Consider the following 1,153,433-nt stretch of genomic DNA (forward strand, 5'->3'; position numbering starts at 1 on the left):
TGCTTTATCAGATCTTTCCTTCCTTCCCTTCAAGATTTCAACCCTTTTCCCGCGATTTTTTTTCATGAATATTTCTCTAAATTATAATCGAAAGAAATTAAGAAATGAAAAAATTAAAACAGAAATAAAATAAAAAAAATATCTTAAGATAAATAAAATTCATTGCAGCAATATATGCATTTCTATAACACCTGCGAAACGACTGGGTCTGTTTTAACCAAACTTTGCACATTTATTTTGCAGAGCAGGAGAAAGACATCCGCCAACTTTTCAAAGTGTAAAAGCTAATTACGTATTCAATCAATTATAAATAATTGAAATTTACCATTTTTCTAAATAACTTCAAGAGAAATAATTTTATTAAAAAAATTAATGCTATCTTAAATTTCAAGATTTTCATCTTTTCAGGGATATTAAATTCCTTTATGTGCAGTTTTTTTAAAATTTAAAGCTACAGTTCTGAAATACAATAACGGTAAGATTCTGATATACTCTACCACTTTTTTTTTTTTTTTTTTTGAAATTTCTGTTGGAGTTTGTGAAATGTTTTAAAGTAATTATTTAATATTATTGAACTAAAAGAAATGAATATATCAACAAGTATATTTATATATCAACAAGTTTAAAATAAAAATGAAATTTTCAAAATCAGAAAGTTACATCACAAATTGTATTCTGCATAGAAAAAAAAATTGAAAGAAAAAAGTTTAAATTTATGTGAGAGAAATCTTTGGTGAAAACAATAAATTCTTATTGGCTTATACTATAAAATCACCTTTCAAATGGGTTAAATTTGAGTTTCGAATTTTACTAATAAAAAGTCGATTTATTCTCTATGTTTCTGTGACTTTAAAATTCATTGTCAATTATGCAATGGGAAATAGTAACTTTCAAAGCAGATGACAATATATAGTTGAATTTAGACTGCCTGTGCAATTTTGATTTTTGATAGGACAATTTCACAGCATTAAAATTGTTTTGAAGCCTCCTTGTACTAATCGTTGTAAATATTCACTAATAATAAAATGTGTCGATAAAGCACGTCGAATTTACAGTAATAAGTACCATTAAAGGAAACCAGTTAATTGTTTTTGACCAGTTTATGTGCCATGAAAAAAGTATAACATTTTGCGTTATGACGAGATTATTTGTCAGGAATAATAAGTAGTGACAATTTACAGTTTGAACTCCAAATTTAATAAAAACTCAAACATATTCGTAAATGTCAAGATGTTAAAAATATTTTGAGGCCAAGTCGAAATCAAAGGAACAAATAAAAGATTATTATGCGTTATACCATGCTTTGCTCGATACTATTCTCAAACAACAAATTAAAATAATAAATTAATTATTTATGTTCCTTTTCGTTCATATGCAAAAAATGTAAGTTTAAGTAAATAAATAAATGTGGTTATTGAAATAAAAAATAGTTATTTCATTACAACATAATTTCATATAACATATACTGTGTTTGACGAGTACACTCATCATCGTTAAATTGTTGCAACACAGTTTAGATATGCATTTTCCAAAGAGATTGAAACATTTAACTGGTTAATGGCAAATGTCACAGATTTTCAGTCACAAGGCAAGCATCTCTACTACATTTTACGAAAGACAGACACTGGTCATTTACAACTTTGATTGTCATGCGATTTGTTAAAACTCCAACAATTATAACAATTTACATTTGATTTTTTATGTCTGTTTCGATTATCCACTAGTTTTTTTTTTATTGTGAGGAATTATTATACAACATTGGGTATAAAACATACTATTCAATTACCTTTCGTCATTGGAACTTTTTGTGTCGCTTATTTCTCAGTTTTCTGGAAGATAAATTACCTGATATGCGACGTACTTTTGATAGCCCGAGTTTTACTATACAGTGATACTGATATACATATTTTACCTTTTCTTACCCGCATATCCGGTATGGATTTGTCAAATTCCTTCACATTGGATATTTTATTTCTACTTACTCGGTACTTTCAATATAAAATGTATTGTCCCGGAGACTAAATAATCTGGGAAAATATGAAATAGCCAGCTGACTTATCTAAACCTCTAAATTACAGCAGATGTGACATCTATGTAAACACGGAACAGGCCGCATTCTTATCTCCAAGCTACCCATCGAACTATTAATACTAGCTCATAAAATGAAGCCTCACATTTTCTGCTCGTGTGATTCTTCGCCGCACGCAAGATCCGTGACGGAAAAAAAACTGGCGGGTCTTGGTATTGTGGCGTTATGCAAATGCTGCGGGAAGAACAGGTGTGTCAGTAGAATGCTGGGAACATAGATTTTGCTGGCGAAACGATTTGGTTTCTGAATGCTACAGCGTGAACGATTACTGGGTTTGGAGTTTGATTATTAGTATAAAAGTGCAGATTGGTCTTTTAGTGGATTGAAATTTGTCAGTCTTGAGAATTTTTATCTTTAGAACAGAAAAAAAAAAGTTCTTTAGATGCGAAGCTTGCTGACAAGTTCGAATGTTTTTTCATAACTATACAAGCAGTTATTTATATGTTCCTTCTAATAATATTCTATATGGAATGTTGTTGTAGTTGGATAAACAGATTGGTACATTGTTAGTTCAATGTTGTTATAATAAAAGATAAACAGAATGACGCACAAAAATTGCCCCAGAAAATAATAGAAATTATTTAGATGCACACCTTACGCACAAGTTAGAATGATTTTGAGACTTAGATATTTATTTTCAGATATTATTTTAGATTACATTATTATTATTTACGTTACTTAGATTTATATTTCTTTATATTAGCATACCTTAATTTCATGTAATAATAGTAAAAGGTAATCAGATTAGTTCATAAATGCATTGGAATGCAGCAGAGAATAGACTTTAGAAAATCACTATTTAGATGCAAATTTCGCACTTGCGCACAGGTCAGAATAATTTTGAGATTAAGTGAACTGTTATTTATATTAACTTATAATAGATTAGCATAATTCAACTTTCTAATAGTATAAAGATATTCCGAAACATTAGATAAACATATTAACTCATAAATATTGCGAGATTCAGCAGAAAATAGATAATCATTATTTAGATGCAAAGCTTGAGCGCAAGTTCAATAATTGAGACTAAACTAACTGTTATTTATATTTCCTCTACATTAGCATAGCTAAATTAAATGTTGTAATAGTAAAGAATAATTCATAAATGCATTAGAAAGCAGCAGAAATGTAAACTATAGAAATCATTATTTAGATCCAAAGCTTGCTTTCTCAAGTTCAAATAATTTTGAGACTAAGCGAATTGTTATTTATATTTCCTCTATATTAGTATAGCTTAATTTAATATTGCATTCGTAAAAGATTTTCAAATTAGTTCATAAATGCAAGGAATGCAAAAGAAAATAGAGTATATGAAATCAGTATTTAGATGCAAAACTTGCGCGCAAGTTCGAATGCTTTTGAGACTAATCGAATTGTTATTTAACAGTATAATAGCATAGCATGGCATAAATTAGTATTCAAAAGTATAGATAGTTCAGATTTGTCTGTAAATATCATAATACTCAGTAGAAAATAAACATACTTTCAACCCGTGGAAATTGCAGGGAATTCATTTGAAGGCTTAATGACGATAGTATTTCAAAAATGAATAATCTAACAATTTTCCGACATTTAATAATTACTACTTCATGAATATGGTAGATATATCATGTTATTAACATTTGTAGTCTGTACATACAGATTCAGACAGATCACAAGATTTTTTTTAAGTTGCTGAAAATAATAGAGGATATTTTTCTTGCCTCAAAAAACTAAATAAATTGAATTTCTAAAGATCACAGTTTAATAAATTCAATAAAATTATTTTATACAATATTTTCATGCCAGTAATGATTGTAATTCAAAATTATTATAAAATAATCATAGGACTTAGAAATGATATAACTTCAAAAATATTACTTACAGTCTTCAACTAATCGGAGAAAGATAAAACAGTTGTTAAATTTTTATTTCTATTCTTTCCACATGAAGCACCAGATGCAACGTAAACGCATTTTTCGCCTTGAGCAGTAAAACGAAAGAAGTTATTTATTATAACAAGACGACGAAAGGGTTGGCCAATCTGGACATACTCCTTTTAAAACGTCTCTTCAAGATTTCAGATCTCATCTTTTGGGGTTACATTGTAAAACACTGTGTGTGTTTGTGAGAACGTAGAATGAGCCCCAGAATTTATTTTCTATAGACTTACATTATAATAATATATCCCAGCGCCATGGGTCGAAGTACACTAATGTATAGATATAATATGCATTATGAAACAAAGAAGTGTAGAGTTTTTGAAACAATTAAAAAAATTTGAGATATTCTCATTTTTTAAAAAACTCTTAAGATAACATTTTGTATGATAATGAATAGTAAAATTCGCAGTTTAATCAGATACAATCTGGGCATTTAGAAAATTAAGAAGAGAACGATAATTAAAGCCTGAGATTTCGTTTAGGATCAAGCATCCTTTTATTAATGAGGTTTGATAACTTCTATCCACCAAAAGACAATCGTTATGAAAATAAATAAAAAGTAAATATTTCCTGAAAAAAAACTAATAAAATATATATTGTATTCAGAGAGCGCTACATCTAACGCACAAATGAACTTAATCAAATTAGAAATAAATATTAAGTTTAAATGTAAAATTGGAACAAAAAAGAAAGAAAAAAAAATGATGAATCCGGCATGAAGACTTTTTCAAGGGTCACCCTCAGGCAGGGATTCAAACCACAGCAAAATTGAATCATACCAATTACAATAAAATCATTATATTTCAAAAGCAAAGAACTTACCAGTTGAAAGTGCACTGTATAATTCAAATCACATTCTTTACAATGCATCAAATAAATAAGATTGTTTTCACAAAACATTTCCAAATTGGATTTTTCATTTGTTCTTTGCTAGCTAGTGGACAGGTTTTACACTTTTTTACTACCGCATACTCAATATTTTTTTTTGTATTTTTATAATTTTTTGAACAAAATAGTTGTGGAAGAAAATTTTCATCCGTGAATGGTCAAAGCACAAAGCTAGACACGGTACCGCCAGATAACTTCTAGGTTTGCCAACTTCTTTAACTTTTTACAACAAAATTTACAGCAACCATCCCAGAATAGCGGTCAACTACGTCAAATTAGATTCTTAAGAATGTTGGTAACGAACCCCTTGTTCCGAATTTTCGCCACTAGAGGACACACCTATAACATGTTTATTAGTAGAAACGATGTGTGTCTATCTGTGTTGTGATGTTCTGTGGTGTGCGTGAAAAATAAACGTATGTTAATGTGTAAAATTCGTATTGTCCTTTATCGTATTCGAAACATGAACATTCGTGGGAACAAAATGGTGCGTCGGCCTTGAATGTGGATTCATTTGGTTAAGTAAAATGCGTTTGGGCGGACTTGAAACGAAATTACATTCGTTTTCTCACTTCACGGTAAATTATGTTTTGATGCTTCAGAATATTATTGAAGTGCATTATCCGAACATTTCATTCGGAATATGACTCAAGAATTTTATTGAATATTTGATTATTTTGAAGTAACTTCGTTTGTGGAGCAACAGATATCAGCTGGTGGGGTATGTAGTTGAAATTTTATTTTTTCTTTTCTGCTGAAAGTTATTGAACTGAAATAGTTCTGGTTTAGAAATTAGTTGTTTCAAGATTGTGTTGATGTTTGTAATTGCATTTTATTCGTAGGAAATAGTTGAAATAGTAAAGTTATATTGTATATGCTCTCGTTTTGAGTTTCGTTTTCGTTGTTTGTTACCAGTTGTGTTGTGTTAGCATTTCTGAACCACCTATATCTTAAAATTGTTTTATTTGTAAACGGAGTCGTTTTGATTGTGTTTGAGTTAAGTTTCATTTTCAGTTGTTTGTTACTAGTGGTGTTGTGTTTGTATTCCTGAACCACATATGTTTTAAAATTGTTTGAGTTTGGAAAGGAAGTCATCTGATTGTGTTAGTTAATGTTTGTAAAAGAAAAAGAATTAGTTATGGCTGAAAAGAACGAAAAGGATAGGTTAGATAAGTTGAAAAAACAACGTTCCTCACACAGAGGACAAGTTACAAAATTAGTTTCAAAAATAAAAACTCGTTTAGACGAACCGGGAGTTGAAATGGATGAGCTCGAAGATCTTTTGGTGCAACTACAAACCAAAGAGAAACAAACGAAATCTATCGATAGTAAAATCGAAAATCTTTTAAATATTAATGATATTTAATCGGAAATTCAGAAAATTGATGGATATAATGAAGAAACAGTGTTTACTTCTGTAAAATTAAAGAATAAAATAAAATCTTTGCATTCGCAATGTGTAAATGAACATGAATCTAGTAATTTGCATGAAACCCCAGTAAATCGACGCGGATCAAATATAAATGCAAAATTACCTAAACTGAAAATTCAAACATATTATGGCGATCCATCGGAGTATTTAAATTTTTGGAACAAATTCGAAAATTTATTTGACAAAAATGCTTCTCTCTCAGATGTTGAAAAACTTTCTTATTTATTTAGTTGTCTTCGAGGTGATGCACTTTCTTGCATTAAAGGTTTTGCGATAACAGGAAATAATTATAAGTCAGCACTTAATTCAAGATACATTTGGCCAGTGAGATGTGTCAATTAATGCCCATATGTCTAAACTGTTAAATATGACACCTTTGAAAACTTCTTCTAATTTACAGGAATTAAGGAATCTTTATTTTAAATGTCAAACTCAAATTCGTTCTCTTGAAAGCTTAGGTGTGAAATTGGAAATATATAGCGTAATGCTTTGCGCAATTATTTTGAAACTCTTTCCTAATAATCTTATTTTAGAATTTAGTAAACAGCAAATTTTTACTACTAATCATGATGTAAATGATTTAATGATTTTGCATAACGCTATCATCACTAGACAGAGAGCCATTCATGTGCAACAATCCACTGCTTACCTCCCATCGCATCGTCAGGCGTCAGATTCCCAGCTAAAACAATTTTCTCGCAAACATTACGGAGGCACTTCGAATTGGAATAAATTTATATCATCCGCGAATGAATTGATGAGTAATGCTGCTTCCAGAAGCTGTATATTTTGCCATCAAAATCATTGGAGTCATTTATGTGAGAACTTAAAAACACAAAATAAGAGAGAAAAATTGCTACGCGAAAGAAGATGCCTGTTGTGTTGTAATGAAAGTTTTGTTAAAAACTGCAATGGCGCCATCTGTTCTTTTTGTAATGGTAAACATGCCCGCGCAATATGTAATAAATTAGAAAATTCGAAGAGGCAAAAGGGTGAGGGCAAGTCAAAGAAAAAGAAAATGAAGAGAAAAATTGGAATGAGGTTGTATCTATTTCTTCGAATCACATGGTAAATAATAAAGGAGGAATTTTGTTGCAATGTGCAAAGGTAGAAATTATTGGTTCTAAATCTTCAGATTTTATATTTGCTTTGTTTGATAATGGTTCTAAATAAACTTTCGTAAAAAAAACCCTTTTTCTGAAAGGTTAGGTTTAAGGGTTGTTGGATTTGAAAAATTGAGAATTTACAGTTTTGATGGGACAAATCCTAAGTTTCAGGCGTGTCGTAAAGTTGAGGTAAGGTTACGAAACATTTTTGTAATGATAATGAAGTGGTGATTGAGGTATTGGGGATTGATGAAATTTCGAGAGCTCCAACTCATGTTCCTGATCAAAGGATTTGTGCTGATATGAAGGCTAGGAGACTTGAGTTGACGTTTAATTGTAAAGAGTTGTCTAGCGATTGTCGGATCTCATTGTTAGTAGGATCGGATTATTATTCGGATTTGACTAAGAGACTTCAACGGTTAAATTCATCATTGGTTGCTCTGGAAATTATTTTTGGATGGTCCCTTCAAGGTAGATGTGAGTGTATAAGTGAGTCCGCATCAGTTAATTTCGTTTTTAGTGAAAAGGATGCTATCTCTTCGAAGCTTACACGCTTTTGAGAATTGGAAAGTTTGGGAATTAGAGGTGGCGAAATACATTCTTTAAGTGTGAATGAACAAGGTATTTTGAGGGAATTTAATTATTCGATTGAAAATACATATTGTGTTAAGTTGCCATGGATAGAAGCGATGCTAGAAAAGTAAGGGAATAGAAAGTTTGTCATGGTGGGGTGTCGGCTACCCTCGCTAAAATTCGTAGTGCATTTTGGATTCCGAAGGGTAGACAAATTGTGAAAAAGGTTTTGAAAACTTGTCTCATTTGTAAGATACTCATTGAAACATACTGAACAAATTACTGCCAAAATCTAGAGTTCTTGAAAAATCTCCTTTTACTGTGACTGGAATTGATTTTACTGGTCCAGTCAGTATTCGTTCGGGGAAAGATGCCAATCAAAAATCCTATATAACTTTGTTTACATGTGCTGTTACAAGAGCTCTTCATATTGACTTGGTTACTGATATGATTACAAAAAATTTCATTTTGTATTTAAGACGATTTTTGGCAAGAAGCGGAAATTGTAAGGTCATCCTTTCAGGTAACGCTAAGAGTTTCAAAAACACAAAAAACATCTTAAAATGGCTTTCCAAAATTTTGGTTGATTTAGAGTTAAAAAAATTTGTTGCTTTGTATGATATAACATGGCAGTTTAACCCCCCTCAAGCTCCTTGATGGAGCGTATTTTATGAAAGACTCGTGTATTAAAGAAACTTTAAGAAATTCTCGGGAAGTCCTTTCTTAGCTTTCAAGAAATGAAGACCATTCTTGCAGGAATTAATTTGTATTGAACCATATACCTCTTACATATACTAGCAATGAATTAAACGAACCATTACCTCTTACATCTTCCCATTTTTTATTTCCTGGACAGGAAAATCATAGTTATCCTGTGCATTTTGCAGAAAGTTTCAGTAATGAACCTGCTACTAAAGTAAACAACTCGACGCAAACTTTATCAAACTACACTGTTACATCAAATTTGGATAAAATGGAAAGCTAACTATTTAATGCAGTTGCGAAATGGTCATAAATTTGTTAATCCATTGTCAGAAAGAGATCTGAAAGTGGGAGACGTAGTTTTGCCCGAAGGAACCACTGAATCTAAATTTTTATGGCCTCTTGGTATTGTTGAAGAAGCAATTATTATTCGAGATAGACATATAATATCATGTATTGTCAAAACATCTAAGGGTCAGTACACACGATTAATTCAGTTAATTTACCAACTTGAAATGCCTTAACATTAAAAAAAAATTTTTTTCATGTATCATTGCTTATTTTATGTTTGTGAATTTATATTGTTTTTTTCTTCTTTTGTATTTCATAATCGTATAATAGTTTGTAAAATGCACTCTTAACAGAGTACAGGTGGGGTGTGTTCCGAATTTTCGCCACTATTGGGCACACCTATATTATGTTTATTAGTAGAACGATGCAAGTTGGTTGTGTGTCTATCTGTCTTCTGATGTCCTGTGGTGTGCGTGAAAAATAAATGTATGTGAATGGGTAAAATTCGTATCGTCCTGTATTGTATTCGAAACATGAATATTCGTAGGAACACCCCTAGTCAAGAGCGCTTGAACCCTTCGCAAGGCCATGTTTATCATCTGATCACTTTCACTATGTCTTCCTTTCTTATTTTTTCATATATATATAGTATAGAGAAGGTATTGTAATTTTACGAAATATTCGAATTCGAGAGAGAATTTGAATCTCCAAGTACCAAACCACCCTGAATCCTAAAAACACATTTTCGGCATTATGTTTCTCCGTTTGTGATGACAAAGATAACTCTTTAAACTAGAGGAATGAAATTTTTAATATAGATATGATCAAATTTATATCAAATTTGGAGCAAAATATATTTACAGAAAGTCTGGCTGTTTGAGCATAAATAAACTGAAACAGCTAGAAAAAAACATATAATTAGGTGGATTAAATTCCACACACAAGCTTAGCATTTAAAATATCAACTTTTGAATCAAATTTGTCAAATGATTGATAGTCTGTCGGTCTATATTTTCGCATTCATCTAAACAGTTGTAGCTTCATATCAAATTTCGACTTCCATCGGGCGGAACGAAAGTGTCCAGAAATACTCATCAACTTGGTGTTTGCGCAATAAACACATTTTCTAGTGTTTAATCGCCAAAAAAAAATCGGCAACAATAGCACTTTAATAAAATCTTTCGAAAATATTGCATGCCAATGGGTTATGGTTAATGTATTTTAAAAAGCCAAATGAATTCATTTTGTTGTGTTTAATCGGAAAAGTTCTAATATAGATTATTGATTACTAAATTGGATATTTCTTAAAGACATATTAGACACACGTATTAGAGAGTTTTCGAGAAAGTTTCGAAAAAAACCCTACTCTCATTGTTTTTTTTTTATAACGCCTTTAGAATTTGAGTTGTAACAATTTACATAAAAAAATCAAAGAATTTGTTTCAGATGATATTTTATTCTTTTAAGTGCGTTATCAAAATTCATAAAATTTTGCAGGTTATTTCTGTTATTAAATAATTCTCAGTATTGACACCTTCACTGATAATCTAAGTAAATAAATATTACATCGTAAATCGTCTCAACTACTTCGGTCAAGAACTGATAACGAAACAGAAGTCAATATCTCTTGTAACAGGGTGTGGTCGACGCTTTCATTTTAGTTCAACGAATCGAATATCAGACGATCCGGAAGTCAAACGTACCCAGCCCTTTATTTCTTCTGTTCCTATTTTATCTTTTGGAGTTTTCCTTGAATCAAAACAAACCGTTTGGTTTGCCATTCTTTTTCTTGGATTTTGATTGGAATACTTTAGATCAATTGTGCTTTATTAACATTCATGATTTCGGTGTATAAGTGATTGCAATTAATTATGCTTAATAGAATGGATAATGCGTTCGTTATTTGTAATTTTTTTTTGCACAGAATTTTTCTTGACATTATCTGCATAATTTATTCACAATTATGATTTTGATATTTTATGGCTTTTGTCACAGAAAGAGCCAGTTTTTCACCTGAAGAATAGGAATTGAAAAATTGTTAATTTAAAAACGAATTGTTTAAGCTCTATCGAGATATGGAACTAATTTGTATGCTTCAAACTTCTCTTAAACCGAAAAACTCTTTTTAGGAACTATGCATGTCTGATTATGCATTCTTTATTTGTAAATAGTTTTTGCGAAGAATTTCTCTTGATGTTATCTGCATAATTTGTTCACAATTATGATTTCGAATGTTTTATTGTTTTTATTTTAATTTTGCCAAAGAGCCAGTTTTCTCCTTAAAAAATAAAGATTGAAAAGTTTTTAATTTAGAAAAGAAACTGCTTAAGCTCGTCTTGCTCTGGATTTGAATATCTACGTTTCAAACTTCCTTGAGACAAAAACACATTTTTGGAATAATGTCTGCCTGATTATTATTTTTTTATTTGTAAATATCTTTTTGAGCAAAATTTCTCTAAATTATCTGTATAATGTGTTCACAATTATAATTTTGATATTTTATCGTTTCTGTCTCTGGAAGTAAACATCCAGTTTTCAACTTAAATAATAGAAATTGAAGAAATATTAATTTAGAAACGAACTGTTTAAGCTTGACTTGTTCGAGATTTGAATGAATTTCTAAGTTTCAAACTTCCCTGAGACCGAAAAACACACTGTAAGAACTATAACTGTCTGCCTGAATGATAATTCAAAAACTATTTGAGCTAAATAGATGAAGTTTTATGAATAATTTTTTTATATTAAGTTTGCAAATTTTTATCAAATTTCATTGCATTTATACCTTGTCCAAGCCCCACAATTTTAATGAGGTGGGGAGGGATCATCACCTTCATTAAGGAATGTGTGAAAGGGTGAAGGATGACCATTCCTGTTGATTTTATTTATATTCCTAAAATATCACTTCTACAAACCAAGTGTAGTTGAAATATTATCGATTAATTTCTGTCGATTAATATTGAAGTTTCCTTTTTATTGTTAAAGGTCTGTCTATTTACAAGGTAATCGGCATCAAATAATTTAATATGCATTCAAGAAAGAAAAGACGAGACGGAAGACGACGGTAAATTATTTTACCTGGAGATATTAAGATAAAAGAAACTTTGCCGCAATTCTCACGCCTAATTTCATGTTGAAAGAGAGTGAGAAGACGGCTTCCTTGCATAGGGGTAGCGTATCTTCCTCCTGATCTGGGCGTCCCAGGTTCGAATCCCGGTTCGTGCATGGTTGTTCTTCATCTGTGTTCTATCTGAGATGTGTGAATGTTCCCCCCTGTAAAAAGGGGTTGTGCAAGCGAATGTGTGAGTTTCATCTTCATATGAGCTAGAAGTCGGACTTCTACCCTCGGGTGCTCAACGGTCTTTACACTCAGAAGCTACTGCACCCCCTTTCCGTGGTAACGCGGACACATCATCATCATCAATAGAGTGAGAAAAAATGGATCTCATGAATTCCATTGAGCTGTTATACACAAAAGCATTATTGTGGGAAAAAGCAATCGAAGCCAGGATTTGAAATCACTTTTCAATCATTATGTTTTAAGGGATTGCACCTATTAAATCCAGTGGGACTGGTCTCACCGAAATTTTCTCGCATACTTTCTAATTAATGTATTTGTGATGTGGTCATTAATGCTTTAAACACATGCTATTGGCAAAAGTTAATTAAGAAAGTGTTTATTACATTTAGATCTGTGATGATTTTTTTGGTGATTAGTCGCTGCAATGAAACTAATTCCCAAGCACAAGAAAATGGAATGTATATTTTATAAGTCTTTTTTTCCGATTGTTTAAAATAAAAATTAGACATAGGAGTGCAATTGTCACAAATTTACATATTGAATTTCATATATTTAAGTCCTTGCCTTTTTTTAAGTCAATTAAGAAATTGACACAATCAATTTCTTAATGGATTTTGTTCTAAATTTGAAATATTTCTACACACAAGATATTAAATATGTGTATCAAATTTTATTCATCTTGGTCTCTTCGTTTAGTAGTTATCGTGTTAACTTATATTCACAGACAGGTAGACATAATTCCAAAAATGTTTTTCAGAGTTAGGGATGTCTGAAATATAGAGATTCTAAAAAATCTGTTATTAAATTTTATTCATCTTGCTCTCTTCGTTTTGTAGTTATCGTGTTAACTTATATTCGATGTTACAAACTTTATCTGAAGAGATTTTGCTCAAAGTTTGAAAGAAATCTACATATTTGGAGTAGACCCTATCTCAAATTTCATCTGCTTAATTCAATGTATTTCTGAGTTATCGTGTTCGCAGACAGGCAGACATAATTCCAAAAATGTCTTTTTCGGATTTAGAGATGTCTGAAATATGGAGATTCTAAAAAATCTGGATATCAAATTTTCTGACGATAACAATATTTTCTCTTTTTATATTTCGTATAAGAGAAAAAGAATAAAATAGAACTTTGATGAAACCATAATTCTCTTGAATTATCTTTCTATATTTCAATCATAAGGGATGGTAAAAAATTTCGAATTTTAATCCTTTTGAGTTGGATGACCCATCTGAGAAGTAGATAGAAATATTTTCCTTCAAGTATATATCTGACTAGTAAAACTCCAATCAGATATTTTTTGTCTCCGATTCTGTGGACTATAATCGAAAAGATTTTTTCAGAAATCATACCATCAAGATCCAATAAGTCATGGATGATCAATTTCAGGCTTTTGTTGAATAAAGCGATTATTTATTTTACATGGAAAAAAAACTTGGACTCTACTTATTAAAAGGAAAAAAAATGTAATTCGATGAAGCTATAACGTTTCCTTATGAAACTATTGATAATTAATGTTTTCTACGTAAAATTTCTCTTGAATAATATATTCTGCCTGCTGAATGTTTGAAGTTAAATTATCTCTGTTTATTGTCCTGCAAGGGCAAGAATAATATAAGTAATATTTACATTTTGAAAACTGATACAGACCAAGTTTTGATTTGACAACTACTGCTGATTATGAACTTTTTCTTCTTTGTGTAAAATAAATACCTACTTTATAAAACCAAAAACGAACATTCTATTCCACTTTTTTAATGCAGCTTTTCTTTGTTGTATTCAAATAAGACTGTTTCTAGCTTAGCTTTATATGAAATTTCGTTGAATACTGAAATGGGTTTTTTTTCCGTTCGAGACAATATAGTGATATATATACCTAAATAAAGAAATATTCCAAAAGTTGCCTGTTTTCATTCGAAAAAAAATTAGAAATTTCAAAACTCTTTCATTGACGCAGATGTATGTTCAGGAACTAACTACATGCATCACATTCGTCATTCCACAGTCTCTGGCTCAGAAACAATGAGTCTTGGTTTCGTCATTTCAAAGATTTTTTCCCTATAAAATTGATTATATTTTTGAATTTGAATAGATAAAGAGGATATAATAGGTATAAAGCGAAGTTAAATTCAAAACTTTATCTTCTATCTTTCCTTTTTTGATTCAAAAGTGTAATATTTGCTACCGTTTCAACATATGTGTCCAGTCTGAAAAAAAAGTTTCTTTCCTTGTTATTAAAATAAATATTTACTATTGTTTAATGAATACGAAATTAATTTTAGAGCATTTATTTCAAAGCTGAATATCTGAAAGTATTATTCATTCAACCAATTTGTCATTATCTCCAAAATTTTTAAAAAAATATGATTAAAAAAAACTTGATTTAGGCAATTCACCATGGAATTTTTATTACATGAATGTCCACATGACTGTATACTGAAAGATCTGAAAGTATTATTACACTCAGCCTTCATTCTTCGATTTATCATTATCCCCCAAATAAAAAGTAAAAAGACAGACAATTGACCATGCAGTTTTAAGATATGAGTGCTTAACTACCTACCTACTAATTGAAAATGTCTACTCAGAGCGCTATATATAAATATGTATAATAATACAGTATGTATGTATAATATACTGAAAGCTTGAGTAGTGTTAGATTTTTTAAAATGTTCCGTTTTAATTTAGTTTACATATCTGTATGGAGTAACTATTAATATGTGGCGAAAACGACGGAAACTAATGGGAATAATCTTTACTATTTTTATTACACGGACGTAACGATGGACTTGCTCTTCAGTAACGCACGACGATGGACTTGCTCTTCAGTAACGCACGGTGTCTAGATTTGTTGCTAAATGCATGCTACTTAGAAGTATAATTTCCGTTTTCGTTACCATTCTGGTCACTAAATGGTTTGGCGGTCACGGAAATTTTATTAAACACCAGAATATTTACAAAAGGTAAAAGAGAAATAAGTATTATAGAGTTTACAATCATAAAAAAATAAGAGTATAAAACTGTTTACTAAGGTTTTCTACTTTGAAATAGGAAGAAATTTTATCTGGAATAATAATAGAAAGAAATTATGAATGAAAAAAAGTTGGGTAATTATTGAAATTTTAATCATAACTTAGTAGCTGAAGGAGCAATAAAAAAAATCTAATATAAAATAATTTGGTTAATGGTTACAGAGAAAAAGTCCATTAAAAATATTTAAGGATGAATGTGGATATATAAATATTTTCCTTTTTCCTTGAGTGCATGGAGGTTAAGGTGGCAAGAGGATATCTCTATTTTCCTTGAATAAATTAGATTATCCCATGGAATTTTTGCCAGCAGAAAAAATTGTTGGCGACTCTTTTCAGTCATCTTTCACATTCTTATTCAAGGTTTAGTGATGGTTTTTTCATATGCCAAGACAATGTCAAGATGTATTCCGTAGCAGAATGAAGTACCGTGCCATTCCCACCACAGCACTGATCATTGTTCGAAAATACGTTACTCAATACATATATAATTTACCATTGATGTATTTAATTAATGGGAAATTAGGTTGTCAAGAATACAAATTCATCAACATTAAATCATTTCCAAGAAATTTTAATAAGGCTATAATATAAATTACAGCGTTAGAAATTTTTTTTTCTGTCAAAAAATTAAATAAAAATGTTGAGATTTTTAAAAAAATTTCTTGAATACGAACTGGCCCATGGGGTAAGATATGACTCCAAAGGATTAATGACGATGATGCTATGGTTCAACTATCTAGGACGATCAGTAGTTCTTTTCTTGCTATAAAGGACAACTTTATTACTTGAGTAATTTACTCTATCTTTGGAAATGATTAAATTTATGGGTAATTTGAAGTTCTCAGGAATTGAAAACTTTATGCTTAATATTTGCATCAACTTTAGAGGAGAACTGTTTAAAATATTTAATATTCGGGAAATTAATGAACTGATTAAAAATTATTTCTAATTTCTTTTATCTAATGAAGAAAAATACTATACCATAAATTTAAATAGAAGGCATTATTTCCACGTGGTCCAGAAATATATATTTTTTAATTTTTAAAATCTTTAATTTTTTTAGCTTTATTTTAAGCTTTAACCTTCACCTACTCATGTTACCACACTGAAGCACGGAAAAAAAAAGTTTCATTTGTTGCGCCTTTAGGAAGGTTAAACTGAAAATGCCATACCTACTTACCACTGAAGGCAAATTTAATTTTTTAATATGAGAAAGTAGTTACTTTAACTGTAATGATAAAAGAATATCTAGATTACTTAAACAGTTAACTAATGTATCCTTGCTGAAAACAGAGAAATGAGATGAATTCAAATTCTTTCTCCTTCCCTAAAATGGCAGATTCGATTAAACATGAATTCTTATTTTAAGGGAACTGAGACGTTTTATTCCGAAGAAAAGTAATCGGATTTTCAATTTTAACCTCAAAAGTTGGTGACACTTGATAGATTCCTCAAAGGTTTGAAATAGTAACATCTAGAAATACGAGACTTATGGGAATGTCCTTTTGAACTTTTTTTCTCATTTTTACTAATAAAGACCTTTATTTTTCATCCCCTTGTATAAAATTATGAATCTTGAACACTGCGAACGCCACGAGTGCTCAGATTTTTATTTTATCTCATGAAAATTGTGTGTTTTGTAATGTAGTAAACCAAAATCTGGATCTTGTGCATTGATTGTATAGCACTGTTGAACAATAATTAAGAAATATCTGTATCAAACCATACAGAACGTTCATAGAATATGGCGCCTATACTGAATCTAATGAGCCATCAGTGGCTATTAATTACTGACACAGTTTTCAGAAAATAAAATATGCATTTTCGTAGCATTTTCCCCACCGGTTGAAGTTAAGATTGGAATGAATTTGAAATGTAGTCACCTAATACTAAATTTCACTTATTTAAGTCATTGCATTTTTGTGTTATCGCATTTACATGAATGAGAAAATACAGATACAGGCGGTCACCCTCTTAACGTATTTACTTCCACATTTCATACAGATCTAAGAACATCAAATTTTATTTACTTAGTTCTTTTTGTTTTGTAATAATCGTATTCACTAGTACTCGGACAGCCGAATAGAAAGAATTCTTCAGAATGGATTTCGTTTAAAATTTTTTGCAAATCTATGAATTCTGTGCAGTACATATTTCAAATTTCACCAGCTAATTTAAAGAGTTTTTTGAGCTGCACTGTTCTCTGACAGACAGGACGACATACACAATGCCAGAAAATGCGGATTTCGGCCTTAGGGAGATCTGAAAGTGGAAATTCTTTAAAATCTCGAGTTCGGATTTTTTTTTTTTTTTTTGACAATTATAGTATTTTCTGGTTTGGTACTTTCGATACGAGAAAATAAAAATGGAGCGAATACGACATATACAAATTACTATTTAGGTAATAATTTGGTTTTTGCGCATATTTATTTGGTTTTTTTTTCTTTAAATTTCGACACATATATATAAAATCTATTTCAATACATGGATTAAAAATTATATATTATAATAATTATAAGCATTAAACTTCTGTTAATTTGATTTTGGTTTACTTTTGAGCATTAGTTTTAAGAGGCAATTTACAATTTACAAAAATAATCGGGAAGTATTCAGATTTTTCAAGATACAAGATATTCAGTATGATTTAAAATTTGCACTATAGCGTATATTAAAAACAAGCTCACTATAATTATAATTTATCACTTCGGTAGCATATTGTGTTGATTTGGACATATTTTATACCCATTTTTTCTGAGTGTATCGATTTCATGTTGCGTATTTGACGATAAACATAGCGTAGAATATATTCGATTTAGCATCAAAAGAAAAATCCTTTAAGTTGCAAATCTTTTTATTCCGTTTTGTATTAAAATAAAAACATTTTTTACATGCATTATATTTATAATCCATTTATAATTTCAATATGAAAAATTCAATAGTATTCACAACTTAAATTTCTATAGTTTTCATTTTTTTTAAATGTACCAGTCATCCTACTCATCTAAGATTTACTTGAGATAGAATGTTATATATTTAAATTATGTTTCTAAAATTTTAATATTTTTAAATGCATCTCTTAGAAAAGCATTGGAAAAAAATTCAATTATATGTTCTATTTACTGTTTTTGATAGTGTTATAGAATTTAATTACAATTATAAAACCGTAATTCTTATTATTTTTATTTACTTTTGATTATTTCGAAATAATTTTGCTTTGAATGAAATATAAAAACTAGGAAATCATGTAAAACAAAGCTTATTAGTTTTCATGTGTAATAATATCAAGTCTTATAAATAAACCCAAAAAAAATACAAGACAATTATCAAGTATAATTTTGGCTTGAAATTTTTTTTAATAAATTAAAACATTGCAAATTTTATAGAGCAAATCTTTGTATTAAATGCAATTTAGTATATAGTATAATAAGTTAATTTTTTTAATTAATGTAATTTAAAATTAATTTTTAAAAAATGAGAGTAAAATACCCTCCTATAGTTAGGTTGAATTAAATATGTAAAAGATCTTTTAATATATATTTATCTAATGAAAATATCATTTCGAAAAATATAATATGAATACTCAGAGTCACACACTGGATCTTCAATCAAATGCCGGAAACATAAATATATAAAGCTTATGGTTAAATTTTGAATTTTTATAATCGGAAATAAATTTATTTTAGCCAGAAAAATATTATTTCAATATTATTTGAAAGTTAAGAAAAATCATTTTTTCAATAATTTTAAGTGAAGCATTTTGGTTTCCAAATTAATATGGGCATTTCCAATCAATACAACGGAAAAGAGTTCAATATTGAAATTTTTTTCACTGGATTATTTTACAATATTCTGATATCGTGTAGTGTTAGATTTTCCTTCCTGATAATACAATCAATGAGGATGACAAAGCGAATTAAAAAGTTAAAACCTCATTTCAGTTAAAGTAAACGATTTTATTTCTAAAAATATTCTCGTTTCACAAGATAACAATCGTTACTGTACAATTCTAAATAGCAGGAAATACGTGCCCGCATTGTGTCAGCGAAACAACAATTTTTCCTTTCTCGATTTAATAATAATGATATTCGGAAAATACCAAAATATAGTATTCATGTATTCAGATGAGATTTTCAATATTTTTTTTTCATATATTAACATAAGATTTTTTTTTCTTGATAAATGTGAGAATTTTTACTAAACTGATCTGACTATGATTAGAATCTGAACTATAAATATATTTAGAAGGTGTCTAAAAAATTTTTCTAGGTTTTTCGTTATCTAAAATCGATTTCTTGACAAGTTAAAAATAGTCATAACTTTGTAAGCCTCAATGATCAAAAAGCATTATTTATATCTAAAAAAGCTGAATATTTTTATATATTAATTCGCAAATAAAACTAAGTAAGATATATTTTAGAAAATCAGCTTTTAATTCTTAGAAAAGATAAAGCATCTGTTTGAAAGAACAAAAAGAACTATGGCATAAAATAAATCTTACATAGAAATATTGTAATTATTCAACATAACTCTTCAACAAGGTAATTGTTCTTTTTTTTTCTTTGTCAAAACGGAATTGGTGATAAGTACAGTACAGTAACTTGCCCAATTTGTGTCAGACAATCTAAGGCCTCAATCCAATCCGGGCAGCAAGAAAATAGTCAATAGTATAAAAAAAAGATGAACAATATTACCAAAAATCTAAATTATATTCCAATTCCTGCAAAAAGTGGATGATTGTACACATTGCTTCCCATTAAATTTAAAGTCGGAATCCAATCCAATCAACAAGAACTATAGTAGATTATGCATAGTAAGAAAAATAATGTACATCAGAACCTAGAGTCGCAGCTTAATACCAACGGCATAAAAAGAATGAATGAAAGTATATAGCAAAATAAACAATGTTTATCATGGAATCTGTGTCCCAGTCCAATCACCCTGACAGAAAACAGAAACATCATCGCTGCCCCATATTAATATTTTATTTTAAGAGCAAAATCATTTAATTAAATTGGTTGAAGAAAAATTTCACAAAAATGTTTGTATTGCAAAATTTTGAACTCATTTTATAAATCTAAAATTTGCCATAGTATGGAAACATTGGTAATTCAGTACAATGTAACATCTACCAAGAAAGGCTGTTTAAACAAAACAAAATTTTATTGCGAGATATTTTAGGCTAAATACCAGTTCAAAACTTACAAGAAAGTTCATCTTATAAAAAATTTTCATTTTCTAATTTATTAATGATTTTATTATGAAAAACATTTCAGAACTTAACTAAAGTTGCATATTTTAATACAATGGTGATTTTTCACTTGGAGTGTTGTAAAGCTATAGCATCCTATCCATTGTACGCATCTCGAAATAATGTATTAATTGGGGAAAAATAGTAATAAACTTTTTTGAGACTATGAAGGGGCTAAGTAATCTATCATTACTTTGAAGGAAAATAAAGAATTAATATTTTTCTAATCTCTCTTTTTTTTAATTTTCTTGATTTTTTTTTTACTAAATTCTGGATTTAATTTTTATTATTTTATTTTGATACTAAAATGATTTCCTTAATATATGCGCGGGAATAACTTATTTTGTTATAAATCCATTACTGAAGGTAATATTAACTGTTCTTCACAGATAAAATTTTGGATTTCAATTTTGTGAAAAATCCAGTGTTAATTGGGAATATAATGAATAAAAAATACATTGGAATCCGCTTATTTACAATTGCTGAAAATGTTGAAATTTTTTAAATATCGCCTTGAATGTAGAGATTTTAGTTGAATGATAGTTAAAAGGAAATTTTTGAAAAAGAAAAAAACCTTTATAGCATTACACTTTTTTGAGTTTACAAATTGCCACATTTGACTTGCCTCTATATTTTCTTCTGCTCCTCCTAATTATGCAGAGTAAAACGCTATATTATATTAATTAGAAAAAAAAAAGACTGTAAAAAAGTTTATTTCTAAAGAACCCATTTATTTTTTAGTTAAATAACAGCTGACTTTCTAATTTGCTGTTGAAATTGAAATAGAGGCTTAATCGAGTACATTTAAAACTGGCAGAAGGAGGAATTTTGAAAAGAAAAACTCGAACCAGTGATAATGATTATTTATTTTTTTGCCTTTAGGAATTTATCAGTATAAAGCCAAAACTACATCATGCTCGTGCATGATAATAAAATTTATATATATCTTGATTAATCTGATAATCAATATCAGATATATTGATTTTATCTTAATATTAAAGTCATCACTATATATGTAGTTCATATTGTTTCTCATCTAATAGAATATTATTATATATATATGTAGGATTTTATATTCCTTAAATAATTAGTAATTTAATTCCTCCACTTAATTTAAAAATAATCGAAATTTTGGCTCTATTCTGCAGTCACTTCGGAAGAAACCATTTCACATTTTAAAAGCACCTTAAAATTTAAAATTTTACTTTTCAATAACATTGAATTACTTTCTGTGCAAATGCTTCTTAAATTTTTACTAATTCTCTTAAAATTTAACCCGGACTATTTAGAAATATTGTTAACAGCAAGACTCTGATCTAATCTACCACTATTTTTTGAAATTTCTGCTTTGTATTTTTTGTAACTTTACTTATTGGTGTAAAGGAGTTATATATCTGTGCCTAAAAGGACTGGTAGAAATGACTGTTACGCCTTTCTTTTTCAAGCAATGACAAGTAAGCAAGGCCAAGGACAGTCAATCAAACGGTCTGATATAATAAAAGGATTATAATAATTTAATCAAAAACAGTTTTTATATTAACTATTTTCTAATAAAGTTTAACTCAATTATATACTTATCAGGCATATCACTGTCTACAAGAAATGTATAATACTCTGGAGATAATCCCTTCTACCAATCATGATTGTAATAACTGACCGTCGTCGTGTGCGGAATATTTCGCTTATAGATGCCAATAGTTTATTATTTATATTTGTGTTCTAATTTTCAGTCCGTAATAATATAAAAGGTGCGGGGAGGTATCACCAAGTTCATTCATACATCATTTTTTATAACAATAACTAGACATTCTTATTTTGATTATTAAATTTTTTAACATGATAATTACGCGTTTAAGGCACAGAGCGCTCCGACGTGGTCCACTTCTAAATGCAGTCTTTTAGTATGCGAAATTCGAGCAAAGAGCGAGAGTTCCTGTTACAATAGACGCATACCACTTGTCTATCTGATCGTGTTGAATCCAGGTCACTGGAAACACCCTTTTCAGCTCGGCAGACAAGGATGTGAGCCCGCGGTGGAATAATCTGGAGCAATGTCAGTCATGCGGATTTTGATTTTCGTTTCTGTTTAAAAAGGTTTATTTTGTCGAAGTCAAGGTGCGGAGGACGCATGGGAAAAAACCCCGAATGACCGATGCTAAATATGAACTCGTTTTTTTTCTTTTTTTTTTCTTTCCATCCATTGAGGGGGATCGGACTCGTGTCCAGATCCAGCCGGAAGAAATCCAGAGTTCAGATATTATCAATAATTTTGTTTTGGATTTTTTTGCAAATTTTAGATTGTGGTATTGAATTGAATTATGTTAATGATATATGAATAGATTATCTTCAAAAGATTGTTCCTCCAAGAATAACTGCTGCGGTTAATTTCATTTTTTTATGCATAACTTTATAGTCCTAGTTCCATCAACCGATAGTTTTTTTTTTTTAAAAATCAAAGTGTAATAAACACTTAAGCCGTGTAATTTTAATAACTCTTCCTCTGCTTTGTTTATAGTGTACATGAACCTCCTGCTATATATGTGCAAGTTGAGGTTCGAATTCGCAACGTTAGGGTTTACAGCCGAGTAACAAAGCCACTAGACATAAGTGTACACACCTTTCCGGAGTTTGTTTTTTGGACTTTGTTACCACCACATATATATACAAGGTGGTTATAATTAATATTTCCCTATCAACAGCATCATACAATGCAAATGGGTGAACAGATTGCAACGAAATTTAGTATATAGACTATACACGAAATGTGCTAATGAAATTTCGAAAAAAAAATGTTCCAAAGTGTCCACCAGAGGGCGCATTTTCCGGAAAAACACCAATTTTAACACAATAAACGGCCAAAACGGAATACAGCAACAATATTAACATTTATTGACTAGTTTCTGATCACTTGCCAACGAACCATATTAAGTAAAGGTAAGGAAAAAATAACAGTACGCTATTTGAGAAAAACCGTTCAGTTTTCAGAAACAAGAACAGATTAGGACGAAATTGCATAAGAGGAGCAGTTGTTAATCGTGTCAAGGACGATGTAGGGAAAGCTGCTCCATGTGACCACCCACATTCACCTGCAAAATTTCAAGTCGATGGACAGTGTGTTCAACAGCAGATCATGACTGATCAGTTGCGATGCTTCGCACATGAAGTGTTATGCAGTCCTTTAAGTCATTCAATGTCGCAACAAGATATCGTCAACATTACTGCCGGAAACATCGAGATAAAACATAACAACAACTGCTACTAACATTTCTTATCCTAATCTGTTTTGCATAAAGCTTCCTCTTCATCGCAAGCATGCAAATCTCAACATTTTTTTTTCTTTGAATTAACAGCTTTTCCAGGTTTTACATTTTATTACTCATAATTCTGGTTCTGGATTTTTAATTTAATCGGTTGAAAAAAAAAGTCGTCAAAAAGGGGTTTTCTCTGCTATACTGTGAAACATAATGTTTCCGTACACTGTGCTGGGTTCTGAGTGCTCATGAAATTCATCTTTGACCAAGGTTGGCATTTTTTTAATGCGGAATAGAGAGGAAAAATGCCCTTTTGTAAAGAATATGCGAGAAAGTTCCTGGGATACCATTTCTGACAATTTCAGAAGAAGAAACCGAAGAGAATGTTTTAAAGAATTCAGTGAAAAGAAGCAATTCTTATAGCGGATAAACACATTATACATGCATCTTTCAAAATTTTGTTTGATTAAAAGTTCATGTATACGTGTAAAAATTCGCATCCTCCACATTCACATTTGTTCATAATTTTGTTTTCGCATCTTCGCCTATCAAGTTCTCTGTTGCGCCATACAATTTTTCGGTATACCAGTTTCATCTAAGAATTTCTTCTGCAATAGCACCCTCATTTGACAGAAGGATGACTTTCAGTGGGGTGGAGAGGGTAAATGTACCAAATGCATAATGGGATTTTTTCATCCTCCCCCCTCCAATTATCATCAATGATCTAGCAAATGTAAATGGTACCTAGCGCATAGGATTGTTTTCACAGTCCTTTATAATTCTTAAAAAAATGCTTTAAATGCTTTATTTTTTGAGCTCATGACTCCCTTGTTTATTTATATTTCCTTTTACTTCGGTCGCTTTACTACTGATGAATTCTGCAAAACATTTACGCAGTTTTGCTTCTTTTACTTAATTTGCGAAGGTTTTATTGTCTGAATATAACAATCTTTCTCAGAAATTAATCTTATACAAATTGCTGCCAATTTAAACTGTTAGTTAACAGGTGTTTTTATTCCATATTTAAAAACACCTGTTAACCTTGTCACAGATTTTCACTCCTCCAGATGGCGCGGTTTAGCGTCTTTTAGAGATCCTCTAGATGACGCTATTGAACATCTTTTAACTAAGTGCAAGCGGGGTTTCTTGCAGTAAGTTAGAGAACGAAAGAATTATTTATATCAGTTCCTTTAATGTAGATAATGTATATAATTTTATACAACTTATTTTAGTGCGAATACATATTACAAGAGTCAATTTTGGAATTTTTCTACAACCGGATCACAAATTTTGAAAAAAAAAAATTCAAAAGTATTTTTTTGTTTTATTATTTTTATTTTTGTTTTTGTGCAGGAAAAATAAAGCATGATAAATTTTCTTTGCATTCATATTTATTTTAATTTGAGTGAAGGAAAAATACCAAAATATACTGGTTTATTGCCTTCATTTTTTTATATTTTTATTTTCTATTAATTATCAAAATCATTGAATCGTATTTTCTGTATTTGAATTTGCTATATTAATTTAACATCTTTAAAATATTTAATCTCATGTGATCATTTCATTATTGACGATTATGTGAATCATTATTGAGGATTTCAGTTAGAACCGACAGTTTGTGATCAATTTATTGATACAGAAACTTGTAAATAAAATGATAAAGTTTCTTTTCTCTATGTAATGCCACAAAATTCAATATTTTATAAGTAGAGTTAGTTGCCGTTTCCCAGAATACTCAAAGTATCGTTACTTACTTTTCACAAGTTTATGAGACATTTAATTTCTAGTTTCATATAGTTTCACAGTCTAAAAGATACATTTTTATCGCTTTCACCTTCATTCTAAGCTGTATGACTTTTCACCTGCTGCATTTATATCCTTAACAGCATTTGACGTTTCCAAATACCGATGTTACACAAACGCGTGTAATAGAAATTGGGTGCTGGATATTTGATGATACCTCATCAGATATAAGCGTGTAGCTGGTAAAATTATTAAATATTTTTGGAAAAAAATTTATCGGCTTTTTTTTACATCAAATCAATGGATTCTCACCAATTTCTAAACACTAATGTACCACTTGGATAACAATTTAAGGATTTATGTTGATCACCATGTTGGATTTAAGGATTTATGTTGATCATCATGCTCACCAAACCTATAATGCCAAGTTTACATTTTCTGTCACCTATAATGTCAAGTTTACTTTTTATGGTTCCTATAATGCCATATTTACTTTTTCTGGCTCCAAAAATACCCCTTTTATTTTTTCTGGTCTCATTTAAAAACTTTTATATAAAAGATCCAACCCTGGATAGTTCACTATGAAAATCGTTGCTTGAATCTCCTTAGCTGACTTGTTCTTCGAAATACTTCAAAATTCATCCAAAATGTATGCTGCTCGTTGATTATAATGTCTTTACTGGCTTTATTTGAAAGATTGATTATTCAATCTATAAATAAAAGAAAAGAAAAATGAAATGTATTGGAATTTGCGTACTCTCATATATATTACATTGTTCCGTAGCAAAACATTTTACCGTGTTGCTAAATTTGAAATGCCCTATTTGTATTTACATGTAAAATTTAATTTATTTATTGTTGAAGCTCTATTCAGTTTCAAAGATATTTGACTATTATAAGAGATTTTATACTGCATTTAATTATTTATACATTTGCAAAAGTTTTGAGACATTTTTAAGTTTGAAAACACTGTCAGACTGAAGGACGAATTTTATTCTTTCTTGCTTTCTTAAGCATCTGTTAACAGTATTACGTACTATATAATCAATGACATTGCATCGATTTACTGATTTAATTTAAAGCAAAACAATTCTTTGACTGTCCTATTTATGGAAGAGAATTTTAGTTTTTAAACATGAACATTTTGTACCAAAAACTGTTTGCAAATATAGCATTTTAAATTTATTGATACTGTTGCTTTGAATTTCTTTGTGTAATCGCTATTATAAAAGAAAGTCGATTATAATTACTCTATCAGAAGATATATCGATATTGAACCCTTTTAGTGTGAACCGAATGTATCTGTGCAAAGAAACGCACTATTTTGATGGTTTTGCTAAAGTTTGGGAGAAACTCATAAAATAAAATGAGTATTATGTTTACAAAATTAAAAACGGAACGTATTTCGAAATGAAGAGATAAATTAAAGTCACTTATATTTCAATATTTGTTGAAAAGTAAGATGCCATTGCATACACAAAGATATATAGTCTCAGGCACATATCGCAGGTGTGGCGAATGGCGATATATCGTCATTCAGTTCTAGAATAGTTGAAATCTCTAACTAAACATTCTATTTTGATTGAGGCCTAAAAAATTCAAATGTATTATTATAATTAGATTACTATTTTTTCACATTATATTCTATAAAACACCAGTGTGTATACAAGTATTTGAATTTCAACACGAAAAGTAAAATATATTAAGACAGGCATAAATGTACTCGATCATTAAGCCTTTATTCGGTAAGAAGGATCATGTTTTTGATATCAGAATGTGGAAGGTTTGTTCAAGCATGGAATGTATATTTAGATTGTTAAAACTGACTTTGTATATTTTGAGTTTATATGCAGATTCGAAAAAGAAAGAAAAGCATTGAAACTTCTAATGTTCGAAATTAAAAAAAAATATTCAGAAATTAGAAGATATATATCTCTAATAAGAAATATATTATTTTCCCTGTAAACTTTTTAATTAGTACATTTGAGAGAACAACACCAAGATATTTTACTTGCGATATTGTAAAGAAAGAAATATTATGTCTCATAACGTGACAAATTATTAAACTATCAAAAAAGTTAAAAATGTTTAAAAATTTAACAAAATTTTGAATAAATATTCTAGCCATTCTGAATTTCAAATAATTTTTAATAATCTAAGTAAAATTATTAAATTATTAAAATCAGAATTTTAGGAAAGGTGAGAAATTATTTGATAGATGATAAAATGGCAATCATAGAAAGAGCAGGCTGTTACAAAATTACTTAAACATTACAATTATCTGATGAGAAACAATATTTTTTAAATAATTGAAATATCCTTATTTTCAAGGAAAGTGATCCCATTAGCAATATTTCGAAAAGTTGCTAATTTTTTATTCTTACAATAATGTTTTTTCGTTACGCAACACATAGTACATTATAGAATATTTGGACAATGATCTAAATACCATTTCATAATTTACCTATTTATTTTGGTGAAAATTGTTTAAACAAACTAAAAAAGGCATTGAAAACAAATATTACTAAAACACAATATAAATTTTACAAAATCTTTGCACATGATGATTTTAATAATAATAAAATATATTTGTATTTAATAAAAATATATACTTCTCTGAAATCTTTATTTGCGGTAAAAAATTTTATGGTCTATTTTAAACCATTCTATGAACATCACTAAAACCATCGAGCCATGTACGCTTGTGTTTGGTGAAGTATAATAGTAGTAATGCTTCTATTCTTACCCTTGTGATTTTTCTCTGTGTTGTTGCATTGATTCTTGTCTGAACTCCCTCTAATATTCCGCCAGTGCATTAGGTAAGCAATAGCGAACATCACATTCACAGATTTGGGCCTCGTAGGCCGATCCTTCCCCCTATCTCTGAAGAGAGAGACCTGTTTGCAACGAGTTTTTCTATTGCATTTGCCGAATTGCCAGAGAATTACTTGCTACTATGGTTCGTGAGAATACTGTATTCTATGGGATGGATTTGTGCTTCGATCGAGGGTTTATGCATTTACCGTGTTTCACATACGCAGTTTTGTCAAATATTTGCTTAATTCGTATGATTGGGTATTTGCTGTCTGTAACATAATGCTGTGGAATTCATAAGTATTTGTACAAATCTGTGAATGTTTAGCTTTATTCGTCGTTAATGCTAATCTCCTCACTTTATTCAATACTAGGTATTATATTTCAAATTATGTTTTTACTTTAATAATGTTTGTTCTTTTCTTTTAATTAGAACTTGGTCCCAAGAATTCTAAAAAAATTAATTGAGATGTTGGTTAGTTTAAAATTATTGTTTTAGACGATTCTACTTTGCTGGGGGGAGGGGGACACTCAAGTGAGTGATACGAGTGTTTCTCCTCAATCTTTGTTCAGCGCAATGACATAACTTGAGTGGAACAGGGAAGACAGGTATCTTGGGCACCAATGCCAGGGGGTGCAAAATTGTAGAATAAATCACTTTCATTTCAGAAAAATAAATATTTTACTTCCACTCTTAGTCCTCAGAAATAAAATTTCTTAAAGGCGAAAATAGAGATTCCTTTCTTTCGATTTAATATCTCTCTATATATTGAGTGCTCGAAAATTCTCAAATTCAACTCATTAGTTGGGACTCGTATGTAAACGTCATACCCGACAATAACAATCAAGTCATGAATGTTTGAAAATACTTTTTTGATTTATAATCAAAGGAAAATATATCATCATAATATAAATAAATGAATCATGCGAGTAGAATTCTATAAAAATAAACTGAACATGGAATCAGTCTTAGGTTCAGAAAATCAGAATAGTTCAGAAGTTTTATTCACTGAAAATTCCTTTTAATCTGCAGAAACATGATTAGTGCTTTGAAATAGATAATAAATTGTTAAGATTTACTATAAATAAAACTGAATGCGAAAAATTAGGTTATAAAAATGTTAAGTTAAGATGTTATGATAAAAAACACATTGATGTGATGAAAGATGACGTGCATTGAATAATGAACTATTCTTTGAATGTTTTTCCACTTTCTGAGGCTGGAAAGAATTTATTTAAGTTGGAATCCCAGCAAATAAAAAGAAATTTGATCAATAAATGTAAAAAAAAATTAACAGTATTAGAAAAAGTTATGGAAAAAATAGAGCAGTGAATAATACTAAAAACAGATGTTTTGAACTCTGTTGTGCGCGAATCGTTTGTTATTCGCGAATATTGGATTCTCAGTTCTTTAACAACATTAAATGAATAAAATGCAATGTCCGTTTAATATAGTTCTATTCTTTTTAATGCGGAAACATTAATCTATGAAAATAGTCTAAAATATTTTAATTATTCTAGCTGAAAAACAATGATCTTTTAGAGAATAATTGATTATTTAGAGATGGAATTTAAATAATAGTAATAATAATTTTATTATTATCATTTATATTCTATTAATTAAACATTAGATTTTCATTATTAAATTTTATATTAATATTATTTTATATTAAATTTATTATTAATGTATATATTAATAATTATTAAATTATATATTATATTAAATTTTTAATGTACGATTTTTTCGAATTTCATAATAAAAAAAAATACTCTTGGCATGATAAAATCATATATAGCAACAAAAGATATACACGAAAATGTCAAAATATAATTTTGAAGAAAATTCAATAAAAGAAATTTCTTTTTTCATTCAAAAAACTTTTCAACGTTTCCATTTAATGCAGATACATGCTGATGGGCGAATCTAGTCCAAAATATATTGCACTTTCTCACAGACAAACAATTGTTTTTAATTGAATTGGTCCCTTTGAAGAGAATTAGAGATGAAATTTTAATAGTAATAATAATAATAATTAAAAAAAAAACAGGAAATGTTTTAGGACATTAACCTTTGATGCTCGATTTTTTTAAACTTCAAAATAATAATAAAAAAATGTTTTGGTATGAAAAATGCACTCATAACAGCGGTAAAATAGATAAGAAAATTCAAAACAGAATTCTGAAAAAAAGTTGCATTAAAAAAAAATTTATATTCCAAACATTACTTCTTTCTATCTTAAAAATTCTTTCTGTTCTAAAATCTATTCCAGATTTCCATTTTAAAAATCGTGACAATAATCTGCTAATCTAAAGCAAATGAATAAAGTCCGTGTATTATTAACATGAAAAATTCATTATTTTGAAGATAATGTCCAGAAAGATTAGAAACCGTCATTTTAAAGTAAATAAAAACCTTGGAAATCACTTGAAAGGCGAGACAAAGGAGGGAAAAAAAAAGAGTGAGAGGATGAGATTGAATGATGTCAATTTCAATATTTCCTAATTATTGTCTATTTTGACGTTCACACCAAAAGTAAGGTTCAAAAAGAAATAACTTTGAATTCTCTTTAAGTTTGAATTGAGATTTTAATTAATATGGTTATGGAATGTGATTTTTAAATGTCTTCCACAATAATTAGATAATATCGTTTAAATCCGGAAAAAAATGATAGAAAATGTTAAAAAGCAAATACATACTTATTTATACAAAATACATAAATGACTCAGTCTCCCTCAACCTTTTATGAATGAACCAAAAAGAAGTAATTAAAATGATTCATTATTCAATAAATTAAAAGTAAATAATATTTGCTCTTAAATATAATAAAATTATAATTTTATACTTATTTCTATTTTCTTACACGAGCAAATCTAACTAGATAAATAAAAGAAATGAATGGATTTAGCGTCGTCTCTGTTGCAGATCTCTTAGCGATAGATAGTAAAAGAAACCTGCTAACCTTTATACTGGCGAGAATAACGGTTTTGCAAACACATTTTCTCCACATTTTCGATATGAAGCGGACGCATGCGCTGAAAGGGAGTTCCCAGTTATTGCGTCACGAGCTGCCTCGACTGTTTTTCTTACTGTTCAAAACTAAGCTACGGTACACGTGGAAACGTGCGCTGAACGCTTGCATCGGCGCTTATCAATTCACTAATTAATTAGCACAGTTTATTTGCGGCGTTAAATTGGAATATTGTTCACGTGTGCGTTCACTTGAATATAATGTGTGTTCAAACGGTGTGTGATGAGTGCTATTGCTGGATTATTTGAATAATTAGTGGTGGTTGTTTGTTTATTTTTTTATGAAGAGGATAGTGGATGCGTACTAACGGAGAAGACAGGTAAGCGGTGTTTTTGAAAAATAAAATAACAAAAAACTCTGACTTCACGTCGCGGATGCGGTATTTGCGTGTTTAGACAAAATTGAAAGGATGCGATTGTAAATCTTAAAAAAAAGATGAAAAGTAATCATTTTATATCATAATTTTTTCCGGCGAAAATATTTGCCGGTAGTTTATATTACAATATCAACATGGAATTTCTTCCCTTTTCTTTTTTCATATTTTAATTTTTTTAAGATAATTTTTCTTTCTAATATTTTAATTTTTTAAAGAGTTCTATTTTTAATAAGAGAAAGAAGAAGAAAGGAAGATATCGATAAAAGATTGTTCTTCTTTTTATGAAAGGAAATCATATTATATAAAAAGAAGTAATTTCTTAAATTTTGAAACATATTTGGTAATTTTTATTTTAATCTAAAATACATGCAACTTTGTACCATTGCAAATAAATTATTTTGGATAAACTATATTCTGCCTTTTAAAATATTATTTAAAGAATTCATTTCAAAATAATTAAATGTTTACTTAGAATACTGAAATCTCTTTTTATCTAAATTATGCGTGTAAAAAAGAACTACTATTCTTAAAATATCTTGTCTCGTTTCATTAATTTTGTTCACATCGTGTTTTATTCCTCTGATTATATCTATTGCCAAATAAAGTAGTTTGTTTTCTGAGAGGTAAAATGTATATTTTAAATCGCTGAAATAACATTGTAATACCGCTTACTGATATATCTGATTTAAATCCATTGATAGACTCGAAATCATTTTCCGTCCAGATATTCAGTACAGTTGGTTCCATTATTTTTGTTGTATGTAATGAGTTTTGATAGTATTATTTCGATTATTATTATTTTGATAGTATTATGGATAGAATGACAATTTTTCCAATATCACAGCATTAGAATTAACGTTAGTTTTACTTTATCTTTAATAAAAGATTGCTAGATTGTTTTTCTAAATAGAAGATTTGAAACACCCATGGAAATTATTTTGTTTTACTACTGTTTTGAAGCAATAGCATTATTTTTCTAATTTTTAATTTTGAGCCTGTTTAGTCATTTATAGTTTTTACGAATATTGTTCTAACATGATAATGCAGTTTATTAAGTTAACGATTCAAAAAGTATTATTGAAATGATATTTTTACTTTGTTTTTGTAACTATCGTTCATTTAAACAGCATAAAGTAGCATAATAAACAATTATGCTACTTTTTCAAAAATATTGTAGAAATAATATATCTGTCAAAAATATGAAATATACCTATAAAATATAACTCGGGTTATACATATATTATATAATATCCGGGTAATAAAAATCGGCATATATTAATTTGAACTGTAAATTTTAATTGTTTTTTTTTCCAAATTTCCATTAGGACATATTTGAACAAATGCTTAATATGTTTTCATTTAGTTTAAAATGGCAATTTTGTCTGTTGATTTCATTTGTCAGTATGCACTTATAAAATTATGGGCACTCTTTTTACAAACATTGTGATAAAAAAAAAAAGACCTTTTCTTCCTTTTTTTATTTTAGGTACATTTTCCCCAAGAATTTCAAAAGGAAGAAATAAATTTTTTATATAACTTTCAAATATTTTCTTATTTTTGTTATGAAAAATTTCTGATTATTTTATAAAATTTTAGATAATATGATCATCTTCAATATCATTGTAATTTGCAATTTAAATCATAATTTTTTGTTTTGATATTAGTGAAAGTTATTTAATTAGTTGAAAAATTAAATGGTTTAAGACTATCGAGGATGCAGTGGATAAATAGACAGTTGTTCCTATTTCCCATATGTAATAAAAAATAATATTTCATTTTATTAGTTTATTGTAATATAGAATCCTAACACTTTAAATATTAGTAAATAAATATTCAAAAAAACTTAAATAAATATTAAAACAAATTCATTCCTTTGACGAAATATATTGTTCATGAAAAAAAACATTTCAGTACCACATTTTGATGAAGACAAGTTATATTATTATCATTATGACAAATATTCATCATATCCAGATTATATTGGAGAACATTAAATGTGGACTAAATCAATGCTCTTTCCGTTAATGTGACCAGGAAATTGTAGAAAAATCTCATATTAAATCTTGCTTTTCAAGTGGTTTTGGGTCGGTATCAAGTGAAAATTTGATATTCAATTTATAACCATTGTTTAGTTTCAAATGCACAAAACTATTCCACTAATAAGCATAGTAATATATAATACAAATTTATAGCTGCTAAATTAAAAAAAAAAAAAAAATCTAATCGACAGTAGTTATCATTGCAGAACTATTACTAAGTACACCTTCACTATAGTTCAATTAAAATTTTAAAAAGGTTAAAGAATATAAAACTAATAAATAAACAGCAATTTTCATTTCAGTGTTCAATTAAAGAAAAATGGAATTTTCTTTCTTTTAATAATGTTATCTCATGATAAGAAAAGTTCAATATTTAGCCTAGTAAAACGATTAAAATGTATAAAAATAGGATTTTAAATCATTTTTCAAATGCAATCAAAATTTAATAAAATAAATAATATGACAATGGAAATAATTTGATAATTTTATATGAACCAAGATGTATTAGAGTAAAGATGTATAATATACAATGGCAATTAAATTATGGTGAAATTATACAATGATGGAATAAAATTTTTAAATTGGAAAATTATTTTATGGAGTTAAATGATATTTGTTTTTAAATTCCTATTAAGCAAAGAAATGAAATAATTTTAAATTTATCTATTATGGTCACAATGGCTTTATCATTCTTCGAAAATGTTATGAAATACTTGAAATTGGCATGAACAAATCTGCTTAAATTCGCGGTTTGTTTTCATTGCTGAAGAGAAATGGAACTAAAATTCTCAACCAAAAGTGACACCTAATTTCTAGAAATGCGTGAGAAATTTTCCAATAATTATGGTTTCACGATCTCCATTTCGTGTTTTCCCATGTGTAAAAACTGCATTAATTGAGTAAATGGTTTCAAAAATTCCCTGAAGGATATCCGGTTTGGGAAAATTCTTATATGATAGTAACATTTTTTTTGTCTGAAACACAAGCGGGAGAATAAAATGTGAATTTTTATGAGTAAAGCGAGAGTTCCTTACAAAGGGAAAATGCTTATTTTATTCATACATTCATGCAAAAAATTTTGTAACTAGTTACTATTACTCATACTTAAAGCCACTTTTTTTTACTACTGGATTTTCTCTAAATGTACAGTTACATCTGAAAGCGGAAAAAATTGAATTGCAAATATTATTTATAAATTCGCAAATTTTATTACTTTTATGAATCCGTAATAATTCCAGTTATTATTATTTTTATGAATCTGAATATAATATTTAGTTTAATTATATTTAGAAGACGAAAATGCAGATATAGAATTTATAGGCATGCAAACGATTTTTTTCCTTTGCACAGTTTGAGTTATAAAAGTTGCTTACTACAAATAATAATGTACCACACCGTGGCAATACAAAATCATTAAAATCATAATTTAAAAATGATGCTGCTCGATGCAAATTATTCGGTTATTTTGGTCCATTTTTTGAAATAGAATTTTTTTTAATCCGATGATTTGCCATTTAGTGACAATTACATTTTCATGTAATATCTCTTCACATTATAAATGAAGATTTTTTTTCTTAACTTTTATTGAAATAGCTTCAAAGTTATTCGTATATAAATTTTCTTTTAAAGAAGTATAATTTTATGTATAAATTGTAAAATATATTATTAAAAATTCTTGAAAATCTTTCGATGGCGTTCTTATAAATATTTAAGTTTTCCCGAATGGATGTTTTACTTTCTTCAATAATGGGTATTTATCCAAATTCTTTTCAGAAACTGAATCTCGTGTTATATCATTTTAAGGGATAGATCTGCCCCTATTACATGCTTTTATAATATCAAATTGATTTTACTGACTATTTACACGTTTTTAAGAGTAAATTTTCAACCTTTAGCTTTAAATGAAGATATAATCTAACAAAATGAACAATGTCACTCACCTCATTTTAAACCTTTGTTGAAAAAACAGGATGGCGCCATAACATCCTGTCTTTATTTTAACACTGAGTTTGGAGAAAATTTTAGTATTCAGTAATTTTTAAATATTATTTCCGTATTCTACATGATTTTTGTTTAAATAAAGATGCGAATTCTCTTTTCTAAACATCTATTTATCCAATATAAAAAACAACAATCAATAAGGAATGTTAAAAATTATAACTGGAACATAAAACGAAATACATTTATGTGACGGATTTAAGAAAAGCTTTTAAAGAAGAATTTTTAAAGAAAAACAGTTAAAAGAATTTAAATATGAAAAAAAGAATTTTTTTAAATGTGAACAAAATTCCTTGAATATTTTATTCATATTATTATGTTATTATTTTTTTATTTTACATGTAAAAAATGTAATTGTGAAATTAAATTCGACTACACCAAGAGAAAAATCCAGTTAAAGATTAAAAAAGAAATTTTCGTGGGGAAAATGTTGAAAAATTGAAAACAGATATACAAATGATGAAATTGGCAGATATACAAATAATCAACGTTTTAAATAATAAAAAATAAAACGTATGGCCATTTTAAAAAAACATTCAATCAATTTTTCACTTTTTATTTCTGTTTGTAAATGCACGAAGCACGAATGCTGCTGATCTTTGATATTTTTTAACTTTAAAATACTTTTTCATTTTCTACAACATTTATCTCAAAGTATTCTCAGAAACAGCTATTTATTTGATCAATTATATTTTTAAATCACTTCAAATATTAAGATTAGAATTTTGCAAATAATTCCACCACAACGATTGAATTGAAAAAGATAATAATTAATCTTTTCTTCCTTATAAAAAGTAGCGTTTATGAAAATTCCTTCGGCCGTTTTGTAATTTGTATCGATATAATGTAGAGGTTAAAACAAACAAACAAACTAGGAACCAGCTGTTTCATTCTGTATACACAGATCTTGAAATCCGTTGGAGCTTATCTCAAAACAGATTGATAGCTCCATTAAATATGTCGTTGCTCGTATTTCATTATTATTTCTATTATTTTTCAGCCATTCTTATTTTTGACGAAAAGTTATTTTTAAAATTTAAGAAAGCTTATATTTTTATAAATGTGAATGTAGTTAAGTAAAAAGTAAAAAAACTGAGTACTATTTAAAAACCAAAAAAAAAATTTGTTATAAAAGAATTTTCAATAATAATACATCAGAATTTTCAAGGAGACGCATTGCTTGTTCATGTATTACATATTACTCTAATACATGAATACAACTGATCAGAAAAATATAGTTATCAAATCAGAAAAATAATAATTCAAAGCGTGTTTAAATTTTAACAAAATAGACTATTTTAATCAGTGCATAACAGAGCATAATTTTTTTAAAGAAATAGCCTATTTTAAAAATGCTTAGTTTTTACTTTCGTTGATTACATTCAGTAGAAAGAAAATAATTTTTCATTTGCTATGTTTCGGATAAATATTGATTTTTAAAAACTTTTTAGCTCTTTCACTTTTGAATGAATTAAATTTCAAAAAGTTTGAAAATTTGTGTCAAAGGGTAAACTTATTTCTTAGCCATTTTTAAAGTACATTGATGCTACGAAAAAATTATGAAAAGACAATTTTTTTTAAATGATGTTGTTTATCTGGAATTTAGAATGTGTAAACAAAATTTCTTAAATACATACAGGATGTTCATTATAATTATTATATAATAACTTATTTCTGAGAACTTAAAAGTAAGCATGCACTAATTGGAAAAAAATATTCTAAATGGCTCGAGAGATTATACTTTATATTTTAATTCCATAAATGCAATATTGAAAAAATTATGGTTTAAATTTTCACACAGTCTCTCAGCCCTATTAGATATATTCGGCAAAATATACACCCTGTTACCACTTTCACATTATCTAGCACTTTCACCAAGAAAAAAAAACGCCCTACTTTTTAGTGCAAATTTAGAAGAAAAGACGTTTTTAAAGGTTTTAGATGCATCAGCTATGAGGCTACAATTAGAATATACACCCGATATATCATCGTTGTATCAAAGAGTTTTGTTTTTAATTATCTTATTTGAAAATATGCCTTGTCAACTCTGACTCAAATACTTAACAACTTTGCCATGACAAATGTCCATAATAAATGACGAATTTCCGTCATGACAAGTCATTTTATGCAAATTTGCCATGACGAATCTGCATACTACAGCTTTCGTATAACTACAAATATGCGTATATCTGTAATAAAGTAACGTATCTTCAACAATATATTTCGGAAGTTTCATGCGTCACTATTATCAGAGCAAATGATCGTTAAGAGGCGCAATTTTTTTTGTTTGTTTTTAAATAAAAAAAATAAATAAAAAGCATGTATCCGAATTGCTATGATTTCTCAAATTGACGAGTAGACTAGCAGTGCTAATTGGTACAAAAAATATTTGAATTACCAATGTTTTTCCATATCAGTCAAAAATATTATATATTTTTTGTTATCGTCTTTGTACCATATTATTGTTATATTAAGCCGCTATAAAATATCTTGCATGCTTCTACTTATCTTAGGACACTTTTATTATCTATATGAAAATTATAAATAGAGAAATTTAGTTTGTTCATATTTACACACCTTTTGAAGCAACACGAGGTCTTATTTGAGACGACCTCGTAATTTTTCAGAGTCGCCATATGACGAAGATCACACCTGAGTCTTCCTTTCTCTCCAAACTTCTGTTCCGCATTCGGCAAAACATTTTATTGCGATAAATTTAACAATATCACTATACGGTATTTCATCAATGAGATAAACTTTTTAACTTGGAACCTTCTAGTCTCGAAGCTGATATTATGCTGAAGGCTATATATATTTTCTGAACCGTAGATGGCTCCTTGAATGTTCACGCTATGGATATCTTTGAAATCTCTAAACTCCAAATAAGATATTCTGTCGTTTTTCCGACATATTGACTTATGTCTGTTGTTGATAAGTGTTAAAGTGAGGAAATACTTGAACAAAAGCTATATAAACTAATTTTGTTACGCAATATTAACATCGAAATTGGGTCCACTTGAAAGAAAGCCAAAATGTATATTCGAATTTCTAAACACCTTAACAGGTATCTTTGCTCTGCTATTAAATTAGATATAATTTTCTATTCTAGGAATTTTTTTGTCGTTACAATTCAAATGAAACTCCATCGAATATTTGAGACATTTGCACAATCCACATATTTTTTTTGTTGAATCATAACATTTGAGAATAGTTTATTTAAAGTGTACAAATTAGTAAATTAGTGAATGCATGACGTACGATCGAACCGATTAAAAAGGTAATAAAGGGACGAAATATCAAAAACATTCTGATACAAATGTATGAGTCAATGGTGAGGTAAACACCCCTACTGATATTTAATCACTAGAAGAATAAATTTTTTTATATAGTAGCAATCGTTCATAATTAATCCCTGTTTATACGGCTTAGTTATTTGGTAATGGGGTGACTGGCTGTAATTAAAAAAAATTAATTTATACTAGCAGATTAAACTTTTCAAGCCATTTAAACAAATATTTAAATTGGTTATAATTCCTTCACGTCGGACTGATGATCAAATCTGTACTTCTTCGATTTCTTCTTTTGTCTTCATTCCAAGCACAGAATAAATTTCAAGTTATATGCGGGTTTTACTTGACTAACAGTTTTTAAATTTCGTATATCAAACAAGCCTAAAAAATTAGAGATTATATTTTTACTGAGAATAAATCATATGAAATAACATTACACTTTAGGATCCATCTACGAAAACCTTTTTGAAATTATCATCGAACAAAAAAGAAATACCGCTATAAATCTTGTGATTCATTGATATTTTTATATCATATATAAAATATCGGATTTAAGTAGTCCTAATCAATAAAAGACTTTAGCACCACATCGTTCTGAAAAGTCAATTAATAAATATAAGTTTATTTGAGTTCCAATTGCTTCAGTTTGATTTAAAATATAATTTTATAATTCATAGATTTCTTACATATTTTAAAGTTTGAATATATATCTTTTGAGGAAAATCTAATGCTGATGAAATCCAAAAATATGTATGTCACTTAACCAATAATAAATGTTTATACACTTTTACAATTATGTCACGAATTTAAAACAAAATATATTAGTCCTGTTAATGGATGACGTTTTTTTTTTTAGTTAATGAGCATTGCTGTATGATGACTTAACATTTAGTCTATAAATCATTTAAAGACAAGTATATGATCTCAAATAAAGAAAAACATTTATATGACATAAAACAGTTATTATTTTCATAAATATTTTTTATATCAACATAAAATAAAACTAGGTTTAAAAAGTCTTTTACTACATTTCTTTTGCAACATAAACGGTTTCAAAATAAAGGAGATGCTTACCTTCCCTCAGTAAAATGCAATTTGGATTTTTCAGGGACTGCAAAGTTATTAGTTTTAGAGAAGAATATAAGAATGTAGTAAAATAAGAGTTAATATTTGAAATTTTATTGAGTTCCTGGCAGACGATAATTAACTCTGGAATAATATCCATCAGCTGGCATGGCGTAGATGTTTGGAAGCAGAGGATTACTGACACACATGTCACATTTCTCATGTGACCATAACAAAAACACGTGAACTAGAATAAAGCCGAAGTACATAACATGTTGCTTAAGCGCTTAAAGTTTTCTCAAAATAATTCCTAGGAGCTGCAACATATATGATTACTACTCATATGTTATTTTTATCGTGACTACAATCCAAAATTACGGGATTCTTCTAAAAATAATATTCATGAACCTGTAACAGGTAGGATTACCACTAACATATTGTTTTCTCTATGAGACAAAACTCAAAATTTCGTAGGTCTTATTGAAATAGTCTTCATGAACTGCAATACTTGACATTATTTAACAAGATTGACACAAAAATTCAACACTGCTTATTTAAAAATAAGCAGAATAATCTTTGTTTGGCTATAAAAGAACATAATTACCCAATTAAATTATGAATATAGCCGTACTACAAAACACGCTCCTTGAATGTTTAAGAGCACTGCCATAGCAGTCTTTTTTTATTGATTCCAGGCACATTTTAAATTTTGAATGAGCGTAGAAGAGTACAAACATAAAACTGCACAGGCTTAAAACTTGATGATCTCGAATTGAGTACTAATTCTCTTTTCCTCCCCATGTTCAATTAAAACTGCGTTGTTTTATTTAGAATACAAATATCTTAATTGCTTTACTTAAATTTTTAATCCATACTCTTTTTTTAGTATTTAAAAATTGAGGTATTTGAATTTTTTTCAAAAAAAAAATCCGTGTACTAGAAATTGATTAAAAATGTGGATAAAGTTAACTATAATCGGTGTCGGATTTAGACATTTTACAGTCCTTATCAATACGCATGTTTGTTTTTTTAATAAATTGTTCAATAAAGTAACAGGTTTAAGTATATTTTCAAACTTTTATTTTAAGATTTTTTAGTTTAAAAATTTGTAGAAATGTAAATTTTTGCATATTTATTAATTTTCAATGACTGCTCACACATGTGTTACGTACATACGTTATATTAGTACACAATTATATTTAAATAGATGATTTATATTTAAATAGATTATATTTAAATAGATTGTCATAAATAATGAAACAAATAAGGAATTGATCAGTTATATTTAGCTAAGTATATTTTGTACAATTTATATTTTAAGATTCATGGAATTTATACTCATTATTAATTTATTTATTTAGCAATTAGGAAAATAACTTTAAAAAATGATCCATAAGTAATCCAGAGTCTCAGGCAGCTTTCTGGCGGGAAATCCTTCACTTACAATATTTTTTGGTTATGAAATTATAGAACCCTTTTAAATTAATAAATATTAATATTTTTTTGGGGAAGGGAACGTAAATCAAACAATTCCAGCTTTCATCTAAAAAGAGTAAGTCTCGGTATAGTATCTAATATATATAATATTCTCATAACAAGATACCTAATAATAGTTATTTTATATTGGTTTAATTGATGTTGATCCATTAAAACTTAAGAAAAAAAGTTCATATAAATATTTTTATAAACTATTATAGAAAATATTAAAATATGAAGAAAATAATTTGTTTTTGAAATCCGAGTGTAACATCAGCAGACGATATATTTCTTTTTACAAAATTTATCCAACAAGAAAAGTTTTATTGTATACAAATAAAGGTATTCCAATAATTTATATACTTCATCTTTATTCTTAAAATAGGCTACATTCTTTTACCATTAATCAATTAAAAAAGTTTATTACCAAACATTTTTAATTATTGAGGCAATTATACGAGTATGACATAAAATCAAATTATGATAAATTAATCGGAAAAAATATCACATTTCCGTGAATAAAATTATCGAATTATGAATCACAAATTATCGCAGTGGAAAAGTTTTCTAAAAAATGTTGCCTTTATTCGAAGGGTACATTTTTTAACGTTAGGTGAAAAACCCGAGTTCTGAGACTGATTTTATAACATTCTTTTATGTCATTTCTACGAATCTTAATCTTCACATTCATGTTCAAGAACAAGTGTGTATTTACTTTCATGAATATTCATATTCATTTCTTTCACCTTTTTTTTTATTTTTTTAAACCACTCTCTATAATTCATCTGCGCGTCAGTTGTTGAAATTCATAACTTATCGCTGCCGCCATTTGTAGGAAAAAAGAAATTTTTCTGATAACGGCACGATCACCTGTTGTTTCTCAGAGCAGCAGAGTTTTGACTAACATCAAGGATGTTTTCGAGATATTCCTGAAGTTAATCTGGATTCACAACTCACCTCAGGATAAAGTTAGGTCAAGGATTCTTAGATTGTTTTTTTATTAAATTTGATATTTTGTTCTGAAAGAATTAATGATTAATTTTAAAGAGATTTTAATTTTTAACATTAGCGACCTAGACATTGGTGAAATTTTTTGAAAATTGATTTTGATATCTCTTTAATTTACCCAAACACCTAATTATTTTGGTCCGCTTATTTTAACCTGTTATAAATGGGGTTTTAATATAGAAGAAGTTTACGTTTTGATCTGCGAATTAACTTTGAAACAACGAGCGTTTTACATTTGGAATTTTAAGAAAATGTATCGCCAATTATGTATAATTAACTGAGCATTATAACCCTTTAAAGGGCCATTTTTTTCTAGTCATTAAAATATTTTTAGGCTTGAAATTAGAATAAGAAAAAGGATTCATTTAGCTTATTAGATAAATTTAATTAATTAATTTGGTTAATTAATAATTAAGTAACAGATCAAGACACATCATTTTGTCTGAGATAAAGAATTGAAGTCACAATCAGTATTTTTGATAATCATAAGAAATTAAAAATTTATTGATTGAAATTTAAAAAAATTGAAAAATTTTTAGTCATTAATATTATATGTAGAAAGCAGTATCAGAATTATTTTTTTCTGTTTAAACTGCTAAAATAAATTTATTTAAATATTCATATTTTTATGATATAAAAATCAAAATTCTTTTGAATTTTTTTTCTTTTATGGAAAGAATATAAAATAGTCACCATTATGAACTGGAGACTGCCAATTAATAGATTTTATTATAGTGTATAAATTACTGTAAATGTGTATTGTTTATTCAACAAAACTCAGCTATTTGCACAAGTTATTCAGAAAATTATTTATTTAGGATCACACTGTATACGTTTCAGATGTTATTATAATATACAAATTTAACAATTAGGATTCTAAACAGTAACAGCGAAATTGATTTCTATAATACTTGCAAACAAGCAAAATAAAAACATTATGAAAAAATATTATCTCGATATTTTTGTAAATAATATAGCAGCCTTTGAAATCCTCATTTTACTTTCTTTAAAATATTTTAAATTGAGAGGAAATGTGGTGCTAAAGGATTAAATGATCATCTAACTTTGTCACAATAGACTACTGTCGGGTCAATACCTCATGGATATGGCGTACTAAACAAAAATAAAGAGAAACAGCTTAACTCAATAAAAGTATTTCAGTAACAGTATATTTTAAGTAAATTTGTAATTAAATAAATTTATTAAAAAGATTCAGATTTTGAGAATAAAATTCCTAACACATATATATTTTTTTAAGAGTTAATCCTTCCATTGTTAAGTTATGTTTCATTTTTGCATTTTGTCTTAGTAATACTTCTTCTTTTTATGTATAGTAGACCAACGCACCACCAATAACCGAAGCAGTATCGACTGGATTTCTCAAATTTTCTACGAATGAAATAATAGTAGTTTGATTATTAGGTACTAGGTATTAGAATTTCGAAATAATATTTTGTTGACAATAGAATGATATACTTAGAAATTTGCCTGAATTTTTTTAAAATGATTTTGTTGGCTGTTGAATCCAAATTCTTCAGAATACTTAGTTTAGTGTGTAAATCAGTTGAAATGTTAATAATTCATTATTGTACGGGAGTATTTACGAATGGAAATTTTGAAATATATTGTTAATAATTTTAAGAATTCGTATAATTAAAACTATTATTAGATGTCAATTCATTAAGTTAATAATTCATTGGAAAGTAGTGCAAATTTCAAAATAAGAACTTTGCAAACATTTGAATAATTAAAGCAAATATGATTTAAAATTTAATTAAAATTTAAAAAATAAATTTTGTCATAATTTTTTGCGCCTTTTTTCCTGTGAATTATTAAAAAACTACTCGAAAAGTATTAAGCTTATTTCTATAATCTAGAGAAGATAAATAAGAAATCGGAGATGTGATTCCATCTTGAAACATTTAGAAATTTCTTTGTCATTCAAATTTTAAACTTTTTGAAAGAGGTTTATTTGTTACCTATAAGGAAATTATTTCAAAATGCATATTTAATCATGCATTGCAGGCAACATCTTGCCCTTATTCAGTTTCACAATTTCTAATTTTCAGGAAGAAGAATCATTTGTTGGTATTTTCTACAAATGATGGTAATTATGGAAAAACCATTTTCTTCTCTATTCTTGGAATACATTAAGATGTTTTGTTTCTTAATGAAAATAGTCTTAATGAGTATATTATTTAGAAAAAGCTGTGGAAATTTGCATCATTATTTTAGCCTCTCTTTATTTATCAAAACAGATTGTTTTGTTTATGGAGAAAGAATGGGACACAAAAATAAATCAAATATTATATGCTGTTAAAATTTTTTAAAAACGACAGCAGTTTTTTTTTAATGCGATAATGCTCTTAATGAAATGAAATATCAGAATTGATATTATCTCAATGTCCTGCTTTTAAACACTAGTTCTACTTTGGGTCTCATTTCGCAATTTTGAGCCGCAGACGCATGAGGTGGACGAAGCCTCAGCTCTTAATTCGTCACCAAACTTCCAAACCACTCCAACGGGAGGGCGCTTTGCCACGACTAATTTCCGTGCTCCAAACACGCATAAAACCAGCTCTTCAGTAGAATCGAGTCTTGAACCTGAAATCCTCCGGTTCCGAAGCCGAGACTTTACCACATGTTACCGGGGGCCCTGAAAAGAGATTTCATGCTCCAAATAAGATGTCTTCTAATTCCAATAAATGCTGTTGTTTCTAATGGCACTTGTCATACACAAGCCCACTGACTTAAAGGAGTCATTTCTGGTTTTAAGCCTAGGGCACGTCTCTTGTTTGTTTTTTTTCAGTAACGCCATTTAAGGCCAAGAGTACGACTTAGCTACACACACGTCACAACCCTTTCATTCATTCATGTATTTCATTCACTCATCCACAGATCGTAATTTAGGCATGAATCGGAGAACGATCATCCCTGATCCAATACCCCCAGTGGTATTACTCTCGACATGGAGGACTTTGTTCTACGACAGATTTATACGCTCGCCAGTCACCAAACACACGGGCAGTCTTCGGGCGGCGGGGTTGGAACTCGCAACCCAAGGAACGCGAATCCAACGTCCTAGCAACCAGGCTATTCCGGCCAATAATTCCAATAAATAAATTCGCTGATCAAGAGGTTAAGACGCATTGTATTATTTATATATTATCAGTAAGATAATTATAATCCATCGACTCATAATCCTAAGAGAATTTCTTGTTTATTTTCGTGAATATCATTCATCTTTTCTAAATAAAAGTAAAATTAGGTATTAGAATGTTTTCCATTTATCCTTCTTCTTCCTTATCCTTTTTATAGATCAAGCGATTAAGGTATTTCGCACTAATAATCCATTCACAATATGAAACACATCGGCTTCATAATCGATGAGATTTTCATATTTTATGACAGATTTCTGTGTAAAAATTCCTATTCAACTTTGCGAATATATTTTGCTTTTTTCTGAGTTCAAGCGGAAGTTAGCTATTGAAATTTTTCCATTTATCGTTCTTCTTTATGCACCTTATTATTACGTTCTTATTATTTATTTAAAATAGTGCGTATTATTAAAATATTCTCAATAAAATATGTAATCAATATCTGGTAGTACCAGGGAAACTAATCTTCGCACGGCAATTTTTTCCTCCTCTCTTATGGCTCGTTTAAAGTTATAAGCAAAATCAAATTGAGTTGCAAGCGCCTGATCGAACAGGAGAAAAACGTGTGGGAGACAATTACATTACATTTGATATGCGTTTGTAGGACATGTATAGCCACATGTCAATGTTGAGTTATAATTTTTTTGTGTGTCTGTAAATTCGTGTTTTTTTTAGGAAAGAAAACTTATAGATAAGTCTATTAAAACGCTAAACCTTATTTAAATATAAAATTTGAACTAAATCGTTAGAACCGTTTCCGATACACGAAATAAATTATATATATATATATATATATATATATATATATAAGAATTGCTCGTTTAAAGTTTTAAGATGCATTAAATAATTTTCTGTTAATCTTCGTGAATATGTTTTGTGAATAAAAGCAAAATTAATGAATTTCTTTTCCATTTATTTTTTTCTTCATGCACTTTCTTATGTCAAGAAGTTAAGGTACTGCGTATATTACTAAAATATTCTCAACAAAATATGCAACCCATTAACATCATAATCCAGTGTCTAGTAAAAAAATAATTTCATTAATATCATTTATCTTTTCTTGAATAAAAACAAAATAAATTATTAGAGTGTTTTCTATTTATCTTTCTTCTTCAAGTACTTAATTAGTAACCACCTCGTTTTTTGAGATTCAAGTTGAATATGACTGTTTGCGACACTTTCTGAATGGTCTGTTAAGATTTCAGGTTATTTATGGACAGACCATCCATTTCAATTTCAACCACAATGATAGTTTTCTTTAAACGAATCTAGCTTATCTAAGCTCATTCTTCTCTCTTAACTTCCTAGCCTTTTTTAAATGAATTATTCCAGAGGTATTGTGAAAACAAAGTAGGTACACTTTTGTTATTGGTATGTCCGACTTTTACCTTTCGTGCTTCGCATGAAAATTCAGTTGCCGAAGGTAATCTCTTTTACAGTGTTCTCAGTAAGTTTGACAATTACTTTTGAAAACTGTTGGCTTCTTTAATCGACCAGAAGAACCGGTTGCAGCAAAATGTGTTTAATCATTTCGAACCACAGCCCTCAATGATATCTTAATGCCGGTGTTTCGCTAGGCATTAATTAATTTGTAATTTTTTAGGTCGCTTTTGATTTTATAAGTGACAAGTGTTGAATCAATTAATTTGATTTTGCCGTTATATCTACATCGAAAATGTTTTTAGCGACTAGAAAAGTTCCTTTAACAAACAGAGATTTTAATATTTCCAAATTTAATTGTTAGCCAATTGTTAGCTTTAATTAAATTTTATTTCCGTTAAATTGATATCAATAGTAATGAGATAGTACTTACCTAAAGATAAAATATTTATAGTAGTAAATCATTTATTAAAGACTAAAATTAAGAAAATAAAGTTTTTTAGTAGTTATTTTAATAGTTAAAATAAAAAGTTATTTTTACTATTTTAGTATTTAAATTTTTTGCTTAATATCTTAATTTGTATGAATTTATTGAAAACTAAATAACTTACAACCTTATTGAAAACAGCTTTGCAAATCAGCCGGGTTTATATATAAAAGGATTGCATGTGTGAAATCTGTTCAATTGTAGGCAGTACATTATATTCATGTTAATGTGTGTGCATTTGCAAGCTTTTGTGACTGAACACTATGAAAAAAAAAGACTTCATTTTATTTTGGCACATATTACCAAATACTTTTGTAATATGTACTAAAATAAAGGTGAGTATTATCAAGGATGATCCTATACCATATCTTACCCATCCTGCGCTGTGCATGACTTCATATATTTCTTTAAACACCAATCATGTGTTGGATGGATTTTGACTTTCAGTCATTAAATTAAAAACAAAATTCCTTGGCAAATATTCTCTTAATGTTTATGAATGAGAGCAGTGACTTCATTTATGACGGCTTATTGTTTTTTTTCTAAATAAATATGGAAAAAATGCCCAAATAATGGTTTTATTTATACTGATATAAATCAATAATGTTAGGCAATCTAATGAAAGAACAAGTAAAATAATAAAGAAGAGGCAAGACTAAGGATTTTCAGTCAAGTTATATTTAAAATTGATTTTACTTTCTTAATTATATTATTTTCACATAATTTTAGAGCTGAGTAGAAGTCATTTTAAAATTTTAAGGGGAAATTAATTATTTTTTCTTTTTTCTCCGATTATTTAATTAACATTAGGGATAATACTTTCTTGATATTTACGTTGTTGATTAGAATGGCAGATATATTTCGCATATCTGTTTTAGACATGACTTCTGATCAGTGATCTTTGTATCTACTAGAAACTTCACCCATTTCTCATCAATAAAAATTTTCACAGCTGCATCACCGTTTTTGTTGGAAATGGGATTTCTCCCATGAATAAAAAAAATGGGACTGATAGAAATACAATACTATATAATGAAACACGATGACGGTCCCTAATGTAAGAGACAAATGGCAACCCAATTTTAAACTCAAGTAAACGCTCTCATGATTTAAATAATAGGACATAAAAGGACAGTATTAGTTTATTGAAAAATTACTGATTCCCCAGTTTGGGTGCATGAAAGAAGTGACTTATAGTAGTAGCCTATTGTGCCAGGAAGAAAACTTACTCGTGTCATGAGTGAAACGTCCATAAGCAAAAGTTAAAAAGAAATAGAAAAACTACTATTAAAATTTTTGTAACTTTTCTATTTGTAATAATTTTATTAAATCTTCATTTTTTTTCAGTGCAGTATGATTGTATAATCGAAATCAACGCTTGTGTGTGTGTGTGTGTGTGTGTGTGTGTGTGTGTGAAAAATGAGGTCCGCAGATTACCAGTCGGTATCAATCGAGTCCAAAACCTGATATTGAGAACCTGATCCCCTTAGATTATATAATTTTTGTGTACTTAATTCTTTGCACACCTAATACAACGTATCAGGTTGATACAGCTTCACGCAACCCCACATTTAGACGTATGGACTATTACCCGAAGCGAAAAGTATGTGTTTTATATGTTCTATTTTAATCTCATTCAAAATCCCAATACTAGCAAAGATTTTATTATAAGTTTTTCCATTTTTTTTTAACTTTTAATTGTGGGCGTTACACTCATGACACGAGCAAGTTTTCTTCCTTGTCCTATGGGCTACTGCTATAGGTCACTTCTTTCATGCACCCAATCTGTGGAATCAGTAATTTTTTAATAAACTAATACTGACCTTTTATGTCCTATTATTTAAGTCGCGGAAGCGTTTACTTCAGTTTAAAATTGGGTTGACATTCTTCTCTTACATTAGGGACCGTCATCGTGTTTCATTATATAGTATTGTATATCTATCAGTCCCATTTTTTTTATCCGTTTTCTCCCATTTCCAACAAAAACGGTGGTGCAGCTGTTAATTAAATAATCGGAGTAAAAAGAAAAATAAAATTCCACTTAAAAATTTAAAATGATTTCTGCACAGCTCTAAAATTATGTGAAAGAAAAAAAATATAATATAATTAAAAAAGTAAAATCAATTTTAAATATAACTCGACTGAAAATCATTAGTCTTGCCTCTTCTTTATTATTTTGCTTGTTCTTGCATTAGATTGCTTAAACATTATTGATTTTAATTATTGATTGATTAAATGTAACGGTACACATACCATTGACAATCCTCGCCTTTCCCTTAACTAACTACTATATCAAAAAAAAAAAAAAAAAAGCCTTCTTACCCTTCTAACAAATCTTAATCATTGTTAAAATCAGGGCCATTATCATCAATACCTCTTCTAAAATGAAATTCTTTTTTTGAAACACATTCGTATCAGTATCATATATCGTCTCTGTGCCAGTGGAAGAATCGATGCCCATCGTATACCTGGGTTTATTCTTACAAGAAAAGAATCGGTTACCGATTGTATTAGGTATAAAAGAATCGGGTACAATTGAATATCAGTATTATCCTACATCTATTGCACAAAACTCCGTATTAATCCAACTTGACCAATCGAAAAATCTGCTCATGCAACAATTGCAATGTCCACAAGGATAATTTACAAAGATAAAATGGAAAAGCTTCGAATTAATTCTTTTTGAGCATTGACAGCTTGAGTCAGATTAGAATCAAATGTATATAATTAACTTTTTAAAATTTAAATATTTAAATTAACTGTTTTCCACTGCACAGTTTCTTGACCTTCACAATGTCAAATAACAGTGTGAAGAAGAAAAAAACCGTTACTCATTCCGAAGCTACGTTAAGCGGGCTGTGTGAGATTCTTCTAACGGCATGGGTGTGTTGCCGTACCAGAAGACACCAGACATTGGAGAGTAACCTTTGTTTATCACTAATCGCCTTTCCCAACCAAGTAGGACAAAACGTCTAGCGCAGAGGATGAAAGTAAGAAAAACAAAAATATTAGACAATTATTATGCGTGACCGCATCCCATCTCGTAAAAATGGAGCAAGTTATTTATAATCAAATGTTGACTCGATGGATGATTTAATGGGTAGTGGAAGGATACAGCCTTGAAGGGGGAAATTTCAATTTTTCTACTTGTATTAATTTTGTTACTCTTCTTTTAAAAATGCGCGGTATTTTTACAATCCGGCATTCTGAAGGCTGAAGTCGAACTTTTTTATGGCCCTGGTCACTACCCATTGTTGTTGACCAGTTTTGCCAATGAATATAACAAAAATTTGTCGGAGTTTATAGAAGTTTACGAATTACTAGTTAGTTTCCCAAGTTTTCTCATTGAAATAATTCTTGCGAAATTAATATATCTATGTTGAGTCCATCAAGGTTTGATATTTAAATAGCATAAAAGAACTAAATGACATTCTTTTTAGTTCATTTGATATTTCAGAGAAATACAAAATGAACTTAATTTCAGAAAAGAAAGAATATTTTACACTTAAAAAGACGAATTTTAATTCCCCAAATAAGTACTTTATGCATATAGAAAAATTAAAATTTATCAAACCAATGACAGGTGGCAGTTATATTAAACAATCAAACCCACAATTATCTTAAAATTAATCAGTAGTGCTATTATCTTTATTATTTAATTCACAAGGAGGCAACTGTACTTATAAGATTTGCACTCCATTCATTCAGCTTAAAAGAGAAATCTATAATATAAGAGGGGAAAAATGGAGGGTTATAAAATGACGTGTTTTGAAAAAGTTCACAATGAATGTGTAATTGGCTAGTGAAGGCATTTAAAATTATTCTTATTCAATGATGATACCTTCTCTTCGTTCTTGCAGAAGCTGTCTAATTTTCAACATTTCTGCCATGTATGTTTAATGTTGAGTAACATTTTGGCACCAGTCGATTATATTTCTTTGCTTGAATTTGTGAAATGGGAGATTTTTGTTAAAAGGCAGCCAGCAGAGTAGTAATTTCGGCATCTGTATTTTCACAGATATAACGATCATGGAAATATAAGGGCACATATGGAAATATGTCAGAGAGCTCAGGTCCTATAATGAGCATTGTTTTTATTATATCTTCATCGGCAAGAAGTAATCAAACAACTTTTTAATTTATGTGACATCTTATCTCAGATTTTTCTTTATTTATTTAAGCCTAGCAACACAGCATATTCTTAGGGTGGAGATGTGAGAAGCATAAACTGCAACAAATATAAATTTGAATAAGAATACAAGATATCAAAAAGTATATAGAACTTCAACGAAAGGAAAACTGTCTATCAGCTCGGACACCTCGAAAAAAAATCAAAACCTTAAGTTAGTCTGCAGAGTCTGTAATTTAATTACAAATTCCTCTTGACATCCTCATCTGATACTGAACATCAGTTTATTTTTTAGACATCCGAAAGCATATGTATGAAATATGTATAAGCATATGTATGGAAGTATATGCATCCGAATGTGTATGTAAATTTAAATATTTAGTTAAATGGAATTCAACTTTAAATCTATTCAAAAATATAATGTTAGAAGCTCTATTGATAATTCACAAAAATGATGAATAAGCTATAAAATTAGATAATATAAAAAGCTGATATTACGTGATCTAACTTTATAACTCTAGGATTCTAACGAAAAATCAGATTTTGTTTTTTATAATTGAGATAATAAAATGTATTCGATATGAATGTATATGTAAAGCTTGACGATTACTTGCGACAAATGTTGAATTATTCAACTTTCCCTAAAGTGTACTTGCTTTAAACAAGATTATAATTATCAATTAAACACTATAATTAGTGGCATATAAATTATTATTTTTTTCATTATCTCGGTACGCATGTTATAAAGGAAGATGCATCCATTAAATTTTTCATCAATTTTTTTTCAGGAAATTAAATGAAAAATACTAATTTTATAGTTTTTTATACTCATTTTTAAAATATTTACTGAATACCTTTACCAAATACCTTTTTTTTAACCATTAATCATAAGTCTTTTAAGCTTCTCATTTTTTTCCATTGAACGTATAATTATATATTCTATAAAACTGTCCTAGATTAAATTATATTTTATTGTATAAGAAACAATATACATAATGATGTAGAAGAAATAAATGAAGAAATATGTGATAAATTACATCATTATTCATATATATTTTTTTGATCACAGAAATGTTCTGTTGAAAAGAATTTATATGTAGAACCAAAATTACTCGCAGCATTTTCCCATCCATGCTGAATTAAACCTGCCTTGTTGATCAACATAAGTCTCATTAGAGAATCTTTAAAATACAAGCTTTTTGTTAAAACATCTGGATTTACTGTTTATTCGCTCACTGACGAAATTCTAAAACAAAGTTGCACAGCTGTCTAAATTTGCTTCAGAATTACAGCTGCTTTTATTATCGCTCGAATCGCATTTCAACATTTATATTTATTCTCCGCAACGTTGACAAAAATGTTCTTTCTCTTTTATGCGCGGAAAAAAATGTAGAGATCTGTGACAAAAACTTTTCGTCTTTCTGCTGTTTGTAGTCTCTAAATTAGAATTCCCTTTTATGTATAAATGAAAAAAAAATATTCTGAATTTTCGGTTAAAATTAAGATAAATTTAACTTTTATATGAAGAAAATTTTAATTGAGGTATTGTAAAAAAATTAATTAAAATAAAGGGACATAAAAGTGGAATCTTCATTTCAAATGAATTATTTAACATTATTTTTGTTCTTTCTCTGTTTTATTTGAATTTTAAAGAACATCTCATTTGATATAAATATAGAAGTATTCTTGGATTCAAAATAAAATACTTATGAACAGAATCCTGCAATATTGATTTTGATTTGGTATTCCAATAACGCAAATTCAATGAAGGAATTCTGTATTAAAAATATGAGCCAATTATTAGTAATGAATTATATTGATGCTAACATAGAACTATGCGTATGGTGTACAGTATGATATTTTGATAAAAAAAAAAAGTAGAAATAATCTTTTATGTGCTCGAAATTTTACAAAAATACATTCGTCAGCAAATATATAATTCTTTTAAATTTTCCTTTATCAGTATTGAGCGATAGACATTTCTTGGAAATTTCTTATTTTCTTGTAAATCTTTCAGAAAATTTGTGTAAAAAAATCTGAAATTCTCCTACTTTCTGGAAATTTTTGTGGAATGAAATATCAATAATGTTACTGCTAAATGAATTCAATCACAGAATTATTACGTTTTGATTTCCGTTTCCCTTAATGAAACACAAAGCAATTAAAAGCAAACATGTATTTTTAATCCATAATTCAGTCTTCAATCGTTAAAAATTATGTTAAGACATTTTCCAAATTATTAATGACCCTCTTATGGTAATGCACTGAGCAACCTTTTTTAGATACTTAACCTGTTGAATAAAGCAAGTTTTTTTCTTCTAATTTTTTACTTTGTTTGGCAAAAATACTCTATGTGGTGATTAATATTTCTGGTTGATTTTTAATTAGTCAAATAAGTAATAATTATAAAAGACTTCGAGGTAAAGAGCAGAAAAAAGACTTGCCTAGTTTTATTTAGTACGTTTTGGCTCGAAATGGTTGCATGAAGGTTATTCACAATATATAGTTCACATGAACGTCATTAGTCTCTAGAGTAGTAATTTATATTTTTACTTACTCGTGTATAAAGTATGCGAAATGAAAGTATTTTAATTGTCAAAACATTTAAATTTGAAATTCTGCTGAATCGCCAAATTTTAGGTTTCTCTGAATCGGAAAATACATTTTTGGAACTATTTTTTGTCTATCCATAAGCATGATAAATCAAAACGATTAGTTCTAAATGGTGAAAATTTGATATATATTCCTAAAATTTGATATATGTCAAATTTCGGTGCCAATTGTTTGGAAGAAGATGTTTCCATGTTCTATTTTCTGGTATTTATGTATTAACAGCATTTCGGAGATGATTCGCCAAGGATCGCATTCTAGATTCGGTAAAAATTCTAGAATCATGCCAAAGGTCTATGTTTCATATGTATTGTTCATCAATGCCATGCATGACATTCACGTACTTTACCCAGATTCACAATTCAGTGCCATATTTACTAGACAGTATATGAGAAAATTTAGAAGAGCTTTTGTCATATAGTGTACGAGAAAGTTTAGAAGAGCTTTTGTCATATAGTGTACGAGAAAGTTTAGAGGAGCTTTTGTCATATAGTGTACGAGAAAGTTTAGAGGAGCTTTTGTCATATAGTGTACGAGAAAGTTTAGGGGAGCTTTTGTCATATAGTGTACGGGAAAGCTTTGGGGAGCTTTTATTAGATATTATGCAAAATAACTTTGGTGAGATTTTATTAGATAGAATACCAGAAAGTTTTGGTGAGACATTCCCGATTCTTCACTAATCAATACTATTAATAAAATACCTAGTTTTCATGCGTGTTCCTAGTTTCCTAGTTCCATATTTGAATCAAAACATCGATTTATAAAAATAGTTTCCTTGTAATTTAAAAAATTAAATTTGCATAGATATTTTTACTCTAATGTATAATTTACACTTATTCTGTACTGAATTGTATTTCTGTTACAGATTATTTAACACTAGTATGAAATACGCAAATAAAAAGTCTTTATTTTTTGCGATACGTTGCTTAGTTCTATTTCAAGACTTTCGAATCTTTTATCAACGACTTATTTTTTTCCCAAGAAGATATCAGTTATTCAGAAACTCATGTAATTATAATTTAAAATCCATCCCTCTTTTGAATATGAAAGGCAGATTTAGAATGCATTGCAAAGATGTTTTTTTTTGAAAACATGTGTTAATGTGTTTCAGATATCTCCAATTTAAAAAGCAATATATTTTAATTCTTAACTGACTATGAATAGGAAGAGGTGGAGTGTCTTGGCATAGTTCCAAGAAAATAAATTACTGTTATCCAATAATTGCATCTGAATATTAATCAGGATTTGAAGTTAATTATTATTTTACCAGCGTTAAGGATACGAAATAAGTTTCTAAATTGTCAAATATAATATTTCTTAACCGATAATTGGTATTTTTTTATATTTACTAAGATCTAAAATATAAATGTTGGATTTGGGACAACAGTTTTTTTTTTTTTGATAAGCGGAATTCTATTTGCTGACTAAGCCATTGATTAAAGTAAAAGAAAAAAAGAGCAAATGAAATCGTCTGCATTTTCAATCAAATTTATTTTAAAAATGAACGCGATACTAAAACTTTACGATACATTTTATATAGTTCTGTAAACAAATATGATAGCAGCTGTTCTTTCGTTTAGTAAAGATTATTGGGAGTACGTAAAAATAAAGCCTTTTCTTATAATAAATGTCTTTACTGTTACGTAGAAATATTTTGTAACAAGACAACGTTTTAGAATCAAATTAATGTTTGTTTAAATACGACTCATTAAGATTTAAATTTTATACAGTTCGTGCTCCTTTTTCACAAGTTTCTTTTACACTTCTCATGATTTTTTTAGGATATTGATTTTCAAATAATACTGTCATAATTAAAGCTTTTTAAAATCAATTTCATGTTTCGTTAGATGAAAGATTTATCAGAGCAAAATACTTCTTTTCAGAAATTCGCAATGCCTCTGTTATTAAACAGTAATCGACATAGTATTGTAGAGACTAAATCCTTTTGGGTTTAAAGATGTACTTGAAATTCATCGTGAGTGTTGAATTAATATACTTCGTAGCTTGAAGTCCAAAATGTTTTGCAGTACTGTACCTTGTGATAAATAGCTCATGAATCAACGCGATAGCTGTTTCATACAGGAAGTTGTAGATCACACTGAACAGTAGAAGTGTTAAGCTTCCTGTCAAATATGTGTGAGGGTTATTTACATATTTTGCACGTATATATAAAGATGATGGATGCAGCTGAATGTTTTGATAAAAGCACGTTCAGAAGAAAAACACCTTGTACTGAATTCTGAAAAGAGGAAAAGTAAAATAAATTCATTCTTTATTGTTGGATGAATATCTTGGAAAAGAGAAATCTACTTTATTCTGATAAAATATTTGATAATATTTAGGTCGATTGATTGCAACTTTTGTTGATTTAACATCCCACAATTAAATGGTACTTTTCAGTTGCATTGTCTGGTATTTTCACTGCTACAAATATTTGAAGTTTTACATTAACTATAAATGATAAACAGACCAGATAATCATTAGGGGAGATACTTCCTTCTATTTTATTTATGATTAAAATGTTGAACTTAGATGCAATATTTTATTAAGAAGTAATTAAACATAAATTTATACAATGTCTAATTATAATGGATCGGGTTATACAGGTTATTTTAATATTGGACAGGCAAATTTAGAGTAATTGTTAGAAGATATTAAAAGAAACGAAAATTGAAATGAAACCACGTAAAGAGAATGAAAGTCGCGAAATGCATACGCACGCGGGTTTTGACGTCAAGATGGAACGACAAAAAGTACAATAATAACTGCAAAAAATTTATTTTATTAGATACTATAAAGAATTGTTAGAAGCGGCGACTACTAACGTCATTGCACAATCTACAACGAAGTGAACACGATTTCCGGAAAGCGCACGAAAATTCCAGGTTTGCTTTTGATATCTGCCGCGGCGACATTATTCCGCGCTATGATATACTCAGTTGTGACCATTGGCCGTCACCTTAAAGCGTCGTTATAGAAAAATGTCACACATTTCCGGGAGGGAAACTAGTTACCTTGCTACTATCAAAAGTTCTGGCAACAAGTATAACACGTAGAGATTATCACAGAAGATTCCTGCCAAACAATGACCTCTATTGAGATTCCTACAGTGCACCAGCATGTGGATAATCCATCGCCTGCATGTGTGCATTATGTTCATTGACAATGCCTTCTAAACTCAGAATTTGCTTGCGTTTTTTTCCCTTTTAATGTGAATTTCGACTCCATGTTTCATTACAATTTTTGTTTCATTTGATATCTATTAATAACCCTTTAAATTTGTTGGTTCAATAATAGAATACCCTATATTTAATATATAGTATAGAAAAATAAGAAATAATAAAAATAAGTGTATATATAAATAATAAGAATATACGAATATACGATTAAAAATTAGCATTGTAAAATTATATTGGCCATACACGATTTAATTTTAGATTAATTAGCCCAAGATATTTACAAATACTATATCATAGAAATGTATTTTTTTTTCTGAGTCTGCGAGCGAATCGTTCATTATTAATGTGCTTAAGAAATATAACTTGAACAGTTTTATTTTGCTTTCTTTTATATGGTGCTTTACTTGTAAACATATACTTTTTTAATAAATTATTAGGTTCTTGAACCATTTTGTGTCCCGGTATTATCAGGCATTTTGGTCGAGTTAGTTTAGTGAGGTTTATATAATCTTACTTGTGTTCATGGCATGAATTTTGTCAATTTGATATTTTAAATGAGAATATTTTAATAAAATAAAACTTAAAATAAAATTAAATGATTTTGATGCATTGTATATTTAACAATATTTCCCCTCAAAATAATCTCTGAATAACAATCCCTTCTGAATGTTTCAATTCCTCATTGAATGGTTAAAATTTGAGCCATGCAAATACCAAATATTAAAAGATCTTCAATAATTTTTGACGGACACTCGTTGATACATCGTTGTGCTTTTTCATTGTGGAATTCAGCTATTTCGTGTTCAAATAAGGAAATTCTGATTATCTGTGTCAAAAAAATGTTTGCAATTTGAAACAATATACTGCATCCATTTTTTTTTATTAAAGTACTTAATTTTCATTGCACATTTTTTATTATTTGATTTATTTTTAACATATCACGGCTGATAGGAATTTCACAAATTCTAAATCTCTTAAATATTCGAAGTCAAATCTGTTCATTATTTCTCTGTGGTATTCAGCATTCCAAGCTGCAAATAAAATAGCATCTCGGCATTTTGTGTTAGAAACTCGCGTCTTTTAATCGCAAAGCTAAGGAATTCTTCAATTACGAATCTTTAAAAAAAAATCACTCCGGTTTTCTGTGTCAAAGATTGCTAAAAATGTTAGAAAATAAAAATTCCTTTTTGTAGTTAAATAATTAGTTTATGTCATTGATTTATTTCAAAAATGCGTAGCATACCACATGTGATAAGTCTTTTACAAATATTATGAGTCTACTGAAAAAATCAATGTCAAATCTGATATAATTTCGTTGTGATATTCAACATTCTAGCTCCAATAAAGTAGCATCTAGGTATTGTGTCAAAAATTGCTGAAAAATTATAGTAGGATATTAAATGATGTTGATTGACTTCTAAAAGTTCCAGCCTTTTCATCATTGTATTAGTTATTGTAGAAATTCTACAATAGCAAATCTAAAAAAGAAATTGATTTTGGTTTCCTGTGTCAAAGACTACTAATAATTTTACACGATAAGCTTCCATTTCCATTTTGTATCTAAATAATTAGTTTATATCATTAATTTTTATTTTAGAAATGGGTGGCATGTCAGATATGATAAGATTTTTAGATATTTTGAGCATCTAAGTTATCTATGCATTATTTCGTTGTGGAATTCTGCACTCCAAGTTCAAACAAGGTAGCACCCGCCAATTTGTGTCAAAAACTGCTGACAAATGCCAATCAGGACAGCAACTGTGCTCATCGTACATTACGCATCCTTTGTGCTGGGAAACAATTAAGAGGGAATTGGGCAGAGCCGAGACACCTGAGGCATGAAGGTCGATCCTGAAACACAGGTGCACATTAGCAGGCGACACGCATCCTCTAGAATGTGCCACTGATGGACATCCATCTGTCATTGTCCTCTCGAAACCGCATGTAAATGAATGCTGGATGGGCGATTGGCTCCAAACAATGGGTCGATTTTAGTCTCGGGTTCGGTTAAATGTGTTACGAAATGTACGAACATAGATCCGCTTGTTTTCAAGTTCATTTAGGCTTGTGGCAGTATGCTGATGATGAAAAAAATCAGGAATTCGGCATATCTTAGCAATTTGCCCTACTATTTTTACTTTATACACTAATAATAATTTTTTTTAGGTTTTCTTTTTAAGACTATAACGTTATTTAGTACATTTTTAGCGAATTGGCATTGTGCTGATAGGAGAAAAAGTCAGGAATCAGGAATTCGGCATATCTTAGCAATTTGCTATATTATTTTTATATATACATTAATAATGATTTCTTAGATTAACTTTTTATAACTATAATGCTATTTAGTACATTTTTAGCGGGTTAGCAGTGTGCTGATAGGTGAAAAAGTCAGGAATCGGGTATTTGGTGTATCTTAGCAATTTGGCATATAATTTTTACATTATAGAATAATGATGATCTTCTAGCGTTTCAAGACTGTGATGTTATTTAGTATGCCAGTATGGGAAAAGTCAAGAATTTGGTATATCTTAGCAATTTTCCATACTATTTTTGCATTATACCTTAATAACAATTTTTTAGATTAACCTTTTAAGACTGTATTGTTATTTAGCGCATTTTTAGAGGGTTGGCAGTGTGCTGATAGATATAAAATTCAGGAATCAGGAATTTGGCATATCTTGGCAATTGGCCATATTATTTTTACTTCATACACCAATGATGATCTTCTAGCCTAGCTTTTCAAGTCTATAATGTTATTTGTACATTCTTAGCGGGTTGGTAATGTGCTGATAAGTGAAAAAGTCAGAAATCAGGAATTTGCTGTATTATTTTAACTTTATATACTAATGATGATCTTCTAGCTTAGCGTTTCAAGACTGGCATTATTTAGTACATTTTTAGCGGGTTGGCAGTATACTAATAGGTGAAAATATCAGGAATTTTGGCATATCTTGGCAATTTGCCATATTATTTTTACATTATACACCAATGATGTTCTTCTAACTCAGCTTTTCAAGACTATGAGGTTATTTAGTACATTTTTAGCTAGTTGGGTTGGCAGTATGCTACCAGGTGAAAAAGTTAGGAATCAGGAATTTTGGCATATCTTAACAATTTGCCATATTATTTTTATATACACACTAATAAGGATTTTTTAGCATTTTAAGATTATAATATTATTTAGTACTTGCTTAGTGGATTAGAATAAGAAAAGCACTCAGTAAAATCTTTAAAATAAAATTTTAAGGCAGTTATTTTTAGACCTAGAGCCAACTCATTAGAGGAAGGATTGCATTTTGAATTCAAGAAATATTAAAACTCAGATAGGAAATGAATATTATAAATGCACAGGATTATAATTATCCAATCATTGTTTGATCTATTTTCTTTGGACTTTCAATATCCGTTTTAACATTTATTTGCATATTTGAGTTCAATTTGGAGAGTGGATTTTTCTTGCATCTTAAATAATAACAATGAATAAATATTTTAAAAAATTATATGAAAAACAGATGTAAAAATATATTTGATATCATTTTACGTGATGTGCAGGAAAAGTCAGATTCTTTGCAAAAAATATTTTAAATTTTAATTATAATAAAATGATAATTGATTTTTATTGCATCTTAAATGCTAACAGTGAATAAATACGTTTAAAAATTATATTCAAAAATATGCATAGAGATTTATTTGATTTGACTGAGATACTTTATAAAAAATATCTTAAATTTTAATTATAACAAAATGATAATTAGTTTTTCTTGCATCTTAAATGATAATGACGAATAAATTCATTTAAAAACTACATTCAAAAATAAATAAAAATATATTTGATATCCGTTCGTGTGATGTTCAAGAGAAGAATTTAGATTCTTTGTAAAAACTTTTCATTATAATAAAAAATTTTATTATAATAAAATAATATATTGTTTAATAATATAAATATAAATTCAACTTTTTCTTGAATTAAAAATTATTTATGACAGAAGATAGGTTTCAGTATAATTATTTCATATATATAAATGCTAAAAATATGCAATTTGTTTTTTGAAAAAAAAATGGAATTATTCTGTAAATACGAAAAAATGGAGAAATGCTTTTCATTAGAGGTATTGCAATAAGAAATAGAAGATAAGCATATTTTATAATTTATTAAATAAAAATTTCTAAAATTACAAAATAAGAACTAGTTGATTAAGTATTATATCTTTCAAAATCTCGACCAAAGAAACTTACTACCAAATTAGTAAAAAAGCAGACAAAGATTATAAAAACAGCAGTAATCTTTTGCAGTCAAAGATTATAAAAGGAAAGCCGGTTTTTTCTTTTGACCTCCTTGTATTATGAAATTAAAATTACAATATTATTTTAATCTCGTTGAAGAGAAAGCATTACACATTTTATTCATTATAAATTATTATATGAATGTAAATGGAATGCATATTCAGACATTTGTTTTATAGAATAAATGCATTTACGAAATTTTAAATAAAAACCGTTACAAATTAGTACTCAAAAGAAATAGACAATAATTCTGTAATTAAATTTATCCATTCAAAGCGTAAAGTACACGCCAAACCTTTAATATGAATCAAAACTAATATTCAATGAAATATATTATATATTTTTAATTGGAACAATTAAGTTGAAAGGCAGAAATTCAAAATAAAAATGAAAAGCGTGATGACTAATAGAAAAAAGAAGTGTATTCCCGATTCAGTCGAATCTTTTTGTAAAAAGAATGGAATAATTTGAATTTAATTCATCCTTATGTTATAAGTTCTATTTAGTTTTTTTTAATAAATAAACTTTGGTTATAGTTGGATTTCAAAAACATCTGCGTACATGATTTATATATGAAAAATTTGTCGTGAGTTTTTTAATGTATACCATTTATGTATTTAATTTATTCTAATGTATGGGAATTAATTTTATTTGTTATTAACCTAAATAAATAAAGTTTCATTGCATGTTTTATTCCGTTTCTCGTAATTCACACATTGTAACTACATTTGTACCAATCAAACTTTGAGATGATAATTTTCATTAAAGTATATGCTATTTAAAATTTTTATACCAGCATATTAAGAGCATTTTCTTCCAAATACAATAACGATTTAGTTTTATTATAAAAATTGAAACAACTTGGCAATAGTCATTTCTTCTTGCTACCTGTCCTTACGTCATTTCAGACGATTTTTTACACAGAACGTTTGTTTACATAACCAGGCGACTCAAAGAATTCGATACAGATTATGTTGACACAAACACGTAATTTGTTGGCTTAGTAAAAGGATCAACCACGTTTTCTTTTTCATATTCGCACTCATCTCACGCATATTGACTCTGCTAGACTTGAGTCATGCCCTTGAAACATAAGAGATAAACACTATTGCCTTCCGCATTGTAGTGTTTTTGTTGTTTACTCATTTGTTGCCCTAAACAACAAGTAAAGTGTTCATAAGAAATTGGTTGTAGTTTTTTTTTAGTTATTTATGTATTTGTTGTCTTAAGGGGACAGTAGACTGATTCTATTAGGCACTTTTGGGAATTATTCAGTCAGGATTATGAAATTTTTAATGCGTATGTATTAAAATATAAATACGTTTCATTTCTTTAAAAAACATTTTAAAATGAGATATATATTCTTAAAATTTTTTTTAAATAATATAATTTCTTAAAATTTTAAAATATTTCAGACGATTTAATTTTTAATTTTTTCTATTTTTTTCTTATTACCCAATGTAAATTTGTTTGAAACAAAATTACATATAATTTTGTAATTCCAATTAAATGCTAATTTTTTATTTTTTAGCACACTTACTGAGTTTACATATAATTTTTTTTTTCGGAATTAAAATTGATTTTTAACGGGCTTTTCTTTTAATGTTTGCCAGAAATCTTCATTATCTTAATTTAATTTCTTCAAAAATTAAGACACCTGGATCATTTCAAAGATATTTAAATTTAATTACAATAACATTTTGAGAAAGGTCATTAAACCCTTTAAATATTTATTTTATTGAACAATGCATTTTATAACACTAATTTAGTTGAATATAAACATATATTTTGGTGATGAAACGGTAAAAAGATTGAACGGTTTCGTCCATTTTGGCTTCTTTTAAAGTGCACTGTCCCCTTAACCAACAAATGTTCATAAAAATGGTTGTAGTTTTTTTTAGTTATTTATGTACTTATTGTCCTAAAAAAACAAGTATATAATACATTTTACTTGTTATCCTAAACAATAAGTAAATTGTTCAGAAAAAATTGTGTTGGTTTTTGAAAAATGGGTTGTAGTTTTTTAATTATTTATTTACTGTTGTATTCAATAACCAGTAAAGTATTAAAAAAACCCCCCAAAAAAAAAACCAGGATCATTTTTTAGTATTTAAATTTAATCAATCAAGTTTTGAATGGTTGTAGTGTTGGTATAAACAATTAAAAGTAGGAAAATTTTACCAGCATTTTTTGTAGTCTTAAATAAGTTTTCGGAAAACATGAAAACATTTTACTTTAAATCAAATAGTATTTTTGAGAAATCTCATAAATAACAGTTTATATAATACAAACAATAATAATTCCAATTTATTTTCATTTATTTATGAGCCGAAGGGCGACAATCATGAAACAGAAATAAAATATTTTAAACTAATAACACAGAGTTCTAAATAACTTTTTGATATGAAGATGAGCTACATTGGGAGCTAAATCGGTGCCAACAATGGAACAGAAATTCTTTATCGAATTACAAATTTTAAAAGAAATTAGAGCTTGAGAAAACACGCACACACACACACACACACACACACACACACACACACACACACACACACACACACACACACACACACACACACACACACACAATACAGTTTCTTGAATTCATACACGCATAAATAAAAAAATCTGTTGCTTTATTTATTATAAAAATTATTATAAAATTATTTTATAAAAATAATTTTTTACAAAAATAACATTTATTATTTTTATTTAATATTATTTTTATAAAAATCTGAGTTATCATGAAATTAAATAAAAATGATTTTATTGATCTAATATCTTGAATTATGAAAAATATATTATTACTCCAGTTTCTTTGATGATTATCAGGGATTTAGCATTTAAATGCGATATTTGCTTGAAGTATAATTTTCGTAGAATATCATTTTTGTTTATGCCATGTATTTCATAGGAATCATTATAATCATAAATGATTATTCTGATTTTCTTCTTTGTCATTTTGAAAGGAGAATGGCATGTCACGTTAAATAAAATCTGATCAACATCTGATATGATTCTAATCTGTCTTTTAGAACCGTATAAGGATGTGAATTAACATTTTTCGAAATTTTACAAGATACACTCAATTCTAAAGAATGCTCTGAAACTGACTTTTCATTCAAAAGAATAACTATAAATTTATTTATAGCCGGAATTTTTTAAATTCTCATAACATGTACTCATGCTCAAATTTTATCACCAGTGAGCGGATAATGTGGAAAAAGATATATAAAAAATATATAGTTTTATTATCATTTTCTCAAACAAGGTTTAGAAACCCTTTTTACCAAAAAAATTATTTTGGTTCGAAATCTTTGTCCCAATTTCAAGAAAGAAAATATATAAGTTATTCAAATTAATCGATAATTTGAATGATTTATCATTCTTAATTTCCCCGATTGCTTATTAATTGCCTTGAGTTTGAGATAGAAATTCCGATTATCTTTTTTTCGGTTTTATTATTTAGAACTGCAATGTAAATAGGCCTCGAAAAGTTTAAACGCTTTGTGGATAAGATCTTTCTGCAGGTGTTGAAGTTTGGAGGAAATGAAAATTGCAATGTTCCATTCCTAAACAGTGCCAATATATTAGTTTAACTAAATTAAATACTATTGTATTTGTGGCCTGCGTCCTTGCATAGGGGTAGCGCAACTTTCCCATGATCTGGGCAACCCGGGTTCGAATCCCGGTTCGGGCATAGTTGTTCTTCATCTGTGTTCTATCTGTGACGTGTGTGAATGTGCCCCCTGTAAAAAGGGGTTGTGCAAGCGAATGTGTGAGTTTCATCTTCATATGAGCTAGAAGTCAGACTTCTGCCCTCGGGTACTCAGGGGTATTTACCCTCAGAAGCTACTGCACCCTCTTTCTGTGGTAACGAGGACATATCATCATCATCATCAGTGTATTTGTGAGATTGCTTATTTGTAGTTTTAACTTTCAGAAATAAGTTTTGAGAATTTTTACATTCTCATATATATATAGTACAGAGAAAGTATAGTAATAGTAAGAAAATTCAAACTCCAGATTTTGACGAACCTCCACGTTTTAGGCCTCCCTCAGTTCGAAAAATACAATTTGAAACATGTTCTTCTGTCGCTGAGAACGGTAACACAAAATCGCTTTGAAATAGATGGTTGAAATATGATATACAATTTTTTTAATTACAGATTTTTCTAAAATTTTGAATAAAATCCGTTCGGAGAAAGTCAATTTTTCGAACAGTTCGAATATAAGTTATCACGATAGTTACGAAACGAAGAGAGATAGACGATATAATTAAGTACAGAAAATTAACATTTATATTATAGACACCTACCAAATTTTGAGCCAAATACAACAACGGGTTGACAGTCTGCCCATCTATACTTCAAGTAAAATGTAAGTACGATATTTCAAAAACGCAATGATTTAAATAAATCAAAATTAGTAAGAAGTTTTTTGAGTACAAGTGCAGTTTTGTATCAGATTTTTGTTTCAACTGGTCGAGAAAAGCATGTCTAAAGCACAAATTAGTTTTTTGGATACTATTAACACGTGTCATTAATCGCATGCCATTAACATTGGGGTTAATTGCCAAATAACTCGCCAAGGATGACACGATAGACTCGATAAAAATGCTAAATTCACACCCAAAAGTTAATATTTCGTAACATTTATACGCCAGTGCCATGTAAGACGTTCTCTGGCATGTTTTCGCCCAAGTTTATTAGGGAGTATGCGAGAAAGTTTTAGAGAGACGACTCTCGCAGGTTTTGTTTCACTAAACATCTGACAGGCTGATTCAGGCTGAATACATTTGGGACAGAAAAGTCCTTCCATTTTAAAATTTTCGGAGAGGATAAAAATTGCTGTATCCTTTCCAACATGGTTTTCATGTATCTTTAAACCAGGATCATAATTTAACTAAATTAATTTAAATTGAAAATAGTGTGAGTATTTAATTGTCACCTCGGATTTGGAGAAATAAATGTTAAAGGATATTTCAGTTGATTTACTAATATCTGTTGTTTATATAGGTCTCGTGCTGTTTAAATAAATATGGCGAAAATTCCATTCGTCCAATGTGTGATAATTGTGGTAGCCTTTTCCAGATGATCTACATGTAGATTTAAGCCAGAGTTTTATTCTAATTAAAAATTAAACTGAAAATCATTTGAATTAACAACATTAGAAAGAGCAGAAAAAGAATGAAACGTTCGAAAAACTTATTTCATTTGAGTCAAAATTTTAAAAAATAAAATACTTCTTTAACCAAAGATATGAATATAAATGTTTGAATCAAATGGAGATAATCACAATTTTTCTTTATACACTTAATTTTTTTTCTTTCTTAAATTTACCATTTTGAATTTCTACCCTTCTTTTTAATTTCCTCATTCTTTCTTAAAGGAAGTTTAAAGATTCTTGGTAATCCATCTGCAATTCAAGGATTTGAGTTTAGCCTTGTGCTAAACAAATGGTGGTAAACAAATAATAGTAAACTTGTGGTCCATATAGGAATCCAAGATATTCATTTTGCTTTTAATATTGCCAATTCCGATTTCTGGATACATTTATGCATTTTTCTAACTTATATTATAAATGATATATATTGACAAAAAAGTCAATGTGTAAGACTCACAAATTTTTCTTAATTACATTAATTTTGGAAATAATAGAAATCATTCATTTCTAGTTTCACAATTCTATAAGAAACTATGTTAACTCTGAATAACTTCTTAAAGCAGTAATTCTTTCATTAATGGAGAGTCACTCATCCTTTCAATTGAACTGAAATCTTAAATTACCCAAATAACTTATCGTGGGAAAATAAGTTTGAGATTAAGAACGTGCTTCAATTAGCTTTTTTTATTGCATTATTTAAGTAAAAACGTAAACCATTTTCATGAATGAATGAATCACCGATGCGTTATGAAAAGGTCAGTTCTCGCAAATGTACAGAAATATCTGGAGCAAATCCCCTAAATGGATTTGTAATTAAAGAAAATCGCAAGTTCATCCTGATTTTTTAACATTTGAATCTATTTGTTTTAGAATTTAAATAAAATATATACATAAGAAAGGAAATAGTAATTTACTTATGTAGATTTCATTTACTTATGTCGCACGATGAAAAATTAGTTATGAAGGATTTAATGCTTGAGTGTTTAAAGTATCCATCATAAATGTGAAATTTCTTATTTGAACTTATCTTAAAACACTTGACCTTTGACGGGAACTCTTAAATGGATTTAACAATTTTCATTAATGCAAAATGTTAATTTTCAAATTCTCTCTATTGATGCATATTTTGCATAACTTCCATTGAATTCTTTCAGAAAACAATCGATAATCTTAAATTATCAATTTCTGATAATTTTTTTTTCGTTCAGGAAAATTTTTTGTAGTTGCAAATACCATTCTCAAGACAACAAGTATGCAATTAATAATAAGATAAAAGGGAAATTTGCTGAAATCAGATCATTGTGTAAATTTAATCTGTATCTTCAATTGCATTACATAATTGGCCGTAAAATGGACTTTTCATATTGAAATCTTTTCTTTCTTATGGAAATCACATGGAATCTTTGTTTAGAAGTAACTGCTTGGTTACAGGTATTTACAATTAATGTTTTATATTTAGAAACCATCAATAAAATATGGAAATAATTAATTAAAAAGAACTAATCAATTAAATAGAATATGACAAAAAATTTTATGTTTTACAGAAAGGAATAAGGTATATTTTTATTAGAAAATATTTATTTTACCATAATTTGAAATAATAATTTTAAAAAAATAATTTAAAGATAAAAAGAGCTGAACTTCTTGCTATTGTTCGTCAGAACCTTCTAAAACTGTATCATAATCAGTTCTTTTGCTTTAATTGGAAGTTTGAAACAATGGGAGAAATTCTAAATTTGAGGAAAAGATAAAAAAGCAGTTAAAGTTACAAATAGCCCTCATAAATTGGAAGTGGAACGAATTACAGCAAAAAAAAAAACAATAAAAGACCAAAGTATTGGCTCAAAGAATGAAAACTAAGGTCAAATGATGTTTCATCATATTGAGGAAAACAAAGTAAAAAAAAGTAACAGTAAAATGCTCAGATTGTCATATTACAGTGTACGCTGTATTACAGTGTTACAGTGTACGCTGGTGTAATTAGGACATTATGAATCAAAGTGTATCTTTGAAGAAATTAGCTGTCCTTATAGAAAACTAGTAGCCTATTATGGGAAAGCAGTTACCGTAATTGAACAAATGATACAATGCTTTTATTTTTTTTCTCTTTCACATATAATTAATAAAAATTTAATAATGCTGTTTTAAGAATAAATAAACTTGAAAACAATCCTACTCCTTTTTAATTTGATATGACTGTATATAAAGAAATTCGAAAGATGTAAATTTAATAATTGCTTTAAATTTACTGAAATATTCACTAAAATATATTTAAAAAATATTAATGAAAATGTATTTTCTTGTTTGCACCACTTTTCCATGGATTAAATTTCAACTGACTTGGTGAATGTCAACACGGCTTATTTTTAATTTAAAGGGCTTTAAAAATGTTGTGCAATTGCACAAATTGTCTGTTGCTGAAGTAGAATCCTTTCTAAAGAAATAAAACGATTTTTTATCTGATAAGATGCTTTGTTCAAGTAAAATCAATACTTACTGACGTTAATCATAAAATTTAATTACGTTTCTAATATGAATCAACTGTAGAAATAAATTTCAGGTCCATGAGTGTTTAAAGACATTAAAAATGACATAAATGCGAAAAATAAATATAATAAATGTCTTTAAAGAATGTGCATTCATAAAGTATATCAAAGAAATTTATTATTTTTTTTTTATGAATTAAACAAGTTCTTTCCGCAAATTTCATCCCATGCTCTGTGAAATATCTATTTTTTTTTCAAATTTCTTAAAATTATATGCTATTACAAGTTTGATTATTTACTTCCTTTTTTTAAAGTTAATTTAAGTTCATTCTATGCACAAACAGGTTATTTTCTATTTATATTATTTATTGAACTAAGTTATTGACTTTAAAAACAAGGGATATCTTCATATTAATTTATATTTAATTCATAATAATTGCAACCTTCACACTGATGATTTGGGATTCACAAGAAATTAATAGTTTTTATTCTTGGACAATGGAAATAAGTTAATAACTATGTAATAATGTATAGTTAATTATATATATTTTAACTATATATAATTAACTTGGTTTTGTGGTATAATTATGTTGTTTAATGCGTTTTCAAAAATTCCTCTCGGCAAGCTGGAAGACAAAGGTAGAGTCCTTTTCATTTAAGTTAGGGCTTGAAAATCATTTTTTAACCCTTAATTTCTGAGGTATTGAAGTTATCAAAAATCTTTAAATACAGATGTTGTTCGTTTTGATGAGGCACTAAGTTGGCTAATTTGATTTATTTTTCCGTTTTCAATATTAAAGAAGTTATAGCGATATGAAAATTTGAATCCCCCGGTATTTCCACACTCTTTGAGCTAGAAGCCCCCTCCCAAACCCTTTGAACAAAGGTTCATTTTGGATTCCAGGGGGCCATGATCTACGAAGAACTGCAGAACATTTCTGGAAACCATGGCATGAGAGCCGGTGCAATAGGTAGTCTTCCGATAGGAATCTTCCAAAACAATTCCCACTTTTGAGTTTCCCCATTTTTCATCTTTATTCTACTCATTTCTTTTTTGACTTTAAGTTATGTCAAATGCATCAACAATGTCAAAAAGATCGATCATGATTTTAAAAGATTAGATTTGCAGACTTCACTCAGGCAAGGCATTGAATTGTTTGCTTCTACTGACAGAAGATGCAAGATGTTTAAAATGAGGTGAAATGCATTTGTGCCAGAAGTGAGTCTTTCAAAATTATCATTTAAAAATGTTTGTATTAGTTGGCTCTAAATCCTGATTAGACAATCTATATCTGCAAAATGCTTGCTTTTTAAAGGGACATATTAAATAAATGTATAAGTTCATCTATAAAAAATGAAAGGGGATGAATTAATTGTCAGTATTGCCTATGACTTTCTGTTGTCTATGAATCAGATTATCGAAATATTAATTCTTTGACGAATGGTATAATTTATGAGCATTTCCTTCTATTATTACATGAAATTTATCTCGGCTTTTAATATTTACAGAAATACCCATTTATAGATTTTTCAGGTTATATTAAAATTTTTACTTTCTCTTCCTAAAAATTCCAAAATTCAATATGATTAAAGTTAAAATTTTAATTAATAGACAGCACTACATTTTTTATACATTTAAATAAGGAACAATTTTAACTAATTCGAAATCGATAAAAATTAAGTTTTTTCCTAGTTGTCTTTACAAATTAAATATGCTTGCTTATCTTATTAAGATTTAAAAAAAAACCCTAAACATTTGGAATTCATTTAATTTTAGATTAAGTAAAAAAATGACTTGAAATGCAGACGGTAGCAATTCAGATAATTTTTAATTAAATTTATTTTTAAAAATTCTATGTAATCGATTTAAAAGTTTTAGTTTAAGAATTGGTAATTTATTCAAACAATATCTAATGCTTTATTTATATAAAATGTGTTCCATAATTATAGGTTGCTGAAACATCTTCACTTGCTTTGTTTACAGCAGCGATAACTAGTCTTCAGTGTTTTGAGTATTTTTTTCAATTATTTTGTAGATTTAAAAATTATCAAAGCTATTTTTCTTATTATTCATCATTTTTTGTTTAATATTTTCATTACGAAATAAAGATAAATATTTTAGTTCCCCCTAGATACGAATTATTCAAGGAAATTATTAATAGGAAATTTAATTTGCTCTTACTTTAGATAATTTCTACCTAAAATCAATATAAAAAGTGTATTTGCTAATATTGCAATCAAGCGTATCATCAAAAATTAATTACTACTTTCCTTTCTTGAAGACAATGAAGTATTGGAGCAATATTTATTACTTTTAATGATTTCCGTGTTTAATGTGAATTTTCTCTCTTCTTTTCATACTTTTTATTTGTATTCAATGTTAACCATGAATAATTTTCGCAATGTTGAAATTTCTGCCCTTTCGAAAAGATTCGTTTATATTGTATTGACTCATTTGCGAATATTTTTTGTAAATATTGGTTTTCCATGGAAGCGCTTTTGCATTACTCCTTCAATTGTTTCTAGGCAAGGTTGGTGAAACATCGAATTAAGAAATCATACCTCTATTTAAGACATCGCGAAAATGTCCATTGATGCATTTCAGATGAGCATCTGATAGCAACAGTAGATAACCTTGTTGGATTCTTGGTTTTAAACAACGGAGCGCCGTAAGTTCATTCCCGTTTTTTGGTTAACAATTTAAATGTTTTAACTATATCTCTCTGAAATTAGTTATTTGATTTGTTATGGATAGCTTTGCTTTCAGATTTCCATGAAATTTTCCAGTATGTCTTTAGATTTTTCCTCATTTAACTAGAGAGAGAACAGAATAGTATTATATTTGTGAAATGTATTTAATATTTCATAAATATAATGACATTTAAGCTATTTATGATAAAATCACGATAGAACTATACTGGTAAGAATGAATTTATTCATTTTCAGTCTCTCTATTAAGTAATATTTGATATGTGGTCTGATAATTGTAGAAGAAAAGACAATAAACAAAGTTAATAATTTTTATGCTTGTACATCTATCGTTTGACAACACAATTTACTATCATTTACTTATTTTATGTCTATGACATCAATAAAGTTTTATAATGTGTACTTATATAATACATATTATAATAATATATAACCATTATATAACCATAATATAATGGTTATATATATAATATATAACTATTTATAATATAACCATATATATGCATTATAATATATATAATATGATTTTTCTGCTATTCCGCTGTTCTTGAAGAATTTTTCTTCGTTTTCTGAAAAACACCCTGTTTTCAATAAAAATAATCTTAAAGGTTTAGAGGGAATCTTCTGATTCAAGAGCCAATTTTTTTCAATTCTATTGTAATATTCTCTCAATTCTTTTTTTAATAACGACCTTCCTATATTCGTTTTCAACAGTTCTGATTTTTAATGAATCAATTTTCAGCAAACGCTACTCTTCCATTGTCTATGGTTTGCAGGGTCGGTTTCAGAATCGAAGGATTTTGAATTTGATATTTGCCTCCAAGGAACATTGTCCGTGTATCCGAGTGGAGGAAAAAAATAAACAAAAAACACGTGGTCTGTAACCCTGCACCCTCATGTTGCGTTGATCTCGACATTAAGACAATTAAATTTTCGTTATCTAATCAATGCGTTGTTCCATTAAAATTTTCCCCAAGATACTCTCAATAAAAGACATTCCAGATTCTTTTGCAGTTTGTTTTGGCTTTTATTGATTAGATCTAAAAGAAATCACTTTGCCATTGTATCACTTTGGCATAGAAGAATGTTTCGTAATCGGAGGATTATGAATATGATTTCATTGAAATCTGTCTGACGCCTTAACAGTCAAACATACTTATTATATTGTCTAAGTGGCTATCGTCCTCCAACTTCAATGGTATCACTGTTAAAAGAATGCTATGCGGCTCAAGAAAAGCTTTAGATACCTGACCATTCCTTTGGTCTTTCGCATTCTTTGGATAAGTTCTTTTAATATTAACCTAACCGTGTTATTTTGAAAATATTAAAGTTCTAAACATTGGCCCTCTGGCAGTATATATTATTGTAAAATATATTATTTTAGTACTATGTCTATTTCAGTGTCGATGTTTTGGTAGTTTGGGATATTCCGCAGTTTGATTCGGTTATTAATGAATAGATCTAAAAGAAATCACTTTCGCCATTGTATCGATTTGATATAGAAGAGTGTTTCGTAGTTAAGGAATTTTGAATATGATTTCATCAAAATCATTCTTAAGTCTTTTTAGTCTTAAGTATTCTTAGTATATTCTCTAGTGACTGTTATACTCCTAAGCAATGGTATCGCTATAAAGAGAATACGATGTGGCTCAAAAAAAGTTTTAAATATCTGACCATTGCTACGTTTTTTTGCATTTTTTTGGATACATTTCTTTTAATAATAATCTTTCCGTATTATTTTGAAATTATTACAGGTTTAAATACTGGCCTTATAACAAGATGTAATTAAAATATACGATTTCGGCACTGTGTCTTTTTCAATTTTGATAATTTGGAATCCGAATGCACAAAATATCCATATACTTAAAGAGATATTATAGATGTAATTTTGGTGACGGATATTCTCATGCAGGAATAACGTCGATATTAAAAGTATAAAGCAACTCAAAAGTAATTCTTGTTTTCTGGGCAAAGTAAAAATAATGTTCGAAGCTTCATTTTTGGATATCTTTCAAATTTCCAAATAAAAAAATATGATAACTACAACTAACAAATCATATAACAGAAAACTGAATTGTGGATGGTGTACCCCCCCCCCCGATTCCTCGTCTTGAATTATTAATCATAAATAAATAGTTGCTATAAGTCATAGTCCATTTATAGCTTGAATAATGCTTTTATTTTATTTTCATGGTATTTCTGCTTTTTAATTATGTTTGTGTATTTTAATGACCACATCAATATGACACTGAATGCAAACTTGGAACTGATTTTCATTTATACAACCTAAAATATTAATAGAAATAGTCTATAAATGCTTCATTAAAAAACAAACAATGTTGATCAGAGAATATTATGAAATTAAAAAAAATTGTTCACTTCAGGAACAAGAATTTGATTTTGGTCGCTCAAAATGATCTATATGCTTTGCTGACACTCATTTATTTGTAATTCTTTTTTTAGCATTTGTATTTTCAGTTTTATTTTGGATTCCATACATATTTTGGGTAATTTTTCCCTCAAACTTTCAATCGCTTTATTCTCTTTTATTTTGATTGAGCCTACAAGGGCAAAATGTTCAAGCGTATGTTGAGGCTGTCTTGCGCTGCCTTGGAATGATGTCAAACCATTATTTGAATTATATTGAAAAGCCCGAATTGCATATTCGGATGGCTGTTAGGTATTCCGATTGTTCTGTTTTATATACCTAGGATATTAAAGCGTATGCATTAACCACTTCCACAAAGTGTGCATGCGTGCCTCGCTTTTCGCAGTGAACATTTTGAATATATTTCTATGCAAACATGAGCAAAAAAAATCGATGTTCATGTTTTTTGTACACCAGATATGAAGTCATAATTTTCTCTCTCATTTGTCTCGAAACGTAGCTCTTTGGCAGAATTTCAAGTAATGCAAGTAACGAATACAGTTGTGCTGAATTTTGTGTATTTTTGGGCACCTGATATATCAAAATTCTCAGGCTAATGCACAAGTTATATCAGGATTTAATATGATATAACTTTATATCCTTTTTGTCGATTCAAAAATATTAGCAATTAATTTGTATTATTGATATTATTCTTTTTAAGAATTTAGATGCTTTTATGAATGTGAGAAATCTGTTTATATGAATGTCAGTATAGTATGATTTATTAAATAGGCGATGCGTGGCATGTACAAAAATTCACAAGCTTCAAATAAAGTTTTAAGTCTTCAAGGCAGCTTCAAAGTACAAGACCATGAAAATAATCTAACGGAAAATGGATGCAAGTTCTATTTTTATTTGACTTAATTTGAGACACTCTATATTATTAAAGTTAAAACATACAATGTAACATTTTGTATTTCATTTAACAGTTTGATTTCGTCCTTATTTTTGTCGGTAATGTTTTAGGTTATTTAATTTGTATAAATAACTAAGTATAGAATTTGTCTGAGTTAAATTATTAGTTTCTGATAAATTTAGTTGAATGTCCAATTTATCATAAATTGTCCTTCATTCAATCGCATATATGGATGGTTCTATTTTTTGACTAATATAAGTGAATATGATAGATTGATTGGCTGATTTGATTAAGTATATTAATTTTAATTTTTGACTTATTTGACTTCGGTAATGAAATATTGAAGAAAGTTAGTAATTGAAAAAAATAAAAAAAACATAGAATTTCCGTATTGTCTGATGTAAAATTATTTAATTTTGATATAGATTTATAGATAGATTTTAGAAATATAATCCAGTTCAGTTAATCTAATGGAGCTTTTGTACAGAGATTACTTAGTAAAATTAATTTTCAAAACTATCCAAACGAGGTGAAAAGTATTAAGCAACTTAAGATTCCCGATTCATCTAATTCATGATGGCAAAACATCTGCAATTTGCTCAAACCGGCTTGAGTTTGGCTTTTTATTTGATATTTATAGTTTAAGAGCAATTAAAACTGTTGTTTTTTTCTGAATTGTACCAGTGGGGCATTCACCTTTATTTAGATAGAATGCAATGAATACCAAACTAAACACTGACTCGTCTTTAATTTCAAGAGAAAATTAGAAGCTTTTATTTCGAAATTAAGAGTCAGACTCATGCATTCGAAAATCAATTAAGATGTATATCTTGTTTTCGACAAAACTTATTAATAACCGAATCCAGCATTCTCGATAACGATTAAAGGTTAACTAGAATTTTCTCTCGTTTGATAAAGATACTCACGCATTAGATCAAAACCTTTCATTTCGTGCTACCTGATTACGCAGTTTTTTTAACAATTATTTTTAATCATTTATCTTTTGAAGTAGTTAGGAGATAAATGATTTTTTTTAGTTATTGTACAGTGCGAAAAAAAGGATAAGATGGCTTGGATAAGATTACAAACAACGATAAATTATAGTATATATGATTAACGATCAAAATAAATTAGCTTCGATATTAAAAGAAAATTAGGCTACTTGAAATTGCTCAAATGTGGTCTTACTTAGAATGTTTATTGTGATAAAATCTCTTTGATTATTTTTGTTAAGTAATCAGATACTATTTTATATCGGCTATTAAATAATAAGAAAATCATTTGAATTTTCTAGGGTTTAATATCTTCTAAGAAACAGGTTATTGGCTTTTATATGACAATTTAATACGTACTTGTACTACAGTATTAACATGAACAAGAAAACAAGGCTCAGAATTTTATGTTGACATTTGATTCCTCATAATGTGTGTTATTATTATTAATAATTAATATTAATGTGTGTAAACGTGGTAAATGAGAGGAAACACAAATTATGTAAAAAAAAAAAAATAAGAAAAATACTTTGCAATAAATTACAGTTTTTGTATCGCGAATAATCTGCCTATAAAAAGAAACTGACATAAATCAATACTAAAATATTTTGTGCAATTTTTGCTTATGATAGGTTCACGTATACAATTAATAAATAATAAATCTTTGATTTATATGTTTATAAGTTTACTTTTTTTACTTTTTACTTTTTTCCAAAAGAAGTCATTTTTTTAGTTTTTTTAAATTTTGGGGGATAGTTTTTGCTTGTGTTAAATTTTTAAAATTTATAATTTAAAAATTTCCAAAAATATTTTGTGACTAGCAAGTACGAATAGACAAATATGATTTTATTGCAGTTGAAATTATTTGCTTTAGTATTTTTTTTCGACGATAAGCCACTCCTATTAGCTCAAGATATTGTTTGATATCTCAACGATGTTCTTCGATATTGTGAATACTGTAAATTATCGTGAAAATATTATAGCATTCTTGCTGGGTTTTTGTGTGCTAATAGAAACATTAAAACGGTAATTAATTTTGAAATTCATTATTGTGATACTATATTTTGCTTTCAAATCAATATATGAGCCATTGATTCTACAATGATGGACATCTATAATAAATCTACAATTAATCATCAAATATCTCCACAATTAGTTATAAAAAATATTGGTTAGAGAATACAGATTCAGAGGTTGTCTACATAATCGTAGTCTAAATTGTGAATTTCATTTCAGTTAGTTTTCTGAATGAAACGAATCATTATGGCAACGATTTAAAAGTTTCGATATCTATTTTTTAATGTTGTTACCACAAATATATATAATTATTTAGATAATGTAAATTCCCAAATACCGGATCAAAAGTGATAAAAAATAATACGATCAAAATTTCCGATGCAAAGTGGATTATATTGTCGCACAAAATGCCTTTTCCAGAAAACTCCAAAGCCCTTTCCTGATAGATGCTGTTTAAAAAAATGACACTTGTCTTTAATTCTATTGATATCATTTGATTTTTTAAAGCTACAATTCTTATTAAATTTCAGGAATTTTCGTGTTTTTCATCCAATATTTTGACTTGCTGGGATAATCAGGTTGAAAATATTTAACTGGTTTTGTTCGACTACTTATATAAATTAAACGCCCAACAATTTTCAACTGTGCATTTAAATACATGAGTAACTGTTCGGTTCGTAAGAGAATATTTCTATCAAATGCAAAACGTTCTTTTAGATATTGTTCAAAATATTTTAATTGATTCGTCTATAATAAAATAACTGAACCATGACTGTAATTTTAAAAAATCAGCAAATAGAATTTCCATAATTTTATAATTGCCTCATTTAAATTAAGTTAGAATAGTTGCCAAAAATAATGTTTATTTTAACTCTCTTTCTTGGTTCAAATCATCTAGCATAGCTACGCTTGACTATAACGCAGAATATCCCACAAAACATAGTTTGGAGATGCGAAATACCAAAGCATAAAAATGCAAAACGATGCCAATTTAATAAAATCATAAAAAAAAATCCTTGAAGAATTTTAATTTTCCTATGTAATATTAAAATTTTAAGATCAATAAGAAAGTGAAAGAAAAGATGCTTGAAACAAAATCATAAATGCGACTTAAAGAACAAGACATGTTAATTCTTCCAATAATGGGTCACGTGTGTATCAAATAAAGTACCTTTCCCATTCTGCTTCATCATTAATAATTGCATAACTTTAAAAAATACTTATGTCATGCAGCTTAACTGTTTTCGATGCCAGGCCACATTTCAGGAGTTGAAGCTACTATTGAAGATAAGCTGATGATTATCAGAAAAAAAACTGAATATTTAAGCCTTGTTTTGCTTTTAAAATTCGTGAAATTAGTCTGCGAAGAAGGAGTGTCACTTTTACATCTGAAGGTCTGGCGCTTTAGTTTGAAGGTCACACTTCCAGCCATTTGCATTCTGAGACATCATTTTCTACTTGTAATATGTTTGGTAAATGTGGTTTGGGACACTTCTTGAATTAATTAAGGTTTAAAGATAATATTTATTTAAAGTGTGATTAAATGTATTCAAGACACTATTGTCTAACATCCGTTAAGCTTTCCTAATGACTCGTTTATTACTTTCTCGTATACGTGATATAGAGAAAGTACAGTAGTCGTCAAAAATTTCGAACTCGAGATTTCGATGAATCCACATTTTAGACTCCAGTGAGTTCGAAAAGCACAATTTTCGAAAATGTCCGTCTATCTTTGACAAAGATAACTCAAAAAAGGTTTGAAATTTTTATCAAATTTGGAGTAAAATTAATTCAGAGGAAGATCGTCCGTTTGGCTGTTCGAGTATATACGTATATTAACATGATAACTACAAAATGAAGAGGGCCAGAGAGAAAATATTCGTAAACATATTTAAATCTATAGTGTAGACACCTGTTAAATTTTGAGCCAAATCCAACGGCAGGTTGGTTGTCTGTCGGTCTAGGCTTTCATAAACATGTAAATGCGATAATCCAAAAACGCAATGATTTAAATATATGAAATTTGGTATGGGATTTTATGACTACAAATGTAGTTTTGTGTTGAATCTTTGTTTCAGTCGGTGTCTAAGAAAAATCAACCGGTGAGAAAAACATGTCTAATGCACAAATTCAAATTTCGGATTCGATTAATTTTAAGCCAATGATTAATCGTCAAAAAACTTGCCAAGGATGGCACGAAAGATTCAGTAAAAAAGTTAAATTCTCGCGAAAGATTAATATTTCGTGATTTTTGTACGCCAATGCCATGCAAGGCATTCTCCGGCATGAGACCTTTAATATAAGAAAGTTTATTGGGGGGATCACTAAATTTTTTGAAAAAAAAATAAATTGAACAGAAAATAAATTTTGATGAGTATTTTTCTATCGGTCTTTCAATAATTCATTTGAATTGAAATACTGCCTTATAGTGAATCTGTTGGAAACAAAATGGTCTAGATTGGTCAAATATTGTAAATGCTGTAATAGATAGCCTGAGTTTGAAATTTTTACCTTATTACAAAACGTTAGAACGAAATTGCTTTGATGAGAGTAGTTCTGAAATATTTTTATTAATGCACAATTTTGTCGTTAAAATCTTTTTAGCATGAAATATATGGCACCATAGATTCATAAATGTAAAAAGTGAGTGAACCAAAATTCAATTACGATTTGGAGAAATGAAACACAAATTTCTTATAGGTTCCTTAAAATCATATCAGCCTGTTATAAATTTCTGTTATAAGAGATTTTAGACATTATTACGGATATTTAATAAGTATCATCTTTAATATTGTAAACTAAAATTTGGACAACTAATTTTTCTGATGACGTTATTATGTACATTTAATGTATATTATGTTTAATGTTGTAAACTAAATGATGGACAATTCATGCTTCTGTTATAGGAGTTTTTAGATGTTATTACGGATATTTAATGGATATTATGTTTAATGTTGCAAACTAGTAGATGTACAATTCAAGGTGAGAGCTAGAACAGCACTTTGACATTCTTCAAGCCATAACGAAGACACATATTGGAATTAGTTGGGATAATTGTTGTTATAACAAATTATATTATAAAATTTATAAAAATAAATATATATCATATAATTTTTGCGCAGTATTTTTTGATTATATGGGTGAAATTTGGCCTAATTCTATATATCCATATATTTTCAAATGAAAGTTCCATATATTTTCCATCACAGTAACTACATGTCTGCAAGTCAGGAGTGAATTTAGGTTATTGTGACGGAGCGAAATGGATGTGCAACTATAAGGTCACCTCGTATCAACTTGTAAAACAAAATTTATTTTGACACCAAAACAATTTATTGATGGTCCAAATATAAAGCCATTCATAAAACATACGCACATAAACACTTAATTCACCGAAAATCTTGTTGCGTTGGAGTTGGTGACCTCCTTGTGGCTGTCTGAATTTTAATAGAAAATATAGTAGCGAACATACACTACTGTAAGCTTATTGAAATATATACTGTTAGTAACCATTCTTATAGGTTTGGCAGCTTGCTTTTTATCATGTTTATGTCAAAGTGTCGGATGTATCCAGAGTATATTAGTGAGCACATCAAGGAGATTAAAGTAGCTTTGTCAAAATACCAAGAATACTCAATTTTGATTAACTCAAAATTTCATAATTCTAACTAATCCTTCTATTTGATTTCTGTAGATTGTGGCGTTTCTTGCGGTAACGCTCAAAAATACATTTGCATGAAAATAATTTTTACATTATTTTATAATTTAAAAATATTTTTAATTACATACATTATCTGTTATACATTTTTTTTTCTGAATTTCGATAGATTTTAAAAATAACTCAATGTATAATTTTAGTAATTTCCATTGTTGCAAAGAAGTTCAAACTGTTTCTATTGTTTCATCAAATATTTTTTCCATTATTGAAAGCTGAAAATGTAAGATTATGTTCTACTATTCGGCCAGTTACATAAAGATCAAGATAGTGAAATTATAGCGCCAATCATTTAATTGCAACATGCAATTAAATGATTATTTGCTAGACAGTTCCATTTTTAATGACACTACGTGGCTCCATTAGAAAGGCCCATGTGCAGAATAAACAGAACAAGCATAACCTATTAAAGTTACGCAGATTTAATGTCTAATACTATTTCATATTGAAAAATATTTCACTGAAGAAATTAAAAATATCATGTTCGTAGACGGAACCATGCATAAAAATATTTGGCTAAAATTAAATAAAACCGACATTCCTGTCAATCCATCTTGTTGATAAAACGCTAAATTTTTAATATAATAGAATAGTTTTGAATCATAAGTTTATTATATTCAACTACTGATTACGCTTCTTATTAATATTAAACCTTGGTCATTATAACCATTCTAATATAGTTCATGAGTTCAAGGTTTCGGGTCGCCGATAAGCGTCATCGTTTGACATTCATTCTATAATCGCCTTCAGGAAATAACCATTTCCTTCTGGAAAAGATAAAATTAGTAGAAGCTTTCTTCATATTTCGTTTTACAACAACTATTATAAATGTATATCAAATTTGGAAAAAAAATCCATCATGCAATTTATCGTAATACCGGAACAATACAAATAATCAGTCATAAAATCATAAACAGTTTTTCTGTAAGTTATCAGTCATAAAAATGTTGCAAATTGTATATAAAATTTCCCGTCTTTACTTATTATTAATTAATTTTTTTTGTATAATTAGAGATTTTAACTTGTATTAATACTTTAAAATTATGTTCCTTTTCCCGCTCAAATTATTTAATGATGTAATAATTAAATAATGATAATTTCATATTTCCCCCCTTTTTTATGTACATTTATTTAATTTGGTTTATTTCATGCCTGAGAGCATGGAATTTTAAATCGACCTTTTACTCCTTCTCTCATGCGCTGGAGTTTGAAAATTTTGTCTATTCTAAATGATATAACATTATTTTAATATTTTCAGAACATAGTCATAATTTTAGCTAATAATATTGTTAAATTTTAGTTTTAATTCAGCGGCGTAAGTAGGCAATAAATTCCAGAAAACAATATTTCAGGATTTCGTAATATTTATGTAAATTAAAGATTAAAAAGTAATAAATAAAATAAAAAAAATATTTTTAATGTGATATTGAAAATATATTAAAAATTATTCACAGTTAATTTATTAATTGGTAAAAATAATAATTCTTTAAGCTTACGTTGCACATTACAAGATAATCGCATTAGAGATATTTTACCACTTTTTGTTTCCACAAACTGTAATAGAATTTTTTAAAAATACCACTTACATTTTAATGATAAAATATTTCCAGTTAAAAAGAAATCTACCCCCACCCCCCCCAAAAAAAATCAAATAAATAGATTTGACAAGTTAGTAGAGTGGAAATTATGTGGTTTTGTGGACCGTTTTAAATTATTAGGAAAGCCTACACTTTACTTGTCACGAGCTTAAGGAATGCTGAATTTCTTTTAAATGTGTTGAAGTGCATTTCAGATATTTAAAAAATGCAATAATGCCTTAAAAACGTATAAAGCACGTATAAAATATTTCAATAACTAAAAAATGTTTAAAACAAATTCTTTTACTGTCATTTTTTATAGTGCAATTTCAACATTCATATTTTTTCATATATCAGGGCATCAGAATGAAGTTTTATGTTACTTCTTTTTCTCTTTTTGATAGGAATGTATCTGAAAGCTTCAAACACTTGCTCATTCTGTTTACTTATTCTTCTCTCAGTAAACTATATAAATAGAAACTTTCAAAGGATATTTGCATATAATGCAATGCAAGCAACTGTTTTAGGAAAACTAAATAATAATAAATGATTACTAAATAATAAAAATAACTACTACTTTTCTTTCCTCTTTTTTTTCATAATTTTGCGATGAAATATTTTGTGGTAATACCTCAAATTAAATGGCATTAACAGGGTATTAAAAAAACAACAAAAAACTGCAATTCTTCCGAAATAGAATCAAAATGCTCAACAAAAGAAAATAAACAGTTAGTGCTTATTCGATTGTGTAAAGTCACACTCTTATTTCTAACAGTTTATAATAATATCATTCACTTACAAATATTAAGTCGTTTATTTTCATCCGAGTTTTACATCCATAAATCAATTAAGTACTAAACGAACAATTTCGATTGCAAATTGCAACTGTTTCCTTCCGTATAATTTGATGGAAACAAAATTATTTAACAATACGTAACGAATTAAAAAAAAAAGCAAAATAAAAAGGCCCAACCACAAAAAAAAGACATTTTTCACTGTCCCAGTAGCTCCACAAAACAAAAACAAATATCTCATTTGTATCTTGATTGACGATCAATCAATCGATTAGCCTTATCGGCTTAATCGAGCGCTAACATCATTGGTCGGAAATGTCCGAAATTAGTTTCGGCTTTTATTAATTGTCCGGCGGAGGAAAAATGGCCTTTTGTAGATTAGACATTTTTCTGCGTCAGTGATTAGGGGGAAAGAAATGCATCATCCGGTTAAACCGATCCGCGTAATCGGATTGTTATTGGAGAGACCGATAAATATCCAGGAATTTGAAGAAAGGCTTTTATTTCTAACGGAGATGGATAGATAGGGCCCCAAAATGATTGCAATTGCCGAGGGAGGTCGTATTACTTATGGGGATAATTGGTTCGTATGCATTGGAGAAAACGTAATGTTTTCTTTTTTTTAAAGCCAGTATCTGCTTGAAATAGGATTTGTTAATTTATATATTAGGATTTGTTTTGAGAAAAGTTAATTTCTTAATAGAATTTACATTTGTTCAGCCTATTTATAATCATGACTTTTTATTTCCAAAACAACATGCTGTTGTGGTTATTAGCAAAATGCCGTATGTCAAAAACCACACGGAGCAAAACGTGCTAAATATTGATGTAGATGGCACGCGTATATTCATTTTGGAAAATTTACAGCAATCATGCATTACATAAAGCAATTTGAAAGCAAATGCAAGGCATATATAAATGTGACCCATCAATAAACAGTTTGTTATGTATGATATAAATCATTATGATGCAACAACAGCCGATGTTTGGCATTTTGTGGCAACATACAACAATCGTATATCACACGCAGCAATTTAAGCATATGTGCAATGGATATACAAGGGTTTTGCACCACTAAACTGTTTGTTAAATTTGACATACTACACTTTGAGGCAGCCTCTACCAGTGCATGGCATTTTGTGATATACAACAATCATATGTCGCATACAACAATTTGAGCGCATATGTAATGAACGTATACAAAGTATAATTTTATTTGTGTACTAATAAAATTATTCATTGTACGACATACTACATTTTGATACAAAAGGGTTTGAAGAAATGACGGATTTTTTTTTCTTAACAGCGGTTAACTGTTTTATTTGACAGTCATAGAATAATTTTTTACAAATATAGATGGTAAATTGGGCATAAATTTTTTAATCATCTTATTCAACTATACGGAGATTTGACATGTATTTCATTAGATTTATTACACTTTTTCCTCACATAAAATATTCCTGATTACTTGAAAAAAAAAAGAAGTATTGATTATATATGCCTTCTTAATACATCCACATAACATTTTTGGCGACAGTCATGAATGGAAAGTGACTGAACTTCAGTTGAACACAATAACAGAAAATGGAGCTTAGTTCATGGTTCTGATTGCCACGAAAGTAAGTAAGTGAAAGTAAGAAAGTCTATAAGTGCGTATGTGAACTTAAGGTATGAACTACAGTCGCGATGAATTTTTTGAAAAAATTCGAAAAGAGTTATATTTTTAAATATTTGCACAAAAAAGATTGAAAAAAAAAAAAACATCAATGAAACCAAAATATCCCAGCTAAGTGACAAAGATGTTTTGAAAATTGGAAAAAAAAGGCTTTTATTTGTCTAAAAAGAGGTATAAAGCCAAAATCTTCTAGTTTAGTGGTTTATCAAATGCACACTTTGCAACTTATTAAAAAAAACTTTAAATATACCTTAAGCAATATATTATTTAGTTCCTGAACTAAAAATTAACCTGTATTTCTATCCATTCTTTATATTTTAAGAGTTCTAATGATAAATAATACGAAACTTTCAATTTTTTTCACATTGTGAAACACTAAAACAACTACAAAATAATTCTAAATGAATAGATTGCTTATTCTCTAGATGAGAAATTTCAGAACATATTGAGAAATTGTTATACCAAATTTGAACAAAAAATATGAATTAGATTTTAAATTATGTGATTTTTGGTAAGACATCAAAGATTAAAATGTGAGAAAATAACATCTAAAGATGTAAAATGTCATTATAACGTATGCAAATGTAAATATAACAATATAATTATATGTATAAATAATATAAAAATCTGTGAAACAATACAAAATATAGACTTAAAAATATAGATTTATTAAATTTTTATTAAATTTTTAAAATAATTAAAAATTTTAATTTTTTTTAAATAAACCAGCTCAAACATTAAGAATATTAAATTTAAAAAAATCACGATTTCGCAAAGAAAATCGAATTTTGAACGTAGTTACTTACATTAAAAGTGCAAAGAAAAATTGCAATTCCATATCGAGAGACATAAAGTGAATTGAACTAGATATTTTTAAAAATCAGTCTGTCATACTTTTGCTTTGATTTGGTGACCTTTCTTATTCAGAAGTATATAAATGTTATGGTTTTCCAGATATGTAAGCTTTCCTCAGCTTTATTCAATGATAAACCTCTCTAATGAAAATTATAACTCGTATTTGTTCTAACTACGAATTATTTTCTTTATTATATAATTCAACTTGGCTGCATACTTTTTTTACTAATAATACTGATTTTCATACAAGTGAGAAAGTTCGCATCTCTTACTCATTAGTTTACAAAAAGATTTTTTAAAAATCTATTTTTATAGCAGACAATAAATGGGCCACATACCTGATTAAATACAAGTTTTTAGGACTTATTTTGCTTTATAAAAGTTTTGAATTTTCCTCATCTAATTAAAAGTCCTTAAATTTGTATTAGGAATAAATTCATTAATGCAAAATAGCTTCTCTGTTCGATGAGCTGGATTAAAACTTGTTTAATTATTTTGGTCCAGATTTACTTCGTTGTATAGAAACTATGCTGTCGCACAGTTTTCTTTTTCTTTTTTTTTTTTTTTTTTTTTTTCAGTAAAATTCTAACCTGAAATCGGAACGTTCATTGGCTCCTGCTTTTGTAAATAACGACAACTGGAGAATTTTTTTTTTTTTTTTTTTTTCAAATAAAGCAAAACTATAAAAAAAAAAAGAGATCATTCCTACGCTGATTAAACAATGCAAAAGGAAGAAGAAAAATCTCCGGCACAAAATCTATTCAAAGAGATGGAAAAAGAAAAGAATAGTTCCGCTTTTTAAGCGCGATTTCCCGAGCAGGAAGTACAAACAAATGACTCGGTCATATCTCCCGAATGTGGAACAAACTAGCAGTTTGTCTGGTCGAGTTAGGCATTTTGAAATGCTTTTTCTCTCTTTTCGCCCAAGGTCGTAGATTTTGCTATTCAAAATGTCTCACTCATCGCATTGTTTTGCCTTGCGTTTGTGCTCAAGGTCGCAATTTATACTTTTTAAATAGCTCAGTTTAGAACTAAAAAGAATTGGTGGCTTCTTTTTCTTGGTTTTCTTTTGGGCGGAATCTTTGTCCGTGAAAAGTAAAATAAATGCGTTCAAAATTACTTTAGAGAGGTTAATTATGCATTATCTCCGCTAATGCTTATTTTGCTATATTTTTATTTTCTTTTTGTTAAAAAACTGGCATAAAGATAATCTCGATTCAAAAAAAAAAAAAAAAAAAAAGAGAGAAAGAGAGAAAGAAAAACACATATTCACAATAATTATGACCTTTTTAAGTTTTTAACTCATTAATATATTTAATTAAATGGATAAATACATATCATATTTACACTAGGGGAATTTCAATTAAAATAAAGAAATTTAAAATATTTATAAAACGTTTTACTTTTTTTTTTTTTTTTTTTTTTTTACAAATTTTATATTTTTTTCCCCTTGAAAAAGTTTTCGGTGGTTGTAAGGGAAAAAAAAGTCAGTTTAGTGAACATGTTAATGTTAAAAATACTCAGTTAAGTACGAATAATAGTTTCTCTATATTAATATTACGAATAATACGAAAAATAACAAACATGTCTATTATTAATAATTAAATAATTAAATGTCTATTATTAGTAATTTAAAAACTCCTATAATTATTAACTATAAGCGGTTCTTTTACCGACTATTTTATTAATAGTATTTATTGTAACAAATATATTCTTTTCGAAAAAGATAATTTTGAAGATCAAAAGTTGATTTCTAATTTGAAATATATTTACATTTTATTACAAAAATATTTTGTTTTAGAATATATGAACAAATTAGAAAGCTCTAATTAGAAGGACGAATGTATTTATTTCTATTAAAAGAGTTTAACAAAAGAAGCATTTAACTTTAAATAAAAAGAAATTCCTCCTACGAATTTAATTGCAGTGCAACATAAGTATTTTAGAAGTAAAATATAAATGGAGTTCAAAAGGAAATAATTTATGTCTAAAAAGTAAAAAATATAGTAATTTTTTGAAAAAAAAATATATATATTAAAATATTCATTTACTTTTATTTGTTACAAAATATGCATACGGAATTTATAATATTAGCATGAATAATGTATATTGTTTATTAAATATAAGCTTTCCTTTGATATTTCAAGTGTATGCTTCTTATTATTGTAAAAACAGTAAACTCATTAATCTAGGGAAATGCCAATGAAAATTAAAGATTGAAATAAATTCGATAACATTAGTATTGAAACTTAAATGTCAAACAAGTTGTCATTGAACTGCTTTATTTAAATTAATGCACGAAATAAGCAATTTTTTAATGACTAAAATATTTTATATCAGATTAGTTCCTTTGGATTAATTTTATTTGTAACTACTTGAATGAATTAGAATTAAAATTATACAAATTAAAATTAAGCGAATTAGTTTTAGTTTCCCGATGGATTCGTAAATTTCATTACAAGACTTAGGAACATTGGTGTATATTCAAAATGTGTTGTGGTGACATCTAGAGGTTTTATTTTGAAACATTTTTAATTCCAGTGAAGGAAAATTTTCTTAATTTTAAAAAGGCTAGTGAGTAAGTTTATTTAATACTTTCTGTTGATTTAATTAAAACAGCGCTTGGGGAAAACGAATTAAAGTAGAACGCCTCAAATACACATTGCACTATTTGCGATTAAGAAATAAAAGATAAAATGTAAAACAGATTGATTTGAATAAAAAAAAATGAATTAAATTCATATTGATTTGAGGAAATAATAAGTTTTTATCCATACTAATAATATTTCATCCTATAAAAATATTTGTATTATTATATATATTCTCTTTAAATTCAAAAATTATTTTATTTCCATATTTGAAGCAAGAAACATTTTCTTCAAAATTCTTCTTTCCCATAAATTTAAGTATGAACAGATGCAATTTGGATAGTTTAATTAATTGCATAATATAATAACAAAATAATTGTAATTTTTGGTCTTTTATATCTTTTATCTGCATTTTAAATATAATTGTTGTTTTAAAAGTTACGCATAAATTAGTTGGCTTTTTTTAGTGTTTAATTTTCTGAAGTATAATCAAAGAATATAAATTAATTTAATAAAAACAATAAAGAATCCAATAATAGTGCAAAAAATGTTTCATTCATATTTTTCCTTTCTTTACAATTTTAGTCCATAGACTATTTTTTTAATACATAAAAACAGTAAAACGTTTTAATAGATGACAATTTTTTTTTATTCTGAAAATATTTTCAACTATTTTGATTTCGTACTGTAAATTTGCTCTTCTCCTGCTTGTAGAAACACCTTTTGGCTTCATTTTCAACAGTATTGTATTACTATTTTTGTTCAAATTTTTAACTCTGTTTGATAAATTTTTTTCATAACTATTATCTTTCTATAGATTTTGACTTGGCAATTTAATATTAATGATTAATTGACTATGATTACGGTTTAAACAATTTAAAATAAAATTAATTAATTTAGCATGAATTATTGTTGGAGTTTAATATTTTTCTTTTAGAGAAATTAAAAAAAAATATTATGTAAAATTTTTGATAGCCTAAATTTATTCTTTGATATTCGCAATTAGGAGATTAATTTTATAAATAAATGTAAAGAAGAAACTAAACAAGCATTTTAAATCTCACCTTAAAGAAATTAAAGTTAGCTACATATTTCGGAAAAATGATTCCTTATAAAATTTTTCCATATCAATTCATATACAATTTTTAATTCAAAAACTCAAAACTATAGTTTATTTGAGTTCAATGTATAACAATATAACAGCAACAACCTTTTATTTTTTGAGGCTACTAAAGAACCATGTTAGATTTGAAATTCTAATTTTTTATCGTGTTCAAGACCATTCCTGAGCAAGCATCACATCTCCAAAATTCCTCTTCGCACCACAGTGCTCGAGGAAGAAGTTCATATACTGGAAATAATTTCTGAAAATTAAAGACAACATTTCACTTTTTTTAAAAAGCCAAATAAATTGGCAAAAATTAAAAAAAAAACTGTTTTGAATAAAATTTCTGTTATTAAGAAAAATAGATTTATCTCCATATGCTACATTAATATAAATTTGCTCTGGCAATCAATTTTTATTTTAATGTTGTATCCATATGGGAATTTTGACATTTGTTTTATTTTTAGACTATTTCTTAAATACCAATCTATGATATTAAAGAAAAATGAATTATTAAATTTTTGTTATAGTTTTGCTTATCTCAATCACTTATCATTATTTTTATCGAAGATTTTGTATTTACTTATTTTTAAAAAGAAAAACACACTATGTAATATATTTATAACTTAAAGTAGAAGAAATAAAGTATATAGTACGTTGCGATGATCAGAGATGGCAGCACGATACTACATTGTACATTCATGGTATCAATGTTTGTGTTATATCTCAGAAAAAATACCTTATTTTGAAAAAACTTGTAATCAACGGCAGATAAATAGTGGTAGCTGTAGTACATAATACAATAAGTAATAATCAGTAATAAATTTCATAATCTCAGTGATATTTCTTTCAAAGAATACATTCAAATTTATTGAATATATGTTGAATTTAGGGATTGAAAAAGAAAAGTATATGGTACCCTTAAAAAACGTTTTAATTTGTTCTTCTTATGTTATATGATAAGAAATCTAACATTTTCAATATTAATTCAAACTTAATCATTCAGTGTCTAGGCGAAGCTCAAATTTACCTATTTTCAATACATTTTTTTTATCATCTTCCTGATCGAAAACCTTGTTATACCCGAATCTGGAACGCGGATATTAATATAAGTTCAATATTATGATAAGTATAAGTACAATAATATATACATAATATAAGTACAATATTATGATATTAAACAATATTCGCAGTATTGTATAATGTTATTGAATACTGAACAAATTATTATAATATCATTATATTGGACAATATTATTCAACCTTCTATGCTAACTAGAGTGTTAAATGTAATCAAATCTAAGTTAACATACACTAGGAAAATGAATTCGTGTATTAATTCTGTTAAAGTTAAAATTTGTTATTTTACATCTTTAACTTAACTCATAATATTTGAAAAATGTGTGATTTCTCCACAGAGATGATTCAGTAAATTGACCCTCTTTAGTTCTCTCTTATTTCTAGATATTTTTGCGACTGAATTTCTAAATCTTTCGTTTTCGATACCAAATGTAGCTATGGATAGATGTTATCGACACTGTACATTTAGGATCTGTTAAAATATCTGTAAATATCTCATTTTGGTTATGAGATGCATGATGCTTCGTAATAACGATTTCGTATTATCAATGATTTTTAAAAAAAATTTCACGGTTGAATTGTGATCTTTCTTATAATTTATTACAACTTGCACGTTTTTCTTTTCTTTTTTTGTATGCATTAAGGCATCTCAAATTTGTCCCATTTCTTTTGAAAAATTTGAATAAAATTATTGAAGGAATAATCATTATATATTACTATATTGGAGTCTTGATTTAACGAAGAAATGCTGCACATCAATCTACCTGAAAACTTTGTTATAGTGAAAATTCTTAAATAAAGAATTCGCGAATTAATTTATAGAAAAAAAAACCGTAATTCGGCATTATAGAAGTCTATAGCGCACATTTCATTAATTTTTTTTCTAATGTAAAGAATGAAATACTTCGTCAGTAAAAATTTTTTTTTTTTGGAAATACCCTTTTGAAAGTTTTTATCTCTTGAAAATTTTTAATAGTTGTTTCATTATCCTCTCCATCACTTAAAAATATGTCTTCAACACATTTAGTAACATTTTGCAATATGTTGTGCTCCGTAGATTATTCATCATATGCATTTTTTTCCCATCAACCTCCGGAAATTTAGACTACTTTTACTTTCTTCCTCGTGTCATTTAGATGCTGCAATTTTTCTCAGTATTCAGTATATTTTCTTTAAAAAAATTAAATAAAATTAACAATGGAAAAACTTTGTTATGCGTAATTATCTTTTGTTTCATGAAGTGCAAGTAACATGTAAATATTAAGATTCAAATCTCTGAAAAATATTTCATTAAACTTAGGTTTTGTTTCTTGAATGGAGATTCTGTTGTATTCATATGGTCTCAATCCTAATGAAAATTCTTGTACGTATCAATGTATACTTTTAGTGTACAAACAAAATTATATGAAATTAATCATTCCATTCATTACCAGGTGGCGTTACTGGTGAAAAAATTAATTAAGATGGTGAAAAAGTATTAAAATAGTCTTAGCCACTGATAACACACAAATATATTATTTTTGGAATTAAAAAAATCATAAAAAGCATTGATTTTCAGAATTAGATATTTACAAGCATAAAAAAGGGAAGTTAAATAATATTTTTCAAATCATGTAAATTATTTAATATATTTTTCATTCTGCTGGGTTTTTTTTATATTTTTGAATTTATATTTATACTATATACACATTGCTAACAAAAATACTTTAAGCATAAACATAGAAAGAACATTTAATTTTTTTTATATTTATACTAAACGTCAAACTACTTTAAAGATAATAAATTTTATTTTTCCATTGAAGAAATTGAAAAAAATATATATATATATATACAGATAAATTATTATAAAGTATGCCACAAAATAAAAGATATAAAATGGAAAAATAATTCTTTCATTATTTGTGAAATATATTTAAAGTATTAACTGCGAAAAGGAATGAATATATTGGCATATTTTACACTATATATCATTTCATTAAAAAAACCTTATAACGCTTGTTTTTTACTTTTTCTTTTTCATTTTCTTTCGCTTTTATTAAAATAATTTATGTGTCCATTTTTTCAATAACGTTTGTTGTAAGTGGCAAAAATGACAGACGATTTTAATGAAAGAAAATTTTTTTTTGTATTTGATTTTTCCCCATTTCGTAGAAAAATATCATTAAAAAACAAATGTTAAAGGAAAAGATGAATTGTTTTGTAAGTCACGTTAAATATTAATAAATGAAAAGTAATTTCCTCAATTGATATGCTTTTTAAAAAATATAAAGCAGCATCAATTTCATAGTCACGTTTTTTATTACATAAGTCTTATAAAATGAAAACAAATCCCTCCAATAGTTAAGCACTTTATTTATTGAAAAAAAACAATAGAAAATAAAGACAAATCTACAAGGAATTTCTTTCTAGATTTTTAAGAGCATTTCTGGCTGGTTAATAATACGTTTTGCTTGACAAAGTTACACTTTCCTTTAATAACTGTTAGTATTTAATTAATGTATAAAAATAAATATAAATATATTATTAAATCGCTGATTTTAAGTTTCTTGAACTCTCATTCATTATAGGATTTGTATGGTTTTATTTACTTATATTAATTTTATTATATTATTAGCTATACCCGAGCCCAAACTTATGTACCACACCAGCGGGAAACATCTTGCCCCGGACTGATTAAACATATTCCAAACCGGCTTAAATGACACATCAAGTGAATCAGGTTTCGAGACTGAACTCACCGGATCCCTATATTCATCATAGGATAATAACTGCAATATAACTAATTTTGGAAAAAGAGAATTGGATCACCTCACGATGTTGGAAAGATAGTGCCAGATGTTCTTAACTGCAATGGTTAATAGATTTGTCAAAATTATTTTTATGAACAATACATATTTATCACAGAAAATTTGGAATTTCTACTGCAATTCTTCAAAGTTAATAACAAAATAAAATTTTACTATGAATTTCCCTTAAAATCCCAACTTATTTAAAGTCTTTCAATCAATAGTTTATTATTTTTATTTTATCCTCTAAATAAATTTCATTGTTATTGTTGTTACTTATGGCACTTGTCATAGACAAGCCCTCTGACGAAGTCAGCGATTTAAGCCGAGTTTGTGCAGTAGCTTCTGAAGGTAAAGGCCCCTGAGCATCTGAGGTCAGAAGTCTGACTTCCAGCTCGCATGAAGATGACAGTTACTCGCTTGCACAACCTCTTTTTACATGGTAGCTCTTTAACACCTCACAGATAGAAAGGTAGGTAAAGTACAGGCATGCCCAATCCAGGACTCGAGCCCGGGATGTCCAGATCACGGGGGAGACGCGCTACCCCTAGACCAGGACGAAAGCAATAAATTTCATTGGAGAGATTTTTTAGTAGATCTCTAAATCTTGAGGACTTTTTAACAAATCTTCTAAAAAGTGGGGCCCGAAAACATTTCTTCACTTTTTTATTATTTTGATAGTTAATATTTGATTTTCTATATTTGAGAATTTGTCTGAATATCTAATTTGATACAAGAAAAATTCAATTCTCTAATTTCTTTCAACCAGAATGAGGGACACAAATATTTACATTTTTATTAGTTGATTTATGATGATTAAAATATCTATTACAAAGATGTTTCTTTAAAAAATTTCAAACTGTTATTTGTATCAGATAATAACTTGAACGTAACGGCAATTCTCTCGCAATCTGAGACTAGCATGGACGTAACTTAAGGAATGTTTGTGCGATCCCTTCTTAATTTTTGTAATTAAATTATTAATAACATTTATCAGAAGTATTTTCATTGATGAAGGAATACCACCATATTTCCATCCAGAATCAGAGGCGCAATAAATTAATTTGCTACATATTGCTTTATGATCATTAATGCACCTTTTAAAAAATGAGCTCTTCTTTTCATTCATGAGTAGATGATACCTGGGAAGTAACCTCGCTACGCTTACAATTAAAATCGGCATCATCGCATAATTGCAAAACTCAAGATGCAGGAATATTAAAGCCAGCTATTCTGACCTTCTGAATTTTGTACAGTACACTCCCGAGTATCCGGTCTAATGTGGAAGAAGGACAGGCCGGATTACAAAAAAAAAAAAAAGAAAAAAAGGCGGATAGGATGGAGTTCTATGAATTCATTTCTTTGACTGCGAATGCCAAAAGCCAAAGTTATTATACTAAAATTCACTGTCATAATAGGTATTTATTTACTTCTTAATAAGTACTTTTATCTCAAGTCTACCCTCTTTTTATCTCAAGTCATGTAGAATGTGAATGCAGCCAAAACCCGAGGTATCATAGAAGCGTTTGCTGGTAACGTGTCGAGTTAAAACAGAAGACTGTATAGTGGTAGTTTATATATGTTTATATATTGCATTGCTCGTTTCGCGAATTTATTACGAATACCGTACGTAGTGTGCAGTTACAATTAGGAACAGTGGCAACAAATGAGATCCTTCACACATTGACGAAACAATGAACAACGAGTAGAACGCTGCTGTTTTCTTGTCACAAATCGTATTTTCAACAGGATACATAGGAGGATCAAAGCAGACGCCTATTTCCAGTATCTTGGCAATATTGCCATTGCAACACTTTGCTTCCCTCATTTAATTACGATAAAATAAAACTAGACCAGATAATACGGGAGCCGGATAATCGAGAACCGGAAATTCGGGTGCGTACTGTCGTTATATTACTAACGGAAATTTATCAGATAAATTTTCAAGAACAGTAAATGTTTTACAAAAGCCAGCGGAATTTCTAAAAATTCAAATAAAACTAAGATTATGTTATAAATCTAATTATAAACACCGAAAAATTTTAAATATTTCTATCAGTACTTTGTCTTTCAACATTTTCATTTGATCTTCATAATTTTTAAAGTTCATTATAAAAATATATTCATATCATATAAATTCATATGTTCATAAAGCTCATATAAAAATTATTATGCTATTACATTATTTTAAAGTTTATTTTTCTTCATAATTTTGAAAGAAGTTTTATCATATTTAAATTTTCACAAACGAAAGATGTTAAAAAACGTTCTGTCGTTTTCTCGATCTGTCGTCTCGATTCTTTCATTACCAGATATACGACGTGCCCTATGCACCATTGTATTCCAACCAGAATCAGAGACACAATTAACTATACTGTTGCTAGCTGCTTTATGGCAATTAATAAACCTGTTTTAGAAACGCCTCTTTTAAATCTTCCTAACTGTAATTTATCACAAGATGATACCTGGGAAGTAACATCACTGTACTTGCATCGAGTATCAGCCTCTTCATAATTGCATTAAAAAGCTAACATGGGAGCACCTCAAGATGCCGGAATGTCTGTGCCAGTTCTTCTTATTTCCAGATTCTAGTACTTTTATCATTAGTGGAATTTGTCAAAAGTATTTCCGTAAACAATGAATATTTATCATCCGCTGGTGGAAAAGCGCAAAGTTGTAATTAAGTTCTGTTGATGTGTTTACAGCGTCTGTGGAGCTTTGGATAAGATAGGACAGGTAATTTATGTTTCTCTGGGGCCTGGGCCCCGGACTGGAGCTCAAGACATGGTTAAAGGAAAAGATGTTGCTCAAGTAACTGCTTGCTACTAAGTTTTTGCATTGAGCAACAATATATTTAAAGAAAATAATGCTACTCTAGTAAAGAAAATTTGAAAAAAAAATCCACTTCGTACACTGGAACACTTTAATGAATCTCTTAATACATTTACTTAAATTGTTTATTTCATGTGTGCGTGCCTTTCTCCATATTTTAGGGTTTTTACTCAATTCCTAAAAAAGCTAGAGTTTTGAAATTTGGTGTATAGATGTATTTTAAATGTAGGGCAATAGATTATTATAGATTTTTTGAAACTTTTGTATTAGTTGATCAATTCGTTTAACTAAATTTTGATTCCGTATGAATATTATAACTTGCTGATTGCCTGTCGTGTTTATCTATTTGTATGTCTGTATAAACGACTGTTCAAAACTAAATAATCTAAATATTTTATTTAATTTGGGATTTATTTGTTTTTTAGGATGCACATATAAATAATAGACAAGTAATTAAAATAAAAAAAAATTGGTAGTAATTTAATTTTGCATATGGACTTGCCGTTGATTTTAGTTGTTCAATGTTAAGAGATTTTCAAATTAATTGTTTTTAAGATATTAAAATGTATGTAACTTATTTAATGTATGTAAATTATTTTTTAAAAAATAACAACTACCTGTCCAGCTTAGCTCAAAGTAATGAGTCAGGATATGTTTTATTAGAACTATTTATTAAATTTTTATAGGAAGATTGAAATGCATTTCTATCACAGCGTTATACTTAATACTCAGAATAGCATATTAAAAAAAAAAAAAAAACTTCTTTAATTAAATTTTTGGCCTTAGTCTCTAAAATTTATTATTATTCTTTTTGTCGTGTGACTATTTTAAGCCAAATTTTTGCGCAGTAGCTTCTGAGGGTAAAGAACTCCGAGCACCGGAGGGCAGAAGTCTGACTTCTAGCTCAAATGAAGATAGCACACACACACTCGCTTGCACAAGCCTTTTTTACAGGGGGACAACCATGCCCGAACCAGGACTCGAAGCCGGAAAGTCTGGATCACGGGGAAGACGCGCTACCCCTAGGCCAGGACGCCAGCAAAAATTTATTTTTAATATATTAAATTGCAAAATCACAACAGGATAAAAGGAAATATTTTTTTATTACAATTTGAATTTGGGCGTCTCTAAGATCAAAATAAATTCTATCTACAATTTGACATTCTTTTATGGACACATTTAATAACAATTACTGACATAAATATTAATTATATGTAACTTACGAAACTGTAATAATTAAATTAAAGGAATAATTTAATATTACCGTATATAATGATTTATCAAAATTTAATTTGATGATCTTAAACAGTTTATTTCGGTTCCAAAATAATTCGGGTGAAGTCACAATCTTCTAAACATAAAAGGGATTAATTTCATATTTTTAGCTCTTGCATCTTTTTTTTTTCTTTACAAATTAAATGAAATAAAGGAAAAATCTGTAATACTCCCGCATTTATGAAAGAAATGACGAGGATTACGCATATTTAAAATTTCACAGAATACTATCTTAATTTCACATTAGATTTAAGCACACTATCGTAAATGGAACATCTGGGTAATAAACGAGGAAGTAAAAACAGAAGAGTTTATCAAAGAAAGCGGAAAGAAATTTAAAAAAAAAATGCGTGGTAAAAGACGATTACAGAGGTAGCTTGTTAAAGATTAATTAATTAGGTGATTAGTGAGCGCTATTTTCGTAAGGCCAATTAATTGAAACCGCTATCAAAAAGAATTCCGTGTTAAAATAACCGCACAGCTTTTTTGAAAGAAATTTTCTCTTTCTTAGCGAGAAGTTTTAATACACATCGCTGAATGCGACTATATAAAAGGGCAATGATATATTTTGTCGATACATTGTGAAATATAGTTTCTGCGATTTTTTTTTGAAATATGTTTTTTTATGTATATTGTTGCTTTAGAAAAATCGATTGTTTAAACATGAAAATTTATTGTGGATTACTTTAGAATTTTTTATTGCCTGTCTCTTTTGTTATAGTTTACTAAATATTATCGATTAGGAGAACATAGCAAAAATTAACTATTAAAGAAAAAAAGGACAGACTAGCTATATTATTTATATCATATTAATGAAAAATATTTCAGACGATGAAAAAATTCTGCATTTTTCTTTCTTTCTTGTATATGAAGTGTACAAAGAGAATGTATTATTATCGTCGAATCAATATTTTGTCTCTTCAGATTACGCTAAATTAGAAAAACACATTTTTGGATTTGTGTATATATGTAAATATGATCATTAAAAAACCGTTTTGAGCTGGATGGCTGAAATTTGGCATTTAGTCTTTATATAGATTTTCCAGATTTCTATGAAATTTTGAACGAAATTCTTTGAAATGATATTTGTCTATTCAGCTGTTTGGATAAAAGTGAACACTATGAGTATACAATATAAAGATCTAGATAAATAAAATTTGGTACACAGATTTATTATGTCAGGGATACCAGACCTGCAAGTTAGTAATAGAATGTTAATATTATCATTTACTTATATTCCGAAACCTAAGATTATTCAAGAATCTTTCACCACAAATTAACCATCCTTTTGAGGTGAAAGATTGAGATTCAATACCAATTTCTATCATTTCCCCTGATTATCGTCTCCTTGACACATCCTCACATCCTTTCCAACAAAGGAGGTATCTAACAGTCTTCGCAAAAAATTGGATATTTTGGGTAAGGTCGCGGATAACTTGCATGGCAGTAGTAAACAATAGTATCGAAAAATATATCTTTGGGATGAATATAGCATTTTTACTAAGTCTATCGCAAGATTATATGTTTTGGATGCCTTTCTGTCAGCCGATTGACGCCAAAATATGATTCAAAAATTATAGTTATAGTCACAAGATCATATACTGAATTTCATTGATTTAAGTCATTGCGTCTTATCCACGTGAAAATAAAGATCAACAGGCGGTCAACTATTTGATGGATTTGGCTCAAAATTCGATAAGTATCTAAATTGTAGATGTTAAACTTGTGCACTAAATGTTATCTGTCTTGATCTTTGAGTTTAATAGTTATCTAGTTTATTTGTTCTCGAATAGCCAAACAGACTGATTTTCCGCTAATTGATGTCTTTCAAAGTTTGATAGAAATCTGCAAATTTGATCGAAATACCATATGCCAAATTTCATTCGTCCAGCTCAAAGTGATTTCGAACGATCATGCTCATAGACAGACGGACTGGTTCACAAAAATATATAATGCCAAAAATGTTTTTTATTCAGAGAGATATGGAACATCAAGATTTGACGAGAACTCGAGTTTGAATTTTTTGACAAATGCAGTACTTCTTCCACATTTCATATATGGGAAAGTAGCAAATGGCGTAGAATGAAAGGCCGAATTCCGACTTTCGGATTCAAAGACCGGAGTTCAAGATCCGATCCTTTCATAAATATTAAGGAATGCAGGGAGTTTGCTTTCATACTTTTTTTGTTTTCAAAGTATTATCTCATGATCGGAACCTTTAGGGTTCCTTGTCATTTAAAAAGATATTCGTAGAATGATTGATTGAAAAAATTAAAATAATCATTGTAAGGCACAATATAAAACTATAAAAGCTAGGGTTTGTGAAGAACATTAAGTTCATGGAAATTGATGTAAAGTTAAATTCGCTTGAACATAGACTTGATATAAATATCGATGATGATGAAATAAACAGTGAATTCTCGGTTTGGACCTGGGGAAAGCGGATAGAAGATCAAGGTTCAAAATCCAGTTCTGCCATAGATATTCATGAAGTACAGGAAATAGTATTGGCCAAGTTTCGATTTTGAGATTGGAAGGTCAAAGTTCAAAATACATAATGTCATAGATACCCAAAGAATGCAGGACTAATTCACGTTCATTTCATCATGTCTAATAGTTCGATAGATATAATGTGGAACTTTAGACCTCAGTTAGTACCATTTCTAGCCCACAATTTTTTATAGTTTTGAGGCGCATCTTAAATAATTTCTAATGCATATAAATAGCTTCAAAACGTTATATAAAGGACACTAAACTAAGCTAAGAAAACTATATAGAATTTTAATAAAAAGTATATATTTCATGATATTCAAGAAATAAAAGTTCTATGGCAGCGTGACGTCTATCATTATTCATTTCGCCCCATCTTTTGAAAAAATCAGCGTAGATTTCTGTGTATTTTCATTTTTAATCTTATAACTTTAAACTAGCTGTTCTTGTACTATATAAATTTATTTCGTGTATCTCAGAAACGATTTAGATTAAACTTTATAATTGGAAAATGTTTTGCTTTTTAAGTTTATCTAAATGTGTCTTTCTGAAACAAAAAAAAAAACGTGATTTTACACACAAAAAATGTTTTTTTATAACTAATTTCTAATAGTTATCTATATTATAGGTATAGCTAAATAATAGCTAATAGGCTATAGGTATAGCTAAATAATTAGCTATACCTATAGCCTTTTTCTATTTGTTCTCATGCTGACAATGTCACATAGCACCCTCTCGTAGATTTTTGTGGTACTTGCAATGTTGCCATAGGATAATAACCAACTGGTACATCAAAATTTTGTGAGATGGCGCTACATGACATTATTCGAATACGAATACGTTCGGTTCATATCCAATAGCAACAATGCAATTATTGTGTTAATCAATTCGAATAATATGCTAAACAAAGTGCATTCATGATTTTTTCTTATTTAAATGACAGGTTTCCAATAGGTAAAAATATTCATATGTAATCAATATGTGTTTCGCATCTAAATATTTTCTCCTTAAAACACATTTTTACAAAAAAAAAAAAAAAAAAATCCCTGAACGAAGCTTGGTCTCTCAGGTACTTACTAAAGGTAAACAAATATATTGATCACTATAAGAAGCAGGAGCATCTTTTATGTGTGAGATTGAAACCATGTTATTAAGTCTTGTGCAGCATATATAAAATATATTTAAAACATTTTCTTCTTAACTGGTTCTTTTTTTTCAATTTTATTAACTATTGTTCTGAATTAAGGTTTTCGACTAACTTTAAGCCTGAATTTCGAAAGAAATTTGCATTTTTTTTTTGTTGCAATTTCAAAAAATACGCTCATTTTTGTCTCCAGTGATATCTTTCTTTTGTCTCTATGTCATTTAAGAAGTTATAATAAACTGTTGATATGTAAATGATGCTTATTTATAAACATTTAAAAACTTTAAATTCATTTTCCGAATAAAGAGATTTTCATAATTCTACTCTACGAGTATCGTCCCATTTAAAAAAATAATCAAGATATCTCAATAAAATTTTTAATTAATTTTCGTTATGTTATGCAGAATGTAATGAGCTATGGATTTGATGCTGAATCTTTTAGAAATGGATTTATCATTGTTTAATGTAAATATTGTTGAAAAAAAATCCCCAAATTTCATAGATAACCATATACTATATTCAAAAAGTTTATTTTAGAATATAATTCTTAGATAATAGTCAATTAAAATCCAAGTTAAGTTACACATGTAATGCTACGAAGAAGAAAGGAAAACTGTTGTGACTTTTTTTCTCTAGATTAATCCTAGTTTTTGTAAATAAATGCTAAAATTTTCATCAAATTATGCTTTTTCTTCAAAAGCTACATATATATTTGAATAATTTCAATTTTATTCGTTATTTTATCATTATATTAATAAAAAAAGATCGTATAAACTTTAAAATATGTGAGTTCTTTTTTGAAAAACTGTAAATATTAATAGTAATAGTCGGACATCTTAACATGTATATGAAGATGATTTTTCTTTTGACAATTTTCTTTGAGAAAATGCCTTTATTTCGGACACACAGGTGATCCTATTACTATTTAACAGGAATGGGATCGAAGGGGAGAAAATTTTCCTCTCGCAATCACTGCTAAAAGTCTAATTAATCAACCGACGCATCAGATTTCTCCCTAAAAACTCACAGCCGGAGCTCCAGCCATAGTTTAGTATGCGTCGCGACTTCACTGTCGTTCCATCACCCCTCCTCTTTACGCCCTAGGAGTTCTAATTTTTATTCATTATTTCAAGCGACACCCCCAACGTTTTGCAGCATTTATCACTATCTGTGTGACGTCCGACCTGCGTAAGGGGTCCGAGGATTAAAAATAGAACGAGACATCGTTTAATTGTATGTGTGTACTAACTAATCTGCTGCGATGCGTTGGCTGTATTGGGGAAGATTTATTTCAGGGGACGTTTGCCGACTCTAATTATTCTTCATTATCACGAGAAAAACAGGCGTTTACCAGCCAAAATTTGCCGCCAGGCGAAAAAAAATTGGCATTCATAACGGCGAAATTCAATCGGTTTTGGGTTCCTGAATGGGTGGAGGAGGCAACGGTTTAAATAATGGTAGTAATAATGAGGAAAAAGTGCCCTAAAAAGTACTTTAATTTTGGCTTTTTTATTAGTGTCCTCCTCTTAGTGTTATTGTTTTTAGAGACTATTAAAAAGTTGAACTCGTGTTTTTCTTGCTGTTTTTGTTTAATATATTTTTTATGGAAATGATGCATCTAATGAATTTTAGAAAAAAAAATATGCACTCTAAAAGATGGTGGCTTGAGTTTTTTGAAGGTAAAAACTCATTTACTCCACTGGAGTCGAGTGTTTTCGGGGGAAAATAATATTCCGTGTCAGTTATTTTTATTAAAATGGAGTTTCGTTATTTTTATTCCTTGTCATGTACGGTATAAGAAAAATGGAATAAATTTATTTGATAAAGGATTTTTTTCTAAAGAATTTGCATTTTTGAATCCAAAAATTTAGGTGGCTTTAGTTAGTTATAGAAGGCTAAATATTCACTTAATTAATTATTAAAAATACCTTGCTTATATAAATTTTTTATTAAGACCGAATTTTCTAGAACATGAAGCAATTATATTTTAAATATAATTGTATTAAATTCATTCTTTGTCAGAAATATGTTATTTCATATTTAATAAGAGGAAAAAAATGAAATTGCCCACTAGTGGTATTATGACATGCTCAAGAAATTGAAACTGAAGAGGAATATGACTTATCTCTATTCACTTGTGAAATTTATTATTGAAAAATGTTTTGCATATATAAATTTTTTATTCAGACAGATATCCCTGGAACACGAAGCAATTATATTTTAAATCTAATAGAGTTAAATTCATTATTTGCCTGAAATATGTTATTTCATAATTAATAAAGAAAAAAATAAAATTTCCCACTAGTGGTACTATGGATTAAAACATGGCATGCCCAAGAATTGAAACTATAAGAAGAATATGACTTCTGTACTCTGCATGCTCTTTTTAAATGCATTGTTCAATATCTGATAGACCATTTTGGTGTATTTCCAGATTTCCCCCAAACGAAGTATAAATATAAGCAGGATTTTTTTTTTGGAAATGTTCTAGAAATCGTACTTTTAAAAGCAAATTTTAGTTTTAAGGAAATCTGATGACGGTTTGACGGATCAAAGTCTTGGTTAGATAAGTCAGAAATTACCGTTACCAGGCGGAATTAAAACCTTTCCTATAATTATATGGATTGACGTTAGCAAATAATAGGATACTGTTGTATGTTAAAATAGCATTTTATTGAAACAAAATCAATAAACACTAACGAGAAAAAAAACTTAAAAGTATTTCAAATATTTATAATAGTTTTTTTCATTTAATTTTTTTTTAACATAAATATTTGGGTTAAGAGAAATATGTGTATTATTGGATTCTTCAAATTTTATGAATTGAACATACGGATATTATTTTGTAAATTTAATAATTACAATGTTTCCCGATGAAAATATTGAAGCTTATTGCTTCATTTGAAAGGACAATGGAAAAATGGCTTTTGCGTTATTGCATTTCCAGACTATAGTACAAATGCTGGTTTTAAACAGCAATATAATATCAACTTTGCATTAACCATTTGAAGACATAACCAGTGCATTTGTTTATCAAAATAATGGAAACATCTGTGAATATAAGTCATATTTGCGCTTCGTAAGTATTAAAATATAATAATATCCACCAGTTTTTTTTATAAATAAAAAATGCCTATACTCTGGTAGTATGTATTAGCTTTATTAAAGTTCTGTAATTCTTGGATTTTTTTTCAAAAGCTTAAAACGTTGGACCTCTCCTTAAAGAGAGCAAGTTGTAGGAGCCAGTCTAGCTGGATCAAGTGTGACCGAAAAATCCCAACTTTTAGGTGTTTCTAGAGGTTTGGTGTCTAAAGTCATGACAGCATACGCACATAGCGGCAAAACAAAATAGTGAGGCAAAAAAAAAAAAAAAAAAAGAAAAGAGACCGATGGGTATTGAAGCGGGTTGTAATGTCTAAAAAGCGAACAGCTGCAGCAAAAATGACCACAGAGCTCACTTCCCATTTGGATTCTCCAATATCAGCAATTACAGTTAGAAGGCATCTTCATTAACAGAACATTTATGCATAGCAGCAATTCCCAAGTCACTTGTTACAGATGTTAATGGTAAACGTCGTCTACAGTGGCGCCACACTCGCAAAACTTGGTAGATTGACAAATGGAAGAAAGTAATATGATCAATAAGAAAGTAAAAGACCAATCGTATTTTACACTTTTCTCTACAACAGGAAGGGTGCACGTTTTGAAGACACCTACACAAGCATATGACCGTGATTGTCTCTTTTCAGCTGCCAAACATGGTGGTGGATCTGTCATTATATGGGCAGCCATGTCGTGGTTTTCCGCTGGACCAATCGTAACTCTGAAAGGAATGATCACAGGTGAGAAGTATAGAGACATTTTAGCTGACCAGGTCCATCCTATGATGCAAACTTTGTTTCCTGAAAGAGATGGAACTTTCCGGGATGATAATGCACCTATCCATGCAGCGAGACTTGTCCAATCATGGTTTGATGAACACGAGTATGAAGTTAAATATCTGCCTTGGCCCGCACAGTCACCCGACCTCAATATAATTGAACCGTTATGGCCTATTTTAGAGCGTTCAATATGGAATTAATATCCTCTACCGACATCTCTTCCAGAACTTTCACAATATCTCCAGGAAGAATGGTACAATAGTTCTCTAAACATTATTCAACACTTGCATGAATCGATTCCTAGGTGAATCCAAGCTGTAGTTATTACATGCCAAAGGTGGTCCTACACCATACTAATAAAATATTTTTGTAAATCTAAGAGGTTTCCATTATTTTGATAACCACCAGTATTTGAAGGTATCGCTGTTCTTTAAATGTTTCTTTATTATTTTTAATTCGTTAAATATTTAGAAACCTTTGATATTTCAAATGCAACGTATTTTAATGAGTTTTTAAGTTGACTGTAACAGAAAAAGAAGAATTTATGTGACATTTATTTACATTTCAAAATTAAAGTACTGTTTATACTTTGACCGAATAGTACAACACGCTGTACGACACTGTAAATTAATTTTTTTGTATTATAGAATATCACATTTTCCAATATTATATAATTTGGGAAATACTGTACTAGATTGTTCTATATTTACAATACCTGTATGCCACAGGGATGGTGTAGCAATAATATCAGAAACTGCAATCAGATAAATTGAGTGGTTACTTGCGGCGATAAATAATATATTGAGCGCTTCATCCCATAAGATAATCACAATACAGGGTGATATACAATCCATAGTACAAACTTGGTGGGGAAGTAAAGAATAATGGTATGAATAATATTCACATATACATAAGTCCATGTGGCAATCTATTTCTTTAGTCATGAATACAGGGGAGGGGGTGGCTCAATTCAACTAAAACAAAAAGTTTTGTTTCTAACTTCTTCACTAATGAAGATAAATGTTAATCTGGAGAATGGGGAGTAAATGGAGAATGTTGAAAGTGATGCTACTAAGAGTAAAAACAAAGACAAATTGTTTAATGATGGCGTCATTGACAAGTGCAGTGTTTACAAGAACTGTCAAAGTTTACATCCACCAACAGTGATACATGCTTGACAACGTAAATAGAGCGACTGGCGTAATACTATAAAAGATGCCAAGTTATTTCGCATACACCTGAAGAACCTGTGGATATTCGAGCAAAGAGATTCTTACATGAGTCAGATGTATTCGGATACACAAGATATAAAAAGTAATGGAAGCTGTGTAAATAAGGAGATCTAAGTGGCCAAAGAATTCGTTCATCCCGTTCAATTCATCATCCTTTCCAAAACCTTCTATTCTCTTTCATTTCCATTAACTCTATTTATCTTTTCTTTCATTTTTTATGATCTGTGTTTGCTCGTCAAAGCGTCAATTGCGCCTATACATTCTTTTTTACAGTGAATTATTGTTTCAAATAAATGTATCGCTGTTGAAAATATCATTAAAATATCGTCATTAGTGTAGAAGTCAGAAGCTAAACAACTTCTTTCAACTGAATTGAAACATCATGTATTTATGATTAAAGAAATGGATTGCGATCTAAGTTTCCAATGTGATTATTATTCATATCCTGGTTTTCTACCTCTACTCCAAGTTTGTACCATGGATTTGGTATCGCCCTGTATAAAACAGTTCTAATTCTTTGATTAAACTTTATCATCTTTCACCATCTAGTATGTATTAGCTGGCATACCAGTATATACCGTAGATATATCAGCACATACTAATATCAACAGTTACAGTCATTTAGCAATTACTTGCGTAAGATACAATTCATGGTGATGTCATATTGCATAAGATAGACTCTCTGAGATTTCAATCTATCATATGATATTTTAGCATCCAGTATATATCAGCTTGGCATGTTGGAAGCAGTTGAAATATCATTTGGCACTTTGGAAGCAACTGAAATATCAGGATACACAGCTACAACCATCATTCGGTTTATTTTTGGTAATAAATAATTCACAGAAACGTCATGTTGCTTAAGATTTGCATCATTTGAAGAGTTATAATTCTTAGAAATTACCATACACCATTTGACCAATTATTTCATTTGTATTTTCAGATATTAGTTGATTTTTTATCCTCTTATTACTTATTAATTTTTTAATTAATTAACAAACAAAGGATTAAGCTTTATTTAAAAGATTAAATGTTCTAGCAATGAGAAATTCAATTAAAATGAATATAAAAATATGTGGTAAAAGCTTGTTTTAAAAGTTTTTTTTATATGAAACTAAAAAGCGATAGAAGCCTTTCCAGGAAAAATCTTAAATCGCCACATTATGAACAGGAGGAAAGAAACAAAACATTAAAAGCGCATTATCGCTGAGGAAAACAGATTCATGAAAAAATTACACTTCGTCGAAAAATGGCAGTGGAACAAGAGAATACCGCCGTTTCCCATCACTCTGCATAAAGATAAATGGGAATCCAAAAATGGAAACAATACTCAAAAAAGACACTTAAGATCCTACAAAGAAGTAACCGTCATGCATTAGAATAAAGCATCGTATTTTTGAAGATTTTGCCATGAAATCACTTTGTGAACATTAAAAGATCAAATGCAAAGTTTGTTTTGGAGTTACTTGCACAAGTCGCAATTACTGCGGAGGCTAGGCAGTGAAAAAAAAAGTCAAAATGGCGCAAATATATAACACGAATGACAATCACAACAAAATTTTGAAATTAAGCATACACAATCGTCGCTCTACTCAAAAGAGAAGCTTCTTTGTAAAATGCGCTTTTGTTTTGTTTGGATTATTGACGTTTTTCTGTTTTGCACTGGAAATTCTTTTTTCTTCTTCTTTTTTCTTTTTAAATATTTTCTGAAAAGCGAGATTTGCGTTTCATTCTTCAGATGGCAAATGGCTCGATGTACTGTTTTCTTTATTCTTCTTCTAGCAGACGCCGTTTGAAGATGATACACCTTAATTGTACTGCCGGTGTTCTATTTTTTTCTTCTTTTTCATTCTAAAACGGGATCTTTTTAGAAAAATCGGTGTTGTTATTTTCAGAATCTTTCCTTTATGTTAATGGCTCTGTTTTTCAGCTAACTTTCAATTTAAAATGTTTGTGCGTTTTGATCTGAAATTGCGTCTTCGCAACTTTTTGCTATATTTGTTCTACCACAAAAAATATCGAAACGAAAAAGAAGTTAAATGAATAAAGTACAAATTTATCGAAATTGAAATCTGATGTATTTGTTTCTCTTTTATACAGTCTCCTTTCATTTTAAAGTAAAAAAAAAAAGTAATTTCACTTGTTTTTGAAATTTAATATTCCTTTTGAAGTACATAAAAATGTTTGCAATATATTTCCTTCACTTTTGCGTGGCACTTTCAAAAATAATCTTCTATGATTAACATTTAACTTTTCGAATCTTTTTTTCGTTAATTTGTATTTTTCTTCAAATAAAATGTGATTTAGATATTTGCTAGAATGGGTTACAATTGATTAAAGAATAATTTTCGAAGTTGTTAAAAAATTGTTATCCAACTTCATTTTAAGTAATTAAAATGTTACTTTCTTTGTTTTGAAGAAAATATATGTTACTGCAATTAAAAATATTTTAATTGCAGTAACATATATTTCTTATATACGAAGTGAAAATTAGTAATATTTCTTATATACAAAGATATATGCCTTTATCTCTTTTCATCAAAATCATGGATGCTAGAATTGAAGAGATAATGGCTAAATCTAAAGATGTGGACATTTGTAAAAAGAAAATACATGGTTATTAAACCCATTACCATTAAAAATATGTGAAAGTTTCGGTTTAATGAGAAAATTGTTATACAAGTAAGCTTCAAACTGCAAAATTAAAAACTGTTTGAAAAATGCTTAAAATTTTATCCTAGTAAACTGAATAAATAGAATATTTTCCTAGTGCTCTAGATAGAAATATATGCGATTGTAATGAAAAATGTTTGAAAATAAAACACTGCACATAGAGGTATTCATTCTGATGTATAAAGATAATTATTTACGTTTTTATACAACAAAATTATTTACCCACAATGAAAGCTGTAACAGCAAAAATAATATTTAAATAAATGTAACGACATGAATTACAGAAAAGAAAATTATCGTCATGAATATTAAATCCTTTTAAAGTATTCTGTATATACATGTTGTATTTCAACATCGTTATACAATGAAGTCACATTTGATCAAAGAAAGCTGAAATTGTGATTGCCTCAGTTATTAAAATGGTCATGAGCTGTATTCTAAAGGTGGCCATCTAAGATTACACAATGTTATTTAAATCCGGCCATTTCCCAATCACAACCGATTGTTGGTTTAAAAACCGGTCAGTGTTGGCATGGTGTGGAATGGAAGCTTTGAACCTCTAATGCTTATGAATTTATATCTCTCTGATATATCTAGCAGATTTGGAGAGATGGGAACTGCAGAAATTAGTTCACCAAGTGAAACTGGGGTCAAATGTCCATAATTGACTGATTTTAATAGATATGTTTTATAAATGAAATGGTACGGAGTGCCATCACAAAATTTATGCAGTATATATAGAGAGAGATATTTAGAATGACTAGTTTATGAATAATTATAATAAATTTAATGTTGTATTGCGAAAATAGGGAGTTTTTCCTTTGAAAACAACAATACCAACAACAATTAATTTTTTTAAGTAAAGAATGTCTAGAATCTGTTATGTAATGAATTACATTATATATATACATATTAGAATTTGTATGTAATATATAGATTATCTGTTCTGACTTTCTTTATAAATTTAGAAGCTTGTAAATAGTAAACACACACAAGCGTATTTCGTTTATTGCTAAATATTACTAAATAATTTCAGAGGGAGTAAAATTACTAAACTTTTTTTCTTTTTATTTTAGGAACTTCCAGATAATTTCTGTCTTCTAACCGGTAAGCAAGTTTGCATTTTCATTTCATTATTTTTTTAAATTAATCAAATTATTCTTTTCTTGATTTTTGTGCTTGTTGATGAGAAGTATTAGGTTTCTTTATTTTATTTTTATCAAAACATGATAATTTTATTTTTCATACTACTGAAAGTTCGAGATACTGTTCCAGATAAACGAACGGCAAAAAGCCTGCTAAGTTTCTGGAAATCGTTAGCTAAAACTAAGAGAGGAACATCTGATGCTAAGTTGACAAAGCTAATAAAAAAAGCTGCGATTCGCTGGCATGATAATCTCGTCGTTTCATTACTGATTATTTTGTAATTACAAAAATGCGCCACTAAGTAAAGCCTCGAGAGAAAGAAGGCAGAAAGGATGTTGTTGTACCATTTTGTGTTATTTCTTTAAAAAATATATAAATAAGTAGACCTATCCGACATTCATATGGAAAATTATTTTACTTTTATTCAAAAAAAAAAAAAAAGTTCTCCTGGGCACTTTTTGTAAATTGCTTTGAAACTGTTCTCACCGCAGCCATTAAAATTTCAAAAACATTTTTCCTCTGCTACGCACAGGATTTATTAAATTTCGCTCAGTGAAAATAAGTAACCTTGGTGAAACAATTTCGGGAAATAGCATTAGACAATGAGGTATGCTGCAGAATAGCAAAGAACTTCGTCTTTTAAATTGTGAACGTGTATTATGTAGTGAAAAATCCAGATAATCATCAAAGATAAGATATCAATTGTAATCATACAAAAAAAACCCTTTTACAATTTGTAAAATGCGCCGTGTTTCACTATGTAAGTACTATTTTTTGGATTTCCATTCATAAAAAAACTTTTTTGAAAAGTAAACCATATTTTACAACTTTTGGCTGTGTATTGAACTTGCTATATTTAAAGAAGACTTTGTATTTATAAAAATATTGACTTTTTAAAAAAAGTTTTTGTTTTAAATATATACGTACCTTGCAATGATCATGCTTTTTAAAATTTACATTTTTCCTTTCCTTTTCCCTTTCTTTTGTGAGTGGTCCAATATGGGTTGGTAACGAATAAAAAGTTTGTCAACATGTTAATCACTTAATAGTACTTATGGACAAATTTTTTTATTTAAAAAAATAAATAAAATATTTAGAACACTTTTTCCAAAAAGTAAAATAATTATTACATTTTTTTTCTCTATAAAACGAATTTTTGATTATACGTGGTGAATACGGTACTGTTAATCGATGTTATACTATGCTATGATAATATATACTTATAATAATTATATTGAATAAAGATTGGTTGATTTACTTTAAAAAGCATATCACCCATTAGTCGCAAATTTGTAACAAAATTTTTCATTCATTACTTTTTCATTCTCACTCACTCATTCTTTCATTCATTACTTTTTCATTCTCACTCACTCATTTTTTCAGTCATTACTTTTTCATTCTCACTCACTCATTCTTTCATTCATTACTTTTTCATTCTCACTCATTCTTTTATTCATTACTTTTTCATTCTCACTCATTCTTTCATTCATTACTTTTTCATTCTCACTCATTAAACTAAATACTTCAATAAAATTTCTTAAAATTGTTATAAATATTTTATTTTATAAAAACTTAAGAAATTACTTATAGATTTGCACACAAAAATATCTTTAAACAAAAGCAAAGAAAATTATAGGAGATTCCACTCTCTGTCAACACACCGAATCGTTTGTTTCCACTGGGGTGAATATCCGAAATAATACTCTTATTTCTTCGTTTCTCTGTGGCCTAACTGTAACCAAGAATTCCCCAGCGCTCGCACACGATGCTAATATGGTGGCATGTACCACTCCAGCGTATGCACAGGGCCGATTTGAAATCTAGTCGAATTTCCAGGGGGAATCTTTGGGGAAATAAAGATTCAAATCAATTTCGGATGAAAGTTGACCGAAATAAGATCCATCATGTGCAGTGATGCGGGACCTCTCAAGCGAACAGGACTGGGAATGGAAATCCTGAGGGGCGGGAGTTTGGGATGCCCTACTAAGCAAAACTAGGCTGATTCTTATAGATAAAAAATCATAGTAAAAAAAGATTTAAATGTTTCTTACTTAAAAAATTATTTTAGAGTACTGATATGTGGTTACTTTATTTAATTATCGGTATTTTTGAAAATCATTAATATTTAATAAATATCGACGATTTTATAATAATTGCTGTGCCTCCAGGTGATTAGACTATTCGTGTACCATAAAAAACCCAGGTGTATTGGTCTTCCCAAAACTTTCTCTCATTCTCTGCAATAAATTTGGTCATGGAAACTCATAACAGGGAACGCTTTGCATGGCACTGGCATATAATAACTTTTGGCGTGAATCAACATTTTTACTGAATTCATGGTGTCATCCTTGGCGCGTTTTGGCGATAAATCCCAGGAAGACCATTAACAGTATACGAAAATTGATTTTCTTCTTTAAAACCATTTTTTCAACAGATTGAGACAAATATTTGACTTAAACCTGTACTTTATAGTCACAAAATCCCATACAAAATTTCATACGCTTGCGTCAATGCGTTTTTGAGTTATCGCTTTTCCATTTTTCTGAAAGTATAGCCCGACATATGGTCTCGTCTTTGTTGAATTTGGCACAGAATTTGACATTTTTCTGCAATATAAATGTTAAATCTATTGACCGAATTTTATCCATGTAGCTCACTTCGTTTTGTAGTTATTGTGTTAACTTATACTCGAACAGCCGGGTAGACGAACTTTCTCTAAACAGATTTTACACAAATTTTGATACAAAGATCATATACGGAATTCCGACAATCTAGCTCAAAGCGTTTTTAGGTTATCTTTGTCACAGACAGATGGGTATTTTCCAAAAAAGTGCTTTTCAAACTTAGGAGTGTCTAGAACGTGGAGATGCATTCAATTCGCAAACTTTCAAAACTTTAGTTCGTAGATTAGTTCGTCATTTTTGACGATTACTATAATTTCTCTGCTCTACTTATGCTAGAAAGTAATAAATGGACTCATTCTTATAGAGTTAGAATTCATTGAAAAGTCACAGAAACAATAAACTTATGATTTTTACTTAGAAAATGAAGGTAGAAACATAGATAAGCGCCGATTATTAAGATATTTAATAAATGTTTTGATATTTGCTTAAAATTACTAATTTCAAAAAAGTTAATTGATATATAGTTAAAGACATTGGTGTAGTAAGACAATTGGATCATTTTCGCACTATTAAATAAAACTTTAGTATCCTTGCAGAGGGAAAAATCATCAATAAGTCATAGTAAGTCATAATTATAAGTTTGAAAATGTCGAGAACGGTGGAGTGAGTAGTCAATAAAAGTTTCAGATTCATTCAATGGAAAATTTAGAGAATTCGATTATTTGTAAAATTTGATTTCCACAGATGAAAATAAAGAACTTCATAAAATCATCTAATGCCATCGAGATAAGACAAAATACTGTGAATCCTCTACAAAGATAGTTTTCATTTGTTAAATTTCCGGATTTGAAGTAACAAGCAGAAAGAAAGAGATGGATATTTAACAAGATTACAATCTGAAATGCTTGCCAAACATCGCTGTTGTAATCTGATTTCAAACAAACGCCGGCTGGCGTCGTTAAATGCAACAATATATGTCATAATAAACATATACTTAACCCTTATTTAACTTTTTAGTAATTAGTAAGAGAATTTCTGAACTGATTTTCAATGATATATTATCAACATCTGAATATTCTTTTACATTTTGATTAATCATTATAATTGTAATATTCCTTCGCTTCCCGGTTTTCTTTAGCAAACCATGAATTTCCAACAATAATTACTAAGGAAAAACCAGCGTGAAGAGTTTCCCAAAGCTTTCTCACATATTCATAAATAAATGTTATTCTCGTTCCTTCATGTAAAAAAATATAGAACTTGAACTTTGCATATATTCACACTTTTATTTTCTGAATAACATATATGAGCATTTTGTGTGAGGAATCCATGTATGAATTTTGGGTACCTTTTTTGTAACCGCTTGAAACCAATATTTATCACAGAATTTCAATGTTATAAGCAAAATCATGCATTGAATTTTTATTTTCTAAGTCATTTCATATTTGAATTATCGTTTTTTACATGCATACAGATTTCCAGATCGACGGATTTGGTTCAAAATGTGAACAGATCTGTTCTTCAGAATCTGAGTACCGCATTTTAATTATCGAGCAAGCTCTCTGTTTTGCATTTACTTGCAATTTGGCAGATAATCATTCTTTGAATGGATTTAGTTCAGAATTTCATACAAAGCTGAAAATTCTATGTAAAGACTTCATTTCAATTTCAATCGTCTAGTTCAAATCTTTGTTTTAACTATCGTTTTCACAGGTATATACTTAAAAACGTGTTTATCAAAATTGAAAACGTTAAGATTCATCAAAGTCTCGAGTTCGAATTTTAATTTTATTAATTACAATGTCCAAGAATTAACGACTTGCTTAATTTAGAAGGACTAGATTTACAGTCTACCCTGTAGAGATTATGGTTGTTATAGGATATTTTATTTACAGGATTGACAGCCTGTAACATTATCCACCTGAAACTAATTTTAAAGATTTCGATTGACTTTGAAAAGTAGTTCTACGCTACGTGCTATTATGAGATAATGTTCCAGTAGTGTTCTATATAACAATATTTGAATGATCTTGATCCTTATCTATAGAATAAATCTAATAATACCCGAATAAACTATTTATTCTCCAAAAAAATAATAAAACGATATTTAAAAATTTTAGAAAGGAAAGAAATCTTTCCTAAGGTATTTCTTGGAAAACAAATTTATAACAAAATGAAGTAAGCTATATCATTTGAACTATCAAAGTGAATCAGACAGAGATTTGATTTGTAATTACTAATAAGCTAGGTAATTTATATCAGAGCATTAAAGTATGAAAAGAGATTCTATATATCTGCTTCAAACATGATATTTTCAATACCTCTTCAATAAATTTGATTAATTCTGTAATTCTTTTGATAAATAAAACGTAAATATGTGTAAATATATATAAAATGCGGATAATTATTTTTATACTAAATGATGTTATTTTATTAGAAAATATGATGATACTGCATGAAATAATGCGTATTTCAATATCATTAGATATCATGCGAGTTACAAATAAAATTAGATATCATGCGAGTTTTACAAATAAAATTAGATATCACGCGAGTTACAAATAAAGTTAATGCTATTAATTGCAGGTGGAATTTCTAACAAATTAAACAAAAATAATAACTTTGAGATTCTGCATAAAAGTTATTTATTTTAACAAATATTTTACTAATATTACACTAAAATTATTGCTTTAGTTAGAATGATTTCATTTTCTATTTTTCATTACTCTCGCTATATTTTTGACTAAGAGTTATAATCATTAACAATTATTTGGAAAGATAATAACCATTTTATGTTTTAAAAACTTCTGGATAAATCAGATTTAAAGGTCAGCTGTATTGTTCACAATAATTAGATTTATACTCATAATCTTGATAAAACTCCCAAATGTTTTGGGTGATACAATTTATCAGCAAGCGAGAATAGAATTTGCAATATTGTACACTGGTTTTTCTTTTAATAACGATAAATTTCAAGAAACTTTTTCCATCATTTGGCACTACAACCAAAACCTTTACAGAATTCTGTTTCTGAAAGCTTTATAAGATTTCGAAGAATTTTTGCATAAAATCTTCGAATCGTGCTAAATATACTTCATTTTTATCAATTATAACATAGTTCAGTACAAAATAACTTTCACTTGAAAATTTGATGCTGCTGAAACATTTGCTATCGGACAGATTTAGCAATGTAACAATTTCATTACATTTTTTTTTAACATTTTACTGCTGCGTAACATTTTTATTACTTACATGACTATTAAATCTTAAACTTTTTCTAATAGGATACGGCCAAAAACTCAGATGGATTTTATGAAAATTCGAAAGTTAAGCCATTTATCTGTAGAAAGTTGCAGAATTTTTTCGAATGTTTTCGTGATATTTTACTCAATTTTTTGTACGAACTGAGTATGGTGGCCATTCTAAATTATTATTTATAGTTGTCGTAATCGAATAATTGATTTATAATTCTATAGATTAAAATGCGTGATTAAATTAAAAGTGCTGCAATTGCTTAAAAACTTAACATACTGAAAGGGCTTTTTAACCATTATTCTTTTCGCTTCTATTTCCAAAATAATTTTAAATTTAAATTTAATTATTTTAATTAATTTAATTAAAACTAAAATAATTTTAAATAAAACTTAGCAATTTCCTATTCAGTTTTCAATTCAATTTCTATTTAATTTTAGTTGAATTTATTTTCTATTTTATAAAAATCAAATAATTCCAATTATGAAAATTATTAACACCAAAACATATCTTAGTAAAGTCATAATTATGACTGCGATTATTAAATTGTAGTCATGAAAATAAATTAACACATTTGATATTTTATCACACCGATGAATTATTTTTAAAATATGAAGATCTTTACATTGGCAGGAACTAATTAGTTAGTATTTTTTAATTGACAAAAAGTATGATCTAAAGAATAAAGATTATTAATTTCCTCTTGTTTAAAATGCACAAAAACAATAAATTCAGCATAATAGATTCTTTGTCTCAATATCAATACAAGTAAATTTTTATCAAACTAGAATAAAAAATAAAATTATTAGTAACAATAAAAGTTCCTAAAGATGAAATTGTATTTCAAAATACTTAAGCAATAAGATAATCAAATATCATCGAGACATTAAAAAATAGTCTGCGCTTAGAGAAAATTGCGAAATACAGAAATAAATTGTTTTACTAATCGAATAAAATTAATTCATATTTCCTGGAGTGTTACAGCATTTAGTAGTTATCCTGTATTTGCGAATGATTAATGTATGTTAATCATTCGCATTCCACTAAGAAACAACAAATCCAGCTTAAAATATTTTTATTTATAAAATGCTACCTTTTCGTGGAAAAATATGATTCTATTTATCAATTTACGCACAGCCCCTTGGACAAAATGCATTTGTTTACGTCATAAGCTCCCTAGATGCATCGAAATGCGTTGCCGAATTGTGGCGATGAAAGATGATTGCCGCGTGATTTGATACAATGATTGCTCAGAAGTTCGTTAGTTGATATTGCCTTCATTTGTTTCCCAATGGAAGGGCAGCGAAGTTAATTTATTTCAATATCTCAGTGGGAAGTTTTCTTTAATGGACTTATTGAATTACCGTTATTTATAGGCAGGAAAATGTAATCGATAATGCTATTCGTCTTAAATATTTTTTTAACTTAAATTCTATCTTTCTGAGCCAGAAAACCAAACTTATGTACACAGTATAGTGATACTGGAGTAAATATTCGTTTTGCGATTACTTTTGTGATAAATTAATGAAAACATCACAAAATGTTCTTTTGTTTTGTAATTCTTTAATGGGCCTTACAGCAATTACTTAAATAACAACAATTATTTTAATGAACATTGATAACAAAAGAATTGATATTAAGAAGTAATTTTCAGAAATAAATCGCTAAATGAATGGATACTTGTAAAATCCATTAAAATCAGAGGAGTCGTCAATCCTATTAAATATATCCTTTTCATGTTTCCAGAAAAATGAAAAAATAAAAAAATCAAAGATCTGATTCTAAATATCTGATCATTATAATCTTTTAGGTTAGGTTCAATTTATTTATCCTTATTTTATTTGTAAAATGTACTTATATTATTGAAGCAGAGATGCAAATATAAAAATATTTAATTTCGTATCACATCCTGTGTGAATATAAATCTAATTTTCAACGCAACGATAAGTATTGTTATAAAATATATTGTAAATATTTAAAAATAATTATACGAGAACATAATTAATTCCACTTTAAAGTTAATATTTGAAATTTTAAAGTAGTCTAAAAATCGGTTTTGTGCAATGTTATGTTTTAACACTATCAGGAAACACATTGAAATATCGATTGAGATTCAGTTAAAAATCTTATTAGAATTCTGAAGAAATTTCTTTGTGAATATCTTATTCTCCAGCACGAAATAGTGCCAAATTCTTTAAAATTGTTAAGTTAAATAATCTCTCCTGTAGATAATTTTGAACCATTTTTTTACACTTGAAACGACGTCTCAAGACTTTATTTGCAGGCAGAAATCCGACGTGTTAAAAATTATTTAATTTCAGTTATAATTATTAATTATTTCACGAGAGAAAGTAAATTATGAGTATTGCATAATTTCTGCCATTTTTTATGCATGGATTTCTTTGCAGATAATATTTAGGCCTTATAAAGTGATCAATATAAATAAAGAATAATCATAATTTAAAAGTCTAAAGGGAAACTATCGATGACAATATCGATTTAAAAAGCTGAATAGAAATCTATTCTATAATGCGAGGAGAGCTTAAATCTTAAGAAGTTATACGGAGAAATGGAATACAGAAATACTATGCATTATTCGTATCATATAACTTTACTATGCATCATAAGTGCATCGGTGATTCTATTAAGTGGCAAAACATCGACATCCAGACGAGAGGGGGGGGGAGGGTAATATGTTGTTATATCTGTTCTTATGTTGGCATAATTTATAATTTTTTAAATAAAATATTATATGAAGGATCTGAATCATCGAGGATTATCGATTTATCAACTAAATTACTGAAATCTAATCGTTATTAATTTTAGAATGAAATTACATCTGAAAGATGAGCTTTATTTAGAATTATCGGTTCATAATCTAATTTCCAAATATATATATTGCTTAGCAATAATTTATACGCGCATATTTGTTTCTAAAATTTGTTTGCAAAACATTGGAAGGTATCAATTCACCATTAAAAAAGTTTACAATTGTGTGCCCCTTGATTTTTTGGCGACTTGTTTTGACACCAAGATCGGCGGTAACCCAACGGTAACGTCAGTGAAAACAAAACATTATGGAAACCAGAAGTAGCGCTTCATCGCTGAAATGTGTCTCCAATCGAAGGGACACCCAAACGTTGAAACTTTATACTTTGATTCCTTCTATGTATAAAAACTTTTTGTAAAGTTTTGAGGGAAATTATATTTGAAAAATCTGACGCGTCACAATTTATTGAAACAAATCTTTTAAATACAATTTTTGACGATTTAATGTGATCTAACTCTGTATTGGAAACCCGTACCTGCTTATTAATTCACATATTTCTATAAAACGAGTTATTTTCCATATAGTGGAGTTTTTATTGTAGCGTATTAGATATTTTATTAATTCCGAATGTATCTAATATATTTGATTTATTATAGTTTATACATTTATCCAATATTTTAAGGAATTATACTCCGTAGTGAAAATTATTTTTTTGATTTACAAATTTGTATACAAAAAGTTGTTTTCAACATACTCCACAGTTTTTTAACGTCTTTGTTAAAAGCCTAAGTTTCCTTTGTTAAGCCCTAAGTTTCCTAAATTTGCTATGGTATTTACCCAACGAATCAGTTTCCTCAACTTGTAGAGCTTTATTATGTATACATTTATCCAACTATTTTAAGGAATCATTCTCCTTATTGAAAATTCGTTTCTTCATTTACAAATTTGTATTAAAACAGTTGTTTTCAACATACTCTAGAGTTGTTTAACGTCTTTGTTGTTTCGTTAGGACTCTAAGTTTCTTAAATTTGCTATGGTATTTACCCAACCAACCAGTTTCCTGATCTTGTAGATACTAGAATTAAAAGAAAAAAATATAAAGGCAGGACGGATAAAAAGAAGGGGGAGGAGGGAATACTATGAAATCAGACGCCACCGCAGGACATGGCGAGTGGATTAATCTTACAAATCCCCGAAATCCCCTTTTGCGTGGGTGGTAAGAAATAGGTTTCCCTGGGTGTAGGAGAGGGATGATGAAAGCCCTCCTAAAATGAATCTTTCCCTGAGCGACCACGAGTGTAATTTAGAAATGCCGATATCGATTCTTTTTTTTAAAAGAAAGATATAACGATTTTCTTTGTAATCGATGAAGAGACGTTGTAAGGTCGGCTTTTCAATGCGTTTCTCGAAAAAAGTGATTAATGTTTTAGCGGAATGGGGGAGGATTTAGAACAGCATGAGAGCTGTGTTCTCGGTACAGGAGTGTCTGTAAAAAATAAAAGGATCCTTCGTATTCACGAAGATGGAATAAGAACAATTTAATAGATCGTTTGTGAAAGTGTCAAGTTATAAGAACCCACCTGCCGAGTGCATGAGTAGGGAAAAAAAAAATTGAAGTTACCTGAAAAAAAAAAAAAAGAGACAAATTCAGTTAACAATGTTATTTTTTCTGAGAAAAAACATGCACAGTAAAAAAAGCATGTTTTGTGAGGAATGTTATTTTTTTTACAATTTTGTAAGAAGTTTAGAAAAATTTGTTAGAAAATCACAAGGATTTGATTACCTGCGTAATACACCTGATATTATATCACGCTTACCGTTAAACGCTTTTTACGAAAAAAAATATAAGTATTAGAAATTGTTGATTCACTTTATTAATAGTTACGTTTGCTATTGCAATAAGCATTATCAAGATGATTATTTGTAAATTTACGTTTTGATGGTTTGTTCATTTTTATCCTTATCTTTAGAAACTTTGCAATGATTGAACAGAAAAATTTGTTAGAAAATTCAGCCTTAATCCTTACATTTGTTTTCAAACTTTTAGTAAAAAACAGCTAAAAATTTTTCATTGTATGTACTTTGATGCATTTTGCTGCCTTCTATACGAAAGTGGGACCTATTAATTTCTTACACTTGTAAATAAAATACTTTTTATAAGATTCGAAAATTTCACAGCTGAAAATTGATGGTTAAAAAAATTCCTTAAATTGCAAATGCCTAGGTTGCAATGAAAGATAATGTTATTTATATTTATAAAGACCCAAAAGCAATGTGGAGCTTTAATTCAATATGTTATAATGAGTTTTAATATGCTGAAAGGAAAGTTTGTTAAATTACATTTCATTTTTCCCAGATACTTCCATGAAATTATTGCAGCTTCTCTTGTACATACAGCCGCAATAATGTTTTCTTTCCAACCTTTAATCCTTCTGATAAAAATCAATCAATCAATCTTCAATGATTAGCATTTATTTTTCAGCATCAAAATGTTTGGTTTTCTGATTTTCTGATATTTTATTTTTCTTCAAAAAATTCCAAAATATCGCATACAGAAAATGTGGCAGAATGATGTTAATTATTCGGATAATGAAAATCCAATAAGTTATATACTTGCCTTTCTTTCTTAATAAGGATCAATTGATATTATTATCAATAAAGAGGCAATTTATTTTGAGATGAACCGTAATATTTTTTTAATTCATCCTGTACTACTATTTCCCCCATACATGGTTGTTATCAAAAAATTCAACAATGGCATTTGGATATACCTACACATGTTAGGCATCTTTAGCATGAAAAAAGAAAATATTTGGAATAATAATTGTTTTTCTATAAACTACGTAATTTAAAAACAGAAAGAATTTGATGAATGAGATTTATTTTCAAGCTCTTTCACCAAAATCATAGACATGTATCAAATTTAAAATGGAATTCGTCAAAGATAAGTCTATCTATCTATGAGCTTGTAAATATGGTAACTTAATAATATTGGCCATATGATTTTATAATCAAAACTATTGTAAGGTTCTAAAATCTATTACTAATCGCAAAAGGAAAGACATCGAAAACATAAAATAGATTTTCTTCTCTTTACTACAAAGATAAACGTAAAAACGAGCCTGTTAAATATACAAGAAAACAGAGAGGAGAACTTTCCACTGAATCTCAATCATTTTTATGAACAATACAAGTATTTAAATGTTTTGGGATATTTTATTATTATATAGAAAGTAATATAATCTTCATATATCTAATATAATCTGAATTAGTATGTTTATAGTAATGCTTTTTTCAAATTGTTAAATATTTTTATTTTAATTAATTGCCAAAACCATTTTCGGTGGGTTTAGGTCTTCTCTCTTTAGAGAAATGTATATAAATAATAGAGCCAGTTAATTTTTTCTGAATTTCCTATTATCATGATTGAATGGTAATCCAAACAAAATTGCACTAAATTAGCTCGGAATAGTTGGATGTTTCTAAATATACAGCTTCCAAGAATACGTTATCCATCAGTAAAGATCTATCATAAAATAATCATTATTAGTCCATATTTCCTCTCATAGGTAGTATGATTTTTCTTTAAGGGGAAAGCGGACTTTAAAATAAGTAAAAATGGACGAGAACGTGCAATTTTATTTTTATTGTTTCATCTTGAAAATATATGTTTATTTTCAACTGAAATAGTGTTATAAAATGTATTGTTCAACAAAATAAATATTTACGGGGTTAAGAAGAAAAAAAGTAAATCTTAATGACTTTCCTCAAAATGATATAATTGTTAGATTTCAATATCTTTGAAATGTTCCAAGTGTCTTAATTTTTGAAGAAATTAAATTAAATTGGTAATAAAGATTTCGGTCAAACATTAAAAGAAAATGGGGTATGATTTTTATATTTCCGAATTTTCTTTAAAATCAACTTTAGTTGAGGAAAAACATAAAACTCCTATGAAAAGTGCGTATAAAAGTGCGCATAAAAATATTTCTAAAAAATTAGCATTTAATTGGAATTATAAAGTCGTGCGTAGATTTGTTCCAAATAAATTTACATTGCGTAATCAGAAAAAATAATAGAAAAAATTAAAAATTAAATCGTCTGGAATATTTTAAAATTTTAAAAATGATATATCTCTTAAATTTTTTAAAAATATTATATTTCGTTTTAAAAAGCATTTTAAGAAATTTGACGTATTTAGATTTTAATACAAATGCATAAAAAATTTCATAACTCTAACTGAAAGGTTTGTTAATTCCCAAAATTATCTAATAGAGGCCTATGTCTCCTTAAAATGTGTTTACCAGAAACACTACATCCCTTTTATACATTTCGGAAAAGTGAAAACCTGCTGATCTTATCCTAGAAGGACATTATTCAATGGAAAGTGAAGCATTTCAAAAATAAAATAATATGATTCTATTAAACAAAAAAATTATTTATAATATCTATTAAATATACAATTTATTTAAGTGCGAAAAATTATTTAAAATGAAATCTTTATTATATGTCTTCTAATCCAATAAAAAGTACACTTTAAAAAGAAATAAGATGATACGTTACGCTTTACGCAAAACACTTATTTAAACCCGTCTGTTTGCAGATGGTATATTCTAAGATGATTAAATTGTTCCCGAAAGCAATCAGTATATCATGTGCTCGCCTCCTTTCACTTCAATTCAGAAGGGGACAAAATCGTCAATTCAATTAGATTCAATGATACTAATGAAGTTTCTGAAGTTCTAAGACAATGGAATTAAGTATTATAGCGTTTAAAGAATAAGTAAGAGTAGAAAAAAATTTTGAGATAAAAAAAGAATTTAAGAATGAAATGAAATGTTCAAATTAACTTTCTTTTTCTATTTCAGCTGTCTTTTTCGGAGCTGGTTAAAACGAATTTAAAATAGAGATAGAAAAATCCACCTCCATTATCAAGTCTAGTGACAAAAATAATTAATTTTGAAACCTCTTTTTCCGATTTCATCCTTTTTTTTTTGGTATTTTCTTTACCTGTGCCAATGAAGGTAAATTTAATCAACGCTGTCTTCCAGTTGTTAATGTGCTGCACAAGGGTCTATTTTGGCGAAATTCACCATTAAGATTTCGCTGTTCTTGAAATGAGAGATATGAAACTTTATTTTTTTCTTTTTGAAATGTAAATCATTTTACTAAATTCATTAGTTTTTTTTCAATTTAAAATTTCGAAAGTAATGTGAGAATAAAAAGATTTATGTTACAATTTTGTTAGAAATAATTATAGGTTTTTCACTTCACGTTGTGAATACAATACATATTGTAAATCGGATTTCAGTTTTGGTTTTATAAAAATGTTTCTGAAGATTTTTTTGAAGTTAAAATAGAAGAATATTCAACGTAATGTAAAATTTAGCAAATCAGTTTTATAAAAAAAATAGTGTGATTTCATAGAAAAATTTCAATGAATTAATTTACATCCTTTTTACAATTAATGATTTGTCTGAAGCTAATGGAAAATATGGATAAAAATTCATTTTTCTTTACTTGTTTCTGTTATATGAAAAGCAGTAATTTTCTTTCCTATTAACGCTAAAAGGAAAATGAGTGTGGGTATATTTCCCTATATATGAGCGTATATATGCTAACGCTCTACAGGCCAGACGACTGGATGTAAAATTACCAAATTTGGTAAGGGGGTAATTTGCAGTCAGGAAAGTTATCGAAAAATTTTCAGTATAAATATAACTAATTAACAATTAAATGATATTTTCCGTATTATTAATGTAAAAAAAAAAGATTTTACTCCATTTTCTTTTTATAATCATGCATTTCGATGTATTTTTTTTGATGTATTTCGTTCTCTACATAGTTTTATAAATCTCACTGATAATCAACGCGATGACGTTCAACGCCTTAAAGTATCGACATACTAGTGGAAGTAGTCTTCCTAAAACTTTCTCGTATTTTCTAGTTTTATCTACTTGGGTTTTTATTATTAAATGAATGCTATTGTCAAACAATAATTATGATTCAATTTAGATTAGCTCGTCATCTTTGGCGATTAATCGCTGAAATGCGGTTAATTGAAAAACCGAATATATAATTTGAATGATGTTCCCCAACCGATTAAAAATAAAATTTAATGACTTCAATTACAATCATAAGATCACATGCTAATTTTTGTTGATTAAGGTCTCTGTGCTTATGAGTTATAGACCTTACATGCATTCAAAAGTACTGACAAGTGGACGGTCAATCTTTTGAAAGATACGGCTAAAAATTCAATAAAAAAAAGTGCGTTTTAGATGTAAAATCGATTTACCAATTTTATCTAGCAAGCTTTTTACATATCGTAATTATTGAGTTAATTCGAAAAGCCAGAGACTTCATTCGAATAGACTTCATCTGAAAAAAAATTCTTGTCTTTCAGAATTCGATAAAAATTAACAAATTAGGTATAAAGTCCATATATCAAATTTCATCCGCGTATCTCAATGCGTTTGTTTATCGTTTTTAAAGATATACAGATGGCAAAAATTCCTTTTTCAAATTCAGGGAATCCTGAAATGCAAATCACGTCGAATTCTCGCTTTCAGTTTTAGCGATTTTGATGATATCAGTATTTTCCCTGTAATTCGTCTATGAAAAAGTAAAAGATGAGGATATACTTATCTTTATTGAATTTAAAACTGCTATTAGTTATCATTAATTCTTTTATATAGATATTTCAGATGTATTATACACTCCAGCGATTATTTTCAATATACAAGGGACTAATGATAAAAAAAAATACTAGCAAGGGAAAAAACAAAACAAAAACTGAAGATTAAAATAAACATTGGAAGTACATCAAAAGTGATTTCTACTTATTTGCTTTATATTATATTAAAAAGGAGAAATTAATTTGTTTTGCTCTATTTGATAAAATATCTTTTAACATACAAATGAATCGTATTCTTGTTTCAGTGGGGGCAATTTTCAATTACATTAATTAAATCTTACTCTTAATCGCATCTCGTTTTTAGGTTAAATTTTCTGTCAAAATACTAAACTATCGTTGATTAGTGATATTCATACATTGCTTGATCTGTAAGTTAATACTTTCCATGTAATTAGCTACAGTCATTACTGGTTTTTGTAGCAAAAATCAAAATAATCACATTGCTATTTCATGTGGGCGAAAAGTAATTGCATGTGCATTTTATTTTACAGCGCATGCATTGAATATATGATTTTTTTAATTAACTGTTTTATTGTATAACAGAAAGGCGTGGGTTAGTCAGAAGCATATGGATTCTGTGTAAATTGAGAATGACGCCATTTAAAAAGTTGGTTCTAAATAAAAAGAAATATTAATTTTCATTAAAAACTTATAATCGTATTTAAAGATAAATAACTGTTTTTGCTTCGATTCCAAGTAAAATTGAAAGGAAATTTTTGAAGCGCAGTTTAGAATAGATCTTTAATTAGGATCAATTAACTATTTTAATGGAATAATCAATATATCATTTATAGTAGAGAACGATAAAACTATTAAAGTGGAGGAATGTAATTATTTATAAATCAATGAGAAATAGCCGTAGATTACAAATTTAATTTTTTTCTTATAATGATGTATTTATTTCAAGTGCATCATTACAATATTGAGAACAATTGAAACTAAATTATTGAACTAATTAAACAAAATAAATTCGATTTATTTGCTTATTAGATCAATTAAACGGATTAAAAATCAACTTGCTTCTGTAGTGTTAAGATGAAATTGTAACATGCAGGCTTCTGTTTCATTGAAATATTTGACTAGAACTTATGTTACTGTTGTTTCAACATTAGATGTTGACGCATCATCCTAAAACAATAATAATAAATTAGTGTCTAATTTGTTAATTAAATTCAAATTATGAAATAATCATAACTTTTGTGATTACCAAATAAAAAAGATTAAAAAAGAAGCAATTCTAAATAAATTATAAAGGACACATAAAATTGATCAACTAAATGGTCAGTTTACCTTCCATAGCCTTAAAACGGGTTAAATGAAAAAAGCATAAATACAGGGTGATTATAATTAAATTTACTTTATTTGGATCCCTCTAGAACCAGTTCTGCCAATCGAATTTTGACGAAACGTGGTATATACGTTATATAGACCATGGAAAAAAGATTTCTGCAATCAAAAAAATTTCAAATTTTGATCACCAAATGGCATTTTTTAAAAATTCCGTATGCAAATTAGTCAAATCTATATTGAATAACCTGTAAAGAGGCTTGCCTAGAAGAAGACCTATAATTATAAAATTTAGAAAAAGACCTATAACTATAAAACCTATAAAAAGACTTTCAGTCAGAGCCGGAAAATCATTCTTCTTACTTTTGTCAATGTTAATCAAGCTCTTGCAGAAGAATCGAGCTTTTCAGGTAAAATCGTTTTATGAAACCGGCAGCAATAGCTTAGCTGCTCTGCGTGAATATCGTCGTTTAAAAGAATCGCTAAAAGAATCCATGTCAAAGAATGGTTTGAAGAAGACAATTATGAAATATGAAGAGACTGGAGATTTGAGTGCGCTGCCGGGAAGTGGGCGGAAATCTGTAGCGAATGAAATTCTGGAAGAAGTCGCTATTGCTGTGGTTGAAAGAATCTCCAGATCCAGCTATTCTTCAGTCAGTGCTCGATCGATGTCACGTAAGTTAGTGATTCCCTGATCGACAGTACGAAAAATTCTGCGATCTGTTATAAAATGGTATTCGTATAAGATCTTTGTGGCACAAATGTTGCAACCTAAAGATCTCTAACGAGCAATGAATTTGCTTACATATTTTTGCCAAGAATGGAAGCTTATGGCGTGTGGCCTTGGCAAATTTTATGATCAGATGAAGCGCACTTTTCTTTAGCTATGGATAATGGAGCTATGAATAATCAAAATTGCCCCATATGAGGTGCTTCCCCCCTAATGTCTTTCACCAGCAACCACTGCATTCTAATTACGTGACAGCATGGTGCGTATTTGTTGCTGATTTCCTTTTCCTTTGAAACTCTCACTCCTCGAGCTCTTAAAACATGCTCTGTCTTGAGTGCACGGTACAGTGAACTTCTCCGACAGGTTCTAACATGCAGTTAATGTCAAGGGAGCACACGTTGAGCACATTCTGTAACGTAATAAATTTTAATGATTCTGACAGATTTTTGTATCCTTCATTAGGCACTACAATTCCTTTTGGTGGTCAAAATTGGAACTATTTTTTAATGCAGAAATCTTTTTCCCGTGGTCTATATAAATTTACCAAGCTTTATCAAAATCCGAAATGCAGAACGGGCTCTAGAGGTGTCTGAATAGGGTCACTTTAATAATAACCACCCTGTACATTCTTGTGAGATGTAAGAAGGTGATAGAATAGAACGTTATTTATAAAGACATAAATCACACTTAAACAACATATATCATGTATCGATTACGTACCTAGGGAATTATAGAAATTATGGGTCATTTTAATATACATTCAGTGATCTAAAACATTGCGTGTTTGATTTATCGCGTTTATACACATAAGAACGATATCAATATATTTCATTTAAAATTTCGTACAAATCTAAATTTTAAATGCAATAACTTAAAATATAGAAGACATTTTATCTATCTTTACGTTTGGAAGTTATTTGTACATTCGCATTCAGACATGCAGATAAGTAAATTTCTGTGTAGGAGTTTCGTTTACAATTGTGAGAAATCTACAAATTTGCTGTGGAGACTACTATGCCAAATTTAATGCGTCTAGTTTAAAGCGATTTTGATTAATCATGTTTACATCTCGACAGAGCGATGATTACAATATTTTCTTTTCGTATACTTCACATTCGGAAAAATAATTCAATAAAAACTATGTATATGCAATTCAAGATTTCTTATTTTTATCGACAAACCATTGTCTAGTTTTCCAGAAAACTTTTCTGGAAAGCTTTCATTATTTCGAATATTATCAAAACTTTTCCAGAAAACTTTTGGATGAAATTCAAATAATTTAAAATAATTTTATCTATATATAATATAGCTTTACATTAAAAAAAAGGTTTTTCTTTCAACTAATTTACATTAATGTACATTTCATAGTACACAAATATCTAATATCTTATATTTTTTACTTCCATAAATCTATATCACTGAGTTTAGAAAATCTAGAACTGAGGGAAATTATATTGCCACACGGGTGGAATGTTGAGATGCTGCCACACAGTGAAAAGTTAATTAGATGACTAATCCGATTTTAAATTTCTTGAACACATGCACCATGTCAGGCTTTGTTTATGAAAAGCAGCATTTCTTTCTATAGTTAAATAATCTAAAAAAATATCGTTTAAGTTTCCAGAGACAATCATAAATGCGTTTTTTGTTTGTTTTGGTGAGTTATTTACCGCTCCTAAAAGCTAATCCCACACCTCATTCTCTCGAACGTAAACACTGACCCCCCAGTCCCCCCTTTGGAACAGTACAGATCGATCGCCGTGATTTCAATACGCTTTTCAATCCGAAGCATTGGTTTCTCCATTAGTGAAATCATTAGCGGTGGCTAAATTGCCAAAATCCCCTCCGTACAAACTCTCTAATTACGCTACAAATGGGAAGCGCTTGTTAAGCTGGTGCCATATTTCCCCTTTCTGGAATGGCAGCGACAGAAGACAAAAAAATGTACCTTATTAAAAGCTTTAAAATCTCCGGCCTTGCAAGACATGCCACATATTTGCAGTGCGATTTTGTTTACAAGTGTTTTTGTAGTTTGTTGTCTCTAGGCGGGATAATGCTTGATTGTGCTTAACAAATTTCGTGTCTCTACGACTGTGATATAAAATATGAGTAGCGAATGAAATTTATTTTATCAAAAAAATGTAGCAAGTGTGCAAGACGCCCCCAAAAAAAGTTGTTTATGAAATATGTTAGATGTAGCAAAATGGACAACATGATTGTAAATGGCCATTAAGTTGCCAAAGGTGATCATGTAACAAAAAATGATTAAATGATGAATGCATTCTTGTTGTTTTAAAATGCAAGCTCTGTAACAGAAAACACACTGCTCATATTTAAGTGATATGCAATGAAAAGAGGGCTTTACAGAATTCATTGCTAGGTCTGCTTTTCTATAATCTATATTTTTTCCAACGTTGATTTATTGTTTTTGAAACGAATTATTCTGTTTTAATTCCAAATATTACAATTTTTTAGTTTCATTAGATAAAAGATAAACATCTTCATTTCCCGTTTCACACCTATTTTGGCGAAGTTAAAATCAAACGATATATTTTTAAAAGCGCGGATAGTTTTCGCCTCTGAAAACATAAGTCATTCTATTGTACATACTGTAAAAAAATATAACCAGAAATAACATTTTTAATTTTTGAAATTATTTTTTCAGTAATAAATCAAGAAAACATCATATTAAAAAGTTTAATTTATTCCAGAATATATAAAAATATTACTATATTTCCTCCAAAATTTCCACTTAGTACAAACTAACATAATTCGATTAATACAAGTAGAGTCTTATTATTCGACATTCTGTTCGATTTTAATGAAAAGAATATATATATATATATTTTAAATTTTTTATGCAAATGTGGGATGAAAGTAAACTGTAATATTTCATAAATTTTCTGTGAATTGGAGTCTAGGATAAAAAAAATGCTTTGGTGTTGTCATTAATAAATGCTAGATAAGACATAGAAATCTAGAATTTAGCTGTGATTTTGCACAGCTAAATTCTAGATTGCAAGGTTATAAGCATTCTATTTTCTTAAGGCAATTGTTTTATTTACAAATAGCAAGTTATTTAATTTATAATTAAAAGAAATAAATTTATGTTCAAATATAACTGTCTTTGAACAATAAATTGTTATTGTAAAGATTTGGTAAGTTTGGGAAAATCATACTGAGGTTAGCTTATAGTGTTTTCGTTTTTCAAGATTCAATATGAAATATAACAAAATAAATAAATTATCAAGAGAAACAGATTCCCTATTAAAAAGGTTTGCATTGCGTATCAATAATTCTTATATGCAAAAAAGAATGCATGTAAGAAATAGATTATATGCAACAATCATATGACCCCATCACTGGCATATCCCCATTTAGGTGTCTCAGGAGGGGAGAATAGTCCTATTATAGATGGTAAATTAGAATTTTTTTTCATATATAATGTAAATCTTTAAAAGCTTTATTCAAATGAATTCAAAATATTGGTTTAAAAAATTAATTGTGTAAAAGTATTAGTATTTTTCATTGTTTAAAATATTCAATATTTATTTAATATATCAAATATTATTTAACTTTAAATAATTATATATAATTCATTTTCAAATAAAATGATCAGAGCATTCTTGCTTTTTTTTAAAAATGAATTAAGTAGAATTCTATTTTTAGCTTTTCGAGTTTACTGAATTTTATAAGGAAAATGATGAGGGCATTCTTGCTCCTTTTTTGTGTGGAAAAAATGAATTAAATAGAATCCTACTTTTAGCTTTATAAAATTACTGAATTTTATAAATGGAAAATTCTTCTATTTATATAAATTTAACAATGTGGAAAATTCAGGTATTAAATCCTTGTCAAAATTGGAATTGCCTCATTTTTCATTAAATGATATCTAAAAACCTCTCTCAAAATGATTTTCCTTTCTCTTTTTCCATTAGAGGCCCTATTTAAAAATCACATTCCATTAAATCACCTATACCATTAATTCGTGTAAAAATTACATTCCATTAATTCATTTCTATATTCTTATTCGTAAATGTTTGCTTTCAAAGTAATACAATCCGAATATATTCCAATTATATTTCTTCTATTCAAATTTCCGCTTTCCCGAACGGACGCAATTAAGCATATGAAATCATCCATTCTAACTAAGCATCTCAGACAGCATTTCCCAATGCAACGCAAAAGCAAAACTATCTGCCCTTCTGCATATGATAAACCATTGTCATCATGAATTCCGATCCAATCCTTTTGAATTATTATTGGTTCTGCATTCATACATTCTTGGTATTAATGGAGAGAATAAGCCAGGGCTACAGAGAAATCACATAATTAAGTTCCAGCGGACCTATTAAAATGTATGACTGTTATATCTTAGCTTCCGGTTTGACGTGGGGTCCCAAAATCAAATTAAGCCCACTGCCCGCTTTAATAAAAATACACGCCTGTCTCGGAAAAGAGGCTTAAGATATTGCCTTAAGTCTTGGCTATATTACGAAATGTGATATTTGGTTGTGTGGCTCATTTCGGTTTTGGAGGGAAACAACTTATTAATCATTTGGGACTGCTTTATGGTTATTTAAAGAGATCGTGTTGCGCTGCTTGGCTTCGGGCAATGCTGACAGCACAGAGTTTTCTATCAAGAATTTCTGGGTAATTTCTGCACATAGTATCTACCTTTATCTTTTGCAATCATTACTCAAATGTTTGCAAGAGGTATTGCAAAGGCAAAATTGCAGTTGTCAGGAAATGGTGCATGCGAATTATATTAGGGATAAATTAAAGCTGTCGTCTTGCAGAACTTCAGTTAAAGATCTCATGCATGTAAAATCGCTATATTTAATAATTTAGAGGAAAACCATAGAGTCTGAGCTCTGCATCTTCAATCATTGGCCTTATTCCTCCATTATTTATTATGTATATATGCTTATGACCTATAAATATATCTGAAACTATAGCCTGACTCCCGCGATCTCTCAATTTCTGGGTAATTTCTGCAAATAGTATCTACCTTTATTTTTAGCAATCATTACTCAAATGTTTGCAAGAGGTATTGCAAAGGACAAAATTGCAGTTATCAGGAAATGGTGCATGCGAATTATATTAGGAATAACTTAAAGCTGTCGTCTTTAGAGAACTTCAGTTAAAGATCTCATATATACAGAATTGGTATATTTGATAATCAGGAGGAAAACTATGCATCCAGAGCTCTTCATCTCCAATCATTGGTCTTATTTCTCCAATGTTTATTATATTTGAAAGCCTGTGACTCTTAAATAAATCTGAATGGGTAAACTGTTCCCCACGATCACTCAATTTCATGAGAAACTTCAAAAACAATTTTCAATATTTTTCCCCCACAAGGACAGAAAAAAAAGGTAATTTCTCAGGTTCATTTACCATATCGATTTCGTCTAATTTATTTTAATTGAATGCATATGATATATGGATGTTAATGATCACCTGTCCTTGTCCATTCTTCAGTCTATGAGAGATATTACGCAATGAAATTGTATCATAACCCCAGCTTCGACAGCAGGATCGATTTCGCCAATTAATATAGTGTAACCTTGTATACATAGTTAAATCATTAGAATAATTTATGTTTATTTTGTAAGTATGATTTAAAATATTACTTTAATTTGGTATGATAAGATGTAGTTCATCTGTGAAGGTTCTCTCTCTCTCTCTCTCTCTCTCTCTCTCTATATATATATATATATATATATATATATATATATATATTGTTAGGGAAAATACAATTTAAGAAAGTAATTTCATTTTATTTAAAGGCAAATTAAAGAAGAAAATGAAAAAAAAAAGAACTCGCCAAGATAAACATTCACTATAGAATCGAAAGAACTAAAGCGCATGCAGTTTCTATGATTTTCTATTCAATTTTAACATGATGCTACCAATAAATGTCGGTTTTTGTTTTCTATTCAGATATTTTTTCTTCAAGCAATTAAATTTCAGTCCACGTGCGCCCTTCAATAACATTTTGAGATAACTAAGTAAGCGTAGAAGTCTATATATTTACTGATCTCTTTTTTTAAATGTGACATTATATATATAAATAATTGGTATTGCCATCTGATATCTTTATTAAATTTTAAAAACACTCTTTTTTAAATAACATCAAAAGAGAAACTAAATCTATAATAACATTTTTATTGCCACCTGACTAGGAAAATTGCTTTGATAAATACAATTGTCTTTGGAAGAGTTATAACTGAAGTAGAATAAAATATATTTATTTGCAAGATGCTGGTAAATTGAAAATTTTCTCCCATGCATTTACATTCGTTCAAATTGAAAGATGAGAGTATCTAATTTATAAAAAACAATTGTAGAAAATCATTTCGAATTAAAAAAAATACATGAAATTATATAAAAAAAAAATTTTTGTATCATTCTTATCTTATTAATTATTTAAAAAAATAATGAACTTGTTTACATATGCGCTTAGTTTTATTTTCTCGTCTTATCCATGTCTCTAATACGATTCTTCTTTTTTTTATATGATTCAATGAAATGTGACTTTAAAAGATTTGGAAACAAAAAAAAAAAAAAAAAATGAATAAATAAGAGCATGAATAAAAAAAAATAATTCTGGTTTCTGACTTAATAAATGTGAAAAATTTTCCAGACCAATTTTTAAAATTATAAATCTCTAATAATTCCATACGAATATAATAAACTATACTATAACAGTTTTTGAAAATATGAATTATATTTAAAAAGCATTTATCAAAATATTGATTATTTGATTGAAAATATTTAATAAAAAATTAATCAATAAAGGGCATGCCTGAAATAAATTCTGGTTTCTAACTTAGTAAATGTTAAAAAACTTTCCTGAGCATATAGTAAAGTTAAAAAAAAAAAAAAAAAAAAAAAACTAATATTTCTATTTGAATATATTATACTAGATTATATCAATTCTTGAAAATATTAACAGTTTTTGAAAAATATTCAATAAGATATAGATTATTTGATTAATATTAAAATTTATCAATAAAGGATATGCATAAAAAAATTATAGTTTCTCACTTAGTAAATGTGAAGAAATTTTCACAGGCATGTTTTTAAAGTTCTAAATCTCTAATTATTTTACGTGAATATATTAGACTTGATATCAATTCTTGAAAATATAAATAATCTTTAAAAATATTAAAAAAATATTGATTATTTGATTGGTATTAAAATTTTCTTCTATAATTTGCAATAAATGTGAAAAATTTTTATGGGCAATTTTCTAAAATTATAAATCTCTAATAATTCTATGCGAATATACTAGACTTTTATCGGTTCTTGGAAACATAAATAATTTTCAAAAATATTCAACAAGATATAGATTATTTGATTGGTTTTAAAACTCTCTTCGATGATTTGGAAATAAAAATTTAAAGAATCCGTTTATTATATTTTATTGTACCCCAACTTCTTTATTTTGACAACAGATCGACTTTTAAGCCTTCCGTAATTACAAAATTTGCATATTCCAGAGTTTGAAATGCTCGTTCGCAATATGTGCCCGATTTTAATTGCATTCCACGCTTCCATCTTCTTATAATGATTTGTTTATCCAGAAACTGTCTTCATTATTTCTTTCATTTCAATAAACTTTTCGACTCCTATATATCTATACACTTATAACTAAGTGTATAGATATATATATATATATACATACAAACCCAAAGTTATATCTGAAGTCATTCTGTCGCCGCGCGCTCGGCAAATGAAACTTTTAGAATAAAAAGAAAGAATAATACTGAGAAAGAATCTGGTGTGGGCGGGGCTTAACGAAAGCGATTTCATTCTCCAATATGTGTCGTGATGCAAACAAACAGATAAATTAAAAGCAAAAGCGATTGGGAAAAGGGAAAGGGGAGGGGGTTGAACGAAGTAAAATAAAATAAAAAAATACACATCAATGCATAACTGTCCACACACACACACATGAGAATCACGTAATTCGGTTTGGGAAGCAAAACAATATGTGTCCGGAGACTTGCGGAAATGAAAACTGGATTTTATTTTAGTCTTTGCAGGATTCTATGGAGTTTTTAAGAGCCTAATTAAAAGACCCAAAGAGAGCCCAGCGCAGACGATAGTGGAGGGGTGGTAGACCCTTTCCCCCGCTGTCTTCTCCCCTTTCGTCATCTCTTTTGCTGAGAGAAATATATTTTCTCTCAAGTCTTTGTAAATTAATTTTATCGATTTTTGCGCGTGTGTATCAAAAGGAAAATGCTCTTCAAAACTCCGATGGATTTTATAGGGATCATGCCGCTGAAAAACAATCAAATGCAAGTTTCGGGTCAAAAGCAATCTGGAGCCCAAATTAATAAGCAAACTTCTCTTAATCGGCTTTCAGTTCTAATTTAAAAAAGGATCTAAATATGTTTCTGAGATCGATATTTTTTTTTCAAAACTTTCTTTGCTTCAGGATAACCACTAAAAAAAGCATATTCAATTGAAATCCTGTATTGATATTAGCTTTTTATCCTTTTTTTTTTCTACACAAAATTCCCTTTTGATTTAAAGACGAATGAATGCCATCAAGTTAAAAGAAATGCTAAATTTGTCTTTTATTTGTTTATAATGTATTAAATTTCTTTGATACAAAAACAGGATATTTCAAGGATATTTTGAGCACCGAGTGTGCCCTTCGGGACTCTGTTTAGCACTGAGTGGGAGGAAATATATTAAGATTGTTTTTCATTTTTCTTGACTAAATTTGTTCATATTATTGTGATATAGAATGTTATATATTTTGATTCGGATATAAGTTCTTCTGATGAAGCTGAAGGTTACAAAGATTGTTGACAAGGATCTATTATGAAACTTCAAAACTTAAATGCTAATTAAAAAATGCAACTGTTTTTCTCATTGGATTTTATTAATGGTTTAGAATGTAAAGACCGTTTTTACGCGAGGGAACAAAGAATAAGGAGAGGAAATGGACTCAAGTTTCCTGTTATTTTTCATGACTAAATGTTCTCATATTATTCAAAAGGTTGGTTATTGGGATTCAAATGACTCCTATGTCCTCTGTTGCAGATTTATGTTTAGAGCTCCTTTTTTCTTGTATGTGTAGGGAATGAATAATTTGGAATTTAGAAAAAAAAACATTTTATTTATTAAGGCTGTTTTAAATCTGAGGAGATATCGCTTAATATTATGCGAAAGAAAATGGGATCAATATTCTTTTTGTCATTTATGACTAAAACTGTTCACATGCATCAAATCTCATTTGATTTTCCGTGACTGAATATGTTCATATGGACCATATGTCTTATTACTTTTCTTGAGAAAATATGCTAATATGGATCAAGCCTCTTTTTTATTTTTCTTGACAAAATATGTTCATATGGATAAAGTCTCATTTTTTTTTTTTTGACTAAATATCTTCATATAGATCAAGTCTCTTTTTATCTTTCGTAAATAATATGTTCATATGGATCAAGTCTCATTTTGTTCATGACAAAATATGTTCGTATGGAGCAAGATTCTTTTTATTTTTCTCGTAACTAAATATATTCATATGGATCAAGTCTCATTTTGTTCATGACAAAATATGTTCGTATGGAGCAAGATTCTTTTTATTTTTCTCGTAACTAAATATATTCATATGGATCAAGTTTCTTTTTTTTCTTTCGTAACTTAATATGTTCACATGGATCAAATATTTTTATTTTTTCCGAGATAAATATATTCATATGCCAAATTCATATCATACAAAATAGTAATTATAAGGATTCAAAGGAAAAATTGTTTGTGCGTCTGTGTTACTTTTCCAATTTTTTTAAAGTTATTTTTCGCCTTTTACTGAAAGAATCGAGTTCTTTAATTTAAAAAAAAAATCATTCATTTAATGTCTTTTGAAGATTGTATTTTCTATTGAATGGACCCTGAGCAGCTACCTGGGGATTAAAATGATAAGTGTCTTTTCATATTTCGTACCTAAATGTGATATGCGTCTTTTGAAGTAATTCAGTGTAATCAGATCTAATATTGGGAATCAACAACACTATTTAAAATTTTACCATAGACATAACGAGAAATTTTTTTTTCTTAATATTATGTCAGTCATTTTTACATTAAAAATATTTTCTTAAACTACCTGCTTTTGGAGACCAGCTATTTCGCTATGATAAATGCTGGCTAAAAGTTTCAATTCAATATTTTATGTAAATTAGTCTCTGTATGCAAATTAGTAATTTACTCAGAAAGCTTCATCAACAAAATAGTTTTAAACTTCAAGTTTTGAATGTATAAAGCTCATACTATTTTCATGTACCTATTATTCTAGAATAATATCTTTTTTTATTTCATTTCTTACCCATACGTACTGAAAATTACACTTTTTTAGGTTTTTTTATCGCAAGAATCAACTTAATCTTTTAATTTGAGCTTTTGTCGTTGTGATAGTAACTCGTTGATAAGAGCTAGTTTTTATCATGGTAGCATAGATTAAATTTTATTTTTTACTTTTTTTTGTGAAATAAGTTGTTGGAAAATATGCTTAAAATATTTTTTAAATTTATTTTAAATGGATATTTAATTTATATGCCAATTTTTTTTTTATCCTTGATGTATATTGTTTAGATTTTTAAATGATGGAAAAATCATTTTACTACTGTAAACACGCCAAACGCCTGGTAAAACGCCAATTACTGGAATTACTGGAAAAACGCCAAATTTTCTCATGATTAATAACTGACAAATTTAATACAAATTTAAAAAAATCTCTCTGAGGTGTATATGAAAGATGTTTGTTTGCCTTAGACTTGTAGCCTACACGCACGCACGCACCTACCTTAAGAATAATGTAAAAAATAACGACTTGTAAATCCCATTGATGTAACCTAACTATTCTACCATAAATTAAAGTATGAAATATATTGCTTACGACATAGAAGCATTTACATCAATAATTTAATTACTATTCAGGAAAATCTCCTGGAATTTATTTACAAGTGATTTTCTTATAACAGCTAAGTTCCTGAAAAATATCTTTGTATATACAATCATATAAAGAGAATAATTATAATATCAGTTTAATTAAGATATTTCTAAACACACAGACATGGAGAAAGAGAGAATTTAATAAATTATAAATAAATTATTTTATTTTATTATTTTAATGAATGTTATAAGCAAATTGTGATTAAAACGAAATATTTTATTTATAGCTAATTTTGATAAGAAGAATTGCACTGATTTATCTGATTAAAGAGATTCAAATAAATCATTTTAAGGACAGGGTGATATTTCAGCTAATAAAAATAGCTTTGTGTAAAGATTTTTATTCTGAAATAGTACATTATTAATAGGAATAAAGTATATAATAAACAAGTTTGTTGAAAAAAAGCATTCGGCCAAGACGGGCTAAAATAATTTATTTGCTTTTCTTGTATAATTTGAGAAAAAATTTCGTATAACTACAAAGTACCCTAACTCTGTCTTAAAGTCCGGGCACTCAATGACTGAGCAACTTCGGCAAATAATTGCTAGTTTGAGGACACAGTGGTTGATGCATAATAGTCCCCATAAAGAAGCAATTCATGCAGAGTTACGACCCATTATTCTAGAGAGAAACGCTAACATTTTTATATCCACTGTGGAAGTGAGAACCAGCTACCATGCCAGAATATTTTCATTTCCATATCTGAAATATTTTTTTCCTGATCTTATACATAAGTAAAATTCAATACCCCCCTCAAAAAAAAATGAACCGTTTAATTAATGCATCGTGAAAACATAAAAAGACACTGAAATCAACGTGCGCTGTTAAATCTTAAAAATCGTTCGTTTAATCGTTTCAAAAATCGTTCGTTTAATTGTTTTAAAAATTGTTTTTAATCGTTTTAAAACTTATTAATTTGATCTGTAATTTATTAATCCGAATCGCTTCCTTTTATTAGGGTGTCCTAAAAGCTTCTTTCTCACCCTGCTATAAATGGTCTTTACTGGCTCTGCTTGTGCAAACCTGCAGGCTTACCAATTCGGCGTCTATGTTATCAGTTTCAGTCGTATCAGATATCTTTTACAGCACGTTTCGTTTGTGACATAGTCTCTTTTAAGACTTTCATCCATAATGTTAAACATGGGTAGCGAAAGGCGACATTTACGGCCTGCTATGCTTCATTGTTGCAAAAGAGGTGACAGGGTAAAGAGATTAAGTGTAACGAGATTTGTACTATGTACGGGGATGGTGCTATAATTATTACAACCGTTCGCAATTAGTTTAAAAGATTTAGAGTAGGGAGAATTTTAATCTGAAAGATGAAGACCACAGAGGACGCCCAAAAACGAAGGATACGGACCTTATCAAGCCCATGCTTGATGAAAATCCGCGATATAGAGTGCGAGAAATAGGGAATGCCACTAGGATTCCCAAAACAACAGTGGAGAATCGCCTAACAAATATAGGATATGTTAATCGCTGCAAAGTTTAGGTTCCGTACTTACTGAGGGAGTCGTAAGAGAGAGGTTCTTAGCTTAATTGTGATGTTTTACCGCACCTGCATACTCTCCAGATCTCGCTCCATCCGATTATTAATTCTTACTTTCCTTAAAAAATTATCTTCATGATAAGCGCATTAAGTCCATCAGGGAAATAAAAGCACTCCTAGAGGATTATTTCTTCTCAAAAACACATCAATTTTGGAAAAAAAAGCATAATGAGGCTTCCTGAGAGATGGAAGAAGGTAATATAGCAAAGGGGTTCATATATAACAAAATAAATAATATCTTAAACAGTAAATATTGTGTATTCATTTCATATTAGAAATAGGAAAGAATCTTATGGGGCAGCCTAATATTTATTAATTAGAAAATATCTTTTTGATATTTATTTATCCCAATTTCATTAAAATGGGGATATTATTTTAATTCATTTCCATTGTCAAAAGTCCGAACGAATTAAACTTCACATAAGTCGCAAGAAGAAAAAAGATAAAGACTTTTAACATCAGAATCAGTATCAAAAACAAGAAATCGGACATTTCCAGATGACCACCAATTCCCTTTGATCCATGCTTCCAGTCCATCTCTTCATCTTGTTTTTCGTCAAAAGAGTGAGTGTGAAAAAGAAAGAAAAAAAAATAACCCTGTGATCCCATCTGGTTAATGGAGGTGTCATCGGATTATCCGGAGTTCTCTCTAACCGAGTATCAGTCGGACTCTTAATCACCCGAGTACCCAGGGCTCGTGCTTTTGACATTAGCGGCCAACAAGCCTAATCTCCTCAACCCATTGCTATTTTTCTCTAGTTATTGAGCGCGCCGCCCCGGCCTAATAAGGCACAGGGACTGTATTAGCTCTCAGTGAGAAACACAAGGCTATTTTTAACACCTTGATCCTTTGCTGCCTTTCATTCTGCGAAACTCTAATTCGGTCCCAATCCAGAAGGGAATATTTTTTTCAGATATCATAACTAGCTAAGCAGCTTTCTGCACGCTGGGGATTTGAAGTATCTGGGAATTTTTCGAAAGCCCCATCGAAATTTCGATAGTTTAGTTAAGTTAGTGATTAGTTAACATATTATTTTTATCTCAATATGAAGGTTGAACTGAATAAATGTGTAATGAAACACATTTAATAGATCTTTTTAGTGCATCATTTTTGGTTGGACCAGATGTTTTTGTATTACACTTAACAATATTTTGATAGCGTTTAATTCATTCTATAGTGAATCACCTAATAATAACACTTTGGTTCCGCGGGAAAGTAATAACCCGCGACAATTAGAATGTAAAGATACGAGGAAGACGGTGTTCGATCGACTAAAAAATTACATTTAGAACTTGGATTAATTAGAAATTATTAAAAATAAGTTAAGGCAGCCTCTAAATCCTATTTTTGGTTTATGTCTGTATGACTTGTAGTGAATTTGTTTTTAATTTGATGCTTAGAAATATGTAAATATTGAAGATCTTTTACAAAAAAATAATCTTGCCAAGGGAAAGGGGCGATCGCATGAAATATATTTAGGAGCGATCTTTTATGAAAATTCACTTGAAGAAACACATTTATCAATTAAATGCTCATTTTGTTTGATTTTAACATTTGTTGTTGATAAGACGCAAGAATATTTGAAATATTTTTTTAACGGACAATTCTTAATAATCTTATAATTCTTCTCTATTTTTGAACACAAACGTATGTAAACTGTATGGATAAAAATCAATAGCAGTATAAAATTTTTTGAAATAATGTTATAGTGTTATTAAATGGTATGTATTTTGAAACATAAATGATGTTGTTATAATGGATAAGTTAAGAGAAAAGAATTTTCTATACTTAACATGTTAGTAATGAATATCTGCTGCGATTTTTATTATCTATTATGCTTTTTATGGAACATTTATGATTTTTTTGTTTGGGGTGCATATAATAATTCTTCAAATTATTCTGTTTAAAAAACAGTTTTAGAATTATACTTGAGAATAAAGGGAATAAATATGTAATCTTTCTTTGTCCTTGCTCCTTTTCCTTTAAATATTTTAATGCAAATTTCAGTCAGACAAATTCGAAATGAATGAGAAATATTCTATTTTAAACATGAACAATCTGTCACATAGGTTGACAAGAATAAATTCGCGGTAAAATGTATTTTATACAAAACTTTTGCTTATTTTTTTTTTCGCTTGTCAACATTACCATTTGGTAAATAATTCATAAGCTTTGGAAAATAAGAAAAGAAAGAGTGAATTTCAATAAATATTCTTGACCGCTTCTGAAAGATTTGGATAGAAACATTTTATTGATTTCACCAAAAAAATTGAATTTCATTTCAAAATAATTCGTTTAACTAAATACTGTTTGTAAAGCAGAAGTTTTTTTGTCTTTTACTTGTAAAATAAGGATGGGTTTTATGTTTAAATGTCTGAAGAAAATCAAGTTCATACTTTTGAGTTTTTCTCTTTAAAGAATTAAGTCTGAAATTTGAAAAAAAAAAATCTATAATTTTGTTACCAGAAGGACTTATAAAATTTTTTACTAAGTATATTCTAATTATTTTTTTATTTTTATATTTGAGTGCCAGCAGCAATATGAACACATGACGAAATAACAAAAACATTTTTCATATTTATACGCTTTTGCAGCTAAAAATTACTCAATAAAATGAAATAAATTTCATATACTACTTCACTGATTGTGAAAGACATAGAACGTGTCAAAATTTCTTCTACCTGATTTTGTTATTATTTTTTGTTAAATATATATATATGTATATTTGAGCGTGTATCTAACTGATATGTGGTAATATGTCTCAAATATTCCATTAGACAAACAAGAAATAAATTTTACCGAAATTAAATAACATAAAAGGATATGGACAAATAGCTGATTTCTAAACCTCTTCAGGTAGACACGTAATTCCAATTTAAAAAAAAAAGCTTTAAATGATAAAAAAAATAATCGTATTTCATATTGTTTGTGTCAATAAATATATCTCTAAAAAAGTTGCAAATTAGGATTTTCTATATAGCCTCTTATCCTATTCGTCAAATTTAAGAAAAATTGTAGAAACTTTAAAACATGCGATAAAAAAATCTCATTTCAAGACTAACATTGACTGAAGCATTTGAACCTAAATAGGGATCGTATGCAAATATATTTTAAAGAGCAATATAAAAAAACATTGGTGCATGATTTCTATTTGCAAACAATTTGATAAGATCTCACCCGAGGTTCTGAGTTTATCTGTAGAATTTATCTAAAACGATGATTTTCAGCGTCTAACAAATCGATCAATTTTAGTTGAGGAAGAATAGATTTTTTAATGTAAAATTTTATTGTGTCAAGAATATTTTATTTAATATGATTAATAAGATCGGGAGACTGTCTAAAAATTTAGATTTCACAAAATTTTGTGAAACATATTTATTGAATGATATGAAATATAATTATTCCCGTTTTCTAAAATTTTTTTCCAATTGGAATTATATGTATATCGCTAATTATTATAGAACCAGCTATTCGGTCACGATATGGGTGCATTCTTTATATTTTATATTCGTGTTCCTTTGATATCTTTACTACCGTACATGCATCAAAAAACAGTATAGCCTGAATTTCAAATTTATCTGTATATACTTTTTTTATTATAATTTCTTTTATTTTGCTAATATTTTTCAGTTTCTATTTCTGTAGATTGATATGGCAATAATGCATTCTCAATTTCTTTAAAAATTAATTCGATGCAACCAATAATTCATAATAATTGTGGCCAATGATTTTTTTTACTTAAATCAATATAGCTTTATATTTTTAATTCCTTAAAAATTCTTACTCAAATCCATCATATATTTTACTACTGCAAGCGAATTTGTTACTCTAACTATCATGTCCTTTGACGCTGCCATTTGGGAAGTCAGGAGTCATATATGACAAGAACCATGAATTGAGCCTTAAACTTATTTGGGTTTTGATAAAAACGAAAAAGGTGTCTCATTAAAAATGCACTTTAAGATTAGAATCAAACCGATCTTCGACCTTAGAGGAAGTGTTTCACTGAATATAATAAATATCTAGTGTTATCGCGGATATTCTGTTGATTAGATATTTCTATTTTTTTCAAGATATTTCTTTTATATTGATATTTCTTTTAGATAGATATTTCTATATTAGATATTTCTTTTTTTTAATTCATCGTTTATTACATGCTGTAATTTACTTAAAACTATTTAAATCTCTTTTCACATTATTAAAAAGTACAAGAATTTTTTTTGGTTCTTATTTATCAATTTCCTTAATATACATCTCTTGCCCTAATATTATATATATATATATATTATTGATATTTTCTCTTGCTTTTTACTCCAAAATAAAGAAAAATTAAGAAAAATTCAAAATATTTAAGGAAGAGCACTCGCTACAATTAAAATACTAATATATTTATAATACTCGTTTGATATCCTGAACAATGTCATAAAAACATTTTCTTATAATCAAGCTAAACGGGATGTCTTTATAGTGATTAGACATAGAAACCACAAAATAAATTAAAATATATTTTCGTATAAACTTAAAAACTTGCTATATATAAACAATTTTAATTTTGAATTGTCTTACAGGAAATAACTTCTTTTTCTTCCACTTAAGCAACATTTTTTTTTATTAATTTCTCAAAGGGTGAAATAAAAATTTAGCTTTCTTCAGCTACTATAAGCTGTACTCTTGCTAACTAAGTCAAACCTTTATTCAGACAGAATTATTTTATTTCAAGTTTAAAGGATTAATCACTAAATTTAAAAATTATTATTTTCGAATATTCGAAATTCTCTACATAAAATTCACACAGAAATGCATACAATATTTCATAATTATAAGTTTCAGGGCATTTATTTTATTTTCGTGCTTTAATAAGCTTTCATGTTTCAATAATAAGCGAAAAAAATGTAACGAATCATAGGCACGCAATGAAAAGCAAATAGAAATAATTATACCTAAAGATTATTTGTTTCATAAAACTCTTTCCAATTCCCTGTTAAATGTATGTAGCTTACTTATGCAAAAAAGAAACAGCGAATTCACTTTCAGTAGTTTCATTCTTTGAATATAAAACGAGTCAGTGAAAAGGCTGATACGTTTCTCAACATCAAATATTTACTTGCGGATGTTTATCTAATGGCTTTTGCATACTTTAATACCGGGACATTTAGAGACACGACATTCTCTTTGTTTATAAATATATTCAGCTATTAAAAATTTTTGAATTTGCATCATTTTTATTCGCATTTTGATGACAGTTTAGTTACTTGGAGCTTTAGAGAAATATATTTTGTGACGGTAGTGTTGGTTCTTCTGCAAACGAACTCGTGAAGGAATTTTCAGCGAATAGTTTCTGTAGATTCAGAGTTGAAGGAATTTGCATTCATATATAAAGAATGGCGATTGGTCGTTCAGTTTTTCGATGGCGTTCTAGCTAAGCAATAGTATCATTATTCAAATAAGTTAATGTTTGAGGTTGCTTTTTTTACATATTTTTATTGATTTCATATTTGGAAAGAGGGAATCGATTTTTTTACAACAGTTTATGGTATGCAGGCGTTCAGAAATTCTGATTAATCTTGCATTCTCGATGTTAATATGATATTTTAACATCGAATGTTTCAAAATGTATCTTTCATCATATTATTAAGAAATAACATGTAATTGTCAGTGAAAATCAATATTATGTAGAAATTTTGCTATAACCACAATGTCTTATTGATACTGCCAGTTTGCTGCTGACATTTGATTTGGTTGGAATTTTGACGAAATATAGCAAAACGTTTCAAAACTTATCTTTCAGTCATAGGGTGAATAAATAATACTTAAATGTCGATCAAATTAAAGATAATGAATGAAATTTCGATAAATGGAGCTTTATTTTATTCGCAGGTACTCAATATTGTATGGTTAAAAATTTCATTGGCCATTTTAATTTTGACTGATCTGAAACACGGAAAAATTTGATTTCCGTTCACGAGTCTCATATAAGATATTTAAGATACAATTTGAAGAAAATCCAGAGGCTAAGTATGAAGACGGCTCCTCTTATTTCATCATCATTCTCCAAGGATTTTCGAATATTCCACATATTTTCTGAGCTTTAATTTTCGGCATAAAAAAATTCCCAATTATTATTCCAACCATAAAAAACATCAATTAATAAAAATTGCTTCCGTTTACGAAGAATAATTACAGCGGAAAGAATACCAAGAATTGCTAAACCGGGTTTCTCAGTTAGAAGAAAAAAAAGGACAAAAAAAATAGTAAAAACGAGAGGCATTTTTGTAATCACTCAAAGTAAATTGGAATTCTTTAATCACATTCATAATATATTTTAATTTTAATGAATACTGAAGAATTTCCTTTTTTTTTTGTTTGTATAATTAGTGTGACATTCGTACAATTTTTCTGCTTCTCGTGCTTTTATGATATTGGTTTCGATATACAAAATAGCGAGGTTTTTTGTTTCATTTTAAAAAGATATTTTTACTTTCTGCTATAAGACGTATAAGAGAAAATTAATTTTTAAAATCTTCAAACTTGAGGTTTTAAAGATTTTCCATGTTACAGACCTCTTTTAATTCGTAAAACATTATTTTTTTGTCATTTCATTTATCTGTGAGCTCTGTTATTGAAAAATGCTTTGAGCTAAACTGATGAAATTTTGTATGCCGATTCTAAACCACATTTGTAGATTTTCATTTAATTTTGCTTGAAATCTATTCAGATGAATTTTATTTGTTGCGCTGTTCAAGTGCAAATTAATTCTATAACTGTAAGATGAAGTAGATAATATAGTATTATTATTATTAGTAGTAGTACTACTATTAGATAATATTAGATAGTAGATAATATTCGTAGTAGTATTAGTAGTAGTAGATAATATTCGTAGTAGTATTAGTAGTAGTAGATAATATTCGTAGTAGTATTAGTAGTAGTAGATAATATTCGTAGTAGTATTAGTAGTAGTAGATAATATTCGTAGTAGTATTAGTAGTAGTAGATAATATTCGTAGTAGTAGTAGTAGTAGTAGTAGATAATATTCGTAGTAGTAGTAGTAGTAGTAGTAGATAATATTCGTAGTAGTAGTAGTAGTAGATAATATTCGTAGTAGTAGTAGTAGTAGTAGTAGATAATATTCGTAGTAGTAGTAGTAGTAGTAGTAGATAATATTCGTAGTAGTAGTAGTAGTAGATAATATTCGTAGTAGTAGTAGTAGTAGTAGTAGATAATATTCGATACACGTTCTTAGTATCTAAAATTTAGATCTTTATCAAATTTTGAATCAAATCTGTCAGAGAATTGTTTGTCTATCTATCTGCTCTTACGCATATGTATAAACGGAATATATTGTAAGCGCAATTATCTAAGAAATTCTTTATGTTATTGTATAGCTACAACATTTTATTTATAAAAAGACTAAATTCCCCACTACTATGCAAAGCATTCGCTGAACTCTTTATGTAACCATGTTTTTAAAACCACTGTTTATGATTTAAGAGATGCGTTTAGTTTATATACAAGTTTAAGAAAAGCTATAACCTTATTATATTGTTCGAATTAATTGGGACAAACATGTTTTTCTTGTCTGAGTTGGTATGTGATTACCAGTGATGTCCCGAATGTTCCTCAAGTTTGACAGATCGATCTTGACTATAATTTACTAGTTAAACTGGTTTTATTGTATTAGTAGTTGAGTTGTGAGCCTTTCTGCGTGGTTGCTGGTGGTAATTTTGCGTTCCTTGTAATACGTATAAATTTTGCTTGTTCATAGATGGATATTACTCCGACGAAGCATTCTAAAATAATTGCTCTTAATTAAAACACTTTTATGACTATGAGAGATATAGATACGGTAGTTAATGTGGAAAAATTAAATATTTCAAGAATTTTAAGAACATTTAAAGATTCGGGATCATCCTCTCCCAAAAGAAAAGGAAAAATGTAAGCGCAAACGGAAAATTATTTCAAGAACTGATAAAATTTTAATAAGAAATAGCAAAATAAATCCGAGGAAGACTAGTACAAACCTTCGAAGGGATTTAACAGAATATGGTGTTGAAGCGATTAAGTATTTCAACTGTATGGAAAAGGCTTCTGGAAGTTAACATAAGGCAAAAATGATGAAAGAACGTTCAGCATGGGCCAAAAAATACCGATCAGGGACTGTTAACGACTAGAAGAAGGTGATTTTCAGGGGTGAAACATATTTATTTATTCAGGAATATAAAGTAAATATTTAGAAGGAAATCATTTTATGTCCCCAAAATACTTATCTAAATAATGATACAGAAATACGATATTTCAGAATTCATTATATTCTTTGAATCTTCAATATCAATAGATTCTTATGATTACCGTCAAATTTCACTGTGATTTTAATAAACTTTTCATTCGTTTCGCGTCTTCAGTACGATAAAAATCAAAGATGACAGTCGAAATAACCGCCATCATCACCTTCTTCATCAATGCATTAAAATGAAGAAAATAAAATAAAAATTACGGCCCCGTTTCTGCCATTTTTCCGAATGTATTTTTTTAAAAAAAGTGCTTCACTCTTAAAAGGCAGTAAACTTTTATTTACGCAAATGTATTGTCGGGCTTTTAGAAGAGACGGCATTTTCATGAAGAGATTTAAAGATACTAGCAAAGTGCTTTATTGTGTTCGATGAAGGCTTAAAAAATTTGCGAAGCCCGTGCCGTCTTTCACTTTATATTTTAATCGTTTGAAACCTCGAATAGCGTTTGAGTTTCGCCATAAATTCCAAACGTGTCAAATCCTATTGCTTTAATCTTCGTTTTTTCGATAAAATGCGATCGAAACTCGCAGCAGAAAAGCAGGAAAGTACTTTTGACTTAGCAGGAAATGCTTCCCCTGAAATATTTAAAGCCAATAATAACGTTCGCCTTTTTACTCCCTCGAAAACGTTGTAGTATTATTGAGAGTAATTTTGGGTAATTCGGCAGTTCTCAGATAAAGCTGAGCAGTGAATTTATTCCTCAAAAATTTGTTCTTTTATTTAACAACAGTCGTGTTTGGTGATCAGATTGTTCGGCCGAAATTCCATCTTTCTAGATTGTTAAAATATTAATAAGGAATGCCATATTTATAATTAAATTCCGATAATTGATTAACTAAAATTATGAATGTACTTTGTTTATAATAAATTATTAAACATGTAAATTAAAAATTGCTTATATTAATAATTCTCAGACAATGATGAACAGTGAACTTATTCTTCAACAATTAGTTTTTTTTTTTTTTTTTTGAAAAAACAATCGTCTTTGGTGATTAGATCATTCGGATGGAATTCTGCCTTTCTGGATTGTTAAAATATTAATAAGAATGAACATATTCATAATTATATCTTGATAATTGATTAACTAAAAATATGAATGGACTATGTCTATAATTAATTATTACACATGCAAATAAAAAAAGTGTTTATACTAGTTATTCTCAGATAATACTGAGCAGTTGTTTTATTCTTTAACATTTTGTTTTCTATTTAACAACCAGCCATCTTTGATCAGATTGTTCGGCCGGAATTCCGTCTTTCTGGACTGTTAAACTATTAATAAGGAATGGCATATTTATAATTACATCTCGATAATTAATTAACTAAAAATATGAATGCACTCTGTCTATAATGAATTATTACAAAGGCAAAATAAAAATCTTTTATATTATGGAAGGTATTAAAGTGAAAATATTACTTCGAAATTAATGTGAATTCCGAAGTAATATTTTCACTTTAATACCTTCAAAAACGAAGAATGTTCTGAATATTTTGTTTAGTTTACTATATATTAACGTCTCTTTTGAAAGCAAATACTAGGGATCTTTTGAAATGGACGTCGTGGTTTTGAATCGTGAATGGTTTTATAGAACAGTGGAATTAAATTAAATATCACCATATTAACAAAACATTAGTATAAATTAGATATGAAATTTAAAATATATTAAAACTAAAAATTGCACGGGAATGAAATATGTATAATTGTAAATTTATTTTTCTTATTTTTAAGGAAATTAAAGCTTATTTTAAGATAAAATATTTCTGGAAGAAAAAACTTCAAAAATTAAATATCAAAAGTTGCTTACTTTTTAATCGACACTTTGCTAACAGATATGAAAGTTTACCTGAAATGAGTCCACGTTATGTTATTTCATTGTTAAAAAATTCAAAGCTTCTTCGCTGTAAAATTTTGAATCTTTTATTTATTTTTGTGATAAAACGAAATATAAATGTTTATAATTCTAAAGATGCGAGTATCTTGATGAAAGCTCTCCAACGAAAACTGAAATAAAACAAATTCTTGATATTTTTATATTCGGCGTGCAACATTGCTCTTACATTATAAAAAACGGTACAGGTAAAAATAAATTATAAGTGAATTGTTAAGAAATAACTGTGAACAAGCAGCAATAAAATAATTTTTTATTGTTATTTGGAAATATAAATTTATTAATAAATTTTAAATTTCTAGATAATCAATAAGTTATTGACAGCCTTATCCTTAATAAAGATAAGCATTTCTATTATTTTTCTTTGATGTTAAAAAATATCGCTTGATTTCACCCAATTAGTTTAGTGTTATTATTCGGTTAATGTTATCAAAATTTTTAAGCCCTGAAATGATCAAATTAAATGGCAGTTACTATATAAACATTCTTTTTAAGAACTGCTGCCAACTTTAATGTTTCATTCTTTACGGCAATGGCGAGTGCTTAACTTATTCAATAATTTATTCGGACATTACAAAAAAGCATACAGAAAAAATTATCTTATTTGAATACAGCTTATATCTTAAAATATTACTTAGTGAAGTATTTAATAGAAAACTTAAATGCATTTTATTCAAATGTGCTAAAATTTGGCACTTTTATTGATGTGCTTTGACGCATTTTATTAATATGCCAAAAAAAAAAAAAAAAAATCTTTCCTACACTATTGATTAATTACATCAAAAATAAAAAAAATCACTTTTTAAAACACAAAAACATATTTTTTTTTGGCACATACCCCTTTATCTTTATTCACGCAAAGAAAAGTTAGTTTTTTTTTATTTCGAAATAATTCAAAACGAAAAACACAACTTCCCAAAGAGAGTTACGTCATCGCATTTATTTAATAAAATCAAACGAAATGCACACCTTCTAGAGATACAAAACATCCCGATACCTGCCATGTTTCCGAGGTAATTATATAGAACCTTGTGTTCTGTAAATATTCATAGAAATAAAAAAGAAGAAAAAAAATCCCTCTTTTTTTGCCCCCCCCCCCATCTATACCGAAATGTAATAAAGAGTGTGGAATCTAACTTTCCTTCTTCGAAGTGAGAGGGAAAAAAATAAATAAAATCCTTCCCTCAAGGGAACTTTTCTTGGCGAGAAATATATGTATTCAAGTCACGACGAATTCCCAAATTGGACCAGCTCCGTCAACAAGACACTGGGCGCATTTACATAATAAGTGCGGGGTGGGAAAATTTTGACTCGGCATATAAATCATGTGTTTGATGCAGGTGGCTTCTGATGTAACACCGCCAAACGATGAGCAAAAAGGGTTGAGATCAATCTCTGATCCGCACTCTGTCCCTTACAAGAATTTTCGGTTCTCCTGTTTCTATCGCAAAGTCTAACATGCATAAAGCAGGATTTACATGATGGTGATGTAGTTTGGTTTTAGGAGATATCCAGTCCGGTACGTCACTGTATTGGCATATTTTCTTCAAATGGATGGCGATGTTTAAGATTTTGCATGTAGGTATAATCGATGTAACTTTTCCATTTAGAAATAGCTTCAGATGCATGTATTAATAGGAAATAAAATTTGAGATTTCGTTTCGAATTTTTTTTTAACTTTTAATTGCACTTTTAAATACGAGAAAGATGTTTGTAAGAAATATTGTCATGGTACAAAAATTGTTCTTGTTACTTATTATCGAATGGAAACGATATTAATGGAGCTGCAAAATATAATTTGAGATGCTCGGAAGAGGACCCGCCATATCACCAAGAATTCAATTCGGTCAGAGGAAAGAAGAGCGTGGTATAGATATCAAACAAAAAGTTTAATCGAGTGCAAAAATAGGCCGAACTATCGCCAGTTGCTATAACTTGCTTATAGAAATTGACGTTCTTATCTTCCAAATCTGTTATTACTCAAAAATGATTTTCTTATTGTTTTAAACCTCAAACGATTATATTTTCAATGATATTTTCTTTCCCGTATATTTTCTTTCTTTAATTTTTTTAAATTCAATTTGTTACCCAATCAAATCATTCTAAATCATTCATCCAAACATTTTATTATTTGCTTTTGACAAATTTGATATTAAGACAAAAGAAAAACTCATTTCTTTGGATAATCCTTTAAGTAGGTGATTTTCAGCAATATGAAGATGGAGTTCAAAAAATGCATTCCTTATTAATCATTTAACAGCCAAAAAAAGTCAATAACTGGGGAAACGAGACGGTTCCTTTAAACTGCTACTTTATGAAATATGCGCATAAAAGCTTGCAAATAACTGATGAATGCCTGGAAATTTAAAATAATATAAATAAAAGTTTAAAATGATTCGATGTATGAATAAGAAACATTCTATGAGGAATTTATTTCTTAATTCCAAACTGACATTAGATATCAAGAAAATTCTTGATAACCAATGTCAGCATTAATAATGCATAGTGCATTTTTTCCTGTAAATAGAGTTTTCTTTCTTTATATCTAGTTTCCTTGAGAAAGGGTTCGACTTATTGCAGAATTAATAGGTGTCTAGAGTTTACAAGCAGAGAAAATGAATAAAAACGATGTGTAATTGGAAAACAAATCTATGAACTTCAAAGTCTGCGCCTTTGATTGATAAAAATTGTGCATTCTTCTTTTAAAAGTAAGGCGCCTTTTTTCCTGTCAGTTTCAATTGGTTGACCCGATCTTTTGATAGTAATATTTTATTAATCTTCAATTTGCATCAGATCACACTTTTTGAGACAACTAATTAGTATTTGTATTCAGTTACAGACAGAAGGAATCAGAAAAATTATGAACAGAATTATATTCGTAATATCATTTCCAGAATATTATGAAATAATTCATGCTTGGTATTGATGAAATGAGTTAAAACCGAATGCTATTTTGTTTTATTAAAATGCTAATTATATCTGATAGCTGCCTTTTATATATGTTTATATATGTCACTAATAATATTCAGTAATTTTTTATTCTGTTTCAATTTTTTATGGAGATAAAAAAAATTAAAGTTCAACAATAATAATTTGAGTGTAGATCTTTAAACTGTCATTAAACTTTTCAGAATAATGGCAATTAATATTAAAATATAAAATTAAATTGCACATATTCTTAAACATTGTATTTAGCATTTGTTTATCTTATCCACACCAAGATACTTATATTCTACCATAGATACCACTATGGTAGAATATACGTATCTTGGGGTGGGGTTTGCATCTTTTTCTGAAGAGAGCTTATTATACACCCAATTTTTTTTATTGTATATCTTTCAGTTTTTCTTTGGGGGGGGGGTGTTAAATACATTTGTAGCTATTTTACCTTCTCACGCTTTCAATGCATACAAGAGTTGAGTAGCAAAATTGTTCATGTTATTAGAGTTTTGTATTTTTTTTCCAGTGAGAAGAAAAATTGGAGAATAGATCTTTGAAATGTTATTAAATAAATGAATAGCGTTATTTTAGATTTTTCTGAATAGCGGCAAATAATACTGAAATATAAAACTAAGATGCGCGTTATCTTAAACATTATACTTAGCATTTTCAACTCTCTTAGATATCACCACAGTGGAATATAAGTCTCATGGGGGGGGGCTACATTTTTTGAAGATGGCTTATTATATGCTCTATTTTCTATTTTATATCTTTCAGTTTTTCTGCAGAAAAATAAATACACTTGTAACTATTTTACCATCTCACGCTTTGGATGCCTCTATGCATTACAAAATTGCTCACATTATTCGATATTTTTTTTTCAGAATAAACGAAGAAAAAATATAAAAGTAATTTAATCGAAATGATAAGTTTTTTATTTTGTATCCATTAAAGAACTCTAAATGATCTAATATATCAGCTGATTTATTTTTAGCAGAGAAGATTCGATATTTTTGACAGGACCTTTACAATCCTTTGAAGAGAAATCATTGGTTCATTCATTGATTTGCGTGTGACGTCATCCTGTGACGTCGGGACGATCGGGGATGACGTCACACATGTCGAAAATGGGTCCCAAATAAGGAAACTCTTCCCTCATTTGTTTTTATAGAGGATCCCCAAAATAGAACGGGAATTGTCCTGGAATGCGAAAAGAAAGACGGTTCTCGCATTTATTCGTTCTGCAAGAAAAGAAACACAACATTGCTATCTCATTCATTAGAAATACAGAAATGTGATGAACTATCTGTGGCAATGATTGCTCGTAATTAAAGCAAATGATGAATGAAGGATAAAGTGAATTGCATATTGGATTGGGGAAAAGGAATATAAATGCTAATTGATTTATCAACTTGTCAGAATTAGTATTATGTTGAAAATACTATAAGTGTTGTCATTATGCATAGTCCACATATGTATGCAACATATAATTGAATCGAACTGGCGTAGCAAAAAAAATCGTGAATACATTTAGTTTAACATGTTATTCGAAACAATCGTCTATATCGCAGGATTCATTTTACAGTTTATCAATCATTACTTATATATTTGAGCTTGCACTCGTTTTACGATGGTGAAATCGGGTCCGAGATGACGCTATATAACATGGTCAGCATGAGAGCAGATAGAGAAAGGTTGTAATAGCTAATTATAAATTTGTGTGTGTATGTAAAATCGCGTTATTTTAGAAAAGACACCTATATAGATAAACTTCAAAAGCAAAAATATTAAATATACTTATATTACTTATGGATATAAGTAATAAATAAAACAAAAAGCTCGCTTTGAGCCAATTACCCTCAACGCACGGGACAGCCATGTTGCTCTGCGCACTGTATTCAGCTGCTCGCGCTTAGAAGTGGAAGTTGAATAAGTTTATTTCAATATTAGTTATAAAAATTTTTTTTTTGTTTGTAAAACCAAATTTTTTCCAGAAAAACACCTATATAGATAAAGTTAAAAAGCAAAACCTTATCTAAATATAAAATTTGATCCAAATTGTTACTATATATATATATATATTATTAATATATAAAATAATATAATATAATATAATATTAATATATAATATATATACTTTAATTTAAATTTAATTAATTTCCAAGGTTTTATCTTAGTTTAGCCCATAGTAACTTCAATCTAAAATATTCTCTTATTTCGTGATCCAATTCCACTTTCTCTACCTAATTAATTCAAGAGAGATTTGTAAAATTGCTGAATCGGCTAAAAGCCTAACTTTTCCACACTCCGAGTGAAGTGATAAAATACCGCTGACGAGACAAGTTCTTTTTTAAAAGATCCCTGTATTTCTCTTACCTCGTCGGCGCGTGTATCAAAAATCCCTATCGAAATTAATAATATTTTAGCACTATAAAGAAATATTTTTCCCTATCAAAATCTCAGGTTATATAAGACGAGGAATAATTTATTTCGCTCTCTTCCCGACTTCTGCTTTTGTGGCGCGTTGTAGCGGACGTGCCTTGTCCGCGTCTTTGCTTGTAAATAATTATGCTTTCCCGATGTATTAAAATTAATTTAAAAATGTAAAAAGTCTTTTCACTGTCTTCGAAACTGCATTCTGCTTCACATAAAATAATGCTTTACTTATATATATAAAAGAATAATTCGATTAAAACTATACGATTTTTACTGAAGCTCGGATGTTTACCTCGGCTTGTTTATGTTCTGTCTGGACAAGTGTTGCCATCTCTTGGATTCTATTAGTTAATTATAAGAAATGTGTTTTTGTATGTGTAAAGTCGCATTTTTTCAGGCACCTACATAGATAAGTTTAAAACGCAAAACCGTTATCTAAACATAAAATTTGATCCAAATCGTTAGAGTTAATTTCCGAGATATATGATATAAATAAATATACACGAATAACTCATTAAAAAATATAACATTTCTTGGTGGTGGTCCTCAGACTACAGGCGCTTTGTTCGTGTGTCCGGCAGCACATATCAAAAGTGGTTCTGCACTACCTAAAGAAGATTTTGACAGCATTTTTGTGTAAGCAGGAATTTTCCACTTTTCTGTTAATGAAAAACAGAGAAATTGGCTAGAAGCAAGCAATGACTTGAGGGTAGCTCTAATTAAAAGCCACATTTCTATAATTCTTCAAATTGTCAAACAAATTCATGTGTAAAAATCGCATTGCGAAATTCATTGAGCTAAGATTTTTTTCCAATGTCCATTTCAAGCAAAATTTTTATTTTAACATAAATCTGTAATTGAAACGTCTATATTAGTTTTGTTGTAAGCTAGGGCCTATATATAATATAAATTTTAATGAAAGTAATTTTTATGTATTAAAATTAAATAATATTTAATGAAATCGTTCTGTACAAAATTAATAGTAATAATAAGTAATGTATTCCACACGACACTGATGTATTTAATCAATTTCTAATCAATATGTTTTGATTTCAGGCTGAGCACTAAGCTATCAAATACTGGAGATTGAAAACAAAATTGGATAAAAAAGTGAGTACGTTAATCCTGTATCTTTTTTTTTTTGTTGAGAATTTATTGTTAAAACAGTTTTACGTCTACCTTTCCTATGATTTGAGTATTTTAACAAATAAATGTATGATAAAAATATCTCAAAATTAACTTTCTAGCAACATAAAATTAAAAAAAAATATCCGAAACAAAAATCTTACACCCATTTTCGACTGGGATTTTTTCCATATACCACCCCCGTAAGGTCCGTCCGATTCAACGAGTTAAAAAAATTAATTTTGGCTTCCAAGACATGCCTCTAAGTTCGCACTTAGACATATTGACTGATCAGTGGAATAGGAATGGAAGTTGGAACACTGGTTTATCACATTTAAAAAAAAATCAGTAATCCGCCGGAGAATTTAAATGACTATGTTCTGGATATTAAAAAAAATTGCGAAATGAAGTGCCGAACGTATGATTTCCTAAATAATTCAAGAATAAATTTTGAAAAAGGCTCAAATTTAGAAATATTCTTTAGTGAAATTTTTAAGTTTTCAAACAATGATGTAAAACATTTTAAATTCTTCTTCTTGTTAATGTTATATAATTTCATATATAAAGATATATAGAAAAAAAAAATTGGGAATTGTATAACACAATGGACAAAACAATATAAGACTTCTAAATCAGTATGAGTTAGCAAAATATGCTGTATTGTAAAATTTTACTGAGGACGCCATTAAAACAGTGTTACACAAAATATTTGACTGCAAGTTTCGTCAACATTTTATCCTGGCTAATTTTTTGGCCGCTAAAGAGGCTAAGAGTAATTTTAAAAATATATTTTTCCAAAAGTACTTAAATATTACAATTATCTTTAAAGTTTCCATAATCATTATGGAAAATTTAATATTTACATCAAAGATATAATAAGTAAGTAGTAGCAAAGTTTACAAAGTGAAGCTCTCCTCCAAAAAATTATTAAAAGCATTAACTCTGTTCTTTTAAATTATTCTTAGTGGTGTTACTCGTTTTCTATTAAATATTCTAAAGGATAGGATATTTTTATTTCGTTTTCCTTATTATAACCAATAAGTTCTTATAAAATATAGACAAAATTATTAACTTTTAATCGGTTTAAAAATATGTTTTGATAGAACTTTATATAATGTTAATATAAAAATCTAAAATTAGAATATACTTAAATGAATAGCTCGACTGCAACATAAAAATGCTGGAATTTTTATTTTCATCATTTGAAACATTTATACTGAATAATTTTTGTCAAAAATTTAGATTTATTGTTTAACTGTTGAAGATAATTATATATTTAGAACGAAAATATGATAATATTTATTAGATTTGAAAAAAAATTAAACGACGTGTAATATTTTCGTTTTAGAAATTATAACATTTAATGATAATTCCTTTTTGAAAAATAAAACATTTTATTTTATGATAAAACTATTAAATGTATTACGGCTTACTATTTTTTTGGGGTATATCTATTTTCTAGTTTGTAAAAAAAAATCTAAACTCATTGTAACCCGAATGGCCTTATGAAGGAAATAAGTATATATTAACTTTTGCATTGAAAGTTAAGTATTGCATTAAAAGTATAATTCTTTCGGGTAAAAAATCTTTTTTTTAAGATTTCGAACTTATTAATGTTCAATATAAACACAATTTACCAGTATTTTACTGGTTTCATAAAATATATTTATGAAACTTTGTTTAGCCAATTTTATTATTAAATAAGTGCTCTTCATATTTTTACGAAAATCTGCATGGTAGATGTATTTTGAAAGAAGTACAACAACTTATTAATATAAAAGGATGCTTTAATCAATGAGAAATTTTAATCACAAATAGAAAAAAAAGATTACCGTTTATAAAATGTAAGTATTTTCAGAAATGAACAATATATTAGCCGACAGGAAATCTCTGCTTAAGTATAAAAAAAAAACACAATAGCGTTTATTTTAAAATAGCAGGATATCTTACTCTGCGATCAATATTCAAAGAGAGAATCCACTGACGTGTGCACACCTCCGCTTTATATATTCTTCATAATTAGGTATAGAATTTTCTAAAAGGATTTGGGATCTTCTTCTATTTATTAACGCTTCTATTTATGTATTTTATAGAATTTTCGTATTTGTTTCTAAATAGTAACCAAATTTTTAGTGCAAATTGTGGTCATTTATCTGGTATCCATGCAACTTTCATTAAACTTTCTTTCCTTTTTTATGAGTTTCACTGCTGCAAGATTTGCAAAACATATTTTATTTGAATTTCCTTCAATTTGAAGAAATAGTGATTTGAAGCAGTATTCTAATATTTCCTAAAATATGCATTTAATTTTTAAAAATTTGTTAATCATCTTTCAGTTAACCTATATGGGTTTTATAGTTCCATTTAGAAGGTTGGTGTAAGAGATTTCGGTTAGTTCTGAAAATCCGACAGAGAATAAAGAATGGCATGCTAATAACGTCGAGCGACATCTTCATTGGTCTCAAAACATCTTCTTAGCAATGAAATAGTATTGAAAAGATATTTTCAATATTTACATTTAATCTTAACATCTTATCTTAATAATTAATTTATATCATTTTTTTTCAATAATTTATATCAATCTTTTTTCAATAAATTATATATTTTTCTTCAAGCTCTTTAAGACATTTTAAAACTTCGAATTTCGATAAATATGCAATTTATATTATTTGTCAAGCTTTGGATTGTTCTAATCATTGTTATCAAATTTAAATATTTTTTTGGATAATCAAATTATATCAAATAAAAAAGAAGAATATTCAAAAACGGAAGTACTTAAAATACTTGTTTCACCTTTGCTTTCTTCTAAAGTTGAATTTTAATAGTAAGTATAACAAAATTTTATTAATTTTGTTAAAAGCTTCTCTGATATTAAAACTACATAACGCGGAAAAATAAGTCGCATCTTCATATCTTGATCATTAAGAATAGAAAAAAAAATAGGGATGAAATATTAATAATAAAAATGAAAACAACTTTAAAAATGAAATATTTTGTTATAAAATATGCCATTAAAGTTAAATATATCATGACAAGTAAAGTTTTTAAATTTTTTTATTAATCTTAACTAAAATAAAACTTTAATAAATATACTACTAAATCTGTGATAGTTAAAAATTTTATTCACCAAGAATTTACTTGCTTTTCTGACTTACATTTAGGTTTAGATATTTCTTTCAAATATAAATAATATTTAAAGGTTTTTATCTTTCAAAATAAATGGATATTAACAAAATTAAATTTTCAAAAACAAATTTTCTTTTGAGGGTATTTAATGTATACATTTGAGTTATAAACTTGAATAATCTGTTTAAAATCATTTACCAAAAATAATATATTCAAGGAAACAATTATTTGAGAAAAATAATTAATAATAAATTTCTCATTGTTTTTATAAAGAAGAAAACAGTTCCTCAGCCCACTTATAAAATTTTTCATTCTTTTCAAAGTGTCTTACAGATTTATTCTTGTATTTTTTGCAGCCTTCATATTATGTTTCAAATTTTTATGTTGTAGGGATTATATAATTACTAATACACTATAAATTGTGTACATTGTCTACAGTAATTCTTTTTATAAAAATATTTCTTGGAAAAAAAAGTTATTTCTAGTAATGCTGCTCTCCTTAAAAGTTTTTGGAAAGATGATTAAATTATAAGATTATTTTATTTAAACATAATGATATTCATGTTTCCGAATAACATTTAGTGTGTTTTTATTTTCTTAATGATGAAATCTCGTGTGCTTTATATCGGCCAATATTTTTTAATATTTTCCCAGTTTATTTTTTTAATATATTTTAAATATCTTAAAATACGACTTACTATCTTTTTTTTTTAATTACGATTGAGAAACTGTGATAAGAATTATTTGTGAGTTAAATTTCGACATTATATGAAATTTTCTAAATTTTTTTAATATTATAGAATTTTTTGCTAGAAGAAAAGTAAGAAAACATTTATGATGTTGATGGAAAATAAAAACATTATTCTTTCAATATTTGGTTTGGTTTGCAGTATTTAAAAATCGTAATATTTTATGTAAGTCAAGCAATTTTAACTTTAAATTTATTGGTATTCAACTAAATCTGCTCTTGGAACTTATAAATATTTTAAAGAATTCCATCATCAGTTTTTTTGTTTTGTTTTACACGTACATATTTTTGAAAAGGATTTAATGTTTATGCACTAGCTGGAACTCTATAACTGTAAATGGTTCTTTCCATTTGAAGCAGATAGCACTTGAAGCCTTCCATGCTAAAAGACTATATATATTTATAGTTAATATTTACATTGGTATTTCTGAGGAAAATTTTATACTTCCATACCCCATATTTGAATCTCTGCAGAAAATTTTGCGAACATATTCAGTTGAACAACTCCTCAAAATGGCTCGGAATATTCATCTTATTACAATGAATAGCATTGAACAACTCCTCAAAATGGCTCGGAATATTCATCTTATTACAATGAATAGCATTGAAAATCTTTCATGCTACGCAATCATATGCAACTAAAGTTTCGATTGGCAGCACCTAGATGAACTTCATAGACCTATACCACGTATTTGGAGTATACCTCTAGAGATTTGATTGAACAACTCACTTATTAAGGAATGGCTGGTTAATGTGCGACACATCGAGTAATGTCATTCGAAACTAAAGACATCATTTTCGATTTCAGTAGCCGCTTTTTTGTATTTGAGTGTGTGATACCAGCAATTGATAAGTGAATATCATGATTTAATGAAATGGACGATGTATGCTCGTTCTTATTCTCTCTTTATTAGTATTTCCTGAATTATTGATTTCTAAAATATATCAGGGTAACACATTGATTAAACGTAGGCATCATTTACACTGCAAACTCACTCCTAGTGATACTGGAAAATATTGATGCCCCATATTTGAATGTCAGGAGGAAGATTTGTTAAAAACGTTTGTGGTACACTGGTTCAGTAGTGGCTGTTTAGGATAAGATGATTGCAACATTATATCTTGTTTTATCTGTTGCCTTCTATTGCCCTCAAATGCTGTATAGAGCAATTGTCGAAAGAACTTCATGATTTTAGTCAATAGCTAATGTAAACCCCCTTTTATAAGCCCTTGATTACTATTTCATGAATCACTTGTTGATTAAATACATTCAGGGTAGTAATTCAGATATGAGTATTTAGAAATTGCATTTCAAATTATTTCCAATAGTACAGGAAACATTACTTATTCTATGTCAATGCTATCAAATACTCAGAAATTTATATCTAATATAATATAGAAATTAATAAATTAATACAATTAAATAAATTAATAAAAATCAGTAATAAATACCAACAATATATTACATACACACGCACACACACACACGCACACACACACGCAAACACAAACGCAAACACACACACACACACACGCACGCAAACACACACACACACACACACACACACACACACACACACACACACACACACACACACACACACACACACACACAAATATCATTCTGTACAAACAGGTTATACTTATATATTGCCTTATACTTACATATTTCCTTTTAAAATATTACCTTTTATGAATATGTTGCCATCACGTTGGCAAAAACGAAAATTAAAAGCTTAACTTAATTGTAAATATAAATCCCAGATAAAAAAAATTCCCACGTATTTATATGAAAAGAAATAAAAAAAAAATATTTGACAAAGCAACAAATCCATTAGATTCCAAAGATGGTTAGTTATTTAATATATTAGTTTAATGCAATAGGGTCATAATTAAATTCTAATAACTGAGACAAGCCAACAGTACTGATCAATACCAATAAATTCAATATAAGATTGATACAAAAATGATGCACATAAAATGTTTTCTACTTTTTCGATAAAAACATTTTTACAATTAATGTATGATAATTAAAAATTATAATCATGCATTGACTACTCCGATCCTTCCTGAGGCGTGTGTTAAAATCTGAATGACCGGGCCACCGTTTAGTATTGGCGGGAACTACGGTAAAGTTCTAAAGGCCATCAACGGCCTCGGTGAAATCCTTCCCATGGGAAGCACATCTCGTCATCGGTATGGGCTAGTCTTCGCTATACTATTTCTGTGCCCATCTGGGTGAAAAAAACCAACCGCCATGCCTGAAGCTGCTCATCATCAAATCTAAGGTGGGATTAAAAACACTATAAAGTGCAGTATTTTCATTTAACATTTAGAATCGTATTATAAATTAACATTAAGCAGATATTAGTGTAAATTGTATTTTGAACAGGACAACTGACTGATTTTTAAATTTTTATCTTTTACTCTCATTTATGTGTGTGTGAATGTCATATGTTAGAATCTATATGATATATTGTCGAATTTTTGATATTAGATTCTACAATGGTATTTATATTTAATAAATTATTTGTTAAATCCTTGGAAGCGATCTGTTACATTTCTCTATGAAATATTTCATATTCCTGAATATCTGTTATTTTGATCGTCTGCTTTTGTTCAGAAATCTGCTGATCAAGCAAAGATAAAATGTACATAAAACTCTGCATGGGGAGTTCACGAATTTTTTTTTTTTTTTTTTTTTTTTTTTTTTTTTTGAAAATCATATCCAATATTTGCCCAGGATTCGTAAGCCATGTGCATGAAATTCCATTTAGTAACATCGAACCTCTCCCATCTCATGCGACAAACATTCTCTCAAATGGATTTGTTCCAGTGCTTAATAGAAAAACACTGAGGAGAAAACATTTCGGAATCACTCTAAGCCTGAACAGACGTTTCCAAATGTTATCCAAAGAGATAAATGTGCGCAGGAAAAAGATCAACCCGGGGGATCCCAAGTCTCCTGCTCATGACAGCCCATTAGTGAGCCGCAATGCAGAAAACCCTGCGGTTTATGCACAAAGGACTGCTTAACAAAGAACCAGACCACCAGCACTTAAAGAGATACACAACTTCAATCGCCAGAATATACAAAAGGGGGGGGGGTGCTTTCCTCGGCAACTTGGGGGTTGGGTGGTGATCTTTTTCTTTGTTTATAGTTTTTGTTTTGCTTCCATCCGTATTTTTCCAGATGTTTGGCAATAATCTCTGGAGAGCTTTCTGGGGGTTGAGTTCCTAGTTAGGGATGTGATGAAGTCGGAAATAGAGTCAGGTCTGGGAATCTGGAATAATAATCTGCGCAGTATCAAACTGAGCTATCAGAACTAAAATACATCGAATAAAAATGCAGTTTAGATCTCTGAGTAAATGTCAATATATTCTTAAAGGTATGTAAGACCGAAAGGGACAAATAATTATTTATCAAATATTTTAGTTTTCAATTTTTTTTATATCCAATTTTTTAATATCGATTTTTTTTAAACTGTTTGAATTTTATTTCTACGTTTAGTTTTGTGGAAGCCAAATTTATTTTTTGTATAATCACGCCATACATTTTAATGCTAATTCACATTTTTTTTTAAAATGCCACTTTGTCAACTTATGAATTATAGCTAGATATTTATATGAAAAATCTCATAAATCAAAATCTAATGCTATCTTGTACAAGTCTGTGTAGTAATTTTTTAATATGTTTTGTAATTTTTGAATCACAAAATAAAAGAATTTACTGATTACAATGATTTAACAGTTGTTTTAATGCTTAGCAAAATGAAAAGCTAGAAAATTTCATATTGTTTTTCAATTGAACCTCAGTGTGTAAAACGTCTATATAATTTTTTTAGTTTTCAAACACGATATTTTTTTCTTTATCTCCAAATCATTTGATATTAACTTCTAAATTACAAGCTTTTTGCTTTAATTGATTTTTTTTAACCAAGAAAAGTTATTTTCCAAATATCAAAATATTTTTGGACTTTTAATTTTTATATTCTTGTTTCGTAGGATATTTAAATTTTTTTATATATAAAAATTTAAAATATATAAGTATTTTATAACAGTTTTCAAAAAATTCTTTCCAGAAGTAGTCACGCAAGTAAAAAAAAATTGCTTAGAAAGTTACGTAATTATTTAAAATCCATATTTCAGTAAATCTGAAATATGGAAAAGTAAAGGAAAATATTTCTACAATAATGGATAGAAATAAAAATTATTATTTATTTTTCATTTCTATGAATATAGTATACCTTAATTGTTTGATTTCTAGACTATGCGACATTGTTTCTTCTGTTTAAAATTTAACAGTTTTGTGTTAGGTGGGTTAATATTATCATTTTTTACTTAGTCCTTTATACGTGGAAAGACATTTCTGACTCCCCCCTTGAAAAGTTTTACATTTATTTTATATTGCTCAGTATTTTATAATAATATATAAACCTATGCACCTATCTACATCTTTTTATAATTTTTTAATAAAATTTCTGTGAGACGACATTTTTTGCATCATGTGCATAAAAGAATTAAAATCGGTTACTCGCAGTGAGATAATGAAGGCAAGTGGCGTCCAGGGCCTAATATAACTTTTCCGCACCCAATCATCATTAAAAGTTTGGCAAGTATAAATAGCGCTTTAAACATATTTTTTTTTCTCATTCTTGATGATATTCCTCATAAAGAATGATGAGGAATATCATCATAGAAAATGTCATAAAGGTGAGATTGTTTTGTTTCCATGATTTCTTCTTAAAATTGTTGGAATATGTATCAAAACTTTTCTTTTGCCGTCCGGTCACTACGCTGTTAGCTGCTTGACCTGTAGAGTGCGATCGACTGAAAACTGAGATATTGTTAAAATGCATCGTTTTAGTTAATGTTTGCAGAGTCAGTACAAATTTTAGATTTCTGAAACTTTGTTTCTTTTTTTATACAATAACATTTTGTTTCACACAACACACACACAAAAAATAAATAAATGAATAAAACCTCTGGAAATTTGTAGTTTAATATTTAATTTTCCTAAATATTTATTAAAAATTAGAAATGACATAATTGTTTTATAGTTTATTACATTTTCATATTTATTTATTCAATTTGCCTTTTTTTTCATGTTTGTAAAAATGGAAATAAATATCGATTAAAAAAAATTACTTACGTGTTTTAGTAATTTGCTATGGGTAAAATTACGTTACTGTTTTGAAATTTTTTTGTACTTCTATATATTCTGTGAAAAAAAAAATTAATAATACTTTTTTTTACTGAATTTCGTACCAGTGGCAACACTTTCTACTAAATTAAAAAATAAATAAAACCGATTTATGTAATAAGTAACATAAACATTATAAGTAACATAAAAAGAAGTGCTTATCAGTTCGGAAGTAAAATATTCATTTTGAAACTGCTAAAAATTAATTTTATGCAAAGTGTAACAGATTTAAGGTAAATGGTAACTATTTATTTGAAGAAATATAATCGAAAAATGATATATATATATATATTTAGTGATGCAGAAATGTTCGAAACTTTAAAATGATATTATTTAAGATGCTCCGGTGAGCGTATGGCAAGAAGCCCAACAAATTTAATAGACGATTTTAACGTCAAAGCCATCAAATTTGTCCTTAAATCTGTCTTCAAGCAGAAAATTACTTATCTGGCATCCATTTAACATGGATTAAAATATCAGTTAAAGTTATAAAAATGTCTTCCATCATTCTAAGTCTAACTACGTAGGAAAACAATATAACATACTCGTAACTGAAAAAATTTTTTTGCCCTCACATGATAATACAACTTCATCTTCTTCTATTGAAGAAATAAGTCTTCAAATACCTATGTAGTGCTGCAGAATCTTCAAATTCTAAATGAAACTTCTTCAAATCGAGGCATTGATAATTTTTTTAATAACACATTCGTTTAGATTTGAATACTAGGAATAGAGTTCACGAAAAGAGAATCTGAGTCTTTTGAATCAGATTTGTTTTTCTAATTTCGGAATACCTAAATTTTAAACTCACTAATTTTCTCTGTAAAAGTGTTATAGATGTTCCAAAAGGTAAAATTTCTTTTGATTTTCTTGTATCTAATGTTTAAAAAAGTCAATTAAATTAATTGTTTAATTAGTTTTATTTACACGCTTGTTTCAAACTCCATGCATTGTACTTATTTTGTAATGCAACTATAATGTCAATGAAGTGCATTGTGCAGTAAAATCATAATAAAAATATTTATTATTATTAGTGATTAATACTTAAAAATAAAACCAGGAATATTTGTATTAATAAAATGAATGTTTTGTTAAGAAATAATTTTTTAATAATAATTAATTTAATTATATATATATTTTTTACCTTTTTTGATAAAATTTGTATTTTCTGAGAATTTTTCTTTCCAAAATGATATCTTTGTGTATGCTCTTATATGCTCCCGATATATCCTTTCATATTTGTTCAAACGTTTTTTTTTTAAGTATGAAGAAGAACAAGGAAATTGCTTGTATATTGCTGAAATCAAATCGGTAACATAAAGAAATAAAAGGAATTACTTTATTTTTTGTCATGTATTTAAAATGTCATCTATAGAGCAGAAAATTTATGAATATAAATTTATCATCTGTATTTTCATATTCATAAATTTAATACACGCATATATTTTTCTTTTATGTGCTATACATAAAAGCTACACATATATTTTTACTTTTATATTTAGGACATTACAAAACAATAAGAATGCATTAACGATTTGTTAATTTTTGACAGCACACCGATGGAATGTTGAGTTCCATGTTTGAATTACTGAAGAAAGTCTGTTGTTTATTACATAGGAGAATAAAATTCTTATCTTTCTGAAAATAACTGAAAGAATTTAAGCAATAATACGAAAGGAATATACAATTTCTTCGATTTGTTTCACACTATACGTTATCTGATATTAAAATGCACGCTAACTTGTTTTAAATAAAATACAGATCTCATACGTAATGCATATATCATACATAATTCGTAGACTAATATCATTATAGAACAGAACACATTTAAAATATTATCATTCTATATACAGTCTAGACAAAATTAGAAATTATTACAATTTAGAATGATTTTTATTTAGAACAGATTCTAAATTTAATTGATAATAAACATAAAATACAACTTAAGTTACGTTTGATGATAAAATGTGAATTAAAGTAATAAACAGCGCATTACGTATTTCTTAAGAAATAAATATACTGCTTAACGTACACAGGTTTCGGCAGAATAAATATTCAGTCATCGCCTGAAACCAACAATTGAGAATTTGAAACACGGAAGTGATAAAACTAATCCTTATGATTTGTTACTTATGTTGGGAAAGTAAATTAATTAATATTTTGTTTTTAATTATTGTTGTTAAATCTATGATTTTGAAATAATACAAACATGTTTAATCAATTGTGGCGGTTTTGTTAGAAGTGAATAAGGAATTTAATAAACCCTTTTGCAGTTTAATCAAGTTTCGAAAAAGGATTTGTTTAAGGTAATTAAAATTACAGAAGAATTGCGTTTGAGTGGATTATTTTGTATGAAGTTGAGATATCTTTAAATATTCCACTTCTGTTTGCATTATATCATATATGAGAGAACATTTTTTAAAAATGTGAATTACATTAAAATTTAAATAAAAAATTTTCAGAGAAAGAATTATATCTCGGTATTTTTTTTTCTGTAGAAATGATAAACCTTGTTGATTATGACACTCTCCCCCCCCCCTTATACTATATGTGTGCGTGTGTTTTCAGATCGAATTTTTATGGATTTTTCATTAATTTTTTTTTATTTACATATCAAAAAATTATATTAATAATTTAATATTTTTATTGAAATTTAAATTAAAAAAATGAAACGTGAATAAAAAAAATGATGACTGAAAATTTTGTATTGAAATTACTTAATAAATTTATATCTTTTCCCTTGAAAGTACACTTGGGAAAATAAGTTCAATCCAAATCAATCCTACTTATTATTTTTAATATTTCATATGAGAAACGATTAAGATTATTTGTCTAAAAGTTGTGACTTTGTTAACCGTCATATTGCAGTCAGTCAACATCCCTATTTTGTTGTTAAATCTTATTTCTAAGTTTCCAAATGTTTTTTACTTCGTTATGAAAGTATTACTGCAGCGAAACAAGTATTACAGTTACTTATGTGAGAACAATCTTTCTGCTAAGATGCTGATTTGAGATGTGCTTTCAGTTGTAATATCAACCTCAAAGTCAGAGTACTCAGAGTATGTCAAAATTTGTATGCCTAAGTTGATAAAATTCAACAAGAATTGATAGAAATTGAATAAATATGCGAATTTATTTATTTATTTCAATACTCTATTTCGTGAATTTTATTTTTCTTCACTATATCTTTGAAACTATTTATTTGGTCAATTTCTTACTTTTACTACAAAACAAATGACAAATCAGAAGAATTTAAGTGGCGATCTTTCAGTAATTCAAAAATAAATACAGTATAGAAACAGTTTTAAAAGCTGATTAATCCTAAGGCTACTAAGGAATGTTTTCAGTAATAATAAAAATATATTTTAATTTTAGAATAAAACATATTTATTATTTAATTTTTTGAGGAAAAAATTTATTCCACTAAACATTAAGGAAATGCTTTTAATAAAATAGTTATTAAGTATACGTACATGTTGTAATCAATGTTTTTAATCTCTAAATAAGTTATAGGAATTATTATTAACTTTATTAATACTTACTTGAAGAAGTGATAAATCGAATATTAAATTTGACTATTTATCATGATAAATAACCGATTATTTACGTTGACTGTAACCTATACATGTGTATTTCAATCAATGTTACCGATGTAAAAATAGTTACATTTCCACTGTTAATGTGAATTCCGGAATTTTTTCGACCGGTGCCGCTTGGAGAAATTACTTATGCATATATTTTAGATCCCTTAGAAATAACTAGAATGAAAACTTATCGTCTTAATGATATTGAATGAAGAAATCATACTGAAGGATTTTTAGGACTAAAATGTATCTAAATGTAAATTCTAGAAATGGCTGTGTTACAATCTGGAAAGTTATAAAATTGAAAATATACCTTTAGTTTCCAACAAAATGAGATCCCTCTTGAGAAAAATTTCTGATTCTACAGATTTGCTAAAGGTTGGAGGAGAAATAATTTTCGTTTATGATTTAAATTATTAATATAATAATGAATAAAAGGAAATGATTTAAAGCACATCTTAAATAAGGTAAATGAATACATGGACATAAATGTGATAAACGAGTTTCCAATTTATCGGAAATGGGTTTTGCGCTTATAGGTAAACTGTGTCATTCGAACAAACAAAGATTTCACAAATAATTGAAAACAAAATATATATATTAAATTTAGTGTTATCAACCACAGTTTTTCTGAAACCTTATCTGTATCGAAGCAAATCCCTCTCTGGTTTTTGAATCCAACCCAGAATCGATTACCGAATCTTATTTCTAGTAAGCGAGATGAAAATAATCCACCCCAACACAACAATACCTCTCGCACAAATCCCAAAAATAGCTTACGGAGTGTTGAAAATATTAGAAAATCGATGAATTGGAAATTGATAGAGCGAAAGAAAGTGAAAATAAAAAGAAGATGAAGGGGGAAAAAAAGAAACAAAGAAAGGAAGAACAAAAACAGTCTCGTTTTCACACAGGTATACGACTGTCATGGAGTAAGATAAATATAGAGAGGAAGCCTTTGAAGTTCCAGTTCACAAGTTCCCTGGAATTTTTCCACCCTCCCAAATTCTCTTTATTGCATCTGGACTGTTTTCTAAAGACCCACTGAGTGATTCTGACTCAGTCATAGCACTGGGGTTTTGTTTCGTTTGATTTCTTGAAGGTCTTTCGTTTTATAACGTTATATAGTTTTCAGGAGAGAGTTATTGCTTAGATTTGTCGTTCCCTGTGTTATATTTTCAAAAACAAATATGCTACAGAACTGAAATTTAAAGATTATTTAGCTATCTGCAATTTTTGAAAAAAAAATGCAATTTCCGATCATAGACATTGAAAATATTATTTTCATTTTTTATCAGCAAATCGTATGTTTATGCAAGACCTGAATGTCACAAGTTGATGCTCAAAAACTCTAAATAAAATTATAAAAGCTGAGTTTTATTATTAAATAATAATTTGATAGATATGATAAAAGAACTTTATTCAATATTTTTAACTAGTTAAAATGGCGGAACATTTCAAAATTATTAATCATATACGGTTAAAATTTCTTTTCCTCTAGAAAGGATATTTTGAATTTTATGTTTCTTGTCAAACTGACTGAAAGGGAGTAGTCAGCCATAGATTACACCAAATAGTTCATTATATAATCATCTCTAGTTTTAGTGTTATTTTGATACAAAAAAGGATATTCATAATTGCAAACAAATATACAGAAATATACTAAATTACCACCAAATTTAATACGAAATTCGCGTTATTGTCTTGATTATTCTGTTGACTAAGGTTTCATAGTAACATGAAAAGTAAAGAAACATAAGCTTAGTTTTTTCAAGATTTATGAGTTCAATGACAAATAGCATGTAGCAGTTCCAGGCCGGTAGATTGTTTTTAATAATTTTTATTGTATTATAACTTAATTTTCAGAAGCCTTTTACTGATAAAGCGAAAACTTGCAGACGAATGACTTACAGTGATCAAATTTCATTACATAGTTTAGTAGTATTGTATAAATTCAATACTATCGAATGCAATTAAGATAATAAGGACCAAGAAAAATAAATTAGTATAATGTAATAAAGGTAAAATATAATGTAATAGAGCATGATAACATGATAATGATTGTTCAAAGAGAGCAAAGCTCAGAATAACGTTTTAATGCTTTCTGAGATTTAAAATTTTAATTTTTTGGAAGTCTATATGCGCTATGAAAATTATTGATAAATCGTAGAAACGTGTTTATTTTTTTGAATTGGGCTCTATCCTTCATTTGAAAACAAAGTTCTTTATATCTTTGATTCACAATATCTTCATCGACGTTTTTATTGCTTCAGTTACGATGGCGGGAAGTCTTCGGGGGAAAAAATGATGGAATTCATTTTTTTTTCTGATTTTGAGATTTCAAAGGCATATCTCCACTGAATGGAAGTTGTTTTATTATATCTTCCTAAAAACTGCAATTACGATTTTATTTCCATCGCAATTACATACTTAAAATATTGGAAAACTAAAGATAAATGATGAAGGTCGTCGAACTGAGAAGGAATACTCATAAATTTAAAGTAAAAAAGGCAACCTTGACTAATTCTCACAGCAAATTGTGTCATTGAAGTACTTTTTTTTTTGGAAGCTACTCAGTTTCTGTGATGGTATGGAAAGCTCTAAGGGAAAAGAATAACCTATTAATCTAATAACCTAATTCCAAAATTTAAGAGAGGCCGCGGTGGCCTGGTGGTAAGGTCTCGGCTTATAAGCCGTAGGGTTTCAGGTTCGAGACCCGATTCCACCGAAGAACCGTCGTGTAAGAGGGTCTGTTGCACGTTAAATCCGTCAGACCAAACGTCCTCCCGCTGGTGTGGTGTGGTGTGGAGAGAGGGGTGCCAGCTGAGGTGTCGTCCTCGTCATCTGACCGCGGTTCAAAATTACAAGATCCGTCCCAAAATAGCCCTAGTGTTGCTTTACAACGGGACGTTAAAATAACTAAAACTAAAACCAAAATTTAAGAAATTTTTGATGACGTTTGAAGAAAGATTATTTTACGAAAGTTTGCTAATTTCTGAAGTTGGTAAAAACAAGAATAATAGGTTTTTTTTTCGATTTTTGCTGAAATAATAATAGATGCAGAGAATTAATCTAAACATTTTTCGTTGTAATTATTCTACTTTCATGTCTTTATTCTAAATAAGGTAATATTTTTATCTTCTCTGATTATTATCATTATCATGTAAATGTGTTATATGAATTTATAGAAATTCGACTCGTGGTTTTTCGTAGCTTCTCAGTACTTAATAAACGAAAAAATATGAATTTTTCAGATGTATTACCTAAGTGTTTAAAAAAACAGGAGACTATTTTTCATTTCAAGAAAAATGAGGAAACAATTGGTTCCTTATTTTCTTTCTTCTACTCATCATATATAATTCTTTTTTTACTTATTTGAAATTTTAAAAAAAATGTAGATATTATTTATTGATTTTTGTTTTAATGCATACATTATTTATTGATATATTTGTTTAAATTAAGTTTTTGATGTTTTAGAATTTATAATATTTAATCCCATTTTCAAAATAAGCTTTGAACTAGCCTTATGTTCCTCCAATGATTTTTGAATAAAATTCCATTCACAGTGACATTTCTTCTTATTAAATAAATAAAACAACTTGATAGCTATCCGAAAAATAATTATGGAATGAAGAGTACATGAACCGTCGGCAACTTTCCATATGATTATCTGCAAAGATTTATTTTTGCTTCACCTGCATTATTTAAAAAAAAAAAAAAAATTAATTTTCACACCACTCTTTCAAAATGATGACAAAAGAACGTAAAGCTAAATAACCCCTTTAAGCGTTTTGAAAAATGATTGTTCTCTGCTGTCAGAGAGGCTTGTGAATTCAAAACGAAATAAATTAAAACACAGAAGAGTTTTCCGATAATTCTATTAAAAGCGGATTTGAAAATTCTTTGCTATTTAGAAATCACTCCTCACATTTTCGGCGCGTCATCTTGATTATGATGGATTATCGTTTGCGCTAACGATCCTTTCCAAACGATTTTTTTTTAATTATGTGATCAGATTCGAATATCTATCGTTTGCATTTTACCAGAAGGTGTTACTTTTTTCTGCCCCCCCCCTACCTCTTGGATTCTCTTTTAATCCGACATTGATAATGGATAAGTTGTTTGATTTTAATTACATGAAACGTTGTTGAGTGTGATGACGGGTTTTGGACATTTTAAGTGAACCCCTCGCAGGGAAAATTTCCTGGAAATCAGTGACAGTGAAAAATTTGCTGTAACATAATGCTATCGGTTAAATGTTTGGTTTTACTTTAAGTGTCATGTTAAAAGGGGAGAAAAAAAACTCATTTTTAATATTGCACCATTCTTAAATGGTTTATTTAATGTAAAATTTTCATTGATTCTAGTATAACAGCTTTTCCTTTGGTGGATATTTCCAAAGTTGATTTGCATAAAGAAGTTTTAAAAAATTGCATTTAACTGCAAATGTATAAAAAATTGTAATTAAAAAATTTTATACATTCATTTTTTTTTTGTTAAAACTTGTTCTGCAAGAGACATTGTTTTCGTAATTTTCATTGACTTAAGAAATTATTAACTCTTTTGTACGATATTTATTGCATAATTGGAGGCAGCATAATAATTTTTTATAAACGGGACTCAATTGTAAATATGTAAAAAGTTACAATCGATGAAGAATTTACTGCATTTTTACTTTAACAAGAATTCGTTTTTTTTAAAAACTTGTTTTTGAAAATGTAAATGCTTTAGTATTTTCTCTGACTTTTTCATATGACATTTCAAAATTATTTTCAGAATTGACCATTTTTTTAGGTTGTTTTTGAAAATGAATGTGTAAAAACGAAATTCTCAGTGTCTAAAGATTAACAACTTTTTGTATTCAATAAAGAATTCAATTCTTGCGAAAATGTGTTTCTTATGAAAGGTCGATGGAAAATATTTATATATATTTTATTATTTGTTATTACTGAAATATTTACCAAATTTTGAATTATTAATTATCAATATATACACTATTTTAATTATTAATTATAAATCTATAGTCTATTTTAATTATTAATGTATTTTTATTTTTAATTAAAATATATTTTTTTCAATTATTTACTAATATTTGGAATTTTTGCATTGATTTTAAGCAAAACAAATTTTTAATAGTGTCATGGAATGAGTTTGAAAAAAAAATCTTTTTAAAGTTCACTCAAAAAAATTTTTTTCACAAGGAAAAGTTAACAATTAGTGATTGTATCAATTCTATTTTGACGAGTGGCTTAAGAATATTATTTAAAATTATAAATTTTCATTATAAATTAGAGTCATGTATTTAAGTTTATTCCTGAATTGTGGAAAGATCATTTTTAAGGTAAGGGTTTATTTTAAAAATTATTAAGTTTCCGAATTTCAAGAAAATTTTTCGTTCGTTTGTCGAAATAATCTTATATTTTCACATTTTTGCTTTCTTTTGGTGCAAACTTTAATGGAAATATAAATTCCTTTCTTTCCTGATAATATTTATTAGCTTTTTCTTCTTTTTATTTGTTGCCAGGATAGAGTTCAATGCACGATATACGAATTCTTGTCATTAAAAATTTGTTTAATGTCGTGAAACACTGTATCCTTTCGAAATTTTTAAATGCTTTCATTTGAAATAATGAAAAATGTTTTCGTATCCGAATGAATAAAAACCTTTCATACAAACTATATATATACCTTTTAAAAATTATGAATAACCTTTGAGAATATTAACGATTCCATGTCTCCTTTGAACAGATTACTCCAATACGCCCAATCTAAATAGCAAAGATACGCACAACTTTCTCACATCTCTATTGCTATATTTATTACCTTTTCCTCACAGTGCTATTATTATTTGGTATATATTTATTTCTGAAATTTTTATGAGCTTTTAATTTGGGCAATGTTAGTAAAAGGCTCTAATGCAGCGAGTGCGATTTGTCTCGATTTTGCGTAAAAATATATGTTGGGAACTTTTAAACTTGAATTTTTCCTTTATGGTAAAGGCTTCTGTGGATCCTGGGGCTTATAAGTAAATGTATTTTGTATAAACAAATAAAAATTTTGAATAAATATATTTTGTCAAGAATTAAACATTCATTACATTCATCGAAATTTACGAGAATGTTTTATCATTTGTTGAAATCGGAATTCTGCTTCTATTATGTTATTTTTTGTTTAATCCTTTTCAATTAAGCAAAATTCCTCTTAAGTCTATTCTTTTCTTTACAAATTACTTGAATATTGTTAAAACATTCTGTTCCCATGGAACGTTTAGATATCTTTATTTAAAGTAATGAAGCCGATTTTCAAACCCAAGAATGTTTACACGAGCTCATCTATTCAAATTCCAGATATCTTTTAAAGATTTTAAACAATGTACATTTATAAGAGTGCGGGCAAGTTCATGGCTCCATTTAACAGATTCTTCGCATAAGCCCTGCTGCTCATTTTAACCTGCTTTCCATCCGACTAAATCCCCAATTCTGTCTGTTTGCTTGACAAAAGCTACGGCGCAAGAAATACCCTTTAACACACCGACGAAAAGCAACTTAATCCGATTACAGAACACGTCAGGGGTAAAATATCCAAAAAGGTAGGGGAGGGGTTGCCCTACCTCCTGCACAGGCATTCCATCCTTACATATAAGCATCCATGATTTTACCATCCAGAGTTTCAACTGAATCACTTTACTCTAAGCCCGCTTCATGTATTATGCAATGGATGGACCAATGGGTTGGCTTCTTTCGAAGGAAAGAGACAGAAAAAAAATGGGAAAAGAAAAAAGTAAGAAGGTGAATGAAAATAAAATAATAGAAAAAAAGGTACGAAAATACATCGAGAAAGAACTATAACGTGGTGAGCCGGGAAGCTTTTTCTTTTGAGAAAGCATTTCTAATGGGAAAATTCTATTTGGACTTCTCCCCCTCTTAAACTTGCTGAGATTGAAAGGTTTTCTCCTATTTTTGCAACCCCTTCGCAAAAGAATTGCAGGGCCATCGCCTCTTAGATGGGGGTTGGAGAGGAATTTTGAGTGAGGATGGCTCTGGACTATTGGATTGGTGTGAAGACGTGGCCTAATTGGAGAGCGGCAGCGGTCTTTCTCTATTGAATAATGTTCCACCTGTAAATGGCCTCTCTCATCCTCTATCTAACGTTGTACATTTTCTTTACTATGCTACACATCTTCCCTCACCTTCGTTCTGGAGCTGTACATTTTCTTTCTAATGCCGCGCATCCCTTTTTCTCCGCTGTGCCATGAAATGGGAGCTAAAATTGTGATAAAAGTCAGGGTCCTTTATTTTAGGGTTAAGAACTACTGGAACGTAACTAACGCATATATGTCGCTTTCATAAAAGCTCTATTTTGTCACAAACTAAAATTTTTTTTAAAGCAATATGAACACTTTTTAAAATGATGCTGTTTAGCGGGTGGCAAATTATCTAAAAATAAAGACAATTTTGAAGCCATACAAAAAATAAAATAAAATGTGACACATACTTTAGAGATGAAATTGCTGGACTCATTATTTCATAGTAATACGTGTTCACTAAGCAAGGATATTTTGTTCTAGATTTTTAATAAACATTTTAACATTTTTCTTCAATAATTTCGGAGTATATTGTAGAAGAAAAAATATTCTTGGACGGCTCTAAAATTCATAAAATCAACTTTACAGTAATGTGATTTTATTACCGTATAATTCTTTTTATAATTTAAAAAAATTAAAAATATTTAAATGTATTTAGAATATTTTTCATCTTTTAGTTAATGTGTTAATCTGAATCACTTTGCAATGATATTAAATGTAGTTTTTGTATGTTTATGATTGTTGTTATAATCTATAACAAAACTTTTAGTAAGAAATTAAACTTACGTTATTTTCACGTACGATGTTTTTGATTAGAGGTAAGATTATTTTTTTGCTTCGAACTGATATTAATAAATAACTACTATTAATAATAACTGATATTAAAGATATTAATCTTTTAATGGTTTATAACTCCTTAAAATATTCATTTTTGACAGAGTTGCTTCAAAACTTCGTTCCTAGTAAAATAAAATTTTATATGGACAAAATTTGTCATTAATACTCGGTTTTATAATTATGCATTTGTATGTCAAGACCATTCTTCGATATAGTGGTCATATAGCTTTTAATATTAGACTTAAAACCAAATACCCTAAAAAAATTAACCAGAAATTTAGCAATTCAGCGAAGAGAGTTGCTTTTTTTGCATTTTCATTTCACTGTTGCATTTCAACATTTTCATTCTCAATCGAATACATTTCTTGAAGGTAATATCTCCTTTTTATTTCAAACAGTACGATTGTAATGCTTGAGTTTGTAGTGAAAAAAATGAAATTCATTCGCTCATTGATGCTCTCTATCCTTTTCATGTTTTAAAAAGTTTTTTTATGTAGATTATTTTACTACTTCCCTCTTTCTGTGAGCGATTGTTAGTAAATCTGTATCTACTGGACTTTATTTCTACTTAAAATATTCAATGTTAAAAGGATGCATTTTGTTAAAAAAATTATTCATTTTTATTTAAAAATATTTAAATATAAGTAAAACAATATTTAACCATTCCAAGAAAAAAAAAGTAAAAACTGTTTCTAAATACTGTCAGAAATTCTTATAACCAAAAGAGTTTGAAACCATCGACCAAAAAAAAAAGTACAACGATATAACGCAAAATAAGTATTTAAATTCTTCAGCTCTGAAGAATTTGCAGTACTTATGTAGTAGAGCGGCTGTTGAGATTATTTTTTAATAATTAGGTTCATGAAATCTACTATGAATTTATAGTCATGTAATAAAACTTTTGATAAATGAACAGAAAAAAGGGTTAATTTGAAATCTCAATTATATCCTTTTTCTTCACGATTAAGCATTTTTCTGATTTTAACAATTTTTAAAATCAAATATTGGACCAAGGAGTAACGCATTCCCCATAGCAATGTTTAAAGCAGATTAATTTAGTTAGATTAACGCCCCGTTTTTTAAAGTACTTTGGAAAGGGCCTGGTAATTGTGAACTACTTTCAGGTAACGAGGGCGAGACCCAAGCTGACACACCTTCTTGCTTCCTATTTCAATCTCTAACCTTTCGCATTACACCAACGGGAGGATTTAACATGGGCCAGACCCTCCTATGCGGCCGTTCTTCGTCGTGGATTCAGGTCTCGAACCTAGGACCCTCAGGCCCTGAAGCTGAGACTTTTCTACCAGACCACCTCGACCGTTTGAATTGTTACCAGCAGCAGTTCGTAACGCATTTGGACTACGGGAATCTTACTGGGCAATCATTTATTTTAGAAGCTTGAATTCGTCCAATGCTGTAGTTTACGCTGCAGATTTAAAATTACTGAAATTAGATTTTGAGCGGAAAAAAATCAAAACCTCGCCCACCTCAGAAGGTAAAGTGAAATTTGAATTTAAATGATTGGAAAATAAATAATTTTAAGAAAACAGATGAATTAAATTCATCTCATACAAGCACAAAAAAATGACCTGATTCTTCAATTAATGAAGATCGTTCTAAACCTTTTCGGATATTTGTGGAGGTTTATTTATTACATTGCTTCAAAATTAATTAATATACATAAAAAGAACCTTGGCTAATTTGAAAAGAAAATAAACATAGTTTTCTTCATATATAGTATGTGTTATGAGGGCAATTGAACACAATACGCTATTACGAATTTACTGTTTTTCTTTTTAAGACGTTAAATATTTTTACGATATTTTAAAATAACACAAAATGGCTATATAATTAACACCGGTAGTTTAGCTCTCAAATACATTATTTCAAGTATGTCAAAATTAAGGTCCGATCTCAGCTTTTGATCTCAAGAATCTGAAGTTAAAAATGTGTCACTTAAGTAATTAAAGTTTACATTTCATAATTAGTCTGAATAATTATGCTGTGTAATCTGGTTTAAAGTTCATTTCTGACGAATACTTCATTAATCACTCTTTTAAAAATGATAGCTTTCAAGCAGATTCAACCATTTTAAAATTTCTAAATTTTTGTGTGTGCCCTTCAGGGATATTTCAAGTCGAAATGCTAAAGAAGGTTTTGATCGTATTGATTGTAAAAGTAAAAGACAACGCCCACGATAACGGCTGTTGGCGTTATTTGTTTTATTCTTTCGAACTGCAAACCAAATTGCAACGGAAGCTAATGATGCTTTTCATCGAGTGAGTGACTGCAGGGCAATTAGCATGGTGATTTATTGGGTTTAGCTGCAGTTGTGAAGTCAGAATTCGTCCACATGTGTGCGACAGGAGGAAAAATTACGATCAACAGGGAAAAGATGTCAGTACAATAGGAACAGGTAGCAGTAGGATGGCACTACTATTTTGAAGGGACGGAAAAAGCAGTTCCATTCAAAACGGGAAATGTTGAAACAGCTGTCGGTGCATGCTACATGTTCCGGTCTTCCTGAAACGCATTCAGCTGGTTTCGGATTTCATTGCTAAACATTGAAATTTCTTAAAGATTTCGGTTAACGGATCATGCGTAAGTGATGCGATTTTATTGAGTAAAAAGTTATACGTTAAAATTTCGGTAAGTGGAGTATTTTTATGTGTTTTCTAGTTGAATTTGTTATTCTACGTTTATTGTAAGAGTAATGCATTTTTGAGAAAGCTATGAAATGACTGTTTTATGTGGTTGGCATAGTTTCTTCAATTTCAGTTTAGAAGAAGGGTTAAAAATGTAATTAATTTTTGCATCAGATGAAATAAAAATTAAAAATATTATTATATTATATTATAGAGGCATTAAAAAGTCAATAATACCAAAAAAGAGCAGCCAATAAAGAAAAACAAATTAAATTTAAATTACTGAATAGTATTTATATAAGAAAGTTTTATATTATAATAAAATATACTTCTAAGCACATATTGAAGCAAATTATCGCCATATCGTGATAATATGACTAGTGTGGTTGTTAAACATGGTAATCAATTTAAAATTGGAGCTACAAACGGTGAAAATATATATGCATCAGCATAATAAAGACTAAAACAAAATGGCAATAGAACAAATGCAATATAGATTGAAGATTCTTGGCCAACGTAAATCTGAAATTACGTTAATTTTTAGAATATACTCCTAATTACAGAAGTCGTATAAATACTGAACTAAAAATAATTGGATGACATTTTCTTTCTTGTTTTTTGCTCTTTAAAAATCTGATGAAGTGATCTTTCTGATGAAATATTCTTACTAATATAGGATGAACACTGTTTGACATGGAATCATTATAAACTCATTTTCAAATATATCCACAAAAGTTATGAAAAATAATAATTTTTTCATTCTATACCGAAATTTGTGATTTATTTTCGAAAATGAAGCGAAAGATAAAGAGAATGCATACTACTTCATATAAAGCTTCAAGAATATGTACGTGTTGATGACCGGATATATCAGTGGTAATTCCTTTATTGTTATCTATAGACTTAAAGTAGTTTGTAATAAGACTTACATTAACCAAAAACTACCTAAATCAAAATGATGCAACAAAATATGTTTTCGAATTGTTGTTATTGTTCACTCACCACATTAACTCGTTATGGGCTAAAAGAGTTTTAAACTTTAAAAGCAGGATAGACATGCAAAAATGGGTTATTTTTTATGACAAAGTGTATGATAGTAAGAGCCAAACACAATCGACGCTAAATCTTTTTGTCAAAGGATTAATTAATATGAGAGATGGATCAGATAAGTAATATAATTTATGTTTACACACAGTTTAAAGTATAGAGTGTACCATTTGCAATTAAAAGACGTTACAGTTGCATAAAAAATTATAACAAGTTGTGATTAGCATGGCAGATATAAAGGAAATTAATTAGATTGAGTGTTCGAAGGAATTATCATCTAAATCTCTCTCTCTCTCTCTCTCTCTCTCTCTCTATATATATATATATATATATATATAAAGAGAGAGAGAGAGAGATTTAGATGATAATTCCTTCGATAATATATATATATATATATGATTACAATATATATATATATATATATTGTAAATGTTTTATTTGTCTCATTCTGTTGCTGTACTAGTTAAAATTAGCATACTTTTAAACTTGGGTTGTACTTTTTATCTGTGCATCTTTTCCTTTTATTTAATTCACTGGAAAAAAACCACCTAGCAGACCGCTTAGCATCTACGAACTTTGTCGTAAATGCTAAGTGGTTAGCCTTATCATTTACGACTGTTCTTTCTTTGTTATCTGTGTAACTGACGAAATTTTTTTCAGTTTTTCACATTTTTTTGGAACATCCTGTAAATTTTATCAGGACATACTCTCTTTCTGTTCACAATCTTCCAGTTGTTATAAAATATCGAAGGCTTCTTTCATAATCTAATTGAGATTTACCTATTTAACTGTTTGGGGGATTATATAGAGTGATAACCAACTTTATATTTGAATTCGCTTTACATACTTAGTAAGTGGATTTTAACACGGGAGTTACCCCTAATCTTCTAAAGCATACAGTATGTCTGAATGACTATTGTCGGGACAAGAAAAGACCTTCACCTAAGGCTTATGGTCATCACTAGCCAGAATATAACACATCCTTGAAGGACTGGTCCTGTTACGGAAGTAGAGGTAACTCTACCCCACATTCTTAATGTACCCACGTGAAAACAAGAACTAATCATTATACTGGAAACATCTAATCTCCAAACATGAGGCACCCCTATTTGGGATTATTTAGTAGAATATGAATAAAAATATGATAACGAATTTCTTTGAGACCTAATGGCTTATTTTCGTTTTTAAAGTGCTGCAGCCACAAAATAAGTAATTAGTTTCCCATTACATATGCAAAACCGTATTGAAATGTGGTTAGCGTTGAAACAAAAATAATCATTTTCATGCCAATATAATGTATAAAGTTCCCCATTTGCCTTGGATAATAAACCAAATTCTTCGTAGTCATCTTTTAATGGATAAAAACAGCAAATAATGTAATAAAAAATACCTTTATCAAACCTTTATCAAAATCATTTTAATCGGGAACAATGTATAGTTTTGACTACTTGCTCATTGCCTTTTGTCATTTTCATTCTACCACTTAACTCAAAAATGATTTTTACATAAGTTTCATTAATCGAAATATCTAGACTACTTCTGTTTGAAAAAATATGAATTAAATTCCATTTTCTAAGCCTTTATGAATATGCAGATTCGGCAAATAATATTAATGACTTCCTGATTTAGTTCAAAGAAGATGTAAATATTATTTGCATTAAATAATGTACAGAAGTATACAATTAAGTCTTCCGCTGAAAATTCATCCACTTTCCATTCTTTGCTAGTTGCTATGAGACAAGAGACATATGCACTTAAAAGATATTGTCATTCTGTTTAGAATTTGTTTTGTTTTGAAATAAATACTCTGCGCAGCATATGCAGTATTTGATTTATTAAACAAAAAAAATAATTTCTTGAAACCTAAAGAAAGGCTGTTCATTATAATGATGTTTATAGACTGGCGTACGATATACTTGATGAACAATTCGTCAAAACTCTCAAAAGGGCAAATTGTTGGACTTAGAGAAAGATTTTAACCTTTAATTAGGCATGTATGTACTTTATGTATAGAAGATGTTTAATTAGAAAGAATATTTAATATAATATTTATTTAATTAAAAATCTAATTAAAATATAGGCTATGTTATATAGATATTAGACAAAAAAACTTTTGGTTTCCTCAATGCATTCAGACGATAATTCTTGCATAAAATCCAATTTTGCAATATTTTAAAATTAAAAAAATAAACTTAGTAGTGACGTCAATAATATTTCTTTTCAAGTTTCCCCTTCTAATTTCAATACATTAAAAAAGTATTTCACAGATTTTACCTTAAAACACTTTGTTGAAAAGCAACTGTTTTTAAATATATTCGCGTTGTATTAAATGGATTTTTTTTTATGTGCTCATTTCGCTGTCATGTATTAAAAAGCAAAATTTAAAAATGAATAAAAAATAGGCTTATTAATTCTAAAACATAAGCATGTATCACGTTTCGAACTTGGAATTCAGATCTTCTGCATCCCCCCCCCCCTCCAGGTAGCCGTAATCGCCTTGGTTCTGCAATTAACATCTATACAAGTATGTAAAATTTAATTGTGATAAACAAATCATTGGGCCTTTTTTTTCAAATTTTGTTTTAACGTAAAAATATTATGAAGTAGAAAGAAACGAAGAGGACAATTAAAATGATTCTATTAAAAAAAATGAGTTTCTCATGATTTTTACGGCTTTTTTTATTTAAAATTTTCCGAATAATTCAGGAAAATATTTTGAGAAACATACAGCTTTCAAAGATTTTTGCTTTTTTTCATACAATAATTTAATTTTCTATTGTTGTTGTGACTTATGGCACTTTACAAGCCCACTGACAGTTTTTTGTCAGCGATTTAAACCGAATGAGCTTATCTTGTTTTTTCGGTAGCGGCAACTAGGGTCAAGAATACGACTTAGCCACTTCATGCGTCTCATTCGCTTGCACAACTCTTTTTTAAAATGTGGGCACATTCACACACCTCACATATAGAACACAGAAGAGCAACCATGCCCGAACCGGGCCTCGAACCGGGAACTCCCAGATCACGGGGAAGACTCGCTACCCCTATGCCAGGACGCCCTATGCCTTCTTGTTTTAGTTTACTTTGGCTGAATTATTGTCTTATTTTGAACTGCCTTTGTGAAATTTCGATCCTTGTTCCGTTATCGATACTCTTGTACAAACGCCTTTTCTGCATACTTGCCACACCAGCGATAGGTCATTCTGTTAGCAATTATCAAATTTGATTTAAATTAAGTTCACATAAAGCTCGGATAACAGATGAAATTATATTTTGATTCTGTATACCTCCAATGCAAACGATCACTTGTTATCAACATGTCTTCGAAGCTGTTAATTTAATTCATGAATTAAATAATGTTTTCATTTCTGCTACAACATGTCATTTTCAGAAATGTGTTAACTTTCTTTAGATTAAATTCCTCAAATACACTCCTTGCGACCTGCACATCCGGCAAACAAATCAGAATTTGGCTTCTCTGCTGAATAACAATTGGAACAAAACTCTAAAAATATCCCAATTTTATACAGTTGATAGATTGATTGGTAATTCGTTGAATTACAAAATTCCACCAATTACAAATTATGCCATATGGATAGTAGTAATCAAGATCCAGTGCTGTACAAATCTAAAGCAACTTCCCGATGACCTAGTGATGAGTGCTTGGTTTCAAGATCTAAAGCGTTTGCCCAGTCGCCATTCTCTTCCTCTGACAAGGTACAGATTTGTGAGATCGTCCCAGAATAATTTTCGTGTTGCTTCGAAACAAGTCATAAATGTGAAAGAACTGTAAATTAAATTTAAAAGGAAGATTCTATATAATTTCTGTTTTTCGTAAAAGAAAACGTTCACCTATCTCGTTTATAAATTATTTATAAATTGAAAGATTAATTGAAATGCATTAATAAAGTGAATATATTATTAAATGAATTTATAAATGAATCTATTTACTTATTTTATAAATAAATATTTTTATAAAACATTCATAAAATGAAGGCTTGACTTATTTAAATGCCGACTGTCATTTTATAAAACACTTAAAAAGGAAAATTTGCTATTTAATGATAATAAAAGCTTTATTATGGGGATTCAGTGTCGATATTTCTTAAATAAGTGCATAAAAATCTAAGAAAACTTTTGTAAATCGAATAATCTTTTGGTATTTGCATGATGGTTTTAAGCTAAAATAATTTGAATAATAATTCTCCAGCCTGAAAAAAAGATGAAACCGTAAGTTTTTTTATAAAGTAATTATCTAATTATAGGCATCAGTCCCATGGGAAGTTTTGACATCCTAAAAGAACGCTGCGAGATATATATTCAACGTAATATTTACATTTTATATTTCTTTATTCTATATGGATTATCTGCTATAGAAGTGAAAAATTCAATTAGTCTTGTGTGAATTATTAAAACCTAATTGACCGTGTGTGAAACTTTAGAATCTAATTTTTGTGTTCCGTAAAAGGAGAATTAGTTACATTAACTTGATGTTTAGATGCAACAAAAGGAATATTGGGATGGATCTCTTAATTTGAAGCAACGGTGATACCCGAGATAACACAGCCATATCCAAATTTCCGCACCACGCCAATAGGTGAGTGACGGTTTGATCCACGATCGGGGTAGCCAGAACCCGGTCAACATACATAGTAGATTTTTAGGGAAATTTAGTATGAATCGTAGGACCAAGGCCGAGACTTTACCTTTAGGCCGTCAAAGAGGTTAATATAAGAGAATTTTCATTCTTTATTTTCTATTCATGCGAAATATGTTTTTGGCAGTTGTTACCCTAAACAATAATTTTTATATGATATAAAGTCTGCTTTGTACATATTTGATTAACTATTACAAAAACTAATAATTATTTTGCAAATAGAATTTATTGGATCCATACTCTGGCAACTTTACGGAAAATCGGATTTTTAGACTTTTATTTTTGAATTGCTTTTGGCAACTACTAACTGATGCTATCTACATTAATATGTGATTATTATTTTTACTTAAAAGATCGAATACTGTTTATAAAAATCGTAACCTAATCGAGAACATTTGCGGATTCTTATACAAAATGGAAAAAAGAAAAATATATTATCTTATCTATCATAAAGATATTTTCTTTTCTAGTGTTTATTAGGATTAGATTCTGAATGCAGAGTAAATGAATAAAAATACTAATGAATAAAAGAGAAATAAAAAAAAGTAAAAATGAAAAAAAAAAGAAAAGAAATAACGTCCTCGGCTTTAGAGCTTATGTTTATATTCATATTTCCTTTAATTAAAATAACTTCATTTGTTCACTTCAGTTCATAAAGTTTGTAAATAATTTAAAGCAGTTATTTTTTCCGTCTCTTTTATTAAAAAAAATTCTTTGAAATTAAATAATACAGGCAATTCGATGGTCTTGTAATTTTGGAATTTCTCATTACATTTGAGTTACTATGCTTCGATTCTATTAATTTCAGAGATAATTTGACTATTTTATATTCCTTGAATTATCCGTCATTAATATTACTACATATTTAAGATAAAATCTATATATTTGAAGATATTTTTCTAAGCTTTTCGTTTTTTTTTTTATATAATTTTCTTCATTTTTCATATATAATAGAGTAGAATTTCTATTGGAAACAAATTGCTTACTGAGAATTTTAATTAAAGTAGCAAATAACAATCTGTTAATGCAAGAGAGGTTTTATATATTCTTAAAAAAACTGTTATTTTTGTATCAAAGCCCCTCCATTGTGGATGAAAATAGATCTTCCTCAAAGGAAAAAAAAAAAAAAATCATTCTTTTTCATCCGATTCAGATCAAAAAAATATTTTCGACCAGGGGCTGCTTTTAGTTCTTCTTCTTTACCTCCCCCCCTCCCTTATCAGACTCCCGTTCCCGCCCAGCCCGCAACAAGTGAACAACAACTGGTGGCAACGGGGTGCGTGGGTGGAGAGGAGGGGCCGACCCCCTTTTCTCCAAGACGTGCGCGTGCCACAGGTGGTGACGTCAGGCCGACACATCTCTCCTATTGGTCGATCGGGGGATAGGAAGGGGAGCGAAGCAACAGCGCGACCAAAATGTGTCTGTTGCATGCGGAATACAGTCGGGGCATTCTTCGTTTGAAAACCACCCCCGCTCCCGAAGAGATCGTCTGCTTCTCTTCATCCTCCATCCCCGAAGATCGTCTGAGAGGTTGATCCCGAGCGCGCGGGGTGATGCTCATTTCCCCCTATCCTTAAAACCACCCTTTTCTCGGCTGACGATTTTGACAGCGAAGTAAATTTCGAAGGTTGAAAAGTAGTTTTTGTTTTGTCGGAGGGAAGTTTTGCATTTCTTAAAAGTTGACACTTCCGAGTAACATCGCGTCCATCCCCTCCGAACACCCTGCGATCTGTCTTCTCTGCTGCCAACCGGGGACTTGAAGTATATCCGCTCCAAAGTTTCATCAGAGGCTTTTGAAGTGTGTTATTGTAAGTGATTCTTTTTTTTCCCTTCCTGTTTTTATTATGTTTTATTTTCATCACGACGGATTGTGCGCCAGCTTAGAAGGATTATATTTCTTTAAATTAACGTTCGCTATCAGTTTCTTAATTTTCTTTTTTCGCTATCAGTTTCTTTTTTTTTTCATGAATATTTTTAATTCGAAAACAAGTTCAACATTCGATTTTATTTCTGTTATATTTCTAGTACTTCAAAAATATATCCAAAAATAATAATAACGTTCTAGTATTCATGATTTTAAAGTTACATAAGAAAAAAAAATCCTTATATAACAAACTCGTTTTACGTTTCCGTTTTTTTCCTTTTTGATTAGTAATTATTACAAAACAACTTTATGTTTAAAATTAAATTATGTTTCATGTCCTTGAAGTGTAGTTTAAATAAAGTAATCAGAAGAGAAATTTTCTTAAAGATACAAATAAGTTAATAATATATTTAAACAACTGAATATCTATGATTTAATACTTCTATCCTAATTTTAAAATGATTTTTCTTTCGTTGAATATATTTAAATGATATTTGTTGATCAGACGATATGAAAAATGTGTTTTATTTTCCAAATAAACTTTCGATAAAGCTCGCTTCTAAGAATTAACTATTTTAACTAAATAAACAGTTATTTCTTTTGCTTAGTATTCCAAATTAAAACTAATAATAAAATTACTAACTTATTTGGAACAGTTATAAGAAGAAGTAATTTGGATATAAACGCTAATTTATTATTTCAGGAGTAAAATTAACATATCTTAAACGAAGATTTGTAAAGAGACAAAAGAGTATTAAAACATGTTGACATGCCTAGCAGTTTTAAATGCATTTTTCTTTTCTTATTATAATAATTTTATAATAATTACATAATCATGTTTTGTCTGTAGTATATAATTTCTGAGTTTAGGTACATTGATTTTAGTTTCTCTCAAACCATAAAGATTAATCAATTGCAACATCTTTATAAACTATTATTTACACATGATTGTTTCTAATATTTACATTTAAAAAATAGTTAAAGAAATTATAATTTTATATTGTCAGTAGCTAGAAAATATATAAGATGAATAATATTATCATTGTTATAATTAAGTTTATTAATGATGAATATGAAGAATAATAAAAGAAATTGAAACAATTTTAATATTGTTTTAAATCTAGCTTGGTTTAATATAAAAATAAATAGATTTTATTCAGTTTTAAATTGTTCAAATTAAGTTTCTTACTTCAAATTTATAATTCATTTTATCAGTTTCAAAATAATTATAATTAGTAACAATATTTTTTTTTTTTAATTTATAACCTCCAAATGTTATGAGTTTTGTAGAACTTATGATATCTTCTCATCATATCTTGTTGTTTATAAAAGAAATATATATTTTTTTAAAAATAGAATAGCTTGATTTTTATAAAATATATACCTAATTCAATCTATCTAAAGTATATATAATTATTCTTTTATTAAAACACTTCTAAGTAGGTAAAACTATTCCAATTTTAATATAAATATGAGTTTCTATAAATTTGCACTTCAAGATAAAAGTATATGCTGTATTTTTTGTTATATTAGTAATGCAAATAATAACATACACTTACTGGAAAACTCAGAACATTTTACTTCAGATAGAGTTGTTATAGTAAAAATGTATTGAATAAGCAGAAGAAGGATTTTAGTTCTTTATACAGATTTTTGATTCTGTCTTTCAATAGTTCGCAGAAAGTATTTTTGTATTTACAACTGAATTTTATCTTTTCATGATGATGATGTACCAAGGTAAATCTGATTTTTTTTAAGGATTATATAAATCTTTGTGAAGTATGGATTTCGTTCTGTCAAGGAATTTGCGGCGTGTTTTCCATCGCTTTTTTAAAAATAGCAGTCATGCTGTTTGGTTTCATTTTTAAAAAAATATCAAATAAGAAATGTTTTTTTATCAGTAAATGTTTTTTTTTCTGACGTTGTAAAATTCTTCAAATTCTATCAAAAACAAAAAGTGATGCTTCAATAGAGAGATATTTGTGTTTCTTTTAATTTTTTCAAAATTGGAATAATTATTTTTTTAAAAAAAATTGTAAGAAAATTTTATTAATCTTAAAAATTTTCCTTCATGTAATTTTATTCTTATCTATTTACCAGCTATTTATTACTGAACAACAAAAAAAAATGATAAACGTTTAAAATTTATCATTTTATTGTTTGGATTTTTTAAAGAAATAAGTTAGAAATAATTGCTAAGCTTTCAATTAAAAAAATACAGTTAAATATAGAAATTCTTAGAACATTTGTTATTGCTGATATGTTTTCAGACAATAGCTTATGATTTTTAGAAGATATAAATTATCAGCATGAAACCACAATTATTGATAATCTTTGTTTAAATTCTCAAAGATTTTTTCATTAGCAAATAAATGGAGAATTTATTTCATCCACATTTAGTCCTATTTCTTATCCTGTGATCAAATATATTGAAAGATTGGTTTGCTTAAAACATGTGTTCATTATGAATATATATTTTTTCTTTTAATTAATACTATTACTAATTTATGCAATAAATCCCATTCCAGAGATATTAATAGTAAATACTTCTATGTTAAAAGTTTCATATTCTGAACTGTTAAGTCTCCCCCCCCCCGGTAGCAGCACAAGTACCGGGATGAGAAGTCGCGTTGTAAGCAAATTGATTTTCGCTGCTTTGTAGTTACATAACTGAATTTGAACTCATTTATTAATGATGTATATTTAACATCTTACTGTAGAGTTGAGATAATGATGACTATTTTTTTAATTTGACATAACTTCGGTTTTACTATCTGCTTCGGCCGATAATTCAGATGCACTGATCATCCATAGAAAATGCAGAAATTGTCTTTCCTGGAGAAATCTGGAGATACCGTAAATGATAAAATATGATGTTGTAAGATTTCCTAAGTTCATCATCCCGTTTTAAAAAAAATAGGAAAGTATCATGATAAACTTGTTAATGAAATATAAAGAAGGAAATATTATACAATGTGTGGAGGTTTGAAGAAATTAAAGTTTAGATAATTTAATACCGATAAAGCTTCAATAAGATTTAAAAATTTTGAAAAAGTAGTTCATTTTATAAATTAAATCCACGAATTAAACCAATTTCAGTCGGTAAATGCATAAAATCACTGTATTTCTATTTTCTATATAAATCTACATTTCTCCAAAATACTGGAAATTAAAACAAAATCCTGTTAATAATCTAATTAATTTCAGAATTTTGAAAGCTCTGTTTAGTTTTTTTTTCAATTAAATTAATTGCACTCACTGTCAACAATCATTTTGTTAAGTTTTTCTTTAATTTTTATATTTGCATTGGAAGCTTTTTAATTGTAAAAAACCGTGAAAAATTCTTCTTTAATAAAATATACAGGAATCAACTTAATATGAGAAACATACGACTGTAGTATTGTATTTAGTTTGGTTTTTAAAAAATTGAAATTGTTTAGTATACCTTGCTTTACTAGATAATCATTTTAGGCTTACTATATTTAGAAATTCCGTACCTACAGATTTATTACTTGAAAAAAAAATTAGAAAAATGTTCAAATTTTTACAAATTTTAGAGATATTAACAAAAAAGTGAATAATATTTAGAAAGAATATTGTTTCTCTATATTTTATATAACTAAATACAAGAACGGTAGAAAAAAGGTATACCATTTCATCACATAGTCCATTCTTGATGAAATTTTGAACTCTGAATTATTTACATTTATAATGCCGATGAAAAAGATAACATTTTTGTTTGTATTGCGCTATATTTGAAAGGGAGATTTGTTTAGAAAAATAAAACAATAAAGAATGATAAAAAGAAGCAAGAAATAGTTATATATTCTTAACTATGAAAATTATTTGAAAAGAATATATTGGAAACTGTATTCATACTTAACTGTATTTTTAGTTATATATGAAAAATTGAGAATGAAGTAAAAATCCGAGACAGATAATAGTTCATATTTTTAGAAAATCCTTCATCTGCATTTAATGAGCAGTTTTCTTACAATGGTTTGTATTTTATTACTTCGTCAGTTTTAACGTCATTTTCATCTTCAAAAACATGGCTGAAAGTAAGAAAAACTACATATTTTATATATTATAATCTGCAGTTTAGAGGCATGCTTTCTAATTTACAAACAAAGATCAATAACATATAAACTGTATAATTGTTTTCAATATTTTTATTAAATTTAAACAACTGATAATATAATGAAAATGTTTTCTAAAATCCTTTTTATTTCAATTAAAATCATATTTTAATAAAATATTAGAAATTATATTTTAATAAATTTAATAAACAAAGATAAATTGATTTTTGAAATAAATATATATTAATGTCAAGAAATATTTTGAAATGTAATTAAAAACAGTAAAATAGAAACAATTTTTAATATTTAAAATAATAAATATCTTATAAAAGAATTATTTTAATACAACTGCAAGCAAATCGTGACATGTAATTGGTTACACTATTAAAAAGTTAAAATTTTTCGAATCTAATTCTTCACATTTAGAAAATATCAAAAAATTTGCTAAATATAATAAATATTTTCCAAAAAAATATATTATTTTTCTTTAATTTGTCATTTTGATTAAAGAGTTACAATGTTAATTTAAATATTTTAATTATTTATTTATTTATAATTTAAATCTTATTAGGATATCTTATTTACAGATTTATTGTTTAAAAAATATATCATCTATATCATGTTCTTTAAAAAGGTTAGGAAATCTAAGTAGGAAACAATAAGTTACATAAATGATTCGCGAGCATGTATTGATCAAGTGTTATCATAATGTCATCAATATCTACTTTGCGATTAGAAAGATATTATCTTATGGAATTATCTCATATTAATTTATATGGAAAATAAATTTTTTATGAACGGAAATTAATAATGAATTCTTTCAAAATAATTTTCAATCTTTTTGTCTTACTTTATAAAATATAAAGTACATGACTTAAGAACAAAACTTAGTTAATCAAATTATGAGGAAAATAATAAAATACCTTTCTTTCACTTCTCACTTGTTAAGCAATTTTTCATATTTCTTTAATGCTGCATAAAATAATACATCGAAACAATAAGTTAAAAAATTAATATCATTAAAGTGTTGATTTAAACAGAAATATTTTGTTTACTTGAAAGAAAAATAAGATGCTGCGAATTTATTTAATTCACATTTAGATTTTCCACAGACTTATAAGTTACCTGTCATGATGAATTAAAAATTGTCGTTAAAGTGAATTAATGGTATTAAAAAGAAGCATGAAAATGAATTAATTCCATTAAAAATAGCAAGAGGACATTTGTTTATTATAGATTACTTATGGGTTTATTTTTAAAATTAGATTAAGAAAGTAATTAAGAAGTTAATTCATTTATACACATAGAGGTATGGAATAAAAAGATAAATCAACATTATAGCTATTTAGGAATTTGTTTCGAAATTTAGGATTAATATTACGGATTTTTAATTCATTTGCTTCCATAGTCAATCTAATATTATTTAAATTAAAGCTTTTAAGTTAAGTTTTCTCTACTTTCTTATTTATAGTTGGAGTTGAATAGGCGCAAATTGCTATATTTTCTTAATTTAGAATATCAGTTGGTGCGTTAGTTAACCGCAAAACTAACCAAATGACATAAATCACCAAATGGGGCGTTTTTTGAAAATATTTGCGATATAACAGATGATTAAACTTTCCTCTTAAAATAGCTTTATTTAAAGAAAATGGTGAATAACCAAACGCCATTATGAATGCATTACTAATTAAAATCTTTTTCATATTCTTTTTGTTTAAATAGTGATTTTGAAATCTCTTTTCAGTAAAATATCTTCAATCTTTAAGACGTTTAATTCGTCTGCAACTCAATTAGAAAAATTCTTAAAAATCCTTTTGTATAATGCATTCATTCCACACTATTTATAATTTTCTTTTCAAGCGAAGACTTTCGAGATCTTAATAAAAAAATAAAATTGTCAGCTTTTATGAATTGAAACTCAAGATATTTTTGTCTGATTGGAAAATTATATCTTTCATCAACGATAATTTTTTTATATGCTTAACTCTCTCATCAAACGAACTTGTTTATAGGAATGAAAATGAAATTCAATCGTGTTTGTTTTTCCTCATAAACTTAAGTAGCAAAAGTAATATTAAAATAAAATTTAAAAAAAAACTTTCTCCCATAGAACAATATGCAATATATGTATATTTTTAAAAGTATATTTGTATATTTGCGTGTATATTTTTTAAAAAAAAAATGTTTTCATGACTCTTCTTTTTAGTCAATAAACTGTCTTTATTTACAGCTCCGATATGAATATGGAAGCCTCCGTATTTTAAAGATGACTCATTCTGTGGAAGAAAAATAATACACTATATTCATTCCAGAAACAGATATTAATTTTCGAAAGATTTTTTGAAAAAAATAATTTGAGTGTCAATTATCGCATAAACAAGCTACGATAAAAAACAATTTCGCCCACAACCCAAATTTGGAGGCGTAATTATCGTTCACTAATAAATATTTTTATTTACCAAAAATTCTTCATTTTGGTGCTGAATAATCAGCTGCTTCCGAGACTTTGATTAAGAATCGATGAAATATGAGTAAGGAATCCATAAATTTATTGTTGCTATGACAACAATAACAATTTTTGATATTCCTGTTATTCATTGTTTTTGATAGAGGTTCAGAAATCTTTATTAGAAAATGTATGGAAGAAACAAACAACAAACAAGTTACGCAGAAATACTTTACATAACTTTGAATAACTATTTACAACCAACATGAAGTTATCTCCCCTAAATTGTCTTTCACACTCTCGCATTTGTTATTCTCCTAACTCCAGCATAAAAACTGTAGACCTTAAAGAAGGCCGTTAACGCTTCGAGTACTCAGATTTTTATTTTTAGAGTCCTACCTATGAGTATTTTGTGTTTAGTGCTATAATGAATACCGTTGGTCTCCCCAAAACCTTTTGGCAAAGCTCAAAAAAAGTATGTTTTTTTTTTTATTCCTCATCAAAAATTGTTGACCTTGGGTTAAGAATGCGAAACTTTACCAGATATTGCTGAACAATAATTACTAAACATATTTTGGATTAAATCCAGCATTTTTACTGAACATATCAAGAGAATATGTTGATGCCTTTCTGTCGAACGATTGACGTCAAAATTTGGCTTAGATCTGCCTATGTAGGTGTAAGATAATATACTATATTTCATTGATTTATGTCATTCCATTTAAGGGTTATTGAGTTCAAATGCAAAACGACTGACGGTAAACCATATAGCAAATTTCGTTCAAAATTTGATAATTTATATTTTAGTTGTTAGTTGCAATTTGATAAAAATTTATATAAGCCTGTATACCAGATTTATCTACCCAAATCATTGTGTTTTATAGATAGTGAGTTTATTTTTATTCAAACAACCAGCCAGACAGACATCCTGGGAATGGATTTCACTCTAAATTTGATTAAAAAAAAATCCACTAATTTTGTCTTATCAAATTTTAGTCTTCTAGCTCAATAAATTTTGGTTTATTGTGTTCACAGATGGAAAAAAAGGCAAAATGCATTTTTCGAATTCAGGTCGATCTGAAATGCAGAATTTCGTCAAAATTTCTTTTTCTAATTTTTTGGTGATTTTAATACTTTCTTTACATTTAGGAAAATCGAATATGCATTTTGGTCGTATTTTTGTCAGAAGATTGATTACAATATTTGATATAAGACTATAACTTTATTAAAAAGATCATACCCACATTTATTTATTTAATGTCTTTCTAAATTATTGTGCCTAAAAGCTTGCGAACCAACAAATCAACAGATGTTCGATACTATGACATATTTGGATCAAAGTTTGCCATCGAAATGCTATATTTTTGAAGTAAATTTTATCCTTCTAATTTCTCTTGTTATAGCTAATTTTCGCTTGTTATAGCTATTATTCTAATTTATCTTGTTATAGTTATATATATTATTCTTTCTCTTGCACTCGGGCAGGGCAATGGAAACACTTGACCTGCTTTGGGTTCTTGTGACTAGATTTAGTCCAATCAATTGATAAATGATTTGTTTTGCAATCCAATCAAATGATAAATGCTGATAATATGATACAAATATGCAAATTCTATATAAAATTCGAATACTATTTTTCATCCGTTTGACTCAATTCGTTTTTGAGTTTATACACTAACAATAATTCCAAAAACATGTTTAGCCCACTCCGGGGGGTTTAAAAAAAAGAGATGTGTCAAATTTTCGAGATTTAATTTTTGATGATAACAATACTTTCTCTTTTTGTACTTCGTATACGAAAAACCATCTTGTGTTTGTTAAGGAAAAATGTCCAAATTTTATTTCAACAAGTCAGAATCATTTTTTACGAATAGAACACTTCAACGTGCTCATCTTAGTTCCCTTCTGTTAAGATTCTGCAAGTTAGTCAGAATTCTTTTTCGTGAAAACTTCGCTTCGCATCTGTTTTATTTGTCATTGAAGATCTTGACGTTATGCAGTCCAAAATGTATATGACATCTGTAACACAGATTGAAATTCGATAAAATATGCTGCTTCCATTTCAATGAAACCATATTCTAAGGAGAATGACAAAATGAGTGACTATTCATTGATCACTTCCCTGTAAACAGACAGAGTAAGAATTCTCAAAATCTAAATATCATTATAGACTAAAATTTTAGGTGAAATTAGATCAACTTATTAATTGTATAGCAATAATAATGTGATTTACAGAAAAATGTTTAATAATATATATATATATATATAATATGTGTGTGTGTGTGTTTTAAACCGTAACTAAAACGATGTAAAGTATAGATGTAAAATGAACTTAATGTAATTTAAAAATTAATTAAAATTAGAGGAAAAGTTTTTGACGAAAATACTATATTAAGGTGTAAGTACACACTTGAAACTTCAAAAATCGTTCAAAATATCGAATTTTTTTTATTGCTTAATAAGGTTCTCTGACCCTTTAGCTTTCAAACGATACCAAGTTGTTGTCAATATTCGAAATATTTCTCGAGTTATAATTATTTTTCTTGAGGTGCTTTCATTAAAAACTCTAGTTACGGTTTTTTAAACTAATTTTATGAAGAATGATATTTTTCCAATATGTTGCTTCATTCAAACAATCATAACTCAACAAGCAATTAACCAAATACAATTATTTATATACCAAAATAATCTGTATGAAATAGCGGATGTTTTGTGCCTCAATCAAAGTAATATTTATAGAAATAAATTTTTAATAGCTATTTAAAAATTAAAATTACAGAAAAAATCTCGCTTTTTCGAATCATTGTTGATGAAAAAATTGTTAAAAAAAACTATATATTTTTATAATTTGATTGAAGCAGACTACGTGAAGACTAAGGCATAATTTCCAACTAGAATTATGTGTCTATACAAATTCGAATTTAAGATATCATGTTTCTAAAAATATGCTAATTAACTCATTAAATATTATTTAATTAATTAATTAGTGTAATATGGGTTTTTCTGACTGAAATGAGTTTAAACATATATTAATGACCTACTGTAAAAAAAATGGATTTTTAAAGTTAAAATTTAAAATATCTTCTAGTGTGTACGTACACCTTAAAGAAAATAGGTTATTATCGTACGAGTTTTAAAGTGGTGTAAAATTGGATATTGTGCATTAACATTCTCTGAATATATTGAGGAAAAATATAAAATTGATGAAAAAGTTTTAATTAAAAATGTGTTTCAAAATTTAGAATACCGTTTATTCCATTTACTTCTGATAAAGTATGTATGCGCAAATCTAACATTTGCGAAATGGTAAAACAATTATTTTTTTGTGAGATAAAAACTACAAAATTATTGATAAAAACCTTAAACTCTTAATTTTAATTTTTAATTAAAATTTTAATAAAGATTTTTAACTAAAAATAATACTCGATAAGAATATTTGCTACTAAAGAGAGAAAAAAAATAAACCAAATGTGCTAACTCTGGATTCATTGACTTGTCTGTGGAGAGTTTTGAATAGTTTTTTTTCATAATTTATCTATTATTTTAATCTCTTTTTACATCATGAATATAGTGTATAAACTTGTAAGGAATTTTATACTATGAAATAGACTTATGCATCTTCATTTATGAGTTAAGAAAGCAGATTTTATTCTTTGTTAGTTTTTTTTTTTTTTTTTAATAATGACAAATACGTAACATATGTTTTCTGATACACTGCTCATATATAAAATAGATAATTTACTAATGGAAGCTATAAAAATCATTTTTGTATTCATAGAGTATAACTAATGAGTAGAAAGATAAGGAACTTATATACAATTGTTTTAATATAAAAATTGAATATTTAAACTTGGTCTCTTACTTCTAAAACCTCCTTCTATTTCAATGTTAAAGAGCAAATAAAACATTCAGTTTACATCCTTTGCTTTTCACTTCTCTTTTTCTTTCTACCTGGAGAATGTAATCCTTCATCACAAGATTTACTGAGTGGATAAAGGTCTTAAGAAGCTCTTTTATTCGCTAGGGCGAATTGTGTTTTACAAATACAGTGGGACAAGCTCATGTCAAAAGATTTGCTTGAGATAAAGAGAGGAAAACTTTTCTTTCACCAAACTATTGTTTCCTCTGACTTCCTTAAGTTCCTTAGTTTCTCTGTTCTGATTATTTTATATATCATTTATGTTGTGTTATTTTAATTATTATTATAGATTTTTTTTAAAATCTAAACAAAATTTGGAAGAAACATTAATTTCGCTAATAAAAAAATAAATAAATCTGCAACTCTAAAGAGTAGCAATGTGATAAGGGGGTAAGAGGGGGTGAAAGGGGGTGGAATGATTTAACGTTTCCACCATAAAATTAGCTAAAATTAAAAAACATTTAGTTTTCAGTGACAGATTAATTTATGTATTATGATTTCTCTAATTTTAATCAACTTTTTTTTCAAATTTTTGTCCAGTGATGCTACTTAAATTAGGGCTGAGTGTTCTAAATTTACTTAAGAGATTAAGCATAAGAATTCAAAAATGTAGAACGTTAAATTATGCGTGTTTTTTTATTCTTCTTATGAATGTATATATATATATATATCATATATGTGTATATATGATATATATATCAGTATTAATAACTAGTTTCTATATCTGTGGACTGCTATATCTATCTATCTCTATATAATATATACATAAAAAGAACAAAGAATTTAATGACGAGACAATTTTTTATGGACTTTCTATGAATTGTTAAATTTATTTTGTTTTCTGAAGATATATACAGATCTAGAAGTTTTAATTTACTATGAATCAAAAAATATTATTGCATACAGGATATATATTATCATATCTATAATGACGGATGAGTCGGTTTGGGGCTGTCAAATGCTTATAATTTATCGGCAAAGAATACCATTTTGAAATTAAAGTGTTTATTCGAGAAACGATTACAGTATTTTCTAAAAATTAATTTTATTGAATATATAAATGCATTGATGAAAATTTGTGAAATGATATTTTTTATTTTATTTCACCATCTTATTATTAGTAAATTGGTTAGTAAAATGTATTTGAAGCTCTAAGGTACATTTTTCTGCGATTAAACTAGCCATTAGGCATTTATTCTATACCTTTACTGGATTGGTGGCTTTATCAAAAAAACTTTATGCGATGATTAGCGGATTTTATATGACACTAAAAATCGTCTGAAGTAATGACATAAAAAATTTCACTAATTGGCGAATATTATTAGTTAATAAAGCGTGAGATTTTCCCTCAAATTGCATGAGTGCCAAGAATGTTTTTCTAAATATTCAAGGATTTCAAATATTTTTTCCTAAAGTGTTATATATAAGCAATGTTTAAGCCATTTTCCTAGTTAGAAATATACGGCAATAATCAACACATCGGTAAACATTAACCACGCCAAGATTATAGTGCTCATACTGTATAACATTAGATAACTTATTAGTGAAATGACCAAAACGAAAGATGAATTTAAAGGGAAAAAAAGCTTTATATATTTTTTAAAGATAATTTCTCATTTTCACAAATTACCACGTTAAAAAATATATTTATAACTGAGTTCGCAGAGAACTAATTTGCAAAGTGACTATTAAGAACCCAAAATGATTTCATCAGAAGACACAAACCCGGTACAAATACATTTTCATCAATATTAAGTTTAATTTGTCAATTATTTTTATGTAAGTTCTTAAAACGTAAGATGTTATGATAATATTTTTCTGCGGAAGTTGTTAACATTAATTTTAAAATGTTTATCTCGTTAACAAATTTGCTTTTGTTTTAAAAAGTGTTTTTTGATAATTGTGTAAAATATATCGAGTGACAAATGGAATATTTATATACATATTTCATAGACATTATTGGAAATAATAGGACTTATAATAATACATATTATGATATTTCAAAAATTTGTGAACAATAATTCTAATATTAAATAAGAATTGACAGAAAAATCCTTTTCCTTTCAGATTTTTTTAAAGGATCAAATAGGAAAATTACAATTCTGTATTAAGCACAATAGAAAATCTCGAACTCAGATTCTGATTTTAAAAAAGGGAGAAGAATTGACTGACGATAAGAAAATCCATTTAACGATTATATATTATTAATGATCATTTTCATTTTACTAATTTTGTACTAAGAAAAATATTTGTTCATATTTATATAGCATGGAAGAATGAAATACGCATTTTTACCTCAATAATTCAACAATTAGGTTATTCTTGTTGCATAAAAGTCATTTCATTTTTGTCTGAAACTCAATGCTTTGTTTTACTCAAAAGACACATACACGCTTTCAATGCCAGGTGGGGATCAGATGATATATTTGTAATTAAATTCTATTCGTGACCCGCATGGTGGTGTAGACAGACAGGTGACACCTGTTGAAAAGTCATTTAATGCACTTGACATCCCTTCGGCGGCCTCTCCTGTTCATTCAACCCCTTTTGTCCTGGAAGAAACTAAATGAATTTAACGAGATATTTGTTCCTTTATATCTCTTGTAGACTCTGGTGCAAAAAAGGACTTTTGTTTGAAAAATTATCAATTATGTTTAGATATGTAAAATTCTCTATATTTCTCAAAAAAGTATACTGCTAAAAATGAAGCATCATCATGTGATCCTGAATATCAATGGAAACTTATTCATTTTTATATTATTTGTGAAATTAAATAAAATTCAGAAACTTAAAAACAACTCCAAACGAAGGAATTTCTCAATTAATTAATATGATTTTTATACAATTAATTAATACGCAAATTAGTTTTTCAAGTAATTTTAATTATGTTTCCTTATTAGTTTCATTGAAGAAAATAAAAGAAATATGACATTATTTTTGAAATAATTTAGGACAGTACTGATAATAATTGATAATTTGGAGTACCTTATTAATGTAATGAAAGAGATAAGATTAAATTTTTGTTTGTGTCAAAATATTGATCAATAACTGCTTTTAAATAAAAAAAAAAATATTTTGCAATTATGATACTTTTGTCATTTCTTTAATAAATATTTTCCACGTAAAGGTTTTTTTTAGTGATGAAAAGTTATTTCATTTCCTAATTCATTTAAATATTATTTCAATGACATTATTATATCAATTGTTTGAATAATTGAATAACTTCACCTTAGTGATATTCCTGCAGTTCCCTTTTTTCAAATGCAATGCATTGTGTTAATTTGATTTATATAATTTTATGAACAGCATTATGGCGTTACCTTTATTAACTGAAAATATACAATAACATAAGCATAGTGCAAATAGAGCATATTGCTGTAAGTATTATAAACATTTAATGAGTGGGCAACCATTTGCTGATATAAATTGAGTTATATGGAATACTATTTAATGTAAACTATGCTTAATTATACGAACCAATGAATTGTCTTAAAAATGAATTTAAATAAATAATTGGTAGCATAGTTAAGAAGCTATTTTTATGCTCATCTTTTCAAAAACGATGTTTTATTCTAGCAGATTTTGTACATCGTATTAATTTGGGCTTAAAATTCTACTATTTGTTTGTTCTAGCAGATTTTGTATATCGTATTAATTTGGGCTTACAGTTCTATTCTTTGTTTGTTTATATTTATATTATTAAAAAAATTAACTATAAAATTTTTGAATTGTTTCCTTTAAATTATTATGAATGGTGCAATCAGCTTTTCTTAATAAATAAAAAAGTTCATTTTAAAATGAGAATTAAACTAAAGTAATATCTTCTTTTTATTTCAATTTATGAATAAATTCCTTTTAAAGAGTTTTCTTAGTTATATATCTCCTAATCATGTTATTATGTGTTTAATAATCAGCAGTTTCGTAATTACTTTTTGGTAATTAAAATTTTTCTTCATTAAAAATGCATACTTTTAAATCTTTTATAACTTACTTTAATTATAATCATTATACAACTAATTTTACCTATAACCATATGTATAATTTAATAAACATTGAAAGTTTATCTTTTATCGAATTAAAGTTCAAACGATGCAATCTAATAAGGCTATTGAATTGCACATATAATTTCCATACAAAATATCTCCAAAAAGTTATTATACATCAGCAAATGCAATTTGTGAAAAAATATAATTGTAGAAATTAAATACATGGTCTGTTTTTTTTAAACAATATGTCTAATAAATATACTTTCTTTGAAAACTTTTTTTTTAATAATTTTCAAGTCATTTTTGTTTAGTAGATACTTTACAAATATTTCATTTTCCAGCTAATAAAACTAGCCTTTATTCATAACTAAATCAGAACTATTTGTAGGTTTTTTTAAACATATTCTTATGAAAAAAAATCAGTAGTTCCATGTTTATATGTAATGGAATACCCACTAAATTCCTCAAATTTTATAAATGAATCCTTTTTTTTATCATAAAAAATGAAAATAAGCATCAAAAACAACATATCACATGCTTTAAAGATTTAAAATTCACAAGAGAATACTCAACAATCTTGTTCATCAACGTATGAAGAATTAGCAACTCAAAATTCATAGTCCAGCATTTTAATGAGCCTTACAACACATCTTCCCAAACTACTATCCTCTAAAACTTCCACAGGATACTTACACCTCCCAGATCTACATCCTTTTGTAATCCTGCTTCAAATTTAACCTTCCCATGCGAAATTCGAACATCTCAATTCACGTCTCGAAAGGGCTTACTAGAAATGGTAATATTCCATGAAAACGTTCCAAGAAGAAGGGGAAGGAGATACCACCTAATTAATAACACCTCTTACACGCCAGACCATTGACTGTAACTTTCGCCTAGGTCTAATTTAATGACTCGAGCCATATGTTGGTAACGTGATTTCTTTGTCGTAAGGGGTATATCACGATCCCTTCCCGTTACCGTCATAATGAGATGAGTTTACGTCTTGATTTCTGCCTCCCCCCTCACCCCCTCTTCGTGTCTGAGGGGTGGAAGCATGCCTAAGAAGGATTCCAGGCAGGAAATTAGCTGTCTGTCGTGGGTAGAGATGTGGGTATGTGCCTTGTGTCTAATAAAAGAGGAATACCCATGTTCTTAGAGAGGAAGTTTGGCTTCACAGAATATAAATTATTTAGTTGTATTTTTGGGGTTCTGCGGGGGCTGGGGAGGTGGTTTTTAATTTTGTTCAGAATGTTATTTTTGAATTTTAAGAAGCAGTTTTAATTTTGTTCAAAATGTTAATTTTTTTTTTTTTTTGGTGGGGAAGAATTGATTAAACTGAAATTGTATTTTCAGAAAAAATCGTTTTATATAATTTTTTTTTCTTTCGTCAGTTGATGGTTCATTTCCTTTATTTTTGTTTCTCAAATTACTTATGATTACTCCAATAAAGGCAAATGCATGCCTGTGTTTGCATTAATGCTTTTCTGGCGAGGCCATTTAACTTAAAGTTTCCAACAATGATCTCAGAGATTTTGGAGGTAAAAAAGTGCACCTCGGAACGATTTTTTAATTTTTTTATTCAGACTTTATATTAACTGAAAATGAAGCAAAATTATGACTTTTCTTTTCATGATCACTCCTTAAATATTACAGAATAAAAGTAATTTTTTAATGATATCAATTTTTAACATCTAAATTAAGTAAAATTTAAAAAAATTATTCCATCAATTCATTTTACAAAAATTATATTAAGATTTTACAAGTACATTATACTTGAATGAAAAGATGTTTGCTTTTATCAAGGTTTTTGTCATTACACTGGCAAAAAATCAAATTAAAAAAAATAACTCTTACTACAAAATAAGCATAGGAAAGTGTAATTTTCAGGGTTATTTACGTTGCCTGAAACTTTTTGAAAGTAAAACTAAGAATTTATTTTTATAATGAATTAGATAAATTTTCCCTAAATAATTCTGTGAGATATCGCATAAATTATATATAAAACATATTCTATAATGCAAATAAGACTTCAGCGCTGAAAAATTCATTTTTTAAAAATATTTTTAGTTTTAGCAAAAACGTCTTTGCATTAGTTTAAATTTTATCACTTCCGATTCCAATTAAAGTTTACATCTTAGGGGAAGTAACAGAAAATAAGAGAAATTCATAGTAAAATAAACAAAACTGAACGAGATTTCTACAATTGAATAAGTTATATATCTATCAAAATTTGAAACTTAAAAAAATAGCTTTCTAAAGAAAACATTAAGTTCAAGTTACACAAAATATTTAATTGAAAATTTTATCAACTTCTGAACCCAACAAACCATCTGGTCTTCAAAAGACGCTTGCGTTAAATATAAAGAAATAACTTTTGAATAATGCCGCATTGAAAAAAATAATGAAATTTCTACGAAATAAATAATATTTCTAATTTCAAAAATTTTCAATGTGGGCGGAGGTTCCATAATTTGAAGCGAGAGTGATGATATTATGTATCTAAATAAAGCAACATCAACATACATTGGCCATATTATGTACAGATCGATCGAATGTATCAAGAAGCTGCATATGATTTCCCTTTTTTATTTTTAATTTTAATCTTGATCTAAAAAGCTACATTATGAGCGTTTTCCTTTTGTTCTATTTTCTACTATCTTTAAAAATCAACAGAATTGTTTTGTTAAATAGCATTTTTTAAATTTTATTCTGATGATATTATTCTATTACACGTGAGCTTTCGAATATGGCATACTTTCTTCCGGAGTGCTTTAGGGAAATAATGGTACTACTAAAATTTCTCAGGACATTCTTTCATATTCTTCAACATTTGATCGCAAAAATAATCGAAATTATTCTTTCATTTAAGGGATTTCTCAAAAATCTGTCAGTTGGTATTAAGAAATGTTTCATTTTTTCATTTATTGTCAACTATTTAAATTGAAGCAAATCTTATTTCACTGGGAATAAATTTGTAAAAAGCTCATATTTTGTTAAGTAATCGCGAGTTGAAAAGTTAAAAATATTCCTAATAAAAATTAAAAATAACTCTCATTTTTTGATTAAATATTTGTACTGATAAAGGTATCTTAACAAAGTTTCTTAAAATAAGACTTTATTAAGTCTTATTTTAAGAAATTGGGGAGTTCATCTTTATCTTGGGGAGTTCAGCTGAAATAAAGGTAAAAACTCTAGCATACTAGACCTGATAAATATATTTTAACAGATAAATTCAAATAGAATAGCTTACTTATTATTTTTCTACATCGAATCTTGTACGATATAATACTATTCTGGGAGTTTCGTTATTCATTATTAAATAAGAGTAAATTCAAAATAATTAGTAAATTTTAGAATGCTTAGTAAATTAGATTATTCAAATATCTTAGAATTCTTTAATTAAAAAAATACTTTCGATATTATGACATTCAAAATTAATATTGAATGTAGATTATAATCGTTTAAAATAGTTACTGTAATATTTTTTATATCTATTTTTTCACTAACATTTCATTATGATTTAATTGAGAAAATAATGCTGAAGTGTTTGTTGTATTTTTATACTAGCAAACTTGTTTTGATTTTCCTAGAAATTTCTTCAAGAATTAATTTTGGGCAAAACTCAGAAATTCTAGTCTCTTTCAAATGAAAGGCTGAAAATTTATTCATATTTTCATTCGAACATTTTATATTCAAAGTAGCACTTAATGCATTTTTATTTACACGCGCCATCGGTCTTCTTCTATTTTTGATATATTATGATAAACCTATTATTCTGAAATTTATTTGGGTGTTTTTGAATGAAATTTCGTCAGTTAAGAGTTATAGTTGATGAAATCATTACTCTATCATTTCTAGGAACATACTTAAAATGAAATTTATTGCTTTTGCTAACAATTTCCATTCGCACATCCCCCCCCCCTCCCGTACGTTTCTTAAGATGATCTGTTTTCCAACCTTCTGATCTCATTGATTCAGAAACAAACCAAATCATATCGATTTTTTTACTGTCTGTCATCGTAATCGAACTCCCACGCGCACGGAATAAATTTGCCCGTCAATTGGTCGTCATGTGAAGAAGAACCTATCATTTATCGGACGTCCCTAGTAAAAGTGTAACCGAAGGATACCTGGCGATCGATCAGCGAGGAACTTCACAATGGGTGCGGCAGCAAGCTGAGTGGCAACGAGCGCTTAAGACGTCTTCCTTCTAATAACATTTCAATTACCAGACACATTTCATCATGAGCAGATGGAGCACAGCTGCAGCTCATACCTTTTCCACTTTCTTTTTAAACTCGTTGTGAGCGATAGTGGTGTGAATCATACAGTAGCTGGTTTGAAAAATAGTTATTCCCCAAGGCGGTTTTAAGTAGTGAAAAATTGGTTCTAACTGGAAAAGTTTATTGTTGTAGGTAGATGATAATGTATGTTTTTGTAATACTTAGTTTTATTTAAAACTTTAGACAAACATTATAGTAAAATTTGCAAATTCATTATTGCTTTTTTTTTTCTTTCCGGTTGTATTGAAGTATCTTTCAAGCTTGAAATTTATGTGGAAAAATTATGAATCAAGATATTTGCCTTCATAAGTTTGTTAATATATTTTTAATGAATTTTAAAAATGGAAAAAATAATAAAAAAAACGTATATTTTTGTTTATATCAAAGCAAATCTTATGGAAAAATTCAACAAATTTTGCAATTATTTTTCATAAATAAAGCAATTTAATATCTAGAGGAAAAATTATATTTTATTAATGATGAATTCGATACAAAACTTTAGTTGTAATAAAACTATGATCTGTTTTCTGCATTCTGGCACAGGGTAAATATTTTAGAGCTTATTATTATAGAAAAAAAGGAAGGATCTAGTTTGCAGTTAATCAACATCTTTATAAATGAAAATTTCCGTTTTTAAGTGCAAAGTATAATACATTAAAATATAAGACAAAGTATTTTTCCTGTCAGAATATGAATAATCTCTAAGATCTTAAAACTTATCATCCTGTACAATGGCATCAATATTCAAACTGTCTTTCTATTTAGTACTTTATGCAGTTTCATGCTTTATACGGTTGATTTAAATTTTTGTCTGTTATTAGCTAAAATTTCTTATTTCCTGGATCTCACAAATCTCACTTATAAAGTTTTTCCAAAACATGGATGCTCTCCGTAAATATGGATTGTACGAAAATACGATAAGCTCTCTAATTTTTCAGTTATTATTTTTTATTTGAAACTTTTTTTATTAGAAAAATTTACAATGCATTATTATTTTTTAGTAAAATTTTCGCAGTGAAGTTAGTGCAATTTTTTATCGTCCCTCTGAAGAAATATATAAGAGAGAATTAGTTAGGAACCTACATTCACTGGCTTACTTGAAAGAGTGTAAGGACGACCGAACCAAATTAATGTAAGTTCGATCAGATAAACTGATCACAGTAAAAATGGAATACCGATTGAACATGATTTAAATTGCTCTACTCTCTTGTGCTGAAAATTAAATTTGCTTATTAAATCTGTATAAAGGCTTATTTTGTATTTTTAACGAATTAGAAAAATATATTCTTTTAAATGCAAAACATTTACTAAAATTGCAACTATTTTACCTCTTTCATCATTTTGAGTTTGATATTATTTGAATCAATATATCATGTATACTGGAAATAACAATCATATTTCATTTTCACTCGCTGTTTTAAAATATATTTATGAAATAATATTTTTAATTACCCACAGAAAAGTAAAGGAAACGCTTAATTCAAACATGCAGAGGGTATCTTAATATACATGAAAACTATGTAAATCGAACTTTATAAAGTATAAAAACAAAAGGCCTTTAATTACATACACAGGAACTGCATAAGTCAATAAATCTCAGTATGATATCCTTTTATTGTACATAACATGTCCAAATGATATATATATCACGCATCAGGAGTTAAAGATGGAGGAGCAGCTATGTTACTTTGCTTTAAATCCTGTATATTATTGCGAAGTGTATGATACACATTACTTTTCCAAAATCCCGTATGAAAAAAAAAAAAATCTAAGAAACTTAAATTTTGAAAATCGCATGATATGATTGATAGATGACATTTTCTTATTAAATCAACATTAAATCGTAAATAACGCCATCTATCGGATTATAAGAAATCAAAATGGCGTGAAATAAAAATTTATGGACTTATGTATTAATACATAACACTAAAGATACATCATTTTTCTTAATTTTGTAACATGTCCATTAATTTTCGAGCGGCTGGTATTTTATCGCCAACAGTATAATTCATATTTGTTGAGTATTAAGGAATAGTAAAAAAAACTTCTCTAATAAAAAAAAATATTGACATATTATAACTTTATTTCAGTTATTTGTAACATTATTATTATCATGCAAAATCTTAAAATTGTTTGTTTCCTCATTTAAACTGTTTTCTCTAACTCTCAAACTTCCTTGTGCTTTTCACTCGAGTTGCACGTTAATTACTGAGTTCCCGTTCGAAAATTTTAATTACAATCCCTCGATAAATACTGAAAGCGAAAACTGAATTTTACGTTGCTTTAAATTGATTGGTATGTTTAGAAATATATATAAATAGAGGCTGAACTTAAAAATGAGTAGTGCAAATGCTTAGCATGGTAAGATTCTAAGAATTTTATTGCCGGGGATAATGGGCCGGTGAAGCACTAAAAACGAAACACTCAGCAGCATTTGTTGGCAATTGAGTGATTGATAAGTTCATTGAATTTATGAGTGAATATGAAATATTTTAGGGGCATTTATGATTCAGTTCATTTAATAATAAATTTTATAATAATTTTATTATAGTAAAATAAATTGCATTTTGATTAATGTCTTAGTAATGATAAATGCTTCGTACCTTGTAAGTGTTATTCTTTAGCAAATCTTTTAAAAAAGACAAAAATACTTTCTGCCTTTATTAAGCAAATTTTGTTTTCATTAATCTCAGTATGAGATTAATTAACTAGAAATCCAAATTCGTTTCTTTGAAATTGAATATCTCTGATTGCGCGGGCCTTAAAAAAAAAATAAACTTTCTACGCCGATGCTGTTTCCTTTTGAAGCAAGTTTTAATAAACCCCAATGAGTACGTTCCGAAAATAACCGTTCTAAAGTTGGACATAATGTGTATAAAGAGTAATAATGTTTTAATGATAAATATTTACAACTATTATTAAAAAAAGATTCGAATTTATAGTAAACGTTGACTATGAATCTAAATGTTTTTAACATAATGTATGGTATATTTTCCGATTGCATCAAATTTATGCTATTCAAAAGCAAATAATAACTGAGGATCAGCAGCGTAAATATGTAATTTATTTTTTGAAAGTTCAAAAATACAAATAAATGTTCTTTCTGGATTCTATTTTTTTTTCCTCCTTTGACAAAATCAATTTATTTTCAAAATTATTCTTTGCGCTTATTCGCTTGAGTTTTATCTGTTGTAAACTGTGGAGATAAATGTTTAATTAACAAATTAAAGCAACAGTAAATAAAAAAAAATATTTGCTATAAAATTATCAAATGTGGACACTATACTTTTAAACGTCAAAGACTATTTGACATTTATTAGAAAAGTCTTATTTATCTCAATATTTATTTATTTCAAATTGCAAAGGATTTTAAAATACTCCTTTTATTAAAAATTCTCAATAATTAATAACAAATATTTGCATAGAAAAAAATTAATGACCGACAGGATTTGTGAAGATGAATGTTTTAGGCAATATGAGATTAACTTTTCTAAATGTTAATATAATTTTTTTCATAATTTTCTCAAGGAAGTAATGGAACAATCTGTAAAATCTTTCTACCTGCTCAACGTAAGCTGCAGGAGAGAAGTAATCTTTCGAGTGCAACAATGATTTTGAAACTGTTTCTTACTTTAGGTAACAAAATAAACAAGGGTCTAAAGATTTAAAAAACAATGAAATCAAACATAAACAATGATAATAAATTAGTGTAATTTCACCTTCTACAGAGTTCTTTCATTACGTTATATCGATATTTCTAAAATAGATATTTTTAAAGTTTTGTATATTTTTATTTAATAAAAGATTAATAATTTTTCAATGCAGATGATCAATACTGAAAATGATAATCGATTATGAATATTTGAATCCTATAAATATTTATATGGAAATATACATTAAAAGCCAATATATTAAACAAATATGCATCGACAACAAAGCTTGTTTATAAAAAATATTTGACAGTTAGGAATCAATATATTTGTAATTGAAATGTCAATTCTTTACATTCTAAATTTTTTTGCTATGCTTTAGACACCAAGTGCTACTGACAAACTCTTTAAGACGGGATATTTGTTTCAACTTTTTTGTTTGATAATGGTTTTTTGCCCATATTAGCAACACAAAAAATATCTTAAACAAAAGATAGAAATATGTAAACAGTAATTTCTAAATTCATTATTAGTGTTATTAAAAATTTAATTTTTTTCAAACTTTATATGCAAAGGGAAGATAATTATTATGATGAAACATAGGGTATAAAGCAAATTGAATAGTTATCTACATTTAAACACAATAATGAACAATACATAAAAAATTAAAAATTCCTGTTTGAAAAAGAATACTTTTGTATCATGCCTTAAAATAAGTTGGAAAACGAATTAAAATATTTAAGAAAATCGAACGTTTATCTTATAAAAAGAAGATACATAAAGATTTCAACATATGTTGCTTTTATTTTGGTTATTTTCTGCCAGAATAAAGTCTTCTTTCTTTCCAAGAATGGATACGTAAGTTCCAGCGTTTCAATATTTGTTCTACTTTGTTCCGAAATGTAAACGAGTAACGTTTTCTACTTCTTCTTACCTGGAGTTTTTCAATTCTTTTTCTACTTTTAGAGTTCCTTCTATGGCAATAATATTCCAAGTAATAGATTTCGTAATACGATCATAATACTCCACTTTGCCTCTGAAATGAAACTAAATTGCATTGGATCGCTCTAGTTAGAACGTTTTAAATGTGAGTGTACGTATGTGTTTTCTTTCTTTCCTTTTTTCTGTCATTCTTTTTTTTTTAAGTAGACGACAGCTTCAAATCATTTTCCCGAAGTAGTTTTCTGTTTACCGTTTTGAAAAGAAACAATGACTATTCTTTTGTTGACGCAACCTTTATGGATTTCTTTTGACAAGCTTTATATTTTATTTTCTCTCAACCTCCAGACAGGAGAGATTGCAAAATGCATGTGTATCGGTTCGAAGGGCAAATCAGAAAAAAAAAACCCTTCAGTTATGACTCGGAAGAGGACATAAAACGTAAACCAATTTAGTACGGTCGATAGCAATGAGATTTTTTTTTCCTTTTCTTTTACATTGAAAAGGAAATTTAAAATATTTTTATTGGATTTTATTTTACAACGTATTTACGGTATCTTATAAGAAAACTTTTCGTATTTGTTAATTTCTTTTATTGCGAATTTTTACGTTTTTTCAAATATAGATAAAACATCCTTTTTAGAATTTCATTTCAATCTCTCCTATCGGAAAATCGTAAGTCATTTATAAGCTACTGTCAAAAAATATTATTTCTATGTTCCATACATTCAAGATTGTCGACATCAATATTATTTGTCATATATCTAAAATTACATTGTATTTATAAGATTTTTCCTCTACAAAATCTTAAAATATACAGATATATTACTTTTTAGAAATATTTTAAAAGGAAATATACTATCTATTTATTTTTATTTTCTTACAAACACATATTCACAAAGAAAAGTTATAAAAATCTTCAAAATATTCTGACTAAGGGAATTTCGAATTTTCGGCATATGTCCGAGTTTTATACCTCCTGGTGACCAAAAACTTAATTTTTTTTAAAAATTATGTTTGTCCCTCTCTGAATTTACTTGTTCAGATAATTTAAAATTGCTTTAAGCTAGGCACATGAAATTTTGAGTTGTCGTTTGTATGCCAACTTTGCAATTTTCTGACAAATGACTTTGAACGTAATTAATGTCTAGGACGCCTACCTGTTCCTTATACGATAATTACAAAACTTTAAAAACAAGATGAACAAACTATTTACATATTAACATCTAATTGAATTTGAAAGCAAGTTTATCAAAGAGATGGCCATCTGTCGGCACATATATTCGCGAGCATGTAAAGATGATAACACGGAAATATAAGAGATAAGAGAAATAATATTTAATCTTGTTGCTAAATTTGTAGTTCATTATGAATTTTTGATTTCAGTTGGTTAAATAGAAGGTTTAAAAATGCCTACACGATTTCTTTTCATTAAAAAACATTAAAAAATATTTAAATTGACAAAAATTAGGAAACATTTACTTGATTATTTTAACAGTAACAGTTAATGGTAAAAACCATTTTTTTTGCAATAATATTTTCCTCAAAATTCAACTAAATCTTTAATTAAATAAAATTCCAATTAAAATTATATAAAATATCTTTCAGAAGTCTACATCCCCACCTTTGAAAGTATATGTGTGCTAAGATTGGTAGCTTAACATCAAACATTCTAGTCTGCAGAGTGTCAATACATACGCACGCATTCATCTTTATTATAAGTGGAGATTGAATAAAATATTATAGCATTGAAAAATACTTTAGACACCCAAAAATATATTAATTATATTAACATAAAAAAATTACTTCTATCGAAACATTATATCAAGAAATGTTTGTGATTTAAGTTAAATCATTTTCCGTCGACGTCTCCAAAAGACGCGATGAAATAATTTTTATGCAGCTTTCTATTGCAAATTATACATTTTTCTTTCTCTTGGCTTTATATTGTTAAATAAACAAATATTTGATTTTCTATTTTTCACATTCTCTTATGGAATACAAAAATAAATTTCCAAATTATTTAGTTTAGTTTTATCTTTTATACCCCCAGGGCATTTTTGATTTATCAAAGGTTTCGAAATATTTCGCACGTTGCTTCATGGGGAAAAATCGATTTTCAAAGATTTTATTCACTAAATAAATAGGATAGCGGCGTTTAAATTGATTGAGAGGTTTCAGGTAAATAATAAATTTCCGTCCCTTTGATGAATTTTGGAATTATTAATAGAGTTTTTTAATGAAGTCTCGAGTAAACTTTGCGTAATCTTATTTTATGTTTAAATATCTTTAATTTACTTTATCTGAAATTAAAGAATTAGAATTATTTGGAGTGATGCTAGTATATTCTCATTGATACAAACATCAATGCAATATTAAATTAATTTTCATCCAATTTCTTAAAGTTGTTTTAACTATCTCAATGGATGAAACATCATGACATTTTTTTTTTTTGTGCGTGAATCTAATCTTAGAAATTTTGAATAAGTATTTAACCGTATTTTAAATATAACTATTAAATCACCTTAAAATACTGCATCAATTAATCTTTTCCTGTCAATCAGATAATGAACACAAGTACAGATTAACATTAGAATTTGATAAACAATGACAAATTTGCCGTAAATTAGTTAATTACATAATAAATAATAACATAATTTCATTCATATCATGCCTTATAGTTTTTAGCAAGTTGCCAATCTGATCAAATAGATTACTATCTGTCATGTTTCCGACTGAATTGACTTTGTTTTATTTTCTCCATAATATGATTTTTTTACTCCGAATTTCATCTATATACTCCATTTTATTGCCTTTGTCAAATTTTATGTCTAAAGTTGTTTTTCTTTATCAGCTTCATTTGTTTTGAACAATGCGAATTTTTAAACTTATTTTTGTGAAGCTTGAGATATTAAAAAAAAAGTGAGATAAAAGTTTTCTAATAACTGTATAACTAAGAAATCACATTTTTGTTTACATATAAATTGTGAATTTTCTAATATCCATATGTATTTTCGTATAAATAATTTATTTTAGGTGTTTGATTTGAAGAATAGCTAGAATCCCAGGCCTGAATTTAGAAACAACATATTTCATTGCAGTGGATTACATTATATTAAAAGCATTGAAGAAGTTATGAATTTTTGTAAAAAATCGATTGCATTTCTATGGTCTCTCTTATCAAGATGATAATCAGGTTTTTTTGACGAACTCTCCAATCAATTGCAACAACTCAAAAATATAAATTCAATAGATAAAATTTTTTCTGTATCATATTTATTGATGTTATATAATAATTCGTAACCGTATTTTGCATGTTTATTATAATTAGAAATATGACTTTTTATAAACGAATTACAATGCAGATGATAAAAGGTTTCAATACAAGCTTTGTGATGTTCTAAAATTGTTACTATGAAAATTCCTGCAATGATTGAATTTTTAACCAAATGTGGTTTCCATTAAGTAAATGTTCTCCTTAATCTTATAATAAACTTTACACAATACTATTAATTATTGTTAATAACAATGAAAAAATACATTAAAATCATTATTTCAGTACATATGATATATGTTATAATTTTTTAGAGCTAAAACTAATATTAATTCTAAATATGCTACAGACAGCTATTTTTATGAATTTGTAATTCTGCTTCCTTTGAACATAAATCTCCTGGCGCGGAAGATAGTTTTACAGATAGCATTAATGAATTCTGAGAATATGGTGGTTCAGTTACTTTTGATCTTAACGATTATCTGGCGAATTTGACGACAGAAACGAAGGATCTAGACTGCTTGATAATTCTGACGATAGGTGTATTAGAGCTAAAGTATTGAGATGATTTTAGGAACTTCATTGCCCTGTATGAGTAACTACAGAAAGCCCATAGACAGAGATGAAGTCAGTCAGTATTATGTTACTTGAATATTTTGTCAGTCAGTAAGAGTAGTTGTCGAATCGAGAGATGTGAGTAGTTGAGCGAAATCCCTCTCCTACGAGTATTCGCAGAGAGTTTTGTACTTTTCCCGTTGCTTATTGCCAATTTGCTGCTTATGTATTGCCATTAACAACAAGTACCTTTTTGTGTATAGTTCGTCTGTGTTTATCTATCGTGTATTCGTGTTTTCGTATAGAACAAAGCTTCATTATCCGTTTAATAGACCATTGAACATTTTACACCGCATATTCATCGGACGTATTTTTGAATTTTTTTCGTAACATTATGATTTAAAACAATAGCATACTATTTTAACTTGCTTTCATTTTTATTCATTTTCTTGGTTTTATAGCTGGGATTGAAAACTGTTTCTTTATATACCGCTTTCTGCATTTATCGATTTTTATACTTATTCCTAAATTGTGTTAATATCAATAAAAATAATAATGTAATAAATTAAATACAAGGGATTTAATTTGATTTCAGAAACTCCATGTTTTTTGTATTGTATTGTTTATAGATTGAAATATTATGGAACGAAACCTATCATATGTAATAACTGATAAAAATTTCGAGTAAGCTTAATTTAGATATTTTGCGCATGGGAGTAACTTATGTCCACATAAACAAGTTATACTAAAAAATATAGCGATACAAAATAAATAAAAAATAAAATCTAGCGATAAATTATTAGGAAAAAGACATTTAAATAAGAATATATATTATTACAATGGTAAAATAGGACATTTTAAAATATAACATCACCTTCAATTATAACTTAAAATTACTAACATGAGCTTTAATGTATAAAAATAAATTTACATTCAATCATAAAATTCTAAAGCCGCATACCTCTTAGAGCTATACATTTTAATAGCATAAAATTTCGTTTAACTTTTAATTTCGCAAGTTAAGCAAATTTTGTCCTTTCTAAGGAGAAAAATATTCATTCGTCACAACTTCATTCATAAAACATGGGCTCGAACGCGCCCTCACGAGAAACTTCATCACACGTGACCATAACCTTCATACATACGATTCTCCACCTTCTCTACCCTCATCTAATTAGATGGACCCATCCTCTGTAATTAACACTTCTCATGTTCTCCTACTAGAAGAATATTAATAACAGCATTGATCGTCCTACGTTTGGTGCCATTTTAACACAAAAAGCAAGAGAAATGGCGCCTAAAAAAATAAAACTGGCCAGTTATTTTCAAAACCGCTCATTTTTGACATGAATGGTCCAATTTTCGGCGACCCTAGCACCCAATCTCGGGCAAACTTGTCCACTAGACCATGAATCACGGTTCATTTTTTAAAGGGAAGTAGAAAATTTGCTGAAGTGTCGTCATATATCAAGAATGGAAGTTTTCCATCGTAAAAATGGCTTCCGAACTGGCGAAAAAGTGATGTCGTTGGCGTGAAGTTAGGCGTAGATGAAGTCACTTGCAGTTTGTTTTCGGTACTGTGATTTGGCGAGCGAGAAAGTCCTTCGCTTTACGCTCGGAAAGATCGTGTTATCATGGGTATCTATTTATATGGTCGATATCAGTATTTCGTGACTGTCTGAAACGCCCTTGTGGGGTAGAGGACTTTATTAATAACTATCATTCGTGTGTTTTTCTTTAAATAGAATTTTCTGGGGGAATGCAGTTATTTATAAATATCAATAACTATTAATATTTATAAATATCTGCGGAATTTGTTTTCTTTTATAAACAAATAAAATTTAAATTCGAATGCTTTCAATATGCATTTATTCCCTATCGGTTTCTTTTTTTTTCTTGCTGTGTTATGCTTGTATTACTGTATTGTCAATTTCTTTTTACTTAATATTAAAATTCGGAGAAATACGTGCTTTGATTTTAAATGTAATAAAATATTATTCACATGACATTCTTAATCAAGTTCTATAAATGCGAAACACAAATCAGTGCCTTTGTGATAATCGTAAATAAATGAGTTTTTTTTTTCATTATCCTGAGAAGATAAAAATTGGCATTTTTTTTTTTCAGAATTGCAATACGCCCTTAAGGAACGTCGGTACCAATTTTTTTAGCTATTGAAATAGCCCGAACCCTACAGTGATGGTATATTTTTTTTTACCTCAATTTTGTAATTCAATTCGCAATCGTTATAGTCACCCTATGATATCATTATTATTTCAGAAATAAGAATACTTGAAAAAATATTTTGATATAGATTTACAATTTATCATCTGTTAAATGAATCTTTCAGACATATTTTACAGGCTCTCTATACAATATTAAGAAATTCTTACAATTTTTATTTGGAGTTTAATATGCCCCTAGGGGTCGACTATAACAGTTATATAGCTGGGAGGAACCTTACAATGGTATTTTTCTATAAACTCACACATTTCGTTAGTTTTGTAATTTATAATTGTAATAGTCATTCTATGATATCATTAAGTATTTCAGAAATAAAAATACATAAAAAATATTTTGATATATATTTTCAGTTTATCTTCTTTTGAATGAATTTGTTAGTTATATATTTGTCAAGCTCGCCATAGTATTAAATATTCTTACAATTTTGGCTTCGAATTCAACTGTGATGATTACCAAATTAAGTAAAAACTGAAATTGAATCAAGATTCTAAAGAAAGCATGTTAGCTGTTTTCTAATCAACACCCGCCAAACTTTTAAAATTGTTTTCTTGATATAATGTTTGAGAACTCTCTGAGAAGATATTACAAAAATATCTATCTTAAGGTTACTCGGGGAAATTCTTTGTATATGTAGACCCTCATCAATGCAATTAAGACATAATTTTTTATTGTACATATAAATCTAAATGTCTCAAAAATTATTTTATACGGCATTTACTACGCTAGTTTTCTGAGATATATTGCTATGTGTTTCAATGGCCTATTTTGCGAAGTAAATAAGTCCCATTTCTTTCTGGTCAAACTTCTTTTCTTTCTGTCATGCTATTTGCAAAGAAACAGTAAATTATAATAAGGAGGATATTAATAAATAAAACAAAATCTCTGATTAAATGCGTTTAAATAATCTAATAAACTTATTAACGTAATTAATCAAGTATTTATCTTTAAAAATGAGTATTTTTCCAAATCTGATCTTATGAAAATGTCATTTATTTCGCAAAGAAATTGTAGCATTTTATAATCCAAAAAAACATCCGCAAAAAAAATGACTTAGTATTTCTCAATTTTTCTTAAATAAATGAATAATAAAATTAAAATAATAAAAAAATCAATAAATAAATATATAATGCAGCATAGATTCAATAAATTTATAAAAAATTAAATATATAATGCCTGATAAAAGTTACGTATTGAAAGCGAAATGATGTGTTGTTTTTCTGTTTTCAAACTGATAAATGCCAAGGAAATGCAGATTTTGGTTTTAGGTTTTTTGCTTTGATTGATGGCAACTGAATGTAACATGCATTTCTGTATTCATCTCGAAGTTCTTTTGATCACTTCTTCAATCTGGGACATTCCTTTTACTCCTTGCACGCACTTGAACAGCTGGAAAGGTGCTTCCTGCGGGAATATAAAAACAAGTAATACGTCAAGAAAAATTTATGCATCACTGTCTTATGCTTACAAACATAGGAGAAATTTCTTACTTCTAAACAGAAGTATATTATGTCAAACGCATTAAATATCTCATATTATTTTTTCCGCTTAGCAACAAGCTTTTTTTTTTCAAAACCATTGTGTTTCTGTTTTTTTCGCATTAAGGATTTTTTTTGATAAACAGATATATGAAAACAATATGTATATCATATTTTTAATGTATTATTATACCACATTCCTTTAATTTATTGTTTGGTTCGTAATTTTGTTTAAAAATCATATATCCCTTTAATTGTGCCATTTATGCAAGGTATTCGTATATTAAATATAAAATAAATTTATTTATGGTACTGAATCCTTTACCATTCATTAAAAGGAAAACACATGAGATGTATTTTTCTTACTTTTGGGTATATATAAAAAATTTAATTGGTGCAAATGTTGGGGTTTTTTTCAACAGTATATGTTGGTGCAAAAATACAATATGTATATAGAAATATATAATTATTGCATTAAATATAGAAATTTTAATTGGTGCAAATGATAGTTCAAAATGCAATAGTAAATATTGGTGCTTTTTAAATGTTGGTTTATATAGCAATTGTTTTAACAGTTGGAAAGTTGCAAATGTTGGGGCTTTGTGCAATAGTAAATGTTGGTACAAAAATGCAATACGCGTATAGAAATATATAAGTATTGCATTAAATATAGAAATTTTAATTGGTGCAAATGATAGTTCAAAAATGCAATAGCAAATGTTGGTGCTTTTTAAATGTTGGTTTATATAGCAATTGTTTTAACATTAAATAGTGTATAATTAGAGAAATCCTTTTAATAGTTTTATCGATAAGAGTTTTCTTCAATAACTGTATGCACAACGTTTTCTTTTGTTTTAAATAACATATACATACATTTTTAGTTTATAATCACATGATTTAATACATGGAATTCTGAACCATGGAATCCTATCAATATTTAATTTAAGTTAAACATTGTAGATTTAATTTTAATTAGCGTGGGTAAAATGATAAAAATTTAGGTAATAAATTACAATTTGATTATATTCTTTCTTATAACACCCGATATAAAATAAAACAGCACTTGAATATTACTGTTAGGTTCTTTCAGATCAACATTTACTATAACGTTTTTTATTTGAATGAAGAATAGTGAATATCATAATTCTATTTTAACATGTGAGAATAACTCATATAAAAAAAATTATAGTTACTATAGTTTTACTGCCAAAAATATTTGATCAAATTCAATTCAAACTTGGTACCTTAAACTTACGTAAGTTCAAATTCAAAAGTTATGTCAACAAAATAATTTACAGATAATATTTCTGCTCTTTTTTATTTTGCTTTAATTCTATTAACTTCTTGGCACAAAAATGTTCTTTTCTCATTCCAAACATCTGAAAAGTTAAAATTATCTTCTTCTTCTTTAATCTGTCTTGGAAAATCTATCTTACAATCTTTCGCTTTTGTTTCCCACATTTCTCATTCCCCATCCCTCCCCTGATCGATATTTCCGACGATTCACCCTCAATAGAAGGTTTTGTTGTAAAAGGCCCCAGAGTTGACCAACAACAGCATCCCAGAATCGTTTGTCACTTTCCTCTCCTCCCTTTAATGGAGAGCCATTGTCGTGGACAACAGCTCCTGAATGTTCAGAAGATTAGGATTCAATGGCCAGATAGGAATGCTGTTATTGTTATATAATTTTCGAGAGGTCTTCCTCATGGGTTTTATTTATCTTTTAGAGAGGATTATTTATAGTGTCATTTGTCTTATATTTCCTTGTTTATATGTTTTATATTATTTGAATAAAAACGAATGATAAGGGTGGTGAAGAGAATATTCGATTGCTAGTTTCTCTACGCGATAAATTTAGAGAATGAATGATAAAAATTCAATTCCTTTGCAACATTCTTTTTCGAAATATGGGGAAAATTATTTCAATTTGAAGAATTAAGTTGAACATTAAAAAGGAGTTCTTTATAGGCCTCTATCAAATTCATATGCTGATGTTTTTGATGCACGTTTATGAAGATTGGTAGAAATATCAATGAATTTTATTAAAAATCGGCGTTTCTTTTATCTATGGGACAATATAAACTGCTAAAAATATAAAATTTTATGAGTATACCAATGATGCTAAGAGCGTTGGAAGCAATCATGTGCAACAAACTAAATTGATACACAATGGCTCTTCAGCATCGTCATTTCATTGGTATTGTAGGTAATTATTTATTCTATACTTCTATGGAACAAACAATAATAGTTGCTGGGATTTGTAGGATATCTTTAAAAAAGTGTTTCCAGTGTTATTTTCCTACAAGTATCCACTATATTATGGCTTCTTACTACATCTATTATCTTCTTTTCGTCATTTGATTGTCCCACAGAATACCACGATGATCGAACGAATTTTTTGAGATTATATGCCCGACAAGTTAAACGATTCACTGGAACACTTCAACATCGGCATTTCACTGATATTGAGGGTAATTGTTTGTTCTACACTTCTCTATAACAAATGATAATCGATCAAAGAATTGATAAGTTATCTTTTCAGAGTGTGTTTCCAAGATCTCTTCCCTACAAGTATTCACTATGACCTGGTGTCTTACTTCATCTAGTGTTTTCTTCTCTTTACTTCACTATATCAGAACAAACTATGAAGACCAAATGTTGTGTTTGAGGCTATATTGCCCAAAAATTAACGATGCACAATACCACTTGAGCATCGACATTTTACTCGTGTTATGGGTAGTCATTTGTTCTATTCTGATGAATCCGAAAATCTACGGAAGATCCTATAGAATATCTTGACAGAAATATTCCCAGAGTTAATTTCCGACAAGAATTCACTTTAACAAGTCTCTCTGATAAACGTAGTGTTTTCTTCGTTTCTCTATTTTATTATCACACTGCACTCTGTGATGATTGAATGTTGTATTTGAGATTACATGTCTCTATATTTTTATTGCTCTACTTGCGTCCCATTGTCCTTTCAGCGTTTGAAACAATCATCTTAACTCACCCTGCCGAATGTTTCTTTTGTTTAATAGTGTTAATTCATATTAAATGTAGTAGTAGTAATGTAGTAATTCATATAAATATGTAAATGTAGTAGTTGTAATGTAGTAATTCATATAAATATGTAAATGTAGTAGTAGTAATGTAGTAATTCATATAAATATGTAAATGTAGTAGTAGTAATGTAGTAATTCATATAAATATGTAAATGTAGTAATTCATATTAAATGTAGATCATCATTATCACTGCGCAGATCATAAAGATCTATCAGTTCAATATTTTCTTTCGAAAACATTGAACTGATAGATCTTCTAGTTGCATTCGACGAAATTTTTATTGAGGATGTTCAGGAGTTGTCAGATGAAATTTTGAGGAGCAAATAACTTAAGAATTTTTCTCAGAAATACTTACGTAAAAATCCGGGCTCCGTCAGCATTTACACCATAAGATGGGGAACTAGCATTTATAAGAAAACATGCCCTCCTGCTCTCCCATCAGCACCATTAATTTAAGTGCTTCCAGGTACTCCAAGTTTACTGAAGAATTATAGAAAATCCAATCTTTTTCGTGTAGAGAACGGCATAAGTAAGCATTCAGCTCACACCTCCAAATGTGGCTGCATAAGTACCTACTTAGTAAAAGTGGGTTAACGCTTGATTTTGATGTGCGTTTTCTTTCTTTTTTCTACTCTAGTACGAAATGTACTAAGCATTTCCTCGACAAGTTATATGAATTTTAATTAACCGATGGACTCCAGCAGCAATCAGTGGGATTTAATCCTGTTTTGAGGACCCTACAGGGAAACTTCTGATTGGATCTTAAAGTAGGATGGGGTGGGGGACAGTAGGTGATTACGGGCAACCACGGAAGTAAATTTAGAGCTTTTGTTAGGAAAGAAAACCAACAAAATTATGGTACTAAAATCTTTTTTGATTTCTTAGTTATAAGCCATTTGGTGGTGTAAAAATCTTTAGATGAAATTTTAAGCACGTTTATGAGAGGATCTAAAAATATTAAGCTAGAATGATTGGGGAATCATTTTTAATGTTCGAAGAGATGCAGCGTACCAGCTGAGATTAAAGGTTTTTATGTCATGATAGTGAAGTTCTAATTTTAGTAGCAAGATCATAATATTCCAACGGAAATTCTATTTATAAAAGAGAAGATTTTATTTCACAATGTAAGCCGAACCCCAAATCTAATTTTCATTCTCAACGTTACTTCTTTTTGGCTATTATGATTTGTTTAAAAATAATTATATTTACTAGAATAATCATTGGGAGGTTTCATTTTATTATAATTAACAATGCTTTAAAATAGGTTAATATTGGTCTGAAAATAGCTGTTTCTTAAAATGTAAAGGTTCAAGTCATAATTCTGCGTAAATATCACTCATAATATTGATACAAATGAATATTAATGCCTGTAAATATTGATGAATTTCTTATATTTTTATACCACTCCATTAAGACATTAAAAAAAATCAATAAAAACATTTAGAAGCTAATAAGTTAATTTTCTATTTTATTAATTAACATTAATTAAACTAGGATTCACACCTGAAAAATAAAAAAAATAAAAAAATCGCGAAATCTCAATCTCATTCACCACGTCACTTCTTTTTGACTATCCTGATTTGTTTAAAAATAATTGAATTAAAAAAAATATATACCATTATTTTTTCAAAATTTACAAAAACTTATTTGACCTCAGATAATTAAGAAGTTCAATTAATTTATATTTGATGGGAATTGAAATTAAAATAAAAACAGTGAATTCTTTAATGTAATAAAAATATAAACATGTTGACAAGTAATTTTCTTATCACCACTTGTCTTCAAAATGAATACTACATAATACTTGAATCGACTTCGTGACTTTGACCCTTTAATAATTCTGTAAGCTCATGACTCTCCAATGCGCCATCAATGGTAGGCTATCCTCTCTTTATCTTTGAGAGGTATCTGAAAAAAAAAATATTTCACTACACATTCTGTTTGAGGAAAATTATTGACAAAGTCCCAAAAGATCCCATTAATCAGAATTCCAGATTCAGCTTTTTTTTTTAAAAATGTGAATTCACGAATAATTCTCCACTTTTGACAGGTATCCAAGATATAACTTTGACCACATCCCCAGTTGCAGCTGAAGGACTGATTTCGCAGACGTTTCTAGAATATCTAATCAGTTAGAACGATCCGCGTTTACTTTGTAAATTTAAAACGATATTTTAGTTTTGTATTCGCTTCAAGCAACAAAGGGTATCCCAAAAATAAAACAATTAAAACACTATTCTATTAGATAAATACAAAACTTAAATCTGTAAAGCCTCTTAACTATATCAGGTTGCTTGAAAGTCCCTAAACGCTCTTTGCACGAAACTACGATGGATGCCTGAGACGCTTGGATATCATGATGAAATTGATCCTCCTCTTTTTTTATGTGTCATTTATAGATTTATATATCGATATGTGTATTTGAATCGTTGAAAATGGTTTCTGAGAACACTGAAAGGATATTCAACTATACATTTGTTTAATAACCATAAACTAAATGTGGTATTCTTTTGAATATCAGTTTCTTAAAAACATGGATAACTATTGATTTTTCGGAAGGTAGAGATTTTTTTTATCCTTAGAGGGAAACTAGTGCATTCTATTATTCTGAAGTACCTGAACTTGAAAGATTGTAGAAGTTCCTTTATTAAATAGATAAATGAATTGAATTATTATGATCTGTGGACCAGCTGGTCTCAGAAGACGGCTCACAATAATTATTTTCCATCTGAATATTTTTATACTTTTCTGGATGGGTATTATTATTTTTTGTCTTTATTTCATAATTCTTCTGTTTAAGATGGAATTGAAATATCTGCATGTTGCAGACACTTATTAAAAAAAATTATTTGAATTGCAATGGCATACATACCAGTAAATTATAGAAGATGGCTACGCAATAATTATATTACATAGAAATATTTTTATACTTTTATAAATGGGTATAATATTTTTCATTATCTCATAATTCTTTTTCTTAATACGGATTTGAAATATCGGCATTATGTAGAAACTTATTAAATTCTGTATCTCAAAAAAACTTATTTTAAATGCAAAATAAAATAATTGTGAATAAATGCAGAATTAAAAGCATATACGATATTTCAACGAAAATAAAAACTAAAGAATAAATTGAGGGAATCCAGTAGAAAAATACATTAAAAATATAACGCTTATATTATTTCCTTCGATGTGAAAAGTAACAAAAGTTATTTCTAATTAAAAGTGTAAAAAACTCAAGAAGCACATTAAGTATTAAAAATACTCATGTAATTTGAAAAATGGATTTCAGAACTGTATAAGAAAAAAAAATTCAACTATTAGATTTATCTTTTTACTCCACTTTTAATTAATTAGGTTCAAATATTTTTTATGGACTGATACATACAAATTTATTGTTGTTATCGGTTAAAAGATTAAGTTTTCTTTTGTATTCGTTTTTATATTTCAGAAAATACAGTATTTAATTAAATTGATGGTTTTAATGAATGTCTTATTTACTGCGAATATCTAATACCATGAAATTTACTTCTTTACAGGATGTATTACGATAAAGTTTCTTCATTTTGATTCAACATTCCAAGAAAGTTTGGGTAAGAAACTTTTTAAATTATGAAAATAATATTACGAATTATAGAAAAACATTTGTCAATAACAAATCTTAAATTATTTTTTTTAAATATTTCTTTGCGCATATTCTTTTTTTTACGAGTCATTTTATACATTGTTGGCACAGCATGATTACACCTTTTTAGGCCTTTAAATAAATAAATCAAGAACACATTAATTTTTGGATGACAAAATTTTACATTACAAATAATACATTCTCTGATCTACAACGAATTGCGAAATTTATCATTTAAATTTGAGAATAAATTTTAAAATTAATGAATTATTACAAATCTTAAAAATGATACGAGTTTATTTTTCAAGTCGACATTTTTCCTTTCTTGAAAGCAGTTGCGTATCTTTACTTCATACTTATTATCCGTTAATTGTATATTTTGTATTATATCACTTTAATTATGTTAATGTTCTGTCAACAGAATAATTATACTGATAAAAGTTAATAAGTTATTTATAAATTTAACAAGTTTTAAAGCAAATCTTGAAACAGGTGAATAGTTAAATAAAATTCTCTGCCTTTCATAAGGGGAAAGGGAAGTTATTAAGTAGTTACCGCAGCAGAAGTAGTGAAGATTTTTATAAGATCATGGATATATTGAAAACTTCATATATTAATTTTATGCTAAAATTCAAATGATGACTATTATTGAAGTCTTTTCTAGTGGAAAATTTTATTTTAATATATTTGTATTTTCTCTTTTTTTCGGAAAATTAACAATATCGGTGATTATAGGAAATGTTAATAAAAGTTTAGTTTTAGTTGAAACGGTGCTTAAATAAAAGTTTCAACAGTCTTTAAATAACGTTTTTTTCCCCCTTAAGAACTATTTTTGAATCAATAATATGATAACGATTAAACTTCTAATATGTACTAACTATTTATAATCAATATACCAGATATAATAATGGCTAGTTAAATAAATAAATAATGCTACAAAATGCATAAATTTTACTTACAGTTGATCTCATTTAGTTTGATATGATTTTTCGAAATGCTCAATAGGATTATTTTCTACTAATTACTAATTAAAATTGTATTAATTATTTATAATCGATATTTCAAAAATAGCTGGTTAAATAAATAAATAATACTACAAAGCTTAAACTTTACTTACAGTTAATCTCATTTAATTTAATATGCTCATTTTTATTTTTCGAATGATTTTTTTCATTTTTATTTTTAATATGATTATTTTCTACTAATTACTAACTAAATTGCCCTAATTATTTAGAATCAATGTTTTAGAAATAATAATAGCTAGTTAACTATTGCTACAATGCATAAACTTGACTTGCATTTGATCTCCTTTAATTTGATACGGCCATTTTTATTTTTCGAAATGTTCAATATGATTATTCTCCCTTTCTGTAATTTCTGAAAGCCACAATTGGTTGCAGAGAAATTAAATTAACCCATTATCCTGCCCGAACAGAGCTCGAATTTGCATAAAGTCGTGTGTTGCGAAATATTGTTTGTCGCTGAAGAATCTGTATCCCTTTTATTGTATCGTGAGATCTCGCGAGAACGTTAAAAAACAAGCGTTCGATCACTTTCTATTTTCCTTGAACAAAGAGAACTGCGTGGAGCTAAAAATAAAAATGGTTGTCTTTCCGGGCGTGACGTACTAATCACTAATTAACGCTTATAATTCGGAAAAATTGCACCTTTAATGAGCTTAATGACGAGGAGTGGTAAAGTTGCACATTGTATACAACAGTTTTTTCCAAGGAAAAAAATATTAAAATAAACATCGCCGGGTCGAGAAAATTGAAACTGTGGCAAGAAAAAAAATTACTTTAAAAAATAATTTCTCATAATTAATTTGTTATGTCCAACGCTTGGTTAATTCTTGCCATCAGTTTAGTTTCCTTATTAGAATTTTTTTCCTTATTATTCTGGTGAACAGTTATAATTGGACTCGCTAAATAAAGCGAACCTTTTGTGATAGATTTGTGCAGAAAGTGATGCATTCTCTTTAATTGTCACGGAACTAATGAAGCCATTAAAGTGAAAAGGCAAATGTTATTAAGTACCTATTTCCGATTGAAAATAACGGTTTTAATTATGTTGGCTAAGAGTAAATTAATGAGTTATACAACGTTTATTTAATGCAAAAATAGTGGTTGCAAGTTTTTTGCTAATAATTAAGTACCGAGGAATATTGGATGTAAAAAATTGAAACTAATGTTATTATATTAGTATCAATTAGTCAGAAAGAATTTAGCAAAATTTAATTTCCATTTTTAATTACCCACTTTCGTCAATCAGTTGTTAACCTGCCATATTACAGCATTATTTTGATTATTTAAACCAGCTTTAATTAGCTACATCTTTTTAAGTTAAATGAACGTACTATTTTAAATTATACTTGTATAATCAGCAATGAACTTACTGATTGACTGGCTATGCTCTCACAAAGTGGCGAAATCGGATCAGTTGATGAGATTGGGAGATATATCTCGAATTTATTTTACAATATCTCTTAAAAATGGAGGATGGTGTATGTAGATGATTGACTGATTGACTATGCTCTCACAAAGTGGCGAAATCGGATCAGTTGATGAGATTGGAAGATATATATCGAATTTATTTTAAATATCTCCTAAAAATGGAGAATGGTGTGGATAGATGATTGACTAATTGATTGATTGATTGGCTATGCTCTCACAAAGTGGAATCAGTTGTTGAGATTAGGAGCTATATCTCGAATTTATTTTGCAATATCTCTTAAAAATGGATAGTATATGTAGATGATTGACTATGCTCTCATAAAGTTGCGAAATCGGATCAGTTGATGAGATTGGAAGTTATATCTCGAATTTATTTTGCATCTTTTAAAAATGGAGTGTATTGCATGACTTATTGGCTCTGCTCTCCTAAAGTGGCGAAATTTTATCCATTGTTGAGATTGGGAGATATATCTAGAATTTATTTTGCATCTTTTAAAAAAAATGGAGTGTATGTAGATGATTGACTGATTGGCTCTGCTCTCATAAAGTGGCGAAATCAAATCAATTGTCGAGATTAGAAGCTATATCTCGAATTTGTTTTAAAATATCTTTTAAAAATGGAGGGCGATATGGATAAATGATCATTGATGATGTATCTAAACAACATAAGCTTTCATATGAAATAAGAACAACAAAACTGGTTCAATAGTTATATCTATGGGACTCTGTATGAGTTTTGAATAGTGTCGCTTATCTTTAAAATATGAAACATTTAAAGACATTTTACAATTTTCTTGCTGTGTTGTCAAATGATGAAAAATTTGATCATCACATATCGGTCAATTGATGTTTAATGAAAAAGCGTGAATTGCTATTTCCAATATTTTTAGCACAAGTATTAAAACTTAAGAGAAAATAGGAATATTTTTATGTTACTCCGATTTTTATAATGATTAGTATATTTCAAATAAAAGGAAATGCTTATAAATTATCTAACGTAGTAATATTTTCTTTATTCAAATGTCAGTTAATATATAATATTTCTCATAATTGTAACTATAACTTACCCTCTACAAATTATTCCAGAATAATCTAAAATGCATCAAACGTTTCATATATTTACACTATTGACAAATAGTCCGTGTTTAAGCACTGCCGGTGAATAGCAATGTTTAATCTAGGGGAAGCAAACTACGTTTCAGTTCAGTTGAATAGGTTGTTTTATTAATATAACAGGATTATTTTATTAATGAGATGACTTTGTAATTGCAATTCAAATATCTTGTGAAGTTGTGGAATCAAAATTTTGCATTCTTTTTAGCGACGACAAAATGCATGAATTGAAATTAATTAATCTGGGATTTGATTAATTGGAAATGGATAATTGATCTTTGTTTTACTAAGTTTCTTGTTAAGATCTTCATGAATGTTTAATTATAAGATGGGATTATTAAGATTCGTCGGAGGCAGGATTTCCTCCGATAAATTTCAGTCTTTTATTTTAAAATAAACATGATTAAAATCCACAATATTTTGAGTATTTATAATGAAATAAAATTTATTCTTTGCTGATACGTAATTCCAATAATTTTGTATCGTTTTTCATTATTTTAAATTAATGAAAATAATATAAGTAAAAAATGGCCAAGATTATAAAAACAAATTATAATTCTAATAGTTTACTTCCAGGACGTTAAATATGAATTTATAAATTGAACATTGTTCAGTGAAATAAAGATTTAAAATATAAATTCTTTAAATGTGTAAAAATTCATTTTTATATAATTTAATTTTGATTATTATAATCGAATTTTTCCTCACTTTTTAATAAACATTGTTTTACTAAAAATAGTAAAAAAAAAAAAAAAAAAAAAACTCCAAAAGTTTTCTAACATTTTCAAATGTTTTTTTTTATTCTTTATGATTATATACTTAAAATTTAACTCTCAGTTAATTGAATAGTTTTAAATGAAACAATTTAATTTATATCCCTGTTGACACTTGATAGTGACTTCAGAAAAAATTACTTTGATTTTCCCAATTATTTATATATTTAAAATAATTTGAAAATCACAGTCTAGTTTCCCAGCTCAACTACAGTTCGATTTCACCAGTGTTTATTTTATATGAAAGTTCATGAAAGCTAGATATGTGATCATTTTTTTACCACACTCACCCCTTTGAAAAGAAAAAAAAAAAAAACCAAGAAACTTCAGTGTAATTCTTTTAGGGGAAAATAAATCTTGATTTAAGCCCGCCAGTCACAATTATGTAACAACTTTTTCTATAAAAGGTCACACTCTTTAGTACGTCTTTTGTTTGACCCCAAATACACAGGCTTTTATTTTCCCCTGGAATATTTCAAAATAAAAGTTTGACAGAGTTCCCAGTCCCAACACCTAGGCGAATTTTACCAATGTTATAAGCCATTTAAATTCGCTCCTTAAGCATAGATAACTAAGCTGAATGGTCCATGTCTGTGCAAGTATGGCTTTAAATTTTGATATTTTTAACTAACGTATAATGCTGTCCATAAACCTTATTTAAGGTGACTAATTAATACCATATCTATTAATATTTTAATAATCAATTATTAAATAAATTAAGAAATATATGAAATAATAAAAAAAGTTTATCAATGCGCTTTTTTTTCTTTATTAAAATAAAGAAATGAATATTTTGTTTTCTCAAAACCTGAGGTTCAAAATAGAAAAGTAAATTCTTGTTGGTCTGTAAACAATACGATAAGAAAGTAAAATTACAGTTAATATCAGGAAAAAAATTGAAAATTTTCCGCTAAAAATTAAATTTATTTACTTACAAAATTCAAGTTTTTTTTTTTTTTTACTTTCAGATTTCTGATTAAAGAATTGGTTTTATTATTCAATACACTAAATTTGCAGCATTTCGGAAGAAAAAAATATTTATTATTTTACAGAAAATTTAAATTCTGGACTGTATTATCAAAAAACAGATTATTTTTGTTCATTCTATATTTAAAGCATTTTAAAACTGAAAGTGGTTGTTATTCTTTTCGCCTAGCATCTCCATTAACATAAAACTATATGAAATATAAAAGTGCAAATATTTACTTAAATATTTAAATTAGGCTTAAATAAGCAAAATTGAATCATAGAATCCTAATCTATTAGAAATTGCTTGATATATATTTTTTTCGATTTATTGTGTTCAAATTTAATCTCATTTTAGTTTTTAAATATTTTTTTTATGGATTAATGATTTTTCTTCTTTTTTATATTTTAATTGCGCATTCGTTTTAAAATATTTTAAACGATGGTTTTTATTTTGTATATTAAGGAGTGCGATATAAATTATGACTTGTACAAATTTTGAAGGTATTTTGAATTACTTTAAACGTGTTAAAATATTCTTTATTTTTTCAATAGCAATAGAAATTTTAGAATCCGTTTCTGGCCGTTTTATTATTTAAGACAACGAAATAAAATGGTGCAAATTTTATTTGGTAATAAAATAACTGCGAATATTGCGACGTTATTGTGAAATTATTGGTCCTGAAATAAACTAAATTTGGAACTCAAGAGTTTAATATCACATTTTTAAACATTGGATTCAGTCCATTAGATTGCGATAAAAATGTAAAAATGTTTCTCTGTATTCGCTTCTGTAAAATAGCTGGAAGAGTTTTATATTCTAAAAATGCTATTATAGTGTTGAATTTTCGCATTATTCTGTAAGAATAAAACATGTTTAAAGAAAATATTGCTCGTATCTCGATTCCATTGTAAGATTTTCGTAGATCACGTAAAAAAGTTTCGATCTTATGTCAATTTTATTTTACTATTATTTCAAATCTTATACTTTTCTTTCTTCTTACATAGTTACAAATTTTAATTTTGCAAGAAATTATAAAGTGATACTAGAATCCAGTTATAGAATTGCAAATTGTCTTGTAAGAAATTGGAACGTGATACAAGAAGGCCATATTCTTATTCAAGAATACCTAATGAAATAAAGAATCTTGTGGAAACTAAACAAATAACGGATGTTCCCAAATTCACATAAGATTTGAATTTTCCAACATTCGCACAGAAAAGCGTTGGCCCTTTAAAAAAATCGATTTGACAGCTGATATTTCAGTGTTAGTAAAAATTGAACGTTACATGATAGAACAACATGTTTTCATTGTTGAACTCTTTACTCCACGATTGGTGGCAATTTTAATTTTGGTACACAGTTTATATTTCTACATTTTAGTGTGCGGAAACATAAATGTTTTCTTCTTACATAATTCCAAATTTTAATTTTGTAATAAATAATGTGAAACAAGAATTTTCTTACAGAAATTCTGAATTGTCTTGTAAGAAAGTGAAACGGGGAGCCCAAATACTTATTCATCAACGTCTAATAAAGAAAGGAATTTTGCAAAAAATTCAGCAAACATTTATTTCATGGTACAGAAGATTACAGGTGAAATTTCGAAGTTAGAGTTGTTTCTAGGAAAAATAATTAATTATTTGATAATTTACTATCCGCTTTAAGTAGAAAATACTTGGAAATAGTTTTCATAGAAAACAATTAAACAATTGTTATATGGTATGAAAATGCTTTTATTTTTACCATTATATTAACCAACATATTATATTTGAAATTCAAAATTGTCTTCTTCAAATTGTTTAAATTTGTATGTTAAAAAATAATTTCAATTAAATTATCTAAGAATATTCTTGGTTGGTTCAGTATTTCTTATTAATTTAAGATCTTCATTTTTGCATTTCTTATTTCCAATTAATCATTTTTTTTAATTTCACTTTTGGTAAAGTTTAATTTAAATGATTAGAATTCAATATTAAAAAGGTATTAAATATAATTAAAAAAACCATTATAAGATATAAATCTTTTAATTGTTTTAATAATCATTATTATTAATATTGATATATATATATTTTTCTTTTTAAAATTATTCAAATATAATTATTGTTTGAATTACTGATTTAATTAATTAAAAATATAAAGATATATTTTATTCTTATGAAATTTCTCAACTTATTTTCTGCATAATTTACTTCTATCTTAAATATAATCCCAATAAGTTAGTTAACTGATTCAATGCCTGTGAATACGGAAATGGAAATTGTTATAAATTTATTTTTCATTTTAAGTTAAAAAGCGTTATTATTTTCTGGTTAAAATATGTCCTACGCTCATTAAAAATATTTTTATCAAGCAACCTTTTGATGGAAGAATAATGTTACATTCCTTTATTCCTATTGCCTTTATGTTAAAAAAGTAAATAAATTTATTAATCTAATCAGAATTGACTCTAGTTTTTTTTTTTTTTTTTTTTTTTTTTTTGATCGTCTAATTATTGGTGAAATTTATTTTAGAATCTTCTTGAACAATACTTACCGATTCTTGGCTGAAAATCGAAAAGATAAAAAGAAAATCAAAAGGATTATTTTTCGAAAAATATCAGAGTTGTCATATTTCCGAACCTGTTAAATCTTTATTAATTTTACTTCTTTGTAAAGTTAACTATAGGACCACTGCAAAATGATTTGTTAATAAAAGCGGCAGACAATCAAATCGTTGTGCAAAATGCAATAAACCTCTTACTTTTGGTGTGCTATGCATGAACCTATTAATTGGATCTAATAATTTCTAATTGGATCCCATAATCATTTTACTACATTTGCCTTATAATGACGGCCTATAAGATTTCGTGTGTTATGTTCTCATTATTTAATGATGGGAAGGCGGCGTTCCGTTTAAACGGTTCATGCGCTTACAATTAAGTGCCATGTTAAGCTAATTTAAAATATTTTAAAATTTTACAAATTCTACCATTTATCAAGTTATAATTCATCCTGAATGCCCATTTCTTCCCATAGAAAATGCTGTATTTCTCATTATTTAAAATATAATGATATTTTAGTTAATTACAATATAAGAAAATTTAAATATTTATATTCTTTGTAATAGCCCTTCTTACCTTTTTTCTTCAATTTTTTATTTTTATTTATTTAATTTTTGAGTGAGATAAACTTTTTAAATTTCTATTTTCTCGATATTTAAATTTAAATTCTGATTAAAAAAGAATGAACGAAATTTATATCTTGAAAATTTATCCTTGGAGTACATGTTCCGTCACAATATTTTAAGCATTAAAATGAAAAGAAAAGAATTTGGATCAAATACAGATTATGTCTTAATGAACAATAAATGAAATTTTTATGTATAAACTATGATTGACTGATAATTCAGTAACAAGAAAAAAAAATACAACCTTCATAAAATTTTCGAATGCATTTTTTTATATATATTTAACAGATTATTAAAAATAGACTTTTATTTTCAAAAAGGAAATGACATTAAGAATTTTTGTTGATATTTGAGTCAATATGAAAATAAATGTTACTTTTATGCGAATTTTAAACTATATTAATCTTTTTCAGTATAAAATTTGACATACCAAAATTTTAATCGTATAGTTCGCCATGCTTCTAATATTTAAAATGGTGTAATTAGACAGCTTTGAGTATTATTAATTTAAGACAAAAAACGGCGTTTTCTGTAAATATTGCCTCTTGAATCACAGAAACCCTATGTATCTTTTATTGAATTATATTCTAAATTAGTTTAAGTTCGTAATATTCAAAACTTCACATCTGTTAGATTTTTTTCTTAGTATAGAAGATATTTGGTTAAAATATATATATATGTTAAAATTTTATTATTAATTAAAACTTTAATTTTTTTTCAGCACTGCATATCTCAAACACAAGAACATTTTTTTTTGAGTTAAAAAAATATAGTGAAAAAATTACGATGATTTAATATTAAATTTTTCTTTGACTGGATTAATCACATTTAATAAGATATTTTCGGCAGATTCTATGTCTAAAACTGACAGAATTATAAAGTTTTGGACATCATTACTTTAAATGAATATCGAAGATTCAAGCGTTACCTCGATGAAGAACTGCCAATAATCGAAAAGTATATTCTCAAAATTGATTCCTCAAAGATAATGAAATTCAAAAGCAAATCAATTTTAGTTATATTAGTTTGGAATTTAAAAAAAAAAAGAAATAAGATTTGTATGCAAATCAATTTAAAAATATTTGACTAATAGGAAAAGAAAACTTTTTATGGAATTAAGCATCATAACCTTTTCATAAGACCATTTATTGATTCAAACAACATAAAATATTATCCTTTAAATTTATTGAAATATTTTTATAGCCGAAAGTATCTGCTTATATCTAAATAAGATTAGAAATCAATTATAGAGCTATTCATAAATTTAAATGCGATGATGAATACTTTGTATTTCCTTTCGTGAATGGGATTTAATTTTCATTATGTTGAATTGAACTGTATTCTAATAAGCATTACTTCAAAGTTCCAGTCTTCTTAAAATCTGATAAGCTTTTCATTAAAATTCCATATTTCATTTTGAAAATTGAAGGCTCTATATATTGCCAGCAACATTTATTTTTTAGATATAGTTAGGGAATTTTGATTTTTTTAAATCAATTGAAAAAACTTTCATACTTCTTTCTACTTAATATATGTGCTTTCTTTCTTTTTAAAAGGGGAGAAAATTGATTCTATAAGAAGGTTTTACTTCTTCCATTTATTAATTTTTTTTTCTTTTCTCTCACAGTGCAATACGTTATTTAATTTTAAATACATAAATCATATACAGGGTGTCCATTTTCATCGTGGCCCATTTGGTAATTTCGAAACCGTTTAGCGATAGAATTATTGTTCCAGGTGAAAAATGTTTTAAATTACAGTAAGAATTAGGCTTTAAGTAGTTTGAATTTATAAATGTATTTCTAAAAACGTAAGGAATTCATTCTTTTTAGACCTTCCTTTGTTTCTATTAATCATATTTAATGAATAATTGTCGACACTCTAAAAATACGATTAAAAACACCCTGTGGTTTTATGATTATAATTGACAGAACTATAGTTCTTTAACTTAATTGGGGGCCGTATATAAATTTATTTTAAGGAGAAATTTGTATAAACTACATAGTGACTAGATTTAAAGTTGCAAATGGTACTTTAAATGTTTCTTGAGGCGATAAAGCAATTAGCAGTTCCTTTAAAATATGAATTGTCAAGAATATTTTACTTAGTATATATGATAGGTCCAGGGATATCTATAAGAAGTTAAATTTCGTATCTTTTGGCGATATATATCAATATTTCTCATTTATAATATAAAGTGTAAGTGTAAATTACAAACAATACAAAGTAACAAAAACTTCCAACTGGGATTATATACTTTCTAAGGTATTGAAAAGTATTTTTTGGGCCATATCAGTGGACGTCAGCTATATTTAATTATTTAAAAGGCATTGGCACTTTCCTAATGATAGCTAAAATTATTTTAATTAAATTAATTTTAATAACTCAAGTCCATTCCTTTCCTATTTCCCATTTTATCAAATTTTTCTCTACAATATCAGTTCCTCAATAATAATCAAATCTAAGTTCTCCAAGAATGCCTTCAGTACCTTAGTGTGTGTGGTGGAAGGGGGGGGGGGACAGCTGCAATGCTCGTCCGAATTTCTTCTCGTGCAAGTCGTTAAGATTTTATGTATGGCTTATGGCAGTCTTTGCAGAGCTCTCACGCCGTATTAAGCTCCCATCCATAATGGAGAGCTTGCTCTGGAATGTAGAAAGGTCGAGGGTCCTTGCGATAGATGGAAGATTAGGTACACTAGACTGAACAGTTATCTCTGCTGGAATTTTTGCCTTTTCTTTGCAGTTGGTAATCGATTGAAATTGTTCGGTGTGTAACAGGAGATTCTTGAAAGAAAATGACATTTTTGTAAATAAGTTTATGTTATCGTTTAAAGTAATGCTGTCCATCTTTCATACTCATCACATGAGGAATTAAGTAATTAACTTATTTATAATTTAATTTTTATTTTATAGAGAAGAAAACGAGATACGGTGTGTAAGAATCTTAAATTCGATTATATCAAACAGAATGCAAAATAATATTTATTTGTTGGAACATCTGAATTAATTTGATTCAGACAAATTCCAATTGGATAAGTAGAAGGCAGAGAACAATTTATTTTTACCTTGAAACATAAATATTAAAAACAGTAAGTGCTATTTGAATTCTCAATGAAGTCGGAAAATCTAGAACAAGCCCATCATATCTTCGGCGAAAAGTGAACAGACACTTACATAGCGATGCTTTTATTTGCGAGTAACTTATAAGGAGTGACAGATATAAAAGCATCAGTTCAAAAAAGTTTCATTACAATGAGACAATTATTTATCAAACTTTAATAAGTTTTCGATTTTAAAAAGTTAATATTTGTGATAAAATGAAAGTATCAACTGTCACCATTTCCCCCTTCAAGATCTAGAAAGAACATCCAAGAAGAATATGTGGAGAAATTCCATGTCCTGTTATGAATACCGGAATAAACAAGTAGAAATTCTGAATGAAATCTTCATGTTTTTGAATCGCTGCGAGAAGCTGAAGATAATAGCAAGCAATATTCCTTTCTTCTATACAATGTTATAATATAATACCAAGAAGCCCTTTCATGCACGATCACACTAGTTCAGTTTGTACATTTTCCTTTACCTGTATCCAATCTTTTCTGCAATCATCGCATTCATTCCAAGCTAAGAAAAACCGATATCACTTGTTTTCTTTTAATCGTGAATGTGTTAATGATAATATATATTAACCAGGAGACGTATTCTCCCCAATTCTTTACATGACATTGGCGAACAATAGTTACGAAGTATAGATCTTTGGCGTGAATCTGGCATATTTACTGAATCTATTGTATGCTCCTTGGCGATTTCTTTTTCCGAATAATCCTTGGATTGTGGTTAAAAGTATCGGAAAATCAAATTTGTGTGTTAGACGTTTTCTTTCAACTGTTTGGAACTAGAATTTGATATAGAACTAGAGTTGAAATCATAAAATCACATACCAAATTCCATATATTTGTGTAATTGTGTCTTAAAATTTTCGCGTTTACTTACTTCTGAAAGTACAAACCGATCGATGACCTACCGCTTGATGAATTTGGTTCGAAATTTCATAAGTATCTAAATTTTAAATGCTAAACCCGAGTGCTAAATTTTATGTATTTCACTTTTTGGTGTTTTGTAGTTATCGAGTATATTTGTATTCGAAAGGCTAGACAAGCAGATTTCCTATGAATAAATTTTGTTCAAAATGTGATAAAAATCTACATATATTTTTTATAAGTCATATACGATGTTCACAGACGGTTGACATAGTACCAAAAATATATTTTTCGAATTCAGTGATGTCAGATGTTTTTGACGATCATAATAATTTCCCTATACTTCATGTATGAGCAAATAAATAAATAATAAAAAAAAAATTAAATCAAGATTATGTCAAATGTAACGCATTTAAAAATTTTTTAATTTTTATGATTCTGGTAAAATTCGCTTCCTCTTTGGTGTAATGTATTGATATATTCTTTTTATGATAATAATGATGCAATTTAAATAATCAATAGTTTATAATAACAATTTAGTTTCAATTAAATAAGAGGTTTTTTTAATGAATTTAATTCTAATGAAATGAGCCTATTAAAACAAAATTTGTTTGCGTAACATGAGTTAGATTAATATAATGTTAAGTATAGAAGGTATAACTTTTTAAAAGTAATGCGGTCCAATGCTTCGTTTATACTATTCTTTGAAGTTATACAGGTTAAAACAAATACACTATTTTAATGAAAATCAGATCGATAGTTTAATAATTATAAAGCTCATAAAAGTAATTTTAATTATTTCATATATTACTGATACATTATAGAATAAAATCTCCTGCTGATATTAAGAAAGGAATAGTTCCGTTAATTTATGTAAGAAAAATGGATGCTTTATTATTATTTACATTAATAATAAAAACCATTATTTTTTCTGAAAAAGTGCTTAAGTTAAGACAGGAAAATAGAATATTTGCGAAAATTTTAATTATTATTAAGCAATTTTATTTTTTATCCCATTATTAGTGAAGCATCAAGTTAACTGAAATTAAAGTATTTGGAGGGATTAAAGATTTTATTTCTTTATCAGCACTGAAAATATCAATTAAAAATTTGTAAGCCATTGTTCTTCGTTTCTCTTGCATTATAAATGAAATAAATGATAATCTTAACTACTTACTATCCTAACCATTAATGTAAAAAAAAGGTTTTATTTATTTTAACAACCCGAAAACTATCTATTAATTTTGATCACACAATTAGCCAAACCTTCGAAAGAACAAAATGAACTTGAGTAAATTAATGGAAGCTGTAACCATGTGGTATTTTTACAAGACTCGCATTAAAATGTTTATTTATTCAAGAGGTGTTTTCACTTTGTTTAATATGGAGTCGCTGGGAACAATTTATCACTATTAAAGCGAGCATCTCGCTTCTCGAAACAAAACGTTGAAAAGTTTGGCGAATAAATTACATTGAAAAGAGTGCGACTTTTAGGTTCACGTTTTAAAGTTATTTTAGATGAAATACTTTGGTTTCTTACTTTTATTTTTCTACCTCGTCATGAATAAATAAATGAAGTAAAATATTCACTTTAACTTAGCTTTCACTTTTCCTATAAATGTTGTTTAACCTGTATTAAAAATCCCGTTTTCATTATGAAGGCTGAAGATGTTAGTTGATTTTTTTTTTTTGGCCAATGCTTTCGATAACTGAATTTTTGCGCTGGTTCAGTTCTAATTATTTGGTATTTAAAGAATTTATGCTAATTTGAATGATTTCTCTGGGATGTCTTAACAACGCTACTAATGAATTTCAAAGAACTCTTTACATTTCATAATATTTTGCGAGTACTTTTTTTCGTGGTTGACTAAAATCATATTTTAATTAATTTATATTTGTTTCAAAAATAAATTTTGCAAAATTATATAACATTAACCTTAAACCGGCTACTCCGCCGCCTGAAGACACGCGGGAAAAATGTGAATGACCGGACCACCACAATACCCACACGCCGGGAACTGTGGTTGAATCCTAAGGGCCATGACCAGCCACGGTATACCTCCCCTGGGAAGTACACCGTCACCGATGGGTAGAGCCGATCCCCACCTTTTTATGTACCCACTAGGGTGGCGAGAACCAACCACCATACCGGAAGCTTCTCATCCTCGATTACGAGATACCCCCTCAATGGGATTACGGCAAAGTTATATAATTTTTATTATGTTTGGAATCAAATTCTTATGTAAATACGTTTCTTTGTATTTTCGTGTTTAAGAGTTTTGAAAGATGAAACATTATAATTATCAAGGAAATAAAGCCTAAGACATTAATAAATCGCTTAAATTTTGCCACCTTGCATATCTGAAAAAAAAAAAAACATTTCTGGAATAAAATCTGTGTCCTTGAAAATTATAATTTTAAATTGTAGTGAAATTAAAATATGATAATTGATAAATAATCTTTGCGCAAAAATTGTTGATGCCAAACTTTCTCTAAAGGGAAGGAATCACAAAATTTCAACAATCAGAATTCCCTCTAATGGAAATCTAACTACCTGATCATCTATGTATACGTATGTGAGCTGGATAAAAAGAATAACGCGATATGCCACCGAAATGAATTCTAACATAAGGTTTTCACCATCCAAATTGTAGATATGCATCAATATGAAGTTTTAATGGGAAGAATAGGTATCAATAGAATGTATGGAAATTTGATGTTTGTTTTTACCATCAAAATTGTGGATAGATATCAATATAAAACATCAGTGAGATGGAACGTCTGACAATTTATCGTATGGCTTTCCACTAAAATTATAGAAAGGTATCAATGGGAAGTATCAATAAATGAAATATTTATATCAATAGATTGATGGGAATTTGACTTACGGCGTTATCACAAACTGTAGTATTTATCAACTGTAGAGCTATGCGATAATGTGGGATGGGGATTTCACATGGGATTGATGATTATACAAAACTTTTTCTATTTCTCAAACCATATGAATACTATGAAAATTAAATAGATTTATACTTTATTAAAATAGTGATTTGATTTCTATTTGCCCTCTTCAGACTATTTGAAAATGCAGCATTTTTGGAAATATGAGCATAGGAAACTACATTCACACTTGAAATAGAGATAGCTTATATGCAAGAATTTTTAGAGCATCAGCACAACAACAAAACTTTCGATTTATATGAGAATTTAGAGAGAAACTATGAAATGGAATACGTACTCGATACTCGAATACGTACTCGAATACGTATTCGAAAACGTAATCGATTATTTTCGCTAAAAAACAACACGCCATATTGTAAAATTATAAGAAAGTGTTCAGATAATTTTCACATGGGACTGATCAATACGCCCACAGAATATTCTATTTTTCAATCAATTTCGATATGATAAATATATATAAAGAAACTGGAACTGTATATTTGTGAGAATAGCGATTTGTTTCATTTATCCTCCTCAAGTTACTAGAAAATGCTGCATTTTTAGAAATATCTGCATTGCAACCTATGTAGAGATAATCTTAAATCCTGGAAAGCTTGGACTTTATTCTCATAACTTCGCAAAAAGTTCTTCAAGTTTTATATTTTCTTATGCATTTGAAATTTATTTCGAATATGCAGATTTTCAATTTTCTCTAAACTAAAAACTTCCCAAGAAACACAGTTTTTCTCTTCATAACTTCTTTAATCATCTATGTCTGGAAAATATTTTGTACTTGACAACTGAAAATTTTGCGCAATATTTCAAACATTCAGTAATTTTGCCTAGTATGTTTATTCTGTTTGCGTAAAATATGTTCATAGACAGTAACTTTTCTTTAGCTTAAGTGGCCACATTAACTGCACTAACTAAAGGTAAAACGTTTGCTTTCATTATATTTTTTAAAAAGTAAAAATGAAAAACTTTTAATAATCTTCTTACCGTCTTATAATTTAGAATCCATATCTTCAGCACTGGGAATTTTATATAAATAATAATTATGGCATTCTTAAAACTTTCGAAGAATTCTCGCAATGTTTAAATGCAATTAATTTTGACTTATTAATGGAAATTTTTTATACAAACAATAAAATATGTTTTTTTTATAAATTGTATAATCTGTGATTTATCTGGTTAATTTAAACTACAAATGTTATTGAATATTACGAATTATACAAAAAATATGTCATTTGTTATAGATTTAATTCATCCAAAACAAAAAATATTTTGATTGTTATACTTCCATTTTTTAAAAAGCTATATTTGTTTTTGAAAACTTATTGAATTGTGATAAAGACATACATAGATAGGATAGTGGATATAATTCTTAAAGCTCTTTATAAATCTAAAGTTAGAAATCTTTAGAATTCATAGTAAATTTGCATTGTTTGACAATTCATTTTTCTTTTACGATACCAAATACGAGAGTTGTTTTATTTGCTTATGATTGACCTAAAAAGAGAGAATATAAAATGAGTTATTACAAAAAGTTATGTATAGTTACGGTTACTTTCAGACACAAATGCCGTAAAGATTCAGACATTTGTCACATTGATTGATTTGGTTATCTGTCTCCCCCCCCCCCTATTTGAAAATAGTTTTCTTTTTCCCTGTTTATGATCTGCGATAAGCCCTAATGCTCTTTTGAAGCTCTTATAGCTATAAATATAAGATATATTATTTTTTCAACTGTGAAGTCATATAAAGATCTGGTACTTCTTCAGAAGAAACTTCTGATATCCCATAGCTATTTTAATTATATATGTTCTGTATTTGAAACAGAAAAGTTCAAACATTTTTTTTTAACTATAACCGTTTGTGTACGCGATCTACCTTTAATAGAATGAGATCTTCATCATGTGACTTTCAGAGCCTCAAAGTTAAGGTACTACCACTATATCACTACTGCACATTTGAAATATAAAGACCATAGACCTTAAACCATATTATACTTAATCATATATTATTGCTGATCTTAATAAAACTGCATGTAGATTTGTGCATATAGAAATTTGGGGTGGTAGGTACCAACAGAATGGGGTTGCATCATCTGCTGCTGTATGCTTTTGCAATGAAGCATTGGTACGATGAAATTTCAAACTTTTGTTTCTTTCATTCACAATCGAGACGTTTTCACTAGGTCAAACTTTACCAGGTCTTTGCATGTTCAATTCAGTTATATTAACGTCCGTTTTTTAAAGCAACTTTAGGGCTATTTTGAGACGGATTTCGCAATTTCGAACCACGGTCAGATGACGGGGAGACGCCTGAACTTTCATCCCCTCTTCAAAATTCAACACCACACTAGTGGGAGGACATTTGGCCTCTACGGGTTTAATATGCACCAGACCCGCTTACACAATGGTTCTTCGGTGGAATCGAGTCTCAAACCTAAAGCCACCCGGTTCCGAAGCCGATATCTTACCAACAGCCCACCGATGCTCTCACTCGAAGTTAGACTCCAAATTTTAATTTTTATTCTAATAAATATACAGGATAATTATAGGGATATGTGTCTTCATGTCTATATATGTCTTCAAGTTTAAATGCTGTGGGGATTTGGAAAGTCGTGGGTCAAACAAAATTGCGTTACTATATCATAGTTCTTTTTTTTTTGCCAGATAGGTTTTTTTATAGTCCATTTACGGATGTACAAGACGATATCAATATAACAAACGGAAAATAAATAGATGTAACTGACAGATTTCAGTTTGTCATTGTTTATGGTATTATTGATTAAAAGATGTCAGCAATTCTTCAGCAACAAGATGTCAGCAACTTTCTTCATGAATGCGCAGACGATACGTCATTCTTTCAACGTCGAAAACAAATGTGAAATAGTTAGCTATCTTCAGTAACTCATGAAAGCATCATCATCTTTACTGTCGTCGAAAAATTACATATAAATTTTAAATCTAATTTCTCCAACGTCTACGGACTCCTACACGAATAAGCTAAGGAGCTCTGAGTAAGCCATAATTTCTCACACGCCCATAAAACACATAATTTATGAGCATCGGCACGTGAAAAAAAAAAGATGAAAATAAATTTTACGACTCCAAAATCCACCGCAGTAGAAACCCTTTGAAGATTACTACAAGAAAGACAATAACACGTGGTTTGTAGATAAGAACGGCGCAGCATAACTGCAACTTTTTGTTTAACTTTAAAAAAATAAACAAAAAATATGTGTACCTAATATCCGCAATCTTTTCCTCCCACTAAACAAATCTCAGATTTTCATAATAATTGTTTTTTACAACACCCACTTTTAGTGGCGAAAACGCCTGTGCCACTTAAAGCGCCGCTGAAAGTTCCGACCCATCTGCTATTGCTTGATGACGCAGTAAAACACATGAGGGAGGGGGGGGGGCGCTGGAGCAAAGAAAACTAAAAACTCCGGACACACCAAAGCCCCCCCCCCCTCATCGCTCTACCATTTTATTGAAGTCGCTCTCCTTCTCTCGACCTGATGTTTGTCCTGCACTCCATGAAAAGTTGAGAAGCCGGGATTCATAAGCGAGCCGATCTTTATACATCTAACTGAGCGAGTAAATAAATTTTCATCCTTAAATAAGACGAGGGATGTTTAATATTCGCGCTTGGAGTTTGGTTAAAAGCTTGTCTCCCTCTCTCTCTCTCTTTCTCTCTTGCATCTGGGACGTTGTTTTAATGCGTGTTGTCTCAGATACCTAAATGCATTTCTCCGCTTCAGACAAAACAAATTAGCGTAAAGCTTTACCGAATGGTTTGAAGGGTTGCTGGCTTTTAATAGCCTTCTCACAGTGGCTGGGTGTTGTTAAATGTTGTGTCGAGGGGCTTGGTGGTGGTGAGACAGTGTTACGGCGAGATAGTAGAATTGACTTTTCTTTTCGGAGAGCTTCAAGAAGATTCGTAGGTTTGTAGTTTTCATTAGAGAAGATGATGAGCGCGATGATTCGGTGGTAAGAAGGCAGATAGATCAGCGTTATGTCCGCCCTTGAGGAGATTAGCTGTTGACATTAAGGTCCTGTACTATGGTACACTTCGGAAATATTTGATTTTTTTTAATGCATGTGTGAAATTCTTTATGATCTCATAATGCCACATATTTAATGCTACTTTTCTTTTATATGCCACATATTTAATACCATTTTTCTTTTATATGCCACATATTTAATGCCACTTTTCTTTTATATAATCATTTTTCATTGTAGTTTATCAAAAGGAGAATCCATGTATTATATATGCTTTTATCAAAATATTTGAACAATTTTTTCAGATATCTAATAAATATGTACAAAATTGATAAAATAATACTAAATGCCTTATCTGTTTTCTATCGAATGAAAGAATGTTCCTTTAGATGGAAAAATAAGTCACTAATTTGATAATGGTTCATTTATTTAGTATCAAAAGTTAGAAATCTGATAAACTGATTTGCCTGTTTCGAAAAAACATTGTATTCCACCTCATTAAATTTAAAAAGGTTTTAGTGACTTTTTCCGGATGAAATTATAATTTAGCATTCTTCAAAATTCTATAAAGTAGGCACGTATCTCAGAAGTCCATTTGTCTTTTCTTTACAATGTTTGTAAATGTCATTGTAAAGGTAAATTATCATTATAAATGTAACATTGTCATTGTAAATGTAATTATTATGACAGAAAACGTTCTGTCAGGATTATAAGGAAATAATTAATAAGGATAAAAATATATTTTAAGAAATGGAATATTATGTTTTAGTAGATATGATTCAGAAGAAGTCATTTGTCAATGAATTTTTGCACAAAACAAAAAAGGAATCAAAATTCTTGATACGAAAAAATTTAAGTTAGTTAAAAATGAATGATAGAAATCGATTTCTAATCAACAAATGAATAAATTAAAATAAGAGCCCAAAATGTGTATTGATCAACTTATCCTTGAGTTTCTATTTAAATTCTTTTATTTGGAATCATTTAGATTTTTAAAAGAAAAGCAGAATTTTAGCATGTAAACATTAGTTTATGAAATCATAAGTGCTCTCCTTTTTGCTATTTCACGAATTTCCTCATTATGAGGGCCTTTTACATTTAATATTATAATCGGGATTTTATTAAAACTTTTATTCTACAATTTTGTATAAAGACCATATGAAAAATCCCGTTTGTTCCGTTCAATTCTTTTTGAAATTATTCGACTGAAGTAGCTTAAAATAAATGAAACACGTATTCCCAACTTAAGGGAGCGTAGCTTTAAGGGGGAAAACTATAATATTACAATGAAAACGAAGCCTGCGGCACTCTCTCGACAATTGCAAGTCAAATTCTTACAACTAAAATAGATTCGTGATTGCAGAAAACGGGGGGAAATTACTCCGAAGTTTTTTGTTCTCCATATTTTTAGAAATGTCAAATGTTACATTTATTTCTAAGATAATTTTAGATCGTAGGACAGAAATGAAAACGTATAAATAATTTGCCATTCAATTATCTCGTATTACTTTTCCTAGAATCTTTTTCTCCGGACCTGCTTCTTAATAAAATTGATAAAAAGAATAATTATTTAAATTGGAGGAAGAAAAGGACTTTCCTTAAAACATTTTTAAAACATTACCTCAAACATAATGCATTTACCTTCATTATGACTATTTTTTTCATTCTACAAAAGAAGATTATTGCCATTTTTTTAAAATGGCGTATTTTAAACATTCTTGTACATTATTTCAGATTTAGAACAACATAGAATGTATTACCCTTTACATCAATTTTTTCTTCATATAATAAAAAGTGAGTCGAATTAAAATTTGAGCTCTAGTTTGAAAGACTTTATTTCATTCGTTCTTTTTTTAAAGATTTTACAGCATTTTTTCCCAACAATTGTCAATTTCTACTGTTTTAAGATTTTCTAGGAATATATCAGAATAAATCAAGGCACTTTGGTATAAAATGAATACCGATGGATAGTATATTATACAAAGCAACAGAAACGGTAAAACAAGTAATGCCGTTTCATGCTGATCTAATTAAAAGTAGATCTATTTTAAAATTTTCTTACTGCTTTTTACCTTATACCATAAATGTTGGAAGTCATGACAAATGATAAAATTTTATATCAAAGTTTATAAAACAAAATTTTTATTCATACCAAATGTTTGGCACTGCATAATCAAGAATGTTTTTACGCCACTAAACTTCACTAAATCAAATCAAATCAAATCAAATCACGTTGATAGAAAATGGTCATGAATTCTGTATTTAGTCTGCTTTCTAATGGGATGTTTTTCAAAACTTCTGTGATTTTAATTGAATATTGACAAGAATATTGTTATATTTTGCATTTATTTTTGTTCATATTTATTTGATTTGCAATAATATTTAACTTATTTTTTAACTTGAGTTTTTGTCAATGTGATGACAACTGGTTGATGAAAGATAATTATTTCCCATACACGCGTAACGTTCTTGCGCTGGTGAAATTTTATTTTTATTTCTTGAGAGCTAAACTGCTGATAAATATGGTTAAATTATTTTTTAAAAAAATCATTAAAACGATAATTTTCTGATCTTTAGTATTGTTATATTCACGTTTGTAATTCAAAATTTTAAGTGAATGGCAACATTGTTACAATTTTTTTAGTTTAGCGAAAGTGCCAACGCTGTTGTAATATTCAATAAAATAAAAAGATATCGATTTAAAAAAAATGGTTATTAGATTCTTGCTTTTGTTAAGAATATCCACTTTATTGCGTAGAATCTGGGATTCAAATAAAGTGAGTGACATTAGCAATCTGATAATACAAAGCATAAACTGTATTTTGAGACAGATAATGTACGAGTTTTCTGTGACTGTTTAGTAAACAACGTTTTCTATTGTACGTTAAAAATACTGATATTTAAACAAATAAACCAAGAAGAAAATCACTGTCAATTACCATTATTGTGTAACTTACACATTTATAATCAAATCCAACATAAAAACCAAAAATGGTATAAGATGAAGAAATTCAAAAGTTCCAGAATTTATAACATGACAATAAAATATGACACAAAATACAACACAGAAACTATAAAACTATGGATCTTATTTTTTGAATATCTAAAACAAAGCTTAAAAATATATTTATGCCCCCCCAAAAAAAACACAAAAAAAATTAATTTCCAATGCTTTGCTGAATCGGAGCGGATCATTTTCTATCCTTCCTCACAATCTTCTAAACTTAACGGTTAAGAAAATACTCAAAGCAGGCCGGAGCACATAAAACCACCCACGTGAAATGGAAACGGGAAAAACGTTCGACTTAACAATACATTCAATATTTTTCCTCAAGTTGTGTTTCCTTACGATTTCATTTTTCCTGACCATTGCTCATGATGGATTACCCCATGAGGAAGGCTTCTCCCGGAATTTCTCCTGTTTCTCATTCCGGCTTATGTTCTCCGGATTTTTATTTTTCCTTTTTTTTATGTGGAATTATGATCTCCCATCTGTCGACGGCGAAATCTCAAAAATATTCCCTTCTCGTTTTTTTTCTTTCTTATTCTGTAGTTTAGTGAATGTGATGAATGGTTTTCGTTTTTCTACGGGTAATAAAAATGTCGCAAGTGTCTGGAGTAATTGTTTGTGCATAATTTTTTTTTTCTTTTCTTTTTTTATACTTTATGTAATCTGGTGGCCATAAATGGAGAATTTGTGATTATGTAGACTTTTTTCGAATATTATGTTTCATGGTAGTTGGAAATCTTTGAATATCCGATAAAAATGATATCTGTAGATGTTATGTAATAAATGACAGTGAATATTTGAATGGGCGTTATGAAAGCAGTGGAAAGTGGGAATAAATTTTGATAAAATAAATATTCATTCAAAATATATAGATGGAGCCTGACGAATTTATGAGTTATTCTTTTCATAAATGACTCATACACGTTTCAGTCACTTTTTCTAAGAATACCATTCTAAGCATATCTGTTTGGCGTAAAGTAAAACTACATTTTGATAAGGAAAATAAAATAAATATGCATAATATGCATAAAGAAAAAAAATATCCACTATCTCAATGTCAGAAATAATAATTCAACCCCCAAAAAATGTGTTTTCTTTTCTTACATATTTATTTTCAAAATTTAATAAATTTAAAACTAAATTTATATGAACTATGCAATTTTAATTTTAAAAATGTCTTATAATTATTGAGTTCAATAGATATTATAGATCATTATTTTATATTTATTTGTCTGAAAAAAAAGCAATAAAGTTAAATAAGTTTCAACAGACAAAACTGCATTTTTTTAATATTGCATATTGCTTGCTATAGTACACAATATATAATTTTTCATGAATTAAAATTTATGAAATAACAAATATATAATAAAACAATGAAATGTAACTAATAAAATGTACTTTAAATTGATGTATAGTTTTTAAAATGTATAAAGACACAACATTTATATGATGAGTAATTATTGAGATGATGCTTTGGAATGAAATGCAATCAAAATGCATTTTGAATGATATTTATAGTTAGTATGCTAAAAGGTATTTCATCTACATCAATGCAATTTAAAGAATAAGCACTCGTCAATGGTGTCTACCTATATTTAAGTATATGACAAAACGGAATATAATAACAAAACCTCATCATATTTCCTTAAACCTTCAAAATATACTGCGACAAATAATGACCTGGCTGGTCTAAGTAGATATACCCAAAGAAAATTGAGGAACAACAATTGACAATCTTGCACAATGAAAAATGTATTGTAAGGTAATAACATAATGTACTTCTAGTATATCAGTTGTTACACAAAGGAATATAAATTGTGGACCGGGTTAGCCTGGTTGGTAGGGCGTTGGGTTGCGATTTCGAACCCCACCGGCCGAAGACACTCCGTGTGTGTTGGTGGCTGGCGCAAGTATAAATCTATCATTGTCACAAAGTCCTCCATGTCGAGAGTAATACTACTGGGGGTACTGGATCAGGGGTGATCTTTCTCTGATTCAGATCTAAGTTACGATCCGTGAATGAAATGCACGATTGAAGGCCACCCGTAAAAAGGGTTGTGACGTGTGTGTAGCTAAGTCGTAACTCTTCGGCCTAGATGGAGCTACTGAAAAAAACAAGAGAGACGCACACTTGGCTTAAATCACTGACTGCTAAAGTCAATGGACTTGTCTATGAAAGTGTCATTAGAAACAACAACAACACATAAATTGTAAAATAATTAAGGATCTGTTACTAGATGCGCAGAACCTTAAGGAATTCAGTTACAGATCCATTAGAAAAATATTTGGACCAGAAAGCAACAAATGGCAATATAATTACACATCTGCGCATATTTTGCAAAGTGATATATATTACTTTTAGCGCATCAATTGTTATATACTTAGGATTTACCATCCCCAATAGTAATTTCCTCAGAAGGCGCAATGGACCCATTGGGCATTATATATTACTAACAATATACTTACTCAAATCTCCCTCAACTGTATTTGATAGAACAAGGTGTAGGTTCATACGATCAGACCAAAAACAATATTTGGACATTAATTTTGAAAAAAATGTATGAAATCAATACTCACAGGGTTCTTTTTTTCAATTGAACTCACAAACTGATATTTGTTTATACTTCAGAATTCATATACGCTTACAAAAGTATTTCATATTTCTTATTTTTAATTGAATGCTTTAAACCTGTGTGGCTCAATTGTTTTGATATTATTCATTTCAAGTAAAATAAATTAATCTTTAAGGTGAATGAACTGAACTTTTTAGAATTTAATCATACATCAAACAGAAAATACTGATTCCACTGATTAAAAGTTTAAAGCTTGCATCAAAACAAATTTTGTACATTTGAAAACTAGCATTGCATGACCGTTGAAACGTATGATAAATGTACAAGATCACATGTTTAGAATCATGAAAGAATGAATTATCTCTAAGTATTTTTGTGATGATATAATTTCATTTTCGTTACGATTTTTAAAAAATTCTTCTTATTAATATGTTTGTCATACATTAAAAGAATATCTTCTGAAATAAAAAATAATTACATAATGCATAAATAAGAAAGTATTCATTTCTACTATAATATAAACTTGTAAGCAAGAAAATAAGTCCCTTTAGACAAGAAATCTTTTCTAACAAGGTATTCTTTAATGAGACGGGATTGATTCTTCATTGGAAAAAAATAAACAATGGAAAACAATAAAAATTTTAATTAACGGAATTACGTTCCTTCTGATTCTTGATTGGAAGTATTCCAGAGATCGGAACGACTTTTTCTTTTTTTGAAGATTGAATCGAATCTTAAGCTGAGATTATTCTAGAAAGTAATGGTAATTGAACAATCTTGTGACTCATCTGCATATGCTTCATTGATTTTAATTTAATTTCATTTTTATTGATTGGATGGCAACAGAATAAAAAATTGCTATAATTAAAATATTAATCAGAATTATTCCTTGGAAATTCGAGAAGTATTTTCTGAATTACATTTTCTAATCAAACTGCCACTTTCCTTTCTTCTCTGCTAAAAAAAGGTATTACTAAATAATTGCGGCTTAAAAGGATAAAATCGATATTTTCCAATTTATAATGCATCTGAATTTAAAAAAAAAAGAATTCATTAAACCTGTGTAACAAATAAAACTCTGCAATTCCATACCATTAATGGAAAAAATAATGCGATTTTATTCGATAAGACATTACATTTTATTTGGTTTTTATTTTTTTAAATTTTCAACTGATATTCAGATTATAAAGTTTTGATCTAACAGTAAATATTCAATTATTTTTAGTTGTTAATTCAAAATTTCATTAAAAACTTCAAATACAAAAAAAAATGGTAATAAATAAAAAAAATATTTACTCTTTTTTCGGTAAAAAGTAAATCAGCAACACATGTAAGAACAAAAATATATTGCCAATTCCATCATAATTTTAATTTTATGTGCAAAATACAACAATAATAAAAATTGTTCAGAAGTATTTTCATCTTTATTTGGGTCTTTTTCTGCTCTTTTTTATGGATCATCCAATGGATTGATTTATTAGCGGTGATGTATGTGGATTTTCCATGAAATGATTTATACTATTCAATTCGTAGATAATTGGGATTTTACTATATTCAAATATTTTATCTTCGTGTAACTTAAGCAATTATGAATGAATTGCTTTTCAAAATTTTAATTACAAGTTTAGCAATTGGAAATGATTTGAAATAATTTCTTGAACCAATTATAAAGGTTCTGAGAAATAAGGACTTCGTTTGAAAATTTAGCAACTTTGTTAACACATACTACTAATTAGTACTAGTTGAGAAGTTATTTGAAATCTACTGAATAGTAGATTACATTTTTTTTCTGTAGAAACTAATTTCTTATTAATTTTTATTTGATGAGAATATTCTTTAATTACATTAATAATAGTCTTTTTTCTCATATGTTAAAGTGAAATTAGTACTCATTCAATTAGTAAGGAGTCTGTTCATTCTATGTTTTCATTCTATTTTATTCAGGAAATCGTTATTTATGTTATTTTTTCCAATTTATTTCAACCATTACTAGTTTGATATATTGAGTAGTTTAAATCAATATCATAATGTGTTCATTCAGATTTAAGCCTTTGCTTACATTAAGTGCCAAATTCAAAAATTTGATTAAGGAATGTATGAATTTTTCCCTACTTATTTACTTTACTCTTCAAAGCAAAGATCAAATAAAATGTTGAGAAATATAAAGAAATTTTTGATTGATTTTTTTTTATTGAATCGTTGATTATTTCGCATAATTTGATATCATTTTAATAATGCATTTTGGGAAACTCAGGAAAAAAATAGTTTTCAGTAAAACCATTGACTTTTTTTGTATGTTATTCCTTTTTTTTCTGGTATTTGACCATCATCTTCGAAATTTATAATCATTGCGTTTCAAACTATCTTAAAACACAGTAATTCAACTTTTACATTTAGAGCCAGAATCCAAAAGTTTCCTTAACGAACTAAAACATTTTTACATACAAAAAAATAATGTTAAGCTTAAAATAGATGTAAGTTATCGAATTAATAATTTCAAATCTTTGAAGGAAATCATTTTTCAGGAATCTGTTGTAATATAGATGTCGCAGCAGTCACAAGACAACTGTCATTGCGCATGTCAAGAATATCAAATTCAAAGTTGTCTTAATTTGTGCTATGACATCACAATCCCTTTTTCAACTCTGTAAGATTCCAAATTGAGCAATCGTAGCGCATTTGCCGAATATCACGAATCCAGGAAGCGATTTGTTTTACAAAGAAAATTAAACCATTAACTGCAATTTTTTTTATTCTTTTCGCTTCAAAAATATTTATTAGATAAGAAAATTAAGCTGATTTGGTGTTTCAATGTATATCGCATGAGAAGTGATTAACTAATCGCAGTTCGACATTCTTGTTCGAATAAAGGACATAGTATTTGCAACTCAAAATTATCATAAATATAAACGATGAATTTGCATTTAAACTTATTGTGTGAATCTTGCGCCTAGAATAAACACATATATTTCTTTGGCTTCGATATTGCAGTTTTATTTTCGATTTTAAATCCCCAGCTTTAAATGATGCAGCACATCTTACTACCATCTAAAAAATAAAGCATTAATCCTAATATTCTTCAATTAATGTAAATGCCTCATTCATCACTAATTCTAAGTGGTCAAAATTTATGTTTCTTCGCATCGAAATTTCAGTACATTATTCTTCAAGCTTTTCTAATTTAAATTCCATCAATTCAATTTTTGTTGGTTTTAAGTTATTTTCTGTTTCGAATATTTATAGCTGTTACAATTCATGTTAATATTACATTTTTCAGGGTTGAGAATCGAATCATACGAACAGTCATAACATATTTTCGTTATATGATTGCAAGTTAAAGTATCTAAATGCATAAAAACGACCGTAATATTTTAGCATGATGATATTTATAGACTAGAGTGCTGCTTATACTTGAGTGCTACTTGTACTAGAGTAGTAGAGGAGTACTTGTTCAATGCGATATGCATGACGAAAAGATCCCTTGAAACACTGCCAGGCAGACCATTTGATCTGGAGCTCATATTTACTTGTATAATAGGCTGGGAATAGAAGAACCATCGAAATCAAAAGACTCTAGCTGGCTGTCCAGATTAGTCTTCACAGGGAACGATCCCCATATAAATTTTCGCCCTCGCGTCATAAAAACCATTATCTAATAATACCATATAACCAAGATTCACTAGTTAGAAATTCACTCATTAGAAATTAGGCTCATATCAACTTCCTTGAATGATTTGCCTCAAAGATTAATGAAGATAGCTAAAAAGTTGAAAGACTGCTTCCAATTCATTTCAAGAAAGAAAACAAAAGGCACTCAGGAAATCTGAGATATTTCTTTAAATGGAGGTTTCAGGATCGTTTATGAATGCACTGAAAGTAAAAATTATTTTGAATAATGATTTTTGCTAAAGAGATTTTGACGAAGGAGCTTGAAAGTTCTTTCCAAATCATTGAAAAATGAAGCCAGTGATCTTCCGCAACTGCTCATAGAGGAACTATTCTTTCTGTTCGTTGGCTGCCAATCTACCAATAAAACATTTAATACTTGAATATCATGAAGAATAAAATATTCAATCAGTTGAAAATAAGTAGATTAATGGATTGGGAAGAAGAATGTGAGAAGTTCTGATCTTTTACGATTACATCTGCTGTATTTGCGCTTAAACAAAAATAAACTTTATCAGCTGTCAGACTTGACTTATTATTGACATTTCATAAGCAATCGTTCATAAGAAAAGCTTATTAATTCTTGTTTCATTTATAACAGAACTGCCTGCATTCTTTTATTTAACTAGTTTTTATGCATTTCGACGCACATAATACAAAACAAATGTTTCTTCATCAAAACATGATTGATTAAATAAAATTATTTTCATCAACATATTTTTTATATTGAATCCCTTTAATAATTTACGATATTTTAATACTGTATATATTTTAATTTAGCGATACTTCAAATATTCAACTTAAAAGTGTAATAGTGATACGAGGCGTGTAAAGAAAATTTATTGTGCTCCAGAATTTATTGTGCTCTTAATATTCTTTCAAAAAAGCATGGAATATTTAAAAACACTCTATATTTTTTTTATTTCTCTGTGCACTAAAATTTCTTTAAAAGCTGGGCAATTTTCCACACATATAGAAAATGATACATAAATTAAACTTTACATTAGACAGAATTTATTAATGTTAAAGTTAATACTTTAAGCACCTTTTCAGCTTCTCTGCGTCTTAAGTAAATGTTAATGAAACTTTACTTGCAAATAACTTTAAAAAAAAAAGAAAATGAAAGCCGAGGGTTTTTTCTTTTTTCTTTCTTTTTCAAACTTGAACAAAAAAACGGGAATAACCGTGGATTATTTCTGCATTTTTTCATTACTTATATTTCTTTATTTGCATACAAAATGGTTTTCTCGAAAACAAATGCAATCTACGAACATGGAAGTTTCTGTAAAAAACGTCAACATTTTTTGTACGTCATTTATCGCATTCTTTTCTAGTCCTTAGGGCAAGCCTTTTTTTTTTTTTTTCTTTTTTGCAACTTTACGGTTTCCTGTGTTAAGAAGTTATAGAGAAAAAAAAAGGCATAACAAAAACTTTTAAAAATGCCGCTTATAAAGAATGCTTACAATTTTTTCTCTCTTCAGATAGTTGATTAGAAACTAATACATTTAAATAAGGAGGAACTAATACAAATGAAAATCTCTCATTTTTTTTTCTCGTTTTCACGCTGATTTGAGATAAAAAAAAAAATATATTCTTGAATGATTGTACATTTGTTAATTCCCTCTATTTAGAAAACTGATTATCAATCATCTACTTGAATGCTCATTTTTTTCCCACTTTTTTATTTTATCACAAATTCTATATCTGAACGATAATAAAAAAAAAAATGTAAAAAACAATCTGAAGGAATTCGAATTATTCTCAATTTTTATTCCATTACTGAGGCAGAAAATCTATTCCTTATTAATTATTATAATTAAACCATGCTTATTTAATAAAAAAAACTATTATTAGATTTTCTAAATTATTAATATGCATTCCTTACATAATAGGAAATCCAAATTGCTTTAAAGTATTATTATTGCAAAGTATAACATTTTTGTTATGTTAGCATATTAGTATAATCTACCTTATTTATATAAATATATTACTACTAACGCAGACTAGTAATTACTTATAAATATTTTACTACTAATTTATATACTAATGTTTTTATTAATATTTATTTAAGACTTTGTACTAAATATGCATTGTTTCCTCATGTCTAGAAATTTGAGAAAAAAATGTATAAACATCTGGAAAACATAAATTACGGAAACCCTCATGTTAACATACTAAGGAAAACATGAAATGTGGTTTTCGCAAACCTTTCGCACATACTATCCAATAAAGATATTATGTCTTGTCCTACGCATAAAATCGTTGGTTGCAGGTAAGGTCGCGAATTGTAAAACTGTTTTTCGCATGGCGTAAGTGGATATTAATATTTAATAAATGATTGGCTTAAGTCTAACATTTTAACTGAATTTATGACGTAATATGCATTTTTGACACTTTTTTATTAATCGATTGTCACCAAAATTTGACAAGACAAAATAAAAGCTTTATTGACACGGCAGCATACTGAATTCCATCGTTTTCAGTCACTATATATATGAGTTATTGCGTTTACATGCATATGAAACTATAGGGCACCAAAAGATCTGCCGTTTGAGGGATTTGATTTAAAATTATATATAATATTTTATATAGGAATCCAATGTACTCAAGTTTATCTACGTAGCATTTTGCGCTTTGTAGTAATCGATTTCACTTGCATTCCAATAGCCAGCCAGCCATCTTGTGAATGGATTTACTTCAAAATGTGACAAAAAGGTACATATTTGATTGAAATTCCATATACAAAATTTCATTAATCCAGCTGAAAATGTCGGCCTCGGAACCGGACGGTTTCAGGTTCGTGGCCCGATTTCACCGAAGAGCCATCGTGTAAGCGAGTCTGTTACACATTAAAACCGTCCGGGAAAAACGTCCTCCCGCTGGTGTGGCATAGTTTGGAGAGGTAGGTACCAGTTTAGGTGTTGTCCTGGTCATCTGACCGCTGTCCAAAATTAAGAGATAGCAGAAAATAGCCCTAGAGTTGCTTTAAAGTAAACGTTAATATAACTAAACTAACTCAAAGTGTTCTTGAGTAACTCAAAGCCTTCACATACATACTGATAGACACATAATTTATGCATACATACTTACATAGATACATAATTCACATACATACTGATGACATAATTTTAAAAATGTGCTTTTGGGGTCGAAGGAAGTCTGAAATGTCAAATTCTCGAGTTCATTTTTTTAATAATTACAATACTTCCTCTTCTTATATGAAAAAGTAAAAATGAATCCCGAATTCGACTATAATAATTACTTATCATAATAATGTTCAACAATGCCAAACAATGGCTTAAACTTTGTCTTAATGTCTTAACTTGTAACTTAATGTAATGATATTTGTCTTAACTTAATGTCTTTGTAATATGGGTTTTATAAAAAAAAATGATTATTGTTTCTGGTTTTATTTACAGCTTTATTTTTTGGTCGTCACATTTTTCTGATTTTGCATTAGTATAATTTTCTGATGTTAATGTCGATCGTTTTATATCTTTTGATGTCGAAATGAGTTAATACAACAAGTAAAATAACTTACTTGATTAATTTTAAAATTAAGTAAATTGTAATAATTTCCATATTTACACCATATTTTAAAATATTTCTGTAGTATATTTGACGTGTTTTCTCACCTAGTTAAGTGGTTATTAAAAACAATTTTATTATCATATTTATTAAAATAATTTTAATGATACTGACAATAATAAAATATTTTGCTGATATTAAGTCACTTTATGATGTGTAATATTATCATCATCATTATTACATCCTTAATAACTAATATCATAGGAATAGTGTGATATCATTAGAGTTATTGTCATTTTAATGACTTTTGTTAGAAATATTTGCTGGGGAAAAAATCATTAAAAAGAGAGATTGTTCATTACCATAATGATGCTGCCTCCTTACAATTATGTGTGATTTAAAAATGTGTAATTCATAAAATTTTTAACAGTATTGGCATACCTTAATTTTCCAAGGAATCGAATGAAAAGGAACTTTTTAAATGTATGAAATACTATTTTAAACATTCTTTCACAAGACGGAATAAAATGTAGAAAAATTCAATTTAAATCGCATTGTCATGCCAAGAATCGATGCAAATGCTTTTTTAAACTGAATTATTTTTAACAATGTCAGAAATCTAATGCATAACCCGCTTAAATTGGAACGGAAATATCACAGAGTATTGGGGTAACAATGGATAAATACAGCCGTTATGATATGTTCCAATTCAAAAAAATGTGGATAGTTTATATAAGAAGTAGACAGGAAGTTGTAAATATTAAGCAATAAAAACTGGTTTTTTATGTTTATGCTTTAATATCATTTAGTTGGAACATATTTCAAAGGTCTTACAAACAAACAAAAAAGGGGTTTCAATAAATATAAATAATGATGATATTTTGTTATTAATGATTTATATATTTCTTATTATCATTATATTATTATTAACATAAAGAGAAAAGAGACTAAATCTAGTTTTTGGAAAATATTTCATTCCTCGATTGATATTGCATTAAAGTAGATGCACTTGTAATCACTAAATTATCTAAATCCAGCTACATATTCGTGGTTTTCTTTATATCTATGATATATATTTACATATGATATATTAATTATAATAATTAACAGAATTAAATATTCGTGCAATCAAGTGCACACACATTTTAATAATTTCTCATCAAAATAATTATTATTAATATTAGTTTGTAATTACGGTTATAGTTATGTTAGTTCATAATTGTGGTTGCAATGATGATTGCTGTTCATTTACGATACATTTGAAGGAACTCTCAATCTAGAAATAATAACGATGCTATAGCTACTAAATTTATGGCGCATATGTACCTTGAAAAGTGGAAAGATATATTTCTAAGCTAGTTTTTTGAAATTATATTCAATTAAAAATTAATCTGAGTTCTAACATTTTCCTGTGATAACGTTGGATATAGATATTGTTGAATAATAAATTTTACACCATGTAAAAAATTTTAATAATACTAATTAAAAAATCAAATAAATTCGTCTATCGAACTTTGAAGTTGAAAAATATTTCCAAGGTGGATGTTAAAACTAAGTAATGGACAACAGTTTAGGTTGTATATTTTTTCCCTTCTGAATATTTATATTTCAACATTCAAAAATAAAATCATTCTGCCGAACACATTTATATTTCACTCATTTAATATTTAAGCTAAATAAATTCAACAAAAACTTGACATTAATTGTCTATTTAAGAATTCTAATTAATAATTAATATTTCATTATTTTCCTATTCACTTTTCTTTTCTACAGTATTATTGTTCTAATAACAAATTATATCTATGCATTATTGGTAATAAACACTTCAGCCTACATTTATGTTTTATTCTAATACTTTTAAAGTTTAATTCTTGCTCTATCAATCACTCGACTATGATAAAATAAAACATGGTTTTTATAATCCTTGCTCTTGTTTTCTCAAAAAATTATAACACCTATAACTGATTACAGTCTCCCACATAAGAACTTAACAAATTATATTAAGATTGTTGCTAGAAATATTTAAATATAAGTTAACAGTTTTTGAATTATTTTTTATGCAAAAATATTTATAACTGTGGTGAAAGAACCGGAAGTTCGATATTTTACTCGGTTGGGTGTGATTACGTGGTCAATAATTTTAAAATATACAAATACACAAATAAAATAAAATAAAATAAAAATACAAAATAAATAAAACATATAAATTGTAGTTTTTTAAGAAAAGTATATAAATGATATCGAAAAACAGGGATATCTTAAACTACTTTCCATAAAGTTGTTTAAGATTTACTTCTATAGAACTTAAAACGAGTTTATAGAACTTCTATAAACTCGTAAATTTCATGTAAAGTATGAATTTATTGCTTGGTAGTGATTTAAAAATATTTTCATAAAATTTGCATATATACTAAATATACTTTTATAAAAAAATTCACTTTTAATCTTTTAAAATATAATAATTAAACAAAAATTATATGCCATCATATGAATTCATTCCACTAACCTAAGTGTGTCATCGAATTCTCAGTTCTTCCAATTACGCTTATCTCAACATTTATTTTAATACGTTACTTTCTTAATTCATTACTTTAATCAACTGAGTTATGAAAAAAATATGTTATGTAAAATCTAAGTTTATATTAAAAAATTATGCACTAAATATGTTTACCTTAAATATATAGTTTATGCACTTTATATAAGAAAATTTTAACAATAAACTATTCTTAACTTTCATATAAATAAAAATGTTAGTAAACATTCCAAGTAGAATTTCTACAACAGCATTAACATGTCATTGAAAGCATGTCCATTTTCTGTTGTAAGTATATATTGTTAACCATTTTTATTCCAAATATTCCGTCAATATTAGTATATATTATATTTCCCAACTAACTCTGTCAATTTGAAAAATTGCACAATTTCTTATTGAGCTAGATTTTGTACATTATTCTTTTGCCAGAAATGTATATGGATCTGTCTTATACTATAAAATCCAATTCAATATGCTTAGTTTAAAATTATTTCATAACTATAATTTTTACAAATCTTTAAATCAGTAATTAATTTAATTCTATTTCGTTACAAAACTGATGTATGTGGTAATTAACTCGTCTTTATTGTGTTTCGGGCTGTGTTTTTAAATAATGATAAAATATTCATAGCGAATATTTTAAAATTTCCATCAATATTAATCATCTTTCACAGAAGAAAAAAAATATATACATTTCAAAATATTCAAATACCTCTCTTCCTTTGAGAAAACCAGAAAAGACTGCATCCAATCTTAAAATGATTAATTAAACGCATTAATTGAATTGTGAAAGGGAATTCTTTTAGCCGACAACTAAAACCCATGCCCTCCCTTTCTAGAGATTAAAATCACAGCAAAACAATCTGAAGAATTCTTCAAAATTTGAATAGTGGCTAATTGTGATTGACGTAATCTTTCTTGGTCCTTGTCACAAAAGAACAAAACGGGGGGGTTCAATTATTTTATCTTTCAAGGAGAGAGTCAAAACGCTTTATAAAAATGCCTCCTCGATTTGTATTTGAAAAGGAGAACTCTGCGCGTCACACCATTCAGATTAAATCTGAGAATCCGAAGAAAAGAGAACGCTTTTCTCATGAAACAGTAATTAGTTTGTCAGAGAATAAATCTCGCTTAGAATATTTGTAAATAGTTTTATTTATGCGAATTGGTTTCATGTTCCTTTTGATCTTTTTTTTTTTTCTTCAAGTAACTGTATCATTATTTTGATGGAAATTTATCCTCTGAAATAATGATGGCTTATTCATAACGCTATTGTTTTGAGCGAATTTCTTTGTTTTGTAAAATTGGGGAGGGGGGGGGACACAATTTTAAATGAAATTTTATTCGTTGAAAAGGATCTCGTGTCAGTGTGGGAGAATTTTTCCCTTGAGAAAAATATATTTTAATCATAAAAGGAATTCATGATCGGGCATTATTTTAAGTTCAAGTTGTTTTATATTGGCCTTGTTTCTGTGAAAATGTATCGCACTGATGTTTTTTGCTAGTTTTTATTCTATAATGCTAAAAATACTGCTTGTTTTAGAGTTGGTTTATAGTAATTATTTGTCCTAATAATTCCTATTTGTAAATAGATTTATTTATGCGAATTAGTTTCATGTTCCTTTTTATCTTTTTCTTCAAGTAACTCTATCATTATTTTGATGGCAATTTATCCTCTGAAATAATGATGGCCTATTCATAACGCTATTGTTTCGAGCAAATTTGTTTGTTTTATAAAATCGGGGGTAGAGGGTGGCTAGGAAGTGAAAAAAGACACTTTTAAATGAAATTTTATTCGTTGAAAAGGATCACGTGTCAGTATAGGAGAATTTTTCCCTGGCGAAATATATATTTTAACCACAAAAGGAGTTCATGATAGGGAATTATTTTATGTTTCGGATTTTTTTATATTGACCTTGTTTATGTGAAAATTAACGTAGTGATGTTTCTTTCTAGTTCATATTCTATAATGATAAAAGTACTGTTTATTTTAGAATTAGTTTTTAATAATTACTTGTACTAACAATGAAGAACTTTTTGTTTCCGGCATGCGATTGGTAGCCTTGTGGGTACATGAAAGGGGGGGGGGGTCTGGCTCCTCCCATCGATGGCGGGAAGTACTTCCTTAGAAAATGGTTGCACCGTGGCCGATAATGGCCCTTAGGACTCAACCACAGATTCCACTAGTGTTGCTGTTGCGACAATCTAGTCATTCAAGTTTTCCCGTGAGCCTTCCTGCGGGTCGGAGTTGTCAGTTTGTGATTCATTTCATTTTCAATAATTATTTTCCATTCGCAGCAATAACTTTAAGATAAAGTGAAATAACGGATATTAATTAAATAATAAAGTTATTTTTTCTTTCTTTTTTTCTGTTACTAATTTTTTTAAAGAATCATATCTTATGTGAAAACCTGTAATCTATATTTTGTTAGTAAGCAAAATAAATGTTGTAATGATTGAATAATATTATTCGATATTTTAATTCTGTTGATTTAAGAATAATAGTAATTATATGAATAATAATTAAATTAAATAATAATAGTAATAGTAATAAAATAAATAGTAATTAAATGAAATAATAATAATTAAATGAAATAATAATAATTAAATGAAAAGCTGCGTTTTCTAAATCTATGCGCTAGCTCAAGTGGATATAAATAGGAGACATTTCATTTCGAAATGAAATTTTCTATTGCATAAATTAATTATTTATACTGTAATACATTTTTTTATTTTTTGTTGACTTATTTCATATTATTTCCATTTGCAAAACCTTTTAGTAAAAAAACATACAATTAGATCCCGAAGCTATTAGATTAAGATTTTTACCTGAGAAAAAAAAGCACTACTTTAGATTTAATTAATCGATTGTCGTTTCCAAAATATTTCAGATTGCTGATTCCTAAAAAAATACTCAGTTAGATTTCTTGATTTCAGTATTATTTTTTCTAATTTTTTTTAGTGATTTAACAGCTGATCTTATTTACGATATTTCTTTTCAAATTTTGTAGTTGCTTAATGTTATGCATTTCTTTGTGGCATCTAAAAATGTTCTCACCTTTTAAAAATCACATTTATATAGTATCAAATAATTTTGCTGGATGGAATTGGAATGAGGTTTTCATCAGCACAAATAATTTAAAGAGTTTAAATTCAAATTTCTGTTCTATTTCATTCAACTTCTTAACGAAATTTCTAACTTCAATAACTTTTACTATCCAACTTTCTTACCTCTAATATTAATAATAATCAAAACGGAATAATCTAATTTGAACACTTCAATTTAGCCTAATAAAAATATTTAAGCTAAATGAACTGAATTCTTCCAATTATGGCTACTTATCTCTTACGTATTTATAGTCGTGACCAACAAGTAGTTGGAATGCTATCATTAAATAGAAAGTTCGCGTCGTTCAAACCAAACCCGTTTGACTGCAATGGACTTCTGCTAACATTACTTCTGAATTTCAAAATATACTTTAAATTTGTTGTAGATCTCCTTCAGGGCTCGTAATTTAAAATATGGCTATAAAGAGGTAATTTTAGCTGTAGAAATGACAGGTCAACATTGCTGAAATTTTGCATAATCCGTTTTCCGTGCGGTGATTGTAATTCTTTTTGTTCTGACACCACCATAATTTCTTCTGTTGTAGACTTTTGTTATTATACTTTTCCGTGTTGAATTCATCCTTTTTGTCTTCTATAGTTTATGTATCAAATTTGATTTTATTTCTTTAATTTAGTTCCAGAAGTATTCACGCAAAAAAAAATATATATATTAATTTTTTTCAGTAAATCTAAAACGGCGATATTATTATTTCTTATTTAAATGTTTTAGAGATTTAAGAAACTGAAATCCAGTACTTTATTTTTAAATTTTTAAATAAAACGTAATAAAAATACCATACCTTTTTTTAAATAAAACTTCTCTAATTTCAGATTTAATACAAAACATATTAAAAATTTTTTTACCATGCTTGCAATTGAATACATCGTTAAAATGATACCATGCCTCTTTAAATTTATCCTATCTATATGATTTTAAATTTGGAATCTTATTTTACCCGGAACATGAGAGGTGATAGCATTCAGTAAAAATAAAATTAATTCTTACAATGACTTTAGAATTCCCTTATTTAAATCAACCTATTTCTATTTTTATTCACTGCAAAAAAGCGAGAAAGAGTTTTATTCTTTTTTGCATATAATCTCCTACAGAGCGACAAAATTAAATGAAAAAAATTAGATCCACCCTCTCAAATATTTTTTTAATTACTTTAAAGTAAAATCCTCATTATAATTTTTTTTCCTACATCTCATTGTTAGCAATTAAAATCCCCTGCATTAATTACTTTTTCGTATCTCCTTACCGACGCTACAACAAGGATAAGCGATTCTTGGTAATATTTGAATTTTAATTTACCCTGACTAAGAACTTCAAAGGGAGTTTTGATTTTTAAGTAATTAGTTTTTTTCATCTACTTACATACATAAATTTATCTTATATTTGTTAAATACTCCACAAAATGAAGAGAGTTTAAGTACTTATAGGAATCCCTCTTTCGATGCCAGCATGTGTAATGGAATTAGGAAAAATGAAATGAGAAATGCATGGGAAGCTTATGGACTGATAAATACTGCTGCAGAGAAGAAAAATTTATTTAAAGTAAAATTATATTTCGATTCAGATTTTAATTAAAAAAAGCAGCCGTGTATGCCATTTTCTCAGATCTGTATTAATAGTATGAAGCAATCATGGTGCATTAATAGAATTTTAACTAAGAATTCACCAGATTTACTAAGTGAATAAATTATCATAATTTAAAAAAAGTATTTTTCAAAAATAACAACAGACATGTTCCTTTGATGTCTGAGGCTTTTGAAAAGATTATTTTATTTAAATTCTTTCTTAAAACATTTTTAGTTCTTCAGTGATGAAAAGTAGTATTTGAAGTTTATGTTACACATATTGATTTATAAACACAAAATAACTAAGAATCAATTTCCCAGACTTAACCATTAATTCTATTTCGACAATTTTTATTTGGTATGAAAGAACATGACCCTTATGTTATTATAGGTTGACTCTATTTTAACTTTTTTTTCTATTTTGGAAAAAATCTAAGAAATACCATTTACTGTATAATCTCTACGGAGAAATTCCGTAGCAGCAGTCCTCATCCCCAGTCATTGAAATGATTTCGTCTGTTTTTATCGCTCATGATTCCTAAATGTGTCATAAATGGACCTTCTTTTTTACGAAATAGAAAGAAAATATAACTTTAACAGTGTCATATTTTTCAACCAATTACATCTCTTTGTACGCATAGCTAAGGAATCACAATATTGTATTTTATTGTAAATACAATTTGAAATCGGAGTTATTTTTGTCGTGAAGAAATGTAATTCACCAAAATTGGTTGGTATAGTTAAATTAATAATATTAATATGGTGATTGAACAGTTGCCGCCTTAAATGACGAATATTGTTGTTTTAGACAATAAATTAGTGAAATCTTTTCATTCATAGAATATTTTATAGTAAAACATATCTATACAATTGTGTACTCACTTGAAATATTTTAACTCTAAAATTAGAAAATTAATACTTAAGTCTAATCCTGAGTCGTGATAAATAGAAATTAATTTAAAATTTCGCGCATTTTATAGTAATCGAAGATGGTTTTTACTAACTATTCTTTTGCATTCATTTTTAAAAAATCATAAAAAAGGGGAAAAGGCATTAAATTTCATTTGTACTCAGTATTATTCCCAACGATCCGATATAAGATATGGACATTCGACACTTTATTAATCCTTATTTTAAGAAATTTGGATGGCCTTTTCAATTAGTTGCATAGCATTCATAATCATGAAATATAAATCAATATTATGTAGGTTATTGTATTCTGTACTGAATTTTGAAATATTTTGATATATCCCTGATTTTATGAGTATTTTTAAAAATGAATTCTTATTTTTGGGAAGAATTCGGAACTCTATTGCAAAACATATCCTTGAAATAAAAAATAAAAAAAATCTTTTGTTATGGAGATTATTTATATCTTTATTTAATAAAAATATTACTCCAACTATTTACTAATTCTTAGCACAAACTTTTCGATAAGGATATAATGGAACGCATCTTGTCAAACTGAAATCACTATACAATGCATGGTAACAATGGGTATCAGGCAATATATATACTATGTCCTGAAATGATAATATTCAAGAATCAAAGATATGGAATAAAAGAGAGCTAATAAATAATGCGCAATTATTTTAGAATGAACACTTCAGGAAATATTCAAAAACCCGTTTACCTAAGCTTAATTTAACATTCCGAACCCAAAAGATGAAACTTGGTGTCATCTACGTCCCATGTTCTGAATTGATGAAATTCAAGATTACTTATATGGTGAAAAAAAGTCGAAAATACTAGGCAATTATTTTTTGGAAAAAAGAAATTAAAAAAAAAGAAACAAAGAAAAGAAAAGAAATTTCTCAAAATGTAAAATTTATGTAAGCTTTATATCATTGAAACAAAGATGAACATATATTGGCTGAAACATGAAACATTTTTTGCAACTTGGTAAAGAATATGCAGATCTACAGCAATGGCTACATGTATATTGACAAAGTTTCTCAACTGAATCTTTCAGATTGTTGCTGCAGATGATGCATTTCTTATAAACTCGCATAAAAAAAAACGGACATAAAGGATCGAGCTCCGCAGAATGGGGAACTGTTTTTAACTTCATTAATTGCATTTAAATCATATATTGAGAAGAGATTTACCCTTATTTATGTATCTTATTAGTGTTTGTAAAAACTGATTTCATACATCCATACTTCTTTTTTCATTAATACTAATATATTAATGCTGAATTCGTCCATTCCTAGCCATAGGTATTAATGATTTAAAATACATTAGGTATTCTTTTACCCAAATTTTCTAGTTTCGGATATCTTTTATCCAAATTCTCAAATGCCTATGTATGGATGTCATTGCTACCAAGTGTATAAATATACAATTATTATATGAGTAAAAATTATTCAGTCCATATAATATCTCTGCTTCTTGTAAATTTACTTTAGAATCAAATAAATAATTCAAAAAATCAAAGAAAACCTTTGACCTTATTTGGGAAATTTGTAAAAATAGCCCCATTTTTTATTTGATTTTTTGAACAACTCGGCTTCTATATATCACAAAGTAACAACCCACGCATACAAACCCCCATTACTCATTCCCTGAAAACGACCTTGTTTTTCATGTCCACCAATTTTCCTAGCATCACTTACCTCATCTGTACCTACATTAACGAAAATCTGGCGTAAAGACAAACATACCACCATTTACTCTGCTAAGAACTGCTAAAAGTCACTCTCACAGAGTCACTCCTTTTCTTTTATTGCCACATTCGGCAAATTAAAGTCTCGTACTCCAAAAATAACAGCGCTTCAGCGGGATTCGCTGACAGCGTCCCTTTCTGCCTACCAGATATGCCGTGCACAAAAAGCGCACAGTCACACTTAAAACACGCTTAATTACAGCTCCTGCAGAAGTCCATTAGCGCAGGAAGCCTCGTGTGACCTATTTAAACAATAGCTTAGATTAAAGGTGGGATGGGGGGGGGATGGAGGTCGGTTCGATTGCTACGAGAGAAACCGCAAACTGTCGGCGGAGGAGCTATTTAAATTATGCTGCTGCGTCGTCAAATTAGCTAGAGTGCGTGAAACCTTGTGAAGGGCTTTTCTTGAAAGGGGGGGGGGCAAAGACAGGGATGTTCTTGCAGTATCGTCCCGTCAACTGTCGGTCGTTCGATAATGTTAGATGAATGATGAATTTTGGTGAAATATTAGTAGAAAATACCATAAAATTTTGTAGTCCTTATTAGGGGTTATTTTAGCTAATTTACGAAACTTTCTTGTCTTCCGATTAAATTGGTATACGCTTGTGTGTGGTTATTCTTTAATGAAATATTTTATGCGAAATGTCTGTTCTAGTATAGGTCCGACTGTTTGTTTTTAAATCTTTAAGTATAAGCATATATAATATCATTCGAGAAAAGTTCATTTAAAGGATATTAGAGATTATATTTTATAAGGTTTGAATTAATAAACATGCAAGTAAGAAATTAAGATCATTAATTTTATAGAACTGAGTGGCTGTAGTAGTCATATTTAGAAAAACGTTCCTGTTATACCAACATTTTAAACAATAACTTCTGATCAAATGATGAAGCTTTGAGTATTTCTCTTTAAGAGGATTTCAGAACACTTCAGTATCTCCTAAATGGAAAAATTCCATCAATCAGCTCACAGATTATCCTTATAATGAACGCTGACCGGTCCAATATAATAAAATTAAAATCTAATAACTTATTCAATCTTAGTCGTATCAGAGTAACTTTGTTTAGAATGTTTGTGTGTTAAGAATTTTTTACTCTATATATCTAATATAACTGGAGGACTTAATAGTTTTATGATTTAAAGACAATGTAATATAATTCTTTATATCAACCAGAACAATTTTCTGTGACACAGTGACACCTTTTCAAATGTTAACATGCGATTATCTTTAATTTAATAAGCTGATACGAACCGTCAACAGCACCTGCAATTGAGGACCGAAAGTGACAGACCCTGCAATATTCATACTAATAATATTATTTGAATTAGGTATTTGTACTTTAATTAGGTATTAAGACCTACATTTTTACTTTTACCACATCATAAAGAATTGTTCATATAACAACTGAATGTGAAAATGAAGTTGAATCTTTCTGTAACACTTCCGTCCCTTAGTACTTTTAGTAATCCATTATTAAAAAAAAAAATTAGTAAAGCAAAACAATTATATAATCCAGTAAGTGCAGAAAGCTCTATTGCGAGTATAGGCTCGAGTGATACTATGAATCATTTAAGCTGCTCATTAATTTATTACAAATTCCTTTTTCTGTGCATGTATTTTTATTTTAAAAAAGCAAAAGAATAAGAATCTGGCGATTCAAAATGTATTATAATAGTCATAGATATTTTTCATTGAAAAATGAAAGTAAAAAAAATCAATTGATAAAATGTTAATTTTAATTAAAAATCTGTATATTATTGTAGCATTAATAATAATACCTACCTGTAGTGCTTATAACCAGTCCATCTGGTTACATCACTCAGTGTAATATTCAAAATGTGTGAATAAAGGCTTCATATTGGTGCCATTAAAGCTACAATAAGATTCAGTGCATTATGTATATAATTTAAATAACCATTATAATGCCCTATGGCATTTAAAAATTGAAATTACATTGATTATCAATAGGCATTTTACCATGATTTGCAGATCTTGTACATAGTTGATGTACCGATGATCTTATCTAGAATGACTTTCTCACTTTTGTAAATAGAGCAACCAAAATAGAAGAAACTACTCGATAATACGAAAATGACAATAAGGGAAATTGATAGCAGATTTTAGTTATTTTTAATATCAGATTTCAGTTACTTTTTAATGCAACTTTGTTTATATTGGTTGATTAAAAACAGAGGTATAATTGTTGGTGCTTTCAAAGTTCATGTTGTGACATATATTGCTTTGAAAGGTAAATAATTTAACATGTTTCTGACTTTTACGTTCTTTATTACATGTTATAAAAAATGGTGAAATCAGTATTCATTCATTTCAGTTGGTTTTTCATTTATTTTTTGACAATATTGCTCTTTTACACGTTAAAGCGTACAGAAAATACTAATTAAATTATGCATTATGGTGCATCTATGACTTTTGAGAAACTTGAAGGATAATATAAAATCGTGACTCATAAATATAATTTTCATAGTTTCCTTAAGCAAACTTTATTATTTAATTCTTAAAATCTAATAAAAAAATTCCTTAGTCTTTATTTATGAGTTTAACTAATTTTTTCAGAAATGTCATTAGCTTATAATATGTATAAATAAAAACTTGCAAGTAAACTGAAATTGAGGATGACATTTATAAGTTTATAATATGTTTTATTTTTTATATGAGTTATAAAAAAAATGTAATGAATACCTAAAAAGTGAAATGTTTATCTAGAAAAACGATAAATTCTTATGTTGTCTCTTATTATTTCATCTTTTCTAATCATTTTCTTATCTGAAATCTATTCAAGAGAGGTTTTAAAATTCCTGCAATTCGAGTTTAAGAGCCCTATTTCTCTTTATAAATATTTTGTCTATAAGAAAAATAAAAAATAAAAATTCTTAAATAATGTGGGTCTCTAAAATGCGTGCTTTCAAATGAATATTATTTTCATGAAAGAACTAGCTGGATACCATGATGATTAAAGTCGGCAAAACATGTCTAACTCAATAAAGTTAAAATTAAAAAAAATATTTTTATCAATCAATTCAAAGTCAGGTACAGTCAAATCAATTCAAAGTCAGTTCAGTCAAATCAATTCAAAGTATCCAGGTACACAGCATGATGTACAATATTGTACAGTATTGTGCGATATTATACTATTCAATATTCAATAATGTTTTACAATATTGCTAATATCATTTACTATTACGCAGTAGTACGGTATTATGCAACATTATACTACATTTTTCTCAATTTAAAAATGCTACATAATGTTGTAAGTATTGTTTAATATCCCACAATATTGTAAAAAATATATGTGGTTGCTGGAATACTTTGTTTGATTCTAATATTTATGTATTTATTAAATTGACTGTTTAGAACGCAGTGTAAACAATAAATTATTCATGCATGGAGTCAAAATTGATAATTGTTGTTTTAAAGCGACAAAAAATAAAGGTGTTTTTTTAAAAATAATAAATAGCATTATATCCCAGTATTTTGAATAAGAAAACGGTCCTCTCCATATAGAAATAAAACCGCAATGTGCAAATATTCCCTTCAATAAAAATGAGATTCTATTTCGAGAGATATTTGCAACTTGTCTCGTTCTGAATGAAAACAAAAATAGCTCCCTTTGCAAATAAATAGGAGATTTCATGCGGACATTTTATTCTAATGTGTTGTATTAATTTTAGACGGTTTCATTGTAAACACATTACTACTTTCTAAATCAAGCCTCAATTCATTAATTGTTATCATTATTGTGAAGCTTTATCTTTTTTATGTCATTAACCATGCTTTGGTAAAACTGTAAGACATTTCATGATGAATTGTTGTATTACAGCTATTTAAAGGAAGCCATATTGATTTCATATGAGCAATGTATATTTATAAGAAATGACTTTCCATTTTCTTCGTGTTTATTCACTTTCAGAAGCAATTTCAAGCTAAGTTTAATTTCAGTTTATTATTTTTATGCTGTTCTCAAACGATGCAACCGTATTTATTTACAATGATAATGAAAAGTTTGTTTCCTCATTTCATAATTATAATTAAATAAATGGTGATTCAATTTATTATGTTATAACATGCAACTAAAATTACGATTTCCGACATAAGGCTGTCAGATTTTTTTTATATAAAGCTCTTTTAAAGTGTATTTTAGTTGAAACTATTTACTATTATATTAGAATTACAGGATAGAAGCCAAATAATGCATATTAATATATATTTCGTTTCATAATTTACGAATTACTGATTAATACTTTCTTTCAGTTTAAATTTAGAAGTAATTTCAAGTTGGGTAATTTGAAGATTGTTATTAATTTTAAAACTGTACTGTTCACAAAAGGCATCCAGGTAAATTAATTTTCTTATGTTCCATGTTGTAAGAATTTGAATGCTGTCATGATTTTTTGCCATATTTAATATATCATATAAAAAAAACGGGAGTTATTTTAATGCAAGCGTCATTCTTTTTCTCAAAACTTGGTAGAATGTTAAAATTTATTTTTTTCTAAATATCAAAATATGTATGCATTTTAACAATACTGTAATATCTCTGAATATTCTTAACAAATCTGAATAATCTTATCTCTGAATAATCTTACTAACTTTTAAATTCTCTGAATAAAGAAGACTGCATGTCTCTATGGGGGCGTGACTCCTGATGACCGAGCAGAATGAAACAGGTCTACTAAATTTAACATAAATGTATTTTTAAAGTTAGATTGTGCAACTTATCTTTTAAAACAATTAAGCAAACATTTCATTGATTTAAATTTTAAAAAATTGCTTTTAATTTTATCTACGTTAATTTTCGAAAATGTTATTCATAAAACTGATTTTACATTATTTTAACATTAAAACATTTCATTTTAATAGTAAAAATATATTTCTTAAATTAGTTTCGTTTTAATATTAAAAATGTATTTCTTAAAAAAAGTTACTTTTTATAGTAAAAGCATATTTATTGTGCATTTTAATTCTAGATTTTAAGAGTTCTTTAAAAATATTTTTTTCTGTAATTTTCAAATATTTCTTTCATTGGTGAAATGAAATTCAATTGTTTTCATTGTTTATCGATCATAAGATTTTTTCAATTTAAAAATTAAGGAAGAAAACTCTACTTATTATGTCTACATTTTGCGTGAGGAAAAAGAAATTAAAAATACATTAATGCGAAAAATCCATGCAGTTTGGAAAAATAAATTGCAATATAAATTACATTTTCAAAGACCCTATAATGTTACAAGATACGATTCGCTTAGGAAGGTGTATATACTTATCGTTACTTTCGAAGTTATTGAATAAACACAAATTTAAGGTATTAAAATTTCTTTGTCAAAAAAATTATATATTTCATTTTATTCAAAAGTTTTTTAGTGGAAAATAAAATCATATGTGTAATTTTCACTTAAGTTCTTATATATTTGCAATTTCTAGTAGAGTACAGGACATAATATATGCTTTGAATTATGTGCATTAAGACAGCGATTCTCAACCTGTGGGGCGCGCCCCCCCAGAGGGGCGCAAGCACATTAGAAGGGGGGCGCGAGAATATCCAAGAGAAAATATTATTTAAAAAAAAATGATTAACTGACTGAAAGGAAAGCACACATACACATAGAAATCAAAATACATTTCGACATATTTAATAACTTATTAAAGTAAAACAACTTACTTAATCAAAAAATACTAAATTAAAACAAATTTAATAATTATTAGTGACTTCCTGGGGCCTGTCTTGTAGAGCAAATTTTTTCGAAGGAAGGCTTAATATTAGAAATTCCCACTCTCAGTTCTGCCGAGATCTATATTTTGTCTTCAAAGAAGCCACAGCAGAAAATCCAGTTTCACAAAGGTAGGATGTTGAAAATGGTAATGGAATGCGTAATGATCTTGTTTTTAGTGCAATTAAAATCATCCTCTACTCCTGCCGAAAATTCAAATGGTGATTTATTACTAAATTCTCTTCTAGTTTCGCCACTTGTCGTGAAGTCTAGGAATTTTTCTTCCTCATCAATTGAGAGTCCTTCAGGAGTCTTATGAAATGGATTCCTAACTCACTCGTAACTTGCTCTCAGTTTGTCGCCAGCAAGAAAATACTTTTTAAAATTCTTTGCCAGCATGACTAAATGATTTTCAGTGGTTGCAAAAACATCTTTTACTTGTTTTTCTTCAGCCTTGTAAGTTTTAGTACAATCATCCACATTTACAAACATTGTTAGGTTTTTTTGCTTCAAATTTCTGCTCCACAATTCCAATTTTCCACAAAAAGCATTAACTTTATCACTCGTATCCAGCATATGTGTATTTGCTCCTTGAAGTTAAAGATTCAAGTTATTTAATTTCTCGAATATATCGAACAAGTAGCTCAATTTCATCACAAATAAACCATCGCGGAAATTCTCGGCCTCCGGTCTGTTTTCTTCTTCTAGGAAAATAGCGATTTCTTCTCTTAATTCATAAACACGTTGCAAAAATTTCCCACGCGATAACCATCTTGCCTCGCAATAAAATAGTGAAGCTGAATGTACTGAACCCATGTCTTTGCAAAGTGCGGAAAAGATTCTCGATTTCAGGGGGTCTCATTTTTGTATAATTTACTACGGTTACAACCGTAATTCACACAATATTCAGACCAGGACTCATTTCTTTCGAAGCTAAAGCTTCTCTGGGGATTATGCAATGTGTCCAGACGTACTGAGACGATTTTTGCTTTACAAGTGCTTGTATACCTTGGAATCTTCCGGACATTGAACGAGCACCGTTGGTGCATATTCCGACGCAATTTTTCCATTCTATGTTTGCCTAGTTTATAAAATCATTTAAAATAGCAAATAAGGCGAAGGCCGTTGATTTGAGTTCCATTGGTTTGCAGAAAAGTAGTTCTTCTACTACTGACATATTATTACAAAATCGAACATAGGCAATTAAATGAGCATCTTTATTACTATCTGTTGCTTCATCAAGCTGTATTGAAAACAATTTGTCGCAACTTCGAGAAAAGCTGACACGGTACATCTTCAGCTATATCACCAATTTGACGAGCAACCGTATCATTTGAAACGGGTACGGACTGCAACAGTTTTGAAAAATTATCTCCAAACATAGTTTCTACAATCTCAATTGCTGCTGGCAAAATAAACTCTTAACCAATGGTATGAGGTTTTTTACATCTGGCTATTTTATGTGAAACTTTGTAAGATGTAATTAAAGCTTTTTTATTCACAGAAAAAGTTTCTTCAAAAAATTATTTTTGCTTTTTATATGATTTTAATCTTAATTCGAAGAATTCTCTGGGTTTGTTGACGTATTCACTATGAAGCGTTTCCAAATGTCGTTTAAGTTTAATAGGTTTCATGCTGCCTGCGGCCAACATTTTTGAGCAAATGATACACAGGGGCCTTTCTTCTTCATTTACGTCAGTACTGATAAACACAAAATTTAAGCATTCTTGAGAATATTTTCTTGATTTTTGTTTTCGGAATCACGCTTGTCTGTGTACTTGTTGATGCTTGACAGTCGTCTAATGCTTCCGCTTAAAAATTTATCCATGAGTCTGCATAAATCTGCTGCCGTAACTATTTAATATGGTGAATTGCAATTAACACGAAAACGTATATAACATACAAATTCACGATATATTCGATAGCGATAGAAGGATCGACTCGAATGAGATTGGCTGGAATTGAAACTTGCATTATCAAACATTTTCCTTCTTCCTGTGAGAAAATATCTGCGCATGCTCGAGACGGCATCGGTCGTGTGGATTCTCTTCCATAAACATTACTTATTTTTTTTTCTCTTTTGTTTGGCATGCTTCTGTTTTATTTCTTTTATTATTCGAAAAAATGCATTCCAAGTTTCTAAATTTTGCTCATCCCATCTAGGTTAACTTTCATTAACGAATTTTTCTACTTTTATATTCTTTAAACTTTATCTCCCTGTTTGGCATTTAATTCAAATATAATATTTAAATTTTCCCCGCTTTCATTCACTTCGTCTGTTTCCTGCCCGCTTTGCAAAATGCCAGATGTGGTTTCTCGCCAATGTTGGCTCGCTTTTACTCCTTTTTTGGCAGTTAGTTAAAAATAATTTAAAAACAGAATACAAAATACTCAATATAAATTATTGTTGTATACTTTTTATTGTACGCGGGGAGGGGGGGGGGCGAGATGAAAATTATAATTGAAAACTGGGCCACGAATACTGAAAGGTTGAGAAACGCTGCATTAAGAAATTCTTAATAATTCTTGTAGTATACAGTGTGATCCAAATTAAATAGTAGATCGTTCAGCACCTCAAGTGGATAAACTACAGGCTGAAATACAGCCAGACATTATGACCTGTGCATATGCTCTTGTGAAATGCTATTTTTGTCTAAAAAATATTAATATTTTGTTGGATAAGAATAGAATTGCACTGCATTTCTGATAATTGTAAACATTAAAATTTCTGTTAACATATTTTTGCAGGAAACAATTTTTCATTAAACTACTACTTTTGTCACCATGAAACTGACTTTAAAGTTCCGGCGTTTCTTATTAAAGATTTCTGTCATAGAAATAGCAATGTTTCTGCCATGCTCAACGCTTGCCTACAGGTAAAAGCTTTGTACCGAGGCTCTGTCCCTTTATATTACAGTCCTTCGGAGATTGATTTTCTATTTTGAAAAGATTGGAAATTCTGTAGAGAAACTAAGATAGAGCCGCAAAATCAAATGAAATGGGGAGAGAAATTGTGATTGCAATAGTTGAACTAGCAGTTACAAATGCACTTGATAAGAGTAATACAAGTGAATTTTAATAACTTTCCTTTTCCCATAAAAGAAAAACTGTTATAATTAAATTTTTACTCATTATCTTATTTACACATCAGTGTCAATTTGCCACCTATTCCCGAAATATACTTAATTTGTTTCATTTTGATTCCTATTGGTCAAAGTATAAAATAATTTGTTTAATTTTGATTCCTATTGGTCAAAGTATAAAATAATTTGTTTCATTTTGATTCCGATTGGTCAAAGTATAAAATAATTTGTTTCATTTTGATTCCGATTGGTGAAAGTATAAAATAATTTGTTTCATTTTGATTCCGATTGGTGAAAGTATAAAATAATTTATTTCATTTTGCTTCCTATTGGATAAAGTATAAATTAATTAACTTCCTTCATAAATTAACTCTCATTCTTAGAAAATATATGACAGCAGCTGTCTGTAAATTATCGAGCAGGTTTCGCGCAAGTGGCTGTTAAACACTTTTTATTTAATCAGCACCATTGAGTATATAACTGGTTTATTCATAGAATTTGCTACATTATTCATTAAATAATGTTTAAATTGAAAACGTATATACTTTAGCTATCCAGAAAAGAATGTCTTTCAAGCAATATTATGCCTTATATTCAAAATATATACGTAATATTGAATTAAAAGCAACAGCATGATTTCCTACATTTCCTTATGATAAAAAAGAAAATAAAACATCATGACAACTTTTTCATATAGCTGCAAGAATTCAGATACTTTGAAGGAGATTTAAGCTGCATAACTATTTTTTTATTCCGTGAATATTCTTCAAATAATTTTAAAAGAGTGAATTAAGTCTTATGTTTAGCTCATTTAAAAATTCGCTATGTTTATAAGAATCATGACGAAATCTAAAATATGTATTTGTTAATCTAATATTCATTATATTTCTACTAAAATAAACGCGTCTGTAAGAAATATTCTAAGAATTAAAATTTAAAGTCAAAAATCTTTTTATCTGTGAATGCAAAATTTTAAAAATCTTAAAATTCTAATATATTCTGCGCGAGATTCGCTTCCTTCCTTTGAAACTTTGTATCACTGATTAAATAACACTTTCAGCATATGCTGTGAATTTATGATCTCGGTTCCCTCCCTATGGACTAAAAAATTAAGTAAATAATCTTAAAATTCGGAGGGAAACTTGAGAAGAGCGAAACTTTTTTACGATCCAACTATGATCATTCCGTAGCCAGACTTACTACATAAAAATTGGCGAGGAGGTTGAATTACTCTTATCCGCCGACATCAAGACCCCGAATTCGTTTTATAAAGTTTAAAATTCGTTATGTCTAAAAAAAAGATAAAACATGGTGAGAAATATGGATAGCGGTTTATACTATGTTTCGAAAATTTCTATATATGCTAAAAATCTTGAGTTACTTAAACTGTTTTCTTTTTATATTTTCATATGCAACTAACAGCGAAAGTTTTGTCCTCAAACATTTCTCGCATGCAAGCTTATTGAGTTATTAACCCCTTCTCCTCGGCGTAAAATTGTACGCCGTGGTTATAGATGCGTAGATTTTATTTTCTGATTCCCACCTGAGAACTACGTAGCATTATATATATAAAAAAAACTGGTACTTGTTTATTAATTGCACGGAATAGGCGAACAATAACAAAAATATATAGTCTTTGGGGGATGAATCTGACATTTTAGATTCATCTGACTGAATAGAGCGTGCCATCATTGGTCATTAATCGCTAACATGCGGTTTGTACACAAATACCAGGAAAATCAAATGTGTATTTTGAACGACTTTTCCTCGCTCACATGAAATCAAAATTTGACATAGAACAACAATTGCAGTGACAAGATCACATAAAAGATTTCATTTATATTTGTCCGAGTTTTTGAATTATTGCTTCTACATGCTCGAAAAGAGAAACGGAAAATGATCAAATCTTTCGCATATTTATTTTCAAATTAGATGCAGATTGATAGTTTAGATGAGTTCCATGAAATGTATGAAACTTGCCATAAAAATCAAATTCTTTCTTTCTAGCTCTTTATGTTCTACTTTTATTCCGTTACTTTTTACTATTACGTCTGTTTCTTGCACTAAAACAATCAGAGAGACAAAATACCCGTGAAGTGATGTCTTTCAAAATTTGGTCTTCAAATTTAGTGTCTAGTTTATGCACTAAATTCCTTTTTTTTTTCTAGGGTAAATCTCTTTTCAAATTGCCGGGAAATTTTTGACAATATTTTTCTTTTTATGTGACAATAACATGAAAGTTTTTTAATTGTCAAACTATTTCAATTGAAATTTTAACAAACTTCTATGTAAGACTAACATTAATTTTAAAAAAAATACATTCTTGGAGAATCTTCTTTTGTTTGACAGTGAAATGATAACTTAAAACACTCTTAGTTAGAAGGATCATATTTTCAACAAATTTGTAGGCTTCAGAGAATTTTAAACGAAATCTATTTAGATTGAATTTGTGTGTGTTCTTCACCGAGTGTGTAGAAACACAATAATTATAAAACGTAAAGAGTTAAATACATAAAATTTATATATAGGTTGGTATAAATGGTTGATCGTCTGTGGATCTATAATTTTGCATACGCAAAATCTCAGTAATTTAAAACATTACAAAGGTGAAAAATTCGGTTCACAGTTTTAGTTTGCAATATGTAGAATCTTATTAAATTTTGAATCATATTCGCCAAATATTTAATCCAATTTTCTCATTATATAAAAGTGTTAATCTTATAACTTTAAGCGAGTAATTCTTGTAATTATAAAAATTTGTTTCGAGTATCTCGGAAACGACCTTAATGATTTGGATCAAATTTTGTATTTAGAAAATATTTTGCTTTTTAAGTTGTGTCTTTTTTAAGTGTGATAAACTGGTTGTGTCTTTCCTGATAAAACGAGAAGAAAACCCATTAATTTAGAGCAAAATGTTGGGATATATGACCTGCATAAACGTAGTAGAGATGTAGTAATGGTTAGGAATTCGGAGTCCCATACATTTTATTCATGTTCGATCCCGTATTTGTAATTCAATTATATTTCTATTATAACTTTAAACAAGGCATAGAATAGGATTTTAATTACGATTTTACAAAAAAAAGTGCCGAGTGGAGTTTGGTGTCACAAATACAGGATACAAAAATGCGATGATTAAAATAGATAAAATTTGAATACATTTGAAGTTCCATGTTATTTTTGGTTTCAATCGGCCGAAAAAATTGTCCAAAATATATATTCTTTTTTTTTGTACTTATGTATCATATTTCATAGATTAATCACCATGGATTTCGTAGATTAATTATGTATCATATTTCATAGATTAATCACCATGGATTTCATAGATTAATTATGTATCATATTTCATAGATTAATCACCATGGATTTCGTAGATTACTTATGTATCATATTTCATAGATTAATCACCATGGATTTCGTAGATTAATTATGTATCATATTTCATAGATTAATCACCATGGATTTCGTAGATTAATTATGTATCATATTTCATAGATTAATCACCATGGATTTCGTAGATTAATTATGTATCATATTTCATAGATTAATCACCATGGATTTCGTAGATTAATTATGTATCATATTTCATAGATTAATCACCATGGATTTCGTAGATTAATTATGTATCATATTTCATAGATTAATCACCATGAATTTCGTAGATTAATTATGTATCATATTTCATAGATTAATCACCATGGATTTCGTAGATTAATTACCATTGCATGTGGGATTCAGTAAAAATCTTTGATTTCTTTATGCCGAAGATCCTTCGTAACTACTGATCATAAATAACATGCAGTTACTTGCATACAAGTTTCTTCACTATGTTATGGATCGAACAATTCTCATTTAAAAAAGTAGAAAACTTTATACTCATGATGTGTGCGGTCTTGTGGATGGTTTCCAGTTGTATGATGGAGGAACAAGATGAACACTCATATCAGATATAGTCCGTGAATATCTTGGATATGAAATTTTTCACAATAAGGTTTGATGTTATTTTTCACAATATTTAAGAGAGAAAATGAAACAAAATAGTATAATTTAAATCTTTTACTTTAATATGTTAGTCATATTGGTCCTTTCTAATTAAGCTTTACCCTTCGACACAGAAATTAATTATTCTTTTTTAAAAAAAATGTTACCATGTTAAAAATGCATCGAAAATTTATGATTATTTATGTTTTCTTTCTGACATACCTCTTACATATTTTTAATTACTAAAAATCAAAACAAAAACTTCATTCATATTTATAGTACTGAAACATCATTAATTAAGAGGTAAATAATTCTGTTTTCTTTAATTACAGTTTGGTTTTTATAGAATATTCCTGAGAAATGATTCAATTGTATAAAATACTAATTTCGCTTTTGTTCATTTTATTCATTTATTTTACTCGCACATTTTCTTTCGCCTTATATTTATGAATATTAAAAAAAAATTAATTTTAATAACTAAACCAATAATTTTGAAAATTAAGTAATTATGAATGTTTAATATATATCAGTTTTTACCCATTATTAAACAATAAAATATCTGAAGATAATCCTATTCGAAAATGAAATAATTAAATGAAAGAACATTTATTTTAAGTTAGAATGTTTTTTCGCAGGAATCTTTGCTTTTTACTATTTTGCTTTTATTTCAAAACGAATTTTAATTTTTCTGTTAAAATAAATTTATTTTAATGATATTTGGTAAATTTTACATGAATTAATGTGTAATAAGAGATTTTGTTTTGCACATATCAATATAAATGCACCATTAGAAGGGATATTATGTACAAGAATCGATGATAAATCTGATGTTCATTTACATCTAGGTACAAGTGCAAAAGAGAGCAGAAATTTTCCTTTCAGTGATTTTACTATGAGATTTTGATAGGGATTTCTTTGACATGTATAGACTTAGGAAAAGGAAATTTAAATATCTTGAAAAGAATGTTGAGGATTTGAGGATTTTTATTTCTTAACTCGGCTAAAAGTTTATAGAGCACGTATAAATTAATTAAATAAAAAGTGGAAATTGGATCAAGAAATTTAATACCGTTTTAGAATGAAGTTAATATGGGATAAATTAAGAAAAAAGCTAGAAAATTAATTATGATGTAAATTAGATTATGATATATCATTACATATATATCTTCCGATTATAAATGTAATTCGTTCATGTGTTTTAGAGGCATTTATTTATGGTTAAATAATAATTAAATGTGCAAGTAAAAATAAAATATAAAGAGTTATTATTTAGAGAATAAAACCCAAACGTATGATCCGAGATCAATTGCAACTTCACTATAATTTAGTTAAAATATAGAGATAATATCTAATATGGAAATGTATGAATTGTCAATTTTTTTCCTTAATTCGTCTCCATATTCCGAATTTTTCATTGTAGAAAGCTAGTAGTTTATATATTAAAATTACTTTTACAATTAATATGTGGAATTGTATCTATCGAACAATATTTCAAAATCGGAAAGAGGCATTGACATATTTAAGAGAAAAGCGAAAATTCAATGCATAATATAAATAGCAAAAGCGTGACCTTGCAAACGAACATGACACCTCAAATTGATGAAAAAGTAATTTTTAAATATTCTCTGTCCCACCTGAAGTTAAAAATAAGGGTAAATTCAGTCAGAGCAATGAGTAATTTTATTTGAAATTTTATTTTGTGTCGGAGTAAATTTATTTGAAACATTCTTAATTTTGTGTCGGAAAACACAATAAATTGAATCAGCCAGAACAACAGAAATCTGAAGCAAGTAAACAAATAGAGGGTAAAATGAAATTAAACTTTCTTCTACAAGAATTTCTTTGAAATGTTTCTTTTAATTTATTTTATGTGAATCGTAGAAGATTGTCTATGTTTTTTTCCTTAAACAGTTGTTATTTATAAAGTTTAACAGAATTCGATCTAAAGAATTATTCGGAATTTTACTCTGCAAATGTATTTTTTAAAACAATTTTAAGGAATTTTATAAAAAATAAATATTACGGAGGAATCATGATTATTTCCACAATGATCACTTGTGCAATAATAATGCAATTTAAAGAATACACATGATATGGCAAGAACCGTTCTGTCGAAAATTGTAAACGGTAAATATTCAAAAGTGATCACACTTTGCTGTACCAGTGAAAATCTCACGTATTTATAAAAAGAAATATTTTACTCAAACTGGCAAAGGGATGTTTGTTGAAATTTTTGCTTGCCTCCAATTATTTTTATAAAATTTTAAATATAGATTATGATTTATAAAATACACTTTCGCTATAAAAGTTATTTCTTTCAATTTAGTTTCTTAAGTGAGTAAGTTTATTTAAAGGGAAAAAATGTTAAATTACATTGGTAACATAAATTAAAAAAAATACTTGGACATTTTCTTACATTTGAAGATAAATAATTTTTTTTTTTAATTTTGATGAATGTTTTTTATTTTGCATAATTTCTTATTAGACGTTAATAATGTAAAACTATCCATCATATATTGAGGACTAAGCTTGAGTTTTAATTATTTTATTTTGGTATCAAGTTCGCTTAGAAATAATAATTTTTCTCTGACATATTAAAGTTATAATCTGGAAAAAAAATGAATGAATTTTTATCAAAGACGTATTTTGCATTTTGATCGCTAATATTTTAACATATTTTCGGCAGTTTCGTTAACATACAATTATAGACAAATGAAGCTTAATCAGTAACAACAAACTGAATCAAGTAAGATTTCATGGCATCGTTATCAATATGATATTTATCATTTAAAGAAATTTCTAAAATCATGGATAAATAATTATATAATGCCGAGAATAAATAATAATATAATTTGAGGTATATAGTCAAAATATCAATAACTTTTCAAGACAAAGATGGTTGCTGCATGATATTTTGGTATCATGGAGAAATATTATTTTTATTCAATTGTCTATGACATTTTTCTTGCATTATTTTATCTAATTTCACTGGTTTTTAATTGTATACATTTTTATCAAATAAAAATGCAAAATATCTTCGTAATTACATCAAAGTAATGGTTTATCGTTGTGGAGAAGCATATTCACTGAATTTTCATGAGAAGAAAGGTCAGAACCTGTCAGTAGCGTTGTCTATAGCAACGCACTATCTGTGAAGGAAAAAATTAATATAAAGGCAATTCGATATTGTCAACTTCCTTCTTGTAAATGCATCTTATAAATAAAATCATTTCCTTATATCGCTTGTTTCATAGTATGTACTGAGTGACAAAGAGATACAAACACGATTGATAGTCATCAATCTTCCATCTAAGAAATTTAGCTTCCGAATTGATTGGTAGTTTGGTGTTGATCATGATTTCTCCAGAATCTTTTCAACTGTCGTTATGACAAACAATCTCTCTTTCATCGCTATTTATGAATTGTTTTAAAAAACGTATCCTTTTTGTACATTTCAATTGCAAATAACCGACATGATATGCTATGTTCCTTGAATTTTATGAAATCATCAAACACAGATTCATAATGTTTGATAATTTATTGAAATTCAAGGAAATATTGCATAATTAAAACATAAATTCACATTTATCACATTCTTGAATCATATTGTCGAATTTAAAAATCGAATTTTTTCAAAATCTCAGATGTTCCCAAATCTTATTGATGGTTGAAAAATTGAGCCATTCTCTAATATTATGTATTGAAAAATTACGATATATATCAATTATGGCAATCATGTGGTCATAACAATTTCAATAAATGATCGAAATAATGCTTTAATTTTAATGAAAAATTAACCGAAAGAAGTACGGCAAACCCGTTCTGGCATGTGAATAAAATTTATCATCAACACGATGTCCACATTTATCTTTGCAATCATTAACAGCATAATTTCAACTACGTTAATCAGCGAAAGCAATATCTAGCTCCAGCCATTTGCGCGGGATGAACAGTATTACTCGGAGATTCTAATTAATGGCATAGTTAATCGTTCAGTTGTCAGCAGCTGAAAAAGAAAAAAAAATGCTGAAGCATCTACTTCAAAATAATGAGGCTAGAATTATTTCTTATTTTCTGTTTATTGTCAATTTTCTAACTATATATTCTATTCCACTTTCATCTTTCCTTTTTAATAATAAGTCACCAGAATCTATTACAGTTTTTCTAATTTATGTTATTCCTGGACATGGAAACATGATTCTAAGAAGAAAATAGAATTATTCAATATAATTTAAGTACTAAAAAGGTACTAAAACTTACACCGATATTAACAGGTTTCATCAGTAAGGTCAACATTGACCAGTGAGTTTTTACAGTAATAGCAAATTCATTTGTAAAAGTTTTAGCAAACTCGACTTTCTTGGTAAATAACTGTGTTGGAGCTTTTAGAACTTGCAATACAAAGGTATTGTATAGTCTAAGCCCATTTTTATTATATCTTTGTGAACATCAACAACCATCTTTCTATTATGGGGATAACAAAACAAATTTCTACTATATAGATATCAACTTTTTCTCACTTCATGCTAAATTTTATGTCAAAACAGAAATAAAATGATTCGTAGCTAATTTCAAAAATAAGGTTAAATCATCTAATAATTTACATAAATGAAAAAAAAATATTGCTATCAGAAATTATTCACAGTTTGGTAGACTTGTCACTTGTGAAAACTATATATACTTGTTACCAATTCAACTATAATATTATATTTTATCCATAAAAAACAAATATTATATTATGTTTTTAGAATATAATTGTATAATGATGATTAGGACGTTTTCAAATACTTATAATTTATTTGAGAGAAAAGTATCTTCGGTGTTAAAAGGTAAATGCATTACTGAATATGCCTATGAGTGTTCAAAATGACAATTCATCGACAAATTTACATTCTTGTTGATGTGAGTCAATAAACAGAACGACTTGTTAGAAGTGGTTTACCCAATTACATTTGATTCAAAAAGCAAAAGGGGTCTTAATTCTTCTTCGTTTAATGATAGTAAACCTGAAATTCTTGGAAGAAAATCAGTCCTTTATTTAGTCGAGCGAAATTTTATCCCCCGCAGAAAATATTTTTCGATTATGCCCTGGAAACAACTCAAATGAAGAAGAAAGTTCCGGGGTTGTAATCGTATTTGTTCTCGGCTCCTTCATCAAAATGGAGATGTGAGGCTGAAGACAAACACATGTGAGAAGAATTTGGAACACTTTTCCCCATGTTTGTGAAAACAATTTCAAGCACTACCGGAAAATAATCATTAAGTTAAAAATTAAACAAACCATTGCGTTTCTAAATCTTCGTTTTCTTAATTACGTCGCTTCCATTGAGCGAGAAAGTGTATCCGAAGTGAGCGGATAACGCATTCTGTAAATTTGAGATTCTTGTTTGCGGATGTCGTACCGTGAAGAAAATACTTGATACTATTGTTACGGGAGATAGAATTTGGTTTGAGCCATCTTTTGTTGCATTGTTTGTGAATACTTTCCCTTTTTCTTTGTACTTTCTTTAATGAATGTTTTACTCTGATAAGCGTTCAATTATGCGGATATGCTTGAAATAATTATGTAGAAAATAAAATTTCTTTCTTGTTTTTTCTAAGCGATATGTGTGGTAATTTATTGTGTTTTATTGGTTTCTCGGATATATGTGTGAATAGAGAAGTGTTAAAGAAGTTATGTAAACACCGTAAATCAACAATGCAAACATAGAAAATTACAGTAAAATGAGGGAATTAAGATGTTTATGTGATTTATATTAATTTCTTAAGATGCCAGAAACTTCAAATTTCCTTATAAAATGTATTTTTTAAGTAAGTTTCCTTTAAGTATTACTTACTTTAAATACATAACTATGTATGGTAAAAAAAAAAGAAAGAAAAAAAAACCTGTCCATGCATGTGTAGAATATGTAATGAGATATACCTAGAAAAATGGTAGTCTGCGGTACGGGACTGCCACGAACCCACGGTTAAGTACCTGGCTCTGAATCAGATTTCTTTAAGGAACTGATACTTAAGCAGATTTAACTCGCTTGGACCATGATCACATGTCCGTGATCATGCGATTCTCGAGGATTCGTAAAAGTATATATTTGCAAGAATTCTTCTCTAATTATGTACCATTAACTAATTTCTAAACTTTATATATAGGCACTATTTAATTAAATTATTTAATATTAACCTTTTTTGTTATTGAGTCATTCATTACATGCAATACAGAAAAAAAAGGCAAATTCTAAATTTTTATATTTTTCCCTATTCTATTATGTTTAATAAAACATTCCCGATGCTCTACCATTTTAATCTAAACATTTTCAATATCCCTTGCGACTATACTAACCAAGTTATGAAGCTTTGAATTTTAGAATTTTAAGCCAATCAGTATTTGCCTCAAGCGTCTTGGACAAAACCCCTGTCAGTAGAAGAGGTGAATCTATTTTTTGTTTAGATTTTTAGAATGTCAGGAGAATTTTACAAATCATTATTGATGAGATCGAAAGAGGGCTATGTAGAAATTTAGATATTGTTATTTTTCGACAATGTAAGAAAACTTCAGCGATCAATTAAAAACATAAATATAGATAACTTTCAGTTTATTTTTAAAGAAAATCAGAACATGGTGGAATATTTGTCTGCAGAAACTTATATCTTTTCACTATCATGTACTGATCTTTCTTGGCCTTTTGAAAGATAACAAAACAATTTATTGTTTATTTGAGAAAAAAAATGTATCGATTCACCAAGTATTTTAAGTGCGATAGAAATACATTTTCTTATTGGAGTCTCAGCCATACATGACGATTCAAATTCAGACAAGGGTATTAATAAAATTCATTCAGTAATATCAATTCAGTTTGATGAACTATGATTTATCACATAAAACCTTATCTTATACATATACAATTAAAATCGAATATATTGATTCATTAGTTGCGCACGTAAAGGGACGGAATTAATTGACAAAATAAATTCAGTTATAGAGACTAGGTGCAAAAATTTTATTTTTTTATACATCTCGAAAATGAAAGGCAGTTGAAAATATAATCGCTAATCACGTATCTAAATGTCATAAAGTATTTAAATTAACAAACAAATGAGCAAAATACATACAATACTTGAAAGATGGGAATTATTCTCATAAAACAGAGGTAACTGGTGTGATTTGATTAAAGGGCCACATGAACTCTGGAAACGGAGGTGTGGTGTTTAGTGTTATGGTATGATTTGATGATGTATCTAGAGATCATTAACTTGTATACAACATACATTTTAACAAAATTTCTTTAGTGATTGGGCCTGGGGAACGCTGAAGAAAGTACCTCAAAGTATTATTTTTTGATATTTCTCTCAAAAATGTATGATGGTGAGGGTCATTCGGCATTTGATATATATAGAGAGGACATGGCATTCATATAAGATGACAATTGTGGAAGTACGAATTTTAACTCATACTAATCTATTAATTTTTTTTTCTTCTTATTTTAAATATGTGGATTAAAAGTCAATACACTGGGCCTTACATAAATTTTAATATAAAATACAGCATTAATCATCAACGATATGTCTTTCACTGCAACAAAACTCTACTAGAATTATCTTTTTAGTTGATCGCTCATTTTAGAATGACTAATAAATTTAATGACTTATTCTTAGATAAAAATTAAATAATTTCCTAGCTATGTTTAAATTTTTCAAAGTTGATTTGATTTTTCAGATTTTAAATTTTTTATTATAGTAACTGAATAAACTAAAAGAATGCATAAATTTAAATCTTTGATGGGTTTCTTTCCATTTAAATATAACTTGCTTTATAATTTTTATTTATTTTTTTATCTGAATTTATGTTTACTTTTCACAAAATATCGTTCGAATTTCATCATACAAACATAAATATATTTTTCAATTCTTTCCAGAACTCGAGATATGTACTACCTTTTCACACAATCGAAAAGGCCTCCTACTTTCTTGAAAATGATTACGTGTCTTCTCTCTCTAAGATAATACTGAGAAATATCCCCCCTGCATTTTTCATTTACAAGAACAAATGTACTCCATCAATATTCGAAAGGTAATTGTAAAAGTCGGCATTTCCTCATACTTCGCCTCCCCCATATCTATGTATAGATGCACTCACATTTTCCAAAGGCAGAACAAACACAATATATATAAAACCGAACGAATTCGATCGCCCAGAAAACATAACACCCGAAAAATTCCATAAACTTTCGAAATGGAAGACACCTTTCTTCGTCCCCTATTTGAATAATAACAGTTTTCTTTTGAACTACGTTCTGGTCTGGGGCTATATTACTTTCCATTTTGTCACTGAGAAAACAAGGTGCTTTTAGGAGGGTCTTCGGACGTGCGCAGATGGGAGGGGGAGTTGCCGTATGAACATTTATGAGATTGGCAACATATGGCGAAGCGGTCCGTCTGTCCCACGGGACCGATATTCTCGACGAGGGACGAAAATTCGCGAGAAGTATCGATGGATCATCTTTTGTGCAAAGTAAACAATATCATAACGGTAGGTAGAGAGGCCACTGTGTGGGAAGGAGATTGAACTTTAAAGAAAGTTTATCCTTAGATCAGCTTTTGAATCTTGGTGGTAAAAGAGATTTTAATTTATTTACTGTTATTAGAAAAAATGTACTATATTTTTGAATTTGAAATACTCCTGAATCCTTTTCGTAACTTTATTTCAAAAATTTTGGATGGATAATTTTGTTGCAAAATAAACAACATCTTAACGGTGGGAAAAGAGGTCATTGTGTGGGAAGGAGACAGAAGTTTAAAGAAAGTTTATCCTTAGATCAGCTTTTGAATCTTGGTGGTAAAAGAGATTTTAATTTATTTACTGTTATTAGAAAAAATGTACTATATTTTTGAATTTGAAATACTCCTGAATCCTTTTCGTAACTTTATTTCAAAAATTTTGGATGGATAATTTTGTTGCAAAATAAACAACATCTTAACGGTAGTTAGAGAGGCCACTGTGTGGGAAGGAGATTGAACTTTAAAGAAAGTTTATCCTTAGATCAGCTTTTGAATCTTGGTGGTAAAAGAGATTTTAATTTATTTACTGTTATTAGAAAAAATGTACTATATTTTTGAATTTGAAATACTCCTGAATCCTTTTCGTAACTTTATTTCAAAAATTTTGGATGGATAATTTTGTTGCAAAATAAACAACATCTTAACGGTGGGAAAAGAGGTCATTGTGTGGGAAGGAGACAGAAGTTTAAAGAAAGTTTATCCTTAGATCAGCTTTTGAATCTTGGTGGTAAAAGAGATTTTAATTTATTTACTGTTATTAGAAAAAATGTACTATATTTTTGAATTTGAAATACTCCTGAATCCTTTTTGTAACTTTATTTCAAAAATTTTGGATGGATAATTTTGTTGCAAAATAAACAACATCTTAACGGTGGGAAAAGAGGTCATTGTGTGGGAAGGAGACAGAAGTTTAAAGAAAGTTTATCCTTAGATCAGCTTTTGAATCTTGGTGGTAAAAGAGATTTTAATTTATTTACTGTTATTAGAAAAAATGTACTATATTTTTGAATTTGAAATACTCCTGAATCCTTTTTGTAACTTTATTTCAAAAATTTTGGATGGATAATTTTGTTGCAAAATAAACAACATCTTAACGGTGGGAAAAGAGGTCATTGTGTGGGAAGGAGACAGAAGTTTAAAGAAAGTTTATCCTTAGATCAGCTTTTGAATCGTGGTGATTAAACATATTTTATTTATTATTATTAAAATAAATGTATTGTATTGTTGAATTTTAAATACTCCTAAATGAATTTTGTAATTATATTTCAAAAATTTTCGATGGATAATCTTTTCTGAAAGTAAACAATATCACAATGTTAGGAAGAGAAGTCACTGTGTGGGAAGGAGGCTGAAGTTTAAAGAAAGTTTACTTTTAGATAAGCTTACGAATCTTGATGATCAGTGGAATTTTAATTTATTTATTGTATAAATGAGCTGTGATGTGAAATTCGAAGTAATCCACATTGAACTTAATTTTATTTCAAATAATGTCTGAAGAGGTTTTAGGAACTTGTTAGAAGTGGTGAATATAGAGGAAAAAGGTTTTCACAAGCTAGCAGTTTAACCTTGGCTGTAACAACCCCTCCGTCTACTTGTTTACATATATATATATATATATATATATATATATATATATATATATATATATATATATATATATATATATATATATATATATATTAAAATACAATACATGTATATAGTACTACTTTTATATTAAATCTATTAAAGCGTTTTAAAATTTAACCTAATTAATAAATATCCTAATGTATCCCAATAAAAACATTTTATTTATATCAGCTTTTGTACACATACATATATAAAGATTTCTTTGCGTTTTCACTTAAGATTATTGTTATATATTCACTTAAGATTATTGTTATATATAACAGGTTGTGAGAGAAAATGGAGATTTTGCCGTTTTTAAAAAAACTATTGGTTGCATGAATTATTATAAGAATCTTTATTAACCGAAATAACTCAAATTCAACTAAAACAAACTGGGTAAAAATATCAGTAATAAATATATTAGAAAGTAACTAAACTTTAACATTGGTAAAAGCGCGCAAACGATGTATATGATTAAACAATGGAATAAATCTAACATTTCGACATAAAAAAATGTATTGATAAAAATGATCTTCACCTTGAAAATTTAATTAAAAGTTCTAGAAATGAAACATCTAGATAAAATACTCTACATCCCCGTCTTAAAATTGATGTCATTATAAAGACAGTGCTCTAAATTTTAAGATGATGCATAAACAAATATTTTTGCTATGATTTGTTCAATCGTTATAATGCAAAAACTTTAATTATTTTAATGCCTTCTTTATCTTCTTAAAAGGGAATATAAAAACTTTATATTATCTCAATGAGTCATTCTGGTTTCTAAGAAACACGTGTTCTAAATTTCATTTGAATCCATAAAAAGTTGTAGACTTATATCAAGTTTAAACAAACAGTATTCAGTTCCATGTATACAGATTAAATCGACTTCTTGAGCACAGAAAGGGCTGATTAACATTCAAATCGATTTCACAATTTTAGTTCTGAAAGAAAAAATAATAAATGGATCTATTGTTGGTGCGAGCTTATTTTTGTTTATTTTAGCTGCCTTTGGTGACCAACTGCTTTGAAGCCAATCAAACCAAATAAAAAATAACAATAAAAATTTAGAGACAATAAAGACATCAAATGTTAGTCCAAATGGAAGAAAACTAAGGACACATGATTTTATATCATGTGCAAAAGAACAAAAATACATAAATAAATAAAATAAAATTCTTTAAATGTAATCCGGGTTTCATGGATTATATACTGTTGTGAATCTGAGAATCAAATAAAACTTTTATCTTAATTAAGCTTAAAGTAACAGGGGCTTTAATAGGAAATCAACTGGTTCAATCTAGGAAATTAAATTTTTTTATTGAACGATAACACGATTTTTTCATCTTTTTTTTCTTTTTTCTTTAAAGTGTATTTAAAAAAATGATCATTGTTCAAGAATGTAAGTTAAAGGAACAATAAAAACACTGTACTTTTTTAAAAATATAAAATTAGCTTTTCATCACTTTATTTTAAAAAATAGTTAAAAATTCCAAATTTACCGGTCTTCCAATTCTTGTTTGCATTTGTAAAAATGAGTTACAGTATTAAATGTATTCGAATGAACTTCAATGTTTAAATACATTCACTTGACATATGCTGTTAAATGATTGAAATACGTATTAATTACTTTTATGAGGATATTATAAACCTTTAATTTTATAGTTATTTACTTTTCTGTGTATTGGATAGTTACATATGTTTCTTAATACTTTTTAATATATTGCATTCGATTTCTATTTCTTTAGAACAATTCAATATATTAAGAAAATATTGAATTGTTCTAAAAAATGTTCCTAATTGATGTGCATATCATATATTTTGGTCGCAGATTTCATCAATTTCAAAATGATTTATCTAAGTGATTTCTTTTTTTTTATTGCAGATACCAAAATAAAGGAGTTTGCTATTAGAACTCTGTTCGAGAAAAAAATTAATCGGTAAGTAGATTAAATTTTTTTATAGAAATAACACCTAAATAGGCTTTCATCGTTTAATGTGCATAATAATATCGTTTAAATATGCTTGATTTTACACAAAATACCACGTAAAATTATTAAAAAGAAATTAAAATACAATAATTAAATTATAAAAGATAAAAATGAATCATGTGTGAGAAAATATTTTTATGCATTGCATCTTTATGAAAAAGAAATGATACGGAACAAAACCCAGTTATTGAAAACAGAAAAACGGAAATAGAAAATGTGAAATTAAATGCAAAATCCATCATCTGAAAGATAGATAGACAGACAATACTATGCGATTACTTTGAAATGTAGGTCAGAAAATTTAAATTAAAAACATAAACAAATATCATAATTAATAAGGCATCCAATTGATTCCACCTTTCAGTTTACTTCTTAACATATTTTATTGAGCATTGATAAATATGATACTGTGACAGAAAAGAGAATTCTTATCTCAGGATAAATTTTTGTTTCAGACATTAAATAAAGCATTTTAGGCCATCTTTATTTCAACCTCTGGAACATTCAGCCTGTGAGGTTTGTTTAAGTGCTGACGGCATAGTATTGGTTTGAGATATAGTGTGGAGATTATTTATTTCCTTCCCTTATTAAAAAATAGCATCAGTTAATTATATGCGTATCATTGAGGGCATAAAATACCTGATTAGTCCATCGTTCCTCTTGAGGTAAATGCTATGATGATGTTTTTTTTTTTTGTATCATAAATTATTTATGAAAAGTAATATATATCGTAGGATAAAATGACCTCACTTCTACCAAATTGTCTTTTGTTGTTTACTGATTTCAGATTCTCGTTTCAATACCTTTAATATCTTCTTCGATTTCTCAGGTCATCACGGACCTTGTAGTAATTTTTCTGATCACGCGTTCCGAAGGAATCTTAAAAAAATTCTTTGTATTTTGTAACATTTGCAGGAAAATAATGAACATTATAAACCGAAAATTAATCTTTAACTGGCAAAATGTAATCCATTTTATAATAAGACAATATTTTTCATCGCGAGTGATTTCATTTAGTTTTTTTTTTTTTTTTAATTTGTTATTGGTCTACTCAGGATCATTGCGATCATAAAACATAATTTCGATAAAATTTTCATTCGAACACACTATTTTTTTTTATTTTTTTATCGTTTTATTTCTATGAAAATAAAATCAATGAAATTAATAATTACAATTATATTTATTACGCGTTTTAGGCAATCATGAGCCCTTTAAAAACAAATATTTTTTTACAACTTTAATTTCTGATATTACTGCTAAACTGGCAAACTGCATATTTATATATATATATATATATATATTTACTAGGCGCCTTTGGCGACCAGCCGGTTGGCCGATCTTAATGCTCGTTAAAATTTTAATAATTAAATATTTTATGTAACTCCTATTTTAATAATTTCTTCATCAAAATATTTTAAAGCTTCAAATTTTGATAGTCATATAATTCATTCATAATATTATAAAGGCCATCAGCCATAACGTAATATGTATCTCTCTAATTTTCATTTAGCTCCCGTAGAATTTATGCTTTAAATTAAAGTGGAAATGATTAACCTGCAATTAAATCTAATAATATTTTTTAATGAAAGCATTTTTATTATATTATAATTACTGAAAACAGAGTCGCTGAATATTTAAACCTAATGGGCTCTAAAGAATATCTTAATTTATATAATTTCTCAAGAGGTTCTCTACAAAATTTTCTCAGATTCATCATGAACAGATCAATTAATTAACAATGTTTAGTTTTAAATGCGTTAAACTCTAAGAATATATACAGAGTCGTTTGAAATAATCGGTCTGAAACATGTTAAGCCTTAAAAGCCAAGTCCTTATTCGTTAAAAATAGAGTTGTCAACAATCAGAACACAATGCGCATGCGCGAATTTTCAACGCCAATTATGGTAACGCAAAGCGTGAATTTTCTGAGCCAGTTGGGGTAACGCTACGCAGATTAGAAATTTTTAATTTCCTTTATTTTGTTTTATTGTAATTCAAAACTACTTCAGAATGAATCTGAAAAATCAATTAATTAACAATGTTTAATTTTAAATGCATCAGACACTAAGAAAATAAACATAATCGTTTGAAATAATCGGCCGAAAATATGTTAAGCCTATCCTCGTTAGCGCAGAGAAAAAAACTGAAGCCTTACTCATTTGGCGGTGGGGAAATAAAAATATTTTTTGGCGGGAAGGTTAGTTTTTAATTAATAATTCTAATTCTAATTAAAAAAAGGACCCCAGGTGCACATTCCCAACCTGCATGTGCCAAATTTGGTAGCTGTAGGTCGGACGATCTGGCCTGTACTGCTCATGCTCAAACACACACACACACACACACATTGAGCTTTATATATATATATATATATATATATATATATATATATATATATATATATATAATATAGCGTTACCAGAGAATTGTTGATTTACTCATCGTTATGATGATGTTTAGTTGTGCTAAAATTAAAAGCTACATTGTATAAATACGATTAAAATTCTAATTTCGTCAATACACTGCATTTAATGCGCATTAACATTGCAAATAATGATAAACATTATTTTTGTATGATTACTTAATTTTTATTTTCTAATTTTTCATTTTAGTTTTATTTACAATAAAGGAATTTATGAAAAAATAAACTTAAATAACGACATTTTAACTATCATTTCTTAACTATCTTCTCTTCTATCTTTCTTTTCCCGTTATATTCCTTCTTTTCTGGACATTTTAAAAATAATGTCACAAACTTGAACTTTCATTTACTTAATACAATAAATTACTCTATTCTTTTGCAGAACCATTCTCTACCTATTGTGTTTTCATTTATAATATTCATTTAATTTTACTTTACCCAGATATTATGATATTTTAACTTTGTTTCTGTGTATTCTTCAGACATCTTCATTGATGTTATTCTGGAAGCTTTAGCAGTACTTTATTTACAGTAAATATCACTATTATGGAGAAACCATATTAAATATGAAACATTTTCAAAAATAGTATATTTCTTATCTTTCATTTATTTGTTTAATGGATTGACGTTTCTAGAATCATTCAAAACATACATAATTTTGCTCGTCATATTTGTGAATATTAATTTCCTTAGTTTTTCCTTATTTCAGTAATTATGAAATCTGTCCTCAGCTTCATAATTGTTACGCATAATTTACGACATTTTACAAAGTTTATTTGCGACGAATATCTCTATGGCATACGAAGTGTCATTTTAACCCTTTCTAGGGCCGGGGGAAGTATGCTTCCCATCAAATTTATCAATCTTTGTATGAAATCATGTAGGTTGGCATAAGTTTTGACATTTTTTTTTTAGAAAGACAGAAACTTAGAAGCTTCAGTTCTTTATCTTACACAAAATGATGTGTCTTGATTTGTGACTTAATTATTAATTAAGCAAATTAATTAATTAATCAAATTAAATTTGTCTAATAAGCTAAATGAATCCCTTTTCTTATTCTAATTTCAAGCCTAAAAATATTTTAACATAATATGACTAGAAAAAAATGTCCCTTTAAAAGGTTAAATGCTGAATGGACTCACATAATAATGTCCTATGTTTGGACTTTCATTTTTCAGCACAATGAATTGAATTATTCTCTTGCTGAAACATTCAGTACTAATTTATGAATTCTTTTGATATTCGTAATGATTGTCATATCCTTTAGTTTCACTTTATTTTAACATTTATGATACCTCTTATTTTGTATTTATTAACTACATTATCTACTTATTTTGTTTGTATTTACTACATTAAATATAATTCTGCTTCATGTTACTAAACAAAATAATATTTTAATATGTATCATTTCATTTACTTTTTATCCATCCATGGTATTATTTCTTTGTATTAACAAGCCTTTAAAACTAATCATGTCTGTAGTCTAATACTGTAGATACATTGTAGACTGGCTTGTTAAGAACAATTGAGTGCCAGAGTGCTACTGCTCTCAAGTATTTAGAAACATTTCCATCCAATTGCAGTTTCCACTATATTTGCTTAAGGCCCACTCCAGTTCTATCATTGTTAAATAAGCCTATTGTGTATCTCGCTTCAGCCTCTCCATTTTATGGTAGCAATTATGCAGCCTTAAAATGAAACGCTAATCTGGTAAATCAATTCTATCAATTCATTTACATTTTTATATTTTATATAGAAGGAAATTTTCTATTCTTAATAATGATAATTTTGAAGGTCAACATAATGCCCTATTTCAAATTGAACTTTAAGATGTACCGAGTTTTACACAAAAATTATTTCCAAAAGGCTATGTTCGCGTGTCTTGTTAATCCCAATTTAATTGGATTAATCGCAAGCCTTTCGGATTTAGCTTACTTTGAACTATTCGAAATGCATTTCTACTACACTGAGTATTTCTATGATTGTAAACATCAGCAATGTAAGATCATAAATATTGTACCAGAGAGAGGTAAAGGTTAAAATTTTTACAATAAACTATTAAAATTTTTTAAAACAGAAATCAGAGAGGATTTGAGAGATAGGAATTAAAAGATATTGAGAATTCCGATATCGATAAAGGATGAATGCTGGTTACTCATATCATTACTTCACTTCAATAAGTAGATTAATTGCATTCTGAATAAAGACAGCATTTCAAATCGGTTTAGAAATGTATATGTTAATCTTTCTGAAACACATTTTTCTTTTATTAATCTTTTCACTAATGATTCTAGTTTCAGTGTGGATTAGATATAGAATTGAGCTGCAATCTTAGTAGATGGAATTTGTAAAACGTTATAAGAGGTTTATAGCCTAGTAATTTTAATTTAATCTCACGGAATTGTTTATTCTGTACAATTTTTCAATAAATTAAAGAAAATAATTTGATAATGAATCAGGTTGAAAATATTTCCTCTCTTTTTTTTAAATAAAATAATATATATGGAAGAATTATCTTCACATATTTTATAATTTGATTTTTGATTTTTGAAAACTTTTTGAAAACTTTTCTAAAAAAAGCATTATTATAAAAATTAAAATGTTTATTATCGAATATATATTTAAATTCCCGTTATTGATTCTAAATCATTTTAGAATGACGATTCTATTCATAAAAAAATATATAGGAATAAAATCAGAGAATAAATTTATTTTGATCTCTAAAAGGGTTGGTTTCTCGTTTTTTAATTCTATTCTAGTTCAAAATATTATTTTTTATTCCATAAGAAATCAAAGTACGAACTTTCAAGAGGGGGAATTAAGCAGTAATTTTAAATATTTTACTGAAAATTGTCTTAGAATATATTAATTCATAATAAAATGAAAGTTGTGAAAAATAAATAACTCTATTTAAAGAAACAATAAATCTTTTCAATATTTCAAAATTATGCCGAGCAAAATAAATAAATAAATAATAATAAAAGCTTTTAGAGGGAACAAAATAATATATCTTTTAAAATCCTCGGTCTTTTAATAAAATCTTAATTTTCAAAACAAATTTTAATATTTTTCATTATTAAATGTTTTATTATTTTTTTCAGAATATCTTTTTGTATTTCCCCCATGTTTTACACGTATAAATTAATCATTAGAACCTATTCCTGTCTGGAATTCGATTATTCTTATCTATATCAAATCGATCATTATATTTTAAAGCAAATAATTTGTGATAATTCATTACCTTATTCATTATTCATTCCCGCGATTCATAATCAGTTTATTTCATCTATTTTAGTAAAACTTTGTTATTTTTAAAAGCAGTAGCAGCATCAGGAAATATCATAATCAAATTCATCTGAAATGATACATTAATGCGATTAAAGTTTTGCGGTAATACATTTCGTTAATAAAAGATATGAAATAAATATTTCAATTCATTTCGGTGTGTATTTAATCGTATCCATTACAAGAATTCGTGAACTTAACTTCGCTTATTTTCAATTACATATTTAGCTACATATTTTAGTAAAAATTTTAGTTTTGTATTTTATCACCTAAAATTTAATGGTTTCATACCACTGTCAATGGATAGAAGTTTAACTTGCAAATGACTTATTTGAGCATAAATTTATCAGAGAAAATAATCGAGCTTGAATTATGATTCTATGTTCAAATTATGACTTTATCTAAATTACACCCTTCAACTTTTACAACTAAAGTTTGAAAATGTTCAGATTCCACGCCCACGGGTCTCTTCTATAGCAGATCACAAGCATACAATTTATGACCTATAACATAAACTGTAGAATTTTAACTCTATCTATGTCACAGAGATTAAATTAAAACCAAATTCGTGATCGTAAATTAAATTCATTCTCAAAGAAATTAAAACTGTGCGAGTTTCTCTTTTAACTCATCCTGAGGTCTCAACCCGGCTCCACCCTTAGATATGATTATCGTTTGGTGTAATTAAGGTAAAATCTCGGAGGAAGAGGCTTCAGGGAACTCTAAACCCCCGAAGCGAATAAATAATTCCTTTTTAGGACTGCTCGCATCCTTAGTCCCAAACATTACTCATAGCCAGAAATGTGGTGAATGCTTCGAAGGAAAACACTTTCATTTAATTTTGTAACTAACCCAAGAATGATGTTACGACATGCGTTGGCAAAAGTCTTGGTTATAAATACATGAGAAATACTTCAAATATAATTCAAACTTTCTCCTGAGCAAGCTTCCTTTTTCTTAGTTTGTGTGATAAATTGTTGAAAATATTAGAAATAAAATTAAGAAAAGAATTCTTAGCACTGTGCTTATTATAATTTTAGTAATGCATATTCAATAAACGAATAAATCCAAGCATAAGTAATTATAGAAATACGGTATATATAAATGTTATATTTTATTTTTGAACTTTGAATTGGTTTAGGTGGTTGATTTGATCACAGAAAAATGTTACATCAATATGTTTTCCAACGAAAACTGGCTCATTTATGTGATCGGCCTTTTGGGATGAATTGTTCTTAACACTTAACATCACATCACGCCATCATTTCTAGAGCTCATGTGGCCCTTTCTGGTTTGGTATAGATGTAGGTGGGCTTTATTACAAAAAAGAAAGAAAGAAAGAAATTACACAGCAATCAATTGTAAAAGTACAAACAAATGACAAAATAAAAATACATATAACATAACAAGAAATGATAAAAACTAGAATGAAAAATATCTTGAGTACAATAAAACCGGATGAAAGAACATGATAATGTACAGTAAAAGTAAAAATATAAGGGAATTATAACAATTAATTACTTGTGGGGTTTAAAGAATAACTTATGAATAAAAAGCGATATGTATTAAATGATGCCTTAAAAATTAATAAGGTTAATCTAATTGGAACAGTTCTCCATGATCAATTAGGAATCTAAGCATGTTTATGATTCTTTTTTTGGAAGATGAATTATTAAGAACTCTTTTGTACCAAAGTCTCTCTGGCTTAGATGAGGGTTTTCGGCGGTGCTATGAAAAAGGACAAGATGTTGTAAAGTGGATGGGATCGCCGACTTCTCCACAAGAGCAGTTGTAATCTTCTGATAAATGGAAACGGTGAAGAAAAGAGGGGAATGGACCATGTCCTGTTACAAACAGGATTTCTTCCCCAGTCCTAGAGAGTGCTTGCAATTTTATTGTTTTTTGTTTGTTTGCCATTTTTTATAAATATTTTCTGAAGTCGCTGTTTAAGATGGTAAAGGGGTTTTGGATATTCCATTGATATACCTTCAATAATGTCCGCTTTTGCTAGTATATCAGCTTCTTCATTATCCCGATAACCATGATGTGCTTTGATCCATCCATCTTATGAATTGTTCTAGATATTTAAAACAAAAATAAACGATTTCTAAACAAGAAATTTTACAAACAATAAATTAGCCAGAAACGAATGATATAAAAACCCATAAACCAAAATATAACTAAGGCGCTATAAATAAATCAAAATCATTTATTTTCTCTTCTATGTCTAACATACATTTTTTTATAAATTTATTTTTGGCTGATATTTTATATTTTCAACCATTGCCTATTTATTTTTATTTTATTTTGAAGTTTTTAATTTGTTTGATACTTCATTGGAATATTTAGCTCAAATTTTTTTTGAAATTTTAAATACTTTAGTTTAGAATATTTTAAAAAGTTTTTGTTCATATTCTTCTGAACTGAATTCCTATTTTGAGTTGAAGGGCCAAGAAACAAGCATCTGCAATTTTCAGTTAAGTAGTTTTCGCATGTAATTTTAATCCTGATTTTAACTTACGGAAAAAATGGATGTTGTATGAAAAAAGTAATCGCGTAATAAGCATTTGGTTCATTCTCCAATTTGAACCTTTCTTAGTCTTACAAAAATTACTAGAATTAACGTACCTAAAAATATTAAGCGTATATCAGTGATCCATTCAAGGTCAAACATTTTAGTTAAATTAAAATGAAATCGGGACTCTATCTCTGATTTTTATATGGAAGATAAGAATTTGAAATTGACATTCTTAGTAAGCATCAGAGATGGACATATGTAAGATTCTCGTCGATTTTGCTACTGACTAATTAAAATTTTAAAGAGGCATTTAAAAAATAAAAATCATATTACTGATTGTTACTAATAATATAAATAAAAACATCTGTTTTATTATCAAACATGAATAAAGAACTTTATACATAAATCTTTAAAATGTCGACATCTACTATTTAAAGAAAGATGTAGAAAAACATGAAGTTTACCAGAAATTAAAATAGCTGTTAATGCTTCTTTTTGTAAATCATTTTATATTTTTTTCAATTCATTTGCAGATAACGGTATTCAATTCCAAATCAAAGTTTTAAGAAGATAATTGTTATTTTTAATTCAAATCAAATCCAGTAGTTTGCACCAATAAAATGATTTAACTTTCCCTTTTAGAAATGTGTTGGTAATCCGCGGGAAAATCCTAACGACTCCTTCGCGAAAATGAGGCAGAACTCTACATACGGTCCCAGTTATCCGTCATAATGTTCCTTAAGGCTTAAATTACTCTAATCAACCAGCTAATCTAATATTGTGGCTTGTTGCTAGGAGACGAGGGTTGGTTACCTTCCTTCTGGAACCTTCTTCCTTAAAAGCGCAAGTTGACCATCCAACGAACAGTGTTATTGAACGATGCCTCTGCAGTTTTATTTGTTTGGTGGTACATCGTTGATTGTGTCCCGGTGTAAACGACCTGATTGAATTTTACGAACAGAAATTAGCTTAATAAACTAAACGAATTCCGCGCCATACATGTGGCTGATGGCAAAATCTACATTTACCTGATTCGTTACAGTTTTCAGAGTTCTCTTTTGGGGCCGAACATTTATTTGTGAGAAAAATTAGTAATGGTGTTTGCTCACTTTGTGAAATTCAAACTCTGTTTTAAATTTTTGAATTAAGTTATCATTACGCAAATACTAATCTGGAAATTGGGCAGATTTTTAAAGATTAAAAAACTTATTCAATTAACCCTTCTTTGCATGATTTTTTCGTTTTATTGTGAAAGAAATTAAGGTGATATTATTAATGCTCTAGATTAAAGGAAAGATGTCTAAGAAAATCCTTAATGTAAAATATAGAATAATTAAAAAAATATGATGAAAATATCCATCATCTTTAAATTTACATGTTAATCTCAGTACAAAATCTTCAATGCACCTCTCTTCTAAATTTTTCCGCTCATTATCACTTTTATTAGCGAAAAAAAAATCTATCTCAGATTAGTTAAAAAATATATTCAAGAAATCGTACGTTTCCTCCAACCACAATAAAGCGCAAAATCACAACATGATGATCAAGCCCGCTATAATGATTGCGACATATAATTTGTTTTCGACAACTATGTCCCTTATTGCGCAATAGTCGTGAAAAAAGTTGCCGGCAACAACCAGTATACAACAACCTGTTTTGAGTACAATTTCTTATTCACTAAATGTTATGATGGAAATTTCCATCATCAAGCAAAAAAAGCTTAAGCATCTTGAAAAGTAATTCATATTCTAATTAAAATGCATCAAAAACATAAAATCCATAACTGTTTGAAAGTATAATAATGCAACAGAAATTAAATTTAAAAGTACATCCTATTAAAATATATTATTGAAAGAAATTCATGCAATTCTTGATACGAATCCAAATTATTTTATATAATATAAACCTATCTGAAACATTAAATTGCTTTTCTTAATAAATATTTTAAACATTCTAGCTATTTTATCTCAAAGATACATACTTTAAATATGTATCCATGAGATTTTGTTACTTTATTGAACTTTTATGGTAATTGTTTATTTTCAATTACTGTATCATCTTATTTTTTTAAAAGGATCACAAATGTATACCTGATACTTATCTAACCATTGAATTAATAATCTGTAAACATTAATTACATTTTTGTACAAACTGTAGGAAATTGGCGTAAGATGTTTGTTAACTTTAAAGTAACCTTAGATAATAAGACTTGTGGAAGTTGCTTAAAATTAGCTGCACCTGAAATATTATGTAGGGTCCTAGGCTTTTCTGTAAGAAATATTTTTTTTTAGTTTTAATATTGGTAGTAAATAGATATTAAATAGGACATATGTTAAACCAACATAATATTTAAAAGGAATTATATACATCCCCATAATTACGAATGAATTAATCTTTCTGCTGTTATCATTCGTATCTTCCCCCTTGTTAAGTAAATGGATCATTTTTGGCAATCTGCCAACCGAGACTGCAGTAAATTTGGCTGACAGATGTTTATTTTAAACACCTGTTTGCTTAATATAAAAAACAAATTCATTTCTCATTATTTCTGATAATTATTATTCATGCATTCAAAAGACAATTGTTAATGACCTATTCATAACCACTAGAAGTTTAGTTACGTATAATTATGTGAAGATTCACATGAATAATAATCTTCGCTAGTCAAAAAACATGTACTTCTTTTATTACTCTAGCCAAAATGATCAGCCAGAAAAGTATATTAATCGATAGATCTCTCACTCTCTTAAATTAGAATAATATTTGCTCTTAAGCTATCTTTTCAGGAGGATATTTCAGGTAACCTTTCCAATATTCTAAAATGTACCCCTCTCTTTCCTTAAGGATCACACCGACGAATTTATCCGAGGTTCTATTCCTCTAATTGAATTGAATGGTCGAGCATGTGAACTCGCCGATCCGTTACACCTTCCCTTTCTCCGCATAACGAACGATTTATTCGCGATTCCTTTGAAGTCTTCTAACTTAATGTATTCCGATTGTTAATTAGAGTGGTATGCGTCTAAATACTTGCCTGTGATTGGTGGGGAGTTGCCAAATAGTTTAGATGAACTTCGGAAGGTCTGCAGTTGCAGTTAACTTAGCTGCCGGGTAAATGTCTACTCCAATTATCGCATTATTTGCTTTCTGGGGTGAATGTGGTTGCGTTTATATACCATAACCGCACTCGCTAATCGAGACACGTTTCATTGATGGAAGTTGATGGATTCAGAGTTATATGTATATGCAACTATTTTAAGAGGTTACATTGCATTTTATCTATTTTAGATGTTTTTATCGCGAGTAAACATGATATTTGTGTAGAATTCTATCCGTTGTTCATGAGATGGTTACATATTTTTGTTAACTATGAATATTTTACCTATAATTTTAGAGCTTTATCGTTTAAAACCTTTTTCTGTTGTTATCACAAATGGAAATAATCTTTTACAATTTCTTTTATTCGTAATTTTCTGACCATTTTCATTCCATATCAGTTTTCTGTGAATTAATCTGCGAATGAATTTTGATGCTTTGTATCCGGTGTAATTTGCAAAATATATTATGGTTTAAGAGTTACATTAAATAAATTTGGTTTAATCATAAACTATTAGGTTCGGTAGTATGTCCCTAAATATTTTGCATACGAAACTTTCTCTGTACATGAAGTTTAAACAAGTAACATAAACACACAAAAAAATTCAAATATATCTGTTTATTTTCATAAAACATATTTCAAATATATCTGTTTATTTTCATAAAACATATTTCAAATATATCTGTTTATTTTCATAAAACATATTTCAAATATATCTGTTTATTTTCATAAAACATATTTCAAATATATCTGTTTATTTTCATAAAACATATTTCAAGTATATGTGCTCATTTTCATAAAACAAATTTCAAATATATCTTTTATGAAGGAAAAAAAAGTATAATTCATATGAAATATTATTTGTATAGTGTTAAAATCAATGTACATTCGACGACAAGTTTGAAGATACAACTTCATATTACAATGGATTAATAATGTTAATGATTTATTTTTAGAATTTTTACTTTAAGATTAAATTATTGTTTTTAATTTTTACTTGCAAAATTAATTTAATTTTTATCATCCCCATTGCCAAATAACAATATTTAATCTTTTATTGTTTTTTATGATCTTTATTGAAATTTGCAGATTTGGAAAAAAACGTAATATACATTTACAGCAAAGCTATTATTTTGCTCTTCCATTGTAATGAATATGTTATTGTGCAATATAAAACATTTAAATTCATACATGTTAAGATGCATTTTACATCTCTGCTTAGGTTAAATTTTGCTGCAGATCGACAATAAAAGCAATGCTTATATTCTTTGTTTTAGAAAAACTATATTTCTAATATTTAATTTAATTATTTTTATTTGGTACTACATGTATAAAAAATATTTTATAATGTGAAAATCAGAATAAAAGCATAATTCACTTGTATCTATTCAGATACATTATATAAAAATAATTGAAGTGCACGCCATTTATCCACATGAATGCAAACAAATGTCTGTTATAGAAGTTGCTTTTAATGCCTATGATTTTCAATTTATTAATTATCTTTTAATTGAGCCGATCACGTATCAGTAGCAAAAAAAAAATTAAAAAAACTTAATTTTTATCGTATATACCAGTTATTAAAATCTATTAATCCTATTTGTAAAGTTATAAAGAGTTTAATTTGTCGGGATCTCTAGAAATAATGTGATATAAACATTTTAAAACACAGAATGAAACACAAAACTCTACAGACAGACGGTTGAATTTCGATTTATAAAGTTTGACACATAATACTACCTTGTAATATGAGCTCATTAAGAAAGAACGTTTGAAGTTTTGAATAGATTTTCAACTGACTAGAAATTAAACGAAATTTTAGCATTTAATTTTTGTAACTCCTGGATCTAGTATCGTATAAAAGTAATATCCACAACTTTTTAGCGACAATAATTGTTTTTATAGACATTTCTTTTTTCCAGATGAAATGAAATCTTTCAAAATAATTTTAAATGTAATTTTGAACAATATTTTTTATGTTGCAATGTAATTTAATCATATTTCATTACTTCATCAAAACTTTTATTCGCTTAAACATGTCAGTCTTAATATTATAATTAAAGCAATTTATTTCTTTGAGCAATTAATACCAAGTAAAATTTTCTCGATCGCTTTTATTAAATTGAAAATGTTTTTCGACTGATACCTTTTCTTTTAATTCGTGATTGGTTACGTGCTGAAAATAGGAATTGAGATAATCAAGTCGGATGAAAGATATCCAGACAAATAAGCGTAGACTTTACAATGCTCGCCCCTTCAATATTCTCCCCTTTTGTGAGAGAATTCAAACGATTATTGCTGATGCAGGTCTTGGTAACATACAAATTAAACAAGGAGAATTCTATGTCATTCCACCTTGGGATGTCCCTGTCTTTTCATACCTCAACCCCTTTTATACATTCGATAAGTCTTCCACAGCACCTGTCATATTTCAAAAACTCTTTGCCTCTCACAGAAATCAATTTTCGTTATACGAACCTATTTTTACTGATGGCTCAAAATCGGAGAGTTATGTTGGCTGCGGAATTAAATTTTTACAAAAAATCTACAGTTACCGTTTACACAACTTTTGCTCGATTTTGACAGCGGAACTTGTAGTTATTTTTTGCGCTCTTCAGAAAATTGCAGTTTTTGATGGGCGTAAATATATTTTATATACAGACAGCATGAGCGCTTTGGAGATATTATCCCACCCTGGTAAATTGATGCATCCTGTGGCAGTAGATATTTTATGTTGCTTACAAACACTTCAGGCCAGGGACTTTTTAGTCTTATTCTGCTGGGTTCCTGGTCACGTTGGAATTTTGGGCAATGAAGACGCTGATTGCGCTGCCAAAGCAGCTTCTACTTTATGGCAGACATCAATTCCATATCGGGATTCAAAACTTAGAATTATTTATTATACGCATTCCCTTTGGCAGGAGTCTTGGGATATGGAGACCCATAATAAGCTACATTTTATTAAACCTCATATTCATTTGTGGCCCATTGTTTCCATAAGATCAGCCGACGTGAAACTGACTCGACTTCGCATCGGTCATACTCGTTTCACTCACAAATATCTATTATTTGGTGAGAGAGAGCCCAGATGCCTATCATATAATGTTGATTTTACTGTTGTGCATATCCTAGCTGAGTGCCCCAATTTTAATTCTCATCGCATTAAATATTTTAACTCAACTTCACTTAACATACGAGAATTAGTGGGAGAACCTCCCCATCTGTATATTTTTAACTTTTTAAAAGCTATTGGATTTTATCATTTTATATAGATTAAAACTTGTTTTGCTTAACTTGTCTCTCATGCTTTGATTGTTGCTGTTTTACTGACCTGATCTTTAATGTAATTTTAAATTTCTCACGTGATATCATCTCAAACCATACGATTGGCGCAGTATAGCCTACTTTTGGCTCTTGCGCCATTAAACCCAAATAAACCAACCAAACCAACCAGACAAATAAGCCTAAAATACTCTTTTGCAATGATTTGTCGAGCGAGATTCAACTTTCTATGACGTATTGCAATAAGGCCAGCATTAATGCAAACTTATATTTTATTCGCTTAAATTTTTCAGTGTTAAAATTATAATTAAAATTATTTCTTCCTTTGAACAATGAATACAAAGTAGAATTTTCTCTATTGCTTTTATTAAATTGAAAATGTTTTTCGACTGATAGCTTTTCTGTAAATTAGGGATTGGTTACGTGCTGAAAACAGGAATTGAAGTAATCAAGTCGGATGAAAGACAGACAGACACATAAGGCTAAAATACTCTTTTGCTTTGATTTGTCGAAATAGAGATTAAAATTTCTACGATATATTGAAATAAGTTCAATATAAATAATTAATAAAAACTATTTATAAAATAGATAATAATTATTCTGGTATAAAAGAAATGTATGCATCTTTCCTACAATTTATAATATCCCATTTCTGAATCATAATCTTTACCACCTAAAGAGTGAAATATAGATTCTTAATTTTTTGCCATCTTTAACCATCAAAACCGGGAATTATCGCCTTGTTTTTTGAAATGAAACTTCGATCAGTCAAATTTGTAAAGAAGAAGCATTAATTACATTCATTCATTGCATTCATTTTTTTTATATCCTGATACTTCAACTTTTATTCTTTACTCTCTTTTCCTTTAATTAGAAAAAAACCGAGCAAAAACAAACATAAATATCAAAAACCACAACTCATCATATATGTAGATTAATGACTTATTTGGAAATTATTGTATCTATTTAAAAATTAGCAATTATTTTATTAAAATTTACTTTAAAAGCAATTATTTTCTTTCTCAAAATAAAGTAATGTTCCGACTAGTACTAATATCCAAATTATTTTCCGAAAAAATTGTTCGATAAATATATATATTTTTTTTCGAAAAAAAAAATATTTGTAGCCTGTAAGTCATTAAATTCAGTACTTAGGACCGATGAAAATAACATTTACTTTGAATGTAATATTTTTCATACATTGTTAAAGACAAAAAGCATACACAAGCCCAAAATACTTTTTAATAGCATGTTTCAGCTAAAAAAGAAAGCAGAAACAATATGGGTGGATTATTAAAAAACTGTTATGATACGAAAGCAATTTGTAAGTATCAGCGATGATAATGCAATAGCACGTATCTCTCGGCAATTGGTAATCTTATTTCTTCTTAGGGCTTAATTTTTACGTTGATGTGTTAACAAAGCTCTTTTTTTTCTGATATGAACAAAAATATAAAAAAGTTAGTTTTTCTGAGATAAGTATTTAGTTCAGTGTGTTAGAAAAAAAACTTGAAATGTGCTTTTGATTATGTTATTTTAAAACTTAATTTTTTCAACATTTCGAGAGATGAATTTACAAAGTAAAAATTGCCAGATTTTTCGCCAAATGCATCAGCTTAAATTCTCTGAATAATATTTAGATTTATTTCAAGTAATTTCTTAAGTATTGTTTCATATATAATTTTAAAATTTTATGACATCTATTATGTCAATTAAAATTTAGAAAAAGCGACTGATAATCGATATATCTATCAATGATCAACTGCCTTTCCAGAAAAATTAACCTAATAACTTAATCACCTAAGACATTGTGCCGACTTCGTCAATTTTTAATTTATATAATAACTCATCTATAGATACATTATTAATGGATAATTCACCTAGTCTCCCATTTTCGAGATATATTGCAAAGTAAATACATAACATAACCCTTGGACTCAAATTATAATCAATTTCTCCTATTAATTTCACTACTTCTATGCTTGGATAATGAATCAGCTTGCTCTATGTCAAGGTTTTACAAATTATGTGTCATAACAAGATATCGAATGCATCTTTTTAGAATTTGCTTCACTGATGTAAAATTGAAAAATATCATCCAATTACAAAACCGAAATATTTTTAATAAAGCTATATTTAATTAAAAAAAAAATTCTTTCGCAAAAGCTCTTTTGTAAAGAATAGTAGTGTTTTTACTTTGTAGAAATTCAATACAATGAGAATGACGTAGAGTACTATTTTTTTTTTATTTGAACTCCCGTGTATTGCAGGTATAGTTTATAAAATTGCCTTCATTTAGTATTTAAATGGATGCGGTTTCATGCTATTGAATTAATTCTGTTGAAATGGTAGCCAAACAAATGATCGGAGACTATAGTAGCACACATTTATCAATATAATATTTTATGATATTACACAATTTTGCATTGATTATAGTATAATTGAATTATGAATAATATAATATCGCATAATATTGTACAATATTGCGTAACAGGCTGTGTTACCTGTAGAAGTCAGTTTATACTCATATATAATTGCGTATGTAAAAGTTTCTTGAATTAATACAAAACAGGAAATATTTTGAATTTGCGCGGTGCTTTGCGTTAATACTAAACTTTGAATTATTTGAAGATATTTATTTTTCATTAGATAAAATATTAATGCGAAATATTTCATGCCGTTTAGGCTTTATCATTATCCTTAGTAAATGAACTACATTTTTGATTATTATCATTGTTTGATTATCAAAATTGAACGAAGTTAACCGAAATCCTTTAATTATTCATCTTAACTCAGTTGGTAATGTTTGTGATAAAAGTTATTTCCTGTTACCAAGGAAAATTATTTTTCTATTATTATATTCAAAAGAAATCAGATAAAAAAATAATAAGTCATAAGTATATTAACCATTGCAAAAAATTTGATTTAGGTTTTCAGAACATTATATTTGCAATGTCAAACAAAATTAAATAATTATAAGTTAATTTAATTTTTAATAAATTCTGGAGGTAAAAAAGTAGAATTAATTGTCTTGCAATAAAATTTAGAACATGATAAAAAAAATAGATTCTTTGCAACGATTTTAGTACCTATTCAACAAATTTCATTAGTCTCAAAATAATGTTATAATAGCGGATAAATGCTTTGCCTATAGGTTTCAAAAGCTGCCAAAATTTGTAGAATCATTTTATTTATCATATTTATTAATTATTTTATTGGTAAATTTTTTTAAATCAATAAATATATTTTACCTGATTACGATTGAAAGCAACTCTATGTATTTAAATCGGAACATTGCATAAGAAAGTATAAAATGAGCAATTAAGTTTTTTTGAAAAAATAAATGTTATTTTAATTCCTAAATTTTTATCAAAGCTATTCTAAACAACATCTAGTATGAAAAACATGTGCTTCTAATTAGAAGTAATTGTCAATAAGAGAGACTTTAAAGAACATGGTGAAAGTAAATACGTTTTAATTAATAACATCACGTAATCTATACTTATAATAAAGCTCAATGTGTGTGTGTTTGTGTGTGTGTGTGTGTGTTGGCGCTCTACAGGCCAGGTCATTTGACATACAGCTATCAAATTTGGTACCTGTATACCTTAGAGGTCGGGAATGTGCACCTGGGGTCCCTTTTTTTGAGATTTTAATTAGAATTTTAATTATTAATTAAAAACTAACTTTCCCGCCAAAAAAATCTTCCATTTTCCCCACCGCCAAATGAGTAAGGATTTAGATTTTTTTCTCCCAACAGTAATGAGTCTAGGGTTAACATTTTTCGGCGGATTATTTCAAACGATTCTGTTTATTTTCTTAATGTTTTATGCATTTAAAATGAAACATTGTTAATTAATCCATGTTTCAGATTCATTCTGAAGTACTTTTGAATTAAAATAACACAGAATAAAGGAAATTAAAAATGTCTAATCTGCATAGCGTTACCCCAACTGGCGTAGAAAAATTCACGCATTTACGTTACCGTAAGTGGCGAAGAAAATTCACGCATGCGCATTCTGATTGTTGCCATGACAACCGTTATCAACGGATGATTTAAATTATTTTTAGGTTAGTTGCATGCTTTTGTAAGTAAATTGTATTTATGTTAGTTATATATTTTTTGTATATGCTTATAGTTTTAAGTACATCGTTTTTTAAGTAGTTTTTTAAACCTGTTTTCGACCGATTATTTTAAACGATTCATTTTATTTTCTTAAAGTTCGATGCATTTAAAATGAAACATTGTTAATGAATCAATCTGTTCATGATGAATCTGAGAAAAATTTGTTGACAAATTCTTGAGATATTACATAACTTAAGAAATATATTTTTTAGTGCCCATAAAGTTTAAACGCTCAGTGACTCTATTATCAGTAATCATATTATTAAAAAAAATGCTTTGTTTCAGTAAAAAATATTATTATATTAATTGCAGTTTAGTCATTTCCCTTTTAATTTTAAGCATAAATTCTACCGGAACTAACAGAAAATGAGAGAGATACATATTATGTTATGGCTGAAGGACTTTATATTATTATGAGTGAATTACATGACTATCAGAGTTTGAAGCTTTAAAATATTTGATGAAGCTATTAAAGTAGGAATTACATAAAATATTTAATTATTAAAATTTTAACGAGCATTAAGATTGGCGAACCGGCTGGTTGCCAAAGGCGGCTAGTAATAATATAAAACAAGGAATTTTGTAGATTAAAACTCAGACTCTGAACTCTAAAATTAGAAATTATTAGACGACTTTATTATTTTGTTAACACAGAAGAATAAAATTCCATGCTTTTAAGCACATTTATTCTATTTGACTCATTTTGATGTCTGCTGTTAGAATTTTACAAGCAATTTTCCATTCACTTACTGTTGTTTCAGAGATTTGAAAATGTTTGTACTTTATTATATCTCGATAAGGATATAATATTTTAATTTTTATTCAATATAATAATCAGAAATTTATAAATATAATTAAATGTGGACGATAAAAGAAGTTTAACAGATTAATATAAGACTAGAGAAAGAAAAATACCCATGATATTTATGATATTGAATTTTAAAATAATGAATAAAAACTACGAAATTAATCAAAAAAAAGTAACTGCTTTAGCAACTATTAAGCATGTGGTTTTAAATATTATCTTTTTAAATTTATTCTTTACTTTATCTAAATACAAGTATATAAATTCTTATTTTCAAGAGAAAAAAAAAAGGGGGGGAGGGAGTAATATTTAAATTAAATTTCTTATTTTTGGTACTAATATTAGAAATAATTAGAGTACCCTTATATTTTGTAAACTTTGATGAAATTTCCCCTGTTTTTTCGTCACACTAAATCTTTCTAATTACAATAAATATGTCTTAACAATTTCTCAAGTACTTTTGTTAAATAAGCTAAATCCGTACAGTTGATAAACACCAATAAACTCCAGTTTAATTTTCAACCCACGCTTGAAACTCGGACCGCCTTCTACTTCAAAGGAAGGCGAAATGGATTAAACGCTGGAGCCTTGTTTGAAATGAGTCCATCTGGCTCCAACTGATGTGCTTACACAAGCTAATCTAATACCCGAGTGGAACGGACGCGATACTGGCTAATCTCTACCGACGAAAAACATACTTAGTTGGAAGCAGAAAGTGCGTCGAGGACTCCCACAACTCGTTTGCCAAAACAGGCCTCTAAATTTAACAGCGGGTTGTCCATTTTCTGTCTCAGGCATAACCACATTTTCATTGCCGTACTGTCCTGGAGGGAATTCCTTTTGTCTTGCTGGATATTGCATATTTGTCTGAGTCTGGAGTGGTATTAGGCAGCTGGAAAGCAATGGTGTTTAATCGGCTGAGGAATGACCGTGGTTGCGAGTGCAGACTAAGATATTATTCTTGGAATCGTAACTTTGATATGAAGTTCATTTCTGCTACAGTCAAAGAATGTAAGAATAAACATTCTAGAAATTAATATGTTTGAAAATGGATCTTCAATTCATATAATAAACTTTAGAACAGTAATAACTTTCTAAAATTTTATGGCTGCGGATTCAGATGTACAAAATCCGAACAGACCAAAATTTTAGAATCACTATATAAAATATATTTCTGATACAACCAAACAATGATAGAATAATCATTATAGAAATGAATATGTTTGAAAACGTATCTTTAATTCTTATAATAAACTTTAGAATAGCAATAACTTTCTAAAAGTGTATGACTGCGGATTCAGATGTACAAAATCTGAACAGACCAAAATTTTGGAATCATAATATAAAATATATTTCTGATACAACCAAAAAATGTTAGAATAATCGCTCTAGAAATGAATATGTTTAAAAATGGATCTTTAGTTCTTATAATAAACTTTAGAATAGCAATACATTTCTAAAACTTTATGGTTACGGGTTAGGATGTGCGAAATTCGAACACAGCCAAATGTAAGATTGTCAGTGCTGTAGCAGCATTTTAAAATGTTTGTTTTATTTTTACTTATTAGCGAATAAAGAGCATTAGCATGACGAGTAAACCGAATACACAAAAAATAAAGACTTAATAATATGTTTAATAATATAAAATGTTTCGAGGTTTTAAATGAATTATATAAAAACTTTACAAACATTTCAGATGGATACTTGGTATCAATATAGTAGAACAATACGATAGTTGCTAAGGTCATACCAATATTTTAAGGTGATCAAATTAAATGAAATTTATCATTAAAAAAATTCAGGTAAATTTAAAATTATTCTTTACATTATGAATTGATTAAAGGTAAGAATATGTTTGTAATGATTTTGTTTCACATTTACTTCAATTTTTGGCACCTGTTTAAAAAAAAAAATAATTTCTCATCTAATTAATATATTTGAATCATAGCATTATTATATGTCTAATTTTCAACTATTTTTTTTATCTAACTAGAAATAAAAATCTTTAAGCAATTGAATTCACTTCATATAATCTACTTTACAAAACACATTTTCAGACATTTTATTGATTTTTTTTTTTGCTTTTATTTTCGATTGATTCTTTATAAATATTTAACTTGATATTTACTCTAATTCTTAAAACATCAATCGTACTTGAGATAACATAATAAATAACGAGGAAAAATTTTTCCTGAATTAAAAAAAATAATAAAGCAAAAGGAAATACGAAATTATTACTAGATTTTAATTTGATTCAGAGATAAATTTTAAGTATGAAAGCATACAAAGAAAAAAAGTCAAACCTATACTTTCTTACTTAATACAAATATGAAACGTTCCGAGAAAAATTAGCTACATTATTGATATAAACCACATGAAAGATTACTTTTTCAGATTATTTAATTTTTTTTATACATAACAATAAGGAAGGAATACAAACACTTAATATTAGCATGAAAGTTAGTTAAAATATAAAGTTGAATTTAAAATATGGTATATGGTATAATAGAATGGGATATGGAATATGGTATAATATAAAATGCCCTTTTTAAAATGAATTATACGAAAATCCTCGTTATGCAATAATATTTTTGGAAATTTTCTCAAAGAAATGCCAAAAATATTATTTAATTCTTTTAATTAATTAAAATTAAAAAAAATATTTCCAAGTAGTGCATTGCCACTTTCCAACGTACAATTTTGTCAAATGTGTTGTAGGTCAAATAGTTTGGCGAATACAGCACCAACAGCCATTTACACATTGCCCTTATTATTAGTAGAAATTAAAGTATTTTTATTCAAAAATCGATTTTTAATTCCTTAAAATGAGTCGAAGAACTGAAAAATTAAATAAAAGCCTTTTAAAATTGCGTTTTTATTTATTTCTGTTATCCTTTGTCATTTAGGATTAATGATTTCCAACAAAACACGAATGGGTTCTCTGAGCCCAAACAGAAACCACCATTAATTCACAAATTTACACTGCTGGATGTTCAGCACATTTCTACGAATTAATTTAAAGGCTAGTTGTTAAAGATTTAGATCTACGGCTCTAACTGTTAAGCTTTCGACTCTAGATCGATCACGCAAAGAGTCTTAAGGGATTTTCTTGGATTTCAAATCAACCACGATTAATTTTCAAATTCACGCTCATTTCAAAATTTTACGGATTGTCATTTTAATCTAACTTTTCTGTCTCTCCGAAAACGAAGACCTCCGCAGTGACACTTGCACATTATCGATTCACACCCTACGTTCTATCACATTAACTGTTTGATTAATCGAACGATTCAAGAAAGCGACTCTTTTTAAAACCCTCATCTCCTTTGTGCTGGGGGTAATTTGGCGAAATTAAAGGGTAATTTTTCACACTCCTTCGCCTAAATTCTCCTGCCATTATAAAAGTCAGGCGTGTTTAAAGACCTCTCTTTTCCCACCACCAGGAGAGCAAGCACGTTTTTAATTAAGCGAGCGAAAGGGCACTTTTAGCTTTATTAACAAAATCTTTTAAAATCTCCCCCTAATTGAAGGAAAGAAGACATCTCCGAGAAAAAGAAAACGAGGATCAAAGAGAAATCTGCCGTTGAATATGTAATTGACTTTACCGAAATATCTTTCAATGAATTCCACTTTGAGATATCCACTGGAAATCCACAGATCTGCAGTCAAACAGTATACAGCCATGAAATCCCACTTGCAAATATCTGTCTATCCATCTTCTGTACACAGTCGAAACAAGCATTTACAGACGTAAATTGGGTTGTAATTAGTTGCGAGGTGGGATTTATTAATTTCGCTTGTCGTCCTTTTACAAAAGGGGAAATAAAAATTTTTCGTTTCAAGTTAAACGACTTTTCCTTTCCTATGAATGTGATTAAAACTTTAGGATTATGTGCGCAAAGCTCGGAGGACTTTTCTTTTCTCCGTTTTGGAGAAATGAATGTCGTAAGGGTATTTGTCAGCCATGGGAATATAATTGAGGGATTTGCTCGTAAGTCCTTTTGGCTGATGATTAAGAAGTCAATGTGAATGTTTACGATAGAGATGTTATGTTGAGTTGCTTGTAGGCTGATAAAATATTTGCTTCAAGGAGGCAAAAAAAAAGTCGGGATCATTGCCTTAGGAGCCCCATTAGCAATTGCTAGACAAGGTATAAAAAATTCAAATTTTGTATTTTTATTTTATTTTACTTTTTTTTAATGCATTTAATTGCTTTGGAAAATGATTCTGATATGCAGATGACTATTTATTAAGCAATGGATTACTTGGTATTGAATACGATGAAAAAAAATACTAACAATTCTTTGAAATGAATTTTCTTTCTAATTGCTAATTAATTTCTGGCAAAATAAATTTCAAAATACTCATTAAGAGCTTAAAAGAAAGAACACTCATGATAGAAGTACTTTTAAAATTTCACAAAAGAAAAAAAAACACATTTATTTGAAGCATACTTCTCCTGTACATTTATTAAAAGGAAATTAAATAACAGCGACAAAATAAAAACAAACATGGATACTTTCGCTAACATGGGAAGTTTTCAGGGCTCACATTTGAATATAAGTTTACTCTTATTATTGATTCGTACTCCAATTTTTATACTTATTTCATCAATAGATAAATGCAAAACATTTGCTCATAACTGCATTTAATGTACATGTATATGTCAGGAATTTATTTCAATAGAACTGAAATTTGCGAAAAACTTTACTTTAATGTGTTTCATAAATCGATTTTTTTCAAATGAGGGTATCGAATACAACTTGCCAAGCAGATGAAATAAGTGGTACTATAATTGATTTATAAATGTACTGATATCAAATAATAATTAAATCGAATGTTCATAAACTTTTTGTAAGAAACTTTAAAACTGATTTCGATATTGATGTATAATGAATTGTAAAAGCAAAGCAAAACTAAAACATTTTTAGAAAAAAATTCTTTTTTTATTTTTAAGATAAATATGAAGGGTATCCAAAGCATACTTACCAAGTCATCTTTTGAAATTAAACATATAATCATATGATTTGTGTAGAAAAGTTATGTTTGCCATAAAATTATTCTCATAGTGTAACTTTTATTATTTATAAAATGCAGATTTAAGAGCTTCATCTGGAGAATAAATTGTCTTCAATTAAGTGCTTTGGAAATTAAGCATGTGATAATATTTAACAAAACTTTCACTGTTATTACAGCTAAAAGGCCTGGCAAATTACTGTATGAATATTTTAAATGAAATTCTAGCTTTCAGTTTCCAGATCTTGGTATCAAAATCGCATACTAATATTTGAAAGCCCGAGCTTTACTCTGCCTTTTTTCATGTAAAATCATTTATTTCCGAGAAAATATTCAGATGCGAACCACATACTGATTACATATGAATATTTTTCAATCTTACCTACATATGAATCGGTAATTTAAATAAAATAATCATGAATGCATTTATTTTAACATGTTTTTCGAAACGATCGTCTATATTATAGTATTTATTTTACAGTTTATCTATCATTACTTATATTTTGGAACTTTACACTCAGTCTTACCATGGTGAAATTGGGTTCGAGATGGCATTATATGACATTTTCAGCATGAGAGAAAAAGGCTCTAATATTTAGTTATAAAAATATGTGTTTTTCTTGTGTAAATCAAGCTTTTTTCAGGAAAGACACCTATAGTGATAAACTTAAAAAGCAAAAATATTATATATATATATATATATATATATATATATATATATATATATATATATATATATACGTAAATAAAAATAAAGCAAATAACTAAAACAACTTAAACCGAGGACCCGCAAAGCAGGAGTCATTCGTATTACTCTGCCCACTATACTGCATGTCCACGATTAGAAACGGAATATATTTATTCTAATAGTTAATTATAAAAATGTATTTTTCAGGAAAGATACCTATATAGATCGTTAGAGCCGTTTTTGAGATGTAGGATATATATATATATATATATATATATATATATATAGGAATTGCTCGTTTAAACCTATAAGATTATGTCTTATATTGAGTCCTACAGAGACCACAAGATTGAAGAAATTGCTTTAGAAGATAATAAAAGTGCAATTTGTATTGCAATCAACAAAATATTTATTGAGTGGAAATAAATAAATATATAATATTTGAGGCTTGAAAAGTTTATTTTCTAATGTATTGATCTATAAACATCTTCAAACCCTTTTCTCATTTGTTAAGATGCATTAAAAATATTAAACTAAAATCCGCCCTTCTGTTTTATTCTCCATAAGATGCTCCAGCAGTTCTCTTAAGCTACTCCTGAAAGAGCTAAGTGAGATTGCCCAAAATTTAAACGAGCTTTCAAATCTGGATGATGCTTGAGAAGCTCGAATGTGTCCCTATAAGGAAATATCTCCCATTATCTTTTCCAATTCCTCTACAGAGGAACTTCTTGAGGAGTTCCCTCCGGTAGTGAAATCGAATTCAGCCGAATACGGAAATTCGTCTTCGTTGGTGGAAATTGCGAATGGCACAATCCCGGTTATCCATCCCTCACCAATTTCATCAATTATCGGCATTATGTGGCTGTTGGCAATGAAATTATCCATCCCCGAAAATAGTTCCCTCCGATTAATTAAGGTTTTAGGTTCCGAAGTCGGCTATGTTGTCTGATTGCTGTAATGAACTTATTGGTCGAGCCTGGACAGATTCAGTAACGGTGTTAAAAGATTGCAGGAAGAAGTTTGTCTGATTATACCTGGGACTGAAGAGGCTCAGAAATCCTTTCTTGGAATGTTAACTGCCTTTTCTATAAAAGTCTGATGAGCATGGGAATGATGCATTTGAAAGAAAAAATGAATATCAGAAAAGCAAACAACGTAATTATGATTCTTATGAGTAACTCGTGATGATAAATATATTTAATGGTCAACAATGGTGAATGAATTTTTTTAAGCAATTAAAACTTTTTTTACTACAAAGAAAGATGAATTTAAAATTGTATATGATAGTATCAATACAAATTTTATTTTGTAATAACATTGTGATTAACCCTCATAGAATAAAAATATTATTTAAAAATATATTACTTTGTTTTAAATTACTGTTTTGCAGAAGGGTTTTAGTTAAAATATTTTAAGATATAAAAGGTTCACTAATTATTCATTAGTGAACCATTCACACGCGCACATCCACACACACACACATACACATATTACATGTTTCTGTAAATAGACTTGCGTATTGCAAATCTTATCTTAAAATTTACTAAGAAAACAACTTTGGAAACAACTAAAAAATGAGTAGTAAAGTGAAAATAAGTAGACAAGAGGGATTTTTACATTATGCTTTAATGCTAAATAATTCATAGAAAAGTTATTTCAAAATTATTTGAAGACGAAGAGACGTGGTGCACCATTTTAAGACTGAAGCTAAATGGAAGAGTCTTCACTGGTCTTCACACTTATTTACCTGAACCAAATAAGTGCAAGATCACCAATACTAGTGCTGGCAGATAATATCTACGTTTTTTTAATTGTAAAGTATCGCTCCTCTGTAAACTGTTTGAAAATGGATCTATGATTAATACCCAGGCGATATTGTGAAATGGCAGCAAAGCTCTGAAACGCAATTAAATCAAAACGGCAAACTGTCTTATGATGTCCTCTTGTTCAACAAAAATGTCAGTAAAAAAAAAATTGTTTGCCAATTTCCAAGTGAAAAATATTGAGTTACCACTCCTCATGGAATTGATGAGTATGAAAAAAAAGCCGTAGGCTCGACAGTTTCAATAAGATGATTAACTTAAAAAGTTATGTGGGCAAGTGATTAAATTTTTACGAATATGTTATTTTACAACTGATATTAAAGTGGAGTAAACGCTCAGACAATTTCAATTTTTTCTGAAAGAAATACTGCTTCTGAAATACTACTAAAAATTAAGGACATTTTAACAGAAAAAGGGAAATATTGCCCGAAATTTTAAATCTATCCCTTCTTATTCATAAGAATATCAGAGTTCAGATACTTCAGAATACTGGAATGTGCGAGTTTTCCTTTCAAAAATAAGAAAATTTCTCTATCCTCGCCCAAAAACCACAAAGGCAGTCTGTGTTCTTATAAGGTTGATATACCAAAGATGACTCCACTTAGCTGATGACTATTAAACAAATGTATGCTTATACATTTTCTTGAAAATTCTTTAAAAAGCATTCCTCTTCCAAACCTATCTGCAGGTTCATAACTTGAAAACAAGGCACGAAGCTCTGATATTAATCCAATCACATATAATGAAAAGGAAAGAATTTCGCAGTGATATGAAGGTGTTTCGGATGTCCACCGTAGTTTCCTTGAACAGGCGTTTGGGACAATTCTGTATCAATACAATTCAAATGTTATATTTCCGTTTCTTAGGGATATTTAAATTTTTACAATGCATATACGTTCGGTTATATGGTTGAGGTATTCATTGATTCTTTTGAACGGGAATTTAATTCTAATTTGCATTCGGGAGTTTCCAAAAATATAATGCGATGCATTGAAAATAACACAAATACTTATATGAATGGATCATTGGAAATGGCAATATATCAATTCTATAGACCCTACCAAAATCAAATTATAGAAAACGGAAAGCGTAACTAATCACGTTCATTGATGTTTTCTATGTTTGGCTCTTGGAGTCTAAAAAAGGAATATGGCTTTCACCCGAAGAAAAATGTCTCTCTCCCTCCCCAAAAAAAATATTTTCCACACAACCATTACCTGAAATGATTGCTCAAAGTTATTCGAAAAGTAATCTTAGTTTCGAAACACTATCTTTTAGAAATATTGGTATAAAAGCGTTCCCTATCTTCCGTTCGATTTCTGCAGAAAAACATTAAATAATATAAGTTTCTAGAATGGAATATACTATAAAGGTTCCTTTCTTCATTTTATCTTCGCTTTTTTTTCAAAAAAAATCGTATCGCTTATGATGGAATGATTCAGTAGTTATTTCAAATATATAGAAAAATGGATCAAGAAAATGAAGAGAATTTTTCGCATGGCGTTTTTTTCTTTCTGCCGGAATTCATTCATGCATTTCAAACTGAAAATTGGTGATCCAACATTTTAAATCGAAAGTTTTTCATGTGAAATAGGGAACGTTTTAATATGCAAAAAAATTACGTTGCATCTTAAGACCTTCATTTATATATTTTTAATTTAAATATACAATACGAAGACACATACAGAAATTAAGTTATGGTATCACATTAATTAAGATTAATAATGATATTATAAGATAATCCAGGAGTAAATAATCTAATTAATTCCCAGAGAGATTCCCAAAGAATTGTTTATGCCAACCAAGTAAATTATCTAAATTAATAATTTTCTTTGGTCTGAGAATGTTTTGATTTCCTTGAAAAAGTATTTATTAGAATATTTTTTACATGTTGCAGAGTTTTCTTTGAGAGTAACATTATATTACATTTTAAAAACATTTAAAACAAAAGCAACATTACATACCATTTTAAGACTTTCGTTCATACACTTTTTCTTTATATTTATAATACGGAGAGACATAAAGCAATTAAATAATTACGTTATTACATTAATTAATATTAATAATGATATTATAAGATGATATAGGAATAAATTATCTAATCAAAGAGAATACCAAAGGAATTTTATGTCAATCTAATGGATTATCTAAATTATTATGTTCCTTTGGTCGGAGTTGTTTTTGTTTTCTTAAAGGAAAAAAAACGTTTGTTAGAAAAACTTTTAGATGTTGCAGAAAATGTCACTGAAAGTAACATTACATTACATTTTAAAAACATTTAAAATACATTTTAAGACTTTCGTTCATATACTTTTTATTTATGTTTATAATATGGAGAGACATAAAGCAACTAAATAATTACGTTATTACATTAATTAAGATTAATAATGATATTATAAGATGATATAGGAATAAACTATCTAATCATATAAAAGAGATTCCCAAAGTATTTTTTATACCAATCAAGTGGATTACCTAAATTAATAATTTCCTTTGGTCGTTAGTTGTTTTTTTTTCTCCTAAAAACACGTTTATTAGAATAGGTTTTACATTTTGTAGCGTTTTCATCAAAAGTAATATTTATAATTCTGTTAATGTATAAGTACAATATGGGCAGAAATTTTGTTACGATATCTTCATGATATTGTACAGTATTTAGAATATTGGACTGTATCGTATAGAAGTCATACAATATCACGGACTAATCGAGAAAATTATTTTAATCTCATGTTTATTTTTTCCATTTTTTAAGAATGCAGAATCCATGTAGTTTCCAAGGGTCTGAACATATTTATAATCCCCTTGAGTTGATTAATAATGATATTATAAGATAATATAGGAGTAGATTATCTAATCAAATGAAAGATAATCCCAAAGGTTTTTTAGGCTAATCAAGAATATTATCAAAATTTATAATTTCCTTTTGTCGGAATATGTTTTTATTTTCTGAAAAATACATTTATTAGAATCGCTTTCACATGTTGCAAAGTTTTCTTTAAAAATGGCCTAATTTCGTTAATGTATTGACACGTTATACCTGATAATATTGTTAAGATATGATCACGATATTGTACCTTATTTATAATTAGGACAGCATCGCATAGAAGTCGTGTAATATCGCGTGCTAATAGGGTAGTTAGTTATTTTAGTTCATTCTTTATCTTTTCCAGGATTGCTCCTGAATACAGAATTCACATAGTTTTCAAAAGACTCAATTCATTCATAATTCGATGATTCAATTTCTAAACCTATTTTATTTAATAATATAAAATATATATTAACTAGTTAATCTCCATCTTTTAAAAACGAAAAGCTCAAAATATTTATAGTAATATTATGTAAACCAACCATTAAGCCATACACAATAATTTGGTGTAGATCTTGTAATAAGCATATTATTATAATATTATTGTAATAAGTATATTATATTATGTAATTAATTTTATAAGTAAGGAAATCTTACCCATTTAAAAATTTTTGGAGCAAACTCCCCATAAATTATAGATAATTATTAATTAGATATATATATAAGACTTGTATTGAATGCATTATTAAGAATTGCATTATGAAAATATATAACTTTTACTGATTATGGTATACAGATATATTCATTTTTGTTATGTTGTTTCGAATTTTTTTAACGAAATTTTGAGCTGTAATATGTCAAAAATAATCATATAATTCTGCTGTTGGATGTTCTGCATTTTGTAGTTAAGAACTACAAAATGCAGAAAAGTAAAATAATTAAAAATCAGCACGCATATTTAGAATCTAAAATGGAGATATTTATCAAATTGTTGGCCGTCTGTCGGTCTTTAATTTCTTATGCATGTCAACGCAATAATTCATAAGCACAATTATTTAAATCGATGAAATTTGGTATGTTACCTTGTGGATACAATTACAGTTTTGTATCAATTTTTAGCGCCAATCGAACTGCAAAAGACCGTTTAAGTGAAATAATATTTTTGCGAGAAATTCAGTAAAAATGATAGATTCACGCCAAAAATCTGTATTTCGGAATCTATGTAATTTAAATAAAAAAATGTTTCAAATCTCTTCATTCTGAAAAATTAAAAGAAATGTACAGTTATTCAGAATATACAATTTTTGTTTAAAAGAGGCACTTTAATTTCAGAAAATTGCTTCAGGAATCGAACACACAATTTTATTTATATCAAATTAAACGTTATCCTGATATAATATGTTAAAATTATTTTTACTTCTTAACAAACTATTGATTTACAGATTAAAACTATTATGGTCGCATATTAACCTTTCGAGCTTTCCTAAGAGATTAGCTAGTTATACTTCGATTCTACACATGCTTTCAAGCGATTAAGCATTATGGGTGGAGCTGCTGTAAAATTTTGGGACAAACTATTTATTTTATAAAAAAAATTGTGTTACTATAGCGAAATAGTTTTCTAAATTTATCTCTCTAACAATCATCCTTTTGAATTTTAATTCTCATAAAAATAAGAAAATGCTTTAACAGATCTTGCAGTATTCTTTTATCATGAAATAACAGATATAATGTTTATTGAAATATAAAATTTGATATCTCAAGTATATTCTAAGAGATTGATAAGTTATGAGTAATAGTTATTGATACGATTATTAGCTAATTATCAAAATAAAATTGCAGGTAAATACATAATTGCAAATTGAATCAATCAAAAAAAAACCTCTCGGAAATGAAATTCTTAAATCGAATCTTACAAAAGGAATTGGTATATCCTCTCCGGGAGGTCAACATTTCTAAACTATCTTTTATCCTGATGCTATTCGAAAAGAAAAAAGGAATGAAAATGGCAAGAAAAAATCTTCCTCTAGCAATCCACCTTTCACCCAATGTTTTCTTTCCTCTTACGTTACTTTCAACCATACAGGTGGTGGAGAGGGTGGTTGAGGAAGAACTTTCATCACTTCTTTCAGACGATGTCTAGCTACCTCATTCCGCATTGTTCCAAAAAGCACTTTTAATCGATTTCTCCCGCCAACCCCATTAATAGTTAAGGAACAGGCTTCGGCCGAATGTTCGACACAACCCTCCACTTTTCCGAATCATAAAAGTACCCCCTCCCACCCTATTCCCTTTTTGAATCTCTCCCATAATAAAACGGTCAAGAGAGAAGTCGCAGCAATATTAACTAATGAAGGGTTTGGCCTCGCTCAGAATAAATGACAGTTTGAATGGAACGTTCTCTTAATTAGGATTGAGTGGAATGAGAGGGATTGGGGAGGAGCTGTTGTGTTTCGAACACCCCCTTTTCCCAGTCCGAGAACGAGGAATTGCAAAGAGAAGGGCAAGCGAGAGTTTCCAAATAGTATATTAGGCAAGCAATGGGTTGAATCAACGAAAATTCGTTTGTTATTTGGAATGGAATATATTTGATCCTCCCCCGTTCTATGTAGAGCTTCTCGAAAGTATTCGTAGCTGGGTGTTATTGCTTTAGAAAAGACCTCTTTTCTGAAGTAAATGAGGAAAAATGATTGTGGTAAATGAGATGTTGGGATGCTTTAGGAAGAACTGCAAAATGGTACTTTTGAGTACAGAGAAATATTGAGAAACTCCTTTTCTAGTGAGTGATTCGTAAAGTTGTAGGGTTTTGTGGCGAAACAGCTATATGATGTGTTAAACATTAGTTATAGCGCACCAAAACATTAGTTATTAATGTACTTAAATTAAAATGCTTGAAGAATTCGTCATACTTTCTGGAATTGTGAAGCTATATATGCTCAGTCATAAAATTGCTGTATAAAACATTTAAATAAAATAGGAAAATTAATCAATTAAAATAAAAAGAATAAGAATGGAAATTTTATGAGCAATAAAATGGAAACAATGAATACTCTGTTAATTATAATTGTAGAATGTCTTTTAGGGCATAAAAATAGTTCTTTGGACAGAGAAATAATCAGAGAATTATTTCAAGAAATAAATAAATAAATTCTTTTTTAAGAATAGCAAGACTAGACCAAATTTTGATCGCTGATATCCTTTGATATGTTTTGTTACTAAGTTCTGCATTTCTAATGAAATTTGTAGGGTGTTATGGCGAAATAGCCATCCGGTCATGATGCAATATTAGTTATTAATGTGAATTAAATTAAGATGCTTAATGAATCCGTCATACATTCTGAACTTGTGATGCTGTATATGCTCAGTGATAAAATTGCTGTATACAAACATGTTCAAAACATTTAAATAAAATAGTAAAAATCAATCAATTAAAATAAAAAGAATAAGAATGGAAATTTTGTGAAGTATAAAATTGAAACAATTATTAGGATATGAAAAATGTATCATTAGACAGAGAGATATACAGAGCTATTTTAAGAAATGATCAAAGAGGCTTTTAAAGAATGGCAAAGCTAGACCATCACTGATATGATGTGATATGTTGTGATAAATCTGCATTTCTAATATATTATAATCTTTTTTTATCTCAATATTTATCATCATTTTATTCCAAAAGCCAATTAAACTCATTAACATTTCTGTGTTGGATACAAGCGATGAATTTACCAAACAAATGAACTAACTATCTAATATGTCTTGTAACTTGGATCGTATTCATGTCTGCATAATTTGGCAATTTTCCATTCTTTTGTGATTAATATGACAATAGCTTAGCCATAAAATATTATATAAATATTTTTTACAGAGTTCGTTTCTGATATATAAATATTTTCATATTTAAATCATATTAGCTCTTGCATAAAGGATAAATGTCGTGCATACGCTTTTTTCAACCTAAAAGCTACAAAATAATTTCAAATGCCACTTAGCCATTGTACAGGGAGACCAAAAACCTCAAATATTATAATTTGTTTATAATATATATGTATATGTTTTTAATTTTCGATACATCGCAATTTTTCATTCTCTTGTGATTAATGTGACAATAACATAGCAAATATCATTTTGATCATTATTTATGATTATAAATTTAATTGGATCTATATTTTTAGCTGGCGTTGCAATACATTGTTCTTTATGTAACTCCGAAATTGATATTGAACAATAATCGAAGATTTGAATTCCTAGAACTAAAGAACTACATAAAACCGCTTCGTCCGTTAACGTGATTTTGATAGCAATCGAATGTAAATTTTGTGCATTATTTCCGTTTTCTATTGAATTATAAATGTTCAAGAAAACGAATATTTAAAAAAAATTCAATGGCAGTTCTGTAATAATTTTTCATTACGTGGGAAAGACTTTATGAAGACCATCACATTATATAGGGTTTTGCATTTTATTTTGAATTTCTTGAAAATCTTTCTAATGTTTATGTTCCCTTTAAGCATTACGACTTATAATCTATGAATAAAGTTTTGATGAATATTACTTCATTTTAATGGTTAGGGAGCATAAGAAAAATATGTTATTATTTATTTTTTGTTGTGAAAAAAACTTAGAAGAAGTTTCATTGTTACTGCCCCATTGTGCTCTTTCTTATCAACCCATTCCGTAATCTCAATAATTAATGTCAACTTAAAAGTCTCAACCTAGTAATCACGCTACTTTGGAGAACTGAAATATTATTGGTTAATAATAGAAAAAAAATGAAAAATCGTTTCAAAATCATATACTTTATACATAAATACTATTATCATGTCATCTTATTAATCACAAGAAAAGGATAGTGTCTTGATTATAATACATATTAAACTGTCTTAGATTTTTAAATTAGAAAGATTACTAATTATACAAATAATTGTAAAATGCCTTCGTATTATATGTAATATTATAATAATATTCATATTATAATTATATATATAATATACTGATTTCATATTATATTATAATATAATTTGCAATATTAGAAAATATAAAGAAACTAGGGGACATCTGTGTTGTTGTCTCCTAAGTCTGGGATGATATGGGACAGCTGGGGACAATTTAGAATAAGACCATAACCAAAAGTGTGATGACCGCAATAGAGTTGGAAAAAATGAAAAAAAGTTATTAGGGACTTCCATCATTTATAAGTTTATAAAAGAAGGATTGTGCGCATTTTAGTTATCACTTTCAAATTCTGAAATTCGCGGTCTACTTTTAAAGACCAGCGGAGAAAATTCAGACATTTTCGTACTTTTCTCAATGAATTAAATATTACTTAATTGAATTTCTAATAAGCTGAAAAAAAGAAAAGAAATGATAAAAATTCACAGCTCGGTTTTTTATTCTTTTGTGAAGATAACTTATTTATTTCTATTTAGAATAAGTAAAAAATTATGTTTTGAATGTTGAAATATGAAAGAAGCACAAGTTTCAGAATTTTAAATGAATGACCACGTGCAAATGCTATACTTTTAGTGGCCTTATTTCTCTACATCTAGCTTCATTAAATATATTGACATTCATGGGAGTAAAATCATAAATGATTTAAGACATTATGTTCTATATCTATGAAAAATGTTAAAAAAACATTTCTAGATCAATAGGTAAATTAATGAGATTAAACCAGCTTTAAGTGCTACTGTAGCACCTTCTTAAATTTCTTGAAAAAACAGTATAATTTCCTTTTTGCGAAAAAAAAGGTTCTAATTTAGTTTCAAATCGCCAAATGACACATTAAAAACCACTGGGATGTCTTAATAAAAATATTATACAATTACAGTATCAAAAACGAACGAAATAAATAACGTTAACGAAACGAAATAACGTTAACGTTAACGAAATAAGTTAAACGAAATCTTTATACTAAGTGTACTAGTATGCAGAATCTAGATCTTCTTTTGTGATAAGTGTCTGATATTCATTTTAACTAAAACATAATTTATCATAATTCTCTAAATCAGTTATTTGTCATCTCTTCATATAATATCTTTCTGTTTTCTACTATAGCGTCAAACTGTATCAAAATTTAATATTTCTGGAAATTTTTATATTTCTCTTTTTATTTTTCCTTATTTTATAGAGACTAATTGTGATTTAAGATATGCATTGATGCCATTTCTGCGATTTTATCTCCAATGCTATACCAAATAATTTAGAGTTCATAAAAGATTTCTTAATATATATTTTCAAGTTTACCATGCAGATAATACGTTAGAATTGTAATGATCATGCCCTTATGAATTATTTTTGTTTTTATTTTTGCTTTAAGTCTATTTCAAATTTAAGTTACAAGGAGCATATATGATAGTGTTTTATTTGATAAATTTATAAAATATTATTATGAAAGTGTATGAAAGTTACTACACATGGTTTAATAAAATATTTAGCAAATTAAACATATACTTATTACATTGTTCAAAAGATGAATGAATGTGAATAATTTCAATAATAAGTTAGAATATATATCCAAGAAGTTCATATTTAAATTAATATTCGATATATAGTAAGTTAGTAAAAATATAAGAATTTGGGATTTTATGAAGGAAGTCATAGATAATTAAGGCAATTTCAAAATAATAGGAAAAATTGGCGACTGAAATGCAGATTACGCAATAAAATATTACAAACTGGTAAAGAACTTAGACACAATGATCATTTTTTTTGTTAGAGAGCGAAATGCATTACACTTCTAAGAAGATTAATTTTTTTCTGATGAATGAAGTACAGAGAAAGTATTGTAACCTATAAGAATTCCGCACTCGAGATTTTGACGAAGATCCACGTCTCACACCTCTATGTGTTCGAAAAACACATTCTTGGCATTATGACTATCCGTTTGTGAACGCAATAACATAAATGCTTTAAGCTTAAAGTATGAAATCTAGTTATATGGATATTAGACCAAATTTGTAGATTTTATCAAATTTTGGAGGAAATCTATTATGATGCTCTGGCTTCACTTACGCTCTGTCGATACAAGAGAACTCAATAAATACAAAACGTTAAAAAGAATGTATAAAATTTGGTGCTCAGGTTTAGAATATAAAAATAAGATTACAATCAAACTTTAAACTAAATCTATGAAAGGGTTGACTGGATACATGTCTATACTTTCGCTTCACATAAACGCAATAATTAATGCACGCAATGATTTAAATCAGTGCTTATCGGGGATTACAAATACAATTACATCTTGTGGTTACAACTGCAATTCCTTGTGGAAGTTGGGCTTCAACTGGTAGAAAAAATTGCGTCCACAGTACGTATTCGCAAGTTGGATTGAGTAAAAATATTAGATTCTCGTCAAAGATCTATGTTTCGTATTCTTGGTTTTAACGAAGATGCATAATTTTACGCGGAAGTGGGAGGGTAAGAATTTTGTTTGAGAGCATGCAGAAATATTTCGGGAAGATCTCTCCCTGTTGTTTATAACAATGTTTCAGTATTTACTAAAAAATAAAGGGCACAAATTATTTTATGAAATTTTTAAATTTTTAGAAAAAAAAAAAAAAAAACTCAATATCTTAAAAATCTTGGTCAGAATAGTTCTAAATTACAGCTCAAGAACGAAATTAATTTTGGAGCATATATTTCCATATAAACCCGCAACTGGAGACAGTAATCAGAATGACTCCTCGTTGTTCATTAGCTGTGATTATCACGTGGTATTTTTGTCCTTGAATACAATCATCTCCACAGTATCTTCAAGTTGTTCTTTCAGCTTATGTTGGCAAAACTCTATATATGAACACGTGCATATAACAGAATTATTCTTTTTCAAAATTTAATTGTTGTTTATGGAATCATTGACTCCACGTCTCTGTGACTGATATATATATATATAACACCAGTTAATACTACTTATTTCGCATTGCAATTTTCTTCTTTTGTCTATGTTTATATCTAAGAAATATGTAGATATTTAGAAGAAATGTTAAGATAATTAATTAAGAAATTTAAAAGAAATCGGACCTTAATTCATTCGTTTAATATTCTTAGAATTACAGTGATAAAATCATGAATTAATTTGTTCTAACTTTAATAAAAGCGATTTGATATTTTCATTCATCATAAAGTTATTTCTCAACGTATCGTTATATCATTCAATGAAAAAAACCCTCACCACATAAAATAAAATATTTTTTTCCTACCTATATATGTTTTATAAAAATAAAGGGAGTTATAAGCTCTTTCAAGATAAAGCGAAATTCTGGAAAATTGAAACTCAAAAAATCATTCTTGTAGATCGACGTTTTTGTTCAACAAGGAATAAATCGATTTGGATTTTAAAACAGAATCTCCCTGACCTCTTTTAGAAAAAGAATATAAAATCGAATGCGCGTTTAAGCTGTATATATACATTCTTTTTTTCCCGTTGGCAACAGCTAAAATAGGATGGATGGTGTTTCCCAAAAGGGTACTAAATAGATTGTCCTTCGGCTTAGCTGGTAATCCGGTTGCCAACCGTTATTTACAAAACTTTTTTTATTATCTTCTGTGATTCGAATTGTCATTCGGAATTAAGTTTACTTCCCAACAAGTTTATTTGATGGCGGCTTTAGGTAACAGAATGTGCTAAGCGAAAGGGAAATGTTTGCAATGATTTCTTACGTAACTTTAAAGACACAAATAATTTTTTGCTCCTTTTAGTTCTGTCCAAGCCAATTCAAGAATTTAAACGAAGAATTTGCTTTATAACTGAAGTAAAACTGTAACTGACTTCATTCCCTTTGAGATTGGAAATTTTTTTTTCAGCTAAGGAGAACAAATTTCTCATCAATACACATATCCATCCAAGAAAAAAAGGGCTAATTTAGGACTCATTTTTATCAACATTTGATAATATATCTAACTGAACGAACAAATACAAAAAATGTATTTCTATACACAAGAACTAATTAAACAAAATATATCTAATATATCTATTTATAAGAACGAATACAAGCAGAATATATCTCTTCACAGGAATTAATACAAAATATATATATATTTAATCTATCTATCTATTTAATCAAAATAATCGTTGTCTATTTAATCAAAATATTTCTATTTACACGAATAAATATAAACAAAACATATCTATTTACACGAACTAATACAAACAAAATATATCTATTTACAAGAATGCATGCAAACAAAATATATCTATTTACAAGAATGCATGCAAACAAAATATATCTATTTACACAAACAAATACAAACAAAATTTCATTTGTATTAATCGTCAACAGACAAGAAGTGCTGAAAACTATTAAAGTTTTATTTGCTTATTTTTTAAAAGGTAGGAAGGTAGCCTGATTATTTAGAAATGTATTATTATTTCATTTTTATTTGCATTGAACCAAAATGATTTTAGTTTCCAATTCAAATTATATTTGTAACACAAATGAAGATTCACAGACTTCATTTAATTGCTGTTAATTTCGGCAAATAGATTTTGCTGGTCCTATGAGAAAATTAACTGCACTTAAGTAGCTGAGAACCTTTATAAAAAGGGGTAGGGATATCTGAGAAATTTTCATTACTATTATAGACATATTTCGAATAATCATTCTTCAAACTCGGAGGCTTACATTTTGGTGCTTTTATATAAGTATACGGCTCCAAAAGTGTTTTTGTTACTTGCCTGAATCTCATTCATATAATATCGATTGTAGCAGATAATATGATATCCTTTAAGTAAGAAATTTAACATCAAAAGAAAATATTTCATATTTAAAACTTTATGATTAATTGTTAGTAAACATCATTGCTGTAGCCTTGTGATAGTAAGTGTTGTCGAGTGCATTATTTGATTTTTTTTCCCCTCAGGTTGTCGCCGATGAGTTATCAGATATTAATGGAACTTTGAGCAGTCATTATTTTCTCAACTAATCATATATATTTTTTTTAGAGAGAGAGAGAGGGGGAGGGAAGCTTCTAAGCAGCATGCCTCCATGGCGCCTGCTTGACGCTATGTGTCAAGGGCATCTATACCCTTTTAATCTTCCAGTCATTGAGTCACTGCATCTCTGTCAGTGTTAGGCTTTATGAGAGATCACGTTTTATATCTTCATAATTTCAAGCAATCGTATTTCGTTGTAAACCAAAGTAGTTTCAATTTTTTAAAAAAAAATCCTTCCTTTGGAAAAGGTAATAATCTAAATTCAATCGACTACTATAGTTTCGAATCTTTAAATAAATTAAACTTTTATTATTTAGTTAAAAAATCTGAGACTATTAACAATCACTATAGCCTTTTAAATGTATGTTTGAGATTTATTTTTACAATGTGATAAGTTGCAACTCATTTCTCTCAGAATCTGCAATTTATTTCTACAATGTGATAAGACGCAGTACATTTTATTCAGTATCTGCAATTTATTTATACAATGTGATAAGCTAAGCACATTTCACGCAGCATCTGCAATTTTTTTTACAATGTGATAAGTTGCAGCAAATTTTACTCAACACGTTTGCTGATATATATGGCAATTATTTTTATACTCTTTGATGTGTTCGTCTTCCATCTTCTTTTCATTGCATTTACAGAAATACAATTTTTCATTTTATTTAAAATTTCTGGTGTTTCGAATTCAATAAAATTAATTTGCAATGTTCAACTGAATTCAACCTCTACACTATTAACTGTTTATAGTTAATAGAAATGTGATATGATTCAGGTGATTATATAGAAGTAGTATTTAAAAGTTCCATCTTTTGTTACCAAAATGTATAATTATTTCCAGTTATGAATACACCAAATTCACTCAATTCGCACCTTTTTCCATAAATTTTGGAACTGGAAAATATGGTCCTGCCTATTGTTCTAATTATTCAATAGATTGTGATTTATTTTCGGCATTGCTGTGGATATATCATGTTTCTGATAGATTTTAACTAAAGACTTTAAATATAGGACTGAAATGTCATTATATAATAATTTTTCTGTCTATACATATTCACATAAAGACATTTTAGCATTTTATTTTCTACTTTTTTTCTGAAATTTAGATTTTTTGATCCGGTTGATAAAACCTGTAAATATGAATAACATTAATGAGCATTTCCTATATGTCAATGATAAATCATTTATATATCTATATAAATGTAGCTATGGTCATCATATTAATTAATTTTCTCCGTCATTTAAATCACAACGAATTTTCTGTGTTCAGTCTTTTTTCATGTGTTTCAAAGTATAGACTCCCTAGACTAATGTGACCTTTGCTGTATTATCTTAGAATGTTCAACATATTACCTGCAGATTCATTTAAATCCAAGATTTCTTAAATGTTGGTTTGACAACTAGTTTCCCGCCATTAGAATTATTTAAAATTTTAATTTTCAATAAAACTTAACAACTAATTAATCAATAATGTATTCTCCCTTGTGGTGTACAACTTTAATCGCTTTTCATCGAATTCCACTGGGCAGTTAGAAAAAAGGTGGGTCTTTGAGGTCAAAATCTATATTTTTAAACTTGTCGTAACTACCATTCACGAGCGGTTCTTTCAACTATGGCACCCTCTCCATATACAGCAGAAATGTCACGAGTAGTTTGTAGCCTTAGAACCTTATTTAAAAGCAAAAAGAAAAAGGAGTCGAAAATGTTCCTTTTTTTTCCAATTTGATATTTTACTTTAATTATATGAAAATTAATATTAATGAATTCGAGCAAAACAAAAACATAGATTCCGGTAGAACAAAACATCCACCCTTGTTGTTTACAACTTTAATCGCTTTTCGTCGAACTGAACTGGGCAGCCAGAACAAGGTGCTTTTAGATGTCAAAATTTATATTTTTGAACACGTCATAACTACCAATCAGGAGCGGTTCTTTCAATTGAGGCGCCATCTCCATACACAGCAGAAATGGTGCGAGCTGCTTTTGCGGACTTAGAACTTTAATTAAAAGCGGAAAGAAAAGGCGAGAAAAATGTTCATTTTTTAAAAATTTAATATTTCGTCTTAATTATCTGAAAGTTAACAGAAATCAGTATAAATCAACTCGATCAAAACAAAAACATAGTTCCCAGTTGAATAAAATATCCTCGCTCGAATGATTAAAACAATATGCCAAAAGTATTTAATGATATGCGGAATGTTACAATTTAAACAACGGAGGGAACTTAGTTGCCAGCCCAATATTTTTTGATGAATACTTAAAAATCTTTATAATTACGCATGTATCCAATTCAAGCAACATCGGGTTTTTCTGAATAATCAGCAATTTAGTTTCAGAAAAGCCCGAAAAGCAAAGCAAAGTAAAACCTGTGTTTTTGAACCTCTAGTTTCGATGGTCCTTCACAAACAAAGCCACCCATCGATTGGAACATAAAAATCTTTTAAATAACTCTTCTCTCCTATAGGATGGAAATAAAAATCAGAGTATCAGCTGCGGCAACAACAACAAAACATTTTAACAAAAAGTTACTCCATAAAACGAACTTTTGAAGCAAGGAGGGGGGGGGGAGAGCCCACCAAATAATTACTTTCGTCGTTAAACACCCCCAACGTCAGTGGGAAAACTTTAAAACACCGCTGGAATCGACTGAAGCCTCTGGTAGAAGGGAGAGAGAGGCCTGCGAAATGTAAAGTAACGGCAGCTCCAAGTCAGAGGGCAGATACCCTGCGGCTAAAAGCATTCAACCTAACGACGCTGCTCAGCGTGTAGCCCGGGATCTGAACAAAATGCGGCTCCGCGTAATCAAGAAAAGCGGCCACTGCCTATGTATAGAACTAACGCAACAGCTACTGCGCGCTTCCTCTCAATGAAGCTGGAATTTTTAGCGGTAAAAGGATGGAATATTCAGTTAGGTGGGGGTGGACAAGGAACGAGATGTTGTTCTTTTCATTTGGTGCATGTTGTGGAAAGAGTTTTTGGGGAAGAATCAAATGGTGGCATCTGGTTAGCGTTGAAAATATGGTCAAAAAGTATCTTTGAATATTTATGAGATTTAAAAGATGGCTGACTCTATAACGCATAGAGCATTCGGAATTTTTAAAGGATTTATAGCTGTAAATTCTTTTGAGCTATCTTTATGGGCACTGAAGTTTTACAATAAACTTTTAAAGATTTCTATAGTGTAATCATAAATATTTTAATTGTTAATATTGTATAATATTATTGTTTATAAATAATTGTTATATTATTGTATTATATATATTATAATATTATTGTTTATAAATAATTGTTATATTATTGTATTATATATATTATAATATTATTGTTTATAAATAATTATTTTATTTATAAAATGCCCTGTCAGTATTACATTTATCTTATACATTACAATTTATACATTCACGTAATATTTAGTTCATAAATTACATAATATTCAACAATTTTTGATGTGATATTTATTAAATGTGCATGTCACTAGCATAGCAAAAAATTGCTACTAAATTTTACTTAAAAATACTTTAAAAATTTATCCTATTAAATTTAGGATAATCTATCTCTATTATATTTTATTCTCCAAATATTTTATTGTTCTCTAGAAGCCTATTGTATTATTTCAAAAACGTTTTCTTGAAAAATGAATTCGTTAAAGTTTACAATTTAAAATAATTATTATTTGATTTCTAGAGATTAAATCAAAATGTTCAGTGTTTATTTACAGTATGAAAAGTATTACTTCGTTTAATTTACGTATAAATGGTAATTTGAAAAAAGTCTACAGGAATATTTAAAAAAAAGTGTTTTTAATTAAAATACCGTAAAACTCAACATAAAATATCATATTTTCTTACTATTATATATAAAAGAAACATAATATGCTATCAACTTATTTATTTCACAATAAATTTTAGCAATTACATCTGTACATTTAACATCTTAAAAGAAGGGCAGAATATACATGTTTAAATACCATATTTATTTGATGGTCGATTTTGAATACTGGTCGATGCAAAATAAATAAAGTAAAATAAGCCTTTATACAAATTTAAAGCTAATACAGGAAAAGTCCAAAACTTAAACAGGTATGTTACTTTGTCGTATCAAACAACAACGCACCCAAAATGTTTTTAAAAAGTAGATGCTTCTCTGACAAGTTGTAAGTTTAACAACGAGTAGTATATCCTTACTTTTGACATCTATTTAAACAAATCTACCAAACGCAACTGAGTTCGTCGGAAATAACAAGCTTCTGTACTGGCCGAATTGTCCTTCCCTTTTGTCCACCCTGATTACTTTGTCGACTGGATTAGGAAAAGTCCGGTATGTATGGCTTCGGCATCCGGTTTTTTTCCGGGCGGTCATTTCCGGCCTCGTAGAGGGAGGCGTGTTTGTTCCTGCTGAAGCCTTGGACTGCTCCCCTTTTCATCCCTGTTGAGATGGAAACTTGCGTTGATTCTCGAAATTTCTTCTCTTTATCGGATGTTATTATTGAAGGTTTTCCAAAATCTTCGCAGAGGCTGTCATTTAGAATGGTTTCGGAAAGTAGGCTGGAAAAAAATATATGCTAAACTGTTATCATGGAAATGTTTCAAGCAGAATTTAGCAGTTGTCAATTATTCAGTGGATAGATTATATGATGCGGTTATCTCAGAATAGTTTCTCTAAGATAGAGGCAGGCAGCCCTACATGTTCTGGGGCTATGCATATATCAAATTTTATGATTGTTTGCGAAATCAAATAAAAAAAAAAGATGCTATTTTGTTCTTTATATGCTTTTTAAAACATAAAATCAGTTATCTTATTACAATATCACTTTAAGAAAAATTCTTAAAAGCTGTTTAATAAAAATGATTTCAGTATTACATAATATTCAACCCTCTCATTCCCAAGATAATTTGAGTCTAGATTACCTCATAATACTGGAATGCTTGTGTTTCTCTGTCAAATATGAGAAAAATTCCCTGTCATTCCCACTAAAAACCTCAATCAAAGCCTGTTTTCTTAATTAGTCCATATATTAAAGAAGGCCCGAGTTAGGTAACGGTTATTAAATAAATGTATGTCCGGATGCCATTTAAAAATTCTTATAGAATTCATTGTCCCCCAAATTCATCTAAGCAAGCACCTATAACAAACATAGCATGCTCCTTGGGTATTCAATTAGTCATGTATAAAAAAAAGGGGAATGGAATTTTGCATTATCAACAAAATATCTTAAATATAATTTGGATATATCAACAAAATATACAGATGGAATTGGCATAAAATAACAGATGAAATAAATATTACTTACGTTGGGAATGGAGAAGATTTGAATTCTAAAAATATTACAAATAATTGGTAAATGAATAAAAGACAAAAATTATATAAAAACAACACACTTTATGCAAGATTTTACCTAATGCGATCTCCATTCTAATTCATTAATGGGGAATTCACTTTTTCTAATTGTGAATGTAAGAAATTAAAAGGAATGTTCATAACAGCCCGTGATTTATGGTCTTTTAATCTAATTAATTTTAAGAAGACTTTTAAAAAAAATTAGAAGCTCGCGATATGGTAATTCAAGAACCATGCAAAAGTTTTTTTTAAAAAATCTCGTTCTTGTCACTCTAAAATCTAGCACGGTCAAATTAAATGCATTTATCAATAAGCATTTTGAATTTTTATTTGTTCCTTTTTCGAATTCTTGGCTATAAAAACTAGAGGTTTACCATATCTTCCATTATCAACAAAGTGGTCAGCGAGATTTTGCCTTAGGTATTCCTTTCTATGCTTCCAACAACAGTTAGTTCTCTTCTTCTCTACATCAAGCTACGGATGGGTGTATTATTTTCTTGCATGAGCTTTTTTACTTCAAAAAATATTATATTCCAAGAAAGTATATGAATATAAATAAAGTTATGGCAACACAACTATAATAATATGTTGGTGTTTTGCGAATATTGTGAAGGAATGAAATAATCCATTAGAAACTAATACTCGAGTAAAGTTGATTTCCGACTCGGCTAAATAGCATATTCTTGAAAAAACATCTGCTTTAGATACCAAAATGCTCTGTTTTGAAGCTGAAGTAAGTCTTTTAATTTTGCTTTTTACATTGATTGATTGTTAACTATTTAAGTACATATAGTATTTTCATGAAACAATGAAATCTTTGAGCTTCATAATAGAATAGCAACGATTTTATGATTATAAATAAGCTTCGTTAGGGTAGAAATTTACAAGGCATGTTCGTATAAGTTCATGATTTGTCAACCGTTTATCTAATGAAATTAAAGAAGACATAAATGAGTTGTGGTAATGCAAGAATGATGTATATAACCATAATCAATCAATAATCAACCAGAATCAATATAACCATAACGCTTTTTTGGTAATATGGGATTATCCAAGGAAATACTACAGGAGATGGAATTGAATTATCCAAGTAATGTGTAAACACGACTTTCGACTCCGCTGATAAAATACATCTGCTTTTGATACCAAAATGCTTTGTTTTGAAAGTGAAGACATTTTTTTAATTTTTTTCTCATACCTTCATTGATTGTTGTTTTTAAAATATATCTATAAATAGAATTACAATGAAATAATAAATTCATTGAGCTTCTGGACTAGAAAAACAACAATTTGTTACAAACAGCTTTTTCAGATAAAAAATTAAGCATATTCTTACATGTGATTGCAATGTTTCTTCTTAATATGTCAAAAACTGGACGTTTAGATGATTCCCAATGAATGCACGAATACAAGATATTTATAATCTAATGTTGAAACTGCTAAAAGAATTAGGAAATATCCCCACACAAATATACAAATAAACAAAAATTACATCAGAAATACAATTATAACCGTAAAAAAAAATACTGGAGAAAGTAATATTGTAGTTGGATTTCATCTTATATTATTTAAGGTTCTGACATTATATAAAGAACAATAAATTGTAACTGAATACTGAGACAGCAGATAGGCCAGTTTGGCTTCTAAAAGCATTGTTGTCGCAACAAATGATTTTACCTCATATGACATTAAGTATATTAGTTTTCTTTAAATTATCATGTATAATAAAACAGGTTTCAGATACCTGCTTTAACAACTGAGCTAAAGTCGGAATTAGAAGTATTGTTTATTTGTTATTAAATAATAAATCTAAATTTTTTCTGAAGATAGAAAATATTCCCGCATTTGTGGGAGAAAAATGACACAGAAATGAGAATAATTTTAATTCCGCTTTTACAAATGAAGTATAAAAAAAAATATTTCAAAAAGAGTCGCTAAAAATTCTACCACCATTTTTCTCCGAAGTTTTCTTGCACTTCAAATTTCTCTTAAAAACCTCCTCATTGTTTTCGCAGCTGATAGTTGTTCAATACAATTTTACTTCTTCAACAACATTGTTCTTGACAATAGCATCAGGAAATAACCAAGAAAAGCAAAACCATTATTGATTTAATTAAAAGAGAAAAAAATGATGAATTCAGGTGAATTATTCCCAAGATAGCAATTTGAGGTTGAACCAAATTAAAGAACGGAAAATAGATTAAAAAAAAGTCTTTTCAAGCTTTTTGTTTTTTTACACTAATAAGATCATTAAGTAGGGATGTTTGAAAGGAAGTTTTTCTTACCTCCGTCTTCTTTTCATTTAGGAACTTGTTAAAAATTTTTCAAGAAACTATTCTTATTTAATTTGTGGGAAAATTAAAGTTTTAAACTAAATGAAAAACTGAATAAGTAAAATTTTCTAAGCAGAAGTTTGTAAATAAAGAAGAAAGATTCAACAAAATAAGCGTTAAAAACTTTCTTTGATAATGACATTAATATTATTTTTGCTGATTTATTATTTTTGTCTTTGAATTATGCATTGTAATGGGGAGGTTACATTTTGCAGGAATGAAAAACATAATTTAAAATACATTGTTTTAAACTATAACTTTTTTTTTGCATTGTTGAAAGGAAATATTAGTTTTGCTGATTTTCATTGATTGTTATCACAGTTGCAGGTATCATTAATTATATTTAAAGACAAATTAATTTATTTCAATGCTCCAAACACCAAATTTTCATATAAAAGCTGGATACGGTGTAATATTATTTCTAAAACATAAAATAATTTGCTAATTGATCAAGTCGTACGTATGCCGCACAATACAAAATTTTGTTGTTAGTATACATAATATAGTAATGGCTATAAGCCAGAAATTTTAATTTAGAGGTGCGAATCCTGGCACATGCATATTTAAAGAATAAGAATGCGCACCTTGCTTCATATTTTTTTAAAAATATTGACTAGAATTTTAATTAAAAAATAAATATAATTTGTGTTTTCGCTGAATAAATTTCAAATTTATTAAAGCACAAAAATGATTTTTTCAGCATCTTAAAATTCTCTCTCTCTCTCTCATATATATATATATATATATATATATATATATATGTAACACTTTTCGAATCCTGTCGGCTTTTTAATATGTAATATTATTTGTGGTGAAGCATGATGCAGTTGAAGGCAATGAAGATACTTTTAATTTCGTGACGTCGTTTTATTTCATTTTGAAGAAGCAAGCATATGTACAAGCGACGAGCACACAGAACGACACAGAAAGGAATGAGGGAAGAGCTCTTGGACATTTTATCCCTGGTCTTATATAACCTATGATTTTGATAGGGAAAATGCTTCTTTACAGTGCTAATGTATTATGAGATTTCGATAGGGATTTTCATTACAGGCGCCGAGAAGGTAGGGGAAACAAAGGGAGATTTTAAAAAAGTATTTGCTTGATCAGCGGTATGTTATCTCTTCACGCGTAGTGTGGGAAAGTTAGATTTTAGCTGATTCAACAATTTAACAAAGCTTCTCTTGAATTAATTAAGTAGAGACAGTGGAATTGGATCACGAAATAAGAGAATATTTTAGAATGAAGTTACTATGGGCTAAATTAAGACGAAGTTACTATGAAAATTAATTAAATTGAAATTAGAGTTAAAATATCATTACATATATATATATATATATATATATATATATATATATATATAATATAATTATTCCAAAAATTTTTACCCCTTAATGTTTTTTATTTTTAATTATTTTAATTTCTTTAAATTTTAAACATATTTTACAAAAAGATAGTTTTTTGTTCAAGTGAAACTCAAACCATTTGCATAGTTTCTACTAATATTTCATATTTCACTCTGTTTTTTTTCATTATCGGTTTCAGTTTAAGGCATGCTTTTAATAAATTTTTGATATTTTATTTCACTTAGGCGTATTTGTTATATTAAGATTAAAGTTTGGCATCAAGCAATGGTGGAAAAATGTTAAAGTTCCTCCTGTTTAAAATATTGCAACTTTTCCTATGGTATAATTGAATGCACAAATATGTAGACAGAAAGACAGGAAAATGCAAAGTGCTCTGAACACCATTGTGTAAGGCTTTTGAAATCATCTAGTTATATGCCTATCAAAATTTGAAGTTTAAAAATATTTTTCCGAGAAACAGTTGGAATTTCCAACAATCATTAACTCCAGTGAATCAACTAGTTACTAAATCAGCTAGTGTTTAATATTTTTCTTCATTTACATTCAAAAGAACAATATATAAAAAGCAGCGATACATTTCTTAATTTATTTAGGCTTTTTAAATGAATTGATGATGTCATTTAGCATAATAATCCAATAATCATTGTAAAAGACAGCGAAGTTCAAACATCGCTTTTCATGTCAAAGTAAAAACATGTATATCTTTATAATGTGGTAAATGTAAAAACGGTTTGATTATTCTCTAAGAAATTAAAAACAGAGAATGAAGAGATTACTAGTTTGAACAACGATTTGATTTGATGAATATTGAAAAAAAAACAATAATTCTGAAAATCGAATTATTATTTCAGGTATCAAGAAATGTTTCATTTCAAGCTTGAATTACTGTCACAAACATTGCAATTATAGTGTATGTGAAATTTTACAATTTTCTATTTCTACAATTTTCTAATAATTTTGCTTTAGGACTTTACTATATTTTCCATTTAAAGTCTTGTATTATGTTGAGATAAATAAGATATTAGTGTGGTTAGTTTGATTTTATTAACATACATATTTAACACTTTAAAATTCCATGCTCATATTATATTAAATTATTATTAGGTTTGATTTAGTTAGGTGAGATTGGTTTAAGAAAAGTTATTCCTTTGACTTATTAGATAAATTTAATTTAATTTATTTGTTAATTTGCTAATTAATAATTAAATAGCAAAGCAATATTTATAATTTTATGTTAGATAAAAAAGTGAATCATCTTGGATCCTATCCTATTGAAAACTTTGAGAGAACTTACGTCAAATTACATAAATTCATGAATTTGATTGTAGGCATACTTCCCATGGACCTAGAAAGGGTTAAAGCAATACTTGGTTTATTTTGGATTGAAACTCTCAATTTTGTACTTTTATGAAGTGTGGAGGGCGATAGCTGGCTCTTCTGTTAAATTGGGTCTTGAGCCAGGAAACTTCCATTTCTAAAACCGAAATCTCAAGCCACCTTCAAAATACCCAAATGGTTCTTCAGAACTTAAAATACTTCTTTATATAATTTTATCCGTCCGTGTAAAATCCACTGTTTTTTAAAATTATAAATATCACAGTTAGTGAAACCCGAATTTGGAAAGGTTTCATTTTCCACATCTAAAAAAGGATTGAATGAGTTGAATATTAACATTTGTTAAAAACACAAACCAGCTGGATATGTCTCCAAGAAACTTTATAATACATTACTTTCTAATAAATACTCTCTTGTGTATTGTTAACCGTATACAATTGGCGAACGTTAATTATTAAGGAGCTTATTAGAATGCTGACGTTGGTATTTTTTCATGTGGAAAACTGTTGAGATGTAGTTAATAAGTGCGTACTAGAAAAATGAATGCATTATTTGTATGCAATTTTTACGATTGATGAAAACCTAATAACTCCTTAAAATTAACAGAGAACTAAAATTATAGTTACAGTGTCACATACTGAATTTCATATATTTAAGCCACTTCATTTTTGAACTATCGTGTTTACAGAGAAAAAAAACGATAGCAGACATCTCCCACATAAATTTGATTCTAATTTTCCAAAGTATCACTTAAGGTATTAAATATATGTATAAATTTTATCTGTCTAGTTCTCTTTGATTAGTAGTTATAGTATTATCTTATTTCCGAACAGTGGGGCAGACGGACTCTTTTGCATGGATTTTATTCAAAATTTGTAAGAATTTTACAAATTGAAAATAGGAACCATACGCCCAATTTCATCCGATTAGCTCAAAACATTTTTCAATGATCACGCTTGCAGATTTATATAATTCCAAAAATGTGTTTGAACTCAAAGTGACCTGAAACGGTCAGATTCTTAAAAATCTCAAGCTTAAGTTTTTGACTATTATATATATATATATATATATATACACTTCATTTGCGAGAAATTATAAAGAGAATCAAATAATATTCTATGATGAAATCTTGTTAATTCACTAGAAATACGGAAGCTCTTTTTGTTTTTATATTACAAATAAAATCCGAAGTTCGAAGTGTCATCCGACTTAGACACTGTCTGGAGAGAAAATTTCTAAACAATAATATCATAACTGACTCAGACAGCTTAAAAGGGCGATGGCACATACTAGTGATTTCCAAATTTTTCAATACCCTGTACCCATGGTGAATCCAGATATTCATCAAAACACACTATGCTAAACACAAGTATTGACTTTCTGTAAAATAATCAAGGATTCTCGTCTAACTTAAATAAAAAGAAATAAAATAGATTTTTTTGTAAGAGAGGGTGTGAAACCCTGCTGATCACTACTAGGGATTGCAATACCGGTATACCGGGATACCGAATACCGGTATTTTGAGCCATTTGTACAATTTTGTAATACCGGTATTCACAAGTTTAAATAACGGTTTTTCGGTATTTACTAGAAATTTTTAAAATTGTCTCCATTACATGTTCAGGGATCGCGAACATAGCAAAATAGCATACATTTTTGTTTTTATGTCTCCTTAATGGGCGAAATTAATTAGCTAATTAATGGCTTAATTAATTGCTTAAATCTAAATTAGCGAAACATGGATTACCCCTGAAAGAAAATATTGTATCCATAACGACTGATGGAGCAACAATTATGAAAAAAGTTGGAAAGTTGATTGGTGCAAATCAGCAGTTGTGCTATGCACATGGAATTCAATTAGGAATAATAGATGTATTATACCAAAAAAATAAAGAACAGAAGAATCCAAATACTGTGGATATAGAAATTTCGGATTCCAACTTTGAAAAGAGTAAGAGTGAGAGTGATATTGACAATGAAGATAATGACAATGTAATTGTTGAAGAAGATATTGCTAATGAGAATGAAATATAATTTATAAAGTTCGAAAAATTGTTAAGATATTTAAACTTTTCCCTATAAAAAGGATATTTTACTAAAATACATACTAACTGAAAATAAAACAGAATATATGTTAATATTAGATTCTAAAACACGTTGGAACAGTTTACTCCTAATGATGGAACGATTTTTGAAACTGAGAAATCCAATCCAAAAAGCAATAATCGACTTAAACCTGTAAATTATTTTTTCTGATAGTGTATTCGACTTAATATCCAGAACTATATCAGCTTTACTTTCAATAAAACTGACTATTGAGGCATTATGTCGGAGAGATTCCAATAACAGCTAATGCAACAATAAATTTCATGTTGCAGTCACTGAAAGAACAGCACACATCACTATCTAAAGAATTATATATTACATTGAAAAATCGCACAGAAGAAAGGCATACCGAAATAGAAAATGTCTTATGGTATTTACATAATTATAATGATTTTGAAAATGAAAAAGAAGAAAAGAAAATAACCAGTTCAAATCTGATTAAGTTTAGAGTAAATTTTCTTTCAATTTTTTACCCACAAACCTATCCACATTCAGAAGAATTCGGTTCAATTGTCGAAGATTATGATGTCACTACTGTCGATAGTGAAAAGGAATTGTCTTTTGAACAAAAATTAGAATTAGCTAAAAATAAAAAAAATTTCAACGAACCAAGATACAATACAGAAATCAGCTATATCCAAAACCATCCGACGAGAAATCGATTTATTTGAAGATGAGAGATTTACAGGTAAACACTTGAAAAAAATATATCACGCATTGCTAACAGTACCGCCAGGTAGCGTAGATGCCGAAAGAGCGTTTTCGACAACTGGTAATTTTTAAACAAAAGTACTTTTCAGGCTTAATGACAGTACAATTGACACATTATGTTTTTTTAAGATCACATTTCAAAAATTTGTAATAGTACCACAGACTGAATAGTGATATTTACACTTTTTTGTGATTTAAATAAATAAGATGTTCCTTTACTTTTTTGTGATTATATACTGTTATAATTTATAAGTTACAAATATTTTTTATGATATTTACACTTTCTAACAAAAATGGCAAATAAAACAGAGAAACACCTGTACTTTCTTTCTTTTTCTAAAATTTCTAATACCGGTATTAAAACCGGTATCTCGGTATTAAGATTTAAAAAATACCGAATACCGGTATTGAAATTTTGGTCCGGTATTGCAATCCCTAATCACTACATATTTCTCGAAATCGTGGTATTAAACTGAATTCGTATACTTTTTATCACATAAACAACTGAAAATTAAGCTGGAGGTAAAAAGATCTCGAAAATGTGAATACAATTTACTGATATTAACACTTATAAATGGACAAACAAAACTCAGTTAATTTCCTACTGTAGATTTTGTTTTAGTTTATTATAATACAGCAACTCGATTACAATACCGTGTTCTATAGCCATAAATGCTAATACAGTAACGAAAACAACTGAGTCACGGATTAGTGTAAAATTGTTGATACTAACTTTTTGAGAGTATATGTCTCGATTTGTCTTGATTTCCGTTGAGAAAATTGTTACTATCTATTAAACTGAATTGAAAGCATAAATAATAATAATAAATGTGATAGTAGAGTAGTCATTTTCAAATCTTTCTTTTATATATATCTTATATAAATTTAGATAGCAACATGAACATGATTAATACTTATATAAAGATAATAATTAGAATATTTAAATAAAGAAATAAAATCGGGAAAGTGTTCATGAAATGTATTTATTAAAGGCCATTCGGAGACGTTTTAAGTGTGAAATATACACAGCATTTATGATCAAAGTAGTATTTAAAAACTTACAAAAAAGTACTCAATTGTAGTATAAAATTATTTATTTTAAATAGACATTATACCCAATTTTATCACATTTATTTTGAGCGATTTCTTTTCTTATTTAGCTTAGGAAACGAAAATGGATGCTTTTTTTTTCATAAAGGGATGTATGAAATTTGTACTCACACATGTAAAGCAATTTTATGCAATAAATTGTCAGCGAGGAATGATTTTTCAGAAACATTTGAAAATGCCCATCTTATTATTTTAAGAAAATACTGACTTTTCAACATTTCCTCTATTTTACTACTTTTCATTTTGCTTTCCGCTCTTCGATATGCTAATATTTTACAGAAATATTTACTTCAAAAATATTTTGTGCATTCTCCTGTAAACATATCTTTCGATATTTATTATTTTTTTATTGCCGTTATGGATATTAAGTAAGGGGTTTGAAATATACCATGATATCGATGCAGATCTTTTTTACTGATTTAACTGAAAGAATTCAAGATAATGTAGAACAGGCTTCCAGTAATTAAATAAATTTAACGTAAAAAAATAACTTAGCGAAAGTCTGCACACATACCAGTATGCGAGATTTTTATATTCTTCAACGTAGGAGTAATTAAATTAAAATATCTTCGAACGACATTCAGGAATATTTATCTTGCGAAAACTTCAACGTTTCTGTTCATTTTATTTATTTTTGTCATTTGAAATACAATTTTTTTTTTCAACACAGAGTTTGTTTTGTGGATTTTGAAGACAAGTTCATTACCAGGTTTTTCCGCGCATCACGCTGAAATACTTTAAATTCTTGACACTTTTTGCAGCTGTTTTTTTAAGCCAGAGCTTTTTCGTACATTTTCTTTAGAGAGGATTTTTGAGAAGTTGGTGTGTGTTTGTAGAAAGAATGACAGTTCCGGGTTTCTTCTGTGAGACATTGATTCTTTCTACAGAATTAAAACAGTTGGTGACAGAGCTTGAGCTCGCATTTTACATTATTACTTAGAAGTATAAAGATAACCAACTTGCAGTACCTACTGGAGAATGACTTAATACTTTTAATACAGGATTATATCACATGGTTTGAAATTTTAAAAGTTACAAACCTATTAGAAAATTTCAAAGGAGCAGTGTAGCAATGAAATGCAAACTGTTCTTTGTACTATTATCCAACTTCTGGATGTCATTAATTCTGAGACTATATAAAACCAATTAACGTTTTGTCAAATTTGAAATTTTGGTGCATCAAGGTAATATGCTTTGGAATATAAAAATGACTAACTTACATAAACTACTGGAGGGTGAATTAATACTTTTAATATATCATATGTTTTGAAATTTTTAAAGTTACAAACTTATTAAAAAATTAGAAAGGAACAGTATTGTAATGAAGGGCAAACTATTTGCTCATTCTATTATTTTCCAATATCTTAATATCATTAATTCTGGCACTATATCAGACCAATTAATGTTTTGTCAAACTTGAAATACTGGTGAATCAATTAAGACTCTAAATTTTTAAATGAACTAAATTTTATCATTTTGAAATTTAAATCATAAATTTTCTTAGAGGATTAAATACTACGCCGCGTAAGGTATCTATTTAGTTATATTAACGTCCTGTTTTAAAGTAGCACTCGGGTTATTTTGGGGCGGACCTCATAATTTTGAAGCGCTGTCATGACGAGAACGAAACCTGAGCCGGTACCTCCTCTCCAAACTTCCACACCACACCAGTGGGAGGACGTTTGGCCCTCCACAGATTTATCATGCACCAGTTCCGCTTACAAGACGGGTTTTAGGTTGAATCAGGTCTTGAAACTGAAATCCTTTGATTCCGCAGCTGAGACCATACCACCATACCACGGCAGCTCTGTGCTGTTTAAGATGTCACTGAAGAGATATTGATAGCTCATTTAAAGAAATACATTCAATTCTTCTTCAAAATTTAAACAACTGCAGTTATTTGTTCTAAGTGATTGCATTCAACTTATGAGTGACACGCATAAATTCTATTGCTTGATATTTATCAAAGCCATTTTCATATAATTGCAATCTGCTAGCATCTTTTGTTTTCGGCCGGATGAGTAATATTTATCCTGTAACAAAACTAACATCTTTAAAAAGCAAATACAAACAAACAAGGCAGAAATATGTAAACATCGGGATTGTAATAAAAATAGATGCATTTTACAATGTCTTGCACTAATGCATTAAAATATTTCGTCTTATATTACTTAGAATATTTACCACCCGTTTTAAAATCAAAATGGTCATGGTAAAAATCCTATTTTCAAACAACTGAAAATTAGTAAAATGTTGTGAAAATTACCCTAATATATCAGCGACAAAATATTTTTTATAAATGAATATTTTTCCATGTTTTATGTCAATTCATCCAGTACATTATTACAGCATAATATTTTTCTGAGATCAATTTACATTTTTTTGTCCGATGATTAATTTAATAATGCACAATTTCATTTGTTTTCTGTCAATCAATCGATGATAATTTTAGAAATTCCAATGCTGTTTATGTTATGTTAATTTAATTAGATAAAAAATTGACATGATGTAAATTCATATATGTTTAACTTGTAACTTACAAGGAAATACAAAAATAAATTTCTCTCAGAAAAAAAAATTGACAGATTATTTGTTTAAATTTCTTTAAATTGTATCGAAATCGATATATAATATATATAATCGAAAACGATATAAATACTTATGATGAACAACTATAAAAAATATATGTTGCCAGTAATATATGAAACATTGACATTCTATAATATACTTAAACATTTTACCGATTATCTGGCGTTTTTTGATAAAGTATGAAATATGAGAATTATTATATATTTTCTTTAGGCATTGTATATAATGTCTAGGAATTCTATTGAATGATATATACTTTCAGTATGAAGATAAGGTTATTATAATTTTTTTATTCAACATTTTATTAATTTAAAAGCAAAGATATCCCAAAATATCGTTTTCGCCGTCTTAACTAGCACGGTGATAGAAAACATGAACTTTTTGGCGACAAGTTTTTAGCATGCATGCATGTTACTGCTCGCTTTTATGCACTCACAACAAGTAGCAGCAATAGAATCTCTTCGGTAAGCATGTTATCATTATTTAGAACATCATAATTTTCCCAATGAAATATTTTTAGATTTAAACTTTACATTTTGGCAGCAATGGATCTGCCTGCTTTATTGGCTTGTTGGATAACAGGGTATATCATACTTTGATTTCTTCCTTCAGGAAATTTTTTTATTGCTTTTGACGTTATATTTTTGTCTTCATATTTTAATTGTGAAAAAGAAATTAACAACTGTTTTGTTATCTTTTTCAACATTTTTTTCATTACTTCTTGGATTTTACTTGTGTTCTTATGTTTTGTTTCACTTTTTCATCCATATTTTCTTTTATAACATATGAATTTCTCAAATAATTTGCATTTTAAACCTAAGTTTAGAAAGGTCAATATCACTGGCGCCGCACAATTGAACTTGGCGTTTATGCTAAAATGCTCCAATTGCCAACCAGTTTCTGCGTTCAAAAAGGGAATGAAACCCCCAAAAAGTTCTGAAAGCAAAATGTATGACACCATAATTGAAGACATAATGGACCTCATCTTTTCTACTAAGTAGAAGTATGAAATACGAAAAGAATCTTGTAAAAAGTTACAAATTCTATTCAGCGCTTTTGTTATTCCTGTTTAAGAACTTATGGAAAAAAATTGGAACACTTTCGGTGGCACTTATTTTTATTGTCTATGTAAACCTTCTGAATGAAATTATTTGTTCTTTCAGATGATGTTGTTCATTTCTTATCTGCTCTTTACTTCTTTTCATTTTATTTACAGAAGAAAACTTTTGCGATTGCTGCCATACTTTGTGTTCTCACCCTCCCTACAAGTTTGTTGCACTGATATTTAATTGCTTGTATTTAAATTATGTTAAAAATGCCAATAAATAATTAATAATATATTGAATATATTTGTTACATTGAGTAAGATATATGGAATGCAACAATTTAACTGCAGGAGCATGAAGCAATAATCAATAGAACTTACAGATTTTTTTTTGTATATTTCACAGAAATATAGAGGATTTAGGAAAATAAATATTTTTAAAAAAATTCTGGCAATATACAATAATTAATGCGATCGTTGACAGAATTAATTAGGAGGCAAAATTAGTATTAGAAATTACAATAGGAAATTTGTAATAAATATTGAAAATAAAAGTTTTCGATCTTTAAAATTCCTTTTCACACACTCCTAAGCTCTCTTAGCTTCCTTAATTTAATGCCTAAGGAAAATATATTTAAAGAACCAAAAACGGTTAGAAGGAGGCAGCATTTTGCTTTAGTAAATAAAAGATCAAGGATGGACTAAACGATGGGAATAAGGAATTTGGTTTAGTGGTTTAGTGGAATTGGTTATTGAGAATTGGTTTTTATGAGCTAAAATAAGTCAATGTTAGTTTCAAAAGATTATAATTTTTAATATGGTCCTTATTGTTTTATTGAGAGCTGAATATAGTTGTACATGACGCTGGTGGTTAATCTATAGTGTGGAACTAATTTAGGGATCGGTTACCGTAGGTGTCTCTGTCTAATGAATTAAATTTACACAGACGTATTAATATTGCAACTGTCCTACCCTACAAATGGAAAAAAAAATTAAATATATTAATAAAATAAATGTTGAGTCTAAAAGAAAAAAAAATTAAGTCTTCTTATAATTAAACTCCAAGCTTTTATGAAGAAAAAGACACTCAAATTTGGAAATTCAATCGCGGTGGCCGTGTGAGTACATGTTCTTTTTCAGGAAACTAAGTGAAGGAAATTTCTTAAAACTGATTTATAAGCACTCCAAATATTACCAATCATTCTTCAGTTATTCTTCTGAGTGTTTCTTTTTGTAGAAAGTTCTTCAGAGCGCAGTTCGCAATCCCTAACTTTTTTAAATTCAATGAAGTTTGGCTGAATTTTTATCCGATTGTAGCTATTCCGTAAGACCGACATAGTCTTCAACTGAAATCTAAACCTTAGAGAAAGATATTTCTATTTATCATTTAAATAGGACAAATTTGAGGTGGTCATAATTCAGAAGCTATCCTAGAGCTGCATTCTCTATTAGTAATAATTACTTTGTTTTATCACGATATTAATTTACTTCTTAATGCTAATATTTTTATTGAAAGAATTTTTTGTTGTACATCTTTGCTTAGTAATTCACAACGAGCAGATGTGTGTTGAGTGGAGTTTGAGTTCTAGTGTCAGTTAAAACAGATAGATATATTCCAAACCACCAGACATCGGGCCGCGGTGGCCTGGTGGTAAGGTTCCGGCTTGTGGGCTATAGGGTTTTAGGTTCGAGAATCAATTCCACCGAAGAACCATCGTGTAAGGGGGTCTGTTGCACATTAAATCCGTCAGGGCCAAATGTCCTTCCGCTGGTGTGATTTGGTGTGGAGAGGGGAGTGCCAGCTCAGGTGTCGTTCTCGTCATCTGACCGGGGTTCAAAATTACGAGGTCCGTCCCAAAATAATCCAAGTGTTGCTTTACAACGGTGCGTTAATATAATTAAACTAATCGGAACCATTACACGTTTTTTTTTTTTTTTTTTTTTACTCTTTCGCTTTTTCTCTCGATTCCTCTGGCTAGATGGGAAAACAAATCACGTTGTTAACTTATTCCTTATTGTTAATGTTTTTAGTAAAGGAATTATTTGATACACCTGTTGGCTCAATCATAATACACACACACACATTTAATTATGATACCCACACACACAATTAACGTTACACATGTGCTCGTTCGATAAAGCAGTTAAAATCCAAACACCTACACGTTTTTTTTCTTTTTCTCCTTTGATTAAACGTGTGTTATATAAGCTCTTATGGCTAGATGAAAAAGAAGAATGAAGAAAACCATTCAGGTGATAATGTAATCAAAACTGGAAATATCTGTTAATTTGAAGAAGAGAATATAAATAATTCTCCCTATATTTTTTCTTCACATTGACACAGGCATCGTTTGCTGTGGCCATAGTCTCAAATAAATGACATTTATTTCTCTATTTGTAATTTATACGTCATCAACTAAAATATACTCATGTATATTTTAGTTGCATGATGACCTTTTGGTTGATAATTTATGTTAACTGATTGCAGAAAATGTTTAATAATTGACTTAGTATATGTTTGCCTAAAATTACAAACTTTTCAAAAAAGGCTAATACAAACATTTTTAAATAAATTCAAAAGATAGCTCTGTAGCTGGGCGTCGGTTAACATAATCGTGTTTCTATCAGCATTTCAGCATGTGCCTTCGGTCATTTCATATATTACTCTAAAAATAATTTTAAAAAAAGATAAATACGTGGGAAAAGCAGAAGATAAATTTTAAAATATATGGATCCTCACACAAAAAAAATTAAATAAATAAAATAAGATAATACAATTTAGAAATAATTGAATTACTTAATACCTATACAGCAGAATATATTTGCTAAGAAATTATGAAATATGTTAATTCTTAGTAGATAAGATTAATTTGATTGATAAGAAAATCGAGAAGAAAATAAAAGGAAAACAAAAACTGAAACAAAATTAAACAAGAGTTAATTTTATCATTTCATTTATTCGCAAATATAAAGGACAAAAATATGACACAATAGCCAAAGTGGCATATTACTACAAACATATAAATAGTAACCAAATAGATTCATACTTATGGGGCTTTCTCTTGTTCAGTATTATAACACAAATAGATTATTAAGATGATTATATTTTTCTGGAAATGCTCTTTCGTATATATTCTCAGCATTTGTATGGTTTGTGCTCAGTATTGGCAAATGACAATCACAATAATGTATAGCGCTTCTAAGGCTTCCAATCTTGTCAGATGTATTGAGTGTTATTTATTGATCATGTTATACAAAACTTCCCAATCTCGAAAGGCACTTGTACCTCAGACCTTCATAAAACAGGAACACTTATAAGTTTTCATCACACGTATAAGAAAATATTCTGCTTTCTATCCTTTCTTCTCTACGTATGCACTTCTGAACGGGATATCCAGTTCAAGTTCTTCTCTGGAACATTTTATTTTACAGTCAACTCCACGATGAAAAACATTTTTTTCTCCACCCCCTCTTTCATTCTTACTTTCTTTTCGGGAGGATTTGACAAAAGAATAAAATAAGAATTCTATCTACTTCTGATAAATAAATGTACAGTTAATAAAAAATAGCTGGAAGAGAAGGGAAGGGATGCTGTTTTACAGAATTTTCTTCGAATAATCTTGTTCGGTGACACTCCTGGCACGTATTCGTCTGCCGCTTCATTCTAAACGCAACTCCCATCGACCCTATTTTGCAAAAAGTTTCGACAACCCTATGCTCCACTCTTCTATCCCTTTCACCAAAGAACTTTCTTGACCCACTTCGGAATTATTTTTTTATCTGCAATTTATTTTATTTTTTTTATTTTATCTCCATTTTCGATGGTAGTCATTTTATTACCCTCGTCTTTTTTAAGGTGTTTCAATGTTCTATTCTGTTCCATTTTTCTTTATTTTTCTGTTGTTCGTCCCTACCATTCCCTTCGACAGACATTCGATTCATCGAACCGCTCGCATGTGTGCGTTTTTATTTTATCGTCCTTTCGCTCTCCCTGACTTTAACTCGACGTAAGGGGTGCAGAAGAGTTGAGCTGAGTTGAGATGTTTCGACACTTCTCCTTTTGCTCCGTTTATTCCGATAACGCTGTTGCCACCACTGAATGTTGAGTAATCGGGTTAAGTGTGTTTCGAACTACGTATCTTCGCCCCCTCCCTTTCTCCTCCCCGATTTTTACTCTGTCGTTTGTACCACTCTAGATTGTTGAAGCGGAACCTGTAACTGATTGATCTTGACCCTTTCAGAGATTTCGAGGTTATAGAAGAAGCAGAAAAAAATGACTTTCTATTTTATAATCGCTTCTTCATCCCTCTTTGCTATTCGTTTTATTGTCTTTTGACAGTGGCTGTGTGCAAAGGTGTGCCAGATTTTGATTTTAAAGATTAAGGAATTTTATTCCGTTGTCTTATCCAGTAAGAATAATTGAGTTTCATAAGGCTTTCCAGAATATTGAAGACAGCACTTTAAAGTTTCGTTTCATTTTACATATGATAATTTAAAAAAATTATTCAAGTTTTTTTTTTTAAGATTTGAAGACCAGGATATGGAAATACTTTATTTTTAATCTACGTATCCCCTCAAAGTATACTTACAGTATTCCTGTTTGTATGACATACAAGCCTGAGAAGTGTCGTACTTTTTAAATGAAAACGGTATGAAATTATAAGAAGGAGAATATCGAAAAGAAATTACTGGTTATTATAGAAAGGAAGTTATCGGTTACTATAAAAAGAAAATTACCATATTCCTCATCTTCTGCATAAAAGTAAATGATTGTATGTTCAGAAATTGGATGTGATGGAATATTAGTACTACATATCAAATATCGACTTTATGAAAGATGGTTCATATCATTGAAATGATATTAGTTATAATGATGATAATATTGGAATAATAATTAGTTATAATGATGATAATAACATTGGAATAATAATTAGTTATAATGATGATAATAACATTGGAATAATAATTAGTTACAGTGATGATAATAACATTGGAATAATAATTAGTTACAATGCTGATAATAACATTGGAATAATAATTAGTTATAATGATGATAATAACATTGGAATAATAATTAGTTATAATGATAAGAAGACATTGGAATAATAATTAGTTATAATGATAAGAAGACATTGGAATAATAATTAGTTATAATGATAAGAAGACATTGGAATAATAATAAGCTCTTATACTGTTTTTGATAGTAATGCACATTAAATATAGATATTTTTGAATTTTTAAAAATTATTTTTGAAATTCTATTAGTTGGAACAATTATGAGTAGTACACCGATTAGCAACTTTCAGGTCTAGTGGATGAGTAACATCCTCCCACAATTGTTCTGGTATAATTTTAGAACGCTAGTTTTCTAGAAAAACGAAACATTTTTGGGACCATAGAAGGCCTTACCATGTCTTACTAATACAAAATAACATTTTTTTTAAGTTACTGAAACATTTTTTATTATTAATTAAATTATTTAATAAACTAAATTCTTTTATAATTTTAAGTTTTGCTAAAAATAATTGGTTTAATTTGTATTTAACCACATAATAGCAGTTTTTTGCTTACTGTTTTTGGAGAGTTATTGAACGAATTATTTTATATGAAAGAAAAATATGCTTATATTTTTACATAACTTTATTTTTTTCTCTTACATTTAAATATTTTTACAAAGAAAATAGAAGATAAAATGCACGAAAAATTGTTATCAAGAATAATTTAGCTTTTGTTGACATATCATTTTGAATTTAGAGTTTATAAAAATATTTTCCAATTTCAAAAGAAAAATCTCATGTTTTTAATAAGATTTGAAACTACCCAATAGCGAAGAATTCTTTTCACGCTTGCTTAAATCAATGGGAAAGGAAATAAAGTAGAAACCATGCATCGTTGTTTTTCTCTTTGAATGATTTATTGGGCAAAACACAAGAAGATTTTATTTTTTTATGCAAATTACTAGCTATAAAAAGTTGAAAAACAAACTGAACTTCAGTAATAGTAAGGTATATGAGATTATGTTATTTATTCTACATGGGAAAATATATTCTATGAATTTAGTATTCAATTTTCCACGGACAATTTTTATTCTCTTATAATCTTTCTGTAACAAATATAACATTTAGTATCTTCTTTAATTCTAGGAATAATTATCTTTCTTTATGTTCCATTTTATTATTTCCTTTTTTGAAAAGAAAATAACACGCTCGTGTGTGTGTGTGTGTGTGTCTGTGTGTGTGTGTGTGTGTAGTGATGATCTTAATTTAATTTAAATCCTAATTAATTTCGTAATTTTTGTTTTAAATTATCCCATATAATTTCATTCTAAAATGTTCTCTTATTTTCCTGATCCAATTTTATTTTTTTTAATTAATTCTACACGCGCTTTATAAAACTGCTCACTTCAGCATTTTCTCACTCTCCTATTCCAGGGATAAAAATCCTTAATGCTTATAACATTCTTTTAAAGATACTAAAGAGACCTTTTCCTAAGTCGACACTCTGCCCATAAATCCCTATCAAAATCTCATTGTAAAACTACTGAAGGGAAAAATGTCGATCTCTTTTGCTCTAATATTGCGATGTAGACTGACATAGCTATTATCTCTTTTTATTTGTACGAATTATGCCTCTCAGGATGAAATAAAGCGAAGCTCAAATTTGAGCCCTTTCTTTCTCTATTCAGCTAAATAGAGAGAGAGAGTTCATCATAGGGATGTGTTTTGCTAATAATTCTATTTATTCGATAATTTTGCTGTTTATAAACCACAATGTTCCTCACATTCTATACATTAAATATGCCTGTATCGTTTACAATCCCGTCTTCCATTAATCTTCATTCTGGAAGGCCATTTAAAAAGCAGACACATCAGAGACGGGATGGTTTATGCAATTGAGATGAACTAATTTACAAGCCCTCTTTTATCGTCTTCCATACTTTCTCGCCCTTCGCGGAGCACTTCAGTTAGTTGGAGGAGGAAATAAGAGCAAAAACGTCTCGATCTGATCTTCGAGCTTCGATCTCGTTATTTCAGAGAAAAGGCGTGCCTGATTGGTCTAACGGAGGATATGCGGGTTCATCGTAAACAAGCAGATGAATAGGAATATCTACATCACCATCAGGCGGAGCTTTCGGATATATGAATTAAGATATTTTGGCAAAAATAAAATCTGTAAAATATGCCTAAGTTGGCATGCATGAAAAATTTGGAGTTAAATTTCAATTTGAATTAACTACCAAAAAAATGAGAAAATTTTAAATTCATTTAATTCTGCATATATGTTTGACATTGAGTAAGAAAACAAAACAAAATTGTTTAAACTCGTTCTACTTTTAGAATAAATAGGGTGATTTTTAAGTTAAATAATTAAATATAATAAAGACAGATATCTGCAATTCAAATTTTAACTACAGTTAGATTTTGCTGCGTTCAATTTTATCTTTCCTGATAAGAGTCTTTATAATTTCTTCCCATCGCGTTTGGTAAATATTTGTTTTATTCATTTATTTCTTGTATAATTTCACTCTATATTTTTGTAAGGTTGATGCTTTTATTATTATTCGTTATTTTTTCCTTCATTTCTAAAATGTATTAACAGTGAAGAAAAAGTAACGCATTTATCCGCTTCGAGAATTTTTCATTAAATAAAAGGATTGATAAGTTTTAATTTCATGTTGGTGTATACATTTAAGTAAGAATGTTTCATCTGCATATGAGCTAGAAGTCAGACTTCTGCCCTAGGGTGCTCAGGGGTCTTTACCTTCAGAAGCTACTGCACTCCCTTTCCGTGGTAACGCGGACACGACATCATCATAAGAAATATTGTATGTGATAATTTCATTGAAATTGTGAAGAATACTAGATGAAATGAAGTTCTAAACAACTTCTTTGCTTGGAAGATTGGAAAATCCCGGAAAAACAATCTATGAGTATAAAAAAAGTCAGTTCAAACTCCCCATAATTAACTGTTCAATTAAATATTAGTTAGAATTATCTTACAATTTCTTCTTAGACATGTAATATGAGTCGCTGCGTTTCTGGTATTTTGTTTGCAAACTACTGTAGAACTAAATATTGCTGATGTTACATTTTTACGAAATAAAAAAAAGTAGAGTGGAACTGCATAGCTAAATGCATAAATCTTCCGATCTATTAAAGCCTGTACTGTACTAATATGTATAAAATATTTTAGGTCCCAAAAGTTTTCTTACTTTAGAGCAGCATCCATATAAACTACCATTGTTAAAGAAGGTTGTTTCTTGTGGAAAATATATTGGCATACTTCGGTGATTATAATATGAAGTTAATGAGAATTTGATAGTTTTTTTTTATTTGAAGAATTGTTTAGCAAAACTCCCCCTCCTTAAAAATATCCTAAATTTAAATTTCAATTTAAGTTAACTATTCTAAGATCATTCATTAATTTTGAAACGAAGGAACATTTCTTTCCTTATCTTTTATGGAACGGATTTTACTTATTTCACTTTTTTCCTTTTCGTCTATATTTCATACAGATTTTTCAGAATTCGCAATGGCGTTTAGAAGACACGCGCCGACCTAAGAACCGCTGACGAATTAGGTTAGGGCTCTTTTCGGGCGCTCACAATCTTGGTTTCAGGAATTTTTTTGTCGTTTTTTTCCCCCTTTCGAGGATAAAAAAGGACAGAGTGGCAGCTGCGGTTTCTCTATCCTTAAAACCCGACTAAAAAACAGACATTTCTCTCCGCCTACAAACGGCTCCTTTTTTGTTTGCATAAAATATTTCTTGTAATCGATTTTTCTCTGGAGCGAATAAATAGCTATGGTTTTCCGAAATACGCTACATATTTCTACGTTGTTTCAACGCTTGATTTTGTAAGATTATATTGATATATCAAATATAAAATATGAATTGAATTCAGATAAGTATTTTTAGTTTGAAATACTTAGATCACCAATGGAATAGTTCTGTTATATTTATGAAATGTTTGATCAAATAGACATTTCTTACTCTTTTTGCTTTAAGTATGATTTTCTTCACTATGGGATGTACTTTCAATGTTATGTTGTCCATTAGGACTGCAGAGCTAAAGCATCCTCGCAAATTATTTGAAAAGCGCATTTTTTCATTTGTAATCCTGCTAATTTATATTTTCAGAGTTCTATGAACAATTAAATTTTAAAATAATAATAAAAAAATAAAAGCAAAGACCCATATTTTCGCAAAATACGATGAGCAATGAAATTTTAAAATAATAATAATAAAAAATACAAACAATATATTTTTATAGAGTTTGATGAGCGATGAAATCTTAAAATAATAACAATAATGGAAAAATAACAAAGAAATATATTTTCAGAGTTTGATGAGCAATGAAATCTTAAAATAATAACAATAATGGAAAAATAACAAAGAAATATATTTTCAGAGTTCGATGAGCAATGAAATCTTAAAATAATAACAATAATGGAAAAATAACAAAGAAATATATTTTCAGAGTTTGATGAGCAATGAAATCTTAAAATAATAACAATAATGGAAAAATAACAAAGAAATATATTTTCAGAGTTTGATGAGCAATGAAATCTTAAAATAATAACAATAATGGAAAAATAACAAAGAAACATATTTTCAGAGTTCGATGAGCAATGAAATCTTAAAATAATAACAATAATGGAAAAATAACAAAGAAATATATTTTCAGAGTTTGATGAGCAATGAAATCTTAAAATAATAACAATAATGGAAAAATAACAAAGAAACATATTTTCAGAGTTCGATGAGCAATGAAATTAAAAACAATAACAATAGTAATAAACTAAAAACAAAGAAAGATGGCAGAAAATGAAACAATCAGTTCGAGATAAAAATCTACTTCTGTTTGAAAGACAGCTTTAGAAAGCATTAAAATATAAGCGTTATACAATATCGGAAGAAAGATTAAACGGTGCTCTTTTTCCCCTGTGCTAAAAGAGAGATTCGCTTTCTTTCTTAAAATGTATTTTTCACTTTCCCTCTATAGCTATCATTTGGTTTTGGTTTCGCTTTCAATTTAACCCAATTCAACTTGCTTTAACCCCTTGACTACAGTTTTTTGAAAAACTTTTTATCTGCATCTCCGGCAGAAAATGAAGATAATGGCTAATGTTTTAGACAAATCTGTTCGAATTTTTTTCAAATATTTTAAAGGCTCTGTGACTGGGACATGATAATCAAATACAACTTAAGTCCATTAAAAAAACAACTTTTACACTCAAAATTATTTAAATTAATTTTAAAAGTTTAGTAGCATGTTTATGTCACGTTTGTAGTCAAAAGATTAAAGCGTGTTCGTTTTCCTTCGTTAGAAGTCATTGACTTAGGATAAGTTGTTAATTTTCTAAAACGATTCTATAAAAGTTAACACCATAAAATGCAGTTCAAATAAAAAAGATTAAAATTTTAGGCTGTTCAGAAATAAAGTTATCTTTAAAGACATCATTCTGATTGTGTTTTCTTGTAAAATACTTTTTGCAGCGCTACTCACTTCGGAATTGGCGAGAATCACGAATAACGTCACCGCAAGTCTATGCCTTTTTTCTCTCTCTTCAAATTCAGGTTTTTAGCAGAGAACAGTTTTGCAGTTTTTTTGCAAGAGTCAGTGGTTAAGTGGATGAATGTTAATTTAAGTACCAAAAGATCTGTGATTTAAATTTTGATTCCAAAGAAAATTTGTGATACAGATAGAAAAATTTAGAAAAGTGAAAATTTGTTAACTTTATTACAGCTCAGAAGCTTGAAGAGTAATTCATTGTAACCAACAGAATATAACTCTAGATAACTTTTTCCAAATTATAAGATAGGCTTTCAGCTAACTCTTTGAAATGTTAAAATTGACCGCTGCATAAGAAGTAAGAGTAAATAGTTTATCGTTCAACAGTAAGCAAATTAACCAATAAGAAATGTTTAAGTACCCCAATTAATTTTAGGAATCAGTTTCTGATTAGTGTTCCCGTCCCACTTTTTACATTGTTCTAGCAAGAACGTTTTCTAGCAATTTCTAGAAATGTGAGTTTGGAGCCAACTTCACAAACTTTTTGAAAGAAGTCTTTCTCCTTGTATCAGTTCAAAAATAATACAGTTTATACAATTCACTACAAACATGTTGAACCTAGAAATTTATATGAGTATAAAAACAACTTTAAAACTTTGTGATACATAATATATTTTTTTATAGTGTATAGATAATAACACTGGAAAAAATTCGGAGATACGAATGTAAATTGTAGAAATTTAAAACATTGGAATAAAAGGGGGAAAGTATTTCTCTCTCTTACTCTGTCTGCGAGAAAAAGGAGTTGTAACAATGAAAGAATAACGTAGATATAAAGTTGTTGATATATATCCTGAGAAACTTCCTTCCTCTTTAAGAGCAGTTTCCTATCATGCATAACTTCTTCTTTATATATATATATATATATATATATATATATATATATATATATATATATATATATATATATATATATATATATATATATGTGTGTGTGTGTGTGTGTGTGCGTGCGTGCATGTGCCATTATTCACGTATAACGAATTTATTATAGAAAATCGTCATATTTCATTGATTCAGCATTCTTTCCGTAGAGGTTCTTGGACGTTTTTTCTTTCATTTCGTAATAGTTATTATTTTTAAAGTTCATTTTTTTTATTTTAGAAGTTTTAATATAACAAAATTTGTTACACAAATTACCTCATCAACATGTAATGAAAGGTGGCTTAAGAACAGAAAGTGTAGATTATTTATTGGCATAACTTACCGAAAACAAATTTATTCAGTTATTGTACAATCGAAGCGGTGAGGTAATAACGATGAGATTTAATTTTGTGTGTCCCATAATAAATAATCTAAACTTACGAATACACCCAGCGAAATAATTTTATTTCGTCTGCGAGATTAGATTAGAAATTCGTCTGTTACCATCTCAATCAAATAGAATTTTGCTTCAATTCGCAGTTAAAATATACATTAGTTTCATTGGGTTGGTTTTTGTTTTCTCTAAAGTATCGCAATTGGTTTATATGGAATAAAAGTTTATTTTAAAAATTATGAAATATAACATATATATGTATAGATAATGCTTCTTATTTTTAATATCTGAATCTCGGATGTCTCGCTAGTAATTTTGAAGTATCGGAAAAAATACTGCTATTATTCGTTCATAGTCTTGACGAGTTTATTTTCGGCGGTTCTTTTCTATTTAGATGGAAGCAAGAGCTTAACAATGGGGTTTTGAATCAAATTATACAAACACAATTCACACGCTTTCCTTTAAAGTAAAATAAGAAATAAAATCTCAAAAACTTAAAAAAATACCAAAGACCTAATAAACTATTGTATGTTAGAATATGTCTGCAAAATCAAATACATTTGTTAAGACCAGTGACTTTTAATGACAATGATAATGTTGTATGAAAAAAAATGGACACATACATGCATTTTCAGAGAAAGCCAGATGGTCTTTAATTTCTTTGATCTTCATGCTATCACCAACTTTTCAGAATTAATAATCAATTAAAATTTCTTTATTTAAAACTCTTAATTTATTCTGCAAGAAATTTATGAAAAGTCTTAAAGCTAATGAATTTTTAAAGGAAAATTTTGTCATGATTGCCGGAATTTAAAATCAACTGTCGTGTTCGACTTAGCTTGTGTAAAATGGTGCATATATTATAACAAAACGTGTTTATTGTACAAAAACTGTAAAACCTATAAAATGAGCAAAATTGTACAAACAATCATACTATATATATATATATATACCATTTCAAAATACACAATCACTTATTGTTTACTTATTCAAAAATCATTTACATATGGATACATAGACATATTTTTTCTTTAATATTTCCATTCATATATCTGTAAACGTCGGAGTATTGAATCTATTTGGCAAAATGTCAAATTTTAGAGATCAATGAATGTAAAATATAACCAACTTTGCTTTTTTAACTGAATTAATGCGTCGTAAACAAATTTTGTTTTTTACTTTTTTTGTCTATTAGTTAGCTCACCGACCAGAAGTTTTTTAATTTAATTATCATAGCTATAATTTTAATATCTTCTTCTAAGTTAATATTAATATATATATAATATATTAGAAGAAGATTTAAAATGGACAAACAGCATTATAAAAAGTGATTAAACACATCAATTATCAAACAATGCATTTTTCAAAACATACAGTAAAATTATAGCTACGATAATTAAATTAAAAAACCTCTGGTCGGTTAGCTAACTAATAGACAAAAAAAGTAAAAATCAAAATTTGTTTACGACGCATTAATTTAGTTAAAAAAGCAAAGTTGGTTATATTTTACATTCATTGATCTCTAAAATTTGACATTTTGCCAAATCGATTCAATACTCTGATATATATATATATATATATATATATATATATATATATATATATATATATATATATATATATATATAATATAATATAATATAATATAATATAATATATATATATTGTAATATGTTTTAACTGATTTAATTAATTAATTTTTTTTCTGACCAGTGGGATTGACATTTATTTCCTATATAATTTGCAACCAAAGTATTTACAAACTTGTAAAAATTCAGTCGTGGGAGGAGTGTCTTACAAATGTAGACTTCAGTAAGTGTTATTGTTTTGTTCAGTGTTGGAGTTATATCACCACTTCATGGCTCTTCAATTATAACACCTTGCACCCAGCTGTTCTTACTTCAGCTTACATATTAAATAGTTGTTTTATTGTAATTATTCTCTCAATCATGTTAAATTAATAATCAATTGCTGCTTGAAACAGATTTTAACTGCAATATATGCATTAGCTGATGTGGTGTTTAAAAAGTCAATATGATCTTTAGAATACTGATATATAAAATTATAACGCGTCAGAAAAAGTGAAGCAATTTTGTTCTAACTTAAAACTGCTCAGAATTTTACGTAGATTTTTTATTTTTAATTCGGAGTGAATTAGTATAATCGAAAATTATTAGAGCCTCTTCATTCCTCATTTGATAAATTCGTCAAAGTTATTCCGACCTTATGGCCTATGAATTAATTTAATGTTATCCTTTTGATCACATTTCATTAAATTTCGTGGCAATGGAATATTACGTAGCGGCTTCTTAAAACAGAAACTTTAATAGCACCTGGACATGAATAGAAATATTCTCCCAATTAATTGGATCAAATGTCACTTCTCTTAATGGAAATCATGTAAACTGCTTCCCTACAAACGGTCACATTTCTATGTATTTAATCTGTAATTAAAGCTAGCAACGTTTTGTTGCATACAAGTGCATTTGGGCCTCCGCTTTGAAATCAAATGCAATGGAATTAATAGAAGCTGAAGCTACCTTATAGACAAATTTTCATTAGGGAACTTGATAACATTCAGTATCAAATATACATTCAAATGAATTGGAAGTTACAGGAATGGATTCTATGTGAGAATTATTTTAATGATATTCATCAAGCGAGATAATTTGATGCACCGTGCTGTTAAAAGGATTTTCATTACCGTGATGTTGAATAGGGATAAGGTTTTTCTTTTTTACTTTTTATAAGAAACATTCATATAGAAAATGGATCTGAAACTGTCAAAAACATTTAATGGATCTCCAAGTTGTGGACTTCAGTGAATCCGGAAAAATTATTTTAAAACAATTATGCTTGTCACTATTTTTATTTTCTAGTAAAAATAGTACATATAAAGTACGGTAATCATCAAAAAAGTACAGTAATCATCTACAAGTACAGTAATCATCAAAAAAGTACAGTAATCATCTACAAGTACAGTAATCATCAAAAAAGTACAGTAATCATCTACAAGTACAGTAATCATCAAAAAAGTACAGTAATCATCTACAAGTACAGTAATCATCAAAAAAGTACAGTAATCATCTACAAGTACAGTACAAGGAAAGTACAGTAATCATCAAAAAAGTACAGTACAAGAAAAGTACAGTAATCATCAAAAAAGTACAGTACAAGAAAAGTACAGTAATCATCAAAAAAGTACAGTACAAGAAAAGTACAGTAATCATCAAAAAAGTACAGTACAAGAAAAGTACAGTAATCATCAAAAAAGTACAGTAATCATCTACAAGTACAGTACAAGAAAAGTACAGTAATCATCTACAAGTACAGTACAAGAAAAGTACAGTAATCATCTACAAGTACAGTACAAGAAAAGTACAGTAATCATCTACAAGTACAGTACAAGAAAAGTACAGTAATCATCAACAAAGTACAGTAATCATCTACAAGTACAGTACAAGAAAAGTGCAGTAATCATCAAAAAAGTACAGTAATCATATAGAAGTACAATACAAGAAAAGTACAGTAATCATCAAAAAAGTACAGTAATCATCTACAAGTACAGTGCAAGAAAAGTACAGTAATCATCAAAAACGCACAGTAATCATCTACAAGTACAGTACATGGAAAGTACATTAACATCAAAATTGGAACGTTTTAGATTAGTGTAGAACGTGTAGTTTTGTGTCAAATGTTTGTTTCAGGTGGTTAGAAAAAATGCGTCTAAAGCGAAAATTCGTTTTTCGGATACTATTAACGGAATGCCAGAGAGTAATCCCGCCTCCAAAAACAAAGCACTTGCGAAGGATGACGCGATAGGCTCAGTAAAAATTTTAAATTCACTCCAAAGGTTTATACTTCATAACTCTTGTACACCAATGCCATTCAAGGCATTAGCATTGGCACTTTAAGGCTCTGGCACTTTAAGTTTGTTAGAGAGTATTCGAGAAAGTTTGTGGGGGCCACTCTCGCTGGTTTTGAAACAGAATCTTACTGGCTTGAATGACATTTGATTGGTTGTCTATGTCTCAGAGTATGTAACACCTCTAAAACAATTAGTCGAACTCACTTGTGGGGAATTTGTCTATTCTAATATATTCGAACATGATTACTAAAAGACACTGCTTTATCTAAACACTGTTAAGAAGTCAGTTAACCACGTGTCTTCCTGGGTGGAGCTAGCTGCCAATCATGTATCACGTGGTATCCCTGTTGTTGTTTAGTATGTATATATATATTTCCAGTTGAAGCGAACTTGACTCCTGTACTAGGGGGAGTGTGATCTCTGCTCTATCTCTCTCTCCCGATAAATTTTATGTGTAGTTCTCTAGGCCTACTACATTATGGCATCACGTGCCTTTTGTTGTTGTTGTTACGAATAAACCCCATAAAAGACAACATGTGTCTTCAAGTCATTTCACCCATACCACAATCGTCACTATCAAATGAATTATTGTGCAATCATGAAAAGCAACGATAATAATTTATAAATACAATTTGGACTCATATTTGTATCTACATAATCCCATATATACGATAAAAAAAGTTAATAAGAAGAAGAACTTTATTTGTTTCTTAACAATTAAGATCATTGTTCATTGATAATTTTGATGATATATTGTAGAATCATGTTTCTGAACCTATGTGGTTACCTACCTCTTAACAAAGGAGTAAAATATTATTAGAGGCAATTAGCAATGCGATAGTTAAGAGTTTTATATTTTAAACGGAATTCTCCTTCATGTGAAATGGAAACAATAGAAAATTAATAGTATTTGTATTATTATTTATGTGGCTTGGTCTATGTCATACATTTAAAATTAGAGTTATTAGATTTTTAGAACCATGGCAAAAGGTTTCCATTCAAGAATAAATCTTGTATGCATTTAAAAGTAGACATAAATGTAATCTAAACTAAACTTTAGATGCCTAGAGGGACAATATTTGGCTGTATATACTCTGTATCTTTTGAATTTTGAATTTCAAAAATTCTAACTTCAAATAAAGTTCTAAAAAACTGACTGAAATACATCTGGTCCGTTTTTGTTAAACAAAACTTCCTAAGGGGAACTTCTTTGCATGAATTGGAAGACGTGGGCGGGTCAAATGTACCGGAAATAGAAAATGACAATTGTAAGAAATGACATCGCCGAGTCAGTGAAAAGAATGCAAAACTTTTCATCAGTTTTCGAATCCGATGCCCTTTTTAAATTGAAATATCGCTGTCTTGTTTAAAAAAAGAAGATAAAATCGGAGATCCTTCGACATGCAGAAATAAGGGAATGTTTACTCATAGCTATCAGGAACAATTTCGATCAACCAGAATATTATATAAAATAAATATTTATGTGGATTTTTGGAACAGTAAAACTATTCTATAATAATAAAGGAAACTTAAACTTAAAAAAAAATATCTCGCATTTAAATAATAATTATTAACTTACTTACAAGCCATTAAGGGGATAAATATCCCGCTCTAGTTTATGGGAGAAAATTGTCGCATTCTTTACGATACCAATACATTAAGGTGTCCCATATTTTTTTTCATATTTCTAATATGAAATGAATATACATTATTTACTATTTAAGATATTATTTATTTTATTATATAAGAACCCTTTTGCTGCATTAACTTCTTCCATCTCTCAGGAAGCTTTATTATGCCTTCTTTCCAAAATTGTTATGTTTTGGACAAGAGAACTCGAGGTGCGTTTTTATTTCGCTGATGGATTTAAAGCACATATTGCGAAGATAATTTTTTAAGGACAGAAAAATGTAATAATCAGATGGAGCGAGATCTGGAGAGTATGTAGGAGGCGATAAAACATTCCAATCAAACTGAAGAGTTTCTCCTTTATGACTAATGCAATATGTGGTTCTGCTTTGTCATTATGAAAAACCTCGTCGGTTGATTAATTCTTACCGGTTTTTTTTGCTATGTCTGCTTTCAATCGATCCAGTTGATGATGTATTTCGTAGAATTTATTGTTTCACCTTGAGGAAGGAGCTCGTAGAAAATTATGCCTTTCCAATCCCACCAAAGGGACAAAACAACTTTTTGGGGGTGTAGTAGAGCTCTGGTACGACTGAAACCGATGACATAGACGGCTAATAGATAAGCCTGCATGTTTTCACAAGCAAAGCCATATAAGGCCATTCATAGTGCGATGAGAAAGAAACACCTAAATTTTAAATATTTGGGACACCCTAATATTTAAAAGCAGTTATACAGTGAGTAAAATTTACATTAAAATCAAGAAACAGCATTTTGTGCAATAGAACTCCTATAAATAAAACGGAAAACCATTGATTCCATTAATTCTATAAAAAATATCTGTTCCTTATTTCATCTTATTACGTTGATGATAAATATATATAAACATTTCAATTCATTTTTATTATATTAAGAATGCGACTATTACTTTTAATTCAGTTGGATCAACTGCGTTTTGAATGTTCATCAAAATACATTTTAAAATACAGAACTGCGAAATTAAAAATTATGGGCAAGAAAATACATCAATAGCTCTGTATTTACCCAAATTTTATCAAATTATTTTTAATTGATTGATTTGCAATAATAATAATAATAATGTTCTTAATGTGTGTGAATTTCTAACAGACCAAATTATTTTATCTTATTAATAAGTTATTTTCTTTTCCAATTTTTATCATCTTTGGATCATTTTATTTGTATATATTTGAAATAATTTAATTCCATCTTCAAAATGGACATAAAAGCAAACTTTCATGTTCAAACATATTCTTTCACGTTTTCCTCATTTATGATCTCGTTTTAATTTCTCTAATGTTTTCTCTGTCTGTTCTTTTTATCATTTATAAAGAGCATATACTTCTCTTCATGGGGAAGAGCTTTTCTTTACTATTGCACATAGACTCTCATCATTTTTAGATCTTAGATTTTGTAATTAATGACACTTTCTGTGAATTTTCTACTTCAGAGCATATGTAATTTAAAATTTTTTCTGAATTCAAGAAATATTTTGGCCATTTATTTACCTCTTGTGGAATTGATATTCATTCATTTTGACAACCTTTTCTATGACATATCAAATTTGTGATATTTAGCTACAATACAGCGCTATCTCGAGTCAAATATTATTAATTAAAATATTTATTGATTTTTCTGTAAATTTCTATAAATCTATAAAATTATATGCCTTGTTATATATTCCTTATTATATATGTATATCCAATTTATATACATCTCATCTTTTCTCTTTTTGCTTGACAAAGGAAATTAAGTGTTTCTTAAATGGAAATCAAATATATAGTAATCTTTTGTTTAAAAGTAATTTTCCATGCCATTTCTTTTGATATGTATTATGAAACAAGATATTTTAACGAATATATGAATTATGAAACAAGTTATTTTAACGAATATATGAATTACGAAATAAGATATTTTAACGAATATATGAATTATGAAACAAGTTATTTTAACGAATATATGAATTACGAAATAAGATATTTTAACGAATATATGAATTATGAAACAAGTTATTTTAACGAATATATGAATTACGAAATAAGATATTTTAACGAATATATGAATTATGAAACAAGTTATTTTAACGAATATATGAATTACGAAATAAGATATTTTAACGAATATATGAATTATGAAACAAGTTATTTTAACGAATATATGAATTACGAAATAAGATATTTAAACGAATTTCTTTGAATTTTTCAAAATTAAGGAATTTATCTTAAAAATATTGATGTCTCTCAATCTCAGTTCCATATTTCAAATTGCCATCCGCCAAATCTATAAAATGCATTTTCGACGAATCTATTTCTTTCAGTACAAAATCAGAAATTTTATAATCATAGCATCATATCATAATTAACAATTTTTATAATCATAATCAATTTTTATAATTATAATTTCAACACAAACACAAATAAAGATGATTATACATGAATAATTTCATGTATAATCATCTTAATTTGTGTTTCAGTTTCAACTATTAAAGCGCATAACAGTTCGATGTATCATTTATATTTGTATAAGAATCAAATAAACGAATCAAACATTTTAAAAATAACCAAATAATTTTAGGATTAAAACTTATTATTATTATATCAGAAGATTGTTATTGTTATTTTATTACAGATCTAAATATGATGAAAACTATTTCAAAATATTATTACTTGCTATTTCTTATGATTTTATCTAATTATTTCTTCAATACTGCTATCCGATGAAATATGGCAATGGCATTACCGAAATCTTAGAAAAAACATGTTACATACATATTAATTTTTTTTATAATTAAAGTTCCTCCAACAATTAAATAGAAGTTTATGAAAATTATAGGCTTAGATCTGAATTGAAATTATTAGTAGAAGAAACTTCAATCAAATTGATATTCAAGTGAATAAATAAATGGGTACAAGTGATAAGAGTAATATTTTTAAATAATATTAATTTTTGATGTTGATATTTGAATCCGGAAATAATATATTTGCAGAATCGCAACTATTTTTGCTGACAATATACAACTATATTTGCGAAGTATTTAATCTATAACTTAAATTAAATTTTTTTCATTGAATTTAATCCAATTTAAATTCCAATCTCTCTACATTTTTGAGTGCATGTATATACAGGATTTCCTTTAGACGAATGCGTTCAAAATTGGACGGAAAGCCACAAATTTGGCTTTAGATTGGTCAAATTTAATTTGTTTTGCTCAAAGTGTTTGAGTGTTGTTGCAAAGTGTTGCTCAAAGTTAGAAAATAGATAGATAGCGATTATTCCCAATACGATCTTTTGAACTCGGAGAGATCTAAAAAGTAAAGAAAATTAAAAATTTGAATTTCATTTCAAATAAGGATTGTTCTACGTTAACAATACCTTCTCTTTGTAAATTCCGTCCAATAGAAAATAAAAATGTCCCGTATTTTTTACAAATGTGTAGATTCAATGAATATTGAGTAACGAAATGTAGCATCTGAGCCAAATTTTGTGACACGCATTCCAAACGTTTTCAAGCTTGTATTGTTTTCAGTGAATATAATTTCAAAATATTGTTGTAAATATTTCCATGAAGGCACAATACCAACAATAAATTAATAATCAATGTATACTTAATTTCACATGTATTTTTTTCTTTTAACAGGTCATTTATGATCATGTCTATAAAAAGATTTATTTATTTATTTTTGCTTTTGCAAAACTACAAAAAACATACACATTGTGTATATTCTGAAAAATGGTACTGTTCTAGCTTAGAAATATACACAGTGTATGCATTTTAGGCATGGTGCAATTATTGCATAGAAATGTATTCAACGTGTATATCCAATCCTGTTTTTAAGAGATAACTAGAGTTCTTTCTAAAGAGTCTCGTCAGAATCTATGATCACCAAATATTATGCTTAGAGTGCAAAAGAATATAAATGTTTCTCTTTGGATCTCTTTTAATCTCTTTGTTTCTCTTTTAAATATGCAAGTGAGATTTAACATTTGGCATGAATTTAATTTTTTTTACAAATTTTTTTGAGAATATTATTCCGTTTTTGTTCGTCACGAGAATTTAATGAAAAAGTTAATAAATACGTTTTTAATTGAGAGTTTAAACTTCCGATTCCATTCGGATTATTAGACAAAATGTTGAATTGTGTTCCGCATCTTACAATGGCAACATGAAAGATGCTATTTTCAGAGAGAGTCCTTTACTTCCGGTTTGCGAAATCTCTTCCGTTGGATGTGGAACCGGATATTGGGGATTTGAGATTTCCGGTACGAATTTTAGATCAAATGTCAAGATTACAAGTATTCCCTTCTGTAGTTATATCGTAAGAATCAGCCAAATGTAATCGTGGAATGAATTATAACTGAATAAGATAGTATAGAAAGCTGTTTAGCATTAGCATGCAATAATTTCTTAAAACCGCTTTTATACAATAAATTTGATTCATTATTCAAAAGATAATGCATGAGTTTTTGATTTTATTCTTGCATATTGTAATATAGACCATATGAGTAATGTATCCACTTACTTTTCAGTTTGATGGTTAATATTTCCCTTGAATTCAGTGTCTTACATAAAATTTACAATTTTCCTTACTGTAATTTCACTACGGCCTTGAATGAATGTGAATTATTCTCATGACAGTTTGTCTCTGACAAGGTAAAAAAAAAATATTTACAGCTGTCTGCATACAAGCAAAAAGAAAGGAAATGCAAGCAATTATTTGATGTAATCTATACAATTTTTTTGAGTTGCGATTTCCAGATAGATTAATTTGCAATAAAAGAAGTTTTTATAAACAAATTGATCTAAGAAACTTAGGTTAATGAAAGATTTAAAAAAATGTTAAAGTGTATGAATTAAATCTAAATAATTTCTGCAGCATTTTTTATCTCTAATAATATTTTAATTCAGCTTTTTCTATGACGCACAAGCCGTAAATTACTATATTATGTCTCTTTAGTCTAAAAATTAGCAAAGTCTATAAATGAAATAGAAATAGAAAGCAAACATTAGCGATAACATAACTATTTTTGTACATTGAAGGGACAACTCTGTATATATCCGTTTTATTCGTGTGCGCTTAATTTTAATGTAAGCACTTAGTGGAGAATTACAGTGCAGGAATCCATTTTGACTGTATTATATGCATAAGTTTCTTTTAGACTAGATTAAACTGTGAATATTCTCTCCTTCTATTTGATGAAACTTTATATATTTATTTATTTTTATTGAAACTTACGACAGAATTTATAAATGCGCGAATGTTTCAATGGTTATTTTCTTTAAATCAATATATGAAAACCACATATCTTCAAGAAGCTTTATTTTTTGCCATGTTAATTACTCACCATAATTGTAGGCATTTCTATATTTATAACTTTTATGTGTACCTAAAAGAACCCTTTCCCATATCTTTTTGAAAAGGGTCAGGCAAAAATCAGCTGCTCAACTAGTGGTTTAGACTACGATCATACGTTACCATTTTGTTTTTACAGCTGCCATCTTTCTGAAACCAAGGCATGTTTATTCTGCACCTCCCCACTGGCTGGTCGGCAGTCTCAGTAATGTTTCGAACCAATCATCAGACACCAAGGACGGTGCTGTAAAGCCCGAGCCTCATTAAGGCGAGCCTCTGAGCAATTTATATTGCAGTTGGCCATAAAGGCATTCGGCCAGTAGCCTTTTGGAAATTGCCCTTGATGTATATCTTGTGACGGATCCTCATTTCAGTTAAGAGGATTAAGGATTTTTTTTGTTGTTGTTCCCAGCCAATGGGAATTCTTCTGATTAGTGAACGACAGACCTAGTTGGAAGGAACATTGAGACATTTAGGTCATTAGAATGAAATGTTCGTCGGATTTTATTGCGGTAGTGGCGACAGATGAGTGGAAAAGTTTGTTTGCTATATAATTAATCGCCTGGTAAAGAGTTACTGAAATTATAGCAAATATAGGACACAGCATATATACAGCGTTATCTTAATTAATTATTGGTCTTATAATCTTCTAATTGGATGATATTTTAAGTTATTTTAAGAATAATTTTTATTTAGTTCTTTTACTGCATGCCCAAATCAGAATTTTTATGATAAAATGTAAAGAGGATGTAAATTTGAGATATTAAATATTTGAAACAGTTCAATGCATTTTGAAACTGAGAAATTGGTTACAATCATAAAAAAACAGAAAAAAAAACGAGTAGATAATTCTATTCTGTGGACTAATGCATGCTATCCTTGATAATTGTGATTGTATTCGAAGGTAAGGGGTGATAACTTTTACCACGTATGATGGATTTTCCATGCAGCTGAGTTTAATTTTCATGTTTCCCTGGTCGTGGAGTCGAGGTTTTTTAAGGATATAAAAATAAACAAATTTATATAGAAGAAAGATGCGTACAAACAACGATGTTATACAACTTTTTCTTTTCTTTAAAGTAAATGAAATAACATTGAACTTTCATTTCCCATTGTTGCTCGTTAAGTAGCTGTCGCCATTAATATAGTGTAGTTTATATAGGAAAAGCACTCATTACTACTTTAATTTGGAACTATATAAAATCAAAATATATAAATAATTCTTAAGGATTCTATTCTAGTTTTCCCTCCTCGTATATGTTTGCACAGGGTGCAGAAAGAATAATTTATTACGACATCGTACGCAGTTACTTAAATTTTCTTAATATCCATTTAACGGGAGAATATAGGCAGATTCTTTCATTTCTTACCAAAATATCTAATCACTCTCCAAAAAAAGACCTTCTTTAATCATTTAACATGATAATCAATTTGTAATTATATTTTCATATTAATAACTGTAATTATATTTAAATATTAAAATGGTTTCGTAGATACCCTAATTACATTTTTCTCTATGCTGTCTTTAATTCTATCAATACTGAAGATTCCAAATGGCGATTCAATGAAACCATGGCTGATGCCCAATATATCTTGACATCACTGCGCCATTTCCTCTCCCTTTCATTAAATTTAATTTATTGAATATTCGTTGCGCATGCTTTGTTTGTTAGAGACGCTCGTTATCTTAAGCAAAGAGAGTTTTTCTATAAATTTTCAAAGCATATGTTTGCTTATATTGCTTTTTCAGCCGGCGTCCTGGCATAGGGGTAGAGCGTCTTCCCCGTGATCCGGGCGTCCCGGGTTCGAGTCCCGGTTTGGGCATGGTTGTTCTTCTGTTGTTCTATCTGTGAGATGTGTGAATGTGCCCTCCTGTAAAAAGGGGTTGTGCAAGCGAATGAATGATGCGTGAGTGGCAAAATCGTACTCTTGGCCCTAGTTGGCGCTGCTATAAAAAAATAAGGGACTTTCCCCTCAGGCTTAAATCGCTGTCTTCGTAACAGCGGGCTTGTCAGTGGCAAGTGCCATAAGAAACAAACAAACAGCTTTTTCATGTCATTTAATTGACTATAGCGCATACATCTTTTTTCTGATTCTTCTGTTTTCCCCTATTTCTAGTATAAACTATCTGAATCTAAGCTTTCTTGCCATTAGTTTGACTAATTACATACACTCATTTAAAATTAGTAAATTAGAAGTTCCCTAAATTTGTAAAATTAGCAGTGCATACATACCAAATATCGCATAGAAAGAATATTAAACATTCACCATTATAGTATATGATAATCGATTTGATATAAAAAAAAGAAACTTTTAACTCTTTAAAGAGGACATTTAAATGATTTTTATATCTTACCCATTGACAAATTGAGAAAAATTTTAAAGTTTGACTTCATTTTTGTTGTTTAATTAAATATCATAAAAACTATTTGATTTTTAAATATTAAAATTGACCAGAAAAGAATTTTAGATTGCCTTGTCCAAATTTCATGTCGCTTTGTTTATAATTTAGAGGGATTTTTTTTTGAGATTTATATACAGAAAAACAGATTTTTTTTTTTGTTTTTTTTTTATAGATTTATCTTAACGCGCATGTATTGTTTTTAAATGTACTACTGTTTTCACTATCTCATTGATTCGCGTTGGTTAAAATAGGGATTTCAACAAGAGCACAATATTTGAATGCCCCTAAGAAACAACAAATGCTTGATCATGAATATTTTTTCTCGCCTCTCATTCAGAGAGAAAAGTATAAAATATCTGTCTTTAAATCAGTGAGTTCAGAGCAAATTCAAAAGTTAAAACAAGTATAAACGAAAATTCGAAATATATATATAAAAAAATGAAATGCATAAGTGTGTAAGCAGGCAGAAATGCTTTCCTTTGCTTTTGCGATGGAAATGTAAATTTTCCGATCACACACAAAACAAAAAAAGGAAAGACTGAAAGAAATGGCCCGTCTCTATTTTTCTAGCAAAGGAACAGTTTTTCCATGTCTCGTTATAGAAAATTCCCGTTTCCCTTCTGTATAAAGGAACAAACGTGACTTTGTGTGTGTTATTGGCCGACAAAAGGCAAGTAAAAGAAAATTTTCCTTTTCTTCATGTACATACTTCTTTTGGAGTTCATTCGAATGTATACTTACACTTAGTTTTTGCATTATATCGACTGAATTTCGTAATACGTGACTTTAGTAAGGTAACATATAAACTCCTTTTCTTAATACCATTTCTGATTGACGAACGCTTTTCCTAAGGCGGTAATGTTGAACAATGCAAGTTCTAATTATTAAAAATACACATATTGTAAATTTTGCTGGCCGTTAAAAACACAACTAGAAATTAAACATTATTTTTTATTGTTAATTGAGGTACATCCATTAGATGATATTTAACACAATAGCCATTTGTAATGAGACATTTATCATAATGAGGCACAGAATTTTGTGACTCCATAATATGGCCATGACGATCAAATGGCATCAGCTTGTTTTGCAGCATCATTATCCAAGAATATCTTTAAAAACAGAAATGCCTTAATACTTCTAATACTTACAAAGTTAAAAGATTAGTCGAAGGGTGATATTTCTCATAACGAAGAATTAGAATTTACATAGCCTTATTGAACAGTATATACCACTTGTGATGTCAACCAGATGGTATCAACTTGTTTCTGAGCATCATCAGCCACTTTCAGAACGGAAGGCCTTAAAGATTTAAAAATATATATATATATGAATTTTAAAGGGGTCGAAATCTTGGCTGCAGAAATATTTGTCGGTTTGCTTCTTTGATGATTCATGATGTTGTAACTACTGTATGTTTTCTTTTATAAATCCTGTTCTAACTAAGATATTAATTTTCTTATTGTAGTTTAAAACTAAATATTTGCATTTCTGATTTTCTAATACTAATACTTGTCTTGTAGATATCTTAAATAGGCACACACCCATTCTTCTGATCGCAGCGTAAATAACTAATGAAGTTTTTTTTGGATAATCCATGTGTGCATCTACGTTATGATAAACCTCTTAAATCAGTTATAATGCAAAATTATAACTGATTTTGATTTTGGTAAATGAAAGAACATTTTTCATTTTTGGAAATTATTCGATTAAATCGCTGACAATGCATGCTTGATGCTACACACTATCAAATCTATACCTAATTTAAAAATAAGACCATCATTCTTACGATTAAAGTTAGTTCTCTGAATTTTCTATATTTTATTACTTAAAGCGAGAATTCTGCCGTTATGATATGGATGAATGGGCCTAATTTGACGAATTATAAAGAACACATCTAAATAGTTCATGATTTTGATAGAAAGAATATAATATATCAAATAGCCCATCGTTTTGAGATAGATTGGATTTTATTTTTCAGTCCTATAATAGAATCTTATGTGTTACAAATAATTGTCTCTATATTATTACTTTGGATTTATATTTGTAATCCATTTCGTACTTGGAAAATTGATAATAGTGCAAATTCAGCATATAAAATATATAGAGATATAGAACTCCCTTCAAGCCAGAAATACATAGTAATATATGTCCTGAAACACACATTGCATTAGAGAATGCAAAGTGAGAATCTAATTAGGGGTTAAAATTCATTATTGGATATAGCGGTACCTTATATTTAGAAATATGTATTCATATCCAGTTCCACAATAGCTGCTCGAAATTCGTGCTATTTTATAGCTATATATGAAGCATGAAGTTATTATGAATAGTTATAACTTCATGCTTATAGTTATTATGAATAGTTATAACTTCATGCTTATAGTTATTATGAAGCATGTATAACTGTATAACTAATTTAGGCATGATTTTTACCAAGCATGTATAAATTGGTCATTTTTTTTTAAAAAATCAGGCATTTTACGTACTTTTGCATTACAGTTGTGCTTGCCATTGTTCAGTAGGTACAACTCGAAATTTTAAAAAGCTATCTCTCTGAATTCCAATGACTGCACTGTGAAGAACACCATCTAGTTAATTTATTTGGCATTTTTAGCACGATTTTATTATTATTTATTTATTTTTTTGTCCTACATCGCCAACTAGTTTGTATTTAGTTTATAAATCTCTCTGTAGGATTTTTTTTTGAAAATGCTGCATACAGGAACTAGATTAAAATGTTAGATAAAGTCTTTATTAATATATATACATTGATTTAACTCATAACATAATTCAGTTGTTTTGAACAACCACTTTTATTATTCCTTCGCAATCTTAGCGCACGTTGATTTATACTAAATATATTTTACGAATTCCTATTGAATATTTAATCGAAGAAAGTGGGGAAAATGTAAGCTCTTTATCCATTATTGAAATAAAGCTTATAACCATTTTCAGAACATTAACAGAAATCAGTTTTTATCGTTTTAAATACACAAGCAAATCCATTACTAATTCCTTCTCCGCAATTGCCCAAGTTATTCGTAAATTAGCGTGAAGCAATAATATTTTCCTTTTCGGAGTAATCCTCATTTTTCACGATTAATAACAATACCTCAAGAGTGAAAGATGCTATAATCTGATTCCGTTGCACGATACTCCAACAAGATCTTTAGAATTGTGTCATCACCCCCTTCTATTCAATCATTTAGATTAAGAAACATAATTCCTACTTTTGTCAAGTGTTTCTCAAATCGTAAATGGTAGAATGATCCGTGTAATTTATGGGGGGGGGGGTAAAGATGAAGGGGTAATCATTGTAGCTGAAAGTATTTCGTTTTAGGATATATAAAGCTTAATATTATATTCTTTGATGCATGTGACAGTAATCTTAATTTTAGGAAAATTCCGGAATGTTACAAAAATGTGTAACAAACAAGAAACGAGCATAACATATTTTACTGCAATAGGCATTAAATCCTTTCAGCAGCTGTATATTCTTTTTAGTGTCTATGAATGATAAAATTCAAGGACAAAGTTAATCTTTTATTTTTAAATTTTCATTGTTATTTTCGAAATATTTGCATAACATTTGATAATTTTTAGATAATTAAAAACTTATCACTGCAATATTTAATTATAAAACACTAAGTAGCTTTTATAAAGAATCTCTTCAGAGTATTCTCTGTAAAATACCACAATGAGAAAAAAAGCATATAATTAAAATTGATTTCTGCACATTAAAAATTCAATAATTATGTTTATTGGTATTAAAACAGAATGTGACTAGTTTTTTTCGGTGATTGATATTATTTCATACTCGCTTACAAATCAGTGTTTTTGTTTTTTATTTTTCCTTATTCCTAGCATTAAAATAAATAGATGATAATTGAAAAATATTGATATTATATGTATAACATTCTTTGTGAATGTCTTAATTATCATTTCGTTATCTCCTAAATGACGGCATTTACTTTTCTAAAATAGACAATTTTTAAAAAACTAAAATCTTGTAAAGCTTATATCCTTAAAAAGTTATTAGAACTATACTAAATTTAAATTTTGTATCTATAGGTTGTTTAAAAATTAAATTATGTAATCTGTTTTGATAATAAATATATCGAAGAAATGGATTTTTTTGGAAGTTCGTATGAAAGGATTAAATTGAATGAAGGAAAATAGAAAAAATAAAATCGGAATTATTGATAAAGTTATTTGTAAACTTGCTATTAAACTGAACAATTGTTCCAACTGAACTTTAGTTAGGTATTCTGTTTGAGATTTAATATGATCAGAGTTTTATTTTCAATGTTCTTTTCTTTATTGATGTTTTATATAATACTTTTTTCCCCCGGGGGGCACCTCGAAATGAGAATGAGATGATGTTTGGATCTCGCCACCCTGAAGGGTACACGAAAAGGTGGGGACTCTGGATCCTCCCACCGATGATGGGACGTACTTCCTTAGGGAAGCATTGTATCGTGGTCGGTGATGGCCCTTAGAACTCAACCACAGTTCCCGTCAGTGTTGCTGTTGCGGTGGTCCGGTCATTCAGTATTTATTATTCATTTGCCTTCGGGCGGGTCGGCGAGTCAGTGATATATATATAATACTTTATTTTTAAATTATAATTTAGTTGCAAAATTAAATAAAATGTAGTTTCTTTTTAATCTTACATAACAACTAATTAATCATTTCTTCTGACAAACAAGATAAAAATTATTGTCCATCCTGTGCATTCAAAAATATAGTTTAGTATACTTTTAGCACAGTTGAGGCAAAATTAAAATAAATAAACATATTTTTTTTAAAAGCTTATTTTGGTATACTTAATTTTGAAATGGCCCTGTATGAAGGAAGACATTCTAAATTAAAGCATTTAGCATTTAAAATACAGAGAATCCAATGAGAGTGGTGTCTCCGAAACTTTCACGCATATTCTCCAATAGAGGTCTTCTCCATCTCCTATTCGCATATAATTGTGGATGTTGGGTAAGGTCGCAAATGCCTTACACTGGCAAACAAAAGACATGAAATATATTTTGGAATGAAATCAGAACTTTTACTGAAACCATAATCCCCGTGGAGGGCATCTCGAAATAAGGATGAGATGCTTCCGGCATGGTGGTTGGATCTCACCACCCTGGAGGGTACGTACACAAATAGGTGGGGGTTTGGCTCCTCCCATCGATGATGAAACGTACTTCCTACGGGAAGAGTTGTACCGTGGTCGGTGATTCCCCTTAGGACTCAACCAGAGTTCCCGTCAATGTTACTGTTGTGGAGGTTCGGTCATTTAGTATTTTTATCCGTATGTCTTCGGGCGGGTCAGAGAGTCAGTAATATGACTTACTGAAATCATTGTGCAAAAATATTTTTGGGCACCATTTTCCAGTCAATTTAACGAAAATTGGACACGGAATTGCAGTTGTAGTCATATGATTGCATATCGAATTACATTAATTTAAAACAATATATTTATGAGTAGTTGCATCTCATAAATATATGCGAAAGCACAAACCGACAGACGGTCAACCTTTGGACGTATTTAATTAATGATTTAATAAGAATCTATATTTCAGACGATAAAACTATGTACCAAATTTTATCTAGTTTTATTTTTCTTAGCTATCGAGTTCATTTGTTTTCAACATAGTGCATATAAACAGCTAAAAACTTTGAATGCATTTTCTTCAAAATGTAAGATAAGTTTGAAAGTTTTGTCTGAAGTCCATAAACCAAATTTTATCCAATTAGCTGAAAGCCTTTTTGATTCATCCTGTTCGCATTTGACAGAGAGTCATGGCGCCAGAAATGTGTTTTTCAAACTATGGGCGGTGGGTCTGAAAATAGAGATTCGTCAAAATCTGGACGAATTTCGAAATTTTTTGACGATAATAATATGTTTACCGTATTTCGCATGCGAGAAATTAAAAAGATTAAATGCTACAATAGCAGTTATGTCAAGATTTTTATTTCCCGCATAACCCACTTCATTCGCGTGATTTGATAAATAAAAAATTCCACAAGAAGTTACAAAATATCCATATATTTCATGCATTTTTTTCTATTCGAATTTTTTCGGAAAGATGCAGCTATTAAAAAGTTAGTATAATAAAATTTGAATATGTCAATTCATATATCAAGTCATTGATAAGGATTCTAGCTTATAGATAGAGCTTACTTCACTAAACTTGAGTGAAATTTACCTTTAAAATTTACCTTTTTAATCTAACATCCAAATTCCTTAAAGCACAACATAATAAGTTTGAGGATTACAAGAAAAAATTATTTTAAATTGAATGATACCATCATGCCATTTTCATCACTGTACAACAGTTAATGATAGCGTACCAACTGCACTTTAATGAATCGGACATTATAAATTTAAATTGGACTAATGATACTGCTGAACAGAAGGGAATCAGGACTATTGTACAGTGATGCGTGGAATGAGGACTATAGTACAGCGCCAATCTCTGATTTAAAATATGACAAAATGTAAGATCATGCATTTTAATTGAATACAAGTGTATTTCATGATATTATATTGCATTATTCATCTAATTCAGAAAAATATGCGTTATTCATGAATAATTAGGAAACTCTTTAGCTTTAAAGTGTTTTTGAATGGAGGAAAAGATCTTTTACAGCTTGACATTCTACTTGATTTCACTCAAACATTAATTGAGTGTATAACGAGCCACGGGTAGCTCTGACCTGGTGATGCCCTGCTCCTCCCCCCCCCCGCCAAATGAAAATTATTAAACCAATTTGATGAAATTTACACTTGGATTACGATTGTATAATCTGTTTTATAACAGATTTATTGAAAGCGAAAACGAAGATTTATGTTTAGAGCGGATAATGAAAGGCAAAAGAATAAACAAGATTTCGATTTACAGTTAGGGTATTCTAAATAAAACTGTTGCAAACATTTCATAAAGAAACGCCTATAGAGGACTTTGCAAGAGTGTTTAGTATATAATGAAGTCTCTTTTGATGAGCATAATTCTTTCAGAATCCAACTTTTAATGTAAAACACTCGTTAACTAATTTTTTTTCCATTATAATCCATGTAAAATATGGAAATCCATTTCGAGAAAAAAGTATATACTCGAACCCATTTTTAATTACCAATTCATTATTTATAATAAATGCTTTACTTTGCAAGATAATTGTCTGAAAGCATTTGTTTTTTGGCTGCTCTTCTACATTGGTGAAAATGAGACAGATCGTTATCGTTAAAGGATCTTGTAACACGCATGGCGACTGTCTTATAAAAGTGATGCTTTTCAACATACGATGTAATATTTTACCATGCTTTCAATATCTCTTTCATTTCAGTGGAAGGTTGTTAATATGTTACATTTTTTATTCCTTCCTCTCTGGACCAAATATCCTCCGCGGCGTTTTGCTATGACACAGAATGCAGCCCCATAAATTATTGTGATTGTTGCTATGTCCTTCCACCGGTTCCTCGCTGTCATGGCTATTTAGCTCTAGTCCAAACTATTGCCAAGAGACAAAATCTGTTCGATTAATGATCTTTATGTGCTTGCTCAAACTTCTTGCAGTTGCATTCGACCAAGTTACTAGGCTAAAAAGTTTTCCATATAGATATAAGGTTTTTCGTCAAATAATCACTCAACACAAATCTCAAGCAAGCTAATCTAAAATGTGACATTATGGCGATCAATCGCCACTCGTTCTGTGAGCCAGTACTAATTAATCATGTCACTTTTTTTACATTTTATTTTGTTCGCTATGCGAGATGCCCGGTAAGAAAAGTTTGATTATACATCGATAATTATAAAAAACGTAACTAATAATAATACTAAAGAGTTTCTTCGCTCAGTTAGAAGCCAAATTAAGGAGAGAGAAATTGTAGAAGCAAACAAGGAAATTCTCAATGATGATATTATTTAGTCGCGATATCATGGATAATTTTTAGGGCAAAGCACTACAATGCTGTTTTAATGAAAAAAAATGTTTCATAACGATGTTTCCCTTAATTATAAAATATCCAATTACATTATTTTTAATTTTAGAAATTTATACTTCATTTTTTTGTACTAATTCTCACAATACCCTTCTATTCAAAGTGAATTGCCATGTCACATAAGGATGAATTTCGTTTTTAGCAGCTCATTAAAGGAGGTTTAATGAGTCTCGAGAAATTCTCAAGTTTCCAAAAATGAAAGAAAACTTTTCGATTAGTATATTTTAATATTCTATGCAGTTGTGTAATATCTACGTATTTTAATGTTCAATATAACTTCAAGAAATGTTTAGTATTAACATGATTATTATTCCTTAGTTTTTTTTTAATCATGTGTGATTTAATAAATAAGATTTATTACTCGATATAAATGAGTGTTATTGCAATATTATAATTACCTACAAATAACTAGTTTGAAGAAATTTTATTTATTTATTATTTTCTCTTAACTTTTGTATGATATATATGGTTCTATTTATGAATACAATTTATTACTCAATGCATGATATATGATTCTATTTACGAACTAATAATATTGAAGTATTCTAATTACGGATTTCAATTATAAATTTGAAGTATTTACTTTGTTATTAATATTTTTAAATTTTAATGCAGCCTGATTTCTTTTCTAGGTGAAGAAAAGTAAAAATTTGATGCTGGAACTCTGTTTCTAAGCAATATTTTATGACACTTTGAAATTCGGACATTTTTAATCCATATTATTAATTTTGAAGCAAAGGTAAGTTCCTTTTGCATTCTGTTTGTTTTTACGGCATATTTCAAACATCCATCCTAAGCTGAAAACAAATAAATACAACTTAGGTATTAGAATTACATAATTATCAGAAATTCTATGAAAATTGGCTAGTGACTTTTCTTAAATCTCGTTACTCTTTTCTTAATACCAACTAGTACTAGTAAATGCGGACATACTACTGTAATTTAATTTGATTTTTATTATTATTTACCTTAATTTACAAATTATAATTTCTGTAAGAGAATTTGAAATTCTGCATTTTATTTGATAATTAAAACCTAATAATAATTATGACCTTCGCATCTTAATGCTGTAAAGTTCTTAATGGAATCTTATTTATTATTTGGTTTTTGATAGGATTGTTTAAAATGATATAGATATTAATAAAAACCGTGATTTTTGACCAAATGTTTTCTTTTTCTCAACTATTGCAATTATGGTTACATCAATTAATTATAAGGATTCAAGATAGCCTCGATTTCGGAAGTATATCAATAGATTTTTAAATAAGAGAAAGGTATAAAAAAGAAATATTATTATCAAGAGGCAACATTTCCCTACACACATCTATTACATATTTCCTCCAAACTCCTTTCGTAATTTCGTTAGCAGCCAGTAAAAAGAGAAGTAAAAGCCTTTGCCTTCTGAACGAGAAATTTCATTAATTCTAATGATTGCCAGATTATCTGACTCGTCCCTCCATTTTTTTCATTTCATTTTTTCCCCTCTTTTCTTGATTATTCATTTAGTTCCCTTCTGGTTCTCGTCTTAAAGAAAATGAAAACACCTCCGCCGAACAAAAATTTAATGACTTAATGAAAATTCATAAGTTTCACTCTTAAAACCACTGAAGCGTTTGAGTAAACACTGTGCATGCCCGTGGTTGTTTTAAAATGTTCTGAACGTTAAATGCATAAATCCAGCTGTTTGTTATTTACAGTGACTATGTTATTTTTAAATGAAAGTAGCTGGACAGCTGTAAAATATTTTTAATGAATAAGTATGTGTTATGGTATCTGCCATATGGCGCTCTTCTTTATTTTGTTGCAAGTTTCACCATTTAGAGAAAAATAATTAAAGAACATTTTAACTTTCGACTGCGGGCTTGTCTATGACAAATGCCATAAGTAACAACAATTTTCTAACTACTCGATAGAATAATAATATGAAATAAATTAAGAATTTTTACCATTAATAAAAACTTCATTAACAAATAAAACTAAATAATGGAAGTTAAATATTTTATCGAAACCTGATAAAAAACATATAATTTTATAAAGACATGCACCAAAGAAACAACAAGGAAATAAAAAAATGGGCAAAAAATATTCTAGAAAATTCAAATAATCAAAAAATATTTTATCGTACAAGAAGGGAAAAAATCATGCTGGATTTTATCAAATTTCGTTTATTTTTAAAGCTGGATTAGTTTTTTCGTTTTCAATTGTTTTTTAAGTTATCTTTTGAAGTTGATGACATTATCGACGATATATGAAGCCATAAAATATTCAATCATAGACATTTCTCAGTATAGTAATTGTTGTGCGATTAATGCATTACAGGTTCGAGATCGAATATTTTCTCTATATAACGTGCTGCTTCAAGTTAAATTGATATTCGTTCGACAAGGGCTTCTTAACTAAAAATTACTAAATATGCTTCAAAATATTTTCTGTGCAGCTTTAAAATTCGACATATAATCAGAAATTAGATTTGAATGGCCAATGGGGAAAAGCGCGCAGTCACAGAACACAGTCACTTTTTTAAAGTAGAATAAATACATAATTGAGTTGATTTGACTTATGGCATTGTATAAAAACAAATATGTTTTTTCCTGACAGTTTGATTCTAATTTTTCAGTTGTTTTTATTTTTTGAGAAGATGTCTAAGAACTTAACACGAACTCTAATAAAGAAACGAAATGGCGAGCATGGTCTGTGCTGCAACGTCTACTCCGCAAATTCATCCACATTTATGAGGACGGAACGAATGAAAAAAAAAGATGCTTATTATAGGAAATATATCAGAAAAGAGTGTAAGGGGTCGGGAATTTCTTTGTCATATTCTATAACGCTAAACGCATTTCCCACAAAATAAGCATCACCTCTCCGCTCCATCCTTAGATCCTTTTAGGACTAAGATTCGCGCGATAAAATATTCAGTCCGTTTTCCTTCAAAGTATTCTTGGATTGTTTTCATTACGTTGTGAAAAGTGTTAGAATTTTTTTTCGACTTTTATTTTCGCTTCATAGTGTAAAATTTATCTCTGCGTAGAAGACTAACATGTAGTGAGTGATGAATAGTATTGCTAAATTTTTGTCAGTGTGTAATTAAAGATTACGTCACTAAGAAGGGATATGAATTGCATTCGGAAGATACTTTAATAAGAAGATACTTTTTCAAATTTCTTTTTGAAGATATTAAATCCTGTATTATATAATTGAAACAACAACAGAAATTTTGAAATGCGGTTAAAATCAAGAAAAAAATATGAAGGAACAAAAGAATTCATTTACAATTAATAAAAGCGTTTGCGAAATAGAATGCATTTAATTTTTCTTATCTAAAATGATAATAGATACATTTTAGCAACTTTATTTTTGAATTATGAAGATGGTTGAATTAGATATCTTCAAAAACTTTGAAGAAATATATTTATTATTCCAGGTAATTTTATACAAAACGTATTATCAATTGCTTGCATGTGAATTTTTATATTTCATTGAAGTGAAATTTATTATGATTTTAAACTACATTGTATTGAAAATTTTGTGTCAATTAGCCAGAAATAAATCAGATGTTTTTAATTCTGCACTTATCACTTTTTTATTTTTATTTTTAACTTTTAAGGATAAAAACAGATGAAAATAATTAATAGAAATCAGAAATATGTTATTTCTAAAATATTTAAATTATTTAAATATTCGACAATAATTTATCTTGTATCTCATTTCGGTCGGTTTATTAAAAGTTCTTTTAAAATGATTTTTCAGCGAGAAAGAAGAAAGCAATACATGGATACTTTGCGAAATTAATCTATAGAATTTATAAAAATAACATATTCTTGAGATATTACGTTATGAAATAAATATTTTATATAGGTTTCATTAATTTGTTTTTATCCATTTTGTTTTTAAGTTATTTTATTTATAATTTTATTTATTTTTTAATAGTGTCTTGAGTGTTTAAAGAAAAGCATTGATTTTCTAAAAACCCAAAAAATATAATTATGATAAAAAAATCGAATGCGTATGCTAATGAAATGCTTAGCCCCATTCTCAAATTAATTTATAATTAATTATAAAATAATCTGAAAAGTAATGGCAACCGTATTTTAAAACACTGTTGTATTTTGTGGAATGGGAAAAACCTTTTTCATGGAATTGGACTAGAGATTCATTTTCAATTTGCTACTCAAATAACAGAGCAGAAAATGTTCTCACATACTTCCTTCAAATTGAAACTAGCTTAGATATGGAAACTTATATTAATATCAATACCAGTGGACACAAGAGGTCGCTTGGCCAATGGATAAAAATTGGACTTCGAGATTTGTGGATCGAGATTTTAATCCTGCCAAATTTCTGTCTTATGCAAAATTCAAATGTATGTTAATTCATCGATATCCAACTTGCTTTTTGATGTGGTGGGGAATTTCAACAAAAATCGAAAAATCAGCTTTGCAAACATTTCTTTGGTATCGATTTTGTAATTTTGATCCTAAGCCAAACATAATAATATCTGAGATGATAACTCTCTTTATTCAACTGGTATTGATTAAAAATAGCGAAATTATTAAAAAACAGCCCTGGAGCAATTTTTAAAATGAACTTTAATATAACTAAATTAAACTAAAGATTACAAACACCTGTAAAAACGATTTCAGAGAAATAAACAAATACGTTCAAATAATTTGTCAGATTGCTTTATTTTCATTTTTTAAATTTTTGTTGATACTTTCAAACATCTTGTTATATTGCACATAATCATCTAATTTAATTAAAAGTTCAGTAATATTTTATTGATATTTAATATATTAGTTCTTAGTTACCTCCTCCCGCCTCCTTCTTAGGGGAAGACGTTAAATAGTTTATTTTGGCAAATGAATTAATAATACAGCATTCCAAGGAGTTTCTTTTTAGAATTCAAAGTATTTTTTAAGGAACATTGTTCCAGCGGACATATGATCCAACCGACTCGATTACAAATAATGTAATTTTATTCTATAAGACGACTCAAAAAAGCATGAAGCAATACATAGCCGAAGCGTACAAAGTACAGCGCTTAGAAAAATGAACAACACACAGGACAACAACCAGAGACTTCGTTCTGCTATCAACATTTAAAAGAAAGAATTAATTAGACTGTCTCGTTCCATCCCTGTCAGTTTATATACGTTCTCCGTTAACCGGCAAGAAAAATCACTAGATACCGGGTCCTAATAAAGATAACACCAAAAATCTTGTATTTTTTAGAATCTTCAGCTTTGTCGAGAAAGTCATCAAATGGTCGACAAGTTCAGGTGTCAATAACCTAACATCCCTTCTGTATCCATCAAAAATATGTGTAAAATCTTTTTTTCTTTACTATGAGACTTACCACGTTGAGAACATACAGAAAAAATGTAATTATCATTCAGAAAGAATTTTATAAACGTTCTGATGTTTTATTTAGATTTAGTATTATAATTATAAAATAATAATGGAGTCATGGAGTAATACTGAACATTTTTTTTTCAAAACTGTGGCTTGTTTTATATTATTATAATCTTACTTCATACTGTCGTTCTTATTTTTTTTTTCTTGTGTCATAAAATGAAGAGAATATAATAGCAAAATGTTCCTGCTAGAATTAATCATAGATGATGAATTTACTTAGAAGAAACTGTCAGAATCACTTTTCTTGTATTGTTCTGCTTCCATTTCTTTAGTATTAATGATATTCATGTTTGATACATTGCTTCTTTATTCCGTAATAATTTTCTGTTTGCCAAAAATAAATCTGCCTCTCGCCAGCCTAAGAAATGAAAATATGGTAAATATTCTTCATATAAAATAAAAGATTGAAATATTTCTACAGAATTGTTTTTATTTCAAAAGTAAATTTACAAAATCGAAACAATAGCGGGCACTTTTTTTGTAATTCATCAAATATATTTATGATAAAAGGTTGAAAATAAATTTTTTCCAAAAGTGTAAAGAGAAGAACCAAATATAAATGAAAGAATATATTCTGATTTCAAAAGATATATTATCTTTAATGCAATTTTTCTTCAGAAATATGTACACAATTTTCACAGTTCATAAGCAGAGTTCAGTTTCACAGAAATCACTGTTTTCTTTAAGTAAATTTCTTCATTTTGTTTTCTTTTATCACTTAACTTCAATGTTAGTTTATTTATGTTCTTGAATACAGATAATCAAGAAAAGGATAATAAATGCCCTAAATGTTTTCAAAGTTCGAAATTTTAAACGATTATTTGAAATCTTTATTTCGAACCTTACACACACGATAAAGCTTATATCTCATATTAAATGTAAATTAAAATAAAGATCAACAGGATGTACCGTGTTCACTTTAGCGGATGAAAAATAAACTTTGGCAGCAATTTAACTGCATTTCTGACTGATGGATGTGTTTACTTTTTTTATACTGTTGTCTTAAGCGCATCTAATTTATTTATTTATTTACTAGCCGCCTTTATCGACCGGCCGGTTCGTCAGTATAATGCTCGCTAAAATGTTCTATTAATATTTTATTTGACTAGTTCTCATAATAGATTTTTCATAAAAATATTTGTAAGCTTCAAATTTTGATAATCATATTAATCACTTATACTTATGTGGATCTTAAACCGTTCTGTTCACGCCTCTACGTGCCTCTCTCTAAATTTCTATGATGCCCGTAAAATTGAATTTTAAATTAAAGTGGAAATAATGAAACTACAATTAATATAAAGACATATTTTAGTGAATCTCCACAAGCCTTTAAAAAAATATGGGAACTTAATCAAAGTCGTTCAGCATTGAAGTCTTATGTGAACTACAGAATGATTTTCATAATTTATAATATCTCAAAAAATTATTGAACAAAAATTTCACGGATTCAATGAAAAATTCAGTTTTTAGATCTATTTTTAAAAGAATATAAACGCTGTCAATAATAATATTTTATTTTTTGATTTATAAGTATATTTAAAAATTTACGACGTTTAGATTTTAAACAGTCCTTTGCTCCTAAGGAAACATATTATGCTAAATATTCTTGACTCCCCAAGTTTTAAATTTATAAATCTATTTTTTGCATTCAAATCTGACAGATTTATTAAGTTTTGAATATTACATTATTAGAACAATTAACATTTTCAAAATTCTAGGCCAATCACTCTTGAGAAACTCTTGACCATTATTGGCTTCTTTGAGACGGTCGATAAAGAATCTAAAATCGCCCGTTTTTATAGAATAGTAATGTTGAAATGTTCATATGTCGCTCAGTTTTAGTGATTGATTTAATTGCTTGGAATGCAACCTTTTTTATTTAAAATATTAGCGTCTTCAGAATATTTTGTTAAATATGACTCACAGGGCCCAGGCTAAATGTAAAAAATTAAAATCCGTAATTCATCAACATTTATTAACACAAATTATATAAAATATGATTATTTATTTCATTTAGACATTTTTAACATATGTATGTCTGTTACTAAAGATTTATAAATTAGCTGTTAGGCTCGAATTAGAGTAGATATCTTGTACATATTAAACCTTATTTGCCTTAAATAAAGCTGTTTAACTGAATTAGTAATATATGTATTATGAAAGATCATAGAAAATGTTTCCTCGCTTTTACTTTTTTTAAAAAATATCACCTTTCATATTTATTTTATTTCATACAGACACGTGCTGAAAATTACATTTTGATATGTTTAATTTTGTTTTAACTTTAACTTTAACATTTTTAATTTAACTTATTTTTTTAATTTCAGCTTTTGTCAGTATGATGGCAACCCGTTGATAAAAGATAATTTTTTCCCCATTAACGTGTAACGTGCTCGTGGAGCTTAAAATTTATTTTTCATTTGCGAGAAATAAATTGTTGAAAAATATGATTAAATTATTTTTTTAAAAATTCATTGAAAATAGAAATTTAATTTGTTCGTTAAAAGATTAGCATCATTGAAAAGATTATTTCTTAAAATTCAATATGATCTAAAAATGAATTTTGTGCTATAATATTTTCGGAAATTATAGCGGAAAAACGACAAAACTTTGCTTATTTTTTAATTAATTAAAATTTTAATTAAAAATTCAAAAAAATCGCAGAGGTACATATTTCCGGCCTCCAAGGTATACATGTGCCACATTTGGTAGTTATAGATAGAACGGTTTGGCTTGTAGAGCGCCAGCACACACACACACACACACACACACATTGATTATAAGTACTTATTATAAGTACTAGCCGCCTTTGGCGACCAGCCGGTTCGCCAATCTTAATGTTCGTTAAAATTTTAATAATTAAATATGTTATGCAATTCCTACTTTAATAGCTTCTTCAACAAAATATTTTTAAACTTCAAATTTTGATAGTCATATAATTCACTCATAATATTATAAACGCCTTCAGTCATAGCGTAATATGTATCTCTCTAATTTTCTGTTAGTTCTCGTAGAATTTATACTATAAAATAAAGTGGAAAGGATTAATCTGCAATTAATATAATAATATTTTTTACTGAAACAAAGTATTTTTTTGTAATATGATTACTGAAAACAGTCATTGAGCGTTTAAACTTTATGGGCACTAAAGAATATCTTTCCTAATTTATGTAATATTTCAAGAATTTGTCAACAAAATATTCTCAGATTCATCATGACCAACACGATTAATTAACAATGTTTAATTTTAAATGCATCAAACACTAAGAAAATAAAACGAATCGTTTAAAATAATCGGTTGAAAACAGGTTAAAAAAAAACTACTTAAAAAACGATGTACTTAAAACTATAAGCGTATACAAAAAATATATAACTAACATAAATACAATTTAATTGCAATTTAAATCATCCGTTGATAATGGTTGTCATGCCAACAATCAGAACACAATGCGCATGCGTGAATTTTAAACGCCAGTTATGGTAACGCAAATGAGTGAGTTTTTCTACGCCAGTTGGGGTAACGCTATGCAGATTAGAAATTTTTAATTTCCTTTATTCTGTTTTATTTTAATTCAAATAATATTCCACACATGAAGCTGCCATGAGATTTATTCCGTCATTGATACATTTGTCTGTTGCAATAATTCAAAATTCATTTACAAAATGAAATCAGTTTCAGAAACATTTATTAAATAATGATAAGCATTGTAGATGAAGTGAAAGATGGCTCAGTTGATGATAGCTGACATAACTTGATACGTACATGCAGTTTATTAGTAAAAAAATGAAAAACTGAAACGATTATTGTAACCATTTTTTATTATCATATCTTCAATAATTTATATAAAAAAAGGTTAAATTTCATTTAGCATACAAATGAGTTAATATTTTTTTATTATCCGATTAGAGGAACTTATTATTGGCTCGTTCACTTACCTTTTTTACGATATCCTTAACAAAAGAAATAAAATCATTTAATTGAAAATTCAATGAAGGTAACAAATGTTATTGCCGTACAACATTTTTCTTAGTAAACAGTCAGATAAAGAATCGGAATTCATTCAAAACGAAAAGTAATAATTAACCGTGTGCACCTTCAAGTATTTTTCCAAACTTCTTTATAATTAAAAAAAGCAGAATTTTAGTATGTTATATTAATCAGTGATCCGATAAAACGTTTGTAATTAATCATTTTCAAATAAAATATCTTATTTCTGAGAATTGCCACCGTGCACAATAATACAAAATTCAAACATAAGATCTTGATACTTTATCCGTTGCAACGTATCAAATTTATAGTATGCATTAAAAAATAATTGTGGAAAATGATATCTTATTCCTGAGAAACGTTTTCTGATAGGATCATAAATAATTCGAACATTCGGATTCGAAACGTAACGCAAATGCGTGAGTTTTTCTACGCCAGTTGGGGTAACGCTATGCAGATTAGAAATTTTTAATTTCCTTTATTCTGTTTTATTTTAATTCAAAAGCACTTCAGAATGAATCTGAAAGATCGATTAATTAACAATGTTTAATTTTAAATGCACCAAACATTAAGAAAATAAATAGAATCGTTTCAAATAATCAGCCGAAAAATCTTAAGCCTAGCCTCATGACTGTTGGGAAAAAAACTGAAGCCGTAATCATTTGGCGGTGGGGAAAATAAAAAGATGTTTTTGGCGGGAAAGTTAGTTTTTAATTAATAATTAAAATTCTAATTAAAAATTCAAAAAAAGTTCTATCCTATCTTTTAAGTTAGATGAAATTGCACACGGTGTGCAAATTTGATTGAAATCGGTTAAGTAGTTTAGGAGTCCATCGCGGACAAACAACGTGACACGTAATTTATATATATTAAGATAGATTAAATTGATGTATTGTGTTGTAACTTGAAATTTTTCATCCGTTTCTGTGATCAAATATTGTTAAAACTTTTTAATATTACTTTTCCCGAACAGTTTCTCTCATAATAAGGAAGATAGATTCACAGGTATTTTTAATGCATACTGCTTGGATGTCAAATCAATATGTCTCAAGTTTAACAACGAACTTGACATCATTTGACGATTTGGCATGAATTTAGGGAGAAAAATGAAATTTCTAGAAAATATAAGAATTTTTATAACATCTCTAAACAGACTCCAGAATTTCAAAACCTCCTATTCCATACTTTATCTAGAGTCGATAAAATTCATAACGTTCTTTTAAGGTTGAATTCTCTGTTTGGATTGTTGATTTGGATAGTTTCTAGCAGCAATTGGGACGTTATTATGTAGTTAATTTTGGTTAATAGCGATTTGCTAATAGTTTGATTGCTGTTGAATTTTCCAAATAGTGTTTTTGTGTTCCATTTGTGTGTTTCTTGTTTCCTTCTGGAATTAATATCGTTACTCGTTATCGAGTTTTTTGGATTTTTTTCTCTGTATACTGACTGGACAATTTTCTTAGAAATATGATTACATTGCTACAGATATTACCTCTTCATATAGCCATTGGATGTCAAGTCTTTAATGTTATTTTGCTTTCTGGAACTGGTGATCTTGTAACTGCTTCCGATATATAGGTCCGTATAATGACTTTCAACTAAATTTAATCTTACCATATGACCTTCTATATTGTGAGCGATATTATTCCAATTTAAATATGATTGTATGTACTGTAAAGATATAAATGATAGTCGAATTTAAGTAATATTTAAAAATTCTCTTTTTTGCGATATTGTACAACTGTCCGATTACAGTACCCTACTGTCTCGATTTTAAAAACTGTGACTTTGAAATCCAATTTCATCAAACATCCGCCATCTGTGTGAATCTGGTACATATTCAGTTTGATTTCAGGGATACAATGGGGAGATGCGGAAATTTGTTAGAGGGGCTTCCTCACTTAATTTTCATTATGGCTACCTAGCTAAGATTCAGAATTAAGAAATCATTTCCCAAAAAGAATCTGTTTTTCTTCAAAACAGAATGCTAATATAAGTTTATAAAAATAGTTTAAATCATGATTTCAAGTAATTTCAGAAATGTTTTATGCTTTTTTTGTCTACTTTCGCTAAATTCTTAGATGTAATAATAATTAAAATGCACAATATTTCATACCAAAACTATATAATTTTTTTATTTTGAAATTCATTCTGTGTCTGTTAATAAATTAACTAATATATTACAATCTAATTACACCTTGCTTTCATATGAAAATAATTTTAAAAAAATAGGAATTAAATATCAAAGTGATACCAAAAAATACATTCTGTGTTTTAAACAAGTCATTTATTGAATTAAGTTTAAGAAAATTCTTACATTTTTCTTCCAACCAGCCACATTTAATTTTTCCTTTTTTTTAAAAATAGTGGTTGTTAAAAATACTAAGGTTGATATTTCATACCAAAACTATATAATTTTTTATTTAGAAATTCATTCTGTGTATGTTAATAAATTAACTAATATATTACAATCTAATTACACCTTGCTTTCATATGAAAATAATTTTTAAAAAATAGGAAATAAATATCAAAGTGATACCAAAAAATACATTCTGTGTTTTAAACAAGTCATTTATTGAATTAAGTTTAAGAAAATTCTTACATTTTTCTTCCAACCAGCCACATTTAATTTTTCCTTTTTTTAAAAATAGTGGTTGTTAAAAATACTAAGGTAATTTCTGGTACATATAATTCACAGTTGAATAGGCTTTGTTGAAAGTCTTCCGAAGAAACCGTTATGGTATTAAACATTGAACAAAAATATAACCGCCTAATATCTTCCCAAGTACTTTTTAAAACAACAAATCCGATCATAAATCCGGAATCACGAAAAATCTTGCCATAGTGTACGTCGAGGTAACTCGCAAAGTATCTACAAATACCATCCAATCTCAGATCCACTGGTAGAAAATCGGGAAATTTAACGATGACATTATTTCCCCAGAACTAACATCTATTGCCACTATAAAAGATTCTTTTTCTTTACTACTTTTCAAGGAGGGACCAACGCAAAGTGCAAGGAACTTCGCAATTCACACGAAGAACAACCATGTCAACAGGTTGAAAAAAGAACAAAAAGCCAAGAAAAATCCGTGTTCTCACGAAATACCAGGGATTTTTTTTTCTTCCCCTTCCAAGCAGAAGTGGAATTTTTTCTTCGATAAAAGGTGCCCGGATTCCGGACGTGCTATTGCTAATATTTCCTGCCACCGGACCTATCCGGCAGTATATTTTCATTACGATAGAAACCCGTCTCCTCCTTCTCTGTCAGAAGTGTTGTACAAAAAGAGTTGTTATTTACAACAACCCCGGGGCTTTGAGAGGAATAAAATTGATCGAGATGTTTTCGCTACTGAGTGCAGCTCTTTCTCAGGCGTGATAAAGTTAATTAAGCGGAAAAGAAGTATTTTCTGCTCAAACACATTTTTTTTTCGCCAAAACATCACCCTTCTTTCTTTTTCTTTTATTTTTTTGATGATCCCTTTTTTCTTTTCTCTTACCTGAGTTCCTGGGTAAAATAAGAGTCGGCTAATACCTCAGTGATGGTACTTTTATAAGAGAAAAGATTTGCTATTAGAATCATAGACATTTCTTCTTACTTTATTGGTTTTAAAGTGTGGAGCGAAGACCGATAAAAGTAGACTACGGTATATTTTAAAATGTATTGCTTTTTTACAATAATAAGTTACAATGGTTGAATATATATCATGTAAAATGTACAGAAATATTTTAAGAACAAAAAAAAGTGATTGTGGTTACTTAAATAAACGTTGTACGTCTAATATTAAAGAAACCTCAATATCAAACAAATATTGTATAGCAGTTATGATATTCTACAATATTTGCAATATCATTTAATATTGTACATTAACATGTAATATTATACAATATCGCATTATTGTACCAAATATGTAATACCATACATTGATATTCAATATTGTATAACACTATGTAATATCCCATAATAATATACGTGCTAAATAATATTGAATAATTCTGCACATCGGTGTATGATATCAAATAAATCTTAACAATATAATGTCAAATAATATTGTGTTTCTTGTAAATTGATGAAAAAAAATTATCATGAGATCATTATCTTTTCCAAATTAGTTAAAGATTTTTTAACAATAATTATATAGCTGGATGCTTATTACACAGCTTATATGATTGTTACATTCGTTAATAGTTTTCAATATAAATTGTGTCCTATAAAGTTCTTTAATTTTTGAATGGTTGAAGTTAAAATCATATAAGCAGCTCCAGAGAGTATTAGTTAATGAAATGCTTACAGCATTAACGTTCGTTGGATATCTTTTCAATTACTTATTAAATCTATATTGTTTTACAATTATGTTACTGAGTGTTTTCAGATTTTTCTTATTATGTTTGGATCAGTAGACCATCTCCTGACATTGCTGCGAAGTAAAATAGGCTGCCTTTAGCCGATTGGACTGTTTGATTTTGATTAGGTCTAAGTCAGAAGGAATCGCACGCAAAATGATTTGAAAGTTGTTTTTTTTTTTTTTTTTTCAAATTCTCATCATTTATAGCCAATATTTGAATATAAAGTATTAATATCTTGTATTTAAATATGTTGAATTATTATTTCAAATAAAAGCAGCTTACATGAGTTTCGCAGTTAAGTCTTATATAATATATCAAATAATTTTCAACCTCTCAAAAAATTCAAAAATTTCCTGCTATAGGACAATAATTTCTCTCTTACAAGCAAAAAAATATAATATTATTGAATATGTGATTCTAGAAATATATATGAGTTGTAAAGTTGCGCATGCATCATTTCCTCGCATATGAAATGGAATTTCTTCTAGTAACAAATTTATTTACTATAGAAGCAAATAAATAATAATAGTTTCCATCATCAGTTTAAGGACATATCTATTTTGTTTTCACGAAATATAATTCATGAATGTTTTCTTACAATTATTTTTTAAATCTAATGAAACTCTTTCATATATATACAATAAGCATTTCATTATTTTTTATAAACATAGCAGAAAAGCATTATTAATTTTATTATTGTATGGAAAAACTTCAGTTATTTAAATATTACATCCTAATTACCCCAGCTGTAATGAGAATCAAATTCACGCTGTTATCTAGTGAATCAGGAAACGAATCCGACCTGTTTCACACTTTCTAACCCTGTATTCCGAGGAAAACTTTCCGGAAATTGTCGAACTACTTGAAAAAGGCGTGCCTCTCTCAGAAGTACTCGAAATTAAATCGGCTACCAAGAAACAGGTTTCACTCCTGCAAATTGCTGTTTTCAGCATGTAACGCTTGCATGTCGCAGAAGTGGAAACTTCCCTGAAGCATAAATCAGATGAGTTTACTTTACGTTCTTATTGATGTGTAAAATTTTGTTCAAAAGGAACATCGAATTGAGTTGCAAAGCAGAATAGCAATGAATTGCAATGGACAATTTATTTTGTTTTAGTACTTCAAATAAAATTTTTCATTAGATTTTACGAAAATATTTTGTTTTTCTTGGTATTTTTAAAATTCAAATAGCAATTATTAAATTTTGGATTTCCGATTCCGTCTGCATTTGAAAATTTGTAAAATGATTATCAATAGCTTTTTTCAACTAATGATTTCAATTTTTGCCCAGTTATTATACCAAAACAATGATAATTTGCTGTTTCAGGATGAAGAAAAAAGTAGAAAAAAGCAATTATACTTTAGAATCATTTAAAATTTGTATTAATGCTTTAGAGTATATTATGTCTTGTCCATTTGTGCATGAAATAAAATAACGAAATGAATAGTTTCGATTGTTTTTCGTTAAATTTCGCAATTACTTCAATTAAAAAAAATAACTAATATATGAACTGTAAATAAGAAACAGTTTTTTTAACGCATTCTGAATAAAATGGAATCATCAGAATAAGAGCCCATGCAGAATTTTTTTTTTTGTCCTAAGTACACGCCGCGTTTTGTTTTAAAGCCTTTCTTTCTCATGTTTTATTTGTATCTAATAAATTTACAATTCATTTGACTATTATATAACATTTTCTCGATTAATGCTTTTAATTGTATGCTGCTTTTACCTAATCTACTTTTTAACAAGCTTTCAATGAACTAAATGCTTAAATACAATATTTACAGGGCTTTTTAGACAAAACCATTTAACTTCCAATGTGTCCAGCTATTCTATAAACATCCAATCTTCTAGAAATCTTCCCTCTCCGCCATTGTGGGCTTACTTTTTACTGCTTACTCTGCCTTTCCAAAAATATTTTTCTAATGCAATTAATTTTACACGATCACAACAATTTTATATTAAAGAAACAGCAGAATTTTTCATCTCAGTGCTTTTATTTTCCAAAGTTCATTAATTTGCAAAGTCAAAGATTATTTTTCCTTTTCTGATATTTCGTATTTTTATTTTCATCTCTTTGTCAGGAAAATATGCATAATTATGTAATTTTAGTTAATATGACATGTTTCATTAATTAATTTATAATCATAATAGATATACTCGAGTGAAAATTTTTTTAAGATCATGTTGTGATAATTCCTTTAGTGGAATATGGATTCAATGGTAAAGAACAATTCGTGATATGTTTTATAATTTTTTTAATTGTAGTATTTCCAGTTCAAACAAATATCACATTAGATCCTGGTGCTGTTTCTAATGGCACTTGCCATGGACAAGCTCGCTAAAGAAGTCAGCGATTTTTCAGACAAGGGAGCGTCTCTTGTTTTCAGTACCGCCTACTAGGGCCAAGAGTACGACTTAGCTACTCACGCATCATATTCGATTGCACAACCCCTTTTGACAGGGGAGCACATTCACACATTTCACAGGTAGAACAGATGGATAACAACCATGCCCGAACCGGGACTCGAACCCAGGACACCCAAATCATGGGGAAGACGGCTACCCTTATGCCAGGACGCCGGCACATTAGATCTTTGTAGTACTCATTGAAGAGGAATGAATTTGAATTCAAATTTTGTAAACTAAAAAGATATTTACAATAAAAAAAATCTTGGAATAATATTTATTGATCAAAAGCTGATAAAAATTGAGGAATGTTATTAACTGTAAATCTGGACTGTTATTAACTGTAACTGGAATGTTATTAACTGTATTAACTGTTAATTAACTGTAAACTGTAATCGATGCACACACGATTTCGTTTTATTGTCAAAAATTAATTGTGAATGTTGAATAGACATACACACATAACACACACACACACACACACACACACACACATAAATATTTTCAGTCAGTGCGGTGCTATTTATCAGTTAAGTTTTTGAAAATAAGACTACTAAAATGAGACTACTAAATAAGACTAAGCTAAAATGTAATTACCTCTAAATTATTAATAAAATCTAAATGAAGAATTATTAAACAGGGGATCAGACATGTCTAACGAGTTCATTTATAGACCTTCTCCCCCTTCGTCTTTAAACTTATATCTTTTTAGCTTAAAATTATATTATTTTAAACACAGATGAATAATATTTATATGCTTCAGAGATTTGTACTTTCTGTTTCTTATGCATTTGTTCTGAGTTACGATAATCATCGGGGAAATTTAATGGCATTATGATAAAATATTATGTCGGCGCATGATTCCATTTTTGGGTAAATTTTATGTTCATAATCAAGCCACATAAAATTTTCTAATAAAGTAGAATCAATAATATCGATAATTAAAAAAATATTTTAGAACGTCCCTTTAATAATCATTTTATGTATGTTAAATTATATAAAAGGATTATTAAATATATTTTATAAAATGATTATTAGGCCAAAGTATGATTATTATATACATAACTAAGTCATTATTTAATAGAATAATGACTTAGATATGTATTAAAAATATCTTATTATATTTTGCAGACACAATGTGCTTTCATGTCCATAATGCAATCTTTTAAATTTACGATTTTCATGTCTGATAGATAAAATGAGAAAGCTCTTTCACATTTCCATGTAAAAGATATATATATTTTTTTTAGTTAACGAAAATCTAATATTAGAAATAAATAGAAATAATAAAAAAATATATGCCTTTGAGAAATGTATTCATAATTGAATTAAATGTATTGAATAAAACAATGGCATAGATATTCACTGAAAATCTCTTAACATGTATTAAAATACTATGAACTTTTTATGTGAATAATGTAGTTTCATAAATTTACTATTTCTGGATTGATGAATAAAATGCAAAAGCTAGTCACAAATGATCGATATCTTTTGAAGTTAAATATTAAAAATTAATGTATATTTGACTATGATTAAAAAAAGAACAGTTGCCTTCTTGAAAGAAAAATTGATTTAAAAAAATCCTCTGAAAGATATTTAAAAAAATTGCAAAATTAAAAATGTTCAATAAATATTAATTAGGTTGAAACAACTAGAAAAACTACCAAATTTCTTTCAAGGAAAGAAATGAATTTCAACGTATAAAGTAATTACTTTAAAAAGTTATGCAAAGTGAAAATTGTGCTTCAAATATTGACTAACGCCAGAAAAGGTTTTATTAAGTACATAAGTGGTGTTAAATATTGCTTTATTTATTACATTTTTTGCTTCAGGCGATTTAAATGACTATGAAAAAAAAGTCAGAGCTAAATATCGAAAGATTAATTTTTTCAAACGAGTAATTGTTTTTTGAATGTCAAGTCTGCATTAAATTTTTCCTCTGAAAAATAAAATTTACCAATTATTTCAGCTTCAGAATTTGTTCTTAATTGTTACTAAAATTAGCAAATATATTAAATAATAAAATTTCTTTGGAAACTGAATTGATGCGTGAGTTATTTTCAACCATCGGTATTTGTAACTTTGAGTGCATTTGTAGAGAAATATTAGCTGTTAAATGATTCTATTTATTTTAATTCGTGGTTTATTCTAAAACTCAAAACAAAATATATTTCCCTGAATCTTACAAATTTAAAAAAAAATCACTAAAATGGAAATCGTGGGTAAACTGCCTTTGCACCAATATTTTCTACTATGCTTTATTAGTTGACGAAATCAGTATATTTAAAGTGATACAATTACGGGAAAATGACTTGCTTATCATTGAATAATTGTATACGATTGCTTTACTCAAATTAAATTGTGTACAATAGATATTCGAAGACTGTGATATGATTTAAATTTTACACATTAAAAAATTGTAAAAAAAATAAGGCATCAAAATATGTTTTCTTTAAATATTTATCAAGAAGATTCAAATACTAATGTTGAAAGAAGTGCTGAAGTCCATAGAAAAGTAAAATTGATTAATCAATCATATATTGATTTATTATAAAAGATGAAATCTCAAGGTACAAGCATGATTATAATGCTTTTAATTTAAAACAAATTAAAAATATGTGGTGTTTAATAAATTTTGTTCATCGTAAAATACAAATTATTATCGGTTACTGCAAATTACAATTACTTCTTTAGTTTTCCTAAATAATGCCATTTTACAAAACACTAAATTTATTTCTTGCTTTAAAGCATGTGTTTTTCTTCAATAAAAATCGGCAAAATGCTTTATCTTTAAGGAACTTTTAGTTTTTCATTGCTAACATTCAGAATGTTCGCTTTATTATAATTACAGCAATCTGCCAGTTTTATATATAAAATACCGTTTATAATAAACAATATCGATTCAACATGATGCATATGAAATGTATGCCATAAAAAATAACTTTAATATATAATAAATACATAACAATAAATATCATAATCTCAACTGATCTCCTCACATTTTGAACTTGATAAGTAAAAACAAATCATATTCCAAATGCATTCATGCCGGATATGGTAAAAAATGTATTAATGAATTATTCAAACTAATATTTCGATGATATGGAATGTAATAAATAATAATTATATTTGAATAAATTCGAATGATAATTATTATTTAATTATTATATAATCATAATTCTGTATATGAATAATAACTTAGGGCGAGATTGTACCAGATCTAATGCATTAGTTAAAGATTAATTGCACCAGATCTAATGCATTAGATAAAGATTAATTTTACCAGATCTAATGCATTAGATAAATATTACTTGTATCAGATCTAATGCATTAGATAAATATTAATTGTACCAGATCTAATACATTAGATAAATATTAATTGTATCAGATCTAACGCATTAGATAAATATTAATTTTACCAGATCTAATGCATTAGATAAAGATTAATTTTACCAGATCTAATGCATTAGATAAATAATAATTGTATCAGATATACTGCATTAGATAAATATCAATTGTACCAGATCTAATGCATTAGATAAATATTAATTGTATCAGATATACTGCATTAGATAAATATTAATTGTACAAGATCTAATGCATTAGATAAATATTAATTGTATCAGATATACTGCATTAGATAAATATTAATTCTATCAGATCTAATGCATTAGATAAAGATTAATTGTATCAGATCTAATGCATTATTTCATATTTATTGGAATTCGTAAAAGCAATTCTATTTCGATCAGATTAAGTTTCAGACTTTATATTAAGTTTCTAGGTCATTTTTCTACTTAGAAGCACTAAATAAAGTAAAAAGAATTTTAAACTTCGAAGTTTCATCTGAGAAATAAACAACGTAACAACTTTCCATAACCCTAATTACATTTTGCGTGTTACATAATCGTGGGTTTTGGATTACTTCGGCGAACTTCAATCAGTCTACCACTTTTCCTCTCAACTGCAAGTGGCGCTACAAAATTCTCAACTGGGTTGAATTTTAAACGCTATTTTGGAACGGGAGTGTCGACTGTCGCCAGCTCTCTTCCTGTTTGTCGCAGAACCGAACCGGGGGGATTTCCGAAGAATGTATTCTAAAAGACCCTTCGTTTTTTTATGGGGGAACCGTAAAGTCTAGACTACATCCAACTTTGATTTAACTGAGCTCCTGATTTGGCACAAATTTGATTCGCAGGATTTCGGATAGTGATTCGCAACTTTGTTTCCCTTCTAAGACTAACTGGAGTTTCCTGTTACGGAGAGAAAATTCTTTCATCACATTTAAGTTGGACATTGAGTTCAATGATATAAAAATATTTATAAAATGCGCAATTTTACGACGCCTTAATGCATCCTACTGATAGTGGAATCATCGAATATTCAGTAGAGCACTGCATTCGTGTAAATTCAGTTCCGTTAAAGATGACTCCTTAAAGAAGATATTCCATTACTTTATTCAGACCTTTAAATTAAACATCATGTTATACATAATTTAAAGTTAGAATTTGGAGCTTTGCAACAGTTAGAAGTCATAAGATTTATTCTTATGCAGACGTATTAGAAATTACACTTGAAAATTTTGAGGGTTAAACCTTAAGATTAAGTTTAATAACTTTAATTTAATTTAGTTTTCAGTTAGTTTAGTTTAGTAAATTTAATCCTCATTGTGGTTTTTAATAAAATTTCTTTACATTGAACCAAACATTTCCTAAATCCGAATTCATTTATAATTCTGGTTGCAAAAAGAAATAAGATAGTTTATAATTTATCCGCATTATTTCTTGTAGTTGTGTCGACGATTTTCTTGTCTTGATGATAAGCTTATGTTTCGTTCGTTGATTTTTTAATCAAAAGTTTCAATATTTTGGAAAAGAACAATTGTGAAAAAATCACCAGTCAATAAAAGTTATTAACAAAGAATAAATTAATTTTTTTCTTAACACTTTTTTAACTTAAATGAAGTATAAAGATTATTGTGAAATGCTATCCTAATTAAGAATGTATATAAACTCTAAAAAACTAATTAACAAATTTATTGCATTTTTGTTGCTAAATTCTACATTATTTGTTGGAATTTTCACACATTTTAGTAAATATTTCGTTGTATATAGATTCTCAATTCATTTTTTTAAAAATTAACAATTAATAAAAAATAGTGAAATATATCTATTAGAGTTTTACAACTCTGTTGTTTAAAGATTCTCTTTATAATGAACGAATTCTTGTAGGATAAAAATTCAAATGTAGAAAATTTATCAGTATAAAGTGTATAAATATTCAAATTAATTTATTTATGTATGCTGGAATTCAAATGGAAAATATTTTTCTAAGTAATTATTACTAATTTTATTTTGTTTTTAAAAAATGGTGGTCTGTTAGGATCGGCTTACTAGTAAAGACTTACAAAGAAGTCACAAGCATTTATATATATATATATATATATAAAATGTCAAAACTGGACCGTTATTAAAGCAGAGAAACTGATTCTGTGATTTTTTTTTATTTAATAAGGTGTATTTAAATGAGATTTGCAATAATTGCTTTAGTTTTTTATCAATACATGGGTGATTTTTCTCCAATTTAGTACAATAAATAATCTTCTATTTTCATTAATAATGACACTAGCTCAATTGGTAATTTAAGTGAGGAGAAAAATTTTCAAGAGAATGTGTTCTTAATATTTTAACGATAAACCGATGAAAAAAAGCTTCCAAACAGGAAGACCAAGATATAAAAATGCCACTAACCGAAAAAAACAACAAAAATTCTTTGGAAGAATGCAAAATATGAAGATCTTATCCTTTTCAAAGAAAAATTTGCTCTCGAACGTAAAAAATAGGACGCGAACACTTTTTTCCCTCGAAATTCTTCCGATTGAACAAATTCAAAATACCAAACATTTCCTTCTTCTTCCCTCTTTTTTTTTCGTTCGACCCATTCGAAAACAAAATTCTAAAAACCAAATTTTTCTATAGTCATATAAATTCTATACAATCCTCAAAGAAGATAAAAAAAACCAGAAGAAAAAAATGCATATCTAAATAAATAATGGACACACAGATCACAAAAATAAGCAAAGAAAAGAAAGAAAAATAGTTCATGTAATAAAAGGAATCGTCAATTCTCAGGACTTGAGAACATAAAAGAGAGTCGATAGATATCACTATTCGACCAATGATATCCACGTTTCTGCAAGGATCCGTGCTCTCAATAGATGTTGATTCCGTTTTTGCGCATATTTGCGCAAGGAAATAGTTGCCATCCATTGTAATGGAATACCGGATCTGTTTGTGCTGCCAAGACAAACCTTTCTGAGGGACATAACGGACCACATTATGGCAACAGTACAGAACATTTCTAGAGAAGATTTAAACTATTTCTTTTTCATTTTTTCTTTCTGACTTAACTGGAGCGAATATTCGGTTCAGCAAAATAAATAGAAGAGAAGTATTGCTTTGAATTTTATTTCAAATGTTGATAAAAAAAAGTGCATATCTACCAATATAAGCTCACATATTTGGAACCTAATAAAGCATTTGATATTTATTAATTTTCCAAAGAACTGAAAATTATTTTACATTAAATAAAATATAAAGCATAATATTTGTGTATAAAAGACTCTACCAAAACGTTTTAAATTAATAAAAATTGTGTCCTTTCATTTATATATATTGTGTTGAAAAATATTTTTATACCTACGATGCATATTTTTGCATTTGCCTAAAATGTTTTAAACTATAGCAAATGGTGTTCATCCATTTATGTATATTATTGTGAAGAGTCTTTTTACAGCTACAAAGTGATTCAGATATTTAATTTAACGATCATTAATTCTCAAACGAATGAAGGTAAGCATGCTTAAATAGTCCCGACCTACATACAGTTAAATTGAATGATAATAATGTTGCGTGAGATTAGGCTGAAATTATAATTGAGTTACCGGAATTGGTACAACTCCTCCCATAGGAGGTACGTCCTGTTATTGGCTGGACGTGACACAATATAGATAAAAAGATAACTTTTGAAACAATATTTAAAATGAAAATGAAAGATTTTTGTCGCCAAATGAGAACCTGTTGATCATTTAGTTTTCAATATAAAACATTAGACAAATTTACAACCTTTGAATATTTCCGTTACACAATATAAAGCATTGAAGAGATGATCATGTTGACGAGTAGGTTTAGTGCATCGTTCTTTATTCTGGAGTGTAGCTCCTAGACACACAGTTGCATTTTTAATATTATTAAACATCCTATTTTGTGGCAAAAGAATATCTATAGAGAAGGTCAGTTTATCCTTTGCTTATGGCTGCAAGGCCATGGAAGAAAGACTAAAGTTTCTTTTGAAACGACACAGCCTTAGTGCAATTTATGTTGTAGTTGTTTTGACATTTTCAATAAGAAAACTTTTGAATCTTTTGAAAAATAGTAAATTACTATAAGTCAACTTTATCTTCCTTACTTTCCCTCTTAACTCTTACTCGTTTTTTTTATATATTTATGTGGACTATTAAGTCACATTTTGTGGTTATGCTTTGTCAGTAATCAATCCAATATCCGATTCCTGCATTATATTTATATCAATCAATTATATCAATAGGCGCTCAGTATGGAATACGAGAATGGAACAAATATAGCATAGAATTCCATATTTCTCATCCAAAAAGAACTCTTGAATTTCTGAAATAAATACCTGAAAAGCAATCATTTAAGAAGAATAAGGCGAGAATATATCACTGTTTCATGCATTATATAAAATAAATTTGACTATTGAATTTTACAAACTCTTTAAAAAATCAAAGATCTCTGATGAGGCATTTTATAACGAAAACAGATTGAAGATAACATAGGAAAAGAATTGATCCAGTGTAAATTTTTGAAAATGAAGCGCACAAAATTTACTAGTTACTCTAATGAAAATTGTATGTATTATGTTCGTAAGAATCCAACTACACTCTACAATATTGCCTATATATGATAGATATCCATTAAGATCTAACTTTTTTTTCACCTTAAATATTTCTTCAACTTAGCGATTTGTATTATAATAAAATATATTTCTATGAATAAGACTCGTTATTTTATTTTATTTTTCTAGTTTATTCCCATATTGTCTATCGATTTTTAAAGTATTTCTACATTTATCAACCATTTAGATATTTATACATTTTATAATAATAAATACGAAAAAAGAAAATAATAATAATTTTTTTTGAGTGTTAAGAATAGTACAAAGACTATTTGTTAGAAGATATGAATATCAAATTCCAGAAGGAAAGTGATAACTGTTAGAACTAGGCTTAAGATTAATGTACAGTCACCAATATTGAAATATTCGGAGCTATTTCTCACCAAATGTAATCGTAACAATTTTTTATTGCACATTTTTTGTCTTTGGATCTTCATTTCTGGTATCCACACAGAACGGCAATCTTTAAGTGAGTTTATGGGGATTAGCATAATGTTGACGTGTTGTAAAGATAGGAGAATCGGGTACATGGCGAACATTCCCGTCAAGTTTTAACATTTTTCTGACGATAAGTCGCCAAATGTGATAACTTTCTTTAGCATTTTCTAATAACCCTAAAAGCGAAAAATTGATGCCTCAAAACCAATAAGTTGCCAATTTTCTGCTCTTGCATTTTGAGGCTTAAAAAAATTCTAGTCCAAAACAATAGCACGTTCTCACGTGATAATAAATATTCTTTAAATGTTATTGATTTTTCTCAAATTATATTGAAAATATTTAGTATAAAGTTCATTCAAAATTTTAGCGTTGAAATTTTTTAAATGTCAACTTAATCTTAATTTCTTTACAGAATATAAATGATAGTTCATATTGGTGTCTCTTCCTCTATAAAAGAATATGAGTAACCGGGGCATAGTATAAGGGTTCTTAACACATGTTTTATCTGTCATAATGATCTATATTCATGTCCAAAGCTTTATAATTTGGATAAAAGAGCCTGGAATATATATAAATGGGGGACGAAAAATGTAAATAGAGGACGAAAAATGGTATATTTAACAAGCAATTCCCTTCTTTATCACATTTAATGCAACACATAGATCTATCTATTGCAGATCTGATGATCTAAATTGTAAGTTATGCGATAAATAAAACTATGGCAACAATATTTTTTTAGTTTATAAACTGGTTAAGACTAGACATGCTTAAATTAGTTTTAAGACAACACATTTTCTAGTTTCATTTAATCCTTTCTAAGTAAACAATATATGTTTCTATATTTATGCATTGACAAATATTTTTAAAAGAATTTCCGGAATTATTAATGACATTTGTGTATTTAAAGTATCTGAATAAATTTTAGAATACTTTGCATGCGATTCGATACAATTCCTTTAAGTTATATTTAGATCATGCTGAATTCTTCAGCATATTCATGAGCCGGACTGGAATTGGAAATGAATCCGATATAGATAAATGAGATTTCACCCAAGTTATAAGATAAAAATTATTTGAAATATAATCAGTCTGAATAAAGGTAATAAGAATTCCTTTTCTGTTTCCTGCTGAATTGCTGATAATTTATTTTTGGTTAATCTTAGCACGTTTAACACGTAGAGATGAGGAAATTATGTTTATTATGTCTTGTGATAATCAATGTATCATAATTGGGAAATATCTATAAGATTTAAGCTTGGAAAATTCTAATTTTTGCATTAATTAGAATTTATAATTTGTCTCGTTTAGAGCTGACTAATTTCTAAAGTACACGTTGAAATATGAACATAACCACTATTCAAAATAGGAGCAAATTCACCATTAGCATCCAATAACTCAAAACAAGTGACATTACGGATTTGCAACACATACTTCTCAAACCGAAAGTATGTGTTGCAAATCCTTAATGTCACTTGTTCTGCAACGTTACTATCATCTCTAAAAAGATCCTTTTACAGATAGTCTTGATCGATGCTAAATGGATGAACCAGATATTCATCACTATTTATTCACTTAGCGACATGTGTGGCAATGTTAGCGATATAAATGAAGATTTTAGAAAGTAAAAGAATTATGGAAATATCTCCATTAATAGCCAAGATTCACATATTTTTCTAGAAAATTCAACACCAATTCTAAAGGTGAAGTATTCACACGAGAATGAATCCTCTATTTTTTTTGTGTGTGTTAATCGCGAAGCTCTTTTGTGAATTCGAAACCATATTGTACTATTTCGGACTGTGTGTTTGCCTACGGTTCTTCATTTCTTTAAGTGCTATACTTGTATGCACATTGATTTTTATTTAGGTATCTGCATTTCGTATTTCTTTAAGATAAAGCAGCTTTATTAGTAATCGAGTGTTTTGGACTTTTTGCATCTTAATCCGAAGGAGCAGATTTTTTTAACACGTGCTACTTGGATAAATTTTATTTAAGCAACGTTGTTACAAGAAATGGTAATTTGAAAATTCGGCAGAGCTTCAGTTATCCTATTGCTTTAAAGAACAAAAGAAACCAGAAGACAAAAATTCCCTAGAAAAAAAAGACTGATAAAGAAAGCCAAACTATTGATTTAAATTAATGTGTTCATCAAAGTCGTTTTGATACATTCTAAATGAATACAAAAATGAAACAAATTCTTTTCGTAATCATTAAAACACTATTTTATAAGAATGTTTTCTTTTTTTCCCTAAGAAATATTTTTCGAACCCACCAATTAGAATTATATAGATAATCGATTGTCCCAGTTAGTCCATACATTTCAACTGTGTATTCAGAAGTAATTCTAATTCTTCAATATAAATTTTCTTCTAATGCTTTAAAGAAACACATAAAGGAATAATGAGTTTACTATCCACCAGGATCTCCCTTATTTAGGTAGAATATTTGCATTTCACTTCTGACTTTTCATGATATTTCAGCGGCTTATTCTTGAAATATTTATTATTCTCGAAATATTTTTAATGTCTCAGATACAAAGTTTACTATTAGAAAATAATGCTTTCTTCAAGAAATTCAAACTTGCCATTTTGATGAATGAGAATTTTCGACAACAATGAATTCTTCGAATCACTTTTGTTTTTGAAAGTATTAATGAAATGTGGAATAAAATAGTAGAATGAATTCGGTTTGTGTTCAATTGGCTAACTGTATTCTCAAATTGAATTATTTGATTTTACTACTCCCACAGTTTGCATTATTTAAATGAAATATTTGACTTCTGACTTTTATTACGCTACTTCAAATCATGTGAGTACGAATTATTCGTTTTATACAAATGTAAACTTTTTGGGCAATTTTAATTACCGACATCTTTTAGTATCTCAGATACGAAATTCTTAAATGGAACTATTGTATTTTTCAAGAAATTCAACCCTGCACCTTTAAAAGAATGATAATTCTCGACAATAATGGAACTTTCCGAATTACTTTTGTTTTAGAACGGAGTAATTCAAAAGCGAAATGAGTTAAACAATTCAGTGCAGTACGTGGTTTCTGTAATAAAATTTTAGATTTGAGTAAAATATTAGATTATTCAGAATGTCTGAGTTTCTGTCCATGACAGCACAATAAATCTAATTCTGAATGAACGTAATGGTGAAATTTGGCTCATTTATTTATCATTAAGCATGATGATCTGTAAAGTCCTTTCAAGCCCTTTAATTCAAAATGTTGTTTCAGGTTGCCAAGGAAATTAAGTGACTATGATGAATTTATTGGGAGAGGTTACAGGGCACCTAAATAAGTAAGTTACAAAAATAACTAAAAAAAATTAAGGGATAAGGGCCTAAAAATCCAATTATAATAATAAACGCTATACCATAATAAAAATACATGGGAAAAATCATGGTGTTTTCTGTGAAATTGGCGGAGGTATTTGCTACCCGTGTCTTAAAAGAGGGTTCATACTAAGATTGAAAAATGTACCTACAGATTGATTTTTTTATTTAAATTTTTAAAAATTGTTTTTGTTTATTTTCTTCGCTAATTAAAATTGCATTTCTCTCTGTTACTGAACTTGGAAAAACTCTCTGATAATACTGAATAATTCATTATTCACTTTTTGTACGAATGAAATTATAACCTGTATCAAAGAATTCAATACAGTTACTGTACTACAGTTTCCCATTATTTCCCTAACTATATGAGGTGGCGTTTTGAATTTAAAGCGCTTATAAAGACAATATGGATCACCCTGCATTAAAATATAACGATAAATCAATAAGTCAAACAATTTGTGCGAAATTAATTTGAATGTTATATTTTGATTTTAAATTTTGATACATTTAAATTTTTCCCAAGTATATTTAATGCTGTCTGATTCATATCTCTAATTATATAGTAGGTTCGAAAATAGTCTGATCTGCAATATCTGTCAGAAATCTGTACCAAATCTTGGACTTCCAAATATCGCGCTGAAAAGTTATCGATCTATCTATTGTTTATGGGTGATGATTCAAAAATGGGACAAAATGGACGAATTTCAATATATGGTCTAATTATATTATGTATGTTATCTAATTTTACATATGCACCTAATATTTCCTGAATCCTTCAAAGGATAAGCTTCTTCTGTGTTTATTTGTTTTAATATGAACAATATAGCTCGTAAACTTAATCAGCTAGTTAAAAGACATTTTAACATATAGTCTGGGTACTAAATTTGTAAAAAAATGCATCCTATCAGCTATAAGGAGGAGATCCAAAATGCATAATCGAATCGATTTACAATATCACGTTCAATACAAAGCATGTCGTAATATGTAAGTATACGAAAAAGCAAAAGGGACAATATTTCTATTTATTTCTCTTCTGGCTGCCATTACAAAAATTTATTTCAAACAAGAATATGCGCTATTTAAGAATTTTCACATCTGAACGATATAAACTTCTCTTTATTGAAATTCTTCCTTACCTTTGAAAAGTTTTCAGACTTTATAGAGTCTTCGCAGAATCCTTTGAAATGTGAAATGCAAAAGCAGTCAAGATAAGCAGATATGCATAGAAATTATTTAAGAACGTGTGCGAGAAACGGCGATACCTAAGAGAATAAAGAATTTATTATTGTATTTACTTATACAAATAATTTATCGAAAATTAGAAATAAAACTCAGGGATGAAGAAAGTATATAAAAACCTATCGCAATTTGTAAACTGCTTTCAATATCAGTTAATTGATTTATAAGCAAAAGGATCTTTTGTTGCTACCATATCCGATTTCCAACCTTCATTGAAACTGTTTAAAAGCTACAATCGTTTGTATTCCGTTAATTTAAATCATTAATTCGATATCCATGCCAAGAGGAAAATTTGCGTTTGGAGAATTTCGATATTCAATGACTTAATCGATTGTTCTAAGTGAAATAAATGGTTTTAGACTCTGTAAACAAGGATTTTTATTCTTTGCTGACATCAAATATGAAAACAACATCGATTTTTGAATCTTTTGTGTAAAGTTGAAAGAGTATCTTTCAAAATCGGTTTTATAAGTCATCTTTTACCTGCCATGTTTCCTAAGATTGGAAGTTAACTATCTCAAATATTTGTATTAAGAAATTTTGACAGATTACCAACTGCTACAAAAAATCATGCTCTTTTTCTCTTAAATTTTCAGTCATGAGGTATCTTCTTTGCAAGTAGAATTATGATGAATTGAAGTTTCAATACAAAAACTTATTATTTTTTTATTTTAATAAATATATAAAATTAATAATATATTATAAATTTCATTATATATATATATATATATATATATATATATAATTTTATATATTATTTTATATAGCAGTTAAAAATCAGTTTAATCCTAGGAAGTTGGTAACCAATGGATTAAATCAAATTTATTCATTGGCTCGTCAATGAATTCTCATCAATTACCTGAGCTCAATATTTTTTTTTGTTTGGATTCAATCTTCTTCATCTACTTTTAATGTACCGCATGATGGGGTTTTGAAAAATGTATAATTATACAAATTTTAAACCAAATTTTTATTTTTTGAAAGCATAATCAGTTTTTAAAGTGAGCCTTAAACAGAATATCATCTCTACTAAGGTATCAAAAGATGCATTCTTATGATTACGCTATAAAAATGCTAAAAGAAAAAGAAAGAGGTAGCAGTAAGGTTTCAGAACTTTATACAAAGTATGATTGCAAACACTGTTAGCATCATGGCAATTTGTATATAAAAATATGCAAATCATGACATTTTTATGACTATATGTTCTTCGCAAATTTCTTACATGTGAAAAGCAAACAAATATATTAAGCATATTTATTATTACATAATATATAAACATATTAACGTTATTGCTTTTGGCATTTGTCGTAGACAAACCCGCTGTTGTCAGTGATTTTAAGCCGAGTTTTAGCATCTCTTGTTTCAGTAGAGCCATATATGGCCAATAGTAGATCTTAGCTACTCATGCGTCACAGCCTTTTCACGGGGTGGACTTCATTCAGATATTTCAGATGCGAATCCAACGCCCTACTAATAAGGATATCCCGGGAGTAAAATATATTATAATTATAAAGCAGATTCACATTATTGAAAACAGAAGTCTTAGTCGTACATTTGGACATTAGTAGTATGGACTAATGTCCAGGGCATCCAAACATCACTTGGAAATAAAAGGCTGATTATCTAGCAAAAACAGTCATGGCGTGGTACCCATACTTTCAGTAATTAGTTATTGCAGATTTAATCTCTTATTATTAAAAAACTTCGCTTTAAAACATGCACCAGATTTATCGAAATAACAATTATCAAGAAGATCTAGGCGATATTCCATCTAATCTTTCCCTTACCTCATAGATTAAAAATAGAAGAGAATATATGATAACAAACGTCGAATTACCCAGTTGATCATCATTCCAGCTGTACTGAATAAATTTTGACTTTTTCTCCCCTGTAACCAATTAAATGACATTGAAAAAGTTCTCCTACACTGTTTGAAGTATTCAACTCAAAGAACATACATTTAGAACACGCTCACTTTCAATCATCAAGAAATTTCGTCTCTTAAATTTATGATCCAAAAACTGTTTTTCATAAGCACTTTCTTCAAATTTTTTTGTTTTTTTTTTGATATTTATTAACTCTTACTTTCTGGCATTAAGGAATGTTAGCTTTTGCTGGTAAAAATCCCAAACTTTCCATTTCAAAAATAATAATAATTGTGGACATTAGTATCACAAATGAAATAATTTGAACAGTGATAAAATAATGATGCTTCGATAAAACAAATCAAGTTCCATAAAACAAAAAAAAATATGAGAGCAAAATATAAATAAATGAATAAAAATAAATAGAAAATAAGAATATTTTATAACGTCGTCAGTTATGTAAAATAAGTTTTAAAATTTTTCTTATTTCATAATTTTTTTTATACTTTTCCTTTCATTTTTATGAAAAAAAGTCTAATGAAATAAATTTAAATCTCTTGTCAAGCTTTTATTGTCCTTCAATGCAGTTCCTCATCTCATAAGATCAATTAGGTTTTCTTTCAACTTCTCCTGCATCATTAAAAGCAACTTTTTCAATAAGACCAGAAAAAGACAGCAGTCCAAACTCTTGTTCAAATTAATTCATGTGTAATTTAATTCACAAAATATGAAGAGAATGAGAGTAAAAATGATTTAAAAAAGAAAGTAATGATTTCCTAAATAATTGAAGAAAAAGAATATGAATATCACTTTAATGATGTTTACATGCTTAAATGCACCTATCTTCATACCTCTCTGCACATACTCTGATTTAGTTTAGATATTTTAATTCTATTGAATATACATACACATACTTTCTAAAAATTTGAATCTGTTTTTTAATACAATTAGATGGTTAGAATAATATTGTTGTATCTAATAATAACAATGTATTCAATACCAATATTCGAGCATCCTTAACATTTTAAAGCAGTGTTAAGCAAATTTTGTTTAATTGCTATCTCATTCATAATAATTGTTAGACCTTCAGTGAAGAGATTGTATATACACAAGTCATTATTGCGATTTCAAGTTTTTAAACAATTTGAATTGTTTACAGTTTATAAAGATGAAATTCTGTAGTCAAATTTTCATTTGCTCACACATTTCCAGTTCTAATAGACATTTGAAATTATGTACGCATTATTATTTCAATGATGACACATGAATATTTTTAAAATTTAATAAAACATTGAAATTTATTATTAATTCTGCAACATTGGAGTTCTTAGTAGTGAATTCAAATATAATTTTAAAGAATGTAAATAGTAAAATACAAGATCCTTTTTAAAAAAATATGCGATTCAGTTCACTAATAATATGTTAAAATTGTTTTTGATGTAAATTATCTACGAGCTCATTACCTTTGTATTAACTTTATCTTTACTTTCAATCTAGAGAGCAAGTTATAAATATATATAATAATGTAAAGCAAACATTTAATATTATTGAATTACTAAATGAAATGAAATTAATAAATGCAATAAATGATAATTTATTTTGTATGTCGATTTTTTTTCTTTAATGGAAGCTGGCAAATATGAAATTTGTCAATTTAACTTTACTAATAAGATATTTTAAGAATATATGAATAATTAATTGATGCCCACCTAAAGTTATGAGGTAATGAGCATTTTCTTGCAATGATTGCAAGAAGTTGATTATTATAATTATTGATTTACAATTTGCTTAAATTGTAGTATTTATGTGCATTTTCTTCGCATAGGTTTTCAATGCTCTCTCCCTTTTTCAAAAGTTTTTAAGTACCTTTTTCGTCTTTACTCCTGTTTACATTCAATTTGCACTTAATTAATTAATTTTTTGTTGTTGCTTTGTTTGCTGTTATGCCTTTATTTTGACTTATATATTAGTTCATCTGTTCCTCTCCTTCCTCTCTCTCTCTCTCTCTCTCTGTCTATCTCTCTCTCTCTCTCTCTCTCTCTCTCTCTCTCTCTCTCTCTCTCTCTCTATATATATATATATATATATATATATATATATATATATATATATATATATATATATATATATATATATATTTACAAAGAAAACTAATCTTTTTTTTAAATTTGATGTTTGCAGGATATTCTGCATTTATAAAATTAGAGTCTACTACTATTCGCTGAAGATTGTTTTCCTTTTTGGAATTCTGTATTCAGACAAATTTGAATTTATCATCTGTATTGCAATAGGAAGGATACTCTCTTGAAAGGTAAGACAGCTTTTTCTAATTCATTAAAATCAAAATAGTAATCTCAAAATAGCTTGTTTGTATGCATCCAAGATTTTGTGTTACTTGTTTGTATGAGAAAAGATTTTGTGTTACTTGTTTGTATGAGAAAAGATTTTGTGTTACTTGTTTGTATGAGAAAAGATTTTGTGTTGCAGTCCTATTTCAACTAACCTTGTCCGATACTGGCTCATCTGACCAAAAATTTGTTTTTCCTGGCCACCTGAAATAAAGCTGTGACTTTGAACTCTCTAAATATTAGGTTCATTTTCTTTTTTGGCAGTTTGTTCGATTATTTTTTTTTCCGCAGCTATCGAAGAACTTTTCTCCTTTTTTAAATATTGTGGACCAAGACAATTTCCATTATTGAATGTTTTTGAGATTATTCATAAACCGAGTATTCAATATTTGTACTAAATACTAAGAATTTATGAAAAGTATTTCACTTTATTCAATTTAATTATTTGATTAGAAATGAATGTATTACCACTTGCGTTGCCATCAAGTCATACAAAGAAATGAAATATCATAAATATTATATTTCTGTAAATTTTTCATCCCTTCGAATGCATAAGTTTTATTCTGTCCGTTGACATCAAAGTCAACTATTGTTTTTTATATTGATTTTAACTCATACATTTTGAGTGAATTTTCTAACTTATTGCTCCTGAAAAGCATTTTTATAGTATTTTTGGTCGATCAGTTGATTATTATTTTAAAATTAACCCATGAGATTACAGTCTATATCTCCTGGTTTTATTTTAAACTAACCCGGGTGGTGGGCTTCATAAATATATCATTGCAAATCAGTTTTTCGGAGAAAAAATTAGTTTCGCAGCATTCAAGGTGATTTGAAAGTTGACGACAAGTAATATGAGGATTTTCCTCTTTCCTTATCTCAGAAAACATATACCCAGACTCTGAAAACCGATGCGCACGTTTATATTTCAGCTTTGAATTGCTTAGAAAAAATTGCTATTAAGTTTTATTCAAATATTTATAAATATCTTTTTTATTAATGAATCATATTATCAACGTAAATCTTCAGATTTTTATGTGCTTAATATGTAACAATCCTTAAAATTCTTTTAAAAATTTCATGCTTAAAATAGTTTTAATTGCAGAATTAAAAAGTGATGTCTATTTGAAAACTTTTATTTGGCATTTTAGATATGCTTTTATGTATCTAATTTTTTCTGCATCATAAATGCACTTTTTTTATATTTTGTTATTAGAAATATTCAAATATCAGGAGAGCACGTGTCCAGAGATTAAATTATAACAAGATAAAAACTTTATTAGAAGATTTAGAGAAGCACAGTCATACAGTTATATTTAAATCATAAATTTTTCTTATTCTAAGTGTTCCTTATGATGCTAATTATTACAGATAACTTGGAATCCTACTTTGCAATTTATGAGTTTGTCACTGATAATAATAATACAATATAATGGTTTTTTAAAAAAAATTCTTTTAGATGTGAAGAAATTATAAGGGAAATATTCAAAGATATGCACCGCTAATTATTTGGAAGAATTAGAATTTTTTAGAAATCTTAATTTTATATTGAATGTGTTACAATTTCTAGCCCAAACAAAATAAATTAAGGCATATTTGTTTGGTAAAGTAACCAAGAAAAAGCTAAATTATGAGGACTGTATCGGCAACTTAGCGTCTATTGATACAATAAATCTCTTCTTTCATTATACTACTTATCGATAAAGGATTTGATTTGCACCAAATAAATAAAAGTATAAAAGTGAAATCTTAATATCTATCATGTTCTGATTTTGTGCAAAACATTTTACTCTATGGGTATCGAAAAACCGATAAATGAAACCAATAGCCGTTTAAATGAAACTAAGAAGGGTGGCCATGATTCGGGGTTACCAATCATGGCCACCCTTCCGTTCCTTCCGTTTTCGATAAATATGAGTGATTGAATACCCGTGGTGTATGCTTTGGTCGTTAGAGATGCTCTCCTAGATGGGTTTAGTGGGTAAGAAGGTTGACTGAGAATATTAAGAGGATTCCGAGCGCATATTTACTTGTGGCTCTCAATTCAGCGGGTTTTCTTCCGTATTTCAACTCTTTAAGAATTACAATTAATCCTCAATTATATAGGCTGTAATTGAGGTTTTTTTAGAGTGTAGGGGATTTTTTTTTAATTTTTAAAAAGACACTTGGGTATTTCATTATTCTAAGATGCCTAAAATAGATTGTTTAGAGATAATGGGGTTAATGCTGTAAAAATAATAAAAAACCCAGTCTAATCCAGTAAAATAAAAATCTAATCATTCCGATTCTTCATGCTGGTTAGGATGTCGTAATTCTATGTTTTATATTAACAACATGCTCTAATAATCACTAATAACACTTTTACACTTTTCAGATAAACTTTCTTTAAAATATTATATAATTTCCTATAACATGGAAATACTTTTGTAAAGACAAAATAATTGATAGTTTTTAAATAAAATTAATAAATGTTTCATCATTACTATTTCCGACTTTACTTGAATGTTATTTATGAGTACCAAAATATAAATTCCTAACACATTTTAAATTAAACATTTCAGATATAAATCAAAATTTCTTCAATCAGTTTTTAGAGATAAAGGTAGCGTTCAAGAATATATCCTTTACAGAGACTCGTTTCAACGTTTTCTAGAAACAAGGCAGATGGGGGAAAAATCAAGCTATTTCGATGGATAAGTCGTATCAGTATCAGTTGCTACAAGGAGTGTCTTTTCTATTTCGCGGCCGATGTAACACAATGAGCCTATACCATTCTTTTACTCGATTGATTAAAAGAAACAGAGAAGAAAAGAATCTATCATTTTCTCCTCCATTTTTTCCCCAAGCATTGGTGAAGATTACTACCACAGTTTTCGAAACGATTATGTTCTCTCCTACATTAATTTTTCCTCTTTTATTCCGTACTTTTTTTTCTCCTGTAATTTATCTTTGCTTCTTAATGTCGATCTTGTTTCGAAATTATTTTTTTTTCCTGTGTCGGAGCCAATTTGCTCCGACGTTATCTGCCAGGAGCAAAACGGTCTGGAAAAGAAAGGGCAGGAAAACAATTGTGTACAATTGAGGTTAGGATTTAGGTGTAACACGAGCCGAATCGAAAAGGAAATGAGAGACAAGAAGAGAAAATTTGGTGGAAATGAAACAAAAGATTTGGGAAGTATCCAGTGTGTAAGAGTAGAGGATGAGAAGAGTTAGTGGGGATTTTTTTATTCTTATCTGATAACGTTATTTTGTTGATCACAGCAAAGTTATTTCATTTAATCAGATGCCAGTTATTGCAATTGCATTACTATATTGCAACAAATCATTATAAAAGACAAAGTCAACATGAGCGCAAAAATAATAATTTTTAGGCTCACAAAATTTTGCGCTCGCTTAAAAAAAGGTTGCCATATGATCACACAAATAATGAATTGTTGCGCTCATATAGCAATATTTTTATACGGGATAGTTGAATTCAACACATTTTTGTTGTTAAAATTTTATATGAAATAAAATCAACATCCGTAACGCATTCTTTCATACAAAATAATATTTCAAGACATCTTGAATGTCAAAAATTACTGTCGTCGAAATTCTTATAAAAAATTTTGTAAAAAAAATGAGTAATTATATTTTGTTTTTTAATCACAAATTTCATGGAAAATCTTTTTCACATTATTAATGAGTGTTGTTATGATCAATAAAATTCTTTTAAACTATTTTAAATTATTAAAACTATTTTATATAATTAGTTCAAGAAACTATTAAGAACGTTTAAACTTATTATACAATTCGGTTGAAAGCAGTGTCAATTATTTCAAATTAAATATTTTACATTTTAGATATATAAAAAAAATATATTATATTAGATTATAGAAAAGTATAAACATATATTATATTAGATCGTAATTGAATTCGAATTTAGAATAAACAATATTGCTTTTATCAGATTTATATTGTTTAGCTAGCCGTCTTATAAAAAAAGGAATCTTTGCATTGCTTTTAAAAGTAATTATAAAAATTCAGTAAAAAAGATTTTAAGATTATTTTTAGAAAATATTTTTTTCATTGAGAAAATATATTTAATGAAATCTGAATCATTCAAGATCTTGATTGATATTGAAAGGCAAATTTTGCGTAACTCACTAGTATTGAACAATCTTGGCTGAGACATTCAGAATAATAAATAAAAAGAATATCTGGAATAAACCAGTGAATATTTTCTCCTTGTTTAAATAATATTATTTTTGTTGGCTACATATTTTTCATTGTGTTCTTGTACTGATTTCTATCACTCTTCCTGACGATTATTAATCCTTCTGTTGAAAGTTAAAAATATTTTCTCAGAACTAATAATATTTTGTTATATTTTTCGAGTATAATTTTTTCCAAATTATATTTTTGTTTGTATAGTTTATTTTCATTATTCTCAATTTCATTTTTCGTTTTTATTTACGTAAGTCCTAAATCTTTTACTTTAGAGCTTCTTTAGTTAGGCTTGGACGGATATCAAAGAAAATCCATTTAGCACATGTATATGGAATTATATATATATATATATTTATATTTTTTCACTTTCTGCAGGTCGTGTTCTGAATCTCTTTTTGTTAATTAGCTACATCTTCCTATTTTGTGTCTAAAGATTTTTTTATTGCATTGTATATGAAATCATGTTAAACTAGTATCTTTCTCTATATTTTGAATCCGTATTTATAAACTAATTTTTTCCTTTAATTCTAATGAAAGAAAATCGGAGAATTTAAATCACTTGCAGTTATTATAGAAATATATTTAATCTGAAATAATGACCTAGAATCAATTTCTTTGTATCTTTGGTGTGTATTGTAAAAAAAAATGATTAAGTATTCATCCTAATAATATTTTCAGTTTACTATTTTGCTTCCACTAATGAGGCACGTTCTAAATTCTTAATTCATATCCATCCAAATTGATAGGGTATGAATTGCATACAAAAGATGGTAATAATAGGAATAGAAAGAATTACAAGGTAAGTATGATGCAACGTAATTCTACGACGAAACTGATTTTTTAGTCGGAAAATGTATCATTTAGTAAATTATCTTTTAACATAAATTCAAATTTTTACGGGTAGGGGTATGCTTTTATGAAATGTATTTGGAATATCATTTCTTAAATTTAATTTTCATAATTAATTATTAGATAGTTATATTAAAGATACAAGTAAATACTCCAAGTAAATCTAAAACTTCCTTTGATAGGAATTTGTATTATAAATTTTAAATAAAAATTAATGTGTAAAATATTATTCAAATATTTTTTTTTATTTTTTACTTTATAAAATATTTTTTTTTATTAAATTAAAAAGAATCTGCTTTTTAGTACTTAACTGAAAATGTATTTTAGTAAACTGTACTTATTAAATTTGCTAAATATGCAAGCAATTTTATTCAAATACTTACATTTTTTTTCATCACAACTTTAATTTTTTGCTTCAAAAGTTTTATTTTAGGATACGATTCTCAAAAATAGAGAATTTTGAATTCTACCTGAAATTTTATTAGCAATTTTTTGAACGCTTATTCTAAAATCATAGAAAAATCTTGTATTTTTTATGATTTTTATAATAAAGAAACATAAATAAACCGTAAATAATTATTATCTCTTCTGAACGAAACCATTGCCTCAAATTCTTTGTGAATTGTAGAAAGTGAAGTTCTCATTTTTAATTTACTTTTGAATTAATGAAAAATTACCTTATCGTCGAAAAAAATCATTTACACGCAAACCAGCTTGCTGATTTGAATTAAAATGCATATTTCACTTCTCCCTTCTTCACGTTTTACGATTTTTTTTCTCTCCAAAATCTCATTAACTCACCGATTTAATGAAGACATGATTTAAATTTTCTGGCTTTCAAAATCCGATTTCTTTTCATTTTATTTACTTTTGATATGAATAAAGAACTTTGTTAATTCATTTCTTGTATTGCTTTTAACATCATCGCAGTTGAAATATTCGTGAAGGCTAATGTTTTATTCATAAGTTTTTAATTTATATAGATGATTTTGAAAAGTAAGTGCAATATTGATTCATCAGAAATATATTTAATAAGATATTACTATTTGTAATGATTTTGAATTTTCACCCAGTAATAAATTTCATTTCTTACATTTGAATATTTATTAAAGAAATGAGTACTTTAATACTGTAGATGGATCGCAAAAATTAAATTACAAAAAGTGAAAAAGAATCCGTATTTCCAAAATGATTTAGTTTTGTAGATGGATTACCTAAATTAATTAAACTAAGTAATTCATTTTTAATTAAATTCTTAAAATTTCAAATATACTTTATTGAAAAAAAGAAGTTTCTGCACGTACAATTTTCTATAATTCGATGCTCTGCAAGTTATTAAGTTTTATTCTTTTACTTCTTTTCTTTTATGTATCTAAATATTTCTTGTTTTATTTGACAAAGTTTCAAAAATGTGAATGCTAATTTTTTTCTTACAAAAATTTTGATAACCAATTCATTGATAAATGTATATATAATCTCTGTATTCGATCAGAGAATGAATAAAACATCCCAAATTCAGGCTGTCTAAATATTTAAATGAAAATTTATGTCCTTGGAATTAAAAATGAAATAATGAACAGCTTATTTATTACATAAAATGTTCTCTATTAAAAAATTCTATTTATTTTGTTTCAAACTTTTTGGTTTAAGTTTCAGATTTTTTTTTAATGCTTCTAATAAGAATTTATTGTAAATATAGTATTCTGATAAGCTAATATTTCTTATATTCATTTACTTTTTCATGATATATTTAAATTTTCATTTCCTGTAAATAAAACTCTTTACCTTAAAAAAATATGAAAAATATAATACTTCACATTTTCTAATAAGCTTTATTTCAAGGTATCCCATTTTAGAATTGAAACCAGTTTTATTTAGTTGAAATTATTTAAATCTAACGAATATAATATTATCTTAACTTTAAATAGTGTATCGAAGTTTATGTTGGGAGCACTGGTTTACATACATATATCTTTTCTTGCATGGAAAATTATTCAAATTGTATCCAGCGAAAAAAAGATTTTTAGAGATAATGATTCCTTCAATTATTTATCCGCTTTTTCGTTTGAAAGCCCTTTATTAAAAAATATAAATTTAAAAATCTAAGCATAATTAATATCAATGATTTTTATATTAAAATGAAATGAATGAATGAATTATATTAAATGAAATGAGTGAATGAATATCAAGTCAATTCAAGTTCATTGATATAAAGAAAGGGAAAGTGAAAAAAAAATTCTATTATATAATTCTTTACAAATTAACTCCATTTTGGTGATATCATTTTAGACAGTTATGAAATTAACAAAAAAGTTGCTATCTGTTTTGCAATATTATCACCATAAATGAAAAATTATATCGCCTGTGACTAACCTTTATAAGTGTATATGTTTTAAAATCACTTAGATAAAAATTTCATTTTCAATTCTCCAATCGTAGAACTTTCATAATTTTCTTGAAATATTATTATAATTTCACATTGACAAAAGAAATTCTTTAGATTATTGATGTTCTTTATATTACTCTACACTAAATTTATTACATACATTTCTATCCAAATTTGAAAATATTTTTAATTTAGTAAAATAAAAATTATATTTTTGATTCCTTATGATTTCCTTGAAATAAAATTGATGCTTAAATATGTTTTAGTCTAATGAGAAAATTGTTTAATGATGTGATATCGAATTAGGTAATATTCGATCTCAGCTGTAAAATCAAATAAACCTCCTTTTCTAAAATTTTTGAATATCACTAAAATAATTATATCTATTGGCTATCTTAAGTATTATTTCTGAAATCTTTAATTGTTAATTTGAGAAAAGTAACTTTCGATTTTAACAAACATCAGGGTATGTTTTAGTTGCTTTGAATGTTGTTAATATATATAGAATTTTCAGATCAGAATTATAAATAAAAATTTTCTATTCATGATTTTAGTACCATTCCGATGTTATTTATGATAAATCCTAATTCTTTCTGAATCCTAATTTATTCTAAATCCTAATGCCAAGTATAATATTAATAATAAATTATTCTTATAATTGTTAGTTTAAAAATAGTGGAATAATTTAATTGATTTTTTTTTCATTTGGTTCTTTATGTATAAGTGCAATTGATTATTATAACTGCACAACGTTTAAATATTTTTGTCAGAATTTTTTTATTAATCATGTAACTTTATTTGCTTTTGAGGCAATATAGAAAGTCTCGCTCGGTAACGTTATTAAAAGATTATGACAATGGATTGAAAAATACTGAAGAAATAAGAAGAATAAAATTAATTGCATTTTATTAAAAACAAGCACTATTAGCGCAAAAAAATATAAAAAATAATTTTTTAATCAAAAATATGGATAACTCGTATGGTATGTAAGACTCATTAAATCTAATATGGAATCTAAGACTAGTTAATTCGAAAACAATGTAATAGGGAAACTAAACCATGATAATTATCTGTTGAAGGAATGTTGTTAAACATTAATTAGAAATTAAGGGATGTTGAAAATGTGATTAAAATTCCAATTTATTAAAAGTATTTCAATGAGTTCTTCATGCTTTTAGGAGTTTTACTGGACAGCCAGATATTTTTACATTATTACATGTTATATTAATAAAGCTTTAGTTAAAAATACCTTTTAATTGTGAATGTTTTATTTTGCTGAAAAAGTATTCGATAATTATATTGAGACGATGAAGAGAAATTAATATTACATTCTTTACAAGAGTCGGTTTTTTCAACTTTCGTACACGAAAAAAAAGAAAAAGAAAATATAATGGGAATTTCAAACTAATACAATCAAGAATAATTCATATTTGAGAACTAAATGAAATTTGCTCAATCGAATTTAAATTTTCATCACTTCTAAGTACATTTAATGATAATGAAAAAGAATTAAATTATTCTTATACTCAGCGAAAAAACATTTTCACTTCATTCAAAGGTATTATTAGATGAAAGTCCCAAGAGAAATATTTCTAGGATTATTTAAAGATATTAATGGATAAATACAGCACAAAAGAGCGTGAATGAAACTTTCGTTAAAAAAAAAAAAACTAAACAGCAAATCTGAAATGTTATTTATACACACATAAATAACTTAAGAGGCTTATAAATTGGAAACGAATTCGACTAATTAAGATTCATTACTTAGAATATTAATGAAAGAATTTTAAAAATTTTTAATCAAATAATTATCTATTTTTATGTTGTTTATTAAAATAATTTATGAAATTATCGATTGTAATACACACACACACACACACACACACACACAGACAGACACACACACAAACACACACACATACCACACACACACACACAATTTTTCTATTTTAAGTAATTTTAAACTGATCTCTGAAGATATTTTTATTCTTATTTCTCCCAAAATAAATGCTTTTAAATTTCTAGAAAATTGAATTAAAAAAATTTAAGGATATTAATGGGTAAATGCAACATAAAAAAGTCGTAAATAATCCATTTTTTTAAAAAACTAATGGAAGAATCTGAAATGTTATTTATATACACGTAAATTACTTAACGTAGTTTCAAGAACGCGTTGTGATTAGTGAGTTAAAAATTAGAATTATGTTTATATTAATTATTTGCTACATGTTTAATCTAATTTACTACCCATTAGAATTAATTATAAATCTAAGAGATTTTAAATTATTTTTCTTTAAATTCTTTTTCCGTAACAAATATAAATGCAGTTCGAATTTATCCAGGTATGATAATGTGACATTAACAGAGTAGAGTATTTTCATCAATAATATCTAGATAATTTCAGAACTCAATTGCATCAGAAAGTGACTGAAAATCCTTTACAAAATAGGGTTTTTTCCAAATTTGAAATATAGAAAAATTTAATAAAACTGAGCAAAAATATACTAGACATTATTATGGCACAAATTCACAAACTATTTTGCGCTGGTTTTATTGCTTTAACTTTAGGATCCTAGAAACTCCATAGTTCATGATAAGTAAGTATGTTTCTAAAAGTTCCTTATATAAATTATGTCAACGATTTCCGAAATTATTTTAGATTCAACCGTTTTATCTAAACAATAACAAATTTATTATATTACATTTGATATTTAGTTTCTTCTCTAAAATACTTCGAATAAACACAATCGTAAAATCAAATAAACAACTGCCTGTCAAGAACAAAATTTGAAATTCGTGGATGCCTTAAATGTGCGCGCTTAATTTAACAACTATTTATTGATGGTATTTATTTTAATTTGTTTCAATATTATATTTGTTTATTCTTGTATATCAGTAACTCCGATAAAAATAAAATTACTTTAATTTTGGGGGAGAGTATGTAAAAATGTTTATTATAAATAAACACTATAATGTTCACATAACAAAACAAAAATTATATTTTAATTGTAAAGTGTGATTTTCATCATGGTCCAATAGTTAATATCTAAGACACTATTGTTCCAAATCAGAACAATAAATAAACTAATTACATTTTCTTGTTGTGTCAATCAATAATTAAAAAATTGCTAAATTTAAACATTTTTAAATTTTACAGTCTAATGTTTCATATCTAGGAACATATTTTTAACATATTAGCATTTAAAAAAATAATCCATGCATCTATGAATAAAACTGGATGAAATGAATGAAATTTTGAATATTATTAATATAATGAAAATTGAATAATGAAATTTTGAAATAATGAAATTTTGAATATTATTAATATAATAAAAACTGAATAATAAAATTTTGAAATAATGAAATTTTGAAATAATGAAATTTTGAATATTATTAATATAATAAAAACTGAATAATAAAATTTTGAAATAATGAAATTTTGAAATAATGAAATTGTGAATATTATTAATATAAAATTTATTCGCCAAAGGGAAGAACCACCATTCAACGCATTTCTGTTCGAGATGGTTGTTCGAAAGCAATGAAATTTAAATCTGCATAAGTCGGCATGTTTTGGACCCTGAAGGAATAACTTTAAAGAAATGTTTATCGTCGTAAATATTTTACAGATTACAGATTGATTCAAAGGGCTTCAAATGTAATATCTTGAGTCATTGAGAGCGTTGTTTGGATTATAAATATTCTTCTATATTCAATGATTTTGAAATTAGATGTTAGGCTCCTGTAAGGTAGGATACCCTTCGAAAAAATCTCACATCTAAAAAAGCAAATTAAAATTATATGCCTTGTAGATAATGGTGTTATGTAGGAAAATACTTGATCTACCGAGTGGAAAATCAGTCTAAAATGTCTAATTATTACATTTATATTATTCATTAAAATTATAGCTCTGCATTAAAAATATTTATTGTTAGAAGAATTATAAAATGCTTTTCAGAACTAAACTGTAATCAAAGCTTACTCTCAAAAAATATTTTTCCTTCTAGAACTGCAACAATTATTTATTTCATAATGATTAGAAAAATATTGACTGTCTAATTCCTTAATATAAATTTGATGTGAAATTTTAAAATGTAATAAAGCATTATTCTTTTTATTATACTTTAGTTAAAATACATTATATTCTTTTTTTGAAAAAAAAATTAGTTGAACTATACATGATCGAAATATTATCAAATGAAAAATTGATGAATATTTCCTTTTACGAATTAATAAATAATGAAAAAAATTAATTTGCCACTTTAATATAATAAAATAGAATTATTACAAAGAAACACCAATCCATGCTCGAATACTTTAAATTTATTTTTAAAAATTGATAAATTTCCAAAATTTGGATAAATTTATTTTTGAATTTCCTCGTATAATAGTATTGGAAAACTTTCCTCGGAAAGTTTAATAAAATAAAATCTTAAACCAAAGTGCTAATGTGTAGAACTCTTTTTAAGGATTTTTATTAAGTTTTCAAGGATAAAAGATCCTTATTCCTGTTCACAATTATCCCATTTTATTTCCAGCTGTCGTAATAAACACGCGGAGATCATTTCAGCAGCTACAAAAAGAATGAGATGCAAAAAAAAAAAAAAAAGAGTTGGGCTTTTATTATTATCATCATTATTATTTCGGTTTTCCTTTTAGATCTTGTGGGAGAACGTTCTCTCACTTTTTCCTTATCGATCGTTGGTTTCGCAGCGACAGGTGGTCGGGGCCAGATAAAAAAGGCAGATGTGCCTTCTGTTTACCCAGCTGATCACTAATCCATACTCCCTGCTAATCCGCGGACTTTGGACAACTCCTTGTGTAAACAATGGTGTCAGAAAAAAAAAATCGTCTCAAATACTTTTCGATGGCGATTTCTACTTCTCTTAATGTACGTTTAAGTTTTATTAAAGATGCCCTGTAATTCTATTAGTTTCGTTACTGTTATAATATTAATCGAAATGTAAGGTGACTAGGAATTTAAATACTTTTATCTATGGTATTTTTAAAGTAAAAATTAATTTTACATAAGTTGTTTCTATTATTATACACAAAGTCATTTATTTCATCATAACATTTGATTGACTGTCTTTGGACTTGGTCACTTTTAAGCTTTCGAAAATAAAGTATAAATCAGTTCATTCTTTCGTTTGCATAAATAATGGCTTTAAATCTGTATATTCCCTATTAAATAATGACTTTAAATCAATAAATTATCTAAAGAAAAATGTGTTTCAAATAATAGTGGTAGAATCGATCAGAGTCTTACTGTCATTGTATTTAAAATTTGCTCACGCTAAAGTTGAAAAGAAATCTGCAAAATTGAAATACAAATTATAAAGAAAGGAATTTAGTATCACTGAAAGTGTAAATTTTTGAATTTTAAAATGTATTATTTCTTGCAAAGTAATTTGTACCTAAGTTATTGTAGAAAAGCTGCCAAATTTCATTTCTTTTTTTTTTAATACATTTTGTGTACTTTTGAAAAGTTAACATATCTTTCCTCTTGTATTAAGGAATAAGTATGCAGAATGTGATTGAAATAAAGCCAGTCGCTTATAGGAAGATGTACATACATATATAGCTTTAATGAGTTTTACTTATATTAATATGTGATTATAATGTTTTATTTCTTTATCAAGAACAGTATGAATAAAAATGAACTGATTCTGTTCTATTTTAAAGAAAAAAAAAGCTTTTTTTTTTAATTATTTGCTCAATGTACATGAAAAATCAATAATATAAATTACATTTCCTTAAAAAACGACGTGCAATTTGATATAGATTACCTAGAATATTTTATGTTTCAAACATCAAATTAATTGAAAATGAAAATGCTTCAAGCGTAATTGTCTTTAACAATTTAACTCATAATCCCTTTTACAAATCATTCATTTTATATGATGATATAGATAATTTTTATATTACCATTATATTGAAATTTTTCTAATTTCGCAACCAATAAGAAATGTAGAAGGGAAATGAAAAAAATATTTTAATCGCTGCCCACGACTTTTAGCAATTCATTACAATTTTATAAGCAATCCTTTAGTAATCTATTTCATCATTTTGTAAACTATCAAATATCTCGCATAGTAATTTAGATAGTTTTATTAAAACAGGATTTAACTTTAACATTAAACAAAAAGTTAAATAATTTCCTACAACCATTAGTTAATATACTTAAAGGCGTATGTAAAAGTAGTCCCTATTTTTTCAATAAAAAAATGCATTAGATCATTTTCTATTTATGACAGCAAACATTTTCTATTTTCATTTTTATGCAAATATATATCGAAGTGGTCCAAAAGTGAATCTCTTTTAGAATACTGGAAAAGCTTCTTATCCGTTAAAAGACTTTATATATCTTAATAGATTTCCACTCTGTTGCATTCCCCTTTAAAACCCACACAACCCCAGGACTTCACTCTCTCCATGTAGCGCCACCTGCCAGCTTAATAGGGGCCTTGTAGTGCAACAAATGCGTCGATCGCTATTCATCGAAGCAACCTCTGGCCACCAGTCACAATAATTGGCAAGTACATCAGCTAGCCCTTATCCCCGGGCCTAAAAGTTCAATAACTCATTATTAGTCCCCACCGTAGCATGGGGGTTCTTATGAATATAGGACTATAAACGTCACCAATGGGAGTGTTTTATGGGCAGTGGAGCCGCGTCCGTGACTGTGCTGCAGCGAACTTCATTAGGACACCCCTATAGCCCAAACGATTTTTTCTCTCCTTCCATGCCTCGAAGTATCGGTTTTAAGCCGATTTTTTTTTGCACTTCTTTTTGATGCTCGTTCATTATTATACTAGCTGTTTTGTGCAAATATTAACGTTAATTAGATAGTCGTAAAAGGTGTCCAAAGGCTAGGATATGGTGTCAGTGAATTTCATTTGCTTTTTTAGGGGGTTCTCTTTTATTTTACTTGTCACAAGCGGAGATAAAATCAATGAAAGAGCCCCATCCAAAAAATATGACAAACGAAAGGTAGAAATAATTGCTTTATTAAAATTCATGTTTGTATCATAAAATATGCCTGTTAATGAATTTAAACTCCATAGAATGTTCCTCAAGCTGAGGGAATTTTTTTACCTAAAAACAAATAATAAGCTCTTACAATAGAAGATTTACTTATTTTTATAAAAACAAGTTATTTTTATCGGTTAAAAATAAGTGAAATCATTTTTCATATTCACAGCCTATATTAGATCCATGTTAGAACTACATATTTTACGATAAAATGTAGTTCAGTATTCCAAGTGATGTATAATATCGTGAATGATAATTATTGTGAGGAATTTGAAACTAATAAAGATACTATAGATAGGGTTCTTTTACTCTTTTCTTATAAATACATGTGTTCGCAAAATTATCATACACAGGACAAAAGTTTGAGATATGGGTAAATTTAGCAATCAACCTTCTTTCATATGAATGCCTAATATTTGGAGAAGATTATGCATACATTCGTCATTTTTCAGTAGAAAAGAAGCAATAATTTTAAAATTTCTTTCCTTTTCTATTTAAAACATTTGCCATTTTAGAATGTACGACAAGTATACTATATTAAAATATTTGCCATTTTAGAATGCACGACAAGTATACTATATTAAAATATTTGCCATTTTAGTATGTCGTCAAAATGTACGTCAATATTTTAAGGAGAGTTTTAACATATTATACCAAATTAAAGCATTCGAACAACATCGCTGAGATATTGGTCAATATCTTTTGTTAATAAAATGATAATTTATATATTATAAATTTAAACAATAATTAATATTTCATGTATTTAATAAAAATTCTATTCTTTTAATATTCATATCCGAGTTTACAATGTATTAATCTTGCAAAATCAGAGACAGTGATCGCATTGTCTTAAATCATGCAACTAAGCAAAAATAAGAAGAAGAAAATTAGCATTAATAAAAAAAAATGTTGCGAATAAAATTACCTGCTTAAAACATTTCGAATTAACCAAAAATACTTAAAAAACAGATTTGCGGAGATGATTTGGTTATATGTTAAGTGTCCAAAAGTCTTGTTCTTTACAATATCCATTACACGGAATCCATCTGCTATATTGATAATAAAAAATCTGCATATTTCAATAATAAAAAAATACCTACAGTGGTAGGAAAAATTGTAAACAGTACCGCCAAAAAACTCAATTCAATGTTTTTAACCCATTATATACCAATCACTTTTATCCCATTATTTATTAAACATTTTATAGGCAAAAAACAAATTAACCATTTACTATCCATCAATCCACAATAAAGATCCATTTTGAGCCACCTAGCAAACGAAAACTACCGACAATCTCTTCGCAAAGAAAAGAAAACACGTCCTCTGCCCTTTCGATCTGAAGCACCCCTGCCAGCCCTCGAAATGATCGTCTGACAAAAGAACATCTCGCTGATTTGACAGTCCTTTGACGGACGCCGAGGAAACCTGCGAAAGAAGGACAATGTCCGTGGGGACAATGTTGCAGTTTTTTTTTCTTTCACTCTCTGAAGATCTATTTTGAACAGCGCGGGGACAATAACTCGTCAGTGTTTCTTCTTATGCCTTTGCCTTTCTTCAAAAGAGAAATGGCAGGTACAGAAAAAAAAAACGTAAATAAGGTAATGGTCACTGGAATAGAAACTCGAGATAATTTTATACCACAAAGGGTTTCATTATAACTGATTAGATCTTCTCTGGAATAAAATGGAATTGCTTTTTATAGGTTACTTTTTTCTTATGTTTTCATCATATTGATTTATAGATGCAGAATAAATAAATTTTATTTTAATGAACTGTCTATTTACTAAAGAATCAAGAATTAAAATTTTCTGAACTGTATCATAATTATAATTAATTGTAAGTATTAATTAAATATCTGAAGTGATTTGTTTTAAAATATGATTGCACTTTTTTAAAAATGAAAATGAGGATTTTTTTATATATATATTCATAGAATCGGATACAGCCTCTTCAAGTACATAATAGTTGCTAAACACTATCTTGGAAACTAGAAAGAACTATGATCGTCAGATAGATGATAGATAGACCCTTTCGATAGATGCCTACTTCATGTAGCTTAGCCTATTTGGTTAAAATATGATATGACTTAGAAAACATGAATAAGGAGAAAATGAGCATAGGCACTATTCTTTGTATTGAATATTAATAAGCACATTAATCCAAAATTTATAAATGAGGAAGTAGTGTGAAGAAATGATATTTTTGGTTGGTCACATTACTGGCATGTTTATTATCTGATAAGGATCGAAATCATATCTCATTGAATGAAATTAAATGCTTCGATATTGCTTTGATTCATAGAAGATGCGAAATATGACGTTATATCAGGATCCCTTCACTCATGGATTTGGTTGCATATTTTATACCAACAGGAAATAAAACTAAAATTCCGAACAAAATGATTATTTGTTTTGCACAGACATTGCCTCTTTGATCGGGTGGCTTAGTGACTTTAATTACTTAAGTTGAACTAAAACCAGAGCGATGCTAAGTGCTTCAAGATCCCTTTTAAGTTCCCAAATTATCTTTTAGGAGTCTCCTACTGGAAGATATGGTTAGGTATATTCATATAAGAGTGAAATCACTATCTTTAGGACTTAGGGTAAATGCAATTTGGTTTGTAACATATATGACAAAAGAGTGACGTAATTTATATTTGTACATATTCGGATTGTAAAAAGAGTTGGGCGAAATAAAAAACTATGTGGAAAACAGAACCGATAACCGAAAATTTGGATTAATAATATTGATTAAAATTTACTAATTAGTCAAGCCATTACCTCTATTCTGCAGTTAATGTATTAAGATCGTGATTAGGTCTGTTTATCATGTAACTGTATATCGCTTTTCTCTTCTCTTACTATTCAGACTGAAACATTGGGAACTGTTTGAGCCACAACATTGAGTCACAAACACTGTAGCTCTTCATTCAAGTAAGGATTTAACACCCCTCTATGAACATGAAATCAATGACAATCTAGATCTCAAAATAAAACCGAAAAATGACGATTGCTTATTAGGGAGAAGAGGAAACATGAATCTCAAACATTAATTCAAAAATTATGGCTTAAGGTAAATTACAAAAACGTATTGTAGTTTTTAAAAACGATAAAACCTTTGTTAAGTAAATTAAAAGTTATTTCTTGCTGTAATTATACTTTTTGCCTCTAATTCCTATTATATATGTATTTCAAGATAAAAAAATAATTATATAAATTAATTTATCCAAAATCATCATTTATAATATATGTAGCTTTATTAATGAACAGGATTTTTAAGCATTGCCAAATAAACTATATTCAAACTTTGAAAAGAGAGGAATGGGAGAGAAGATCAAATAAAATGAATTAATCAAGAATTTATGCATTTATAATGTGAGATAAATTGCTGCAGTAGAAAACTTTATTGATTATTAACCAATATATTTAGATTAGAAAACAGCGTGAGCTAAAAACATTTAAGAAAATGCAGAATATAGAAAAAAATAGAATTAAAAATTAACAAAAATCCTCAAGCAGGAAACAATTAAGAATAAGCAGGCACAATTAAATATTTTTAATTTGTCTCTGATTATTTTTTTTTCTGGCTCATTTATTCAAATTATGTCAGATGAAAAATTTACTTTGAATGATTACCAAATGTTAACACTTACTTCTTGTTACTTCATTCTTCCAAACGGTAACATGATCTGAATATAAATGAGTAAAGAATAAATAAATTTTCTTAAATTAATCTTAATGAAATTAATTAATTGATCGGGATGAAATGAAACAATTCTAAGCTATGCTTTTTCAATAATTTTTCTTTGCTAGAAAAATTATTTAGGCTGTAAAGGGTTTAAATAATGGGTAAAGTATTTTCTTAACCAATAATAGTTATATTTTTGATGGTTTAAATTATTAATGTATTAACAGATTAACATATAATAAGTCTTTTTATAATCTGAGATATATTTTCATTGATTAAAAATGGCATGACAGTATTTATAACGTATATAATGAGTGTAAGTTTTATTTAATTGGACAAGCAAAGAGATAAAATTTATATCTATGTGTAATATGGTTTAATAAAGTTATCACTACATCTTTCAAATGATAATTTTTAAAGAAACACTAGAAATTTTTATAAATCTTTAATTGGTGCATATTTATTTTGGATTAATCCTTTTTTGTTTATAATATGCTTAGCTATTATGCATTTTCGTAAGAAATTTCAAAACTTATCTAACATAATTTATCTCATTCGCATAAAACGAAGTTCGACAAATTAAAGCATTTTATCGAGAAATCTGGAAAATTGGAACAAAGATATGTTTGGAATTCTAAACAGCTCATTTGGCTGTCTACTCAAGATCTCATCGATTATAATGAGGAAATTCCATTTCTCTAAACAAGCACTTCTCCTTTTGTTGGAAAATGCACTACGTCTTCACCATCGTCATCTCCCAAAACAATAAAATTCACAATCGTATTAAAGCATCCACAAACCACAGCGTTTATTTAATTTTGCTCCAAACAAAGTATTATTTAGTTGCTTGGAAGAATTTAGGTCGCTGAATTAGATAGTTGGGTAAGAATTAGCATTTTGCGACTAGATGATGTCTAGACATCGAATCCTCTTCTCCTATCCTTTCTTATTCTCTGTCTTCACCATAGAGTTTATACTGCTGCCAATTATTTAAAGGATGGTTACAGTTAAAGGAGACTTCTTGAAACTTATATTTTCAGTTCAAATCCGTTGAATTCACCGTCTTTATGCCTTTTGAAAAGGAGGGTTAACATTTCATGAATATTACAGAAATCTAGGAAGTCTGAACTTACCTAGAATACTGAAATTTCAATAATTTCGAACACATATTTCGAATTATCTGTAATATATATGGAGTTGATTGAAAATATATTGATTAAAGAAACTTTTAGACAATGCCGTCAAGCTTGCTTATTATGTAACTATTATTGAACATAAATAACATTTAAATCATACTATTTAAGGACTGATGATTATCTATAAATAGTAATTCTCAGATACGATTTTATTTTCGATATTAACTCATTTATGAATTTTATTTAAACTGTAAAAGAGACTAAATTTTCACAAATATTACAGGAAGTCTAAACTTGCCTTGAACATTGAAATTTCAGTTATTTCGAACACATATTTCGAAATTATATATAGTACATATTTAGTTGACTTTGAAACTTTTGAACAATATTGTCAGCTTACTTGCATGTTATGTAATTATTATTGGACATAAAAAAATATTTAAATTATATTATTCCCGATCTGATGATTATCTATAAATTATTATTATTCTCAGTTAAGAATTTATTTTCGATATTAACTCATTTATGAATTTTATTTAAACTGTAAAAGAGACTAAATTTTCACAAATATTACAGGAAGTCTAAACTTGCCTTGAACATTGAAATTTCAGTTATTTCGAACACATATTTCGAAATTATATATAGTACATATTTAGTTGACTTTGAAACTTTTGAACAATATTGTCAGCTTACTTGCATATTATGTAATTATTATTGGACATAAATAATATTTAAATTATATTATTGCCGATCTGATGATTATCTATAAATTATTATTATTCTCAGTTAAGAATTTATTTTCGATATTAACTCATTTATGAATTTTATTTAAACTGTAAAAGAGACTAAATTTTCACAAATATTACAGGAAGTCTAAACTTGCCTTGAACATTGAAATTTCAGTTATTTCGAACACATATTTCGAAATTATATATAGTACATATTTAGTTGACTTTGAAACTTTTGAACAATATTGTCAGCTTACTTGCATGTTATGTAATTATTATTGGACATAAAAAATATTTAAATTATATTATTCCCGATCTGATGATTATCTATAAATTATTATTATTCTCAGTTAAGAATTTATTTTCGATATTAACTCATTTATGAATTTTATTTAAACTGTAAAAGAGACTAAATTTTCACAAATATTACAGGAAGTCTAAACTTGCCTTGAACATTGAAATTTCAGTTATTTCGAACACATATTTCGAAATTATATATAGTACATATTTAGTTGACTTTGAAACTTTTGAACAATATTGTCAGCTTACTTGCATATTATGTAATTATTATTGGACATACATAATATTTAAATTATATTATTCCCGATCTGATGATTATCTATAAATTATTATTATTCTCAGTCAAGAATTTATTTTCGATATTAACTCATTTATGAATTTTCAATCTTAAAAATACTTATCTTCGCTTTAACGAAACTAAACACTTTCGTTAATGTTCTTTATTATTTAAATATTGATATTTAAAATAAGTATTGGAAAGCTTCTTTTTTCATTTTTATTTTTATGCTGAGAATTACTTACAGACCATTAGACATAAACTCTCAATGGCGAATGCATTCTGGCAGTTTGTATGTTAATATAACACATGAGTATTACCTCGTCAATGAGATCAATAATCTTTAACATTTTCTTTTATTTAATTTTATCATTAGAAAAAATATTGCAGTTATCTTAATTTTTGTAAAAATTATCATCAGCAAAATATTCTACAGATAATCTAAGTAATGAATATGCCTTAGTAATTCACACTTCAGTAGGGGTTTTATTTTTCTCCAAATTTTTTTATTCGTTTCGTCAAAAAATTATCCGTAAGTGAATTTCGTCTTTGCATTCTAAAGAATATTATTATTAAATTTTGTAGAAGGGTAATTGCTTTCTTGTCTGGTACTTTTCAACATCAGAAAAAGCAGTAACAGTAATGAATTAATGAATTCCAATTTAATACTTTCTGCAAGTTCCTGAATTTTTTTTTTAATTTTAATGCATTAAGTAGAAAATTTCTTTTAAAAAATTGCAACAAATGGTATGTATGGCAAAAATATATAAGTTTAAAATCATTGACAAATTTTACTGAAAATAGATAAAATAGATAAGGGGTCTTAGGGACAAAATTAATAATCAACATTTTTTTTTCTTCCGTGAAAGGTATTTAGTAAATAACCCGAGAGCACCAAAAAGCAATTCACCAAATCACAATGGAAGATCAGGATGCCTCAAATAAAATATTTTAACAGAATATAGAAGTTTTATAATAATTAATAATCATCAAAGAGCATAGTCCAACCTTTTTAATAGGAAGTATGTCCCGTTACTGGTATAAAGATTGCCAACCTCACAGTATTACTTTTTCCACTGGGAAAGTGAAAACCTAAACTCCATACTGGAAGCTTTTTATCTTTTTTAATGAAATTTTTTAGCTTTTTAAATAAATGCCATGCGATATCAGAAATACTGTAAAATTAATTCGATAAAAATTTTCCTTATTCTTTAAAAGACATGATTGAAAATACTATCTTGCCGAATTTTTAAAATTCTTAAAACGATTCAAGAAGAATGATATAAAATATATTTTATATCTATAATCTATCTTTTCTTTTATCAAATTGTTATTCCTTTTTTTTTCTAAATTTTTAATTCGACAAACATATAGCAAAATCATGTCAAATTAGGCTTTAACTGTGATAATTTAAATTCTGCCATTCTCCCCTATTTTAGACCCCTTTATGTAACAATGTTTAGAAATTTTATGTTTAATTTTAAAAACTAATTTTTATTAAGAACTTAGAGGAAAATTTTACTACCTTTTACTTTTTACTAAATAATAATAAAAATTCCCTACTATTTTTCACTTTTTTATATTTTTTAAATATATTTGTAATTAAATTAATTACTTTAGAATGAGTTAATCCTCACAAGAACTGAAAATGAATTTTTAAAAAAAATAATATGGGTTTTAAACAATCTGTTTTCTTTTTTGGATAAAATTCAAGTTCCGTGGGGAAATATTTTGAGAAAAGAAAGAAAGTGGATTTACTTTTTAATGATATAAGATAATAAATAAGCAAATCTAATTGTGATAAATTAATTTCTTTAGTTCCGTTGATAAGATTTAGTAACATTTCTGGAAAAAAACAAAAAAGAAATCACTTCACTTTCGAGACAATTCACTTAAAAAAAATGGGATGAAATAATTAATCATATTTCGCTCTTAAAAATGTGTTTTTCCAAAAGAAGCAAATGATAAAAAAAAAAAAATCTTTAGCTTTCTTTCTTTTTAGTACGAATGAAATGCGTTTCAAAATTAAATTAAAGAATTTTTCTTTGGTTATTAAATGTCATTTTTATGAAAATAATTTCTGCAAGTCTGGTGAATGAAAATTATAAGTTATTTTTATTATCTTGAACTACACCACATTTATATATTAAATAATTTTGTTTATTTGCAAAAAATAGTAATAATAAATAAATAAATAAAAATTCAATGAAAAATACAATGAAATTTTTAATAAGAATAGAATATTTAATGTATCCTTATAAAACTCATTAATATGCCTTTTAATTTTTCTTCTTCCATCACTTATTATTTTAAATAATAAATTTTTAAATAAAAAATTTTAAAATTTTCAATAAAATTAAATACATAGTTTAGGTTATACCTCATGTAACATAATAGTATAGCATGAAATGAATTTTTTTATAAATGTATACAGATATTAGTAAGATCTACATTTCTGGGCAATACATTTCAAATGATATAGAGATATTTTAGCACAGGTTGCATTTCTGGACAAAACATTTTCAAATGCTATATAAATATTAGCGAGTGATATTTTTAGACGCCATTGAAAATAATATATAGATAATAGAGTGAGTTGCATCTCTGAGCAATAGATTTCTAAATACTAATAGATGTTTTAACACAAGTTACATTTCTGGATAAGAGATATGCAGATGTAATATAGATTATTAGCCTGCTTTGCTTGTCTAGAAAATACAATCGGAATGATGCTAGATTTGCAATACTGAGAAATTCAAGTACTTTGTAGACATAGGTCTGCCTATCTTTGATTTTTGTTCATATGCATACCTTAATTTTAAGTGTAAACATTGCACAATTTGTGAATTAAATATTTAAAAAATATTATTCATTATAAACTTTTTAACTTTTGATAATGTATCTTTTATAAATAAATATTTAATAAAACCCTAAATTTTTATAATGATACCCTAAAATTCTATAATGATGTAAGAAATTTGATAAAACATATAAAATTTTCCTAATGAATGATTAAATGAAAAGATAACGAAAGAAAAGCATATAACCATAAACTGTTTGGTATCGGTAGTATTTCACAATTTATTCAATAATGCAATTTGATTTCTTGATTTGGGTTCATGCATCTCAAACAATTATTTGATTGCGAGTCAAAAATAAACCCTAAAATTTTATAATGATGTAAGAAATTTGATAAAACATATAAAATTTTCCTAATGAATGATTAAATGAAAAGATAACGGAAGAAAAGAATATAACCATGAACTGTTTGGTATCGGTAGTATTTCACAATTTATTCAATAATGCAATTTGATTTCCTGGTTTGGGTTTATGCATCTCAAACAATTATTTGATAGCGAGTCAAAAATAACTTTTCTTTTACCATGAAACGTTTTAAACATAGACTGAAGTGATTTTTAATATATTTTATTTTTGTTTTGAACAGAACAAAGGTTACTGATTTCATTTTTTAAAAAATATCCTTCGGAAAATATTTTCGATTATGTCATGAGACAACATACTTTTAGCTATAAAATTTCCACTATACCACCATGAAAATTTATAATAAAGTTTGTTAATTGTTTAAAAGTAATAAAAAATCGAATAATTTATTAAAAATTACACTATATCAATCTTTCTTCAAAAGATAAACTTCTACAAATATTTTAGAATCATAAATTCCTTGCATATTTTATTCAGAAATTGTACATCTTTATTACCATAAATAATTCAACTTACGAAATTAGAATCACCTTAATATTAAATTAATTATTTAAAAAATCATTATTTATCGTTACATTACATTTTTAAATAAAGAAATGTTTCAAATATTTGAGACAAAGGGCATTGTTTCCTGTTTCTGTTTTCGTTGCAGAAGCATTTTATTTTTAAATTTATAAAATTTTAATACTTGTAACTTGGAAATAAGTACTTTTCAATAAAGAAGATATTTTTAAAATACATGCAGAAATTTTTGATATACCATTTTGCATATGTGTGTTACATTTTAATATTAAATCCTTATTGTGTAATTTTATGCCGATAACACTGTTCAGGCATTTTAGAATAAAACGAACATTATCGATCTGAGATAATTCAAGGACGTGTGTAGATTAATTTGCTTGTGCGAACTTTAAAATGGGACATCATTAATATGTTACAATAAGTGAAGTCATAATAACTATAAATTTAATAAACTTTTGGCCTCGCTACATTTTCACATAAGAATTCTAATATTTCATCAATTCATTATTTTGTGTTGAAAAGGCTGTAGTGGTATTGTTGAAGATTATGAACTTCGAATCTTGAGCCTCTCTAAGATGTATATGCATGTATATTGTCACGAATCTGCGATGCGGATTTCCAGCATAGTTGGTTCCATGGGAGGTCCCAGAGCTTAACGACAAACTTGGCGACTTGGCGACGAATTTGGCGACTTTGGCGACAAAATAGATTATACCCAAACATCTATAATTTTCCCGACCGTTCAGTAGGAACGGAGATACGCCTCGAACTTTCCTGATTGGTTGAGAGGCTTTTAGACCAGCCTCCTGAGACCTATAAAAGGAAGCACCTGCAGCTGCCGGGGAGTCGAGTGGTGAACCAGTGGTGAATTGAGTAGTCGTAAGTGACAGAGAAGAGTAGTTGTGAACCGGTGGTGAATTGAGTCGTGGACCAGTAGAGTCGAAGAGTAGTCGGAAGCGACGGTGAAGAACTCGTCTTCCAGGGACTAGCGGAGCAGCGACGGAGTAGAGCTGCTGTGTATACTGTTGTTTGCTGCTGTGTATGCTGTTGTATGCTGCACGTCTCGGCTGAAGATAATCGTCTTCTGTGCTGTATATAGTTGTCGTCTTTGTGCTGTCCTGTGTGTCTTCGTGAAAATAAACGTCGTTGTTTTATTTTCTACTGCCGCCTGGTGATTGAGCGTTCTTCACACTATATAACTTCCACTATCCAAACGAACCCCGGAAATTTCGTAACAATATCATATACGTGTGTAGAATAATTTCCTTGCATTCATTATAAAATTAGATATAATCTATGAGTTTCATCAAATGAAGCCATAATACCATTAATATAATGGACTTCTGGCTTCCCTACAATTTAACAAAGGAAGTTTTTTTTTTTTTTAATTTGTCACATGGATCCCAAAGAGTCATTGAAGAAGAATATGAATCTCAATATTCTCAGAAATGGTTCATGTACATGTCAGAATTAATTTTTTATTACTTTAAAACTGACCATCATCTGCAAGTCCTAATAAATTGAGGCCAATGTAATACACATTAAATTCCATTAAAAGCTTTTTCTGAAAGTGAAATCGTGAAATCTGTTCGTAAAAATTTTAAATTTTAACGCCAAACACCTTTTAATTGATGAAAATATGATGTGGGATTCAGTATATATTGTCGTTTTGACCAGGAATTTGAAACTAAAGTGATACCTTGACAGTTGAAGTTAATATTACAACAATTGTAATGCTGTTTGTTATTGTTGTAATTTATGTCCGTATATTTCGGTTTCCAAAGCTGTTTTTACTTCTTCGTAAGATATCATCTTCTCAGCTTTTTTAAAGCAAGAAGATGAACTTTCACAAAATTAGTTTCAAATCTTCAACGTTAAGATTTTTGAACTCCTATGCATTCAGCTTTTATTTTATGAATGTGTTAAAACGTATTGTATTATCACTAAGTGAATACAAACAATCAAATATTTATATTTTTTTTTCTTTTATTTACAATATATGAAAGAAAAACTAACAATTTATTGCATATAACGTACCCCTGGAATTTACATTTGAAGCAAGAGAAATTTTAAAATAAGGCGAAACAAAAATTAATTTGTTTTAAAGATATCCCTTTATTATTTTAAATCGTGTTCTTGCAAATAAATAGAAAAAAAAATAATTATTACAATTCGATATGTATAAGTATATATAAAGAATATATTTTCCTTTATTTGACTATATCCTTACATTCATTCTATAAGAAAAATTTTCAAAATCACTTAGTTTCTCCAAAAAGAAAATATGTGACATGAAAATATAAGTTGAACACAATTCTTGTATAATTTTGAATGTCACCGTACAATATTTTGTTACATAAATATTAAAACATTATATTTTATAAAGCTGAATAATATCTTACAATATAGAATTGAATACTGAGTTTTCTTATAAAATTCCTTATATCTCACTGCAGCTTAAATTCAATCTCATATTTTATAAAAAAAATTGCAATTCTTTTACTTTATGTCTTTTTCGTATTCAGGAAAAAAATAATTCCTTTCAATTTTTTTTCCGTATCATTTTATTTTTTGTGCATAGTATAGTAAAAATTCAGAAAAAAAAATAAGATTTAGGTAAAATATTTACTTACTATGCCATTTCAAAAAGTGGCGAATATCATAAAAATATCGACTTTTCAAACAGCGATCTGTCTTAATATTTGTAGGAAGGGAGAAAAGAGGAAACTGCAAACTTCGCTTTTAAACAGAATGGTTTTCTATTCTCAACGAAGGGAATAAAATGGAAACCCATTTTATCTTTAAAGATAGAGCGGACATTTATTTTCTTTTAAAGAAACTCAGAACAACTGATCCGCTATAAAATCAATACACGAATGCCGCTAGTGTGAAAACAGCATCACACTCGGATGTCAGACACTAGTTTCAAAGATCAGAAGATGGTTCAAAGGACACAGACTTTGTATATGTTTTCTGTAGGTAGCTACATTTAAATTTTCTTTTAAAATGTTGGATCTGTAGCGTCTTTTTACTGGTATTTTTTTGCATTTGTTTTGTTCGAAACATTTTGCATTCTAAACTTCTATACAGTGAATGCTTGTCAACAATTCTTCTTTATACAAAAAGATTCAATTATTAGCCTTTAAGAAATTTTAATAATGAAAATATCATTGCAAAATTTAGTTATGAAAAGAATTTTATTTTCTTGCACATAATTTTACTTTTTTGGAATCAAAATATAAAAATTAATTAAGCCGCAAATTACCCTCATTTGCAGGCAGTTAATGAAAATTAATTTCTGAGCATAATAAGTATTAAAACAATATTAAGGAAGTAATATCAGTTTAAAATAAAGCAGACAATTCAGTTAGCTTAATTCATTTAATAATTAAACCTAATTTATTGCCATATGCACTCAAGTCAAAATATTAAGGATAATTAATGCTAATATGTGCAAAATATCAGATATTCAGAAAATATTAAAGGCCATTTAATATTATATATGCTCGAGTTATCAGATATTCATAAAAAATTAAATAAATTTGGTAATATATGTATTTAAGGTGTACGTAAACACTAGAAGTTTTTTTTTAAATTTTAGCTTTAAAAATCCAGTTTTTTCACAGTAGCTCATAAATATATGTTTAAACTCATTTCAGTGAGAAAAAAGCATATTACACTAATTATTAATTAATTAAATAATATTTAATGAGCTAATTAGCATATTTTTTGAAACATGATATCTTAAATTCTAATTTGTACAGACACACATTTCTATTTGGAAATTTTGTCTAATATTAGTCTTCATGTTGTCTGCCTCAATCAAGTTATAAAAATATGTAGTTTTTTTAACAATTTTTTCATCAACAATGAATAGAAAAAGCGAGATTTTCTCTGTAATTTTAAATTTTAAATAGCAATTAAAAATTTATTTTTATAAATATAACTTTGATTGAGGCACAAAACATTCACTGTTTCATAAAGATTGTTTTGATATATAAATAATTATATTTGGTTAATTTTTTGGTGAGTTATGATTGTTTGATTTGTAGTGGAAAAATATCATTCTTCATAAAATAAGTTTAAAAAAACCGAAACTAGAGTTTTTAGTGAAAGTACCTCAAGAAAAATAATTATAACTCAAGAAATATTCTGAATATTGACAACATTTTGGTATCGTTAAAAAGCTAAAGGATCAGAGAACATTTTGCAGCAATAAAAAAATATTCAATATTTTGAACGATTTTCGAAGTTTCAAGTGTGTATGTTCACCTTAAATCCTCAGAGTTTTCAGGAAACAATTAAACGCAATTTAATAGCATATGCTTTCAAGTCATCTAGAATATTCTATTAGCTTTTTAATTTACTCTGCTTCTAAATTCTGAGCAATGTTATTAAAGTCAAGTTGATCCCATTTTTTAAATTATTTAGTATCTCTGTAATGTAAATAAAACATCGTAAAAAGGTTAAAAACTGTGCAAAATTATTCAAAACACATTTCGTGATTATTAAATAAACCTTTAAAGAAAGCAAAATTAGAAATTTCCTAAAAAAATAATATTGAGTAGCATTTGAGTGTTAATGTAAAGCAGCCAATGGTAAAAGCAATTGATAACTAGGTTAATTCGTAAAACGGAGATATCAAATTTAAACATTTCAAAATCCATAAAATTATAAAAGAAAATGAAATTTATATTTTAATGTAATGAAGCTGTTATAAAGACATACTTAGCAATGCATTTGATAGACACACATATATTACAAAAAATGAAATACAATCATAAAAATATCATGGTAAAATACCTTTAGTTCCCTACTGGATATAGCATTTCAAAATGTTTTAGAATACCATAGGAAAGAAACAAAGATTAAAAAAAAACATTTCAAATCAAGACGAATTCGTTTCGTAGGATTTTAGTGTCAAAAAGACAAACTGTGTAATTGCCTTTTTTCAATTTCTTATCTTACATTTTTATTCTTATGAATTCTTATTTCCAATTCTGAAGGGCAATCTTCTGAGAATAATAACAGGTATATTATGCTTCTTCGAAATCTGGATAGTTCTTTTTGTAATATCTTGTCATTTCCTAGAACCACCGAATCTTTCAAACTGTATATTGAAAACAAAGACATATTAAGTTGTATGCGGAAATGCGGATGGTCCAAGCAATAACGGAAGGATATATTCATCCAAAATGGATGGCGGGGTTTTTTCATATTAGATGACATAATTTAGAATCAAGAAAGGATGTAAAATGATTTACTTGAAAATCTTATTGCTTGCGTGACGTTAAACAATTTTAAGGGAGCACATCTTTTATTGCTTGAAATTCCCACATTGTCTATTGTAATTTTAAGAAGCTCTGTTTTTTAGTAGGATCCTGTATATGCTCTTGATATATTAAAATGCTTGATCTTTAAATACTATTTAGCGATGTTTATTTCATGTTTTATTTCCGGTGCTAAAATATTTTCTCGAGAAAGCAGAAGGATTTTTTTTCGAACTTAATAAATTTCTTTCCGCCATTTTTTTTTCTTACTTGAGAGTCTACTTGATTGAATCAAAAACATCTTTAAACATCTTTTATTGCTTGAAGTTCCCACATTGTCTATTGTAATTTTAAGAAGCTCTTTTTCTTTAGTAAGTGCCTTTACTCTTGATATATTAAAATGTTTAATTTCTAAATACTACTAAGCAATATTTATTTCACATTTTATTTCTGATGCTAAGCCATGTTATTTCATGATTTATTTCTGGTGCTAAATAATTTTCTCAAGAAGTCAGCAGGATTTATTTCAAACCTAATAAAGTTCTTTCTTCATTTTTTTCCCTTGCTTAAAAGGATACTTGATTGAATCAAAAACATTTTTAAACATATTTTATTGCTTGAAATTCCAACATTGTCTATTGTAATTCTAAGAAGCTTTTTTTTATTAGTAACCTTTATATGCCCTTGGTATATTCAAATGATTTATTTCTAGATATTTTCAGCAATGTTTTTTCATATATTTTTTCTGGTGCTAAATAATTTTCTTGGGGAAAGCAGCAGGATTTATCTCGAACTTAATAAAGTTCTTTCCGCCATTTTTTTTTTTTTTCGTACGTGAGAGGCTAGTTGATTGAATCAAAAACATCTTTTATTGCTTGAAATTCCCACAATGTCTATTGCAATTTTAAAAGGCTATTTTTTTTAGTAGGGGCCTTTATATACCCCTGATATATTAAAATGTTTGATATCTAAATACTAATCTAAAATGTTTATTTCATATTTTATTTCTGATGTTAAATAATTTTCTCGAGAAGGAGAAGGGTTTATTTCAAACTTAGTAAAGTTCTTTCCACCATTTTTTTTCTTACTTGAAAGGCTATTTGATTGAATCCAAAAAATCATGAAACATCATTTATTGCTTCAAATTCCCACACTGTCAATTGTAATTTTAAGAATCTCTCGATCTTTTTTTTGAGAAGTAGCCTTTATATACTAAAACGTTTGATCTCTAAATACTATTCAGCAATGCTTATTTCACATTTTATTTCTGGTACTAAATAATCCTCTCGAGAAAGCAGCAGGATTTATTTCGAACTTAATAAAGTTCTTTTCGCTATTTTTTCTTACTTGAGAGGCTAGTTGATTGAATAAAAAAACTTCCGAAAAAAGAAGCCTTAAAGGAATTATGGGAGACACACGCACACACATAGAATACATTTTGAGAAAGAGTATTATTATCTATACACATATTATACTATGTATATGTTAATTTTAGTTCATGTTTTATAGTGGTTACTACAGAAAAAAATTATGAAAAAGAATTAATTTTCCTAAAAAAAATCAGGGTTGAGTTTTTTTTTTCCCAAGAATAACCGAAGTATTTCTCTTCAGCAAACATAAAAGCAGAGGATGTTAGTATTTCGAGAGCTAAGAGCCGAACTGAAAACCACCTGCGCCCTTTTGTAGTTAACGTTTTTGTCTATATTTTTCTGTGTACATTCGCTTATTTATGCAAACAGTTCTAATAAACATTTGAGAAATTTTGGTTGCATATTTTTTTCTTGATGAAAAATATAAATATTTTTTTAACCGCTCCATGCCTTAAGACTTTAGAGAATTTTTAGTATTTATATAATATGCAACTTTCCAACAACATTTTATTGATTGAGATTCTTCGGGCCAAAGCAAAAAATGTTTTTAAAAGAATATATTTAAAAAAGTATTAGATGATGAATGCCTTAATTTTTTATTTAAAATTTGATTTTATGAATGCATTTTTAACACGAGTATGCATAAATTCTCTTTTATTGCAATTTAGAACTATTTTTATTTAAAATAATAAATTGTTTACGAACCTCAAATAAATAAGCTTAAAATTCACAACTTTATTTATTTATGAATGGTAAATAATAGCAAAACTGACAGTAATTTTGTTTTGGGAATTATATTTTTATTCTTATTTCATATTTGATATCCTAAATATTAAATAAAAAGTTCTCTATGAATATTAAATATTTGGAGGAAAATAGGCTTATCATCGAAATACACTTTATCAAACAAAGGGTATTTTATACAGGTCAAAATAAAATTTACCAAAATAAATTTAGTTTGAACATTGTGATATTTTTTAAGATTTTGGTAAGTATTTGCTGATCTAAATGCTGAGAAGGCAAGCTTTATAATATCATTGAACTTTTGAAATTAGAGATAAAATATTAAATATGTATTTGGCTTTTTTAATTTTTCTTCAGTTTTTAATTCTTTTTTTAAGGTCTGGGCTATTTTGGGCACTGCTTTTTTTTCTCATTATTTGTTTCTGTTAATGATATTTTATCAGAAGAGCAACTGTGACGGGTTTTAGAGGGTTTTATTAAACTTTATAAAATAATTTTTTTTATTATAATATTTAAAGTATAATTAAAATTATTTATATTGTTAGTAAGCATATTTCTTAATATTAAAATATTTTTAGGAATGAGACTGATTTGTGAAAAAGATTAATTTATCTCATAAAATAAATCTAATTTGAATCTTTAAATAATTAAATTAATTAATAATTGATTAATAACTGAAGCCACTTCTTTGAGGAGAGAATACGATGAAACTTGTACGATTTTGTTTCATTTAAAGATTTGATTATAGTTTATGTAAATCTTTCATTCGATAGGTTGTAGTATATTATTAACAGAAAATAATAATAATTAATTGATTGATAATTAACTTTATTGTTAAAAACAATTTTGTTTGAATATAGTAATGAACATTTTTTTTTTGATTTTTGAAGTTATCAAATATCTCCTTTAACCATATATAAACAGAATAAAATATTATGGGCAACTAAAGATTGGTTATTTCGGTAATGTCCAAGTAACATGGAACTTTCTAATGCCGATGAATCAAGTAATTATCTTTCATTGTTTACAATGAATTCGTTATATGAATCACTTCGCCTTTTTATTGCTCTCCATATTAAATAATAAAAAGAGATTTTCAAAAATAAATGCAAACTAAGCTTTCATATTATATTTAATGCTGCATTGCTACTCTTTCATTTTTTTTTCAGTTATGAAGGAACATAAACATGAGCCAATGCTTTCATTTTAGAACAAACTGTAATATCCGATCAAGATCAATTATCTGCAATATCCGATAAATTTTGAGCCAATCGGAAAAAATTAACAAATGGAGCATAGTACACATTAAATTATAAATATATTCATATTTATTAAAGATGGAATTAATAAAAAGGAATGCTCACATTCCAAAGCGAATATATACATCCTGATGGGTAACTAATAAATTAATATACGTAATTATTAAATGAGAATTCATTGAATTCATTCTGTAGCACTCGTGTATTTCTTTGTACACTTCCAAAAATTCATTTTTTTTTTATTTTAAGAAAAAACATAAAATTCTGTTAAAAGAATAATGGCAGAGGAAATAAGTTGAAGCATTTTAAATATTCTGGTTCTAACACCTCTAGTTCTATAACAAAATGGAAAACTTAAATAAAATTACAGAAATGTGGATCTGTCTAAATTTGTATAATAGTAAATATTTCATCACGTTGAACTTCCTTTCAGGACATAGATACTCTAGTAGCTTATATCATTTAATTCAAGGTCATCAGAAATAAATATTGTAAACTGCATCGCAGAATTTTCTCATTGCAGTTTCTTTTAAATTATTAATGTTTATCTTAACAGCTGAATGAATTCAGTATTCTGTGCTGGGAGTCTATACCGATTTTTATCCACATTGTTAGTGGACGCATGATGGACTCTTTTCCCCTTCAGGTAAATAGTTGTTGATGTCCGTTCAGAAAACATCAGCTTCCAAGGGCCAAGAGATAAAATAAGGTCTGTCACAACTACGCTGTCGTGTGACATTTCTTTCCGTATAAGTTAGAGGTTGTCAGACACAAAGAGTAACTTCCGACGGATCCTTTCTTGGAAGCCTTGTTTGCGGGGGCAAATAGTTTTCGGGCTTTATTTATTTATACTTTTTGTAAGAAAATCCCCTGACTATTGGCCTTTGTTAGAATCATAAGAATGATTCCAGTAGAGGCATTTATGTCTCCAAATAATGAAATTTATGATGTCCCGTTGGGAATAACTGAATTAAAAAATAGTAACTTTTCAATTCTGTGCAATTTGTTTAAAACTGATTTTATAAAATGTGTTAACGAAATTATTTTCATTATTAGTTTTCTTATATGCGTCTTTTCAATTTCATAGAATATGCTAATTCTTTAACAATACTGAAGAAACAATAGAAAAAAATGTGCAACGTGGCAGCTGAAATACATATTTTTATTAAGCTCATAAAGAAAGGCAGATATATTTATCCATGACAATATTCTAGAAAAGGTAGTTCTCAAAAAATGATAATTTCGCACATGTTTTTTATTTTGATAACACGTATATCTTTTTTTACTTTATATTTTGTCTTGTAGAATAAATTACTTGGAGTTATAAAAGCCTTGCACTTTTTGTTGTATACAATACATGCGATAAATTATTAATTATCTTTATATATGATGTAACATGAAATTTGAATCTAATTATGGAGTACATCAAACTATTTCCTGATATTATAATCCTTTAAAATTCGATACTTTAGCTTGTGTTAACATTTTATTGTTTGAGGCGCATGCTCGGAACATTCCTCTAATAAATAGAAAAAGCAAATTGCTTATCGCAGAAACCAATTTAATGCTTTCTTTTCTATAAAGTATCCTAATTGCTTTCAAAGATACACCAGCTTTAAAGGTAATAAGAAGAAAGGTATAAATTAAGTATTTAATTTTGAGGAAGTTTCTATGAGTTCAGTAAATATTCTTCTCCAGAGTAAATACAATGATTGATATATTTAGGCGACGTTATTAAAATAAATAAAAAACAAAACAAAACAAAGCATGAGTATTTGGGAGACAAATACTGGACTTGAATAATGAATAAGCATAACTTGAATTTGCTTACGGAATCTCTAAGTATGTTTAATTTCTTTTTAATATTTGAATCAAAACTATTTTGCTATATATGACCTGTGCAAAATATAATTTTCGCTTTTTTAATCTAGCAAGGCTTGCCACTTCTTTTTAATTTTTGAATTAAAATTCTCTCATGAAGCTTGAGCCTAAAGTTGTATTGACGATTTAAAAAGACCCTGAGTAGATGTAAAATTACGATTCCCTACTGTTACAGTAAAATATCGAAAACAATATATTAAAGAATCGATTCTTACATCAGTAATCCTGTTACGCAATACATTTTCATTTTTCTACAATAGACTTGTAACTCAGCAAAAATAACTCTACTTCTTTAAAGGAAATAGGTATATATAAAATGTATATATAGAAATGAACTGGAGCATTTCGAGATAGAGAAAGGCACGTTTTAACTCCTTTAGTTTCATCAATAATTTCCATCATTTTTTTTATCAACATTAGACATTAATGAATAGAATCTTATTCATCCCTTTTCGTAATAAATGCGAATCTGTGACTTTCTATGTATATGTCTATATGTGTTTTACAAGTCAAATGATTTTGAATACCGTTATGAAATCAGACCAAAATATACATCAATAAAGAAATATACATCATTTTAGAAATGTGCACTTTAGGAGTTATTGTTTAATTATAATTAATTAAAAATTTCTAAAGGAACTTAAATTGACAGCAAAGACATCTGTTGTCTTTATAAGCACAAGAGTGATTTTTAAATCATTTAAAAATTTTATTAATGATCATTTTTTTATTAATTTTATTCTTGGTAATTTTTTTTCAAATTATTCTCAAATTTTGAAAAAAATATGTATGATTTGCTGCAGTACTTTTCATTGTTGCAATAATATTCAAACCCTTTAATTATTTTATCGTAAATTTAATCCTATAATTTTATTTAATTATTGGAAGCTACAAATAAAAAAATAATCTTCATTATATGCGGAATTAACTTGAAAAATAGGTAGACGAACTTACAAAACCGCGAAAAACAATGTGCAATTAGAAGATGAATTACTCGAATGTTTAGGTATTTAATTCCATTATAGTATCATGGGATTTGAGTTTCTTGCCATGTATATATGTATACAATGTATGTCTTGTATACAATAAGCAGAATAGGTGTTAGATTCATGTATGCAATAAGCAGAATAAGGTTCACGTATGCAATAAGCAGAATAGGTGTTAAGCTAATAAAGTAACAACTTTTTAGTGTCTAACACGATTTGAAATTCTAGAACATTTTGTTGAGATAATTATAACAATCAAATTATATTCAAATAATATTCCTGACTTGTTACCAATGATCTCTAACAATAACTGTAAAACAATTCGTCAGTTCTACTTTAAAAAAAATGTTCTAAAAATAAACTGTCCTGCAATTATTTTAATCTTCAAATTGTAAATAAATCATTTGCTTTTAAAAACGGTTAATCAAATTTCTACCGAAGATCTGAATAACCGCATCTCCGAATAACCGAAATCCTCCCAACCCCGACCTTCATTCGAAATTTCCTACCTTTAAGTATCGAGAGACGAACCAAACGGCGTCGTTATTATCCGGCAGTGCCCGCCAAAATCAATATTTATACCGAAGTGTGTCGGTGTGAAGGAGAGTAATTTAATTTTCCGTGACACTTCGCGCTATCGAAAACGTTGCTGCCATAAATCTCAATTAAACTTCAGGTGAGCTATCTGCAGAGTGCTTTAAAAATGAGCTACAGGCGATGTCCGTAGCATGTCTTCAAAATTTTACGAGGATTTGCAGATGAGTGGCAGCAGTACAAATTGGAAGAAGGTTTATGAATGAAGAGAGGACTATCTGGGGATGAGGTATCAATAAATAAAAGGAAAGATGTGATTTATTTATTGGAGGAAAGTGAAGTTTTGTATTGGCATTCAAAGTTTGCTGAGAGTATTTTTATTTAAGAGAATAAATTATTGTAAATTAGGGTAGGATTTTGTTGAGCTTGGAGCTTTACAAGACTGAAAATCATAAAGTACTACAATGCAGATTCAATGGATTAATTTATTATAGCATCTCCAGTTGTTTATAGGTTACAATAACTGTAGGCAAGTACAGGGTAATATCATCATAGACACTTAATCAAATAAGTGAACTTGGATGTGAACTCTCAGATTAATCTATGCGCTATCATATTGACTGCTTCACAATTCTTATTCAAGTCATTTAGTTATATCAACCGTTTTTTAAGTGTTACAAAAGAAAATTTTATGTATAATTGTTTTATTTGGATTTTAAATATATTTCAGAAATTCGTTTCTATATTTTTATTTAAACTTTGGAGAATTGTGAAATGGAATTATTTTTCAACTACTTTATTCTTAAGGTCATTGAATTCAGGTACTTTGGAATACTAGAACGCCCAAATTTCTCCTTCAAATATAAGAAAAAACCCACTTCTCCTCTTCCCCGCCCGGAAAACGAGGTGTCCGCTTAGCTGATTGCTACTAAGCAACTATATGTTCATACGTCCTTTCAGTGTACATTGTAAAATCTCTTATCTCCTAAAAACATTTTTACGAGTGTTTCTAATGAACAAAACACGCTCCTAAGGTATTCAATTAATCATACTTAACGAAAAAAAGAGGAATTAAGTAGTGATATTCAAATGACTCGGCCGGGCTCTGTAACTTTGGTATACGGGCGTTTGCGTATCGATACTGTGAATTAATTTATCAGTCAAATTGATACAAAGGGTAGATTAATTTTATCAAAAAATGTTATATCATTACTTCAGAAATACAATATTTTACATAAAATCTGGAATGGTAGGACGTAATGTTAGGTAAATCCCAAGATAAAAATTGAATCACTGTGAACTTATGTGATTACTCATGATTTATAATTAAGAATTAATGTTAATTTCATATTCTTTCAAAATACTTCGAAGGCTGTTTTTCTGTATGACCATTTGCAAACATACTTTCACGAGTGTTATTTTAGTGAAATATTTTAAATGATTTTGCTATTTGAAAGTTTTGGAGAATCAATAAAAATTTTAATGGATTTTACAATATTGTTTTGTGAAAAATTTACCATTAATGTTTGAATCTGTGGAAAAGAAAATTATGATCAAAATGTTACCAATTGAACTAAAAATTCAAATTTGAATTTATTAGACATCGACTTTTTTTCTTTTGACTTGATAATTTTTTTAAATTTTATTTGTCTAGCGAGTTAAAATTAAGCTTCTTTATTTTTTCACTATATTTTTTCTCATTAAAATATATGAAATTAAAAAAAAAAGCATTGTAAGTTTCATAAAAATGGTCTTATTGTATTTTCGGCTTTGACATCGGACCATCCATGATTATATTTTTCCATTAATTATCTCCCAAACATGTTTTGCACACGAAATCCGCTGTAACTTTTATGTTTTAAGTTTGGATTGGTTAGGAAATTCGAGAGGAAGTTTTGGCTCATATGCATTTCTACTCATCTGATGAGTGTTCAAAATTATGTGGATAATCTAAAATAACTCTCGAACATTTTCAAAATAAGAACTATAACTAAATTGAACTGCGTTTTCGAATACAGAGGAAGTTGTTATATTTATAAATGATGATAAAAACCATTTTAAACATAAATAACATCATCGAAGAATTAAAAATTGAAATATGAAATTAGGTAATTAAAATGGAATATATCAAGTGCATTTTTTTTTTATTTAGGTTTAATATTTTTTATTAATATGCACCACATTAAACAAATTAACTTTAAAAAGAACAGTAAGGATTTCTTTAACAAAGGTATAATAGCATAAATTCACAATTTTTAGATAATTTTATCCTTAATTATATTTCATTTAAAATCGTCAAATAAAAATTTCCATATCCATTTGTAGCTCTCATTTAATTTCAACGAATTGTTTTGTTTACAAACAAAACATGGATGGTTGCATTTAATGAAATTTGTAGAACTTAAAGTTACAGGAGCCAAATCTCGTTATGGTGCGCCAGATTATGGTTAGAAAATAACAAGCAGTTGTGCTAAATAGAGTGCGACTCTTAAATTTGAAAAAACAATAATTTTCTATTAATTTTAATAAAATAATATAAATTACACATTATTCTTCTTTTATTTGAATATTTTAACCATACCGTAATTCACTACTGTTACTTTTTTTAAATATGAATTATGTAATAATAAAAACGCACTATTAATTATTGAAAATGATATTCTGAAGTAACTTCTATATTTTTTTATATACAGTGGCTCCCAAAAGTGTTCGTACACTAACAAGAATCAATTAAAAACCTCATTATTTACCTATATATATTCTTATTTTTACATGAAAATTTTTTCATAGCATATTTTTACAGTTCTTAATAAAGCAGTGAAGAATAAATTTTAATTACGATGCAAATTATTTTTTTTTAAAAATGACAATAAATAAAATTGCACAAAAATAGGACACAAAAGTGATCATACACTTTAAAAACACATCACTAAATATGAAATTTTCTAAATTTTTCTAAATGTTTAGTATTTAGTAGGATATCCTTTATTCTTTACAACAGGTTTTAAAGGTTTGGGCATATATTTAACTAAACGGTCGGTTACTTCTGCACCGATCTTGTTCCATTTTTCGATCATTACTGCTTTCAGTTGAATTTTCGATTTAATGTCGTGACTTCTTATTCGCACCTCTAATTCTTTCCAAATATGTTCTATAGGGTTTAAATCCGGTGATTGAGCTGGTGGTTTAAGGGTTTGAGGGCAATGATAGAGGCAAAAAAGACGAACATTCATGGCCGTGTGCTTAGGATCGTTGTCTTGGTAATACACAAAGTTGTTTAAAATGCCCAATTTTTGTGGTGACACTTTTAAATTATTATTGAGAATATTTATATAAACTCTATCATCCATTATACCATCAATGAATACTAAATTGCCTACTCCAGCCGCTGACATACACCCCGAAACCATGATACCTCCACCGCCATGTTTTACTGTTCCAACTAAATTCTTAGGATTAAGTTCTTCGTTTTTTTTTCTCCATACAATGATTCTCCCATCCGACCCAAAGATGTTAAACTTACTTTCATCTGCAAATAAGACACGATTCCAATAGCTATCTGGCTGGTTTATCATAGATTTGGCAAATTTAAGCCTAGCAATTCTATTCTTTAGTCTTATAAAGAATTTCTTCGTGCAGAGCGACCATGTATATCAGCATTCCGAAGAATTCTACGAATAGTTTCACAGGAATTAGTTGTTCCATTTGATTCACTATATTGTGAAGTAAACTTTATTGCACTCAGACGTGGATTTTTTAGAAATTTACTCACAATATTTCTTTGACTTCTAGCTGACAGAATTTGAGGGCGACCATTACGAGGCTTGTTTGCAATCCTTTTTCCCTCTCTGTAACGTTTTATTATGCTTTGCACCGTTGAATGAGGTATATTAGTTATAGTTGCAATGTCTTTAATTGATTTTCCAGCTTTAAAATGAAATATAATTAATTTTCGTACGTCTAAACTCGTTTCTTTACGAATGCGCGTCATATCTAAGAATATAGTAAATAGAATAAATAATTGTGATACTGAATACTGAAATCAAACGGTTTTAGTGTATTTTTTGATTAGAAGAAAAATAAGCCGCAAAAGATATTTTTATGATGAATTTAAATAAATAATGTTTGGATGTACGAAGACTTTTGTGTTCTAATTTTGTGACATTTTTTATTTATTTATTTTTTAGAACAATACTACTGGATTTTTTATAAAAATATTTGTTCAGTTTTATTAAGAACTATTTAAAGGTGCTAATTAAAAAAAACAACTAATAAAATGTTTTATTAAGAAGTATAGAACACAATTTCTGCAAATTTCTTTAGTGTACGAACACTTTTGGGAGCCACTGTATCTATAAAGGAATAATTTTGCATATTTTGAAATATGTATATTAGGGATTCGAATAAAATAATGATTCGATATTTCTTTCTTCTGTTAAAAAAATAAATAAAAGAATTGTTTAACATTTCATATTCTATGGATTTAAAATCTTAATAATTTCAAAGAATTCTAGTGCAAACTTGAACAGAATATATTTTTGAACTATGCTTATCGAAAAGAAATTGGAACTGTCATAAACGATTGTTTAGAGCCAAAGCAGTATAACTGCCAGAATAAAAAAATAATAATAAATAAATAAAAATAAATCGTTTTCAAACTTAGTTATTCCAACGCAATACCTGCAAAACACTAAAGTAACAGAAAAAAGAAAAAAAGGAGATTATTCTTAAAGCTGTTTAGAAATAAAAACAACAATTCGTTTCAGTTCTTGTATTTACGTCCCTTGGTTCTATCTCTTGCTGGGAGAAAAAAAATGTTCTGTCTCTACCGTCCACTATCGTTTGCTCCCGAAAATGCAACAAGTTTCTTATCCCCTCCGCGTCTTATTGACCATGAGTCGAATGAATGAATAAATAGGGATTTGCTTCGCGGTAAAGTTCGTCTCCAGAGGTCGCCTAGCAACGGTTGCCGGAGCAACAGGCCAGAAGATATAAATGTGTCAAGACGCGCTACAACAAAATGAGCTTCGACGACGTTTCGCATTTTTTCTGTTTGTTCTTTTATTTTCGTGCTTACGCGGAGGTGCCACTTTGCGGGGTTGAAATGTCCGTGGAGAATACTTTTGTAAAATAAAAGATGGAATGGAACGATATTAGAGAGGAATATGTCCGGCTTTTTGGTAGAAGACAGATGCATTATTTCATTCGCAAATGTCATTAAGAGACATACGACAGCTTATCTCAAAGAACTATTATCTTTTTTTCTTACTTTCATCGTTTTTCCTTATTTTTTAATCTGATTGAAATGTGTTTCTATCAAAACTTTCATCTTTCTATTTTTTACATGAAAGGTGAATATAAATTCAGAAATAATAATTTGTTTCATACTTAATGGCATCGAGAAATGAATCATATAATATGTATTCACCGTTTCCAAAAGACGTGAAAATCCTACTGAAAAATAATTCGTCAAATTTTAAATGCTAATTGCTTGTCTGATTACAGCTATTATTTATAATAATCACACAATTTATCACTCAAATTCATAAATAAACCTATTATTATGTTAGTATAGAAATATGCCTAATCTGAAATATAAATATTTTATTAGTGCCTATTCTCACAAAATTTAAGGACGATAAAAAATTTAAGGGTCAATTTCTTTTCAAAAAACCATATAATGCAATATTTACAAATATTTTAATATATATTTATCAGAAAAAAATGGCACTTTAAAATTTTAAATATATAAAGAATAGTTAAAGAGAAACAAACGTTTTTGTATGAACTTTACCTGAATAAAAAGTTTCAGATTTTTGAAGTTCTGTTTGGTAGGCCTAGTAATTGCAACAAATTAATGGTCATGAAAACAATTTAAACTTCATTAAAACAATGGAAAATATTGCTTAAAATTATATTCAAATATAATTATAATTTTGAAAAAAGGTCTTGGGAAATGAATTTCAACAACAAGCCCATTTTTATCACTAAGATAAGTTTTCTGAGCTTTAATATCATGTAAAGTAGAATTTTTATGATCTTGTTTTTAGAATTATGACAAAAAAACACAACAAATTCTGCTAGTTTTATTAATAATAATTCTAAAGATTTTTTTTTCTTATAAAAAAAGCAATATTCTGAAAGGAATTTAACTCCCGCAAATTTATATTTGTATCAGACTTGATAACTTTATGTCTACCAGTCTGTTTTGTAGCACAAACCTTTTCGTTTACAAATTATATGTAGAACATATTTTAATGTTCTATATATTAGGTGCAAATTTTTCAAATATTGTAACTGGCAAAGGCCAAAATGATAAGAAATGCAAACAACGGTTTTCAACTGTTTCAACTGTTTTAGACATCTACCAGACACTTTTCAGATTTACCACAATATCAAGAATTGCTCTTTTGAATGGTGGAGAAGGGTCTGCCTTTCAATCGCTTAACGTTTTCAGATTTTATTTTATATAGCATAAATCCATTAAATGTAGTAAGATAATATAATTTTGATTCGAAGATCAAATTCGACAACTTGTTCTAAACATATTTTTTTTTTCAAAATACAAACTAACACAATTTTAATTCTATGAATGTAAGGCTTATCTAAATATACATTCCTAGCTTTCTGTTATTGGTGCATTCCTTAGGAATACTCCATATTTCACATCATTTATTCTTAGAGAGAATATTAAAAAACGAAAAACCAAACAATCATTGAAGTAATTTTCCATTGTACAATTTTCTAAATATCTTTTCCTTTAGTATGACTAGGAATTTTTTATTAAAAACATAATTAATGTTTGTATTTTTAATTTATTTAAAATATAGCAATTTATACCATTATTTAAGATAATATTTACCTACTAAATAATAAAATTACTTAATAAACAAACCAAATAATTATGTGCTATAATGAAGTTCCTAAATGAGCTTGATTGTTCCACCAAAGAATCATGTTATGAGATCGAAAATTAACTTTCTCGTTAAGAAAATCCTATAAAATAACTTCTAAACAAAACCGTCATCTATAATCTAGTATTCTAATTTCATTTCCGGAAAAAGTCTCCTTGTGTGAAACCTGGCATCAATCCTTTACCGGACAAAGCACACAAAGGATAAAAGAGTCACAAAAGTCGTCTGCCAAAATTCCATTTAGTTATTTCCGATGAAAAGAACATTTCATTACCCCCGCACTAAGAGAAAACTGCGACTTATTCTTCGTGATTGGAAAACTTTATTAAGGGTCGAGGCATTGTGGGAATGTAGAAAACATTATTACTTATTGTTCAACATGAGAAAACGCAATACTGAAATTTCACTTTCATTTTTTTTTTTTTTCACTCAACTATAAAGGAGAATGGTTGCATTCGAAGGAGAGAGATTTTATTTCATTTCTACAATGCATTCTTTATTGTACACGATATCTCGACTAAGAAATATCTATACACGAATGGTAAAATTAAATTTTTAATACCTGATATACCAAAGTTAACAAATTATTGATATTTCTCAATTTATTTTGTTTAAAAAAGTACTAGCTTCTCAAAAAGATCGAATTTTATCTGTTTCTAATATATTAAAGAAAAAATTTCAACAATTTAAATTTCAAATTTTTATCAAACTATTTAAATTTGGTTAAAAGCGTTTTCTTATATGAATGTTTTGTAGAGTTGCTTTCATAAGTATGCAGGTTACCTAATTTCGTTTGTTAAAAAAAAAAAATGTCAGGGCCATAAAAATTGCTCGAATTCTTCCTTATTACAGGAAAAATTGTAACAATTTAAATTTCAAATTTTTATGAGAGCGTTAAAATTGTGAATAAAAACGGTTTTCTAATGTGTATGTTTTGTAAAGTTTTTTTTCATAAATATGCAGGTTAGTAAATTAATAATTTATGACCACAATATTGCAATTCATTAAAATGGATTTAACTGTGACGCTGCATAAATATGGAATTAGGAAAATATTTATTTTAAATACACATTTTTTTAGTTAATGAAAAACTTGTTGAGCTTACTGATGCTTCCATGATTGTTTAAAAGTAAATACAAGTGACTTTGCGATAAAATGGAAAGGGGTGCATTAAAATTGAACTCCCAAGAAAATAATCTAATTAAAAAATACGAATCGAATTAAAATTTTTATATAAAACTCAGTTAAAAATGATTTTGTAATTTTTCAAAGAAAATAAGTAAAATGAATGTGATGAAAGAATGCTAGAGTCTGAAATTTAAACCGTTCTATATATCAATACTAAAAGGAGAACATTTTAAAAGGCTACATGCAACATTATAAGAAGGCTACAACATTACATAGTGATGTTTCATTACATCACTATGTAATGAATCTTCTCTTTTTTCACAAATATATGGAATCAGAAAAAATCGCAATTATGAAAAATTAATATTTTCATCATTGTTTACTATTTGTTTATCTTTCGTATTATTTACTATTCGTTTTTACATTCTTACTAGTGTATTTGGATAGGAAATGACATTTAATACAATATATAAATAATATATTTAATTTAATATAATATATAAATTTTACCGACAATAATATATAAATTTCCAATTAATCAAATAAAAGCATATGAATCTAAAATGCTTGATTTTATAATACCAATTTTTTTTTTCACATGAAGTCAAACTGCGTGAAAATGGTGAATAAAACGGAACACAGAAACTTATATTTTACAAACCAACTTCTTAAAATGATGGTAAATTATGATCTTTTTATGTGTTTGCATGTCTTTGGAGAGTAGAAACTCTCCTAGGAGTCATTTTTTTTTAAATTTTTAATGAATTATGAAATGAAAATGGTACCCAATTCTATTCTGTATATTCATACACACAACAAACAGAGTACTTGTAAATATATTGAAATATAATTGTTTTGATGCCGTTCTCATTATCTATTTGAGATGAAAAAAAATAATTTGCTGGTGAAATCATGAGCATCAAATTATATCAGAGAAATTCATCACAAGTTGGTTGGTAAATTGGTTACTGCTTGATAAAAATTAACAAGGGAACTTCTTTTAAAATTTCCTTCTCTTTGTGTCATCCTCCCTTGGACAAATAAGCCAAAGTAGTTTCAACAGAAATATGAATTTGAAGGGGAAACGACTAGCATTTAAATTGAAAAAACTATCTGAAAAAATCTAAACAACCGGTATTAACACTAAACCATAATTCTGATAAGGTTTTATAGAATCGATTATTGCTCATGTGATACGCACCGAATGCACAATTGTGTTTTTAAAATAAATGAACCAGTTTCCCACCTGCAACTAGTGTAATTTTTTTGCAAATCTTATTTAGTATGAAAGTTCCTGATACCGAAATGCACAAGTGGATCCTGAAATATATCATGCCCAACCATTCTAATGAGATAAATCTCAAAAATTATTCTTTGCCGTATACTTTGTAAAGAGAAATACCATGATAGATTTCCTCAGTACCAACTACTTACTGATTTGCCGATTTTTATTTCGTATGAAAACTCGTGACTCCTGGACACATCATCAATGGTCGACTGCTAATTCGGCGAGTGATAAAATAGTCGGTTTCCCATTTTATTTATTTTTATTTTTTTATTCATATCTTCCAAGAAGTTACATAATGTGAAGTCAGTGATATCTTTAAACTCTCCCTCAAGTTACTAATATTTATAATTCCTTTATATTTTCACTCATACTGTGCAATATAATGTTCATTTATCCAATTTTTTGTACTCTATATTTTTCATTCCATTTTTTATAATTTCTTGTTATGTTGTTTGAATATGTTTCTTGTCATTTGTTTGTTTCTTTCCTTTTAATTATTGTGTAATTTTTTTTAATAAAGTCCACCTACATCTATATCAAACCGGAAAGGGGCCACATGAGCTCTAGAAACGGAGGTGTGGTGTGGTGTTAAGTGTTAAGATATCTTTATACTACTAAATCGGAATTTTTAAGTCTGTCTTTACTAAACTAGTAATATGTATTAGATGACAGAGACAATTTGGTGTTCTGCGATTTTGCATATGTTTTCAATTCTGTTTTCATTTCTTTATTTTTTTTATTTGATTTTATATGAAATGAGATCGTATTCATACTTGCAATATCTTATTTATGTATTATAGAATGTAAATATTGGATGATTCAAAGTCTTTGTAAGCAAAAAAATATTTATATAGTGACTAAATCAGGGCTACTTTTACTCACGTTTTTCTAGATTTTGGTTATATATCCTTTTAATATAAAAATATACTGGGGCTTATATCTAATTTTTTTCCCTTAATTTACAGCAGTTAAACTTTCAATTTAATTTAATAATATATAAAAAAAACAATTATTATTGGGTTTAAGTAGCCCTTAAGTTGGGTTATTTTTAATATTACTCCAAAAGCACATAAGTTGAGAAAACTTGTTTTATTTCCTTATATCAATGCTCTATAAACGTCTGTTGAGTTTAAATAAGATATAGGATCTTGAAATTATAGCCATATATATATTTTATTTAAAATATCTATAAAATTTTATGAACCAATGAAATAGTTTGTTGTCGACATTCTAGAAAAACGCTTCATATAAGAAATAGGTAGATATACATTTATACAATATATATGCTTTTATATTGTTCTATTAGTATTTCACTAAACCAGTGCTAAAAGAGATTTTACTCATTTAACCGTTTCGGGTTCAAGTAATTTACGGTACTGTGTAGATGGGATTTTTAAACAAATTTGCAGCTTTACTTTTACAAATTAGCATCTTAATAATTATTTTTTAAAAGAAAAATGAGATTTTTTCAACTTGATTTATTTTTCATGTACATTTTCTAAAAACTCCATTTATTATTATTTTTTATGTTTCAATATCTTAGATTTCTTTTTATGTTTAAACATTTCATTATTTGCCACAAGTTGAAGAAAATGTAATTCAGTTTCTTTCTATCTCTCTCTCTCTCTTTTTTTTTTTTTTTTTTCTATTTTAACAATTTGAAGTCAGTAGTAATTTCTGTTACTATTTTGTTTCTTAAACAAAATTTTCATCTCATTCATATCATTTCTTTCTTTTAAAACCTACGGATTATGAGCCGACAAAAACTAAAGAGAATTTGAAATGTAATTTGAAATCGGCGGGATCTAGGATTTCCAATTGTAAAATGTTTCTCACCACGAACTTGCCAAAAAAATATCCAGGCTTAATGCTTAACTGCATCAACATAAAAAGGGGCAAGAAAAAAATCTGATCCGATATATAAATTTAAAGAAAAAAAAGAAAAGTTTTTTTTTCTTGCGTTGTGTTCTGGCTTAAATAAATAACAATAGCGAAGAAGGGGAAAAGAAAAGAGCGTGAAGAAATGAGTGTTCTTCAGGGAAAAATCCTCTTTATTTTCGAATTTTCCCCCCCTTTAAAATTCTCTCTCAATACTTATTTAATTCTGAAAATCAAATGCAAGTTTTAGTTCCCTTAAATGCTTAGTTTTAAGTCTTCAAGAAAACTTAAGAATTCGTCTGAATATTTTCCTTTCGAATTTTTAATATAGCATTTCTACTAATCCATGGCAGTAGCTTTTTTCGCGAAAAAAAAAGTTGATTTTTTTAGAAAGTCTTCTTTGTTCTTCACTAACTTCGAGAAAATATTTTTTCTTCCATGTCCTTTGAAAACATTTATTTTTTAACTCTCAACTCAGGTTAGAATCCTAAATTAATTTGCTCGCACATAGTTTAATTCTCTTCCCCCCCCCCTTTTTTTACCTCATTCCTTTTTTTAACAATTTTTTTTTTCTAACGTGTCCTTTTTGCCGCTAAAAATTAAAAGATTATTCTCCATTTTTAAAGAAATTTTTCAACTTTTCGACAAAAGATGCGAACGTTGTTAAGGACTTATAATAAGTGTTGTCTGTATGTACAGAGTGAAGATTAAGTTGTGCTTTTAAAATCTTTTGAATCGCACTGAATTTTCAATAGCTACATTTGACTTATAATTATAACTCTTTTTCTAGTGAACTTGGATCAGTTTAAATAGAAAAATTTCGTTTAATGAAAGAAAAGTGCTTAATTTTTTTGACAATTAAAATATTATTTCACAGAAATGAATAATGTCTGTACAGTATTAAAAAAAATACTTAATATTACATGACACCTACGTTTCTGGTGCTCATATAGCCCCTTTCAATTATGGTAGATGTGGGTGGACTTTATTAAAAAGAAAAAAAAATTATACTGCAATCATATAAAAAATGCTGAAATTGTTGGTGTCATATTATTCGAGATTAAAAACTATTTTTAGATGTCGTTTCATTCACTTATTTTCTAAGCTACTTTTAAATACCAGCTTATAAAAAAAAGGTTCGTCAGAATTTTAAAAACAATGGATCCATAAATAAGTATATATTGTTAGACGTACCCGTAACTGAAACCAAAGACTGGAATGAAATAAAATTTCAAATACAGACTGTGCAAGAAATAGAGGAATGAAACGTGCAAAGTTATTTACTAACAAAAGTCACTAGAAGTAGAAATTGTAAAACTTCAGGACGAAAATACGAACCAATAAACACATAAATAGTGGACTACTCAAATCAATCAATTTCGAGTGATAAACGAAATGTACTTACAGAAATGAATGATATAGTATGAAACTTAGACTAAATAACATTTAAAAATTCGAATTGAAGGTACCTACAGAAATGAATGATATAGTATGAAACTTAGACTAAATAACATTTAAAAATTCGAATTGAAGGTACCTACAGAAATGAATGATATAGTATGAAACTTAGACTAAATAACATTTAAAAATTCGAATTGAAGGTACCTACAGAAATGAATGATATAGTATGAAACTTAGACTAAATAACATTTAAAAATTCGAATTGAAGGTACCTACAGAAATGAATGATATAGTATGAAACATAGACTAAATAACATTTAAAAATTCGAATTGAAGGTACCTACAGAAATGAATGATATAGTATGAAACTTAGACTAAATAACATTTAAAAATTCGTGATTCACATGTAATAGTTTGCAGGCAAATTGATTTTTCATCTTTGATACAGGGGCAATCATGGGATATATTTTCTCGTTTAAAGGTATCTGCAGAAAAAAAATAAGTGAACGGTATGAAAGTAAATTTCATTTACAGACATTTTAAGACATGAAGGAATAAATTATGCATCCTATGTACGCACGCATCGCTAACTTTTAGAATATTTATTCTAAATTATTCGTTCTTTCATAGTCTGCATATGAAATTTTGCTACATTCTGTTATTTAGTTGCAGATGGCTCCGCACAGAAAAAAATTATTTTATGGCAACAAGTATTGCTCATAACTGTGCTGTGACGAGTTTTATTTTATTATTATTTTTGAGCCAATGGATTATATTATGATGTTTTATTTCGTTATGTATGAAATTCAAGGAGTAAAAAATGGTGAATAGTGAATGGAAAAAAATGTGTCTGACTTCTTAAGATTTCTTACTAATAAGAAATGTTTGAAAATTATTTACGCAAAATTTCTTTAGACTTTTAAAACAATTGAAGGTAATCAGAAGTTTCGGAAAAGCCTTTCACAAGAATGTTTATCGAAATTTTCCCTATATTAAGAATTCCCTAATCCCTAAGAAATTTCCCTATATTGCAGATTTATATCAATAAGTATCAATAAAAAAATGAAGAAAAAAAACTGGTCAGAGATTCCTGTTGAGTTTAATCTATGTATTTTTATTCAAAAGGGCCAAAATCCCTATATTAGAGATTAATATAGGGATCTCCTATAATTTAGAGATATAGCTTGTAAGCCAAAATCCCTATATTATTTAGACTAAATCCCAATGTTATTTAGACTATCTGTTTATGAAAAATTATTCCTGAATGAAAAACAAAAACATCTTGACTCTTATGTGGGATTTTAACGAGTAATAAAGCAATCCAATTGCAACAAATATGACAAAAAATGCATTAAAAATGATATTCATTGGGACGAACACACTTTACAGAATATATTTATAGTTATATTTCCATTATATAGAGTGATGCTTGATTTATTCTACCTACTGTTATTTCTGTAGAATAGCAGTAGGTATGCTGCTGTCACTTACAGCAGTAGTGACAGTATATATATATATATATATATATATTGTTAAGAAAGTCCCCAATCTCATCTATGGCTCGCAAGCCACTTATAATAATAGCAGAATCAATAGGCGCATCATCATACACAACTTAAAGATTCATAGTGAAAACATGTATATATACTAAATTCTGCTGCTTTCAGTTGATCAAAATTTCAGCTTCATTTAACGTATAAACAGCCATAGAATTCCGATTAAATAGCTATTAATTTACATTGTAAGTGAAGAGACTTAATCAAAATAATAAAGCCAAATCTTCAGTAAATTTATTATTATTTTAAAAAGTACGAGAGGCAATAGATACAGAAATAAAGGAATAAATGCAATTTCATAACTTAAATATAGAAATTCCTAGCATAACATTGAAATTTGATTGTTGTCGAACATATATCGAACATGGCTAAATATCTGATATCTACAGGGTGATTCAAAATTTATCATTCAAATTTCTTGGGGAGGTAAGGAATGCGTCAGGAAACCTATTTCACAAAGACATTATCTGCATGGAAAAAATGGACAAGTGAAGTGAACACAAGAAAATACTACAGTTAAGTGGTAAGGAATGTGACTTTTATTCTATCAAGGTTTACAGAAGGTGCTTAAAAATTCGACTATTTACACTAACACAGTGCCGTTGCATTGACTGTTGAACATTTTCAAATAAACCTGGCATATCACAAACAATGCCTGCAGCGGCCACTATTCGTGCAACGAGGTCCATTTCATTGCCTGCGGGGATCTCGTACCCTTGGTATTCTATGCCCCCCCGCACTAAAAGATATCCATGGGTGATCAGGTGACCTGGGTCTCCAAGTGATCGGTCCACCTCTGCCGATCCATCGAACACCGAATGTTCGGTTTAGGTAATCGCGCGTAACAATTGTGCTATGGGCTAGAGCTTCGTCATGTTGATACAACATGTCTCGGCGGATATGGGCAGAAACAGTTCTCAGAAACATTGTCTCGAGAAAGATTAAGTATTTCCTGCCTGTCAGTCGGGGTGATAACAAGTAAGGTCCCAACAACAGTCAACAATGATCCATCTCACACATTCACGGTAAAACAATTTTGCGCAACGTGACTTCTCGTACCAGACTCGACTTACAGCGGAAGTGGTCGGCGAGCTATACACTGGTTGGGTAGATATAGCGCTTTCTACATACGCATACGTACATTTGCGGACATATTTCCCTATATGAAATCGGTATTCCCTACCTTCTCACGAAATTTAACTAATAATTTTTTAATCACCCCGCATTTAAAGTTTAATAATTGAAATGCTCTGCAAATTTATCTGTACACTTAAAATACATGCAACATTTTGTATTTGAAAAAGAGCGTTCAAAAATTGATTTAATAAGTTCAACTTTTGTAATTTTTCTATTTTTTTCGTAATCAAAATTCATTGAAAGATTAACGATTCTTATCATAGTGAGTTATTTAGTTTTTTCGAAATTAAATCTTTTAATTTGAATTTTTAGAAATATTTTCAAAGCTTCCAAATCTAGAACAGAGTGAAAAATATAAACAGATCTTTCTTCCACCAGCCCATTTTCAGGAATAAACTGCACTAACCCTTTTTTTGAATTAATTAAAACTCACCTTTTCCTCTGAAAAACAGCTCTTCCTGTTAGATTTCTGTGTGCCCCGAAGGAAGGAAACCCTTTCTTAATCACTTCTGATCGAACAAAAGAAAAAGAAATTCAAAAGTGGAAACGAGAGAGGGAAGGTGGAAAGGGGATGTAGATAGAAGCCAAACACACACACTTCCCTTTTCAACTGTAATTTCTTATGCAAATTTTTGAAACACTTCCTCTTTTTTTGCTCTTTTCAAAAACTTCAAAACAAAAGAAGATTTTTCGCGGACAAGCAGAAAAAGGGGTCGAAAGTCAATACGTAGCAAAGGGTTAAATCGTGTAACTCGGCTGAAAGAAAACAGTGCGATCCACCCCTGGCTCCACCCTGCCAAACGATAATCGGATTATATTGAAGTGAGGTACACAGGACGTTCAAATTGAATGCGGTTGCTTAGGAATTTGACTTCTTCGTATCCCGGAGTTATTATAAGAGCATAAGAGAAAAAATGAAAAACTGTGTTGGATGTGCGGATATCCTTTTTTTATGTAGCCTATCCATCGCATTTGCAATTTTTTTGAATACAGTTATCGTCTGCGATGTAAAAAATGGAATGGGGTTATTGCATGAAGCGTATCTTTGAATTATAAAATATAGATATGAAATTCTTGGCTATTCCTTTACATATGAAGCGAAATTTGTTTTCCTCCTGTACCAATAATTCCACAGTTCGGCGCAGGTTATTGGATTTTGTGGGCTTGTTATTATCCGAGGAAGGCTCGATGCTTGGATGGATAGGTTGTTATGTTTTGGGCTTTGCAAAGACAGAGCAGAAGAAAATTTTCATTTTTTTTCTTTTTCTTAGAGAACCAGATTTGCATTAGTCAGATATCTGTAAAAATCAAAACACTTACGTAGAGGATACACATATTGAAGCCTGTAATAAATTTCTTCTACTATATTCAGATGAAATGCTAGATTCCCTGAGTAGTTTTTGTTAGATATATTTCTGAGTTAATGCTAAGTAATGTGATGTATTAAGCAAATTTTTGAAAAACTTTTTTTTTTTTTGCTCTTTACAAAAACTTCAAAACTAAACAAAGGATCTTCCGTGGATATAATTCCAAATTGGAAGTTTGTAAATTAGATATTTGTAAAAATCAAAACACTTACGTAGAGAACACAAACTGTGAAATCTATAATAATTTCTGCGACTATACGCAGATGAAATGTTATACTTCATAATAATAAAGTCCTTAATAATTATTTTAATAAAGATATTTTTATTAAATTAAATTCTGAGTTAATGTTAAACAGTCTCAGAATTAGTGAAACAGTGAACCATCTCATCTTCCAAACTTAAACTCTTATCTAATTTTTAACAACTTGCGACTATACTCAGATGAAATATTAGATTCCTCAATAATGACACAATTAATAATCCTTTTAATCCAGAATTTTTTGTTATATCGAATTCTGACTTAATGCTAAATAGTGTGGAATCTTATGCAATTTTTTAAAAATATTTCCTTTTTTTTTGCTCTTTTTAAAAACTAAAAAAAAAAGGTTTTTCACGGATATAATCCCAGGCTGGAAGTTTGTAAATTTGTCAGATATCTGTAAATATCAAAACATTTACGTAGAGGACACATACGATGAAACCTGTAATAAATTTCTGCCACAATACTCAATTAAAATATTAGACTTCATGGTAATAAAATCCTTAATAATTATTTTAATGTGAAATATTTATTAAATCAAATTCTAAGTTAATTCTAAGCAGTGTGGTACATCATCTCATCTCCCAAGCTTAAACTCCTACCTATTTTTTTAATTATTTAAAGGTTATGAATAGAACAAATAAATATAATTAAGGTTAGTATAGCAAGATTGCCCATTTACAGACACCATCCTCCCATTTCAGTTATCATCTTTGCTAAAAATGTACATTTTCTAGCTTGAAAGTCTATATAAAATGAAATTGAATTAAACTTTTAAAAGTAAAAAGTATACGTTGCTATTCTTCATATTTTTCATTATTCATTATCAATGCTTACCATTGCATGATAAAAACAAGTAATATAAAAAAATAAGGGGATTCCTACATTCGCAAGAATTGAACTCGCATTCTTCACGTGAAGAATACTGAAATCCTTGCATTTTACCAATTGAGCTACTGTCTGAAATTTCATTATAGACTGCTAAAACTATATTTAAAGTATTAAAAATTAATTAAATATAATAATTATTGAATTAATATTTGAAAACGATGTATTAACATCAAGTGTCATCTGCTACAAGTTTATAAAAATGAATTTGAACTTGAGTGGATGAATAAAAAGTATTTTATTAACGATTGAAGATTTGAACAAGATATATAAATATATATAGGGAGAGTGTGAACTAATAGTAGAAATTGAATATATATAAAAACGTGATTCTTACATGAAAAAGTGAATAAAAATTCAGAAGCAATAAGATTTTAAAGTACATGATAGACGGTATCTGGACTATTTATTAATATATCGTTATTGGTTATTATATATTAATTTGAACAAGATATATAAATATATATAGGGAGAGTGTGAACTAATAGTAGAAATTGAATAAATGAATAATGTGAACCTACTTTATATGTATAGTGAAATTTCAATGAAGCCTATTCGAGGACAAATCTGAGATTCAACAAAATCTCCACTAAATAAGTTTTTTAGCCTTAATTTGTACCAAAATGGTACAAATTAAGGCTAAATAATAATTCATTCAAATGTCTACCCATACCATATCTCTACATTGTATATTAAAATATATTATATATTCACATTGCATATTAAAAAAAAGAATGATTAAATTGCATAGCGCTTTAGAAAGCTGATTGTACTTTGAAGGCATTTTCAAAGCGAAAACTATTTCAACGTCATTAAAATTAAAGGAGCAAGATGCTCAAGAGTTTTAATTTTTTCCTATACATTAATTACATCCCGAATCTTAAACATTTTCTTAATATGTATTTTCATTCAGAACTCAATATTGGATAAATTACCAATGATAAATTATACCAGTTTCCATGTCTGACATTAAAGCTGTGCATTTATATGGTAATATGTCTGATATCAAATCCTTAAAGTTGCCGAAAAATCTTTTAAGCAAGTTTACAATAAAAATATTAGTACCGATGCCATTCTTATAAAAAGTTTTGTTTTCATTGATGAAGTTATTTACTATCTATTCTTTGCTTTATTCTATTTATATAAGGTATTTTTTTCTTTGAAATCGTGATAAAATTTTATTCAAAAATTCGATCTGATGCTTAATTATTTCATTTTTCTCCAAATTTGAATGAATGCGATCTTAAAAGAACGATATTCCAACAGCAACTAATACAAATCGTCATAAGGGTTTTGATCATTACAAAAATTTTATTCAGATTTATATATTTCATGTAATAAGTTACATAACTTTTGCTCACAGCAAACACCGGGGCTGAATAACATTAATAATTTATTGTTAATAACACATTTATGATTGGAAGTGCTAATTCAACCCATTGTGTAAAGGAAAGAATCCTTGATGAATATTTTATAAAACTTAACAACATTAAATGGGAAAATAGTTCCCTAGTAGAATATAAGAAGTTAAATTCTGCTCTTTTGACATAAGTGCTAAAGCACAGAAAGTCAGTTTATTTGATAAATTATGCTGCATTTACATAGCTATTTCCAAACTACCTGATCTTATTTGTATACATTATTAAGTCCCGAATCTTTGACGTTAAGTAACAAAATAGTTTTGACCTTTTATCACACCACTTATCTCTTCCGGAATAAACTAATTTCTCAAACTTCGCCAAAATCAAACTTTGAAATTCACACGAAACTTTAAATAATTAGGAAAAAAGATATTTTCGCCGCCATGGCTTGTTTAGATGTGCGAATAATGAAAGCCATTGCTTCGAATACAGTGATGGGCTTAAAGCCTCGTCATAACTTATAGAATTTGAGAAAGGTTGTGCGACATATTACCTGCAGGGGTCATTGTCGCATCAAATTATGCTTGAGGAAGATGTTTGCATGTTAATTCGGCATACATTACCGCGTGTTCTGTAAGCACCGTTATTCATAGGTTGGCGCTGTCTAGTTTGCTTTAGGTATAATTTGGCGCAATGCCGTTCCATATTAAAGGGTGATGCCGTTCTCCGCAGGTAATTCTATTATGTTGTGTTTTAAATATTTCTTATTCTAAGATATTTCGGATTGTAATTTAGAAATAATGACAGTGAAATTCAAAAGTTTTAAATATGACGGAATACGAAAAAGATGTAGTTTCGTTATTGCTTTATGAAATAGCGGACATTTATACAAAACTGATGAATTCTTCTCTCTTCGTTAGAGAATATTGTTTCGTTCAACATCATTGTATTCTTGTTCTAGGAATCAATGATCATTGCATCATTTTGACATTACTCGGTATTTTTACATATTGTCCAGCAATAAACGCTCATTGAATTTTTTTTAACATTTCGCCGTGTTATTACATATATTCCTTCTATTAACTCTTATTGCATTTTCTTCACATATCACCATATTTTCACATATATTCCTTTAATCAACACTCATTGCATCTTCTTCACATTTCACCATATATTTCCATATATCCCTTCAATCAACTCCCATTGCATCTTCTTCATATTTCAGCATATTTTTACATATATCCCGTTCCGTACATTTCAAAATAATAATAATAAAGCCAAATCCGAGTTCAGACACATAAGTTCAGACTCATTGCATCTTCTTCACATTTCACCATATATTTCCATATATCCCTTCAATCAACTCCCATTGCATCTTCTTCACATTTCAGCATATTTTTACATATATCCCGTTCCGTACATTTCAAAATAATAATAATAAAGCCAAATCCGAGTTCAGACACATAAGCTCATTCGCGTTAAGAATACTTTGACTTGACTATCGGTATAGTCAATTAATTTATTATAGTCAATGAAGGTTTATATTCAAGTATTATATTCAATGAAATTTCATTAGATATTCTGTAGAATAAAGTTGGTCTAAAATGCTTTATTCTTTATACTGCCTAATCGGAATTCCTGTTTTACTCTAATTTATATCTTTAAATCTTAGATGTCTTTAAGTCTCCTCCTAAAGAACTATTTACAAACGAAATATGTATCATTTATTTATTTATTAATAAAAACATATTTTATAAGGGATCATAAACATTAATAGTTGTAACTGTTCAAAATGTAATTTAAATGATTTCAATAATTACATTTCCAAGTTGTTGAAAAACTATTTAAAAATAATTGGTGTCCACAAATTATACTACACTTATACGGTTATTTTTTTTAAACCGGATTTTACAAATTTTGCAATTTCGCATTTCATTTCCTTTATTTTTCAGTGTTACTTTACTTTCTACACTATATGTTATGTAGAAAATGCTTAATTAGTCAGCATTTGAAAGTCAACTATAAAAATGTGCTAATAACATCATTTTCAAATACCTAAAAAATGAATATGTAATGAAAACATAAGAATGGATCAAATAACTTTCAATAAATCAAATGAAACAAGGAATTATTTAAAAAAAAATAAAACTTCGGGATTATGAAATTGTTATTGCAAAAACCTTTTAAAAATAGAATTACTGAAACATAGAATTTTATTTCATTTAATAACTTGAGTTGCTTGGTATGAAAAAATCATTATTATTGTTTTTTTTAAATTTATAACAATAGATGGATTATTAACTTTTATGATATGGTGCGTGATTACTTATTTACAAATTATGTGAACTTCAGAAGATTATTTGGTTCATATAAATTGTATGTTATGATGTTTTTATCCTTTAGCTGCATATATAAGAAGCTCGAAATTAATTATTATAAAAAATTGTAATTTCCCGGTTTTAGGAAATATTTTAACAAGATGAGTAAAAATAGGTATTTTATAAACTTTACAATAAATAAAATGATTACTTAGATTTTGATAAATTAATTTAAAGATTTAATTACTAATTTTACTTCATTTCTGTACTGAAATATTTGTTTTGATCATCAATGACAAGATAAATAATGATAAACTCAAAAGTATAAACTTAAAAAAATATCCTAAATATTTAAGCATTAAGCAATATATAAGGCAGTATTTATAAGCTCTTTCTTAATTAAAAATTTTCTTTTAAATATTTAATAAATCCTGTTGCTCCCTCTAAAAACAATGTAACTCGATACTTACGCAATTTATTTTTATTTTTTTTTATTTTTTAACAGTGAAGTTTCTGCAGATTCTAAAAAAAAATGTATATTTATATGACTTAGTTGGAGATTATTTTTTCTCATGAAATATTCATTGTTTATTGAAAAGAAATATTTCCTTAAGTAAAATGTAGGAAAGAAGTTATCAAAACATGTTTATTTATTCATAATAACTTACTTTTTATAAATAAATTGTACTTAATATAATGTTTTCTATGTTCAAACATACTTCTAAGAACAATGAATCATAACCACTTCTTTCATTTTTCTTGTAAAACAAAATGAAAGGAATAAGAAAAAAGTTCAATTTTACCCTCTGGATATGCCACTATAAGGTAAAAATTTTAAAAAAAAAAGATGGTGAAAAACATGCTTTCCCCTTTGGCGTAGGGATGATCGACATTTTATTTTTCTTAAACTTTAATCATAGACGTAAAAGTAATATAAAGTTACTTTCCTCTTAGGGACTATTTACAAATAGACGGTAGTTGCATATAGTTCGTTCCTTTCAACTTTGCAAAGAAATATAAAATTCTTTTTCTATGTCAAAATATTTAATGAAATTAGCATTTTCGATTTCATTTGATAATAAGAAGAAAGGGATTTAATTATTTGAATATAATCTTTCAAAATCAGAAAAAAAACGAACTTAATAAAGATTTTATAGAAATTTAGAAGATTGGGTTGCAAAATTACATAAACTTATGTTTAATATTATGTGTAGTTTTCCCAAACTTATATTCCATTCTATTGAAAAATTATGCTTAATAACTTTCTAATTTACACTTTTAGTTACCAGATATGTCATTTAGTAATTAAATCATTATTATATTTAATTATTAGACACTATTAATAATTAAGAATAACGCATCCAGCAGTCTGGATATCTTTAAACTCTTTAATACTTATTTTCATTAAATTAATGTTAATCCTTATTAACCTCATTGTTTTAGATAATGCTATATTGATAAAGCGAACATTATATTTAGTTCATAGCTAACAAATTATAATATAATGTTTAAACGTCTTGAAATTGGTATGCTAGGAAATCACAATTTAAATTTGAAAACATAATATACTTGTTTGATTAAATCTTAGAAGATATCTAGGTATTATTAAAAAATAATAAGACTTATACGCCAAATACTTCCCATTAATATATAATGTAATTATTTAGAAGAGATAATATAACATATGGAAGTCTCAAGTCTATAGCAAATGAATAATTTAATATTTTTTTATTACTGTTTTTCAAAATTATTAGCGAATGTGATGATTTCCTTTTCAAATAAATACATATACATAAATCTTTTTTTTTTTTTCAAAATTTTTAATATGCATCTGATATAAGGAAAAAAAACCGATGAAGATTCATGTAAATAACTAATAAAAATATCAAGGAATTAAATAAAATTAAAGTTATGATTCATTCTGTACCATCTATGAGAAATTTAAAGCCGAAATAATTAAAAGAAGTGGATTGTATGCATTCATATTACGCCGACATGCTATATAAAACACATTCTGAGATTGTCCATCCATACATGTTAAAGATTTATTTTCACATGTAATGAATGCATTAAAAGTTTTAAAATCCAATGAAATTTATTTTATTTAAACTAAAAGGAAGCATCTGCAAGGTAAGACGTTATTATTTACTGTTGATGTATATTAATTCTAAAAATATCGAAATAAGATCACGGTTATGTTTAGTTATTGTGAAAGTCTATTAGAAAAATAATAAAAGTTACATGACTGTTTAGTACGTATTTCAAATTCATCTATATCTGTTTCGTCAAAAATATTATTGCTCTTGAGTATATATAAAATGATAATTTAGGAAAAATACAAAAAAATGGAGATTTAAAAAGAATAAATTATACGCATCAGAGACTTTTATGAATGTCTTTAAACTTCCATTTTTTTAATTAATGGCAATCTTTGTAATTTTTTTTATTACAATATGAATATATTCTCACAAATCGAAATATCAGTTCGTATTTAGACTAGTTTCATGTAAGTAGATATAAATTTATATTTTCATCATTTTAAAAATGCTTATATTTCGCTTTTGAGCTATGAAATTCTTTTAATTTCCATATTTATCGATCGTAATAAAACTATTCATTACTTCGCCGCCTGGAATCACTGTATCCATTACAAACAGTATTCCATGTCAGCACACAAGGTTTGTCTCCAATCCTTGCTTCGGTGTGACAAATCCCACTCACCTAACTCTCATCTCAGGATTGCTCGTTACCATAATGAACTCGTGCACTCCTCGTCGGACGGCGCACACGATAAATTTCTCCGGCAAACACCATTCCAAGCAGGTTCACGCCTGTCCAGCCGGATCGACATGTCCTGACATCCGGACAGGTTAACGCGTTGTCAATATGACATTCATCTTCATAAAGAGCTAATGGGCACGGAGACGGGAGGAGGGGGAGCATGCCACCTGTCATCATTGCTCCTTTGAATCATTAATGGGACTAGTAATGGTATTAGGAATTTCGGCCTCCTCTGCCTGTTAGGGATGAACTGGGTCGATGGGTTGTTGGAAAATAATTAAGAAACAATTTGTGCTTTCTTTACGAAAATATAAGGATTTATTATTATATAAAAGATTGTTTTATTCGAGATATCTAGAAATTTAATTTGCTGTATGTGGTATCTTATAGAGGTATGCTTTGACTACACTAAATATCTAGATATGATTTTTACTTTTTAGTTATATGAAGTATAGAGAAAGTGTTTTAATCATCAAAAATTCGAACTCAAAAGTTTGACGGAATTTCAAGTTTCAGACCATCTTGAGTTCACACATTTGTAACATTATGCCCCTCTGCCTGTCTGTTTGTTAACTTTTTTTCACTCTAGAGGTGACTCATGGTCACAATTCAAGATGGTCCCGCATTTTGAGGTTATAATTATTTATTTATCCATTTTGATTGTTAAAAATACCTACAGAATGATATAAAGATATAAATTAACTTTTCCGGGGTATTCAACTTGAAAAAGTAATATATATTTATTTTTTGGAACAATAAAGAAGTCCTTGTATTAAATGAATAATTTTACATCCAATTACTTCTCTGAGTGCAAAGGGCTAACGCCTTGAGCTAGATAGATGAAATTTGATACATGGACTTTAAACCAAATTTATAGATTTCTATCAAATTCCATTCACATGAAACCTGTAAGTCTACTTGAGTACAAATTACCTCGATAATTATAAAATACAAAGAGCTAAGTAAATAAAATTTGGCACGGATGTTCAGCCTTTAAAATAACAAATTTTGAATCAAATCTATCAGACAGTTGATTGTCTATCGGTCTATAATTTTTATACATGTAAATGTAATAATTCATAAATGCATCGACTTAAATAAATGAATTTCAATCTTTGGGCTTCAACTCTAGTTTCGTATTAATTTTTTGGTTCTTAAAAATCGTCCAAATTACATATTCGTTTGACAGATTCAATAAAAATTCTGGTATCACATTAGAGATCTGTATTTCAGAATTATTGTCCTCTAATACAAGGCTTATCGACTGTTTCCAAGATCTACAAATGCATGATAAGGGTAGGGTGGAGGAATAGTGCCTTTATTGGAGAATATGCGTTTCAGAACAGAGCCACCCCCTTATATTCATATATTGTGAATAAGTTTTAATATATATATATTTTGGCTTGCGTAGAATTATAGCATTAATATTTTAAAAATGTATTATTGAAATAGAGGGTTGCTGTCTATTATTTCAGAAATTATTGAATTAAAAATCCCTAATAATTTGTTTCGAATAATTCATATTAATTCTGTTAAGTTGACATTTATTCACATTTCCTAATTTTATTATATTTAAATATAATTTAATTGCATGACTGAAATGTTATTGGTATTTCGGAGTAATCCGATTAGTAATTCTGGATTCACCGTATGGATAAAATGAGTAAATTCATTTATTTCATTGTAAAGCATATTATAATTTTTTCCCTGACAGAACTAATTTAATGAAGCTGAATTTTTGAATTATCACTAATTTTAACACTAATAAATACATCTTGCATTTAACAGTTATTTTTCTTTATTTTGTTAGTCTAATTATTTGGATTTATTGGCACGTGAACATGACATAATTCCATAATTAAATTAATATTTCAACGGTTGCTGTGAATCAATGTGGTTTTGCGATTTCTAAAATGTATGAATCTATTAATTTTAATATTTGATGCTATAAATTTCCAAGACTGAGAGACTGACACTAATTAAACAAAATGACTTTTTGTGGCGAACACTGAAAAATACATTTTGTTAAATACATTTACAAAAATTATTGCTGAAAAAATAATCATTTATATAAATTAATTGTAAATACTTTTACAGAATGCTTACTTTCCTTATTCCAAACTTAAAAGTAGTTTATGAAAGAAAATCAATTACTAAATTAACTTATATATTATTACACAATGATGTGCGTAATATTATTGCATATATTATTTAACCCTTTAAAGGGCCATTTTGTTTCTAGTCATATTGTGTTAAAATATTTTTAGGCTTGAAATTAGAATAAGAAAAAGGATTCATTTAGCTTATTAGATAAATTTAATTTGATTAATTAATTAATTTGGTTAATTAATAATTAAACATCGAATCAAGACGCATCATTTTGATTGAGATAAAGAACTGAAGCATCTAAGTTTCTGTCTTTCTAAAAAAATTTGTCAGAACTTATGCCAACCTACATAAATTCATACAAAGATTGATAAATTCGGTGGGACGCATAGTTCCCATGGCACTAGAAAGGGTTAAGGAGTCTAGATATTCTTTCTAGTACTTGCAGGATAGATAAAATAGTAGTTAACATGTGCTTCAATATGTTTTTCTTTACATTTTAAAAGGCCATTTTAGAAGTTAGTCAAAATTTGTAAATAATGTTTTGAAAATAATGCTGAATATTTTTCAATTCTATTTATTTAAAAATATGAACTATATAAAAGAAATTTCGGTAATTAAAGAAATAGTAAAATCAGTAGCGATTGAAAACTAATGGAAAAAACACGTCTTTGTTAAATATGCAGTCTATAAATGGATGATCAAGAAATAAACTTTCTGCAATTATTGAGATGCACTAAAATCTTAAGAAGAGGACTTAACATATTACTACACAAGTTTCGTTTGTACACAAGGAAGATAATCTCATTAATATTGTTCGTAGTCCAAACTTAACTGCATCTAAAATAATATTTCCTAATGTAGTGTGTGTTTTTTTTTCATCAGAAGATCGGAAACAAATTTTAAAAGGAAATAAATACTATACTTTGAAGTTTGTAGCATGAAATGTCTCTATTAAACAACTTGGTTTAATGATGAAAGATATGTCTGTGACTACTGTAATTTATAATGAATAATAAGTAGTTTGGCTTAAAACATATTTCCTGTTCCATATACTCCTTGATGATAAGAGTGATAATGGCTCACTTATTATTCTCCGATGAGAAACACTGTATTATGTTCCTAGACCTTTGTAGCTTAGTTTTGGAGCTCAACTTCGTAACTTTTTCTTTCAACGACAGAGTACAATTTGCTAAAAATAGAATTGTCTCCATTGTTAAGGAAAGAAAGAATCAATAAAACAAAATATGAAAAAGTTCTGCAAGACAGACACATAAATGATTTCTTAAACTGCAATCTCGTGGTTGATTATATCACAATAATAGTTAACATATTGAAAAATTATATAGGTCCATTCAAAACTTTCAAAATTTGAAATTTATGTCAGAAAATAATTGCTATATTGTAATTTAAATTCATAATAACTTGGATAGCTATGCGATGATTCATTCAATTAAGATAAATACCAATTTTTATATTGAAAGGTCGAGCAAAAAATCTGGTTTATCTAGAGATACTGCTAGCCTTCACTTCTTAAGTCTTTCTTCGCATTTTGGAATAAAGAAACTATGTTTCCTTATTTTAATCCTAAAAATCACTATTTTAAAATGAGCAGTACTTATCTTCATTAGTATAGCCTTTTTCTTCAAGAACTAGCTAAAATGATATCTATTGTTTAATCTAAAGAAAGACATGGTCTGTAAAATAGCAAAAGAAGCATTGAAACAGTCGTCTCCAAAGTAATATATTAGTGTCTGTTATCGTCAAATATTGACAATAACAAATACATAAAATACTGAATAATGCCTGGTCACGCGATGACTATCTTATACTGTGTTGTATTTTTTGCTCCATGTTAACATAAATCTAAATTAATGACTCAGATGTTATGCAGAAATAATTTAATCCATGCAGCTTCGCATAATTATAAAATTTATTGTGATTTAGTTAATAGGCATTTTTAATATAAAATTCTGAAAAGAACTCAGTTATTTAGATATGACATTGGGTATTATTCTGAGAAGTCCTATTTGTTCACAATAGATGGGAAGTTTTTCAGACTTGAAACCATTTAAACTGGTCATTACTAAATATTCTGAGGAATTTATTGGGTAAAATAAATTACTTTATCTAACTTAACATTTCTCTTCATGTTCAATGCAATCCGAAAAGACATAGGTTGCTATACTGTACTTATACTACTACCTAAAGAAAGAAAAAGTTAAAGAAAAGGGGAAAAGAACCGAAGAGATACCCCTCACCTAAATCGTGTCCTGAATATATATCCTTCTGGAAGTGCAAAAGGCTTTGACGTTTCCGGGGAAACCCTACTGCTCTTCCCTCAAAATAAAAAAATAAAAAAAAATTAAGAAAAAAGAATAAAACCTGGAAAAGTAGAAGCAAAACTGTCAAGGATTTCCCGGGAAGCGTAAAATATGATTTATAGCAAACTCTGGGCGCAGAACGTCAAGAACCCAATTTTGCGAGAATTCACAAGACCTGTCGATCCTTACGGATAACAGATTTCCCTTTTCAAGGGGTGGTTGGGACGGGGTGCCAAGGGGGGTGTTTCTTTATCCCCGTGGCAAATCGACAAGTGCTTAGATGTCCTTAAGTCTTCTACGTGCCCATCAAGGCAGGCCGATGGAACACTTATGGCGTTTGCCACATCAACTGGTAGGGGTGAAGAAGATGATTTACACGATGATAAGAACAGGGGGAGTTTGATGTTGGACATGAGAACATGTCTTTTTTTTTTTGGTAGTTAGACATGACATTAAGTTTAGCGTCGATTTTTTTTTTCTTGTTCTCGCTTCTATGGAAATTAAATTACTGAACTTTTAATGCAATGATTCGGCATTTTTTATATATATAAAATGTTATAGACATTCTGGAAAGTAAATAAAGGATTTCTTTCTGGTAGTTACTTACTACTTCCGTACAATCTCAGTTTTTCTAATCCAAATTTTGCTCAACTTAAGAGAAAATATGAAGGCCAATTCAGGGAAAACTCGATTTAGACAACGTGGAAAGTCTAAATTGAAAATGTGGGTGAATTCCCAATTAGTTCTAATTAAAAATGCCAGGTTGAAACTTTATACTACTTTATCGAACAATTTTATCTACAGGTAGATCAGTTTTACCAATGTTCATTTGGTAAACTTTAATGAATATTGTAATTTTTTTTGGATAAGAAAGGAATCTTTTAATGAATTAGAATAGAAGGAAATTTAAACCAAAATCAAAATGAATTAGGAACAAAAAGATATTTGATAAAGATTGTTTAAAAAAAATGGTGAAATGCCTACATTATTTAGATACCATATACAACGCATAACTATCAAACTTAACTATTTCATTTAAGAGGAAATATAAAAATTAAGAAATCTGTCTTATAAAGATTTTTCGTAAGGTTTAAAAAGTAATTAAAATAAGTGCTAATTCTTTGATTTTTCTTTAACTTTATACTTCCAAATCTATGCAGGAAAAAAATTGGCAATAAATAAATGTGAAATTGATTAAAGTCAGAAGAAGTCATTTATTAGTTATAACAATCAAAGATTAATTTATTTCAAAGACACCCAGTCAGAAAATGTAGCATTCGTCCACCTTCCGGATAACAAACGAATTCTCTAAAGAAATAAATTTTATTGTTTAAATTCAACCCTGTTACGAAATGTTATGATATCTACGAGGTATTTTTATCTCTCTCCATAAAGGCACTTTGTATTGCGAAAAGACTAAAGAAGCAGCATCAAGTGAATACAGCAGGTGAGACCACATATCCAAACACATATTTCTTTCACTTCTCTGACAATATGCGGAAGAGCATTTTCGTGTTGTTAAGCAACCTTTTCTTTTAAACAAATGTGTTTTATTGCCATATTCTGAACGCTTAATTCTACTTAAAGTTTGATCAACCTTTGATTGTGTTATTCCTCATTGATGGTTTCATCAAACTTCTAAAGCTGTACCTTGGACTTTTTTATAGTTTTACTTTGTTATTTTGTTTGGGGACATGAAGTTCATGAAGGGAGGCAAATGCCTATAAAAGGCTGAACATAAACATTTCGAGTTCAGTTAGACGAGGATCCAGTCGATTCCAAGAAATAGCAACTCACACCATTATTGAGCTACCACAAATTTTTTCACAGAGTTTGTTGACAACTTGAGTCTATTGCTTCGAGGCGAGTGTCTGTTGTACGTGGAGAATCTACCAACAGCTCTTGCCAACTGAAATCGTGACTCAGTGTCACGGTTTTTCTGTCGTCTACAGTCCAATCGATATAGTCAGGAGGAGAGGTCTGCTGGCAATAAGCCTGTTAATAAAGGCTTCTACTGTCTTAGTCCATGAAAGCCAAATTTCGCCGCACTGTGCGTCCTACTTCCTACAGTTGTTTCACGTAGTGTTGCTTCCCTGTTGACGGACAATTTTACGCAACCGTCGCTCTTCTCGCTCATTAAGCGCAGGCCACTGCGATGCCCATAGTGGCAGATTATACCTGAAATTAGGTATTATCGGCATACTCTTGACATTCTGGTTCACGGAATGTTGAAATGCCTAACGGTTTCTGAAATGGAATGTCCCAAGTGTCTATCTCCAAATGCTATTCCCCGTTAAAAGTCTATTAATTCCCATTATGCGCCCATAATCGCTTCAGAAACCTTTTCATAAGAATAACTTGCACATAAATGAAAACCATGCAAATCTGCTGTCCATATTTTATATTTTGTGTGCGATACTACTGATAACTGTGTATTTGCATACTGTTATCCCATGACTTTTTTGTCAAAGTGTAATATATACTTATTTTTTTTTTATGAATCCCATAAATTGTGTGCTATTAATAAGGGCTTATAAGTCAAAATATGCAGCATGATATCAATAATGTTGAGCAAAGTACTTTATAACTCATTCCAAGTCCTTAATCCTTCATAAACTTTGTATTATAAAATCTAGTAATCATTATCAATTTTGTTTAAACCTAACAAATGATTTTTCATACTGTTTTTTTACATTATTTTTATGAATCATGAAAGAATATAAGCACAATATAATCTATACATTCCCTATCTAAACAGAAAATTTGATTGAATAAAATCTATGTAGTTTGGATATTCTATGTAATATTTGCATATTTTATTCATGCTGGATATGTCTTCATACTTCTGGTATAACTGTTTAATTTATATTTTTTCGGTCCTTGTTATGAATAATAAGTAAATTTAGTAATTAATAATAGTCATAATATTTTTAGTACCAAAAAAGTATTAAACCGAAATTATTTTGCCCCTAATATAGATATATTTGAACTGTTTGCAAATATCATTATAATGAGACTGAATTTGTTACGCTGATAACAGATAAGTTGGACATTAACTTATTTTTCGATGATTAGAACATTTTAGATAAACAGTATTTTAAAATATAAAGTATTAATACAAATAAAATATAAGACATAATTTTTCGTCAAAAGAAATAAAAATTTCTTCAAAGAAACTTTTGACTAACTAAAATCAATTCAATTTTAATAAAAATGTCTTAAATTAGAAACCTTACATTTTCCAACTAAAAAATACAAGAAAAGTAATAAAAAATGCTAATTATGAAGATTTAAACTGTAATTGAATATAAAATGTTAATAATAGTACCCACGCAATAATATTAGTGCACTGTAAATGAATTTTATCATCTAAAATATTCAAAATGTTATTTTTTTCCCGCACAATCAACAGTTATGAGAAATTTTGAATGACGTATAATGTATTAAAAAATTTGATAATGAAGGGCATATTTAGATGAGTTTATTATTAGCACATGATGGATAAAAAAAATGATAGTATCTCCTTGATAAATTATTATGTCCCTACATTAAGACGTTTGTTGCCTGACAAAAGTGGAAAATAATAGGCCTTAAAAAACTGCAACACAAAAATAAAATTTTTACATTTAACTTCCTCACATGTATTGATAAATAATAACAAAAAAATCATTACTTAATTTGCTAATGCAGGTTATTAATCATACGAACACGTTATTTGCTACCTGCCAGTTTGTTTTCTATAGTTCGTCAGATCTTGCAAAAATGCGCATCAATTTTCTTCTTAAGGAATATCATGTCAAGGAAAAAAGAGTCTCTTTCAAAATAATTAAAGATTTTCTGTTATTAAAAGAGATGCATCAAGTAAGCACTTTTTATGCTTCCGGCGATTGCGCTGAGTTTAAAATAATTTTCACTCCATGATGTTATAATACATGAAACATTCAACTAGTTCCATATTTTAATCTTTCATTAAGATCATTTTTATATTATTAAGTATGATGATAATGTATGTGATTTTTGCGTTGATTTTTAATAATAATAATTTACATAATACATTAGCCAATGTTTATTTATTATGATTCTAGTCGCCGATAGCAAGCAATTGTTTTAAGTCATTTAACAATACCTTCATGTCCATGAATTTGTTAAAATGCCAGATATTAAAGCTGCGTTATTTAAAATGCCTTGCATATGTTCTGTCAATTATGCGCATGAAGCTTCTTAATGGAGACTGTTCCATGATCCAGTTAAAATAGTAAATTTATGGTTCCTCTGTCTTTCGAAGTTTCGCGGCGCTGTAAATTCACTTTTTAATTCAACTTTCAACGGATTTAACGTGCACCAGCCTCGCTGAACGACGGTTCTTCGGTGAAATCGGGTCTCGAACATGAAATCCCTAGGTTCCAAAGCCGAGACCTTACCACCAGGCCAATTTTAAAACAATGTAAAAACGGTTGAATAACACACTCTGAATGTATCGAAGAAGAACGTTAAAATTTCATTTAATAAAGAAGTTGAAAATGTACTTTCTTATTGAATGGCTATTATACAGAAATTACTTCCGAAATTTTGTCGCTTGGATCTAAATATCTTCTGTAGAACATTTTGAGCGATTTTTAAACGTGCTTGCACCATCAAGATTGTCGTAGTATGTACATTTATAAACGCTGTCAGAAAAGAAGAGAACTCGTTTATGAATTTAAGTTAATTCAAATGAATAAAATTTAAAATAATATTATAAGCATTTTTTATTTTGCCTTATATTCTAATTGATATTTTCTAACTCCAAATAAAATCAATAAATCGATTAAGTGGCTCAAAACTAAAAAGTTTTAAGAGTAAAAGTTAAAATATCGCATATTTTAAATTTTGTTTATCCTCTATGTATTTGGTCGATATTTAGTGTTTATCTTAAACAACAAAATTCCCATAAAAGTTCAAACATATCAAGCATTAATCTTTGATACATTATTTCTTCCGATTATTAATAATATTTTTATTTATCTTTTATTAAAATCATAATTTTAACATTTATATTTTTTATTATCAATTTTGCATTTACTTTTATTTATTTATTTATTCATTCATTTTTCCTACTATATATATCAAATTACAATCATTTTAAAATTCACATTATCATGTTGATTTTATATTACGTATAAATTAAATATAGGATAGTCTGCGCCAATGAGTAAAATATCAGAATTGATGAGTGGGACAAGGTAAAGAATTGCCTTAGTGTATTCTCATAATGCTCTAATTTCACACAATTACGGTTATTTCTTGTGCTCCGTTATGAGACACTAAATATTAGCACATTGATACTGCCACCGCCATTCCGTTGCTTGTTAGTTGATATTTGTATATTTGGTTTGGTATATTGAAACTCAAAATAATATTGATTATAATAAAATTAAAAAAAAACTGTCTAACTCAGCACAAAACAAGAAAAAAAAATCTTTCTAATAATATATGGGAAGAAAAATAATTTACTAGAAAATTGAGTTTATTGAAAATTATCAAATGCTAGCATCATCAACTTGCCCCTATTTTGGGTTTTCTCAAATCCCTAATACCTGTGGATTCCACACTTTCTAAATATTTATTTATTTCATTTAATTTCTGTTATATAATGTAATAATTCTGTTGGAAGGTATAAAAAATATTGAATCCCCTGGCATCTGCATACCTATCTAAATTGCCTTGTGTGTAGAATTTCTTCATACTAATATTAAATTCCCTGTATATTCATTATATATTGTTCGGATTTCTTAATCTCAGATGTATCTTAAACTTTGTCGACATACTTTGAAATTGTATATGAAATATTAATATTGAAAAGAATGCTTTAAATAAATAGCTAAAACTATCTATTTTTATCCATTATCCGCATAATATATTATGCGGATGAAGAATAAATATGCGGAATAATAACATTCCTCTTAATAGATTGCTGCTTTAAAAATATAACTATAAAATTTAATTATCATTTCACATTTTATTAGACAAAAACACTTATTAAATAAAAGAAAATGCATTTCATTCCAAAAATGCATATTAAATTCTTTCATTAATGATGTAATCGCCTTTTTTAAAAAGTATTCATTATCCAACCATAACTTGGTTTACATTAAAAAAATAGCTTCTTTTAATTGTCAAATTTTATATAAACATCTTGGAAATAATTTTCAGAGATACATTTCATAGAAATGTACTAATTACAAATTACTGGATAGCATGTTTCTCATGTTCGTTAACCAACTAAATGATTCCGAATTTTATAAAAACTCCTTGCCCATTAAGAAGTAACTGTCTTGTCAATTAAATATCATTCTCAGACAAATTCGTGACGAGAATCTGTTAAAGACATTTTATTTCCGTTTGCTTTATCTAAAATACATAAATGGATAGAATCTGTAAACGTACAAAGGAATGAATGGAAGAAAAAGAAAAGACGGGACGAATTCTTGTAGAAAAAAAAAATTCACGAATCCGATTTAAATAATAGATTTATCAATCATTCGGCGAAAGCAACGTCGAGAAGCAAATCTCTGAGATGTAACGATTTTTTTCTCTTCTTTTTTCTAACCTGTTTTCTTTTATCTAAATTCCGTTTACTTTTTTATTTCCTTAGATATGTTCTTCTTTTACCTCTCTTTTAACTCTATGTATTTATTTCCGAATTTCCATTTCATTTCTGACTAAAAATTTTATTTCATTCCCCAAATGACAATGACTTAAAATATTTTCATTATATCTTTAATTCGAACTTGATTTTTTTTTGTTATGGTAAAGAAATAAAAAAAATATCGGCATTTATTTAAATTTTTCTTTTTGTATGTATTTGAAGAATTTTTCAAATTCTTATAATTTAAAGTTGAAGAATTAATATATCATGACTCTGTACAATGAATATATCTGGTAGTTGCCATTGAAAATGTTCTTATTCATTTAATATTTCGAATATTTAATTATATCTAATTGGCTCTAAGAAATGATCTTTCAAGATATATAATTTGTGGGATTTTTTTGGCTTAAATAAACAATTATAAGAATTTTTTGGTAATTAATCTAATAGAATACTTGAAAAATGATCGTTTGTTTGTATCAGGCTAATCATGAGAACACGATTTTTTTTATTTATTTTAACACTTTTAATTACGAAAAATTAATCAGACTGTTTATTGTACAGTTAAATATTACAAAAAAGTTAGTAGATTTTTTTCAGAAAAATATTACTGGGATGAAAGTTAATGACATTTAAATAAAGAAGGTGGAGAAAAAATTGACTTTTGTTGCAGATATAGCGTTAAAAATAAATTACACCTTATATGTTTAGTGATATTTCCTACATTTGATAAATTCTAAACTGAGTTGATGGTAAAATTAATTAACTAAAAAAAATCTAAAGACAAAGAAAAATAATAAACATATGACCTCAAAACCTCAGCACAATATATTGATATTAAGGAATATTATAATACGATGACATATATATATTTTTTATTTTATGACATGTATTTTTATTTTCAGTGATGAAATGTTTTCAGAAAAAAACATCGAAGTTCGAAATTTCAAAACATTGTCGTCATTATATCTTTGAACTTCCTGAATAAATAGCACATTTTTAATAATGATTTTCCAATTAACTCATTTTTTATTGGATAGTGATGTCACTAAACTTCCTGAATATACGAAACTAATTCGATTCACAAAAAAATATATTTTCCTATAATGCATTAACAAAGAATTGTATATGTACTATTAAAAAAAAACATATATTTATTTTAATAATAATCTTACGCATTTTATATACATGAGAGTATTCATTACTACTTAAAATGTAAGCAATATTGCGTACCATGAAATATTCAAATAAAAAAAGTAATCACATTAGAACTAGCTAATCATTGATAACAGGAGTACTATTTCTAATTATTTTATATGGATGATTTTCGTGTAATGTGATTTATTGGCTTTTTGATAGAATTACTCAAATTCACATTTATTTGGCATTTAAGTTCTAAACGTGGTTTTTGTTTTCAGGGAATGGTCAAATCACGAAACCGAGAAGATTCATCTGCAATGGACACCCCTCTCCGTTCTATTGCAAATGTTGAATGCAGCTGGCCACCCTTGGATCAGGAGATTGTTACCCCTACCATCGAGCCATCACTTCCTTATTCCCCGGAAAGTCTACAAGACGAATCAATGACTGCCACCCCAACCCCTGTCAGACGAAGAAGCAATTCCACCAACCAAGGAGGAGCCAAACGAATGGCCACAAGCAACTTGAATGGTAATGGCACCAACAACCAACATCAGGATGATAATTCCCACGGAAGCGATAACTCCACTGATTCAAGTTCAGCTAGCGATGAAGGCCATTCCTCTGCAGCTAAGAATAATCCCAAGCAACAAAAAAAGAATTCATCTTCTTCTTCAGTAACATCGTCTTCTGGGGGCAACCGAAGGAAGAGGAACACTCTGAGCGCACGAGAACGCAACCTCAGAAGATTAGAAAGCAACGAGAGGGAGCGCATGCGCATGCACAGCTTAAACGATGCATTCCAAGCACTAAGGGAAGTTATACCTCACGTAACAATGGAGCGGAAATTATCAAAGATCGAAACGTTAACACTGGCCAAGAATTACATCATGGCTTTGACGAATGTCATCTGTGAGATGCGAGGCGAAACACTTCCTTACAAGTTGCTGACAAATACAGGGTCTGATGTTCCAGATAACAGCGTTCCAATGAGCGCTGACGAGCACGAACCAGGGGATGAGTTTTTGGCACGCGGCAACCATCTTCAGCAGCAACAACAGCAACGCTTTGATTTGGTAGCTAGCGGCATCACTCAGAAGAATGATGGTTTGGATGATCTTGTCAAGATTAAGTCTGAAGTTCCGACTGATGTCTAGCATCGATGAACTGTACCCTGCTATCTTCTTGGTGAAGAAAATGCCTGGATTTTGAAACATACAAGTACATACATGAAGCCCATTCATAGCGAAAAAGATCACGGGACTGTATTACTGCTATCCATGCGATCACTTGTATTTCTCTTTGCCAACGTTTCTGAACTCTGATAATTTCATTATGTTGGAACAAACGATCCGCCATTGTATATTTATGGGAATTCATCTACAGGATAGATTGCTTGTCTAGATTCCAGATGTCAAGGTTATTCATTCTATTGAGGTGTGTATCAATATGTGCTTCAGGATTTTCTGCTTCAAGTATCTGGAAATGCAACTGCTGTAAAAAAGTTTCCTATATTTTAAGCCTGTATCATTACAGTTTTTGTTAATTCTGCAAAAGCTATATTTTCGATCCACATCAGAATAGTTAGACATCGCATTGTGGGAAGTATACTCATCAACAAAACTATCTTGGTACTGTGTTCGGTCATCATAATATGCTTATCATATATAATGGACTGACTCATACATTGCACTAGCTATCGCTTGATCCTCACTTATTCCCCCAAGCGACCTTGAATGTAAATGCTTCTACAAAACTCTTTCATGTGTAACGCTTTTTGTATTGTACATTGCTTTGTTGATGTAGGTAAAATTTACATGCAATTAGATGTTAACGATGGTGGGATGCAAGTTAGTTTTGCATTGTATTTCAGATGCAAGTGCGTTTCGCTTTGTATTCTGGATGAAACTATTTGTTCTTCAATGATTTGAAGAAGAATAGTGTAATCTAAACATGATTATTTCAACAAAAATAATTAATTTGTAAAAGTAAAGGATCTATTCCAATAAGTGAGACATAAATGTTTTTCAAATATTGTTGGAGTGATTTCTGTTAGTTTGATTAAAATGAACGAATCTGCTTTTCCGATTGTTTAAAACGAATTATGATAAGCGTTATCTCATATAAAACCAAATTTCAATGCACATCAAGATCTTTATTGTATTAAAGAAAAGCGAAAGATTAAAATATCTGAAATTTCAATATATAAAAATGAATAGCAAAAATAATTAGGAAGTAGGAATGAAAAAGTAAGTGCAATTTTTAAAAAGAAACGAGGTGTATTCTGATGTCTAATTACTAAAATGATGATGTCAAAAGGATAGCAATGGAAGAAATGTCATCTTTAAACAAATATTATTTTGTATATATGTCTGCTTTCTTTAACAAATTTAATAATTGATGATCGAATTTTTTTTCATTTTACAACAATTTTTGGTGAATATTAAACCATTTTTAAAACTGTGTAATTGATATGCCAAAACAGAATTTTTACTCTCTCTTCAGCAATGTCCTTTCTGTAAAATTATTTGCTGTGATGTATAGCAAACGAAGTGCAAAGATTCTTAGAAAGTAAATTCAACAATTTTAAATATTCAATTCTAAAGATAACGTTTTTTGTTATAAAAATACTTCATATTGTAATATCAAAGATATTGAACTTTTGATTATAACATAAAGAACTGTAATTTGTTTTTCCTTGTTTTTATCATGATTGTTTTTTATCTGTTTTGGCAAATATATATTTCTAATTTATATTTACGATAATTTCAAATTGTATATTTACATCTGTACTTCTTATAAAAATTCCTTTCTTAATATAAAAATTATTTTTAACAGTAAAACTAATTAATTAAATAAATAATAATTAATTAAAATAGCCAGCATTAACTTAATTAATGATACAGCGATTGTCCATGAGATTTTCTGTAGGAACAATGTACAATAATTTATAAATATTTAATATCAGGATACTCTCAAAATAACAATGTAAATTTATACAGAGATCTTGTATAGCCAATGTACAGATATATAAAGAAATATAATTTTCATCCAGAATATTATTTTTAAACAAAAGTTAATGAATGTTGTTCTTGAATTGATGGAATATATTTTTCATCAGTATACATATTTAAGTAATGTTTTGTAATTCGAATCAATTTACACTTAAGAAAAATGTATTATTTAAACTAACTGTCATCAAAGTTTGAATGGAATATTATTTTGAATTTTATATTCTTTTACAGCTGGAATTTTTGTATTCTTCGGTTAATAATATTTTATTACAATACATTTAGAGAAACAGTGAAAATACTTAGCTACGAAGAAAAGCTGTTAAGGTTATCATAATACATCAACAAGATAAATAAGTTCATCATTAGATTTCCTATGTTACATTTGATCCTAGCTGAATTTAAAAAAATTTATATATTCATTTTTTATAGAAATAATTTTTGTCTTAACAATTTTTCTGTGAAACTTAACAATTGAATATGAATAATTATTCATGTGTAGTTCAAATATAAAATGGATTGACGAATACCAATGCATATATCGAAAATTGATATAAAAATCCAATAAATTTGCGATTATATTATGAAAATAACATCATTTTTTATATATAATGAATGATAAATTGTAGTGAAATTTTTAAAGTGATTATTTATTAATCAAAACAATTTGACTATACTAAATAAAATATATAGTTGATGGTATGATATATAGTTGTTGGTAATGATTACTTAACATAAACTTAATAGATATGGCTTTCTTGTGAATACCATTAAACAATTATTATGTTTTAAACATGTTGATATTTTTGTGCATCTATCCATATCACTTTAAAAAAAACGAAATAACAAACAAGAAATAGAAGAAAACAATAATTTATAATATTAGATAATTATTACTATTTATATCTTTTTATTTTGTAACATAATTCCTTGTGATTGTTTCGTCAAAGTGTTATCAATTAAAATATCTGTAAGATGACTGTTGAGATAGATAGATATTTAATGCAGATACATTATAATGCAATTTCAAACACTGCTTTTTACTTGTATATATTATACTTATTATATATTTCATTATATATTTTGTATAATGGAGACATATATACTTATATACAAGATATTGACAAACTGACAGATGCCATTCGTTTTTCATATAGCTATGATACTTTATGTAGTTTCATATAGCTATATTTTTCATAAACGTTCCCTAATGAATTGTTTAATTAATTTTTATTTCAATAAAATTATAACTTTTAACAAAAAATTCTAATATGTAATTAACAAAATCACATTTTATCTCGATACTCAATCGATGTTGAAATGTGTTACGTTGTGAAAACTTAGAATGTTACTTTGTCGCACATTGTAAGAAAAGTACAAAATAGTATAAGTCTCTTTCAAGTATAGTTTTATAAAGTTTAAAATATTTTATTTTTTCCCGGCTGTAAGTACCAGTTGTTGGTACATATCCCCTTATAGAAGTCATAATGTTTTAGTCAAATGTTATACTTTGTAGAGATTATTTCTGTTGAAGTTTTATTAGTTTATTTCATATCAAATTTATGAAAGTTATATACTCTGAAATGTTTTATTCTAGATCCTAAAAGAAGAGTTTTAGCACACGCATATCAAATTAACATATCTTAGATATCTAATCAAATAAAAAGTGCAGGTAAGCATTTTTGGGTGAGAAAAATTCATTTCCTCCGGAAACTGGAATTGCTATTATCTATATCGTGATGAATGTCATAATTATAGCGATATTTTAGCATTGTATTTACTTGTTCTTTTGACATATTTTGTTTGCGATAATAACTTTTCAATTATTTTAAAACCATTGTTACTATATGGATGCAAAAATTATCTGAATATAACAATTAAAAGCATTAAAATTGCTTCCAATCCGTATAATATTATTTAATTAATAACAAAAATGTATTAAAATGAAAAGTAATTCAATTACTATGTATATCATAACGTTTCTAATGTACATAGAATCTCTTCTTTTGGTTATTTTTGGCTTGTGATTATTGGATTCTATTGAAGAGAATTAATAATTCATGATTGTATTTAGTAAGAAACTAAATAGTTTCATATGTTTCTTACAATTTTACTCAATATACCACTTAATATATATTGAGCATTTATTATTTTTGAAAGCAACAATATTATAGTTATTTAGATATTTAATGTTATATATTAATTTAAAAATTACTAATTAGTAAGATTAAAAGAAAAAAAAGTTTTTTTAATACTTAAAAAAGTGTGGCTATAGTATTGTAATCAAATCTAAATGCTCTCATTTGATGTTTATTAATAATATTCACTTTGCATAAAAATTCTAATTTAATTTTTGTTGAATTGTTTCCAGTGATAATGATACGTTTGTACTATAAATATATGTAAATATCAGATAATGGTGTTTTAAGTTCAAATGTGAAATTTGAGTTATTCTTACATATCTATGTTTCATGCTTTGATATATTTCCAGAAGCCTTGTATCCAGAATTTCTGCATCAGAACTTAAATTTGAGTTCTGAAAAAATGGAAGTTACAAATGTGTTGTTCTTAGTTGAATTCATATATATATATATATATATGAAACTTTGGGAAATTATTATTAATCTATATATATTAATGTTATATTGACTTGAAATTTTTGATGGTAGTATAAGTTTTTAATTCTTAGGTTCAAATCTTTCTTTTATCTTAGTATTTTTCTGAAAATTTTGTTTTATTATATTGAATATGAAATGATTTTTTTTTCAAATGATATTGAAATGAGCCATTTAAAATCTTATAACGAACACAAATTAAAGTTATAAAATTAATCATTTTATAACTTTAAAATAGTTATAGAAGGATTTTACTTGTTTTCATATAGATTATAAGTTAAATATGATTTCTCAGATTTGTAAAAATCACATATATTGCTCATCACTGCAATCGATCAAACACATTCAATGGTCATTTTTAGTTCGAAATGTTATAATTACATATAAAGAAAGTAAGGCTATAGTTTTAAATTTTCTTGAATTTTTTCAGTGTTTAAATAGAATTATAAAACAGATTGTTTTAAAAAATAAGAAATCACTTTTAGTAAATTAGTATCGTATTTAATTAAAAATTAAATATATTTAATGAATTGACTATTTAAATTATGTTGATATTTAATCTACGATTAGACATATTTTACCCTCTATGCAAAGAATAACTAACTCTTTTGATAATAATATTTAATTATCAATAATTTTTTATTTAATATCTAAATTTACTACGAAATTTATATATTAAACCAAAATTACTGAATTAAATATGTTTTAACTAACAAAATTATAATTAAAGATTTTTTAAAATTATATAGTCACGAGTTCAGCAGAACTAGTAAATCATCAAGTAAATCCAAACGTTGAAAAATAATTTGTACAAAATAATTAAAATAATTTACTTGCAAAAATGGGAGGGAAAATAAGCGCAATATTTTATTTTTAAATATTGTTTATTTGCAAAGGAACAAAAGAATTATAATTCTTATTTAAACCATTTTTTTCTTATTATTTAAAAATTTGTAAATTTTAATTCTTATTTAAAAATTTAACTTCCAAAAGCAGTAGTAATTCAACTATAATCAACGCCAAATGGCAAACAAATTTCAAAGCACCAGGAAATAAATAATAAATACCAATAAAAAATTGTTCTTCATTTGGTTATAAATATCAAAGTTTCAATTAATAGGATACAAAAATTATAATATTGTTGTGTCATGAAACTTTTATTGATTTTATCTCTCTGATATGGGGTTAAATCTCTCTAATCTGAAATTTCCATGTAAATAAGTTTACTCTAAAAACTAAGCCAATTTAATTTGAGATATGAAACACCATTATATTTGAAATTAAAGCATAGAGTGTATTATAATCTTAGAAACATTCTGATTCATCAGAAATTCAAGAGCAAAGCTGAAATTTATATCTAAATGGAAATTGGGAAATTTACTTTGGCTCAAAGCATATTCGCCTACGCATTGTAACAATGGGAATCCCTTTCAGATTGGAATGGAAATCCATTTCAATTTACCATACAATCGTAGGCCAAATAGGGGAGGAACTTACAAATCACCAATTGCCTCATAATTTGAGAACATTGTTTGGGTTAAGTCTTCCTAGTTTCAAAGTGACTTAATTTTTAATAATCCTTTTTTGAAAGTCGTTTTTTATATTTAACAAATTTTTTCGATGAATTTCCAATAAAATATTTTAAGAATTAGTACAATTTATTCTATATAAATAAGAAAGCGCAGTTCTCATTCATGCGTTTTTTATTAAGATTTTAATTATTTTTATTTTTTGATCTCAAGTGCAAAAAAAACTCATATTGTATTAGTAAGTTCGTATTTTAGGAATTATTATTTTAATAACATATGTTTTTAGACATCAATATAATAGATTCTAAATTAACGACGGATTCAACGTTTTTTTCGAATCCAGTTTCTTTTTCTAATTATAAAAACATAGTCTAATTTTTATTGAAAACATAAAAGAAACTGAAAATTAATTTTAAAAAAAATCTACTTTAGTATACCTCAATATGCTGCAAAAATTGATCTAGAGGAAAAAGAAAGCAGTTGCGTTCTAGCGTTTTTAAAATGCTATCTGTAAGAAAAGATTATGCATATTATTATCAGTGCAGTATATATTTTAAATTGACTATATAACATTAATCAACAGTTCATTTTTCTATTAAAGAAAAAACCTTTAAAACAATAAGAACATATTAATTTATTTCTTTTGAACGCGATCGTTTCTAACAATATATATATATATATATATATATATATATATATGAATGAATTTAGATTAATCCGATCAGAAATTTGCAGCTTTTAATGAAATTTTCTGTATTTAAAATATTAAAATATTAGATAAAATGTGAATCATACTTCGCTGTATAAATATTCCATAAGAACCCATAAACAGAAAACGAGTTTCGAGAAATTACTTCGGTCAAAGTGAAAAACTGTAATTTAATGTACATAGATTATAGTAATATAACTACATTAGCAATGTAATGTACATAAAGTTATTGTAAATCAGTTTCGAAAATTTTCTGAAAATTCTAAAAGAATGTCTACAGCAGCATTTGATTTTAGAAAATTGTTTCAATTCAATATGCTTATTGTTGATAAAAACATTGATATAATTTTTTATGTTCGTTTTTTGAACGAATTTAATTTTTTCCTTTTTTTAAACAAGTTTTTTTTAATATTATTTTATAAAAATTTTAACTGTAAGGATGGAATTTTATAAAACTGTAAATTAAATTATGACCTTCCAAGCTTTTGTTTAATTACATTTAAATATTCCTGCAAACCAAAAGTATGCAAAAAACAATTTTTTATTATCTCTTCAGAAAAAAAAATGGCGTTTAAAATATTAACCCAATGTAACACTATGCTCTAATTGTATGTAGTCTAGTATTTTCCGATTCAACGATGTAAATATATTGCATATTTTCTTTTGTTTTAAAGTGAATCTAATAATTGTATGTAAGAAAATTTTATTTAATCAAAATTTTCATCATAATCGTACGCATGTTGAAATGTATATAACTGAAAAGTACTTTTTTTTCTTATATTAACTCCGAATTTATAAAAGAAAAAGATATTTTTAAAAGTTCAATGTTATAAGAGTGTTTTTAAGGCAAATATAATTAAACTTCTGCTTGTCGCTGGCACAATTTCCTTCATTTAAAAGCAAAAGAATTTTTTTAACTATAACTTATTTTCTGCAATTAAAATTAACTCAAATTTTAATCATTTTCGAAAGCTGGTTAAATAAATGTTTAAAACTTTGAAATGCTATTCTAATTCAGTTTCTTCTTTTTCATTTCTTTTAGAGAAAGTGAGAAATGGTTTCTTTCTAATGTTTCAATTGCTTTTTTTAATTCTTGATCAAACAAAGTGAGGATTTAAAACTTCCATTTCTTTAATTATAACTCGAACAATAACTCCGAATTTCCTTGTTTCTTTGATTCACTTTCATAAAATTCCTATTTTATTCCTATAATTAATGCGGCGACAATCTCTGTCTCGCCACTTAGAGAATTTGAATTTTCTTTTCCTTCAAATAAATCGTATTGATTTATTTAATTTCTATTTTTTCCTTTCATTGTTTTCTCTTTATTTTTTTGAAATTCATTTATTTCCATTGAAAGGACATGAAATATTCAAGGACTCCAGAAGATTCCATAGTATTGCTTTCCAAATAACGTGCTAAAAAAATTCTTAAAATAAAATGTATATATATGGAAAAAAAATTAGAAAATCTATAGCTGTGGTTTTCGATAGGTTTATTCACAATGGAATTTCGTCTCTCATTCTCTTTTTTTTATATATAAAACATTGTTTTTCAAGAACGGAAGATGAAAAAATATTAAACAATTTTCACTTCTAAACCCTTAAACTAGCCTTCGGGATTCAGCGAGTCGAAACGTTAATAAAAAGCACCTATTCATGAATGATCGAATGATAATAGGATTCTAAGGTATCTCTTCACCCCTCTACTTTTTCATTTTGAACGCTCTCGAAGCATCTCATCAATTCACTTCACTTCGTTTGTATGGGTTGCCAGTCCAGACAATCAAAAATGCGAAATGGGCTTTTTCTTTCATTTTTTCGCTTATTTTGTTCCCGATCCTGATCTAAACTGATACAAAAAAAAAAAAAAAAAAGAATGCTTCCTTTGGATTTTTTTCGACATTTCTTTTCCTGCTTTAATAAGAGTTTCTTATTGATTTTTTTAAAATTTTTTTTCAATTATTTCAACGATGAGAATTAGTTCATTATTGATTACAGAATTTATTTTAGAATTTTTTTTTCCCCTCTAGTTTTGAAAGCTTTCAATCTTGTTTTATGGTAACTTAAATTTTTTGTTGCATTTTTTCTTATTATTCTTTTTCTGAACGCCACCGTAAAATACTTCTCACTCTTCAAAAGCTTTTTTCTTTCTATTCTACTTCAAACGAATGAAATTATTCAAATTCATATCTTCCCTTCGAAATTTTTGTATAAGCTATTGTCAGGGAGATGAGTTGGCTTTTTCAAAGCTATGGAGGTTCTGTAACTTTCAGTTACGTTTTTGAACAATGAGGAAAGGATGAGGAAAAATGATTGCTCTCGTTCTTTTAGGTGGAATTCAAATTACCCAAAATGATTCTTCTTTCAGAATCTTCAGTTCCATCTCGGTTTGAGATAATGCGTGATATTCTTCATGCTCACAAAAGAACCATTTTTTTTTTCTTTAAAAATATTTCTGAATTATTCCGTATTTTTTTACATGTTATTTTTAAAATTAACTTTTGCTTTATTTATAGAAACCCTTTTCGTATGACAATTGAAAAATTTTCTAAAAATATGAGAATATTCTCTCCAATATTACCTTTTATATATGATTGTATTGTAAAGTATCCAAAAGTATCCAAGATTGTAAAGTATCCAAAAAATTATTCTTTTTGTATGTTCAAAATTTCATCTGTATCTATTTATATATTAATATATATATATATTGCTATGTTTAATTAATTTTGCCACATATTAATATCAAATGAGTTCTTATATAGTATTATAATAATCTTGAGCATATTTAAAACTATTCTAATAATTTTAATTTTTTTATTATTATCAATAACTATGTATTTAAAATTTTTCTCATCATTGATTTATTTAAATAGTTCCAAATTATGTGAAAGTTGGAAAAAAAATTTCCACTTAATAAAGAACTCCTGAGAAGTAATAATCGTCTTAATTAAACTACAATATTAAACTTGATAACAGAGAGTAAAAAGTGAAAATGTAACTAATGAATAGAAAATGAGAGCACGAAATAATTTGTGCATATGGACTAATTTAATATAAATTTATAATAATTCCGAAAAATATTAATTGAGGTCCGACAGCAATATTATACTTGCAAACTTTTGTATTTCATGTATTTATACTTTTCCATGAAAAAAATTAGAATTACGTAAATTTTAAACAAATTTTATTTCTCATATCAAATTATAGCTGAAATTATATGACTAGGATATAATCTTATGAATTTTCAATATTATATATAAAATTTATAATTAGAATTTTGCATGAAATTCAAAAACACGCTTTATTTTAGGCAATTTATATAAAAATTTGGTTAAAAAATTTATGATAATTTTGTAATGTTTATCGTTATATTAATTATTTTTCTTAATCAAATATCCTTTTGCGAAAATTACCTGCTTAATAAATCGAATAAGACAAATTTCCGCATTTCCCTGCTAAATAATTCTGAAACTTGATTTTTATTTATTTACTATATTTTTAATTGATAAAGGGAATTACTTATAATAATTTAGGTTAAATAGTTTTGATTGAGTTATGCATCTATTTATCACAAAATGTATTAGAAAGAATGTTTAATTATTTATGATTTTTAAATCAAATTTGCCTTCTAATTTGTCTATCTCAAAAGTTTCATAAATATTTAATATAAATTTTTATTCTTTTCTTTTATGGATACATATGAAGGTTCTTATTTTAGGTTAGAAAATCTCACTGTCACGAAAAAAAATGTAGCTTTTGTTTGAAAATTTAAATTTCAGTCAGACTATTTAGTCAACTCGTAAATACAAACTGCTTATAAACCCATAAATAATATGAGAAAAATTGCAAAATAAAATATGTTTTCAATAAATAAAGACACCATCAAAAATCTCAAAGCTCTGATTTGAAATTTATTACTTAAATCCAGATATTTAATAAGATGCATGTCACTTTTCAATTCAATTTTTAAAAAAATACTTCATCAAATCTGAAATCAAATATCAAATAATGATAAATATTATTATTTAAAAAATATATTTGTCGATTGCATGAAAATTATTAATTGCTAAAGTATCTTTGCAAAAATCATGAGAAACATTTAATTAATTTAAATTAATTAAATTTTAATACATGATTGTCAATTACTCACAAACACACACACACACACACAAACACACAAACACAAACACACACACAAACACACACACACACAAACACACACACACACACACACACACACACACACACACACACACACACACACACACACACACACACACACACACACACACACACACACACACAAACAAACAAACAAACATATATATATATATTGAACTTAGCATCAAATAAAGATTTTACATTCTGCTGGCAACGTTCTAGTCATATACAAAATAAAAACACTGCTAATTCTAGTCTGAAATCTTTATATATCTATTGAATTAAAATTTATTTTTATTAGATGCATTTTACGCTTACCTAAAGTATTCATAAAAAATATAACGTGTTTTTTTTCTGGATTATTTTTATAGGATTTTAAATCCTTTATTTGTGATAAGTCTGAGTAATAGTTAAATTTGTTATAAAATATCTCTAAATATCCATGTATTAGACTCGTATATAGTTTTAATATTATGCAGTAACTCACAAATAAAAATTGTTATTTGTTTAATTAGTTGTAAATGAATTTAATTGAAATGCAGATTGTTTGAAAACATTTTCTGATATGCAATCAAAAGTTAATTTTGTTTTGAAAACGGTCTCCTGCCCAAAATAACATTTGCAAGGACTTTAAGAAACATTATTAATAAAACATAATGGCTCACATGGCTGCAAAAATTATCTTTATATTTTCTGTAATATTCTTTAATTACTGGAATTTTCATGTATCTATTTTTAAATAATATATAATATATATTTTAATATATTTAAAATTAAATAATTTATAAACTAAACATTAAATTTTACAATTTTATTGTAAACCTGCCGTTGCGGAGCACTAAATAAACAATAAGAAATTTTACTTCTTTAACTAAAGAATTTTAATTTTAACGTGGTTAATTATGTTCAATTTTAATAAACTAGTTAAATTAGCAGTATAATAATTTCATAAATTACTTATAAGCAAATTATTATATTATATATATATTACTTATAAGCAAATATTTTTATGCAAAGATCTAATAAACTGTTGCACTTAGCAAATGTAATCTCAAGGAATTAAACGATTAAATAAAACGAAATATTCTCTTTATAAAAATTAGCTTAATTAGCAATTTGTAAAATTAATAAATTAATTAAATTTATGTTTAGACTTCTGAAACTTGAATATATTATTTAAAATGTTTCGTTTTGAAATGCGAATATTTGAATTATAAAGGAATTTATTTTATTTTATTTCACCTTATGCTAGAGTAAATCCTTTTCAAACCTACAACAAATACGTTTAAGTGTGAAGAATTATAAATTAACAATTTTTATGAAATCTGTTAGTTTGTTATATTTTAAAGAAATTTAAGAAGTAAAATTTTGTAGCATTGAATTTTTATTATTATAATACATATATTTTATATCAAAAATTTGAAATGTGGAAAGTATATACTGTATGAGATTGTGTACATAATTATCCGAGTGTTGTAGAATATATGTACCCCATACCTGCACAGTATTGTTCGTTGAAGAGACATTTCCATTTGCCTACGTGAACGCGTTTCGAGCATTCCATTTTCATGTCGCTTGGTGTCCGTAGTTATTGCGATTAATCGTCTCTATCGATATCGAAACATTTGCAAATTTTCGATTGAGGAGTCAGGGCAATGTTAACGCACTGCAGTTGTGAAGTAAAGTTTATGTCTCACCAAAAAGTGTGTCCTCGACTTGTTTCATATCATTTTTTGCCATATCTGTGAAGAAATATTTTTATTACGTGTGTGAATACAAAAAAAAAAAAAACAATATTACATACGCATGAGCAACACCATTCTGTGTTTTGTGTGCATTACCATGGAAACTGTTGCTGCTTTCTGGTGACGTTGATTTACAGCCTTCTTGGTATGTGTGTGGTATGATATTATTGGTGATATACATATTAAATGAGTTTAAAATATATAAAAAAAGAAATAAATCTATATATAATGATAAATGAAATATATATATATATATATATATTCATTGAATGTTATTAATAAATTCACTTTAAAGAAATGTGCTTGTGCTTTTACTGTTTGTGATTCGTATCGGATTGATTTCATGGAAACTTTTATTAGACATTAAAAATGCTTCAAAAAATGTCTGATTCCTATATTTAACATAGTTGTTTAAAAAAATAAAAATAAAACAGAAAACAGAATTTTTTTTAAAAAAATATAACAATAGATAACAGGATTATACTGCCAAAAAATAGAAGTGCCACATTAAGAAACATCATTCACAAACGAAAAAAAAAAAGTGAAACTTATCTCAAGCTTATCTAATAGGAAATATTGATGTTCATAACGTATAACACAATTATTTTTTTTCCTACAAAAAAATATAATTTTTCTTCTATTTGCTTTATTAACGACAGTCTTACTTTCAAACAGCAATAAAATTTTAGAAATTAAAAAAAAATTCATATCGAAAAATTCGAGAAGTATTTTAGAAATATAACTATGATTTAAAGTGTTCCAGTATTTTGTTTCTTTGTCTTACCTCATGCTTATATTTCAAATATATTTATATTTATCATGTAATGTAATAAACTCGACATGGCATTTCATCAAAAATCGCATTTAAAAAGGATATTTAACTAAAATAAAAAATAATTAATTTTACTTTCAACGCTCATGGATGAGCAAAGTAAAAAACATAGAAATAAGAATATTTATATTTTAAATTAAATATAGGAAATAATTTGAAAAATTCCCTTGAAAAAATTATTAATAATAGAATTCTTGACAGATTCAAAATATAAAACGAAGGAAGAATTAATTTAACTAACCATTGAAAAAATAAGATATAATTTAAAACATAGATTACTTCTTAAATTGTAAAATATTTTTCTTAAAAAATAAGAATTCAATTAATTATTGTAACGCTAAAGAAAGAAATTCCTATAACAAACAATAATAAACTATAATAAACAATAATAAAATAAGTCTTATATATATAAGAAAAATATATGTATTATGAAACTAATAGAAAAATAATAAATGAATGCGCTGATGGAAAAAAAATGAATTTTAATTGTTCATATATAGATATTCTTGTTAATAATACTGCCTAATTGAAAATATTATTTATCAAAATGCTAAGAAAATAATCTCTTTTAAACTACACCAGTTTTATGCTGTGATGAAACTCGTCCGTTGTGTATATGGTTTGAGAAATCCGATATCCTGAATGACAGAACAAGGTACTTTATTTCACAAAACCATGAAGCATAAAAGGCAAAAACAAAGTCCATGCTCACAAAAAGATCATTATTTGTACAAACTCATAATGTAATCAGAAACAATACAATAGCATTAGCTCAAAATGTTACAATAGAGCTCATTCCACGGTTGTAGATCTTTGGAATTGTAGAAATCATCTTCAGATTTTGTTTTTCTCACCCTTTCAGCATTTTCTTTCACATTCTACTTTATTGATGCTGTTATTATTTATAGTGGGCCAGTCTTATTCTGTTTTGAATACAAAATGTCATTTGATGTTCACTGGCATTCAAAAATCCCTGATTTTGGCAATGATAAGTGATGAATATAAGTCATTCAGTGAAGAAAAAAGATACAAGCTGTCATTACTGTCAAATGGAACTGAAACAAAACATATAGTTGACCCTCCCCCATTTACCTAAATAACAAATCAGTATCAAATGTAATATTTCTAATTACGCGAGAAAACATTAAAAGTAGAGGTGAGAAATGCATGTACATGAAAGCTAACCGGTATTGCATTATAATTGTACATAATACTATTATGCATAATTATGTACAAATAATACATAATAATTAATATACGTAATACGTAATGCACAGAATTATTATGCATCATAACGTTATGCCGCATTATGTACAATGTTTTGACCAAAGCCGTTTTAAATTTAAAACAATAAATATAAATACTATCAATAGAAATAGTAAAGAAAATACAGATAACATAAATTAAGATAAGAATAATTTTATTATTCTACAATATCTAAAAAGAAATAATTTTAATGACTGCAATATTATATAACTTTTATTTGCAGGCTAAATATTTTTTCCAGCTACAATGCATTTTTATTCTTCATTTAAGACTATATTCCACATTTCAGTTTGAAATAGCTGCATATAATTAAAAAAAATTATTTAAAAAAATTTTTAAGCATTTTTTGTAAAATTAAAAAAAAAATAATTGTACGAAATGGTTACATTATATATTAAACAATATCCCAGTGACACAGATCCCATTACAAAAATTCTGTATTAAATAAAAAAAATCCCCTTTTACCAATATATTTTTTACGAAGCAAAAAAAAAAAAATGATTATATTTCTAATTGTAGATCTGTTCATATAACAGCCGACCTGATATTTTTCCAAGTTCCCAGTTTAAATTTAACTCTATCTCCACTATTATAATCTATAGGCCGCTTCTACAAATTTTTATCAAAAGTCATTTAAAAAATATTTCCAAACATTTATTATTATCCTTAGAAACATTTTGGAACATTTTGTTTTATAGCTGATAATAAATCATAAAACACTACAAAAATGTATAAATAATATTTTTAAAGTTCTAATTTAGTAATATAATAAATAAATTAAATTTTATAAAAAAATCATAGGAAAAAAGATGTCTTATTGATATTTTAATTTTTTTTTATAAGCAAACATTATTTTCTACAAAAAAAAAAAATTAAGTCTAATTAATATTTTCATAGAATCTTGATTAACTCTAGTAAAAAAATATACTTATATCGTATCAATAAAATTCTGCTTTTTGTAGCTTGATATTACCCAAATTCAAAGAATGAAGTTAAAAAGAGAAGTGTTTAAAGTAAAAGAATATGCGGAGTTTTCATTTCCAGGAAGCCAAAAAAGTGTTTAAACAAAATTTAAAAAGTTATGTATATAAGGTTTTCCCCTGCTTTACTTAGTAAGAAAAGATAATAGTGAAAGAAAGACCAAAATTAAATTCATAAATCTATCCTTCATTAAACGAAGTCATCTTTCATTAATTAATTAAATAATGAATAAAAGTGGGTTCCAAATAAAGATTGTTTAGAGAAACATTTTGATTCTCATTCATTAGATAGCACCACATATACTTTCCCTATGTTATATTGATGTTACTTTCACTATGTCATAATTTTAAATTCTTAACGCTTGACGTTGTATGATCCATTCAAACAGAATTCCTTATCTATTACAGCCCTTTATATTTTCAAAATACTGCTATATAAAAATACAAGAAAAATACATTTTTTCTACAACAAAACAAAGAAAGAATGCATTATTTGATAATAATTAGTTTTAAAATTTTTGAAGAATTGATAATTACACATTATTCAAGGAAATTTAATTAGTCATATTTTTCGGCCAGAGTTTAAAAGGCAAAATTACATTAGAAATACATGTGAAAATATATTTTTAAAATGGAAAAAAAATCGTTACACAAAAAAATTTTAAATGAAAAAATATAATGTATAATCTTCAAGAAAACAATATTGAAAAATGAACATGTTTAATATAAAAAATACTTTCCGGGTATTAGTAAAATTATCAAAATTTTGAGAGGGCTAATTTTTTAATTTAATAATTAATCGTTAGTATATAATGAGTTTTTTTATAGAGAAACGGCGAGTTATATATATATATATATATATATATATATATATATATATATATATTACTTTCTTAAAAGTAATTTAAATAACTTTCATCCGTTTTTCACAAACAATGGTGAGTTTCATTTCTCGCAAACAAATCGATTGTTTGGATTGTAAACTATCATTATTCCACAATGACAGTACCACTTCAGTTATTTATTCAACTGGTAGTTTTATTTTCATTTCTAATATATTATTTTTACAACTCAAAAGGTAGTATTCGTTTTCAATTCAAAAAAAGGATCAGATCCTTTACATCCTGTCTGATAATATTTTCCTTTGCTTAATCTAGTCATATACTTCTATCAGGCTTGTAGGATACATAAAAATGATAGTGTTAACTTTATAATTTTAATGGTTAAAAAATTGTTTCTGATATCCATATCGTGCTATCAGAAGCAATAATATCAATTTGTTCATATTAATTACTTTTCCTAACATTTGTTGTAGTTTTTTTTTATGCTGTCTTATTAAGAAAGTTATTTGGCAAGAAGTTGTGTAGCAGTTATAAATTAATGAGACAAGAATATTACGAACTAATAGAATGTCGATGTTATTAATCGATGTAAATTCATATTCTTCAAACAAATCACTTTTTGCATGTGTTATTTTTAACATTAAAACTTTCTACAGACATTTGAGAAAAAAATGAATACAGCAGAATGTAATTGTGAAGTATCAACGAAGATTAATAGGTTGCTCCTTTACTTTCGCGAATTTAAAAGATCGTGATAGCTATAGTTGCACACGGCTATGTAAGAAGAAAATGGATCTTATTCTAATGAAAAATAAATACATACGATCTCTTTGCATAACAGCAGACAATTAAATGCAATAAAGTAACAAATTTATCCATATATGACAACAATTTATTTTAATTTCGTGGCACGTTGTTGTGTATTATACTGATTACCATGTCCAAAGATCAAAATCACATGCATGGAAACAGTGCATTTAACAAATATCAGCAATATAAAGTAAGAAACTATAGACACTTTCAAATAATTCATTTGCTTATAATCTTTTAGCTATTTTGCAGACGGATATGCTTAACTATTATTGCGTTTGTAGAATCCGATACGATTCTGTAAAAGTGCCCCCTTCTGCAAATAGTCTGTGTGAAAGAATATTCTACAGATATTTTAATAAATGTTGAATGAATGCCTGATCTATGATTAGTCGTTATGATTACAAATCTGGCCACCTTTTGGCAACTTTTGTGACAAAAATGTCTTAGAAAATACAACAAGTATAATGATATATCTGTTAAGACTCAAGATTCGTCAGTCTTTTAAGACGATTTGATACCCTGCTTTGGAGATTATTTAAGTGGATGCTTTCAGTAAATCTCATGAATTTTCCCGTTGGAAAGTTGATCGTAGAGTGAGCTTTCTCATACTGCTTTTCTTTTTTATTTAGGATCTACAGTTTGCGTGTACATTATAGATTTTTGCACATGGGAATGTTTCTACCGTTGTTTTCTGCAATCTGTTTTTACGAATAGTCTTTGCTCAACAAAATGCTATTATAAGTTATCGAGTTTTCTGGACTTTGCATTGTATATTCACCGGACAATTTTCGTTATTCGTTTCGTTCGTTCGTTTTATTAATATTCAGGCTTGATTTAACACTTTCACCGTGGATAAAATTAGAAATGTGGATAGAATTAGCAATGTCATATTTTTATCTTAAAATATCTTTCCTTTCAAATTATTTATAGAGCAATATTCTAGTATTATAGCTAAATAAGTACATGTTTGTAATTTACTTTTATTAATGGCATAGCCACAAATTGCATTTATGGATGAGATAAATAGGTGGCAATTATAATTTACTGTACGTGAATGTGTAAGAATACCTTTTCATCAAACATCCTCTGACTGATACAAATAAAATTATAAGCAGAAGACATAATGTCATGCAGATGGGATAACCTGGTTGGTAGGGCGTTAGTTTCACGTCCCTTGGGTTGCGAGTTCGAACTCCGCCGGTCGAAGACGGTACATGTGTGTGGTAGCTGGTGCACATATAAATCTGTTGTGGTCACAAAATCCTCCATGGCGAGAGGAATATCACTGGGGGGACTGGATTAGGGGTGATCGTTCTCTGATTCAGGTCTAAATTACGATCTGTGGATGAGTGAATTAAATGCATGATGAAGTCTGCCCTGTAAAAAGGGTTGTGACGTGTGTAGTTAAGTCGTACTCTTGGCCCTAGATGGCGCTACTGAAAAAACAGAAACGCACCCTTGGCTTAAAATCACTGACTTGCAAAGTCAGTGGGTTTGTCTATGACAAGTGCTATTAGAAATAACAACAGTATAATATCATTCTCCACAAATACATTCAAATTGTCTAATTTTAAAAGATTCAGTTTGCTATACTTTCTTTTGTACCAGCTTTTTCAAATTGTATTTAAGATTCAAATGTGTGGTTTTGATAATGAATGTTGCAATAATGAAAATATTCAAATCTTGGTTAATAAGCAACTCTCATAATGACTGTTTCAAATAACGAGCAAAATGGATATAAAAAAGTGATTCTCTAACGAGTGATCTTTCGCAGTATAGGAGGTGAAGAGACACCGACCGTGACGTCACATCGAGGATTTCTCTGTATCAGTCTGTTTTTAGCGCTTGTTGGAAGAGAAACACTTTATTTACACGGGATAAATTATCACCGGATAATATTGTCTAACTTGACTGTCGAGGGATTTCAACAATTGTACATGGACTTTTAAATGATGAGACTGTATCCTTGCTCAAGATTATTTCGATGACATCAAAGAGCTTGTGAAAACTAATATACATACTAATAAACATAACCATAGACAGAACCAATTCATGGAAGTGTGTCACAGGAAAAGCTAAAGCCTATTGCATTTTAGAAATAAGAAGAGTTTTTTTATGTAAATTGTGATTGCAAAAAAAAAATTAATTTCTGTAATTTTTCTTTGAGTTTAAAGTATAAATCGATGTTGCCTAGCTTGTTCAAAATGGTTATTGATATAATACATTTAATTTAAACAAAAAGTTTACGCAAAAAGTAAATAATAATAATAATAAATTTGATATTTACTGTAATTTTGTATGATTCTTCATTAAGAAGAATAAAAATTTCTCGACAAAAATTCATCTTCAAAAAGTATTTTGAAATAAATAAATAAATAAAAAGAATAATGTGAAAATATGTTAATAATGCTACTTTGTTAAGTAACTTGCATTATAATTATTAAAACCTTTTTGATTTCATTTATCTTCGTATTAATGAGATTCAAGACACTTGCAATGAACTTCTATCGCCTTATAAAGAAATTATTGTTGTATGGTGATCTTCTGCAAGTGAATTTAGTACATGTTCCAGCCTCCAAAAGGAGATATGGTAAATTCAATTGGGTATTAGAAATATAATTAACACATGCAGGGCTAATTAATATTTAAGTAATCAAAACTTATAAGTAAATGTGTAAGCCTTTTACTACAGGGCAACAAAGATTAATACATATCGCAGTGTTAAACACGACTCACACACAAAATAATTTTGATACGAAAGTAAAAACTTTTCATTATAAGATTATCATAATTTTATTTACTAGCAATGGGGTATTTTGTACAAAAGATGATTTGTCAAACTATACTCTAATTCTTCTACTAGTAGGGAATTTCTTCACATCCAGAGACATCAATTCTTGAAAACATGGTGAAATGACCTTGCCACAATGTCAATGGCGATTACTTACTTTATTACTTCAATAAAGTAAGTGGAAATCATTTGGGTTAGACGTATCTTTTTACTTACATTCTTTCTCACATAATTCATACTTAAAATCCCCGTTTCTTTTGCCTAACCTAAAAAAAAAATTAAAAAACGTTTATTTTTGTAAGAAAATCCTTAGAAAGAAACTATTTTAAGAATTCATTTTAACTAAGTAAGATCTGTAATATCGATATGTAAAAAAAAAGCTCAAAATATCGCAAAAGAAAGAGTCGCCTCAAAATGGTAAGCAATTTCCTTTTTTTTTAATCTTAAAAAAAAATTAAGGAACTAACATTTCTGTAAATGAAATTGGTAAATAATCTTACATCTCTTTTTAACGGAATTTTTTTGTTTTTTTTTTCTTTTTCTTGCTTCCCCACAGAATAAAGAAAGTAAATATAAAATGTTTTATTCCCAAAAATGTCTCTGAAGACAATTAAAACCCGACCGATTTGACAGAGGGACATAAAACACAGTAAAAAGAATAACTGAGTTATGTTGTTTCCGGTACTTCCTTTAAACAGCCTACAGAAAGTTTTAATTGAATGAGAGACTGGCTTTATTTTTTTACCGATATTTATTCAATTACGTCATCCTCCGGGAGCTCAATTCTGCCTCCTTTTTTTCTTTATTTGATGGCGTATTTTTGCAGTCCGCAGGTGGAAATGGATTCTAAAAGAGGGTCATTGTTTAAAAGGATTGCAACACAGAGGCAGATATGTCAAAGCAAAAAAAGAAAAAAAATGAGGAACATAAATAAATTGCTTATTTTAATTAGATACAGTGTATTTTAATGGAATAAAAAGTAAATGCACTTAGGAAAGTTACATCCTATAAATACTTACTTATTTTTGTTGCTTAAGTTTTTAAAGTAATGAATAGTAAACCGCAAATTATTTTTTTATGGTTTTTCTTATCCTTTTTTTTAGAAATAATGCTGCTTTATTTCATGATAATAACAAAATAGACTGTCTTCCGCTGATAACGTTCAAATTGCAAGTCTGGGTTTCATATTTTTAGCATCTGGTATTTTCACTATCTAGTCACTTTTTAAAGAATAATATGTGATATAATAAAGGCAGTTTATTTAGCTATGTTTTTAAAAAAAAATAAACTGAAGTGTAAAAAAGTTATTAAAGATAATGACATATTCCAGACAAATAAAAAAAAAAAGCATGTACTGAAATGGAAAAAAAATGGGCAGAATATGGTTTTTATTATAGCAATGAATATTTATAGAATTTTCAGCTATTGCTGGTAAGAAAATAGTATTATATTTTTTTAAATGGATCTAGCAATAATAAATCCAAAAATTAATAATGAAATAATTATGACTGGCTCTGGAAGTTTGAACGGAAGTCATGTATAAAGTCATCTATGAAACCAAATAAAAATTGAAGACTTTGAAGACTTAATGAAAGACATATGTACAGGGTGCGGTAAAAAAAATGCATATTATTACATCATAGAATAGAAGTAAATTAATTTCTTTTTTTAATTTTTGCTCATTTCTATTTGTCTATCACTTCAATTATAACATATTTTATGATGTATCTTTTAGTTTACCTTGCTTTTTTACAATACCAAGCAAAAGATCTGCTATTTTAGTGTTGTTTAAGCAAGGAAAGCTCCAGTATGAAGTCGTTCGTTTGCTTAATGTGCTTCGGCAAACAGTGTCTGTGCAATATACTATTTCAAGGAGCTTGGTAATGATGTTTAAAGTTCAGGAAGTAAACGAAAACTTATGGTGAACACTTTCAATAGCCTTGAGGTTATCAATAAGCGAATGAATGCGTTTCAATGAAATTCGATGGTTTCCTTGAGAAAGATAGTTCGTAAATTGGGAATAAGGGACCAATAAGTGCAACGAATGAAAAAAACAGAGCTTGGACTGACGCCTTGCAAGTTCCAAATATTTCAGCTTCTCACTGAAGAAAACAAATCCGTGCGATTGAAAATTTTTGAAACGAGCCGCGAGTTAGCGCTGAGAGAGATTTCTTTTCATTAACGAGAAGCTCTTTACCGTTCAAAACCTCTTACACCTAGAACTATAGAATCTAGTTTGTAGACGCTCCAAGACTTCATCAATTATTGAACATCGCAAAAATTAAAAGTCTTCCATGGCCTAGGGAGGAATTTGCGTCAGCGGCAAAACACTGGTTTTTGTGTAAGAGGGAGTTAAAATAAATCAAAAAGTGTACCAGCGGGAATTCTAGAAGCTGTTGTATTTTCTTAGGCAAAAATCCACTTCGGCAATGTAAAATGGAAGTTTCAATAAGACTCCGCACCAACTCACAAGGCTGTAAAAACAGAAGATTGGTGCAAAGCGCATTTTCCGAAAATAATATCATCTGAGGTATAGACACAATACTCGCCGAATCTCAATCCCATGATTACGGTGTATAATCCAGTTTGGAGCTAAGACTATCACTCTCTAAAGCAATGACTTCGGCGGGAATGGGATGTATTAAAGGAAGAAGACTTGCGGCCCATTGATGAAAATTTTAATAAGCGTTTGCACCTCTGCATTGCTGCAAAAGGTGACCACTACGAAACAAATTAAATTTATTTATTAGTAAAAGTCTACTCTTATTATTATGTGTTATATTTTGTTGATTTGTTTATTTTTAATCAAGTTATATTAAATATTGTTTGTCCGTGTTTTTCTGCTGTGCCCTGTATAAATTTCTTCCTTTGGATTGAAAAAATCTTTTTATGTATTCCAGTGATTATAAATTTCATCTACCATATGCTTGATAATGTCTGAATTAATTAGAAATATTAAATTCGTAAGCCTCAATTAAGATTTCATTTAACAATTTTTTTCTTAAACCAAATCTATTTAAAGTTTGCTCTCAAGGAAAGGAAATTCATTTTTGCCGTTTTATAAGAACAAATTTGGACAGTTTTGCATCAGCGTCATTGTGATAATTAATTCTGGTTTTAGATCCACTTTAATAGAAAAATAGCGCCATTTACTTGCTCATTTCATTGCTCAGTAAAATGCAAAATTTTTGAAAAATAAAAATTTAGTGTAATTTTAAAAATTCTAATGTAATGTAAGCTGAAACACTTTCTTCAGAGCATTTAATTTTCTTCCTTAATATTCAAAAAGCTATTTTGAATATTTACCTAGAATATAATAATGGAAATGTTAAAAATCTATGTAGTGAAAATATTTTATAAGCCAATATAATTATCATAGTTTATAATAAAGTACAAAATCCAATTGAGTCAAGTCAGAAAATAACTATTTTTATTGATATTTCAGATTGATATTCATTTATTACGAAAAAAGTTGTCGCTTGTATGGCACTTCAAAATGTTCTATGCTTAGGTACAAGATCTTCATACAAATACGGTTTTTTTATATTTTAACTTCCATATTTCCATTCCATATAACATTTTTATATTTTAACTTCCATATTTCCATTCCATATAACATTTTTATATTTTAACTTCCATATTTCCATTCCATATAACATTTTTATATTTTAACTTCCATATTTCCATTCCATATAACTTTTTTATATTTTAACTTCTGTTCCATAAAGTGATACGTCATATATTGATCATAAACGATTGATATTCACAGAATACTTTTCTAAGATACATTAGAAGAAAATAATAATAACTCCTTTGTAAAAAATTCTACAGTAATTAATTTCCTTCCTTGAATCAGAAAATACCTGAAACCTTTTTGATAATCACTGACATTTAAATAATTGAAAACATAAAACATCCATGTTCTATTAAAATTCTGTATTTATTTACGCACTCCGTGTGATTTCAAAGGTATTCTAAGCCAAGCAGAATCTTCACACAAATATCGATCCCCTAGGGAAACATTGACTTAAGAACATACAAAAACGTAACTTATGGAGTAAAATCGAACTATTCGCCCTACATTCATGTCTCAATGGATTTCTAAACATCCTGAATGTAGCCTCCATGTCAACAGGAGGTTTCCACACGATCCAGCCAGGATTAAAGGATGTTCTCCGCTATTCTGAGGAAGGCTTAGCTCTCAGCCGGTATTTCCTTGTTGAGGAAAAGTGACAGGGACCGTTCTTTTTTTCATGTTTTCCCTTCGTCCCTCGGGAAAGCGAACCTCCTCTCTGGGGGCTCAGGTTCGAGATCGTTTGGAGGAAGATATCTGGGGTCGACTGAACCCCAAGGAAAAAAAAAAGATAATCTCGTTAATCCGATAAGAACGTGTCACCCTAAACGAAATTGGTGCTAAAAATGTCGAGTGAAGTTTGGGGTCGTGTTTCAGACCAGGGTGGATAAGGGTCTTTGAAGGAAAGCGATTATTTAGAGGTTTATTTTATTTGTTCGTTACAGGAAACTGCAGTTTGACGCATTTGGATTGGAGTTAAGCCTTTTGGGGAATTTATAGAATTTACTTAGGATAAAAAAATAATAGAAATATTTTTAAAAATTTTAGCATACTAAAGAAAAAAAAAGGATTTTTTTTATAATTATTATCAAAGAAAGGATGTGAAAAATAAAAAATAAAAGTATAAGAACAAGATAGGGATCGGAACAAATTGTAATTTTTTGATATTTAAAATATTTTTTGTTAATTTTAAAATATTTTAAAATTTTTTTGTTCTATTTTTTCTAACAAACTTATTAGAAAGATTTTTCTACAAAACTAATTAAAGTGTGCTTTCAAAATATTTAGTGCTTTTACTATTTTTTTTTATTTTCTATATAATAATATAACTGATTACTAGCTATATTTCGCTCTCAACTTAATGTCAAGGTTATTAGCTGTATTAAAGTTTAATTGTAACTTTTATACATAAATTAATTTTAATGACTGCCTTTTCAAAATAGTGATCCCCTTTAAATAGTGATTTTAATGACTCCCTTCCAATTTTAAATCACTTTCAATTCACTATGTTAGTCTTCTCTATGATTTTTTGTCACCTCAATTGTTTTTTAACTTAAACTGAAATGAGAAATGACAGAATTTCAACTAATCTAATAACTTGCAGAATGAATTGAAATATGTTTTTAGAAATTGTAAAGACATTAATTAGAATAAAATCGAAGCTTTGAAAAAACATGCCGTATAATTTACAAAAAACGTGAAAGAAATTTTGTTCATTGAATGAATAATAACATCAATGTACATCATTAGGGGAGCTGAAACCAAAGGAAGAGATAACCCTGAATCTTTCTCGAAAAATCTCTAGCAAATGCATTATGGGGGTATCCCTATCCTTCTCTAGTATAAATTTGTGGAATGTTTCAGAAATTTATTACAAAAAAAAAAGACACTATGGTATATTTTACTGATGGAAACGATTTCGTATATGAAAAAGTCTGAGTTACTTACACTTTTTGGAGATAATTGTATTCCTTGAGAACTTTTAAGGAACACAAGAAATACATGAGGTTTATTGTTCTACTTCGAAACAAATTGAGAATTATTTTGAGACTGAATTTATAACTCTGAGTTCAAGGCAAATGACGAGGACGACAATTGAAATACCAATCCCCCTCCAAAAAAGTTCCGTAGTCACCCCAACCACAGCAAACAATTCATTTAAATAATGAAATAAATATCATTCTATTAGTTTCTGAATAAAGGCTGATTGAAAACATAACCAAAGTATAGAAAATGTAATCTTCTTTCTACAATAAATCGTCTTAAGTTATGCTATAAAATGATAAAGTCATCAGTAACAACTAACAACCCATAATAAGCTGCTGGGTTAGCTATGTTTCAGTTAAAATTAGGTGGATAGAAAATAAATTATAAGGGGAATAATTTGAAGCAAACACTGAATCATTTATCAAAAGATAAATTCCTTTCGTTATGCATTAGATTCAAAGTGGTTTTTTTAAAGAAATAATTAAAATAAAGAACAGTCTATCGAATTTGGCACAAAAGAATTAAAAAATACACAATATATAACAATTATTTTAAATTCTTATTCATAACAGAAAATATATTAGGGGAATATAAAAATCGTCCTTTTCCAATGCGAGCAATATGTACTTTTTAAACATGTATACATACAAATTTTTAGCATTTGATAACAAAATTTCAATCTTTTCCTAATATTTACATACCCGGCAACAAGGAAAAAGACTTTCCGTCTAACCCAAAACTCGCAATTCAAGGTATTTGTAAATGTTTTGTCGAATATTGGGGATTGAATAAAACATATTCCGAATTTTGCAGCACAGCTTTGGATTTGGCTTTGATGTATCATTTTAGGACGATATCTGTTTGATTTTTTTTAATATTTCAGTTATGTATTTGCAATTCAATATTTCCAGAATATTTCTCCTCATAAACTTAACTTTTATCAAATAAAGATGTTATAATAAATAATAGACATAGTTGATTTATATTTCAAACAACTGGCACACGGCATTATTGAAATTCAATAAGAATGTATTCAACGTATTTAAATCCAAAAGAATAGCGAAGATAATCGTGTTTGCTATTCAAACTTTGGAATTAAAAATTTATTTGGTTTTAGTGGTTTGTCTTCTCTGCGCATAAACTGATAATCTAAGAATCAAAATGGGAATATTCGAAAAGAATTCAATTGATATTAGTACTTTATATTTAAGATAATCGACATTGTTGTTTGTTTCCATGTGTAGAAAATAAAAGAATTCGGAGCCAAATAATAATTTTCAAAAAATAATAACAATTGTTTTATTTAAAAATTCAAAAAAAAAAAAAATATTAAATTTTATAGCAAAAGTGCATGGAAAAACTGAAAAATTTATAGTTACGAATGTTATTGTGTGCTTAGAAAGGATTGATATGCAGCTTTTTTATGACACAAAATCAAAGTTGGTACTGTATTGGTACTGTAGTATTCAGGTTAGATCACGTTGTGTTTTAGTAAATGTGAGAGAGATGTATCATTTAGTAAATGTGAGAGAGATGTATCATTTAGTAAATGTGAGGTAGATGTATCATCGGTTTACATAAAGTAAACCGACGATTCAAATAAAAATTGGAAGGTTTTTGGAATTAAAAATTTAATTTGCAACAATCTTTTGACATTTTTGGTATTCAGGCTATGTTATTCCAGCATATTTGAGGCGAACTGCTACAGAAAGCTTATCTTCTGGTATGAATATGAGCTATTTAATTCTATCAAATCTGAAAGGCCCCAAACACCCGTTCCATAAAAATGTGACAGATTTCCAAAACGCCTGGATATCATCGCGAAATTTCCTACCCCTTTCATAAAGTGAGATTGATTGAATAACCTAGGCGCGTTTTTTGTTGGCGAAAAACATTCGAACATGGCTTTGGAGACAAAAAAAAATTTAAGCACTATCAAGGAATGCCAGAGCATACAGTTGTTAAGAGCTTGCAGTTAAGTGGGGTCATCTTTTGCATACCATTCCTTTACAATACTGGCTATCTTTATGATTTTTGAGATGGTAGAGAATTTCTCCTGTTTTTGAAAGAAGATCCAGCATTCTCAGGTGTTTAAGCTCAAATGATAGTAGGGATGAAAGTATTAATGGAGGGCTAAAAATTGGATCGTTGTGAGTCGTTACTTGGACATAATCTGTGCTATAAAACTCGCTGCTTTTGCAACAGCAAATTAAATTGTTCTATCAAAAAATTCTTACTTCATATCAATCATTTTATCCCTTATGTTGCTTTATTTTCCACTTCCATTTTTTCCCCATGTAATTGAAAGTTGTTATATATATTTGTTTAAGAAATTTCAGTAGATGACCGGAGTTTTTAATAAGTCTGTATTCATAAATTTTTATAAGTTATTAAGATATTGAAAAATTTATCAAAATACGAAATAGCGCAGCATTTCCTCAAAACAAAATTATTTGTGTGTTATTTTCAATAATAATTATGCCATTTGCCATCTTTTATTGAAATTGTATGGAATAATTCCAACATTTGTAATCTAATTATATTTCTCAACTAACACTTAGGCAGATAAATTAGAAGAAATTATATTTCATTTAAATCTGCATTAAAAAATTAGTTAAATAGTGCTCTTGCACCCCAGAAGGAAATAAATAAAAAGAAAAACAGTAACAGCTACTTTCGTTGTAGAAAACGTTTTACAATCAAATTATCAATATCGACTGATAAAGCGTTATGTACAAAAAAGTTTTTGTGATTGAAGTATACACAATTAAGAACAGAAATTATAATTCTTATTGAATGAATTTGAATAATAAAGGGATCTGAGCCCCACCCCCTTCATAGATGATAACCTTAAATTTAATTTCATAGAACATTTTGAGCTGTTTTGGTTGACAAAATAATTTATTAGGTGATAAAAAAATCTTCAGATAATTATATCAAAATATATTTAGTTTTAGATATCAGATATTGATCAGAATTTACACAATATGTATGCATAGCAATTGCAATTCATATCTGAGTGTTCTCCTTTCTACTTTCTAAAGTTGACCTCCATCAGAGCAATATAAAATTGATTTATTAAATTTAAATGAAAAGTAAGCAATCGGATAAGTACATTTTTCACATAAGTAGGTAAAATCGGGAAACATTGTATGATGTAGAAGAGACCACATTTGACCATACTTTCTTTGCATATTCGTTAGAGATAAAAAAAAAACGGTTGCAATTGCCTGTATTGGGATTTTTTATTATTTTTAGTTAGGATCTTAATTGTTACCACTTCCACTGTATGACAAAAAGAATTTCACTTTTCTTCAGACATTTACCCTCGGGGGGGGCACCCCGAAATGAGGATGAGATGCTTCCGGCATGGTGGTTGGATCTCGCCACCCTGGAGGGTACACTAATAGGTGGGGGATCTGGCTACTCCCATAGTTGACGGGACGTACTTCCTTCGGGGAGGGTTGTACCGTGGCCGGTGACGGCCCTTAGGACTCAACCACAGTTCCCGCCAATTGCCAATTGCTGTTGCGGCGGTCCGGTCATTCAGTTTTATGGTTTAAATCCGTGTGCCTTAGGGCGGGTCGGAGAGTTAGATGGTTGACTTTCTTCAGACATTGTCGGAGAATTTTCTGTACTGTATAGTTTCCTACATGGTGTCTCATATTTCAGCACATTACACGAAGATAATGTGTGATTATTTGCTCAGAAAATCAACCCTTAACTGTGGAGATGCTGCGGTATCTCAGACCGCTAAGAATAGACTTTCGGTCACCCCTATTCTATTTTTAGCTCAACCGAATGGATTGACTCTGTAGTTTCCTGTTTAGTGACCTTCACTGCACTTGCACTTTTTCAACCGGCTTCAGCGGATGCCTTTTTTAAATATTTCAGCCATTTCATTTCACGACGTCTGTGAGACCGCACCTCCCTCCAGCACACCATCCCCTTATGAACTTATGATGCAGAGCCCCACTTACTTTTAAATGAAGCAGAAAGGGATCTGAGTAATGAGGATAACTGTAAGAAGGTTTTTTCAATGAAAGTTCGCATTGGACTGATTCTGATATATTTGTTCAAATACAATTAATTTTTCTAGCAATAATGTATTTTTTAAAAATTTCTAAAATATATTAAAATATCAATAGAATATCTACAGAATTTACAGACTGATTTTTATACTAATACTTTACTTGTATGTTTAAAGTGCCCTGGAAAACCCGTACTACGAATGTTCACAAGTTTATGCGGAGAAATGACACCGATTAAAAAAAAAAGATGGTAATTTTACTCATTATCAGGTTTTTTTTTCATATAATTGTTGAATTTCCATTATAATGTTTTCTATATACCTTTGTATGATGGAAAAATAAATAGGATTTAAAAAGTAAAAATTAATATGTTTTTTCAAGAATATTATTTGTTGTAACTGTAATTTGATAAGAAAATACATGTTCAAACGCAATTACTTCTTTCAATAATAACATATTTATTTTGCAAAATTTCTAAAATATATTTATATATCAGAAAAACTATCTGCAAAATATATTGGCTGATTTTCTTACTAATACTTTCATTACAAAATTCAATTTCAGTGTAAAAAAAAATGCGGTCTCGTACATCGAACCTCACTAGGTAAGCTCTAAATTTTCATCTCCCTAGTTAAGGGTTAAGAATAAAGTGCGTTGGCACAATGGGGCAATCTTTTTTGCATCCTAAAGCACTACATTTATTTTATGCCAATTTTATTTATTTTTTATTCATATATTTATTCTTTGGAAGGCATTTGTTCTTTGGGGCATGTGAAACCTTGTTTGTTAGTCCCCTGTTGATGAGGACACAGTCTTTGCAATTGGAATGTCTATTTCCATTGGAAACATCCATGATATGCGTGGTATTTTCTAAAATATTTGGCAATGAATGCAATACATTGCCATTAATATATTCTAGTAAATTGCTGTGACACTGTAATAATAATGTAGAAATAATGCTATTTTTTTTTTTTTTTTTTTTACTAATAATGTATTTTCTTTACTTAAATTATCAGCATAAATTGTTTTTCACATGACATCTGTAATTTTTTTTGAGAAATCATATTTATTTAAAATTCTCAGCCTCCCCATCAATTTTTTTCTTTCAAGTCTGAATTATTTTGAATGCTGCAGTTTTCTATGATATGAGAAAATCGAAGAACCATTTCTGACCTAAGGTTCATGAATGGTTCTGAATTATTTTGAATGCTGCAGTTTTCTATGATATGAGAAAATCGAAGAACCATTTCTGACCTAAGGTTCATGAATGGTTCTGAATTATTTTGAATGCTGCAGTTTTCTATGATATGAGAAAATCGAAGAACCATTTCTGACCTAAGGTTCATGAATGGTTCTGAATTATTTTGAATGCTGAAGTTTTCTATGATATGAGAAAATCGAAGAACCATTTCTGACCTAAGGTTCATGAATGGTTCTGAATTGTTTTGAATGCTGAAGTTTTCTATGATATGAGAAAATCGAAGAACCATTTCTGACCTAAGGTTCATGAATGGTTCTGAATTATTTTGAATGCTGAAGTTTTCTACGATATGAGAAAATCGAAGAACCATTTCTGACCTAAGGTTCATTTTCTTCCCATCAGTTATTTATAAAATATACCACTGATCTATGATTTTGTCTAGACCACATATAAAATAATTTCTTTTAATAAGTCTGTCAGTTGCATAAGCTTTTCAAGTGCCACTTTTATATATACTTGAATAACCGATAGGTCAAAAGACAGTTATGAATCGAATTTGATTCAAAATTCGATTTCAGATTACCAGTAATAAAACAATGTGAATAAATTGATTTATTTTGATCGTAGCAATTTTCAGTTATTGTGTTTATAGATACCTGGATAGATATATTTCTTTCCTGTGAATTTCCTTTAAAGTTTAATAAGTATTAACAATTATTCCAAAATATAATCACTGCAACTTTTATAGAAATATAGTTTAGGCTATAGAAATTGTGAGTGTTCAATTAAAAAGAAAATAAATATTTTTAAACACTTCGCAGTTTATTAAGAAATAAACAATTTTATTTGTGCTATTCTCTACTTTTTTGCCTTCAATTTATAAACCATTATTATTAATATTATAAAATTTTAAAATGAATTTTTATAAGATTCCCTATCAGATGGCAGCCCTTGTGATATCAAAATTTAATTAAATTTATCAGTTAACTGAAAATTAGCTTCTGAAAATAGTTACAATAATTAATAGATTTCCTGAATATTAAAGAACAAACTTTTTTAACATTAGGACAATAGAATTTAATAATTAATTACAAATTTTTTATCTTTGTGTACCTGGAATAAATGAGAAAGAGTAAAGAAAAATAGAGTAAATAGTAATAGAGTAAATGAAAGTGTAAACAAATATGATCATGAGATCTAAAACATGGCAATTCAACAAAATTTCATGATGGTATATTTTGACAATAATAACATTTTATCTGAGTATGCGAAAAAATAATTATAAGATAACTTATCTGTAAAAAAATCGATTCTGTATATCCGTGAAAAAGTGTGATTACACGTTTAAAAGAAAGCATATATGACACTTTCGAAATTTAAAAGTTCAATAATCAAAACGCCGAAATTATCTATACAAATTATTAATACGAATTTAACACGAACAGCAAAGATGTTAAATGTTAACTCCATTACATTCTCTATTATGCTAGAAAGATAATGATAAATTTCTCACTAATCTCGTAGAAACTTCTTTTATCTGCATAGAAAATCGATAAATTATTTAAATGCCGAAGTTTACAATTTTGAAATCTAAATCACGTAAACCCCCACAGAATTTGTCGTAAAGTAGATGTAAATAAGCAACTACTTATTCAAACGTTTGTTGGCATTTTCCTGTGAAGCATGTTCATCTCATGGCCGGCCTCTTGAATTTCTTAAAATAAATTCTTTCAGATAAAGGAATTCGATCAATAAACTTCTAGAATTCCAGAAAAGATTCATTTGCATATTTAAGATCCGAAAATTGTGACAATTGAGTTTTAAATTTCATTAATTAAACTTTTGTTGAAATTAAATGCGTAGCTTGTAACGAGGTGTTATTAAAGAAGCCCAATTTTCACAGGACATCTTGGGGAAGAGACACAAAATGAAATCAGCATTGGGACAGTTCAGCTGTAATCACTAGAAAATCGAAAATATCCTTTCTTTTAATGGAAATTACAATTAAATATGCAAATATTTGAAAACGGAGAATTTTATATAGACATAATCATAATTATTCGAAAAACGCAAATAATTTTGAGGTAAGGGTTGTCGAAATATAATAACGAATAATTTTCTGTTCGAATTCACGGAATGAAAAAAAAATCATATTCTATTTGTATTGCTTTACAATTTCAAATGTTTTCCATGAATAATAGTTACTCGGAAGAAAATAATGAAAATGTATTTTCTCGTTTCCCAAAACAAGTGTCATTACGAATACAAACACTGATTTTTAATCATTTTCGAGAAGCACGTTTACAGAAAAACATTATTACAGAAAACATAACATATTACAGAAAAACATTAAAGTTAAAAGTGAAAAGATACTTAATCCATGCTATTTTTTTCATCAAAATATTTCATCTAGGATTAGCTTCAAAATAATTTTGTTCCTGTCACTTCCTACTGTTAAAATTCCCAATGGAAGGAAGAGTAGGACGAATTAAAATAGTCTACATAAAGACAATCTAATTCATCTAGTAGTTTTACATTCTTGGAATCTAAACGCAGGATAGTTCGACATTTTAAAAACCCAAAGTATATAAACGTTGTTCATGGCGAACTATGCATAAGAAGAATTCCATCTCTTGATACATTAATGTTTTTCAAATAACTTAATTTCTGAGAAAAATGTGGAAGAAAACTTATGACTTCACATTCGATGCAAGAAATGTAAATTTTATCAAACTTCATAAAATTGCAAAAGGGTGACAAAGTTTGTCAAAAAATAAAATCATTATATATATATATATATATATATATATATATATATATATATATATATATATATATATATATATACACACTTTTGATTTCGCGACGTCGTTTTATTTCATATAGGGGAAGCACGCATGATTATTTACAAGAAAGCGCGGACAAGGCACGTCCGCCACAGTTCGGCTCGAAAGCAGAAGTCGGGAAGAAGAACGAAATAAATTATCCCTCGTCTTATATAACCTGATATTTTGATACTGAAAATATTTCTCCATAGTGCTAATATATTAATAAGATTCTGATAGGGATTTCTGATGCATGTCAATCCCAAGTAAGAGAAACACAGGGATCTTTTAAGAAGAATGTGCTTACTGGACATTTGTCTACCCTTTCACGCGAAGCGTGTGAAAGTGACGGCGTTTAACAATTTTCAGCCGATTCAGCAATTTCATAAAGCTTCTTTTTAATTAATAAAGCAGAGAAAGTGGAATTGGATCAAGAAATAAGAGAATATTTTTAGAATGAAGTTACAATGGGCTAAATTAAGATAAAATCTTGGAAATTAATTAAATTGAAATTAACAGTTTAAAATATTATATATATATATATATATATATATACATATATATATATATATATATATATATATATATACATATATATATATATATATATATATATATATATATATATATATATATATATATGTGTGTGTGTGTGTGTGTGTGTGTGTGTGTGTGCGTGTGTGTGTGTGCGTGTGTGTGTGTTAAAATTATTATATAATATTTTAAAATAATTAAAAATATTATTATTAATTATTAGAAAATAATTATATACAGTAAATTATCATAGGAAGAGACATTGAACAGCTCGTCTTATTGTAAAATTTTGAAATATTTTTGTTGTTTGATTAGATGTGGGATACCAGATTTATGATCATCGCCATTCCCAGATCTGGCTCCTTTAGATTCTTTTTACAGAACCATCTAAAGATTTTCTTTTTTTTAGTTGAATCCCAAACCATTTCTGGCAATGACACAGTTGCTCATCTGTCAGCAATTTTCCGGTAAAGAATTCTTAATATGAAACATCCAGGAAAAAAAAATTCTTTAGCTTAATTTTTAATTTTTTTGAATTAATTAAAAAGGATAAAATAACAGTGTACTTTAAAAAAAATCATATAATATTAGAATAATGGTACAAAATTCTTTTCTTTCATTTAAAAATTTTCATATGAGAAAAAAAATTTGGCTACTTAATTTTAGTTCTTAGAGCAGTTAATTTTAAATCATTTGTAACGGCGCAAAACATATAGCACTTAAATTAATAAATCTCGATTTTAAATTATCGAATGTTCTTAAAAACATTTCTGACAATATATAAATATTCAGTTTTCTCATTTCTAAGGTCATTTGCATGCAGGTACCTCAGAATGCATAACCGCAGCAAAGGAATTCTCTATCTACCTCAAAAATCGCAATGATAACCCATATTTTCAAAGGGTGGAAATGACTATTAAGCAAACGTATGATCGGGCATTCTTTGAGAGCTCTTAGAAAGGAGCTTTTCTAACGATAAAGCACACTCCACTGGTATTCAATTATTGACACCTAAATAATGACAGAGAAAATTTCATTGTGATATCCATGTACCTCGGGCGCCCTCCGCATTTTCATTAAAGGAGCGTTTCGAGTCCTTCAGTATTAGTAGAGTTAGGATTGAGTTGCAAGTATAAGTACTTTATAAAACGGCCTAAAATAAAAATAAAACAGGGGAATTGTTTACTTTCTATTAAATAAGTTATTCTTTAAATATAAACTGAGAATGAGAGAAATGGGTCTTACGTAAAATAAAACGTATTTTTCATGTAAAGAAGACTGTGAAAGAATCTCAAACTATCTTCATAAATACTTAGTTTCATAAATACGTAAGTAATTAAGTTGCATAATTTTCTTACATCTGTTAAACTGCATTAGAAGAATAACCCATGACTATTTCAGAAAGAAATAAAAAGATAACAAGATACGAACAGAAAGAGTGCAGGTGGTACAGAGGATTCTCATTTAGATGAGATAGAATATTAAGTTTTTATTTTACTATGTTAAATTCACCATTCTGGAAAAACGAACTATATAGTCAGAACGAAATCAGAGGTCTAAGGCAATCTAAATGATGAATAATTCTAATGATGATGATGATTGATGATTAAGGTCTAATGATGATAATTGAATTTAAATATTAAAAATCCCCTCTGAAAAAGAAACAAATAATATATAAGCATATTTCAGTACGAGAAGATAAAAAAAATATTTTTGAAATTTAAATGCACTGTAATAAATATATTTAATAATTTGTTTAGCATTGTAATAAATATATATTAAAATATACTCTGGTAATAAGTGGTTTACCAGACCTCTCAAATGCGCTATATTAAGCTAAAATAAAAAAAAAGTAATAATTCGTCTGCAGATATTAAGGATAGTTGAACGTTTATGAAAAATAGATCCCATTTTCAATCGCTAACTGGGACATTTATTTAAAATAACTCTTTTCAATTCAATGATTTGGTTAAGATATGTTATAAAACGTTTTAACAATTAGGTGCAAACGAATTCTTATAAATAATTAAAGTGTTCTTATTTCACTGCAAAAATAAGCTTTACAAAATTAGTAGCTTTCTTTCGCCTGTGTAAAAGAATAATGTGAACATTTAGTTTTTGAACTTAAGCCAGATTTTTGGTAAATGTACAAATATAAAATGGAAACTTCACTTGAATGAAGAGCATCTTTTACTTTTCTCTAATAAAAACATTTATTTGATAATAAAATCACTACAGACAATTAAAAAATTTACTTAGTGCTGCAATGTTTTTTGAGCTGTATAAGAGAAATTACTTATTGAATTACTCTCTCTATTAAATTTTCATAGAAGAAATTATATTTTCAGATATAAATTCACAGGAACTTCTCTCTTATTTAAAGTAATTTATGCTTGAAAATAGTTATTTTTGCAGCTGAAGAGAAAGTAGATGTTTAGAAATGCGACGAATCAGCACATAAATATGATTTAACCACATGTTTTGCGCAAACTGACAAAACTGATATCAGAAGATATTTCTTTCATTAACAATGCTTATTACCTTGTTCTCACAATCTTAGACATCTTTCAAATATTCCTTTGATATAAATAAAAACATTTATAAACTAATCATATTTTTTTGTATAAATTTGCATGAAATTTGTTTAGTTTGAAAACAGATGAAATTTTCAAATATCATGTCGCTTTTATGAATGTAACGCGATATAAATGAACTCGGAAAAAAAGAAGACTTGATTATTGATTAATTGTTATAACAAATTCGTCAACTTCCTCATAAAACAGCATATTGTAAAAGTTCTATTTAAGAAGTGTGGTTTATAAAGAGAATTCCGCTATTCTCAGTTAGCACATCTTGTTGAACAACCCAAAATTAAGATGGCTATATATTTTAGATATATAGATCTCTGTATATAGCCATATATAGATCTCTTTTAACTCCTGGGAATACTCACCTTCGAACCCATAAGAAATATTTCACGCATGCTGGATTTTCAAAAAATGAATTTAGAGTAGATTAATATTCAATGATATTCGATTCGTTGTCCACATATTACCAATATAAGGAATTTTATATTTATATCTGTTAACTATTGTATAGCTTTGTAAAAGGAAAATTATTTTTGCTCTTTAGAATGCTCACTCAAGAGAGTTTATATAGACATATTTAAGTTATGCTAGATCTTTAAAGAAAATGGGTTAGGAAATGGCATCTTAGCATTTTATATCTTTAGAGCAGATAAAGCGCTGCATATAAAGTTAAAATGATAAAACTAAGTGGAATGGTTTGTCTAAAAGATATGCATAGGTATGTAGTTTTGGCGTTTTGGAATGCTTTTTTTTCTTTAGAGATATACATATCCATTTAAATTTCTTTCATCTTTCGATTTTTAATCACTTTATTCCTCTAATTTGTTATTGATAGCGTTTAGGATAAAAACAGTGCTTTTTCGTTTTATCCACTAAGTATTCTGCCGAAAAAGTACGATATTTATTGATTTTAACTTATTGATGAAGCATCATTGCGTTTTAACTGAGATGTTTCCCTTTATATATCATTGCGTGGCATTTATTAATGATTAACATATACCAGAAGCAAATCCATACTGTTAATGCATTATATCAAAAAGTTTGACCTAATATTCTGAGATCTAGGATATGCAAGGGTTGAATAAAATGTCATGTCATCGAATGAACAGGCGGATGAGAACGCTGCTGAACTCGATAAAAATGGTTTATGTTTTTCTGAATCAATTTTTACAAGATTAGTTGAATAGGTATTCGTTTTTTGAATAAATACAAATTTTTTTTTGTCTAGCAGATTTTGCAACTTTATTCTGTATATAAATGGTTAATACCACATCTAAACCGACGTTTTATTCTTCAAATTTCCATTATGCACAAACTTGAGATTCTTAGTTCCTGAAAATAGATTTGATATATACGGTTATAATTATATGCAGCACTACAGTGGGATTGGTTCTTCAACATACGGTCCTCTAATATGAGACTCTGCAAACAGGCGATCTATTATCCAAATACATAATGTAAGGAACTCTACATTATATTAGAATATATAAAAGACCTTGTTTGTGTGTCTGTTAGTTTTTATTGTTGCCATATTGTTAGAACCAAAATTTGCACAGTGATAGTAAGGTAGCAACATAAAAATTATTTTAATATTCGACTTATAATCTTTATTTAATTAATTCTAAATAATAATTACATATACTTGCAAGTATTTTCCTTGAATAACTATATTTTTATATCGTAAAGTCCAGATCCTCTATGAATGAATGCTGAAAAGGGCAGTGAGAAACTGAAAAGCAACATAATCGAGATCAGGTTGAAATAAGATACTATAAAAATTGCTATAAATGTTGCACAAGCAAATATATGCATAACATTCAATTAAATTTCACTTATGAATCTCAAAACATTATGGGTATGGTATCATTGAAGAACCTTTGAAATAGTAATTCTATATTCCAGTATTCTAAGGTAACAGAATTCGAATGATCTTAGGAAATGAAAATATGTAACCATCTAACCACCGTTAGGAAAATATTATTTGCCAGAGGTATGGTTATATTTAATTCCAATTAAAGCTCTTAGATATAAATTTATATCCCTGATACCTTCAAATAAACTAATTTTAAACGTCAATTTGTCATAGATATTAAAGTCATTTTATCTTATATGTCCGCATATAAGACATTCATATGTACGCATTGTTCATTTTGTACATAAATCCTTTGAATGGATGCTATTCCCATTACATCATAGCACTTTTGAAAGCTCATTTACTCTTTCATTTTCTAAATTCCTGAGGTACTATAAACTTGGTATTCGTTATGTAAACTACAAAAATATTAATAAAATCTTTCTTCCTTAGATCTTAACAACAGAAGAAAATTGCTCGATTAAATATTGAAAGCAGTTTAAATTTCAGTGCAATTATGTAATCTATGATTCGAAATTAGACGAAAGGTATTTTTTTTAAATTGCCAGAATTCAGGAAACTATGCAAGAGTATAAAATTAATATCATTAAAATACAATTTCAAAAAATTTAAACAGAATAAAAATTATTTTTATAAATATTATTTCGTAAGTAAAGAATGTATTTCAAAGGTTTAAAAAAATGGCAAAATTTATTTAGCTTTTTAATTAACTAAAATTTTAATTAAATTTTTTAAAATATCGCTCTAAGTGTACATTTTCATTTTCTAATGTATATATGTGCCAAATTAGGCAGTTTTGGATTTAACTGTTCTCCTGCAAAATATCAAAAAACACTCTTTTATTATTAATAGAGATTTAGATTAGTTACAAGAAAAAAAGGAATGATAACATGGACACTAGTTCTAAGCAGTATGTTTTTTTAACAATGGGAAAACAAATTACTCAGAATAATTTAATAATTTTATTATTGTGAAAATAATTTTCAGATTAACAAAATTGTTTGATAAGTTAGGTCGGCAATACAAAGTATAAATATAATCCATATAAAATAATTATTCAGTCGTTGCTTAGATGACATTATTTTAGACTCATATGTTAAATAAGAGTTCTAAGTCTAATAATCTTCAAAGAAACTCATATATATCTTCTCATTTTCCTACAATGCTTGGAAAATTAATTCCTTAATTCTAAAGCTCGTATAATAATAAAAGTTATATATGTTCCCGTTATATATGTTTCAGTAATATAAAATGTCTCCTTCGTGTAGAAAATAGATGTTTCTTAGTTACGCATGATCTGTTAAATACAGGGCTCGTAAGAAATATGTTTCTCACCTCGGAGAATTCTAGAATATGTTCTATTGGTCCACATGAGATAAAATTTTAGCAACACATAAATAAAATAAGGCGCTTTGAATTTTTTTGAATAAGAAACTTGAGTATCAAAATTCACTGGAAGACATTAAAACGCAAATAATATTTATTTGCGTGTTGAAAATGTGAAACAATTTTTGCGTTACAGCATATACTTATAAGCTTTATTTTTTTGATAAAAGAAGTGCTGATTCTGTATGAGTATTTGTTATTTCTCTGCAAATAATGCCTACATTCCAAGAAAAAACGCCATTAGTAAACGCCACAACTATTATTTTTCCATAACCTGGATAACTAACTCCTTTACAGCTTAAAAATATTACGTCGTATGAGGAAGTCCAATGTCCCCAAGCACTCTACGCAAAATCATAGAGAAATTTAAAAAACTATTCAGCTTGGCATTCTTCTAGCTAAAGTACGAAAGCAGATGTTGTCTTCTAGTCCCAAAAAATGTGGATACCACATTCGCTGAAGTCAGCGATCAGTCGCGATATAGTAGCGTGAGCGTGCCATTGTTTCCCAAGTATATAATATACAGTATTCTCCCGAGCGTAAAATATTAGAGCGGATTTTCAATTTTCTTCCGTATAAAATCAATCGCGTAAATATATTTGAGGACTGGGCTTCAGACGTTTCATAAATGTTTTGCAATTCAGTTCCTTGTTGGAATGGCGATTAATGCCAATTGATCTTGGAACATTGCATTGGAAAGTTTACATTTATGATTGTCGAATTTGGGCATTGGGAAACTTTAATGTTATCCAGGTATCCTGGTATTATGAAAAATGTCTGCTTTGCCGTCTACTTTTTTTTTTTTTTATTGGGCTGTTTTTTTTTTTTTTTTTTTTTTTGAAGAAATGATTGCAAATGAAATCCGAACCTGTTTTGTCGTAGGACAACGGTACATTGATATATTAAGGAATTGTGTAATCCCACAGATTCAAAAGACAGAACACCATTTTCTTGCTGGATAGTGAACATCCTCACTTTGAATGTCGTATAATGCAATTGCTGAGGCATCATATCACAGAAATATAAGTAGTCAGACGTCATTTCTCCAACAGTATGACCTTCTCATTCACGGGATCACCCTGCTAGTTTTAGTTTTGGGCTTCCCTTACGAACATTATCTATCGTCAAAGGGTAAGAACTATGCACCTGAAGGACAGCATTCAATGCCATGCTCTTGAAATTCTGCAGTCTTATTCCGGTCAGATGTGGATATATATAATATGGTTCTGCGATTAAATTATGCTGTTGAATGTGAAGCAGGATATCTTATGCAATTTTAATGCTACTTTTTCATAATATTTAACATTTATAAAGAATATTAAAAGTTTTTATGTATATTACACAACCAAGTACTGGTAAATTTTTGGGCTAAATTTTTTATTGAATAAATGTCAAGTACATCATTTGAATGATCTAATGTTCAAATTTTGTCTCATTTAGACTACAAATAATGGAAGAACGCAATCCAGAGTTCGCTGAAGTAGGAACTTTTGCTACCTCTGTGTGTGACTCTCCAGAAAAGTAATATTCTGTGTAAAATACTACTTATTATCAGTCTTTAACTTTCAAATTGTTCATCTAGTTGTTAAATTTTTACTATGGAATAGTTTTTTTAAGTCTTTCTTAATATTTGATAAGGTTAATTATATGAATATAATGAAATCAGTTTTCTTCACATTACTATGCGATCAAATTAAAAAGTCTAAATATTACGAAATAACAGCGGAAAAAAAATGCTGCTTCGTACTTAAAGTCTAATTTTAAGCATTTTAAATTTTTTAATTTCGACATTACCTAAAGTACATAATTGAATGATCTGTTTGAACTACTAAATAGTTTGAAATTCATCATAATAGAAAAAAAAATATTGTGAAACTTGCATTGAATTAAATTTTGAAAAAAAAATAATATTAAACAAAACAAATGCACAACTTTATAATTGGTGACATTAAAATAAATTTCTCCAAATTTTTAGCAGAGTAAATACTTATCAGGGGAAAATAATATCGGAAGATGTAATGGAAAACTTGCTTAATTTATCAACTTTTGGATTTTAAATATTCGATGGTGACTTCTTTTTTTTTCTTTTGTCGTGCAAAAGGTGTGTGTCACGTTGCATCATGCTCCGATAAAAACACTAGATTTATTTTTAAGAAATGCAAACAAAATTTATGTTTATAGATTATTGCTTTTTCAATGTTTCATTGTGAGTATAAAAGCTTTAATCTTCCATACCTTATCTGTTCCAGTTATATCTAATATCAAAGTACCATGCTCTTAAATATTAGTCTGGCCCCTCGCTATTTAAAAATCTGTCCCTGTTGAGTTCCTCCCTTTACTTTAAAGCGCTTCCGGCTCGAATTGGCGCTTAATGAAGCAATTTCACAGCCATAAACAAACGCCACAGAAGAATTAATTTCATTAAAGTCTCTAACGAGTCCATGAAATATCATTAGCTTTCGGATCGCGGCAAAAATTTTCTTCTCTCACTTGCCAATAGAAAAGTGCATCAGATATCTCGAAATAGCACTTGACATGTGTCTAAAAGTGTCAGTTTTTTCTCAGACTAATTTTTGCTTTCAATTTGGATCGCAATCAGCAATGAATCGCGAAAACAACTATTTGACTCTCTCTCTATATGTAAGAAGAATATGCTGATAAATCAGTAAAATGGGATGAATAAAAATTAAAAAAAGAAAGAAAATGTTGAGTCCATTAAAAGTTGCTATCAATAGTTTAGCAAACTAAATTACGACAATATTGAATAAATTACCATACATATAAGGAATGCAATTATCAAATATAAAAAAAGAATGAACTAGTGCTAATTGTCTCGATTCCAGCACTCTTTGAGATACGGAATTTATTTATACGATCAATCGCCATTAAAGTTTTAAAATATTGTTAATGAAGTGATTCATGGATAACTTAACTAGTATGGGATTTAAAAATACAAATGTCATGAGACTTTGGAGAAAGAGTCTTAATTATATGTGTATATAATGTATCAGACTCAGGGTCCAAAAATTAATTTATACTTCATTAGATATGGCATACATCTTGGCCCAATGGCTGGGAAATTTTTTTAAATGATGTAGTTTAAGGATTACCATGTGTCTAGCCATGATCTTAAATGTTTATGTATCCTTCATCTATTTTTAAAAATGTGATATGGACTAAAAACCTTCATTAAGCCTCATGATAGCTATATGAATAAAAAAAAAAAATAGCGCAATACTCAAATAAGTAACTAATGTCGAATAACAAGAAATTTAGAAATGAAACAAATGTTTTTCCAATATGCGGATGACATATATATGAACCGGTTATTTACAAACGATGCACGATATCTTGTCATTTGTTGCTTTAATCGGGGTCATCTTTTTAAGTTAAGTTTCTTAGCAGAAATTGCTGTTTCTTCCCATTAGCTTCTGTTTGTCTCATAAAATTGTTTCAGTATAAAATTGTGCTATTAATTCCCAAAAAATTCCTTTCGCCGGGGATAAATTGGATCGCATTATTTAAAAGTTAAGAATGTTTAACGTTGAAAATTACATTTTAGTCAGTAAAAAATTTATTTTAAATAAAATATTCCTGACACATAAACGTTTTAAAAATAAGAAAATGTCTTTTTTTAGATAAGGAATAATAGTATTAGGAAGCTTTTAATTTCATGATTATTTATCAAATCGATGCCGACGACTGAAAACTAGTTTATGGTTATAAAAGGGTCATTTTTAGATGCCATTGATATGGATAAAAACATCTAAAATATTGTTATTCATAAAGCTTTACATTTTAGCTGCAATAGTGTGGCATAGTTTACGTTTAAAATGTTTGTGTGCTAAAAATATTTTATTAAATATAACTAATAAAACGAGGGTTTTTTTAAAAAAAATCATATATTTTTATTTTTTATTTTCTTATAAATTGCATTTATTAATGAACCAAAATAAAATATAATTTTAAGCCATTTTCAATACTTTTTTCTCAATTGGAAGCATATATTCTTTTCTTATGATTTAGCAATTAACTTTTGACTTCGATTAGAATAGACTTTTTGTATAATTTTACTGACTTACCTTCTGTTGGATAAATATATGGAAAATTCCATTTTTGCTAGATAAAAAACATAATTTCATTTTTAGACATTTGTCAGCAACGTTTTAAAAAAATTCCTGCCATTCATTAAAACTTTTATACCATTAATTTATGGTTTATTACAAGCGTCCGTATTCTCTGGAAATAGCCTACTCTAAAAAAATGTATAGGTGGTTAAACGTCTCTAGATAAAGAAGAGGCTAAAGTGCATAATTCTATTTTGCACCTAAGTTATGCTTCACATAGTATGGTTTTAAGTAGTCTGTAGAGTTAGTATTAAAACTATAAAACGTGAGTTAGTAACTTTAAAAATATAAACTTAGAAAAATAAAACTTAAAATATCATTTTAATTTAAACAAACTAAAGTGTCAATATTGTTATGCGCATGGAGTTTTATATATGTATATATCTAAGAACCATAATTAAGTATAGAAAAAAATAATCCAGGCTTGCGTCGTCTCCCCCTAACTATCTCTCATACTCTGTAATTAAATGCTTTATTCCACAACACTAGCATAAAACTGCGGTCCTTGGGCCAGTGCCTCAGGTGTTCAAATTTTTAATTTCAGATTCTTGCACATAAGAATTGTGTGTTTCTTAAAGAGTGAAGAAAGCAGACACTTATGAGTTAATAAACATGTACCAGAAAATCGAATTTGTAATTTTGATCCTTTCTTTCGACCAATTGAAATAAAATTTGCCATCGACCATATTGTGATCAGTTTTATTTTCTGTTTGTGTTTGTCATAGGATAGCATTCGAGTCTTCTCTTCCGATTAATTTTGGATTCATTTTTTTTCTATCTGATTAAAAATCCGATGTCTCTCAGATCAAACCAAATAAATCGAAACTGAACCGAATTTTATTATTCAAGTAATATTTATTTTATTATGAATTTTTGAAGTTTTCACGAATTTTATGACCCTGAATATCTGAATAGCATTCATTAGTTGCACCGGAACTGAAAATTTCTAAAATAAAACATTCCAATGCATTTTCTTTATATTTAGAATTGAATTGTATCTGATATTTTGTTAGAAATGAAAAACATGGAGATTGAAAGATTTTTTGTCTATTTTTCGTTTAACTATAATATGAAATGTATATCAGTCACATCTCAAATAATTGAAACAAATGACTCCTATCAATCTATTTCTTCCTTACAAAATTTAATCTATCAAAATTTAAATACTTTAGTGACTCCAAGAATATAACTCAAATTGTTCAAACGAACATTTTCTACAATTGTCTATTAACTTCAATAAACATCAATTTAGTTAAGGCTTAAAGTCATTCGAAAAGCTAAATTTTCTGTCATATTTAATTGTCATTTTGACCTTCGTATAATTAGAATTAAATTTATTTCCATAATAAATCATTTCCAGAAATATTTCATTTGAAATTTCTCAATTAATTCTACTTTATCATTTCATAGATTCTAATCCTAGTAAATCTCCCATTGAGACACACGAATGAAATTTCGCAATGCAGTGTAAATGTTGAGAAGCGTTTAGCTGTCTCAAAAGTGGAGCTATTTAAGACGGATTATATCAAACTAAATCACTGCCAGAATAGTCCACTGTTGCTGACTGAGACTTAAAAGCAGAATTATCTCTTCCAAATAAGCCATGACTGTTTTTGATACAACTGTCAAATATATTTAATGGTCAAAAGAATCTCAAGATTAACGAATTGGAATTTATATTCCTGTTATGAAATTGAAATCCCCTAAAAGATTATCGGTTATATAAGACTTATACTTCGCTTAGAGCCGGGATGAAGATAATCTACTCACTCGATGTTTCAAATGATATCAGGGAAATTTATAACAAACATCCTTTAACCCTTTCTAGGGCCTTGGGAAGTATGCTTCCAACCAAATTCATCAGTTTTTATGAAATTATGTAGGTTGACATAAGTTCTGACTAATTTTTCAATAACATAGAAACTTAGAGGCTTCAATTCCTAATCTCACACAAAATGGTGTGTGACTTGATCTGTTACTTGTTTATTACTGAATCAGAAAAATTAATTATATTATATTTATCTAATTAGATAAATGAACCTTTTTTTCTTAAATCATTCTGAATTCCAAAATATTTTACTAAATCATAATTAAAAAAATATGGCGTTTTAGAGGGTTAAAATAAAATAAAATTGTGATTATTTAAATGACTCTGAGGATGATAGGAAAGGAAAGTCCAAGCAAACTTTTGAAATAAATCTGCAGAATTAGAAGCCTAAAATCCACATTCATTTCATCATCCTAATTGGATTAAAAATAATATGTTTTTATTTTTAGACAAATTCTAAACGTCATACAGAAATGAAATTCTATTTAATATGTATTTTATGTTATAATCTAAGAAACTGAAAATCTGATAGATAGATTCATGAGAGACATCATCAGTGATGTCCTGTCTACCAGCGCTTTGCCTTCGAGAAAAATAAGGGAGAAAATCATTATTTCTACACGTTAATTATATGTGGTGAAAAACTTACTGCAGAGTTCACCAGTCCTAAAAGCAGAACCAATTTCAAAAACTTTAATTTCCCATGAAAGCTCATGACTTTTAAATGCGTCAATAATAGTCAACCACCATCCAAAAACCTATAATTTCCTGAAAAAGTGTGTATAATATAAAAGAGTGTTCTGATTGATTAATTATTCTTGCAAAGTGAAGAAATTTATTAAAATAAAAACTGCCGATATCAGCCCATTGCTGAAATTGGGGGCTCCATATAAGTTTAATTTGAAATTTCTGTCTAAAGTGAAGCGAAGAATGTAAGAATTTGGGTATGTAAGAATCATGGGATTTCGTAAACAATAGAAATGGTAAAATCTGTACATTAAATATTTTATTTTGTGGTTCTAATTAGGAAACTCTGACAAGATCTTAAGATAATGTATTGTTAAGTAATGAGTTTGAATTTTTTTTCTCATAAATGAAAGGTGACTGGAAGAACACCAATGGAAAAAAGAAAACCATTAATTTCATATAAAATTCATATGACCATCAGCTGACGATTGGTGTCGTTTATTTCAGATGAAATAAAAATTGAAGATATCGATATACAATTGTTATGGTTGGAGCTTATTATTGTTGTTATTATTGTTATTGTTGTTGCTTATAATTGTTATGGTGCTTTGAATTTGTCGCCTATTTTTAATATATTGATAATGGAAAAATAATTTTTCGCGGAATTTACAAGATTGATGTAATAAATAAACATTACTCCATTCAAAATTGCTGTTTATCCATCGCACAGATATTTCAACATTTTTTCTGTCTAAATTTCAATTTTAAAAAAATGCATGAGTTTAAAACTAAAATTTATAGTTCGCATACTTGAAATACATAATACACTTTAGTATACATAAAAATACTCATTCCAAGTTGTTGTTTTTTTATTTTCAATTTCTGAAGAATTTATGTACAATCTTTAAAATGTTTCATAATTTTTGGGCACGTAAAAACTAATCTGGCTTTAAAATTTATATTGCGAAAACAATTAAGATCACATTTTAACTGAAATAATTATATAACATGAACATTTTCTCATTTCTAGAAACTATTCAACCATTTATTAAAAAAAAGCAAATCTTTATAACATCGAAAACCCATGAGATTTTTTTCGCTAACCCAAGCTCATTCCGTACAATACCCAAACAATTAATTACAACAGTACTGCTTCAGTAAATATGCTGAAAGAGCAAGCTTCTTAATACGATTTTTCTTAGTTTATTTCACAAATTGTGTTATTCTACGGTTCAGGTATTTACCTGCCAAAAATAATAGTATCCTTCACTCCACTAGAGATTTTGATTTTTATAGGTCCTAAATAATTAGTTTTCCGGCTCGACCTTTCTGCTGGCATTAAATTTAATTTCTGTTTTATCACAAGGTGAGAGTCCAGGAAAAAAAATTGTTATGAAAGAAGAATAAATATTGACGAGAATTAAGAAAAATAAAAATGGCAACGGAGGCCTATAGCAGTGTTACTTTTTTTTCTTTTCTTTTTTCTTTCTTTTTTTGATTTAGTTCGATGCAATTACTTTCAAGAAAGCTGAGAAATATTCGTGGATTTATTTTGTTAGAAAAAAAATGGCAGTTAAAAGAGCAAAAAGTTTTGAAATCCTTTGGTAAATTTAACATAAAAGAAATACTCATTCTTTGTAATTTTCTGTATGCAAAATGTTATAAACTGAGTACAATTTTTTGAAATTGGTGATTAAATTAGCATAGTGAGTATAGTTCTATTTTATTATTTAATCAACGACTATGAAAAAAGGTGATTAGTCAAATACTGTGCGTTTTATTTGTTTCGAAGCTATTTCAGGTAGTTTTAATACGTTTTGAAACAAAACAGTACCAAGTAATTTAAATAATTCTTACAGATTGTTTAATTCACCAGATTTCTTCTTTTTAAAGATGATCTTGATTATCCCGAGGATTTTAAAAGTTAGCAATATCATCAGTTTTCATTTGTAAAGATTAAACGTTTCTAATTTAGTTTTTTGTGAATCCTAACGTAAATATTTTAAATTGTATTTATTGATCTGGTGTAAATAAGAATTTTTTGATATAATGGTTTTATCTAAAGATGTAAGAAAATATCAGTGAAAAGATATTATAAAGAATTACTTTAGAAGAAGATCAATTTACTAATTTCTTTCTTTTTAACTGAAAGCTCACTGTATTTAAAATTTGATGGCATAATTAATTCCTTCCATTTATTGCATAACATGGAATTTAAAACAAATGCACGGCATATACTTAATTACAAACTAGAAATTCGTAGATATCAGAATGTTTAAATAAACTTCCAAGTTACAAATATTGTCCCAGGCATTTTATTCTGGAATGTGACAAAGATGTTGCAGCAGAGATTTTATTAATAAAAATTCAAAAATTATTTAAATTTATTGAAATAAAATTGTCATTTTAATAACAAAACATTCAATATATTTCCTATTCATTCTAATAAAATTATTTGTAAAATACAAATTTTTATTAATCGTTATATTACATGAATATATATTATTATACTGAATAGGCTTTTGTAAGTTGTGTAAAAAAATTTATAATTCTTACAAAAATAAAACCATGAAATCTTCAGAATTGTTTTATCACCTGTAAATAATATTAGAGAAAATACGTCCGTATATTTACATACATTTCTAAATTTCAAATTACTCGTTAAGGGAATTTGGAACTATAATTAAATAAAAGGATTACTCATGAACCAAAAATTTATATCCAAAATTTCCACTTTACACCAAGAGGTAAAGTTTGAACACAGCAAATGTAATATGCATTTCCAGGAATACAAGATGAATTAATCGAAAAGAATATACAGTTGAAAAATCAAAAACATACCAGTACTTTCATCTTAAATGCAACTAAGAGAAGCCGTATTTAGATGTAAAATGCGATTTAAAGATTATAGTTTAAACAGCAGTAGGCGAATTCGGATTTTTAAGAGGTCACAGCTGTAATCTAGCTGTAGAAGATATGACACATCATTATGCTGCAGATAATTCTACCTCATAACATTACCATACCCACTAGAGAGCTAGAACATTTTTCTTAAATGGTAACTTCTTATTCATATACTCATACTTTGATCAAAGCCTGTGCACTATGGGGAGAACACAGACTCAAATGGTCAAGAAATTAGATGTTTCTTGACATTGAAGAACTCTTAAAGATTGGTCATTAAATCTTCTGTAAGAACGTTTTGTTGAAACTTTTGTCTTTGGTTTTTTCGTAATGTTAAAAGACCTATATGTGTTCTCTCTATAGGATCCTTTGTTGTTTGCAAGTGTCCAATATTAAGTGTGGTTTCTTCATTCGTGCTGGGTAGGGTTGCATTTAGGCATGGCCTCTGGCTAGATCGGGGTATTGCTTGCATATTCATGAAGTATGGGGAGACGGTGGAAAAGATAATCACCATATTAAAGAGTGTAAGCTTCGCAAACCCAACGAAGAAAATGACCAATTAATTGGGAAACATAACAAATTAAATAATTCTTTAAGAATACTATTATCATCGCTACTCTTAAAGAAATCATTCCCCAATTTCTGGAAATTGCTATCTTTCTGGAATTTAATTAGTAACTGTTCATCAAATCAATTAAAAAAAGATAATCTATCTACTATATGTCGTTAACTTTTTAAAGTATTGCCAATGTATCTGTAAACTTTTGTGTATGGATGGTTCAAATGAGATCTTCCTGAAGTGGTTTATTCTTCTGTGTGATGAACCGGACGATCTTTGATGATCTCTGGCTGGTCTCTTTGATTATCTGTTGAACTCAGGTAATAATTTGTAATAATATCCGGTTTTGATAATCTTCTGCGTGAATTCCTTTCATGGCAGCTTGCATTGACATCTGCTTGACTTCAGCTAGGATGGAATAAGATTCTGCATACTCGTGGAACCTCACAGAGACCAAAATTAAAAGTGAGGAGAAAAATGAATTCAATATAGAATTTTGTTACTTCTAACTTTTTTTTTTATCAAGAGGTTTGTAAATCTAGTTAAGGAAAACATTTTAACATCAAAATTTGAATGGACAAAAAAGTAACGACAGATTGCAAATAAGTTTATCAGCAGAAAATAAGCAACCATTTATGAAATAAGAAAACAAAAAAAAGCATCTGTTAAAACAGCAATACACATTTGATTTTTTTTCTTTCAAAATGAAAAAAGAAAATCGCATAACGTGGAAGAGAAAAAATTTAGTTTTCGAACAAGCTAAGCGTGATATTTAATTTTGAAATGTTAGGAGATTCACCGAATCAAAATGTATCACTGTTCTTACAAGAACATTGACAGGAACCACTTAATTCAATCAACTTGTTGAAAAGGAAAAGCAACACATTACAAACATTTTAAATTAAATATTGCTAACAGGAGTGTGAATGAACAAAGTAATAGCCTATAGTAACAAAATGCATTGCTGCTCGAACAGAATTTTGACAATAACAATTTAATTTAATCGACATTGTCAGAACGAAACTAAAATAGCATTTGTAATATTTTAGATTAAATGTAGATAACAAGAACTTAAATACAATGGAGAAAAAAATTGCATGAAGTTATAAAATATTTCATAAGATAAGTGATAAAAAATTTTAACTTGAATTATTGTACTGAAAATTAAGAAGAAAGTTATAAAAAAAAGGAAATTTGCTTTATAATAATGGTTAAATTTTAATTGTTTTTTTAAATTTTATAAGTTTTGTGATATAATTTTCTGCATTAAGAAACGTTACAGTCGAATGCTAGTCGAAACCGGAAAACAATTCTAATTCATGAACAATTACAACAAATAAATTTCTAAAAAATGGAAGTAGTAACAGCCAATTCATACCCCTCTTAATACACATTCAAACATTTTTAATATCTTGATATAAGAAACTATATATATATATATATATATATATATATATATATATATATATATATATATATATATATATATATATATATATATATATATATATATATATGATCTCGCATTCATGCTTTATGGGTTGAATAATTCAGATATAAAGATTGGAAAATGAAAAACCTAATAAAATTTTTAATACAATGTTTATGAATTGGCTATTCCATATTGTACTAAAATCTATTTAATTAATACTAAATATTGGCATCGAATTAAAAGAAAATATCGTCAAATTTTGTAACGCAGGCTTAATTTAAAGTAATTTAGTTGCAAGATGAATTTTAATCTTTTCATCCATTAAAAATTTTAAATTATATATATATATATATATATATATATATATATATATATATATATATATATATATATATATATATATATATATATATATATATATATATATATATATATATATATATATATATATATATATATATATATATATATATATATCTGTGTGTGTGTGTGTGCAATGATATATCTTAATTGCAATTTAAATCCTAATAAATTTCCACATTTTTATCTTAATTTAACCCATATTAACTTCATGCTAAAATGTTCCCTTTCCTTAAATGTTTTTATAATAATAATATCTCCTTATGATTAAATGTTCTTATTACGCGCGCTCTATAAAGTGCACTGCAAGTTCTCACACTCCAAGTGAAGGAATAAAAATTCTTAATACTTGCAACACTATTTTAAAGATACCTAAAATTCCCTTACCTAAATTGAAACGTGTCAGAGAAATCCCTATCAGAATCTCGTAGTGTAAAAACACTGAGGGAAAAATTTCGATCTTTTTTTCTCTTCCGTGTTGCGATGTAAACGGACGTATTTCTGACCACTAATTTTTTATACGCAAATTATACCTCCCGGGGTGGAATAAAGTTGTAAAATTTTTCAAATATACCCATAAGAGAAATTCCACGTTATTCCTATAGATGATAAGGCTATCATTTCTTCTGTAATCTGCTATGGTTTCTTACGTAAACATGCTGTTTGCATGTCTTTTAAAGAAAGAGCATCAAAATAATACATAATGATATTCTTTAGCAGAATTTTAGAATAACATCTGTAAAATAGCACCAAATTTTAAGACTGAATTTCTTTTACTTCAAACGTGTCGAGGAACAAAGAAAGAGCAACCACATTCTTGAAACTCGGTACAAGGAGTATAAAAAGAAGTTTTTAAAACTATACTGCTGAAAGGTAAAAAAAGAAATGAAAGGTTGTACTCTTTTATGTGAAATAACTAAAACAGAACCTACCATCTTTAGCAAACAACTGTCTTCCCATCTCTTTCATTGTAATAACGTTATTTCTGCGTAAAAATGAAAAACAAACATTCCAGTCATTGCTTGAAAATAAGGATGGTGAAGAAAGAAATACTTCCGTTCAAAATAAAAAAAATATAAAAATATAAAAAAAGAAATTTTTTTAAAGAGGAAATACGGGAGATTTGTTTTACATAGTTTTTCTTCCTTGATTCTATTCTTTCTCTTGGGAATAAAGGTATGCCTTCAGGACATGATTTAAAACAGAAGCAGGTTTTCTTTTCAAAGATGTTATAGTCCCTGTCTATTCTGTGAAAATTTCAAAATGTCCCTTTTATTGATGGACAATAGAAGGGACTGTGCATTTCAATTCTCTCAGCTTACTACATGTTCATTGTTTTCCCCTTAAATTAGATCTTTTCCTAACATTATTATATGAATAGTAAGACCAAGCACACTAACTTTTTCTTACTGGCTTTACCTATGTAACATAAGCAGAATTTTTACATCCGCGTCTAAACAAATATAGATTTGTATCTCAAAGAATTCAACATTTTGTTTTTTTTCACATAAATAATGTCTGATTTTCAATTGTTCTTGAAATATAACTTTTTCTGTATTACATTATATGATCCCATTTATTCCAAATATAATTATATAAAAATACTGAAAAGAAAAACAGATCACATCACATATCTATATTAATCACAATTTAAACTTTAAATTATTTTCAAACAAATAAAGCACTGCAATTATTAATTTCTCAAAAATACCATTTTAAGAGATTATTTTAAGAATCCATTTTCTCTAGTATAAAAACTAATATTTTCCCTAAATTTGTAAATTCATTAATATTTTATTATTTCAGTAGATTTTGGCTCATACATATTTAATTTATGACTATTAAACTATGAAAGGAACTTACTTAGATAATTTTTAATTTACCTTTGTCTTCTCATATGAAATGCATTCTTTCCTTTTTTCTCCAAACATGGAGTACTTATTTGATGCCTTTAATTATATGTGTGGACAAAAATCCATTTTTATATGAGTCTTTTAATTTTGGATTATGTTTAGATGTAGGAAAGTAAACTGGAGACGAAATCCCAATCTTGAAAACTTATGGGCCTGCAAAGATGGCATAGGGAAAGGAGGCAAGTCACAAGGAAAAACTTAAATTTTTCAACTCGAATTGCCATCAATGGATTACATCCAACAACAAATTATACTCGGGGTATAGTATTAATTTTTTCCTTCATTATATTTTGCTTAAATTAGGATATATATGCACTAACATTTTGATTCTATAGCATTTCTTAAAACTTGCGCATTTGGCACATCTATTCCCTCATATGCAATCAGATAATCAAGTCAATGGTACATAGTTGAAACGCTATGTATTTTACATAAATTCTGTTGGAGGTTTCTGGTTTGTAATACTGAACTCTTCCAACTAGAAGAATGTAATAATATCATTATCATGTTATGGTCCAATATTCTAATGGGTGCGGACAATTTATGTAAGGGAAAACTACATCTTTGAATTAAAATTAACGTCTATACGATGACATATTGTCATTCTAAGGATAAATACATTGTAATTCAACAGTGGCACACACTGTTTATTCGTGATTAAACTCCCCATACATATAATCCTATATTCATCAATATTGTGTTCTGTCTCAGGAGAATTTTCATATGAGATTTCTCGTAGTTACATTATATTCTAAGTTACTTCTTTTAAGATTATTGTCTTAAATGAAATGGAATTTGGTGGACAAAAGCAAATTCAGAAAAATTATTTACGCCTTATAATTAAATTATTATACGCCTCATAAAAATTATTTACGCCTTTTAATTAAAGCCTTTATTTTAAAATAAAGGCTTTATATGGGCTCTATAAGAAATCTTTCTCTATATCTATCTCTAAAGCAACTATTTTTATTAAGGATATTTCGGTAATTTCTGAACTGCCAAATTTTAACTCTGCTGTTCTATTTGCATTTACTAAACAAATGTAACGATTGAGTCAGCATGTACCGAATATTCATTATCCTGTTCTGTCTCTGTTTCCAGAAAATTTCAGATTTTGAACAATTTCTGAAAGAATTTATTTGATATGATTGAAAAATCATATAGTATTAAGTGATCATAATTATACTTGACCTATTCAGAGCACTATACTCCCTTATCTAAAATAAGGAATGATTAGAAAATTTGTTGAAAGACAATTCAAAGAATCCTTTTAAAGATTCCAGAAAACAAATTAGTTTAAAAAACTCCTACTAAATGGAGCCTGCATGTCTTTTCTAGCCAAAATGCTTAAAAAGACATGCAAGAAAAGATGCAACTTTTTAACCATTTTCAAGCATTATGACATTTAAAATAAGAATTTTAAAACTCGTATTTTCACACTGTGAATATTATGATAATCGTACAAAGAATAATGACGAAGCACTACAAGTGACGAAGAAAGCAATTTTATTTGCAAGTAGTAGAAGTTTATAAGTAGATGAATTTAGCCAATTTCAGGGAATTTTTTACATGAAATAAAAATTGGGAAAATCGAAACAATGTTTGTGTCTAAGGTATTCTGTTTTTCACTCAAACAGAATGCACTTTGAAGCAGAGTTTTGGAAATTTTTGGTGAAAGTGATGGGTAAATATGGTAGTCAGTCGACCATTAATAAATATTTAGAAAGCACCAGTTTAAATGCAAAATAAGAATTGGGGAAAAAATCCGAGGTAGTAGTCCGAGGGAATCTTTGATTTTTTTTAATCATTTTTAACATGTATGATAAATTTTCATTCCATATGATAGTAACTATTTAGTATCGGATATCAGAAAAAAATTATTACAACACTCCATAATTTAAATTTATAAATCAAGTTACTTATTACACCTCTCAGTTTTAAAATAATTCTAGTTGAGGATCTTCAGAATACTGAAACACCTGAATGTTTGTCTTCATTGATAAGAAAAATTCCCTGCACACCTGGAAAAATGCAATGGTAGCAGTGTTTAATTTAATCCCTCTTATTTCTAAGAAAGTCCAAATTCTCCAATCTGTAATGTCTTTTTCAAAGACAGAACAAATTCTCTAAACCCCATGCCCAAAACACACAATGATTATCTGTGTTCTTATGGAGTTGATGCACAAAAGAGGACTCTTCCAAGTTGATGGCTATTAAGCAAATGTATGCTCGGATATTTTTTGAGAATTTTCTTAAAATTTCCTTGTTCCCTAATCCCATTTGTTTGAGAGTTTCTAGGGAACAAAGACAGGCAACGGGTATTCAATGATTCACATTTAACAAATAAGAGAAGGAATTTCTAAATGATATCCAGATTTCTCGGGCACCAACCGCAATTTCGTTGAATGAGTATTTGAGGCTTGTCAGTACTAATGAAGTTGAGAACCTAATATAGAAAATAAAAATAAAAACATGCATTTATGCTTTACACAAGGACTGTAAAATTATTTTTGTCAAATATAGAGGTCAACAAAATTGTAAAAGATAAAGAAAGAAACATTATAATTAAACTATAATAAATATCACAAGAAAGATAATATAGGAACTTTAATTAAAAATGAAAAATACAAGGGGATCACAAACTGTTTTCACGTTTAGAAGTATTTGCAGCTAAAACAAATATCGAAATGGAACTAAATCTCGTATTCTCGTATCGTAAATGGATTAATTATGCAAAACATTTTTGATTTGCATTAATTAAAATGATTCATGTATTAGAAAACAGCAATATAATATCTCACATGCAAAGAATGCAAGAATATAAAAATATTGTACGTAGTACAGTAGATTCTAGAATTGATTAATAAAAAAAAATAAAAAAATTCTTTTTCTTAGTGCTTTTAATATCTATTGCTCATTCTTCATTAAGATATTTTCATCTTCTGAATATTAATGAAATTTTACTTGCATTGTAGCCTACTTTCGTTCTGAATACACTAAAATGTTACTATTACAAAACTAAGGACATAGACATTAAATATTACTATATAAGGATATAGACACTAAATATTACTATAGTGCTACATGTTACTATTACAAAATTTATTTCGAGATTCGTCGTTCCGTGCCTTTGTGGATCATCTATACTGGAGGTTTGTGTTCATTAAATTATTTAGTTTTTGCTGCTGATATCTCCGCACATGAAAAATTGTTTTATGGCTGGTAGTATATGTATCATAAATAATATTAAAATTCAAATCACTTAAAACATTTCTATTAATGCCTCCTACTTAGTCTGCCAGTTACTTTAAATATATAATATTCTTAGCCTTTTTATTACCATTTCTTTCCTTCAATACAGAAATAGGAATTATATTTTGATTACCAACGAATTTTTAATCTGTGATACTCTTGTATCATAATATAATATATGACAAATATGTAAATAATAAGAAGCTACAATAAATTAAAATTCTGAATTAAACAATATACGACATGCATTTGTTCTTTCTAACGACATCAAATTGAGGCGAATGAATTCAAATTTCTCAAGATTCAATTAATTTCCATTTCATTCACATTAAAAAAAAATTATAATATTTTTTTTTTTTATTTTACGTCTACTCTAAAAATAATTCAAAAGGAACATTTCTTAACAAATTCTTTCTGTGACATTGCGAACTCATCCCTGCTTCAAGTTTACACAAGTTTGAACTGGATATTCTTCCACATCAGATTCATTCATCCTTGGTATGTTATCCCAGAATACATAACTATTCCAAATCCGATCCCACTGGTCGTACGATCTCATTAATAAAGTTCCTATGCCTCGACTCCATGCAGAGACAACTCCGCTGAATACTATAGTGGTCATATATCCAAGGCATCATTTGCCGGATTCCTCGTCACGTCCGGCTTCTCTGCCCTCCGGGAGGCCCTGAGCCACCAGAGGGGGGCCGGATGTCCACACAACAAGAGTGGAGAGCTTCTTCTTGCTAAATAAACTCCAGTCAGAGAGAATTAAGTGAAAAGCCCGATTGCATCTGTATTTACCCAATGGAGGCCGACGGAAAACATGAAAGCAAGTAGATTAGCGGACTACAGAAGGATTTCGTAATGAACTTCTTTTCTGTCCATAGACAGCCGTTTCTTTTATGTGGGAGGAAAGTCATACGGAAAAGTTACTCAGTGGAATGAATGTCCCTATGTCCCTGGAAGCTTTGAATCGTCTTCCACATTCCTTTCTTTCGGTTGAGTTTTTGACATGGCTGGTGGTAATTTAGGTTGTAAGCCGTTTAAATTGACATTATTTTGATGAATGTCCCAGTTTCAAGACACGAAAGGTATTGTTGAATGATTTATTATTTGTTTGATGCTGCATGATTTTAAGTTGAGATTACCATAAAAATAATGTTCACCTTTACTGAAGATAATTTATGATAACAGATTACGATTATTTCTTTGAATGTATTAGTTTCCAGACATGAAATTAGATAAATATCATAATTTTATTCTCCTCCGGACTATCTTGGTTGATTTTGAAATTAAAAGGGATAGTCCAGCATTGTTGTGGGCAATTCATGATGCAAGTCCCTTATTACCATAATTATTTTAATGAATATCAGTGACTATGGTGTAGAGACCGGGAAGAGAGTAAAAAGGGTACAGATATTCAGAGCGTCAGTCTCAAGAAGTGCCATTCTAACAAAATATGATTTCATTTATATCACTTTTTAAAGAGAGATATCGTCAGGAAAACAAAAACCTAATGTAACGGTCTGGCCTTCATTTGAGCTTTCTAAACCACTGGTGGAAATCTGTAGGTGGGGGGGGGGGCAGAAATAAAGGCACATTAGCCTTCGGACTCCATTTACGTTCACTTGACTACAGGTCAAAATTTGAGTATATTCAAGAGACTATTGGATAATTATTGAGATCTTATTTTATATAGTTCTGCCTGAGTTTTAAAGCCTGCCTATAATTAAAAAGAATATCTGTGAGGAAATGGAAATATGTTCTGGATTCATTCGAAATGCGCATTTCATGACTTTTGAATATTCCCAAAAATACATTGACAAAAATCAGTTCAAAATATAAACGAACAGTCATGCAAGCATTCTTCGAAATCAATTTGAATTAATTATAGATATTCAAGATGTGAATTTGGTTGAATGGTAATACTCTAAAAAGTGAAGCCAGACTAGGTTAGATTTAAATTCATAAAATCTAATAAATAAATAATAAAAAGAAATTTAAAATAGAAAATCAGATAATATTTTTTTTTTTTTTACAATTTATATAATATTGTATAAAATTGTTTGGAAAATATGGGAGAAATGAATGATTTTAATCTGGACAAATGGAAATTGCTAGACAGAAATATTGCTTCCACAGAAAATCTTAGTATTGATATTAAAATACAAGTGGAAATAATTTTATTTAGTTTGTAATGAATTAATGTAAATAAGGTGATTTATTAGTTCAGAATTTTATGAAAACAATGATTTAATTCTGGAAAATCATGATTTGTAAATTCAGTATACTAATTATCAACCAATTTCTTTTTGTCAGGATCCATTGATTTATGCTGTTCCGCATCTTTTTCCAAACTTAAATTAAATATTACAAAATATTTTTATGACAGTTTAATGTTGCATTTCTTGATAGTTTTTGCAATTGTATCTCTGATTTAAATCTAGGTATCCTAATGAAAGTAATTTCATCTTATAAGATTTTCCTTCCCTTTTCATAATATGCACTTATTTTATGTATAGGTATGTCAGGAGCTTTTAAAATTAGTCCTTTTTCTGACTGAAATTATATTTCTTTTACCCACTATAAGTTGCCAACTGCAAGAGATAGGACAAAGTTGCTGTAATGTTTTACAATTCACATAGGCTTTATCATTCTCTTTTATATGACGGATTAGATCAAATTCACCTTGTATTTTTAAACAAGCAAATGTAATCGAGATTTTAATATCTTTTAACCAAACTGCAGTTTATTTATTCAATTTAATTTTTGTCTAATTATGCATTAATCAATGCAAATGTTTAATTTATGCTTTTGGAATTCATAGAGTTTGTAGTAACCGTAATTATAGGTCTAACCACCATACAATCTAGGAGGACATATTTTCTGTGATAATAGTTAATAATTTTTTTAAAAAAATGCAATTTTTGTATAAATAGTTTGCAAATTTAATTGAAAAGAAATAAATCTCTTACTAAATCATACATTTCATAATTAATACATTTATAAATAAATATTCAATAATTTAGTTAATTAGTAGCAAGTCTCTTAATGCATAAAATGTTTAATTAATAATTTGCAAATTTCTTATTGGGTAGTAAATTTATCAATATTTTTATACAATATGAGGCAAATTGGATTAGGTTGATAAAGCATTACTTTTTCCAATCAGTAATTTTTTTGTCCAGTCAGCACCGCTGAAGGTCTTGCAATATATAGTAGTATCGAAGTTGCAGTATCCTGCATTCAACCCGGCTAATTACTGCGTTGTAATCTAACCTCAAAAAAGAAAGCATAATTGCGATGATTTTTTTAATATTTTTTCTGCATGTTCAGAATATTTAAGATAATTATGCCGTTAATGAACCTCTTAGGATATCCGTCTTCGTTATTTAAATATTTGTGTTCATGTAGCAATGATGCTGTAGTTTAATTCATTCTTGATGAACAAAAATTGATTTTTTTAAATTTTTACGATTGGTGCTGCACTTGATATGACTCTAAAGTCTTTGAACATCTAATGTTATATACTATTTATAGAGAAAGAGTATAGTTTTTGTATTAATTTAATTTCTTTTTAATTTTTCGTTTCTTGGTAGTTATTCTAATTTTGCCACTTTCCTTTCATATTTGGAAATAAATGGATATGAACACGGTATTAGTAATATTAAGTAAAAACCGTCTGGTTTTCAATGGCATATACAGAAACTACTATTCTTTTGATGAATTATATACTCCAACTACAATTAAATAAGCACAATAAGTTTGTAAGATCGGAAATTTTAACGAAAATAATGGCGATGGCAGAGCAGTCCTGATTTTAGAATCATGTTTATTTCGGTTTATATAACCAATTTAAGGAACCTAGCATTTTAATTCCCTGAAATATATAAATTCCATCTAAATTTAACAAACAGTATACAAGTATCTTATATTAGTTTTTTTTTTATTTCTTTCGTAATTATATCCTACCGTCTATAGATTGTAGGACATAAGACACCAACATTCTTAATCATATAAATGTTATTATTTTAGGATCTGATTATATGATTCTAACGAGTGCATGTGTTTGAACTTTGGTTTAATGAATAACTGCAAAATTATCAAAGTTATGACAACAAAATATTTTAATTATTAATACATAACAAAATATTTTTCTTCGTTTAGTAAATAGGCCATTTGCCCACTTTCTTCATAAGGATTGCGATTTAAGTAAGGGATTGCCCTAAGTCACTGAATTAGCTAAATTCTTCACAAAAACATGCATGTTTTTCGATATTGACGATGTATATCTGTAATCGTAGCTCTAATAACAAATGCGTAAATTTACAAAATTTAAATAGTCAATAAATAAATAAAGAAAGAAAGAAAATAAGTGATGGGTGATTGTCACGTTGGCCAAATTACAGGATAATTAAAACAGTGACTTTTTAAAAGGTCTTAATGATAGTTGGATTTTCAACCTTTGGGAGCCTATTGGGAGTACAATTAATGTACCTTCTCTGTAATCCATTCTAAACAGCTTGACAAGATAATTAGCTGCTTTATGAAGGATATAGTCCTGCTACTACCCATAATATCGTATATGCATTAGAAGAATCAAAAAGAAATAAATTTTTACTACTTGTATTTAAGATCATGCGTATGCTAGTTTAGGCAGCATTTTATTTCGTATTCAGAACTTTCCAAGTGTTGCAGATATGTAAAAAATGCGTCTAAATATTTTTCATGCAAACCAAGAAATTGGAATCATGAAGGAATCGTTCAATTAGCGAAATAATTACATTGAACCAATATGACTAAATTTCACTCTCTCATTCTTAGTTATCTGTATTTGCAATACTGTAAAATTTGATGAAAAGAATTCAACCTCTTTTTTTTTCGTAAATTTTAATAAAATAAGAATATTGGAGAATGCTGTTATATTTGAGAAAATTTTACCAAGAAACAAGTTGCATTTTTCTGTTATTATGAATGAGAGACCAGCTGACATGCTGCAACCGATTGCTAATCCCCCCACACCACCCAGAAATTAATTCAGAATGCTTAGTGTTGATTTTAGATGATTCACTGTTACCATAAGTAAAAATTAAAAAAATTCATATTGATTATGTAGATTTTTTACAAATATCATCCTAAATTTTATATTTTTACTATTGCTGTTTGTGTTGGATGTGAAAATGAGAATTAAAACTTTGAAATATGTTTTATGTTTGATTAACGTTAATTTCCTGTGCAATTAAACTAAACTATCTTGAATTTACTTTTTCCATGAAGACACACTTTTATACTTTAAGGACAAATTTATATTTTAAGGATATATTTTACCTCAGAATACCAAAAAGTACTACAATGTTGTTTTTTCTTTGTTGTTGTTGTTTGTTTTAAACAAGTATTTTGATTTAGAACACATTGATCGATCTAATATATTTATATAAATATTTAGTAATGTTCTTTGAATTTTTGTAAAATTTTCTTTTTCTTTTCGGTTTAAAAAAAACTTGTATATTCTTACACAGAAAAAAAATTCTTAGCGAAAGTAGAAAATTCGAAGAAAATAAGTAGCGAAAATGTCCCAATTATGATTAGAATTACGTTTAGTTATTAAATAGTTAAAACTGTACATTAATACTTTCGTTTCCTGAAAAAACAAGCCATTATTTTATTGCTTATTTTTCTGTATTCCAAAGAGCATCATTGTGTTAATGTTGAGAAATCTACAAAGGTGTAAAAAAATATCTTTACTTCATCTATATATATATTACAATTCTATTGTGAAATTGATTGCTGTAAACTTTTTAATGTATTTTTAAAAACTCAAATTCAAAAAAACATATTTTATAAAATTCTGCATGTCATTCCATGCATATTGAGTTAAAATCTCATAGGGAAAAGTAAATTAAATATTAGAAAGTGAAATGAATATTTGATGGCTAATGCAAAAATTTAATGATAAAAACTCTCAAAAAGGTACTTCAAACGGAAACCATTCCAGTAGAAATATTTTAACTTGGTTATTTTACGGTAGATAGAACTTCCTAAATAACAAAATTGCCATTTCAAAATACCCTTCCAGGAAAAATATGTCTCTAGTTTATTTTCAGATGCTTATACTATTTTTTTTCAAACGTTATCCATCTGATATATAAACTTCACGAGCTTACATTTATTTCTTAGATGTGTTTCTCCCGTGTAGAGGAGTATGTTTTCATAAACTTGTCCTACTTTTCAGACTGTATAAACATTCACATATTAAATGTCATACATTTATTCTTTGTAAGTTTCAAACATTTTATTTTTGATTACTTTCAATAAATGTGCAAGAGAGTTCGACACAGTTGATCTTAAAATTTCTATGTAATTGAATAGAAACCCAATGAAGATGTGTATTCTTGGAATTTTTATTTATATTTCTTTTTCCTTTAACATAATTTTTTTTTCTATTCCATTTTCAGATTTTTTATAACTTTTTACTTATTTAAACATTCCACGAATGTTTTCTTTTAATCTTTATATAACATATTCGGATTTCTTTTTTTAACTCCTTGGACTGAATATATATATACATATCTATGTATTGGTATTTTAAAATCGATTTTAAATCTTAATTGACTCCCAATTTTTATCTTAATTTAACCCATATTAATTTCATGCTAAAACTTCCTCTTATTTCCTAATCCACTTCCTAAAGCGCTTCATACCCTTTCTGTAAAACTGTAAATACAGCAGGCTCTCAAGCTCTGAGCAATGGGATGTAAAATTACGTGTGTGTGTGTGTGTGTGTGTGTGTGTGTGTGTGTGTGTGTGTGTGTGTGTGTGTGTGTGTGTGTGTGTGTGTGTGTGTGTGTGTGTGTGTGTGTGTGTGTGTGTGTGTGCGTGTGTGTGTTTATTGTAGTCATTAAAGTATTCGAAATCAATATTTTGTCAAAAAATTCTATGTTTACAGTTCTCGGAATCAAAAAATAGTATTTTCACAAAACTAAGTCTGTCTATCTGTCCTGAATGCTAGAACTCATATGTTTAACAAGATTGATGGTAAACATGTGACATTAACAAAATTATTAAAATTATACCTGAGTATCTCTAAATCTGTAAATACAATAAATTGATCCAGCCGTTTAAAATCTTCCTGAAACTTTCTCACATAATCTCTTATACATACATTCGTGTATAATTAATCACATTCTAATGGAGAACAACATTTACATAAAACCCCGATAACGTGTGATCTTTGTAGATGAACTGTTGGCGTGAGGTTAATTTACAAGTACCAGAAGATCGAATATGTATTATTGGTGCCTCATTTGCTTCCGATTAAAGGAAATAAAATTATAATTAAATTTGAAGAGAATTGTAATGACAATCACAAAATAATATACCAAATTTCATATATTAAAGTCCTTTCATTTTTGAGTTATCGCGTTTATAGGCTTGTCAAAGTGTCAATGATTCAAAACAAAGAGGATTCTAACAAAGGTCATTCAAAACTTGATGAAAAGGTGGCTGGGAATGAGTGAAGATCCGCGCTTTAAATTAAAACTGTGAGGCAATTGCATCATCGTTAATTGTTATGTTCTTTGAATTATCACATTTATACGTATGTAAGAGCTAAGAGAGGCAAACAGTCAATGCCTTGAAGAATTTTATTCTAAATCTGCTACATACGTTAAAACAGTGTACCAATTCTTTTCTACTGACTGTTTCAATTTGCAGTTCTCTTGTTAACTTTTATTCGGATAATCGTACAGACATATTTCCTCGTAATAGATTCCGTTCAAAATTTGATAGGCATTTACAAATAGGCTGCTGAAGCACTTTATTTCATCTGATATTGATAATAAATATTTAAATGTCATTGGAGTTATCATAACTTTCACAACAATGTACAGATTTCGCCATCGTCATATATCATCGGACATGCACATATGATGTATTAACTAGTTAACTAGTGAATTCATTTTTTAATCCCTCAAATCGCTCTTTCTAAAGTCAAACAATGACATGTATATTTGTCAAACGAAATGCAAATTGTTGCATGGAAAGTGTTGCAAAAAATTACGATAAAGAGAATAAGATTTCATTGTATTAAATAAAATATTACACATCGACCGCGCCAAATTAAGATTTAGATGAATGTGTATACACGTCGAACACAATTGGTTAATGATGAATGCTATCAATGCTACGCAAAAGAGTACATATGATATAAAAATATGCGAAGTTTCTGAAAACTTTAATAGAAAATAGAAGCTCTAACATCAGCACTTAATTGGTTAATGATATATTTTAAATATTATCAATGCTACAAGAGTGAACAGATGGTATAACAATATACAAAGTTCCTGAAAGATGTGATGGAGAAGGAAAATTCAAACGTCAGCAATATTACTTCCTAATTATTTCTATTTATGTTCATCGCATTATAAAGGTATTATTTTAGTACCTCTGAAAGGGACGTATTTATACATACAATGCAATTTGAAAGGATTGCATCAAAATCTAAAGTAAGAGAAGTATTGCAACAAATGGTTTACATGGAAATAATTAGGCAACTGTGAGACTTGTGTATATTACAAAATTGTATTTGAATTTAAATGAAATGCGCAATACAAAACAGAAATGTGCTATGATAGTAGACAAATATATTTAATATAGAGAAAAAAACTAATTTAAATAAGCAAGCAGCTATGAGTTTGTTTCAACAATTATAAGCAAATTTGGGCAGTATTATGACTTGTTTCATCATCAGGATACTTGTTGCAAAAGACGCTTTCCTCAACAAATGGAGCTCAGCTTTTGAGCGAATACTTGAATAATTATTGCCTATGATATTAATTAAGGCACATTAATCATAATGCCATGAGTATTATATAAGAAATAATTACTTTTTTTTCTTTTTTTTTACTTTCAGAGTATTCAGTATATGGTAATAAGTATTTACTTATAACTGCAAAGAGGCACTGCAATCATCAGAGTTATCGTTAAATTCTAGAACTTTTTCCCGTTCACTAATCAAGCCGTGTTTTTAGGAAAAGTTTTGTAAATTACGATATGACCATAATTATCCCTTTATGGGTCTAATTATTAGGGTCAAGCATAGTGCAAAGTCCTTAACATGGAAGGAAAACTGTAAATGCATGTATCAACTTCTTGTGCGTTTAACTGATTTATCCTGTGAATCCTAAGGTATTTCCTTGAAAAAAGGATAGAATAAAATATATATTAGATATTGAAAACATACTCCTAACCTAATGTACTTTCTATCAACAGCATTATTATTTTTGGTTCCAAAAGAACTTACTGTTGCCTGTTCTGACATTCCTTCTTTAAGAACAATAAATATAAAACAATCGTAACAACAAATCATAATAACAAATTGTTTACTGCTAATATGCAAGTAGCGTAGTATTCTATCACCAGAATTTTTCTATACAACTTGTTTGTTTTAGTATGCTTATCCCAGCTTTAAAGATTCTCGAAATCATTTCGAATTTTCTCGTTTTTCTCAAAACGTTCGAAATATTTTTTTCCCCCTAAAGAATTGATTTTGTCTTGTTTCTTTCCCCCCCCCAAAAGAAAGATTGAATGTCGTCCCTCAGACATATATGCAGACATGCAAAAATCCAATTCATCTGAACAATTCATTTTGAATTCCTAGGAAAAAGTATTTCTATCAAAAATAATGCCTCTATATGCCTTCCACAACAATATAACTTCCATGGAGATCCCTGATATCTCTATATCTGATATGGTCTCGAATCTTGAAATTTTTACACCTTTCGCCATCAAAAATAGTAGAATTTTCCCATAATCCACCCCTTTTACATCGCACAACTCTCTTTCAGTGTTAAGTAAAATTGAACACGAGAAAAATCGCTCTATACAAACGGTTCAACAAAAAAGGAGTCATAAAAATTCTCCGAGACACCTATCCGAGAACAAGAGAAATAAAAGAACTCTTTAACAGGACACTGAAGTGCCCAGCAGACGATTCCTTAATCCAGGATTCCTATCCACAACCGCCCTCTAAGGGATCTAGTTTATGACCACCTCAGAACCGATCCAAAGACTCGTTCTGTCGATCTTTGGCTCTTCCTCGGTACGGGCCTGGAATGGGAAACGATTCAGACCGTAAGAAATGTTGCTCAACCAAAAAGGAAGTTGGTTCGGGAATTCAAGGAACTGCTTCTTTTCTTTCAACTCCTTTCCCTTTTCTTTTATGATTCTTAAATCTTGAAAGGATGGGGCGATGTTCTTTGTTCTTTTTTTATCAATGGGTGTCTGCATCGATTTGAGGGGTCCTTCTTTTATCACAGAAGATGTATTAGTGATGCATTTGCATGTTTTGAAAGATTGGAAAAATCAAGGAGTCTCCGCATTAGTTGAAAACATGTGAAGTAGGAAATTTAGAATAAATAAGGATCACTTATTGGGAAAATACAGAAAAAGCCCATTAAATGTCTCATGTAAAACATATAACTACATAGTCACTGAGTATCAATTATAGCATTATGCTTTTGAAGCCTGCTTGCAGTTCCTTTAATTCTAAAAATAAAAGTAATTTAAAATAAAAAAATATAAAATTATGTTTTGAAAAACATTTTTCTTAGTGCATTATAAAAAAAAAAATAATCAAAAAATTAAGACGGGAAAAAGAGTAATAAAAACCTGATGCGCATATGGAAAAATATTAAGCAAATTAAAATAGTGATCACATTAAAAATATATTTTAATTTTTATTTAATAAGTATTTTCTTTTGATATTCATTGTAGCATTGTAATCGCTTCCTGTTATTTTCTTTGTTTAACTCTTATCTTTCATTGATTTGATCTCCAGTTTCTTTATAAATTTTTAATTCATTACTAAGAATACTTTTCAAAGAATTGAATTTATTATCTCCAGATTTAAATTGTTAATTTTTTTTATTAATCTTATTATGGTTGTAAAAAAACGCAAAACACCTAAGCTTCATGCTAGAATAAAAGGCCAAAGGTAAACCATATTAAATCGGCTTGTTTTAATAAGTTTACATCCATACTCTAAGCAATCATATAAAATTCAGTTTTGAAGAAAAGTACCTGCTCTTAATATTCTAAATTTCTAAGAATCAAAATTCGAATTTGTACATAATCAATAAAGTAAAAATTATATTACAAAACAATGAATATTCTAGTTTGGATTAGTATTAATCTTAAGCTAAGAATATTTTAAGTAATTATTTTTTATAATAGTTTAAAAATCTTTTAATAAATTTGTAATGTACAGATAATTTTATCAAAATATTTATGCCAAAATTAAACCTTAAATTACTGAGATTTTGATAGAAATAATTTAAATAAATGGAAAGTTTTATAACACATTTTATAACACATTATAACACATTTAATTTTCAATGAATATCTAAGAATTTCATTCTTATCATTACATTACTTTTTAATTTCTTTATAATATTGCTTAATTTGCGATAAAAATGCATTTCTATTTTTCGCAACACAAATAAAAAGTATATAAACTATACAATTTTTAATCGTTCCCACATCCTTATTATAAATCAAAACTGATCATTGCAAGTATTATGGAAATTATGAAATTAATATCCTTGAAGTGAATTTCTAGATTGTCTCTCTTCTTGAAAATTATTTTTTTATCTAAATTAATACATTTATTGAAGTTAAGAGTTCTGAAATTAATAGAGTATTCTATAATCATTTTAAATATAAAACAGTGAAAAATGTCAAAACTAAAGAACTTCCAGAAATAAACGAGAAATGTATTATAAAATTTCATGCTTATAAATATGATGTAAGTGAGATTAAACGAGATGTTTGTATATAGTGAATAAACTACACCTATTACACCAGAAATTTTTCTACATGGAAAGAAAGTCGTACTAAAAATCATATAAATAAGAAAATTAATTTTTATATTAAGTCTTAGCTTCTGCTCTCTATCTATAACAAGCTAAACAATAAAATTTAATATACTTATAAATTTAAAATATATATATATTAAAAATTCCATTTACCAAAAAAGAATGCGCTGTTTTTTATTTTAATGTGAATGTTTATTTATTTTTTCATTATTCTACAATTTATAGAAAAATTTTCATTAATTAAGGGTGTTTAAAAACATAAATATATTTGATACAGGGAGATGAATTCATTAACATAAGATTTCATTCTCTTTCAGGACCGAGCAATTTATTTAACGACGAAAGGTTGCAACCCAATGAAAAATTTGAAAGAAAATATGTCATGAAAAGTCCAGTTACATTCCAGGAAAAAGAAAAATTCTTAAAATTCCATTTTTAAAAAATAGATCATATTCTCCATATTTTTTAAAGATAAAAGTAAAATTAACTTTTGCATATGTTCTCTCTTTTTTTTTATTCGGAGTGTGTGCGTATGCTTGTTCTTTTAAGACAGCGGAAGGGGAAAAAACCCAACAAAACATGAAAAAGATTCGATTTACCATTTGGTAGAATTTCACTGCAAGAGGAACTGTCATCTCGGAATGGAAATTGCAATTTCGTGAGTGATATTCGCTTCGAATTCGAACTGTAGAAGCGTCGGAAGTTCCATTTTCTGCCCGAGTGTCAAATGATGCGTTGTCGAATTTCCATCTTAAGGCATTCGCTTTTGTAAGGTTCTTTTTTTCCGAACGATATCTGTTTCCGGGCATTCAACGCTTTACTAATCTACTTTCTAGTTGCATTCGTCAGTTGTTATTAAATAATAAATTACTGGAGTGAAATGAAATTGGTTTATTATTCAATCACAAATTGCTTGCATCGGCTTTTATATTTATAATTCTCGATGAAGAAGTGTTCAAAATCTTATTATGAACTTCAAGATGTAATATATTGATTTGAGAATTGAGTATTAAGTGAAATAATTTCACTACCGAATGTACAAAACACAGTAAAAGTTGGAGATATTAAAAGACAATCTTAATTAAATCTTTATTAATTTCTTCTGCCTTCATAGGAGCTAGGCACTACAATTCGTAAATTAGTAAAATTTTCCAGCAATATAAATTCAGGTTTTCACCACAGATACTCATTATTTTTCATACACAATTATTGCTGTAGTTAATAGTGAAACAATTAATAAGATATTGTATATAAAAAGAAATTTCACTACCGCATGTATAAAATCCTGGAAAGATTAGAGATATTAAAATACTATATGAAATCTTTATTAATTTCTTCTGCCCTCATAGGAGCTAGGCACTATAATTCGCAAATTAGTAACATTTTACAGCAATATAAATTCAGGTTTACACCACAGATATTCATCATTTCACATATATAATAGTGCCATAATTAGCAGTGAACTGTCGTGAAATAATTATTAATATAATCTATCTGCTGGAATGTGTGTAGAAAATCCTGAAAATGTTAAAGATATTAAACGGCAATCTAAAATATACATTCATTTTTCTACCTTCATACGAGCTAGGTTCCATAATTTGTAAATTAGTACCATTTTTTAGTAATATAAATTCATATTTTGAACACAGATATTCATTATTTCAGATATAAAATAGTACCATAATTAGCAATGAACAATAGTGAAATATTTATTACGATAATGTATCTAAATGGAATTTCACTGCCACGTTTACAAAATCCTGGAAAAGTTAGAGACATTAAATGGCAATTTAAAATTCCGTCTGCTTTCATAGGAGCTCGGCGCTATAATTCGCAAATTATTAACACTTTCTAGTAATCATAATTCAGGTTTTCAGCATAGATATTCATTGCTGAATCAGTTAGTGTTGAGTTATACAATGAAGCTGAACTTGATTTTTTTTTTCCTCTTTTTATGCACGAAGCTAACTCATATATATATATAAAAAAAATAATCGCAAAAATTATAATTCAACCCTCTTTTTCATTTCAAGAGAATTGGTTATCTGATTTAAAGTTATATTATCATATTCATAAAAGATATAAATGATGCAATTTCATTGACAACTAATGTAAAAATATAGAGTGTAGATAAAATATCTATACAAACACAAAGTGTAGAAAAAAATAATGTAACAAAAAGTGCAGATAAAATAATTTTCCATGTTTTGAGGCTTCTACATCTAAAACTATTGAAAGGAATGAAACCAAATTTCACATGAGACTTCAGTAGACATAAAAGGATGAATTCCATTGAAAGTCTAGTAACTAAATTTATTGTGAGGAAAGATTTTAGCCTTTTTCTTAAGATGTCATACCAAAATGAACACATGGAAAAAGCATTATGCAATTTTTTTATACTGTACGAACAATAACATAAAATATAGACACATAAATGAATACATACAGTATAAAAATAATCTAAATTTTTTTTATTAACTAGCATGCGTCTCCTATCCACTTGGAAAAATTTCTGGTACCTCTTCTATTGTACAAAATATTACATAGGCAACTTCTGATGCAACTGCTTCATTTCTTTTCAGGAATTCGTTTTCTTATGCGCTTTATAGTTTTTGAATATCAAATTTGGTGATTTTTTTTATTGTGTTTCGTTACAAATGGCTCCAAATTGAGAAAAGTTGCTTTTACCTTCACTCTAAATTATATTTACAAAATAGTAATTCATGAAAATTCACTTTTTAAATATATTTTAGAAGGTCAAATTAAAATATTTAAATTAAGTAAACAATCATGATTTAAAAAAGTAATTGTGATCGGTTCTTCATTTAATAGGATCATCGTTTTTTATTTTACGTCATTTTTTATATTATTTCATTAGCTTCGTATATAAAATGAGACAAGAATCCGGGAGAGGGGGGAGTCATTGCCTTACATAAGAAATTACGAAGACTTAATAAGAAAAATTTAAATTTTATAGTTGAAAGAACTTTAATAAAGTAACTTCAGAAATATGGAGTCTTCACAAGGTAGATGGAGAAAAAATTAAGAGAAAGTTTTGATAGTAAAATAAAAATTACTGATTGCATGCATAACAGATATGTGCTTTTCTGGAAGCCTTTAAAGTAGATAATTTCTAGTTCTAGAAACAAACAAAAATGTTGATAATGGTAAAAAGGATTAAATCTGTTAATAATGACACATCCCTAATAACCGTTCAATGTAGTTATGGTGGTCGCTCGAGATGCTTGTTATTATTGCTGGATTTTCTTTCTCTTTCACTAATTCTGGGTTTTCTTTTAGTTATTTGCTTAGTATGGCTTGAGAGAAATGAAAGTTTTCAGTGAATTTTCAAAGGATATTCGAATATACACTTGTTTAATAGCTATTAACTAAGCTGAGTCCTCTTTTGTATACCAATCCTTTAAGAACAGAGGTTGACATTGCGGTTTCTCAGCAAGGTAGGCAATATGATTTTAAAAATTATTGAAAGAGAAACTTAGACTTTCCAGCATTTCTAAACACAAATGATGTTAGAAAAGTGAGGGACAAAGCCACAATTTAAATTTGATTAGATATTTAAATCTATCTATTTTATTAAGTGCCTATAAATTAATATCTCAACTAATAGAGCTACTAAAAGAGATCAAAACAAAGTAGAGCCTTGTTGTTCATTGGAAATAAAAAATAATGATTGAAAGTTCAAAGTGTTAAATGTGAACTCCACCAGAAACGCAAAATATATCGAGGAGTACGATAAATTACTCCATACTCTTTTCTTCATGATTGGCATGAACTCTGAAAAAGGCAAAAAGAAAAATTCCTTTATTTCAATATTTTTGCTGGAGTAATATAAAACAGCAGGTGTATGTTCTATCCCTACCAATGAATAGTAATGAACTTAAGACACGAGTGGGAGGAGTTATCATGCCTCCACGATATCGTTCATATTTCTGGAAGGGCACATATAGGACGCTTTTAATTTATTTGAATTCAAGCTTTCAACTGTTATTTTCGATTTTCGATGAATAACAAAGTAGAATTTTTTTAATTGCCATGCAATTTTGGGATATTCCTTTATGATCATCCTCTACTTACATTTCACTTCAAAACATTAAAAGAGCTATTTCCCTATTTTAAAACTTCTGTCCTTCCATTAACGGTTGGACATTTAGACTCGGCATGCGCCAGGTCCAGTTATATGGAAGTAATTCTGAAGAATTGCATTTCAAACCAAGAACTTACCAATTTCGATGGTGAGAATTTGCTACTATCCGCTATAAAATCGGGAAATTCCAATAAAAAAAAATTATAACCCTGAGTTAATTTTAAGAAAATAGTTTGGGAATGCGAGCAAAGCGAGATAGTTATCTTCGAGAATTCATCTTTAATAATAGAACTATACAAATCGTTATAAGATACGTGCAACCAATTTTTGTCCGACATTACTGAGAACAAAATATTCACCTACAAAAAAAAAGTAATCTAAAATTCATATATCTTGCTTGTTATGGTATTTATTCATTTTCAAAAAAAATTATATCGACATGTAATAAAGTAATGCACTAAATTTCACTCAGACAGATAATCTGCTTTTCAGAAATTTTTGTTAACATCATCAAGGACGGACAAATAAACAAATATTTTCTAAATGAATTTTTATTCAAATTTCGAAGTTATTTCTAATTTCTATGATAAGATTATATGTTAATTTCCAATAGTTTGATTCCTTTCGTTTTTTTTTAATAATCATCTTCCATCATTAAAGATAAAACATGATTGTTCTAAAGGATTTTTTTTAGACATAGAACAATTTAAAACACGAAGATTTAACAAAATCTTCAAATCAGTGATATTTACGATTAAATAATATCGCTTTGATTATATTGTGAAAGTAAAATCCGTCTATTAATTTGTATTCATTCCATAATGCAAAGAAACTGAAATTTATATTTTTTCATAACTAACAAAAATATCTAATTCTCAAACAAAAAATTGTTTCAAAGTTTATCAATATAATAAATTTATAAGAAAAATTGTTCAAGAAAAATCTTTATTAAAGTTCAGAAAAGTTTAAGGAGAAAAAAAAACTTAATGAGGTTTAAAGTACTTTAAGTATCATCTAACAATGTAATTTTTTAATGAATTAAAAATGAGAATATCTTTCCTTTCGGACAGAAAAATTCGTCATCTAAAGATTAAAAAACTTTGAAATTGGAAATATAATACAATACGTGTGCTAAGAAGTTCAATTTCGAACTCAAAAACATGTTTTTAAAGAGATAATGTTATTCTGTGAGCATATACTTGGTCACAATAAAAGAATCATGTTTGACCTCGAGCAGTAAATTTCGTAATTTTTCTGCATGAAATATATTTTAACAATTTATGAGTTTAAACAATTATTGCATAAAAGACTGCAGGATTACTTTTTAAATTTCTAGAATAAATATCAAATTTCAGATTTGTTCTTAACTTTGAACTTAATTTTTTGATTTAAAGTACCTGCAAGAAGAATTTAAAAAATTTTAAGATTTGCATTTTAAGAAATTTGAAAAAGATATTAGTTATGCTATTACAACAAAACATTATAAAGGTAAATTTGTTTGTTTTTTCATATAGAACGTAAGAGGAAACAACTACAGAGAATTTGCACAAGTATTTCATAAATACAGATGATACAGAACTGTAGGCTTTTATTTATTTTTAAAAAATCAGTAATTTTCAAATGAACGAAATTGAAAAATACCATTTGTACACAAAGGATAGATATGAAGCTGATATTCTTTGTCATAAAGATTTTTTTCATTAGTTAGTGGAAAGCAGCAAATATCACAGTAATTGGAGTAAAATCTTGTACAAAGAATACGCAAACAGATGTCCAAATTGTTATTTTGCATTTTAATTACTTTCTCGAATACGTAATATAGAAAATCCGTCGTAATCATGAAAAATTCGAACTCGAGATTTTGACGAATTTCCACATTCGGAGTTCCGGAAACATATATTTGGAAAAGATCCATTTTTCTATCTGATTCTCTATCACAAAAATAGCACAAAATTCTTTTAGGTAAACGGATGAAATTTAGTATACGATACTTACATCATATTTGTCGGTTTCTAACAATTTTTGAGATTTTGAGATAAATCCATTCGGAGGAAGTCTGTCTGTCCAAATGTTAGGATGTAAATTAACAGGAAGAAAGCTAGATGGATAAAATTAGCATTTATAGTATAAACCTGTCAAAGTCGCATCACAATATAAATGCAACAAAACTTCCATGAAAATTTCATAACATCACAAAAATTTATTTACACTACTGGTCAAAAATATTGCAAGTTTGAGAAATTTCACGTTTTTTCAAGAGTAAGTACTCCAAAAGTCATATTTTTCCATTTAAAGTTATATTTTCTAGTATAAATGTGGTGGAAAAGTTTCAAGCTATTGTGCCATCCACTGTGAAGCAATAATCCGCAACGATTTCGTCGTCCCGGTAGATTAGTATAAAATCGCTCTGACTGCGAAGTATTTCATTTCCTTTGTTGCGCTGTCGAAGTGCGTTCGCTGTGCATTGATTTTCAACTTAAACCGTTCATTTCTTTTTAAAATGTGTGAATTAACTCGTGAGAAGCATCAAGCTATTATTTTAATGTATCATTTCAAGTGTTAGGATTGCTCATTGGTGAGACTGCAAGGAGTCGACTGTTTCACGCCTCATAAAGACATTCAAAACCGAAGAAACCGTAGATAAAAAGCCTAGAAGTTATCGTCCAACGTAATCTTCTAAACGTGTTGATGTCATATTGACACTATTATGCCGTAAAAATAGATTTGCATGTTCTGCGGCACTTGCAAGAGAATGGAATTAGTCCACGTCTGTCATTGCCAGTCCCAGAATAGCTCTCAGGAGGCTCTGTGAAGCTGGTTACAAGGCACAAGTATCTTGTAAAAAACCAGTACTAACGAAAGCAATGAGGAAAAAACTATTTAAATGGACCTAATTGGAGTATTTCGGAATGTAGACAAGTTATATTCAGCTACGAAAGTCACTTTTCTTTAATGCCTGGCAAGCCTGGTCAGGTTTGGCATAAAACAAAGGACAGCATGAGGCCAGAATGGCTGGTTCGTGCATCAAAGCACCGTGAAAGCGTAATGGTGTGGGGGTGCATGTCATATCAGTAAATTCGACGACTTCATTTTGTGCAGGGAACCATGAATGGTGACAGGTATGTTGGTGTGCTGAAGGAGCAATTGCTTCGTAGTGCTTTTGACATGTTCCTAAGGCAGAAATAGATATTTCAGCAAGATCTAGCACCCTACCATACATCGAAAAAGATAAGACAAACTTTATAATTAATTTTAAATTTCATTTCAGTTCAATTCTGATCTCTATATCGAAACATTCGTTATTTTAGTTTAAGGCTGCATTTTCAAAACATGGTATTAATGTTCTCGCATGGCCAGGAAACTCGCTAGATTAAAGCCCTATTGAGAATTTATAAATTTTAATGGGAAAGAAAATAACTGAGAACCACCCCAAAACAAAACGAGAACTTCAGGAATCAATAATTAAAGTTTGGCACCATGAAATACCGAAGGAAGTGTTGCAAAACCTTGTGGATTTCATGCCTAACAGAATGGTTTTTGTGATCGAAGCCAGGTGTGGCCCAACCGAATATTGAATGCTTTTCAGTTAGCTTGACTCTTTTCTTATCAAAAGAACTTGAAATTTTTTCTTTACTTCATTTTATTCCGGGGAACCAAAATGGATTCCGATACTGATAACCAGTGCATTTTGTATTTATTTTATTCTTTTTGAAATTAAATATTTTTTATTCAATAACTTAAATGTATATTGCTGTTAGACTAATTTAAGATACTGACATATAAAAATATCATTTTAAATGAAAAAATATTGCTTTTGGGAGGGGCTTATTCTTGAAAAAACGTGAAATTTCTCGAACTTGCAATACTTTTGACCAGTAGTGTATTTATCTTCTTTTAAATCATTAAATAATACAATAAAAGGGCTATGGAAATAATATCTCAGAAGTTGGAAACTATTTGTGTTGAAATAGTGTAATTCTTCATCTGAAACCTGACCTTATGAAACCAGTGGGAGCGGTCACTCCAAGACTTTCTCGCATGCTCTTCAATTATTCTTATTCTTTAACACACCACATAAAATTATGAATCTTGGGTAATAATCTGAACAATTTTACAATCTATTGGGCGAATATGTATTTTGGAAATCTTTTTTGCCGACTGATTAACAATAACAATTGACTTTGAACTACTGTTGGGTTCAGAAGATAGCATAAGAAACTTCATTAATTTAAGTCATTTCTTTTATGAGTGATTGTGTTTACATGTATGAGAAAGTAAGGACCGGAAGACGATCAATCTTTTGACATATTTGGTTCACAATTTGATAAGAATTTATATTTTCGATACAAAACCTGTGCAACAAATTTTATTTTCCTAGTTCTTTGCGTTTTGGAGCTATCGAATTCACTAATAATCGAATAGCCAAATAAGCATATACTATGAATTCCGCTCAAGATTTAATAGAGATTTGCAAAGTTGGTCGTGAGTCGATATACTAAATTTTATCAGTGTAGGTAGGATCAATTTTGACTTATTATGTTAACAGAAAAACTGACTGACAAATACACATAATGCCAAAAATATGTTTTTCGAGCTTCGGGTGATCTAAAACACACAGATTTGTCAAAACCTCGAGTTTGATATTTTTTATGATAACAGTATTTTCTCTATATTTTATAAACGAAAAAGTCTTTAAAAAAGTCTTTCTTTCTATATCAGATAATAATAAACTAAATTATAAAAAATCTAATAAAAAACTCCGAAAACCAGCCCCTACCCGATGAATATCAGTAAAGCCAAGATGTATATTTTTTATTGAACAGATCAAATAAATCGCAATTAAAATTTCGAACTTTGGACTCTCTCCCTTCTCCCTGGGGGCTCTCACATCCTCAAAGATGCACGAGTTCCATCAAATTCAATTAAGATTTTAAAAATATATTCATATACGGTGTTATTAGCACATTAAATTCCACCTTCCTGTTTCGTTGTGCTTTGAAATTATCATGTGAACAGAGAGATAGAGAGATATAACTTCAAATACATGCTTATGTTTTTACTCAGGATTATAATAAAAGTTGCAAAAAATTGATTTTATTTGAATCATAACATATAACTATAACTCTGATGTAAAATTTCTTAACCAGATTCATTAGTCAGATATAGAAATTAGATTTTATCGATAATTAAAAAAAATTGGAACAAAGTTAAAATACTTGACTTAAAATCATGTATTAAATGTCATTTATCTAGTTTTCCATGTCTAGTTACTGTCTATGTCTACTTATATGTCTTGTGCACATAGACGGGCAAATATCCTTTCGGCCGATTTCCACCCAGTGTTTTCATAGAGTGACAGAAACATCAATTCTGGTGCTAGGACATTGCATCATATTTCATCTGTCTAGTTTGTTTTGTTTGAAATTATCGTGTTTGGTGACACATAGATAAATATAACTCCATTTTTTTTAACTCATGGTTCACTAAAACGTAGAGATTCATCACATTAGATCTCCTTTGAAAACTATCACGAACCACAGTCTCATTGTAAGACCATATATGAAAATTTTATTCTTGTTTTATTCTCTTTTATTCACATATGATTATATACTGGATTTATATCACATCTATGGTTTTTAATATTACCCTCATAGGTATATCAAAATAATTCGAGAAATTGCTCTATTATTACCTTAAATCGTGGTTATTTGTCGAGAAATAAAAAGTGTGGATACATATGTTCAAGCCTTAAACATTTGATTCTCGAGAATGCTTACTGGCTTTCCATAATTTTATTTCATTCAACTTCAATAAAAGTATACCCCTCATGGCTTCCTTATCACATTTTAATTTCCAAAGCGAAATTCTAATCAAGCTAACGAATTAACTAGAATATATCAAAAACATATTCAATTATTTGCTTAATGATCGTGACAAATTATTTTGATGTTAAATAATTTTACCAATCAAAAAGGAAAAGATATTTTGAGAGTAAACCGCGCAAAAAATTAAAGATTTAAAGGAAAGAAAACGGAGCAAAAAAAAAAATCTTTTCAATTTTTAAATCTTATAAAGTTGATTCCGGCAACTTTCCCTTTCAGTGCCGTATTTACATAGAAGTTATAAGGTAAGGTTACTGTTCAAAGAAATGCCGAAGAAAATCGATAAAGAATCGCATCTTTCAGAGAGCAGACGTTTTAATATAAATTTATAGCTGCTTCGAAGAGCAAGACGATAAGGAAAAAAAAATCCAATCATCTTACCTCATCATTTTAACGAAATCTTAAAATACTCGACTGGAAAGCGAGATGTTCTTCAATAAAGTAATCAAGATTATATGCTTTACTGCGCCATCTTTTCATTCAATTCGTTTAATGTCTGACTGCGTGTGTACCAAATGTTTATTTTTTACGACAAATGTGACTGTGTGTATTTTTTTTTTTTATCTGGGGTTGTTCTGTCTTATAAATCCACTCATTTTTTTTTTACTGGCATCGAAAAAAAATGATATTTTCTTTTCATTTTTCCATTAATAACGAAAATTCTAATTAATTGGTATGTTATTTTTCTATGATACTTTTATGTAAGCAGAAATATGACCAATTTTACAATTTTTTCAAGATTCATTTTTTTTTTTTGTTTAGATAAACAAAAATACGGAAAGTTTTATGATTTCCACTAAGCGGCTTTTTTTTTTGTTTTACATACTTACGGTACATACATCATTGGGATTATTTGGTGTATTCATTCATTGAAAAGAAGAAGAATCATAAATTTTCAACCGCTGGAATTTGTTTAAACTAAATATAATTCTATAATTTTGATAATTGATGTATGTTACAATGTATTGAAGAAACATCTATTTTCAAAACTAGAACTACCGATGTTAAATATATAACTATTTTTTCCACTCTCATCAAATTGACAGGTTTTTAATCATCATGGCTTTCATTTCAACTTTTGGCTTAATTTATGTAAATAAAAAAATATAATTTAACAAAAAACAACTTTTAATATAATAATTCCCTAATTATTAATAAAAAACCCAAGAAGAACATTTTGTATTTCCATTTATAGGATATACGGTTATAAATTTTAGTTCTAAACAGATTCATAATCAAATAAAATATATTCCATTATAACGGCCCTACCGGCCACAATTGGTATGTTATTTGTCGATGATACTTTTATGAAAGCAATGAGATGACCTTTCTTCGAATATTTTTGTTTACTTAAGGTATGTGCCTACCTTCAGAGACTTTTTTTTAAATGTAAATTTTAAATAAACAAAAGATGTTTTTATTTAAAATAGGGCATAAAACTTTAAATTTAATTGTAATTTGTTTGAAATTATTATTAATTTTTGAAATATTGGTCATTTTTAGTCAAATTTTAACGAAAAATTGCACTTACGGTAAACTTTCTACTATAAATTCTAATAAATATATTTCAATAATATTTATACACTAAATAAATATCTGTGTTATGAACTAAAAGAGGTGCAAAATTTTGAAAAGTGTTTGAACTATTTGAAATTTTGTGCCAAAACTCATTTTTTTTTTCAAAAAAAGACTCATGTTTTTTTCACAAAAAAAAACAATAAAATGAAAAAAAAATGAAGATGGATATTAGATTTTAGTTCATATATTTAAATAAAGTTCATAAAAGTTCATAAAATAAAGTTCAATAAAGTTCAATTTAGTTCATATATTTAATAAAATATATTTAAACATTTTCGCAAAATTTCAAATCAATATCTTCAAAAGATGTGTTTTGGTGATGTTTAGCGTAAAGCAAAATATTGAAAAATACAGTTTTTCAGAAAACACATTTAAAGATTTTAATGCCCCATAAAAAAATTTGTACTCCTTTTTTATTCTTAAAATTCACCATATTTGTAGGTCAAACCCTCTTTCACTTAATTTTTAACTAATTTTGATTATTTTTTAGCTTACAGCTTTTTTCTGGTTAGTTTAGTGAATGGCAATGATTGGCGTCTCGATTTCTTAATGCGCTCATCATCGATTCCCATATAGATTTTTAAAGTCGGAGGATTAATTGGAATTTCCAGATGTTTAAAAATAGGTAATAGTCCTATATAGCGAGAATTAAACAATATGGCTGCTACATATGCACTTAAAAACAAAGTTTCTTGTTCCACAAAATGATCTTCAGGTAATATTGACCACAAGATGCTGTTGAAACTTTCATTATTGTTCTGTGTCATACCATGCAAGCCTTTTTTTAATAACTCTCCATTACAGAGTTCTAAATGTGCTTCTTGACAGAACTAGGAAGACCTGGTGATTTTTCTGAATATTCTGATCCGTTACTCATAACTTGCTGATATCGACACCAGCTGTTACTCCCTTCTGGACACTGCCTATGCATTAAGTTTCTACTGCTAGAACAGCAGTCAAAGAAAGCAGCCTAAGTCGTGACGCTACTCTTTCTTGAACGCACCCTATACATTCAAGTTTTGTGACTGTATCTTTTCCATAGACATCCTTTACTTTCAGAAATGCCTTACAGTCACCATCACTAAAATATTCGGTGTATTGTAACTCTCGTTTCAATACTGATCTTTCAAAAATTCTATAATCCCCAACAGCTTCCATATTTCCTGATAACCCCTTGTATAAAAAGAATTATGCTAAAATTTGAACAAATCGATTGAAAACAAGAAAAACGGTTTGAATTACGAGTGTAAACAAGCTACAAACGATAATAGTATTGTCGTTTAGTTACTAAAACTTGAATTTAAAAAAATTGCTGCCGAATTTTAAAAAATAATTAAAACATATAAAAAGAAACGTTTATTTATATTTTTAAAGAAGATTTTGGCATTTATATCGATTAAAAATTACAAAATAGACGCGTAAATGTATGGTTCACATTTAAAAAAGTACGGAGCTTATGATTTCGACTAAGCAGATGTTTTTTTTTTTTTTATTTATTTAAATTCTCACCGGTACATAGTTTATTGTGAGTTGGTTGTTGTATTCGTTCATTGAAAGGAATAAGAAGAATAAAAAATTTTCAGTGCTGGATTTTTTCTAAAACTAAACAGAATAAATAATTTTCACAATGGAAATGTATTAAAGTAGATTGAAAAGCACCAATTTTTAACACTAGAACTGCCGATATTAAATATATATTTATTTTTTCCATACCCGTCAAAATGACGTATTTTTGATCACCATGGCTTTCACTGTAAGTTTTGGCCTAGTTTATGTAAATAACGGAATATAATTTAACAAAAACAACATTTATTGTAATAATTCATTAATTATAAAAAAAGAAAACAAGAAAAACAGTTTGTATCCGCATTTATAGGATATCCAGTCAGAAAATTTAGTTCTAAATTGAATCATAATCGGAATAAAATAGATCCCAATATAACGGCTGTCGAAGACCTTGGATCAAACAATATAATTTCATAGGAAAAATGTAATTCAAATTTTTCCAAGAAATATCTGATAATGATGTATAGATCAATGTAAATACATTTTGATGCCCATCATTGCATAGATGATTCATAAAATACTATAAACTTTTAAATTGCTAAAGCCGTCATTTTGACGGTTCTAGGTATAAATAGGTATATGTCATACTGATTATGGAAGTTAAAGCGGCTGAGTGGAAATTGAATAGGAATATGAAGTTGTTCTTATATTTCATTAAAAGTCGTTACAAAATTCAAGAACAATACATAAATCATATTAAAATTTTTAAGCATGAAATTTGAAAAAACTCAAAATGGCGGTCTTGGTAATTCAAGTGAAAAAAAATTGTTGCATCATATAGGAATAGGAGGGAAAATTCGTCTAGGACTGGAATATCATTGATGAATTTATTTAGAATTTTTTCACTTCGTCTTTGTTCCCCATAATAATGTTAATATCTTGCTTCTTAAAAATCTTTCATATATTTTCCTAAAGTTTTAGAGGTAGTTTTCTGTAATTGTGTTGACTACTTACCTACATAATTAGCCAAATGTGATAATTTATTTGATTATAAACTAATGATTAATGCCAAAAATAGGCTTTACTATAATTATTATGCAGCACATTTTTTTTTTGTGTGTGTGTGTGTGTTTCAACTTACGAACTGTTGTGATTTTTGTTGTTGTTGTTGTTATGAAAGTATTTTCTGCAAGCTTATTTCTCTAATGTGATATTTTACTAATGCGCCTAGCAACAAACTTGTATCCCAGATTTGGTAAAAAAAAAAAAAAAAAAATCCTCTTTGCCACAAGATCACTTTTACATTTGGAAGAAGGAGAGTTTCAAAAAAGATAAGATAACATTAAATATAAATTTTTATGATTAAATTTAATTAATAAAAAATACGTATATGTAATATTTTATTTGAAACCTAATAAACTCCTTAAGACTTTCAAGTGCCTCTCTAATTTTAAAGTGAAGTCGAATCAATCGACTGGCAACTATAAGCCATCTGACTTGTAAACGCTTTCTATAATTTTAGTTCGTAAGGCTATCTGAGATCCTGAAATAAAAGCTATACAATATTCCATTGTCAGTTTTATTCCATTCTAAAACTATGGACTATAGTTGTTTCAATGGCAGAAAAATGTAATTAGTAATTATTTATTGTTATTCGGTAAATTCTTGCAGTAGTTTAACATTTTGATAATTTGCAAGAGAATTCTTGGAAGTCAGTTCTTATTCTATCCAAATGTTTTACAAAATTCTTTTTTGGAAAATAGAATGAACTGCAAGGTTGCTGCTAAACTCTTCTAAACTTTTAAACCTTTAAAGGGCCATTTTTTTCTAGTCATATTATGTTTAGGCTTAAAATTAGAATAAGAAAAGGGATTCATTTAACTTATTAGATAAATTTAATTTCATTAATTAATTAATTTGGTTAATCAATAATTAAGTAACAAATCCAGAGACATCATTTTGTGTGAGATAAAGAACTGAAGCATCTAAGTTTCTGTCTTTCTAAAAATATTTGTCAGAACTTATGCCAACCTACATAAATTCATACAAAGATTGATAAATTTGGTGGGAAGCATACTTCCCACGGCCTTAGAAAGGGTTAAAAGAATGGATGTAATGACTTCCAGTATTAATAACAGTGTCATCGCACCTTCATAAGTTTAGATGATATATTTAAAGAAGAAATCCAATATTACCGTCTGAAGTGAAGAAGTATACACTGAGCTTAAGTAGAAGGTGATAACATGTGCTTAAAATGCACATACTGAAACTGAAGATCTGAAACCTTCCTTGCCTTTCGACAATCATCAGCAATCTTTTTCATCGCTAACGTTTTGTCGTTCCTATAGGTAGAATCAATACTCGGAGAATTTCTATATCTTCCTTCAAGCATTTATCCTAAAGGTGATGCCTGTATTTCAATATCTTTCTTAGAACTTTAATTTTGTCAATAATTATTTTAAAATTTTAAAGAGCTCTTTTTTTCACATCTGCGAACATGAACTAATGCCAAAGCAAGGATGATGGCTGAACCATCTGCACAAAATTCTTCCAATTGTTGCAAGTTTAATGATTGAAATGTATTAAAGCATTTACCAATGACAATTTCTATGATGTTACAACTTTCACATTTTTCTTTGTAACTTCTGACTTAAAGCTGTTAAAAGATTGAGCTTTTAAAACTTATAAGCATTATCATTTAAATGCGAATGCTATATCTAAAATCTAATCTTTCTTCTTTCTTATGGCAGGGTATTTTTTTTTGAAGCTATTGAGTGCTTTGTAAATCAACAATGTTGCTGGTCATTTCATTTTTGAATTTGTGGCAAGTTAAAAATTGTTCTTTCTTTAGTGGCATTTTCCGTGGTTTCTCACACCGGCACATTTTCCAATACATGTTTGTAGAGTGCAATTGCAACAAGTTTTTCTGCTTCTTTTCTGACATAACATTTATTTTAAATATAACATTAAACATAATATTAATATTAACATAACTTTAAACATAGCATTTATTTTAAACATAAAATAAACTTTAAACATAGCATTTATTTTAAACATAAAATAAACTTTAAACATAACATTTAATTTAAAATTAAACTAATGCTAGAGATAAATATCCAAAATAGTCCAGAATAGTGGTTAGAGTAATTGTTCTTAGAAATGAAAATTAAAGCTGAAATTTTGTACCAAATTTCTTTGATCTTAATAGTGATCTCTTCATAAATTTCAATTGCTTTTTCTTTGTGTATATTTCAACTCTCTTTTCGCATCTTGTTACAAATATGATACCTCAAAACATTTACATGTTTTGGTATAACTAAATTCATTTTGTCTATCTATCATGGAATATTTAATCTGGTCTCTAGTATGAGACATAATTCCAATTTTTAAAAAAAATTGAATAATAAATAAGTGAAAAAAATGCAAATTTAATCAACTGAAAGGCAATTTAAGACTTAAAATGCAAAAAATGAATGTAATTGAAAGCTCATAGTGAACATTTGCATGTGAAACACTCAAATTAAAAAATCGAACTGCCGTGCATTGTTGTACCCGCCATATATTTCACGTTTCGTGGGAGTGCTGCTATAACTTGAAGCAGTTTACATTTAAAAGAATTTATCTAAATCAATTTAATTAGAAGTAACTGCTTAGAAGACTAGAATATTATTCATATATATAAGTTTATAAGAAGTAAAAATCTGAGGCTATGGCCAAAAGTAAAGATAATGTACAAAAGTTCTAAAAAAATTTTTTTTTTTAATCAGCAAAGATGACATTTAATTATATTTGAGAGAAAAATTTTTAATTTACCTTAACATGTATACTGAATCTTGCTAAATGTTTCATTTATCGTGTTCACAGATACCATTATTACCACAATTATTGCATTCACATGAGCTTCATTCTTTTATTACTAAATGAAGAAAATAAATATTCAATACAGTTTGAATCCATGCTTGAATTAATTTTATTTGCTTTAGTTCGAAATCTGATATCAGAATATTGATTATTCAAACAATCAAAATCTCATAAAATGGATAATCTTTTAAGATAATGATTATAGTAAGATTTACATCAAAAGATTTTTGAAGAAAAATTTCGAATTTTTTTAATGTATTATTTCAAATAATTACTGAAAATTGTTTTTCTCCTAAAATTATGATTTTTTTTTCATTTTTAGAGATATTAATATCTTGTTTACACTAATTTGTAATTAATACCGTATATTGTTGTTGTAGTTTTTATTTGATATTCCTCATTTCTATATAACGTTACTTGAATTTTTGGTAAAAAAATCTGCAAATAATAATTTTCACCAGTTGATGTTTATTATGCAAACAACATTAAAACCATTAACATTTCTTTGAAGAGGTTTCCTCTGTATAACAAGAAGAAAACCATTTCAAATATTTCGTTAACATAATGAATAAAATAGTCCTGAGAGAATGAGGTACCAAAAGAGATGATTCCTCGAAATGGGAAAAGAACTGTGGTATATGTATTTTAAAAATACATTGTAAATTCAAAAACTCAAATTAGAAAACCATTGTTTTCACACTGTAATGGAACAAAAAATAATCTCCTACATGGTACGAGAAACAATTCGCATTTAAAATGAAATATGCATTCATAATGTTCCAGTTTTTTTTAATTATAAATCATGACAAACAAATTCCTAAGAATAACACGTTGTAAGAACTGAAGTAAATTATTATAAAACTTCTAGTAATTTTTTAATTTTTTTTTTTTCAAAAATGAACATTATCGTTGCATACAGATTACAGATTGACTTAAAACATTGGTTTTTTTAAAGATATGTATAAAATAATTCAGTAGATTAAGATAAGGCAAAATTTTAAACTAAGAAAACGGCATTTTTTGAAGAAAAGGATGTATAAAAAAATGGGAAGTGCAGTGTGCAATTGGAAATTGATGGACTTCTTGTGATTTAATTTTAAAACAACTTTGATTTTTCAAATCAGTTATAATTGAATTTGCGAAAGAATAATTCAAACGCATTTTTAATGAAGAGGAAATTAACTTCTTGGTGTAGATGGTAAAAAAACCAAAAGAAATTTAAATAATACTTGTTTTTAATTCTACATCATACATCCGCTACATTTACTTAACATAATAACTTGAAAATCCGTGAAAGATTTTAACAGTGGAAGATATTCGTTAAGAAAAAAAATAATTGTTACAGAATTCCTGAGAGACAATATGGTAAGATTACTTTAAATGATAGTAAATTGCTAATTTTTTTTTTACTTCTAATTTAAAAGGACTATATCAATTTTCGTTTTCAATTTCCTTCAATTAATTTGATATTTCGAATGTTACTTTGGAAAAGAAAAAAGGAATTTTAAAAAATAGTTCGTTAGTTTTCGTCTTCTACAAAGTTCTTCGAATATCTTTGCAATTAAAAATGGAACTAATTGAATTACTTTCTCATTTTATTTTTTCATACTTTTGGAAGCATTTTTTTCTTTGACATTATTAATAAAAAATGATCTCAGTGGAAACTTTTTATCTTACAAAGAAAAGACAGTTCTTACGATGGTTTTTCATATACATAAAAACTTAAAGCGTTGATCTTTTATTATTACGAAGATATTTACTTATGCAAGAATTAATTATTTAAAAAGCAAAAAAAAAAAATAGAACTATGATAAATTTGTAACAGCACTTTTGAAAGCACTTTTTATTATTTGGAATAAGACACATTTCATAATTTTCTAATAAAATGTCAATCTGATTTTTAATTAATGTATCTTTTACAAATAAATAACTTATTCTTTATTTTATTTAAAGAATGGGAAAAGGTAATCAATACCAATGAAGATTGTCTTTAAGAAAGTAGTTACAAATAGTTTTTGCAAAGCCCTTAGTTTTTTATTCTTTAAAACTTTTACTTAAATGGTTTTCAGTATATATATTTACTTTAGAAAGAAAAATATATGTGTGCATATATAAATGATCTAACGTATCTATAAATTAACTTTAAATTATCCTGATGAAAAATTATCATTAATGAATAATCATCATGAACTATTTTATGAATATTTCATCATGATGCTTTATTGATGTAAGGCCAGATGTATCTTTTAATCAATTAAATAAATTAACTACAATTATTAATTAATTTTTTATTTAATTAAAAAAATAAAATTCAGGTATATTTAAAATTTTAATTATCAAAATATTCAAGAGATTTTGAAAAACATTGAAGTTCCTTTGCCTTGTGACTTGAGACATATATATATATATATAAGCGTGTAAAATCAAAGATTTGAAGAAATCTCTAACAAATGAATTTTAGATTAGTCCATTTGCATTTATTAAGATAATGGATAAAGATCTGCAGTATATTTCTGCTAGTATCAGCTGTAAAAAATACTTTACTGTACACATGGCAAAATGATTTGACTAAACGAAACACACTCTCAAAAGCGACGGATAAACAGATATTAATTCTTTTTATTACTAATTTCATAACTACGTAAGTTCTGCGCGTAAGAATATAAAATATTTTTGTCTCATATGCATTTAAAATTGAATTTCCTATCCCTTTTTAAATTAAAACCAAATAAAAAGGTGATTGTTGTTATAATTAAAGAATATTTATATTTCTATTATAAAAAGTACTCTCACTTTTAGCAAGGCGATCCCTCAGATTTCATATTTTCATAAAATATTAATATTTATAATTAAATATCTAAATTGTGTGTTTTTTCTCATGTAATAGTTATATTATTATTATTTTAAAAAAATGCTTAAAGATAAATAAGTCTGAAATAAGTGAAATAAAATGACTTCAGTTAAATTGATATTGAATGAATAAATTCATCCTAAAATGCTAAAAACAAACTTACTAATTATGGCTGACATTGATTTGAAAATGAACTTGTATAAAAAATAATAAAAATAAAACATGAATAAAATTTAAACTGGAAATAAAAATTTCTGAAAAAGATTATTTCCAGGCAAATAATTATTTTTAAAATCTTAGTATATTGGAAAATGTTAAGCAATGTTGATATATTTTAAATGCTAGCTACAAAGCAGTAATATTTTACTTAAAGCTACTACACTGATGTCCAAAATTAAGGTCACAAAAATGTTTTTCAAAGTAATTCTAAATGGCTACCAGTAAAATTTAAACAAATTATATTTTATACATTGTGAAGGACCGGTAACACGATATTAACCTTTCTTGTGGGAAAAAATGTTGCTTAGCATTAGTTTTTGAGGAACTAATGAAATTAGACCGTTTAGGCATCTGGGACTTTTGTCTGCAATTTTGTGAATATTGAACTAAAACAAAAAATGTAACATGTTTCCAGTGAGAATTTCTCATAATCGTTTAGAGGATTCTTTGAGATGGAGAGCCGTTGGCAGGCTTGAAGCTGGGCAGTCTCAAGTGGAGGTGGCTCGATGATTATAAGTGGCATCGAAAGTGGTATCCAGGTTGTGGAATCAATTCCAAACAATGGTACTGTAACCAGGAAGGCCGGCCAAGGCCGTCACAGAACAAAGATGCCTGCACAGGATCGCTATTTGGCATTAAGCGTACGACGATATAAGCTGACAACGGCTCCTCAACTTGCTCTTGACCTTGCTGCTGCGTCTGGAATAAGAATTTCCAGACAAACAGTATATAGACGTCTAGCAGAGAGGGTCCTTTATGCCCGGCGACCAGTTGAGTGCGCCCCTTTCACTGCATCCAACAAAAAGACCATTACTTGTAGTGCCTAACACAGCAGTCTTGGACACAGCAAGAATGGGGGCGTGCTTTTTTCAGTGATGAGATTTACCACACAGAGTGACATTCGTCGAAACTTCATCTGGAAAGAGCTAGGAGCTCGCTATCATCCCTCCTACGTAAAAGAAATCGACAGATTTGATGGCAGAGGTATCCTTATCTTGGGTGGCATAATGTTGGGCAGTCTTACACCGGGTAGTGTCAATGCACATCTCTATAGGGATGAGATCTTTGAAGCCTATGTGAGATTGTTCTGGGGTGCATTTGGCCGAGACTTCATATTTATGGACGATAACGCGCTTCCACACTGAACCCAGATCGTTGATGATTTTCCTGAGGAAGAGGATATTCGACGTATGGACTGGCCCTCGAGGTCTCCGGATCATAATCCTATTGAACATGTTTGGGATGATCTCGGAAGAGCCATTGCACAGCATAACCCCCCCCCCCTCCTAATACCCTCCAAGAGTTAAAAGCCCCGCTTTTGGAAGAATGGGCTTTGTTGCCCCAAGCATTTATTGACACCCTCATAAACCGTATGAAAACTCATTGTGAAGCCTGTATAGCAGTATACAGTGGTCACACTCCATATTAGACAGGCTTTTCCCGAGATAAATGCTTTATCTCTGATTCATAATGTAACACTTTTTGATATATCCTGCTTCTTAATTCCCAATTAAAATCTTTTCCATGTTGTTATGTGTCTATGTTCTGTCTTCCATTGTAGTGTATCTCTGTGCCAAATTTCGTATCAACACAGTGAATAGTTTTTCACTTCTCAGATTTTATGTTTGTGACCTTAATTTTGGACATGAGTGTATTTCTACCTGGTTTTAAAGTAAATGAAGATATTCTATAATTAATGAATTAAACAACTTGAGAAGAAACGTACAATAACTTTTATTTTTATTGCTAATAAAAACAATCTGACTATTTATTCCTGGGACGTTCAAAATTACACAGATAATCTATATGATCGCACGTCCTCTTTAAAGTTATATATGTATTTACTATGCAACAGAAGTACAATTTGGATATTGGGCAATCTCAATAATTTTTGGCAGAACAACCATCCAGGTTCTATGACTATTGTCGTCTGATCAGAAATAACACAAACAAACATATCAAAAGCCATTCTGAATTGCACTGACATTAGGCAGCATAATTAAGCAAGAATTCATAAATTCTTGGAACACTTTCTTCCTGAGTCAAGCAAATTGTGTATTAAACAATAAAATATCAAATATGCCGATGAAGAATAAAATTCATAAAATGAAAAATTACTAAATCTTCAGGCCTACAATCCGATCTGATCAGATTTTGGCAGTTGCATCAGATTGCAGTAGTTTTTCTATCTGTTGACATCTGCATTTGGATCCTAATTAATCTTTTCGTCTTATAAGTCAAAGAAAGTAACCAAAAGAGTTCGAAAAATTAGCAACTGATTTCTAGGATAAACATAAAATATATCCAATAAATTTGAGTGATCGCCAAGTGAATGTGTTACATATATTTCAAATATGCATCAGTCACACATAAAAGCCACTGACAGATTGATGAGGGAAATTTATATTTATTTTATTATTTATATTATTTTTAAATTTTTATTTTGTATACTTTGAAATAAAGTGGGTAACTGAAATGTGGAAGATCCAGAGTTGCAGATGAAGTAATTTTTTTCAAGTATTCTTCACTATCACAGTCGAACTGTTGGTCTGTCCATTAATATTATAATTCCACAGATATGTGAGTCACCTAGAGCGATTAAAATATAACTTTTGTCAAATTAAGTAATAAAAATTAGTCATTTTCTAAAATCTGAACAAAATGAAAATGATTAAGCATGATCTTGATGCATATTTGAGAAGAATTAACATGTATTTTACCATCGTCCAATAGAGAGGATAGTTGAGCTTTGTTGAATTGTCACATACATTATCTCTTTTTCTTATTTATGTTCAATTTTTAAATTGTATTTTAAGATTGATAGATATTATGTATTATAATCTGAAAAGAATATTTAATTATTTTCGTTTCTTTTTTGTTTCTTTTTTTTTTTTTTAGATTTTATGAAATGGCTAATTTTTTTTACTTAATTTGACCAATATTACATTTTAATTTAAAAAAATTGTGTAAAAGAAAATTCTAACTTTCCTTTCAAATTTAATAATAGCAAGTCTTAGACATTATAACTGATAAAATTACGAGGAAACAAAACCCTTAATTAAACACGTTTTACAAATGTTTAGAGAAAGCTCCACTGTAAGATGGTATCTGCTATTCTTGAAAAACGTATTCATATGAAATTATTGGACGTTTTTGAAAAGAGTTTAGAATATAGATGTTTTACGACTTTCAAAACTCAATTGCAACTGTTTTCCTGGAAAAAGAATGAGACTGGTGTTCAATGAATACACTTGTTGCTCTCTTTTTTATTCACTAGGAGTTCTAGTCATGCGACGATTCTATTTTCGGAGCTATTATATGAAAGAATGAAAGAAAAAGAATGAGACTGGTGTTCAATGAATACACTTGTTGCTCTCTTTTTCATTCACTAGGAGTTCTAGTCATGCGACGATTCTATTTTCGGAGCTATTCTATGAAAGAATGAAAGAAAAAGAATGAGACTGGTGTTCAATGAATACACTTCTTGCTCTCTTTTCCATTCACTAGGAGTTCTAGTCATGCGACGATTCTATTTTCGGAGCTATTCTATGAAAGAATGAAAGAAAAAGAATGAGACTGGTGTTCAATGAATATATTTGTTGCTCTCTTTTTCATTGACTAGGAGTTCTAGTCATGCGACGATTCTATTTTCGGAGCTATTCTATGAAAGAATGAAAGAAAAAGAATGAGACTGGTGTTCAATGAATACACTTGTTGCTCTCTTTTCCATTCACTAGGAGTTCTAGTCATGCGACGATTCTATTTTCGGAGCTATTCTATGAAAGAATGAAAGAAAAAGAATGAGACTGGTGTTCAATGAATATATTTGTTGCTCTCTTTTTCATTGACTAGGAGTTCCAGTCATGCGACGATTCTATTTTCGGAGCTATTCTATGAAAGAATGAAAGAAAAAGAATGAGACTGGTGTTCAATGAATACACTTGTTGCTCTCTTTTTCATTGACTAGGAGTTCTAGTCATGCGACGATTCTATTTTCGGAGCTATTCTATGAAAGAATGAAAGAAAAAGAATGAGACTGGTGTTCAATGAATATATTTGTTGCTCTCTTTTGCGACGATTCTATTTTTCGGAGGAAAAAGCATTTCGAGGTGTGTGAGCTGATTTCAATTCATATCCATATCTTCAACAACGATACCAAAAATGAATCAGAAATTTTGAACAATTATATAAGCTTTAAACTATTTAATGTCCTTAAAGGATTGAATCTGTTGATAGTGAAACGGAATTGGTAATAATACCACATGATCTAGCGAGCATTACTGATAATTCCTGAAACAGTACTGCACAGGATCGTGCTATTTTTGAGGAAAAGATTTTATTAGAAATAGAATAGAATAATTGAAGAAATAGAATAATTAAAATTTATTAGAATAATTGAAGTTCTAAAAGAAAAAAATATATACTGATAAAGATATTAATATTTTAACAGCAAAATAGACTAACCGCATTCCAAAATTTCATCAGTTCCTGAATTATTTTACAATTGAATCAGTTCCTGAATTATTTTCCAATTTGAAATAAAATTCAGTAAATCCTATATATATATACTGATAAAGATATTAATATTTTAACAGAAAAATAGACTAACCGCATTCCAAAATTTCATCAGTTCCTGAATTATTTTACAATTGAATCAGTTCCTGAATTATTTTCCAATTTGAAATAAAATTCAGTAAATCCTGAATATTATTTCAATTATACCCCCTGCAGAATTTTTTTATATGATGATTGAAAATATAATCGCTAAAAGGAAAGTAACAAAAAGGGGAAAACAATAGATATGCTAGATAGAAAAATAACCACAATGTTTATCTGAAAACCCGATAAAATTTTCAGACAAGAAAACAGATGAGTCGAAGCAAATTTTGGCTATATTATTCTATGGTGGATAGTACATTTTATCCAATAAAAAAATGCACTGGGAAAATTTCCTATTACTGTAACAACGCTTATTAGTCAACCAACGTCAAGAAAGCAATGCTTTGATATCAAGAAGCTTTTACGCTTCAGTGACAATACTGCTATATGAAAGCGATATTACGAAGTTTGTTCAATTTATAAACTGTTGAATGAAATTTTACAACATTCCGATGTGTCTTTCGAATATACTTACATATGATGAAAAAGGGTACACTATTTTGAATTGTATATGAAAGGGAAACCCTGAAATGGGGACTCAAACTCAAATCAGCTTTCGTTGGATATTCTATTTATATTATATCGATTCAAGAAGCTTAGAAAGAAGCCTATATGACAGTCGTAACACGTACTTGAAAATTCAATAAAAAAAGAAATCATTATCCCAAACGTTTCTTAAAAATGTGCTGTATGTTGTTGAAACTCCAGCAGAACACAAAATTTATATGCATAATATTTTCATATAGTATGGATTTTTTATTTGTTTCAGAGGCAAGTATTTCTTTGGTAGGGTAACAGTTGGAGAAAATAGAATGGGAAAATGTCCCTTCAAATCATTTGAAATATTGGGAAAGATGGATAATGGGATACCCCATTAAAAATTTGACACTAAAAATGAAATTGCAAATGTTCGATGGTATAACATAGAATTTCACCATTTAGGAATTTGGGGATTCAATAAAAAATACACACTCATTAAAGTTGCAAAATGATCACGTATCAAAATAGGGAAAAGTGCCGATATCTACTTAAAAATTGTACAAAAAAACTCTAAAATTTGAAACTGGTTTAACTTAGTGTCCAATATTCCCTGCCATTTCATTTAAGCCTACTTGACTAAAAGGCTTGTAGTAGTGGAATGGATCATCCTACTTTATATAGCATAGCTTGTAAAAAAGAAAATCAATAAAATTTTTGTGATTTTGTTTTATTCATATATTTCTTTTTGTCTTATCAGTATAGCATATAAGTCGTTTTGGGGAAAATTTTAATTTTTAATGGTAAAATATGAGTTATTTCCAATAAAACTTTTATTAGCTGAACAATGATCTTCTTAGCGGCATATGGCCGATATCTGCTTTAAGGAATCTTAATTGTTTCGAGATATTGTGTCTACCACAATTTGACTTTAAATTTCTAATAACCTATTGCAGTATCATCGGAGGCTAACTGTCTGTGCCCATTTTTGCTAACCGATGAAATATGTGTCTTTCTACTCAGAAAATGATAGCCAGCATCACTCTTCTGATTTTCATAGCAAAGTTAGTCTTTTTTTTTTTTCTGGTTACCGATTGCCAATTACCTTGTATATTCTTCCTGAATTTTGACAATTCTTTCAAATCTTTTTTCTCTAATATTCAACCATAGATTACATTATTGCATTGAATTTCGGACAGAAATGCGAATTGGAATTGATACATAGAATTTAAAATTATCTACCTTTTGTTAAAAAAATCAAGTAATCATTAGTAAGTTTCAAGTAAGTTTAGAGTACGGTAATTATTAATTATATATTTACAAGAGGGACAAAATATAATTTCTGAAAGTTGGGCTTCAATTTCTTTTATTTTTCACAAAAAGATTGGGCATATTCGATCAAATATTTCAAACTTACTTTTCCAAACTTTTCCGAATAATTATTCATTTTAAAATTAATTCTTCGTGTACTACGACTTAGAATATTTTCACAGCAAATACAAATAGACATAATATTTTGAAATCCTTTTAAATTCTTAGAAATATTTAAAAGCAAGTATGAAATGGTGATATCCGATTTCCGAAGTTGTATTAGCCAAATCTTCAAGAAATTTTCTTGAATCACTGAAAATTGAATGTTTAGGGAAATAAACATTCATTGGTTTGATTTATTAGAATATTTCTCGAATTTAAGACTAAGCAATCTATATCATGTGTTTAATATTTTGAGGCATATTCATTCAAACTATGATGGCATTTAAATTAACAGTCCCGATTTATTATGTTACATGAATGAAATAATATCAATTTTTATTGAGATTTATAATTTATCAGCTCATGATGCATAAGAAACTTATAATGGAATAGCGATTCAAAATAATGTTCTTCCTGACAATGGGCTAATACTAACACTCAAAACTGAAATTGTTCCTTAAAAATTCAAAGTAATACTATCATCGAATCCCTTGCTTTTTCACGTAGCCACCCGGACTCATTATTTTTTAAATTATAATGTTTGTTTGTTTTTTAAATGAGCAAGCTTTAAGTGAATTGCCAGACACATAACAGGAAACTCGGACAGAACTACACTTTGGAACTTGTCACATAAGTATTTCTTCAGTAGTAGATAGCCATTGAGAAACGGTTTTCCAAAATTTCACTAAGATTATAAATTAATTAAAAATTTATCAAAATGGTAACGGCAAAGTAAATTTTTGCATAGATTAGCTTTGGGTATATTATTGTACAAAAGCAATTTTTGCAAAACTTCAAAAATTAGCTTATTAGTGATATAAATGTTATTTTATTGAATTATTTTAAAAATTTTAACATACTTTTTCAATCTTTTTTACATTATGGATGGTGCAATGCCGTTTTCCATTTATTCGCCATGGAAGTTTATCAGTAGAAATGTAGAGTCACCTTTCATAATATAATCTTTAATTTTAAAAATAATTATGGTAAATTATAAATATTTTTTTTCAAAATTCTAATTTAAGAAAAAAAAAATGATATTTTCTATTATTTTGTCACAGTTTTAAAAATTTGTAAACTTGCTTTAGAAACGGCAAGTAAATAATAACAGAAAAATCTCTACAGGAATCTCTATTTCTGGGCAGTTTGAAACATCTTGTTCCATACCTTCCACCCACGCATTTCGGAAAATACTCATGTAATGATATCGAAACAAAACATGTAAAGAAAATTTTATACACCGTTTTCGTTACAATGTTAAAGAAAATTCCTCCAACGGAAAACAATTGTTCTTAGGCTTTGAAAACTATTTAATATATTCTTCAGCAGAATTCTTTTATCAAGTTTTTCCCCAAAGCAAGTTGCGTTTTCTCATTTAAAATTTATCTAATATTACGATATAGGGAAAGTACAGACGATTACACCGAATATTACGAAATTGGCAATAAAAATTTAAATGTTCCTCCAGATCTCTCAAAAACAAACAAAAACATATTTTTAAAACTATTTGTATGTGTATTTGGCATTATATCCTTCTATCAATCTGTCTGCCAACAAGATGACTTAAAGACATATTGACCAAGAGGCATAAAATTTCGTATGTTCTTATATAAAATTCTTCAAAATTTCGAAAGATATGCTTTTGATAAAGGTTGTTACGTTATACTATCTTAAGCTATGTGGCCCTAAAAACTTAAAGACGGATGGAATTTGATATTTAATTTTATCAGCAGAAAGGCAAACTTTTATTGAATTTTGGACCAAATCACGTAAACGAATTATTCAATGATACAATGATATATATATATATATATATATATATATATATATATATATATATATATATATATATATATATATCACGAACTTTGTAAATCTAATATGAACCTTCGAATGAAATCAGAGGATTTCCGTCAGTACGGCGATTTAAATGTGAAGCCTTACGTTTTACAAAAATGGCTGTGTAAATGGAATATGTTAAGCAGTTTGTCATCTAAAGTATAGATATGTATACGAATTAACACTTATTCCTTCAAGAAGTTGATCTTCTGTTGTTCGGACTTCCACAGGCATGTAAACGCGATAACACAGAAATTCAATCTCAAAAATATGTACAACACTGTATGTGATTTTGTGGTTTCAGAAGAAAAAAAAATCACTCAAAGTGCGGTGTTCAGGTGTTTGCATAAAAGAAATAACTCAAAACCGAAATCAAAAAAATGTAAGATATGTAGTATCTGATTTTCTGACAATGATTGTAGTCAAATTTTCATCCTAATCGCTAGGAGAAAACCATTCAAAGTACATATTCGGTGCTTAAGTGTTTGCGTAAGACAGGTATCCAAAGTTAATCGCGAAAAAAAATCACCAATGGTATACGGTTAACAATGCACAAATGCATAAAAATTTATTAGAGAGTATTTAAAAAGTTTCGAATAAATTTACCTCGCTGATTCTGACTGTATAACTAATTTTCTACGTGTGATTACGAAAATTTTAAAAAACATAAGGAATTAGATAAATGAAATTTGGTATACCACAGTTTGATCAAAATTATATATCTGCAATTAAATTTACAACAAATCCAACGAAAAAAAGATGTCTAACATTAATATTCGGGTTTCCTTTCGATACTATAAAACACAAAGCTTTATATACTGTCCACATGAAGGTCTTCGAGGAAGAGATTTTTCACTAGCTGACTTAACTGTGACTTTCTTAGAAGTTTCACATTTTAATCGACATTGATTTAAGATTTTGAGGTCTGTTCTATGAATATAACTCAACTAAAATTAAATCTATGAATATCGTCTTCAATGACAACCTCATTCGATTCTTATTAGGACTTCCGTAACTCAGTTGTTGAAGATATCTTATGCATCACTGAAGTATACAGAAAACAATCAGGTTCTCAGATGTAGCCCATTTTATTTAATCTTAATCTAAGGTCAAGAAGTCCATTCCATTAATATAAGTCAGGGGGTCTGTTGCACGTTAAATTTGTCCTGACCAAACGCCCTCCCGCTGGTGTGGTGTGGTGTGGAGAGGGGGTGCTAGCTCAAGTGTCGTCCTCGTCATCTGACAGCGGTTCAAAATTACGAAGTCCGTTCCAAAATAGCCCTAGTGTTGCTTCAAACGGGACGTTAATATAACTTAACTAACTAACTAAACTTCTTTTCATTTCTATTTTCTTCCCTTTTAGAACACAAAATTTACTATAATCAGTTATTCGACGTTTGAATACTGCGCATGCATTACTAGGATATTCGTACATTTTTTGATTCATTGTATGATCGAAAAGTATTTTTAAGCAATCTCTATATAGACAAGAAAATGTTAAATGAGTTTTTTAAAAACACTTTGTCTGACGCCTTTTTTAACAAATGTCATTGGTGTTAGTAATCCGTAGAATGTATTCTTATAAAGGAATGGAACTTTGAAAAGTTAGTGTTATAAACTAGTATAGCTGTTGAATAATTTATTCCTACTTTCAGAATGAATCTGAAAGTTTACTGCAATCCAGGAAACTGAAGAATTGCAGATTAAATATAAAACAACAATCAGTTTGTGTTTTCCTTTTTGTTTTTACTTTAATCAGAATTTTTATTGCTTGTTTTATTGAAACAAACACTGGATTAAAATAAAATTCTTTATAAATGTATTTCTCAAGTTTTAATTTTATTTGCACTTTCAAACAAACAATAATATTTCTTTTTAGCAGTAAATGTGAAAAATAGTTTATTCAACTAGAAAATTGCTTCCAGCAATTGCAAAATAATTCTTTCGGAAAGAAGATTAATCATTTTATAAAAACTAAGCCAACCACAATTTTCAAGTTCTTAAGAGAAAAATACTTGACAAGAATTTAAAAAAGAAACTCAACATAAGCTCTTCTGAAGGCAATCACTACAAAAAAATAACCTCAATTTTTATTTTTCTCTATTAAAGGCCACGCTCGATTAGTTCATTTCTGCTCCTTCTTCTAAAAAAAAAGGAAACTTTCCTTTAAGGCTAAAGAATTGGAATGGTCCCCATTCGATATTCGATCCGAATGCGATTGCCATTTTCTTCTTCTCTCTACGCCTGACACCGACAGTGGACAGTGGTCAACTATTTAGCTACTCACACACCACCGAAGATCTGGTTCGCTCCAACAATTTCACCAAAGAAGTCAAGTCAGTGCAAAAAAAAGAGCAGAAAAAAAGAAAAGGGTAGAGAAAAACCAAATAAACAAAAGCGGGAGAGGCAGTCCGAAAACCTTATATTCCCACCAAAATGAGAGGGAAAGGGAAGACGGAAAAAAACAAATAAGGAGGAAGGAATCCAGGCTCCCGGACTGATCCCATTTATTTTGTCTAGACCGCTAGTCTCCCGGACCAATCCGGATCTTGTCTCGTCTTACTGGACGTGATGTAAACCTATTTCGCAAGCATGGGGGCTAAATTACGGGACAGTAATTCCGCAGATATTCACATGAATCGATTAAATTGCGGAAGGAATCGTATCGTTTCGCAGACGGAATTAAGAATGATTATTCCCTCCTCCGCAGATAGGGGAACAACACGCTGCTTATTGTTTCCTGATAGACTGATCGGGTCGCTGTAATCGAGTCCTGCCGGCCGAGCACACAGATGAAAAAAAGAGACTAATTCGAGGATGAATTTGGAGGAAAGCGCAATTTATCAGTTCAATCTCATTATGTAATAGTCTCCTTTTTTACTAGTAAGTCAGTCGTTAGAGTAAAAATAGATCTGAAGCAATCTGCAGTTCGTTACTCTTGTTTCAAAAACACACACATATGTCTACATTCTAATTCTAACGTCATAAATGATGATGGAAGCAAGAGCATTCTTGAAGTAGTTCTATTTGGACATAAAGATATATGGTGGGAGAAAACATACCATTACTATAATTAAGAGACACAAGTCCTGTATGCTTTGATACGTTCTCATTAATTCTGATTGAAATCAACCATGCATAATGTATGCTTATCTCACTAATCTACGAATCAGATATCCCATCACCAGGAATTCTCACTGAGCCTTCACGATGGCCTTTGTGTCATTTATAATATGCATTCTCCGTGTTGTGTCTTTTATATAATGCAGTGCATAATGCGTGTTTATATAGAAAGCCCATATATTACAACAGATGACAGTCATTATACCGTCTATAACCACAATGAACACAAATATTTTAGATAACTATTTCGAATGTTTAATACAGACTCGATTTAAAATGATTTAATACACAATTTTAATCGTTTCTCTAAATTTTAATAATTGATTTATCATCTTAGTTTCTGCCTTATTATACTATTTATAATATACAGTTTGCATTATTATGCTATTTACAATATACATCATTAATGTTGGATCATTTAAAACATTGATTTATTCCACAAGAATACACGAAATGCAGGTAGAAAAAATACTGTCAAGAATTACACAAAGAACAGCAATTATAGACACTAACAATACAACTGAGAAGAAAATCGCTATATCAAAAAAAAAATTTCTTTCCAGCATTTGCATCTAAAAAGTTCGCCTTGTGATCAAAATGATCAACACTCAACAATTCGAATTGACTCCTCGTATGAGTACTTCGCTTTTAATAGCTTTGCGACAGAATATAGTATCCTCTAGAAAGATTTCCAGAATCTTGTTCCCTAATAGAGATATTTCCAAAATTCTTGTGTTTTCGAGAACCTCCATTTTTCGTCTCTAAAATGAGACATGCGCCAAGATCTTATATCTTTAATCTGGCTTGATATAAGATCTTTGCCCAATGTAAGACGTTCATGTAACATGCATTAAATCTATCCGTAAATTTCTCATTTTAGGGATTATATTATATTATATTATATTATATATATATATATATATATATATATATATATATATATAAGTTTTATTCTTACTTTGGTATTTTTTAGAGTAACCGCCCATCTAATTACTTTTTTTACTTTTTTCCTTGGAGTTTCGGCTGCATGAGAGAAGAACCAAAAGCTTATTACGAAAAAAAAAAAAAAAAATTAATGTTAATCTGAAACATTTTAGAATATTTTAAAAGCCTCAAATGAAATCTTTTCAGCTGTTATTATTTTAATAGCTGTAAGTGAAATGTTATCATTAGTATTCTATTGAGGATATTCAAAGTTTCCTTTCAGATAAGTAAGAGATATTTTGTCGAGTTTCTTTTATTCAAGGATATATGTTAATCAACTTCATAATTAAGAACTCCATTAGGAGTCATGCTTCGAAAAATTTACCTGTAAAGCAAATTAAAAAAATCATAACCTAGCTTTCTTAACATTGTCCAAATGAATTGCATTTGTCTGATATGACGAGGCATTGAAAGGTGATAAAGGCATTATTTTTTTTTTCTTTTTTGTGTGCAACGTATGGAAGAAAAGTATATTGCAATGCCCAAATATCCGTTTTCGTTTTTTAACCTCATGAAATGCGAATTTCCTGAACTTCCTTATTACATGACACATCCTATTTCGGGTGATTATTATTATTATAATTCCTATAATAATGTAAGGGCATTTGAGATAGTAATGCGCTTTAAAGTAATTTATTCATTTTAAATTACTGAATAATTTTCACTTAATTGCAGATTTAAATAATTCGATATGGGTGTCGAAGGGGTTAATAAAACTCTAGGTTTCATGCTTCTTTAGACCAAAAGGATTCCATTCTGGATACTAATGTATGTTTTCAACCTAGTAAATCAGAATTAATGTATATTTTAACTCGTTTGTTCAATATTAATGGGTTTTTTTTCAATCTTACAGTTTAGAAACCTATCGAGATCGTGGAATGATATATAAAATGTGGTTTGTCACTGTAAAAATTTATTCTATCAAAATTTCAAATGAATTCAAATGAAAACATTTTTTTCATGATTTTATCAGCCAAATGAAGATGTGTATTCGACTTCGAAACAAATCCTTCAACGGATTGAGTGTCCAACGGTCTGTGTCTTCGTATACATAACAGCATGATAAATGAGTAATGGGAAAGGTGTATAGGTAAATTTGAGTGTGTGATCTTCACTAAAATCTTGTATGTGTGCCTCAAATTTTTAAATCAATAAGTCAAAAAGGTATGTTTCCACATGTCCACCTGATTTTTTACTCTTTAAAAAAATCTAAATACAGTAAGAAATGTTTGGCAAAGAGATAACAAACCAGCTAGTTATTTTTTTATAAAAATAATGAAAATATATATAACATCAATGAAATATTTCTAGACACAATCTCATGGAAGGATAATAAAGAAAAGTTTGAACATCAGATTTAAAACCAGTTACGCATTTTATATAAATTTCTCTATTTTCTCCCCTTCGTTTATACTTCAAACTGTGGGAATCTCAAAGTACCATTTCAAAACTAACTTTACGGCTGAGAAATAGGAAAGAATTTTATCCTTTTCAAAGCCGAGGATGAAAAAGTTTACAAAACTTTTTCGCCTATCCTTGGAAATGAGTGTCTTCGTATCACCTCATCAGCAATGGATGTAGTTTTCACACAAGGTTGGTACAAATAAATAGCAAAATAAAGCATTTTATTGTGAATAGAAGAAAAGATTGATTAATGCCAAAGAAAAAGTGGCTTACTAATCTTTCAGTGGAATTTCTTACCATCTTTGAATGAAAGCAAACAACTTTCTACTGATAAGGTATCTACATAGGTATTACAAATAAAATTAAATTAATGAATTCATTCCGATTAATAGTTTACAATTTAATAAAGAATAATATATAAGCCCAGAAGAGGAAATACTACATTAAATATGCTCGTTGTCAATCAATAGAGTTTTATAGAAAATGATACACTTATTAATTAAAATTATATTTTGACTAAACATAAAAGAATTAGAAACCGTCATCTTACAAATGACATGTGTAAATATACGTTTTTTGTCATCTACCTTTAATAATGGGTTACAATTTGTAGCCTTCAAGTATATGCACTTTTAAAAGTTTATATTTAATTATAAAATATAAAAAAGAATATGTTATATGGCATCTTCAGCTAATCAGGTGTTATGATTTGTAGTCCATATTATTTTTTAGTGTACAAAAATCAGATGTAGAATTAAGGTACTAAAGAAAACTGATGAAATAAGATGTCTCCAGTTATTAAAGTGTTATCATTTGCATCCCTATACAATAATATAGGTTACTGACAAAGTTTGAAATCCAGATTGCTATGGAATACCTAGGAATTTTCAGATGAATTATGAAATTTATAATATCTTTTCCTAGTATTTTATGCATTTGAATATGGCAAACCGGCAAGATATGAAATACATAATTAAGAAACGATATCTTTATAAATAAATAAGAAAGAGAAACGCTGTTTCCTATTCTCATTTTCCTCAATGTATTTTGAATAAACGATTCTTAACCACAATCTCTTCCTCTCTTATTGACAATTTCTCTTTTATTTTTCTTAAATAGAAGTGAATGTCTCTAAAATATGCATCTTATAAATGAAATCTTATTGTGGCTTTTTTTTTCCACATTTTAATAAAATACCATTTATAATTTTGTAGAAAGCGAAATATTATATTCAATGCGTATGAGAAGAAAATAAAATTTTCTTATAATTCCAAAATTTGGCTTTTATGTTTCGTTTACCCGAAACTGCCTAGGCATTCAAAATGATGCCAATTTACCATACATGAAAATATATATGTTATTTTTTTAAGCATTATATGAAATTCTGCTATTTTATTCAGTGACATCTAGGTAAAGTGCTAAACACGTATTTTAACATCCAATATTTTCTACCGTGTACTCTTGAATTTCTCAAAATTACAAACGTCTTTACTGAAGAGATTTAAAACTTTATTTCGCAATGTAAGATATTCAAAATTTAAGTTATAAAAAAGTGAATATTCTATAATAAATTAAAAACCATACTTGGGAATTAATTGTATCTGAAAAATGGATTCTAATTACATTATGGGTTGTTATTAATTATCTAAATAAAAATATACCTAAATTGATATAAATTTGCCAAATTTAGAAACTGTATAGCTTTTAGCTTTTGGTGGCGGTAAATTCTATTTTGAGCAAATATTTTGCGCAAATCTTAGTTAAAAAATGAAAATGATAAATACATTAATGCTGGTTGTAACTGAAATGTTTCATCTTTAAACTGCATAATTAAATAACGAACTTAACTCTAATTAGCATTAAGTTCGTTATTCAATTACATTGCAAATAAAACCTTTTTAAATTGTCATGGCAATCATTTAGTATAAACTAAAATTCATTTATCCAGGGAATAAATATTTATACGATACTGGAAATAAAAGTCATCTCGCACTGATATCAATAATTGCACTGACCTACTTGCATATTGAAACAGATCAATGAAATGGTAACTTTTGCATAATATCATGCAAGTAGTTGCTTTTTGTCAACTGCAATTAACAAAATTGGAATTTCTTATAAATAAACGTAAACACGTAACAGAACTAAATATTTGCTGTAATTTCCATAATAAAATATGATTAATGAACTTGATATAAGCCATACTACAAAGAAATAACTGAACATGGTAAAATTATCGGTTTATTTCTAGATTTTCCTGATCATTAGGATCACCAAGGTTACATTTTCATTGACTTATTTGATAGATCAACAATGACCCAGTCAATGCGTGTTGGTGTGGGACCTGACACAAGCCTTCAGGGTCAATGCCACCTGCCATTTTCGCTAACTGTAGTCCTGGTATCGCATTGTTAGGAATCATTTTGAAACTTAATTCGTATTAGATGATATGCCATGGGATAAATCCTTTAATGTGCAATATTTTTGCGAAAAAATACTTTTTATTAAAATATTAAAACCCTTTTATAGCCTGCAGTTTCGTAATTTTGCACTACTGTTTTATTTACATTAATAATTATAAATGCATAACATTACTAATGAAAAAAAGCCATTTTTTGAAATGTTTTTAATTAAAATTAAAATGTTATCTGATGTAGACTTTTTCAAAGACAGTCGATAAATGAGTTTCTTAATAAGTTTGAAATATGTCTTATATTAGTCTTGCAAATTTTGTTTACAAATGCTGAAATATAAGAAATATTTAGAGAATATTATGAAACACAATTAATGAATGAATAATTTTTCATTCAAATCACTTGAAAATAAATTAAATTAATAATTTTCTAATACAAATTATGAATTGTCTCTGTTTTTAAAATTTTCTTTTAGAATTATTTTTTTGAGAATTCTGGCAACAGATCTTAGTATATGTACTTGTTCAACAATAAAAAAATAATTCATTTGTTAACGAAAGATTGTCAGTTTTCGTTTGGACTTGTGCGGAGATCTTTTGGTGACCAACAAATCACTACTATATAACTGACAAAAACTATTGTCAATAGATATGTATTAACGTAAAAGCGAAATTCAAAAAATAGTGTTAAAACAGCCTTAACGTTTCCCAGTAAAGTAGTATCTATAAGTTTCCTTCTACAAGAAATGTCTGCGTTAATGTTTTTGAAAAACAAATAGTACTGGCCACAAAATTTCAGCACAAATAAAACTGATATAATTAAAAACTTAATACTTAAAAAAAATATTTTATTTAATAATTTTCACCGAATTCATCATAGAAAATATGCAAAACGTTGATTATTTCTTATATGCTTAAGCAACTGTTGTCATAACAAATCTGCTTCGCTTCATGGCAAAATATTTTCTTTTTCTGCTGACTAAACTGAAAGAGAAATTTGAAAGAAAAAAAAACTGTTGAGTAGGTTAATGTCTAACATTGCAAAGGAATACCCATAAATTCCTCTATTTAAAAATCGTCTGCGTTAATTCTTTGATGATGATGTCGGGTCCACGTTACCACGGAAAGGGGTTGCAGCAGCTTCTGAGGGCAAAGACCCCTGAGCATCCAAGGGCAGAAATCTCACTTCTAGCTCCTATGAAGATGAAACTCACACACATTCGCTTGCACAACCCTGTTTTACAGGGGGGCACATTCACACACCTCACATATAGAACACAGAACAACCATGCACGAACCGGGACTCGAACCCAGAACGCCCACTTCACGAGGAAGACGCGCTACCCCTATGCCAGGACACAAACGTTAAATCTTTTAATTGAAAAAAAATGCACATAAAGTAAAGTGATATTTTGTACAGATAAAATTTTGTTTGTTCTTTTTAACATTTCCGATAATATTTTTTTTTCAAATATTATTATGGAAAAACCGTGATTTATTTCTCAAAGTTTGAATCCACTGCTGTCTGATAGTTTTCGACAAAGGTTTTCCGATAATTTCCTACGAAATATTTCTGATGAAAAAAAAAGTAAAAAAAAATGAATTAATTTCTCAAAGCCAAAAGCAGCTTTGTAGTTCGACATCTGTTTCATTTGCCTTCAAGAAATTTATTTTTCTTGCTTCCGTTTGATTAATTTCCGCCAGCTTTGAGGTATTGTTAAATCACTATTATGATGCAAATAAATACTGCTATGACACATTAAAACTAGGTAAATACATATGTATTACAAAAAATTAGAAATGAAATAAATAGTAATATAACATTTTAAAATAAACATTAATTTTAATTCTTTTGAATTATAATCATACATTTGAAAGAAATATTGACAAAACTACAATTGAAATCATTGAAATCGTAAAATTTTTTGAAGGTAGTAATAAAGTAAATCTTGTAATATTAATTGCTCCGAAATGAATGCAAAAAATGGTAAAATGTAAATTAACTTCTATTTTATTGAATATTTAACTAACTTTTGCACTTTCAAAGACGTATTATTTTTCTTGTCTAGAAATTTAAGTATGCAAAGTTCTGTTGAAACTGGTCCAGTCGTGTAGTAGGAGATGTGAAACATATAGCCACTATGATTTTTCATAAGAAAAGTTCAAATATTTGATAGCACTTACAATATTTTGCTGTAGTTGTATTCAGTTTTGTATGTTTAGATTTGGAATTGAATTTTGAATTAATTTGTTTATAAAACGCGTATTTTAATATCTGATTTTAATGTTATTGTTTTATATATACTAATTTTTGTCCTCTAAAAAAACTCAATTTCTTTGGATTTTGGGGCAGGTTCAGTATTTGGACGAAGCTCAAACTATGAGTAGAAAGAAATGCCTGTTTGTAGGTAACCCCTGAGGAAGTCTTCAGGCCAGATTCCTTATTTTCCTTCTTTTTTATTCTTTTTTTTCCATTTTATGTAATTTTAACTTAAACTTAACGTTTATTTCTAATTTAGTTGACAGATTTTAATCAATAGTGCATCATGAAATATGTGAAAAAATGACACAAAACTTCATCTCTGTAAACAGAAAGTAAGATGAGTTAAATATAAGCGTACAACTTGAAATTTGTAACTTTTGAAGATACTTTTAAAACTTTTCATCCTACCATATGTTAATTTTACGAAGCATTACTGTATCCGATGGTACCACAGGTATGTGGATGAGAAGATGCCAGATAAATAAGTAGGATTTCGCTTTCGTGGTGGATAAAGCAATACTGTGGGAACGAATTAACTGCAATCTATAGAGGCACATACCTCCTACTGTTGAGGTTGTACGGATGGCCTTCAGAATTCAATTTTAATTAAACTTCTCCGTACAGTGAGGGCGACGATAATCCAGCTCATTACTTCGGATACTTCAGTAGACAGGAATTTTTTGCATGCATTGAATAAATTATTTTTTTTCTCGCACAGGTTAATTATATATAATTGACAACGAAAAAATAATAATCTTACAAATAATTAGTACATGAATAAATATCATACATTAGAATGTAATATATTAATACATAAAAACAATACATTAATATTTTTACATTATGAATTCGTCATTTGCACGATCCTTGGTGCCTGATTTTTTAACACCTATTTTGTAAATTCATCTTTTTACTCTGTGCGTAGTAATAATGTAAAGCCGTATGTTTTATTCATTACGAAAAAATGTTTATGAAAAGCTTTTGTTCTCATTTCCAGAAACTTAGCAAAAATAAGAGTATATAAATTTATTATTAATTATTCAATAGCAATTGTAGTAATCTGCTGCTTTTCTTTTCCTTGTTTTACAATTATTTTTCCAAATTAATTAATCTCGGGGGATAATTGGAGCTTTGTTCTGAAATAGCCATCACTTTTTAAACAAATATTTTGCAGAATATTGTAACTAAGCTTTGGACTGCTGTGATCTTAGTGTAATATCTCAGTATCTAGACCAAATAGTTCTGTTTTCAAAACCAAATTGCATCTATCATCAAAATTAAATTTAAATGTTCTCACTCTTTATCACAAGTGCATGTCCATTAATTAGAATTTTAAAACTCCCAATCACTATGGTTGAGCAAAACTGTGCTCACACTTGTGTGGCCTTTATATTATGTGAAGAGAATGCCACCGCTGGTGTTGATTCAGTATTTTAATAAAGCCTTTAAATGACCTACTTATGCCTTTCAAATTGCATTTTGATGTAACTAAACTAAACTATTGCGATGTTTAATAATAATTTATGGACCTTTATTAGGATTTACGAACCAAATTTATATCATATGTAAATTGTAGATCTATCTGCGGGTCATTTCCATTTCTTGAAAGGAATAGAATACGCTTTAATGCATTAATACAGCATATAAAGCTTACAACACTGAATGCATTTGCTTCGTTCCATTTCCTAATTCCTACAGATGTTGAAAACCGCATGTTAATTTGATCCTTCATTGAAATGAGCTATCAATTACAGCAATAAATGTACCAGGATCAGAGATCTATTAGAACCGATCGATTCTGTCTTCACGTTTAACTTGGCAATACGTTTATCCACATAAATCATTGGCCAATTTTAAATCGAAACCCGAATTTCTCCTCCAATCAATGGCTCGATGCACTCCTATCGTTAATCTTTTCTCGGTCTCTCCCCGAAAAGAGGTTTGTTCCACCAAATTTACGAAACAATGGATGGCTCTGTTTACCCATCCATCATCTAGAGAAGGAACGATTTGAAGTGCTTAGAAAATGACAGAAGGTTAAGAAGAAACCTGTTGATACATTTTCCTCTTTCCTTCGGAAATGATAGAATATTCTAGTTGAAACTTTGCTATTTGGGTGCTTATAATTTCTATACGATTGTGGGTGCAAAGGGATCTAAAGAATATAATAGAACCTGTGAAGATATAATGGTTGATGCTAGAAAATTAAAAAAGAAGCATCGTGGTTTGAAATGATATAATTTAAAAAAAAATTAACTGCATTTTGCAATGGTAATCGACTCAGTTATAAGGAATTATTGAAATTTTTACTATCAAATTTTCAAATGAGGCAGCGTAAACTTATTCTTGTAATTTTTCTTTTCTTTCCGCCCCATAATATTCTCGAATTCGGAAACTCTAGGATTCCCTGTCAGTTTATTCTCACACTAAAGAATAAAAGAAAAATGGAATCTTTATTTTTTCCCCAAGAAAAACTTTTTTTGCCTATGTAATGATGGGGAATTAACCCTTGTTATTTGACCCCCATATTTTCTGGATTTAACTTTTGCAGTTTTTGATTAATTTCTTAGTTTGGTACTTTTCTTTGGCGCATGTTGCTTGCACAACCCCTTTTTACAAGGGGGCATATCAACACACCTTACAGATAGAACACAGAAGTAGAACAACCAGGTCCGAACCAGGATTCCAATCCGGGACGCCCAGATCACGGCGAAGACATTTTGCTTTTATGAGCTACATCATCAATTGAAATAAAATAATTGATTTCAATGTGTAGATGAAATTAGAAAAATAGTTGTAAATATCAATAATTAGGATAATTTAAAAAAGGAAAGATTGTCAAAACAAATGACAGATGTCATGGAACATTCTTTTTAATTGAAGTCTCCGCAACTTTACACTATAGATAACTTACAGCTGGATTTACCAATAATTCCCAATAAAATATTCACTTGCTACTATTATTATGATACAGGGGAAGTAGGATATAATATACAGCAATAGTTTGATTTAAGCAAACTCGAAATCCCTTAGTTCCAGAATGTCGAGCCAATATCAAATGCCCCCCGTTTTAGAATATGATACAAATAATTATTTTGAAGTTAAAGCAAATAACAAATATAAAAATAAAACGCTCGGATTTCATTTTTTGAAATTTAAGCATGAATAATACAAGAAACAGTTTAAGTTGTTAATTCGCTGTAAGTTAACGATTTTACCAAGTTATAATAATTTAAATTTGACTTTAACAACGTCAATGAATTCTTGAACTCACATTAATAAGAGATACGTGATATTTCGCTGATGAAGAAGCCGATAACCACTTACCCAGATCAACAAAATAAGCAAATAATAATTGTAAGCTTTACAAAAGTATTGGTTCCGAAGAATTACAATTAAAAAGTTTAGAAATAATATACTCTGATGAGGAACGTATTCTTGATATGCGACAAAGGATTTAAAAAAATTAATTGGGATGAAAAAATCTTCGTTGAATCATCAATCATGTTTATTAAATTTTAAAAAGTCTTGAATATTGATATAATTCCGTTTCATTTTACAACATTTATTATAATAAGTATTGTTTTCCATCAATAAATATGTCGAAAACTTCCAAATATATTAAAAAGTTTGATTCGAAATTGTTTTTTTTTCTAGTCTTTTCTCCAATTTATTGAATTTTGCGTGTTAATTTGGATGATGAACTCCGAAATTTTCACCATTCCGGTTTATCATTAGCATCCCATTCCGAAATACTGCTCTATAGTTTTTGGCTCTCAAAATACATGTCTTAAAACTGATTTAATTATTTATAACATTCAAAGAAATATAGAAAGACAAAAAAATTATACCATTTGTGAAATAAATTCATAGTAATCCAAATTAAATAGGATGTATTTAGAAATTTCCTATAAAAAATATAATCGTTACCAAATTTTGCACACACATTCTACATTCCATGCGGTTTTCGATTTATGAGTTGAAAAAATTGTTCATATTGGGTCGAAAAGAGTGAAAATAGAGCTATTACAAAAATAAATTTTTATTTTTGAAAGAACAACTACATCACTTTCCTTTTATGAAAAAATAAATAAAATTCAACCGCGTTAAAAATATTAATAAAAGATATTAAACTTATGCAATAAAGAGCCTTCATGATGCTGCACTATATCTTGAAAACTTGTTATTGTACGTTTACTACCTGCTATTACAATTTCTAACTGCTGCCCTTTCGATTTGTGGCCGCGACCAGATTTCACTGCGAAAGTTCCACTCTTTTCAAAGCTCAGAATCAATTGCCAAAGGTTTGTAATAATAAGAGGGCACGACGACCTTTTACCTATCCAAATGCCCTGGGCACAGCTGAAGCTTTGTTATTTCTCTAGTAAAAAGAATTTGACTAGAAACTCACAAACTGTTGAAGTTTGTGTCATCGTCACTAAATTCGTAGTTCAATGAAAATTGCTTCCGGTATTCGTTATTAAACAGCAGCATTTAAAATGTTTTTCGATTTTATGCAAATTATTTCTTTGCATCAAATATTTCTACATTTAATCAAAATATGCACTGTAAAAAAGTCAAAATGACGTAGACGGTGAGCAATTCTGATTCATTTCAAATAAACTCAGAAATGTTTCATTTATTTGCATAGGATTATAAACCTTTATTTTAATTTTAAGATGGTGCTAGACTTATAAAGGACTTTTACGGGTGTAATTATATAATCTCAAGACAAAATTATTCTTAATCATATATTATAAAGGACATCTTTATGTAAATATGTACAGGATTAGACGAGGTAAGGATACTCCTTATTATTTTATAATTAAAAAATATTTATTAGAAAAAATTTAACTGAGGCTAAAAAGGATTGATTTTTGAAAAAAAATTCAAAAATAAAATTATTTGTATGTGAAATTGTTTCTTAAATAGAGACTAAATAATTTCATACCTAGTTTCTTAAAAATACTGGATGTGTACAGTTTTGATCAATGTATTATGCATAATCTATTATTTATGCTTTTCTCGAAAAATCTGTTTATAAAAATCCAATTGAGATAAACTTTAAAGCCACGGTGTTTTATTAAACTTTTAGTCACTGAAACGAATTTCAATAATAGATAAATTATTTAGATAATAAAAAAGTCTTTAATATTCTCCAATAGTAAAAAAACAAAACAAAAAAAACTGAAGATTAAATATTTGACGAGGCACTTTCATCGAGATAAAGAAATATATTAATGAAATTTATGCAAAAAAGTACATTAAAAAAATTTCATAATTAAAAAAAAACTGCATTGCAAATAAGTCAGACTCCTAAAAATATATATTCAATTTAGAAATGGTGTAAAACCAATTTTATTGATTACTTTGGAAGTTATAGCAGTTTGATAAAAAAAATTGCACTTGATTTTTAATTAATAAAAATTTCAAAAACAAAATCGCTATGAGGTTCACGTGTTGAAGTATAAACATATTAAGTATATTTGTACTAAGTCAAACTGCTCTAAATCAAATGCCTAGCAATACAGAAGTTCCAACGCAAATATATATGCATGCATTCAATTATAAAACATTAATTTTAAACCTCCAATATACTAACAATTTCCATTATTATTATTATAGATAAGAAAGTTACTTAGCAATTAAAAATGTACTTAATTTATTACATTAGCAGTAATCTTATTACGTTTCATTTATTTTACATAGAGAGGCCAGAAATGTCTATTTTTATATAATGATGTTGAAAATAATGTTTAATTTAATATATTTAATCATGCTTGTTTTGTTCGATAATTTATATTTTGGATCGGTGGATAGTTTCAATTTTTTTCATTGGTCTCTCTAGATTAATACTTAAATATGCTCTGTGATTGAACTAATTTTGGATGATTAAGTTTATATTAAAACTTATATTAGTTTTAAAATTATTTTCACCTGAAAAATACTCCCATACCTTATGTGGTTTCTGACAGTTCATAATAACTTCCAATTTAGTTTTCCAATAACTTTAATTCATTCAAGGATTTTAATACTGTATGTTTTATTCATTAAAAAAATCTGCAAAATTTTCTAACTTTAAAAAAAAATTTGATTATTCTAAATGAAGATTGTATATTTTTTATTAATTAGCTCTATTTATATTGCTTGATATAAAGCTAAAATATGGAATTTTGTTATCTATTATTCCCTCACTATGTAGCACTAGAGCACTATGATAATGTACATTTGTATACTTTTTGTCGCTACACTATTTTAATATTCTATAGTTACTTTACTTTAAATTTATTTTTATTTTTAGAATTTAATTTTCTGTAGATTTTACAATTTAATTGAAAGCAGATTACAAATCGATGCACTAAATTCGGAAAACTGATTTTAAATGGCTATTAAATTTTTAATAAAGAATTTTACATAGAATGTTATAAATTAAAACTAATAGAATAAAATAATTCTACCTCACAGTACCTTTAAAAACAGCTATTTTATCAAAAAAATTTAATTAATTTTTAAAAAAATTTTTTCTACAAATATTGTCCTTACTGTGATGTAAGTAGCTTGCGTATTAAAATCGTTATTTTAAAAATTGCCAAACTCTTTAATTATCATGTAATTTAATAACTTAATGACTATGTATTAATTAAATTTTGAATCCTTGAGCTTTCAAAATAAATGTGTATTGCCATATTTCTTTTAAAAAAATCATTGGTTTCATTTTTATGTATTTATTTTTAATTATGTTTTTCTTTAATTTGAAATTATTTGGGATAATTTTAAATTTTATCATGTGATTCTTCGAATCAGCTAGATTCCATTACAAATTACTAATTGTCCATGAGATTTATTCCATACGTATGAGTCATTCTGTGGTTTTTCATCAACAAAGATAAATCAATGTTTACTTGAAATCGTTGTTAATGTGTTAAGTCTATTATGAACTTGATGTCCTATTGTAAAATGAATGTCACATCATGAATATAACTGATTTGCTTTAATTATTTTTAGTATTATTGGAAGTTTCTGAGAACAAATAAAAATTCGAGGTATATAAATAACTGAATCTAAAATAAACACATATAAAAATTGGAAATTATTTATATATTTTGAAAGATTCGTCTTAGAAGAATGCAAGTAAATGACACTGAACTAGCGCCATCTATTGAGAAAATATGCTGGTAATACTCACTTCGGAGAATTTATATGAGACATATAGATTGATTTTTAAATAAGAATATTTCTGTTTGTCTAATTACATTTATTAAAATGATAAAATATCATGTGATTTTTTTTGGAAATTAAGTTCTTCATTTATATTTTTTTAATTTTTTTCTCTGTTATTCCCCAAAATTAAAGAGATATTAAAATGTGAAGTTGCAAAATAAGCTTCAAAAAAGTTTTTAAAAAATAATTTAATAATTTCATATCTTTTGTCCACATTATAACAACATGATAAAGTTTTAGGCTTAATTCGGTTATTTTTATTATTATTAATTTTTCAAAATTTATTCTTAATAATATTGCTGCAATAACTTATAAGCAAATCGATAAGCGGAAAACTAAAATTTATAAATTATTTAACTAAAATAAGGGAAAGTATTGCTGTAAAATATAAGTTAATATTGTTATTTGCTGTAAATTATTTTTCTTTTAAATCTAGTAAGATAAACGAAAAAAAACTATAAAGAAATCAAAATCATGTCATTGAAATTTTAAAATTTTAAAGGAATCTAAAAACAATGTTTGCGCAACAATATCATAGGAAATTAATGTGGAGAAATATTTAAATTTACAATCAAAATTCCAAATAAAATTTAAAAGAAATGCTACATTAAATGAAGAGTCATTAACCAAAAATTTGCTATTTTCCAAAATTCGAAGAACTAGATCCAATTGTCTATACAATAACACGTTTTGAGCGAGACTTTTTAACATACGTGTTCTGCGTCTTGAATTGTATCTTGGTTTATAAATATCATCATGTTAAAATAATGAAATAAAAAATATATAAAATAATTCGAAATATGTTTACACTGTAAATATTAAAATATTACAGGATATAAGTGACATAAATCAATAACAATAAACCTTAAAACAAAGGAAAAAATTATACGGCCAATTATATTTTCTTGTTAAATTTGTTTTAAGACAATTTAGAATGGAATGGAATTACAAAAAAAAAAAAATATTTATATATATAGGTTGTTATATTTAAAACAACTAATTTACTATTTGATCTTCCGTTATCTTTCAAATCATTATATAAAAATGAAAATCATATTTTATTTCAAATGAATTAAAAACTTATTAAAAAAAGTGCGTCGAATATAACTGTACATTTTATTCTAATTTCCAATTTATTAGAGACTTCATTTTTTTTTACAAACTTGACTTAAAATTACATATTTTGAACCTTAAAAAAACTCTTATCCATGTGTATGCTAATTTAATTGCTTTATATAAAACAGATTTAATATTTATAAATTAATACTTTTTTCAAATTTTTGAGCAACTGTCTTAAATTATCAGAACGAAACTATATCTAAACTATTACTATTAATCCTCCTTTTTACTCATTTTAAGATGGCATTTAAAAAATACAAGGTCCTGAACAACTTAGGAAGTAACAACATCAAATATCGAAATATTTTGAGAAAAGATAAATATTATTATAAAAGATCGTATATGTATACTTACGGATTAAATATAGAAAATTGTAATCAGTTTCATAAAGACAAGAAAATATTTTTCAGATTACATTTTAATGTAAACAAAAAAAACCTGTAGATTCTAAATGGGAATCCATTATTCAGTGACTAAATACCTGATAACTTTACTTTCATAAGCCATATTATGTAAATGTAAACCCGGTTTAACTATGATGGTTTATTATCTTTCGTGGTTAGATAAGGATATTAACTGCGTATCAAGTGACATTTTTCGTAAGGAGATTGACATGTTGATTGATATATATGAAGTTTAGTTTAATAAAGAAGATTTCTACGCCCACCATTTTTCTTCTTTATAATAGATAAGTTGGCGTTCGAATATTGGTGGCTTGTAACAGAAATGCAGATAAAACTTTTTTTTATCAGTTGTTGATGAATTTGCTTAACATAATCGTATGTCGTTGAATTCTTGAAATATTATTAAAACAATCAGGAAGAAGTAAAATAATAATAATACAAATTAATAATTATACACTTTGAAATTTTTCTTACTGTTAATAAATTTAACATCCTGTATCCAAAATTGTTCTTAAAACTGCCCGATCGCTTAATTTTTTATTTGGCCTTTTTTTTCACTTTAGTGAAGCTTCAAACAATTCACAATTCCATAAATTAATTTATAGAATAAATAATGTTTAAAAAGCATAAATAACTTCCTTTATTCTTTTTCTATTCCACAAAAAATAAAAAAAAAATAAAATTTTACGTCCAACTCCCAAAACATATAATTTCTCCGATTGCAGTTGAAATCCCTTGAAATTACTCATATGACCAAAGATCAAGTACAGATGAAACATACAAATTACCAACTATCATTTTAAGTGAAGTATTCCTAATTTCTTTGAAATAAGAAGCATTGGAGTATTCCATTGCGGTCAAGAGAGCAACATCGTACAATTTCAAATTCAAATGCCTGTAATTCTTTACAATACCAATATGATGCATTGGATAAAATAAATTTGGTAAGTTTTGGGATTTTCCTGACGTTTCCCGAATCTTAAAAGATATTTCTCTGCTTAGTCAGTTGAATCTTTTGGTATCTTTCTTATCGAAAGAATTATACTATTAAATTTTACTTTCAGATATTTCACTCAGTTACTAAAATCTATGATGATCTTTTAAGATTCAAAATAATTATGAAATCTGTAATATGAAACTCATTTTTCTAAATACTTATGTAAATTGACAGGATGTTTACACATTTTCTATAAAACTCCGAAATAATTATGTTCTTACACTAAAGTAAATAAATGCAAAAATAAATTTTTGGTTCTGGTATTTTTTTATATATAGCAACTTAAACCTTGTAAAATATTAGTTGAATTCTGAAATTCAGCTTATAGTCTATTAAAAGCGATTAAAGTTGCATAAAGAATCAAACTCTTAAAGGAAATCATAGTTGTTAAGGCCAGCCGAATGTGCTAAGCGATGTAGTTATGTAACTCTTGGAGCTGAATTTCAACGCAACTCATTTTAAATGTCTTATGAAAAGGGAGAAAATGCAATAGTCTATGCATACTCAGAAGAATAATCTGAAAAGAATTTAATGTCATCAAAATGCAGGAAATTTCGAAAGAACTTTTCAGTCTGCTTTATGTTGTTATGCAATGAAGATTGTACAATAGGGTGGAACGAAAAAATGAACGTTTGATTTTTAATTTGGAATATTTCGGAAAAGTTGTCTTTTGGTGTAGATAAAATAAATTATAAATATGAACAATATTAGAGTATGTCTTTAGGTGCCGCAAGAGTGTTAAAGTTTTATAAAATTGAAATTTTTGCTACATTTTAAAGTTTTTTTTATGAAATATTCAACTTTTGATTATTAATTTATAATAGCGTGGTATAGATTTTGGTACAGATAAGATAGATAAAAATTATAAAAAAAAAATATTAGAATACGTCTTGTGGTGCCACAAGGACGTTACATTTTCATAAAAACACACTTTTTGCAACTTTTTAAAGATTTTTGCAAGCCTCTATTAGGAAATAAAAACCTTTTAATTGGCGTTATAATATGAATAGAAATATAAAAGCAATTTTACTCTCCCGTTGATATGCATCCAGGAAGCTGAGTCATCACTAAAGTAGATGTTATTGAGGGGAAACGGAGTTATGTCTGCGTTTGGTGATGAGATCAGAACTGGTGCCGCGTTCAGTTAAGCTTGAGTCTCCATTCCGTCTATTGTGTAATGATTAACGTAACTGATCTGTGAATTTATGCGCTTGTGTTCTTTGTAGTTAGTAAAAAGGGCCCACGTTAAGATAACGAAAACAAGACAAATGTTCAGAATGCCCTATTTTTGGGAAATTTAATGATTTGCTTGAAGTTGAACTGCTTACTTACGAATCTGTTATGCATAACTTCAAAATTGCTTCAGAGAAGGATCCTTCTGTAAGCGAAATATGTGACACTTTAGTTCACAAAATAGAACAAATATGATCAAGAGCTTCTATTCCCGTTATTTTTAGCAAAATAATTTTACAAATGATAAAAGCTTTTCATGCTATATACAGCAATTTATTAGTCTAAAAGCAGAAAAGGTTCAAATAAGTTTGATTCCAACCTCAGAAAATTTAGAGAAGAAGCTAAACGTTTATTTGATATTACTGCCTGTAAATGTGTAAATTTTAATACTTGCACTTGCATAAAAGAAAACAAAATACCAGTTATGGAACAGGAGTTTCTAAACGATCAACGCTCTAACAGAAAAATGGTTATAGGTAACATTGATGTTGCTACCACAAGTGCTTTGCGGAAGAGAAACGGAAGAAAAAGTAAACAACTACAGAGAATAGCTAAGTTTAATCAAGAACGGTAAAAAAATACTAGTATACCAGAAATGTTTATTGATAGAACTGAAGAACAACAGTGTTTTTTTAAGAGAGCACACACAAGAAGAGACAGACCAACCAGATCCATCAAATAGACAAGAAGAGATAAAACTATCAGACCCTTCGAAACTGAACGAAGAGAAAAGCACTTAAATTGTCATCTGTAGTTTCTATTGCTGACCTGTATCGGAATATAAAGATAGAGCTGCTGCGGCTATAGCTAATGCTGCTTTACAGGACTTGGGTGTAATCACAGAAGAAGGTAAAACCTATGTAATAGACAGGATGAAAATTAGAAGAGCAAGATCAACAAATCGAATATTTCACATTAAAGACAATCATTATACTCAGATAACCGAAAATAGAGGATTGGTTTTTGATGAGAGAAAAGATATAAAAATTGTTCAAGAAAAGAGAGGCTGCAAGTTGTTTAAAAAAGTTATTTCAGAAGTGCACGTTTCACTAATAGATGAACCAAACTCAAACGTTTTAGGCCATGTAATTCCTAAATATGGCACCGGAAAAGACATAGCAGACAGTATACTGGAATTTCTTAAAGATAGGGAACACAACAAACAATTTTTGAACTTTACTGCTGTTGGGTGTGATGGAACCGTTGTAAATAGTATAATAATGGTGTGATTTCTTTGAAGGAAAAGGAAATAGGAAGACCTTTACAATGATAAATCGGTTTGTTTCATTATAATGAGCTACAATTGCGACATCTTTTTATCATTTAGATGATAAAACAAAAGGAATTTAAAGGCGAAATAGGTCAGCAGCTAGAAAACTGTGCCAGTCTTCCTGTGGTTACCCTCTTGCCAATTGAAAATAACTTTCCTCTTCTATAAGACAAAAATTATTTAAGTACAGATAAAAAAATATTTATTGGATATGTATAACGCTGTATAAAATGGAAATTGCTCACTAGATTTATCTTTAAGAAACCCTGGAAAACTTTTTTCTCTTTCTTCGATTGCATGCGGAACTGAAAATCTTAAGACTCTGACTGAGTACATTGTGAAAGTGTATGTGCCTCTGTGGTTGAATGTTAAGTTAAAATTGCCATGTACGTATGGCTCCAAACATCTGTTTAATCTTATCTCATATTCACGCTATCTCTCTAACAATCTCAAGAACGTTATACACCCGATTATTCAAAGAAATGGGTACTTTGCTGCTACAGAAAATATCATTTTATCCATGCTAAGTGATGAACTTAAAATTCAAATTGAACTTCGTTTACAACGTGTTTTAAAAGTAAGAACAGAAAGTAGAGACATAGTTAGAAAGTTCCAAAGATAAACTTCGATGCAAAGGATTACATGGACATGATTTCATGGTTTGAAAATGATGCAAATGATCCCCTCCCCCCTTGTTAAGACATGTTTCCAGTGACTCTCTCAAAGACTTTATACTGATGGCATCTGAAGTTGAACCAAATAATATAGTGGACTCGGTTATCAACTTTCTCCGGCTTCCTTGTCACAAGCAAGCTGTGGAAAGAGCTGTAAAACTGGTGACAGAATGGGCTCAAAATATCTGTGATTCAGTCGCAAGAGAAGGATACATAAGAGCAAAAATTGACTCACGTGTGGAATGCAAAATTTAATACAAAAAAGCAGTTTAATGTGGCAATGAAGTAGAAGGAGAGATTTTGAACTGTAGCATTTGTAATCATTAAGGATACAAAAGTAAAAAACAAAATTTAAAATTCAATATATATTTTTTTTACTATTATATTTTACAATTAAGAATTTTTCGAATTGTAGTGCTTATATATGTATTTAAAACCATCTTTTGTAACATCATATCCACGAAAAATTCATTTTTTCAATGTTTATAATTTTTCAATTTTTTTACAAACTTTAAGTAAGTTTTTTGCAATACTTCAAGATGTTATAGTATTGCAACCAAATTTAAAAAAAATATTTTGTATCTAAAAGACACCCTTTCCTCTCTATTACCAAACTGAAATAGAAAAAATAAATTTAAGGGCACATTTTAAAATTTGTCAGGTTTTTTTTTTTTTTTTTTCAGATTTCAAGCTTTTTGCGGAATTTTAAAATGTTGCAATATCGAAAAAAAAAATTGTTTTTTTAAGGACGTTTTCGTTCCACCCTATTGTACAATCTTAAATTGAAGAGAAGGTGAGAATGATTTGGGAAGTTGGATATGCGCATGTACTTTGAAAATGCAAAGTATTGCTAGATAAAGAATTACCGTTGGCTAATGATGTAATTGCCTGGCCAATTCTAAATCTCCGAAATTTTATAAGACGTTTAGCTTTTCTATAATCAAATTTACTCCATTTTTTTTCTTACATTTTGTTTCTCTCTAGCAATTTACATTCTGAAATTTGTATGACTTTGCATATTTTCAAGATCCTTAAATGGAAAGAAACTAATAACTATGTACAGATTTAAAAATAATGTTACCATGAAATCTAATACAATTTCTTGTACATACTGTTAAATGAAGTGATAGTTTTACTTCTTAAGACTATTTTTTTCCATGTGAATAAAAATAATTTGTATATAATATATTCAATTTTTCAACATTCTAAAATTAATCTTTTATAAATAATTCAATATATAACCAAATTGGCGTAAACTACCTTGAAACATATTTATATATTTTGTCTCTCTAACACAGTTTACTTGCTGAAATTTTCATCACTTAGCATATTTTCATGCTCCTTAAATGGAAAAAACGAACAAACAACGATTTACAAATTCAAAAATAATATATTCATGAAATATAATACATTTTCTAGTACATACAGTTAAACGAAATAATAATTTTACTTTCTGTCTATTAGAAATCCTTGTTTATTCCCTTGTGAATAAGAAGAATATGTGTAATAGATATTCATTTTTTTCCACGCTCTAATATTAATCTTTTCCAAACACTTCAATATATAAGCAAATTATAAATATAAAAATAATGTAATCATAAAATATAATAAAATTTCTAGTACATATTCTTAAATGAAATAATAAATTTACTTCCCAGTTATCAGAAAAAATTGTAGATTTTCTTTTACATGTGAACATGAAGAATATATATGCAATATATTGAGATTTTCCATTTTCTGAAACTAATCTTTTCTAAGGCTTTCAAAATAAACTTTAATATATTAAATATAAACATTATATTTATATTATGTTTATTTATTATATTATAGTATTTTCAATATAAACTTTAGGATTTTAATTTCTGATTTGAGGGCTCACTTGTTTTCTCGTGCTAATTTATGTAACTTAAAATGTCCAATTCCAAACAACTGAATTGGACATTTTAAGTTACATAATTACATACATAATTAAGTTACATAATTACTTATTACAACAACGTGGGAATTCACGGGCAAAAAAAAAAAAATCTTCTTAGAAATGTTTTTAAAAAATATTTTTAGAGCCCATATAAGCTCTGAATTCATTTCCAGGATCTCTTTACTATTTTTAATATCGATACTCGGAGGACAATAAGCTGCTTCATTGTCTTGGTTTAACAAGTAATTTCTAGAAGCAGTTAAAAGGCGATTATTTTGCCTATTAATGAAAAAAATAAACTTATACTTTAAAAAATGTCTCTCTTTTTACTTATTCTACGAAAATACATTTCATATATATATATAGATATATATTTAAGTATATGTATTCACTGCAACCGTTAGCTATCATCGATTCCTGTGACCCTCATCTACCTCAGTCAACAGCACTTCCTTATTCTCTATGCAAAACTTGTTTGTTGGGGAGAATTTTTCGATTCAATTTTAATTTCCCGAAGGCGTGAAACTGAAGACACTATTAGAATATTTATTATCGAAAGTGATATTTAAGGACGAGAAATCGGAAGAAGGGTTGAAAGTTAATAGGAAACTGAATTTTAATGATGTTGATTCAGCTTAAGGTTGAGACCGAACGGAACTGTGGGACTTTTCATTCAATCCTTCCCTTTCCGCCGCCATCCTCCCAAGCTTTATATATCAGATTCTTAGTTAGCATTGCTAATTGAGCAATTCTAGTTGAGTAATACGATTACTGGAATTCAAGTCTGGATTTACAAAAGGAAAAGAGTAATTTAAAGATAGTGAAAGAACATAAAAGTGATAGTAAATTTAAAGTTCGCAGTACCATTTTTTTTTTGTTGCTTTAATTTAGTGAAGGCAAGTCTATTTTTTAACTTTTATTTTTAGGAAAAGGTAATGTTTTTGTTATCAATGATTATTTGAAACTTTTGCAAATGATACTCCCTTTTTCTCTCAAGGGATTAGTTATTGAGTGACTTTGATATTATGCATCGTCAATATATTTTAGAATCTAAACATTAAATCAAAAACATTAGTTAACTCTTTAACACACACACCCATGTTTAGAACATTATTACAAGTGCTGGGTCATTTTGATCCTAAATTGTTAAGCACTTATTCATTATCTTACTGGCTATTTGTTTTAAAAAAATGTGGTCAGAATATATCATTTTTTTTATGAAAATATGTTCTTATTTAAGATACAAATGCGATTTTTAATAAGAAAAACAAAAATGTACTTAACCCCTTCTTTTACTTACCTTTTCTTTCCATTTAAAAACAAAAACAAAAAAACACATTATTTTTACTATAAGTAGTTTTTTCCCTGTATAAAAATATTAGAAAATAAGGAAATCTACATATTACATATAGTTTATATTTGAAATTTTTTAGAAAAAAAGCTTAAGCATACCACTTTGAAATTCATATTTGTCTTTCATTTTTGTATACATTCTCAGAAAATGCTTTCATTATTTCTCATTCAGAATAAAATAAATTTTTAACACAAATTTCAAGATAATTTATTCATATTATAAAAGAATGCAATTTATATAATGATTTGTTACATTTTTAGCAGCAGGAAAGGAGTTGATTAGATTTTTTTGGAGTATTCAGTATATACTTTCTGTTTCGGATCTGATTTCATGATCACTTTCCAAAATTTCATGAATATATGTCAAATCTGAGCTATCATCATTCTGACTATTTGTAGGAAGACTTGCGAGATGATCACTGAATCTATATTGCTAATTGACATACTCATAACATTAAAAGAATCTGGAACGCTAACATATGCAGGGATCAATTTAATACCAACTCTCTTGTAAAAAAGGAGATAAATTGTTTCATTGATTCCTGAATTTCTAAACAAAAAAGAAAGAGTGAGGTTAAAAAGAACCCCTATGTGTGCTGAAGGGTTAACATAAAAATGAAATCAATTTGGAAGTCTAGGTTTAAACCATGTTTTTTAATAAATTCATTACAAATGGACTGAACGTTTTAGTGGATTGATTTAGAGCTTACAAAATGAACTCAATCCGTTCAGCAAGGTATTTAATATGCTTATTCATAAATTTAATTTAATTTTAAAGAAATAATTATGTAAAATTCATATCTACTTATTACAATGAACAGAATTTAGAGCAATTTCTATTCAGGAAATGTACTTTCACATTATTTTTAATTTTTTTTTTTTAGATTAAATAGCTAGAAATTATAAAAGATACAAAGGAAGAGTCTGTGAGGAAACGTCAGATAATGGCAAACATTATTTTCATAAAGAAGACAATAAAAAAAGTTCAATGGTCCTCCATTTTAAGAAGTGTAATGATAACCGTAATAAATGTGTCTCCGATTCAAAAAAATATGCATATGCATTTTAGCTATTTTGGAGGGAGGGACAAAGAAAGAAAAAGAAAGGTTTAAGGGTAGAAATGAACAGATTGACTGAAACAACCGAAAAATGGCAAATATTATTTATTTAAAATTGCAACACTGTCTGCAAAGATAATTCAATGGTCTGCCATTTGTGATGGCGGTATGGTAATCTTAATAAATGTTTTTCCATTCAGAAAATATACTTTTTAGATTTTTACATGCTGTTTCAGAATGAATGAGCATGAAACGTATATAAGCTGATTGTTGAAACTACCAGTAAATGGCAAACTTTATTTATGTAAAAAATGCATTGCTATCTCTTAAGAAAGGTTAAAATTCCTCCATGTAGAGTATCACAGCATCACATCACAAATGAAATTGTTCTCTTCATTGCTTGATAGTATACATAGATATGTCAAACTAAATTTCATTCAACACAAATGGATGGTATAACATTTCTTACATGTTTATAGTACATACACAAAATATGACATCCTTGCATTTTCTTTAACTTATCTGATCGTGGACAAGCTAAAACCTTTAATGGCATTTTTTTAACAAAAATATTATTTTCTTAAACAATGTTCTTCTCTTTAAATAAAAATATTTAAGAGTATATACACAATAAAATTATTTAAACTAGATTAATTTACAAAACATGAAAGGTAAAATTTGGAATTTAATGTATTTGACATCCATAATTTAAAAGGAATTTTAAGTTAAGAGATTATCTTTCTTATATTCAGTGTTCTTTTCTTTAAAGTCATAAATAATATTATTAATTGCTATGACAATTAAGTAAAAATTCTGATGCACCAACCTGAAAGTTTAGAATCAACTGTGAAATTTTATAAGGCTGATGATTTCTCATTATATAAATTTTATAAAATATTCCTTAAATTTTCTGAAGAATTTTATATTGTTAACGCATCTTTTGGCATTTTAAAAATTAAATGCGTTCAGCTTTCAAACATCTATTATGTTTTTTAATGTTATGAAATTAAATTATTTTAACTTTTAAATTTTAATACGCTATTAATGTTTAAAAAATCAAATTTCTTCAGCATTTAAATCATTTATATATTTTTTAAAGATTCGGAATCAGTAATTTTAAAATTTTTAGTAAGTATTTTTTTTAGATTCACACAAGGCACAATTAAATTTCTAATATGTTTTATATTATTTTATTATTTTCTACTAATAATTTTTATTTTTAATATTTGATATTCGTTTTGCAATGCATTTATGACTGGACATTTCTTAGTGGTTTATATTTTTTTACAGAATCTTTACTAATGATAAAAGATGATATGTGTGTGGCATGTGCATATGTGGTGAGTGTATTTGGCATTACATAGCACAGGCTGCGTGGTCAAGACCTACAAAATTCGGCATAGTTATAATTTGAAGAATATGAATATGCACCATAACGAAATATTTTTAAAATTTTGATTACAATATAAATTAACCAAGATTAATTGACATTTTTAATGTTTTTCTGTTACAACTGAAGAATATAAAATCCATGAAAGTAATTATTAATTTTTTTTTAAATTAAAAATGTGGTCTTTTCAATGATACTGACTTCCTTGTAGTGCAAATTTCAACGAACTTTTGTCGTTTAAAAGTGCTTAACTACGTGATCATCTTTCATGGCAGAAAGCTAAGGAAAAGAAGTACTCTGCTGATAATCGGCAAAGTTTGCGTAAATTAGCAAAAATTGAAAATGCATAACCGCAAAAAATAACGTGATTTAAAAATAGATTGCCCAGAAATTTTAGTTTTTAATGTCAAAAATTTTAATTCCTGTGCTCTAAACAAAACAAAATGGAAAATCAAATATACAGTACGCATAATAATACAGAAAATATTAATTAACATAAGAATAACGAATACAAAAGAATGATTATAAATCTATTAAAAATAGCTCTATTTTAATGTCTGCCTCAATTGAATGTTTGAAAAGTACTTCGTTGAGTTAATCAAGTTCGTCAAGTTATACATAATAGATTTAATGCAATTTAAACATAACCGGTATTCACTGGAAATCAACTTTGCAAATTATTTATTGGCAACATCTAGCAAATCATTTATTTGCTAGGTGTCGTCAAATACATCGAGAAAATAAATAGATATTGCATTTTTTATCAATAAATCTTAATTTTAAAAGTCAAAATATAAAATTCTAGTCAGTCAGATCTTTCTAAGAGTTATATTGTGAGGTGAAAGGATTGTGAATTAAGATTCGTTTCCATCAAATGAGCATTAATTCTGCCATCCAGGATCAAATATTCTGGTATCGGCGTGGTGTTTGGTATGGAGAGAATGATACCAATTCAAGTATCCAAGACAGAGAAATCTAACCAATCCAAAGCGCATATGCGGGTACATTAATTCAAGTATAAACCTATTAAACTAATTACTAAGGAATTCATTCTCTACACTCTCTTTGTATCTTTAAAACTGATAATCCACCTATCAAATTATCAATCTTATAAGTAACTAGTAAATATAAATGCAAATGTGCAGCGAATAGCAAAAAATATTTCCTTTTAAATATTTTATAAAATATTTCATAGAGAAAAATTGAACAGAATAAGTCATGTTAACAGAAATTTTAATGTATTTTTTCAGCAATTTTTACCACTCAGCTTGTTTCTTGAACATAAAAAATCGAATTTCGCAATCTGTTTTCATTCATTCTCTAATATGCTAGAATTTTGATTCGGAACTTGTATTTTCTTCATTTGTATACATTTATCTTTGTTACATTTTATTTTCTTGATGATAACATACTATTGTAGCATTTTCAGACGAAAAATTTAAATCTTTATTAAGTAAAATTTTGATTCCTTGTCTATTATAAAAACTGGCAGTTTTAGTTTGGCAGCAGAGTGTGAGAAAAATTGATATCAAAATTAAAAGGAGCAAAATATTTTTAAATAAGACGAATTTAACTGTTTCTTACATAAAACAAATTTGCTTTTTAAAAACTGTTCATACTGAAATTTATTTTTGCAGTGATTTATATTGTTCAAATTTTAAATATCCACAATAATATTAGATTTGAAAAGTCATCTCGGCAAATGTTAGACAAAAGTAGCAAATTTATCATCTTTCAGACTCTTTCCAAGCATAAGAAGTTAAAACATTCAAATATTGCATATTGAAGCAAACATAAATAACGATTTTACTATTGACGCATAAAAAAGCATTTTTTTAAAACACAATACAAAGTTTAAAAAATATTTTAAAACTAAAATACAAATATGTTTGTTTCAAAGTTTAAAATGCATTATTGAAAAGATATTAAGGATTTTAAGCTATAGCCAAAGGACTGTATCAGATGGCAAGAGATAAAAGTTTGTCGTCTACATTTTAAATATATTTTATGGAATTAATTATCCTTTAAAATTATTCTTATGTCAGTTAAGTGCAGAGAATAACGTTTTAAAATAAAAATTAAGACTGTTTGGTTTGGGTTTTCAATTATATTTAGAAATAAATATCGCCCACATTATTTCATTAATATAGGAATTAAATCTAACCTGGTGCATTTCTAAATATGTCAACTATAACCATTAATTCGAATAAAACTGAATATATCATAGTTTTTAACATAAGGAGTAACAGTTATTTTAAATACAGTATTCACTCAGCAACACTGCAGGCATCAAACTAAAGAATAGTCAGATTTACAAAAATTTCTAACGTTAACTGAAATATTTCAATAAAAAAATTTTTATTTCAAAATATATAAAATCATACAAAATACATACTACAAAATTTTCTTAAAAATCTGAGAAGCAGCCTAATTTACGTCTTAGCAACATAACCGACATATGTTTAATAAATTGCTTTGAAAAAATAAAAATCAGTCACATGATTAGCAATTTGATTTGACAGCAACTTATGAAACTCTTCCCATCAGTATTATTCACAGTTAAAGAAGAGGTCTACTACCCTAAAAACAAACACTTGCCAAATTTCAGATGTCTGGTCCTGAGGATTAAGGAGACTTCGCTCTTACGTACATTGCCACGAAGAAAATGCAGCTTTTGAAAATAGTTTGGTTTCGGTTATTTTAAAAAAGTGCAATAAAGACAATGTACACATCCTTATATTCTAGCTTCCGAGATAATAATAATACTCATAAAAGGCTTTCGCTGTTTTTACGAAAGATTCTAAACCAGTTAAATTTCAATAAAAATTATTCTAGCAACCGTATTAACAAGATAACATCGGCAAAGCATTATGCCTATATATGTGTATATATATATATATATATATATATATATATATATATATATATATAGAGAGAGAGAGAGAGAGAGAGAGAGAGAGAATGCAACCTTGATAAAAAAAAATTGGAAAATCTCAGGTAAATTTATAATTAACAATGGATTTTATATCTTCAGCAATATATTTATTGATAAGTAAATTTATGTTTACAAATTCACGTTTATTGTTACAAACACCTTCGAACCTGCATTAATCAATATGTATGAATGTTTCACACATTTTCTTTCTTTCTTTTTTTTAGTATCACATCAATATTCTCAAGAATATAAAATTATTAAAAAGTAGTGTTGAAATATTGAAAACTGAAATTATTTAAAGAATATTACTAAGATAAACAGTTCAGTCGTATTAACAAGAAATTAAATGATAAATGAATGAAACAGAAAATTTATGTATTTTGTAATTGCAAAATATATGTTTGAATTCGCATCCTACCATTTTAAGTTTGAAATGATAACATAAGAATTCCTGTTTAAAGGTATCACAAAATATCTTTCTTGTAAGTTTATTTTTCTTTTCAGAATCATTTACAATCATATGAAAAATACCTGGAATTCTAGACTTAGTCTGCGGCATTTCAATATCCCCAATAAAAAGTGATATTTCGAAACTGTGACAGACTTCACATTTTTTTTCATTTGAAAAAAATATCCTGAGCCAAAAAACACAGCAGTAAATAACCCAAGAATGTCGCGGCATCACAATTATTCGATAAGGTTCTGTGACTGAACCGCCTTATGAGCTTGCCTTGCTTCTGAGTTGCAATAATACTTTGCTATTTTACGCTGAATTTTTCTCATATACTTTTGGAACTTTCTACTTGTAGCAAAAAAGAAACTATAAAAAAGTTCTTAGAAGGAAAAAGCTCCAAGCATAGCAAACCTAATGTTCATAGTAGTTTTGATGTTAAATTTGATTTTCAGAAATTATTTTGCTGCATATTTCTTTTACATAGTATGTGGTTTAGTATATTTTGTATATTATATGGTAACTATAAATTTTTATCATCTTACATTAAAAAATTGATCAAGTTTACGCTTTCTTTTCATCATTATTGAATTTTGAATTAGGCTATGCTTTTTTTTACTGCTTTTAAAGGTACGGATCTTGATCCAATTTGCATTTTCAATCAATTGTTTTTGAATCTTGTTTAAGGGGTTATATTTCCATTCAAAATCTTCCTAGAGCAAAAATAAAATAAAATTCCAAGCAAAACTCAAAAATGTATACATATAATGTTAAAAAGTCCATTATGACATCTGTTTCATTATAATAATATAACAATTAAACTAATTTACTCATATGAATCGAACTATTTAATAATTCAATTAATTTATATTTTATTTAATGGTTAAAAATTTATTATGTGGTCAAATGGCCTTTTAAAAATCTTTATGGTGTGTGAAATAATTAAGTAGTGTCCTCTCTAATCATGTGATAAATGAGTTTATTATGCACATTTAATCCATATTTTTGCTTATAAATATAGTCCAAGAAGGATAAGAAAAGAAGACCTAAGAAAAGGATAAGTAGGATAACCATGTCCTTCAATAATTTTCATTTAATATTCTTATAAACATGAAGAAACCTTTTCGCCTATATACTCTTGAAGAAAAAAATATTTTTTTACAGATTTTATAAGCTAACCATAAATAGCGGCCTGTTTAACAAGAAATATCGGTTTCAGTGCATACATCGAACTGATGATTTACCAATGTTTTATTACACTAATTGTATCGATCAATATATCAATTTATTAAAAAAATTTAGTTCGAAATATAACATTTATTTGACCATAATCATTGACTTCTTGAAAAAGCCTTGGTCGTCTGGTGGGAAATTCTAGACTACTACATAAGATCTTCAACTGTAGACCCAATTCTTTGGAATATCTAGAACCTGCTTACATTTTTCAGATAGTATTTTTAAATTATCACAGTATTTAAATTCTGATTTTTAAAAGTAATGTATTGCCTATAAATTTAGATACTGCTATAGTTTTAATGACATTATGACATTATTTTAATTGCACATCATTTTTAGACGTTCCTTTTTCTGGAGGAAATGAAATAAAATATAATTAAAATGATATTATTTATCTATATTTATATAAATTATACCAGTTATTTTGTTTATTAATTAAAAATCCATACACAAATTACAACACATTTTTAAAATCTTGCGAATCTGTTTCATCAAAATGTTTGTATATAATCTTGGTGTTCAGTTATCAAATTATATTGCTAGTATTTAACTTTAATAAAGGCTATTGTATTTTTTTATGTCTATCTAATTGAAACCATAGTGATAATTTTATTATAACATACCATGATAACAATATACAACACTAATAAATTGATTTCTACAACATTATAAAAGATAATGTCGTCAAATCAATATCCTATTCTAGTCATAATAAATCTTACAATTTAATTCTACAATGAAAAGTTTGAGAAACGCTGATATTGTAATATTCAAAATTAATTCGAAATTATTATTAAAAATCATTAGTAATCATTATCAACGAATAGATGGTCAATTTAATTCATTGCCAATTGTCGATTAAAATTATGAAATTGTTATGAAGAGATGTTTTTGGCCCAGTATTTGCATCGCAAACATACGATGCAATGGGGCCAACACCCATGTTTTGTATACATAATTCTGAATATATCTGTATATGTTTCTCCCTTTACTTCCTTTGAATGTTTATACATAATAAAAACTTGTTGAATTGAGAGGATGTTTGCTGCATTGGGCAGAACAATAACAGCAACGTGGAAAATATGCTGGAAATTACTGGTAAATTCTTTTAGCTGCTATTTTGATATCCAATTTTCCATTATTTCTCTATTCTAAAGCAAAATATCACTGTATTGTATATTTTTCCATTGCCATTACTTGTGTTTCTCCGTTCACTTCCTTTTAATGTTTACTCATAATAAAAAACATATATTTCATGAAATCTGAGGGGAAAATGAATATTAAATAAATCTTTTAGCTTTTTAAACTTAAATACAGATTTATTTTTCGCCATCACTTAACAAGAAATATACCGGAATGTATTAGAATACAGAGATTATATTTTGCATATTTTCTTCTTAAACAGTTTAAACAGATAACTTTTTCAAAAAAATAATCTGTAAGATGAGTGCTGGGTGAGAAAAATTAAATAAAATTGAAAGAGAATAAATGGTTTGTTATCGGGGGGAAAAATGTGACTACTGCACAGAAATGTCATCCGCATTAATTGTATAACTGATTTTTTTTAACTCTAAACACTATACCTCCATGCCAAGACAAATGGTCAAATAATACGTGAACAATCCGTTCATTTATGAAATAAGTGTCTAGGTGAAAGAGATCCTCATAATAATTCAATTCGTTTTTGAATTCTGAGGTATTCTTTTAACTGATATGGTGTATCATAAGTGAATAACAAAGCATAAGAAAAAATTCATGGAACTCCAAACACATGTGAGTGCATCGTTATTTTCCATCACTTCCTACACAGTTGAGATGATGTATAATGTCCATGTATTTTTATGGTATATCCATGCATAATATCCATCCATATATTTTTGTATATGATCCTTGAGAACAGAACATGCACCAGTGCAATTTTGGAACAAACGTGTCTCAAACGAAACATCTTATTGGTATGAGCTCGATTCTTAATTGTATGCCAATCAAAAATGTAAATGTATGTAGGTTCATCATATAGTTTTAAAAACAACCGTAAAAGCATATTTTTCTGTGAACACGGATATGAAAATATGCCTCAATTTGCCCGGTATGAAATTGTGCATTTCGTTTCTGTCATTCAAAATATTTCTTAAACAAGTACTTATTTCTACAAAGAATTTACCATCGTGAGTCAAAGTAGCGTCATCAAATAGTGGCCATCAGTGTCATCTATAATTTCAAACAACTTACTAAAAATACTCTATTTTGATTAATGCGTTTGATAATACTTGACGATTTATTTTCCTTTTCGACAATGTCAATCTAATCATTGTCATCGTATATCATTTTTCACTACATCATCATTTGCCCGCTAATGATGATCTCCAGTTCCGATCTCCAATTATCTTGATCACAAGTGCATCTTTATTTTTGGAACACGACCACGGATTTCAGGCCACCAGCGTCAGAATGACTAAAATGAATCCATTTTGAATGAATGCGTCGAATGATGACCTGATTCCCTGAGAAGCTCTACTAATGTCTGCGGCTGACAAGCATCGGATCTTCTTCATCAGTAGTGAAAAAGGATTGAAACATCTCTAGCGGATGGGTCTTTGTAATTCTAGAGATGATCTCTAATACCGATCTTCAAGTGCCTTAGTCATACTTCTGCATTTATCTTTGGAAAATTTATCTTTATATCGGCGTCGCACAGATTCGAATAATTTACATCAATCCAATTTTAAGAATGATGACGACTTATTTTTTGCACAGTTTTTTTCTACGTTTCCTGCAGACAAGTATTGGAGTTTTTTCGTCAGTAATGAAAAAGGATTAAAGCATCTCTAGAGTATGGACACTTATAAGGCTCGTGAAGATCTCTTTCGCCTATCTCCAATCATCCTGGTCATACTTGCACACTAATTTTGGAATTATCTTCAAACACAGGAAATGACGATGTGGCTAACAAAAAATTTCTCATTCTGGGCTTGCAATCAGATCAGAAAGTCTTTTTTTTTTTGCAAACATTTATTTAAAATATTTCTGATTTGTAAAGATTTTTAATAACGCTTTACTCACTTCCAGTACTCCCAATAATGTACTCCCAAATTTCATAAAATTTATGAGTATTCGATAGCGGTGTACTCACTTGATATTTCAAATACTTAATCACCATTTGATTAACTATGAGAATTAATTTTTTTGCCATGTGAGAGGAATTATTTAAAAACAATTCGATTAAGAAATTTAATAAGAAATAGCATAATACCTACTTAATTATAAAAAAGAATGCTGTAAATGAAAAATAGAAATTGATTGAAAAAAATTGCGCATTTTAGTACACTTATAAAGTATATTTGCAAAATTGATTTTTATTTAAGTAATGCTTACTTTTTATTTTCCTTTCTTAACATATTGCACTTACAAGTCACTTAGAAATGAAAACTTTTCATCTTTTCTTTAGTGCAAGCATCTTTTTTGATTTATTCTAAAAAAAAAGAATTATTTACATATTGCACTCATATGGTTTCATTCAATTATCGTCATATTCTAATTCTCAAGGATCCTTGGAAATTTTTAATAGAATTATGGTGAGTAAGTGCTTAACATTTCTATTCCAGTATGTATAAAAAACTAATGCAATTAATAAGATAAAAAGTTGTGTTGTCAAAAAGGAAGGCAATAAGTGAATTAAAGTAAATAATCTGTAACAAAAATTCTAAATATGCCTCTATAGTCGATAATAGACATAAATCGATCTGGAATTTTGAAATTCTGAACTTTATAAGGAATAATTTAAGAAATAATTTACAGATTCTTACAACATGAATTTTTGATTTTTTTTTAAATAAGCAAAACTTTATCGGAAATTTAGAAATTCTGACTTTTTAAGGAATAATTTTGGAATTTTTTTAGAGATTCTTTCAACAGGAATTTTTGATTTTTCAAATAAGTAAATAATTCGTTCGATAAAAATATTCTGAATAATAACTGTGCAGAAGACTTCAAAATTCTCTCTAAAATTACGGCCTAACACTAAAAAAAAATTATTATCCGCGTTAAAAAAATATTTTTTTGTAAAAACATTGACTTTTATTACATTTAGTAAACTAATAATTTAAGTGCAAATTTCACTTTTATTTTCCTTGAGAACTTCCTAAAAATCTACAAGCAAACGTTAAACAAATATATGTTTCTTATTTATTAAATCCATTTTTTCCTACAATAATATAGCATATATCGCTTTGTTGCTATGGTATTATTGTGTTAAAATACTATTCCAACATTTTTTTATTTTATTATGCCAAGATGAACACTTTAAAAAGGTTATTACTTTAATAAATACCTCAACTTGATAAAGTTTAAAATTTTGATTTTTTTTACCAAAATTTACAGCATTAGCATATTACTATTTGTGAGAATTTATGTATATTTTGAGATTTTAATTAAAAAGAAATATCTTATCACCGTTTTATTTCTGTAATTACATCAGATGTTTCACACGTTTTGCTTTACTAAAATGTAGTAAAGAGTACTTAATGCCTCGTAATTGTCGAAACTCTTAAAAATAAATATTCCATATTCCTTTTCTAATTAAAATATTAATTTTAATTATTTAATTCCCATATATATAAAATTAATTTCTGAAGAAATTCTTTATAAAATTATATTGTTAAAATAACTCTTATTCTAAACCATTTATTTATTTTCACAATTGAATCGAATAAACTGTCCAGGAGCATCAAAGTGAAGGATTAACTGTTTCTGCCCAAAACCACCTAATTAAAAAATTTCGTTTCTTTTCCGAAACCTGAATACAATAAAAAATGCAGTAAAATCAGTAACTTATTAAATTACTTCGGACGTCTTAATGGAAGTTAGAAATTTAACGAAAATCAAATTCCACAGCTGTAGGACCAGTTTAACTATAATAATCATCTACGCGTACGCAGGGAGCAATCCAAATCATGTTAAAGTTCGTTTCTTCCACGCCCCTAGGCAGCAATTCTTTACTTTTTGCACTCCTTCGCCCTTTTCTAATCCAATTCTAAGGCAAGTAATCAACATCATTTATCCGGAAATAGATCAGAGAAGCTAACGGCCATTTGTTCTGTTTACTCCTTTCTTGCAACTAAATTACACTGAAGGGTTACCGCTCACATTTTGTTCCGCTCTTCAAGATAAAGGCAGAAGCAATTTCGTTTTCTTATTGCTTTGATGTGGTCAGCTGAGTGTCAGAAGAAATTAAATCTAAATACAATATCATGGTTTTGAATTTAAAACTAAAAATATGTCGATTATATGAGGTTTATTTAGCAAAAATTCCAACAAATTTGTCGAATATATAATAATGCTATTATCCTAACAAAAAAAGGGTTAAACTGGTTTTTTTGTTCTGATTTATAATCCAGAAATCAATTTCAGGTTAGGGTAAATTGTATATTTTTTACTCTGGCATTAAAGATTTAAAACTGGTTTTTAAAGACATAAAAATATTTTTTACCAAATTTGCGAATCACAGTCGAGGAAAACACAAGTTTTTCGAAATGACCTTTATCTGTAGTAAATGTGATATAATATTGATAGAATTAAAATACGAGTGTGTGATTTTTTGAATTTTAAAATGGTGTAAAAATCAATTTTATATAATAATATTTTCGAGAATAACCATGGAAAAACTTCTATATTTTTAAAATGGTATAAAAATCAATTTTGTATAATAATATTTTCGAGAATAACCATAAGAAAATTTCCATATTTTTAATTCTAATATTAAAGTTTGAAGAAAATTTTCAAAGATATAAATTTGTATTCTCAAAAATGTATATATGCTGAAACTGGTAAATGTGAGTGAAACGGCCTGTCTAAAAAAAATGGCAATTCATACACAAATAGACACATATTCACTCTTGTTCAGGTGAAGGTAAATTGTATATTTTGTACTCTAGCATTAATAGCTTAAAACTGGTTTTTTAAATATATAAAAACATTTTTTTCCAAATTTGTGAATCACAATGGAGGAAAATCCTTCGTAAAGAAAACTCAAATTTGTTCGAAATGACTTTCATCTAGAATAAATGGGGTATAATATTGACAGAATTAAAATTTATGTGACATTTTGAATTTAAAATGGTGTAAAAATCAATTTTGTGTTATAATATTTTCTGGAATAACCTTAGAAAAACTCCTATAATTTTAATTCTAATTACAGTTTGAAAAAATATTCAGATGTAAATTCGTATTCTCAAAAATACATATATACTAAAACTGATAAATGCGAGTGAAGCGGCCTGTCCTATAAAATGGCAAAATTCAGCATTATTGTTAGTACAGATTTGAGTATTATGCGCGTCTTCATATTTTTTATAATAATAATTTTCTTTTTTAAATGAAAAAGGTAAAATAAATTTATTTAAAAAAAAAGTTATGAAGGAAGGATGAGACAAAATAAATAATAAAATTTCTTTTTCTGTAGATTATTTCACCTGTTTTATTTCAAAAATATAGATTTCAAGGGATATTGTATTCAAGTTTTAAATTACCTCACATATTGAATATTTCAAATTTTCGTTTCATGGAAAATCTATCATGCAATTCTTTCTGTCGATTCTAGTTTTAATAGTTTTTATGGATAATAATTTCGATCTAACAAACCGAGCTACTGTCTGCATTCTTAGTAGTGATTACTGACTGTATAATCGTTACAGAAGAAAGCATTTTTCAAATAAATGAAATATATGCTACACAATAAACACCCTTTTTTCGCAGGTCTACAGTATTCAGAGAATGACGGTGGCCGATTTGGATAACTCAAAATTAATTTCGGCTGTTAATGACAGTTTGCGATTGCAGACCATCAGATAAAAGCTATACGATTCGATTCAGTTGAAGAAAAAAAAGGTCTTTCAATTAAACTGCCTTTTCAGGTAATGCAAATGTCAAAGTAAAATGAGTCAAAGTGTAGTTTGGAGACTCTTATAGAAGATGGAGTTCTATTTTCTGAACTAAATTGAATTTCTAGTTATTGCTCATTTTAAATGGCGTTTTTGAATATTATATATTACTTTTTACAAAAATTATCAGCCATTTCTGCTTTTATAACTATTTATTTCCTGAATTTTCAGGGGAAAATTGAAATGTAAATTAATATAAATTCCTACCGCTTGAAGGAATTGTATTAATAAGACCGCGTATAGGCGATAGTCCACGAAATATATTTTACTTAACACCTTACACCACGTCCCACCTCCGTTTCGAGAGCTCATGTCGTCCCTTACCTATTTGGTATAGATGTAGATAGGGCTTTATTAAAAAAAATGAAAAATAATTTTAAAAAATTTGGGTTGAACGAGAATTAAAATAAATTCGTTGGCAATATGCTGTAATTTCTCTCATAACAAATATATTTGTTCAAATCAATACATTACTCTGATGAGAAGCCAAAGCGCGTTTCTAATAATACCATTTTCTCTGGAGTTATTGGGTGCTCACAGGGAATTAAGAATGTTCCTCTAAAGCCGAATGAAATGATTTGGAAAAGATTAATTAATGCAGTATAAAGTTATTATGGTTTCGTATAAATTACAGGGTGCGGCAGAAACACCCGGACAAACAATTTTTAATAACTTTTAACTTTATTAAAAATAAATAAATTAACAAACTATGACAAATAACAGCAATAGTAGACTTTTACTAATAAAGAAATTTAATTGGTTTCAAAAGTGGACTATTTTTGCAGAGATGCAGAAGCGCAAACACTGATTAAAAATTTCAGCAATGCACCGCAAGTTTTCTACCTTTAATCTAGCCCATTCCCGCCGAAACGATGACTTTAGGGAGACCAAACTTTTGTATGATTTTAGTGCAGGCCCTAGAATCTAAAATGGACCATTGACTGTTATCAATGGGATTGAGATTCAGAGAGTATTGTGCCCACTATTCAGATGATATCACTTCCGGAAAATGCATCTTTCACGTCTGTTGTGTCTTTTTGACTTTTTAGTGGTGCGGAGTTTTATTGAAACGGCCACTTTCCATTGCCAAAGTCCATTTTGACCTACGGAGGTGCCACAGCTTCTAGAATGTCCCGCTGGTACACTTTTTGATTTATTTGAACTTCTTCATCCCCAAAAACCAGAGATGTTTCCCTGCTTGCTCAAATTCCGGCACAGACCAATACCAACTTTAGATGTTGGGAATTTTTAACAATTGCTGAAGTGCCGGAAACATCCACAGACTATATCTGATGATTCTGAGAGCTATGATCATGTTGGACGGTAAAGGGCTTCTCATTAGTGACAAGGAATCTCTCCCATCGCTGGCTTTCGGCCAGTTTCAAATGATTTCGACATCTTTGGAGCCGCACGAGTTTGTTTTTTCAATAAGACGCTGAACTTTTTGGAGTTTGTAAGGCTTTAGTCCAAGCTCTGTTTTTACCATTCGTCTCAGTCGGTCATTTATTCTCATTTCACGAGTCATTTTCCTCATGGAAACCCTTGGATTTCGTCTTTTTGATGGCTTTACAATTATTGAAAGTGTTCGCCGTACATTTTCGTTCATTTCCTGGACGCCGACCATCAAGCCAAGCTCTTTGAAACGAACTGATCACTTTGAACTATTTCTATCGATTTGCAATATATTCTAATAAATGATGGTACTTTTCAAATTACTTTTTATATTAAATTATTTAAATTCGATTTAGAAACTATTGTTATTCATTGTTATTTTCAAACATGTAATTTTATATAAATATAAAAATAATTATTATTAAATCGAGATTAAAATTTCGTTTAGTTATTCCATTTCTTAAGATGAAAAATAAAAAAAATTTCTAGTTTAGAAATAAATCCTTCAGAATTTAAGAAAATATTTTCATTATAATATGTCTCATGAAAGATATTTTACGTAATGCTTTAAAACTTTTGCATATAGCTTCATTTTTATTAATTTATTAGGTTTATTTTCCAATCCAAATTTATTTAATACATTTTTTTCACAACAAATATCTAAAAATAACTTACTTCATTTTTTTAAAAAGCTTCTTAAATACTTTATTTTTAGATGGAAGATTAAAATTACGAAACCTAATAGTTTGAAACGACCAAAAAAAATGGGTAAAAGATCACTTTATCAGTCTCTAGTAGTTTTTCTACCAATTTTTGCAATATATTTTTCTAAAACTTTATTTTTGGAATTCGAATTTAACAACCTTTTTCGCATCTTAACATTTTTTAAACATAATACTGAACAAAATAATTACCATTAAAAATATTTTTTTATGTTGTTCAATGATTTTTTTTTAATGTTTATGAAATGAAAACATGTACATAATAATAAAAAAATCTCGTACTAATTTATATGTGCAAACGTTTCAATACAGCAGTTTGATAAGTTTTTTTTTCTTGACTTCTAAAGAATAATGATAGTTTAATTAAAAAATTGTCATATTTATCCCAGTAAATTTAATGTTCATATTACCTACTTCACTTTTAAAATGCATTTAATGTAAAAAGAAACTTTTAAGAGAATTTTTGTATTTTAATTAGTTGTTTCCCTTAAATGTATATTTTATTTCTATTTTTTTTAAAAATGAATTACATAGTTTTATGCAAGTGTTTATCAAATAAGTAAACTATTTTAAATATATTAAAAATACAGAAAATATTTTATCCTTTTTTTTTCTTTTTGATGTCAAGAAAAGTAGACAAATAAAATAAATGAAAATAGGGCTTAAAATGTTTTTATCATGTATCAAAATTTAAAATATTTTTATTTTAATTGCTTTTTCTCTAGTGTTTAGTTCAGTATCCATTTTTGCTGGTGGCTTTATGACATCATGAATGAATTTCTTTTAAATTATGAAATGGTGCTACTTAAGTAGGATGAAATTTTAATTATATTAAACAATTAATTGATTCTCCAGTTTTGAAAATATTAAAAAAGGGCACTGTCTCCTAAGGAAAAATTTTCAAAAACTCTAAAGATTAAAGGAAAAAAAATCGATTTGACTATCTATTGACAAACAGGTGTCAAATCAATTTAAATAATTAACAAAAATGTACATGTTTTTGTTGTGATTATGGCAGAATAGAAAAACATTATAGCATACTGAATTTTTTAAAAACATTAAAATGATATACTAGAAAGTTTATGAATTCTTCTTAATGTACATAGCTTACTGACTAGTTCTCCGACGTTTCAAAAATTAAATTCATGGAGAAATTTATTTATGAATGAAACATTGTTTTAAATTAATCTCTTTTCTCGTGTAATAGTACATCTTAGTTTTGATTTTTTTTTTTTTTGCCGCCGTCAGTTGCTACATTCATTTGAATGATACATATTGGAAAAAGTAATGTAATCATATTTTCAATGCAGTTTGTGATTGCATTCAGGTATGATAGATATCAACGAAAATAATAGTAAAAAATGATGACCAATAATATATAAATGTTTTGGGAATTAAAATATTAAGACTAAAAGACCAAAGGCGATTTCTGTTCGGCATAAACATATTAATTTTCATCAAAAATATTGCCGAACGAAATGTAGATATGAATTTCTTAATGATGAATCCATTCGTTGGTGGTATTTCCTGGATCTCTCTCCATGTGATTTTCGCCTGATTTTGTAAAGGATTATATGTCCAAATGAATACTAGGTATGAAAGCATCTATAAAATTATCAACATATATATAAGCACACTACAGATTATAAAAAAATATTCCGCACGCAAAATGCATGCCTTAAATGTAAGAAGATTCAACATCTACATTGCCTCCATTGAAAAATTGAATAATATTACCTTTTAATGTATATACCCTTTAAATTATTCCTGAAAATATTCGTTGTGTAGTAAATTTTTTGATAAGAAAAACATTTATTTTGATACATTTTGCATGTAAAGAATCACAACATTCAACAATCACCATTTTAATATAGTACAATCAAGATGAAGTTTAAAAAAATAAGTTATGGAAAAACATATTTTTCATAATTATCCAAAAAGGAACTTCATTTGAGTTAGGGTTTTTTTTTCATATTTTAAATGAAAATATTTAAATTATGACAGTGGAAATTAATTTAACCTGCTCTCGAATAATGCATCAACATCGACATTCATACCATCACCATCTTATTTATTTTAGCTAACGAAACAACATAAGGAGCATTTGATTTAATGAATAATATTGTTTGATTTAAAGAGAATAACTCTAATTTAATTTTAAAGAAATCAAATTCAATAACGTGGAAATAGATGATAACTTTTGTGAAATGTAGAGAAAGATTTATCTGTAAACTTGTATACAGTTATCTGAGTTCTTTAAAGAAAGGAGAAAATCAAATATTTCATTTTACTGAAGGTTTATGAAAAGGATATCTAAGGAAGATTATTGATTCAGATGCCACCCAAAATAATATCTTATTCTCCTGAATATAAATAAACGACAGCTAATAGCTGTGTAACATTATGAAATATTTCTTTGTGGAATAATTTATTTTGTTTGCATTACTTGGGATTTTTTGAATATCCATTGTTAACAGTTTTTCTGCATAAAAAACATGAATTCTCTTGCAATACGTATATAATTTTAAATATTTAAATAAGAAAAGTCTGTTGTCTCTCTCTTTTTAATTTGCGACGTTGACTTTTTATATTTTAATCCATAATCATTTTTTACTACAAAAATCCGAATAACAATTCATTTAACAAAGCAAAAACTTGATTTTAAATATATAAGATGCCCATAATAATTATTTCTCAATAGCTCATTTCCGAACAGTTGGAGATATACAAATTTTCCCAAAGGAAAAATGCTTTAAATAAAACAAAATATCGATTGTTGCAGTACTAAAAGTAATTCTAAAAGAAATTAGAATGTTAAAATTAAATTATTCAATCTCCAAGTCTTAACAACCAAACTTTCATAAACTTACACTTTAAAAATTTTACCATTCTTCTGCGATCAAAACTGATAGAATATAAAGCTTCGAATTCTATTTTCTACACTAACTACAGTCATATCTGGAAAGTGATGTTTTATTTCCATGATCTTTCTCCAGAGCGTTACAGAAATTCTATAAGAACTTATAAAATTGCGATATTCTAAGGGCTTTGTATGTGAAGCTTGATCTAATCAGCTTTGGTTAAGAGATAGTTTCATCATTTTTGAATACTTATATTGCATCAAAAAATATATACAAGAACAAAAATTGCTGATAAAAAATAAGTTTTTGTTTTCATTTTTATAACAATATATAGTTTTAATTTTATAATTGTAAGATATATATATATATATATATATATATATATATATATATTATTACGGATTTCCCTCTATCACTATCACTCCGTCGGGTTCGTTTACTTGTGTGTATTTAGTGGTTGTGTATGGTATGAAGATAACACAACACAATGATCAGTCCTTTCAGTAGACGAACACGCAACACGTATATTGACACTACGACACACAGGACAGCAAAAAGACGACAATTATCTTCAGCCGAGACGTGCACACAGCAGCACACAAGACTCTACTGCAGACAGTAGAGCACAGCTTAGTTCAGCACTAGCTTGACTCCGTCGCTGCTCTGCTAATCTCTGGAAGACCTGTTGTTTACCGTCAATTCCGACTACTACCCAGGCAGCTGCAGACTGCCTCCTTTTATAAGTCTCAGGAGGCAGGGCTAGAAGCCTCTCAACCAATCAGGAACTTTCAAGGCGTATCTCGGTTCCTAATTCTCGATGTTTCGGATATTATCTATTTTGGCGCCAATGTCTCCAAATTCGTCGCCAAGTCGCCAAATGGTTGCCAAGCTCAGGGACCTCCAACGCGACACCCAGACTCCGTCCAATACAGATGACTGTAAAACAGTCTTTCTGATGATGGAACCAACTATGCTGGGAATCAGCATCACAGATTCGTAACAATATCATCCAAGGCAATTTTTTTGATCGACCGTGTTTGAAAAGAAAGAGAAATGTTATGAACTAAATCTAAATTTTCTAAAATATCTTTAAAAATTTATTTAAATTATAAATTTTTATGTCATTTGAAAATGAAAGAAAAAATGATTTAAATATCATTATTTAAAGAAGGGTCTTAGGGGTCCTTTTTCCATTTTTTTTTTTTTTTTGATCTGCCATAATATAGATAATATTATATGTCCAGGAGAATAGAAATAAATATACTTACAAAATCACATTAGCGATTGCTAAATAGTATAAAAATTTATATCCATTACATATTCGACATTTTGTTACATATGGGCATGAAGTGAATTTTTTGAAATTTTTATTATGAATTGTGAACGTTTATGAAATAATTTTATGAATTCGTGAAATATTAATACTCGCTGAATATGAAATAGTATAGAAAGAATATCTTCTTTATTTGTAGTTATAAATTCAAAATAGCATTTTATCGATTTACACCTAAGGCATATGTTCAAAAATGAAGATAAGAGGAAAAAAGCAACGAATAAAAGACATAAAATTTGAAAATATATATCATTAATAGTAAGTTGGTAGTACACATTCATACATACATTTTTTTCATATCATACATATATCTGTAAGCAATATACATAGAAATATACATAAATACAGAAAATAGAAATGATATTCTAAATTTATAATAAGATGAATAAAAGGAATTTTTAAAACACACCTTAATGTGTTTTAACAAATATTTTCTTTGTGTCCGTCATTTTAAACGCTTTACACTTTGATGCAATAATATAATTAGTATGGAAACTTTAAATCAATATCTTCCTTAAATAAATTACAAAGTAGCATCATTCCTATTTATCAAGTTACAAAAATATTAATATGATTCCTTTTAATCGGGGAAATACAGCAGCAAAAATTTTCAAATCTCCAACATCAAAAAATGAATGAAAAATTGATTATAAAATCCCTTTTTTTACTTGCCTGAAACAAATGTTTGCCAACAGAAGTGAGTAAAAATCATTAAATTAAAGAAAAAGAATATTTAACAAACATTTCTACATTGTCGAACTTTTATAAAAAGAAAGATGAATTTACAGAAAAGAAAAGAAAAAGAAAACATAGCAAAGATGTCGAAAAGATTTTACTTTGATACTTAAGATGGTGAAAAACAACAGCTTATGTAACACTTGCGAACGATGGTTTTTAGGTGTCAAGTTGTCACCTAGCATCGTTCCTACAATGTGATGCTGTAATGCCTGAGACTATTGACAGTATAAGATTTAACTTTATTTTTCAAACAGTGTTTGAAATCCTTGCTCTGAAAATTCGAAATTCTTTTATACTATAGTTGATCTGAGATATTACAAAGACAGGCAGATTTCCTTAAATCCTTACATTGTAGGTTTTAATTATGATTATTTTAAATAATAAATAAAATCAAACGTCAAATAACATGTATGTGTAAAAAAACGTATAAATGAATTTTAAAGTTATTTATGAAGCTTAAAACTAAAAGATGAACTTAAAGCTTCAAAATTAGGCGAAAGAGTGATTAAGTAATTTAATGAAATCAGAATACTTTGAAAGAGGTCGGATATTGAAAAATAACATATTTTAAAAATATTTCAATAAAAATATATCATTCGTACTTCTAACAGTAGTGTATAGCACATTTTTCTAACTAAAATTTTAACATAACAAGATTCTGGATAAAAATATTTCATCTAAAATTTGAAATAGTTTAATTTTTTAAGGTTTAAAAAATAATATTTTTTTTTTGTTTAGAAAATATAAAATGGAAACAAACCGTGGATAATTAAAAGGCAATTCGAATTTTATTTCTAATATTGCATGATTCTATTGTATAAAATCACAGGAAAAAAAAGAGCCAACCTACATAGAAAGATTCAAAATCTATTTAAATGCTATTGGATTCGAAGAAATCCTAATTAAAATTCTCTAACCCATAAGATTATTGAAATTCCATTTCGATCTTATGGCATCCACTTATGATAAAAATCCACGACTAAAATGTATAATATTTTATTGTTTTGTTTCAAAGCTTTTAATTTTAAGTTTCCAAAACTGATTCTATTTTATTTCTGTAATATCCAAAAAAAACAAAAAAACTAGCATCTTTTATGTAAGCGTCGAAAGAAAAATTAAACCAGAATTTCCTTTATATTAACTGGAAATGAAACGATTACGAAGGAATTACCAGTATTTTTAATCATATAAATGAACATTCATTTTAGTTTCTATGCTAATTTTAATTATTTATGTCGGTTATTTATTTTTTAAGCTTTCCACATCTTTAAATTTAGATCCAAAAATCTGGGAGGAAGGGAAATTATTAATAAACTTCGAAAATACCATAAGACAATCAAAATAAGCAAGAAAAATAACAATAATTTATATTCAATTATTGCTATGTTCATTTGATTTCTCTAATAATCAATTCATGTACAGATATCTCTGACAATTGGTTCAAATATCTACGTTATAATCGAACGAAATGCCAAGATAAACTCAAAAGGTTGCCAAAAATCAAAATGAAAATATTAAAGATTGCATATATTAAGTTATCTATATGACTGTGAATTCTTGAATCAGTGTCTATATCAGAATTGAATACAAAAACTGAATGCAAATGGACTCATTGTCCTCATTTGGAAAAAAATTCCGAAAGAAAGATTTGTAAAATTACAAACACAAATAATATGTACAAAATGGCGATTATATATTTTAACAAGGCTTTAATAAATTTAAAAAATTTGATTTCAGAGCTAAATATGTCAAAAATAGTTTTTTTGAAAAAACTGCTGATTGGTGTACGGTTCCCGATAAGTGAAATTATCGACGCGTTACTTTATTACTTGCAATAAATTGTTCGGGAAAAAATAAAGGACTAAAAAGAGTAAAATGACCTGGAGGAGAAGAAAAAAGTTGAAATGTATAATGTATAAAGTTGAAATGTATGCAAATTTAAAAGAAATTATTGAATAACATTTTTAAAAAATAGGTTTTTGTATTTTAAATGCTTTTTTCTCAAACTTTATCATTTCATAACATTCCGATACACATGACGTGATTGTTCAAATTCTTTCTGTGCTATAACTTTCAAACTTTAGAAGTAGATTTTACTTATAATTCTCTAAAGAATGTACTAAAATTTTCGTGACTGAATAAAATTTTTTAATTTATATCCCGTTATTTCGTTAATAGTTGTGCAAATATTTATTTAAAAAATCAATATTATACACTTCAAAAATTAATTTAAAATCTATTTTTGAGAATTTTTATTAGCTTCTAATACATCCACTAGACAAGCGTATTTGAAATATATCAACCTTCTTTATTTGCAAATTTATTCTTTTAATTTAATTATTCAATTTTTATGTGTCACGGAGTTTTGTAAGCTTTTATTAAATTTTACCACAAGATCTAAATTTACAAACAATCCGAAACAGTTTTAAAAGTTTTTATTGCTTAAATTGAAATTTTTTTGTCGTAATGATCATAAATATTAATTACAATGTTTTTTTTAATGATATTTCCCAATATCGACTTCGAGCGTATACATTACCTTAATTTTATTCAACTCTGTTTTCAAAAACGAAAAATGTATAAAAATCTAAATATAATATACAGTTTTTAATATGCACTAAAAATAAGAATTTTTTTTTTTTTATAGTGACAAATATAACATCAATTACTTATTTATAAGTAAACGTTTCTATTGAGCTAAAAAACTGTTTTCACAAAAAATTTAAATAATTTTATTTGGGAATTAAATTTTATGTATGCAATGGAGTTCTTTTTATTTATTATTAATTTATTTATTATTAATTTCAAAGGGACTTCAAAATAATCATCAAAATTTTATCTTAAAATAACTTTTTATCAACTTTTGAGAAGATATATTTGATTCCCTATGTTATTTAATCATACATGATAATACCTCTTATATAAAAAGTGTTCTATAATAAAATCGTTTGAAATAAGTTATTTTTAGCTGTTATAATTAAAAAATAACCTATAATATAAAACATAGAGGCCTTCGCCTTTTAAAAACATACTTAAATCTTTTTTTCTCATCTTAACAAACTTTTGATTTAAGTGTTGAGCACAATAGCTATGAGTTAAAAATAAACTATTAGTGGTTTTTTTTATATATCTTCCAATGATTTTTAAGTGCTTATAAAGTGCAAAATTTTATTCAATTACTTACAAAAAAATTTCCGTTTACACGTGAAGACATTTTAAGACAACTTTTTATCAACATTTTTTTTATAATTCTACATCCTATAGAACAATGATAGTGCTTTAAAAAAAACTCTTTTCAACGACGTTTAATTTCAAGTAGATTGTGAGAGAAAGCCTGTATTAGAAAATTAGGATGAAGTTTTTAATTATTTCTAGTCGAGTTAAATTAAATTCCAGAAACATTATCAAAAATTTACTCTCTGAAAAATGTAATAAACACATAAAATGTAAAAAAAAATATTTTAATGCTCTAAGATTTGGATATTATTTTCTTTGTTTTTACAGTAACATAATCTTTGGATAAAAAGTATTTGCTTTATTTTTGCTATTAATGTTGATTTTCATATTACTCGCTTCGCTTTTGAAAGGCATTTAGTAAAAAAAAAAACAGTTTTAGTGAAGTTTTACATATTAATTAGATGCCTGCATTAAATGTGAATCTAAAAACTAATTTTTCATCAATGAACAACATTGAATGTCTTTTATGTCTTCGTGCACAGAGGAAGAAAATAAGTTTAAAAAATGATAAACATTGAAAAAAATATTTTATTCCCTTTTTTCATGGTAAAACTTTGCTAAATTAAGAACAAATAACAAAAGTTAAAATAAATTTTAAGACGAATTAAGATATTATTTTATTTTAGTTATTTTCTAGTTTTTAGTATTTAATTTAAGATTCACTATTAACAATTTTATTGAATTATAAATTCATTTATTTTCTAAATTATTCATCATTCAGATTACGTGAATGTAGTTTTAATTTAATTATATTATTCGATTAACTGATAAATGTATTCTCTAATATTCAAACAGTGTATTTTCAACGATTACACAACAATTTAAAATAATTTTGATATTCTCTTTACTAGTGGTATATACTATTTTTCTTCAGATTTTTTTACCTAAAATAAGGGAATTAAATGCTCGAATCAAACATGTAACAAGTATTTACGTAATTGATATTTTTGAAAAATACTATTTTTCTACCATAACCATCAAATAAGTCAATTTACGTGATTAATATTATTTTACTCCAAATTTTTTTTGTCTGTAGAATGATATAGGATAATATTCATTTTTTAAATTATGAATTCTGATAATGTTATAGTTTCTAAAAAGATTGTATTCAATTTCGATAATTATGTTCATGAAAAAAAGTTAATCATGTGAGAATAAAGCTCAAGTAATCTAAATAAATCTTCGATAATGCATAATAATACAAACTAAATCAAAATTAATGCCATGATTTCAATGTTCTGCTGGGTCGCTGCCTGTGTTTCACTATCTATTTTACGGTGGTAATTACTGTATTAATTTTTTAAATGCTTCAGGTGCTAGAACATTTTAATTTTGGTGCTAATTAATTTGGTGCCGTTAATTACAGTTACCGAACCTAGCATGTTTCTCTCCCTCTCTACATAACTCTTATATAACATTGGATTTCTGGCTATGCGCCAATTCAAAACACGTGGTGACCTTTGACACCTTTTCAAGGGCAACCGAAGATATCACTTTTTCTTGATATGTAGTACTTACTGATGGCGCATGCATTATTTTTACAGAGGAATTAATTAAACCGAAAGTGGAACCGGATCACGAAATAAAAGAATATTTTAGAATGAAGTTACAATGGGCTAAATTAAGATAAAATCTTGAAAATTAATTTGGATTAAATTAAGAGTTTAAAATATCATTACATATATATATATATATATATATATATATATATATATATATATATATATATATATATATATATATATATATATATATATATATATTCCGGAGAATGCGAATGTTCAAAATTGGATATTTAAAATTTTAATTTGTTGAAAGTTTGGAGAAAATTTAGAGTTTTCCCCCAAAATTATATAACACAAAAATTAATTCTATATCATCTTAAATTTCAAAATATCATATAAATCTATGCAGTATATTTGTTTCTTTTATCAATTAATTTATTAAAAAAATATTTAAAGATTTATTTACAATAACATATTTTATTTGCAAAGCAAAAGAGGTGGTAAATAACGACATTATTCCAATTTCTTTTTATAAATGAAAGTATTCTGAATTTGTGAGACCTTAGAAAATAGATCGGAATATCATATTGTTAAAATGAGTAGGAGATTTCAATATATACATCAAACCTCTCTGAAGAATATTGATCAAATAATTCTGAGAACAATTTGCGAATAGTAAAGATTCAATTGTTCAAGGTATGAATACTGATATTTTATGACAACACCTACTGCAAGAATTGTGGCAAATTGAAATCTTGCGTTAATATTCGGACACCCTTTATAAATGTATTTATCATTTTCAGAAAAATAGATAGCTATTAAAACAATTCCCGCAGTGCAAAAAAAGGCGTTTCAAAAACCTAAAAAGGAAAAAAATCCTCTTGAAATGTTTTTTATTTCTTTAAATATGTTTCAGAGAATTAATGAATGAAATAATTCTATTTTCGAAAATAAAGCCCCAAATATTCATTAAAAGATTCAGAAATTTTTAATATTCTTATAAAGGAAATACTAATTAATTGTCATAATTCCTTTATGTCTATAGGTTGAGTAAAACGTAAATATATGAAATTTGATAATTTTTCATAATTATCAAGAAAGTAAAATGCAAATTTAATTTAGTTATGTTTAATGCTATTATAGATCTTCAAGAAGGGAAATTGTGCTTTTTCAATGCTCAAGCTATTTTTAGCGACATAAAAAAACTGTAAAATATAGCGCTTTCTTAATTTCATAGTCATTTAATATCTCTCGAAGAAGAAAAACGAAGCACAAAAGAAGAAATTTTAATTCTGTAGTTTCTATTTTAAAACTACCGCACGAATTTCCATCTGTTATTTCATGCAAATACCCATTCAAAGAAGTTTTCGATTCTTAACTTATTCACCTAAACAAAATGAAATGCACTTGAAATTTTTTTAACTTGGGTTGACCTTTTGCCATTGCAATACGAACACTTGTTTGATTACATAAGAAAAAATACATACAAGAATCTCTTTTACCGCCCACAACAGCTGTCAATATATTCCTTGAAGCCATAAGTCTTAGTTCAGAAATGCACTTGGGATGTAGCTTCATCAATGGCAACGATATTTCTTCAGCTCTTCACTTCAATTATTCATGAGGTGGAATCAAATCAATGACTTTAGCATCTCGAAGCATTTGACTTTTGTAACGGCTAAAAACAGAGCAGCTTATGCTTTCTTCTAGAAGAAGACTACATTTTTATTTTATCCCAACCGCATTATTTTTTTCCTTGCTTTTCTTAGATTCTCTCTGAAAGAAATGTTTTTCTTCACAAATCTTATCTTTCCAAAAACTGCTGTTTCTAATCTCATTGGAATTCGGCATCGTCAGTCTGAAGAACAATTTTTTCAGACGAGTGTTAGCAGATCTATGCATAAGATCAGGGCAAGCTTCCATTCATTCAAAATAAAAGACTGGATCTTTGTAGTAGAAAGAAACTGAAATTTGTCTCTAACGAAGTAGAAATTTGTAAAGACTAAATATTTTCTTATAAGCAGATTATTTAGTATTTATAACAATATTTTTTATATTGGAAAGATATTAAATCATGGTATCTTGAAAATTTAAATACTTTTAATGCAGAAAAGAGCATAATATTTCATAAATTATTTCATTATATGACTTAGACGAAGTTCAAAAGCACATGACCCCTGTAAAAGTATCAATAACGCCTCCATAACCATAATCCCAATCACATAAACCCCTCCCCTTAACATCAGAACGGCGACCGATATGGCCACAAACGTGGTATTTATTAGTATAAAATTGTCTATATGTACGCAAAAAAATAGTAATTGCACTGAGAGCCACCTGTCTGTAAAATTCCAAACTAGGTTCTTGTCCTGGAGCGGACAAGAAAAAAATTAAATGAATGATTCGTAGAATATCATCAATTTGGCACAAAATACTTTGAAAATATTAGTTCAATTTATCAATAGAACGCATAAATTTTATTTCTCATAATTATTGTTCTGGATTGTTAAAATTGGTCATTTATCGTGTTAAAATTTATATTTTCCTGGAAAAAGCGCCCTCTGGTGGACATTTTGAAACTTTTTTTTTCCGAAATTCAGTGAGCGTATATCGTGTACAGTCTATATTCCAAATTCCGTTGCAATCCGTGTAACCGTTTGCGTTGTAGGAAGTTGTTTATAGGGGAAGTTTAATTATAACCACCCTGTAAATGTTTCAATGCTTTTCATTTAAGAATTGTAAAATCAAAATTTAAGATCTAAAATCAATCAGTAGCAAAAATAAAAATATAATTTCAAAATCTAAAAATATCAGAAGATGAAGACAAAAATAATATCTCTATTTTTAGAATATTAGGATGAAATAGTTCCAAGTTTAGCTATTGTAATAAGAAAGTTGTTATTTCAGCAAATCTTATTCTCTTTATTTGACTTGTCACTGGAATAGCAAGATCAATGATGTACGTTCTGTTCAAAATCTGTCATCGATTAGTCATTCCTTGTCTGATCGTATCCAGAATTTTCCATCCCATAGTTCTCAGTTCAGATTCTTAGTCACGAATAACCATATCAGCAATTTTGACCAATCCACTCACAAGCGAATTTCGCCTCGTCTTCTATTTGAAAGTTTTGAACTGCTTTATACGATAGCTACAGAAATGTAAGCAAAGAATTACTAATGTCATTACATGAAATGCTTTAAAATATAAACAATTAGAGTTATTCAAACTATATAAATAAATAATTCTCAGAATAATGATTCACTATAAAATAAATAATCATGAGCAAAGAATATTTGCTGGAAATAATTATATTACATCTTTTACGATGATCAGAGTTACTGACATTAACCAATTAACATTGAAACACACTTAAAATAAATGAAAATGAGAATCAAAAGAAGTATATAACATGACAAAAGGGTGTTTGTTAAAGAAGGCGATGTAAATATTTACTTAAATTAACAGAAAAGAATGTTTTAAGACTTACACTTATCAGATTTGAATTTGTATAGCCAACTTACAACCCACAAAACTTTTCTTGTTCATGATTCTATAAAAAGGATTTATTTGCGATGAAATATTTTTGAAGAAACAAAACATGTCTAAAACATAAAAGTTAATATCCTTTCCGATATCTAAAAAATAAAAAATCTTCATGAAATAGATATTAGATAGTTGAATTCATAAATTTTATTTTGAATGAAAATAAATCTCTCTGCAGTTCACACCATAAGTGAATTAAGAAATGAATGAACATTTACTAAAAGAAAAAAAATCGGAATTCTCAATTCAATAACTATGAATAATGCATATTTGGTTTCGGTTCTAAATCATTATGATGAATGTAGATATGAACAGAATTGCAAATTTTTATCCTGAATTCTAAATGAATATTTCCAATTCAAAATGGAAACATTAAAGTAATATATTTCACAATAAACATAAAAAGTTAGAAATTTAAATAAATTTTACAAAATAAAGCAGATAATTAAAAGCATTTTTAATCCTGATACTCAATTCTAAAAGATACTTATTTTGATGCGTGAATATTTAAATTTAAAAATTCAAACAAAACCAAAATTATTATCCAAGATTTTTTTTTCAAAATTAAATCTCAAACAATAAAAATGTGAATTTGTCCTCTCCCAGTATTATTCATTAAAAAAGGGAGACCTTTATATGTTGTCAAAAATATTAAAATATTATAAACTGTCTTGTACAACTGACTAATATTATTGCAATTAATGTTTAAAACTTATTTTAATAGTTTCCGAAAATTAAAGAATAAATTAAACCGAAAGACGAAAATGATAAATTAGTGATTATGGTGATTGTAGAAAAATTGTTCTTGTACAATTGTTTCCTGATACTATGAAAGGAAGTCGTCAAAGTATCATTAAGTTTTTAATTATCTCAATTTTTTATTAAATTAAAAATTAACTCAGTAAATAATAGTATTCTTAAAATTATGTTTTTATCCCATTTAGTGGCCTTAGTCGAACAGTCTGTCTTCAACAGAAGTGAAACATTTATATAACCACACATTCGCTTGTATTAATATTAGAGATAAATAAAATTTATCTATCATTTATAATTGAGCTTAAAATAACGAATTTAATAAGATATTTCACTATATGAAATATACTTTAAACCACTAGAGTACTATTCCCAACGTATTACTTAAATGAATAAATTAGTGATACTTTGAGCTCTTAGTATTTAAACATTAGCTAAGTCTTCTAGTACTATCCAGATCTTCCATCACTATAGTCAGTTTTTCTCATCAGAGTAGTTTCTGTACTTTCAGACATTCGAACTTCATTCACATTCCAGACTTCGATGTTATTATAAACTGATGTAAAGCCATGAAATAAAAAGCTTCTTCAGAAAGCATCTTTATTAAAGACTGAAGGCAAAAGGACTCAAACAGTATTTTAGAAATCTTTGAAGCAGGAAGGTCAAACAACGGTAACAGCGGTATGTTAATAAATAAAATGTTGTGGATAAAGGAAAAGGTAATTGAGAAATACACATGTCTTCAAGATAATAATATATTTTATGTGCACAATAAAAACAGTATATTTGCAATACTCAAGTGTATTAGCATGAATGTTTCAGAGAGGAAAAAATTGGAAATCAATTTATAATTTCTAATCAGAAAAGAAATATACATAAAAGATTTTTTATTTTCTTTACGTTGCATTCATACGAAAACGATACCATTTTTAGTGATATCTTGCTATCAACATATTGTTCTTTATTCAGGAAAGGAATTAACCAAAATAAAAAACTATTGTGAAAAAAATGTGCATTGTTAAGTTGGATATATAAAAATCATTTTTATAAGGTTTTTTTTTAAAGTTTGTATTGTTCGGCTATATTTCCGTAATATTAAAATGTTTTAGTATTTTTCCTATTAAATTTCATCAAATAATATCGAAATTAATTTTGTAATCTTGCACAAATAAGTATTTAGAATGCATTGTTTATTATTATTTTTTTTCAGTTTATAAAAGTTTCATAAATTTCTTTTTTGTGGTATCGAGTTTTAAATAATAAAAAAGTTTATAATTAGAAGATGAAAGTTTAGTTTTTAGATGGCAATTCCCGATTTAATTGCTACAATTCATTAATTAAAGCTTTTGTGCTTGTTTGAAATTATAGAGTGAGTATTGATAGAAATATGCAATATTTTTAAAGCAAGTATTTGGAGCTGAAGTTGTTTGGCATATACAAATAATGATTCTCTTTGGGGACAGAGGATAAAAGTCTTTATTGCTTTAAGTTATTCTTTTCATATATTGATAATACACACTTGCTCAATAAATGTCCTTCTTTAATACAATACTTCATTTAATACAATTCTCTAGAATGTGAAACTAACAAATGTTCTGTTAAATTAAATGACGCTTCAATCAACAGAAACAATAAAATTCATACTTTAACATATTTATTCCTTTGTCCATTGTTTTCTATGTTTTTTATTTAAAGTTGAAAACATATTTTTCATCGTCGTAAAAGAGAATTCAATCTATAATATTTGCAGCATTTATTCAAAACATGTATTATAATATAAAAATTTCTACTGAAAAAAACGACTATTACTAAAAGATTTCAATAAAATAATTTATCCAATATCATGACATTTCAAATAGATAAAGATATTTTCTCGAGATCACAATAGTGAAAATCAATTAATCGGCAAACATGAAAGAAAATCAATGTAATCAAGCATCAATGTAAATCATCATTATTCATCTCTCATTCATAAAGGATAGATAAAATAATTAGTTATTTTACACTTTTCATTATGCACGACATTGGAAACAGAGAAAATCACATTTTTAGATAGCTTAAAGTACTTTCTTCTAGACCGAATTGCAAAATATCTATTATTTTACCGTCTCTTATAGAATGTTTCTTTAATTAAAAAAAAAATTGGTGTGATGCATATTAGGCAGCACTTTTACTTTCATAAACTTGTACTTGCATTATCAAATGTAACTATAAATTTTCCACACATGAAATTATTTCATCATTTTTCGAAATATTTTATTTTAAATTTTAGGTCATTGTGCATCATATCTACATAACAAGTAGAAATTCAAATAATAATCTGTTAATTAAAAACCAAGCATAATTGCAAAAATTAAAATAAGATAAAGAAAAGAGTGAATGACAAAAATTTGAAGATATAATTATATAATTCATATATACCATATTGGGGCTAAGTTCTTAATTGCAAATACTCATTTTATAACAAAGAGAAAAATTATTTAATTTGGAAAGAAGGCCTGAAAGTATGATTTAAATTTATAATTAAAAAATTCCTATCTTTGAAATCATTTTTAATTTTTACAGTAATAAAAAGTGGTATGTTTCTTATATTATATCCTACTATTTAGTATTTATAATATAATTCATTAAACCTAATCAAATGGATTCCGGAAATTAATATATTTCTCAAACTCATGATGAGGTAACAACAATCCTATGAAATCAAAATTTAACTAAATGAATAGATTTATTCTTTATTGAGTTCTAGAAATATTAAAATAGTGAATTTCATCATGAACATACAAATGCAAAGTCATTATGTACAGAAATTTTTCAATAAATGGAGATAAATTAATTACAATGCTTCATTTTTATATGAATGAAAATAGTCGAGTTAATATAAATCAGTTAAATTCATTAAATTGTGAGACAGAATATTCAATTGATGTTTCTATTTTTTCCTGCTTATATCAAGGAACATACTTTTTCAAGCTAAAAGTAACAAAGATGTCGGAGTGAATTTACTTTGAAACTTAGAATGGTGAAAAATAACAACTTGTGTAAAGCAGACTTACGAATGATGGTTTTAAGTGTCAGATTGTCATCTAGTGTCATTTCTACAATATGATGCTGACATGTCAGTGACAGTATAGGATTTTAGTTTTTATTTTTCCAACATTCACCGCAGCTGAATATTGGACATGCAATCTTTTTTTTTCATGTAATTCCATTGACAAGAAGATATTTTTAAAATCAATTTTCAGTATAAAAGTTCTTTATATAAAAGTTATTTACAAACAGAAAAATATTTAAAAAATCATGCACCAATTTTCTTTTCAGCGTCATTAACTATGCAATAAATTATTTAATGAAATAATAAACAAAGCTGTTGTATTGAATGTAAAGAAGCATGGACAAAATATTTCAAATTATACATAAATTACATTTGAAAAATAAATTTTGATTAGGGTATTTTTTTTTGTTTATTCAAATGTAGATAAATCTTATATTTCGGTAAAAAAAAGAGCATAACTGTTATTCATAATTAAATATGTAACATAAATTGAATATTTTACTTGGAGCTCGAAGATTATACTGAAACTCATCCAAATAAGTAAATGAAATTAGACATCTTTTGAAAAGGAGTAGAGATCAACATTATTGAAAAATAAGCAACTTTTAAAGTTTTTAATGAAAAATTATCTTTACATTTTTAACATCAAGTATTATTAGCATTAATTTCGAAATTTCGAAGAAAATTTCAAAATAATAGAATTTTAGTAAATGGCAACCTTCAAACTGAAAATAACTGTTTATAAATTTTTTTATGAAATTAAAAAACTTGTTATATACTGATTAGAAAACATAAACTTGTTGAAATATTTCTTAGATGTTTTCAATTAAAGAAATAAACAAGGAATAATTTTATAGCATTTCTTTAACTTATTTCGCTGATAAATATAAATATCAATCATTGTTTTATAAATATATCTTTCAAAGAATTAAAGATAGAATTTTTATAATGGCTAATATACATTTTAGTTATTAGTTTAAAATTTAGGCATACTATACCACTTTTAATGTAACTTCCTCTTATGTCATTTGTAAATTAGCACAATCATTATCTTGGAATAGCTTGAAAGCATTCCTCGTTTGTGAAAGGTTGTATCTATAGTAATATTTATCAAGATATCTTTTCATAAAAAAAATTGTTATGTAATAAGAGCTTTAGAAATACATTATTTATAGAAAAAAACAGTTAAAAAAATTCCGTTAAATGTTAAAAAAAATAAGAAAAATCGTTTTCTGTTTTTCTGCTTTCCGCATTTTTTTCCCCTCTAGTTTAATCAAAATAGTTTTTACTACTTTTGTTTATGAAAGCGTACTTAAAATCTCTCATTTCTTATTAATGATCTTTAACTTGAATGCTGCGAACAATAATCGCCACTTAAAAAAAACACTTATTTATTTTTTAAAAATTATTCAATGAATTTTTAAGTACTTATAAAGTATAAGCTCTTCATTCAGTTATTAATAAAATCTCATTCTTGTTTACATGGAAAAAAATGTATTAAAAAACTCTTTATAATGATTTTTTATGAATTTTACATCCTGCAGGACAACAATAATAGCACTTTTTCTTTTTAAAAAAATCTTGATTTCAGCGGTGTTTAATTTCAAGTATTTTATGCAGTAAAGACTACATTAACAAACTGGCATGAAGTTTTTAATTACTTCGAGTCGAGTTAAATTAAATTCTGCAAACCATAACAAAAATTTACGTTATGAATTACACGGGGAAAAAATGTAATATACGAAAGAAATTTTCAGATTTTTAATCTCAGATATAATTATTTTTTATTTCTTCTTACAATAATAAAACCTTTCAATTAAAAGAAATTGTTCGATTTTTTTACGTAATGATAATCCTTATTTCATAGCTCCTTTTTTTACATTCATTTAGTGCGAAAGCCTGGTTTAAGAGGAATTTGAATATCTATTAATTGTCTCTATTAGATAGATTTGACAATAATGAATACTTTTTATTTTTGTGCACATCAAGCAAAGAAATTATTAAAAGATGCTATTATTTCGAAGAATTTTACTCATTTATTTGAATAATCGATAGCTCGAATAAAAATTATTTTAATGAGATATACATTGCACATTTATATATTCATTAAATTGCTATTTCTTTTATGTTATTTATATTCCAAATCTTAATATTAAATCTATTCTTCATTATTAAAAATTTTAATGCATCTCGAATTTAGTTATTTCTGAATCTTATGCATCTTACCAATTATTTAGTCAAAACTTTATTAAATTGATAGACTAATTTGTTAATTGTTATGCTTTGGAAATATTAAAATTGTATACTATTATTTAAAATAAACCAATGAAAAATTATTAAAAACGCTAGTACTGTAAAAAAGAGAAGGAAAAATCAATTAAAAATTTCTATTTTTGTAATCAACAAGCAATAAATAAAATTCGATAAATGATGAGACCACCTTTTTGCTATAAGTTTACACAGTTGAAAGATATTACAACATATTAAATTATTTTTTAAACTTAAACCATATATATAATTCCTCTTAATGTGCTCAATTTATTGAAATAGCTTTCCGAAGAATTGGAAATTAAATTTATCCAGAAACACTTTTAATTACGAATCCTGCTGAAATATTATAAATACATTTTCAGTAATGTGATATAATATAGAGTGATTACAAGACTTTACATTGCCATTATAATATGTCAAATTCATCTGAACGGTATTTACTTTAAACATTAACAAATTGACATTTCGTATGCAAACTGTTTTTATAATTATAAAAACAATAAATTGCGTTGTTATTCCTTGAAATTAAAACTTCATTGAAAAAAAAGGAAGGTAGTTTCAGCTTCATATCATGGTTATTAAAAAGGAATGTTTGCAATTACCATATTAGCAAATAGATTGTTTTCCACAATGCTCCAAGGCGTTGTTCTGACATAAATGGCTTACTTGTACATTCATTTCACGTTAGTATAGATTCATTGGACTCATTCTGTGAAATTTTTTTAAAAAAAACATCGAGTTTAAGTACCTTTATATCCAACAAACTTTGACATTTTGTATGCAAACTGTTTTTATAACTATAAAAACAATAAATTGTGTTGTTATTCCTTGAAATTAAAACTTCATTTATAAAAGGAAGGTAGTTTCAGCTTCATATCATGGTTATTAAAAAGGAATGTTTGCAATTACCATGTTAGCGAATAGATTCTTTTCCACAATGTTTCCAGGCGTTGTTCTGACATAAATGTCTTACTTGTACATTCATTTCACGTTAGTATAGAGTCATTGGACTCATTCTGTGTAATTTTTTTTAAAAAAACATCGAGTTTAAGTACTTTCATATCCAACAAACTTTGACATTTTGTATGCAAACTGTTTTTATAATTATAAAAACAATAAATTGCGTTGTTATTCCTTGAAATTAAAACTTCATTTAAAAAAGGAAGAGAGTTTCAGCTTCATATCATCGTCATTAAAAAGGAATGTTTGCAATTACCCTGTTGGCGAATAGATTGTTTTCCACAATGTTTCCAGGCGTTGTTCTGACACAGATTTCTTACTTGTACATTCATTTCACGTTAGTATAGATTCATTGGACTCATTCTGTGTAATTTTTTTAAACATTAAGTTTAAGTACCTTCATATCCAATAAATGATACTGACCTGACACTGACAGCATTTAGAAAGATAGAGTGAAAAACGCTATAGTAAAGTTTACAATGCATTCACATCATTCTGGTCATGAACAAAACAAGAATTATTTAACATCTCTAATTCTTTTACTCAAGAATTGAATACAAGGTGGTCCAAAAAAAACTTCCCATATGTATGAAACCCTAGCGGCCTATCTGCTCAACCAATCGAACCAAAATTTCAGACATGGTTGTTTCAAGGTATGCGCTGGAGATTGTGATGATTCTAAACAACGTAGAACTCACGGTTACGGTTACAGTGAGAGAATTTCGAAATTTTCGAATGGCAACACCCACTTTTTCCTTGCGCAAATTGATCAGCGTATTGAAAAACCACAAATGGCGTTGGAACGATTAGCGTGTGACGAAAATTGCCGCCGTAAAGCATATGCAAAGAAGAGTATTATAAAGGAATAATGACAACACAGAGAGGAAAGAGAAAAAAAGTTTTTATTGGAATGGAAAGTTATAATTACAGGTTTTCAACGTGTTCATCTTCGCAGGCGACAACGCATTGCATTCAGGAGGTTGTGGACAACAATGCCGAACGTAACATGAAAGGAGGAATCCGCATAACTCCACATGTTATGACATCTTGCAATTCTGACACATCTTGTGGACCAGGCGTATACACCTTAGATTTCAGATAACCCCAGAACCAGAAATCCATAGGAGTGAGTCGGGGGATCGCGGTGGCCACGAAACTGCAAAGTTACTAGAGATGACACTATCACCAAAGTGCTGTTGCAGCACTGGTCGAACACATTGGGCGACGTGTGGAGGAGCCCCATCTTGCATCCATACAATGTCCCTAATGACATTTCGTTGCTGCAATTCAGGAATAATGGAATTCTGCAACTGTATCAGTATAAGATGCAACTGTATAAGATGAACACGTTGAAAACCTGTAATTATAACTTTCCATTCCAATAAAAACTTTTTTTCTCTTTCCTCTCTATGTTGTCATTATTCCTTTATAATGCTCTTCTTTGCATATGCTTTACGGCGGCAATTTTCATCACACGCTAATCGTTCCAACGCCATTTGTGGTTTTTCAATACGCTGATCAAGTTGCGCAAGGAAAAAGTGGGTGTTGCTATTCGAAAATTTCGAAATTCTCTCACTGTAAACGTAACCGTGAGCTCTGCGTTGTTTAGAATCATCACAATCACCAGCGCATACCTTGAAACAACCATGTCTGAAATTTTGGTTCGATTGGTTGAGCGGATAGGCCGCTAGGGTTTCATATATTGGAAGTTTTTTTTGGACCACCCTGTATATTGCTTTATAAATATATATATCTTTTAAGTTAACATGATAGTCACAAAATTCACAGAAAAGGTTTGAAAAAGGACATTCATTTTGATTCATTTATCTAAAGCAAGCCATACTATTCAACATTGAATCTTCTTATTATATATCTATCAAACTAAATTAAAAGAGCTGAATTATGAAAAAAACGAAGATTTTCCTGCATTAAGAGATATTATCCAAAAGTGTCTAAACTTTTTTGTTTGTTTCATAATTTTAAATAGTTCAGTAGTATCAATAAAAATTAATTTATCTCTCACTCCGATGTTGCATCCGCATACATACCATCACTTTTTAAAATAATTCATCAATATAATTATTTTAAACGAAACGTATCTTTTAGTAAATATCTTACTTCATTCAAAGATGATGATTTTTGTTTGATTCAAAGAAATCTATTTGAATAACATATATGAAATATATATGTATATTCACTTTTATACTGGGTCTTGAGAGTATCCGTTTCTCAAACAAATTCTATAAGCGAACTCATGATGCCTGTAAAAAACATTATGATAATATATAATCCTTACTGTTTGGATGTTAAGGAATAAGAGAATGTGGAGCAAGGCCATAAATACATTTTGAAGATTATTCAAAAAATGAGAGTTAACCAGACAACATTAAAAGAATCATCGATCATGTCAAGAAATGAAACATATTCTTTTATCATACAGAGATTAATTTATTTTCTATGTTAGTGGAAAACATATACGGGAGTTACGATGTAGCAGAATATTAAAAGATTTACAAATAGGAAGCTTGTAAAAATTATTATAACTCCCTTCTAACTTTTGACGTCACGGACTCCATTAAGCTGATAAATTGGTTAAAATGTAATCTGCCGCCCATTTCAACGACGGAAACCTTAATAAAAGGGTTGTGTCATTTCTGGAAGATTACTGTTCATAATTTGATTTTTATAAAGTTCCAACACATATCCTGATCATCGAATGAGTTAATATATTTATAAAGTGTACAGAAAAAGTGTTATTAAGAAAATCGAGATTGTTATTATAGTTTAACTGCGGTTTTAAAATATATAATGTCAAAACTAAATTTTAATAAAGAAATCCGAATTCATGATGTTTGATTATATACACATAATTCTACATTGCCATTTATATAAGATAGAAATAAATCCAAAATGACAATCATCTCCTTAGAATAACTTTAGTATCAACTCATAAAAATTATGAATTCAGTTAAGAATTGCAGAATAATGCTTTTTCATAGAAAAGTATTGCATAAAATGACTAATTTTAACAAATTTTCGATAAAGATGGACAATTTTTAAATGCTGCAATATATAATGAACAGAAATTCTCAATTTTTCATTTAAATTCTTAAAATTAAGACTTTTTGAAGGTAAAAGGTACCAAGTGGTTTTAAAATATAATGTTTTGATCAAATATAATATAATATAATATTCTCCAACTAACAATATTAGAAATTAAATAGTTTAACTTCTAATTTAGCACAATTTTTAGTTTTCTTTAAATTTTAATATTAAAAACCAATAAACAGAGAATATATAATATTAATGTAAAGGTAGGTTTTTTTTACTTGCATTTTTCGTATTTTACTAAGCATTTAGGATTTTTTTGCTTGAGCTTCTGTTTCAAGATATAATTTTTCCATTGTTTTTCGATAAACAAACATACAAATATACAACGTTTGTTCCCCGTAATAATTCGATAATCAACAAATTGATTTTTTTTGTTCTGTCCTATTATTAGAACTATTATTGAAATTTCGCTTCAAAAAAAGAAAATGAATCAGCGCAACGAGGAATTTTAATTTACAACTCCAGGGAATTGTCTATTTTGCTAATGTCCCCTACAAACATGAATGACAATCCATAATTATTTATAAATTGCATGAATTTCGTCCTACATATTGCCACTTGCAAGATGATTTTTTAAGTTTAGCAGGCAATGGAATCTTGAAATGAGTTTTAAATTTAATGAGGAAAAATGTGTTTTTAATGCATTCGGTTCTTCAATTGCACTAATGAGTACAATGTATCCTTCGTATTAAATAGATGATACTCTTTAGTGCTGTAATTGACTTTCCTCAATCCGATTCAAGATAGAATTGCTATCCATGATAGTATGACTAGTCACCAATTATATGCATATAGCTATCACCGTTCTGATGCTAAGTAATGGGCTTAAATAGGTACCATGTATTCCAGAAAAAAACATTCATTGTTCAGATTAAACCTGATAATTAAAAAAAGGTTCCTATTTATACGATGTTTGTTTGTTTTTTTGTATTAAAAACATTTCGTTTCAAAATACGTGAAACAAGGGAAAAACGCTACTGGTTCTAGATATTTCCAGCCTCGGTGTTTAGTGTTCGCTGGAATCTATATTTTTGGAGTCACTTCCGGGGGCAGTATTTACTCGAAAAGCCAAACTTAAGAAATAATTCATTTGCTTCATTTCTAAGAGAATAACGGTAGTTAGTTACCAGCTGAATTAATACATCGTGGAACTAAATTGCACCACCCATTTAATGGGTCGCCATGCATCATCAACATGCACAATTTTTGGCTATCCATGAGAAGCAAGAATCAAATTGGGCGAAATGGCTTCTGATGGAGAATTATCTCGATTGCCGTCGAGAGATATAAGAATCAGGCGAAGGAGAGTTAAAACATAAAAAGAGGAAAGATCCCTGGGAACTTCTAGATTGGGACATCTGTACTCAATGCTAAAAGGTGAGCTCCTGAGAGGAACAGTTTTTGAACAGAGAGATTTGAGAAGATGTATATTTCTTCCTTTACAGAGAGAGAAAAATTATCCATATTGGGAAAAAATAAAAACATGGTCTTCTGCCTAAAAAAAGCATAAGCATCACCATTTTCAGCTATTACAAAAATCAAATTCTTCATAAAATAAAATGTATCTCATTCAACTATTTAAGAAATAAAATCATTTTTCTAATACATCTTTTTACTTAAATAAAAAAAAATCTAAATTTATATTGCAATTTTTATCTTTTATAAAATTGACTTATTACTTGTTGGAAAGATAAATTTTTTAAACAAGTTTCATTCGCCACAGATGTTTCTAGATTAGTAAAAAAATAATTTACTTGATGTATAGTCTGCAAAAATATAATATATGAATATTTTTAAAACCTAACTATTTATTAATTAAATAATATAAACAAATTATGATTCTATACATTTGATTCCACTACTTTAAATTTTTTTAAAAAATCAAATTCAAGAGTCCTTAAAAACAATACTAATCTAAATTCAAGATTAGTAAGTGGAGAATATTTTTTTTAAACTTTAACTTTAATATACTAAAAAAGACCCTTTCTTTTAACCCGGTGATATTAAATATACTTCAAATCTAATTAAATTTTACGATATTAATTGGTTGAATAAAAAGGAAGGAAATATCTTCCCAACGTTTACCACTTTTCTTGCCAGATGCTCACAAATTACTTTAAAAAATTCAATGTTTCCGTTTGTTAAAAAATTTAGATATTAGATACATATACAATATAGACATCTAATTCATGAAAAATACTGTATTTGTATCAGGTTTTTGTTTACATTAAATACTTCTCAAATGACGGTTTAATGTTATTAAAATAAGAATTTCAAAACTAAAACACTTGTTTTTAATTCAAAGATTCTGTTGCTATAAAAACAAAGAAAATAATATTCAAAGTTTAACTTATCAAGAATTCTTTCTTCGTATTTTATATTTTTTAATGTTATCCACAGCGGAAAGCTTTGAAATAATCTTCAGTATTTAAATTAACTCGAAAATAAATAATTAAATAGTCATCCTAATTTATTAATTCAGGCTTCATATCACAAACTATTTGAAAATAAACGATGCCGAAAAGTATTGTTATTTATTTATTTATTTATTGCCAAACTATTATTCTTGTTCTATAGGATATGTGATACATAAAGAAATGGTGGTAACAAGTTTTTTTTTTTTTTTTAAATCGCATGTAAACGAGAAAAATACTGTTGACAACAGAATAAAATTTCTTACATTATAAGTACTTAAAAAAATTATTGGAAGATAGAAAAAAATTATTAGCAATTTTTCAAATGTTGGTTCTTATTAATCAAGTTAAAATGAGAAAAATGGAATGAAATACGTTTTCTAAAAGCGAAACCTTAAAAGATTCTTTGGTTAAAGTTGCTAGAAAAACTACGGAAAACAAAAGAGGCACAAACAAATTTTATTCTATATTTGTCTTTAGACATTTTTTAATGCTATGTATAAAAGGCTTTTATTGCATGGAACTTTTAATACAGACAATTTTATCCATATTTTTTTGCTAGCAATTTAATATCACTTCTCGAATTTATTGATAAATGAATTTAATAAAATGAATGAATTTAATAATGAAATGAATTTAATTTCGAAAATGAATTTAATAAAAAGACTAAGATAGGAGTTATAAAATACAGGCAAGAAATTTAAAAATTTCTATAAAATAATAACTATAAAGAAGAAGAATTTTTCATCTATAATTTTTATTGCCAGAATAAAAATGTATTTAATGTTATCATGAAAATAATTTCCATGATTCTAAAAAACCATTTAGTTTTAAATTAGCTAACGTTGTTCATATTTATTAGTTTAAAAAGAAAGCATTGTTTTTAGTGTCTGAAATCTGTATTATATTTGGTTATATTTATATGTGTTCGTTTCTGAAAATAATAAATAACAATAGAATCTAAATGGAATTTCAATAATCGAAAGCCTTTCAAAAGTAGAAAAACGTTATTATTTATGCAAATTAAATGGAAATCGTTAAACATATTCTTCGAATAATATAAAATGTTAACATGTTTTATTTAAGTGATTTTTTTAAAAAGAATCATGCAATTTTAAAATAAGAATTCTAAGTAAATTTTATTTATTCATTGTTTATTTCCTTTAGTGCCAAATTTATATAACGTTTTGCTACATATGTATATGTATGTATCTAAGCAGAAAATCAATAATTTTTGTATAAATTTATATAACGTTTTGCTACATATGTATATGTATGTATCTAAGCAGAAAATCAATAATTTTTGTTCATAAAAAAGTATATTTTAAGTACGAAGATAAAATCATTTTTACTATACAATCCCGTTATTTATTATTTCCCAAAAAAATATTGTTTTGAAGAACTAGGAAGCATTGCAGAAAAAAATCAAGAATTCTAAACTTTTATATGGCCACTGTTCCTTTTATTTATATTCAGATTCATTTAGTCAGAAGTAAAAAAGAAATCCATTCTTTTTCCAAACCATACTTTAAAACTGACCGAGTTATAAAGCTTAAATATCTCAATCTTCGGCAATTTAAAAAAATTTTAAGACTCTCTGATATAAAACAGTAGAGTCAATTTTCTGAGACATCAGGAGTTGACATTTGGTTGATTTAAAATAATGGTAGATTCATTTCTCGAACAATTTTGATTGTAAAAAAAATTGTTTAAAATGTTAATGTACCAGAATTTTTTACAGAAAATGACTAAGAAAGCCTAGAAATTATATATAAAAAAAAAAAAACGTAATTTTCATAATTACATTCATTAACTCAAGTACCACAAAATTTTATTTTTTGAAATATTTATAACAATTTTCAAATCGGAAGAATATGTGTAACTCCAAATCCTCAAAAATGAACTACTGATTCATAAAATAACTAGTGAAAAATTTATGTTAATTATAACTCTATTATTTTTGTATGATTTATGATTATTGTTTTTTGTCGTAAAATAAAATTGAAGAAAGGATAAAAATATAAAGATGGAAATCCAAAAGAAGAAAAAGACGATAATTTTTTATACATACTCTAAATATTTTAGAATTATTTACACCTTCCGTGGAAAATCTATATAGAAAGATACAATCAGATTCAAATAAATTAAGCAAAATAAACCCTTCCTCAAAGAAGTATTTAATAAAGTTATACTCTAAATATTTTAGAATTATTTACACCTTCCAAGAAAACATATAAAAAGATACAATCATATTCAAATAAATTAAGCAAAATAAATCCTTCCTCAAAGATGTATTTAAAAAAAGTGATGCAGAACCACTGATGATCTTTGCGTTTATATTTGTGACATTAAGATATAAATCTTCCAACAGACGCTCCCCGTATATTTACATGAAAGGTCTCACATATTTCCTAGATATGCTATTATAAAGTAAAATTTTTGAAATTATTTATTAAAATAAGGCTGTAATTGGAGTTTTTTGCCTGATGACATTTCAATCACTTCTTCAAAACCTATTTCTGTTTTCCTTTTCAACAATTTTTTTTGCTTCAGCTCGCTTTTTAAAAAGCGTTAGATGCTGTTCCTTCCACGTATTTTTACATAAGAGCATTTGCCCACTTTCATAGATATTTCCTTCTAACTAACTTTTCTTTATTGTTTGTATAATGAGTGATGTAGATGTTGATTGCAATCACATCATTTTGAAAACAGCTAAATGTTTAAAACAACAAAGCACATATCTATAAAATATAAATAGCAATTGTGGAGATAATTACAATACGATTAACACCTCGAATTCTTAAAGGTGACTCACAGTTTGTTTAAAAAGGCTGCAAGAATAGACAAGGCCATGTTTTCTTAACGCCGCGCAGTAAAAGGATATCATCTTTCTCTAGTGTGTATTTCAAATATGCGCGCATATTAGAAAGTTATGTTTTACTCTGTTTGTTATCAATATCATTAATTTTTTTAACTTATTTTTTCATAAATTTCTGTAATATTTGATTCATTTTTCTTGAAAATGGGCCCAAAAATCTTCCAGCTTATATGCTGCTAGTGAGAAATTTTTTAATATAATTTTAAAATAAAAATAAATATTCATTTCTGTTTCATACACTTTATTCAAATGGAGCTCTTCCAAACCAAACAAAAAAATCCTCTTTTTTTTTAATGAAACAAAATCTTCATTCAAAGAAATATTTGCCATCGTGTTAAGACAAAATAAGTTAAGTCGTAGGTGCAGATATTTTCCATTGACATAAAAGAACGCTTTTTTTTCGTTTATAATTATAAAAAATAAAATATAAATAAACTAAATGTGATTCGTTCGGAAATTTTATTGGTTATAAATGTTTCATCGTAGTTCGATTATTTTACCTCAGTTAAACAGAGTTGTAATATTAATGTATGCTATTAAATTTTGTGGTTCGCTGAACGCAGGGTGATATAAAATAAATGTCTTTATTTCAGAGATTAATTGCGAAACAAATATTATTCTGTAACAATTTAAAATATATAGTATTCAAAAAGTAATATATTCATTGTTTGAAGAGAATCATTACTGTTGCTAAATATTCTCTTTTATTTTACATGATATACTTTATATATTGTATTTAATTTTTGCTGGAAGTTCTTGTGGTGGCGGAGCGCATCTCTTTCAAACTTGGCAATAGCACCCATTATATTAATTTTCAAATCTATTATTCTGTGAACAAGAAAGTATTTGCAGGTGATTTCCTAGGAAATCCCCTAAACGTCATCTTTAATAATGAGATCACAGGAATATTATTAATACCAACCAAATAAGCTTACTATCTTTAGAAAAGTGGCAGAACTTCACTTGGCAGTAATTTTGAATCCAAATCATATGCTTACAAGATAATCAAGCTCAAGAACCGATTTTAGCATTTTCAGTAACTATATTGAGTGCCTAAAATTGTTTTCGGTCCTTTTTTTTAATGAATGCTGAATTTCATCCCTATACAGCAGCATCAATTAAACTTAATTTTGGTTGAAGACAGCATTTGGGAGTCGCATCTTTTACATAAATTCATCAAACGCTTAAAACAATGTTAAACATTAAAATCATTGTAATATTTCTGTTTTTATATGTATTATTAATCATTATTAATAATACATAAGTATTCATAATAATAATACATATGCGTATAAATTATTAATCCTTTATTAATAATATATATGCGTATGCATTATTAATCATATGTTAATAATACAGATGGAAGTTTAGAAGTCGAGATTTATTTCAAAAATTTCAAGCCTAATTCTCTTATATAAGTAATCTTTCCCTTAAATTTAATTTTTCAAATTTCAGAGAATCAATTCAGTAAGATGTGCACGTTATTGTAATTCTTAAGATTAAACATGTTCCACTCTGCTGTTTAAAAAAATATTTATTTTATTGTCATATTTTTATTGTATTAAAAACCTCTAAGGAAATTTTTAGTTTTTATCCCTTATTGGAGCTAAATTGATAGATTGCATTGATGGTATATTTTAATTGATTTTTCAATGAGAGTTATTGAAGATTTTTTAACTAGTCTGTTTTCAATATTTATACATAATTTTAATATTTTCAAATCTTAATTATCAGTTAATAAGTTATCACAATTAATTACGATTTCATACTATTTGCAGTAGGTGACAGTGTGAAACATATTCGTTTTCAAGACTCATTAAAATTTGTAATAATGAGCCTTAAACAGAAAACTAAAATGAGAAAATATTTTTTTTTAAATATTCTACATTTTTATGAACAAATGAAGTTGCATTTTTAAGGCATTTCCATTAAATTTATAATAAGTAAATTTCATGAATATTATCTCATATAAAAAATTTTCCAATATTGATACTTTTTAAATAATCCCCTTGCTAAAAGCATAACAACATAAAAATCATTCAATGTTTTTCATTATATTTTATATATTAGTAATATAATATATTTTATGAATATTATTTCAAATAAAATTAAAAAAATATGTTCCTATATTGATACTTTTTAAATAATTCTCCCGCTAGATGCATAACAACATAAAACTCATTCAATATTTTTCATTATATTTAATATATTAGCAATATAATATATTAGTAATATGTTAATAATTATTTAATATAATATTTATATTTAATATATTATCGTTATATTTAATTTATAGAGGAAACTGCACTCAAATCAGGCTTTTACACTAAATGCCCTCCAACAGTATAACGGATAATACAAAGATGTCATTACAAACAAAAATCAAACAATTTATTTTAATTCAAAGTCTGTTACACTAATAGAAAAAACACTAAATAGAAAGAAAATTATTTGCAAAATTAAGATAATAAGAATTTTTTTTCCGTGTTTTATACTTTTCATTCTTTTCTGTGCGGAATATTTGGTAGTGATTACAGAAATTAATTTAACTGGAAAAAAATAATTAAAATCTTCACTCTAATTTATTAAATTCCGGCTTCATAGAACAAGCTACTAGAAATTAAAAGCCACTGAAATGTAATATTTTTTTTCAAGAAAAAGTACTGTCATTGTTCTTCAGGATGTTATATTAAGTAAAAAATAATAAATTGTTAATTTAAAATGTCTGAACATATAAATAAGAACCAGAATATCTTTTAATAGCTGAGTAAATTTTTTGCACTTTATAAGCACCTAAATATTTACTGAAGGATATGAAAAACTAGTTTTTTTATAACTGCTTGTCACTGTACACAGCTTTCAAAGTAAAAGATTAAAATGAAAAAAAAGAAGTTTTAAATAGGTTTCAGAAAACGAAATCTTTAAATATACTTTTCTAAAACTTAACAGAAGAATTGCGAAAAGCAGAAAAAGATTAAACGAAATATCTCTCTATTTTCGCTCATTTCAGGCAAATTTTTAGCTCTAACGAGGCTGCAAAAAATAAGGTATTCGAAATGTTTTTTTTATGTCACCATTTTTTTTTTCTTTTATAAAAGGGATGATTGGTAAATACAGTATATTGAATATAAGCTTATAGAAAAGAGAATTTTAGTAAGTTATTGTGCATGTAATAAATGTAGGACTTTATGGAACAAAATGCCCATTCAATCCCATTTTAATCAGTGTAAGCTTATAAGAAACTGCTTAAGAAAAGAGTAACGTTTAAAGAAAAACAGTTAAATTTATTTACAGTAAACAAAATTAATAAGTCATTAACAATTAAGACGGGAAAGGTTAATTGTATTAAAGTTAGAAGTTAAAAATACTTAGATGGCAACAAAGGGCGAAGCATAACATGATGTCTGTACATAGCAAAACTAAATGCCGCCGTAGCGTAAGATTATTTAACACTCATCGCTACCGGAGACGAAGAACCTCTTTTGAATGCTAACAGCTCGCTTTTTACTCAAACTTATGGTCATGTGACTTAGCACTTTGGATTAGTAGTACCCATGGTGCCATCTATTACAATACAATAAAACTAAATTGAAATCTGGGTGCGTTCGGTATAAGAGTGGAATGGTAATGGCCACTAATTAAATCTCTACATAAATTATAAAGTTCCATTGTAAAATATTTGTAAATAAAAACCAATAGAGTTATACATGTAAATATTTTTTTTAAGTACTAACTTATTTAATGTTATCATGAAAATATTTTTATAAATTTTGTAATGTATTTATCGATAAATAAGTAAACCAAAATTTCACAAACATTGGCAACATAATATGGAAATTAATTCTGTTGAAATATAAACTCTGCTACCTGAGAAATATCATTTACAGAAGTCAGCAATTTAGAAACGAATACTTCATTTAAGACTTGTTGGGCGGCGTCCTGGCATGGGGGTAGCGCATCTTCCCCGGGATCGGGGCGTCCGGGGTTCGAGTCCCGGTTTGGACATAATTGTTCTTCCTGTTCTAACTGTGAGATGTGTGAATGTGCCCTCCTGTTAAAAGGGGTTGTGCAATCGAATGAGTGAGGCGTGAGTAGTCAAGTCGTTCTCTTGGCCCAAGTTGGCTCTACGATAAAAACAAGAGGCCCCTTAGGCTTAAATCGGCTGTCTTTGAACAACGACGGGCTTGTCAGTGGCAAGTGCCATAAGAAACAACGAGACTATTTGAATTTTTATATTCTCATTCATTACATAATTTTTACCTACATATTTTGCTAACAAACAATTTCAGATCATAACATTAATTTCATACTAAGTGTAATGCTAACAGGATAGAAATCTTCTTCCATTCTTCTCATGATGTACTTTATGCCATCACTACCAAAAGATGAAATTTTGATTTCATCGTTCCAAATCATTATTCCCGTTTGTTCTGCAATTAACATGAATTTTATCCATTTTAATCTTTTTAAATTTTATTTTTGATTTAAAGATGACTTTTTCATGGAATTCTTGCATTTGGACCAAACTCCTCTAATCTGCGTTACATGCTCCTGGCACTCAACTTTACATAGCGTTGAGCCCATTTCACTTTGTATACTCAAAGACGATTTTTTTTTATATCACTTAGATATTTTTTATTGATACATCATCAGTTGATATTGAATGATTTTCTTGCATTTGATGGTGTTCTCTAATGACTGAGTTTTCAAATATTTCTTTAGAAACTTTGAAACACCATTTTCGTTAGATTTCCACCCATTTTCTTCTTAAGTCCATTGTATCTAAAATCTTGTTCTTGCAATACTAAATTTTACATCATTTTGTGGGTGGTCAATCAAGTATTTATATATATTGCAGCATTGAAAATAAGCAGTCGACTCTCCATGGACGAATGGTCATAGCACTGGTCTCTTAATCAAGAGATCGTAAGTTCGAATCCCGCTAGAGACAATTCGATTCGCAGTCTTTGTAAATATTTAATTCCTTGATTTTATGTTTTCCTTTATTTCATGTTCCAGAAGATTCTGGACATTTCTTTAGTTTACCAGACAAGTATTCTGGACTTTTCTTACTGTCTCCAGAAAAGTATTCTGGACTTTTCTTACTGTCTCCAGAAAAGTATTCTGGAACTTTCCCAATTAGTATAAAAGCAGAAAATCTATAATTCACTGTGAGAGTTGAGTTAATAAATCGGTTTAATTCAACTTCTTGTGTGTATCATTGAGTTCCACACTAAATAACCTACGTGACAATATATATATATATTTACTTTTTGACAACTCATGAAATGTAAGAGACAAAAACACAATGATTAACTCGATAACAGTCGCCAACAAACCTACTAAAAATGACCTCCTCTCATCGCTAAAAAGTGGCCTCAATTGCGGAATTCTTCTGATAAAGCGATCCCGCCTTATTGGTTGTATAAACACTTTTGCTTATTTGCTATATTTAAATGAAGAAAAACTACGCCTTATTACGTGAAATGTGCTGCTTTCTTCTGGTTAGAAAACTTATCACGGAATATAATTTAATGCCTTACTTACTGTTTTGTTAATGATGTCGTTGTTTCGTGGGGTTGGCAGAAAAACCATGTTTTGTCCTACAGCACCAAGCAAAAGGTAATTTAACGCCTTACATTCTTGTTAAATTTTCTTTCTTATGATAATACTACAAATATTATTGCTATCATAAGCCATTATATCTCCAAGATGAATTTTTCCCCAAAAGTTTCAACAATTTTGGCCACTAATGTGCACATTTATCTATTATATAACAATTCTCTTTGTATAAATCCATAATACAAATAAGATGAGTGATTTTATCCAATTTACTTTCATCTCTTTTTCATTGTTACGCATATATACATGAATTCACAACTGTTGAAGCAGAAATGGTAATTCATATTAATGTATGATAGTCAATTTTTTAACCGTAATTTCAAATGTTTCGGTAAATAAATAATTTTATCGGTAAATGATAAATTTATTTTCTATATGGATAATTATTCATTTCCACTGATGATGCAAACTCACCTCCGCATAAAAAATAAAATAACGACTAATATGCTATTGATCTAATTTACTTTACTTTTCTCAATTGGAAATGTAGAATTGCAAATTTGAAATATAAAAATATTTTTTGTCTTGAGGTTTCTCTTCTTCGTTAATTCAAAATACAAAATTTTGATTTTTTTGAAATGAAGAAATATAAATGCATTCTAGACACACATTTATAAATACATTTTAGACACACATTTATAAATACATTTTAGACATACATTTATAAATACATTTTAGACACACATAGATCTATATAAATGGACCTATCTATCATATAATTATTTCATTTTCAAAACAAAAAAAAGAAAATTCCAATGAATAACTGGAAAATTTATTTTGTAATCTATTTTCACATACTATTCTTTTCTTTGCAAATTTCACTGTAGTAAAATTTGGAATCATAATATTTATTCCGTCATAATTCAAACTGAATTCATTCCATAATGTCTGCAATATGGATACAATCATCACAATATAAATAATATTATAGTAAAAGCAACTATTCATTTAAAATTTCATCAGAATAATTTATTCGGTATCATCGTCAACAGAAAAAGTATCAAATTATAATAATAGTAATTAAAAAATTGACTACATGTTAAAACTACAGATTCTTGTTAACTTTTTTCTTTTATATCCACCTTCTAACTGCTTTATCTTATGTGAACTTTCTAGAAGACCATCGGCCTTGAGCATTAAGCCAGACAAAAGAAAAGACTTCGAAAAACAAATGTTATGTTGTTTGGAACTGAAAGTATTAAACGCGACCTTCTGTCAGTGATAGAAGATTGCTCAGTGACTTGTCTTTTACTAAATTGGTTCATTTGTCAAAGAGATGTTGCTAAAGGGACAAATACAAATGTTTATTACCAATCGAGTATTCTTATCTTTTGGAATTTGTGAATTTGTTATAATGTCTAAAAGAATCGTGAATGTTTTCTCAAGAAATAGACTGTAATACGAAAACTGGCTTCGTAAAACTAGGGAAATGAGTGTTTTAGTTTTGAATTGTGTCAACAATTCAAGATTGCGTTGAAAAATGGTGCGTTAATGGTAATAGAAGATTTATTCCGTTTAATATGATTACCTTTCTCAATTTTATTCTACATAACATCAAGAGTTCCATATCACCATTTGAAAAAAAAGCATTATTTATATTACTACAATGTTTTATGTTAATATTTATCCTCTATATTATTACATTATTCCAATTTTAACACTTTTAATTTTGTGTAAACTCATTTAACTGACATATTTAATTAATATCGTAACATACAAGCTTCTTGAAAGATAAAAGCACTATCTACAAAATAATACTTTTTTGTAAATAATACTTTTATATCTTTAACAGAAAAAACTATTAAACAAAACATTTTTAAAGATGTACATAAACTAAAATATAAAATTAATTTTAGAAATTTATTTTCAGTATTATTTTTAACATTTTCAAAAATGAATATTTAACTTTTTTTTAAATTTATTCAGTTAAAGAAATAAAAATTCTTCATTTTTATTGTCAGACGCATCAGACAGAAGATAAATCATGCAAATTTTGCCCAACAATAATGAATAACTGACGAATAATTTTCTCAACTTACTGTAACTGACGACATGAAATAAATTAATTGTAAAAGTTGCTAGCTAATAAAAAAGCATCTTATTTGATATAAAGGATATCTGCAATAATTCTAATGCAAAATAATACAATGAATTAATGCTCAATTCAGCATTTAATTTTTCCCATTCTACTTTGTCTAATATACCTTGTCATGTACTAATTTAATTAAGTTACTAATTTGATAAATTTGAATGTTAACATTTCTTAAGGAAAAAATTTATCTGCGAATTTCTAAGCTTATTTTTTTTTTATTTTATGAAACTATTTGCCTTTTTAATTATTATTTTAGGGAATAATTTATTAGGAACATAATTTATTTAGATCAGATTCTTTTATTTTAGATTTAACATAAAAATAATATTTTTATTGTATTTAAATGTGGTAAAAGAGAAAATTAGTTAAATGCATTTATATGTGGTCCTCTCAGATAGTAATTATTTTATATTGTTCCAGGTAATCCCTTTTCTCGCCTTAGATTTTTTTTGCATATTGAGTATTCTTAAATATAATATTGCGATCAAAAAATTAGTATACTAGTAGCGGGATAAGTTGCTAAAAGAGTAATCATTTAATATCCATTTTAAAAATGTTTATAACAATTAATTAACAGGTAAGGTCACTTGTACAAAAATTACAGGCTGAATCGCAAATTAAATTTCGGTCATATACTTCCATGAATATGTGGTTTTGGTTTCAGAAGAATAAAACACCATCCGTTTTTACGATAATGGTAAAATCACTGTAGCTTGCTTTTAATTAATATAAAATCGAAAGTATTTGAAATACTTATATCTAATTTAAGAACACAGACTAATATTTCGTTAAATTATTGTTTTAAGGATTGTGACATAACTTCAACATACTGAGGGATTCTCCTTAAAAATATATTAACTGAAAATAGTTTTGCGTCTCCGATCCTCAAAGCATTTCAACCTGTAAAATAATTCATCCATAGTCCGCTTTTTACAGAAAATTTTCAATGAAAGAGACAGCGTTTTGAAGAGATGGGAACTTTTACTTTGAAACTTGAGCAGGACCAAAAATCGAACGGAGAGTTGAGAGACGTATTAACAAACACATAGTATCAACATTAGAAGAATTTAATAACTTTTCATTTTCGCATAAAAGCAAAACTGTTGCAAATATTAAAGAATTAATAAATAACTTTTCCATGTACATCACCGCAACAAGTGAGATTTCATAAAGTTCTTTTCCGAGTGTTTGTTATAATATTTTGAAGCTCCATTAATTAGATAAGAGAAATATTCAATTAATTGCGGATGTAAAATCTTTAACAGAAGAAACCGTTCATAAGACATTAACTATTGCCATTCTACAATGAGTAATGAGAGTGAATTTTGTATCACGCATGTCACCGTATTATATATCTAGGTTAACTTAATAATAACCAAGATAATAAATTTTATTTATGGTTAATTTCCAATTATATGAATTCTTATATCCAAAGTCATCCATCGATTTGTGCGTGGTTGAAACTTTATTATTAGAAAAATATTGTTAGTGAAGAAGTGTACATTTTGACTCCTCAGACTTTTATAAAAAAATAAGTGTAATGTTTTACTAGGAGGAATTATTAATCAGCAGGAAGTTTCATATGCTGGATTAGGCATAATTTAATTCTCGCTTTAAAGCAGCAGATGAATTTTTTTGGAGAAGATGGCGCAATTTTGAAAAATGTCCAGATGCCTACAGTGACATTTGTATCGGTATATTATCTATTTCAACTTCCTGTTCACATCAGAAGAGGACGAATATTTATCGATTTCAGATTTAGTACCTAGTACCAGACCCACAAACAGAGACGATCTTTGAAACAACCCAAAAGATCTAGTCTAGATTCCATGAATGCCTTTGGAGTTTAGATGTTTTCCACCATGTTACCATAGCTCAGAAGATGGAAACGATTCGTAAACTTAGGAAATCCGTATATCCGTGCTTATTTCTTTTGTATTGAATATTATTTAGACTGAAATTAAAGGCAGTTTTAATGATGTTAACTTCAATGATAGATCAGATATAAAACTGCGAAGTAAATAATTGCAACTTGTTAAATAGTTTGAATAATTTATAAAGGATTGAAAAAAGTAATTGGAGTATCTGTAGTTTAGTTTATTGCTAGTTAAATTTACATGTCACGTGTACCCTCCGGGGGGGGGGGAAGCACCTAGAAATGAGGATGAGATGCTTCCGGTATGGTGGTTGGATCTCGCCACCCTGGTGGGTATATAAATAGATGGGGGATCTGGCTAATCCCATCGATGACGGAACGTACTTCCTTCGGGAAGGGTTGTACCGTGGCCGGTGATGGCCCTTAGGACTCAACCACAGTTCCCACCAATGTTGCTGTTGCGGCGGTCCGTATTCAGTATTCTTTATCCGTGGGCCTTCGGGCGGATCGGAGAGTCAATGAAATGACTTACATGCCACGTGTTTGGTAACATGAGAAATATTTTCGGTACGAATAGTGTTGAACTGTGATCAGATAATGATTTATTGAACAAATTAAATTTAGAGCGAAAATCAATATTATCAACATAGAAGAAGGTCAACGAAGAACAGAAAGAGGCCTAAACAAATCATTACAAAGACTCTTAGGAATATTTTATATATCTTTATTCTTCAAAACCCATCATAAAATAAACAAAGTTCACACTGTTTCAAATAATTATGAATCATATCCGTCTAAATATCGCCAGAAATATCAACAAAGTTCTGCATTTTCTTTTCTTTTTAGTTTGAATTTTCTTCCAAGATCACCGCTAGAGACATGCTTTTCCATGAAGTGCCAAAAAAAAAAGAAAATTCTTCAAGCGATACATACGGTAAACAACTGAGCTGGTAATCATCTCTACCTCCAGAGGCTACACCAGTGCTCTGATATTTGATCGCAATGAATTTAAATCTGAGGATATTTGATCTTCGTATAATCTAATCAGTTCATACGAAGTTTCAATGATAAAATTCAGTTCCCCCTCAATGTATATAAACATTCACCTTTCTGGAATGAAATAACATTCAAAACTACAATCGCTTCATTTCAAACAATCTAATGATCATGTTCTTTAATGTGGTTGTGTATCAGCAATTTCTTAAAGGAGCATTTTCAAAGACTAATAATTCTTGAAAACATTATATGTTCATAGAAATAAATTAGATAAACATTTTTTAAATAATTTAAATATTATGTGTACAATAATAATTTAATAATTTTGATTTTCGAAATATATGTATATATGGCAGTCAAATATTTAAAATAAATGAGTTAAACATTTAAATATCGCCATCTTCAGATGTAGCATATTGAATATGAAAGCCTGTGTATTTATGAATTGTTATTAAATAATTCTGATTAGAACTTCAAGATCTATTTATATTCATTATAAATATGGTCTAAATAAATATTTAAAACTACTGATTGGAATTTCTTTTAAATATTTGACTATATATTTAATTAAATATAAAATACAAGGTAAAATAATTATATTATATACAAAAATATTCGTCTTCAATACTCATCCTTCTTTCAAAATAGTTTTCTAAGAACTAGCTGAAAAATACGAAAACAGTCAAATTCAAAACGTATAACCGCATACATTGCCTATTTATGCAAATCTACAGCTCTCGGGCGTCTCTTCATTCAAAGAAATCATCCAGTAGTGACGTCGTGAGAGACCATGTTCCCGGAAATCCTAATCCCATGAGAGTTTGCTTCCAAGAACTATCAGATCCTTTCTGTAGACCAAAAATCCTCCTACAGACTTATAAAAATGCAAACAGAAGCATTTTGTTTTTTGATGTTGTTCTAGCGTTAGCCATAAGATTGAAAACAATCTTTATATCATGCTTATTTCCTGGAAAGATTTTTTTTTTCGAAAAGGCCTTAAATCTGATCTGAGAATTTGAATTTCTTTTCATATGAAAAATCATTCCCAATATTTGATAAATCTGTTGAAACATGATGTTTGTATTATTTCTATTAATGCGTATGTCTGTATTATATCTATTAATGTGGATGTTTGCATTATATCTATTAATGTGGATTTTTGCATTATATCAATTTATCATTATAATTACAATATTTAGTTATCCTCAAGTACAAAATAAACAGCAATTTCAATTAATTAATCCTTAGCTCACATTTTTAAATGCAAAATTCTTACTATTTGAATATACTAAGTTGGTTTAGTGTCAATTAAATAACAATATTTTTTTTTTTAAAGTTATTGTAATTCAACAAATTTTCCAGTAATTTGTTAATACATATTGTGCCAAATTTGGCAATTACTTTCCAAAGGTTTTACTGTAAAATTTGATTAGTTTAATAAGATGGCGCATATAATCTCTTGACAGTCTAATTTGCAAGATAAATAATTTCTACCGACGTAGTCTTGATTTTCTAACACTGTAATTCAATCCTATCAGTATATTCGAAAAAATTTTTGCAAGTATCAAATATGTTAATTCTTACTCTGTTAGATTATAAGATTCACAAATATCTGAATTACTATACCAAGTGGTTGTCACTACAATCTTTTCTTATCATGTGGTTAGCGTTATATCTACAAAAAATAACAAACTAATAGGCTTACTTAGTTTTCTGTTCAAAAATTTTTTTTTCTTGATACAGTGGCAACGGCTCGAGATTAGGTCTAGAGGGGACTTATTAAATTTATCAAGCAGAATGTCTGTGATCTGATATTGTCTGATAATATCTCATCTTGAACATAAAACAGAATTATGAGACATAAAACTATAAGCTTCAAAGCCAAATAACTGGAATTACTTACTTTATGCTTTTAAATTTAATAACTCTCAGTGTGAGATTATTTGATTGGGTATAGTATGTTAGATTACGAGAGATTACAATTAAAAATGTAATGTGAGGCGTCAAAGAAATGTCATTATTTTTGTTATTCGTTTGATAAATGCCTAGTGTTCTGAGAATGTTCAGACATTCTGTAAGTTAATTATTAGTTCTGGCCATAAAGCGATGAAAAAATTTGAAGAGATGTAGCTTTAGAACATCTTGTTATTTGACCATATGTTTTCCCAAATTCCAAAGATATGTTCCAAGTTACCTTATCAAAGTAAAATGTAATGTATCAGTTTAAAGCAAAATATTATATATGATTGAAATTCATGCATAAAATTCAACAGAATTTATTTTAAATTCAATATTCTCTTTCCTTTTAGCACATTGCCAGCTCCTTCGTTAGAATTACAGAAAGATATATCAAACATTTTTTGTTTGTTTCTCAAAATATATATGGATTTTCTTACTGATAGATTGACATATTATTAAGTTATTTTTTACAGAATAAAAAGAAATCGGCACCAAATAGTCTTTGTGTCGTTTCAAAATTCATTTTAATAACATCAAATCCAAAAGTAACTGTTCTTTATACATCATTCATACAATTCATCTGAGTAATAATAAAATAAATCTATTATTTACAGTTAAATTTATTATAAGGTCATTGCTTTGTAACCATTTTCTATTTAGCATGTAACTAGTATCGACTTGTTCATTAGAGTGAAAGCAGCAGCTTTAATGAATGTATTCCTTTATTTTGAAAACTTTATAGAATTTTCTTATTGATAAATCATCTTACTAAAATATTTTTTATTCGTATCATGATTATCACAATTGAAATATGATACTTTATTATTCACATCATGATTATCACAATTGAAATATGATACTTTATTATTCGTATCATGATTATCACAATTGAAATATGATACTTTATTATTCACATCATGATTATCACAATTGAAATATGATACTTTATTATTCGTATCATGATTATCACAATTGAAATATGAAAATTTATTATTGTTCAGCAAAGTATCAGCATAAGTAGAAATTGGAAAACCCTCCTGAATACATGAATCAGAGATGAAGCATAATGTGTGTGGTGAAAGCTTATAAGCCAGTTAACAGCTATGCTACCCGAGCAATCGCTTTTGTATTGTGGTCATGTTACTGGGCTGCGAACCGCCAGGTTCTGTCCTCGCGCATCTCAATCCTCCACATTTGCATGGTAAAGCATGATTTTAAAGAAAGGAAAAAACTGAATTTCATAGACGATGAAATATACCCAATTAAAGGATTGGAAAAGGAAATAAGCAGATTGAATAAATAGTTCGTCTCATTTCTCCTTTCTTTTCTTCCATAATCTCTACTTTATTTATTATTATTTATTTATTGCTTCAACATTTTACTTTAGTGTTCCCTTGACGTAAAATGCTTCCTACTTTGACAATATTGTAAAAATACATTTTTATACCTTATTCTCAATAAATTATTCGATAAATTGTTTTCTATTATAGGTCAAACAAAAACTTATTTGTACGTATAAATACTAGCCTACTCTTCATTTGCGAATTTTGTAACCCTCCGAGCTTTTCCACATGCATCAGGAGTCATTTATTTAATCAGAAAAAGGGGTGGCAGGAAAGATGAAAGGAGTTGGTTTCTACATTTACCAGTAGAGTGAATTCGGATTATTCGTGGAATTAGAAATCGTAATATCTGCTCGTCTTTCGACAAACCACCCCTTGGCAAAGTGTTGTCTCAGGATCTTGGAAAGAACTGTATAAATTCGAAATCTGGCATAACAACTGCGCCATCTAGCGAAAAACTAGATCGTTTTAATCAAGAGTCGGCTTGAGTCGGAGGACAGAGAGGGGTTTGAACGGCGTTGAATGTTGATGGCAACCTCTAAGAAGGATTTCTACACGGAATAATTTGTTAGTTTGTAATTTATGTTTTGGTATATGCGTCTGCGAATCTTGTTCATTTATTGCTTTTATCCATCCAGAATAAAAATAGTTTAAAAGTCCATACCAATTCAATGGGGTTGTTCCATGAGCCAAAACTCTATAGTAACTGAAGGAAATGTTTTTTATAATTTAGTAAGAAAATTTAAGTAGAATAAACAAATATCAAATGCTGTCAAAATACCTAATTTTTATTTTCTTCGCTTAATGCATTGTATTTAGGTAGCAATCCCAACATGCTAGAATCTTAAACCTCAAAATGCAGACTTGTTTAGATCGCAGCCCGAAAAACACTCACTTTAATAATTTTAATACAATTAAATACAATTTTGGACTGAATACTACTTATCATTATTTTTAATAGAAAAATAAAAAAAATTATGCTAATACAATATCAATTTTTGACGAATTGAAGTAATATCCATTTGTTTAAGAAATATGTGCATATATTAATTGATTTTTTATGTGTATATATTGACTTTTTATGTATATTCATCGACTGTTTATGCATATATTTATTTGACTATATATAAATATGCATATATGTTTCTTTTTTGATAATTCGTATTATTGAAAAAGAAATACTTACGCATGTTCTATACAGTCAAATCTCGCTCTTTTCCAAGAATTTGGAAATAACCGTGTCAAGAGGTCAAGCTGGCGATTTGGATTGTCGGAATACTATCTTTTGAGATTCTGGACCATTGATATTACAACTAAAGAGAGAGATGGAGCAATTATGGCTTAGAATAAATTAAAATACTAAGGAAGGAGAAAGTATGAGTTTCAATTCTTTGTAATATTTTTGCATCATAGCAAGGCTTTGAGATGAGGAGCCACTATTGCAGATTGCATTGAATATTATTTTCAGATAGAATCATTTTTCAAAATTCTAAATTATTAGATCAATTTTGATTTAAAATCTTACTTTAAAAACAATAAGTAACATTTTTTTAAATGCATGAAAACGAAATTATTACCGTTAAAGATATTGAATATTTTGTTCATAAAACGGCATATTAATTTTTCATAACCACTTCTATCAAAATTTCTGTAGAATAAAGGAAAAATATTGGTTATTTCTCATACCTTGAAACCTTTGATGCCATCGAACATCTGTTTCAATTTTGCTTCCAAGAACTTTACTTTCCTTTCCATTTTTGAGAGATTATCTTATCACCGCTTTTACGCATTGTTAAATTACCATTTGAAAAAAAATTAAAACCTAATTAAAAAAAATATCTATTAAAAGAAAACTGAAATTTTAAAAAATAGTTGCAGAACATTTCCAAATTAACGTTAATATAACATTAGTATTTAGCAAATTAGCATTTAATTTTTTTTAATTAATAGCAAATAAACGAAAGATAGTGCCGAAATTAAACTGATCTCATTGAAAAGATTAAAACTTTAAATTAAAAGATAGTTTTTTTAAAAAAAATTTGGGGAAGGACATAATTTTCTATTGAATTACTATAGGGGGAAAGCGAAATTTTTGTTAAGTTCTAATTAAATGAATATTAAAATAATTTTTAAACTTTTAAAATTTCATTGTGCTTTTCCTCTTGTCTTAATAAGTGTGAAAATTTCAATTGAATTCGATTAATACATACATTTCACAATGATTATTATTTATATCATAATGAATCATCAATGAATGTTTAATGTATAGCCCACTCTTCGATTATATAAAGCAAAGTAATTAAAATAGCCGACTGTTTATGCAATTACATCCCTTTGGACTTGTCCCAAAAACTGTGAGCCACTGGGATATTGAAAGTAAACAACTATTGCACACTAAACATATTCGCTTTTATCGAATAGCTTCGCCATATTTAGCGAAAATCTCAACACAAACTAAACTGTAGCCTATTACGATTCACTTCAACATGTTTCAATTTTAGTCAATTTTTCGAATTATAATGAAAAATATTAAAATGTGGTAAAAAGAAATTTCGTTTTTTATGGATAAAAATCTGGGTACTAGGAAATGAATTTGAAGTCAGCATTTTATCTCAATATCTGTACACATATAGACAAAACGAAGAATGCGTGCATAATAAATTAGACAAAATATTGTCGAATTTAATTTTCCAGGTAAAGACAGTTTTCCCCAGATAGTTTTTCTTTGATAACTAAACAGACATCACTCAAAATTGTGCAAAAACACTTTTAAAATGGCAGTTTAATTCTCTTAGGAAATTCTTAGAAATCCAAAAAAAAAAAATGTATTTTATAATATTATCCTTTCTTAACTAAGCTATCACAACTTTCAAACGTATATTTTATAAGTTTGTAAATGATTTATAGTAAAATTTTGAAAATATATCTTATTTTTATTATATCTTATCTCTCTTATTTAAACTGATATTCGGACGCGAATACATTGACAGGGTTTGAATTGATAATCGAACAACTTAGGAAATATTAATAACATATTTTTTTTATCTCAAAATACAAGTCGACAGAACTAAAATGTAAATAGCAGTTGGAGCGGGGGGGGGGGTTAAGAAAATTTTAGAGCATAAGTGGAAATCCAAGATATAAAATTTAAAAGCATTTGTTTGTTCTTATATTATAGCTTGTTATTGTATAGATTCGTATATATTGTTCGTATGTTATTGTATAGATTACAAGAAAAAATATGTAAATGCTGAAAGAAAATCTTTTATTCTCAATCCGATGTCAAGTGGAAAAAAAAATGCATTTTCTTACAAGACATGAGAAATCTATTTATTAATATATATTTAAAGACAAATATCAATATTAAGTCATGACAAAAATTATTCAAAGCAGATGAATCAAAAATTCATTCTCATCACCAGATGACGCTACCAGTTCAACTCAATGTAAAAGTTTGAAGGATTCTATTTAAAAGTTTGTCTCATAGATGGAGCCACAAACTTTTCCTCGGAATTTTTAATAACGGGAAATGGAAGCATTCACTGCATTGGAACAATTAACAGACTTAACAGAATTAAAATTACTTTAAACATAACATAGCAAATTCTTCTTCAATTATTTGTTGACTTATAAAGCAAAGTTTTAGGGAAAGTCTAAATTTTCCGAACTATTTACAGCAATGTTTTAATTATTCTAGCTTTTGACAGCTTTATCTTATATATTAAACAATACTAAAAAAAAACTGATTTATGGTGCATTGCAGTTTTTATTTCGAAGATATTTGAAATGATTTTTTACGATTAAACTTTATAAATTTATATAAATGAAAAAGTTAAAAATATTGTGCATACGAGATAATATCAAATTGATGAAATGTAAATATGGTATTTTAAATATCATCTTGGAGATTTTATCAGTGTTGGAAACTGAGCATCTTTAAAAATGCTATGAGATTTTTGTAATAAATAAATATTCATGATCCAGATATAACCCAATTTAAACATAAAATTAAATTTAAAAACATTAATGAATTAAATTTTTAATGTAATGTAAAGTAAAAATTTTAATTATTTTCAGTTCTCCTTAAATTTATCACTAGTACCGAATAAATTGACGTAAAATGGATTTGTTGATTCTGAAATTCTGAAAATATTAAAATATATCTATTAAAATCCATGCACAGAATTTCAAAACTTGCACTTCAGCAGAAGAATTGATAAACGATTGCAAACCCCTCTGTTTACGAATATGAAACAAATTAATTATGAATATTTTCGATAAATTACTTGAATGCAAGGATGACATCTTAGCCAACAGTCATGTTTAAAAAAATTCGTCATATTTTTAACAGGAGAATCTGAATTCAATAGTTAATCTTTTGGATATTTCGTATAAATTTAAATTTTATTCGTAATCTAAAATTTGTTTCCTAACTTTCCAAAAAAAAACAATTAAATGCTAATATCAATATCTAGTTGTGGAAAAATTTTAAGACATTCGATAGTTAAGTAATTTTTACAGTTTCTTTGCAACTATTTCTTCTGCATTGCTAGATTTTAACCCCAATATTTCTCTCTATACATTATCATTAACCCAGGACAATGAATCTAAGCAGTACCATTCTCGCGTTAATAGAACAACTACTAAAGCGCACTGCATAAATAGTAAAGTTTGGTGGAGTTCAATTTTAATATTCTTAGTCACAGCACTTTTGCATTAATCAGAACCAATACATAATATTTATTAATCAATTGAAAATGACATCAAATTACGTCCTCACAGTTGCAATTACTAGTATAAATTATGAAACTTAGATTAATAAAAATTAAAAGAATTACTACGAAAAACATTTTATTTGAATGAATCAAATAAATTTCACATTATTCATAAAATAAAGACTAGAAAAATCAAGAATATAGAGAGAGTAATCCTGCAATTTTATTGAGTTGAAGTTTATAATATATATTGGTACTTTGAAGCTATACCGAATTAGTAATTTTAAAAATAAAACGAAATCATAAGTTCTAAGCATTTTTGTATGGCTCAAAACAGCTATCTGTTATGGTATGTTATTTTTATTAATTTTATTCCAATAATCCGGCAATAGAAACACTAAAATATTACAATAGGGAAAAGAGACTGCAACAAGAAAATTCTTTCACACTCATTAGTAATTATATTTTTATTTATTCTTTAATTACAATTACAATCTGCTATTATTTTGGCCAAACCTGTGTAAATTTTATTTTAATAAGTAGCAAATTTGTAAAAAAATAATTAGCAAAATGTATTTACTTTTTTTTCAGGTAGAAGAAAATAACATTTATATGTCTGTGGATCAAAAGCATGATAAATTTCCATTCTAGCAAAAAACAAATCCGAAAACATAAGTGGAAATAAATTATTGAATTTTGGGATTGCTTGAGTGCATCGAAACAATGCTCTATTGCTGATCTAGACTTTCAAAATCATACCTATATAAACCTTAATATACTTTATTTTCAGGTGAATGACCATTTTTTTTTCAATCTTGTATAGTTTAGTCAAATTTGATGAATCATTTATTAAAAAAGTTTATTGAACAAAAAATACACCTTTTTATATAAGCTGAAAAATGTATATATAAAAAAAGACTGACTGGCAAAAAAATTGCATCAGATAAGGAGAAATATTCGTGCAATAACCTTAAGACCAGATTTTGAAACACACAGAATACACACCGAAAAGTTCATTATATTATTGATCCTTGCAAGATTCACTAAATAAATTAGAACATTTCAGCTAACTTTTTCATAACATAGAAAATGGAGCATTTTTCAACCTATCAAAACTGTCATACTTCAACTGTTAGTTCTTCTATGTAATATTCCTCCTCAAACATGGGATTTTCAAAATGAGCTTGATAACAATTTGTATATTTTTCATCGAATTCAAAATAATTCAAGCATAATACATCATACTATCATCGAGGAAGACCTGGAAAATAAATTTCATTAATACAGATCAGGTACGAAGGCATCCTTCACAAACAAATCTAAACAGAAAAAAAAAAAAAAAACAATGATTCTTGTTTGTGACATTCTCATTTATGCGAAAATTATATTTCTAAGAAATTTCAATATCTATAGAATTGAATGCAATAACACTCTGCTTTTCATTAAAAAAAGGATGTTGGTGTATCAATAAATGAACACCGTTGGCTTTCAGAATTGAAAAAATTTGGTGCAAAATATTTTAATTTAGCCTTTATGATTCCTATTGTTTCCTTTTAAAATCTTTCACTGCCTTTACGAGGATTTGCTCCATATGAAATTAAAATTTTATAGGTAATGAAAAAATATTTTAAACCTTCAGATGACCATATGCGATCCCTAATTGGAATATATTTTCTTTTTTTTTTTTAAATAATTGAAAAACATACGAATTCTTTAACTACAGGATTTTCCTTAGAAAGCAATTCTCTTTAAGTGGCGCAACCGGAAATCAACGCACCAAATTGTAAGTATTGAATACTCAGTGTAGTGACAAACAGAACTTTCAGAGAGATGATTAAGAATATAAACCTTGATTCCCATTCTATAACACTCAATTATTCAAGATCTTAATAGAAAGCCTTCTTACCATGAAGTAAAAGGAACTTATTGAAGCGAAACGAATTTATTCTGCCAGTGAAAAATTGACAAATAATATATGATCTACGAAAAAAATCGTTGAAGGGATCCATACCGAATTCGATTCTCTAAAAGGTAACTTATAATTTCGATACATTGAGCAGAAGTTTTTCACAGTGCCAAAAGGTGGAAACTTTGAATATAATACAGAAAAAAATTGTTTTGGGATTTTTAAAATCATCAAAATACATTTTTCGTTTTATTTAATCTCTCAGCTTTTATATAGTATTTTAAATGGATGGGAGAGGGGAAGATTTCGGAATAAAAATTATGATTTATAATTAAAATAATCAGTTTTTAGAATTGCTCGACTGACCCAAATTTAAATCCCTTTCTAAATGCTTAATTGTGAGCATTTTTAATACCCGTATGACATAGAGATGGTGATATTTTAGAATTTTACATAGTATGTTTTGCTCAAGCATGTTTCCATCAAGTATTCACTTTGGTTACAGTAGCATATTAAATATAAAATACTAGTTTCAAAATGTTACTCTTACCTATTAGTTTTACTGCTGTACTTCAATCTCGCTCATTGCTCCCCTGAGATCCCATTATTAGATAAGCTGACGGTTTTTCTAAATCTTCATCTTGGATGCTTTTTTGGTGAAGATGAGTATTGAGAAGGCAAACACTCTGCAGAAGAGATGTCATCATCCGTCAAAAAAATGCACTGTTGAAGACTTCCAGCTACTTCCAGCAACATTCTGTTGTGTTATTATCATCTGCACTTTAATTTGCATTTTGGATTTAATTCAACAGCCAGAATATTGGTCATCACATCCATGAAATAAAGGTATTCAAAAATTATTCCGATTAGAAATACAATTAGAAAAGTTATAAAATCGTTGATTCATCTAGACATTCTGAAATATCAGATGTAGATATTCCGATAATCGAAGAAAGAAACTATATTATTGTTGAAATCTTAAATAGGCATTGAAAAATGAGCGGATGTTTTTTTTTAATTATAAATGATGTATTGAACTTAATTCATAAATTGCGAATAATTCAAAATCTTTGCTTCAAGTTGACAATGGCCAATGGGATCGATTGTTTCCAATTCGATCTTATCTAAGTTTTAAAAATCAGTCCCATATTAATGAATTAAATATTAGACTTGTTCTTATTTCATTCCTTGTAGTTACTGTTTTTTTTTCTTGTAAATTTCAGTCCTTATATAGTTTCATTACATTCATTTAGCTATAATCTGCGAGAGTTCGCTAAGATTTAAAAAATTTTCTTTTGGCTATTTTGCGATTATCAGATCAGTCTCTTTTTCATTATTTAGCTCAAAATCTGTTCTCTTCAGCTCTCATTTCATTCACTGTATTATGATTTAAAAAATGAAATACCATTTCCAAAATGAAATTTTAAGTAATAAATCATTAGAATTCATGTTGAATAAAATTTCACTAATCGCTTCATTCGCAGCACTAGCGACACTTCCAATATCACGAAAAGGCAATATTAAGAATAAAATAATTCCATTTCGTTCTTTAACTCACTTTTTTCAATTCATTGAAAGTAGTTATGATAATTATTTACATATTGCCCAGGCATCAAATATTAAGTCACTTAAACATTTTCAGTCTGCAAATAATTTTGTCTGCCATGAAGAAAGAAGATTTACTATTAATACAAATAAGCAGTTAACATGATGCATGCATTTAAACAAGAATAAAGGTACAATTCAGATATTTTTTCATTTAAACGCTTCAAATAGGTGGATCTTTCGGGTCTCCTATAGAGATAATTTTTGTAGATTTTTCCTATGTAGAGAAATGCACCTACAGTTAGTTCTTGGTATCAGCCAGAGGTAATTCTTCCCCCAAGAAAAAACTGAGTTAACATTAGGGTGCAATGATAAACTTTTAAGTTGTATTCTTACTGTACACTTTTCATACTGAATCGAAAACATTTATTTTGCAGAAAAGTAATAAGTTTAGTAAATAATTAGTAGTAAATTTAGTACATTTTGCTTCTGTTCTATTGATTGAAAAGCGGTGATCATCAGCTATATGATTAAAGATAAGCTATTTTAAATTCCAATACACCAAAGCAAGACATGATTTGAAATTTTTACTGCTAAGAACTTGTTATATGAGACTTATAAAATTCTTTTCTCGTCAGATTACGCCAGATTGACAGACTAAATGCTAAAAACAATGAAAAATTTCAAGTAATTTGTAGTAATTGCTGAACTTCTAATTAAAATATGCCGTGATTGCCTGATTTAGTAATTTCAATTTTAAATGAAACATTTTCCTATGTTTGGAAGAAACACGAATACCCTTAATTGCCTTATAACAAATTCACTTTGAAAAATTAAAAATTTCACTTAATTTAAATTTATTAAGCTACATCATTAGTTTAAAAACGAATATAGTTTAATTTCTAATTGTCGCTTGCAATTGAGGATTTTCAACTAATTTTACTAAAATCTTAATCTCATTCGTGGAAAAAGTATCATTATTCCTTTTATACATTCTTTAACAATTAAATTTGACATAATTTCATATTCAAACATTTCCAATTTTTCTATAATGTTTCTCCCAGTTGACTGAAATTCCCATGAAATTATCTTTCGTTTTCTTTTATCGAATTGGTACATTAAATTCACTCATATGTAATAAAAGTTTTAAACACGTAAGTTACCATTCACAAGACAGATGAGATAGTTGCAAACCATACGTAAGAAACAGAAACTAATTAGAATTGCAAATTAATGGAACTAGTAATATGGTGCCTATTACTTGAAATGTACTTGAATTTGTAAATAAATGCCAATGAATTTGAAAATGCCTATGAATTTGTAAATAAGCAATTTTCCTGTTCACTGAAATTATAACAGATTATCCAATTCATTTTCGTATGACACATGAGAAGTGTTGAGAAAATTTATGGAAAACCAAGAAAACGAAGCTTATTAGACAAATATTTGCATTTTAAATGGTATAATAAATTCCTGAATTATTAAAAAGAAGACAGCAAATTTAAAATGCTTCAAAACAATTTTGAGAAGATACGTCAGATAAATTTCAACCTAGATTAAATATTATTGCCCTCCGGGTCATTCGCACTTAAAGAGAATCAACATAGTCGGTACTAGGATTTCAGATTCTGTGAAAATACCTTAACACACAATTAATTTAAGAATAATTTCCCCAAACGTGCTTATGCATTTACTCGTCTTGAAAATGCATAAGTGAGCTGAGAAAATTCTAATAATTTCGTTAACCCTTTTAATGGATTTTATGCAAAGGAATTAAGCGATATTCCTTGAAATGCACGTAATGCCAAATATTTCAAAAGTATCAGAGATTTTGTAGTTATTTTCATTGTACTTTTTATTAATAACATTAGTTAAGTATTTGAGTTAAGCCGGTATAAGTCATAAGATGTTGATATATGAAAACTAAAAGCTAAAATCGATTGAATTTTATTACATCTGGGTTCAAGTCAATTAAGTACAGTTATATTACATTACCATTATAAATTTACTTCACTAGTCTTCTATATTTCTGCCTTACTACATCTTCAGAATTTCCAAAGAAGGAAGATTAAATATTGAACAGTTGTTAGATGAATATGTTTTAATCGATATAAACGCTGCAACATTTATCAATAACAATACCAAAATTCAGATGAACATTTTTCGGAAGTGGCTATAAAATTTTTCCACAATCATAAAATAGTAAAAATAGACTTTGAAGCCTGTACTAATTATTTTTTCCTTTTTAATTAGGAATGTTGAAATGTTCACTCAGATTTTCATCTTACTAAAGTATAAAACAATTCTAGTTTAGTAGCAAATATCTACATATAAATTATTTGAAAAAAATTGATTTTTGAAAGCAATGAATTTAAGATATCAATTTAGCATTTAATAAATATCTACTCCCTCACCAAATGAATCCTTTATTACAAAGTTTCTGATATTTTGAGAAAAAGGAGCACAATTTTGTGTAAATATCTTATTTAATTAAGAATGATATTGTAGACTTTCTAAAGTTTATTTAAATTTACTTATATGATAAGACTATAGGTTTTGTCAGATCATAGTATTTAAATATTCATAATTCATTGTTAATACCGAAATCATCAGGAACCAAAATTTATTGAACACTATTATATAAATAATTAGCTTTATCAAAAAAGATAGAAATAATCGAATAATTTAAGGGGACAGTCGGCATTGAAATAAGTAAAAATGAATGAAAACGGTTAATTTTGTTTTTTTCGTTTCATCACCAGAATATATGTTTACATTCTACTAAAATAGTGTTTTAAAATGTATTGTTCAACAAAATAAATATTTAAGGGGCTTAGAGGGAAAAAAGTACATCTTAATGCCTTTTTTTAAAATGATATTTTAATTATATTTAAATATCTTTGAAATGTTGCAGGTGTCTTACTTTTTAATGAAATGATGATAAAGATTTCGACATTAAAAGAAAATGGGGTATACAGTTTATGTTTCCGAGTTTTTTTTAGCTAGCTAAAAGTCAATTTTTCTTCAGAAAAACATAAAATTCTATCCTTACTGACAATTCAGTAAGTATGCATAAAATTATTTCTAAAAAAATTAGCATTTCATTGGAATTACAAAATTAACGTAGCTTTGTTCCAAATAAATTTCATTGGATAATAAGAAAAAAAAATTAAAAATTATGTCACCTGGAATATTTTGAATTTTTTTAAAAATTATATATCTTTTAAATTAAAAAAATAGTATATTTTGTTTCATTTTTTAAAAAAATTGATGTATTAATATTTTAATACATATACATAAAAATTTCATAACCCTAAGTGATTAATTCCCAAAAGTTTCTGATAGAGTTCCACTGTACCCTTAAACTAGAATATAAGGATTTCAAAATTAATATTGGATATTCATGTACTATTTTCTATAGTATATCCTACAGCGGACCCAACCACCCTTGGGACATTGGATTATTTTTTTAAAAATTAGATAAACTTATAATCTGATTTTAATCATTTCCAATATTCCTATGTTTTGTTTACCCTTATTATGTTTTGTTTACCTTTTTTTATTGTATTGACAAAATAATATTTTCAATCGAGAATTTTTAAATATATGTTAAAAAAAGTCTTTAATTGAAAATTTTAATTGCATTGATTTCAAATACAAAAATTTCCTTTTGCTAAATGAGTGACTTAAAGCTCTGCATTTATCGCATACAAGGTTATAAATAATAAAGAACAACATTGAATATATTTATATGTTTGATTTCTCCCAAAACAAAAGCTGTCTCAAAGCTCTGCATTTATTGCATACAAGGTCATAAAAATAAAGAACAACATTGTATGTATTTATATGTTTGATTTCTCACAAAACAAATGCTGTCTCATTGACATGTGCTGCATTTAGTCGTTGAAAGAACAAGCTGCATTTCAGAAATTTCTGGTAATTATCTTTCTTCAGATAACACCTGTGAACTTAATTTAGCTCTTCATTCTTCTCATAGTATAAAAGTCGGAAATAGAAATAATGTAGTCAATTTCATCATCATGTTGCTTTTATCAACAGCTCTGGTGTTATTTGCACTTGCCGCAGCTGAGATTGGAGAGGTAACTATCATAGGTTTTTTTTAAAGAAATATGAAAACAAATAAAATTAATTCTTTCAAATAATATATATTAAATATTTTAAAATTGCCGTTCGTATGCATAGGATTTTCTTTAAATTTTTATTTGACCTATTCAAATGTATTATTTAAAATGTAAAATATGAAACTCTACATATTAAAAGTAACTTAGCTCAAAATAGAAACCATATATCTTAATATGAACTACGTCATCAGCGTTTATCTTTTGAACGAACAAGCATTGTTCGTTCATTCATTCTTGGAAAACATATTTAGGAAGTTTAATTAAAAGAATTCTAAACATTCCAAATGTAAAATATCTTTTTTTCCTAAATTTATACAATCTTATTTCTAATGAATTGTGTGAAAAAATATCTAAATTTTCTGTATTTAAAAGTGTGTGTGCGTATTTTATAGAGAAAATGCATATAAATTCTTATAATGTGTTTTTCACTTCCTTGAAAAAAAAAATATTTTTTCGTAATTTGTTTTTATATATATTCAAAATCGTAATAATAAATGAATTTTATTTATGAAATTCGATTAGACAGAATAAAATTAATTTTTCTTAACTTTATCATGAAAGATTTCACTTAAACTAAATTGTTTAAATATTTTGAATTTAATTGTGTTTCAAAATTTATTTATAGTAACTATATCGGAAATCTAAGTAATGTTCAATAATTACTCAAGACTATGCTGCTGCAGATTAAAACAAAGTGAGGAAAAATCAAGTATTTTATTTAAGTAAATTGATGAAATTTGTTAAGTGAGAAAAATTTTGTTCATTCAATTATTTTAAAAATATGAGAATTTTCATTTTTTTTTTCTGTATTTTATGAAAAATGAAATTTTTTCTTTTTAAAATGATTTTATTAGACAAATGAGCATTTATTTTTGTCCCTTTATTTTTATTTTCATATTTCTCTTTTTCAGTTCGAAGGAATTCTACCGGAAGGTAATATTTGCCATCATGAGTAAATTCAAAGTTTTATTTTCCTATGCATTAAAGTTTTATAAATTTATTAAATAAATATAACTTAATTAATTACTGAAATTTATTGAGCCTTTTCGAAGATAAAATAATGCTTCATTTACATAATAAATTAAAAATCTGAAAATAAAATTTATATTTAAAATTCAATAAATGCATTTCAATTCTAAAACGTTCACTGAGTAATATTTATAAATACCTAGCAAGCTAATCTGTATTGAAAAAAGGGACTACGGGTTTAAATAGAGAGAGGGAAAGAAAAAGTTATTAAAAAAGTTAATTCTACGCTTAATTAATCGCATCTAAATATTCCATAAGAACTAATAGTCGATATAAGTTTGACAAACTTTAATAATTATTTGATTAGATACTTGCAGATACAAGCCATAAGAAAAGTGTATTTTTATTCCAAGATACTACCAGGTCATATTTAATTAAGTATAATTTTTAAAAATCTCTCATGACAGGAAACACAATCTTAAACTCTTCAAAATATTCTGTTGAGATAAAAAAAAATTTGAATGTTGACAAATAATTACATTTTGTTTGACAAATTTCTTTTTAAAACATGCTTAGTATATAAAAAGATCAATTGCTGAATTTTTATGTAAAAATAATTTATTAATATATAAAATAATGTAAGAAATTTGAAGGAGATTAAACAATTATTTTAATAAATGAAAAATTCCCATTAAAGCAGTCTAAATCCTTTATGAAAAATGAAATATTTTAAAAATTGCCTCATATGCACTATATAATTTTAGTTGTTGTTTCTGAAACTATTTTCTTTAACACTTGCTCGGAATCAAAATTTCAAGATATTGTACAAAAACACAAATGTACTATTGTAATCAAAAATTATCCGGGATATTTTTTAAATACATTTGTAGTAGATATCGTCCTAAAACTTCTTATAAAACACTTTTATGACTACTATAAACATTTGGTAAAAGAAAGAAGTTTATTTCAATTTATTATGTGAAAACTAATTAGTTTTCATTGAGGTAAACACATGTGACTATTTTCAAAGTGAAATACATTGCACTTAATTTTTCTTCAATTTTTTAAACAAAACTTTTACAGTACTGACAGATTGATATAAAATGAGTTCTGTAAACTTCATGACATGAATCGATTGTAATCATTATTATTTGAAAAAATGAGCATTAATTAATGCACTTTTATTCATTACTTTATTAGTTATTCAAAAATGACGAATGTTATTTGGTAAAGAATATGCATTAATTTTTTTTTAATGAATTGAATTGATTCTGTTCAATTTAAATTTCTGATATAAAAGCTTTTGAAATGTTTCAAAAAGCGTTTTAAAGAAGACTTTCAGACATTAAGAAACATCATTTCATTATATAAACATTTTAAAGATTGTAGGAAATCAATCGAGGATGTTCCATAAATCATCCACTTCAATTATTGATCAAGATATTAAGAAATAAATTCAAAGAATTGTTACTTCATGATCGTATTTTGACAATAATAAATATTGAAGAGCACTTTCTTATATGATTTGATTCCTGGCAAGGAATTTTGAAGATAATTTCAAGTTTCGAAATATTATTTCTCACGTTGTTCCAGAATAATTTCTTAATTTGTTCTAAAACTTTTAACCTACTTGAACACTTTCTCAAGACAATTCTTTACTGAAATGATATATATGTTGCGGAAATATCTCTACAATCAAGTTAATGGTGCTTTAAACTGAAGCAAAGAAGAAAAGACATCGTCCAAATTCTACAAAAACAAGATAATTTTGGCTGTATTCCTTAATCATTGTGTGTTGGCCTTATATATTCCAACTAACTTACCAGATAGTCACTAGAGATTATTATTTCAGTTTTTGCATCATTTGCATGATGCATTCGAAAATAACCTGAAATATGCGAAGAAAACGCATGGCTATTCCATTGCAATAATGCATCTTCTCATAGTACTATTATTATATAAGAATTTGTAACCAAACTTGCAACGAATATGGCTTCATAAGGTCCAAGCCCACCTGATTTGGGAGTGTTCGTCTTATATTTTTGGCTCCATTGTTGAAATTGCCACCTGTTTATAATTTTTAATTCATTAATTTTATTAAAAAATCGCTACAGATTCTGAAGAGGTACTTCAAAAGTGACCTTAATGCCAAACCAAAAGTGACCTTATGCTTGATGTTAGAAAAAGTGCATACTGCAGTCAAATGAAATTACTTTGAAGAATATTCAACAAAATTTGACCAATAACTGATACCTTTTGTTCTATGCCATTATTTTGGGTACTTTTTGAACAGTATTGTAAGTATTGCATCAAATAGGTAAGTAATGCACTCTGTCTTATGTCCGATTGTAAAGATTAAAGAACAATGAAAACGTCTTCAACTACTTGCATGAAACAGATAATCATATATAATTATAATAATCATAGGTTAATCGACCTATACTATCAAAATTTTAAATGAATGAAATGTCACCAAGGAATATGTTTTGATCGAAAGGCAAGAATAAAAATTAATGGTATAAAATATTTTTTTCTTAATATTAATATACATAAGTATTAATATTTTCCACTCTAATATCAGGCCAATAGCTAGTTGGTAGACATCTTGAAATAAATATACATTTTCAAACGAAAAAAATGTTCAAAACGAGGTAAAGAATTAGATTTTATATTACTTGAGCGAATAACTTTTAATGCTGTAATTTAGGAAAAATTACGAATTACAAGAATTTAGAGAATTCAGATGCCCTACAAAGTTATATTTAAAAGGCAAATAAAAGCCTATTTAATAAATATTTTTGGGACATCAAATTTTAAACAGAAAAACTAAACTTTCCTAGGACTAAAACTAGCCAAGTTATGAATCTTACTAATTTAAATGTGTTGAGATAATATCAATCACTATTTGATAGATCATTATTCAACTGTTGATTCATAATGATGATCGTTCATCATGATATGAATTCGTCGTGAAAATAATTAAGTTCAAAGATTCATAATTTTATCGATTTTAGAAGAAGTTTCAAAAACCATTTTTGTTTAAATGTTTGTGTTTCAAAAACACTTTAGTAAATGTGAGTGATAGTATCAGAGGTTTGTATTAAAATTTAGTTGTCATAATTATTTCGAAAATTAAAATTTTTAACTAAATTATTAAATATATAATTTTTAATAATCAAATGAGTTTTGGAATCTTGAAATTCACGTAAAGTTTAATGTAAATATTTTAAGTAAAACTACATTATACAAAAAGAAGAAAACATGCTTTTCTGTGTTTTTTTTTTAATTGAGTTTATTGAAAAATTCCAAAATTCATTGTAAATATATTTTTTTTATGTGAGTATGTGAGTAACAAGCTATCAATTTGTCTTTCATTTTATACTAATAAAAGATGAAATCAATGATGAATCAGAAAGAATAATTGGAGGCCAGCAAGCCAAACAAGGCCAGTTCCCTTTCGCAGTAAGTATATAAGACATATATGATTGTTGTTCACACTTTTCTTTTGTCTTTCTTTATTCTTCGAATCAGTTTTACTTGCATTGTGATTTTTTTAGATATTCAAAAGTTCTTAAAACATTTCTTTTTTCCAAATATCCAGCTGTTAAGTTCTTACTTCAAGGTTTTTACAATTTTTGCACTTTTTGTTTTGTCCTCTTAGAATTTCTTAAGCATATAACGTATAAAAACCCTTTGGTTAATGTTAGGAAAAATTTATGTTTTCATTATTTTGCAACAAGCTGGTTGGTTCGAATGTGAAAAAAGATATAATGGAGTGCTTATAAATAATAGTACTTTAAGTTCTTTATCTATAGATATGCATGAAAATAATACGTCAATGTCTATGAATTTAAAAGGCAATCAGATAGCATAAAGGATAAGAACTACGCATTGCACATTTCTATAGACTGCATATTCCAAATTACACATTTCAGTAGACTGCATATTCCAAATTACACATTTCAGTAGACTGCATATTCTAAATTGCTTATTTCGGTCGAAATTAATAATTTAATTCTTCATCTAGAGTGCATATTTGTTTGTATTGCAATTCCAATTTTAATATTGTGTGCTAAAGAAGATCATTTATTGGATCTGGGTAATGCAGTGCTATGAAAGATAACCAAAATAAAATTATATTATACGCAATTTTTTAATATCTTCTAATTATTCGATAAGCATATGTGCAAAGGCAGAGTAATATACTCAGTTAATTTGCATTAAGTATTTATCTGAGGTAAATATTAGAGATTTGAACACCGTACTCTATAATATTAATAATGTACATTTGCAATATTAATAAATCAATTAATTTTTCTTGCTGAAAATTTTTATCAACATAATTGGTCTCAGGCTGTTAATACCACTATTTTTATGGTCCCTTGAAAATAATAAATGGGAAGCCATACTGTTATTGATTTCTTAATTGAATTTATGTGATTCTTCAGTAAACACTGTTATAGTTTTCGTTTTATGTCTAAAAATATCAGACAATAGCAAATACATATGTACTAATAAATACTGTTTCTGTAATCCGTAAATGTGAAAATATGATTTGATTGAGCTCCCCCCCCCTGATCTATTTGTGATTTTTTATAAAAATTGTATGTTTCTTTATATATATAAATTAGAAAAGATATATATTTTTTTATAAATTATATCCAACTTTAGTATATAATATAACTATAATCTTAATAAGCTTTTTCTTATTTTCTAAATTCATTAAGTTTTTCGATTTTATAATGGTTATTTACATATTTATTTTAGAATATGTTAAATTTTCTCTCCTTACTATATAAATAATTATAAAAATTCAAGAAATTTTTCACACCTTGAATTTACGTGATTACTTGTAATTTGAAAATTAAAATCAAAATACTGAATTTACATGAAGATAAAATGTGAATCTGATAATTAACTAAAATTCTGATTATTAACTAATCAGATTATGGATTATTAGTATTTAGAATTTTACTATTATCATTAAGATCTGAAGTATGTGAAATTGAGTTCCTTTTCTTTGAAAATTATATTTTCAAGCAACAAAAATATTTGTAAAAAATTAGAATTGAAGCAATGACAGAAGACAGCCAATAGTTTCTGAATGAGCTTATATTCTATAATAAATAATAAACTTATAATAAAAAATATTATTTATTGTTGTTGTTGTTATGTCTATGCATATACAGTGCTAGTGCAAAAGATTAGAGTCCTCCAAAAGCCTTGGTGACAAAATCTGCAAGTTTTAGAGCCCGATGGCTATGAAGGCTATGGAGCCCGATGGCGATTGGGGGCACTCCACGTTGAAAGAGGGAACCGATAATGGCCTGGCAGTCAAAAACATGATCTGGAGTTAGTTGCGAATGGGGATAGTTCTTGCAGATAGGATAGGATTTTATATTGATTCGTAAGATCTTCATGCCTTTGAAATGTCCAGTACGTAGCCTAGCTATTGTAGAGGAAAGGTTTCTTGGGCAGTTTAGATCGGGGATTGTTGCCTTGCTAAGATGCTGGTTGTCGATCCTTCGCCTGGTGGAAGCATTCTCATCTGCACAAGGGAGTACTAGTGATTGGTCTTCGGCGCGTGATTCCTTTGCAAGGGCATCTGCACATGCATTCCCCTCAATTCCAATATAAGCTGGGATCCACTGGAGAGTGCAAGGTATATTTAGTAAATAGAGAAGGGTATTAATTTTTTGCGTAATTGTTGTTTTACCGTTATGTATGGCTTCGACTGCTGATTTTGAGTCTGAGACAATCACAATTTCTTTTATTGAGCTGTTTAGAGAATGAGAGCAAAAATGGGTAAGAGCCTCTTTAATAGCGATTAATTCGCCTGTGAAGCTTGAAGCAATTTGGCCAGTGGGTATTTTGAGTTTGACGTTATGTCCTGAGGGGTAAATGATGGATATACCAGCACCACCTCTGTTACAGTCAATATCAGAGGAACCGTCTGATATTATTTATTCAAATAAATATATACTTTATCATCTCTATCACTGATATATCACTAAAATGTTTACATGTTTATTATACTTTATTAAAATTTATTTTATTCAAAAAGAAATTCTTATAATAAACAAAAATTTTTAAATCAAGAATTTGAAGAATCTTCACTTTTCGGATTTGCCATAATTCGTAAAACACGTTTTTGGATTATAAGTCTGTCTGTCAGTCTGTGAACACTGTAACTTGAAATGTTTTTAAATAGATGGGAAAATTTAATATGTAGTCAGTATACCAAATTTGTAGATTTTTTCGCAAATTTTGAAGGAAATTCATCTAGAGGAGTTTTTTGTCTGTCTCTCTAACTGCAGGTAAACTTGATAATTACATAACGTTAAAAAAATATTTAGAACCCTTTTAACAACTTTACAATAGATCTGTGCCAAATTTTGATTGAAAGCCGTCAAAATGTTGACTGTCTGTCGGTCTGCATATTCATGTAAACTCAATTTCTTAAATGAATGGTAATTAATACATAATATTTTTCGAGCATCACAGATATGCATTTAATTTTGGTCCAAATCTACCGACGAAAGATGTGTCTAAAATGATTTACGCATCTTTTGACACACATTTCAAACGCGCCTTTTTACTATGAAACATCCCACGCTCATGTGCAGCACTGTATTTGGTATTCCCAATCTTTCTCAAGGTCCATGATTTCACTGATGAATCACTTTTACTGATTTCGTTCATTGAACTGCAGCTATTTAACATCAGGAAATTTATCATATTAGGGAAAGAAAAGGATATCAATCATAGATTATAAGGTTTCAAATTATATTCCTGTTTAAGAGGTAAAAATTCTACCGAAGTTAAATCCTCATTCTAAGCACCGAGAATTCCAAATGAAATTAAGAGAACATTTTTATTGTTTTATTTTTTTTAATGGACATAAATGGTTAATGAAAATAAATTCAGTTCAATATGATATAGTAAAAGTGTGTTATTACTTTATCAATTTAAATTCCTATTTCATTATTAACTTTTATTAGTTCAACAAAATATTTTATGCGATATATATCCATACTGTCACAAATATGTGAAGAGCTTCTTTCTTCAGTTTAAACAAACAATTAGACTTATTAGAACGAAGCAACTCATAATCCATCACTGATGGGACTCAGCTTTTGTAAATATTTAGAATGTACGAGAATAATTCAATTTGAAAATTTAAGAATGATAAAAAAAATCTTCCAGATCTCAGATAAACAATAGATAACATTTTAAATAAACAAATTCCAGTCTTTGTGTAGAGCACCGTGGCTGGCATTCGAACCACAGAGCATCCAATTTTGAACAATATGCTCTGCTGACTAAGCCACGGAGATTACGAGTTACTCGGATTTGTGAGGCAATATAATCGGATAATATGACTAATGTAATGACGTTGATGACAATCATTTATAAGATCAATATCAAAAGCTCCTTTTTTTTAATACATGAAAAGATTTTCAGACTTCAGGCAGCAAATTTCTATAATGTATTTATTATTATTATTTTTTTATCCTTTACCTTTTTGCTTTCCTCCATTACCAAGATCATTTTCACGTATCTTTAGATAATCCTCCGGATACAATCGGAGTACTTCTGATACAAGACGGACATCTCCGATTATAGTGATGGCCTAGTAAAATCTTATCTTGTTCCTTTAACGCCAGGATATAGGAATCTGAAATAAATATGGTGTTTAATAATACATTTTGGTTATTTGATTTATCCCTACAGTTGTACAAATTCAGGCTACTAGATTGCTATTCTGGTTGATGCGGAAATATATACAAAACTCCACGTGCGAACTTCGAAAGGAAATAATAAGCATTGTTTGGAATCCTGAATACGTAAAAAATAATGATTGGAAATATACAGGTGACATTGTATGTGATGCACATTTACACCAGCATTTGACATTCTTTTGTAGAATGATGACAATCTACAATCCAACAATATTGTAAATTTGATACAATCCACGAAAGAATCATGGACGCCAAGCTGGCCGATATAAGGAGATAGACTCTCTTACTAAAAGGAGATGGATGCACTGCTACAATTGTATCAAAAATTATTTCCAACAAATCTTGGGTCAAATATCCAAATATTCACTTACGTGTGCAATATCGATAGGATTCGATTTCATTACACAACTTCTATATATGAGAATTCGGACACAATATTTGGGCGTACTAGACAGGTCTCATAACATAATAACTGAACTCCCAAAGCTCTTGATTTATATCCTCATGAATATTTTCTGCGTTAACTGTGAAAACCATCATTCATAAAATGTTAACAGATCCTCGCATGTTTATAGGAACATCCATCACCATCGCTGCATTGAATTAGATAAATGAAAATTATAAAGTTGCTAACAATGTACTATCAGCAAAATATCCTGTAAAATGCTCTGCAATATATGTAGTGTAGTGTTGTTATGTGGCGTTGTTTGGTTGTTATGTAGTGGAATTGTTATGTGTTACGTTCTCTGGCATTGTGCATCAATGCTAATGAACGAAATGGTAAATTTGTAAATCAATTTACACTTCCTGTAATTCTTGTAACTTTTATTAACTCACATTTTGTCAATGTGGCATTTTACTCTGCATTCTGTATTTTGCCATTACTACATTTTTATGCTCTTTGCCACATGAAGATGGGATTTCCAATATGCTTTCAAATGGGATTAGGATTCGTAGTTATTTTCTGTAGTTCCCCTTCAAGTTTGTTTGGTGAATTCTGTTTATACTCTTCATACAAGAACTAACATCAGTGAGTCTTTACGACAAATATGATCAAATAACATTATAGTACTATTCTCAAAAAACGTGTATTTTAATATTCTGTAAAAAATGCTTAAAATATTTCTTTTAAAATTTTAATATTTTCAAAAAAAAAGCAGTTTTTTCTTGTACTTGGATGATATAGTTTTTAGGCTTTCAAAAACGATCATTTTATTCAACATTTTCTTATACAGCCTTTGTACAAAATCTGACAATAACTTGTTATCTGAAAACAAGTATATTTTTTCCAAAATTTTAAGATATAAATTTAAATTAAAATCCATTCTTATTTTTTATTAGTGTTACTCGTATTATCATAACCCTTTACACATTAGTACCGAAGAAATAAAATATGGCAACAAGTCAAAGGATCTCCATTTTGCAACTAATGATGGATTCAACTTATCAGTAAAATTTTAAAAGAAAGCGACAGTGAAGAAGTTATATAAATGCATTAGGCTCTTTTCATTTAATTGAAACCATCATCTATCTTTAAAATTTTTTTTTCCGTTTAACATTTTTTTCCCTTTAATCTTATTGATATCTTATGATTGAATTATAAAAATAAAACTAATAATTCCACCTTTCTTCAATAGAAATTTCATTTCTGAAATTCTGAATCATTTCTGAATTTCATTAGAAACTTCATTCGACAGTTTCAAAATTAAACTTAATCTAATTTTAAAAATTCTAAATAAAATTGAACACAAACGTTTCTTTATTGTAGGCAGCTCTTTACATGGATGAAGAATTTATATGCACAGCTTCTATAATTTCACCAACTGATATATTAACAGCTGCCCATTGCGTTGTATTGTAAGTATATTTACTTTTCTCTAACTGTGATGAATAAATGTCTAGACTAACTATTAATCAGTTTTAGAATCAGAAAAGATTCTAAAAGTGAGACATTCTTATGAGAAAGAATGTCAAATGGTACATAATGTTTCTTAAAGTAATAAACAGCAAAAATTTAAAGTTGAATATGAAAACGTTATTGTCACCTGTATGTAAATAAAGCAAATACAAATGATATTAATTAGAAAAGTTTTAAAAAAAATAAAAATCTTACTGTTTACGCCTAACAGCAAAAAAGTAAGAATTTTCAAGGATTGCTTTGAATTGCACACACACGCGCACACGTATCTATAAAAAAAATTATTAATCTTGGTTCTAAAATGTAAATTCAGTTTCCCCATAACTTTAACTTCTATGTGTTCGGGCTTTTGACTTTTTCCCACAAAATTAAACCACTGTGACAACAAATATCATTACGTAATTATAGAATTAAACTATTTATCTCACTCTTTTTCCTGATTTTTTTTCCTATCTATTCCATTTCCTGTGCTGACGTCACCATGTTTAAAAAAAAGAAATAGTTAATAACATTAGTTCTTCATAACAGGTAAAAGCTGGAATTTCCTGAATATTAAGAAAATTACATCTTAATAGAATAGAATTAATATATCTTAATATTAATATTAATAATATCAATATATTTTAATAGAATTTCACGTCTATCTCTCCAAAAAAACATTAAATGTATATATAAATATTACGACAACGTAAAAATTAGCTTAAAAGATTACAGTAGCACAGTGTTGTAGTTCTCAGAGGATTGATTCTGGCAATGGTAAGTGTTTGGTTGGTAAAGTCACTACAAGAACAACAGGAATAGAATTATTACTGAAAATGTGTAACTATGTGGGGTCATAAAGTTGAGATCAAAAGTGAATCTGCTGTTGTAATGTGCTCACAGTGATATTAAGCTTGGAAAAGCGATGCTGTTTCAATTCCATTCTCATCACCTGATCACAGTTCAACATTATGAGGTTGGTTACAAAATAGCTGTCGAATAGCATTATAAAGGAATATTAAAGCATATTAAGCAAATTAAATGAAAAATATGGCGATAATGTGATATGTGTGTATGTGTGCATGTGTATCTGCTTGAGTGTGTATGAGCATGTGCATATATAAAGACTGTTGTTTCAAAAACTCTGACTACCTTCAATACATGCACATTTTTATAATAAGCTAATATAGTTTTATTCGAAATTTTGTTGAACACAGTGTCGTGTATTTAGTGGAATTTTCCTGTCAGTTCAGCGAAAAGTTAGTGTGTTATTTTGCAAAAATGGAAACCAATTTTAATAAATAGCTTAGTATAAAAATAAATTCATTTGCGCAGAGAAAGGGCTTCAGTAGAATAAACAGAATCCAGAATCATTAAATTTTCCACTTAGAATCTCGAAATTTTACTGCGATGCAATAAAGGAATTTTATGGTTATTTTTCGTCTTATCATAATGGTTAAAATATTGAAAATTATGAAAACGTAATAGTATTTCATTTTTCAAACCACTTTCGACAATTAATTTAAAATGCATAATTTACTAGGACAATTTTTTATTCAGATTTAAAATATATTTATCTTTGTATTCCGTATAGCATTACATAATACGATAATAAAGAAATTGACATTGAATATGTTGAAAGCATTAGTCAAAAGGGAAAAATAGTCGTTGCATTAAGTTATGTAGTTATAAAATATTGAAAGCATTTTCGATTGTGCTATTGTAAAAATTCTATTAAGACAACTATGAAAATAATTTCTCATGTATTAAAGAGTTGTACAAATCATAAAATAAGTTATTTTTAATTATTCTTTTTCAATAAATGATATAAAATCAATGAAAAATTAAAGTTTTCAAATTAATTGAAAGTTGATATTAAATATGTGTACTGGAAATAAATTGGTAGTTATTAAATATTTTAACTTCAAATATAAAAATACCGATAAAAAAACTTTTCATGAAATCATTCCCATTTTCTTCAAGTTCCTTTAATTTTGAAATTGTACATTTAAAAATGAAAATCTTCGATGGATTAATCTTCATAGATAATTTTTTTAATATCTTGAATCTTATGTAGGGTTATGAGGACCTGATAGCATGGTCTTAAACATAACAAAATTATACACTATCTACCAATAAGCAATTAGACAATTGTGATAAAAGAGCTAAACACGATTTATTCATATTCAGTAATTGGTAGTGCCTCCACCTGAAGCAATTACAGCCTTAACCCTCCGGGGCATGCTTTTTTTAGCAAAAGTAGTATTTTCTTCCCAAAAATAGTATGGATAGTAGTATTTTATTCCATTTGGCTTAGACAAGACATGCATTTCGCCTATTTTGGATGGTTGCTGCACCCCTTAATTCAGCAATCCAACTCGTCTCAGAGATTTCCCATGAGATTTAAATCTGTACTATGAGCAGGCCAGTCCAGTCGGTTCATCTAATTTTCATCATATCAATCCATAATGACATGAGAGTGGCTTTATCATCCTGTAAATAGCAATGATACAACCTGTAAAATTTCCATAGTGTAGGAAGCACATTGTTGTCCAGAATAGTGAAGTAAGAGCCTGATTTGAGTTTACCATGAATTCAGGCAGTTCTGAATTTCGTGGCCTCTTGCATGTGAAAATTCTAACGCTGTTTGCTACATGGTATTTAAGTGAAGGAAGCGTGACGTAAATCAAGACCACAGATATCCTCATTTGAATGGGTGTCCAAATAATTCAATTAGTATTAATGTATTCAGGTCGATATAAGGTAGATAGTGCATAATCAAAGCCAGATTTTAACAAAATATACGCTCTCTAAGCCAGCTTGGATATTAATTGTCCTCTATCTTGCTTGGTATCAAATTTTGGGAAAAGAATGTCGTATCAATAGAGATTAAAAATACCCTCCATCCCCCCCCCACCTCCCTTTCCAGAAAAAACTTCAAAAGGAAGGAGTAGCAATCTAACCAAGATAAGTAAATAGACATTATTTTATTTCCACGGTGCTTTCTAAAAGTTTTGTTAAAAAAAAAAAAAAAAAAAAAAAAAAAACTTTGAAAACATTATTGCAAGTGTAATTCCATGAAACCCTGAAACCTTATATCGACCTGAATACATTAATACTCTGAGCAAGAAATATTTATTTTTCTACAACATGAAAATTATTTAGCTTGAATTTAGGTAATTATGTTTATTATTGTATTATGTAATTATGTTATGTGACAAGTTTTCCTGATGATGTCGTGTCCGCGTTTCCACGGAAAGGGGGTGCAGTAGCTTCTGAGGGTAAAGACCCCTGAGCACCCTAGGGCAGAAGTCTGACTTCTAGCTCATATGAAGATGACACGCACACATACGCTTGCACAGCCCCTTTTAACATGGTGGGGGGCACATTCACACACCTCACAGAATGAGGAACAACCATGTCCGATCCGGGATTTGAACCCGGGACGCCCAGATCACGGAGAAGAAGCGCTACCCCTATGCCAGGATATCGGCAGAAGTTGTTCTTATAAAGACTTTTGAAATATATTTACATTCAACTTCTATGCTCTTTTTCTTTATACCTCATTCGCCTTTATTGGTTTTGATAGTTTGATACCTTTATTTTAATGGTCTCATTCAATTTTGCTGTGAGTTTGCTTAGATTTGAATTTTTAAATACTATTTTTCTTATTATTGTCTAATTTTAATGTAATTACTTTATTGATATTAATCTTTGCCTTCATAAAACCTTAATTTCTTAGAATGTTAAGATCACGAAGGATCAATATTTGGACGAAAGTCAACCTCCTCAGGAAAAATTTCCCTAGTTTAGAATCGATCAATATATCAAGGGTGACCCTTGATAATCTTCAGGCCGGATTCGTCATTTCCTCCTTTTTATTCTATTTCATTCCTTTTTGCAGTTTAAAATTAATATTAAGTTCTAATTTATAGAAATTTATTTGTGTTTTATATGTAGCAGCATTAGTGCGCTCCAAATACAATGCATCTTCATTTTAATAGTTTTTGGCTCGGGAAATATTTACTTTACAAGTTAGTTTCATAAACATAACTTTAATTTTATGGTTTGTAGTCTCTTATGTTGCCAATTTGACGCCACTAGGTTCAAAACTTCATCTAGTATAGATAATAGTTTGTTATGTAAGCATTAGTAAGAGTGTACATATTGTTTTATTATTAGAGATTTATTAAATATTTTAGAACAAAATCCTGTTACAGTTGTTAGATCGGAAAATTAATGAACATCGTATTTTTGCTAACCAAAAACGGTTTTATATTAATTTTGGTATAAGTATTTTCAGTAATGGCATGATATTTTTCAGTAATCGAGTCCAGCAACGATTTTAAATTTACTATATGTAGAAGTATATTTCAGTAATTCTATGATATTTCTCAGTAATCGGGTCCTGCAATGGTTTCTATTTATTAATGGTAAAAGTATATTTCAGTAATGGCACAATATTTTTCAGTAATTTAGTTCAGTACTAACGAATTAATATTTATTATTAGTAGAAGTATATTTCAGTAATGGCATGATATTTTTCAGTAATGGAGTAAAGCAGCAAGCATCGTCATTCAATGCTATCATAGGCAATGTCAACAGAAGCTCGCCCGATTCACAGCAGATATTCTTCCGGAAAATAACAGTACATCCAAAATACGACAATTTAGAAAATGATATTGCCATTTTAGAAACAACAGCACCTATTAAATTTAGTGACACAATTGAGCCCATCTGCATTCCTGATTCAAACTTCCCAAAGTTGCTGCTTAAATCTGTGACAGCTATGGGTTGGGGACAGGACCAAAGAGGTTTGTGTTTATATTTCTTGTTGGTTTCCTCATTTTTATTTCCTATTTTTAAATAATCTAGAGAAATTTAGATTAATTTTAGACGATATAGTATTTTTTATTCAAACTCCTAGTAAATTTTGCAGTACTGGCTTTTATAGAGAATAGGAATAATTAGAATTTATCAACAAACTGACATCATTTACGAAATATTTTGAATTATAACCTGTTGAAACTTACCAAAGACACTGCCGAGTTAACGTTTTCGTTAATTCTAAACTACAATTGACTTACTAATTATTTTAAAGCGAGTTTGCTCTTGGATTATGTATTAACTGGCCAAGCTCATTCTTTGGGATTATTGGCAACAAAAATGTTCTTTATATTATTTTATCTAACTTAATAGCCTCTCAGCAAAATACTTTTAAGCTCCACATTTTGATAGCCTTATATTTCACTCTATTTTTAGAAGTCTTAACCCGCTCTATTCATTGTATTACGCATTTACTTAATTTTCTGTTAAGTCCACTAAAATTTGAACTTTAAATTCAAATGAAAATAATTAAACTTCAACCAATTATAAAACTTCTATATACTGATAAAAAGATACACATTTCAAAAAAAGTGTAAGGAAAACAGAAGCACTGAAATATTAAGTGTGCAATAGAATTTTTAAAAATAATTTATGCAATTATCTCAGAGAATTATTCAATAAAATTTTCTGTTGTTCAAAATAAATTACAAAGCATTGCAAATAATAAAGAAATTTTTCAAATGACAAGGTTTATAATATACAGGATGAGTACAAATGATGGACTCGATTTTAAAAAATCATATTTTCGAAAGTACAGCAAATATTGCGATAAGTAATACATGAATTTAAATTGAACTATACCATATTTTTTTCGGTTACAAATGTTCGATGTGTGAACCTCTTGTTACACGACATACGCCCTATCTGTAATCCAATTCGCTTCAAGCATTCTGTAACAAACATACTGTCAATAGTTCTGAATGCTGCACAAATGCGTTCTTTAAGTTATGGATGTGTTTTAAGCATTGGTGGTATATAAACAATGTATTGTCTCAATAAATTTTGTTGGGTTATGTTGAAGATAATTAAAAAAAAAAAGGTTTGGAACAAACTGGATTACAGATTGGACTTATGCCATGTAACAAGAAGGTCACACATCGAACATTTGTAACTGAAAAAAATTATATATATATATATAAAATTTATGTATTATTTATTGTAATATGTGCAGTAGTTTCGAAAATGTTATTTTTTAAAACCGGGTCCATCAATTGTACTCACCTTGTATCTTGGTATGGCCAATCAGATTATATGAAAAAGCAATGAACTAATTTTAAATATATATATATATATATATATATATATATATATATATATATATATATATATATATATATATATATATATATATATATATATATTGCTTAAGAAAATAACAAAATATTAAGAAGGACATACAAAATATACTTTAAAACAAAAACCTACTGTTGTACAAAACTAAGCCATGTCTTCGTATCTTCATTTTCAAACTCGAATCCAAAGTTGGGAACCTTACTTTTATGGAAACCATCATCTTCAATAGAGGAAGAAACACCTAGGAGGAATTACTTGTAGCAACAATAAACACTCATAGAATTTTCTTTATAACTCTTATAAATTATAAATTTTACAATAAATATATTTTTTATTTATTCTATTTTTTAAATTAATAAAAACATATGAAAAATGTAATCAAATTTCTTCATTAAAAAGACAGCATTGAGATTTTAAAATGATACAAAAATAAAATTTTGTTGTAATAATTTCATAACTTAAAGAGAAAAACCTTGAATTTTCGCTTAATTTTCAATTAATAATGTAAAATTAAATTCAAGTTTCAAAAAAGAAATAATATCGAGATACTCATTTCAGTCTTCCAAGATATATTTGTGATAGCTCTAATTCTAGCTATCTGTTTTGTAGAACGCCAGTACACACAAACATACACACACAGCTTCGTCCTTAGCACGTACTATTAATGATAAATATGTGTGCGTGTTTGCCAGTATATATTGATGCTCTCTCTACATGTCAGACTTTTTAACTCAGAATAACCAAACTTGGCATAAATATGATTCGAATGGTGTGATAGTGCATTTCAGAACCCCTTTCTTTTTTAAAATTTTAATTAAAATATTTGCTAATTCAAAATCATGCAAAATGTCGAAGTTTTAACTGACAAGATTATGATGACATAAAAATCATTTCGCATTACATGAAAATTCAAAAACATTTTTTTACTGATAGAGATTTAACTGTAATTTATATATATTCTTTTTACTTTTAATATACTTTCAAAATCAATGAATGATTTTTTTAATGTTAAATTAAATGTATATGTTAAACAATACATTTTATGGCTTAATGATTCAATTACTATGCAATGTTCTTCATTGTCGACTCAAATGTTTTATCTGGTCGATATTAATACTTCATCCTTGCTACTTTAACATTAATGATGTCAAAATTACGAAGATTCGATTTATTTTTTCATGTTAAATAGATTTCAGAATGATGCTCACTTTTAATAAAAGGCTGTGAAATTTTGTTGTACTTACAATTAAAAGTTATCATTAAAATTAAACAAAAGAAGAAAAAAATTCCCATTGTTAAAAAATTGCTTTTCTTTTCTGTAATATAGTTGAATACATAAAGACTATTGGTTGAAAATTAGGAAAAGATATACAAAAATGAACAAAATGGTGCAAAGTATGAGTAAGGTATGAGTTATACATCTAAAAAAATTTTACTGAGGAAGCCATTAGGCTCATATTGCACAAATTATTTAATAGAAATTTTTAGCAACTATTAGTTCCGGAGAACCGCCGAATGGCTGCCAAAGATGTTTAATCTAAACTTATAATAAAACTGAATGTGTGTGTGTATGTGTATGTGTGTGTGTGTGTGTGTGTGTGTGTGTGTGTGTGTGTGTGTGTGTGTGTGTGTGTGTGTGTGTGTGTGTGTGTGTGTGTGTGTGCTGCGTTCTACAGACCAGATCGTTTGAGCTACAGCTACCAGATTTCAAGAGATTTTCTTGAATTTCCAATTAGAATTTTCTTTAATTAAAAAGTAAGCGAAATTTTAGAGTTTTTCTACCATAACTTCCGAAAATATTACATAACGAAAATGATTTTTACATCAAAATGAACTACAAGAATTATCTTTTTAATGATGACACCAATGTTTTAACTTATAAATTGAGTTCGTTTCTTTAATGAATTTAAAAATTATATATATTTGAACTATTTTTTCAACAATTTATTTATCAAAAATAAAAATAAAATTAAACCAGCAGAGAAAAAAAGCAAGCATGAAAAAAATTATTACGCATGCATGAGAAAAAATTAGCTTTTATCAATGAGTTGCCATCACTTTAAGCAACGCTCAAATTAAGAAAAGAAGCTAAATATTACAACAAATGTCGAAAAGTGTAATATTCGGCACTAGTCTTTAATATTTGTGGAGATTAAATGATAAATCATTAATTGATGAATCTTTAAAAAAAATACTTTTTAAAATGAAATTAAAATTTGCTTGTCTTTAAATAAAACATTAAATTTCAAAACAATATAATCTCGAATTGCTTGTTGAAATTGATATTTTATATTAACAATATTAATGAATATTAATAATGTTGGTTATACATCCAAGGCGAAAATAAATGCTGTACCGCTTCATGATATGAAACCAAAGTTATATAGGACTGTTTAAAAATTCCTCACTCCATTTCAAAACACATTAGAAAAATATTTAAACTGCACTTTGAGAAATATTTTTAAAACACACGCCTGATTAGGACTAATACGCTGACAGTATTTATGCATGTTGATTTCAATTTTCTTAAAATTGCTTATTATGTACTTTTGAAGAATTTTTGAACTCTAAATTTAATATAGCCCTTTGTAATTATGAATCATATTCGTTAAAATATTCTTGACTTTTCTAACTTTAAAATGAAAAAGGTATATCAATTTACTGCCACCAAATCTATGAAATTTTGAATATCATTATTTTGGGTACATGATATTAATTAAAAGAGGAATATTACATGATTTTTTATATCTATTTTTGCTTTGATTCCAGAAACTAGAAATTAAGAAATAAAATTGAAGTTAAAAATTAAGGTATATATTTAATAAAAATATTTGAATTCTTCATATATTTTATTCATGAATTTCGCACTGATTCAACTACTCTTATCTCCTTATTTATAAAAGAATGATATTTTAAAATGTCAATGTTATATTAGTTTTTCAGTATCAAATACATTTTATTGACGCTTTGGTCGTTTTGCACAGAAAACAGATCAAGTACTCCTGAAATCCTAAAATACGTTCAGCAGCGAGTGGTTTCAAATTTAAAGTGTCGGATACTATATTTGGGAAGAAGGGTTCCAGAATCAAGTTTATGTGCCAGTGGTCTCCTGTCTGGAGTTTGCTACGTAAGTTTAAAATTTACTTTACTAGAGTGAAATTGAAATTTCGCTGAATTAACTCTTATGTTAAGAAACAATATGTGCACATTTATAAATATGGGTTATAAAAAAGTATATTGATTAAAATTCAGAAAGTTTTTCACATATATTTTAAAGATTTACTTACGTTTTATAAAAATATCTTAATATATATAAATTACGTGTCACGTTGTTTGTCCGCGATGGACTCCTATACTACTTAACCGATTTTAATCAAATTTGCACACCGTGTGCAGTTTGGTCTAACTTAAAAGATAGGATAGCCCTTTTTTTGAATTTTTAATTAGAATTTTAATTATTAATTAAAAACTAACTTTCCCGCCAAAAAAATCTTTTCATTTTTCCCATTGCCAAATGAGTACGGCTTCAGTTTTTTTTCCCAACAGTCATGAAGCTAGGCTTAAGATTTTTCGGCTGATTATTTGAAACGATTCTATTTATTTTCTTAATGTTTGATGCATTTAAAATTAAACATTGTTAATGAATCGATCTTTTAGATTCATTCTGAAGTACTTTCGAATTAAAATAAAAAAAATAAAGGAAATTAAAAATTTCTAATCTGCATAGCGTTACCCAAACTGGAGTAGAAAATTCGCGCATTTGCTTTAGCATAATTGGAGTTGAAAATTCACGCATGCGCATTGTTTTCTTATTGTTGACAAATATTTTCAACGGATGCGGATTTGGTTTTGATGGTTTAATATGTTTCCGACAGATTATTTCAAACGATTCTGTTTATTTTTTTAGTGTTTGATGAATTTGAAACTAAATATTGTTAATTAAACGATCTGTTTATGATGAATCTGAGAAAATTTTGTTGAAAACTTCTTGAGATATTATATAAATTAAGAAAAATATTCTTTAGTGGCCATAAGGTTTAAATACTCAGCGACTCTGTTTTCAGTACTCATATTTAAAAAAAAATGCTTTGTTTCAGTAAAAAAAATATTATTATATTTATTGCAGTTTAATGATTTCCACTTTAATTTAAAGCATAAATTCTACGGGAGCTAACAGAAAATTAGAGATATACATATTACGTTATGGCTGAAGGCCTTTATAATAATATGAGTGAATTATATGACTATTAAAATTTGAAGTTTTAAAATATTTTAATGAAGAAGCAATTAAAATGGGAGTTCCATAAAATATTTAATTATTAAAATTTTAACGTGCATTAAGATTGGCGAACCAGCTGGTCGCCAAAGGCGGCTAGTTTAACTATATAATCATATCGCTTGTTCTTAACAAATGATTTACCGTATCTATAATGAAAGACAAAAAAATGCATTAAAAAGTAAGAAAGAAAGCGATTTATTTTTTTTATCTAAATCATCATGTTTATTATTGCAGAATTGCATAAAATAACTATCATTTAAATATAATAGTCTTTATTTATGTTTACAATTTTTGCTCAATTACTTTGAAGATAACATAAAAATCTCTTCATAAAAATGGCATTCAGTAAACTAAATTTTTTCTTCATAATGAATACAATTTTCTATTTTCTATTACTGCTGCATTTAATGTACCTTTCAATAATATTTATTTTTTAAAAAAATAGTATATTACATTTCTGAAAGGACTAAAATTTATAAAATAATTTCTCCGTACCGATTTAGAACCCAGTACAAATTGTCCTAAAAATTTGTGAATATGAATTTTAAAAATTTTTAATTCACAATCAGTAAAACTCCAATTTTAGTCTCATGTGTGTGAAATTTCCAAATAAATTTTTAATTAACTTCTTGATGAACTAGCGACCAGTCATGTTGCCAATTGTCGGTAATGAAATTTTTTAATCGTTTGCAAAATTTGTACAGTGCAATTAAATTAAGGAGACAAGAAAGCGAGTTCCTATTTTGAGTTACATTTAAAATTTAAAGTCTCTAGCTCATAGTAAAGTTAATTAAAAATCAGTTGTAAAATTTGCAGAGAACAGACAAATAGATAGAAATGAAAGCAAATTAATAAAAACGTGTTTAAAAAAGCCAATAAACTTCGATCATTTTTAATTTTTAATAAACCTCACAATTAATTACTTTATAAACATCGACAAATATTTCCCACAATTCTGGTTGCGAAATATTCTTATCACAAATAATTAATATTATCATAAATAAATATTATTAAGTAATTTTTTTAATTCATAATGCTAAGAATTAATAACACTGAGCTTCGCTGAAAATTTAAAATTGACTTAGAAAAAGTTTTATTGATAAATAAAATTACTATACTCTGAATCAATAAATACATTTGGTCGTAGGAATTCATATATTTTATGGATAATTAACGCAGTTACTTAAGAATGATATGACTAGAAAATATATGATTCAATGACGAGTTCCTATTGCAAATCGTTCAGAATTAACCTTCTTTTCAATAGTATTATTTCTTTACATTCAGATTCACAAAAAAGGTGTGTGTGTGCGTATGTGTGTGTAGTATTTTCATCATCCTGTGTTTTAAATGTTAATAACAAGCACCTGAATATGATTGTAGAGGTGACCTTAAAATAGTGCAGAGTAGCACAGAGAAATGATCTTTGAAGGACAACTTTAAATGAAGAGGTTTATTACTCGCATATTTCAAGAAAAAACATAAATGGAAGCAATTGCCATGAAATTTCAAATTGTGGACTGTTATTTTTATCTAAACAATGCAAAAAAAAAGAATTTTCAATGCTTCAATGGTTTATTTTCTTGTGACATTACAGTCACAAGTTAAACAATATCACATGCTATCTAAATATCGCAATATATTGCACAATGCCTAGAAATGCTGTTTGTATTTTTAGCAAAATTTTGCTTAGAAAATTTTATATTGATCAGCTTTTGGTCGCTATGTTACGAAAGATACAGGTGACTTACGTTTTTCTAGTTTTCCTCTTAATATCTTTGTGCTATTAAAAGCTGGGAAAAATCGAACGAAGATTTTTAAGTCTACATCATATTTTGTATTGCCTTCTTACAGGCCTGATGATTTCTTCAATGCAGTGGTCTACTTCCTTATTGATATCCTATAAGAAATAAAGCCTTTCTTATATACACAATTATATGAATTAAATAAACATAAACTAAAATAATGTTAATACAGTTTAAGCCTGTTCGAATTTACAGTTTAAGCCTATTCGAATGGAAGATATTCATAAATAAATCAGATGAAATTTAAAAACTGACATTTTCAAAGGTTTAAAAATTGTTTGGTAACATGGTGTGTTTTCATCCAGGAAAATAAATTATTAAAGACAGCATCACGGAAAGGGTGAACCGGAAACAGTAACATTTCATCAATGTGCCGTTGGTCGGTCTTAATTCAAGTTACACTAACGTGTAAGGGTGTGTCGTCGCGTGTGAATACAATTGAAATATTATGTCTAATATCATTTGTATTATCAGAAAAAAAGTATTAAAAAATTAAACAGCTATTTCAAAACTCAATATATATACACTGCTAACATGTATGCCATAGAAATAGTTCTTATTTCTTATTGTGGAATGGCAACAGTCAAATGTAAACAAACGCAATACCAACTTTTCTGACTGTTTAATTGGATATTTTTTTACAGTTGTACTTATTTCATCACTTCGGTTAGCTAATTAATGGAGCTATTAAAAATTGTGAATAATAATAGGTAAAGAGTTCATCGAAACCTTCAATCAGTCAAAGGAAAGAAAATACGAAAGAAATCAAAATGATATGCAGAAACTGAAAGTTAATATGATGCGAAAATATGCTTAGCACGTTGAATGCCACTCGATTCGCCTGTACTTCACCTGCTGCCTCATTAGATGACACCTTCTCTATTTTCATTAATAGATATTAAAGTAGGTGACATGTAATTAAATGGTCCGCATATCAGATGTGAGTAGGCAGACAAGGGATCGCTAAGATTACCTTATGGAAATTGATGTTTATATCTTCCAAAAACTATTACGTCACAAAAATGACTTTTGTATTAATTCTTAAAACTCAAAAAATTATTTTTAAATGATATCAGTTTCCTTTCCGAGAAATTTCTTTCTTCGTTTTTAATAATGTTTTTAATTTAATTTGACATAAAATCTGTCACAATGTATTTATTGCCATTCATTAACTCAAGTGGGGTTTTCATTTCCACTTAATTTTCAGTATATATATACCTTTGAATTTGATTTGATAGATTCAATTCAATTTATGTTTTTTAGTTTTATCAAACAACAAATTAAAATTTCAAAAAATAATGCATTCTATATTGCTAGCATAACAACTTAAAATCCTCAATAATGAAAGCGAGCGAGCTAGCGCAATTAAATAAATAAATTAAAAAGGAGTTACGCTAAAACGCAAAACGAGATTAATTAAGTTAATTGTTCTTGTAATTATGAGTAGCAACTGCAAGATAAATAGCTAATTTTAAATCTGAATATGTACAAATAATTTTACTTTTATCATGCGAGCATAAATTAGCCTATTATTTAGAGGGGAGAAATAGTGGCTTATTTTTAACGATATTAATTATTATGCAGAACGAAAGTGTGTAAATTAAATAAATCTTTTAAAATATATTATTTAGTAGCTCAGGAAATCCCAATTGTTTAGAGTCAGTGGCTGCTTATCCATTAAGACAGCAGAATTGCAACCCCCTAAAAATTATTTATTAGCTTGTTTACCAATTTAAAAAATTATTTGATTATTTAACTATATTTTGAGCTCGATAAACAAGGAAAGGAAATTAATAATAATAACAAAAATAAAGACAAGAAATGAATAAACAAGTAAAAAAATTGCATAAATTGAGATTACTTGGATACCTATCCCCAAAAACATTAAAATTCGTTCCCTACGCAATATTGGTTTATACAGAAAAAGATAAGCAAAAAAAAAAAAAAAAAAATTGCGATGCAAGATTTTTAAGTTTGATTCTTCATATTGCCGCTGATGGTGTCTAGGCTGTTATGGTTGAACATTAAATTTGGTGCAAGATCAAACTTTTGCTCCGTCATTACTCCCCCACCCCCGTGTAATGCTCGTCTTTCTTCTCATAATTGGTTTTTTCTTCGTTATTTATTATTTGATTTTGATTTTGATTTTATGTTACCTTGATGCAAATTCATCTGCTTTAATATACATTCCTTTTCTTTGTTATATGTCACCTGTTAAGAAGGATATACAGATAATTCTGTAGCATTAAATTTATATAAACAAAATTTAAAAGTTCTGGCTCTTTAGCGATAAAACTGTTTCATAAGAATTGCATTACTCTGTAAAATATTTTTACAATACTATTTGTATTGAATGTATTAATTTTGATTGGTATATTGCAAAACTTCAAGAGCTTATCATTAACAAATCAGAGAAAGAAAACTCATTAGAAAATTTTTCGTTGTAATAATAAGTTGTTGAATATATAGGGCGTCCCAAAATTAAAGCAACATTAGAATTTGCCATAATTTGTGCAGTATAGTGTTGGCAAACTAATTAAAAAACTGTTTGGCAGCTAATAGTTTAGTGTTAGTAAAAATGATAGAAGAACGGGCTTTCAGTGTTGGACAATATTTCAAATATAATGAAAGTCTAGGGGCCACAGTTCGAAAATTTCAGAATTGCCCTCTAGATCATGTGATTTAACAACATTAGATTTCTTTTCATGAGTTATTTGAAGGCAATGCCAAGAAGTCCATAAGCACGCGTGCATTGAAGGAGGAAATACAATGCTGCATCAACGAAATGCAGCAACATATATGCAAAATGGTCATGGAGAATTTCAACAAAAGAGTGCGTTTGCGCCAGCAAAGCCATAAAGGTCATTTGCCCTATGTATTATTCCATACATAACCTATCCTGTGTAATTTGCCATTCAATAAAAATACAACATTTCAAAGGAAAAACATTCTATTTTTACTAACTCTAAACTATCAGCTGTTAAATGGTTTTTAAATAGGGTTTTCAACACTTTACTCCACGAATGGTGACAAATTCAAATCTTGTGTTAATTTTGGGAAACCCTTTAAAATTACAATAAGCAGAAAGAGATGCGTATACCATTTTGAATTTCACATGAAATTTTATTCTTTTCAATCTATGATGAGGAATTTTTATGTACGCTGTTATAATTTTCAGGGTGATTCTGGCGGTCCTTTGGTGTATGAAATGGGAAGAAAAGGCCAGAAGGTGCAAGTAGGAATAGCATCCTATGTCAACTCTCTTGTCGGTTGTGGTTCGATCTTGGGACCTGCTGGATTTACTCGAGTCAGCTCTTTCACTAGCTTCATTATGAACACAGCTACTGGAAAAGTTTGCGTCGTCTAAACTTGTTATATGTAATATTTTCCATTTATTTTTTGTTTCGGTTGAAATAAATTAGTTCCAAAAATTGTTTCTTCATTTGTTGTTTGCATGCGAAAGAAATTATTTCCTAATGATTTTATCTCATAGTTGGATTGTTTAAAAACAATTAATTCTTGTTATAAAATTATTCTTTCTGGTTGAAATTCAACTGTTTTTAATTTTTTAAGCACTTACATTTTATTGCATTATTTCAAAATTTAATATTTGCATAAAAATAATCTAGCTAATTTCAATTAGCTAGCATGCGTTTGCAGTTCCAATAAAGAATGATGTTAAGGGAATTTAGAAATTATAAAATAAATTAATGTACAATTTTATTATCTTTATATTAATGAGATATCGGATAATAAATGTTTAAAATTATTAATTAGAGATCGTAAATTTTTTAAGTTAAATTCGGATTGATGCATTAAACTGCAACAACAATAATATAAAAAAAAGGAAACTTTACTAACCTTATAGGATGCAACAATAATTTATAAGCTAAACAATATAACATTTTATTGACAACAAAAAGGACTTTGCTGAATGCATTTAAGCATTAAAATGACGTGATATAGAATATTGAAAAATATACTATATTTAAGATAATCATATTTCATTTAGGATTCTAAAAAATACAAAAAAAATTACTCTTTAATATTGGTAATAGGGGTTTTTTAGACTCCAAAACTGAAAGAATCTCTCAACTTGGAAATCAACAAAAAAAGTTCTTAATCAATTTATGTAACTCATTTTTATCTTTTGAAGTCTTTGACCTGATTATCATAGAAGAAAAGTTTAAGCCTCAATATTTCAAGTTTTGACTTTTATTTTTAAAAAATGGGCAAATGGCATATTTAATCAGCAACAAACATAAATTAATTGTTTAAACTAATTTCAAAAGAAGCTTTTAATCGATCTGTGTGGATTGGTCTCTTATTTCTTGCGCTTAATTAAGAATTTACTTTTTTTATTTCAATCTACATTATAAAATATTAAAGAAAAGTTCACCACATAAGTTTTTCTTCTCCATAACCAAATTTTCTTTTAAACAAGAGATTAGAACGCCTGAACAATCAATTATTATTTTAAAAATTTTTACAAACACAATATTTTATTTTAAGAAAAAAAAATTGTTTATTTCTTATACATTGCACAAGAAATGATTTTCCAAGTATTTTCAGAGAAATCAAATATTTAAATTTGAATTATTTTAATAACTTACGCTTCAATTAATATTTTAATTTGCTTTATACTTTCAAAATAATCCAAGTGCGTTATTTTATTTGAGGTAAATAGTATAAGGAAAGGTTTTTAGAATAATTCAAATTTTCGAACGAGTTATTTTTGTTTACTTCTACACTCAAAGAAAATAAAATAAGATTACTTTTCTTCATTTGTAGAATATGAATGTGAAAATTAATATCTCACATGAAATTTTACATAAAAAATATATTTACAAACATTAAAAAAAATGAATAAGATATTATTTTTTTGTTGTTGCTGTTAAAACGATACATCCGAAAGCCACATTTTTCTGGAAATTAATTTTTTAAAAACTACGAAGCTGTAGTGAATATGTTTTAAAAATTTAGAAGGTTACATTTTTAAAATGTGAATACTCAAAAAATGCTGTTATTCTAAGGCAATGAATATATAGTGTGTAATATAATTGTTGTTTTTCATTATTTTTTTCTTAATTTTACAGACTGTAAAGTGAAGTTTAAAAATTTCTAGTTGAAATGTATTTTTTATTCAAATTTCAAAAGAAAATAATAGAAATGTAAAAAATAATTATGATTAATCTGCCTAATTTAGGAAAGAAAATTGATGAAAACTGAGAAGATGTTTGATTAAATCATCAGAAATATTTTCAGATTGCAGTTACTTAAATAAATTGCAATTGAATTCAAGTTATTATACAATGAACTTGAATTTCTAGGAAGAAATTAGAAATACTACTTCAAGAAAAAGGGCTGGAAATAAGATCTTTTGTTTGTTTGTTTGTTTCTTATGGCACTTGCCACTGACAAGCCCACTGTTACGAAGACAGCGATTTAAGCCTGAGGGGGACGTCTCTTATTTTTTATAGCAGCGCCAACTAGGGCCAAGAGTTGACAAGACTTTGCCACTCACGCATCACTCATTCGCTTGCACAACCCCTTTTTACAGGAGGGCACATTCACACATCTCACAGATAGAACAACAGAAGAACAACCATGCCCAAACCGGGACTCGAACCCGGGACGCCCAGATCACGGGGAAGACGCGCTACCCATAAGATCTTTTAAAATGAGAATAATTAGAATAGAAAAGTAGAGAATTAGAATAATTTGAATTCCTTCATGGTTGCAAACTCGACTCCTTCAAAATTAATTTACAATGCAAATTTATTTAAGAGTAAAATTTCAATTTTATTTAAGATTTCAATAATATTTCAATTTCAATGTTGTTTAAGATTTCAATAAGATCTCAATTTCAATGTTATTTTCTAAATTATTTAATTTCTCCTTGTGGAACAACTTTGCTGTATTAAGTAACATAATTTGACTTCAATAGAAAAAAAAAAAAAATTAAAATCTTAAGCCTGCCGTCAGTATGTTTTCAGAAGTCATCCAGTTCATTTGTATCATGATTCTTCTTTGTTACACAATCTTTGTCTTTTTTTTTTTTTTTTTTTTTTTTTTGCAATTACAGATGTTTTCCACCAAACGCAACAATTGGTATTGGATGTTGCGCACAGGCAAAAATATAATGTTCCATAATTTTCCAAGGTAAAATTGGCAAATTATTTTGTACTAATAGGGTAAAGCATAAAAACAAATTACAAACAGCAATGAAAGGACTAATTAGAGTGCAAAAGTTGTGACATTCAATAGGTATGGAAAGGGTATAAAACAACAATGGAACAAAAATAATAGATCATCGGTCCGAAATAGGCAGGTGGTTTCTCTGCATTGATATTCCGATGCTTCACTGAATTCAATGAAACAAAGATAAAAATAGGAATATTTATTTTTTAATGCTGAATTTTCTTACATAAACTATCTTACAATATTTTCAAAAATTAATCTATAGATATATTTATTCTTTTTTTCTTTTATTCCTTTTTATATTTTCATGAAATTATTTTTTTGATTAATGCGATCTGGATTTATTATTATTATTGAGATATTCCGCTTTAAAACAGAAGAAATGGAAACTTAAAAGCATTGCATTATATTCCATTTAAAAGGATGAATTTGGAAGTATTTTGTTTTTATTAGATAGGATTTAAAATCGTTCTTGATATTAAACTGTTTTATTTCTTGATTTAAAGAAGATATCGTATTATAATATAAAAATAATGAAGTAGAAGTATAAAAGAATATAAATTAAGAAAAGTTTATATTCTCTAAATAAATTTAAATGCAGAATATAGTTAATAATTTTAGCACATACCATATAATCAATTAAAATGAAATAAAAATAATTTAAAATTAAGTTGGACCACATAATATTAAAGAAAAAAATACCAATATCCATCTAAAATCTTACCAAATTTTCGTTGTACGTTACTTTTTAAACTCTGAAAGATTAAACTAAAGACTATAAAAAAACTATTTGTACAATATATAAGTCAATGTTTGCATAATAAATGATTGTTTATATTTTGGTTTCAAAGAAATAGATTTAGTATTTTTTAAATCGTATTACAATGAATTATTTAGTGTTGCAAATTTAATTTAAGTGTTGCAATATAATTATAAGTGTTGCAATTTTAAGCATATATCATAAATTTAATGAAAGAATTTATGCTGGTAAATAAAATAATGATTAGCTTATAATTTACAATAAAATTCTAATAAAAAAATAAACATTTTAAGTCTACCAGAGACTAAATTTTAATAAGTCAATTAAAGCAAAGCAATAAGATCATCGAAATAGTTAACAGATAATTTTGATTGTCATACAAAACTCAAGGTAGCTTAAAATTACAAAGAAGAAATACCCGTAATTCACTGAGATCATATGTGTAAATATTTAGTAATGTAGATCATGTAAATATTTAGTAAATGTAAATTAATTTTTAATATGTATAGAATCACATATTATACAAAGAAAAAACATTGCAATGATAAAAAATGAATTGTAATATTTTAAATCAAATTCCTTATCTCATATCCAAAAAAAAATCATTTTTATTTTCTCGTATATGAAGTATACTGAATATTATAATTGTGAAACCATTCGAGTTAGAAATTTTGACAGTTCTGCGTGTGTCAGACATCTCCGAGTTTTAAAAAATAACTCAACTTTATAGTATCATTTGTTTGTCTATAATAACACGATACCTCGAAAATGCTTTAAAATAGACTGATAAAAATTACTGTATAATTCATGTTACATTTTTAAATTTCTATCAAATTTTGAACATAATATACACTGCAAAAGTACGTCTTTCCAACTGTCTAAGTACAATGGAACATGATATCTAAAATCGTAAAAATCTAGATGGGTAAAATTTGCTACACAGGTTTAGCATCTATGATCCAGATCTAGAGTCAAATCCGTCAAAGGATTGAACGTCTGTATTTTCACAAGCTTGTAAACACTGTAATTCAAAATCACAATGACTTAAATGAATGAAATTTGTTTTCTGATTTTGTGACTACAATTTTAGCTCTGTTTCATCTTATAGTTTCAAATGGTCTGTGAAAAAATGTATCGAAAATACGTATTTTATTTTCTTGTACCCTATCACTATATCCCCAAATACTGCATTTTAGATTCAGTGAAATTACTAGAATTGAGACAAAAATTTGATCTTTCGTAATTATTGCAGGACATGGCATGCTGTTAAACTTCCTTACTGTTACGTTTTCCTTACTGTGCTACAAAACACACAATTATTATGTGTGAAAATAAAAATTGGAGCACTCGTTCAAGGCTTTGCCCAAGATCCACAGTTTTATGAAGAGAGAGTGATGATGCCTTTATTAAAGAATATATGAGACGATGCCTTTATTAGAGAGTATATGAGATAATGAATTTATTAAAGAATATATGAGATTATACCTTTGTTAGAGAGTATATGAGAATGATTCCTTTATTATAGAATATACGAAATGATGCCTTTATTGGAGAATATATGAGACGATGCCTTTGTTAGAGACTATATGAGACGATATCTTTGTTAGAGAGTATAGGAGAAGATGCCTTTATTAGGGAATACATGAGATTATTAATTTATTAGAGAATATATGAGACGATTACTTTGTTAGAGAGTATATGAGAATGATTCCTTTATTATAGAATATATGAAATGATGCCTCTATTGGAAAGTATATGAGACGATGCCTTTGTTAGAGAGTATATGAGACGATACCTTTATTAGAGATCATACGAGATGCTGCCCCTTTATTAGAGGGTATATCTCACTTTTCTCCCCAATGTCTCTCTCTCTCTCTGTGAAAACGGAAATGTGTTTCACGCTACTGGTTACAATTTTGTTTCTTCTATGAATATGATAAATCAAATATGCAAGAAAATAAAGCATAAAATTTGGTACATTAACTTTTCCTCTATAAGAAATCTGTTCATTCTGTTCATTCGTCCGTATCATTTCTAGCCGATTGTATATCGGAAAAATTAGAAAAGCAAATAATTAGAAAGATGAATTTAATCCATAGATTTATCATTAAAATTGGTAGCTTGTATCAGATTGGTCACTTAATCTGTCAAAGGGTTGATCTTCTATCTTTTTGTATATTTGCGAGAATGTACAATGGTAATTCGAGAGCGCAACGACTTAAACAAATAAAATTTTGCGTGAAGTCTTTTCATAAACATTGTAGGCCATTTTCAAACTTTAAATTCAATCGGTGCAAAGAAATATATTCAAAATTCATATTCAGTTTTCGGTATTGTACTATAAAGTTCAAAATACAAAATTTCGCGCTAGAAAAGAGGAAGTTGAGTAGAAACACAGCCATTTATATAATTGATTAGGAATTTCTATAATTGATTAGCAAACATTTTTTTTATTTCTGATTTTATACATAAATTTAAATACTCGATTCTTATAAATTTAGATTTCTTCTAAAATGGCCTTGAATTTGACAATGGACTTCCTCCTGGACCAGTAACGTTTGCAGAGAGTGTCACGTAAAGTAGAAATAGACTGCATTTCATGTAAATAATTAGGTAATTAGTAATTTCCAGCAAGGAATTAGGCCTACATTAATTGATAAATATCGACACAAAAGGTTTAATAAAAGGAAAAACCGGTAGAAATAATTACTTAAAGTTCTGGCACAGCAGTTATCTCATATTTACATTCTTGAAATACTGAAAATAAATAAATCGTATGTTTTTTTTTTTTTTTAATTTTTAGAAAATCGATGTTAGTAACTGGAAAGAATTTTTAATATCCAATAAATATATTGTTCTTAAGATATGATGTTCTATAAATTTAAATCGATAATAAACAGCGCCTTGATTTTGCTAAAGAATATAACAACAAAAAATACAAATGTTTATGTAGTAACGTGTAGGAAGTAATTTCATACCTTAAATACTTAATGCAATAAAAAAAGCAAAGAGCACAAGTGAACTGTGAACAATTAAGTAGTGTAGCTTTCTGGAAAACTACATTAAAATGCATAATCTTAAAAAAAAATTGAGAAAATAAAATTAAGAAGTAAATGACATTTACGATGATTATCTATAGAAGTAAATGGCTTTATAGAGCTCAAAATTTAAAATAATTAATTTTTCAAGTTTGCTGTTACTTTGACAGCATCACATTCATTTGACATTTTTTCATCAAACGTTTAATATAATGAGTTTTGTACAGAAGAAAATTACACAGACAATGACTTTTTAATATAAATGTCTTTTTGAATTTAAATGACTGTAATGCATCTTTTTATTCCTATAATAGGTTTTAAAAATATATGGCTTCTTTGTAAAGAACAGTAAAATAAATATTTTGCTCAAAATGTGCAGAGTCATAAGTTTTAAATACAACAAACGAAGGATATTAAAAAATTGTATACAGAATTCCTATAATGAATGTTTCCTTTCATTCTCATACTTATTTTCCTCTATTCTAATTTGTAAAAATTTCTTGTTACATTTTAATGGTCTTAAAATAAAAAAGAGCACAAATTATAAAAATTTATTTAATGTCTACGATATAAAAATAATACCTATTTGGAGCATCATAATTTATTAACGATATAAAATCACTTCTGCTCAATTCTAAAAACAATTTTCTTAATTTAATAAGAGGTTCTAGGTTAAAAAGGAAAAATAGATCGAAAACTCAGAAAACTAGGCTTGTTTAACTCAATAAGAAAGAGGTCAAAATATATTCTTTAAAACTGGATCGAGTAATTTAGGAGTGAAGTGTGCTAAAATTTTTGAAAGATAACATATGAACCATAAAACTAAAAGAAGGTAAAAAAGTCGGAAGTAACATTTTCTTATCACTTTTTGAAAAAAGATAAACTCAAAATATTTACAAATATCCACTATTTAAAAGCAAACTTTTCTTGAATTTTGTACAATATGCGAATTTTATAAATTTAACTTCTTTTTCTGTAAAAGCACAAGGATTGAATTTACTGCATGCCCGTACGTCTGAAAAGCGTAATATATTGCAAGTATATTTCGAATATTTCTTCATTATTTTGGTAGTAAATGGTAGAAATTCCACGTTCTTTTATAATTGCATTTGTTTTTTATTTTGTCTAAATCATTAATCTTAATTAGCCTATATTTTGTTTAATCAATGATTTTAAATATTAATTAAGATATCTTCTTTTTATTCATTTAATAATACGACAATACAAATATGGTCAAACTATATGCAAAAGGATTTGACTTTTCAAAAAAAGTATATTGATAAAGTAAAGTAAAAACATACGCTTTAATTTCAAATTTAACTATCAATATAAGAGTTCACGTTTATTATTAAAAGGATATATTAAATATATATTTACTAAAATTATGAGTTCTGTTATATTTTGACAAAATAAATTGTAATTTACATACTAATGATAAATACGAATGTAATTATTTTTGATTAAAATTATAACTAACCTTTTTTAAGCAAGTAATAATAATTTATATTCAAATGAACAAAGCGTATACTATGGCTATACGAATATATTAAAATTATTGAAAGCTATATATATTAATCAATTTCCTGTAACTAAAAGTAAGCTAAATTATGTTAATTCAAATGAAAAAGTCATTTAAAATGAACTTTATTAAGCTGTCTTATTTCGATTATTCAATTTTTTTTTCAAACTTAATAAAAACCACTATATTTTTGAAATTATATTCATCACTGTTTAAAAGTGGAGTTTGTAATATTACATTTCGCAACTTTCAAATTCTATCAATTAGAAACCACTGTTTCAAACTAAAATTAGATACAAACTAAGCATTCTTCATTCCAAATTATAATCACAAATTATTTATTAAGAACAATATATAGCGTTATTCTATAATAAAAGTCAGACCAAAATATTTGAATTCAAACAATATAAACATTATGAAGTTCAAATTCGTTATATTAATGAAATAATGAGATGTCTTTTCATCAGAAAATAATTCATACATAACAAATTCTATTTATCATTATTTGAAAGCAGAGTTACCTCTTTTTGAATTTTACCAACTTGAAAACAATGTCACTAACTTAAAACTAAACAACCACCAATACCTAGGAAGTTACCAAATTTCATATCTTACCACACGAACTGCATATCCAGAATAGCAACTGTAGCACGCACTAGAACAGGGTCTTATCATAGAGGAAAATTATTATTCCCTTCCTAATGCAAATGTGAAAAATTAGTCCTGGAAGTATGGAGGCACCCCTATCCTGATGTCACCGCGAAACGAAATAATAACATCTTATTCCAAGACCTCGTAATGTCAATGACCAATTAATTCAAATAATTCAAAGGTAAGATTATATTTTATCTTACAGCGGGGTGCCCTTACAAATCGAGTATAAATAGTAGCTTTTGGTAGCAAAGAGTATCCACTTCCAAAATGGCATTCAGTCAAGCAGCATTGCTTCTAGCAGCTCTTGTAGTCTTGGTTCAATCAAGAACTTTCAATGTAAGTATATTCATATTTCATTAATTTCTCTTCTTTACTTTTTGATCAGTCATTAGATTAAGTCATATTGTCTCTTTTCTCTTATACATTAGACTTCTTACATTTGGAAATATATACATGCAAATTATATAAATTCTAGCTAGTGATGATTAAATACGAAATTTTTAAGATATTTTGATCAGCAATGTCAATTGTAATTTTGCTTGCTCCTTCTTTGATAAATTGCAAATTTAAATCCAAACATTTTGACAGCTTATTGATAGTATAATTCTTTATAATTATAATAAAAACTTGTTCAATTTTATAACATTCTTCTGATAATTTCGTGAAGGATAAATTGTTTCTATTGGTTATATTTTAGAAAAGTTCCTTCTATTATCATATATCAATTCTATTATCGTAATAAAAAATTTTTAATTTCGACTGCTGTAATATATAAGATTTATCCTTCATTTTTAACCTTTTCTTCCTTTTATTTTCAGGACATTGTTAAAATGGATCGAATGCTTACAGGTAAGCGTTGAAGCATGTTATTCAGATATCTCATATCAATTCACACAAGTAATTTTCTAATTGTTAAAATTCAAAAACTTAAAAATCTAACAAATATATGCATCGGCTGTATTAATAAAGGTGAATTTACTTACTTTCCTTTAAGACAATGTAAATACTTTCAATTAAAATATTTCAAAAACTGTTTTAGATTTTATTGCCTTGCCATAAAAACTTTTTACGAAATTAAGGAAAAATTAAATTTTGAAGATTGTACAAATTTCTAAAGTTGTCTCTAAAAACGATTGATATCTTCCTGTAGTTGTTTTCTTAGCTGATTTTTAACAGAGAAATTTTAAATAATTTCGGATTCTCTTTTACTCTGATGTAAATCAAAGCAAATTAATCTTCCTTTGTTCAAATAATATTTCTTTAAATAATATGTTAGCAAATATTTTTCCAATTTATAAATATTTTTTATACATTTAACAGTTTATTCTATGAATATAATAATTATTTTCTAACCAAAATTAAGCGGAAAATAGAATATGCTAATAAAAATATTAGTAAATGAGATATAATTAGTTACAAACCTATTTTTTGAAATAAAATAATTTCCTTTTTCTGAGGAAAAATCAGAGAAACATAATGAAGGTGCAATCCGAGGCAAAGTAAAAAATATAATAGCTAAAAGAGTAATTTTCTTTCATTAAGCTAATCTGAAAGAAATATTTATAATAATCTTGGTTTACTTTAAATATTATGTTTCACAATTAAAACTAAGAATATTTCTTATTTTCATAGATCCTGATGAGGAGCTTTCACCTAGAGTAATTGGAGGACGGGATGCCGTGGAAAAAGAATTTCCCTGGATGGTAATTTTTTTTTTCATTTTTCATTTCTTATGACTTTTAAGGAATAATTTAGATGGCAATTGGAAGAAATCTTAAAATATCCTCTTCAATAAAGGTTTATGTAGAATAAACTGCAAAAATGAATTCCTTTCTTTAAAAATCAATGAAAAGTTTTATTTTTTTTAATGTTTCAATGGTATGTTTCTTATTTCTCCATACACTGCATATGAAAACATTTAGATATTATAAGTTTTTTAAATTCTTTTGATTCATTTATTTATAAAAAAAAACTTAAGTAGGAATATCATAATAATATTTAAATAAAATTGGAGGAAAAATTCAAGGAAATGATACTATCAAAATGGTAACAAAGGATTCGCATAAATAAGCTATTTGAAGGAAATAAAAACTTGATGGGAGTCATAAATGTACTACAAAAATTTAATTTAATTCATAAATGCGCCAAGAGAAATTGGGATGAAAAAATAATCGATTACTAATTTTGAATATATTAAAATAATGAAATAGCAGCCAACATAGTCCCCTGCTACCGAAACCAAAATGATAAGCCATTAAAAATTATTTGTAACAAGTAAACTTGAATTACAAACTAACTATTAGACAGAGAAACTCTTAGAATTAAGTGAACTGGTTTCTAATGTCACATGAAATATTCTAATATTATTCTAATGACAGAATTAACTTATTTTGATGTTCTATTTAAACTTAAATAATTATGACTACCGTGAATTAATTAATCATGAAAATAATAAATATATTTTTGATTTAAATATAATCTAACTTAACTTCTTGAAGTAAAAAATAATGAAATATTTGTTGAAGTAGAATAAAAATTTCATCAAAATAACAATAATAAAAAGTAGTTAATGAAATTGATTTAAAAAAAATTAAATAACTATTCTAGTTCTCGAAACATAAAATTGTCTATCAAAAAATTTCCAAATTTGGCGATTTGAAAACTTTTTTTCAAATAAAATATGTTAAGATATTACTTATAAATATTCACCAACCCTCTATTAGGTTGCACTTCATTACCAAGGACGATTTGTCTGCAGTTCTTTCCTGATCACGCCCAAAGTGCTCATGACAGCTGCTCACTGTGTTGTATTGTAAGTTTAATTCCATGTATTATTCTGCTGCATTTATTATTTTGTAATATTCGAAGATAAAATTGTCCCCCTGTTGTAAAACTGCAATCTTTTTATTAACTACTCGCTTACTCCTAGAATTAATTTTTTATAAAATAAAAATTAACATCTTAATAATATTTTATTATTTATTTTAATATACGCATTTAAAGAATCGTCTCTTAGCTTAAGAGATATTTTTGATGAATTGCGTTTAACTAGAACTTGAATTTCATGAATTAAGATTGATTTAGTCTACTATTTTTTTAACTATCAAGACATTTTTTTCTGATATTTCCCACTCGGAATCGTGAATTCTCATACCATAATATATTTAATTCACTCATCAACTTCGTATGAATAGATCATTGATTTTAAACATATTCTTAAAAATACATCGTTGCTTTACATGGTGTCTATTTATAGAATTTCTTATAATTAAATAGAATGCATTTGCTGTATAAACTTAATATTCTGGAAGTAGTTTTAAACTAAACATATTATAGTAGATTTAAATTTAACATTTAACACTTACACTTAATACTTACACTTACACTTACACTTAACACTTACACTTACACTTAACACTTACACTTACACTTAACACTTACACTTACACTTAACACTTACGTAAATTCTACTATTGCATATACTTTGAGTCTTTAGTACATCAAAGATTAAGTGGTTTAGTTGACGATCTATCTTACATAAACAGATTTGACGGCTTTCATTAAGTTAAATATTTGTAACTTGTGTTGTTTGATCCTAAGAAAATATTATCTGAGAAACAGCTTTCTTAAATCAGTTCTAAGGTTACATTTTAATAACTAATTTATTCAATTTCATGTTTATAGTTTACATTTTTATTTTGAGCAAAACGAAATATTATAATTGTCTTTAATGTAAAGTTATTGAATCTTTCAGCGGACGAGAGCCTGAAGATCCAAAACACTACAACGGCTACGTTGGAACAATCAACAGAGATGGACCAGATACTGAAATCCAATTCTCTGAAATCATTGCCCACACCCAATATGGTTCTGGAACCGAGTACGATATTGCTCTCATGAAACTGAAAGAACCAGTAGCTCTCAATGACGGTATCCAGACTATCTGCTTGCCAACCAAGGATTCCGTGTATGAAGACATGACTGCCCAAGTCATGGGATGGGGTGTCTCCGAAAAAGGTAACATGGGTGTTTATAATAAATGAATTGTTAAAGATATTGACAATTAAATTCATATGCATAAGATTCTAGAGAGATATTCAGCTTGACATCTAAGCAGCTTTTTTTTACATTTTATAATAATTTTAGTCTGCAGATTACATCATATTCCCATTTCATGGATTATTGGAAGCGCTTTCTTTCTTTTTTATTCAAAAATTTTCTTTTATTTTGTATTTGGCAATGCATTTTCTTTTATGTTAGTAGATCATCAAGTTTATTAATTATCTTTTTTTTTGAGCATTCGCGAATATTATAAATAGAAAATATCCCGTTGTAAGAAAATCAATATTTCTGCGGGAGAGAAATGTTTCATGAAGAGAGAGACAAAGAAAAAAGGCGTTAAACAGGATTAATTCTGTAGATAATGCATGTTAAGTTTCAAATTTAAAAAAAACCAACACAATAAGAAATACTGTTTAACGAAATGGATATTCCCCTCTTAAGCGAACGGTTCTTCTTACCAACTATTATTTGAACATTTGACTTAATTCTAGTTCATTAATTTTTTTAACTGATGAAATTCTAAAACAAGGAAGCTAACAGATCTGAAACGAAATTTATTAGTCAATAAACAATGAAATATTATTGATTTCCGAGCTAAAAATTACCTTGACTTAATTTTTTTTATATCTTTATCTATATTTAGGAGGTCGGGAATCCGCCAAAGTCTTACAGACTGCCACCGAAAATATCCCAACCAATTCCATGTGCGGTTTCATCTACGCCATTCTTGGAATCCCTGTCACCAGAAGACACGTCTGCGCCGGAGGTGAAAGCAGCAAGGGAATCTGCTTCGTAAGTTTCTGAAGCAATTTGAAATACCGATTAATGCCATTTACTAATAATAATTAAACTTTTTCAACAATTTTTTTTGGAATAAGCACAACTTTTTAAAACATTGGAAAATATTTATTCAACGTTTAAGGTAGTATGTCATACATAATCATTATTATTAAAAAAAAAAGAATTTATTCAATATCAGAAATGGAGAAGAAGTAATAGTAAAAGTTACTCTTATTACACATTAGCTTTTTCCGGGGACTTCGTAAGCGTGGAAATAGATTGGAATTTATAGCATCAATGGCTCTATCTTTTGTTACTACTGCGCATGTGTGAATTTTCAACGCCAATTGGGGCAACACAAATGTATGAATTTTCTGCGCCAGTAAAGCAATATAGATTATAAATTTTTAATTTCTTTTATTCTGTTTTATTTTAATTCAAAAGTACTTCAGAATGAATCCGAAAGATCGATTAATTAACAATGTTTAATTTTAAATGTATCGAACGCTAAGAAAATAAACAGAATCTTTTGAAATATTAGTCAAAATCATGTTAAGCCTAATCTCATTGGCATGGGGGGAAAAAACTCTGAGGCTTTACTCATTTGGCGATTTTTGGCTGGAAAGTTAGTTTTTAATTAATAAATAATTAACCATTCAAATAAACGGAATAAATAGTAGCCTATACCCTATTCCAGACAATAATCTATCTCTCAGCAAAATTTCATCCAATTCTGTTCAGCCGTTCTGGCGTGATTGACTAACAAACATCCATCCATCCATCTAAGCTTTCACATTTATAATAGTAGTATAGATATCTTAAAACTGCATAGACTTAAACATGATTTTCCAAAACACTGCATAGACTTAAACATGATTTTCAAACATGTATCTAAATATTTACAATCCTTCCACTGAAACATGCTTTTCATAATTACCATTTCTTCAAAGAAGATTCTTCTGGCAATGTAGATTAATATTCCATTGAAGATAACTATCAACCATCATTTGTGTTTTAAAAGTATCTGTCACAAAATCATTTTTTTCATATTATTTTAAAGTTCAATAGAGCTCTTATATAGGCTAAAGGAATTGGTTATAATTACCTATTGGATTTCTTCTGATACAAGGTATTTGAAAATAAACAGAATACTAACAAATTTTTTGTTACCATATTTAGATTTTTTTTAATGAAACTGTGATATTTTACTTTGTTTGTTTAGAAGCATTTACAAGAACGAAATTTGCGAAGTTATTAATCTTACTAAGTGTTCTAAATTACGGCAATATCTAAACGAAATCTGTCAGCCCCTTTTGCCCTTAGAACACAATACAAGCATCCTATTGTGTCTTACAGGGTGATTCTGGAGGACCCTTGGTAGCAATGAATGAAACCAAACCCATAGCTATCGGCGTAGCATCTTTCGTTTCCCGACGAGGGTGTGCCCAGTCCTTCGTCCCAGCAGTGTACACTAGAGTATCTTCCTACATTGATTGGGTCAATGAACAGTTAGGCAACGATGCATCACAAATATGCATCATCCCAACTCAGACTAGAAGACGAGGTTGAATTGCATTGATCCCATGGATAGCCCTGATAGGTCTTGCTGGCAAAGACCTGTATCTTTTACTGCTTTTTGGAATGTTTTGCATTTGATATGAGTTTACACTTTTTATATGCAATGTTTTTGCAATAAAGAAAGTTTATACAGAAAAACCCTCTAGTCGTTTTTTAAGTTCAAGGGAGGGATATTCATGGTTCGAATGCCTCATCGTCATCCAAGATACTTAATGATTTAGCTAATAATTCAAAATTAAAAGAGCTTCATAAAAATCAATTTTCTATTGCAATAATTACATCAGACATTTTAAAACAACTAATAATTGAGAATAAGTCTCTTCAAAATCGAAATCTTAAATATAAGTGAGATTTATCAACGATTTAAAAATAAGAAATAAATATTTCACTGTTTAATAATTATATGCAATAGAATAAATGCCACTGAAAAAAAAATTTAACATTTTAATAGCAGAGAATTTCATCCAATATAATAATTTTGACACCAAAAAAGTGCCTGGAAATTGGAAAAATCGAAATCGTACCTGGAAATTGATTAAAATCTAAAAAAATGGGAGAGGAAAATTGAACTATTTTTTATCTAAATAATTAAATATTTTTTATCTACGAAGACATAACAATTATATGAAATTTAGTAAAATGTAAACAGCTATTGATTGTGTTTGTTCGTTAAACTACTATTTAATGGCAAAAATATTGAATTTTTGATATGCCTCCGAAACAAAACAAGTTATATTTCCACTTTTCGTCCTAAATTAAATTACTCAAGTCATCACGGTGTTTTTTTCTTTTAATCTATACACGCTAAGCATCTGGCTTGAAGTTAAAGTTAAAAATTGCGTCAAATAGCTCAGATTTATTTTATTTGAATTTTGTCCTTAACATTTAGAATATCATTAGTTTCATGACTATATCGTGAAGTTATGAATTATAAAAATAGGCAAAAATAATTATAATTAACTGAATTTGACAAAAAAAAAGAGATTTTTCTTCATAATTTTCAAAACTAATTATTCCACTTAAACCCATGCTCAAATGAGGTAAAATATTTTTCTTTCTAAGTAATTCCATATTTTGATTTATAATCTTCCAATCATGATAAGTTTCAAGGTAGATTCGCGTGATGATCCGTCATATGTATAGGTTTGATACATTTAATGTTAAATGGAGATTTGGAGAGATGAGTCCCTTCCCTTGTCATTCATCGTTCACTGTTGAAAATCACAACTACTGTTCTAAAATATCTATCAGGTACTTTTAAGATGGGACATTAATCGAATTTAATTAATATAATTTGGCCATATAAAATCTTCATTAATAAATACTTTCATTCATTTAAAAATCATTTTAATTTAAAACCATGGTATATAATTTTATTAATATGAGGTACTGTATTAATAACAACAAGTTTAACATGTTTAAATATATATTAGGCAATAAAAATGTTTATATGTTTTGAAAATTATAAAGAATATTTTTATTAAACTTTTTATAAATTTATTACTTTTAGACTGAGAAAGACAGAACCCCTTAAGAGTTTCATTTACAATTAAAATAAAGAAAACAAGAATATTTTATAGTTTTTATACAGCAAACTGTTTCTTAATTCTTTAAATAAATATCTATTTTAAACCTCAATTATTTCGTTTTTGAGTGACGTAAATATAGGGGTGAAAAAACTAAGAAATTAAAATTTATAAGCCTTACCATTGTATACCACCTCACTCTCTTTAACTAATTTGCTACTTAATTTGCTTTCCTTTAGAGTACGCAGAAAATTATAAATATATTTGAATTAATTATCGGAATTTATTTTTAATACTTAAATAATTCAAATTAATACTGAATAGAATTTTGTGAATCTTTGCTCTGTATCATAACCATATCAATAATAGTTAGTGTTTTCTGCTCATCTTAACTCTAGGGAGTTTCTTGGTTGATTAATTCACAGAAAATACATTTAAGCTACTTTTGTTGCACAATGATCTTAGTAAAGACGTCTTTTCTTGTATGTTATTGGAAAGAGCATTGCATGCTTAATATCTTGTTCTTATCCGTAATCAATATTTATAAATTCTGAATATTTTAAGAAAAAATATCAGAGGGCCTATTAAGAACATTTGGGTTTCTACCTATCTTTTACTCCTATTTTCTAAAGTCTTATTATCATTATAATAATATTCATTTTTGGTATTAGACAATCATTTAAAAAATATCTCATTGCATTTTCTATTTCTGATTCCGGACTTGCCATTGAGATTGTTTATTCAACTAATATTCACAACAAATTTAATATGTTGTTTTAAAAACAAAACTAACTTACTGATAAACAAAACTGTTCTTTCAGGGTGACTCTGGTGGACCTTTGGTTGCCATGAACGAAACTAAGCCCATTGCTATTGGAGTTGCATCTTTCGGATCCTACCTTGGTTGCGCAGCTGCTCGAGTTCCAGCCGTCTACACTTTTACCGGCAGTTATTCTGACTGGATCGTTGAAAAGATGGGAGAAGACTCATCAGACCTGTGCTTCCTCAACAGGACCACAGAATCAACAAGAAGATGGTGGGGTTGAATAGCGACATTAATATAAATTCGAATTATGATTCCTTTGCAAAATAACGTCCGAGCTGACCAGAAAAGCCTTCATATGTCCGTCTTGTGATTTTTGTTTATTTATTAATTTATTTATTTAGCGAAGAGCTGGAATTGTGTGTCTTAAAGGGGCTTGATTATTTTGTTGAACGTTTGTTCTGTATAGCTTATGTTGTGTGCGTTTGTGGTTTTGGATGTTCTTTGTGGCTAAAATAAACAACTATTTTCTCTATTTCTGCCTCTGGTCATTTTTAATTTAAGTTTCGCTTCCCTAGAAAATAATCCAGAAAGAATTCAGTCAAAATTTTAAATCATAAATAATTTATACATCGTTTATTTATCGTTTATCTATACTTATAATAAAGCTCCATGTGTGTGTGTGTGTGTGTGTGTGTGTGTGTGTGTGTGTTAGCGCTCTACAGGCCAGGTCATTTGACATATAGCTATCAAATTTGGTACATGTATACCTTAGAGGTCGGGAATGTGCACCTGGGGTCCCTTTTTTTGAAATTTTAATTAGAATTTTAATTATTAATTAAAAACTAACTTTCCTGCCAAAAAATCTTCCATTTTCCCCACCGCCAACTTTTCCGCCAAAAAAATCTTCCATTTTCACCACCGCCAAATAAGTAAGGCATCAGTTGTTTTTTTCTCCCAACAGTAATGAGGCTAGGGTTAAGATTTTTCGACGGATTATTCAAACGCTTCTGTTTATTTTCTTAATGTTTTATGCATTTAAAATTAAACATTGTTAATTAATCCATGTTTCAGATTCATTCTGAAGTACTTTTGAATTAAAATAACACAGAATAAAGGAAATTAAAAATGTCTAATCTGCATAGCGTTACCCCAACTGGCGTAGAAAAATTTACGCATTTGCGTTAACGTAACTGGCGAAAAAAATCCACGCATGCGCATTGTTCTGATTGTTGGCATGACAACCAACGGACAATTTAAATTATTTTTAGGTTAGTTGCATGCTTTCATAAGTAAAATGTATTTATGTTAGTTATATATTTTTTGTATATACTTATAGTTTTAAGTACATCGTTTTTTAAGTAGTTTTTTTTTAAACCTGATTTCGACCGATTATTTTAAACGATTCATTTTATTTTCTTAGTGTTTGATGCATTTAAAATTAAACATTGTTAATGAATCGCTCTGTTCATGATGAATCTGAGAAATTTTCGTTGACAAATTCTTGAGATATTGCATAAATTAAAAAAGATATTCTTTAGTGACCATAAAGTTTAAACGCTCAGTGGCTCTATTATCAGTAATCATATTATTAAAAAAATGCTTTGTTTCAGTAAAAAATATTATTATATTAATTGCAGATTAATTATTTACACTTTAATTTAAAGCATAATTTCTACGAGGGGTAACAGAAAATTAGAGAGATACATATCACGCTATAACTGAAGGCCTTTATAATATTATGAGTGAATTATATGACTATCAAAATTTGAAGTTTTAAAATATTTTGCTGAAGAATCTATTAAAGTTGGAATTGCGTAAAATATTTAATGGTAAGACCGGAGTTTTATCCCCTGCTTGGAGAAATTTTTAAAAATCGCAAACAACGGCATTGCGAAATGTTCAAAAGCAAAGAAGCAGATGTTCAATTATAGTGCATAATAAAGATTGGCAGCTTTGGTGCGTTATCGCAACTTGGCGAAGAAGGGGGTTAAACTCCGGTTCAACCTATTTAATTATTAAAATTTAAACGAACATTAAGATTGGCGAACCGGCTGGTCGCCAAAGGCGGCTAGTATATAATAAAACAATAGAATTATATTAGTCTTTCGCAGAGAAGGACGCTTTTTAGGATTTATTAACATGTTAATTAACAATTTCAAAATCTTGATATATTAGAAAACTGCGTACTATTTCATCGCCATGAAAATAATAGTTCCTTTTAATTATATAAATTTTCTAAATATCAAATATCCATTATATTAATTATTTTAAATAAAATAATATTATATATATATATATATATATATATATATATATATATATATATATATATATATATATATATATATATATATATATATATATATATATATATATATATATATATATATATATATATATATATATATATATATAATTATGCAACAACTCATGGTAAAAAGTAAGTTCTTTAATAATATACACACATCATATAATGTGACATGGTTTAAAACAATAATCGGAATAATGTATATTATTGTTGAATATCGTATAATATTGTGCAGCAGGCTGTGATGCATGAGTTGGTAAATAAACAAAACCTTCAGAATTGGAAAATAACACCATATACACTGTATATAACTAAACTTCTATAAAAGTATCGTAGGACACTGGATATAAACATTCATATAGTACATTAGTCCATAGTGTTATAGAATCTAAAAATTTTAAAAGTGCGCTATAAGTATTCGGATTGTTTATTCATCATAATATATTGTAAATGAAATGTAGTTAACTGTAAAAAGAGAATAATTTTAAATTATGTTGAGAAAATTGCATTCTAAAATTTTAAATATTTAAATGCTATTATGATTATTTTTTTCCCCATTTTGTGTCAATTAACCTTAATCTGCAGTTGGGGGATTTCTGAAACATCCAAGGTGACTTTGCGTCATGAGACAAATACATTACTGGTTAATAAATACCAGTCATTCTAAATAATGAGATATTGATAGTTTTTATAAATTTTATTAGATATTTTGTATTTAAAAAAGTTTAATATTCAAGTGGACTAATTTACAGAAGAAATATACTAATACTATTTTTTATTTCTGAATGATGTTTTAAAATCATGACTAGGCATGCATAAAAATAGTACAGCCGCAACCAAAAAGCTACATTATTATTTAGGTAAAAAATAAAGAAATGCTTCTTACTCGGAACTATATAAGGAAGCTGGCATACTCTTTATATAAAAAGTTCCTTTTTACAAAGCGAATTAAAAGCGTCTGAAAAGAGAAACGGAATAGGTTTCGAAGTGAAAGAAGTATCATCAGGTAAAAAAACCTTAATATATTAAATCTTACCCAATTACAACCTAATTTTAATAATTAACCTCTCATAAAATTTATATTTTATAATACCATAGCAAATAAGTAAATAAGCAAAACTTCTCATGTAAGTATAGAGGGTGCGCTCGCTGGAAAATTAAATACCATAAATATTTTTCCTACATATTAATTCATTAATTTTAATTTTCAATTAATATTTGTATTAAAATGGTGATTTTTATTTTTCTTTATTTACATAGATTTAGTTTAAAATAATAATTTTAAAAGCATAAAAGTGTGCATTTTTCAATGTTTTAAATTATTTAAACTTCGGGCAATATAAATAAAAATGTATATTTACCAAACACAATTATAATTATTGCTATCATCATAGAAATTTGCAAACATAATAATAATTCATTTGAAGAATTTCTTATGAATCAAGTGTATTAGAAAGGCTGGTCTAAACAAATGAGGATACCCTCAACAACCAGAATTTATATATAACCAGAACCTTAATTAAGTCTATTTTTAAACCATTAACTTATCCCATTCATTGAGAGGTTTTTCTTATTTTATTTTAAAATTTTTACTAATCCAAACCGGAGAAAGTCAAGAGGACTGATTGATCAACAAAGTTTTTTAATAATATTTGTCGAAAATGTAAAAAATTGTGCATTTTTTCAATGATTATTGATTGTTATTTAGTTCGTCGTGGGCTCATAAATATATCACACTCTTAAAAAATAAAAGTAGAAACTATTTTGATTATTACAATATGAAATATCCAAATGCAACTGCGAAAAGAATAATGAAAGTTCACTTGAAATATTTGTTGAAGTATACAAGTTCTAATCCTATTCTTTGCGAAAAATTAGAATTGAGAAAACGCAAAGAATATCTCATCATAAATATCAGTACAGTTTTCAATCATCGTCAACTATTTAAAAATAAGTGATTCTTGCAAAATAATGTATGGTCGAAAATGCAAAGGGATCCCATACTCTGGAATCGTTTTCAATGAATTGAGTAAAAGAAAATGAAATGTACAACAAAGATCTAAGTGGATAAAAATTTACAATAACGTTAACAGAGTTTAATGAATAAAAATTTACAATAGCGTTAACACAGTTTAATGAATAAAAATTTACAATAACGTTAACACAGTTTAATGAATAAAAATTTACGATAACTTTAACAAAGTTTAATGAATAAAAATTTACAATAACGTTAACAAAGTTTAATGAATAAAAATTTACAATAACGTTAACAAAGTTTAATGAATAAAAATGTACAATAACGTTAACAATGTTTAATGATTAAAAATTTACAATAACGTTAACAAAGTTTTATGAATAAAAATACATGAAGCAACGTCATTTTGAAAGACATCTTTTGAACGCTTAATTAAGATGTTGCAAAGGATTAATATTAATACTGCCTTTTACTTATAATATCTGTTTCGATGCGAACGAGTTGTAACATTGTTATTCTTGCAATTAAATTGTTTTGTTATTGCAAATTTATATATTATTGTATATTTTATTTGGTACATCTTTTTATTTTATCTAATTCATTAACAAAACATATTGCTCCCTTCTCTTACTATTTCTGAAAAAATGTTGGATTGCAAAACTGATTTTTTTCCTATATTTCCACTTAATTATATTATCCTGAATTATATCCCCTAGCCTACAAATGTAAGGCATTTGAAAATTTGGCTAACAGAATTCTTTTATTCAGCTTAGTAGAGAAAAGACTATATACGGTTTTGCTGAAAATTTTATAATCTCTGATAATTGAAATCAAAAATATCGAACAAATTTGATATGATTTAAAATGATATCAATAGATCATGTAGTATTTCCGAGCAGCTAAATAACTAAGCATTGACTCAAAATGAAAGTTATTTTAACAATTGTTTTTATTCCCTCATTACGACAGTATATTACTTTAGGATTCCCAGAGAAGGCCTTTACTGGCTAGTAACATAACTCTCAATAGTTACCATGCACTTTATATAGGATTTAAATTAAATGAGCATTTCGAAATCGCAATAACCACATTCGCCATTTTCTCATATGATGTTCCTCATTTCCTGCAGATGAATCATTTTTTAAATTATTGGTTCTGATAGATGATAATATTAAGAATTTTGATTAATAAAATTTATCGATCAATTTATTACAATTTATCGAATCTATCAATAAAATTTATTAAAATAAGTCTCATAATGCCAAAAAATAATCAGTATGATACAATAGTTTCTACTTTGTATTTTTTTTAATTTTGAAAATTATTTGATGTTATTTATTTTATTTTACGTAAAGATTCTTCTTATGCCAAGGCACTTTATATTAATTTATAGTAAAAATTAACCATATTCAACTGCAGTTAATGAAAGTAATATATTAAAACCTGCATAATACTTTAATTTATTTTATATACTAGTAATAGTGGATTTTGCTTCTAATCATATAAGAATTTCAGTTCTTATTCGTTATAGCGCATTTACATGTTAGAACTAGAATCCTTGGAAAATTCTTCTTAAATGATACGAATCTAACAAAAACATGATTTATTGTCAGAAAAGAAATGATCGAGAAATAAGAAATGATTCAAAGTTATTTTGCGTTGACAGAATTTTAAAATTTCAAACATTTATTTACAATCTCTAAGCGAAGTCCATAATATCTCTAATCGAACTCACAAAAAGTTTTCAAATAAATTTACATTTTTAATAGCCCATTGACAGAAATTTAATCATGATCAGAATTACATTGTTGTTACATATTTTTATGTAAAATATAATAAATTTTATCTTTTGAAATAAACAATAAAACTTATAATAATCTAATTAATATTTTGTTAAAAACTTTTCAAACTTAATAAATATTTTTCTAACAGAATTTATTATTTTTAAAAGAAGTGAACATTCAAAACATAACTATAATTTACATTTTTAGAAAATACTTTAAGTTATAAATAAGTCAGAAATATGTCATAAAAATTTCATATCTGAAAATAGAAATTGGTCTTAGAACTTTTAACATACAATATAAATAAAAATGAAGTACTAATGGTTTTTATAAAAATATTTTCAATTAATGATTGTATATGTATAGATTAAAAGGAAAAACACAAAAAATCTTATCTTCATTGAGTTTCAATGAAAGCAAGCAAAGTTAAAATACGTTGACAAAGCTATTTTTCAACAAAATATTTTTTTTTTCACTTTTCCATATATGAGGTAGAGAGAAAATGTTGTAATTGTCTATTTGTCAAAAAATTCCATATTTTGACAAATCTATATATTCCAAACATCTCTGAATTCAAAAATTATAAAAATACTTTTGAATTCAGAGCATCTTGGCCTTTTATCTGTCTGTCTATAAATATGATATCTCAGAACCATTTTTCAGCTAAATGAATGAAATTTGGTGAATGGTCTTTACACCAAACTTGTAAATTTCTTTCAAATTTTTAGCGGAAACCATTTAGAGGAAGTTTTTCTATTAAGCTGCCTGATTATAAATTAACACAATTGCCAAAAAGGAAAAGACCTTGAAAAATAATATTTAACATGCAGATATCAAACTTGAAACTAAATTTGTCAGATAGTTAAAAAGCATGTACTACTGCATACATGTAAAAACGATAACTCAAAACCGGAAGGACTTAAAACATGTGATTTTTATTACTATAATTGTAATTATGTGTAAAGTTTCATTCCAATTGGTTAGAAAATACTGATCTAAAACACAAATCAACTCCCGATACTGTACCACATGCCAAAGATTAATAACCAAAAAATTTAGTCAAGGATCACATTATAGATTCAGCAAAACTGCTATATTTTCTTCACAAAACAAAATTTTATAGTTATTGTTCGAAAATTCCATTCAAGGATTCGCATTCTTATAATAACTTTATGCGAGTTGGTACAACACATTCATAAAAGAGAATGCGAGAGAGATTTGAGGAAACCACATCCACTATCCTTTTACGAATAATAAAAGCAAATTGCTGCATTTTTCAGTATTTTCTCAATCCTATTCACAGTTGTTTGTGTTTCATTTCAGCAAACGATAATGAAACTTTGGTTCAGTTGTATGATGTTATGGGGTTGTTGCGCAAATCTGGCAGTAAGTAGAAATTTAATTAAGGAATTTTAAAACATTATTTTTATGCAATCGTAGTCAGGTCATTTTATAAGAGATTATTTTAATATATCATGACAATTATAATTTCATGATTCTGGTAATTAAAGTGTAGATTTCTTATCAATAGTTTCGTAGATTACAGCAAAAAACGGAAACTTTTCTGAAAATTAAAATTAATATTTTAAAATAACCAAGCAATTTTTTGATATATTTCCAATATAAGATCAAATTGTCAGTAAAGTTAGTATAAAAACTTAGTCATTTGAAAATTCTTAAGGATAATATCAAATTAAAACGATTTTGAAATTGCGTTCACAAAAATTTCTTAAAAAGCATAATTTTAGAGGCAATTATATTGCATTACTAAAATTCGTAAACAAATGACATGTAATAAGTTTTTGAAATATTTCTAAATACAATATTAAGGCTTTGGAAATATTGATACAGTGTATTATTTTTTCCTTAAAAACTATTACATTTCACAGACTTGAATCGATGCATGTTTTAGCATTAACACTTGAAACACTTTTTGACTTTATTTTTCAGTTTATTTTTAAATTGCGACATTTGACATGTTATGTTTCTAGATGGAAATGTTGATCTCATTTAATTTTTTAATATAAAAAAAGTGTTTGAAGATTTAAATTCTGATAATTTATAATAAATGATTGAGAAATAAATAGAAAAAATTCTTCTAAAAAGTGAAAGTCTATTTTTAAAATAGTTAATATATTGTCACTATGGATATAAAGCATTTGAAAGGAAATAGATTTAAAAGAAGTTGTAATAAATCTAAAAGAATAAATGTCTCATAAAGTTTTTTAACACCAAATGAACTTTTAAAAATTCATTTTCTTTAGTTTTTATAAAACAATAAAGCGTTCAAAGATTCTTATAATTTCTTTTTTATTTTGTAGTTTATGAAACAGAATGTCACAGAAAATTCAAATAGAATAACTGGTAAGTTTTGGCAAAATGTGTCACAAAATTATTAATTTCGAATAAAATAACTGACAGAAATGCATGATCTCCATTTTTGCATTTCAAGAAAATGCCAAAGTATTCCAAATCATCTTCGAAATTACGCATATCAAAATTACAATGAAATTAATAGAAAATTTGAGCTAAAAATTTCTGAAATATGTAAGATATTATTTTTAAAGTAGAAGCCGATTACTTTGTTTCAGCTTCAGAATATCAGTGAAAAGAATAAATAATAATACTATTTCTATTGCAGAATAAACTGTATTCTATAATATTTTTCTCAGATACGCCAGATACTATGAATTATATGTTCACTGTTAATATTAAAAGTAAAGTGATATTAAATATTTAAAAAAAAATCTTCAAACCTTTATTTTCAAACGAAATTTAAAGGGAATTAATTGACTGTTAAGCAGTAAAATAATAATTATAATGAAATAAAGTTAAAATTAAAACGGATTTGGCATTAATTTATGAAAGAAAAGACATCTGATTTGTAAACGAATATCAAATAATTTAATTAACAGCCGATTAAAAAAATGCAAATGATTTTAGATTAGCATTCATTTTTTCCTTCTTTAAATGTATGGTTCATTATAATGAAATCAAAATATATTTTCCTAATTTTTAGTGTGGAAAACATATTATTTTTAAAATAAAACATGCATTTTAATTCATGGCTCATTGAAAGAACAAAACAGTTCATGGAGGGAAAAAAACCGTTAATTTTAAATATGATATTCATTTTCCCTCTAATTATTTTTCATACTTTAGATGTGTTACTAATACTAAAGTTCGAATTTTGCAACATTCACAAGCTTTTATTTTTTTCATTGGAATGTAGAGCATTAATATTCATAAGAAATGCAAAACAAATGCAAATGAAGAAATTAATGTAATTACTAAGCCATTGTTCCCTTGTAGAAAATTTGGATCTTGGGATTATAAATGGAAGAGAAGCAAAAGAAGGTGAATTTCCCTGGATGGTACGTAAAAATGAAATTTTCTTCATTAGATTGCTTAGAATATTATGGCAATTATTATTTTAAATTAAATGTTTGTTGTATTGAAAACAATAAAAAAAGATATGAATTTAGAATTGTATTATTCGAGAAAAATTTTCAGTACTAAACAACCCACTGGGAGTAAATAAATATTTTTTTTCTTTAATTCAGATTCTAAACTACAACTAGATGCAATTCTCAGTAGTTAATCTTCAAGTTCAAACATTCTGTATTCAAGAGAAACTTTGACTTTTATTTTAATTCTTATAAAGGTATTTCAATTATAGTTCTGTTACAAGTTCAGTTTACAAATTCAATTATAATCTGTAAATATACAATCTACTGAAGTTTGTTTTTAGTTGGGAATTCAAACAATTAAAAAGTAGGATAGACTAAGAGAGCCATAGCAAAAAGATAGGACTTCCTGGTTATTTTTTCCTTACCTTTCATTATTCAGAAACCAGAAAAAGAGAATATATATATAATATTTTAATATTTGATATAATTCTCCATCATTCATCGTAACTTTGATACGTTTTGCTGAGATGAAACTTGAAATGAAAAACAGAAGAATCCTTCCTTTATTTATTTAACCTTGAACCATTCTTTGCCTGACTTAAAATTATTCTTCAAGGGAATTCAAAAGAAGGTTTATTAATCGGCTTTCAGACATATAGAATAAATAATATATGCCATGAAAAATATTTTTACTTTATGCGTTAAAAAAAATCAATGAGAAACCTGAAGGTATTTTATGCAAAATAAAATGATATAAAAATTCATATATTTATTGACCGCTCTCACAATTCTTCGTATATTATCTTTTAAAATAAAATTGTATCAGCTTTTTCCTATTATATAAATAATATTCGTAAATGAATAATTCTATTCAGATGACTTATTGATGTACTTTGGATTCATTTACATATAATTAATTTGTCTACTACAGGTTGCTTTATACTTAAATGACACGTACCACTGTAGTTCCTTCTTGATTTCTCCAACTATTGTAATGACTGCAGCTCATTGCGTACAATCGTAAGTATTTTATATCCTCCTACTTATCTCAAATGTGATTTTGCATATTAAAAAATAATCTTATTTTGAAATGGCCATCAATAAAGTAATGATGCATGCTTAATAACTTATTAACCCTGACAATGAACGATATTCCTAGTGTCTGAGTGCTGAATAAAACATGAGTAATGTTAGGTAAAATGTTAGGTATCGCAGTTATAAAAACAAGTTTATGGTGGTTACTGTGAAATGTTCATCACCGTATACGTATAATCTTTACGGTAGGAGGATATTTCCTCACCAGAAATGCGGTCAACTGAACTATATTATTCTTACTGCACTCGCCAAGCAAGTGAAATGTTTTACTTATCCAGTAAATTCTCATTTTAAACTTGAGATACTTTGAAGGGTTTACATATTGTTTTAAAATAAAGTACAGTTTTCTGAAATCATTCTATTCTTTTCATCAATTTAATCAAAAGTCACATTTCAGGATTCTTTTTTTTTCGCTACTTAATAAAATCTCATTCTATTCAATACATTTCCATTTCTATTAACTAATTAAATTGAAATGTTATTTTATGAAACCTTGATATATGTAACATTTAAGACATCAATATTTTCAAATAATTTACTAAAACGTAATTCTTACTATATAGAAAAATCAATAAAAGTCCAACCAATGTTTCGTACGATTTTTGTTATAAGGATTCTTGAGGAGGACTTCCAGAAATCACATACAAAATAATCCTGTAGTGCAAATGAAACTAGAAATGTAAAAAGAAATTTAAAATCGGGATGTCTTCTGAGGCTATATGATTTATACTTAAAAAACAGCAAAGCTAAAAGAAATTTAATAAATTGAATATTAAGACTTTCTTCAGGAAAATAGTACTAATAAACATAGGGAAATACAATGCCTTGTGGTTCGTGAAGCCTGAACTACTATCAGATTTTGAAAAAAGGCCCATTTGGCATCAACAAAATGCAAGAAAAGACATACCTACTATAATTGTTTTATAATATATTGCACTGTGTTTAAATTTCAAGAGAAAAGTGAGAGACAGGCTTAGAAATTTTAAACAGGATCAAGTAAAGAAAACATAGCAGAACCCACACGATTCTTTAGCAAACAATGCAATTCACGTTGATTGTTCTATTTCCATGAATCAAAATGAATTTTAAAAAATATTCATATATTTATTATGAAATTGCAGATGAATATTCTTAATTAATATTTAATGAATATAAGTTATCACAATAAGTGAGGTTCTTGATTTAATTTTCTGATATATAAAATACTTAATGCTTGCATATTTTTCCCCCTGAAGAGATGCATATAACGTTCCTGATTTTGAAAATTAGATATTTTATTCATCTGCATCATTATTTTACAAACTAATTCAAAATATTTAATTTCTTTCCTTTTGTTGTTGTTTTCCAGATTTTTTGTCATTTATATCTCTTTATTTAAAAAATATTTTCATTTGAAATTTCTAATGAATATATTTCTTATCATTCTGAACTAAACAATGTCTTGCCTTAAATGTTAGTTACAAGGATTTAGAATGTAAAAGTTCAACCACATAATTATTTTTGTTACAACATAGCATTTGCTTGAAAGGTTTCTAGTTTTTCGATGCAATTTACAGCGTTGTGTACAATACATTATCATTGTTATGAAAATTAAAAACAGTTAAAGTCGTAATATTTTGTAGTTGGTTTTGAATTTAGTTTCCCTGAGGAATCCTTTGTTTGATAGAGAACGTCTTCGAGAGTTATTTTATCAACGAAATTAAATCCATTCCAGTAACTGAATCGAAATAACTGTTATCACAATGCAACTCTTTTCTTGCACAATTATTTCTCCAAAATGTCCAGAACACAGATAACGTTCAATATTATTATTATTAAACTCCTCGGAAGAAATCTACAATGATAGTGAAGTTTATGGTTAAAAAATGTTTCTTGGAGAGAAAAAGAGCCTAAGGAATAAATGGAGAAAAATTTTAACCCGTAATATGTATTGAGAAAGCCCACAATGGACTTTAATGGCTAATGATTGTACTTAAAGCTAGTCATTGATGATAATATGTTTTCGTTCTATTAAAAAAACATTATACCCATTAAACAAGCCACAGTTGTATCATTTTCAGCATTTATTTGCAGTTAGTTTCTCATGCTTGTCTTGGTAAAAAGAAATATGTTTGTTATTGGGAAAACAATAATGTAGTGTTTTCGATTAGATGCCCACAGACAAAAAGAAATGAAACATAAGCCGGTCCTGAGGGGATAGGTCACAAAAGGTTGAAATCTTATGATGAACTGATTAAGAGACTCAGCTAATAGCAGAATGATACTATTGCACATTGTTACTTCTAAATTTTAAGCCATTGATTAACTCACATCGCTTTACTACACATCACAGCTTTTACACATAGGTTCGAATGAGCTTACTTATTGAAGGAAAAGTGTGTTAAAAATAATATGTGGCATAAACTAATTATGCTGATTCCGATATATATCATGCCAATTATAATATAGTATAAGCTAAGCAAATTGAAATAGGTAAAAACAGAACCATGTCTTTTGATGAATTGGTTAAATTTTGAGTTGAAAGAGTCTATGTTAATTTTCGCAAGGGGTATAAATAGCAGAAAGGTATTATGATACAACGTTACAATTCAGCATTAAACGTAAGCTAAAGCAGATCATTTTTCTAGGCTACAGAGCTCTTGCGCCTAAGTTTAGATGAATTAACCCATTTATTGAAAATAAGTATATTTTGATCTATCATGTGACATAAAGTAATTGTGTTAATACCGATTTACATCATGTATGCAACTAAATTGACACTATTAACCTTATTTTCTATATGTCTAGGTAATTTGCTTAGATCCTTTATCTAAAATATTTTGTTTAAATTTATTTTACAGTAATAATGTTGTTGAACCAGCCACAGCTTTTTATGGAATCATTGGCAACATTAATCGCGAAGGTCCGGAAACTCGTATCCAGTTCAGAGAGGTGGCGGCACATCCCCAGTACAAAAACACTGCATCGGGATATGACATAGCTGTACTCCGAGTCTCTTCCCCAGTGGAAATGATTGATTTGATACAATTCATATGTTTGCCGGAATCTGGCAAGAATTTCGATCTTCTGTATGTACAGGCTATGGGATGGGGCAGAACATCCTATAGTAAGAATTTTATTAATCAATATATCCTTATATGGTCTTATCGAATTATTCAGGATGAATCGTCTTATTTGAAATTTAAGTGTCTCTGAACTAATTCAATACAGAATAATATGTTATTTGGGGAAAAAAAAGTAAACTCGTTTTTCCTGACATTTGTTGTAACTTAAATTATATTCATGGGTGCTTAATTATGGACGTATAAAAATTTCTGACGAATAGGATGATATTCATTGCTAGATTCCAGAACTTATAAATTTCGAAATTTGTATGGGACTTAAAGAAATATAATTAAGCAATACACTCCAAAAAATAGGCTAACGAATTCGAGATTTCACCTAAATGTAAATAACTTTGGTTTCTGCAAAAAAATTCTATCGTTCTCCAAATATTCTTTACAAATACGCTTTTAGAGCCTTGCTACATCTTTCTTCAACAAAAATATTCCTTTTTTTACAATTATTCTTAATCTGATATGCACAGTATTCTTAATCTGATATGCACAGCCAGCGAACGCCCTGAGATGTCGGTGGATTATTATCGAATTTTTATAAAATTCAAGATAAACAGTTGAAATAGTGCAATTCGTACTCAAATAGCTCTCTGGTCGTTAAACGCCATTTCAAATTTTCAGAAAAGATCTTCAAAAGCGACATCACTTATCATTCACCTATCATTCATAATTTAAAAGTATGATTAAGAAGAAGTAATTATCATTATTATCCTTTCCATTCATGTGATATTTAATGTTCTGCATCAAATATTTTTATAATGTATTTTTATAAATTTATTTATTTATTTTAAATAATGATGCATACATGTAACATTTTGAAACCGCCAAAACATTTTTATGATGAAATAATAAGAATCTAAAATCACTTTAAGCATAGCTTAATAGCTAGTTTATAAATAATGAGCAAATACTATATATTACCCGTTGCAAAATTGATGTAAATTCATTACAATTACCATACTTTTTTTTATTTTTGATTCAGTAAAAGTATTGCTATAAATATTACGTAGGTAAAATTTTTATTCAAATCTTCCACTCATTTTAATCATATTTAGCAAAATGCTTTTGATATGCTCAAATTTAGACAAAAAAGTTACTTTTTGTTCGACTAAAATGGACAGAATTACGACTATCATTGATTTAGACTTTTCAGTGGATAATTTGAATAGTAACCATTAATCAACACTCGGAATTTCTTGAAGGACTAAAATCATGAAATCCAAAGATTCATAGCTTGGTCAGTTTGAATCTCTTTAGGCTGTATAAAGATTTTTACATGATGAACTTTTCATCTCTGCTTTTATTGATTAAAACAATATTTTAAAAATTATGCGTGCAATTTAGAACTTTATTGAGTACGTAAGTACATACCTATCTGTAATGGCTTAGAAATAAAATATTGAGTCATAATTAAACTCAGGATGTGCAGTTGTTTATAGAACACTTTTTTTTTAATATTTAACTATCTATGTACGAATTATTTTATTTACTATTTAGATAGTACATCCTATATGAGCTACTTGATGTTATTTCAATTCGTGTTAAAATACAATAGCTATTTCATATATTAAATCTATGGCGAATGATTTTTAATATTTAAATTTATTGCTGTTTTCATATCGATTGCATAGACACATTTCAAAAATTCTTAAATAAGATGATGGAATCGCATACACTATGATTTACAAATTGGTTAAATGGCACTTTATAAAAATGTTTAAATGTCCCTTTATTCCAATTCAGATTATGTATAACTAATAGTGGGATAACAAAATACTTATAACTATGTTTCAACAAAATCCTTTATAAATTTGACTTGGGGGGGAAAAGTTAATCCCCAAGTGCAACACAATTGTATATTTAAATATCTTATTTGGATTTAATTGATCAGAAAAAATATTTAGCTTCTAAATTTGTTGTTAAATTTATTTATTCAAACTCAATTTTGAATATTTTGTCATACAGATAATAAAGATGCACCTAAAATTTTGATGACGACTAAGCTGTCCGTACTACCGATACCTATATGCCAGTCCATTGATGCATTTGGGGGAATTACTGTAACAGACAGGAATATTTGTGTTTACTCATCAAGACCTACTGGAGTTTGCTATGTGAGTACATCCATTTTGTAATTTGAAATATTTATTTATTTATTATAAATGCCGAGAAGATTGGCTATGACGCCATTAGGTCTCTAGCCTTCCAAGAGACCAGGAAGGAGGCAAAGCCGTAGCAGATTTAGTGTTAACCAGGGTACACCCCATGGAGGCCTGCTATATTACATCACTTTTAACTGTTACGTATCTGAATTTTCGTTTTTTTATGATTTTAAAACGTTAGAAAAATATCTAATTTTTTAAATGCCATTTTAATACTATGAAAAGTGGGATTCTAATTATAAGCTTTATCTTTAAATGATAAATGATTTTTAATAGTAATCCTAACGCTTAAGAAGATTGGTAATTCAGATTGTGATAGGCAAATCCAAATAAAGAATATATAAAGTTTCCAAAAAGCATACAGTTAAATATCATGAAAATCAACTTAAGGAAAGATGTAAAATAACTTATTTTGCTGTTGTATTATACTACTTTCCCTACAGTATGATAAGCCATTTATTATAATGCCACATATTGTGTGCAAAATTGGAAAAAAAATCATTCTAATTAAAAAATCGTTTCCATTTTTAAAAAAATTCTTCTTTTCACCTTATTTAGAATTAAATATTAGTGAGTTTTAACCGTGACACAATCAGAAATCTGGACTGTCTCAACTAATTCGGAAAGTCTGCTCACTTTCTCTTAATTACAACGATTGCTACAGCACAACGACAGTTGAAACATTTTTTCTATTTTTAAAAACTAAACTGAAGTTAAAAATATTTTTAAAAAAATAAAGAAAACACTGAAATCTTTAAAAAATTAATTTTATATCAATATATCTTAACAGTGTTGATTCATGCATATGTAATGCGGAACTACAATGTTCTCCCCACATCACCTCAACTTTTTCGATTTATAAATGCTATCTATTCAAATAATAAATAATGTTTAAATCACTAATATATAAATAATCAATTTCCTCTTAAAGTAGTCAGTCTTCAAGTAAAAGGTTAGGTAAAGCAGTATAATTTTATGAAAAGAGAGAAATTATTTTAAAGATTCCATTTGAACATGGTTCCAACTTCTTTATTTCTGCATATGCGCAGAAATAGTTTAAATAATATTTCAGTGGAAATATTTTATGACAACATCAAATTTCAAAACAAATAAGAAAATGAAGAGTAGTTCATAATAAATAAAAAATAATTAAGAATGTTGTTATAAGAATTTGTCAGTGCAAATAAAAACGAAAAGAATTTTTCGAAGTAAGCACTTATTTCAATCCGATAATTCATAAGTTTTTCCATTGTTCAATTAATTTTAAACATCTTAATAAAAGAGAGTAAACAATTTTAGAAAAATATTTGGAAAGAAATTAGTTTGATTTTTTTTATAAAACCAATTAAAAATAAGTAATAGTTTAGTAATAAGGTTTTTCTAATCCTTCAAAATCAAATACTGCAAATCAAAACTCAAATAATTATTTTATATATTGATAATTGTTAAGTGAAAATAAAAATAATCTTAAAAAAGGCATATATATATATAAGCATGAAGTGTTGCTATATGTCACATATAAGCAGCTCAGCTGTAACAATTGGTTTGTATACGGTATTTAAAATATATTCCTTGAAAATAATCTTTAATACAATGCAACACAAAATGGGATGTTTTCAGGGTGATTCCGGAAGTCCAGCGGTTTATGACGATCCAATGAGTGGTAAGCCTGTGGCTGTTGGAGTGGCATCCTTCGGCGTGGAATGTGGCCGGCCTCTAGTACCAAGTGTTTACACCAGGATTGCTTCATTTATCGACTGGCTCAAGGAAACAGTTGATGAAACTAATGATATATGCTTTGTATGAGAAATTCGATGAAGAAATAAATTCATTTGCATTGCAAAGAAATCACTGTGTGTTCCTTCTTATTTGAATTCTTGTGTAATCATTAATTTTGTACGTAATCAAAAATAATTCATAATTGTACCTGCAATTATCAAATGATATTTTATATTTTACATTTATTTTATTTATATCTATGATTCGACGTTAAATCATAAAGTTAGATAAAATTAAAAAAAAAGAAATTATTTCAATGAAATTCAAATAAAATTCATTCTAGAGTTAAATTAAGAAAATTTTATTTAATTCTATTAGAATTTATTTAAAATTTTAAATCAATTTTATTGCATGAATTTTCAATCTAAAACTGTATTCATATGGTCTATTTTAGTACTTGGCCAAAGTGTCCTCAGATTCACTGATCATGTCTCTAAATCAGGAAGCATAGTGACACTGAAATTTGCACTCTTAATATAAACCTTATACACATTAGATGCGTCGCTTTAGTTTGACGAGAAGATAAGAACATGACATGTCTTCTTTCTTCTTCGCCTTACAGTTTGATGATATTTGATGGTTTGATGCATTTTGCTGACGAAAAACAGAATGAGCTGCGCCAAACTGTACTCTAAAAATTTCAAGGGCAGTTAGAATAAACTATATACAAGAAATATTTTTATAGATATAGATATTTAGATTATAATATTATAGATATTCTAACGTGCAGAAGAGAATAAAGAATCGCTTATTAATAAGGACTACCTTGTAAATCACACATATAAAATTAAACGGGTGACTGACGGGTGTCGGAAGGAATAACAGTAATTTGGATAGTACATAAAGGAAGACATGGAAGACAGGAAATTGAATATGGTGGATCTTCATTTTAACTTATAAAATTATACAATTCTTTTCAAAATAGCAATCCGTTTTAAAACTGAATCTTATTTCAACTAAATTGAATCATTTTTTAACCTTAAACAACCACACATTATTGTATACTTATCTCAATATAATTGCGATAGTACACTGGTGTTTGCAATCATAAAAAATGGAAGTATAAAAAATAACACACTCTAAAAATGTGTGAATTTGATTATTAAAGAAAAATATTTATTGTTCATTGAATTAATGCTTGTAATCTATGAAATGAATCATTTTTAGCAAAACTTACCATAAAAATCGTAAATCCAGGATGATAATAAATTACTTCAATATCTGAATAAATTCGAGATAATGATTCTTTTCTAAATCTTGTAAGTATAATTATTTATGACAGCCAAATGCTTGGAATTTCTATCACAGAATTTATCGATTCATAATAATATTAATGTCTAGCCAAATTTCGTTGATTAGTAATCAATACTTAGAGACTAACTGACGGTCCAAGAATATTATTTACGTCAAAGTTCAATAAAACTTTTTACATAACTTGATGTTTATATTTTCTTCAAAAAATTATTTTGAAAAACATCAAATTGTGATAAACATATTAAACCGCTTATTTTAATAACATTACATCTGTTCTATTTACTGTGTTTATAAACCTTCTTAATGAAGTAAAATACCATTATATGATAGAGTCATCAAAAAATGCAACTGTTCGGATGATCCATCGTCTCACTGGGCGTTGATTTTTACGGTACTATAGCTTTACTGTCTTGTTTTATCTATAAACTTGATATATATTTAAAAAAATCTTTCTTTCTTAGTTTCCAAAATGAAGGAAAATAGCGCGATTAAGTATTTGATGACACAATGAAAATGAGTTAAGTTTGACTGTAAAAATGAAAATTATGATGGCAAATATTGCATAATGATGCTTATTCTAATTGAAATATCCAAAATAGTCATTCAATGAAGCATATTTTCACTCTAAAAGTATAATTGTTCAAAACTTAGTAAATTCGGGTCAAATGATCTGCCCTGGAATCAATAGACAAACACACACACATACTTCTTTATTATTAGCGCAGTTATAAAATGCGGAGTAAAAGTAATAGTCATTTTAAATCAAATGGCTTGAAGCTTTATTAAAAGCCTTTATTTATTTATTTGCCCCTTTCTTCATTAGTGGCTGATATTCATTCATTAAGCAGATTTAGATACCTAAATATGTTAAATAAAAATTCGATAATAAAAGCTTAATTTTTTTTATCCTTTTATCTACCTTTATTTACCTTCCAACAACCTATCACTATTTCACTTCTCATTACAAAACGAAAAGGAAAAAAATTATTCACAATAACATAACTATTAATCTTTAGTTATTAACATTCACTAAATTTTTAGGTAATCAGTTAAATTTATGAAATGACTAGGGAACAAAATGTTTAACAAGGTACGATAATCAGAAATCTTACGAAAATAGTTGTTTTTCTTCCATTTACTTAAGCAGTTTCAAATCAGGTTTTTTTAAACCAGTTTAACCCTCCTGTGGCGGCGTTCAGATTGCTATACTTACAGAAAGTGTCCCGTCTGAATAGTGTCAGGTTTTTGACAAAGGGATTGCTTTCCCCTTTTGCGGTCAGTTCAGAGCTGCTGGGTCCGAGTCATTAGCCGACCACATGGTGTGATTGGCAGGTGTTGCTTATCGCTGTATTTCGATTTTTAAGAGCATTTTTCGTTTAGTGGTTAGGAAGAGAGTGACAATAACATTGATTGAAAATGCAGAAAGTGCGATTGTTTTTTAGAGGTTTTTCGATTATTTCATTAAACACCGCTTAAAATTTGCGTTAGGAATAAATAATTGTTATGTTTAACTTGGTATGTATCTAATTTTTATAAATTGAAAGTGTTCGTCTAATATTTTTTTTCATTGTAATATGTTTCTCAAAATTTTTAATCTCCTCTTACTGTGAAATTATTTCTCGAAATTACGTACAAGCGATTTTACTCTTGAAAAAAATTTCGTTTCAGCGCATTGCCAATGTATTTTAAAATGCTCATTTAAAATACTAATTGCTATAAATAACATCAAATTATAATTTTGATTCTTCAGTATTTAGAAAATAATTATATAATAATGGAATTTCATACGATATTTCAATTTCCGAGATATCTATTTTTAGTGTTTATCTGCATGATTAAAATTTTGTAATCAAAAATATTTTACGATAATTCAGTAATGCTGAAATAACTGGATTATGCAGCTGATGCACCTTATGACTGCAACAAATAAAAGCAATTGTCAAAATATTTCTTTGTAATATCCATGATACAAATTTGGCCTGGAAAAATGACTTAAATAATACAAGTTATTTAGACTTATAATTAACTATTTGCAACTGATATTTTTCGAATGTTTCTAAAGAAAGCTGCCACAGAATATTAAGAACCACTTAAAATAAATTACAATTTAAAAAAAACATTCAGCTTTAAGTTATTCGGGTTAGAATCAAAGCTCTCACTATTTTGCAATCGGAAAATGACAAACCGTGGGGTAAACGAATCATTAAAAAAAATTCTGAATTTAAAATCTTTGCAAATGCAGTTGGATTGAGCTTTTTTTACTAATTTCTTCCCAGATGCTTTTGGCGACCAACACATGTGCCTAGATTGCTGGTCAATATAAAACTTTCAATTAAATGGTTTCTTCAGCAAAACATCATTGAATTTTAAGTTTTGATAGTCATATAACTCCTACTGTTTCAGACGCCATGCTTCATTCTATACTACATCATTTTTGAATTTTCTATCTACTGCACCGCAGTAAATCCTTATTTAAAACGGGAGTGAATAAACTTCAATTAATGCAAAACCTGTTTTGTTGAAACTAATCGGGCTTATTAAATTTCTAAATTCGGAGAATAGAATCCTTCAGCAATAAACTTTTTGGTATACTACTGAATATTTATTTTTAATTTTTGAAATGTTTCAGATAATCTATCATATATCTTATCCAGTGAAAATTTCTCTGATTCAACTACAATTCAGCTTATTATAATAATAATGTAATTTTCAAGTGATAAAAACAATCATATATTTTTATATTTTTAATTATATTACAGGATAGAGCAGATATTTTAAAAATGAATGCAATGTTAAAAAATTTTCTTCACTGCTTGGTTGTAAAATTAAACTTTAGTTCAATTACAATTTTTTTTCCTGCAAGTATTTTAAAAGGAAACTTTAACAGAAATTTACCAAGTATGGAAATATAAGCCATGTCTTCGTAACTTCATCTTGAACAATAGGAAAAAAGTCCATGAAAAGTAATAATGTAAACGGCTTGAATTATTTTATAATAGTGAAATATGCTGCTGTTAAAAAGGCTTAATATAGGCTCTTGAATTTATTACAAATACATAAAAAAATGAAGTACAAAACAAATGAATCATTGAAAAAGTAATCTTTTAAATTTTAAGATGATACAAAAAAAAAATCCTTTTTATACTGTAATAATTGTGAAAGTTGTAAATAAAAACTCGTCAAAATCTCATTTAATTTTTATTTAATATTTTTTTTAAATTTTCAGAAGTAAAAAAAATATGATCTCTACAATGCACAGTTTCATTTTCTAAGATGTATATTCCACTGAGATAAATATGTAAGCTTTAATAGAGTGCTAAAACGCACAAACATTCTTCTCTGTTAATAATAAAGATGGATGAGTGTGAGCATCATTATTTGTCTGTTTGTTTTGGTGATCTTCAGACCTCACAGTTTGAAATAGAATTGCCAAAATCAGCAACTATATACTTTGGACATTGGAACTCATTTCTTTAAAATTTTAATTTACCCTTTCTAAGGGTATGGGAATTACGCTCATCACCAAATTCATTAATCTTTGAATAAAGTTATGTAAGTTGGCATAAATTCTTTCGAATTTTTCAGTAAGACAAAGAGGCTTCATTTGTTTATCTAAAATAAAATTATTTGTCTTGAATTGTTTCTTAATTATTAATTGACAAAATTAATTAATAAATCAGATTAAATTTATCTAAAACGTAAATCTCTTTTCCTAGGTCAATCTCAATTCTAAAAACATTTTACTCCAACATGACTAGGAAAAAAATGTCCTTTAAATTGTTAATAATAATTAATAAAATGTTAAAGTTCACTTGAAAATATCACAGTAGAAAAATAATTTGTACATTAATTGCGAATTCAATTTTATGCCATATAATTTTCCATATAATTTTTTAGCATATTGCAAATAATATATATATATATATATTAATTGAAACTGAAATCGTTGTTTCATTGTTATCCTAATATTTCATTCTGACTTTTGTCCCTCTGATGATGATTTAGTTAAAGGGTTAAAAAGATCTAAGCTGATCTTTACTAAAATACAAATAAATAATGTAGTTGAAGCAAAATTTCCATAACTAGCATACCACTAAATCTTAATTCTACATCAAAGAATGAATTTTCTTGGTGATATATTCAAATGTGTAAATAAAATTGTACATTGTAAAAATTGTGTTGTAATAAACCAGTTTAAGGCTGAGGAAAGAATTGAAATAAGTAAAGAAAAACCAAAAGTTAAATAAAAGATTATTACTTACACCCCCTTAAAATTAGCCTTACAGGTCTTGAAATTAAACAAAGATCCCAGACCAAAATAATAAAACAAAGAATAAAATAACTAAAAAATGCAAATCTCCGGCGTCTTTTCCTAGGAGTAGCGCGTCTTCAAAATAGTCTGGGCGTCCTTGTTCGGGCATGGTTGTTCTTTACCCTCAGTTCCATCTTTGAGGTGTGTGAAAGAGCCCCCTTGTAAAAAGGGGCTGTGCAAGCGAGTGTATGAGTGTCATCTTCATATGAGCTAGAAATCAGACTTCCGTCCTCGGGTGCTCAAGGGCCTTTACTGTCAGAAGGTACTGCCCAAATTCGGCTTAAAATCATTAATTTTGCCAGCGGGCTTTTCTCTAACAAGTGCATAAGTAACAACAACACTAAAAATATAAACATGCTCTTTTATTCTCTCTTTGACCAAAGAACTCATATTACTATTCCTGTTATAGGAATGACAAAAAGATGGTATAATGACCATGATCTTTCATTGTCACATCAATTATTAAACGTATCCGTTAGACAGTGATGTATTTGGCCATTCAAAACTTACTACTTCTTTGCAATGGAAAATTGGATGTTAACACCTAGTAATAAACGTCAATTTGTTGCTATATATGATGTGGCTAAATTGGATTTGATTAAAATAATAAGGATGGGTTAAATTTTATAGTTTATCAGTTTCGTTTCTTTTATAAAGAAAATTTTTAGTAATGACGGATTTCTTCTTTTATCTGTAACTCATGATTCTTCAACATCTCATGCATGATTCAACCATTTTAAGTGTGTCAAGTGTGTTTTCTTTTCCGTTAAATAGTAACAAAATGTAAGTAGTTTAAAAGAAACAAACCATTTAAAAGGCACGAATTCATGTAAGACAATTGTTTTTGGTTATAAAAATTTCAGATTTAATTAAAAATAACTATCCTATCATTTTATGAATTTGATCAGTTTTACAATATCTGCATTTCAAATGTACGATACATTAGTGCACTTCTGAACATAGTGTGAAGTTTATAAAAATAATTAAAAATGTTAAAATTGAACATTTTGGTTTATTAAAGTATGTAATAAATACAAATCGCAAAATTAAATTCAGTACTTGCAAGAGAATTCCTAACTTACACGTGGAGCCAATAAAAAAAAAAAATTAATGTTGGAAATCGGGCAAAGATACAACATTTTCCCCATATAACTTTTTTTCTTTACCACCAAATTCAGTAGTTCAGTAGTATGTGAAATTGAATATTGAATATACTTTTTCTAAATATCAATTCACATACTTATTCCAAATAATACCTTAATTAGAAACGATAAAGTTGAAGTTCCATAAATTACTGTCTCTTTTTAAGTTTAATGATCAATTACGGTGTTATCTGAATGTGGGGAAACAGTAACCTGTACAACATATAATATTATGAGCTGTTTCTCAAACATTCGAATAAAATTGGATAGTAGGTCTGTGTTTAAAGTTGGTTTGATCTAGAAGATGACCGCGATTTCGTCAATCAATTGTAAATCAAAAAAGTATTTATTTTCATCTAAGTGGAATATTTCTTTATTTTGTGAAGACAGATGATTTTGAGTTTCCATGTTTGAAAATATTCCTTTATTCGTTTTAAAATTTCATGTTTTTGAATTGTGTTTGGACAAAAGAAATTTGTATACTAGATAAATGAAAGGTAAAAGATGTGTATAAATGAAAGAAATCATATAATTTTTTTCTTTCTTGTCAAAATATTTTCTGAAGATTTCTTCAATCTTTTAAAATGAAATTGGTTTTAAAGTTTAACTGAATTATCATTCTCAAGATAGATGCAAATTTTAAAAAGAAGTCTCGTACCGGCTTTCAGTTATTTTGTAAAGATAGTTTAGGTAAGTATAATCTAAGGTGCTTTAATGTGCTTCAGCAAAAGTTGGATTTCCTTTTTATGGGCATTAGGAGTTTTGTATCACTATTTAAAATCAGACATAAACAAAGAAATTTATCGCATGTGCATACCACAGTTCTTGCTATTTGCTCATGCATAGTCTGAAGTTTTCGCACATGCGCGAATAAGTGGAGAGCACAGATGCTGCTGTTTTAAGCATGCGTGAATCATAGTAGGAAAATAATTAAAATCGCAATTATAAAACTCCTTTTTTTATTTTCGTACGATTTTAATATACTAAAACCTTTCCCAATAAATGCCCTACAAAGTGGTAAAAATATCTCAAATATCAGTTAAGAATTTCTCGAGTGATCTTTCAGGAGAATTCCTTTTTTACTATGTATAGATACACTTTCTTTCATTAGAATTTATCCTTTGAACAAAAGATACTCTCGTAATTTTCTAAAATGCTACTGAGCTGAAATTTCTATTTGATATCAGTTATTATTAATTATTAAATACAAAAATCGCTCATTATTAAATACAATTAAATTAATTATTAAACACAAACTTTTATTATAACTTAAATTAATTGAAGCTACAGAAAATCCTAACCAACTGATGTTGGAGATATTTAAACCATTTTCAAGGACATATATTAGGGAAGATTGTAGTATATTGAATTCATACCAAATAATATGTTGAAGTCATATCAAAATAATAAAAAAAGAATTTTATAATTGCGATTTTAATTATTTTCCTACAGTAAAACAGCAGTATATGTGCTTTGCAAAACATCAATTTCCCGGCCTCCTAAATATAGATAAAGATATAAAAAAAATTAAGTGAAGATATATTTTAGCTCGGAAACCAATAATATTTCATTGTTTATTGACTAATAAATTTCGTTTCAGATTTGTTAGCTTCCTTGTTTTAAAATTTCATTAATTAAAAAATTAATGAAACTAGAATAAAGACATGTTCAAATAATAGTTGGTAAGAAGAACCCTTCGCTTAAAAGGGAAATATCCATTTCGTTAAACAGTATTTCTTATTGAGTTTTTTTTTTTTTTTTTAAGTTGAAATTTGACATGCATTATCTACAGAATGAATCCTGTTTAACGCCTTTTTGCTTTGTCTCTCCCTTCATGAAACATTTCTCTCTCGCAGAAATATTGATTTTCTTACAACGGGATATTTTCTATTAATAATATTCGCGAATGCTCAAAAAAAGCTAATCAATAAACTCGATGATCTACAAACATAAAAGAAAATACATTGCCAAATACAAAATAAAAAGGATTTTTTGAATAAAAAAAGAAAGAAAGCGCTTCCAATGATCCATGAAATGGGAATATGATGAAATCTGCAGACTACAATTATTATAAAATGTAAAAAAAAGCTGCTTAGATGTCACGCTGAATATCTCTCTAGAATCTTATGCATATGAATTTAATTGTCAATATCTTTAACAATTCATTTATTATATACAACTATGTTACCTTTTTTTGAATTTTATAGAAATTTTTTATCAGTACTTCTGCATTTCGGATACGAAATAAAAAAAAAAGAATAAAAAAATTTTGTTCAACATATTTTTTATTAGATGTAACTATTTGAATGTTAACAACAGGAATGAAGTTTGGTTTACGATTAAATTCCTGTAAATAGGTAAATAAAAATCTAAATATATTTGAAAATTTCTGTAAATTCAGATTGTGCTATTAGCGACCTTGTTTTATTATTATCTCTATACTTAAAATAAAGCTAAAGGTGTGTGTGTGATGGCGCTCTACAAGCCATACCATTTGTTCTACAGCTACCAAATTTAGCACATGCCTACCATGGAGGTCGAGAATGAGCATATCAGAGCAGTTTTTTGAATTTTTAATTAGAATTTTAAGTAATTTAAAATTACACGAAATTTTGGCGTTTTTCCATAGATGATACCCCTATCTGCGCCTAAGGTGTCTCAAGACTGATTGGTTTAAGGTTATGAAAATGTTGATTGTTCTAAACTATTCCATCCAAAACTTCACAAATCTTTCAGATTTAATACCAGAAGATAGTAACATTCATTTACTTGTTTAAAATTGAAGTGCCAAAAATAGTTCGCAGAATATGATTCCTTAGGGTCAACGAACCGAATAAAATTTAGACATCAAAATTTTTTGAAGTATGTTTGTAGACCGAAACAAAATAAAATATTTCTATTCAAGTCACTTAAAATTCTTTTGAAAGTAGAACTAAAAACTGAATGTTATGATGAATTTGAGAAAATTTTTTTTGAATAATTCTTGATATATTACACAAATTATGAAAATTATTTTGTAGTGAACACAAGACTAAAATGCTGATCTTTTGTGTTTTCGGTACTCGTATTAAAAAAAATAAATGGCTGATTTCAATTTTAAGGAAATTTTCAGAAAATTAGTGCGATACATAATACGTTATGCCTTAAGGCCTTTATAATAGTATGAGTAAAGCTAATAAATGATTATCAGAGTTAGTCGGAGCTTTAATTGAATTAAACTTAAACAGTATTTCTGGAGAATGAGCTGGGTACCGAAGATAGTTACTGATACACGAATTTGTATTCGTCAATCTTAAAAAAAATATTATCAAATGACATTTACCTCAAAATGTTTCTTTAAAAACACGTTAAAAATCGAAACTTAATTTGTAGATTAAAGCATTGGTATCATTAAAAAGATAATTTTTTTAGCTTTATCTTGATGCAAAAATCAATTTTGTGTTTTAATATTTTCGGAAGTTATAGCGTTGTAATTTTTAGAAAGTGTATCCATTTTTAAATCTTGTTACTCCTTAATGTAACAAATTATTGTATGTATAAGGGTCAATGTCAGTGAAATGAATTAATATTAGATAAGTATATTATCTGTAATGCTCATAAACAATGCTGATTGAGAAAGTTTTCGTATTAGTTGAAATTTAAACACTTTCGTTTTTCAAGTTCCCATTTTTTGTTGAGATTACTGAAAATTAAAAAAGATGCATTGCGCAAAAAGCGGAATAGTATACGGTTTTAAGAACAATAGTAAATGTTACATGTCCAATAGAATTTGAAGTTAAATATGCTCTTGTGAGCAAGCGATCAATGACAAGTTAAGTAAACTTTAGCAACCATAAATCTGAATTATAAAACTGTTTTCCATTGCTATCATAAAAACTTTAAAAAAAATGCTTTTTAATGTGTATTAGCGTTTGTGTAACAATATATTTTGCAACTATTTTTCTTCAATTCATGGTTATATAGGAGTAATCATAATTTCTATTTTGAAAAAAAGCAACATTACTACCAAGTTATTCAATGAATCTCTCAAAACTTTTTTTAAAATTTTAATTACATACAAATGAACAAAAAATGCTGTTAAGCTTTCAGAAATGCGGAACAGTCTTGACTATGCTGAATGTCAGAGAGATAAATGTTTGCAGTTAGTTTATTTTTTTATTTCTTTATTTATTTTTGTTAAATGTAACTGACCATATTATGCATATTGTGAATGCATATTAAAAAAAGAATTATTTAGAAATTATATTCATTTCTTTTTAAATTCACCTTTTTATTATTTTCATATTATTTTTTTATGTATAAGTAAAAATTATAACAATTCCTAGATGAATATTCAGTCTGAAATATTCCAGAACTTTAATATGAAATAACGAAATAAACAAAAATTCAATTTAATTTTGTTCGTTTCTTTCTCAATTAAACCTATTTAATATTTTTTGAATAAATAATTTACTTATAAAATTCAAAAAAAAAAAAAATTGGGGACATTTTATTAAAATTCGCTGTTAGTACTAAAACTATTGAGAGAAAGGATTGAGCCATTCTTTTGGGATGAATCCGAGGTCTTACAATTTCATAGGCACATAGATGTTGGCCGATTCTCCTGGATTGAAAAATTAATAAAAGCAATTATTGATAAAAATAAAATCGTGTAAAACGAAATACTATAAACATTGAATGACTCCTTCTAAATTACAGAATTCGGTAATGTTAATTAACATAATTATCGAGAGCAAGTAAATGTCCCAAAATCTAAGTGCTTCAATAATTAATCAGTGATGAGTTCTATGTTCTAAGAGCCCTTCTAACATTCACGCGGGCCTCAGTATGATTTTCTGTGCAAGCAGAGAAAATCTAAAATATCCAACTCAAAGAGTATTTTTTCCAAACAAGTTTGGAAAAAATACTGTGCTGTTTCATCTACGCCATTCTTGGAATCCCTGTCACCAGAAGACACGTCTGCCCCGGAGGTGAAAGCAGCAAGGGAATCTGCTTCGTAAGTTTCTGAAGCAATTTGAAATACCGATTAATGCCATTTACTAGTAATAACTAAACTTTCTCAACAATTTTTTTTGGAATAAGCACAACTTTTTAAAACATTGGAAAATATTTATTTTTTTAACTTTTAAGGTAGTATGTCATACATAATCATTATTCAAAAAAAAAGAATTTATTCAATATAAGAAATGGAAAAGTAATAGTAAAAGTTACACTTATTACCCACTAACTTTTACCCGCGACTTCGAAAGCGTCGAAATAGATTGGAATTTATAGCATCAATGGCTTTATCTTTTTTTACTACTGCGCATGTGTGAATTTTCAACAGCAATTGGGGCAACACAAATGTATGAATTTTCTACGCCAGTTGTGGTAACGCAATATAGATTATAAATTTTTAATTTCCTTAATTCTGTTTTATTTTAATTCAAAAGTACTTCAGAATGAATCCGAAAGATCGATTAATTAACAATGTTTAATGTTAAAAGTATCGAACACTAAGAAAATAAACAGAATCGTTTGAAATAATAGTCAAAATCATGTTAAGCTTAATCCCATTCGCGTGGGGGGGAAAACACTGAAGCTTTACTCATTTGGCGATTTTTGGCGGTAAAGTTAGTTTTTAATTAATAAATAATTAACCACTCAATTAAACGGAATAAATAGTAGCCTACGTCCTATTCCAGACTATAATCTATCTCTCAGCTAAATTTCATCCAATTTTGTTCAGCCGTTCTGGCGTGATTGACTAAGAAACATCCATCCATCCATCGAAATTTTCACATTTATAATTGGATAGTAGATATCTATAATAGTAGTATAGATATCTTAAAACTGCATAGACTTAAACATGATTTTCAAACATGTATTTAAATATTTACAATCCTTCCACTGAAACATGCCTTTCATAATTACCATTTCCTCAAAGAAGATACTTTTGGCAATGTCGATTAATAATCCATTGAAAATAACTATCAACCATCATTTGCGTTTTAAAAGCATCTGTCACAAAATCATTTTATTCATATTATTTTAAAGTTCAATAGAGCTCTTATATAGGCTAAAGGAACTGGTTATAATTACCTATTGGATTTCTTCTGATACAAGATTTTTGAAAATACACAGAATAATAAAAAAAAAATTTTAATGAAACTATGATATTTTACTTTGTTTGTTTAGAAGCATTTACAAGAATGAAATTTGCTAAGTTGTTAATCATACTAAGTGTTCTAAATTACGGCAATATCTAAACAAAATCTGTCAGCCACTTTTGGCCTTAGAACACATTACAAGCATCCAATTGTATCTTACAGGGTGATTCTTGAGGACCCTTGGTAGCAATGAATGAAACCAAACCCATAGCTATCCTCGTAGCATCTTTCGTTTCCCGACGAGGGTGTGCCCAGGCCTTACTCCCAGCAGTGTACACTAGAGTATCTTCCTACATTGATTGGGTCAATGAACAGTTTGGCAACGATGCATCACAAATATGCATCATCCCAACTCAGACTAGAAGACGAGGTTGAATTGCATTGATCCCATGGATAGCCCTGATAGGTCTTGCTGGCGAAGACCTGTATCTTTTACTGCTTTTTGGAATGTTTTGCATTTGATATGAGTTTACACTTTTTATATGCAATGTTTTTGAAATAAAGATAGCTTATACAGAAAAACCCTCTAGTCGTTTTTTAAGTTCAAGGGAGGGATATTCATGGTTCCAGTGCCTCATCGTCAAGATGCTTAATGATTTAGCTAATAATTCAAAATTAAAAGAGTATCTTCATAAAAATCAATTTTCTATTGCAATAATTACATCAGACATTTTAAAACAACTAATAATTGAGAATATGTCTCTTCAAAATCGAAATCTTAAATATAAGTGAGTTTTATCAACGATTTAAAAATAAGAAATAAATATTTCACTGTTTAATAATTATATACAATAGAATTAATGCCACTGAAAAAAAAATATTTAATATTTTAATAGCAGAGAACTTCATCCAATATAAAAATTTTGAAACCAAAAATGTGACTGGAAATTGGAAAAATCGAAATCGTACCTGGAAATTGATTAAAATCTAAAAAATGTGAGAGGAAAATTGAACAATTTTTTATCTAAATAATTAAACAATTTTTTATCTACGAAGACATAACAATTATATGAAATTTAGTAAAATGTAAATAGCTATTGATTGAGTTTGTTCCTTAAACTATTATTTAATGGCAAAAATATTGAATTTTTGATATGCCTCCGAAACAAAAAAAATTGTGTTTCCTTTTTTTGTTGTAACATTTCGTAACATTTAGAATATCATTAGTTTAATGGCTATATCGTGAAGTTATGAATTATAAAAATAGGCTAAAATAAATATAATTAACTGAATTTGACAAAAAAAAGAGATTTTTCTTCATAATTTTCCAAACTAATTATTCCACTTAAACCCATGCTCAAATGAGGTAAAATATTTTTCTTTCTAAGTAATTCCATATTTTCATTTATAATCTTCCAATCATGGTAAGTTTCAAGGTAGATTCGCTTGATGATCCGTCATATATATATGGGTTTGACACATTTAATGTTAAATGGAGGTTTGGAGTGAGGAGTCTGTTCCCATGTCATTCATCGTTCACCGTTGAAAATCACAACTACTGTTCTAAAATATCTATCAGGTACTTTTATGATGGGACATTTATCGAATTTAATTAATATAATTTACCATAGAAAATCTTCATTAATAAATACTTTCATTCATTTAAAAATCATTTTAATTTAAAACCATGGTATATAATTTTATTAATATGAGGTGCTGTATTAATAACAACAAGTTTAACATGTTTAACGATATGTTATGCAATAAAAATGTTTTGAAAATTATAAAGAATATTTTTATTAAACTTTTTATAAATTTATTACTTTTAGATTGAGAAAGAGAGAATCCCTTAAGATTGTCATTTACAATTAAAATAAAGAAAACAAGAATATTTTATAGTTTTTATACAGCAAACTGTTTCTTAATTCTTTAAATAAATATCTATTTTATACCTCAATTATTTCGTTTTTGAGTGACGTAAATATAGGGGTGAAAAAAACTAAGAAATTAAAATTTATAAGCCTTACCATTGTATACCACCTCACTCTCTTTAACTAATTTGCTACTTAATTTGGTTTCCTTTGGCGTACGCAGAAAATTATAAATATATTTGAATTAATCATCAGAATTTATTTTTATTACTGAAACAATTCAAATAAATACTGAATAGAATTTTGTGAACTTTTGCTCTGTAACATAACCATATCAATAATAGTTAGTGTTTCTGCTCAACTTAACTCTAGGGAGTTTCTTGGTTGATTAATTCACAGAAAATAAATTTAAGCTACTTTTGTTGCAAAATGATCTTTGTGAAAATATCTTTTCTTGTATGTTATTGGAAAGAGCATTGCATGCTTAATATCTTCTTCTTATCCATAATCAATATTTATAAATTCTAAGATTTTAAGAAAAAATATAAGAGGGCCTATATAGAACATTTGGGTTTCTACCTATCTTTTACTCCTATTTTCTAAAGTCTTATTATCATTATAATAATATTCATTTTTGGTATTAGACAATCATTTAAAAAATATCTCATTGCATTTTCTATTTCTGATTCCGGACTTGCCATTGAGATTGTTTATGCAACTATATTCACAACAAATTTCATATGTTGTTTTAAAAACAAAACTAACTTACTGATAAACAAAACTGTTCTTTCAGGGTGACTCTGGTGGAACTTTGGTTGCCATGAACGAAACTAAGCCCATTGCTATTGGAGTTGCATCTTTCGGATCCTACCTTGGTTGCGCAGCTGATCGAGTTTCAGCCGGCTACGCATTTACCGGCAGTTATATTGACTGGGTCGTTGAAAAGATGGGTGAAGACTCATCAGACCTGTGCTTCCTCAACAGGACCACAGAATCAACAAGAAGATGGTGGAGTTAAATAGCGACATTAATATAAATTCGAATTATGATTCCTTTGCAAAATAACGTCCGAGCTGACCAGAAAAGCCTACATATGTCCGTCTTGTGATTTTTGTTTATTCATTAATTTATTTATTTAGCGAACAGCTGGAATTGTGTGTCTTAGGGGGGCTTGATTATTTTGTTGAATGTTTGTTCTGTACAGCTTATGTTGTGTGCGTTTGTGGTTTTGGATGTTCTTTGTGGCTAAAATAAACAACTATTTTCAAAATAATCCAGAAAGAGTTCTGTCAAAATTTTAAATCATAAATAATTTATACATCGTTTATATATAATAAAACAATCGAATTATATTAGCCTTTCGCAGAGAAGGAAGCTTTTTAGGATTGATTAACATGTTAATTAACAATTTAAAAATCTTGATATATTAGAAAACTGCGTACTATTTCATCGCCATGAAAATAATAGTTCCTACTAATTATATAAATTTTCTAAATATCAAATATCCATTATATTAATTATTTTAAATAAAATAATGTTATATATATATATATATATATATATATATATATATATATATATATATATATATATATATATATATATATATATATATATATATATATATATATATATATATAATTATGCACCAACTCATGATAAAAAGGAAGTTCTTTAATAACGTACATACATCTTATAATGTGGCATGGTTTAAAACAATAATCGAAATAATGTATAATATTGTTGAATATCGTATAATATTGTGCAGCAGGCTGTGATGCATGGGTTGGTAAATAAACAAAACCTTCAGAATTTCAAAATAACACCATATACACTGTATATAACTAAATTTCTATAAATGTGTCGTAGGACACTGGATATAAACATACATATAGTACATTAGTCCATAGTGTTATAGAATCTAAAAATTTTAAACGTGCACTTTGAGTATTCGGATTGTTTATTCATCATAATATATTGTAAATGAAATATAGTTAACTGTAAAAAGAGAATAATTTTAAATTATGTTGAGAAAATTGGATTCTAAAATTTTAAATATTTAAATGCTATTATGATTATTTTCTTTTCCCATTTTGTGTCAATTAACCTTAATCTGCAGTTGAGGGATTTCTGAAACATCCGAGGTGACTTTGCGTCATGAGACAAATACATAACTGGTTAATAAATACCAGTCATTCTAAATAAGGAGATATTGATAGTTTTTATAAATTTTATTAGATATTTTATATTTAAAAAAGCTTAATATTCAAGTGGTCTAATTTACAGAAGAAATATACTAAAACTATTTTTTTTTCTGAATGATGTTTTAAAATCATGACTAGTCATGCATAAAAATTGTACATCCGCAACTAAAAAGCAACATTATTAATTCGGTAAAAAATAAAGAAATGCTTCTTACTCGGAACTATATAAGGAAGCTGGCATACTCTTTATATAAAAAGTTCATTTTTACAAAGCGAATTAAAAGCGTCTGAAAAGAGAAGCGGAATAGGTTTCGAAGAAGTGAAAGAAGTGTCATCAGGTAAGAAAAACCTTAATATATTAAAGCTTACCCAATTACAACCTAATTGTAATAATTAACCTCTCATACAATTTATATTTTATACCATAGCAAATAAGCAAATAAGCAAAACTTCTCATGTATGTATATTGGATGCGCTCGCTGGAAAATTAAATAACATAAATATTTTTTCTGCATAATAATTCATTAATTTTAATTTTCAATTAATATTTGTATTAAATTGGAGTGATTTTTCTTTTTCTTTATTGACATAGATTTAGTTTAAAATAATACTTGTAAAAGCATAAAAGTGTGCATTTTTCAATGTTTTAAATTATTTAAACTTCGGGAAATATAAATAAAAATGTATATTTAACAAAGACAATTATAATTATTGCTATCATCATAGAAATTTACAAACACAATAATAATTCATTTGAAGAATTTCTGATGAATCAAGTGCATTAGAAAGGCTGGTCTACCCAAATGGGGATACCCTCAACAACCAGAATATATATATAACCAGAACCTTAATTATGTCTACTTTTAAACCTTCAACTTATCCCATTCATTGAGAGGTTTTTCTTATTTTATTTTAAAATTTTTACTAATCCAAACCGGAGAAAGTCAAGAGGACTGATTGATCAACAAAGTTTTTTAATAATATTTGTTGAAAATATGAGAAAATTTGCATTTTTTCAATGATTATTGATTATTATTTAGTTCGTCGTGGGCTCATAAATATATCAAACACTTAAAAAATGAAAGTAGAAACAATTTTGATTATTACAATATGAAATATCCAAATGCAACTGCGAAAAGAAGAATGAAGGTTCACTTCAAATTTTTGTTGAAGTCTAATCTTAGCTCTAATCCTATTCTTTGCGAAAAATTAGAATTGATAAAACGCAAAGCATATCTCATCATAAATATCAGTACAATTTTCAATCATGGTCAACTATTTAAAAATAAGTGATTCTTAAAAAATAATGTACGGTCGAAAATGCAAAGGGATCCCATACACTGGAATCTTTTTCAATGAATTGAGTAAAAGAAAATGAAATGTACAACAAAGATCTAAGTGGATAAAAATTTACAATAACGTTAACATAGTTTAATGAATAAAAATTTACAATATCGTTAACACAGTTTAAGGAATAAAAATTTACAATAACTTTAACAAAGTTTAATGAATAAAAATGTACAATAACGTTAACAAAGTTTAATGATTAAAAATTTACAATAACGTTAACAAAGTTTTATGAATAAAAATACAAGAAGCAACTTCATTTTAAAAGACATCTTTTGAACACTTAATTAAGATGTTGCAAAGGATTAATATTAACACTGCCTTTTACTTATAATATATGTTTCGATGAGAACGAGTTGTAACATTGTTATACTTGAAAATAAATTGTTTTGTTATTGCAAATTTATATATTATTTTATATTTTCTTTGGTACATCTTTTTATTTTATCTAATTCATTAACAAAACATATTGCTCCCTTCTCTTACTATTTCTGAAGAAATGTTTGATTGCAAACTGATTTTTTTTCTATATTTCCACTTACTTATATTATCCTGAATTATATCACCTATACTACAAATGTAAGGCATTTGAAAATTTGGCTAACAGAATTCTTTTATTCTGTTCTTAGCTTAGTAGAGAAAAGACTATATACGGTTTTGTTGGAAATTTTATGATGGCTGATAATTGAAATCAAAAATATCAATCAAATTTGATATGATTTAAAATGATATCAATAGGTCATGTAGTATTTCCGAGCAGTTAAATAGCTAAGCATTGACTCAGAATGAAAGTTATTTTAACAATTGTTTCTATTCTCTCTTTACGACAGTATATTACTTTAGGATTCCCAGAGAAGGCCTTTACTGGCTAGTAACATAACTCTCAATAGTTACCATGCACGTTATATAGGATTTAAATTAAATGAGCATTTCGAAATCGCAATAACCACATTCGCCATTTTCTCATATGATGCTCCTCATTTCCTGCATGGCGCAGTATGGCCAAAATTGGCTTTTGCGCCATTAAACCCAACAACCTCATTTCCTGCAGATAAATCATTTTTTAAATTATTGGTTCTGATAGATGATAATATTTAGATTTTTGATCAATAAAATTTATCGATCAATTTATTAAAATTTATCGAATCTATCAATAAAATTTATTAAAATAAGTCTCATAATGCCAAAAAATAATCAGTATGATACAATAGTTTCTACTTTGTATTTTTTTTTAATTTTGAAAATTATTTGATGTTATTTATTTTATTTTACGTAAAGATTCTTCTTATGCCAAGGCACTTTATATTAATTTATAGCAAAAATTAACCATATTCAACAGCAGTTAATGAAAACAGTATATTCAAACCTGCATAATACTTTAATTTATTTTATATACTAGTAATAGTGGATTTTGCTTCTAAACATATAAGAATTTCAGTTCTTATTTGTTATAGCTCATTTACATGTTAGAACTAGAATCCTTGGAAAATTCTTCTTCAATGATACAAATCTAACAAAAATATGATTTATTGTCAGAAAAGAAATGATCGAGAAATAAGAAATGATCCAAAATTATTTCGCCTTGACAGAATTTTAAAAGTTCAAACATTTATTTACTAACTCTAAGCGAAGTCCATAGCATCCCTAATCGAATTCACAAAATGTTTTCAAATAAATTTACATTTTTAATAGCCCATTGACAGAAATTTAATCATGATCAGAATTTCATTGTTGTTACATATTTTTATGTAATTTATAATAAATTTTATCATTTGAAATATTAATTAAAATATCATTTGAAATATTAATTATTCTTTATTAATTAAAAAATATTTATTATCTTAATAAATATTTTTCTAACAGAATTTATTATTTTTAAAAGAAGTGAAAATTCAAATGATAACTACTGTTTACATTTTTAGAAAATACTTTACGTTATAAAGAAGTCAGAAATATTTCATAAAAATTTCATATCTGAAAACAGAAATTGGTTTTAGACATTTAATATAAATGAAAATGAAGTACTAATGGTTTTCATAAAAATATTTTCAATTAATAATTGTATATGCATAGATAAAAAGAAATAACACAAAATATCTTATCTTCGTTGAGTTTTCAATAAAAGCAAGCAACGTTAAAATACGTTGACAAAGCTATTTTTCAACAAAACATTTTTTTATTACTTTTCCATATACGAGGTAGAGAGAAAAAGTTGTAATTGTCTATTTGCCAAAAAATTCCATATTTTGACAAATCTATATATTCCATACATCTCTGAATTCAAAAAGTATAAAAATACTTTTGAATTCAGAGCATTTTAGCATTTTATCTGTCTGTCTATGAATATGATATCTCAAAAGCATTTTCGAGCTAAATGTATGAAATTTGGTGAATCGTCTTTACACCAAACTTGTAAATTTCTTTCAAATTTTCAACAAAATCCCTTTAAGGGAAGTTTACCTGTTAAGTTGCCTGATTATCAATTAACACAATTGCCAAAAAGGAAAAGATCTTGAAAAATAATATTTAACATGCAGATATCAAACTTGAAACTAAATTTGTAAGATAGTTAAAAAGCATGTACTACTGCATACATGTAAATCGATAACTCAAAACAGGAAGGACTTAAAACATGTGATTTTTATTACTATAATTGTAATTATGTGTAATGTTTCATTCCAATTGGTTAGAAAACACTGATCTAAAACACAAATCAACTCCCGATACTGTACCACATGCCAAAGATTAATAACGAAAAAATTTAGTCAAGGATCACATTATAAATTCAGAAAACTGCTAAATTTTCTTCACAGAACAATATTTTATAGTTATTGTTCGCCAATTCCATTCAAGGATTCGCATTCTTATAATAACTTTATTCGAGTTGGTACAACAGATTCATAAAAGAGAATGCGATAGAGATTTGAGGAAATCACATCCACGGTCCTTTTAGGAATAATAAAAGAAAATTGCTAAATTTTTCAGTATTTTCTCAATCCTATTCACAGTTGTTTGTGTTTCATTTCAGCAAACGATAATGAAACTTTTGTTCAGTTGTATGATGTTATGGAGTTGTTGCGCAAATCTGGTAGTAAGTAGAAATTTAATTAAGGAATTTTAATCGCATTTTTTACGCAATCGAAGTCAAGTTATTTTATAGGAGATTATTCTAATATATAATATCATATCAATTATAATTTCATGATTCTCGGAATTAAAGTGTAGATTTCTTATCAATGGTTTCATAGATTACAGCAAAAAACGGAAACTTTTCTGAAAATTAGAATTAATATTTTAAAATAACCAAGGAATTTTTTGATATATTTCCAATATCAGATCAAATTTTCGGTTAAGTTAGTATGAAAACTTAGTCATTTGAAAATTTCTTAAGGATAATACCAAATTAAAACGATTTTGAAACTGCGTTCAACAAAATTTCTTAAAAAGCATAATTTTAGAGGCATTTATATTGCATTACAAAAATTCATAAACAAATGATATGTAGTAAGTTTTTAAAATATTTCTAAATACAATATTAAAGCTTTGGAAATATTGGCACAGAGTATTATTTTTTCCTTAGAAACTATTACATTTCACAGACTTGAATCCTGATCTTCGATGCATGTTTTAGCATTAGCACTTGAAACACTTTTTGACTTTATTTTTCAGTTTATTTTTAAATTGCGACATTTGACATCTTATGTTTCTAGATGGAAATGTTGATCTCATTTAATTTTATAATATAAAAAAGTGTTTGATAATTTAAATTCTGATAATTTGTAATAAATGATTGAGAAATAAATAGAAAAAACTCTTCTAAAAATTGAAAATCTGTTTTTAAAATAGTTAATATGTTGTCACTATGAATATAAAGCATTTGAAAGTAAATAGATATAAAATAAGTTGTAATAAATCTAAAACAATAAATGTCTCATAAACATTTTCAACAGCAAATGAATTTATAAAAATTCATTTTCTTTAGTTTTTATAAAATAATAAAGCGTTCAAAGATTCTTATAATTTATTTTTTATTTTGTTGTTTATGAAACAGAATGTCACAGAAAATGCAAATAGAATAACTGGTAAGTTTTGGAAAAATGTGTCACAAATTATGAATTTCGAATAAAATAACTGACAGAAATGCATGATCTCCATTTTTGCATTTCAAGAGAATGTCAAAGTATTCCAAATCATCTTCGAAATTATGCATATCAAAATTATAATAAAATTGATAAAAAATTTGAACTAAAAATTTCTGAAATAGGTAAGATATTATTTTTAAAGTAGAAGCTTATTACTTTGTTTAAGCTTCAGAATATCATAAAATAAACTAATACAGTAAAAATATTATTTATCCAAACTGGCATTTTATAGCTGGCAAAGGCAATGATGATCTCTTTTTATATAAAAAGCAATAACAAACCTGATCATCAATTCCAAATAATATTCTGCTGCTCTTCTTCTGTGAAAAGTGAAGAATAAATAATGATACTATTTCTATTGTAGGATAAAGTGTATTCTATAATATTTTTCATAGATAGGCCACATACTATGAATAATAAGCTCACTATTAATATTAAAAGTAAAGTGATATTAAAGATAAAAAAAGAATCTTCAAACCTTTATTTTCAAACGAAATTTAAATGGAATTAATTGACTGATAAGCACTAAAATAATAATAATAATAAAATAAAGTTAAAATTAAAACGGATTTGGCATTAATTTATAAAAGAAAAGACATCTGATTGGTAAACGAATAGCAAATAATTTAATTTACAGCCGATTTAATACATGCAAATGATTTTAGAAGTAGCATACATTTTCTTGTTTAAATGTATGGTTCACTTTAATGAAATCAAAATATATTTCCCTAATTTTTAGTGTGGAAAACGTATTATTTTTAAAATAAAACATGCATTTTAATTCATGGCTCATGGAAAAAAAACAGTTGATGGAGGGGGAAAAACCGTTATTTTTAGATATGATATTCATTTTCCTTCTAATTATTTTTCATACTTCAGAATACTAATTCTCGAATTTTGCAACATTCACAAGCTTTTATTTTTTCACTGGAATGTAGAACCTTCGCGCTCTTAAGAATTGCAAATGAAGAAATTAATGTAATTACTAAGCCTTTGTTCAATTGTAGAAAATGTGGATCTTGGGATTGTAAATGGAAGAGAAGCAAAAGAAGGTGAATTTCCTTGGATGGTACGTAAAAATGAAATTTTCTTCATTAGATTGCTTAGAATTTTATGAAAATTATTATGTTAAATTAAATGTTTGTTGTATTGAAAACAATAAAAAATATATGAATTTAGAATTGTCTTATTCGAGAAAAATTTTCAGTACTAAACAACCCACTGGGAGTAAATAAATATTTTCTTCTTTAATTCATATTCTAAACTATAATTAGATGCAATTCTCAGTAGTTAATTTTCAAGTTCAAACATTCTGTATTCAAGAGAAACTTTAACTTTTGTTTAAATACTTATAAAAGTATTTCAATTATAATTCTGTTACAAGTTCAATTATAATCTGTAAATATACAATCTACTGAAGTATGTTTTCAGTTGGGAATTCAAACAATTAAAAAGTAGAATAGATAGAGTGAGCCATAGCAAAAAGATAAGACTTCCTGGTTATCTTTTTCTTACTTTTCATTATTCAGAAACCAGAAAAAGAGAATACATATAATCTTTCAATATTTGATATAATTCTCCATCATTCATCGTAACTTTGATACGTTTTGCTGAGATGAAACTTGAAATGCAAACAGAGGAATCCTTCCTTTATTTATTTAACCTTCAACCATTCTTTGCTTGACTTAAAATTATTCTTTAAGGCAATTTAAAAGAAGCTTTATTAATCGGCTTTCAGACATACAGAATGAATAATATGTGCCATGAAAAACATTTTTACTTTATGCGTAAAAAATATCAATGGGAAACCTGAAGGTATTTTATGCAAAATAAAATGATATAAAAATTCATATATTTACTGACCTCTCTCACAATTCTTCGTATATTATCTTTTAAAATAAAATTGTATCAGCTTTTTCCTATTATATAAATAATATTCGTAAATGAATAATTCTATTCAGATGACTTATTGATGTACTTTGGATTCATTTACATATAATTAATTTGTCTACTACAGGTTGCTTTATACTTAAATGACTCGTACCTCTGCAGTTCCTTCTTGATTTCTCCAACTATTGTAATGACTGCAGCTCATTGCGTACAATCGTAAGTATTTTATATCCTCCTACTTATCTCAAATGTTATTTTGCGTATTAAATAAATAATCTTATTTTGAATTGACCATAAATAAAGTAATGATGCATGCTTATTAACTTATTAACCCTGACAATGAACGATATGTACTACTTTTCCTACGTGTCTGAGTGCTGAATAAAACATGAGTAATATGTTATGTAAAATATTAGGTATCGCAATTATAAAAACAAGGTTATGGTGGTTACTTGCGAAGTGTTCATCACAGGTATATGCATAATCTTTCCGGTAGGAAGATATTTCCTCACCAGGAATGCGGTCAAATTAACCTAATTACTATTGCCAAGGAAGTGAAATGTTTTACTTTTCTAGTAAATTCTCATTTTAAACTTGAGATACTTTGAAGAATTTACATATTATTTTTAAAATAAAGTACAGCTTTCTGACATCATTCTATTCTTTTCATTAATTTAATCAAAAGTCACATTTTAGGATTTTTTGTTTGTTTGTTTGCACTACTTAATGAAATCTCACTCGGTTCAATACATTTCCATTTCTATTAACTAATTAAACTGAAACGTTATATTATGAAACCTTGATATATGTAACAGTTAAGACATCAATATTTTCAAATAATTTACTAAAACGTAATTCTTACTATATAGAAAAATCAATAAAAGTCCAACCAATGTTTCCTACGATTTTTGTTATAAGGATTCTTGAGGAGGACTTCCAGTACTCGCATACAAAATAATCGTGTAGTGCAAATGAAACTGGAAATGTAAAAAGAAATTTAAAATCGAGATGTCTTCTGAGGCTATATGATTTATACTTAAAAAAACAGCAAAGCAAAAAGAAATTTAATAACTTGAATATTAAGACTTTCTGCAGGAAAATAGTAGTAATAAACATAGGGAAATACAATGCCTTGTGGTTCATGAAGCCTAAACTACTACCAGATTTTGAAAAAAGGCCCATTTGACATCAACAAAATGCAAGAAAAGACATACCTACTATAATTGTTTAATAATATATTGCACTGTGTTTAAATTTCAAGAGAAAAGTGAGAGACAGGCTTAGAAATTTTAAACATGATCAAGTAAAGAAAATATAGCAGAACCCACACGATTCTTTAGCAAACAATGCAATTCACGTTGATTGTTCTATTTCCATGAGTCAAAATGAATTTTAAAAAATATTCATATATTTATTATGAAATTGCAGATGAGTATTCTTAATTAATATTTAATGAATATAAGTTATCACAATAAGTGAGGTTCTGGATTTAGTTTTCTGATATATAAAATACTTATTTTAATGCTTGCATATTTTTCCCCCTGAAGAGATGCATATAACTTTCCTGATTTTGAAAATTAGATATTTTATTCATCTGCATCCTTACTTTACCAACTAATTCAAAATATTTAATTTCTTTCCTTTTGTTGTTGTTTTCCAGATTTTTTGTCATTTATATCTCTTTATTTAATAAATCTATTCATTTGAAATTTCTAATGAATATATTTCTTCTTCATTCTGAACTAAACAATGTCTTGTCTTAAATGTTAGTTACAAGAATTTAGAATGTAAAAGTTCAACCACATAATTATTTTTGTTACAACATAGCATTTGCTTGAAAGTTTTCTAGTTTTTAGATGCAATTTACAACGTTGTGTACAATACATTATCATCGTTATGAAAATTATATAACGGTTAAAGTCGTAAGATTTTGTAGTCGGTTTTCAATTTAATAGGCCCTGAGGAATCCTTTGTTTGATAGAGAATGTCTTCGAGAGTTATTTTATCAACGAAATTAAATCCATTCCAGTAACTCAATCGAAATAACTGTTATCACAATGCAACTCTTTTCTTGCACAATTATTTCTCCAAAATGTCCAGAACACAGGTAAAGTTCAATATTATTATTATTAAATTCCTCGGAAGAAATCTACCATGATAGTGAAGTTTATGGTTAAAAAATGTTTCTTGGAGAGAAAAAGAGCCTAAGGAATAAATGGAGAAAATTTTTAACGCGTAATATGTATTGAGAAAGCCCACAATGGACTTTAATGGCTAATGATTGTACTTAAAGCTAGTCATTGATGATAATATGTTTTAGTTCTATTAAAAAAACATTATACCCATTAAACAAGCCACAGTTGTATCATTTTCAGCATTTATTTGGCAGTTAGTTTCTCATGCTGGTCTTGGTAAAAAGAAATATGTTTGTTATTGGGAAAACAATAATTTAGTGTTTTCGATTAGATGCCCACAGACAAAAAGAAATGAAACATAAGCCGGTCCTGAGGGGATAGGTCACAAAAGGTTGAAGTCTTATGAGGAACTAATTAAGAAACTCAGCTAATAACAGAATGATATTATGGCACATCCTTACTTCTAAGTTTTTAGACACTGATTGACGCACATCGCTTCACTACACATCACAGCTTTTACGCATAGGTTCGAATGAGCTTACATATTGAAGGAAAATGTGTTAAAAAATAATATGTGGCTTAAGCTAATTATGCTGATTCCGATTTATATCATGCCAAATATAATATCGTATAAGCTAAGCAAATTGAAATAGGTAAAAACGGAACCATGTCTTTTGATGAATTAAATTTTGAGTTGAAAGAGGCATGGTTAATTTTCGCAAGGGGTATAAATAGCAGAAAGGTATTATGGTACAACATTACGTTTCAGCATTAACCGTCAAATAAAGCAGATCATTTTTCTAGGCTACAGAACTCTTACGCCTAAGTTTAGATGAATAACCCATTTTTTGAAAATAAGTATATTTCGATCTATCATGTGACATAAGGTAATTATGTTAATACCGATTTACATCATGTATGCAACAAAATTGACACTATTAACCTTATTTTCTATATATGTCTAGACAATTTGCTTAGATCCTTTATCTAAAATCTTTTGTATTAATTTTTTTACAGTAATAATGGTGTTGAACCAGCGACATCCTTTTATGGAATCATTGGCAACACTAATCGCGAAGGTCCGGAAACTCGTATCCAGTTCAGAGAGGTGGCGGCACATCCCCAGTATGGAAATGTAAGGGAATACGACATAGCTGTGTTCCGAGTCTCATCCCCAGTGGAAATGACTGATTTGATACAATCCATATGTTTGCCGGAATCTGGCAAGAATTTCGATCTTCTGTATGTACAGGCTATGGGATGGGGCAGAACATCAAACAGTAAGAAGTTTTATTAATCAATATCTCCTTATATGGTGTTATCGAATTATTCAGAATGAATCGTCTTATTTGAAATTTAAGTGCATTTGAACTAAATCAATACAGAATAATATGTAATTTGTGAAAAAAAAAGTAAACTCTTTTTTGCTGACATTTGTTGTAACTTAAATTATATTCATAGGTGCTTAATTATGGAAGTATAAATATATCTGACGAATAGGATTATATTCATTGCTAGATTCAAGAACTTATAAATTTCGAAATTAGTATGGGACTTAAAGAAATATAATTAATCAATACACTCCAAAAATAGGCTAAAGAATTCGAGATTTCACCTAAATGTAAATAACTCTGGTTTCTGCAAAAAAATTCTATCGTTCTCCAAATATTCTTTACAAATACGCTTTTAGAGCCTTGTTACATATTCCTTCAACAAAAATATTCCTTGCTTTACAAGTAGTATTCTTAAGGTATGTGTCTACCCTAAAATAAGCGTTTTCGTGAAAATTATCGAAATTTTTATTATGTGTTCATTTTATAGACCATGCATTTGCGATTCCAGAACTGTTTCATTTTTGTTCTTACGTTAATTAGAAGCAAAGTTACAGCCTAATTAATAAACTGGAAGTTGATTTTTTGCAACCGGAAGTGGGAATTTAAAGGGACGCAAAAATGTGAACAATACATTTACGCGTCTATTTTGTAATTTTTAATCTATATAAATGCCAAAATCTTTTTTAAAAATATAAATAAACGTTTGTTTTTTCATTTTTTAATTATTTTTTTTAATCTGGCAGCAAATGTTTTTAATTCAAGTTTCAGTTACTGAACGACAATACTATTATCGTTTGTAACGTGTTTACACTCGTAATTCAAACCGTTTTTCTTGTTTTCAATCGATTTGTTCAACATTTTGGCATAATTCTTTTCATACAAGGGGTTAACAGGAAATATGGGAGCTGTTGGAGCTTACAGAATTTTTGAAAGATCAGTATTGAAACGTGAGTTAGAATACACCGAATATTTTGGTGATGGTGACTCTAAGGCATTTCTGAACGTAAAGAATGTCTATGGAAAAGATACAGTCACAAAACTTGAATGTATAGGGCACGTTCAAAAGAGTGTAGTGTCACGACTTAGGAAATTAAAAATGAAAACCAAAGTACTCGGTGGAAAAGGAAAATGAAATGATAAATTTATCGATAAACTTCAAAATTACTATGGAATTGCTATCCGTAGTAATGTTGGAGATATTGAAAAAATGCAATCTGCTGTTATAACGGCTTTCTTTGACTGCTGTTCTAGAAGTAGAAACTTAATACATAGGCAGTGTCCAGAAGGGAGGGACAGCTGGTGTCGATATCAGCAAGCTATGAGCAACGGATCAGAATATTCAGAAAAATCACCAGGTCTTCCTAGTTCTGTCATGAAAGTGGTAAAATCAACATATTTATAACTCTGTAATAGAGAGTTATTAAAAATATGCTTGCATGGTATGACACAGAACAATAATGAAAGTTTCAACAGCATCTTGTGGTCAATATTACCTAAAGATCATTTTGTGGGACAAGAAACATTGTTTTTAGGTGCATATGTGGTAGCCATATTGTTTAATTCTGGCTATAACCTATTACCTATTACCTATTTTTAAACAATTGGAAATTCCAATGAATCCTCTGACTTTAAATATCTATATGGGAATCGATGATGAGCGCATTCAGAAATCGAGACGTCAATCATTGCCCTCCACTAAATTGACCAGAAAAAAGGTGAAAGCTAAAAAATAATCAAAATTAGTTAAAAATGAAGTTAAAGAGGGTTTGACCGACAAATATAGTGAATTTTAAGAATAAAAAAGGAGTAATAAATTTTTTTATGGTGCATTAACATCTTTAAATGCGTTTTTCAATATTTTGCTTTACGCTAAACATCACCAAAACACATCTTTTTAAGATATTGATTTGAAATTTTGCTAAAATGTTTAAATATATTTTATCTGTGTTATGAACTAAAATCTAATCTCCATCTTCATTTTTTTCATTTTATTGCTTTTTTTGTGAAAAAAACATGTATTTTTTTTTAAAAAAAAATGAGTTTTGACACAAAATTTCAAATATTTCAAAAACTTTTCAAACTTTTGCAAATTTTTTAGTTCATAACACAGATAAGGGTCTTATTTATTTAGTGTATAAAAATTATTGAAATATATTTATTAGAATTTATAGTAGAAAGTTTACCGTAAGTGTCATTTTTCGATAAAATTTGACTAAAAATTACCAATAAAACATAAATTAATAGATAATAATTTCAAACAAATTACATTTAAAATTAAAGTTTTATGCCCTATTTTAAATAAAAACGTGTTTTGCTTATTGAAAATTTAAATATTTAAAAAAAAAGTCTCCGAAGTTAGGCACATACCCTAATCTGATATGCACCGACTGCGAACGCCCTGAGATGTCGGTGGATTATTATAGATTTTTTATGAAATTCAAGCTAAATAGTTATAGGTCTTTGACATCGTGCAATTCGTACTCAAATAGCTGTCTGGTTGTTAAACGCCATTTCCAATTTTTAGAAAAGATCTTCAAAAGCGACATCACTTACTATTCACTTATCATTCATAATTTAAAAGTATGATTGAGGAGAAGTAATTATCATTATTATCCTTTCCATTCATGTGATATTTAATATTCTGCATCAAATATTTTTTAAATGTGTTTTTATAAATCGATTTATTCATTCTAAATAATTAAGTATACATGTAACATTTTGCAATCGCCAAATTTATTTTTTATTCAGTAAAAGTATTGCTATAAAAGTATTGCAAAATTTTTATTCAAATCTTCTACTCATTTTTATCATATTTAGTAAAATGCTTTTGATATGCTCACATTTAGACAAAAAAGTTACTTTTTGTTCAACTAAAATGGACAGAATTACGACTATCATTGATTTAGACTTTTCAGTGGATAATTTGAATAGTAACCATTAATCAACACTCGGAGTTTCTTGAAGGACTAAAATCATGAAATCCAAAGATTCATAGCTTGGTCACTTTGAATCTCTTTAGGCTGTATAAAGATTTTTACATGATGAACTTTTCATCTCTGCTTTTATTGATTAAAACAATATTTTAAAAATTCTGCGTGCAATTTAGAACTTTGTTGAGTATGTAAGTACATACCTATCTGTAATGGCTTAGAAATTAAATATTGAGTCATAATTAAACTCAGGATGTGCAGTTGTTTATAGAACACTTTTTTTAATATTTAACTCTCTATCTACGAATTATTTTACTTACTAATTAGATAGTACATCCTATATGAGCCATTTGATGTTTTTTCAATTCGTGTTGAAATACAATAGCTATTTCATAGATTAAATCTATTGCGAATGACTTTTAATATTTAAATTTATTACTATTTTCATATCGATTGCATAGATACATTTCAAAAATTCTTAAATAAGATGATGGAATCTCATACACTATAATTTGCAAATTGGTTAAATGGCACTTTATAAAAATGTTTAAATGTACCTTTATTCCAATTTATTTTATGTATTACTAATAGTAGGATAACAAACTATTTATAACTAATTATGTTTCAATAAAATCCTTTATAAATTTGACTTGGGGGGGGGGAAATTAATCCCCAAGTGCAACACAATTGTATATTCAAATATCTTATTTGGATTTAATTGATCAGAAAAAATATTTAGCTTCTAAATTTGTTGTTAAATTTATTTATTCAAACTCAATTTTGAATATTTTGTCATACAGATAATAAAGATGCACCTAAAATTCTGATGACGACTAAGCTGTCCGTACTACCGATAACTGCATGCCAGTTCTTTTTTGAATTGTTGGGAATTACTTTAACAGACAGACATGTTTGTGTTTACTCACTAAACACTACTGGAATTTGCCATGTGAGTACATCGATTTTGTTATTTGAAATATTTATTTATTTATTATAAATGCCCAGAAGATTGGCTATGACGCCATTAGGTCTCTAGCCTTCCAAGAGACAAGGAAGGAGGCAAAGACGTAGCAGATTTAGTGTTAACCAGGGTACACCGCATGGAGGCCTGCTATATTACACCCCTTTCAACTGTTGAATATCTAAATTTTCAATTGTTATGATTTTAAACAGTTAGTAAAATATCTAATTTTTTAAACAAATTTTTTTAAATGCCATTTTAATACAATGAAAAGTGGGATTCTAATTATAAGCTTTATCATTAAGTGATAAATGTTTTTTAATGTTAATCCTAACGCTAAAGAAGATTGGTAATTGAGATTGTGGTAGGCAAATCAAAATAACGAATATATAAAGTATTCGGAAAAAATATACTGTTAAATATTATAAAAATCAGCTTAAGGAAAGATGTAAAACAACTTATTTTGCTGTTGTATTATACTACTTTCCCTACAGTATGATAAGCCATTTATTAGAATGACACATATTGTGTGCAAAATTTGAAAAAAAAAAATTCATTCTCCTCAAAAAATCGTTTCTATTTTAAAAAAAATTACTTCTTTTCTCCTTATTTAGAATTAAAAATTATTGAATTTTAATTGTGACACAATCAGAAATATGGACTGTCTCATCTCAACCAATATGGAAAGTCTGTTCACTTTCTCTTTATCACAAGGATTGCTACAGCACAAAGACAGTTGAAACATTCATTCTCTTTTTACAAACTAAGCTGAAGTTAAAAATATTTTTAAAAAATAAAGAAAACACTGAAATCTTTAAAAAAATCTTAAAGAAATTAATTTTATATCAATATATCTTAACAGTGTTGATTCATGCATATGTAATGCGGAACTACAATGTTCTCCCCACATCACCTCAACTTTTTCGATTTATAAATGCAATCTATTCAAATAATAAATAATGTTTAAATCACTAATATATAAATAATCAATTTCCTATTAAAGTATTCACTCTGCAAGTAAAAGGCTAGGTAAAGCAGTATAATTTTTTGAAAAGAGAGAAATTATTTTAAAGATTAGCTTTTAACATGGTTCCAACTTCTTTATTTCTGCATGTGCGCAGAAATAGTTTAAATTATATTTCACAGTGGAAATATATTATGTCAACATGAAATTTCAAAACAAATAAAAAATGAAGAGTAGTTCATAATATATAAAAATTAATTAAAAATGTTGTTAGAAGAATTTGTCAGTGAAATAAAAACGAAAAGAATTTTTCTAAATAAGTACTTATTTCAATCCGAGAATTCATAAGTTTTTCCATTGTTCAATTAATTTTAAAGATCTTAATAAAAGAGAGTAAAGATTTTTAGAAAAATATTTAGAAAGAAATTAGCTTAAATTTTTTTAATAAAACCAATTGAAAATAAGTAATAGTTTATTAATAAAGTTTTTATAATCCTTCAAAATCAAATACTGCAAATCAAAACTCAAATAATTATTTTATGTATTTATAATTGTTAAGTGAAAACAAAAATAATCTTAAAAACGGCATATATATATATATATAGAGCGACATAGAGCGACATTTCATACTTATATATCTATATATATATATATATATGTCGCTCTATGTCACATATAAGCAGCTCAGCTGTAACAATTGGTTTGTATATGGTATTTAAAATATATTCCTTAAAAATAATCTTTAATACAATGCAACACAAAGTGGAATGTTTTCAGGGTGATTCCGGAAGTCCAGCGGTTTATGACGATCCACTCAGTGGTAAGCCTGTGGCTGTTGGAGTGGCATCCTTCATCTCGTTCCCGGATTGTGGCCTGCCTCTAGCACCAAGTGTTTACACCAGGATTGCTTCATTTATCGACTGGCTCACGGAGACAGTCGGTGAAACTAATGACATATGCTTTGTATGAGAAATTCGACGAAGAAATAAATTTCTTTGCTTTGAATATAAATCACTGTATTCTTGTATAATCATTAATTTTGTACGTAATCAAAAATAATTCACAATTGTATCTCCAATTATCAAATGATATTTTATATTTTACATTTATTTCCTTTCTATCTAGGCTTCGGCGTTAAATCATAAAGTTAGATAAAATAAAAAAAAAAGAAATTAATTCAATGAAATTCAAATAAAATTGATTCTAGAGTTAAATTAAGAAAATTTTATTTAATTCTATTAGAATTTATTTAAAATTTTAAATCAATTTTATTGGATGTATTTTCAATCTAAAACTGGATTCATATGGTCTATTTTAGTACTTGGCCAAAGTGGCTTCAGATTCACTGATCATGTCTGTAAATCAGGAAGCATAGTGACACTGAAATTTGCACTCTTAATATAAACCTTATACACATTAGATGCGTCGCTTTAGTTTGACGAGAAGATAAGAACATGACATGTCTTCTTTCTTCTTCGCCTTACAGTTTGATGATATTTGATGGTTTGATGCATTTTGCTGACGAAAAACAGAATGAGCTGCGCCAAACTGTACTCTAAAAATTTCAAGGGCAGTTAGAATAAACTATCTACAAGAAATATTTTTATAGATATAGATATTTAGATTATAATATTATAGATATTCTAACATGCAGAAGAGAATAAAGAATCGCTTATTAATAAGGACTATCTTGTAAATCACACATATAAAATTAAACGTGTGAGTGAAGGGTGTCGGAAGAAATAACAGAAATTTGGATAGTACATAAAGGAAGACAGACATTTCTGTAGTAAAAATTGAACATGGTGGATCTTCGTTTTAACTTATAAAATTACACAGTTCTTTTCAAAATAGCAATCCAACAGTTTTAAACTGAATCTTATTTCAACTAAATTGAATAATTTTTTAACCTTAAACAATCACACATTTTTGTATACTTATCTTAATATAATTGCGAAAGTACCCTGTTGTTTGCAATCATAAAAAGTAGAAGCGTAAAAAATAACACGCTCTAAAAATGTTTGAATTAGATTATTAAACGAAAAATATTTATTGTTCACTGAATTAATGCTGTTAATCTAAGAAATGAAACATTTTTAACAGAATTTATCATAAAAATCGTAAATCCACGATATTAATAAATTACTTCAATAAATGAATAAATTCGAGATAATGATTTTTTTCTAAATCTTGTAAGTATAATTGTTTATGACAGCCAAATGCTTGGAATTTCTATCACAGAATTTATCGATCCATAATAATCTTAATGACTCGCCAAGTTTCGTTGATTAGTAATCACTACTTAGAGACTAACTGACGGTTCAAGAATATTATTTACGTCAAAGTTCAATAAAATCTTTTTACATAACTTGATGTTTATATTTTCTTCAAAAATTTATTTTGAAAAACATCAAATTGTGATAAACATATTACCGCTTATTTTAATAACATTACATCTGTTCTATTTACGTGTTTATAAACCTTCTTAATGAAGTAAAATACCATTATATGATAGAGTCATCAAAAAATGCAACTGTTCGGATGATCCCTCGTCTCACTGTGCGTTAATTTTTCCGGTACTATAGCTTTACTTTCTTGTTTCCTCTATAAACTGGATATATATTTTAAAAAATCTTTCTTTCTTAGTTTCCAAAATGAAGGAAAATTGCGCGATTAAGTATTTGATGACACAATGAAAAAGAGTTAAGTTTCACTGCAAAAATGAAAATTATGATGGCAAATATTGCATAATGATGCTTATTCTAATTGAAATATCCAAAATAGTCATTCAATGAAGCATATTTTCACTCTAAAAGTATAATTGTTCAAAACTTAGTAAATTCGGGTCAAATGATCTGCCATGGAATCAACAGACAGACACACACACATACTGCTTTATTATTAACGCAGTTATAAAATGCGCTGTGAAAGTAATAATCGTTTTATATCAAACGGGTTAAAGCTTTGTTAAAAGTATTTATTTAAGTATTTTTTTACCCCTTTCTTCATTAGTAGCTGATATTCATTCATTAAGCAGATTTAGGGACTTAAATATGTTGAATAAAAATTCGATAATAAAAGCTTAATTTTTTTAACCTTTCATCTACCGTTATTTACCTTCCAACAACCTATCTCTATTTTACTTCTGATTGCAAAAAAAATGGGAAAAAATTATTCACAGTAAAATAACTATTAATCTTTAGTTATTAACATTCACTAAATTTTTAGGTAATCGGTTGAATTTATGAAATAACTAGGGAACAAAATGTTTAACAAGGTACGGTAATCAGAAATCTTAGGAAAATATTTTTTTTTCCATTTACATAAGCAGTTCCAAATCAGGTTTTTTTTTTAACCAGTTTGAAGCACATTAGATTATACTTACATCAACTATCATTACAAAATAACTGAAAGCCGGTACGCGACTTGTTTTTAAAATTTGCATCTATCTTGAGAATGATAATTCAGCTAAACTATAAAACCAATTTCATTTTTAAAGATTGAAGAAATCTGCAGAAAATATTTTGACAAGAAACAAAAATTATATGATTTATTTCATTTATACACATCTTTTACCTTTCATTTATCTAATATCCAAATTTCTTTTGTCCAAACACAATGCAAAAACATGAAATTTTAAAATGAATAAAGGAATATTTTCAAACATGGAAACTCAAAATCATCTGTCTATACAAAATAAAGAAATATTCCACTTAGATGAAAATAAATACTTCTTTAATTTACAATTGATTGACGAAATCGCAGTCATTTTCTAGATGAAACTACCTTTAAACAGAGACCTACTATCCTATTTTATTCGAATGTTTGAGAAACCGGTGATAATATTATCTGTCGTACAGGTTACTGTTTCCCCACATTCAGATTAAAAATTTTAAAAAAATCATCAATATTTTCAGAATTTATTTTTATTGGCCTTTTTTCATAATTGTTGTTGTTAAAATAGCAAAATTTCTTTTCATGTTTTTTTTCGTTTTGTTTTCTTATTTTATATGTGTGAGTTCATGTCAGAATCTTTGTTGACACACTTAAAATGGTTGAATCATGCATGAGATGTTGATGAATCATCAGTTATAGATAAAAGCAGAAATCCGTCAACTAAAAATTTTCTTTATAAAAGTAACGAAACTGATAAACTATAAAATTGAAACCCTCCTTATTATTTCAGTCAAATCCAATTTAGCCATATCATATATAGAATCGAATTGACGTTTATTACTAGGTGTTAACATCCAATTTTCCATTGCAAAGAAGTAGTAAGTTTTGAATGGCCAAATACATCACTGTCTAACGGATACGTTTAATAATTGATGTGACAATGAAAGATCATGGTCATTATACCATCTTTTTGTCATTCCTATAACAGGAATAGTAACATGAGTTCTTTGGTCAAAGAGAGAATAAAAGAGCATGTTTATATTTTTAGTGCTGTTGTTACTTATGCACTTGTTAGAGAAAAGCCCGCTGACAAAATTAGTGATTTTAAGCCGAATTTGGACAGTACCTTCTGACAGTAAAGGCCCCTGAGCACCCGAGGACGGAAGTCTGACTTCTAGCTTATGTGAAGATGACACTCATACACTCGCTTGCACAGCCCCTTTTTACAAGGGGGCTCTTTCACACACCTCAAAGATGGAACTCAGGGTAAAGAACAACCATGCCCGAACAAGGACGCCCAGACTACTTTGCTACTCCTAGGCCAAGACGCCGGAGGTTTGCATTTTTTAGTTATGTTATTCTTTGTTTTGTTATTTTAGTCTATGATCTTTGTTTAATTTCAAGACCTGTAAGGCTAATTTTTAAGGGGGTGTAAGTAATAATCTTTTATTTCACTTTTGGTTTTTCTTTACTTATTTCAATTCTTTCCTCAGCCTTAAACTGGTTTATTACAACACAATTTATACGATGTACAATTTTATTTATACATTTGAATGTATCACCAAGAAAATTTATTCTTTGAAGTAAAATTAACATCTTGAACTTTTTGTGCCTTTTATTTAGTGGCATGCTAGTTATGGAACTTTCGCTTCAGCTACATGATTTATTTGTATTTCAGTAAAGAAATTTTTAACCCTGTGCTTTTAGCTTAGATCTTTTTAACCCTTTAACTAAATCATCATCAGTGGGACAAAAGTCAGAATGAAATATCGAATGAACTTTAAAATTTTAATAATTTTTATTAACCCTTTAAAGGGCCTTTTTTTCCTAGTCATGTTGGAGTAAAATGTTTTTAGAATTGAGATTGACCTAGGAAAAGAGATTTGCGTTTTAGATAAATTTAATCTGATTTATTAATTAATTTTGTCAATTAATAATTAAGAAACAATTCAAGACAAATAATTTTATTTTAGATAAACAAATGAAGCCTCTTTGTCTTACTGAAAAATTCGGAAGAATTTATGCCAAATTACATTACTTTATTCAAAGATTAATGAATTTGGTGATGAGCGTAATTCCCATTTTTAAATTTTAAATTTTAAAGAAATGAGTTCCAATGTCCAAACTATGTAGCTGCTGATTTTGGTAATTCTATTTCAAACTGTGAGGTCTGAAGATCACCAAAATAAACAGACAAATAATGATGCTCACACTCATCCATCTTTATTATTAACAGAGACGAATGTTTGCGCGTTTTAGCACTCTATTAAAGCTTATATATTTATCTCAGTGGAATATACATCTTAGAAAATGAAACTGTGCATTATAGAAATCATTTTTTCTTTTTACTTCTGAAAATTTTAAAAAAATATTAATTAAAAATTATATGAGATTTTGAGGAGTTTTTAATTACAACTTTCACAATTATTACACTATAAAAAGGATTTTTTGTATCATCTTAAAATTAAAAAGATTAATTTTTCAATGATTCGTTTGTTTTGTACTTCATTTTTTATTTATTTGTAATAAATTCAAGAGCCTATATTAAGCCTTTTTAACAGCAGCATATTTCATTATTATAAAATAATTCAAGCGTTTAGATTATTGCTACACATATTTGATCATGGACTTTTTTCCTATTGTTCAAGATAAAGTTACGAAGACGCTTATATTTCCATAATTAGTAAATTTCTGTTAAAGCTTCCTTTTAATATACTTTTAGAATTTTTTTTTTTTTGTAATTGAATTAAAGCTTAATTTTACAACTAAGCAGTGAAGAAAATTTTTCAACGTTGCACTCATTTTTAAAATATCTGCTCTATCCTGTGATATAATTAAAAATATAACAATATATGATTGTTTTTATCACTTGAAAATTACATTACTATTATAATAAGCTGAATTCTAGTTGAATCAGAGAAATTTTCACTGGATAAGATATATGATAGATTATCTCTAACGTTTCAAAAATTTTAAATAAATATTCAGTTGTACAAATAAAAGTTTATTGCTGAAGATTTCTATTCTCCGAATTTAGAAATTTAATAAGCCTGATTGGTTTCAACAAAACAGGTTTTGCATTAATTGAAGTTTATTCACTCCCGTTTTAAATTAAGGATTTACTGTCGTGCAGTTGATAGAAAATTCAAAAATGTTGTAGTATAGAATGAAGCATGGCATCTGAAACAGTAGGAGTTATATGACTACCAAAACTTAAAATTCAAAGATGTTTTGCTGAAGAAACCATTTAATTGAAAATTTTATATTGACCAGCAACCTTGGTACATATGTTGGTTGCCAAAAGCAGCTAGGAAGAAATAAGTAAAAAAAGATTAATGCAACTGTATTTGAAAAGCGTTTAAATTCAGAATTTTTTTAATGATTCGTTTATCCCCCGGTATGTCGTTATCCGATTGCAAAATAGTGAGAGTTTTGATTCTAACCCGAATAACTTAAAGTTGATTTTTTTTAATTTGTAATTTATTTTTAAATGGTTCTTAATATTCTGTGGGAGTCTTCTTTAGAAGTATTCGAAAAATTCCAATTGCAAATTCTTAACTATAAGTCTAAACAACCTGTATTATTTAAGTCATTTTTCCAAGCCAAATTTTATCATGGATATTACAAGGAAATATTTTGACAATTACTTTTATTTGTTGCAGTCATAAGGTGCATCAGCTGCATAATTCAGTTATTTCAGTATTACTGAATTATTGTAAAATATATAATTATTTACAACATTTTAATCATGCAGATAAATACCAAAAACCGATATCTAGGAAATTAAAATATCGTATGAATTTCCATAATTATGCAATTATTTTCTAAATACTAAAGAAGCAAAATTATAATTTGATGTTACTTATCGCAATTAATGTTTTAAACGCACATTTTAAAATATTAAAATACATTGGCAATGCGCTGAAAGGAATTTTTTTTTTCAAGAATTAAATCGCTTGTACGTAATTTCGAGAAATAATTTCACAGTAAGAGGGGATTAAAAACTTTGAGAAAAATGTTACAATGAAAAAAAATAATAGGCGAACACTTTCAATTTATATAAATTAAATACTTATCAAATTAAACATAACAATAATTTATTCCGAAAGTAAATTTTATGCGGTGTTTTATGAAATAATCATAAAACCTCTATAAATCAATCACACTTTCTGCATTTTCAATCTTTGTCACTCTCTTCTTAACCACTAAAAGAAAAATGCTCTTAAAAATCGCAAGACAGCAATAAGAAACACCTGCCACTCACACCATGTGGTCTGCTAATGACTCAGACCCAGCAGCGCTGAACTGACTGCAAAAGAGGAAAGCAATCCCTTTGTCAAAATCCTGACACTTTTAAGAAGAAACCTGTTATTCAGAGGTGCCACTTTCGGTAAGTATGGCAATCTGAACGCCGCCGACAGGAGGATTAAAGAAAGGTCTCTTGTTTTCAATGAATACTATTATTGCGATAAATCTTTTATTTAAACAGGCAAGCTTTTCGGTCAGAATCTATATTTACTCTCATAAAAAGAGTTAAATAATGTATGAGATATGGATAAATCATCGATCTGTCAAATAAGATGAAAACAGAAGATCGTCATTAGCAAAAATATTCTTAATAAAAGTTAATAAACCTATAAAATTCAATTCTTCTATGATATTATTTGGAGTGAAATTCAGTAAACAACTCCACATCATCTACTACTTGGTATTGACATCCAATTGTTCAATATATGGTTCTAATAAATTCTGGTCCAAATACATCATTGGCTAATGAATGCATTGAATATCTGATGTGAGAATGAAAGATCATGATGATCACACCGTCTTTTCAGTCATACCATTAAAAAGAATAGTTATATGAAATTCAAGATTGTTCAGGAAAATGAAATACTGTAGGATTTCATAACATAGTCGCATATGATTGATAATGTACTTAAATAATTAGAGGAAAGTAGTCTTGTAAAATAATCTGAAAATGGAAAATTAATCTAAATGCCCAAAAAAGTTATCTTGAAAGAAACAATTGCAGACAAAAAGTAATATAAAATTAAAACCACTATGAATTAAGATATTACGCAACATGAAATATCAAATTATATATTAAAATATATTTATAAGTCAGAAATATTTTCATCGATCTTTCTTTCGAGGACAAAATTCTAACCCACGGGAAAATAAAAAGAGAAATTTATTTTTGGATTCTAAAATACATTTACTTTCCCGCCATTATAATGACTTTCATGATTTTAGATTTATACATTATTGATAACTAAGTAAAGGATGAATTGCTTGGTTAAATGATGAAAAAAAAAACTTATTTCATCTTCCCTTAATGATTCAATGGATTCCCTAGAAAAATTTCGAATTTATTTCATTTGAAAAAAATCCAAAAAGTTCGATTCATTTCACAATTCTGAATTAAATGTTCACATACATCAGCACGTCAAATGACAAATAAAGGTACTTTTTAAATTAAGCATTTATATGTATACAAATAAATTGTATAAAATGAGAAAAATATAATTCGTAGACAAGATATGTTATAAATATATGATTAATATCTTTTTTTAATTTCAAAAGCATACATTTTTAAATTTTGCACAATTTAAACGATAATCACTTCTTATCAACTATAATTTAGAATATAATAATAAATTCCTAAAATTTGAAAGAAAAGGGAAATTATTTTTAGACATATGCAAAAAAAATTAATTATAACAGAAAATCATTTAAACATATTTTATTACTAATAAAGATTACAGTTTGAAATTTTCTTAACACATATAGTATAAGCCATTTCCAAGAAAGAATGAGACAATGCTTTCATTTTTCAAAAAAATATTAAAAAAAATTATTATTTTTAAATTTATTTAGCAAAGCAATAAAACAAAATAGAATCTGTTAAATCAAATACAAAAACAAAAAATGCATTAAACACATATCAGTTCAGATATATGTGGGATACAATAGCAAGAACTACAAGAAATTTTATTAAATTAATAATTACTCATATGAGCAAATACTTTATTTAATAAAGATTAGCAATGTAAGTATGACCTAATGCAAAGACAATGTAAGACAAGAAATAAGTGTATAAAAGCAGTATGCAGATATGTAACAGATTATGATAGCATTTAGTTAAGGGTGCATCTAACAATTTAAAATGCGACCAGAATAAGTACAAATGTTTTAAGTAGTATGAAATATCACCATAATATTGATAATGTGTGATGGGTTGTATAAGAACAATGTGTGACTATGACAGAAAATATTGTAAAATCGAATAATCCAGCGAAACAATTCAAAACATAACCAGAGTACACATTAATTTAGAGTAGCCTGAAGTATTAGCATAATATTGGTAATGTAGGTGATTAGAGTTACCATTGAATAACACATACATGAAAATGTATAAATTTGAGAAATGTAATTTCTGACAAAGGTTTGCAATGTCTTATCGTTCGTGCAAACATTTTTCCATTTATTCTTTTTCCTTTAAATAATTTTTATTTTATAATTATAAATTACAAGCTTTATGTGCATGCGTGTGTGTGTGTGCGTTAAAAAAAAAGGGTATTCTTATGAAAGGAATCGAAATGAAAAAAGAAATATGCATTGAGTTATCTCAACGGCCACTACATCTCAGCTTGTCACCGCTGCCAGAGTAAGTTGTAGTGTTTCTCTTCTACATGAAATTCTTCGCATATAGTTAATAATTTATAAAGGGTAAAATCTTCTAATCATACATCTCTAACTTATAATAATAATCTTCTAATAATCAAAATTTCTTATAATACATCCATAAGAGCGGGCATCTATCTTGTTTAATAGTTCACAAGATGCCCGCTCTTGTCATTCCTAATAGCTGATTTATAAGCTTTAAATAATGCGACGAATAATTTTTTTGTTGTTTGAGTCAATAAATATATCTCTGAAAAAATTAACAATTCTACTTTTTTTAATGGTCCCTCGTACTATCAAATCATCCAAGAGGAAAAATTAACTTTAAACTTAAGTGTGATTCATTCTGTCACTGTAATTCAATTGCAGTGCGCTTTAAACACAGACAGTTACTTCGCTCAACAGAAAATTCTCTTTCCCAAAGTGTGGACATTCTTTCTTTGATGTTCTCTAACCGAACGTTTCTTTCCTCTACATTTTCATTATCGCGCAACAAACGAAGCGTTTTGGCCTTTAATGTGCTCCAGCAAAGGTTGGATTTCTTTTTTTATGGGCGTTAGGAGTTTTGAATCGCTGTTTAAAATCAGACATAAACAAAGAAATGTATCGCATGTGCATACCATAGCTCTTGCTATTTGCGCATGCACAATTTGAAGTTTTCGCACATGCGCGAATAAGTGGAGAGCACAGATGCTGCTGTTTTAAGCATGCGTGAATCATAGTAGGAAAATAATTAAAATCGCAATTATAAAACTCCTTTTTTTATTTTGATACGATTTTAATATAAATATCTTATCTGGTAAAAATATCTTCAATATCAGTTAAGCATTTATCGAGTGTTTCTCTTTCAAACATACAGAAGTTTTCAGGAGAATTCATTTTACAATATGAAGAGATTCCTTTTCTTTTATTAGAATTTGTCCTTTGAACAAAAGGTACTCTTGTAATTTTCTAAAATGCTAATCAGATTAAATTTCTATGTGAAATCAGTTATTATTAATACTAAAATACAAAAATCGCTAATTATTAAATACAATTAAATACAAATTTTTATTATAACTTAATTAATCGAAGTAACTACAAAATCCTAACCAATGTTTTTATTAACAAGTTGTTGAATTGCATAAAATTAATACTTAAATAAGCAAAGATTGATTTATTCAGTAATATATCACTCATCAGTCGAATTATAAACAATTCTATAATTACAATAAAAGGAAATGTTTGGGATTTTCAATGCCATGAAATGAAATATTTCTGGAAAAGAATATCTGCATTCTATAAAATGAAGACTCCTGAAAGCATCTGTATGTTTAAAAGAGGAAAACTGGAGAAATACTTAACTGATGTTCGAGATATTTAAACCATTTTCAATGACATATATTGGGGAAGATTTTAGTATATTGAATTCATACCAAATAATATATTGAAGTCTTATTAAAATTTAAAAAAAAAAGAATTTTATAATTGCGATTTTAATTATTTTTCTACTACGATCCGCGCATGCGTAAAACAGCAGTATATCAAACTCTGCATGCACAAATAGCAAGAGCTCTCATATGCAAACATATGCGATACATTTCTTTGTTTACGTCTGATTTTAAACAGCCATTCATAACTCATTATGAAAATCATAAAAATGATTTATGATTATCATAAAAAAGGAAATCCTACCCTGACTGGAGCACATTAAAGGCCAAAACGCTTTGCTTGCTGCCCGATAATGAAAATGTAAAGGAAAAAAAACGTTCGGTAAGCGAATATCGGAGAAAGGACGTCCACACTTTGGGAAGGAGGTCTTCTGTTGAGCGAAGTAACATTCTCTCTTTAAATCGCACTGTAAACGAAATAACGGTCGGCGTCCTGGCCTAGGGGTAGCGCGTCTTCCCCGTGATCTAAGCTTTCCTGGTTAGGGCATGGTTGTTCTCCTCCTTGTGTTCTTTCTGTGAGGTGCGTGAATGAGCCCCCCTCCCCCCGCCTGTAAAAATTAGTTGTGCAAGCTAGTGCGTGTGTGCTATCTTCCTTTGAGCTAGTAGTCAGGCTTCTGCCCTCGGGTGATCAGGGGTCTTTGCCCTCAGTAGCTTTAGCAAAAATTTGGCTTAAAATAGACACACGACATAAAAAAGTGAATTACAGAGACAGAATGAATCTCGGGAGGGGAGAAGTGATCGCACAGCCAATATAATTTACAAAGAAATGTTATGAAGCAAACTGAATTTTATTTTCATATCAGATTATACAAAGTTGATAAATAAGTATGGAACAGTGAGTGCAGTGAATTATTTGTATATTTTTTCCATTGTATATTTTAGTGAATTGTTTTGTCTGTAAACATATCATATTTTTACCCTTTAACAATCTAAATATTACTGAATGTATGCTATAAAAATTATTTTGTAGTTATTTTTGATTTCTAAATATATTTTTATGTTAGTTTGGTGTTGCGTGACACGCTCATGTCATATCGGATGGTGGCTACACTTAAGTTTAAAGTTAATTTTTCCTCTTTGATGTTATACCACAGGCAACGCTGTGCGGGTACTGCTAGTCTTTAAAATAACACAAATCTTATCATTTTCAGGGCGATTCTGGAAGTCCAGCAGTTTATGACGATCCAGACAATGGTAGCCCTGTAGCTATCGGAGTGGCATCTTTCATTTTGTGTCGGATATGGCATAAATAAAGCACCTAGTGTTTACACGAGGATTGCTTCATACATCAGCTGGCTCAGGGAAACAGTCGGTGATTACAAAGACATCTGCTTTGTATGAAATATTATCTAAAGAATTTATCTTTAGAGAATAGCTCTCTCAATAAATTTATTCATTTTGTGCAGCAAGAATGTATTTCCACACTCATTTAAATATATCTGCGCTATTCATATACCTAATAACACAAAGCATATATCCTATACGACCACTAATTTTCTCCTTATTTAAAAATAAATCAAATTCAAATTAATTATTCAATTTAAATTCATTTAAAATTTCTTCAAATTTTTAATAGGTGTTTTAAAATTTTCATTTCTATTCTTTACCTCCAAGTTAATAAGAATAAGATTAGACAAAAAAATGAAAGAAATTAATTAACTGAAAAATTAATTGCTAAAATAATTAAACTATTCAGAAATTAATTTTATTTAAGTACTAATCACACACGCAAGTCACAATTAAGTTTTAAAAATTATGAAGTCAATTCTAAAATACCTTCCTACCGTTTTGAAAATGAATATGACTTGAATTAAATGAAAATAAACTAAATTAATTTTAACGCTGAACTTCCGAAACTGATGTATTTTATATCTGTATAGTTGCGATAATATGCAATTATTTGTCATTAGAATGATCTAGCAATGGTATGGGAATTATCATGCATCAAAACTAAATTCATTTGTATTATTAAGAAGATAAATATTTGCTATTATATGCAGTTAATGATAGTAATTTGAGAAATAAAAAAAAAAAATCTTTCAGAAAAAATTTATCGAACAACATTAGATAAAGGATGTTTGTTAATTTATTTTAAAATGTTATTGGACTGGAATAATCTTTCTGGTCGAAATCCTGTAAATACTGTAATTTTATAAAAGGACTGATGACTGGAAGGTCTGTTGAGTCTTATGTTCACTACAAAATAATTTTCATAATTTGTGTAATATCTCAAAAATTATTCAACAAAAAATTTCTCGAATTCATCAAAACATTCAGTTTTTAGTTCTACTTTCAAAAGAATTTTAAATCAGTATAAATATTTTATTTTGTTTCGGTCTATAAGTATACTTCAAAAATTTATGATGTCTCAATTTTATTCAATTCGTTGGCCCTAAGGAATCATATTCTACGAACTATTTTTGACACTTCAATTTTAAACAAGTAAATGAATGTGTCTATCTTCTGGTATTAAATCTGAAAGATTTGTGAAGTTTTGGATGGAATAGTTTAGAACATTCAACATTTTCATAACCTTATACCAATTAGTCTTGAGAAACCTTAGACGCAGATAGGGGTATCATCTATGGAAAAAAGACAAATTTTCGTTTAATTTTAAATTACTTAAAATTCTAATTAAAAATTCGAAAAAACTGCTCTGAGGTGCTCATTTTCGACCTCCATGGTACACATGTGCTAAATTTGGTAGCTGTAGGCCAAATGGTCTGGCTTGTAGAGCGCCATCACACACACACACACACATATAGAGCTTTATTTTTATATAGATATGGATATAAAATATAAAAAATAATATAAAAATAAACTATAAATAATGAATAATAAATAAACAATAAAAAATAATAGAATATATAATTATAATATATTCTATTATTATAAATAATAAAAAATATATAAAATATATAAATAATAAATATAAATAAAAATAAAAAATATAAAACTAGGATAATGTAAATAATAAAATAATACAAAATAAAATAACATATAATAATAAAATAAAATAATAAAAAATATAATATATAAATAATAAAAAATAATAATATAAAAATAATAATAATAATATAATAATAAAATATATAATAAATAATATAATAATAAAATATATAATAAATAATAAAATAATAAAATATAAATAATATAAAAATATAAATAATAAAAATTATAAAAAAAATAAGATCCCTAATAGCACAATCTGAATTTATAGAAATTTTCAAACATACTTTTATTTTTATTTATCTATTTGCATAGATTTAATCGTAAACCAAAAGTCATCATTATTCTTATCATTCAAATAATTACATCTAATAAAAAATATGCCGAACGAAAGTTTTAAGTTCTATTTTTTATTTCGTTTCCGAATGCAAAAGTAATGATAAAAACTTTTTCTACAAAATTCAGTATAAATGCAACGCTAATTTTAATGATTTCTATAAAATTATTTAAGCGATAAATAAAAGAACTATGTAACTGGAAATAAAGTAAACAAACCAGATTTCATTTGCATTGGGTGTAAACAACATTAAAATACTTAACGCGGAGCATTTCAAAAATTAAGACACTTTCCATTAAGAATAAAGCAATTATGTTGGAAAACATATATTCTTATAATGTTCCATTAATATTTCATCAGTTATTTTAGTAACTGCATATCATAAAGCATCGTTTACACCATATTTAAAAGCCTAGAGGATTGTTTTCCGATTTCATCATTACTGACATTACATTTTTGCAATTTCTACTTTAGGTTTTGAAACATTATATGAGAGAATGAGATAGTATATTTGCAGAGTAATAGAGTTAGTTTTAAGAAGAATTTCGGTTAGGGTCTATTAACTCTGTTCCTTGGAAACAATAATTTGCAAGTATCGTATGCCGAATGTGTTAAAGCTTCAATATAAAGAACGAGATTTTAAACAAATCCTTGTGCCTTCAAAATCTGTGAGTAGTTTTATTTCATTTGAACTCATTTTAAAATAAATTCAAAGTAAATTTAATTCATATGATAAAGGTTCAAAATTACATTATAGACTATTAATTGCTCCTTATAGACTCAGCGTCGATTCAGAAATAGAGAGCATTTTACCAAAATCAAAAATACTAAAATAGTACAAACCAAACTATGTTTAACAATATGAATAATGTTTAGTTTATATTTAATGAGTTTAATCCTTATATTTTACTAATTTAATCTTTATAGTTTACTGTTTAGATTCAAAATAGATTTAATTCACTTAATCTCAATTTAGATTTTGTTTAATTAGTTTAAATTCAAAATAAGAATAACTAAAAAGAATAAATATATGTAATCTTAAATTGAAGATGCATAGCCGAAAAGAAGAAACTTTTGAAATTTCAACTTCGATTTATTTTGCATGGAATCATAATTTGTATAGGGGAGAGGCGATGATAAATTGACTTTTTTTTACATTGTGACATAAGAGCAAGGTGATAAAAACATTTTCCTTCGATGATTTTACTTCATGTTTTTGATAGGGATTACTTCAACAAGAGTCGAAAAGGGAATCTTGTGCATCTTTGAAATGTATGTGTGAACGTTGTGTATGTGTTATATGTGTTAGAGATTTATGTATGTGTGAAATGTATGTTATGTATGTATAGAAATGTATGTGTTAGAGATTTTCATTCGTTCGCTCTGAGCGTGAGAAAATGTAACGGTCATAAATTTTCTAGAGCCCGTGTTCAAAGGAACTAAGAAAAGTGGGAATTGAATCAGAAAATAAGAGAATATTTTGGAATGAAGTTACCAGTGGATCTCAAGTGATTGCTGAATTGAGATGATGGCCGAGTCCTTGTTTTTTTGTAGAAGCAGCATCGAGTCGTGTGAGGAGTAGCCATTAGTATAGTATTGAGTCTGCAGTTCAATACAGCTAAAACGTAGTAATATGGCTGCGAAGATTCCCTTCTCCTGCCAAATTCTGTCAGGTTGTGTGTTGTGGTACTTATTACTACCGATTACTACTTGTGGGGTAGTGATTGATGTAGTGTGCTGCTGTTTGTTGCCTGTGTTCGTTTCAGCTGTATATTATTGTCTGTGTATTCTTGTCAGTTTCTCCTGCTATTGCAATGTCTTATATTTAAAAGAGCGCAATTAAATGCTCTATGATTATATAGTTCATACGAACTATACTAATGAAGAAGATAGATTTTTGTATGCATGTCGCATGTTATAGTCTCATGATATTAAAAGGCTTACATGCTTACATATTCTTCCCTAGAAATTGATCAACAAAGTGCATTCCAATACGACTAATAATGTAAAAAGTAATCTGCATAATTAGATAGTTCCTAGTAATGTGATAGATTATTTTTCCAATTCGGAAAATTAGTTGACGTTATTTATGCTATTTTGCATAAAGATTTTTCTTACATCAAGGTTCTTCATAGTAACTTATAGTAAAAATTAACCATATTTAATAATAGTTAATGAAAATAATATCTCAAAAACTGCGTAATACTTTAAGTTATTTTATATAGTACATATACTTATATACTAAGTTATTTATTTATACATTGGATTTTACTACTAATCATATAAGAATTTCAGTTCTAATTCGTGATAGTGCATTTGCAAGTTTGCACTAAAACTTCTTGGGAAATTCCTCTTAAATGATGTGAATCTAACATTAGTATGATTTGTTGCCAGAATAGAAATGTCGATACTTAAAATTTTTCCGAGTTACAAACAAAAGTTATGCAAAATTAATGCGCATTGATAACAATTTAAATTTGAAACTTTTATTTACCAATACAAAGCGATCTCCATGATAGCCCTAATCGAATTCGCAAGAGGTTTTCAAATAAATTTACATTTTTAATTGCCTATTGACAGAAATTTAATCATGATTAGAATTTCATTGTTGTTACATATTTTTATGTAATAAATAATAAATTTTCTTTTTTGAAATAAAAGATAAAACTTCAAATAATCTAATTAATCTCTTGTTAAAACCTTTTCAAACGTAATAAATATTTTTCTATCAGAATTTATTATTTTAAAAATATATTAACTTTTAAAACTTAGTTATAGTTCACACTTTTAAAAAATACTTTGCTTTATAAGTAAGTCAGAAATAATAAAGACATAAAAGTTCTATACCTGAAGACAAAAATTGGAGATAGATATTTATATTGCAACAATGTAATATAAATGAAGAGAAGCTAGGAATAGCTTCTATAAAAATATTTAGTTTAATTAGTAATGAGTTTAATTAGTAATAATATATACATATAAAAAAAGAAATTACACAAAACATCTTCATTGCGTTTTCAATGAAAACAAACAATATTAAAATCTTCCTTATATATAAAATATAAGAAAGATATTTTTCGTCAAAAATATTATTATTATTTTTTTTTTTTTTACTTTTTCATATACGAGAAAAAAAATGTAATTATCAATTCGAATACCATATTTTTACAAATATTTACATTCCAGACATCTCTGAATTTAAAAAAACACACATTTTTTTAGCATTTTATCTGTCTGCCTATGAATATATTATCTCAAAATCATTTTGAGCTAAATGAATGAAATTTGGTACGTAGTCTTTACACCAAACTTGCAGACTTCTTTCAAATATTTAGCGGAATCCATTTCGAGAAAGTCTGTCTGTTCGGCTGCTGATTATAAGTTAACACGGTTACCAAAAAATGAAAAAAAAAACTTAATAGATAAAATTTAATTTGCAGATTTAGCATCTAAAGTGCATATATCTATCAAAATTCACACAAAATCTGTCAAGGAACTGACAAGTATGTATTATCATAAACATGTAAACAGAAGAACTCAAAAATACAATGAATTCAATATATGTGATTTTATGACTACAGTTGCAGTTCTGTGTTAAGTTTTTGTTTCAATTAAATGGAAAATATGCATATAAAAACAAAAAGATTCCCGCGAATTATTAACCAAATGTCAGGATAAATCACCAAAAAACTCCTCTAGGGTCAAACGACAAACTCAGCAAAAATGATAAATTTTCTTCGTAATTATTGTTTTTCAACGTTGTTCAATGGCATTTGCGTTCATATCCAAACCTTACAACTTTATGCGAATGAGGAAACCACGTTCATCGGAAATTATGAAAGAGAGTTTTGAGAAACCACTTCCAATGGTTCTTTTATGGTTAATAACATTCAACTAGAGAAATACTAAATTTTTCAACATTTTCTCAATCCGGTTCACAATTGTTTTTGTTTCATTTCAGCAAACAATAATGAAATATCTGTTGAGTTATATGATATTGTGGACTTGTTGCATAAATCTGACAGTAAGTATCACTTTCATTATGGATTTTTGAAGAATTATTTACTCAATAATAATCCGATATATATTATAGAGATTATTCTAAATAAAAGAGCTATGCAGTGTCATATATATTCATGTTTTTGTAAATTAATGCATTGATTTCTTATCCATAATTGAATAAAATACAGTAAAAAACGGAAATTTTTTTTTAGAAAATTAGAATAAAAATTCTAAATTAACAAAGGAATTTTATAATATATTTTCAATATAGGATTAATTTTTTAGTAAAGTATGAGTAAAAACATTATCATCTGAAAAATTCTTAAAAAGAATACTAAATTAAATACGATTTTGAAATGGTGTTCAACAAAATTTCTTAAAACGCATAATTTTAGAGGCATTTATATTGCATTAGAAAATTCGTAAACAAATGATGTGTAATAAGTTCTTGAAATATTTCTAAATACAATATTAAGGCTTTTGCAATATTGAAACATTATAATGGTTTTTTAAAGATAGATTTCCCAAGCTTGAATACTACTGTTCGATGCATATGAAGCACTTTTTGAATTTTTTTTTTTTTTCAATTTAAAGTAAGACATTTTACATATGTTGTTTCTTGATGGAAATATTGCTTACATTTAATTTTTCAATATAAAAAAGTGTTTGATGAATTAAATTCTAATAATTTATAATACTCAAAGGAATGAGAAATAAATAGAAAAAATCTTCTTAAAGTAAAAGCTAACTTTTAAAATAATTCATTTATTATCACTTTAGGAATAAAACATTTTAAAGGGAATAGATTTGAAACAAGTTGTAATAAATCTGGAAAAAAAATTAATAAAAAAGTTTCAAAAGACGCTGAACTTTTAATAAATGAGCTGCTTTAGTTTTCTTAAAACAATACAATATTCAAAGATTCTTAATTATTTTTTTTCATTTTATAGTTTATGACAGTAAATTCAAATGGAATAACCGGTAAGTTTTCATCAACTTTGTCATTAAAGTTATGAATTTCGAATGAAATAGCTGACAGAAATGCATAATCTCTATTTTTACATTCCAAAAATATGCCAAAGCCTTCCAAAATCATTATTGCTTCGAAATTATGCATATCAAAATTATAATAAAGTTAGAAAATTTGACCTAAAAATTTCTGAAATAGATATTTAATATATTTTTTTTAAATAAGGTGTAAATATTTTTTACATATAAAAGCCCTCTCTTGGAAAAATATGCTAAAAGAATGGCAAATATCTTCTAGCAATAATTATACAGTCAGAAAATTGTTTAATATCTTCCCCTCAGTTAGTCTTCGACTCACTAATTGGATAAAAGAGGATCTCATTTTCTTCTCAGAACAGGGCCCTTTTCCTGACTGCCTTAAAAGACTGAACTTGTAGGACAGTGAACAGTGCAGTATTGCCATGGCACCTCATTATGCTGCGGAATGCACTCTCTCAATCTCCGGACCTATGAAGAAAACCATCAGAAAGCCTTGAAAAAGAATAGCTGAAAAGACCCGCAAATAGATTCTTCTCCAGGAAAAAAATTCATAGGATAATTAAAATTCTCAGTGAAAATAGAGATATTTTTTTTCCTCCCTTGTCTTCAGCATCGAATGTCTTAGACTCAAGGATCAGGGGAGGGGGAGACAAATAACTCCACTCTCTCTTCACATTCATATATATCTATAAATATCTTTTTTATAGAGTTTCTTTGTAACCATTTACCAAATTATTTTATATTAGATTTTTAGCTGCCTTTTCATCTACTATGATATGATAACAACTGTAGTAATTACAAAACTCATATGTTTTTTAAATTCATAATATCCTTCTGATTATTATTACTAATCCAGATAATTTTTCTATCCCATTTCAAAGTGTAAAACCGCTGTAAGCGGTTTTAAATTATTATAATTTTTACATGTTTGTAAATTCTCTACATAGTTATTTAAGTTTTATCTTCTGTAAATATTCCAATGTTTAATAAAATTCCCATGAAATATCCATCAAACTTTTCAGTGACCAGAAAAGTTACGGATACAGGTGTATGAGAAGGCGTTCTTTTCTGTTTACTTTATTAAAGCATCAGAATATGATAAATAAATAAATTGTTTATTAAGACTGGAATTTTATAGCTGCAGATGGCAATGTTGATTCTTTTCATATGATATTCGGTGATAAATCGGACCGTCAATCACAAATAAATATACAGCTGCTCTTCTTCTGTAAATAGAGAATAATAGATAATAATACATATTATTTTTATTATACAATAAAGTATATTATTATATTTCTCTTAGATAAACCGGATAATAAGAAAGCATTCAGAGCTACCAGATTTAGCAACAAACCATGTTCACTGTTAATTATATTAAAGGCCATAGAAAATCGGTAAAGATTTTATTTCAAAGAAAATTTAAACGGAGTTAATTGACTTTTAAGTTTTTTTACTTTAATAAATTAAAATGTATTTTGCATTAATTTATTTCAGAAAAGACTTCCGAATGGAAAACTAATAGCAAATAATTTCATTAATAGCAGACTAAAGAAAATGCAGACGATTTTAGATATGGCATTCATTTTTCATTTTTTAAGATTTATATTTCATTTTAATGAGATCAAAATAGATTTTCTAATTTTTAAATGTCGGAAACATGTTGTTTTTAAAACATATATTTTAATTGATAGTTGTTTGAAATAAAAGAGTTGATGGAAAAAAAAAACAGTATTTTTAGATATGATATTCACTTTCGTTCTAATTATTTTTCATACTGCAGAATACTAAAGCTCGCATTTTGCAACATTCACAAGCTTTTATTTTTTCACTGGAATGTAGAGCATTAACGCTCTTAAGAAATACAAAACAAATGCAAATGAAGAAATTAATGTAATTACTAAGCCTTTGTTCCCTTGTAGATAATTTGGATTCTGGGATTGTAAATGGAAGAGAAGCAAAAGAAGGTGAATTTCCCTGGATGGTAAGTAAAAATAAAATTTTCTTCATTTGATTGCTTCGAATTTTATGAAAATTATTATGTTAAATTAAAAGTTTTTGCTGTATTGTAAACAATAAAAGATATGTGAATTCTTATTCGAGAAAAATTTTCATTACTAAGCAATCCACAGGGAGTAAATAAGTATTTTTATTTAATTCAGCTTCTAAACTACAACAACATGCAATTCTCAATAATTAATCTTTAAAAGACATTTTGACTTTTCAAAAATTCTTTTATAAAAATATTTCGATTATAGTTTTGTTACAAGTTCAGTTTACAAGCTCAATTATAGTCTATAGCAATACAATCTATTGAAGTATATCTTTAATTGGAATTCAAACAATTAAAAAGCAGAATATAAACAGTGAAATATATCAAAACTATAAAGCTTCCCGAACTCTTTTCCTTACCTTTCATTATTCAGAAACCAGAAAAAGAGAACATATATAATCTTTTAATATCTAATATAATTCTCCATCATTCATCGTAACTTTGATACGCTTTGCTGAGATAAAACTTGAAATGCCAACAGAAGAATCCTTTATTTATTTATTTAAGCTTGAACCATTCTTTGCTTGACTTAAAATACAGAATTATTCTTTAAGGGAATTAAAAAAAATTTGTATTAAATGTCTTTTAGAAATACTTAATAAATCATACATGCCATAAACAATATTTATACATTATGCGTAAAAAATCAATGGAAAACCTGAAGGTATTTTATGTAAAATAAAATGATATAAATGATATAATTCACATATTTATTGATCATTCTCCAAAATCTTTGCATATTATATTTTAAAATAAAATTGTATCAGCTTTTCGTTGTTGCATAAATAATCCCTTTAATAAATGAATAATTTCAGTCAAATGATTTATTGATGTATTTTGGATTCATTTACGTGTAATTAGTAACTTGTCTGTTATAGGTTGCTTTATATTTAAATGGCACATTCGCCTGCAGTTCAACCCTCATTTCTCCAACTATTGTAATGACTGCAGCTCATTGTGTGCAATTGTAAGTATTCTGAAAACTCTTACTAATCTTCAAAGAGGTCGCATTTTAAATATGTTTGCATTAAAAATATTAGAAGAATATTCATCGCCATTTTAGTTTCAAAATATCCCTAAAAAAGCAATAGTATTCACTCATGAAACATAACTACAATAAATGTGCTCTCATCTAGATATCTAGATCTTGTATGATACAATGACTTTCACCATAACAAAATTATTGTGGTTAGTTGTAAATTGGACAATACAATCTCATGACACCAACCTTTCTCAGAGGAGAATATGCTAAATTAACTGCAAAATTGGTAAAAATAAGCTCTATCACTATCCCTATTACACAATTTATTCTACAATATCTCCAAGACGGTATTCGATATTCTGAATGTTTTACGGTGTTAGTAGATATGGTATTGGGCATCGTATGCAAAAAGACATTACTGTAAACTCTCTAGGGAAGCAATAAATTATTAATTTATCCACTCCATAACTGGTGTTTTCAGAAGTATGACTATATATTGACTGAAAATGACGGAAACTTATTTTAAGATTATGACATTGCCGTTCATCAATTTCATAAATAACTACATTCTAATTTCTGCCTTCCTTTAATGAAATGTCACTCCAGTATATTAACTACTCTACCTAAAATATAGCATTATAAAAATGTGATGTTGCCAGTGGCTCAAATATCAGTATTTTTAGAAAATTATTTTTTAAAGAGAATTCCTTACAATATGAAACCAGTGGAACAACAGCACAAGGCACGACATCCCGCTTATTCATAAGTCAAACTGATTTAATTTAAATGACATTAAATTTATTTTAATGTCCTGAGTATTTCGGGCCATCACAGTGACCGGTGATGTCTCTAAAAGTACGTAAATGCTCAGAAAAAGCCCTTTCCGTGAGAAACACGTTCCATCATCTGTGGGAGACAGCTGACACTCGCTATTTCTGTAGCAACTCGGATGGCGAGAACCAACCACCATATTGAAAGCTTCTCATACTCATATTTGAAGTGTCCTCCATTGAGAGAACCAAAGGAAGTAATCTCCCCAAAACTTTCCGTTTTCTTTTTAATAAAGCTCTTATGGTCTCCGGCATAAAATTATAGACCTTGGATTAGGACGGGTAATGTCTTGCTTGGGAAAGACAATCAATAGTTACTAAATATAGATTTTTGGTGTAAATGTAGCGTTTTTATAAATATACCGCGCGAATATGTATTTTTTATGCCTTTATTCCTACTGATTTGTAACAAAATTTGTCTCAGATACTGTAAATACTATAACTGCAATTACAAAATCACAGGACCAAATGTGATATATTTGTCTTTACGTTTATGGGTTACGTTTATATTTACTCGCATGCGAAATTACAGACCGATATGCGCTCAACCTTTGACACATCTTATACAAAATTTGATCAGAACTTGCAATTTAATGGCTACCCCTGTACCAAATTTGAACTATTCTAGATCTTTACGCTTTGAAGCTATCTAGTTCATTTGTACTTGAACTGCCAGACAGACAAAGTTCCTCTGAATGAGCCCCATTTCAAATTTGATGGCAAATGTGGCAAAATCCACATACCAAATATCATTCGCACATCTTAGAGCAGTTTTGTGTTATTGTGCTGTCAGACAGACATAATTCTTAAACTGTGCATGGAAAAATGAACTATAACATAGTACAATGATAAATCATTATTTTATTTCTCAGCTTTATACCATTTGCTTGCACTTTACAATGTATCAGAGTATTTAGGTGTAAGTTTTGTTCCATAATTTCAAGTACCTATATTTCGTGGGGCAAAGTGTGGCATGAGCTAATTGATCTAATATCGTTTTTTTTACCATATATGTAATTTTACTACTACATTCAACTTTATCCAACTTTTATAATATGTAACCAATCTATCTATCATTTTTTTTTACTTAACAGTGAGGACGGAATTCCACCAGCCACATCCTTTTATGGAATCGTTGGTAACATCAATCGCGAAGGTCCAGAAACACGCATCCAGTTCCAAGAAGTGGTGGCGCATCCTCAGTTCGATGCAAATCAGAGCTTGGATAATGATATAGCAATTTTACGAATGTGCTCTCCACTGGAGATGGATAAATGGATACAGCCCATTTGCTTGCCGCAGGATGATAGAGCTTTCGATATTGAGACTGTACAAACAATGGGATGGGGATCGATATACATTAGTAAGAAATTTTACTCATTGATATACCATTATGTGTACTTACATTGAGAAAAAAATATCGTCCTATTTCAAAATTCAAATATAACAATGAATAGCATAGCTTTTAATTTCATTTTTTTTTTCTGATTTGAATTTTTTTTTACTTTCTCGTATATGTAGTATAGAGATAATATTTATCGTCTAAAAAATTCGAATTCAAGATTTTCAGTATCTTCACGTTTTATACCTCTCGAAGTTCGAAAAAAAAAACAGTCAGGAATTAATTCGATTTTATCGTCTGAAAAATAATTTGTTTCCAATAAGAATTTTCATTATGTTGATTTTTAGAAAAAGGCGAATGTTATTAGGAAAGAAACATGCATTTAAGTTTGTTTTCTCAACGAAGTTTCTGATGCTAAACGATTTGAAGTTAAGAATAGCTGTTTATCAAATGTACAGTATTTAAATGGTATAAAACATTTAAAAATCTAAAGAATTCATTATAGGTGATCCGGACTCTGATAAACTGTTCACTAAGATTGATAAAACAAGATTTCAGGTTCAAGAACTGGTGTTCGATGATCCTCGGTTAACAGTAAGAGTCTTTATTGAACAAATTGCTATCTCATTTGGTTTGATTAAAAAAATTATTTAAGGTTGCGTGTCATTGCTTTTCCAGTTGTTCAAATAATTTTGAATCAAAAACAAAGTCTGGTCAAGTGGTAAGAGAGATGAAAAAAGATGTTTTTGCTTATCCCACTTGGATTGAACCCAGTTCAAACCAAGTCCAAGAGATCGGTGAGATGGGGGTGCAGTAGCTTCTGAGGGTAAGGACTCCTGAGCACCCGAGAGCAGAGGTCTAACTTTAGCTCATAAGAAATTGACACTCAATCGTATAACCTTTTTTTTCAACGCGGGGGGGGGAGGGCTCTTCCACACGTCTCACAGGTAAAACACAGGGTAATGAACAACTATGCACGAACCAGGACTTGAACAAGGGACGCCCTGATGATCACGGGGAAGAAGAGCTACCTCTAGGCTAGGAAGCCGGAAAACGCGATATTTACAGACCAAATGAGTAATAAACTGTCTATACAAAGGCGAGCAGATCTGGTGGAACTACCTCCTTCAAGAAAGTCAGTTTAGCCGGCGTCTTAGCCTAGGGTAGTCTTCCCCATGATTTGTGCCTCCCGGATTCGGGCATGGTCGTTCTTTACCCTGTGTTCTATCTGTGAGGTGTGTGGAAGAGTCCCACTGTAAAAATGAACTAAGCAAGCGAGTGTGTGAGTGTCATCTTTATATGAGCTAGAAGGCAGACTTCTGCTTCAGGTGCTCAGGGGCTTTTATCCTCAGAAGCTAATGCACTAACTCGATTTCAGCGGGCTTGTCTATTACAAGTGCCATAAGTAACAACAACATAAACAGTGCTTCAAGTTCCGCATATACTTGATATGATACCCAGTGACTTTCTCTTATTCTCATGGTTGAAATTATCTCTTACCTTTCACCTTTTGAATCCATTGTTTCGATTAAAAAAATTAAAAAGTTTCTAAAAAAAAAGATTTTTAGCCATGTTTTTATTATTAGACAAAAAGCGACAGAAATGCATCGCAGCTAGTGATTACTTTGAGGCAGATACAATGAATTTTGACTTATAAGCTACACTATTTGTTTTCAGACAACATTCTGAGAGCTTTTTGATCAAAATGGTGTTATATTTTTGTTATATGGTGTTGTATTGGAAAGTTTTTAAATGAAATTCAATTCTTAGAAGGTCCCTGTTTTTCCAACAGAGTGGTAATTACATACTTACAACTATGATTCTATCTGTCAAAATGGACTGAGATGGATTGGGAAATTCGTCTCCATTTGTACCGTTACTGTTCAAAAAATTCTTGAAATTGAATAACTAGAAAAATATTAAACTAATGTAAAATTTTCTTCATCCAGAAATTTCTTCATCCATTATATTTTTGTTATATGGTGTTGTATTGGAAAGTTTTTAAATGAAATTCAATTCTTAGAAGGTCCCTGTTTTTCCAACAGAGTGGTAATTACATACTTACAACTATGATTCTATCTGTCAAAATGGACTGAGATGGATTGGGAAATTCGTCTCCATTTGTATCGTTACTGTTCAAAAAATTCTTGAAATTGAATAACTAGAAAAATATTAAACTAATGTAAAATTTTCTTCATCCAGAAATTAATTTTTCATTCTGTCTCATTTATTGAGTATTTTCTCAATCAGGGAGAAATGATGTTGCAGAATACATGACGACGACTGAGCTATCTATCCTACCGAGACATACATGCAAAGAAATTTTTGCAAAGCACAAGGACATCAATATAACAAATAAGAATATTTGTGTCTATTCGCAAAAGCCAACAGGACTTTGCTATGTGAGTATATCGGTTTTGTTGCTTCAGCTGTTAAATCTGACTTTTTTTTTCTTTGTCACCATTCTGAAAGAGTGAATACCCAATTCGGTGCAAAAGCACAAAACAATTTGGTATTACTGAAACTAAAATTCTGAATGCATACTTTAAGTAACCAGTCATTTCCAATTTTAATTTCTGGATACTGATTAATATATTGTGATTGACGAAATCCAAGCAAAAAAATGAAAAACTATCCCCAAACAATGATATTGTTACGACATTTCCTGGGGTTCGTTTGGATAGTGGGAGTTATATGGTGTGTAGAACGCTCAATCAGCAGGCGTCAGTAGAAAATAAAACAACGACGTTTATTTACACGAAGACACACAGGACAACACAAAGACGACAACTATACACAACACAGAATATGATTATCTTCAGCCGAGACGTGCAGCATACAACAGCATCATACAACAGATTCTACTACAGACAGTAGCACACAGCTTAGTTAAGCACTAGCTTCAATCCGTCGCTGCTCCGCTTATCTCTGGAAGTCCAGTTCTTTACCGTCGCTTCCGACGACTCTTTGACTCCACTGGTCCATGACGACTCGGCAGCTGCAGGCTGCTCCTTTTATAGGTCTCAGGAGGCGGGGCTAGAAGCCTCTCAACCAATCAGGCACGTTCGAGGCGTAACTCGGTTCCTACTAGACGGATCGGGAAAATTCTCAATGTTTCGGGTATAATCTATTTTGGCGCCAAAGTCTCCAAATTTGTCGCCAAGTCACCAAATGGTGGCCAAGCTCTGGGACCTACTATGGAACCAACTATGCTGGGAAGCCGCATCATAGATTCGTAACAATATAATATTTTATTAAAGAATTTCATTAAAAATGTAGGGAAAAAATGAATAAATAAAAAATGGATTTTTGCTATTTTATCATTATCCACAAATTATAATGATCATTATCTATATGTAGTAAAAAAAAAATGGGGGAAAATTCTTGGTCTTAAGAAAAAATTTTCATTTAAAAATAACTTTTTTCCAGTAACTTATAATTAAACCTGTTTAACTTTTCTATTTTATCTTGTGTTGATAAGCAATAAATAGTAAAATCAGAGACGCAATCAGAAATCAGAAGCATCTCATATAAAACAAAGTCTTGTACTGAATGTAAGTAGACTTAATAGTATAAAGACAGCCGATAGAACAATCCTCTACAAGTTAGGCTCATTTAGAAACAATGGAACTACGGCATATAACTCTCAATGTTTTAATCTATACATTTATACCCTACACCATTTAATTTTATTGTTACATTTAAATCACTAATTTCCTGTTAGGGCATTTAGACTCTAAGTGAATGTCGGAATAAACTGATACGTTTTTCTTCAGAAAAAAAAAGAACAATCTAGAGGAACAGCATTTCAATCGTTCCGATTTCTTTATTCTGTGCATAAGCAGAAGAAATGCTTATTTTATTTTTATATTAATTGCAGAAAGAAGAGACGTGTATTGCATTCTTAAATTTAAATAGTGGTGACTTATTATTAGGCCTGCAGGGATGCAGTATCACTTGAATTTAGTTTTAAAAATTAAATCGAATTTTACTATTTTTCCACTGTGAGTCTTTGATACTCTATGCTTACTTTGTCACATGTAGAGCTCGATAATTAACGAAAACAAACAAAAAAAAACTATGAAAATCTAAGAAAAAGATCACCTTAATAAACGTAAGAACGAACTATGTCCGAATCTGTAATGGAAACGCAAGATAAACCCAGATCAGAGTGATTCGTTGTGCTGCTTATTAAAGACTACACAATTTGGCAAAGATGGAGCAGCAATCAGAGTATTTCCGGCTTGCAGTGCTAATTAGTTTTGTTACTCTTATTCCAAACTTCCCCTTATTTGGATACCCATGAGTTATTTTTTAATGTTCTTGTTGTCTTGACAGAAATTCCTAGTTTTATTGATATTTTTTTGCCAGAAGAACCCTCTGAAAAAAGATACGCGGTTCAGTTTCTAAAATGTTACTCGGATGAAATTTTTATGAGAAATCAATAATTATTAATTATTAGATGTAAAAATCAATGACTATCTCAGGTCATTATTGCGATTCTATTTGTTATTTATTTTTGGACCAGCGTTATCGAGCTTTCTGAGGGAAGATAGTGGACGGACATGGGGAAAGGAAGGTTTTGATACTTTTTGCTATGAATTATCTTGTCAATTTTTTTCTCAATACGACAAACCTACGAGTAATTTATATCATATACTGGTTATTAAAAATACATGAAATGCAACGGGAAAAAATCTACTCTAGGACAAATTCACACTTTTAAGACAACTTTTGGAAAACTAAAGTATATAACATCAAAACTTTTCACTTATTTATAGACTTTAAGGCTGCTTACGACAGTATAAAAATAGACAAGCTATTTGAAACAATGGAAGAGTTTGGAATCCCTACTAAACTTGTTATTTTAACTAGGGTCAAACAATGTCAAATGCAGGGTTAAAATCCAAAAACATTTATCTGAGCTCTTTGCTGAGCTTGTCTGCTTTTTAACAATGCCCTGGAGAAATGTATTCGAGAAAGTGGGTTAGGCCGAAAGGGCACTCTGTGGGATAGATCCATTCAACTGCTGGCCTATGCAGATGATATAGATATTATTGGATGATCAGAAAGGGCAGTGAGGCCTTTCAAGCTTTGGAAACTTCTGCCATAAATATGGGCCTTGCCATCAACGTAGATAATTTATGGAATTCCTGCCCTCAACTATAAATCACAGTGTTCCTCTGTGTATTAACGGTCATACCTTCGAAATTGTCGATCATTTCAACTACCTTGACACAATGATTAATGACAATACTAAACTCAGAGCAGAAATTGACAACAGAATAAAAATGGCTATAAATGTTTCTTTGGACTGAAAAAACAACTTATATCCTACTTAATTAGTCGGAAAACTAAACTAAGAATTTATAAGACTCTTATTATGCCTGTTCTGCTCTATACAAGTTAAACTTGGACGCAGCGTTTTCCGAACATGTTCGAAAGAAAAACCCTTAGAACTATCTTTGGCCCAGTTCTAGAAAGAGGATGTTGGCGAACTAGATTCAATTTTGAATTATACAAACTTTATAGGCAACCACAGGTAACATTGGTTATCCAGAGCAATATGTTAAAATGGCTTGGTCATATCTGAAGATGCCCTGAAAACAGCATCTTCAAAATAAGCACTTTTAAAAATCCTATGGCATCTCGAGCTAGAGGAAGACCTCCAACTAGAGGAGGATGGTTGGATGATGTGGAAAGCCTGAGTGTTCTGAGGCTAAAGAACTGGAAGGGGGTTGCAGGGGGTAGAAAGCGCTGGAAAGTGTGCGTGGTTGAGGCAGCCAAGGTCTGCAAGGGGCTTTTGTGCTCATGAAGAAAAAGAAATGCAACGAATTTCAATTGTAGATCTGAAATAAAAAAAAATTTAGACTACTTATGGGCAATGTAGTATTTTTTTAATCACAATCGCTTAGAAAGTTGGGGTTTTTATAACACTGCTAAATTTTAAGCTGAGGAGCCATCACTGCTTTTAAAAATCTTGCCGCTGTATTTTAAAGTTTTTTCCCTGCTCAAAATTTGAAAACAATAAAAAAATAAAGGGAAATTCGTGATAAATATAGAATTTATTAAAATATAGTTTTGAAATCTTTTACTCCTGTTTTTCATGGAAATAAACACAAAATAATTTCTTTGTATATTTATCCATTTTAATATTATAATTTTTTAAAATTTTTCAACAGCTTGCGTATAAGTACTACCGAAATATACTAAAGACTTCAGGAAAAATTAAAGAAAATATTATTATTTTTATAAACTATTAACCAAAATTGATTAAGAATAACAATGATTCAATGACAAACATTTATTATAACTTACATATTTGAAATCAAAATTCCAATAATTGTTTTTATTAACGAATTGTTTAATAGCACAAAATTAATAGTGAAATATGCAAAATTGATTTATTCAGAATTATATTACTCAACAGTAGAATCATAAATGGCTTCATAGCTTTTTATTCTTGACTCAAGTTTTGAACACCATTAAATAAAATATTTCTAGAAAAGAATCTTTAATACAATACAAATCTCAATATTTTCAGGGGGATTCTGGAAGTCCAGCAGTTTACAACGATCCAGACAGTGGTAAGCCTGTGGCTATTGGAGTGGCATCTTTCATTTCGTACTACGGATGTTTCATACCTAAAGCACCTAGAGTATACACGATGATTGCTTCATACATCAACTGGATCAAGGAAACAGTCGGTGACCACAATGACATCTGCTTTGTATGAAATATTCTCTTCTAATAAAATAAATTTATTCATTTTGTATAGCAAGAGTGTATTTCACTATGTATTTGAATATATAAACGCTTCTTCATGCGTACAGCCGATCACCCCGCCACCACTGAACGTAGCAGTATCGACAGGATTTGTTGTGGCCGACTGCTACATTTTATATAAGCGCTTTTTAAATTCTTGAGGTTACAAAGCATATACCCTATATAAATAATAATTTTCCACATATGTAAAAATAAATCTGAAGTTTCTTCAAATTTTTTAGAGTTGTTTGAAAATTTGCATTTCTTTACGTCTAAGTTAATAAGCTTAAAATTAGATGAAAAGTGGAAGAAATTAACTAATTGAAAAATTAAATGTTCAAAAGTTAATTTCTTTTAAGTACTAAAATCAATCCATTATAATTAGTTTTTAAAAACTGTTGAGCGGATTTTACATAATGGCACCCTATTTAACAAGATAGCAGACGATACAAAAAGAATGTAGAGATTTCATAGCATATCCATTGGACATCAAAACTCAGGAGAGAGTTTTTAGCTTAATTCCTTGCTTCAATTTGCCTATCGAGTATTTATAATATCCGTGGCAGGACGAAGAAGTCTCTTGAATGATATTGTATCTTTTCTCCTACTTCAGATATCGACAAACTTCCAGTAATTTTGGGTACTTTTATTTTTATTCCAATGTCGACGAATTAGTCGTCAAATGGTTGCCAATGACAGTATCATTGACTTGGCATCTTATCAACAGCTATTAAAATATCTAAAAAAATTATATTCCTTGACATAAAACTAACTGCACGTTTATGCAGTATTACAGATTCTTAACAATATAATCCAGTTTTAATATAGGACCATAATACTCTAAAAACATAATAATTTTATCTCTTCCTCGAAGAAATTAATTTTTCACAATTTATGCTTTAGTCAAATTTCTGGATATTATTTGGCGTAGAAATTTAGAACAGTAGATGCCGGTTCGGGTATCATTCTCATCTCACTGTTATGTTTTAAAATTTATGGAATCAATTCCAAAATATTTTCCTACCGTTTTAAAAATGAATATGACTTGAACTAAATGAAATTAAACTAAATCACTTTTAACGTTGAACTTTTGAAACTGGTGTATTTTATATCAATGTAATTGCGATAATGTACAATTATCTGTCATTAGAAAGATTAAGTAATAGTGTGAGAATTATCACACATCAAAAATAAATTTGTATTATTAAGGGGATAAAAATTTTATCTTGCAATTAATGTTTATAATCTGAGAAATATAAAAAGATCATTCAAAAAAAATTATCAAACAACGTTAGGTAAACGGTGTTAATTAATTTATTTCAGAATATTATTGGATTGTAATAATCTTTCGGATCCAAATCTTGTAAATACAGCAATTTTATAAAGTCGTAATGACTTAAAGATCTGTTGAGAAAAGTGTCGTTTGATCATATTTTTAGGATTTACTAATACATATTTATGTAACAATAACTACCAACGACTACCAACAGCATCCGGGAATAGTGTTTGAGTTTAATTTAGTTAAAACTCTAACTAACTCTGAGAATTCTTAGAATTCTTATTTAACCTAGGATCAAGAGAATTTATTGTGCTAAACGTATACTATTGAGGAATCAGATTTTTCCAGTGTTCCAAGTTTGAAATTAAACCATCGTTACAATGTCACATTTGAAAATTTCAAACGTTTATTTACTAATTAGATACCTTTACTAACTCAATAGGTTTTTACTACAAAAGAGTGCAACTTTTTTTTTGTTTAATATAATTGCGTCTCAAGTACATTTTATGAAACACTAGCTGGTACTCGGCGCGTTGCTGCCGCAGAAGAAATAATTTTGGAAATATCGTTTGGAATTTAAAATAACTGTCTTATTTAATTAGGAATGACAGAAAGAATGATATTTATTTTCTTATCGGCAATGAATATATTCATTGAAAATTTATGATATTTAAAGGATAAGTACAAATAATATTTATTCTATTTTCTTTTTTTAGTTTATTATTTAAGTGCTTTAGGGTAGACAATATTTTTTGTTTCTTCGTCTTCAGCAAAAACAAATAACTTTGTCTAACTCGTAAGCATCCAGCATACAACTGGTCTTGTGAAAAACATGGATTTTCTAGATTTAATCCGCACACTTGAGTGATTGATTGCTCCTTATTGATGGTCATCGAGAATGCAAGTCGAAGAGGGAACTGCAGCCGTTTGAAATCAAAAGGTATATCAATGGGAATAATGGGAATGCGTGGAATGAGCACATCTTCTCCAATCGACTTTCCGTTAAGAATCGTTTCCTCGTTTCTTGCTGCATATTGGTCTTTTGATTCTGATGCACGTGATCAGGTAGCATATAAACGTTGTCTTTCGATTTTTGCAGCATGTTGATCTTGAGATTCTGAAACACGTGAATTTGGAATTCGTAAACGATCTGCTTTATTGCTTGCTTGTCGTTCCTTGTTTGTTTGAGAAACTCGAATTGGCTTATTTCTACGTGCTGCGCTGGTAGATCTATTAAGTGATGAACGTTTGGGGACATATTTTTTGTCGAAGCAATCAACACAATATACATTTGTATAACCGAAATATCGTTTGTCGATTCACTGAATAAATAGAAAAATTACTGTTTGCACTAGAAAATGTCCATTATATACAACTTTACTTGATCAACATCGATAATAATAATTCTATTTTGTATGTATGAGATAAACTCTGAATAATTTGTGCGGTTTGCCTGACACAAAGTATTGTGCACGCTGAATGACAACATCTTGTGTAGATGACTATTCATCAATGCTAAGAAAACAAATTAGCGCTTGCATTAAATATTTTCGAGTTCATTTCACTCACATTGAGTGGAATCAATCATAATTATTTTATTTTGTTTGACATAAGTGTGATTAACTCCGAATCACATGTGCCGTTTACTGTTTATCTTTTATCAATTTTAAAATATAACCTTCGCGCAAATGCCAGCAATAAGTTGGCAAAGTTTCATAGTAATCCATTGAGCGGTAAGAGAAGAACAAATGAAATTTCATTTTTTTTATATTAGATATGATAAATGTACTATGCCTGTAACTTTCGCACAGGTGCAAGCAATAAGTTGGCGAAGTTTCATCACAATCGGTTGAACAGACCATAAGCTACGAACTGCCCATAAGGTACGAACAAACAAAAATTCATTTTTGTATATTAAATAACTCACAAAATAGGAATTCTGCATAAAAAAATTCGTAATTCATCAGATCATTTATTGATATAAACTGCCTAAAATATGGTTATTTATTTCATTTAGATAATTTTTTATCAGATGTATAAGTTAATTAATAAAGTGTTAGAAATTGACTATTGAGCCCTGATTAGAACGGATATAATGTAAATATTAAACTATGTATGCCTTAATTAAAATCGAATTATAGAATTAATGATACAGCTATTTTAAAATGTTACAGGAAACTTTTTTTTTCCTTTTTATTTTTGTTATAGAAGATATCACATTTTTTTCATTTCACGCAGGCATATGCTGGAAATCATACTTTCCTGGGTTTAGTTTGTAGCCAACGTTAAATAAATTTTTCAATTGAGTTTTTAATAACGTGATGGCAACGCGTTGATAAAAGCTATGTACGCCTATAATAGTCGTGCAGTTAAAATTTAATTTTTGTTTTGCGCGAAATAAATTGTTAAAATATATAGTTAAAATACTTTTTAAAAAATTCCTTAAGAATAGAAATTTAATTTATAAGTTAAAATATTGGTATCAATAAAAAGATAATTTTAGTTTGAACTAGATATAAATATAATTTTTATGTGATAATATTTTCGGAAATTATAGAGTAATACCGGTAAAATTTCCTTAATTTTAAATTCAGATTTTAATTCAAAATTCAGAAAATTGCTGCGAAATTCTCATTTCGACTTCCAAAGTATACATGAGATAAATTTGGTAGCTGTAAGTCAAACGGTCTGGTCATAGAGCACCAACACACACACATTCATCATTATTATAAGTGCAGGGTTGGCAAGAAATAAAGTAAAATTAAATAAGTTACCCACTTCAGAGGGCTATTGATCCAAATGAGATAAAATTTTAACTACAGATTATTGAGATGATGCGCTTTACATTTATTAAATTAAAAAAATTAGTGCAAAAATTTACCGTTAGGTGGCACTGTAATACACATAAAACCATTTAATTTGGTTTATAATTATTGAATAAAGTAAAATTAAAATTGCTCAATATGTCCTCCTTCATTTTCAACAACATGCCCTAATCGTAGAACCATATATTATATAGAAGACCAGAGTGAGTCTGCCAGAATATTAAGAATATGGCGCCGAATGTTGTCCTTCAGATCTCGTAGAGACAATGGCATTTGATGGTAGATATTGTCCTTCAAATAACCCCACAACCAAAAGTCGCAAGTGGTGATGTCCGGCGAGCGAGAAGGCCATGTTATTGGGACATGAAGGCTGATAACTCGTGTTTCTGTGAAATGCTGTATTAACAATGGCTTTACACGACGATCAATATGAGATGATGCGCCATCCTGCTTGAAAATGATGTCTTGAAGGTATCCACGCTGTAGAAGAGTTGGGATTACAAAATCCCTCAGCATATCATGGTACCGTTGTCCTGTGACGGAACAGATTTGGATTCCATTTGAAGCTATCTCTTCAAAGAAGTACGGTCCAATGATAAAGGTGGCTGTAAAATCACACCATACTGCCATTTTTTCAGACTACAAGGGTTGTTCCTTTATAACGTGAGGGTTTTCCTCTGCCTAAATTCGACAGTTGTGGGTGTTAACTTGTTAACTTGCCCAATGAGGCAAAAGTGGGCCTCATCACTAGACAGAATGTTCCATGGCGAAGTTATGTCAACCACCATTCGGGCAAGGAACTGAAGTACAAAAGTATTACGCACCTCTAAGTCCCAACAGGTGCATAGACTTGATTTTGTATGGATAAAAATGTAAAATCTGCCGTACTATTTTTCGTACAGTTGAATACGGCATATCTAGTACAAGGGAAACAACTGGCAAACTGACACTGTTATACGGCAACTGACTGATGACTTCAATGAGTGCGGTCGCAACATTTTCAACGCTTTAAGACGGGATTTTTTTTCGTTCTCTACCTGGAAGAATGCCAAGTTGCCCAGTTTTTTTTTTTTTTTTTTTCAAATTTCCGCATCATCTTTCGTAGGGCTCCTGGAGACATTGGACCTTTTCGTATCTGCTTCATACAACGAAATTCTAGTAGTGATTTCTTTGACATGTCTAGTCTTAGGAAAGGGAATCTCAAGTGACTTTGAAAAGTATGTGTGGATGTTTGGGATTTTTATCTCTTCGCTCGAGCAGAAAAAATGCAACAGTCATAAATTTACTAGAGAAAGTGTTGAAAATAATTAAAAAAAGTGGGAATTGGATCAGAAATAAGAGAATATTTTGGAATGAAGTTACCACGGGTAAATTTAAGATAAAAATTTGGAAATTAATTAAAATTTAAATTAGATTTAAAAATATCTTTATATATATATATATATATATGTGTGTGTGTGTGTGTGTGTGTGTGTGTGTGTGTGTGTGTGTGTGTGTGTGTGTGTGTGTAATAATAACGCGCATACATTATGGATCATCTAATGAGATCAATGGACAATAACATTATGGGTCATCTAATCCATTCTTGGATCCATTATGGGTCACCTAATAGATCAAAGACGGTACAATAACATTATTATGGTTGATTAATAATCCTATCATCGTTGTCGAGTTGTACTTTTTATACAATTCATCATGCATAGACACCCTTTTGGGGGTCTTTTCCAAGTAGATTCTTTCTTTCATGTCACTTTATTTCATGAAAGAAAGAATTAACTTGGAATCTACTTAGATATTTTTTTTCTTTTTATACATATATATTGTTCTTGCAGGTATTTAATATCACATAAATATTCGTATGAAATAAATAAATTATCAATTTAGGTGATACCTTTATCATTGAATTAAAATTTAAAATTGCTATATTTTGTTCACAATTCAAGATAAGACGTTAATAAATACACTATGAAAATTAAAATATGACAATTTCCTTGGAGGGTCTTTCGTTTTTTTAGGTTTTAAATATAACTTCTTTTTCAATTAAATAAAAAATTTCTTATTCCATAACATCTTTCTCTACCTGATAAGGAGCAATGACTCCTGATACCAATTTTGCGCTAAAATTTCAGCAGCTTCCTTATCAAAGTCATTTGATTTGCTTTCACCTGGATCATAAACATTACTGTGACAGTTGAAACTGTCAAAAATGTGTTGCGAATTATCTTTCGAATGATCGTTTTTGTATCTGTCTACCGCTGTAAATCTTCACATGATGAATAGTAGTGCTCGTAAAATCAACACATGTGCTCTAATTTATGCGTTCATTGACACAATTCATTGACAGTGACCGAAGATTTACATAATACTATAATGCTACCTTTCCGTCTCTTAGCCTCTTTTATAGGGAAGTCCAATCATAAGAGGGCGCCCACATAATCAAACAAAGTATTACATACCTTGGCCTAGCAAAACTGAAAAGGGAAAATTACTTATCTCTTGTATAAAAAGAAAAATCTCAGAAAATAGCGATTGTACTGTGAAGCAAGTTTTTATCCTATTCGCAGTTGCTCATTTTTAGCAAACGATAATGAATCATATGTGGAGTTATGTGACATTATGGATCTTTTGCGTAATTCTGGCAGTAAGTAAAATTTTATTCTCTTTTTTCTAAAGTTGAAGTAAGCAATCATTATAATGGATTATTCTAAATTAAAGAATAATGAGTATACAACGGTACTCTATTTTAAAGAAAAATCCAATAATTTAAAAAATAGCGCAAGAATGTAAACAAACAAATGCTATTTTCCATATATTAAATATTGTCGGTTATATTCTAACCACTACAAAATATATTTAGAAATTAAAATAATGATTTTATGTTATAGGTTGCAGAAAATCCGACGAAAAGCGAAAATAAAAGTTCAAGGAAACCTAGAATGAATTCTAAATTTACCAGGGAATTTCAAGATACGCTTCCAGATTGGAACAAAATTCTTCGTCGAGTGAGTATAAGGAAGATTTTTTTTTTTTTTTAATATTGATACATCGTCAATTTTTTCCTTAAGAACATATTTTATTTAGAGATATAAATTTTGATCTTCAATTGATCTGGATATGAATTTTTTTCTTTTACTTTTTATCTTAAATTTGCGGTTTTTTCCTTGATACTTACACAGTTTTAGTGGATTGAGCTGTGGATTTCAGTTCATTAAGTGTTTAATAAAATAAATTCTGGCTATATACAGAAGTATACACTTATTTATGCAGAAGTATACAGTTTCAATGCACTATAAATCAAAAACAATGTAAGATATTGTATGTCACTTGTACCAGAATTGTATGGGGTTATTTTAAGTTTTGTTAGACAGTCGCAGATGTTCTATGTGTGATCTCTTAGAAAGGACCATACACTTCCTTTCTGATAAGCACAAAACAAATTTATTTACGGGAATCTCACATCTGTTACACTGTGAATTTGTGACTCTCTCATCCCCAAAATTTGGAACACTGTACTTTTTTGCCTTCGCAATAACATGAAATCATGCTACATGAATGGAAACTAAGTGATCGGTAAAATCCTCATTTTCAAAACGAATCTGCATATCGGCACAAAATTCAAAGCGCTTTTTTTTTTTTTATCAATGTCATTCAGATTTTGCAACATCTGCACTTCGTATGGAATCATTTTCAGCTTCTTTTTCAAAATTCTCCAGACAGTGACCTAAGAAATATGCTCTTCACGATACACCCTCTGCGTTGATTTCTCCGGGATTCGTTCAATGACGATTTCTTACGATACAATCAGTCGTCCAGGATTTATATCTTTGCACAAACAGCCCGTTGATAGATAGATATTTTAAGTGAATCTTCCTTTCCAAACTATAATCGAAAATGCCATTGCACAATAGTTGCGGATTCCGTTTTGCTAAATTTAAGAACACAAAAAGCCTTCTCCGCTGCAAACGCCGTTATTTCGACTGACTAGTCGCATGACACACATGCTGTAGGCTATGTGACTTCTGTCAAGGACAAGTCACAAACTTTAAGAGTGCATCTACCTTCCAATTCGCTAAGGTGGTTCGTGTCTTTGACTGTTTCTATTTTACAGCATCTGGAAGGAGCATACTTCTTAATGAATTCCCTTGTATATTGTTCTCAAACGAATACGAAGTAATAGAAAAAAGACTCCTAAATGCCACTCTTGAATGCCATGTTGTCACTTTAGAAAGAATATTCTCAAAAGAAATAATTTTTAAAACAGAAAATAATAAGCGTAGAATAACAATCAATTCCTCGATAAAGAAAATATTGAATAGTAACTAGATTTGAAAATATTTAATTTTTATGCAATAAGGCAATTTTAAAGATTCTTATAGTCATTTTTCCTTTTACAGTTTACGAAAAGGAATGAAACAGTCGATTCAAATGAAATACCTGGTAAGATTTTGCATAACTTATCACTGTATCATGTATTCCGAATCAAAGGACTAATGTAAATGCATCTTCCTTATTTTTTGAAATACAAAAATTTCCAAGTTATTCTAAAATCATTGTTGTTATGAAGTAGTGTATGTCAAAATTACAACAATGTTGAAAAAATGTGAGCTTAAAATTTCAAAAAAGAAAATAGTGTATTGTGTATTTTAAACATTCAGAAAATCATAAAATAAAAATGATTAGTTTAATGAATTGGATATTTATTTCAACTGGAAATTTTAAATATTATTCCAATATAATTGGAAATGGCAAATTTAATTGTTTCTCTTTAAAATTAGTTATTGCAAAGTAGACTATCCTTCAAATATAAATAGACTTCTGTTCTTCATCTAAGAATAATGAAGACTAAATTAATATTTTTCTAAGATAAGTTGAATACTAAGAACATCTTCAAGCTGTCATATTCAGCATTAGACAAAACTCGCTTTTATTATTTGTAGTGAAACAATATTACCAATAGCTAAATACTTAGTAAATGTTTCACTTCAAAAAGTTCAATAGGAATCAACTTATTTTCTAAGTTACAAAAATCACGTTAATAGAATTAAAATGCATTTTGAATTAATTTATGGGTAAAAAGCCAGCTGCTGGGTAAAATATCGCGCTGGCTGGTTTAGTTAATAGTTGACTGAAAATCACCGCTAATCTTAGAAATGGTATTGATTTTCCTACTCTTATTTCTTTTGTGATTTTTAAGGTAATTAAACTGTATTTTACATTAATTTAGAATGAAAACTTGGCAAAATACTAAAAGAGATTGCTGATGGGTGGGAGAACAGATGGTTTACTTTACATCTGGCTAATAACAGTTGGTAGGGGAAGGCAGCTGATTTTCAATACATCATTCTTTTTCTCCTTCATTACTTTAATGAACTAAAACTCACTTTGCATTAATTTATGAATATATAGTTTTTGAGAAAAAAAAAGATTAAAAAATACAATTCTTATATTAAAATACATCTAACTTCAGGTAGGCATTTATTAATACTGTAGTTTCTTTTCAAACCTTTGTTCACTAATTCTCGAATTCGATAACATTAGAATAATTTTATTTTTGATTAAGGTCTAAAATGTTAAAATTCATAGATTTTTTCAAATTACATGCAATTGGACCATTTAATATAGAAACTGATTCATTGTTCTCTTACAGAAGAAATGGATCCCAAAATAGTAAATGGAAGACCAGCAAACGAAGGCGAATTTCCTTGGATGGTATGAAAACATTAAATGTTTTCTTCAATTGATGAATTAAAATTTAATGAAAATGATTACATTAAATTAATTTTTATTTAGTTAAAGACATAAAATAAAAGATTAGCTTGTTTAAAAATCGTACCCTAGAAGGAACTTAGCTTTTAGACTTAGTTTAGTTATACCCGTTTTAAAACAACATTAGAGCTATTTCATGACGGGCCTCACAATTTCGAACCGCAGTCAGATAACGAGGACGCCACCTGAGCTGGCACTCCCCTCTACAAATTTCCACACCAAAGGAAGGCGAATTTAACATGCACTAGACCCACTTACAGGACGGTTTTTCGATGAAACATGGTCTCGAACCTGAAACCTCCAAATCAGAAGCCGAAACCTTACCACCAGGCCACCAAGAGTTTAGAATCTCGCGTCTAAGCAATCAAAGAGTAGAAAAATAATTACATTTTTCTTGAGTTTTAAACCTATAGATAAATACAATTCCCGATAAATAACTTTCAAACATATGAATTTGGTTTTGAAGAGTCAAAATTTTTAATTCTTATAGAATTATTCAGATAAATTATGCAATCTATTGAAGTATGTCTATACAAAAATGGGAACTATTAAAATGCAGATTATGTAGATATCATATCAACGCAATAACATTGCTATAATACAGCAATTCCTGGATTTTTATTTTTATCTTCTTTTCAGGCAACAAAGAAAAGGAAAAAAAAAAAAATAGAAGAAAATGTAAACAACAACAGATTTTTTTTTTATATCTACTAAAATTTCAGCCATTTTTTTTAAATATAGATATTGCCTTAAAATAAATTTATACGAAACATTTCTAAATGGATTTAAGATGCAATTCATAAATTGTACCTGCTATGAATAATATGTGCGTGGTAGCTGATAAACAGATGGAAACGCTAAAATGATGAAACGATAATAATTCCGGACTCCAAACACCAGTATGTTCTATTTTAGAGTAAAAAATTTATTAACTTATTTTAACTATCAATCAAATGACTTAACAATGATGTAACATAATTTATTTATGTAAAATAAATAATTATCTGATTTAGGTTGCACTTCACTTCAATAACAGATTCATCTGTAGTTCCTTCTTGATTTCTCCAACTATTGTAATGACTGCAGCTCATTGCGTACAATTGTAAGTATTTTATATCCTCCTACTTATCTCAAATGTGATTTTGCGTATTAAATAAATAATCTGATTTTGAATTGGCCATAAATAAAGTAATGATGCATGCTTATTAACTAATAAACTCTGAACCAGAACGATTTGTCCTACTTTTCCTAGATGTCTGAGTACTGAATAAAACATGAGTAATATGTTAGGTAAAATAATAGTTGTCGCAGTTATAAAAACAAGGTTATGGTGGTTACTTGCGAAGTGTTCATCACTGTATATGTATAATCTTTCCGGTAGAAGGATGTTTCCTTGCCAGAAATGCAGCCAACTTAACCATATTACTCTTACTGCACTCGCCAAGAAGCAAAAGGTTTTATTTATCCAGTAAATTCTCATTTTTAAACTTGGGATACTTTGAAGGATTTACATATTGATTTAAAATAAAAAACAGTTTTCTTAAATCATTCTATTCATTTTACTCAAATTAATCAAAAGCCACATTTCAGGATTCTTTTTTTTTCTTGCACTACTTAATAAAATCTCATTTTGTTCAATACATTTCCATTTCTATTAACTAATTTATAGGTTAACTTTGTTATGGTTATTAACATTATTTATAGGTTAACTTTGTTATGGTTATTAACATTATTTATAGGTTAACGTTAAATAACTAAACGTTATTTTATGAAACCTTGATATAGGTAACAGATAAGACATCAATATTTTCAAAGCATTTACTAAAGCATAATTCTTAATTTATGGAAAAATCAATAAAAGTCCAACCAATGTTTCGTACGATTTTTGTTATAAGAATTCTTCAGGAGGACTTCCAGAAATCACATACAAAATAATCGTGTAGTGCAAATAAAACTGGAACTGCAAAAAGTAATTTAAAATCGGGATGCCTTCTCAAGCTCTATGATTTATACTTAAAAAACAGCAAAGTAAAAAGAAATTTAATGGATTGAATATTAAGAATTTCTTCAGGAAAATAGTACTAGTAAACATAGAGAAATACATAGCCTTGTGGTTCGTAAAGCCTAAACTATTATCAAATTTTCAAAAAAGGCCCCTTTGACACCAACAAAATGCAAAAAAAACATACCTAATGCAATTGCTTTATAATATAGTGAGTGCACTGTGTTTAACCAAAATAGAATTAGAAATAAATATTAAGTTTACAGTAAAAAATCAAAAGAATGATAAGATAAAATGAATCCGGCCTGAAGACTTTCTCAAGGGTCACCCTCAGACAAGGATTCAAACCAGGGATTTTTTCTGTGAGGGGTCTGACTCTAGTCCAACAAACTGACCCCTGATAGTTGCACTGTGTTTAAATTTCAAGAGAAAACTAAGAGATATGCTCAGAAATTTTAAACATGATCAAGTAAAGAAAATATAGCAAAACCCACACGATTCTTTAGCAAACTATGAAATTCACATTTAGAGTTCTATTTCCATGAGTCAAAATAAATTTAAAAAAAATATTAATATATTTATTATGAATCACAATAAGTAATGTTCTGAATTTAGTTTTCTGATGTATAAAATACTTATTTTAATGTTTTTATTTTTTTTCCACCAGAAGAGATACATATAACTTCCCTGAATTTGAAAATTAAATATTTTATTCATCTGCATCGTTAATTTACCAACTAATTCAAAATATTTAATTTCTTTCCTTTTGTTGCTGTTTTCCGGATTTTTTGTCATTTATCTTTTTTTATTTAATAAGTCTATTCATTTGAAACTTCTAATGAATATATTTCTTCTTCATTCTAAACTAAGCAATATCTTGTCTTGCATGTTAGTTACGAGGAAGTTTAATAAGTAATTATTTTTGTTACAATATAACATTTGCTTGACAGGTTTCTAGTTTTTAGATGCAATTTACAGCGTTGTGTACAATACATTATCATCGTTATGAAAATTATATAACGGTTGAAGTCGTAAGATTTTGTAGTTGGTTGTGAATTTAGTGGACTCTGAGGAATCCTTTGTTTGATAGAGAATGCCATCGAGATTTATTTTATCAACGAAATTAAACCCATTCCAGTAACTGAATCGAAACAACTGTCATCGCAATGCAACTCTTTTATTGCACAATTATTTCTCCAAAATGTTCAGAACACAGGTATCGTTCATTATTGTTATAAAACGCATCGGAGGAAATCTACCATGTTAGTGAAGTTTATGGTTAAAAAATGCCTCTTAGAGTGAAAACGAACCTAAAGTATAAATGGAGAAAAAGTTTAATAATATGAATTTTAAAGTAATATGTATTGAGGAACTCCACTATGGACTCTAATGGCAAATGATTGTATTTAAAGTCAGTCATTGATGATACTATGTTTTCGTTCTATATATATAAAAAAAAAACCTTCATTATATTCATCAAACAAGCCACAGTTGTATCAATTTGTATCAACAATTTATTTGGCATTCTGTTTTTCATGCTAGGCTTGGAAAAATGAAATATTTTTGTTATAGGGAAAAAATAATGTAGTGTTTTCGATTAGACGCTCACAGACGAAAAAATCATGAAACATAAGCCAGTCCGGTGGGGATAGGTCACAAAAGGTTGAAATCCTATGATGAACTGGTTAAGAAACTCAGGTAATAGCAGAATGATACTATGGCCCATTCTTACTTCTAAGTTTTAAGCCACTGATTAACTCACATCGCTTCACTACACATCACAGCTTTTACGCAGGTTCGAATGAGCTTACTTATTGAAGGAATAGTGTGTTTAAAAATAATATGTGGCTAAAGCTAATTATGCTGATTCCTATTTACATCATGCCAAGTATAACATAATATGAGCTAAGCATATTGAAAAGGTAAAAATGGAACCAGGACATTTGATGAATTGGTTAAATTTTGAGTTGAAACAGACATTGTTAATTTTCGCAAGGGGTATAAATAGTAGAAATGTATTATGGTACAACATTACGTTTCAGCATTAAACCTCAGCTAAAGCAGATCATTTTGCTAGGCTACAGAGCTCTTGCGCATAAGTTTAGAAACTAACCCATTTATTGAAAATAAGTATATTTTGATCTATCATGTGACATAATTTAATTATATTAATACCAATTTTCATCATGTATGCAACTAAACTGACACTATTAACTTTCCTTTATATCTGTCTAGATAATTTGCTTAGATCCTTTATCTAAAATCTTTTTTATTCATTTTTTACAGTAATAATGGTGTTGAACCAGCCACAGCCTTTTATGGAATCATTGGCAACATTCGTCGCGAAGGTCCGGAAACTCGTATCCAATTCAGAGAAGTGGCGGCACATCCTCAGTACGGATCTGGATCGGAATATGACATAGCTGTGTTCCGAGTCTCTTCCACAGTGGAAATGACTGATTTCATACAAACCATATGTCTGCCGGAGTCCGGCAGGAGTTTCGATCTTGTGTATGTACAGGCTATGGGGTGGGGAGTGACATCCAATAGTAAGAAGTTTTATTAATCAATATCTCCTTATATGGTGTTATCGAATTGTTCAGAATGAATTGTCTTATTTGAAATTTAAGTGTCTTTGAAATAAATCAATACAGAAAAATAAGTAATTTGTGAAAACAAAACACACACACACACACACAAACACAAACACACTTTTTTGCTGGCATTTGTTGTAAATTAAGTTATATTCAGGAGGTTTAATTACAGTAGTATAAAAATTTCTGACGAATATGATTATATTCATTAATAGATTTCACAAATTATAAATTTTGAAATTTGTATGGGACCTAATGAAGTATAATTAATCTATGCACTCCAAAAATTAGGCTAAAGAATTCAAGATTTCAACCAACTGTAAATAACTTTTGTTTCTGCAAAAAAAATTCTATCATTCTCTAAATATTCTTTACACATACGCTTTTAAAGCCTTACCTACATCTTCCTCAACATAAATATTCCTTTCTTTACATTAGTATTCTTAGCTTAATATGCACAGCCAGCGAACGCTCTGAGATGTCGGTGGATTATTTTGGAATTTTTATGAAATTCAAGCTAAACAGTTATAGGTCTTTGACATCGTGCAATTCGTACTCAAATAGCTGTCTGGTCGTTAAACACCATTTCCAATTTTTAGAAAAGATCTTCAAAAGCCACATCACTTACCATTCACTTATCATTCATAATTTAAAAGTATGATTAAGGAGAAGTAATTATCATTATTATCCTTTCCATTCATGTGATATTTAATGTTCTGCATCAAATATTTTTAAAATGTATTTTTATAAATTGATTTATTTATTCAAAATAATTATGTATATATGTAACATTTTGCAACCTCCAAAACTTTATTATAATGAAATAATGGGAATGTAAGATAACTTTGAGCATAGCTTAATAGCTAGTTTATAAATAATGAGCAAATGGTATATATTTCCAGTTGCAAAATTGATCTAAATTCATTAAAATTGGCATACTTTTTTTATTTTTCATTCGGTAAAAGTATTGCTATAAATATTACGTAGGAAAATTTTTTATTCAAATCTTCTACTCATTTTTATCATATTTAGTAAAATGCTTTTAATATGCTCAAATTTAGACAAAAAAAGTCACTTTTTGTTCGACTAAAACGGACAGAATTACGACTATCATTGTTTTAGACTTTTCAGTGGATAATTTGATTAGTAACCATTAATCAACACTCGGATTTTCTTGAAGGAATAAAATCATAAAATCCAAAGATTCATAGCTTGGTCAGTTTGAATCTCTTTAGGCTGTATAAAGATTTTTACATGATGAACTTTTCATCAATGCTTTTATTGATTAAAGCAATATTCTAAAAATTCTGCATGCAATTTAGAATATTTTTCAGTATGTAAGTCATAATTATCTATAATGGCTTAGAAATTAAATGTTGAGTCACAATTAAACTCAGGATGTTCAGTTCTTTATAGAACACTTTTTTTTAATATTTAATTCTCTATCTACGAAGTATTTTACTTACCAATTAGATAGTACATCCTATATGAGCTATTTGATGTTATTTCAATTCGTGTTAAAATACAATAGCTATTTCATATATTAAAACTATTGCGAATTATTTTTAATATTTAAATTTATTGCTATTTTTATTGCGTTGCATAGATAAATTTCAAAAATTCTTAAATAAGATGATGGAATTGAATACACCATGATTTGCAAATTCGCTAAATAGCACTTTATAAAAAAATGTTTAAATGTATCTTTATTCCATTGCAGTTTATGTATTCCTAGTAGCGGGATAACAAAGTACTTATAACTATGTTTCAAAAAAATCCTTTACAAATTTGACTTGAGGAAAAAATTAATCCCAAAGTGGAACACAATTGTATATTTAAAGGTCTTATTTGGATTTAATTAATCAGAAAAAATATTTAGTTTATGAATTTTTCTAAATTTGTTGTTACGTTTCTTTATTCGTACTCAATTCTGAATATTCTGTCATACAGATAATCAAGACCCACCTGAAACTATGATGACGACTGAGCTGTCTGTACCACCGAGAACTGCATGTCAGTTCTTTTATGCATTGTTAGGAATTACTATAACAGACAGACATATTTGTGTTAACTCATTTAGACCTACTGGAGTTTGCTATGTGAGTACATCCATTTTGTTATTTCAACTGTTTATTTATTTATTATAAATGCCCAGAAGATTGGCTATGACGCCATGAAGTCTCTAGCCTTTCAAGAGAGAAAGAGGGAGGCAAAGCCCTAGCAGATTTAGTGTTAACCAGGATACATCGCATGGAGACTTGTTATATTACACCCCTTTCAACTGTTGAATATCTAAATTTTCATTTGTTATGATTTTAAACAGTTAGTAAAATATCTAATTTTTTTAAAAAAAATTTTAATGCCATTTTAATACTATGAAAAGTGGGATTCTAATTATAAGCTTTATCCTTAAGTGATAAATGATTTTGTGTATTAATCTTAACGCTAAAGAAGATTGGTAATTGAGATTGGGATAGACAAATCGAAATAAATAATATATAAAGTATTCGGAAAAATTGTACAGTTAAATATTATGAAAATCTAATCTAATCAAACTGAAGTTAAAAATTATTCTAAAGATTGCATTTTAACATGGTTCCAACGTCTTTATTTCTGCATATGCGCAGATATAGTTTAAATAATATTTCACTGTGGAAATATTTTATGCCAACATAAAATTTCAAAACCAATAAGAAAATGAAAAGTAGTTCATAATAAATAAAAGTTAATTAAAAATGTTGTTATAAGAATTGTTCAGTGCAAATAAATGACCAGAATTTTTCTACGTAAGTATTTATTTTAATCCGAGAATTCATAAGTTATTCCATTGTTCAATTAATTTTAAAGATCTAAATAAAAGAGAATAAACAAATTTTGGAAAAATATTTGGAAAAAAATTAGCTTGATTTATTTATTAAATCAATTAAAAATAAGTAATAGTTTAGTAATAATATTTTTATAATCCTGCAAAATCAAAAATCAAATAATTATTTTATGTACTGATAATTGTTAATTGAAAATAATCTTAAAAAAGGCAATATATATATATATATATATATATATATATATATATATAAAATATTGCTCTATGTCATATATAAGCAGCTCAGCTGTTCCAATTGCTGTTATAATTAGTTTGTATATGCTATTAAAAATATATTCCTTGAAAAGCATCTTTAATACAATGCAACACAAAATGGGACGTTTTCAGGGTGATTCCGGAGGTCCAGCGGTTTATGACGATCCACTCAGTGGTAAGCCTGTGGCTGTTGGAGTGGCATCCTTCATCTCGTTCTTGGGTTGCGGCCGGCCTATAGCACCAAGTGTTTACACCAGGATTGCTTCATATATCGACTGGCTCACGGAAACAGTCGGTGACACTAATGACATATGCTTTGTATGAGAAATTCGATAAAGAAATAAATTCATTTGCTTTGCAAAAAAATCAGTGTATGTTCCTTCTTATTTGATTTCTTATATAATCATTAATTTTGTACGTAATTAAAAAAATTCATAATTGTTTCTCCAATTATTAACAGATATTTTATAATTTACATTTATTTTCTTTCTCTCTTGGCTTCGGCGTTAAATGCATTAAGTTAGATAAAATAAAAAAAAAGAAATCAATTCATTTTTACTGTGAAATCCTAATAGAAATTACAATTAATAGAAATCATTCTATTTACTGTGTTTATAAACCTTCTTAATGAAGTAAAATACCATTATACGATAGGGTCATCAAAAAATGGAACTGTTCGGATGATCCATCTTCTCACTGGGCGTTGTTTTTTACGGTACTATAGCTTTACTGTCTTGTTTCTTATATACATTGGATATATGTGGGGGAAAATCTTTCTTTCTGCAACAATGAAAATTATTTTGGCAAATATTGCATAATGATGCGTATTCTAATAAACTGCATAATGATGCTTATTCTAATTTGAAATATCCAAAATAGTCATTCAATGAAGCATATTTTCACTCTAAAAGTATAATTGTACTAAATTTAGTAAATTCGGGTCAAATGATCTGGCCTGGAATCAATAGACAAACACACACACATACTTCTTTATTATTAACGCAGTTATAAAATGCGGTGTAGAAGTAATAATCGTTTTAAATCAAATGGGTTGAAGCTTTGTTAGAAGTCTTTTTTCTTCTTTTTTTTTTACCATGTGAGAACATGATGTTGTTTTTGTTAGAGGCTTTTGAAAAATTGAAGTCAACGAATAATTGAAGCTCGAAATCGCGTAGGCAATGAATAAAGCATAATTGGCAATATTCATCAACATCTTTTAATCGCATATATTTTTTGCCTGCTTTTACCAGTATTGCATTATTATAATGTATGCTTCTTTGAAAGCAGATGCGTTTTAAAAGAGTTGACCTGCTTTTACCAGGTCTGCTTTTATTATTACTTAACCTTCTTTGACAGCAGATGTGTTTTTATAAGGTTGTCGTAGAACTATGACATCATAGCTGTTATTTCATCTCAAAATCGGTCGAGCTCCAAAACTTTGTTTGCCAGCTAGAAAAATTGAAAATGAAAGTTTTAAAAAATTAACATTATATATATATTTGTATATGTAGAGACATGTTAACTCTGGCTAGAAAAACAGGCCTCTACTAATCGGATTTTATATCAAATCAAGTATCTCTCACGGCACCTAGGGGAAATCCCGGTTGAGATTAATGCTTAAAGATGGCTCATATTACAAGAATCACACGTTAACGAATTTAATGAACTGGACGAGCGGCTGGACCGCTTTACATCGATGAACGCTACAGTACTAAATACAGTTTTAATGGCGGGAATCAGCTTCTTATTGACTATTGAGTGATGACGCGAGCGCCCCCAGGATGAGGCTCCGTACACCACATACACACACACACACATATGTATATATAGAGAGGGGGGAGGATAGAGACCGATAGAGAAGTCACCAGATTGTTTCAAACCAATTGTTTAACTGGTTAATGACTTAAATTAATTCGACAAATAATGACTTAAAAAATAATAATGTTCTCACATGATAGCTTGAAATTTTGCAATCGTAGATTTCATTTGAATTTTTTGCATTTATTTTGAAATATTTTTATTGTTAAAATTATACTTATAATTATTTTAACACTTCAAAATTAAATTACAGTTATAATTCAAGAGCAATATACATGAACACGTTTATTATTATTATTTTTTTCTTTTTTTGCCCTTTTCTTCATTAGTGGCTGATATTCATTCATTAAGCAGATTTAGATACTTAAATATGTTGAATAAAAATTCCATACTAAAACTTAATTTTTTTAACCTTTCATCTACCTTTATTTACCTTCCAACAATCTATCTCTATTTACTTCTCATTACAAAAAAAAAAGAAGGATTTTTTTTTTTTTTTTATTCACGGTAACATAATTATTTTTCTTATTGATAATCTTTACTTATTAACATTCTCTAAATCTTTTGGTAATCGGTTAAATTTATGAAATAATAACCTATTAAGAAACAAAATTTTTAACAAGGTACGGTAATCAGAAATCTTACAAAAACAATTTTTTTTTTCATTTACTTAAGGAGTTGAAAATTAGTTTTTTTTTAATCAGTTTAAAGCACCTAAACTATCATTACAGAATAACTGAAAGCCGGTACGAGACTTTTTTTAAAAATTTGCATCTATATTGAGAATGATAATTCAGCTAAATTTTAAAACCAATTTCATTTTAAAAGAGTGAGGAAGTCTTCAGGAAATATTTTGACAAAAAGTAAAAATTATATGATTTCTTCCATTTATGCGCATCTTTTACTTTTCACTAATTTCCAATTTTCTTTTATCCAAATACAATGCAAAAAAACGTAATTTTAAAATGAATGAAGGAATATTTTCAAACATAGAGACTCACAATCATCTGTCTTTACAAAATAAACAAATATTCCACTTACATGGGAAAAAAAAAAACTTTTTTAATTTACAAGAGAAAGTGTTTTCCGAAATCGCAGTCATTTTCTAGATCAAAGCAACTGTAAAAACAGACCTACTATCCTATTTTATTCGAATGTTTGAGAAACTGGTGATAATTTTATCTGTTATACAGGTTACTGTTTCCCCGCATTCAGACAACGCCGGAATTGATCATTAAAGATAAAAAGAAACAATCATTTATGGAACTTAAACTTCATCGTTTCTAGTTAAGGTATTATTTGGAATAAGTATGTGAATTAATTTAAAAAAGTATATTCAATATTCAATTTCACATACTACTGAACTACTGAATTTGGTGGTAAAGAAAAAAAGTTATACGGGGAGAATGTTGTATCTTTGCCCGATTTCCAACATTAATATTTTTTATTGGCTCCATGTGTAAGTTCGGAATTCTGTTGCAAATACTAAATTCAACTTTGCGATTTGTATTTATTACATATTTTTCGAAACCAAAATGTTTAATTTTAACATTTTTAATTACTTTTATAATTACTTACACGATGTTCAGAGGTACACTACTGTATCGTGCATTTGAAATGCAGATATTTTAAAACTAAACAAAGTTATAAAATGATAGGATAGTTATTTTTAATTAAATCTCAAATTTTTATAATTAAAAACAATTGTCTTACATGAATTCGTACCTTTTAAATGGTTTGTTTCTTTTAAAATACTTACATTTTGTTACTATTAATAAAAAAAGAAAGATTTGTTAAATTTTAAAATTTTAAAAAAATTATTAATATTTGCGGAATTTATTTTTATTGCCCTTTTTTATAATTGTTGTTGTTAAAGCAGCAAAATTTCTTTTGATGTTTTTTTGTTGTTGTTTTCTTATTTTATATGTATGAGTTTGGGTCAGAATCTTTGTTGACGCACTTAAAATTTTGTAATCACGCATGAGATGTTGATGAATCATCAGTTACAGATGAAAGCAGAAATCTGTCATTACTAAAAATTTTCTTACTAAAAATAACGAAACTGATAAATATAAAATTGAACCCCTCCATATTATTTCAGTCAAATTCGATTTAGCCACATCATATATAGCAACAAATTTACGTTTATTACTAGGTGTTAACATCCTATTTTCCATTGCCTAGAAGTAATAAGTTTTGAATGAGCAAATACATCACTGTCTAACAGATACGTTTTATAATTGATGTGACAGTGAAAGATCATGATTATAATACCATATTTTTGTCATTCCTATAACAGGAATGGTTATATGAATTTCTTGGTCAAAGAGAGAATAGAAGAGCAGGTTTATATTTTTATCGTTGTTGTTACTTATGCACTTGTTGGAGACAAGCCCGCTGACGAAATTAGCGATTTTAAGCGGAAATTGGGCAGTACCTTCTGACGGTAAAGGCCCCTGAGCCCTCGAGGGCGGAAGTCTGACTTCTAGCTCATGTGAAGATGACACTCATACACTCGTTTTTACAGCCTTTTTACAAGGGGTCTCTTTCACACACCTCAAAGATGGAACACAGGGTAAAGATAACCATGGACGAAATGGACGCCCAGACCACGGGTATGACGCGCTACTCCTAGGTCAAGACGACGGAAGTTTGCATGTCTGGGATCTTTATTTAATTTCAAGACCTGCAAGGCTAATTTTTAAGGGGGTGTAAGTAATAATCTTTTATTTAACTTTTGGTTTTTCTTTACATATTTCAAATCTTTCCTCGGCCTTAATGAAACGGTCTCTTGTTTTCAATGAATACCATTATGGAGATCATTTTTTATTTATTTAAACAGACAAGCATTTGGGTCAGAATCTATATTTACTCACATAAAAAGAATTAAATAATGTATGAGATATGGATGAATCATCGACCTGTCAAAAGGGATGAAAACAGAAGATCGACATTAGCAAAAATATTCTTAATAAAATTAATTAAACCTATAAATTATAAAATTCAACCCTTCTATGATATTATTTGGAGTTAAATTCAATAAACAAATTTCGCCATACCATCTACTACTTGGCATTAACATCCAATTGTTCATTGTCTGGTTGTAATAAATTTTGTGTGGGCCAAACACATTATTGGCTGATGAATGCATTGAATATTTGATGTGAGAATGAAAAATCATGATGATCACACCGTCTTTACAGTAATGCCATTAAAAAGAATAGTTATGTGAAATTCAAGATTGTTCAGGAAAATGAAATACTGTAGGATTTCAAAACATAGGCGGATATGATTGATAATGTACTTTAATAATTAGAGAAAAGTAGACTTGCAAAATAATCTGAGAATGGAAAATTAATCTAAAAGCCAAAAAAAGTTATCTTGAAAGAAACAATTGCAGACAAAAAGTAATATAAAATTAAAACCACTATGAATTAAGATATTGCGCAACATGAAATATCAAATTATATATTAAAATATATTTAAAAGTAAAAGAAATTTTCATCGATTTTCTTTCGAGGACAAAATTCTAATCCACGGGAAAATAAAAGGAGAAAATTATTTTTGGATTCTAAAATACATTTACTTTTCCAGCATTATAATGACTTTCATGATTTTAGATTTATACATTATTGATAATTAAGTAGAGGATGAATTGCTTGGTTAAATTATGAAAGAAAAACTCATTTAATCTTCCCTTAATGATTCAATGGATTCCCTAGAAAAATTTCGAATTTATTTCATTTGAAAAAATTTAATAAGTTCGATTTCTTTCACAATTCTAAATTAAATTCTCACATAAATCAGAAAGTCAGATGGCAATTAATGGTATTTTTTAAATTAAGCATTTATATGTATACAAATAAATTGTATAAAATGAGAAATATATAATTCGTAGACAAGATATGTAATAAATATATGATTAATATCTTTTTTTTTAATTTCAAAAGCATACATTTTTAAATTTTGCACAATTTAAACGATAATCACTTCTTATCAACTATAATTTAGAATATAATAATAAATTCCTAAAATTTGAAAGAAAAGGGAAATTATTTTTAGACATATGCAAAAAAAATTAATTATAACAGAAAATCATTTAAACATATTTTAATACTAATAAAGATTACAGTTTGAAATTTTCTTAACACAACAGTACAAGCCATTTCCAAGAAAGAATGAGACAATGCTTTCATTTTTCAAAAAAATGTTAAAAAAAATTGTATTTTTAAATTTATTTAGCAACGCAATAAAACATAATAGAATTTGTTAAATCAAATACAAAAATAAAGAATGCATTAAACACATATCAGTTCAGATATATGTGGGATACAATAGCAACAACTACAAGAAATTTTATCTATATCTATATCTATATCTATACTTATAATAAAGCTCAATGTGTGTGTGTGTGTGTGTGTGTGTGTGTGTGTGTGTGTGTGTGTGTGTGTGTGTGTTGGCGCTCTACAGGCCAGACCGTTTGACCTACAGCTACCAAATTTGGTACATGTATACCTTGGAGGTTGGGAATGTGCACCTGGGGTTTCTTTTTTCGAATTTTTAATTAGAATTTTAATTATTAATTAAAAACTAACTTTCCCGCCAAAAAAATCTTCCATTTTCCCCACCGCCAACTTTTCCGCCAAAAAAATCTTCCATTATCCCCAGCGCCAAACGAGAAAGGCTTCCGTTTCTTTTTTCTCCCAACAGTAATGAGGCTAGGGTTAAAATTTTTCGGCGGATTATTTCAATCGGTTCTGTTTATTTTCTTAATGTTTGATGCATTTAAAATGAAACATTGTTAATGAATCAATCTTTCAGATTCATTCTGAAGTACTTTTGAATTAAAATAAAACAGAATAAAGGAAATTAAAAATTTCTAATCCGCATAGTGTTACCCCAACTGGCGTAGAAAAAATCACGTATTTGCGTTACGTAACCGGCGAAGAAAATTCACGCATGCGCATTCTGTTCCGATTGTTGCCATGACAACGTTATTAATGGATGATTTAAATTATTTTTGGGTTAGTTGCATGCTTTTGTAAGTAAATTGTATTTATGTTAGTTATATATTTTTTGTATATGCTTATAGTTTTAAGTACATCGTTTTTTAAGTAGTTTTTTTAAAACCTGTTTTCAACCGTTTATTTTAAACGATTCGTTTTATTTTCTTAGTGTTTGATGCATTTAAATTTAAACATTGTTAATGAATCGATCTGCTCATAATGAATCTAAAAAAATTTTGTTGACCAACTCTTGAGATATTACATAAATTGAAAAAGATATTCTTTAGTGCTCATAAAGTTTAAACGCTGAGTGACTCTATTTTCAGTAATCAGATTATAAAAAAATGCTTTGTTGAGGTAAAAAATATTATTATATTAATTGAAGATAAATTCTTTCCACTTTAATTTAAAGCATAAATTCTACGGGTGCTAACAGAAAATGAGAGAGATACATATTACGTTATGACTGAAGGCCTTTATAATATTATGAATGAATTATATGATAATCAAAATTTGAAGTTTTAAAATATTTTGATGAAGAAGCTATTAAAGTAGAAATTGCATAAAATATTTCATTATTAAAATTTTAACGAACATTAAGATTGGCGAACCGGCTGGTCGCCAAAGGCGGCTAGTTAAATTAATAAGTACACATATATGCAAATACTTTATTTAATAAAAAATAGCAATGTAAATGTAACATAATACAAAGGCAATGTAGGACAAGAAATAACTGTATAAAAGTAGCATGCAGATATGTAGCAGAATATGATAGCATTTAGTGAAGGGTGCACCTAACAATATAAAATGCGACCAGAATAAGTACAAATGTTTTAAGTAGTATGGAATATCAACATAATATTGATAATATGTGATGGGTATATAAGAACAATATGTGACTTATGACAGAAAATATTATAAAATCAAATAATCCAGCGAAACAATTCAAAACTTAGACAGATTACATATTAATTTAGAGAAGCATGAAGTATTAGCACAATATTGGTAATGTAGGTGATTAGATTTACCATTGAATAACACATATATGAAGAGAGAACTGTAATTTCTGACAAAGGTTTGCAATGTCTTATCGTTCGTGCAAGCATTTTTTTCCATTTACTCTTTTCCGTTTAAATAATTTATGAGTTATTAACTATAATTATGAATTACAAGCTTTATGCGTGTGTGTGTGCGTGCGTGTGTGTGTGTGTGTGTGTGAGAGAGAGAGAGAGAGTAAAAAAAAAAGTGTATTCTTATGAATAACATAACGGTTGTCATAGAACACAGAATTATTCCACTCATAATTTATTCATTTAACAAATATCGTTTCAATTACAATTCTCTAACTTGACTTAAAAAAATAGCCAATTTGTTTAAAAACGCTGAATCTTACAATATTTGCAGAAGGAAGTTGTTTTTAATGCTTATAAAAAAATTTGTCTTAAAAACTAGAAGTCCGACATTTTATGAAAAACCTCGATTCCTTCAATATCCAAGAATGTTCTAAAAAACCCTTAAACTAGAAAATGAGTAAACTTATTCTAATACATAGCCTCACTATCATATAGACAGGTGGTTCAAAACCATTTCCCGCGCATTTTTTTAAAAAAAACAGCTGCGCACAAAACTGTCCTCTATAGCTTATTATTCCATTCTCCCTTACATTCAGACGATTTAAATTTGTAATTAATTCTTGGCCAAAGAACTACACAAGCAACAATAACAAAAGTGTTAAAACAAAACGGATTTTTAATTCAAAAACAAATACTGAAATGAAAAATAAGTTAACCATATAAATGAAAATAAAAAAAATTAACAATAACATATTGTTTAAAGTAAATGAAATTTTCTTGCTTAGGGGAAGGATTTAAATTTTCGTTTGCCAGTTGCCAGCTGGTTTGTAATCTACCAGGTGTTATTTTTATTTTATTTATTTATCTATTGCATTTAGAAGCATGAATGTTTTTAGGGATATTTTTTCCCATTTGTCTTTTATAAGAAGTTGTTTTCCCTAATTTCCCTCTTTATTTCAAATGCTTTACATTCTCAAATTCAGTTTTAAAGTTTTTACTCACCTAAACATGATAAGTATTCATAGTTTTATGAAATGCAAATTTGACAAATTGCAGGTTGTTTTTTTTTTTTTAATAAAATGACTAAAAAAAAGGGACTAGAAAATAAAATAGAAGAAAAGGCACAGTAAAAAATATTTAACTTTTAAAAAAGTTTCCAGTAGTGATAACACCTTATCTAAATTTTTCGGAAAAAAAAATTATAAACGCAATAGAATATGATTTAAATTTTTGCGAACGATGTCTTAAGATATTTCTAGAGCTCCGAATTTAAAATAAATTCATGGAAATAATGATTTTCAGCGTTTCATCAAATTATTTGATAGAATCGGAAGACTCTATAAAATATTAGATTTCGTCACTTTTTGAGAAATACATTTATTGACTCAAATAATATAAATATAAAACTTAGCATAATTTAAAGTTTATCTCTAAAGGTTTATTTGGTTCATCTATAAATGTTTACAAATTAGTTATCAGGCTACTATAAGAGATGACACCCAATATGCTAAACAATTTTTTTTTTTTTTACTTCAACAAGGGCTACAAGTGCTTACTGCTTCTACAAGCTTACTTCAAAAAAAAAGATATCAATTCACAAATACGAAATCATTAAAAATCGCAAACGTTCAATATATGATACAGAACATAAATTCAAATCCCATAGAACCTATTCCAGAATACGTCCTTCCAATGCCTTATAGATATGCTTATGGTATATTTTTAATTAGTTTATTATTAATAATCAATAAAATTTCAAAAGCTTAAGCCCTTTAAAAAAATTAATTGTAAAGCAAATGTCAGAAACAAATGACTTCTATCATGCTTGAAATGCAGAAAATTTTAATAAAAATGCAACAAATAATAAATGAGATTTGTGATTCTGAATAAAATTGCACGGGATATCAATGCATAGAAAATAAATTCTGATTTAAGTATCTACACTTGCTAGTATGAAATATATTTTTTGTCGATTTCAGCTATTTATATTAAGAAACATATCAACACTAACTGAGACAGTGTTCAAATACTTAAAACGTATTTTCAGAATAAATATGAAAAATAATAAAATTACGTTATTAATTCAAATTTAATAATTACTGATTGTTACAGAAATAAGTTTGCATCATAAATACATTAATAATTATATGAATAAACAGGCGCTTTTACACTTTTAATATAAATTTCAAATTGTTGAAAATTTAAAATAGATGATTTCAAAAAGCAAAACAAATATCGAACAAGTAATTCCAATAAAATAAAGTAAAAAAACTCCAGTGAAATTATTTATCGAAAGTTGTTTCGGTGTATTATGATCAGTTAGCCCATCAGAAAACTGTAATCTTAACTTCCAAAGCTCGTCATTTTTAAATTTTGTAAGCCATCCTGTGCCTCTCGCTCTTGAAATGATAGTGTTAAATTTTTCAGCTAAGCTAAAATTCTTACTGAGAGCATATCCAATGGGTGCAACACCGAATTCTTCGCTACTGATGATGAATTCCTCTTTAGATTTCTGACCAGCGAAAAATATTTCCAACTCTGTTGGAGTTTCCATGTACACAATAACGTAGCCATCATGCTTGTTAGACTTCAACTCTGTTTCATTAAAGTACCAATTATTACTAATAATTGTTTTCCCAACTATCTTCAAAGAATCAACTTCAGATTTTGCCATGTATTCGATAATGAAACTACCTTTTGGTGGAAAAACACGGTGTGTTCCTTCCTCCATTGCCACCGAAAGTTCTTGAAATGTTCTTACTGTGTTCTTTTCAAAAGGAACAGATAAAAATGACAACAGACATGCCTTGTAAGAGTCGGATAACACAGCAACAAAAAGTAACCATAAACCAAACAATAAATTCCGTTTTCTCGGGTTTTTAGGTATGATTATAAATGATTGAGTGACGACACTTCCAAACGTAAACAAGAATGTTTTGCCGAACGACACTTTCCCACTGAGAATTACATAAAACAAAGTCGACATAATAATAAGAATGCAAAAAGTGAGAAACCATGTTAAGATATCGAAAGGATGTACATATGCGAAATTTGACAATTCGTATCCGGACTTTTTAAGACCAAATGTGGCTCCATTAGCTGTATATGGAACGCTGAAGGGGACAGCCTGCGTCCTTGGATAGGTCATGGCAAGAGAACCAACAGTGATATCTGCTTCTCCTCTGTATACCATCCCAACCAGTCCAGTCCAATTTCCATCCTTCGTTTTACGCCCCATTTCACTGTCAGGTGGTCTTATTAACTCATAATCCACATCCAAGGTATTTAAAATCATTTGGAGAAACTTACCCTCGTAGCCATAAAGCTCCGGATTTCTATCGGATTCCCTATCAACCTCAAAAACATTAGGCTGAATTTTAATAGCTATTTTCAGCAGCTTCTTTTGTTTCATATTCAAGATGTATTTTTCTTAAATCGCAATCTTTATGTTTCAAGCAAAGCTAACTGAAAATCTTCGAAGTTTCCTTCGATTTCCAGAATCTTCACAAATTCGCTCGTATTTATAACAGTGGAAAGAATGAAGTCATTATTTTTCAGATGTTTAGCATAAATGCCATAAAACAAATAATTTAGTACAAATAAACAATAAACAGAAAAAAAAATGAAAAAGGCAAGTAAATGAACAATGCATGATATTCTAGAACTAAATTTACAAGTTTAGTGCATTTCTTCTTCAGATCAATAACATGTTGGAATAGTCTGTCGAACAACTATTAGTAATGATAAAAACTTCCACGTAGTTTGGAGACATCATATTTCACTTCCAAACTATTTTGAATTCGTTTGAATTTTCAGTAAACAACACAATTTTTACTTTCAAATATAGAACAATCAACGTTAATCCTATTTTTAAAAAAAAATTTCTTAAGCTATCATTCGAAAACATATTTATACTAATGATCACACTAAAAAGTATTTGAGATTAATACTGCTCATTATTAAAACGGCGCATTAATTTTAGTTTCACCGCTATTTGGAATATAAGAAGTTTCCTTCTTCCATGTCAACACAGTTTGAAAAATAAAAATAAAAGTACGTGAAAACATTTTTTTATTAGCTTACAAAATTGAAAAGCATTTCTTTTCCTTTATGTTTACTTAGATGTCAAAGCAAAAATTATAAATAAGTAAGAGGCTGGTTAAGAGGTATAAGTTCTCTACGTAAAATAATACTTAAATAGCATCCAGAACTAAATATCACTTCTGTAGTTTCTGACCCTTTTTCAGCAGTAAGTTCATTTTCAGCCTTCTAAAATCATTTTCAGGGTCTGAAGAATGATATAGCAATGAAGGTATTCTTGCAAGATATTTTGTAGAAAGATGATGTATATGCATAGCCATTTCTATTAAGTTTTTGTGTATCATGCTTTCCCAAACAGAAATTGAATATCTTTTTAGATCAACGAATGATCTCTCGCTATTTGGATTTTCATGCATCAAAAGTTGAAACCTCGATACTTTCTTATAACATCGGCCATCGAAAGTCAGTCGCCAAAATAGTGATGAAATCTCTCCAAAATATTTGCAGTCCTATCAACGTTTCATGAGTTTGACGAAGTTATGAATTCAATCTTGACTCATTAATAAAACCGCCAATATGCCTCAGAGCCAAATACAACAAGGAAGTATTGAAATTTGCAAGTCTTTATCATTTCCAAAGATATAAATTTAGAATCATATGTGACTGCCTTATACATTGATGTGCCATTTCTTACACATATATATTAAATTACAAAATTTAGTATTTGAATCTCTTCTTTACAGACATAAGTTTGACAAATATTATAGATTTAAAACAAAGTACATACATGCAGTAACATAGCTCTGTTCAGTCAGTGCATGACAATTCCATTAATGACGAAGCAGAAGTTGAAACTTTCATAGGTTTTATTGTCACACATATATGGACACGGGCATTTCTAAACTACCACACAAGCACATCACAACACAAAGACGGGAGAGAGAGAGCTCTCTCTAGAGTACATGTCGCCCCATAGGCGTCTCGAATTCATCTGATTAGGGGGACAGATTTTCCCCTTTTCTCCACCGGAGGGAATCAAAACTCTAACAAGGTCTATGTTAACAAGAATTTAATTGAATGAATTTTAAGAAACTGAAGAAAAATTGAATTTTAAAATTTTATAAAAAAGTGAATAAAACTATCGATCTATCTTATTTTTAAAATTAAAAACTTAACTATACCTTGTGCTACAAACTGTACCAACTTAAAACTATACCTTGTAGACTACAAACATTTTTATAAGAATCTTAAATGAATATTAAATGTTTTGCAGTTAATTTCCTAATTTCTTGTTGCGAAAGAGAAATGTCGTGTATGCGTGTGGTGAAAGATTGAATTTGGAAAATAACTTCAATAAAACAGCATTAACCAACAATAATTTTTAGACAAGACAACGCATAATTGCCATATCGAAGTAGCAAGCTTCTGAAAACAACACAGCTGTTCGGAAAATTGGCTTTCCTCGTCACTTGAATTTAAAAAAAAAGCGTTTGTTTGATTATTTTTTTTAATCTCCTATTTGTCAGTTTACTTTTCTGGATGATAGAAACGTCTGTATGTATATTTGTGCACATTTTTGCCTAAATCAATAGCCCATCACCCTGCTTTTATAATTTTTTCCACTTTAAGATTCAAATTACTTTTGATGTCATGTTGTATTCAAAGATTTAAAAAAAAAATACTGGGGAAAAATTCGGTATAAAAATATTTCTGAATACCAGAAATAAAAGTAGTTCAATAACATTAGATATTTTTTGCGATCTTATCATTTCCATCATTTTAAAGCAAAAAAAAGGACTTTAATTGTTTTTCATCATAGTTTTCTTCAGTATAGTCTACTTGTAAATTTTGGTTGTATGTTTATTACAAAATATACCTATTACTAAAAAATACCGTATTCCATGATATATATTATTTTTTCTCCGAAGATGCAATCATTGCAATGGCACCCAGGTTGTCTGGCGCCTATACATTCATTTGTATTTTTTTCTGCTCTCTGTCTATGAATGCTCGATGTAAGGCAGAGAGCTGAAATGATAACTTTGAATGCATGCAGAAATAGATTTTGTTCAAATTCATCATCTGTCGAGAATCATTAGTGAAAAATCGATAGAAACCAGCAAATAAACAAATTCTAACTGTAATTTTATAGAAAATTATTAAAAAACAAAAATGCAAACAATGTATTTTAAGTTAAAAGTTGTTGAGCTGTTGTTCCCTTTGTGCATCTTATATTTTTCTTCTTTTAGCACGTCTTACGTATTACCATTGCTGTCCCGTTTCAGCAGCTAACTATTGTCTGTTCTTCCTGGGTAACTCATTTACAGTCAATTTACAAATGCAATTTACATCTCAGCGAAATCTTAAAAAGGCTCCAAATTTGAGGAAAGATGTAGAAAACGAGTTTTCTAGGGATCTTGAACCTTTCTTTTTTAATGTTGCGAACACTAATTTGCTGCGTTTTCATGGTCTAACTCCTTGGTGTTGTGGCGAATTGTTAGGAGTGAGGATAGAACCTGGGACCTTGTGGTTCGCAGCCCAGCAACATAACCACAATACAAAAGCAATTGCTCGTGTGGCGTTGCTGTTAACTGGCTTATAAGATTTCACCACAGACTCTCCTTCCAGTGAGTCGAATGATATGGCTGTTGAGTGGTGATGTAGTAGCTTTGATTCTAATGCGCCCATACCCATTTGAGCCTCGCCAAGAGTTATGGCGAGAGTGTGTGTGTGGTTGCTGTTGTTGCATCAAGTGAGTCTAACGACTTTGTGCTGCTGCTTCAAGTAAGTTGGGCGACTTTGGTTTGTTGTGGATAGATGGCGCCACAACAGCTGTACGAAGGTTGAAGGATCATCGTCCGAGGTCACCAATGTAGCGAATTGGGATGAGCGAGGATAGAACCTGGAACCTTGTGGTTCGCAGCCCAGTAACCTGACCACAATACAAAAGCAAATGCTTGTGTAGCGTAGCTGTTAATTGACTTATAAGCTTTCACCACAGTGTTCTCTCAAACCTTTGAAAACAAGACATCAAAAATACAAACTCAATTTTGGTATACAGCCTGGTATACAGATCACAGTATACCAGGGTTTAATCGCCAAAGATTTCATCTTTGAGTTAGTAAATCTTCTAGATTCCCGCCAATGCCATGCAAAGCTTCATGACCAAATCCAAAGTCTACAATTTTAGAAGGGAAAGGAAGATAACACATTTATTAGAGAGAATAATAGAACTTTTGGAGTAGATTACTCCCTCTGGCTTTTAATTTGATATTGCTTAGGGTTCGGATTTTGGAACTAAGGTATTTGAAACATCCTCTATTTTTTTGAAGAGACCCAATAAACTGCTCAATAAACATTCATTTTATATGTACTGGTGGTTTCAGAACCTTTCTTAGATGAATTAAACTTTTAGTCGATAATTCTTTTCAACAAGATTTAACGTATGATAAGATTATAGATCCATTTTCTCCCATTGAAATTGTCATATTCGACTATCCTATAAGTATAAAACATGGGAATATTTCGATTACCCTTGCAGCTAATTCAATAGCAAAAGGATATCCTTTTAGCATAAGATATTTTTTGATATTTCTATGATGTTCCGTATTTCGAAAGACGTTTTATACTGAGAAGATAATCTTAACGATAATGTTTGGCATTGTGTGTTAATAAGATAAGATGTTTAAATTAGCACAAATTATCTAATAACGTTCATCATGCTTTTTTTTCACTAAATTAGAGAAAATAAAGCATAAAAATAATTAACTTTTAATTTTTTAATCAAAATGTTTTGTGCGTTTAATAAAAATAGAGGTAAATCCATCACAACGGTTCAGGAAGATTGTTTTAGGTTAATTTCTGAAGAACTTAAAAATGCCACTAAAATTATAATATATTGCAAAATGGCTCAATTAGCCATAAACATCCCATGAAACAAGGAACAACGTTTTAGAAAGAATTGAGTAAAACATTTTCCTTGATATATATATCAAGAAATTTATTTTCCATTTGATCAGGAAAAAATATTTTGACGGAAAAAAAAAGTAAACATTTAAATAACCCGGATAACAGCAAATTCTTCACAAATTATGCGTGTATTTTATACTTTTACAAACAAATTAGAGTGATGGAAATTTTTAACTACTTCAGAGCGTGAAAATATGTAGGAACAATCAAAGAAACTGTTTTCAACTTTCCTATCTCACATTTGCATAATTTTCTATTTCCAAACAAACTTGATTCATCTATAAAGAGAAAATTTGACGCCAGTCAGCATTATTGCAATTACGATATACAGTTTTCCCAAGCCCAATAATGCCTTATGTTTAAGTTAATATAAGTGAAACCTATGTATGAATGCAAATCATAATAATCTCGTATTATGATTTGTATTCATATAAAGTTTCAGATGGCATGTTATGCCGTATAACCAGGAATCTATCTTTGAAGATAAATGGCATCGGTTGTTCAATTCCAACAAGATGTTAAGAAAAGATCACACAAAAAAAATAGTCCCTGATTTGATCCGCTATAATTGATTCGGCTCCAAGGTCAACAAATTGCACTATTTGTAATCAGTTTTTTTATGGATCTTTTTCCGGTAGACTAACTGCTTGCTAAACTATTGATTTTGGTAAGTCATGATTTCCAGAATTTTTTCAAAAGCATTCTATAAAAAGCTGGCTTATAAACCTAATATTACAGGCTTATTAACATTAACTTATTAATTTATTAACATTAATTTGGGATTCTCAATTTAGCAATAACTTTCTTGCATTTTGAAAATTAAAAATTTTAAAATTGTTCATACTTCTTTTTTCCAAAAAAAAAAAAAAAAAATATGCATTTGTAACATTGCATATGAATTTAAAGGATTTTATAAAAGTTGATCATGTTTTAAAAAAGTTGATGATGTCTGATGAAAATAACATCGCGTAAAGAGGGTGATCTTGTAATAATAAAAAACAAGGTTTCATTACTATTTTCCATAATAAATTTAAACTGGACTTTGAAGTAAAACTCCAATAGCTTTGACAATATCGTGGCGTTAAAAATAGTTTACAACATTAAACTCTCTTTCAATAATATTAATTTAGCTGCCATACAGTTTTTTTTCTCAAATTTTAATAATTTTTTAAAAAATATTTTATTTATTAATACTGTAATGACAGTCGAATCCTTTTCATTAATGTTGCAAATATTTTCTCTTGAGATTTTTTCTTACATTTCTTCAAACCAGATATGAAATTTTGCTTTTTTTTCTATACATTGACAGGATTTTTAATACAAATTTTTTAATGAAATTTTAAAAACTATTTGGCAATTATGTTAAAATTTATCTTCAGATGCAAGTAATGAAGCAATAATCTGTGCAGTCCGATCATTTTAAATGCTGCTGTTCTTTCTTGAAATATATATGAACTTGAACTGAATAAATAATAACATATTACTTCTCTTTCAATTTTCAATTTTGTTTTTAGATATAATATAATACACATATATTTTTTTTACTTAATCTTTAAACAAAAATCGTGTAATATATTCAAAAAGTTATGAAATACATTTGATAACAGACACAAAACTTCAATGATGAATTGCTCTAATTACTGTCTTCATATATCATTGCCATTATTCGATTAAATAAAAAAAATATTGGATCGTAATTTAAATAATTATGTACAATATTGTCATTTTAATTATTTCTTGTTTCAAATAAAAGTTTAGAAGTAAGATTACAAAAAAAAAAAAAAAAAAAAACAGATGAGCATAGCACAGTGAACTGAATAATGTAAATCTTCTAATGATGTACCGCATTCCTGTACCAAATGTACCACTGTAAAATAATAAAAGTTACCAAATGTAATCAATATGTACCACATTCAGTTGTGCTCACACATGTAGAAAGGTAAACTTCCTTTGAGTCGATTTCCTTTTAAAATTTAATAGGCTTTAACAATTTGGTCTAATGTGCAAATACTAAATTTCACCTGTCTAGCTCAAAGCATTTTTGAGTTATTGCATTCACAGACAGACAAATATAATGACAAAAATGTGCTTTTCTAACTCATGAAGATTTGAAACGATTAAGTAAAAAGACAAGGTTGAAAATTGTTGATATCTCCAGTTTTAATTTTATTTATTTATTTTGACGATTACAGTGCTGTTTTATACTTTGTATAAAAGGAAGTAAAAGACATAATTATTAAAATTGTAAAGACAAAATTATTTAAAAATCTGTCTTTAGAAAGCAAATGACTAATGAAACACTCTAAAAATATTATTTGAAGCCAGTAAGAAAAAAATACCTTGCCAATATAATAAATTTATGAAATGCTATAAGATGAAGAATTATAGCAAAATATCAGAGCACAAAAGTTTTATTAAGCCAATAAATTTACGTTCATGCAGTCATAATCTGTGATTTAATCATGATAACAATAAAACCGAGCTGATGGTGAATTGAACAACGCAATCAAGCTGTACAAATTTATTTACAGCAATATGAAATATATAATATAAATATTACATTTGGAATTTATGATATGCACATAAAAATAATATACAGATACACAAAGAACATATAATACATTAAAACGGATTAGAGTTTTTAATTAAAGCATTTAGTATTCTGTCGCTTATTTTTGTACCTCGCTATTCCTTATTATGCCTTTTTTACTTGTTTCTTAGCCACATTATAAATTTGAAATAAGAAAAGTTACTTTTAAGCAAGAGATTGAACTGTAAGTTTTGATGTAACGTAATTGCCGTTACTTTTTATAAAAATCTTAAGATTGCATGTTGTTTACCGGCACGAAACTCTCAGGATCTCAATATTGTATCACTGTAAATTGCGTGTGTATGTGTGCGTGAGTGTGTGTGTGTGTGTGTGTGTGTGTGCGCGTGTGTGTGTGTGTGTGTGTGTGTGCGCGTGTGTGTGTCTGTGTGTGTGTGCGTGTGCGTGTGTGTGTGCGTGTGTGTGTGTGCGTGCGTGTGTGTGTGTGTGTGTGTGTGTGTGTGTGTGTGTGTGTGTGTGTGTGTTAGCGTTTCAGCGTCGAGTAACTAGAAAATATTCCAGTCTAGATGAATTGAATCCTGTTAACAATATATCAAGCATGACATGACATATTAACTAACGAAAATTGTAAAAAAAAAACAAAAACATGTGCATTGGCAGAATGTATTCGAAATAAAAAGTAAAAATATTTCTAGTACACTTCAGATGCGAATATATAGAAGTATTAATAATTTTGTTTCCAGCTGTGGAATCTTCTATAATTATAATGTTCCAGAACACTCAAATCAAAAACTAATCATTAAACACCTGTTCATAAAAAATGCAAACCTTCTAACAGAAAAAAATGCAATTTCATATATAAAATGAAAAAATATATGTATTGAATGTTAATATTAAAATAATTTATAATTGCCCCGTAAATGGAAAATATAGTAAATAAACATAATGTAAAGTATTAAAATTCACAGATCTCAGCTCATTGATCTTTGTTACAATCAAACGTAAAAAAATGCAAATAAAACATGGTTTACAATCTCATAACTAATGTTTATTCATATCTAGCTTTTATTCGCACACATTAAAAAAAAAAAAAAAAAAAAAAAAAAAAAAAAAAAAACTTGTCTGAGTTACTAGACTCCAAAATAGAAGTAGGGATTTCGCATCGGTTTGAAACCTTGGCCAGCGTTACAGACGATGCTAAACAATTATATATATTGATTATATAGTAAAAATAAGTATTATATATAGGGTTCAAAATGAATATTTTAATGAAAGTCCAACATTTCTGCATAAGAAATCTGCAAAAACATTCAAACATTCTATCTCTAATTGTAAAGAGTATTTCCGGCATGATTCGAAATCCATAGATTATTTCAGAATATAGAAATGGTGGATAGCCTTTAACAATGCAATTATATCCAGTATATTAATGTTAATATAAGTTTATATAAGTTAATATAAGTTCGTAAAAAATTGAGAATTTCCTATTATTGAAAATAAAGCAAACATTAGAAATAGGAGAGCAACGTTCCGTTTAAAAAAAATAGGAATTTCAAGAAAACAGTTGCAAAAAATTCTATATAAGACTGGTAAATATTGAATTAATATGCGTTGTATATCAAGAAGTTTGAAAAAAATAATTAGTTATGATTCTATATTTAATACTTTTATCAATATTTGAAAGCAAAACCATTTAAACCTGGTAAAAAAAATGACATCACACAAAGTAACATTCAAACTACAGAAACTATATATTTAAGTAAATTCTAAACGTAAATATAAAAAAAAATCTTAAAATTCTGTAGTTAAACAAAATTAAAAGAGAAATAGTGTTTACAGAAAGTGTGAGTGTTTTAAATTCATTAGTAAATATATAATAAATAATCAAGTCGAATTTGTTCCTTCGTATGTAAAAAATATATAACAGCAATTTCATTACCTTAAGTTGCTGGATTGGCTATCGAAAAAGGGCATTTGTGTTTATTTCCTAATATTAAATTGATTATGGTGGCGACGAGGGTAAAAATTGAAACACTGGTTTTTTCATGTTCAAACAAAAGGCTATTCATCTGAGAAGAAATGTTAAAAGATTAATTAAAATAATTAAAAAGTTACAGTTATTAAAAAAACATTAAAATTGACCAAGAGAATTAAAGTAGCTTAATTAATTTCAGAGTAGTTAGTTTCAGAAAAAAAAATTTTATATCCCTCGGAATTCGGGTACTGAAAAAAATCCCATTCTAAAAGCATTAATCTAAAGCTCCTCACGATTTTAGATGTTAATATAATGGCTGATTCTTCAGAAAAAAAAGAGATGAAAGTTAATTTTGAAATTATTTTGTCTTAATTATTATGTCTGAAAGCATATTTGGAGAGTCCATGACACGCATATTACACTTATGAACAATGTCTTATGTATTTACAAACTAGGTAACACAAAATAAGTTTTTTTTAAATTTTTATTTTTTATTTTTTGCTGATAATCGGCATTATCAGAATACTTTTGGAAATAATAAAGCAACATTTTCAGAATAAGATTTATTTCCCTGATCATTGATTTCGGATGTATGAAAAAATAACTATACATATTTTCAGAACTTTCTGAATTTTTTATCAAATATTTTCATTTATATATATTCACTCAATTCACGTATATAAAAGGAAACTCAACGACTTTCACTCACTTAAAAAAATAATTTCATCTTCAAACATATACTTTTAAAAAAAATTTATTCTTGATAATATTAAGCTATCTTACTTCTTTTGGCTTATTCTGTTGGCCTATCTCATACCCATAAATTTGTAATTTAATCTTTTCCTCTGAAATAAATAAAGTTTCATTTAAACTTGAAAACCTAACGTTTTAGCTCCTCCCTCTTTATCCAGGCAGGTAAATGGCAGCAAATGCAGGAACCTATTTAGAATAACCAATCCAACACTTTAATGAAATAAAGTTATTGTTATGTATTATTTCCAAATTTCCATAACAATTCGACTGGGCCAGCAGCTGAGTTCATACTTTTGCTAAAAATTTTCATAAATCTCATTCATTTTGTGAAATTGTAATAGATTATCTCGAAAATCAATATACCCACAGATAATGAAATCCCAACCAACAGAAGTAGGAAAACTCCAGCTAAATTGTTTACTGAAAGTTGTTTCTGCATTTTTCTTTCAGATAACCCATCAGACATGTTTAATCGTAACTTCAAATGTTCATCTTTCATAAATTTTTCGTACAAACCTGCACTTCTTGTTCTAGAAATTATATTGTTCAACTTTTCTGCAAAGCTGAAGTTTTTCCTCATAGCAAATCCTATAGGTGATACTGCGATGTTTTCGTCACCAATGATAACATCTCCTTTAGACACCTGATCATCAAAATAAAATTCCAATCCTTTTCGGATGTGAAAATAAACAATACCCTCAGTAAAAGATGTATTATAATTCATATCTTTCATGTCGTAGTACCAGTTGTTACTAATAATTTCTTTCCCAATTATTCTAAAATGATCTTCTTCAGATGTTGCAAGATAATCGATAATGAAACTACCTTTTGGTGAGAAGACACTGTGAGTTCCTTTTTGTACTCCCTCTGAAAGTTGCCGAAATGTTCTTACAGCGTTTCTCTCGAAAGGAATAGACAAGAAAGAAAGTAAACAAGCCGTATAAGAAAAAGATAGAACAGCTACGAAAAGTAACCATAAACCAAACAGCCAGTTCCATTTCTTATGCGTTTTCGGTAAGATCATTGGTTGATGGATGAAGCTTCCATAAACTGCCAAAAATACTTTGCCAAATGATAATTTTTGGCTCATAATTATAAAAAAGACAGAGGATATAATAATAAGAATACACAAATTGAGAATCCACGTTAAGATATCGAAGGGATATGCGTATGCGAAATTCGAGAATTCATACGGAGGTTTTCTTAGGAGAAAAGTTATTCCAGTAACTGTTAAAGGAACACTGAAGGAAACTACTTCTTCTCTTTGACTCGTCATGAAAATAGAATGAAAAGATAAATCTGCTTCCTCCCTTTGTAACATCCCAATCAGGCCTGTCCAGTTTCCATCCTTTGTTTTCCGACCTAATTCATTGTCAGGTGGGAGCATTAATTCATAATCCACATCGAGAGCGTTTAAAATTAGTTGGAGAAATCTCCCATCGTAACCAAGAAGTTCTAGATTTATATTTAACTCGTTATTAAGCTCAAAATTGTCAGGCAAAACCATTGCAACTATTTTTAATAGTTTCTTTTGTTTCATATTCGAATTTAATCACAGTCTTTATATTTCACATGTGACTGACAGAAAATATTCAAGCTTCTATTTCTTTACCAAAATTTTTATAAACTATAAAACTACTTTCACAAGCCTAAAACAAATAAAATCAAACTTCATCAAATATGCAACTTAAATCCAAAACCATAAATATAAACATACAATAATTAGAAATGAATGATAAAATGAAAAGGCTACGCATATTTGCAAAGCATGCAATTCCAGAACAGCTTGACAGACTTTTTATGTGTTTGCTCTAGATAAATAAATTGTTAAAAACAGTCAACTTCAACATATTGCTAGAATAAGCAATATGTAAATGCACCACTAAATAACACTTCCACAATATTTTATTTCTTTTCGTTTTTGTAATTTCTAGTAAACATCGCAAATTCCCATTTTCAAATACATAACAACTAATTTAAAAGCCAATAAAATAACGATTTTATCATTAGGTTGTTGTTCAGAACAATGGTTAGACCAACGATTTCAAAAGAAAACGTTTACCAGCGTTATTGTTGAGATTATAGGTATTGCTGAAAAGTTTTCATTTTTATCTCGTACCGGAAATAAAAAATGTTATGTCTCTTCGTCACTTCGGCCTATTAGAGGAAAATATCCATCAGTAATTGGCGCTATACATATTCCAAACATGGAAACAGGAACCAAAAGAAAAAAAAAAGGAAATATTTATTTTCGATTTTCTTCAATACTTCCACATTTGAACACCACGTGTAACGAATATGATAAAATTACATAGTGATTAAAAATTCAATTTAATTACAAAATCCTAGGCTTACCAGGGATAAATGTGCCCAGAGCATCATCCGATTTTTATTTTATTTTATTTTATACTCCATCTTACATTATACTTTTTTAAAGAATGACATCAATGCACTAACACTTATACCTGAATTGGGAAGTAGATTGCATGGAGAATTATACCATGCCCTTCCATCGCTAGGCTCTTGGGTAATTTGTCTTAGCATCCGCCTGATATTTGCCATAGAAATCAGGGCAGCTTAAACAAACTGTTTTGCACAGGTCTTCATAATGATGATTTATATCACAATATATAAGAGAATCCATTTGAAAAGACTTATGATTTTTTTAATACAAATTGACTTTCTGGCGGGTGAAATCAAAGCTGGCTGGCTTCTTTATTAAGCACGAGATCATCATAATGGAATTGACATCCATAATATTCCTCTGTCATTAAAAAAATAATTGTCCAATAATCTAAAAATGTAGTTTTCTTTGGTGTACCAAGTGATTAGACAAGAGTATTGGTTGTATTTGATTTTACTGCAATCTTATGTACAACTTGGTGTTCATGATTGCCTTAAAATAGTATTCTGTATCAATTTGTGATTGGCAATAAAGCAGTTCCATTTTGAAAACACGTCTTCTGTTAATAGTATATATGAATATACCGTGCGAAGTAGATTCCAATGGCATCACATTGCTGTTATAAAGATCTAACTATAATTTAAATTTTAATGGCACGTTATTTTATGCGCTATTCAGATTTCACTTTCTGATTCCGTATACTATTTACACTTCTGTTGATTATAAACATGAGTATTCCTTACGGAAACAATTGCAATGACACTATAGTGCCATTATAAAAAATCTTTAAGTCATTAATCATTTAACGGCACGTTATTTTATGCGATACTCAGATTTCACTTTCTGGCTCCACATGTAAACTGAAAAGATAATAAGAAGAATTTTGTTTCCCCAGTTTCAACAATGAAAGAAAATCGCACGATTAAAATTTGATAAAAAAAATGAAAACTTTTAAATTTTATCGTAACAATAAATAGTATTTTTAAAAACTATACCATATTAAATTTATTTTTAAAAGTATCGAAATTCAAAAAAAAAAAAAAAATGTACGATAACTTAAAGGTAACAATTCTTTTTTTTGGGGGGGGGCTAGATATATTTTAAATGTTATTTTGGTTAATAATATTTTTAAAAGTTATCACTAAATACTACAGAAATTTTGCTTAATTCATTAATTAAGATTTCAGATATAAATGATTCAGATTTCAAAAACAAATTTTTTAAAAAACTCTCACATTTTTTTTTATTTATTTTTTTTTCCTATCTATAATAATTTTACTTCAATGGCCCGAAAAAATTATGTATATATGCGAGAAATAAGGCGATCAACGCATTAACAAGCTATCAGAGAATAAAATAATTTTGAACCGCGAAACTAATTGAGCGTTTGCTGTAAACAATATCGAAAAATTAAAAAAAAAGACAATATTTATCCCAAATACTATAATAGACCAATATAGAAAGATAGAAAATACAATGCCCAACTGAGATACAATAAGAATAATTTAAATGGAAAGTGCTTAATAAACTAAGAAAAATCAAACATAGAAATTTACTGATAAAAAATGAAATAATTAGAAGAAAATGCAGAGTTCAAAAAATAGAACAATACGAAAATATATCCTGTATTCGTTCGGTCTAGAAAGGATATAATTCTTTCTAGACAAAGCGAAATACAGGATATTTAAGTTGTGTCAATTATGAGACTTTGGCAACGTTGCCATTTGAAACTTTTAGGCGTGTTCAATGAAAATAAAGATAGAAAAATTATATTTGAAATGAAAAGTTTTAAAATGGAAAGAACTTAATCATACTTTAAAAAAAAAAAAAAAAAGTGGCATGAAAAATTATGACCCTTGAATTCTGGCCAATGTACATACATTTCTACATATGCAGCAATTTTTGATTAATCTACGCTCTAAAAATAATTTTCTAATCGCATGAACTTCAGCTTCACTGGAACTTCTGAGTTGCGCTGGCTATTAATCTTTCAATGGAATCAAAACGCCGAGACAACAAATTCTTTTCAATGTTCAGATATAAGATCCAAATGTTTTCTCGAACGCTCTCTCTTTTCTATTTCCTTCTTTCCTATTCAGTTTGTTGCACTGTGATATTAGCAAGGTTTGGACAAAGAAATTTTGACAAAACTCGAAAACTGGATTATTTCAATGAAGCTATAAAGAATAAAAATTGTTTGAGAACTTCCATGCCTACTTCTCAAATTAAGTTTTACTAACACACACACGCATTGTGTGTGTGCGCGCGTGTGTGGCATATATATATATATATATATATATCATGGGCATATTCGGATCCAGCAAACAAGTTATTAAACAAGTTCTACTTTAATTGTTACCTGTTTCAAATTTCAAAATAAATTTTAATAATCGTATAAAAAAGTAAGGAGAACCAGAGCACAATCAATGAAGTAAAATAAACCTTATTAAAAAGTTATTGTTTAATGTCAATTAAAATTTAAAGTAAATGAAAATGTTTTGCTAATAGTGCAAACATTTGCTGTAGCATAAATGACGATAATATAAAGACCAAGACCAAGTTGCTAATGAAAGATTTAATTACCACTTTTTGTAACTAATAACTAGGTAAACCTGCTAGTTAGTAGACAATAAATCATTCAAGCTTAATGTCAGATTTTAAATTTTATACAGAGAAAAAAATCATTTCATAATCTCCGGTTATAATATTCATACAAAAAAATACAGAATTTTTGGAACTATTGATAATTATAACTGTAGAAACGTTATGCACAGTCAATTCACAAGAAACATTGCAAGATGATTTCAGCCCTTTTTATAAGTGGACACCGACAAAGATAATATACAATAACATGAACATAAAAATACGTATATTTCAGTGGACACATTCAAAAAGTGTTGCCTAAAATCACCCTGCCATGCAAGGTGGCACCATTCATAAGAGCAGTCTACAGTAGATGTGGAAAGTAAATGGTATGATTGTGAAATTATCCCTACAACCGTAAGTGTAAAATGAGTTTAAAAATCTATTGTAAAAAAGTAAATGTTTCTCCCCAAATTCTAGAATTTATATTAAAGGAGATAGAGAACGAAAAAAAAATATTCTATCAATAAAATAAAAAGAATAAAACTAATCTATATAAGAAATGGAGAATTCAATGAACTTGTAGCATTGAAGATAACTATTTGGAGCAGAAAATCAGTGTATAGCCGCTTTATTACTTTCTCGTATATGTAATACAGAGAAAGCATAGTAATTGTCAGAAAAATCGAACTCGAGATTTTGAACGAATCTCTACGTTTTAGACCTCCTAAATTCAAAAAATGCATTTTTGGAAATACCCGTTCGTCTGTCTATGACACAAATAACATTGTGCATTGAAGATAACTATTTGGAACAGAAAATCAGTGCATAGCCGCTTTATTAATTTCTCGTATATGTAATACAGAGAAAGCATAGTAATTGTCAAAAAAATCGAACTTGAGATTTTGAACGAATCTCTACGTTTTAGACCTCCTAAATTCAAAAAATGCATTTTTGGAAATACCCATTCGTCTGTCTATGACACAAATAACTCAAAAATGATTTGATCTAGACGGATCTATATGGTCTTCACACCAAATTTGTAAATTTCTATCAAATTTTGAACAAAATCTGTTCGAAGGAAATCTGTCTATATGGCTGTCCAAATATAAGTTAACAAGATAATTATATAACAAAGAGAACTACGCTTATAAAATTCGATACGAAGAATTAACATCTATAGTCTGAACCCCTCTCAAATTTTGGGCAAAACCCAACATGAGATTGACCGTCTGCCTGTCTGTACTTTCAGAAACATGTAAAAGTAATAATATAATGCAATGACTTATATATCAAATTTGATATGGGAGTGTGTGATTACAATTGTAGTTCTGTGTTAAATATCTGTTTCTGTCAGTTGGAAAAAACGCTTCTAAAAACTCAAATTCGATTTTCGGATACTATTAAACGCATGCCACGAAATATTCGCCAAATAACTCGCCAAGGATTGCATTATCGATTCAGTGAAAATGTTATATTCACGCCAAAGGTTAATATTTCGTAACTATTGTACCCCTTTTATTACAGATTATGAGAGAAAATTTCGGGGAGAATACTCTCGCTGGATCTGACAGTAACAATAAAATTACAATATATATAAGCATAATTTTTGAAACAGAGTCGTGGCCGCAGAGAGAGAAGACACTTTGAATTTTTTTTTTCATTTTATTCTCTTCCGGGAGGAATGATATATTTACAAGCAGCGCGGACAAGGCACGTCCTCTCACAGCGCGACACAAGAGCAGATTAGCTTAAAAAAGAGAAAATAATTTTTCACAGTGCTTATATACAATGAGATTTCGATAGGGATTTCTCTACACGCCTCGATTTTGATAAGGGAAACAAAGGGATCGTTTAGAAGAATTTGTTTAGATGAGCAATTTTGTATCCTTTCACTCTGAGCGTGGGAAAAGCTGACTAAAGCATTTTTACAAAGTTTTCTGTTGCATTAATTAAATAGAAAAAGTGGAATGGGATCAGGAAATAAGAGATTTTAAAATGAAGTTAATATGTGGTGAATTGAGCTAAAAATCAGATATTAATTAAGTTTAAATTAGATTTTAAAATATCATTATGTGTGTGTGTGTGTGTGTGTGTGTGTGTGTGTGTGTGTGTGTGTGTGTGTGTGTGTGTGTGTGTGTGTGTGTGTGTGTGTGTGTGTGTGTGTGTGTGTGTGCGCGCGCGTTTGCAGCGTCGAGTAACTAGAAAATATTCCAGTCTAGATGAATTGAATCCTGTTAATAATATATCAAACATGACATATTAACAATATATCAAGCATGACATGACATATTAACTAACGAAAATTGTAAAAAAAAAAAAAACTCATATGCATTGGCAGAATGTATTCGAAATAAAAAGTAAAAATATTTCTAGTACACTTCAGATGCGAATATATAGAAGTATTAATAATTTTGTTTCCAGCTGTGGAATCTTCTGTAATTATAATGTTCCAGAACACTCAAATCAAAAACTAATCATTAAACACACACACACGCACACACACACACACGCACACACACACACACGCACGCACGCACACACACACACACACACACACACACACACACACGCACACACGCACACACGCACGCACACACACACACACACATATATATATATATATATATATATATATATAAAGAAGAAACAATTTCAGATAAATGATTTTAGTCAGATAAAATGCCTGTGAATATGAAATTAAAGTGAGATTGAAAGATATGTTGCGATGTCACATAAATGCCATTATATTTTGTAAAAAAGCTGCACTGAAAAAAGAATGTTATTTAATAGTTAAAAACTTGCAACATCTTGATGTATTACAATAAATTATGTATTATCAAGCAAATTATTTCAGAAGAATATTCAATTGATGTTTCGTCTTCCAAATGAATATATCATTGTATATTTCGCTGGCATAAATAACTGAGGCATCGATATTGTTGCGACAACATTAAATGAAGTTCGTGAATGATTACTGTAATAAAATTATTAATGCATCGGAAATAACTAAATACAATTTTATATAAAATATTTGATACTCTTCAATTGAAATTTTAACAAATGTGCTTCATCCGTCCATAAGAAACTCATCGAAAAATTAAACATTCTATCTGTTACAACATAAATAATTTTTTTAAAAAAATTCCATAAATTATTCCAGAATATGACATTAGATAGCTTTTAACAATACAAATGCATTTTATATATTACTGTTACTTAATAAGCATGCAAAAATATATACACCCCTTATTAAAAAAAAAATCCAGAAACAGTCAGACAATGTTTCTTTTGAAATAAAAAGTACTTCAAAAAATACAAATAAAATATATAAGATTTGTAAGTGGTGATTAAAAAAAGCATTACAAATCAAAAAGTCCATCATTATTTTAAACTTAATAGTGAATACTTTTATTGATTATTTGAATGGATAATATAATATTCAAGCCATTAAAACTAATTTTTAGATACATTCTAAATATAAATATAGAAAAATAAACAATTAAACCAAATTAAATAACAGAAACGTAAGTGTATCCTAAATCTGTCAATAACAATACGAAACATAATCCAATCAAATCGCACTTTAACAAGGAAAAAACAAATAACAGCAATTTCATTACTTAGTTGGATCTACTAAGTCTGATTATTTAGTCTGATCCCATATCTGGAAGAGTACTGCCCCCAAATATAGGATCAGAGAATATAGGATGAGGGAGGGGGATTTAAATATTGTTTTCTTTATGCTTATATAAAAAGATTATTATTCAGAAAGCAGTCGAGTTTATTATTATTATTAGAGATTATATTATTATTAAAGATTATTATTATGAGCAGTCGAGTTTTAAAACCGCTTAATTAGAGCAAGAATAAATTTCGAAAAATTTATTTACTTTTTCAGCTAAAGATTAGCAAAAGATCATTTAAATACTTATTACACAGAAGGAAACATCTGATTAAAATTTTAGATCGATATCTGCTTAGTTTTTGTGGGGAAAAAATAGCCTTCGAAAAATGCTTATTAATATTTTCCTACCACTTCCCTGAGGGGGGGGAGAGAGATCTATTCTAAAAGCACGGTTCAGGAAAAAAAAAAGTGTTAAAAGTCAATTTGAAGATAACATTTGGTCTTATATTACATCTGAAAGAATATTCTGAGAACTTTATGTCGCGAACTTTTTTAACATATTTTCCACTACTTTTTCTAGAAATCGACCGTTAGAATACCATCAGAAATTATAAAACCCTAATTTTATGTTTCTTTTGTCTATTAATACAAAAAAAAAGGTTATTTAAGACATTTACATTTTTCAAATACCTTTTTTGTTGTTGCTGTTGTTACTGATGATGATAATGCTATTTTCAATAAAACTGATTTTTTTTTTCTAAAAAATAAAGCAAATATCATTCTAAAATTTTTGCGAGATTTTTTTCCAACGTGTTACGTGTAATTAATTGGATTTTTAAATTTTTTGTTCAAATTCAATATATATATATATATATATATTTAAAGTTTTCCGAAGGCTATTTTTTCCCAACAAAAGTTTTTACTTAAAATGAAAAATAAATTACTTCCTAATTTGACTTTGTCCTTTTCAGATTAATAATCTTTAATTCATACTTGGAAAAAAAGTGATGCGTCATCTTCCTCTACTTCTCTTAATACAGAAAATTCTTCTCCTTGTCTTAGTGAAAAAGCTGTTTAAGATGATCAAGTCAATAGCTTAAAGCAATTAGATTACTGCTCCATATTGTTTCTACATTTTGATACTCTTCATTGATAATTCAATTGAACTGCTAGCGAGTTTACAATTATGCTAAAAATTTCGTAATTCTCTTTCATTTTGAGAAATTGTAATAAATTATTTCGAAAATCAATGTAAGCATCGAAAAGGAAAGTCCTAATAACAAAAATAGAAAAACTCCAGCTAAATTGTTTATCGAAAGTTGTCTCCACAATTTTCTTTCAGGTAATCTACGAGAGATGCTTTCTTTCACCTTCAAATATTCATCACTCATAAATTTCTGAAACAATCCTGCACGCCCCGTTGCAGAAATGATTTTATTCAACTTTTCTGTATAGCTAAAGTTCTTTCTCAACGCAATACCTACAGGAGAAACAGCAATATCTTCGATACCAAGGATGTAATTTTCTCTTGAATTTGGGTCAACAAAATAAAATTCTAATTCTTCTCGAGTGGTCAGATGGACAATATCGGAACCTAAAGGCTTATCTCGCTGTGTTGGGTCATTAAAATCTTTGTTTTTAACGATTTCTTCCCCAATTATTCTCAAATAATCAATTTCTGAAGTTGCAAGGTAATCAATAATAAAACTGCCTTTTGGTGGCAAGGCACGGTGGGTTCCTTTTTGTACTCCCTCTGAAAGTTGCCGAAACGTTTTAATCTCATCTTTCTTAATAGGTATAAACAAAACTGACAATAAACAAGCTGTATATGCAAAGGATAACACGACTACAAAAAGTAGCCATAAGCCAAATAGCCACTTCCATTTCTTCCGCCTTTCCGTTACGTTCAATGACTGATTGAGGAAGCTTCCATAAACTTCCAATAATATTCTGTCAAATGATAATTTCCGTCTCAAAACTAAAAAAAAGATATAGGTTATTATAAACATACTACACAAACTCAAACACCATGTTAAGATATCGAATGGATACACATAGGTGAAATTTGAGAATTCATAAGGAGGCGTTTTGTATACAAAGGTCATTCCAGTCATTGTATATGGAATGCTAAAGGAAACTGCTTCTTTCCTTTCACTCGTCATGATAAGAGAACCAAAAGATAAATCTACTTCCTCTCTTTGTACCATCCCGATTAGACCAGTCCAACTTCCATTTGTTGTTTTTCGACCAAATTCCTCGTCTGGTGGGATCATTAACTCAAAATCAACACCGAAATTGTCTAAAATTAGTTGCAGGAACTTTCCATCAAAGCCAGAAATTTCTGGATTTCCGTCCAGATTCTTTTTAAACTCTAAAGATTGAGGCCAAGTCATTACAGCTATTTTCAATGGCCTGGTTTGTTTCATATTAGAACTTATCTTTAATTAAATTAAAAATCTTTATATTTCACAGGTGACAGATAGAAAATATTCTAGTTGCCAGAATATTAATACTTCACAGCCGAGAAACAAATGAATTCAGAATTCATCACGTATTCAATTTAAGTAGCGTAATTTAATTCAACTGATATAAATAAACAATTATCATGGTTATGAATTTTTGTAACTACATGGACATATTTTAGATATCTAGATCAATAACTTGTTGATAATAGCCTACTTAAAAGCTTTGGCAATATTGATGCGCTGTCAAACTACATTTCCAGGATAAACAAGTTGGATTTCTTGTAAACCATGCAAATTTCCATTTTCAAACACATAGCAACTAATGCTATGTCCATTAAAATAATGATTTTATCTTTAGGTTGTTGTTCATAACAGGCTAATGATTCCAAAGAAAAATGTTTATGAGCGTTTACTATTGATATTATAGACATTGCTCAATAGTTATGGTTTTATTTGTATCGGAAATAAAACAAAAGTTAACTTTTTCCGACATTACAAGAAAAATATATCTATGAGTAATTGACTATATACATATTCCAAAAATGTTATGAAAACAAGGCTCGAATTAAAAAGGAAACATTATTTTTTTCTTTTTCTTTTTTCACATACTTATAACGTATAAGAAAAAATATAAAGGATGAGCAAAAATTCAATTTGATAATAAAATCAAATGCGTAGCAAACACAAATGGCACTATTTCTTCACCACATTTAACTTTAAAAAGACTATATCAATGTATTAAGATTTTAACCTGCATAGCGCCTCCTTAGATATCCTCCCCCCTTTAGCTGTGCCTAGGGATTGCAATACCGGTATACCGAATACCGGTATTTTGAGACATTTGTACAATTTTGTAATACCGGTATTCGCAAGTTTAAATACCGGTTTTTCGGTATTTACTAGAAATTTTTAAAATTGTCTCCACTATATGTTCAGGGATCGCCAACATAATAGTATACGTTTTTGTATTTATGTCTCTCTAATGGGCGAAATGAAATAACTAATTAATGGCTTAATTAATTGCTTAAATCTAAATTAGAGAAACATGGATTATCCCTGAAAGAAGAAATTGTATCCATAATGACTGATGGAACAACAGTTATGAAAAAAGTTGGAAAGTTGATTGGTGCAAATCAGCAATTGTGCTATGCTCATGGAATTCAGTTAAGAGTAATAGATGTATTATACCAAAAAAATAAAGAACAGAAGAATCCAAATACTGTGGATATAGAAACTTCGGATACCAACTTTGAAGAGAGTTTGAGTGAGAGTGATATTGACAATGAAGATAATGACAATGTAATTGTTGAAGAAGATATTCCTAATGAGGATGAAATATTAACCCATCAAGAATTGCTTCCTATAATATATAAAGTTCGAAAAATTGTTAAGATATTTAAACGTTCCCTTAAAAAAGATGACATATTACTAAAATACATACTAACTGAAAATCAAACAGAATATATGTTAATATTAGATTTTAAAACACGTTGGAAACCGTTTACTCCTAACAGCACACAGCACACATCATTATCTGAAGATTATATATTACATTGAAAAAATCGCACAGAAGAAAGGCATATCGAAATAGAAAATATCTTATGATATTTACATAATTATAATGATTTTAAAAATGAAAATGAAAAAGATGAAAAGAAAATAACCAATTCAAATCTGATTAAGTTTATAGTAAATTTTCTTAAAATATTTTACCCACAAACCTATCCACATTCAAAAGAATTCGGTTCAGTTATCGAAGATTATGATGACACTAATGTCGATAGTGAAAAGGAATTGTCTCTTGAACAAAAAATAGAATTAACGATAAATAAGAAAATTTCAACGAACCAAAATACAATACAGAAATCAACTATATCCAAAACCATCCGATAAGAAATTGATTTATTTGAAGATGGGGGATTTAGAGGTAAATACTTGAGAAAAGTATATCGCGCATTGCTATCAGTGCCACTAACTATCGTAGATGCCGAAAGACCGTTTTCAACATCTAGTAATTTTTGCACAAATTGCTTTTCAGGCTTAATGACAGTACAATTGATGCATTATGTTTTTTAAGAACACATTTCAAAAATTTGTATTAGTACCACAGACTGAATAGTGATATTTACACTTTTTTGTGATTTAAATAAATAAGTTGTTCCTTTACTTTTTTGTGATTCTTTATATACTGTTATAATTTATAAGTTACAAATTATTTTTCCTGATATTTACCCTTTCTAATGAAACTAGAAAATAAAACAAAGAAACGCCTTTGTTTTCTTTCTTTTTCTAAAATTTCTAATACCGGTATTAAAACCGGTATCCCGGTATTAAGATCTAAAAAATACCGAATACCGGTATTGAAATTTTGGTCCGGTATTGCAATCCCTAGCTGTGCCCTTTCGTAATTTGTTCTAAGATGATATTCATCATAGATATGAGGATAGATTAAGCAAGCAAAATTTAATATAGATATTCGTAACGGAGTTTTATGGCACAGTACAGTTGAAAACTCACTTTTTTTAAAATTCTAATGCTAGTAGCCTTTGGTGACCAGCAGCTCCACCGGGAATAGTGGCTTATTTTATTTTAATTAACTATCTTATGCACAATATAATATTCATTATTTCCTCAAAAACGTACTTTTGAATTATCAACTTGCGGTAGATAATAAAACCATGTTATTTTAACAGCCCTACAAATATTCTCTCACTGTGTACATAAATTGATTCCAATAAAATATTCTGAAGCATCAAATTGTGACAAATATTAAAATTATGGTATTTTAAGAAGCCTACATTTCTGTTGATTGTACACATGAATATTCCCATTACATCACAGTAGTAATTATTCTTGCAATAGATCTTTTAATTCACGTTGTTTTATGTGGTTCTGAGACTTCACTTTCTGACTCTACATGTAAACTGACGAGATAATAAGTAGAATTTATCTTCCACGGTTTTCAAGAATGGAAGGAAATCAAATAATTAAATATTTGATGTTAGGGATTCGAATTTCTTTACACAAACTAATTGTATTTTTAAAAGTTAAGCGTGGAATATTTTCAAAAAATTAACAAAATTCCAGAAAAATTCGCGCGGTAACCTAAACGGCAGCATTATTATTTTTTTTAAAGTGGTGGTTGGTGTAAAAATACTTTTTGAAAATTAATACGGAAAAACGCAAAAAAATCGTTAATTTTTCATTAATTAAAAATGTAATTAAAATTACTGGAAAATATTGCTTTCATTCTGGATAAGTTATTTGTGTCGAAATTTATAGTTTTACGTAAAATAGCTGGCATGCGGAGCATTTACAGACAGACAAATGCACGCAGAGAAACATTTCCGTATTTTGTCAATATCTGCTTATTATAAAGAAGCATTAGTTATTCCTATTCGTACAAAACTTTACAGACAAAGCGATGGATTTCTAAAAGTGCAAGTAAAAGGTATCATTTTTTACATAATTTTCCAAACAAAAAAGCTGAAAATAAATTGATTCAATACATGAATTGGAATGGTAAGTTTGGCTATGCTATGTCAAATATACAATCACATCCATAAATTAAGGATCATTCAGAGTCACGCGAAAATCGAACTCTAAAATACATATATCACCCGTAAAATGACTACACACATCTTCAAAAATCATATGCAAATTGCAGGAAGCCACCAGATTACACCGATAGTACGTCACAATGACGAAAGTGTAAGAGAGTAATGTATAAAGAATACAGGCAAAAAAGTAAAATTGTTCGCAAGCACTTTATAAGCCTTTCAGTGCAATAACCGCATTGTTACGACACAAAGGACGCATTTGGATGATTTTTTTACGTGTTAGAATTATCGGCCGTCTGGAATGTGGGCGTACCCAGCTGGAAGTATCGGAAGAACTTGGAATCGCCTAGAGTGTCATCTCCAAGCTATGGCAACGATTCCAAGATGATGGTGAGTTAATTAATGTGACAGCACAGGTCGCCCCAAGTTACAATGCCGAATGAGGACCGGTATTTGGCAGTTACTGCCAAAAGAAGCAGACTGAGCACAGCATCAGACCTGTCTCGTCAGCTCTCTTCAGCCACTGGTACGACACTTTCAAGGCAGACCGTATACAGACGCTTAGAGCAGATTGGTCTATATGCTCGTAGTCCTGTCAGATGTGTTCCACTTACTGCAACTCACTGTCGCTTGCGGTTAGCCTGGAGTAGAGAGCATCATGCACTGTGGACACCGCAACAGTGGGCTTGTGTGATGTTTTCTGACGAGTCCAGATTTAGCTTGCAGTCTAATTCTCGCCGGACTTTCATATGGAGAGCGCCAGGTACCCATTATCATCAAGAGAACATCACTGCACGACGCCGTTACGGTGGTGCAGGATTGCTCATTTAGGGAGGAATTATTCTGGGCTCCAGAACTGACCTACATATTCAAATTGGAACCATGGCAGGATAAATCTATAGGAACGTCATTCTGGGACATGTACGTTTGTTTCTGGGCGCCAAAGATGCAGAATTCGTGTTTATGGATGACAACGCCCATCGTCACCGTGCAAACATCGTAAACGAATGCCTTCGATCGGAGGATATCACCCGTATGGACTGACCAGCATTTTCACCGGACTTGAATCCAGAAGATCATGCTTGGCCGATAAGTTGCAGCCCGTCAACCACTTCCTATTGCATTGCTTGATGAGTGGTGTAATATTTCCCAAGAATATATCGATAATTTGATATATCTTTATTATTATTTTCTCATACACGTTATATAAAGAAAGTATAGAAACCATCAAAAAATACGAACTCACGATTTTGACGAATTTCCACGTTTTAGATCACCCCTAATTCGAAAAACGCATTTTTAGAAAATGTCTGTCTCTCTGTGATAAAGGTAAGTAAAAAACGATTTGAGCTAGACGGTTGAAATTTGGTACGCGGTCTTTACACCAAATATGTAGATTTTTAACAAGAGTAAAATTTGTTCCGAGGAAGTCCGTCTGTCCAATTCGAATATAAGTTAAAACGATAATTACAAAGAGAGCTAAATAGATTAAAGTTACACAGATTTAACATCTATAGTGTAGACCCAATCCAATTTTGAGTTCAGATCCAACAATGGATAGACTGTCAATCTATATTTTCAGAAAAATATAAACGCGATAACGCAAAAACTTAAATATATCAAATTAGGTACGGGATTTCGAGTCTACAAGTGAACTTATGTGCCAAATTTTTGTTTCAATCGAATAGAGAAAAACATGTCTAAAATACAAAGTGATTTATGGATTAGCGCATACCATGGATAAATCGCCTAAGATGACACGATTGATTCGGTAAAAATGCTGAATTCCTTTCAGAACTATTGGTAGCCATTGCACGTCAATAACACATAAGGTCTTTTATGGCATAATTAGTTCATTAGAGAGTATGCGAGAGAGTTTTCGGGAGACCATTCCTTATTATGTGGGATGTCTTGAATCGTCAATAGTTTCGGAATATTTTTGTGAAGATTTTAATTCATTGGCATTTTTGGAATTCCCTGCATCTGCTCAATGAAAAGTGTTATCGGTCCGCACATTAGAAATTGAAACAAGTAATGGGGATTGTATTGCAAACGTATAAAAATTCGGAGTTTCCATATTAGCTTGCCTTTAGTAATAGTTGTAGATTTAAATTGTTTTTTTAGATTTCATTCCGCCCCCCCCCTTTATTTGAAATCAGATAAACCCCTCTAAAGTTAAAGGGACGTCAGAAATTTTAGAATCATGTTTTTTAATTTGATTTGTCAATAGAGACATAAGTTGAATAGAAGGGTAAACACAAAATTAAAAGCGAGTCCATTTATAGTAAATAGAATGTTCTTTTCTAAAAAAATAATAGAGTTATTATGCATGTGTTTGAATTAATCTGTTTTAAATGCGATGCGTAGATAGTGCCTGGGTAAGAATAGGAGTAATTAATTTTGGGGTTTCTGGAAATAAATTTGTTTTCTTTTCTTTTCCTTCTTGTCACGATAACTTCTTAACTAAACTTTCCGAAAAATATAATGAACTTTCATGCTGACATACTTTTGCTCAACATTGCAACAATTATAATCTTGGCCAGCTTCCATACAAGGGGCGATTGTCCGCACATTCAACCTGGTTATTTTGAAATGTTCAAAATGTTGAAATTTGGAGCCTCACAATGGTGTAGAGATATAAGGTCTGTCAGACAGACGCATAAACCCTAGCTGTTGAAGAATGTGATTTTCTCCAACTTTTTGCTATGAAGAATAAAATTTTCTTTGGCTTTTTGTAACGAAGTTGGAAACTGTTCTAACAAAATATTTTCTAAATCGTTAAATTGCTAAGTGACTAGAAGGATTTGTAGGAAATTGATTCATTGCATATGATTAACTTCATTATTGATTCCAAAACGCAAATTATTTTACCAACATTACAGTATTTAACAGTATTAAAAATTATTATTCCAATTTCAATACAGTAAGTATCGTCTCAAATCAGACACTAATAATTACCCTACCATCTCCTTTAAGTTCTAAAATATCTTATTTCAAATTTTGATAGCATTTTTTATATATTGTTTTGTACTTAATACTGCAAAACTTAAATTAAAATAAACTATATATATATATATGTGTGTGTGTGTGTGTGTAATGATATTTTAACTCTAATTTCAATTTAATTAATTTTCATAGTAACTTCATCTTAATTTAGCCCATAGTAACTTCATTCTAAAATATTCTCTTATTTCGTGATCCAATTCCACTGTCTCTACTTAATTAATTCAAGAGAAGCTTTGTTAAATTGTTGAATCAGCTAAAATCTAACTTTCCCACACTACGCGTGAAGAGATAACATACCGCTGATCCAGCAAATTCTTTTTTAAAATCTCCCTGTGTTTCCCCTACCTTGTCCACCTGTGTAATGAAAATCCCTATCGAAATCTCATAATACATTAGCACTGTAAAGAAATATTTTCCCTTTCAAAATCATAGGTTATATAAGACCAGGGATAAAATGTCCAAGAGCTTTTTCCTCATTCCTTTCTGTGTCGTTCTGTGTGCTCGTCGCTTGTACATATGCTTGCTTCTTCAAAATGAAGTAAAACGACGTCACAAAAAGTAAAGTATCTTCACTGTCTTCAAACTGCATCATGCTTCACAACAAATAATATTACACATATATATATACACACACCATATTATATGTACTATGTATAATATTTTTTTCAATTAGAAATAGCAATTTTATCACCTATATATCTTTATTTCTTTAAAATATGCAGTTTTTGTTTATATAATAAGACATTCGATTAATACTCAAACTTGCTGGCTATTAAAATATTTTTTAAAACTCACCACACATCACTAGTAGTCTTCTGACAAATATATATATATAAATATTATATTTGTTTATATATATATGCAGTGGCCTCTAAAAAATGAAAACAAAAGATTTCTAGAAATAATAATAAAAATTATTTTTAAAAATTACTTTCAAAAAAACCTACAAAATATTTTAATACTAAAAAAAACTATTATTTATCTTAATGGATTCAGCTTATTCATGTTATTAAAAAAAAGAGCTATATTTAAAGATGTTTTATTTTCCAGAAAATTATGAGTTCCTCTTCCATTCATATTCGTGGTATATTAATTAATTAAAAACAAAATAACTTGAACATGTAATTCCCTTTTCATTTTACTTAAAAGAAAACAAGTCAAAACTATAAAAATAAATTTTCTCAAAATAACAATTTTTAATAACTTATTTTCAAATATTATTTAAAAATTCATTAAATGTAAATTTTAAATTTAATATTTCTAAAAATATATATATAATTCTCTTAACAAATAACTTACCTCAATATTGATGGATAGAAGAAAACTGCAGATAAATATAAAATAAATAAAAAGTAGGATATATATAAGTAAAATTACAACACTAAGTAAACCATAAAACTTTATTCTTATGCAAGTAATACAGAAAATATAAATAAATAACATTTCTTTATGATATTTAAAAAAACAAGAATATCTGATAATATATTTTATATTGTATTTTATCATATAACATAAATGACAAGAGATTAAAACAATACACTTGTACACTTTTTCATCGTAAGTAAAATTTTACAATTAACTTAAAATTCTTTAAGTACAACCATATTTGATTCTAGTCGATATTCTATGATAAAGGGAGTTGAGTATTTTAAATCTACATTTAGTTTGTACTTCAACAACTACAGACTCATGAATGAAGATATAAATAAATAAAAAATTGACAGCAATGAATCATTGTTAAAAATCATCAAAATAAATAAGATAAAAATGTTTTTGAAGATTTGTAAAATTAAGTATATTTTTCTCAAACTTAAGTATTCATATAGAGATTTTTTTTTAAGAAAATACAACAATTAATATGTATTATAAATAAATAAAAAATATGTTTCATCATTGAGCATACTATAAATTTCATCTAAAAAATTTAAAGCACAATAAGAATTTCTTTAAAAAATATTGACATATGAACATTTTTCTGTAATTAAAAGTTATTGACACTTTTCTTGAACAACAGAAGTATAACTTTCATCTCTGAGAAAATGAGAATTTTTAATGATAGTGTGTAATAGAAGAGCAAGTTCTAAATTAGAAGAAACTGTTCATAATATAATCGAAAACAGTTACAAAAGAATAGCACATGGAGAACAAGTCAACAAAGAATTTGAATAAACATTTTATCAAACCATGAGAATAGCATAGATATAAGATTTAGACTTAAAAATGGATAAATGAGGGGTAGTTTGAATGAAGAAAAGCTTTCTGCAAAGTACAAGTCAGGGAAAAAAAAAACAGTTTGCACTAATGTTATAATTTTAATATAACTTAACCAATCTACATGAAAAACAAAATGCTATAAATGCACAATTATCATAAAATATTGATTATTTTTTAAAAATGTATTTCAATGCAGAAATTCAAACGGGGGGGGGGATGAAACAAGGAATGTACTACTAAATAATTGAAAATTGCTTCAGAAAACAAAGTATAGCAACAAGGAATCATATCACATAAATAAAAACCAACAGCTATAGAATAAACAATCAGTTGAAAGTAAATATATATATTTATAGATCTTTGCAAAATATAACCTTTTTATCAAAATATTTTTCAGATATGAAAATTATATTATTTATAGGTATATAAATATCAATAAGAAAAATAGAATTTTTGTGCTAATACTAGTAAATCTCAAATTGTTAAATACATTTATTTACACATACTACAGAGCTATTTAAAATATACATAATGAAATTCTACACAAAATGATTATTAAAATATAAAGCATTCAATCTATTTATAAAAACATTGAATTATTTTTTGTTAAAAATATTTAAAAAAAAAAGCAAATTCAGTTTTTCAAAAAAAAAAAAAAATTGCTATATTAGTAGTGCAGATGAGCTTTTATTGCTTCAATATTTTAAAATATTCATGCTCATATAACAATAACAATGCCTATCTTATCACAAAGCATCTTTAAAAACTACAAACAATTATTGAAATTGGAGTCAATGAACAATTCCAAATACGAATTTAGTTTCCTAGAAAAAGAGATGTCAAGATACATTTCGATTTTGCTCAAATTGCTAAGATTATATTAAAATGGAATAACAAATTTTCTTTTAAAGAAACTTATTTGATATTTCTGTCTTAAATGTGATGACAGTGGCAACTTACTAATAAATCCACTATGTTAAAAGTTAAAAGATTCTTTTCTTAGATTTGCCTGGCTATTTTACTTTGATATTTTAAAGAATGATCCTAAAGCCATATTACCATTGTGTAATCTGACTCCGAAATTAATTTTCCAACTCTTGCCCTCTCAATGGAAGGATAAGGTAAATTTTAGATTTTCGGGTCCAGAATTTTGTAAAATTGGTAACATTTAAACAATCAATACTCTTTTTACATATGAAATGAACATTCTAAAAATAATCTTTGTGTTTTCCATTAATTTCTTATCATTCAGAATTAGGGCCTTATTAAATTATATAATAATAGATACATGAAAACCATATAATAAAGCACAAATCAAAAAATATAAGGAAAAAGGGACAGTGGGCTACCTTTTTAGCATTAATTCATCGACCGTTCTAATAAAAAAACACCTTATTATCAATGAGATAGTTTTTTCCTGATAAGCCTTCCCTTTTTTTCATGTATGTTACATGCCTTATGTAAGTATTATTGTTTTTTACGCCTCTATTGTTTATTTCCTTTTTCCATTAATAGAGCTGTATATAATTTGTTATACTTTCTGCTTTTATATCATTTATTTACTTAGTGGTCTTTTTTCACCAAGCCTTTTCATCTTATATACACAAATATTGTTTGCAAATATATTAATTTTGTTCAGTTTCACATTTCTACAATAACATAAATGTGTCTCTCTTCCTTAGTTACAAAGTCATACATTTTTACTTAAAAAAAAAAGCAAACCTTGAAAAAATTTTGCTTTCTTTACCAAGTAGTAAAATATGAAATAGACAAAAAATAATTTACATTAATCGGAAAATTATTTTTCATTACAAATTTTGGAAATCCTGAAAGGTAAAAAGAATTTTACAGTAGGGAAAAAAAAAAAAAAAAAAAAGAGAATCAAATTCTAAAACACTGATATGAAAATATATTATCCAGTTTAAGAATAAATGCAATTTAGAATATTTTTATTATTAGCTTTTACCTAAAAATGCAAATACATACAGAAATTCTTATAAACTATGTTACACATTGTTTTAAACTTTAGTTATAGTTGGTTAACCGAATTACCTTCAAATTCAAAAACTTTTAATTATTAATTTCAATATTATAATATTGGAAAAAAATGTTATATCTTATAGAGAATAACCTAAATATAATATATTTATAGTCACTTTGAAACATTGCTGAGCGAATTTTATCAATTTATTCATTAAAAAAAATATTTTAAGAGTTATGTCAAGAATCTCCATATTTATATAAATTAATATTTCACTACTGTATGATTCACTATAAGCACCATACTTATAAGAACAACCAGGAAACAAAGATGATCCATTGAAAAAAATATAGATAAATTATAGTAAACAAAGAATCTCCATAATGCATATACATAAGTATTGTTAGGTTACATTTTCAAAATTATAAATATAGAGTTATGAATTCATAAAATTAATGCCCTGCACCCTGTATGTCTTCATTTAAGACATTACTTCATAATAATGAAAAGGTAACTTTTAAATACTGAAAATTCAATATAAGACTTCATTTTTAAAATGAAATCAAAATTATTTTTCTCTGTTCCGGAGTTGAGCAAATAGATCATAGAAAAGAGCTCCTTTGATATCATTCATTGATTCTATTAAAGTACTTATCTCTGTGCATAATTGTGCATCAAATTCTTCAAATTTTTCTAATAAATTTGCTTTCCTGTATAGCTCAAAAACTTTAGCAGTGGCATCTTTATCATCAACACCATAATTTTCCTACAAAAAAAAAAGTATGGCTGTAAAATTAGGTTTATAAATTTTACTAAGCAATCATGTGCATATAGAAAATGCAAAAAATAAAAGAACAATATTGTTTAGTGAAAATTGTCCAAATGATCTAGCAACATATAGAGTTAAAACAATTTTCTAACATATAAGTAAAACTTTATATGAAAAGAAGTGCTAAACATCAACTCATGTTAATATAAGTTTTAGAAATTGTTTTGTCTTGAATTGAAATTTGAAAAATTGAAATTATTCTTATTATTAAAAATAGCACACAAAATTTAGCATATACTATCAAATATTCCTATGATCAACTGCATGAGCATAAAAGTCTCTTTGATAATGTAACAAACAAATTTATTTAATACATTGGTAATCTGCATTAATATATATTTAGTAAATCATGCAAATTTAATTAAACTTTTAATACATTAATGCTTATTATTTTAAAAGCAAAAATGTCTTTAAATGTTCATAAGAACATATGCATTCATAGAATACATGTTAAAGGAAAACAGGGAAGGATTGTGTTAAAAAGTTTTTTTTTTTTTTTTCCAAACAATTAGAATAATTATTTCTAATATTCTTATATATAATATAAGAATATTATCTAATATTCTTATACATATTTTGTAAAGATATACATATAAGATTATACATATTTTGTTTTTTATCCTTAGAAAATAGAAAATTCTTGAAAATAATTCTTTTTTCTTTTTTACTTTTTTTTTACTTCAACACTTCAAATATTAGACAAATACATTAGAATTAAAATAATTAATACTATTACAATGTAAGATGTGTCTTTTTTTTTTTAATCTCAACATCAGACAGATATTTTTAAGTAAAATAATAAATACTGTTAGGAATTTATACTGTTGCTTCTCTGTGTAGTGAGTATTGTAATAAGGAAAATAGTTTTACAAATGACTCTAATGGATTCTGAATGGATGTGAGCATTTGATTTCTAGTCTTGGTGACAAAAATGAAGGGTCCAGAATCTTTAAGAGTTTATTTTTCACTATTTGCTCTAAAAGGTTCTGTACTTCATCACAAAACCATGAAGAAAAAAAAACAAGAATCAATAAGTAATAGTAAAGTAGTTGTGAAGTTGTCCTGTCAATAAATGTGAGTAGATATATAATGGCACTTTTAGTGTAAAATTCTCTCTGAGCTCTTTGTATAATCATTGCTTATTTCAGATTTTGTGCATATTTGCTACTGTTTCCTGCAAGTGCTGCTTTATGCTGAACAGAATACTGTTTTCTATTATTGTGCCAATTAGATTTTTTTATGATACAACCCACAGTGTAATTTAATATTCAACCAAAAAAATACTAACTTCTATATTATTTGTATTTATTCTAACATCAAAGCTAAATTTTATCTAAAAGATATGAGATAATAAAGTAAAAGTAAAATTATATATCTAATAAAAAAAATACTGCACTATGTAAGTGTTCATAGATTATTTATCAGGTTACTGAATTATTTTAAAAATTTCTAGATATTACACTCTAATCATTAGAATACATTTTTTGAGTTAATAATAGTAAAAATCATTTTACAAGATCTTACAATTAAATAAACAAATGTTACCTTTATTTGATACATTTACTTTTGTACAAATTAGGAATTCAACAGAATGTTGTAAAAAATTTCATTAATCATAAATAATGAAAAAAAAAATCTATTCTGTTTTGCCAATTTAAAATTATTTTTACTCTTTATTATAAAGCCTAGCAGAGATATAAATTCAAATACTAACTAAAAATATCTTTTTCATAGACTCTGGTGCTTCTTCAAGAAATTTCACTGAAAACCATGTGCACTTTCCTTCACGTATATCATTCCCAAATTTTCCAGTGATCTCCGATTTGCCAAAACAATCTAAGCGATCATCCTAATATGATAAAGATGAATATACATAGAATGTTACAGTAGGTATATCAAAGTTTTACATAAAAACAGAACATAAATTTGGAATTTTTAAGTCAGCTTTTCAATTTCAAATGAAAAGCTTGCATTCACCAAGGCCTTACATTCAATACAGCATATATTTATACAATACAAATGGCAAAAAATAAATATTAGTTTATGTACTTAATTACATCAAGTAAGAAATTTTTTTAATGTATTATGGCAGATAATAATAATTTAATCAAAAAACTAAAATTATTATGATTAAATCAGTGTGTAGAAAAAAAGAGAATAATTCTAATTTTAAACAAATTCAATAATTTAATTGTATTTATGACCCTTTAGTAGTCAACAAAATTGTTTCTTTGTTGACTTGAAATTTAAATATTAATTAAATCATAAACAAATCTGAATGACATTTGTAGTAGCATCTACTTCCCAAGGGCATGTTAAGAAACCTTCTAGAAGTCTTTAGGGAATGTATCAGGGAATATCCTTTTCAAATCTGTAACATTCTATTCAGATATTTTTTTTATTGATCTTAATTATTTTTGTAACCAATTTTAAGTAGTAAACTCCGATAATCCAACAAAGCATTTAATTTTGAGGATTTTTTAAGAGTTAGTTTTGGCATTTCTCATATAGAAAATTTTATTTTCAAATTCAACAAAATTTTAAGCAAAATATTTTTTTAAAAAAAATTTTTGGACACAATTGAAAACATATTTAATTATAAAATAGAACCTTTTTCAATAAATAAAACAATATATTTTAGAGTTTTAAGACAACCCAACATAAAACTTGTAAAAGATTTTAATTAATAACCTGAATCAGCAGATAGTTAATATCCTCAGAAAACACCAAAATTTCTGGAGCCTTTAAGCAGTTATCTACATTGCCTATTTGATAATCTTAAACTCATGATTGAAAAGTAATTCATGGCTAGCCATGCATATATTCCTAATTCTATGCCAATACCCCTGGATAGTGACTGATGTATGGTTTTTCAAATTATTCTATTACAGCTAAGAAAAATATGTTACTCTTGCAAACTCAAATTCAACTAATATTGTTATTTCTGAAATTTATTCTACAAAGCTAGCAAAACATCATTCATCAATTTTACAGAAATAAAAATCATAAACTAATGTTTTGTAATCATTTTTGTAATTTCATATTGCATATAATCCAAGTAGATTAAATTATAACTTTAATTTTTTTAAAAATTCAATTAAATATAATTACCTGGCTTTGAAAATACAACCCAAGCTTCAAACAAAGCTTCCTAGTAAAGTCAAATTCATTTATCGAATAACCACCAGCCTAAAATAAAAAAGGTAATGACAGTGCTTAGAGTAAAAGGAATTAAATACATGAAGTTAAACATAAATGCATAACAAATATGATATAAAAAAAGGGGAATTTTTTTTAGTAATGTAATAAATATATGACAACAATTTGCAAAGCATGAAAGACTTGAATTTGTTTCATGCATCTTAGCTCCACAGTGCTTCTTTATAATTAATTCCCTTTTAACTATGAATTTTTAACTTTAATTTTTTAGATTAAATCTGTTATTATGTCTCATAATGAAAAGAATAATTTAAAAAGGAATTCCACTACAGCGTATTGTAAATGATTTCATGATCTATATCAGCAATACAATATGCAATTACAATTTAAATACCAAATACAAATTCAATTTAAGACCAAATGCAGACCAAAACGTGTACAAATATGAAAATTTTACTACAGATAGAATATCTCCTCTTTCTGAATTCAACTTAAGCATTGCAACCACATAATTATTTCTCAACCATTTCTAAACAAACAAATGTACATTTCAAATATAATACCAAGTTATTAATTCATATTAACATTTTTAATTAAAAACATGCAATATTATATCAAAATGTTTAGAATAGAATATATAAAACACTTGTTTAGCACACAATGAAGACAAAAATAAAAACTCCTCAGTAACATATAAAAGCTATTTATTTGTTAAAAAAAAAAAAAAATATGCATTAATTTCTTTGTAATGATACAGTGATAATATGAATTTCACAATGTAACATGACACTGTTAATGAAACCAAACATTGATGAAATAAAAGGCTTTATTCTGATGAAATTTACTATTTTTAATGCACACTGGAAATTTCACATTTACCAAATAAAATTTATAAGCATAACTCACAAGATGCATGGCAAGATGAACAGGTAGGCGGAAGGTGTAATTTGCTGTTTTATATTCTGTAAGAGTTAGATATCTTTCAAAAGTAAACTTATCAAAGCTTGGCTTTTGATTTATTGGATTAAACATCATATCTATACACTGCCCATACACTGTTTCATGAGTTACCTAAAAATTAAAATTAAAAAATAAATATAATAAAATTATTCATTATAATAATCAATAATAATTATTCAACGTAAAAATACATGACAAAAATTTTTAAAAAACTAAAAACAACTCATATGATGCATTTACAGTGAATTTTAGTCATTGTGGAGAGTGCAAAAATTTATTTTTATTGAAAAGAACATAGGAAAAGAATTTAATACATAATTCTTTCAAAATGAGAACACTCAAAAGCAGAATAATAATGCAACCTATTAAAAAAGTCTTCTTTATAAATATCATTTGGAGAAATTTTTAAAAAATTTCATCAGTTCTTTAACTATTGCTCTATAAAGTGCAGATTAGGGTCCCCACCCCCTTTCTTTTTGAATTTGAAGATTATCCACATTTTCACATCATAAATATCCAAAAATATAATTTTCAATTAAATGTGATGGTTTGGGAGACATATATTAAAAAAAACGGAAGTGACATTAAATAATTTCCTTTACTACCCTCTCTGTAAATATTCATAGTGGCATTTAGTAAGGCACTCAGTGACTATTTGAGTTCAAAATTATAGATTAATTAAAATTTATACTTCAAATTACTACAAGTCATAGAAAATAAAAATTTTAAAGTTGATTCTTTTTACCTTAAGGAATTCATGAAGCACATTTGTATAACACTTTGAACCCACGAAATGCTTTTGAAGAAGTTTATAAATACCACACTGAAGCAACAAAGCATCATTTATAGCACACAGTCCAACATCTGGCTTTATCAAAATAAAAAGAAGAATTATTATAAAATTGTTTTTAATGTCATATTCTATGACAAGAAATAAAAATAAAAAAATCACAGGTCAGCATGAAATTAAAATGCAGTAACATTTTCAAAAAGTCTATATCAAATAATTAAATAAGCTACACAAACTGCCTATGCATTAAATATTTACTTTTTTCTATGAGACAATGCATGTGATTTTAAAGTATTTCTCTAACCATGTAAATTTATTTTACATATATAATAGATTTGATATCTCCTTTTTTTTCTTATTTTGATGCATTTATAGTAGGTTTATTATCAAATGTTATGTCAAATGTTCCAATTTAAAAAGAAATATACTCAGATTAACAATAATAACAATGTTGCAATAGCCATGAACGTAGCGAAAGTACTTAGCTAAAACATTTACAGCAGCAACAATGCGTTTTCAAATAAGATTTTATTTACGGAAAAATAATCACAAGGTGAATATTTTAATAAACAAAAGAGATCCACTATGTAATGAATAAAAAAGTTAAAAGATAAAATAATTTATATGACAAATGCAGGAATTTATATTAAACATATAATTAATAATTCTCCTACTAGTTTTGTTTTATAATATCATGTTTAGTATCTCTTAGTGCCACATTTAGAACAATGAGGAAAAAGTTATGGAACTAAGAAGTTAAGGTATAGCCAGAGTTTGAATGCTTAATATGTTTAGAATACAGATAACATTAACATTAAGCCTCCTATTTTACAAATAAACTGAAAATTAAGAAATTTCATATTTTGTGGTTAATGAAAAATTACAATTTAATTTATTCAAATATTTAAAATGTCAATTAGTTTAAATTACTCAAATATTTAAATTGCTAACATAATCTGAATCAATATTTTAGTGAAAACCTTTACAATGTGCAAGTATAAATAGAAGAGTGCAATTTGTAAAATTAAATTGTATTGATAATTTAAAGGAAAGTTTAGTTAGATTATAGTTTCAGATTATAAGCCAATATTCAACAAATGGGTTTTTTTTACATTCCATTTTTAACCATGAAACACTCTTTCTTCTTTCAACAAATGAATAGAATGAAATTACTTTCTAAAGGGTCTTTTTAATTTTGTATATACTAAACATAGCACATTTTATTCAAGAAATTATAAAGCTGGTTAAAATGTGAATAATATATACCAGATGTTTTAAAATACACATCAGGATTTTAATTGTTTAATATGATATGTAGTAATGTATGTATATAATAATGATGTATAAAGAAATAATTTAGTAAGATATATAGTAATATGTAAGTAATATAATATAAACATCAGAATATTAATTGTAAGTAAAATATATAGTAATGATTCCGTGTTAGACTGAAATCTCAAAAATACCATTTCAGTTGTGTATAGGTTTATAAATTGTATGCTAAATAATAACATCTAAAGATGGTATCATCAGTTGGCATGCACTAGTTCTTTGTGAAGAGAAGAGTATGAACAAAGAGCACCAAAAGAAAATGTTGAATGCGAAAGAATCTCTGACATTCAGCTCTAAGATATCTGAAGATTTAAAATAAAGGAAATAGCCAACCTACTCTAAACTAGAAAAAAAAAATCAGTAACAATCATTTTATCAACTATTGCAAACGTACTCAATAGTGTAAAGAATGAATTGCCCTACTGCTTTGATGAATGCTGTATAATAAGTTGTGATCATATTGAACAGTATTCAAGTACTCCTTTGTTTCACATATCGGCTATCAACACAAGGGAAAATTTAAAAATAAAAATATATGCATTGCACAGTTTTAAAATCCTCCTAATATTTAATTTGAAAAAAAAAACTGGTAATAAAATTAAAATAATACTTGCAACAAAATTTAAAACACAAAATAAAATACAAGACAAAGAACTATATATATATATAACCAAACAGTAAAAAATATCTCTTTTCTTTAAATATTACTTGATAAGTAGTTTTATGAAAACTTTTTTAAAGCATATAAATATGCATTTATTTTTATTGTACTATTTGGAGGGAAGTAGTGTTTTATATAATTAATCAAAAATTATCTTTTTGTCTCTGTATGTATGTGTCTATGTGTGTGTGTGTGTGTGCTATATTTTAAGACAGTCATTTAATATTATGATGTATAAATTCTTGAAGTATAGCATTATGAACAAATCAAATAACATTTTTAAATATCAAATGATAAAAAGGTACTTCCAAAAAATATAGCAAGAATTTTGATATTATAAAATTCTAGCCCATATCATGCATCAATCCAGGGAAAAAATTATCAATTAATCTAAACACAGATATAGAGATTCTGTTATATTTTTATATTCCTTAAAATTTTGAATAACATTTTTATGAAATTAGATAGTGAAATGGAAAGAAATATAAAAATGAGAATAATTCACTCTTACTTTTTTATACCAACATGGTTCTCCTCTTCGCAAAACAGACTGATCCATTATATCATCAAGTATGATGAAATATGCCTGAAGCTGGAATTTAGAAAGTAATAAATAGAATATGATATAAACTTCATAGTATATTTTTAATTAAAAATTTCCAAAATTTGTGCAGTTTCTGGAAATTCTTATTCAATAAATTTATATTGAAGCCAAATCTGACATATAGCATTGTAAAAGATATACATATTAATTTATAAAATAATTATTTTACATTATTGCTTAAGTTCTCTAGACTACCAGTATATATATCTATATATAAATTGTTTGAAAAGGCAACGACCAGCATTAATATGTGAAATATATTTATTAAGATCAAAGAACAAAACATTACTAAATTAATATAAAATATAAAAAGATACATGAGCATGAGCTGTATATCTTACTATCTCACTGACCAACTCTCATCTGCAATTATGGCAAGAAAGTATCATGTGATTAATGACGCAACATGGTCAACATGACACCATACATGATAGATCTGTTAGCAGTTCCCACATCATATATACATAATTATATATGATGGTAAGGTACATACCAACAAAAAAAAGATTAATTTCTTGTTTATCAATGGCAATGATTAGTCTTTTTACAAATAGAATTTCAATTTGTGTGAGATAAAATAACTTTCTTGCAAAAAAGATTGTTTACATTGTAAAGTTCACAATATTTCTTGCCAAGATTCCATAAATTTTGGATGAAATGGTTCAAAAATGGTCAAATAGATATGAAACAGATTTTCTGAAGAAGCAGAGACATTCAAATCATTACCAAATTAGATTAAGTCAACAATGGATAAATTATGTTATTTTAATATTGAGGTGAACACTATGGGTATGATTGAAATGTAAAAATTTTGATATGCATTTTACTGAAAAAATGAAATTAAATCAAATAAAAAATACTGTCATTCCCCAATCAGTTAGAAATTCTTAAAATAAATAATTTTCTATTTGGTTGGCTATTTCAGAAACTATGAATAAAGCGCAAAAGCAAACTTTAGAAAAAATTTAACTAGATTTTTTTTAAAAACACTTTTAAGTCATGGACAAATGTACAAAAGTCTTTAGAGAGTAAGATTATTTGATTCACAGTTGTGTCTCCAATTTCAAAAATATAAAATAATGTGCATACATACAGGAAAGATTTAAATAATATTTTTTTTAAAAAAAACTATATTTTAGTAATTGATAAAAATGAATATTTTTTATAACGACTATATCATATATATAACTTTAACTTTAAAGAACTGCTTTTGCATGCAGGAAGAAATTTTGAATACATATGATGTAATCTATATCTGCTTATTTATTGTTGTGAATGCAGAATATTATTTTACAATATATGTATAGTTTAACTATAGAAGAGACACAGAGTGCAGATGTCTGCACAGGATCATCTAATTAAGGAATAAAATGCTAAGTAGTAGTTAGTTATACATAGTATTAGATATACATAAAAAGTAAATATATATAGAAATTTTTATAATAAAACGATTCTGACATTTGTACAACAGTTTGCAGCATAGTTCTATGAAAATAATTTGATTTTAACTTGTAACTTAGTTAATTCATAAAGTTACATGGATATTATGAAAAAGGAAAAAGCTTATTTATCTATCAACTACTTCCCATTGGGAAACATAATCAAATATAGTTAGAAATGAGCTTATTAACATGTAGACTGGTTTCTTTGGGGAGAAGGGGTTATTAATCACTGGCATGCAGTTAAAATGCAAGTACTAATATTTGTGTATTTAAATTAATATTTATGAAAAAAAAGATTAATTAAAATCAATTTTTAATTAAATATTTTTTTTAAACTAGAAAAATTAATAAAACAAAATTAGAAGGTAATCAAAGAAAACTACAAATGAATTCTAATTTTTTTTCCATGCAAAAACATCTAAATTTTTTTAGTACTATATCGTTTAATTTCAAAATCATGCAATGGTACTTAGAAATAAATTTGCTGAGAAAAAAAAATTTAAAAGCAAACTTTACTGATGAATTTGGATTGAAATCTTTTCCCCCATTTACCATCCATACACCGTACATGATCTTACCAATTCAATGCACCATGCTAATATGACAGCTGATCTCCAGTTATCTGAATCCCATTGTTTCCAAGCAACATCATCAATGTTAAAACCGTAAGTACAGTAAGCTTTCAGAAGGGCAACAGCACGAATCTTCTTGCCACTTCGAGCATTATAATTAAAAACCTAAAAGAGAAGTAGGTAAATTGAAGGAAAAAAATTATATAGAATAAGGATTTTTTTTAAATAGCTGATATAAACTATTTCCAAGATATAACTTTTATAATATACAATTTTTTTTATATGCAGTCATTAAAATAATACAACACAAAATTATCTTCTAAATATTTATCTTGATAAATTAAGAAGACCAACATATTAATATTTACAAAAAAAACCTGAAGAGTAACATGTATTAACTTTCCTTAAGTTTTCAAAATCTCAGAAATGTTATATATATATATATATATATATAAATTCAAAGCAACAAATAAACTCTTTGAATTTCAAATTCTTATCATTTGAAAGGGATTATTTATCCTTTTGAGAACACGAATAGCATTTAAAAATATAGGTGTCAGATTTTTCATTTTTTAGAAAAATAAATACATAACATCAGTGACTATAAATTTCCTATATTCATCAAAATATGCAAGATAAAACAAGAAATAATTAAAAATTAAGCATGAATTTAATATACCTTTGAACACCATTTTAGAGCATCTTTCAATCTCTCATCATTCTCATTACACAAGTCATGGTGAACACAATCTACTTCCTTATCTAGTAGATTTAAATATGGTACTGCTGCCAATCTATTTCTTAATTCACTATATTTATCTTCCCTAAAATAAAATTAATAATTATACAGATTTGAAAAAAAAAATCATGAAAAAAATGACTACTTTATGAAGCTTTGAGAAGAATATGAACTATAATGAGCATCAAATATAACACAATGAGAAAAACTAAAATGAATTCAAATAAATTATTAATTATAAAACGTTCAACAATTAGCTATTTTCATGAATACAATTTTGGCACAATATTGATTATCATTGGGATTTTCATCAATTAATTTTAAAAAATAAAATAGCAATTCAACATACATTGAAATCTATGAATGAATGCTAAATTGAGATAAAACATATTAATATAAATTAATTTAGATAGATTATTGAATAAATTTAATCTTTCCAATTTACAATATATTAATCAAAAATATGGAATAATGCAATCACTCACTTCAAATATGAACTTGCATACATGTGAATATAATGGAAATTATTTGATAAATAGGGACTTTAAAAAGCAACAACTCTTATTCTAATTCTATTATAACTACTATTTTAATGTTTTCCAAATAAAATGGCAAATTAAACCTCTGTTTCTCTCTAGTATGCATTAAATAAATATTGTAGCTTCAAGACATTATAGATTTTTTTTTTTAAACTTTCTATTCAATAAATTTTTGTAGACAACTTGCAGAACAAAAAAAAAAAAAAAAAAATTAAAACATATTATTTTTGTACATTTTCTCTTCCTACTTTTTTTGTTTTTTTATTAATCATTTGATTATTTCTGAATTTATTTTATTTTATTTATTTACAATTAGGAATTTTTTTCAATATCCTCTTCCACAACCAACTTCCTCTTTTGCTTCTCAAACTGCAAAGTTGCATTCTAATGCAACTAAGAACAAGCTCAGAAAAGTAGCCCTTTCGTACATTATAAAACTGAAAATACAATAACTCTCAATAAGATTAGATAATGCATTGTTGTGAAGAATAAATATTACAAAAATGAATCTTTTTAAACTTTAATGGTAATTATAATATTTAAACTCTTATAAATTTCAACATAATCATTAGAACTATACTGAGTTTTACTATAAAATATTCATAAAAGAAAAATGATTTTAAAAATCTGAATAAAAATGAAATACCACAATAAGCAAGCAAGAAATAATATATATATTTTAACAACAAGAAAATTAAACGTTTTAGTAGCAATATATATTTAAGACGTTCTTTAAGTAAATTACAGTTTAAAAAATATTGAAAAAGTTTATATAATGATATTGCTGTATGATAACAGAATTATCAAATTAAAAATTACACAGAATCTTACAAAGTCTGTTTAACTTCTACAAATTTAAATTTTGAACACCAAAGACAAAATTTTTCAAGACTATAAGTCACTATTATTTGAGATATTTAACATATTTTTAGCTATTTGTAATAAAAATTCTACATTTTTTTTTTTTTTTTTCATTTTAGAAACACGAACTGATTTATTATTTTCATCAAAAAACGCTTTTGATACACAATATAACGTAACAAAATTATACTTGAGACATGGTTAATAAACATTAAAACCTATGATGAACCGAAAATACAAAACTTAAATAACTTACTGATATCTGTTTAAAAATGCTGAGCTAAATTTTCTTGAAAAGATCCTTTTTTTCAATGGATATAAACATTGATTTTCTCTAAATACTCTTCGGACAAACGGAACAATAACATGAAGCCGACCGGACAAATTACTAGTCATTGCCTGGCCTGATAATTAACTTGATATTAAAAGGTAATTAAAGCAATTATATATAAAAATAAGAAAATATTTTTTAAATGCTTGAACTTATCGTTTTTCATTCGTAGGATAAACTGAAGAAATTCACGTTAAGAATGAAGAACTTGTTTTTCGTATAATTTCAGAGGAGAAAGATTCCACGTCGGATTAGAAAAAACTTGTTAAACCACTTTTAAAGAACTTATTCATGACTCTATTTTTAAACAAATTCCCAAGACTACATGACATTTTAGTTTAGATCCTGGTTTTACGTAGAAGCATTATTTGGTACTTGAGGTACTTCACATAGCCAATTGCGAGCAGACATCAAATCACTTTCAAATTTCAAATTTCTGTTCTTGTTGATGTTGACACTTGACGAATCATTCATTTCATTTGATTTCAGATGAAACTGTGTTTCTGAATTGCCGCAAGCAGAAAACGAAAATAAATAAAATAAAATAAAACTTTTCACTTAAATATGTTATAAATTCGATATTTTAGTATTTTTAGAGCACACACACTTGAGATAGTGCCAGTGACTGAAAATAATAATAATAATATTGATTGTTATAATTAACTGCACGGTATACAATATTCATGATCTGCATTACGTTCATCATAAGGTTCCTGAAAGAGAGATATTATTTTGCAAAGATCTTTGAATATTTTTACTAATTTCTTAATTACAGAGCTAGTGCTTTCATTTGGAGATATTTGAATTGATTACAGTAATGGTTGGAAAGCAGGTGACAGACGATTTGGGAATTATTGGGGTAATGCGTGAGGGAGAATATTGTTATAACTATGATCTCTTTCGAACTTGGAGAAAATGACTTGCTCATTCACGGATTCCCTTACCGATTGGTTTTGTTCTTGGATTTGCCAGATAACCTGAATAGTTTACAGTTCGGTAGCCTTGAAAAACGATCACTTTCCGACACTTTTTCTCTTGTCTAGAGATGCATAATCCACGTATTTTTTGAATAACAAATAATTTTTCAATTGTTATTTTTAAATATTTGTTCCAAATATCTGTTATTTCAATCATATTATTAATTAAAAATTATTACTTAGTATTAAATATAAAATTTATTAATTGTAATTAATACTTAATTTACTAATTTAAGTAACGTGTGATTGAATTAATTTATCTATTTCAGCTTACTTCTTAAATTTGATTTTTTAAAACTATTTATTTAATTTTTTTATTGGAGTAAACCATTTTCTGAAAAATTTCAATTAAATATATATGTCATTTCATTAAAACGTTTACTTTAGTTCTATATTCTACCAATAGATGGCGCCAGCAGCAAACAGAATATATGGAAAGTCATGTCACAAGCGATTAAAAATGATTTGTATGGAATAGTGCATCATCAAATGCGAATATCGGAAAGTCAAGGTCACTCTCATGAAGTGGAGCAGCGACTTCACACTTACCAGTGAAGTCACCGCTCCGATATATTTGTTATAATGCAATTCAATGATACGATAATTCCAAGAATAACTGGTCCGTTCACTTTTCAACCCATTCACAGATTTCTCCTTTTCTATTTTGTTCGAGAGCTTCCGTTGGACAGATCGTATCGATTGTTACTTTCTATCGTGATCCAAAACCTGTAATCGAAATATCACCAGTAAGATCGTATCAAAGATTTGGATCACACCCCTCTTTGAAAAGTATTGATCACTGGTATTTGTGACTTTATGATATTCCTTACGTAATAACAGTACGTAAAATATTCGTCATCCCTACTCGAGTCTTTATGGAAGTGTAATATGACTTTAATACCTGTAACTGTACCTCTCATGTTTTACTGCGTGCACATTATGTTTTTATGTAAATTTGGTCATTTTCAAATTATTCTCTTTTTGGTTTTAACTGTGTTAGATTATTTTTTTTTTTTTTTTTTTACGTCTTGTTCTTATACGTCCTCGTTCCAAAAAAGTTTATTATTTTTTTAACTGCGTTAAACAAGCATCTAAAGTATCATATTAAACAAGATATGCATAGACTGTTATAAAATTTGCAAAAGTAATATATAATATTTCTATTAAAAATTTAATAGTTTTATAACACTATGCAATATTTTTCCATGGTATTGAGTAATATAACATACAGTACTAAATAAAGTTACACCGTATTAATAATATTATACAATACTAAAAATTACAAATTACCTATTAAAGTATAGAAAAAATTCAAAATTTTAATCATTCGTATATACAAGATATCTCGAAATTTTCACGAAAAGTTCTAATTAAATCTCTCACCCTACCATATAACCTGAGTATCCAACCCAACATCCTTTGATTGGCTGTTTAACATCTTATCCATTAGATTAGCATGGTAGATTATTGCATCACTTGAATTCTAATTCATATGAAATAGTATGCAATTGCCTAGTATAATTTGGAATTGTCCTTCTTATTAAATTAATTAATTCCTCATAATTTCTGGTTAGCAATGAAATTTAAAAAGCGAGATAGAGTTTTTCGCTGGTAACCAACATGAAGCTGTGTGCGATAATTCTAATGGTGAAATTTTTACTTTTGAGTTTTGATTTCGTGTGATTCTGAATCATCCATGATTTTTGGACAAGAGTGTAGAAAGTTCTAGTTTCGCTTCTTAAGGTATAGAAATGGTTGGAATATCGCAAATGTGCATTAAACCCTCTCGATTCCAGCCGGGTGGTTTGGGGTGGCTTGAGAATTTACCCTATAACTTCCACGTGGGTCGCTTTGGGGCGGCTGCTAGCCGTTTTAGGGGAGATAGATATTAAAAGCGGCAACTCTACTAAACACTCCCAGAGGTCCTCGTTATCTTCGACATTCGCGGCTTTTTCACAGTAGTTTCCTCTATGCCTTAAGGCGGTAGGGGTTGAGGAGGAATTCACTAAATAGATTGTTGGCGTATATTTTGTATTTCGAAAGGGTTTTAGTTTCTATTTTCATGTGTTGTTAGCTCAAAATTGGAAAGATTTTATGGCCATTTATAAAAAAATTTCCACTGAAGTGCTCTGATAACGATGAATGATATATAAGGATACCGTTATATGTGTTTATTTTTCAGATAAGCATCAGAAGCTCTTTTCAGTATTGAGACTAATGTAATGATATAAAGACAAACTATTTCATTGTCACTGCGGCCTATTCACATCGCAGTTTTCTCACAAAATATATATTGACTCTTGTTACTGTGGAGGGAAGTTGTTTTACACTCCAAGTGTCTTATTCTGACATCAAAGGACTGTCGGAATTTCTGAGGCCGAGCACAAACTACCGCTTTCAAAATAGAATTAAAAGACAAAAAAAAAAAAAAAAGATTGGGAGTATTCTTTATCGCTTCTTTCACAGAGTGAGATAATTTATATAAATACTGAGTTCCCTTTTCGAATGCCATTCTGAAAATTTCTCTTCAGTTGTAAATTTCTACTCTTTATTTTACGTACTGTGAATCGGGTTTTTGGATTATCAGAGTGATTTTTGTATTGAAAAGCTTATTAATTCTTCATTATGAGTAAAAGAAATCGTGAACACGCTGAAGAAGAAATTAAAGCAATTTTACTTGCTTCTGATGAAAGTGACAGTGATCTATCAGCGAAGATGATGGTTGGCCAAAAAATGATACTTTAGCTGATCTCTCGTTTATTCTAAGCAAAGAAACTGGAGATGAAACTAACGAGGGCCAGATGAACGAGAGAGATAGAGATGAGGAGTCAAAAAATGTTATATAATGTACATATTATCAAAAATTTGCTAATGATTCCCTCATGCGCAAATTTGTGGAAATTTAATATGAAACTTTCGTTCAAAAATTTATCTTGTCTTAACAATACTATAGAAAACTTCACATAACATTTTAAAATCAGAAATTCAGCTTGAAAAATTCAGCATACCAGTTCATACTAAAAAAGTAATATTTATGAAGAATGTAATATTTTAGTAAAATGTTCAGGCTGAAAACTGAAGGAATGTATTTTCGAAATATATTTCGCTGAGTAATTTTTTCCCCGAATTTTATTTCATAAATTTTTGTATTTCAGTATTAAATGAAATTTTAAAAATATGTTATCTCATCTATAGAAACATTTCGATAGATGAGATATATAACGTTTGACGTAATATACTCTCTTGGTTAGACAAAAATTTTAATAGTTGTATTTTAAAAGATTAGTAAAAATGAGTGGCAAAATAAAGATATTTTTACAAAGTATATTTACCCTACATTCTTTTTCGATTATTTAATGTAAAAGCCAGAATGCGTAAGGTTTTGGAAACAAAACGTGAAAACTTCTTTAAAAATTTAAATAAAGTTCTAAAAATTTTCTCTTAGTATCACTATCGAAAATGCAAAATAATATTTTATATTTAAAAATTCAATGAAGATAATCGTTTATACTAAAAAAGAAGAATGCTAAAGACAATAAAAAAAAATCTTAGTTGAGTGTTGAAAGAAAGTATTATTTTCGAAACATCTTTCAAAAAGAGCAATGACATTTTTTTTATTCAACGATTGTTTTTATTTCAGTATTAAATGAAGATTTAAAACATTATTCCGTCTATCACTGAGTTGCATTGACATCTATACTATGTAAAAAAAGGAATAATTGCATTGATATATGCACAATGTATATTCTACATTACTATGTAAAAAAATTTTACATGGTAATATATGACGTATTATTTAATTTTGGTAGCAAAAAAAATGTAAAAGCCTATTGAAAATTAGATGAAACATAAAGATGTTTTTGAAATTGCTAGTAAAGCCAGTTTTTATTTAAATGGTTTAGAAGCGTAACATGAAACTTACATAAAAAAAAAAAAAAAAAAAATTAAATAATAGAATAAATTTTTTTTTTATTTTTATTTATTATTTTTTTTTGTAAAAAAAATACCCCACAAAGATGATGAGCGAAACACTTCACACTAAAAAATATAAATTCATTTGAATAAAACTCTTAAGCTGATGGAAAATGAATCTCCTTGTCGAAAACCGCAAGGTAATTAATTATTATTCAAGGTAGAGCGTCGACAATTTTATTACTTCGGAGTGCGAGGGCTAACTGCCCCTCAGCTTGGAAGAGTACATGTCTTCCAGAGACACGCTGAGAAAGTTTGGATGTTAAAGGGAATGCCGCTTGAAAAGTGCTTGGATGTTAAAAGAGTTAAAGAACTAATTAAAAATTCTGCAAAAGAGCTTATTATTATTATTTCCTACTCTAATAAGTGATTTCAGTTGTGTTTAGGAATGTTTATAACTAAGGGAGCCGTACAGGGTACTGAATTTGTACATTATAGGAAAATTGCTATGTACAACAATTTCCTAACACATTAGGAACTATATTGTACAATAAAGTCCCTGTATGGACTTTAATAATAAAACTTGTATTTTATACTGTTAAAGTATTGATAAAATATTCTTTTCATGATAAAGTATGCACTACTAAGTATAATAAGAATTGGGAAAGAATATTACTGAAAAAATATTTCATAATTATAGCTATCCTATTCACACGAAATATATTATCGATATTCTGAATGCCATACAATATCGAAGTATAATCATAAGAATGTTCTTAGCAATCCATTCTAATAGGTAGTAAATTTTTTAAATTCACCTTAATATATCTTAATTTATACAACTGATATTCCAAAAATAATTTATAAGTAAACACATGTTTTTACTATAAGTCAAGGTAAATATTAAACTTATTAAAGTTAAGATAAAGTAATAACTTATTCAGGTTATTTTGATCACTTCAGCAAAAGTACATAAAAATTGTGAAATATTTTATAACATGGTTAGATACAGAATTTACGATATTTTCATCAACGTGTTTAAGCGTATAATTTACAATAGTGTTTTGCAATGTTTTCAACATTACTGAATGTAAAATTTGCAATGCTTATAAACAGCGCTGTGTTGTACTATGCATTGATTTCTTTAAAAAAAAAATCGTTCTAGTGAATTTCTTTTGGAATAAAATTGCTAATTTTTTTTGACAATATTTTTGATATATTTCGACTTCCTTTGAATATTGTTAAATACTATGCAATACTGTCGATGTAGCTTTTGGTATTCCTAGATATTCAAAACATTGTTAAATATCCCCAACCCAATATACTTTGAATATTATGCTTCTACTAGGACTTTTTATGAGAAGGCAGTAATTAGGCATTTAATGCACACTCACTGAAGAATGAGTTGTACCGGCATGTATGAAAATTGTAGCATTAGTCTCTATTATTCTACCATCTCAAAAATTCCATAATCGCAATAATAAGATTTTCAGATATCTGTTATTTGTGATGACTGTTAAGTATTATCAATTCGGTATTTTTTAAATTTTTTTTTGATATTACAATAAGAAAGAAATATTGAGTTTTGAGACTTATTGATGCAGCAGGGGTGCAAAACGAAATGATAATAAATTCCATTTCTCGAGTTCCTCGATAATTTCTTTGGTGTTATGATTCGGAAGTAATCCTTTTAATATAAAGTGTTATTCAATATCGCCACGTCGTTTTTCGATATTATGAATGTCATAGAATATCGTGAAGATGTCGGACCACCATATTGTACAACTTCTTTAGTTAATAGGAATCCTTTCATCAATTTATTCTCTGACATTTTGATTGTTTAAAATCATCATCATAATTCTTTGCAGGATATCATTGTATCATCGTTGAATGATGCCATAATTTTGTGAAAATATCAAAATAATATTGTATAATATCTTGTATTAGGTACTCTAATTCTCTATGTGATATTAAATGACATGAAAAATATTTGGAGCATTAAGAAGGGGAAGGCAAGCCCGGGAACTGAAATAACAGTACGACTTCACAGAAATACTTCTAAGCAACCGTTATAGTTATGAGTTTTTGATCAAAATTGAAAAAAAAATGAGTCTTTTCTTGGATTCCTTTGCTTCAATCATTTGTTTAGTTTCTTTTGTGATATCTTCTTGTTTCCCTTTGAAGAACAGGGAAGGGAGCTCTGGTATAGTTTTGTTTTTTGATTTTTATAAGATTTCTTTGTTATAAGCACTAACACTGAACTATTATTTCTATTCTTTACATCTGTCTAGGAATCCTTAGTTTAATTCGAGTTTGGAATGCACACATTATTTCTAACCATGCTTTCTATTCTTTCATTTTATCAGTCAGTTTTTAACTCGTGTGATTGTTTTCTACTAGATAGTATTTTTTATTTGTTTTGCTTTGGCTAATCTGAACAAATTTCTTTTCCTTTAAAATAATTTTTACCTTCATTAATTCGCTTTAAGTAATCAGGCATTACCTCATGAGTCATGTTTATTCTATGAATCAAGCATTAAAGTTGTGTTATATAGTATAGTTAGGTTCTGCAGTTTTTGAAATTTTTTGACATCTTGAAAGTGTGAATTTGAAATGGCCAGCAACTGATTTACAAGTATTTAAAATGGCTTAAATTTCTTTCCACGTTTATACTAAATTCCTCATCATATTTATTGACGCCACAGTACAATTTAGCGTTCTGTCCATCTTCTTGAACTTCGAATGTAGAGCCTAGTTGACTAAGCGATTCAAAATTTCAGAATTCTTTGAAAACGGTTAAAAAAAATCCCTTCCATACAAGAAAAGATTGAAAGCACAACTGACTTGTAAGAATCTGGATGCTTTAGTTTTGATGTCTCTTAAGTGGAAGTAATGAGGGAATGACATCACTTACAGTCAAAAGTTTCGTAACCTTGAATCTCAATCGAACTTTGTTTTCGTGTAGCCTTGTATGCATTCATAATTTTATTGTGAGTGTGACGAGACAGCTTCAAAAATATATTTTAATATATATAAAATAATAATCAAGAGAATAATTAGAATATGAGTCATAATATTAGCTAAATCAAGGATATTGACGTTTACCCTTGTAAAAATAAATATTCTGTGAAGATTTAGATTAAACGGAACTTAGCAATTAAACTTTACTTCATGTTCGCTCTAAAAATTATTGAAACTCTATCTTTCTCAGGAAAATTCCCCATTTTCGATTGCGAAAAGCTACTGCGAAAAAATTTGGCTTAAAATATTCACACGACAAATATATATATATATATATATATATATATATTGTTATGAATTTGTAATGCTGCTTCCCAGCATAGTTGGTTCCACCATAGGAAAGAATGTTTTACAGTCATCTGTACTGGACGGAGTCCGGTGTCGCGTCGGAGGTTCCAGAGCTTGACGACAAACTTCGCGACCATTTGGCGACTTTGGCGCCAAAATAGATTATACCCGAAACATCTAGAATTTTCCTGAGCCGTCCAGTAGGAACTGAGATACGCCTCGAACGTTCCTGATTGGTTGAGAGGTTTCTAGTCCCGCCTCCTGAGACCTATAAAAGGATTCGAAGAAGTGGGATTCGAACCCACGCCCACGTTCGTGGACCAGAAAATGTTACGAATCTGTAATGCTGCTTCCCAGAAATGTTACGAAATTTCCGGGGTTCGTTTGGATAGTGGGAGTTTTATGGTGTGGAGAACACTCAATCAGCAGGCGGCAGTAGAAAATAAAACAACGGACGTTTATTTACACGAAGACACACAGGATAGCACAAAGACGACAACTATATACAGCACAAAAGACGATTATCTTCATCCGAGACTTGCAGCATACAACAGCATACACAGCAGCATACAAAACAGCATACAGCAGACTCTACTGCAGACAGTAGCACACAACTTAGTTCAGCACTAGTTTCACTCCGTCGCTGCTCCGCTTATCTCTGGAAGGCCAGTTCTTTTACGTCGATTCCGATTACGACGACCGGCAGCTGCGGCTGCTTCCTTTTATATGTCTCAGGAGGCGGGGTTAGAAGCCTCTCAACGAATCAGGAACGTTCGAGGCGTAACTCGGTTCCTACTGGACGGATCAGGAAAATTCTCGATGTTTCGGGTATAATCTATTTTGGCGCCAAATTCGCCAAATTCGTCGCCAAGTCGCCAAATGGTCACCAAGTTTGTCGCCAAGCTCTGGAACCTCCGACGCGAATCGGACTCCGTCCAGTACAGATGACTGTAAAACATTCTTTCCGATGGTGGAACCAACTATGCTGGGATGCAGCATTACAGATTCGTAACAATATATATATATATATATATATATATATATATATATATATATATATATATATATATATATATATATATATATATATATATATATATATATATATATCGAAGAATTTTTTTTATCATATCTAAGTGAAAAAAAATAATAAAACTTTCTAAATGCTAAAACTACACGCATGAGTGCCTGGGATTTCAACATAAAAACAAGCTAACGATGAAGAAAATTCAATACAAAAGAAGATTTTGTGTAGGCATTGCATCCGATTTCAAAAATTATTATCAAGAAATTTTGAAGAAATTGGCGAAAGTGAGGAATAGTACTGACTTATAGTTACTTTAGTTATATTAACTTCCCAGTTTTAAAGCAACACTAGGGCTATTTTGGGGTGAACCTCGTAATTTTGAACCACGGTTAGATGACGAGGAAGATTCCGTGGATTAAATCATTTGTATGCTTCTAAATTTTTTTTGAAATACGAGATCTAAATAAATCATTTTTATATAGTTCATACATCAAAATTTTTTTTAACAAAATTGCTCGAATTTCATAGTTTAAACCTGGTTAATAAGTGGTTAATATTGTAATGTATTAAGCCTCCTTAGCAGATTTAGCAAGTTTAATTAAAAACTGTCGAAAGGATTTTATTCTATTTGTTTTTTTAAACATTTTTTTTGTGATATATATTTATGATGCTTTTTAAATGAACAGGCTACTCGTATTTATTGCCCATTGGGCAGTTATCTCTACTAATACTGCAAGCGAATGCGTAAGTTTGTCGTCTGTCCGTTTTGGGAACAATTAGATTAAATATTGCCAAATTTCTCTAAAATATGATTTGGAGGAGACGAATGTGAATGATGTGCCCAGAAAGCTATTTTTTCTTGAAATCTGAATTTTTTTAATAATCAAAAAGTCAATAAAAATATCCTCATTAATATAAATTCGATTATGCATTTATTATATTTAGTATAAACATATTTTTTACATAATTTTTTTAAAAAATATAATTAACAACAGTATTGTTTTATCTTTAAAATTTGAGCTAAACCTGTTTCAATGTTTCATGAAATTTTATCATATAATATTTATTGTTGTTATCTTAACTTTATCAATAAAGAGCGGCTTATGATTATTAGATTTTCTTTCTTTCATTATAATTTTAAGTATAAAATAGTCTTTATTCTTAGATTGGATTTATTATGCAATATTTATTAAATATATGAGTTATTAAATAAATTTCTGTATTTTTTTAAGCTATTCACCTGTTATCTGCTCTTATCACGAACTTAACCAATTTATAAAACAGACATAGAGTTTCAGTTAAAAAAGCTTTAATTAGATTTTATATTGTTTAAGTCAATAAATGTATTTTTGAAAAAATTGCAAATTCTAACTTTTTTTTCTGTTTAATAGAAAGTTACAGTTACTCTAAAAGATATGATAAAAAAAAATCCCAATATTTTATGACTAAAATTAATAAAGTTATAGGTATTCAATCTAAAAGAAGTCATATGCAAAATTATTTCATAGAACAATTTAAAAACACACAGCAGTGCATAATTGTAATTTGAAATCTCTCTCTTAATATTTTTTTAGAGGCCCCGAATTTATCTCCCAAATTCATTTAAATTAACTATTTTCAACGTTTCATAAATCGAGAAGTTTTAATCAGAAAAGAATGGATTTTTTTTGGTTCAAAATATTAGTGTCAAGAATATTTTGAATCTGATAGATAGGTCCGCGGGATTGTATAAAAAGAGGGATTTGTAACTTTTTGAGAAATACATTTATTGACTCAAAAAACATGCAATACCATTCTTCCCCTTCATTTAATGCATTCAATAAACTGGAATGAGAAGTATAACTCTAATAGGTAAAAAAATTGGTTATTGGCCCCTGAAGAGTGGATACCTGTATATGGCGATTGCCCTTACTTCAAAAGTTGATATATGGGAAGCTATTAATTTTTGTTGTCTGACCTTGGGTATGCAAATTCCAGTTTAAGGAAGGAGAGCTATTTTGGTATATGTCCTAGGTCTCATTTTATGATGGTATACTTTTGTAAAAGGATCTTAGAATTCGATTCGTAATTAATACTATATGGAGTGTTCAAATGAAAAGGTACATAACGTCGTAACAACGTAACCGTTAATATATTTGCCAATGACGCTATGGGAGAACGTAGCGAGACATCTAGGGATGCGATTGGAGTCCCCGCCGTAGAGCGGAGCATGCGCAGGAGAAGGTAGATGTTCTTATAAAGAGCGCCATCCAATTGAAGCTACTTGTTGAATTCCTCGAGCACAGAAAAACCATTAATTCTGATGTGTACTGTGAGACACTCTGAAAACTACGCAGGTCCATTAAGAACAAAAGACCGGGGCTACTGAAGGAGGGTATGGTTCTGCTCCATGATAACGCGCTTCCACACGTCTTCAGGGTCACACAGGCGGAACTGGCCAAATTCATTTGGGAGAAACTCGACCATCCGCCCTACAGCCTGGACATGTCACCCTGCGATTTTCGTGTGTTTGGTCCCCTGAAAAAACATCTGAAAAGGAAGCGCTTCAACTCGGACTTCGAACTCAAGGACGCTGTGAAAGACTGGGTCTCGTCACGGCCACCGGAATTCTGAGAACAAGGAATCCTTCGGTTCGTTAATCATTGGGATCGTTGTGCTCAGGCCTATGGTGTATACTTTGAATAAAGTCTTCATTTATACCCACAGTGTCGTTTCGTACCTTTTCATTTGAACACCCCTTGTATGATCCACTGCAAAAGATAAAGGATGGACTCTGGATTCTATAATCAAAGTTTTAAAAAGCAAAAGTAAAATTTGAGAAATTTTTTATTTCAAAAACAAAAACAAAAAGGCACAATAGTACAAATTCAACAATTAATAAGGAGAAAACCATTTCATAAAAATGGTTGCAATCAAAACATAAATAAGCTGCGATGACACGCTGCTGATGCTAGCACCACTCAAAATTACGTCATAGCTTGGTGCAATGGTTGACGCTATCTGTAGACTTCCAGCCTGTGATCCTACAGCAGATAAATGTTGGGTGTGTGGTGCCATAGCATGAACAGAATGCTCATCGTGTTGCTGCAGGGCATAATGTATTTCATTAGTTTCGGCTTGAATTTCGTCACAGGCCTGATTGGACAGCCTGACAGATGGATCGCTGAGATCACGGCGGAATTTAGCTGCTTCCGCTCCACAAGTCTTGTTTATGTTGTCATCAATGCATTTATTTCCAGTGTCGCTATACCTGAAATATGAAAAAAAAATAATAATAAATCTGTATTGTTAGTTAAATTGCGGGATTACGCTAGGAAAGAGTTTTTTTTTCTCAAAAATATTAAAAATACTTTAAATTTTGAATTTTTACCTATAGTAGATTGGCATATAATAATATAATAGATTTGATTATAATAGACAGCACCATTTTAATACCCGAAAAAATTGGTTCATCTTTAAGTAATTCTGAAGCACGAAATTGAATAAGTATTTCAATAATATTTTTTAGTTGTGTTATTGATGTTTGCAATAGAACGTTGACTGTTTGCTCAAGATTTGAACAAATTATATATTTTGCATGTTATAAATATTTTTAATTCATTTTTTATCAAAACTCCTGTATTATAGGTTACCGAGAAAGAAATCTTAGCATTGATGAAAGAAATTCTATTATTACAGGCAATTTATATAGCACTTTACAGAGTGGATTTACATATTGTTCCATGTAATTTTTCTCCTTCATAATTCAAAAATGTAATTGAAAAGTATGTAAAATTTGGCATAAAAAATTTGGACCATTTAAATATTTCAATAATTTATAACGAAAAAAAATTATTAAAAATTGTTAATAATGAGAAATATAAAGATTTTATAAAAATTAAAATAGAGACAATGAAAAATCTAAATTAATATTTTGTTTAATGCTTCTAGAACTAATGAAACAATAATTACTATTTAGAGTAATAAATTTTGTTTTATTTCGGATTGAAGAATCGAAAGTAAGGATTATATATGCACGTATTTTTCATGAACATTTGGTTGTTTGCACAAAAATTGATAGCAACAAATGTATATTCATTTTTTTTTATTTTAGATTAAGCAAATACTCTAAAAATGTATTTTCAAGAAGTAGCAAATTATTTGCTTCAAAAAATAATCTTAAGCATATAGCTTTTTATAGGTTTTTTAAAATATTGCAATTTAAGAAATATAATTAATCAAATTTCCTTATGTAAAAGAAAGAAAGGGATATTTAGGACAATTTTCATGTCTTTAAAGTAATTATTTTCGATACATTCCTCTCTGAAAAGCTGTAAATGGGAATTAACGGTTGTGGTGGTATGTAGATTATAATGATCCATGTAGGAAGCAACAGGACGAAGGTTTTTAGGAAAATTTCTTTTAATAATCACATTCACACACTAAACAAACACAAACACAAAGGCAAGACATTCACGCGCGCGTCTTCACAGTTCAGCATCACATCTCATTTTAATTACAATCGCAATGCTCTATGGGATGGCCTAATCAGGTATCGCCATCTAGTATCCAAAAGAGAAGATAAGAGTAATGCAACTGCTACACGGTTTATTTTATTCCCCAAAATTTTGAGGATGCCTGATTTTAATTACAACCAATTATTTCATAGCTTCAATTAGGAAACATTGTTTGGATAATAAATTAAAAACTTTATACGAAAACAAAGCAGCCATCGATTGAAATTGTATTTCTCATTCTTCTGCTTTGAATGAATTCATAGGCAATATTTGAGAATTTCAAAATATCAGCCTTGAGGTGACAAAATTCGGCTAGAAATGTATCGAATTTCAATCTTTAAAAAAAATCTTTTAATATATTTAACCTCAGGTTTCAGAGACAGAATTTCTACTGGTAGGGCAGATTATAACATAATACAAATACTTTCAAACCACTTGCAAAAAAAAAAAAAAAAAAAGTATTTACTTGCAAGCCGCTTTCAAAACTTTTTCCTGATATTCCCGAGTTTGGCTAGGGTAGCCAAGAGTCAGGATTTCTGCCAACATAGGTCGCAAGCACCCGCCATTTCCTATTGCTGCATCTTGAAACACACAAGTTTTATGCTTTTTGTACACTGAAAAAGAAAGGATTTTTTAGAAGATATTGATAATACAAGATTTACCAAAAATACTATAATTGCTGCTAGTTCTTTTCTAAGTAATAACGGACCGTGGAGATATCAAACTGTTTCATGTATAACTAATATTAGCATAAAGAATCTGTACAATATTTATGAAACAAATTTAAGAAACATTTTGTGATATTTGAAGCAAACTTAAGAACATGTTGTATATCAAAAGAATATTTTGAATTCGTGATTTTATCAATAAAAGCCATTTCCACAAAATTTTAACACCAACGATTAGTGGGTGGCATGAAAGATGTGATAAGATAAAAAGCTACTATCTAAAGTCTTTGGTGTAATCTCATTTATATTAAACATTTAGTATAAATAGACCAAACTAACATCCAATCAACTTGCGAATGTAATTGGAACAACCATCTTCTATTTATTTGTGAAGAGCGAGTACAAACTCTTGGAAAGCAATCAAATTAGCTATTGGATGAAAATGGAGTATACAGAATGTGTAATTGATTTAGATAAGTTTGGTTTTTATTTAAGACTTTCAAGGAAAATTTCAAACTTTGCAGCAAATATTATTTTGAATTCATTTCTTATCAGAAAGGAAAGGAAAGAAATACCCAAGTCTACATCCCAAAGCTTTATCATTTTAACAATATATCGTGTTTCAAATAAAGAGAAGGAATGATTGATAAGTCGTACGAGGGTTATCATTGATCTGGGTTTCATGCTTTAGATTTAAATTACGTTCGTCATTCGCTAAATTGAAACAAAAATTGTTGAAAAATGTTTTGATCAAATAGGAACGACATTATCTTATTAGTGATGTTTTGCTTCTACTGGCAGAAATTGTTTTCCCAACACTGAGAGGGGGTTGAAATCTAAAAAATCATTTGAAGCGAAATTTTACACAATCTTTTTAACATTAAATCATGGAATTGAGTTTATCCAAAATTAATAGCTTAAACTTTATTTTACGTGTTTAGTACTTCATCACGCCTCTGTTGATTGCACTTTAGTTAGTTTCATATGTTATATCATTAAGCATTTGAATTACAATCTCTCCTGGTGCTTTAATGTACATTTTTATCTTTTTCTCTTGTATCGGGATACGATTTCCTTACAGGTTTAAAGAAGAAATATAAGAATAGGCAATCCAATACGTGATCAAAAAGCACTTCATATATTTTGATAATTTTCAATTATCCTGTTTTTCTGCTCAAATCCCCGACTTCAACACTTCACACGTAAGTATCTGACTTTTCAAGAAATATCGAACTATCATTATTATTGATATTTTTATTATTTTTGTTGCCTTGTTAGTTCTAGATCTGCACATATTTTCAATTCTCATCTTAAGAAACTGATAACAGATTTTAAAATAATTTAATCTTAAATTTGCTAATATTTGCCATTTATCATCAAAATTTTCTTTTTATATCTCTTACGAGTTTATAAAGCTAGAAATATTCCTTTATAAATACAAAACATTTATTCTAAAGTGAAAAAAAATATTCGCTTTATATAGAATATCATTAAATTCATATTAGTTTTGCATCAATTTTAAATCTGGATACAAGATTTTTTGGAACTTGTTAATTTACTACCCTGTTTTGTATCTTATTGCTAAGCACGAAAATATTCCTTGAAACTATTGATTAGCAAATAATTTCTTTCTTATTACTTGGAGATTTTATGCTTTAAAATGCAATAAATGCAATGATGATAAAATTGGAATTCAAATCCTGAATGATTGCCTTATATCAAAGCAAAATTCTGAAAATTTACTTTTTTTCATGGCATTATTGGATCATGTTTCTGAGAACTTTTTAAATTTATCTGTTCTTTGATTCTTGAAATTGTAATTCCAAAGTCTTAGCCTAGATTGACAGAAAAAGAATTATCTTTCATTTTTATATGCAAATTCCTCCGATATTCCGATATAAATAAACTAGATTATTAAAGCGGCCACCCGTCTTAAAGAAAATCTACAGGTCACATCCAAATTTAAGCTAATTAAACATGTCATTGATTTGGAAATAAGATATTGGTGTTATCTTTTTTTAGGGGAAGTGTTTTTTTTCCCCTCGAAGGAATATATATATCGGCGCTGCAAAGTAAAAGAAAAAAAATGCTTATAAACTTGCAATATATCTGTTAAAGTGTAAGATTTATAAACACTTTTGTTTTATATCAACCCAAAATTAATATTAATTCTTGATGATATAAGATAAATAGTAATTTGCAGTAACAATGCTACAAAAATTTCCCAGAAAGTATGTAATGAAAAATAAACTTAGTTGAAATCTTTTATTGTAACATTTCTGTACCAAAAGGAAGGAATTAAAACGCTAAATGAAACTGGGTAGCAACTTAATATTCAAAATGTTTTAAAAGTATATTCATTGCCACAAGAAAATGCAAGAACAAGATAATGCTTATAGGAGCTATTAAGGAATATCTTGCAATTTCTGTAGGTATTCATTGGAATTTAACTTCTAATGACGAATACAATTAAAATTTTGTCTTCCACTTCAAATTTCAATAAAAACGCGTCATTGGTAAGTAATGGAGGCTTTATTTCATTAATAAATTCTGATGATTGATTCCAATCGCTATTGAATAGTTTCAACTATTATAAAAATTGATGAAATTTTTATATTAGATATTTAATGCTTGTGATTGGTGAACTCCGTTAATGTTTTCCCTTCCAGCTAATATATAATGAAATTGTGTTTTGGAGCCTTTTCTTGAAAATGGACGGTGGTTGGAAGTAGCGTACTCCTCATGACGTATATAAGTGTCATTGATTCACATATCAAATAAAAAGTGAGTAAATCGGTACTATGGTTGTACCTGGATGACTAGTTCTTTTTTTCTTTACCAACTGTTTTAAATACAGCTGTTTTAATGGGTGTAATTCGAAATATTCTTACAATAAACCCAGCATAACTAAATATAAACAAAGGAAAGAAGATAAAGTATATTTACTTACTATTATTCATGTCCGTTCCCTCTTTGCATGTTTCGGCATAATTTGCAAGAACTTCTTCTACAATAGGTGCCGATTCTACACCACATTCTCGGGCTGTAGTGCGAAGGCAATCATTCAATTCATTATTTGACCTGCAAGAGATCCAATAAAAATAGATTTGTAATTTGGAGCAACATATAGAATTTTGGAAACATATTAATGTATGGTAAATTATGCTCAGTATCTCAAATAAATTTATTCCCCATTCATTACATTTAAATAAAAGATTTCGTAAAGCTATCTCAGGTGGAATTTTGAAGAATTCGAAGCTAAAAGGAAACTCCCCCAAAAAGTTTATTAAATTGCTGAATATTAACCAAGAGTTCAGTGAGAATGAATAGCATATCTTAAAACAAAATTATTAACTGAGCAGTTGATTATAAAACATGTGAAACATTAAAATACAATAAAAGGAGAAATTATGAAAGCCTATAAAGTTACTTTCATTAATTTTCAGGGAACTAATAAATTGAATCAAGCAGTCTTTCATTAGCACTTTCGGGACGGGAGGCCCCTATCCAAGAAGCGCACAAGAGACGGAGTACACGCAGAAGGAATATCCCTCAGAACTGGAGTTTTGTGTCGCTAAGCCTAACTTTGAAAAAAATCACACAAAATAAGATTCAAGTCCTTACGTCATCATTTTTGCTACCTTTTCAGAATATTAGTTCATTCATAATACGAGTACATTCTTCCTTTGACAAATTGCATTTTTTTTTTTTTTTGCCATACTAAACCGAAACCAAGGCTTTCCGTAATGAAATGAGATTTCGCGAAATGTATCCTAAAGCTTCGCAAAATAAACAATACAGACGGTAAAAGACGAAAATACTACAACAGAAATGTTATAACAAAAATAAAAATCGCGAATTATTTTATCAAGTGAAAAGTTACACAACCCAGCTCTGTTTATTTATATTACTCTTACCCCCCTTCCCCACAACAGCTGATGAGTAAAATACCAGTCAGATTGAATACGAGCGAACTGAAGATCAGGATACTAAAACTATATTTCAAAAGTAATGGGTTCAGGGCGACATATACTGGTGATCAAAATTATTCCAGTTTAAAATGCACATATGCATCACCGTCCTACGAATTCTATTTCCAGAAATGCGCCAGTGGCACGCCCGGCTGCGAGAGACGTTTGTAGCTGATGCATATATGACAAGTCCGTCGCGAAAGGGCTAGTGAACTCAAAGATCCACGAATTATTCGTAGGTCATTTGGGGAATTATTTCCACAGCGAATTCAACAGAAATCATAGGAAGGATATTGACATAACACTAGTCATCAGTCATTTTCCATCAGTCACCAATGGAGGAGAAGGAGGGAGGAGGCGGGTGATGAGTCTCCAGAATGATTTGTTGTCGATTTGACCTTGCAGATTTGTTGGACTCTTGAGGAGAATTGAGTGATACGCGCAAATATGTCTATTGAACTGTGAATCCTTTTATTCACTGACAAACCGATTAGATTTGGTTCGAAATGTGCTGCTGACAAACCGATTAGATTTGGCTCGGAGTGCGCTGCTGAAAAACTAGCAAGATGTGTTTCGGAATGCGCTGCTGAAAAACCACCAAGATTTGGTTCGCGAATTGCTAAAGGTGAACTCAAAATCCTTTTTTTGAAGAGTGATCCAGTTCTTTGGATAATTTGCAAACGAAAAGAGGCTAATTGAATTCAATTACCATATATCAGTCCAATTTTTACTGTCCGTCTGTGTTTTTCCGGCAAAGTGAAAAAAGAATAAAATTCAGATTCGGTGAATCCTGATGCAAGTAGTTAACCAGGATACTATCAACGTTTGTATATACAACCGCCACATTTCCAGATTGAAGATAGTGAATTGAGTCATCATATTTTTTTTTCTAGTTTTTGGCAAAAATTTATTTTAAGAAATTACTAGGCTTCATAATTGTTCTTTTGTAAACAAACAATAAAAGTAGGAATAAATGTAATACAATAATAAGCAATAAAAAGAAAAGAAAATAATCACTACAACTTGTTCCAATACGGCAAAAGCATTTTTGAAAAGAAGCGGCGAACTGGACCAATATTTTATAATTTTGAATTGGTATTAAACGCATGCAGAAACACCGCTATATTTATTTAAAAGACAATATGCAATAAAAGACATTGGATTTAATTTAGATAGGTTTTCATTCATTTAAAATTTTAAAAAAAATGCGCTTCTTGATTATTTTTGATAATAGGACTTTTTTTTAAGAGAAAGAGGGCATACGGGACATTAAAAGATGTATTATTTAAAATATTTAGATTTTCATAAAGAATATTACGAATGATGATTTTGTGGCGGATTATTATGAGCGAGGATAGAACCTGGGAACTTGTGTTTCGCAGCCGAATAACATGACCACAATACAAAAGCAATTGCCCGCGTAGTGTACCTGTTTACTGGCTTATAAGCATTTCCCACAGACTCTCCCTCCAGTGAGTCGGATGCGAGACGAACGATATGGCTGTTGAGTGGTGATGTTTTAGCTGTTGAGTCTAATGTGTCTGTACTCATTTGAGTAGCGCCAAGCGTTATGGCGACCGTGTGTGGGTGAGTGGTTGCTGTTGCGTCAAGTGAGTGATGACTTTGGTTTGCTGTGGGTAGATGGCGCCACAATAGCTGTACGAAAGTTGAAGGTTCATAGTCCGAGGTCACAATGTGGCGAATTGGTATGAACGAGAATGCGAGGATAGAACCTGGGACCATGTGGTTAGCAGCCGAGTAACATGACAACAATACAAAAGCAATTGTCCGTGTAGCGTAGCTGTTAATTGGCTTATATGCTTTCGCCACAATTTTATGAACGAATACTAATAAAAGAAAATTCATTTTTATTTTGGCAATCAATCTGTATTTCTAAGCAAGATATTAAACCCTTTGACAAGCACTGATATCACTATTTTCATCAGCGAAAGAATCATGAAAAATACAACACAGGAATCGCGTACATTTGTTAGCTTGTGCTTATTTTTGTCTTTTTATTTCAAATCTTTCAACTATTTGCAAAGCAAAAATTTTTTTATGCAACTAATTATTTATTTGCATATTTTTTAAAAATTAAAGTAGAGAAATTGGTAGTTTTCTAAAAAAATTGAATAGCCCAGGAATTTAAGAACAGTTTTCATGCTTTTGAGCATTCAATACGTTTCAATTTTTCATAAATGTAATACTTTTATTTCTATCCTGCTAATGATTCTACTTGAATTTTTGGCAAAAGGATGCTGCATTATACATTCTATTCAGGAAGAAGCAAGTGCAATACAATCAATTTTTGCAAAGTTATGCAGATCATTGGTTAATGTCTCATCTTTTGTAAGTGTATCGAATTTCGCAACACAATGCCAGTTCATTTGTTAAGTCATCATGTTAGTCTGATCAAAAAATAATATTTTGATGATGATTTGACGGAGCATTCAATGTCTCGTGAGTTACTACATGCTTTTATTTTTATGAAGCTACAGTAAAGATGGTTTTTCCAGATTAACATTGGTGTTTTGAAAATTACTAAAAAAATAATGCATAATTTAAAATAACGGGTCAAAAGTTTTATATTCTATATGCTTTATAAGATGTTACTGATTAAACAATGGTAATTGAATTTGACATTCATATGAATATTTTAATAAAAAAAAATGTTTTCGTTTTTCGCAATTTAATTCTGAATTTTTGGTGTTTTATTATTATTATTTTTAAATTCAGAATTATGTCGGAAGAATAATTAAATAGCAAAACTGTAATCTTCAGCTTGTTATTACTACTTCAAAATACGTTTTATATACTTATAGCAGCCTGTTAAGAAGGCATTCACCGTGTATTAAAAGTCTATTAATCTCTCATATTTATAGTGATGATTTATGAACTATGAAAATGGGAAATACCGAATACAAAGTTGTATTTTCAAAAAGCTTTATTAAGTATAGTAAAAACTTGACTAGTAAATTAAATTTCATCAAACATATCAGTTAATATACCACTCATTTTATTCAGATTTGGAATATGGTACATACATTTTTGAAATCAGAAATTAGTATTATCTTTGAAGATTTTGTTTTTATATTCCGATATTTATATAGCGTTCAGTACAAAGTTTCAGAAGATGTAATTTAAAAAAAAAATATCATCTTGGAACTATGCATAGGCAAAAGATTTTAGTATCTAGTTTTTATCCTCTCTTTCATTTTTAAATATTGCAAGCAAATAATTCAAATTTTTTTTTTTTTCTTTCGAAACATTTGCTTTTCTTCAAATTTGAAAAGACGACTAAGCCTAATTTTTTAGATAACTATTTTTTATTTTACATATACAAAGTACACTAAAGTAAATATCCTTGAGCTAGATAGAAGAAATTTGGTTTATAGAACTCGGACCAAATTTGTAGATTTCTATCAAATTTTTAATGAATTCCATTCTGTACAGATCTGTTAGTCTTCTATTCGAGTACAGGAAGTTCGATAACTACATAACGTATACAGTATAAAGTATAACTGTAAATTTTTATCAAATTTTGAATCAAATCTTTCAAAGGATTGATCGTCTCTCGGTTTATACTTTCCCATACATGTAAACGTAATAATTTATAACGTAATTTCATAAATAAAATTAATGAAATTTGGTATGGAATCTTGCGATTACAATTGTAGTGCTGGTCAAATTTTGTTTCAATCGGTTAAAAAAAATACATGTTCGCTTTAGTGTTCAGTAAAAATTCTAGATTCATACCAAAACTCTATATTTCGTGACTATAATTTTTCGATATCATGCAAGGCATTTGAAGCTTCACCCAAGGTTCACAATTTTTCAGTTTTCTAATTTTAGTAATCGAATAAATCCAGTTACTTTGGAAATCCTGGTTGTTTTTTTCGCATTCTCGAAAACAGAGGATTTAAAATTTTGTTTTGCTGGGTTCCGAATCGTGTCGGAATACCGGGAAATGAGAGAGCGGATGCTGCAGCAAAAGCGGCACGCTCTCTTCTTCAGCGATAACTTCTAAATGGAGATGCAAATCATTTTTTGCTCGTCATGTCTGCAGGATATTGCAAAGATCTTGGGATCAGCAGACTTCCAATAAGCTGCATTCGCTCGAGTCAATGATTCGTGTTTAGCCTACCATCCTAGTGCGTAGGCTCAATGTTAAATTAACTCGGCTCCGCATCAATCATACTCGCTTCAGCTAAAAACACCTTTTATTTAGTGAACCACGTCCAACATGTACGACATGCCTTACAGTTTTAGGTGTAAGTCATGTTTTAATTGATTGTCATGTTTTTAATAATCAACGGGTACGGTTTTTCAGTTTCCATAAACATGAGTGAACTAGTGAGTGACAGTCCTCACCCTAATATTTTTAAATTTCTACACACCATTGGTTTCATGCATTTTATTTAGGTTGCTTATCCATTAAAAAAATTCATATGTCGGTAATTAATGCAAATTTACTTTCTTTCCTTGAAAGTTTTTAAAGTGCAGTTTTAATACATTTTGATTATAGTTGTAACTTTACTTTTACCTAATTTAAAGAGCTTTTTAATATCATTGCATTTAATTTTCACCATTTGATTGGTGTAGCATGGCCATATTTGGCTTTTGTGCCAAAAATCTTAATTAACTAACAGCGAGGAAGGGAGGGGAGGGACGGTGGGTAATAAAACCTTTATTTAAGAATATGTGAACAAGTTATGGAAGGACCACTTCACACAGACCACACTAAGTATTAATTTATGATAAAATATTTATATGATACTAAATACGCACTTACGCACAGATTGGATTACTAAAGTGGCGAATGGCAACTACCGCGAAGCAATGCGATAGTTTGAACTGCATACATATAATGTCACATGAAGCGATCCCCAGAAGAGCTAAAGATAAAAAAGAAAAACAAAAATTTAGTTGCCTGTACGACAACTCTTTCATTTGGGAAGTATAAGAAAAACGAGCAATGAAATCAAAATTAATAGATTCTTTTAAACAAATAAATAAGAGTTGGTACGCCAATTCTTAACTTTTTAAGAGATATACAAGGTGGTTATAATTAAAATTTCCCTATACACAGCATCCTACAACGCACACGGATGAACGGATTGCAGCGAAATTTGGTATATAGGCTATACACGAGATGCATTCACGAAATTTCGAAAAAAGGTTCAAAAATGTCCACCAGATGGCACCTTTTCCGGAAAAATTAAATTTAACACAATAAACGCCCAAAAAAGAATACAGAAACCAATATTAACAATCCAGAACAAGAATTATGAGTAATAAAATGTAAAACCGGAAATAGCTGCCAATTCTAGGGGAAAAAATGTTGAGATTTGCATGCTTTTGAAGAAGAGGAAGCTTTATGCAAAACAGGTTAGAATAAGAAATGTTTACGGTCATTGTCATGTTTTATATCGATGCTTCTAGCTGTAATGACGACGGTATCTTGTTGCGACATTGAATGACTTAACGCTTCATTTGCGAAGTACCGCAACTGATCAGTTACGATCTGCTGTTGAACACACTGTCCATCGACTTGAAATTTTATAGGTGAATGAGGGTGTTCACATGGAGCACTTTTCCCTACATCATCCTGGACATGATTAACAATTGCCCCACTTGTGCAATTTCGTCTTAATCTGTTCTTGTTTCTGCAAACTGAACTGTTTTACTCAAATTGGTCACTGTTATTTTATGGTTTGATGACAAGGAGATCAGAAACTAGTCAATAAATGTTAATATTGTTTCGTTTTGGTTGTTTATTGTGTTAAAATTAATGTTTTTACGGAAAAAGCGCCTCTAATGGACATTTTCGAACTAAAAATTTTTTTCTCAGAAATTCAATGAGTGCATCTCGTGTATAGTCTATATACCAAATTTCGTTGCAATCCGTTCACCTGTTTGTGTTTATAGGGGAAGTTTAATGATAACCAACCAATATTAGTTTTATTGGAAGTAACTTTAGGATTATTTTGGGTCACATTTCGCAATTTTGAACCTTGATTTGATGATAAGGATAACATTTCAGCTAGCACTTCCTTCTAAACTTCTGCACAGTATTAAAGAGAGGAAGTTACCGATATTCCTAAAAATGAACAAATGCAAAATTATCTTCGGCCTTATTAACCTAGCAATAAGGAATTTTATAGGATTATGTTATTCACGGTAATAAGGAATTTTATAGAATTATATTACGCTTGTTTTTTTGTTTTTTTTTGAAAAAAATGAAAATGATAAAGATACTAAGTTTATAAAACATATACCGTAGAAACAGATTAAAATATCTTATTGCTTCCAAATGGTCCAATATTTAAATGATTTCAAGAATCATTCGTTTCAAAATATTTATGTATTTTAAAACATCGATATTACAGTACAGCATTCATTGAACAATTTACCGCACAGATATGTCTACAGATAATTATTATAAAAAAAAAGAAGTAAAACTCGAATCGAAACATTTATAGAATAAACTTCGTAGCAAACTGCCAAATTTCTAAAAAAAATTATCTATTTATTTGACGCTAATTGGCAAACTCAAATTTCGCAATAGAGATTTCAAATAAAATGCGTGATGAAAAGTTGAAGGTTATTTCTGAACATAGGAATTCTTTAACTGCGGCTTCTTTCTAACCTCCCCCTCCCTCCACATTTTTTTTTTTTACAAATAAATTCGCCCTACAAATTCCTTTGCTCCAAAAAAAAAAAAAAAAATGAAATCCAGTTTTATCATATCAGTTCGGATGCACTCATCGTGAAATTCATTATTTTGTGTATGCTTTATTTGACTGAATCACTGTCCTTGATTTCTGCTTATGATTCGGTCCACTATATAAAAAGCTTACTTTTGTGGTATTTCTTAATTGTAGTCGAGAAAAGTATCTAATTGGATGGCAGGTATGAATCACAGGCGATTCATACGGTGAACAGTGCATTAAAACGAGAGTAAAAACTGAACATGCGTGTGCTCTACTCGGATCAAATTCTAAACTTTTTGTCTACCTAATAAAAACTTTTGCTACATTCGAATTTGGATGATATGGCTGCCAATATGCTAAGGTTTCGCATAAATTAAAAGCCATTCTCGATCGAAAATTCCAATTTTTAAAATTATTTATTTAAAAACTTGCATTTTTAGATTTTTAAATCCATTTTTACTTTACCTTTACAATAGTTTGAAATGATATTAAATATATTTTAATAGAACTTAACAGCTGAAAATGGAAATATAAAGAATATTATAAATAAGAGTTTCATTGTTTTTCTTTAGGTTATTAAAAAATTGTTTTTTCTATCTCTTTTCGTTTACCACATATTAAATATTATTTTGGAATGTTTTGGGCGCGATTGGTTTTTGTTTCTGATGGTATTTTTGCAAATTTAGATAACTCTGATTCAATGAAATTCCATAATTTTCCCCTGATGCTGTAATTTTTGTCAACGAAAGCATGGAAAACATTTAAATGGGATTTACGACAAATATTAATTGATACAAGTATCTGTAGGATAGTTAATATGCATTTTCAAGTCAAGTGACCGAACAAATATTGAAAACTTTTGGCACCAGTTGCATAGTTTAGAAGAAATATTCATTAGAATAAAATAAAAGTACAAAGAAAAGTAATTTAAAATTAAAGATTAAAAAAAATACACAAGGCTCGAAAAAAGAAAGGGACGACCTACAAATTTAGGAAGTTTTGAAGAAAAATCTTTTTTCATCTCAAAGAAAATTGATTTTTTTTTTTACAATAACTTTTCTTTTTTTTTCAAATACGATTATAATTACAATAAAATATTTGCTTGCAATTCGGCGTACATTTTGTTTATAATTCTGCCTCAGGATTAAAGGTTATAATGGTTTTAAAATTATGTAAAGATATATAGCTTCCAAACTTTCAAAATAAGGTCAAACATTCCAAAAAAATCTTGGATTTTATCCTAAAACTTTTGTAATTAGTAAGAATTTCGAATTATTGTAAAATTTTTTGTTCAGTTTCTAACCAATACATTAATGTTATTCATATTTCGAAGATTACAATTCAGTCTTTTACTTTTAATCAACAGAACCTGCTGAAAACATTTCGTACAAAATATGACACACTAATTTAGCATAAAAAATATGAAATTCTCTTGAATATTTGAAAAAATGTTTAAATTATAAATGTTTCTGTACAATTTATTGATTTTTAAATAAATAATATATCGTAGTAAAAAATAGAAAAAACTGGCCTCGAATAACATTGATTAAAATAAGTTCTACGAACATTGCTTAGTACTTTAATAAGAGGATAAGAATCACCGACTTAAAGTCAGTGGGCTTGTCTATGACAAGTGTCATTAGAAACAACGCAACAACAAGAAGATAAGAAATTAGCGAAAACCATTAATGGATTTTGATAAAATATGCTAATCTTATATTTATATCATAATGGTGGCATCACTTTTTAGAAAAAGAAAATTTAAATGTTTATTTTAAAATGGAGAAAGTAGATCCAGAGTGGAATTTTGATTTAGGAAATCACATGCATCATACTGGAATCTCCGAAAATAACCAAACTTAAATCCAAAGCCAATTGATTCAAAAGAAGAGCACTGTGGCCTTGAATTGAAATATCTCCTTAAAAAAAATTTTTTTTGAAAGAAATGCTTCTTAAAAATACTTAACTTTCTTTTAACCTTTTCTGAAATAAAGTATGCAAAGGGAAAATATTTCAAGTGTAAAACTAATAATTTGATTTTGAGATTTTGGTGTTTGTATATTTCGGATCGCTTTGAATAAAAAAATAATATTTCCCATTTGAAATCATACCAGTATGTGCTTAGATATACAATTTACAAACAAAATACAAGTGACATAGAAAATTATACAAGTTAGATGAATGAAAATTGGTATGTGATCCTACAAATCGTTTTCAGATTTCTCTCTCTGTCTATCTGCATGAGCATGAACCTATGTAAAAGAATCTTAATAGATGGGAAATCTAAATAGATGATTTAGATAGTTGAAATTTAGAACATGGTCTTATTATTAGAATTATGCATCTGCAGTCTACCTGTTGAATTCATTCAGTCAAAAAGAAATAATCCGAAATCTTTACAGAAGCTTCTTTAAGATAAATACAAGTTACGAAGACGAAGTTAAGTACAAAACGTATTAACTTCGTATTCGTGTAGTAATGAGTAACCACAAGACCAAAAACTCTTCGAGAACACTGCAGCTGATTTCTTTTATGGAGTAAAATAAGAGCTATACTATTGAGAACTATAAAAGTATTTGCATATATTGTAAGTGAAGCCTAATTTATATGGTGTAAATATAATTATTATTAAAATTTTACTTCATATTGTAACAATTTCATAACAAAAATATACATTACGATACAACAAGCAGCATATAAAAATAATAAAAGAACAATATATTTAAAATCTGTAATATTAAACTGTATAACAGGAGATTATATAATTGCAATAATAAGTTTTGTATTACATTATTTAATATTACATGTTACTGGATTGCCCAAGCTTCCAGTTTCATTTTTTTTATTTACTTTAATTGCCGCATTATTCAAGTATATTCAAATGCCCTAGTTTCAGTTTTTTTTTCTTTTTCGTAAAATAAAGACATAAAATTATTGGCATTAATAATACATAGTAAATTTGCAAAACAATTCTTACCTGCTAGCACAAAGCAAACTGTTACTTTCATTTTTATCTTCTGTTTGTTAACTTAAAAAAATAATCGTTTGATGTTCTGTAGCATTCAACAGTCGTGTAGATGTTAGCTGTTTAACTTGTTTTAAACACGACTGCTTGTGGTCTTTGGTCTCAGTGATTTAAAGATGCCTCGGTGAAAGTTGCATCGGATTCGTTGTCAAATTGCAATTCGAGTGGACACGTGACCGTTTATTATCTAAATCTGGCAATGAAGTAGCAATTGAAAGGTCAAGAACTAAACTAAATTCTTTGGAAGTGTTGAAGGAGATATATCAGTTGACCTCTTCATAAACAGTGGTCTCCTATCTCATCAGAAAATCAAAAATGTTTTGAAGTAATAAGAAAATAAACGAAGATGGGAAAAACTATCGCATTTCCTGATGAGATGGTTAAATTATTTGTCTCAGATAATGTTGACAGGATATATAAAACACGCAATAGATTTTATGCATAAATTCAGAAAATTGTTATAATATTTTTTAGTTTTAAAGGTAAATACAGATAAGTAGAATCAGTCTCAGAATTATTTGGATATAATTTCGACACTCAGATGATTAAGATTTAATTTGAGTTAATTTTGTTGAGAAAAAAGCTTAATAATAATCCGATTGTCTTTATAATTTTAATAATCCGATTAAATATTTTATCAAATATAGGCGTATCTATACAAAATTTACATATATTTTCAAAAGATGTTCATTTGAAATTAAATAAAAAGCGTCAGTGCATCGAATTATCTCAACTTTATTAGAAAAGTTATAAAAATCAAATAAAAACAATAACAATAACTATATAGAAACAATGCATTCTGTTTTGAACTAAATAACATTAACGACTTTTTTTATTTTAGATATTGAATTGATTCATGATTTTTTTTTCCAATAATAGAAATATTAACAAAAATATATAAAAAATGGCAAAAAATATTTAAAAAAAATCAAATAATATAAATTATTTTTCAATTTTTAACAAAAAATATTGGAAGAGGAGGTATTTCTTGAATAAGAGGCAAAGTAAAAAAAATATATATATTCGTCATATGAAAACTAAAATTTTATTTCTAACCATTTTTATACCTGGGAAAATAAAAAAAATTGCTGTGTAATTTTTAATTGAATATATCGGAATGTCTTACATGAGAATTTATCTATAATTACATTTATCGATACTATTATCGATAGATAATAGCGGTCAAAAATAACCCTCTTAAACATGAATAGTTAAAAGCTTAAGCCTAATTTAAATATCTGATACGACTGCCAGTATGATATCATGAAAATTTTAATATGAAATATCAGTCAATGTTTGCCCTATGGAAGCTTCATTTTTATGTTATATTCGTTAAAATGTACGTAAACTTTTATTAAATATAATTAAAAGATATGGAAGATAGTATAAAAAATTAAATTGCGTAATTTTTTGCAAATTACTTTTTTAGTTTCAAAAATATCGTAATATGAATAATTAATTCACTTGCTTTTATATTTGGGAGAGTATGAACCCAAGATTTAGTATCATATGTATTCCACGACTTAATTTTTACCAATTTATGTTCTCTAAAAGAACTTCTATTCCTGACAATGAATTAGTTCCGGTTTCAGGTCATGTTCATATAAAATAAAACTCTTTGGAACTTTGTATTATAAATAAAGAAAAAAAAATCTATTTTCAGATTGCTTATTTTCTGTCTCAAATTTCTGTAAAAAATTAAAATTATTATCGTTTATATCAAATCCACAGTTTTTTTAATTTTAGCTTTTCATAAAATCTATTTGATTTTGATTAAAATGTTTTCGCTTTTTCCTAGGATTATGATACATATATACAAAATAATATACAAACTAAAAATAAAATCTGAGTAAAAATAGAACAACAAGAACCAAACAAAACGAAAACTGAAAAAAAGCAAACAAATAAATTAGAAAAGTTCCCAAAAAAATTAAATTATGTTATATATATGCGGCATCAATAGGTAAAATGCTGCAGTTTAAGGAATACTGTAAAAAAACTTAAGCCAACAACAAAAGTGAAAATATAAAACAAAGTGATTAGTATATTAATTGCTCTCCAAAATACGGAATCAGAATGGAAAAGGAATTAGCCCTTTTTATACACAACAGCGAATAATTAATTAAAAAGATACATCTTTCCACTTAAATCAAATTATCACAAAATCTATAGTTGACCAATGTGTAAAGATGGAAAAGCGATATGAAACTGATGCACAATATAAATACATTTAAAAAAACGTACATAATAAACCAAGGTAAATCAAATTTGGATACATACTGAATATACAAAATGAAGAAATTAAAAAAAAAAAAAAACACAGATGGAAGAAATATGATGAGTAGTAAACCTTGAACAAAATTTGTAGATTTCTATCAATTTTTGAACAAAATATTTTCATAAGAAATCTTTCTGTCTCCACAAGAAATTCACAACACGTTTCTTTGAAAAAATCGACAAAGCAATAACACTGCAATCAAAGAAATTTAAAATTACGACAGATCACTTCCATAAAACTCTAAGAGACCTCGTCATCTCTTTCAGGCCTAAAACTCCATCGTAGCTTTTTCACGCCTACTTCAGACCTGTACCGAATTTTCTAAAATTCATTCATGCAAATTTTTTCATTTCTTCTATTCATTCCCTCTCTTTTTTCGGATTTATTAGCAAATTAATACCTATTAAGTTAATTATCCCTTTATGTTATGTTATCCAACTATTTACCAAACAATTTCAATGCCATGTCATTACTCTCTTCACTTGTTTTGTCCAGAGGTTAAGAACCTTGAGTTAAAGCACTCCGTGACACTGCCCTCAAATCGGCATTTCGGTCTCTTTGTCTGATTGTCCGAGGAAAGATGAACACTAAAACTAAGTAACGGAAAGAATTAGATAAATAAAATTTGGTACATATAAACAACATCTGAAAGATAGTTTTGTTTCAAATTTTGAATTTAATTCGCCAATGGATTTGGTATCTGGATGTTTCAAGGCACTTTCACAAGCATATAAATACAATTACTTAAAAACGTATAAGCTTAGATAAATGAAATTTGGTACATAACCTTAGTATTTAAAAACGTACATTTTTCTAAAATTTTGAATGAAATCTGTCCAAGGTATCAATCATTCAGTTTGCACTTCACTTTTACAGGCATGTAAGCGCAATAGCTCAAAAATAAAGCTACTTGGATAAATAAAATTAAATTAACATCTGATGTGTGCCTTTTTATGAAATTTTTGGATTAAATCCTTTTAAGAGTTGACATTCTTATGCATGTAAATGTGATGACTTAAAAGCGCAATAATTTAGACAAATGAAAATTATTAAATCTTATTATTACTACAATTGAAGCTTTCTGAAAAAAATTGGTTTAAATCGATTGGGGAAAAAGTGTACAAAGTACAATTGGGTTCTGTTCGCAATGTTATGTAGTTTATCAATTATGTTTATCTCCAAAAATAAAAAAAATCTGAGCATTTCTGGCATTCACTTATCGAAAGTCCACAATTTTGTGCACGAAGAGGGAAAAATAGTACATTTACAAAGGGATATGCTAGAAAGTTCAGGGAGCTTACACTGGCTTTCATAGAAATCATTTGAAACCAAAATTTATAACAGAACTGCAATTTCAGTAACAAGATGACGTGCAAAATTTTATTTATTTAAATCATTGAATTTGTGTGTTACCGCGTTTGCATACTTGCGAAAGAACAGATCCACAAATGATCAACTCTTGTTGGATTTGGTGTAAAGTTTTGTACAGATCCAACTGAACCTTAGATGCTAAATTTATCCACCAAGTTTTATTCATCTAATTCTTCTTACTTTTGCAGTTATCGTCCACAACTTTATTCAGACTTAATTTTTACTCTACCTAGATTTAAATTTCTGTACTGTGTATTACTCAAAATCAATTTACTTTCTATGAACATATTTCGTTCAAAATTTGTCAGAAATTTCCAAATTTAAAGAGATTATGTACGAAATTTTATCTGTTTAGTTCAAAGAATGGTTTTTTTTTTGCATTATTCACTTTGCAGACAGATATAATTCCGTGAAAAGTGGCTTTCAGATCCAGGGAGGTATAAAATGTGGGTATTAGTCACAATCTTGAGTTCGACATCTCTGACAATTACAGTACTTTCTCTTTGTCTATTTCGTACATAAAAAAGCAAAAAAAAAAAAAATAAATAAATAAAAAAGGCAATTTAAGAAATGAAACAAACAATCAGAATAAAAAGCTAAAGCTTCTTACCCCCACTATTTTTGAAAATTAAATACTACTTCGCTAGTAAAATTAGTGTAACTTTTCTCATGAAGCCAGGCTATTTTTTCACATATGGATCGAAGAAACGTTACCAAAGTTATTACTGAAATTATAATCACATCATGAATATTCAAAATAGTTTAATAAAATTTGGTTTACAAAGACCTAAAATTCTATTTTATCAAATTATATTCATTTCATATTCAACAGAAAAATAACAAAATCATAAGGTTTAATGATGGAGTTTTATAAAGGGTCTGTTGTTTTAAAACGAATTTCTTAATGAAAAATATTATGATTACATTATATTTATTTTATAACGGCTGTAATTCAGCAAAGCACAAAAACTACATCTATTTTCATGAATTTTCATTCAACAAAAAATATTTCAGCTAGAAGAATTCTATTTAGAAAAACTAATATACATGTATGTGTCATTGTCCACGAATTGTTTAAACTAAACTTGAAGGCAAATCTGATATCCCAAACAGTTTGACAAATTTATTTCAAAGTATTATTTATTCTTTGATTTCTGGATTGGCATTTTTTCCTTTTAGTTTTCAAATCTTTTTATATTTGTATTACGGCGGTCGTTAAAGAGTAAACGTCCTTGAAAAACACCTGCTAAGTATTGCTTGCATCCCGCATAGCTTAAATGAGAATTTGCCCTCTTACGGTGCAACATCTAATTACGATGTATTGCAAAATATTTCGTTGGGATATTTTCAAAATGAGGAATCAGCAATGTTGTTGTTTCTTATGGCAAGCCCGCTGTTCGAAGACAGCCGATTTAATCCTAAGGTGGAGCATCTCGTTTTTATCGTAGAGCCAACTAGGGCCAAGAGTACGACTTGACTACTCACGCATCACTCATTCGCCTGCACAACCCCTTTTTACAGGAGGGCACATTCTCACATCTCACAGATAGAACAGGAAGAATAACCATGCCCAAACCGGGAAGCCCAGATCACGGAGAAGACGCGCTACCCTTATGACAGGACACCGGCGTAATTAGCTACAGATAGTTTTATTTAAATACTTCATTTTTTATAAACTTTCTCGAATAGAAATATCTAAAGAAAAAGGGTACCTGTGTATTAAATACTTACACAGTGGCGTTTCGGCAGCTCATTAATTAACAAAACTGCAAAAATATTGATCAATAATTGCAATTTCTTTTCTTTTCTTTTCTTTTTTTTTCTTTTTTTGAAAAAGCTGCAATGCTCCCAAAAATAGATATTTTTATTTTCTCATATACGTAGTATAGAAAAATTATAAGTAATCGTCAAAAAAAATTCGGACTCGAGATTTTGACGAATCTTAATGTTTAATACTTCCTTGAGTTGGGGGCGCACATTTTTGGAAAACGTCCGTTTGTCTGTCTGTGATAAAGATAACTCAAAAACGTTTTTATATAGACAATTTCTTATACGGTATTTATACAAAATTTGTAGATTTCTTTCGAATTTTGAGTAAAATAAGTTTCGGAGAAGTGTCTCTGTCCGGCTGTTTGAATATAAGTTAATGCGATAACTACAAAATGAAGAGAGTTGGATTGATAATATTCGGTAAATACATTTAACATTTATAGTAAGTCAACCATCTAACTCTCTGACCCGCCACGAAGGCACATGGATTTAAACCATAAAAACTGAATGACCGGACCGCAGCAACGGCAACATTGGCGGGAACTGTGGTTGAGTCCTAAGGGCCATCACCGGCCACGGTACAACCCTCCCCGAAGGAAGAACGTCCCGTCATCGATGGGAGGAGTCAGATCCCCCACCTATTAGTGTACCCTCCAGGGTGGCGAGATCTAACTACCATGCCGGAAGCATCTCATCCTCATTTCGAGGCCCCCCCCGGGGGTTTAACATTTATAGTAAAGACACCTATCACATTTTGAGACATGGGTTGACCGTCTGTCGGTCTATACTTTTAGAAATATTTATGGGCAAAAACTCAAAAACGCAATGACAAATATATTAAATTGGTATGAGATTTTATGACTACAAATCCCATACCAAACCCATACCCTTATTTTTTGTCGTTTCAATCGGTTGAGAAAAAAGCTTCTAAACTATAAATTCTATTTTTGGGTACTATTAACCGCATTCCAGGGATTAATAGCCAAAAAACTCGTCGAGGATGACATGACACATTCAGTAAAACTGCTAAATTTGTGTCAAAGGTTAATATTTCGTAAGTATTGTATGCCAACGGCATGTACATTGCACGGCGTTTTTTAGAATAACACCTTTATTAGAGAGTATGTGAAAAATATTTGGGTTAATTATACTGGTTAATTGTAAAGCCATATATGGCATTTGTTTCATTTCTGTTATAATGTTATAAATTTCCAGCAAATTTATCAACAGAAAATTCTGTGAATGTTGATGCGAATTATTCAATAGAAAAAAAAATTATCTGAACAAAAATTATCCCACACTATCATCAGCCTTCACTCAATCGCTTCGATTATGTTAGTCTATATATAAAAATCAATTAAGATGCAATTATTTTTTGGCAAATGTTCATGACTTTTACATGCTATTGATTATAAATTATCCTTCATAAAAATTTTTATCGGAATAATATTTGATATCCACGAATAACGCTTTAAGGGAGTAACCTCTAATAAAAGAAAAAAAATGAATATTCAAAATACCAGATGTGGTTTTGTCGAGTCAACGAAAATCGAAGCTGAAACTCAAACATCCAATGAAAGAGAGAGAGAGAGGGGGGGGGGGGACGAACTTCGAGACTTCAGTGGGGGGGATAAGGGTTGCGTTGATGTTCGACTAAAGTCAGCATTGTATGCGCACTAAGTTTTCATAGACTGTCGGCCCGATTTGCTTGTTGATTCCTTTACTGTCTTTTCTTTATTTTCATTTATTATCACTCTCAGAGTGATTAAGTAAGCAAAAAAATAAATAAATAAATAAATAAATAAAGATAAAGTAAGCGAATTTTCAGAGCGAGAAAGTACAGAAAATTGATTAAAAAATGCACTTTTCTAAAACTAATTTCAGGGGTGCTGCAGTTTTGCAGTTCTAACAGACGAGATTTTACTGCACATGCCTTTAGTGGACTTTTGGATTAACCATAATAGACATGGTTTAATTATTGGTGAACTTTAGGCTTCACTACTTATCCTGGAGATGGGACTAACATCGCATTGTTGGCTATTAACACTGACATATGATTAATATTGCAAATAACTTGGAGAAAGTACAGACATAGTGAAAAAAAATGTCTTAAATTCGACGAATCCATTTTTGGAATAATGCATGCTTGTGTACAAAAATTTGATAAGCTAAATGTATGAAATTTTGTATTCGATATTAAATTAAAATAGATAATTTCTTGTAATTGATAATTACATTTTTAAAACATAAAAATGCTATTTTGTTATCTGGAACACAAAATTTTATAACGTTTTTGGGCTCAGTTCATCAGGACATATGAGAAAAACTGATCACAAAATTCCATTTTGTAAAGAACTTAAGATCAGTGTCAAATTTCCCTCCAAGAGCGACAAAATCAGACAAATTGTCCAAAAAATTTGCCAAAAATCCACCATTTTAGATGGAAACAAGAAATGGAAATGAAAGAGTCTTAGGATTGCAATAAAAGTAATTAATATTATCACATTTGGCAAGAAACCAGCTAAAAAAATTCAGCGAACTGATTTTATTTTTGAATTAAGCCTCCACTTTTTTTGATAAATCATTAAATACGAATATATGTTTTCGAATAAAATGCAAATACTTTATCTCCTAGAATCAAATGAAATTTAAAAATAAAAATTGTCAATTTTGAATTTTTTCAAAAAACATTTTTGCCAAATGAGTTCCGAAATTAGTTATTGTACCTCTAAGCAGCTTGCCAGAATTTTTAGTAATTGATACCCATCTTATTTTTTTGGACGACTAGCACCATTTTAAAAAGCTTGACGGCAAACCGGACTTGAGTTTTAAATCTTATTTAATTATATTTACAAATACGTATATCATCGACACAACGTCGTCTTCAATTTTCCTAAGCATTTACCATTTAAAAAGTTTTTGAACAACTTCTATTCCCATCCGATTTCGTACTGATATCTTCCATTTTCAAAAAACTCGCCGACGGCTTCTACCTTTAACCCTTTCTAGGGCCGTGGGAAGTATGCTTCCCACCAAATTTATCAATCTTTGTATGAATTTATGTAGGTTGGCATAAGTTCAGACAAATTTTTTTAGAAATACAGAAATGTAGATGCTTTAGTTCTTTATTTTACGCAAAATGATGTGTCTTGATTTGATATTTAATAATTAATTAACCAAATTAATTAATTAATCAAATTAAATTTATCTAATAAGCTAAATGAATCCCTTTTCTTATTCTAATTTCAAGCCTAAAAATATTTAAAATATTTTAACATAATATGACTAGAAAAAAATGGCCCTTTAAAGGGTTAACATAAAAATGAAACAAATAAAAACGTAAATAATAATTTTAAATAATTTTAAAGACAAATTTAATATTTTAAAAAGAATAATCTTTATGAGAATTTTTTTTATATTAGATTCGTTATGAATCAAAATCTCATTTAATTAATGAATAACTGTTAATTAAGTTCCTGAAAAATTAAAACAATACATTACTATCAAGAATATAAAATGTCAAAAATTTTAAGGTTCTAGTACATCAAGGAGTGAAAAATCAATTAGAGAATTCTACCTTTAAGAACATAAACAATTTAAGTTAAATATAATAGATAAAAAAATGTATTCAAAAATATCAAGTGAAGTACGAATGAACTTGAAACTTCTTATATTTGAATACACTATTGTTGTTTTATTTCTATTAAAAGCGAATCATATTCAGTTTTGTATTGACAATTCACGTTAATCGCATTTTAATTGTTAAATTTCTTCTCCTTGAAGTTACACTATGGATCATCAGACCTTGACATCTTGACTTGAGATGTTTTATCCTTTTAATTTTTCAAAATTTGAAAATATGCTGAAATAAAGTCTCTACAAGTACTATATTGTGGCGACGTTTTAATCGAATCAAGACTCAACGTTATTTTTTTCTTAAAGTGATGTTTTGGTTAACTCAAGTTATAGTAGATTCTGAATTGTAAAAAAATGTAATAATGCTAATTCAAATAATAACAAATTTGATCTTATCAGTCTATTGCAAATAAATTAATTCTCGGCAAATTAAAAATTTCAAATACTAAGAAATAAAACAGAAGTAAAAAATATTGTTCCGAGATCAATTTTCTGAAAAAAAAACCATTTTAATTTTACCATTGGCAAAAGCAAAAATTTTAAAGATTTGATGAAACACAAATTAGTTTGAATTTCACCATAACAATTAAAACATCATTAGAAATTGTAATAAATTTAATAGAGCTAATTCAAATAATAATAAAATTGGGGTAATCATCTATTGCAAATTACTTCTTTGGCAAATTAAAAATTGCATATACTACGAAATAAAACGAAAATAAAAAACATTTTTTCAGGATCAATTTTCAGAAAAAAAATGCAATATTTTAATTTTAATTTTAATACTAGCAAAAGCAAAAATTTGTAAGATTTGATGAAAAATGAAATTAGATTGAATTTCATTATAACATTAAAACTTCATTAAATCATTGTATATCAAATTACATTTGAAAAAAAAAACTATTAAAATAAGAGAAAAACCTGCTGGAAAATAGAATTGATGTTACTTAGTAAATAACTTTTTGAGTTTTAAAACAGTTGTGCACGAAATTCAATAGATGCACTTGAAAATCCCTAAAAACTAGATAAATTTTTAAATAACTGAAATTTTAATAAATAGTTGGATTTCAAAATGTTAAAAATTCCTTCTTTTATCTTGAAGAACACGTGTACCGAATTTCATCAAGATTGACTGACGCAAGACTGTAAATTTCTGTAAAAGATATACAAATAAACATTCATCTTTATATAGATTCCGAGCGATAATGAACTGTTTATCGATTCCAGAGATAAATTATGGGTAAAAACATTAAAAAAAACCCACACAGTTATAGTCAATTTCTGAGAAAGAAGATTAGATATGTACAATAAATTCGATCTAATTTTATTTTCACACATTTCATTGGCTTATTCATATACAAATATAAATCGAATCTCTAAACTGTGTTTTGGTGAAAGTGTTGCTGAATCTAATGCTTACTATTTGTTTACTTTTCAGTTTGATTTATAAGAATTCTGCGAATTACTGATAAGACCATGAAGGTTTGGAGGTTCATATGTCATTAGGTCAAATATCGATTGATCAATTCGGCAGTTTATTATGGGAAAAAAACCCAGTCTAGGAATACCAGATTGCGAAAACTTCATCTTAATAGCTTATTAGAGGAAATTCAAATTTCAGAGTTCAACGAAAGAGGATGTATAAGATTACTCTTATCAGAGAAAATTTCAGTCGTGCTTTCAGTAGTTTAGGCAACTGTTTCCTGCTTTCTTGCAATAATTTAACTGCTAAAACATTTTATTTTTCATTTTGAGTAAAGGTCAAAGGCTTTTTTATTGTAACCTTTTTCATATAGATTTAAATTTTTTTCCTTTTTTATGTAAAGAACTTTGCAGAAACCAGCGCAATTATAGAATTTTAAAAATGAATTTTTAATATTTCTTCATTGGAATACCTTTGTTTTCAGCAAAAATATTTTTAAAAGTTGTGAATCTTATTTTTACATAATCTTATACGAGATAAGGGAAATTGAATGTAGGAACGATTTCACTTTTTAAGGATATAAGTTCGAAAATTAAAATAATTTATTGTGGAGACGAATAAGTATATGAATGATGATTAATAAATAGAATAATAATTAATACTGAATAAAAAGAATAAGTTCATTAATTAAGTGGAAGGATTATATATAGTGGTTCATTAAATAAGTGGTATTTAATGAACCACTATATATAATCCGGCCGGCACAGGTCGGATTTCGACTTAAATTCTTAAATGTTAAATCTGGATATGCATTCTAAATTATAAAGTTATAGAAAATAAGGTATTGAAAAAATTCCATCTGATAGTATTTTTAAGGAGTATAAAATTAATTTTTTAATTTTTTTTTCCACCAGTGGAAAATTTTATATATAAATTAAGTGCTTTCAAAATTTCAAAATTACATGCAGAAATTAATAACGAAGTGATAAGAGATTTATATAGTAATAGATGACTGTGTTTAATGAAATTATTTGAGGGATTTATTACAAATTAAAAAACATATTTGGAAATAGGTACGGATAAAAGATAAAATACGGGAAATGTTTGAGATAACACTCATATCTTATTTGAAGTTTTATTTAAAAAAGTTCTTACAAATCTGCTTTCTAGAAAGTATTATAAAATCCATAGGATGGGTTCAAAAATGAAATGTGGATATAGTTTTTCAAAGGGCTCATTTAAACTGAGCAGTATTTCATAAATATATTCCTATGACTAACCTGCTATAAAATTATTATATTATATTGCTGTTTTTGGCTCTAAAATTATTAATATCTAGTGCATTTACTTAAAATTTCGCCTCGTTATATTAGAAGACTAATAATAATATATTAATGGAGTCATTCAATTACAAATTTCTGCCTCGCACAAAATAAAAAAAAAAATGTATATATTACCATATAAAAAGGGAAAATAAAAAACTTATTTTGCAGTTTTCTCTCAAATAAAACATTTTTGAGAGAAAACTGCATATAACTATCAATAATATGCTTTAAATTTGACAAAGGTAAAAATACAAGATTGAAGGCTTTAATAGAAAGATGAAATTAGTTTTCACTTCATTATAACTATAAAAGGATTGTTACAGATTTTAAAAAAAAAATCAAGATTTATAGATTTTGTTTCAAATAGAATTTAAACTATACTTCAACACTAGAGAAAAAAAATGACTATCAATAAATATGCTATTTTTTGACTTTTAAAAGAGTGTAGAAATTATTGATTGCCATTCCCTGAAATACTATTTTTAGAAGGTAAAAAACAAACAAACAAAAAAAAGAAATGTCATTTAATTTATAATTATTTTATATTTTAATTAATTTTCAATCATAATTTTTAAACTAACCCCCCCCCTTTTGTCACCAAGTGCATGTGAAGCTCAATTTCATCAATATCGAACAAAAACAGTAGATTTACATGAAAAAAACACCCATACAAACAAGAATTTCTCTTTATGAATATAGATTTCAGTTGCTCTGCTTGTGTTTCACTCAATATCGTTTGTATTTATCTTAAAAGTTCGATTTTCATCCAGTTCACTGATTCTACTCTCATTATTAAAGAAATATTTCAGAGAAAATGCAATGTATTTACTTAGTAGCATCTATATAAACGTTTTAGTTTAATGTTTTTCAATTGTAATTGTGTTTTGAAGATATAAGAGAATTTTCGAAACATGTTGTAACTGAAAAAAGTAGGGTTTTTGATCCATGCTGACATGAACTTTCGTCGAGTCTACATTCACAGAGAATTTTTAGTGACGTAAGCTTTCAATTCGCTACGATTTCACCTTGAAGTTATCACACTACCACCTGATACTTCAGATGTAACAGATGTTTAATTGGCATCGCACATTTAAAATTTTACTTTTTATTAAAAAATATCGTTTAAGAAATATTGAATTGCAACAGATTTTGTGTTTCTGTCTAGCTATGTACCGATATTAATAATAAAAGACAATGCGTGTGTAGGTGTATTTGTTTCCGCTGTACAATCCTAAAATAAAAAAAGTTGTTACCTTTATATTTTGAAGGGTGAAATTGTTCAGCTTGAAATATTTATTTAAATTTTTAATCAATTAAATTATAAATGCGATTTTGGGGGTTTTCGACGAGAATCTAAGGAATTTTAATGGTCCAAATTAGTATGTAAATCATTTTAAAATGAAAGAAAATGTATTTTTAGTAACAACTAATTATGTATCATACAATTTTTTCTTGAATGTACGTATATAATTCGTATATAATTTCTTAAAATAATTTTTTTGCATAATTTTCAACAATCATTTTCATTGTTGCAATGAAATTCAAACTGTTTTACTGTTTATCCAAATACTTAACCATGCTAGTTTCTTCTGTCGTTGAAAGATAAAGAAGAAAGATTCTGTTTATTATTTGCGTTGCTCCAATAATAGTAACTAATCGAAGTTTCAAAACGAAAGATAAAACACAATTAGATGATAGATCACCTTGACATTTATGTTTTTAATAGCTGCGCAACATTTTGTGACATGATTTCATTACGAGGTTCAGGTACACAATAAACTGAAACAAATGTAGGGTTATTAAAATAATATTACTTTAGAATCCATCAAAATTTGAGATTCAATGAAAATTAACAATTTAAAACTATCCCAATTTTTAAAAAAAATATTTTTTAGAGAAAATAATCAACAACAAGTTAGGAATAAGATATTTGATTCAAATAATATATAATAAATATTTCCGTCGAACTAACTGGTTGCAAAATATATCTAATATATTACATATGTGGTTATATATTTCAGTTTAAATAACACCAAATTATTTGGTTTTTACTTTCAAAAGTTTAATTATGTAAATATGAATTGGGAGGGAGTCATGCTATTCATTTTTAATGAATTGAATTTGAATAATTCGCCAAATAATTTTAACCTTAAAAGGAATGGAAAGTCATTTTAATTAAATGATAATTAAAATGATTTTAAAATAAATCTTTCAAGTATTTAAGGTATCCGAACACGTTCCGTGCATTTTTTTTTAGAAAAACATGGCGTAGACATGTAAACAAAGTCCACCAAAGTATAAAGATAAAGTATAAAGTACAAAGTATAAAGTAGTAGTATAAAGTACAAAGTATAAAGTAGTAGTATAAAGACAAGTCCACCAAATTTCATAGTAATATGATCATTATATTTTGAGTTATTTGATTTGAAGTGAGCAAAAAATAAGTAAAAATCAGTTTTGAGAAAAATGCATTTAAAGTATTCATTAACATGTTTTAATAATAAATTATGTGTGTACATACTTAAACTTCACCACAATTATAGGTTATACTTTCTTCCTCCTCAACTTTTAATAATTTTATTTTTTTAATCATTTTTTTCTGGCAATTTTTGTGTTTGGCCGTGAATGCCGCCTAAATTCAATTATTCTATCTTTTTTGAGCTCAACAAATGCTCTAATTGCATTTGCACTAAGGTACACTCCAATAACCTTAAGAACATTTAGTAAACCTATGAAACCTTCATTAAAAAGTATTACAGAAATAAACACCCCTAATTTGAGGATTCGGAGTTCCACAAAGATATCTTTAGGTACAAATTTCCACAAAACACCCTTTCATTTTGCATTTTGCAGTGCAAAAAAATGTTCCGTATTTAAAACTGAATTTGTGTTTATACAAATTTTTAACATGTTTTTGACCCTTTAAATCGGTACTTCTGGTTATTTAAATGCCCTCTTCCGGTTTACCGATCATTACGAAAATATTAATATCTTACCTTCTAATTAACATAGAGATAAAAGTAAATCTGTTTTGGATAGCTCAAAGACTGGTCTATCCAATAAAAAAAATTTAAAATGTCATTTTTGGTGAAAATTGACCTTTTTAACGTAATCGGATACCTTAAGAAATTTTAACAATATTTTCTGAAAGTAAAAAAAAAAAAAAAAAAAAAAAAAAAAAATATTAAAAGTGTAAAAACATGAAGGACATTAATGGCAATATTTATTAAAAGTTGTTAATTTTTTAGACTATCAGTATAATATCTTGTTTTTTTCCAATTTTTTATTAACATTCAGTTTTAATGAAAGATTAATAAAAGGGCAAATAAATGAATGTGGGAAATTTGTGTTTATAGAATAACGCAACCAAGTGTTTCAAAATATATTTCGAGGTTTTAAATCTGCATAATACTTATCTTGACTCGCATTGAAAATTAATACATGAACGAAAGAGTAACTGAAGTAGTTACTCATACATCTTCAATAGGAGTTCTTTGATCAGACCTCAAGTAAATAAGCGAGTTCCTTACTTGTGTTGATCCTTTTGTTTGGAGTAACTTATGTAGTCTGTATTGATCTTTTTGCAGTGACACTTTCAAAGTGGCATCTATCAACGTTTAAACAAAAAATAAAATTTAATACAGAACTGAAATTGGACAGTAATGACAGACTTAAGCTTTTAAAATTGCAAAAACAAAGTGTTTTTCTATTATGTTAGATGCTATTGAATGAAGTTAAGAGAAAGATCAAAGCATATTACGCTTCCACAATTTTTGCCTTAGATTCTTGAGTCTGGCGTTAAATCATTATTGCGTATATCATATAAAAGCTACAGCAAATAATTAAAACCGCAATTTGTGTTAAATAGTTAAGGTGCTAAATGATGGGTAAATTGATATAGGAAAAATCCAGCGGAACTGGTCTCACCGAAATTTTCTTGCATACTTTTAAATAAAAGTATTATTCACCTCTTTCCGCATAAAAATATGTTTTGGGTGATGCCGAAAAGCCCACATGTCATAAGAACTTTATTTTCACGTACGATAGTTGTGTATTTTGTACTTTATTAAACAGAACCGTTATTTGTATATTAATTGCACGCCTTTGGTGAAGAATACTTATGAAAGATCGATCTTTGGCGTACATCTAACATATGATTTTTGATGATTAAACGCTGACACAAGTACCAGGAATCTGGTGAAGCTTATAAGCCAAATAACAACCTCCGGACTGGAGTGTACACTTTTGACTAGTGGCATCGTTACTCTGCGACAAACCCCGACGTTGCGAGTTCGGTCCTCACCAACTTCCTCATTAGTGACCTCGCTCTGAACTACCAAACGCAACCTTCGTACAGCTGTTGTGGCGCCAACTACCAGCAGCAAAAGTCGTCTGACTCACTTGACGCAACAGAAAATCACACATGCCCGCCATAACGCTGGGCGCTTAAATGGGTACAAGACTCAACAGCAACACGTATAGTGGCTCCCAAAATTGAGTATACACTATACTCTTTCTTCTTTAATTTTCTTCTTTTTGATCTTAACATTCCTATTTATGGCTAATAATTATAAGAACAACAAAATATACATTAACAAAGGTATTAGGCTAAAAAACAAAACGGAGAAGTCAATAATATTTTTATTACAGTAATTTTTATGCCAAAGTTACAAATTCCAAAGTCACAAAATTGAGTATACACCTTATAAAATATGTGACTTGAATACTATTATTTATTTTCAAATGAATAAGTAAAACAGTTTTGTTACTTTAATTGGCAATCATTGATTTCCAAGCGAAAACAAATGTTTTGGTTATCATAATCAGCTCCAGAAATGAAATAAATGTTGAAATTCGGAAACTTGTTATTCGATTGTCTGAAGATGGTAAATATCTACGAGAAATTGAAAGGGAAATTCAACGCAGTCAAAGATGCATTCAAAAAATTATTCAGAAGTATAAAATGTTTAGCCAAATTGTTAATCAACCTGGAAGAGGAAGAAAAGAAATCCTCAGTGTCACGACCAAGAGAAGAGTTATTCGAGAAGTGGCAAACAATCCTAAGGTGAATTCTACAAAAATTGCTACATTTACTTCAAGAACAATTGGAAAGTGTGTTTCTGCAGAAACAATTCGAAGAGTAATCTGAAAAGCAAATTATAATGGTCGCGTAGCCAGAACAAAACCATTCATTTCAAAAGTAAATCAAGAGAAAAGAATTTCATTTGCTAAAAGTCATATTTCAAAGCCTCCTGATTTCTGAAATCAAGTAATATTCAGTGACGAAAGTAAGTTCAATATTTTTGGTAGTGATGGTCGATGTTATGTTTGAAGAAAGCCCAATTCTGAAACTTCTTCCTAAAAATACCAATCCTTCTGTCAAGCATGGAGGTGGTTCACTTCTTATATGGGACTGTGTGTCAGCAAAAGCAGTGGGAAATTTAAATTTCATTGGTGGAATTATGGACAAAATCAAATATTTGGATATATGGAAGAACAATTTAAAACAAAGTGCCCAGCATTTGGGTTTAGGGTCAAGTTTTCTGTTTCAACAAGATAATGAACCGAAGCATATAGCTAAAATAGTTAAGTTATGATTGTTGTATAATTGTAAATTGCAATTGCACACCTCTCCTCAATCTCCAGGTCTCAATGTGATTGAAATTTTGTGGCACAATTAGGAAAATCAGTTCAAAAACACAATATTAGGGGCAAGGAACACTTAAAAATAGTATTACAAGAAGATTGGTCGTAAATTGGTCGAAACAATTCAAATTCTTGTCAACTCAATGCCACACCGTTTGCAAGCTGTTCTAAATGCAAACAGATATGCAACAAAATATTAATTTAAGTTTTTCTCTTTTTCTTTATAGATTTTGCTAGATGTATACTCAATTTTGTGACTTTGGAATTTGTAACTTTGACATAAAAATTACTGTAATAAAAATATTATTGATTCCTCCGTTTTGTTTCTTAGCCTAATATTTTTGTTAATGTATATTTTGTCGTTCTTATAAATATTAGCCATAAATAGGAATGTTAAGATCAAAAAGAATAAAATTAAAGAAGAATGAGTATAGTGTATACTCAATTTTGGGAGCCACTGTATATCGTTCGTCTCACCTCCGACTCACTGGAGGAAGAGTACTGTGGTGAAGCTTACAAGCTAGTTAACAACTACCGAACGGTTGAAACCAAAATATGACATAGAATTACAATTATAGTTACCAGATTACACACCAAATCTCATTTATTTGTATCATTACGTTTTTGAGTATCGCGTTTATGTGCATGAAAAAACTTTGACCGATATATCGTCAATTCTTCGGCACATCTGGTTCAAAACTTGATAAGAATCTACATTATAAATGTTAAATGAGCAACCCCAATTTTATTTATATAGCTCTTTGTGTTTTGTAGCTATCTTATTCACACATACTAGGTTAGACTAATGTACTCTAAATGGATTTTCTTCAAAATTTGCTAAGAGTATACGAATTTTATATATAAAATAATTACCAAATTTCACGGATCTAGTTCAAAGCGTTTTTAAACTATCGTGTTCTCCTATAAAAAGATATATTTAATTCCAAAAATATGTTTTCTGGACTCGGAGAGGTTGAAAACTGGAAATTCGTTAAAATTGTTACGATTATAAAACTTCGCCTTCTATACATCGTACAAGAGACAGTTGAAAGGGATCAAACCGCTGATTTTGCTACTGCAAAAAAACGATCAGAAATATATCTTCATTAATAATAAAAGAGAATGTTTATGTTTTGGATCCTTTCAATAAACTATTAGATCTAGAACTTTTAAATTTGGAATATATATGTTTCAGAGAATAGTAATGTGTCCACTAGAAAGGTTTATTTAAAATTTTAATTTTTAAAAAAATAAACAAGAATTTGGACTTTTTCTTGTATAATTTTGAATAAAAACCATCTATATACTAGTAAAAACATAATAATAACATTTTTTGACTTGGTACCTGATGCAACTTATAATATTCAGGGTTGCCAACATTTGTTTAGACACACCCTATTTAATAATTGATATCTCTCAAACGCTGAATTTGTGAAAAATTCTCTGATTTATGAAGCTGAAATATATTTTAAATCTCAGGTCATCAATTAAAGGTCAGGAAACGTGCCTTCAAAGTAATCAAACAATCTCAACATTTCATCACACCATATGCTTTTGGAACTCAAGATGAAAAATAAGATCTCTTTAAGTGCATTGACTTCAGCCGTACATTAGGAAACGTAATTGTGGCATTGAGAGAGATTTCTTAACCTTTTTGACATACACAAGACGCATATTTTTATCTTGCTACTTAAGTGGGTAATATCTATCCTTTGATAAGTCTTCCATGAATGCACTTTCGTTGCACCGAATTATTTTGGTCTGGATGTGTTTCTAGTTGCAAACATAAATAACATTAATCACTCATGCAATGGTTTTGTAACCGTAATTTATACTGAGACGCATTAGTCTTTCTTATCTAAGATAATTGGAATAACATCAGTAACTTGAAATCGAAGAGAATTAAGGATTAAATTCCAAGTATTTCTATAAAAAAATTGAAATATATCTTCTTATTTCATTCTTCTTAACCCTTCTTTGCATGATGATAAAAATTTCCATTATAACATTTAGTGAAAAAAATAATTGTACTAAAAAAACAGGTGATTGTAAATTAGTTGTTACTAGCAACTTTTTTCACGACTATTGTTCACGACTAAGAAACTTAGCTGTAAAAAAAAATGCCACAATCATTATAGTGGGTTTGAACTTGTCATTTATCCGTTTGTTGTGGTTGGAAGAAACGTGCGATTTCTTGAATATTTTTTATAACTTATCTGGGTTTTATTTCCTAATAAAAGCGATAATGAGTGTAGAAATTTAGAAGAGCAGGATATTGAAGTTTTTGTACTGAAGTTAGCATGTAAATTTGCATGATGATGGATATTTCCATCATACTGTTTTTTAATTATTTTATATCATATATTTATACTAGGATTTTTTTAAATATTTTCCTTTAACCTAGAACATGAATTATATTACCCTAATTTATTTCACAAAAAAATTGAAAAAAAATAATGCAAAAAAGGGTTAATTCTTTAAAAATTGAAATTATCGTTTAGTGCCAAATTTTCTCTACTTTATATAAATAATTAGATTAATCATAGAATAATAGTGTTATAGCGAAAATTCTACAAACACAGCTGCAGAAAAATCCCTAATTTCCTAACAATCGAATAAAATTAAAAGCATTTCCAAAATGAATAGAATTAAAGATTTGAAATTCTTACGTCAGCCGGATGCATTATTTGAAACCATCAAAATAAAATTAGATGTGCCTATTAGATGAACTGTAGGAGATAATATTTTTTCAACAATCAAAATATTTAGTTTTGATATAAAAAGTGAAACACGGATAATTGCAATAGTTTTGAAAATGTGAGATGTCCTAAGAAATTAATGCGTATATTAATAACTATTAAAAAGCATTGGAAAGCATAGATTAGTTTCATATATAGATATATTCTCCATTTCATATGCATTTCTTAAAGTACAATTCGACGGATGGTTGACCCCTTGTTTGATTTGGTCGGAAATTTGTTAACAGTAACTATGCAGCTACCAAACATGTTAAATTAATGCATTTTATTTCTCTAGGTCTCTTCGTTTTGTAGTTAGCGTGTTAACTTATATTCGAACAGCCGGATAAACAGACTTCCTCTGAGCGGAGCGTATTCAAAATTTGTTGGAAATCTATAAATTTGGTGTTCAGGCTTCACCTTCTAGCTCAAAGCAGTTTTGAGTTATCTTCGTCCCAGACAGACAGAAAAATGTATTTTCTAAGCTCGTAGAAGTCTACAGCGTGGAAATGTGTGAAATATGTACTTTCTTTGTACTTCTTGTACAGGAAAGTAAAAGCTCTTTGATCTATAAAGATGAAAAGAGGTATGTAAATTTCACACCATATTTGTAGATGTCTTGGAAATTTTGAGCGAAATCTATTATGAAGAAGTTTGTCTCTATGCTTGTCTGAGTGAAACTGAATATGATAACAACAAAGCTTAAAGAACTACATGAATAAAATTTAGTGAACTAGATAAATAGTGCATATTGATAAGATTTTATAAATATACAATAAAGCACGTACTCCAGAGAATTTTGAAAATAATGACTGCTATTTCTAATGGAATGAAGTATTTCCGAATTACTAGCGCAATGTGGGAGTTTTTCAAAAATAGATGAGAACGAAGAGTTTGCTTTGAATTTCGACCCACAGTTAATGGATCTCCCATGAGAGATTTTTTTTTTGTGGGAATTCTTAAAAATAATGTATATAATTGAATATGAATGACAATGTCGAACGTAAGAGGGAAATATACTGATAGATAGTCTTGAAAGATACTGATCTAAAAGTCAATTAACGTAATTCTGTTTGCAGTTACCTTTTTTCAATTCTATTAGAAGCATTTGTGCAATAATGGCAAACAATTCGAATATTACAAAAGAAAAAAATCCCACTTTATATAAGTTGTCTTGATTTATGAAATTTTGAAAAACATTATTAAATTTGTATAACATAATTTTATATATTTAACACCAATCCAAAATTAAAGCAATATTTATGAAACCTAAAAGTAAATATTTAACGTGTCAAACTATTAAACGAAAGATACATTGTATTTAAAATGTGTTAATGCTGCTATATCTGAAACACAAATGCACTTAACCAAAATTAAAAATAAATATTGTTTAAATGCAAAAAATGAATTAAATGGAATAAAAAAAAAGAAGAAAACCGGTCTGAAGAATTTATGAAGGTTTATCCTCAGTCAGAGCTTCAAACCAGGGATTTTTTTCTGTGATTTTCGCCCAAGTATTGAACCCTCGTGAACCAAAAATCCCAAGAAATTGAGGTTTTTGAAGACAAGAATTAATATCAATAAAGCAATAATAATAATAATAAATTGATAATAATAAGCATAATAATAATAATAATAACATAATAATAATAATAATAATAACAACATAATAATAATAATAATAATAACAACATAATAATAATAATAATAATAAAAAGCAAAATATTATTTCAAAATTCAAATCTGAAGACCACAACAAAATTGAATCAAACTAAATCACTTTTAGACCAAAATTAAACAATAAAATCATTATTTGCTATTGCCTTTTAAATTAATATTTATTTCTAATTTGATAAATCTAGCACGTTACTTATTTAATTGATTCAGAGTTTTACACATTATTAGGTACTGCTCTACAGATATAAAATTTTGTAAAATGAATCATTAGTTAATATTGCTAGTGAAATATTGGTTATGAAAATTCTTACATTTACCATTTACCATATCAACAAACATATAAAAAAATTATGTCTCAAAGTTTTCCTGTCCGATAGCATCCTTGCTCAGTTGCCCTTGGACTTAGCTCTAACGGAGTTATAAACAACGATCTCGGTGAATATGAAAGTTCATGTTACCCGAGATCTGTGATATGATTGATTAGAAATATATTATTTCTTATGATTGTTTAGAAATTTGTTATAATATTGTTTACAAATTTGTTTAATGAATTTCTGTTGAATTGATTGAATGATTGTTTAATGTATTTTTTTAAAATCTGAAGCTTAAATTTCAAGAGTTTTTCATAAATAGCACTCGCGAAATTACACTTCTAAATTTAGAAAATAATATTATTAATGATAACGGTTCTTTCTATAAGTATGAATACATAATTTCCAAAGAATTAAGGGAAATAACTGATTTTAACTGTTCATAACAACATTTTCTTTCTTTAAATCAAAAATAAAAATCTTTTATTAATTTGAAAAATATTAAAAGGATTTTTTTATAAGTCAGAATAAAAATTTATTTGTATTTGGACGCATTAATTATATTTAGAACGTAATTTTCTAAGAATATATTTGTAAAAAATGTGCATGCCTTTCGTCAGTCTACGAGGTAAGCATTCTACCTTTGAGCATTCGCATTTGAAAATATCAACTTGGAAAAACATTCTTTGTATTGCCCTAAGCAGCCAATATAGTATACTTTGACATTTTTTAAAATTTAATATTTTAAATTACTTGTAAAATAATCATTTCATGTCCATTCATTCGGTGTACGGGTACTATACAGCAATATATAAAAAATATTATGAAGGAAGGAAAAAAAAAGAACAAGAAAGAAAGAAAATATCAAATGACCATGCCATTTGATATTTATACTGATTTTTTAAATAAAAATAGATGTTATTACTATTTATGTTAACATTTAATGAACGCTTATTAATTTTAGTATTTAATGAATGTTTGATATTATTTATAATATTAACATATTTTTAATTGAAAAATAAATGATAATAAAACAATTAACTATTGGACTTAATGTAAATGATACTAGTATTGGACGTAATGTTAATTCATTTTTAACTACAATTTGAATAACATATACAATACTCTTGAATCTAAAACCCAATCAAGTCATTTTGTTAAAACTTTTATTATAGGGAAACAGTGCATCGTTATCACTGTCATCAATTTTACGGTTACTTCAAAAATCACATATTTATGAGAATTCTCTTGTGAATATTTAAGGACATAGTAATGGTAAGGTAATTTAATTTGACGACTTCCTTATTATTACACAGAAAAGTGTTAATATTGCTTACTCTCATGGATTTTTTTTCTTGTGGATATTCGCCTTCGCATTAGGCACGAATTGAAACATATTTGACAGAGAATATATGTGAATAGGAAAGCACCATAGCAGTGATGAATCTTGAAATTGGCAAAATGAGTGATTTCTGAAAAAATAATGAAAAAACTTAATTAAAAAAATAATACCAAATTAGGCTATCTCAATTCTGCAAATTTCAATTGCGTAATTACTATTGTAACTTATATTTTATTTTTTAAGTAAGGGAATCCGGGGAAGGGAATTTGCAGAATACAAATGTTCTTTATATGATACGGATGTTTGATAATAATTTTGTGCTAATAGGGAGGAATTTTTTTTAATGCTGAATGCAAAAATTATTAAATCTGTCCCTCCGCATTAACAGCAATATTGCATTTAGTCTTATTTCATTTTACTGAATTCGGTTATGAATTAAAATTAGTGTAATTTTGGAAAAATTTGACTTTATAGCATATTTCGTTATGCATTCAAATTCCTGAACATATTTATGTGTAGCATTTTTATTTCATGTCATTAGCTTTTAAGTAGCCCCTTTTTTGATAAGGGACGCAAAAATAAGGCTATGCATTTTATTTTCTTTATCCACGATTGCATAATATCAAGTAAGATTTAAAAAACAAAAAAATTTACTTTTGTAATTGAAATTCAGAATCACAACTAAAAATATATCTTACAAATTTAATAATAAAAAAATAAAATATTATCAGTTAATTTGTCCAAATAAAATGCAATAATTTATCTGAAAGAAGCATAGTTAGATTATCTGAGCATAAAGAATGCAAAATTTTACATACATTAAGAATTATGCGCATAGATATGTGCATTTTACAATACACTCAAACATCCAATTTGAAATTTATTATTAGAGAAATGCATGGATGCATTATGCAAATGGATCAAATCTTCATAAAATTAAAAAAAATATGAAATTCGCATAGTTTGGAATCAGAAATTTTTACTAACATTCAGTTCACTTTTTCGTGCGAAATCTTTTTAAATTTGAAATTTAGAAAAATAAGCAAAATTTATAAATTCAAAAGGACAGTTTTACCATTTATTAAATTACATTAAAATGTTTTAAACCTCTAATATAGCCCACAGAAATCTTTGAAACATGAATAGATTTCAAATATAAATTTAAAAATGATTATTCAAGGAGTTTTTTGTTTCACAATTCTTACACTCCATTTTCGGGAGACTATCTGTTCCCTATGTCTTAATATTCCTCAGACTTAAGCACATCTCTCATTGAAACAATCTTCAAACACTATTCTTCGTATTGAATCCAAGACGTTTCCATTTTTCTTTATTAACTGATTGTGAATTTGCTTACACTTTTCCAATGATTGAACAGATTTGTAAGGAACTGCGTAAATAAACCAGCGGCAGTAACTTCCCCAAAATATTTTTGCATATTCTCTAATGAAGGTGTCACCCCCCCCCCCTTCCTTCCCGAATGAAATTTTTAATCTTGAGTAGATCCGCAAATACTCCGTATGGTATTGGTGAACGATAGTTACGAAATACCGATCTTTCCAGTAAATCTAGTATTTTTGTTGTATCAAAATGTGATCTTCGGTTATTAAGTCCCAGCAAAATTAGTAAACAAGTACTAGAAAATCGGATTCGTATTTTGGATGGGTTTTTTTCCTGACCGATTGAAATCAAAATTAGAACACAACAAGATCCTCTACTGAATTTCATTTATTTATCATTGCTTTTTTCAGTTATCACAATTTCGAGCATGAGTAAGTACAGTCAGATAGAAGATCAACCCTTCCACATTTTTGATTCAATTCGATTTGGATCTATATTATTAATAATCAACTTGTGGACCAAATTGTATTTATGCAGCTCATTACATTTTGTAATTACCATACATTTTTAGACAGATATGCTTCGTTTGAATATATTTCGTTCAAAAGGTAAGATAAATCTACAAATGCGATGTAAAGTTTATACATCAAATTTCATCCACCTAGCTCAATGCGTTTTTGAGTTATCGTGTGCATAGATGAGTAGCACAACATAATGCCAAATTTTTTCACAGATTCAAAGAACTCTGAAATCGGGAAATTTGTCAAAACCTGGAGTCAGAATTTTTAATCATTAAAATACTTTCTCTTTGTATACATCGCATACGAATAAGTAAAAAGCTATGTGAAATGAAGAAAAAAAATAATTAACAACACTTATTCACAGATGCATTAAAAACTTAGCTTGAAAAATATCTTTTTGAAAAATATCCTCATTTGGAGTCGAAATTCAGTAATTATTAATTTCAAAATGCAACACCGATAGAACAAATTCTTGAAATATAACTAATCCAAAATATACAAATTCTGTCATCTATGGAAGATAATTTCAAAAGCTATTGTTTTTTTTGGTAATTAGAAGAGTTTATTACTTTTAAGAGAAAATTTAGATAGCAATTTCAGATTAAATATAGATACAATATAAAAGAATGTATTTGTTATGGAGGCATAATTTTATTTTGATACAATATTTTATTTAAGGAGGTGAGGGGAGAAAAGTGAATCTGTTATTCTTTGTTTCTTTTCTATTTGAATTGAAACTAAAATCAACTGAAATTAGTTAATTCATTTTTTTCATTCTTCGTTTATTTGCTTTTTTTCTTATTCTTCACTTTCTTTCTAATATTGTTTTTACGAAGCAGTGCGGAATTCTCCACAGTCAACACAGTATATTTTTTCAAAATAATTTTTTGATAGAAATAGGGGAGCAAAATAATAATCTTTGTAATTTCTTATTCAGCTTCAGCTGAATGAAAATCGTATTCACAGTGCATTACTTTCAAAACTATAAGTAATATAGTTAATTCGATATTAAGATAAAAATATTCAAAAAAATTTTCATTTAAAAAAAGAAAGAAAAAAAATGTTAAGGGCAAAGTTTTGCTTCGATTTCAATTTATAAAACGTTCTAAATTAAAGAGACCACTTAAAATATTTTCAGAAAAAACGATGAATTTTTTCTCTAAGATATTCAGAGGTCTATAAGCAATTTAAACTTTTTGATACCACGATAGAGCCAAAAAATTCCTACTTCACTTTAAGAAGGGGTGGTGTCTTTTTAAATTTAGTATTTACAATATGTAGATAAGCTTCTTCTGTTTGATCTTATTTTTAGTGCAAGGATTTGAAGAAATAATTCAATTATTACTTTCAGACTCTAATCATGAGCTGAATTTATGATCTATATTTCAAGAGTAAATTTATCTAAAAACTAATGATTCAACACTTATTTTTATTTCAGAAAGATAACATTTTTGTTGTTTAATTTCATGATTCAAAATCTAAGATACATAGCTAAATGATATGCTATATTATTTTAAAACTAAATTAAAATAATTTAAGATATTTTTAATCCAGTAATTACATACGTATCTCATATATGGATAATTATTAACTAATGAATTAGAAACTGCTTATTATCTCTTTATTTACTATAATAAGTTTTTGGTTGCAGTTTATACATATGCTGTTTTATGTATTTTCCAAATGCCGCGTTAATTATTTGGAAAATATGAAATTGAAGAATAATTACTGAAATTATTATTTCGATTTTGTTTAAATAGATGGCGCCAGTGAAATTTAAAATTAGTTTTCATCTTTACAGTTTTTCCGAAAGATGTCGCCACCAAACTAATTGAAACACGAAAAAAGATAACAAGGATTCTAACAAAGCATAAAAAAGATTATTTATAAACTACTACTAATAATAATAAATAGAAATTAAAGATTTTATTTTCAATTATTTTTTGCGTGCAATCTTATTTCCTACATAAAATGAATTTACAAAATGAAAATACCCTAAAATTAGGTAATTTCTTCAAATTTGATTAAAATTTAATTTAAAGAGTTCTTAATGAAAAGAAGTGCATCATTTATTATTTATAAAATAAAATCAATTTGTTCATGATAAATATAAGAGAGTAGAAATAAGAAACAAATAATAGTTTTGAAAAATTCTTTCCTTTGCAAAATAATGCAATTTTTTAATATAATAAACAGCTATTTCATTCATTAATTTTATTTAAATAACGCTTCATCTTTCCCTCCCAAAACGTCTAAAGTAATCTACTATATCGTTCACATGTATTTCTAAAGGAATTCTAATGACTTTTTAAATGAGATATAAATGACAAAATCTTCTTCTATGTAATACTGACTGTTTACTTTTGTGAAACATTTTATTTGAAAAAGATCTTTTAATTTTCACGAGTTTTGATATATATTCTTCTTCCGAAAATTTTATTTGTTTGCAATATTACAAATAAAGAGCTATAATTACTTATTGATTGGGTATTTTTTATTAATACAGGACAAGCTTAATAGCATAGATTAACCGGTCACATACATCCTCGAAAAAGAGCAATGCAACTTGCATTAGCGGAATAAATAAATTTTTGCCTCTATAATGCAACTGAAATATCAAAAATGATACAACACCAAGAAAGGTAAGTAATCGCCATTTTTTGAATTAATTTATTGAAGTAAAATATAATGACAATGATGATGCTGTAAATATAGACCTCGAGTCCAAAAATTCCCTAAGACCTGATTTTCATTGCATTATAGCCGTTTTAGCCACCGTTGTCATTCATTGTCAAGTTAGCATTGTTTCCAGGAACATCAAACTTCCTAATTTGTCCCTCGAAAAGATATCTTCTTCGTTCCCATGTGAGCACTCTATGATAAAATTGTATTTAAAATCATAGACACAATTGCATGTCTGATATAAACACACACTGAAAAAAAAAATAGCTCTCACCTTGAAGTTATGATCTCTTCGTTTTTTTCGAAAGCTAATTATTTACTAAAGTCTTTATATTTATCTATATTTATTAAATTACTATTCAAGGTCTGCTCTTATCATTATTGGCAAAATTAGAAGTGAATACTTATTTTTTTGTCACCAATAAAGAAACAAATTTACAAATAATTGTTTGCTTTTACCAGTGTTAATAAATTTGCAATAAAATGTCTGGTCATTACCCTAATAATTTTAATATTATTTAATGCTAGCAGGTCAATAACTCTTTAAATATTGAAATCATTTAACACACCATATTGATACGCAATTATGAAACCAGCTGGAATGCTGTCTCTAAAACTTTTTCGTATACTTTCTGATAAAGACGTTATCCCATAGAAAGCCTTACATGGCATTGGCGTACAATAGTTACGACCCATTAACCTTCGCCGTGAACTTAGCATTTTTACTGAAACTATCGTGGGTTACATGGCGAGAGTTTGGGTGTTAAATCCCTGGCATGCGGCTAATAGTATCCAAAAATCATATTTGTGTTTCAGACACGTTTATCCCAACTAATTGAAGCAACAAATTGATGCAAAATTACTCTTACAGTTCCAAAACATATATCGAATTTTATATATTTGTCAATGTATTTTTCAGTTACTGCGTTTATATATTTCTGAAAGGTCAAATCGTCAGGAGGTAAATCGCTTACTGAATTTAGACAAAAATGTGATAGATAGAAGTCTACACTATATATGTTAAATCTGCGCACCAAATTTTCATGTTCTCATGCTCTCTTCGTTTTCCAGTTTTCGTCTTAATTTATATTCGAACAGCCCGAAAAACAAACTTATTCTAAATATATATTATTCAGAATTTGAAAGAAATCTATAAATTTGGAATAAAGTCTGTATATCGTATTTTTTCCATCTAGTTTTAAGCATTTTTTAATCATCTTTGCCACAGATAGACAGGAGGATATTTTCAAAAATTTGTTGCTCTGATTCAAGAAGGACTGAAACGTGAAGATTCATGAGAATCTCAAGTTCGGGATTTTTTGACGATTACTATACTTCTTCTATACTATGTAGGCGAGAAAATAACAAAAAAATATTTATTATGTTATTTTTTATGATTTCAAAGAATTCTTCATGTTAAATCATAAAAGAAGAAAATAACAAAAATGGTCCTGATTGCTACTAGACAAATTTATAGAAAAAAAAGGTGACTTGACAGAACTTGAATGAGACCTCCCTTGTTTTGGTTACCAAAAGAAATATAAGCAGAAGTTCATATAAAAAAATTGTAGGTCTGATTAGGCCCGATGACCTTGTAGCGGATTTTTATGAGTGAGGATAGAACCTGGGACCTTGTGGTTCGCAGCCGAGTAATATGACCACAATACAAGAGCAATTTCCCCTGCAGCGTAGCTGTTGACTGGCTTATAAGCTTTCACCACAACCTAATCTGAATCATCGTAGCATAATATTGTTTTAGTCTTGATTCATCTATATTTATATAATTCCTTATAATTTGCTCTAGATCATGCTATAGAAGAAGCATGCACTCAAAAATATCTATTTATTATTGAAATATATGTGAATAAAACTCCAGTAACTAAAATAATAAAAAGTGTAAAAAAAAAAGAAATAGAAATGAAACTTTCAAAATATGCTTAAAATAATTTTAAAAAAATTGCCAAATTAAAAAATAATTGCAAGAAATAAAATTGTTATTTTTTGGAAATTAATATTTTGAAATTTAAAGCAACGTTGAAGAAATTTTTATATATTGCAACACACCGAAGTTGCTCAGAAAAATCCAAAAACTGTCGATCAATTTTTATTTAAAGTCTAACAAATATTTTAAAAACGTTCCATCTAAGTGAAAATCTTATACCCAAGAAATTAATGCGTGCGAAATTTTATATCTTTAGTATTAATGGTTTGCCTTGAGGAGTGTTTGGAACAATTTTTGCATCATCTACTTAGCAGGTTACAGATGTTATGGATTCAAACAAGGCATTAATAAATATAATATTCGAAAAGTAAGCGCAGTTCTAAAATCTTTATTCCTAATAAACTTTATCTTTATTCCTAATAAACGATAATTGATAAAGACACATGTTAAGCTTACCAGTGTTGCTTTCGAGCAGAAGAATAAGAAATCAATAAGCAGAGATATCAGAGAGCTTCGAATTTCGTAATCAATGGTATGGCATGTGCTTAAAATCCATACCTGCTACCGTTCGAAATCTGCTAGATCTAATTGTTCTGACAGTGAGTTAAACCACCAGATACCAGTATCAAATATCTTAACGTATGGGACAAAATTGATTTCCGATTCAACATTTGTCGTATAACAAATTGAATTTATGTTGAAATCATGGAATAAACTTTGAATATTATTCTATTCAGTGATATGCCGTACGTATTTTTACCTATTTACCCTCATTAGAAATGGATATTTCAAATCTAGTCCTTCTTTTCTGAATAATTTTATATATTATTCGATTTAGGCAGTATAAGATATTGTTTTGTGCATTAGATAAGTTGGAGTGTTTAATTATTTGCCCTTTATAAGGATTTTTGTCTTGATGTATATATGAAAACTTTTGCTTTCTTGTCACTGACATTGGAACAAAAACAGGTGGAATTCAATAAATGAAAACATGTGCATGAAATGTATAAAATGTAATATCTTCTCAATGATAATCTTCTGAATGAGACATTTTCTAGTGCTTGAAGGTTCCATTATGCGGACCAGTACTGGTTAGAAAATATTTAGCTCTTCTTATGGGTACCATAATAATAGCCGTTACTTATTATTGTATATACATATAGAATATGCAATAAGTGGAAAAAAAAGCATATGAAATATTCTAAGAAAGGTTGATAAATCTATAAATGTATTCCGACAATCTAATGCAATCTAGATTAATGATTTAGTTAGCCGGCGTTATGGCGTAGGGGGCAGCGCATCTTCCCCGTGATCTGGGCGTCCCGGGTTCGAGTCCCGGTTTAGGCATGGTTGTTCTTCCTGTTCTGTCTGTGAGATGTGTGAAAGTGTTCTCCTGTAAAAAGGGGTAGTGCAAGCGGATGAGTGATGTGTGAGTAGTCAAGTTGGCTCTACGATAAAAACAAGATGCACTCCCCCTTAGGCTTAAATCGGCTGTCTCTGAACAGCGGGCTTGTCCGTGGCAAGTGCTATAAGAAACAATGATTTAGTTATATTAATGCTGTATTTAGAGCAAACGAAAATCATTTTAGTACACACACAATATGAATCGAAGTTGCATTAAGAGAACAGCAAAGGAGGCACTACTCTCTCCAAAGGTCGACATCAAATTGCCAAGGGGTTGTTTTACCTTAAAAATCGGTTTTAAAGTATATCAGATGGACATAAATGGCACATTTTTTGATGGATTTAGGAATTTGATTTCGAATCTGACCTCGTCTAATTACTTAGTCGAGATTTTGCCATAAAGTTAGATTTGATACCATTCTGAAAATATTTAGGTAACTGAACCAATTTTTAAATGAAGTAATAAATTCTAAGCCTGCATTTTAAGATTTTATTCAAAACGACCCAATAAGCATATAACACCAAATTTTAGATTCCTTAAATTAAGATTCATGCCCTATGCCTTAAAACGTTTCAGAAAAGTTTTTTTTTAGCGTAAATGTATAATAAAATAATATATTTTTTAACTATTTTTTATATAACTAACAATAACATTTGAACATGTAGCACAATTTAACATAAACCTTTAAAATATTTAAAATGCTAAAGACTAACATTTAGTACATTAACAGTCCTTTTAATATTTAAAACATAATATCTTTAGTAACAAAATAAATTATTATAATTTTTTTTTGTATTTATTTAACTGTTCTCGCTTTTTATTTTTTTCCAATAAACACTTTATATTTTTTATTTTTATAGGTCACCTTTTAACTACCAACTTTATATAAACAAATTGTTTTTACACATTTATTAGGTAATAAATGAACATTTAAATACTTTATACATTTAACGTATTATTATATGGGTTAGCATTTTATGGAATAACTTTTTAGTAACTGATAAATGAAAATTTCAGCATTTTCTGCAACATAGCGTTATTTAAAAAGCAATATGATCAACTTTAATTTTCCAAGTTTAATAAGAGAAAGAAAAAAAATGGATGTCTTTGTAATTATAAACGAATGAGGCATTTTTCCCCACATGTATAACGAATAATTGGTCTCATGTTTATACCAGGTGCGAAAAAAAAATGTTCTCTATATTCTTTGTTGGTTACAAGGAGATTAATTGTTTTTTTCTGGTCTAAAGTTTAAAAAATGGAGATGAGTCTGTGATAAAATTTTAAATAAAATGAAAGCTAATATTTTCAAGGCAGAATCTGAATTGGCTTTGCATAAGACAAACTCTTATTCAATTTATTTTTTTACAATCAATTTATTATTTAGTATCAACGAGTTAATTTCTGAAATAATATTAATTATTATTTAATAATATTTTGCGTTTTTATAACAAACAACAAGTTTTTGTCGTCCATTTAAGTGTATTCAATTATTTTATGGAGAATTATGGGCTACATAAATGCCCTTTAAATAGTTTTATGGGGTGATTCACAGAACGAGTTATATTTCGCTGTTCTGGAATAAAATAATTACTTAACATAACAATAACTTATTTGTTTGTTTGTTTGTTTCTTATGGCACTTGCCACTGACAAGCCCGCTGTTACGAAGACAGCGATTTAAGCCTGAGGGGGACGTCTCTTATTTTTTATAGCAGCGCCAACTAGGGCCAAGAGTACGACTTTGCCACTCACGCATCATTCATTCGCTTGCACAACCCCTTTTTACAGGAGGGCACATTCACACATCTCACAGATAGAACAACAGAAGAACAACCATGCCCAAACCGAGACTCGAACCCGGAACGCCCAGATCACGGGGAAGACGCGCTACCCCTCTGCCAGGACGCCAGCCAATGACTTATTATTATACCAACAACTTATTATTAAAAAGTAATGTATCATATTCTGTTCGAGTGGTTTATATATTAGATTCTATATTTCAATATCACAGGGGTTTAATCTGCTTTTCATATTTAACCCTTTAAAGGGCCCTTTTTTCTAGTAATATTATATTAAAATATTTTTAGGCTTGAAATTAGAATAAGAAAAGGGATTCATTTAGCTTATTAGATAAATTTAATTTGATTAATTAATAATTAAGTAACAAATCAAGACACATCATTTTGTCTGAGAAAAAGAACAAGCATCTATATTTCTGACTTACTAAAAAAATTTGTCAGAACTTATGCCGACCTACATAATTTCATACAAAGATTGATAAATTTAGTGGGAAGCATACTTATCACGGCCCTAGAAAGGGTTAACCAAATTCAAGAATCAAGTAAGGAGGAAGTACCATATTCTATTGGATTGGTTTACATGCGGAATTCTGTTTTATTACCATGATAGTGGGTCAAATCCTGTTTTTAGATTTAGCCAAACTCAAGAATCAGAGATTCATGATGAAATAAAAAAATGCCCTGATATTTTGAACAAAGTTGAGTAATTGACGGAGAATCGCTTCTTGTGTAAATGAAAGAGTTTGATTGCCTTCATAGTTGATTACCTGCCAGAGGAAACTGATTATCCTCGCACTTGTATTTCGCTGAATGGTATGTCTCAAGCGGCTATCTTGATGAGGATTGAGGTAATTTGTTGTTCATTTGCTCATCAATCTACCAGTTTTTAAATGATGCAGAATGAGAATTCAACAGGCAGATATAATTGGTATCATTCTTCTCCTCACTTATGTTCCTCATCTATGCTGTATTTTAATCAACCTCGTCGCTAATGTCTGACTTTTTTGTTATAAATGAATTAATAATCTATAATGTGCATATCACGCTAAAAAGTTTTCAGAGATCTTCAACGATACATAATAATTTATTATTAATGTTGAATTGTATTAAAGAGTCTTGAAAACGTTTTAATTAAATTTGACAAGGTATTATTTATTGATAAATGCATTTTAAATGTATTGTTATAAAATATTAATTATAGAATAATTAAAGAATGGGAATGGAAAAAACAGGCATTCTTCCCCCCCCCCTTAAAATATGTAAAAAACATCAAGGTTATAACCAGGAAATGATTGCGATGCATTGGAATCCTCGATTTGAGATAAAAGTATCCCAATTAGTACTTCAGTGATAAAAATATCCAATTTCACAGTGTAATAACCTAAAGATTTTGCAATTTGATCCTACTGCGTATTCCTTTTCTAATCATCAGTAATATCTTTAGGATATTGTATCGGTAAGAAATCTGTTCATATCATAATCTAGGGCATTTCTGTAGAGCTTAAGAGAGGGAAAAGTATCTTGATTGCTTTCCCGGATATTTTCCCCAAGTCCAGATTTGTGAAAGTGGATCCTGGCGATCAAATGACCTGATAATGTAAATGACGATCTGATTGGCGACGAGGAAATGCCAGGATTATTCATGTCACATATCTCTAATCGTATAGAGATTGCATATTGATTCTGGCAGAGATTCTGAACAGATGCATGTTACCTGACATTCTGCTATGAGATTTCCGATACAAGCTAATCTTTCAATATAAAGAATTTATGCAAAGGAAATGTAAATAATGTCTTTTAGTTTAATGTACAATAGTACATACTGTTGATGCAATAACTGAATGAATTTAATAGATTCTAAGTTATAAGAGTACATTACACAAGATTCTCAAAAAAGTAGAAAAGTTGTAATAACAGTAGAGTAGCTAGAAAGAATGTAAATAACTTCTCTATGTTTTATATGCATTAATACATACTGTAGATACAATAACAGAATGAGTTTAATGGATTCTAAGTTATTTGAGTTCACTACGCAAGATTCTTAAGAAAGCAGAAATATTTTTTGAAAGCAGAATATTTGACACACAGAATAAAAAAAAAGTTAGGATGTAGAGTTATAAACAATCACTAAATATGTTCCAATCGATTTCAGAATATGGACAGCATATTCAAGATAAATAATTCTGAATTAAAAATTTATTGATATGTTCTACAAAATGGAGATGCTTCATAACACATGGTGAAATTCTCTGTTCTTTGTAAATTTAGTGAAATAAATTAGAAATAACTTTGATATTTGGCTTATTGCAATTCAATATGAAAATTATTTCTAATAAAATTTTTTATACTAAATTGTTGTATGTCATATTCTGGATTGAGAATTATTTTTTTGTTTGCCTGTTTTTCTGACCTGATTTCTTTCTGGTAAAATAAAGTAACTTGGTATATGTGAGAATAATAACATTTTTTTTCAAAAAGCCAAATCAGTTCTTAATGCTCATTTTATTACTAAACTGAAACCAAGATAATAATCATTTATTTCTTATAAAACTTTAAAATAAATAGATAAAAATATCACCATGACATAAATCCATATTTATGAAGGAATACAACTTACACAACTGATAAAAGAAAATGCATAAATGTATTTTATGAATGGAATTCTCAACGGACAGTTTTATTCTGACTTCGAAACTTCATTGTTTATAGCCAGTAAGTTCTCATTTCTTTTCTTCAGTTTGTAAAGTGGAAATCGTAGTGACATCTGCTGGCAGGATAAATAATTATGTTCTTTAAATCCCATCGAAAAAACAAAAAAGAAAAGACGATACATTAATTTTATTTTCAGATCTCTTGTTATTTGATTCATAACACTGCGTATTAATAAACGCTTACTGTGAAAGATTTTGTACAAACAACTTTAGAATACTGAACTGAAATTAAAGATAAAATTTGATGAAAATGCTTTCATATAAAATTCATTATTGTTTGATTTATCATGAAATTTTATTATTATTAAGTATAGGAGTTGGAAATATGATAGACAGAAGAGTTTTAATTACTAAATGGCCACTAAAGTGTTATTTTAAAAAGTTATGATCAGTACTTTCTTTAACAATTAATTACTTGAAATCACTAATACAGAAATAAACTGATAATGCATTATTGCCAAAATAATTTTCAAACTCTTTCAAAATGCAAAGATTCTTTAATGATATTAATTTATATATTTTCATTGTACAAGTTTTCTGATACCTCAGAAAAAAAAGGCAGATTTTAGATAACCAGAAATACACATATGCAGTGCTTTCTTCATTTGTTGATTAAAGTCGAATTTCTACACTTTAAAACACCTTTAATTGAATCAAACAGATGGCAATCTGATGAAGCGAGATAAGGAAAGTATGCATGATGTTTTAAAACTGAAAGTACAAATTCTGAAGAGTTTGAACAGTGTAAGTGTTATAAAAAGGCGCACTGTTATGAAAAAAAGTAGAAGTGATCACTTTTAAACATTCAAGTGTACTCTCAAAAATACAGAAATTCTATTTCATCAAAATTACATTTTGAAAAAAATAACAACCCTGTTTAATGTGAAAAAAAATCCAGATATATCATAAAAAAGCGCAGGATAAAATATTTGTATTAATATTGAAAATAATTTAAATTTCAATGAAAAAATGTAAACTTCTGTTGGAAATATGAATACAAATATTTTCAGAAACTCGTCAAATCATGGAAAACATATGCTTCAATAACGTGTATTTTAATAATTTTTGTGTAAATGTATTATTGAAATTAAGCAGATAAACGGAAAAATTTAGTTTAATTCCTAATGAGTAGAAAATGTAATTAAAATGTCGTGAGAAATTGCTTAGAGATAAGCAATATGAGTTTTCAAAATATATTAATACTAAATTTTGCGGCGTCAAGTCAAATAATTGGCAAAAGCCAGAAGACAAGAATTGGTAGAGACTAAACATGGTCATGAAAAATCTATTTACAGATTATTAATTCCACAGATGCTCATAATATAAACATCCTTTTCTTAAAGGCTGCCTTCTTTGCATTCTTTTGAGCTTTATCTGTGCATTCTTTGTTCGGAGTCAGGTTTATTTTTTATTTATTTTTTTATTTTGCGGAAAACAATAAAGGAAAAAAATGAAAGGAATTGCTGTGGATAGAATTCCAAGGACAAATTTTATATTTGCACTGAATTTAGAAACTTATATGTCAGAAATAAAGAAATAAGCGTTAAGAAATCTTGTTCTATTTATATAAGGATGAAAAGAAATTTCCTATTTTAAAAACTATCGAAACGCGTATTATTCGCCCGATTCATTTTAAATGACAAATATTGTTGATAAAATGAAGGAAAAAAGTGGTGAAATGGCCGAATTGTCAAGAAATGGGGAAAAAGGAAACACACACACACACACACACACACACACACACACACACACACACACACACACACACACACACACACACACACACACACACACACACACACACACACACACACACACACACACACACACAGTTTGCCCAGTTTGCAATTTTTTTTTTTAAATACTTAGAGATCTTTCAAATCTTTTTCTTATATTTGACTATGAATAGAATAATTGCGAAAAAATAAAATTCAAATTTCTACATTGTCATTTAGAATCTTGTGTTTACATAACACATTTTTTTTCTGTGGTATATGAAATATAGAGAAAGTCTTGTTGTCGTCAAAAAATTCTAACTCGAAATTTTAACTTATCTCCACGTTCCTTCTGAGTCTGGAAAACACATTTCCAGAGATTACATCTGTCTATCTGAGAAGACGACAACTCAAAAACGCTTTGAGGTTAACAGTTGAAATTTTAACTTATCTCCATGTTCCTTCTGAGTCTGGAAAGCACATTTCCAGAGATTACATCTGTCTATCGGAGAAGTCGATAACTCAAAAACGCTTTGAGTTTGGCAGTTGAAATTTGGTATATGGAATTATGACAGAATTTACCGATTTTTATCAAATTTTGTACGGAATACATTCAAGATGGTCGCCTGGTTATCTGTTTGAGTATAAGTGAATTTAGTAATTGCAAATCTCATAGAGCTAGATAGATAAAATTTGGTGCACAGATTTAGTATCTAAAATATAGATACTTTTCAAATTCTCTTAATGGTTAACCAACTGTCGGTCTGTACTTTCGCATACATGCAAAAGTGATAATTCATAAGAGTAATTACTTGAATGAATAAAATTCGGCATGCTCTCTAGTAATTACAACGATAGTGTTGCGTGACATTTTGGGTGCCAACATGTTGTGAAAAAAAATGTCGTTAATACATATTGTTACGATAAATTAAGTAAAAATGCTAGATTCGTGATTGCGTGATTCTTCTTCACTATCATTCATCAATGTTATGCAAGAAATTCATGGTCCTATCTTGATTGGTCGTGGTCTTTCCATGATTTTATGCGGAGGAAAGGGAAAGGGGAGTGGTAAGCATGTGAAAAAGTTTTGGAAAAACCATTCCTCTTGATTTTTATATAAAAATATTTATTTGTCGCCTAATTTGCATTTTCTTTTGTACTTAAATAGAGCATAACTAAAAAATTTGGCATACATTTTTTATATTAGTTTCAGCCATTTATTAAATTCCGCTATCAGGCAGTGATTATTAGGTGAAAAAAAAGCGATGAAATTCAATGTTCAAATGTTTTAGGATTGCAGGTCTTGGAATGCTGCTTTATTTAAGGCTTGAATTGCGATTTTGTTTATGTCAGTAATTCATAAATTGCGTACTATTCGTTTGTGACATAGTTAAAGAAAGAATTTTAAGAAGTCAATAATATTCTAATGTATAATTGTAAACTGAAAATTTTGTTCTGCATTTCATAATTTTAGTTCCCTACATTTAACGAAATTCTTTCTCAATTCCAGAAACTGCAACCTATTAATATAATTCCTTCGCCATGTTTTTCTCTACTGATAATAAAATTGAATTTCAATTTTTATGGATATTGGCTTTTTATAGGATTAATTGCATGTCCCAATTTTTTGCATTTTTGTAAAATGCTTTGGAGGTGGAAAAGTTTCTAAAATTCTAAATAGGATTTTAATTAATGAAAAATTATGTGAGGTTTTTAAGTATTTCCATAATTCAAATCCAGTTTCCAATTCAAAGATCTTTTTTGATAGTACCAATTGAATTGCCGATCAGTATTCTACAGTTAGGTTTGCAATTTCTAGAAAATATTGTTTTATATATATGTTAGAAAAATATTTGTTTATAATTTTCAACAATACATTCAAATATGCAATGAAATTCAAGCAATTTTCAGTGTTAAATAAAATATTTAGTTTTATTATTTTCCTTCTTAGTTGAAAGCTTTGGAAAAATATTTCTTTTTATTATCTACTTCTAATGAAGAATTATTATTTATACTAATAATAAAGAATAATGTGTGCCTGTGTGTGATTTGGCATGCTATAGAACCAAACTTTAAGATCTACCAAATTTGGCACTAACGAACTCTAAGTTTACGTTTGAGCTATTTATTAAAAATTTCGATTAGAATTTCATTTAATTAAAGAATTATTAGAATTTCAATGACGACTTTCAAAAATATTATTACATACGAAAATGATTTTTACATCGATTTAAATTTCAAAGTATTACTTTCATTGTTATAACAATTTTTTTCGGTCTAAGTTTTTCTCAATATTTAATAAATCTTTAAAAATATTTTTATGTAAAATTTACAGGATTCCATTTTATTGTAATGAAGATCAAATATATTTCGTTGTTTTATGAAATATTTAATGAAATATTTAATTAATTTAATGAAGTGTGTTTTATGAAATATCAATATATTTTCATAGAGCGAAAAGGGAAAGAATCAATTCTTTGTTTGTTATTTCATATTTTTGGCATTGCTAATTGAATTTGTGCTTTCTAATTTTATTTCACTCCATTTGTTTAGTGATCAAGAAACGCAGCATACCAAAAGGTAAGAAAATTTGAAAATAAGCTCGTTATGTTCGCTATATTATTCTTTTAGCAACAATTCAATTAACCTGTTATTGAGCGTGTTCATATAATACTTGAGAATTGCACTGCATCGATTTAATATTGGAATTAATAACGCGAGAGGGACAGAAAGTGAAATTTCAGGACCGTGTAAGTCAACACGCAATTACACTTCATATAATACAAATAGTTTTGATTTTTATATGACTTTGATATATGATTCGACTCTATTAAAAAAAGCCCATAGAGATAAAAGCAAAACAAGCGCAAGATAGTTAAGATAATCTTTTGAAATGTGTATTTCAATTTGAAACTTAAAAATTCTTTGCTAAAAACCATAATTATTAATTGTGTATAAAATAATTGTACAAATTTATATAAAATAATAACATAACCAATATCCTAGATGAACAAAAAAAACCCCTAGAAGTTGCCAAAATTTTTTAGACATTTTACTAAATTTTGTTCCTTTGAATCCTTGACGTCAAAATGGGATTTCATTTTTTTTTAACTTTTAGATCACTTACGAATTTTATTCATAATCAAAAGATTATTTAATGCTCAGCTATTTTTTGTTATTAATTCCTATAAAGTTATTTTAAATTTGCGATCTTCAAAAGAGTAGCTATTTTTAAAAGAAATATTTCATTCGGGTTCAAATACAATTTGTTATTAAGTTTTGTATTTGCTAATTTATAAATTACACTAAATTTGGGAATTTTTTTGAAAGATTTATTCATAAGAATTATCCCTTTTCATATATAATAAACCAAGGGACCAGCTTTCGCCAACAAAATTGTAAATAAATGCAGGATGTGTTATTTTATGTTTCATCAATTTCGGATAAGATAAAATTTTTCCACAGAATATGTTAATTAATATAATTTTTACATGAAAATTCTTCGATATATCTGGAAGAAGATATTTATGAACAAATGGTTTTACTTAACTGAAAAAATGTTAATTTATTATACGATTTTAATAACTGTATATATCATATTCTAAAAATTTCTAAACTAACTATAGAACGCATTCCTAAATAGAAGAATAGGTCTGAGTGTTGAGATTTTTATAAATTTTATAATATTTATCATCAAATATTAATAAAATGTTGCTCTAAAAAAACATTCCTCGAAAATTTGAAAATTTATTGCATAAATTTTTTTCTCTCTTAATTTAGCAAAAAAAAAAAAAAGGTTTTTCAATTATTTTAACCATATTTGAAATTGCAAATTGCAAATTTTGAGAATTCTTAATCAAACTCAAAAGAATAAAAAATTTCACTAGTCAAAAATTTTCTTTGCGCATTAATTAGGATTTTATAATACACTTAGTAGTGATATATTTTTTTAAAAAAAGTTATCAATCAATTTGCATTTTATTTCTGATATTCCGCATGCTTCTTATTATCGTCATCCCAACCAAAAGTTTGTATCTAAAACTTATTCTCCGTAAAAGAGATAAAATCATTTTCTTCCGATGATCCCGCGCACCATCCAGGGGGCAGCCTCATCCTCAAAGCTTTCCCATTTCATCTTCCCTCAGTTCTCAGCGAACGAGTCACGACCAAAGCATCTCCCCGAAATCGATGCGGAGTCGCCCGCCTGCTCTCTGGCCGATGGACCGGCGACTACGGCATGCCGACTCGCGACTCCAAACTTCTGATTACTCGGATCTTATTGACTGCTTCCCCACATCATCTCGACACTCCCACAGCTTATGTGACACCGTTAATGACACTAACGACTCATTCTTCAATGAGTCGTCTCTTCCTAATATGCCATCGCAAGATGAGATAGACCTCAGGAAACTGTACAGAGTGGTGGTGCCCATCATGCTCATTGTATGTGTACTGTCTCTGGTTTTCAACCTTATCATACTGCTCAGTGTAAGATGGGTCAGAAAATCGCTGTCACCAACACTTCTATTGAGCCTGTCACTGGCCGTGGCTGACGCTTATGCGTCGCTGGTCATTGGTGTTGGACTAGTGGTCAACAGTCTTCTCCCCATAGTTTATGGAGTTGACATGGGACCCTTCAGTAATTGTTATGTGCTGGTTCTGGAAGCATTTCGTTTGGGTGGCATGGTGGTGGCAGTTTTTCATCTCCTTGCCCTGGCTATAAATCACTACATTGGAATACTTAGACCTTTGCACTATGCCGCCACAGTCACCAGAGGAACAGTGGCATGGGCAATTACTTGCATGTGGATATTTCCAGTCGTCTTTTTTCTGGCATACTTTTCCCTTGTTCCTGAGGATGGTTTCCGATCTCCTTACTGCTCTACCTATGACTTTCTATTGCGCATCCCATTTCGTCTGACAGTATCCACTCTGTTTTTTGTACCACTAATCCTCATGTCCATCATGTATATTCACATGTTTATTACTGTGAAACGCCATCAGTTGGGTGTTCTTCAGCACCAGACTGGTCGGCAATTGCACAAGAGCGTCAAGGCTGTGATCACCACTCTGCTGATATTGGGCACGTACGTAGTAGGATGGATGCCTGCGGTGCTCTTTTTCGTTCTCACATGCCTCGATTGTCCGATACCTGTGACACAAATCCAACTATGGGTTCGTGTTTATGTGGCGATTTTTATCAATAGTATGATAGTGGTGAAATCTTTCTTGGATCCAATTATCTACGTAGCGAGGATGCCAGAGATTAAAGGGGCACTTGGTGCAATGTACAGGACAAGATTGGGTGCCGTCACAGATGAATCAGTCAATCATCAAATCCATTACAAATCTGAGATGAACCGACTTACATTTGTGGATGCCTCAAGACGAAGCAAAGCGAATGGTTGTAATGGTGGACAAATGATGAATCAAGCTTGATAAGAAAATCGTTTGCCGTGAAGGTGAGCTGAAACATTCTTATATTTGAAAATGCTAACTTTAATCCATGCTTTGATAAGTACATTTTCAAGTTGGACATTATTGTTTTGCAGTGTATGAAATTTCATCAAGATAGCATGTTAATATATTCATGAAGATTGCATGTTAAAGAATCTGCATGTTATTTTTGACTTAATAAAAATATTTCCTTTTTGGAGTTTAAAATGTGGTTTTTGGTTTAAAATGTGGAGTTTCAATTTCTGGTAATAAATAAAATTTTATATTGATTAAATTTAATTTTATATTGATTGATTTGCTTATATTTTACGTGAAAAACTGACTGTTTAAAGAATTCATATTATAGGTTTCCGTTTAAATTTTTAAGCTGTTTAAAATTAGAATTATTATTAAAATTAAATCTGTATAGTATGAATTGCAAAGTTCAAAATTTTATAAAACTCAGAAAGTTACAAAAAAAAAAACACCTTTAAGCAATGATATGGTTTAATTTAAGAAAAAGATTTATTTATATTTTATAAGAAATTTCGTAGCTTAGTTAAATAAAAAGAGAATTTATCATCTACGCTGTTATGTTAAAAGTAATTTAATCATTACTTCTTGTAATTCTTAAATTTTATGAGAAATCATGTGTAAACTGGATTACGTTAACAAAATCATTTCTTAAAACCAAAAAAAAAAGAAAAAAGATTTCATAGGATGAATATAACACAAAACAGTTAGAAAGAAAGGAAATTTAAAAAGAAAAAAATTGCATGAATTCTAAAAATATTTTTTCAGAAATATTTAAAATTATTAAATAATGTAATTCTTTTTAACTCTATAAAAATTTGACGGAAATAATGCTTTTTTCATTTTAAAATTTCAATTAACATTTCCTTCAAATGTAGAATCTGTAAAAGAAAAGTTATTAATTTTTATTTAAACTCACAATTTAATGAACAAATTAAAATAATTCTGGATTGAAATTTTTTTTATTGATTATTTAAAATTTATTTTTAACGTACACACGGTTAACAGTTTTATTTTCTTTTCGAATTCCAAAGTTCAAAGTTTGAATTCTAAAAGCTTTACGCAGTTTATTGCCTTAAATTGTAGTCCGATAATTAATTTCTGAGTCGTTAGAGATAGATATTTATTTCCTGCGTGAAAAATGCTTTAAATGGAGTAAAGATTTATAATTCATTTGTATCAATTAATTAATGTACTGAAAAAAATTACAAAACTGAATTTTTATACTTCTGACAGTTCTATTAGTCATATTTAATAAAATATTCCTAACAAACTAACATTCAAAATGAAAAAAAATTAATGTTTTATATGTTCTATACCTAGAATGTATAATACTTTGGCTTCTGAAGTTCTTAGCCTTGTATATTCTACATCTGGAACATAAAAGACTTTGAGTTTCATTGTTTAAGGCAGTCAACGGTTGGTCTCAAGTAATGCCGTTTTTGTTTAGTTGATTTTCCTCAAGTCAAACAATGTTCCAATATAATGATATTCAAAGCTTCATGATTGGTCAATTTTAATTATAGAAAAAAAATTATTTTTGTGTAAAATGTTAAAGTTTAAAACATATTTTACTAAATATGACTAATAGAATCGGTAGCTTTTATATAAAAAAAATCTTAATTGTTTGGGAAGGTATTATTCGATTTAAACAGTATGAAATTAAAATTTAATCTTTAATACTATTTAAAGAATTTTTCCCTGAGCCCTGTCTCTAAAAGTTTAGAAAATAAATAATGCTTCAGGATTAGAGTGAGCATTTTGTATATATATTTATTCAAATGTGAAAACATATGTCTGCGCTCTAAACTTGAATATCTTAATTCGATAATTATCATACTCTTAAATTGGTTAATAACAGATAAAACGATAACAATAACGGTATAATCATAATCTTTCAAAGTCATTGTATCACCATCACATTTTTTTATTACGTCATTATTGTTTGTAAATAGATAATTGTAAATACAAATATCTTCTGAAAACTGCATTTTGCTATCTGCATTGATACCCTTTTTGGAAGAAGGACTTTAAATTTATAAAATAAAGAGAAAAATTCTAATTTCTAACCAGGACATCGAGATCTTTCTAAACAGGACACTATAAATTTATAAAATAAAGAGAAAAAAATTCTTGTTTCTAACCAGGACATCGAGATCTATCTCTATCCGACGAGATTTTAACTTTTAATCCAATATCTGATTTACAAAATATAAAAAATTGATATTGATCCAGGATTAAAATAAGCAACCATATATAAATCTTTATCGATAACTCAATGTATATACTACGTTCAATTAGCAAGTGCTTTATTAATATAATACCATTCATTTTGTTAAAATATAATGATATCATCAAAGACAAAATGATAATCTTCCAAATGTCATTATTTGTTGAGTTTTTCTTAATACATCGCTTTTAAGAAAATCGTTGTAAAGGCAGAATGTAATATCTTCAAGAGACTGCATTTCGCTGTCTATACAGATGCCATCTTGAAAAGCAGCAATTTAAATTGATATATTAAGAAAATAAAAAAATCTATTCCTTTCCAAAATTGAAAATGCATAATTAACCATAAGATCAATTTCTTCTGGTAGTTTTGACGCAATATTATATTTCTACTAAATTGTCTTAGATATTAATAATTGGAAGGCCGATTTTCGATCAGCAGTTTTTTTTTATTTTGTAAAATCGCGTTTTTTTGTAGAAAATATTTAGAGACGAATCACATACTGATTAAACATGAATATTTTTCAATCTTACCAACATTAGAACTTGCCATTTAAATAAAAAAATCATGAATGCACTTACTACAGTATTCATTTTAAAGTTTATCTGTCATTACTTATATTTTTGAACTTACACTCAGTCTTCATGGTGAAAACGGGTTTGAGATGGTGTAAGTGTGTCATTGTCAGCATGAGAGCAGAGAGAAAAAGGTTCCTATAGTTAGTTATAAAAAATGTTTTCTTGGTGTAAAATCGCGTTTTTTTCTGGAAAGACACCTATGTCGATAAACTTAAAAAGCCAAAAATATTAAATAGAAATACAAAAGTAAAAAATAAAGCAAAAAAGCGGGACTCGAATCGAGGACCTGCAACATAGTCGTCATTCATGTTATTCTGACCAATGGAATGCACTGTTTAGACATTCTTTGAAACAGAAGTTGAATGTACTTATTCTAACAGTTAATAATAATTTTTGTGTGTGTAAAATCATGTTTTTTTCAGAAAAGACACTTATATGGATAAACTTATAAAGCAAAACATTATTTAAATATAAAATTTGACCCAATTCGTCAGAGTCGTTTCCGAGATGCATGAAATAAATAAATTTATACAAGAATTGCTCGTTTATAGTTATAAGATTATACAGTTTATAAGAACTTTTTCGTTTTTAAATATTGTCAATAGAAAATTTTATATGAATTAATAAAGAAGATCGGATATGAAAAAAAAATTTTTTTTTCGGGTGATGACTTATTTTTACAGAATTAATTCTCTAATTTTTCTAAAATTAGAGAATAATTAAAAAAATCTCTAATTTTTCGTTCTCTAATTTCGTTTTCTAATTTAAAAAAAAATGAAATTTATAGTTAAGCTCTGCATAACAATGCTTGATTGATTTGCTTTTGATTTACTTGATTTGCTTGATTAGCTTTTCAAACGGGAATAATAAGATGAATATTTGATTTTTTTCTTTCTATCATTTCGTTGAAAGACCTTTGTATTTTTTGACATTACAAAATTTTCAACGCTACTTAATTCGAGCAACATTTGGGAATAATTTTTCTAAGGTAATTGGGATTTATGATATTTTTTGATGACGGAATGAAGAATTATTTATTATTTGGAGGTTATATGTCAGCTCCACTTTTAATTATTTCAGTTTTAAAATAAAAGTCTAACATTTTTTTCTCCTTCGTATATGTATATGTGTGGGTCTTGGTTTATCTTTTCTTCATCAAAAAGATTACATATAAATGAAGAAAGGAATCAAATCAGCAACACTAAGTAGTTAATAAAAATATTTCTTACGTATTAGCTATATATCAAAATGATTAAATTAAATATGCTTGTATAAAAAATGAAAAAAAATATGAAAAGCTGGGAATAATTCCAAACATTTGTCTTAATAATATCGGATGGTAATTTTCAATCAATCATTATTTTTATGTTAAAGAAGAGCATTCCTTTAGAGTTGGCAGAATCTTTTCTTTTATTTTATGAGGAATCCAATTCTTTTTTCAAAAGTTTGATTTTTCTGTCCTTTAGTAGAAAAATAGCTAATTTAGTTTTATAGAAAAGATGTTCATTGATTTTATTTATGTTTTCGCTTTGCTTAATAATTTAATTTTCAAATTCTGAAAAATAAGAATAAAATATATTTATCGCAGTCTAATATTCAAATTTGGTTCAGCTATTTCTACAACTGAGCAATCCTCAGCTAAGAAGAAAAAAGAAATTTGAATTTTCTAGAATAAGTCAAATTTCTAAACTACGTGACTTAGAAGAAACTATTTTTACAATGGAATAAACCGAAATTATTTCTCAAAGGAAAGCTTGGCTGCTTTTTTTGTTTTATCATTTCCTTTTTAATTTATTTATAATACTATCAAAAATGTAATTAATAATAATCTCATGCTTCAAAAATATTCCTCTACGACTTTCTAAATTTTTCCTTTATAAAAAAATTTAAACTAGAAGCCTAAATAAGCAGAAGCATATAGTTAATTCTTCTTTTATATTGATAAAATGAATGAACTAATCTAAAATCTTAAATATAAGACTGAGGTTATGATTGAACCAGGTATAAAAACTCAATACGCAATAGCAGGATGTACTTAAAAGTGTTTATTTATTATTTTAAATTCAGGCACTGCAGATTTGAGACTCGAGTTCATGAAACATTCACCATTCACATGAATTTTAAGCAAATAAACGAAAAAAAAAAATCGCAAAATATTGTCTTCTGGCATGCTGGCAGAAGTTTTTGAAATAGAAATCCTCAATCATTCAGAAATCTAATTTTGTACGTTACACACAAAATAATATGCAAATCATTAAAAAAATATTGTTACAAATTTGTCATATTACTTATTTGCACAATTAGTTTCCTTTGAAGGAAAACAATGGCACCCAGACTTGATGACGAAAAGAAAGGACCCAAAATATTGGTGAATCTTAGCTATATTTCCATTAGGACTCAAGTTCCAGCGTTTTTTCTAGAACAATCAGTGCTCTGAAACAGGTTTGCAGAAAGAAACCAAAATATTGGTGAATCTTAGCTATATCTCCATTAGGACTCGAGTTCCAGTGTTTTTTCTAGAACAATCAGTACTCTGAAACAGGTTCTATAAAAACTGGAGGTGCAAAGATAAGAGAGAATGAATAACCCGAGCCAAGTCAATCTAAAGCAAGTAGTTTAGTAAAGTTTCTCTTTGGAATGTCGATCTGAAGCGAATTATTTCTGATAGCTTTGAATTGTTGCGGTTGTTTAATAACGATTTACTGCTCATATGCTATTTTCTTATGATTTTTCTTCCTTTTGTTGACTGAATTAACAGTTTTTGTGTAGAATAAAGCGCCGTTATCTGTTACTGAGCCTATCGGATAATTTTCACTGTTACACTTTCTAGAATTAATTTTTTTGTTGTAATATCAAGAAGGTTTTATTTTAAAGCTCAAATTTATTTGAATCATTTGTTACACACACTGGCACTTATCTGTTAGGAGAGAAGAGCGATTACATAGAATCTAGAAATAACGATAACATACTTCTTTTTAATAATATACATTGGAGACACTGAAAATATTTTGAATTGATGAATAGTAGTAAATATTTAATGATATTTAATATTCATCTAAACATCTGCGATTCAAGATTAAATATTTAATTATTAAAATTGAAGTTCATTTTGTAGTAGAAATTATACAGTGAGATAATTCGAGACTTGGAGCAGATGACAGATTATGAATTAATGACACATAATTAAATCACTGATTACAGGAACTTATATAGAAAAGGACAATGTCTTTACACTAATTAAACACATATAAAATAAAAAAAAAATCATGAATTGCTGTTTTACGTAATATAACTTCACATTGTAAACGGATTTCTAGAATTTGATATAACTACAAATACTAATGTGCTTCAGTGTAATGGAAGATTGTGAACTCTAATCACCACTATCCTATTATATGAGATGCATTCCTTTGAATGCACGCATTAAACTCGGAAATGTAGGTAATCACAGAATAATAATTCCTCAGCAAATGTTTTGCATTGTTTGCATTCTATTTGTTGTAAATAGACGCATCTTCTTTTGGTAGTATTTATGGTGTACTTCGCATTGAAATTTTAAATTTCTAAATTTATTTCCTAATTTGTCATAAAGAAATAAGGAAATATGATGTAATTTATTTTTATGCAATATATTAATCAAGATTTTTCTAAGCTTACTATGAAAGGAATTATTGTTTACAAGTTTTATTATTAAGCATTTTTTATGTATGTATTACTTATTATATTATTAATTGTTTTTTATATAATTATTAATATATTTTTCATATAAATTAAGAACAGCTACTAAAAATTTTGTTTCGCTGTTTTCAATATCGCGGGAAAAGATAGCATTAAATAATCAAGATAGATTTTAAAAATAATTAAACTATTGAATTATATTGAACAATATGAACATGAATAATTAATTTTCGGTTGAGTCATTACTGTATTTAAATTTTTTAGAAACTAAAAATTGTTTCAGTTTGGTAGAAAATATTTATAAGCGAAAAATTATTTTGATTCAATTGAAATATTATATACATATTCATGAACTTATTCTAAGACCAGTGATATTTTTGAGTTACCAGATATGTGACTGCGTTTACATTTCTTTTTCTAAAAACGTTGTTTTAGGGAAATATGGTTTTATGTTTACTTTCACATTCTTATTTTCCACGTTATTTTTATTTATTTAGATCGATACCTTGTCTTTCCTTTACTCGAGCGCTGTTCGTATTATTTTGAAAAGGATTTCATAATTCTAAATTTACATCAGATGATAAAGAGTAGCCATCAGATGATAAAGAGTAGTTTCTTGCCATCCATATTTATAAATTTCTCCATTAAACTAACAGAAGGATATGTAATTCTGATTTCTTACTGTGTAATAGACAGGAATATGGAAAAGGGCCTCGATGTATTTACTTCTTGAAATCATGTGCAATCGAAACCTAGACTATACCAATGTAGTACCATTGTATTGATATTTTCCATCTATCTTGGAAATACGCCATCCATATGAATATTTCAAATAAATGTGTGCGATTAGTGTCTTACATTTAATTTAGTAATGTATCTTTGGCTATGGGCACGGTGACTATTGTAAATGGTATGGTACGTTTATGTATAGGCTTTGTAACAGGACTACCTGTTAAAAAAATCCATCAAACACATACCATGTACGTGGGTGTGGTCACATAATCAAAAAATATAGTGTCGGAAGAGACAGGTTCAACTATCATCCGCGTGTCTAAGACGTGACTTAAATTTATGATGTTGGTCCCAAATTAGTCGTTACGTTGTTTCAAAGTGGGGCATTGTTGTAAACTAAGAAAGCAATTTTTCGGATCGAAATATTATAATTTTTCAAGTTTTATGTGAGTTTTGGAACAGAGTTTCTATTACAAAAAAAAAAAAAAAAATTGCAGAATTTAATATTACATTTTAAAATCTATATAGAAAGAAAATATACCAAAAACTCTAGATGACGGATAAAAATTTAATTATTTATGATGACTTAAAGAATTTTCCAATTATGAACTCTCATTAGTCAAGTGATATAATATAGTGAATTAATTAAATTGAAAATAATCTCATTATTTTCGAAATTCATTAAAAATGGAAATATTCGACTTCTGAGGCAAAATACTGCGAAATGGTTTTAAATGTTCACTCTGCGTTTCAGTGAAATGACCTACTTACTTCTTTAAATTAATAGTATTATTAGTAATAGTTGTAAAATATTTAAGACAACATTCTTTTCCTATTTTAGATTAATGCTTTCTTTATTGTGATGTAAAATGATATAGATGTAAAAAAATATTATATTAAAATATAGATATGTTTTGATAGATTCAGATTAAAAAAAACTTTCGCGTATACTATTTATTATTAAAGAGAGAGGACGACATGAAGGGCATTAGCATATAATAGTTGGGGTGAATTAAAAAATTTTCCTGAATCTATCGTGTTATCCTCGCAGTGTGTTTTAGCGATCAATCCTTGGAAACAGTTCAACAATACCGAAAATCGAATTTGTAGTTTAGACACGTAATCATTGAAATAAGATTTGATGCAAAACTGCGCTTGTATCCCATACCTAATTTTATATATTTAAGCCATTGCATTTTTGAATTATCGCGTTCATATGTTTCTAAAAGTACAGACAGACAGGCAATCAACCCATTGTTCGTTTTGTCTCAAACTTTGACAGATGTCTACAATATAAATGCTGAATTTGTGTACCGAGTCTTATCAATCTGTCTCTCTTCGTTTTGTAGCTGTATTTGAACAGCCAAACAGATAGGCTTCCTCTGAATAGATTGTACTCAAAATTTAATAAAGATTTGCAGATTTGGTGTAAAGACCGGATAACAAATTTTAACTGTCTAGCCCAAAACATTTTTGAGTTATCTTTGCCACAGAAAGGCAGATGGACATTTTACAAAAATGTATTTTCCGGATTCAGTGAGGTCTAAAATGTAAAGATTCGTCAAAATCTTGAGTTCAAACTTTTCAAGATTGCTATACTTGCTCTATACTACATGTAAGAGAAAGTAAAAAAAAGTATCATCTAATTGAATTAAAAAAAACAGTTTATCAGTTTCATGTCGTTTCAGTACGTTCAATTATAAAACTTTAATTTCATTCACTGTGAAAATATGTTTAACAACTACCAAACATTTCTTACTTTAGGGTTCTCGCAGTTTTTCTGATGAAAATGCGACATTCAAATTATTGGTTTGATTAATCTAAAAGTCATTATATTATATCTCTTTAGAGATTCAAAGAATTAGTTTTTGTTTTCACAATCACTTTTCAAATTCAATAAATAAATTAACGATTCTTCTGCTTCGCAATTTGTTTCATTATATAGACACTTTTACCAATTTTGTTTCATTTTATAGACACTTTTACCAATTTTGTTTCATTTTATAGACACTTTTACCAATTTTGTTTCATTTTATAGACACTTTAACCAATTTTGTTTCATTTTATAGACACTTTTACCAATTCTCTAATAAAGTTTCTATTTAAAATGGGAATAATTAAACGTGGCACTAATTGGTTCCGTCTCCTTTGAGGCCACATTGTGTTAAGAACAGATGCTCGGATTTAGGGGTTCAATGTTACAGTCTGGTTGTATTCAAATTTCTATCTCATGAGAATTCAGCCACTGTTAATTACATTCCAGAAACTGAGAATTCACTCTTTGAATTTTTAATACATTCTGTTGTACTCGCGGATTACCATGAACATGTTTCATGCGTTGGATAACATGGTTGAGTTAATCTTCTCCATTTCCAATAGGATTTGTGCTTTATGAAATTTAAGAGATTATAGCGAAATTGTTAATTTGAAATTTAATCTTATGTTCAAAAGTTTCAAATGATAGTTAAATTTGATCTCATCGGCTGATTTATTTCAGATTTCTTCCTATTTGGAAACTCAATTTTTGTATATTTCTATACAGCATTGAGGATTAGTGTCAAAATACATAAATTAAGGTATTCGCTTTCTGAACTAAGGAGATAAAGTATAGCATTTTTATCTATTTTCATCACAATACTCTGCCCCTCCTCCAAATTCAGAACTTATGGGTTTATCTGTCAATCAAATGGCTACAAATGGAAAGACTTATTATAAAAAATGCTACATTACTAGAGCTGTACATTACAGAAGCTGTACATTACAAAATGCGTTTGATGAATGACAATAAATTCCTAGAATTTATTCTAACACTGAGTTTGCTAAGGAATATCAATGAACTCTTGATGTAAGTGAATTAAATCTAGGGAGAGTAAAGAAAAAAATTATTTTGGATCTGAATCTGCGGAAAGGGGGACATCGTCTTCGTGTAGGAATTGCACTAGTTTTTTTATTTTGCTCATGGACATTTTCATGCTTTTCCACCAGACAGTTTCGATGTTCTTGTTGGGCTTATTAAGGTGTGAAGATGTGGTGAATGGGAAGATGGTTGCATAATGAAGTAGATTGCGGCCCCCTCCTCCACTTACAACAGTCAGAATCTCTGATGCAGAGTTGTTTGAATTATAAGGAGAATGAGCAATGACGGATTTCACAGCCGGTATTTTGCATGTTCCATGATACTGGGATAAAAGAAACTGTCTTCCAATTGAATTGATGTTTCATTCCGTCTATTTCCCACCTTCGTCGAAAATTAGATTTTTTTGAAAGTACGTTTGAAAAAGATTCTTCAACCTGAATATAATAAGAAGGATAATAGAGAAATGATCTGCTTGGAAAAATTATATGTCGCTTAGCTGCTTTTGTAGATTCTATGAGCCTTAATGCATTCTGGTCGAATAGAAGAGTTATTGTGAATGATTGATAGTTTTTGTGCGTTTGAAGATGGGATTGAAAATGAGCAAATGACTTTTCAATTGGACTTTCTGTAGCGCCATATTTAATATTGCTGTCGCATTCGATATCCCATTTTTACACTTTTTCTTCAGTTAGAAGTTCTATCTGAATGACAGAATTCTTTTTGTTCTGTTTTCCAAGATATTGGTGTTTAACATTTTGGGAAATACAAAATGCAATGCCAAATCGTTCCTTACTTTTAGACCATCTGTGAAACCTTAGGTCTTGCTTGAATATCCTATCGATGGTAACAGTGATAGTAGTCTGTAATGGTTTGAAATGAGCGAGGATAGAACCTGGGAACCTTGTGGTTCGCAATCCAGTAACATGACCATGATACAAAAGCAATTGCTCGTGTAGTGTAGTTGTTAACTGGCTTATAAGCTATTCACTACAAATCCTTATTACATCTGTGAGAAAATACTATAGTAACAAGCAGTTCTTGATGAGAAACACAATTGCGAGTCATTTTTATTTATATGTCCTCTAGAAAGGCAGCTTATCCCTACATATTGGTGATAAACAAGACTTCTGTCTCAAATATATTATTTGAGGCTGAGGTTTATATTACTAAAAGATGTGAAAGTGCCTTTACTCAAAAAAAAAAAAAAAAAAAAAACTAAATTTCACGAGTTTTTCAGACTTCTATCTCAACAATATTACTTGAGGATATCATTGCCGCTTTAATCAACAAAAAATGCTACATTTCATTAGAGCTTTAGATTTCTATCTGAACAGTATTACTTGAAAATGTCGAGCTCACTTTAGTCAACAAAAATGTTACACTTCCTCTTTTTAACGAATTCTTAACTCTTAAACATAATTGGAGCTAAGTGAAATTAGAACCAATAAAACAATATCATAAGATATTACTTAAGAGCTTTATAAGAATTTATTCACTGTTGTTTTTAATAGATGTTTTGCCTTATTAATAAAAGTAGAAGAAAAACTACTTATTAATCGCACATTTAGGAAAATAATCAAATAAGCAAGTCGGAAAATGTAGTAGGTATGGTCAGAGTAGTATTCTATGTTTACCTTCAATGATCTTGCATAAAATCAAAACAGATAGATTTACCATGCAGGCGGTGCTAGAATGGATTCACCAAACAAAGATCTCACCAAGTTTCATAGAAGAAGTGAAAAGTAAATACAAGAACTATTAATTGTATTGCAGAATATAAAGAAGTGAGTAAAAGTGAATAAGTGCAAAGTATATAGAAACTCAACTGTTTGAATAAAAAAGTGAGAAATAAAGCTAAAGTTTTCAAGTAAATGATCAGAGATAATTGTGGAAAGGGAAAAATTGTATTTCCATAATAATAACTGGGGTAGATCAATGCAATCAATATTCTGTGAATTAGGATTCTAATAAATGAAAGGATATTTTTTATGGTGTTAAATCTTTTTTTATATAAAAACTTATAAATATTTAAAAAAATTGATATTTTCATATTTAAAGATAAATACGCACTATGTTCATAATTAATTATGAATCTTTATCTTCAGATTGATACAATCCAACAATTCTTTTTATTCTGCCATTTTGGTAAAATGGAATTGTATTAGAATTTAATAAAATTACTTTAACCTTTGCTTTCAGAAAAGGGTTAAAATTGGAAGCCAAAATTGTTTTCATTTTACACTTTCCCTATTGATTTTATCTAAAAGCTGATAATTTTCAGATAAACATCATTCTTTTCGTCATCAATTCGATTTTACTCGTAGTTGCCGATGAGAGGACATGAAATTCCTCGATATAAGTTTCTCTCTAATGACTCAGTCCTCTTTCGATCAATTTCCGTAATGGTCGTCAGCTCGTAAAAGCTATAAAACGAAAAGCGTATTCAGGTAAGGCTGCATCGGACATGAAGGATGATGGCCCTCTTCTTTCTAACTACTATACACTCTAGTTCTTGAAGCTTCCACGATGAGATTTTAAAAGTCATAATGACTAGAGAGGACTTGTTTTGTCTTTTGAAGTGATGTTCATAGATTTAGAGTGGAGGAAATAAATAGTTTGTAACATCAGCTTGTCTGCTGGTGAAAGTTGCATACTCAAACTACGAGTTTCTTTAAAGTGGTCTTTAATAATTTGAAATTGCATTTTTTTCAATAGAATATGCATTTTACGTTCGGGTAAACACGTCGTAAATACCATAAAAAGACCGCGATGCAACTAAACTTGCTGCCATATTTTAAAAATTTATTCAGGTAAAATTATACAATAAAATAATACTTTTACAACTTGAAATTGCACCATTTTTTCCTCGTTTTGACTGGAATAATTCAGCAATAGCTTAGATAGTCATTCGATTGCGATTGTTCTTCTTTTTTTTAAATCTGAAGTTGAAAATTTCTCTTTTGATTGTTCAGAATTAAAGAAGCAGATTTACAGACTGAGAATGGCATTTTTGGAATATGAATTCGACGGACTGAAATTGATTAGTATTTGCCGCTTATGATCCACTAGTTGAAATTAAAGGATAGTTGTCTTTATTACTGCAAATTATGCTCATGACCTACTAGTTGAAGTTAACGGACAGTATTCTTTATTACTGCAAATCAATAACCTTGTTGCTTTATGTTCAATCTCGCTTTTCTTAATTAAATGAAATGATATAAGTTTAATTATCTTTTCAATGATACCAATTTTTAACATATAAATTAAGTTTCTAATTCTGAATGAATTTTTAAAAAAAATATTTTGCCATATTTACCACCAATTTATTTCGCACAAAATGTAAATAAATTTTAACTTGCATGAGCACGTTATGAATGCATGGGAAAAGTTAGCTTTTATCAATGCATTGTCATTACGCTAACAAAAAAAAAAAATAAAACTGAAAGATTGAGTTAACTTTTACTGTAAACTAAACCAAGCAAAATGTAATTTTTAGGAAGCGTTTGCATGAAATGGAATAAATATGAAATATAATATTTTCTAAAAGAATAATTGCAAGAAAAGTTTTCTATGCCTTTTGCAATTATATATATTATAATTCAATAAGTCAGTTTTATTTAAGACAGTCATGGTTTAATACATACAAGATATCCACTCTAATCAGGGCACAATAGCTAATTTATATATATATATGCTAATAAAAGAGACTAAATGAAATAAATAATTATATTATGTGTAATTTGAGTAAATAAATGTTCTGATAAATTAAGAATTATAAATTTTTACATAGATCCTCTGCTCTGTGAATCATATTTAACAAAATATTCTTGATGTACAGATATTTAAAATAAAAAGAATAGCGCACCAATCAATTAAAACAGTCACTAAAACTGACTCATTTATAAAAATCTGAATTTCATTATTCTTTTAAGAAAACACACACACACAAAAAAAACCCCGTACGATTTTAAATCTTCCCATCCACCGTCTTAAAAAAATATGCCAATCAGTGAACGGAGTTTCCCTAGGTTGATTATTAGAAGAATGTGTGTCTTTTTTACTCATGGCGAACCATCTGGTTGCCAAGGGTCCATTACCTAATATAAATATAAAAAAATCGCATACGTGGGCGTGCCCACATACACACAGATGTCGCCATCACTTTGTTACTACACAGTAGTTGGACTTCATCAGACACTAATTATGAACTAAAGAATTATGTAGAAAAGACAAAGTAATGAAATAAATAATTAAAATTTATGAATTATTCATAAATGCACTGACAATTCAATAATGTTCACTGAAACTTTAATTTTACTGTTGCATCACAAACATCTCCATTCAGAAAAAAAAATAAATTAGCAGCTAATTCTCAAATAAAACAAACGGTAGGTGGAAAAATTTATCTGAAACCAGTCAAATTTGAGCGACATACTTTCTTTAAATCAGGTAGGTGTAAAAGAGACAGATAGGAAAAAAAAAGTGTTTATCTTGGGAAATTTGCAAATTTTAACGTATAAATTTGAAATTACTATAATATATCAAAATTTCAAAAATATTACTTTTAATTTCAGTAAATCATGAAAAAAGATTGATTTCAGATCTGGTGATTATAAAATAAACCAGATGTAATGAAATTCGTGAAAACATAACACATTTTTTGGCTTACATTTTTAATAATAAGAAGTAAATATCATTGTGAACTGGAAAGTTTTTTGGAAAAATATAATACTTTTTTACGTATTATTCCTTAAAATGTATGAATTTTCTTTAATTAAGCATTGTTCACAAAGATACAAAAACTCATTTCTTCTTACATTTCTCTTATAAAGTTGGGCAACAGTTACGCTATATGTTTATACTGAATTTAAAATCAAATAAATACAATAAAGTTTGAAAAATATCATTTTGTCAGGCGCTACGGTTAACACATTAATTAACTGCCTTTAGGAATCACAATTAATTCCTATGGCGAGTTCGCAAATTGTACAGACTAAGTCTATGGCAAAGGATACCGAAGTGCTCTGATTGGTTTAAGCCTTGGCAATGTTTTGGCAAACTAATAGTGTAGTTTTCGCTTATTTGGCTCAAACCTTGTACCTTTTATTAGTTTTATGGAAGATACAAGTGAATATCCACGCGATCTAATTTTTATTAATATAATTGTTTTCTCTAAATATTACTAGTAATACTACTAATACTAATTTATAATAATAAATATTACTAATAATACTAGTAATACAAGTAACTAATGTTGTTTATGCACAGAAGTATAAAACTAAATGAAAGCAATTACTCAACATATGATGCAGCAATGAAATAATTCTTATTTCTCTATGATTTTCGTGCCTTTATTAGATAATTTATGCAGTCATTGAAACTTGTTACTGAACTTGTTACTTTCCCATCATCTACAAATGGGGAGATGAATACTTAATGCCCAAAACGAATAAATATGTAAGCTTTAATGGAATATAAGATTTCGTTGCTAATTTCTTTACTTATATCAAAATAATATTAAGAAGAAACACACACAAAAATATTTTTAATAAATTGTAATTTTTATATTTCCTGAATTTAGGATTCAGCATTTGATCTTTTCTTCTGTATATGTGTTCCAGATTAATATTACATGTAAACCGTAAAAAATGGGGGGGGGGGCGGATAAATTCAGAAATTTTATTTATTTTTATAAAAATATATTTCTGTATGGCATTTATTTGGCAAAACATATACAGCATCTTGGCATCTTTTTGCCAAAGCATTGCCAAGGCTTAAACCAATCAGAGCACGTCTGTATCCTTTGCGATAGACTTAGTCTGTACAATTTGCGAACTCGCATTCCTATGTGTCTGTGGACTTAAAAAAATCCATGAAAATATTTTTAATGCATGAATGGGATGCATGAAAATATTTTTAAAAAAATTAATATCAGTAATAAAAAAAATATTTATAGGCAAAGCATGAATAAAAATATGAGATTGAATATTTTTAATGAATAATACAGAGCTCCAAACGATTTTTTGATAGTTGTCATAATTTTTTTTTTTATTTTTGACTTAAACGTTGCCAGCCAGGGAAAAAAAATCTTCAGATTATAAATTGGGATAAAAAATTAAAGTGCGACAATAAATAAACGGGGTATTTTTTTTTAGAGACCGAATACTATGGATGAAATATTTAGTAGTGAAGGAATGTAGAAATATCGGAATAACTAGATTATAATTTGTTTTATATAGGAAGAAAACTATGAATAATTCACACAGTTTTTGAAGTAATTAGTAAATAAATAAAAAAAAATAATTCACAGTAAAAGTTATGCAAATCAGTACCAAATGTTAAATACGCAGGAGGAAAACACACTTTAATATGCACTTTGAAATGGCCAGAGGCTTATTTTGAAGGAAAATATTTATGACATCCCAAAGTTATTCGTTGCGCTTAAAAACAATTTATGAGGCATTCCTATCGCAAAGCAAACATGTTTTCGAAAATTCATCGAAATATTTGTTAAATTTCGGCGAGAAAATTATATTTTGAGAGCTAATTCAACTAGTTTGAAAATAGCAAAATCTAAAGATTTACTAACCGTGTTTTGAAATTTGAAAACAATTAACTTTCAGATAAGAAAAGTTTGGTCACATTAAATTGTACTCGAAATATGTATTATTTTGATATGTTTATTTTCTAAAGAATATCATCCAATTTTTCATTGTGTATTCAGTTGTTATATTATTAATAAGGAATTTTTGTTATTCGAAAAATTATGGTAAACAGAAGGCAATAGTTTTAGTCAGGTAGAAAATTGGTGGTTATAGTCATGACTAGATTGTTGACAAGATTTTAAGCTTATAAAATATTTTATGACATGGCGTTTATCTAAATTAAATTTCTGCTTGTTTTGAAAGTTAAGATTTATTTTTCATGAAAATATTAGTCTATTATTTTGATATTGATTTTAGACATTCAAGCATTTTCCTTTAAAAACCCTTGGCGAATAGCTGGCTCACAGAGAATATTGGTTGTGTTTACTTTTAATTAAATCTAATTTGCAAGCAACAAAGAAAACTTGCATTAAACTGCAAATATGCATTAAACTGTAATTTAACGAAACAATTGTTTAATTCTAAAGATTAAAAATTTTTGGAATAGATATATATATTAAAGAGATCTTCATGAATTTTAATTTTATTGTTTTGTTTGTATTCTGTACAGAATTGCCTCTGTCGACCATTTGGTTTGCTTAGCATTCAAACTATTCAGATATAATGTCATGTTCATAATAACGCCAAATTGTTAGATAATAAAATGCCATTTTAATTATTTTATGTGTATTGTTTATTCTGTACATGCATTTTATTTTTCTAATACAGACCAATGACATTGTTTCGTTTTTCAATGAATGCCGATCATCCATCTTCTAAATCTCTCAGTATTATGCCTTTTTTTATGTGCCATGTAAGTTGAGGGCAGTGGTCGCCTGGTTAAAAGGTTTCGGCTTAGTGATCGGATAGTTCGAAACCGAATTCCACCGAGGAACTGCCATGTTAGTGGCTTTGGTTCTCATGAAATCCATCGGTGTCAAATGGAGTGATGAAGTTAGAGAGTTGGGTATTAGAGCAGGTATCGTAACTCGTCATCTGTCCATCATTCAAAATTACGAGGTCCTTCCAATAATAGTGTTGTTTTTAAAGAAACGTTAATATAATTAAACTCGTCATATAAACAATATTGCTATTAAGGAAAATCGTTCCTACTTCGCTTTCTAGTGTATAAATGAAGCGCGCGAAGAAATATCTGATGGAACAATCGAAATGATTTGAATTTCAGTACAACTGTTTAATCTCTTATTTATTTTTTAATTTGCTTCTCTCTAAAATTTGCATAGCTATTACCTCAGCAGTCTTAGAAATGCAATTTTTAAAATGGTATAAACTTCATTTTTGCGAATATTTTAGGAAATCACGGAAAAGCGCCAAAATTCTGCTTAGTTTTCAATTAAATAAAAGTCCAATTAAAATTTTAAAACTATCAGTCCGATATGCACTTTCCAGTCTTCAAAAATATATATGTGTAGAATTTAATAGCTGTAGGTCAAGTGGTCTGGCCAATATAGGAGCAATGCACACATGTAGGTAGGCTTACACATACATTAATCATTATTATTGGAAGAATTTTTTTCCTCTTTCAGCACTCAACTACTTCGCTTAGATAACAGATTAAAAAAATTTCCTATTAAATATTTTGCATAAAGCTTGGTTTTAATGACTTCTTAAATATATGATGCATTTTTCAAATTCGAATTTTAATCGGAATTTAATTTATATTACTTTAGAAGCCTTACACTATCCTCTTCATTATATTTTGCACCTTCTTACCTCTTTGTTATCTGTACTAATACTGAACTTAATTAGACATAAAATTAGTAATCTAATTACTAATTTAATATTTTCTACCTGAATCAAAACTTACTGAAATTTGAAGTGAAGTTTTGTGCGCTATCTCATATATAATTCATAGTTTGTTTAACATTATTAGAGGAACTTTGTTCACTAATTCAATGAAAAAGTAACCAATGCATTCTAATGAGCAAACAAAACTCCAAACTTAAAATGCAAATATATATATAAAAAAACTAAAATAGTTTTATGCATACAATTATATTATAGGTTAGATAAATGTTAAAAATGGAATAACTATAAAATAATTTCGCCATTACGTACGTTTGAAGTGACAATTTTTTTAATTATTAGAAAATTAAAAAAAAAAATTAATTCCCAATTTAAGGAAAGTTGGAACAAAGTATTTGAAGTAGAAATAAAAATAGTTTAATTTTGATAGAACGATAAAAAGCATCTCTGTAAAATATTCTCAAAAATATCTATAAATAATTATTAAACTAAGAAAAAAATATATTGTTGTTAATAAAAGTTATTCAAATAGTATTGAATAGGTTTTTGAATCTCAAGCAGTTATTCAAATATTTTAAAATTAAAATATAATGTTTTGAATTTCGAGATGTTAGAAGGTTAAATTTCGTATTATAATTTTTTTTATTTTTATTTTGGAACATTAAGAATTTATTTCGGAAGAAATGGGAACCTTTTGTTTCATATTTAATGAATTAGAATGTGTTTAAAATTTCAAAAAAAATATTTTCAACATACATGCCTTTCAAAATATTTTTAAATGAATTGGTACTTTTAAGTCGAAAAATCTACTTAGTGGAATACAAATAAATAGACATTTATTTGTTTTTATTATTAGCACAATCACACATTTATTCATATAAATATATTTATAAGATTTGAATTTTCCATCTGCGCATTACTTTAATATCTTTGAACATTTTGGCTCAATTCCTACATTATATTTGAGATAATTTTCATTGTATTCAGTAATTTCTGCTGCTTGATTACCCATCAGTAATATATGATGCGTCAGTATTTCAAAGTAAAACTGAAATCACGATAGACATCAGAACAACCGGAAACTGCAATTTTATCAACTTCTAAAAATAGTTACAACTTGTGTTTTAGAAAAAAAGAATGAATTAAGAAAATTATTATTATAGCTTCTTTTTTTAAAAAATCTCTCTTTAGGACAAAAACTCACCTTGGTTACTTGAAGATATACTTTCATTTTACAATAATTTTGTTGCATTTTATGACTTAATGATTATTAGAAATTAAATTCATAGATGTTCAAGAGATACCTAGGACTGTTGGTACAAAAAGTAACCACACTAACTTCACCCTTCCTAGTTACTCTTCGGATTAAATCAGATTGAACGGGCCGCCGCGACAGCATTTCTAGCCGGAACTATGGTCGAGTCTTAAAGACCATCACTAGCCAGGTAGAAACCTCCCTTGGGAAACACATCCCGTCATCGATAGGACCGACCCCAACAGTGTGGCGAGGAAGAACCGCCATACTGAAATCTTCTCACCCTCATTTCTGAGGTCCCCCCCCCGTTGAGAGGTTTGCAAATAGTAAAGTGAAGTTAAAAATGTACAATTTTTATTTGATTTTAAATATCTTGATAAAAGAATAGAGAAAAACAATCTTCATTTAGAAGATGGCACTCAGCTTGTAAAAAAAGCATGGATTTACAATTTCAGAGGATTTAAAAGCTATTCGCATACACAATACTTCAGGGATTATCTAAGAAATTTTTTGCCTTCTTCCAACAAAAGAGATTAGAAACGCCCAGTAAATATAAAAAAAGTAAGGGCACAATAGTCGTAACATCTTGCTGTCTTAATTCTCGAATCCCAGAAGTCTGAGTGAATTGTATCAACAAGCAAGAAGCGATTCTGGAATAAATGCCATTGATTGAAAGAAGTTCTTTCTAGGCTCACTTCGTCGTCAATTCCCAGTGACCATTGACTAGAATTTCCGGGATTGCTATTCGATCTGCCTTGGCCTCACTAAAGACATCAAAGGAGAAAGGCTTCCTTATCCGGAAATCCCTGTTAAGGCTTCTGACCTTGTATTGCATTCTTTCGAATTCCCTGCTATCTGGAGGTGGAGAAAGAATCGATAGGAAATATTCCACATCGACAAAGAAAAACAAAACTCTGAGGAACATTTGGCTCCTTGCAAGATTTGCTAATTCTGAGGGGGGGGGGACATACCAAAATGCTCTGGATTCCTCCAATGTCACAAGAACACTATATTTTCTACATTGTTATATAAATCATTTAAGGAAAAAGACTGAGAATTTTGTTTGAAAGATAGATAATTATTGATTTGATTTGTAGAGTTGACAGAATTTATAGCACACTTATAATTAATATAATAACTTATAATTAATATAATTAAAATATGAATTTTTTGCTGATTTAAATTGATTAGATGTACTTTGGGATATTGCTGATCTTTTTCATTTTTGATTAATCTTTCTCCAATCAAAAAGTTTTCGCATTTTTTTAAAAATAATTAATTTACACAAAAATGAAAGTTTTGTGCTACTTATTCCTTGTATGCTCATTTTTTTATCAAGTTAAAATCATGACGGCTGTTGTAACGTTAATAGAATGAAAAATAAGCAACTGTAGTACCGTGTGTCCTCTTTAAGTTTTGTTTGTACTTTTGATTTTTTAGTTTCAAAATTAACACTTAGCAGAACAATTTAAAAAAAAATAACACTGCAGTTTTCTTTTTTTCCCTCAATAAATACCTTTACATTAACTCTTATTTAAAACAGAACAATGCTAAAAAAAGCTATTTCATAATTTCTTAAGAATTTTGATAAAAAAAATAGACTCTAAAAATTGAAAATTCCAAACTGCTTTTAAAATATCAAATTGTCAGAAAGTTCATCAAAACAATCGTCAAGAAGCAAATACGATCAGAAAAAGAGTTTGATCAAAAAAAAAAAAATTTTTTTTAAATTTTTTTGCAATGCAGTAAATTTGTTTTGCAGATACTACAGCTACAAGTGGCCCCAATTTTGGTCTGCTAGATACTTACAATTTGTTCCGATTCACCCAAGAATCATAAGCCTAGTGGAAAAATTAGCCCAATATTACTGAAGAGCTTAAAATATTATTTTGGTGAATAATACATTACATTTCTTTAACACAATAGCTATGTAAATAAATAAGGTACAGTTATGAGATTAAAAATAGTCATTGGTTTAGAAGAAAGAGATTTTCGAACTGCCAAGAAAAAAAATGAGTAGTTTTTACTTTCTAGTATATAAAGTAAAAGTATAGTAGTTGTCAAAAAAATTCAAAATGGAGATTTTGACAAATTTTCACGTTTCAGACCTCTCTGAGCTCTAAAATCCCATTTTTTGATTTAGGCCTGCCTGTTACTTCGCTTGTGAACATGATAACTCAAGAAAGCTTTGACGTAGACAGACGAAATTTGATAACTCAAGGACGCTTTGACATAGACAGACGAAATTTGATAACTCAAGAACGCTTTGAAATAGACAGACGAAATTTGATAACTCAAGAACGCTTTGACATAGACAGACGAAATTTGATAACTCAAGAACGCTTTGACATAGACAGACGAAATTTGATAACTCAAGAACGCTTTGACATAGACAGACGAGATTTAATAACTCAAGAAAGCTTTGACATAGACAGAAGAAATTTGATAACTCAAGAACGCTTTGACATAGACAGACGAAATTTGATAAATACACCAAATTGTAGATTAATTGTAGATTAAACAAACTCGATTCGGAAAATATCATCTGTTTGTCTGGCTGTCCGAGTGACCGTATTAACTACTAAGCGAACACAGCTAAAGGTTAAAATTACATGCCCAGATTTTATCATCTTAATTAAAGATTTGTAATAGATTTTGGACAAAATTTTCTAGGGAATGACCGTCTGTCTGTCTGCATTTGCGCATACATATCAAAGTGAAAACTAAAAGGCGCAGTGACTTAGATAAATGAAATATAATAAAAAGTTTTATTATATAGAATATCTATCCGTGTCAAATTAAAAATCAAATCCATCGAGGGATTGATTGTGTATTTAAATTTTACAAAAACATGATAGTTTAAAAACGGAAGGGTTTAATCCTGTCACTAATGCTCCGGCCCATCCAGTCATGCAAATTCTAATTCTGGTGGGCTGATTTCTGTTTGAAATGAGGTAAGGAGGATGTAAAGAGAAGACATACTCGGTAATAACTAGTTTTATAGATTTAATTATATATTTATTTTTAAGCAGAGAGCATACGAATACATGAATGTCCCTTTAATTTAGACCTTAAATGATAATCCAATATAAAATATATTATTAAATTTGAGCATAAAAATCGTGTATTCTCTTTTGTGTTTGTGTTTTAGCAGGAAAACAATTAAACAAGCAAATATTGTTCTTGAATGTCATTTGGGAAAGATAAATGCCAGAGACTCCTATGATATTTAATAGAGAACCCAAGCATATTAATTCAAAATGATATTCAGATATTAAATGACAAAATTAAAAAAAACCATCGTTCATTTCGCTTCATCTCAATTTATATTAAGGCATAGATTTCAGTAAATCTCCCTTAAACTATACTAAAAACTAAAATCATGATATCTGTAAAGTAATATTAATTAACGAAATTCTTATGTTTTTAGATAATTTCCAAAAAAATCGATACAAATCATTAAAATGTTCATGTATATGCAGTTAAAAGTATTAAAATATAATAAAATTTAAAAAAGTAAAGACTATTCCTGATTTCTTTGCTTTACTACAAAGATAAATCCAAGCAAAAAAAAAAAAAAATGGCTGTACTTTTATTTCATAATTTAGCTAACGGGTGATGTGTGCCACTTGAAAACCATTTAATGATTTCAGAATACATAAAATGACTTTTCAGAAAAATGAAAACGGAGCAATGAATCCATTTTGTTAACCAACGAAAGTAAAATATAACTTATCATATGATTCCATTAATGGCCAGCGTCCTATAAATAGGAAAACATACCAATCCTATAAATAGGCATTATGGAATAAATAAGGAAAAAAATTCCGAAAACTTTCAGATAGAAAGATGATTATATACGTCTCTGCGAAACAAACCAAGTAGTAAAAGCTACTGTCTAAAAATAAACTTATATTGGTTACGTAAAATTGAAATAAGACAATAGTAGAACATTTTCTACTAAATGAATATTTATATTTGTATTTAGCATGTACCTATAGGATATTTATATCTGTAGATATTCCAAACTAATACAATTATTTTCTTTATAAAAATGTTTTGATGCCTTACATCTGTAATGATATTTATATATTTGACTTACGTCATCATACTTTATTCTATAAAATCATAAATGTTGCATATCATAAAATTCAGAATACGCTCGATGCACTTCCTTTTATGAAAAGATGTTGAACACATTTTATGGCTGAAACAAGACCTTCAATGTCCTTTTACTAGGATTACTTATGGTTCCCTCGGGCACTAAGGTTGATATGGAAGGTTTTCTTAGATCATCATCGTTCTCTTTCTTTTTTGATGCGTGAATCTTTTAGTCTCAAAAGAGCTATTAATTATTTTTCTGATCTCGTTAAACTCTTCATTAAAATGAAACATTTTTGTGAGTAATTATTATTCACCCTGGGGAATAGTTATTTGGTTCGTTAAATTCAACTGAGTTAATAAAAGCAGCTTTACTTTCTAATATGGGAAATATGCATATATATAGAATTTTTTGTAATCTTTAAAAAGCAATTCAAACATAGGAGTGTGACATATATCTACATTTCAGACCTTCTTGTTCAGACCGAAAGAAACATTTTTTGGAATTATGTCTATTTGTTTGTAAACACGATAACTCAAAAACACATTGAGGTTAAATCAGGAAATATGGTGTATAATCTTAACATAACTCTATCAAAATTTAGACAAAATTCATTAAATGAAAATCTTAATGAGCATGTGAATATCATAAAAAACGGTGAGTTTTCTGGATGAAATTTAGAATACAGATTTATCATCAGAATTATCGATATGAGCGAATGAACGAAATTTGTCAAAGAGGGACCGTTTATTGGTTTACATATTCATTTGTATGCAAATTCTATAACTCAAAAAGGTAAAGACATAAACAATAAAATTTGGTATGAGGTTTAGCAGCCTAATCGTGGTTCCATTCAGTGGAAAGAAAGATGTCCAAATTACATTTTCAGTTTTCGTTATTATATTATAAAGAATTGAAGCGGTAAGTATATCCTAGCGCACTCACCAACAGTTAAATTGGTGACCTCGAACGCTGAACCTTCAACTTTCATACAGCTGTTGTGGCGCCATCTACCCACAACCAAAGTCGTCAGACTCACTTGACGCAGCAACACAAAAGCCGTCAGACACACTTGGCGCATCAGCACTCACACACGCTCGCCATAACGCTTGGCGCTAATCAACCGGGTAGGCCCATTAAAACAACAGATATTTAAATACATCACCACTCAATATCCATATCGTTCGTCTCACCTCCGACTCACTGGAGGGAGAGTACTGTGGTGAATATCATATAAGCCAGTAACAGCTCTTCTACCCGAACAGCTGTTTTGGTAAAATGGTTTAGTTACTGGACTGCTAACCAGAATGCCCCAGGTTCTATCCTCACGCATTCATTTACCGCTTCAGAATGAAACATGTTATACTACATAACTGCAAACGGAGATTGGTGTTTGTGGAAATAAACATGACTTCTGAGGATTCACTACCATTCTTTCTACATTATCTCACCCCTACTTTATGTTTATAGAATGTAGAGTATGGTCGGAAAGAACAAGTAAAGAAAATGCTACTTTTAACTGCTAGACTACAGGTAGTATACAGGCTGATTCAAATTAAAGTATCCTTGTTTGGGACGCCCTGGCGAAAGAACCATTCGACATAACGCCTTCATATTTGGAGGACATATATTTTATACAACGGGGGAGTGATTGGTGCAATAAAAAATATTAGTTCAAAAAAAGACCGATAGATGAAATGTGGCTCTAAGATCGATTTAAGGTAATGAATAAGAAACATGACGTCAACAATAAAGATAGAACCCGAGGTAAAAATGTAATAACATGGATAAATAAAAAACAGAGTTATTTTAATTTCAATCATTTAATTTTTATATTGATATACATTATTTTGATCATAAAAAACAAATTTTAATTCGCTATAAATCATTGTCAAGCATTAGAAATCCATCGCAAAATTACAATGAAAGAAATTTCTTCGAAAGATAATCAATATAATATCGAAAACTATGAAAATTAAAATGATTGCATGTAAAATTGTAAAAACAAAATCTAAAACATAAATTATGTTTGCTTTACAAAAACGAAAATTAACGCAATCATTAGCATGAAGTACCAATTAAATTCAGTTAACCTATAATAATGACGGAATCAATAATTATTATTTATGCTTAGTAAGTTAAAATTCAATTAAAATTAGCAATCAATTTTTAATTTATACTGGCTATTAAATTATTGCACTTTTTTAATTTTTTGTTAATTAAAAAATTAAAATTGATTAGTTAATTTTTTTTAATCGAAACTAAATTTACATATTTTTTTTATCTCCTTCATTTTATTTTTTATTTCTTTTGTGAAGACAAAAGATATTAAATGCATTTCCTGCAAAACAGAAATACGCATAAAAAGTACTCAATCTCGCTTCATGTGGAGCTTGCATAATGGGTCCAAACACAGATATCCATGGCGTTGCTGAAATGTAGTGAACTTTGCATAATTAGTCGACGGGAGTTCACTGTATTAAATCCCAGCTATCATTAGAGGCATTAACGCCGGCTCTTTCCAATAAATATGACGAAGTAGTGAATTATGCCTGTTACAAATTAATCCAATTCCTCTCCGATACACTGTGAGATTCTCGCAGAGTAAATGCGATTAGGAAAGTATCTGTGATGGTGATTAGAGCTCTATGGGTAGTAAATCTGCTCAGCTCTTTAGCTAGATTGATTCATTCTGTTAGTTAAAGTATTTACAGTATTATTCAAGTGTCTATTGATTCTTGCAGATAGATTACTCTATTTTAGTTTAAAATTAAAAGGCAGTTAGAATTATATTGAGACATGGAATTTGTAATATTGACAGTAATGTATGCAAAAGATAAACTGTATATTTTGATTTTTAGTTAACACTGATTATTGGTTTAAGATAGCTCTTTTTAAATTATTTTCACTGATTTTCTTTATGATGAGAGATCATCGAAATCATCTGTAAAGTAACTCCAGCAGATTACAATTATTTTATACATAATTTCCTTATTTTTGCAGAAAATAAAGTCAATCATTTTGAATATTAGAATAGGTAGATTTTTTTCTTTAAAAGCATGAAGTGTGAAGTTTCTTTTTTCTAAAAAGGATAAATAATTTTTTATAGATGAAAAAAAAAAAAACCTGTGTTACTTTAGATATTTTTTTCAATGTAAGTTTCAAAATGGGCATTTAGGATGGAATAGTTCTTTTTAAAACAAGAACTATCAAATATATTGTAACAATCTATTTAAACAAAAATGAATAGCAACAATTTAAAAATAAAAATGAATCTAATATATTGAAACTATTTTCTTCGTAAAATGAAATATCGGATGAATATTGACGTGTTCTGTTTATCATAATTTGTTTATCTATACTTATAATAAAGCTCAATGTGTGTGTGTGTGTGTGTGTGTGTGTTGGCGCTCTACAGGCCAGGTCATTTGACATACAGCTATCATATTTGGTGCATGTATACCTTAGAGGTCGGGAATGTGCACCTGGGGCTCCTTTTTTTGAAATTTTAATTATTAATTAAAATCTAACTTTCCCGCCAAAAAAATCTTCCATTTTCCCCACCGCCAAATGAGTAAGGCTTCAGTTTTGTTTTCTCCCAACAGTAATGAGGCTAGGGTTAATATTTTTCGGCGGATTATTTCAAACGATTCTGTTTATTTTCTTAATGTTTGATGCATTTAAAATTAAGCATTGTTAATTAATCCATGTTTCAGATTCATTCTGAAGTACTTTTGAATTAAAATAACACAGAATAGAGGAAATTAAAAATATCTAATCTGCATAGCGTTACCCCAACTGGCGTAGAAAAATTCACACAGTTGCGTTACCGTAAATAGCGAAGAAAATTCACGCCTGCGCATTGTGTTCTGATTGTTGCCATGACAACCATTATCAACGGATGATTTAAATTATTTTTAGGTTAGTTGCATGCTTTTGTAAGTAAATTGTATTTATGTTAGTTCTATATTTTTTGTATATGCTTATAGTTTTAAGTACATCGTTTTTTTAAGTAGTTTTTTTTTAACCTGTTTTCAATGATTTAAATTATTTTTAGGTTAATTGCATGCTTTTGTAATTAAATTGTATTTATGTTAGTTATATATATTTTTTGTATATGCTTATAGTTTTAAGTACATTGTTTTTTAAGTAGTTTTTTTAAACCTGTTTTCGACCGATTATTTTAAACGATCCATTTTATTTTCTTAGTGTTTGATGCATTTAAAATTAAACATTGTTAATTAATCGATCTGTTCATGATGAATCTGAGAAAATTTTGTTGACAAATTCTTGAGATATTACATAAATTAAGAAAGATATTCTTTAGTGCCCATAAAGTTTAAACGCTCAGTGACTCTATTATCAGTAATCATATTATTAAAAAAAATTGCTTTGTTTCAGTAAAAAATATTATTATATTAATTGCAGATTAATCATTTACATTTTAATTTAAAGCATAAATTCTACGAGGGGTAACAGAAAATTAGGGAGATACATATCACGTTATGACTGAAGGCCTTTATAATATTATGAGTGAATTATATGACTATCAAAATTTGAAGCTTTAAAATATTTTGCTGAAGAATCTTTTAAAGTTGGAATTGCGTAAAATATTTAATGGTACGACCGGAGTTTAACCCCCTGCTTGGCACAATTTTTGAAAATCGACAACAACGGCCTTTCGAAATGTTCAAAAGCAAAGGAGCAGATGTTCAATTATAGTGCATAATAAAGATTGCCAGCTTTGGCGCGTTATCGCAACTTGGTGAAGAAGGGGGTTAAACTCCGGTTCAACCTATTTAATTATTAAAATTTAAACGAACATTAAGATTGGCGAACCGGCTGGTCGCCAAAGGCGGCTAGTAAGTTCATAATGAAACATAATTTGTTCAGAGATCCTTCAAGGTCTTCTCTCTTATTTGAAGTGTGGTTACAAATGTAGATTCGGTGTGTATTACACCCTTTTTGAACTTTTCTTATATATATCATCCTGTGTCTATTCTAATTGAGAAAAGATTGGAAATATTTCTACTATGACTTTTACATTCGTCAACATAGCTTGTAATGTTAAAGGCGTCGGTCAGTTTAAAATCACGAAGTCTTAATACATGAGCTAATGCTCTCTGTAGGTACCCGAGCTTGTGTTTTATGGACTGATATTTTTCGACTGAAGATGCGCTTTCGCTTGCGGCTATTGATTCTGCGTCAGTGAAGCGAAGATTTGAAACAAACTGTTTATCGTTGAAATTTTGCCATTCCACTATTTAAAAACATTAAAACAGACAAATTAATAAATATTTTTAAAATAAAGAATTATTTTCGATTTATTTATAATAACTTTTCAACTAAGAATACCTTAAAAATAGGAATAAACAGTTTTCGGTATGATGATTGGTTCGTTTCCCAGGTAGATGATTAAAGACTGTGAGAATGAATAATTTTCACTTTCATGACTGGACCAAATGCCTTTGTATGGGAGGAATTTACAGTTCTCTGCTGTGATGTCATGATCATTCAGGTTATTACGAAAGCTCTGGTAGGGAATAGGTGACTCTGAGGGGGGTTATTAATATAAGTATATAAATGCGCCTTATTTAGCAACACTTGACACTATTTAACTTTGCTATAGACTGTGCTTATCAAACGATTCTCTTGGTGACTCTGTTCACATGATACTTACGCTCTTTGCAACGGTTAATTCTTAATCATTGTGTTGGTAAGATGAAGTTTCCAAGAAGATGTCTTTTTTGCCCATCGATTTAACATAGAATCTTTGGTTTTTATAATTTACTTCTGTGGTGAGGATCATACAAATGTAAAGGCAAAGGAGTAAAAAAATAGTGTAGATGTTTTATATTAATCAGTATTATAGTGTGATCCTATTTGAAATAACTTTAAAAATTTAAGGAATCTTAGCTTCAGACATAACATAATTAGCTTCAAAAAATAATTTTTTAATTGAATATCACTTGTTGTTGTGACTTATGGTACTTTACAAGCCCGCTGACAGTTATCTGTCAGCAATTTAAGCCGTGTGAGCGTTTATTGCTTTTTCAGTAGCGCCAACTAGGGACAAGAGCACGACTTAGCTACTCACGCGTCACAAAACGTTTTACGGCGCGGGATTTTTCCATGCATTTCATTCACTCATCCACAGATGGTAATTTAGACCTGAATCAGAGAACTTTCACCTCTGAACTGGTACTCCCAGTGCTATCACTCTCGACATGGAAGACTTTGTGACCACGACAGATTTATATGCGCGCCAGCCACCACACACACACACACACGGAGACTCTTCGGCCGTCGGGGTTCGCACTCACAATCTAAGCGATGCGAGCCCAACACCCTACCAACCAGGCTGTCCCGTCTCTGAATATATCAGTATTTATATCCCCGTTTTAAATACTGCAGTTTCCTACAGATTCCTTTTACAATATAAAATATTTTGATTCATCAATTTCTGTAACTATCTTGAAGACTGTTTCACAGAATTAAAAAGAATGTTTTTAGGAAGCGCACTGAAAGAATTAGAATACGTTTAGATATATTTGCCTTTATTTCAGCACAAAAGAAACAGTAATTGCGCAAAATCAAGAAAATTTTTTGAACGTTTCATTGAAAATAAAACAAAATAATGGATTTATTTCAAAATTATTTTTTGAATATTAATAAAAAATTATATTCAATTTATGCTTCTTTTTAATAGAAAATGAATTTTTAAACAGGAAAGAAAATCATTTTAATTCTGTTTCCTTCTGAGCAGTTTCATTTTATTGCTTAATAGCAACAGTAAGAATCTTATAAATGTTGTTAAAAAATGAAGAATAAAAGAAATTTTAATTTTTTTTTGTTTAATTTTTTATTTTAATTAATTATTTAAAATATCTAACTTTATCCGGCAAATATTATCATAAAATATTAATTCAATATTAAACTACTGAAAATCAGTGAAAAACAAAACATAAGTGTTAAGAATTATGCATCTATTTTCATTGAAGCAGTTTCAAGAACTCGTTGATTTCAATGCACGAGTTGCCATTGATTATGTTATAGTATCTTACTCAAGGATTTATTGTTTTTCATCATAACGATAAGTTCCGTACAAGATCCCTCTAAAGATTTTGATCCAATCGAAAACAAGTCAAATAATGAGGACAAGTTACAGAAAGTACCTATAAAAATGTATCGTAAACCTTCTTTACAGAGGAAAGTGAATACTTAAACGAAACTTGGTGCCATAAAAGTACCAGAAATCATCATAAAAGCCTATCTCTAAACGTAGCTACTACAAAAATGAAAGCTCTCGACTAAAGAAAAGAATTAGCATTGGCTTCTTAAGAAAATAAAAATTGCAAAAGAGCCAAGAATATTCGACAAACAAAAATATGCTTAGTCAGTCACAGGAATTATATAACGTAACACCAAAGTTATTATAGAAGGAAAGGTATCAAAACGTTTACGAAAGAAATTTTAATTCAGAAAATTTTTAATAAATATTAAGGAATATAGCATGCTGAATCACTACAGGTGGCTTAATTATAGCCATTTTATAATTTTTTTAGAGAATTTTGTATAGTTTTACTTATAAAGCTTAAGTAATTTAACTTAAAGTGTTCTTGCGGCAAAGAATCGAACTTAATTGCAGATGACATTAAAAAAAAAACAGGAAATTTTAATACCTTTTGATTTTTTAAAATTTCGCAATTAAATAATAAATTAAAAGAATTAGCGTGATTGAATGCATAGATGAAAATAAAAACTTCCAAGCTATCAATCACTGTATCATAATCATAGTAATCATATTACAGGCAATTGGTTTGTATTTATCATTATTTAACTTAGAGTCTATTATTGTAAAATAGGATAACTTTGTGACATTTTTCTTTTCATCAAACTTCTTTACGAATTAGTTATGAGTAAAGCCATTTCGAAATTTTCATCAACCATTTATCTCAATCACTATTTTTGTATTTCATAGAAAAATATTAATTTAAGTAAATATTTGTATGTTAAAAAATAAAAATTCAAAGCTGGCAAAGTTATTCTAGAAAAGGACAACTTTGTAGTTGTATATAAAGACTAGTCAAAATATCCCCAAAACCTAAGAATTAAGAACAACAAAAATGCTATACACATTATTGTAAATAGTTTATTATAAAGAAAAATATTCTCCAATATTTAATAAATAAAAATTAGAATATTTAAAGTTTACAAGTTTCAAATTTTAAAAAGGCATCTAAAAGGCATTTCATTAAAAAAAATTCCCTTAGTTTTCATTGTAATCAAAGTCAATTATGTACATGATATTAAAAACATTTTACATGGCTTCATCATGCTCATAGGGGAAATAAAAGTGTATCCATACTAGCGAAAGAATAATATCTACAATTCCCATTTCTCATACAAATGAATAAATTTACCAATAAAATGCTTGGTATTGTTTTCTCCCAAGCACTTTAGTTAATCAAATATTCAAAAATTTAATTTTGAAGAACCATGCTATGTGTCCTGTGTCATATTGATTTTCAACATTTAATCATTTCCTTAGTATGTTTAATGTAATAAACATGCACAAACATATTCATCTCAACAGTTATTGCCATTCCTATGATTATTTTATTTACGAATCCCTTCCACCTTCTCCCAATATGATTTGCTGCTTGGAAAGGATTGGTCTTTCCAATCAACTGTGAAACTGTGGAATCTATCTTTCCAAGGAACTTAAGAAATCTTTCACGAAGAGCAGAAAAAGGTATTCCCTAGTTTACACAAGAAAGGATTCGTTCGAGAATCTCCATCAGCATCATCAATTTTTAATAAAGTCTGCAGTCTTGGTTTCTTAGAATGAAAACTGGTGACTTTTAGTGATAGTGTTTCTTAGAGAGATATTATAACTTTTTAATGTTTTTTCACTGATTACTTCCTTATTTACCGTAGTAGAGACAGCAAACTGCAACATAATATAATCATGATTCTAATACCTATGACTTTTCAAAGTGGTCCCTAATTCGTCTTTGGAACAGAAGTACTTATAAAATGAACACGAAAAATGCAAGATCTGAATATATATACATATAAAAGAATTTAAGGAAAAAAATTATAAATTTACAAAGTTATCATATTTTTACCTAACTGTTTGGTGCAAATTTACAAAATAATATTATTTATAGAAATTTTACATAAATTTTGAATCTAAAAGTGATATTGAAATGGAGTTATATGCTGTTTAAGCAAAACATGTCGTTTTACTTATTTTGCGTGAATGGGCTGCACACATCACTTAATTTGAATATCCAAATCATTTCTGGAAGTAAAAATTTCAATGATTAAAACACGAGAGCAACTTTTAAAGGTTAGAAAATGTACAAAAAAACCACTTTCGTTAAATATCTTCCTTTTACGATGAAACTAGTGATACTTTAATGCATTGTCTATAAATAGAACAGAGGACCAAATAATTTTTTTTTCGAAATCTGCAAAGTTGTCTTCAAATGCTATTGTCACCCTTGTTTAGTTTTCAATAAGGCAATCAGCTTTATTATTAAAAGAAAATGTTATATGGTCTCATAGAGTTGTTTTGATATTCTTTGTGATCACACAAGTAGAAAAACGTATTAAAAATTCACTATTTGTGTGGCATTTAGTAATTTTGGAATATATTACATTTTTTCAAGGAATATATTACTTACTAACAAACTGAGACCCCTCAAAGGTGCTATCCCCAGACTTATCAAAGTGCGCGGAGTAATCTGAAAGACCATAATTGCGATAGCGCGAAAACTGGAAATGATAGACGCCATTGACCACGATATTCTTCCGTATTTGATATGCCCTATCATTGTAATAAAAGAAATCTGTACCTCTTGGTAAGTGAGAACCAAGCACTGAACCAGAAGCTTATCTTTCCCATATGGGATGTACCCTGGTGATGCACTGATTGGGTATTCTTCTCTTGATTTTCATGTACAGAATATGGCCTGTTTAGCAATTAACTTTCATGCATGCTGAAGATAATCGAATCTGTGTTTTCGACATCTTTTCTTCCATCGATAAAGTTCAAAATTATGTATAATTTTGGACTTTATCGACGAATCCAGAATTTCGGTTTCAAGACTCCATCATAAATTTGATACATTTGTACAAAACCATAAAGCGATTAATGTATTTTAGAGTTATTACATTCACTTGCATTCGGGTCTAACTTAAGGGTTTCACTGAAAAATGATCAACTGCCAAATTATATCTGGATACCTCATTTTACTTATGAATTTTTGTATTTGCATTAACACATACCTGTAAAGATAATATATTTTTTAATCGATAAGAGATCTAAGTTCACCAAAATCTTGTAGTCAAATGTTTAGACGATTACAATGTTTATTTTTTCGTATGTCGTATATCTGGAAATGAAATCGAAATATATAATTCTGTATTGGCATCTAATCCCAATTGATGAAATTATCAAATTATCGTATGCGAATGTTTAAACCTTTCAGTGCTAATGCGTTTCAATTTTAAAATCATATATTTCAAGTAGGATAATATCTAGATATCTTGTTGAAACCTTAACTCAACCATTAGAAGAACATAAAAATATATGCTCTAATAGTTCAATTGTTATGTTATGAAGGTCACTATAGAAATGCAATCTTACTTTTAAAAAAAAATTGAGTTTGAATTTAGAATTAAATAATCAGATAGCAATCAATATCAGAAACTTTCAGAAATTCATCAAAATAACTTAACTGCTATTTTAACTTAGTTCGCCAGACATATTTCCAAAGAAAAAAAATGTAGCTTAAAAATGTTATAGAAGCTAAGTGAAATTGAAGGTTACTAGTTAACATAGTGTTCTTTAGAAATGAAGTTTTTAAATGTTCAGAAAATATTAAATTAATAACTTAGAAACTGAAACCAATAATTAACTGCAATTGGAGACTTGAACTAAATAACTAACTGTTACAAAAATAATTGTATGATAAAGTGGTTTATATTAATCAGTTCCATATATTTCAATAATGCTGATTGTAGAAAGTTTAGGAGCATTTTCACTCAGACATAATTTTTCTTATCTTATTCATAGTTTCAATTGAAAATAATCGAAGCAGACATGGAGTATACAGACTTGCTGTTACGAGCCTGGAAAAAGAATTGTAACTGAATTAATATCAATGATGCGAGCAAACATGATTAGCAAATAACTCTATGCTATGATGTTAAATTAACATTAGAAAGTTATAAATATATTTGTGATATCTCTTATCCTTCATTATACATTACTAATATTTATTTTATCAAAAAATTGTTTAAAACTAAGTCATCCAATTTTAATTCACGATATTTCCTCTGGCAATGTTCCTGATGCAGTTTTTATTTTTAAGAGTGTTTCCTTAATAATTTTAAAATCTTAATCATAAAAAAATAAATTTTCATCTACATAGAGCCGCCTAGTTAGGTAATTAATGCTTCCTTAGAAGAGAATTTTTTAATAAATACTAATTTCTGTGTTAGTAACAGCGTTATCTATAAGATGCAAAGTTCTATTTGAGTATAAATGCATTTGTCGCAGATTAAAAAAAATAATCGGTAGTGAATTGCATTATTTTATGCCTGTTGTCTTAGACATACCTAGATTATACTTTGCCAAATTTATCTAATAAAGTGCATTTTTTTTGGTTCTGATCAACATAATAAAATCAAAATTACGTTATATACTTACCATCTTAAATCTCGTACATCTGGAGAACTTGCATTTTTCTCCGAAACTTTACAAGGCGTATTTATGAATATAGACCCAATTCTGAATCGTGGTCAGAGAGAAAGAATGACATCTTAACTAGGGATTGCAATACCGGACCAAAATTTCAATACCGGTATTCGGTATTTTTTAGATCTTAATACCGGGATACCGGTTTTAATACCGGTATTAGAAATTTTAGAAAAAGTAAGAAAACACAGGTGTTTCTTTGTTTTATTTGCCAGTTTTATAAGAGAGTGTAAATATCACAAAAAATAATTTGGAACTTATAAATTATAACAGTATATAAAGAATTACAAAAAAGTAAAGAAACAACTTATTTATTTAAATCACAAAAAAAGTGTAAATATCACTATTCAGTCTGTGGTACTATTACAAATTTTTGAAATGTGATCTTAAAAAAACATGATGCATCCATTGTACTGTCAATAAAGATGAAAAGTAATTTTGTGTAAAAATTACCAGCTGTCGAAAACGCTCTTTCGGCATCTACGCTAGTTGGTGATACTGTTAGCAATACGCGATATACTTTTTCCAAGTATTTACCTCTAAATCCCTTATCTTCAAATAAATCAATTTCTCGTCGGAGGGTTTTGTATATAGCTGATTTCTGTATTGTATTTTGGTTCGTTGAATTTTTTTTATTTATCGCTAATTCTAATTTTTGTTCAAGAGACAATTCCTTTTCACTATCGACATTAGTGTCACCATAATCTTCGATAACTGAACCGAATTTTTCTGAATGTGGATAGGTTTATGGGTAAAAAATTGTAAAAAAATTTACTATAAACTTAATCAGATTTGAATTGATTATTTTCTTTTCTTCTTTTTCATTTTTAAAATCATTATAATTATGCAAATACCATAAGACATTTTCTATTTCGGTGTGCCTTTCTTCTGTGCGATTTTTCAATGTAATATATAATTCTTCAGATAGTGATGTGTGCTGTTCTTTCAGTGACTGCAACATGAAATTTATTGTTGCATTAGCTGTTAATAAATTAGAATCTCTCCGGCATAATGCCTCAGTAGTCAGTTTTATTGGAAGTAGAGCTGATATAGTTCTGGATATTAAGTCGAATTCACTGTCTGAAAAATTAATTTGCAGGTTTAAGTCGATATTTGCTTTTTGGATTGGATTTCTAAATTCCAAAAACCGTTCCATCATTAGGAGTAAACTGTTCCAACGTGTCTTAGAATCTATTATTAACATATATTCTATTTTCAGTTAGTATATATTTTTGTAATATGGCATTTTTTGTAGGGAAAAGTTTAAATATCTTAACAATTTTTCGAACTTTATAAATTATATTAGGCAATTCCTGAAGGTTTAATATTTCATCCTCATTAGCAGTATCAATTTCCACAATTACATTGTCATTATCTTCATTGTCAATATCACTCTCACTCTTACTCTCTTCAATGTCAGAATTCGAAGTTTCCATATCCACAATATTTGGATTCTTCTGTTCTTTATTTTTTGGTATAATATATCTATTACTCCTAATTTAATTCCATGAGCATAGCACAATTGCTGATTTGCACCAATCAACTTTCCAACTTTTTTTATAACTGTTGCACCATTAGTTGTTATGGATACAATATCTTCTTTCAGGGATAATCCATGTTTCGCTCATTTAGATTTAAGCAATTAATTAATCCATTAATTAGCTAATTCATTTCGCCAGTTAGGGAGACATAAAAACAAAAATGTATGCTATTTTGCTGCGTTGGCGATCCTTGAACATATAGTGTAGACAATTTAAAAAATTTCTAGTAAATACCGAAAAACCGGTATTTAAACTTGTGAATACCGGTATTACGAAATTGTAAAATGGCTCAAAATACCTGTATTCGGTATCCCGGTATACCGGTATTGCAATCCCTAATCTTAACCCTTTGACTACCAATTTTTAAAAATCTTTTTCTCTGCAATCGCTTAAAAAAATGAAGATCATAGCTTCTGTATTAGACAAATATATTCGATTTTTTCAAATGTTTTTAAGTTCCCGTGGTTAGTACATGATGTCCAAATATACCCTTCTCCCACCAAAAAACTACTTTTACTTTGAACTATTTTAACTGATTTTAAAAAGTTAGTGAGATGTGAATGTTCCGTTGGTAGTCAAAGGGTTAAATAACAGTCCACTTTAAATATACACACCACTTCAATGCTATCATTAACAGTTTGACCACTTTACTTTTAAACCATTAACACCGCTTTACTTTTAAACATGAAAGCGACGTCTGTGCAACAAGTTCGAGACTGAGTGGAAGGGGGAAAAGACGATAGAATGTAAGAGAAGTTCAGTAGGCAATACATTTCTAAATAAGGAGGTTCTTCAAGAATATTGATTTGTGAGTTTCATCATTAGGATGTCTATGAGTATCCAGACTATGAGGATTGCAACATTTTATGACTTTTATCAGCAGATTTTACATTTGTGGTGAATTGCATATAAGCCAGTAACAGAGCTTCTACCCGAGCAGCTGTTTTGGGAAAAAATGTCGCCAGACACACTTGGCGCATTAGCACTCACAAAAATGCTCGCCATAACGCTTGGCGCTATTCAAAATTTGGTACAGGCCCATTAAGACAACATCTATAATAATAACTCAATACATCACCACTCAACATCCGTATCGTTCGTCTCCCCTTCGACTCACTGGAGGGAGAGTACTGTGGTGAATTGCATATAAGCCAGTAACGGCGCTTCTACCCAAGCAGCTGTTTTGGTAAAATTGAATCGTTACTGGACTGCTAACCCAAAGGTCCCAGATTCTATCCTAACGCGTCTCATATCTCTAAACATTTATCATTCACAAGTCCCAATCCTAAAATTCACCAAGGCTACTGTGATTTAGAAGATACGGTTTTTGCACAAAAGGGTTTCAGTTTCCTAATAAAATTCCTTCAAAAATTATTCCCTGAATGGTCATGTCTTTGCTGAATTTGACATCAAGAGATAAACGGTCTCTCATTGGTATGATATAGCAATTACAAGACGGTAAAAATTTGAGTTTTGACCACATTAACTGATTTATGGTTCAAAATTAGGAAATCCGCGATGAAATAGCTCTTTTCTTGCTTCAAAACAAGATGTCAATGCAACTAAATTAAAGTAAGAAGCCTCCGATTCTGAAGTTGAGGCTGATTTCCACGCCAGCTCAGGAATTTAAAAGTCCAACAAAAAGCAAAGGTAATAATGGACTTTTAATTAAAAATCAGTTATTAAAACTATATTCAATTTTACATTCTAAATATATTGATGCTGTTGACTCTATTCAAAGTGAAATAAAGCAATTTATGGAAGCTATAATTTGAATGGTATATTTGAACATATTTTTTATGAACTTAATCTCTTTTCCTTTATATCCTTTCCAATTCAAATCTTTGAAAATTCTTTCATAATGCATAAACGCAATCATAAAAAGTAACAGCCATGAATACAAAACTCATAATATTTTGCTCTCAATATTCGTCGGTGGTATTTTCACAAGTTGTTGTAAAATGGATAGAATGTAAGATATGAATTTCAACTGTGCTTATTGAGATGATGATACTGATGCCACCGGACAATTTTGAAACTATAAAATGAAAGATGGTACTAACAGAAAAGAAAAGCAATGTCAGTTTTGAAAAGCAATTTCCGAAAGGAATTGGAAGAAATAAAATGATATTTCTTGTTCTCAAAAGATATGTAAGTTGTAAAGCTTCTCTTTCACATTTCAAGAACAGAACATGATTTGAGTCATTTTATTATATCAGTTCATTCGCGAAATAGGAAGCGAATAGATAAAGGAATACTTCAAAAATGCTGTTCCAGATTTGAACGAACTCTATGAGAATGATCTATCATTAAATTAAATGCGCTTGTTTTTTCTTGGCCTGCAACCAAGTTTTAAACCTTCAGCTTTCAACCAAGCTAGCTTGAAATTCAAACTCCTAGGTAGAAGACATATGCTATTTGCGAGATTTATATTTAGTTAAACTCTTATAAAAATGTAAGAGTATCTGAGATACTTGTATGTGTCGTTGTGATTTTTACTCTTTAAGTTAATTACAATTATCATAGATTTAATTATCATGAAGTTATACAATTACCATTATTTAATTATTAGTACAAGTCATGATGAATAGAAGGATTAAAATTCACCTACTTTAATAAACGGTTAAGACGAACTTCGCCATTTTAAATCCTTGCTAAACGAGTTAAGGCCAAATTTGAGAAGGCATCATATGTTTCATATTACACTGGGATGAAAATATTTGATTAAGAATGTGAGATATAACTTGACCTAAGTCCACTTACACATCTTACTTTTGGCGTAATCCTGTGAAAAATTCCTGTGAATCCTTTCCAAACAAAACTGAATCTCGAACACCAAGACTACTACTATCTTTTAAAGTTAATAATAGATATATGAAAATAGTGATTAGTTTTTGTTATTTGTGAATAAATATGTTGCTTTTGCTAAACACAAAAACCCTTTTATTAAAAATGTAATAAGTTATTCATATTATTTTGATTTGATGATGTATACTATTTTAAAATATAATTTTATAAGCATCTTTCAAAGTCAAAGATGTCTTAGAAATTTAAAAATTGAATAATCCTGAATATCTACGCCACGTTAATGTCAAGATGCTTGATTTTTGGTGACAAATGACACCAATAACATTTACTGATAATTATTTAATCAGCGTCGAAACTGGTTTGAGAGGACTACATTTAAAAGTTTATATCTAGGTCTCAATGTGGAGCAAGTCTAGTAACCTCATGCTTTTGAAGCCGCAATCAGATGATGAAAATGGCGCCTGAGCTTACCTCCAAGTTTCTGGGTCACATTAGTAAAAAGAGATTTAGTCCTGAGAGGTCACATTAGTAAAAAGAGATTTAGTCCTGAGAGGTCACATTAGTAAAAAGAGATTTAGTCCTGAGAGGTCACATTAGTAAAAAGAGATTTAGCTTGCCTAGACTCTCTAATAAGGCTTATCAAGTGTGGAATCGGGTTTCAAAACCTTGAGTCCATAGGCCTTGAAAACAAGGTCTTGCCATCAGGCCACTGACACTTTCTATATTTAAAAATGTGAAAAGCTTAAATGAGGCTTTTATTCCTAGTTTAAAAAATATATTGCAAGTTTGCGTCAAATAATGATTATAAAAATGCATCTGTTTCATGATGAGATAAAACTTCATTCTATATAAACGCAACTTAAAAAAATAAAAACTCAAAAATGTTTCGCTTGAATTAAAAAATTATAAGCATCCATTTATTCTTCTTATATATATATATATTTAAAATAGTTTTCTTTAAGATTTATTTATTTGATGAAAAATTTCATATCCTAAAATTTCTATTGAAATTCGAATATTTTTTCATGGCATGTGATAGAGTTTCCTAATTCACAAAATTTCATTATAAGAGACGCTGTGAAGTTTGAATACCAAGGAACCAATTGTGGATTTTCTGCCTAAGATCTAACTACCTAAGGTCGCAAGTAAATTGAAAAAAATATATATATATTAATTTACTTGCCATCGAATTTACCGACAACGAAAGTTTGAAATACAATGTGTATACATGCAAAAATTCATAATTCTTTTTTTTTTTTTTAAAAAATATTCTCCATTTTTTGTTTCTTTTAAATTTTCATTATTTATTCAATATATTGATTTTCTCAAACAATCACAGCGTTAAATTTAAAATATCACAATTCGGTCTACTGAAACAAATAATCATATATTTTTCAACTTCATACAAATTGCCTATCAAATTTGAAATGAATTATATTGAAAGCAGATATTTTCCATTGTCTATGATATTTCTTTTCTAAAAGGCTGTATTCACAAAAAATTATTTTAATTTCTGGAAAAGTATAAATATAATATATCAACCAAATGTGTTAAAAGTGATACGTAGCTATCTAACTCTCCGAACCACCACAAAGGCACACGGATTCAAACCATAAAACTGAATGACCGGACCGCCGCAACAGCAGCATTGGCGGGAACTGTGGTTGAGTCTTAAGGGCCGTCACCGACCACGGTACAACCCTCCCAGGAAGGAAGTACGTCCCGTCATCGAGGGGAGGAGTCAGATCCCCCACCTATTAGTGTACCCTCCAGGATGGCGAGATCCAACCACCATGCCGGAAGCATCTCATCCTCATTTCGAAGTTCCCACCGGGGGGTTTGTTAAAAAGTGATAAATTTGAATTATTTTTTAATTATTAAATTTAAAAGGGGGATTTTATATATTTTTCTAAGATAACAACTGGACACTTAATATTTAACACAATGATGCTAAATTTTAGTGCGGCAGTTAGAAAAGGTCTACGATAGTTTCATTCATTTTTTTTTCATGAAACACTATTATGAAATTAAAGCAATACCAAGTAACTAATAGTTGATTTCCGACAAGGCCACGGCCGAGGCCTAAATACACGTAAACTGAAAAAAAAATATTAGCCTAACTAATATTTCTTTATTCTTATATTTCTTATAAATTCTTTTCTAAACAATGCTAATTCTATAAATTATAAAATATGAGATTATCCCTTTACTAAGCGTTATTGATTTTCATCCCTCATTCATCAGTAACTTCAATTAGATAGTGAAGCATTTATAGTCATTGAAAGTTTGAAATACATTGCATATACACGAGTCAATCAGTTCTATCAAGGTCTAGGCAGACGGCGCCATAATTCTGATTATCGTATGACAGCATCTGCTAATCCAAACAGCCAATTTTTACCTGCGATTTATTGGTTGTTGCCATGATTAATAGATGCTGTAGAGGGTGTCGTTATCTTTCGGATCATTTTCCCGCTTTGTGATCAGTTTTCTTCTATTGAACCAAATAAGGCATCAAGAAGTTTTTTTGAATGAAAAATGAAATGGCGAAGAATTTATGTAATGCTAGTAGCATGCATAAGAGTTGAAAGAAAAAAAAATGAAAAAGTTCATTCCGGGGGGAAAAAAAAACAGTCTCGAACAATTTTTTAGCGTTAAGAAAGCATTTAAAAATGAAATAAAAGGTGTAGAACAGTCAACTTTTTTATCAACTGCAGATGCAAATAATTTTAAAATAGTTAAATTACAAGAGAAAAACGAAATAGAATTTGAAGTAATATATGAATTTAACAATGGCAGTGAATCTCAAGAGTTTTTAATAGTCCATTCAGAACATAAGGTAGTTAATTGTTGATAAATCCCCCAAAGAATCGAATAATAAGCTAACTGAAGTTAATATTGGGATCTGATAAACGTTGGAGCAGGTACAAAAGAAACCATGGATATTGTGTTCGATCTCAAAAGACTATCTGTTCATTAGCATATAAATTATTTTTCTGTAAAAGGAAATAAGTTAATTGAAGGTTTTAAAGATCTTAAAGCAACTCAGAATTACAGATCACAAATTAAGTACGGAATACATAAAACCATTATTCTGATTGTTATTTCTTAGTAAAAATTAAATTCGAATTACTTTAAATGTGCAGAAATGAAGTTGAATAGTGCTGGTATATTGTTCATAGCGCATTGTTCATGTAATGAAATTTCCCATGAAGTTTGTTTGGATTGTATTTTGGGACAAAGGCCACACATTCATTTTTGGTTCACTTAACAAGCTTTAGTAATTTTAGATTTATTTTCAGAACATGATTATTTAAAAAAAAGACATAGAAAAACATAGAATTACATGTCAAACCTGCTATTTATTTAAAACAGCATGCTTTGAATCCTTAGAGCTTATATATAAAAGAGTGGAAATGAAATTATCGAAGAACTAAAGCCACATATTATTTCATAAATCTTAATTCTCAGATATTCAGATCAATTTGTAATTGGATATATTTTTTTTAATGGCGATGTTATAGCGAAATTTATTAAATTTATGTAATTAAATTTATATAATGTTTTTGAAGAAACAGGAGGCCAGTATTACGATAATGCTAATAATGTGATTAGTCAATATAATAAGCTTCAGTTTTTAACCCTTTCTCTACTAATCCGGCCCAACCGTCCTTGAAAGCTCAATGTAAATAGGCCGATTTTGGGCCTTTTCTATTTCAAACGAGAGGTGCAGGATGTGAAGGAAATTATCATAAAGGATGCCTTCGCTTTGTATCCTGAATTGGAAACCATTGGAAGAATCTCTCTCTTGCTCAACTCATATTTCAAATTTGGTCTCTAGATATGATGCCGATTCTTGTCTCCAATTAATTAAGTTATTTATGCTTATTCAAGAAATATCCTTTTTCAGAGAGATGAACTTCTTTATATATCATATATTCATATAAATCATCAAATCATATGAAAATAGTCAAAGAAAGTGAAATAAATTCCTTATAATCTGCTGTAATAAATGAATATTTTTATTTATATCTATAACTGTATATGTACGGTTAATACGGAGAATTTGCGTTTATTACGGAGAAATAACTATATATTTACGGTTATGTTTTCAAGAAATGTAATACTTTTGTCCTTTTCCCGATGATATATATTAGAAATAAATAACTATATATGTTTTTAAAAGTGACTAAAAATAATAAGAAAAATGATTAACAAATGATTTAGTAAAATTAATTTGAAATTTGCAACTAAACTGATAGTTTATTAAAAGAAGACACTCATAATGTATCCTGCCTTTAGCCGCAAAGTGACTAAATTCCAATGGAAGAAACTAAATTAAAGCAGCATCAGGTATACTTGACGAAGGAGTACCATTTTAATAAAAACTTCACATTCAGTTACATAATAATATATTTCAAAACATAATTAGATGACATATTTATCATATTTTGGGACATTCATGATACTATAAAAATTATAATGATATATATATAATATATAAAGGATACTTGTATGGTAATTTAAAGAACACTTGAGACTTCACCAAGTGATTTTTTTTTTAGTTTTAAATGTTCGTAATACTTTCAATTAATCATAGATTAACTTGCTTTGAATTAATCATAGATTAATTGAAAGTATTACATCCTTTAACACGTAACTGGAGACAGGAGTCAAATTGACTCAACTTTGTTCATTAGCTCTGGTTATCACGTGGTATTTTGTCCTTTAATACAATCAGTGCCTTCAAGTTGCTATTTGAAGTATGTTGGCAAAAGTCTAATTATGAACTAGTGCCTATAACCGAATTATTCTTTTTCAAAGATTTTGTTGTTATTTAGGGAGTCATTGACTCCATGTCTCTGAAACTGCTTTTAATTTGAATAATGAAAAAAGAATATAGAAATATTCACAAAATAATGTTTTAAAATATTGTATTCTTTATTATTTTTAGTTAAATTCTAACAGTTATTAATATTAGTGTAATTCCGTAATATCTAGAAGAAGTAAATACTCATTTAAAGATTATTTAGGTTTTCCTTATAACATCTTTTCAACATTTAACTTTATAGCATTTAACATTTTTAATATTAATATTTTCCATATTTTCTGTAATTACATGATTTTCAAAATGTATCTCTGGCCAGGTGAGGAAATTCATGTCTCCAGTTACGGGTTAAAACTAAAAATGTACCGAAATTCGTATAATTTAATGCACATTCAAGATATGTCATTGTAATGAAAGATGTTATTTATGTCATTGCCAATCCCTACTTATATCCCTACTTCGTCCAGTGAAAAGCTGACACACTTTCAAGTTCGACGATAAAAGATATTTAAAAGTATATCTTTGTTAGGATTCATTACTATGTATCACATAGAAAAACTTTAGAAAAATCCCTTATCACTGTACAGTGGATGGATGCAGTTATTTTCCGACAGTCTATCAGAATTTGCATTGCGGTAGCTTTTAATTATCAAGTTTCTTAAAGCTAGAATGAGAATCCCCAAATTTGTTACGCCATAACGAGAGACCTCAAATGCTCTTTAATATCGATATTGAAAAGATCGTGGCTTCATCAGCGCATCTGTTTGAAAGCCGCGATCTAATTCTATAAATGAATTCTGATGCCAGGAATTATGCTAAATGCTTCGAATCAGTTCGGTTTATTAAGATTTAGGAATATTTTATTTCTGTTTCAAAGGTTAAAGCATATAATATGTGTATTTCGAAATAAATCAATGATTTGAAGCTTAACGCATATAAATGCATACTTAATTTTCTTCGAAAATGCTTATTTCAAAGGTCATTTTGCTTCAAACTGGCACATGAAAATAACTAATCTAAATTTATTTAAGACGAATGGAATGGAGAAAGTCGAACCTCTGTGATAATTTGAGATTTGAAATGAACAAAGGTCCTTAAAATCCAAGAAGTTCTTCATAAATATATAGATAAAAGTAGAAATTTAAATTTTTTTATTTTAATGTTAAATGTAAGCAAGACAAACATAAAATTTTCTATCAATAATTGATTTGTACAGACATTCGATTGCCATGTCAGATTCTTTACAATACATAAGAAATATAAGAAAGCTACGCTAAAAACTACTATCAACAAATTTCTAACTCAAAAAAAAAAAAAAAAAGCAAATGCATTAAAGGAAAAAAATCCCAACTCAGTAAGCTGGTGCCAGTGTCTTACTTCTTCTGAAAAGGGAAGAGGAAAAAAAAGCAGCAGCATAATTCAAAGATAGAGAAAGCAGCATTCACTTTTTTCCCACCAGACAGTCCATTAATCATTTTGCACAATATACCGATCACATTGTCAAAAAACCCGAGCTATAAATCAAAGCGACGGACGCGGCGTGAAAGTACATTGCTTTTAATTCATGTGACACGCTGATACATTACCGAGGTGGGGAATCACTTAGCCATTTTTGAATTTCCTACCAAAAATGGGAAGGTGCATAATTGATTCTTGAATAATGGCTGCTGAATTCGAAAAGTACTGCTGGTCCCATTTAGAATATAGGATGCCGAAGCACCATGAAGCAAACGTAATTGAAAAAAAAAATGAGCGAAAAGTATAGTTTAGTTATTACAAGCTATAACTAGAATAGTTAGTTCATTATTGTAGTTACTGTCAGATATTTCCAAGATGCAATATTCATTTTTGACATAAATAATGACTCAGATATATTTGTGCTGTTAGAAATTTATGGATGCCATTGAATGAAAAATTGCTTTTTAACTCGAAATGTTTCCTATAGTCATGGCCAGTTTTATGTCTTACATTTATGAGGGATATTTGATATTAGAACTTTCGAGCGATTGAGGGTAATTACAACTGTTTAATTTTAACATAATACTGTTCAATTTTAGGAATGTTTAAGTACATAAAAATATTCATTTATTCACTCTTAAATAATCATATATAAAGAGCTCTGTTTTAGAAATATATTTCATCTCTAACGTTCATTAATTTATAATCAATGAATCGAAAAAGTAAAATAATTATAATCGTAATTAATTAATCAAATGCCCAGAATATATTGTAGAATCCTTCATGAATCTTTTAAAATGAATATTGTTATGACTAATAAATATGTTTACACATAATAAAAGACCGTTTTTACTATTTTTACAATAATTTAAATAAGGAATCACAAATTTATAATTTAGATTTTAATTTTTCAATTATCTATTTTATTTCGGAAATACTAAATTTTCCTTACATTCAACATCAAACTTTACATAGTTTTATAATCTACCTAAATCATTTATGAATATATTTTAAACAGACAAGTTATCATGATGAATATATTTTAAACAGACAAGTTATCATGATGAATATATTTTAAACAGACAAGTTATCATGATAGACCGTTTATTAAATGAATATATTTTAAACAGACAAGTTATCATGATAGACCGTTTATTAAATGATAAACAATATACAATATGCTCGTGGAAAATCGTAAGAAAATAGAAGCCAAATAATCATGGTTCATAAAACATTTCGATATAGCTTTCAGATGTCTTTTATTTACATTTGAGAACAATGCTCACGACGCAAATATTTATCTTTACCACTATTGTTATCAAAATCTCCTGACATATGTTTGTAAAGACATTAGCTTATTTCAAATTATTGTCAATTTACGTCTTTTGGGGAGAAAAACAAAGCTACAAATGTTCTTTCATCTATTTTAAATGGAAATTGGATGTTCAAGTTATGTAACACTCTCAGAAAAACTTTTATAGAAGGAATGAATCATTGATAAATACCAATCATTCTTCCGCACATTCAGGTAATGAATTGGAGATCATCACCACTGAAAACAGTCTCTTATTACAAATCGGAATGCTTTACATCAGCCCAGTTGGAGAAAATAACATCTGGTATTTTATCTTTAATAAGAGATACGATAAAGACAAACACAGAGAAAAGCAATCTTTCTATTTGTTATATCCCTGTTTGTTGCTGTTATGTCTTGTTTGTTCCTTTCTGTTGGTTGTTAGGAACGTTTAAGCAAAATCCTGTTCAGGTAGATAGATATTGATTTACCAGGACATAAAATGAATCGAATACCAAAATATTTCTAGATGTTCTTTTTGTTAATTAAAATTTGCCTAATTTTTCTTCGAATATTCAACCATTTTTATGATGTGATAAAAATGTTTGATTAAGCACAATTAATAGAGTCTATTTGAAATGATGCTATCATGTATTCTTGTACAGTAGCTATTTATAAAATGTAATAGCAAACTTTTGCAAACTAATTTAACAAGTGGAGGTGGTACATGGTCACCAGTGATCTTCAGTGAAATTCAGCGCTGCAGTTAATGCATTAAAATTAATTCAATTAACTTTTATAAGTACTGCAGTCAAAACTGAAGTGTTTTGAAAAAATTAGAATGAAAAATGAATTAGTTGTGTTTTTCAAAATTTCATTGTTGAATAATTTATATAAAAATCGATAACTTTCTCATATTACATATGAAATGAGGGAACGAGGCTGACAACTTTTTGGCCAAACGGGGTGCAAGAGTCCTCCAGAGATCTTTGAAAAGCCTCTCATTTCATTCAGTCAAACTCCAGATAAAAAGAAGATATGCCTCCAGGATAAAACAGAGAGCACTCTGTGACTTTGTTTGTAAGTCATGGACATCACTGCTTGAGGATACACAGTTGAATCCTAGAGGTGCAGCTGTGTCACTTTTCCGCCTTACTACAGGCCAAGACTGTTTTCCCGCATACTTGTATCGGCTTGGGCTTTCTGATTCTCCCTTATGTCCTCTGTTCAGGAAACATCAAACTTTTGATGATACTCATCTTGAATCGTACTCTGCACTTGTGTTTTTAAACTGTACAGTTCAGAAATATTGGAAGGCTAGAGATCTAATGACGTCATAGCCAATCTTCTGGGCATTTGTAATAAATAAATAAATAAACATATGAAACTTATCATTCATTGATTATAAATTTAATGACAAGGGCTGTTAAACACAATTTATCAATTAAAGAATTTAAAAAAATAATAAATTATGGATATCCATGAAGTTATTTATTTTAATAAAATTGTTAGATATTAGGTAATAGAAGTTTTATTATTTTCTTTAGACTAGTACTCATTTGATGAAAAGTATAGTTTTTTTGCGTGAATATTTTACGGTGTATAGCTTGTAACTTAAGTCTGATGCACTTCATTTTTATTGTTTATTTCCTTAAGTAATTGTAAATGGAGAAACAAGGACCCTCATAAATCTTGTTAGTCTCTGGTAGCATTTACTGAGTGAGTAAGTAAACTGGATTTCCTCACTCAAGCCTGTAATTTACCTCTCATTATTCGAAGCTATAAATCTGTCTACAAGAAAATTTCATCTATTTTCTTTCTAGTTTCTCGTGCATAAATTCCAATTTTACTAAAGCTCTCCAAGACTTCTGCCCTTTCAGCGTTCCTTAAAAGAGACAATACGATATCATCTGCTAGGATGATTAATTATTTCATGGCTCTTACTATTTCAAGCGACTCTGAATTTCATCTTCCTTTTATAACTAATCAAATGCTCGAAAAAGCTTTTAAATAAAGCTCTAGACGGTTCTAGTGGTTATTAAAGAACTAAGTTTATAAATTGTTATAATATATCATAACAATATTTATTTTATGAGTAAACATAAAATAAACATCGGTGTGCGAATATTTAAATAACAACTAGAAATCATGGCACGTGAAGATAATTTTAACTATGAGAAAAAAACGTATTATTACGGAAATTTTTCAAAAATCCTATGCGTGTACATATGATGAAAAATCAAATATGATCAATAACAAATAACAATTTTTTATTCTACAGAAAAACGTAAATACACAGGTAATAAACACAGTCGAAAAAAATGCAGGAATAGCCACTTGCAGTAAATAGCTGTACACAAGACTAAATCCATAATAAACAATCGTAACAAGATAAAGAGCTCACAGAGAAATCGCTGGATTACTCACGTTTCTCAACTCGCTTCTTATTCTCAACTGTCTGCTGAAGGAATGCTTTCTTCCATCTCTCAGGTTTTTATGGCCTCATGCGATAAGATCCAGAAGCTTCTGGAAAGATATTGTAACTTGGCTCCTAATTGATATATCACAAAATTCCAATAGTTTTAAGTTTGTTTCTATTTCCAAAGTCATAAAATTCATTGACAAAGCAAGGGTTCAGCATCACTATCTGTAAATTCAGCTATTTTATTAGTGGGTTTACTGCGCTAAGAAGCAATATTACAAATCTGAAATAATATTGCGTAGAAATATGAATTTTATATAATTAAATTTATTTTTATCGACTGTACATGAGATATGATAAAAATTTAAAGAATAAAACAATCAGTTATACTCAATGTATTTGAAGAAAAGACACCTTGGATGAGTTGGATTATAAAACTTAAAAATTTTAAGTGCTTTAAAAGATGAAATGCATCTTCTGAAATATCAGAAATATTAATTACGATACCGTTTACTAATCCAAAAAGCTTTATTTTCAATTACTTATAAAAAAGATTAATAGTGGAAAAAAATCTTAAAATAAGGCGAAATTATAAAAGAGATAAATTATTTAATTTCACTAAACTAAAGATAAAATATTTAATTTAAAATTATAGAAGAAAATCATAAAAATCTCATACAAATACTGCAAAACCGCAATAGAAATTGGAAACTATATGTATGCAAAGACGATAAACTGTGTTTACTTTTGTAATGTAAATCGTTTTAGCTAATTTATTAATTAGAAATAAAATTTAGAATTAGGAAATGTGAAAATATAAAAAAAATATAATTCAATTTCAAGAAAAGGAAGTATTTATTTTTGCTTTTTGAGTATAAAATTTTACCATTTATATATTAAATTTTAAAATAATATTAAAAAATGAAATATATTTTCAGTTTTAAATTTAACCATTTATACAATTTTATTAAATATTTTGAATTAATTTAATTTGAATTTTTATCCTTATTTAGTCTTCTCAGCACCGTTTTTTCATTTGATACAAAAGATGAAATTTAATAAAATAATCTCATTTGCAGCTGACAACAGGATTTTTTTTATCTCTTATTTAGTGAAGAATACTTTAAAAATTAATTATTGGATGGGATAAACTAAAATTTATTTTCTAAATATGTGATAGCATTTATATATTCTTTGGAAAAAAATATTCTTTTATTTAAATTTTTCAACATTTTTTTCTTCAAAAGATATATATGAGATTGCATATACTTAATAATTTCATTTTTTCATAATTACATTAATCAATTATTTTCTCTTTTACCTTTTCAGATAAAACTATAGTGCATTTAAAAATAAATAATAGTACGCAATAAAGCCCTTATACAATACATTTATAAAATATTTTCGATTTAAAGAGGAAATACCTGAAAATTCTGAATTTTTTTAAATTTTAGTTAATTAAATTTTATCATCTTTATATTGCTGAAACGGAGATTTTGAATTTAGTCAACATATATTGCGATTTAGCTCTATCAGTCTATTTTTTTACTCGCAAGTGGGGATGAATGTATCGATTCTATAAAAAATAATCTTTCATATGAATCTAGTACGCCTGAAATAAACTGTAAAATAACATAACTATTCTCTATGACGGGCCGCAGTGGCCTGATGGTATGGTTTCGGAACTGGAGAATTTCAGGTTCGTGAGTCAATTTCACCGACGAACTGTCGTGCAAGCGGGTCTGGTGCACTCTAATCCGTCGGGGCCAATCACCTTCCAGCCGGCGTGGTGTGAAAGTTTGGAGAGTCAGGTGCCAGATGAGGTGTTGTGCTCATTATCTGACCGCGGTTCAAAATTGCTAGCTCCGTGCTAAAATAGGCCCAGTGTTGCTTTAAAACAAGGGGGCGTTAAAAAAACTGAGCTAAAGTTTGATTTGATATGAATTCCGTCATCTTCATCAATCTTGTCCAAATTAAAACAATCCGCCCTTTCCTCAGTATCCCTAGTGTAAATAACAGGATACAAAAAGAAGCAGATAAATTTATAAGAATTAAATACTGGCCAATAATTGAGTTATGCTGTTTGAGTGCATTCTCAAACATTCTCATACAATAACATGTTAGTGGATTTAGTTTCGAAGATGAATAATTTATCTAACATTGCAACAGAATTTCGAAGTAATCTTGAAATAAGAAATATTTTACTCGAGTGTAAAAAATAATACTGGAAAAGCAGATACCTATTTTGCAGGTACTAGGACTTAAAGTAAATTTTTTTTCCCACAGGAAGAATAAACGCCTTATTTATCCAAGAATTCTTATTGCAAACTGAAACAAAAAGAAAAAGGATGAGTATCGCCAGAGGATAATTATCTATGATCGTATATATGTAATGATATTTTAAACTTTAATTTCAATTTAATTAATTTCCAAGATTTTATCTTAATTTAGCCCATAGTAACTTCATTCTAAAAATATTCTCTTATTTCGTGGTCCAATTCCACTTTCTCTACTTAATTAATTCAAGAAAAGCTTTATAAAATTGCTTAGTCAGCTAAACGCCGATACTTTTACATGCCCCGCGTGAAAGGGTAAACAAATGTCCAGTAAGCACAATCTTTTTAAAAGATCCCCGCGTTTCCTTTACATGTGATTGACATGCATCAGAAATCCCTATCAGAATCTTAATAATATATTAGCACAATGAAGAAATATTTTCCCTATTCAAATCTCATGTTATATAAGACGAGGGATAATTTATTTCGTTTCTTCTTCCCCACTTCTGCTTTTCTGCCGAGCTGTGACGGACGCGCAATGTCCGAGTCAATGATTTTAAATAATTATGCTTTCCGGATGGATTAAAAAGAATTTAAAAATGTAAAAGTCTTTTTACTCTCTTCAAAACTACATTCTGCTTAACATAAAATAATGTTACATATATATATATATATATATATAAACTTTGTTCCTCCAATAGTTAGTTAAGTAATATTAACAACCCATTTTAGAGCAACGCTTGGACTATTTGGGGGCGGATCTTGAAATTTTGAACCATGGTCAGATGACGAGGATGATACCTGAGCTGGTACCCCCTCTTCTAACTTCCACTTCATACCAGCGGGAGGACGTTTGATCCCGACGTATTTAACGTGCGCCAGACCCGCGTATACGACGGTTCTTCGGTGGAATTGGTTTTCGAGCTTGAAAGCTTCAAAGCTGTGCCCTTACCACTATGCCACCGAAACCCCCATTTGTTTTTCAAAGGAAGAATTTCAAATCAAAATTGGAACTTACACTTATTAAATGGCGGCAAACAATTCGGAATCTAAAGTCAATCTCTGCTGATTAAAAAAAATAGATTAGTGTTGGTAATCAGTCGTGGGATCATTATGAAAAGTGCCGTAAGGTAGCAGATGAATTCGGATGCCATTGAGCTCACGATATAAGTGTATTTATACAGACGAAAAGACGATGGAAAGAGGTAGACGGAGATGGCTATAGATGACATGTACCAAACATGACCTAATGTTTATTTTTAAGTTTTCTTTTGAACCTTATTACGTTTTATCCAAGACGAATAAACAAAGTTGTTTCGAAAACCTGTTCTCTGTTATTTCTCCAACAATTAGTTATTTCAAAGTGAAAGATATTATGCAAGTGTCACTTTAAATGTTGGTATTGTTATTAAAACGTTAGAATTAAAAAATGCAATTCTTTATTTCAAGGAAAAAATTAATGAGTTTTCGTATTTATAAATTTACAAAAATAATTAGTCGATGATAATTACTCCCATACATTGAATCACTTCATAACAAAATAAAAATTGATTTTTTTTTCAAATTTAGAGTGTTATTAATTTTCTTATTTCATTTATACCTAAACCTTTATGGATACACAGAATATAACGAAAAGTTTGTAATTGAATTTTTTTTAAGGCGGTACACAACTTTAATAAGATTGTAGTATTCAAACAGCTGAAGAATGTGGTACCATTCTTACAATGATTGATGAACAGTGTGGGAAAATCACATAGTTAGGATGCTCAGGCTAAAAGCTCTAAAAATAAAGCAACTTTCTTAGACTGATAACGTTTGTATCTATGCAGCTGAAAGAAATTGATGCTGTAACTTATAAAAGAAATGAAAAACAAATGTGATTATACATTATATGAATTGAAAAATATTCCTTTATTTTAAAAAGACTTGTATTTGAAAAATCAAATGTAATTATAGCCAATTCTTAACATTTATTTTTCACACAAAAAAAAAATAATGCCTTATAATTTCGGATTCGATTTTTTTACAGCTTTAAAAATATTTAAAAAAATAGTTGCAGGGAACAAACGTAATAAGATAGAACCGAAAACGTTAAGAGAATAACCCATTTTTTAGAAACTTTTTCTTACACGAAGCACGGCAAAAGTATTGCAATCACCCAAAATTTTCTACTCGAGATTTTGACAAATTTCCATCTTTCAGATCTTCTTGAATTCAAAACACAAATTTTTGATGATTAATGTCTGTCTATCTGTGAATATAATAACTAATAAATACTTTAAGCTAGTCAGATGAAATTCGATGTATGGGCTTCAAGCTGATTTGTAATTTTCTGTCAAATTTTGAAAGAAATCCATTGAGAGGAAGCCTACCTGTCCAGCCTTTCGAATACAAATGGACTCGATTATTAAAAAAAATGGAAAGAGCCAAATAGTACAGAAACTATTACACTAGTGCAGTAAAACTAGTACAGAAGTATAACCTTTAAAATGTTGTTTCTTATCAAATTATAAGCCAAATTCATAAAAGGGTTGACCGTTTATCAATCAATAGTTTTGTGTACATGTAAACGCAATGATTTAAATAAATGAAATAAGATATGAGATCTTGTGTCTACAAAAGAAGTAATTCCGTGCCAAATTTTTGTTTTCATCGGTCGAAAAAAAGATCTAAAATATGTATTCATATGATAGATTCAGTAAAAATGCTAGATTCCCGCCAAAAATTTATATTTTTAAATCATTTTTTGTTAATGACATTTTTTGGAATTCGCTGCTTAAAATTAAGGTCTAAAATTTTATGAGGAGAGAGTCGGACAAAGTCTTTATTGGAGAGTATGTGAGAAACTTTAAAGGAGACCACTTCGTAAGGTTTATATCTGAATATAAAGAGATAATCTCTAAATCTCTTTTTTGTGCATCTCACTATTTTCAGTCTTATTATTCGAATTTTTTATATGGCCTAAAAGAAAAAAAGCTTAACATGTGAATGTTGTTAATAAAGACTAGACATTTAAAGAAGACTCGAAAGCAAATATAAATACAATTCTTTACATAAATTATTTTCAGGAATATTTCAATTTAACACACAAATAAGTTCAATGAAACATTTTCCTTGGTTATTTTCTATATTTATAGTTAGCCAATCATATTTTGTGTATTAAAACAACATTTTAGCAGTTTACAAAGTTCAGAGGATGAATTTAGTCATCAAAAGAAAACAGAAATTATGTTAATGTAGGAGAGGGCTTTATTTTGTCTCAATACATCAAACAATGAGATAGAAATTGCAATTTTTGCATCCGGTAAATAGTCAACTATTAAGAAAAAGTAATAAAAAATTATTCCTTCTAAAGCAAGACAACATCGAGTTATACTATCCTGGCAACCTAGCAGATAAATACTAGTTATAATGGGTCGTTATAGTAAAATGCTGGACGAAGGCGGTATCAGAGATATAGGCAGGATTGTTACATAGAGCCTTCTGATAATACGCATATTTTGCCAGGAGCGCAGTTAATATACCGTGATGACCGAAGTTGGTGTTGATAGTTTTCCTTATGGGCCATTTAATCTGCATAGCTGTAGTAGATGTTATTACAGAAGCACGAAAGACGCAGCAAATGCTTATGTGCCATGTTATGCTCTGAGAGTTGAATGTCTGCGAGAAGTTAACGTACATACGATTAAAATCGTATTATGTGTGAACTTGCAACTTGAACCTAGAACATCTTACCAAACGAGCCCGAGAAATAATTATAAGATTTGTAATTATTTTAGCTATATATAACTTTTCTTTTAAATAATTGTGTATCAGTGCAAAAATATATTAAAAACTTCAGGAACAAATCCATAAATTTTCTTAATTTTAAATACAAAATTGTTTAAGTGACGTCTTTTTGTAATAATTTATTAAAACGCAATATCAGTATCTATATTTAAATATTTCTATATTTAAATTAAAATCAAATGGAAAATATGTATTGAAATACTGAAGGTGATTATGCATAAGATGAGAATTAAAAGCAAAAAAATATTTATTTATAAAATGCATTATTAATTTTCAAATACGTTTGAACTTGCTTTTAAAAGTAGATATCTATTTTCAGAACTGGAAAAAATAAATCATATCTAAATTTTTAAAAAAACCCCTTTTATGAAAAATAGAAAAATTATATTTATAAAAAAATATTTATAATATATTTTAAATTGCACGCAATTTAAAACATACGGATTTCAATAACACAACTTTATTCATTCTTATTTAAACATACGGATTACAATTTAAAACATACCTTCATTTTATATTAAATGATGAAATAAATCTATGAAATAAAGGCAGGATATGGATAAAAGAAGGAAATATAAAGCAGTATTCATATGAAATGAAGTCAAGAAAAAGATAAAATATAATATAACAACAGATTAAGATTCTACTCTAATTAGAAGGTAATATTAATCAATTTAGAATTTTCTGATATCAAGACAAGTTTTTACTATTAGCCACAAACTCTTCTTTTAAGCCTTAAAAACATGATAACCATGATATTTCTTTTTTCTCACTAGCCAAACATTTATTTGAAATCGCAATTTGTTTTAGGCAAATATATATATATATATATATATATATATATATATATATATATATATATATATATATATATATATATATATATATATATATATATATATATATATATATATATATATATATATATATATATATAATCCGCATTTATTAGACAGATTCCCATTAATATACTTCAAAATTCCAGTTTTCACGAAGCATTTGGTTTTATTATTGTTTCTGTAATCAAAGCAATATATTTTCATAGCTATTCACATTTCTTCTCCCCATGTTTATATTAATAATCTAACGCTTAACTAAAAATCATAACTTGTAGAGGTTAAAAATCCTACCTCTAGTAGTTAAGTCATCAAGTGGAAATTACTAGTTTCTCGGAATGCAAACCCATCTCTGATTATTAGTTATACGTTTATTGAGTAAGAAGTCCTCATGAAAGTTTTCCTAGCTGTCGAATTGCTCGAATAGTTTGGTGCTTGCATTAAAAATGAGTTTTGAATAGTTTTCCTCAATCGATTTTCCTCCGAATTATTGAGAAAGATAGTGGAGAAAATAGTCTTGACAAATGAATGTGATGCATCACCCGGTGTTTCGTTTAAAGGCAAAGACTGAAAAGACTCTTCTGTAAATGCAATGTACGATGAATAAAGGGTAAAAGTGAATGAAACAGTTTTCGGATATGGATAAACAATTGTTTATTGGTTTTAATGGAATTATCTTCATAAAAAATAAATGTCTTCATTATTTAAACTTTTAGAGCATGGTGATGACATTCGACTATAACGGCATTCGTAATGCAATTAAATGCTTCTAAAAGGCAATATGATCTGGATACTAATAGATAATTTAATAAACATGGGATAAATGATTTATTAATTTAGGATGAAATAAACAATTTCAAAATTGAAATATTTTAAATAATTATTTTTATTTTTAAAATTATGCTATTATATTTAGATTTAGCACTGCATGTTTGGATTTTGTACAAAATATTTTGGACACAAGAGATATAAAATCTTGTATTATTCCAATAAAATGATCCATTTCTGAAATTTGGAAATGAAGGCAGAGACTCAAGGAGTAATTTCAAAAACAATTAAATATTTATATTTAATACTTTGAATAAAAAAAACCTAATCTTTTTAATATTTTAATTTTATATTTTTGGTGAAATGAATCATTTTAAAACTGAAATATATTAAAATATTTTTTATTCATATAATAGCACTGTATGTTTAGATTTTTCATTAAATAATTTGGGAACAAGAGATATAAAATATTACATTATTCGAATAAAATAAATTCATTTCTGAAATTTGGGAAACAGGAGAGATATTTTAGTCATTAGAAATAATTGAAATAAAAATTACATATTATTTCTATTTAATATTTTCTATTATAAAAATGCTTTTTTGTTATTTTAGGAAATTATGCAATGATTTGTTAAAATTGTCTCAAATCAAATTCTAAATTGCAGTTTTCGCTGGAGCTATACTCAGAAAAAAGAAATAAGGAACTTTTGAGAAGGTTTTAGCTTATAATCTAATTTAAAAACTTAAAAAAAAATGTTTAAAGCTAAATATTTAGTTAAAGAAATTCGACTCGTGATAGCGTTCAAGTTATTTCAAAATTTTCTTTTTCCTGGTTTTAAAAAAGAAAGTTATTAAGAAATCAACTTTCTGCCTAAGGCAGAGTGAAAGATTAAAAAAAAATTGAGACATATGAAAAAATTGAGACTATTCGCTAAATAACACATTCTATACTTTTTTAATTTATCAAAAATTTATTCTTTTAATAAATAAATAATTCTTTATCTTTCTTTGTTCACTTTTGTCATGGAATTTTTTTTCTGATAGAAATGGAAGCGAATTCTTTCTTTCGTGTTTTATAATTTCTCTTGAGGTTCTGGTGCGAGAAGCCTAAAGAAAAAAAATCATTATTGTCATTCTTATTGTGAATTCTTCTATTCAAGAATATCGAAATAATTTTGATTGCTATTTAAGACAGTTGCCATTGAAAAATTGATTCTTCTGGTAAAATTAATATTGTAGTATTCCTATATTTCTTCTTCAAATGTTTTACAAAAAAAAAAAAAAAAAAAAAATCAAGGCAGACAGAACGATTCTGTATTTTGTGTATTATGAAATTAGATTGCCTTTAAAAAGGAATAGCGATATAACAAATTTAGTCTTGCGTTAAAGGAAAAACCTCAGAATGATGATTTTTTTTTAATTTTAAAAATCACATGATTTTTTTCAGTTGATCACAATAAAAATATGACTATTTAGTAAAATTCTGCCTAATGCAAAAATTTAACTCACATATTCTTAAAGGTTTCATAGTAGTTAATTTGAGCTTGAATATGTTTTGAGAAGAAACAGTTTGATTTTGTAAATTAAATGCCAACTGGTAATATATCGGAATTAAGTGTATAAAATTTTCATAAAGTAAAATGAAAATTACTTCTACCCGCCTGCAAGCACACTGAAAAATCTGAATGACAAGATCGCAGCAACAGCAACACTGGCTGGAAAAATGGTTGAATTATAATGGCTTTCACCGGCCACGGTACAATCCTTCCCGTGGGAAGTATGTCCCGTCATCGATAGGAGAGAGCCGGTCTCTACCATTTCTGTGCCCACCAGAGAGGCAAGCACTACCCACTATACCAGAAGCTCCTCATTCTCATTTCTGAGGTGCCCCCGGTGGGATGTAATTTTGAGTAAAATATTAATAAAATGAGATAAATTTTTAATAAACGATACGAAAATTCGCCCAAAAGTATGCCAGGTTTATTTATGGTGTAATTTATTATTTAATACTTTAAAAACATGAGAAAAAATTAGCGGATAATTGAAAATTATACTTTCAGCAAAATAAATGAAAAATATGTTTGGTACCAGCTAATTAATATAGAAATTTAAATAATTCTTTTGAATATCTCATTAATTTAAATTAATATTAAATAAATTATAGTAAATTTAATTTGTTTTATCGATCTGAACAACGTTTTCCACAGATGACTCCATAATAAAACGAAATTAATTAATTAAAATAGGAAATTGTGTCTGAGTTTCTGTTACAGTTATGAAATTAAATTTCAAAAATGAACATTCTGTTTCTATCTCCTAATAAAACTGAACAAAATATTTCAAATCCAAATTTTACATGTAATAAACAGAAACTTATCCTCATCTTTTCAAGCACTGAAAATATTTCTTCCAGATACCTTGAAAAGGTTTCAAATGCAGGCCTTTACAAAGAGCTTTGGACCTTGAAGACACCTTTTAAAAATTGATTTCCTATTTTCACCATAGATCTTCCCAAACATGTTTGCGTCCTTTCGAGGTCATAAAGTTCGATGTTGGCTGCCACACACGGACAGAAAGTGTTTGCGATTTTCCGATTCCAATAAACATGACCTCCTCTCTGCCAAAATCATTTCTCCAGAATGTAGAAGTTTCCGAACTTTCCCCCTCAAGATAAATACCGATTTCGGAATTTTGATAGAATTTGAAAATTTCGAAGGAAGGCAATAATGGAAACTTAAAAGCGAGGAGGTGGTTCGAAGCGCTTGAATGAACAATTAGAATGGTTACGATATTTTCGCATTTTAAAAGTGTTCTACTTATATGTAATAGTTACGCAGCAAATATCTTATTTTTAACAGCCTTAGGATAGAAAGTCTGAAAATAGATCATTAACTTAATGATACTTTGGATATTAGAATAGAGTAAACGGATCGTAAAAATATTCAAATAGGTGAATTTTGTAAAAATGTTTCATCTGATTTAATATCTGAAGCAATTCCAGAATCATGTAATTAAGTCAATTTATGAAAAAGTAAATTAAATAAAAATCGAAAATTATTAAGAAAATAAGTTAATATTCTAAAAATTGCTCGAGCATAATGTTTAGATTCATAAATTGGCTTATTCTATTTAAGAAAAATTTATCGTTTTCGCGTGTTTTTAATTAATGCAAAATATTTCGTATTTGTAAAAAGGTGGAATTCTGTTATGTATGTTTTTACTCGCTTCTTATTCTATTAAAATTTTGAAATTATGTGCAGCTGCAGGTTTCTTTACAAAATACAAATATTTATGTTTTCAATAATGAAATGTTTTTTGATTCAATTTAGTAAAAAATTATTAATGAATACGCGTGGCGCCATCTACTAGTTAACATTTGAAACATTGTAAATTAGAATCAATGATTGTAAAAATAAATAAAGATTTATATGTGATTAAGATTAATTAAGAGACGGTTATAAAAATAATATTTTGAAGAATGAATTGTTTATTAGTATAGTAAAAGGTAGAATATAATTTATTTTATCAAAAATAGCAAAATTATAAAGGCGTGAGATGAAAAGAAAACTATAAAAACATTATGGGTTCAAGATTTTATTAACAAGTTTTAACTGCTATGAATTTAAAAGAAGAGAAAACCTTAAAATTCATAAGGAATTAAAACATATTATAAATATGTTTAAATTTTCATTCTGTGAAGAGGATTTTCAATAAGGCCACGCCCATTTACATTACTTTAATATTTTTTTTTTTTTTTTTTTGAAAATTCCTTTATTTTCTGTTGTTATTTTTATGTCTTAATATTGAGTTTTCACCAGTATTTCTTATAGTTTTATTGTTATTCTTATTGCTTAATCATGTTGCTCGAGTTTATTAATTGTTAATCAAACTGCCTAATATTGCAATATTAATTATATTGCGTAATCATTTTAATATTTATCTGATATGCTAATGTATCATTTTGAGATCTACTCAAAGGCTGTTTTGATGCTTGATGAACCTTTGTGATACCCAATCTGGAACTCGAAAATATTTATAATACTGACGCTAAAGCACTGCCTTCAAATTAAAATCTGTTATCATTATAAAGATGGTAAACATCGGTATTCCTAACTTTGTTTTGTATTGTTAATATTTACATTTTTCCTACCAATGCTGGTTCATACTATTTTTAGAACTGAAATGAATTAAGAATTTTTATAAAAAAATATAAATGGTAAAAAAGGTGAAGTATTCCCATTTAAGAAGGCATTTTACAGATTATTTGGCACAAAGAGACGCTTTAATGCTATGGGGGGTTTAAAAAAAGATACTGAAGTAGTTAAACGATCATAGCGAAACATTATAGTTTCATATCTACTGTATATAACTTATTCAAATTCAGATACACTTTTTAGCATGTCACCAAGCATAACACGTATTTGATGTTTCAGGTAGCAAAATTTCATTAATGAATTGAAGCAGGAAGAAAATTAATATCTTTTATAATTTTGTGATCTCTGATGCCTGAGCCACAGCTATTTATTATGAAATGCTTTTTTACTGCAAATTATGAAGCAGTTGGTAGAGATATTCAATACTGCAAAAGGTGGAATTTCGGTGACCAAATAATGACATCACGGTATCAGAACCAGTTGATCCCAGATTCGAAACTGAATACTCCAAAGATCACCAATATATATGAGTTCGCTCCAGGTTAAAACAGGCTCCGAGGAAAAAACTTCTTTCCATAGTTGTAGCTCAAAAATTTCAATAAAGAATTTCAACCAGTTCATCATTGTGTTTGTCTCATCTTGTTTTGTTTTTAAAATTAGATAAAGGATAACTTCATATTAGTTTAACACTATTACAGAGTTAAAAATGATTCTCTCACGCCCTCTCTTACTAGGTTAAGGAGTGATATTGACTTGTCTTCTTTATTTTTATTTATTTAAATTACTTCGTTTAACATTATATCCTTATATAATGAAATGAACAACTCTCGAGTATCCTTTCGTGTCATCATTTAGCGCTACCGAGAAGTACAAACCCTTCTAACATTTGCCTTATAGCAGCCTATTTGATTCAAATCAATATCATCTCGATATAACTTGGAATATTCGATGTTTCTAAATCATCGGGTCACCGCAGATAACAATACTGGTAATGTGGTCTGTCACAAAATAGCCCTCACTATCTAAGCAAATATCTCTCTCTGAGGATATATATTCCGTCATCGACATTATGTCAATGGTGTGGCCCAAGGGAATAGAGAACTTGTATACTGAGTCGAACTACTGACATTCCATGTTCTCTTGGTACCTACTCGAGGGACTATGACAGTCTATGAACATTAATTCTAATTTAATATTCGAATATTCTGCTGTTATCCATAATCATCGTTGGGGGAAAATATGAAATATAGTTTATTGTGTAAATAGATTTTGTGGGGCATATATTGGCGATTAAATAATTTGAAGTTGAATTATTTGTAAGTACACAAAAGAATCAGTGTACTTATCTTTATTTTTCCAAAAGAGGTGGAAATATCTCTGTTTCAAATGAAGGGGTTGAGGATGTAAACAAATCATCACCAAAGATGCCATCTTTTGCAAAATACATTCCTCGTTTGAAATATAAAGTTCCAGAAAAAAGGGGGGGGGGATCTCTTTCTGTTTCAAACAAAGGACACAGGATGTAAAACAATTTATGACCAACGATACCCTAACTTCACATCCTACATTCCTACTTTTTAAAACAAACCTGCCCCATAAATGGGGCGGGGGACTATTTCTTTTTCAGACGAGGGGCGCAGGATGTAAAATAAGTTATCATCAAAGACACCGTCGCTTTACATTTTACATTCCTTGCTTGAAAAATAAACCGACTCCCAAAGGTTCATTAGTACAGAACTTGCACGGCCGGTTTGGGCTAGTTTAGTAGTGGGAGGGTACATAAGTATAAGCCAAGGTTTAATTATTTTGTCAAAATTTATTTTTGATATACAAACAAATCTTGATAAAATTTAAAGACTAAACCGATTGTGGAAAGAGCTAATTTATTTAAAATCTTCCCTTTCGTGACTTTATCGCCAGCACTTAGAAATATTTTCTTTTTTTCTTCGGTACTTATTTATTTATTTCCATTCTATACATTTACAAAGGATACATTTGTACAAGGAATCAATTTTAGGATGTTTTTCTGCATTGCGGAACATCTGTCCAGAATTCTTTTTTCAGTTCTTTTAATGAAATCTTTATGTACTTACAATGTAGTCTAATACACCGAACAGTTTCTTTTCATACAAACCAAATCTCAGAAGGGGTTATATTTAGTGATTGAATACATCCCACTCACTGTTCTGTTATTTTCGAACATGCCAAGCAATTCCATTTGTTCATCGGTAATACTATTAAGAAAATCGATCTGCCAGAAATCCAATGCCATATTCAATAACAAGAAAAGCCACAAAATGATCACAAATGTGTGTCCCTAATGGAATACAACTTGCACAATATGAACATATCTGGGGTCAATATTTCCATGTACCTCAATTACTGTTTGCTTGGATACTGGGTGATGTGATGGGTGTTTAGTCTTGATGGGACTGACGCATAAATTGTTAGTTTTTTTTCTGATAATATAGTTGCTGTTTTCCCGAACTTTTTCTCCTTTTTCCTTTTTTGTATCAAGCTTAGATAACAGCTTCAGAAATTGGATCGGATTTCACAGATTTTTTTAATGTCATTGAAAGGTATATTGATTTTTTCCACGAGTGAAAGCGTGGTAATTTAATTTTTCTTTCTTTGCCCTTAATATTTTTATGATAAATAAAGCAAATAAAAAATATGTGAAACATATTTTAGATAATATTAAAACTATAAAAGGAGCATAAAATACAGGTTAAATTAAATCTTTGAACAATTATTTTAAAATAAACTAATTAGTATTATGTATTTCAACTTACCAATACGTACTTGACCAATTATTTGGTAATTTTTATTACTTAATGCAAAATAATAACCAACATGGTTTTAAATTATTGATGAAGATACATAAACATCCTTGATTAAGTAATTTTATATTAAAATGCAATTAATTCTTACAATTTCATTTTACAATGATTGTGGAATCAATAAAATACCATATCCTTTCTTTTTTAAATTTTACATATTTTTCTTACTTATGAAGTTTTTGATTAAGATATTACATTATTACATTTTATGTACTTGTTTATATACAGTTTATAGTAATCTTAGATTCTGAAGTTTTATTTATTCTTATTTTAAGGATTTCCTTTTGCATTGTCAATTGGTGATATCTTTTAAAGTAAAAAAAAACAAACAAACCTTATTTTGACTATGCATTCAAAATTTCTCTGAGAAATCGCAGACGATTATTTAATGTCACCATAATATTTTCTTTCTTTTGAAAAATAAAATTATTTTAATCTATCTTCTCGGAATTCTACTACATTTCTTTTAATTCAAATGCAGGCGTTTTAATTCAAAGTTATTGAATACGAAATAAAAAGATTATTTATCGATTTTCTGTGTATATGGTGTAAAATATGATTATTATGTATATGACTGTGTTATTTGATTTTTTTAATAAAGAAGTCACCATTAGCGTTGTCTCGACAATTGAAAATAATAAATAAGAAAGTCTTCCTTCATATTAAGGCTATTATATCAGAATTTCTTATGCGAAATTTGCTCAACATTTTAAAAAATATTGGTTGTTTCTGCACTCAAACTGAAATATACGATGCACATTGCCGCAAAATGTTTAATTTCTCTAATGGTTTCAGCTGTTACTTTAAAATTTTGTACGTGTCCTGTGAATTTGAACCTCTTTCAGTTTTTTTTTATCATTTTCCAATTGCATAACTAATCTGCATCAATTCATTTAAATCTTATATGTAGCAGAAAGCAACGGTAGTCATAATCGAAATATGTTCATTAAGTTTCATAAGATTATTTTATGTCATTTGCACTTATTTATTTTATTTTAAATTCAAATGTGATGAATTTCAATTATTATAAGAATTATTCGGCATTATTAACTATTAATTTTATAAATAATACATGTAATCTGCGCAGTTCTCATATTCAGGAATTTTTAAACCATTTATTTAAAGTTCACATAATTAATGCCTATTTTTAATTTTAAATTAGAAGCTCGCGCTTTATTACATAGTAAAATAATTATAATTCTTTATTGTTTATCAATTTTTTGAATTAGAAACTGCTTAATTTCTCATAATTATTATTTTTAGTGAGTTGAAAAATAAATTCCACTCAGTTTTGGAAACTAGAGGTATGTAATATCTGTAACTATATATAAAGTTTTCATTGGAGGCTAAACTGCATGCTGCATTTTTAGATTTTTTTTTATCTTGAAACTTAATTTTTGGTTATATTGCTACTAAATATTAAAATAAAGAACTTATTAATGCCTCTTCTGCTAATTTTATCTTTCTGCAATTAAAATTAAAATAGGTTATGCATTAAAACTTCTCTTATCCAAGCTTTCAGAAATCGCAATTATTTCAGATAATAAAAAAAATATTTGGTTAATAAAGATTAAATTTTAAATCATTTCTTCTTCTTTTTTTTGAAGAAAAAAGGCTTTCGCTAAATTCTTTGTTCGATAAAAAAAAAGTATTTGCTAATCTGCTTTTTTTTTATCTACTTGGATTGAAATTATATTAAATTCATAAAAGAACTTGCTTTATGAGCTGAATGGTACAGTAATCATCTCAGATAATTGAAAACTTGTTTAATAAAAGAAAAATTTAAAAAATATTTCTTTGCTTTTGAAAACATTTTCTTAAATTGTTTATTTCAAATTACAAGAATAAGGCTGTATGAATTATCACATATTAGCATTGTAGTAATTTCTTTTGATAGTTATCAAATTTCTTATAAGAGGAATTTCAATTATAATAATTAGAACGTTTTGAACAGAACATTTTTTTTTTCTTTTTTAGTCACGTGAATATTTCTGATACTTTTACAATAATATTTTGCCATGAAATGCATGGAATTTACACACATTACTATTAAAGGGCCAAAAAATGCAAATGTATTATCTTTCCCTCTCTCCAAATAATTTTTTGAGATATACAAGTTTAATTCAAGATATACAAGTTACAAGGCTTTAAATTTTGAAATTCAGCTCCAAATTTCATGCCACTTTCTTAAGAATTCGACAGTTTTATTAAAAAATGAATAACGCAATTCAGTTTTCTGTTTCCGTTTCGGTTAACAGAGACTTTGAGAGATAGATATCTAGATAATCGAAGCTGTGCTGTATTAGTAACTAGAATTTATTGTACGTTATTATTTCTTTCATCTTCTGAAATTTTATTACATACTAATGTTGTTTTAACTCAAAATTTTTAGTTAATTATATTTTGATATATATAAATAATTGATTTTCATTTTTTTTTCTAGGTTTCATCACTGAGAGGCACAGCATGATTGACAATTTTTATTCTGAAAAATTCCATTTCTGTGGTTTTCTCTAAAGCAAGGCATCTTCGCAAGAGCCTCTTCACAAAAAAAATCTTATCTCTATATTTAAAATTGTTTTTGTAATATGATGTATGGGCAAATAAATATTTTAAATATTCCACTCATTTGTACTTGTTACTTAAATACTACAAAAAAATATAATAAAATAATAGGAGAAGATTGCTGAAGTCTTATCACTGTAAACAAACACTTTTAACATAAAGTGTCGGAAATTGAGTTTTTACAGATCGTAAGTTTTAGATGTAAGTCTGCCATATTGTTTTCAACTCCTCAGCGGAAAAAAAAACACCATGTTTTTTAGGCATTAGTCTATAAATTATATTCTACTGCTTCTGCATAATTTTCCAATGAAAAATTTTCACAGGTGAATTTTCTTTTAAAGCATTCATTTCCTATAAAAATCAAGAAGCTATAGGGTTAAATAAGCGCCTTGATGACTAATTCTTGGATTGCCTACTCTTTTTAAACACAATTCGATTAACATCTTGAATCATATCTATTCTAATCGTGCCTATACCGATTTAGGATTTAGCTCAATTTATCTAATAGGAGTTTTGGGCAAAATTTGGCAATTAGGTTATTTGCCAGATTTGGGATAAAAGATTCAAGTAAAAATTGTGTTTTAATTTTTCTCTGACAAATCACAAAATAACACAAAGAAAATCCAACATGTGGAAAGAAGAGGATATAATTGAGATATTGGACTAATTACGCAAGAGTCAAATAAGATTTAATTAGACTCATAAGCAATATCGAATCCCTAAATTGATGATACTACGTTTCTGACGCCATTTTCAAAAATTAAAATCTCACAACAAATTCGGAAAACCCAACAACTTGATGGAAGAAATAAAAATATATAGTTTGGTATATTCTTGCTTTAGAATCTTTTTTTTTAAGTATAGCAGTTGTCCTCAGTATGTTGGTAGTTGATAATTATAAAATTTCTTGTAGTTTTAATTTAGAAAAATGAATTGAGTGAAAAAATTGTACTACAAGTTATGAAAAACCATTCTTCATTATTTTTACGCTTTCTAGAGACAACTTCAAATCCAAGAGCTAGAAGTGTTAATGAAGGATGAGTTTATGAATTTTTTGGCAAGTCGAGGCAGTATTCAGTGACCACAAATTTGTTCATCAATGCTGAGGATGATCTTAGTCTAGTCTTTCTACGGTTTTCACACACACACACACACACACACACACACACACACACACACACACACACACACACACACACACACACACACACACACACACACACACACACACACACACACACACACAAAAAAAAAAAAAAAAAACTGAAGAAGGAAACATTTTAATGAAAGGACAAAAGTGTTTTGACTGCATATAAATATTTGTCACGTCTACTCTTAACAAAATGAGGCAATGTGATAAGGTTTGGTTTGTCTTTTCTCGGTTTATTCATGAGTACGAGTTAACCTTTTGTAAATTTATACTTTTATCATTTAATCATCTATCATTCTTTACATTAATCACACCATTATCAATTTTAAATTTTTGCTATCTTAATCAAAAATACAGAAATTATTATATCTATTCCACAGTTAACAAAAAAATACATTTTTATTAAGGTTTTGGTGATAACTGGATATTTCTTTTTTCTAGCAAATTTTCGATTAGTTCATAATTGTTCTTCAGAGATACGACTGAAGCAACCTTAATCTAATTAATAAGACACATATTTAAATGACTTAGACAGTTGACGATTATATATTTCAATGATCAGTAAAACCTGAACTAAAAATGATTTTAATAATTTTTAAAATGAATCCTTAAAATCTCCTTCTTGCCTTGATTTTAGAGAATACTGTAATATTTTCCTAATCACAATTTCTCATTGAAGCATATGTTTTCACATTATGCTTTAGTCATCTTACCTTATGTACAATTAATAAATTATAAATCATCAATTAAAATTAAATAATCATCAGTTACTGCATCTCATAATGAGAGGGAAAAATTTCATGCTAATTCTTACAAGGCTAGTTAAGATTAAATATTTATGATGAAATAGAATGCTATATAGGAAATGCTCTCGCCTTCCTATATATGAAGAAAGGAAAGGGCAAAGAGCTATTAAACACGTTCTCTTTGGTAGTTAATTAAGAGAAATATCTTCTTTTGTCAACGAGAAATATCTTCTTTTGTCAATTTTAATAACGAGAAAAAAATGAATTCACGATTTAGATCGAATTTAAATAAATACGAACTAACTTCTTGAAAAATGAAGAAGTTAAATCGAAGCAAGCGGTTAGAAAACTTTTCGAAAATGAAGAGATTAATCTTTTTCTAATCTAGAAAATTCATTAACACTATTTTCTGAAAAGTGAAAAGAATACTGATAATGTTTCAAATATAATATCAAGAGACAAAACAATTCTGTTGATCCTGACTATAATTTCTTTAGCATAAATCATATAACCTTAGGGCATAAGAAACATTAGGAGAAAAACATAAAGCCATAATGAATGAATTAAGACAAAAACAATACTAGATGCTCATTATATAAAAAATCACTTTATAAATTTCAACGTATATATTTACATCATTTTTCTCTACTTCAAAAACTTCTCAAATTTCAGTTTCGTTTCAAGATTCTGGATAAAAATTTTCTTTCCCATTGCTAGTAGATTGATTCATTTTTTAAAATCTTTAATATATATACTCATTATATATTTGTTCAGTGAATCCAGGATGAAACTCCTCTCTTATCAAAGCCTGAATGTTATGCTTTTCGTTTTAAACTTTAATCTCTTCCTATTAACTAAAATTTTTAATTGCGTAGAATATCAGGGTATTTTATTTATGGAAGAAAAATATATTTTATTACAAAAAAAAAACGATAATTAAATGAAATATAATATTCGCATTGTTTGAATAAAATGAAACGATTTTCAAACCCATTGCATGAAAGATACTTATATGTTCAAACGAAAAGGAATGATTAATTTCAAGATTTCATATCTTATTTTTAAACAAAATGATACAAATGATAGACGTTTGTGATATCAAGGAATTTATACTAGTACGTTATTTTTGTTAAATACATTCAAAACTACATCGAAAGAAATGCCCAATTTTCCATTTTATTGAAAAAATATTTATATTTTATTTTGTATGCTCCAAGCTAATGATTTAGAGATTCAAATTTCTAAAGTTTCCTATTTTTAAATCAGCCAAAAAATTTTTTGTTCTTATAAATAGAGAGCAAGTTATGCGCAGAAGTTATTGGAAGGAAAAAATAAGATAAAATTATTTCAAAACAAAAAAGAATAAAAAATAATAATTCATCAAAGTTTGATAGTTCCACTTGATAGGATCGTTCATCAAAGTTTAGTTCCGCTTTATATCAAAATACTTTTTTCTGCTAGAGAGACAAAAGAAATACAAGAAGAATACCGTAAATGGAATACAAAATATCTGAAATGTTTTAGAAACTGTTACCGGCAGAATTTTCATTCGCCTTTTGTTTTGAGCGGAGACAACCTATTCAATTTTTCAGTGTCAGAATATATTTCTTTTTTAGTTTTCTCATCTTCAAAGTTTCTTCTGGTGTCTCTTACAAAAATTTTTCATGCTTTTAGCTATAAGATGGGAATGAAAAAGTAAAATATGGAAAAGAAATTTTTACGAAGAAAAATTGCTATTTTATTTCTTTGTATATTAAGAATTCATTCATCATTCATTATTAAAACATTATTTTACAGAAAAAAGGAATCATTTATTTTTTAATTTTATATTTGTATTGCAGTTACAGTCAACTTAAGCTACTTAATTTAACTGGGCTACTTAAAATGATATACATGGAATATTTAAATTATATATTAAGTTATGTAAAGTGTTTTAAATAAATATATTTAAGGTTTAATAGATGAATTAAACGTTTATAATAACTAAATATTCTTTTTATTGAAACACTCAAATACATTCCTCTATATATTACTAGTTGTATAGAAATAATATATATTTTAAACAAGTATGTTGCAAAATTAGCATAAATTAGCATATCTTGAATATTAGTATTTGTTTTTATCCATAATATAAACAGTTTATTATTTGAAGTAAATATTCAGCTCTTTTTTATCTTCTTTGTTGTTGAAAAGGAGAAAAGAGACAAAAATATTATTATAGAAATATAATAGATATTTTTCAAGGAATATTCCATCTTTAAAGATTTTAAAGAATCAATAAATGATTATATTATTTTCCCGAGAACAATCGCCTATACTCAGTAGGCTTAAGGTAAGAAGCTTAGAAAGGTGCTCTTTCTTCTGTAACTAAATAAATTCATAAAGAAAACGTATCAAAAGATTATATTTCTAGTTTTAAACGCATTGACAGTATTCCAAAAAATAAAAATAATTAAATTTCCCCTTAGAAAGCGTCTGTAGATCGCAGCTATTATTTGAAGGAAATAAAACAGATCATACCTTAGAGCTTTAGAAGTAAATTTCAAATTTATAACAAAAGAAGATAATACCATTATTGTTTTATTCATTCCGTATACTAATATGACCAAAAATTATCCGGGATGATGCATTTAAAATACGTCTATACAATACACCGTCTGCAAACATTTATTGAAAATTCTTTCAATTTATTTTTAAAACAACGAACAGCAGTTAGGAATTTGTTTCATTTCATCGTCAGAAAATAAATTTGTTTTTAATGAGATATGAATTTTACTTCTGCTTATTTTCCGAACTGGCTATACTAATTTGAGAAAACAGCATACATTAAATTCCGTTCACGAAATAAATTTTTGTGCTACAAAAGCATTTGAATTGCTACAAAAAGTTTTTAAAGATTATTTTGTTTATTCAAAACAATTGTGCTTACAAAGAAGTTTAAAGATAGTTGAAAATCTATTGGAGATGATTGGAGACCTGATAGACCATTTTCAATTACTGATCAAGATATCGATGAAGTCAGAGAATTGGTTATTGATGGCTTTCTTTCACAATAAGAGACATTATTGAACAATTTCTTATATAATTTGGCTTCTGTCAAGCAATTTAGAAGAACATTTAGAGTAGCGATTGCAATTGAGTTTCCTCAAGAACTTTGAATTTATCCTAAAATCAACAGCGAGCTCAAGTGATATAAGAAATGATCTCTCAAAGCAATTCTTTTCTAAAATGCTTTACTATCGATGCTGAAATCAAGACATATACATTTGATTATAGCTCAGCATTTAAGTGAATGTTGACGCATGAAGAGAAAGACTACGTCAAATCTGCTCAAAAATCAAGTAATGTTGAATATTTTCTTTGCTAATTATGGTTTGCTCATTTTGAATTCCTATTAATTGATCTAGTTAGTAATGATTATTATCTGAGTGTTTTGCGTCATTTGAGTGAAACAATTTGACAAAAATATCCTGAATTGTATGGTGAGTTTTGAACTATGGTAGTATAAGTTCTTAGAGTGCAATTATTATTCGAGAGTTTTTAACCAAACTTTCAGCAAATACGATTTCATTAGCTCCGCATTCACTTCACTTGATTTGGCACTTTGTGAGCTTTCTTATTTCCATAGTTGAAACCGCCTCTTCCTGGTTTCATTTTTGAATCCATTATTTCTTTAAATGAAAAAAAAAAAAAAAAATAGAAGCAAAAATTCACAAAAATTTCAAAGAAGAATCACAAGAATTCAGACAAGTTTTACAAAAAATGACTTTGATGTATGTTTTTGATGATCAGTTACAACGTTGAAAGAAGTGCACTGCATTCAGAGGAGATTACTTTAAAGGAGATGCAATAAATGTTAAACAATAAAGCCCTCTTTTGCTTTATATCACCATTTTGGGAAATTTCGATCGCAGTAGTATCTGAAATTCAGATTGATTTTATATTTAGTTTCTTAGTTAGTTATTTAGTTCTTTTTTCTTTTGTTCAATGTGTCAATTATTCTCAAAAAATATATTGGACTTTTTTTTATATGGCAAGAATGATGAATATAGGGTGTATGAAAAGAACGGCGTTACACCGCTAAAGAAGTCATTAATATTTACTTTAATTAAAAAGTTAGAATTTTAGAATTTTAATGGCAAAAAAATAAGACTACCGAAATAATATATATATATATATATATATATATATATACTTGACAAAATGTACTAAGTTCAGAACAGGGAGTAAAAAAATAAGGAAAAAAAAAGAAAGAAATTACAATAAATAAAGAAAGAAATAGATAAATAACAAAATTAAAAGGAAAAACGACAGAAAGGGAGGAAGGAATATAGTGAACCTAGAAAAAGGAACCTTTTAATAATTACAGCATTGATAATAGATAAAATGAAGAAAAAATAAAGAAAGAAAGATTAACCGTTGCTAAAAATTCAAAGTGGCTCAGAGAAAGGCGGATTTCACTCGTATCTGAAAACAAAAACTGAACGTCTTAGACAACGGTAGTTTACTAAACAATGAACAAATCTTTCAGCGGCTCAGAGAAATTCACTTGAAATAAATTGAATTGCAACAACACTTTAAATGAAGAAGAAAAATATTATTCTCGGGGTGAAACACGATTTCTAAAATATTTTAAGCTTCAGATGCGATTTAGATTCAGATTTTACACGGCAGTCGTTATCTGTTCTGAAATTTTTATATTAACTGTGCCTGTATAAGGCGAATGATTATTAAAGTAGATGTCAGTTACAATGAAGTAACGCATTGAGAGTCCAAACTTTCTTTTCCTTTCCTTTTCTTATTATATTGCAGACTAATACCATACATTTTGCCTTTAAGTCGTGATGCAGTAATTAAATTTCTGATCGCACGATTGAGATGAATGAAAGGAATGAAATGAAATGTAGGACGTGAAATCTCATAATTTAATGTTTGTATCAACTTGAATCCAGGAAGAAAATAAAGTTTTACCTAAACATATAATCGTATTATAAAATATTAGTACACTCATTTTGAAATATATCACGAATGCATTTCAAACTTATTTTCAACACGGCAACATAAAGCAATATATTTGAATATATTGAAAAACATACACAATCTTCATGAGCTACAGGATTCTCAATTTAATAGATTTGAAAGCAACAAAAGAATACCAATTCAATGCTTTGACTACTTCATGAAGCGATGTTACTTTGTAGAATTTGATCGACAACGTAATATAGCAAGGAAATAATGACTTAATACAACAGGAAATGAAACTATTCTGACTATCATGGATTCGATGTAATGAAGTGAAAAAAAATTACTATTGCTTTTTTCTAGAAATGAACTTGCTTATTGATAATTGTATAGCTTAGAACTACATTCTAGAAAAAAAATTACATTTGTCAAATATTTCATTATTATACCTATAGATGAAATTTGATAGATTTTTATTCATTTCTCTCTCTCTTGCAGTATAATCTCTGTCAAGCAATCTAAACATATTCCAACGCAGTCTAAAATATACCATTATTGCTTTGAATAATTTATTTTCTCTACATTTTGAGTGCTTTCTTGTCTTTCAAAGCTTTTCTTATTCTTAATAGTTTTTTTTTTCTTAAAATAGTGTTGATAACTAAACTTGTATTTAAGTACATTTTTTGCAACACATGATCTGTAATAATAAAATAATAAGGATTGTCACCTGTCTTCAAGGCTGTAACATATAAAGTGTGCAGTGTGCTTAGTAGAGTTTGACGAGGAAGAACTAACTTTGCCACATTTGCTGAAAATTACAAGCCCACAAAAATTCCGCTACTTTTACACAGTTCAAATCGGAAGACTGTGTGTACTGTGTTGGTGCTACATTTATCATAGTCGTGAAAATTTACTTGAGTGCTTTGATCAATTCCCTTTCTTCTATCGTTTTATCTTTGAAAAATCGTCAAATCATTCATTATTCCACTCCTTTTTCAATGTCTTTTAGAAAAAAAGTAATGTAACTGGGATGGAAGCGTGGCCTGGTTTTGATTTATTTAAAATCGAACTTAGATAAAAGTAGATATTTTTTTTTCAACAATCTTAGTTTAAATTTGGCTGATGCACATCTTGTATCCAAATTCCAAAATAATAGTTTCTGAATATTCCGAAATAGAATTATAGCTAATAGTTAAATCTTCATATAACTCCCTAGTAATGATCTTCATGTATAAACGCATATATTGAATGTTGTACTGGTAATATTTAGGAAACTTTCGAGGCCATTTTCGAAAAATTGGAGCAACATAAACTCTTGTGTGGGTGATATATTTTTGATCATTGTCATTCTTTCTCTTTGCTTAAATTTCGACACAAAAATTAAGTAATTTTCTAAGATTTTGGGAAAATTGATGTGGCTTTCGGCTAAACTTTCTCTTCAATACCTAACATTTGCTACAGACACATAATATCTACCTAACTATACTATACACACATTATACTTACCTAACAATTCTATATACACATAATACATACCTAACAATTCTATAACACATTATTGAAAGTTCTAGTGCATTGGAAGTGATGGTATCTACGAACTTGTAAGTTTCTTCATGTGCGAATGGGAGCTCATGATCAGTAATTGATTAGTGCTATTAATCTGCGCGTTTTAGCAGCTTTGAGTTTAGAGCCAAAAGTCTAGACGATTCCGATCATATCTCATATTATTGTTTAAACAATAGTTTTAAAAATATCAGCTTATTAACTTATTTGCGAAAAAATCACTGAATTTAGATGAAAAACAAATTGCTCTAATTCGGAATAATTGTCTTAATTAAGTGAAGGGATTTCGGAAGAAATTTAAGGAACATTATTTAGATATCTTCAAAAAAAAAAAAAAAAACTCGAACTTCATTATCTTGTATTTTAAATACTAGCAAGAGTAGAAATAAAATTGTTGTTATTGGATTATTTTTCCTCAAAAAGCTTTCTTCAAACTTTTGTATTTTTCAAAATGTTAATTTGATCTATTTAGCCAAACTTAATTGAATTGGATGTTCGGCATTTCAACCCTTTTTATTTTCATTTGGCTAATGTGAGAATGAACCATAAGAGAAATAGAATCTAAAGAAAAAGAAATATAAGCCTATTAAAATGACAATAAAGATGTTTATAAAAATTGGTAAGTTCCCTTTATTTAAGGCTTTTGAAATATATTTCTACATGTATATTAGAATAAACTTTCCTAAAAGTTTCTTCTGAATATCTGTTTTTGACTGTGGCCATTAATTTCGTCATATATGCGAGTAGCGTTCGGAGAATCTGAAAGAGATATTTTGAAATAAATCAGATTTTATTTCAATGGAAGGAGGATAGATTCGGCATATTCAGTCAATCCAATTCTTTTTCTAAAAGAATGGCATTCATCAAAAGAAGCAACTACAAATTCCAACATCATTGATTTAGGAGGGATATGAAATAAAATTTTTGAATATGCCATTCTTTCTCTTATTCCCAATATTATATGACATCAGAAGGGAATAAGAAAAAATCCCATATAAATATTTGCATAAATAATTTAAGAAATAAAATAATTATTAGTTAACATTTCATTTAAGATACCATAAAATACTAGATATTTATGGTATGCATAAAAGGCTAATACTCAGATTTCTTAAGAATATAAAACATAAAGTTATTTATTGTTTCAATAGTCATTTAATGGCGATGGTAATTATTAAATAGGTATTGAAAAAATTTCTGTCAAAAACCATATTTACTAATTTAGAAAAATAATATCATCGTTCTTTCTATGATTTTATTTTATGACAAAATATATGGATCTGACAAGAGATATGGTTTATTCGTCATATTTGCATATATTATTGAGTCTTATGATATAGAATTCTATTATTCCAGTCAATAATAAATAAATATTTGAAATATGTATTTTACTATAGTTGATGCCAAAGTATTAAAGTAAATTAAATGAAGCACACAAATAATATATTCTAAATATTTTATAACTTTAAAAAACATATAGAAATCAACATCAAAATTCTATTGGTTGGATTTCAAAATTTTTTATGAAATTTCGTTATGAAACTAGTGAGAGAGATCCTCCAAAATTGGAAATAATAATTATATATTTTAAATATGTTTGTTACTGTAATTGATGCCAAATAATTTAAGTATATTAAATGAAAACTTACTATATAGAAAACATCACTGTAGAGCAAATAAATAATGCATTTCGAATATTTTATAGCTTTTTTTAAAAACGTATAGAAATTCAAAATTTAACTTAAAATTCTGCATGTTGGATTGTAAATTTCTACAGAATTTTATGAAATACTGCAACGCTGCGTTTCATGCTGCAAAGATTGTTATGAAACTAGTGAGATGGGTCTCTCCGAAACTTTCTGATATGCTCTTTAGCAGAACTACTGTTGTAGTAACAAAATCCTTAAATGGATATTCTTGATTTAGTCGTGTTTATGGGTTAAAAAAAGGATCAAGATTAATTCATTAAAAATATATATATTAAAATCAATTTTATACATAATAAATATTTTAACGACGACTTATAAGAATATCTTGCAACATTTGTGAATTCATTTCATATGGTCATCTAACAATAAATTTGTCTCTAATAGAATAAGACTTTTAACCATTAATTTTCTAAACTTTCCAAATCAACCGTGCAAGACAAATTGATTAATTTTGTTTCTTTCATGCAATTTCTGTTAAAAAACTAATTGAAATTCCAAAAAACGATTTAAAACGAATGTGCATCTAAAAATAAGAGCACTGATGAGACATAAAATGCTTAAAATTAGAGAATTAAATTAACCACGATCTGATAGGCTATATCCGACTCATTAACATAGCTATATGATCAAATTAGAGTTGCTGTTGAGTGATTGTCTTTTCACAATTGGCTGATGTCCTTGCATAATTTGCTCCTATCAAGCTACTTCAGCAGAAAAATTAGTTTTATTGATCTTAAGTTTACTTATCTTAGGTTTATTATGGCTTCTCGAATTGTTCCAAAATGCTGAATTTTTTCCAAACATAAGCATATGATTTAGTGATGATATTGAAAAGTGACTGCTTTTTAAAACCCATTTCTACAGATCAGAAAACTTAGATGCCTTATTTGATGCAGAAATAGTTCGACAGTAAAATGTCAAAAATATTTGGGGAAAAAAAAGGAAAAAAAAAAGAAACACTGATAAAAAATCGCGTCAAAATCGTTCAAAAATCTTGAAGGGTTCACACGTTCTCTTTCAAGAATATTTTGACAGTTGAAGAAAACATTGGCAGAAAGGCGTTGTAGTAGGCGAAAATACCTTTTAAGTATATGTAATCAATATTGACCATATAGCTGATGTATTTGTCTATACATGTTATTATTTTATAAAACCATTTCTTTTATTTTCTAATCTAACAGCAAATACATGAAAATATATTTTATTACTTTTACACTTCAGTAAATGAATTGGCATTTACAAAAACAATTAACATGCTTTTTTAATTGTTTTTTTTTACATTTATTTATTTGTTTAAAAATTTATTAATATTTCAAGAATTATGAGTTTTATCTTTATTTTCTTATTTCATAAAAGCGTCTACAACTGAGATTATAATTTTTGCAACAGATTGCCCCCTCTGGAAATAGAAAAAGAATTAAATTGAATCTATTAATTAAGGGAAAACCTGAGGATATGATATATCTTGTTGTCAAAATTATAAGTGTAATGCCCAATAGATATTTTTGTAATTATTATCTTCTTTTAATCATTTTTAAACTATAATCTTTCCTTATTTTACAATATAATTTTTAAATTGATATAAAATAAAAATATCCAATAAATTCCATTCTAACTATACCTATTATTCTGCTTCATTTGATATCACAAAAACTTCCATATTTCAGCTTTTAGCACTGAGAGATTTAGTTTTAGTTTTATTTCTCTAAAGGTTCTATATTATAAAGCAAAACAACAAAACAAATATATAATCCTAACAATATGTCCCCGAAAAGTTGTACACTTGCCAAGACCATATAAATACTAGTAATTGCTAGAAATCTGCAGGGCTCTTTTATATTTATTTTAAGCGCTTTAATATTCAATAAAACGAATGAAATGTTTGAGTACATGCATATTTCCTTTTTTCTTCTTGTTTTTAAATGAGGCATGCAAAGATTGCTCAATTTTCCGGTCAACGCAGCATTCGGAATGAATGGGATTATTTATCAACTCCAGATATCTAGGATTACTTTAATGCCCCTAATAGCAAAATGTCTGGCTCTACATGTATTTATACATCATTATATTCAAGATAATAAGACAGACATGCTTGCTGAAATGCACTTTTGCCATAAAATGATGAATAATATCATAATTTCAGTTTATTCATTTCAATTTAAGCAGTTTTAACTTGACAAGACAAATTGCTATTTTAAAAAAAATAATAAAATACCGTGTTTCCTTTTTTGAGTATAATTGAATTTATTTCAAAAGAAAAAAAATGTTTTCCACTTTTAGGTTCAGTTGACATTTATTTTAAACTGATTACTTTTGGGCAGATTCCAGATAACTAACATCAAAAGAATTCAAATCCCAATGCATTCGAACTTAATAAATATTTTCTATTATTTTTTTCTTAATTCCTTATGAAAGGTAATGCATAAAGAAAATATTCCTAAAAAAATCCTAAAATGCATTACACAGTTCTAGTTGTTCCAGAATTAAATTATTAGCAAATCATGAATGAAATAAAATAATGATTCCATACCAGGGAATATATCCGATAGTGAAGTTTGAAAAATTGATTTCAAAGTTAAAAAGTGAAGAATAATTAAAATTAGAAAATTTATACTGTTTAATATGTTAATAAAATTTAGTTTCAAAACTACCTTCAATTAAATTCCTTATTAATTCCATGCCATTAGAACATTCAATAGTTAATTTGTGAAAAATTGATTTTAAGATTAAAAACTGCAAAATAACTTAAGTAAGGAATATACATATAATGTTTAACATATTATTAAAATAGGTGGTTTCAAAACAATTTTAAATTAAATTCCTCATTAATTCCTTATGAAAGATAATGTAAAAGAGAATAAAAAGTGCCCAGGTTCCTCAAATGAATACATAATTTTAATAATTTCAGAACTCAATAATTAGAAAAGCATTAATTAAATAAAATTTTAATCCTATGTCAGTAGTGTAATGATTTAATAAAAATGCAATATTTTTCTGAGATTACTGCACGCAAATTATCAAAAAATTCTATTGAAATTATTATATAGGATAATATTAAAGAAAAAATAAAACAAACATAAATTAAATCAATATGAAACTTTGATTAAAAGCACAATAATCCGTTTAAAAAATCTGACGAAAAATTAATTTTAAAAAGCTGTATAAGTGGATGATATTTTTATTGATTCACTATCATTTAACTACCCTTAGATGATTTGAGCTGGAAGATTGTGTCAGAAGCTTTGGGGAAATAAAAGGTAAGAAATTTTTATATCATTCAATGTTTAAATCTATGCTGATAAATTATTTATTTTTGAGATTTAAAAATTCTTCTCCTTAATGTTCTCATTAATGAAAATGTACTTATAGAAATAAAGAGAATAAAATATGAAAAAAATCAGAAATTATTCTTTTATTAATAAATATTACGGTTATATATTTAATATAATAATTTTACCTTTATATACAAAATGTACACCGATAACTTTTTTTGTGGAATTAATCTCCCTATGCCTTTCATATTCAGAACATGAAAATGTGCTTCATTTTTTTCATTAATTTTGGATTAAATTAATTTAGAATAATTTAAATGCCTTCAAATAGAGCATGTTATTTCATATTCATCCTGTTTTGATTCCTGAGGATACTCATTGGTAAAGGACTTGAACAAAAAAAAGTAAAGACGATGCACATATTCATCAAAAATTAGATTGAAAGCTGTACATTTGCAAGCAAAAAATTATTTTTGCGCAAATAGCTTATTTTTAATGACGGAAAAATATTCAAAAATCTTATTGATATTCATTACTAGCGACGTTGGTGGCCAGATAGTTTGTAAGAGTTGCTTAAAATTTCCATTACATATTTTGAGTTCTTATATCTTAAAGGTTTTCTGAGAAATTTTTTCTACATTTCGAAATTTAAAAGACATATATTACTTTGAGAATCTTACTATCCAAGTTTTATTTATTATGTTATACATTTTCTTAATTTTCTGTCTGTATGCATCTAAATACACCACAATAATGAACTAATTATTAGAAAATTGGTAATCATTACTTTTTACAAATCATTATTTTTTTTTTACCACTGCCTGATTCTGAAGTTAAACTTTAATTGAAATTACAACAAAAATTCAAATTTTTTAAGTACTAATAATAATATTTTAAGTAATAATAATTTATAATATTTTATGCTAAAACTCATTCAAAATAGAAAAAATCAAACCGAATCTTTATATCTTGATCATCAAGAATGGAAATAAAGCTCCATATTATCAAGGTATTAGCAGCGACAATGAAAGCGATTTGAGTATCACTTCAGCATTGAAATACAGCGTTGTAAAAAGTGTTTAGTACTTGTGCTTAAAATATTTCTTAAAAGATACATTAAGATTAGAAAAGGAGTCGAATGGCGAAAATTGGTGTTATTGAAATGATAATCATTTTTTTAAATTTGAAGATAATATGAATATTAAAATTTTACTGTATCGCTTTTGAAAAAGTACAAAAAAAAGCGTAATTTTGTTAATCAATTAATTAATATCTTAATTGAAATTTCAAAAAAATTCTCTGGGATACATATTTCTGTTCTTCAAATTATACATATACTAAATATGGTAACTTTGCGTCACACACATATACTCGTTTACGTAGAACTTCATCTTTATTATTTATTAAAAGCAATGATGATCAATGTTGCTCCATGTATCGCGTTTTGAAGTTCGTTGCCCTAATGGATTTGATGTACCCCTATATCAAAGTTTCATTGCATAATTAATTTACAACTCTGGTACTAAATTATAAAATATATTATATTTTTAAATTATAGCAATACGAGCAAAAGGAGCATGTTAAATCAATGTATCTTGAAGGGAAAAACAAATCGCTATTAATTTATGCTTGGGGAAATAAACGTTATATATCTTTAATCATACAAAATTAAGATTTTTAAAAATCTGTTTTAAGATAATGTATAAAAATATAGCTTTATTTTATTATTTGAAGAAATCATTTTCCCGAGTAAGCAAACATAAACCCAATAAAAGAATTTTTATTGGTCCTAAAATATGATCCTTGGTTAAAAACGAAAAATTCAAATATTTCTTTCGTCAAACTGGGAAATAAATTTGGAAAGTGTAGCGTTATTCAGGATTTTTCAGAAAATCATAAAGCGCTAAACTGTTGCTAGATCTTCAGACATTAGCAACAGTAATGTAAATTTACGGGCTACTATATGTCTTTCAAAATGCATTTACGTCATATATTATTTATACTTTTTCTCTGCAATATCTGTTTAGTGTGACTAACAGGGAGTTTGCTATCTCTAAGAAGAGAATAAAGTAATAGGGGGAATAGAGTGAAGATGATTGTTTTTGCATATAGACGAAGGTTGATGTTGATACCAAACGCAAAGAAAATCAAAAAGTTTGGATAAGATGAACAGTATCTCGTTCAAGTAAAAAACATACAAGTGTTAAATATGCAGATTTTATCCCATTTTTTTTCTGTACACTGAAAGCTGCTGTTGGTAAAGCTGAGCTATTAGTTTGTATGTTTTATTAAAATAAGGTAATTATGCCCGAAAAAAGCTACATTTTGCAGTTTAGTAATAGTGTTTGAAATAATGCTATTAGTTTACTTTTTCATATTATTGTTGTAAACAATAAAGATATTTTGCCCCTAATGAAAGAGAAAGCTGTGACAATTTCTGACTTCTTTTTATGTTGTAAATAGCTTTGAAGGCAAATGGTTTTCCAATAATCTCTCAGTTTCTGATAGAGAAGGCTTTTTACAAGTGACCTGGAAACACACATAAAGTTTAGTTGAGAGAAATCCTTTTCTTATCAGGAAGTTCAAAAGGTAACTGCATGCTTCCTATTTTCTCTAGAAACGACACGTTGAGAAGTTTTTTTTCTGAGAATGTAACATAACGATTTTAGATCCTGTGATGTGTCCTGTTATAATATATTAGAGTTTCCCTAAAATAAACCGAGCTCCTGACCTTTCAATAAATAAGTTTTGAAGGAAAGTCAGTGATAAAAGCAGTTATTATATCTCAGCAAAATATTGCTTTATCTCAGCGTAAAAGAATACGAATTTGGCACTATTTTTCTTTATTTATGTAAGAGAAATGGAAAAATGTTGCGATATTTTCTAAGATTTCGATACTAAATATTTTAAATAATTTGAACTTCATTATGATGCAGAAAATAAATCATTAAATTATTTATTATTAATAGCATTATTTTATAGTCTTTTGAATTTATCACAACTCAGAAAATTCAAAACAATTTTTACCTTCAAATCATATAAGACAATAGCTTTGTAAAATTAATTTTTACTTAGTGACAAATAGTTATTCAAATATTTGAAACTATAAACAGTATTGTTCTATATATATATGGATTAAAGCAAAAAGAATAAAAATTGACCACCATTTATTCATACAGAAAAATTAATTTGCAATTTGCTGAGATGTTAGAAATCTAAATAAACCATTCGTTTTTGTGTACTATATTACTGCAAACAAAAATAAATAACTTATCTAAAATTTTTAGAAGAATAAAAGCAAACAAGAAATTGAATTAGACTTCTTAACTCAAAAATGAGTTTAAAGCACAAACATTAGTTTAACTAATTTTGCAGCAAAACTTTTTGTAACTTTCTCTTTCTCTAAAATCTTCAGATATTCAGTAATTCAGTATATTTTTCTCGAACATGAAGGCACTCTTAGGACTCTTTGAACCATAGTTTAATATTTGAAGAAAAAAAAACTGAATTAATAAAAGCAGGTGAGAATATGAAATATTTTATGGTTTCATTATGAAATAACATTGCAAGGACATGTGAGAAATTAGAATGTCTATATGTTTTTTAATATTAATTTTTACTTTATTTGAAACATTTGAAACAATTTCGTATTGATTTAGTGTAATGATATATAGAATCCTAATTAATTAATTAGTTTATGATTGTGAAGGGAAGCATTTAAATTAATTTAAATTAAGTAATACAAGTTTTCTAAACTTCGTATCTTTGATGCCATTTTTATGAAAAAAAAAAATATTTTTTGTTTTCTAAATATGAGTACTTTTTCGCTAAATTTTTGATACTTATATTAAAAATGAAATAGGAAAATCAGGTTCTACGTAATGATCGTTTTTAAAGGAAAATTCTTGATCTTGCTTTTAACAATCATTTCTCAAAAGAATGTAGATAAATGTCTGCTGTGATAAATTACTAATTGCTGTCAACATATCTGTAGTAGTTTGTCCTTTAAAGTGAAAAACATCTGTGAGAGATCTCTTCTGAAATATATCTAGGATAGTAACTTATTATCATTTGTAAAATCTTATAGAAACTCAACTGTAAAATCTTATAGATAGAGAAATCTTAGTGTTGACTGCGAAACTTAAATCTTTGTGGAGACTTAAATTGTACTCAAGTATTCCTTGTAGCTTTGATGACGGTGTAGTATTTTTCGTTTTTCATCAGTATTTGATAAAAGAATAAAATTAGATATTTTTGTTAAAGAGGGAATAAAATAGATGAAAATTAAAAAGGGTAGTGTCAAACCACAGGTAATTAGAAAAAAAAACACTAATAAAATATTTTTGTTAGTTAGTAGGAAAGGCGAGACACTGAAATTCGTTTGTTTGTTTGTTTCTTATGGCACTTGCCACTGACAAGCCCGCTGTTACGAAGACAGCGATTTAAGCCTGAGGGGAACGTCTCTTATTTTTTATAGCAGCGCCCACTAGGGCCAAGAGTACGACTTTGCCACTCACGCATCATTCATTCGCTTGCACAATCCCTTTTTACAGGAGGGCACATTCACACATCTCACAGATAGAACAACCATGCCCAAACCGGGACTCGAACCCGGGACGCCCAGATCACGGGGAAGACGCGCTACCCCTGTGCCAGGACGCCGGCACTGAAATTCAGTAGCTTTTAATTAAGAAGAGAATAATAGGTAGAGACACCAGATGCGAAACTGATCCCATGATGAATAAAGGCTCAAAAACTATTTTAATTTGCTTGAAGATATTATTAAATAATTCGCCTAAATATCACATTAATTTAAATTAATATTAAATAAATTATAGTAAATTTAATTTATTTCAACGATCTGCACCATTTTTTCAGGAGATGACTTGATAATATAACGAAATTAATTCATTATAATGGGAAATTGAGTCAGTTTCTGTTGCAGTCATGAAATTAAATATCAAAAAGTAAATCCTGTTTCCATTTTCTAGTAAATCTGGTCCAAATATTAGAGAACCCAAAGCTCTCAAATAGTAAACAGAAATTTATCATCAACATTTCAAGCACTGAAAAATTTCTTACCTAGTACCTATCAAGAGTCAGTATCAAATGCAGGCCATCACAAAGAGCGTTTGACCTTGAAGACACCTTTTCAAAATGGATTTCCTATTTTCACCATAGATCTTCCCAAACATGTTTGCGTCCTTTCGAGGTCATAAAGTTCGATGTTTGCTGCCACACACGAACGGAAAGTGTTTGCGATTTTCCAATTCCAATAAACATGACCTCCTCTCTGCCAAAATCATTTCTCCAGAATGTCGAAGTTTCCAAACTTTCCCCTCAAGATAAATACCGATTTCAGAATTTTGATAGAATTTGAAAATTCCGAAGGAAGGCAATAATGGAAACTTAAAAGCGAGAAGGGGGTTCGAAAAGAATGAAAGAACAATTAGAATGGTTTAGATATTTTGGCATTTTATAGGTGTTCCACTAGTTATAGTTAGCCTACAAATATCGCATTTTTACTAGCCTTAGATTAGCAACTTAGGAATTAGATAATTACCTTAGTGAGGTTTCGGTTATTAGAATAGAGTAAAGGAATCTTCAAAATATTCAAATGGGCGAAGTTTGAAAAAAAATGTTTCATCTGATTTAATATATGAAGCAACTGCAGTATCATGTAATTAGGTCACTCTATATGGAAGTAAATTAAATAAAAATCGAAACACATTAAAGAAATAGGTTAATAGTTTGAAACTTGCTCGAGCCGGAGGTTTAGATTCATAAAATGGCTTATTCAATTCAAGAAGTATTTATCGTTTTAGAGTGCTTTTAATTAATGCAACATATTTCATTTTTAAAAAAGGTGGAATTTTGTAATACATTTTTTTACTCACTTATTATTCTATTATAATTTTGAAATTATGTGCAGATATATACTTCTTTACAAAATACAACTATTAATGTTTTCAATACTGAATTGTTATTCGATTCTATTTAGTAAAAAATTATTAATCAATCCATGTGGCGCCATCTAGTAGTTAACATTAGAAAAATTGTAACTTAGAATCAATGATTGTAATAATAAAGGATTTAAATGTGATTAAGATTAATCAAAAGACAATTATAAAAATAATATTTCGAAGAATGAATTGTTTATTAGTATAATAAAAGGCAGAATATAATTTCTTTAATCAAAAATAACAAAAATAGAAAGGCGTGAGATGAAAATAAAACTATAAAAGCATTATGGGTTGAAGATTTTATTAACAAGTTTTAACTGCTATGAATTTAAAAGAAGGGAAATCCTTAAAACTCATAAGAAATGAAAATATATTTATGAATATGTTTAAAATTTCATTCTGTGAAGGGGATTTTCAATAAGGCCGCGCCTAGTTACATTTACTTAAAGTTTTTTTTTTGGAAATTTTTTTTATTTCCTGATGTTATCCTTATTTCTTAATCTTGAGTTTGAATATTGCCTAATCATGTTGCTCGAGTTTATTAATTGTTAATAATATTGCCTAATGTTGCAATATTAATTATATTGCGTAATCATTTTAATATTTACCTGGTATGCTAATATCTCATTTTGAGATCTACTCAAGGCTGTTTTGATGCTTCATGAACCTTTGTGATATCCAATCTGGAACCCGAAAATATTTATAATACTGACGCTAAAGCACTGCCTCCAAATCAAAAGCTGTTATTATTATAATAATGGTAAATATCGGTATTCCTGACTCTGTTTTGGAATGTTTTAATATTTACAATTTCCCGACCAATGCTGCAAAATATTTTTTTTAAAAAACTGAAATAAATTAACAATTTTTAAAAAGAAAATATGCATGGTAAAAAAAGGAGAAATATTGCGATTTGCTATTTCAGTCATCAAAATTTCATTAATGAGGCACAATTGAATCAGGAAGAAAATTAATCCCTTTTATATCTTTGTGATTTCTGATGCCTGAGTCTCAGCTATTTATTATAAAATGCTTTTTTACTACAAATTATGGAGCAGTAGGCAGAAATATTCAATATTGCAAAAGTAGAATTTAGGTGATCAAATAATAACATCGCGGTATCAGAACCAGATGATTCCTGATTTGAAACTTAATACACCAAAGATCATCTATATATCTGATCTTGCTTCAGGTTGAATCAGGCGTCGAGGGACAAACTTCTTTCCATAGTTGTGACTCAAAAATTCCAATAAAGAATTCCAACCGACAATATACCTAAAGAAGTCTGCCCGACAATGTATTTGTCTGAGACAAATAAAACATCAATTTGGAACCAGTACATCATTACATTTGTCTCATCTTGCTTTGTTTTTAATATTAGATAAAGGATAGCTTCATATTAGATTAACACTATTACAGAATTAAAAATGATTCTCTCACGACTTCTCTTACTGGGTTAAGGAGGATACTATCTTCTTCACTTTTATTTATTTAAATTACTTCGTTTAACATTATATCCTTATCTAATGAAATGAACAACTCTCGAGTATCCTTTCGTGTGATTATTTAATGTTGCTGAGAAGTACAAACCCCTCTAACATTTGCTTCAGAGCAGCCTATTTGAATCAAATCAATATCTTCTGTATATAACTTAGAATATTCGATGTTTCTAAATCATCGGTTCGCCGCAGATAACAATACTGGTAATGTGGTCCGTCACAAAATAGCCCTCATGACCCAAGTAAATACTCCTCTCTGAGGATATGCATTCCGTCATCGGTATTATGTGAATGGTGTGGCCTAAGGGAATAGAGAACTTGTATACTGAGTCGAACTACTGATATCCCATGTTCTCTTGGTACTCTCTTAAGGGACTGTGACAGTCTATGAACATTAATTCCAAGTTAATATTGGAATATTCAGCTGTTATCCATAATCGTCGTTGGGGGGAAAACATGAGATAATATTGTGGAAACATTTCTTGCCGAATTACTTATTAAAAGTTGCATTGTTTGTAGGTATACAAAAGAATACAGTATACAATCCTTATTTTTCCCCCAAACAAAGGGGATTGGGATATATTTTTGTTTCAAATGAATGAGTGCAAAATGTGGAACGAGTCACCACGAAAGGGACCCTCGCTTTAGATTCTACATTCTTCGTTTAAAAAATAAACCTTTCCTCAAATACCCCATTAGTATAGAAATTGCACGGCCGATTTGGACCGGTTTAGTAGTGAGAGGGTAAGTAAATATTAGCTAAGGTTTAATTATTTTGTCAAAATTTCTTTTTGATATATAATCGAATCTTAACGAAATTGAAAGCCTAAAACGATTGTGGAAAGAGCTAATTTATTTAAAAGCTTCGCTTTCGTAACTTTATTGAAAGCACTTAGAAATATTTTCTTTTATGCGTCGGTACTTATATTATTTCCATTCTATACATTTACAAATGATACATTTGTACAAGAAATCAGTTTTAGGATGTTTTTATGCATTGCGGAACATCTGCTCAGAATTCTTTTTTCAGGTTTTTTTAATGAAATCCTTATGTACTTACAATGTATTCTAGTACACAGAACAGTTTTTTTTCATAAAAACCAAATCTCAGAAGGAGCTACATTTAGTGATTAAATACATCCCACCTACTGTTCTGTTATTTTCGAACAAGCCAAGCAATTACATTTATTCATTGCTTATACTATTAAGAAAATAGATCTGTCAGAAATCCGATGCCATATTCAATAACAAGAAAATCCACAAAATGATCAGAAATGTGCGTTCCTAACGAAATATAACTTGCACAATATGGAACATATTTTGGATCAATATTTCTATGTGCCTCAATTACTGTTTGCTTGGAGATTGGGCGATATGATGGGTGTTTAGTCTTGATGGGACTGACGTCTACATTGCTACTTTTTTTTTTCTTTCTGATAATATAGTTGTTGTTTTTCCGAACATTTTCTTCTTTTTCCTTTTTTGTCTCAAGCAGAAAGAGCAACTTTAGAAATTGGATTGAATGGCACAGATTTTTTAATGCCATTTAAAGGTATATTGATCTTTTCCACGAAAAAAAGCGTGGTAATTTAATTTTTCTTTTTCTCCCAGTAATATTTTTTATGATGAATGAAACAAATAAAAAAATCCTTGAAACATATTTGAGCTAATATTAAAACTATAAAAGCTGTATAAATACTGGTTAAATTAAATCTTTGAGCAATTATTTTAAAATGAACTAATTAGTATCATTTATTTTAACGTATGCAATACATACTTTAACAATTATTTAGTAATTTTTATTCTTTAATGCAAAATAATAACATCCTTAGTTTCAAATTATTGATAACTATGCATCAACACACTTAATTAAGTTATTTTATCTTAAAATATAATTAATTCTTATATTTCATTTTACAGGGACTGTGGAATCAATAAAATGCTATATCCTTTCCATATTTTTTTAAAAAAAATTAAATTATCTTTATTTTTACTTATGGGATTTATAATGAAGATATTACATTTTGTGTATTTATTTATGCACAGTTTAAAGCAATCTCGTTTGAATTTTATTGAACTCTTATAATCTTCAATTTTATTCATTCGCATTTTAAAAATTTGCTTTTGTATTGTGAAATGGTGGTATTTTTTTTAAGAAGAAAAGCTTATTTTGGCTGTACATTTAAAATTTCTCTGAAAAACACAGATGATTAATTATTGTCGTCATATTATTTTTCATTCGAAAAAATAAAATTATAGTAATCTATCTTCTCTGCATTCTACCGCATTCCTTTTAATTCAAATACAGGCATTTTAATTAAAATTTTCTGAGTACGAATTAAAGAGATTATTTTTCTGTTTTCTGTGCATATGGTACAAAATATGTTATTATGTTTGCGATTAAGTTATTATTTTTTTTGTAAAGATTTTACCATTTAGCTTTGTCTCAACAGTTGAAAACGATATATAAAAAACCTTATTTCATATTATAGCTATTATATCAAAATAACGATAAATAATTATATCTTATTTATCGTATATATTATAGCTGTTATATCAGAATTTCTTTAGTCAAATTTGCTCAACACTTATTGAAATATAGATTTCTTCTGCCTTAAAATTTATATATATGAAGCACATTGCCACGAAATGTTTATGTTGCTAGTGGTGTGAGCTGTTACTTTGTTGTTTCTTATGGCACTTGCCACGGACAAAGCCTGCTGTTCAAAGACAGCCGATTTAAGCCTAAGGAGGAGCGCCTCTTGTTTGCTATCGTAGAGCCAACTTGGGCCAAGAGTACGACTTGACTACTCACGCATCACTCATTCGCTTGCACAACCCCTTTTTACAGGAGAGCACATTCACACATCTCACAGAAAGAACAGGAATAACAACTACGCGCGAACCGGGATGCCCAGATCTTGGGAAAGATGCGCTACCCCTATTCCAGGACGCCGGCAGCTGTTACTTTAAAATTTTGTATATTTTCTTTAGGTGCATTAGTTATAATCAGTGAATTAGAATATTTTTGACATATTTTTAATCATTTTTCAATTGCGTAACTGATTTGCATTAATTTATTTCAATCTATACTTATAATAAAGCTCAATGTGTGTGTGTTGGCGCTCTACAGTCCAGGTCATTTGACATACAGCTATCAAATTTGGTACATGTATACCTTAGAGGTCGGGAATATGCACCTGGGGTCCCTTTTTTTGAAATTTTAATTAGAATTTTAATTATTAATTAAAAAATAACTTTCCCGCCAAAAAAATATTCCATTTTCCCCACCGCCAACTTTTCCGCCAAAATAAATCTTCCATTTTCCCCACCGCCAAATGAGTAAGGCTTCAGTTTCTTTTTTCTCACAACAGTAATGAGGCTAGGGTTAATATTTTTCGGCGGATTATTTTAAACGATTCTGTTTATTTTCTTAATGTTTTATGAATTTAAAATTAAACATTGTTAATTAATCCATGTTTCAGATTCATTCTGAAGTACTTTTGAATTAAAATAACACAGAATAAAGGAAATTAAAAATGTATAATCTGCATAGCGTTACCCCGACTGGCGTAGAAAAATTCACGCATTTGCGTTACCAAACTGGCGAAGAAAATTCACGCATGCGCATTGTTCTGATTGTTGTCATGACAACCACTTTCAACTGATGATTTAAATTATTTTTAGGTTAGTTGCATGCTTTTGTAAGTAAATTGTATTTATGTTAGTTATATATTTTTTGTATATGATTATAGTTTTAAGTACATCGTTTTTTAAGTAGTTTTTTTTAATCTGTTTTCAATGATTTAAATTATTTTTAGGTTAGTTGCATGCTTTTGTAATTAAATTGTATTTATGTTAGTTATATATTTTTTTTTGTATATGCTTATAGTTTTAAGTACATCGTTTTTTAAGTAGTTTTTTAAACCTGTTTTCAATGATTTAAATTATTTTTAGGTTAGTTGCATGCTTTTGTAATTAAATTATATTTATGTTAGTTATATATATTTTTTTGTATATGCTTATAGTTTTAAGTACATCGTTTTTTAAGTAGTTTTTTAAAACCTATTTTAGACCGATTATTTTAAACGATTCATTTTATTTTCTTAGTGTTTAATGCATTTAAAATGAAACATTGTTCATTAATCGATCTGTTCAGGATGAATCTGAGAAAATTTTGTTGACAAATTTTTGAGATATTACATAAATTAAGAAAGATATTCTTTAGTGCCCATAAAGTTTAAACGCTCAGTGACTCTATTATCAGTAATCATATTATTAAAAAAATGCTTTGTTTCAGTAAAAAATATTATTATATTAATTGCAGATTAATCATTTATACTTTAATTTAAAGCATAAATTCTACGAGGAGTAACAGAAAATTAGAGAGATACATATCACGTTATGACTGAAGGCCTTTATAATATTATGAGTGAATTATATGACTATCAAAATTTGAAGTTTTAAAATATTTTGCTGAAGAATCTATTAAAGTTGGAATTGCATAAAAGATTTAATTATTAAAATTTTAAAGAACATTAAGATTGGCGAACCGGCTGGTCGCCAAAGGCGGCTAGTATTATATACAACAAAGAAAATAGATAGTTGTAATCTAAATATTTTCATTAAATTTCATCAGTTTTTTGAAATGTCATTGGCATTTAATTATTTTATTTTATTTCAAAATGTGACAAATTTCAATTATAAAGAGTATTTCACATTATCGTGAGGTAATTTTATTAATGTTTCTATATAGATTGTGAAGCTTTCATATTTATAACTTTTATTTTTTCATTTTTTTACATAAAAATTTCCTTTTTAAAATTTAAATTAGAGATTCGGGGCCTTAGTAGATAGTTAAATAATAATTTTTCGTTTTTTAATCGTTTTGCTGTATATTTTATCATAATATTATTCTTTTTTCAAGACTTAAAAATAAATTCCACTCAGTTGTAGAAACTATATGTATATAATAAGATCTGAAACTATATTAAAAGTTTTTTAGGAGGTTAACTTGCATTCTTTAACTATCAGTATTTTTAATATTTTTTTTTAAAATCCTGAAGCTTAATATTTGATTATATTGCTACAAAATATGAAAATAACGAGCGTATCAATGTCTTGCCTGCTAATTTTATCCTTCTGCGATTTAAATTAATTTAGGTTAAGCAATAAAATCTCTCTTATCCAAGCTGATTGAAACCACAATTATTTCAGATAATCAAAAACTCGGATGATATAGATTCAATTTTAAATCCTTTCTTCTTTTTTTTTAAAAAGTTGTGCTGAAATTTTTTTTCGAAATTTAAAAAAAAGCATATATATATATGCGCATCTGCTTTTTTTTTATCTACCTCGATGGAAATTATATTAAGTTTTATAAAAAATGAACTGAATGGAACTGTAATCATCTCAGATAATCGAAAACTCATTTAATAGAAACAGAATTTTAAATAATTAATTCTTTGTTTTTGAAAACATTTTATTAAATTATAAGAATTTATTCAAATTAAAAGACTGTATGAATTACCAACAATTTCTTTTGTTAGTTATCAAATTTTTAATAAAAATATAGTCAATTATAATAATTAGAATGTTCTGAATAGAAACTTTTTTCTCGCTAAGTCACTCGAATATTTCCCAATTTTACAACGACATTTTCTCATGAAATTAAGTGGAAATTGCTTAGATTATTAAAGAATGGATCTATATTATCCTCCAATCTCGCTCTAAATAATTTTTTGAGATACGAAAATGATTAACTCCCGACAACGATCGTTTACAAGGCTTCCCATTTTGAATTCCTAACTCTCATGCCACTTTCTGAAGAATTCGACGGTTCCATTAAAAAGAAATGAAAAATAATTCGATTTTCTGTTTCCAGTTTAGTTAACAGAGAACTCGAGAGATGTCTAGATAATCGACGTGTGCTGTATTAGTAACTAGAATTTGCTGCATGACATTATTTTTTTTTTTATCTTTGGAAATTTGATCACTTATTTATATTGTTTTCAATCAGAATTTTAAATTAATTATATTTTGTTATATATAAATAATTGGTTTTCATTTTTTTTCTAGGCTTCACCACTGAAAGGCAGAGCATGACTGTCAATTTTTATTCAGAAAATTCCATTTATGTGGTTTTCTCTAAGGCAAGGCATCTTCGAAAGAATCTCTTCACATAAAAGAAATTCTTATCAATATATTTAAAACTGTTGTTTAATAGAATAAGTAAATATATATTTTAACTATTCCATTCATTCGTATTCTTTATTTAAATACAGAGGAATATTTGTAATTTAAAGAAGAAACCTGTAATAGGGGAAGGTTGCTCAAGTCTTACTATCCACTTACTATCATAACACTTTAAACATTTTACACATTTTAAATAAACTGCGGAAAACATCTCTAGCAATAGTATAATTTACTATTAACTGCGTGATATATTTTTCATCTGTTCATCGGCAAAAAAAAAAATCATTTGCTTTTTAGGCATGTTTCTACAAAGCATTTTTTACTACTTTCTATGTCATTTTTTAATGTATAATTTTAGTTTTTATTATAAATATATAACTTTTTTAAGATATTCATTTTCTTTAGTAACGAAGTTAATTAAGCCCTTTGATGCCATATTCCTGGATTGTTGGATTCCTTTGAAATACAAGTCGAGTTGCATTTTGAATCGTATCTAATCATGCCTATAATGATTTAATATTTGGCCCAATTAATCTAATAGTCTTTCTTTCTTCACAGAATATCCCCGAACTTGGTATCTCTAGGATTCCCTGTCGGTTGAAAGGATATACGTGGGAGTATTTATTAAGATAAAAAATACACATAAAAAGACAAAATGTCAATATACACATAAAAAGACATAAAATATCAATATACATATAAAAAGACATAAAATATCAATATACACATAAAAAGACATAAAATATCATCAATACGCATAAAAAGTAACTATATACAATATTATAATGAGGAAGGAGGTGTTCGGTGGGGGGTATGAGTAGATGAAATCTATTGAATTTAATATATTCTGGAGAAGAGCTTGGTTGAGAAATGAAACGAAAATTTATACTGGGCTTGGGTCTGGAGAAATCAATTCCTCGTTCTCTTGTAGGAACCTCACAAGATTTCTAATTTTAACCTTGGGCATCTTGTTTCTCATAACGTTGGTCCACCAGATATTTTCTAGGTCGTGGGTGGGTTTTTTTGAGAATATTAATCTAATAGTAGAAGTTTTCTTTAAAATTAAGACTTACTGTAGTTTGAGATAAAATATTCAAGAAATATTATGTTTCAATTTTTCTATGACAACTCCCAAATTGTCAAAACGAATTTTCAACATGTGGAAACACGAAAATATGATTGAGACATTAAGATAATTATGCATTTCTAAATTGATGATACTATTTCTCTGATGCTGTTTTCAAGGATTAGAATCTCACGTCAAATTCGGAAAGCCCAACAACATGATCGAAGAAGATCTAGTTAAGCATATTCTTACTTTAGAATTGTATTTGTTTTAACTATAGCAACTGACCTTTCAATTTTAGTTGAAAAACATAAAATTCCCATACAGTTTTAACATTGGAAAAGAAATTGCGGGAAAAAGTTGTATTACAAGTTCATGTAAGACCATTCTTCGTTGTCTTTGTACTTTCTAGATAGAACTACAAATGCAAAAACTAGAAGTGTTAATGAAGGATGAGTTTTCGAGGGTAGGATGAAAAATTTCCGGCCTGAACTAAAGATAGTGCTCCCGGAATTACTTCGATTAAAGCACTTTAAAGTGCCATTTTTGTTTGATACTTTTTGCGTATTTTCAAAGATTTGTATTAGGTTGCTTTTAAACTGTTACGTTTTAAAATGTTTTCCTTTAACTTTTAGCCGAATATGGTGAAAACTGAAGTGCGAACTGTGATAAAATATTTTTTTATAAAAGGCTTATCTCCAACGGATATTAAAACTGAGCTAGATACTACACTGGGGGAATCTGTTCCTTCATTTACAAATGTTGAAACATGCGTTGTCCTTCTTTAAACGTGGTGGACAAGCACTCTAGATCCGAAGTATTCTGAAAGACCAAAACAAGCCACTGCGTTAGAAAAGTTCACAAAAATATTAGGAATGATCACCGATCGAAATTGACAAAGGTTGTAGAGTCTGTTGGTATATCTAAAGAACGAGCACATCATATTTTAGTCGATAATTTAGGTAAGAGAATGTTATCAGTAAGATGGGCGTCGCGTTTGCTGACCTCGGATCAAGAACTTCAGCGATTGATAATATCGAAGCTGTACAATTCAAACCAAACTGGCGTGGGCGTTTGTTACTGTGGATGAGACATGGATCCATTACTATACTCTAGAGACCAGACAGCAATCAAAATAGTGGAAATCAAAGGACGAATCAGCACCAAAAAAAAGCAGAAAGTGCGTCATCTGCTGGTAAGTTTATGGCAGCAATTTTATGGGACACTAAGGGAATTTTATTATTGTATTATCTAGAAACCGCCAGGACTGTCAATGCTGGATATTATACCAATCCTTTGGATAAATGGCATTCCAAAATCAAAGGAAAAAAACCAGGTTTGGATAATAAGAGAACCTATTCTATCAGGACAATGTTCTTGTCGACAAGCTGTAATTGTGATGGCAAAACTTCATGAACTGAATTTTGAAATTCTTCATCATTCATCCTATTCTCCAGATTTGGCCCCCTCGGACTACATTCTCTTCTGCAGCCTGAAAACATTTCTGCCTTGAAGAAAATTCTGTTCTGATACCGAAGTCGTCCCAGTGACGAATACCTACTTTGAGGCCTTAGAAGAAAGCTCTTACAAAGAGAGAGTCCAAGCATTGCCTCACGGCTGGAGCAAGTGCATGTCTTTGGAAGGGGACTACGTTGGAAAATAAAGCAATTTATTTTCCTTGTTAGGTTGGACACTTTTCTACCCACCCTCGTATGAATTCTTTGACAAGTAGAAGCAGCATTAAATGAGCTCATATTTGTTGTTCATCAAATATGAAATACTGATGGCCTTGTTCTAGTCTTTCTACAGCTCCTACATGCACAAAAATTGCCGAGAAAGGAAATATTTGGCTTAAAGAACAAAAATATTAGTACTGCACATAAATATTTATCTACTACATCTACTCTTACATAATTAATGCAATCTATTAAGATCCGATTAGTCTTATCTCTGTTAATTCATTTGTATGAGTTAAACAATAAGTGTTCTTCAAAGCCATGTGTTTTTAATATTTTAATTTTTGCTATTTTAATGAAAACACAGGAATTTTTAGATTTGTTTTACAGTTAATAAGACATTCTTTTATTAGAGTTTTGATAATAGCTGGGCATTTCTTTTCTTCTTCGAAAATTTTTGATTTATTTATAATTGTCCTTAAGGGGTAAGACTTGAACAACCTTCCCCTAACTAATAACACCGATTTTTAAATGATTTATGAAATTGATGATTGTGTGTTTCAGTGATCAGTAAAATGCGTAATAAAAAAAATCATAAAATCTATTTCTTGTCCTATAGAGAGTACTATAGCATTTCCTTACTCACAATTCCTAGCTGAAACGCATCTTTTCACATTATGCTTTGATCATTTTAACCCATATATATTAAATCAGTAAAAATCATTAAATAGCAATAGTATATACTACATCTAATAACGAGAGAGAAAAAATTCACACTAATTCTTACAAGGCTAATCAAGGCTAAATATTTATGATGAAATAGAATGCTATTTAGGAAATATTTTTGTCTTCTAAGTAAATGTATTTTTCATAAGAAAGGGAAGAGCGAAGACAGATTAAACATACTCTGTTTAGTAGTGAAATTTTAGAAATATTTCCTTGTGAAAAAGCGACATTAAAATAGTTCATAGTTTTGTTCTGTTTTGTTGGCAAATAAATAATATATTGTCTTAATTAATACTGAATATTTTAATTTATAATAAATAATAATCTAAAATTTTTAGTATCTGTTGCCAATAACGAAAAATATAATGAATTCAAAACTGAAGAAGTCAGCTCAAAACATACTATTGAAAAAATCTTGAAAAATGAAAAGAATCATCGTTTCTAATGCAAAAAAATTCATTAAAACTATTTTCTGGAATGAGCAAAGCATACTGATTTTGTTTCAAAATATTATATCCACCTATATAGAGACAAAACAATTCTACTGATCATAACTAAGACTTCTTTGCTTTAAATTTCAAATTTACGTATGTTTTTGTTATTGTTTGTTTGTTTGTTTCTTATGGCACTTGCCACTGACAAGCCCGCTGTTACGAAGACAGCGATTTAAGCCTGAGGGGTACTCTTATTTTTTTTATAGCAGCGCCAACTATGGCCAAGAGTACGACTTTGCTACTCACGCATCACTCATTCGCTTGCACAACCCCTTTTTACGGGAGGGCACATTCACACATCTCACAGATAGAACAACAGAAGAACAACCATGCCCAAACCGGGACTCGAACCCGGGACGCCCAGATCACGGGGAAGACGCGCTACCCCTATGCCAGGACGCCGGCCATGTTTTTGTTATAAATACAATGAATTAAAGCAATTTTATATTTTAGAAAAGGCTTTGTTCATATTCAGAATACATAATATGTATAAGGAATAACTCTATAAATACTGAAAGGCCCTAAACACCAAATTTTACGAAACTATTGGGGGCGAATGACAAGCCTGGATATCAATGTGAAATTCCTTTCTCTAGTTAAGTGTAATTTGATAGTAAGTATATCCGAAAGATAGAAATAGTTTTTGAGAACACAGGTACATGTCCAAGTATACATAGTAGCAATCAACTAAGCTGAATCTACTTTTGTACATTAAAAACTGTATTTTTGAAGGTTCAGAATTTTCTTATTTTTGAAAGACAAACTCTCATGTTTCAATATTCTGAGATGCTTGAATCTGAATGCTCTTAGAAATGATAAGGTTGAACCATGACAATCAAAATACTTAATTCTGAACGTCATAGCTTCATGACACAATCCTGTTGTCTTTTATTCAAATTTTTGCATTAATGAGTTATCAGATGAAGCTCTTTAATTAATCCTATCACACATGTATTTTCTTAAAGATAATTCGATTTTTCTAATAATATATAATTAAGAATTTAGTGAATTCAAGCTCAAAACAAATACCACAAATGTTCTACGAAAATTTAATTTTAGTTCTTTTTCTTTTTTTCGAAATTATAAATTGGTTTTTATGGAAGCAAAATGTAATAAAACGCAAATAGATATATGTGTATATTATAAGAGACATTCATTGAAATATCAAATGAATTATTTTATAGCCAAATTCTCTTTAAGAATACAATCATATTGAAATTAATCCTGACATTTTTTGACATTTGTTTTGCTGTTTAAAGATTAATCACTGATGATTCATTACATCCTAGTGTATAGACAGTAAAGTGAATTAATTTAGAAATGGAAATGCCCTCTTACATCAAACAAATGTTTCAAAAAATTTCTATAGAAAAATAATGTTTGATTTTTATGAGTAATTTTATTTGCAAAGTGCATAAAGGAAATAGAAACATAGTAGACTTGACTATGTAAGCCATATAAATTATTACTGAAGTATTTATTATCGGAATCAAAAATTTAGCCGCGAATTTATGATCTTCTAAAATCCATGCTTAACCAAACCTAACCAAGCTTAACCTAACAACCAAATTTATATTGATGGATTTTTGTTACTTTTCCCTGATTCTACCATGTAGTTTTAAATAAGTCTTCTGGACGCGAATGAAAAAAAAAATGTAATTCAGCAACCGATTGTCTCCTGATTTCTAGGAGTAGAGGCTCATGGCCATTAATGTATTAAAATTATAGTTTAGTTGCATTAAAATTTTAAAAGCCACTTTTTATGAAAAAAGCTGATGAAATACATTCAATGCAAGGAATGTATACATTCAATGCAATGAATGTATTTAATGGTAAAATTTAAATTCCTATTAACTAATTAAGAAGAATATCAGGAAATTTTACTTATACAGGGGAATTATATTTTGTTGCATAAAAGACGATATATTAAATAAAATCTAATATTTGTATTTCTTGACTAAAATGAAGCGAATTTCAAGTTCAGGACATGAAAAATATTTATATGCTCAAACGAAATGGAATGATGTATTTCACGATTTCACATTTTATTTTTAAGCAAAATAATACCACGTTAGAATCAGATATAGATACGGTATCTGATATGATAAAAATTAGATTATCAGGTGAATAAATATAGTTCTGACATTTTAAAGCAAAATAAGCGATATATACAATACATACACCTGATAAATGTTCTTATTCTTTTCCAATAAACATGAAGGTTTTTGGATAAAAAAAAACTTTTGTGATATCAAGGGATTTATACTAGTACGTTCTTTTTGTAAAATACATTCAAAACTACACAGAAAGACATACACAATTTTCAATTTCCTTGAAACAGTATTCATATTTTATTTTGAAGGCTCCAAACTAATGACTGGGAGTTTTAAATTTCTAAAGCTTCCACTTTTTAAATCAGTTCAATTTTTTTTGTTCTTTAAATGGAGAGCAAGTTATACCTAGAAGTTATTTGACGGAAGGAATAAGATAAAAATATTTCAAAATAAAAAGAATAAAAAATGATAATTCATCAAAGTTTGATAGTTAACTTGATCAGATAATACATCAAAGTTGTTCTGCTTTATTTCAAAATATTTTTTGATTTAGAGAGACAAAAGAAATACAAGAAGAAAACCGTAAATGGAATACAAAATATCTGAAATGTTTTAGAAAATGTAACCGGAATAATTTTCATTCACATTTTCTTTTGAACGGAGACAACCTGCTCATTTTTTCTGTGTCAGAATATATTTTTTCTTTATTTTTCTCATCGTCAAAGTTTCTTCTGGTGTCTCTTACGAAAGTTTTTCATGATTTTTACTGTAAGATGTGAATCAAAATGTAAAATAGGGAAAAGAAATTTTTACGAAGAAAAATTGCTATTTTATTTCTTTGTATATTAAGAATTCATTCATCATTCGTTATTAAAACCGCATGTTAAGACAAAATTCGTTTAATCTTTAATTTTATATATAAATTACAATTAATCTCTACTTAAGCCTGTTTTAATTACACTACTTAAAATTATATAAAAAGAATATTTAAATTATATATTAAGTTACGTAATTTTTTTTAAATAGATGTAAGGCTTAATAGATTAATTAAAAGTTTACATCTAAAAATTCTTCTATTGAAAGAGTGACATAATATTGCTTTTATTTATTACTAACCGCCTTTGACGATCAGCTGGTTCGCTAGTATTAATTCCCTCTAAAATGTTCAATTAATATTTTATGTAACTAGTTTTCATAATAAGCTTTTCAGCAAAACATTTTTAAGCTTCAAATTTAGATAATCATATTATTCACTTATCTTATTATTATGTAGGCCTTAAACTGTTTTGTTCAGTATATTAATCGTCTCTCTCTAATTTTTTACAAAGCCTGTAAAATTCAATTTTAAATTAAAGTGGAGATAATGAAACTACAATTGATAAAATTACATATTTTAGTAAATCCAAGTATATCTTTAAAATAAATATGAGGATTGAAACCAGAATCGTGCGGCATCGAAGTCTTATGTGCACTAAAGAATATTTTTCATAATTTTTAATATTTCAAAGAATTATTCAACAAATATTGCACTGATTCAATGAAAAATTCAGTTTTTATTTTTATTTTTAAAAGGATATAAGCGCTGTCAATAATAATATTTTATTTTAATCGGTTTATAAATATATTTCAAAAAATTATGGGATTTAAATTTTAGACAGCCTTTCGATTCTAAGGAATCATACTCTGCAAAATATTCTTGATACAGTCACTTTTAAATAAATAAATAAATGTTTCTATCATCTGCGATCAAATATGACCGATTTATTAAGTTTTGAATATTAAAATATTTGAACATTTAACTCTTGAGAAACTCTTGGAGATGCTTCGGTTCTTTGAGACAGTCGATGAAGTGATCTAAAATCACCCATTTTTATAGAAAACTCATATTGAAATTATCATAAATCAATCAGCTTTAATGATTGATTTAGTTGATTGGAGTATAAGTCTTTTTATTTAAAATATCAGCGTCTTAAGAATATTTTGTTAAAAATGATTCACAGGGCAGATGATACAAGTAAAAATGTAAAAAGTATAATTCATCTGCATTTATTGACTCAATTTATATAAAATGTAATTATTTATTTCGTGTAGACCATTTGTTAGCAGATGTATGTGTTTTACTAAAGGTTTACAAATTAGCTGTTGATTAGATTAGGCTCATATTAAAGTAGATATCTTGCACATATTAAACCATATTTTCCTTGAATAAAACTGTTTCATTGAATTATTAATATAGATATTGTAAAATATCATGGTAAACGTTTCCTTGCAATTACTTTTCAAAAATTTTCATGATTCATGTTTATTTTATTTCATACAGACACGTGCTGAAAATAACATTTTTATATGTTTAATTTGGAATGAAAATTAACTTCTTTTTTAATTAGAGATTTTGTCAATATGATGGCAACGCGTTGAAAAAAATTTTCTCATTAATTTTTTCTCATTAACATGCAACGTCAAAAAATCATTAAAAATAGAAATTTAATTTGTTGATTTAAACATCAATATCACTGAAAAGATTATTTGTTGAACATCAATATGATGCATGAACGATCTGGCCTGTAGAGTGCTATCACACACACACACACACACACACACACACACACGCGCACACACACACACACACACACACACGCACGCACACAAACTGAGCTTTATTATAAATATAGATTAAAGTTCATTTCAACTTAAGACTCTTTTAATTACACTACTTAAAATGATATAAAAGAAATATTTCAGTCATATATTCATTTATGTAAAGTATTTTAAATAGATATAAGGCTTAATAGATTAATTAAAAGTTTATAATAACTAAAAATTCTTTTATTGAAATGTCATATAAAATTGCTTTTATTTACTAAAATGATCCCTTCATCTATATAAGTCTAATTATACCGAAATAATGCATCTTTCATACAAGTATGTTACAAAATAAGCATATTTGGATATTAATATTTGTTTTTATTTATAATATAATGCAATTTATTATTTGAAGAAAATATCCAATATAAAATGAGAAAAAAATGTTATTGTAGTAATATAATAAGATATTTTTCAAGGAATATCTCAATCTCTAGAGATTTCAAAGTATATATAAATGATTATATTTTTGTCCCAGAACAATCGCGTATGCTGAATGGGCTTAAGGTAAGAAGATCAAGAAGATATTAATCCTTCTTCTTTAACTAAATAAAGCCATAAAGAAAAGGCATTAAAAGATTATATTTATAGTTTTAAATGCATTGACTATATTTGAAAAAGCAAAAATGATTCAATTTTGGCTTAGAAAGCATCTGTAGATCGAGGCTATTATTTGATGGAAATAAAATAGTTCATTCCTTAGAGATTAAGAAGTAAATTTTTTATATGTAACAACTGAAGATGATTATGATCATATCATTATGATTTTATTCAATGTATCTACAAATATAATTAAAAAGTATCTGGAATAGTGCATTAAAAATACTTTTATAGAAAGCATCATCTATTTTTTTATTTTATATCATTTATCAAAAGAGTCTTTAGAGTTGTTTTTTTTAAAAAAAACATCGCACAGCAGTTAAAAATTTATTTCATTTCATCGTCCGTAAATAAATTTGTTTTTAAAGAGATCCTATCAAACAAATTCATCCTGCTGATTTTCCGAATTGGTGAATGCTATTTGAGAAAAGTGCATGCATTACATTTTGTTCCCGCAATACATGTTTCTGATACAAAAGCACTTGAAATACTTCAAGAAGCTTTAAATTCTATTTTTGTTTATCTAAAGCATCACTGTTTGTGTTTGTACAAAAAGTTTAGTGATGGTGGAGAACCTGTCGTAAATGATTCGCCATCTCATATACCATCCTCTTCGATTATTGATCAAGATGTTGATGGAATCAGATAATTGGTTCTTGATGGCTTCGTTTCGCAATAAGAGACATTATTGAATAATTTCCTATGTAATTTGGCTTCTAAAGAGTAATTTTATAGGATCATTTTGGGTTATTACACATTGCATCTGCAATTACTCCAAGAACTTTGAATTTATTTCAAAGACAACAACATGTTCAAGTGGTATAAGAAATGATCTCCCAAGACATTTTTTTCCTTCTAAAAACCATTATTATCGGTGATGAAATAAGTATATAGATTTCTGATACAGCAATAGCTGAACAATCATGTGAATGCTCTTAGATGGTGAAGCATGCCCGGAAAGAGTACAATAGATGGTAATAAGAGTACTTAGATGGTAATAAATGTTGAAAGTTTTCTTTGATTACTTTAATTTTGCGCATTTTGCAATTCTTTCAATTGATTATAAATGCAATAAAGATTGTTATTTGAGTACTTTCGTCATTTGAGTAAAGCAATTTGACAAAAATAGCCTAAATTATTGATAGAAAATTCATGGGTTTGAGTGCTATAATTATTACTGAGTTTTTGCCTAAACTTTCAGTAAATATGACTCTATGAGCTGCGCATTCACTTCACTTGATTAGGTCTTGAGTTTTCTTATTTTCATGTTTGAAATTTTCTCTTCCTGGTTACCAGTTTGAATCCATTATTTCGATAAAAGAAAATGCGGTACGAATTCTGAAGTTTCATAAAAATGACTTGAAGGCATATTTTGATTATCTGTTAAAACGTTCGAAGAAGTGCATTGCATTCAAGAGAGATTACTTTTAAGAAGATGCTAGAAATCTTGATCAATAAAGTAATACCTTTAACTTTATATCACCATTTTGGAAAGATTTAATCGCAGTAGTATCTGAAATTCAATTAGATTTTATATTTAATTTTATCCAAATTAATAGCCTTTGATCAATATGTCAATTGTTCTCATAAAGTGTATTGGAATTTCTTTTATATGGCAAAATTGATGAATATGGTGTGTATGCAAACAACGGCGTTACACCGCTAAAGAACTCATTAATATTTACTTTAAATAAAAAAGTTTAGAATTTTGATGGGGAAAAATAAGACTTCCAAATTTAAAAAAAATAGATACCTGACAAAATGCATTGGTTCAGAAGAGGAAGCAGAAAAAAAGAAGGAAATTACAAAAATTAAAGAAAGTATAAATGAATAACAAAATTAAAATGAAAAATGATAGAAAGGGGGAGGAACAAGGTGAACCTAAAAAACGTAACCGTTCAATAACTATAGCATTAATAATAGGAAAAATAAAAAAAAATAAAAAGAAAGATAATAAAAAATAAAATTAATAAAATTCACTGTAGCTAAAAATTTAAAGCGGCGCGGCTAAAGGGTGAGTTCACTTGCATCTGTAAACAAAACCTATGCGTCTCAGACAACGGTAGAGTTTACTAAACAATGAACAAATCTTTGAGCGGCTCAGAGAAGTTACAGAGTTCGCTTGAAATTGAATTGCAACGAGACTTTCAATGAAGAAGAAGAAATATTATTCTCGGGGTGAAACATGATGTCTAAAACATTTTAAGCTTCAGATGCGTTTTCGATACAGATTTTATATAGCAGTCGAATCTCGTCTAAAATTTTTATATTTACTGTATTTGTTTCAGGCAAATAATTATTAGAGAAGATGTCAGTTACAATAAAGTAACCAATTTAGAGTTCAAACACTCTTTTTCTTTATATTATATTGCAAACTAATGCCATATATTCTGCTTTTAAGTGCTGATGCAGTAAGTAAATTGCTGAACGCATGATAGGGCTGAATGAAAGAGCTGAAATGTATTCTGGGATTTGAAATCTCATAATCTAATATTTTTATCAATAGGAATCTGGAAAGAAAACTTTTATCTGTACCGTCATGTTATGAAAGGTTAGTTTCCATCTTGATATATATCATGAAGGCATTTCGCACTTTTTTTTATTTTCAATAAATGACATGCAACCGCACACTTGAATATATTGAAAGGCATGCAAAGTCTTTCCATCGATCATCTCGAATTCAAGCATTTGAAAAAGTACCAATTAAATGCTTTCGTTATTCTGTGAAACGATGTTATTTTGTAGAATTTGATCGACAACGTAAAACTGCAAGTTAAAAATGACTTTTAATACAACAGTAAACATAATTATTCCGACTATCAGGAATTCGAGCCAATGAAGTGAAGAAAATAATCAATGCATTTTCTGGAGATTAGCTTACTTATTGATATCTGAATGCTTTATCAATATATTATGGGAAAAAAAATTACATTTGTCAAATATTTCGTTATTGTACCTATGGATGAGATAATCTATTTTCTTTCATTTTTGTCTCTTCTGTATCATATTTTCTGTCAGTCAGTATACTGACACAATTTAAAGTATATTATCATGATTTTAACATTAATTTTTTTTTCGGATTTTGAGTCTTTCTTTCTCGTTCCAAGTTTTACGTATTGTTAATGATTTCTTAAAATAGTGTCGATAATTGAACTTGCATTTGAGTTTCTTGGCAAAACTTGATAAAAAAAATAATTAGGAATGGTCCCTGTCAATAAGGCTATAACTTATAGAGTGTGCATGCTTAAAAGAGTTTGAGTAAGAACTAACTTTGTAACATTTGCTGAAAGTTACAAGCACACTAAAAATTCTGCTACTTCTGTACAGTTCCGAAATCGTGTGTACAGTGTTGGTGCTACATTTGTTATGGTCTTAAAAATTTATTTAAGTGCTTCGATTAAACCTCTTTCTTCTATCGCTTTATCCTTGAAACATCGTCAAATCACTCACGATTCCATTCCTGTTACAATATTTTTAAAGAAAAACTAATGTGACTGAGGCGGAATCATGGCAGGTTCTTGATTTATTTAAGATTGAACTTAGCTAAAAACCTCTCTTCATTTTGATCTTCGAAACGTTGTTGGTTGAACTTAGTAGATGCAAATCTCTTATCTAAATTCTAAAACAGTAATTTCTGAATACTTCTAAATGGAATGTTAGCTAATAGTGAACTCTTCCTATAACTTTCTAGTAGGGATCTTCACGCATAAATAAGAGCAATTATTGAATGTTTTAGGACACGTCAATGTTTTGCAAATCACCATTTAGGACACTTTCGGGTCCCTTTTATTAAAAAAAAAATGGAAAAACTCATAAATACTTGTATCGCTGATATATTTTTCGCCATAGATGTTCTTTCTCCTTGTTTAAATCAGTCCACGTCTCCTAGCTTTGGCAAGACTTGATGTGGCTTTCAGCTGAACTTTCTCTACCATAATTAATGCTGAGTGAACATTATATACACATTATATACACATCTAATGTATGAAAAAAGATGGGATCTACCAATTAGTAAGTGTAAGCACATGCGAGTGAAAGGTCCTCATCAATATTTGATTATTGGTATCTCTCTGGGTGTTTTAGCCTTGAGTTTAGAGCGACAATCTAGACGATTTCTAATCGTATCTCATATTGCCGTTAATGCAGTAGTTTAAAAAATACTAAAATTAACTTACTTACTTGCAAAACATTAGATGAAAAACACTTCGGAATAATTGTCTTACTTAAGTGAAGGGATTTCGGAAGAAATTTAAGGAACATTATTTAGCTATCTTCAGAAAAAAACTCGAATTTCCTTATCTGGTACATTAAATGCTAGTAAGAGTAGAAATAAAAGCGCTGCTATTGGATCATTTTACCTCAAAAGGTTTCCTCTTAACGTTTGAATTTCTCAAAAAGTTAATTCTATCTAATGAGCCAATCTCAGTTGAATTACAGCAAAATTAAATTCTGATCGGCATTTCAACCATTTTTATTTTCATTTTGCTAATGTGGCCATCAACCATAAGAGAAATAGAATATAATTAAAAAGAAAGATAAGCATTTTATAATGACAATAAAGATGTTCTAAAAAATTGATAAGTTCCCTTTATTTAAGTTTTTTGAAATATATACTACACGTATATTAGTATAAATTTTCCTAGAAGTTTCTTTTGAATATCTGTTTGTGACCGTAGCTATTAATTTCGTCATATATGCGAGTAGCTGTCGAAGCATCTGATGAAGATATTTTGAAATAAATCAGATTTTATTTCAATGAAAGAAGGATAGATTCTGTCCATTCTGTCAATCCAATTCTTTTTTCTAAAAGAATTGTATTCATCCGAAGAAGTAGCAATAAATTCCAACTTCCTTTATTTTGGAGGGATGTGAAATAAAATTTCTGTATTTGATATTTTTTATATTATTCCTAATATTACATGACGCAAGAAATAAAAATTCTAAAAAAATCGTATATTAATGTATGCATCGAAGTAAAATAATTTTTAGTAAACATTTCATTTAAGATGCCATAAAATCCTAAATATTTATGATATCCTTAAAAGGCTAACAGGTTTCTTAAGTATATAAAATAAAAAGTTGTTTATTGTTTGAATAGTCATTTAACAGTGATGGTAATAATTAAATAGATATTAAATTGAAAAATTCCAATCAACGACCATATTTACTAATTTGGAAAAATGTCATTATCATTATTTTTATGATTTTATTTTATGACAAAATATATGGTTCTGACAAGAGAATTGTTTATTGGTCATATTTGCATATAGTATTGAGTTTTATGATATAGAATTATATTATTGCAGCCAAAAATAAATAAATATTTGAAATACGTTTTTTACTATAGTTGATGCCAAATTATTTAAGTATATTAAATGAAAAATCTAATTGGTAGAGAAATATTATTGCAAAGCACGTAAATAATGCATTACAAATATTTTATATTTAAAAAAACATATAGAAATCCCAAGTCTCGCATAAAATTCTGATTGTTGGATTACATAGTTCTACAGGGTTTTATGAAATACTGTTAAATTTCATTTTATGCTGCAGAAATATTTATGAAATACTGTAATATAACAAGTGAGAAAGGTCTTACCAAAACTTTCCCGCATTATCTGCAATAATATGCTATTTTTCACCCCACCCCAGCAGAAAATGGTGAATCTTGGATAAGGTACCGAACGCCTTTCATTGCATGAACGAAAAATAGTTACGAAATATAAATCTTTATCATGAATATAGCATTTTTACTGAATCTGTCGTGTGAGTATATATTTGAGATGTGAGTATATGTGTGAGATGTATTGTATCAAAAATTTGACATAGAAGTTCAGTTGTAGTCATAATATCACATACCTAATTTCGTAGAATTCTTAATAGATTTAAAATAGCAGATTAATTTAGAAGATTTCTTTCGTAGATTTAAGTCCATTGCGTTTATGAGTTGTCGCTTTTACGTGCATGCAAAAGTACAAATAAATAGATGGCGAACCTTTCGACAGTTTCATTTAAAATCGATTAAAGTATATATTTTAGATGATAAAAGTAATTACCATATTAGAATTTATGTGGTTATTCATGTTTTGCCGATATCGAGTTCACATATACTTGACAATCCAAACAGACTTCCTCCAAATGGATTTTCTTTTAAATATGAAAAAAATATACAAATTTAGTCTGAAGTCCTAATATCAAATTTCAACTGTTAAGCTATAACCGTTTTAAGATTTCATGCTCACAGGCAGATAGACATGATTCAAAATATGTTTTTTTCTTTTCTCAGGAAGGTCTCAAAGGTAAAAATATTTCGAATTCTTGAGTTCGATTTTTTTGACAGTTAAAATATTTTCTGTATATTTTGTATTTGGGAAAGTAAAAAAGGATCAAGAATAATTCGTTTAAAAAATATACTAAAATCATTTTTATACATAATAAATATTTTGTTAATATAATACATTTTTTAATTCATTTCATATGGTCCTCTAAAAATAAATTCGTTTTTAATATGATAAGAATTTTAACTTCATTAATTTTCTAAAGTTTCCAAAGCAAATGTGCAAGAAAAAATCATTAATTTTGTTTCTTTCATGCAAGTTCTGTTAGAATACTATTTGAAATTCCAAAAAATGATTTAAAATGGATGTGTATCTAAAAATAAGAGCACTGAAGAGACATAAAATGCTTAAAATTAGAGAATGTGATATAATTTAACCATAATCAGATAGACTATATCCGACTCATTAACATAGCTATATGATCAAATGAGAGTTGCTTACCGAGTGATTGTCTTTTCACAATTGGTGATATGACGGCTGATGTCCTTGCACAGTTTGCTCCTATAAAGCTAATTTGGCTGATGAATTAGGTTTATTTATCTTAGGTTTATTATGGCTTCTCGAGTAAAAGTTCGAGTTTTCTAAAACGAAACAAGTGATTTAGTGATGATATTGAAAAGTGATTGTTTTTTAAAATCCATTTCTACTGATCCGAAAACTCAGATCCATGTTTTGATGCAGAAATAGTTCGACAGTGAAGTGTGGCGCTTGAAACACTGAAAAAAAGTCACGTCAAAATCATTCACAAAACTTAACGGGTTCTCACGTTCTCTTTCAAGAATATTTTGACAGTTGAAGAAAACATGGGCAGATGTGCATTTAGTTGGCGAAAATTCCTTTTAAGGATATGTAATAAATAAGGATCATTGAGTTGATCTGTTCGACTATATATTTTATGATTTTAAAGAATTTCTAAAGCTTTCTAATCAAAACAGAAAATGCATGAATTACATTTACACTTCAACCATTAAATGAATTTGCTTTTTTTCCCAAAAAAATTATCATGCTTTTTTTATTGTTTTTTTTACATTTATTTATTTGCTTAAAAAATTTATAATATATTAAGAATTATGAGTTTTATCTTTATTTTCTTATTTCATAAAAGCATCTATAACTGAGATTAATATTTTTACAATGGATTGCCCCCTCAAAAAATAGAAAAAGAATTAAATTGAATTTATTAAGAAAGGGAAAAAATCTAAGTATATAATATATCCTGTTGTCAAAATTATAAGCACAATGCTCAATAAATATTTCTTTACGATTTTCATCTTCTTTTAAAATTATTTATGAACTACAATCCTTCCTTATTTAACAATATAATTTTTAAATATATTTTAAGGTAGAAGTCTCCAATAAATTCTTTTCTAACTATACCGATTATTCTGCTTCATTTGATATCGCAAAAACTTCCATATTTCAGCTTTTAGCACTGAAAGATTTAATTTTAGTTTTATTCTCTAAAGACTCTATATTATAAAGCAAAACAACCAACAAACATGTATTCAGATTGCCACCAATATGTCTCCTAAAAGTTGTACGCTTGAGAAAACCATAATAATACTAGTAATTGCAACAGATCAGCAGTGCTCTTTTATATTTATTTTAAGCGCATTAAAATTCAGTAAAACGAATGAAATCTTTGAGTTCATACATATTTTCTTTTTTCTTGCTGTTTTAAATGAGGCATGTAAAGATTGCTCAATTTTCCGGTCAATGCAGCATTCGGAATGAATGGGATTATTTATCAATTTCAGATATCTAGGATTACTTTAATGCGCGTAATAGCAAAATGTCTGGCTCTGGATGTATTCATGTAATATTATATCCAAGATATAATAAGCTAGCCATGCTTGCTGAAATGCACTTTTGCCACTGAAGGATGAATAATAACATAGTTTCAGTTTATTCATTTCAATTTAAACAATTTACTGACAAGACAAATTGTTATTTTGAAAAATAATGCAACACCATGTTTTCCGTTTCGAAAATAATTGCATTTATTTCAAATGAAAAATATATATATATATATATATTCTACTATTAGATTTTGTTCACATTTATTTTAAACTGAGTATTTTTGGGCTGATTCCAGATAATATATTTTTTAACAATTCAAAACCCGATGCATTCAAACTTTATAAATACTTTCTATTATTTTTTTAATTTCTTATGGACAATAATCCTTAAGGAAATAAAAGCAAGGAAAAAATTCCTCAAATGTATTAAACAGTTCTAGGTATTTCAGAAATTAATTATTAGTAAATTATTAATTAAATAAAATATTGATTCCGTACCAGGGCAGACATCCGATAGTTAACAGGTGAAAAACTGATCCCGAGATAAAAATATGGTAAATAATTTAACTAAGGAAATTTATATTGCTGAATGTGTTTATAAAAAATTAATTTTAGATCAGTATTCTATTAAATTCTTTATTAATTCTTTATGAAAGATAACACATAATGTACATAATAATCTTTAATATGATAATAATAATACATAATAATTCCTTATGAAGATAATACATACACATCATTTTAATAATCTCAGAACTTAATCATTAGCAAATCATTAATTAAACAAGATTTTGTTTATATGTCAATGATATAATGAATGATTTAAGAAGAACTTCGCATTTCATAGAAATATAAATCGCCAATAATTGAAATACTTGACTTAATCTCTTATTGATTAGTTATTTTTACAGTTCAAATAATTGTAAAGGGATAATTGTTTAAGCGATCGCTTGAATTAAGAAAATTAATTTATTTATGCTGTATTAAAATAAATGTATTCCATGACTGATGTCATGATACAATTTATTGTTTTTTACTTGAAGATATGCTACATTGGCAAGAGCTAAACGAGGCATATCCAAAGAATAGCTAATAAAAATTCATTCCATTTTTGAACTGATTGAAAGACAAAAATAAATAAAAATTTCACTTTGAAATTATCAAATTTCTCTTGAAAGAACATTAGTTCTAAGATTCAATATGGTCAAAGATTTAAACATAGCACATTTGCTATGCATATTTTTCAGAGATTACTTGCACAAGAATGATTAGTTTTAATGAAATTGATAAAAAAGGATAATATTAAAGTAAAAGTAGAGAATAAATATAATTTAAATCAATAAGAAACTTTGAATAAAAGTACGATAATGCTTTTGAAAGATCTGACTCAAAATCAATTTTAAAATCCTGCTTAAGCAGATGTTGTTATTAGATAAATATTGATTCTTTATCATTTAATTATCTTCCGATGAATTGAATTGGAAGATTGGAAATGCGACAAAAAGAGAAACTTATTTTATAGACATCCTGTTTTTGCTTCGTAAGGAAACTCATTGGCAATGAAAATGAAAAAAAAAAAAGTTGAGAAAATGCTTAGATTCATCAAACATTAGATTGAAAGCTGTACATTTGTAATCAAAAATTACTTTTATGAAAATAGCTCATGCATATTTTTAATGATGGAAGAAATCTATGAAAGTCTTATCGACATTCAGTACTTGCCGCTTTAGTGGCCAAATGGTTCACAGAAAGCAATGGTTGATTAAAATTTCCATTATATATTTTGGGTTCCTGTGTCTTAATGGGTTTCTCATGAAATATTTTTGCATTTAAAAGTTTGATAGGTACATACTATTTTAGAAATCGTATTTCGTTTCCTTGTGTTATAAATTTCCCTTAATTTGCTCTCTATATACATGTATATATGCCACTGTAATGAGCAAACAATATTTGAAAATTGGATCATTAAAATTTTTATTTTTACCATTGCGTACTTCTGACATTTAACTGTAGTTGTAAATACAACAAAAATTCAAATACTTTAACGAAAACACATTTTATATTTAAATACTTTCAATATGGAACTTTATGCCGAATCTTAATATCTTCTTCATCAAGAATGGTTGAAATGAATAGAATTTAGTAGCAACAAAAATGGTGATTTGGGTTTCAATTCAACATTGACATATATTGAAGAAAAGCATTCTTAAAATAATTTTTAAATAATTAATTTAAATTAGAAAAAAAGCGAATATATCAAAATTGATATCATTGTCGATAGTGTAAAAATCAGTGTTTCACTATATTGCTTCTGGAAAAATACCTCAGAAATAATGCCAACATTATTTATTAAAAACTATGATGAGCAATGTTGCTCCATGTAGAGCGTCTTTAAGTTCGCAACCTTATTAATGGATTTGCTGATCCACTATATTAAAATCTGATTGCATTATTAATTTGCAACTGTGATATTAAATTCTAAAATATGTTATATTTTTAAAGTTTCTAAAGAATGTTATATGTTTTATTTCAAATATTCAATATATGTTTTGTTCTAATTTCAATATATGCTTTATTCTAAAATATGTTATATTTTTTTCTTTTCTAAATTTTGTTATTTTTTTAGCGTTTCGAGCAATAGAAAAATGTAAAATCAGTGTACTTGGAAGAGAAAGCTAAATTGTTAGCAATTTATGCTTGGAAAAATAAACTTTGAATATCATTTATTAGTCAATATTTCATAAGAAAATTAAGTGTTTGAAAAATCTGTCTTAAGAAGATAATGTATAAAAATATAACTTGATTTTATTACTTGACGAAATCATTTCGCCGAGTAAGCAGATATAAGCCTGCGGAAATAAATTTTTTTATTGATCCTAAATTATGATCACTAGCTAAAGACAGAAAATTCGAATATTTCTTTAGTGAAACCGAGAAATAAATTTGATAAATACAGCATAACGCAATTCAATTTTTTTTAGAAAATCATAAAGCACCAAAGTGTCGCTAGATCTTCAGACATTTGCAACAGTAATAGAAATTTATGGACTACTATATGTCTTACAAAATGCATTTACGGGATATATCATTAATATTTTTTCCCTGCAATATCTGCTTTGCCAGCGACTAACAGGGAGTTTTCTAACATATCTCTAAGAAAGTAATGAAGTAATAGGGAGAATAGAGAGAAATAATGCTAAATGATTATTGGTGCACATGGAAGAAGTTTTCTGCAGGTACCAAATACTAAGAAAATTGAACATTTAACGTAAGGTGAATTATGTCACGTTCAAAAAAATATACAATAGTTAGATATGAACAATTTATCCCAATTTTTCTATACAAACAAAGCTGTTATTGATAAAATCAAGCTATTTATATATTTCATTTCAGTCTGAAAATTTTATTAGAATCAGGTAATTATGACAGAAAAAGTTACATTTTGCAGTCTAGTAATTCTTGAAATAATGTTATTAGTTTGAATTATCATACTATTTTTATAAAATATATATATATATATATATGAACAATTTTGAATTATATATATATATATATATATATATATATATATATATATATATATATGGATAATTTGCCCTTACTGCAAAAGAGCTTTTGAACAGTTTGTGATGCGTTTTTATGCTGTAAATAGCTTTGAAGGCAAATGGTTTTCCAATAATCTTTCAGCTTTTGATAGAAAAGAGGAAATGAAGTTTTTATCACAATGTTCAGAAAGTGACTATATGCTCCCTATCTTCTCTAGAAATGACGTTTGAGCAGTTTTTTTGAAAAAAATATATCGCGATTTTTCTGAGAATGTAACATAAAGATTCTAAGATCCTGTGATGTGATGTTATAATATATGAGAGTATTCGAAAAATAAACCGAATTCCTGACGTTTCAATAAATAGATTTTGAAGAAAAGACAGAGTTAAAAGCAGTTATTACTATCTCAGAAACACATTGCTTTATCTCAGTGAAAAAGAATTCGAATTTGGCTGCATTTTACTTTTTTTTCACAAGAGAAATAAAAAACTAAACTAAACTGACTAAGATTATAAGATTAAATTATTTAAACAATTCGAACTTCATAAGAACGCAAAAAATTAATCACTAAAATTATTTATTACCAATAGCATCATTTAATAGTCTGTTTAATGTAGCCAGAAAATTAAAAATACCTTCATATTATATAAGTCAACGTCTTAGTAGAATTAATTTCTACTGCGTCACAATTCATTATTTAAAAAGAATAAAAATATTGAAAACTACAAACACTTCGTTATATGCAAATCTGGAACAAAGCAAAAAAAAAAAAAAAAAAAAAAAAAGCAGAAAATATATATTTGTAATTTGTTGTGCTATTAGAAATCCAAAATCCAAATAAAGCATTTGTCTTTGTATACTGTAATACTATAAAAAACTGCCAACCAAAAATTTCTTAGAACAATAAAAACAAACAAGAAAGGAATATTATAACTCAAAAAATGAGTTTAAAGTAAAAATATCAGTTAAATAGATTTGAAAACAAAACGTTTGTACTTTTTTTTATTTCTTTAAACCCTTCAGATATTCTGTATTTAAATATATTTCTCTCCAACATGAATAAACTCTTTGGACACTTTGAACCGTCTTTGAATATTTTATATGCGCTGAAATAATTATGACAAAAGAGAATTCGAAATATTTTATACGACTTTTATGAAACAACATTACAATAAGATGTGAAGAATTAGAATGCCCGCCTATCTTTAAATATTAATTTTTATTAAATTTGAAATTTTTGAAACAATTTCATACTAATGTAGTTTAATGATATATGGAATCGTAATAAATTAATTAGTGGATGATTGTGAGGGAGAGGATTTTAATTAATTTAAATTAAATAATAAACTTCGTATCTTTGATGACATTTTTATGAAAACGTATGTTTATTCGGATTCTAAATATAGATACTTCTTACTACATTTTTTTATATTTATATTAAAAATTGAAATAGGAAAATCAAACTTTACGTAGTGATCATTTTAAACGAAAATAATTGATCTTGCTTTTAACAAGCATTTTTCAAAAGAATGGAGACAAATGTGTAATAAATTACTAATTGTGGTCAACATATCAGTAGCAGCCAGAGACCTGGCCTAGGGTTAGCGCGTCTTCCCCGCACTCTGGGCGTTTTGGGTTTGAATCCTGGTTCAGGCATGCTTGTTCTGTGAAATGTGTGTAAGAACCCTCCTTTAATAAGTGCTTGTGCAAGCGAATGTGTACGTCATCTTCATATGAGAGGAAAGTCAAACTTATACCCTCAGGGGCGTTTGCCCTCAGAAGTTACTGTATTCATGGTTTAAATCGCTGAAAGTTCCTCAAGGGGCTTGTAAAATGCCATAAGTATCAACGACAACGCAACATATCTGTAGTGTTTAGTTCTTCTAAGCGAAAAAGATTTGTGAGAGATATCTTCTGAAATATATTTAGGAATGCAACCTTGTAGCTGTAGAAACTTAAAATGTTAGTTGAGTCTACGAACCAAGTTCTACTCAAGTATTCCTTGTAGCTTTGCTGAATGTGTAGTATTCTTCATCAGTATTTGATAAAAGAATTCAATCAGATATTTGAATTCAAGAGGGAATAAAACAGAAGAAAATTGAAAAGGTTTATGCTAAACCACAACTTATCTCAAGAAACAAACCACTAAAGAAATATTTTTGTTACTAAGTAGGAAAGGCGAGATTCTAAAATTCAATAACTTTTAATTACGAAGAGAATAATAGGTACTGACTCCTGATGCGAAAATGATCCTCTGATGAAAAAAGGATAAAAAATCTATTTTCATTTTCTTGAAATATAAGCCATTATCTATTATAATTAAAGTGTTCCGCATAGACATTGATATACGTAATGCATGCTTAATATATATATAAAAATCACTCTATTATATATAAAAAATCACTCTATTGTTTGAAATCTTTTAGCGATTGATTCAACAATATTTTTTTCTAAATATGATTTGTTCACTAATAAACGAGACTGCAACAGTATTTATACTGTGTCAATTTCATGTCTGCTACATATCCACATATTCATCCATTCAACCATAGATTCAGATCTTCAATTAATATTAACAAGAATAATTTAACCTATCAAGCCCATAAACCAAGAAATGAAAAGAATAAAGAAGTTACTCAAGACGCAAGAGAAGATTTTGTTGCCAGCGAACACATGTTAAAAACTTAGCAGACGAAAAGTAACATTTCTGTTGAATCTATGCATGCAACAAGGATTTATTCACAAAAATGTTCCCAAGATAGAAATGGCTGATTATGTAAATATTGGTTGTTTTGACAAATGCCAAAAGGAACGGAGAGAAGAAATCTCTCTCCCTCAAAAGGAATTGTTGAGAAATTACTGTTGAAGTAAAAAAGGGTGCAAAAAAATCATTATGCTTAGCGAATAAATACATTGTAATGATGAATTTAAATATATAAGTTATATGCAGAGAGATAGAGAAGAGCATTACTTAGAGGATAGACTTACGTAAGGAACACTTAGTTTCATTTATTGCGCAAAAGAAAAGAAAAAAAGAATTTGAATACATTTTTCAATCCCATAGGAGATGAATTTTGAAAGAAAAGAATAATGAGCATTTTATAAGGAAAATTAAGCATACATTTAATTGCATATATTTCGTTAGTATCCGCTATAAATCAAATACTGACAATCTGTCAATAAGGAAAAAAAATATTTCATTAATTATCTATATTATATTAATATGAAATAAAATCAAGCATTCATGTTTAGATTTAAAAACTACTTTTTCAAAGATGCCCAAATGTCTTAATTTTTTATATTCTCTTTTTCCTATCGGTGATTGATATTTGAAATGAAGCTATAATTTATAAAATATAAAGCAGCAAACATAGATCTTTTATAATGTATTTATGAAATCGAACCTTAATAATAATCAGTTAAAATGCGTTTTTAATAAAGCATTTAAAACCTAAATTTGCAAGAAATTAATTATATTTCTAACATCGTATCAAAAAGTCATGAAGCAATCAATAAAAAGTAAATGCAAAGTATGAATGCTAAGTTTGAAAGTATGTATTGTTTACACAGAAATGCGCCAGTAAGTTCTAGTCGGCCCCATGAAATAAATTCTTCTCATTTAAAAAAAAACAAAACATTTTTATAAATTTTCTTTATTGCATGCTTTAAGAATATACTGATAAATTACAGCATAAGCATTTAACAGAGGACTGATGTTTAGTTTCTAAACATGAATATCTTGTCTCTTTCATGTTTCTCTCTAAGCTCTTTCATGTTCACTCTTGCAGCTACAACTTTTATGTGCTCAAGCCTTTTTATTTTTATGGAACAATGTCCCACTTTTTCCTTGTGGCTTTTCTGTGGAAGACAATACTAGCGAAGACGTCGTCCCATTTTTCTATACTTTGCAAGAGCAGGCAGAAAAGAATCAAATATATTTGTTTTCTTCAGTAGGTTTTTCGTTTATATATTTTTATAATACTTATGTTGAAATCAAGGCATTAACAGAAATCATCAATTATTATATTTAAGAGATGAAATGCTATAAATATTATAATAAATATAGAAGTAGAACTTAAAAAAATAATTAAATTAGCTTGCTCTCTTATAAATTACTTGTTGATGACAATTTTAATGAGTAAAATTTGTGGAAAAACATAATAGTCATGAATACGAAAAATGTTTTTTTAAATTTAATAAAGAGACAGTTTGATTGACGTGAATATTAAATATTCTAAATATGCTTTTAAAATTTTCTCTGCAATTAAAATGCATTTCTATTACATAGAAATTTTTAAATTTTATCAAAGCAAGATGCTATTATAAATTTCTATTTCACTTTTTCAAATATAAAATCAGCTCTCATAAATAATTTTGAATCTATTCTTCAAGCATTTGTTTTTATAGCAAACAAAAGTAGAAAGAAAATGAATTCAATTTTTGTTATTCTATTCTAAAAGAGCTACAAAATTCTTCTAGTATAGACTCGCATGTCTTCGTATTTGTTTATTTTACTTTGTTTATTTAGATTATTGACATTAATTTTATTAAAGTTGTAGTTGAAAGTTTGAATATTCACAAAATATCATAAGAAATCATTATTCATATATTAGTAGGAAAACTTTCATATCATAATCACAAATCTTTTATTTATGAAATGCAAATTAAGAGTAGCAAAATTAAATTTGGAATTATTTTATTTAGGAAAAAGTCTATATGCTACCTGCCAGGATTGTATTTAACACCGGAAGTTTTTAGGCAAAGTATGAAATATGAGATTACATACTTTACCAAGGCATTCCATACAATACCTGGCATTCTACATAATGACAAATATTATTTAGTCAAAGTATGAATGTAATTCTGATAAGTCTATTATAAAAATGACGAGCATTCCTCAAAAATCTAAATGCTATTCCGAAAACATGCGCTATTAAAAAATTTGTATTTTACTAATTTTTAATTACGTAAAAAGAAGTGAAAATTGTGCAAAACAAAATTTATACTTTTCCTAAAAAGGGAAACATGTTTTTCATATAAAAAAAATAAGATATTAAAATTAACCTAATTTTTCCAACATGGCTTGAAAGACATTTTGAATTACATTTCATTTCATTTTTCACATGAGCATTTCATATTTTGGCACTTTGTTTTACACATCCATTTGACGAATCCTGGGCTGCTTTCACTGGAATGAGCAACTACAACTGACTGGAGAATAACTTCGTAGTCAGTAATATCTTCAATTCTAAGCAAGTTCTAAGGGCATAAAGTGAATTTTAATCTTCCATATACTTGTTTTAAAAATTCCTTTAGAAACTTCAAGTTGGTAAAAACCATCCTTTGTCACATTCATTATGCATCTCATATTTTGTCGATTTCTCATTTGGCTTTCTATAGAATTCCTGAGAAATGTGTGAAATATGAATCGTTTCATATATTGATGGTTAGCTTTAGGCATTATATACAAAGCCTAGGTATTCTATAGAATGCCGAATTTCATACTTTGCTATAAAATAATGATTATATTTAGTTTGTTGATTGTTCGTAGTAAGTGTTGAAAAATAAATAACATAAAATTGGTCAATATTTATTACCAAATTATTATTTCCGATAGATAGAATTAAGACCATTTTGCTACTTTCAAAAATCTGTTTAACTATAAAAATTTATAATCTGTTAAATTTAATAAATATGTTCTTTATTTTAGCTTTAAGTAGTATGAAAACATTTTTATCGATTTTTTTTCCTTTTTAGTAGACTAAATTTAATATATAGAAGCAAAATTCATCCTTCGTCTAATTTCCAAAATTGGTTAAATGTTATTTAAAATATAGCTTCTGAAAAGAGTTATTCATTGTGGTTTCATGTAAATTAACATTCAGTTTCAATGAAACTTCACATTTTCTAGCAGCAGCGATAGAAATCTGAAATAGCTCCTGTGATGATCATGCTACTAAGCTTTATAAATAAAGCAACTTGGTTAGATTTATTTTTAAAGCTTCTAGAAAAAGAGGCTTAGTTTTTTAAGTATCTTAAATTGAATTTTATGTTAGCCTTTGCATAGAAAGCAAACTGCATCAATGAGAATACAGGCATCAAGTGTGCATCAGTTTACCAATTTTGGAATAATGCTTTCTGAAAGCATAACTTAAGGATAAAAATATCAAAATATTTCTGCTTCTTTCTACGCCCTTCAATCATGCGGTAGCTGAAATCAATGTTCAGTAATTTGGTCGTTGGAAGGAATATTGACAAAACGTAATAATATAAGGCTTTATTTGCTCACGCAGCAATTATTTGAGGTTCGAGAATTTTAAAATAGTTGCATGCTACACAATTCAGTTCTTCAAAAATAATTACAAAGGACTCTAATTTAAAAATAACGATCTTTCAAATATTGAATGGAATATAATATTCTTTTTTCATTCATCAATATTAGAATATCTGCAATAAAAATATGTTGTCTTAATTTAATTTATTTTAATATTTTTGCATACATACATATATGTTACTTGATAGATATTTAATAAAATTTTTTATACAAATTTTATGTTTGATGCTGCAGAAAAAAGCTTAATATGTCTCTGAGTTTCTTATTAAAAATGAAACTTCTTTCATATAAGTGGCAAACAAATATGACTAATTTCAGACTCGACATCTAAACTAAATTTCCTTAATTGTTGGCATTTTTAATGAAAGCTAGAAAATATTTCTTAATTTTTTAAATCTCATTTCCTGTTTCAGATGACGTTTGTCAAGAAATAACCACTTTTTTTTAAAAAAAAAAAATTATTTTTGCTGTAAGGGAATTAAAAAATACTTTTTCTCAGAACAATTCAAAATTTTATTTTATGAAAAAGCATTTTATGAACTCAAAAAATTTTAATAAAAATATATATAGATTTCAGCCGAAAATTAAAATTTAAAAAAATGTTATAACGCTTGGATTATGGGGAATAATATAGTGTCTCCAGTTCAATAGTTACCCAACGGCTGATTTCTTAATTGTTAGACATACTCCAATTCTTCCAATTGAAATTTGGTTTTTGCATATATATATGATATTATTTTTTATTAATTTAACAATAAGTGTAAATTCTGAAAAATAAAGAAATCTAATTTTTTATACATTTTGGACTTATTTATCACATTTAGTGAAATATATTTAATACTTACAGAAATAGAGAAAAATTTCACTTTTTCAAAAGTGAACAAGCCATGGGACTTTGGAATACCATTATTTTAAATATTTGAATAGCCATCTCAAGAAAAATACCCCAATAATTAAGTTACATCTTCTAACAGCGTTTTCCTTGATTAAATTTCTTAACTGGCTAAGTTAAAGGTAAAAAGTCGGAAGAAATTTTGTTTAAAATTTAAGCATCTCAAGAAATTAAATATGGCTAATAAGGTAGAAAATCTGTACCTTCAGACTTCTTATTTATTTCCGTTGTACATTTATTGACTGAAATAATGTGAAATATAATTATTTACTTATCTGTAATTGTTTAACAATCAGCTATAGTCCCACGATAGGATTGGATATTCAGTTGAAAGAATGAAGTTAAAATTAGTAAAGAAATTCACATATATCAATGATTTTAAATCACTTAACTGTAATCAACAACAGATCAAATTCCTATAGAATATTAAATACTCAATCCTTATTTGTAACATTGTAAATGAATAAGTTTTATTAACGCTGTAATTTTTCATTTCCATTTAAATATATTTCGCAATGTGCTAGTTCAAAGAAACTTTTCAGCATTAACTGAAATAATTTGTAATAATAAAGGTGAGATTTCTGTGTCTTCATATCTATTTTAAAAAACTAATGCATAAATATAGATCAATACAATATTTATGTAATTTAATTACTATCTCTGAAAAAGAATACTAATTTTTTGCCAAGAAATGAAAAGTTTTCTGAAAACAAAAGAAGATGAAATTTAAATAGTACGTCAGGCAATATCCAAAAATTATTATGATAAAAAGCATCCGCGTTATATAGCATTAATTAATGACTGATAATTATTTAAACTTGTGTGAAAAAATTTGCCTTTTTTGATATTCAGAAATATTTTATATTACTTTGAACTAATTTTCAAACTAACCATAGTTACAATGATTTTTAGCATTAAAGAGACACAGAGATATTATTAATTTTGTCGTTGTTTCTATTGACAACAATTCCGCTTAAAGAAACGTTATCATTTATTCCTGTGGGTCAGATGATGGAGCATCCAACTGCCTTTTGTTAGAGCCCCAACTATCATATATGAAAGAAAAATCTCTAATTTTAGATCATATTGCTACGTATTGTTAGTTTATAAGCTAGATAATTCTAGATATCTTTTTTAAAAAAATCTTTGTAAATGTTCTAGAATATTCTTTAAATGTGCAAATTGTCACAAGTTGTTGGCAAGTTAACTATGCTTCAATATTACAAGTTGGTATGGTTAATATATTTGGTTTATTGACAAATTAAATACTTTGACTTCTCGTATTTTCTTGACAGTTTACTTTTAGACGAAAATTTGCATTGCTGTAGAGTTCATACAAGAAAGCCTAGTTCGTTTAGACTCAATTGCCATTGAAAATTGGCATCCTTAATATCACTTTAATTTTTTTCCAAGTTCAGATAAGTCTCGATAGATTTATAATTTGACTAATTTTTAAAATAAATTAAATTAAAATGAATCAATGAATTCAAAAATGAAAAATAAGGATTATAATAAACATTAAATTTAATTTCAATTGCATTGCATTTAAAATTAGATAAACTTTTTAGTTTAAATTAAATACATTGTTTAAGTTTCTTTCTTTTACTATCAAAATTTCAATGAAATCCAGTGTGTAAGTCATACATCTGATCTCCGACCCGCCTTTAAGGCAGACGTATAAAGAATACTGAATGACCGGACCACCGCAACAGCAAAACTGGCGGGAACTGTGGTTGTGTCCTAAGGGTCATTACCGGCCATGGTACAATCCTCGCTGAAGGAAGTACGTCCCGTCATAGATGGGAGGAGCCAGATCCCCCACCTATTTGTGTACCCTCCAGGGTGCGATATCCAACCACCATACCGGAAGCATCTCATCCTCATTTCGGGCTCCCCCCCCCGGGGGATATAAATCCAGTGTATAAGGATCCAGTGCATAAATTTTGCAAAGCAGAAATTTCAGGTTCAACTTATACATTTGAAAAATAATTCTTGTGCTACTTTTGGTTGTGCAATGTATCAGATATTCATAAACACTTGCCAACCATGTATAAAAAATAAATATCCGTGATCAGTATGCATAAACGATGTTGGTTTTCCAAAATGTAGCAAAAATTTAAAATTTATACCTGATTCCCGGCGCCTTAAAAAAGCAAAGTGATGGACTAGGAATAAGCTGAAAAATGCAAAATTATGGATTTGAACAATGTAGTTATTTATAATATGCAAATGAAAATTTATTTTTTGACTATGTATCTTACTGTTACAGTGAAAATAATTCTCATTGATAATTATTAAAAAACTGAACAGAAAAAATTCAATGCCAAATGTATGAAACAATCTAATAATATTGACTAATTACTATAAATATCCTTGAATTTTATCTGTTCTCACAAATGTGTGTTAATATACTAGCATTATAAATCCAGCATACTTGGACATTGCTGGACTTGTTGGAGACATAAGTTACTTCCCAAGGTTGCGATTCAGAATGTCAACAGATAAAATTGATCCTTTTAATAAATAATTTATAAAAACTAGAAATTAATTATTTGCATATATAAATAAAGTGTTCAATATTTAGCTAATTTAATATTAGTAGTTTTTTAATTTTAGTTCAATATTTAGCTAATTTAATTCTAATTTTTAATAATAACAATTTTTACAAAATGTATTGCAAACTAGCTTTTTTTGCTATTATTTTCAATCTAGCAGAAATCAATAGCAGAAGAATATGTGCATATCAAATAACTATATGAAATAAATTTTGTTTTATAGAACTCATTTTGATGGTTGTCTTCCTAAGTACTTCTATTTAAAAGATATATAAACAGTATGTTATCTTTTGGATATGAGTCGAATATTAAGTTATTTTGTCTACGACAAATAAAATATGAATGTAAAATTGCGAATTTTAGAATTTTTTTAATTTTTTAATAATACGCTTATAAATTTTCTTTCGAAACTGAAAAATAGGATACCCACTACAATATCGAATTTACATAATTGGTGTTTTTAATAACATAAATAAAAAATTGTCGAAGAGTTTCTGATTTTATTATTAAAAAGGCAATAAAGGTATTCGTTAACCATCTTGTTTAGAATCCACAAATCTACTACTTTAAGTATTGTATATGGATATTAAATAAAGTTATCAAATGCATTTACCGATCTCTGTTTTTAAAAATCTAATTAGACTTTTCTGTGTATTTGAATAGAATTCTAATAATGATCAAATAAAATTTCGAAGTATTTTACTTAGCCTTTTCTTTGATAGACAATTTTTGCTTCAACATCATATTCTATACGAAATGCGATGGGTAAAAATTTCTTGTAAGAAGAGTCCAATCTAATTAACTATGTTTTCATCAATTCAAATACGATTTCTCGTTATTTTCAAAACTGCTTTGTCATGTTATTTACAGGATTATAACAGTAGGTAGGTACTATCACTTTATCCAGTAAGTGAAATATAAACAACTTCTTGGTGCATCTTTAACCGTTAGAAGGGCAGAACATGATGAATTGCTGTTGAAATCGCTTAATGGAAGTTTCTGAAAGACCTATTCTTCAGCGTCAAATTCACAAATTACCTAAGACTAGGATATAGTGTTATTGGAACAACAATTCTAAAGGAAGCTCTTCTCGCCTATTTTGTTCTTGTCAAGAACGGCTTGCACACTTTCGAATGATTAATGAATTTTAAAGAATCGTTTCCTTACTCGTCTCAAGGTTACCCCCTGGCTTTCGAAAGCTTTAAACTGAGGCTTCATGTCTATTCTCTTTGCGATCGAAGAGGCTATGAGTTCCATAATAATATTGGGAAAGCTTGCACTTAAGTACATATGCTTATGATAAGGCTTCATGTTTGTTGCTGTACTAGATGATGAGGAAATACTTAGAAATATTGAGCGTCATATTGATTTCTTTAAGATGCTTATTTTTCAAAGAATATTGAATAAATTCTATTCAGTTGAACTTAGTTTTAAAAGGGCTGCTTGTATATTGATAAGCTCTTCAGAGAACATAAGTGAATTTTTTTAGTCAAATCTATTAAAAAACACATAAAGAAGTATATATATATATATATATATATATATATATATATATATATATATATATCTAATTTCAAAAATAGTAAACATACATTTTTTATTTTAATGTGATATTATTTTGCAAATTAACCCAACAAATGTATATACAGCATATTATATAACCCAACAAATTATCAAACAACATGCTATTTTTTTTTTTTTTTTTTTTGTAACTGGTATTTATTTCTAACATCGCTTCCCTAAAATATTTTACTAAAAAAAGAATATGATACCATCGATATTGATAGATGTTTCCTAATTTTGCTAAAACTTCCTAGATTACTAAATTGACGTGATAACCGTACAGAATTGAGATGAACTAATTATTAAGAGAAACATTTATGTATCTATATAATTAATTTTCCATCAATTTGTTGAATTTTTCCGTTTCTCAGTTTATTTTCTGTTACAGATATATATATATATATATATATATATATATATATATATATATATATATATATATATATATATATATATATATATATATATATATATATATATATATATATATATATATATACAGGGTGTTTCAGTGAACCGTTTCAGAACTTCTAAGAGGGGTAGGGTACATCCTGACGAACCAAAATCATATACCCATGGGCAGTCAGAAATGCTTTCCTGACGCGGTAGATGGCGTTGTGCGAAAAGTCCGAGCTTTCGTGCAGGGAATCTTCATTTGGCACAAGAACGCCAAGTTAGTAGGATGGATGATTACACGATCGCAGAATTACAGTCGTGCAGCGCAGAATCGATTTTCGGTCAATGTATGGGCCGTATTGTGGAAGATTACCTCATCGGACCTTACCTGTTACCGGGTTGTCTAACCAGACCTACGAACTTGCTCTTTCTGCAGAGCCCATTTTGCCACAACTTTTGAGAGTTGAACAGATTTCTGTATCGACGCAACAGACAATGTGGTTCCAACATGATGGAGCCCCTGCCCATTATAGCGGAGATGTTCGTAACTACCTGGATGTTACATTTGGTCAACGGTGGATCGGACGTGGGGGTCCCGTGCGTTGGCCTGCTCGTTCACCCGACTTATCATGTCTTGATTTTTATTTCTGGGGTGATATGAAATCACTAATTTATGACACCCCTGTTGACACTGCTGAGGAGCTCGTTGCAAGAATCGCAGTAGCTGTCGAAGAGATTCGAGATATGCCTGGAGTATTCCAGAATGTTCGGATGTCCATGCGTCGGAGATGTGAGGCGTGCATTGTAGCCCGTGGAAGAAACTTCGAACATTTACTTTAATCCATGTACCTTTTGCTTCTTTTCATGTATTATTAAAACGATTTCTCATTTATGGTCTCTTTTCTTTATGGTGCTTCTGTGTACAACACCGCTTCAGGAAAGCATTTCCAACCCCACATTGCTATATGATTTCGAGTTGTCAGGATGTACCCTATCCCTCTTAGAAGTTCTGAAACGGTTCACTGAAACACCCTGTATATATATATATATATATATATATATATATATATTAATTTAGAGAGTTTTTCCAACTTCCATTTAAAATATTCATTTATTTCCTTTTGTTCGTCTTATGATATATGGTCATTTTTTCCATTCAAAATGCCATATTATTTATTCCGCCATAATTTATTTAAACTATTATTTGAAGACTCATCTGAACTGCATTGCGTAAAAGAAAGAATTTCCAATTAAAAAAAAGGTTCTGTTGAGTAACTTCTTTTGCACGAACAGTTTAAAGGTGAAATATCACCAAAGATTTGAAGTTAAAACCTTTTTCAACTTTTTCAACAGAAGGAAAATGGTGAATTCAATAAGTAATTGGATATTTTATTACAGTTTTTAATCTATAACATCATTCACATAATTCAGAACAAAACCATCTTTGATGTATGCTATGTTTTTTATTTTGTAAACTGACTTTTTTTTCCTTTTTCAAATTGCTTTACTAAAACAAATCTATTTTTGTCCATCTGGCACAATACGTATTTAAAAACGCTTTATTTCGTTTTGTAAGAAAAGTAAAATGAAAAGCTTTATTTAATGCTAAAAATTTGTGAAGTTCATATGTGATTATAAACTAGGATGACAAAATTCACCTTCCAGTTTTAAATATCCCATTATCATTAGCCTAACACAATGGATTCTCTCAACTATTTTCCAAAACATTCGCTGATTTGATATTTCCAATACTTCAATTCATCATCATCGAGTAGCTTTTGGAACTGCATCTATATTTTATTTTAAGATGGAAATTTATCTCTAGAAATTTTTGGATGACTGTGATTAAAGGTTGGATAATATTTTGAAATGCATGACGGACAAACCGTTCAAAGCGCTTAACACGTATTGTCCCTGGATCTAGATTAATGAAGTTGGGATGTAGTTACTTTTTGAATAATAAATATACACTATGAGATAGTTTTCAAAACCCTGATTATATTTTTAACCATGGATTATTAGCTTACAGTTTTCCCTCAATAATTTAGTTTATTGCAAAAAAATTATTCTTACTCCCTTATATAAATAAAACATTAGTTTTTAAATAACGCAATTATTTATTTTAGAGATTTATTTCCTCGCAATTTTTCTTTCTTCTCCACATTTTCTACAAAGTTAGCTGAAACACAAAATCACGACCGGACCCTCAACCGACTGACTCATTTGAAGGTTAACTTTTTCTCTACTGATCCGTCCTAATCTGTTGTGCAAATTCTATCCTGGCAGACTGGATTATGTTTCCGACGAGGGGTGTATAATTTAAAATGAATTACCACCAATTATTTCCTCGCTTTAAATTCTACGTCCGTCGACAGAAACAGAAATTGGCTCAACAGTATAGAATTTGCAGAGCTGATTCGCCGAAGTCAGTAGTGAAAGGGTTAAAGCAGTTTGCGATCTGTGGCGAAAAGAAAACTCAATGAGAAGACGAGAAGGTCGAAGGAAAAATCACAAACTCTCCAAATCAGCTTTTGCCAAACTTAATAGGGATAGCTTAAAAATATCTCACCATGAATAAGGTATCAACTACATATAAAAATTGCGAAAAAGCAAAAGAAAGTTAGAAAATCAAAACACAAACGAGTCTTGTCTGACAACAAAAATTCAAAACAACAATTCATTCAAGCATTAGAAACAGCAAAGTTAATATTTCTGTCGTCTCTATATTGCCTAAATATATAAAAACTCTGCACAACACACGTAACATAAAAAGGAAAGCAGTGACAATTATCAAATGCATCTTCTTACACAGTTTGTTAACGTTTTTTCTACAACGAATCTGATCTAAAATTTTGTTCAACTCAATTTTCTGAAGATGAAGCAGAACTATAATTTATATTCTAGATTATGACATGGAGATTTTGTGGCGTGGATAAAGTTCGAAGAAGTAATTTCCAGACATTTTAATTTCAAACTAACAAATTCCAACTTTTTTGAATGAAACTAATAAACCATTCAGAAAACTGCGTTGGTTTCTTGAATATTATAAATAGGTTTCTTCTTATAGGTAACTTCAATTATGTGCTTATATGCTTGCAAAAGGATGATGGAACATGAATTAAGATAATATTAAACATTTATTTAAGAAAACGATATTAATAAAGCTACGACGCACTTTATTATCATCATATTCCAAAATTTAGGAACATCCCATTCTAAATAACAGCTATCTATTCTAAATTTTTGATAGCGATCATTTTAAACTAAGTATTTTAAGCTAATTATAAAAAGAAGAACATGACATTACTATGTTCGAAACATTTATCCCTTAAAAAAGTAATGCACAAAAAAAGGTTTTGTGCATTATTTTTATACTAAAAATTTAATAAAAATAATAAATAAATAGATGTCTTTGGAATAAATGTTTTTTATCAATGAAAAAAAAAAAGAAAAAAAGAAAAGAAAAAAGAAACCATAAAAATGATGTTTGCCAGTAAAGATTAATTTTAGAAATAATTTAACACCATGATAATGGTTGATAAATTAAATATATAGAATATTTGCTAAATATTTATTCCTTTAACAGTAGAAAAATTTTTCATTCGCAATATTGTTCTTAAGAAACGATTGAATGATTAATGTACACATAAAAATTAAATCATTTTGTGCATTTCTGTCGCAAATTATTCACTTCACGAATAAACTTTGCATTTTAAATTTTTTCATGATTTTGAATGCATTTTAAGTTCTATTGATTCACAATGTTCAAAATTTAATATTTTGTTTCTTTATTAACTTAAAATTCTTTCGATCCAATAATTGAATGAATATTTTATTAATATTTTGACATTTAATTAATGGCTGGGCAATACAAAATTCTTTAACATATATTATGATGATCTGAATTATAAAAAAATTTAAATTAAAAAGTAACTGATTCTAGATCCTTTCAAACTGCCATCTAATAAATCATCATTCCAAAAACCTTCTGATTTAATTAAATATTAGAAAATGCATTAAAAGGATTTCTTTCTATCTATTTTGAATCATTTGTTTAATCTAAATGATTTTGACATTGAGAAAAGTAGCATGCAACTACCGAACACTTGCTGACCCATCACCATTGACGTGTCCTCTATGGATTCAAAACCGACATACTGAGTAAGACTCTTTTTCTGTATATACAAGAGTGCTCTCCTTCGGAAGATTTATATGCAGCATATAAATTCTTTCAATTATTTTATATTATTTGTTAATTCCTGATCCAACGTAGTAGAATAATATTTTCAATATCCGTAATTACGTAATGAAACATTACCAGCAGTAAAGATTCTGTTTAAGTGAACGGTTAGAAAATCCAATAGTTAATGCGAATCAATATTATCACTTAAAAGAAAGTATCAGTGAATGATCAATAAACGTTTATTTCTGGGGGTCATTATTGCTCTTTCGGAAAACTAAAAACAATCGAAATTTCTTACCCTCTAAATATCTGTAGAAAGACTTTTATTGGATTTCCAGTTTGTCTCGCAATCCAACATCGGGAACCAAACAAAATGAAAATACGAAACAGATTTTCAGAAAATATTGTCCTTATCTCTGAATTTGATGCTGGTAAATCGGAAAAAACTTTCTTAATTTAATTCTTAGGATTGAAAATTAAACATATGGAAATAGGTATTTTATAATAATATTTAAGTTCTTTCGAAATAAATTATATGAGAATAATAATTATTTCTATAAGGTCTTTCATATACTATAAAGAGCTATTTATTTTTAAAAGAAATGTTGTCATCATTTTTCTTTTTGAAGTGCTTGAGTTTCTCTTTATTTTGAAATCACTTTTATAAAGTGTATCTGTTTGTACCGGTCATCATCTATTGTATACTCATTTAAAGTAGGCAACTACATTCAGGGTGAAATATGAAAAAAAAATATCATAAAATATTTATATTTTAAAATTCTGTGTAAAGCAGATTAAAAAATAGGTACAATATATAAATATTTCAGCTAAAAGCTAAAACGACTGAAAAAAATATAAAGTTAAAAGTTTAGTTTAAAAAATTAATTTTAAAAACTTAAACGTTTATCAAATTAACTGTAAAATTTTAGAGATAGATTAAAAATTCATTAATTAGTTCCTGAAAAAGAAATAAGCTGTATTTCTATAAGTTGTTTGAATACTAAGCCTTATTATAAATAAAATGAATTTTTCAATTATTTTCGCATTAAGGAGTATTAAATCTTCTGTAAAATAATGTAAACCAATAGTACTGTAAATGAATAGATTCTTACTTTGTTGTTCAAGAACTTCAGAATATGTTGAGAAATTATTGCATCAAATTTTAAGAAAAAATATTCATTTGATTTTTATTTATGATGTTTTTCTCAAAGAAAATGTATAAATGGTTTGAGTTTGAGAAAGTATCATTAATACATATACAAATCATTAATACATTATAAAATATAAATATCATTAATGCATTATAAAACATAAAGTTGAATGAAGTTTTTGAAAGAATGGCACAGAAAAAAATTAACACAGTTTCATAAAGAAAATGGTTTAGAAATGAAGAATACTAAACATAAAACTATCCGGTACTTTCGCCAAACTCAGGGCCGGGATAACCTGATTGGTAGGGCGTTGGATTCTAGTCAGTTGGGTTTCGAGTTCGAACCCCACCGGCCGAAGTCTCTCCGTATGTGTGGTGGCTGGCGCACGTATAAATCTGTCGTGGTCGCAAAGTCCTCCATGTCGAGAGTAACACAACTGGGGATACTGGATCAGGAGTGATCGTTCTGTGATTCAGGTCAAAATTACTGCATGTGAATGAAATGCATGAATGAAGTCCGCCTCATAAAAATGATTGTGTGGTGTGTAGCTAATACTTACTCTTGACTCTAGGTGTCACTACTGTATAAAATAGAGACGCACCCTTGGCGTAAACTCACTGACTTTTAAAGTCCGTGGGCTTGTCTATGACAAGAGCCATTAGAAACAACAACAACCAAAAATCAAGATTTCGTTATGATCAACTTCCTTAATTTGAATGCTTAAAGCTCTGAAACTTCGAACTGTTTTTTCATATTAAAACCAATTAAGTAATTTAGAGCCGAACGATCGAAAAATATCATATGATAATAGCATTGAACTAGCATCGATTCCAAACAAATGCAGTATACGCCCATAGCTCATGATTACAAGCATTTAAACATCAGGGTAGTGGAGAAATTGCAGTGGTACTTCATCACCATAAGGCCGGGGTCTAACAGGTCTCTATTAGTGTTATATTATTTGCAAAAATAATATATTTCTGTGCTTGCATAACCAGTTCAATGCTTTTACTTCGTTCTATTTGACTTTTTCTCTAGCTAAAGAATGCGCTTAAATGAAAACATTTTTTAACTTTCGGAAACGTGCAACGACGAAGGCCTAGAAAGAATATTGGTGATACTCTTTCACAATTTCTATCACAGAACAAATCATGATTGCAAATGATGGTTTCTTCAAAGAAAGCACTAAATAATAATTTCATTCTCCCATAATAAAATAAGTTACAATGGTATTTGAAAGAAGTTGTTTATGCAAAATAAATGTCAGGTGTTCGATCCACATTCGTTATTTCAAGTAATTTTTTAATTCTTGCTATTATTTACTGAAATATTTTATTTTAAAAAGAAGGCACACAAAAGGTACTGATTCATGATCTTACTGCCAAAGTGTGACAAGAAATAAAAGGGAGCGAACCAATATATAAAAAGATATTTACATAAGAGCGCCAATAGAAGTGTATAAAAATCAAAACGAATTTTTTTTCTGATTTATAATTAACGTGTGAAATGGGGACATTTCTTTCTTATGACATAAAATATTAAAACTATTGGATAGATCTGATTTATCAATAAAAGCCTGGATTATATTGCATAGATTAGAAAAAGTTAGTTTATAATAAGTGTTCTTTTCTGTATGGTTCAGAAAATGTCATTGAATATAAATAAAAAAAAGACTTTTATGGAAGTTTTAAAATGAATGAACTATTTAGAATCGGATTATAAAAAAATATAAGGGACAATGTATTTTAAAATCATTTTTTCGAATTTATCTTGTGAGCTAGAGACAAAGGAAGTGTTCTCAATTTGACAGTTCTTTAAGATTTATCTAATCCTTAAAAAAAAAAAAAAAAAAAAAAAAAAAAAAAAAATTAAAAAAAAAAATTAAATTTCCTGTAAGTAGTTTCAAAATTCGTTTTGTGTGATTTCATAATAAATCACAAGTTAAAAAAGAAAAATTCATTTTCATAATACTAAATGTAGTTTCTATGTATTTTAAGGAGAAGTAATAGAAAGAATCTGTTTTATTATATAGTAGCTTTATGATATCTTCGTTTATTGCATACGATTGTTGCCTGGCTCTGATGTCGATGATTGAAATATACAGAACTCTCTTGTAAGCTCATAGTACATGAACAATATGTTAGAATACTTGAACAGCAATTCATTGATAATTACTTTAATTCCAAAAAATAATTATCTCTTGAAAAAGAAAAGTTACTATAATAATAAAACGTTTTTCCAGTGGGTTAATAGTTGGATAAGTCTTCGAATTACTATAATCAATGAAATAATCATGAACAATACAAATTTGCACATGTATTTAAGATCGAAATCGAAAATATCTCACTGTAATATAGAAAAAAAAATGTTATTTTTTGATATTTTAAGAAAGAAAGATAATTTTGTCATGATTGAAAAGATATTAATAAACATGCTCATGTAATGCTCCGTAGCACTATTCTAAGTTGAATTTTTTATAACATATGATGAACATTAAAAGAACTTATATTTTGAAAAATAAAATCATCATATTTATGATGAATGTGAAAATATGAAAACCATCATATGAAGATTTATTGAAATCGTTTTTTTACAAGGTTCATATTTTGAATTTCTAAATTATTATTACCTAAAGCGGAGTAGGAATTCATTTATAAAATCTCAGTAAAGGATTACTTAAAATAACAAAGTTTTCAAAATTAATCATGTCAAAATTGAAATTTTTTGATTTTGAAATTTTGATTTAAAAATAAATGGGAATAAAAGTAGAAATATTTAATATGGAAAAGTTCAATTATATTAAAGTAAAGTTCTACTAATCGACTCACAACGTGCAACATTTCAAAGAAAAAAACAATTTATACTATTTTAAAGCTAATATTCAAACGCATCACATTATACGTAAATGTAATGAAATTTTTCTTATAATCAAACATTTATATCAAATAGTAGTGCATTTGTAGAAGATTTACTTGAAAATTAAAGACGACAACTGATTTCTGAAGAGTATTTATTAATACACATGCATCTAATTCAGGTCTATTCTTGCAATATGTCAACTCGATTTAACTACAGTAAATACAGTGGATTTAAAATTTAATAAATGGGCAAGAAAAACTTTATATAGTTCCCTTCATTTGATTTTGTGCCAACATCAGTATGTTTTTCTTAAATCCTTTCTTTTTTATTTTTTACTCATTTTTTCTTCAGCTGCAAACAACAAAAAGAGTAAAATCTGTCATAACGGATACCTTAATTGTTCTCCACAACAGATAAATTCTTAAATGTTGGAAATCAGTTTTGAACATGCGCGTTTCTGGCAAGTGTAAGGTCATTAAAAACTATACACAAAACTTTTTGTTTTATTTCTTTTGTTTAAATATTATTCTTCGGAAAATAAGGATATTTTAAAAGTAATTATTTTGGAACTTCTTATTCAAGCAGTGAAGCCAACAAAATTCTTACGACTTAAGTAAAAGCTGTGAACTGCTTTCGTACTCTTTTCTTTGACAAAAATTCCCAGAAAATCTTGGAAAGTATACTTTTTACAACTGAGCCATTACTACACTGAGTTATCGAAGTATATTTATTTTCCTTCTACTATGAAAAAATATACTTATATAATAAATATATATAAAAATGCAAAGGAAAAGAAAGAAAGATATTGCTATTGTTCGAACGAGTTGGTTGATTAAATGTATTTTAATTATTACGATACAAACAACATTTCATGCAAAATTGACATTTAGAAATATTGGAAAATTGAAAATGCAAAAACTATTCATTCGCCAATCGACAAATATAGTTTAAACTAGTTCACTCACATAGAACGAGAAACCTTTAAAGCACGACGCTTCAAATCTATTCAGCTTTTTGCTTAATTTCAGTTCAAACACAGAATACTACTCTTATGTAATGAAAATACAGCAGTATAGGTCATTACAGCAATATTCTCATATCATTTTAGAAGTTTGGGGGAAAGAATAGCAATTTCGAGAATTAAATAGCCAGATATATCATCAAATTTCCAAAATTGATTCCAGAAACCGCAGAAGAAAGAGAAAATACATCCAATTTATAGAATTCGTAAAAAAATTGTAAAATATATTTTAGATAAAGATGGTTCTTTTAATTTATTTATGCATTTTTTCAGCATGTCCACTTAATTTTATAATACCAAATTATCTTCTTAAACCATCTTAAAATAGTAAGAAGTAACTTTGATGTCAAATTCATGATTTTCTTAACATTTGCTTGTTGAACTATATTATATTAAGATTAGAGTTGTATTTTTTTATAATACAGAAGTCAGGAAAGTTCTTAGGAAGTATTTTAATCATCAATCTTGCACTTAAATTAATTAATATTCTTATTAGATGATTTATAAATGTGCCAAAATCTAATATTGATTCAGGATCGACATAAATATTCCGCACAAAAAAATCTAAAATTTCAAATAAAAAAATCGAAATATTACAATTCAAATCTTAAAATGTCACGGAATGTTATTGATTTTTCAAATTAATTATTCATTATTTAAGTTAATGAATAATTCTGATTAATTTTATCTTACCAGACAAACTGACTTGTTTCCTTACATCAGTTTTTATTCCAAAATTATTTTTCACAAAATTACACTCAACTACTTTTAACACTTTATTAAGAGATAAAACACGCAAAGAAGTAAAATGGAAAATTTATCAGTGCTATTCTGTCAATAATCATAAAAGTAGTCTGAAAAAAATGAATAAGAAAAATGTGGTTGATATTTCATTACGATAATTTAAAATAATTAATAAATCAGAATTATTTTATAAGATTCATTTCTAATAAAAAGATTTATTTTATTTAGTTAGTTTAAATTATAAAAAAATAATTTATTTAATATAATTAGAAAAAAATCGTCCAAAGAATTAAAAAGTAATATTTATCTCAACTATAGTTATATTCTGCTAATAACAATAATAATATTGTTCTGAAAAAAAAATTAAAGGTGCGCTTGATGAAAATGATGAAAAAATAAAAATAAATTGGATAGTTATTATAATGAAAATGAATACTAGTAGTTTTTTAATAAAAATGAATGCTAGTTTTATTTTGATAAAAATGAATGCTTTTACTCTAAATTATTTTTCAGAGTTTTCAATTTCATTGCTTTTTATCTCTACTTTGCAAATTTTTTTTGTGAGCATAATATATTTACAAACTGTAAAAATTTTAAATATTCCATTCTTTACTAAAATAAATAGAATAGTCATTGAAGAAACCATTTCCATGCTTCTCAGAAAGATGGCTAGTAGAGCATACTATATTTTGTACTGAATTTCTTTATGAAAGGAAATAAGCAGTAAAGATGTGTAATAACATTATATTATTTATTTTGTGGCGAAAGGGTATAATGCGCTTCACTGAGTTGTAAATCGGAGATGCTTTCTTCATTGATTTAAAGATAGAAAAATGTCAACAAAGTATTTTTCTCGATATTTCTTCCTATTTGAAGAAACGTATCAGAGTATCTTAAAAGACACGAAATGTTTGATAGTCTGCCAAAGGAATTTATTTCCGATTCTATTTCTTATTTTTGTTTAATAAAAGCCATGTATTTACGCCAATCAAAGATTTTAGGACGCAGAGTTTTAAAAAAGCAGGGTCATGTGATAAGACAAAATAAGTAATTCTGATGGATTTAAGATATCGTAACAGCATGAATCTAGATGTGTTTTGCATTATTAATAATTTTAATGCATATATTTATCAATGGTTTAGGTAAGGGAATATTTGATTTTCTAAGATTAAGTTTTTTTCTCAACTAAAAATATCGTTTCACTTTTGTAACTGATTCAAATTATGTGAATTCTAATATGTCGTTTGCAACTAAAATATATATATATATAAATATATAAAAATATATAAAATATATAAAAAAATATATAAAATATATAAAAATATATAAAATATATAATAAAAAAATATATAAAATATATAAAAAATATATAATAAAAATATATAAAATATATAAAAAATATATAAAATATAAAAAATATCGGAAGAACACTTCTACTTTCTTGGATAAATATTCATTTTCAATTTGAAATATCGCAGCACATGGTGTGAGAATATGTCTTCTACACGGAAAGTAGTCGCTGCTGTAAGTGGAACATGATTTAGGGAAGGAAATATTTGTTTTTGTTTCGTTATTCATCCTTTTTCAAAACTGAAATTTTATAAAACTATATGAGAATATGTCATTTGCATGATAAAAATCATTGCCAGAAATCAAATAAATTTAAAAGCAGTAACTTTTGATTTCCTTGGATTAATATATATATATATATATATATATATATATATATATATATATATATATATATATATATATATATATATATATGAAAATGACATAGAGAAATTTTGTAGCATTTGGCACTGCATCACACATTATGAATACACCGAATCTGACATTTATATTCAAAATCTTTGAAATGCATAAAATTAGACCAATTTCCTGTTTGCGGACTTGGTCACGAATTTCATACACATATATAAGCTTTGTATTCTCAACACATAAAATATAACATCCTTCTTTTCTTCTTTTTTTTTTCTTTTGTGAATTGCTTTCTCATATATAGAAAATCAGATACTCAAATAAACAGATAAAATTTCAGAATATGTTTTTTAGTTATTAATAAGTATTAAACGTGATTTCTATTTTTATTTGGGATTTTTCAAGCATGTATTTACAGTTTTTCATGCGGTTTTTCCCCTACAAAATTTTAAAAAAAATAAGAAAATTGATATAATTTACAAAGTTTTAAAAGTTGAATTTTTCAATTGATATACACTCAGATATGTTAAATGTTTATATTATTCAATATTGATATATTAAAGTTATGCTCTTAGAATTAGGTTGTTTTATGGCTGCCATATTTTATGGCGGAAGATAAATCATTCAAAATGATCTGAGTTAAAAAAAAAAACAGAGAACGAGTGTCATATTATTTTTCCAAACAATAAATGGTTTTAATGTGGTGATTAATGATGCAAATTTTAGTATTATGAATGGTTTAAAGAAAAAAAAACGTGTCTTTAAATTTTCTTTATAACTATTTGCCTTAAAGCATTATTAAAGTAATATTTTATCAAAAATGTCTGTTATTTAGTAATATTTTTCCTAAGTTTTTGACTTTTAGTTAGGAATATTTTTTCCTGTATATTATTCGGACGTTATAGATTTCCGTGTCTTAGATGCAGTAATTAATTTTAGAAATATGTCTTCAAATATCTAATTTGTGTTTGTTAGATTGAGTTTCACACGGCTGCTTTTATACTTTTACTTATGCAATTTCTTTATATGAGGATCCATTATATCCGACTGCAAAGGTTTATTAAGTTTTACTGTATTTATGAAATTTTAATATTTAAATTTTGTTTTACTAGATTTGAAAAAATAGAGTGATTAGTATGTTTTCAAACTAAATATTTAAAATTCAAATTCTTCAATAAGTTAAATTTAATTTATTGCTTTAAAATGTGCTTAAGTCGACGTTCATGAATTTATGGACGAATAAGGATGCTTTTAAAAAAATATGATTATGATTTTTAAATATTCCTTGGGTTTGAAAAATAAAGGGAAACACTTAGATTGTAACAGAATAACAAAATATAAAAAATACAGTAAAATAAAAAGAAATAATTATTTAAAAATCAATAATTCAGAAATAAAAAAAGGCAAACAGACGTCATTATATGAAACAGACGAAAAATAAAACTGGTTTCTTTTTGCCAAGATTAAAAAATGAATAATTAAAATACCAAGTTAAGAAAAGGTTCAATGATTATTAAAAGAGTATCCAGTAGGTAATTATAGTTAAATCTGTGCGCATTGAAATGTGACAAAATTAAACATCATTATCTTGTTGTCCAAAATGAGACCATCATCCTCAGAATATATTAGTGCTAACCAGAGAGTCTAACAGATGGCACAATATTGTAGGATATATCTATGCTCGTAAAATTTGGTATTCAAAAAGTGCTGAAACAAACTAGATCAATGCAAATCAACTTTAAACAATACCAGTGAAAGCTGCAATATGCTCGATGAATTCATTCGACTGCATTGCTTTACTAGATTGCATTGATTCGGTATTCAATAAAATAGAATATTAGCTGTTTGAATTCACAGTTTGCATTGGGCAAAATAATCCTATTTAAAATTTATTTGAGGATTAACATAAAGATCAATTGGATTTGGTAGGCAGATAATAGCTATGCAATCAATGGCCAACGCATTGCAAATGCGAAATCTATTATGACTTTACAATTGATTTTTTTCTATTTTTTCTTTACAGAAATTACAGAATCAAGATTTTGCTTCAGGTGGGATCTATATAAATAATATTATAGAAGAGCCTTATTTCGGAATTCCAAGCATGGAAACCCATTTATAAAGCCAATACTAATCAAGATGGAACTCTACCGCATATCATGGGACTTATGCAAAGATAGCAAAACGCAATACTTAAGAATAATCGTATTTTTAGTTGACTTTCCACATTTATGGTCTTTAGATTTCTCAGTCATAAGTCATGCTACTTTTGGCTTTGAGGTACTGTGAAGTCAAAACTCTTTATGTGGAAAACCGCAGTAACACATTTGTAACTCCGGCAACATGTATATTCATATAAAGAGAAATCTTTCATACCAGGTATCTTATCTGACATCTAAATTATTGAAAAATCTTATATAGTATCTTATATAATTAAACATAATAATAAAAAGGAAATTTTATTAGTCGATAGTAAATATAAAATCAGCTGGCAATAAGATTTGATAACTTGTTTAAATACCTCTGTTTTATCTCAATTCTCTCTGCGTAAGTATAATATTTTTATTTCTATCACTTTTTAAAATAATATAATAAAATAAAGCTTCTTCTGATCATTTTACCACATGAAACTTTGAGAATGCAAGAAAATATTTAAAAACATTGCACTTCATGTTAAATATATTAGAAGAATTCACATTAAATATGTTAGAAGTCATTGCACTCCACCTCTCATTCTAATAACAACGTCATTTAGAAGTTCTGATTAAAGAGCTGAAATCAATTTTGACTTTTAAAAACAACATATCTATGAAACCAAAATAAATCATTTAAATGTTGTAACTGTTTATAAAAAAACCCGAAATAAATCAAAATAAAATTTGCTATTGGCAACGTTTCTTTCACTGGATGCAACAGAATCTATTGATATAAGTAACAGCTCAATGAATAAACGAGACTTAGGGCTACTTTTCATCAAAAAGAAGGAATCTTTAAATTTATGATAGCCATTAATGTCCATATCTAAAATCGGTTACCATACTCAGCCAGCTCAGCATGCTAAATGCCATTTTCTGGTAAAGACTGATATCGCCGGTGACCTGGCCTAGGGGTGGCGTGTCTTCATTATGATCTGGGCGTTCAGGGTGCGAGTCTTGGTTCGGTCATGGTTTCTTCTCTACTCTATGTTCTAGCTTTAAGGTGTTTGAAAAAGGGGTTGTGCAAGCGAATGTGTGTGTCCTCTTTATATGAGAAAGAAGTCAGTCTTCTGCCCTCGGGTACTCAAGGGCCCTTGCCCTCTGAAGCTGCAGCTCTCTCGGCTGAAATCGCTGACAGGTAGTCATCGGGCTTATAAAGTGTCATAAGTAACAACAACAAGACTGATAGCACCTTGCAGAATTAATGTCTCCTCTGTCACTTGTGTAGAAAAAGGAACGTAAAAAGAAAAAAAAAATCCAGTTTGTGCTAGACCTCTGGTCACATTAGATTAAGCTCTTATTCTTATTACGAATAATGACCATAATAGGGCGAAGAAATATGACCATAAAATTTAACCCAATCAAGAAACAGATTATTAGATTCTTTTATCAAAGAAAGAAATTGCTTCCTGAAAAGGTCAAAGCATCAAAGCACATATAAAAACAACAATTCGCTGAAATGTGAACGGCAAAACTTATGCCACAAAAAAAAAAAAAAAAAAAAAAAAAAAAACGATTTCTTGAGTTCAGATTAACTAAATAATTGATAAATTAATGCTTTAATACATTATAATCGCCGAGAAGGATCATTTTCCATTGTATTGGAACATTTTCTTTTAACATTGGATTTGATTATTTGTCACATCACACTCGAGATTTTAACTATCTCAATTGTACTACATCGAGTGTTAAAACAGTAATTTCTATTAAAATTTTTAATTTGTAGAATTATTTTTAATTTAGTTTACATTAAATTGCAATGAAAATTACGAATTTTTGAAAAAAAAATCATCTTAAATAGTGGAAATATTTGTAAATTATAGATAATTTGCAGATTTATGTCTTGCATCTGCTATATTTAGGTTTCTATGATAATGAGAATAGTGTGAGAATTACTTTCATTGTCATGCCATTTTAAAAAAAATTCTTTAACAAGTATGAAAAATATTTGTTTATTTCTTTGAATTTTCATACTGTTTTTGTCTATATTTTGTGTGGTTTTAAATATGAAACCACCACGTTTCACACTTTAACATTTAAACACAATTTTTATCTCAATCACTTTCAGAGCTTTGGTATAGCATATATGAACTTCAAAGCATGAATTATTTCTCGAGGAGAAGAATCAAATAAAAAGGAACAAAAAGAATATTAATATTTGTTCTCATACAAAATGTCATATGATAAATAAAAGCTATGTAATACTTTTGGTCTGGTCATGGAGACGGTTATCTAAACGATTACCCAATGATATGAAGGATTAAATTGAAATTAGATGGCTAATAACGTGAAATACATTTGCATCTCATTTCTACGGAATATCAGAGGAAAGCTTTAGCACTGGATAAGAAAAAAAATTATCCATTGGAGGAAACATGTTTTATAGAAAAAACAAAATATCATCTAACCCTTAACTAAATGAGGCAGAATCACTTTTGTGTATGCTACGTATAATGCTTCAGTTAATGAAATACTGTACTACAGTTACTGTATAATCAAGTTCGTCCTGGTTTTGTATGCGTAAAAGAAGATAAAATCCAATATCAGTAAAGAAAAATTTAGAGCTTCTAAAGATTGCCAAATAAGACAAATTACGAATGATTCTTATTTTCCGGATATCTTGCATGCTTAGAGTGAAAAGTGCTGACATCATTTGACCTCGGTTACAAATCAAATTATAAGAAACCACAAAAATGCACATGTTTTTTTAAAGTTTATTACTGTTTTATACGGCGAATAAATTTAATTTAAATGGAATTTATTTCAATTCATACAATTTGAGTCTGTTAGCAATTATTTCTAATAATATAAGAGTGTAAAACCTTTTTCGCTACGAGAAAGTTATTTTCAGTTTTTATGCTTTACTGAAATATTGGTAATGTGCGACTTAAATTCGTCTGATTCCAAAGTCACATATAAAGGACTTCATAAGGATACTTATATGTAATAATATATTTTATACGACACATTGAAGCAATAAGGTTTTTTTTTCTGAAATTCTAGCATTTATTTTCTTTATTTATTGCTTTATATAGCGAAACTTTTTTTAACGATTTCTGCTTACTTTCGACAAAGTTTGAAGATCTTTTAATAAAAGAGGATTAAAAAAAATCAAAATCCTAAATGTATTATTCTTTCTTTCTCAGATATAATCAAATAATATATGGATAGCAGACACAGCAGAAAAATGTTAGCTTCCTGTTCGAAAGTAGATAATCTGCAAAATGGCTCTTGTCATAGAAAAAGTGAGAAATATATGGGTTTACTTTGTAAAAAATATTTTTATTTAATTATACTGGATTCTTCAATATTAGTGAAGGCTTCATTTTTTTTTTACTTCATTTATGAAGATTCCACGAAATTTAATATTTATGCAATTTAAAACCATTATTGCATGATACAAGTTCAGATTTATAATTTAAAAATGAGAAATTTGAAGAAATTTTATCATTTATCTGATTTTTCAAAAATTAGATTTTTTTTTGCAAAATAATATTTTTTATTTAAAATATTGTTTGAAACAAAAAATGTACTCTTATAGAACTTGATATTCAAAAAAAAAATGTAAATGTAGAAAGTTTTTTGTCGACACTTATTCTTAGAAAAGTATATGCTTGAGTTCTGCCATAAAAGGTTTCACTAAATTTCGGGAATAAAACAGAATACTATTAAGATGCCATATTTCTATGAGATGAAAGGATATTTCCAATTGGCAGTAAAGAAATTTTTTTATAATAGTATTTTTTGATAAACACCTTTTGAACACCTTTTTTTAAATTTGATTTAATAACATACATTTCACTAACTTTGACTATAATTTATAATCAAATCTATCGAATCCATTGTCATTTATATTAAAGAATTTATATTGTCTAGATATTAAAGAAGATAATTGTGTTTGATGTTAGTATATAATTATCACTTATCGATATTATATTCTAACATCATGATATTATTAATGATTCGTAACATCATTAAAGAATAATTTTATGTATAAAATTTCAAAGATACAGCTATTTATTTTTAATTATTTCTAATATTTTATGCTTTAACAATTTTTACTGTACATGATTATAATTTTGTAAAACTATTTTCTAATGTATAAAATTACTATATTTTTAATTTTAATTTATTAATCTCTATTGGAAAAACCATACAATTCATTTCAACGAAATACCTTAAAATGTATTTTCAATTCATCATATAAGAATTCTTGTAAAGCCACTGCGGAATTTCCATTTATTTGAATAAAGGAAATACTTTTCCCTCTAGACCCATTATTAACAAGTCGAAAGAAAACTTACATTAAGGCAGCGGTTCTTAACCTATGGGTCGCGACCCAAAATTGGGTCGCGAAGCATATTTCTTGGGTCGCGCTGAGTCGAACCAAAAAAGTTAGTAATACACCAAATTTCAGACATTTTAGAAATGACGACTTGAATAAATATCAACAATCGAAAATGAATGTGATTAACAAGATCAAAAAATATCAACTGATTAAAAAGCGAGAGCAAAAAAAGTACGTGTGATGATAATAACGGTGAGAACTAAATGGAGTCAATTTTATCAAATCAAGAACTCTTAACTGTAGAATTTTCCGCTAACTGTGTTTCGAATTTGGTGCAGAATACGAACATTTATTATATTATTCTGAAGTTAGATGGCTGTCCCGGGGCAAAGTTGTTCAAAGAGTATTATCATTACGGACAGAAGTCGAATTATTTTTGAGAGAAAAGAAACACCCATTAGCATCTAAATTCTCCGAGTTGAAGTGGATTACTCAAGTTGCTTATTGGTCAGATATTTTATTTGAAATAAATAATCTAAATACGTCTATGCAAAGACGTAATCATACTATTATTGAATTAACTGAAAAAATTACATGTTTTAAAAATAAACTCAAATTATGAAGAAATAAGGTTGAAGTAAAGATACTTGCTTCATTCCCGACTCTTAATTTACTTGTTGAAGACAATAATATTGATATCAAAGATTTTGAAATGCAGAAAATTATTATTAATCATTTAGAAAAACTAATAGCAGACTTGGATTGATATTTCCCTGCAGACGATGTTTTCAAATATAATTGGGTTCGAATGCCATTTAATTTTGATGTAAGTGATTTGCATGAGGAATTTGTTAATATTAATCAATTTCAAGAACAATTAATAGAAATACAAAGTGACCAAGCACTTCGATACAATTTCTACAAAAACACTGAATCTTTATGTGCTTTCTGGTTAAAATTAAAAACCGAAAAGCCAATAATTGTTAATATTATTGCCCTTTGCAACAATATATGTGTGAGGCATGTTTCTCGGCTCTGTGTGTAATCAAAAACAATTACCGTAACAAGTTAAATCCTGAAATAGATATAAGGTGCTCCTTGACAAGCATTCAACCGAGGTTTGAAGATCTTTCAAAATGTATTCAAGCACAAGGTTCTCATTAAAACTGTATGACTTGCATTTAAAATTTAAAAGACTTAACATATGTATTGATATTTTTTTTAGGAATAAGTTAAAATGTTAATTATTTTCAAAAAGTTATAAATATATTTTAATTTGGCCAATAAAAATTATTAAAAACACTTGATTATTAATTAAATTTTCCTTGGATCGAAAAGTACTTTTGTTTATCGTTATTATTAAAAAAATAAATAAAAAATTTGTAAGTTAAAAAAATCATCATCGTAGGATTGAAGATTTTTTAAAAATACGATCTAAAATAAAGCAATGAAAAAATATGACTTTTTCTCAAATTTGGGTCGCGGCTTAAAAAGGTTAAGAACCACTGCATTAAGGAAATGAAATGCATTAAAAATGTATACCATAAAGAAACAAGTGAATGTAAGATCTGAAAAAAAATGATATTTTTCAAAATAGATGATTAAATATTTCTATGAAAACCTACATTTTTTAATGCTGATTAAATTAATGGATTGATTTATTATTTAAATCAATGATTTATTTAAAGAATTATTTTTAAAAATAAATAGCACCATAAACTATTTTAAGGAGTAATAAAAGCTATAATTCTTTGACAATTAAATAGATTGTGCCTTTTTAAACATAATCTGTGGTTATTTAAACAACGTCAACGTCCACAGTGTCTGTAGTCTTCATAAGGAATAAAATAAAAGATCATATGACATCTTTTGGAGTTGGAATATTGGAATGCACGTTTAATATAAAATAATTTGACATCTTTTGGATAATTTAATATAGATCATTCAGATCAGCAGTCTCAAAGAAGCTGATGAAACAACCACTGTAGACATCATGTACTCATTTTACATTATAGCATATGATGTGCATTCCACTCGCTTTGTAATGAGCACCTTAAAATTTTGACTGAAAGCGTTATCACAGTTTTGGAACGAAACAAGGCTTTATTATTGATCGAATAGTTTCTGCATATAATTAAAGAAACCACACCGCTGAAAATAATGTCTCATGTTTCGAATGCAGGAAGCAAAATTTGTAATTATTGACATGCTACAGATAAATGAAGCAGGTAATTAGACATTAATTGCATTTAAAGTATAACAAATAATATATGACACTAAGATCCCATACTGAACATCTTTCTGGCTTATATGCAAAATTTGAATGTTATATTTTTTGAAGTGTGAATTTTCATAAAATGTACATCATTTACCTGATACACAGTAAAGCTTTCATCACTCTCGATTCTCTAATTAATACTTTGAGTGAAAGATACAAAATGAAATTTCAATGATCATGATTTTCCATCTACAGATTGGTAGACCACCAAAAGAAAAGATATGTTATGGAATATTAGCCCAATAACAACTTTACTGCTTAATTTCTAGAACTCGTATGCTGTAAAAGTAATTTCAACATTCTAAATTTTTAAAGATTGAAATAAGAAGATTTATCTTTGATAAGCATACTGTAAAACACTTATAAATACTTTATAATACGGTAAAGATACCGTATAAATACTTCATACAGGGCTTTCAAGCATTAAGTTTTTCAATAATCCCAGATGATTTTTGTGTAATGAATTAATGAGCTAGATGTAAATCAAGGATTTAAATCCACTTATGTTTAGATCTATAATCCATGATAATGTCATTAATAACATTAAAATCATTATCAGATGTTTTCTATACTGTGTTATAACTTTAATGGCTAATCTGAAAGCAAATGCTTTTCTTATTTTATTTAGTCATTATTACAGAAATGAAAATGGCATATTCCATTTTTATTTAGTCATTATTACAGAAATGAAAATGGCATATTCCATTTTCAGAAACCAGACATATTTATAATATGGTATTAAGACCAATATGTTAAAGTTGGAAAAAGCTGGAGCTACCAAGAATAAAAAAAAATATTAAAATGCTTATATAGAGAAAATAATATAAAAATATAAAAAAATCTATCATTATTCCTTTAAGCATCAAAGATTTAAGAATGCCGTAATATTGTAAAAATATACCCATTTTGTGAAGTGTATGCATTATAACGATAAAAATCTAAATATTCAAACCGTTATTAATTTTCTTATAGAATACACATTGCTTGTTGATTAAAAAGACAAAAGCTGAGTATTAACTAGATTACTCTAATATCCACCTCTTTTCGAATTTATCTTTTTAATATTGTCTGAGTATATCTTCAGTAAATTTTCGATACTATAATGATTAAGTACATCTATAAATAAAATTAGTTTGTGCTTCTTTTCAGAGTTCAGTGATGAATTTAACGAATCTATTATGATGTATTTAAAAAAAATCACCTTATAATAGGTTCTTGTGATAATAAAAAAGTTTTAAATGTTTTGTTCAATTCCTGTACAATCTAAACCCTCCTTAAGATAATAAATTGACAGATATAATGCCAATCCTTTTATTAAAATAATTTTTGGAACATTATTGATGAGGTGAAAAATATTGAACGAAATTTCATATAACACTTTCTAAAAAATTAGTTTTTAATCTGGTTTATAGTCAAAGATTTTTGTTCTTAAAATTCAAATATGCCCAGACAGTTTGTATATTCCTTTGTTCCATCCACATTCTTATGTTTTCTTGCTGATGTAATCAACTGAGCAACAGGTTTAGTAAATATTCCCTAAAGTGGTGCTTGGATGCAGTAATATGAAATGTTTTAATGCGAAATACAGTGGGCTTTGTGATTGAGTATATGAACACATAGGTGTGCTAGACTTTTTTCTAGAAAAAAGAAATGGGGGTATAGACATTAGAGTGCCCATTCATAAATTCATTTATGTCAATTTTCGTTTCATATTTTTCTGTATCAATAAACGAAATTCAGCCTCATATTTTGTGTATGTTTCTATATATGAAAATTAGCTTTGAAATATAAGCAGGATTGTATTAAAATCAGAAATTATTTTTTTCATAATTAAGAACATTGTTCATCTTCTAAGGGTTTTTAAATATTTCTTTTTTAAAAATTAGGTTTAAGATCTCAAGTGACACACTCATCATCGCTTTGCAGAAGATAGGAAAAGAGGTAGTCAGAGTTTAATTAAGTTAGAGAATGGAATTGCACCGAAATATTGTTGGACAGTTATTTATTTTAGGGGCGCAATTTTCGCGTGATCTGCAACTTAGTTTTGGGTGGCTAAAATTACAAAATTAATCTTGGGATAAGAGAACGACAGGTGTTCAAGGGACATGGAAATTAAATTGCTTTTTATGCTAGAAATAATAGTTTTAAATAGTTAGAAAATAGTTAAAAAGGCAGATGAATTCATTTCATATACATACTTATCGTTTCTGCATTATACTTATATATGGTTAGTATACTTAGATTTGCTTAGTATTCCTTACATCACATTTTTTTCTATTGTTAAATAAATCTATTGACTTGTACGATAAGTGAATTAAAAGGTAATTGTTTGAGGATCACTTATAAATCTATTAAAGACAGCCTTCAAAAATCAGAACGACATTTTACCGTCGAAACTAATACGGTTCTTCTTGAGGTGTATCAGCCCATGAGATATTTCACGTGATATCATTGCACGATATCTAATACCTAACTATATGTGTTTTTAAATTAGGATGTGATATAATTGAAAATGTCTCAATGTATGAGCTATAATGTATCGTCACTAATTGATCTCATTTTTAAAAATTCAACTTAAAGGCAAAAATAAAACAACCACTTTGAAGAACTAAATGCACATTTATTGGGAGAAGACAAAGCTCTTACAAAGGCTCAGCAGATAATGTGGGACTTGACACGCCTCAAGGTTTTAGAACGTCATTAGCAGCCATGACATATAAAAAAGAAGTTGGAGTGCAGTTTTCCAGAAGTGATGATCCTCTGAACAAACCAAAACTGGAATTCTTGAGAAAAAGGTTCCCTCAACAAAAATCCAGATGAACCATGCATGGCTGGTAAGCTGATTATGAATAGCAACACATCACTAAAACATATTTTCTTTCTTCAAAACTTCCATGTAAAAAAATTATAATCATCTCTGCTCAACTTGATTAAGACGATTCAGCTTAAATAGTGAGCAGACAGATTAGTCTGAACCCACAATAAGTCATTAATACAAGATATCACTGTATGATAATATCTTCTGACCAGTATGTGGTGACGTACGGGTATTAATTGTGAAAACTTACACACTAGAGGATTGCATTTGTAAGAACTCACTTTCTGACAAAGTTAATTCATTTATAGTTACGGAGTAGGAAGTTAGGTAGAAATATTTTTTGAAGCTACTAATTTGAAACGGATATTTATATTTAACTTTTAGTTGATTAATGACACTATCCCTGAACTTAATTTTGTTATGAATAATGTTCTACATAATTATAATTTTAAAATTTTTGCACTTGATATCAAATATTGTTAGTAGTTGGAAAACTCTATTTATGCAAGAAAAACATTATAATGGTAGGAAAAAATACATGAAGACTGATGCGACACTTTTATAATTTGCATCAAATAAAAGGAAATTGAAACTCATTATATTAAGATTAAATTATTACATTAATTTCAATTATATGTTCAAAATAGAACCAAGATTTCATTACTATTCAATTATATATTTTTCATCGACTATTCAATCCAATTGCCATTCCATGGTATATCATACTTTGTTAAAATCTGATTAACGAATACAGAGATACCGTTATCCTATCCAGGTATTAGGAGATTAATTTTAGTCATCACGGCTAGAACATGGAAAGTGAGGGTGAGGTGCTATTGGCTGCCATAGGTGGTTAGTAATTCGGATAGTAATCCATTCGGTTAGTAATGGAGTTATAGTAATTCGACACTGGACTATTATTTTATCAGCTTCTTCAGTTGGATAATCCACTCTAGCCTCTATCTAACGTTTTATGACGCAACTCCTATAAATGTTTTGTACTCCTATGGTGAACACGAACGATCTATTATTTCCCCAGACGACCCGGAATTGTTAGGCCTTGTCCTCGATATTTCGGTAAACGCTTTAACATCAAAGGCCAGAGGGTAGTTAGATGATAATGTGCACATGAAATTTTCATGTCGTATGGACAGCGCCATTGGCTGATTCTAATTAATTAGCAGGCTCTAAGTGTGACTGCGAAACATCTTTACATTTCTAGTGGTTTCTCATTCTCGTACGGGAACGAGTGGTGGAAAAATAATATTAAGATTCAGCCAACATTTCATAAAAAGATAATTTAATTCAAAATAAGCGTTATTATATAATAATAATAATTTCTGATGCCTAATTAAAAAAAATTGTAGTAAATATATTCGTGTAGTCTATACTATTTGTTTTAATTTATTTCAACAGACAAGCAAAAAAAAAAAGAAAGAAAAACACTTTTTATGAAACTAGGAGTAGTGGGCACCCCTAAACTTTCTCGCATATTCTCTATTAAACTTGTCATGACAGAGAACGTCTTCCATGACATCGGCTTACAATAGTTACGAAATATTAACTTTTGGTGTGAATTTGGTATTTTTGCCGTCTGACGCGATAGCCTGGTGGTAAAGTCTCAACTGCGGAAGTGGTGGTCTTCAGGCTCGAGACCAAATTCACCGAAGAACCACTGGGTAAGCCGGTCTGTGCACGTTAACTCCGTCGGGGCCAAACGTCCTCCCGCTGATGGGTGCGGAAGTTTGGAAAGAGGGGTGCCAGCTCAGGTGTAGTCCATGTCATCTGAGCATGATTTAAAATTACGAAATCCGTCCCAAAATAGTCCTAGTGTTGCTTTAATGCGGGATGTTGATATAACTAAACTAAAAAATATTTTCACATTAAACGCTTTCACTCGATTGATCGTGTTATCCTTGGAGATTAATCCCTGGCATGCAGCTAACAGTATTCGAAAATCGAATTTGTACTTTAAGTACATTTTTCAGAATCTATTGAAAGAAATGACTCAAAATTGCATTTGTAGTAACGAATTCCCATACCTCATTTTATATATTTAAGTCACTGCTTTTGAATTAACACATTAACATTTTTCTAAAAGATTTACCTTAGTTAGTTTTGTTTCAAATTTTGACATGCGTCTACAATATAGATGTTAAATCTGTGTACCGAATCTTAACTACTTAACTCTCTTCGTTTTGTATTTATCGTTTCGCTTATATTCGAACAGCTGAACAGACGGCCTCTCAACATACTTTAATTAAATTCTTGATTGGAATCTGCAGATTTTGTCTAAAGACCGTAAGCCAAATTTCAATCGTCTGGCTCAAAGCTACTTTGAGTTACTTTGAGTCGAATTCTGGGAGGTCTATAACGTGCAGATTCGAATTCTTGGTTTCGACTTTTCTGATGAATACTATATTCTCTCTATAGTACGTATACAAGAAAGTAAAAAAAAAAAAGGTGATTTAATTCAGACGATTGACACTACAAGCCATCACCAGCTTTTCCTTGTCTGCCTCCAAAAATTAAAATAAAAAATAATTTTTTTAAATTAAGCAATAATTTTTATTTTAATTTATATGCCCCAAACTAATTATCGACATTTCTCACATCCTTAACTTCCAATTATAAAATGAGTCAATTTATTTTCACCTTATATAATACTATAATAAAAAAAATTAACATATAACAAACTGGCGTCCTGGCATAGGGTTAACGTATCTTCCCCGTGATCTGGGCGTCCTGGGTTCAAGTCCGGGTTTGGGCGTAGTTATTCTTCCACTGTTCTATATGTACGAATGTGCCCTCCTGTAAAAAGGGGTTGTGCAAGCGAATAAGTGATGCGTCAGTGACAAAGTCGCGCTCTTGGCCCTTGTTGACGCTACTAAAGCAAGAGACGCACCTTACCGGCTTAAATCGCTGTATTTGTAACATCAGGCTTGTTCATGGCAAGTGCCATAAGAAACAATAACACAAATAAAAAAAATGATGGATTTCAAAATAAAATAAATCAACCATTAGTTAACACAAGTTCGTTTCATTTTCAAAAGATCATTCATCAAAGTTTGGTTTCCTCTTGTTTAGAAATACATTACTCAGTTCTGAAGAAAAAACATCGTAAATGGAATATAATATATCAAATATATTTTAAGAAATGCAGCTGAAAAAAATCTTTATTAGTTTTTTTTTCACTTTTGAACCGGCAACCTGCTAGATTTTTCAATGTCAGAAAATATTTCTTTATGCTTTTGTTTTCTCATTTCTCAAATTTCTTGTGGGGTCTTTCTTTTGCTTATATATTTTATGAAATTTGCTCTAAAGCGGAAATATAAAATCAGAATTGGCAAAATGGAAAGAAAGTTCCCTTAATTATTAATTTTTATGTAATGTAGTTATCCTTAGTTTACGCTTCCCTACTTATGTTACTTCAAAAGATAAAATAAAGGTATTTTAAATTGTTTAACATGTACAAATTAATTAATCACAAATTTATGTAGACTGAATTAAAAATTTCTGACTGAAAAATAACTTTATGATGAGCTCTAATGATGCTCTTTATTTTTATTTTGGTTCTTTTTACTTTTATAATTGAATGACAAAACAAATTTGCATTTTCTGCTGATGATTTGCATAAAAAGACACATAATGTAGTCATCAGTTCATGTTTTGTTTATGATTTAATGCAATTTATTACTTGAAGAAAATATGCTATTTTTTATTTTTTACTTCTTTTTTCCGTGAAGAAGACGAAAAGCTTTTTCTCATAGCAAAACACTATCCCAGGATTGTATAATAAAGAATATTTGTCAAGAAATATTCGTCCCCCATGGGTTTTAAAGGAAGAAAAAGGGATTATATTTATATCCTTAAGGACTGCAAATTCCGCGGGATTAAGTAAAGAAGATTATGATCGCATTGTTCCTTTTTCATAAGCTAAAGAATTCCATCAAGAAAAAGTAACATTATTTTCTGTTTTTAAAGCACTATTTGTATTTAAAAAAAAGGATATGTTGCAAATTCGGCTCAGATAATAGTTGTAGGTCTTAGTATCCCTTAAAAATGTAACAAAAATATCAGAACTTGGTTTAAATATTTCGAAGTAATTACCATTTGTATATATCTATAAAAGGGAAGAATGTTTTTAAAAAATTGTGAACTTCTCTTCATGTAAACCTTTTAAGATTTTAAAATTGTTTTTTTCAGTCTGTGATCATATGCAAACTCTAATTCTTGAATCTATCTCTAGTTGTTAAAGAATATTCCAGACAGGTTGGCAATGGATCGTAAAATATTTATTTTTACACATTTATACTCAGAGACATTGTTTGATATTAAGAAAACCAGCAATTTAACAAAGACAAAAAAATGCCTAGTTATTTATAATAATACAATTCGTGTCTAATTAACATGGAATTCATGGAGGTTTGGTGAGTTGACATGTGGGTAGTTGTACATAAGACTGCTGAGTTTTATGATGTACTTTGCATGTTTCAAAAATGAGGTCCTCTGGCATTTCTCGTAAGTAAAGGAGGTGTACAGGTACTGGAAGCTGAAACAGTAAACCCTGAATTAACAACTCATCCTAAGATTCCAGATGGAACAACCGTTCTCCATGGCTGTATTGTAGCTGAATCTGAACTCTTGCTTTAAAGCGTCAGCGCACCAGTTGTTCAATGCATTGCGAAGATTTTCGCAGAAGTTCGATTTGCGTAAAAAATTAGAAATACTTATTCTTGACAGTTATCTAGGGGTACAAAAAATGACATCGATAGATAGACTACAACCATCTGACAGTTGATCGATTCATTGGAATGTCGTTGATAGATCGAAAGGTCTCAGGCTTAATCATACAGCTCAAACAATAAAATGCTTAATAAGATAGCAATATATGCAGGGTTTTTTCTTGTAATTTATGATATGGATGTTGGAACTCGTATCAACGTCTCACTTTTAAAAAAAAGTCACTTTTTGGCCATGAATACGAGATGTCAGTTCATGGTCATTATAAATTTCTGTCGGACTTGGTAAATATCGTACTTTGGAACATGACAGTAATAGATGATGATTAACATAATTGGCAATGATACAAGATATTATTTTACTCTGCATTTCCATAAAGAAATTGGATAATCATCCTACAGTCATCTTACAGTTAAATCATTTAAGGGTAAAGTACTCTGAATCTGAAAGCTTTCGCAGATGATATCTGACTTTCAAGTACGTTACACTCATTATCTCCAACTTTAAGTTAATGTCAATTCCTTTACATGCTTACAGCCATATATATCTATATATTACCTTCGATTTCCTAGAATCTTTACTTCGGTAAATGTCCACATCTCCTTGAATCTTCATGCTATTTTTCACTATGAAAATGTATGACAGTTCATGGAATAATATTTTCTGAAAAAATACAACAAATTCATGTGAGATTTATGTAAAGCACAGACGAGAGGTGAAAAATTGCATATGATGCGTCGAATACGAATATCAACAATCAAAACTATACTATATATTTGTTTACCTCACCAAATTCAGTTGGCTTAATTTACGCAGTGAATAAACAATAAATTGACTTCGATCATTCCCATCAAAAATCGAAACACTTATAGAGATAGTACAATAATTTTCCATTTATAATAAATTCAGACATACTGTCACTAACAATCGGATTTATAGAAAATGATTTTTTTTAACTGTTACAAAACTCTTCCAGTAAGATAATTTTTCGTGTAAAATGTAAGAACTATTCAGATGATATTAGAATAGAGCACAAAAATAAAGAAAAAATAATTTAATTGCATTGTATGTAAAGAATGCCACTCGCAGATGATCGTGATCAAATTTTCAAAGTTTCAAAGGATAGCTATCATCGTAGGAAACTAATTAACTCGTTGGTATATTTCAGGTATGAAATAACTTCAAAGCCCATGCCGGTTTTGTCTAGTAAGAAATCTTTTTGATTAGTAGGAGTAATTCTCTCTTTCAATCAATGTAAATTCCTCTATTGTATTATTGATGCAAATAAAACATGTCGTCTACAATAAATGTAATAAAGGTACAATTTTTCATATTCATTAGTCTGAATTGATTATGCCAAATATATCACAAAGTATTCTTCTAAGAGCAACAATGGTAGTTAATAGTTTTACCATTTCAATCAAAATGCGATATCCACTATACTATAAAATAATTTCTTAACAATTTTTGTAATACAGCTATAAAACTGAAGATAATACTATTTGAAATTGAAATATAAGCTTGAAGAGTTGCTAAAATATTATTATACTGATGTTATTATTGTTCATACATTTCTAGAAATCTCATCTTATAACAGATGCATTGCTAATGGTATTGATTCCGTCGAATATTGAATAAAAATGCTCTTTTTGCAAAATTCAGCATTGACAAGGTAAAATGAAAAATCTTTTTATCTTCAGTAATGTAGAAAAAATATCCGTGTCACCTTAAATATCGAGTCATGTTCTTTATATTTTATCTGTATTCGCCATTACATATGCTACCTATGAAGAAGAATAAATCAAGTTCATGATGCTATCGATAAACCAAAGTCAAAAACTTATCATCAAATAACATTTAATTTTAAAAAGTTGCAGTGAAAAGGGAAATACTTTTCTTTATATATTATGAATAATGCTACCTCAAAAACAGCATCTTCAAATGAGAAAAAAAATCATGCTTCCAAAAATCAGCAACGAAAATCAATAAAGATAGCTTCATTTCTACTTATTCAAGACCTTCGAGGCTGGATTCATTCAAAATGAACCACTATGCGCAGCGATTTAGGAGATTTTTCCGATCTGAACTTTTCAGGATACAATAAAACAGGTTTCTTTTCATAGCCTAGAAAAGCTTTGATCCCTTCTGCCATTCATTTAATACTGCATTAAGAAAACTGTTGGCGCAATTTAAGGAAGACTACAGGAAAATTGAAGATAGCTGCGCTATCATGTTTAGTAAGAGCCAGGTTGTCTGCCTAAGGGTTTCTAACGGTCCATCGAAGAAAAGTAATCTGAGGAAAAACATGCCCAACATTAATGATCTGTAGTTATTACTACATTTTTCCAAAAACTTATATCATTGCAATTTAATTTTTGAATCTTGTTATAGATTTTTTCAGTATTTATTTAAAACTATTGACATAATGATTCTAATGAATTTTTTTTATTTTGCGTAAATCCATTGCATTAACTTAAATATAAAATTATTAAATTAATCTGACCATATGCCATCTGTTGACTTTTTTTTAAATCAATTACTGCTGCAGTACTTGTCTTATTGTGTCTGATTTTGACAGTTGTAGATCGTTTCCTTAAAAACAGTGTTGTTTTTTATCGCATAAATATCAATTTTTAGTAATAAAAATGTGATCTTCTGTTGAATATGGTGATATGTAGGATATAATGCAAAACAGAAGTGACTTTAAGCAATCGCCTTTCATAATCACACGCTTTGCAGATTTTTGTAGTGCCATCTAGTGAGAGTCAGAGGAATTATTTTATTTCAAAGATGGAAGCTAACTAAAATTGACTATAAATGCTAAATGATAAATAAATGCATTATTCAAGACAACAGTGTGAGTATTTTGAAATTGTTTCATAATCCTCTGAAATTATTTCTAATATTAAAAATACATAAATGTTTTTGAGCGTCATTGTTGGCATTCTTTAGTTTCATCGACAAAGAACTGCAGAAAAAATATGCACTTAATTTTAATAAATTCTTCTCAATTGAGTAGAACTAAAACTATTTTTTTAGTTTAAGAAAACCATCTACATATACAATATATTTTCATGAAACGCAGTGCGAAGAATATATTACTGAAATGTATGGATATTACATAGATTGAGAACTTTTTTCAAAGTCATTTGTAAACTACTGTGCTTCCTGAAAAATTTATTGGGGCCCTTTTTATATTTTAAGGATATTCTTCAATTTTATCATGATTTTTTCCTTGTGTTAAAGGAAAAATTGAATTCTGAGTAAACTGATAAATCGCTTTCTGAAGTAAAGAGAAGGTAAGATAAAATATATGATAAGTGGTTTCATTGCATTGTTTAAAGAAATAAGAATGGATTATTCTTAATTATTTTCAACAGTTCCATTTCTTGCTGGATATTTAAAAAAAAATTTAAACTTGTCGAATTTAACGAAATATTTCAGTTTCAGTTCATTTATTAGAATAGTGAAATGAAAGGGAAAATTTCTGGTATTGCATTATTTTTTCTTCTAAACATAAAATAAATCAGGGAGTAAAAACGAATCCAGAACTCTCTCACATATTCAAAAATAAAGGTCTTATTAATATAAAATTTTGGATTCTGCACTATTCGAATTTGCCGTTCTAAATTTGGCAGAAATCAACAAGAATAATAAAAAAAAAGTCAATATACCAATTTTTATCCTTCAAGCTCAGAGGGTTTTTGAGCTATCGGGCTCAAAGGCAGACAGATAAACAGACAGACAAACAATAAAAAAGATGTGTTTTTCAAACTCAGAAAGATTTGAAACATGGAATTTCGCTAAAATCTTGAGTTTAAATTTCTCTATGATGGCAACACTTTCTCGTTACTTCATATACAGAAAATAGAACGTAAGAGTAATACAATAAAATATGAAGGAAAACAACATAAATTACTCAATTTTTGTTCAGCACATTTTCTTAAAAATCTTCTTTTTTTTACATCCAGTAAAAATTATATTAATTTAATTTATGATTTTTTAATCATTGATGAACTGTAATTTTTCAAACATTCGGCTATAGATAATTTCTTTTCGTGAAGTTTTACAAATCCTCTCAAACAGTATGATTAGGGATTGTAAATTTGCGCAATGTTTTATTGAAAAGAGTCATAAACGTCATATTTTATGAAACAAAAAAAATGCTTTTGTAATGAAAGAATTTTATTTTCAAAATATCCAACATGGTTTACATTAATAATATTTAGTCTATTAACTGTATAAACAATGATAATGTTCAACTATGTATGTTTTATTTCTAAATAAAATTTACAATATTTTGTCATTTTGATTGCTATTAAATAGGGCATGAAATATAGCTCAATTTTCTGGCCAAAAAATCCAACAAATTAAACCAGGCTTTTTATAAATTACACAGTTTTAAGTTTTTAATGCTTCTAGTAGTATAATAAGGAATGACTATCGAATCTATTGAAACAATGTCGATTATTCTTTTCAAACTTACTTTTAACTGTGAGCAAAACAGATGGACGGACAACAAAGAAATTTATCGTTTTGACTTATTTTATTGCAGAGGCAATTCGTTATTTTGAAAGCAATGCAATTGCGATGTTTCATGTTTTTAGAATGCTTGTAGTTTTTTTTCAAAGAAAACCATTTATTTTAAACTGTTAGATTCACTCCATATTTATTTAAAACTGAGTAGTTTTTGGCATAAACCCAGAGCCCATATTTCAAGCTAAAATTTTGAGTCCAATGTATTTTAAAACCAATCAGATATTTTTGTTTGTTTCTTTTTCAATCCTTATACAAGTCAATGAACAAATAAACTATAATAAGAAAAATAATGGGAAAATTTACCAGAAAAAAATAGCGCTTCAGATTAATTTTGCCTTTGGATTTATTTTGTTAGAATTTCACTTAACCTGAATTTCTTTAATTTCATTTAAAATATTAATGTTTGATACCCTAAATATTAAGTAATTTTTGATGAAAATATTACGAATTAATAAGAATTATAGATCTCAACAATGTCTGAAATACACACACACACACAATTTTTTTTTTTTTTTTATAAAATTTCTAAATTATACTGCACAAATAATTTGGAAAAAAAAATAAAAATCGAATATATAATAATTTCAGTTTGGTAATCATATAAAAACTGTTCTTTCTGAAGAGCGAAAATAGATGAAAACTTAGAATATATTTATATATACGATTTTCGAATTCTTTTTACTGTTATTTCTCCCAATATTTTTAGTTGGTTATACAACGGAAAGGTATCAGATTCTCTGGAAATAAAAGATTTTCACGAATTATTTTTCTAATCATAGCACACATAAAGCCTTTTCTTCCGTACAATATACCATGAATATCAGTTTTTTTTATTACTTTAATAAAGCTAAATATTTATATAAATTTAGGTATTTTCCGAATTAAATTGATGCAGCATAGTTAGTTATAAAGATATTTTTCAGTATTTATCTTGTATTTTGCAATTAAATTATGGTTCAATTATTTTTTTGTACTTGATAAAAGCAACATTGCTTCATTGCTCATCATTTGTTAGATATTAATTATTGAGCTATAATCTGAATTCGGTTGGTCAAAAAACTGCAGTAAAATGTAATATCGTAGAAACATAGTTCCTAGATTTACTATAATGATTTCTGTAATGAACTGAACTCATAAAAAAACAACAAAAAAAAGTAGCATTGGAATTTTTGCATATCAAAAAGTTTCCCTCATATATTTTTCAGATTCATCTGTAACACGAAAATTACATTGTTTAACTTTTAATTCTAGAAAAACTTAAATTATTACAATTGATATAGACTTAGGGGCTAAATAAAATTATTAGATTTATAAAACCAAATACAATATTTAATTTTTATAAATTCAAAAAAATAGTACGGGAATTGCTAAGGGATATGAAAGCATATGTATGACATCTGATATCAGGATGTGGGGAAATAACGTTCTTCTTTAAAGACACTCAAACAAATGCGGTTATTTAATATCTTTGGTTCTCATATATAAGACGAAAATTACAAATTTATCCTTTAATTCTAGAAAAACAAATTATTATAATTGCAAAATATTATAGAATTAGAAGTAATTAATTGATTAAAAAATAAATTCTTACATTAAATTTTGCATATGGTATTAACCATATGACTCGGACTTCCACAAACCGCACTCCTTGACAAAGCCTTGAATCCTGTGTTTTGCGGCATATAGATGACATCTAGGTAGGTAATTCGTGGCCAGACACTCATATGGGAGGATCAATTATATTCTGTTTTCTTTCGTGAAAATATTATACCGGTTTTGAGACACATAAATTTTTACTCTAGCCGGACTGAAAGGAAAGTACCTTCATCACTGATAATTGCAATAATATATGTTATAAAATTGCATATATTTACAGATATCCAATTTTCAAGTTTTGGAAACAGAAATTTAATCTGAGACTAATGAATTGTTTTAGAATTGTTTAAATCAACTTAAAAAAAAGCAGTTTATTTCCACGAATTCCATTTTTTATGTGCCTTTTTTGCGTTGATCCTTAACATTTATTTATGAACTTCGCAAAACATACTTTTAGCATCAAATACCATCAAAATATATGTTTATTAAATATATTTTAGGAGTTGCATATAAGTTTAATCTCTTCAATTATCTAATTTATTACAAAATTAACTTTGCAACTGACAGTTATGAATTAGTTTTAAACGAAACTTTCGTTTACAGCCATCTAATTAATTAAAATGTATCGTCATTCAAGTGTACGAAAAACGACAATCATCGTAAAAGTGGCTTTCATTAAAGCTACGCAATCTGTGTTTAATATAGAAATCTGAATTCATTCCATGATTGATGTCATGTCTTATTTCTTTTCATCAATTACGTATCGAATTGGGGAACAAATTTAAATGAATGTAGCTTGATGAATGTTATTTAAGAATAATTTATGACAGGTTATTTTATTTTTTAAAGGATTAGAAATAAAAATAATAGAAATCTTTTAATATTGGAATAATTCCTCTTCAATAACTTGTGTCTAGCCATGAGATTTAATAAATTCTAAGATTTAAAGGAATCTCAATGCTGATGCTTTTATTTCTGAAATTAATTTAGCAAAAATTAGCATTTTATGAATGTAACTGTTAATGCAATATTTTCAGGAAAACGAAAGTAATTTGAATAAATGTTGAAGTTTGATTAAAAAGCGAAGCATTCATTTTCAGAGAAGTAACGCAAAATTAATTTTAAGAAATTCATTTAAGCATATGTTATTATTAAATAGGAACTGTTTCACTTAACATTTAATTCATCTTCAGATGAATGTTACTGGGTGATTACATAAAATGTGTTTTCTGCTTCATTTGATGTTTTAATTTCCGATACTTTTCAGTTTTTATATCATATTTCATTTTTCGATATCATTTGGTTGGTTAATTCAACGTTAATGCATTTAGCTGAAAAAACAATAGAATTCATTTTTATGCTATTAACAAACTAACGTTAACAACGTTAAAAACTGGAATATTAAAAAAAAAACTCAAGAGAAACATATATATTTCTATTATATAATGTGAAATGCTAAAGAAATTTACAAGACAAAAGCTAAAGAAATTTAAAGATATTTTCTGTTAAAGAAATCAATTGCTATGGGCATTAATATTTTTATTTCTGAATCATAATAATGTCATGAACCTTGAAATCGAATTTCTATAAATTATGCGTCCATGACAAGATTTTCCATATTCATTAGGTGAACAAATATAATTTTGTTTCATTCATTTAAAATTTATTCAACAAAAAAAATCCTAAATTATTTATTTTTGAAATAACTTGGATCAATTATATGCTAAAGTGGTCCTTCATTAAAATATTTTAAGCATTAAATCGATAGAAAATAGCAGAAGAATGTATGACGATTGAATAAGTTCTAAAAATTGTTAGCCTATTGTGATTGGAATTCGATGTTTAAAAGTGATTCAATTATTATTTATCAAGCTTGATGTTGCAAAGAAAACTTTTAAAGCTTAAATTTACATAGGATATTTGAAGTACAATGCTTAAATTATATGAAGAATAATTTTTTATCTCAAAATTTGGGTAAAACGGTGTAATGTTATTTACACTCGTCTTAATAAAGACAGTTAATAAATTTACTTAGAAATTAAGATCTATCAGCACTTTTGAGGGTAACTTACTAAGTAAAAATAGGGTTTTTTTATATAATAAGCAAAATACGTAACTGTCTGGAGACCCAGTAACTTGAAAGGATGCCCCCAAGATTCGAGATATTTTTCTGATATTTTCTAAGTTTCTTAACTTTATGGTTTCATTCAATTTTAAATGATCACGTATTTGAAAGCAAAGCATTCAAATTAAAATTAAATTATTCTTTAATAAATTTTAGAACATTATTCTCAGATTTTTTTTTCAATTTCTTCAAAGTCCTTTGCATATCTTTTATTTAAAAAGTGATTGACTGATTTTCAAAAATTGTCATTCTTTGGGTAAATGTAAATACTTTCGAAACTTCTTTTTCCCATTTGGTTTAAGAACTGTTACCATACTATTTTACTATATTAGTTGTTATTATAATATATTATAAATATTTTTATATGCGAAATATTGAAATATTGATACCACTGCCTTTAAAAAATTTAATTTTATTTTTCTTTACAGTAATATTTATTACTTTAAAAATGCTTGCATAAGGGTTAAGTTAAAAATAAATATAAAACATGTGTTTTTTGAAGATTACGCGGTAAAAGGAGGAATACAAAAAAGGTATAATTTATGGATCCTTAATGTGTTAAATCTTTCGCTGGATTTAACGTTTTGTTTTTCTTACTGCGTTCTGATCAATTTATGATATTTAGAAGAAAGTTAAAGCATCTTATTTTTTGTCCGGACAAAGGCGTATTCTGAATTTTCTTTGAAAATTGATTAGCGATATATATGTGAAACATAACTATACTTGTCACATGATTTGTTGTTAAAATAGAAAAGTTAGCGTCAAAAATAGAGCTTATTACACGGCTAAATGTACTGAGCCTACAATAAATATTTTCACAGAAATGGTTATTTTTGCAGCGATTAAGTCCATGAAACATGTGATTCTTAGTGTAATCTGATTTGAGCGTTATTATAAATTATTATTTTTTTTGTTTAGGAGAAGGAAAAATTATGTTATTTTATTATTACAAAAATTAAAATGATTCGAATGCTCAAAATTAATATTTAAGCTCTCAAATCAGGTAAAACTTTAATGTGAGGATTTCAGTTTCAAATTCTTTTTTATGAAATAAATTTCCAATTTATATTATAATGAAATAAATCAATGAATTGAACGAATCAACAAATTTAATTTTGCATCGTTTCTTCAATTTTCTCAAAAAAGTTTAAAATATGAATATTGCTCAAAATTTTTGAAAAATAGGGAAAAATATTGAAATTGCGTGAAATTCAAACAGAATGTGCAGACTGTAGAAATATTAAAGAAATTAATATAGAATTTCTTTCCGGTGTAGCAAATCGTATCACATTTCATATATCAAGAGGAGTTTGCAATTACATGTAAGGTTATTTCTTTACACAATAACCATTAGCACCTTGAAACGGACAAAATATAATACTATATAAAATTCAAATATATACATATTCAGAGTAAAGTGACTTCAGTTCAGAGAAATTCTATTTGAAAAGAAGAACTTTATTTTTCCATCAAAACTTATCATTAGACATTATAGACTTTGGCAGTCATGAGCTCTGCTTTTTCTCGTCATATGGAAAAATGCCATGACCGAGACTTTTGTTTCAAACTCACTAAACCATTCCAGACAGAGAAAGACTCAAAATATTTGATTTTGACATATTCTAAAGATGAAACTTCTCAAGTTCTTTTAGGGATGTCGAATATTATTCAGATTCAAATAATATTTTTATATTATCAATAAAAGAATACTTTTTGACAGTAAATCAACATTCGTGGAAATAAAGTTAATTTAGAATCAAATTAATTACTGAGAATGAAAGAAAAAAGTGCAAAAGAGAACTACAAACCGAATTAGTCCCCCCCCCTTTTCCCAAAATTAACTTATTATTTCAAACTTGTAAGTAAATTGCTATTTGAATAATATTATTCGTTTTGAAAATAAATTTTAGTTAATGTCAAATGACTAGTCAAAGCACAAATGTTATCAAAATTTTGAAGAGAGAAATCGATTGAAAACTAAATTCATCGATATAGTTGCAGGTCGGATTCAAGATACAGAAAATATGATATACAACAGTAATATTGTAAAACAATGGGATGAAAATAATCTTTGGCTTTTTCATTCAAAAAAGAAAGTTGGGAAAGATACAACTGTAAAGCAGACTGAGAATTTTTTAAAATACAAAATAGCGTTTCTGTTGAAAGCATGCATTTTTGTTTAAGGAAGTATCTCTATGTACGAAAGTAGAATGGATGATTATGTAAATACCACATGTTTTGACTGGTGGTAAAATCAGGAGAAAAAAGAGACTCCACTCTTTCAAAAGAAGAAGCTATTGCATTGTAAAGTTGGTGAAATTATAGCTCAGATAAAAAAGAACATGAGAAAATCAGGGCCTTTACGAATAAATGCATTCTGATGTGAATCTAAATATTTAAATTATAAAGAATGTTCAGGAATATAAAGTGCCTCCTGTATCAAAAAAGTAACTTAAGTAGGTGAAATGTATATCATTTACTTCGTAAGAAAGTGGAATTTAAATAGAGGTCTCAATTTTAACGAAATACGAATCAGAAAGTGTGTTGCAGCGAATATATTAAAAGATCAACAATGAAGAATAGTTATTTATTAAGTTGGCTCTAAATAAATTATTGGCTTAATAATTAAAAAGTAGCAAACGCAACACTTTAAGGTATGCATCAAAATCAAAACCAGCTATGAAACAAACAAACAAAAAACTAAGCCATTTGGAAAATATTAATCTTACTCATAATGCTGTTTTTATTTTCATTTCCCACACCTCAAAGATTGTTATAAAGTGAAATCTATTACACTATAAAATCTCCATATAACAATATTTCATTAAGCGTATTTTTCATTTTATGAAACTTTCAATTGATCCTTAAGTTTTATCTTTTTGAAAAACATTTCCATAGTATTTAATTTCCATATTACTATAGATAATTTCTATTTAAAGATGTTGTTCTTTTAGAATATTTCTCATGCTTTCATATTTTGAAGTTTCTACGAGACCAGTCTAATCGACCGAAGTGAAAAATTAAAGCATCTGAAAGACACGAGAACCATTAAAAAAAGTAAATATATGTCAGATTTTCTCTACGTTGAATAATACATTACATTTGTTGAATCTACAGAATGTAACATGTTGCAAAGTGTTAACCAAGAAAAAAAAACTACATGATCATATTGCAAGAAGAATTATTTACAATATTTGATGTAAAATAAATGGGAATATATTTTCAAAATTTGATAATATGTTTGAGCATTCACAAGTTTTATTAGTTAAAAAGAAAGATGAAGCAAAACTTTAATCAGTATTCTAGATTGTCGCATGGTGATTGCATGACGTGGATAAAGTACTAAGAAGTAATTTCCAGACATTTTAATTTCAAAGTAACAAATTCCAAATGTTTTGAATGACACTAATAAGTCATATATTAAATTGTTTTGTATTCTTATAATTGTAAGATTATAAATACATCGAGTAAGATTATAAATACACCGAGTAAGATTATAAATACATAATTGTAAAATTATAAATACACCGAGTAAGATTATAAATACACTGAGTAAGATTATAAATACATAATTGTAAGATTGTAACCAATCTTAAGTAAGAAAAAGTTTGAAAACGAAACTAAAATGAAAACGAAACAAAACAGTTTCGAAATCGCAACTAAAATTTATAACCTATTTAAACTAAAACCAAAAAAGAACTTCATAGTATTTAGAGAGCGCAATTGCAGCTACTTCTAAAACACAGATGAATTGATACAAAAGTATTAGAATCAAATTAATAGGAAAAACAAAAAAATCAAATAAAAATTAAACCAAAAAAATTATAAAAAATATAAAAAAAGAATCCGGCCTGAAGACTTTTTCAAGGGTCACCCTCAGGCAGGGATTCAAAGAAAGAGATTTTTTCTGTGAGGAAATACAGACATTGTCTAATAATGATTCCTCGTGACCCGAAAATCCCCTGAAATTATGCTCAAGAGATATACCATTTTAACAGAAAGGAAATATAAAACAACAAATTAGAAGAAATTAACACAACAAAGTAAAAATACAAGAACAAAAATAACAATAAAAACAAAAAATAGCACTAAAATTAAAATTAAAAACGAAAAGGCCAGTATTGTTGGTATGTATTGGCCTTTTCGTTTTTAATTTTAATTTTAGTGCTATTTTTTGTTTTTATTGTTATTTTTGTTCTTGTATTTTTCTTGTATCAAGTAAAGATGAATCCCTGCCTGAGGGTGACCCTTGAAAAAGTCTTCAGGCCGGATTCTTTTTTTATATTTTTTATAATTTTTTTGGTTTAATTTTTATTTGATTTTTTGTTTTTCCTATTAATTTGATTCTAATACTTTTGTATTGTAAGATTGTAAATATACTGAGGCTTCGCTTTATAGGGAACTTCAATCATGTGCTTACAAAAAAGCGAATGAACTTGAATTCAGATAATAATAAACATTTACTTAACAACAAAAAAGGATACTAATATAATTACAACAGACTAAATTATCATCATATTCTAAAATTCAAGAATATTATCTTCTAAATAACAATTATCTAGCGTAAATTTTTGCTAGCGTTCATTTTGAAGTAAACATAAAAAGAAAACAAAAATTATTCCTTATGACATTGCTATGCCCAAAGTATTTATCCCTAACAAAAATCAAAATAATGCACAAGCAAGGTTAAGAAAATGTCATTTTGAAATACTTTTATCAAGGGAAACAGAAAATATGAAATAATAAAAATGCTTTTTGTCAAGTAAAGATTAATTTCTCACCATGATAATGGTTAATAAATTAAATATTTAGAATATTTATACAATATTTGTAACTTTAATAGTCTAAAAGTTATTCATTTGTAACATCGTTCATACGAAATAATTTGAATGATTAACATGCACACAAAAGACAAATCATTTTCTAGAATTATTTTGTGGGCTTCTACCACAAATTATTCATCTACAAGAATTGTGCATTTAAATCTATTTCATGTTTTTGAATACATTTTAAGTTCTATTGATTAATATTATTCACAAATTTATATATTTTTTGTTTATTAACGCTAAATCTTTTGTCTTAAAATGTAAATGAACATTGCACAATTAACAAATGGCATGATAATACAAAATTCTTTAACATATATTATAATAATCTAAACTGTAACAAAATTTTAAATTATAAAATAGCTATTTTGATCATTTAAAATTGCTATCTAATAAAAAAGGATTCAAAAGCTCTCTAATTTAATTAAATATTAGGTAACACATTAAAGTATTTAATTCTATTTTGTTTGAGTCATTTACTGAATACAAATGACTTGGACTTGGGGAAAAGTAACATGGCCACTACAATATTAAACAAAAGAACATTTGACAGCCCATAACCACTCATGTGTCATCATGGGATGCAAAACCGACATATTCAGTTGGAAACATTTTCTCTATATGCATATATGCCTTTCCGGATGATTTATATACAAGATGATATATAATTTTTTAAAATTCTTTTATATTTATGATCTTATTATGATCCAACTTAGTAGAGTTACATTTTCAATATCTGTAATTACGTAATGAAACAGTAGCAGCAATTAAGATTCTGTTTAAGCGAGCGAATAGAAAATCCAATAGCTAATATGAATCAATATTAACACTTAAAAGAAAGTAGCAGCGAACGATCAATAAGCATTTATTTTTTACGGATAATTATTGCTCTTTCAGAAAAGAAAAAGAATAAAACTTTCTTACAGATACCCTCTATATTTGGGGAACGATTTTTATTGGATTTCCTGCTTGTCTCTCAATCTTGTCTCGGGAACAAAACAAAATGAAAATACTAAACAGATTTTCAGAAAATAGTGTCTTTGTATCTGAATTTGATGCTGTTAAAGTGGAAAGAATTTCCGTAAATTTAATTTTTAGGACTAAATTTAAATAAATGTAAATAGGGGTTTTATAATAATACCTACATTCTTCCGAACTAAACTTTATGGTTATAATAATTGTTTATACAAGATCTTTCATATACTATAAGATACTGTTTATTTTTAAAAGAAATATTTTCACCACCTCTAATAACCGAAATTAATATTTCTTTTTTTAGATCTAGAGTTTAAATTAATTTTGAAATCACTTTTAAAAGAAAAAAAATCACTCATCATATATTGCGCGTTCATTTAAGGTAAGTGTTGGAGATGAATTTCTTTTTAAATATTATAAAATATTTATACTTTAAATTTTGCATGAAATCGATGAAAAATAGTTCCAATATGTTAATATTTCAGTAAAAGATTAAAATTGTTTGTAAATTGAAAAAAAAAAATATTTTTTTTTGACTAAGATGAGGTATAAAACAAAAATTAATAGTTAAAAGTTTATCAAATTAATTGTCGAATTTTTAAGATCGATTAAAAATACATTACCTACTATAAATTCTTTAAGTGTTGAGTTTCGATTGACAAATAACATGAAATATTCAATTACTTCCACATTACAGAATTGAACCAACTTTAATAAATTGTAATTGCAAATCAACTGTACTATAAATGAACATTTTTTTGATTCTCTTAATCAAGAATTACAAAACATATTGAGAAATTATTGTATACAATTTGAAGAAAAATTATTAATTTTATTTTTATTTATGATGCTTTACCCAAGAAAAATGTAACCACATTTTGAATTTGAGAAAATATTATTAAATACTATTAATTAAAATATTATAACATTGAATGTAGCTTTTCAAAGAATGACTTAGAAATAAAATTCACACAGTTTTATAAAGAAAAGTGTTCAGAAATCAAGAATACTGAATAAAAATGGTATTCGATACTTTCACGAAAGATCGACTTTTTAATATAGTTACATGCATTTTTTGGAATTCGAAAAATTCTGAAATATTAATTTTTTTTCCGAATGTAAACGGATTACGCAATTTTCAGCAGAGCAAGCGAAGAATATCGTGTGATAATAGAATATAAATAGCATCTATTTCAACTTCACCCTTAGCACATGATTACAAACATTCAAAAGTAACGATCGCAGAGAAACCGAAGTATTACACCATCATCATATGAGGTGACACGTTCTTATTAGTGTTATCTGTAAAAATAACATTTTGTGCTTAGATAACAATCTCTCTGTCTTGATCATGATCTATTTGACTCTTTGTCCGGATAAAGAATATGCTAAAACAAAAACATTTCTCAAGTCCTAAAAACGTGCAAGGAAGAAAACCTAGAAATATGTGGCTAAAGAAAATTTGTAAACATCTTTCATAAATTATAGCGTAGAGGAATTCATGGTTGCTTCAAATGAAACAGCAGATAAACAGGGCCTAACGGGTTTCACTCACCTGTAAACTATTTGAAAGTAGTAGTTTATGCAAAATAAATATCAATTTGATCCATTCGTTATTTAAAGTACATCCTTTACTCTTGCCATTATTTTCTATAATGTTATTTTTTTTTCTTATTTTAAAACGAATGTATACAGCACATAGAATGTATTGAACAGTATGTCAGAATACATGAACAGTAATTCCGTCATAATTATTCTAATTCTGAAAATAATTATCAATTGAAAAAGAAAAGCTATAATAACAGAAAATTTCTCTAGTGTGTGGATAATTGGACAAGCCTTCGAATTACTATACTCATTGAAATAATTAAGAGCAACACTGTATTTAAGATCGAAATTGAAATTGGAAAAGTCTCACTGCAGTATAGAAAAAAGCTCGTATTTTTTCTATACTGCAGAAAGTTAATTTCTTCAGGGTTGAAAAAATATTAATAAACATGCACATTACCCTTAAATGTAATTTTCCGTAGCTGTACTCCTGTATAACACACGATGAACATTAGAAATGCGTTGAATGAACATTAGAAAGGATGAACACTAGAAAATAAGTTTCGAAAAATAAAACCACCATATTTACAAACGATTTTTTGAAATCGTCTTTGGTAATATTTTTTTTTAATTTTTGAATAATTTTTATCTAAAGCAAACTGGAAATTCATTTATAAATTTTCAGGAAAGTATTACTTGAAATAACAAAATTTTAAAACCCTCCAAACAAAGTCACAATGCTGAACATTCAAAACAAAATCAATTTATTTTATCTTAACACTAACAATAACTGGATATGTCAATTTAATGAAATTTTTTTAAATAATGAAACATTTTATGAAATGATAGCGAATTTACAGAAGATGTGCATTTGATTCATTTGAAAATTACTGAGACTAGTTTATGCGTCGAATTTGTTAGTGCACATGCATCTAATCCATATCTTTTCTTACAATATATCAACTCAATGTAATTATTACAGTGAAATTCAAATTTGAAGGAATGTGATTTATTCATTTCCCCTCTTTTGATTTTGTGCCAGAATCAGTCTCCCTTTCTTAAATTTTTTCTTCTTTTATTTTTTAATGGTAACTCTCATTTTCTTGAGCTGCAAATAACAAAAAAGAGTAACAGATGTCATCACGATGTTCTCTGAATTGTTCTCCACAAAAGATAAATTCTTAAATGCTGGAAATCAGTTTTGAACAAGCGCGATTCTGGCAAGTGTAAGGTCATTAAATCTATACACAAAACTTTTGGTTTCCTTTCTTATATATAAACATTATTCTTCAGAAAATAAAGATATTTTAAAAATAGTTCTTTTGGAACTTCTTATTCAAGCAGTGAAGCCAACAAAATTCTTACGACTTAAATAAAAACTGTGAATTGCTTTCATGTTCTTTTCTTAAGCAAAAATTCTCAGAAAATACTGGAAAGAAAAGATTTTGCAACTGAGGCATTACTACTCTATGACATCGAATGTTTAAACATATTTATTCTCCTTCTATTGTGTGAAAAATATACTTAGATTGTAAATATATACAAAAATGCAAAGGAAAATAAAGAGACATATTACTCAGGAACGATATTGTTATAATTCGAAAGAGCTGGTGGATTGAATGTAATTTAATTATTATGACACAAACAAAAATTTACACAAAATTGTTAGATATATTTACAGATGATTAAAATATTTCTTTAACAGACAACGATAAATTCTTCAATAGATTTCAATAAAATATAGTTGAAACTAGTTCATTAACAAAGCACGAGGGAAATTTGAATTTAAACCCAAATCTATTTAGCAGTTTCATTTCAGCAAAACATCGAATGCCTCTCTTACCTAATGACAGTACAACAGTAGCTATGTTATCGGTTATTATAGCAAGACTCTTACACATTCAAGAAGTTTATGAGAAAGCGTACAATTCCGTGAGGTAAATAGCCAAATATAACATTAAATTTCCAAATTTGATATCAAAAATATCAGTAGATGACGAAAATATATTCAATTTATAGAATTTGCAAAAAAAAAAAAAAAGTGCTAAATATACTTTAGATAAAGATTGTTCTTCTAACTGATAGGTGCATTATTTTAAACAAGTGCGTGTAACTGTATAATATTGCATTATCATCTTAAAATATTTTAAAATAGTAAGAAGCCCATTTAATATCGAATTAATCATTTTAAAAAAATTGCTTCTTCCGCTATTTTATTTCTTTATTTTCATAAAATCAGAAGCAAGAAAAATTCTTAATAAATATTTTAATGATGAATCTTGCTTTAGCGATTGAGTTAATTATTATTCTTAATAAATGAATTATATATGTGACGGATTTTAATGTCGATTTATGATCTGTCCAAATATTTCAAACAACGAAATTAAAATTTCGAAACAGAAATCTAAATATTTCAATTCACATCTCAAACTACCAAAGAATATTTTGATTTTTGAAATTAATTACTTATAGTTGAAATTGATTAATAATTCTGATTAATTTTATCTAAGCAGATAAATGGATTTCTTTTAGAAAATCAATCTCAATTCCAAAGGAAAAATTTTACACTGGTGCAAAAAAAGTTATTTAAAAAATTAAAGTTGAATATTTATGAGTGCTTTTCAATTAAGAATCATACTGTAGTCTGAAAAAAAATATGATGAATATTTCATTTTTGTAATTCAAATTTATTAATAAATCAAATTAATTTTATATGACTCGTTTCTGATAAATATATTTATTTAATTTAATTAGTTTCAATTCTAAAAATTATTTTATGTACTATTAGAAAAGAAAGTTTCTTTCAAAGAATTAAAATGTGATATTTATCATAACCACAATTATATTCTGTCAATAATAATAATATCTTTCTGATAAAATTAATGATGCAGTCGACAAAATGATTAGAAAATAAAAATGAATTTGATCATTGTTAAAGCAAAAAGGAATGCAAATAGTTCTTCTATAAAATTGAGTGTTTTCACACTAAATTATTTTTCAGAACTCTCACTTACAGTTGATTTTAATTTCTACTTTACATTTCTTTTAAGGAAGTGTACATTTACAAACTTTAAAAGACTTTAAATGTGCAATACCTTATCAAACTTCCTTACCTTATTTCTACATAAACTAAGAGTTTTCTTTCTTTCTTTTTTTTTTTACAAATATCATAGTCTCAGAAGAAAACATTTCCATATTTGTCAGAAAGCTGCAAGTAGGGCATCCTATACTTTCTAATGAATTTCTTGAAGTAAGAAAATAGCTGAAAGGGTAAAAATGTATAAATACATTATATTATTTATTTTGAGGCGAAATAACATCGTTCGCTTCACTGAGTTGTGAATAGAAGTTGCTTTCTCTATTGATTTAAAGAAAGGAAAAGTATTGACAAATAATGTTTTTTTCAATGATATTTCTTTTCATTTAAAAAAAAATTACAGCATGAAAATATCTTGAACGACGCGAAAATATACCAAAGAAATCTACTTCCAATTATATTTCTCATTTTTATTTAATAAAAATCATGTACTAACACAAATCGAAGATTTTAGAACACTGAGTTTAAAAGAAACGCGGCAGCGTGATAAGAAAAAATAAATAATGCTGTTAGATTTGAGATACAGCAACAGTATGCTTCCTATAGTGATGGTATTACGTTTCTATTTACAAATTATATTTTTAAAAAATCAAGATGCCATTTACAAGAAATATTAATATTTTAAAAAACTTTTCAGAGAAGGAAACACTTGATTTCCTAAGATTACCTTTTTTGCTACTGGAAATTTCGAAGGACTTTTGTATCTACTTCAAATTATGTGAATTGTAATATGGCATTTACAACGAAATTCCCGAAAATCGAATATGGTTTGGGAAGGAAACGCTTTGTTTCTTAGAAAAATATTCTTTTTCAATTTGAAATTTTACAGCACGTTCCTTCTGTTTGAAATTATGTGAGAATATACATACTTTCACCAAAGAAAACAATCATTGACGTAAGTGGAACATGGTTTAAGGGAAGTGGTCTTTTGCTTTTCTGAATTACTTTATCTTACACGGGAAAGATTAGGCAAACAAACAAATAAACAACAAAAAAAAAAAAGATAAAATATCTAAATATGTTTCTCGGGTGTTAATAGGTGTTAAAGGTGATTTCTGTCACAATTATTTATCAGTGGAGATTTTTGAAGAATACACTTATAAATTCTCAGATTTTTATTTCCCTTCAAAAAGAATCAAAATTTAAGAAAAAAGGTTAATTAATATAATTTACAAATGTTGAATTTTATAATTAATATATACTCAAATGCAATAAATGTTTATATAATTCAAAAGTAATGAATTAAAACTATGCTCTAAGAATTGCGTTATAATTTGGCGGAAGATATACCATTAAAAATGGCATGAGTTGATTGAAGAAAATATGTTATATTATATTTCCAAACAATAAATTGTTTGACTATAGTGATTAATGGTAAAAGGTTTAGTACCAAGAAAGGTACAACTGAAAAAATTGCTCTTTAAATTTCTTTTACAATTGTCTGCCTTAAAGTATTATTAAAATAAAGCTTGATTAGAAATTACTGTAATAGAGCAATTTTTTTCTCCGTGTGATTTTTGGCTCTGGAGAGTTATGAAGACAAAACTCTTTGTCCTGCAAAGCTCGGACACAAAAATGCCATCCAGGAAACATATAACAGTCATATAAAAAATCTTATTACTATGTATCTTGTCTGATATCTAGGATGTTGAAAAATTGAGAGGGAATTGAAGCAGACAGTTAATTAGGAATCTTATTTTATATAATTAAACGGAATAATAAAAGTGAAATTTTATTAGTTTGTTGATAATAACTATTTACAAGGAGCGAAATAAATAAAAAAAATATTGCCATTGGCAAAGTATCTTTTATTGGATGCAACAGAATCTGTTGATATAAGTAACAGCTGAAAGAATAAAAGAGACTTTGCACTACTTTTTTTTCAAAAAGAATAAATCGTTAAATTTATGATAGCCATTAATGTCCATATCAAATATCGGTTATCATACCAGGGCAGCTCAGCATGTTAAACGTAATTTTCTAGTAAAGACTAATGGCATCTTCCAGAAATAATATCTTCTCTAATGCAAGAAGAAAGAAATTTACTGCCTTATGCAAGACCTCTGCTCACATTAGGTTAAGCGCTTATCTTTATTACGAATAGTGATCATAATAGGGTAAAGAAATATGACCAAAAATTAAACCTAATCAAGAAAGAGAAGTTATTAAGTTTATTATATTCTTTTATCAAAGAAAGAAAACGCTTCCTTCGTAGTTATGCACATATTAAATCAATAATTTACTGAAATGTGAATGCTAAAACTTATGCCCCATAAACAGAAAAAAAAATTCCGATTCATTGAGTTTAGGTTAATTGAATAATTGATAATCAAATATCGAAATGCATTATAATCACCAAGAAGATAATGAAGTGAACTTTTATTGGATCATTTTCTTTTAGCATTGGACTTGATTAATTTGTCGCTTGATATCTGGTATTTTAATTATCTGCTTTGTGCTGGATGAAGTGCTGAAATTGTGTAATTTATACTCTGTTTTTTCAACTGTAGAAATTTTCACAAGAACTCATTTTTTCGTGTTTGGAAAAAGTCAACATAAGGAGTTGAAATGTTTATAAATAAGAACAATTTACATATTTATGAATTGTATCTATATTACTTGTACTTATATTTTACTTTGCACAGGTAATGAATTGATTATGAGAAGAAATTTTATTTTAAGTCATTTAAAAAAACATAATAGAAATTTAAAAAAAGAATTGTATTTTCGAATTTTCATACTATTTTTGTTTATATTTGATGAGATAGATTTACATAGAAAGTCAGATGTTTTTATCAAAATAATTATTAAATATTTAATGCAGCACATTGAAAATTTAAAATACGAATTATTCCACAAATGGTGTAATAAAATGCAAAGAAAAGAAGACAATATTAGTATTTGCTCTCATTTAAAATGTTCTATGATAAATATAAACGATGTGCAATCTTCGTGTGATAATGGAGACGATTATCTAAACGATTATCTAATGGTATGAACGAGTAATATAAGATAGGATTGCTAGCTACAGGAAATATTTTTGCTTCTTGTTTACATGAAATAGCCACTCCAGTCAGACTCCAGCACTAGATAAGGAAAAGTTATCTATGGATGATGGAGACAAAGATGTCGTCAAACCCTTAAATTTATATGGTAGAATCACCTTGCTTACGCTAAACGAAATTCCACAACTAATAAATTAGTTTATGAAAACTATTGATCAGATTAGTCCTATTTTGAGTACAGATAGAACATAAAATCGAATATAACTAAGAGAAAATTTTAGCTGGAATTTCTTTAGGATGGCCACGAACGATTCTTATTATATAGATAACTTCAACGTTTAGAGTGAAAAGTGCTGACATCGTTTGCTCTTAGTTTCAAGAAATTTATAAGCCAAAATTTAAATTTTTGTTGATTTAATTAACAACACTTAGATGCTTCAGAAACTTTCGTTGTTATACGAGCATATATTCTTATCTTTCTTGAGTTATTTATACCCCTTTCTTGAAAGGTTTTGCAATACTAGTGAAGAACAAGGACTGTTATTTCACCAGTACACGTAGACGATAGAAAGTCAATGCCAGAAGAAACGAGATACTCATTTCATAGTAGATTAGGTCTGTAATTTGCAAAGAGGCGCGATTTGAATGTTCACACAAAAATATCAAACAAAAAGAAGCATTTTGAGTGGAACAAAATAAATTTTTTTCTTTGTATAAGTTATTCTTATCTATAATTTCTAATTACGATTGCGTAGGTTTACAGGAATGTCATGTTTTTAAATCAATTAAATTGTTTCACATTTTAAGAGAAAAGAGTTTTTAGCTATGCAACTGAAATCTATTTTAATATATTATACGGTAACATCAGATCTAACAAACAACTAATTGATGGACAAAAGCTGGCGGCATTGGTTTTCTGAAAATGCTTAAAATCAATTTAAATATCTTCAAAAATATATTGCTCTAATGTAATAAATATTTGTTGTTGATAAATACGTGTTGCGCTGAAAAATAGATATTTCAGACACAAAGAGTTATATTGTTTTTTAAATATTAATTTTTTATATTAACATTTTGATATCAAATTACATTCTAAGATAATCTTTTTTTATAAAGACTTGCATATTTTAAACATGTATTTTTTTTCAATTTAACTAAATGTGTTAATTATTTTCCAGTTTGAATAATTATGTAATTAATATCCATTAAATGCAGAGTACTTATACTGGATTTATTATAGTAAGATTATTTAATGTTCTTTAATCGTGATTTAATTTAATTATGAATTGAACACATTCGGAATATTAAACTTTCTGGAAAATTTAATGATAAATTTCATCCACATTGTAGAAAAGAGACGAAAATACTTGTATCAGGAAACACATTTATAACCAAAATTCTATTATAATATGAAATTTTCGTATATATTCTCGAATTTTAAAGATGTTTGAAGATTCATCATCTTTATAAAATATATTTCTAATTTTTATATAAAATTTATCATAATTACTATATTATAATATATAAATCTGTTTTTAATATTACCATTTTGAACCAAGCTGAAATTTTATTTTCTTTGTAAAATTATATATATTTGAATAACAGACCTCTAACCATAAGGAAAAGAATGAGTAAATTGGAGTTATTTGCTGTATGGAATATTTATTAATTGTGTAATCAAGTTTCGTATGGAAATAAGCTAATCCAAACATTGATTTAAAATTTCAATCACCTAAAAAAATGTAAGATTTAATTTAAAAAAATAAATTTATAGGAGAGATACATTGCTCAATCGCTTCTACTAAATTTTAAATGATTTAGTTGTAATTTGAAAATTTAATTTCGAAGCACTTAAATTAAATTTATATTAAAGAAATAAAAAAAAAACTGTTTCTTCCATTGCCATTGCTGAGCATTTTGTTCTCTCCTAGTAAATTTATACATATATGCAAATGTATTTAAAATTTATAAAAATTTCATTTATGGTATGTTGGTTGCTGGTTCATATATGGTATGTTGAAATTCGTTAGTCAATAAAATTGTTTCTCAGAATTCAACAAACGTAAAAATTCGGAAAATGACTTTTTTTTAGTTTATTACTATTTTATAAGTCGAATTTCAATTTATATCAATTCATACAATGCGTCTATTAAAAATTAATCCTAATAAGAGCGTAAATCCTTAATGGCCACTAGAAAGTTCTTTTTATTTTTTTGTGCTTTACTGAAAAGTTGGTACAAAGTTGGTCTGGTTCTAAGGTTGCATATAAAAGACTTTGTAAAGATACTTTTATCTAATATCCTTTTTTTATATGATACATATTGACGTAATATTGATCTTTCTTACATTTATTTTATCCATTTTCCACTTTATTTCTCGAAACTTTTTTTCAGAGATTTCCGGTTATTTTCGACAAAGCTTGAAGATCTTCTAAGAAAAAATGATTTTCTTATATCAAAATCTTAAATTTATTATTCTTCCTTTCTCAGATATAATCCGATAAGATATGAATAGCAGACACAGCAAAAAAAATAAATGTTAGCTTCCTGTACGAAAGTAGATAATCTACAAAATGGTTCTAGCCTTAGAAAAAATGAAAAATATAAGGATTTAATAAAAAAAAGAATGTTTTTGTTAATAATAATGGATTCCATACATTAATGGAGAATTCAGTTTTTTTAGAAGTTAAAAAAAAGAAGTGTGTTAGAAGTAAAAGATTATAAATTTAAAGAAAGATAATTTTTTTTTCGAATTTTTAACATTTACCCTATTTTCAGAAAATCGAGGGTTTTTTTCCCAGCAAAATACCTTATTTCATTCCAGATATTGTCTCAAACAAATAGCTTTCATTTATAGAGTTTTATATTCAAGAAATTTTAAGTAGATATAGAAAGCCTTTTGTTGATACTTATTCTTAAAAAGGTATATTTTCGAGTTCTGCGATAAATTTTTTTGTCAAATTTCAGAAATAAAAAAAGAATGCGATTAAGATATCTAACTTCCATGAGGCAAAACAGTGACTATAATTTGCAGTAAGAGTTAAGAAGTTTTTTAATTATAGCATTCTTTGATCAACTCCATTAATCAATTTTTCATTTAATTAATAAATTTTTATATAGATTCGCATCCCTTGGCTTGTCAGCTCGAACAGTTCCGTCCGAAAACTCTCCGTATACATGGTGACTGGTGAACGTATAAATCTGTCTTAGCCACAAAGTTTTCCAAGTTGAAACAATACCGCTGGGGGGGGGGGGTACTGCATCAGAGTTAATAGTTCATTGATTTAGCTCTAAATTACGATCTGAAGATGAGTGAATGAAATGTATGAATGAAGTACGCCCGTGGGCTTTGATAATGAGTAGTTAAGACGTACTCTTGGCCCTAGATGGTGCTACTGAAAAAAAGAGACGCTAAAACAAGACTTAAAATTGCAAGTACAAAAAAACAATTATTATTTATTGATATTATATTTTAACATCATGATATTGTTAATGACACGTAATATCATTAAAGAATAAATTTATCTATAAAATTTAAAAGATGTAGATATTTATTCTTAATTATTTCTAACATTTTACAATTTTAACAATTTCTAATGTACATAATTATAAATTTTTAAAATTATTTTCTAATGTATAAAATTACTATCTTTTTTAATTTTCAGTTTTTGATTTGTACCAAACAATCCATAACATTCATTTCAAAGAAATATTCTAAAAATCTATTTATAATTCATCATCTAAGAATTCTCATGAATCTATTTTGGAATTTCCATTTATTTGAATAAAGGAAGTATTTTTAACTCTAGAACCATTATCAACGAGACGAAAGAAAACTTACATTAAGGAAATGAAATGCATTAAAAATTTATATCATAAAGAAGCAAGTGAATGCAAGATCTGAAAAAAAGAATATTTCCCAATATACATGATTATATCTAAATATTTCAAGGAAACTAAATTGTATTCATTGATTAAATTAAGGGATTGATTTAATATTTAATTCATTGGATTGATGGATTATTTTGAATACATCATTTCATCTAAAGAAATAGTTTATTCAAAAATAAATAACGTCATAAACTATTTTAAGGAGTAGCATAAGTATTTGACAATAAAAAAAGTTTGTGCTTTTTTAAGCATAATCTATAGTCTTAATAATGAATAACATAAGAGGTCATATGACATGTATTGGAGGCAGACTATTGAAATGTATGCTTATTCTTAAATTATTTGGCGACTGGGATCACTGTCACTGGGATCAGCAGTCACAAAGAAGCAGGAAAAAATATCCACTGTAAGCATCATGTACGCTTTTTTACATTATAGCATATGGTGTACATTCCACTCACTTTGAAATAAGTACCTCATATTTTCTGACCGAAATTCTTATCACAATTTTGGAAAGAATTACAATGCATACCTTCATTTCGAAGCTTTATTAATGAGCCAGTAATTGCTGTATATAATTAAAGAAGATACACAGATATAAATAATGTGTCATATTTCTGATGCAAAGAAATAAAATTAATAATTATTGACATGGTACAAGATACATTGTGTAGGAAAATAGACATTGCATTTATAGTATAATAAATGAAATGTGACTGAATTGAACTCCGATATTGAAAATGTTTGTAGCTTGGATGCATAATTTGAATGTGCTTTTCCTTGAAGTATGAATTTTCATAAAAAAAGCATCATCTGCTTGTTTCATAGTCACATATATATGTTTATCATCTACATATTTTAATCGCCATCGCTTCTGTACTTAATATTTTGTGTACAAGATCCAAAATGAAAGCTGAATGATAACGATTTTTCATCTAATTAGTGTCAGATCACGGAAAGAAAAGAGCTCAATAAAAATGATAATGTCATTATTGTAAAAATGATTGTTGTAGAAATGACAATGTCATTATTGTAAAAAGGATTGTTGCAAAAATGATAATGTCATTAGTAACATTAAACTATTATCAGATTTGTTTTATATTAATTCTTAAATCTTCAGAATTCGTACGTTGTAAAAATAAGTCCAACGTTCTAAATTTTACTTCATATAATTTTAAATACTTGTCTCATAAAATTTAAATGAATAACCACTTCTTAACTTTCCTTCGCGATCACCACCTTTCCAAACCGGTCAGAAGACGCCTATGTTAATAAGAATAGTAATGTGACGTGGTGTTGTAGTAAGTAGTAAATCTTTAAAATTAAGATGCTTAATTTTGCCCACACAATTTAGCGTCACAATTATTTTACTATCAAGATTTTACCCACCAGCATTATGAATAAGCTTAAAATTTCTTAGGAGACTAAAAATGCATTTGGTGCCAGATGTCAAGAAATTATGGTGTCACATTGTATTATTATTATCTGAGAATCATTTTGTAGAAGAAAATGCAAAATTAAATGTTTGCTTCGAGAAGTTTAATTTATATTTGTTAATAATTTTTCTTTTTAAAATACATTATCTAAAATATCGATATTAGTTTTTTGGCTCATTAACAATTATATTGAAATCAGAATCTTAACATATAACTAGCAATATAGCTTAAAAAAAGCGCGGAGCATTTAAGCATTAAGATTCTTCAATAACCTTTCAGATCTTTTGTTTAAAGATTAAATTAGGTAAATCAAAGATTTAAATACACTTCGGATTAGATCTAGAATCTATGATAATCTTATTAGTAACAATTATTATCAGAGGTTTTTTATACTGTGGTAGAACTTTAATGTCTAATCTGAAAGCAAATACTTTTCTTGTTTTATTCAGTCATTATTACTCAAATGAAAATGGTATATTTCATTTTCAGAAACCAGACATTTATAACACGATATTAAGACCAACATGTTAAAGTTGGAAAAAAACGAGAGCTATCAATAATAAAATGTTTATATAAAGAAAATAATATAAAAACATAAAAAAAATCATTATTTCTGGAAGCATCTAAGTACATCTTTATATTTAAAAATGTACCCATTTTACGAAGTGTATGTGTTATAAAGATAAAAAAATCTAAACGTGCAAGCCATTATTAATTTTTTATAGAAAATGCAAACATTTTTTTTTTTGATTAAAAAGACAAGAGATGAGTATTAACATGATTACTTAATGTCCACTTCTATTCGAATTTTCTTGTCTGAGTGCATCTTCACTGAATTTAAAGAACCTATTATAATGTATTATTAAAAAAATCATTCATAATAGGTTCTGATGATAAACAAGTGCCAACAGATGTGTTCTATTTTTGTTCAATGTAATCCCTCTTTAAGACAATAAATTGACAGTTAAAACTTATTAAAATAATTTTTGGAACATTGTTCATGGGATGAAAAATATTGATCGAATATTTATATAAGACTTTCAAAAAATTCATTTTAATCTTGTTCATAGTCAAAAGTATTTGTCCTTTAAAATGAAATACACCCAGACTGTTTGAGTATTCATTTTCATATTCATATTCTTTGGCTATTGGATCAGCTGACCCAGCGATTCTCAACCTGTGGGGCGCGCCCCCGTAGGGGGGCGCGAGCACACTAGAAGGGGGGAGCGAGAATATCCAAGAGAAAATATTATTTAAAAAAAAGGATTAACTGACTGAAAGGAAAGCACGCATACACATAGAAAACAAAATACATTTCGACATATTTAATAACTTATTAAAATAAAACCACTTACAAAATCAAAATTTACTTAATCAAAACATACTAAATTAAAAACAAATTTAATAATTATTACTTTCTTAGGGCTATCTTGCAAAGCAAAGTTTTTCGAAGGAAGGCTTAGTATTAGAAATAGAGATTTATTATTTGTCTCCAAAGAAACCACAGACGAAAATACAGTTTCACAAAGGTAGGATGTTAAAAATGGTAATAGAATGCGAAATGCCCTTGTTTTTTGTGCAGAAAAATCATCCTCTACTCTTGCCCAAAATTCAAATAGTGATTTATTACTAAATTGTCTTTTAGTTTCGCCATTTGTCGTGAAATCTATGATTTTTCCCCCCTCATCAATTGAGAGTCTTTCGGGAGTCTTATGAAATGGATCACTAACCTACTCGTAACTGCCATCAGTTTGTCGTCAGCAAGAAAATACTTTTTAAAATTCTTTGCCAGCATGGCTAAATGATTTTCAATGGTTAAAAAAAACAACTTTTACATATTCTTCTTCAGCCTTGTAAGTTTTAGTACAATCATCCACATTTACAAACATTGTTAGGTTTTTTTGCTTTAAATTTCTGTTTCACAATTCTAATTTTCTTCAAAAAGCATTATCCAACATATGTATATTTCCTCCTTGGAGTTGAAGATTCACGTTATTTAATTTCTCGAATTTGTCGACTAAGTAGGTCAATTTCATCACAAATAAACCATCGCGAAAATTCTCGGCCTCCGGTCTGTTTTCTTCTTTCAGGAAAAGGGCGATTTCTTCTCTTAATTCATAAACATGTTGCAAAAATGTCCCACATGATAACTATCTTGCCTCGCAATAAAATAGTAACGCTGAATATACTGAACTCATGTTTTTACAAAGTCTCGATTTCACGGGTTTCATTTTTATATAATTTACTAAGGTTACAACCCTAGTTAACACAATATTCAGACCAGGACTCAATTTTTTTCGAAGCCAATGCTTCTCTGTGGGTCATGCAATGTGTCCAGACGCCCTGAGGCGAGTTTTGTTTTACAAGTGCTTGTATACCTTGGAATCTTCCGGACATTGAACGAGGACCATCGGTGCACATTCCGACGCAATTTGTCCATTCTATGTTTGCCTCGTTCATAAAATCATTTAAATTAGTAAAAATGCGAGCGTTGTTGTTTTGAGTTCTATTGGTTTGCAGAAAAGTAATTCTTCTACTACTGATATATCATCACAAAATCGAACATAAATGATCATCTTTATTACTATCTGTTGCTTCATCAAGCTGTATTGAAAACAATTTGTCACGCAACTTCAAGAAAAGCTGACACTGTACATCTTCAGCTATATCACCAATTCGACGAGCAACAGTATTATTTGAAAGATGTATGGATTTCAATTGTTTTGAAAAATTATCTTTAAACATAGTTTATACAATCTCAGTTGCTGCTGGCAAAATAAGCTCTTCACCAATGGTGTGAGATTTTTTTGTACATCTGACTATTTTATATGAAACTTTGTAAGATACAATTAAAGTTTTTTTATTCATAGATAAAGTTTCTTTAAAAAATAATTTTTGCTTTTTATATGATTTTAATTTTAATTGGTAGAATTCTCTGGGTTTGTTGACGTACTCACTATGAAGCGTTTCCAAATGTCGTTTAAGTTTATTAGTGCTGTCTATGTATTATTAAGTTTATTAAATGTTGTCTGTGGCCAACAGTTTTGAGCAAATGATACACGGGGGTCTTTCTTCTTCATTTACTTCAGTACTGGTAAACCCAAAATTTAAGTATTCTTGAGAATATTTTCTTGATTTTATTTTCGGAACCACACTCGTCTGTGTACTTGTTGATGCTTGACTATCGTTTAATGCTCGCTTACTTCCGCGTAAAAATTTGTTCAGGAGTCTGCATAAATCTGCTGCCATGAATATTTAATATGGTGAATTGCAATTAACACGAAAACATATATAACATACACATTCACGAAAAATTCCATAGCGATAGAAGGATCGACTTGAATGAGACTAACTAGAATTGAAATTTGTGTTATCGAACATTTTCCGTTTTTCTATGAGAAAACACAACCGATGCCGTCTCGAGCATGCTCTGCGCATGCTCGAGACGGCATCGGTTGTGTGGATTCCCTTCCACAAATATTACTTATTTCTTTCTCTTTTGTTTAGTCGTGCTTTTGTTTTATTTCTTTTATTATTCGAAAAAAATGTATTCCCAGTTTCTAAATTTAGCTCACCCCGTCTAAGTTAATTTTCATTAACGAAATTATATACTTTCATATTCTTTTAATGTTATCTCCCTGTTTGGCTTTCATTTCAAATATAATATTTAAATTTTCCCCACTTTCATTCGTTTCATATGTTCAGATTTCAGATGTGGTTTCTCTCCAACGTTGGCTCGCTTTTACTCTTGTTTTGGGAGTTAGGTAAAAATAATTTAAAAACAAAATTCAAAATACTCAATATACATTATTGTTGTATACATTTTATTGTAATCGAGGGGCGCGATGAAAATTATGATTGGAAACTGGGCCTCGAATACTGAAAGGTTGAGAAACCCTGAGCTGACCAAAGGCTTGGTAAATATTCACAAAATATGAAATGTTTTGATACAAAATACAATGGACTTTGTGATCGAGAGTGTAAACGTTTATATGCTCATGACTTTCTCCTGGAAAAGAGAAAACAATATGTAGGCATTAAAATGCAAATTCATAACTTTATTTACAGCAATTTTTGTTTCACCATTTTCTGTATTACTAAATGTATTTTTTCCGCATATTCTGTGTGTATTTCTATGTATGATATATATGAAGATTACTTTTAACTTATAAGCAAGATAGCACAAAGTTCATAATTTCTTTTTTTTATTTCTAGTCAGAATTTTCGTCTTCTAACAGATTTTAACTTCTTCTAATCCGGCCTCACCGAGCAGTGCATGATCTGTACTCATGGTCTTTTTCCGGATGGGTATTTCTTTAGAGAGGAATTTTAGTTGCAAAGCGAGAGAATACTTCAGAATATACTGCTTCACATCCTGCATCCGTAATTCAAAACAGAACCCGACCCCCCGCCTCACCCACACGGCCTATTAGTATAAAGTTACACGCCTGAGTGGGGCTGTGCTAATAGCGATAGCGAAAGAGTTTATTTTTTCTAGTTTTAACTAAGGTTAGGAACTCAAATGACATACCCACCATCACTTTGCAAAAGATAGGAAAATAGAGAGCGAGAAAGTGTTCATAGGTTAATTAGAGAGCGGAATTATACCAAAATATCGATGGACAGCTATTTCTTTTAGATACATAATTATTGAACGATATGGAAATTATATTTTGGGCGACTAAAGTTACAAAAATTAACCTTGCGATACGAGATGTCGGAACTCGGAAATTCAACTACTTTTTAAAGTTTGAATATAGGTGGTTAGAAAATAATTAAAAAGGCAGGTGAAATCATTTCATACACGGAATTACCAAACTGTGTATTACTTATATGTGCTTAGTATTCATCATGTCATGTAATTTTTCTGTTAAAAAAATCTATTGTTTTTTTACGATAAGGAAATTAAAAGGGTACTTGTTTGAGGATCACCTATAAATATATTAAAGACAATCTTCAAGCATCAGAATGGCACTTTATTGTCGAAATTAATACGATTCTTCTTAAGATGTATTAGCCTATGAGATACTTCACTTGACATCATTGCACGTCTATGGGATATTTCACATGATGTCATGATCACATATAAACGTCATTGAATGCCATCTAACACTTACCTATATACTTTCTCCAGTTCTGAGTTGATGTTATCGTAAAAAACCTCAATTGCATGAGCTATTATTCCGTGACCATAAAGTGATATCATTTATAAAAATGCGCAGTAAAAAGAAAATCAAACAACAACTTCAAAGAACTAAATGCATTTATGGGGCGAATACAAAACTCGTACAAAGGCTCAGCATATAATATGAGACTTGACATTCCACAAGATGGCGCTCTTGAAGATGTTAAGACGGCACTAACAGACATAAAGCATTAAAAGAAAATGTGGACTGCAGCTCTCGAGGAGAGATAATCCTCTGAACAAACCAAAACTGGAATTTCTGAGAAGAAGATTCCCTTCAACTAAAATCTACATGAACTAGGAATAGCTGGTAAGTTCGTTCTAGACAGTAACACATGACAAAAATGTATATTCTTTCTTGAAAACGTCCACTCGAAAAATTCATTGTCATCTTTGATCATCTTGAATAAGACGGTTAAGCTATCAAAATTAGTTGACGGATTAATTTGAGCCCATATCGCCCACAATAATTCGTTTATACAAGATATAAATATATGATAGTATCTTCGGACTAGAAGACAGTGACGTACCGGTATTAATTATAAAAACTTACTCAATAGAGAAGTGTATTTGTATGCTCTCACCGTTTTACAAGTTTCATTCATTTAGGGTTTAGGAAGTTCAGTAGTAGTATTTTTCGAGGTTACTAATTTGAAACGGATATATATTTCACTTTTAGTTGATTGATAAAACTAGCACTGATCCTATTTTTTTTTTTTTTTTTTTGAATAATGCATCTAAATGATTATAATTTTTAAATTGATATTAAATATTGCTAATAGTTGGAAAACGCCATCTATGTAAAAAAAATAATACTTAATGAGTGAAGGAAAGAAAATATTAAAACTGATGTAGCATTCTTATAGTTTGTTCAAAATAAAAGGAGTTTGAAATTCATTATATTAAAAATAATTTATATTAATTTAAATCCTATATTAAAAATAGAATGATAAATGTTTTACTATTACAAAATATATTTTTCATCCACTATTCAATTCAACTGCTGTTAACTTTGTTAAATTTTGAGTAACCAACACAGAGTTACAAATATCCTATGGATGTATCAGAAAATTAATTATAGTCGTCATGACAATAACGTAAGAACGTAAGGTAAGGTATTAAATTTTGCTAACTGCCGCAGGTGGTAAGTGCAGTTATAGTAATTCGATATAGCATTCGTGCAGTTGCAGCTATAGTAATTCACTATACCATTATTTTATCAGCTTCTTTAGAAGAGGCGAGAATCCGCTCAAGCCTCTATTTAATTTTATATAGTGCGACAGAATTAGCTATAAATGTTCTATGTTTCTTATGGTGAGTACGAACGTTCTATTGTTTCCCTCGGGGGTTTAGAGTACTTAGGCCTTTTCTCGAAACTTCTGTAAACGATTTAACATCAAAAGCTAGGGGGTGGGGGGAGTTATATGATAATGTTCGTATGAAGTTTTGGTGCTATGCAAAAGCGCCGTTGGTTGAATTCTAATCAATTATTGGGCTCCAAATGTAACATTCGACAAGTCAATTCAGAACATGGGATTACTTGTAACATGTAAGAGATGGATGGAAATGTAAGCTTACTGGTCTAGCGACTTCTGATTCAAGTACGAGGAATGAGGAAGGAAATAATATTAAGATTCAGCAATTTTTAATGAAAAGAGAATCTCAATAAAAATAAATATATATTTTAATAATAATTTCTGATATGTAATTATAAAATTGCAATAAATATATTCTTATAATATTTATTATTTATCTTGATTGATTTCAATAGGAACGAAAAAAGGGGGCCTTTATAATAATAGCCGGACTGGTCTCCTCAAAATTTTCTCGCATACTATCTAATAAACATGCCACGCCAGAGAAGGCCTTGTATCACATTGGCGTACAATATTAGTTAAGAAATATTTTTACCTTGAATTTAACTTTTTTATTGAATTTATCACATCATCCTTGGCGAGTGTGTTGGCGATTAATACCTGGCATGCGTTTAACAGTATCCGAAAATCGAATTTGTGCTTTAGACAGGTTTATCTCAATCGATCGAAACCAAGATTTGACACAAAATTGCACTTGTAGTTACAAATTTCCATGCCTAATTTGATATATTTAAGCCAACGCATTTTTGAATTAATGCATTTACATGTTTCTGAAAAAACAAACCTACCATTATAAGTTTTGTTTCAAACTTTGACAGGTATGTACACTGTAGATGTTAAATCTCTACGCCGAATCATATCTATTTAATGTTCTGTTCATTTTGTAATAATCTTGTTAGTTTATATTCAAACAACCGGACTTCATTTGAACAGATTTTACTCAAAATTTGATAGAAAACTGCAAATTTGGGGCAAAGAACATATGCCAAATTTCAACCGGCTAGCTCAAAGGGTTTCTCAGACACCTTTGTCACAAACTGAAATTTTTCAAAAATGTGTTTTTCGAAATCAGGAAGGTCTAAAACGTGGAGATTCATCATAATCACGAAAATAAATTTTTTGAAGATTTCTATGCATCGTCTATACTAAATATACGAGAAAGTAAAAAAAATAGTGATTCAGAAGATTGATGCTACATACCATTATCATACCATTCTTTCTTACCTAAAGAAAAAAAAATAATGAAATAATACTTTTATTTTAATTTATATGCCCAAAACAATTATTGGCATTTCTAAAAGCATTAACTTCTAATTCTAAAATAAGTCAAATTATTTTCTGTTTTATTCATCCCATTGAATTAGGCATATAAATTGTAAGCAAAAAACATTATAAATAAAAAATAAAAGAAGATTTCAGGATTTCAAAATAAAATAAGTAAAACATTAGTTAACACAAGTTCGTTTCGATTTCAAACCATAATTCATCAAAGGGTGGTTTCCCCTTGTTTAGAAATACATTACTCAGTTCTAAAGATAAAGAAATCCGAAGAAAATGGAAAGCAATATAGCAAAAATATTTTAAGAAATGTAGCCGAAAAAAATTTTATTGGTTTTTTTTTTTTTTTTTTAACTTTTGTGCAGACAACCTGCTAGATCTTTCAATGTCAGAAAATATTTCTTTATGCTTTATTTTTCTCATTTCCAAAATTTGTTCTGGGGACTTTTGCTTACATATTTAATGATGTTTCCTCTAAAGCGTAAATTAAAAATCTAAATTATGTAAAAAGTTTACAGTAGTGGCAGTTGTATATAGAAATGGAGTCTTATTTTCATTTTTAAAGCAGCATTAAGTTGACAAAATGGAAAGAACATTTACTTAATGGCTAATTTTTATGTAAAATATAGCTATCTTTAATCTACTCTTCTCTTCTTATATTAGCCAAAAGATAGAATGAATGTGTTTAAAGTATTTAAAATGCAAAATTAAGTAATAATAAATTTATAGAAACTGAATTAAAAAAATCCTGACTGAAAAATATATTTTTAAAAAACTATGGTAACGTTCTTAATTTCGTGATTTTAATTTATTTTATTCAACTTCATTAATTCGGCGACAATTTTTTATTTTATTTTTGATGATGATTTGCATAAAAAGTTACATAATTTAGTCATCGTTCATGTTTTATTTATATTTAATGCAGTTTATTAGTAAAAGTAAATATGCTATTTTTTATTGTTTGTTTCTTCTTCCATTAAGTAGAGGAAAAGCTTTTTCTCAAAGTAAAATACTAGCCATGGATTGTATAACAAAGTCATTTCAAGAAATATTCGTCCTGTATAAGTTTTAAGGGAAGAAAAGAAGGATTATATTTATATCCTCAAGGACTAGAGCATCCACTGGATTAAGTTAAGAAGATTACGATTGTATTGTTTCTTTTTTATAAGCTAGAGAATTCTATCAAGAAAAGGTAACATTGTTTCCTGTTTCAAAAGCTCAATTTGTATTTGAAAAAGGAGAAAACTTTTTAAATTCAGTTTTAGATAATGGTTGCAGGTCTTCGTATTCCTTTAAAAGTAACAAAAAATATCATAAATTATTTTAAATATTTAAAGGTAATTACCATTTATGTATATATATGTATAAAAGAGAAGAATGGTTTTAAAAACACTTTACACTTCTTTTTATGGTAACATTTTTTGATTTTTAAATTGTTTTTTAGTCTTATGATTATATTCTACCTCGAATTTTTGAATCAATCAGTAGTTGTTGAAGAAGAGGTAAACATTAGAGGGGGAAAGATTTATTTTTACAGATTTATGTACAAGGACATTTGTCAACAATTGTTGGTTTTAAGAAAACCAACAATTTAACGAACACAAACATTTGTATCTATATTATCTATAGTAATATAATTTGTATCTTAATTAACTTGTTATTCAAAGAGATATTTGGTGAGGTTGCGTCCGGCAAGTTGCACATATGACTGAAGAGTTTTACCATGGACTCAACAGGTTTCAAAAGTAAGGTCCTCTTGCATTTCTGAGGATCTTGAAGGTATAAAGTTACCATCGGTACTGAATGCTGTGACAGGAAACGTTGAGTAAATAATCCACCATGAGTTTCTGGATGGTAAAAAAACCGTTCTCAGTGGCTGTGTTGTAGTTGAATCTCAACTGTTGCCTTTAAGCGTCTGTGCACAGAGTTCCTCAATTCATTGGGAAGATGTTTGCAGATGTTTTATTTGCATTAGAAAATAATAAAAACTTCTACTTGATAGTCTCCTCTTAAAAAAAATTGCACCGTGAGATCGACTGCCACCTTCTGGCATGAATGAATCTGGAGAGAATCGAAAGGGCTGCCAAAGTTTTAATTTAACAGTTCAACAACAAAATGTTTAATAAATCAATAACACATAGTTTTGAAAATTAAAATATACCAACAAGAAATATTCCTTTTGAACATATTGCAAATCTCCGATAGCTGCGGTCGGTAATTTCGAGCCAGTAACTTAAGGTTTACGTTTCTTTATTTAGTTCTTTGGAAATATCTTGAAATTGTAATGAAGCATTGCTCTAAATTAAATTAAAGAATATTTTTTATTTGAACTGATGACATCGATGTTGGAACTCTCATCGTCATCTCATTAAAAAAAATCTTTTTGACCATAATTATGAGAAGGCAGTTCATAATCAATTTCATCTTCAGTTTAATTGGTAAATACTGAACTTAGGAGGATGGCAGTAACAGATGATAATAAACATAATTGGCAACGGTATAAGAGGTTATTTTACAATGCTTTTTTTCCATACAGAAATTGGATAATCACCATAGAGTTACAGTTTTACCAATAATTTAAAGGTAAAGTGCGCTTAAGCTGAGCGATTTCGCAATCTGATGACACTTTCAAGCACGTTACATTATCCCGTACTTTACGTTATAATATCAAGTACTCATTATCCCTTACTTAAGCTAATGGCTATACATTTATACGGTTGCAGCCATATGTGTCTACAGCAGCCATATATATCTTTCAAATTTTGTACATCTTTATTCGGTAAACGTCTAAAACCTCCACGAAAAGTCATGCTATTTTTACTATGAAATAGGGTTAAACTTACTAGAATAGTATTTGGCTGAAACTATACAACAAATTCTGGCGATATTTATGAAACGCACAGGCCCCGAATAACGGTGATAAATTACAGATAATACATTTAATACAAGGATCTGCAACCAGAGCTATACCATATATTTGTTCAACAAGATTCCGCTGACTTACCTTCCGCCTTGGATAAACAATAAATTTATTTCGATCTTTCACAAATAGTAATTGGTAGATCGAAAGTTCAAATACTTACATATATTTACTATAATAATCCTCCATTTGAGATAAGTTCAAATATAATGTTACTAACGACCGGATTTATAGAAAATGATTCCGTTAACTGTTACAAAACTCTTTAAGTAAGATAATTTTGAATGAAAAATTGTAAGAAGGATTCCCAAGTGATATTTAGGTTGAAATTCAAGAACAAATAAAATTTCATTAATTTCAGTGTACGATTTAAAGAATGCCCACTCGTAAATATTCAGGTTATTTAGCTTCATCGACAAAAAAATATATATATTTGAGAATAAATATTTACATAATTTTAATAAATTCTTCTTAATTGAGTATTACTAAAACTATTTTTTCAATTAATAAAAAACATCTATGTATGCAATTTATTTATGCAAAACGCGGTGCAAAGAATATGTTATTGAATGCATGCAAATTACACACCTGAAACATCTTTCAAAATGATTTATAAATTATTGTGCTTTCTGAAGAACTTATTAGGCCCATTTTATATTTTAATGATATTCTTCAATTTTATAGTATCTTTTTCTTGTATTAAATGGAAAATAAAATTTAAATAAATTTATAAAAAATTAAACTCAGGCAGCATGCCTTATCTAATATTTATGAAATTAGCATTTATGTGAAGATAAACTGAGAATTATGCGAAAATGTAGTCTACATATTTCTTTCAAGGAAAAAGTTTAGATTTATTCAGCATGACCTGATCAATGGTTTTATTGCACTGCTTTAATAAATTAGAATGGATTATCCTTGAATTTTTTCAATAGCTTCAATGCTTGCTGAATATTTTAAAACGAATAAAAACTGGTCGGATTTAATATGATATTCCAGTTTTACTTCTTTTATAAGAATATAGGCATGCAACATAACATTTCTAGCACTGAAGTATTTTTTTCTTTTAAATATTAAACAAATCAGTGGGAGATGTTTTTAAAAAAAGTCTCGCATACCCTGAAAAAAAGATCTTATTCCATCCCTCCGCATAAAATTTAGATATAGGTAAGGTCGCAAACACCTTGCATGAACCTGGTGAACAACAGTTACGGAATAGATATCTAAGTCGTGAACCTAGAATTAGCACTGCGTGAATGTAGTTTGGAAGCCTTTTTTTCCGACATATTAATCTAAAATATGGCTCTGATATTCAATTGTAGTCACATGTTCACATATCGAATTTAATTGACGTAATTCATTGTGTTTATGAGTAATTGCCTTTATATGCTTGTTAAAGTACAAACTAACAAATATTCAATTCATTGAAAATGTGGTTCAAAATTTGAAACGAATCTACGATTTAATATGAATTTGATACGAATCTCATATATTTGTTTTAATGCTAAATCAAATCAATACAACATTGTGTACTATATTTTATCTATTCAGCTTTTTACGTTTTGTAGCTATCAAACTCGCTTGTAGTCGAGCAGGCCGACAGACAGACTTCAACTGAATGTATTTCGTTCAAAATTTGACAAAAATTTACAAATTTGATCTGAAGTCAGTATACCAAATTTCATCTCATACGCTCAAAGTGTTTTTGAGTTATCGTGTATGAAATCAGACAGATGGACATAATGCGAAAGGTATTTTTCAGTCTATGGAAGGTTCGAAACATGAAGAATCGTGAAAATCTGGAATTCAAATTGTTTGTCGAATACACCTCGCTTTTGCTTCTTATACTAGAAAGTAAAACATAAGTGTAACAAAATGAAATATGGAGGAAAACCAACTAAATTACGAGTGTTAACTTTTGTTTAGCTCATCTTCTTTCAAATTTTGTTTTGTTTTGCATTTTTTGTCCTATAGAATTTTACCTTGATTTAAACTATAATTTAAAATCCCTGATGAACTGCAAATTCTCATTCATTCAGCTATAGATGATTTTTTGGAGTCCAATTTTCCAAACGTAACAATTAAGAATCGTGAAGTAGCGCAATTTTTTACTAAATAGTGACATAATTTTGGTATTTTTATTAAGTAGAAAAAAAAATGCTTTTTACAGTGAAAGTACCATGTTTCCTAAAAATACATTGCTTGAACAAATCTTCTTCAGGCTATAAACTATTTGCACAATTATACTATTAATGTAATCCCGTTTTAATTTGAATTAAAATGTTGTAATATTCAATCAATTTAATTGTGGTTAAATAGAGATGCAACGATATCTTAATTTTCTGGTCAAAAATCAAGCAGAATAAACCATTCTTTCTATAAATTAAAGTTCCTAAGTTTCGCAATGCTTTTAATAGCATAAGGATTACTATCCAATCTATTCACAAAATGGCAATTATTCTTTTCGAGCTTTCACTTCTATATGTGAGCAAAACAGACGAACTTACAACAAAGTAAATTATCGTTCTGACTTACTTTATTGCCAAGGCAATTCGTTATTTTGAAAGTAATACAATTGCGATGTTTCCTGTTTTTAGAATAATATAATTTTTTTCAAAGATTATATCATTTATTTTAGACTGTTAGATTCACTCCATATTTATTTAAAACTGAACAGTTTTTGGACAGAACCCAGAGCCCATATTTTAAGCTAAAGTTGTTTTTAGTCCAATGCATTTTAAAACTAAGCAGATATTTTTGTTTATTCTTTTTCGATTCTTATATAATATTATAAATAAATAAACAATGGCATGAAAAAAATTGAAAATTTAAGAAAAGAAATAGCACCACAGACTAATTTTGCCTTTGGTCTTATTATGATAGAATTCCATTTATTCTTTCGGTTCATTTAAAGTATTAATATTTGATATCCTAAATATTAAGTAATTTTTCATGGAAACATTATAATGAATGAATAAGATGTAATAATCTTAACAATTTCTGGAATATAGAAAAAAATAGTTTTATAAAATTTCTAAATTATAGGACACAAGTAACTATTAGTAGAAATTGAAATGTTTAATGATTTCACTTGAATAATCATATAAAAACAATTCTTTCTAAAAAACGAAATTATATGAAAAGTAAGAATAAATCTGTAAATTTTTGAATTCCTTTTCCTGTTATTTACTTTAAATGTTTTCATTTGGTTATACAACGTAAAGATATCACATTTTTTGGCAATAAAGGTTTCGAAGAATTATTTTTTTCTAATTACAGCACATATAAGGTATTTTTTCCATCGATTTTGTTTCATTCCTTAAGATTAGACATTTGTTTAATAAAAGCATAAGGCATGAATATCAATTTTTTAATATCTTTAATAAAGTTAAATCTTAAAATTCTGTATTTTTTCAAATTAAATCTATGCGATATAGTTAGTTATAATGATATTATTCAGTATTTTTCTTTATTTTGTAATTAAATTATAGTCTAATTAATTTTTTATGTACATGACATAAGCAATATTGCTTCATTGCCCATCTTTTGATAGGTAGCAATGATTGGTAGCGTGTTTAAAAAGGATTCGATTTGTCAACAAATTGCAATAAAACGTAACATATTAGAAACATAGTTCCTGGATTTGTCCAAAAGTTATTAAAAAGAACTGAACAGAAGAACAACAAATAAAAAAAAACTGATATTTTTCAATAGTATCAAAAAATTACATTATATGTCTTTTATGTTCATCTATAAGACAAAAATTATAGAAATTAGTCATTATTTTTTAAAAACGACTATAATGCTTGAAATTATTCCAAATGATAGAGAGTTCAGTGCAAAATAAAGTTATCGGACACAAAAAGTGAGGAGAATGTTTAGTATTTATAGATTAAGAAAATGACGCAAGAATTGCTAAAGGACATGAATGCAAGTGTAGGACGGAATTTTGACATGGGAGGACACGACGTTTGTAAAATTTAAACGTACTTCGGAATTTAAAGTAAATAAATGAATTAAAAATAAATTATTATATTAAATTCTGCATATTGTATTAACCCTATGAATCCAGGCATGCCCCAAATTGCCATGGTAGACAAAGTGCTCATTTGGGTGTTTTCAGGAGTATAGATAAAATCTAATAGTCAATGATAATTCGCTGAATATTCTGTATTCTGTTTCTATTCTGTTTTTCTGCACGGAATAAAATCAGATATTGAGGCACTAGAATTCTTACATTAACCGTACTCGTAGAGTTGGAAGAAAAAAACTTCATCACTGATAACTGCAATAATATTTATTAGAAAATTATATGCAAGTAGAGATATCAAATTTTGAAGTTCCGTTAACAGAAATTTAAATTGAGACTAATAATTTCTAACACAGTTCAAATTAAATAGAAAAAGAATGTTTATACCAACGAATTCCATTTTTAAAAATCATTTTTTTGATTGACATTTCTTTATTTGCTATTGAAAAGATGCTCATTGCATAAGGTACCACAGAATATATATTTTCATTAAATAGATTTTAAGAGTTGCATATAAATTTAATCCCCCCCATTATATCATTTATTACAAAATTTACTTCACAGCTGACAGTTATGAATTATTTTTAAACAAAACTTTTGTTTACAGCCATCTAATTAATTAAAATTTATCGTCATTCAAGTGTAGTAAAAACGATGATAATCGTAAACGTTGCTTTTATTTAAGTTATTCAATCTGTGTTTAATATAGAAATCTGAATTCATTTAGTGATTGATGGCATGTCTTATTTCTTTTCATTGATTACGTATCAAATTGGGGAACAAATTTAAATGAATGTAGCTTCTTGAAATTTATTCAAGGAATACTTTATTACTTTATTTTATTTTTGAATAATTAGAAATAAAAATAGTCGATATCTTTTAATATTGGAATAACAGGATTTTTTTTTCATTAACTTACGTCTAGCTATGAATTTTAATATATCCCAAGGTTT

At 28.1% G+C, this 1,153,433-nt stretch overlaps 10 protein-coding genes across 15 annotated transcripts; 7 read left to right on the plus strand and 3 right to left on the minus strand.

Moving 5' to 3' along the window:
- The first annotated feature begins 31,490 nt into the window (after positions 1–31,490).
- LOC129965626 (class A basic helix-loop-helix protein 15-like) lies at positions 31,491–560,054 on the plus strand. 6 transcript variants are annotated; one of them, XR_008784227.1, is made up of 9 exons: positions 31,491–31,740; positions 110,332–110,362; positions 156,894–156,947; positions 225,210–225,263; positions 292,208–292,262; positions 383,781–383,887; positions 416,344–416,473; positions 532,114–532,194; positions 559,926–560,054. XR_008784227.1 is itself a non-coding variant. In XM_056079688.1 (8 exons), the coding sequence occupies exon 8, from the start codon at positions 489,661–489,663 to the stop codon at positions 490,534–490,536; it is 876 nt and encodes a 291-aa protein (XP_055935663.1). In that variant the 5' UTR covers positions 31,491–31,740; positions 110,332–110,362; positions 156,894–156,947; positions 225,210–225,263; positions 292,208–292,262; positions 383,781–383,887; positions 416,344–416,473; positions 489,658–489,660; the 3' UTR covers positions 490,537–492,399. The 6 variants fall into 6 exon arrangements, 5 of the variants coding, with proteins under 5 accessions (XP_055935663.1, XP_055935668.1, XP_055935674.1 ...); XM_056079688.1 differs by lacking the exons at positions 532,114–532,194; positions 559,926–560,054 and adding an exon at positions 489,658–492,399; XM_056079693.1 differs by lacking the exons at positions 31,491–31,740; positions 532,114–532,194; positions 559,926–560,054 and adding exons at positions 72,148–72,221; positions 489,658–492,399.
- A 125,224-nt stretch (positions 560,055–685,278) lies between these two features.
- Positions 685,279–726,988, plus strand: LOC129973985 (transmembrane protease serine 9-like). The gene is made up of 14 exons (XM_056087529.1): positions 685,279–685,370; positions 686,324–686,345; positions 689,773–689,843; positions 695,892–695,980; positions 700,569–700,834; positions 705,185–705,327; positions 711,463–711,645; positions 720,703–720,792; positions 721,275–721,305; positions 722,089–722,159; positions 723,180–723,268; positions 724,211–724,473; positions 725,162–725,310; positions 726,655–726,988. Exons 1-14 carry the CDS (start codon positions 685,311–685,313, stop codon positions 726,865–726,867), a joined length of 1,740 nt encoding a protein of 579 aa, XP_055943504.1. The 5' UTR covers positions 685,279–685,310; the 3' UTR covers positions 726,868–726,988.
- Positions 726,989–732,390: 5,402 nt separating this feature from the next.
- Positions 732,391–746,866, plus strand: LOC129976794 (transmembrane protease serine 11D-like). Its single transcript, XM_056090505.1, has 8 exons — positions 732,391–732,482; positions 736,559–736,621; positions 737,557–737,599; positions 738,548–738,609; positions 739,577–739,665; positions 742,581–742,846; positions 744,822–744,970; positions 746,639–746,866. The coding sequence occupies exons 2-8, from the start codon at positions 736,568–736,570 to the stop codon at positions 746,822–746,824; spliced, it is 849 nt and encodes a 282-aa protein (XP_055946480.1). The 5' UTR covers positions 732,391–732,482; positions 736,559–736,567; the 3' UTR covers positions 746,825–746,866.
- Positions 746,867–769,058: 22,192 nt separating this feature from the next.
- Positions 769,059–780,341, plus strand: LOC129974002 (transmembrane protease serine 9-like). The gene is made up of 6 exons (XM_056087530.1): positions 769,059–769,098; positions 770,166–770,227; positions 771,176–771,264; positions 774,201–774,463; positions 778,248–778,396; positions 780,150–780,341. Exons 1-6 carry the CDS (start codon positions 769,059–769,061, stop codon positions 780,339–780,341), a joined length of 795 nt encoding a protein of 264 aa, XP_055943505.1.
- A 17,794-nt stretch (positions 780,342–798,135) lies between these two features.
- Positions 798,136–811,118, plus strand: LOC129974018 (transmembrane protease serine 9-like). The gene is made up of 7 exons (XM_056087531.1): positions 798,136–798,192; positions 799,121–799,151; positions 801,098–801,159; positions 802,107–802,195; positions 804,135–804,403; positions 806,633–806,784; positions 810,927–811,118. The coding sequence occupies exons 1-7, from the start codon at positions 798,139–798,141 to the stop codon at positions 811,116–811,118; spliced, it is 849 nt and encodes a 282-aa protein (XP_055943506.1). The 5' UTR covers positions 798,136–798,138.
- A 6,581-nt stretch (positions 811,119–817,699) lies between these two features.
- Positions 817,700–829,016, plus strand: LOC129974034 (transmembrane protease serine 9-like). Its single transcript, XM_056087532.1, has 8 exons — positions 817,700–817,892; positions 818,137–818,253; positions 819,646–819,688; positions 820,899–820,960; positions 822,031–822,119; positions 825,306–825,568; positions 827,564–827,712; positions 828,825–829,016. Exons 1-8 carry the CDS (start codon positions 817,839–817,841, stop codon positions 829,014–829,016), a joined length of 969 nt encoding a protein of 322 aa, XP_055943507.1. The 5' UTR covers positions 817,700–817,838.
- A 30,685-nt stretch (positions 829,017–859,701) lies between these two features.
- Positions 859,702–860,883, minus strand: LOC129974050 (probable glutamate receptor). Its single transcript, XM_056087534.1, has one exon. The coding sequence runs from the start codon at positions 860,881–860,883 to the stop codon at positions 859,702–859,704; it is 1,182 nt and encodes a 393-aa protein (XP_055943509.1).
- A 10,794-nt stretch (positions 860,884–871,677) lies between these two features.
- On the minus strand, positions 871,678–885,000 carry LOC129977493 (uncharacterized). Its single transcript, XM_056090563.1, has 9 exons — positions 884,461–885,000; positions 882,745–882,889; positions 882,072–882,230; positions 879,959–880,039; positions 877,410–877,532; positions 876,611–876,775; positions 875,657–875,734; positions 874,260–874,394; positions 871,678–872,482 (listed from the first exon to the last, which is right to left on the minus strand). Exons 1-9 carry the CDS (start codon positions 884,598–884,600, stop codon positions 872,285–872,287), a joined length of 1,224 nt encoding a protein of 407 aa, XP_055946538.1. The 5' UTR covers positions 884,601–885,000; the 3' UTR covers positions 871,678–872,284.
- Positions 885,001–896,568: 11,568 nt separating this feature from the next.
- LOC129965731 (uncharacterized) lies at positions 896,569–912,761 on the minus strand. Its single transcript, XM_056079862.1, has 5 exons — positions 912,586–912,761; positions 907,688–907,790; positions 901,875–902,005; positions 898,723–898,870; positions 896,569–897,010 (listed from the first exon to the last, which is right to left on the minus strand). Exons 1-5 carry the CDS (start codon positions 912,614–912,616, stop codon positions 896,635–896,637), a joined length of 789 nt encoding a protein of 262 aa, XP_055935837.1. The 5' UTR covers positions 912,617–912,761; the 3' UTR covers positions 896,569–896,634.
- Positions 912,762–954,440: 41,679 nt separating this feature from the next.
- LOC129978735 (adrenocorticotropic hormone receptor-like) lies at positions 954,441–1,022,891 on the plus strand. The gene is made up of 2 exons (XM_056090659.1): positions 954,441–955,730; positions 1,022,811–1,022,891. Exon 1 carries the CDS (start codon positions 954,457–954,459, stop codon positions 955,705–955,707), a length of 1,251 nt encoding a protein of 416 aa, XP_055946634.1. The 5' UTR covers positions 954,441–954,456; the 3' UTR covers positions 955,708–955,730; positions 1,022,811–1,022,891.
- The last annotated feature ends 130,542 nt before the right edge of the window (positions 1,022,892–1,153,433 follow it).

The sequence above is a fragment of the Argiope bruennichi genome, chromosome 1, assembly GCF_947563725.1.
Source record: "Argiope bruennichi chromosome 1, qqArgBrue1.1, whole genome shotgun sequence".
Lineage (NCBI taxonomy): Eukaryota > Metazoa > Arthropoda > Arachnida > Araneae > Araneidae > Argiope > Argiope bruennichi.

Coding starts and splice junctions, on each gene's coding strand:
- LOC129965731 (XM_056079862.1), bottom strand. CDS start 912,616: ATGAAAGTAACAGTTTGCTTTGTGCTAGCAG. Junction 902,006..907,687: donor TTTAGTAATCCAATCTGTGC/GTAAGTGCGTAT, acceptor GATCTCTTGCAG/GTCAAATAATGAATTGAATG. Junction 898,871..901,874: donor GGGAACGGACATGAATAATA/GTAAGTAAATAT, acceptor TTTCTTTTTCAG/TGTACAAAAAGCATAAAACT.
- LOC129978735 (XM_056090659.1), top strand. CDS start 954,457: ATGCGGAGTCGCCCGCCTGCTCTCTGGCCGATGGACCGGCGACTACGG.
- LOC129974002 (XM_056087530.1), top strand. CDS start 769,059: ATGAAACAGAATGTCACAGAAAATGCAAATAGAATAACTG. Junction 769,099..770,165: donor AAATGCAAATAGAATAACTG/GTAAGTTTTGGA, acceptor GTTCAATTGTAG/AAAATGTGGATCTTGGGATT. Junction 771,265..774,200: donor GCAGCTCATTGCGTACAATC/GTAAGTATTTTA, acceptor ATTTTTTTACAG/TAATAATGGTGTTGAACCAG.
- LOC129973985 (XM_056087529.1), top strand. CDS start 685,311: ATGTTGCTTTTATCAACAGCTCTGGTGTTATTTGCACTTGCCGCAGCT. Junction 722,160..723,179: donor AAAAAGAATTTCCCTGGATG/GTAATTTTTTTT, acceptor ACCCTCTATTAG/GTTGCACTTCATTACCAAGG. Junction 723,269..724,210: donor GCTGCTCACTGTGTTGTATT/GTAAGTTTAATT, acceptor TGAATCTTTCAG/CGGACGAGAGCCTGAAGATC.
- LOC129974050 (XM_056087534.1), bottom strand. CDS start 860,883: ATGACTTGGCCTCAATCTTTAGAGTTTAAAAAGAATCTGGACGGAAAT.
- LOC129965626 (XM_056079688.1), top strand. CDS start 489,661: ATGGTCAAATCACGAAACCGAGAAGATTCATCTGCAATGGACACCCCT.
- LOC129974018 (XM_056087531.1), top strand. CDS start 798,139: ATGAAATATCTGTTGAGTTATATGATATTGTGGACTTGTTGCATAAAT. Junction 798,193..799,120: donor CTTGTTGCATAAATCTGACA/GTAAGTATCACT, acceptor TTCATTTTATAG/TTTATGACAGTAAATTCAAA. Junction 802,196..804,134: donor GCAGCTCATTGTGTGCAATT/GTAAGTATTCTG, acceptor TTTACTTAACAG/TGAGGACGGAATTCCACCAG.
- LOC129976794 (XM_056090505.1), top strand. CDS start 736,568: ATGAAACTTTGGTTCAGTTGTATGATGTTATGGGGTTGTTGCGCAAAT. Junction 737,600..738,547: donor AAATTCAAATAGAATAACTG/GTAAGTTTTGGC, acceptor GTTCCCTTGTAG/AAAATTTGGATCTTGGGATT. Junction 739,666..742,580: donor GCAGCTCATTGCGTACAATC/GTAAGTATTTTA, acceptor TTTATTTTACAG/TAATAATGTTGTTGAACCAG.
- LOC129977493 (XM_056090563.1), bottom strand. CDS start 884,600: ATGACTAGTAATTTGTCCGGTCGGCTTCATGTTATTGTTCCGTTTGTC. Junction 877,533..879,958: donor AACCATGTTGGTATAAAAAA/GTAAGAGTGAAT, acceptor ATTTTGATAAAG/CCAGATGTTGGACTGTGTGC. Junction 872,483..874,259: donor CTATGAAAAAGATATTTTTA/GTTAGTATTTGA, acceptor TTTTTTTTGTAG/GAAAATTATGGTGTTGATGA.
- LOC129974034 (XM_056087532.1), top strand. CDS start 817,839: ATGAATCATATGTGGAGTTATGTGACATTATGGATCTTTTGCGTAATT. Junction 819,689..820,898: donor CGATTCAAATGAAATACCTG/GTAAGATTTTGC, acceptor GTTCTCTTACAG/AAGAAATGGATCCCAAAATA. Junction 827,713..828,824: donor GACCTACTGGAGTTTGCTAT/GTGAGTACATCC, acceptor GGACGTTTTCAG/GGTGATTCCGGAGGTCCAGC.